Source organism: Bos javanicus, chromosome 1 (genome assembly GCF_032452875.1).
Source record: "Bos javanicus breed banteng chromosome 1, ARS-OSU_banteng_1.0, whole genome shotgun sequence".
NCBI classification, from domain to species: Eukaryota; Metazoa; Chordata; class Mammalia; order Artiodactyla; family Bovidae; genus Bos; species Bos javanicus.
The window spans coordinates 153,608,875-154,762,307 of record NC_083868.1 but is presented as its reverse complement, the minus strand read 5'-3'; the positions used below and the strand labels follow the sequence as shown (position 1 = coordinate 154,762,307).

The 1,153,433-nt window shown below is 43.6% G+C and overlaps 4 protein-coding genes, 4 non-coding genes and 1 pseudogene across 17 annotated transcripts; 7 read left to right on the top strand and 2 right to left on the bottom strand.

The window, feature by feature from the left end:
• Window positions 1-106,785: 106,785 nt before the first annotated feature.
• Window positions 106,786-106,857, top strand: TRNAC-GCA (transfer RNA cysteine (anticodon GCA)). The gene has a single exon. It is a non-coding gene; the product is annotated as a tRNA-Cys (tRNA).
• A 1,283-nt stretch (window positions 106,858-108,140) lies between these two features.
• Window positions 108,141-155,640, top strand: LOC133253019 (myocardin-related transcription factor B-like; annotated as a pseudogene).
• Window positions 155,641-210,199: 54,559 nt separating this feature from the next.
• Window positions 210,200-210,871, top strand: LOC133253013 (POLG alternative reading frame-like). The gene has a single exon (XM_061426143.1). The coding sequence runs from the start codon at window positions 210,200-210,202 to the stop codon at window positions 210,869-210,871; it is 672 nt and encodes a 223-aa protein (XP_061282127.1).
• Window positions 210,287-809,296, top strand: TBC1D5 (TBC1 domain family member 5). 10 transcript variants are annotated; one of them, XM_061427849.1, is made up of 23 exons: window positions 210,287-210,391; window positions 289,927-289,989; window positions 369,668-369,868; window positions 454,672-454,803; window positions 515,826-515,889; window positions 533,475-533,583; window positions 535,045-535,134; window positions 535,230-535,304; window positions 536,373-536,440; window positions 557,261-557,363; window positions 563,844-563,932; window positions 565,456-565,506; window positions 565,604-565,673; window positions 575,646-575,818; window positions 644,959-645,101; window positions 665,320-665,426; window positions 705,520-705,605; window positions 736,184-736,434; window positions 758,062-758,225; window positions 792,898-792,997; window positions 806,315-806,394; window positions 807,238-807,354; window positions 808,296-809,296. In XM_061427849.1, the coding sequence occupies exons 4-23, from the start codon at window positions 454,707-454,709 to the stop codon at window positions 808,575-808,577; spliced, it is 2,319 nt and encodes a 772-aa protein (XP_061283833.1). In that variant the 5' UTR covers window positions 210,287-210,391; window positions 289,927-289,989; window positions 369,668-369,868; window positions 454,672-454,706; the 3' UTR covers window positions 808,578-809,296. The 10 variants fall into 10 exon arrangements, with proteins under 10 accessions (XP_061283833.1, XP_061283877.1, XP_061283888.1 ...); XM_061427842.1 differs by lacking the exon at window positions 210,287-210,391 and adding an exon at window positions 210,697-210,845; XM_061427893.1 differs by lacking the exons at window positions 210,287-210,391; window positions 535,045-535,134 and adding an exon at window positions 210,696-210,845.
• Window positions 720,971-721,042, top strand: TRNAC-ACA (transfer RNA cysteine (anticodon ACA)). The gene has a single exon. It is a non-coding gene; the product is annotated as a tRNA-Cys (tRNA).
• Window positions 809,297-810,719: 1,423 nt separating the features above from the next.
• Window positions 810,720-1,023,085, bottom strand: PLCL2 (phospholipase C like 2). Its single transcript, XM_061427830.1, has 7 exons — window positions 1,022,980-1,023,085; window positions 1,021,738-1,022,257; window positions 897,858-900,344; window positions 894,914-895,117; window positions 863,938-864,013; window positions 843,122-843,231; window positions 810,720-811,100 (listed from the first exon to the last, which is right to left on the bottom strand). Exons 2-7 carry the CDS (start codon window positions 1,022,035-1,022,037, stop codon window positions 810,921-810,923), a joined length of 3,357 nt encoding a protein of 1,118 aa, XP_061283814.1. The 5' UTR covers window positions 1,022,038-1,022,257; window positions 1,022,980-1,023,085; the 3' UTR covers window positions 810,720-810,920.
• Window positions 948,248-948,354, bottom strand: LOC133255599 (U6 spliceosomal RNA). Its single transcript, XR_009738991.1, has one exon. It is a non-coding gene; the product is annotated as a U6 spliceosomal RNA (small nuclear RNA).
• On the top strand, window positions 1,022,189-1,023,253 carry LOC133253005 (collagen alpha-1(I) chain-like). Its single transcript, XM_061426137.1, has one exon. The coding sequence runs from the start codon at window positions 1,022,189-1,022,191 to the stop codon at window positions 1,023,251-1,023,253; it is 1,065 nt and encodes a 354-aa protein (XP_061282121.1).
• Window positions 1,023,254-1,080,422: 57,169 nt separating this feature from the next.
• On the top strand, window positions 1,080,423-1,080,494 carry TRNAC-ACA (transfer RNA cysteine (anticodon ACA)). The gene has a single exon. It is a non-coding gene; the product is annotated as a tRNA-Cys (tRNA).
• Window positions 1,080,495-1,153,433: the final 72,939 nt, after the last annotated feature.

Below are 1,153,433 nucleotides of genomic sequence, written 5' to 3'. Positions count from 1 at the left end.
TGATAAACACATTTTCCTTGTTTGCAATGGTAATGATATTTTGAAGTGAATGGAATAAGAACAAAAACTCTAAGGGTAGAAAAAGGAGGGTTTGGCAGGTACCACCTAGGCAGAAATTGCAGGGACGTGTAAGGAACAAGGGCCACCCATTAGGAGACCGTCTTGACATGTGTGTGAAACGTGTGCACGCAGACAGGGGCAAATATCACCGAGAAACCAAGCTACCAAGCAGGCAGTAACGAAGCACATCTTTATTTATACAGACAAGCTAACAAGGCTTTCTTCATTCTAAGCTGATCATTAGGTTTGCCTATCAAAAGGATGACAGTGATTTAAGGCACAGTGTCTCCCATTTGGAGAATATTCCTTGAAAATGAAACCAGAAGGGACAATCTGAAGTTGCACTGTCCACTACAGTAGCCACTGGTCATGTGAGGTCACTTAAATTTAAATTCATTAAACTAAATTGAATTGAAAATTTTCAGTTTTCTGTCATATTAGCCACATGTCAAGGACTTAATAGCCACGTGTGGCTAGGGGCTCCCATACTGGACAGTGCTGATAAAGAATATTGGCATCGCCACAGAAAGTTCTGCTGGATGCCATCGTCCAAACCAAGGCAGGAAGGTGAGATCTGGGCTGCTGAGAACACTCAGTCCTCTTCACTCTAGCCATGGGGCCCGGAGTCTTGGTTTCCCCTAGTCTTAGCCTCTTGAATCTCATGCACACACCGACAGCCACAGATGCGGAAACAGGCTGACAAAAGTCACTATTACAGTAAGCTTCGGGGTGCCTCAAGGAAAAGCTGGCCCACAAACCCACTCTGGTGACCTGACCTCACCAGAAGGCCAATTACCTCCAACGGGTGACTGAAGCTCATTCTTGCTGCACAGGCCCTGCATGCAGGCTGCAGCACAGCCACCAAAGCCCGGCGGATCAAAAGGCCACGAAAGTAAGTAATTCCTGCCGCACCTTGCTTGTGGGGAAAGGCAGACTTGCAAAGCAATAGGCCTTTCAATAGGAGAACTGATTTAGAAAAGAAAAACGTTAACTCCCTGACATAGAAGCTCCAACAACTGGTCACGTCTGTGGTGGAAAGCTTCCCTCCCGGGCGTCTCCCCGGTACCCACTGAGCATCCTCAAGCGCCAGCTCATGCACAAACCATCCCGGGAGAGCCGCACAGCTTCCTTTGCACGGGGCACCATCACTCTGCGCGTGAACTCTTTCTGACTCCTTGGAACCGCCAGCAGCCGTTCCACTTGGGCTCTGGCTGTGACAAAACCACCACCGCCTCCCTGGCGTCAGATGGAAAATGTAATTTGATGAAAGCTCCAAACTCAGAATCTTTCAAAAGTCAACACCCTTCAATCTGTGCCGTTCTCTTGAGAGGTTTTCACAGGGGCTCTGAAACCCAATAGCACTTTCAAAACTCCTGTTTTCCTCTATGTTAAAATAGAGACATTTCCACCAGCTCCTACATGGCCTCCCCTCTTTCTCTGTTTACTGAAGGATCTTTGTTTCATAATGACACACACAGTTCTCTCTAACAGATTAGGGTAATGCAATATTAAAGGGATCCTAGCTTATTGGAGACATTGCGTGTGCGCCCATGGTAAGTCCGTTCAGAGACTATAGCCCACCAGGCTCCTCTGTCCATGGGATTCTCCAGGCAAGAATTCTGGAGTGGGTTGCCATGCCCTTCTCCAACTGGGGACATTGAAAGTGAAAATGAAGGTGAAGTCGCTCAGTCGTGTCTGACTCTTTGTGACCCCGTGGACTGTAGCCCACCAGGCTCCTCTGTCCATGGGATTTTCCAGGCAATAGTACTGGAGTGGATTGCCATTTCCTTCTCCAGGGTATCTTCCCGACCCAGGGATCAAACACAGGTCTCCTGCATTGTAGACAGATGCTTTACCATCTGAGCCACTAGGGAAGTCACCAACTGGGGACATTAGGGATGTCCTATTCCAGAATAATTCAGGGTGCCCAGACACCTAGGAGATTCCTAAGTGGGCTACAAGAAACTTATGGATCTTTCATCACATAAAAAATTGTGTGTATGCATTTTTCTGAGAAGAGAGTTCAGAGCTTTTAGTAAATCATCAAAGACTAAAGAAATGGTCATCCCCAGCCCATTTTTTAACTTTTTCTTTTATATCAGATTATAGTTTATTAACAATGTTGTGGTAGTTTCAGGTGTACAGCCAAGTGTTTCAGTTACACATATACAACTCAGTTCAGTTCAGTCGCTCAGTCGTGTCCAGCTGTTTGCGACCCCAGGGACTACAGCACACAAGGCTTCCCTGTCCATCACCAACTCCCAGAGTTTACTCCAACTCATGTCCATCAAGTCAGTGATGCCATCCAGCCATCTCATCCTCTGTCATCCCCTTCTCCTCCTGCCTTCAATCTTTCCCAGCATGAGGGTCTTTTCCAATGAGTCAGTTCTTCACATCAGGTGGCCAAAGTACTGGAGTTTCAGCTTCAACATCAGTCCTTCCAATGAGCACCCAGGACTGATCTCCTTTAGGATGGACTGGTTGGATCGCCTTGCAGTCCAAGGGACTCTCAAGAGTCTTCTCCAACACCACAGCTCAAAGCATCCATTCTTCGGTGCTCAGCTTTCTTTATCTACATATATCTATTCTTTTTCAAATTATTTTCCCATTTAGGTTGTTACATAATATTGACCAGGGATCTTTGTGCTATACAGTAGGTCCTTGTTGGTTATCCATTTTAAATATAGCAGTGTGCACATGTCAATTTCAAATTTCTTAACTAACCACCCCCTCCTCCCCCCGCCATCATAACCATAAGCTCCTTCTCCAAGTCTGTGAGTCTGTTTCTGCTTTGTAAGTAAGTTGATTGGCATCATTTCTTTTTAGATTCCACATATAAGCCCTGGGCTTCTGTGGTGGCTCAGCAGTAAAGAACTGCTTGCCAATGCAGGAGACATGGGTTCGATTCCTGGGTCAGGAAGATCGCCTGGAGAAGGAAATGGCAACCCACTCTCCAGTATTCTTGCCTGGAGAATCCCCTGGACAGAGGAGCCTGGTGGGCTACAGTCCACGGGGTGGCAAGAGAGGCATGCACAACTGAGGAGACTGCACAACGGCAGTGTGAGCAATGTCATCCAGCGCTTCTCTTTCTCCACCTGACTTACTTCACTCGGCACGACCATCTCTAGGTTTCCGGCCTGTTTTTAACAAGAAAACTCAGGCTCAGAAAAAAAAAAAAAAAAAACGAACGAAACTTCTAGGAAGGAGTCACACTAGTTAGTTGGACTCAAGTCAGAATGCAAACTGTTCTCCTGAATCATAATCAACTGCTATACTCACTACAGCAGGCTATAGAGGGCATTTTTCTCCTTGCCTGTTTACTTGTCAAAGCTAATTCAAAATCCTTGGATCTTGCTCTAAATTAAGAAATAAAAATAAAATCAGAACTGATAATTTCAAGGAAATGCTCGATTGAAGGAGTGCTGTTTTCTGTGTTACTACGACCCAGACTCTCAAATCATTACATACACTGAGTGAAATTTGGGAAATTCTGTGTTGCTTTGCAAAACTTAGCTTTTTGTGCTTCCTTAAATTTTAGAATTGTTTTGGAAAGGAGATGCCCACACTGCTTACTTTCTAGAGGCATAATATTTCTTTCTTTTTCAAAGACACTCCTTTACAGGGTTCTGCCATTAATACCTGCCTTGAATTTCGGGTCAAGATACACAGATAACCATGAGATAACCACGGATAACCACTAGATGACTGTGGGTTAACATTACTTGCTGACCAGCAATTTTTAAGAGTTCGAAGAGGAAAAAAAAATGTTTCTAAATTGAAGCTTTTAAGACCCTTGAAGTATGTTTATCCCCCCACCCCTCAGCATAATTGTTTAAAGCCCAAACTCAAAGCAGATGGCCTTAATCTTTTCTGGACCTCTCAGCATCGCAGAAGCTCTGTGACCCTGTACAAATCACTTAACGTCTCTGAACCACAGCTTTCTCACCTGCGTGATGAAAGTACTCTCACAGAATTATGAGAAGCCACCCCATAGAATTGCTATGAGGATTATTGCAAAGTAATAAGTTCAAAGAGTTTGCACCACGTATGGCACAGAGACAGTGCTCAGTACAAAGGAGCTCATGATTATGACAAATTTCACACGCCAAAGGCCACCTGCTTTAAGGTATATAAGAAGATCAACAAACCTATTTAGCAGGTGGAATGATGGCCCCTGAAATAAGGCTTCACAATCTAAGCCCTGGAACCTGGCACGTACCTGATTGGTAAGAAGACCTTTGCAGACGTAATGAAGTTAAAGATCATGAGAAGGTGATCACCCTGTTTTATCCAGGTGGACACACGGAGAAGAGACAGCTGGAAGGAGGAGGAAGCAGGTGAAGATGCAGGCAGACATCAGAGCTAAGCAGCCCCACACCAAGGGTCTCCTGGAGCCACCAGAGCTGGAAATACAAGGAAGGATTCTCCACTAGACCCAAAGGTTGCTGACCGACAGCTTGATTTCAGACTTCTCGTCTCCAGAACTGTGAAAGGATGTGTCTCTTTTGTTTCAAGCCACCATGCTGTAGTGATTTGTTAGAGCAGCCTCGGGAGACCTGAAGTGCAATTATATGTGTTATTGACACATAGTCTACAACAATAGAAAACTGGAATGACTTTAAAGCAGGTCTCACACACAATAAAATGTTTTATTCATACTTAACAAAAGCGGCAAAAGGTTAAGGAGAGGCCTCATTCTTCTTGATGGTTTCCCTGACCTCTAGGTCAAACCCAAGGATGAATCCACTGGCCACATATGAGGAGCACATTGGGAGTTCCCTGGTTGTCCTGAGACTAAGACTCGGCTCGCCGCAAACAAGGGGCCCGGACTCGATCCCTGGTCGGGGAATGGATCCCACATGCCGCAACTAAAGATCCCAAGTGCCACCGTGAAGGCCAGTGCAGCTGAGTAAATACTTATTTAAATAGTAAGTGTGTTTCTAAAAGGAGCAAGCTGAGAAGGGGGCAGTCCACCAACGGCATGCACTGCTTCAGCCCCACAGTTAGAATTTTTCCTCTGCCTCTCTTGAGGCTTCAGAATAATCAAAGCGGAGTGCTGCTCAAAAGGAAAAAAAAATAAAGCATTTTTATTTCTTTCTATCACAGGGAAGCTATATAATGATCTCTTTCAGAATGTTGACACAACAGTGTTAATCAGCCATGAGAAGTGTAAGTGCTAGTTGCTCAGTCGTAGCTTTGTGACTCCATGGACTACGGCCTGCCAGGCAGCTCTGTCCGTGAAATTCTCCAAGAATACTGAGTGGGTTACCATCCCCTTCTGCAGGGGATCTTCCTGACCCAGGGATCAACTCTGGGTCTCCTGCATGGCAAGCAGATTCCTTACCGTCTGAGCTAGCAGGGAAACCTGTTATACAAATAGTTTAAAAAAAAAAAAAAAGTACCCAAGAGAAGCGCAGAATAGTGAGTGTGATAAGCATGATGGTTAAATAAACAATGTAGGAAGGGGGAAAATGGCTGCACGCCTGTAAAATGGCATTGCCCAGTCGTACTCAGCAACGCCAGGGAATGTTTTTTCAGTGAAAATGGTCAAACCAGTTTGGTGACCTGCATAATGACCCATGTGGTCGAGCGCATGACCTATCTAATCCTGCCCAGGGGCCCGCACCTCCCCTGGATGGGGCCTGTGCACCCATCCCCAGCTCCTGAGTTCCGCACTCCCAGGCTGCCCGTTATAGCTGTAACTGCCCCCAGGACCACCCTTCCTGGACGGAAGTTGGCTGTTCCTGGGGGCTTACAGAAGCGGCTCTCCATCCCGGCTCCCACCCACCCATGGTCAGCAGTCACTGCTCCACGGCACAGAGCACCTGGAGGGTTGAGGGGAGTACTGTCTTTGCTCTCTTCCCACACCTCCTTCTTCTCCCTGCTTATGCTTCTGGTATTCCCAGGGGAATGTGGAAGAGAAGGGGGTTTCCTCTGAATGAGACTGCTCTGGCAAATTGCTGTCTTCTCTTTCCATCAAAAGCACTACCCTCTTACAAGAACACCCCTCCAGCCTGGGCTGTTTCTGGGTTAGGTGCCTGATCTGACTCAGGGAGACACTTAGGGGTCTCCATCTGCCCCACCAAGGAGGGAATCCACCCTTACCGCTTCCACCTCCCTCCTTCGGGGGTTCCATGGGACCATACAACTGTATTTATGACCAACTCCCAGAGGGCACTTTCTAACACATGCCTCACCCTGAAAATCCAGCCATCCCTAATCTCATCCAACCTCCCCTGCGCTGAAAACCCAGCCATCCCCAGGCTCACCCACCCTCCAGATTTCCCAGTCTGGAGCCGACGGCATGACAGCCTGCCTTCAGTATCTCTAGGGAACTGGGAACTCTAGGCGGCTCCTCCTTGCCCCTCACCGTCTGTCCCCGTGCGTTTCTCCCACCCAGACAGCGACTCGGCAGACACCCCACCCGGAACAAGATGCCAGTTTCCCTCTCTCTCGGCTCCTGAAAAAAAGACCAGGTCCAATGGCCCAGGGGAGGAAAGATGGAGCCCCCGTGCAGGGTCGAGGTCGGCATGCCCACCAAAGCAAGACCACCCGGGCTCCAGGCCGCCCTTCCTCTTTTCCCAGCTGGGTGTGCTGGCTCCTCATATACTTTCTATCAGCAGTAAGTTCATTCTTTCACCTCTCTCTATGAGGTACCATTCACTGGGGCTGCTACTGCTGCTGCTAAGTCACTTCAGTCGTGTCCGACCCTGTGCGACTCCATAGACAGCAGCCCACCAGGCTCCCCCGTCCCTGGGATTCTCCAGGCAAGAACACTGGAGTGGGTTGCCATTTCCTTCTCCAATGCATGAAAGTGAAAATTGAAAGTGAAGTCGCTCAGTTGTGTCCGACTCTCAGCAACCCCATGGACTGGAGCCTACCAGGCTCCTCCATCCATGGGATTTTCCAGGCAAGAGTACTGGAGTGAGGTACCATTGCCTTCTCCTCACTGGGGCTAGCAGTCTACAAAGCGCATTTCTAGATTCCCCTTGCCAAGTAGTCCACCACTTTACAGGTTGAAGAGAAGAGGAAGGGGGCTCAGCCTTCCTGCTCCCAGCTCCCATCTGTATCACTCCAGCAGCAAAGGACCTCTGGGGCCCCAGCCTCCTCATTCCCTTGGCGTCGTGACCTCACCCTAATCATCCCCTCTTATCAGCAGGACTAACAGCACCCAGGCTGGGGGTCCCCAGGCCCCTTCATGGTCTGAGCCCCAGCTGGTTCTTGCTCTTTGAATACCATGGAGGCATGAACACCAACCACGCCTTCCCAGGCGCATGGATGGCAGTTTCCTAGCCCCTCCCCTCCTGGATCTCAGAGCACCAACCTGCCCTGCCTCCAGCAGAGGTCTGAGTGCTGCCTCCTAAACTCTGTCCCAAGACTTAACTACTTGCCCTGCAGAAGCTCCTTCTCCAAGCTCCCAGCTTCTGTTAATGCTTCCTCTTCCCTCTCCAGTAATGACTAAGTCCTACCCCCAGAGATTCTTAATAATTGCTCTTGGGTAGGGCCTGCGATCAGGGTTTGAAAACATACTGTTATGCATCCAAGGTAGACAACAATTGCAATAAGGCATTTTACAAATCATGAGAAAAGTTTTATGCAGATGCAACTACAGGTTATTATATTAGTTCTTTAAGACCATCAGCACATTTGCAAAAATGTTGTTCACAGGTAAGTTAAAAGTAAGGAGGGCTATATAATTAATTCTTGAAGTCTGAGATAGTTATTGAAATCCCACATGCCCAGCACTAAGTTGGGTATTACTCAGGACACAAAGAAGTGAAAGATGTGGTTCTTGATCAGACAATTTTCATTTAGAGAAATCAAGATTAATACACAGGAAAAAATGAAGGAACTACACAGAGATGTAAGGAGGTAATTGGCATTAAAATATCCAACAGAGATAGTTTGATTTAGAATCTCCTTCATGACTCATCAAACCAGGAGAACACATGCACCTCCACCTACAGGTCTCAAATTAGACTGCAAATGCTCGACATCAGGGTCATTTCTAGCTGAAGATTCTCGGGTGGTCTGCAGCAGGATGGCAGAACAGCAGAGGCTTGCGCTCGCCTCTCAAGAACACGCCCAAATGACAACTAACTGCTGACCAACCATCAGTTAAAAGGGGGGAGGGGAGCGTCCGTGGCGGTCCAGTGGTTAAGACTGTGCTTCCACCGCAGGGGGCATGGATTCGATCCTTGATTGGAAACCAAGATCCCATATGCCTTCCAGGGCTGCCGAAAAAAGCTAAGATAGAAACTACCAAGATTCTCAAGCCCCACCCCACTGACTCTGAGTCAGAGAGGCCTAGCAATCTGCATTTTAACTCTCCAAGTGATTCTGAAAGAGGTGGTTTCCAGCCATACAAATTAAAAAACCAGACTAGGGATTACTTCTCATTGGAGGAGGAAATGGCAACCCACTCCAGCATTCTTGCCTGGAGAATCCCAGGGATGGGGGAGCCTGGTGGGCTGCCGTCTATGGGGTCACACAGAGTCGGACACGACTGAAGCGACTTAGCAGCAGCAGCAGGGATTACTGCCTTCCAATTTCCTTTGCAAGCTGTGCCCTACATCTGGGATCCAAAATTTGGCTTATCATCCCTTTGCCCACTCTCCTTGCTTGAGCTCCTGACCTCTTTATGATAAGTCATCATCAGGACCAAACTGCTCCTTTAACACTTGCTCACTAACTGCACTAACCCCTGCTGCTGCTAAGTCGCTTCAGTCATGTCCGACTCTGTGCGAGCCCAGAGACGGCAACCCACCAGGCTCCCCCATCCCCGGGATTCTCCAGGCAAGAACGCTGGAGTGGGTTGCCATTTCCTTCTCCAATGCATGAAAGTGAAAAGTGAAAGTGAAGTCGCTCAGTCGTGTCCGACTCCTAGCGACCCCATGGACTGCAGCCCACCAGGCTCCTCTGTCCATGGGATTTTCCAGGCAAGAGTACTGGAGTGGGGTGCCTTCACCTAATTATTGCTGGCCTTTGATTCTACAGAAGGCCTCTCTGGGGCCTTCTCCAGTGCCTGCCTCCTCCCTGCCCCCAGCCTTGCCCCCTTGCTCTTAATCTTGCCTCTGAAGCTCCCAGCAAGTCTCCCTCAGGCCAGGTGGGCTTCCACCCTCGGGGCGGCCCTTCCTGGAAAGTGGGGCTCATTCTGTGCCTTGCAGCTGGGCACAGACTGTCGCTAATTGCCCATCACGGCCACCAAAACTCACAGCCTCAGATTCATCAGTTGAGAGTTCTGAGTCAACCAGCTAAAGGCAGCAAAGTATATCCAATTATAGAGATTACCGAATTATGCCTACTCCCTTATGGGGAGGAAAACGGGAAGAGCTGATGGGCTTGGTGCTGTTCTGAGTATTATTAACACTCCATGAGGGTGACAGTTTCTGCTGCCCACACCTCTCACTTGTCTTGCCTCTGCCGATTCCTTTGACGACTCTGCAAGGGATGTCCTTACTATTTTCATGCCACTTTATGATTGAAGAACCAAACATCTAGCTTCACAAAACTTATGAGGCTCCAGAGAGCTCTTTGATCTTCAACTGGCATCCAGTGGGATCCAGAGAGCCCTAGAGCAGGGGCAGGGAGCACCAGCCTGCGCCAGGCATGGTGCACCTGTGAGCCTCTCCTCTCTCCCTGCCTCACTCCTCTGCAGCCCCACTGGCGTCCCTGCTGGTCCTCCAACACTCCAGACACCTGCTGCCTCAGGACCGGTACCTTTGCTGGCCTCTGCCTGGGGCGGGCTGGGCAGTCCCTTCCAGGTTTCCATTCTTTCCTTCCTTCCTTCCAGCATTCAGTCAAATATTCTTTTCCCTGTGAAGCCTTCTCCTCTGAGCAGCCCACTTAAAATCCCAAATCCCCACCACTGATTCCTGCCCCTGCCCTGCTGTTTTTGTCTCCAAAGCACATACATCCCCATTTGACACAATATTTCTGTTCGTTATCATGTAGCTCCCCCACAAAAGCACATAAACTTCACAAGCATGGATTCTTATTGGCTGTGCTTACCCCATGGAGTAGGTGGTCCATAACACTTGTCGAATACAAGGATTTATACAATAAATACCTTGCATTTTTCCAGCCATCAGCATCCTTATAGGATGAGTGTTATTAGTTCCACATTAGAGTTCCACTGTGACAAAGAGAGGTTAAACTGACTTGCTTTCAGCCTAGAGGATGCACATTCAGCAAATAAAAACATAGGATGCCCAACTCGTTAAAATATCAGGAAAACATTACTTGGGACATAACTTAGGAAACGCTGAAATCTTATCTGAAACTCAAATTTAACTTGACATTCATTATCTGATGACCCCACTTAAATCACATTATAAGCAAAAGACAGAACTGGGAATCTAACCCAGGTTTCTTTGACCCCGAAGCCCCAAGTATCCCATTCTGAAAAATAAAAAAGAGGTAAAAAGCAAACCTATCCAACCCCACAAAGACCACGGAAGCAGAAATCACCTTGTCAGGCCATGCCAAGTTTCAGTCGAGTCTCTGATACAGTTGTATCTACTCATCAAAGGGAAAAAGCCCACTTCATTCTCCTGGGCTGTCAGTCTTAGAGCTTTCATAAGCATTAAATTAATTTTAAAATCTAGAGACTCTCAATGGTATTACAGTCCTCTAATTCAGTTTCCTGTTGCTTATTCTGTATTAATAATCCCATTCTTGGACCGGCCACTGGATCTAGGGGAGTTGATCTCATAACATTTTAAAGGAAACCTATTTTGTTCCCAGGAGGGCCCAGTGTGACAGAACATATTACAGGAGATTGACAAGAAAATATTTGGGTAGCCAGGACGTTCTCTGGAGCAGCATAAGATGTTTAAATGATTTGGTGGGAGTGAGGTGATATTCTAAGGCCAGAATGGGACTTGGCACAAAGAGACTCTTGCATAAGTGGTCCCTCAACCAATCACAGAGGGAACTAAGCAAATCTAATGCTGTTTAGCTTCATCATCTCTCATTTAGATTTTCATTAGCAAATAGATTTCCTCACTACTACCAATACTACCATTTTCTAAGTATGAAGCTTCTTATAAATGTGAAGAATTTGAAACCTTGGAAAGAGCAAAGCCTAGTTCTCACGATGTTTTGAGGAACTACTGAGTCCCCCAGTGTTTCTTGGTCTTTCCTGTGTAGCATTGCTCTAACCCATTTGCTTAATAAATCACAAAACTCGGCACAGACCCGACTGAGCTGGCAATAATGCACACAGGACCTTGGGAAGGCACTCTGCTCATCAAGCAGAGGGTGGGGTGGCCCATAAGGCACCTCCTGGAGAATTAATCACATCTTGCTTCTTTTAATGAGCCCAAGAATTCGTTCCACAGATGCTAGTTTACTGTGAAGACATTTAAGTTATTCCTCAAGGTAAATTACAAGTTCAGAACCTCTCATGAACTATATTTTATTAATTCTCAGAATATTCCAGTGGCATATAAAAGATGTAGTAGTTCTTGCTGTCTTCCTAGCATACCTTTCCTCAACTTCTTCTAAAAGCATAAGTACAAACACAGGCCCATGCAGTAGTCCACAAACTCCCACCTGGCAAATCTATGTCCTCATTCTCCACATCAGGATAATGGACTAGCGTGGACATGTGGCCAAAAATGGACCAATCAGAGCTTTCCCTTGAGATCTTCTAATTGGTGCTAGCAAAGGAGTCCTCTTGCCTGTTAGGTTCAGAGCTAGAACAGGAACCCAAGGTTAACAGTCGTCATAATCTGTGATCATGTGAAGGCAGCTGTCTGCAATGAGAAAGGACGAAGCTGAGTAAGGACAAGCTGGACACAGAGAGCGTCCTAGCAGAACGGAACTCCAGAGAGCCGTCCTACACTGCAGGTGGAAATGTAAATTGGTACAGGAACTACGGAAAACAGTTCAGAGGTTCCTCAAAAACTAAAACCATAGCTGCCCTATGATCCCGTCTGTGCCCCAAGGACTAATGCCAAAGAAGCCGAAGTTGATCAGTTCCATGAAGACCTACAACACATAATAGAACTAGCACCAAAAAACGATGTACTTTCCATCCTGGGGAGTTGGAATGAAAAAGTAGGAATCAAGTACATTTCAGCTCAGTTCAGTTGCTCAGTCGTGTCCAACTCTTTGTGACCCCATGGACAGCAGCACACCAGGCCTCCCTGTCCATCACCAACTCCCGGAGCTTACTCAAACTCATGTCCATTGAGTCGGTGATGCCATCAAGCCATCTCATCCTCTATTGTCCCCTTCTCCTCCTGCCCTCAATCTTTCCCAGCATCAAGCATGTTTACATGTTTCAAACTCTGAGACCCAGGTAAATGTACTGACTTCCTATTCTCCCAGAGAAAATTGGAGATTTGAAGGGACCATTTCATGCACGGATGGGCATGATAAAGGACCGAAACAGTAAGGCACTAAAAAAGCAGAAGAGATTAAGAAGAGGTGGTAAGAATACATGGAAGAACTATACAATGAAGAATTTACTGACCTGGAGAACCATGATGGCGTGATTACTCACCTACAGCAAGGGATGTGGAGTCAAGTGGGCCTTAGGAAGCATTACTACAAAGAGAGTGGAGGTGATGGAATTCCAGTTGTGCTTTTCAAAATCTTAAAATATGATGCTGTTAAAGTGCTGCACTCAATATGTCAGCAAAATCGGGAAAAAATCAACAGTGGCCAAATGAGGAAAAGGTCAGTTTTCATTCCAATCCCAAAGAAGGGCAATGCCAAGGAATGTTGAAACTGCCATACAATTATGCTCATTTCACATGCTAGTAAGGTTTGCTCAAAATCTTCAAACTAGGCTTCAGTAGCACACGAACTGAAAATGTCCAGATGGACATGCTCAGTTTAGAAAAGGCACAGAAACCAGAGATCAAATTGCCAACAGTCCTTAGGTCATGGAGAAAGCAAAAGACTTCCAGGAAAACATGTTTCATTGATTACGCTAAAGCCTTTGACAGTGTAGAACACAATAAACTGGAAAATTCTTAAAGAGATGGGAGTACCAGACCACCTTACCTGTCTACTGAGAAACCTGTATGCAGGTTAAGCAGCAGTTAGAACCAGACATGGAACAACTGACTGGTTCAAAACTGGGAAAGAAGTATTTCAAGGCTGTATATTGTCACCCTGCTTATTTAACTTACATGCAGTGTACATCATGCTAAATGCCAGGCTGGATGAAGCACAAGCTGGAATCAAGATTGCTGGGATAAATATGAACAGCCTCAGATACACAGATGATACCACTCTCATGGCAGAAAGTAAAGAGGAATTTAAGAGCCTTTGATGAAAGTGAAAGAGGAGAGTGAAAAAGCTGGCTTAAAACTCAACATTCAAAAAACTAAATCACAGCATCTGGCCCCATTACTTCATGGCAAATAGAAGGGGATAAAGTGGAAACAGTGACAGATTTAATTTTGGGGGCTCCAAAATCACTGCAGACAGTGACTGCAGCCATGAAATTAAAAGATGCTTGCTCTCTGGAAGCCTTCACTGGTAGCTCTGCTGGTAAAGACTCCTCCTGCAATGCAGGAGACTCTGGTTCAATTCCTGGGTCATGAAGATCCCTTGGAGAAGGGATAGGATACCCACTCCAGTATTCTTAGGCTTCCCTGGTGGCTCAGACAAGATACCTGGGTTTGATCCATGGGTTGAGAAGATCCCCTGGAGAAGGGATTGGCTACCAACTCCAGTGTTCTTGCCTGGAGAATTCCATGGACAGAGGAGCCTGGTGGCCTACAGTCGATGGGGTCGTGAAGAATCGAACATGACTGAGCAACTTAAACATCAAACTGCTCCTTGGAAGGAAAGCTATGACAAACCTAAACAGCATAATAAAAAGTGGAGACATCACTTTGCCAGTAAAAGTCCGTGTAATCAAAGCTATAATTTTTCAGTAGTCATGTACAGATGTAAGAGTTGGACCATAAAGAAGGCTGAGTGCCAAAGAATCAATGTATCAAATTGTAAGGCTGGAGAAGACTCTTGAGAGCCCCTTGGGCTGCAAGGAGATGAATAAATCCTAAAGGAGATCAGTCCTGAATATTCATTGGAAGGACTGATGCTGAGGATGAAGCTCCAATACTGTGGCCACCTGATGCAAAGAGCTGACTCGTTGGAAAAGACCCTGATTCTGGGCAAGATTGAAGGCAAGAGGAGAAGAGGGCAGCAGAGGACAAGTTGGTTAGATAGCATCACTGACTCGATGGACATGAACTTGAGTGAATTCCAGGATACAGTTGAGGACAGAGGAGCCCGTGTGCTTTAGTCCAGGGAGTCACAAAGAGTTGGACACAACTGAAGTGACTGGGCAAGCACACATTCGTGCAACAACAAATTTGATCCAGCAGTCCCACTCCTGAAATGTGTGTGCACACTCTCAGTGGTGTCCGACTCTTTGCAACACCATGAACTGAGGCCCACCAGGCTCCTCTGTCCGCGGCATTCTCCAGGCAAGAATACTGGAGTGGGTTGCCATTTCCTCCTCCAGGGGATCTTCCTGACCCAGGGATAGAGCCTGTGTCCCTAACGTCTCCTGCACTGGCAGGCAGGTTCCTTACCTCTAGTGCCCCCTGGTAGCCCTACTCCTGAGCATATGTCTGGACAAAACTAGATTCAAAGAGATGCGTGCACTCCTGCATTTAGAGCAGCACTATTCACAGTAGCCAAGACACAGACAAATAAAGATAATAATAAATAAAAATAAAGTTAAAGAAAGAGCCCCCGGTTTAGTTCCAGGCTCCAAAGCTACCCATTTCCTCCTCAAACTCTCACTTCAAACTCTATGAGATGACCCAGAATTCTTCCAATAAAACCTTCTCTCTCTAACTTAAGCTGGTTTGAGCTGGGCTTATTCTCACTTGCAACCTGAAGAATCCAGGCTTAAACACAGGGAAAAAGTATTATTCCCATTTTATAAATAAGAAAAATAAAGCACCCCGGGTTATGTGGCTTGGCACTAACTATAAATATAACATTCAGATCAGTCGCTCAGTCGTGTCCGACTCTTTGCGACCCCATGAATCGCAGCACGCCAGGCTTCCCTGTCCATCACCAACTCCCGGAGTTCACTCAGACTCACATCCATCGAGTCAGAGATGCCATCCAGCCATCTCATCCTCTGTCGTCCCCTTCTCCTCCTGCCCCCAATCCCTCCCAGCATCAGAGTCTTTTCCAATGAGTCAACTCTTCGCATGAGGCGGCCAAAGTACTGGAGTTTCAGCTTCAGCATCATTCCTTCCAAAGAAATCCCAGGGCTGATCTCCTTCAGAACGGACTGGTTGGATCTCCTTGCAGTTCAAGGGACTCTCCAACAAGTCCAAGAGTCTCCTCCAACACCACAGTTCAAAGGCATCAGTTCTTCGACGCTCAGCCTTCTTCACAGTCCAACTCTCACATCCATACATGACCACAGGAAAAACCATAGCCTTGACTAGACGGACCTTTGTTGGCAAAGTAATGTCTCTGCTTTTGAATATGCTATCTAGGTTGGTCATAACTTTCCTTCCAAGGAGTAAGCGTCTTTTAATTTCATGGCTGCAGTCACCATCTGCAGTGATTTTGGAGCCCAAAGAAATAAAGTCTGACGCTGTTTCCACTGTTTCCCCATCTATTTCCCATCAAGTGATGGGACCGGATGCCATGATCTTCGTCTTCTGAATGTTGAGCTTTAAGCCAACTTTTTCACTCTCCACTTTCACTTTCATCAAGAGGTTTTTTAGTTCCTCTTCACTTTCTGCCATAAGGGTGGTGTCATCTGCATATCTGAAGTTATTGATATTTCTCCCAGCAATCCTGATTTAAGCTTGTGTTTCTTCCAGCCCAGCGTTTCTCATGATGTACTCTGCATATAAATTAAATAAGCAGGGTGACAAGATACAGCCTTGACGTACTCCTTTTCCTATTTGGAACCAGTCTGTTGTTCCATGTCCAGTTCTAACTGTTGCTTCCTGACCTGCATACAAATTTCTCAAGAGGCAGGTCAGGTGGTCTGGTATTCCCATCTCTTTCAGAATTTTCCACAGTTTATTGTGATCCACACAGTCAAAGGCTTTGGCATAGTCGATAAAGCAGAAATAGATGTTTTTCTGGAACTCTCTTGCTTTTTCCATGATCCAGCAGATGTTGGCAACTTGATCTCTGGTTCCCCTGCCTTTTCTAAAAGCAGCTTGAACATCAGGAAGTTCATGGTTCACATATTGCTGAAGCCTGGCTTGGAGAATTTTGAGCATTACTTTACTAGAGTGTGAGATGAGTGCAATTGTGTGGTAGTTTGAGCATTCTTTGGCATTCCCTTTCTTTGAGATTGGAATGAAAACTGACCTTTTCCAGTCCTGTGGCCACTGCTCAGTTTTCCAAATTTGCTGGCATATTGAGTGCAGCACTTTCACGGCATCATCTTTCAGGATTTGAAATAGCTCAACTGGAATTCCATCACCTCCACTAGCTTTGTTCATAGTGATGCTTCCTAAGGCCCACTTGACTTCACATTCCAGGATGTCTGGCTCTAGGTCAGTGATCACACCATCATGATTATCTGGGTCCTGAAGATCGTTTTTGTACAGTTCTTCTGTGTATTCTTGCCACCTCTTCTTAATATCTTCTGCTTCTGTTATGTCCATACCATTTCTGTCCTCTATCGAGCCCATCTTTGCATGAAATGTTCCCTTGGTATCTCTAATTTTCTTGAAGAGATCTCTAGTCTTTCCTATTCCATTGTTTTCCTCTATTTCTTTGCATTGATTGCTGAGGAAGGCTTTCTTATCTCTTCTTGCTATTCTTTGGAACTCTGCATTCAGATGCTCATATCTTTCCTTTTCTCCTTTGCTTTTCGCTTCTCCTCTTTTCACAGCTATTTGTAAGGCCTCCCCAGACAGCCATTTTGCTTTTTTGCATTTCTTTTCCATGGGGATGGTCTTGATCCCTGTCTCCTGTACAATGTCACGAACCTCATTCCAGTGTTCATCAGGCACTCTATCTATCAGATCTAGGCCCTTAAATCTATTTCTCACTTCCACTGTATAATCATAAGGGATTTGATTTAGGTCATACCTGTATGGTCTAGTGGTTTTCCCTACTTTCTTCAATTTCAGTCTGAATTTGGCAATAAGGGGTTCATGATCTGAGCCACAGTCAGCTCCTGGTCTTGTTTTTGCTGACTGTATAGAGCTTCTCCATCTTTGGCTGCAAAGAATATAATCAATCTGATTTCAGTGTTGACCATCTGGTGATGTCCATGTGTAGAGTCTTCTCTTGTATTGTTGGAAGAGGGTGTTTGTTATAACCAGTGCATTTTCTTGGCCAAACTCGATTAGTCTTTGCCCTGCTTCATTCCGTATTCCAAGGCCAAATGTGCCTGTTACTCCAGGTGTTTCTTGACTTCCTACTTTTGCATTCCAGTCCCCTATAATGAAAAGGACATCTTTTTTGGGTGTTAGTTCTAAAAGGTCATGTAGGTCTTCATAGAACCATTCAACTTCAGCTTCTTTAGCATTACTGGTTGGGGCATAGACTTGGATTATTGTGATATTGAATGATTTGCCTTGGAAACAAACAGAGATCATTCTGTCATTTTTAAGATTGCATCCAAGTACTGCATTTCGGTCTCTTTTGTTGACCATGACAGCTACTCCATTTCTTCTGAGGGATTCCTGCCTGCGGTAGTAGATATAATGGTCATCTGAGTTAAATTCACCCATTCCAGTCCATTTGAGTTTGCTGATTCCTAGAACGTTGATGTTCACTCTTGCCATCTCCTGTTTGACCACTTCCAATTTGCCTTGATTCATGGACCTGACATTCCAGGTTCCTATGCAATATTGCTCTTTACAGCATTGGACCTTGCTTCTATCACCAGTCACAACCACAGCTGGGTATTCTTTTTGCTTTGGCTCCAACCCTTCATTCTGTCTGGAGTTATTTCTCCACTGATCTCCAGTAGCGTATTGGGCACCTACTGACCTGGGGAGTTCCTCTTTCAGTATCCTATCATTTTGCCTCTTCATACTGTTCATGGGGTTCTCAAGGCAAGAATCCTGAAGTGGTTTGCCATTCCCTTCTCCAGTTGACCACATTCTGTCAGACTTCTCCACCATGACCTGCCTGTCTTGGGTTGCCCCACGGGCATGGGTTAGTTTCATTGAGTTAGACAAGGCTGTGGTCCTAGTGTGATTAGATGGACTAGTTTTCTGTGAGTATGGTTTCAGAGTGTCTTCCCTCTGATGCCCTCTTGCAACACCTACCGTCTTACTTGGGTTTCTCTTACCTTGGGCATGGGGTATCTCTTCACGGCTGCTCCAGCAAAGCGCAGCCACTGCTCCTTACCTCGGACAAGGGTATCTCCTCACTGCTGCCCTTCCTGACCTTCAATGTGGGGATAGCTCCTCTAGGCCCTCCTGCGCCCACTCAGCCACAGCTCCTTGGGCGTGGAGTTGGTCCTCCCGGCTGCCGCCCCTGGCCTCGGGCGTGGGGGCATGGAGTAGCTCTTCCCAGCCACCACCCCTGACCTCGGATGTGGGGTAACTCCTCTTGGCCGCTGCCCTTCGGGCATGGGGTCTTCCGGGCTTCTGCCCCTGACCTCCGATGTGGGGTAGCTCCTCTCAGCCGTGCTGAGTGCGCCGGTCGCAGCCGCCTGTGCTGAGTGTGCCATTCGCAGCCAGCACACTAAATATAACATTAGACCTTGAAATTACACCTATCCATCTGAAGAGCAATACTAGCAACACCCCTCTCCTAAACAGTGAATTTCAGAGTCTTTTACAATTCACTGTAAAAAAAAAATTACATTTTACACTGTTGCCCAGGATATACGCATGTGTGCATGTAGCAAACATTTCACATAATACTTACCCTTATTAAGTGTGATGCACTCTTTTATTCTCTATTCTATTTCATTCTTTCAAATGCTGTTTGTGACCACTAAATTGATTTCACCTCCCACTAAGTTGATTTCACAACCCACTAGTGAATCCAAAATTTTAACTGTTTTTAAAAGTGGAACGATAGCCCTTTTCACAATATACCACTAATTAGATAATCCTGTCCCCCACTGTACATTTCCCTTCAGTGAAACTCTAGAATATGTAGATTAACTTGTGCATTCATTGTGGCTTGAGCATATGTAAATGCCAAGTCCTTCCTACCAGGAATGATTAGAAAAAGAGAATATGGGGGATGGAAGAAGAAAGAGGGAAGTAGGAGAACTTGAAAGCAGGGTTTTGCCATCAATCAAGCCACCAAAGAGTTCAAAGGAATGAGCCCATCCAGTGTCAGCCTGGCCTCCAGTCCCTCTTGTTCCTGTCTGTCTCATCACAGGTTTAACGTCCAAACCAGAGTCCTTGGTCTTCCCTCTCCCTCGTGCTCCTGCGGTCTCCTGGTCTCACTCCAGTGCTGCCATCCACCAGAGTTCAAGCCAAAGGAAGCTCCCCAAACCAAGCTTGGAGGTCAAAGCATACCCCAAACCCAACCAGCACTTTCACTGAAAGCATTCAAATTACACCACCATCCCCTTTCACTTAGGCTTCCACAGTCTCCTCCTAATGCCCACCCTCAATGCACTCACGACCCCATGATCTGGTACTCCTGTTTCTTTCAGCTAAAGCATCTCTTCCCCAAATCTGCTCACTTCCCACAGGTCTCTGCTCAATGTCATGGCCCCAAAGAAGCCCTCCTGAGCCCCTGACCTAAAGTAGCCCCTGCCTCCTAACCATCCTGTATTCCTCCCCCTTTGTCTTATTTTCCTTCATTGCACTTATCAGTAGGTTAAACTACGTGCTTGTTTAAGATCTATCTCCTGCTTCCCTGAAGACTGGTATTAACTGTTGACCATCGTTAACAGCGGCTGATCAAGCAAAGCCCAGAGTATGTATTCCTGCGGCAAAGGAACCCAATGCCTTGACAAGTTCTTAGAAGCAACTCAGAAGGGAGGAGTGAAGAGCAGGAAATTTTAAAACTGGGGGTTCGGTTTCAGACAAGTATTTCAATATAGGTATCTTGATTGGAATTGAGAAAATTTGTGACAGAATGGTTCTGGATGGGTACACCCAATGGGCAAGAGCTTTGTTTCATTTTTTCCTTTTTCTTTTAATTGAAGTTTAGTTGCTTTGCAATGTCATGTTACTTTCAGGTATACAGCAAAGTGATTCAGTTATACATATTCTTTTTCAGATTCTTTTCCATTATAGGTTATTACAGAATACTGAGTAGAGTTCCCTGTGCTACACAGTAACCCCTGGTTATCTATTTTATATATAATAGTGTATATTTGCTAATCACAACCTCCTAATTTATCCCTCCCCTCCCTTTCCCATTTAGTGACTATAAGCTGATTTTCTATGTCTGTGAGTCTATTTCTATTTTGTAAATACATTCATTTGTATCTTTTTTTTGGATTCCAAATATAAACACTATCACAGTATTTTTCTTCCTCTGTCTGCCTTTACTTAGTATGATAACCTCTATGTCCATCCTTGCTACTGCCGATGGCATTATTTCACTCTTTTTTATGGTTGGATACTACTCCATTGTGTATAAACGTATAGATGCCATATTGTCTTTATCCGCTCATCTGTCTAAGGACAGTTGGGTTATTTCTATGCCCTGGCTGTTATAAATAGCGCTGCAGTGGACACTGGGGTGCAGGGGGAAAGCATATGAAGCGCAGGCAGCTATTTGATAGCCTCAGTTCAGTTCAGTCACTCAGTCGTGTCTGACTTTTTGCGACCCCATGAACTGCAGCATGCCAGGCCTCCCTGTCCATCACCAACTCCTGGAGTTCACTCAAACTCACATCCATTGAGTCAGTGATGCCATTCAGCCATCTCATCCTCTGTCGTCCCCTTCTCCTCCTGCCCCCAATCCCTCCCCGCATCAGAGTCTTTTCCAATGAGTCAACCCTTCACATGAGGTGGCCAAAGTACTGGAGTTTCAGCTTCAGCATCATTCCTTCCAAAGAAATCCCAGGGCTGATCTCCTTCAATAGCCTAGTCCAGTATTATTCTGAGAAAGGGTTTTCCTGATGAGACCTATTACTTGCTATTATTCTGGAAAAAAGTAGATTTTTTTTTCCCCAGAAACAATATTCAGAAACAATGTTTCTGAAACAATGTTTCTTTGCAAATTCATCTTTCCAGACAAAAATTTTCTAGGAGAGTAGTGATGTTAATGTAACTTTAGTTCTTAATCTTAAAAGATCATGACTGTGCGTGGTTTCATATACAGGGATCTTGTTTCTCTGAATTGATGACCTAAAGTGCTTAGAAGCAAGACTGACATGTAATAGGCACTTAAAAATGTTTATTGCTCTTGTTTTGTAGTTGTAGAAAGTTCCTGCCAGGTACACAATAAATACTTGTTGGATTAGTTAATTAATTATTATGGTTGGAAGGACTAAGACAGAGCTAAATCAAACATGAAAGAGAGAAGGCCTCTAAGTTTTCATAGATCATGTCCCACTCTTTCCTTAGGGATTCTGACATGAAGCTATTATGATGGGAATACTAGGAAGAATGTCAGAGAAATTTTCTGCCATCGTGAGCGGAGTGGATTAAATGAAGACTCCCTGGGTTTTCTTCATGGCTCAGGGGTAAAAAATCAGCCTGTCAATGCAGGGGACACAGATTCAATCCCTGATCTGGGAAGATCCCACTTGCCTCAGATCAACTAAGCCAGTGCGCCACAACTGCCGAGTGTAAACCTGAGCCTGGGAGCCGCAGCTGCTGAAGCCCATGCACGCAAGAGCCTGCGCTCTGCAGCGAGAGAAGCACCACCGGGAGAAGCGCAAGCGAGAGCCTGCGCTCTGCAGCGAGAGAAGCACCACGGGGAGAAGCGCACGCACCACAGCTAGGACGCAGCTCCCGCTCACCGTCCATCGAGTCGGTGACGCCATCCAACCATCTCATCCTCTGTCGTCCCCTTCTCCTCCCGCCTTCAATCTTTCCCAGCATAAAGGTCTTTTCCATTGAGTCAGTTCTTTGCATCAGGTGGCCAAAGTATTGGAGTTTCAGCTCAGCATCAGTCCTTCCAGTGAACACCCAGGACTGATCTCCTTCAGAATGGACTGGTTGAATCTCCTTGTAGTCCAAGGGACTCTCAGGAGTCTTCTCCAACACCACAGTTCAAAAGCATCAATTCTTCAGTGCTCAGCTTTCTTTATGGTCCAACTCTCACATCCATACATGACTACTGGAAAAACCATAGTTTTGACTAGCTTTGACACACAACAAAGCTAATGATTATATCTCCATGAAACTGCAGGGAAGAAGGTTCTGAAAGTTTTATATTAAGCAGGAGGGTGAAAGGAAATTGATTTTGCACTAACAATAATGTAAGATGTGTAAAATCCTATACTTAATGGCAAAGGATAATTTTTTATAGTTGAAAACATGACTCTCATACAAATATAAAATGTACACCTGCCAGAGATTTATTAACTCATTAATGAGGAAAGCAGTAAGAAGAAGGCAAATCTAGTTCAGAGAGCATTTTGAGGAATGGGATATTTATAGGTATTTAAAAAGAAATGTTAGAATTAGATTGCTAGGTTAGATGCAAAATGGATTAATGTTCCACTGGACAATAAAAACCATAACCTCTAAGGTTATCTGTGCTACCAGACAGAAATTATTTGCATCTCTGCCATATAAGATCTACAAGTCAATATGTAACTTCACAGAGTTTGAGCCCTTAATTAATAGTAAGTAGCAAAGTCAAGCAAAGATGCCTCCCCCAGATAATTAATTATCCTTAGGTGGCCTTGTTAGACAACACTCCCAAATATCATTGCCCAAACACGAGTCATTTCCAAGTGTGGAGGACTTTGTATCACAATGTTCTCTTTACTTTGTGTGTTATCTCTTTATTTTCATGTAGATTTCCGTAGATTCTACTCATTTGCATAGTTTCTTTAGGGTCTCTCCCTCCCGAACTCCAACTCCATAGTACCCATAGGGTTTACATTTTCAATGGCAAACCCCACCGTGAGAGAGGAGTCTTTGCTTTGAGGTTTTGCTTTTAGGGGGAACGTCAGCCTCGCGACTGAGCAGGATCTTTCTGTGCTTTGTGTTTGTCCCCCTTCTTCTGACGGCAGGCTGCTCCAGGCTAAGACCCGCTCAGTTCAGTGCGTCCAGCAGGTGCCTGAGCTATGTCCTTCTGCGTCTCACGGTGCCCAGGACACACTGGGAGCACACTGAGCAGCGACACCTAGATCAGCGAGTGGATGTATTATAACCAAAGCAGAAAAAGTTGTTATCCTTAATCAGGAAAAAGGTGTAAAATTATGTGCCGGTTTAACACATGGGTCCAGACCAAGAAATGGTTTGACACAACAAAGCCACAGCTTCAAAGCAGCAAGAGGATGTTCGTTCTTGCGGGAGGAGCAGCAATCAGCCCGTAAGGAAAAGGCTTTGGGGTAAGGCCCAGCGGGCTCGGATTAGCATTTAGCCAAGAGACACAGCCTCAGTCTACCCAAAACACAGGACTCTGTTAGATCCCAGCCACCACACTTAGGAATGGGTCCAAACAGAGAGCTGCATTGGAGAACCGATCCTCCTGATTGCTGCTGATTTTTTTTTTCTTGCCATGAAACAATTTGCCCAGTACCTATAAAGATGAGAAATTATAGCAGAATCTACATGTCTATTTGCAATATTCTTTCCAAGGTTTTATTTAAGAAGTTTGGGTTGCTTAAATAAAAGACATTCCCCCAAAAGATATTTTTAGTGGGAAAAAAAGTGTCAGACAGTAAAGAAGAGGGGCTTCTATACCAGAATCCTAGCTCTGAGCATCCCAGTGGCCAAAGCAAGAAAGAAAATTTTGCTACCTGCACAAATCCCATTTTCTAATGAGGAAAAAAGCCCATAAAAGAGAAAATTTTTCACTAAGTGATATGGAAATTATATGCTAATTTCATAAATTACACAAAGAACTTACGTACTAACCCTTCTACAGGGACACCACATATTATGGTCAAAGCCTTCAACCTAAGTTTTACAAAAGCTGAATTTAGGCTCTTTAAGTTTCTATTTCTAATATTACTGCTTAAAGAAAGCTAAATCCACACTGTTAAATCATATCTAGGCAACATATCCAGATAGGCAGCATTTGGTTGATCTAACCAGATATAGAGATACAACTTAGACAATTTGTAGGAATAAAGTTAGAAAGTACTTCGGTTCTACCATTTCAGATATCAATTTGACCTTCACTTGGTCTAAGAATTGATGCTTTTGAACTGTGGTGTTGGAGAAGACTCTTGAGAGTCCCTTGGACTGCAAGGAGATCCAACCAGTCCATTCTAAAGGAGATCAGCTCTGGGTGTTCTTTGGAAGGAATGATGCTAAAGCTGAAACTCCAGTACTTTGGCCACCTCATGCGAAGAGATGACTCATTGGAAAAGACTCTGATGCTGGGAGGGATTGGGGGCAAGAGGAGAAGGGGACGACAGAGGATGAGATGGCTGGATGGCATCACCGACTCGATGGACGTGAGTTTGAGTGAACTCCCGGAGTTGGTGATGGACAGGGAGGCCTGGCATGCTGCCATTCATGGGGTCCCAAAGAGTCAGACATGACTGAGTGACTGAACTGAACTGCTGACCAAAGCTATGAGGTGAAGTGAAGTGAAAGTCATTCAGTCATGTCCAACTCTGTGAGACCCCATGGACTGTAGCCCACCAGGCTCCTCTGTCCATGGGATTCTTCAGGCAAGAATACTGGAATGGGTTGCCATGCCCTCCTCCAGGGGATCTTCCTGACCCAGCGATGGAAGTCAAGTCTCCTGCATTGCAGGCAGTTTCTTTACTGAATGAGCCACCAGGGAAGCTCCAACCTAATCTGTGTAGAGGCCAGTTCTAGACGGAGACAGACATAAGTGTTAAAAGGGCAGAGCTACACCTCAGTACTCTTTGTATTTGCAATTCCCAGCATGGCTCCTGGCACACACTAGGTGCTGGATGATGCTTGACAGGAGCAGCGAGAGAGCCCTGAGGTAGAAAAGCCAGCCATGAAGAGGACGCACGTTGGGATCATGCCCTCACTGCCGGCATTCGTGTAAATGCACCTCTTCAGCTTCAGGGCTCCCCACAGCTATGCAATGACACCTCTACTCAAGTGCTCAAAATCTGCACACACCTTATAGCTTCATGGGGATTAGCCAACAAATTCTTTGCTGTTCTTCTAAGAAGGTAGTAAAAGGACTTTTTCTTTTTAAAAAGCTTCTACTGAAGTATAGTTGTTTTATAATATTTTGTTAATTTCTGCCGTACAGCAAAGTGATCCAGCTACACATATATTTTTTAACTGTACTTTTTCTTTAACTGTACCTAGGAGTCCAACGGGCTTCCCAGGTGTTGCTAATGGTAAAGAATGCAGGAGACTTAAATGACGCGGGTTTGATCCCTGGGTTGGGAAGATCCCCTGGAGGAGGAAATGGCAACCCACTTCAGTAGTCTTGCCTGGAAAATTCCATGGGCAGAGGAGCCTGGTGGGTTTCAGTCCAGAGGGTCGCAGAGTCGGACGTGACTGAAGCAACTTAGCAGGCATGCATGGAGTCCAGTGGATGCTCCCACAGTGCTGTGGCTCCCTAGTCAGTGGAACGGGCCCTGTACATCAGGTGCTCCTGAAGGCAACCATGATAATGCCAAGATCAAGGTGTTCCCAATGACTCGTTTCAAAAGTCAAACTGCCAGACAATCAAAACCGCTGTCCCAGGGGCTTCTGCACTTTCCCTGACCCAGTCCATCCCATGCACACACACAAGACTGGTTTTATGAAAGTATCACTTTGATCATGTTATCTCTTACTTCAAAAATATTCCTTGCTGGGAGAAAACCAACAAACAAAACACGAACTGGGAAGTGGAGGGCACTGGGGCATCCCACCGGACTTCCCCACTGCTACGCCCGTGCCCAGAGTAACCATCCAGTGAGTCCCTGGACCAAGATGGGAGATGGGTCAGAAGGCAGGTCAAACCCTTCAGAAGGAGAAATGGAGGTTTTGCAAAGGATACTCCATCATGCACCCTCCTGCTCTATCTTTTCCTCAAACATTCTGGAGGGGTAGAAAAAGAAGGGTATCTTGGGAGAGTGTCAGCTTGATAAAGGGACCAGTGACAAAAATGCTGTCCGTTTTTGAGCAAGGGATGGTTTCAAATATAATCAAAACGCAGCTGCTTTTTCGATTCTCACAGCAGCCCCTGATAGCCTAAGACCTCACGGATCTCCTGGATCCTAAGACAGTAACCTAAAGCAGGTCTTCTCAAACTATCCCTGGTGAGGAAACACTTGACTTCTCTGTTTCCAATCCATTGTAGACCAACACTTTTGCAAAATAATGAATTACTTTTTCATTTTCATAATAAAGAAGTACAAAACATAAGCCCGTATTTTTTATTATTATCATCAACAGATATAAAAATCGGTCCAAATTGCTTTAAAAGTCTCTGAACATCTACTGTCAAAATCTGGACTTGTCACACAGCAGTAACAGTCGCAGAGTGGCGCAAGTCAGGGATGAACGCCGAAGAGCCCTGCTCTGAAAAGTGTGCTTGAAAACCCCTCAGGACACCAGACAGATTCCCTTTCTCCTCCGGCTTGCCCTGTCTGGTTACTCTGCTTGAGAAAAAAGCAGTACCTGCAAGAAACACAAAATGCCTAACGAGTTTTTTTTAAGAGGGGGAGGGGATAAGAATGTATCAATAAATCACATACGTTTCATGACCTGAATTCAGCTTATATATCATGTGAGTTTCACTGACCTCTATCTATCACTAAATGAACAGGGAAAGGTCAGTCCTTGGGATATGGGTGATATGGTCTCCAGAGACGTATCAACAGTAAATTTAGGTCATCGTGCTAGTGATCATCACAGACAGTGCCAACTTATTTAAAGTGGCGTATGCTTAGGTCCATCCAAGGCAATTCGGAAAACAAAAGCATCCATCCTTCCAGAAAGTGTTCTGAGGGACTTTCCTGAAGATCCAGTGGTTGAAACTCCGTGCTTCCACCGCATGGGGCATGTGTTCAATTCCTGGTCAGGGAACTAAGATCCTGCATACTGCATGGGATAGCCAAAAAAAAAAAATTTTTTTTTTTTAAAGAGCTCTGACCCTCCTGCTTTGAGTCTGAGAGACACTCTGGCATTTCAAGTTCATACCATGAACAGAAGAGATCACATGTTTCTACCTATGCCAAAAATCATACACAGTGTTCAACGTGTTTTATTTCCCTTTCAAAGGTAGAAGAGCCAGGACGTAATTCCTAACCCATGGGTTGCCTCTAATACCTCTGTTCATCAAGCGAGTTTCCCTTCTTCTTGGACTACTTTGCATCGCTCCCCGAAGGACTGGATGATGGAAGGCAGCGAGAAGAGACGTGTGTCTCCCTTCTGGGTCTCCCCCACAGACCCCTGCCAGGCCTAGTGTTTCGTGTGCTTTTCCCCGCTTCCAGCAAGGTTGGAAGCCACCTGCTGAAGGTGAAGAAGCCACAGACCAGAGGAGTTGGAGTCCCTCACTCTAAGCCTGGGGAGCCGCTCCCCAGTCAGGAACACTTACTCCAGATACTGAGAGGGAATCTGAAAAGGGGTTACGCCTCTGGGATCTGGGGGTTTGTGCATGACAGCAGAGGATGCTACCTTAAGTAATGACTTCACAATCGAAGCCTTCCATGATTTTTGTCTACCATTGTGCAAGCCTAGCTGCTGAGTTAGAACTTCTGTCCAATGAGCTTGCTCTGGATCTTTTCATTCAAAAATTATTCATTGAGCACCTACTGTGTGTCTCACTGGGTACAAGTATCGTATCTAAGGGTCCCTTAAAGTGAGACCCAAAAGAACAATTCTTATTTCAAATTTGTTTCTAAAGTGACTGGGCGGAGAGCTATGATTGATTACAAAGCAGAATGTATCTGTAGACTCTTCAGTGTCCACCCCTTCCGTCCTCTCCACCCTCCCGCCTCCACCCCTGCACAGCTGGGTGCCAAAGCACAGGTGGAGCTTCTGGCCATGTAACTTTGAGGAAAGAACAGGAAGCATTCCCCGGGAAGTTTTCTTTGCGCGAACGCTCATGTGTACACGCGCACGTGCTCAGTCTTGTCCGACTCTTTGCAACCCCATGGACTGTAGCCCGCCAGGCTCCTCTGTCCATGGGATTCCCCAGGCAAGAATACTGGAGTGGGTTGCCCTGCCCTCCTCCAGGAGATCTTCCTCACCCAGGGATCGAAACGTCGTCTTCTTGCGTCTCCTCCGTGGCAGGTGGATCCTTTACCACTCTACCACCTGGGAAGCCCTGGAGGTTTCCTTGCTCATCCTTGGTTTAAATCCACGATTTCATAGGGCCTTCAGTACCGAAGGATATCATTTCCATTGTGCAGGGAACATCAGAGAGACACAGGGAGGGAGCAGGACTTACCCTGGTGAAGTGAGAGACAGTGACGCTTTTTATATTGATCCCCTCCTCTGGGTCTTTGAGTGACTCCCACTAAATGCCAGGACTACTTATTAAGGCTTGTTGAAGTCTAATTACTCCTCACTAGGTGTCACAGCCCTGAGACGAAGCTTAGCAGGAGAGCAGAAGGACTCAGAGCCTATCTGAATGTGACATTCTGATGTATAGAATTCAAGGAATTTACCTGTGCACCTTTCTCCAGATTCGACTCCCAAGCGGGCGAGTTCCCCGTTCTGTTTCATCATCGTATGCCTCATAGCTAGACGTTTTTGTCTTTGCAGAAAGTCTGTTTCACATGGACCTTCCCACACAGCTGAGCAGCTCCCTAGCGAGCCATCAGATTTGTTTACTTGAAATGGAAAGTTGGGATTTGCAAATCAATTTTGATTTGATTTTTTATAAGTAAAAAAAATGAAGTTTTGATGACGATAACCCAGTATATTTTATTCTTTCCTGCTCCTTACATCCAACCTGTGGTCCTATTTCTCCAAGGAAAAGAGTCTTTTATTGTCCCATCGTCCCATCCATACTACTCCCTACTTCACTGTTTGTAAAAACACTGCTGGGAAATTAAAACAAGAAATGCCATTTCCAAAGAAACTGAAGCATATCTGAGCTTAGGCAAATGATGCTGTTTTAAAGGATACAGGCATCTCAGAACTGAGTCCAGTGTTTTGCAGGCCCCGTGTAAATGGTTAATTACGGTGGTGGAGCTGATGCAGACACGTACTGACCTATCAGAAAAAAAAAAAAAAGAAAAGAAAAGAAGGCAAGCCTGGACTTTCCAGATTGCAGGCCCTGCCCAGGGACCAATGTTCGCTTTTACACGGATTTCAGGAAACATCCAATCACCCTCCATCTGCAGCATTTAAGCCCCCAAGGCCAGCACCTTCTATTCACATTTGATTTGGGCTGGGACCTAGGGCTAAAATCAGATACCACTGCCCTTCTCCTCGCTACCCTCCCTTGCACCTCAGTAGCTCTGTTATTTCTCCTATTAATATCTCATCAACACTGGGCAGGTGCTTCCTATATGGAGGTTCTTCATTAACAGGTTGTCAGTGGGACCAAGTCAGATCCCCTCTGCTGAAGGAAGCTGGCACTAGCCCCGGTAGAAGCAGGCCAGAGAACTTCCTGAGCAATGATCACATTTTCTATCAGGTCCCTGCTTTCCTATCAAACTTAAATTTGGACTCACCTATCTGACTTCCGAAAACTTTCCTGGCGCTTCCTCCTTAAGCAAACATTCATTCTGAAATTAAAGCTATTTTGATGCTCTATGTCATATCTGAATCAGCAGTTTTTAAATCCTCGATATATCTTTAAATGCCAACAGACAAGTATAGCAGGTGTTTAATTGTGGTTTAAAGATCCACATTGTTCACATTTTACAATCACAATTAAAATTAAGCAATAACACCAAAGGAGTTCCGGTAGACAGCAATAATACTCACCCGTATAGTGAAATTGATAAGGATCCAGATATAATGATGCCCATTGTAGTAACCCTGTGGTGACTGATTGCTATTCTGCCGTTAGCAAACAACCAAGAAATACTTTATTTTTTCAGAATTATCAATTTGTTTCTAGGGTATGTGAACAATGGAAACCTTAAGGGAGAATGCAATAGTTAGTGAGGTATTAAAACAGTTATATAACTAATAAAAACACTAAATCAACTTAGATATGCAGCAGTGTGTCATTTCCATTTTAATAAAAAAGTACATTATTCTCTTCTCGAAATTGCAAATTTTTATTTTTTTTTTACTCAGTGCCAACATATTTGGAAAGTAAAAAAGTCATAAATCTATGGTTTCTGGAATTGTCATTTATGTGATTCTCTAGTCTTTAAAAAAGATAGAAGAAAAACAGGCATTTTCATAAAACGATCGATTTGAAAAATTATTTGCATTCGCTGCTTGCATTTTTTTTCTTTGGGAGGTTGGGAGAGAGCACAGGGACTTGTAAATAAAACACATTTGATTTTCATAGCATCCCTGTGTGCTGAGCCTGGAGATCTCTGGATGTGCCTGCTCAGATAGGCAGTGTGCAGAGAGGCTTTATTGAGAGGAGCTTTCACGTCCTTTGCGTGCAGCCTGCGCGGTAACAAAGGCTCAGGCGGAGGGTCAGACTCTCGCTCAATTAAATCCAGGCACCGGCCAGATGGGAGATGGTCCGGAAACCGAGCCAGCAGCAGCAGCCGTCTCTCATATTTGCAGGCCTGAGGTGCCCTGGAACTCCCGGTTCCAAACCTGAGCTGAGCGGGCCAGACCTTCCATCAAGAAATTTAGAAGCATGCATTTTACTTCTCTCAAAACATAGAGATGGGCTTACCAAGAGGGCCCACAGGATGGTTTCCAAGCACCCTTGAAAATTCTCCTGAGTTTATTGCCTGAGTTGCTAGTGAAAACCTTCCCCCGAAGAGCCAAAAGCAAATGTTGAAAGACCTAGCTGTAGAACTGTAGAAATGCAAGATCATTTGGGAAGAACTGCAGAAAAAAACAAGAAAACAAGAGGAAAAAAGTCAAAACTAGACAGGTTTTTTGAATTCATCCAGGGCCTTGAGTCTCATATTTCCACCAAAATACCACCAGAACAGCAGTCTCTACCTTGCCTGCACTTTGGTATACCCACAAAGATTTTTTTAAATATGTGCCTATATTGATACACATTTAAAATATACACATATATTCCAGGTTAGCTAAGCCAAATCCCTGGGGACAGAGCCTGGGCGATTCTGAAACACACATCGCCAAGAAAATTGAGGGTGGATTTTCTTGTCTTAAAGTTTGTAATTCTGTAATTTGACTCAATAAAGCATTTTTCCTTCAGTGGTTAGATAGGTTTTCTTTTTCACAAATATTCAAGTAAAATCAATGAACCAGGAAGGTGTACCATTTCCCTTCATGACCTGCCCTGTACCTGAGAATGTTACAAATGCCATGGAAGAAGTGTCTAACTCATTGCATAAATGAAGAAACTAAGGTTCAAAGAGGTAAAGTCCTTTGGGATTTCTGATGACACTCTACCATCTGCTTCTCTGTACTGTATGTAAAGGGCAAATTAGTGATGAAATACTCTGGATTCCATTCAAAAGAACATAAGAAAATATGAAATGGCTGGAAAGTCTGATAAGAGAATCCCATAACAATGGCAGTTACAATTTATTGAGTCCTGCTAAATATGGGAAATTTGCATATTCATGCAACAAATTCAACAAATTTTATTGAATATTATTATAGGAAAAACACTGATCTACACAGCTGGGGATGCAACAGATATTAACATGAGATGATCCCTTATTTCTTGGAACTTCAGGCTACCAGGAGAGACCAAGATTAACCAAAAATCACAGGAATGAGGAAATAATTAGGACCTGTAATAAATGCTCTGTGGTTCCATGAGAACAACAGCAAGACAGATGTTCTACCAGGAGACTCAGGGGAGGAAGAGACCCCTGAGCTGAGAGTGTGAAGAAGTAGGGGTTCACCAAATGGTGGGAGAAGACAGAGTGGGGAGCAGCCATCCTCACAGGGAGAGCAGCATGTGCAAAAGTCTGTGGCAAGAGAAGGAAAAGCACCTCGGAGGACATGCGGAAGGGTCAGTGTGGCTGGAATGGACGGTGTGTGGAGCAGCACAAAGCAGAGATGGGCCAAGGCCAGGTGTTTATCAGACTTAATCTTTGTCACCATCTTTATACGGTCCTGTGGTTACATCTCGCAGTGAGCACCAGGGGCGCATCTGCAGGAGCTGCCAGTGCCGGATGGGGACACAGGCAGCTCGTCAGACGAGACCCAAGCTGGCCTCCGAGTGGCCCAGAGGCAGAGAGAAGCAAAACTAGAGACAAGCTCTGGGGCAGCTGAGGCAGCCAGGGCAACCCCAAATCTATGTGAAGCATTCATATTATTTCTTTTTTAAAGATTTGTGTGTGTGTGGACCAATTTTAAAGTCGTTATTTACTTTGTTACAGTATTGCTCCCGGTTTATGTTCTGGTCTCTTGGTGCTGAGGCATGTGGGATCTTAGATCCCTGACCAGAGACCAAGCCCACACACCCCGCCCTGCAAAGCAAAGTCTCAGCCCCTGGACCGCCAGGGAAGTCCCCGAAACTTCTTACAAACAGCTTTTTGGTACTATGTTGTATTACTTTTCTGCACCCAAAAGGAAACTCAACTTTAAATGGTTTAAGCAGTGAGACACATCATTATTTCACATGACACGAGTTCCAAACGAGCATAGCTCCAGAATTGACCTATTCTAGACTCTGTGAAATCATCAAGGACCAATTTTTTTTCTTCTCTATTCTCCTCAGCTGTCTGCTTTGTAATCAATGAACTTCCATCATGGTCACAAGATGGTCGCTGCAATCCAAGTTTCCCTGATAGATGGGAAAACCATCAGCCAGAGTAGGGTGTTTCTTCCTGGTTGCTCCTTTTTCAGAGTGAGGAAGTATCTTCCCAAATATCTCTGCACCAGCAGATCAATCCTCAGATCCCAGTAGCCAGAACTAGGTCTTATGCCCACCCCACACCATTTACTGTCTAAGACAATGAAAAGACCACAAGTGGCTTAGACTAATCAGGATTAACTCCCAAGCTTGGGATAAAGTCACCTGAGAGTTACGTGGATAAAATTGGAGTTCTGTCAGCAAAGACGTAAGGGAACTTATTTGAGGTAAGTAAGCAATAGTTTTGTTTCCATTCTGCTTGACGTTCTCAGAAAAAGTCCCACCCTCAGAGCAGCAGGAATTGAATGACTTCAGGTAGGTGTTGTCTTTAAGATCACTTAAAAATCGAAATGGAGTAACTGTGATTCAGGCATCGGAAATGGAGCCATGTGGCCAACTTTGATGTGTTTCCAGACACGGTCCTGCATCACTGAGAACTTGAAATTTCTCTGAACTGAATCAAATTCCAGGACACCACTAGCCATTTTCAAAACACGAGTTGCCCGTCGTAACCTTCAAGTTTCAACAGTCTCCCCTCTCCACAATTATGAATCATTTCCGACCCCAATTAATCTTTGCTTAACAAGCACCCTTACTTCTTGATAGCTCCAATCCTAATTCCTTTTTTAAAAAAATTATTGAGGCATAGTTGATTTGCTATGTTGTGTTTAATTTCTGCCATACAGAAAGTGACTCAGCTACACATATTTTTTCATATTCTTTTCCACTATATTTTATCATGATATACTAAATAGAGTTCCCTCTGCCATACAGTAGGAGCTTGTTTATCCATCCTATAGATAATAGCTTGCATCTATCTTGATGAAGGTGAACGAGGAGACTGAAAAAGTTGGCTTAAAACTCAACATTCAGAAAACTCAGATCATGGCATCTGGTCCCATCACTTCATGGGAAATAGATGGGGAAACAGTGGAAACAGTGTCACACTTTATTTTTGGGGGCTCCAAAATCACTGCAGATGGTGACTGCAGCCATGAAATTAAAAGACACATACTCCTTGGAAGAAAAGTTATGACCAACCTAGATAGCATATTGAAAAGCAGAGACATTACTTTACCAACAAAGGTCCGTCTAGTCAAGGCTATGGTTTTTTCTGTGGTCATGTATGGATGTGAGAGTTGGACTGTGAAGAAGGCTGAGTGTCGAAGAATTGATGCTTTTGAACTGTGGTGTTGAAGAAGACTCCTGAGAGTCCCTTGGACTGCAAGGAGATCCAACCAGTCCATTCTGAAGGAGATCAGCCCTGGGATTTCTTTGGAAGGAATGATGCCGAAGCTGAAACTCCAGTACTTTGGCCACCTCATGTGAAGAGCTGACTCATTGGAAAAGACCCTGATGCTGGGAGGGATTGGGGGCAGGAGGAGAAGGGGACGACAGAGGATGAGATGGCTGGATGGCATCACTGACTCGATGGACGTGAGTCTGAGTGAACTCCAGGAGTTGGTGATGGACAGTGAGGCCTGGTGTGCTGTGATTCATGGGGTCCCAAAGAGTCAGACACGACTGAGTGACTGAACTGAACTGAACTGATTGCTAATCCCAAACTCCCAATCCATCCTTCCTCCTCCTTTAGCAACCACAAGTCTGTTCTCTATATAAGTCCGTTTTCATCTCATAGACACGTTCGTTTGTATATTTTAGATTCTGCATATAAGTAATACCATATAGTATATGTGTCTTTTTCTTTCTGACTGACTTCGCTTAGTATGATCATCTCTAGGCCCATCCATGTTGCTGTAAAGGACATTATTACGTTCTTTTTTATGGCTGAGTAATATTTCATTGTGCGTGTGTGTATGTGTGTTTGCGCGCGTGTGTGTATATGTGCGTGTGTGTGCATGTGCGTGTGTGTATGTGTCTGTGTGTGCGCGTGTGTGTATATGGGTGTGTGCATATGTGTGCATGCGTGTGCACACATGTGTGTGTTCATGTGTGTGTTGTGTGTGTGTGTGTGTGTGTATGCCACATCTCCATTCATTCCTCTGTTGATGGACATTTAGGTTGCTTCCACTTCCTGGCTATTGTGAATATTGCTGCTATGAACATACATGTGCATGTATCTTTTCAAATTGTACTTTTTCTGAGTATATGCCCAGGAATGGAATTGCTGGATCATATGGCAACTCTATTTTTAGTTTTTTGAGGCTTGTCCATATTGTTTTCCATAGTGGCTGTACCAATTCACATTCCCACCAATAGGCTAGGAGAGTTCTCTTTTCTCCACACCCTCTCCAGCATTTAATATGAATAGACTTTTAAATGGCTTCCCTGGTGGCTCAGATGGTAAAAGCGGCTGTTTGCAATGCAGGAAACACAGGTTTGATCCTTGGGTCGGGAAGATCCCCTGGAGAAGGAAATGGCAACCCAGTCCAGTACTCTTGCCTGAAAAATTTCCACGGATGGAGGAGCCTCATAGGCTGCAGTCCATGGGGTCGCAGGGAATCGGACACGACTGAGCAACTCCACTTTCACTTTCATTTTAAATGACAGTCCTCTGAGCAGCGCGCGGCAGTGCCTCATTGCAGTGCTCTTTTGCATTTCTCTATAACTAGCGACGCTGAGCGTCTCCTCCTGTCACTGTTGGCCGTCGGTATGTCTTCTCTGGAGAAATGTCTGTTTAGGTCTTCTGTCCAGTTTTCAACTGGGCTGTTTGGGAGTTTTTCTGCTATTGTTATTGAATTGTATGAACTGTTTGTATATTTTAAAAATTAAGTCCTTATTGGTTGCATCATTTGCAAATATACTCTTCCAGTCTGTAGACTGTCTTTTCATTTTGTTTATGGTTTCCTTTGCTGTGAAAAAGCTTACAAGTTTGATTGGATCTCATTTGTTTATTTTTGCTTTTGTTTCTACTGCCTTGGGAGACTGATCTAAGAAAACCTTAGTACACTTTATGTCAGAAAATGTGTTGCCTACGTTCTGTTCTGGAAGTTTCACGGTGTCATGTCATATTTAAGTCTTTTAGCCATTTTGCGTCATTTTGTGTACAATGAGCTCTTTATTGATTTAAATGGGACAGTCCAACTTTTCCAACACCTTGTGCTGGTGTTGGGAAGAGACTCTCCCTTCCCCACTGCATATTTTGCCTCTGTTGTTAAAGATTAATTGCCCCAAGGGGTGTGAGTTTATTTCTGGGCTCTCTATTCATTTCCAGTGTCTTTTATTTTTGTGCCCATAACAAACTGCTTTGCTTACTGTACCTTTGTAGTATTGTCTGAAGTCTGGGAGGGTTATGCCTCCTGCTTTGTTTCAACCTCCCCCCCTGCCCCCGCCGGTAGGATTGCTTTGGCTATTCTGTCTTTTATATTCCATATAAATTTCAGGTCTATGTCATGTAATTCTCTGAAAAACTGTCATGGGTATTCTGATAGATATTATATTAAATCTGTATGTTGTTTTGGATGGTATGACCATTTTAGCAATATTAATTCTTCTAATTCAATAGCATGGGCTATCTTTCCATTTCTCTGAGTCATCTTCCCTTATTAATGTTTTGTAGTTCTCAGGACAAAAGTCTTTTGCCTCCTTAGTGAGGAATATTCCCAATGCAATTTTAAAAGAAATTGTTTGCTTACATTCCCTTTCTGATTCTTCATTGTTAGTGTAAAGAAGTGCAACCTATTTCTGTATGTTAATCTTGTATCCTGCTACCTTGCTGAATTTGTTTAACAAGCCCCGAACTCCTGTGAGGAGATGTTTCTCACCCCATCACTCTTTAAAGCCTCAGTCACGTACTCAATGGACTTTCCTGTGGCTCAGTGGTAAACAATCCCCCTGCAACGCAGGAGACCCGGGTTTCCATCCCTGGGTCAGAAAGATCCCCTGGAGAAGGAAGTGGCAACCCACTCCAGTATTCTTGCCTGGGAAATCCCATAGACAGACAGGACTTAACGACTCAACAACAGCAACAATATATACTCAACACACATTTGTGTGGAGTCACTTGTCACCCTGCTTATTTAACTCATACGCAGAGCACATCATGAGAAATGCTGGGCTGGAAGAAGCACAAGCTGGAATCAACACTGCCGGGAGAAATATCAATAACCTCAGATATGCAGATGACACCACCCTTATGGCAGGAAGTGAAGAGGAACTAAAAAGCCTCTTGATGAGAGTGAAAGAGGAGAGTAAAAATGTTGGCTTAAAGCTCAACATTCAGAAAATGAAGATCATGGCATCTGGTCCCATCACTTCATGGCAAATAGATGGGGAAACAGTGTCAGACTTTATTTTGGGGGGCTCCAAAATCACAGCAGATGGTGATTGCAGCCATGAAATTAAAAAACACTTACTCCTTGGAAGAAAAGTTATGGCCAACCTAGATAGCATATTCAAAAGCAGAGACATTACTTTGCCAACAAATGTCTGTCTAGTCAAGGCTATGGTTTTTCCTGTGGTCATGTATGGATGTGAGAGTTGGACTGTGAAGAAAGCTGAGCACCAAAGAATTGATGCTTTTGAACTGTGGTGTTGGAGAAGACTCTTGGGAGTCCCTTGGATTGCAAGGAGATCCAACCATTCCATTCTAAAGGAGATCAGTCCTGGGTGTTGTGTGGAAGGAATGATGCTAATGCTGAAAGTCCAGTACTTTGGCCACGTCATTCGAAGAGTTGACTCATTGGAAAAGACTGTGGTGCTGGGAGGGATTGTGGGCAGGAGGAGAAGAGGACGACGGAGGATGAGATGGCTGGATAGCATCACTGACTCGATGGACGTGAGTTTGAGTGAACTCCGGGAGTTGGTGATGGACAGGGAGGCCTGGTGTGCTGCGATTCATGGGGTCACAAAGAGTCGGACATGACAGAGTGACTGAACTGAATGAACTAGGGTTTTCTGTATGTGTATCATGCCATCTCCTTATAGTGACAACTTTGCATCTTCCCTATCAATCCCAAGCCTACTTCTTGGCAAACACTGTACAGAACCTTACTGTCTTTGCCGTTATGGGCTGCCCCCATTTTGTCTGGTGGAACACAACTCAAGTGCTTCTTGAATCTGTGTCTCCCAAGCTACAGTCCTAACAAACTCCAAATAAACACCTCTTATTCCTATCAGATCTCTGTTTCTGAAAGTTTGGTTAACAAAGTTCATTAATGGTGCTTCTACTTAGCTCAAAGTTGTAGAAATAAACAACAGGCCAAAAAAAGATGGTCTAGCTTTGAATCCTGGCTCCATCCATGCTGGGAGGGGGCAATCTGGACCCAGTCCCGGGCAGGCCCTGACTGCTATGAAGAAGCTGTCCAACCTGCAGCTGGATCTTGTGCTGTATCCCCAGTTAACCTGCTCACATGAGAGGCTCAGCAGCGCTTTCAGAGCCTCCAGCCCTAAACCCAAGGACAGAGTTTAGATTATCCTCACAGCCTATTGTCAATCAGGGGGATAAAAATCACAGCGCAATCACTTGGCACATCTCTCCCTCTGTTTCCATCTCAGGGGACCAGAGTGAGCTATAAACATTAATTAGGAAAGATCTGTGACCCTCCTGAGATGATGGCAAGGTTGGAATCACAGGTGCCCATCACAATTAGCTCACAGAACAAATGGGCAGGCCACTGAGCACCTTTCCTGGGGCTCAGTGACAAATGGCGTTCAGATTCAGCAACTGGTGAATGAGTCACAAAACCACTGGCAGACATCTTAAAAAATGCATCTGAGTTGCAAACAGGACCACCAGCAAACTCAGAAGTTAGGGCTCTTTGGTAATGTTACATCCCCTCTCCTCTGCAGACAACTTTTTCTGGTTCAAATACTTTTCATAATTCAGGGCTTTCTGACAGAGGAGGAATCCTGACATAGGTACTCCAGAGGAGCAGGATTAGATAGCCACAGGTCATGTGGGAAGGAATGAATTCTCAAAGGACAAGGATCCTGGGATCAGAAGATGACAGAAGATGCCTCAGAAAGAATGTAGAACTACTTCTTCATACTCTGCTCTAGGCATCATGGAATCTCTTGGTTCCCTACAAATTTGAAAAGATTAATGCCCCTAAAAAGATTCTAGAGACCAATCCCATGGTTGCAATATTTTAAACAAGCCCTGATGTCCTATAGTGGCATATTTCTCACCACCATCCTATTTAAAGCTTCAACCATGCACCCAACACACGTTTATTGGGCACTTGCTCTGGGCCAGTAACTGTAAAGGTGATTTGGGCCTCACACTTGATATTTTGCACAAATAATTGCTTGCCTGGCTTGACCCTGAAGAGAAGCTACTACCAACCCAACTTTAAAAGCCTGGTATATTTCAAAATCATAGCTGGTAAGTTTCAGAGATCAGATTGGAATCCTAGTCTATGTATTGCCACAGAAATGCTTCCAATATACCACCCAAATATCAGTAAAGTGAAAGTGAAAGTTGCTCAGTCATATCCGACTCTTTGGGACCCCATGGGCTACACAGCCCATGGAATTCTCCAGGCCAGAATACTGGAGTGGGTTTAGCCTTCTCTTTCTTCAGGGGATCTTCCCAACCTAGGGTTCGAACCCAGGTCTCCCACATTGCAGGTGGCTTCTTTACCAGCTGAGCCACAAGGGAAGTTCAAGAAAACTGGAGTGGGTAGCCTATCTCTTCTTCCCAATTCAGGAATCGAACCAGAGTCTCCTGTATTGCAGGCAGATTCTTTACCAACTGAGCTATCAGGGAAGCCAGTAGAGTAAACCTATATTCTTATTCTCAGTGATATGCAGGTCAGCTGAGGGCCATCTGATCCAGACTGGGCTTGACTCAGGGTGACTCCAAATGCCTGTCATCTTTCTGGGAGCACCGGGCTGCCTCAAGTGTGTTGTCCTCATGACCACATTTGCAGATGGTTACATGGGCCATGTCAACATTCCATTGGTCAAAAAAAGCTACGTGGACAAACTTAGGTAAGGGCAGAGGAATATATTCTATCTTCTAGTGAGAGGAACTGCAGAGCTCTATGGCGAAGGGGCCATTCACCACAGCCTAACTTCACAGCCTGCACACATTACTGTCAGCCTCCCAAGGTAAATAAATACAATGCATGCAATCAAATTGCATCTGAAATGCTGGACAACTTTGGTGAATGGGAAACCTCACTCAGCCCAGAGGGTGAGGGAGGAGGTGCAGCAAGACAGGAGACTGCTAAAAAGAATGTAACTGTGCTCAAATGACTTCTGACTGAAGTCAAGAAGAGGGGCAAGCATGAAAATGCCAAGGTCTGGCCCCACAATTTGCTCACAATGGCAGGCAGTCTAGTGGAAGAGGCTTTGATGACTCAGATTGAACCAGGAGACAAGCACAGTGGAACTGAAAGCTTTCTGTGGTTTGCTAAGCCAGGCATCAGCTCGCTGGAGATACAGACGTTATGATCAGTTAAAACAGTTTCACCAAACTTCACACTGTAACCCTTGGGCAAAACCAGAAATGATTATTCACTGGTAGGAGTTTAATATTATAGCAAGAGGTGGGCAAACCAAAACTCTGACGGAAGAGTGGCATCCAGTGGCCAGGGGTTAATTTGCAAGGAGCCACAGATGCAGGCATACAGATCCGGCAGTTGCTGGCTAACCACATCCCAGGGGAGGTTCAGCAGACCACAAGGACTGGCAGATATCAGGCTGGGGCCTCCAGAGAGGATTCAGCCAGCAACTAAGACAGATATGGTCACCCTCCTCCTGGAAGAGCACAAGAACCTTCTGCATTTTCTTCTCTCCTGGTGGCCCCATCTAATCAGTTCCGCCAAGCACACTGTGTCATACATACTAAAATGTGTATTTAATTATCTAATCATTTGCATCTCTACACCTGGACCCATTAAATTTCTTAAGCTGCTAATGTACATTTTATCCCTGATCTCTCAGAATAGTTTAGTCTACTTTTCCTTTCACTGCTATAAAACAAAACATACCATCCATATGTCAAATCTTTTTTAAGGGCTGCCCAACAAGTATCCACTTTTTCACTCTGGAAGGAGACTGACTTTTCTTTATAGCTAAAGATGATATCTGTGATCATAATTACACCTTAGCCAAATTTTTTAAAGATTTGAGTCATACACACATATTCTCTGACCATAACAGAATTAAAATTAAAATCAATAAAAAAGAATAACACGAAAATTTCCAAACACATAGAAATTAAAGAAAACACAGTTAAATCCATGTATAAAAGAGAAGAAAATTCCTTGGAGAATTAGAAATTATTTTGAACTGAACAAATTCCTTAGAGAGAAATTCATAACATTAAATGCTTACATATTTTTTTAATTCCCTAAGCTTGCACCTCAAGAAACTAGAAAAGGAAGAACACAATAAGTCCCATTTAAGCAGAATACAGCACTAATAAAGAGCAGAGATCAGTAAAATGGAAAATAGAAAAACAACAGACACAAGTGATGAAACAAAAGGATATTTTGAAAGGTCACTGTAATGGATAGATGTCTAACAATGCTGAAGAAGACAGAGATGAGACCAATCATCAGTCCCTCCCTGTCCAGGGCACATTTGTGTGTGCTCAGTCGTGTTCTCAGTTGTGTCTGACTCCTTGCAACCCCACAGACTGTAGCCCACGAGTCCTCTGTCCATGGGATTCTCCAGGCAAGAATACTGAAGAGGGTTGCCATTTCCTACTCCAAGGGAAAGCAAAGAGGAACTAAAGAGCCTCTTGATGAGGGTTGAGGAGGAGAGTGAAAGAGCCAGCTTAAAACTACATATTAAAAAAACTAAGATCATGGCATGCAGCCCCATTACTTCATGGCAAGTAGAAGGGGAAAAGGTGGAAGTAGTGACAGATTTCCTCTTCTTGGGCTCCAAAATCACTGTGGATGGTGACTGCAGCCATGAAGCCAGATGTTTGCTTCTTGGTGGGAAAACTGTGACAAACCTAGACAGTGTGTTGAAAAGCAGAGACATTACTCTGCTGCCAAAGGTCCATCTAGTCAAGGCTATGGTCTTCCCAGTCATCAATACCACTGTGAGAGCTGGACCGTAAAGAAGGTGGATGCCTTTGAACTGTGGTGCTGGAGAAGACTCCTGAGAGTCCCTTGATTAGCAAGGAAACCAAACCAGTCAATCTTAAGGGAAATCAATCTTGAATACTCATTGGAAGGACTGATGCTGAAGCTGAAACTCCAGTACTGGTCGTCTGATGCAAACAGCTGACTCATTGGAAAAGTCTCTGATGCTGGGAAAGATCGAGGGCAGGACAAGAGGGCATCAGAGGATGAGATGTCTAGACGGCATCACCAATGCAATGGACATAAACTTGAGCAAACTTCAGGAGATGGTGAGAGACAGGGAGGCCTGATCTGCTGCAGTCCATGGGGGTCTCAAAGAGTTGGGCGTGACTGGGTGACTGAACAACAACAACTCCAGGGGTCTTCCCAACCCAGAGATGGAACCCACATCTCTTGCATCTTCTGCATTGACAGGAAGATTCTTTACCACTGCCTCACCAGGGAAGCCCTCAGATTCTCAGTATCAGAAATGAAATAGAGGATATCACCATAGGCCATAGACCCTCAAAATATTAAAAGGACCTTGAGGAACTGCTATGTACATAAATTTAAGAACTTGGATGAAGTAAACCTATTCCTTAGAAACCAGAAACTACTGAAGCTCACCCAAAATACAATAGATAACCTAAAAATTCTACAAATGTTAAAGAAAATGAATTTGTAGACATTTGTAAACATTCTAGAAAAGAAATTTCCAGGCCCAGATGGTTTCACTGGAAATTCTACTAAACGTTTAGAGAAGAAATGACGTCGGTGCTACTGTTTCTCTTCCAGAGGCACGAAGGAGGAAACATATCACAGATAATTTTACAAGGCCATCATTACCTTTACACCAAGCCAAAGACATTAAAAGACAATGAAACTACAGACCAGTATCCCTCAGAAAGACATAAAAATTCTCGGCAAAATATCAGCAAATTGAATCTGTTAATATGTCAAAAGAATTATGCAACTAAACAAGGAATTTTATTCTGAGAAAGTAGGACTGGTTTAATATTTAAAAATCAGTACATAAACCATGCAATTATATTAATAGATATAGAAAAAAACCACCTATTTATGATTTGTAAAAATCTCTCAGCAAACTAGGAATAAAAAGGAAGTTCCTCAGAATCATAAAGGACATTTGCAAAAATTTTGCAGCTAGTATCATACTTAATAATGAAAGACTGAATTTTCCCTCTGACAAGTAGAAATAAGACAAAGATGTTAATTCTCACCACTCCTACTCAGTATTGGCCTGAAACTCCTAGCCGCTGCAGTAAGGCAAGAAAAAGAAAGAAAAGACAAAGGGATTGGAAAAGAAGAGACAAACCATCCCAGTCACGGACAACATGATCATGTACGTGAAAAATTCTAACAGACCTATAAGAAAGGAAAAAAGGCATGGAGGGAAGTGAGAAGAAAAGAAAAGGAAATCCTAGAATTAATAAGTGAACTTAACCAGGGCGCACTATACATGGTCAATACACAAAAATCTATTGCATGTCTTATAACTCCCATTTTCTTCATCTACAAAACAGGGAAAATAACAAATTTTGCCTATAAATTTGCTATGAGAACTAACCATTTAGCAAATGCAATCCACATAGCATAGTGCCTTGTACACGGTAAGCCTTGATAAAAGCTAGCCATCATTTACCATTAAGCATTGGAAGGTAGAAATGTGTGCATGTGAAGTGATATGCAAAGTATCTATGGGTTTTATGGATGAAAATCTCAATAAGGTCACTGGATCTAGCTGCCCAAAACAGCTACGGCAACCTTGGGACTGCATTTTGTCCTCTCCAAAATAAGAATATATTAAATCCATATCAGACCTCCAACTCGAGTTCTGTGTTCAGTTTTGAGTGCCATAGTTTTGAGTGCCATATCTTAACAGATACATTGAGAAAAACAGTGGCTTCCTAACAGGGTATGAACAGAAGGATAAAGGTGTGGGAAACAACTCTGTGATCCAGCAAGGAGGAGCACTTGCAACAGAAACATGATGGCTCACGGTCACAAGAAAGCTGTCCACAATACATGTCACGTGGAATGGGGCTAGACGCTCTCCAGAGGTAAACCGACACCCATAAAGGAGAATGGAGTAGGAAACGGCAACCCACTCCAGTATTCTTGCTTGGAAAGTTCCATGGACAGAGGAGCCGGGCAGACTACAGTCCATGGGGTCACAAAGAGTCAGACACGACTGGGCACACACACGTGCAGAAGGTGGACAGCGTGCGCTTGTTCACCTGTAATGTTAGAAATGCTATTCAAAGCTCCCCTCAACTACAACAAGTACCTTGTGGGATACACAGGGATGATGACTTGACCCCTCTGTCAAGTCCACTCGACTCTCTGTGACCCCATGGGCTGCAGCCCACCAAGCCTCCCTGTCCTTCACTGTTTCCTGGGGTTTGCTCACACCCATGTCCATCAAGTCAGTGATGCCATCCAACCATCTCACCCTCTGTCATCATCCCCTTCTCCTCCCGCCTTCAATCTTTCCCAGCATCATGGTCTTGTCCAATGAGTCAGGTCTTCGCATCAGGTGGCCAAAGTATTGGAGCATCCACTTCAGCATCAGTCCTTCCAATGAATATTCAGGACTGATTTCCTTTAGGATGGACTGGTTGGATCTCCTTGAACTCCAAGGGACTCTCAAGAGTTTTCTCCAACACCACAGTTTGAAGGCATCAATTCCTTGGCACTCAGCCACTTTTATGGTCCAAATCTCACACTTGTACATCATCACTGGAAAAACCCTAACTTTGACCATACAGATCTTTGTCGGCAAAATAATGTCTCTGCTTTTTAAAATGTTGTCTAGGTTTGTCACGGCTTTTCTTCCAAGGAGCAAGTGTCTTTTAATTTCATGGCTGCAGTCACCATCTGCAGTCATTTTGGAGCCCAAGAAAATAAAGTCTGACACTGTTTCCACTGTTTCCCCATCTATTTGCCATGAAGTGATGGGATGCCATGATCTTCATTTTTTGAATGCTGAGTTTTAAGCCAAATTTTTCACTCTCCTCTTTCACTTTCATCAAGAGGTTCTTTAGTTCCTCTTTGTTTTCTGCCATAAGGGTGGTGTTATGTGCATATCGGAGGTGACTGATATTTCTCCCAGCAATCTGGATACCAGCTTGTGCTTAATCTAGCCCAGCATTTCACTTGATGTACTCTGCATCAGTTCAGTTCAGTTTAGTCACTCAGTCATGTCCAAATTCTTTGCTACCCCAAGGAATGCAGCATGCCAGACCTCCCTGTCCAAAACTAACTCCCGAGGTTTACCCAAACTCATGTCCATTGAGTAGGTGATGCCATCCAACCATCTCATCCTCTGTCATCCCCTTCTCCTCCCACCTTCAATCTTTCCCAACATCAGGGTCCTTTCAAATGAGTCAATTCTTCACATCAGTGGCCAAAATATTCGAGTTTCAGCTTCAGCATCAGTCCTTTTAATGAACACCCATGACTGATCTCCTTTAGGATGGATTGGTTGGATCTTCTTGCAGTCCCAGGGACTCTCAAGAGTCTTCTCCAACACCACAGTTCAAAAGCATCAATTCTTCGGTGCTCAGCTTTCTTTATGGTCCAACTCTCACATCCATACATGACCACTGGAAAAACCATAGCCTCGACTAGACGGACCTTTGTTGGCAAAGTAATGTCTCTGCTTTTCAATATGCTATCTAGGTTGATCATAACTTTCTTTCCAAGGAGTAAGCGTCTTTTAATTTCATTGCTGCAATGACCATCTGCAGTGATTTTGGAGCCCCCAAAAATAAAGTGAGCCACTGTTTCCACTGTTTCCCCATCTATTTCACATGGACTGGGACTGGATGCCATGATCTTCGTTTTCTGAATGTTGAGCTTTAAGCCAATTTTTTCACTCTCCTCTTTCACTTTCATCAAGAAGCTCTTTAGTTCCTCTTCACTTTCTGCCATAAGGCTGGTGTCATCTGCATATCTGAGGTTATTGATATTTCTCCCAGCAGTCTTGATTCCAGCTTGTGCTTCTTCCAGCCCAGCGTTTCTCATGATGTACTCTGCATAGAAGTTAAATAAGCAGGGTGACAATATACAGCCTTGACGTGCTCCTTTTCCTATTCGGAACCAGTCTGTTGTTTCATGTCCAGTTCTAACTGTCTCTTCCTGACCTGCATATAGGTTTCTCAAGAGGCAGGTCAGGTGGTCTGGTATTCCAATCTCTTTCAGAATTTTCCACAGTTTATTGTGATCCACCCAGTCAAAGGCTTTGGCATAGTCAACAAAGCAGAAATAGATGTTTTTCTGGAACTCTCTTGCTTTTTTGATGATCCAGTGGATGTTGGCAATTTGATCTCTGGTTCCTCATGATGGTGTGATCACTCACATAGAGCCAGACATCCTGGAATGTGAAGTCAAGTGGGCCTTTGAAACATCACTATGAACAAAGCTAGTGGAGGTGATGGAATTCCAGTTGAGCTATTTCAAATCCTGAAAGATGATGCTATGAAAGTGCTGCACTCAATATGCCAGAAAATTTGGAAAACTCAGCAGTGGCCACAGGACTGGAAAAGGTCAGTTTTCATTCCAATTCCAAAGAAAGGCAATGCCAAAGAATGCTCAAACTACTGCACAATTGCACTCATCTCACACACTAGTAAAGTAATGCTCAAAATTCTCCAAGCCAGGCTTAATCAATACGTGAACCGTGAAATTCCAGATGTTCAATCTGGTTTTAGAAAAGGCAGAGGAACCAGAGAAAAACATCTACTTCTGCTTTATTGATTATGCCAAAGCCTTTGACTGTGTGGATCACAAGAAACTGTTGAAAATTCTTAAAGAGATGGGAATACCAGACCACCTGACATGCCTCCTGAGAAATCTGTATGCAGGTCAAGAAGCAACAGTTAGATCCGGGCATGGAAAAACAGACTGGTTACAAATCAGGAAAGAAGTACTCTGCATAGACATTAAATAAGCAGGGTGACAATACACAGCCTTGAAGTACTCCTTTCCCAATTTGGAACCAATCTGTTTTTCCATGTCTCATTTTAACTGTTGTTTCTTGACCTCCATACAGGTTTCTCAGGAGGCAGGTAAGGTGGCCTGGTATTCCCATCTCTTTAAGAATTTTCCCTAGTTTGTTGTAATCCACAGCCAAAGGCTTTAGTGTAGTCAATGAAGCAAATGTAAATGTTTTTCTGGAATTCCCTTGCTATTTCTATGGTCCAATGGAATATTGACGATTTGACCTCTGATTCCTTTGCCTTTTCTAAATCCAGCGTGTACACTTGGGTTTCCTAGTTCACATACTGTTGAAGTTTAGCTTGAAGGATCTTTGAGCATTACCTTGGCTAGCATGTGAAACGAGCTCAAGCAATGAAGTAATTTGAACTTTCTTTGACATATTTATAGAAGAGGAAAATTAAGGTTAAAACTAAAGCACTTGACCAAGACCTCAAAGCTAACCTGTACGTGACTTAAGTCTTGGCTCCTTGACTCCATCCAGGAATGGTCATGGTCTTTAGTAAATCAGAGAAGCTAGAACTGGAGCCCACAGTCTTCGGCTGTCCTGTCTGTCAAGTGGGCCTCATGAGTGAGGCTGAAGACAAAATTCAACTATTTTGAAGCAGTGTTCTAACTCTGCTGAATTTAGGCCGCAGTGCTGAGTTTAAATACAGAAGAGTACAGAGTCTAATCACTCAGCTATTTACAACCATCCCCCAAATGAATGTGGGGTAGGGTGATGGGGTGTGAGCAGACACTATTGATGTTTTTTGTGGAGTGTTTGAAAAGCCACTGTGCATATTGATGCCAAGAGCTTGTTGCTGGCTCTTAGAAACACACAGAAGATGGAAAAGCCATTTTTTCGTTCAATACAGGATACCATTGGCCAAGTGCAGAAGTTCACTTTGGTTAAGAAATACAAGTTCACCGTTTGCTCCTATCGTTAAAATTTGGTTATTGATGCTTTGGGGTAGCGGACTCTTCTGAAAGAGGCATGCTCACTGCAGTGTGCAGAGGCTCAGGCAGCCTTGCCATACGTGTGATGATGCCCCGTCCTGACAGACAGATCAGCCAATGAATGGATTTTAAATAATCATCCAGTCTCTTCCAACAGAACCTCATTAGCTCCAACCATTGTTACCCTCTATCCTGCCAAGGAGTTGAGTTTTCAGTTCAGTGGAAGCTTAGAATTTTCTTACTCATGCAGGCAGATAAAAGCGCTCAACTAACTCAGGTGTAACTCATTTAATTCACCACCCAACTAATTACTGCAGATGCAGATAAACCAGGCTAAAGGGAAAGAATTCACCTAACACAAAACAAAGAGCAAGTAAGCATGTTTCTGAATACCCAGCAAAGGATGTGTCAGATGGCAGACATCTTAAAAAGCAAAAAAATGTTCCAATCACTTAAAAAATCAATGAATCCTAAGAAGAAAAAAAATTATAGCACAGTCTTTGTGCATTTGGGGTCTGCTTGGTTCAACTTTGAATGCCATCTAACAACAGAAATAAAATCAATTGCTTCTATTAAGTAAAATTTGAGTTCAGCAGGTTCTTACACAATTCCATATTAAAATATATAATTTTTTCTCCCCAAACTGGGCTTGATTAGCAGTGAATAAAGACTAGAATCAAGAACACTTTTAAAATATGAATTCTCTGTCCTTCAGAGAGGTTAATTTTGAAACATGAACTTAATTGAATGTCTGTTGCTCTAAAGAACATTAATTGGATCTATCTTATTGTGTTAAAAAATTGTGTTTCAGGGGGAAATAATTTTAAAAACCAGACTTTTGTTTTGACAGGTCATTTTCTCAAAAGGCATATTCAGGAAATCAGTTATTTGAGCATATACTGAAAACAATACAGAACCAATCTCAAACATTCTGTTGAAATAAATCAGTTTTTTCTTTGTTTACAAAGCTATGGACTAAATATAAGTTTCAGTCTTGGCAGAGAGTGGTATTCCTTTTTTTTTTTTTTTTTTAAGAAGAAAATCTCCATACAATTCTTTCCTTTTAATAAGTAACTATGTCATGGTAACATTATATTCATTATATTGATCATATTCCGACCAACCAGTCACTGTGAGATGTCTTGGGAAATACTTCATGGCCACATTGTGCAAGCACTAAAACCCATTCTGAGGAGTAAGACCAGGAGAAGAGCCTGAGCGTAGACAGAGTTTAAGTACCAGCTCTATCATTCACTGGGTATGTAACCTGAGCAAACCCCTAACTCTCTGAACGTCCGTTTCTTCATCTGTAGAGAATCACAGCCTTGTAGTAACACGTTGCACAACTGAAGAGAAACGAGCCTTTCAGCCAAGATTCCATTAAAATGACCAGCTCACTGGAACAGTAACTCAAAATCCAACTCCAGAAGAAGCCGTTCAGTCTGGATTTCTGTGCACCAGATAAGAACATGCAGCAGAACTACAGATGACTTAACACACAGGGAACCGATACTAACCTCTCAGCCTGGTCTCCCTCCGTCCCTCCCTCACCTCAGTGCTCTGTGACCCTGCGTCTTCGTAGGTAGGTAAAAGCAGCAGACTCACAGCTATGGGGCAGCAGGAGAGGTGGTTTTACGCTCTCTGTGATATTAGTTTATTTCCAGCTTGGAGGAAGAAAACAAAAGAAACATCTAAACCCACTACTCTCAAACGTAGGGGCCATGACTCTTTTCAACATCCTTAAAAATTTTCTCAGTGACCATAATTCAAGATTTTTCTCCAAATTTATTCTCAAGTCAAATCCCAAAAGATTCACTGAAATGAACACAGGTAAGTAAGCTCAGTGACTAAATGTCTGCGGGAAAGGCGTGTTTAACTCCATTTGTGGAAATGTAAAACAGATCTGCTTAACTTTGTTTAACAAGAGATGGAAACACCAGACCACCTGACCTGTCTCTTGAGAAATCTGTATGCAGGTCAGGAAGCAACAGTTAGAAATGGACATGGAACAACAGACTGGTTCCAAATAGGAAAAGGAGCACGTCAAGGCTGTATATTGTCACCCTGCTTATTTAACTTCTATGCAGAGTACATCATGAGAAACGCTGGGCTGGAAGAAGCACAAGCTGGAATCAAGATTGCCTGGAGAAATATCAATAACTTCAGATATGCAGATGACACCATCCTTATGGCAGAAAGTGAAGAAGAACTAAAAAGCCTCTTGATGAAAGTGAAAGAGGAGAGTGAAAAAGCTGGCTTAAAGCTCAACATTCAGAAAAGTAAGATCATGGCATCAGGTCCCATCACTTCATGGCAAATAGATGAGGAAACAGTAGAAACAGTGGCTCACTTTATTTTGGGGGGCTCCAAAATCACTGCAGATGGTGACTGCAGCCGTGAAATTAAAAGACACTTACTCCTTGGAAGGAAAGTTATGACCAACCTGGACAGCATATTAAAAAGCAGAGACATTACTTTGTCAACAAAGGTCCATCTAGTCAGGGCTATGGTTTTTCCAGTGGTCATGTATGGATGTGAGAGTTGGACTGTGAAGAAAGCTGAGTGCCAAAAAATTGATGCTTTTGAACCGTGGTGTTGGAAAAGACTCTTGAGAGTCCCTTGGACTGCAAGGAGATCCAACCAGTCCATCCTAAAGGAGATCAGTCCTGAATATTCATTGGAAGGACTGATGCTGAAGCTGAAACTCCAATAGTATGGCCACCTGATGTGAAGAACTGACTCATTGGAAAAGACCCTGATGCTGGGACAGATTGAAGGAAGGCAGGAGGAGAAGGGGATGACAGAGGATGAGATGGTTGGATTACATCACCGACTCAATGGACATGAGTTTGGGTAAACTTTGAGAGTTGGTGATGGACAGGGAGGCCTGGCGTGCTGCAGTTCATGAGGTTGCAAAGAGTCGGACACAACTGAGCAACTGAACTGAACTGAACTTAGTATTTCCCAAACATATTTGACTCTTTCCTCAAGGTAGCTAGTTAGAAATTCCACTTTAGGAATGTAACAAATACATTTAGGAAATTCTGATCTAATCACTTGGTACCCAGTATCATATGGACCAGGACTCTTCTTAAGATAATAGAAAAATATCAAAATCTAGAATTCTAAATAATCCCTGGGTCAAAGAAGTCTCAAAGGAAATTTTTTATCTCAAAGTTTAGAAAACTCACCAGACTTCTCTATCAATGCAGTAAATCCCTTATATATGAATGAGTTCTCTTCCAAGAGCATGTTCATAAGTCTAATTTGTTCATAAATCCAACAATGTTAGCCTAGGTACCCAGCTAACACAACTGGCTATAAAGTACTGTACTGTAATAGATAGTCACACAAATATGTTCACACAAATTCACACAAATTGTGTAATATTTGTTCACACAAATAATACATAAAAAACAAACACAAAGAAAGCATTTCTAGTCTTACAGGGCAGTACCTTGAACAGCACAGTGCTCCAGTACAACAGCTGGCACACGGGCTGGTGTTGAGCGCACAGGCAAGAAGAGTTGCTGACTGGAGGAGATACAGGAGGCGGGAGATGGTAGGGCTGACGGTAGTCAGCCGTAGGAGATGGAGGGCGAGCTGCAGTTGCAACCTGGCCTCCATCTGACATTGATGCAACGCATGTTCACACCTTTGAAAGTTCACACCTTGAAGGTTTGTGTGTAGGGGACTTGCTGTACTTTCTGTTTCCCAGGGAATTCTCTGGGAGCCCATGGCTGGGACTCCACACTTTCACAGCAGGGCCCTGGGTTCAGTCCCTGGTAGGGGACCTAGGATCCCACAAACAGCAGAATGTAGCCCAAGAAAATAATTTAACAAGTAATAATTGCTGTTTACATAGTACTCAGCTCAGTATTTTGCCTGAATCATGGTAAGCCCTTCAGTCCCCTGGCCCAGAGTTGTTTTGCTTTTGATGGGAGTTTCTTCTTACATTGTTTCTACATGCCTCAGTTATTACGTGTCTGCTTTTCCCCTCAACTAAGTTTTATCATAATTTTTCCTCTGTGTTCCTAAAGAATATTGTTCTTCAAATCAGTAGATCTGAATGGGCCAGGGAGGTTTGTAATCAATAATGTGATTCTCTGCAAAGAAATTCACGCTACTATCTGCAGGTTACTCTCTGCATTACGATCTTGGCAGGGTCCCTGTTTATCCCCTGCAACTTCATAGTGTGCGGTAAGAGCTACCTGGGACAATGCAGATAACGCCCCTAGCATGGCATCCAGAACATAGCAAACAGGCAAAAAAAAAAAAAAAAAAGTCAGCTACTATTTTAGTGTTATTCTCATTAAATAGCTGCTGCTGCTGCTAAGTCGCTTCAGTCATGTCCAACTCTGTATAACCCCATAGATGGCAGCTCACCAGGCTCCCCCATCCCTGGGATTCTCCAGGCAAGAACACTGGAGTGGGTTGCCATTTCCTTCTCCAATGCAGGAAAGTGAAAAGCGAAAGCGAAGTCGCTCAGTCGTGTCTGACTCCTAGTGACCCCATGGACTGCAGCCTACCAGGCGCCTCCATCCATGGGATTTTCCAGGCAAGAGTACTGGAGTGGCTTGCCATTGCCTTCTCCATTAAATAGCTGAGTACCCCCCAAAAGAACTAATGTTTTGAAGTAAAAAAATAAAATGCATGCAAAACTAGATATAAAAAATCATACATGAATTCTTCCAGTAGACAGAAAACAAAAAAATGATCGTCATCACTTTTCTTTACCTTATTTAGATAGTAAAAACAGTATGCAGAAAAAATAAAACCGCCATCAACATTTCCGCAGTGTCTGAGGTCAGGGCAGTCCTTAACCCCTGTTCTCCTGTGATTCCCAGATAGTAAATAGTCAATTACTTTGGCTCTAGCTTGGTTTTCATACCAGGAATAAATGATCAGAGAACTCTAGCCCCCAAAAATGCAGTTACTCCAAAGAAAAAAAAAGAAAAGAGAGGAAAAAAAAAACCAATCCCATAAGAAAACTGTTTTTCACAGCCACATAACCCCAGCACTAGAACAGCAATGGCTGTTAAATCCCACCCTAATCCTACAAGTGAACAGATTATTGAAAATTTCAAAGTGGCAGCTTTGATTTGAAGATTCACCCCATTGACTATCTAATTCATTCCTAATGACATAATCATTGGTGAACAGTAAACGCAATTCAGAGGGTCAGAACTCTCCTATTAGTCATTAGCTTTTATATCCAGAGTGCTGCTCTACTGCTGAGCCTTGTACTGCACTGTTTAAAACAAGAAGGAAGCACCCCCATTTCCAAGGTGATGATTATTAAAGGGCTGCTCCAAGCTGCACGTGGTTATTACAGCACAAATAGAGAGCTGCCGGAGACACACACAAAGCACATTTAAATCTATTCCACCAAAAAAAAATTTTTCCACAAATAAAACTCAGCTAGAGATAAATTAATTACCTTATTATGTCCCACAAGGAAAACAAGTGTTAGATACCCTGCTGCATTGTTTGTGGTAAGCAATCAATATTTTACTGTCTAACCATATTTAACTTTACGTGTATATCTAAATCCCTTTCTACTAGGAATTCTAATACAATACTCTAAGCATAACTCATGGCCATATTCAGGTGAATTAAAGATTCCCTGAAATACAGCACACGAAGGAAGTCATATTTCATCCGCATCTGTTTCTCTTATTCATTACCTAAGCCTTCAACCTCCAATTCTCTCCACGGTTCTTTATTAATTTAAACAAAATATGCTCAATTGGACTTTTCTTGGTAAGGCATAAATCTTTACACTTACCTATCATAGGCCATTAACAGAGATCAAAAAAATTTATATGAGTCCTTATAACAAAATAGGTTTCTAAAATGTTACGTGGTTAATTAAAGAATTGTACTTGCTTGTAGTGAGCAACTTTGAAAGCTTGCGTATAGAGTCAACGCCTGTAGTTAGAATATTGATCTGTTTCCTGGATTCTAAAGATGGATGGGACAGGGCCATAATGTTTGGGTTTGCAATAGTTAACCTGAAAGCCTTTTACAGGTGCCTGAGAAATTGCTGAGTGGTAAATATCAGGAGGTCTTTAACCGTGGGGAATGTTCTCATACCTACTATTGTGTGGGGGTTTTTATTTGAAATTTGTTATCAATGTCTCCATATTTCAAAATCAAAGACAAGGAATAATTTTTTTTAAAGATAGTGGTAAATAGAAAAAAATGGATAGGGATGATGCTAGCTTTATTTCTGTGTGTATATTAATGTGGTAAGTCCTAGGATAGAGGAGAAGGGGAAACCTGTCTGTTGTGTCAACCTGAAGCTACTGAACTTGATTTATGTTAAAGTTTATAAGATTAAAGGGTAATGCTCAGTTGACTTTACACTTAATGTTTAAATTTAATAAGTGTTTTCATCTCCATGCCCATATGACTGTACTTCTCTTTCTCAAAATTTCAAAAGTGAATATTCCCTTAGTGCTTATTTCTCAGTAGATTCTAGAATATATACTAATGCTGCATATTTCCAACTGTCGTCAACAAAGTCTTAGAGGAAATAATGGATCAATAGCCTTAAATGTATCCATCCCAATGTACACAGAATCCTGTCCTACCTCATCTGGAGAGACACCAAAGAAAGAAAAGGCAGGGTTTCCATCTAATGTGCCAAGTGGAATTGGTACCACAGTATGAATGCATTCACTAATCCAATTACATTTCTAAAAATGAACAACTTGTTTGATAGGTGTCTTGTATAGGTTTGAGCAATGCCATCATACATATTAATGATAATATTTTGCAACCCACAGAGGCAAAGACTGGCACATTTACCAATGGAAAGCCCATTTGGAGATTTCCCCAAGGGCACTAAATTCTCAATCTAGTGCCTTTTCAAAAAGAAAAATTTTAATAAAGGTATTTTTACTAGAAGGTTTAGGTAAAATGTGGAAGTCTTACCAGGGCAAAAAATTACTCCTTTTTTCCCATGCCCACTCGAAAAATACTAAAAAAGAAAAAAAATCAGAGAAGATTATGCCAAGAGTCTTCAGGAATAATTCAACCTCCATCCTAATCTAGGCAACATTCACAAATATCAGATTTTTTAATGTAAAAATTACTGTAAGATACGTGAAACTAAGTTCTTCAATTAATCTAACATTCTTAGGGAGGAAATGATTCCCCATCACTGTCATCTCATATTTCTCAGTCCTTGATCCTTTCACTTCGGTTCAGTTGCTCGGTGTCCGACTCTTTTTGGCCCCATGAATTGCAGCACACCAAGCTTCCCCGTCCATCACCAACTCCCGGAGTTCACTCAGACGCACGTCCATTGAGTCGGTAATGCCATCCAACCATCTCATCCTCTGTCGTCCCCTTCTCCTCCTGCCCCCAGTCCCTGCCAGCATCAGAGTCTTTTCCAATGAGTCAACTCTTCTCATGAGGTGGCCAAAGTACCAGAGTTTCAGCTTCAGCATCATTCCTTCCAAAGAACACCCAGGACTGATTTCCTTTAGGATGTGCTGGTTGGATCTCCTTGCAGTCCAGGGGACTCTCAAGAGTCTTCTCCAACACCACAGTTCAAAAGCATCAATTCTTCGGCGCTCAGCTTTCTTCACAGTCCAACTCTCACATCCATACATGACTACTGGAAAAACCATAGCCTTGACTAGACGGACCTTTGTTGGCAAAGTAATGTCTCTGCTTTTGAATATGCTATCTAGGTTGGTCATAACTTTTCTTCCAAGGAGTAAGAGTCTTTTAATTTCATGGCTGCAGTCACCATCTGCAGTGATTTTGGAGCCCAGAAAAGTAAAGTCTGACACTGTTTCTACTGTTTACCCATCTATTTGCCATGAAGTGATGGGACCAGATGCCATGACCTTAGTTTTCTGAATGTTTGATCCTTTATTCAGAGTAATACTTACTTGTTTGCAACCTCTTCAGCAATGAGATCATGGATAAGGGAGAATGTGCCTGTGTGCTGCGTCGGTTCAGTCGTGTCCGACTCTTTGCGACTCCATGGACTTTAGCGCACCAGGCTCCTCTGTCCGTGGGATTACCCCAGGCAAGAATACTGGAGTGGGTTGCCATGCCCTCTTCCAGGGGTCTTTCTGACCCAGGGACTGAACCCACGCCTCTTACATCGCCTGCAATGGCAGGTGGGTGCTTTACCTCTAGTGCCACTTGGCAAGCCCATAAGGGAGAATGCACAACTTAAATCGGAGCTTTTCATCGTTCTTGGCCCAGGAAACCTCTAACAACTGGCCATATTCCATGCACTTCTCATAAAAGCCCACACCTCCCAATGTAACTCTTTTTCTCTCTTAAGACTCCCCCCAAAAAAATAAAATAAAAAACAAACAAACAAAAAAGACTCCCCAGTCTCTACGTAATAATAGCTCGTAATTTCCTCACCTTGAATAAATCTAGTTAACTTTAACCATTTTTCCTGCCCTGTCTGGTTTAATTCCATCTTGCCAGTAAGTAAGACCCAGAGAATGACAAAAAAGTTATCATAAATCCTAAGATATTTCCAGATAGTATTTTAACAAATTTAAAATGAGATACAATTCTTTTTAATCATACTCACAAGATAAGTAAAAGACTATCACACCAAGTCAAAATTGGAGCAGTAGGGTATAACTTCAGTGCTCCATCCAGATCCTATAGACCTCTCAGGATCTTGTTTTAAAGACCTTCCTTCGAGCTACTAGACACATACTTGAGCATTATATGACTGCGAGATTCAGCAGTTTGAAAGTGCAGCTTCCTTGCCCCAGGTGTGAAAAAGCTACATTTGTAAAATAAGAACTGATTGTCATAAAAAGGAGCAATCAAAGATAAGCGATTCTGGCAATTAAAAATATGACTGTCATGCCTCTACAAATATAAAATAGATCAAATTGCCAATATCCCCTGGATCATCAAAAAAGCAAAAGAGTTCCAGGAAAACATCTATTTCTGCTTTATTGACTATGCCAAAGCCTTTGACTGTGTGGATCACAATAAACTGTGGAAAATTCTGAAAGAGATGGGAATACGAGACCACCTGATCTGCCTCTTGAGAAATCAGTACGCAGGTCAGGAAGCAACACTTAGAACTGGACATGGAACAACAGACTGGTTCCAAATAGGAAAAGGAGTATGTTAAGGCTGTATATTGTCACCCTGCTTATTTAACTTCTATGCTGAGTACATCATGAGAAACACTGGGCTGGAAGAAGCACAAGCTGGAATCAAGATTTCTGGGAGAAATATCAATAACCTCAGATATGCAGAGGACATCACTGTTATGGCAGAAAGTGAACAAGAACTAAAAAGCCTCTTGATGAAAGTGAAAGAGGAGAGTAAAAGAATTGGCTTAAAGCTCAACATTCAGAAAAGTAAGATCATGGCATCCAGTCCCATCACTTCATGGTAAATAGATGGAGAAACAGTGGAAACAGTGGCTGACTTACTTTTGAGGGCTCCAAAGTCACTGCAGATGGTAATTGCAGCCATGAAATTAAAAGATGCTTACTCCTTGGAAGAAAAGTTATGACCAACCTAGACAACATATTAAAAAGCAGAGACGTAACTTTGCCAACAAAGGTCCGTCTAGTCAAGGCTGTGGTTTTTCCAATGGTCAGGTATGGATGTGAGAGTTGGACTATAAAGAAAGCTGAGTGCCAAAAAATTGATGCTTTTGAACTGTGGTGTTGGAGAAGACTCTTGAGAGTCCCTTGGACTGCAAGGAGATCCAACCAGTCCATCCTAAAGGAAATCAGTCCTGAATGTTCATTAGAAGGACTGATGTTGAATCTGAAACTCCAATAGTTTGGCCACCTGATGTGAAGAGCTGACTCATTTGAAAAGACCCTGATGCTGGGAAAGATTTAAGGTGGGAGAAGAAGGGGACAACAGAGGATGAGATGGTTGGATGCATCACTGACTCAGTGGACATGAGTTTGAGTAGACTCCGGAAGTTGGTGATGGACAGGGAAGCCTGGTGTGCTGCAGTCCGTGGGGCAGCAAAGAGTCGGACACGACTGAGCGACTGCACTGAACTGAATCTGAACCTACTGTATAGCTCAGGAAACTCTACTCAGTGCTCTGTGGTTACCTAAATGGGAAGGAAAGACCAAAAAAAAGAGCAGGTATATATAAACATATATTAATAGTTGATTTACTTTGCAGTACAGCAAAAACTAACATAACATTGTAAAGCTTTGAGAAAATTAATTTTAAAAACTCTTAAACTGTGATTGTCATAATAAATTTGACAGAAAAGATGGAAAAAATAAAAGAGTAGATCTCCCAGAACACTGAAGAGAATTACAATGGAATGGGAAATGCATGGGGCATCAATTGAGATTCATGTGCAAGATGCGAGAAGAAACTAAGCAAATGAAGGGAAAACATGATTGGAGAAGATTTCCTGAGCTGAGAAATGACGAGGCCATGAGACTGAGGGCAGTCACAGGGTGACTGACAGGATACACTTAGGAAGACTCATGCTTAGTGACATGAACAGACCCCTGAGGCTTCAGACTACTGAAGATAATTGTTGTTGTTGTTATTGTTGTTTAGTCCCTGCGTTGTCTCTGACTTTTTTATGACCCCGTGGACTGTAGCCCACCAGGCTCCTCAGCCCATGGGATTTCCCAGGCAGGAATATTGGAGTGGGGTGCCATTTCCTTTTCCAGGGGATCTTTCCAACCTAGAGATTGAACCTGTGTCTCCTGCATTGGCAGGCATATTCTTTACCATTAACCCACCAGGGAGGCTTCCAAAGAAGCTTTGAGCCACCAGAAAAGAACAAGTTTACCTACAGATGAAGGAGAACCGTAGAGGCATCATTAGCTGCTGGAAGATAGTGGAATCATCCTTTAAAGTTATGAGTAGAAATTATTTTGAACCAAAGATTCTATTTTATGGCAAAATCATGCGTTTTTAGACAAAAAGTTTATCTCCACTTTGTTGTTGTTCATCACTCAGTCATGTCTGACTCTTTGTGACTCCACAGACTGCAGCACGCCAGGCCTCCCTGTCCTTCACCATCTCCTGGAGCTTGCTCAAACTCATGTCCATTGAGTCGGTGATGCCATCCAGCCAACTCATGCTTTGTCGTCCCCTTCTCCTCCTGCCTTCAGTCTTTCCCAGCATCAGGGTCTTTTCTAATGGTCTCCACTAATCCTTTGTAAAAAGTAACTTGAGGCTCTAAACAGAAATATAAGAAAGCAGACATGGAATGTAAGAAATACTCTTTCTAAAGCAGGAGTTCAATGAAACCATATCCCAGGAGGAGAGCTGTGCAACGGAACTAGGAGACAGTCGTTCCTAAATAGAACCAGAGGTGAGGGAATCCAAGAAAAACATGTCTAAGAAAAACTTATCCCATTCCAGTCAATGTTTTTTAAAAAATCTATTGGAGTATAGTTGATTGACAGTGTTGTGTTAGTGTCAGGTATACAGCAAAATGATTCAGTTATATATACACAGATATTCATTCTTTTTCAGATTCTTTACTTGTATAGGTGTTACATAATACTGAGCAGAGTTCCCTGTGCTATACACTAGGTCCTTTGGTTATCTATTTTCTATATGCTGCTGCTGCTGCTGCTAAGTCACTTTAGTCATGTCCGACTCTGTGCAACCCCATAGACGGCAACCCACCAGGCTCCCCCGGCCCTGGGATTCTCCAGGCAAAAACACTGGAGTGAGTTGCCGTTTCCTTCTCCAATGCAGGGAAGGAAAAGGGAAAGTGAAGTCGCTCAGTGGTACCAACTCTTGGCGACTCCATGGACTGCAACCCACCAGGCTCTTCCATCCATGGCATTTTCCAGGCAAGAGTACTGGAGTGGGTTGCCATTGCCTTCTCCGATTTTATGTATAGCAGTGTATAAATGTTAAGCCCAAACTCCTGATTTATCCCTGCCACCACCCCCCTGTCCCCTGCCAATAGTAACCAAAAGTTTGCTTTAGAAATCTGTGAGTCTGTTTCTGTTTTGTAAATAAGTTTCTTTGTATCATTTTAAAATTAGATTCCACTTATGAGTGATAGAATGTAAAATTTGTCTTTATCTGACTTACCTCACTTAGTATGACCATCTCTAGGTCCATCCATTTTGCTGCAAACAGCATTATTTCCTTCTTTTTATGGCAGAAAGAAAGACAAAGAAAGAAAGTGAAGTCACTCAGTCGTGTCCGACTCTGCAACCTCGTGGACTGTAGCCTACCAGGCTCCTCTGTCCATGGGATTTTCCAGGCAAGAGTACTGGAGTGGGTTGTCATTTCCTTCTCCGGGGGATCTTCCCAACCCAGGGATCGAACCCAGGTCTCCCACATTGTAGGCAGATGTTTTACTGTCTGAGTCATCAGGGAAGTCTTTATGGCTGAGTAATATTCAATTGTGTGTGTATATATATAATGTGTGTGTATGTGTGTATATATATATATATATATATATATATATATATATATGTATATATATACACCACATCTCTTTAATTAATTAATTTTAATTGGAGGATAATTACTTACAATATTGTGATTTTTTTTGCCATACAGCGACATGAATCAGCCATAGGTACACAAGTGTCCCCTCATCCCAAACCCCTCTCCCACCACCCTCCACACCCCATCCCTTTGGGTTGTCCCAGAGCACCTGTTTGACAGCCCTGCTTAATGCATTGAACTTGCACTGGTCTCTATTTCACATATGGTGACATACATGTTTCAAAGCTATTCTCTCAAATCATCTCACCCTTGCCTTCTCCCGCCAAGTCCATAAGTCTGTTCTTCACATCTGTGTCTCTTCTGCTGCCTTGCATACAGGATTCCATATATATGTGTTAATATACTGTATTGCAGTTCTCTTTCTGATTTACTTCACTCTGCATAATAGGCTTCAGTTTTGTCCACCTCATTAGAACTGACTCAATGTATTCCTTTTTAGAGCTGAGTAATATGCAGGTCAGGAAGCAACAGTTAGAACTGGACATGGAACAACAGACTGGTTCCAAATAGGAAAAGGAGTACGTCAGGCTGTATATTGTCACCCTGCTTATTTAACTTATATGCAGAGTACATCATGAGAAACACCGGGCTGGAAGAAGCACAAGCTGGAATCAAGATTGCCAGGAGAAATATCAATAAGCTCAGATATGCAGATGACACCACCCTTATGGCAGAAAGTGAAGAGAAACTAAAAAGCCTCTTGATAAAAGTGAAAGTGGAGAGTGAAAAAGTTGGCTTAAAGCTCAGCATTCAGAAAATGAAGATCCTGGCATCTGGTCCCATCACTTCTTGGGAAATAGATGGGGAAACAGTGGAAACATTGTCAGACTTTACTTTTCTGGGCTCCAAAATCACTGCAGATGGTGATTGCAGCCATGAAATTAAAAGACACTTATTCCTTGGAAGAAAGTTATGACCGACCTAGATAGCATATTCAAAAGCAGAGACATTACTTTGCCAACAAAGGTCCATCTAGTCAAGGCTATGGTTTTTCCAGTAGTCATGTATGGATGTGAGAGTTGGACTGTGAAGAAAGCTGAGCACCAAAGAATTGATGCTTTTGAACTGTGGTGTTGGAGAAGACTCTTGAGAGTCCCTTGGACTGCAAGGAGATCCAACCAGTCCATTCTGAAGGAGATCAGCCCTGGGATTTCTTTGGAAGGAATGATGCCGAAGCTGAAACTCCAGTACTTTGGCCACCTCATGCGAAGAGTTGACTCATTGGAAAAGACTCTGATGCTGGGAGGGATTGGGGGCAAGAGGAGAAGGGGACGACAGAGGATGAGATGGCTGGATGGCATCACTAACTCGATGGACGTGAGTCTCAGTGAACTCCAGGAGTTAGTGATGGACAGGGAGGCCTGGTGTGCTGCGATTCATGGGGTCACAAAGAGTCAGACACGACTGAGTGATTGAACTGAAATGAACTGAACTGAATATTCCATTGTGTATATGTACCACAACTTTCTTATCCATTCATCTGCTGATGGACATCTAGGTTGCTTCCATGTCCTAGCTATTGTAAACAGTGTTGCGATGAACATTGGGGTACACGTGTCTCTTTCAATTATGGTTTCCTTGGTGTGTATTCCCTGAAGTGGGACTGCTGGGTCATATGGCAGTTCTATTCCCAGTTTTTTAAGAATCTCCACATTTCACTATAGTGGCTATACCAGTTTGCATTCCCACCAACAGTGTAAGAGGGTTCTCTTTTCTCCACACACTCTCCAGCATTTATTGTTTGTAGACTTTTTGATAGTGGTCATTCTGACCAGCGTGAGATGATACCTCATTGTAGTTTTGATTTTCATTTCTTTAATAATGAGTAATGTTGAGCATCTTTTCATGTGTTTATTAGCCATCTGCATTTTTTTTTTTTTTGGAGAATTGTCTGTTTAGTTCTTTCCCCCACTTTTTGATTTTTTGTTTTTATTTTCATTACTCTGAGAGGTGGGTCATAGAAGATCTTGCTGTGACTTATGCCAGAGACTGTTCTGTCTATCTTTTCCACTAAGAGTTTTATAGTTTCTGGTTTTACCTTTAGATCTTTATCCTTTAGAGTTTATTTTTGTGTATGGTGTAGCAAGTGTTTTAATTTCATTCTTTTACTTGTGGTTGACCAGTTTCCCCAGAACCACTTGTTAAAGACACTGTCTTTACTCCATTGTATATTTTTGCCTCCTTTGTCAAAGATGAGGTGTCCATAGGCTAATGGATTTATCTTTGGGCTTTCTATTTTGTCCCATTGACCTATATTTCTGTCTTCATGCCAGTACCATACTGTCTTGATGACTATGTCTTTGTAGTATAGTCTGAAGTCAGGAAGGTTGATTCTTCCAGTTCCATTCTTCTTTCTAAATATTGCTTTGGCTATTCGAGGGGCTTTGGTTGTATAGGAAAATTGTGAAATTATTTGTTCTAGTTCTGTGAAAAATACAGTTGGTAGCTTGATAGGCATTGTATTGAGTCTACAGATTGCTTTGAGCAGTATACTCATTTTCACTATATTGATTCTTCCGATCGATGAACATGGTATATTTCTGCATCTATTAGTGTCCTCTTTGATTTCTTTCACCAGTGTTTCATAGTTTTCTATATATAGGTCTTTTGTTTCTTTAGGTAATTTTATCCCTAAGTATTTTATTCTTTTCGTTGCAATGATAAATAGGATTGTTTCCTTAATTTCTGTTTTCTCATTGTTAGTGTATAGGAATGCAAGGGATTTCTGTGTATTAATTTTATATCCTGCAACTTTACTATGTTCATTGATTAGCTCTAGTAATTTTCTGGTAGTATCGTTCAGGTTTTCTATATAGAGGATCATGTCATCTGCAAACAGTGAGAGTTTTACTTCTTCTTTTCCAATCTGGATTCTTTTCATTTCTTTTTCTTCTCTGATTGCTGTGGCTATGACTTACTTCCAAAACTATGTTGAATAGTAGTGGTGAGAGTGGGCACCCTTGTCTTCATCCTGATTTTAGAGGAAATGCCTTCACTTTTTTTCCATTGAGGATAATGTTTGCTGTGGGTTTGTTGTATATGGCTTTTATTATGTTGAGGTATGTTCCTTCTATGCCTGCTTTCTGGAGGGTTTTTATCATAAATGAGTGTTGAATTTTGTCAAAGGCTTTCTCTGCATCTATTGAGATAATCATATGGTTTTTATCTTTCAATTTGTTAATACGGTGTATCACACTGGTTGATTTGCAAATATTGAAGAATCCTTGCATCCCTGGAATAAAGTCCACTTGGTCATGATGTATGATCTTTTTAATATGTTGTTGGATTCTGTTTGCTGGAATTTTATTGAGGACTTTGTCATCTATGTTCATCAGTGATATTGGCCTGTAGTTTTCCGTTTTTGTAGCATCTTTGTCTGGTTTTGGTATCAGGATGATATACCACATCTTCTTTATCCATTCATCTCTTGATGCTATTGCATTAATCTTTTAAAGGAGACTATGCATTTACTTTTGGCTGTGTTGCATCGCTGTTGCTGTGGTTTCTCTGTTGTGGGGAGTAGGGGCTGCTCCCTAGTTGTGGAGCACAGGCCTGATTGCCTGAGGCACGTGGGATCTTCTGGGACAGAGGGTCAAACCCATGTTCCCTGCACAGGCAGGCAGATTCTTAAGCACTGGACCACCAGGGAAGTCCCATTCATTTTTAAATACAGAAGCGGGTTGAACTCAGCAGTTAGATTAAAACATGTGCTTATTTTGTCGTGTTGCAAAGTGTCAATTAGAAAGTCCAATAAAAATTAGCTGTATAAAACAAAAAAAATGATTTAAATATAAAAGAAACCAAAATATGGCATGATTTAGGGCAATTTAAGCTGGGTAAGAACGTCAAAGTGAAAGGAAAATATGTAGAATAAGACACCTCGGAATTTCACCTGTGCCCTCCTTCTGAGTCACCCCTCCCCCCAGTTGCTAGTAATATCAAATGCTGACCATTCAGGCCTTCATCCCTCCCTGGGAACTGCCCTCCGCCCCAGAGAACTGTCTTGCCCAGGGTTACATTCCCTGTATGATTATCTGAAACCTTGATTGCAGCCACACTTGCACAACAGCTTCTCCCAATGCCCAGCCTTGCCTTCCTCACTCCTTTGTGAGGGAGTCTCCCAAGAGCATACCCCATGCAGTTCTCCCCGACTCAGGGAACCCAACCTAAGACACAAGCTGCTGCTGCTGCTGCTGCTAAGTCGCTTCAGTCATGTCCAACTCTGTGCGACCCCATAGACAGCAGCCCACCAGGCTCCCCCATCCCTGGGATTCTCCAGGCAAGACCACTGGAGTGGGTTGCCATTTCCTTCTCCAATGCATGAAAGTGAAAAGTGAAAGGGAAGTCACTCAGTCACAAGCATAAAGGCACAAATGTGAAAGGGAGCATGGAGAATTCAGAAAATTGCACATGTTTCTCCTGGTATGACTGTTACATAACATTCACGTGAAAAGATGGAGAGGTGGAGAGAGGAAATAAATAGAGATGTGCAGATACCAGAGAGGAAAGAGATCTGAATACACTACCGAATCTGCACGGAAAGCTGAATCGACGTGACCCTGGGCTTTTGTGAGAAAAATGAGATACAATCCATGAAAACGTTTTGTGATGAGATACAAATGCAGATAATTATGAGCAGACTGTACCCTATGATGTTTGAGCATGCCTGCAGGCCTGATAAACTAGACCAACTACAAGTCTATTCACAACAAAAACTAAGAGAATTCTACCCTGTGGGGAAAAGGCATCAGTGTGAGGCCAGTCTAGTAAAAGTGGCTGTTGCAGGAGGGCATGACTCTGAATTGAGAAGCTTTGACTTGGACATGTCTACCTGCATTCATTGCCCTCTAGCCCTTGCCCCAGTGAACTTCGATGGGAGGTGGAGAGAAGGAGAGGGGATGGAGGAAAAATCAGGGAGGAAAAACTATGAATGAAAACAGGAAGACCTGGGGCAGTAGAGCTCTGCAAGGCCATTGGCACACACAGCCTTGCTTTGCCTTGTGACCCAAAACTGGAAAAGGCATATATCATCTGCTTCTACCAGGAATATGGTGTGGCTCTGGAATCCAAGATGCACAAAGGAATCCCACACATCAGCAGTGGAGACGCTCAGCAGAAGACGCAGATCGCATGAGACCAGCTCAGTCACAGGCCCCAGTGGCAGGCAAGGTCCCCAAGACTGGGGACCTATGTGGAAGGAAGCCAAAGCAGCAAGGGAAGAATGCAGGGGCCATGCAGGGTACCCAGGAGAAACCACATGGGACTCCCAGTAATAAATGCCCAACTCTCTTCCAGAAGCAGAGGTCCTACAATTACAGATGAGAGTCAGAGAAATCTGCGTTGCTACTGTTAATGTCATTCCGCCTCAGCCAGGATTTATGCAGCTTGGGGAAGCATAACAATAATTACTATTATTATTTACCAGATAATGGCAATCTTTGTAAGAAAAAAAAATGCCTTTCATTTCTTATTAATCACTGCCTAGCTTAATCCCCTGCAAACAGGTGCTGAATAAATGTTGACTAACTAAATGAATAAATAGATCCAAGACTACTTTATTATCTCAGGTTTCCCTGAAATTGAAACATAAAAGGTATTATATTAAGGTATAAAGAATGGCATGTTAGGCTCATCATCAAAGGAGGATGAGCCTAGCGAGTGATATAAAAGTCCATAGGTTCTGTAATGTTTCAGAAGGACTCAAACTGCCATGAGGGCATCATCTGTAAATATGTCTGAATACTCCTCCGGAATTGATAATATTTCCCATCTGCAACATCTCCTCGGGGTGGTAAATGTCATATGCTACTACCTCCTGGGTAAATAGCATATCCTTCCCCTGTGTCTGTCTAAAACTCTAAGGAGAGTTATTTGTCATCAAACGTGTCTTTCCACAGGGCGAAAACTGGGTCCTCGGTGTCTGCTAATCACTCAGAGTGTGTCTGGAGTTGTACCAAAACCTGAATCAGTTTCTCCTGCTCAGTGGTGGTAAGTTACACACAAGGTCCTTCTTCCTGGAATTGCCAACACTGCATTTTGACCTCTTTTAATAGGAATTTAAAACACAAGAAGCAAAATCTTATACTCTAACCATATTCTTTTCAGAGTCACAGGCCACCTCAAATTGTTTCCCTCTTTTCAACTAAAATCTTAGTCACTCAGTTGTGTCCAACTCTTTGTGACCCCATGGACTGTAGCCCACCAGGCTTCTCTGTCCATGGGGATTCTCCAGGCAATAATACTGGACTCGGTTGCCATGCCCTCCTCCAGGGGATCTTCCCAACCCATGGATCAAATCCAGGTCTCCCACATTGCAGGAGTATTCCTTACTATCTGAGCCATCAGTTCAGTTCAGTTCAGTCACTCAGTTGTATCTCTTTGCAGCCCCATAGACTGTAGCACGCCAGGCCTCCCTGTCCATCACCAACTCTTGGAGATTGCTCAAACTCATGTTCATCAAGTCGGTGATGCCATCCAACCATCTCATTCTCTGTCATCCCCTTCTCCTGTCTTAAATCTTTCCCAGCATCAGGGTCTTTTCAAGTGAGTCAGTTCTTTGCATCAGGTGACCAAAGTTTTGGAGTTTCAGCTTCAACATCAGTCCTTCCAATGAACACCCAGGACTAATCTCCTTTAGGATGGACTGGTTGGATCTCCTTGCAATCCAAGGGACTCTCAAGAGTCTCCTCCAACACAACAATTCAAAAGCATCAATTCTTCAGCACTGAGCTTTCGTTATGGTCCAATTCTCCCATTCATACATGACTACTGGAAAAACCATAGCTTTGACTAGATGGACCTTTGTTGTCAAAGTAATGTCTCTGCTTTTGAATATGCTATCTAGGTTGGTCATAACTTTTCTTCCAAGGAGCAAGCATCTTTTAATTTCATGGCTGCAGTCACCCTCTGCAGTGACTTTGGAGCCCAAAAAATAAAGTCTGTCACTGTTTCCATTGTTTCCCCATCTATTTGCCATGAAGTGATGGGACCAGATGCCATGATCTTAGTTTTTTGAATGTTGAGTTTTAACCCAGCTTTTTCACTCTCCTCTTTAACTTTAATCATGAGACTCTTTAGTTCTTCTTTGCTTTCTTCCATAAGGGTGGTGTATGGTAATCTGCATATCTGAGGTTATTGATATTTCTCCTGGCAATCTTGATTCCAGCTTGTGCTTCATACAACCCAGCATTTCTCATGATGTACTCTGCATCTAAGTTGAATAAACAGGGTGACAATATACAGCCTTGATGTACTCCTTTCCCAATTTGAAACCCAACCATTCTCGACCTGCATACAGATTTCTCAAGAGGCAGGTAAAATGGTCTGGTATTCCCATCCCTTTAAGAATTTTCCAGTTTGTTGTGATCCACACAGTCAAAGGCTGCAGCAGAGTCAATAAAGCAGAAGTAGATGGTTTTCTGGAATTCTCTTGCTTTTTCTATGAGCCAACAGATGTTGGCAATTTGATCTCTGGCTCCTCTGCCTTTCCTAAATCCAGCTTGCACATCTGAAAGTTCTCGGTTCACGTACTGTTGAAGCCTCACTTGGAGAATTTTGAGCATTACTTGCTAGCGTGTGAGATAAGTGCAACTGTGAGGTAGTTTGAGCAAGCTCTGGCATTGTCTTTCTTTGGGATTGGAATGAAAACTGACCCTTTCCAGTCCTGTGGGCACTGCCGAGTTTTCCAAATTTGCTGGCATATTGAGGGCAGCATTTTCACAGCATCATCTTTTCAAATTTTAAAAAGTTCAGCTGAACCATCACCTCCACTAGCTTTGTTCATAATGATGTTTCCTAAGGCCCACTTGCTTTCACACTTCAAGATGTCTGGCTCTAGGTGAATGATCACACTATCATGGTTATCTGGGTTATTAGTGTTGATGTGAGACACCAGGGAAGCCCAAGAATACTGGAGTCACTATCCCAGCCCTTCTCCAGGATGTCTTCCTGACCCAGGAATCAAACTGGGGCCCCTGCATTGAAGGCAGATTATTTTTTTATTTTTTAATTGAAGGATAACTGCTTTACAGAATTCTGTTGTTTTCTGTCAAACCTTAACATGCAGGTGGATTCTTTACCAGCCAAGCTACCAGGATCTTTGTTCCAAGTTACTTCTACCAACTAGATATCATCTGAATCCTCTGGGTTCAGCTCCAGGACTCATTTGGGTTTGAGCCCATTCTGTTCAGAAACCACAGGTTGAACATTAAAAAAATAAATATTTAGAGTATTGGGGGGTTCAAGTAATTGCATGAATCAAAAATATTTTTAAAATAAAATGTTCCCCATCTTTCCTTTCTTTTTTAACTGTAACTATTTATTCCCTCTCCTTTAACACATCTTGGCAGGACTAGCCTATCGGATTTCATCCAATAAACACGGTTCAGCCATTTTTCTTATCAGATTTTCCTCTCCTGAAAAGTTTTCTTAAGTGTGGAATGATATTATTGCCCTCAACTGTAACATGATCTATTTCTCTGATCTCCTTTAAGCTGTTTATCATTTGCTTCACTATTTCAGATGGAATTAATCTTCTAAAAACAGATTACACTCTAAGATGTTTTATGGCTAAAAGCTCCATCAAGACTTTTTCACGACATGTTAATGGAACAGAAAGCAGCCAGGTAACTGCGCTGCAGGTGCTGTAATAAATGCTTACTACTGCACCCGCTAAAACCATCCATGTTGGTTGTCAGATACCGAGGAAACCTCTTTGTTTCATAAATCATTGAAATATTTCTGGACCTTTTGCATGAGCCAGAGATATTCTTAGAGTGTTTAGCATCAATAACAATGAAACCTGCATGACAACATCTTACAGCAAACTGAAACATTATATGAGGAGTTTCAGGTTTTCATTGGAAGAATACTAAACATAAGTACATTTCACCACCCCTCCCCCAGCACACACACACACACACACGCACACACGCATGCACACACACCACTTAGGCAACTTATTATTTCTAGGGCTAATTAAGCCTTTCTCCTTAATAGAGATACTATAAACAGATAATACATAATGGAAATTTTAAATTTCAATCACTAGTACAGAATGAATCTAAAATATATAAATTACTTGAACACATTTTGCATTATCAGTGAACTCAACTTGTAATATTTTACAATGGAAGATCCTGCTTAGAGATAGCTTCTCATTGGCAAAAGAAGTAAGTCCCACCAAAAGAAGTAAACTGGACCTTTGTGAGACTCATTTCTCCTTTCTCGCTGCTCAGGCCAGAACTCTTAGAATCATTCTTGATTTCTCTTTCTTTGACACTCCGCATCCAACCCTTAGCAAACCCTGAAAACTCTAATATAATATAAGTGGAATCCAGCCTCTCAGAGCCACCACGTGATCTACGCATCCCCAAGCTGGTTTTCCAACCTCCCCTTCACCCGTCTATGATCTATTCTCTACCATAAGCCAGAAAATCCTTTAAGAACGTAAGTCACCCCTTGGCTTCCGTGTCACTAAGAGTGGAAGCCACAGGCTAACCAATGTTCAGAGAGCGCTCCACCTGCCTTTCTGAGCTCATCCCCAGCATGTCTGCCCCCAGTTATTCTGGTCTAGCCCCACTGCTTCCTCCTGCTTCTCACCTTCTGCTCTAACCTCAAGATCTTTGCACTTGATATGTCTTCCACCTAGAATCAATTTCTTCAAGATCTCCATGTGGATGGCTCTCCCTTGCTTCAAAATTCTGCTCAAACAACACCTTATCTGGCTGTCATACATAAAAGAGCTCAAGGACTGATCCAATTTACATGCCTCTGCAAACTCATCCTGTTCTATCTGTCCCCAGGCATCACCCTTTTTCTCTGCTTCCCAGATGGAGGAGCCCCAGGAAAAGCAGTGGGTGTGATCATAGCCCTGATGTCACCATTGTCCCTTCACCCCTCACTTTTGCTGGCTCATTCAGCTCTTCCTGCTGGAAGAAGGTCAGCCCTCAGCAGCTCCTGAATCCAGGGTCAACCATCCAGACCCATGTAGGTTCCAGCCTCCCAAGCAGCTGAGCAGACAGGTTAGATAACACAGACCAGAAGTGGAAGATCCTGTTAGGTGAATCTGATCTGTGAGAGACCAGGAACAGAAGGAAATCAATGTAAATTGCTCTCTTTTCCTTCCCCCAACTACAGAGCTCCATGCAGAATCTCTGGAAATATGCTTAGTGAACTGCCTGTTTCTCCTAAGGTTGTGACCAGCTCAAAAATGCATCACGTTATGTTTTCCTGATTTCTCTTCTTCACATTCTATTCTCCCTCGCTTTTACTGCTCTGAGATTGCACTTCCCAAAAATATTAGGATGTAAACTTTATCTCAGGCTTTGTGTTCTAGGGAATCAAAGATATGCATACATGTTCATGCGTGCACACACACACACACACAGAACTATACTCCAAAGCCTGACCCTGCTTTATTTCTTTTCATTGCCTGTCATCAACTATCTTTATATCTATTTCCTGCTGTGAAATGGAAACCCCTTGAGATCACTAACTTGCTTTCTTTTGTTTGATGCTGTGTTCCCAGTTGCTAGAACAGTGCCTAGCACCTATATGCATTTATTACAAGTACAGAAAATAAATCAATGAGAAGCTTGTTCCCAAGCATAGAGTGAAGCTCCAAAAACACAGAAACCGAAGTTCAGGTTTTTATGCGTGACCTGCTTCTTGATGTCAAAGCTCCCACCTGGACTTTTTCTTGTTCTTCCCACTCTCCTTAATTTCTCCAAAACTTATTGGCCACCTCTCAACTCGAAATTTAACACCCAAAACTCCCTGACCCTGTTTAGGCTCACTACTGACATAACCATTTTCATAATCACACTGACAATTTTTTTCAGTCCCCCTATGTAGGGCGCATACATACCAAGGGTGTGCTTTATGCGTTTTACTGTTCTCACACAACTGCATAATACCCTAAAGGATCTTCCCTCCCGCCATCCAAGCCCTCATGCTGATCCTGCCATTAACAATAACTATTCATTGCTGAGCGCATATGATGTGCTAGGCATGGCGCTGAGCATTTAGTCCTTGCTGCTGCTACTTACTTGCTAATTCGTGTCTAACTCTTTGAGACCCCAAGGACTATAGCCCACCAGGTTCCTCTGTCCATGGGCTTCCCCAGGCAAGAATAGTGCAATGGGTTGCCCTTTCCTTCTCCAGGGTATTTTCCCAACCCAGAGATCGAACCTGTGTCTCCTGCTTGGCAGGTGGGTTCTTTACCACCGAGCCACCAGGGAAGACTTTAGTTCTCACAACCACTCTGAAAAGTGTGAAGATATCTTAAAATTAATTTACACTAAAGTCTGGGACTTAACACTGTATTTTCCTCTCAGTTATTAGCCTGGAAGAAGCTGGCATAGTCAATAGCAGTGAGTCCCTCTGTTACAAGTGCGTGCATCAGAGAGCAAGGACTCCCTGGGGATGAGACAGGCTGGGAACTGGGACCCTTTGTTGCATTGCTGCAAATCTTGCCCCTGGACACACCTCTCCTCTACCTACAAAATACAAAGAAACTATATGGGATTAAAAATAACTGTATGCATGAGCAGCTGGAGCAAATTCTTGACCAAAAGATACAAAAAGAAAAAAAAAAAACCCAACTGCCACTTCTGACTAGCCAGGAGCAAAAACTGGGTGTCAGGAGCAAAGCAGGGCACTCACATGCCCCCTGCACTTTACACCACCAAAGGGTAGACAGACCACCTAAGCCACCCCTTCAGCCTGATCCCTGGACACACCCCTACACAGACCCCACATAAGGAATCAACTTGACCCTCCCATGGGGAGCAAGCAAGCAGAGGAAACTGTTTCTTGTTCTCGCTTCCCCTGCAGCCAGAGCTGCTGCTGCTGCTAAGTCACCTCAGTCGTGTCCGACTCTGTGTGACCCCAGAGACGGCAGCCCACCAGGCTTCCCCGTCCCTGGGATTCTCCAGGCAAGAACACTGGAGTGGGTTGCCATTTCCTTCTCCAATGCCTGAAAGTGAAAAATGAAAGCGAAGTCGCTCAGTCGTGTCCGACTCTAGCGAAGGAGCCCCAGTAAAGCCTTGCCTGAGTTTCTTATTCAGAGCTGACTCAATTGAAAAGACCCTAATGCTGGGAAAGATTGAGGGCAGGAGGAGAAGGGGACAACAGAGGATGAGATGGTTGGATGGCATCACCGACTCAATGGACACAGGTTTGGGTGGACTCCAGGAGTTGGTGATGGAGGCCTGGCGTGCTGCAGTCAATGGGATCGCAAAGAGTCGGACACGACTGAGCAACTGAACTGGCTTACTGACTGACTGGAGAAGACCAAGAACTCTAGTAGGTATTAGGGAAAGAAAATTTCCATCCTTCCTCATACTCCTGAATTTACAGTCCTCCTCAAAGTAATGACTATCTTCTTGTAACTCTCTAGGAAATGTGTCATGAGAATATATTCTGTCACTTTATGTCATTTAAAGCTCCTTGAGATCAGACATGGCTTTTATTTTTGGGGTGTTCCTGGAAACCTGATACTAGCCTCCCATCTCCCTGCACTCCAGTGTGCCTAGACTTCCACCAGCTGATTCACTCTCCCAGTCTCCAAAGTGAGGATGCACAGATCCAGGGAATGAACACGGTAATTTGAGGAGTTCACAGTTCAGTTCAGTTGCTCAGTTGTGTCTGACTCTTTGCGACCCCATGGACTGTAGCACACCAGGCCTCCCTGTCCATCACCAACTCCAGAAGCTTGCTCAAACTCATGTCCATTGAGTTGGTGATGGATCCAACCATCTCATCCTCTACCATCCCCTTCTTCTCCCGCCTTCAATCTTTCCCAGCATCAGCGTCTTTTCCACTGAGTCAGTTCTTCCCATCAGATGGCCAAAGTATCGGAGCTTCAGCTTCAGCATCACTCCTCCCAAAGAATATTCAGGATTGATTTCCTTTAGGATGGACTCCTTTGATCTCCTTGCAGTCCAGGGGACTCTCAAAAGTCTTCTCCAACATCACAGTTCAAAAGCATTCATTCTTCAGTGCTCAGCTTTCTTTATAGTCCAACTCTCACACTCTGAAGGGTTTATCTTTCCCTTTCCTTTGCCTTTAGCTTCTCTTCTTTTCTCAGCTATTTGTAAGTCCTCCTCAGACAACATTTTGCCTTGTTGCATTCTGTTTCTTGGGGATTGTTTTGGTCATCACCTCCTGTACAATGTTACGAACCTCCATCCATAGTTCCTCAGGCACTCTGTCTACCAGATCTAATCACTTGAATATATTTGTCACCTCCACTGTGTAATCATAAAGGGTTTCATTTAGGTCATACCTGAATGATCCAGTGTTTTTCCCTACTTTCTTCAATTTAAGCCTGAATTTTGCAATAAGTTGCTCATGATCTGAGCCACAGTCAGCTCCTGGTCTTGTTTTTGCTGACTATATAGAGGTTTACAGAATTGGCTGCAAAAATCATAATCGATCTGACTTTGGTCTTGACCATCTGGTGGTGTGTGTGTGTAGAATCATCTGTTGTGTGGTTGGAAGAGCATGTTTGCTATGACCAGTGCGTTCTCTTGGGAAAACTCCATTAGCCTTTGCCCTGCTTCATTTTGTAGCTCAAGGCCAAACTTGCCTGTTACTCCAGGTATCTCTTGACTTCCTACTTTTGCATTCCAGTCCCCTATGATGAAAAAGACATCTTTGTTTAGTGTTAGTTCTAGAAGGTCTTGTAGGTCTTCACAGAACCATTCAACTTCAGCTTCTTTAGCATTACTGGTTGGGGCATAGACTTGGATTACTGTGGTTTTGAATGGTTTGCCTTGGAAACGAGCAGAGATCATTGTGTCATTTTTGAGATTGCACCAAAGTACTACATTTTGGACTCTTGTAGACTATGAGGGCTACTTCATTTCTTCTAAGGGATGCTTGCCCACAGTTGTACATATAATGGTCATTTGAATTAAATTGGATTAAAGATTTACTGAGCATGGCCCCACCCATCAGAACAAGACCCAGCTTCCCAGTTTTCCCAGTTTCAGTCTCTCCCACCAGGAAGCTTCCATAAGTATCTTATCCTATCCATCAGAGGGCAGACAGAATGAAATCCACAATCACAGAAATCTAACCAATCACATGGACCACAGCCTGGTCTAACTCAATGAAACTAAGCCATGCCATGTACAGACGGGTTATGGTGGAGAGGTCTGACAAAACATGGCCCACTGGAGAAGGGAATGGCAAACCACTTCAGTATTCTTGCCTCGAGAACCCCATGAACAGTATGAAAAGGCAAAAAGATAGGACACTGAAAGATGAGTTCCCCAGGTGGTAGGTGCCCAATATGCTACTGGAGATCAGTGGAGAACTAACTCCAGAAAGAATGAAGGGATGGAGTCAAAGTGAAAACAATGCCCAGTTGTGGATGGGACTGGTGACGGAAGTAAAGTCCGATGCTGTAAAGAACAATATTGCATAGGAACTGGGAATGTTAGGTCCATAAATCAAGGTAACCTGGAGGTGTAGATATCAGATCAGATTAGATCAGATAAGTCACTCAGTCGTGTCCGACTCTTTGCGACCCCATGAACCGCAGCACGCCAGGCTTCCCTGTCCATCACCAACTCCCGGAGTTCACTCAGACTCACGTCCATCGAGTTAGTGATGCCATCCAGCCATCTCATCCTCTGTCGTCCCCTTCTCCTCCTGCCCCCAATCCCTCCCAGCATCAGAGTCTTTTCCAATGAGTCAACTCTTCGCATGAGGTGGCCAAAGTACTGGAGTTTCAGCTTCAGCATCATTCCTTCCAAAGAAATCCCAGGGCTGATCTCCTTCAGAATGGACTGGTTGGATCTCCTTGCAGTCCAAGGGACTCTCAAGCATCTTCTCCAACACCACATTTCAAAAGCATCAATTCTTCGGTGCTCAGCCTTCTTCACAGTCCAACTCTTACATCCATACATGACCACAGGAAAAACCATAGCCTTGACTAGACAGACCTTTGTTGGCAAAGTAATGTCTCTGCTTTTGAATATGCTATCTAGGTTGGTCATAACTTTCCTTCCAAGGAGTAAGCGTCTTTTAATACATATACATATAGTTACTAAAAAGTAAAAAATCGCACGAGGTTAATTACATTCCATATACAGGGACTCGTGCTGCTGTCCTGCCCTGGTCTATGTGCAGGAATGTTAAGGGCACATAACACACCTGAGCCATCCAAACGCAGAGCAGGTGACCAGGACTCCTCTGCCGCTCTCACATGTTCCGTGATATACAGTTCAGGTATATCCGGGTATCAGTGAACTTACAGACTGTGCAACTGAGTTTTAACTAAATTAACTCTGGAAAATGGGCATTTGACTAAAAATTAAAATTAAAAACCATCAGTGGATAAGAATATCAATTTCACAAGCTTAACTGAACAAGAAAATGGCAAGTTCACACCCTATAGTCCATATTCTTCATCTAGCACATTATAATATCAGTGACAAGAAAGTGACTTTTAAAAATTCAATGTTATCCAGAAGAGCATTTTAAACATACAGATTTACATTTATTTTCATTAAAAATGAACTTCATCCCATATACATATATAAATATATATGGTATCTTGACATATCAGTTGATGATTTTGATATGCATATTTAGAGCAGTCTAGATGGGTAGCATGGCTACCCACTCCAGGATTCTTGCCTGGATGCCATGGACAGAGGAGCCTGCTGGGCTACAGTCCATAGGGTCACAAAGAGCTGGACATGACTGAAGCGGCTGATCATATTGTATAACTGTGCTTTGAGGTAAAAGCTAATGATAAACTGAACCAATCACAATTCACTAGACATTTTTAAAACAGGCATCTAAAAGAAATAAGCCTCTGCAATTTTTTGAAAAATGTTTAAACTCAATCCATTGTTTTACAAAATTTCAGGATATATGTAATTTCCTTTTAACAATGAGAATCAAAAAGTTACAGGCTATTCAGATATTCTAATCTTTTTTGCTTTGGTGAGTGTTGGAATAATATCAATACAGACAAAATGATATGGTACAAACTAATGTGGATACCTTTGTCAGAAAATACCCTTGTGGTAGAGCAGAAACTAACACAACATTGTAAAGCAATTATACTCCAATAAAAAAAAAAAGAAGAAGAAGAAGAAAATACAAGATTTTTTTAACCAGCATAAAACTCTTCCTAAGAATTTCAGTGTCATTTGAACCATTTTGACAAGATGCATGAAAAACATTGCTGGGATTATTTGGTTTTTTTTATCTTTCTATCTTATTAGATTAAAAAAAAACCACAGAGAGCCCAGGCAAGAATTGTTTGTACCGTCCTCTGGTGTTCCCAGCATCCTTGCATAATCTTTCCACACCCTAAAAGCCAATCAGTACCCTCACGACTATGAACATTTGTTCCATCAACTACACTCGTTGGAGATTTGCTTGGATTTAAACAAGAAACTCGGATTTTGGCTGATCCAGCCTATGGCAAGAAGTGAGAAAGTACTGCCAAGAGAAGCACCAGGTGACTGCAGGAAAGAGCCTCCACTGAACTGAGCCAGCTGCCCAGTAGCATGGACACCTCAGACGTGACCAGCCACCTCTGTGCCATGTGTGAGCCGCATCCACCCACATCTGCAGTTACAGCCTCCCTCCGTCTGCAGGGAATGCTCCTTCTGCCACCTCAAGATCACTCACAAGCTGCAGCTCTGCCCACACCGCCTCCACCGACATCAGGGAGCTTTCAGGAGATCACGCCCTGAGCCTTTGGAATGGGAGCACTGACTCCAAGACCCTAGACTACCAGAGAACTAACCCTAGACAGTGTCAAATAGTGAGAACTCCCCCAAAGGAAACCACTTGAATGTAAGACCCGCATCACCCAACCACCAGTAGCACCATGTACAGGATACCTCATTCAAACAACAAACAAAAATACAAACCCAGTCATCAACAAAGGATTGCCACCTCACTCAGCCTTGCCCACCAGAGGAAAAACAAAACAAAACAACAACAACAACAAAAAAAAAAACTCAGCACAAATCTTACCCTATACAAAGCTTACACAAACCAGTGCACCAACTTGGGAGGGCAGAAACCAAAAGGAAGAAAGAATTCAACCTTGAAGCCTGGAAAAGGAGACCTCAAACACAATAAGTTAAAAAAAAATAATGAAAAGGCTGAGAAATAGTGCACAAATAAAGGAATAAACTGGAAGCACAGAGGTCCAAATCAATGAAGAGGAAATAGGCAAACTACCTGAAAAAGAATTCAAAATAATGAGAGTGAAGATGGTCAAGTACCTCAAAAACAGAATGGAGAAAATGCAAGAGTCAATTAACAAAGACCTAGAAGAACTAAAGAATAAACATACAGAGACAAATAACACAATTAGTGAGATTAAAAATAAAAGGAATCAGTAGCAGAATATCTGAAGCAAAAGAATGAATCAATGAGCTGGAAGATAAAATGGTGGAAATAACTTCTAAAGAGCAGAATAAAATAAAAAGAATGCAAAGAATTGAGGATAGTCTCAGAGACCTCTGAGACAATATCAAAGCCACCAACATTCGAATTATAGGGGTCCCAGAAGAAGAGAAAAATAAAGGGTATGACACCTCCCAGAATATTGGAAATAAAAGCAAAAATAAACAAATGGGACCTAATTAAACTTACAAGCTTCTGCACAACAAAAGAAACTATAAGCAAGGTGAAAAGACAGCCTTCAGAATGGGAGAAAATAATAGCAAATGAAGCAACTGATAAGCAACTAATCTCAAAAATACACAAGCAACTCCTGCAGCTCAATCCCAGAAAAATAAATGACCCAATCAAAAAATGGGCCAAAGAACTAAATAGACATTTTTCCAAAGAAGACATACAGATGACTAACAAACACATGAAAAGATGCTCAACATCACTCATTATCAGAGAAATGCAAATCAAAACCACAATGAGGTACCATTTCACGCCAGTCACAATGGCTGCAATCCAAAACTCTACAAGCAATAAATGCTGGAGAGGATGTGGAGAAAAGGGAACCCTCTTACACTGTTGGTGGGAATGCAAACTAGTACAGCCACTATGGAGAACAGTGTGGAGATTCCTTAAAAAACTGGAAATAGAACTGCCTTATGATCCAGCAATCCCACTGCTGGGCATACACACCGAGGAAACCAGAATTGAAAGAGACACATGTACCCCAATGTTCATCGCAGCACTGTTTATAATAGCCAGGACATGGAAGCAACCTAGATGTCCATCAGCAGATGAATGGATAAAGAAAGCTGTGGTACATATACACAATGGAGTATTAGCCATTAAAAAGAATACATCTGAATCAGTTCTAATGAGGTGGATGAAACTGGAGCCTATTATACAGAGCGAAGTAAGCCAGAAAGAAAAACACCAATACAGTATACTAACACATATATATGGAATTTAGAAAGATGGTAATGACAACCCTGTATGAGAGACAGCAAAAGAGACACAGATGTATAGAACAGTCTTTTGGACTCTGTGGGAGAGGGAGGTGGGGGATGATTTGGGAGATGGCATTAAAACATGTATAATATCATATAAGAAATGAATCGCCAGTCCAGGTTCGATGCAGGATACAGGAAGCTTGGGGATGGTGCACTGGGATGACCCAGAGGGATGGTACAGGGAGGGAGGTGGGAGGGGGGTTCAGAATGGGGAACACATGTACACCTGTGGCGGATGCATGTTGATGTATGGCAAAACCAATACAATATTGTAAAGTAAAAAAATTAAAATAAAGGGTATGAGAAAATTTTTGAAGAGATTATAGTTGAAAATTTCCCCAACATGGAAAAGGAGATAAGCAATCAAGTCCAAGAGGCCCAAAGAGTCCAATACAGGGTAAACCCAAGGAGACACATACTAATCAAACTAACAAAGATTAAATACAAAGAAAGAATATTAAAAACAGCAAGGGAAAAGCAACAAGTAACATACAAGGGAAACTCCATACCTTTAACAGCTGATCTTTCAACAGAAACTGTGCAGGCCAGAAGGGAATGGCACGATATATTTAAAATACTGAAAGGGAAAAATCTACAACCAAGATTACTCTACCTGGCAAGGATCTCATTCACACTTGATGGAGAAATCAAAAGATTTTCAGACAAACAAAAGTTAAGAGAATTCAGTACCACCAAACCAGCTTTGCAACAAATGTTAAAGGGACTTATATAGCCAAGAAATACAAGAGAAGAAAAAGATCTACAAAATCAAACCCCAAATAATTAAGAAAATGGCAATAGGAACATAAATATCAATTATTACTTTAAATGTAAATGGATTAAATGCTCCAACCAAAAGACACATATTGGCTGAATGCATACAAAAACAAGACCCACATATATGCTGTCTACAAGAAACCCACTTCAGACCTAAAGACACATATAGACTGAAAATGAGAAGATGGAAAAATAGATTCCGTGAAAATGGGAAGCAAAAGAAAGCTGGAGTAGCAATCCTCATTTCAGATGAAATAGACCTTAAAATAAAGAGTATTACAAGACAAGGAAGGACACTGTGTAATGATCAAGGGATTATTCCAAAAGGAAGACATAACAATTGTAAATATCTATGCACTCGACATACAAGCACCTCAGTACATAAGACAAACACTAACAGACATAAAAGGAGAAACTGACAGTAACAATAATAACAGGAGACTTTAACACCCATTGACACCAATGGACAGATCATCAAAATAGAAAATTAATAAGAAACACAAGTCTTAAATGATACACTAGATGATAAGGATCTCATTGATATCTTTAGGACATTCCATCCAAACGCAGAAGAATACATTTTCTTCTCAAGTGCACACGGAATGTTCTCCAGGATAGACCACATCTTGGGTCACAAATCAAACCTCAGTAAATTTAAGAAAATTGAAGTCATATCAAGAATCTTCTCTGACCACAATAGTATGAGACTAGATATCAATTACAAGGAAAAAACTGTAAAAAAAAAACATATGGAGATTAAACAACACATTTCTAAATAACCAACAGGTTACTGAAGAAATCATAAAGAAAATCAAAAAATTTCTAGGAAAAAACTGACAAAGAAAACACAACTCAGAACCTATGGGATACAGCAAAAGCAGAGAGGGAAGTTTATAGCAATACAATCCTACCTCAAGAAACAAGAAAAACATTGAATAGACAACTCAACTTTACACCTAAAACAATTGGAAAAAGAACAATACTTCAAAATTAGCAGAAGGAAAGAAATCATAAAGATCAGAGCAGAAATAATGAAAAAGAAATGGAAGAAACAATAGTAAAGATTAATAAAACTAAAAGCTGGTTCTTTGAGACGATAAACAAAAATTAACAAACCTTTAGCCAGACTCATCAAGAAAAAAAAAAAAAAAAAAAAAGAGAAGAATCAAATCAACAAAATTAGAAAGGAAAAAGGGGAGGTTACAACAGATAATACAGAAATACAAAGGATTGTAAGAGACTATTATGAACAACCATATGGCAATAAAATGGATAATCTTGAAGAAATGGACAGATTCTTAGAAAAGTTCAATCTTCCAAGACTGAACCAGGAAGAAATAGAAATTATGAATTACAAGCTCTGAAATTGAAGCTGTGATCAAAAATCTCCCAAAAAACAAAAGCCCAGGACCAGATGGCTTCACGGGAGAATTCTATCAAACATTTAGAGAAGAGCTAATGCCTACCCTTCTAAAACGCTTTCAAAAAAGTTGCAGAGGAAAGAACACTTCCAAACTCCTTCTACGAGGCTACCATGACCCAGATACCAAAACCAGACAAAGACAACACAAAATAAGGTAACTACCAGGCAATATCACTGAGGAACACAGATACAAAATTCCTCAACAAAATTTTAGCAAACAGAATTCAACAACATATTAAAAAGCTCATACACCATGATCAAGTTGGGCTTATTCCAGGGATGCAAGGATTCTTCAATATACACAAATCAATCAATGTGATACACTCTATCACAAATTGAAAGATAAAAACCATGTGATAATCTCAATAGACACAGAAAAAGCCTTTGACAAAATTCAGCACCCATTCATGATTCAGTTCAGTTCAGTTCAGTTCAGTCGCTCAGTCGTGTCCGACTCTTTGCAACCCCATGAATCGCAGCACACCAGGCCTCCCTGTCCATCACCAACTTCCAGAGTTCACTCAAACTCACGTCCATCGAGTCAGTGATGCCATCCAGCCATCTCATCCTCTGTCGTCCCCTTCTCCTCCTGCCCCCAATCCCTCCCCGCATCAGAGTCTTTTCCAATGAGTTGACTCTTTGCATGAGGTGGCCAAAGTACTGGAGTTTCAGCTTTAGCATCATTCCTTCCAAAGAAATCCCAGGACTCATCTCCTTTAGGATGGACTGGTTGGATTTCCTGGCAGTCCAAGGGACTCTCAAGAGTCTTTAACACCACAGTTCTAAAGCATCAATTCTTCAGCACTCAGCTTTCTTCACGGTCCAATTTTCACATCCATACATGACCACTGGAAAAACCATAGCCTTGACTAGATGGACCTTTGTTGGCAAAGTAATGTCTCTGCTTTTGAATATGCTATCTAGGTTGGTCATAACTTTCAAGGAATAAGCATCTTTTAATTTCAAGCCTGCAGTCACCATCTACAGTGATTTTGGAGCCCCAAAAAATAAAGTCTAACATTGTTTCCACTGTTTCCCCATCTATTTTCCATGAAGTGATGGACCAGATGCCATGATCTTAGTTTTCTGAACTAAGTTAGTTCAGAAAGCTCTTAGTTGAGTTTTAAGCCAACTTTTTCATTTAAACTCTTCAAAAAATGGGCATAGAAGGAACCTACCTCAACACAGTAAAGGCCATATATGATAAGCCTACAGCAAACATTATTCTCAATGGTGAAAAACTGAAAATATTCCCCCTAAGATCAGGAACAAGACAAGGGCATCCACTTTCACAATTATTATTCAACTTAGTTGAATAATATTATTCAACCAACAGCAACTAAGGGTAAGGACGGTGAAAGAAATATAGAAAAATGCTGGGCAAAGATCAGCAACCACAAAGAGGAGACGTGGGGGACATCAAGAGCCCCAATTCAGAGTAGGAAAGAGGCTTCTGAGGTCCAGGCATTGTTTCGTTTGATGAGTTTTCTGGTGCATGGTTCAGTGCTCAGAGCCTGAGAGGGGCTGGGGAGGCGATGGGCCAGGGCCCGGGGCTGTGGCAGGGGGCAGTGCCCTGAAGTGCACTTCTCGTAGGCCACATGGAGGACCCTGCAGGCTGGAGCAGGAGCAGGTGGCATGTCTGTAACAGGGCCCTGGGATAGGGCTGGGGATGGGCCACTGGGCAGACTCTCCAACAGGGACCTTTGGGGGCCACCCTTGGGGAATCCATTCCTCCAAGGCCTCCTCCTCAGTGAAAGTGATGAGGGAACATGGGCAGTGAGCAGGCGGGATGAGAGTCCAGGGCCAGCACCGGGAGTCCATGCAAGAGCCATGGGAGCAGGATTGAGTCCTTTTATGACAACATCCTCTTCTTTAGGGCCTGGCTCCCTACCAAGTGGCCCTGTCACTGAACAGGAGGTGACCCATGGGCCCAGACACTTCCGTATCTCAGCAACCTGTTTCTTTCAATCAGCCTCAAGACACGCAGACATTTCAGTGAAGGTCAGTCCGGCTCCTCTGTGACCTTGGCCGCTCTGAGGAGCTTCTCAGCTGGCACTTCTCACCCCTCACTGCTGTGACTACCCTGCCTCTCCAGCACCCACAAGAATGTTTGTTGTGTGAGAGCAGCTGTAGACAGTGGCTTGGACTTACACCTGTCAGAGCCACTGTCCTACAGTGGGAGCAGGGACTTCTGGGCTCTTTCCGTGAATCACAGACCCCAGGTGCTGACCTTTTGAGATTCTTGAGAAGCTCCTCATCCTCCTTGATGATGGCTCACTGTTTCCTTCTTGGCTTTTCTGCGGCTCCATCACCAGATGGATCATCCCATTGCTGCTGCTGCTGCTGCTACTGCTGCTGCTAAGTCGCTTCAGTTGTGTCCGACTCTGTGCGACCCCATAGACGGCAGCCCACCAGGCTCCCCCGTCCCTGGGATTCTCCAGGCAAGAACACTGGAGTGGGTTGCCATTTCCTTCTCCAGTGCATGAAAGTGAAAAGTGAAAAGGAAGTCGCTCAGTCGTGTCCGACTCTTCGAAACCCCATGGACTGCAGCCTTCTCCGTCCATGGGATTTTCCAGGCAAGAGGCCTGGAGTGGGGTGTCATTGCCTTCTCTGGATCATCCCATTAATCCGTATCAAAGTCAGAGTCCACGCCATCCTCTGCCTCTGACTGGGCCCCTTGGTCTTCATCATCTCCTGATTCCTCTGTGAAACCCCAAAAGCTGTTGAGTAGAGCTCATTTTCCCCCCACCAGGCCCCCAGAGGCCCTGAGAGCCAGTGCCCCACAGACTTCAGAGGGCCTGACCCCTCAGACTCCTACCCTGCACTTCCTCCAGCCCTAGCTCACCCAGCATGGTCCTCGAGGCTCCAAGTCCCCACCACTACCTTCAGTCTGCCGGCAGCCCAGAAACTATTTTTAAATCAAGAATTGGGACAAATTACACAGCGCTATGAAGTCTGACAGGGCTTCCCTTGAGGCTCAGTGGTAAAGAATCTGCCTGAGATGCAGCAGACTTGGGTTCAATCCCTGGGTTGGGAAGATTCCCTGTAGAAGGAAATGGCAACCCACTCCAATATTCTTGCCTGGAGAATTCCATGGACGGAGGAACCGCACATGGCTGCAATCTTCAGGGTCCCGACGCGAGGGACACGGCTGAGCACGGAGCAGAAGTATCCCTGTTTCTATTTCACCAAATCTCAGCGTGTAAGTTTTGCTAAGTTGTGTTTCAATAATAAAATACATGAAGAATTTCATTCAAACTGCCAAAGGTAAAATATACTCCTCAACAGGAAATTACTTCTCTAATGGTAAAGCTGTGTAAGTAATGGGGCCAGTCATTTTACCAAACCTTTTTAAAAACTTTGTCTAAGATTACTAAGACAGATCACACTGACACTCACTGACCCTGCTGCACAGACAGCCATGTGCAGCCAAGGGCTTGGAGCCAGATCTGCACAAAACCACAGAATGTCATCAGTGTGGTTTGTTTTTTTTTAATCTTTAAAATGTGGTTTATTCTTTGGGAACAAATTGAAATGAGGAATAACCATGAACATATTTTCTACAACACAGATTTGCTTATGGCAAAGTGCCCACAAAAGCTAAAAACATACATTTACAGAAAGACAAGTGTTCTAGACTCGCTAACCTTTTCTCTGATGACAAGTAAGCTATCATAGCATGCTACCTATCAAGTATTTTTTAATGACAATAAGTTCAGTTCAGTTCATTCTCTTAGTCGTGTCCAACTCCTTGAGACCCTATGTACCACAGCACACCAGGCCTCCCTGTCCATCGCCAACTCCCAGAGTCCACCCAAACCCATGTCCACTGAGTCAGTGATGCCATCCAACCATCTCATCCTCTGTCGTCCCCTTCTCCTCCTGCCCCCAATCCCTCCCAGCATCAGAGTTTTTTCAAATGAGTCAGCTCTTCGCATCAGGTGGCCAAAATGACAATAAAAATAATGTTAATAACACAATCTGTTCCTTCAAGTTGGAAGTAATGTTTCATTAGAAAATACAAAAGAACTGCCTTTCCTTAGAAACTGTGCTCTGTCAGTAGACAGAGCACTTTGGAAAAGGATATATACAAAGATGTCCATTGCTATATAATTTGGATATGAACAAGATCAGTAAATAAATCACCTTTTAAAAAAAATCTCATATCAGCATACTCTAAAAACTTGGAAATAGGACTTTTGTAACCAGTTTAAAACTATTCCAAACAATGAATTTCAGTGGAATTTTTATAATAATGAAAAATGGTAAAACCTGTGTATTGCTTTGCAATAACAACTGACAGACATCAGAGAAGATGGGAATCTATGGCCAAACTTTAATGAAAGCCTTTCCATACCTGGTGAATGAAATTTAGTTAAAAACAGCCAGTAGAGGAAATTCTTCCATTTGGATTCATGTGTCTTTGTGAGAAATATTTCTCAGTTGCAAAAACCACTACAACAAAGTGCTAGAAAAAATGGATTAAGAAATATTTAATGGTTGTACCATACTTTTTTTGTCTCAGAAAATCGTGAAGCATATTCAATACAAAAACAACTTCAGTGAGAGCAAAAAGACTTTTTTGCACCATAAGTAACTAAAATAAAAATAAGACCATGTTTATTTCATCATGAGCTCAGTCTCTTCTGGTTACAATGGTATAGACTTTATGCTGTGTGCAGCAGATACTGACACAGTACTTGTCCACAACTTGAAAATAAATAAAGGTACATACAGTCAGGAGATCAAATTGCCAACATCTGTTGGAACATCAAAAAAGCAAGAGAGTTCCAGAAAAACATCTACTTCTTCTTTATTGACTATGCCAAAGCCTTTGACTATGTGGACCACAAAAAACTCTCGAAAATTCTTAAAGAGATGGGAATACCAGACCACCTGACCTGTCTCTTGAGAAATCTGTATGCAGGTCAGGAAGCAACAGTTAGAACTTGACATGGAACAACAGACTGATTCCAAATAGGGAAAGGAGTGCATCAAAGCTGTATATTGTCACCCTGCTTGTTTAACTTGTATGCAGAAGTACATCATGAGAAACGCTGGGCTGGAGGAAGCATAAGCTGGAATCAAGATTGCTGGGAGAAATGTCAATAACCTCAGATATGCAGATGACACCACCCTTATGGCAGAAAGTGAAGAACTAAAGAGCCTCTTGATGACAGTGAAAGAGGAGAGTGAAAAAGTTGGCTTCAAACTCAACATTCAGAAAACTAAGATCATGGCATCTGGTCCCATCACTTCATGGCAAATAGATGAGGAAACAAAGGAAACAGTGAGAGACTTTATTTTTGGGGGGCTCCAAAGTCACTGCAGATGGTGATTGCAGCCATGAAATTAAAAGATGCTTACTCCTTGGAAGGAAAGTTATGACTAACCTAAACAGCATATTAAAAAACAGAGACATTACTTGCCAACAAAGGTCCGTCTAGTCAAGGCTATGGTTTTTCCAGTGGTCATGTATGGATGTGAGAGTTGGACTGTCAAGAAAGCTGAGCACCTAAAATTGATGCTTTTGAACTGTGGTGTTGGAGAAGACTCTTAAGAGTCCCTTGAACTGCAAGGAGATCCAACCAGTCCATCCTAAAGGAGATCAGTCCTGAATATTCATTGGAAGGACTGATGTTGAAGCTGAAACTCCAATACTTTGGCCACCTGATGTGAAGGACTGACTCCCTGGAAAAGACCCTGATGTTGGGAAAGATTGAAGGCAGGAGGAGAAGGGGATGACAGAGGATGAGATGACTGGATGGCATCACCAACTCAATGGACATGAGTTTGAGTAAACTCCAGGAACTGGCGATGGACAGGGAAGCCTGGTGTGCTGCAGTCCACGGGGTCACAAAGAGTCGGACACAACTGAGCAACTGAACTGAACTGAACTGATACTGGATTTTTTAAAACTAATAAGGACCTGCAAACAGAACATTTTGGAAGGCCATGTGCCCTGTGTCAGGGCTTTTCGGTGTGTTCTGTGAACCCAGCACATCAGTGTGACATATGACATCACTGGAAATGCAAAGTCTGTGGCTCAACCCCGGATCTACTGAATCAGAATCTCTGGGATTTGTGGGCCAGGAATATGTGGGTGTTTTGTTCGTTTGTTTTCTCTTGTTGCTGTTTTGGCTGTGCCATGTGACGTGTGGGATCTTAGTTCCCCAACCAGGGACTGAACCTGCACCGCTTACACTGGAAGCACAGAGGGTCAACCACTGGACTGCCAGAGAAGTCCTGGAAATATATGTTTTAACAAGACCTTGAAATGATTCTCTGATGCACAACACGTCTGTTCCCAACCTTTCTCTTTTAAAGCTGCATTTTGCATACCAAATTGAGCCCACACTTCTCACCATAATATTCAAATCCTCTCTAAGTCTGGCCAGTCCTCCTGTGACAGTCTGTTTGCATTATCCCCACCATGCTGGATGTCCCAGGCGCTCTTGGGTGCTCCTCTCTTCCCTCCTCTGCCTCGTTTGTGTTGTTTTCTTCATTGGACTCATCTCCAGCCCTATTATATCTGCTTAACCAGAGTCTCCTTCAACGCCTGCCTGAAAAGTTACCTATCCTCAGAAGATTTGCATGATTTTAGAATAAGGGGGGGAAACTACTTGCAAGTTCACCCTCCCCTCCTTTTTCTTTAATGCCCAGAGCCACTTGTTTATTTCCCCCAGCCTTGACTGTGTTACATTAGGCATTATAGTCATGCAGGCACTAATCTCATTCCCTCTGTAGACTTCACATTCCTTGAAAGAGAAGGATTCTGAAGTCTACATCCTCCCCTATCCCCTAATTTAGCACAGTCCTGGAAGAATCTCCACAGTCTGCCACAGAATAGAAATAAATTCCCATAACCGAGCTCTGCCCACACTGTCGCCGTCCTTATCATGCTGCTGGGGGCGTTGCCTCATCTTGGAGAACCTGGACTTCCTATGGACTTCTCTGTACACACGAACCGTCTCTTGCCCTCACATTGCCTGAGTTGGTTATCCTCCTCACTTAGTCATGACTGGGGTTCAACAGAGGCGCAAATGATGATCAAAACAATAATGGTCATCAGGCTTGAGGGCTTACCAGTGTCCGACACTCTACCAGGTGTGATCAGCTCTTTCTGTCCCTGAGATGACTCTATTTGGTGGGCATGCTATCATTCCTATTTTATCACATGGGGAGGCTAAGGTGAAGAGAGGCTAAGGATTAAGTAACGGTGTCAAGGTCACGGGGCTAACAGAGCAGTGGAGCCAGGACTGGAATACAGGTTGGCTGGCTTCATAGCCTGCAGAGTTAACCTCTCCATTACCCTACTAATCACAGAAGATAATATTGCTGTAGGGACAGCCTTACATCCTTCCCAAGTCACCAGTGCTGATAACCACATGAAGAAGCCATGTGCACGATTCAATCCCGATGACAATATAAAACTATGATCTTACTATAAAACTTCGACTTAAACCTAGATCAAAGAAATCTAAATTACTCTTCATTTAGGCTATAATCTTATATTCCAAAACTTAAATGCTCATAAAGAAAGCTTTATCTAATTTAAGATTACTAGCTCATATAAAGCACAGAGTTAATACTACTCTTCCTCTAAAGTAATCAGTACAAAGAGTGCTTTTCTTCTATAGTAAAATATGTCATAGAACTTGAACTAGTAAGCAATCACTATCTTTTCTTCATAAGAAAAAAAGCCTTTGAAATATGTACCATAACCTCTGAAAAATACAATTATCCTCCCTAAGAATTGAGGCATTTTTTTCTGACAAAAACGATGGGCAATTGATCTATAGTTCTTTTCTTCCTCAAAAAATTATTGTATATTGTGTAATGATCATTATAATTAAAAATTAAGATGGCTTGCAATAATTTCACCATTATTTGATTCAAAATCTTTATAAAATATTGGCATTTTCCAACATTTATTTTTCCTGTCTATGTTCCATTTAAGGCCAAATTTTCAAACCCAGCTGCCAAATTACACATATAATTACTGCATTTGCGCACAAAAATGTGATAATTGCTTACACAATTTCAGAGGCCAGCTTGAGGCTCTTTTCCAAATTTGTCTTACATGTACAGTGCGGTGTATGTAGTTTTATATGAAAATGGGAAAAAGTAGAATTCATGGTTTATCTGAGTGAAACATGAAAATGGGTACAAAATAAAGCCTTTCTATAAATGTCTAGGCCGGTCTTCATATTTTTGCCCCATGAGAGTGAGAGTGAAAGTGTTGGCTGTTCAGTCGTGTTAATTGCTCTTTGAGACCCCTTGAAGTCTGCCAGTTTCCTCTGTCCTTGGGATTCTCCAGGCAAGAATACTGGAGTGGGTTGCCGTGCCCTTCTCCAGGGGGTCTTCCTGTCTGGGGATTGAACCTGGGTCTGCATATTGCAGGCAAAATTCTCTACAACAAAATGGGAAAGACTAGAGATCTCTTTAAGAAAATTAGAGATACCAAGGGAATATTTCATGCAAAGATGGGCTCGATAAAGGACAGAAATGGTATGGACATAACAGAAGCAGAAGATAATAAGAAGAGGTGGCAAGAATACACAGAAGAACTGTACAAAAAAGATTTTCACGACCCAGATAATCATGATGGTGTGATCACTCACTTAGAGCCAGACATCCTGGAATGTGAAGTCAAGTGGGCCTTAGAAAGCATCACTACGAACAAAGCTAGTGGAGGTGATGGAATTCCAGTTGAGCTATGTCAAATCCTGAAAGATGATGCTGTGAAAGTGCTGCACTCAATATGCCAGCAAATTTGGAAAACTTAGCAGTGGCCACAGGACTGGAAAGGGTCAGTTTTCATTCCAATCCCAAAGAAAGGCAATGCCAAAGAATGTTCAAACTACCACACAATTGCACTCATCTCACACACTGGTAACGTAATGCTCAAAATTCTCCAAGCCTGGCTTTAGCAATATGTGAACTGTGAACTTCCAGATGTTCAAGCTGGTTTTAGAAAAGGCAGAGGAACCACAGATCAAATTGCCAACATCTGCTGGATCATGGAAAAAGCAAGAGAGTTCCAGAAAAACATCTATTTCTGCTTTACTGACTATGCCAAAGCCTTTGACTGTGTGGATCACAATAAACTGTGGAAAATTCTGAAAGAGATGGAAATACCAGACCACCTGACCTGACTCCTGAGAAACCTGCATGCAGGTCAAGAAGCAACAGTTAGAACTGGACGTGGAACAACAGACTGTTTCCAAATTAGGAAAGGAGTACATCAAGGCTGTATATTGTCACCCTGCTTATTTAACTTATATGCAGAGTACATCATGAGAAATGCTGGACTGGAAGAAGCACAAGCTGGAATCAAGATTGCTGGGAGAAATATCAATAACCTCAGATATGCAGATGACACCACCCTTATGGCAGAAAGTGAAGAGGAACTAAAAAGCCTCTTGATGAAAGTGAAAGTGGAGAGTGAAAAAGTTGGCTTAAAGCTCAACATTCAGAAAACGAAGATCATGGCATCCAGTCCCATCACTTCATGGGAAATAGATGGGGAAACAGTGGAAACAGTGTCAGACTTTATTTTTCTGGGCTCCAAAATCACTGCAGATGGTGACTGCAGCCATGAAATTAAAAGATGCTTACTCCTTGGAAGGAAAGTTATGACCAACCTAGATAGCATATTCAAAAGCAGAGACATTACTTTGCCAACAAAGGTCCGTCTAGTCAAGGCTATGGTTTTTCCAGTGGTCATGTATGGATGTGAGAGTTGGACTGTGAAGAAGGCTGAGCACCAAAGAATTGATGCTTTTGAACTGTGGTGTTGGAGAAGACTCTTGAGAGTCCCTTGGACTGCAAGGAGATCCAACCAGTCCATTCTGAAGGAGATCAGCCCTGGGATTTCTTTGGAAGGAATGATGCTAAAGCTGAAAGTCCAGTACTTTGGCCACCTTATGCGAAGAGTTGACTCATTGGAAAAGACTCTGATGCTGGGAGGGATTGGGGGCAGGAGGAGAAGGGGACGACAGAGGATGAGATGGCTGGATGGCATCACTGACTCGACGGACGTGAGTCTGAGTGAACTCTGGGAGTTGGTGATGGACAGGGAGGCCTGGTGTGCTGTGATTCATGGGATCACAAAGAGTCAGACATGACTGAGCAACTGAACTGAACTGAACTGAGCCTCTAGGCCTGTCTTCATATTTTTGCCCCATAGACCTTTATAAAAGAAAAGTCTTATAGAGCAGCTCAAACTTGCACTGGAGTTGGAGACACGGCAATGGAAAGGGATGACGGCAGGAATACTACTGTGAAAAGCACAGATGCCCATTTTGTTGTGGGCTGACATGCTGTGAAGCATTCTTCCATGAATTGCCCCAGCCAACCTGGGTAAGAAAAGATGAAGATGTCATAAGGCCCACAATTGTATACTCAGTCAAGATAACACCAGCTTCAGTGGAGCAGAGTGGTTCAGCACTGGTGACTGGGGACTTCCCTTCCACCTCTGCCTGATGGCTGACATACTATTTGACAAATATCCAGCATGGACACAGCTCCCAGTGGGTACTCTTAGTGGAAGGTTTGGTTCAAGAGACACAAATGAATCAGATCTAAGTAGTCATACACGGTAGTGAGATGACCTAAGATACTTTTGTCTCGGCACAAATAGGACAGAAAATTATGCCCAGTTCCACATAAGCTAATACCTTGGGCTCAAAAAACATACTTCCCAAGCTCAAGGGAATCTGAACTCTGACTAGCCAGTATCTGACTATGGAATTGACCAGAAGGAATTAGGCCAGAAGCCCACTGAATAATCAAGGAAGCTCCATTTTCAAAGAAACCCTGAGAAATATCATCTTCCCCAAGACTCATTATATTTCTTGAGCACTTTATGTATGTGAAGCAATGTTCTAAGCATTTTTCATGGATTAATTCCCTCTTTACACGTTTATTAATCCTAAAAGACAAGAACTATTATTATCCCCACTTTATATCTGAGGGAACTGAAGCACAAAGAGGTTAAGAAATTTGCCCAACTAGAAAATAAAAAAGCTTGTTATTAGAATCCAGGCATTCTGACTCCAAAGCCTTTACTCTTAACCCCAGTATCATGCTGCTTCTCAGAAGGAGCCAAGGAAAAGAGTGGACAATGGATCGCTTTCCAAAAGGAAGACTTTGGGCAGTCAAGATGACTCTCCACAGAATTCACTGCTAGAATGCAGTTCTCACCATTTCTGTCCAGCAGGAATTATATCATTTGACTAATAACTTTTACATGCCATTTCTCATTCTTTAGTTTTCCAAATGGCATTTTTAAAAATCCAGTTATCCTACTCTTTCTTCTATGGGTTGTGTTGTACATGGATAATATACTATTACCAAAAGTCCTTAGACTACAAGACGTTTCATCCAGATATGATGATGTGAATATCACCCCATATAACCCAGAAAATCAGAACTTGGAGCTAATGTATCAAATCTTTGGGTCGTCTCTACTGAGGTAATGTGGATGTTTCTGAGAGGATGGATGGAAAGAAGGGTATGCGTGAGTGCTGGGTAGCCAGAGGACATTCACTGATAACTTAACCAGGATCCGCTTTTCTCTTTCCAGGTGCATGGGATCCTCATTCATGTGCTTTGGGGACCATAAATCTCACCCCCAGTCATAGAAGTGAGTTAGTTCTGATTAGTACTCAAATCAGACCAATCCCTCCCACCTCCACATCAACCTTGACATGACAGTTGGTTTAGAAAAGATCAGTCAACCAACTGTACACCAACTGTTGTTGTTGTTGCTTAGCCTCCCAGTCATGTCCACCTCTTTTGAGACCCTGTGGACTACAGCATGCCAGGCTCCTCTGACATGGGATTTCCCAGGCAAAAATATTAGAGTGAGTTGCCATTTCCTCCTCCAGGGGATCTTTGTAACCCAGGGATCAAGCTCGCGTGTCCTGCATCAGCAGGCTAGTTCTTTACTGTTGAGCCCCCAGGGAAGCCCAAACCAACCGGCACATATCATCTACTCGCCTTCACTGGTTCAGTTTAGTCCAAACAATGCAAAGAACAAGACTTTTGTTCACTGGTAGGGGGAAGAGGTACCTCTCCTCTATCTAGACATGGAAGTGGAAACGTGTCACCTTGATAACTGCTGACCTTACAACCTCACACAAGTCAGTCATAGACTAAAACTAGAACTAGAGAGTGGAGTGAAAGAGGGAAGAAAAAACACTGATATCAATCATTTCATATTATTATAATATCAATCATATTATTGATACTTTGATATCAATAATACCATGGGATTGGATTAACCAGTAGTGAAACTCACCAAACCCTGAACTTCCGATTATAATACATGAGCCAATAAATCTCCTTTTCTACGTAAGCCAGTCTGAGTTTTGTTTTCTGCTAATTGATGTATCTTCTAATGCTATTTGCATAGTTTGGGAGAGATAATAGCCTAGAAAAGATATAGCCTACAGCCTCCTTAGAAGTTTGGGCTGAAGCCTGGAATATCTGCTCCAATCCCAGTGGTACAGCCGTCTTGTACCATGACATTCTACAGGTTCCATCTGGTTTAGGAGATTCTGAGGTGGTTTAGGGCAGTGGAAACACACAGGACTTGATTGAGCTCAAATTCTAGCTCTTTCGCTTACTAGTTGGATCAGGTGACCATAAAATTTGTTATCCAAATCAGGATATTTGTGAGTGAAAGGGGGTGTTACAAATTCATGTATCTGTAAAATGCGGCTAACAATGTTTGTCTCTCATGATTTTTAGAGGGTTCAAGAAAAGAAGACACATAATAGGTGTTGGGAGAATGGGCCTTATGAAGAAAGACCACGGTACTTTTTTATTCTAAATGCTCTGCACTGATAGTTGTTTTTAAAAAATTAATGCAAATAAATGAATACAAATAAGAATCTATGAAAATCTCCCAATCTTTAATAATTCATAAAATCAGGACCAATTTTTGCACATAGGCATGGTAGGTTACCACCATTTAGGCAATTTTCAGGGGAGCAGGAAAATTACCCCTCCTCCAAATAAACTTTCCATCCAGTATTCTTGCATGGGAAATCCCACAGACAGAGGAACCTGGTGGGCTAAAGTCCATGAGGTCACAAAAGAGTCAGACATGACTAAGCAACCAAACAAGTGAAAGTCCAAGTCGCTCGGTTGTGTCCGACTCTTTGCGACCCCATGGACTATACAGCCCATGGAATTCTCCAGACCAGAATACTGGAGTGGGTAGCCTTTCCCTTCTCCAGGGGATCTTCCCAATCCAGGGATGGAACCAAGGTCTCCCGCATTGCAGGCAGATTCTTTACCAGTTGAGCCACAGGAAAGCCCAAGAATTACTGGAGTGGGTAGCCTATCCTTTTTCCAATGGATCTTCCTGACCCAGGAATTGAACCAGGGTCTCCTGCATTGCAGGTGGATTCTTTACCAACTGAGCTATCAGGGAAGCCCCTACAACAACAGGAATTTTCCAGTTATTGAAAATGATTGGCTCTTACCTTTCTATAACATGCAACAGTTTAGAGTTTGCTATAGCATGAACTTATAAAGTAAGTAGTCAGTCTCATAGCAGTGACCGTTGAGCTGCTGGAGGGTAAACTCCCAAAGAAGTGACAACACAGCTTATCCTGTCTTGAGATTTTCACCCTCTTCCCAATGTATCCAATCCTGATCACTGTAGTCCTACCGACTTCTCAGAGGATTTTGTCATTGTTATCATTAGTTTAAACTTTTCCTTGCTTGTGAATGGATCTTACAAAGTCAAAAGCATTATTTCTCAGCAACCCCATTGGATCATTACATCATGAATTTGAGGTCATATCAGTGTTCATAAGACACTTCTCTGAGGCAGGAATGGAACAGTCAGAACCCACTCCAGAGGCAAAAATGATGCCAGTTATCCAAATAGAAATTTTAATATATTTGTTCACTGACTAAATAAAAGGATAGGAAGAACTGTAAGGTGTCTTGATGGTAGCAACTTCAGGAACTAGCCACTGCTCCCTGGACTGAGGGAATAAAGAGAAAAGGTTGAAATTATTAACATTCAAATTATTAACACTGGCTTCAAAAGGGGGCTCCATGGAGCTGAAGCTCAGGCCACTGAGGAGGGGGTACTGCTCATATGGTCCTGGTGTCCCTGAATCCAGAGGAGGGTCCTGGTGGTTAGGACCAGACTTCTGAGCAGGTGGCTCCAGCCAACTAGAGCTGGCATCTCTGAAGAAGGAGCCATAAAGGTTTTACAGCAAGCTAGATCCCTATGCTGCTCTAGGAAGGAACTCCCCCTACCTGGGTGAAGAAGCATCACCATGTTACCAAGTCCAGGCTAGCTCTGCTCACCACACAGCAGGCCAATGAATCCGAGAGAAGAGGTGGTGAGGCAAAGAATACGACTTTATTCGGAAAGCCGGCTGACCAAAAAGATGGCAGACAAACGTCTCAGAGTAACCATCTGATAGGGGCCGGGATGCCAGGTTCTTTTATAGAGTCAGAGTGAGAAACACAAGGAGTATCTAAAGTCGAAAGGCAGAATAGAGAGGGAGATGTGATGGGGAAGTAAAGGGTCTTCAGTCTTCCAAAGCATCTCTGGGACTCCCCAACCTTTGGAAGGGGTGTGTTAACCTCTTCTTTTTGTTGTAGGCATTCACAGGTGGGCAGGGTCACATTATCTCTCTATAAGCTGAACAAAGGCACTTCAGTTTACAGTTAGGCAGACGGGACTTCACTGGTGGCTCAGACGGTAAAGCATCTGTCTACAATGTGGGAGACCTGGGCTCAATCCCTGGGTCGGGAAGATCCCCTGGAGAAGGAAATGGCAACCCTCTCCAGTACTCTTGCCTGGAAAATCCCATGGATGAAGGAGCCTGGTAGGCTACAGTCCATGGGGTCGCCAAGAGTGGGACACGACTGAGCGACTTCACTCACTTTAGGTAGATGGGCAGTGTCCTCTGAGGCAGGCTATTAATTATGACTATAATAACAAAAGCAACGAAAAGCAAGTCAAAGAAACAGTTTCCAACGTGGAGTCAGAATTGGCTTCCTCTCTGTAACAGCTACCGTTACAGTCACAGGAACAAGATGCAAAACCAGAACAGGAAGGATCTTACCATCTTCCCCTAGTGCTCCCTACTGGCAGAACCTACATGCAATCAGCTTATAAAGTCATACGTGTTTTGCAGAGTCCCAGCCTCAGGATCGCAAAGCAAAGAACAAGTTTAGAGCTTAGAGATACTGTCTTAGTGACTAACACAGAGCAGCAGATTTTACTGTGTGGAGGAGGAACCCATAACGTGACTCTCAGGATAAAAATACTCAGTTCCTGTAAGACATCTCCCATGCTTCCTGCACCACCACCAATGAAGGTATTTTGAAAACTGTGAAAGAAAATTGCTATAGTCATTATTTCCTCTGGAAGTCAGATCTGAAGAGGGATCCCTAACAGTTTGAGTATCAAAAGCTGACTTGTTGACATCTTAGTGACCATATCTGTCATGTGAACATGCCAGAAACATCATAGTGTCTCTGTTCCTGAAGAAAATGTGAAGATGCTTTTCCCCCAGGGAGGATCTTAGACATTGTGATTATTCCTCGTAGATATCTATGGAGCCACAATTTGAATATTCCTATTTTCTAAGGGAACTGAAGGAGAAAATATTGATTAAGGAATATTCTAAAAGTCATACAGTGTGTATAAAGCTCATAAAAAGGCATACTGTGGTCATGGTAGAATTTTCAAAGACAGAATGATCGTAGCTTCACTGTGCCTACCTACTTGGCAATTCTTCTTTTGTATAAAATGTCTATTCATTATATTGCCTAGGTCTTTTTGACTGAGTTTGAATAGATTTAACAAGACATGAAAGTCTATATTCTTATATACCAATTTTTGGCAACTGTAAAATACATAAAATGTTTTTCTGACATCTTTCCTGGGACAAGTCAATGCACTGGTCAACCAAAAACATGTTCAGAAAGTTCCTTTAATTGGCAAAGTGGAAGACTGGCCTTCAACCAGTGCTTTGAACTCCAGTAATCCTAAGAAAGACCTAAAAGATACATATGACTTGAACACAGCTTGTTCTGGGAATCTCCTTCTGGATAAATGGAGGTAGAACAAAATAGAGGAGGGGATGACAACTATCTTAGGCTTTCAAAGCCCTAAGTAGCTATGAAAGTTAGGCAAAAAGACAAGAAAGAGGCAAGATCTGAGGATTAATCTAAACCACTCCCCAGAATGGAGGGGTAATGTCGTGTGGCACGGGCAGCTCTGGCACTGGACAGGTGTATCAAATCACATCCTAGGTATGACTAGTCCACAGAATGGAAATGTGTAATGAATGTCTGAGGAGATTTAAGATGTTTTCATCACAGCTACTGCCTAAACGGCTCATGCTCTATTGAGAGGTCACTAAAAATTACATAATAATTTAAAATGCAGACTCTGGACCATGCTGTCTAAATGCCAAACCAGGTTCCTCTTATTAATAGGTACACAATCATGGGTAAGCTACTTAACTACCTGTGCCCTGGGCTCTCATTTGTAAAATGAAGACAAGAATATATCTACCTAAAATCAATTGGGATAAAGTGTCACAAAAATAGAAGGGTTTAAAAATTACAGATTTGTTATTAATATTATACTCACTGTGACTCATGACTAACCACATTTTCACCTTTATTTTGGCTGCCAGGGAACTCAGAGTCAAATTTATAACGCTCTCTCAGCAACTACATAAGACCTAATGATGTAAACACGCGTGTCATAACCAAGTCTTTATGAGAGTTCCATTCCCACTTTCACTCTTTACCTAAGTTTTCAATCTCTGTATGTTTTTACCCTGTGTTGTCATAAATATATTCATAGATGTCCTCGGAATCTTTTTGAAACACACACAGATATTCCAAAATAAGTACTTTTATTCTCCTAAAGTTGTTGTCAGAATCATTTTGTATTAATAAACCATACATTAAGTGATAGTGTTTTGCCAGACAAAGCTATGAATTCCTCAAGCACAAAGGGTCCACTTATCTGAACAGGAAAATATTAAAAGTTTGATAACACTCTCTATTGGTAAAACTGAGGGAAAAAAAGTGATTTGGTCAGTTAGATCCAAACCACAAATTCATGAAACTACAGGTCCAGCATTTTCTCATCGAGGCGTCTCCCTGCAGATGTACTGGTGCCCAGACAAAATGACATGTGTACAGTTACTCACTTCAGCCTTCTTTCTTTTTAAAAAAATTTTATTAAAGTATGCTAGATTTACAATGCTGTGTTAGTTTTCAGCAATGTGAATCAGTTATACGTATACCAGCCTTACAATGCTGTGTTAGTTTTCAGCAATGTGAATCAGTTATACATATACCAGCCTTATTTCTAACAAGAAATTGGAAACAACACAAATGTCCATCAACAAATGATAGGGTAAATAAATTATTTCACTTCTCAAACACGTGTATAGATTTTTGGAATGCTCCCAGGCTGTGGATGCTCAGCCTATGATGTCTGATGGTTAAATTGGTCCTAACAATGCCCATATTGCCAGGCCAGTGCTCTCTGCTGCCTATGAAGGTCACAGCGGGTAAATGAATTGCTACTACACAAGTTCCTGCACTGTTTTCATGTATGCACTCAGTCTCACGTATTTTAACTGAAGTCTTTTTTATTAAGTAATGTGTTTGACTTAGTTTTGTTGCACTGGGTCTTCGCTGCTGCACGCGGGCTTTCTCTGGCTGCGGTGAGTTGCTGCTCTTCGCTTGGTGCGTGGGCTTCTCGTTGCCAGGGCTTCCCTTGCGGTGGACCACAGACTCCAGGCTCACAGGCTCAGCAGTTACAGCTCAGGGTCTCCGGGGCACAGGCTCAACGGATGTAGCACCTGGGCTTAGTTGCTCCGCAGCGTGTGGAGTCTTCCCAGACTTCAGATCCATGTATTGCTGGTGGGAATGTAAGTTAAAAACTTACAGAAGGCACTGGTGCATTATATTCCAATACAGAACCTCATAAGAAGGCTTGGACTGCTCATAAGAGGCCACTCAGTCTTTCTTCAATATCTGAGCATTTACACAACACAAGTCAAAAAGAACCACCAGCACAGCACTCTACACCCTGATAAACCGAAAACAATAGCCTGGCGTGCTGCATTCATTTACTATGGCTGCATAACAAACTGTGTATGTGTTAGTCACTCAGTTGTGTTTGACTCTGTGACACCATGGGCTATAGCCCGCCAGGCTCCTCTGTCCATGGAATTCTCCAGGCAAGAATACTGGAGTGAGTTGCCATTTCCTCCTTCAGGGGCATAACAAATTAACCCAAAATTTAGCAGCTTAAAGCAATAAACACTTATTATCCCACATAGTTAGTTTCCTGGATCAGAGATCCAGGTGGGGATTAGATAAGTGGTTCTGCATCAAGGTGTCTCATGAGGTTGCAGTTAACGCTGTCAGGGCTACAGTCATCGGAAGGCTTAAGTGAGGCGGGAGGATCTGCCTTCAGGGTGACTCACTTCGGTCCGAGGAGTTAGTGCTGGTAGAAGGTCTCAGTTACTCGCCCACATGGACCCTCCCATAGGAAGGTGACAGCTGGCCACACCAGGGAAAGTGACCCAAGAGCAAGCAGGTAGAAACTGAAATGCCTTTAATGACCTAATCTCCAAAGCTACACACCATCTCTTCTCCCACATCCTTTTCTTTAGAAGCAATTAATTGTCTGGCCTGCTATTATGTGAAGAAGAATTAGGTTCTACCTTTTGAAGGGATAGTTTCAGAGAATTTGTAGACATAATTTCAAGCCATCATGATCATCTCATATGCTTCTAGTCCCTCAAAGAAAAAGTTTTTACATATTTCCTGTAAACCTGTGACTCTGCAACAAAAACAATTCTATCTCCAACTTTGGCTAAGCAGATATTTTAATATGTATCATGTCCTAGATGGATATGATTATCATGTGAGCAAGTTGCTGTTTTCACTATAATGTATGGATGTGAGAGCTGGACCATAAAAAAAGCCGAGCACCTAAGAATTGATGCTTTTGAACTGTGGTGTTGGAGAAGACTTTGGAGAGTCCCTTGGACTGCAAGGAAAGCCAACTAGTCAATCCTAAAGGAAATCAGTCCTGAATATTCATTGGAAAGACTGTTGCTGAAGCTGAAGCTCAAATACTTTGGCCACTTGATGTAGAGAGCCGACTCACTAGAAAAGACCCTGATGCTGGGAAAGACTGAGGGCAGAAGAAGGGGACAACAGAGGATGAGATGGCTGGATGACATCATCGACTCAATGGACATGAGTTTGAGCAAACTCTGGGAGATAGTGAAGGACAGGTAAGCCTGATGTGTTGCAGACCATGGAGTCAGAAAGAGTCAGATATGACTGAGCAATTAAACAACAACAGGAGTAATGTAAGCTTGGTAACCAATAATCTTGCAGTTTTTCATTAAATACTACTTATGTTTTTGACAGACCAGCCAGTCTTTCTGAAGTCTAGCTTCCTTGCACTCTTTGCAAGTAAAATTTTCTCTCTTTTTCTAAACACCTCTGTTTGATAAGGCACAGTACAACCTCTCACCTTACTCTCTAATTCCATCCAGCCTCACAGAGGAAGAAAACTGTAGAAAAATGGGAAATAAGCTGGCCCAAGTAAGACGAGAGAGACAGGAGCACACAAAGAGGAAATCATCATATGTTTCTACCCGCCATCTTACACTTCTGCCGTTCCTGTGAGTGATACTTTCCCCAGGTAGATCCTGCTCCTTCGGCCTGGGCACCAGAATGAATATGCAGTGAACAGAGCCATCCCAGGAATCTGCAGACCTGAAGCATGAAGTAGAGAAGTCTAGTCAACACTCAGACTCTTGAACAAAAATAAGTATTATTTTAAGACATCATATTTTGATGTAATTTGTTAGGCAGCATAAGCTAGCTGCTACACCCAGTTTTATTTAGATGACCGCTCCCCTCACCAATACTCTATGACCAGCACGTGTGACCATGGAAGAAAACTGCATCTTCTGTACATGTTTGAAAGAGAAGGGAGAAATGGCTTTCAGAAGAACTGGGGAGAGTTCTGGGCACACAGATCAGTAGAGACACCAGAGTCTGAAATTCCCTAACTGCCAACTGTGTTTTCATCCCTTTATTCAGCAAGCATTCTATGCAGTGAATTCTTTATTTTTTCTCACTTAAAACTCTTCTGCTACAGAGACTTCCCTGGTGGTGCAGTGGCTAAGACTTTACACTCCCAATGCAGGGGACCCAAGTTCAATTCCTGGTTGGGGATCTAGACCCCACATGAGACAACTAAAGATCCCACCTATTGCAACGGAGATCGAAGATCCCGCAGGCCAAAGCTAAGATCAGTGCAGCCAAATAAATACACAAAACAATAAAACTCTTCTGGTACAACTTAACAAAAATGCCTTTCTGGAGTTGGTGAGATTGAAGAGAAGATTGGGAAAGAGAAAGACTGGTTGCAAGCAAAGGACTCATCGGCATGAGTGGTGAAGTGAGAGCCAGAGGTGAGGTGTGTGTTAGGCGCGAAACCAGAGGCTGGAGAGCAGAACCCCTGACCCAAGGGGCGCACGTGAGGCTGCTCTAGTCTTTCTTGCCTTGGCTGCATCCTGGGGAGAGTTCTTTGAGGAGGAACTAACTTTCCAACACCGGCAGAGTTCTTTGAGGAAGGGTGTTGGAGAAGCCATCGAAAATGTTGCCAAGAGAAAGCCTGAGAGCTGAGGGGCACAAGATGGCCGCCGGACCGGCATTTCCCTCGTGGCTACAAACACGTTCCTGTCGTTCCTTCTTCGTGCTCTGCACACCGGCGCCAACAGGAGGACACGGAGGTTACAAAACGGAGACCTGACACCCCGCTAGTGCAGTCTCAATCAACAGAGTTCAGTTCAATTCAGTGGCTCAGTCGTGTCCGACTCTTTGTGACCCCATGAACCGCAGCACGCCAGGCCCCCTGTCCGTCACCAACCCCCAGAGTCCACCCAAACCCAAGTCCATTGAGTCGGTGATGCCATCCAACCATCTCATCCTCTGTCGTCCCCTTCTCCTCCTGACCTCAGTCTTTCCCAGCTTCAGGGTCTTTTCCAACGAGTCAGTTCTTCACATCAGGTGGCCAAAAAATTAGAGTTTCAGCTTCAGCATTAGTCCTTCCAGTGAACACCCAGGACTGATCTTTATGATGGACTGGTTGAATCTCCTTGCAGTCCAAGGGACTCTCAAGAGTCTTCTCCAACACCACAGTTCTAAAGCATCAATTCTTCATTGCTCAGCTTTCTTGACAGTCCAACTCCACATCTGTGACTACCGGAAAATTATTAGAGTAGCTTGTTCTTTATGCCAGAACTTTCCAGAAATGTGTCCCTGATCATCTGGGGCTTTGATTCCTCCGCTTGAAGTATGCCACACGTCCTGTCAAAATAACTTCTTATAGCTGCCTAACGACTGTGGGTGGCCTGTGATCACCTTGTCAGAGTGTCTTTTACACCCTGAGATGGTTTCCAGCTCTGACTTACTTCCCGGTTCCCCCTCCCCACAATTATACTCCAAGTATCATCTCTTTCCTTATTTATTTTATTCTTTTTTGGCTGGCAGTTGCTGGGCCAAACAGCAATTTGCAGTTATTTATGCAGCTTAAACCCTATTGTCAACATCCTTATCCTCAATACGCCACCATTCCAGGGGTGTGAGCTGAGCTTTTCAGAGTCACCGTGAGTCGGGGAGGGAAGGGGGCTGAGGTTCACAGAAGCAAGGCTTCCTGGGGTCCTCAGCCAAAGCACACATTGTTGCCGAGCTGCTTTTTCTCCTTCTCACTTCTATTTGGGGTGGATTTTCATTTGGAATTAAAAACAGATCACAGCTTGCTATTTGTTTGCTATTGTCAGGTCAGACCCAGCACTCAGGGAGAGGGTGGTATGGCTGTGTGTATAGAATTTTCTTGGCAGTTTAATAAGGATGGTGGAATTTGTCTGCATTTGTGCATTTCCTTCTCTCCCTGACTCTCAAAGTCCTTCTCAAACAGAATTTAATCTTCCCCAAAGTCAGGTGTGGATGGGATACTGTCCCCCTCCTCCCTCGAGCCCACTTCACTGGGTACAGTTGGAGGAGTCAGGTGTGGATGGGATACTGTCCCCCTCCTCCCTTGAGCCCACTTCACTGGGTACAGTTGGAGGAGTCAGGTGTGGATGGGATACTGTCCCCCTCCTCCCTCGAGCCCACTTCACTGGGTACAGTTGGAGGAAAACGGGTGAGAGCGGATGGGAGGAGAGGCGTGAAGGCTGGCACATCCCCAGAGAACCCCGGTGTGGCCTGTGTGCTGCCCACAGAACAGCATCCCCTGCAGGCGGGCATCTTCCCAAACGGCACGCGTCCATCCCCACTGACACATCCCCAGAGAACCCGGGTGTGGCCTGTGTGCTGCCTACAGAACAGCATCCCCTGCAGGCGGGCATCTTCCCAAACGGCACGTGTCCATCCCCACTGACACGGTCCCGGCCAGGGCACACAGCCCAGTGAGAGGGCACCCCCGCCCCTCAGCCAGGCACTTTTGGAGACAACACGACTACAGTTCAGCCCTGAGCTCTTAAACCCACTGAAGTGAAGTAGGTTTTCGTATGTAGGGTCAGAATTTTGTCCTTGAAGTTCACTATATCCCTATTACACTGTTGACCCACTGAAGAGACCATCAATGCCTTAACATCTAAGTTGAAAATTACTGTTCAGAGACCTTTACGAGTCTTTGCAAGCATCATCTCAGTTATTCAATAAATATTTATTAAGCACTTACATACAAAGCACAAGGCCCATCTGAGAGCCTAAAACCCTTTGGGAAGACCACAAAAACTGTGATGATAAATGCCTTTTGCTGTGGTAGGCAGCTTCTGGCGGGGTCCCTAGCGATCCTCACCTCCTGGTATTAATGCTCATGTGTGAATTCCTCCCTTGTCAGTGAGCCAGACCTATGGATAAAGGAGTCTAATCCATTCTAGAGAACAGTCTGTAGTGAAAGCAAAGACCCAAAACTGAATTCCGTCTTGCCAGTGTTCTCTCCCTGCTCACTCTGGTAGAGCAATCCTCCATGTTGTAGATGCTCTCAGTTCAGTTCAGTTCAGTCACTCAGTCGTGTCCGACTCTGCAACCCCATGAACCGCAGCACGCCAGGCCTCCCTTTCCATCACCAACTCCCGGAGTTCACTCAGACTCATGTGCATCGAGTCAGTGATGCCCTCCAAGAAACCCATGTGGCAAAGAGCCAAGGCCTCAGCCCAATAACCCAGGAGGAACTGAATTCAGCCAACAACCACGTGAGTGAGCAAGAAAGCAGATCCTCGCCAGTCAAGCCTTGAAACAACTGCTACCTTATGAGAGACCCCAAGCAGAGAGGACTGAGATGCCTGACCCACAAAAACTGTGAAATAATACATGAACGTTATTTTCTTTGGGATAATATGCTACAGAGCACAAGGCTATAATCACGGGGTGTCAGGCAGGAACATGGTCTCCTCCAGGTTCCAATTCCTCAAGTGGGGAAGGATCCACTTCCACGTGTACTCACAAGGTTGTCAGCAGAATTCAGTTATTCAAAGGCTGTTGAACGGAGGGCTCAGCTCCTTGCTGGCTGTTGGCAGGAGGCCGCCCCTAGGTCTTTGCCACCTCCGTCTATGGTCTGGCTCACGAGATGGCCATGGTCTTCCATCAGTGGGTGAAAGAGGGCAAGCAAGGCAGAAGCCCAGGTCTCTTTGTAGCCTAATCTCAGAAGTAACATCCCCTCACATGTGCCGCTTTCTATGGGTTAGAGGTCCTCACTCGAGGGGAGGAGGTTACACAAAGATGGGGTCTCCAGGACCTGGAGCCCCTGGGAGACCGTCTTGGGAGCAGCTCACCTCGTCTGCTATCCCTTCCTCAATCATCCCTTCCCCAGGCCCTCGTTAGACTTGGAGGTTCTCTGGGGCCACTGTCTCTCCATCCTCCCATCCCCATGTAAATGGTGCCAAAGCCTCCTAATAAGCCTATCTACCTTCTTTCTACTGTCCCAACTGGGACCCAGACAGCTGACTGCTCTTTCCAAGACATCACACTGTGTTTTCTGATTTTCCTGTTCAAAAATGGTTCCCCAGTTTCTCTGCTCTCCCTAAAGATGTTCGAAGTATAACCCAGTGTGCTGCTTCAACAATGCTTTTCTTCCAACTCTCCTCTGACCAAAGAGGCGTACTCCTTGTCCCTGTGTCCGGGGCCCTCTGATCTCCGTTTCCGTGGCTTTGCACGCTGTCGCTAAGTTATATCCGACTGCTTGCAACCCCAGGCCAAGAGTGCCAGGCTCCTCTGTCCATGGGACTTCCCAGGCAAGAATCCTGGAGTGGGCTGCCACTTCCTTCTCCAGGGCCCCTTCCCGACCACAGGACTGAACCCGCGTCTCCTGCGTTGGCAGGCGCATTCTTTGCCACTGAGCCACCACGGAAGCCCTTGCGTGCTGTTTTCCCTCCCTTATCCTCACCCTTCTCTCCAGCTAGCGGAATCCCCTCCCCCAGATTCCACGTCTCAGCTCAAGTCCTCCCTCCTTCCTGAAGCTTTAAAACTTATAGTAGACTGTCCCGGACATAGTCGGTCAAGTAACCCATGTTTTAGCATAGTTTGGAGCATTCTGGATCCAAATGGCCTCTTCCCCCTCCAGGTTCTTGAACTACCCTTTCCTCACTGAACTTCTGGCATGATACTTATCACAGACTTCTGTTAGTGTGTAATCTCAGTGGAAAAATAATAAACTATCGATATCTGCATACCAACTGAAGGTAAGAGACAAGTTGGGATGTGAATCAAGTTTGCAGAGACTAGACTTTACCATCAACCTTGACCACAGTCACGTATGTTCTAGCGCTGTTCTATCAGCCTTCCTGGGATTCTGTTGTTTACAATCCTGTTTTCAGTGATTTATCGTTAACCCAAAGTATGTACTGCAATTGACATTCATAATCATTAAATTCCTAGAGTTCTCAGATGTTGTTTCTTTTTTTAAAATTTTTAATTGTAGGTTAATGACTTTACAGTATTGTGGTGGTTTTTGCCATCTATCGACATGAATCAGCCACAGTGCCCATGTGTCCCCCATCCTAAACACCCCCCCCACCATCTCCCTCCTCATCCCATCCCTCTGGGTTGTCCCAGAGCACCAGCTTTGGGTGCCCTGCTTCATGCATCAAATTGGACTGGTCATCTATTTCACATCTGGTAATATACATGTTTCAATGCTATTCTCTCAAATCATCCCACCCTCATCTTCTCCCACAGAGTCCAAAAGTCTGTTCTTTATATCTGTGTCTCTTTTGCTGTCTCACATATAAGGTCATCATTGCCATCTTTCTAAATTTCATATATATGTATTAATTTCCTGTATTGGTGTTTTTCTTTCTGACTTGCTGCTTCACTCTGTGTTGGAGAAGGAAATGGCAACCCACTCCAATATTCTTGCCTGGAGAATCCCATGGATGGAGGAGCCCAGTGGGCTACAGTCCACGGGGTTGCAAAGAGTTGGACACGACTGAGTGACTTCACTTTCACTTTCACACTGTATAATGGGCTCCAGTTTCATCCACCTCATTAGAGCTGATTCAAATGCGTTCCTTTCAATAGCTGAGTAGTATTCCATTGTGTATATGGACCACAGCTCCCTTATCCATTGGTCAGGCAGTGTTTCTTAACTTCATGTATATTGCAGTGAAACAAACAGATGACAAAAACTAATCATTAGTGTCACCCACTAAATACCCTGACTTCCCTGGTGGCTCAGATGGTAAAGCATCGGCCTGCAATGCAGGAGACCCAGGTTCGATCCCTGGCTTGGGAAGATCCTCTGGAGAAGGAAATGGCAACCGACTCCAGTACTCTTGCCTGGAAAATCCCATGGATGGAGAAGCGTTGTAGGCTACAGTCCACGGGGTCACAAAGGGTCGGACACGACTGATCGACTTCACTTTCACTAAATACCCTAGATTATGTTGTTCTTTCTAATCCTCATGACAACCCATTTTACAATAGAGAAAATGGAGACCCAGAATGGTTAAGTAACTTGCCAAAGATAAATTACTTTTGGTGACTGATGAGACCAAGATTTCAACATCCATCTGGCTGAGTCCAAATGCCATGCAACTTCATCTTGTGGACATCACAACTGGGAGGGTGGCCTCATGCATGTTTAGGACATATCGTAAGTCAGGAAGATTCCCAGGAGGAGGAACGGGCAGCCCACTCCAGTGTTCTTGCCTGGGGAAATACCATAGAGAGAGGAACCTGGCGGGCTACAGTCCATGGGGTCGAAAAGAGTCAGACACGATGATTGACTAAGCACAAACACACGCGCGCGCGCGTGCGTATTTGTTTTGAGTGGTTATCACTGGATGGGAGGTAGCCTACATCGCTCCCTCTGAAATGATTTTATCATCTTTCAGCAGCTGCGCCAGTCCACGCTGTGCCATTGGAAAGTCATCTTTCTCTGTGGCTCCAAATGAAACGAAGTGCAGACTGGCCAACTCACCAAGGAAATTTAACCGTAAGGAGAGGTAGAAGGACTTTCCTGGGGGTCTGGTGGTTAAGACTCCACGCTTCCAATGCAGGGGGTGCAGATTCAACCCCTGACCAGGAAAATAAGCTGCCACTTGGCCAATAAGTAAATATGCTTTAAAAAAAAAAAAAAAAAAACAAGGAGGCTTGGCTGGTGGAGTTGGATGGAATCATCCTATCCCATAGCAAGTCCTCTAATGTTCTTGTCCTCACATTGGTCTTGGGGAAATACCTTCAAATAGATTTTTTTTTACCCCAGAAATAAGTCTGATCTTGCCTTCTGAAAGAGCTTTTCTGGACAGATATCAGCATGATATATTAAGAAAACACACAAATGTGTTTCCCAGAAACACAGGGGGATATGAAATACAGCTTTATTTCAAATTCAGCAAACTTTATCCCAGAGATATCTCAGGTAACTGTTTCCTGGGCTCTCCAGAACCATCCATTCAATTGACAGCATCTAATTCATGCACTGCGTTGACACGAGCCAAGCCCATCCATCTGGCAAAGATGGGGGTGCAGAAGACAGGGAGATGCTCAAACTGGGTTGGTTAAGGCCTGGGGACCATGCATGTGACCTGTGACCAGAGGGGGGCAGCAGAGAGCCGCTGGAGCTGTAAGCTCGCCGGGGAGCTTTCAAGGGGGCAGGTGGTCCTGGTCACCGCAGAGACCTGGGCTGGAACTCCTGCCCAGGGTCAGTAACCCAGATGAAGAGCTGGTCCCCTTGAGGTCCCTGGCTGGGATTCACAAACAGGACCCTACATTTTCCACACTGTGGCCAGAGATCCTCACAAACCTGCCTCTGCTCATGTCCTTCTCCAGCTAAAAAGACACTTGAATCAACCTCCTCATCACTTAAAACAAGTTCCCAAGTTTAGCATGCATGTGACATGACTTGGCAGACACGGTAAAGCGCAGCTCACTGGGCCCTACTCTCAGAACCTCTGACGTGTTAGGTCTGGGGCGGAGTCCAGGAACTTGCATCTCTGACAAGGTCCCAGGTGGTGCTGGTGCTGCTGGTCTGGGCCGGTCCAGGCACCGCATCTGTGAGCCAGCACCTCAGAAGATGATGGACCCCCGTCAGCCCTCTTCATCCAAAGCCTCTTGCAAACCGCTCACTTGTACGGCATCCCCCACACTCTCACACACTGCTCCACCCATGAACATCCTCAGCTCCCCAGGGGAGCCGGGTTTGCCCAGCCTCCGGCTTTCACCTCTGCCTCTCTGCTGATGCACGCCCCCAGCATCTCTTCACCTGGCTGTGCTCGCTTGTCTGTAGATCCCTAGTGGACATCTGCTTCTGACAACCGCCCCCTGCTTCGTCTCCTGCATCAGTGTCGTAGACACCCATGCGTGTCTGCCGGGCAGCCTTGTGAGAGCGGGCTCACCCCTCCGCCCACCCAGCACGGGGAAGACCCCATCAGCCCTCTCCTCTGGACTCCAGCAGTAACCAGGCTGTAACTCTCTGTTTTCTTCTGTTCTCGATGACCGTTTCAGTCTTCCCTTTCTTCAGATCCTTAACCTCCACATTTCCTTGATCACACCCGGCAGATGGCCTTGCCCACTCCCTCACAGAGAAAATAGAAGCCAGAAAACAGGAACCTCACAACTTCCCACTGCCCAACCGACAAACCCACTGGCGTCTGCACCCGGCACATCCTCGACCTCCTGCTGCAACAGGGGAGTTGCCTGAATTTTCCAAGTCTGCCCCAGAGCCTCCATCTATGCAGGGGTTCCCCCCTCTTGCTTCCTCAGATACCGCCACTACCAATACACCTACCTCAAGGTTCTTCAACCTCCTCCCCTCCCCTGACCTCCTTCCTGTCATTTTTCAGAACTTGTTGACCTCTCTCGTCTGCAAACAACCCTCCCCCCGCCCAGCCTCCACCTCACTCTGAAATCATCTTCTTTCTATTTATTCCCGCACTTCTTAATATATCCAACTTCATGATTTCCTCATCCCCCATTCACTCCACAAGCTGTTTTCCCTTCGATTGTTCTAAGGGCACCAGGGACCTTTCTTTAGCTGAACCCACATAGAAGGCAATGGCACCCCACTCCAGGACTCTTGCCTAGAAAATCCCATGGACAGAGGAGCCTGGTGGGCTGCAGTCCATGGGGTCGCTAAGAGTCGGACATGACTGAGCGACTTCACTTTCACTCTTCACTTTCATGCATTGGAGAAGGAAATGGCAACTCACTCCAGTGTTCTTGCTTGGAGAATCCCAGGGACAGGGGAGCCTGGTAGGCTGCCTTCTATGGGGTCGCACAGAGTCAAACACGACTGAAGCGACTTAGCAGCACCAGCAGTAGGACATTAAAGATTTTCACAAGATTTCTCAATCTGTGAAAATGCTTCGTACGCTTTGCAATCTACAAAGGAGGGACAGAGGGAGGAAGGAAGGAAAGACAGGAAGGAAGCTGTTCAAGAGAAAATTTTAAATGCAAACAAAACAGATCAGGGTAAGTGGTTTTTCAAATTTCTTATCCACTGCATTCTCCTCACCTCTTTTCTCCAACCTCGAGGCATGGGTTGTGGTATGCACCTCCTTTTGCAGAAATGAAAGTATTTGCCTCTAACAAGATGGGTGTGTTTGCTAGCTTGTCTCTTTGATTCTCACAGCTCTACATAATCACTATTATTATCCCCATGCTAAAGAAACTGAGACTCCAAGAAATTAAACCTTTGACCTAAGAGCACAAAGTGAAAAAGTGGAATCCCACTCAAATTTGGGTGGTTGGACCCCAAATCCCTAGCCTTGCCATTAGTTGATACTGGCCTTCATATTTCCATTCACCCTTTTAATTCTCCTAAATACACAAATAACAAAAAATGATTTCTCCCACATTCATGCAGAAACTTCCAACTGAAAAACACAGATTTGATCCATCTTTCCCCCCAAAATATGCTTTTAATGTCTCTTCTTTTGGTTACTTCTTTAAAGTTAGTTGCTATTCATTTCAAATATATAATTGGAAAAAAACTCAAGATCTTGAATCAAAGAATGAATAGAACCTCTCTAAGAAGTATGTAGCACCCCTGAATAACCAAAGAATAGTTTGTATTTCTTGAATCAGCAGACATACTGGATCTTCTTGCCCTCCAGGTTTGTTGGGGAAACCTTTTAGAATTCCACTGCAGGACTGTGAGGACATCCATCCCCCAGGACTAATCACAAATATTTTGTAAAGATGAAGTTTCGTTATATCTCTGTTCTTTGTGTCTTGGCTTTTGTTGGTGCATTTTAATTAGGATCTGGTATCTGCAATAAACAGTAAACATAAAGAGCTTTGCAAAAACGTATTAGACTGTTTGTTTTCACACTCTAATGCATATTTGCACAATTTTACCATGAAAAAAGGAAAACATGCTAAGCTCTTGGGCTCTATCCCAAATGTCCTGGAATAGAATCTGGAAATTACTAAAAATGCAACCAAACCTCATCATATTCCAGCAATTAACCTAAGAAACAAGGGTCCATTCTCTGTGTGAAAAAAGCATTTTTGAGGGGAGAAGTCTGTTGAAGAGAAGCCTTCTCGATAACACACGTATCACATTCTCCAAACCGGTTTTGAAATTTGGACTATTTCCCTTTCATGCTAAAAGAGCTTAATAAACAAATTAAGTTGAGTAATGTTTTGTTTTTCTCTTTCAGAGTGTTAAGAAAGCTGCTTCTGCTAAACGAAGACAGGAAGGACTGCTAAGCATAAAGCAGGGGATAAAATAATCACATGTGGTCTCATTTTTAAAAGTAGCTGAGGATTAATAATTTAATTGCTAAATAGTTATAACTAGAATGAATTATTATTTAAACAGTAGAATCATGGCAAATGCTGATGACAACCGATAGTTTGGGGGGTTATATTTGAACATACCATAATCAAAAAGTAGCAAAAAGTTAAAAAATCTTCAAATGCGGCTCTTGCGTACAATTGTTATACGTAGGACACCTTGATGGTGTTCAAATACAATGCAAAAGTCATAAAAGTGTGAGCAATTCAGAGGCAATACCGTGATTTTCCTCATATATCTATCCCTTAATATGTTTCTAAATAAAACACAGGATTAAGTAATTTATTCTGTTGCATGATTTATTTATTCATTGAAACACGATAAACAATAGAAAAAAGGCATAGTCCCAGGCATCAATTTTAAGTACAAAAATCATCATATTGTATTAGAGGGAGGCATATAGAAAATGCCACTGTGAACTGTAAAGAAAGGAAAAATGTTCACTCATAGGTCCCGAGTCTAAGTTAGACTTGGTGTTCCTAAATCCCCTTTAGGGCAATGATATGGCTGAATTTAATTAGAAATCTGTTTTTGTAAGCTTAAAGTTGTGCAAAAGTTAAAGGTTGGATCATGCAAAAATAAAAATGACTCTGAGGATCTTAGGGAATTTGAACCGGTAAACTTAGATTTTATTTCCTGCCAGCTGTTTGCAGGAGGATTAAGATATGTACAGGAATTATTAGTTTTAGATAAAAGCCAGCATTTTATAAAGCAATTAATTTTTCATTAGTTTCACATAATTTTGGCAAAAAATAGTTTTGTTCCAATAAACCTATTACATTTCAAGAGGTTACTCTAAAATATAGCCATTAACTTTGCATTAATTTCACCAGATTTATAATAGGCTAAACTACAGGCAGGAAAGCAGTAATAGTTTTTTACAGAATATATTAGAATTAAAAGGAAAAAAATTAAAATGAAAAATATTTAAAAAACAGGTCATAAAACTTCTAAATTTCTAAGCATGGTTATGCATTTATTTAAGACATTTTCTTATACTGTTGCTTGGTTGGGAAGATCCCCTGGAGAAGGAAATGGCAACCACTCCGGTACCCTTGACTGGAAAATCCCGTGAACAGAGGAGACTGGTAGGGGTCCCAAAGAGTTGGACACGGCTGAGCAGTTGCTTAAACGTGTAAAATGAAATTATATAAAGTTCACCTTAAGTTTCTCCATGGGGTTATCTTGGAAATATCAGAAATAGTCATTTTTATTACAATAAATGTATGTTATAATACTATAGATAAAATATACCTTAAGAGTTAAGAAAAATACTCGTTAGCATTGATAAATCTATTCACAGAGCCATAAACTACCCTTCCCAATACTAGAACTACCTTTAATACATCCCAAAACCTTCCACTCAAATGGCACATTCAACCAGATTAAATTACAGGGGTTTCCCCCTCCAGCCTGCGTTCTTCAAACCCACCAGAATGACAAAGAAGTCTAGCTGAGTGAGGATAAGAGGCCTCAAAGTCCTGATAGAAAGATGTTTCTTAACAGTGTACCTCCAGTTAGGACTCAGTGGCCAGTGGACAACACACTCATCTTGAGCAACAACCTGCTCGAGACCAGGGCCCCTCTCTCCAGCTCGCTGCAGTATTCTACCACCACTCTCCAGTCCCATTCCTCTTCCCTAGTCCCAGTTTCTATACTGTGGACAGAAAGACCTTGTAAAAATGTAAGTCCTGGAGGCAACCAAGATGCCCATCAATAGATGAATGGATAAAGAAGCTGTGGTACACACACACACACACCACACACACACACACACCACACACACACACACACACACACACACACCACACACACACACACACACACACACACACACACACAATGGAATATTGCTACTGCTGCTAAGTCACTTCAGTCATGTCCGACTCTGTGTGACCCCGTAGACGGCAGCCCACCAGGCTCCCCCATCCCTGGGATTCTCCAGGCAAGAACACTGGAGTGGGTTGCCATTTCCTTCTCCAGTGCATGAAAGTGAAAAGTAAACTGAAGTTGCTCAGTCATGTCCAACTCTTAGCGACCCCATGGACTGCAGCCCACCAGGCTCCTCCGTCCGTGGGATTTTCCAGGCAAGAGTACTGCAGTGGGTTGCCATTGCCTTCTTCCAATGGAATATTACTCAGCCATAAATAAGAATGAAATCATGCCATTGATAGCAACATGGATGAACCTAGAGTTTGTCATGTTAAGTGAAATAAACCAGAAAGAGAAAGACAAATAGTACATGATGTTGCTTATATGTGGAGTCTAAAAAAACTGATACAAATGAACTTCTTTTCCAAGCAGAAACAGACTCACAGACAGAAAACAGACTTATGGCTACCAAAGGGGACAGGTGGGAATGGATAAATTAGAAGTTTGGGATAAACATATACACACAACTATATATAAAACAGATAAATAAGAAGGACATACTATATAGCACAAGGATCTATCAGTTCAGTTCAGTTCAGTCTTTGACTCCTGTCCAACTCTTTGCGACCCCATGAATCGCAGCACGCCAGGCCTCCCTGTCCATCACCAACTCCCGGAGTTCACTCAGACTCACGTCCATCAAGTCAGTGATGCCATCCACCATCTTATCCTCTGTCGTCCCCTTCTCCTCCTGCCCCCAATCCCTCCCAGCATCAGAGTCTTTTCCAGTGAGTCAACTCTTCGCATGAGGTGGCCAAAGTACTGGAGTTTCAGCTTTAGCATCAGTCCTTCCAAAGAAATCCCAGGGCTGATCTTCATAATGGACTGGTTGGATCTCCTTGCAATCCAAGGGACTCTCAAGAGTCTTCTCCAACATCACAGTTCAAAAGCATCAATTCTTCAGTGCTCAGCCTTCTTCACAATGCAACTCTCACATCCATACATGACCACTGGAAAAACCATAGCCTTGACTAGACTGGCCTTTGTTGGCAAAGTAATGTCTCTGCTTTTGAATATGCTATCTAGGTTGGTCATAACTTTCCTTCCAAGGAGTAAGTGTCTTTTAATTTCATGGCTGCAGTCACCATCTGCAGTGATTTGGGGGCCCAAAAAAATAAAAATAAAGTCTGACACGATTTCCACTGTTTCTCCATCTATTTCCCATGAAGTGACAGGACCAGATGCCGTGATCTTCATTTTCTGAATGTCGAGCTTTAAGCCAACATTTTCACTCTCATCTTTTACTTTCATCAAGAGGCTTTTTAGTTCCTCTTCACTTTCTGCCATAAGGGTGGTGTCATCTGCATATCTGAGGTTATTGATATTTCTCCCGGCAATCTTGATTACAGCTTCTGCTTCTTCCAGCCCAGCATTTCGCATGATGTACTCTTCATATAAGCTAAATAAGCAGGGTGACAATATACAGCCTTGACGAACCGCTTTTACTATTTGGAACCAGTCTGTTGTTCCATGTCCAGTTCTAAATGTTGCTTCCTGACCTGCATACAGATTTCTCAAAAGGACTGGTATTCCCATCTCTTTCAGAATTTTCCACAGTTTATTGTGATCCACACAGTCAAAGGCTTTGCCATAGTCAATAAAGTAGAAATAGATATTTTTCTGGAACTCTCTTGCTTTTTCCATGATCCAGCGGATGTTGGCAATTTGATCTCTGGTTCCTCTGCCTTTTCGAAAACCAGCTTGAACATCTGGAAGTTCGCAGTTCACGTATTGCTGAAGCCTGGCTTGGAGAATTCTGAGCATTACTTTACTAGAGTGTGAGATGAGTGCAATTGTGCGGTAGTTTGAGCATTCTTTGGCATTGTCTTTCTTTGGGATTGGAATGAAAACTAACCTTTTCCAGTCCTGTGGCCACTGCTGAGTTTTCCAAATTTGCTGGCATACTGAGTGCAGCACTTTCACAGCATCATCTTTCAGGATTTGAAATAGCTCCACTGGAATTCCATCACCTCCACTAGCTTTGTTCGTAGTGATGCTTTCTAAGGCCCACGTGACTTCACATTCCAGGATGTCTGGCTCTAGGTCAGTGATCACATCATCGTGATTATCTGGGTCATGAAGATTGTTTTTGTACAGTTCTTCTGTGTATTCTTGCCACCTTTTCTTAATATCTTCTGCTTCTGTTAAGTCCATACCATTTCTGTCCTTTATCAAGCCCATCTTTGCATGAAATGTTCCCTTGGTATCTCTAATTTTCTTGAAGAGATCCCTAGTCTTTCCCATTCTGTTGTTTCCCTCTATTTCTTTGCATTGATCCCTGAGGAAGGCTTTCTTATCTCTTCTTGCTATTCTTTGGAACTCTGCATTCAGATGCTCATATCTTTCCTTTTCTCCTTTGCTTTTTGCTTCTCTTCTTTTCACAGCTATTTGTAAGGCCTCCCCAGACAGCCATTTTGCTTTTTTGCATTTCTTTTCCATGGGGATGGTCTTGATCCCTGTCTCCTGTACAATGTCACGAACCTCAGTCCATAGTTCCTCAGGCACTCTATCTATCAGATCTAGGCCCTTAAATCTACTTCTCACTTCCACTGTATAATCATAAGGGATTTGATTTAGGTCATAACTGAATGGTCTAGTGGTTTCCCCATTTTTTTCAATTTAAGTCTGAATTTGGCAATAGGAGTTCATGATTTGAGCCACAGTCAGCTCCTGGTCTTGTTTTTGTTGACTGTATAGAGCTTCTTCATCTTTGGCTGCAAAGAATATAATCAATCTGATTTTGGTGTTGATGATCTGGTGATGTCCATGTGTAGAATCTTCTCTTGTGTTGTTGGAAGAGGGTGTCTGCTATGACCAGTGCGTTTTCTTGGCCAAACTCGATTAGTCTTTGCCCTGCTTCATTCCGTATTCCAAGGCCAAATTTGCCTGTTACTCCAGGTGTTTCTTGACTTCCTACTTTTGCATTCCAGTCCCCTATAATGAAAACGACATCTTTTTTGGGTGTTAGTTCTAAAAGGTCTTGTGGGTCTCATAGAACCATTCAACTTCAGCTTATTCAGCGTTACTGGTCAGGGCATAGACTTGGATTACTGTGATATTGAATGGTTTGCCCTGGAAATGAACAGAGATCATTCTGTTGTTTTTGAGATTGCATCCAAGTACCGCATTTCGGACTCTTGTTGACCATGATGGCTACTCCATTTCTTCTGAGGGATTCCTGCCCGAAGTAGTAGATCTAATGGTCATCTGAGTTAAATTCACCCATTCCAGTCCATTTGAGTTTGCTGATTCCTAGAACATTGACATTTACTCTTGCCATCTCCTGTTTGACCACTTCCAATTTGCCTTGATTCATGGACCTGACATTCCAGGTTCCTATGCAATATTGCTCCTTACAGCATCGGACCTTGCTTCTATCACCAGTCACATCCACAGCTGGGTATTGTTTTTGCTTTGGCGCCATCCCTTCATTCTTTCTGGAGTTATTTCTCCACTGATCTCCTGTAGCATATTGGGCACCTACTGACCTGGGGAGTTCCTCTTTCAGTATCCTATCATTTTGCCTTTTCATCCTGTTCATGGGGTTCTCAAGGCAAGACTACTGAAGTGGTTTGCCATTCCCTGTGGCTGCACGAGTGCAGGAGGGCCTAGAGGAGCTATCCCACATTGAAAGTCAGGAAGGGCGGCAGTAAGGAGATACCCCTGGTCCAAGGTAAGGAGCAGCAGCTGCACTTTGCTGAAGCAGCCATGAAGAGATACCCCACGCCCAAGTAAGACGGTAAGTGTTGCAAGAGGGAATCAGAAGGCAGACACACTGAAACCATACTCACAGGAAACTAGTCAATCTAATCACACTAGGACCACAGCCTTGTCTAACTCAATGAAACTAAGCCATGCCCGTGGGGCAACCCAAGACGGGCGGGTCATGGTGGAGAGGTCTGACAGGGAACTATACTCAGTACCTTATAATAACCTATAATGGAAAAGAATATGAAAAAGAATATGTACACACACAGACACACACATGTATAACCGAATCACTTTGCTGGGCACCTGAAATACGGCAAACAAACTATACTGCAATAAAAATTAAAAATAAGAATTGAAAACAAAGTAAGGCAGACCGTGTCATTCCTAAACTGAAAGCCCCATCTGTGAGCAGACTCTCGCTCCTACAGAGCCCATGACCCCGCCTCTCTCCTCTGAGTACCACTCTCCTTGCCGGTCAGTGCAGCCCCGTCCTCCGAGCCTCCTTCAGAGTCTCCGCCCCCACTTCCATCCCTGGGCATGCACAAGCACCAGATAAATGCTGGGTTCCTATGTTACCACCAGTTTGCATCTAAGACATCTATCTCCACTCGTTCTCGAGTCTTTCTATCCAGTTTTCACATTTGGTGCCTTGGGTACCCAGTACACTCCTTCACACAGGATCCTGACAGCCTCTCAAATACCACCTTTTTACACACCCAGCCCAGTTCAGTGTAGGCCCAGCATCTTCTTCACGTACCTGTGAATCTCCTGTATTTGCAACTGTGCATGCTGCGTCTGACTCTGCAACTCCATGGACTGTGGCCCACCGGGCTCCCCTGTCCGTAGAATTCTCCAGGCAAGAAGACTGGAGTAGGTTGCCATTTCCTCCTCCAGGGGGTCTTCCCAGCCCAGGGACTGAACCACATCTCCTGCACTGACAGGCGGATTTTTTACCACCGAGCCACCTGCGTTCGGTGGTAGAATTCTTTGAAAGTGCTCCTCAAATGGGAGGTACCTCTGACTAGGTTTTACCAGCACCATGAGGGTCCAGGGAACGACCTCACGATCTGGCACTGATCTATTCTCTAATGATTCCTTGTGTGCTCATATTGTCGGCCCACAAACCAGGCAGTCCATTAGGTCTTTGAGGTAAGTGATACACTTACTTAGTAAGATTACATTCAGACCACGTTAGCGGAGAGCTGAGGACATTGCAGACACCATACCCACGTGGGTTCAGGTCAGGGCACGAGTGGGCTTCATGGAGAGCTGGTTCTCAGGCAGACAAGAAGGTGGGACTGAGGGAAACAAGCGAGGAGGGGTGCAGACCATTCCGTCATTCACTCAGTTGCCATATACACAGCAGTTTCTATATCCTGATAGCTACACTAGATGACACAGAGGAAGAAATGAACAAAACACAGTTACTTACTTTTCATCTCTTTCCAAGTGCTTGACTCTCCCTCAGCACATGGTACATTCACAAGACACACACATACACACACACACACAAACAGAAATACACACAGACACACACAGATACACAGACACACGCACACAGACAGAGACACACACAGACACACACACATAGACAGAAATACACACAGACACAGACACACAGACACACACATACACACACACACACACACAGAAATACACACAGACACACAGACAGAAATACACACAGACACACACACGCACACAGAGACACACACAGACACACACTCACACAGACACGAACACAGACACACACACACACACACACACAGACAGAAATACACACAGACACACACACACACAGAAATACACACAGACACACACACAGACACACAGACAGAAATACACACAGACACACACACACAGACACACACACAGACACACAGACACACACACAGACACACACAGACAGAGACACACACAGACACACACTCACACAGACACACACACAGACACGAACACAGACACACACACACACACACAGAATTATTTTGGCTTCTTCATATCTTTAAGATAATTTTAATAATACTTGTGGATGACCATATACATAAAAAATATAAGAGGCAAAATGAAAACTAGTAATATAATTCAATTAAGGGCCAGCTTTCTGGATAAAGGTACAAAAATATTAATTTCCTATATAAAATAATAATCAGGTATAAACTATTCTCTTTTGTAACACCAATGAAAAGTATAGAATAGCTAACAATGAACATTTAATCCAATGCATCTGGTGGTGACAGTAATGTCCATGTTGGAGATAACAACATTCCATGGGAACCTGAAATGTTAGATCCATGAATTGAGGTCAACTGAACATAGTTAAGCAGGAGAAGGCAAGAGTGGACGTTGAAATTTTAGGAATCAGTGACCTAAAGTGGGCCAGAATGGGTGAATTTAATTCAGATAATCATTATACCTGCTATCGTGGGCAAGAATCCCTTGGAAGAAATAGGGTAGCTGTCATAGTCAACAAGAGTCTGAAATGAAGTATTTTTATGCAGTCTCAAAAATGAAAGAATAATCTCAGTTCGTTTCCAAGGCAAACCATTCAACATCACGGCAATCCAAGTCTATGCCCCAAATACAAATGTCACAGAAACTGAAGTCCAACAGTTCTATAAAGACCTACAAGACCTTCTAGAACTAACATCTAAAAAGATGTCCTTTTCATCACAGGGACTGGAATGCAAAAGTAGGAAGTCGAGAGATACCTGGAGTAACAGGCAAGGTTGGCCTTGGAGTACAAAACAAAGCAGGGCAAAGGCTAACAGAGTTTTGCCAAGAACATGCTGGTCATAGGAAGCACTGTCTTCCAACAACACAAGAGGTGATTCTACACATGGACGTCACCAGCTGGTCAACATCGAAATCAGATCGATTATGTTTTTTGCACCCAAAGATGGCTCTGTACAGTCAGCACAAACAAGGCTGGGAGCGGACTGTGGCTCGGATCATGAGCAACTCATTTTCAAAACCATTCAGGTATGAAAATCAAATCTTTATGATGACACAACGGAGGTGACAAATATATTCAAGGGATTAGACTTGGGAGGCAGAGTGCCTGAACAACTATGGATGGAGGTTTCGTAACATTGTACAGGAGGCAATGACCAAAACAATCCCCAAGAAACAGAAATGCAACAAGACAAAATGGTTGTCCGAGGAGGCCTTACAAGTAGTTGAGAAAAGAAGAGAAGTGAAAGGCAAAGGAGAAAGGGAAAGCTATGTGCAGCTGAGGCAATGCCAGAGAATGCTCAAACTACCCACAGCTGCACTCATCTCACACTCAAGTAATGCTCAAAATTCTCCAAGCCAGGCTTCAGCAATACGTGAACCGTGAACTTCCAGATGTTCAAGCTGGTTTTAGAAAAGGCAGAGGAACCAGAGATCAACTTGACAACATCTGTTGAATTACTGAAAAAGCAGGAGAGTTCCAGAAAAAACATATATTTCTGCTTTATTGATTATGTCAAAGCTTTTGACTATTTGGATTACCACAAACTCCAGAAAATTCTTCAAGAGATAGAAATACCAGACCGCCTGATCTGCCTCTTGAGAAATCTGTATGCAGGTCAGGAAGCAACAGCTAGAACTGGACATGGAACAACAGACTGGTTCCAAATAGGAAAAGAAGTATGTCGAGGTGGTATATTGTCACCGTGCTTATTTAGCTTATATGCAGAGTACATCATGAGAAACGCTGGGCTGGAGGAAGCACAAGCTGGAATAAAGGTGCCGGGAGAAATCTCAATAACCTCAGATATGCAGATGACACCACCCTATGGCAGAAAGTGAAGAAGAACTAAAGAGCCTCTTGATGAAAGTTAAAAAGAAGAATGAAAAAGCTGGCTTAAAAATCAACATTGAAAAAACTAAAATCATGGCATCTGGTCCCATCACTTTTTTGGCAAATAGATGGGGAAACAGTGGAAACAGTGTCAGACTTTATTTTGGGGGGCTCCAAAATCACTGCAGATGATGACTGCAGCCATGAAATTAAAAGTTGCCTACTCCTTAGAAGAAAAGTTGTGACCAACCTAGATAGCATATTGAAAAGCAGTGACATTACTTTGCCAACAAAGGTCTGTCTAGTCAAGGCTATGGTTTTTCCAGTAGTCACATATGGATGTGAGAGTTAGACTATAACAAAAGCTGAGCACTGAAGAATTGATACTTTTGAACTGTGGCATTGGAGAAAACTCTTAAGAGTCCCTTGGACTGCAAGGAGATCCAACCAGTCAATCCTAAAGGAAATCAGTCCTGAATATTCATTGGAAGGACTGATGAAGCTGAAACGCCAATACTTTGGCCACCTGATGTGAAGAACTGACTCATTGGAAAAGACCCTGATGCTGGGAAAGGTTGAAGGCGGTAGGAGAAGGGGACGACAGAAGATGAGATGGTTGGATGGTATCACTGACTCAATAGACATGAGTTTGAGTCAACTCCAGGAGCTGGTGATGGACAGCGTAGCCTGGTGTGCTGCAGTCCATGGAGTCACAAAGAGTCTGATGTGACAAAGCAAGTGACCTGAACTGAACTGAATGCAGAGCGCCAGAGAATAGCAAGCGTGTACGTGCATGCTCTATCGCTTTAGTCGTGTCCGACTCTTGGCGACCCCATGGACTGTAGCCTGCCAGGCTCCTCTGCCCATGGGATTTTCCAGGCAAGAATACTGGAGTGGTTGCCATGGCGTCCTCCAGGGGATCTTCCCGACTCAGGGATCCAACCCATGTCTTTTATGTCTCCTGCATTACAGGCTGATTCTTTACTGTTGAGCCACCAGGGAAGGCCCCAGAGAATACAAAGTAGAGATAAGAAAGCCTTCCTCAGTGATCAGTGCAAAGAAATAGAGGAAAACAACAGAATAGGAAAGACCAGAGATCTCTTCAACAAAATTGAAGACACCAAGAGAACATTTCATTGAAAAGATGGGCACAATAAAGGACATAAACACCAAGGATCTAACAACAGTAGAAGAGATTAAGAAGAGATGGCGAGAAAACACAGAAGAACTGTACAAAAAAAGATCTTAATGATCGGGATAACCATGATGGTGTGATCACTCATCTAGAGCCAGGCATCCTGGAGTGTGAAGTCAAGCCGGCCTTAGGAAGCATCACTACTGACAAAGCTAGTGGAGGTGATGGAATTCCACCTGATCTATTTCAAATCCTAAAAGATGATGCTGTTAAAGTGCTGCACTCAATATGTCAGCAAATTTGGAAAACTTAGCAGTGGCCACAGGACTGGAAAAGGTCAGTATTCATTCCAATCCCAAAGAAAGGCAACGCCAAAGAATGTTCACACTACCATACAACTGTGTTCTTTTCACATGCTAGTTAGGTAATGCTCAAAATCCTTCAAGGTAGGCTTTAACAGTACATGAACCAAGAACTTCCAGATGTTCAAGCTGGATTTAGAAAAGGCAGAGGAACCAGAGATCAAATTGCCAGCTTCCACTGGATCATAGAAAAATCAAGAAAATTCCAGAAAAACATCTACTTCTGCTTCACTTTTTATGCTAAAGCCTTTGACTGTGTGGACTGCAACACACTGTGGAAAATTCTGAAAGAGACGGGACAGCAGACCACCTTACCTGTCTCCTGAGAAATCCACATGCAAGTCCAGAAGCAACAGTTACAAGACATGGAACAACGGGCTGGTTCAAAATTGGGAAAGGAGTACATCAAGGGTATATACTGTCCCCCATTTATTTAACTTACATATAGAGTACATCATGCAAAATGCTGGGCTGGGTGACTCACAAGCTGGAATCAAGCTTTCTGGGAGAAATATCAACAATCTCAGATATGCAGATGATGCTATTCTGATGGCAGAAAGTGAAGAGGAACTAAAGAGCCTCCTGTGAGGATGAAAGAGGAGAGTGAAAAAGCTGGCTTAAAACTGAACATTCAAAAAAACTAAGATCATGGGATGCATCTCTTCATGGCAAATAGATGGGGAAACAATGGAAACAGTGGCGGATTTTATTTTCTTGGGCTCCAAATTCACTATGCATAGTGAATTAAAAGATGCTTGCTCCTTGGAGAAAAGCTATGACCAACCTAGACAGCATAATAAAAAGTAGAGATATCACTTTGTCAACGAAGATCCGTCTAGTCAAAGCTACGGTTTTTCCAGTCATGTACAGATGTGAGAGTTGGACCATAAAGAAGGCTGAGTGCAAAAGAATCGATGCTTTTGAACTGTGGTGTTGGAGAAGACTCTTGAGAGTCCCTGGACAGCAAGCATATCAAGTCATTCCATCCTAAATGAAATCAACCCTGAATATTCATTGGAAGGACTGATGCTGAAGCTGAAGCTCTAATACTGGCCACCTGATGCGAAGAACTGACTCATTGGAAAAGACTCTGATGCTGGGAAAGATAGAGGTCAGTAGGAGAAGGGGCTGACAGAGGATGAGATGGCTGGATGGCATCACCAACTTAATGGACATGAGTTTGAGCAGATTCCAGGAGACAGTGAAAGACAGGGGAGCTTGGCCTGCTGTGGTCTATGTGGCCACAAAGAGTGGGACATGACTTGGCAACTCAACAACAACAACAATAATGAAGTTAATAAGTAATGTATGTGGGGACTTCCCTGGTGGTCGAGTGGCTGAGACTCGGCACTCCCAGTGCAGAGGGCCTGTGTTCAGTCCCTGGTTGGGGAACTAGATTCCGCATGCCGAAACTAAGACCTGGCACAGCCAAATAAACAAATAAATAAATTTTTAAAATTTAGAAAAGAAATGTGTGTCAAGGAAACTCTAAATTTTTGAGTAATGTAAAGGAAGTCTCATGTAATTTTAATGGAATATGTTTCTATCAAGAAACTCATTACATGAGGTATCACTTGATTCCCCAAATGATTTAGAAATATTACAGTTCCAATCAAACTCCTCTAAAATTTTTGGAATAAGCATAGTGATGTTCTTGTGAAAGGATAAATGAGGAAGAAGGGAAAAAAATGAAAAGAATAATTGTGTTAGCTGTCTATTGCTGTGTAAAAATATTAGCCCAAAGTTTAGCAGCTTAAAACAACAAACTCTTTACTATTTTAGCTCCTGTGAATCAGCAATCCAAAGTAGTCTAGCTGGATGCCTCTGGTTCAAATTCTCTCCCAAAGTTGAAGTCAAGGTCTCAGCCGGGACTGTCATTTCCTCCAATGGCTCCACTCAGCTAGGATCCTCCTCCCGCTTACGTATGTGGTTGTTGGTAGGATTTGGCTCTCCTAAGCTACAACCAACCTAGACAGCATATTAAAAAGCAGAGACGTTACTTTGCTGACAAAGGTCCATCTAGTCAAGGCTATGGTTTTTCCAGTGGTCATATATGGATGTGAGAGTTGGACTATAAAGAAAGCTGAGTGCCAAAAAATTGATGCTTTTGAACTGTGGTGTTGGAGAAGACTCTTGAGAGTCCCTTGGACTGCAAGGAGATCCAACCAGTCCATCCTAAAGGAGATCAGTCCTGGGTGTTCATTGGAAGGACTGATGCTGAAGCTGAAACTCCAATACTTTGGCCACCTGATGCAAAGAACTAACTCATTTGAAAAGACCCTGGTGCTGGGAAAGATTGAGGGCAGGAGGAGAAGGGGATGACAGAGGATGAGATGGTTGGATGGCATCATCCACTCAATGGACATGAGTCTGAGCAAGCTCCAGGAGTTGGTGATGGACAGGGAGGCCTGGCTTGCTGCAGTCCATGGGGTCACAAAGAGTCAGACACGAGTGAGGGACTTAACTAAAGTGATGCTGTACTGGACTGAACACCTCGGTTCCTCACTTGTCGTTGTCAGGAGACCTCACTCAGGTTCTTGCCACGTGGCCATCTCCATAGGGCAGCTCATAATGAGGCAGCTGGCTTCTCTCAGAGCAAGTGAGTAAACAAGAAAATACCCAAGATGGAAGGCACAGTCTTCGTGTAAGCAGAAGTGAAGTGCCATTGCCTATCACATTTTATTCACTGGGGAGCCAATAAATTCCACACTCAAGGGAAGGAGCATAACCAAGGGCATGAATACTAGGAAGCAAGACCACAGCAATCCGTCTTGGAGACTGCCTGCCCGGGAGTCTAGGGGAACTTGTACTATCAGCGTGAGAACATGCCATGAAACCGTAAGAACTGAAACAGCACGTTACTGATGGCAGAGTAGATGATTCAATGGTGCAAAAGAGAATCCTCCAAACAAACGCAAGTATTTGTCAGCATTTAGTACATTAAAATAGTGATCTTTACACAGATAGAATGGACGTGTTGAACATGGGGGAAGACGGGCGGGTGGACAAGCTAGGAGAGCGACGCTGACAGTGTGTAAAATAGACGGCTCGTGAGGACTTGCTGTACAACACAGGAGCCCAGCTCACTGCTCTCTGATGATGCAGGGCTGAGATGGGGAGGAGAGGGAGCGGGTACAGCTGACTAAAGCTGTTATACAGCAGAGACCAACACAACATTGTAAAGCAATTATACGTCAGTTTAAAGAAAATACTCATCTTGAAATCAATGGGAAAAGGAAGTATGATTTAATCAAATTGTGCTGAGAAAGCTGGTTATCCATTGGGAAAAAAAAATTATACTGGAGTAGTTCCAGGTATTTGAATAGCTACATATATTATTTTGAGGAGGAACAAAAATGGATGCTCAGTTCTATCAGTTACACTTTTTTCTTAAGCTGGGTGGCATATATGGGTATTTACTATATAATAGCAAGGCCTTTAGCTTATTACACAGCAGGCACTGTTATAGGCACTACACTGTTACAAGTACTAATGTAAACCTCAGATTTATCTTACAAAGAAAATTCTGTTGCTACATAACAAATTACTCCCAAACTTAGCAGTCTTCAACAACTAACATCTCTTATCTCATACAGATTCTGGGAGCCAGAAATCCAGGAGCAGTCTAGCTCAGTCCTCCTCAGGGGCTCTCATGATGTTATACCAACGGGTCCCTGGGGCTGGGGTCATCTGAAGGCTCCATGGGGCTGGAGGGTCACTTCCGTTTCTACCCTTGTACCTGCTGACTTAAGGCCTTCATTGCTTTCCCCACTGGTTGCTGGTCGAGGGCTTAAGCTCCCCATCATGTGGATATCTTCATGGAGTTGACGGAGTAAATCCATGGCAAGACAGCTCACTTTCCTCCAAGCAAAATAAATGAGAAAGGAAGAGAGAGAGAGAGAGAAGCCTCAATGTCATTTACAACCTAATGTCAGAAGACACATTCCATCATTTATACAACATCGACCCATTAGAAATGGTCCTCAAGTTCATCCTGTACTCCAGGGGAATGAAATTAGACCCACACCTTTAGAAAGGAAGAATGTCAAAGAATTTGTAGACTTATTCTAAACATCCATGAAGTCAGGCTCAGAAGCTGATTGACCACACATATAGCCTCTCATATTATTTTTCATGTCAGTGTCTATGTGAAATATGTCATAATAATTTAAAGGTTAAATATAGAACTTAAAACCATTAAATGTTTTTCAATGGGAAGTGTTCAATGTTTTCAAAGGGAAGCGTTTTTCAATGCTAGGATGGGTAAGAGCTTTCAAGCATGACACTCAAACTAGAAGCCAAAAAATAAATTACTTAAAAAGCTGAAAGGTATAAACACTCAATATTCTGCAATAACGTATATGAGAAAAGACTCAAAAAGAATGGATAGACATGTATCTATGGATAAATTAAATCAAGTGGGCTTTAGGAAGAATTACTACTAACAAAGCTAGTGGATGTGTTAGAATTCCAGCTGAGCTATTTAAAATCCTAAAAGATGATGCTGTTGAAGTACTATACTCGATATGCCAGCAAATTTGGAAAACTCAACAGTGGCCACAGGACTGGAAAAGGGCAGTTTTCATTTCAATCTCAAAGAAAAGTATTTCCAAAGAATGTTCAAACTACTGTACAATTGCACTCATTTCACATGCTAGCAAGGTTATGTTCAAAATCCTAAAATCTAGGCTTTAGCAGCACATGACGGAGAAGGCAATGGCACCCCACTCCAGCACTCTTGCCTGGAAAATCCCATGGATGGAGGAGCCTGGTGGGCTGCAGTCCATGCGGTCGCTAAGAGTCGGACATGACTGAGCGACTTCACTTTCACTTTTCACTTTCATGCATTGGAGAAGGAAATGGCAACCCACTCCAGTGTTCTTGCCTGGAGAATCCCAGGGGCGGGGCAGCCTCCTGGGCTGCCGTCTAGGGACACGACTGAAGCGATTTAGCAGCAGCAGCAGCACATGAACCAGGAACTTCCAGATGTTCAAGCTGGATACAAAAAGGCAGAGAAACCAGAGATCAAATTGCCAACACTCACTGGATCATGGAGGAAGCAAGGGAGTTCCCAAAAAACATCTACTTCAGGTTCATTGACTACACTAAACTTTTTGACTGTGTGTATCACAACAAACTATGGGAAATTCTTAAAGAGAATACCAGACCACCTTACTTGTCTCCTGAGAAACCTGTAAGCAGGTCAAGAAGCAACAGTTAGAACCTTACATGGAACAATGGACTGGTTCAAAGGATTACCACAAGCTGTATATTGTCACCCTGCTTATTTAACTTATATGCAGAGCACATCATGTGAAATGCCCAGCTGGATGAATCACAAGCTGGAATCAAGATTGCCGGGAGACATACCAACAACCTCAGATATGCAGATGATACCATTCTAATGGCAGAAAGTGAAGAGGAATTAAAGAGCCTCCTGATGACAGTGAAAGAGGAGAGTGAAAAAGCTGTCTTGAAACTCAACATTCAAAAACCTAGGAACATGGCCTCTGGTCCCATTACTTCATGGCAAATAGATGGGGAAAAAGTGGAAGTGGTGACAGATTTTATTTTCTTGGGCTCCAAAATCACCATGGATGGTGACTGCAGCCATGAAATTAAAAGATGCTTGCTCCTTGGAGGAAAATTATAACCAACCTAGACAGCACATTACAAAGCAGAGACATCACTTTTCTAGCAAAGGTTAGTATAGTCAAAGCTATGGCTTTTCCAGCAGTCACGTATGGATGTGAGAGTAGGAACATAAAGAAGGCTGAGTGCTGAAGAACTGATGCTTCTGAAATGTGGGGCTGGAGAAGACTCTTGAGAGTCCCTTGGACTGCAAGGAGATCCAACCAGTCCATCCTAAAGGAAATCAACCCTGAATATTCATTGGAAGGACTGATGCTGAAGCTGAAACCCTAATACTTTGCCACCTGATGTTAAGAGCTAACTCATTGGGAAAAACCCTGATGCTGGGAAAGATTGAAGGCCAAAGGAAAAGGGAGTGGCAGAGGATGAGATGGTTAGATAGCATCACTGACCCAGTAGACATGAATCTGAGCACACGTGGGGAGATCGTGGACAACAAGGAGCCTGGCGTGCTGCAGTCTGTGTGCTGTGTGCTCAGGAGCTTGTCGTGTCCAGCTCTGTATGACCCCATGGACTGTGGCCTGCCCAGCTCCTCTGTCCATAGGCTTTCCCAAGCAAGAATACTGAGTGGTTGTCATTTCCTACTCTAGGGGATCTTCCCAACCCAGGAATCGAACCTGGGTCTCTTGTGTTTCCACACTGGCAGTTGGATTCTTTACCGATGGGGTCATCAAGAGTCACTTAGTGACTGATCAACAACAAATGGGTAAATCATACGCTGTACATCTGAAACTAGCACAGCACTGCAAGTCAACTGTAGTCTTATATAAAATAAATTCTGAAAAATTATATAAATGAAAGGTATAACTACAGTTTTTAAACCTACATTTCAAAAATCATCATTAGCCAAAGTTAAAAGTAAAATGGAAAATTTAGAAAAAAAAATATTTGCAAGAGATATGACAGATGAAGAGTTTCTTTCCTTAGTATCAAAGGATGGTTTAAAATCACTAAGAAAAAGAAAGCTAGATTCATTTAACATAAATAGGCAATTAAAAAAACAGAAAATGCCAAAAACATGTGAAGAAAATTTTCAGCTTATTTGATCTTTAGTAATCTAAGAACAGCAATTAAAAATGAAATCTGTATGTTCTTTCAAGTTAGCAAAGATTGGAGGAACAATGGTATTTTCAAGTTTGGAGAAAAAGAGTGTTTCATATGTCCACAAGTATAAAAATGGATACATATTCTGCAAGGAAGTTTTCACTATGCAGCAGAAACTTTAAATTTAGAGTTGTTTACCTTTCACATAACAACTCTGTTCTAGCAATTCATCTTAAGAGCTAATTGGACAAAACTGTGTATATGTACAGATGCTCATCACAGCATTTTTTACTATAGTGAAAAAAACTGACACAGCTTAAACGTCCAAAAACCAAAGGTTTTGTTAAATAAATGATGGTACAGAGGTGACTGATGGAAGACAATGCCATTAATGTTTTAGCAGTATATTTACTGACATGGAGAAAATTTATGAGGTTAAATGAATAATATATTTTAAATGGCATATATGACATGGTACAATTTTTGAAAGAAAGCATTTTCAATGGTATGTGCACAAAGCATATATTAACAGTGTTAAATGAGCAAAATGTTAATAGTGTTATCGTTAAATGACAAATTTTTGGTGATTTTTATTTTCATATGTTTGCTGCTGCTAAGTCGCTTCAGTCGTGTTCGACTCTGTGCGACCCCATAGACGGCAGCCCACCAGGCTCCCCCGTCCCTGGGATTCTCCAGGCAAGAACACTGGAGTGGGTTGCCATTTCCTTCTCCAATGCATGAAAGTGAAAAGTGAAGCTGGTCAGTCTTGTCCGACTCTTAGCGACCCCATGGACTGCAGCCCACCAGGCTCCTCCATCCATGGGATTTCCCAGGCAGGAGTTCTGGAGTGGGTGCCATCGCCTTCTCCGTTTCATATGTTTACTCCTGTTTAAACTACATGGGTAAAAAAGAATACAATAAAATGGATTAAAAAACGCACTATGTGAAATAAGCCCAAACCATAAATCCGCAGTTATTTCCTCAGTGAGCCCTTGGTCCTTGTCCTTTCTCCCTCACTGAGTGCATCAGTGGTAGAAGAGGATGGAACCTGTTAGCACCAATTAACAGCCATTAATCCCTCCCCTTTAGCGCAGCCTTTGCAACTGGCCTAGTATAGAAATGAGGCTGAAATCCTCTGCCCAGCCCAGGATCTCTGTGTACTTTACTGAGTCACTAGTGTTTCTGCTTTTAAGCTTGAACTTCAGGCAGCATTTCCCAAAGGATTCACATGAAAAGCAAGTGATCCAAAGCATACATGAATATGAGCCTGTCTCCACACCTCAAAAGCTTTTATCACAGTGGTTCACCGTATCTCAAAACTACATCTATGTCATTAGCCTCTGCCATTGTAGAGACGGTTGAAAGTTTGATTTTGAAGCGAAAAATTCTTAGACTTCATAACAAGTCTCTGATAGTTAACCACGCATATTGAAAGGTAGCCAGGGCCAAAGAGGCTATCCATTTGTTGCTCTTATGTTCTAATGAATGTGTTTTTAGTTAACTTAGCCAAGTTCTGGCCAACTTTCTATTAAGAAAAACAAAATCCAGAAAACAAGTAACTACTTTTTGATGAACAAAGAGAAACATATATTCCCCTAAATATTTTAAAAGATCAAAAATGACTATAAAAGTTGCATACTAATAATAAAACATATTTCAAAAGGCAATGGCCAACATAAAGTATTTTTCGCATTTTTAAGAAAAACAACATTCCTATTTTAAAGCAAGGAAGAATTTGCAATAAATTGGGCTAACTTTAAAGGTGAAGACATTCTGGAATGTTCCCTGTTGGCCTAGTGGATAGGACTTTCGCTGCCTTGACCTGACTTCCATTCCCAGTCAGGGAACCGAGATCCTGCAGACCATATCGAGCAGCAAACACACACACACACACACACACACACACACACAGAATTCTAAACTTTATTTGGTAAGAAAGAATAAGTGAACTTCATCTTCATTTCTTCCTTGACTAATAAAATCTTAAAAGCTTTTTTGTTCCTATAAGGCAGCACATACCAGATCAAGCCAATATACACTTACAAAGACATTCTGAAATTATGAGATTAGTTTATTCATTTGGGAAAATTTGTATGAATGACTCCCAAGTATTTTCCCACCTCATCATTGATTACTTTTGGAAGAGAACTATTGACTGAACTGAAGAAAAGGTTTTATCCTTTTAGAGCTATCAATTCCCACTGAGAACCAACTCCCCGATGGTATTAAATAAATAATAAGAATAAAGTTCTGACATGCAAAGTCTGATTCAGCTCTGAGTTTAATGAGCTTTAAGGCCATGTTAAGTGCTTTGAAATCAGAGGGAAGGAAAGGTAATATACTGTATCATCCATCTGAAACGTAACAGCAGTCTATCTGCTGCTGCTGCTAAGTCGATTCAGTCGTGTCCGACTCTGTGCAACCCCATAGACGGCAGCCCACCAGGCTCCCCCGTCCCTGGGATTCTCCAGGCAAGAACACTGGAGTGGGTTGCCATTTCCTTCTCCAATGCAGGAGAGTGAAAAGTGAAAGTGAAGTCGCTCAGTTGTGTCCGACTCCCAGCGACCCCATGGACTGCAGTCTACCAGGCTCCTCCGTCCATGGGATTTTCCAGGCAAGAGTACTGGAGTAGGGTAGCAGTCTATCAGAGATTAATATTTTAATCATTTTACTTCAATATTTTCACTTTGATTTTTTTTTTGTATTGTCTATCTGTATTTTATGGAAACAACCAGGGTTTAATATAATACAGGAATAAACAAAAATTTGAAGGGACTCAGAAATATTTAGGGGGTTGTCTGGTCCTTTGCATCACTGATGCTTAATAAACGCTTACTGTATTACACTGAATAGTACTGAGCGGGAACTTAAGGGAGGCAACCGTCACGGAGGAGAAACACCCTCTGTATGTGCTGGCTGTGCGCCCAGTCTGGGCTCAGTCTTCTCATCTAAAAAACAAGACAGTCTGCAGCTGCCCATATTCTGTGGGCACACGAAATCCAAGTTGAGAAAGACCTGTAACTTAAAACATCTAGTTACCATGGCTTGTGCTACAGCACAAGGGTACTTCCTTAAAAATCCAAACCTAAGAACCCTCCGCTTTTGAGAAATCCACAGTTCATACATTGAGGAAACCAAACCTCCTACCAGAAGATAAAACAATCACCTTCAAATACCAGCTCCCTTTGACTAATGGCATCAGTTCAGTTCAGTTCAGTTCAGTCGCTCAGTCGCGTCCGACTTTTTGCGACCCCATGAATTGCAGCACGCCAGGCCTCCCTGTCCATCACCAACTCCCAGAGTTCACTCAGACTCATGTGCATCGAGTCAGTGATGCCATCCAGCCATCTCATCCTCTGTCGTCCCCTTCTCCTCTTGCCCCCAATCCCTCCCAGCATCAGAGTCTTTTCCAATGAGTCAATTCTTCGCATGAGGTGGCCAAAGTATTGGAGTTTCAGCTTTAACATCATTCCTTCCAAAGAAATCCCAGGGCTGATCTCCTTCAGAATGGACTGGTTGGATCTCCTTGCAGTCCAAGGGACTCTCAAGAGTCTTGTCCAACACCACAGTTCAAAAGCATCAATTCTTCGGCACTCAGCTTTCTTCACAGTCCAACTCTCCCATCCATACATGACCACTGGAAAAACCATAGCCCTGACTAGATGGACCTTTGTTGGCAAAGTAATGTCTCTGCTTTTCAATATGCTATCTATGTTGATCATAACTTTCTTTCCAAGGAGTAAGCATCTTTTAATTTCATGGCTGCACTCACCATCTGCAGTGATTTGGAGCCCCAAAAAATAAAGTCTGACACTGTTTCCACTGTTTCCCCATCTATTTCCCATGAAGTGATGGGACCAGATGCCATGATCTTCGTTTTCTGAATGTTGAGCTTTAAGTCAACTTTTTCATTCTCTTCTTTCACTTTCATCAAGAGGGTCTTTAGTTCCTCTTCACTTTCTGCCATAAGGGTGGTGTCATCTGCATATCTGAGGTTATTGATATTTCTCCCGGCAATCTTGATTCCAGCTTGTGCTTCTTCCAGCCCAGCATTTCTCATGGTGTACTCTGCATAGAAGTTAAATAAGCAGGGTGACAATATACAGCCTTGACGTACTCCTTTTCCTATTTGGAACCAGTCTGTTGTTCCATGTCCAGTTCTAAATGTTGCTTCCTGACATGCATATAGTTTTCTCAAGAGGCAGGTCAGATGGTCTGATATTCCCATCTCTTTCAGAATTTTCCACAATTTATTGTGATCCACACAGTTAAAGGCTTTTGCATAGTCAATAAAGCAGAAATAGATGTTTTTCTGGAACTCTCTTGCTTTTTCCATGATCCAGCGGATGTTGGCAATTTGATCTCTGGTCCCTCTGCCTTTTCAAAAACCATCTGGAAGTTCACGGTTCACGTATTGCTGAAGCTTGGCTTGGAGAATTTTGAGCATTACTTTACTAGCGTGTGATATGAGTGCAATTGTGTGGTAGTTTGAGTATTCTTTGGCATTGCCTTTCTTTGGGATTGGGATAAAAACTGACCTTTCCAGTCTTTCTTTATAGTCCAACTCTCACATCCATACATGACTACTGGAAAAACCATAGCTTTGAAAGTGGAGAAAACCACTAGACCATTCAGGTATGACCTAAATCAAATCCCTTATGAATATACAGTGGAAGTGAGAAATAGATTTAAGGGACTAGATCTGATAGACAAAGTGCCTGATGAACTATGGATGGAGGTTCGTGACATTGTACAGGAGACAGGAATCAAGACCATTCCCTCATGCAAAGATGAGCACAATAAAGGACAGAAACAGTATGGACCTAGCAGAAGCAGAAGATATTGAGAAGAGGTGGCAAGAATATGCAGAAGAACTATATAAAAAAGATCTTAATGACCTGGATAACCACAATGGTGTGATCACACGCCTAGAGCTGGACATCTTGGAGTGCGAAGTCAAATCAGCCTTAGGAAGCATTACTACAAACAAAGCTAGTGGTGGAGGTGATGGAATTCCAGCTGAGCTATTTCAAATTCTAAAAGATGATGCTGTTAAAGTGCTGCCCACAAATGTCAGCAAATTTGTAAAACTCAGCAGTGGCCACAGGACAGGAAAAGGTCAGTTTTCATTCCAATCTAAAAGAAGAGCAATGCCAAAGAATGTTCAAACTATTGTACAAGTGCACTCATTTCACATGCTAGCAAAGTGATGTTTAAAATTCTGCAAGCTAGGCTTCAATAGTATGTGAACCAAGAACTCTGAGGTGTTCAATCTGGATTTAGAAAAGGCAAAGGAACCAGAGATCAAATTGCCAACATCCGTTGGATCATTGAAAAATCAAGTAAATTCCAGAAAAACATCAACTTCTGCTTCACTGACTACACTACAGCTTTTGACTGTGTGGATCACAACAAACTGTGGAAAATTCTTCAAGAGATGGAAATACCAGACCACCTTACCTGCCTCCTGAGAAACCTGCATGCAGGTCAAGAAGCAACAGTTAGAACTGGACATGGAACAACAGACTGGTTCCAAATTGGGAAAGGAGTACATCAAGGCTGTATATTGTCACTCTGCTTATTTAACTTATATGCAGAGTACATCATGTGAAATGCCAGGCTGCATGGAGCACAAGCTGGAATCAAGATTGCCAGGACAAGTATCAATAACCTCAGATATGCAGATGACACCACCCTTATGGCAGAAAGCGAAGAAGAACTAAAGAGCCTCCTGATGAAAGTGAAAGAGGAAAGTGAAATGCTGGCTTAAAACTCAACATTCAAAAAGCTAAGAACATGGCATCTGGTCCCGTCAATTCATGGGAAATAGATGGGGAAACAGTGGAATCAGTGTCAGACTTTATTTTCTTGGGCTCCAAAATCACTGCAGATGGTGACTGCAACCACAAAATTAAAAGACGCTTGCTCCTTGGAAGAAAAGCTATGATCCACCTAGACAGCATATTCAAAAACAGAGACATTACTTTGCCAACAAAGGTCCATCTAGTCAAAGCTATGGTTTTTCCAGTAGTCATGTATGGGTGTGATAGTTGGACTATAAAGAAAGCTGAGTGCCGAAGAAATGATGCTTTTGAACTGTGGTGTTGGAGAAGACTCTTGAAAGTCCCTTGGACTGCAAGGAGATCCAACCAGTCCATCCTAAAGAAAATCAACCCTGAATATTCATTGGAAGGACTGATACTGAAGCCGAAATCCAATACTTTGGCCACGTGATGCAAAGAGCCAACTCATTAGAAAAGACCCTGATGCTGTGAAAGATTGAAGACAGGAGGAGAAGGGGACGACAGAGGATGAGATGATTGGATGGCATCACCAGCTCAATGGTCATGAGTTTGAGCAAACTCTGGAAGATGTTGAAGGACAGGGAGGCCTGGCGTGCTGTGGTCCAAAGAGTCGGACACAACTGAGCAACTGAACAACAAATTACTTAGCCTTACAGTTTCTGCCTTTTCAGTAGTATCATTAAGAATTCATCTCACAAAATTAAGGAGAGTTTAAAAGTCCATTGTGATTTTTTTCCTGGTAGGTCTGACTCCACTGCAAGAAAACACTAAGGACTGTTTCTTTGAGCCTGGGGTCCCAGAGAAAGCTTTGCCTTCACTGAGAGATGAACCCACTTCCTCCTTTCTGATGGCTGATTTGTAAATTATCAGGCTCCCCTCTTACCCAGCCTGATAAGAAGCTTTTAGACTTAAGGTCCAAACTCAATCACAGCAACCACTTGAACACTGGAAGTTAGCAAACTTTCCTGCCCATTTTTCTATAGCTCGTTTTTCTATTTTATTAACCTCGTTTCTGTCTCTTTTTACATCATTGCAAACTCTTTAGGAAAGAAGTGAAGTATAAATGAATACAACCATAAAATGAGCATAACATGTAAAAATTACAGTCTATATTCAAAGAACAACATTCTTCACATCTATACAAGAATATCAAAATTAAAAGTGAACTTATTTAGAAGTGAACAGCATGATATCAGCAAAATTTAGACAAGTAAGTAATTCGTTTATTAGATGGTTCATCAACTGTCTCAATCCATTTTGCTTTATTAATCTCTCGGGGAAAATTGAGACCTTCTGAACACTTAGAGTGCTCAATTAAATTAAACATTTTGTAAAAATACATGTAACTAATTTTTAGGTGAATGTCTAACTTCAAAGTGGAAACAAGATTCTTAAGAACTAGAGGCTCTGTGTTACTGAGAGGGGTGTTGGCTGCTGTAACAAACTCAAAATGTGTAAAGACGCAAACACATTTGAAGGTTTCCTGTTTTCGTTTTTTTCATGTAGAAGCCTGAGATTTTTTTCTAATTAACAGGCCAATCTTCTCCAGGTGGTGCTTTAGGGACCTGGGTTCCTTTCATCACTGGGTTCCCCTAGGGCAGGGGTCCCCAACCTGCAGGATCTCGTGCCCGATAATCTGAAGCAGAGCTAATGTAATAGTAATAGAAACAAAGTGTGCAGTGAATGTAATGCGCCTGACTCATCCCAAGTCCTTCCCCCACGCCGCCGGTCTGCGGCAAAACTGTCTTTCACGAAACTGGTCCCTGGTGCCAAAGAGGTTGGGGACCAATGGTCTGGGCACTCAGCTAGCAGAAAGGAGAATGCTGACTTGAAACTAACACATCACTGCTGCTCACCTTCTGCTGGTGAAGACTAGGGAGGTGGCCACAACCAGACGAAGCAAGGCCTGGGGGTCAGGGAGCTGGGAGTAACACGTGTATTTCATGACCAAATGGCCACTTTCTGGTAAGGACTCCACTCAGTGGGAAGGGGGCATGTAAACCGAGGCGGACGCTGGCCCTTCCTGTTAAATGTTCAGGTTTCGCCCTTCTGTTTTCTGTCTCCAAACTCTTCAACCTCTAGGCAAAGGCAAACTCTCAAACACCCACTGGAACTTGGCAGCATACGCTGGTCTATGTCAGTCTCAGTTGCCAGCAGAGAAGAGCTGGTGGTAAGAGGCAGCTGAACATAACCAGGAAACCACACCAAAGGCACAACACCAGCCCTGAGATCACAGACATCGTCCTTCTGCGCTGTTTATTCCATGGGAAAGACAAACTGGACAGTCCAGGGACAGGCTCAGCCTTTTCATCAGTGAAGCTTCTCCGTTTAATGTGTTACAGATACGACACTTCTGAAAGGCTTTTGTCATTAAGAAATTTACACATCAGAGGATTACCTTGGTTAAGACATATATCCTGATACTTGTTCAGGAAATATATTTTTACCAAATAATTTAACCCAAATATTTGTCGTGAGGATTCCAGGTATAGCTCAGCCAATATATAGATATGAGACTTTCAGACAACCCACTTCTCCTTTATGGAACTCAGAATCTTCATTAAAAAAAAAAAAATCAAGAGATTGGACCAGACAGTTGCTAATGTCCATCTAATATCCAACTGAAAAACTCTGCAATCTGCATGGTATATAAAGTTAACTCAACTTTCAACTTGAACACACAATATATTCTGGCATCAATAGTGAGCAAGTTATTAATAAATGGTAGTCAAGTTATTAATAAATAATTGGATTTTGAATAAGCAAAGGTTTGTTAAATCCAGATATTGTCAGATGGTCCAAAGGGATGCATGCACCCCAGTGCTCACTGCAGTACTGTTTGTAACAGCCAAGACATGGAAGCAACCTAAATGTCCGTCAACAGAAGAGTGGGTGAGTATGTGGCACATAGACACAAGGGAGCCTTCAGTTCAGTTCAGTTCAGTCGCTCAGTCGTGTCTGACTCTGTGCGACCCCATAGATGGCAGCCCACCAGGCCCTGCCGTCCCTGGGATTCTCCAGGCAAGAATACTAGAGTGGGTTGCCATTTCCTTCTCCAGTGCACAAAAGTGAAAAGTGAAAGTGACTTTGCTCAGTCGTGTCCGACTCCTAGCGACCCCATGGACTGCAGCCCACCAGGCTCCTCCGTCCATGGGATTTTCCAGGCAAGAGTACTAGCGTACTCAGCCATTAAAAAGAACGAAATAATGCCATTTGCAGCAACAGGGATGAACCTAGAGACTGTGGTATTGAGTGAAATAAGTCAGACAAAGAGAAATATATCATACGACATCTAAGAACAAGTGATAGAAATAAACGTTTTTACAAAACAGAAACTAGACCCACAGACTGAGAGACCTTACGGTTACTCGGGGACAAGCAGGCAGGTGGGGACAGTTAGGGAGTTTGAGATTCACATGTACACACTGCTATGTTTAAAATGGACAGCCAATTAGGACCTACTGTATGGCATAGGGAAGTCTGCTCAATATTATATAAAAACCTAATTAGGAAAAGACTTTTAAAAAGAACAGACACATGTATATGTATAACTGAATCACTCTGTTGTACAACTGAAACTAACAATGTTGTTAGTCAACTGTATTCCAATATAAAATAAAAAGTTAAAAAATTTTAAAAATATACACACGCAAATATTGGCTGCATGGGGACTGTTTCCATGTATCAGATAGTGTTTAATCGAATGCCTAATCAACTAGCCTAGAATAAGAGCTCCGATAGGCCTTTCCCTCTTCACAACATGACATTGCATTGAACTGAATCTCAGGGAACCTCGCACACAGCTTCTGAACCTGGAAAGAGAGTGCACGAAAGTTAATCAATCAGAGTGTGTTAGAAAAGTAAATACTAGTCCACACCCACTGAGTTTTTAGAATGTCATTTGGCAAACAGCTAAATGACTAGTTTGGTGAGCTAAATCATAACCTAATTACCCAACCGCGTAACCACCTTCCTTAAACAGTGCCCCAGGCCAGGGCGCAGCTGAGGACAGAGTGGGCCATCCTCACCTGCTCTCCCCCAGAATCACAAGGGGGTCCATGCTGGGAACTGCCCCGGACACATCTGCAGTGTCCTCCAGAGCCTCGTGGAGATCAGTGTGTGCTCTGCCTCCGCTACAAACCACATCAGAAAGAAGCAGCCAACTCCCAACTCTCAATTTAAGAAGTAAATAGCAAGATCTTCCGGTTTTGGTTAATCTGATTTCCAAATCCTCACTCAAGAAGTCCGGTGAAGTTCTAGAAACTGCAGTAGACAGTGTAAAAGGGAAAGGTGTCAGTCCTATAGGGACTGAGTGAGGGGGCTGTTTGTAAAAAGCTTCACAGATAAGGTGACATTTGAGATGGCCCTTCAAAGAAGGAGGGATAAGGAGGTGGACAGGAGGGAAAAGCTTCCTAAAAGCAGGGGCTAGAGAGATAGACCAGGACCGCATCCTAGAGGACCTGGGACAGGAGGCTAAAGAATCTGAAACTCATCCTGTGGATGATGGAAAGTCCCCGGTGGATTTTACGCATCAGGGTAACAAGATAAAGCTGCATTTTGCTAAGACTGCTATCCTGACAACAGTGTGGAGGAGAAATTGTGGGCCAAGATGGAAACAAAAGGGCCGTCAAGAGACAATTGTGGAAATTATTACAAGGTCGGTTTACTATCTTCACTAGGACAAAGTTCCTGGGCAGAAAACCAACCCCCACCCCGCTCCAAGCCTTAGGCAGAGTCACAAGCTACAGGAAATTTCGTAGAGACAAATACTCCTCATCTGTACATAGATGCTCCCAGGCAGTTGGTAACCTTAGCTCAAGTTGTGTTTATGAAACGTGTGGAGCAGATGCTTGTGCCTTCCTCTGTATTGATTACTTTCAATTACACTGGGCTAGTGTAATTCAAAAGACTGGGCTAGTCTTTTGCCAGGTGTGCCCTCTGATTTAGATCGGTGCCTCTTCATCTGCGAGGAAGGACCAGGTACTGTGTTTCCGTTTTCCAGCTTGTCACGGGCTGACACTTTCGTCAAACACAATAATAAATTACTGGAAAACTGAAATGAAAAAGTGAAGAATACAAAAATGCAAGCCCTTTTTCTGATTTTACGGAACAAACATAAAATAACTCCGTCAAATTGCTACCAGAATTTCTGAAAGCTTACTCTCAATTTCTGCTCTGTACCTGTGAGCGTCTGCAGATTGGCCCAAGCCCACAGACCACACTGCGTTGCACTGATCCTGATGAGCAGAGCAAGAGGCATGAAGCACAGGAAAGCCGACAACCTCCGAGGGCATCCCAGACTCCTCCCCTGCTTTAGACCCTCTGAAGAGACGGAGAGATGCCGGTACTAAAACCAGAAGTGGCCAGACACGAGGTCCAGAGCCCTGTGTTAGGGTTAGCAGCACTTTGATTAGATTTGGGTTGACAGGGGTGTTTCCCTCCTATATAACTTTGCTTTCAGCAACCACTGAGACCAATATTTAAACATGTTAGCACTGATGAGCAATGCCAGAAAGAATATAATCAAACAAAGTGACTCAATTAATAATTTATACACTAACAACTATGTGAAAATACAAGGCATGAGGAATTAAATTAGGAAAAAGATGTAACCCAAATTAGAATACATCTCGATTGAATTAGATTCCCCAGCAGTGCTATAAGTTTAGTTAAAGCCCAAGCTCTGCAATGACCTTACACTAATGGTAGGTAGGCTTGGAGAGTATGTGGTATATTTGAAGCACTTTATAAATACTTATGTGGATGCTTCGCTAAAGCTTCAGTGATTGTGACTCTCTTTCCAGACTTCTTTATACAGTGCATATAACTATTTATTGAACATTGGTTGGCTTCAGAGGCGTTATGTCTTTAAATACTCCCTGATGACCCTATAAGATACATATTATATTCTCCCATTGTAAAGATAAGAAAACTGAGGTTCAGAGAGGGTAAGTACCTTAAGAAAAGTACACAATTGTTACGAGGAGGGGCCAAGTTGAAACCTGCATCTCTGATACCACAGAATGTCATTCTAACCAACGTGCTCTACTGTGCATGTGTGTGGCGTTTAGTCATGTACAACTCTTGCAACCCCATGGACCATACTGCACGCCAGGTTCCCCCATCCATGGAATTTTCCAGGCAAGAATAGTGGCGTGGGTAAGCTATTCCCTTCTCCAGGCGGTCTTCTCCACCCAGGGATCAAACTTGGGTCTCCTGCTTTGCAGGCAGATTCTTTCCTGTCTGAGAAGCCAGAGAAGCCCATGCTCTATTGTACTCTGCCTGAATTAACGGCTTCAGTGGAGCTCTGACCCAGAGGCTACAGACAGCCTGGTTGGAGTTGCCTTTTCAAAAGTTTTAAATGGGAGATACACTACTCCTTGACCCTCCCTCAATGGTAAAAACCCTAGCAAAGTGCCACCACCTGGGGAAGCCTGATCTCTGCACCTGCCTGTCTTTTTTAACTTTTTATTTTAATAACTTTAAACTTACAGAAAAGCTGCAAAACTCATAGAGTTTTTATATGCCCTTTTATATGCCCTTTAACTAGACACCCCCAATGTTATATCTTACACAATCACATTACCATTAATGAACCCAGAAAATTGACGTCGTTACAATACTATTAGGCTACAGACCTTATTTAAATTTTGTCAAATTAACAAAACACCATGTTAATTAATACTGTGTTTCTCACTGCATTTTTTTCTCCCTCCTTCATCTTCTCCAACCTGTGACAGTTCCTCCATCTTTGTCTTCATATTCTTGACACTTTTGGAGCACATGGGTCAGTTATGTCGTAGAATGGCCCTCAGTTTGGGTTTCCTGGTCGTTTTCGTCACGATGCCCTTACAGTGGTGGACTTAGGAGCGGAACACCACGCAGACGCCGGGCCTTGCCGGTTACTGCGTCAAGGGATGCACGCTGGCACTGTGTCTTACTGTTAGTGATAGTAACCATGAGTGAGGCACTGTCCACCCGATTTCTCTACTGGAAAGTTCCTGTATTTTCACTTTGTAGTTAATAAGCATTTATTTGGAGAAGATATCTTAAGATCATCCTGCCAGCCTTGTTCACTTTGACGTATCAGCTTGTTAATTTTAGCCTATTCTTTTCAATAGGAATGGATTTTAACAGGTAATTAACATGGTTTGAGATATTTACTACAGATATTTACTGCATTGAATTTGAACAATCCTGTCTATGTTTTAAAGACTATATATATACATACACGTGTACCTTTTCTGCACATATATATACTTAGATCTGTCGAGTGAGCAAGTTTTCTTTTTTTAGTTGAAGTACAGCTAACATAATGTTATGTTAGTTTCAGGTGTATAACACAGAGACTTGATATCTTTAAAGCTCATCTCTACATGAAGTTATTAAGTGCTGGCTGTATTCATAGCGCTCCGCGTTACATCCTTCTGGCTCAGCTCACACCTAGTAGTCTGCACCTCCTGACCCACTTCCTCCGTGGTGCTCCTCCTCCCCCACTGCCCATCGGTAGCCGCTAGTTCGTTCTCTGTATCTGAGTCTGCTTCTGTTCCACTATATTCCTTCATTTGCTTTTCAGATTCTATATATAAATGGAAACATGGTGTCTTTCTCCATCTGACTTATCTCACTAAGCATGATACCCTCCAGGTCCATTCACGTTGTTGCAAGTGGCAAAGTGTCATTCTTTTTTATTATATGGACTGTTGAGAAGATGATTGGGTGGACAAGCAGAGAAGAAACCTGCTCATCACTGAGAAGGGAGAACAGCCTTTAGGGGGGCTGCTGGCTGAGCAGCAGAGAGACAAAATGCAGACAGTCAACAGAGAAGCAGACCCCAGAGAACCCTGGAAGGAGACCGTGGACTGTCCTCAGCCCTGTCGTTCAATATTCCCTTGGTAATTTAACCCCCACTCATTCTCGAGTTTTAGCAAGACGCACGACCTTCCATCTTGAAACCACACTTCCTAGCTAGGTGGCCCCGTGACTAAGTTGCCAACAGTGGCATGTAAACAGAAGTCCTGAGGGCTTCACCAGAAGGACGTTTTCCCTCTACTATCTGCCTTCTCCAGTCATGGCCCTAGAAGAGGACTTCTTGTCCATTTTGTATCGGGGACCAGTTTGGCATGCTAGTGAACCCCCTGAAACCTTAACATGACGATGCCTTGAATACATCAACGTGCAAAGAGTTATAAAGGAAATTATACTGAAATCATAAGAACTATGAAGGAAACCAATCAAAATGAAATATAAATAAAATATCTATGAATAAATACATAACACCTTACTCTAGGTATTTATAGACCTTATGGTTTTAAAGTGAGGCATATAAATGGTAGTTAGAGATGACTGTACCAACTGTAATATTATTTGATAATATCTGTGCCTTCTATGGAAGAAGGCAATGGCACCCCACTCCAGTACTCTTGCCTGGAAAATCCCATGGACGGCAGAGCCTGGTGGGCTGCAGTCCATGGGGTCGCTAAGAGTCGGACACGACTGAGCAACTTCACTTTCACTTTTCACTTTCATGCACTGGAGAAGGAAATGGCAACCCACTCCAGTGTTCTTGCCTGGAGAATCCCAGGGACGGGGCAGCCTGGTGGGCTGCTGTCTGTGGGGTCGCACAGAGTCGGACACGACTGAAGCGACTTAGCAGCAGTGCCTTCTATTGGTGACAAAGTCACTAGTCTTGCAAATATCACTACGGGTTGTTGCCTATAATTAAAGAAAACACTACTTTCTGTTAGACGTTTTCTAACTCATGTTCATAGACATCCTAAACTCCACTCATAGGCCCCAGATTAGAGGATACTGGAGCAAGAAGACAGAAGGAATGTGACCCTGGAAGACTCATGGAACAGAGCCATTACTTGCAATGGACTCTTTCTGCATTGATGTCTTGACTGTTGCTTAAAAAGAAAGAAATTTCTATATTACTTGAAGCACTTTGCCATTCTTTTTTCTGTATACGATTCTCAGTTATGATAGCTCAGTTGTACCCCAACTGAGTAGTTCTCAAACCTTTAGCCTTCAGACCCATTTACATTTGAAAAAATTGTTGAGTACCTCAAAAAACTTGTATATAGGTTATATGTATCAATATTTACCCCAGAAATTAAAACTGAAAAATTTTTATTTTTTCATTCTTTGAACAATAACAAACCCATTACAGGTTAACATCAATAGCATTTTTATGAAAGATAGCTGTATTTTCCACACAAAAATTAGTGAGAAGAATAGGCATTGTTTTACATTTATGAAAATTTCTTTAGTGTCTGGTCTAATAGAAGACAGCTGGATTCTCTTATTTGATTCTACATTCAGTGTTTTGCTTTTTTGTTTTGCTTGAAGTAAGAAGGAAAATTCTGGTAATGAAGAAAATTCAGCTTCACACAGATATGTAATTGGAAGAGGGAGGGGGCTTTAAATAGTGATATTAGATAATTGTGGGTATTTCTTTTTTATATTATATTAGAACTCAACAAGTGGTAGTCTCTTAGAAGTTAGTCGTAGTATAAAATCTGAAACCATATAAATGAGCTTTCATACTCTGTCACTTCAAAACCATTGGTCTGTCTTGCACTTTGAATGACTCTTACCCACACACAATTTTGTATCATGAATTGATTATTCTGAAAACATTGGTTCATTGGGTTATGCAGATGTTCCAAGTGTTGACAGAGCATTAGACAATATGCAAAAATAACACTGGTTAAATTCACCATACAGTTCATCAAAAAAAGTTCTGAGTACTAGGACAGTTTACGGTGAAGCTTGGCTATCAGTCATTCTTAAAGTAAAAAAAAATGGTTTTCTATGGAAAAGAGGCTAATTTGGAATTCCCTGGTGGTCTAGTGGTTAGGACTCTGCACTTTCACTGCTGAAGTCTCTGGTTCAATCCACGGTCAGAAAACAAAGATCCCACAAGCTGCACAGCCACACACAAAAAAAGAGGTTAATTCATCTCACAGCTCAAACGATACAATGAGCACTCTGTCCTGAGACAACGTTCACAGTTCAGGATGGGAAAAAGTGCTTTACATACACTTCTCATTTTGTGTTCAGTAGCTCAGTCATTCCCAACTCTTTGTGACCCGCGGACTGTAACTCACCAGACTCCTTTGTCCGCGGAATTCTCCAGGCAAGAATGCTGGAGCAGGTCGCCATTTCCTCCTCCGTGGGATCTTCCCGAGCCAGGGATCGCACCCACGTCTCTTGCATGTCCTGCATTGGCAGGTGGGTTCCCTAACACTGGGCCACATGGGAAGCCCAAGAGCATGAAAAATATATGCTCTCAATAGTTGAAATTTAATTAGCTTAATTTTGTTGTATTGATTAATTTGATAAAATTCCTATTTTATTCAAGTAAAATCTCCTCACAATGTTGTGATAGTTTCTGCTGTATGATGAAGTGAATCAGCAGTAAGTACACTCATGTCCCCTCCCTCGGGAGCCTTCCTCCCACTGCATGCCATCCCACCCCTCTAGGTCACCACAGAGCACTGAGCTGACCACCCTGTGCTATACAGCAGCTTCCTGGGTGGGACGAATGGGGAGAGTAAACTTTCTATTAATATTTCTTTATCAAGGACATTTGTCACTGAAACTGTTAAAAGCGTGTACTGTGAGGGCCTGGCAGTGATGAATACAATCGTTACTATGTAGAATTTGAGCATCACAGTCTTGGCGCTGAGGCACCAGCAATTTTACCATCAATACAAAAGGCAATACAGTGAAAAGGACAAATAAAACCTCAGTGTTATTGTGAAAACAGTTTGATCTGTGCAGTGCATGAAATAGTCTGAGGGACCAGGCTTTGAGAACTGTTGCTGTAACTATTATAATACAACTTTCAGGACCTAAAGTAGGTGATAACTTGGATGGAGACCACTCAGGGAAAAGGGACACAAGGTGACAAGAGATGAATCAGTGTGAAGTTCAGTGCGCTACACCATGACCATGGCCAAGACAATCACTCAGGAAGTATTGTAACAGAGCAGGGCCCTGTGGGGCCTGCTGGGACAGAACCCCCCCACACCCATGGAATTCCACCTGCCTCTAGTCTGTAAAAAAAATTAGCCAAAGAATAAACTTAATCTAAGAAACAGGAGGAAATGCAGAAGCAAAGGAAAGCAGTAAAACAAGACAATATAATGATTTTAGCCTTTAAACAAAGTCAAAGACTTTTAGTTCTTCCTCAAGAGCTATAGATAACATTCTGAGCCATATTCTTTGAGCTGGTTTGCAGATACTGAAATCCCCACCAGATGGAAAAAGTTAACATGATGACCAGACTGTAGCCAAGACATCAACTACTCCTTCTTATGCAATTCTGAGAACTGGTCTCAAGGAATTGGGAACAAACCAACCCTGGAAATGAAGACTAACGACAGTCAATACAATCAAAATGATGCTGAGCAGACTACCGCATGACAAATTTCAAAATGAATGTTGGAGCGGACTGTGTGGTTCTGCATGTGACCCCTATTCCACCCCTGCCTGTGCACCCCTGAATGAAGTCGCTTGGTTATGTCTAGCTCTTTGCGATCCCATGGACTGTAGCCCACCAGACTCCTCCATCCATGGGATTCTTCAGGCAAGAGTACTGGAGTGGGTTGCCATTTCCTTCTCCAGGGGATCTTCCTGATCCAGGGATCTAACCTGGGTCTCTGGCATTGTAGGTAGACGCTTTACCATCTGAGCCACCAGGGAAGTGCACCCCTGAAACTCCCCTTTAAAATCTCTTGTCCCCTGATCATCAATGGGGACTTGGTTCTTTGGGACATGAGTCCACCTTCTCCCCAAGATTGTCAGCTTCCTCAATAAAGATATCTTTCCTTCCACCCAGCCACTGTCTGTCAGTATTGGATTCTGCAGGGATGCATAGTCAAACCCAAGTTCTGTAACAGGATGGACCTTGGTTCCACAGGCTGCCCCCCGGCAAGCAGGAACCTGGATTTCATTAACCTCCCTGACCACTCCCATCATGGCTATGCCCAGTCCATAAGGTGTCTCCAGTTCTGGGTATTGAGTGATAGTTGCTCAGTTGTGTCCGACTCTTTGTGACCCCAAGGACTGTGTAGCCTGCCAGGCTCCTCTGTCCATGGGATTCTCCAGGCAAGAATACTGGAGTGGGTTACCATTTCCTTATCCAGGGGATCTTCCCCACCCAAGGATCGAACACAGGTCTCCTGCACGGCAGGCAGATTCTTTACCATCTGAACCACCAGGGAAGCCTTCTAGGTATTGCGATCTGGTCATTTCTCTTGTTCTGTCCATGTCTTGTTGCACACCAGTTCTTTTCCAAACCGCCTGTTTTCTGAAACAGCTCCCGTCTCCACATCTGTCCAGGTGTTTCGCAGTGGGACAAGGAAGGCTACACATGACCCAGTGTTCAGGCTGCAGCTAATCAGTGCAGAGGTGGAGCCCAGACTCAAGCTGTGCCCGTGACCCTTTGCTGAAAATTCTGACTCTGGGAGTGCAAATTGGTCGGTCTTTCTCCAGATGGCCAAAACTATAAGATAAAAACCAATGGTCCTCAAACTAGGTATGCATTAGAACCACCTGGAGGACTTGTTAAAATAGACTGCTGGGCCTCATCCCAGAGCTTCTGGTTCTGTTGATCTGGGGTGGGCCCTGGTATTTTACATTTATAATGATTTCACAAGTGAAGCTAATGCTGTTAGTCGTGGGGGCTGCATTTGGAGATGGAAGTAAAGTTCCAGAACTATCAGGGATCAAGGTTGTGGCCCCCATTTCACAACTAGAGAGGCTGAAAAAATCCATCTGGAGAGATGGAGAAAAAGAGATTGATAGATAGACAAAGGAAGAGAGAGAGAAGTGGGCATATAGATAGAAATAGAGGCAGACAGCCTGAAATAAAAAGGTAAGTTACACAGATACTATCCAGGTAGTTTTCAAGAGCTATTTGCATTGGTTGCTTAGTCTCAGCCACATGCCTATCTTTGGGTTCCACAAAAACCCTCTGCATCCTTGTAATATAATAAAATGTGAGTTAAAATTGGGTTTCTACCCCATTAATCTCAATATCTTCTTAACAGGTATACCCTCCCAGAACCATTGCCTGAAATTCTATTTGGAGCCATAAACAAAGGCAATGGAAACAGAACAGATGTCATTACGCTTCTCACAGACACCAGGACCTCAGCCAAGATCTGCATCAAAGCTGCTAGTTGGTGAAGAAGACCCCAAACACCCACAGGATTCTCAGCTACAGCTCGGGGGAGGGCGTCATGGACAAAAATGCAGACTCTGGTTGAAAGCACTTTGGTTTCAACCTGACTCTGCTCTTTCCCAGCTGCATAATCATGAATCTGTTACTTAAACGCCCCAAGCCTCAGTCTTCTTATCCATAGGGTTTGGATGACAGTAAGACCTGCCTCAGAACATTCCTATGAAAATAAAACAGGATCCGTAGAATAAGCTTAGCACAGGTTCTGGCACAGGGTGAGCTCTCAAAAATGTTGATTTTGGTTATTATCACTTATTGTTTTTCATCTCTTCTGACTGAAAGCCTGGATTTGAAGACTCAAGTTCACGGACCCTGGACTTTAATCCTCTGGGTTTGGCTTTTGTTCTGGACTTCTCCAGGCTACGTTCTCCCATACACAGCTCCTCACCCTAGTTCCGGCTCTAACTGATGTAGCTGGTGGTGCTACCAGGAGATAATTTAAGCCTCCAAATCATCATGGTTGTTAACTCCATCAGAGATTGAGAGTCCTCAAAGTGTGCTAGCCCCAACCATCTATGCAAGAATTCCAAGACAAAACAAAGCCTGGGAATGTATTTCTGCAGGCTGGTAATAAGAGTCAGCTCATATGCTGGGCTGGAGGAAGCACAAGCTGGAATCAAGATTGCCGGGAGAAATATCAATAACCTCAGATATGCAGATGACACCACCCTTATGGCAGAAAGTGAAGAAGAACTAAAGAGCCTCTTGATGAAATTGAAAGAGGAGAGTGAAAAAGTTGGCTTAAAGCTCAACATTCAGAAAACGAAGATCATGGCATCCAGTCCCATCACTTTATGGGAAATAGATGGGGAAACAGTGGAAACAGTGTCAGACTTTATTTTTCTGGGCTCCAAAATCACTGCAGATGGTGACTGCAGCCATGAAATTAAAAGACGCTTACTCCTTGGAAGGAAAGTTATGACCAACCTAGACAACATATTAAAAAGCAGAGACATTGTCAACAAAGGTCTCTCTAGTCAAGGCTGTGGTTTTTCCAGTGGTCATGTATGGATGTGAGAGTTGGACTGTGAAGAAAGCTGAGTGCCGAAGAATTGATGCTTTTGAACTGTGGTGTTGGAGAAGACTCTTGAGAGTCCCTTGGACTGCAAGGAGATCCAACCAGTCCATCCTAAAGGAGATCAGTCCTGGGTGTTTATTGGAAGGAATGATGCTCAAGCTGAAACTCCAATACTTTGGCCACCTGATGCGAAGAGCTGACTCATTTGAAAAGACCCTGATGCTGGGAGGGATTGGGGGCACGAGGAGAAGGGGACAACAGAGGATGAGCTGGTTAGGTGGCATCACTTACTCAATGAACATGGGTTTGGGTGTACTCTGGGAGTTGGTGATGGACAGGGAGGCCTGGCATGCTGCAGTTCGTGGGGTCACAAAGAGTCGGGCATGACTGAGCGACTGAACTGAAGGAAGCAAGCTGGGGGGAGAGTTCTGATCCTGCGTTCAGGTGTTACTGTGGCTTCCCAGGAAGTGGCACGGATTCTGGCATGACGATCTGATTTGGGGTCAGTTAAGAATCTGATCAGGGGGCATATCATTTCTGTCAGCTAGAATAGCAACATCGCGTGGCACTCCACCATACTGAAAATCAGTCTCTGTCTTCAGTTTCTCCTAGTTTCAGCCTGTTAGACCTGTGTTCTGAAATCCAGGAGAGCCACCTACTATAGAGCCAGCTCCTATGGCAAGCCGGCACTGATACGCTAAGAACGGGCAACAGAAAAATGGTTAAGCCAGGTTCTGTCTCCTTTGGATGTTTCCATCCACAGCCTTCATCTCTGCCATCCTCAGAAACGCTCTCTCATTCTTCATGTGCTTCAACTGCCCTCTTCCTCCTCCTCCAGCTCACCTGGCTTCCCCTACCAGCCTCAGTGTTCTCTGGGCTGCTCGCCCTGACTGAAATGTGACCCTCCTCCAGGTCCAGGGTCTCCTTGACAACTTTCTCAAATTGAGGCCATGGATTCTCCCATAATCACAGCATCTTGCAGCCTCTTCCAAAACTCCCTCCTCTGAGGCTTTCCCGTCCAGCCGTCTCATTCACGCCCATGTTTGAGTTGCTACCTATCTACTGGTGACTACTAAATCTTTATTTCCATCCTATCTTTCCCTCTGCTCACCAGACTGGTATATCTAATGGCCTTTGGAAATGTCTAAAGTAGTCCAGCTCAGTTCAGTTCAGTCGCTCAGTCGTGTCCGACTCTTTGTGACCCCATGAACCTCGGCACGCCAGGCCTCCCTGTCCATCACCAACTCTGAGAGTCCACCCAAACCCATATCCATTGAGTCGGTGATGCTACCCAACCATCTCATCCTCTGTCATCCCCTTCTCCTTCTGCCCTCAATCTTTCCCAGCATCAGGATCTTTTCAAATGAGTCAGCTCTTCGTATCAGGTGGCCAAAGGACTGGAGTTTCAGCTTCAATATCAGTCCTTCTTCCAATGAACACCCAGGACTGATCTCCTTTAGGGTGGACTGGTTGGATATCCTTGCAGTCCAAGGGACTCTCAAGAGTCTTCTCCAACACCACAGTTCAATAGCATCAATTCTTCGGCACTCAGCCTTCTTCACAGTCCAACTCTCACATCCATACATTCAGTAGTCCAGTAGGCACCTTCAAATGAAATGCTCCAAATGGAAGCCCCTATTCTTACTGTGGCAAACTGACTTTTTCCTGCCTTTGTTCTCTACTTCAACACACGGCCATGTAGCAAAGAGCTGAGGACTCCTCCCAGCAACAAAAGGCAAATTGTCAGCCACACGAGGGTGCCATCTTGGAAGTGGACTCTTTAACCTCAGTCAAGACTGCAAATGGCAAGTCTCCTGAGATCGTGGGCAGCCTAGGACATTCCCAGCAAAGGTCCTCAGAAAGGGAATGTAAGACAGGAACATAATTAGAGATTTTTCTACTGAGTCTCTTCAACAGACCACATTTTAGAAGTATCTCATATCCCTTGCTGCCGGTGGTTGGAACACAACGGATCACACAGGGCACTAGGCACGGCGGATAAAGTGTGACCTTTGGCCCATCTTGCTCCACATCCTCAAAGTAAAGCGGTTGCACATGAATTTCAGGGGCTCACCTTACTCTCCAGGCAGCACCTGCCCCCTAGGACGAAAGGACATCGTGCTTCAGCTGAAGTTGCAACAGAGGAGCTGGAGAGAGCAGCTAGTGGACTAGGGCGTCCTATCACCTCCAAAAAGGCCAGCGGCATTCCACGAGCAGATAGAAAGCTCAAAAGGAGCCAGAACTGAAATCCTCTGAAGCACGGGATTCAGAGCCAGCGCTATTGTCCTGAACTTGTCAGGATGCACATTTTAGAAGGAGCGTTTGCAGAGCCATCCCTTCAGCCTACTCAGATGAAATTGAAAAGAGCTCACCTAGCTAATGATCTGAATGAAAAGACTGTTGGTGCTACGGAGCTAGTAGAGAAAAGCTTCCTTCCTCTGAATTGTTAAGAAAGCAATTAGAGCCATTAGGAAGGAGGACTATCTCCAAACTCAGGGCAGTTTCTCACTCGACAAGGACAGCAGTGATGCTTTGTCTTAGGATCAGCCAGCCAGCCAGAGGCACAGGGGTCGGCCTCATCCCCACGGGAGGCAAAAGTTAGTGAACTGCCCTCTCCTGTGACTACAGACACTGTAGCCCAGGTACCACCTTTCTTGTTTTGACAGAGGAAGTGCCTTGTTTTCTATATATCAAGGTAATACGTTTTCACCAGAAGAGAAGTTGGAAAGTGCAGAAAAATATAGATTTTTACATGTAATCCAACCACTGTTAACATTTTCAATAAATGCTTACACTTTATTTCTGTTCTACATACACATTTTTATTTTACAAACAGCTTTGCAACTTGCTTTAAAATTTTTTCATGTAACTTTTTTGAGATTATAGTATATGAGATGTAGATCACATATAAAACCCACTCTTTTTTCTTTTTAACCATTATAATCATTTTAAGCGTACAGTTTAGTAGTGTTACATATATTCACATTGCTGTGCAACAGGTCTCCAGAACTTTTTCATCTTGCAAAAGTGAAACTAAGCCCATTAAACAATAACTCCGAATCCCTCAGGCCTGGCAACCGCCATTCTCGTTGTCTCTATGAATTTGACGGCTGTAAATACCTCATATAAATGGAATCATACAATGTTTGCCTTTTTTGTGCCTGGCTTATATCACATAGCATAATATCCTCAGGGTTCATCCATGTTGTAACATATGACAGGATCTTTCAGTTTTAGGGCTGGATACTATTCCATTGTATGAATGTTCCACACTTTGTTTATCCATTCATCAGTGGACATCGGGTTTCTTCCATTTCTTGGTTATTGTGACTAGTGATGCTATCTGTGCACATGAGTATAGAGCAAGTCTCTTCAAGACCCTGCTTTTAGTATTTGGGGGCATATACCCGGAAGCGGGACTGTTGGATCATGTATCTATGCACATGAGTATAGAGCAAGTCTCTTCAAGACCCTGCTTTTAGTATTTTGGGGCATATACCCGGAAGCGGGACTGTTGGATCATGTATCTATGGACATGAGTATATAGCAAGTCTCTTCAAGACCCTGCTTTTAGTATTTTGGGGCATATACCCGGAAGCGGGACTGTTGGATCATGTGGTAGTTCTTTTTTAATATTCAGAGGACCTCCATACTGTTCTCCATAATTGTTGCATCATTTCACACTCCCACCAACAGTGCAAAAGCTTCCAATTTCTTCACATCCTTGTCAACACTTGTTAATTTCAATTCTTCTGATAATGGTTAGTCCAGTGGTGTGAAGTGATATCTCACTGTTTTGTTTGCTTTATTGACGTATAATTAATTTACAGTGGTGTTAGTTTCAAATGTACAACAAAGTGATTCAGTTATACATGATATATGACACATATAAGAACATATGCTTATCCTTTTCCAGATTCTTTTCGATTATATATAGGTTCTTCCCCTGCGACTCAGAGGTAAAGAATCCACCTGCAGCACAGGAGATGCAGGTTCAATCCCTGGGTTGTGAAGATCCCTTAGTAGGAAATGGCAACATGCTACAGTATTCTTGCTAAATCCCACAGTCCATCACGCCGCATCAAACACCTCCCTGCCAGGACTCTCACTTAGCCTTTCCTCTTTGTCTCCAGACTTGGATACTTCTCCGCCCATAAAGCTGTAGTACACACATCAGGGTCCCATCCGCCCTCCTCAGCATCCACCTCCAGCCCCCAAAGTCTGCTTGAAGGGCACCACACCCCTACTCTGATAACTGCGTCTGGCTGTGGGGCAGGCTCTGCCAGAGAGACAGGGCAGTCAGAGGGGCTCAGGCGCTAGTGCCCTGAAAGCAGTCCTCAGCTCATGGTGGGGGGAGACTCAGGAAACACCGTGCTCTGCACCCACAGTTGCTGCTTACCATTGACCAGAAATTCCTCTGCTTGTAATGGCCACAACTGCCTCTTATCAGGGCTTCCCTGGTGGCTCAACTGGTAAAGAACCCGCCTGCAATGTGGGAGACCTGCGTTCAATTCCTGGGTTGGGAAGATCCGCTGGAGAAGGGATAGGCTACCTGCTCCAGTATTCTTGGGCTTCCCTTGTGGCTCAGCTGGTAAAGAAGCCAGCTGCAATGCAGGAGACCCCGGTTCGATTCCTGGGTTGGGAAGATCCCATGCAGAAGGGAAAGGCTACCCGCTCCAGTATCCTGGCCTGGAGAAGTCCATGGACTGTGTAGCCCATGGGGTCACAAAGAGTCGGACACACTGAGTGACTTTCACTTTCACTTGCAGTGTTCAGCCCAAGGAATGTCCTCACTCACGGTCAGTGCAATTCTCTTCCTGCTTGACAGAGAAAGTGGGAAAAAAATACAGTAGGAACTACATTCAGTTCAGTTCAGTTCAGTCGCTCAGCTGTGTCCGACTCTTTGCGACCCCATGAATCACAGCACACCAGGCCTCCCTGTCCATCACCAACTCCCGGAGTTCACTCAAACTCACATCCATCGAGTCAGTGATGCCATCCACCATCTCATCCTCTGTCATCCCCTTTTCCTCTTGACCCCAATCCCTCCCAGCATCAGAGTCTTTTCCAACGAGTCAGCTCTTCACATGAGGTGGCCAAAGTACTGGAGTTTCAGCTTAAGCATGAGTCCTTCCAAAGAAATCCAAGGGCTGATCTCCTTCAGAATGAACTGGTTGGATCTCCTTGCAGTCCAAGGGACTCTCAAGAGTCTTCTCCAACACCACAGTTCAAAAGCATCAATTCTTTGGCACTCAGCTTTCTTCACAGTCCAACTCTCACATCCATACATGACCACTGGAAAAACCATAGCCTTGACTAAACAGACCTTTGTTGGCAAAGTAATGTCTCTGCTTTTCAATATTCTATCTAGGTTGGAACTACATTAAGCTACATTAAATTCCTTTTCCTACTCTTCTTCTCTGAAGGGATAAAAAAGCACCTTCCTCCCCTCTTTTTCTCACTCATTTCTAGGAAACTTTTCCCTTCTATTCAAGGTGAGTCTCTCACCTGGATTCTGGATCCCATTTTCTCCGCCTTCATCACTAAAGATGTCAAATCACCTCTGAACCGACACATGTGATGAACACGTCCCAGTCTTACTTCCCTACAGTATCTGAAGTGGTTGACCACTCTTTTAGAATGATTTCTTCCTTGGTTTCTATGACAATTCCTTCTTTTAATTTTCCTTCTGCGTCTCTGGATACCCCCACTTGGTGATCCAATAATCTGACACCTCTTAAATTTCTCTCCAAACCACCCACTTCCATCCCTACCACCACATTGCTAGAGCAGAATAGGTCCATCTCAGGTCAAGATCACTGACAGATTCTTCTAGCTGCCTCTTCACCCCAGCTTACCCTCCAGCCCGAATCAATCAGTGACTCACCAGTTGGGTTTAATGGATGGCAAGGCTGGTGGCAGAGGTAGGGGGTACTGGAGCTGGTTCCCTCCCCCACTCTGCTGAACCTGCGAGATGTGAGAGATTTTCCTTTGGGGACCTGTTGCTTCTGTCTTGGAGCAATCTCATCTGCCACTGTCCTACTTGAATCAGTTCAGTTCAGTTCAGTTCAGTCACTCAGTCGTGTCCGACTCTTTGCGACCCCATGAATCGCAGCACACCAGGCCTCCCTGTCCATCACCAACTCCCGGAGTTCACTCAGACTCACGTCCATTGAGTCAGTGATGCCATCCAGCCATCTCATCCTCTGGCGTCCCCTTCTCCTCCTGCCCCCAATCCCTCCCAGCATCAGAGTCATTTCCAATGAGTCAGCTCTTCACATGAGGTGGCCAAAGTACTGGAGTTTCAGCTTTAGCATCATTCCTTCCAAAGAAATCCAAGGGCTGATCTCCTTCAGAATGAACTGGTTGGATCTCCTTGCAGTCCAAGGGACTCTCAAGAGTCTTCTCCAACACCACAGTTCAAAAGCATCAATTCTTCGGCACTCAGCCTTCTTCACAGTCCAACTCTCACATCCATACATGACCACTGGAAAAACCACAGCCTTGACTAGACGGACCTTTGTTGTACCAGGGCTTTTTAGACAGCCCCATCTGACTTTGTAACCCAGCCACAGCTCTGGAGTACCCCGTAAGTTGAAACATCTTTTGTCCTGATACCTCACATATCTCTAAATCCTGCACACCAGCTGCAGCCTTCTGATATTACCACCCCAGGGTGGATGCTGATTGGTAACCATTGTGAATTGTTGAATGAATTGTGAATTGTGAATATTGCATTCACAATTGGGATACTCATGTCTTTTAAGTCTGAAAAAGGAATCACATGCTTCACACAAAAGTGAATGTAATAATAAAGATTGTCTTTTCCCTGTAATTTTGGCCTTCAAGAGTCTCAGAATCAAATTTGTATTTCAACTTACTAACTCTCCAAAGCCCCTATCTGCAGTATCTGCAAAATATGGTTCTTATTGTCCATTTGTCTGCATCTTAACATCTTATTTGGGTATTCCCCTGATGTATGAGTTCTCTGATGCTGCTTACCAAATTACCATTAGTTTAGTGACTTGAAACAACATGCATTTATTATCTCTGTTTCTGTGGGTCAGGAGTCAGGCAGAGCTTGGCTGTTTCTTCTGTTTAGGGTCTCACAAAACTGCAACGTAGGTGATAGCTGGACTGCATTCCTTTCGGGAACTCAAGATCAAATATATTTATATATATACATATATGTATATGTATCAGTTCAGTTCAGTCGCTCAGTCTTGTCCGACTCTTTGCAACCCCATGGACTGCAGGACGCCAGGCCTCCCTGTCCATCACCATCTCCCAGAGTCCACCCAAACCCATGTCCATTGAGTCAGTGATGCCACCCAACCATCTCATCCTCTGTTGTCCCCTTCTCCTCTTTCCCAGCATCAGGGTCTTTTCCAATGAGTCAGCTCTTCGCATCACGTGGCCAAAGTATTGGAGTCTCAGCTTCAGCATCAGTCCTTCCAATGAACACACATATATATACACATATACATATACATGTACAGGCTGTGCTGGGTCTCTGCTGTTGCGCAGGCTCTTGTTAGTTGCGGGGAGTGGAGGCTACTCTCCAGTTAACGGTGCTCAGGCTTCTCACTGCGGTGGCTTTTCTTACTGTGGAGCACGGGCTCTCGGGCACGTGGGCTCAGGAGTTAGCTCCCAGCTCTAGCGCACAGGCTCAATAGTTGCAGCGCACAGGTTTAGTTGTTCCACAACATGTGGGATCTTCCCAGACCAGGGATCAAACCCGTGTCTCCTGCATTGGCAGGCAGATCCTTTACCACTGAGCCACCGGGGAGGCCCTGCACGGACAGCCTTACATCACGTCACACAGTCAGGGAAATGGCCCTGCTGTCGCTTTTGCTGTCGAATCTAACAATCAGGGGAGTGACTCTCTCATTGTATCCACAGATCCTTCTCAAGATCAAAGGGAGAGGATTAGAAGTGATATGTGTACCAAAGGGCAGGAATCTTCGGGACCATCTTAGAATTCTGCTAACCACACCTAATCTTATATTTTTATTTATTATGTTAAACAATTTTGTATAGCTGTATATATTTTTTGAACTCTATCTCAAATATTTTCAAGACCAAGAAAAGAGACCATCTCACACTCTATGGTAGATTGATTATAAAAAGGGCCCACCTCAATTATTCCCTCCTTGGATCCCTGCCTTATATGATGTGCCTTTGCAGCTCATTCCAGAGAGTCTCGGATGGGCCTATGTCTCCCTTTGGCAATAGACGGCAGCTGAAAAATAATGTGAGGGTGTTGGGCCTGATCTTGAAGGGAGATTGATGCTCTTGCCCTCTCCCTCTTGGAACCACACCACCATGTTAACAAGTCCAGGGCTGCCTGCTACAGAACAGTGTAACCACCCATCGTGGCCAGTCCTGGATGCCTGGGGGGGTCAGTTGACCACAGACCCAAGAGGGTGCCTACCCAAAACCATCCGAGCCTGCTCCAGATCAGCAGAAGCTCCCTGTCAATCTATACATTTATAAGAAATAATAAACTATTATTGCTTTAAGGTACTGCAATTCGTGATTGCTTGTTATACAGGAATAGCTGATGGATGAGGCTTGCCTGGTGGTCCAGTGGTTAAGAGTCTGCCTTGCAATGGGGCAGGGCGGTGGGTTGGGGGGCACACCGGTTCGATCCCTGGGCCAAGAAGATCCCACATCCCCCGGAGCAGCTAAGCCGGAGCGCCACAACCACTGAGCCTGTGCTCTAGGGCCTGGGAGCCCCAAGTACTGAGCCCATGAGCCTAGAGCCGGCGCTTCACAGCAAGAGAAGCCTCCGCAGGGAGAAGCCCACACGCCACAACCGGAGAGGAGCCCCGCTCGCCGCAGCTCGAGAAAGCCCATGCACAGCAAGGAAGACCCAGCACAGCCAAATAAAAAATGTAATAAACAGATATTTTTAAAATAGCTCATTGATGCATGTGGGGAAATGCAGCCGAGGACTTGATTTTATAGTGGAAGTGAAGTATCCAAAAAGGCACAATTCGTTCACAGCGCTCTCGAACCTCTGTGCTTCGTGTACTCAATCCCTGCCGCGGAAGACGGGGTATTTCAACCTGTGCGCCTTCATCTTCATTCGTAAGACTGATGTGTGACCTGGAGTCCTTTCTACAATGATTACAGCAATAAAGAAATAGAACAATCAAATAGCAAGAAAGAAAAAAAGCGTTCTGCCATGCTATTCTAGACACCGCTGCCCTAATAGAGCCATGAGCAGTTTCTACTTTTCTTGCAGTTTTTCAGTTCAGAATTACTTTAAAATAAATCCCAGTGAAAGCAGTAATCAATTATGTCAAGAGGAAAACAAAGTTTGATCTGAAAATACTGAAAATACATTTTAGAAATAAATTACTGTGTCATGTCCTATGGCAACATTGCATCAAATTGCGTAAAGATAAATTGTACAGTCAACTTCTGGGTATCTGTGTGTAGATTATCCTTTTTGCAAACTAAAAGGGCAAACATTTAGGTTTTTAATCCCTCTTGTTTTCGGTGACCACCTTTCTAACTACTATTAGTCTTGTTTGCTAGGGGGATAGAAATTGAGTGTGATATAGTAATAATTCAGTTATATCATGAAAAAATAAGGCATTCAATGTAAGTAAATTTCCAAGATGGCCTAAAAGTTATCCTTGCTTTAAAAAAAAAAAAAGCAACCCTATAACCATTCTGACATAAATTCTTCTAAAATGTGTTTTACTTTTTCCTTCCATTGGAAACAAAGTATTCTACTCCTTAAATAAACCTTTATTGTACAAGGTACTTTAGTAGACGTTGAAAGGATGCAAAGGTCAATCAAAACAGTATTCTAGCCTCTAGTGGTTTACAGCTGAAGGAGGAAGGTGAGCAGTAAGACAGGGACACAGATGAGTCCGGAGGTAAGGTCGCAAGAAAGGTAAAGAAGTCTCTCTCGTACGTGAATTCAAGGAAAATCTCGAATCCATTTGGTGACATGACGGAAGGCCATGTGAATTTGGTCCTTGATGACAAGAGAGTGAAGTAAGAGAGGCACTTGCCCCACATGTAAAATTTAAGTGCGTATCAAAAAACTCAGTAATCAGTGGGGGAAGGATGGACTGGGAAGTTGGGCTTAGCAAATGCAAACTATTATCTATAGAATGAATAGACACAAGATCCTACTGTATAGCACAGCAAACTAAATTCAATATCCTATGAGAAATCATAATGAAAAAGAATATACTTATATGTGTAACTGAATCACTTTGCTGAACAGCATTTTTTTTGTACAGCAGAAATTAATACAACATTGCAAATCAGCTATACTTCAATTAAAGAGAAAATATAATTCTGTTTTAATGAAAAAACCCTCAGTAATCAACATTTGAAATATTTTAATGTATAATTTTTAAAGGTCAAAAACCAATGCAAAAATACCTGTGACGAGTTTTAAATAAAAACTCAAAGTTTTAAATAAAACCTAGACCAACAACAGTACCATGTCAGAGTCTTATTGGAGTCTGAGGCAAAACAAAACAGCCATAAAAAACTGTTTGATGTGGGGACTAGAAAGCCCACTAACTAGGAAGTTATGCTAGTTTCTAAAATTATAGTCTATTGTAAAAAATGACGGTCTGCTGCAAGGAATGATCATTTTTATAATCATTGACACCTCTGCACAATGAGGAATGCCATCCCCTGAGTGAGGAAATTGCATGTGTGTTAATTACATGATGCCGAAAGTCTCAGCCTCTGCATTGGTGTCAAATCGCACCTCAGAGGCAGAGTTTTGGGTAAAGTAGAAAGAGATAGCTTCACTGGGTTGTCAGGCAAAGGGGGACACAGTGGGCTCCTGCCCTCAAAAACAATGTGTCCCAATCGGGAAGGGTTTGATGAGGAGTTTCATAGCAATCGTTCAAGGGCGGGATTGCTGACAAGACTAAGGTGTGTGCAGGGTCTCAGGTGATGGTCTCCTAATCTTGATGAGCTTCTCTGGTCCTTTAATCTTGCCTCAGGTGGTTTCTTGGTTGCTCCTCCCTTGATTTGCTGTTTTTCAGTCCTTTCTGATTCTGCAACCCCATGGACTGTAGCACTCCAGGCCTCCCTGTCCTTCACCATCTCCCAGAGCTTGCTCAAACCCATGTCCATTGAGTCGGTGATGCCATCCAACCATCTCATGCTCTGTCATCCACTTCTCCTGCCTTCAATCTTTCACAGCATCAGGGTCTTTTCTATTGAGTTGTCTCTCTGCATCATGTGGCCAAACTACTGGAGCTTCAGCTTCAGCATCAGTCCTTCCAATGAATATTCAGGGTCGATTTCCTTTAGGATTGACTTGTTGGATCTCCTTGAGTCCAAGGGACTCTCTCTTCTCCAACACCACAGTTGAAAAGCATCAATTCTTTGGTGCTCAGCTTTCTTTATGGTCCAACTCTCACATCCATACATGATTACTGGAAAAACCATAGCCTTGACTAGATGGACCTTTGTTGGCAAAGTAATGTCGCTAACCTTCAGAACTCAGGGAAGGTCATGGGGGCTGGAGTCTTGCCTAGAAGAAATGGAGGGAGAAAAAGGCTTTCATGCCCAAGAACCCCACAAGGTCCTTCTTAGTTTCAATAGGAGCAGATATTGGCTTCAGGTTTAACTCCTAACCAACTCAGATGATGAGATGGAATCTACAGCCTGATACCAAACCTTCAAATTGTGAGTCGGAATATTGGGCTGGACTTGTACTACTCTAATAATAACACTAGTGTTTTTCTCTACATGTTCTTCTAGAGATAGATCCTTAGGCAGCCTGAGGCATCCATCTGCCTTGAAAGGAATTAGGACTGTTACTTAGGAATGCAAAGAAAAAGAAAGTTATAGTTTAGCCTCTGACTTGGAAAATAGAATTTTCAAATGCACAGCAAGACTTAAAAACAAGTCTCTGTCAAAAGAAAAGGGATTTCTAAACAACCTATCTCTGTCTCTAACTTACCAAGAGGAGCTGACTCACATCAAGGGGTGTCTTCCACAGTGAAGCTGAGTATCCCATCCCCCTCTGGTCAAGGCCAAGGGGCCTGGCGCCCCAGGTAAGAAGGGCGTGATGCCCAGGAAGTGAAAAGCCCAACTTTGGTCCTTCTCACAGGATTTAGGGAAGAGAGAAACACAAGAGGAGGGAGATGGCTTCTCTGAAAACGGCACGTTTTGAGAGTGGAGGAAGCAACCAGACCAGAGGAGATTTTCACAAACTCAGGTTTTTTAATTTTTAATTAAAGCATAATTGTTTTACAATATTGTGTTGGCTTCTGCCATGATTCAACATGAATCAGCCACAGGTACACACACACCCCCTCTTGAGCCCCCCTTCCACCGCCCACCCATCCCACGCCTCTAGTTGTCACAGAGCCGTGGGTGTGAGCTCTCAGCAAATACCTGCTGGCCATCCATGGTACATGCGGTAAAGTCCGTGCTTCAGTGCCGCCCTCCCAGTCGTCTCACCTTCTCCTTCCCAGCTGTGCCTCAGGCCTGCTCTCTTACGTCCTCCATTGCTGCCCTGCAAATAGGCTCATTCTTCTAGATTCTATATACATGCATTAATATGTGATATTTTTTTTCTCTTTCTGACCTACTTCACTCTGTATAATAGGCTCTAGGTTTACCTACCTCATTAGAACTGATTCAAGTGCAGTCCTTTTTATGGCTGAGTAAAACTCTACTGTTTATATGGACCACAACTTCTTTATTCATCTGTCTATAGACATGTAGGTTGTTTCCATATTCTAAGTATTGTAAACAGGGCTGCAATGAACATTGGGGTACATGTGTCTTTTTCAGTTTTGCTTTCCTCAGGGTATGTGCCCTGTAGTGGGATTGTTGGGTCATATGGTGGTTTTATTCCCAGTTTTTCAAGGAATCTCCAGACTGTTCTCCAGAGTGGCTGTATCAATTTACATCCCCCAACAGTGCAAGAGGTTCCCTTTTCTCCACACCCTCTCCAGCACCTATTGTTTACAGATTTTCTGTTGATGGCCATTCTGATCAGTGTGAGGTGATAGCTCATTATAGTTTTTTTTGATTTTCTCTAAATAACGAGCAATGTTGAGCATCTTTTCATGTGTTCAGTACGTGAGTCTGAGTGAACTCCGGGAGTTGGTGATGGACAGGGAGGCCCGGCGTGCTGCAATTCATGGGGTCGCAAAGAGTCGGACACGACTGAGCGACTGAACTGAACTGAATAATGAGCAATGGTGAGCATCTTTCATGTGTTTCTTATGATAAAAACCCTGCAGAAAGTGGGCATAGAAGGAACACTGTTGTCTTTTAGTCACTAAGTTGTGTGCAACTCTTTTGCGACCCCATGGGCTGTAGCACGCCAGGCTCCTCTGCCCATGGGGTTTCCCAGGCGAGAATACTGGAGTAGGTTGCCATTTCCTTCTCCAGGGGATATTCTTGACCCAAGAATCAAACCCACATCTTCTGCATTGCCTCAACATAATAAAGGCCATATACAACAAACCCACTGTAAAAAATATGCTCAATGGTGAAAAACCGAAAGCATTTCCTCTCAGATCAGGAACAAGACAAGGCTGCCCACTCTCACCACTATTATTCAACATAGTTTTGGGAGTCCTAGATGTGGCGATCAGAGAAGAAAATAAATAAAAGGAATCTGGATTGGAAAAGAAGAAATAAAACTCTCACTGTTTACAGATGACATGATATTATACACAGAAAATCCTAAAGATGCCACCAGAAAATTACTAAAGCTAAGTCATAGGATATAAAATTAATACAGAGAAATTCCTTGCATCCCTATACACTAACAATGAAAAATCAGAAAGAGAAATTAAGGAAACAGCCTCATTCACCATTGCCACAAAAAGAATAAAATACCTAAGAATAAAAGAGACTGAAGACCTGTATGCAGCAAACTATAAGACACTGATGAAGGAAATCAAAGTCAACACAAACAGGTGGAGAGACGCCATGTTCCAGGATTGGAAGAACCAGTGCTGGGAAAATGACTTTACTTCCCAAAGCAGTCTAGAGAGTCAGTGCAGTCTCCCAAGGGTGCTTTTCACAAACTCGGTCTTAAGGCACAGGAGCACCTTGCCTCCCAGGCTGCCCTGACTCCAAATTCAGGAACAGCCCAACCCAAACAGTAGCAGGTCTAGGAATTCTTCTTTAGGAATTCAGGCACGGCTTTATTAGGGCCCTGCTGCAGCGAGGTGGGCTGAGAACATACAGCAGCCTTCCCTGCTTGCTTGCTCCCCAAATGGCCTTGTTCCTTATATGGGTGAGGGAGGGGTGGCTTAGGTGCTTTGCCCACCCTTAGGTGATGTTGAGGCCAGGGGGCATGTTCTTGAGTCCAAGTTAGGTGTGGACAGAACTAACTTTGGAAGTTCTCCCATGCCCCCAAGGGGAAGAAGAAAGGTAAATGAGATAAGAGCCCCAAGGCTTTCTGGGGTTCACAGTGGGCAAGGGCGAGGTCAGCATGGAGCCAAGCCCCTCAGTGAACTGCCTAAGCCGGGCGGCACAGGGAGAGGGCGCCATGTGATCCACGGCAAGGTCTGTGCACGGTGTGCATCGAAGTGCGCAGGTCACACAAGGCACCGTCACATGGGAAGGCTGTGCTCCCAGCTTACCAACTGCCACCTCCAGCAGCTTACCGAGTGCAGCCCGTGTGGTAGGATGCAGCCATGCAGACAAAGGACTGTTCCACGGAAACCGGAAGACACCGTGAGGGGGACGCTGCTGATGCTCTGCCAGACGCCCGCGGTCCCCTTACCGGCTCTGTGCGCCTCCATCGCCTGCACTCCAAGTCTTCTTTGGAGATGTCCTTCAGGCTACTGGTTCGCCTGCAATGCGGGAGACCTGGTTTGATCCCTGGGTTGGGGAGATCCCTTGGAGAAGGACATGGCAACCCACTCCAGTATTCTTGCCTGGAGAATCCCATGGACAGAGGAGCCTGGCGGGCTACAATCCATGGGGTCGCAGAGAGTCGGACACGACTCAGTGACTAACACTTTCACTTTCAAGCTACTGGAGTGACTACAGAGGGAATAAGAAAACCCAGTCCTTCCACCTTAAGTCCTCAAGCGGGGACTTTAGGAAACAACTTAAGACAACAGGGTTGCCTGCAGGACCGGGTTGAGGCGATGGTCTATGTGCCTTTGCCTGAAACCACACCATTACTCAGACTGTTCCACCTTCTCTTCTTTCAATGATTCCTCTTATTCATTATTGTTCCTTCTGTTCTTTTGGGTTTTCTCAACTGAAAGCATAATTCACTTGTTTCTCTTCTTTTCAGTGTGATAACAGTTAAGTGTATGAAGTTTCCTCTGAGTGCAGTTTTGGTATAACACTGTGAGTTCTAATATAATGCAAATATAAGCATCATGTAGTTATAAATATTCTATTATTGACTTCTTCTTTGATCTAAAAGATGAATTGGAAGACTGTTGTATAATGTGCAAGTGTTTAAGTTACCATTTGGTTAAATAGAAATAGCTATAAAAACATGTGTCCACATAAAAGCCTGCACATGAATGCTCGTAGTAACATTATTCATAATAAGCAAGAAACCAACCACACGAATGTCCATCAACTGATGAATCAGTAAGCAAAATGTAGCACATCCATTCAGTGGAATATTATTTGGCAATAGGAAGGAATGATGTAGTGACATAGGTCGTGGATGAACCTTAAAAACATCCTAAAGATGTCCGAAAGATGTCTGCCACAAATGACACATGCTGTGTGGCTTTATTTATATGACATGTGAAAAATAGGCAAATCCACAGAGACACAAAGTAGACACGTGGCTGCCCAGGATAGAGGTGGAGGGTGTGGGGAGGGACTGCTAATGGTAAAGAGTTTCTTTGCAGGGACGGAAAAATGAAAGTGCTAGTTGCTCAGTCACGTCCAGCTCTTTGCAACCCCATGAATGGTAGACCCCCAGGCTCCTCTGTCCATGGAATTCTCCAGGCAAGAATACTGGAGGGGATAGCCGTTCCCTTCTCCAGGGGATCTTCCTGACCCACGGATCGAACTCAGGTCTCCTGCATTGCAGGCAGATTCTTTACCATCTGAGCCACCAGGGGAAGGGGTGATGAAAATGTTTTGAGACTAAATGGTGGTAAAGGTTAAACAACTCTGTGAATATACTAAAAACCACTGAGTCATACATTTTAAGAATTTTATGTACATGATTATACATCAATAATACTTATTTTTTTAAAAAAAGGTATCATGGTAGAACCAAATGTTTAAAAAAATGTTTGCCCTATCTCCATAAACTATATCTATAGGCTCCATATCCATTTAGCCTATGTTCATAAATTGGTTGCTCCTGTAGGTGGCTCAGATGTTAAAGAATTCACCTTCAGTGGAGGAGACCTGGGCTTGATCCCTGGGTGGGAAGATCCGCTGGAGGAGGGCATGGCAACGCAGTCCAGCATTCTTGCCTGGAGAATCCCATGGGCAGAGGAGCCTGGTGGGCTGTAGTCCATGGGATTGCAAAGAGCTGGACAGGACTGGCTAAGCATAGCACATATCCATATCCAGGAAAAATAGAGCAGTGGAAATTTTTTATATTTTTTCTTGTTTATCTTTTTTATATACAGTAGTTTGTATCTGTTCATCCTCCTAATTTATCACTCCCCACCCCTTGGAATTTTTTAATGTAGCACACATACATAAGTATGCACTAATACACACACAGCTTGGTAAATGTTCTAGTGACGAATGCGCCAGTGAAACAGCTGTCTAGGTCAGGATGTTAGCAGTACTCTGGGAGTCCCCTGAAGACTCCCTCCCAGACACTCCTTGGGAGCATTTCTTTAAAGAATCCTCATCTCAGGGTCTACCTCTGGAAAACGCAAGCTAAGACAATGTGGGTACAAAGGTCCCTTTTCTCTGCCCTCCCCCAAACACTCAGAAGCCATTTTTGAGGGCGCAAGAGGCTAAACTTTTACCTGAAAGAACCATTATGAGAGATGGTACGGGAACTCTCCTTAATGATTAAGTGAAGCTGAAAAAGACTGGAACAGTCGTTGACGCGTGGTCACGGCTGTCCCTGGGCTGGGGGAGCACAGGAAGAGTCAAAGCAGGCAGAGAAACATCGCTCCTGCCCTTCCCTGCACGCCAGATGCCGGGTGAGTCGGTCAGGCGACCCAGTCAGGAGGCTCGCTAAGGAGATCTTGGGGCTAGGTAACTGGCAAGTAGCCAGGTCCACTGGAGGGGGTTATTCTCCCCGGTCTTGCACTGTGATCCCAGAGAAAGCCATCTACTTTCTCTTAGCCTCTGTGTCCTCAGCTAGAAATAAAGGGGGAAATGCTGAATTCCATGTAGTTTTCACATCAGGGGTAAAACCGGTTCAAAGAACTTCCACTTGTTCACCAGAAGAGGCCAAGGCTCATCCTTATAAGACACCAAGTACAACATGGGTTCAAGCCATATAGAGTCTGGGATGAAGTCCCCCGTGACGAGCTTCCAGAGGGCAGGCACAGGGGTCAAGTCTCCCTGCGGCTTTCAACTGCCTGGGACTGTCAGGGTGACTTTTGAGAGGGTAGACCATCCCTGATGGGGAAAATATGCTGTCCCCTTGACAATAAACAAATCCCCTAGCCTGTGGAAAAGTCTTGGACGTGGTTGGCTGTGAGCTAAAAATTGAAGAGGACTGCTTTAAAAATCCGATCATCTGAGACGCCGGAGTGAAGGGATTTAGGTAGAAAGGCCAGAGCTGATGAATATCACGCTGGTGAGAGTCTCCTGCAGCTGAGTGTTCGGTCCTGACAATTGTCAGATCCTCTAGGGTCGTAAAACCTACCTCAGCAGAGGGAGGATCTCGAAACGCCTTTGAGTGATGCCGGGGATTGCTCGCGATCTGGTTCTGCATGCTCCTTCAAGGTCATTTCCCACCAATTCTGTTGGGAATTGGCTGTTGCTCTGCTGTTTCCTCTAACCATCCCCTGGGTTTTAATACCTATTCTCTATTTCTGACTTCTTATACACTTTTATTCAATAATTCCAATTTCCGTTTAAGAGTCAGACTCACTTCACAGCCAGATGAGCTGGCTTTCCTCGACGGCCCCACCGGCCGCCGCAGGCTGAGGGTCACCACCTCCCCGGGGCAGGCCCGGCGGTTCTGTCTCTCCCGCCGATTCTGACAGAACCTGCCTCTTCAAGCCTTTCGCGTGAGGACAGTGCTTGGCCTTCAGACACGGGGATTTCTCTGTCTTTTTAAAGAATACGCTTCGTGTTGAGAGAAAGAGGTGTGCCCTGGTGAATTCAGCCGTGGGAAGTCTCAGCAGTGACTAGAAAGTCCGCCGCATTCACTGTGAATCTGTTAATGTGCTCAGTAGGTAACGACCTAGAGGTGTTTCTGCTTAACTTTTCTCCTGAGTCACGCGGACAGAAACAGCGGCAGGCGACCAAGCATTTCACCAAAAGCCCAGAAAACGCCACCAGTTCCCTCTCCGCACCCAGGTTTGTGTCTCAGGGCAACGCGCTTCTCGTTATTCTCGGCAAACCTCTTCCTCGCCTCCCAGCGTGAAAAAAAAGGGAAAGTGAACGTCACTCAGTCGTGTCCGAATCTTTACAACCCCACAGTGTATACAGTCCATGGAGTTCTCCAGGCCAGAACACTGGAGTGGGTAGCCGTTCCCTTCTCCAGGGGATCTTCCCAACCCAGGGATCAAACCCATGTCTCCCGCATTGCAGGTGGATTCTTTACCATCTGAGCCACAGGGATGCCCAGCGTGAGTTCCCTCAATTAGAAACAGAAGATGCCCAAGTTCAGCGCTGACAGTTCCACTGTCAGGAAACTCCTGTTCCTTTGCCCTCCCTGAATGCCCAGTGTCCTCAGCTGGCTCTGCCCCCTACCATTCAACGCCGGCATCAGAGTTTACACTTCTCCCGAACAGCTGGAACCCTCAGGATGAATATGCCCCAGTTCCCCAACCATCCCACCACTCTTCCATCAGTACTGGGAGGCATCTGTCTGCCAAATCAGAGGAACCCAGTTATTTCCAGAAAGAAACTGCCCTTCCTAATATGTGCAGACATTTGTGTCCTGGATACAGTCCTGGGGTATTTTTTATCACTCTTTGAAAGTGAAGTTGCTCAGTCACGTCCAACTCTTTTTGACCCCGTGGACTGTGGCCTATCAGGCTCCTCTGTCCATGGGATTTTCCAGGCAAGAACACTGGAGTGGGTTGCCATTTCCTTTTCCAGGGGGGATCTTCCCGATCCAGGGATGGAACCTGGTTCTCCTGCATTGCAGGCAGACTCTTTACTGTCTGAACCACGGGGGAATTCCTTTTCACTTGTTGATGGGACAGAAAGTCAAACACCGTAGTAAGATGTCCCGTGAAATAATCTGGACCATTGGAGAACCAGAATGGTCAAGTCAGGTTCAGTGTGGTGACACCCTGGTGCCTCTACCCTGGGTAAGCAGTGAAGACAGAGGGTCATCCAGTCACAAATGTTCCAGGCCAGGGCTGTGGAAACTGCCAGCTCCAGCCTCCAGGACTGGTCCTTCAGCGAGGAGGCCACCAGCTGAACGCTGCTGCTGCTGCTGCTAAGTTGCTTCAGCCGTGCCCCACTCTTTGCAACCCCATGAACTCCAGCCTGCCATGCTAGAGGGATGGGATTCTATCCATGGGATTCTCCAGATAAGAATACTGGAGAATTCAGAACTGCTGTGCCCTCCTCCAGGGGATCTTCCCAACCCAGGAATCGAACCTGCATCTCAAACTTCTCCTGCATTGGCAAACAGGTTCTTTACCACTAGCACCACCTGGGAAGGTCACCAGCTGAGTCCCACTATATAAAAAGCACACTTCTGCTGACACTGGTTTTCAGGGCATCTAGATTGGTAGGTGAAGAAGAGTAGTATGGAGGAGGAAACGGCAATCCACTCCAGTATTCTTGGCTGGAGAATCCCATGGACAGAGGAGCCTGGTGGGCTATGGTCTGTGTGGTCACAGAGTCGGACACGACTGAGCGTGCACAAACCACCACCATACACTTAGGAAACGATCACCACAGTCGAAACAATGGTCTATAATCGCTCTCTCTTGTTCTCCTCAGCCTCCCATTCTATCCTCAGACACGACAGAGCTGCTCTCTGCCCGTGTAGATTGGTTTGCGTTTTCCATAGTTTCATGCAAACGGTAACACCCAGTATATACTCTTTTTCTTGCCTAGCTTCTTTCACTCTGCATGACATTCATCTGTGTTATATGTATCAATAGTTAACTTTTTATTGTTGAGTAGTATTCCACAATCATCCCCAAATCATCCCAAATGATTTACAGATGGTTTCAGAAAAGATGCATAGAAAGAATATGAAAAAGTAAATAGAGCAAAATGTAAACAATTGATGAAACTGGGCAAAGAATACATGGGAGTTAATCGAATCATTTTTTTAAAAAGGAAAAAAAGCTTTATTGAGATCAAAAGCATCAGTTCTTTGGTGCTTAGCCTTTTTTATGGTTCAACTCTCACATCCATACACTATTACCAGAAAAACCATAGCTTTCACTACATGGACCTTTGTCAGCAAAGTACTATCTCTGCTTTTTAATATGCTGCCTAGGTTGGTCAAAGCTTTTATTCCAAAGAGCAGGTGTCTTTTAATTTAATCATGGCTGCAGTCACCATCTGCAGTGATTTTGGAGCTCAAGAAAATAAAGTCTGTCACTGTTTCCACTGTTTCCCCATCTATTTGCCATGAAGTGATGGGGCCAGACGCCATGATCTTAGTTTTCTGAATGTTGAGCTTTAAGCCAGCTTTTTTATTCTCCTCTTTCACTTTCATCAAGAGGATCTTTAGTTCTTTTTCACTTTCTGCCATAAGGGTAGTGTCATCTGCATATCTGAGGTTATTGACATTTCTCCCAGCAATCTTGATTCCAGCCTGTGCTTCTTCCAGTCCAGCGTTTCTCATGATGTATTCTGCATAAAAGTTAAATAAGCAGGGTGACAATATACAGCCTTGAAATACTCCTTTTCCTATTTGGAACCAGTCTGTTATTCCATGTCCAGTTCTAACTGTTGCTTCCTGACCTACATACAGGTTTCTCAGGAGGCAGGTAAGGTGGTCTGGTATTCCCATCTCTTTCAGAATTTTCCACAATTTGTGGTGATTCACACAGTCAAAGGCTTGGAGTAGTCAATGAAGCAGAAGTAGATGTTTTTCTGAAACTCTCTTGCCTTTTCTATGATCCAATGGATGTTGACAATTTGATCTCTGGTTCCTCTGCCTTTTCGAAAACCAGCTTGAACATGGAAGTTCACGGTTCACGTATTGCTGAAGCCTGACTTGGAGAATTTTGAGCATTACTTTACTAGCATGTGAGATGAGTGCAATTGTGCGGTAGTTTGAGCATTCTTTGGCATTGCCTTTCTTTGGGATTGGAATGAAAACTGACCTTTTCCAGTCCTGTGACCACTGCTGAGTTTTCCAAATTTGCTGGTGTATTGACTGCTGTACTTTTACAGCATCATCTTTTAGGATTTTCAGTAGTTCAGCTGGAATTCCATCACCTCCACTAGCTTTGTTCATAGTGATGCTTTCTAAGGCCCACTTGACTTTATATTCCAGCATGTCTGGCTCTAGGTGAGTGATCACACCATCATGATTATCTGCGTCATGAAGATCTTTTTTGTATAGTTCTTCTGTGTATTCTTGCCACCTCTTCTTAATATCTTCCGCTTCTGTTAGGTCCATACCATTTCTGTCCTTTATTGAGCCCATCTTTGCATGAAATGTTCCCGTGGTATCTCTAATTTTCTTGAAGAGATCTCTAGTCTTTCCCATTCTATTGTTTTCCTCTATTTCTTTGCATTGTTCACTTGCAGAAGTGAAAGGCAAAGGAGAAAAGGAGATTTTATATTTTATATTTACACATACATATATATGATCTCTAAATATCTATTGTGTTTGTACGTATATATGTATGTGTGTGTGTGTGTGTTTGTGTGTATATATATATATATATATATATATATGAAAGTGAAAGTCGCTCAGTCATGTCCAACTGTTTGTGACCCCAGAGACTATAAATTCCATGGAATGGTCCAGGCAAGAATACTCGAGTGGGTATTCTTTCTCTTCTCCAGGGGATCTTCCCAACCCAGGGACTGAACCCAGGTCTCCCACATTGCAGGTGGATTCTTTACCAAATGAGCCACAAGGAAAGCCCAAGAATACTCAAATGTGTAGCCTATCCCTTCTCCAGCTGATTTTCCGCACCCTGGAATCGAACCAGGGTCTCCTGAATTGCAGGCTAATTTTTTACAAAGTGACCTATCAGGGAAGCCCATATATAGATAGATAGATAGATAGATAGGTAGATACATGTATATATATATATATATATATATATACTCAGTGTATATATGTGCTAAGTTGCTTCAGTTGTGTCCAACTCATTATGACCCTATGGACTGTAGCCCACCAGGCTCCTATGTCTATCGGATTCTCCGGGGAAGAATACTGGAGTGGGTTGCCATGCCCTCCTCCATGGGATCTTCCCAACCCAGGGATTGAACCTGTGTCTCTTATGCCTCCTGCACTGGCAGGTGGGTTTTTTCCACTAGCACCACCTGGGAAGTCCCAAGTATAGAATACATATGTATATATAAAATCAATATATTAATATGTACGTATGGTCAGTATAGAATACATATGTATATATAAAGTCAATATATTAATATGTACATATGGTCAGTATATGGGCTTCCCTGATGGCTCAGATGGTAAAAAATCTGCGTGCAATGCAGGAGACCTAGGTTCGATCCCTGGGTTGGGAAGATCCCCTGGAGAAGGGAATAGTAACCCACTCCAGCATTCTTGTCTGGCGAACTCCATGGAAAGAGGAGCCTTGTCTACAGTCCATGGGGTCATAGAGTTGGTCATGACTGAGCAACTAACAAGCACGCACACATGATCAGTATATATGAGGTATATTTAACTAGATTAATAAAATGATTATATGTGTGTATGTATTGTTTTTAACACTCCAGGTGATTCCAATGCACAGCCAGACTCTAGAATCATTTTTTAATACAGTTTCTCTGAGAATCCCCACTCTGCCTCACCTTTGCTACTGAGAGTGTGAAGCAAATACACAAAACCCAAACGGTCGTGACCGTGGTTTTATCCAGAAAAGGTTAAATGAGCCGGAGTGGCTGGAGATTTGTGGTACAAGATATGGTTTCCCCTCTCTTTACAAATATTGATCATTTCTGAGCGTATCAGTTGTTTTTATAAAAGGTAAACAAAACTTTTCTTAGAGTGACTCTCTGAAAATGACAGTTGTTAAAACGATTTTAATAACTCTGGAAATATATTTTTAAAATGTATCTCTACCACAAGTTGATAGTGTTTTAACGAAAAAAAAAAAAAATGTGTCTAATGTTTGACTTCCTGACAAGCTAGAGGATGTTATTTAGGGAATGGAGAGCAGAAACCTCCTCAAAGCATCTCAGCCAGAGCCCAACTACATAAAGCCAGGCTTTCTCCCTTACACTTTTCCTCCTTAAATAATAGCTTATCTTTGAGTGCCTCATTCATAAGCAGCAGTTCTCACTTGAAAGATTCACACTAGCTATAGCTCATGCAACGGAAGACTATGGCGTAATGAGAGTTGTTTTTTTGCTTTGTTTTTAAATCTTTTTGTGTTTAAAAGTATTTCCTAGTGATAGCATCAGAGGAGATAGTTTGGAGAAAGTTTTCTTGTTTGCCATTGAAGACAGTCGATGGATAAATAATATATATTCAAGAACCCATTTAAAAGGTTGTGTTTTGTAGATAGAATCCACAAATCAACTAAATTTTAAGTTATATACTTTAGTGATATTTATCTCATTGTTGCAATGATTCTCACAAACATTTTTTTCTAGCTTTATTGAGATATAATTGGCATACAATGTCATGTGTTAGTTTAAAGTATACAATGTGATGATTTGATACATGGATATATTGTGAAATAATTACTGTGAAAAGGTTAGTTAACACTTGCATCAGCTCACAAAGTTGCCATTTATTTGTTTTTCTGCCTGGTGAGATTTACTGTCTTAGCAGCTTTCAAATATATGACACAGTTAACTCTCTGTTGTTACTTATAATTGCCATGCCGTACATTATATTCCCAGAATGTATTCACCTTCTAACTGGAATCTGGAACCCTTTGATCAACATCTCCCCATTTCTCCCACCTCCCACCCCTGATAACCACCGTTCTCCTCTGTTTCTATGAGTCTGTTTTTTTTAGATTCCACATATATGAGAGAAGACTTATTTTACTCAGCATAATGCCCTCAAGGTCCAGCCATATGGACATGAAAGAGAGAATTTCCTTCTTTTTTGTGGTTAAATAATATACCACATATTCTTAATTCATCTGTTTGTTGATGGACACTTGGGTTGTCTCCATGCCGTGGCTATCATGAATAATGCTGCAACAAATACGGGAATGCAGCTATCTCTTTGAGATAGTGATTTCATTTCCTTCAGATATATACCCAAAAGTGAGATTGCTGGATCGTATGGTAGTTAGTTCTATTTTTAATTTTTTCAGGAAGCCACCATGCCATTTTCCATATGGGCTGTACCAATTTAAATTCCTACCAACAGTGCACAAGGGTTCTCTTTTTCAAAAAGGTTTTAAAAATCTACTCTTTGTTGGTTTCAGAAACTTCATTAAACCCCTTACATCATATATAAAAATTAACTCAAAATGGATCAAACACCTAAATTTAAGAACTGAAACCACAAAACTCATAGAAGAAAACATGGGAACAAGTCTTCATGATTTTATATTTGGGAATATTTTCTTACATATAACACCAAAGTACAGGCAAAAAAAAAAAAAAAATAGGAAAACTGGACTTCATTGAAATTAAAAAACTTTTGTGCATCAAAGGACACTATCAAGAGAATAAAAAGACAATTTACAGAAGAGAAATTTTACAGAAGTCACATATGTGATAAGGGTTTAATATCCAGAATTAATACAGAACTCCTTCAATTCAGCAACAAAAAGACAATTCACTTTTTTTTTAATGGGCAAAGAACTTGAGTAAACATCTCTCCAAAGAAGAGATACAAAGGGCCAATAAGCACATGAGAAGACTCTTGGTATCTTTCGTCATTAGGGAAATGCAAATCAAAACCACTATGAGATATCACTTCAACGTTGTTAGGATGGCTGTTAATAATAAATAAGTGAATGAGCAAACAAGCAGCAGAAAATAACAAGTGTTAAGGATGCAGAGAAACTGAATCCTTATACATTGCAGGTGGGAATATAAAATCATTCACACTGTGAAAGGTAGTTTAATGGTCCCTTGAAAAGCTAAATATAGAATTACTATAAGACCCAAGAATTACTTTCCTAAGTATATGCCCCAAAAGAATTGGAAACAAGGACTCAAGCAGATACTTGCATGCCAGTGTTCGTTGCAGCATTATTTACAATAGCCAAAATGTGTAAACAACTCAAGTGTCTCTTGACAGATGAATGGATAAACAAAATGTGATACATCCATACAATAGATGATTCAGTCACAAAAAGGAATTCTGGCATGTGCTAAAGATGATGAAAATTGAAAACATTATGCTAAGAAAATAAGCCAAACACAAAAGGGAAAATGTTGTGTGATTCCACTTACATGAAATATCCAAAGTTCATACAGACAGAAAGTTAGAGGTTATCAGAGGCTGAAGAGAGGGAGGCCTGGAGAGTTATTGCTCAATTGGTAGAGGATTTCTGTGTGGGGTTATGAAAAAATTTTGGAAATAGTGGTGATGGTTATTCAACACTGTAAATATAATTCGTGCCACATGATTACTATAAAAATGGTTAAAATGGCAGAGTTCATTTTATGTATGTTTTACCACAATTAAAATACATTTTAAAAATCTGTGAAACCAACTCTGCCATCTATGGTCTTCTCTCAATTTATACTGTCAGATAAACGTCACTGAAATTAATGGGGAAGGTCAAGTGCCTTTTCATAAGAACAAGGGATGGATTACTCATTTATGCCAGAGATCTGACACAGACGTTGTCGTGGCATAGACATTACCACCACATGGCTTTAGTTCACAGCACACTCAGGAGCCCACCCTGAATCTGGAGCAAGGCTTCCCAGACCACTGATCTAGAAGGAAATGTATGATAGAACATGTATGCCCTCATTCTAGAAAAACAGATTTCCCTTTCCCTCCTGATTCAACTAAGTTTCTCCATCAGTTCAGTTCAGTTCAGTTACTCAGTCGTGTCTGACTCTTTGCAACCCCTTGGACTGCAGCATGCCAGGCCTCCCTGTCCATCACCAACTCCTGGAGCCTACTCAAACTCATGTTCATCACGTCGGTGATACCATTCCTTAAAATAATCCCATTGTGTGTGGATTTATTATAGTTGAGATTAGTTTTTAAAAAGAAAATAAACACAGAAGGTAATGTGGTCTTTGAGTAAGAAAATCAATTTGTCATCATTCAGAACTTGTGTTTTACAGGAAAACCCCATAAATTCTAACCCTCTCATATTTCTATATTCTGAATTACTTAAAACAAATGATTTAGATATTGCCAAAGATTCCAGTAAAATTTTGGGAATACAGGTAGCAGTTTTTTGAATCACTAGTCTTTATGCTAAGTATATATTTGAGCATGCAAAAAACAATATATTTAGGAGCCCATTAGAAATTCAGATGCAGACTCTCCTTTCATCTGATCGTGTAGAAGTGGATTAATACAGATAATATGAACAGAGAAAGATAAAGCAATGCCATGTTGGATATTCAATAATCCATTACTCAAGGATAAAAGTTTTCTAATAGCCATTAAAAAGAAAATCAAAGAATATATAAATTTTAATTTAGCATAGCATTGCATCACATTACAGCTTATGGGAGGCTTCCGAAGCAGCTAGCAACAGATGGATTCCTGGTCATTCACTAAGAATTTGGAAATGCCAAAAGTAAAGAAATTTGGACTGCTTCAAAAAGATTTTAAATAAAAGGAATATAAATTCCCCATAGTAAAACCCTTATGGAGAACCGTTATGAATTTAGGCACTACTGAATAAAACTGCAGTTAAGAAAGCCAATTATTTTTATAGGGAAAATAAATTTTCCTATGATAATTCAGATAAAACTGGTAAACGGATAACTGCCTTAATAAAAAGGAGAGAGAAAGCTCAACATAACAGCAATTTATAAAAAACAAGAAGTGATAATGAGCAAAGAGATAAGGAATATCTTGAAGGCATATTATGATATATGTAAATCTGAGAACCTGATAAGCGTGGTAGATTTAGAAAGGTTGGGGGAAAGAAATTGAAATCTCAAGTTTCTTCTTAAATGAAAAGTTTGGGGTTGGCTTTTAAATAATTTTATTCAGCTAGTTATTTCACTTGTGACTGTGCTGGGTCTTAGTCGCTGGGCAGGCTTTTTTCTAGCTGTGGTTTGCAGGCTTCCCAAGGCGGCAGCCTCCCGCTGCGGAACACAGGCTCTAGGGCTTGCAGGCTTCCGTGGTTGCGGCTCCCAGGCTCCGAGCACAGGCTCAACAGTTGTGGTGCATGGGCTTTGATGCTCCGCAGCATGAGGGATCTTGCTGGACAAGGGATTGCACCCATGTCCCCTGCACTGGCAGGTGGATTCATCACCACTGAGCCACCAGGGAAGCCCCTTAAATCAAAAGGTTTTTAAAGATGAAAGCTCTGTTTGTCTTACAAGTGTTTGTCTTGCAAGTCTGACCGGGGGCTTCCCTGGCAGCTCAGATGGTAGAGTCCACCTACAATGCAGGAGACTTAGATTCGATCCCTGGGTCGGAAGATCCCCTGCGGAAGGGAATAGCAACCCACACCAGGATTCTTAGCTTCCCTGGTGGCTCAGACAGTAAACAGCCTGCTGCAATGTGGGAGAGGTAGGTTCAATCCCTGGGTCAGGAAGATCCCCTGGAGAAGGGAGTGGCAACCCACTCCAGGATTCTTGACTGGAGAATTCCATGGACAGAGGAGCCTGGTGGGTTACAGTCCATGGGGTCACAGAGACAGACACCACTGGGTGACTAACACTTTCACACCTTTTTCACTTTTTATTGAGACTTGAACCCACAGTCTTTTAATGAGGAGCGCTTACCTGTGTCTGGACTTACTGAGATCCAAGTTCTTTGTGTCTTGGTGCAGGAAGAATTCGGTGAGACACAAAGTGATAGGTAAGAAATGGACTTATTTAGAAACACCCTCTACAGACACAGCGTGGGGCCACCTCAGAAGGAGGGAAACACGGCATGGTTTGTTTTTATGGACTGGATAATTTTATAGGCTAATGAGCGGGAAAGATTCCCTGATGCTGGGAAAGATTGAAGGCGGGAGGAGAAGGGGACGAGAGAGGATGAGATGGTTGGATGGCATCACCGACTCGATGGACATGAGTCTGAGCAAGCTGAGAGAGTTGGTGATGGATAGGGAGACCTGGTGTGCTGCAGGCCACGGGGTCGCAAAGACTCAGACACAACTGAGTGACTGAACTGAACTGACCTGAACGAGTGGGAGGATTGCTCGACTATTTTCGGGAGAAGGGGCGGAGATTTCCAGGAACTGGGCCACCACTCACTTTTCGCTCTTTGATATCGGCCTCAGAACTGTCACAGCTCCTGTAGGTGAGTCACTTAGCTTGCTGATGTGTTGCGATGAGCACATACGAGGCTCGAGGCCTAGTGGAAGTTGACTCTCTGCAACCTTGGCCCTTTTTGGTTCTAATCAGTTTATGCTGTCTCCTCGAGCTGTGTCATTCTTTTAAGGATTGTGCCCTGCCCCCTTTCCTCCTGTTTCAGGATTACCCCCAAATTTAGGGAAGTCTAAGACAGGACCCACAGTTTCCATTGACACATTTCAATGATATGGAGGACTCTATTCCATTTTGAAGTCACTGTATTTTACTGAATTGTTCCTAAATCAATTAACAGGTGCTGTGAAAAATCATTTACCTGCATTAGTCAGAACTGTCTTAATTGTACATGACAAAAACTCACTCCAGTGGCTTAAACCAACTAGCAGGCTAGGTTAGTTAGCATAGCTGGAAAAAGATAAAGGGTTAGAGAAGCAGGAGCTGAGCTTAAGGACTGGTGGTCTGAGTTTACCACTGCCTGAATTCTGTTCCCTTCTACTTTTGTCCAGTCTCTGTTTGGCTCCAGTGTCTGCATCCAACTTCAGTTCAGTTCAGTTCAGTTCAGTCATTCAGTCGTGTCTGACTCCTCGTGACCCCATGGACTGTAGCACGCCAGGCCTCCCTGTCCATCACCAACTCCCAAAGTCCACCCAAACCCATGTCCATTGAGTTGGTGATGCCATCTGTTGGGGGCCAGAGTGAGGTACTCTGCCCATGGCAAAGGTCATGAGGAAGGAGGCGCGACATACGCAAAGGCAGGATCGAGCCTCAGGAGTCCCCCTGGAAATCCTCGAGCGTTTACCCAACCAGAGCCTGCCTACTTTACTACTTTGTGCTCTTACCTACACCTCTGACTTTACAGGGGGCTGTCCCCCACCACCTCTTTCGGAGAAGGAGTTAACCTAGAGCTCCAGTTAATAATAATTCCTGGGCGTGATAAGAGTGTTTTAACATACAAACTCCTCTGAAGGTTCTCTAGCCTGCCTGACAGGCTTGTCCGGCCACATGTGATTGCTCACAGCCTCCCAACCATGAGAGGCACGAGATGCTTTAAACCTTCTAAAAACAGGTTCCTTAGAAAAGTTAGAAAACCATTAGTATAAGTATAATGGGCTGATTAGAAATTGTATTGGTGAAGGGTTTTTCATTTGTTGAGCCAATGTTTGTTGCTAAGTCTCCACTTCCCCTGCCCTTACACACATTAATGAATATATAGAAGAAATAAGTATTAACCTTTGATATTAATCACGTTAGACCTTAGGCTAAGTAAATTCTTTCCTTAACTAAAACCCACTACACCCTCACCCTATAGGAATGTAACTTTATTTGGGTTTTAAGAATAATCACCCCTGGAGAAATAAGTGTCCTGGTTGACTGACGGTTGTCACAAGGAGAGGGTCATAAATTGTCAGCAGGCCCCCCTGGCCAGAAGATGATGTAACACCCCTAAGACCTCTGTATATATTTGTATGAAGCACCTGACTTTGATAAAAGTCAGGACTGCTGACCCCACGTGACTTTTGCATAACATCTCAGTGTATAAAAGTAGACCATGGAAAATAAAGAATTGGGATCAGTTTCTCAAAATACTGGTCTCCCCATGTCTCTCTCTCACTCTGGCTGAGTCTCCATCTGGAGCGCGGAACCCACCATGCTTACTAATTATGCCTGGGCTTCTAAGATCCGACCGGGGAGGCCTCAGTGTCTCCTCTCCTTCGGGAGAACGGAAGGACGCCTGTGGCCTACGTAAGTGGTGCAAACTTCTTGTCTTGAAGTTTTATTGGTCTCCCACGTAAACCAAGCCACTCAGCCTCTTTTCTCCACTGAATTTTCCTACTGAGCTATCCTTATTCTATTACTCTTTATATCTTTAATTAATATCTAATTGAAGCTATTGTATCCTGATCCTCGCCTATGCCGTCTCTCCTTCGAATACCCTGGATCAGCCGGGGCTGGTCCCCGGCAGCCATCCAACCATCTCATCCTCTGTTGCCCCCTTCTCCTCCTGCCCTCAATCTTTCCCAGCATCAGGGTCTTTCCCAATGAGTCAGCTCTTTGCATCAGGTGAAGGACTGGAGTTTCCGCTTCAATATCAGTCCTTCCAATGAACATACAGGACTGATCTCCTTTAGGATGGACTGGTTGGATCTCTTTGCAGTCCAAGGGACTCTCAAGAGTCTTCTCCAACACCACGGTTCAAAAGCATCAATTCTTCACTGCTCAGCTTTCTTTATAGTCCAACTCTCACATCCATACATGACCACTGGAAAAACCATAACCTTGACTAGTTGGACATTTGTTGGCAAAGTAATGTCTCTGCTTTTTAATATGCTGTCTAGGTTGGTGACAACTTTCCTTCCAAGGAGTAAGCGTCTTTTAATTTCATGGCTGCAGTCACCATGTGCAGTGATTTCGCAGTCCCCAAAAATAAACTCTCTCACTGTTTCCCCTGTTTCCCCGTCTACTTGCCACGAATGGGACCAGATGCCATGATCTTAGTTTTCTGAATGTTGAGCTTTCAGCCAACCACTTTTAAGCATCCATCTTCAGTTGGACAAAATTAAGTTAAGCCAGGACAAGCCAGGACTGAAGTAACTGGAAGCAATAGAGAATGAGAGGGAAAGAGTGTTTCTATAGTAAGGGAGTTTCCAGTTTCAAACTGCAAAATTCCCCAGAACCAAACCAGTTCCTGAAACTCTTCCTCTGGTTTGTTAGCTTGTTGTTGTTGTTTTAAGAAGTATTTTACTTATCTAGTTATTTGCGTTTGGCTGTGCTGGGCTCTTTCCTTTGGTTGCTGTGCGCGGGCTTTCTGTGTTTGCATCTAGTCGGGCTCCTTTCCATTGCGGTGCGTGGTCTTCTCATTGGTGGCTTCTCTGGGGGCGGGGCGCGGGCTGAAGTCACGTGGGCTGAGTTGCTCCGCAGCATGTGGAACCTCCCAGGGGAGGGATCGAGGGTGAACGCGTGTCCTCTGCCCTGGCATTGGCTGTGCCGGCATAGGCATCCTCAGAACAAGTAAGCTGGAAGGTGAGGGACCGAAAGAGTGGTTAAAATACTCCCGATACAGAGAAGAACGAAAGCAAAAGCGCAGGAGTTTGTGAACCTAGTATCTGCCGGAACGCCGGGTTTTGCCTGAGATATAAGGTCTGGAGAGTGGGGATGATAGAGATTCAAGTTTTTTTCTTAAACAATGTATACTTAAATAAAATTAAGTCATTTTACCATAGTATCCATATTTTTAAGAGCATATCCTACATTAGAGTCAGAGAACAATTTTTAAATTGAAGTATAATATTGTGATTCAGATGCATCTATAGAGATATTTTTCGGGTTCTTTTCCATTATAGGTTATTACAAGACACTGAATATAGTTCCCTGTGCCACACAGTCGGTTCTTGTCTGCCCATTTCATGTACAGCAGTGTGTATATGTTAACCGAAAATTTCCAGTTTATCCCACCCCACTTCCTCCTTGTCAGCCCTAGGTCTGTTTTCCATCTGTGTGAGTCCATTTCCAGAAAACAACTTTTATTCAAAGTTTGGTCAATTGCATCAAATATTATAGAAGGTTAAAAAAGTGGGGAGGCCATTGGTCTTAACAACTAGATGTTTATCGATAATGGTTTTAGTAAAATAGTGACAGTAGATATATTTTAATATACATATTCATACATAAAATAGTTAACAAATAAACACTATCAAAACGGTGACGCTCTCGGTGTACTCTCTTCTAATAGCATTTCCCTTCCTTCCTGCACGAGGTAGGGATTATTCAGAATGTTGTCCTCAAAGCCACTTTTTGGAGAGTTAAGTGAGCGGGTGGTAGAAGACAGAGGTGGGGCTAGGAGGCTCTTTGACGATCCGGTGGGAAAGTGGGGAAGAGGAAGGGAACAATAGCTTGAAGAGGATGCAGAGCAGAGAGAAGATTTCAATGCAGAATAGAGCAGAAGGGGACAAGTTTCCAGCAGAAGTCAAGGCAGATAGAGATTAAGGATGCAAAAGAGATAGGAAGCTGTAACTAAGACAGCTCACTGGCAATGGGGTAGAAATGTTTAAAACAGACACTTTGGAGTGAAATTCAGCTACATCACAGAGTGATCCATTCTGGTCATTAAGATCAATCCACTCATTCAATTTGATGCATTTATTTTCCTCATCCTTTATGTATTCCTTCAGATAAAACACCTGCTAACATGAGCATACGTCTTTTTCAAGCAGACAAATCCCACTGGAAATTTTATAAGAGCAAATAAATGGTTAAAACTCAACAAAACACTAGCAGAACAGAAAAAAGGATGTTGCTGCAGTTCCTTGAAGAAGTGAACCCTCTGAAACAGAATATTTCTTCTTTTTTATTTTAAATAGTGCCACATGCACAAATCAATTTGTGGTTCCATTTTTACATTATTATTGAAAATGAATAAAAGAGCTCCTTGACTGTTCAAGATGTTACTCTATTTTTCTCAACAAGATTATGCAATAATATCCAAATTCTAACCAACAGATTGAGTTGGGTTATGGAACAAATTATTCATAGAGATAGGACTCGCTTCATAAAAGGTAGACTCTCATGAAACAATGTGAGCAGGGTCTATTATTAGTTGCGCCCCAAATATTTCATTCCCAATCTGATGATAGTGAAATATACTAAACTAGCTTTTGATAGTATTAAAATTGCTACATGCTGTGGAAGGATTTTAAAGGATTTTGTCTCTAGAAACCATTTGCAGTTCAGTTGGTATGCTTCCTGAAGGCATATATCTTTGCAGGCATTTGTTAAAATTAATCAGCATTAACCTGCATTCTTTATTTAATGGATAGGGTGATCCAGAATAACATCTGCCTCTGTAACTATATTTGCCAGCAATTGATTTTGTACATATTTTAGCCAAATAATAAAGTATTATGAACTCAAGAAGCTTCTGATTTTTTATTGCTGAAAATTATTTACCACTAAAATTATTTTGAATTTTCTTTCATCTAAAAAACACATAAACAGTATGTTTTGGTCTCTGAGAAATATTACACAGATATAGATATAGATATATATATATATTTTTTTTGAATCTCAATATTTTATGATTAGAAAAATAAAGTCACAGAAAAGGTCCATAAATTTTCTTTCAAACTGACTCCTTTATTAATTAGACAGTGAATAGTATCCATACATAATTTTCATAAGATTATAAACTTGTAAAAAACAACAAATTTTTGTGTGTAGAGTAATATTATTGCCATCATCTTGGTAAACAGTTGGGACATATTTCCAAAAGAGAAATGAAAGGCCTCTCTGAGGACTATCATTGCTCTTGGATAAGTTACTTAACCTCTGAGCCTACACTGGTGCCCACAAATGACTACTTTCTCTAGAGCTTGTAGGCTCCATGCATTGTCCCACTGACAGGTCATCACACTTTTAGAAAAACCCAGTCGCCACTAACCAGGATGCCAACTGGGCAAGGGCCTACTGTACTATTTGATAGTTTGAACTATGTCCTTTGATAAAGATAACAGTTAAAAAGAAGTAAAAATTTAAACTCTGGGTTAGAACAGAAAGTCATCTCTAACTGTGGTCCGTGTATCCGTCCGAGTCCATCCTGGAAAGCAAACCCATGCTTTCAATGAGTTGTTACACAAGCGTTGAAAGGTTGAAAATGGGATGCTGAGGTAACCTAGAGAAAACAGCAAGAAAAACCACCACCTTGAGGGCTGGGAAAACAAGTTGGACGAGGTGGTGTCACTGTTATAGAACCTAAAGGTTCTGTGGGATAGGAAGGGACCCACTCACGGAGCTGAGTTTTGCGCCAGTATCTCAGGAGGAGCACAGCCAGTTGGACACTAGAAGGTGCAGAAGCCTGGAAGGTAGTGAGGAGGGGGTGCTGGCGAGGGACCGGCAGGGGCCAGCGGGTGGGTGGGAGTCAGGGGCGGCAGCCACTCCAGCCCCGTGGCTGCAGCATTCACTGAGGGGAGGCTGTCTCCCGGCCCTGGGAAGGTCGGGGAGAGCTGGAGGATGTAGCCACAGCTGTTCCTCCTGCTGGATGGATGCAGACCTGAGCTGGAAACCTGGAGCGGGCGCATTATTTCCTCCTCCTGCCTTGGTGTGTATACGGTCTCATCCATGCCTCCTATGGGTAGAACCCATCTGGAAGGGGGCTGGAAGATGAAGGCATGGAGGCTCAGTCACCATATCACAGCACAACCCATAGATAGAGGGGTCTGGCCTGAGAAAAATAGGCAAAGAACTGGCCAGCTAGCTGTGAGTATTTCACAGTGAAGGTATGTTTTTGCCATCAAAAGTATCAGGAAAGTCTCATGGCCTCTGGGGAGACAGGTTAGGAGACATTTCTCCCCAGGATTCTCGTGTTTCTACACATCTCATAAGCAGAAGCATTTAAAATGAGTTATCCATTATTTTTTTCAAGAATGTCCATGTAACAAATAACTTCGGAAGATAGAGATGGTGTGTCTCTCTGGAATAGAGGGAAAGCTTGTTTGCTGTCCAGTACAATAAAGATACTATTTTCCCCAGGGCAAAGGTTGGAAAAGTTTGCATGAGGAAAGAAGGAGATTATAAAAGATTGAGGTTTCCTTAGCGATGACACAAACCTGCTGCATAGGTGTGACCCTGATATATTCTGTATCACCCTCGTGAAACTTGAGGAGCATGAGGACCCTGAATATGACGCTCACCTTTCTTGTTTATTGCCATGGGCCATAAACCCCTTTGTCTCTAACCCAGGAGTCCCATGGCTTCTGTCAATGTCCCTGTGGCGGCTAACCTAACTGCTTACAAGTAGGATAAAACCTTGGATCCTATGCAGTTGAGAGAATATTCCATTTATTTCTACAGACATTTGCTATGATACTACTACTTAACCAACTTTCACAAATGTGTCCAAGGTTCACAAGATGGGCACTCTCAGCCCTCAAGCCATTCATAGTGTAGAAGGGAGGGGATGTTCTCCAGCAACACCTCCATCACCTTCACCATCACCACCCCCAGAGCCTCTATCCCACAGAAACTCAGCAGACTAGAAAAGCTGATATGAGTCAGTACCTTGAGTCCATCTGCTGTCAGTCTTCCTAAATATTGCTAACCGACTTCATCTGCCATTGGCTCTTTTCTTATTGTTTTTGACATTTGCATTTACTCTTTGCTGTATCTTTGGTGGGGTTTTAGAAAGGGAAAATCATCAGAGGCCTTCAACATGCTGTATTTAAACAACAGTTGGTAAACTTTCACTATCTGATGTGCTAGATATCTTTTTTGTTTATATGTATATATATATGCCAGTGAACTCTAAACTTCAGGATGCTGCCTTGTAAAAGGAGACCTACTTTGATGTCATTTCAGGGCTGTAAATGGTGTATACATCTTCAATGATAAAATCTTTCTTCAGTAGCTTTATTCTTTTTAGAGGAAAATGCTTTCACCTGTTAACCATAATTAATATTGACATGAAATACTAGGTTTTGGGTCTTTCTGATAGGAAGAAAAACTGGAGGCCTCTATTTAGGATACTAAGTGATGATTTGCAAAGGAGTCTACCCTAGAGTAAAGGATTTGAGCTAGGATTTGAGCTAGGATTTGAAAATATGACCAACTTCCTTTACAATTTAACTTCAAGCCAGCAGAATGTTTTTTCACTGAGCTGAGGTGTGCATCTCTACAAATCTCTAACTTCCCAGGAAATAAATAATGTATTAAACCCAATCATCTCACTGAAGCTTCAGTTACCTCTCAGCCATCTTTGTAATGAAGAGGCAAAGCACAGATTCTGCATCTTCTGCCAATTAAACGAGATTAGTTTACCTTTCCACCAGCTGAAACAAAACAGCAAGTCAGTGGTCCTCCTAGGACTAAGCAAGTAAGAAAAGAGCGCTCTAATCAATGTTACTGCCAGGCTTAATAGTTTTCTGATATTTGGTTCTAAACTTTATTGCTGGCAGTTGAGTATCTGTTTTTAAGCGATTCTATTTGCCTCCCAATTACGGGCATATGTTTCATGTAATATATGTCCTTGTGGCAGAAGAGTAAGGGGGCACTGAGAATGTCATTGGTTACTTATTTTTCTCTTTATTACAATCAATGATTTCTTTATGATAGCTCTGTTAAACTAAGCACTTATTAGGTTTTCTATTTTGAGTTTGGTGGTATCCGTGCTGCTGGCCACTTATCCCCATGTTCAGTAATTTCCTCCCATCTGATGAGAAAGTCAGTAAACGTCTTTTCATCAAGGTGTTTTCAAGATAATTTTTATGTTTTTGTTTAACATGGCTCAAAGAGCAACCCCGCCCAAAATTAAGATACAGATGCTGATTAAAACACATGGCTGTCTGCTTCCCTGCATATTGGCCCGGTGCCTGGAAGGATCGCACACCAGCAGGTGGGTAGGATTGTGGCTGATACACCCGACACGAGAATGGACTATAATGAAACCCAGGCTGCACTCCAGTAAAAATCAAGATCTTAGTCTTTGACGAAATCACTTCAGATCAAGGCTGTATTATGGCAGAACTAATGGTTTCAAAATTAAAATCAGGAAGGACTTCAGTGTCATTATGTTGTTCCCACATATTCAAGGAGTTTTAGAGAGATAGTACTGTGAAGATGGAGGAGGAAAGGAAAACTCCTGTGGTTGATGAACTGCAAAAAGCCAGTGGCTGCAGGTTTTTACTCTCCTTGGCCGAAGCACTCTGTAGTGCCTCTTCAGTCTGACCCTGGCGAGGTAAGGCAGCTTGCCCGAGCCATACTACCTAATACGTACAAGCAGATACTTGAAAAATGCTTACGTGTCTTAATGTGTACTCCTGTAACTCCACCTCCAGCAAATGAAAATGAGACAGAAATCATGCTGGTAGATGAGAGAAAAATGCCCAGTCACCCTGAAACTGAACAGGGCTACGGAGCCTTCCTGGGATATGCCACGGCATATGTCACCTGCTTCTCGTTTTAGAAAAACTGTAGCCTCCTAAGCCTTCGTAGTTCCGAAGAACAAATTTCATCAGAGAAGTGAGAAAATGTAGAGACAAAGGAAAACACTCAAGCTAGACAAAATAATAATAGTTTAAGTCACTAAACAAAGTCAAGAATCTTTGGGTCCTCCTCAAGGGCTGTACATAATTTTCTAGGACATATCCTTGAGCTGTTTTGAGGACACTGAAATCCCCACCAGCTGGAAGAAGTTAATTGCATGCTGACCACAGGCACATAGATCCCAGACCAACTGGAACAAGAAGGTTGTTGATGCTGACTCCTGACCACCAAGCAATCAGAAGAATGTACGCAAACTGGTTACACAACCCTCTCCTTCTCCCTGTCTTTAATATCTTTTCCCTAAAAGCCATTGAGGAGTTTGGGCCTTTTGAGCATTAGCTTCCCAAACTCCTTGCTTTTGTTGTTGTTCAGTCACTAAGTCATGTCAAACTCTTAGCGACCCCATGGACAGCAGCACTGCCAGGCTTCCCTGTCCTCCACTATCTCCCCGAGTTTGCTCAAAGTCATGTCCATTGAGTCAATGATGCCATCTACCCACTTCATCCTCTGTCGTCCCCATCTCCTCCTGCCTTCAATCTTTCCCAGCAACAGGGTCTTTTCCAGTGAGTCAGCTCTTTGCATCACATGGCCAAAGTATTGAAGCTTCAGCTTCAGCATCAGTCCTTCCACTGATTCAGGATTGATTCCCTTTAGGATGGACTGGTTGGATCTACTTGCAGTCCAAGGGACTCTCAAGCATCTCCTCCAACACCACAGTTTAAAAGCATCAATTCTTTGGCACTCAGCCTTCTTTATGGTCCAACTCTCACATCTGTACATGGCTGCTGGAAAAACCACGGCTTTGACTATACACACCTTTGTCAGCAAAGTGATGTCCTGCTTTTTAATAAGCCATCTAGGTTTGTCAGGGCTTTTCTTCTAAGAAGCAAACGTCTTTTAATTTAATGGTTGCAGTCAGCATCTGCAGTGATTTTGGAGCCCAGTAAAAAAAACTATGCCACTGTGTCCACTGTTTCCACATCTATTTGCCATGAAGTGATGGGACCAGATGCCAAGACCTTAGTTTTCTGAATGTTGAGCTTAAGCCAGCTTTTTCACTCTCCTCTTTCACCTTCGTCAAGAGGCTCTTCAGTTCCTCTTCCCTTTCTGCATATCTGAGGTGGTTATTCCTTCTGGCAATCTTGATACAGTTTGTGACTCACCCAGCCTTGCTTGGCGCCGCGACAGACGCCACACTTTCTTTCATCACAACCCAGTGTCAACAGATTTGGCTTCACTGCATGTCGGAGAAGGACATGGCAGCCCACTCCAGTGCTCTTGCCTGGAGAATCCCAGGGACGGGGAGCCTGGCGGGCTGCCGTCTATGGGGTCGCACAGAGTCGGACACGGCTGAAGCGACTTAGCAGCAGCAGCAGCAGCACGTGGGCGAACAGACCCAAGTTTAGTTCGGCAACAGCCGCTGTCACCCGGCAATAGTGATCCCCCCACCTGATGAGTCCAGCCTGGCCCAGGCGAGCTACACAGCAAGCCCAATCCAACGGCCGAACCACGGCCGAAGAGCTAAATGAACGTCAGTTAATTTAAGCCACTTATATCTGAGGTGGTGCCACCGAGCATTACCATGGTGATTGACAACTAATACTACCACTCTTCAAAGCAACAGCCGTTCATTGAGAGCCTAGTAGGCTCTTTGGTGACGTAAACTTGCGTAAGGCCTAGTCCTTAAAGTGCTTCTACACTAGTAAGAGACAGACTTTGTAAATCTTCAATCTTCATGTAAACATTCATGTAAGCGTGTGTGTGTGTGTGTGTGTGTGTGTGTGTGTGTGTGTGTGAAGTTGCTCAGTCATGTCCAACTCTTTGCGACCCTGTGGACTGTAGAGTACAAGGCTCCTCCGTCCATGGGATTCTCTAGGCAAGAATACTGGAGTGGGTTGCAATTTCCTTCTCCAGAGGATCTTCTCAACCCAGGGATCGAACTCTGGTCTCCCGCATTGCGGGCAGACGCTTTAACCTCTGAGCCACGAGGGAAGTAATGCTAAATACAAGCACACAGATCTTACTGTGAAAGCATTACTCAGTTTCAACGATTAGAAAGAATGCTTACAACATGAAAATTTATTACAAGTGAACACACATGTATACATTCTCACGCACAGTAAGGGACACAGAATCAGAGATACCCACTTGGACTAATGTAGTGAAATGGGTGTTTCCTGGTTTGATGCCTAGGGTTCATAAGTTTCATGGATCTGCCCACTTGGTGCAGGGGAGTGGAGTCCCTGGCATCCTGCGTCCCTGTCGGGAAGTTACTTGTTATACCACCGGAAGGAAGTAAAATACCTCTCACTTTGTCAAGGTTTGTGTGAAACTGTAAATAACAAAGAGAAAGTGTTGCAGGACGGGGGACCCTTTCCAGGGCCCGAGAGCGGGCTCTTGTCTAACACTAGGAATGAATTATCCGAGGAGACACGTGCTGACAAAGCAGGAGATGTCACTGGGAAGGAGCCCCGGGCGAGAGCAGCAGGGGGAGGGGCCCCGGGAGGAAGGCTCTGCACGCGGCTCGTGGTCCTGGGTTTACGGTGAGGGGATTCGTTTCCAGGTTATCCATGGGTGATCATTCTGACTCAGGGTCCCTCCTGGTGGTGCACGCACCGCTCAGCCAACATGGATTCCAGCAAGGAGGGTTCTGGGAATCGGTAGGATATGGGGTGTCTCCTTCTGACTTTTTCCAAATTCCTCCAGTTGGGGATTGACTTGCTAGTTCCGTGTTTCTTTCCAGTATCTCCTGTCATAAGATAACTCATGCAGATGGTTACTATGGTGCCTGGCCGGGGTGGCTGGTTTCAGTCAGTGTTTACCCCCAACAAAAGGGCACAGAACCAGCTGGCCAGAGAATACAGAATGGTTCAATTAGAAAAAAGAGCTGAGGCATCTTTGTCTAGCACCTTGCTACTCAGTGTGTAGTCTGAGGACCGGCAGTATCAGCTGTGCCTAGGAACTCATTATAAGTGTAGATTTCAAGTCCCACCCCAGACATGCTGAATCAGAATCTTCATTAAAACAAGGATCCCGGGTGATTCTTATGTACATTAAAGTTTGAGAAGCAAATGATCGCGAGGGAGTTTATTCAAATACAAAGATGCAGGGGCAAATGTAAGCCTTGGTGTTTTATGGAGTGTATTTGAATATGTAATGAAGAGAAGATAAATATTATTTCAAAAAACAAAAGTAAGAAAAACATTGTATATTTGATATACCATCAAACAAAACTGAAAGAGGCTACTTCAAACATTTTTTCAAAATGAGAGATGAGACCTCCCAGAGGACTCTGAAATCAATTTAAATCTATGTTTCTTAACTCTGGCTGCAGGTTAGAATCACAGAAGTTGCTTTTTTAAGAGTCCCCAGACCCAGGTTCTTCCCCAGACCAATTAAATCACAATCTTCAGCAGCGGGGAATGGGGAGGGAGAGGGAATAAGGGGTACACCCAAGCATCAGGATTTTAAAGCTCCCTAAGTGATCTTAGGGCTGCTTCCCAGGTCGCCACTAGTGGCAAAGAACCCAGCTGCCAATGCAGGAGACATAAAGAGACGTGGGTTCTGTCCCTGGGCTGGGAAGATCCTTGGAGGAAGACATGGCAACCCGCTCCAGTATTCTTGCCTGGAGAATTGTATGAACAGAGGAGCCTGACGGGATACAGCCCGTGGGGTCACAAAGAGTCTGACATAATTGAAACGACTTAGGACATATGTACACAGTGACCTTAATGCACAGCTAAATTAGAGAACTTTGCTTTGAGAAACACTGATAAAGCAGGTTCCAAGTAGCAGTTCTTCTCATAACGAACATAGAAGAGTGACATGGAATAGGACAGAATGGAGTGGAATAGGAAAGAAAATGCCAGCGTTTCACATACAGTCAGGGTATTATTCAGATTCATTTTTGTTCCGTGTATATATGTGTGAGACTATATGTGAAATGGATTATACTATAAAATACATTTCTGAGAGTCACTACCAAGACATTTTTTAAACTACTGTTTCAAAGTGAACATTAAATAAATACACAAGCTTGGAGAAACATTCACAAATAAATGTCTTCATTTTTTAAAAAAAGTTACATCCTGGCGCATATGCAGGCAAAATAAACAGAGGTTAGAGACTGCCCTGGTGGTCCAGTGGTTAAGAATTCACCTACCAATGCAGGGGTGATGAGTTCCATCCCTGGTCTGGGAAGATTTGACATGCCACACACAGGTCAAGTAAGCCCATGCACCACAACTGCTGAAGTCCACACTCCCTAGAACCCATGCTCTGAAATGAAGAGTAGCTCCCACTTCCCACACCTAGAAAAATCCCGCAACCGACTAGACAGACATGAGTTTAAGCAAGCTCCAGGAGTTGGTGATGGACAGGGAGGCCTGGCATGCTGCAGTCAGCGACTGAACTGAACTGAACAACTGAAGCAACAAAGACTCAGTGCAGCCAAAAAGAAACAAATAAACAGGTTGGGACACAGGAGTTACCTGCAGACCTTGGCTAGATGGGAAACAGAAGAGTCTGGAATGCATTGCACACAGACCATCCTCGACTGTTCTAGGTACTCATGCCCTCTCTAAATATGGAGGAAAATACACACTGTGAATTTCCAACAGTGAAAAATCACTCTCACATCATAGCTATATGCATAAAATCATTTCCACATACTGTTAGAGAGATATTTGAAGCATGCAGGCAGAGAAATTTAGAGACTAAACCACAAAGAGAACACTCCTTGTAACAATGGTTCTCAAATCTGGGTCCCTCTTGAAAGTGTGTTAAGAACAAAGAGACTTCTTTCATAAAAATACACAGATTCAGCTACATGTAGAATTTTGCATGAAAATAAAGCCTAAACCCATGAAAAGACCACTTTTTCACAGTGTTGATCTCCCAATTAAGAGTCCCTAAAAGAATGTGTTTTAAGAAAGCTTATTCTGTGGGTGTGCTAAAAATTATTCAAGTATCCATTAATTGATGACAACTTGATATGCAGAGGTTTCATTTCACAGAATTAATAAAGCAGGGAACAGATTTCGCATATGAGGACTTGCAGTAATCAAAGGTGAGGTCCCTAGGGCCCAGTTCTAAGGTTCTGCTAGTGATGCAGTTCACCTTGCTTGTGCTGCATCAGTTCAGTTCAGTTCAGACACTCAGTCATGTCTGACTCTTTGTGACCCCATGGACTGCAGCACACCAGGCCTCCCTGTCCATCACCAACTCCCGGAGCGCTCAAACGCATGTCCATTGGGTCGGTGATGCCATCCAACCATCTCATCCTCTGTTGGCCCCTTCTCCTCCCGCCTTCAATCTTTCCCAGCATCAGGGTCTTTTCCAGAGAGTCAGTTCTTCACATCAGGTGGCCAAAGTATTGGAGTTTCAGCTTCAGCACCAGGCCTTCAAATGAATATTCAGGACTGATTTCCTTTAGGATGGACTGGTTGGATCTCCTTGCAGTCCGAGGGAATCTCAAGAGTCTTCTCCAACACCACAGTTCAAAAGCATCAATTCTTCAGCATTCAGTTTTCTTTATAGTCCAACTGTCACATCCATACATGACTACTGGAAAAACTATAGCTTTGACTAGAGGGAACTTTGTCAGCAAAGTAATGTCTCTGCTTCTTAATATGCTGTCTAGGTTGGTCATAGCTTTTCTTCCAAGGAGCAAATGTCTTTTAATTTCATGGCTGCAGTCACCATCTGCAGTGACTTTGGCCCAAGAAAATAAAGTTTGTTACTGTTTCGTTTGTTTCCCCATCTATTTGCCATGAAGTGATGGGACCAGATGCCATGATCTTAGTTTTTAGAATGTTGAGTTTTAAGCCAGCTTTTTCTCTCTCCTCTTTTATTTTCATCAAGAGGCTCTTTAGTTCTTCTTCACTTTCTGCCATAAGGGTGGTGTCATCTGCATTTCTGAGGTTATTGATATTTCTCCTGGCAATCTTGATTTCAGCATGTGCTTCATCCAGCCCGGCATTTCTCATGATGTACTCTGCATAGAAGTTAAATAAGCAGGGTGACAATATAGAGCCTTGACGTTCTCCTTTCCCAGTTTGGAACCAGTCCATTGTTCCGTGTCCAGTTCTAACTGTTGCTTCTTGACCTGCGTACAGATTTCTCAGGAGGCAGGTCAGGTGGTCTGGTATTCCCATCTCTTGAAGAAGTCTTCCTTTCTGTCCTCTTTTTCTCTTCCTGTTTTACTCTTTATTTATTTATTTTTATTGTGATAAAATATGCTGTGCTGTGCTTAGTCACTCGGTCGTGTCCGACTCTCTGTTACCCAATGGACTGTAGCCTGCCAAGTTCCTCTGTCCATGGAATTCTTCAGGCAAGAATACTGAAGCTGGTTGCTGTGCCCTACTCCAAGGGATCTTCCCAACCCAGGGATCGAATCCAGATCTCCTGCATTGAAGGCACATTCCTTACCACCTGAGCCACCAGGGAAGCCCAAGAATACTGACGTAGGTAGCCTATCCCTTCTCCAGGGGAACTTCCTGACCCAGAAATTGAACCCAGGTCTCCTGCATTACAGGCAGATTCTTTACAAGCTGGGCTACCCAGGAAGCCTGTGGTAAAATATATTTTAACATAAAATTCATCATTTAGCATGAAATTTATACTCTTCTCAACGTCCGGTTCAATCGTGCTAAGGACATCCTCATTGTTTCATTGTGAAATCTCCACAACCCTTTCATCCTGTAAAACTAAAACTCCATATTAAGAATGTCCCATCCCTCAGCCTCTGACAACCACAATTCTAACTTCTATCTTTTCCACCTTCTGTCTAGAATTTAATGACTCTCGGTACCTCATATAAGTGGAATCATACAATATTTGTTTTTTTGTGACTGGCTTATTTCACTTAGCATAATATCCTCAAAGTTCATCTGTCTTGTACATATGTCAAAAGTTCCTTCCTCTCTCAGGCGGATTATCTATTTTAATATATACCACATTTTATTGATCTATTCATCTGTAGAAGCACACTTGGATTGCTCCCACCTATTCGCCACTGTGAATAATGCTGCTGCTTTCATCTTTTAAAAGTTTGTTGCAAAGTTCACCCCAGAGAGAAGCCAGGAAGAACCTGTATTTGGGAGTCTGGAGTAATCCTAAAATGAAAGAAAGCACTTTCTGTCAGCTATCATCAAGAATGAAAAGAAGTGTAAGCCTCAGATTTATCTTGCCACACAATAATTTGAGGGCAGAATGCTCTGTTCTCACAGAGAAGAGCTGATTTTAAAGTGTCTCTCTTTTTTTCTGACTAAAATAATAATACCTGATTATGAAAATAATATATGTTCACTGCAGAAAATTTTGAAACCACAAAAGGGATATAGAAGACTATTAAAATTGCCCATAAACAGTCAGAAAACAAATATCCAGTATATTCAATATAGTGGTTTTCTTCTAGTTTTGCCTGCAATATTATATAAATTTATATAGAAGCCATGTAGTATATACATAGCCATATGCAATTTTTAAAAACCAACTAGAATCATAATGCATATAATTTTGTATCCCTTTTCCTTTACAATACCATATTGCATTGTTAGTGTTTTCTCAAGTTACTAAAATTCTTTGAAATGTGTATATAAAATTCCATTCCATGGATATATCATCACAAACAATTTCCCTAGTTTTGTGTTTGCTTTTGATTGCAGTACGTGTTGCTCAGTTGCTCAGTCGTGTCTGACTCTTTGCAGCCCCACGGACTGCAGCACACCAGTGTCCGTGTCCGTACGTGCTGCTCAGTTGCTCAGTCGTGTCTGACTCTGTGCAGCCCCACGGACTGCAGCACACCAGTGTCCGTGTCCGTACGTGCTGCTCAGTTGCTCAGTCGTGTCTGACTCTTTGCAGCCCCACGGACTGCAGCACACCAGTGTCCGTGTCCGTACGTGCTGCTCAGTTGCTCAGTCGTGTCTGACTCTGTGCAGCCCCACGGACTGCAGCACACCAGTGTCCGTGTCTGTACGTGCTGCTCAGTTGCTCTGTCGTGTCTGACTCTGTGCAGCCCCACGGACTGCAGCACACCAGTGTCCATGGCCTTCACTATTTCCCAGAGCATGCTCAAACTCACGTCCATTGAGTTGGTGACGCCATCCAAACACCTCATCCTCTGTTGTCCCCTTTGCTCCCTGCCCTCAATCTTTCCCAGCACCAGGGTCTTTTCCTGTGAAGTCAGTTCTTCACCTCAGGTGGCCAAAGGATTGGAGTTTCAGCTCCACCATCAGTCCTTCCAGTGAATATTCAGGGTTGATTTCATTTAAAATTGACTGAACTCTCAAGAATATTCTCCAGCACCATGGTTCGAAAGCATCAATTCTTCAGCATTCAGCCTTCTTTATGGTCCAAGTCTCACATCCATACATGACTACCGGAAAAACCATAGCTTTGACTATATGGACCTTTGTCAGCAAAGTGATGTCTCTGCTTTTTAATACACTGTCTAGGTTCGTCATAGTTTTTCTTCCGAGAAGCAAGCTTCTTGAGTTCATGGCTGCAGTCACCATCCACAGTGATTTTGAAGCCCAAGAAAATAAAGTCTGTCACTATTTCCATTGTTTTCCCATCTATTTGCCACGAAGTGATGAGACCGGATGCCATGATCTCAGTTTTTTGAATACTGAGTTTTAACCCTGCTTTTTCACTCTCCTCTTTCATCTGCATCAAGAGGCTCTTCAGCTCTACTTTGCTTTCTGCCATAAGGGTGGTGTCATCCACATATCTGAGGTTATTGATATTTCTCCTGGCAATCTTGATTCCAGCTTGTGCTTCATCCCTCCCAGCATTTCTCATGATGTACTCTGCATAGAAGTTAAATAAGCAGGGTGACAATATACAGCCTTGACGTACTCCTTTCCCAATTTGGAACCAGTCTGTTGTTCCATGTCCAGTTCTAACTGTTGCTTCTTGACCTGCATACAGGTTTCTCAGGAGACAGGTAAGGTAATTTGGTATTTCCATTTCTTTAAGAATTTTCCACTGTTTGTTGTGATCCACACAGTCAAAGGCTTTAGTGTAGTCAATAAAGAAGTAGATGTTTTTCTGGAATTCCTTTTGCTTTTTCTGTGATCCAGCAGATGTTGACAATTTGATCTCTGGTTCCTCTGCCTTTTCTAAATTGCATTACAAGCCTGCTGCTGCTGCTGCTGAGTTGCTTCAGTCGTGTCTGACTCTATGCGACCCCATAGACGGCAGCCCACCAGGCTCCCCCGTCCCTGGGTTTCTCCAGGCAAGAACACTGGAGTGGGTTGCCATTTCCTTCTCCAATGCATGAAAGTGAAAGTGAAGTCGCTCAGCTGTGTCCAACTCTTAGCGACCCCATGGACTGCAGCCCATCAGGCTCTTCCGCCCATGGGATTTGCCAGGCAAGAGTACTGGAGTGGGGTGCCATTGCCTTCTCCGGCATTACAAGCCTAAATGCAACTAAATCATGGCAGATTGTTATTTTGATATATCTGAACTCACTTTATTAAGAAACATATTACGTTAGCTTTGGCTTTTGATCCTATGGCGTGTGTGCATGCTAAGTCACTTCAGTCATCTCTGACTCTGCGACTCTACACACTGTACCCCGCCAGGATCCTCTGTCTATGGAGTTCTCCAAACAAGAATACTGGAGTGGGTTCCCATGCCCTCCTCCAGAGGATCTTCCCAACCCAGGTATCAAACCTGAGTCTCTTATGTCTCCTGAATTGGCAAGCGGGTTCTTTACCACTGGTGCCACTTGGGGAGACCTTGATGCTATCGCATAAGCAAAATTGGGTGTTAATCTTTCTTAAGTTTTGTTATCAAAGTTACATGGTTTCATAAAATTGTTTGGAAAGTTTTCCAATAAATTTTCTATCTTATTTACATCCACTTTTTATAAAAATTAATATTTCCTTACCTTTGTCTCTTTTTGCAAAGAAGCATGTCATGAGTTTACCAATTCTTCTTTTTGTTTATTAATCTCTCCTTTCACCTTTATCAATTCCATGGTTCAGTCTTTCTCCAGTTTCTCTGCTTGAGTTTTTTCTTTTTCTTTTGGGGATTTTCTAAATGAACTATAATACACTCACACAGAATGTACAAATATATATATAAAGCTCGAGTATGATCATCCAAATTCCACTTGCTTCTTGTAAGAAGAAAATAATAGTCAAATTGAACATTGTTCTATGGATAGTTGAGAAGGCACAACTTTTGTTTGTGGAGCAGAAATTCTGATGTATATACATTAAATTAATCTTAATGATTATGCATTTCAAAATATATTTGTATATATTCTTCTAATTATTTTAGAACTATTTTGGTTGCAAGTGAGAAATTCCACATGAACATTCTTAGAAGAAAGGAGGATTCATTGGCTATACTGAGTGGAATTCCTTTGCTGGCAATCAAAAACTTCTAAATTCACTATAAGGCGTTCTGGGAAGATTTCTCAATCTGTCTTCCATGTTACCGGTGTTTTTTTTTTTTTTTTTTTTTTGCCAACTTTGCCCTTTACTCACTTCTGTGTAGATTTTAATTCCGTGTATGTGTTTGGGTTTTTGTACACTCTTTTTTTTTCTCATTTCAATCAGTTTTCTCCCGTTTGTATCTTTCTGTCATGTTATTTCAGTTCTCTCCACAAAGAAATCATGTCCTTGGGTATCTTTTTGAATATTTCCAGCAAATACGTTACACAATTTTAATGTAGGCCTTAGCGACAACTTTTTCCCATATCAGGAACTTCCTTTGAATATTGAAAAGTGGTGTTCCTTTGCCATATGCTACAGCACGTTTTCATGTACCCAGAATTTTTTCTGTCTGACCCTGATGGGATTTGTAGAACACTATTGTTTGAACCCTGGATTTTCCAATAGACTGAACGAATGTCCTTGACTATCCTCTAAAATAGTGCCTGCTGACCAGGGAAGGTACCATTCCAGAAGGAAAATGCGGGGAGGGAGCTCAGTCTGGCAGGCAGGCAGGCAGAAGAATGTCCCTTCCAAAGACGCCCATGCCCTAATCCTTGGGATTTATGAATTTATTACATTAAATGGCAAAAAGAACAGATATGATGAAGGTAAGTGTCCTTGAGATGGAGAGATTATCCGGGGTTATGTTTAAAAGCAGAGAATCCTTCCATCTCTCCAAGCAATAGTCAAAGAGGGATATGATGATTGAGGGACCAGAGGGATTTACACAGCAAGGGCTCAACCTGTTGTTACTGACTGCTCCGTGGAAGGAAATCTATGACAAACCTAGACAGCATATTAGAAAGCAGAGACATCACTGCCGACAAAGTCCATATAGTCAAAGCTATAGTTTTTCCCAGTAGTCATGTATGGGTATGAGAGTTGGACCATAGAGAAGGCTGAGTGCTGAAGAATTGATGCTTGCAAACTGTGCTAGAGAAGACTCTTGAGGGTCCCTTGGACTGCAAGGAGATCTAACAGTCAACCCTTAAGGAGATCAACTCTGAGTATTCATTAGAAGGACTGTTGCTGTTGGTGAAATTGAAGCCTGATACTTTGGCCACCTGATGCAAAGTGCTGACTCATTGGAAAAGACACTGTTGCTGGGGAAAACTGAGGGCAGGAGGAGAAGGCGACGACAGAGGATGAGATGGTTGGATGGCATCACTGACTCAAAGGACATGAGTTTGATCTAACTCCGGGAGGTTGTGGAGGACAAGGAAGCCAGGCAATGCTGCAGTCCACGTGTTTGCTAAGAGTTGAACACGACTTATCAAGTGAATAACAACAAAAGCAAGGACTATGGGGAGCCAATGCTCACAAGGCCCAAACTCCCCTGGCGTGCTGCAGTCCACGGGGCAGCAGAGAGTCAGACAAGACAGCGACTGGACGACAACAACAACTACGTCTATATACGGGCTTGACAGGCTACTGTCCACGGGGTCACAAAGAGTCGGACATGACTGAGTGCCAGACACACACACACACACACACACACACACACACACACACTTTGCTGTTCACAGAAATTAACAAAACATTGTAAATCAAATATGCTTCAATAAAATTTTTAAAAGATTCAGTCCATCATCATCAATAAAACAGTTGAAATTTCACCTGGGCTTTAGCCACTGTTCCTCTCAGTTTAAGTCTATGGGGCCCTTGAATTCTTTCTCCTTTTCTGTCTTTATGAGCCTTTTAACAGGGATTTTTAAGTCAGCCTATCACACATCTCTGGACAGTGCCTTTGTGAACCCAAATTGTAGACTGCTTTTAAAGGCAATATTTTAACATAAGATATAGAAATTAAATGAGAGAACAGTCTTATATACAGAATTTAGATATGCAATTTTTCTTGTCTTAATGCATATATAAATAAATTGATAATTAGATGTCAGGAGTTGTCTACAAATGTGACACTTTTTATGACACTACAGAATTTGGAAGGGATAGCATTATATTTGAAGGAATAGGATTATGTCCTTTAAGTATCGTTGATAGAATAGTATTTCAACTTATGGTGTTTTAAAGTGAATTTTAAATTCAATTTAATGTCTAGTTAATTGATTAAATACAGTGTAACATCTAACATGCTTCAGATGAGCCAAGTTAAATGGCAAGCTGCATGTTATTCCTTATTAATCATTTTTAACAACTAAACAATAGTTGAAAACAGGTGATCTTTGAAAGATCTGTGAGTTAGAAAGTAAATAGAAGCATAATATGTCAATTCGCCAGCTTCATGAGGCCAACTCATTTCTAAGGAATTAGATTTCAATGAAGACCCATCAGTTAAAGATAACTACTGAAATTTGAAACAAAAACACAGGAATGAAATATTGGCACTATCCCTAATATATCTAAGAAATGTTTCTTTTCATTGGAATACAACATTGTGGCAATTCGGAATGAAAATTACTCCATTCAGTCACCTATTAAACATTCGGTCGTATTATGCTGTACATTACTTGAGGCTTCATCCGTAAGATAAAATTCCCAAAGTAATTTTTCTAACTGAGTCTATAACTCTTTCATCACCCTCATCCCTGAATATGCATGACTTCCCATTACTGTTTATAGTTAGGACTTCTGTCTTTGCAGTATATGGGCACAAAAAGCTATGTTATATTTGCCATGGGAACTATAATTTTTAAGGCCCCTGTGCTTGTAAAATCTTTACCTTTATTATATTACTGTAATGTAGATTTTGGATTTTATAGAGGATCGCATATTGAGGGAGCACAGCATTGCACCAGTGAATGGTCTGAACTGTTAGTTACACGATGTTGTGGCTTGTTAAAGCAACAGTTGGGGAGCTCATGCGTGTCACAGGCAATTGACCAGCTTCTGAGGTTGGCTTCCTTGTGCTTACCTTCATTCGTGACTCTCCATGTTTTACTCTTTCCTTGTATTAGAATTACCTCCCACTAGAGTAAGCAGAGTGCATTTCCACAGTGTTGATACTGGACTCAGCCCTATGACTTCCTTAGTCAATATAACATGGAAAGGAGTGCTGGTGTGCCAGTTTTGAGCTAAAGCCTTAAGAATTATTGAATGTTTCTGCTTGTTCTTCTTGTAATTTTGCCACCCACATGACCAGAACATGAACTGTGTGCCCCTGTGTAGCTGCTGGCCTCAGAATGAAGATGTGTGAATAGCCTGAATCCAGCCCAAAGTTTGGAGTCCAGCCTACCCAAGCTTGGCCAAGCTCAGCCCAAACAAGAGCATGTGAACCACAACCAATCTGCGATTCCTACATGAGAAAAAAGAAATGCTTTTGTAAATCACTGAGATATTGGAGTTGTTTGACACGTAGCATGGTTGCAACAATGGCTAATTAATGCCTCTTCCACTGTTGATGGTCCTCATCATTTGTCTCCCTGTGTGTGTGCTTAGGGCTTTTGGCGGCTGTCCAAATGAATGGAATCAACTGGAGATGCCAAGGACTACATGAGACATTTTTGCTGGGAATTCCCAAGCTAGAAAGAGATGTTGCATACCTCTAATGTTCATATTTCAGTCATCATTTTGAAGGGCTTCTAGAGGGGCATTCAGCCTAAAAAGATGGTGATTTGGCATTCAACTATTCTCTGTTGATGGAGAAGGCTATGACACCCCACTCCAGTACTCTTGCCTGGAAAATCCCATGGACGGAGGAGCCTGGTAGGCTGCAGTCCATGGGGTCGCGAAGAGTCGGACATGACTGAGCGACTTCACTTGCACTTTTCACTTTCATGCATTGGAGAAGGAAATGGCAACCCACTCCAGTGTTCTTGCCTGGAGAATCCCAGGGACCGGGGGAGACTGGTGGGCTGCCGTCTTTGGGGTCACACAGAGTCGGACACGACTGAAGCAACTTGGCAGGAGCAGCAGCAGCATTCTCTGTTGATGAGTTATAAGTCACCCATTCAGATTGTAAGGACTTCGGTGAAATACTCTTCCTTTTCAAACATGCATCTGGAGCATTTACATATTTGAGCAAGTATCTGGACTTTCTCATTGGATTAGCATGTGAACCTAACCAAGCATCTTCATTTGAGTGAACCAAGTGCTCATATCGTATATACACCAAGGCCTGCTGGTGGTGAACAGACTTTAGGAGAACCCCCAGTTATCCCTGCCTCCTGACACATGTGTCCTGTGTAAAATCCTCCCTTTAAGTGTAGAAGGGACTTGTCACATGTTTCTAACAAAAGACATGGTAAAGATGATGGAATATCACTTCCATGATTGTTGCATAGGTTTGTGAAATCTGCTTGTTAGGACACCCTTTCTTGCTGACTCTGATAAATCAAGCTGTTATATGATGAGCAGCCCTTTGAAGAGGCCCACCTGGCAAGGAACCGAAGCCCTGGTCTTACACCTGGCAAGGAACTGAACTCTGGCAGCAAACACGTGAGCCCAGAAACAGATCTTTCCCCAATGAAGCCTTGAGGTGAGACCAAAGCCTCTGCCAACACCTTGATTTGCAAGTGGGTGAGAGATCCCAGAGAGCCTAGGAAAACCACTTACAGACTCGGGACCTACAGAAGCTGTGGGATTATGAATGTTTGTTGTTCTAAGCAGCTATGTTTGTGGTAATTTGTTACGCTGCAATAAGATGAATAGAACACTGTTCAACCATGTAGCAAGACGATGATTTCCATAATGGGATACAGATTTACTTTTATTCACAGCAAACATTTATTGAATACCTGCCAGATGCGAAGTGCCTAAAACACTGCCAATACAGAGATGAGTAAGACATACTGTTCGCCCTTGAGGAGCTCACTGTTAAGGCAAGGTCAGACACCAAGCATCTGGCCATCACACAAGGCACAAACAGGATAGCAGGGATATGAACTAAATGATATAAGTCATGTTGCTTATTGATGCTTTTCTTGGCATATTCTAAGCCTGTGCCTGGAGAAAAAATGAAAGGGTCCTGTATGGAACACAGATACCATAAGCTCACGTCCAAAGGTGTTACCACGGAGCCCTCTGCATGCACCTGCCCAACTACCCAATGGGCATCATTGCTACCACAGAGAACAGAGGCTTCAAAGAAATAGCCCTATATGATTTTGATCATGACTCCTTCCACAAAACAATTGAAAATCAGCACTGATTATCTCCCTCCTATAAGTTCTTTCTCCTTATAGAATAATATGTTGGGATATGGTCCTTTCAAAGTAACAAAGTTAAGACCTTACTTTTCAGTTCAGTCAGTTCAGTCGCTCAGTCATGTCTGACTCTTTGCGACCCCACGAATCAAAGCACGCCAGGCCTCCCTGTCCATCACCAACTCCCAGAGTTCACTCAGACTCACGTCCATCGAGTCAGTGATGCCATCGAGCCATCTCATCCTCTGTTGTCCCCTTTTCCTCCTTACCCCAACCCCTCCCAGCATCAGAGTCTTTTCCAATGAGTCAACTCTTCGCATGAGGTGGCCAAAGTACTGGAGTTTCAGCTTTAGCATCATTCCTTCCAAAGAACACCCAGGGCTGATCTCCTTCAGAATGGACTGGTTGGATCTCCTTGCAGTCCAAGGGACTCTCAGGAGTCTTCTCCAACACCACCATTCAAAAGCATCAATTCTTTGGCGCTCAGCCTTCTTCACAGTCCAACTCTCACATCCATACATGACCACTGGAAAAACCACAGCCTTGAATAGACGGACCTTTGTTGGCAAAGTAATGTCTCTGTTACTTTTAGTGCTATGCCATTTAGGCATATCAGTGGATATGTCATAGATATTGGGGCAGTATAACAAAAATATCTTTGATTTTTGATGTCTGAAGTCCAGAATTTTCTGTTTTGTGCATGCAAACAATGAACCCCAATCATTATGGTTTTATCTAGAATAATTAGCTTTTCCTACAGACTACAGATTTTTTTTTCTGATGAAGACTCCAAATATAAAATAAAAAATAAAACCTATTTTTAATTGAATCATTAAATAGCTTACTTAACAGTGGATTATCTCAATTAATGCTCACACACCCTGATAAATTAAAAACTATTATTAGCTCATCTCACAGATGGAACTGGAGTCATAGAGACGGAGTGGTCTAAGCAACTTGGTTGAGATTCCATTATTATCAGGTAAGGACAACTGGGTTTGAACTTGAACTATTCTAACTCCTGGTCCTGTGCACTTAACCTCCTGTCTATAGTGCTTCCTAGTGCCTATGACTGCTCTGAGATTTTTAAGAGCAACTTTGAGGATCAGTTCAGTTCAGTCACTCAGTCATGTCCGACTCTTTGTGACCCCATGGACTGCAGCATTCCAGGCCTCCCTATCCATCGCCAAGTCCCAAAGTTTACTCAAACTCATGTCCATTAAGTTGATGATGCCATCCAACCATCTCATCCTCTGTCGTCCCCTTCTCCTTCTGCCCTCAATCTTTCCCAGCATCAGGGTCTTTTCCACTGAGTCAGCCCTTTGCATCAGGTGGCCAAAGTATTGGAGTTTCAGCTTCAACATCAGTCCTTCCAGTGAACACTCAGGACTTTGAGCATGGGTGATAATAAAAAGCATAATGCTGCAAACATAGGTCTTGCAGTTTCAAAGTAGTTGATGTTCCTAATAGATCCATAATGTTGACATCATTTCCAAGGGCATGTGCATTGATCTATTTGTGTTCTAACATTTTATCCAGACAGTCTTTCATGAGATTATCCCCATAACAATTTAGTTAACAGAATATAATGTTACATATTATATCAGGTATGCAGCTTTCAAAAAGAGATTTTAAAAAATTCAGTGGCTTCAATAAGGTAGAAATATCTTTACCTCTGATTTAAAGGTCAAGGGTTAGTCAAGGTTGGGCAGGCAGCGCTCTGTGAGACAACTCATGGATGCAATTTCCTTCCATCTTGCTGCTCTGCCCCTTGAAGGGTGGGTCAGCACCCCATTTGTGTGCCAGCTGGCATGAATGGAGGAGAGGCAGTTCAGGGCAAGGTACTTCCTTTAAGCAAGTATTGTGCAAATTGCACACATTGTCACCTGTAGGCTCCATGATGAAAACAAAGTCACATGGCTAAACCCAGCCACAAGGCAGAATGGGAAATGTAGTCTTCAGACAGGTGGCCATGAGCCCAGCTAAAGCTCAACTCCAGGGAAAGAAGCTGAAAATAAATTTGGAAGGAAAGAGGAACCAGCCGCTTACCATACATAGATATGTAGACCCTACATATAAATCAATTTCTGGTTTCTGCACTGGGGTGTGTGTGTGTAGGCTCTCTTTTGAATAATATCTACGATTAGAACGCAAGTTAAAATGACTTTAAAGCTTGATATCTGATCAATTATTTTTGTGCGTACTGATAACACTGCCTCTTTAATAATAGGGTTAGTAAATGGATAGTTGCTTTATATTAGGTAAGAACATTCTGAAATTATGTGTAAGATTTGTTGAGTAATGGAAGGAATGCTGTGAGCATGGATTGTTCTGTCACCAAGTATCCCTCTCCCAATCTGACAAATGTGTGTGTATGTGTGTGCTCAGTCGCATCCCACTCTTTTCGACCCCATGGACTGTAGCCCACCAAGCTCCTTTGTCCACGGGATTTTCCAGACAAGAATACTGGAATGGGTTGCCATTTCCCACTCCAGGGGATCTTACCGACCCAGGGACCGAAAGTGTGTCTTTAGCATCACCTGCGTTGTCAGAGTCTTTTCCACTGTGCCACCCGGGAAGCCCTAATCCCACAAACAGCCACGAGCTTCCCTGTCCCACCCCTTGTGGTTGTCCGTGGGCGAGGGGGATACTCCACAAGTGCCTTCTGAGGGAAGAAACCTTAAGTAGTTCTCCCTGCATGCAACTACTCAGGCTTGGTATTACCACAGTGTAGATTCCATCTGATGATCTCAGCCCTGGGGCCCCAGTAACGTTGTTGCCATAACCTTGGCTGTCTGTGCACTAATGCTGAATAGAAATATGGATACAGAGTTTTGGGAGAGAAAAAGAGAAGCTTTATTTCTTTGCCTGGTAAAGAAGGAACAAGCCTACTAGCACCTCAAGAGCTGTGTCCCACACCCTTCCCTGGGGAATTAAGAGAGGTTTTTATAGCTGGGGCTCATGGTCTGGGACGGAGAAGGTAATGGCACCCCACTCCAGTGCTCTTGCCTGGAAAAATCCCATGGACGGAGGAGCCTGGTGGGCTGCAGTCCATGGGGTTGCTAAGAATTGGACACGGCTGAGCGACTTCATTTTCACTTTTCACTTTCATGCATTGGAGAAGGAAATGGCAACCCATTCCAGTGTTCTTGCCTGGAGAATCCCAGGGACCGGGGAGCCTGGTGGGCTGCCGTCTATGGGGTCACACAGAGTTGGACACGACTGAAGCAACTTAGCAGCAGCATGGTCTGGGGTAGGTGATAATGACGAAAGTAATGAAGGTCTTACTTTACTCCTCTTCCTGCAGAGTTTTGAAACTGCCACTATTGGCATCAGGCAACTTGGTGACTTGGTCTGTTGTCTCTGGGGTTATTGGCCCATGACCTTCCTTCTGAAAGGAAGAATTCTACAGGAGATTGTTACAAGGGAGTGTGGGGGAATGTGAACACCAGGTGTGGGGTATAACTCACATAGAGTCAGAGCATGATTAAGGAATTTTGTGAAAGATAACTAGTGCACAGTGAATTGGTAGTAGTTAACATAAAACTAGGCTTGCTTAACTCTTTCAGGCCAGCTGATGCTGCTTCTCCAGCCTGTTCATTGTTTCCTTATTTTCCTTGTTTATCAGAAAAGTCTCATTTCTAGTTTAGAAAAAGTCTCATTTCCATTTTTGCTGCAACAGCATGACGTGTGTCTTCCTGTTTGTCCTCAGAGACTAGAAATGGTTTCTAGCCTGATCAGACCCTGACTGATGAGACAGCCTACACCATTGGGTTTTTACAATTTTAGCTATGCACAAAGACTAACTAGCTGCCTTTTAATCCCAATTCTCAATTCTCTCAGAAAAGAGAAGCTGATTGGCCTTGTTCATTTCAGGTTCTCGATGGGGATTTGAGGTGGGGAGAAGGGAGAGGTGATTGAAGGTAGGTTGGAAATATTTATTGTGAACAGCCCCCGTAGTATCTGCTATAGGAACATATGGGGAGGGGGAGACTCAAATGGCCCATGTTTAGTAATTTTTATTATTAACATAACAATCTTTATTATATTCTCAATTATCTTCGTAGTCAAAATTACTGTTAATCTTTCTTATTTTCTTAGTAGCGAAAGGCTTTAAGCATGTTGTTATCCCTACCTGGGGTTCAGTTCAGTTCAGTTGTCACTCAGTCGTGTCCGACTCTTTGCCATCCCATGAATTACAGCACACCAGGCCTCCCTGTCCATCACCAACTCCCAGAGTTCACTTAGACTCACGTCCATCGAGTCAGTGACACCATCCAGCCATCTCATCCTCTGTCGTCCCCTTCTCCTCCTGCCCACAATCCCTCCCAGCATCAGAGTCTTTTCCAATGAGTCAACTCTTCGCATGAGGTGGCCAAAGTACTGGAGTTTCAGCTTGAGCATCAGTCCTTCCAAAGAAATCCCAGGGCTGATCTCCTTCAGAATGGACTGGTTGGATCTCCTTGCTGTCCAAGGGACTCTCAAGAGTCTTCTCCAACACCACAGTTCAAAAGCATCAATTCTTCGGTGCTCAGCTTTCTTCACAGTCCAACTCTCACATCCATACATGACCACTGGAAAAACCATAGCCTTGACTAGTTGGCAAAGTAATGTCTCTGCTTTTCAATATGCTATCTAGGTTGGTCATAACTTTCCTTCCAAGGAGTAAGCGTCTTTTAATTTCATGGCTGCAGTCACCATCTGCAGTGATTTTGGAGCCCCCCAAAATAAATCTGACACTGTTTCCACTGTTTCCCCATCTATTTCCCATCAACTGATGGGACCAGATGCCATGATCTTCGTTTTCTGAATGTTGAGTTTTAAGCCAACTTTTTCACTCTCTTCTTTCATGTTCACCAAGAGGCTTTTGAGTTCCTCTTCACTTTCTGCCATAAAGGTGGTGTCATCTGCATATCTGAGGTTATTGATATTTCTCCCAGCAATCTTGATTCCAGCTTGTGTTTCTTCCAGCCCAGCGTTTCTCATGATGTACTCTGCATATAAGTTAAATAAGCAGGGTGACAATATACAGCCTTGACGGACTCCTTTTCCTATTTGGAACCAGTCTGTTGTTCCATGTCCAGTTCTAACTGTTGCTTCCTGACCTGCATACAAATTTCTCAAGAGGCAGGTCAGGTGGTCTGGTATTCCCATCTCTTTCAGAATTTTCCACAATTTATTGTGATCCACATAGTCAAAGGCTTTGGCATAGTCAATAAAGCAGAAATAGATGTTTTTCTGGAACTCTCTTGCTTTTTCCACGATCCAGCGGATGTTGGCAATTTGGTCTCTGGTTCCTCTGCCTTTTCTAAAACCAGCTTGAACATCTGGAAGTTCAGGGTTCACGTATTGCTGAAGCCTGGCTTGGAGAATTTTGAGCATTACTTTACTAGCGTGTGAGATGAGTGCAATTGTGTGGTAGTTTGAGCATTCTTTGGCATTGCCTTTCTTTGGGATTGGAATGAAAACTGATCTTTTCCAGTCCTGTTAACCTGGGGTTAGCTGCCTTTTAACAATGGGTCTGGGAGATGGAAAGGTTTTCAAGAAAAATGTAAAATAACAGAGAATGAGAGAAGTTAGACTTTGTTGAGATGATTCGTATCTCTGACCTGTAGATCTAGCCTGAGGGTGGGCCAGGTGAAATCCTAGAATGGGGGTAGGTTTCAGTTCAGGCCCTCAGGGATGGAGACACCAAGATGGGAGTGGATGTCCAAAAATTTGAGAGGATACCAGTGAAGAATAAAAGGAAAGAAGCAGGGGCAGGGGGAGAGACCACGATGATGCAGGTATGACACCTGTGAAAAGTTCAAAGGGAAGGAAGGGAAGCTTAATTAAGAAAGCCCCAAGACTGCAGGCAGTTCTGAGACAGTTTGGCCAGACCTGTGGGGAATCCTTGAGCCACAGCCGCCCATTAGAGGACATCTGCCTGAGTTGCCCTGCTGTGCAGTCAGTGGCTGACAGGAGGAGTGTGGTCTCATAAACACGATGAGGGGTCCGAGGGCAGAGAGAGTCTTATCTAAGTCACATAGGGGAAGGATTGTTCTTTGCCATAAGCCATTTCCCAGAATACAAACAGGTGGGGGGATTTCCTAATAGTCTCTGTTTTCCCTGAGTACAGGTTCTGGTAAATTTCAATGTTGTCACTGCAAAGCCTGTTTTTAAGGCCTAGACTTGGAACAGAATTTTTTTTTTTTTTAATTGTTGAAAGCAGTGACAAGTCCAGCCCAGATCCAAGAGGAGATTACACAAGAGCATGACTCCTAGGGAGGCACGGTTCTGTGTAGGCACCAAGATAACAGTGTTCCTCAGATTCTGAACCTTGGAGTAGATACAGTGAAATGTTCCTGGCGTATCTGAGGTGGCAGCTGCAGTTGTTGGGTGGGACCATCCACAGGTGTATGCATGGGCAGGTGCAGAGAACAGCCCATCAACATTGCAGACACAGGAGAGTAGGCCGTGATTTTCCTGCTTCTCAGAAGCCCCTGTTAACACGGTTACATGCGTGTGCAGGTGTGCGTGTATGTGTTCAGCTGCTCAGTCATGTCTGACTCCTTGCAACCCCATGAAGCCCTCCAGGCTTCTCTGCCCATGGAATTTTCCAGGCAAGAATACTGGAGTGGGTTGCCATATCTTATTTGATCAACATTTATCCTAACAGGGGTTCTGTTGCTGAACATCACCTCAATATTCACTGGTTTAACAGTAATGATGACTCATCTAGCCAGAGCTATCAGTTAGTTTTTACATTTTATTTAGTTTTTCCTGATTAAATCTGGCACAAGGAACTCACTTAACCTGTCCTGCTTTGACAACCAAATGCACTGACAGTGAGGGGACTCCCCTTAAGGGGAGGGTCTGTCAGTTCCCCAACGAAGGTCTTCCACCAGGGACCTTCCTCTGAAGCAAGCTAACCTTTGGAAATCTGACCTTTTTGTGCCTTGGTTTTCAGGACTCAACACTATCAATTTCCACTAGGCTCTTTGTGAAGATACGTAATAGAAGTCCATAAATCACTAGGTGAAGCATTTACCACCCTAATTAGCAATACCATTCCAAGCCTTTTCATTCAAAGGCTTTCAAATTGGGGAAACAAGCAAACAGCATCCCGCTGTTTAAATCTTGACTAAAAGCGAGTGGAGGACAACAACGCACAGGATTTACACAGTCAGTCCTCAAGCCTTTGTGGCGAGATCACCATGTTAAAGACATATACTGCCCTAAGTTATGAGGTAACATAGAGTCCAAGCCTAGTACTGTGGTTTGTAAAAAAACATCGTGTATTATTTCTCTAAAGGTTATTCTAAAGTGAGCAGTGAAGTGAAAGTCGCTCAGTCGTGTCCGACTCTTGCGACCCGAAGGACTGCAGCCCGCTAGGCTCCTGTGTCCATGGGATTCTCCAGGCCAGAACACTGGAGTGGGTAGACTTCCCCTTCTTCAGGGGATCTTCCTGACCCAGGGATGTTACCCAGGTCTCCGGCACTGCAGGCGGATTCTTTACCAGCTGAGCCACCAGGGAAGCCCTATACTAAAGTAGGTATGCACAAACTACTCTGCTGCTGCTAAGTCACCTCAGTCGTGTCCGACTCTGTGCGACCCCATAGACGGCAGCCCACCAGGCTCCGCCGTCCCTGGGATTTTCCAAGCAAGAACACTGGAGTGGGTTGCCATTTCCTTCTCCAATGCAGGAAAGTGAAAAGTGAAAGTGAAGCTGCTCAGTCTTGTCCGACTCTTAGCGACCCCATGGACTGCAGCCCACCAGGCTCCTCTGCCCATGGGATTTTCCAGGCAAGAGTACTGGAGTGGGGTGCCATTGCCTTCTCCGCACAAACTACTAATGACTCCCAAAGCAGAGTAGGGTACATCTCAGAGAGGAAGTGACAGAGTGGCTGGGTACTGAAGCATGAATAGGAGTCCACTCAGCTACAAGGCCCTGTCACAGGCCACAGGAAATGCAAATTCTCAGGCAGGAGGGCCAGCCTTTCAGACGGCCTCACCCTGGGAAGGTGGTGGTGAGCATGAGGGTCTGACATCCCGGGGGCGGATTCTCAGCCTCCAGCTGCGCGCCAGGAGAGCTGGGCCGGAGGTGTGGAAGGTAAAGATGGCAAAGGGAAGGAAGGGAAAGGGGAGAAACAAACGAAACGAGACCTCCCGCGCATGCGCGCCGGCAGCCGCGGTGGACCGCCCGGCCCGCGGATCCCTCTCAGCCTCGCGCCTCGCGGGCCCCACAGGCCCCCAGCGCGCCGCGCGCGCGCACTGTGCGGGCCCGGCGGGCGCATGCGCACTAGAGCGGGGGCGCCCGCGCCGCCGGGTGCTTAGAGGTGGAGCGCGCCCAGGGCGCGCGGCGGGGGGCGGCCGCCGTTACGGCGCGGGCGTGGTCACGTGGCCGCCGGCCCCCGCCACCGCCCCCCCCGCCCCCCGCCCTGTTCCCTCTCTGGTCGGGTCAGGCGCGGCCGGCCCCGCGAGCTCCCGGCAGAGGCTGAGGGAGAGAGAGAGAGCGGGGAGGAGGACTCAGGGCGTAGGAGCCGGGGAGCCCTCCCGCGCCACAGGTAACGCCAAAGGACTACGGCGCTGACGGCCGTAAAGCAGCTTGGGCGCCCCGAGCGCCTCCGCCCTCCTCCAGTGCAGCCCCCGCGGGCAGTCGTTCCCCCCGGCCTCCCCTCAGCGTCTCCGGACGCGTCCCGCCCCCCCTCGCGCCGCCGCCACCGCTTTCCCCCGGGCGGCCCTGAGGTGTCGCCGCCGCGACGGGGGCTCGCAGTGCACCCCGCGTTGCGCGTCCCGGGGGGGGGGGCGGGAGACTGGGCTCCCTCGCCCCGGGGCGGCGGGGCTGAGGCGCTGCCCCCCCGGCTTGCCGCCCGCCTCCCCGCCCGGTGGGGTCTCGGGTGAGACCAGGCTGAGCGCCGCGGCCGAGCCGTGCTCCGCTTCCTCCTTGGTCGATTTCCGGGTACCTTTCGGTGCCTTCGCGGGCCGGAAGCCAGACGGGCGCGGAGCCCCCAAACCTTGTAAAATGCATTCTCTAGAAGAGAGGACCCCCCCCCCCCCCAACCAGGAGGAAAACGTGAGCTTGTTTGAGTACGACTTGTTTCCTTCACCTGTAGGAACATGCAAGTTGAGGCCTCTCAGGATGTGAGAAAAACTGCAGAGGGTGAACGCTGATTTTTTTTTTTTTTTGGTAACACCCCATCCCACCCCCCTCCTTTTTCCTGGAGAAAGGAGCTCAAACCTCTACAACAATTTCTTGATTCTGCAGGTGACCTAAAATTTGTTCAGTACTAGCTATTAAATAGTTTCGATTATAGGATATATGTTGAAAGTTCACATCTTTTGGATTTTTGGGGGGGAATAATTTTCTGGAAAGTTTAACTAGCCAACTCCAAATTCTAAGTACCGAAATTTTAGAATGCGGGTTGCACAACTTTGGGCCGGACGGTGGTTGTAGTTCTAGACCTAGTCATTCTTTTTTATTCTTTGTCCCACAGTATACAGCCCCAATGTATTACCATGTAGTCACTATATATAATAATATGAACATGCCGCTGTTTGTACACAGATTTTGACAGCATTAACTGTAGGCATTGTTGAAAGTAAACTTTTGAGCAGCTTTGATACAGTGATAAAGAATTTAATTTATGTATTAATTGTCTTAAGGAACTTTTCTGATTCCATGTCTTCCTGGTTTCCATGTTTTATCTCTAAATTCAGTTGTAAACGAACATTTTTCTACAGCTGTTTGCTATAGAGTCCTGTAGAGCAGTTCTTCTCAAACTTTAATGTGCCTGGGAGTCCCTTGAGGCTCCTGTTTGAAAATGCAAATTCTGATTCAGTAGATCTGTGTTGCAGCTTGATATTTTGTGTTTCTTATAAACTACTTGCGGCTGGAGGAGGAACCGTTCTTGAGTAGCAAGGATGTATACTACTTGTTTGCTAAGAAATGAAATATATCAATGAATAAGTGCCTTTTAATAATTCACTTTTGGTGTACAGGTGGCTTGAGGTAAGAGACAAATGGTAGGATGAACTGAGGGAGCTTGCTTTGGGAAATCCCTTTACAGAAGAAGGCACGTCCAGGTCCCAGGGGAGGGGATAGCGGAACTGGGAGAACTCCCTCAACTAGGAAGAGTGCAGGTACCGTCTGTGCGCGCTCGCTGTGCTGCCTGCATCACCGGGCCTGTGCATACTCCCTGGAAGCTTTGTGTACTTCTCCCTGAAGAAGTCCACTTGCTCAGCAGCGGGTGGTTGGATTTTTAATCAACATAAAGACTGCATCATACTCTTTGGGATGAAAGTTTCTTTTATTGGTGAACGAATTGAGTGTGTGCTCCTTCTGTCACTTATTCAAATGCAACCTCAGCTGAGTAGCACATGCCTGAGCCTTGGAAGCAAACTTGTGAAAAATTTGGAGTCTCCACCTGTTGATTTTCCCTAAATATTAAAAAATGAAATTGAAAAGTTTACGTTAAAAAAAGTAATTGAAAAGTCATAGTTGTCACAGGTAACTTCATATAGTTCATGTACATAAAAATGGTTCTCAAGTTTAGAAAAAGTTTATGGAAGTATAACATCAACTACTTTTAGCACTGTAATTTTTACAGTTTTCATTCTCGTCCTTACTTTACCGTTGTTTCTTTTCTTGCTAAATATTATGACAGTACTTTTTTTCCTTCCAGTTTTATTGACATAATTGATAAACAGCTCGGTAAAGAATATGCCTGCAATGTGGGAGGCATCCACATTGGTTCCATCCCTGGGTTGGGAAGATCCCCTGGAGGAGGGCATGGCGTTCTTCCTTCCTGGAGAATCCCATGGACAGAGGAGCCTGGTGGGTTACAGTCCATGGTGTTACAAAGAGTCAGACATGACTGAGTGACTAACACATTATATAAATTTAAGGTGTAGTGCATAATGATTTGACTTACATCATGAAGTGATTATTACAATAAGTATAGTGAACATACATCATCTCATATAGATATTAAAGAAATAGAAAAAAAATTTGTTTCCTTGTGATGAGACCTCTTAGGATTTATTCTCAACAGCTTTCCTGTATAACGTAAAACAGTGTTAACTATATTTATCATGTTGTACGTTATAGCCCTAGTACTTATTTATCTTATAACTGGATGTTTGTACCTTTGTCTGTCTTCATCCAATTCCCCCATCCCTCCTGGCTCTGTTAACCACAAAGCTTGATCTCTTTTTCTGTAAATTTATTTTTGAAGTATAATTGACCCACAACCCTGTTATTACCTATTATACAACATCTAGTTGCAATATGTCACCCTACAAAGATATTACATAGTTATTAATTATATTGCTCACACTGTTCATTTAAATGATTTTGCAGCTGGAAACTCTTAATCTCTCTCCCTGTTTCATTCCTCTTCCCACTTCCCTTGCAACCACCTATTTGTTTTCTGTATGGATATACCTCTGTTTTGATTTTGTTAAAAATCAAATGTTTGCTCATTTGATTTTATTAGGTTTGCTCATTTGTTTTGTTTTTGGATTTCACATTATAAGTGAAATCATGCAGTATTTGTCTTTCTCTCTCTGACTTATTTCACTTAGTATAGTACTTTTCAGGTCATTTTGAATGGCAAGATTCCTTTTCATGGCTCAGTAATATTCCATTAGTGTTTTTGTTTTCTTCAGATAAATATCCTGGAGTGGAATAGCTGGATCTTTGGTACCTTTAATTTTTTGGATTCCTCAAGGGTTCCTTTTTTCCCACATCCTCACTGACACTTGTTATTTGTTGTCTTTTTGATCATAGCCGTTCTGACAGATGTGAGGTGATATTTCAGTGCAGTTTTGATTTGCGTTTCTCTAATGTTTAGTGATGTTGAACAGGTTTTCACTTCCCTGTTGGCTGTATCATGTTTGGAAAAAATATCTGTTGAGATCTTGTGTACATGTTTCGATCAGGTTGTTTGCTTTTAGATACTGAATTGTATGGGCCCTTTTTAAGTTTTGGGTATTACATCCTGTATCAGATATATGATTTAGAAATACCTCCTATTCATTAGGCAGCATTTTCATTTTATTAGTAAATGTGATTTCGCCCCTCCTACCATCTTGTTGGGGCTTCTCCTTTGCCCTTGGACATGGGGTATCTTTTTTTGGTGGGATCCAGCATTCTCCTGTTGATGATTGTTCAGTGGTTAGTTACAGTTTTGGAATTCTCACAGGAGAAGATGAGCCCACGCCCCTTCCACCGTCTTGGTAGCTCTGACTTGTCTGACAGCTAGAGTGGTGGTATAGACCAAGAAGAGAAGGATGTAATAGAGGAAACTCTGGAAGACTGGTGTACTGGCATGGAACTCTTGTGACAGATACTTGCTGGTCAAGCTAATCCCACAGATAAGGAGGGATAACACCTGGCCTAGAGCCACAGAGATTACCACCCCCTGTTCAGCACTTTGCGGCTCCTCTGGCGCACGCTGGCCAGGGGTGAGGCAGACAGGCTCCGGCTGCTGCACCGCTTCCCTCGGCCAGCAGGTGCTCGACGGTGGTCACCTCATGGTTCAGTGAGGACTGTCTCCACAGAGCTGCAGCGTGGTGGTGATAAGAACGTCTATGCCGGGGAACTTCGTGGAGGACCTGGTCTGGCGGCCACGGACTGGAGAGGTAGTGCTGCTGGCCAAGCAGTGAGGTGCTGGTCATGGTACACACCCTCCTCCCACAGCACAGGAGAGGGCTCTACACAGGGACATCACCAGATGGTCAACACCGAAATCAGATTGATTATATTCTTTGCAGCCAAAAATGGAGAAGCTCTACACCATCAGCAAAAACAAGACCAGGAGCTAACTGTGGCTCAGATCATAAACTCCTTATTGCAAAATTCAGACTTAAATTGAAGAAAGTAGGGAAAATCACTAGACCATTCAGGTATGACCTAAAGCATATCCTTTACGATTATACAGTGGAAGTGACAAATAGATCCCAGGAATTAGTTCTGATAGAGGGTCTGAGGGATGGAGGTTCATAGCACTGTTCAGGAGAAGGTGACCAAAACCATCCCCAAGAAGAAGAAATGCAAAAAGGCAAGATGGTTGTCTGAGGAGGCCTTACAAATACTGAGAAAAGAAGAGACGTGAAAGGCAAAGGAGAATAGGAAACATGTATCCATCTGAGTGAGTTCCAAAGAATAGCAAGGAGAGAGAAAGCTTCCTCAGTGATCAGTGCAAAGAAATAGAAGAAAACAATAGAGTAGGAAAGACTAAAGTTCTCTTCAAGAAAATTGGAGATACCAAGGGAGCATTTTATGCAAAGATGGACACGTTAAAGAACAGAAATGGTATGGACCCAACAAAAGCCCAGATATTAAGAGATGGCAGGAATACACAGAAGAAATTAACAAAAAAGATCTTAATGACACACATAACCACAATGGTGTGATCACTCACCTAGAGCCAGACATCCTGGCATGTGAAGTCAAGGGGACCGTAGGAAGCATCACTTCGAACAAAGCTAGTGGAGGTGGTGGAATTCCAGTTGAGCTATTTCAAATCCTAGAAGATGGTGTTGTTCAAGTGCTGCACTCAATATGCCAGCAAATTTGGAAAACTCAGCAGTGGCCGCAGGACTGGAAAAGGTCAGTTTTCATTCCAATCCCAAAGAAAGGCAATGCCAAAGAATGTTCAAATTATGGCATGATTGGACTCTTCTCACATGTTAGCAAAGTAATGCTCAGAATTCTCCAAGCCAGGCTTCAACATTATGTGAACCATGAATTTCCAGATGTTCAAGCTGGATTTAGAAAAGGCCAGAGGAACCAGAGATCAAATTGCCAATATCCGATGAATCAGAGAAAAAGCAAGAGAGTTCCAGAAAGACATCTGCTTCATTGATTATGCTGCAGCCTTTGACTATGTGGCTCACAACAAACTGGAAAATTCTTCAAGAGATGAGAATACCAGACCACCTGACCTGCCTCCTGAGAAACCTGTATGCAGGTCAAGAATCAACAGTTAGAACTGGACATGAACAAATGAATGGTTCCAAAATGGGCAAGTAGTATGTCAGGACTGTATATTGTCACTTTGTTTTTTTAACTTACATGAGGGTGCTGCTGCTGCTAAGTCACTTCAGTCATGTCCGACTCTGTGTGACCTCATAGACAGCAGCCCACTAGGCTCCCCCGTCCCTGGGATTCTCCAGGCAAGAACACTGGAGTGGGTTGCCATTTCCTTCTCCAATGCATGAAAGTGAAAAGTGAAAGTGAAGTCGCTCAGTCGTGTCCAACTCTTAGTGACCCCATGGACTGCAGCCTTCCAGGCTCCTCCATCCATGGGACTCTCCAGGCAAGAGTACTGGAGTGGGGTGCAATTGAGAGAACATCATGTGAAATGTTCTGCTGGATGAAGCACAAGCTGGAATCAAGATTGCCGAGAGAAATATCAATAACCTCAGATATGCAGACGACACCAGCTTTATGGTAGAAAGTGAAGAGGAACTAAAAACCCTCTTGATGAAAATGAAAGATGAGAGTGAGAAAGCCGGCTTAAAACTCAGCATTCAAAAAACTAAGATCATGGCATCTGGTCCCATCACTTCATGGCAAATAGATGGTGCTAACAGTGGAAAAAGTGACAATTATTTTCTTGGGCTCCAAAATCACTGTATATGGTGACCACAGCCACAAAATTTAAAGACGCTTGCTCTTTGGAAGAAAAGGTATGACCAACCTAGACAGCATATTAAAAAGCAGAGACATTATTTTATCAACAAAGGTCCATCTAGTCAAAGCTATGGTTTTTCCAGTAGTCATGTATGGATTTGAGAGTTGGACCGTAAAGAAAGCTGAACGCCAAAGAATTGATGCTTTTAAACTGTGGTGCTGGAGAAGACTCTTGAGAAGACTCTTGAGAGTCCCTTGGACTGCAGGAAGATCAAACCAGTCAATCCTAAAGGAAATCAATTCAGAATATTCATTGGAAGGACTGATGCTGAAGCCGAAGCTCCAAAACTTTGGCCACCTGATGTAAAGAGCTGACTCATTGGGAAAAAAGAAGCCGACTCATACTGGGAAAGATGGAAGGCAGGAGGAGAAGGGGATGACAGAGGATGAGATGGTTGGATGACATCACCCTCTCAATGGACATCAGTTTAGGTAAACTCCAGGAGTTGGTGATGGACACAGGGCTGGCGTGCTGCAGTCCATGGGGTCGCAAAGAGTCAGACAGGACTAAGTGACTGAACTGAACTGTTATCTTTTTCTGGCCTTGGTATCAGGGTAACATTGGCTTTATGGAATGGGTTCAGAAATGTTTCTGCAATTCTTTTTGGAATAGCTTATGAAAGATAGATGATAACTCTTGAAGTTTTTGGAAGGATTAGCTCTCTGATCCTGAACTTTTATTGTCAGGAGTTTTAAAGTTACTGATTCAACTTCATTAGTATTAATTTGTCTGTTTATATTTTTTATTTCTTATTGTTTTGTTTGGGAAGTGTACCTTTCTAAGAACTTGTCCATTTCTTTTCAGTTGTCCATTAATTGGTGTAATCCATTATGATTCTTTTTCTGGTGTTGGTTGTAACTTTTTTTATTTCTGATCTCCATCTGCATGGAGTGCCTTTTTTCATCCTCTTAACTTTCAGCCTGTGTGTGTCTTTACACCTGAAATGAGTCTCTGTAGGCAGCAGGTACATGGGTCCTATTTTGTGTCTGTTCAGCCACTCCTTGTCTTTTGATTGGAGCATGTAGTCCATTCACATTTAAAGTTATTATTTATAGTTGTGTACTTATTGCCATTTTGTAGTTTTCTGTTTTTTTTAATATGTTTTTTGTTTCTTTTTTCTCCTTTTTATTTGATGACTATCTCTAGTGTTATTTTTGTGAGTCTTTGCATGTGTATATAGAATAGACTTTTGGTTTATGAGTAATGTAAGGTTTATGTGTTTGTATCTGTACATGTATACACATTTTTATCATATATATATGATTATTTTAAATTGATGATCTTTTAGGTTCTAATGCATTTTAACAACCCAGTATTTTTAAGCCTCTCCCTCCAGCTTACTGTTCGTGACGTTGACATCATGTTTTACATCCTTCTGTTTCGTGTATCCCTTAACTATTGTGGTTGATCTTAACAATTTTTGTCCTTTTACCTTCCTACTAGCTTCATAAGTGGTTGGTTGGCTGTCTTTACTGTTTATTTGCCTGTACCAACAACTTTTCCTTTTGTAATTTCTTTCATGTGTTTGTAACCTTTTTTTTTTTTTTTTTGCTTAGTTGAGTCCTTGTAACATTTCTCCTGAAGCTGTTTAGTGGTGCTGAACTCTCAGCTTCTGCTTGCCTGTAAAACTTTTGGTATCTCCATCATATCTGAATGAAAGCTTTGCCAGGTTAGAGTATTGATTCTCCTTTTAAATATATTGTTCCACTTCTTTCTAGCCTTTAGAGTTTCTGCTGAAAAGTCACCTTAGAGCCTTATCAGACTTTTCTCATGTAACTTGTTGCTTTTTCCTCACTGCTTTTAATATTTTCTCTTAATCATTAGTTTTTGGCATTTTAGATACAGTGTGTCTTCTTATGATCCCCTTTGCCTTGATCCTGTTTAGGATTCCCAATGCTTCCTTAAGTTTGATGTCTCTTTCCTTTCCCAGGTTAGGAAAGCTTTTAGCTATTATATTTTCAAACATTTTATTTCCCTCCTTCTCTCTTCTCCATCTGGGACCAGTTTAATATGAATGTTGATACCCTTGATGTTGTTCTGCTGCTAAGTTGTTTCAGTCGTGTCCGACTCTGTGCGACCCCATAGACGGCAGCCCACCAGGCTCCCCCGTCCTTGGGATTCTCCAGGCAAGAACACTGGAGTGGGTTGCCATTTCCTTCTCCAGTGCATGAAAGTGAAAGTGAAGTTGCTCAGTCGTGTCCAACTCTTAGCGACCCCATGGACTGCAACCTACCAGGCTCCTTAGTCCATGGGATTTTCCAGGCAAGAGTACTAGAGTGGGGTGCCATTGCCTTCTCTGTGATGTTGTTCTAGCAGTCTCTTAAACTTTCCTGATGGTGATTTCTACTACTTTGACTTCCAGCTCACTGATCCGTTCCTCTGTATCATTTATTGTACTGTTTATTCCTCCTCCTGTATTTTTCATTTCAGTTATTGTATTTTTCATTTCTGGTTCTCCTTTATATTTTCCAATTCTGTTAAAAAAATTCTGACTTTTTATTCTGTGTATTTAGTGGTCTCCCGAGTTATTTGATCATCTCTATAATCATTGCTTCTCTGGTGGCTCAGACAGTTAAGTGTCTGCCTGCAATGTGGGAGACCTGGGTTCCATCCCTGGGTGGGAAAATCATTACTTAACTCTTTTTTGGGTAGGTTGCTTATCCTCACTTAGTTCTTCTGGGGTTTATTTTGTTCCTTTATTTGGAACATATTCTGCCGTCACCTTATTTTGCCCAGTTTGCTGCTGATATGTATCTGGTAAGTTGGGTACAGTTCCGATCTTGGAGAAGAGCCCTTTTGTAGGAGACATCATGTGTCCCAGCCCTGCACTCCCTCTGGTCACCAGAGCTGTATGCTCTAGGCGTCACCTCTGTGGGCTGTGTGCATCCTTCTTTGGTGTTGAGCAGACTGCTTTTGGTGGTCTGGTAGGCACAACTGGCCCCTGGCCTGGTTGGTGGGGCTGTGTCATGAGACACCTGGCTGTGGGTTCCTGGAGGTCCTGCAGCTAGTGCTGATTGACTGGTGGGTGGAGCTGGGTGCCTGGTGGGAGTGGGGCCAGGGGTCCTAGCTCTGGAGTCTGCTGGTGGGCAGGGCTGGCTCCTGACATGGCTAGCTTTGAGGTCTGAGGTGTTCCAGGGGTGCTGTATCGCAGGGTGACTGGCTGAGGGGTCCAGGGTGTCTCGGAGCTTGGGTCAACCTGCTGATGGTGGTGTTGGGGCCCTCAGGGGCTCCTGGGACCAGTCCTGTGCTACTGGTGGGTGGAGCCAGGTTCTGCGTTCTCCGGTCGAAGGGCTTTGGGTGTGAGAACTGGTGTGTGCCCACTGGTAAGGGTGGGAGCAGTTCCTGACACAGCTCGCTGTGGAGTCTGGGTTGTTCTGAAACTGCTATTGGCCTGCTGGCGGGTGGGGCTGGGGCCTAAGATGTCCTTGAGCCCCCCAGTGGTGGGTGAGTCCGGAGTTCGGGGTTAGCGCTGGCCCGCCTGTGGGTGGGTTGGTGTGAGAGTACTCTTAAGTACCAGGTACTGTCCTGAGCACTTCATATATCTTAATTCATTTGATGCTCACAAGAACCTTGAAGGAAGTTGAAGCAGAGAGAGAGTAAAAGTCATATGCTAATACAGAGCTGGGATTCTGACCAACTCTAGAGTCCATGCTTTTAACAGTCTTTTCTTTGCTGCATTTTAGAAAAAAATAAATCAGCGATACTCTTTTAAATCCCCTTTTCCTAGTAGTACCGTTGAGAATTAAGAGGTTGACTTCGATTTTTGTTTATAGGTAACTTATTGTACTGTTGAAAACTATGAGGATGACTTTCATTTTAAAACTCAAATTTGTCACTTTTTTTTTTATTCACCCACTTCAAAATTAACTGCCTCAGTGCTTGTAATTTTTTCTTTATAAGATATTGAAATTTGCAATGGTTTGTTTGTGCTTGTTTGCCATACTAGTCTCTTAAGTGTGTGTCATTGTTAAAAGTGAAAGTGGTATCTCTTTCCTTTTGAACCTGCAAGTTTTGAATCCTTCATTTTCTGCCAATGCCTATCTCCTCTCCCCAGCCTCCATGTATACGTGGTAGATTTATTATTCTAATATTGAACGATTGACTGGGTTACAAACTTCTTATTTGGCCAGTAAGGACAGTTAGAAAATAAGCTTTGATCATCATTACCATGTTTAACACCGAGAAGGTAAGGACAACCCCAGAATAATGAATGATATTTCAGGTTGAGTAGTTTGTGTTTTGTAAAGAAATGCATATCATCTGTCCCTCATCCCCTCCTGTTTCAGACCACTGAAAATTGCCCCATGTCATCAGTGGTCTGGGGTGTGGTGCCTGTCCACCCAGTCCGGGACTCTTGACGTGGAGAGGCCATTTAAGTGCCAGTGCTGGGCAGTGTGTGTCCTCGAGTTTGAGAACTGAGAGGCTCTGAATGGGCCCAATTGTGGGAGGAAAAAGTAATTGGGGAGGCAGAGTGTGGGGAGAGGGTCTGTGGCTAATTCCAATGGCATTAATTTTCTTTAACTGGGATAATAGTGAGTTTTGTATCGTGCATGTTTTTCCTACACTTGTTTTTTATAACAGTACCTCTCATGGTGCCCTGCTGGCCAGTTAACTTGGCTGGACAGAGCCTCACTTTTCTTATCTTTGAAGTGAGGGTAGTGATAGAAGCTACCTTACAAAGTTGCTTTGAGGAATAAATGAGTATATATGTGTTTATATGTGTGTGTATATACACATAAATTATGCAGTATATATGGGTTATACCTATGCTGTTCTTACATATGTAAATATTGTATACCATTGGCAGGGGATTGTTTCCGGGACCTCTCTGGATACCAAACTCTCTGAATGCTCAAGTTGCTTATATAAAATGCATAATATTTGCATATAATATATACACATCTTCCCAGATACTTTAAATCATCTCCAGATTACTTATAATACCTAATACAATGTAAGTACTATGTGGCTGGTTGTCAGAATCCAGCAAAGTCAAGTTTTACTTTTTTGGACTTTTTGGACTTTTTTTTTCCCCCTGAATATTTTTGATTTGTGATTGATTGGATCTGCAGTTGCAGAACCAGAATATATGGAGGACCAACTGTATATACATAGAAATGCTTAGATAGTATCTGGCACGTGGTTAATGCTATAATGTGAATGTTAGAACTTATATTCTATTGTGGTTAATCTGCAGTGGTTGATCATATCCACATAGTCAAGACTGACTGACTGAGTGAACTTAATGGAAATTGTATATATATTTGGTATAACGTTGTGTGGGCCAAGAAAATAGAAAGTTTGTACTTTCTGGATGAAAATACAAAATTTATATAGTCATGATTTTGTCCCTTGGTGAGTTAACTATATATACATAAGGTTTGGCAGCTCAGATTTTTAAAAACAAGGGAGTAACACTGCAGAAATAATGAAGATGTCTCTGGTGGTGGTGTGAAAAGGGTCAATTTAAAATTTTCAGGTGTAGTGTTACGAAGCACAGAACCAGATAACCTTTTTCTGAAGGCTTCTCTGATATAACTTTACCTTCCTTGGTTGACTTGTTTGTTCCTTGATAAAATCCATCTTTCTTTGCATCCTCCAAACCTGATCTGCAGTCTTTTATCTGAAACCCATAGTGGCATGTGTGTATCAGAAGTAAGTTTTTAAAATTTAGATGGTTAATTTTTTGCATATGCTGTATGTCTTGACACCTCCTTTAAATAGGAACAGTCAGTCCATAATCATACACATTAATTTTTCCAGAAAAATTACAAGTATAGGATCTGTGTGTTAGGATTTCATATCTTTAGTATCTAATATGGAGTCTGGCATGCAGTGGGTGCTCATTAAATCTGTTTCAGTGAAAAACATCTAAAGATAATATCATTCAGTCATTTTCTCTGTTGCATGTGGTATCTGTGGTTGACTCAATGAAAATATTTAGTAATTGCAGATTTATTATTTTTTTAAAAACTCAGTTGCCTAGGAAAGGTGGTTATTGGATTAATTTTTTGAAACAAAATGATTGGAAATAGTCATTACAGATGATTGCAAATTCTCATAAATTTGTGTTGATAAGAATGCTGATCTTGACCTTTTATGGGTCATAAAGTCTATATTTAGAGGAATGATTTACTTTTAAAAAGTTGATTGGATTTGTTGTTTGTGATAATTATGATAAACTAGTTGTGGTGTATGTGTCTAAAGAAAGTGCTATGGTGAGTGACTCTCTCAGGCCAAGTAATCACAGTATGGTAATCTAGACGACCGTAGGAAAAAGGTTCCCCCCACCCTGTTACAAAAAGGGATGCTTACTGTGGAAATTTTATAAAAATGAGTGATGAAAAATAATCCCCTGGGACCTCCCTGGCGGTCCAGTGGTTAAGACTTTGCTTTCTAATGTAGGGGTGCAGGTTCGATCCCTGGTTCAGGAGCTGAGATACCACATGCCTTGCGGCCAAAAAACCAAAACAAAAAACAGAAGCAGTATTGTAACAAAGTCCATAAAGATGTTAGAAATGGCCCACATGGAAAAAAAAATCTTAAAAATAAAGTCACCTGGACTGTTGGATAATTCTTAAAGTTCTCTTCAGGGTTAGGGTTATAGTGTTTCAAGAGAGGCTGGAAATTAAGTCAGGTTTGTAGCCCAAGTACTGTTTAAGAAAGCCAAGTAACAGATGTTGATTAGTGGAAATGTTTGATGTTTTAGTGTTACTAAACATTTTACCCCTAAGATAAAAAGGTTGAACTAAAAGTAGTGAGGTCTCCACTTGTAAATAGTGGGTCTTCAGAATAATTAGAGGAATGAGGAGTAAGCTCCCACTTCTCCTCCTCTGGGGAGGCACACCTGCCTTCTGATGGGATTGATGGTGATTCGGCACTTCGTGAAGACTGAGCGCGCTCACAAGCTCTGGCTGCCGAGGCACGAACTCTGTTTGCTGACAGTCAGTGGGGACCGAGTCAGCCCCTTCAGAGGTTCTCAGGACGCTGCCTTTGAAGTTTCAGGAATCCAAGAGGAGTTACTGACATTGCGTCTCTTGCTGTCTTGGGGTGAGATAATGGATAGATTGCCCTGGACCCTTGGTTGGATTTGGGAGTGAAAGTGGATTTGATAGGAGATGGAAGATGGTACCACTCTGTTGGGTTTTGTCTGCTGGATTCATTAAATTAGACTTCTTTTTCTTTTTTTAACATTTTGTTTGTTTATGGTTGGCTCTGATGAGACTGCTGCTGTGCAGGCTGTTCTCTAGCTGCGGTGAGTAGGGGCTGCTCTCTCGTTGTGGAGAACAGGCTCTAGGGCCCGTGGGCTTCTGTCATTTTGATCCCCAGGCGCTGGAGGACAGGCCCACTAGGTGTAGCACGGGGCTTAGTTGCCGTGTGACATGTGGGATCTGCTGGCCCAGGGATCAAACGCCTTGTCTCTCGCATTGCCAGGAGGATTCTTTACCACTGAGCCACCAGGGAAGCCCTGGACTTATTTTTCTTCATGAAGTCCAAGAGTCTTGTGATAAGAATGCTCATTTTGATAGGTTGGTGAGTATGGTATAGGAAGGCTTGGGATGAATTGCCTCCTTTCTGCAGTCTTCATTTCTCTTAACTAATTTAGGATTATTTTAATTTTTTTATCGTGTGTTGTGTGTATGTATATTGTAGCTATACACAGATAAACATGCGTACATGTAGATAATTCCATTTTCTTTAACTAAAAATGGTTCTTGCTATTCTGTTGCTTGCATTTGTTTTTCATTTGGTTTTTAATATTAGTGCTGTAACTCTTCCACATACTTTTTGATCACTTCATACTCTTTCATTGTTTGACTGGACTGTAAGTAGTCCTCCATTCTTGGACACCTAGCTTCCTGTCAGTCTTTCTGACAAGAAGTGATGCACTGAAATTACGCAGGCTCAGTCACTAAGTTGTATCCAACTATGTGACCCTATGGACTATAGCCCACCATGCTCCTCTGTCCATGGGGATTCTCCAGGCAAGAATACTGGAGTGGGTACCATTCCCTCCTCCAGGGGACCTTCCTAACCCAGGGATCGAACCCATGACTCCTTAATTGGCAGGTGGATTCTTGACCACTGAGCCACCTGGGCACTGAACATTATTGTAGCTCATATCCTTCTGTGCCTGCATTTTTTTGTTTATTTAAGAAAAACTGATAATCATGATGGTGTGATCACTCACCTAGAGCCAGACATCCTGGAATGTGAAGTCCAGTGGGCCTTAGAAAGCATCACTACGAACAAAGCTAGTGAAGGTGATGGAATTCTAGTTGAGCTATTTCAGACCGTGAAAGATGATGCTGTTAAAGTGCTGCACTCAGTATGCCAGCAAATTTGGAAAACTCAACAGTGGCCACAGGACTGGAAAATGTCAGTTTTCATTCCAATCCCAAAGAAAGGCAACCCCAAAGAATGCTCAAACTACCGCACAATTGCACTCATCTCACACACTAATAAAGTAATGCTTAAAATTCTCCAAGCCAGGCTTCAGCAATATGTGAACCGTGAACTTCCAGATCTTCAAGCTGGTTTTAGCAAAGGCAGAGGAACCAGAGATCAAATTGCTAGCATCCACTGGATCATGGAAAAAGCAAGAGAGTTCCAGAAAAACATCTATTTCTGCTTCATTGGCTATGCCAAAGCCTTTGTGTGGATCACAATAAACTGTGGAAAATTCTGAAAGAGGTGGGAATACCAGACCACCTGACCTGCCTCTTGAGAAACCTATATGCAGGTCAGGAAGCAACAGTTAAAACTGGACACGGAACAACAGACTGGTTCCAAATAGGAAAAGGAGTCCGTCAAGGCTGTATATTGTCACCCTGCTTATTTAACTTCTATGCAGAGTACATCATGAGAAACGCTGGGCTGGAAGAAGCACAAGCTGGAATCAAGATTGCTGAGAGAAATATCAGTAACCTCAGAAATGCAGATGACACCACCCTTATGGCAGAAAGTGAAGAGGAACTAAAAAGCCTCTTGATGAGAGTGAAAGAGGAGAGTGAAAAAGTTGGCTTAAAGTTCAACATTCAGAAAACGAAGATCATGGCATCTGGTCCCATCACTTCATGGGAAATAGATGGGGAAACAGTGTCAGACTTTATCTTTTTGGGCTCCAAAATCACTGCAGATGGTGATTGCAGCCATGGAATTAAAAGACGCTTAGTCCTTGGAAGGAAAGTTATGACTAACCTACACAGCATATTAAAAAGCAGAGACGTTACTTTGCCAACAAAGGTCCATCTAACGAAGGCTATGATTTTTCCAGTGGTCATGTATGGATGTGAGTGTTGGATTGTGAAGAAAGCTGAGCGCCGAAGAATTGATGCTTTTGAACTGTGCTGTTGGAGAAGACTCTGGAGAGTCCCTTGGACTGCAACCAGTCCATTCTAAAAGGACATCAGTCCTGGGTGTTCATTGGAAGGACTGATGCTGAAGCTGAAACTCCAGTACTTTGGCCACCTCATGCGAAGAGTTGACTCATTGGAAAAGACTCTGATGCTGGGAGGGATTGGGGGCAGGAGGAGAAGGGGACGACAGAGGATGAGATGGCTGGATGGCATCACTGACTCGATGGACATGAGTTTGAGTGAACTCTGGGAGTTGATGATGGACAGGGAGGCCTGGTGTGCTGCGATTCACGGGGTCGCAAAGAGTCGGACACGACTGAGCGACTGAACTGAACTGATTGTTTCTCTGTGGATATCAGAAACTTTGTCATTGGTCTTCTATTCAGTCACATAGGTATTTTATTTTTTGTGGTTGTGCATAGAATTTTCCTGTGGGTGTGTGCGCATGTGTGTATCTTTCGAATCAGACAATTGCTGGTAGATAGAATAGCTGTTGATGTTTTATGTGTATATATTTTGTAGCCAGTCACTTTCTGACTCTTCATATTCACAGCTTTTCAGTTGATTCTCTTACCTTTTCCAGGTAGATAAACCATTTTTGTAGAGAAATCAAACTCTGCATCACTGTGTTGGCTTGAGTATCAAGCATCATGAGTTTCTTTTTTTCTGGTCAGGTGTGTAATTTTCTACTCCTTACAGTGAGTTTTCTTTTCAAGCCACTCTCTTTCTGTGGTCTACTTAAAGTTCTGCAACCTAAGGCCTGTGATTGTCCAAACTGAGTGTGGTGGAGGCCACTGGGAAGTGATCAGCAGACCAGGAGGCAGCGACAGCAGAGTTGGTGGAGAGGCAGGTGGAGTGGGAGAGCCCAGCATGGGGCCGTGCCCCCAGCTCCTCCTCCTCTGCCCCCCTTTCTGAGTTGTGATTTACTCCATAAACTTTTGATTTTGTCCTTTTGATGATTATTTGGCTTCCTGTTTTACTCTCCGGATGCACCTTGTTTTCTTTCTTCACGCAGTAGCTCCCCTGCCCCCTTTTTCCTTTGACCCAGATACACGTGCTGTCGTGGGAACGTCCAGAGCAGGGCTCTAGCCTGTTGTCATGAGAACTACCGCAGAGTGCCCCGAACTTGTGGCCGTCATGCATCCTGCCTTGCAAAGGATGTGGCAAGACTTTGATTAAACTTGGGTTTTCTCATAAAATCAAACCACTGCTTTGGAAGGCTTAGTGAAATGAAGGAGATACACTTTGTAGAGACAAATGGGGGAGAATTGTAGAGATGTAGCTGGGCTGGGGGATGAGAACTCCAGAGGCTGCAGTGAGAGATTATTGTTCTGCAGAGTCTGTTACTTTAGCTCCAACTTGATTTCTTCCCTGAGCTTTAGACCTGGGGATCTGATTGCCTCCTGGAGAACTCTGTTTTGTGTGGCCCGGGAAAGCTCATTTTCAGTATGTCTGCAACTGAACTTACCATCTTCTTATAGAAAACCTCCTCCCCCTCCCAAGTTTATTATCTCACTGGAGGGCATCACTGTCTCTTTAGTTTTGATCAGCCAGAAACCTGGCAGTTATACTTTATTCCCTTCTCCCCAGTCCTCACATAAAGGCACCAGACTCTGGATCCTGCCTCTTGAGTGCACCGTCTCTCTGTCCCCAGTGCTGCTACACCGGTGTGCTGTCTGTTGATCTCAGATCATCTTTGCCTGTGTTTCTGTGCAGTTTTGCTTTTGGCGTCCCATGTGGCTGGATCTCGTCTGATTCTCCTAACACCACAGCGCACAACCCTTTAATGCAGTCCCCTCAGTGTCCATCCGGGATTGGTTCCAGGACCCCCAGCCGATACGCATGTTCACAGAGGCACAGGTCACTGGCAGTCTGCCTGAGGTGTCTGCGGATTCCACCCGCCATGGGTGAGACGTGCAGAGAGCCTGCTTGTCCGGTCGGAGGGCAGGCTGTGCTCTCCGTCGCTTGTTTCTCAGTCTGCGTCTGCTGCTTCCACTCGCCTCTACTCTGATTGCTTTGTCAAGTGCTGAAACTGCATTTTTGCAACGGTTTATGATTTTGCTTGCCTCAAGCTTGGAATATTCTCTTGCAATCTTGCAGACTCCAGTGACGTCTCAGCTTGAATGCCACTACCCAAGGAAGCTGCTCTAAACCACTAAGTCTGTGTTGTGCCCTTCCTATTTGGCCAAATAACCTGTACTCTTCTGTAAAATTTATTATGTATCAGGATTGTCTTTTTACCTCATAGCCTGTGTCTCCCTTTGAGTGCTCCGTGAGCTCCAAGGCCATGCATATCATCTTTACTCCTACTCTGGTGCTGTATCTATTAACAGGAGATGTCCTGTAATAGGTACCGTTCTAGGTGCTGAAAACAGAGCAGTGAGTAAGAGGCTGTTGCAATTATTACTGCTGTATGATAAGCTACTCCAAACCTAATTGGCTTAAGACAACAGTAACGTTTATTTCCTCATGATTTTATAATTACTAAAGCACTTGGTAGGGGAGGCTTATCTCTGTTTTACTTGGTGTCTGCTCATTGGAGGTCATAGTTTCTGCGTCTAAGCTGGTTCACTCACAAGGCTGGCAGTTGACGATGGCTGCTGTTTGGGAGCTAAAGGAGGGCTGTTGATCAGGCACCGACGTGAGGCCTCTGTGTGCGGCCTGGTGTGACTGCTACGCTCTGAGAATGAGTGTCCCAGGAACAAGCATTCTGAAAGGAAGGAAGTGCAAGCAGCCAGTGCTTTTAAAGATTAGGCTTAATATTGATGCGTGTTACTTCTCCTGTGTTCTATTGGTTAAATAGACGATAGCCCTGATTCAATGGGGGGAGAATTAAATTCCATATCTCGGTGGAGAAGGTGACAAAAAATGTATGACCATGTTTAGTTAATCTACTTTGTTGTTGTTCAGCTGCCCAGTCATGTCTGACTCTTTGCGACTCCATGGACTGCAGTGTGCCAGGCCTCACCATCTCCCAGAGTTTGCCCAAGTTCATGTTCATTGCATCGGTGATGCTGTCCAGCCGTCTCATCCTCTGAAGCCCTCTTCTTCTGCCCTCAATCTTTCCCAGCGTCAGGGGCCTTTCAAGTGAGTCATCTGTACGCATCAAATGACCAAAATACTGGAGCTTCAGCTTCAGCATCAGTCCTTCTAGTCAATATTCAGGGTTGATCTCCCTTACAATTGACTGGTTTGATCTCCTTGCTGTCCACAGGGCTTTCAGGAGTCTTCTCCAGCACCACAGTTCAAATGTGTCAAATCTTTGGGATTCTGCCTTCTTTATAGTCCAGCTTTCACAACTGTATGTGACCACTGGGAAGACAGTGGCCTTGACTATATGGACCTTTGTTGGCAGAGTAATGTCTCTGCTTTTCAACACACCATCTAGGTTTGTCATTGCTTTCCTGCTGAGACGTAATCGTCTTCTCATTCATGGCTGCAGTCACTGTCTGCAGTGACTTCAGAGCCCAAGAAGAGGAAAGCTGTCACTGTGTCTACCTTTCCCCCACCTCTGTTTGCCATGCAGTAATGGGGCTGGATGCCATGATCTTAGTTTTTTTTTAAAGTATTTAGTCTTAAGCCAGCTCTTTCACTGTCCTCCTTACCCTCATCAAGAGGCTCTTTAGTTTCTCTTCACTTTCTGCCATTAGAGTGGTATCATCTGCATATCTGAGGTTGTTGATGTTTCTCCCACCTGTCTTGACTCCAGCTTGTAACTCATCCATCCTGGCATTTCTCCTGATGTGCTCAGCGTATAGGTAAAATAAACAGGCTGACTGCAGACAGCCCTGTTGTACTCCTTTCTTGATCCTAAATCAGTCAGTAGCTCCTACAGGGTTCTGACTGTTGCTTCTTGACCTCATACAGGTTTCTCAGGAGACAGGTAAGATGGTCTGATGTTCCCATCTCTTTAAGAGCTTTCCACAGTTTCTCATGATCCACACAAAGGCTTTAGCATAGTCCATGAAACAGAGATAGATGTTTTTCTGAAATTCCCTTGCTTTCTCTATAATCCAGCGAATGTTGGCAATTTTATCTCTAGTTATTCTTCCTTTTCTAAACCCTGCTTGGACATCTGGAAGTTCTTGGTTCACGTAATGGTGAAGCCTAGCATGCAAGATTTAAAATACGCCCTTACTAGCATGTCCGATGGTTAGCACATTCTTTGGTACTACCCTTTTTGGGAAGTGGGATCTACTGTATAGACCTAAAAAAGAAAAACACTGTAAAAGATTTTGGATGAGTTAATTTATTTGTACTTTCAGCCTTCCAAAAGAACCGTGATATCAATTTAAAAAATATAAAGTGAACTTTTAAAATGTTTTTAAAAATTTTTCAGAAGTATTCATACACTGATATATTTCTACTTATATTTTAGAAGTGAGATTGTTGTATCTTTGTGTAATTTAGATTTTGATACCTATAGCCAAATTGCCTAATCGGTAATACTACTTTGTATCCTAATTTTTAGTTCAGGGTATAAATTACATTTGCCCATTATCTTGCTACCAGAAGGAATTGTAAATCATTGTTTTTGGCTAACCTGTTAACAAAAGTTGATAGGTTCCTTTTATTATAATTCCTTTAATGCCTATTTATACTCTTTGTCCATTTTAGGGGGGATGTTTGTTACTGATTTTCAAGAGCTTTTTGTGTGCTATAGACTTTAATTCTACCCACTACATAGAAATATTATAAATTTTGTCTTTCAATTTTGCTTATCATTTAAAAAAATTTTATGAAGAATTATTACATTTTTGTATAGTTCCATATATTAGTCTTTTTCTTTACGATTTTGTTTCTTGGCAGAAATAAGATTGAACTCACTTCTCCTTATTTGTTATCTTTTTACATCTTTGGTCAATCTTCCAGTAGTTTCAAATACAGAATTTTTGTATATTATACATATTGCAGGTCAGGAAGCAACAGTTAGAACTGGACATGGAACAACAGACTGGTTCCAAATAGGAAAAGGAGTATGTCAAGGCTGTATATTGTCACCCTGCTTATTTCACTTATATGCAGAGTACATCATGAGAAACGCTGGACTGGAAGAAGCACAAGCTGGAAACAAGATTGCTGGGAGAAATATCAATAACCTCAGATACGCAGATGACACCACCCTTATGGCAGAAAGTGAAGAGGAACTCAAAAGCCTCTTGATGAGAGTGAAAGAGGAGAGTGAAAAAGTTGGCTTAAGGCTTAACAATCAGAAAACTAAGATCATGGCATCTGGTCCCATCACTTCATGGAAAATAGATGGGGAAACAGTGTCAGACTTTATCTTTTTGGGCTCCGAAATCACTGCAGATGGTGATTGCAGCCATGAAATTAAAAGATGCTTACTCCTTGGAAGGAAAGTTATGACCAACCTAGACAGCATATTAAAAAGCAGAGACATTACTTTGCCAACAAAGGTCCGTCTGGTCAAGGTTATGGCTTTTCCAGTGGTCATGTATGGATGTGAGAGTTAGACTGTGAAGAAAGCTGAGTGCTGAAGAATTGATGCTTTTGAACTGTGGTGTTGGAGAAGACTCTTGAGAGTCCCTTGGATTGCAAGAAAGTCCAACCAGTCCATTCTAAAGGAGATTGGTCCTGGGTGTTCTTTGGAAGGAATGATGCTAAAGCTGAAACTCCAGTACTTTGGCCACCTCATGCGAAGAGTTGATTCATTGGAAAAGACTCTGATGCTGGGAGGGATTGGGGGCAGGAGGAGAAGGGGACGACAGAGGATGAGATGGCTGGATGGCATCACTGACTCGATGGACCTGAGTTTGAGTGAACTCCGGGAGTTGGTGATGGATGGGGAGGCCTGGTGTGCTGCAGTTCATGGGGTTGCAAAGAGTCGGACACGACTGAGCGACTGAACTGAACTGATAGATATTGGTGGTTGGGAAAAATCAGTAGGCCAATAAATTCCTTAGCAATTAAGATGCCTGGGGAATTAATCTCAGAATCATCTCCATCTCTTAATTGTCTTATAATAAAATGGAATTGATATGTTTTAGAATTTGTCAAATTCTGTCCTCGATAGTACCAGAAAATCACAGTGAATAAAGACAAGTTGTTCCTTGGCTTCGGTGTTACAATTTCCCACAAAATGAAACTTGTAGTGATTGAAATACAAAAATATGAAACCTATTAAAACAGAAAACAAGATAATGTTCAGCTAGGTTATATGGACCAAACAATACCTTGAAAAGAATTATAAATGCTGGAAAACAGTTTTTTTTTATTTCTCCCTCCTTTTTAAAAGCTGACACGAGAGTAAGAAATTACCAGCTCAAGATCTTCATGAAAGTAGGAATTCAGAATTAAAACTAATTAAAATTTTAATTCAGAATTAAAACTATTCTAGGGAAGTTTTACTTTGAAGCCCTTATAAGGCACAGGGTGTAGAAATTATAACCCAGTTAGGCTGAAGGAGAGGAGACTAATGGAAATTCTTTCCCTATAAAATTGACTCCAAAAACGTGTCTATAGAGTATGGTTAAACTGAGATTGAAGTCCTTCCCATGCTCTTGCTTATTGGAGGGTGCAGGAATAGCTGCCTGGGAGCTGAGGAAAACACCTGTTCCTAAGAAGTTATAACCAGAGGTCTTCTCTCTCCTTGGTTTGCAGCTCATATTCAATGTCTCCTGTGGTATAGACCTCACCTCAAGTTGTGAATCTAAAGTGGTTCTAGGTGCTTGGGAGAAGCAAATAAAAGACGTCTCATGTAGAATACATTTGAATCTTAGGTCCTAGGGATTCCCACAAATAGTTTTCCAAAGATTTAGCCCACAATAAAATATAACCAAGTACACAGGGCAACGAGGCACCATGGGTGAGAAAGAGCAGAAACAACTGGCAGAAGTAGGCCCTCAGAAACCACAGATAGTGGGATTATGAGATAGTGATTATAAAATAGCTGTTTATTATGTTTACAAAAATATGGAAAATAATCTGCAAGGAATGAGAAATCTAGCAGATTTTAAAAAGACCTGAACAAAATTTCTAGAAATAAAAAATTACTAGTTGTAATGAAAAACTTGGTGAATATGGGTTAATGGTAGGTTAAATGCAACTAAAGAGAATTGATTAACTGGACGTGGGAGAGAAGAAATAATTCAGAATGTAGCACAGAAGGACAAGGAAGTGGGTAAAAAGAAAGGGATTAAGGTTTATAGAACACAGAATGAGAAGGTCTTACAGTATTTCACTGGCTTTCTAATTGTAGAAGGGAGAAATACTGCGAAAGGAGGGAGTGCTTTATAATAGCTGAGGATTTTCCAGAACTGAGGAAAAACATCCGGCAACAAATGGAGTAAGTTCAGAGAGATAAAAGCAGAATAGCTAATGGGAAATATACACCTAGACACATCAGTGATAGAGAAGGCACCAGCAGTGAAGAGAACATCTTAAAAGATGGCAGTGAACAAAAGACAGTTCAGTCGCTCAGTTGTGTCTGACTCTTTGTGACCCCATGGATTGCAGCACGCCAGGCCTCCTTGTCTATCACCAACTCCCAGAGTTTACTCAAACTCATGCCCATCGAGTTGGTGATGCCATCGAACCATCTCATCCTCTGTTGTCCCTTTCTCTTCCCACCTTCAATCTTTCCCAGCATCAGGGTCTTTTTCCAATGAGTCGGTTCTTCTCATCAGATGACTAAAGTATTGGAGTTTGAGCTTCAGCATCAGTCCTTCCAGTAAATGTTCAGGACTGATTTCCTTTAGGATTGACTGGGTGGGTCTCCTTGCAGTCCAAGAGACTCTCAAGACTGTTCTCCAACTCCACAGTTCATAAGCATCAATTCTTCAGTGCTCACCTTTCTTTATGGTCTAACGCTCACATCTGTATGTGACCACTGGAAAAACCATAGCTTTGACTAGACAGACCTTTGTTGGCAAAGTAATGTCTCTGCTTTTTAATAGGCTGTCTAGGTTGGTCATAGCTTTTCTTCCAAGGAGCAAACGTCTTTTAATTTCATGGCTGCAGTCACAATCTGCAGTGATTTTGGAGCCCATAAAAATAAAGTCTGTCACTGTTTCCATTGTTTCCCCGTCTATTTCCCATGAAGTGATGGGACCAGATGCCATGATCTTCGTTTTCTGAATGCTGAACTTTAAGCCAGCTTTTTCACTCTCCTCTTCCACTTTCATCAAGAGGCTCTTTAGTTCTTTGCTTTATGCCATAAGGGTGGTGTCATCTGCATATCTGAGGTAATTGATATTTCTCCCGGCAATCTTGATTCCACCTTGTGCTTTATCCAGCCTGGCATTTCCCATGATGTACTCTGCATGTAAGTTAAATAAGCAGGGTGACAATATATAGCCTTGACGTATTCCTTTCCCAATTTGGAGCCAGTCTGTTTTTCCATGTCCAGTTCTAACTGTTGCTTCCTGACCTGTGTATGGATTTCTTAGGAGGCAGATCAGGTGCTCTGGTATTCCCATCTCTTGAAGAATTTTCCACAATTTGTCGTGATTCACACAGTCAAAGGCTTTAGCCTAGTCAATAAAGCAGAAGTGGGTGTTTTTCTGGAACTATTTCTTTTTCGTTGAACCAATGGATGTTGGCAATTTGATCTCTGGTTCCTCTGCCTTTTCTAAATCCAGCTTAATCATCTGGAAATTCATGGTTCATGTACTGCTGAAGCCTGGCTTGGAGAATTTGGAGTAGTAGCGTGTGAGATGAGTGCAGTTGTGCAGTAGTTTGAGCATTCTTTGGCATTGCCTTTCTTTGGGATTGGAATGAAAACTGACCTTTTCCAGTCCTGTGGCCCCTGCTGAGTTTTCTAAATTTGTTGGCATATGGAGTGCCATGCTTTCACAGCATCATCTTTCAGGATTTGAAATAGCTCAACTGGAATTCCATCACTTCCACTAGCTGTATTCGTAGTGATGCTTCCTAAGGCTCCCTTGACTTCGCATTCCATGATGTCTGGCTCTGTGTGAGTGATCACACCATTCTGGTTATCTGGGTCATGAAGGTCTTTTTTGTATAGTTCTTCTCTGTGTTCTTGCCACCTCTTCTTAATATCTCCTGCTTCTGTTAGTTCCATACTATTTCTCTCCTTTATTGAGCCCATCTTTGCATGAAGTGTTCCCTTGGTATTTCTGTTTTTCTTGAAAAGATTGCTAGTCTTTCCCATTCTATTATTTTCCTCTGTTTCTTTGCATTGATCACTGAGGAAGGCTTTCTTATCTCTCCTTGCTGTTCTTTGGAACTCTGCATTACAGATCACCTTTAAAGTAGCTGTGGCCATTTGACTGCTCAGGAGCTGAAATGGACGTCAGTGTGCTGGGAAAAAATTGCCATCTTAGTATTCTGTACCCAATGAAAATCCATTTTAAGAGTAAAGGTGAAGTAATGACATTGTCAGACAGAATTGCATAATATTATTCTCTGATTGTAAAGAAAATATGGATAGATATTTTTCTGATTGTTTCTAGTGTTTAGAATGACAGATTTTAGTAGACCTCAGCAGTTCTGAGCTCCACATAGTTATTTTATCTTAGAAAATTGTTGTGTTTATACTTAATAAACAGATACTGTTTGCCAATATTTTTACTGATATAATACTTTAACTTTTGAACTCTGCTGTGTTCAGAATCTTCAGTATGTTATAGGAAAACTTTTGTGGTGATTAATGCATACCTTGAAGTCTTGCTGAATCAACAATGTAACTTTTAATATTCATATTTTAAATACTGAAAGCTAAACCAAGAATAATTTGGAGAAAATTGGGTCTTAGTATTTTAAAAAATAATTCCTGGAAACAACTTTATTCTCATCTCTCAACCCCAAATCAAATTTCTGGAAAAACATAGTGGGAGATTTTTTTTTTAATCCATAGAAGTTTAGTATAAATGAGAGTCTAGAATAGTGGGAAAAACAAATAGACCTTAAAGTTAGTCAGATGAGCCTACATTAGAATCTGGCTCCATCATTTAGTAATTCAGTCCTCGTTGTGTGAGTTAACCCTTCTGACACTTAAGTCTTCTTACCTGTATAATGAGGATAAGACTATCTTACAGGTGTATCATGGGGAATATAGCAGTGTTTGTAAAATGCCCTGAGTACCTAGGGGTTTCCACCCGGTACTGTGGAGTGACAGAATGGTAAGTTGAATCTGGCAAGGAATTTGAAATTGTTTATTGTACAAATTACGTAGATAAGTTGATAATGATGAGTCATGGACACTGGAAGTAATAAAAATAAAAATTTCGAAGTTAAGAAATTACCAGAATGTGGCTTTACCTGTTGAGTTGGTGGTTAATTTTGCATCACGTCAGCTGTGTCCGCTGCCTGCAATTTAGGCAGCTTCCCATTATTCATGGCAGGTAAGAAGGAAGGATTGGACTTCCCTGGATCTGATTTGGACGGAAGGATCTGATCGGGACTCCTATGGTAAAGATTCTGCCTGCAATGCAGGAGACATGGTTCAGTCCCTGCTTTGGGAAGACCCCCTGGAGAAGGGATTGGCTACCCACTCCATTATCCTTGCTTGGAGAATCCCATGGACAGAGGAGCCCTGGCTGGACCACAGGGTCACAAAGAGTCAGACATGATTAACACTTTGACTTTTTCACTTTCATGTATATATATATATGTGTGTGTGTGTATGTGTATAAAATTTATCTGTTTATTTTCTGTCTCCCAGAGTTAAAGTTCATGGTGACAGCTGTGTGTTGTGCTGTGCTTAGTCGCTCAGTTGTGTCTAATTCTTTGCGACCCCGTGGATTGTAGCCTACCAGGCTCTTCTGTCCATGGGATTCTCCAGGCAAGAATACTGGAGTGGGTTGCCATGCCCTCCAAAGGATCTTCCCTACCAAGGGATCAAACCCAGGTCTCTTCTGCATTGCAGGTGAATTGTTTTTATCATCTGAGCCACTAGGGAAGCCCAAACTTTATGGCAAACCTGAATATTTTATTAATTTGGTCAAAAGATGGTTATAAAATATGTGCTAAAAGCTTTATGTTTTAGTGTTCAGAAGTTAAATAAATTCACTGGCCTTCAATAATTTAGAGTAAGAGCCATCAGAGTACCCTAGTTACTGCTGAGTTGAGAACTCAAACCTCTGTAAGATGTTTTGATCTAGAGCTTCCTTTCTCTGCTGCTTTTTCTTTATAGTCAAGACGTGAAATAGTCTTTTATAATGTAGAATTACTTGTACACCTTGAAAATTATTGCTCTGTTTTAAGTTTTCTTTATTCAATTCTCTCTCTCATTTAGTAGTGATAACTATGTAGAATGTACTAGTTGATTGCATTAAAACCATACATGGCAAATTTAAGAAATTTTATAATGATGACAATTCAGAAGTTTTTATTTTTGGAGCGTGACATCATTTTTAGAATGTGGGTTATAGTGATATGTTTTATTTGTAGATTTTGAGTTTATTCAGGTTACAGAGACAAAGACTAAAAACAAATCAGACATTTCTTGTCTTTTATGAAGTTCTAGATTTTCAATCAAATACTTTGAATATAAATTGGGTAATGATAGTGGTACAACTTTAAATATATACATATGCTTCATATTAAGCATCCTAAATATTTTAATTTTCTTGATTTACTTAGGACACTCATGCAATGCAGAAGTTGAACAGCAGCAAATTTTTGTGCAGTTATATCATGTTTTATTGGTATTTGTGCAGGGCTGCTTTTGATCTTGGAGGTAATCCCTTTAATCATAAACTTTGAAGAATGTTAATCTTATACTTTCTAAACTGATGTATTTTGCATTAGTAAAAGTACACAGGATTAAAAAAGACACTGTATGAAACTCCTGTAGACATTTTTTTTTTCTTGTTTACATTTGACTTTATGTTTCATATTTGGTTGTTGATATTCTATAGACTGATAATTTCTTTTTCTTAACTAGAGGTTGTATCATGTGAAAGATTATAGGTTAAATTTGAATCAGCCCCTGTTTTGACTTATCTTTTCCAGTCTTTTATATTTTGAAAATGAATGTTATTTCATGATATCAAACTCTGTGTGAATCAGTCATTCCTCATGACTAGAAAAATTACCAGTATTGTCTGTAAAGTAGGATTTATTCATGTTTATTCAGAGTACTCTAGTTTGAGTTTTTTGCAGCACTAGAGATTTTTAGGTACAATGATATCATCATTTTCTGTAGTACTATTAAGATAGGTTAAACAAAAGCAATCTAGTTTTAAGTTCAACTTGTAGTTCGTTAGCTCAGTCGTGTCCAACTCTTTGTGACCCCATGGACTGCAGCACGCCAGGATTCCCTTCCCAGCACCATCTCCTGGAGCTTGCTCAGACTCATGTCCATTGAGTTGATGATACCATCCAACCATCTCATCCTCTGTTGTCCCCTTCTCCTCCTGCCTTCAGTCTTTCCAGCATCAGGGTCTTTTCCAATTAGTTCTTCCCATCAGGTTGCCAAAGTATTGGTGCTTCAGCTTCAACGTCAGTCCTTCCAATGAATATTCAGGGTTGATTCCTTTAGGATTGACTGGTTTGATCTCTTTCCTGTCCAAGGGACTCTCAGGAGTCTTCTCCAGCACCATAGTCCATAAGCGTCCATTCTTTCATGCTCAGACCTCTTTATGGTCCAACCCTCACATCCATATGTGACTACTGGAAAAACCATAGCTTTGACTAGATGGGCCTCTGTCGTCAAAGTGATGTCTCTGCTTTTTAATACACTGAAGTCACTGTCTACAGTGATTTTGGAGCCCAAGAAAATAAAGTATCTCACTGTTTCCATTGTTTCTCCATCTATTTGCCGTGAAGTGATGGGACCGGATGCCATGATCTTTGCTTTTTGAATGTTGAGTTTTAAGCCAGCTTTTTCACTCTTCTCTTTCACCTTCATTAGGAGGCTGTTTTGTTCCTCTTCACTTTGTGCTATTAGGGGGGTGTCACCTGCATATCTGAGGTTACTGATATTTGTCCCTGCAATCTTGATTCCAGCTTGTGCTTCATCCAGCTTGGCATTTTGCATGATGTACTCTGCATTATAAGTTAAAGAAGTAGGGCAGCCTTGATACACTCCTTGCCCAATTTTGAACCAGTTCGTTGTTCCATGTTTAGTTCTAACATTGTAGCACCTGTTGCTTTTTGACCTGGTATAGGTTTCTCAGGAGGCAGGTAAGGTAGTCTGGTATTCCCATCTCTTTAAGCATTTTCCACGTTTGTTGTGATCCACACAGTCAAAGCTTTTAGTGTAGCAGAAGGAAATGTTTTTCTGTAGCTCTCTTGCTTTTTCCATGATCCAGCGGATGTTGGCAATTTGATCTCTGATTCCTCTGCCCTTTCTAAATCCAGCTTGAACATCTGGAAGTCCTTATTTCACATACTGTTGAGCCAGCTTGAAGGATTTTTAGCATTACCTTGCTACCATGTGAAATGAGTGCAATTGTATGGTAGTTTGAACCTTCTTTGGCGTTGCTCTTCTTTGAGATTGGAATGAAAACTGACCTTTTCCAGCCCTGTGGCCACTGCTGAGTTTTCCAAATTTGTTGGCATATTGAGTGCAGCACTTTAACAGCATCATCTTTTAGGATTTGAAATCGTTTCTCTGGAATTCCATCACCTTTACCAGCTTTGTTCATAGTAATGCTTCGTAAGGCCCGCTTGACTTCACATTCTGGAAATCTGGCTCTAGGGAAGTGATTATACGATCGTGGTTGTCTGGGTCATTAAGAGCTTTTTTGAACAGTTGTTCTATGTATTCTTGCCACCTCTTCTTAATGTCTTGGCTTTTGTTAGGTCCACACCTTTTCTGTCCTTTATTATAGCCATCTTTGTGTGAAATGTTCCTTTGTTACATTCATGTGGTAGTCCATTTTTTAAAGGAACACCAGATAATGAGACTTTTCTGCTTACTAATGATTGCTTGTATAAAATAAATAATAGTATCAGGTTTTACCAGGTTACTTTTGTGGTGTTTTGCAGAGGAAACATTCCACTGAGGACACTAGGTAATGTTTTCGATTTTTAATGAAAAACAGTGCATTCTTTGCTTGGTGTCTTAGCAATATTGGTAACTACTGTGGAATTCTACAGAAAGTTTTCCATTGAAATATTGTGGTACAGTTGGTGTTGAATATTAATTATTTTTTATGTAATAGTTATGCAGGAAATTATTCAGAAATCATTGCTGAGTTAATGAAATTTGGTGAGAAATATTTTTGATAATTAAGTTGAATATGTTTATAAAACTTTCATATTTGTTCATAAAACTTCCATGATACTGAGAAATTAGAGTTAATATTGTTAGCTGTGATGACATTGTGGTTGTGTAAAAAAAAGTCTATAGTTTTTATATTTTTAAAATTAAGTTGGGGTAAAATGATAGGAAGCTAGGGACTGGTGAATGAAAATAGCAAAATTAACTAGTTTGTTGAGTAGAGGTCATGTATGTATAGAGATTCTTTATTTTATTTTCACTTTTTTCTATATGTTTATAAAATGTTACTATAGAAGTTAATTACAGGTTACCAGGGGCCAGGGAGAGGTAACAGGGAATTATTGCTTAATTGGTGTAGAGTCTCTGTTTGGGACGTTGGAAGAGCTCTGAGAATGGATTGTGGTGGCGCTGGCACATGGTGAATGTGCTCAGTGGTGCTGAGTTTACAATTAAAAATGGTTAGAAATGGTAAGTTTTAACTTTTATTAAAAAATAAATTTCACCATAGTGTTAAAGGACATTAATGCAAATGATCCCATGAACCATCATACTTTCGAGTAAACCCTTGGGACATGTGGTGCCTTTTCCCTTTCCTTTTCTTTTTCTCAGTAACTTCTCCTCCTCCAGTTTGGAGAGGAAGAGGAAGGAAAAGCACTCAGGTCAGGTGAGCACTTCCTTAATGGGATTAGGTTATGGAGTGGTGTTACGACTGATGGTAGTGGTTTGTGAGGTCCATTTAGTGGGTTGTTTCCAGTATTTAAAATAAATTAGGAAGTGTCCAGTACATGCTGCACAGTGTGATTGGTGCTGCTGCTGCTAAGTTGCTTCAGTCGTGTCTGACTTTGTGCGACCCCATAGATACCAGCCCACCAGGTTCCCCCATCCCTGGAATTCTCCAGGCAAGAACACTGGAGTGAGTTGCCATTTCCTTCTCCAGTGCATGAAAGTGAAAAGTGAAGTCGTTCAGTTGCTCAGTTGTGTCCGACTCCTAGCGACCCCATGGTCTGCAGCCTACCAGGCTCCTCTGTCCATGGGATTCTCCAGGCAGGAGCACTGGATTGGCTTGCCATTGCCTTCTCTGGTAAATGTGGTCACCAGGACATTTTTGTCTTAGTTCTATAACATGTGTATGTGTACTGGATTGTGGTGTGAAATGTATTCCTTCAGTGGAATGGGTGTTTTGAAAAATGGAGTACTATGTAGGATATCGGGGACTGCATAGGGAATAGAAAGGAGATGTCAAAATTTGCATATAAAACCTAGGATAATAACTCAATTTTTATTGAGTTTTCAGACCCTAATCAGAAAACTAGGAGGAATAAATAACCAAAGTCTACCAAGGTTGTTCTATCAGCATATGATGAGAAGTCATGTACAAAGCTAAGGGAGTAGGTTAGCGGTTGGCTCAGAGATGCTTCTTATTTTAGGGCTTTTGTTCAGTGAGAAGTGCTTGATAATTGGTAACTACCTACAACCTTCCTGAGGTAATATCCTTGTGATCTGTTTATGTGCAGAGCTTGCACACTGTGGATGCTTACAAGCTGTCTCTTCTCTTTATTCAAGAAGTATTATATTCCAATCCCAAAGAAAGGCAAAGCCAGAGAATGTTCAACCTACCGCACAATTGCACTCATCTTACACTCTGCCAAAGTAATGCTCAACATTCTCCAAGCCAGGCTTCAGCAGTACGTGAACTGAGAGTTAGATATTCAGGCTGGATTTAGAAAAGGCAGAGGAACCAGAGATGAAGATGCCAACATCCGTTGGATCATTGAAAAAGCCAGACAGTTCCAGAAAGACATCTACTTCTGCTTCATTGAGTACACCAAAGCCTCTGACTGTGTAGATCACAACAAACTGGAATAGCAGACCACTTTACCTGCCTCATGAGAAATCTGTGTGCAGGTCAAGAAGCAACAGTTAGAACTGGACATGGAACAACGGGCTAGATCCAAATTGGGAAAAGAGTAAGTCAAGGCTGAATATCGTCACCCTGCTTATTTAACTTGTATGCAGAGTACATCATGAGAAATGCTGGGCTGGATGAAGCACGAGCTGGAATCTGGAATCGAGATTGCCGGGAGAAATATCAATAACCTCAGATACGCAGATGACACTACCCTTATGGCAGAAAGCAAAGAAGAACTAAAGAGCCTCTTGATGAAAGTGAAAAAGGAGAGTGAAAAAGATGGCTTAAAACTCAACATTCAAAAAGCAAAAATCATGGCATCTGATCTCATCACTTTAGGTCAATAGATGGGGAAACAATGGAAACAGATATGTTATTTTCTTGGGCTCCAGAATCACTGCAGATGGTGACTGCAGCCGTGAAATTAAAAGACATTTATTTGCTCCTTGGAAGAAAAGCTGTGACCAACCTAGACAGCATATTAAAAAGGAGAGACATTACATTGCCAATAAAGGTCCATCTAGTCAAAGCTGTGGTTTTTCCAGTAGTCACGTATGGATATGAGAGTTGAACCATAAAGAAAACTGAGCACCGAAGAATTAATGCTTTTGAAATGTGATGTTGGAGAAAACTCTTGAGAGTCTCTTGACTGCAAGGAGATCCAACCAGTCCATCCTAAAGTAAATCAGTCCTGAATATTCATTGGAAAGACTGATGCTGAAGCTGAAACTCCAATACTTAGGCCACCTGATGGGAAGAACTGACTCATTGGAAAAGACCTTGATGCTGGGAAAGATTGAAGGTGGAAGGAGAAGGGGACAACAGCGGATGAGATGGTTGGATGGCATCACCGACTCAATGGACATGAGTTTGAGCAAGCTCCAGGAGTTGGTGATGGACCGGGAGGCCTGGCGTGCTGCAGTCCATGGGGTCGCAAAGAGTTGGACATGACTGAGCGACTGAACTGAACTGATTATCTATATTAAAACCATGTGAAAGTTTGATAATACTGTTTCAGAGAAAGCAGGGAGCAACCAGACACTAGAGCCAGACAAGACTAAACTTGAGTTTTGCTTCTCTTGATTGGTGCAGCAATTATGTTCCTTTTTGAGTTTCCCTTTCTTCATAGTGATAGTACCTTAAGGGGTTTTAGGTAAAGTGAGGTGATTTACATAAAATGCGTGACAGTGCAGAGTTGCTTAGGAAATGCTTATTGGGTTTCCCAAGTGGCACCGGTCATAAAGAATACGCTCGCCAGTGCAGGAGGTGTAAGAGACAGTGGGCTGGATCCCTGGGTCAGGAAGATCCCCTGGAGGAGGGCATGGCAACCCCTCCAGTATTCTTTCCTGGGAAATTCCATGGACAGAGGAGCCTGGCGGGCTATAGTCTATGGGGTCACAAAGAACTGGACACGACTGAGCACACATACACATCCCCTTTAGAGATCTCATTCTTCTAAAGTCTGCAACATTAAATTGATATTTTGCTTTAAGATCGGGGATTGTTGTGCAGTATTATGTATTTTTCTGTGGAGATAAAGGACAAACTAATTGATTAAGAAATACTGTTTAATAAAATAATAAATATTCTCTCTGCTCTAAAGTGTTTTCATTTCCTGAAATACTTTATGGATGATGAGTTAGACTGACTCTTATTTCAGGAATTTCACTGAAGGACCACGTGAGCGGGGAGTCGTGAAGGCCTGTAGTCATCAGTTATTAACACTGAACTGTTTACAGATTTTACCTTCTTCCGTATGTTTAAGCATATCTTTGCAACTTTAATACTTTATGATCTTTTAAAAATTATGAAATAAGATTAATGGTTAAAGGTTTATTTTTTAACTGGATTTGTCTTTAAAGAGGACAGAATTTTGTGGATTTGAATGATATGTCACTGACAGGAGGTCTTTAACATTTTTTTCCCTTCGAACAGATGTCTTGGCCTGCAGTGACTCCAACTATCATAATCTTTCCAATTTTCCCTTTACTAAATAAGTTTGTAAAAAGTGACATTTTTATTATGAGTGATTGACTTAATTCAGGCAAACATTGCAGCTAAGGAAAGACTTCATTCCAGTGAGGAACACTTTGGTATGAAAAAAATGCGAGATTCTTTACTTTTAGGAATTAGTACATGGTTGCTTTTTTTCCCTTCCTACCCCCTGTAACTGTATTTAGAATAATATTTTTATGTAATAAGCTTTTTTCAGGATTAAAAGTTTTTATGCCCTCGTATGCTGAGGTGCTATGCTGTTTGATACACATGTTTAAATGACATTTTAAAACAGAATCAGTCAGGAGCCATCCAGAAAATAATGACCACAGTGGGTCTTTCAAGAGGAAAGTTAATCCAGAAACCAGATGCAGGGGTAATTGGTGTGAAGCCAGAAGGCCAGTTGAAAGACAGGAAGCACTCTGGAAACGTCTGTGATCCCGCTAAGACTGGAGGATAGTGAGAAGAGGCGGTTGTGTCCTTTCTTGGACTGTTATGTGTGGAGCTGGAGCAGCCCTGGGAGGGCCGTCTTGAGGAGGAGGGAGTCCTGGGAAAGCAAGCTTCTGTCCAGCCTGTGTTGGGAGAAGCACTCCGCCTTTCCCCTCTTCTTCTGTTTAGTGCCCATCAGGGCCTCTGCACTGGGCCTCTCCAGATCTTACCAGAAGCCAGAGGGCAGGGCTGCTTGGAAGTGCAGTTGCCTGTGATATAGAGCAGCACAGGGTAATTAATTCAGATATATTTCAGAATGTATCTGAAAGCATTTATTGACCAGCTCAACAACTGTCTTGCTATTGTATAGTATTCATCAATATATCTGTGTACCTGAGCATTTGCTAAGAAGACTTTGCTGAAGAATAACCCTCCCCCCCAAAAAAAAACCCAGAACAAAAAGAAAACTAAGCAAAACCCTCTTGTTTTTGTTTTGTAGCAATGGAAAGAAATAATTCCTTTAAAACTAACATTAAGATCAGCATTTTGGTTCAGTTAAAACATTTCTTGAGTGGGACTGTTAAGTAAATGAACTGTAAAGTTGAAAACACTTCGTTCTTGGTTTTGTGGCATAGTCTACTGGAAGAGATTTTTCTTTTATTTTATTTTTTTTTTTTTTTATATACGTTTTTCTTTTTTTTTTTTTTTCTTCCAATTTTATTTTATTTTTAAACTTTACATAATTGTATTAGTTTTGCCAAATATCAAAATGAATCCGCCACAGGCATACATGTGTTCCCCATCCCGAACCCCCTCCCTCCTCCCTCCCCATACCATCCCTCTGGGCCGTCCCAGTGCACCAGCCCCAAGCAACTAGCATCATGCATCGAACCTGGACTGGCAACTCGTTTCCTACATGATATTTTACATGTTTCATTGCCATTCTCCCACATCTTCCCACCCTCTCCCTCTCCCACAGAGTCCATAAGACTGTTCTATACATCAGTGTCTCTTTTGCTGTCTCGTACACCGGGTTATTGTTACCATCTTTCTAAATTCCATATATATGCGTTAGTATACTGTATTTATGTTTTTCCTTCTGGCTTACTTCACTCTGTATAATAGGCTCCAGTTTCATCCACCTCATTAGAACCGATTCAAATGTATTCTTTTTAATGGCTGAGTAATACTCCATTGTGTATATGTACCACAGCTTTCTTATCCATTCATCTGCTGATGGACATCTAGGTTGCTTCCACGTCTTGGCTATTATAAACAGTGCTGCGATGAACATTGGGGTACACGTGTCTCTTTCCCTTCTGGTTTCCTCAGTGTGTATGCCCAGCAGTGGGGTTGCTGGATCATAAGGCAGTTCTATTTCCAGTTTTTTAAGGAATCTCCACACTGTTCTCCATAGTGGCTGTACTAGTTTGCATTCCCACCAACAGTGTAAGAGGGTTCCCTTTTCTCCACACCCTCTCCAGCATTTATTATTTGTAGACTTTTGGATCGCAGCCATTCTGACTGGTGTGAAATGGTACCTCATAGTGGTTTTGATTTGCATTTCTCTGATAATGAGTGATGTTGAGCATCTTTTCATGTGTTTGTTAGCCATCTGTATGTCTTTTTTGGAGAAATGTCTATTTAGTTCTTTGGCCCATTTTTTGATTGGGTCGTTTATTTTTCTGGAGTTGAGCTGTAGGAGTTGCTTGTATATTTTTGAGATTAGTTGTTTGTCGGTTGCTTCATTTGCTATTATTTTCTCCCATTCTGAAGGCTGTCTTTTCACCTTGCTAATAGTTTCCTTTGATGTGCAGAAGCTTTTAAGGTTAATTAGGTCCCATTTGTTTATTTTTGCTTTTATTTCCAATATTCTGGGAGGTGGGTCATAGAGGATCCTGCTGTGATGTATGTCGGAGAGTGTTTTGCCTATGTTCTCCTCTAGGAGTTTTATAGTTTCTGGTCTTACGTTTAGATCTTTAATCCATTTTGAGTTTATTTTTGTGTATGGTGTTAGAAAGTGGTCCAGTTTCATTCTTTTACAAGTGGTTGACCAGATTTCCCAGCACCACTTGTTAAAGAGATTGTCTTTTCTCCATTGTATATTCTTGCCTCCTTTGTCGAAGATAAGGTGTCCATATGTGCGTGGATTTATCTCTGGGCTTTCTATTTTATTCCATTGATCAATATTTCTGTCTTTGTGCCAGTACCATACTGTCTTGATAACTGTGGCTTTGTAGTAGAGCCTGAAGTCAGGTAGGTTGATTCCTCCAGTTCCATTCTTCTTTCTCAAGATCGCTTTGGCTATTCGAGGTTTTTTGTATTTCCATACAAATTGTGAAATTATTTGTTCTAGCTCTGTGAAGAATACTGTTGGTAGCTTGATAGGGATTGCGTTGAATCTATAAATTGCTTTGGGTAGTATACTCATTTTCACTATATTGATTCTTCCAATCCATGAACATGGTATATTTCTCCATCTATTAGTGTCCTCTTTGATTTCTTTCACCAGTGTTTTATAGTTTTCTATATATAGGTCTTTAGTTTCTTTAGGTAGATATATTCCTAAGTATTTTATTCTTTCCGTTGCAATGGTGAATGGAATTGTTTCCTTAATTTCTCTTTCTGTTTTCTCATTATTAGTGTATAGGAATGCAAGGGATTTCTGTGTGTTGATTTTATATCCTGCAACTTTACTGTAGTCATTGATTATTTCTAGTAATTTTCTGGTGGACTCTTTAGGGTTTTCTATGTAGAGGATCATGTCATCTGCAAATAGTGAGAGTTTTACTTCTTCTTTTCCAATTTGGATTCCTTTTATTTCTTTTTCTGCTCTGATTGCTGTGGCCAAAACTTCCAAAACTATGTTGAATAGTAATGGTGAAAGTGGGCACCCTTGTCTTGTTCCTGACTTTAGAGGAAATGCTTTCAATTTTTCACCATTGAGGATAATGTTTGCAGTGGGTTTGTCATATATAGCTTTTATTATGTTGAGGTATGTTCCTTCTATTCCTGCTTTCTGGAGATTTTTTATCATAAATGGATGTTGAATTTTGTCAAAGGCTTTCTCTGCATCTATTGAGATAATCATATGGTTTTTATTTTTCAATTTGTTAATGTGGTGTATTACATTGATTGATTTGCGGATATTGAAGAATCCTTGCATCCCTGGGATAAAGCCCACTTGATCATGGTGTATGATCTTTTTAATGTGTTGTTGGATTCTGATTGCTAGAATTTTGTTAAGGATTTTTGCATCTATGTTCATCAGTGATATTGGCCTGTAGTTTTCTTTTTTTGTGGGATCTTTGTCAGGTTTTGGTATTAGGGTGATGGTGGCCTCATAGAATGAGTTTGGAAGTTTACCTTCCTCTGCAATTTTCTGGAAGAGTTTGAGCAGGATAGGTGTTAGCTCTTCTCTAAATTTTTGGTAGAATTCAGCTGTGAAGCCGTCTGGACCGGGGCTTTTGTTTGCTGGAAGATTTTTGATTACAGTTTCAATTTCCATGCTTGTGATGGGTCTGTTAAGATTTTCTATTTCTTCCTGGTCCAGTTTTGGAAAGTTGTACTTTTCTAAGAATTTGTCCATTTCTTCCACGTTGTCCATTTTATTGGCATATAATTGTTGATAGTAGTCTCTTATGATCCTTTGTATTTCTGTGTTGTCTGTTGTGATCTCTCCATTTTCGTTTCTAATTTTGTTGATTTGATTTTTCTCCCTTTGTTTCTTGATGAGTCTGGCTAATGGTTTGTCAATTTTATTTATCCTTTCAAAGAACCAGCTTTTGGTTTTGTTGATTTTTGCTATGGTCTCTTTTGTTTCTTTTGCATTTATTTCTGCTCTAATTTTTAAGATTTCTTTCCTTCTACTAACCCTGGGGTTCTTCATTTCTTCCTTTTCTAGTTGCTTTAGGTGTAGAGTTAAGTTATTTATTTGACTTTTTTCTTGTTTCTTGAGGTGTGCCTGTATTGCTATGAACTTTCCCCTTAGGACTGCTTTTACCGTGTCCCACAGGTTTTGGGTTGTTGTGTTTTCATTTTCATTCGTTTCTATGCAAATTTTGATTTCTTTTTTGATTTCTTCTGTGATTTGTTGGTTATTCAGCAGCGTGTTGTTCAGCCTCCATATGTTGGAATTTTTAATAGTTTTTCTCCTGTAATTGAGATCTAATCTTACTGCATTGTGGTCAGAAAAAATGCTTGGAATGATTTCTATTTTTTTGAATTTACCAAGGCTAGCTTTATGACCCAGGATGTGATCTATCCTGGAGAAGGTTCCATGTGCGCTTGAGAAAAAGGTGAAATTCATTGTTTTGGGATGAAATGACCTATAGATATCAATTAGGTCTAACTGGTCTATTGTATCGTTTAAAGTTTGTGTTTCCTTGTTAATTTTCTGTTTAGTTGATCTATCCATAGGTGTGAGTGGGGTATTAAAGTCTCCCACTATTATTGTGTTATTGTTAATTTCTCCTTTCATACTTGTTAGCATTTGTCTTACGTACTGTGGTGCTGCCGTGTTGGGTGCATATATGTTTATAATTGTTATATCTTCTTCTTGGATTGATCCTTTGATCATTATGTAGTGACCTTCTTTATCTCTTTTCACCGCCTTTGTTTTAAAGTCTATTTTATCTGATATGAGTATTGCTACTCCTGCTTTCTTTTGGTCCCTATTTGCATGGAAAATCTTTTTCCAGCCCTTCACTTTCAGTCTGTATGTGTCCCCTGTTTTGAGGTGGGTCTCTTGTAGACAACATATGTAGGGGTCTTGTTTTTGTATCCATTCAGCCAGTCTTTGTCTTTTGGTTGGGGCATTCAATCCATTTACATTTAAGGTAATTACTGATAAGTATGTTCCCGTTGCCATTTACTTTATTGTTTTGGGTTCGAGTTTATACACCGTTTTTGTGTTTCCTGTCTAGAGAATATCCTTAGTATTTGTTGGAGAGCTGGTTTGGTGGTGCAGAATTCTCTCAGCTTTTGCTTGTCTGAAAAGCTTTTGATTTCTCCTTCATACTTGAATGAGATCCTTGCTGGGTACAATAATCTGGGCTGTAGGTTATTTTCTTTCATCATTTTAAGTATGTCTTGCCATTCCCTCCTGGCTTGAAGAGTTTCTATTGAAAGATCAGCTGTTATCCTTATGGGAATTCCCTTGTGTGTTATTTGTTGTTTTTCCCTTGCTGCTTTTAATATTTGTTCTTTGTGTTTGATCTTTGTTAATTTGATTAATATGTGTCTTGGGGTGTTTCTCCTTGGGTTTATCCTGTTTGGTACTCTCTGGGTTTCTTGGACTTGGGTGATTATTTCCTTCCCCATTTTAGGGAAGTTTTCCACTATTATCTCCTCAAGTATTTTCTCATGGTCTTTCTTTTTGTCTTCTTCTTCTGGAACCCCTATGATTCGAATGTTGTAGCGTTTAATATTGTCCTGGAGGTCTCTGAGATTGTCCTCATTTCTTTTAATTCGTTTTTCTTTTATCCTCTCTGATTCATTTATTTCTACCATTCTATCTTCTAATTCACTAATCCTGTCTTCTGCCTCTGTTATTCTACTATTTGTTGCCTCCAGAGTGTTTTTAATTTCACTTATTGCATTATTCATTATATATTGACTCTTTTTTATTTCTTCTAGGTCCTTGTTAAACCTTTCTTGCATCTTCTCAATCCTTGTCTCCAGGCTATTTATCTGTGATTCCATTTTAGTTTCAAGATTTTGGATCAATTTCACTATCATTAATCGGAATTCTTTATCAGGTAGATTCCCTATCTCTTCCTCTTTTGTTTGGTTTGGTGGGCATTTATCCTGTTCCTTTATCTGCTGATTATTCCTCTGTCTCTTCATCTTGTTTAAATTGCTGAGTTTGGGGTGTCCTTTCTGTATTCTGGCAGTTTGTGGAGTTCTCTTTATTATGGCGTTTCCTCACTATGTGTGGGTTTGTACAGGTGGCTTGTCAAGGTTTCCTGGTTAGGGAAGCTTGTGTCGGTGTTCTGGTGGGTGGAGCTGTATTTCTTCTCTCTGGAGTGCAATGAAATGTCCAGTAATGAGTTATGAGATGTCTATAGTTTTGGGGTGACTTTGGGCAGCCTGTATCTTGAAGCTCAGGACTGTGTTCCTTTGTTGCTGGAGAATTTGCTTGGTATGTCTTGCCCTGGAACTTATTGGCCCTTGTGTGGTGCTTGGTTTCAGTGTTGGTATGGAGGCATTTGATGAGCTCCTGTCAATGAATGTTCCTTGGAGTCAGGAGTTCCCTGGAGTCAGGGTTTGGACTTAAGTCTCCTGCTTCCGATTATCGGTCTTATTTTTACAGTAGTTTCAAAACTTCTCCTTCTATACAGCACCATTGATAAAACATCTACATTAAAGATGATAAGTTTCTCTACAGTGAGGGTCACTCAGAGAGGTTCACAGGGTTACATGGAGAAGAGAAGAGGGAGGAGGGAGTTAGAGGTGACCCAAATGAGATGAGGTGAATCAATAGTGGAGAGAGTGGGCTAGCCAGTAGTCACTTCCTTATGTGCACTCCACAACTGGACCACTCAGAGATGTTCACGGGGTTATACAGAGAAGAGAAGAAGGAGGAAGGTAACAGAGGTGGCCAGAAGGATAAAAGGGGGAATGAAAAGGAGGGAGACAGATCCAGCCAGTAGTCAGTTCCCTAAGTGTTCTCCACCATCTGGAACACACAGAAATTCACAGAGTTGGGTAGAGTAGAGAGGGGTTAGGGAGGAGACACAGGCGACCTGGTGGAGAAAAAGGAGGGTCCAAAGGGAGAGAGAGCAGTCAAGCCAGTAATCTCACTCCCTAGTGAAAAATGGGTCCTGAAGATTGGGTCCTTAAAGGTACAAAATTGGTAACAAATACATAAAAGCAAAAATTAAAAATCTAGAGTAGAGTTTGGAATTTCAAAAATACGATGTTAAAGAAAAGAAGAAGGAAAAGAAAGAGAGAAAGAACGAACAAACAAGGTCGCGAAAATTATAAAGAAAGTACAGGTACAAAATTGATAACTAATACCAGAAAGCGAAAATTAAAAATCTAGAGTAGAGTTTGGAATTTCAAAAATACGATGTTAAAGAAAAGAAGAAGGAAAAGAAAGAGAGAAAGAACGAACAAACAAAAACAAACAAGGTCGCGATAATTATAAAGAAAGTACAGGTACAAAATTGATAACTAATACCAGAGAGCGAAAATTAAAAATCTAGAGTAGAGTTTGGAATTTCAAAAATACGATGTTAAAGAAAAGAAGAAGGAAAAGAAAGAGAGAAAAAATGAACAAACAAAAACAAACAAGGTTGCGAAAATTATAAAGAAAGTACAGGTACAAAATTGATAACTAATACCAGAAAGCAAAAATTAAAAATCTAGAGTAGAGTTTGGAATTTCAAAAATACAATGTTAAAAAAAAAAAAAAAAAGAAAAATAAAGAGAGAAAACAAACAAACAAATACGAACAATGTCACAAAAATTATAAAGAAAATACAGGTACAAAATTGATATCAAATACCAAAAAGCATAAATTGAAAATCTAGAGTAAAGTTTGGAATTTCAGATATACAATGTTATATAAAAGAAGAAGAGAAAGAAACAGAGAAGAAGAAGAAGAAAAAAAAAATCACAGAAATTATATAAAAAAAAACTATAGGTACAAAATTGATAACATATACCAAAAAGCGAAAATTAAAAATCTAGAGTAGAGTTTGGAATTTCAAAAATACAATGTTAAAGAAAAGAAGAAAAAAACAAAAACCAACAACAACAAAAAAAAACAACAAGGTCAAAAAATTATAGAATATATATATATGAAGTTTGCTGAAGAAGAAAAAAAATAGGGTCTTTTTTTTTTTTTTTTTTTTGCAGAGTAATAGGTTATAAAAGTGAAAATTAAAGGAACAATAGAGGACTTAAAATTTTTTTTTTTTTTAATTAAAAAAAAAAAAAGAAAGAAAGAAAGAATGATCGTAAAAATAATAAAAATATATCTAGGACTTTTTTGTTTCTTTTTTTGTGGGTGTTGTGGGTTCAGTTCATTTTTGGCTAGTTCCTTGGTCAGATTTATATTTCTCAAGATCTATAGGCCCCTTCCTATGTAGTCCGTAGTCACCACAGGGTTTTGATCTACTGCCTGTAGCTTCCAAGGCGTTTCCCTCTGTTATATCTTCTTCTGTTTGCTAGTCTCTTCAGTATCTGGTTTCCACCCTGACTCAAAGGGCACGGTGGAGGACACTTTTTTTTTTTTTTTTTAGGCTTACTTGTTCAGTCGCGCTGTGGGGAGGGAGGGAGGGAGGGTGCAAACAAATAATACTGGCGTGGGCTCGCAGTGCCTCGGCCACCCTGGGTCTGCCCCCGCTCACGGCGCGTGTAGCCTCCCTGTCCACACTGCTCGGACTCTAGGTTGTTCCGCCGGGAACAATCCGAGGCTGGCCCTGGGCTGCATGCACCTCCCAGGTCCAAGCCGCTCAGGTTCAGGCACTCGGGTAGTCCTCAGAGGCGCAGACTCAGTTGGGCCTGCGTTTTGTACTCTTCCCAGGTCCGAGCACCAATTTGCTCTTCCCAGGCGAGCGCCAATGCTGCGACTTATCGCCTCCCCGCCACTCGGTTATCTGGATGTAAAACCGGCGCACCTTCTCAGGCAGATGTTGACCGTCCAGACCCCCAAGAAGTTTTAGTTAGCAAAGAAGCCTGCTTACAATTTTATAGATAATGTCTCTCTGGGGCTGCGATTGCCCCCTTCCGGCTCTGGCTGCCTGTCACCGGAGGGGGAAGATCTGCAGCCGGCTATCTCTGTTCAGTCCTTTGTTCCGTGCGCGGGCCTGGCGGTCTTAGGTTAGGGCTGGCTTTTCGCGTGGTTGGTATCCCACAGTCTGGTTTGCTAGCCCAAATTATTTCGCTCAGATAGCGCTCAGGGTATTCCGGCCAGATTCTTACTCTCAGCGATGCAGCCCACGCCGCGCCTCCCTGCCCAGCCCCGATTCGCTAATGGCGGATGCAGGCGTCTGCGCTGCTTCTCTGCTGGGGGAGTTACCGTAGGGCTCGCAATCTGCGAGTTTTAAATTGTTTATTTATTTTTTCTCCCTGTTATGTTGCCCTCTGTGCTTCCAAAGCTCGGCATAGATTCGGCAGTGAGAAGGTTTCCTGATGTTTGGAACCTTCTCTCTTTTTAAGATTCCCTTCCCGGGACGGAACTCCGTCCCTCCCTCTTTTGTCTCTTTTTTTTTGTTTTTAATATTTTTTCCTACCTCCTTTCGAAGAGTTGGGTTGCTTTTCTGGGTGCCTGATGTCCTCTGCCGGCATTCAGAAGTTGTTTTGTGGAATTTACTCGACGTTTAAATGCTCTTTTGATGAATTTGTGGGGGAGAAAGTGTTCTCCCCGTCCTACTCCTCCGCCATCTTGGCTCCTCCCCCGAGATTTTTCTTTTAAAGGATACTTTCATTTTAAAATTTCAGTGGGATGTGAGGTGAATTATAGAGGGGAACATGCATTTTTAGAAACTTGAGGGAGGCACTGAGAAGCCCGGCGGGCTACAAGTCCATGGGGTCAGAAGTCCATTGAACACAACTGATCGACTGAGCACATAGGCAGGAGCTGTTAATGTGGTTTATGGACATTTTCATGAGTTGGGAAGCTTGAGCTGAGCTCCGAAGGATTGTTCAGAACCCATAGAGTAAGACAGAAGGGACGCTGCTGGGCGAAGCTTGAGCAGAGGCTCAAAAGTCTGAAAGCTTGACGGACGTATGGAAAATTTCAGTCAGTGTTGCCGAGCATCAAGTCAAGCTCATAAATAAATTGTCCTGGAGAGCCGGGGGAGCCCAGGTTCTTTTCATTCTCAAGCTGACAGGGAGTAACTGAAGTTGGAGTGGAGTGGCCTGATGAGCTCTGTGTCAGCTATGTGTCTCCCTCGGTGTGGAAGGTGAGTTGAGGAGGGTGGTGTGTGGAGGGAGGAGGCCTGGTGAGAGGCTGGTACACTGGTCCAGGCCCCCGAGGAGGACATACACTGTCCCTCCTCTGTATGTCTTAAGGGCACTCGTTTCATCAAAGTGCCTCTTGCTGTCCCAGTTCTGACTCTGTGTTCCATTCAGATATACCGTTCTTTTTATTATTTGCAGATTCAGAATAAGTAGTACAATTTTTAAAGAAAAGAACAAACTGCTGTTTTATTTTCAAATTACACATACCTCCCTGGATATTCTGTTACTCATTCTCCTTGAGACTCCCAGGGCTGCAGACAGGAGCCAGTCACAGGCCTTGCTGTCTGGAAGCAGGCCTGGGAGCCGCCCCGGCTGAGACCCGGTTGCTCTGGAGTGCCTGGGGGCACTGCCCTCCTGGAGCCAGGCTGTGATTTCCTGTGGAGGTCCCTGGAGAGCAGTTTCCTATACTCTCTAATGTAGCTTCTGATACTGAGGAGTGACAGATTTGCAGTGTGACATTTCCTTTCAGTAAATATATCTTTTAAAATACCAAAATTCTGCATTTGAATAAGATCCACTTTACACATTGATTTTAATGTATATTCTCTAATTTATTCTGCTAATAAATGTGAGCTAGGTGCCATTAGTGCTGTTCCCTTCCTTTACACACTGCAGTCTGTATTTTCGTACTCAAACTTCAGGGAAGTTTCTACTGTGTCATAGACGGGCAGCATGGAAATTTTGTTCTCAAGAAGCCTGTGACCTAACGGGTCAGCAGACATTAAGTCATAATACAGAGCTTAAGAGACAAGTTACATAGAAACACAGTCACTGTATTGAGGGAGTTTAGAGGAGGAAGATCTGAGTCTAGCCTTATATGTTTTCACATTCCAGCATCCCTAAAATTGGCAGATGTCTTACAGTTTGATGACATCTTAGACTTGATGATCTTAGACATCTTGGAGACTTTGAGAGAAAAATAAAGACACACAGGTCCTGGAGGGTGAGGACCTAAGTAGAGGAAGTTTAAGAAAAAGCTCGTGGTGAGAGAGCCATAGAAGGCTAAAGGGAATAATGAACCCTTTTGGAACGCTGATGTTTAGTGCTCAAGAATGACATGAAGTGACATTGAGGTGGTTCAGATCCACTTTAGAGGATTTTGAGAATCAGCCTGTGGAGAGGTAAATTTTATTCTCCAGTAAGTGCAAGCTGTTGTAACGTCTGGAGAAGGGAAAAGGAAGGCCACACTCAGCTTCTCAGCCTCAAGCTGCCGTGGCTTTAAACTCTGCTTTATCTTGATTTATTTTCTGCGTTGTTAGCAAGGTGTGTCCTAAGGCAATTGCTTTTTTGCTTTGCACCATTTTAGCTTATGAAAACTTTCATGGGAATGATCTGCTTGTGGATAGTGGGGGAAACCTGTACTGTTCTTAATTTCTTTTTTAGGTCATTCGTGGCAGGTATATAGAAACACAACTAATTTTTGTGTTTTGATCTCGTACCCTGCAACTTCGCTGAAATTAGCTTTAGTGGCTTTCTTGTGGATTCTTACAGATTAAAAAAATTGTGTGTGACCATTTGACTGAATAGCGATAGTTTTACTTCCAAATTGAATGCCTATTGTTATATTCTTGTCTAATTGCCCTGGCTAGAACTTCTGCTACATTGCTGAATTGCACTAAAAAGCGTCCTAGTCTTTCTTCTGATCTTAGGGGGAGAGAATTGTTTTTCCTATGAAATATGCTCTTACCTCTGGATTTTCTGTAGATGCCCTTTATCAGGTTGAGGAAGTTCCCTACAACTTCCAGTTTTCTAAGTGTTTTTATCATGACAGGTTGGTCTGGATGCTGTTAAATGCATTTTCTGCATTTTCTGATAGGATTATGTGTGTGTGTTTTCCCTCTCATACTGTTAAACGTGGATTTCATTGACTGATTTGCTTATGTTGAATCATCGTGGAGTTCTTGAGGTAAATCCCTCTTAGTAATAGTATGTAATCCTTTTAATATGCTGTTGAGCTGAGCTTGCTAGAACTTTGTTGAGATTTTGTGTTTATATTCACAAAGGGTGTTGGCCTTCAGTTCTCTTTCCTGTAACACCTTTGTCCTTGGCATCCGGGTCATGCTGGCTTCACTGAATGAGTTAGGAAATCTTCCCTCCTCTTTTTTGGGAAGAGTTTGAAAAGGATTGGTGTTAATTCTTTAAATGTTTGGTATAATTCACCAGTGAATCCATTTGTTCTTAGACTTTTCTCTGTTGGGAAGTTTTTGGTTATTGATGCTACTTCTTTAGTAATTCAGGTCATTGAAATTTTTCTAATTCTTCTTGAGTTAGTTTAGGTAATTTGTGTGTTTACTGTCTTTTTTTGTGTGTTTAATTGATTTTTGGAGTGAACTGTTGGGATTCTCTTCTCTTTTCCTACATTTTTAGTTGTTTTCTTTGTGGTTACCATGAGGATGACTGTTACCATCCTAAATTAATAACAGTCTGGTTCACATTGACACCAGCTTGACTGCAGTAGCATGGCTGTCTGTGCTACACCACTTTGGTTTTCCCATTGTTTGTGTTGTTGTCACAAATTAAATCTTTATGTTGAACACATTGTTAGTCAGCAACATAAATACATAATTAAAACATGTATTTGTCTTTAAATTGTGGAGGATGTCAACAATGGAGTTTGTTGTTCAGTCGCTCAGCCATGTCTACCTCTTTACGACCCCTTGGACTGCAGTGTGCCAGGCTTGACTGTCCTTCACCATCTCTCGGAGCCTGCTCACACTCACAGCCATCGAGTTGGTGATGCCTTCTGTCACGCGAGTGTATGTTCCTCGGTTCTTTGTCTCGTCACAACAAAGAATTGGAGCGACAGACATTAAAGCCCTTGGTGCATCACAGCTCTCGGGTCTTGGACAAACCGTGTTACAGCTCTTAGGCAAATCAGTGTTACAGCTCTGTTTTATTTAGAAGATAGCAGGAGAGTGAGAGAGAGAGAGAGAGAGAGAGGGAAAGAGAGAGAGAAAAGAGCGCACGTACGCGGGAGAGAGAGTCCGAGAGAAAGCGCTTTGGCTCCTCCTTTTATATGTTTTTTCCTCCACCTGGGCCTGCCCTATGCAAATTGGGCTTAGCCAGGAGTGCTGTTTGTTCTGCCCGAAGTTTTCACTCTGGTCCTTGGACCTTCCTTGTCTTTTAGCCACTGCCATTTTGGACTCCTTTTCCCTATTCTACCTACCTAACACTTCCATCTGTCTCGTCCTCTGTCGTCCCCTCTCCTCCTGCCTTCAGTCTTTCCCAGCAGCAGGGTCTTTTCCAGTGAGTTGGCTTCCATTTTCTAACAGTGAGGTTACAAATCAATGATACAGTAATAGTGGTCTCTGTGTTTGCCCGTGTGTTTACTTTCACTGAATATCTTTATTTCCTCATATGGTGGTGTGTTACTTTCTAGTGTTTTTTTTGTTTTTCATTTAGACTTAAGGACTTCCTTTGGTTTTACTTATAGGATAGGTCTGGTAGTAATGAACTCTGCCAGTTTTTGTTTATCTGGGAATGTCTCTGTGAAAGTTGAAGTAGTCCCTCAGACATGTCCAGCTGTTCATCACCTCATGGATTATACCAGCCAGGCGCCTCTGTCTGTGGCATTCTCCAGGCAAAAATACTGGGGTGAGTTGCTATTCCTTTCTCCAGGGGATCTGCCTGATACAGGATCTCCTGCTTTGCAGGCAGATTCTTTACCATCTGAGCCACCGGGGAGGCCCCTGAGGCAATGTGTTTATTTCTCTTTTTTTGAAAGGCACTTTTGCCAGGTATAGGATTCTTGCTTGACAGTTGTATCAAGCAGGGTTTTCCTGAGAAAAAGAACCAATAAGGTGTGGTATGTATGTGTGATTATATTTTATATATATATATATATATATATATATGTATATATATGTATATATGAAGAGATTTATCATAAGGGATTGGCTCATGCAGTTATGGAGGTTGAAAAGTCCTAAGAGCTATCCTCTGCAAGCTGAAGGTGGAAGATAGCCAATAGTGCACTTCCAGTCTTAGTCTGAAGGCCTGAGGACCAGGAGAACCGGTCATGTAACTTGCAGCACTGAAAGCTGGCAAACTTGAGGTCCAAGAAGAACCGTTGTTTCAGTTTGAGCCCAAAGGCAGGAGAAGATTGAAGTCAGAGCTCAGTGCAGTCAGGCAGGAGGAATTCCTTCTCACTTGGCCTTTTTGTCTTTTTAGGTCTTTAGTTGACTGGATGAAGCCTACTCACATTTACAGAGGGTATCTGTTTTACTCAGGCAACCAATTCAGATGTTAACCTTGGCCAGAAACACCCAAAACACCCAAAATAACATCTGACCAAATGTCTATGTGTCCTGGAGGCCAGATAAGTTGACACATAGATGAACCATTACAAAGTTTTTTCTTTTTTAAAGATTGACATATAATTGACTTACAACATTGTTAATTTCTGCTGTACAGCAAAGTGACTTGGTTATTTATACACACACACACTCTTTTTTTAAATATTCTTTTTTCATTATGGCTTGCCATAACATGTTGAATATAGTTCTGTGCTATACAGCAAGATGTTTATATCCATTCTGTGTGTAGTAGCTTTCACTCATTACTTACGTTTTTTTCTTTCAGTGCATAAGCATGTCATCTGACTACCTTTTGGTTTCCTTGCTTTCTGACGTGAGACACCAACTTTTTGTCTTCTTGAGGATTTCCTGTACTTGGCAAGTCCTTTCTCTCATGCAGCTTTCAGATCTCTCTCTCTCTGTTTGCAGTTCAGCAGTTTGATTATAGTGAGTTTATCTTACCTAGAGTTTATGGAGGGTTTTGAATTTGTGGATTCATGGAATTCATCTCATTTGGGAGGATTTTTGACTTCTTCAAATACTCTCTGTGTCCCTTTTCTTTTCTCTTCTTTCCTTGCAATTCTCCTAATGTCTCTGTGGTCAGCTTGGTGGTGTCCCACCAGGTTCCTTAGGCTTTGTTCAGTTTCATACCTTTTCCCTTTGCCTCAGAGTCAATAATTTCGAATGTCCTCTTTAACTGATTTTTCTTCTGCCTGCTGAAATCACTCTTGAGCCATGCTGGTGCCTTTTTTTTTTTTTTATTGTAGTTACTGTAATTTTCAGCTTCAAAATTTCTGTGTGGTTCCATTTTATAATTTATATTTCTTTTTTGATACTTTATTAATTTTGGTGATACATTGTTTTTCCTTTTTCATGTTTCATGTTTTTTCCCAAGCTTTTTTGAATGTATCCTTTGCCCAATAAACATGATGTCTGGAATTCCTAAGGGACATTACAGTAAATTATTTTTTTCTTTGAATAGGGAATACTTTGCTGTTTCTTTTTATGTCTTATGGTTTTTTTTTGTTGACATCTAAACATGACTATTATAATGTGATAATTCTGTGAATCATATTCTCCACTTTCTTCAGGGTTTGTTTTTTTTTTTTTTTTTGACTGTTGAAAGCTGTGACTTGTTTAGTGATTTTCCAAAACCATTCTCTGCAAAGATGATTCCTTGTCGTGTGTGGTTGGTACATTTTCCGTTCCTTTGCCTGTGTTCAGCTAGTGTTTTGACAGATGGCTTTGAGTGACAGGAGCTGACTTAATTCCCCCTTCCCCCCAAAGTCCTAAACAAACAAATAGAAGAATGTCTCTCCTGGGCTTTGTAGATCAGCCCTGTTCTGGGGCAGCCTTTCAATCCTCAGCCAGGCTTGCATGGCGCTCAGTGATGAATGCAAGGTAGAAGCTTAGCGTTCTGTCGGGTGTTCTGAGGTTGCATCTTGCTGTGGACATGCATACTGTCTTCTGAATTACCATCCATGCTTATTTGTGAAAGGGGACCCCCTCCCCAGCTTTTGCCCCCGCATCTGGGTGACCTGTGGTATAAAGATGGTAACCTTTTGTCACGGGCACCTTTCATCGTTATTTCTGCTCTCTGTGGTTTCAGATGACTCTTGCTTTTCTAGCTCGAGTTCCATGTGAGGTGAAAAAGAGCTGAGTGCCTTCTGTTAGTCCTTCAGGGGATCCCCAGACAGATGAGAGCAGGCACACTCATTTGTGAGTAAGCTCTGTTCTGCTCTCCGTGGAGCTAGGGACCCAGGCTGCAGATGCGAGCGCGGGCTGCCCGTGTCACCGAAGGGATGGGGACCACACTCGGAAACCCCGCAGAGCTGTCCTGCTGGTGGGAAACCGCCTTTCCTTGATGCAGTATTTGCTTTGCTGTTGTAAACCTTTTGTCGTTTTCCACAGTTTTAACAGCATTGGTTCTGACAGTTACTGCTTGGTTTTTTTTTTTATGTTTCTGTCAGATTAGAGAATGTGGGGCCTCCCTACTTTGCTCTTTTGCTGACTTCTCATTGTGGTTTTGATTTGCATTTCCCTGATGGCTAATGAAGTTGAACGTTTTTCTTCATATGCTTATTAGCCATTTGTATATATTTTTTCAGATTTGGCCAAGTTTTAATTGGGTTATTTGTCTATTATTGAACTGTAAAAGTTCTTTATATATTGTACATTCAGGTCCCTTATACATGATTTAGAACCATTTTCTCCCATTCTGTGAGTTGTCCTTTCAGTTTGTTGAAGTGCCAGTTTGTCTTTTGAAGCATGAAAATTTTAAATTTTGGTGATGGCTAATTCATGTATTTTTGGGGGGTTTTGCTGTCATAGCTATGGACTATTTATATTTAAAGGGTGGGCAGAAAAAAACGAGTGAGTAAGGAAACTGAGAGATCAGAAAAGAACCAGGAGACGATTTTGCCAGATAAATCAAGAGAGAGGTTCAAGTTAAGGATAGTTAGTTGCATCATATACTGCAAAAAGAGTTTAATAGGAGAACCATAAAAGGTAGTAACTGTTGGCCCTAAGAGTAGAGGACCATGTAACAATAAGCTGGTATCTGCTCTCAGAATGACTACTGGGTACTTTATTTGCACATTTCACTTTTGACTGCTGATGACAGGAGTCAGCAAGCTGTGGTGTGGAGTGAGAGGGGTAGGCTCCTTACAGTAGTAGGGGCAGTGTTAGTTGCTCAGTCGTGTCTGACTCTTTGCGATCCCACAGACTGTAGCCTGCCAGGCTCCTCTGTCCATGGGATTCTCTAGGCAAGAATACTGGAGTGGACTGCCATTCCCTTCTCCAGAGGATCTTCCTGACCCAGGGATCGAACCTGGGTCTCCTGTGTTGCAGGCAGATTCTTTACCGTTTGAGCTACAAGGAAGACCTTTAGGTTCCACTCTATTATTTGTTGTTCAGTTGCTTAGTCATGTCTGACTCTTTGCAGCCCCATGGACTGCAGCACATCAGGCCTCCCTGTCCATCACCAACTCCTGGACTTTACTCACTCATGTCCATTGAGTCGGTGATGTCATCCAACCATCTCATCCTTTGTTGTTCCCTTCTCCTCCCGCCTTCAATCTTTCCCAGCATCAGGGTCTTTTCCAAAGAGTCAGTTCTTCGCATCAGGTGGCCAAAGTACTGGAGTTTCAGCTTCAGCATCAGTCCTTCCAGTGAATATTCAGGGTAGATTTCTTTTAGCATGGACTGTTTCTATCTCCTTGCAGTCCAAGGGACTCTCAAGAGTCTTCACTAGCACCACAGTTCAAAAGCATCAATTCTTTGGTGCTCAGCTTTTTTTATTGTCCAACTCTCAAATCTGTACATGACCACTGGAAAAACCATAGCATTGACTCTGTGGACCTTTGTAAGCAAAGTAATGTCTCTGCTTTTTTATACACTGTCCAGGTTTGTCTATTATACTTGTCAGTGGTTTCCTTTGGTGGTGGTTGTAGAAGTTTTCTGTGATGCCCGCTTGGGCTGAGGTCCCTTGTGTCTGAGAAGTGGTAACTCTATTTCCTGAGTGGAACTCTGCAGCTGTGTTGGTAAGTGGGACCCTCACATTCCTAATACATGGCTGTTGTACCCAGGGATGGACCTTTGTGCTAAAGTGGGCTAAGAAGTTTTCAACATTTTGTAATTGTTGGAAGGCAAAGATGCAGGGTGAATTCTACTGGGCTTGTCTTCTAGAAAGATGTGTAAAACTGTAGCTGGAGTAGCCATGCTTACCCATGGTGATATAGATCCTGGCAGAGGGAACTTGTGTGTGCAGAGCAGAATGAACCCTCTGCCAGGGACAGACTGACTCACTTACAGAGACAGTGTGATCCCAGAAAGGATGAATTGCTTTATTTTTGGGTAGCTTTGTGGTTCCTGATTTCCAGCCCCAGTTATAATAATTCCTGTTCATCAGTTCTGTGAGATACCTTTCTTTCTTTTTTTTTCTTTTCTTACTTTCTTTTTAATGTGAGTATTTACATGGCGCTAACCTTTGTATAGGTTTCTGTTTGTTGGCACCTAGAGAATCTTGTCTAAGACAGTAGCATATTGATATGAAAATGCCCACTGAGAAGAGAAAAGAGGAAGGAGACATTTTCGTGGAGATGTTCATATGATGTTAACTTGTGATGCTGGACAGTGACAGAATGGGGATGATTATTTTTAATATGGGTTTGAGTACTTACCTGTGATTGAGATTTAATTAGGCATGTGTTTTACATTGTCTGTGTTCCATGAGACTGGCTTTCTAATGCTATTTTTTGGCTATGCTGCATGGCATGCGGAATATTAGTTCCCTGACCAGGGGTTGAACGAGTGCCCCCTGCAGCCGACGTGCACTGTCTTAATTCTTGGACTGACAGGGAAGTCCCTGGTTTTCTAACTTAAATAGTGTCTTTGTAAGTAATAAAGTAAAAATAATTTAGCATTATCTGTGAAATTGAACATGCGTGTAACCTGTGACACAGTTTTCCTGGATATGTTAGAAAACTTCCTGGATGTGTACACCCGCAGATGTGCTCAGAAATGTTTTGTGGAAGCATCGTTTGTAACAGCAAAACCTGAAAATACTCAAATGCACACTGGTGGCAGGAAGATGAGTCGGTTGTGGCCCATCATGCACTGAAGTCTGTGTAGTGCTGCGGATGAATGGTTTACAGCTTCATGCTTGTCTTGGAAGCAGGATTTAGTGAATAAATGTTAGTGTTCATAGAAAGTATACATAGCATAGTGCTATTTTTAGTATTTAAGTATTTAGAGACTTCAAAACAAGTTAAAAACTAAACATATTGTTTAATTGTACATAGAAGGTCAAGTATTAAGAAAGAGGAAGGGTATGATTAAAGGAAAATATAGGGTAATGATTTCTTTTGTTGGATGTGGGGCAGAAGGTTGGAATTGGGGAGAAACACACCAGGAACTTAAAGAAATTGGTAGTATTTTACTTCTTAGGTTCAGACATGAGTTCATCATACTCATTTTGTTATTGTGCTTTATAATATGAATTATATGTATTCTTTTACACATTTCAGATATCTCATAATCCAAGGTTAAGGACTGTTACAAATTTGTTGGGTATAAGAATGCTTTTATTTTTACATAAAAGTAAAACTCACAGGACAAAACTCATTTTTCAAGCTGAAATAATCACATATTTTAACATATACTATACTACTCTGACTTTTTATTTACCTCATGCTACCTTCTCAGAGCCAAATTCTTAGGATTCCTTTTTTTTTTTTTTTAATTTTATTTTATTTTTAAACTTTACAATATTGTATTGGTTTTGCCAAATATCGAAATGAATCCGCCACAGGTATATATGTGTTCCCCATCCTGAACCCTCCTCCCTCCTCCCTCCCCATACCATCCCTCTGGGTTGTCCCAGTGCACCAGCCCCAAGCACTTAGGATTCCTTTTGACTTCTTTGTCCTGAGGGTAATTTAATAATGTTGAGTGCTAGTGATACAGTAATAAAGCTTACAGTAAGTATTTTCTGAACAAATGAATGAAGTAGTCTTTATCTGCATTCAAATGGATATGTCTTTCCTTTTCTCCTTTGCTTTTTGCTTCCCTTTTCACAAAGGAGAAAGGAGAAAGCAAAGGAGAAAAGGAAAGATATACCCATTTGAATGCAGAGTTCCAAAGAATAGCAAGGAGACATAAGAAAGTCTTCCTCAGCCATCAGTGCAAAGAAACAGAGGAAAACAACAGAATGGGAAAGACTAGAGATCTCTTCAAGAAAATTAGAGATACCAAGGGAACATTTCATGCAAAGATGGGCTCAGTAAAGGATAGAAACGGTATGGACCTAACAGAAGCAGAAGATATTAAGAAGAGGTGGCAGGAATACACAGAAGAACTATACAAAAAAGATCTTCACGACCCAGATAATCACGATGGTGTGATCACTGACCTAGAGCCAGACATCCTGGAATGTGAAGTCACATGGGCCTTAGAAAGCATCACTATGAACAAAGCTAGTGGAGGTGATGGAATTCCAGTTGCGCTATTTCAAATCCTGAAAGATGATGCTGTGAAAGTGCTGCGCTCAATATGCCAGCAAATTTGGAAAACTCAGCAGTGGCCATAGGGCTGGAAAAGGTCAGTTTTCATTCCAACCCCAAAGAAAGGGCAATGCCAAAGAATGCTCAAACTACTGCACAATTGCACTCATCTCACATGCTAGTAAAGTAATGCTCAAAATTCTCCAAGCCAGGCTTCAGCAATACGTGAACCATGGACTTCCAGATGTTCAAACTGGTTTTAGAAAAGGCAGAGGAACCAGAGATCAAATTGCCAACATCCTCTGGATCATGGAAAAAGCAAGAGAGTTCCAGAAAAACATCTATTTCTGCTTTATTGACTATGCCAAACCCTTTGGCTCTGTGGATCATAGTAAACTGTGGAAAATTGTAAAAGAGATGGGCATACCAGACCACCTGACCTGCCTCTTGAGAAACGTGTATGCAGGTTAGAAAGCAAGATTAGAGAACTGGACATGGAACAACAGACTGGTTCCAAATAGGAAAAGGAGTACATCAGGGTTGTATATTGTCACCCTGCTTATTTAACTGCCGGAGTCCAGCTCCAGCAGCCAGGGATTCAACCTGAAGAGATGGACGGTGTTGGCGATAAGACAGCCTCTCAGTTTCTTGGACTCCCTGTTTATTTCAAGTTTAGGATTCTCTTTTGTACTTTTACAAAAACATTAGGTCATAGATTTGACATTTTCAGTTCCCCCTCACCCAGATTTATTATCTGTATAAATCATTGTTGCTCTTCAAACAGAGTTCCTGCTTCATTGATTCTCTTGGAATCAGCTTTACCATCTATTATCTATTTCCTCTAATGTGTCCTATAGTTAACTTGTGATTACAGTGTAACTCATGCCACATTCCTCAGTTTATTTCTTATCTTTCTAAATCCTGTTTGCCCCTAACATCCTGAGCTCACTATCTCTTAAAAAGGCTTCTAGTATATAGATACTAGCTATAGTATCTCTAAAATTCCTAACCTCTATAGGCTATAGTAAAATATGCTAACTTTACAACAGTCCTTAAATCTTTAACTTCTATTTTAATTATTTCTAAGCCCTAAATTCAGTAAACTCCTTTGCCATAAACATTTTCCTCACAAATAGGCTTCAGATAGCAATCCCTCCCATGGCCTCAAGCTGCAGCCTCTGTGCTCATCCTGGAACACTCTTGTAAAAGTCCTTAAACAAATGTCAGTGATTAACTTTATGAATTATTCTCTGAGCACAGCTGCAGAAGGCTTTGTGCCTTCTCATGCTCCTCTCAAGAACAATAAGCACCTTAATATTCCTTTTCAGTCAACTCAGCCGAGGAGAGGAAACAACAAGTCAGAATTACAAGGCCTAACTCCTTCATCCCGGGTCCGTGCCTGCGGAATGAGGAGAGGGGTCTGGGGCCATGCCTCCATTTTGTCAGTAATGCCTAACGCCGCTCCCGATATTTAACTTCTATGCAGAGTGCATCATGAGAAACGCTGGGCTGGAGGAAGCACAAGCTGGAATCAAGATTGCCGGGAGAAATATCAATAACCTCAGATATGCAGATGACACCACCCTTATGGCAGAAAGTGAAAAAGAACTAAAGAGCCTCTTGATGAAATTGAAAGAGGAGAGTGAAAAAGTTGGCTTCAAGCTCAACATTCAGGAAACTAAGATCATGGCATCTGGTCTCATCACTTCATGGCAAATGGATGGGGAAACAGTGGACACAGTGGCTGACTTTATTTTCTGGGCTTCAAAATCACTACAGATGGTGACTGCAGCCATGAAATTAAAAGACGCTTACTCCTTGGAAGGAAAGTTATGACCAACCTAGATAGCATTTTAAAAAGCAGGGACATTACTTTGCTAACAAAGGTCCATCTAGTCAAGGCTATGGTTTTTCCAGTGGTCATGTATGGATGTAAGAGTTGGACTATAAAGAAAGCTGAACACTGAAGAGTTGATGCTTTTGAACTGTGGTGTTGGAGAAGACTCTTAGGAGTCCCTTGGACTGCAAGGAGATCCAATCAGTCCATCCTAAAGGAGATCAGTCCTGGGTGTTCATTGGAAGGACTGATGCTCAAGCTGAAACTCCAATACTTTGGCCACCTGGTGAGAAGAGCTGACTCATTGGAAAAGACCCTGATGCTGGGAAAGATTGAGGGGAGGAGGAGAAGGGGTCGACAGAGGATGAGATGGCTGGATGGCATCACCAACTCGATGGACATTAGTTTGAGTAGACTCCGGGAGTTTGTGATGGACAGGGAGGCCTGGTGTGCTATGGTTCATGCGGTCGCAAAGAGTCAACTGAGCGACTGAACTGAGTTTTTATCTTTTTCTCTCTCATAACATCAAGTCATTCAACAAGTTCTTTCTACTCTTAAAAGTTCCATCTAGGCTAGTCTGGGTTTTCTGTTCATAGAGTCTCTGGCTGGGTTTTGGGCCCTCACGGGCCTGTGCCGTCTCCTGCCTAGCTCTCCTGTCAGTATTCTTCCCTCTACTTAGTTTATCCTTCTTGCTGACACAGGGTTAATCTTCCTGAAACATTGATTTGATCATTTGTGCTGTTCCTCTAAACCTTTAATGATGAAGTGTTGGGGTATGTATGCTTCAGGTTGGGCTCCAGGCCTCTATCACTGGTGTTAACCAAGAGCCCATTCTCACTCCTCCTGTTCTGGGTCATGGCCTCTCTTACTGCTGCCTTGCTTTGCGGTGTGGGGATGAGGGGTCTGGGGAGGTAGCCTGCCTGGACGTTCTTATTCTTCATACGCTTGCCGCCTTCAGATTGCCTCTACCTTCCAATATCAAATAACTGGATTTGGACCACTCTCAGAGAAACACTTGTATTTTGCAGCAGTTGTACTAGGTTCTTCTTATTTAAAGTTCAGTTAAATTTATATTGTTTTCTGTCTTTCTGGTATTTTTAGTTTCTGGTGTACCTTCTGGTTTTCCATCTAGTTTTGCTTGGAACTAGTATCGTTTTAGTGTGCAACTCTCTTAGACTAGGTTCTCTGGATGGCAGTAATAGAAACCTATACGAGATGGCTTAGCTCAAAGGAGAATTTATATTAAAGGCAACACAGGACGGATTAAAGACTTGACTGTGAGACCTGAAGTAGACATAGGTGGTAATCTCCTTGACATCAAGCTTGGCAGTAATTTTTTAGATTTCACACCAAAACCAAAAATAAACAAGTGAAACTAAAATGCTTATGCACAGTGAGGAAACCATCAGCAAAGTGAAAAGGCAGCCTACCAACAGGGAGGAGGTGTTGCCAAATCATATTTCTGATAGGATAATTCTGAAACATGTAGAGAATTCATTCAACAACAACAACCTAATTAAGAAATGGGTGGAAGATCTGAATAGACATTTTTCTAAAGAAGGCATACAGTTGGCTTATAGGTCATTAATCATCAAGGAAGTACAAATCAGAACAATGAGATATCACCTCAGGTGAAATAAATTAGAGAAAGACAAACACTGTAAGATCTCACGTATATATATGGAATCTTAACAATCTTATAGATACAGAGAGCATGCCGTTTTGCCAGGGTTGAGGGTGGGCGAAATGGATGAAGGGAGTCAAAAGGTAAAAACACCCAGTTAGCTACAAAGTAAACAAGACATGAGAATGTGAATTAAAGTATGACAACTATGGTTAATAATAATGCATTGCGTATTTGGAAGTTGCTAAGAGAGTAAACCTTAAAAATTATCAACACAAGAAATTCTGTAACTATATAGTGATAATGTTAACTAGACTTATTGTGGTGATCATTTTGAAGTATATACAAATAAAGTCTAATATATGTCAGTTATACTTCAATTAAAAAATAATAAAGCTATCTCATAGAACTGAGCATAAACTACAGTTGATCTTTACAGGAGAAAGAGGAACTATAAGAGGAACTCCTGGAAATCAGGAACTACAAATTCCAGTCTGAATTTCTGTATATTTGGTATGGGATGTGAAGGCTAGCATATAAAGTCCACCATTTTGCTTCATTCTGATTTCAGTTTAAGAATCAATTTGCTTAATATAGATTCTTTCACAGATAGGGAGTTTGGTGATAGATATTTCCAAAGTGTTTCTCTAGCCTAATTTTGTATTTAGAGACCAGCAACTTATAAGTGTAAGAGTGATGAACCTTTCTATAAGTGATGACATCAATTAAAATACTTAAAGTTGTTTAAAACTCTGTGTGTGGTCTTGAAGGTTTGAAGAAATGTGAATGAAGCATTATAATTTTGAAGCTTCTAGGGAAAATAAGTTTTATAAAGTCAAAATTTGTATGCTAATAATACGCAACAATGTCAAGAAAAAATCGTGTACCAGAAAATGGCCAAGCAAAATAAAGAGAAGGGAATAAAATGTAGGTCACTTCCTCCATGCAAGCTTTGAGTTTTCATAACTTCTTAGTAGTAGCACATGTGTACCGCATATTCTTGAAATTAATAGTTAAAATGGTAGTGTCCTTTTGGAAAATTAATGATTATTTTTATTGGAACAATTTAAACCATCGTAACATTATCAAGTATTGACAAGGGTGTCTGGAAACTAGTGGTATCATATGCTGATGGGGGTAAAAATTGATACGGCTATTTGGAGACCAGTTGGGCAATATGTCGTGAAATGGAAAATGTACTCATAACTCAGAAAGTCACCTCATATAGACCTTAGAGCAGTGATTCTCAACCAAGGGAGTTTTATCTTCCAGGGACACTTGACAACGCCTAGAAATGTTTTTGGTTGCCACATCTGGGGACTATTGACATTTGGTGGGTAGAGATCAGGAATGCGCTAAATATGCTGTAATTCACAGGACAGGCTCTCACAGTAAAGAATTCGGAGTCCAAATTTTGTAAAGAGTGTGGAGGTTGAGAAACCTGGCTTTAGAGAACACGGTTAACATGTTATGTTCTTGTATGTGAACATAGAGACTTTTGCAAGAACGCTCGTAAAACATTGTAGTTGTGCAAAATTGGAAACAACGTGGATGTCTATCAGTGGAGGAAAGGATAAATAAAATGTGATAGGCCTATGGGATCCGTACTTTACAGAAGTTAAAAGGGAACAATTGTGTCTCTATATTAGTAGATCTAAAAAATGAGTGAAAAACACGCCAGGTACTTTCAGGCTGATACCATTATGAAAAATTAAAAAAAATACAAAGCAACAACTCTGTTATTTCAGTATGTAAATGAAAATGTAGAAAATGAATTGGAAGGCTCTGTGGAAACTCTCGCTCGGGGCTACTCGTGAGGTGGGAGGAGGCCCACGGCACCAGGGTGGCCAGCGGTGGCTTTACCTCTAGTTGTTCTTTTACGTCAAACACAGAGTGAAGCAACTGTGGTTTTATGTTTGTGTGAATTGAATGCAGAGTGTGAATGCCATTTGTTATAAATTTTGGTTGGAGGGACTTGCATGTTTGTAATAGTATTATTATTTTTTATAGTCCTAGTATTTCTCAAAAGCCTGTCCATGAATTCCATTTGCAGCTTTCCCTGCGTTCAGATTTCATAGCACACAGAATATCATGCACTGTCTTTTTTCAGTTCTTCTTGTCCAGGAAGTTAGTCTTCTTGTAAAGTGAAGTGTAACTATTTTTTAGTGTTCGTTATTTATTTAGTTTATTTGTAAAGCTGTGGAGAAGATGTATTTATTGACTGCCATTGACCCCTGTTTGTGCTTAATTCACAAAAGTTAAAGGCATCATAAAGAACTCCCAACAATTATTTATTTTACCTGATTTTTTTGGCATTAGAATATATAGGAATAATTGGATCTTGAACAAGAAAAAAAATATTTCTCCTATTAACATTTTGTTGCTCTGATTTTTTAAAAAAATGTTGTATAAATATTTGATTACAGTAGTTTAATCTTTTCAGTAACTATTCAGGAAACTGAATTTAGGTGTCTAAGTGATTCTATCAACTTTACCCATAAGTATATTTAAAATCTTATCTAATGTTTTCTGAATAAGTTATACTTTAAAAATTTTTACAACTGCTGTTGAAGAGAAGAAATGGATATAATGTCATAGTCAGTATATTCTTTCTTAGAACACAAGGATCAGCTTTCATATGTGATAAATACATTGGCAGTAAAATGAAGTGGAAATAACACATGGCCTATAATTTTTTTCATACAGTGATGCAAAAAGTAAGTGTCTCAAATACAGGGTAATTAAACGTTATAATAAGTATTTAAAATATCTTTGATTATGTAAAATTAAATAAGTTAGATTAAAACTGCATTTATAATTATATAGAAGTTCATAATTTTTACACAAAAAAGCGTTTACCAAAAATTATTCCAAAGTTTAAAAAACTCACTAATTTAAATTTAAAAACTTAAAATAACCTTTAGTTAATGTATTTTATTTACCTTTGTTAGAGAGGGCTTATCTTTTTAAATGTCAATCCAACGAAAAGGTGACTGAAAATTAATGACTTTATTTAAGAAAATAAACTTCTTAAAATTTTAGATTAGATCTAATTTTTTTGTTAAAGGATTTTATACAAATTATAAGAATAGCTTAATTATAAAAATCATAAAGGTAATTTTAATTTAGAATACTTAATTTAAGATAATTTAAGCTCAAATGTATAATTATAAAGATATGACTCCTAACTATATAGAATTTGAAGTAAGTTATACAACCTTTCTAGATATTTTTCATAGGTGAAAACAAGGCACAAACTATCTCCATTTGATTTTCTTGCTAATACTCTCAATTTATTACTAAAGTTAATCCTTAATTGCTGAAAACAGTTGTCCCATGGTTACCCATTATTTTTCTATAATACAATATGTAACAAATGATAAGGATTATAATTATTAAAAAAAATTTTTTTTTTAAACATAGTTTTTGAGTGTCTTTCTTGTTCAGTCACTCTGTTGTGTCCGACTCTTTGTGACCCCCCCAGGCTTCCCTGTCCTTCATAATCTCCTGGACATTGCTCAAACTTATGTCCATTGAGTCAGTGATGCCATCCAACCATCTCATCCTCTATCATCCCCTTCTCCTCCTGCCTAAGTTTTTCCCAGCGTCAGGGTCTTTTCTAATGAGTCAGACCTTTGCATCATGTGGCCAAAGTATTGGAGCTTCAGCATCGGTCCTTCCAATGAACACCCAGGACTGACCTCCTTTAGGATGGACTTGTTGAATCTCCTTGCAGTCCAAGGGACTCTTAAGAGTCTTCTCCAACACCACAGTTCAAAAGCATCAATTCTTCGGCCCTCAGCTTTCTTTATGGTCCAGCTCTCACATCCATACGTGAATAATGGAAAAACCATAGCCTTGACTAGATGGACCTTTGTTGGCAAAGTAATGTCTCTGCTTTTTAATATGCTGAGTAGGATTGCCATAGCTTTTCTTCAAAGGAGTAAGTGTCTTTTAATTTCATGGCTACAGTCACCATCTGCAGTGATTTTGCTGCCCAGGGACATAAAATATCTCACTGTTTCCATTGTATCCCCATCTCTTTGCCATGAAGTGATGGGACCAGACGCCATGATCTTAGTTTTTTGAATGTTGAGTTTTAAGCCACCTTTTTCATGTTCCTCTTTCATCAAGAGGCTCTTTAGTTCTTCTTCACTTTCTGCCATAAGGGTGGTGTTATCTGCATATCTGAGGTTACTCATATTTCTCCTGGCAATCTTGATTCTAGCTTGTGCTTCATCCAGCCTGGCATTTTGCATGATGTACTCTGCATATAAGTTAAAAAAGGAGAGTGACCATGTACAGCCTTTACGTATTCCTTTCCCAATTTGGAACCAGTTGTTCATGTAGAGTTCTAACTGTTGCCTCTTGACGTGCATACAGGTTTCACAGGAGTCAGGTCAGGTGGTCTGGTATTCCCATCTCTTGAAGAATTTTACGCAGTTCGTTGTGATCCACACAGTCAAAGGCTCTAGTGTAGTCAGTGAAGCAGAAGTAGATGTTTTTCTGGAATTCTCTTGCTTTTTCTATGATCTAGCCAATGTTGGCAATTTGGTCTCTGGTTCCTCTGCCTTTTCTAAATCCAGCTTGTACATCTGGAGTTCTCAGTTCACGTACTGCTGGAGCCTAGCTTGGAGAATTTTGATCATTACTTTGCTAGCGTGTGAAATGAGTGCAATTGTGTGGTAATTTGAACATTCTTTGGCATTGCCTTTTTTTGGGATTGGAATGAAAACTGACCTTTTCCAGTCCTATGGCCACTGCTGAGTTTTCCAAATTTGCTGGCATATTGAGTGCAGCACTTTAACAGCATCATCTTTTAGTATTTTCAGTAGCTCAGCTGTAATTCCATCACCTCCACTAGTTTCTTTTGAAATGATCCTTCCTAAGGCCTGATTGATTTTGCCCACTTAATTGCTGAAAAAGGAGTTTTCCCATGGTTACCCATTATTTTAGTATATTATAATATATAATAAATTTTAAGAATGGATATTCAAGAAACAGTGTTTGTTAAAAATTTATTTTTTCATTATGTAGGTTTTGGGTATACAGCATTGTAATTCAACATCGGTATATACCACAGAGTGATCTTGATCACAGGTTCAGTTCACCGTTCATCACGTCTGCTTTACTCCCTTCACTTGTTTTACTCACCCCTAACCTCCTTCTGGTAACTGCTAATCTTTTCTCTGTATCTATGAGTTTTTGTTTCATTTTATTTACTTTTTTTTTTTTTTTCAGTTTCCACATTTGAGTAAAATCATACGGTATTTGTCTTTTTCTCTCTGATTTCTTTTACTTAGCGCAGTGTTCTTAAGGTCCATCTATGTTGTCTTAGATGGCATGATTTTCATTCTTTTTTTAATTAAAACAATTTTTTTTTAGAATTTCATTCTTTTTATGACTGGTATTCCCGTGTGTGTGTGTGTGTGTGTGTGTGAGAGAGAGAGAGATACATCTTCTTTATCCTTTCATCTGTCAGCGCCCACTTGAGTTGTTTTCATATCTTGCTGTTATATATAATGTTGCAGTGAACATAGGGATATACATCTCTTGTTGAATTAGTGTTTTCTTGTTCTTCAGGTAAATACCCAGAAGTGGAATAGCCAGGTCATATGGTAGTTCTGTTCCTAACTGTTTGAGGACACTGCGTTCTGTTTCCATAGTGGCTGTACCAATTTATAGTCCCACCAATTGTGTATGAAGATTTCCTTTTCTCCATATCCTCTCCAGCATTTATTATTTCTTTTCTTTTTGATAATTGTAACACCTGTGAATTGATTGTTAATTATTTTTGATTGGCATTTCTGTAATGATAGTGATGCCAAACCTTTTCATGTACCTGTTGGCTATCTATATGTCTTCTTCAGAAAAATGTCTTTTCAGATCTTGTTAGGGAGATGAATGAATAGTCTTGTTTATTCAGAGACAAAGCAGAGCAGGCCTCTGACCTTGTTTCTTACCTGCCTGGACACTGCCCTGACTGGGAGTGACTGGGAGTGAAGGCCTGCTGTGAGTGGAAGGCTTGCAGCACCTTAGATAAGATGGGGGAGAAATCTTAAGACTGTTGAGACCTGGAGGGGGCTGGCCGACCAAGCTCCAAGCATAACTACATTCCAAGTTTACACAACAAAACAAACAGTATTAACAGGAAACCAAAGCTGTGGTTTGGTCACAGATGGATGATGATGTCAGTTTGTGACATTCCTGTGATTATAAGGGGGAACCCCAAACTGCAATCTTTGAATTTTCACCCCCTGAGTGGACATGCTGCCTGGGACCCTTTCCTGATTGGGACTCCAGGTGTGCTGTGACACAGGACTTCCCAGCACAAATTAAGTCTGGATGTTGGTCAGAACCCAAATTGGTGATGTATTCTCTGCTCTTTCTATTTCTCTTTTCTGTTAATGTTAGTACTTTGAAAGTAAGCTAGATAGTTCTCTAATAAAAATGTGTATAATTTATTTGTATTTAACAAGTGGCTTATTTTGTTAACAAATCCTTTAAACCTGAGACGAGTGAAAACTTTGGGCAAAACAGATCTTTTGCCTATTTTTTAATTGGGTTTTGTTTTTTGTTTGTTCTTTGGACATTCCATGCTGTGTGTGGGATCTTTTTTCCCTGACCAGGGATTGGACTTTGCGGTGGAAGTGTGGAGTCCTAACCACTCGACCACTATGGAATTACGTGGTTGTTTGTTTTTTGCTGTAAGAGTTCTTCATATGTTTTAGATATTATCCCCTTCTCAGAAATATTGTTTGAAAATAGCTCCTCCCATTCAGTAGGTTGCCTTTTCATTTTGATGGTGGTTTCCTTCACTGTGCAGAAGCATTTTAGTTTGATGTAGTCCAAAAAGTTTTAAAAGCGAAGGTTTCTAATAGTGTATATGCGTTTGTATGTGTGTATAAAGGTAGAGTCGATTCTTTGGTGGATCCAGTGTTTATGAAACAGAATAGCAGAATAAACCTGGAAACTTACTAGAATTATCTTTCCCTCTGGTATAAAGTATGTGGTCCTCCAACAAAGGTATGAAGTTCTGGTTTGAGCAGGATAAGATCGTTTATCTCCTTCTTAGTGCTGGATATGTGAAGAAACAGTATAAACGTGATGTTTTCTTTTCAAGTTGAATTTTACTGGGATATTGTATAATGGAAAGAATTACCACAGTCATTTAAAAAAAACATTCAGTGCCAAAGAATATTAATGGTTATTGAGAACAATTTTGGGGTTCCATTCCCAGACTCCCATATATGTGAGTTCATTGTTTACTAGGGTACTTATTAGGGATATCTCAGTGGGAAAATTTGTGACTGTGTGACTGATCTTCAGGTATCAGTTAATCTTCAGACTCATACGCTATTTGGGTCATTAGCATTTCCCTGTGAGAAGCTCAAGTCCTTTTTTGACAGATACAGGAGTATACTGCTTGCCTTTATTTCCCCCCAATTTTAGCCATTTGCAAAGTTTGTGATGATAAATTTTGATCTTTGTAGTTTTCCTTTACTAAAAAGTGTATTCTTAAAGGAAGTGCATTAAGTTTAAAAGTTTGGTTACTCACTGTCATGTTTTCAGTCAGGATCAAGAAGTGCCAGTGAAGAGTTTGCAATTATGGGGGCAGGTTTACATGGATGCGTACATGCATGTAGGTGTGTTTTTAAAACCTGCCTTTCTCTCTCTACAATGAAGACTTAAAGCAGCTACGGAGAATACAAAAATGTGATTATCAATAACTTTAAATAAAAACTCAAAAAAGATACTGTGGGATATTTCATTTTAGTTCTTTTTTATATTGGAGTGGATTAGTATTGGTTAAGCTTGGTGTAAGCTTTCAGAATTTTAAATTATAAGGCTAAATATTTTCACTGCCTGATGTTTATGTCTAGCTGAAATGCATTTTAAAAACTAAACTTCACTGTAAATTTCCAGGTTAAATCCATTTTATTATAAATTACCAAGTTAAAATATTGCATGTCTTTTATCTGCTTAGGCTGTGAATCAAGACAGTTGTGGAATAATTTGGTGAAAATTTGTTATTTAAGGACCTTGCCCCTGAGCTTTTCTGAATGGCTTGAACTTTTGGTTCTTCGTGGTTAAGTATGGATACCCTCTCATGGATCACAGTCTTATTGTGGCAAAGGTGCTTGCAACACTGCATGAAACTCTGAACCATGCCTTCAGAGCAACCCAGGATGGGTGGGTGAAGAGATCCAGGTCATAATGAAAAGGTCTGATAAAACGTGGTCCACTAGAGGAGGAAATGGCTACTCACTTCAATATTCTTGCCTTGAGAACCCCATGAACAGTATGAAAAGGCAAAAAGATAGGACACTGGAAGATGAACCCCCAGGTCGGAAGGTGTATAGTATGCTACTGGGGAACAGCAGAGGGCAGTTAGTAATAGCTCCTGAAAGAACGAAGCAGCTGGGCCAGAGTGGAAATAACACTCAGTTGTGGATATGTCTGGTATTGAAAGTAAAGTCTGATGCTGTAAAGAACAGTGTTGTGTAGGAACCTGGAATAGTAGTTCCTTGAATCAAGGTAAATTGGACATGGTCAAGCAGGAGATACAAAATTGAATATCAGCATCTTGGGAATCAGTGAACTAAAATGGATGGGAATGAGTGAATTTAAATCAGATGACCATTATATATACTACTGTGGGCAAGAATCCCTTAGAAGAAATGGAGTAGCCCTCATAGTCAACAAGAGAGTCTAAAGTGCAATACTTGGGTGCAGCCTCAAAAACAACAGAATGACTTTGGTTTGTTTCCAGGCATACTATTCAACATCACAGTAATCCAAGTCTGTGCCCCAACCACTGATGCTGAAGAAGCTGACATTGACTGGTTCTGTGAAGACCTACAAGATCTTCAAGAAATAACACCATGAAAAAATGTCCTTTTCCTCATAGGATGTTAGAATGCAGATGTAGAAAGTCAAGAGATACCTGGAATAACAGGCAAGTTTGACCTTGGAGTATGAAATTAAGCAGGCCAGAGGCTAACAAAGTTTTGTCAAAAGAACATGCAAACATCCTTTTCTAACAACCCAAGAGAAGACTCTACATATGGACATCAGCAAATGGTCAATACCAAAATCAGAGTGATTATGTTATTTGCAGCTGAAGATGGAGAAGCTGTATACAGTCAGCAAAAACGAGACCTGGAGCTGACTGTGGCTCAGATCATGAGCTCTTTATTGCAAAATTCAGGATTTAATTGAAGAAAGTAGGGAAAACCACTAGGCCATTCAGGTATGACCTAAATAAAGTCCCGATTATACAGTAGAGGTGATGAATAGATTCAAGGGATTCGATCTGGTAGACAGAGTGCCTGAAGAGCTAATGATGGAGGTTCATAACAGTATACAGGAGGCAGTGGCTGAAATCATCCCAGCAGTAAAGAAATGAAAGAATGCAAAGTGGTTGTCTGAGGAGGCTTTCCATGTAGCTGAGGGAAGAAGAGAAGTGAAAGGCAAGGGCGAAAGGGAAAGATACACTTAGCTGAATGCAGAGTTCCAGAGAATAGCAAGAAGAGATCAAAAAGCCTTAAATGAGCAATGCGAAAGGATAGGGGAAAACCATAGAATGGGAAAGACTCTCTAAGAAAATTGGAGATATGATGGCAACATTTCAGGCAAGGATGGGCATGACAAAGGACAGAAATGGCAAGGAACTAACAGCAGCAGCAGAGATTAAGAAGAGGTGGCAAAAATACACAGCATAACTGTACAAAAATGGTCTTAATAACCTGAATAACTACGATGGTGTGGTCTCTCACCTAGAACTGGACATCTGGGGTATGCGGTCAAATGAGCCTAAGAAAGCATTACCGTGAGCAAAGCTAGAGGGAGTGACAGAATTCCAGCTGAACTATTTAAATCCTGAAAGATGATGCTGTTACAGTGTTGCACTCAGTATCTCAGCAAATTTGGAAAACAGCAGTGGCCACAGGACTGGAAAAGTTCAGTTTTCATTTTAATCCCAGAGAAGGGCAAGCCAAAGAATGTTCAAACTGCTGTGCAGTTGCGCTCATTTTACATGCCAGCAAGGTAATGCTCATATCCATTAAGCTAGGCTTAAGTAGTATGTGAATGGAGAACTTCCAGGTGTACAGGCCAGATTTAGAAAAGGCAGAGGAATCAGAGGTCAAATTGCCAGCATTCACTAGATCATGCAGAAAGCAAGGGAATTCCAGAAAAACATCTACTTCTTCATTGACTATGATGAAGCCTTTAACTGTGTGGATCACAGCAAACTGTGGAAAATTCATAAAAGAGATGGGATTACCAGAGCACTTTACCTGTCTCCTGAGAAATCTGTATGTGGGTTAAGAAGCAGCAGATAGAACTGAGCATGGAACAGCTGACTGGTTCAAAATTGGGAAAGGAGTAAGAGGAGGAACTAAAGCACCTCTTGATGAAAGTGAAAGAGGAGCGTGAAAAAGCTGGCTTAAAACTCAACATTCAAAAAACTAAGATCATGGCATCCAGTCCCATCACTTCGTGGCAAATAGGTGGTGAAACAATAGAAACAGTGACAGACTTTATTTTCTTAGGCTCCCAAATCATTGCAGATTGTGACTGCAACCATGAAATTAAAAGACTCTTGCTTCTTGGAAGAAAAGCTATGACAAATCTAGGCAGCATATTAAAAAGCAGAGACATTGCTGACAAAGGTCTGTCTAGTCAAAACTATGATTTTTCCCATAGTCATGTATGGATGTGAGAGTTGGACCATAAAGAAAGCTGAGTGCTGAAGAATTGATGCTCTTGAACTGTGGTGTTGGAGAAGACTCTTGAAAGTCCCTTGGACAGCAAGGAGATCAAACTAGTCAATCCTTACGGAAATCAATCCTGAATATTCATTGGAAGAACTGGTACTGAAGCTCCAATGTTTGGGCCACCGGATACAAAGAGCTAACTTATTGGAAAAGACCCTGATGCTGGGAAAATTGAAGGCAGGAGAAGGGGACGACAGAGGATGACATGTTTGTATGGCATCACCAACTGAATGGACATGAGTTTGACCAAGCTCTGGGAGTTGGTAGAGGACGGGGAAGCCCAGTGTGCAGCAGTCTACGGGGTCACACAGAGTTGGACACTGCTGAGCGACTGAACTGAAGACAAGGCTGTATTGTATATTGTTACCCTGCTTATTTAACTTATATGCAGATTACATCATGCAAAATACCAGGCTGGATGAATCATGAGTAGGAACTAAGATTGCTGGGTGAAACATCAACAATTTCACATATGCTGGTGATATCACTCTAATGGCAGAAAGCTAAGAGGATTTAAAGAACCTCTTGGTAAGTGTGAAAGAGGAGAGTGAAAAAGTTGGTTTGAAAATCATTGTTAAGAAAGCTAAGATCATGGTATCTGGTCTCATCATTTCATGACAAACAGAAGGGGAAAAAAATGGAAGTAATAACTGAGTTTATTTTCTTGGGCTCCAAAATCACTGGGGATGGTGACTGCAGCCATGAAAGTAAAGGACACTTGCCTTTTGGAAGGAAAGCTATGACAACCTAGACAGTGTGTTAAAAAGCAGAGACATCACTTCACCAACAAAGGTCCATCTAGTCAAAGCTATGGTTTTTCCAGTGGTCATGTATGGATGTGAGAGTTGGACTATAAAGAACTGGAACATAAAGAACTCCAGTACTTTGGCCACCTGATGAGAAGAGCTGACTCATTCGAAAAGACCCTGATGCTGGGAAAGACTGAAGGCAGGAGGAGAAGGGGGAGACAGAACATGAAATGGTTAGGTAGTATCATGACTCAGTGGACATGAGTTTGAGCAACTCCAGATTATAGTGAAGACAAGGAAGCCTGGCATGCTGCAGTCCATAGGGTCATCAAGAGTTGGACATGACTTAGTGACTCAACAGCAATAAGAGCAACAAATATATGATTGACAATTTTTGCCATGCTAAGCCTTTTGTTATAGTTACTTTTACCTGACCTAGTTTTAACTACTTAGCTCAGTTTTTTTTTTTTTCTGTTTGAATTCTTTTCCCATAACCTCAGAGGTAGCACTATATGAATCTTCAGTTCAGTTCAGTTGCGCTGTCGTGTCAGACTCTTTGCGGCCCTGTGAATTGCAGCACTCCAGGCCTCCCTGTCCATCACCAACTCCCGGAGTTCACTCAGACTCAACGTCCATCGAGTCGGTGATGCCATCCAGCCATCTCACCCTCTGTCGTCCCCTTCTCCTCCTGCCCCCAATCCCTCCCCGCATCAGAGTCTTTTCCAATGAGTCAACTCTTTGCATGAGGTGGCCAAAGTATTGGAGTTTCAGCTTTAGCATCATTCCTTCCAAAGAACATCCAGGACTCATCTCCTTTAGAATGGACTGGTTGGATCTCCTTGCAGTCCAAGGGACTCTCAGGAGTCTTCTCCAACACCACAGTTCAAAAGCATCAATTCTTCGGTGCTCAGCTTTCTTCACAGTCCAACTCTCACATCCATACATGACCACTGGAAAAACCATAGCCTTGACTAGATGGACCTTTGTTGGCAAAGTAATGTCTCTGCTTTTTAATATGCTGTCTAGGTTGGTCATAACTTTCCTTCCAAGGAGTAAGCGTCTTTTAATTTCATGGCAGCAGTCAGCATCTGCAGTGATTTTGGAGCCCAGAAAAATAAAGTCTGACACTGTTTCTATTGTTTCCCCATCTATTTCCCATGAAGTGATGGGACCAGATGCCATGATCTTCGTTTTCTGAATGTTGAACTTTAAGCCAACTTTTTCACTCTCCTCTTTCACTTTCATCAAGAGGCTTTTTTGTTCCTCTTCACTTTCTGCCATAAGGGTGGTTTCATCTGCATATCTGAGGTTATTGATATTTCTCCTGGCAATCTTGATTCCAGCTTGTGCTTCCTCCAGCCCAGCGTTTCTCATGATGTACTCTGCATGTAAGTTAAATAAGCAGAGTGACAATATACAGCCTTGACGTACTCCTTTTCCTATTTGGAACCAGTCTGTTGTTCCATGTCCAGTTCTAACTGTTGCTTCCTGACCTGCATACAGATTTCTCAAGAGGCAGGTCAGGTGGTCTGGTATTCCCATTTCTTTCAGAATTTTCCACAGTTTATTGTGATCCATACAGTCAAAGGCTTTGGCATAGTCAATAAAGCTTCTTCAGATCAAATAAGAAATTACATGAATATCTTGCTAAACTGTTTGAGTTTAGTGACCCTGGATCAAACAGGTGAGTGCAGCGCTCGTTTGACTGATACGCTGTGTGCACCCTGTGAGGGTCCTTTCAATTCCATGTGATGGGGAACGGTGCGAAGCAGCAGCCTTTGATTTGATTTTGGTCATCTTTTTTTCTATATATTGTTATATTCAATTTCTGTGTTTTTTCTTATATATTTTTGATGCTGTTCTCCATGTTCTTTTACTTGGCAAGCTTTCACCATTATTAGATTTGTTCTGTGAAACCCAGAAGTGTATTGTGCTTCAGTTATTTGTGTGTCAAATATTTGCAAAGTGAGCAAAGATTTATACAGATATTAGTTATAACTCTTTCTCAGGAGGTGTGATACCGTAGTTCCTGTTTTGCCATGTAGGTATGAATTTACACTTGGTTTGTGGTAGATGTTTGAGCAGGGTGTTTTAAATGAACTGCATTTAGAAATAAAAAAATCTGTTATGATTAGAGGATGTAATAGGTAATGTATGCTGAAGCTCACCTCACATTCAAAGGAACGGTTAACGGAATTGGAATTCTATTCATTTCCATATAATTGAAAGCGTTTTCAGTCTCTGCTAATGTAAGTTTGGAGTATTTTTTTTTTTTTCATACAGTTAGTTACACATTAGAAATAACTCTAATGAAGTAAACACAGTTTGAGAAGTATGGACAGAGTGTTTCCTCTCAGTATGGACTGAGAGGAAATCACTAAGTCTTGAAACTTGATCTCTGATAGCTTTCTTTACTATGTCCACTTGTCCTTTTTTTTGTTTATTTAGAGTACATCTAGAGCTTGATTGAGTCCTAAGAGTTTAAAAAAAATGATGAAAATGCTGGTTTGGAATTGTGTTGCAGTGATTGGTGTGAGGTGTAGCCCCTACACTGATCAGCAGTCACCCACACATTTATATGCATCTTTCCTGTTTTTTCTTGCACTGGGGATTTTCCATTTGTACCTTCAATTGGTGTTGAAAATTTTCATCATCTATTTGAATGGCAGCTATATTTTCTTTTGTCTTTTATATTCTTTTCTGGTTTTGATCTATTTTTTTTAGATTGTTGCTACTCAAAGGCGACCTCAGGTCAGTGCTGGTCTGCAAACTGGTATCACTGGTATTTAATGAATCAAGATAAATTCAATGTAAAGAGGTGCTTTTAATAGCACGCTGATATTATCATGACATCTAAGCATATGACTTTTAAAGAGTTCCGTTCAACTGCATTTCACAGCAGCCACGTCCGCAGTGGGCCGGCCGTGTAAGACTGACCCTCATCGGCAGTGGTTTCAGGCGCTGTCAGTCCTCCTGATCCTGTCTTTGTTCTGCTCTTACGGATTTTATTTTCTTTCTTTGTCTTTCTGAACTGCATTTTAGATAGGTTTTTAAAAGTCTTCACGTTGACTAATTATTTCTGTTTGTGTTGATTCTACTGTTTAACTTTTCCACTCAGTTGAAAATTTTACCACTGCTTCTTATTTCTTGAGATTTTATTTAATTCACATCCATATTATAAGTGTTTCTATTACTTGTACCATCCTTACTGTATAGTGTTTCCAATAATTGAAATATGTGTAGTCTAATTGTTCTATTTCTTATGTTGGCCCTCATTCATTGGGTCTTGTTTTGTGATTTTTTTTTTTTTAATTGAGTGTTTTTGAAAGTTACTGGCTTCTTCGAGGCTAGGATTGAAGTTACTTCCTTTGAGAATTTACCTGTGCTTTCCCCAGTGTCTAGGGATACTGACCATTTAAGATCCCTTTAAATTGGTCTTCACGTGAGATTTATTGGATTATGCACGTGGTGTGAATTCAGTCTGAGACCCTTTGTGAAGGTTCCACTTTGAGGTTACAGTGTCAAGAGAATTGATGATACATTTTTGAAATGACGGAATTCTAGAGATGGCCCATAGATTAGTGGTTGCATTCAAGACAATGCAAGATAGTTACAAAGATATGAGAAAGATGTAATTTCTGTTAGATGGATCCATTTTAGAACTAAGAAAAATAGAAATGTAAAAAGTGGAGGGATTTGTAGATGCCTAAAGTACAAGTGATTAGTTCTACAGAACGCGGTGAACAAAGCAGTCAGTGTGGTGGGATGGATTCTTGGGGGTGATGGATACAGCATTTGCTTAGGAGTGAGCTGTGTAAAGCTGACAAATGTGATATGTGTGTGTTAGTGAGTTGAAAACAAGCTGCACATAAAGAAGTTAGCTTCTTACAACCAACAAAACACAGTGCAGCTATAGATTTCCCTCCTTCTCTTTTTGTTATTACGCAAGTCCAAGGAGCAACTTAAAGCTTGAATCTAATTGCCCTTTTAAGGTGGTTTTCTTCATCTAGGCCAAAATCTTCATGAAAAGAATTATAGGCATATTATGTGTTCATTGTAGAGAAATTAGAAAGCAGTGAAAGGTTTGGGGAAAATGAAAGCGTATTGCTTCCCGTAGCCCAAACCACTATTATCATTTAATTCTGTTCTCTTGCTTTTTATGTGGTCACCGTCTCTCTTTCTGTATGTGCTTTGTCGCTCAGCTGTGTCCAGTTCTTTGTGACCCTTTGGTCTGCAGCCCACCAGGTTCCTCTGTCCATTGTTTTTTCCAGGCAAGAATATTGGAGTGGGTGCTATCTCCTTCTCCAGGGCATCTTCCCAACCCAGGGATTGAACCCGTGGCTCCTGCATTGCAGGTGGATTCTTTACCTGCTGAGCCATCGGGGAAACCTCTCTCTATATATACATAGGTACAAAATGTGCCTCTGGGTATATATCAGTATATTCTGTGTATAAAGCTTCCCAGGTGGCACTACTGGTAAAGAACCTGCCTGCCAATGCAGGAGAAATAAGAGATGTGGGTTCAGTCCCTGGGTTGGGAAGATAGGGTCAACCCACTCCAGTATTCTTGCCTCCCACGTACAGAGGAGCCTGGTGGGCTAAGAAGGTCACGACTGAAGCAGCAGCATGCATGCACACTGTGTGTATTTGTATGTATGTGTGTTTATTTAAATAGGGACTACTTAATATGAAATGTTGGATAGCCTATTGTTCCATACAATATTGCGAACATTCCTCTGTATCTGTAAAATTGTTTGAAGTGGTATTTGGTATCTATATAGCATTCTGTTTTGAGATTATCCTCAAATCTATTTAACCATTCACCTATTGTTAAACATTTAGATTTTCTTTCATAAATATATATACGCACATACACACATGTATACATATTTGTATTTGCTGTGAACCACTCTAAATGAAAAATTTGTGTGTATCTCCCATTTTCTTTGAAGTGTTATCTCCACCTTAATCTGCCTCTCATAGTTTGCCCTGCAAAATTTCTTTCTTAATAAAAAAAATCCCAGTGTTTTTAAAAGAATTATTTATTTCTTTGGGCTGTGCTGGGTCTTGACTGCTGCCCGCGGGCTTTCTCTAACTGCAGCAAGTTAGAGAGGCTACTCTCTAGGTGGTGTTGTGTGGGCTTCTCATTGTGGTGGTTTCTTGTGAAAAACAGGCTCTGGGATGCGTGGGCTCAGCAGTTGCCTCTCGCAGGATTCAGACCGCAGCCTCAGGAGTGAGGTACATGGGCTTAGCTGCCCTGCAGCGTATGGAATCTTCCTGGACAAGAATGGAACCCATTTCCACTGCACTGGCAGGTGGATTCTTGATGACGAGGCCACTAGGGAAGCCCAGGAATCTCAGTTTTGTAGATGAGCATTATTACCGCATTTGGAGATGGTTGCCTGTCCCCTCGAGTGGTTGAGTGTGGGCAGAGGGACTAGGTCATAGTTGACGAGCTGTAAGGTGAAATATGACCATTAAAGAGAATGGGATGGGCCTTTCTTCCCCTTCTTTCTTTCTGCTACTTGCAAGACAGGGGTAGTAGCTGGAGTCCCTGTAGCCTTCTTAGAGTACAAGGTGACTTTTAATATAACAGTAAATGTAGAGCAAAAAGAGGGAAGGAACTTGGACCCCTGATACTTAGAGCTGCCACATCAGCCTTTGATTGTCCACTTTAAGACGTTTACATGGGAGAAATTCTCTCCCTCAGTTTTTTTTCCTCTCATTTAACTCATTATAATTATTAAATTTTTTTTGGCTAGGGAAGGATATAATCTAATCCTCTCTGATAAAGGATACCATTGTTTGATACTCTATGAAACATGCATTGTATCAACTCTGTTTTGAGATTGTGTGTGTGGTGTGCATGCTCAGTCACTCCGTTGTCTGACTTTTTGCACCCCCATGCACTGCAGCCCGCCAGGCTCCTCTGCCCATGGAATTTTCCAGGCAGGAATCCTGGAGTGAATTGCCAGTTCTTCCTCCAGGGGATCTTCCAGACCCAGGGATGGAACTCATGTCTCCTGCATCTCCTGCATTGGCAGAAAGATTCTTTACCATTAAGCCATGAGATTGGAGAGAGGTTAATTGGTATTGAATGGAAAATTACTTGATACATTTTTTCTGGAGTTCTTTGATGACTATATTAATGAATTTTGTTCTCAAATGATTTTAATAATTATCACAAATATTGCAGAAAGCATATGATGACTTTTAGGCAAAATCACTAAATTAATTGTAGTGTATTAAAGTAATCTTCTACAGCCCTATGAATTTGTAATACTTTTAGATATCTTGGCTAGTCACTTAGACAAAGTTAGGTCATAATTGTGACTTTTAATGCTCCCATTAACTTTGTTGGGAAAATTTTGACAAATTTAAATTGTTTTTATAACTTTAGATGTATTTTGGGGGTATTGATTCTAAGACAGTTATTCACAACTTTAGTGAAAGAATATGTTGTTCAGTCGCTAAGTCATGTCTAACTCTTTGCAACCCCATGAAATGCAATATGCCAGGTTTCCCTGTCCTTCACTATCTCCTGGAGTTTGCTCAAATCAAGTCTGCTGAGTCAGTGATATTATCTAGCCATCTCATCCTCTGTCGTCCCCTTCTTCTCCTGCCCTCAATCTTCCCCAGCATCAGAGTCTTTTCTAATAAGTCAGCTCTTCTCATCAGGTGGCCAACGTATTGGAGCTTCAGCTTCAGTCCTTCCAATGAATATTCAAAGTTGCTTTCCTTTAGGACTGACTGGTGTGATCTCCTTGCCTTCTGACTCTTCTCCAGCACCACAGATTCAAAGCATCAATTCTTCGGCACTCAGCCTTCTTTACGGTACAGCTCTCACATCTGTACGTGACTACTGGAAAAATCATATCTTTGACTAGTTGGCCCTTTGTTGGCAAAGTGATTTTTAATATGCTATCTAATTTTGTCACAGCTTTTCTTCCAAGGAGTAAGCGTCTTTTAATTTTGTGGCTGCAGTCACAATCAACAGTTATTTTGGAGCCCAAGAAAATAAATTCTGCTACTGTTTCCACTTTTTCCCCATCTGTTTGCCATAAAGTGACGGGACTGGATGCCCTGATCTTAGTTTTTTGAATGTTGAGTTTTAAGCCAGTTTTTTCACTCTCCTTTTTCACCTTCATCTAGAGGCTCTTTAGTTCCTCTTCCCTTTCTGCCTTTAGAATGGCATTATCTGCATATCTGAGGTTGTTGATATTTCTCCCAGCAGTCACAATCCAGGTTGTGATTCATCCCACCCGGCATTTCACATGATGTACTCTGCATATAAGTTAAATAAGCAGGGTGACAGTATACAGTCTAGACATACTCCTTTCCCAATGTTGAACCCGTCCATTGTTCCATGTCTCATTCTAACTGTGGCTTGTTGTCCCTCGTACAGTGTTCTCAGGAGGCAGGTAGGGTGGTCTGGTATACCCATCCCTTTAAGAATTTTCCCCAGTTTATTGTAATCCACGTAGTCAAAGGCTTTAGTGTAGTCAAGCAGAAGTAGATTTCTTTCCCCCTTTTTTTTTTAAATGAATTCCTTTGCTTTTTCTATGATCTAATTGATTGGCAATTTGATTTCTGGTTCCTTTGCCCTTTCTAAATCCAGCTTGCACATCTGGAGGTTCTTGGTTCATGTGTTGTTGAAGCCTTGCTTGAAGGATTTTGAGCATAACCTTCCTAGCATGTAAAATGTGCACAACTCTAAGGTAGTTTGAGCATTCTTTGGCATTGCCTTTCTTTGGGATTGGAATGAAAGCTGACCTTTTCCAATCTTGTGACCCTTTGCCGAGTTTTCCAAATTTGATATGCCAGCAAAGTGCTGGCATATCAAGTACAGCACTTTTCACAGCATCATCTTTTAGGATTTTCAATAGCTCAGCTGGAATTCCATCACCTCCACTAGCTTTGTTCATAATAATGCTTCCTAAGGCCCACTTGACTTCACACTCCAGTGTCTGGCATTAGGTGAGTACCACACCATCTTGGTCATCTGGGTCATTAAGACCTTTTTGTAGGTTCTTCTGTGTGTTCTTGCCGCCTCTTAGTCTCTTCTGCTTCTGTTAGGTCCTTGCCCTGTTTTGTCCTTTACTGTGCCGTCTTTGCATGAAACGTTCCCTTGGTATCTCCAGTTTTCTTGAGGAGATCGCTAGTCTTTCCCATTCTATTGTTTCCCCCTCTTTCTTTGTGGTGTTCATGTGAGAAGGCTTTCTTACCTCTCCTTGATATTCTCTGGAACTCTACATTCAGTTGGGTATATCTCTTTCTTTCTCTTCTGCCTTTCACTTCTTTCTCTTCTTTTCTCAGCTATTTGTAAGGGCTCCTCAGACAATCATTTTTCCTTCTTTTAGTGCTTTTTCTTGGGGATGGTTTTGGTTAGTGCCCTCCTATACAAGGGTACAATCCTCTGTCCATAGTTCTTCAGGCACTCTGTCTACCAGATCTAATCCCTTGAATCTCTTTGTCACCTCCACTGTATAATCATGTGGGATTTAATTTAGGTCATACCTGAATGGTCTAGTGGTTTCCCCACTTCAGTTTAAGCCTGAATTTTGCAATAAGGAACTTATGATCTGAAAGTACTGAAGAATACATATTTAAAAAGTCAATAAAAATTTTTTTGAGAAATTTTAGGTGTTTATTATAAAAGAATTAGCAAGTACAAAGAGTTCCCATATACACATTCTCCACAGCATATGAATTTTTATCTAGGGTATCCTACTACATACAGTGTTATACATATTAAAAAAGATTACATCCCTGAACAAAATGTTATTTTATTATGTAGGAAAACCACACAGTGCTTATGGACATTTTACTCTATGCTAGAGTCTCCCGCCCTCAGCACTATTAATATTTTAGGCCAGATAATTCTTTATTGTAGGAGACTAGCCTTTATATTTTAGGATGTTTAGCAGCATCCCTGATCTCTATCTGCTTATTGCCAATAAATATTCTTTTTATTGGACATGCCAATAAATGTCCTCTGGGAGGCAAAACCATTGCTCTAATGAGTTTACAGTGCTTTAGGATTTGTTATGTTTTTAAGGGTAGGCTCAAATTTAAGGAGTCTGTAGTTCACTGGCCCTTCACGTGGAGTTTTTTAGGCAGTTAGACTCTTCCTACCAGCTGGGGATCACAGGCAGTATATGAGTCTCATTTTCCATGATTATGAAATAGATAAAATATTACCCATCTTGATTGGAAAATATATTGAGATAATTATAGAAAATACTTTTAGTTTCCTTCTTGTCAGAGGTTGTGTTACACTGTTTGGATTTATTTCCTTAAAAGTGTCAAATGCTCATTACAAAGTTCTTATTTCTGTGGGATAGGCTACCACAGCCTGGGATCTGCTGTTGATGGACTTCAAGAGCCCATAATACTGTGGGTGGGTAAAAACCTGAAATGTTAAATGAAGACTGGTTTATGAGGTCAGTTGTGTTTGACTGTTAGTGGTGCTCTCACTAGGTTGTTAGCACATTCAGGTTGTGACAGTTAAGTGGCCTCATGTGTTCTTTGAAGGACCATGAGCTTCTCAAATTGCTGACGGCATTAGATGTCAGACAGTCTCTTTGTCCTTGGAGGCGTTTGTCTTCACGTCTGAAATCCCGCCAGTTGTAGCAGATTGTGTGTCAGCTCCAGTAGAGGAAGCTGGCCTCTGTCAGCTTGGGTTTAGTCCACTGAAGACTTCTAAAAACTTGACAAAGTTCACAACTACTAATCTCCATTCCCCACTGCTACTTTGTAGAATTATAAAGCATTGTTCACTAGTGAATGAAATGCCATCTATAATAATTAAGGTTATTCTTATTTTTCTATCCCTGCAGAAAATTTCCAGAGACTTGGTGAAGATAGGAAAGCTATCAAAAAGACCATAGGACTATTGTACTGTAAGTATTGCTTTGAAAAAGAACTGTAAATTAAGAATATTTTAAGTATCCAGTTGTTTGGGGGAAATATGTTAGGCAGAGATATTATATGTAAAATGTAGAGGAGGATATATTATAATTGTGTTAATAATTTATAAGAACTAATCCTGTGCAGTCTTTTAAAAATTGAAAATGTGTTCTTATGTACTGAGATGAGGATTTTACCAATAGCATTGAAAAATATTTCTAATTCTAACAAGGATTGATCTAGTTTATGTACATTTGCTTATTTAAAACTATCAGAATCCAAAGAATCATTGTAGTTTTGTAGGTTTGTGATTTGTTCGGGTGACTTATTGTTTAGGTTATTTTGCAGAATTATTTATTTGCTGATTTATTTATGTATTTCATTATTTATTTATTTGATTATTTAGTAAATTATTTATCTGATGAATTATTAATACATCTTCATGACATGCTTTAAATTATTTATAACTTAATTTTGAGTTTATTGCTTTTAGACGCTGCATTGTTACTGACTAGTTTTGATTTTTTTCTTTGTGGTTCTTTAAAATTAAAGTATTAGCTCTAAGGCAAAAGTATATTCATTGCAATGCCCAGGGATTTTTTTTTTTTTAAGTAATTTATGATAGTTATAAAAGTTCAGTTATGCTTTGTTTAGCTCTAAATTTACCTGTTTAGGGTTACTGCTGATAGAATATTTGTTATGTGGATACTCATTGTAGAGTCACTTACAGATTAATAATATAGCCTATAGTCTGTAAACTGAGACAGAACATGTAAACTTCAGTCTTCATTATCCTTGGTATCTCTAAAGAGCAGGTCGGTTGATTTAGAATAGAAAATGGAGTTTAATGGCAAAGCTGTTTTACTACTGGAATATTTTAGGAAAGTTCAGAGAAATGATGTCCAACTTAGATTTGGATCCCTAAGATATAAAGTTGACTGATGTAGGGTTTGTTCTTTTTTTTAAAAATTCCTGCTACATGTGTATTTGGAAAGCAGCATAATGTTTATATGGATTTTTATATCATTTTTCATGACATTTATTTTATACCATATTTCTTGTGGAAAGTTTTAAATCCCTTATTTTAATGAGCTAAAAATGGACAGAGGTCTTTATAAATGCAAGCTGTAGTTTCTCTGACTTTACCTAGTGATTCTCATATGTAAAGTTTCTATTTTTCACCAAATGAACTATTTCTTCGTAGTTCTGATGCTGTTTCATAATCATAAGGTAGAGCATGTTCTATGTGTTCTCTTTCTGACTGGGTTCAGTCAGTGGGTTAAAGCCGTTGTCTGGGTCATGGGTACCATGTGCACAGCATGGGCTTCGTCTGGGTTTGCCTGCAGTGAGTTACTGTGCACTTTACAGTTTAACACTTCAGAGGGATGCAACAGTGTACACTTTAAAATATATGCTGTGAAATACGGAGAATGACCTCTGTAGAAAGGTTTCACTATAGAATTGTAAAATGTGCATATGTAAACTCAGAATTCTTATTTTGAAATATTGACTATATGAATATTTAATTGGGATATTGCTTTAGTGCCTTCATATGCTTGCCTTAGAGGGAGTGTCTTCCTTTGACTTATATTCGTGGATTTAAAATGTGTGTATTATACATATCTTTGACTCTTCTGTTCTGGAGATGAACAACTACAGATATTGTTAGGTATGAAATTTTATTTTAAAATGTGCTTCAAGATGCCACTGTGGACTTCTTTCAGAGACAATAGCCTTCTCCAGTGTTGAGTAAGATCTCCAATACTAATGTAATATTCCACACTACACCATGTATCTGTGAATACTAGCTGTGTCGTCCAAGTGATTTTTAATGGAAAGTTTCAGATACACATATGTGTACACACCCATGCACAGGTGTGTGAAATTGCCTCCTGAATACTCTCGCAGGACTTGTTTTTGAAAAGAGGCAGCAGTGAAGACTGCCATGATAATAGCTAGCGTTTGCAGTGGAGACTGCCATGATAATAGCTAGCGTTTGTTGAGCAGTTACTTTGTGCAGGCACAGTGCTGCACGCAGTGCTCATATCTTTTACGTGGATTGTTTGTTACTCTTCCAAGTGAGAGAAGTATGGTTGTTATCTCCATTTTATGAATGAGGAAACAGACGTAGGTCATTGCCACACAGCTGACGGTAAGTAATGGCGCTGAAACTGGTCCTCGTTCAGCCTGAGTCCCAGGGTCCTTAGCCCATTACAGTTCCCAGTGTACAGTTGGTATAATGTAGCTTTTCATTTGAGGTGTTTCTGTTTGTTGCTTTTAGAGGCTGTGGTTATTTATATCTCTGATAGGCTTCACTTGCCAAGTATATTCACTTTGTACTACATTTGGTCATCTTTTTTAAACCAGTAGGTAGTGCTTGAGCTTCTTGATTTTTCTTATAATCCTGTATAGTGGATCCATATTAAATACTGAAGACTAATTTGTACCTCAGGGAGATTGAATGTTTGCCTGCTGGATATCTAATTCTCAGACTACTTCTTTTGACTCTTAAGCCCACGGCCATTTCCAGGGCTCTGTTAAGTCAAATCTTGGGTGACAGTGTGAGTACCATAAATAACTGTAGTTGTATGAATGCCAAAACAGTAATGTAAACTAGTATCATCCTGGGTGATCTGAGACCTGTGGTCACCCTAGTAACATCTCAGATTCTTATTGAGTAGTTACAGTGTTGATAATGCATGTTTAAGAGAAGTCTTAATTCATGTGTAATGTTTTAAAAAATACTTTGTGATAAAACACACTCCTATTATGACCAGTATTTATGTGTTTTTGTTAACCAACTTAGGCAGTTTGTGTTTATGACTTTTATAAAATGTGATTCTGATGTTTTATAGCTTTTGGAGCCACTGAAATAAAATAAAAAAATGTAAATGGTGAAAGTAAAGAGGTATTGCTATTGGGAACAGAAAGACGAGTATGGAAAACATGGTCATAGTAGAATAGATAGTAGTTCTAAAGTTTCTCTTCATAGCATACATTATGGGATTTTTTTAAACATAATTTTATTTATTTATTTTTGGCTGTGCTGGGTCTTCGTTGCTTTGTGGGCTGCTTTTCCCCTCTGGTTGTGGTGAGTGGGGACTGCTCTGCAGTTGCTGCCCAGGCTTCTCGCTCCCGTGGCTTCTCCGGCTGCAGAGCACAGACTCTAGAGTGCGTGGCCTTCTGCAGCTGAGGCCGTGGACTCCGTGGCTGTGGCCTGAGCTCTTGAGCACCAGCCAGGAGGTGTGGCTCACAGGCTTATGTGGGATCTTCCCGGACCAGGAATCAAGCTAGCATCCCCTGTATTGGCAGGTGGATTCTTCACCTCTGAGCCACCAGGGGAGCCCCTTTACAGGACTTGTAGTACTTGTTTTAGCTTTGTAAATCTTCTGATAAATTTGACATTGTATGGAAAACTGTTTCTATTTGTTAGACCTTCAGAATTTATAATTTTTTTATTATATGATCCAGTAGTCTTTTTTTCCCTTAAAATATGTTGCATGTCATTTATATTGATAAGTTGGCTGTTTTGCCAAAATGATGGATTTCTGAAAACAACTGTGTTCCTTGGTGAGAGTCTGTGGGGAGGTGGGCGTCTGTAGAAGAGAGTTGCTGAAAGTTTTTAGTTTTTATATAGTTTTCTTTTTAATTCTCTCGACATGTGTTTAATAAAGTCATTACTAGATATTAAACTTAAATTTCTAGGTTTTTTTTTTTTTTTTGGCATTTAGAGTATAGATGACTTGTTAAGTTGAACCTAGGTAACCACACTGGCATATTTGTATTTGAATGTATATTGAAAAGAAAAAATTCTCTTGCAATAGTTCTTATTCATACATTCATCACTCTTTGTGTTCAGAAAAGCCTATTATGCCTTGAACAAAGGTAAGAGCTTCCATATATTCTGTCTGAAGTTTGTCACAGTATGAAGCACTTGGTAAAATAGTACTGTAACTATACGAGTAATAACATAGCCTATGTGTTGGCTCTGAGAATAGCTCCTTTGTAACAAGTGAAAGTACAGCCAAAGGTCATGTTAAACACAGAGTTTCTTTCACACCTCATCCATTTTGTGGATAGCATGTGAAGTAGTTCGGGTCCTGCACTGATACTTTAAGACAGCGACCTAAGGTTGTTCCCATGGAAGTGTCTGAAGTATCTTTCCCCTACCTCCCATGTGGTTGCAAAATTTGGCATGAATACAGTGTATTTGAATTCTGCACCAATTAAGTAGAACCTTATTAAATTTAGAGTTTGCAGAGTCAAAGGGGCCTCTTGTCCTCCAGGGGTTTCTTTTTAGGGCACTAGATAGCATTGACACGTACCAGTCTTTAATAACACTGCATCCTGTTCTGACTCAATGCGTTGCCTTAGTATTGATGCTGTTTAGTGAAACACTAAATACCAGACAACACTGCAGCAACAAAAGCAAAATAAAAGCACACAAATGAAACTGTAGAAGCACCGCATGCCTGTGCATGTACAATCTGATGATTAGATTCTACTTTTGGCTTTAATTTAGCTAAGTAAAAGTTGAAGTATTGAGAAGGCCATTATATAGGAAAGCTTTCTATTAAAAACCTTATATAAATAGAATATGCATATGTTCTAGAGTGGATAACAAATCTCTTTAAGTTAGCCTCAGTACACCATACCAAAAAATATAGGCTGAAGAAAGAATGTTTGGAAGAGGATAAAATTGACAAGTCATAATTTTTAGTTGATAAAAGTGTTTGCTTCCATGTTTGAAGCATGTTTTTTGATACTGTTGCCCACTGTCGCATTCTTTTTGCTATAAGACTATTAAAGTATGATTTCCAAGCAAGGGTGGTGGAGGCTGATGAGAAATAGGGCAGTTAAGGAGGAGTGCTGTCACTTGTCACAAAAATTGTGGGAATGCTTCTGACATTTAATGGTTGGGAATCAGGGATGCTGGGTGTCCTGCATGGGACAATCTCAGACTACAGAAAATTGTTCTGAGTACCACGTAGCTTTGAATATCTGCTTGGTTAAACTCTCTTCAAAGATAAAGCAATAACACTTCAGTCTATAATATTGCTGACAGTTGTTTTGCAAGATGTTATGTGAACAGTTTGATACTTAGGGGAAGTTTATGTGGAGGGGAAACTTAAGTAGAGTGAAGAAATTCTCCCCAAATTGTACTTACTTCACACATTCTTTCCACTTGCTGATTTATAGCATTTCTAACTGGATAATCTAGTTGAAAAGTTTTCAGTTCAGCAGTGCAGTTTCCTGGAAGCTCTGATTGCAGATATGTGATAGAGTATTTAAGACTGTTTTAAAAACAAACTAAATTTAAAATTAATGGATCTAAATGAATTGTTTTATTAGTTGATAAGGCATGTTTAAAGATATTTCATGATTGCCATCCTAAATGTTAAAGTTTTGTTTTTAGAATGATAAATACATTGTTAAACATATATTTTAAAATTCTTTATTGTTAGGTTGTATGTTGTGTTGTACCAGTGTTACTTTGGTACCACCTCCAATAAGCAGTCTATCCAACTTTTATGTAACTTTTTATATTTCTTTACTTACACCACTGGTTGTTCTATATTTTAAAGGGATATGGTCTGTTGCAGAATTTTTAACTACTGGAGACTTAATAACTTAAGAGAGTGTAGGTTTTCTGGGGTAGGTTGTAACTGCAGTGTAACAGCCTTAGCATAGATATTAATAATTATTTTGACACTACACTTAAAAATAAAACCCAGGTCAGTTGCACTAATACCACATTTCATAGTTTTCTCCTTCTAACAGTATATAATTTATCTTGACATTTCAATCATTATTTCATTAAAGCTTATTTCTGTCTTTCTTGTCACCTTCAATTTAATTTTTGTCTATAATCACTTATCTCAGTACTAATTTTTATTCTAGGGTTCTCCTATACCTCTCCTCTTTTCTTTTTTTGTACTTTTTATAGAGAATAACTTGTCATCTTTTTCCTTTTTGATTCAAACTTACTGTATATAGGTACAAATATGTGACTGCTGTATTCCCTTTTGAATAGTTATGCCTAAGCATTTGTTGTGGTTAGGAATTAGAACTGATTTTTTGAAAACTATTCTGTATGTAGTTAGATTTTATTAACTCTGAGTTTCAGTTCAGGGAAGGAAAGGGGCACTGGACGTGTGGGCTGAGAACCGTTGTTGGGAAATGTGCACTTATTCTTTACAGTTCTTCTAACTCTTGAGCTTAAATGATACTTCCAGACCAGATTGGAGCTTCTTATATGGATGAAAAAAATGTCAAAGCCAACAATTCACAGAAAAATATTTTAGCAAAAACACTTGTCTAGTTAGGAATATAGGGGCTTACTTTGATTTCTTTGATAATTTGTAAGTGAAAATTAGCTGCATATAAAATATGCATAATAATGGGATTGAAAAATGAGATACTATCTACAAGGCACCCAAATAGAATGAGCTTACTTTTTCACTTAAAATCTGAAAAATAACTAATGATAACCAACCAATTATGGGGGAGTGGTGTGACTTAGAAATAGATAACTGATGTAATCATTGACAGACATTTTGAGCAGTTGCTAATATCTCAAAATCATTTCCTTGCTTAATAGAAACTATACACTCCTTTTGTTGGCTTTTTAAGTGAAACCAAATTATAAAATAATACAGTTAAACCATATCTCAGGTGAAAATGTGTGTGTACCTGTGTTTTTGTTTAGATAAATGATTTTACTTATCTTCAAAGTGATAACTGTTTATAGTGCGTATAAGCATAACTTGAGAGATAAATGTGTAACAGTTTGGCAGTCACTTGATACTGGTTTAATGTAAAGACTGTTAACCTGCAGACTAAATCATTGTCATGGGAATTCCCTCCAATCTCTGTGGCATCTTTGGTCAAGGAATACTTGCTGCTTTTAAGTTTTTAAAATTGAAGTGTAGTAGGTATATAGTACCAAGGGAACTTTCATGCAAGATGGGCTCAGTAAAGGACAGAGTGGTATGGACCGGAAGCAGAAGGGATTAAGAAGAGGTGGCAAGAATACACAGAAGAACTATTCATAAAAAATCTTAATGACCTGGATAACCACAATGCTGTGATCACTCACCTAGAGCCAGACATCCTGGAGTGTGACGTCAAGTGGGCCTTAGGAAGCATCACTGTGAAGAAACCTAGTGGACGTGATGGAGTTCCAGCTGAGCTGTTTCACATCCTGAAAGATGATGCTATGAAAGTGCTGCACTCAATAATGCCAGCAAATATGGGAAACTCAGCAGTGGCCACTGGACTGGAAATGGCCAGTTTTCATTCCAATCGCGAAGAAAGGCAGTTCAAAGAATGTTGAAACTACTGCACAGTTGCACTCATTTCACACGCTAGCAAAGTAATGCTCAAAATCCTTCAAGCTAGGCTTCAACAGTACGTGAACCGAGAAATTCCAGATGTACAAGCTGAATTTAGAAGAGGCAGACGAACCAGAGAGCACTGCCAACATTCTTTGGATAATAGAAAAAGCAAGAGAATTCCAGAAAAACATCTACTTCTGCTTCATTGACTACACTAAAGTTTTTGCCTGTGTGGATCACAACAAACTGTGGAAAATTCTTGAAGAGATGGCAATAGCAGACCACCTTACCTGCTTCCTGAGAAATCTGTATACAGGTCAGGAAGCAACAGTTAGAACTGGACGTGGAACAACAGACTGGTTCCAAATTGGGAAAGGAGTATGTCAAGGCTGTATATTGTCACCCTGCTTACTTAACTTCTATGCAGAGTACATCATGTGAAATGCCAGGCTGGATGAAGCACAAGCTGGAATCAAGATTGCTGGAAAAAATATCAGTAACCTTAGATTATGCAGATGACACCACCCTTATGGCAGAAGGCAAATAGAAACTAAAAAGCCTCTTGAAAGTGAAAGAGGAGAGTGAAAAAAGTTGGCTTAAAACTCAGCATTCAAAAAACTAAGATCATGGCATCTGGTCTCATCATTTCATGGCAAACAGAATGGGCAAAAATGGAAGCAGTGACAGACTTTATTTTTCTGGGCTCCAAAATCACTGCAGATGGTGACTGCAGCCACAAAACTAAAAGACGCTTGCTCTTTGGAAGAAAAGCTATGACCAACTTAGCATATTAAAAAGCAGAGATATTACTTTGCGGAAGAAACATCTGTATAGTCATATCCAATAGGCATGTATGGGTGTGAGAGTTGGACCATAAAGAAAGCTAAACACCAAAGAATTGATGCTTTTGAAGTGTGGTGTTGGAGAAGATTCTGCAGAGTCCCTTGGACTGCAAGGAGATCCAACCAGTCCATCCTAAAGGAGATCAGTCCTGGGTATTCATTGGAAGGACTGATGCTAAAGCTGAAGCTGCAATACTTTGGCCACCTGATGCAAAGAGCTGACTCATTTGAAAAGACCCTGATGCTGGGAAAGATCGAAGGTAGGAGGAGAAGGAGATGACAGAGGATGAGATGGCTGGATGGCATCACCGACTTGATGGACATGAGTTTGAATAAATTCCGGGAGTTGGTGATGGACAGGGAGGCCTGGTGTGCTGCAGTCCATGGGGTTGCAAAGAGTAGGACATGACTGAATGACTGAACTGAAATGATTTTCACCCCCTTCCCCCTCCACCATTTTTTAAAGTTGATTTTCTTTTTCCATTTCTTGTATTTGGAGATTCAGCTCCAGGGTAGTAGATGTGGGGTATGTGGGGTTGAATGTTCCTGAGCTGTGGGCAAAAGGCTTCACCTTTTCCTCAGTATCTTTTGTAAGTTCTCTTATGAGGTACTTCCTTTGAAAAGTTACTGATTTTCCAAAAATAAGATCTCTTTTGTGTCTGGGGAGGAAGAAGAAAATAAGCCCATGTGGTTAATCTTTGTTAAGTCAATCTTTCTATGTGCTGTTCACTCCTTACCGCTTTTGTGGCTAACTCAGCCTATAATACACAGCTCTTGAAAGCTTCCCCTTATTTCTCAGTGTTGTCTCCTCACCTGCAAACCTTTGGAAAACACTTATTATACCATATTGTAATAATTAGTTCATTGCTTACCTTTGTAATAAAAACAGGAATTGTCTTATTTTTACCAGTGCTTGTGTGCAAAGCATTGTGCTCCTTGAATGAAAACATAAAATACAGAAATGAAATTGATGATAGGAGAAGGCAATGGCACCCCACTCCAGCACTCTTGCCTGGAAAATCCCATGGACGGAGGAGCCTGGTAGGCCGCAGTCCATGGGGTCGCTAAGAGTCGGACACGACTCAGCAACTTCACTTTGACTTTTCACTTTCATGCATTGGAGAAGGAAATGGCATCCCACTCCAGTGTTCTTGCCTGGAGAATCCCAGGGACAGGGGAGCCTCGTGGGCTGCCGTCTATGGGGTTGCACAGAGTCGGACATGACTGAAGCGACTTAGCAGTAGCAGCAGCAACAGTACCATTTTTTCAGAAGATATATTGAAAATAAAACTTAATGGAAATTTACCTTTTTAAATGTAAAATATTAGTATTGTTAGTTTCCTAGAGTAATCAAAAATGTCTTTATACTGAAGCTAAATTAGTGTCGTCATGACAATTTTTATTTCTTTATGCATTTAATTAAAAATTAAACTTTAAGATACTAAAAAATGGATGACTAGTGGATAGTTTTATGTATTAAGGGTAATATGACAGAATCATAGGAATGAGATGAGAATGGAGAAAAAAGTTTTGCCATCTTTGGTTAGCAAAGCATTCTAGTAATTCCAAGTGAAAATTCTAAGAAAATAGGATGTACTTGTTTTGTGAAAACCTGCCATATCCACAGATAAAAGGAAAACATCTGAATTCACACACGATTTCATCAAGAAACTCTGTCACTGTCTTGGGGTCAAGTTTTACCAGCAGAATTATCTGTTGTCTCTTTCTGGGAAGTTTTCCTTCAATCATATTTTTTTGTTTTATTTATTTCAGTTTTAATGGTAGAGAATGAAATTGTTGAGATAAGTCCATCAGCAAGTATGTACTGAGCATGTGTGATTGGCATGAAGGGAAGCTGAGGAGGGGTCGCTTCTGAGGGAAGATGTGTGCATGGCAGGCGCGGCCAGGACAGAGCTCAGTAGGAGCAGCCTTGTCTCAGCACTGCCTGTAATTAGTGGCCAGCGAATGGCCCAGATGGAGTTTATTTTACAATAATAATTTAGCCATCTTTAGTAGAATATTCACATACTCTTAAGTTGTATCTTAGTCATGATGATATAAATCAATAAGGATCAATAAATTGAAGTTACTTAACAGTGTCCTAAATTTTATTTTTAATATTTCTTTCTCATTTTAGCCCATTTACCCCATATATCTTTAGGGCCTAGTCATTTTTATCCTTGAGTTCACTTGCTAATTAGAAGTATTTAAAAAATTACATAGAGGTACTTTGGGGATATTGTATTTTTTACCTACTAACTTAAATACATACTATTACGTTTCATAAAAATCATTTAAGTTTCAAATATGAGGGATTTTGCACCAAAAAAGTTGGTGGCGAATTTTGTTGTACAGTAGTGTTTTAATCCATAAATCATGGTTTAATTCTGTTTTATGTCCATGTATTTTTAATTAATTCAACAGTCATATATTTTCAGGAGTAGTCTCAGGATAAAGTTAGATTATATTTTTTTATTCAAATGAATTTATTTTCTTCTGTCTTGATACCTTGTAATTCATTTGGAGTTTTGTTAAAATATGTTTAGAGTGTTTGAAGTTCGTACTTCAGCCATTTCTGTCATTTAATCTCTCACACTTCCTCTATCTCTGTTTCTTTTGTCTGAATCCCACTGAACCTAGTATACAAACAAAACTTTATGGAAAAGCCCAAGTGAGGTACAGGAAAGTCCTATGGAGAGAAAATGTAACTCTTTTATTGCATAAACTTTTAAAATGTTGTCTAGCAAACTAGAACTGCTTAACAGATGTGACTGCTTCATTGTTTCAAATTTATGCCAATCAGAGTTGATAGGATTTGATCACACTCTAGTAGATTTATGAGATGAATTACAATATTGCATGACACGCTTCAAATAGAAAACATCAATATAAGTTGAATATGAGTTCTTGTTTAAGATAACAAGCCAGTAATTCTTTAAATCAGATGGTTGCTACTTTGAGAGAATATTGATCAGTTTTTGTGAAAATTAGTAGTATCTTTAATGTTTCCTTCATGGTGACATAAAGTATATTAAACTTTTGTTTTCTTGAACAAGTATAATTGTAAATAGGAGGCAGCTTGTTTCTATTTAGCTGTAGATGCCCTGTCATATTTCCGAAGACCTGTGAAGAAATGAGGCTGAACTGAAATTGGACTGCAAGTAATTTTCATACAAGTTAGAAAGCTTGTCACTGTGGTTCTGATTTCTTTAGAGTAAAATTTTATTAGATACATATAAAGACTTAAACTAGGAATATGTATTTATATTTAAGTAGAAGCTTAATACCCTCTATAAACAGAGAAAATGAGAAGGAACATACTAATGAAGTGATGGGTTCCCACTGGGGAGTTAGAACAGAAGAGTCGAGTCAGGCGCTGCAGCCTGTCTGCTCTACGACAAATGATGGGACCGGTATTCAAAGCCCCCCAGGAAGAGTGTTTTAACTTATTTAGGAACTCTCCGTGGTGAATTCTTTCAGTCTAATTTTGAAATAAAACCATGGAGTCTCCTGAGAACTAATGATCTGAAATTGGTCCTAAGCCAAATCACTTGTCAAAAGAGGATAGAAGTTTTAGTGTTTTAGATTGGAATTTAAAAATTTTTGAATATGAAGACCAACCAAAGCCATTATTTTTAAAAAGTTAGATAGACCGTTATGTTTCAGGTAAACATTGTAAAATTCTCTTAATTTTTTCGGAAACAAATTATGTACATTATGTCTTACATTTAAAATATTTAAGAAATCATTTAAATACTCACAGAAATACAGAGGATAAATAGAACTGGCAACCTTGTGTTGATATTTACCATGCAGAATCATATGTTAATATTTACTGTATATATTTGTAAAAAGCATTTTAAAGTTCTTCCTTTCCCAGAGATAACCACCGTCCTGGAATTGGTTTATATCTTTCCTGTCCATGCTTTTAGGCTAGCATTCATGTGTTCATTAAGTGTTCTTACTAAACTGAAATGTTCTATTAGTCTTTATGCAGTTTGCCTTTTAATCTTTTTTTACCCAACATTGTTCTGAGCTGTTCTTTGCCTTTGAAACATCTAGTTTATTGATTTTAATTGCTCTTTAATATTCCATGGTAGCACAACATTAGTACCACAGTTTGGGTCTCTCTTTCTCTTTGGATGGGCGTTTTTAAGTGTCAGGAGACTTTCAGCAGATACCCCCGCTGCTCTGCAGGCCTCCGGGTCTGCAGCACAGTGGACAAGCTGCCATCAGCTCTTATGCCACAGTGTCCACGTGCTGGCATTAGGCAGCATCCTCGGCCGTTTGGTGCCAGTAGACTGTGCCCTGCTCTATCTTTTCTTGCTGAAGTTCCTCTGACATTTAAAATTGATAGCACAGAAGCCTGCCGACCACCTTGTCCTACTGCTCTTTTTAAAGAATGTCCTCCTATCCTCCCTTACCCCTATGAGAAAACATCTTATCCTTTTGATATTTGTTTTAAAAAGATGCCTTTTGTTTTATTTTCCAGTTTTAATGTTTTTATTTTATTTTAACCTGCGGGAGGCTAGGACCTCTGCCATCTGAGGGTTTATTTTGCCATAGCAACAAGTGCATTGGTCTGTGTGTAAATACGATGTGGTTTGACTTGATGTAAACAATATGCTTTTGTGCCCAGGTCATTATATAATTGTTTCAGTTAATGACAGTAAAGTATTGAGTCTTGAAAATGATGCACTCTTGTTTGTGAACATTTTTGAGTTTTTAAGAAATTATTTGAAAATTTTATCTAAATTCCATTCTTTTTTCACATTTATAATTTTCATTAGTTGGACTTATTTTAATGCATTTCATATTTTGGTGGAAGTCACATATTCAGACATATACAAAGCCTTGTATTACACATTAAAATTTGAATTGTGGTTCTCTCTCAAAGTACTGAAGAGAAAGCTAATACTCTGTGAAATTCCTTGTACGTCCACCAGCTTGATGTGCTTCATAGAATGCCAGGTATTAGAATATTAATATTATTAACCCTTTCACTGAGAGTACTTCTTGGAATAAAAAAAGATTAGTTCCATATCACTTCTTGCCTATCAGTTTCAGAAAGCTGAAAAATGTTTATGCTATGCGATAAACAGATGCTGCTCTAACAATGTAATACATTATGTACCAAAAATGATCTCTCTTTTAATCATAGATACTGATTTAATGAGACTAGACTAGCGTACATCAAAAGTGGATTTAAGATGTAATTTTTTTTTGTTTTCTGTGTTTTTTCTACATAATTAATAGACATACCTTTTACCGTCATTGTCAAAATTTTTGGAGTATTTATTTCTTTGATTTTTGCCTGTGTTTTCTTTTTTGAATTTCAAGGGGTATGTAGTTGTCTCATAAACTCATTCAAGATAGCTACTAAAATATTTTAAAGAAGCTGCCCTGTATTAAGTCTATTTTGCATGAAAAAAAATCCAGTGTGTTCATGTTTTAAAGTTTCAACCTTTTTTGAGGGAGAACTGTGTTTTCTGTAACTTAGGGGTGTTCTAGGGGAAGCAGTCTTCAGCGAGTGGTCTGTGCTCCTGGCCGACAGCCTCCGGCCGCAGTGTGCTTAGGTGCTGCCGAGGTCTGCTGTCCAGCGTCCCTGGAGCCGCCCTCAGCGGGAAGAGCTCTCTCCCGGGCTCTGCCTTCCTTTCCTCTTCTCTTGCCTTTATTCCCTCCAACTCCCCTGCAGTTAGTTGCTGCCTTTGAGCCCTGAAATTCTTCTTCACTGGACTGTACATTTTGACTGACAAATCTGCCTTTTCATATGGTCAGATAGTTCTGTATTTGGAAAAATATTCCTACTGTATGTTTTATTCCACTGAACCCAGCAGAGTTAAATGCAGTTTGGATGCATAGGGAAGAATTAATGATTGGAAGATACAGAGTTGGTAAATTATTTATTCTGGCCCCGAGGAAGCTGAAGAGCTGAGTGAAAGACTAATAAATCATTTGTGGTAGTGCTGGTTGTCACTTCCAATTATTTTAGACGGTTTTGTGATAAACGGCAGCACCTGCTAGATGTGTGCACACCCTCCCTGGATGCTGGTGCTGCGGTTTGTTAGGCCATGGTCAGAGGCAAGTTTGTGCCAAGTTTATTCAGTTTGGAAAGGAAATGACTCTTTTTTTTTTAATTTAATTTTTTTTGAACTTTACAATATTGTATTGATTTTGCCATATATCAACATGAATCCGCCACAGGTATACACGTGTTCCCCATCCTGAATCCTCCTCCTTCCTCCCTCCCTGTACCATCCCTCTTGGTCGTCCCAACGTATATATATATGGAATTTAGAAATGACTCTTTTTAAAGTCAGTTTTGTTGCCCTTTTTTATTGTTTCCAATGCTACAGAACGATTCCTGTGATGTGGCAGGGAAACTGGAACTTAACGTACCACTTTAGCCAGGGATACTGTCTTTATTTTTTGTTAAATGTTTGAAGAATTGAGCTTCTTTATTATTCTCAGACTTAAAAAAACAACAACAAAGAAAACTACTTCTACTGAGATGATTAGCATGCTAAAGATGAAATCATCATTCTGATACAATACCTTTTAACAGAGAACCATTTGACCGGCCCCCTTTCATCACTGTTTGTTTTCAGTGGCCTGGGTTTTGAAACGCACCCCTGCAAGGTTGTGAGGGTCTTCCTTGCACTGTCCCCTGCAAGCTGCTGAGGCCCTTGAAGCCGTAAAGAGACCTAGCAAGAAAGCTTCATCTAGACTGGTCTGGTTCTAACAGCATAAAATAGGGCTGCTGTAAGAAAACTCCTTCAGAAATAAATTATACGCATCATATAATGGGCATGCTTCATGCTTAGAATTATGGTCATTTCTTTTATTTCCATCAGAGTTTAATAATTATGTTCAAACCCAGAACATGAAATTTGTTTATAAAATACATCAGAGTCACTTTGTTTTCACTCAGATTTTCAGCTTTAACATAAAAATACAGGATTTTTGAGGGGATCCTTAAGATTGTATACGAAGAAAGAATTTTGATAAGTTGTATTCATTCAGTCACCTTTTTACTCACTTAATTGTCTTCACAGACATTTATTAAGCCCATGTGTGCGTGTTGCCTGAGAGCAACTACTACTATTAGGTTACAACTAATTCTTTTCTAGAGCTTATTAGTATGTGCCGTATACCATTCTAAGCATTTTACAGGTACTTTAATACAACAACCTTGTGACGGTAAATAAGTCTTCTTTCACTTATTTTGGGCTTCCCTGCAGCTCAGATGGTAAAGAATCAGCCTGCAATGCTGGAGACCTGGGTTTGATCCCTGGATTGGGAAGATCCCCTGGAGAAGGGAAAGGCTGCCCACTCCAGTATTCTGGCCTGGAGAATCCCATGGACTGTGTATAATCCATGGGGTCTCAAAGAGTTGGACATGACTGAGTGACTTTCACTTTCACTTTATGCTTGTTTTACAAAGGATCCTATAGAATGCTAAGGAAATAGTGATTTCCCTTTTTCTTTAGAGTCTGTAGAATCTAGGGAGGTAGTGTTTATGTTACATCTTAATTAGGTTTAGAATTTCAGTCCAGATAGTGCAATGAAAGTGAAAATGAAAGCTGCTTAGTCGTGTCCCATGGACCCATCGACCATGAACCATACAGTCCATGGAATTCTCCAGGCCAGAACACTGGAGTGGGTAGCCTTTCTCTTCTCCAGGGGATCTTCCCAACCCAGGGATCGAACCCAGATCTCTCACATTGCAGGCAGATTCTTTACCAGCTGAGCCACCAGGGAAGCCCAAGAATACTGAAGTGGGTAGCCTATCCCTTCTCCGGGGATCTTCCCAACCCAGGGATCGAACCCAGGTCTTTCACATTGCAGGCAGATTCTTTATCAGTTGAGTCACTAGGGAAGATGGTGGTGGTTTAGTCACTTAAGTCGTGTCTGACTCTTGCGACCCCATGGACTGTAGCCCGCCAGGCTCCTCTGTCCATGGGATTTTCTAGGCAAGAATCCTGGAGTGGATTGCCATTTCCTTCTCCAGGGGATCTCCCCGACACTAACTATCATTTATTGAACATTTAGTTTCCGCTCCAGTACTCCTGCCTGGCACATCCCATGGACGGAGGAGCCTGGTGGGCTGCAGTCCATGGGGTCGCTAGGAGTCGGACACAACTGAGCGACTTCGCTTTCCCTTTTCACTTTCATGCACTGGAGAAGGAAATGGCAACTCACTCCGGTGTTCTTGCCTGGAGGATCCCAGGGACGGGGAGCCTGGTGGGCTGCCGTCTACGGGGTCGCACAGAGTCGGGCACGACTGAAGTGACTTGGCAGCAGCGGCAGCAGCAGTTTTGTGTTTGGTGTTCTATACGTTATTTCTCTTTTTAACAAACCTTGGTAGTTAAACATTAGTCTGTGCTTTGTTATGATGGAGAAGTTGAACCTTCAAGAGGTTAGTCCACTTGTGTTCAGTTAAGCAGCTTGGAGGTGGAGGAGCTGGGATTTGAATCAAGATCTGATTGCTTCCACACTCTGTTTTTGGGTTATGAACACTACTTCCTGTAGTTTGTTGATGTGGCCTGTAAAAGACGGTTTGTAACATTTTCTTATTGACTTTAGTCAAATTCATTTTGACTAGGAGGTTTTCCTTCTAACGTCATTCAGTTGAAAACTGTTAAGAGTCTTTGAAAGAGTATTAACAGGAGAGTATTATTAGTTTCATCTTGTAGGGAGATTAACAGACTAGATGTAACATACTTGTGTATTATTACAGTTACCCTGTATATATCATCGTGCTTCACAAGTGAATTTTAGTTGGACTTGAATTTCAGGCTACCATGGGCTGCTACTAATTTAAATACAGTTTATAGCATAGAGCATAAAATCCAGGAATAAAAAAGTCAAACTAGAATCTTGAAAAGCTAAGCTGGTATTAAAATATGTAAATGTTTATTGAAACTCTCTTCATGTTGTGCCTCTGGAAGCGAATCCCTACTCATACGCATTTCTTTTCCTATGCTGTGAGTCATGTGGAGGTTTAAGATATGTGTAGTTTTTCACTGAAATGCCTTTATGAGATAACAGATTAAAATAATATGTGGAATGTTGTGACTTTTTATACAACTCAGTGCAGTTTGTCAAAGTCCTCTATTTATACGGAGTATACTCGAGTGGCAGGTTCAGTGAGTGGGAGGCTGAGATAAAGTCAGTGGTTTGTTAAGTTCATTAAATATTTTTGTGTTACTTAAAATATAAATAAAATATCCCTGGAGACAACTGAGTGTCACTTAGTAATTGTTTAAAAAGAAACTTAGACTAATCAGTTATTAGAGGGTTCATCCTCAAACCTAGATTAAAGACAGTCTAATAATTATTATTTGCAGATTCACCATTTCAAAATAATTTTTCTTAATGGATTTTCAAAAGTGCCTTATAAGGAAAAACATTACTTCCAAATCAATAGCTCTTTCAAAAAGAAGGGCTTAATAAATTTAGGAATCTTTAATGTGTCCTTTAGATCCTTTATATATTACTTAATATAAATAAAATACTTGTTACTTAATTTTTCTGTTATAAATTCAAGTGTTTTGACATAGTATTTCATTTAATAGTGTTCAGTTATTGTTCAGAATATGGTGTTAAATATATTACTGTTTCTTTTTTATCAGAAGTACAATATATTACAGAAAAATTGCAGAGAATTACAGAAAAATTGGAAAATAAAAAGCACACACGATCCCACCCCATAGAAACAACCAGCAAAACCTTTCCTTTTTTGAAGGAAGATTACGGAGCTAATAATTCTTCCTGGATCTGAAGATATACCTGTTCCCTTACGTCATAATTAATTAATGAAAATGCACTATGTTCAGATTTGTCAAGTAAACCTAATTTGAAGGGTAAATTTTGCTACATTGGTTTCTATGTACAATATTAAAATATTAAAAACTGCAAAAGAAATACTAACTTATTGGAAGGTTTATAATTCAGAGTGGCATGGGAAATTGAAGTAGAAAAATCTTAGATATGGTAGCTCTGGTATGGTAATCTTTAGATAATAGGTGATTTGTATTGCTCGAGGTGATTAGGTCTTTAGAAGTTAATGTTCTTGTCAGTAGGAAACTGAAATTTTGAAATATAAATAATTGAACCAAGGTTATAAGACTGCAATGTATCTCAAGCTCATAACTAATTTGTGTGTAAATATTCTTTGAATGAATGTCTTACATGCAGGAAGTTGAAAATTTTGCCATGCATGTTTTAGGAAAGTTATTTCAGAAAAATTACCATAAATTTATATATTAAAAAACAATGTTTGCATTTCTTCAAAATATTGATACTTGGAAGTGAAGAACTTAGAAGACATATGCACTTTTAAAATTCCACGGACAGAGGAGCCTGACAGGCTACAGTCCACGGGGCCGTAGAGAGCTGGACACGACTGAATGACTAAGCATAAGCACAGTGTAAGTAAGGAGAGATGAAAGAGAATAGGTTCTAGTTAGCTTTGTTTCTAGCAGCGCTTTGACTGTATAATTGGAAGGTATCCTTAGATAAGCTTTATGGAAACTTTTCAAGTTGGAAGATTTCAGCTGGAGGGTCTAAAGGGTCACTTGGAAAAAAAACAGCAACTCTCTAGATTAAAATAAAATGTGTCCAAGCTTTAAAGAAAAGATCTCAGAGTTTGCAGATGATCCTAAAATTGGAGCTAGAGGAAATAATGAGGAACAATGCAATCAGATTCAGAAAGATTTGGATTGTTTAGGTGATTGGGCCAGCAGATGGCAAGTGCAGTTCAGTGTAGACAAATGTAAAATAATTATCTTAGGAACAAAGAACCAATCATACAGCACACTGATCAGGAAAAAATTTGTGGGTTATTGTAGGAAAACCATTGAAACAGTTAACCCGGTGCACAGCTGCAGCAAAAAAGGCAAGCAAGAAACCAGATTAGCAGACGGGTAGAATATAAAGCAAGAGGCATCACTTCTAGCGCATTAAGAAACTTGCTAGACCCCGTCTAAATCACTCAGTCTTGTATTGGTTGATAGAATCACTTTAGAAAGGGTAAATTTTTCCCTTTGCCTTGAAAATAGATTGGGAATTATAACAAGCAAATCTAATAAAGAGATTTGAATGAATTTTTATGAACTTTCAATTTGTGAACTTCTGTAGATTAGAGCAAGATGCTATGTCAAAGTAAATGCACTTCAGGTGTGACCACTATCAGACCGTCATCTTAATAGAGGATATTGTGGCTTCAGCTGCCTGGGGCCTTACCTAACGCTCTTTCCAGTTTAGGTAGGAGGCTGCCTGTCACCTCCCTTGACTAAAGATGCTTAAAGGCTGCCACATGGTCCTGCTGCATGCTAGACAGCTGCACCTGGAAAGATCATGGACATGAGATCTAAGGGCTGCTAATGAGGTGTTCCTCCCTGGGCTACTCTTGATGCAGTCACGCCTGTTGTGGGCTTCCTTCCAGGCTGTAGGGGCGGACTTTGTGATCTGCCTTCCTTGGTTCCCGTGTAAGTCTGATTCTCCAGCTATGGCTCAAGCTTTTGGGCCACCCAGTACCCAGCCAGTAAACTCCTTTTGACTTAGACTAACCAGAACGTGTCTGTTGTTCATAATCGGAGCTCTGATTGTACCTGATACAGTGTCGTGTTCTGGTACTTCAGCTTTGGCCATTGCATCGTTTTGTTTTTGTTCCTCAGTGTGTTTGCTCTGTTTGAAGTGGTATCTTATTAGAAATCATTTTTTTCTGGATGAGCAGATCTCTCTTTCTCTCATAGTCTTTGTCAGTGTTTCACAGAAGCATGGAGTTCGTACCAGCACCATCAGCATCTGTAATTCTCTTGAAAAATTTAGGCTTATTCATGTAAGCAAGTAGTGTCACTTGTAAAAATGGTGTTTGGTGGTCAACCTGATTGTAAGAAGAGTGTGTATTTCTCCACATGTTATATTTGCTGTATCTAAAAATCATTTATTTAGGAGGAGATGTAATGTATGATTTTCTTAATGTCACATAAGTAATAAGTGGTAGAGTGAAGAATAGTGTTCAAAGATTTTTGTTTTTATTTTATGTTTTACGTTATTATATGTTTTTTGTTGACTAGTGGATATTTGTTAAATATTTTGAAAAATAGCACTTGAAAATTAGAAATAGGGATTATATTTTAAATTTGTGTTAAGTTCATGGTTAGTATTTAGAATTGATTTTTATCACAAGCTGTGTTTTAAATAGTGGTTAGATTTTCCTTTTTCACATATGTCATATTGACTTGTTTTCAGCTAAATTACAGAAGTTCTGTGTATTTTTTTTGAGAGGTGGCATGCAAGGCTGTTTCCTGGAAAATTTGAAATGGAACCTTCTCAATAGAACGATGTCTTTGAGCCCATTACTCATACACCTGTGGATTGCCAGCATTCTTCTGTGTCATGACATGTCTTCCAGATTACCTGTTCCTGATTCACATATGACACCTCCCCTTAACATCCTTAACCCATGCTATTAGTTTATGAATGGTTTGGGAGGGAAAGCTGTATGACAGCTATTTCACGTATCTTTATGAATATTTGATAGCCCTTTACTTTCTTACAGATTATTCTTTTATAAAAAGAATGCTTGCTTTTTGACATTTTGATTATTAGCATGTCTCAGTGAAGGAAAAATGATCATGTAACAGTGTTCAAGGAAATGTCTTTGGTCTTGTTGCCCAGGTGGGGACTGCCTACACACACACACACACACACACACACACACACACACACGTATATATGTCTCTACAATAGAGAATAGCGGTAGACTTGGAAAATGATCTTAAGAAGGTGAGTGTTAAGGGTAGTTGAGGTTTACATTCTAGTTTTTAAATTGCTTGAGACCTTTGTGAAATGGAGCAGTGCTTCAGATTGTTTTCAGTGCATTGTGTGTATGTGTAGAAAGAGACGGTGGGCCGTGGGGCTGAGCTACACAGCAGATGCTTGTCCCCTGCAGTCGGTGGGCCAGACGGCTGAAGATGAATCTCCCTGTCTGCACGGAGGCATAAGGGTCCTTTGAGGAGTAAAACCGAGACCCAATACCCCAGCCTCCTCCCTCCTCTCAAGAGGAGTTGATTTCATCTTCCTTGTCTGCAGGCAGCTCCCTCTGTGAGTAGGCTCCAAGGCCAGCCCTTTCTGCTGTGACTTGGCCCTGAGCCTGGGGCTGCTGCTGATGCTGCCACTGCCTCACAAGGGGGCCTTGTGAAGGTCAGTTCCTGGATAGAAAGGGAGGCCTTTTCTGAGCCCCGCCTCCACTTTCACTTTCATGGAGTGCCCACAGGTCGCCACGAGGTCTGTGGCTAATGCCCTCTCTGAACCCTACTGGTGGATGCTCGGGGCTGCTTTGCCCTTGCCAAAGGCTTTTTTTCCCCTTTAGGTCCTGCTAGTTTTGGAGTTCTTTTCAGAAGGCCAGTGGCTCTGGATAGCTCAGCTTTGCAGTCAGGTTTTCCTACATTTCCTTTTGGTTGTCTGCTTGCCTCTTTTTTCTTTTCCTTCCCTCCCTCTTTCCCTTCATTTCTTCTCTTTTTTCTTTGTGATGATTTTAGTTGTTTCTTCTGTAAGGAAAATGGTCGTGTTAGAAAACTCTGTGTGAAAATTATTTATTAGTAAAGAGGGATTAAATGTGTTAAAAATTTTTTTAAATATAAACATATGTTCTTATACATCTAGTACTTTTTTCATTTAACAGTATATTATGGGCAAGGAATGCAGATTTACATTATCTCTTTTAATAGTTGCATAGCATTCTAGTCTATGGATATAGGATAGTTATTTAACCAGTTCTCACTGATGACTCAATGGGTCATTACAGTTTTTCATGATTAAATATAATACTACATTCAAAATACTTTTGATAATGTTTGTATTATTTCCATAGGACAAATTCTGGAAGTAGACTTACTGGATGCAAGGGTAATTACGTTATGAAAATTTCTGAATCTTACTGCCACAGTCTACATGTTTCACTCCAGTCAGTGATTTTTGAGATGGTTGTTTTTTTTTTTTTTTTAAACATCAACAGCAGGTATTAATATTTAAAAAGAAAACATCTTTGCTGATTTTTATACATAAAAAGTAGTATCTGCTCTAGTGTACAATTTTAATGCTACTGACCATTTGTATTTATTTTATAATTGTTTCCTTAATATTATTTGTCTGTTACTCAGGTGTTGCCCTCATGTTTAAGCACTGAATTGTGTTTTAGGAAGATAGACCCTTTCCTGCGGTTGGTTGTGTTTGGTCGCTGTGCCCCGTTTGTATCTTTGCTTGTCTTTGGCTGCTCAGCTGAGGGGCTGCTTTGTCTTCTTTGTTTTTAGGCCATATAGACATTTTAACGTTTTGCTTAACAAATAACGTCTTTTTTTACATACATTTTTTTCACTTTTAGTGTTAAAATTTTTAATGTAAAATTCTAATCAATTTATGGGCTTCCCTGGCAACTCAAATGTAAAGAATCCACCTGCAATGCAGGAGACCAGGGTTTGATCTCTGGGTCGGGAAGATCCCCTGGAGAAGGAAATGGCTCCCCACTCCAGTGTTCTTGCCTGGAGAATCCCATGGACGGAGGAGCCTGGTGGGCTACAGTCCATGGGGTTGCAGAGTTGGACACAACTGAGTGATTAACAGTTTTATAATCAATTTAGGATTTTTAAATGTTAAGTTTTCAGTCTGAATTCTGTGTTTTGTATCTTATTGGTTTTGTAGACAGTGATGTGCACATACACTTACAGTCAGGGATGTAGAGAAGAGCTACCAACTGACGTGACCTCCAACCTCTGCTGCTGTGTCTGTAAAATGAAGATATTGGTCTAGTACAGGGATGTTAATACAATTATTTTGTTCATGAACCACAGTAAGAAAATGTAAATCATAGCTTCGTACTCACATACACAAAGTCATATACAGATGGGTTTGTGTGTGTATACTGCACATGCACACACCGCCACCTGTGTTCTCCTTTGTGTGTGGCACACCATGTCCTGCACACAGTGCCCGGTTATTGGGGAAATACCTGCCGCATGCACCTTACCAGGTTGCTTGCATTATGCATGAAAGTGGCGGCACACAGTGTGTGAGACACTGACGCAGTGAGCTGGACCCTGAGCTGCCTTCCCAGGCTCCCAGATAGCAGATGCAAACACCTTGCCCGTGTAGCAGATCAGACGGCCTGGGTTGTATCTAAAAGCATCCAAATTAAAACGAAACTTTCTAGGTCAACACAGGTATCTTCAGGTGGGATTCAGCCTGCCAACTTGGGCCCCTGCCAAGTCCGCAAAGTCCACCAAAGACACAAAGTCCGAGTTCCTCACCCTACCAGTAGCTGTAAAGTGTTTTAAACGAACAAGGCATGCTCCCAGCAGTGGACCGTGGATAATACTCTTGGGTAGCACTGGTCTAGATGCTGACTTTGGGTTCTTCTTAGCGCTTACCTGCTCTAAACTTCTGGGCCTGTCTGGCAACTCCTGGACATGGAAATGAGATAAGATAGCCTCACTCAGCTTTTCTGATTTGATAAAAAATGATGCCTGTAATAGGGTCTGGGAAAGAAGAATATGAGGAGAGTGTTCTAGATACCTGAATTATGTTGCAAGCTGATGAAGGGGGGACGCAAATATTGTCCTTTCCATGTCAAGCAAAGGTGACAACAATACCCAGCAATGGTATCCACAGTGAAAGATGTTAGTGGATAGCCAGTGACAATCAGGTAGGGTGAGTGGTATGAAGAATGTAGCAGCACTTAGATACTTACTGAATCTTGCATGTGGTGTGTGTGTAGATGGGTGTATGTATGCACGCATACACACACAATTATTTGGGGACCTGATTTTCTAGTTTGCGGGCAAGGTGTATACCTAGAAGAGAGCTTCTGTGAGGTACAACCGTTAAGACTCGCTTTGGTACTTGGGTAATTGTAATGGAACCGTGGAGCCATTAGGCTCCAGATGGAACTTTAATCTGGCTTCTGATTGAGCCGAGTGTCCTTGTAGAGTCTCTAAGCATCTGTTTTGGAAATATATGTGACATTATTCAAAATTTGTACAAATTAAGCCACCCTTGGGTTATAATTCAATTTTTCTTTATTGAGAAATGTATTGTAAACAGTTTTATGCAATCAAGCAAAACTAGCCTATACCCATTATTTATTTGCCTGTTAGCCAGTCATTTATATGTTTGTGATTAAACTCTTAATTGATTTAAGAAGGCTTACATTATATTTCTAAAGTTGTAATTTGTATATAAATTATGAAGTGTTGTTTCCTAGTTTCAAGTAGCTTTCACATAGGTACTTATTTTTGAGACTATTTAAAAACTACTTAAAACTGTGGTGATTTCACCTTTGAATGGGAGACACCCCAAGTAATTTGCCTTATTCCAGAATGAAGTTCGTTTTCTCCCACAGTGGCCATTGCAGAGGGAGGGGAGGCTCCAGGGTTGGTCTGCGAGCATCATGTGGGTAGGGCACCCGCTTGGGTTCCTGTGTCTCTGCTTGTCTGCAGGCTGCTTTCACTGTTCCAGGATGGCTGTCACTCAGAAACAGACAGCTTCAGTTCCAGCAGAGAGAAAGCGAGGGCTTTTCTTTCTCCTCATCACAGACTACAAGTTCTTTTCTTGAGTTTTATTGGCCCCGTATAGACCACATGGCTTTTAATTAATTATTCTCCTATTTACAGAAACAGAAATTAGAATCATATTGTGGGAAGAAATACTAGTTAGGTATTTTATAGTCCCTTTGGCTTTTCTTGTTAAGTAGAGACTGGAAAATTACTTTTTATTTGTGGAAGGAAAGCTATGACAAACTTAGTGTGTTAAAAGACAGAGGTCCCGCTTTGCTGATGAAGTTCTGTTTAGTCAAAACGATGGTTTTTCCAGTAGTCATACACAGGTGTGAGACCATAAAGAAGGCTGCCCACTGAAGAATTGATGTTTTTTGAACTGTGGTGCCGGAGAAGATTCTTGAGAGTCCCTTTGACAGCATGGAGATCAAACCAGTCAGTCAAACCTGAATATTCATTGGAAGGACTGATGCTGAAGCTCCAATACTTTGGCCACCTGATGTGAAGAGCTGACTCATTGGAAAAGACCCTGATGCTGGGAAGGATTGAGGGCAGGAGGAGAAGGGGCCGACAGAGGGACGGATGGTGGTCCATCACCGACTCAGTGGACGTGAGTGTGGGCAAACTCCGGGAGATAGTGAAGGACTGGGAGGCTGATGTGCTGTAGTTCATGGGGTCGCAATGAGTTGTATATGACTTAGTGATTGAGCAACAATAATAAATATTACGTAGACCAGCTAAAGTCTGAGGAGACTGCATTATTAAATAAATGTTAGTGATGTTTCCTAAGGATAGTGTCACATATATCATCCCTATACTTGTCCTTTCCCCCAGAGTAATACTTCACAATTCTTTGGACCCGTGGTCATCAGTGGCTTGCCTTGCTATGTGTGGTTAAGTTTCATTTTTAAAAAATTTTAGTATATTTTTGAAATATAAAAATGATACAAATGAATTTATTTACAAAACAGAAATAGATGCACAGACATAGAAAACAGTCTTATGGTTACCAAGAGCTTCCTGGTGGCTCAGTGGAAAAGAATCCACCTGCCAGTACAAGAGACGCAAAAGATGCCAGTTTGATTCTTGGGTCAGGAAGATCCCCTTGAGGAGTAAATGTCAACCCACTCCAGTAGTCTTGCCAGGAAAATTCCACGGACAGATGAGCCTGATGGGCTACAGTCTGTGGGATCACAAAGAGTTAGACATGGCCGAGAGACTGAACACAGCACAATGGTTACCAAAGGGGATAATAGTGGGGGAGGATGGGAGGGAGAGATAAATTAGGAGATTGGGACTGACATGCACACACATGTACACACTACTATACGTGAGCTCTGAGTTCAGTTGCTCAGTCGTGTCCGACTTTGTGACCCCGTGGACTGCAGCATGCCAGGCTTCCCTGTCCTTTCCCAACTCCTGGAGGTGCCTCAAACGTCATGTTCATCAAGTCAGTGATGCCATCCAACCATCTCATCCTCTGTCATCCCCTTCTCCTCCCGCCTTCAATCTTTCCCAGCATTGGGGTCTTTTCCAGTGAGTCAGTTCTTCCCATCAGGTGGCCAGAGTATTGGAGTTTCAGCTTCAGCATCAGTCCTTCCAATGAATATTGAGGGTTGATTTCCTTCAAGATTGACTAGTTGGATCTCCTTGCAGTCCAAGGGACTCTCAAGAGTCCTCTCTAGCACAACAGTTCGAAAGCATCATTTCTTCTGCGCTCAGCTTTCTTTACTGGTTTGAACCCTATGTTGCTCTTATTTGGACTTCCAGTGCTAGAATATTCATGTGATATGTATTATTCTTCACTTTGCTTTTTTTTTTTTAAATAAGATTATCAGCACTTTTCTACATGAACACCAAGATCCTCACATTTTATTTTTAGAGCCTCATGGTATTTCAAAGTAGGGATGTATAGTGTACAGTATCAAAATAGTCTTTCTTGATGCCAGATCTCATCACATTGTTCTTATGAAAAGTTCCCCTCTCTTCTCCTACAGAGGCAATTCTTAGGGCAGGGAATATTCGCTTCCCAAGGATTCGTAAATCTGAATCTTGTGTGTGTGTTTTAAAATTCTGTCCCTAAAATTTTGATATACTTTCTTGGTTGAAAATTTCTTTTGTAATAAGAACTGTAACTGTTTATGATACCAGAGATGACAAAGGTTGTAATTTCCTTAGCCATCAGATCTTCTTGCCCCCTGCAATCTAGTAATTTTGAATTTCTTGCCATTTCCTTGGCTAGGAATCTTCTGTTTCCTGTTCTCTTTTACTTTTTTTGCATTAATACATTTTTGCATTGATACATATTTTTACCCCATTTTAATCCACTTTACTTCTTGTACTGTTCATCTTGAAGCTCTACCCCATGATATTCCCCTCTGGATTATTACTTTGCTGTTAAGCTATTTACCAAGAGCACTTGTAATTTGTTTTAAACTTAACTTTCTTCTACTAGATTTTGAGCTACTTAGGGGCAGGGTGGTAGCATGGGTTTTATATTTCTGTGTATGGTAGTGTGTATAGTAGTACACATATGGTAGCATATAGTAGCACACACATGCATGAACTATCTGATTATATGAATGAGCTTTAACAGAATAACCATGGAAACCTATTTAAGTATATTTATGTTTTTATGTAAAACAGCTAAACATTCAATATTTAAAGTTGCTGAATATGTATTTATTATTGGTAATAACTTGGAGTTGCGGAGCGGCTTTAATCACACACCTGGTAATAGGCAACAAGTTAAAGTCTAAAAATCTGCACGGGGAGGAGCAGAGCAGATAGGCAGAGTCTCTGAGGAGGAGGGATGACTGAGGGGTTTGCAGGCCTGGCCGCTTCCTGATTGACTTGTGTGGGTGCGGCTGAAGAAGGGGCATGGCCATCAGGGTGGGGAGTAGACTGGTCTGCCATCTCTGTGCAAGGAAAGGCCCAGAAGCTGAAGCTGGCAGCACCCATCCCAGCACCAGCTGGGAGGTTTTTAATGTTCTCCTTTCTACCTCTCTATAAAAGATACATATATGTATGTAGATAGTCTGTATTTTCTTTACAGGTGGAATAGCAATGAAGAGAGAGACTTGAGCAGGCAGGGTTGAAATTATGGCTTGGTTACTTGCTATTTGTATATCATCAGGCAATATCTCACCCTCTTTGTGTTGCTGTCTGTTCATCTGTAAAATGGTGATGGTGATCCTACCTGCTTCATAGAACTGTGCTGAGTTTAAATGAGATGATATATGCATATTTCCTAGAACTACTCCTGTTACAAGTGTTATGTGTTAGGACCTGTTAGGTCTTAATGCTTGCTTCTCCTGTCTTTTGTTCTAAAAATCTGTACTTGTTTCCAGTTAGTTGACTTTCTGTGATGTCAGAAACCCCTTTCTAGCCAGCATGGCTGAAGGCCAGATCTCTGGAGCCTTTAACTCCCAGGGGAGTGGCTGCCCTTGCATGACCTTTTGGAGCCATCATTGTGTTGCTCTGGCAAGTGCACGCTTCACCTCAGCGGCACTGTGGGTCCAGCTGCTTGAATGTTTCCCTACTCGAATGTGGTTGTGTGTGTGTATGTGTGTTGATATATACATATCTGTATGTTTGATAATAACTGAACTATCCCAGTTCATCCTTTTCTAGTAAAAAAAAAAAAATTATGAGAGGATATAAAATGCATTCAACACAGAACTATGCTTTCTATTTTTTTAAAAAAAGTATTTGACACGTACTAGAATGAACTCCCGGAGAGTGGGGTCTGGGTTTGAGTGTTTATTTCTGTTTTTCTTTGGATTGTATTTGCAAGGGGTGCCTGAAATTAGCTCAGGTTTAAAAGATATTTGCACAGTAGGAAGGGAAGTAGGGCTTTCATGGAAACCTAAGAACAGGGCTTGCTTTTAAGATTATAGGAAGTGATTTTGATTTTAAGGGAAGTAACAAAGCAAACCTCTAGCTTTTACTCTGTATGGCATCTTCTGTCTGGCTGCCAACAGAGGTTTCTGTTTCCACGTCATTTTAGCTTGCGTTGTCACCTTTTCTGCTGCAGGAGCCAAGGCAGCAGGTGGGGTTTCTTCAGAGGTCTCTAGTTCCAGGAGTTAGAAAGGCTCCGAGAACCTGAAGCAGCCGTCGCTTGAACCCAGGTGATGGGGGTCCTCCTTCCTGATGAGTCTGCCGCCTGGCTGAGGGCGGGCCTTTGCTGCTGCTGTGGTGCAGGGCTGCGTGGCCGTGCCCCTGGGGCTGGGCAGGGTAGCTTCTGGTGGACAACGATGTGGCCGCCGTGTCAAGGAGAGCGTGCTAGTCTGCAGTGGCTGCAAAGCTGGCTGGCTTTGGTCTGAACGCTCTTCCGCCAAAGCCTGTTGTGTGAATGCAGGGATACACTATTTTATTGGCTGCCTGTTAGCTGTATTTGTTTCCTAGGCCTTCCGGAACAAAGTACCACACGTTGGATGGCCTGCATTGTAGACATTTATTATCTCATGTTTCCATAGGCTAGGAGTCTGGAAGCAAGGCGTCAGTAGGGTTGGTTCCTTTTGAGTGCTATGAGAGCGTGTGGTTCTGGAATCTTGATTACTTATTTAAATGTCTGTATCTCTTCAGTAATTACATATTTACTGAAGATGGTTGTCTTAGACTTTTAGTACTATAGTAAATACAGTATTTGAATGCCATGATGTAAAATGATTAATAACTTTGAAAATGTTGGTGCATTTCATTTAAAAAATTGATCTCTTTGGTCAATGTATACATTTTCAATATAATTATTTTTCATAGGAAGGTGCCTCCTACATAATGGTTGGGCAGCTAAGAGTTTTATGTCCAGACAAACTGATTTAAATTAATTATATATAAAATTTCTTTTAATCTTTTGTTGCAATGAATCTAAAGAGACAGTTACAGATTTAAAGTAAAATGACATCTGATTAAATTATCAAACTGATTTTTTAGTATCAAATCATTCTGCTAAAATAAACGTGCTTTCTTCATTTCTATATTACATTTAAAATGCAGTTGTGACCTATAGGAATTAAAACAATGTTTTAGCATTCTCCTTTGACTTTGAATGTTTTAATTTTGAATTCTCCTGTTTAGAATGTCAGTATTAGTTGAAATTTTATTTAACCTGATTTCTTTTTTTGTGTGTGTGTTTTAGACTCTTTTGTATTATTTGATTTTTTTTTTTAATTTTATTTTTAAACTTTACAATATTGTATTAGTTTTGCCAAACATCGAAATGAATCCGCCACAGGTATACCTGTGCTCCCCATCCTGAACCCTCTTCCCTCCTCCCTCCCCATTCCCTCCCTCTGGGTCGTCCCAGTGCACCAGCCCCAAGCATCCAGTATCGTGCATCGAACCTGGACTGGTGACTCGTTTCATAGATGATATTATACATGTTTCAATGCCATTCTCCCAAATCTCCCCACCCTCTCCCTCTCCCACAGAGTCCATAAGACTGATCTATATATTAGTGTCTCTATTTCTGTCTCGTACATAGGGTATTGTTACCATCTTTCTAAATTCCATATATATGCGTTAGTATACCGTATTGGTGTTTTTCTTTCTGGCTTACTTCACTCTGTATAATAGGTTCCAGTTTCATCCACCTCATTAGAACTGATTCAAATGTATTCTTTTTAATGGCTGAGTAATATTTCCTAAGTTTAATTATTCCAGTTTGATTGTTTGAGAAATATACTTCTTCCCACCAAAATAAATGTGTTTGTTAAGCAGATAGGAATTTTATGAATTGTCTTACCATTAGAAAAAGCCCTCAATTTTTAAATTCATTTAATGTATTTCAACATTTTCCTAATGTAGATGTTCATGGAGGAAGTTAAAGTTGGTTGCTAAAAGAGGCTCTTCTCTCTCTCCCTCCCTTCTTTTTATTTAGTAATTTATTGACCACTCCTCATGGCATGCAGGGTATTTCCTCCAATAGGGATTGAACCTGTGCCCGCTGCACTGGAAGTACAGTCTTAACTATTGAGCCACTAGGGAAGTCTCCTTAGTCCCCTTTTACCTTTTATTTTGAAATATTTTAGACTTTCAGAAGAGTTATAAAAATAGTACTTATCACCCAGTTTCTCCTAATGGAAACATTTTGCTGTTCTGTGCTTAGTTGCTCAGTCCTGTCTAACTCCATGTGACCCCGTGGACTGCAGCCCGCCAGGCTCCTCTGTCCATGGGGATTCTGCAGGCAAGAATACTGGAGTGGGTTGCCATGCTCTCCTCCAGGAAACACTTTATATAACCTCATATAGTATAGTTTCCTGGAGAAGGCAATGGCATCCCACTCCAGTACTCTTGCCTGGCAAATCCCATGGACGGAGGAGCCTGGAAGGCTGCAGTCCATGGGGTCGCTGAGGGTCGGACACGACTGAGCGACTTCACTTTCACTTTTCACTTTCCTGCATTGGAGAAGGAAATGGCAACCGACTCCAGTGTTCTTGCCTGGAGAATCCCAGGGACGGCGGAGCCTGGTGGGCGGCCGTCTATGGGGTCGCACAGAGTTGGATACAACTGAAGTGACTTAGCAGGAGTATAGTTTCCAAAACGAAGAAATTAACATTGATATAGTGCTGTTAACTAAATTACTGATTTTATGCAGGTTTCACCAGGTTTTCTCTAATTCCTTTTTTGTTTTAGGACCCAGCCTCAGAACTCATACTGCGTTTTATTGCCGTGTCTCTTTAGTCTTCCCCAGAGCGTCATAGGTTATTCTTCAGTCTTTCCTTGTCTTTCATGACCTTGAGACTTGTGAAGAGTACTGATCATCAATGTAGACTCTCTCTCAGTTTGGGCTTGTTTTGGCCTGGAGAATTCCATGGACTATGGGGTCACAAAGAGTCGGACACGACTGAGCAGCTTTTAGTTTAGGCTTTCTTAGGATCAGGTTGCAGTTAAGCATTCTTGGGAAGGACACTGCAGAGGTAAGGTCAGTGTATCCTGAAAGTGGTACCTGTTGTCTTATTACTGGTAAGGAGGCTGCTTATGTATTTACCAGTTACTCAGATGAGAGTCACATAACATGAAATTGCCTGTTTTGAAGCGCATAGTTAAGTGGCATTTGGTACTTGTGATAGTGTTGTATAACCCAGCACCTCTAGTTGTGAAGCGTTTTCATCACCCCAAAGGAAACCTGCACCCATTAATCAGTTGCTCCCAGTTCCCCCATTCTCCCAACCCCCACACCCAATCTGCCTCTATGGTTTACTGATTCTGGGTATTTCATATAAATGGAATCGTACAATAAGTGTTCTTTTGTTTCCGGCTTCTTTCGCTAAGTATAGTGTTTTTAAGGTTCATCTGTATTTTAGCGTTTATCTAGCACTTCTTTCTTTCTGTGGTTGAACAGCACTTCATTGTGTGTACACCGCAGTTTCTTTATCCATTCATCGGCTGATGGACATCTGGGCTCTTTCTCTCTTCTGGCTCTTGTGAACACTGCTGCTGTGAATAAACGTGCATGTATAGGTAGGTATTGAACTGTTGCATCATGTGGTCATTCTAGCAAGCTTTCTGGTTCAAGTATTCTTTAATTTTACTGATTTTCATTTGATTTTTATATTCTTATAGAACAGAGTAAAAATATTCTTTGTTGATTTTACTGTCAGAGTGAGTTATGTTTTAAAACCTGGAAGTATTTGTCATTCTGATTAAGCTGTTTTTTTCTGGATTTGATTGTTGACAGACTTTACCTGTTTTGCCCATTTATAATGATAACAAGATACAGTGCTAGAGTCCTCGAGTTTTGTTGTATTTTATGTATTGTCAGGTGATGTTGTATTGCTCTGTCCTTATTCTGGATAATTTATCTTCACTATACAGGAAATGCACTAGTTTAAGGAAATGCCTATAACAAATACCCTGTACTACAGTGTATGGGGGACTTCTCTGGTGGCTCAGACAACAAAGAATCTGTCTGCAATGTGGGAGACCCAGGTTCGATCTCTGGGTTAGGGAGGATCCCATGGGAGAAGGAAAGGGCAACCCACTCCAGTATTCTTGCCTGGGGAATCCCGTGGACAGAGGAGCCCAGTGGGCTACAGTCCATGGGGTCACAGAGAGGCAGACATGACTGAGCAACTATCTCTAACACAGTGTATGGAAGCTTTTTATACTTTTAAGTATATTTTTTATTTCACATTTGAGACTTTTATATAGTTTGAACCACCTTTTGTAATGATTTGTTTTCACAAGATAGATAAACGTAATGTCTTGATTTTTAAAATTGCTTTATACTTTTCCATATAGATAGAGAAAGGAGGAATGATAATTCTACTAAAAAGTTGATAAGATGATGAATGAGAAAGGAAAGTCCTCCACTTAAGAATAGAAGAGATCTATAAAGGATGGTCTTTAGTCCAGTTTTCCTTAATCTTGAGTAGCTGGGAAACTTGTATGTAGTCCCTGAATGTATTTCCCCCAAAGAGGAGTAGGAGTTAGTTCTACAGTGGCTTAAAATAAAATCTTTGGTCCTAGGTTGTCTTGTTCCAAAAATACTGGTCTTTTATGCCAAGCTCATTGCCGCAGGAGATCTCCCCCTCCCCAGTGGTAGACTCTCTGGCAGACCTGAGGCTTTGAGAGTGAGTCAAAGGGGCTGTGAGCTTCTGGCGTGGGTGTGAGTCTCAGCTCCAGCATTTTCAGTCTTCTTGGGCTCTAAGCTGTAGGATAAAACTCAGGGCCTCCTCTTGATCTGACAGTGGACATCTCATGTTCACGCTGACCCTGCAGCCCAGTGGTCTTCATTGTAGTAGGGAGGAAGATTTGGAATTTTTATGGAAAATGAGTAAATTAATGGACAAAGCATTTGAGAACAGCTTGAAGCTACAGAAACGTTTTGGTTCTGTTAGCAGTTCTCAAAAATCAGATGGTGCCATGAGGGCCTACACTTAGAGGAGATGTGTCAGTGGTAGAGAGAGAGCTCCAGAGAGGAAACCTTTAACCCCAGAGTAATGTCACTCCACTTCTAGTGTGTAGACTAGGGGAGCAGATTTAAACATGAAACTTGTTTCTTGCAGTTCAGGTTTTTTCTCTCCTCTCCTTTATGTCTAGTTCCTCAGTTAGTTAATTGTCTAATGGTTTGCAGTGTCACTTGGCTATGAAGCTTCCTCAGACTGTTGCTGAGGTTTGGGCAGCTGGGTTGATGACAGGTAAACTCAGGGCTGCACGTTTGGGAACTGGACTGTCTATAGTCCGTGATGCTTGCCAAAGGCGTGTATATTTGTGAACAATTTTTTCTGCTTTGGGAAACTCATTCTTGCTTTTTAAAAATTTGAAATATGCTACATTATTGAGTGTTCAATTTTTAAATAAAAATGTTTATGAATTATAGACAGCTAAAGACATTTGAATGAAATTTAGAATTCTTTACATATAGCATGGTTCCTGTATAGTTAATAATACTGTATTGTGTGTTTGAAAGTTGCAAAGGGAGTATATCTCAGGAGTTCTCAGCACAAGAAAAACATTGGTAACTGTGTGCTGATGGACGTTAGCTAGACTAATCATGGTCTTGTTGGTGTAAATACTGACATCAGTGTGTATAAAATAAGCTACAAGGATATACTGTACACCATAGGGAATAGAGCCAGTATTTTATAACTGTAAATGGCGTATAACCTTTAAAAATTGTAAGTTACTGGGATTACCCTGGTGGTCTAGGGATTAAGACTTCGCCTTCTAATGCAGGATTCAGTCCCTGGTCTTGGAGCTAAGATCCTGTATGCCTCGTGGTCAAAAAAGCCAGAACATAAAAACAGAAGCAATATTGTAATAAATGCAATACATAAAAATATTAAAAAAATTAAGTTACTGTGTTGAGCATCTGAAACTTATGCAATATTGTTTATCAAATATACCTCAATAAAAAATAATAATGGAAAAATATTAATATTGATCCATATGATACACCTAGGGAAAACCAATAGGCCATTAAGTGAAGTGTGAAGTGAAAGTCGCTCAGTTGTGTCCGACTCTTTGTGACCCCATGGATTGTATCCACGAAATTCTCCAGGCCAGAATACTGGAGTGGGTAGCCTTTCCCTTCTCCAAGGGATCTTCCCAACCCAGGGATCGAACCCAGGTCTCCCACATTGCAGGTGGATTCTTCACCAGCCGAGTCACAGGGAAGCCCAAGAATACTGGAGTGGGTTGCCTATCCCTTCTCCAGTAGATCTTCCCGACCCAGGAATCGAACCAGGATCTCCTGCATTGCAGGCGGATTCTACCTAAATCAATCCCTTATGAATATACAATGGAAGTGATAAATAGATTCAAGAGAGTAGATCTGATAGACAGAGTGCCTGAAGAACTATGGACGGAGGTTTGTGATATTATACAGGAGGTGGTGATCAAAACCATCCCCAAGAAAAAGAAATGCAAAAAGGCAAAGTGGCTGTGTGAGGAGGCCTTACAAATAGCTGAGAAAACAAGTGAAAGGCAAAGGAGAAAAGGAAAGATACACCCATTTGAATGCAGAGTTCCAAAGAATAGCAAGGAGAGATAAGAAAGCCTTCCTCAATGATCAGTGCAAAGAAATAGAGGAAAACAGTAGAATGGGAAAGACTAGATTTTCTTCAAGAAAATAGGAGATACCAAGGGACCATTTTGTGCAAAGATGGGCTCGATAAAGGACAGAAATGGTATGGACCTAACAGAAGCAGAAGATATTAAGAAGAGGTGGCAAGAATACACAGAACTGTACAAAAAAGATCTTCATGACGCAGATAATCACGATGGTGTGATCACTGACCTAGAGCCAGACATCCTGGAATGTGAAGTCAATTGGGCCTTAGGAAGCATCACTGTGAACAAAGCTAGTGGAGGTGATGGAATTCCAGTTGAGCTATTCCAAACCCTGAAAGATGATGTTGTGAAAGTGCTGCACTTCAATATGCCAGCAAATTTGGAAAACTCAGCAGTGGCCACAGGACTGGAAAAGGTCAGTTTTCATTCAAAACCCAAAGAAAGGCAATGCCAAAGAATGTTCAAACTACTGCACAATTGCACTCATCTCACACGCCAGCCAAATGCTCAGAATTCTCCAAGCCAGGTTTCAATAGTATGTGAACCATGAACTTCTAGATGTTCAAGCTGGATTTAGAAAAGGCGGAGGAACCAGAGATCAAATTGCCAACATCCATTGGATTATAGAAAAAGCAAGATAGTTCCAGAAAAACATCTACTTCTGCTTCATTGACTATGCCAAAACCTTTGTGTGGATCACAATAAACTGTGGAAAATTCTTCAAGAGATGGGAATACCAGACCAGCTGACCTGCCTTCTGTGAAACCTGTATGGAGGTCAAAAAGCAACAGTTAGAACTGGACATGGAACAGCATACTGGTTCCAAATTGGGAAAGGAGTATATCACAGCTAGCTAAGAGGGTAGGGTGTTGTCCAGAGATAACTTGCAAGTTTGGAGATACAAAGTTATGGATATCTGAGTTCAGAAGTGCTTGGGAATGTTACATTAATTTTCTTGGCTGCAGTAACGAAGTACCTAAAACAAGGTGGATTGAAACCCATTTATTAACTCAGTTCTAGAGGATGGAATTCCAAAATCAATGTGTTGACAGGGCCATGTTCTCTCTGGGAACATGAGAAGAATGTTCTGCTGCTAAGTCGCTTCAGTCGTGTCCGACTGTGTGCGACCCCAGACGGCAGCCCATCAGGCTCCCCTGTCCCTGGGATTCTCCAGGCAAGAACACGAGTGGGTTGCTATTTCCTTCTCCGATGCATGAAAGTAAAAAGTGAAAGTGAAGTCGCTCCATCGTGTCCCATTCATATCCCCTCACAAAACCTAGTCAGGCCTAATACCATGGCCCCAGCCCTTGCCCTCAGCAATGGTTCACACCCTGAAAAGTGACTTCTTTCTGGATCCTAACAAATCTACCTCTTATCGTGTTGTCTCTCAATGAATTTTTGCAATGAGACATCAGAACCTGAGTTTCATTAGTTTTGGCCGGGCTTGAGTCCCGGGAGAGAGCTGAAGGACAGGAGGAAAAAGCAGTGGGAAAAACATGCCAAGGAATCCCCTTCATAGCCCGCCGGAAAATTTGCTAAATATCTGACTGGTGCTCACAGTTTCATTGGTCTGATCCTTGGCACGAGAAGAAAAAGGACAGAAGAACCCCCACCGGCTTGTGTAACAGAATGTTCTAGGGAAGAATTACTTTTTGCCTTTTCCAGCTTCTGGCTTTTGCCCATAGTCCTTGATGTTCCTTGGCTTATGTCTTTCCCGTCCATGTCTCCATGTGGTCTTCCCCCTCTGAGAGTCTCTCCATGTCCAGATATCCTCTTTCTATAAAGATCCAAGTCATGTTGAATTAGGGCCACCCTCATAATCTCATTTTAACTTCATTACCTCTGTAAACACCATATTTCCAAGTGAAGTCACATTCTGTGCCATTATGGTAGAATTTTACCAGAAATTAATAGGAGTTGATGAATTGAATGGTAGGAGGTCAGGGAGGAAAAAATAAAGGTAAATCTTGAGTTTTTATGCTTAACTGAGTAAATTCTGATGCCAATGGAAAGAATAGGGTGAAAAGAGGAGGACAGTTTTCAAACAAGAGAGGAGAGGGAAGTGAATTTGTTGTGAGCCTGTTGAATTTTGCATTTAGGTTATAGTTGCATTGCTTCTTGATCTGATCAGAAATCGGGGAAAAGATGTGCATTGATATAATAGCTTTGTTATAAGAATATCTGGTTCTCTGAGAGCGAGAGGCTAGAGAGAGGAGAGCTAGGTCTGAGAAGGAAGGTGAAGAGAGAGAGTTGTTTTGTTGAAATGGGTGCCTTCATCCATTGTAGAAAACAGAAGTCTCCTGCGAAGATCTGTCTCTTTATTCTAAATGTCAAGTCTAGGTAGTGGATTTAGTAGCCGACGTGGTCGCTGCATGAACACGAGTGGAGTTACCAGTTCCTGACAGCTGCGAGTCAGCCTCTGGGCATCTTGCTAAATTCTCAAATATAATTATACAGTAGACTTCCTTTAACAAATTCTGTGTTCCCAGCTATAATTATATCTGCTTTTCCTGCCTATCGCCTGCTCTTTGTCCCACTACTCTCCTCCTCATCTCCCCCTGCTGGTTAGAATTACCCTCTAGTCCGTTGGGATCTGAGCAAAGAGGAAGCTCTGACTGCAGTTTTCTTTCCTAAACATAGACTTAACCAGTGCACACCAACTTTCGTATTTCCACTCTAGGCTAAAATACATTTCCAGTTTTAGGAATAATGTTTTAAAGCACAAGCTAGCAATCTTATCTATTAAAGTAATTTTAATTTTCAAAGAATATGAAGAAGAAAATGACCACTACAACTTATCCAGTGTTCCATGTAATAGTTAAGACTCTTAAATCTTGTTCATGGCTGAGCTTTAGACCAAGGGTGGTGGTGGTTGTTTAATAAATATAAATTAAAATTTGTAGCAAAAAACGAAGTCATACAAATACTACCACTATAATCCTGCAATAGTTTCCAGGACTCATCATGACAGTAATTTGTAAAATCAAGAATATGTGTGAGATTTCCTGTTTTCTCATCTATTTTTATCACCCAAATATCTATTGTGTAAGTAAATCACTTTAAAGTATGATTCATTGTCTTTTACAAATATAATGCAGTTTTGGGGTGATAAACTTCAAGGATATATTTCCATGTCATTTAGACTATATTCTAAGTCATTTTCATGTCTTTCCTATGAAATAACTAAAATGTATAGATTTCTGAATGTGCAGAAGAAGAAATATGTTTGAACTTCTAGCTTGCAGTGGAAGTAGTCCAGAAGGAATTATGGATGTGTATCAATTATACATTGTATATGAATTGTTCACCACTAACTTACTCACTAAAAAATACTTGAGTATTTGTTATGTGTCAGCCACTCTGTTAGTTGCCAGTTTACTGGGGTTTTGGTATGAAAAACTAGATGATAAGAAGTACGCTTATAATGGGTGAGATATATGTGGGAATAAACAGTAGTGTATTCAGTCGCCTGTTATAATCTGTGTGTTCTGAGTAGCTTTCAGCATTAAAAAGGAGGACTTCTCTTATACAATAATTGGTTGACATTTTTTGATCTCAGTGTAAGACTGCCGTATTTAATGAACAAACAAGGAGAATAAGTTTTGATAAATAGGGCATCTTCTGGAAACTTTTAGAAATAAGCTTACAGCCTCCTAGAGTGAAATTGACAGGTGTTCCTTTTGTGAAAGAGTAAGTGAAGAAGGTCATGTTTTCACGGTGGTTGGTCCTCGTCCTGTCACAGGAATAATAGTCTTGAAAAGCAGAGCTTTGGAATTCACTGTTTTGAGAGATGTCTCCTTACCAGAGTAATTTTATGCTTCATGAGGAATGAGATTGGTTTGTAGGGGCAGAATATTGTGCTGTCCTGTTGCTTTGGTTTCCAAGGAACGCTTACCCCTTAGCGTCAAATGTGCTGCGGTATTAGCTACTTCAAAATAGATTACTCAAGACTCTTTATTTGGAAAACCTTAAATATGCATCGTGATGCATTACTTGTGATAAAAAATGAGCTTACAATTATATGAAACAAAACCCTACAGCTGCTGACAGATGTCATTACCAACTTACTCAAACACGGATCCTTCAAAAAGGAATTGCTTGACATCTGATTCGGTGAGTTAAGGGCATTAACTTAAGATGGGCTACTGGTGTCCACTACATTTATTGTTTTTGTATTTTTGGCTTTATATTTGACCTTGGTGTTTGAAATAGTTTAAAAACTTCTCTTCTGAATTACAATTAATAAATGTAGAAGGAATGAGAAAAAGTAAATCACCATGGTAAATACCACAATAGTAGTTGTTCCAGGCAGGATCCATTCATGGATACCAAAAATGGGGAAAGTTTGAGGGGAAACAGAATATTTACATAGTATAAATGTATCTCTCCAAGATGTTTAATACTTACAAAGAGAAAAATAGTAACTTTTACAGAGGAGAAATCTGGCAATGTTGAAGCAGTATTAATTTTATGGTTTTATAACTGCACTGGAGTTAACATGTGATTTAACATGAGGGGAACCGAGGTGAGCAGCATACAGAAACTACTGTATTTGCAGCTTTTCTATAAGCATAAAGTTCTTTCAAAGAAGGTTTTAAAAGCCCATTCTTCTGCAACTCTGATAGTGTGCTATCATACTTACCCTGTGAAACCATAAAAAAAAAATGCTCCTTTATTGTAAGGAAGTGTTTTTGGTTTTAGAGATAATTTTCTTGGGTGACGTTCTGGGTAGACATCTATTAGAACGTGTTGCACTCAATGCCTTGTTGCTGACTCCCATTCGTTGCGTTTCTCCTCCCGTCTTTGAATAACAGTTATAGAAGTAATGCAAGCTGTGCAGGTCATGTAGAGCTGTCCAGCAGTCTCTGCTGCAGTGGGCTAGTGGAGACCAGAAACAGGTGAAACCTAAGAGTGGCATTGAAGGTAAACAAACGGGCATCTGGGTCGTGTGCTATCGTGACTTTACACACATGTACAAATATGTGGCCGTGCTTCCAAGATGTAAAATGTAAGTTATGCAGTGTTCCAAACATTGGTCCTTTTTTGTACAAACTCTTTTAAGTGAGTTTCAACTGTGAGAGAAGAAATATCTGGGAAGTGGGCAATGGAATGAACTTTCTGTTATACTTTGTAAATAATAATCACTTGTCATCCATTTGAGGTTAGAGTCACATAGTAGACTTTCTCAATAAAAATCTATAATGCTGCTGTCTGTATATGGAAGACTATTAGTTACAGCTGCACAGAGGAGGAGGAGGTTTATGCCTGCTGCTGTAAATACCACTACCAAACTAAACTTCCTGAGGTCAGTGGCTCTCTTTCTTTATAAGAAAAATTTTTGTCTAGAGTGGTGGTGCCTGATATTAATATTGACTGACTGATGAATGAACACTGAGGACTATATGAGGTGCATTTCCAGATTAAATGTAAAATTTAGATGTCTACAGTAATGCAGCTCTAGGGTTGAACACTGAGAATCCAAGCCATCAAAGTGGCAGTTTTCTGGAGAATTAATTCTTTTCTACAAATCTGTGCTCGCTATAAAGGGCATCTCAAATTTCACATTTGGCAATTTAACGATACTATGAATATTTCCGTACCTGGGTTTGTTTCATTGTGTTTAGAAGCAGGTGGATTCTGGTGATGGCAGGGTACGCATAGCCCCCAGAACGTCTCTTAAGAGAGTTGACAATTGGGTTTTTCCTGAGAAGTTGAGATAGAGGAATAGACAGAGTGAATGAAGCATTCTCCTGTTCCATTAATTCTTGGCGGTTTTGTTAAAATTATTCTAGCCAGAAAACACATCCAAAATAGAGTTATTAGTATTATTTGTGAATCTATGTTAAAAAATAGATTTAGTTAGCCTACTCGTAGCTCTTTGGAGAAGTAACCATGTGCACTTGACTGGGAAAAGAAGAGAAGGTTAATTTTTTCTGCCTGCAAGTACTACAGAATATCCACAGGAAACGGAAATTGCTTCGTCTCATTTAATGTCTTAACAGTTTTTGTAGCGTCTAAAGGAACCATTAATAATAGGTGGAAGAAAGTATTTGTAATTTTAATTTACTTTCTATGAGGAACATAGGCTTTATATTAAGAATATGTGGTTTTAATGTTACACGATACAAGCATTCATTCTGGTTTAAAACTTAGGGCAGATTGGAAACTTACGGGGGTTTGGTCCTAGCTCTGCCAGATACCAACAAGTCAGTTTGTCTTTCTGAATCTTATTTTTTTTTTCCATCTGTGAAATACTGAAGTTAAGAGTAAGAATTTGTGAGGATTGCATCATCTGAACATGATGATGTATCTATGATCACACCCAGCGCCAGGGCCAGTTGCCTGGCCTGACTCCACCTCAGATTTGAGGACCCCACCTCCCTCACCTCCCGGTCATACTCAGTTGGCTCTGATCTTCTGATAAAAAATGCCTGTGAAAGGGTGTTGTGAGTTGTAGTATTAAGTGGAAGTCTCTCAGTCGTGTCTGACTCTTTGCGACCCCACGGACCACACAGTGCATGGGGTTCTCCAGGCCAGAACACTGGAGTGGGCAGCCTTTCCCTTCTCCAGGGGATCTTCCCAACCCAGGGATCGAACCCAGGTCTTCTGCATTGCAGGTGGATTCTTTACAAGCTGAGCCACAAGGGAAGCCCATTGTAGTATTGGAAAAACAGAAATCTAAGAAGTATATAAATGTTAAAATACGGTTCACCAAATAGCTGTAGTTTTATATCACAAACCTCAAATCTGTACAAACGAAGTCATTGTGATCTTACTTAATAATTAATACTACCTGATTTTGAAGCAATAAAAAAAAGTAATGCCATGTAATAGTATTTGCAAGCAGTGGATTTGGGGCTATTTCAGATCATTTCTTTTTATTCTTTTTTTGTGGGGGAGAAGTCATTAGTCTGCATTTATAATCAGGACTAGCTTCCTGTAAAATTATTTATTTTAACTTTTTATTTATAGATTTTGAAATTTACAATTCTAAATACAGCAATAGTAAAGCACTGCATTTTTTGCAGGAAACAAAAAGCACAATTAACATAAAGTCAGAGCCAGCCACAAATAAAATATTCCAGCAAACTGTGTAAGGGGAAAAAAAATGCTCTGGGAAGCAGATGCCCAGAAATGTTGCAAAGGTGGCCTTATTGCTTTGGAAAGACCAGAGTACAGAAGGCTTAGTAGTGATAGGAGGAGGAGGGCGGAGGGTGGGGAGCATATAACGTCAGATGAGCGCTCGCTGAGCGTCAGCCCTGTTAGTTCTGAGCACTTTATGCAGACTCTCACATCTGATCCTCCAGCCACTTTATGAGTTAGGTCACCACTGTACAAGATGAAGTCGCTGAGACGCTGAGCATGTAAAGTAAGTTTTCCTAAAACATAGCTGCAGAAAACGTGAGGTAATGTTTCCTGAAACACACAGCCAGGACACAAGCACAGGCTTTTGGGCTCTGGAAGGCGTGCGCTGACCTCCTCTGTCCGGCACCACTACCGTCTGCTCACAGTGTCTGTGGTGCTCAGAGTGTAGCTCGTGAGTACTTTTGATGGTATAAGGCAATTCTCTTGGACCAAGGGTATTGGTTTGGCCCTTTAAAGAAGTAACCGTGCGTTGGTGGGATCCCTGGTGTCCTCAAAAATAATAATTCCCTCAAGAATACCTTAGTGGTAGGACCTTAACTGTCTTTCTAGATGGGTTTTTTTAAACCATTCCCTCCATGTATGCATAAAGTTTACTGTTACATATAGTTATTTCATTTACACACTACTAACTTTTAATAATTGTCAGTGTAAGTAAATAAATGAAAGAGAGGCATAGAAATGGTAAAGTGTGAGTGTAGGATTATATAACCAATGTTTTAGGTGTGAATTATTTATGAGTTTTTGTGTTTTCTGGCAGACTATCCTGTGCCTAATGGAAGTTATTGTGTTTCTTTATGAGAATCTCACATAGTAGGGGCTTAATACCTAATTGATTGCATTATCCTAGGTATAGGAATAATGAAACTCCGATAATTGTTTCTTCGCGAAAAAATTTTATTTAAAAATATTTCCTTTTTGTTTGATGAAAGAGCATCGGATTTTTGCTTTAAAGAGGAAATTATGAATGTTTTGTTTTATTTTTTGGCCGGTACTGTGGTGGAATCAAATGACAAATAGTTTTTGATGAATAGCACCTGTTCTTTTTTAATTGCAGAATTCTTCAAAAGGTGTAATGACTAAATTATCTTCATATTAGGTATTATGTTTTCCTTCTTTTTGTCTTCTAATTTTTATAGTGCTCTCTTTTATTGCATTATCCTTCTCAGCCATGGAATTTTAACATTAGCCAAATTCTAAAAGAGGTCTGATTTAAGAGGAAATTTTGGTTGGAAGATTTTGACCAGATCTGAGATTCCCTCTCATAATTAGTTGCCTTAATTCAGATGCTGGTTTGCTTTTGGAGGCTTCCCAGGTGGCTCAGGGGTAAAGAATCCACCTGCCAGTGCAGGATCTCTGGATTCAGAAGATTCCTGGGAGAAGGAAATGGCAACCCACTCCAGTATTCTTGCTTGGAGAATCCCATAGACAGAGGAGCCTGGTGGGCTGCAGTCCATAGGATCTCAAAGAGTCAGATGTGACTAAACACTCATACATGCACCTTAATTCAGATAGCTAATTCTGGATTATTTTTCTCTTCAATGGATAATACATTATCTACCTTCTGTGATCGATTTGTGTGTGCTCAGTCATGTCCAACTCTTTGCGACCCCATAGACTGTAGCCCTCCAGTCTCCTCTGTCCGTGGAATTTGCCACCTGATTTAATGAGAAAATTCTAACTTTGTGAAGTGCAAAAGTCAGAAGGTATGCTACCGAAGTGTTGAATTTGCTGTCACGGTATGGTGTGGGCTCAGCCTTACTCCTCACCTCCATACATGGGTCCCCTGTGTTATAAACCCCGCCATGGTCCAGAGGAGGACCAGTTGTGTAACTTGGCTCTCAGCAGAGTGTTGAATTCTCCAGAGTGTAGAGTTGGCAGATACATATCTTACATGTATCCCCTTTTCTTTGCTTATTGCAGACATCAGTTCATGGTATTTGTTCTTGCTTAGCCGTAAGATAGTTCCATAATATTCTCTAATTTAGGGAGCCATTACTGGTCAACCAGAGTTACCATGTGAGAAAGCCTACCTGCTGTTGCTGGAGTAGACAGTTTGGGATGCGCACTGCAAGTTCTGTATCTCCTCTCTGCATGAGTAGCATTTGATGTAACCCAAGACAGAGAGATTGACTGTCTTAGAATGGTGTTTGTGTTAGCACTTTAGTAACCTTCTAAGTATGTTTAAACACACTTGAACTTAGCACAACAAAATTGACTCTCCTGCAGTAAAAACATCCTTTTTATGAAATATTGTTAGGAAACCTTCTTTAGATACCACTGTGGTTCATTTTTGGACAGCTCTTTTTATAAATATACACTCAAAAAGTTATCTTTGGTTAGAGATGGGGAATCGGCTATGATCTAACTCCAATTCATTGATAAGGTTGATGTTTTAGTCAGATTTACCTAGAGAAATAGAGCTAATAAGCTATGTGTGTGCGTGTGTGTGTGTGTGTGTGTATAGAAAGAGATTTTAAGAAATTGACTTGCATAATTGTGGCGACTGACAAACCCATTATCTGCAGGGTTTGCTAACAAGCAAGAGCTGATGTTACATTTTAAGTCCCAAGGCAGTCTGCCGGCAGAATTTCCTCTTCTTCACGGGAGATCAGTCCTTTATTTTAAAATAAAGGACTACAGCCAGTTTGATGAGGCCTACCCATATTAATTCTGGTAATCTGTTTTACTTCAGTTCAGTTCAGTTCAGTTGCTCAGTCAAGTTCAACTATTTGCGACCCCATGGACTGCATCATGCTGGCCTTGCTGTCCATCACCAACATCTCCAAAATAAATTCTGTTTTACTTAGTGTGTTGATTTAAATGTTGTTTTTGTTGTTCAGTCACTAAGTCTTGTTTGACTCTTTGCGACCTCACAGACTGCAGCCTTTAGAATTTCCTTGTCCTTCACCATCTCCTGGAGCTTGCTCAAACTTTTGTCCATTGAGCTGGTGATGGCAACCAGCCATCTCATCCTCTGCCATCCCCTTCTCCTGCCGTCAGTCTTTCCCAGCATCAGGGTCTTTTCCAATCAGTCAACTCTTCACATCAGGTGGCCAAAGTATTACAGCTTTAGCATCAGTCCTTGCAATGAATATTTAGGACTGATATCCTTTAGAATGGACTGGTTTGATGTCCTTCCTTGCAGTCCAAGGGACTCTCAAGAGTCTTCACCAGCACCACAGTTTGAAAGCATCAGTTCTTTGGTGCTCAGGCTTCTTTATGGTCCATCTCTCACATCGATACGTTACTACTGGAAAAACCATATGTTTGACTAAATGGACCTTTGTCAGCAAAGTGATGTCTCTGCTTTTTAAAATGCTGTCTAGGTTTGTCATAGCTTTTCTTCCAAGAAGCAAGCGTCTTTTAATTTTGTGGCCACAGTCACTATCCACAGTGATTTTGGAACCCACGGAAATAAAATTTTTCACCGTTTCCACTTTTTCTCCATTTGTTTGCCATGAAGTGATGGGACCGGATGCTGTGATCTTAGTTTTTTGAATGTTGAGTTTTAAGCCAACTTTTTCACTCTCCTCTTTGACTTTCATCAAGAGGCTCTTTATTTCTTCTTCAGTTTCTGCCATAAGGGTGGTGTCATCTGCATGTCTTAGGTATTGATATTTTTTCTGGCAGTCGTGATTCCAGCTTGTGAGTCATCCAGCCTGGTGTTTTGCATGATATACAAGCAGAGTGGCAATATACAGCTTTGACAGTTTTCTTTCCCAATTTTGAACCAGTCCGTCGTTCTATGTCTGGTTCTGTTGTTTCTTGACCTGCATACAGGTTTCTTAGCAGTCAGGTAAGGTAGTCTGGTATTCTCATCTCTTTAAGCATTTTCCACAGTTTGTTGTGATCCACATAGTCAAAGGCTTTAACATAGTCAGTGAAGAAGTAGATTTTTTTTTTTGAATTTGCTTGCTTGCTTTGTGATCCAGTGGATGTTGGCAACTTGATCTCTGGTTCCTCTGCCTTTTTAAACCCAGCTTGTACATCTGGAAGTTCTCTGTTCATGTACTGTTGAAGCCTAGCTTGAAGGATTGTGTACATTACCTTGCTATCATGTGAAATGAGTGCAGTCGTATGGTAGTTTGAACATTCTTTAGCATTTCCCTTCTTTGGGATTGAAATGAAAATTGACCTTTTCCAGGATAGTGGTCATTGCTGAGTTTCCCACATATTTCTGGCATATTGAGTACAGCACTTTAACAGTATCATCTTTTAGGATTTGAAATAGCTCAGCTGGAATTATATCACTTGCGCTAACTATGTCCCTAGTCCTGCTTCCTAAGGCCCTCTTGACTTCACCCTTGAGGTTTTCTGGGTCTTTGTGAGTGATCACACCTATGTTGTTATCAGGGTCAGTAAGAGCGTTTTGTACAGCTCTTCCATTGATTATTGCCACCTTTTCTTACTCTCTTCTTCGTCTGTTAGGTCTTTGCTGTTTCTGGTCTTGATTGCACCCATCTTTGCATGAAATGTTCCCTTGGTGTCTCCAGTTGCCTTGAAGAGACCTCTAGTCTTTCCCAATCTGTTGTTTTCATTTATTCCTTTGTGTTGTTCACTTAACAAGGCTTTCTTAGCTCTCCTTGCTATTCTCTGAACTCTGCATTCAGTTGGGTGTATTTTTCCCTTTCATCTAAAAAATACCTTTTCAGAAACATATAGAATAATGTTAAATGAAATATCTGGGCTAGTCAAGTTGACACATAAAATTAACCATCACAGTTGAGAGAGACTGACTCATTCAGTGATTCAGTTCAGTTCAGTTCAGTCGCTCAGTCATGTCTGACTCTTTGCGACCCCATGAACCGCAGCATGCCAGGCCTACCTGTCCATCACCAACTCCTGGAGTTCACCCAAACCCGTGTCCATTGAGTTGGTGATGCTTGTGATTACTGAGTACCTAATATGAAACGGGTTCTCTGCTAGATATTGGAGGACCTCAGCAGATTTAAAAAGAGAAAAATTCAGTTGACAATTTTTTTTCTTGTCATCTAATGTCAGAAATATAAATTAGTAATGATTGTAAGTATTCTTGCCTGGAGAATTCCATGGACAGAGGAGCCTGGCAGGCTATACTCCATGAGGTTGCAAAGAGGTGGACAACAACTGAATAAGTTATACTGTCTTTCGCTTTTTCTATGCTGAGTACAAAAAGGAAGCTACTTCTTAAAGAATATGTTATGGGGGAGATATGTACAATGTCTAGTAATTTTATATTTAATTTTAAATTGAATTTAGTGACAATTACATTGAGTTTAAAAAATGTATATTCAGTTTCACAATGACTTTATTCTTAAGTAGATTATTCCAGAAATAGTCTTTCAAGCTTAACAAAATGCAAATCTCTTTAGGAGTAACTTGTGTTGAAAGGGAAGATACTGTTTTTTTCTGGACCTCTGGCTCCTTTTCCTCAATGATAAAGAGCATTCGTTTTTTGTTGTTGTTGTTCTTGTTTTTTCATTTTTATTTATTTTTCCCATCTTAAAGTAGAGCCTAAGTTTCAGTCTAACGCTTAACCTCTTCCACTGATACATGTTCTCTGACCTAAATTAGAGAATGGCTAAATGGCTAAATTAGTGCATTTTTTAATAGAATCATTTTTAACATGCTGAGGAAAGGGAACTTTCCTTCTCTGTTTTATTTCATCGTGAACTGTTATTAGTGACAGGAAATTTTTTATTAGGAAAAAAGAAAGATATGATATAATACAGAATGAAAGAAATTAGCAGATGTTAGTACTTGAAATGTGTCACAGGTATGAAGGTGAAAGTCACTTAGTCATGTCCAACTCTTTGCAAACCCAAGGATTGTACAGTTCATGAAATTCTCCAGGACAGAATACTGGAATGGGTAGCCTTTCCCTTCTCCAGGGGATCTTTTCAAGCCAGAGATCAAATCTAGGTCTTCTGCATTGCAGGTGAGCCACAAGGGAAGCCCCAGAATACTGGAGTGGGTAGCCTATTCGTTTTCCAGAGGATCTTCCTGAACCAAGAATTGAACCGACGTCTCCTGCATTGCATGCGGATTCTTTACCAAATGAATTATAAGCATTTCGTTTTCCAGTGATCATGTATGGATGTGAGAGTTGGACTATAAAGAAAGCTGAGCACCGATGAATTGATGCTTTTGAACTTTGATGTTGGAGAAGACTCTTGTGAGTCCCTTGGACAGCAGGGAGATCAAACCAGTCAGTCCTAAAGGAAATCAGTCTTGAATATTCATTCATTAGGAAGGACTGATGCTGAAGCTGAAACTCCAGCACTTTGGCCATTTGATGCGAAAAACTGACTCATTGGAAAAGACCCTGATGCTGGGAAAGATTAAAGGCAGAAGGAGGAGGGGACGACAGAGGATGAGAGGGTTGGATGGCGTCACCAACTCGATGGACATGAGTTTGAGTAGACTCTGGGAGTTGGTGAAGGACAGGGAAGCCTAGCATTCTGTAATCCATGGGGTCACAGAGTTGGACACAACTGAGCAACTAGACTGAACTGAATACTTGAATTGACATTTTAATTTTCCTGGGAAATAAATGTACTTGATGACTATTTGCAGCTTCTTGTGGGGTTTCTTTTCTGGAAATTAGTTAAGACTTGTTAACTAAATATGATTTGGATTAAAAATTTTCATTGATAAGCTAAAGGTTTGAGTTCTTTATTGGATAAAATAATTCTATTCAGAAACATGTATTGATGAGTTAGTTGTGCTTGTAGGTGCTAGCTCTGCAGTGGGTAATCGTAAGCCCAGTTTGTTTGAGACAGTCCTTTGAAGTCCTGCTCTGTATGTGAGTGTGCGTACGCATGTGCATGCATGCATGTGTGTATGAGGCCCTGTCACTCTTCCTGCCAGGCTCCTCTGTCCATGGAACTTCGCACACAAGCATACTGGAATGGGTTACGGTTTCCTACCCCAGGCGATCTTCCTGACCCCTGACCCAGGGATCAAATCTGCGTCTCTTGCGTCTCTTACATTGGCCTGCGGATTCCTTACCATTGCACTGCCTGGGAAGCCCATTGATGCCTACTCAGTCAGTTCAGTAGCTCATTCGTGTCGACTCTGCGGCCACATGGACTGTAGCATGCCAGAGTTCCTTGCCTTCACCAGCTCGCAGAGCTTGCTCAAATTCATGTCCATCAAGTCGGTGATGCTATCTAAACATCTCATCCTCTGTTGTCGCCTTCTCCTCCTGCCTTCAATTTTTCCCAGCATCAGGGTCTTTTCCAAAGAGTCAGTTCTTCCCGTCAGGTGGCCAATGTATTGGAGTTTCAGCTTGAGCATCAGTCCTTCCAGTGAACACCCAGGACTGACATCCTTTAGGATGGACTTGTTGGATCTCCTTGCAGTCCAAGGGACTCAAGAGTCTTCTCCAACACCACAGTTCAAAAGCATCAGTTATTCAGTGCCCAGCTTTCTTTATAGTCCAACTCTTACATCCATACATGACCACTGGAAAAACCATAGCTTTGACTAGATGGACCTTTGTTGGCAAAGTAATGTCTTTGCTTCTTAATACCTGTCTAGATTGAGTCATAGCTTTTCTTCCAAGAAGCAAGTGTCTTTTAATTTCATGGCTGCAGTCACCATCTGCAGTGATTTTGGAGCCCCAAAAGTAATGTCTCTCACTGTTTCCATTGTACCACATCTATTGGCCATGAAGTGATGGGACCAGATGCCATGATCTTAGTTTTCTGAATGTTGAGCTTTAAGCCAACTTTTTCACTCTCCTCTTCCACTTTCATCAAAAGCCTCTTTTTAGTTCTTCTTTACTTTCTGCCATAAGGGTGGTGTCATCTGCATATCTGGGGTTATTGATATTTCTTCCAGGAGTCTTGATTCCAGCTTGTGCTTCATCCAGCCCAGCGTTTCTCATGATGTACTCTGCATATAAGTTAAATAAGCTGGTTAACACTATACAACCTTGATGTACTCCTTTCCTGATTTGGAAGCAGTCTGTTGATCCATGTGCAGTGCTAACTGTTGCTTCTTGACCCGCGTACAGATTTCTCAGGAGGCAGGTCAAGTGGCATGGTATTCCCATCTCTTTAAGAGTTTTCCACATTTTGTTGTGATCCACATTGTGAAAGGCTTTGGCAGTCAGTACAACAGAAGTAGATGTTTTTCTGGAACTCTCTTGCTTTCTCGATTATCCAAAGGATGTTGGCAATTTGATCTCTGGTTCCTCTGCCTCTTCTAAATCCAGCTTGAACATCTGGAACTTGCCGGTTCATGCACTGTTGAAGCCTAGCTTGGAGAATTTTGATCATTACTTTGCTAGCATTTGAGATGAGTGCAGTTGTGCGGTAGTTTGGGCATTCTTTGGCATTGCCTTTCTTTGGGGTTGGAATGAAAACTGACCTTTTCCTGTCTTGCGGCCACTGCTGAATTTTCCCAATTTGCTGGCATATTTTGTGCAGTACTTTCCAGCATCATCTTTTAGGATTTTCAATAGCTCAACTGGAATTCTATCACCCCCACTAGCTTTGTTTGTGGTGATGCTTGCTAAGGCCCACCTGACTTCACATTCCAGGATGTCTGGCTCTAGGTGATTGATCACACCATCATGGTTATCTGGGTCATGAAGATCTCTTTGTATTGTTTTTCTGTGTATTCTTGCCACCTCTTCTTAATATCTTCTGCTTCTGTTAGGTCCATACCATTTTTGTCCTTTATTGTGTCCATCTTTGCATGAAATGTTCCCTTGGTGTTTCTGATTTTCTTGAAGAGATCTCTAGTCTTTCCCATTCTATTATTTTCCTCTGTTTCTTTGCACTGATCACTTAGGAAGGCTTTCTTGTCTCTCCTTTCTATTTTTTGGAGTTCTGCATTCAAATGGGTGTATCTTTCCTTTTCTCCTTTGCCTTTAGCTTGTCTTCTTTTCTCAGCTGTTTGCAAGATCTGCTCAGACAGCCACTTTGCCTTATTGCATTTCTTTGTTTTTGGGAATTGTCTTGATCACTGCCTCCTGTACAATGTCTCTAACCTCCGTCCATAGTTCTTCAGGTACTCTGTCTATCAGACCTAATCCCTTGAATCTATTTGTCACTTCCACTGTGTAATGGTACGGGATTTGATTTAGGTCATACCTGAATGGTCTAGTGGTTTCCCTACTTTCTTCAGTTTAAGTCTGATTGCCGAGTATCCTGCCTTAATTATTTTTAGCATCCCTGTATTTGGTTTTTATTGTTCCCAGGTAAATTATTGCAAAATTATTGTTTTAAGACAACACTCATTTTTAATTATATGGTCGTATAGTTCAGAAGTCCAGTATATGTCTCCCTAGCCTAAAATCAGGGTCAGAGAATCTGTTTCCTCTTCTTTCAGTTTGTTGGCAAAACTCCCTTCCGTGTGATTGTAGGGCCTAGGTCTCCATTCTCTTGTTTCCTGTGCTCCAGGAGCCCTTTTCAGCTTCTCTGAGAGCTACTTCTTGGCTCACGGCCCCCTCCCCCCAGTTTCAAAGCCAGCAACAGCTATTGGAATCCTCCTTGATACCTTTCTGACCCTTCCTCTCCTTGCATCTTTCCTTTTGACTCATGTGATTAGATTCGGCTCACTAGGATTATCTAGGATAATCTCTCCAGCTCAAGGTTCCTCAGTAATCATTTCTTCAAATGACTTTTTGCCTTGTGAAGTAGCAGGTCTAAGGGATTAAGACATAGGCTTCTTTGGAGGGATTGGTGAGTGTTTTGCCTCCTACAAGGTCTTTTAACTCTTAGGAATGTTGTAATTTGGCCACTAAATTTATAGGGTTATCCAATTTGAGCTGCCAGTTGAATTACTTAACATACAAATAAAACCCCGAACTCAACTTTCTTCCTCCCTCTCTTTTAAATTTATGTTTCAGTTCTTTCCTTTTCTGTTCCCTGTCCTGGTTCCCTTTGACACTTTTACCACGGTCCTGAATCCTTTTCCTGACTTGTCAGAAGTCAGCAAGGAGGAAGTGTGTGTTGTTTCTTTCTTGCCCATTTGTTGTAGATAAAGGAGCCGCATGTGTAGTGGTGTGGTGACTTCCATCACTCTTTTAGTCTTTTGCCTTTGAATTCTGCCATACTCCTGTTCCTCAGTGTTTAGTGGCAAGGCAACTTCAGGAAGTTGTGTCTAAATTTGTGTTGTTGCTTGTGATGCTGTCCTTAGACTACTGCATGGAGAGGAGGGATTAAGACTGGCCCTCCCCTCAATGCCCACTCCCCATCTTTAGATTTTGTTTTATATCGAAGAGGTCCCTGGGCATTGCATTCATTTAAATAGCTTCTGATATTTTTTTCAGAGGGTGTGGTTTTATATTCTAGAAACAAATTTTGTTGGTACTGCTGCCTTTTTAATAAAGTAAGTACTTGAGTATTTTTGTTTCACATTTTTGTGAATTTTAGTAGATTAAACTACATTAATTGAAGAAAACAATCATGTATGAAAAGACTCTGATGCTGGGAGGGATTGGGGGCAGGAGGAGAAGGGGACGACAGAGGATGAGATGGCTGGATGGATCACCGACTCGATGGACGTGAGTCTGAGTGAACTCCGGGAGTTGGTGATGGCCAGGAAGGCCTGGCGTGCTGCGATTCATGGGGTCGCAAAGAGTCGGACACGACTGAGAGACTGAACTGAACTGAAAGACCAAATTGCCATTTTTGTCTACTCTTCAACTAAGTTTGTCATCTGGAATTTTTCCCAAAGCACAGAATATAACTTTGTATTCAAAGAGATTAATTTGTTGTTTGGACAATCTAAAAAAGACAAATTTATGATTTTCAATCCTTTATCTTATTTTAATAAGCTAAGTAGATATTGGATACTTGGTAATTTATAGATAGTTGAGTCTTTAATTTAAAGTGAATCCATCAGAGTTTAGATACTTAAGTAATGCCTAATACATAAAACCCATGCTCCATACCTCTAAAGTTAATTTCTTTCTTTTCCGTTTACAATGCCAGTTTTACACTCCGTTTGCTGTCGGTAGAAATGTAGGCGGCAGACACAACATGTATTTATCGTCACTGACTTCACTATATCATACAGGAAAAGTACGTTAATATGCGTACAGAAAGCCTAACACACAGAAACAACCAGTTAGCATTTTTAAGAACATATTTGACTTATTGATTAGCCCAAATATCTTCGAGTCGAGCGTGACACCCCCTGGCCTGCGCACATTCACGTGCTCGTCTCGGAGCAGTGCTGCTTGGGCTGACGAGTGAGCATGTCTCCACGTATCACAGCGAGGATCAGAGCTCAGAGAGCTTCTCTCTGCCCATCGGGATCCCTACATCTCGTCACAATTAAAATTTTCTCGGGGTTCTTCAGATAAAGTATACTCTGGAAAACAACTTTTAACAACCTTGCTATACGTCAGTATTTACATGTGGTGTTCTGAGTGGGGGAGGAGGATACGTCTTAATTTCTCTTTTCCTTATGTTTCTCTTTGCTCTTATGTTCTTGTGTAAACTCTACCTTTACACAGATTAGGTTGTGTGTGCTTGTTGTAAAAATATGTACAATACCTGTTAAATTTTTTTCTCAATGAAATATTTTATTGAAATTTGTAATTATCAAAGCATAATACGTACTCTATGCAGATAACTGACCTAAACCTCAGAAAATGAAATAAATAAATAAGAAGTAATATAGATATGAAAAAATGAGGGGTGCACTGTGGTTCATATAGAGGGTAAAGAATAGGTGAGTATGTTTTTGTTTTTGTCCTCTGTGGGCATTTATGTGCATTCTAGAATTCGGACACTTTAAAAGAAAAATGTCCTAGCCTTTTCTTTTAGTGAAGTAATACAATAGGAAGTAATGTGTTTAAACATTTTGTGGTTTCCTCAGGTACTTAGTTTATATTCTGATACTTCCTTATTCAAACAAAAAGAGAAACAATTTACAAATTATGGTTTCCTCTTTCCTTTCTCCAGCGCTGCTTAGGTAAGCGTCTGTGGGCTCTCTGTCTTTGGACACTGGTCCTTTCATGAGTCTCCTGGACTCAGGTGTCTCAGGAAGCCAGTCAGCCCCTTTCATGTTAGTGGGCTTCCACAGGTATATTGTAGAGTTCGTTAAACAGTGTGGCTCAGTCTTCTGCCTTCGCTTTTTACTCGTCCTCTCCCTTCCTTTTCCAGGTCTGCGCTATTGCACCCTCATAGCGCACTCTACACTCTGGAGCTCGGGGTCAACATACACACTGCTGTGCTTAAAATAGGCAACCAGCAAGGACCCACTGCAGCACAGGAAACCCTGCTCCATGTTATGCAACAACCGAAGTGGGAAAGGAGTAGATACATGTGTAGATAGGACTGAGTCACTTCGCTGTCCACCTGAGGCTCACACAACATTGTTAAGCACCTATACTCTAATACAAAATAAAAAGTTAGAAAATCAAACAGTAAAATCTGCCGCTCTGTGCCTCTCACCACACCCTCATGTTCCTACTCCATTTCCTACTGTCTTGAATACTTCGCTTCCCAACATGTTGGATGCTTGGAAGAACAGAACGCATCCTCTTGCCCCAGCAGAATTTAGCCATTCTTAGTTTCCCTCCTATTATCTTTAGGATCTTTTTCTTAGACTTAGGAATTCACTCCCTTACTCATCATATCTAATTAGTTTATAGTCTGAGTGGGTTTTGCTTCTGTCAGATCCTTACCATTCTTAAATAAGCCAGCCTCATCTATTCCTTTACAGCCTTATTCCTCAAATACTTCAGAAGTTTTTGCTCTGCTGGTACCTGAAGTATTTGATATCCTTTCTGCCCTCAAATCCATCCCATATATTGTCAGATTAATTTTCCTAAAGTATCGTTTTTATTCTGTCGTTCTTCTGCTTTGTTGTTATTGTTCAGTCACCAGGTCCTGTTCGACTTTGAGCAGCACGCCAGGCTTCCCTGTCCCTCACCATCTCCTGGAGTTTGCCCAAGTTCATGTCCATTGGGTCAGTGATGCCATCCAGCCATCTCATTCTGTGTTTCCCTCTTCTGCTTTCAGTCTTTGGCAGCATCAGGGTCTTTTCCAGTGCGTCAGCTGTATTGGAGCTTCAGCTTCAGCATCAGTCCTTCCAGTGAACACCCAGGACTGATCTCCTTCAGAATGGACTGGTTGGATCTCCTTGCAGTCCAAGGGACTCTCAAGAGTCTTCTCCAACACCACAGTTCAAACGCATCAGTTCTTCCATGCTCAGCCTTCTTCATGGTCCGGCTTTCACATCTGTACATGACTACTGGAAAGACTGAAAGTGAAAGTGTTAGTTGCTCAGTTGGGTCTGACTCTTTGTGGTCCACCAGACTCCTGTATCCATGGAATTTCCAGGCAAGAATGTTAGAGTAGGTATCCCTTTCCTATACAGACCTTTGTTGGCAGAGTGATGTTGTTGCTTTTTAATACAGTGTCTAGGTTTGTCATTGCTTTCCTGCTTAGGAACATTTAATAACCCCACTCTGTCTATAGATTGAAATTTGGAATCTCCAGCCTGATTTTCATATTTTTTAAAAATTGTAGTGTAGTGCTGTGTTAGTTTCAGGTGTATAACACAGTGGTTCAGTTATATATATATTCTTTGTCAGATTATTTTCCCTTATTGTCTGGATGTGCTGCAACATTTTGTGACCCCATGGTCTGAAGCCCGGCAGGTTCCTGTATCCATAGGATTTTTCAGGCGAGAATAGTAGAACACATTGCCGTTTCTTTCTTCTGCCTTGGCAGGTGGATTCTTTACCACTTGAGCCCTTTTCTCTTATAGGGTTTTACAAAATACTGATTCTAGCCTGATTTTCAAGGTTCTTTTGTGGAGTTGTCCTAAACTCATTATTTAGCCTTGTGTTCCACTGCTACTGCTGCTGCTGCTAAGTCGCTTCAGTTGTGTCCATCTGGGACCCCATAGATGGCAGCCCACCAGGCTCCCCCATCCCTGGGATTCTCCAGGCAAGAACACTGGAGTGCCATTTCCCTCTCCAATGCATGAAAGTGGAAAGTGAAAGTGAAATCGCTCAGTCGTGTCTGACTCTTGGCGACCCCATGGACTGCAGCCTTCCAGGCTCCTCCGTCCTTGGGATTTTCCAGGCAAGAGTACTGGAGTGGGGTGCCATTTCCTTCTCCGTGTGTTCCACTAGTGAGTAACAAAAAAATATCCCATTTCTGTCAAAATGGTCCCAACACACTGAGAATTTTCCTGGATTTGCATAGCCTTCCTCATCTCACTTCTTCTTTTGTCCTGTGAGTCCATCGTATTTTTTCTAAACATGCTCTTCTAAAGCTTGCGTACTTTCTTCCTAACTTGGAGCTCATGTCCTGCACACTCCGTGAAATCTTTCTGAAAAATGTGGTTTACCTTGACCTCACCCTCTCTCGAGTCCTGTTTTGACTTGTCACCCGTGACAAGGCCCTTTTTGTTCGGTGTTTTGCACTGTTGCTTGTTTGTAGTTGGGCCTGGGTTCTGTACTGTTAATTATTCGTAGTATCAGTCATTACAAATCTCAGATGATAAATTGATATTTGCTTGTTCATTATTTTCATAAATATTAATTGATTGCCCAAGAAATATTGATAATGGGTTAAACAAAAGAAGTAAAGACTCTGTATTCATGGACTTTCCATTCTAGAAGGGAGAGAGAAATATCCTGCAGCTAATTTAGCAGTACTTAATTACGATTGAGGACTGTGGTTTGCTATGTTTTTGACAAGTGAAAAACCTGAAAATTGCCTCTTTTTTCCTCTGCTGTTATTGGTATGTATAATTTTTCTTACTTTAAACATGAATTTTGATACAGTAAACTACTCTCAGGTTTTCAGAGGGTAAAACAGTTGTTTTCTTCTGTATGTACCCAATACTGATATGCTCAAGTCTAAATTCAGTAGGCAAAATAGCAGAAAGGATGATTCACATTTTTTTTGACATTTAAACAGTTACAGTAAATTTATCATTGCATATCTATGAAAAGTTTATATTTAATATACTAAAGTTCTCTTTTATAGAAGAAGAAGGTTAAAGTTAAATACATTATTAGACACATTATCATTTTAACTTAAATGTTTCTTCCAATGGCTTGAACAACATCACATGTTTCCTAGTATGGTTTTTGAGATTGTAATAACCATAGAAAGTTAATGTTGAAAGAATGGCAAAGTATGCAGTGAAACGAAAAATTATGGTATTTGCAAATGTGAAATCGTAATTTACATAAATGTTACAGTTAGGGACATTGTGAATGTAAATACGCCTTCCCTGTTCTCAGTCCCGTAATGCCGTTCTTTGTCCAGCGGGAGGTGAAGAGTGCTGCTGAGACTGCCGTTTAACCTATTATAACAGCTTTAAAAAATTAAGTAGCGTTGATGTGAATATGAGGAGGGAAAAGTGTATTGTGTCCATTAAGTGACATAAAAAGCCATGATAAGAATAACAGGCGGGTGGGTGTGCATTAAGCAGTGAAATCCCTAAATTCAGATGCTAATTATAAGTACAAGGACAGTTGCCTCCCACATACTTAACTGTTGTCTATTTTCTTTAGTTAAAGTATAATTCAGAGTTCTTAAAGTGCTGAATATGGCTCTTATGTTTTCACTTCCCTTTAGCATATATGTTAAAACAAAAAAAAAAACACTTCTACTGGGTGGTGATTTTGATGGATATAGGTGGAATATTAAACCAAATGCTGTAAAGATAATTCACATGATTGCTTTTGAATGTTCTTTATTAAATACCTTACTTGCTTCCCACTGTTAATAAACAAATGTTTAGCAGTAAAGTTAAAATTATTTAAACGTATCTGAGCACACTTTACTTTGCTGTTGTGTACCAGGAACTTAGGCTTTAGATTTGGATTAGTACAGGCATTAGGAGCATGTTCGTTTAGATTATTATAGTTTTAAAACTTACCTTGGTGATGCTCTTTAACATCATGGCTTCAAAGTGATATATTGCTTTTCCATTATCAGTTTTGACATTTTTTAAGTATTAAAGAAGAAGGAATTTCCTTCACATTTTCTGCAAACCCTTTCAATGATAATTTTGTAATGTATTCTTCAATTGTTGAAAAGTATATAGTATGGAAACCCTGTTCTTAGAAGGTAGCTGGCTTTTATGCATAGAATAGCAGGGAAAGTGTTATAGACTTAAATTTTTTTTTTAACTTTGTTTTTAGAAAAAGGAGTACAAAAAAAACCCCTTTGTAGTCTTGCCACTTTTTTATTCTTAGGTATGCTTTTTATTTAGCTTTTAGTAACTTGTAATTTAAGATCACAGTTATTAGGTGTATTTCTGCATTTTATATATCACTCCCAGATGCTACAGTATTAGTTTTTATCACTGCATATTTTATGAAATGTCAGCCTTCTGTTGGCTGCTCACGCAGCATTGTTAGTGATCAAAGACACAACGTAAAGCAGAGGAATCTAAACAGCGGGCTTGTCTTCGTCCTTCACTGGGACAAAAATACTGTAAAATTACCTTATCAAAAGTCAAATAAAGGCATCATTTAACATGCAATGAGAGGGTAAAAGTCTTTGTTTTTTAGATAAATAAAATCTTAAAATGTTTAATATCAAGAAATCCAGTTAAAAAGAGAAATAATTTCTAATTGTGCTAAGTTTTCCTTTGTAAGGAATAGGGGTAATGTATGTGGTGTGGTGGCAGTGCCGTCCCTAGGAAAGGCTACACAATTTTTAACAACACAAAAAGTGACTCAGTTTAAATTCTTAGTTTTGTTACTCAGAGTACATCCTAGAAAAGTGGTTTGGGCATTAGGCTGTATGTGATCTTATTTATTATTGTCATGAATTGACTTACTTTCTAGATTAAAACTTTATTCTATAGATTTACAAATTCTTTTTTCTCTATTCAATTTCAAGGTTAAAGTATAGAATGGGAAAAAATTCTCAAAGCCTGGAAGAAGATCTATAAAAATAAAGTCTTGAATGATTTTGATCAGCTGTTGTGTATGCCCACCACAGCAGTTGGTTCAATCAATTTTATGTTTTGGGATGCTTTTATTAAAATGAGCTGCTGCTTCCAGTAAATCATTGAGAAAGATGCTGGCTCTATACGTCCTTTTTTGGTGGAGGCCTGGCAATAGTAGTTTCTCTTTGTAGCCTTGTGAGTTGCTGACGGTGGAGACTTTTCCTGACCTCCACAGACTTCAGTGCATTTTTGTGTCATTGGTGTGGGTATTTCCATACAGAAGTAGAATGAGGATTTAGACCTAAGTGATTTTTGTATAAATACATGCACTTTTATGGCAACATGCAGGAGGCTGCCATTTCTAAAGAAAAATAATTGTTAGCAGATAATAATGATTTTAGTATCTTCTTTTTATTGTACGCAGTTTCAGTTTTTATAGATGATTGAAAGCTTCATTGTTTTCATCTGGGAGAATCTGACTTTTGAAAGGCAGTTTGAAGGAAAGCTAGTGGATACTTATAAGTTAGGGGCCTCTTTTTTGTTGTAAGGTGCCCAGAACTCTGCCAGAGTGAGGTCCCTTGTTTGACAACATTGGTGTTACCTGCGAGCTTGCTGGAAATGCAGAATATGGGGGCCCAAACCCATGCCTGCTGAATCAGAATCTGCATTTTGATCAACATTACCAGCTAATTTGTATACACATTAAAATTTGAGAAGCTTCTCAGCCAAAACCTCTCCTTTTCTCTGCATGTGTGTGTTGTGATTGTGAAGAGGGGGATTGGAGTTATTTGGTCATTGGCAGTTTAGGGGTTGGAGGAGATGATAGGAACTTGACCTAAGAATTTTCATGGGGCCCTGAAGTAGGCAAGTATTTGGTCTAGAACTCTCCAGGGTTTTGGTCTTTAAGTAGTTACAGTTAGGATCTGCAGCTCCTCTGTATTGTAGGTGGGAAGCTTCACAGGACTCTGCTAGTATTAAGCAGTTGGTTTCTTTTGGTTCTCAAGTCTTGATAAAGTCCTGATAATCTGGTGCTTTCTCCCAGTAACATTGTAGCAGCGTTTCCATAGTATATAGTCTGTGATATGTTTTTCCCAGGTGAAGCTCTCAGTAGAAAAGCCTGTGGTCAAGTACGTTTAGAAAGCACTGTATTCTTTGTTTCTCTTTAAGAGAATTACAACATATAGTGATTTGTATTAAAAAATCTTAAGAACCTGGTGTAGCTTTATTCAGTGTAGCATTTTCCAAATGTACTTGACCATAGCATCCGGCATCCTTTTTCTTTTTAAAAACAAAACAAAACACAACCATTCTTATCTTTCAGCATATGCACACACTGGCTTTTTTCCAGTATTTATTTTTCTTAATCAAAATAAGAGATGAAGACAACTTTTGAAATTGTCATGATGGTTACACCATTAAAAACACACTTTCCATTATTGTTACTTGTGTGAATGATACTCCTACAGCCCTTGTCTGATGAAGGGACTAAGCATGGCAGACATTCCATATCTGGAAAAACTGAGAGCATCTTCTAGAAAGTGAATGTTGACGAGATCCCAGTCAGATTTGGTGGGCAAGTGGAAGGGAGGACAGGGAGCACTCTCAGTATTTGCTAGAATGAAGGCAGCCATGAGCAAGAGATGAAACAAGTTCAGTATTTCAGCTCAATGAATGGCTCCTGAAATCCTAACTAGAGAGTAAGCCAGGTGCCTACTGGAGTAAGTAAAGTATAGTCCAGTAAATGTATGAGAGCTGAAATGCAGGAATTTCCAGCTAAACGATTTTCCAAGGGGGTTTGTGAGAAGTAAAGTCGGCCATTGTACTGTGTGCTGGAGAGCCTGAGGCAAGAAGCAACTGTGGTGTTAGAAGGTAGGGGGACAGAGGAAGGAATCGTAGGAGAGAACTGCAGGAGGTGAGATAGGGTAGACCAAACAACCTTGGAAGTCTTGGAGCTGAAGTGTTAGTCGCTCAGTCGTGTCTGACTCTGTGACCTGCCAGGCTCCTCTGTCCATGGGATTTCCCGGGTAAGAATACTGGAGTGGGTAGCCATTCCCTTCTCCAGGGGATCTTCCCGACCCAGAGATCGAACCCAGGTCTCCTGCACTGAAGGCAGATTCTTCAACGTTCGGGCCCCCGGGTTAACATCCCAGATGCAGTAGACTGCGATAGTTGAGATCAGGGCTGGACTTTGGGGTGAGAGCGAGAGGGCTCACCTCCTGACAAGTCCACGTCACCAGGCCTCACTCTCTTCAGCTTCCCATGGGAATAATATGGTAGAAAAAATGGCAAATGGTGGCTTACCAGATAATTTAGGAACAGTGTTCTCTTTAGGTTCACTGTGAACATTTGACCTCATTTATCACTTAGGTGCATCTCTTCCCTTCCTCCCTTCAAACATGTGGACACATGCACACAGTTTTTCCCCCTGAACTTGGAGCAAAGATTGCATTTATATCCGAAAGCCTGTCAGTGTATATTCCTAATAGGGATGTTCTTGTCTATATCTATAGTACAATATTCAGCTTCAGTAACTTGAATATATTTATATCTAATCTGTTTTCCATATTCCAAATTTCTCATGTGAAACCATAATATTCCTCACATAAGTTTTTCTCCGTTCAGTAAGTATCCAGTCTAGGACCGGACATTGTGTTTAGCTGTTTTGTCTCTTTTGCCTTCTGTAATTTGAAATGGTCCCACAGCCTGTTTTTATGACGTTAACATTTTTGAGTGATACAACCCTTCATTTGTCTATCTGTCTGTCACTCCTCATTTGGATTGTCTGCCGTTTCCTCATGATTAGATTTGGGTTCTGCATTCCAACCAGAAGACTGGAGAAATGATGTTGTATCCTTGGGATGTCACAGATAGAGGCACACTGGAAATGTTACCTGTGATCAGTCAGAATGTTACCAGATTTCTCCACCATAAAGTTCAAGGTTTTTGTTTTGTTTTCCTTGTAACTATAATAAGCAGAGTTGGGAAACACTTTAGAATCATGTGAATATCCTGCTTCTTATCAAAATTTTCATCTAGATTTTGCTTCTGTTGAGGATTCTTGCCTAGTGTAGTTTTTTCTATACTGGTAGTAAACTGCTGACTTACCAATTTCAGCCCTCCTCCTAGTCAGTAACATCCTTCTTCTGTAAGGAAAACCGTTCTGATTGATTGGTTCACTTATTTATTCATTCAGTCATTTCTTATTGGTATGAGCTCATGGATGTCTGTTCTTTTCAGTGGTTTGTAATTCAATACTTATTTTGATGCTCAGGTTGTCCAAGTTTGGTTTAGTAGAAGTACATGGCATTTCCCCATCACATTTTTGAGTGCTTTCTTGCTTTCTGGCAAAGCAAGTTGTCACAGACTTATCTCTGATCTATTCTGCCCTGGCAGCTCTTGGCCATTTCCCTGAGAAACTCTGATCGCTTTTAGTGGGGTAATAGTATTAGTGGACTGTGCTCATCACTGTGGGGTCTTGGCTTTAGGCCCTTTTAGAGGAGAGAATGCCCATAGAAAGCATGGGCGTATGTGTGTATACACATCTGCATTGATACAGGAGTACATACAGACATCCATACTGATACACACACATATACACATTTTAGAAATCTTAGTTCACACCAGTATCTCTAATTCTTCCACAGGGTTCTTTCTTGTCTTACAGTTCTCCATATTTACACGTTCCTCCTTTCACACCAAGAACATTGGCTTCCAACAGTATTAATACACTAACTTCTTCATGCAACTCAGTAACCGATCTAAGATGGTTTCATGGTTGGTTCATTTTGGTGTTAGAATGAGCATGTTTACTGGCAGCTTCGCCAGTTCCAGTCATTTGACGTTCTCCTCCTCACCCCACTCAGTTCTGAGTATATATAATCAGATGCCGTGTTCTTAATTACTTGGATTACTTCTTTCTTTTTTATCCCCTAAATGTGAGTATAGCTGAGTTCACTCATTTTTGTTTTCTTTTAGCGTCACATCATTGTTGATTTAATTTTTTGAATATGTAGAAAATGATTGACTTTCAAAATATGTTTGAAAAAGTCCTTCCATATCCCCCATTTACTCAGTCCTTTATAGGTAAACAACTTTACTGGTTTTGTTTTTGTTTTTTTAGTTCATCCTCCCTTTTATACAGATAAGCAGGTAATATTTCTTACATTATTTATTTCCCCTTTGTTATCAAAAGTATATTATACTATATATGTTCTTCTGTAATTTGCTTGTTTTCATTTATCAATCTCTTGGAAATCATATCAGTTTTAGAGATTCCTCATTCATTTCATTAGTTTTCATTAGAAAAATAATGGCATCTGGTTCCATTACTTCATGGCAAAAAGATGGGGAAACAGTGGCTGACTTTATTTTTCTGGGCTCCAAAATCACTGCAGATGGTGACTGCAGCCATGAAATTAAAAGACGCTTAATCCTTGGAAGGAAAGTCATGACCAACCTAGACAGCATATTAAAAAGCAGAAACATTACTTTGCCAACAAAGGTCCGACTAGTCAAGGCTATGGTTTTTCCTGTGGTCATGTATGGATGTGAGAGTTGGACTATAAAGAAAGCTGAGCGCTGAAGAATTGATGCTTTTGAACTGTGGTGTTGGAGAAGACTCTTGAGACTCGCTCGGACTGCGAGGAGATCCAAGCAGTCCATCCTAAAGGAGGTCAGTCCTGGGTGTTCTTTGGAAGGACTGATGTTGAAGCTGAAACTCCAATACTTTGGTCACCTCATGCGAAGAGTTGACTCATTGGAAAAGACCCTGATGCTGGGAAAGATTGAGGGCAGGAGAAGGGGACGACAGAGGATGAGATGGTTGGATGGCATCACTGACTCAATGGACATGGGTTTGGGTGGACTCCAGGAGTTGGTGATGGACAGGGAGGCCTGGTGTGCTACGATTCATGGGGTCGCAAAGAGTTGGACATGACCGAGCAACTGAACGGAACTGAACTGAACTGAACCATGGTTTATTCAACCAGTCTCTTACATGTGTATTTTAAAGTAATTTCTGGTATTGTGCAATTGCAGATAATGCTATGATGAATATACTTGTGTATATGCATTTTCACATTGTTGTGGGTTTATCTTCAGGAAAATTCCTGGAAATGGGCTTACTGATTCAAAGTGTAAATGCTCCTGTAGTTTAATTAGATACTTGCACAGTTCCTTTGCTGGGTTGGTGTTTACCACTTTGCATTTCCAGTAGGAGCCTGTTTTCCTACAGCCTTGCCAACAGTATACTGTGAAAGTTTGGGATTGTTCTCAATCTGATAGATGAAAAATGATATCTCAGTGTACATTTAATTTGTGTTTCATTTTATTATGAGTGGAGCTGAATGTCTTTGCATCTGTTTAAGAACCACTCTCTATGTAGGTCTTTTTTAGGAAGTTGTTTGTAGTGATATGGACTTCCCTGGTGGCTCAGACGGTAAAGTGTCTGCCTGCAATGCGGGAGACCCAGGTTCAATCCCTGGGTTGGGAAGATCCCATGGAGAAGGAAATGGCAACCCACTCCAGTACTCTTGCCTGGAAAATTCCATTAACTGAGGAGGCTGATAGGCTACAGTCCATGGGATCGCAAAGAGTCGGACATGACTGAGCAACTTCACTTCACTTTGTAGTGATATTAACCATTAGTCAATGAGTTATACTACAAATGTTTTCTTCTGGTTTGTCATCTCTATTTTGATTTTGCTTCTGGTCTTTTTGTCATGTAAAAGTTTTATATTTGTATTTTAGTTCTCATTAGAAAGAGTTTTCTTTTTATAACTCTCAGGTCATAGGAGATACTCAGCTTGTATGGTTTCATTATCTACACTTAAATCTCTGATCTATTTAGAGTTTACTTTTGTGTATGGTGTGAGAAACAGATCCAGTTTTTGTCATCTTTTTCGTTTCCCCAAATGCCTGTCCGTTTGTTTAGAAGCCCACTCTTTAATGCTAGTGTTCCGAGGTGTCACTTTATCATAGCTAAATCTATTTTGGGGCTTTGTGTTCTATTTCCCTGGTCTGTCTGTCCCTTCAGTTGTACCGCACTGTTTTAAGTACAGAGGCTTTGTAGTATATTTTGATGAGAGTTGCCACCGCCTGTTTCTTTTCAGTGTGTGCTTTTCCTGAATTTTTCTTTTCCATTTGAACTTCAATATAACATTCTCTAGCTCAAGTTAATTTGTAAATTTATGACATGTTGATGTTGGATGTACCAGCCAGGGACAAGATTTTTCCCCCCCCATCCCCTATCATTTAGGTCTACTTCTGTGTCTTTAAGAGTGTTTGTTCATGTAAGTTTTGAACATTTCCATTTATTCGTATATTTAACATTATTTATTACTATTTTAAATGGGGCTTTCTTATTCATTAGATATCCTATCTGATGTTATTTGTATATGTGAGTATTACTGGTTTTTGCATGTTTATTTTATATCTTGCTCCCTTGCTGAATTATTTTGTTTCTTTCATTTCTTCATTGATTTTCTAGGGTTTTCCATCTTATCTGCATCAGGTCATCTGCAAATAGGTTTTGTTTTTTCTTTTCTGATTCTTATTTTTTATGTTCATAGTGGTTTTCTCTATTCTGATTTCAATTATTAATATGTCCAGGAAAAAAGTAAGAGTGGTCATAGTGAGACTTCCTCTCTATTTTTGACCTTAGTAGGAATGAATGTTACATTGAGAGGTATCCACGTGAGAAAAGATAAAAGTACATGAAACAATGCGCTGTTCCCAGGGCTTGAGAGGCACTCTGTTTATTTACATGTGTATTTATGTGTATTATATATCACTCTTTAATACCTCTCTTCCCTTTCATAGCCAAGTGTTTTGAAGGTGTTACCTCTGCCTGGTAACTGTTCACCTTCATTTCATCACCTTCCACTCTCTCTCCTCCAGCAGCTCCCTTCTGGTTTCCCTGTTGTCAAAACGAAGGCTGCCTTTATGACCTCTGTGTTACTAAGTCTCACGGGATGTCTTTGTTCTTATCCTTGTCTTACTTTCTTCCTTTTCCTCTCAGTAACATTGCAGACCATGCCTCCTTCTAACTGTGCTTTTCTGCTACTGTAAAATCACGTTCTTCTGCTGGTTCCTTTTCAGTTTTCTAGCTCCTGTGTTTCTACTTCATTTCTAACAGCATGTCTTAGGCTGCTGCTTTTATAATTCTAGTCTATCTTTTTGAGCTTTATGTATATTAGCTTTCAAAGCAAACCTGTGGCCTGAATTTTCATTACAGTTATAAATAAATTATTAGTTATTCTGAGAGTAACATTGCTAACCCACACCTGTCTTCTGAAATGAAGATCTACACATCAACCTGCCTGTTTAGTATCTCCTTCCACTTTGAGATGTCAAATCACTTCACAGTGTAAGCTCTAACTCCCCTCCCAAATGCCTCTAGCTTTATGTAAGTGAGTGGTGTCTTTATGCCTCTCACTGGAAAAGCTGGGCAGCTGAGCGTCTTTGTTGGTCCTTCTTTTTCCCTCGTGGTCTTTATCTGCTGCATTTTCAGGTTGTGTTGATTATCTGTCAGTCCTCTCTCGTTTTCTCTAGCCAAAGGAAAGGGAAACCCAGACAGAAGAAACTTCAGGAGTAAAGACTACATGTTTGGTAGAATACATGAAGTGGAGGTGTACAAGTAGCATTAGAGAGAGCTAACGCTCAGGTTGTCAAGAGTGCTGATTGCAAGAGTGTGGAATTGGTGCTCCTCCTTCAGTGCACGCTGTCATCTGCTGGCACAGGGGCCGTCCAGAGCAGCACGGGGTCTCATCCAGCCAGCGGGCAGTGTCGACTTCAGGGGCTACCTGCATGCCAGTTAGGTCTGGTTCTTGAGATCCAGGCAAGGACTGAAGACATGAAGACAGAAGCGGGTACCTGGAGGCGTGGGGTCTGAATGAGACTGCTCAAACAGGACAGCAGCCAGGGCAGCAGGCGGGGAGGAGGGGAGTGAGCTGAGGAGGAACCTAGAGGACCAGAGAGAGCCGTCCTGGAGAGCCCTGGACAGGCTCAAAGGCGGAGAGAAACCTAGAGGACCAGAGAGAGCCATCCTGGAGAGCCCGGACAGGCTCAAAGGCAGCAGCGCCAGAACAAAGGCCAGAAACTGAAGGTGGTTGTTGGGGGAAAAAGTGATAGAAACAGAGAAGTCAGAATGCTAGGAAGGAGATCTTAGATGTTAGGGCTGCAGAGACATCAGGGACAATAAGGATGTGGGAAGGGACATTACCTTTGCAGTTTAAGAGCACAGTTTCAGTAACTTAGAAAGGGCAGGAATTATATAAAAAAGGACTTGTGCTTTTCCTAAAGACAACGTTGAAGAAAAATGTTCCATAAGCAAAATGAGAAATTTTTGAAAAGTTGGAGTAATGCTAGTATTTTGCTATACTTTGAAAAATTTTGTAAAATGTAAAATAAGTGCAGTTTAACAAAATCCATCATGGATTGGAAATAGAATCAGTGATAGGAAGTGACAAGTATGGTGAACTGGCCCTTTTAAATGTTGTGGTGTTTGTAAACAGTGGGAAGGAACCCTCTGGAAGCAAGTAGTGAAACCTCCCAGATTTTCACATGATAATCAGATGTAGGAAGCAAAATGCCGAGAAAGCAAAACGTGAGGAATAAGTGCAGAAATCCCTCTGCAGGCCGCACGGTGGCAGGGATCTGGCAGCCTATGGTGGTGGTTTTATTTTTCAAAGAAATACGGATTTTAATGAAGATTCTTTCCCTTTGGTATAAGTGCTGTTGTTCAGTTGCTCAGTCATGTCCGACTGTTTGCGACCCCATGGACTGCAGCACACCAGGCCTCCCAGTCCATCACCAGCTCCCAGAGTTTACCCAAACTCATGTCCATTGAGTTAGTGATGCCATCCAAGCATCTCATCCTCTATCCTCCCCTTCTCCTCCTGCCTTCAGTCTTTCCCGGCATCAGGGTCTTTTCTGATGAGTCAGCTCTTCTCATCAGGTGGCCAAAATATTGGAGCATTTTCAGCATCAGTCCTTCCAATGAATATTCAGGGTTGATTTCCTTTAGGATGGACTGGTTTGATCTCCTTGCAGTCCAAGGGACTCTAAAGAGTCTTCTCCAACACCACAGTTCAAAAGCATGAAGTCTTGAGCGCTCAGCCTTCTGTGCCGTCTAACTCTCATATCCACACATGACTACTGGAAAAACCATAGCTTTGACTAGATGGACCTTTGTTGGTTATAAGTGAGACCTGTGAAAACATCCGAACAAAAAGAAAAGAAAAGAAAAAAAGGGAGGCGAGGATTTCGATAGTCTGTGCTCTCTTATGCACAAGGCCTTTATGAAGACAGAGCAGGGTGGGCTCCTCTGGCTGCTGCAGGGCAGGCCTGGAGCAGGGACTCAGTGACCGACTCTAAGGGACCCTGCCTCCTGTGAAACTAGCAGCCAAGCTTCTCCTCCCTGCCTGTGGTGGGAGGCCCACGTTTCTTTTGTCCTGGCTCACACTCCACTTCTCTCTGTCTCAGGTCTCTCTAGTAGAAAAGATGCCACAGGCTCTACCTGCCTCACAGGCTGGAGTGAGGAAAATGCCAATGTCAGCATTGTGTATTATGTTTGCTATGGATTTTTGAAAGATTCATTTCATTCACTTCATCACTTTAAGGTAGTTTTCTTGTTTTTCTAGTTAAAATTTGTTTTGGATTAAAAAAAAAAAACATGAATGGTGTTGAGTATTATCAAATTTTTTTTTCTGAGTCTCCTGAAACGATGCTATAGTTTTGCTTCTAATGGGTTGTGTGATATGGAGTGTTTTACTGACAGCAAACCTCCAGAACACTTCATACATAAAAAGATTTGTAGTCAACAGACTTCAAGAAATGAGTAGACACTTTGCTCCTTGATTACATAGGTCTTGTTTTGAATCCTGAAGGTTGTGGATTGATGACAGCTCTTCAGAAATCAGCAAGAATGAAATGGATTTGGGGAGTAAGAGGGTCAGCTCTGAATTTGCACATGTACTCTACTTTTTTTTCCCTTTAAGCCCAATTTTGATTTCTTTTTCTTCACAATCTCTGATATCTGTAGGTTTCAAATACGGGGGGAAAAAAGCCTAGGTACCAGGTGTATTGAGTTATTAACTAGGATGAGTACAGAAAATTGATAATGCAGTTTCTAATTTATATGGATGTTCAAGTAATAGTGAAGGTCATCATGTTGGAGGGAGGCTGAAAGCCCCATAAGTCATTATGTAAAAGTTTAAAATGGACTAAGTTTGTGTTCAATTTTTATTTACTACTGTTTACGGAGTTTTGGGGAGAAGGTGATGGCACTCCACTCCAGTACTCTTGCCTGGAAAATCCCATGGACAGAGGAGCCTGATAGGCTGCAGTCCATGGGGTTGCTGAGGGTTGGACACGACTGAGTAACTTCACTTTCACTTTTCCTTTCATACATTGGAGAAGGAAATGGCAACCCACTCCAGTGTTCTTGCCTGGAGAATTCCAGGGACGGAGGAGCCTGGTGGGCTGCCGTCTGTGGGGTCGCGCAGAGTCGGACACGACTGAAGCGACTGAGCAGCAGCAGCAGCAGCACAGAGTTTTTACATAGTGAACAGGAGATGTTAATTTGCAGTTTGTATTAATGGGTTATAATAACCTCAATCTAATAATACTCTATTAACTGTCTTGAAAATAAAGATGATTTTTAAAAATGATTACTTTTAAAATCAATAGTTACCTGATTTTTTGGATCATTTCTGTGGAGTATTAGCTGTACATTACTTTCCAAAAGATATCCTGGAAAATACTTGGTTTTAATCTAATAACTATAGCAGCTTTTGCATGGTTAATCATTTTCCTCAGTAAAATTAAATTAACTGTTGGAGAAGAATGTGATTAAGCCATTTCTTCTCAGTTTTCTCCTCTTTCTTACTATTTTGTGCAGTTTAGCCAGAGTTGGAGTTTCCTGTTTTATCGGAAGCCGTTGGTGTGTACTGGGATCCTTCTTTGGGGCCATGATATGATCTAGTACTTTAGGGTTATTTTTTGTCATTATTGTTGTTTTTGTCACTGTAATAATTACCCATTTGTCAAAAGTGTATGTGTGATTTAAACAAGGTTTTTAAAATGTGGGAGCTGCACCCTTGTAAAGCTTTAGTATTGTAAAGTGCTATATTTAACTTTTCTGAAGGAATATAATTCTGTCATCTTGAATTACAGTAAACCAAACATTTCTTATGCTAATTATTTTAATTTGTATATTCAAAATTATGAAATAAAAATTTCCATATAAATTAATAATTACTAATCCTGATTTTCCTTACCAAAATGCTGTGTCAGTCCTTTATCTGATGTTATACTTACTATAATAGTCTCATACTTCATTTATCATAGGTAACCAAATATTTGAGTAAAAAAATAAAAATACTTGATGAAAATTAAATCCTACTAAGAAACATGATTGACTTTATGGAGGAACGGGCAGGGAGGTGGACAGTAGGGCAGTGATGAAATAAGAAATCCATTTTTCTTGTGCTCTAGTGTATCACAGTTTAGAAGAGGGAGACTAGCAAGATAAATGGACCAGGAATTACAGAGCAGGCTTGTATGATTTATCATTATTTTTCAGGATATAATACAGTAGTCACAATAATTTGGTGAATGATTTTCATCTTTGTGTGAAGAAGTCTATTCAGTATCATGAAAACATCTATTATTATATGCGGTGTAAACACAATTCCCGTATTGCATTATTGGATGTTAACAAAGCCCCCCTCCCCTTTGTTTGCATGAATCGCAGAAACCTCACAAGACTTGTCTGCCGCAGTCGCGCATGCTATTATGTACATGTTAATGTTTACTGTTGTGCTTCCCCAAAATGATACACACTCATCTGATCTTTAATCACCCAAGTTGATAAAATGAGCCTCCATGTATGGTGAACTTTGTTCTCCTATCTGATCACATTTTCTGGTTCCGGAAAGACTATCGTTTTTCTTTTTAAAAATATTTGCTCCTGTTTTCTGTGTCCAAGCAACCTGGCATGATCAAAATGAGCTGTAAGTTCAGAAAATTCTCAACAGCAGAATTCTAGTTGCTATAAAAATGCCAGGTTAAACTAAACATTTTTAGTACATATAATTCATTTCTGCTAAGACTTGAAGTCCTGAAAACTCTGGGATTTTCTTAGGTAAATTCTCCTTAAAGTTTGCTCGTGTATGTTTGGATTGTATGGTTTTGTAGAAGTGTATGATATTATGTAACTAATATTTTTTATATTTTAAGAGCTTGACTGTTTTAAAACAAAATCAAGGGACTTCCCTGATGATCCAGTGGCTGGGACTCTGTGGTCCCAATGCGGGGACCTGGGTTCAAACCCTGGTCAGGAAACTAGATCCCACATGCTGCAACTACAGTCCCGAGTGCCGTAATGAAGACCTGGCACAGCCAAATAAATAAATTAAATATTAAACAAAATCAAGTTTGTGAGTCATTCATACAGACACACTGGCAATATTAATTGTGTGAAGGCTTGGAAGTCCAGTCCATTAGAAAATGCAGCTCAGCTGCTTTGCAAATAGTTCTTGCTCTGGTGAGAAATTTTTTATAAGAAGTAAACTTAGTACTGAAGAGAACTGAATCAATCTATAGATGGATGTTCGGGACAGGTGGAAGCCTAAGCTGAACTCAGAGTATCATAGCTTACAAATGAAAAAAGTTATGTTACGTGGTTTCTAGGCATCAAATCTTGGTTCAGTAGAAATCAAGACAGACTAAGCTGCTGCTGCTAAGTCGCTTCAGTCGTGTCCGACTCTGTGCGACCCCAGAGACGGCAGCCCACCAGGCTCCCCCATCCCTGGGATTGTAGGGTCAAATAGAGGATTCGTAGTTTAAAAAAAAAAATACACCACAGTATTTTTTAAACTTAGTATTTATTTTTTAAAATTCTCATATTTAAGAATTAAACTCTGTTTCCTAAAAGTAATTTATACATATTAATAACATAATATGTACATGATTGAATCTTGTTACCTTGTGAGCTGTTTTCTAGTCAGTAGTGTTTCTTTGTTTTAACAGCTATAAAAGTGGCTTAAATCTAAAACGTACTCCCTCATTTTAAACATGTTCTGACTGAAGAACTCCGGTGTCCGAAACAAGTCTAGGCTTCTGGCAAGAGTGACGAGTTCTTCATAAGGAAATTCTGGAATTGCTTTGAACAAGTGTTTGGATAATCTCTTTGGAACTCTTTCCAAGTGGTTATGTCAGTTTTGGATGTGGGGTGAAATAGGCCATAGATCTGAATTTTCTATAAGTTTTATTATCATTTATTCTTAGAATAATAATTTTCTTTTTGAAGACTTATTCTGAGAGTTTTCTGTATTTGTTGTACATTTATACTAATAAGGCTTAGGATGTGTTTTTGGCCAACCTGAACACTAATTTGGAGATATTTGAGAAGGCATGCCATTAAAAATATGTTTGTTTCCCCAGTATATATGTATGCATGGTCTATCAGGGATAACCTGTTGAAAACTATTTAGAAATTAGTCGTTTAGAAAGTTTAATCTTAAATTAATGCCTATCACATTGATACATGTGTGATCTTTCTGTCTCTGTTTTGCTGAACTATTAGTTTCAAACTCACTAAACAAGTAACAATACAAAATTTAAAATTCAGCTGGATAATTTATACCAACAAGTAGCTCAAAGTGAGATATGTGAATTATAGAGATCACACCTTGGCAACAATGTTAAAGAGAGTATCAATTGGAGATATTTCTAGGCTTGAACTGGTGTGTCCAGAGCTGAGGAGCCTTTCTAAAATAAAATGAAACCTCAAATACATGAGGAATTAGTGGCATGATCTGTTTTCTAAATTTCGTTTTAGTCAGTGAAGTTAGTTTGCTTAATATTACAAAAGTGAGCAGAATTAAAGTTGAGACTGCTCATTTGTTACTTGGTCCTCAGCATCCCTTTTTCAGGAGGCAGGATTCTGAAGTAGGCATGTATGTGAAGTCATGAGTATTCAGTAGTTTGTGCTTTTACTCTTAATCAGCCTTTTTTCTTATCTCTTTCTCCTCTCACCTTAAAATTTTTAAAACTTCCTTTTATGGCACAGATAATCTGCCTGCCTGCTGGGTTGGGAACCTGGGGAGTCTGCTGCACTCCTTTCCCTTCCTCCATCTCTGCTTCTGGGAGCCACCGTTTGTCTCATGTCTGTCTCTGCTCCTCCATCTGTGTAGCTGCTGTGCTAGCTCGGTGGTCAGCATTCTGTCCTCCTCCTGGAATTATCTTTCTCAGTACTCACTGTGCTGTGCTCAGTCGCTCGGTCATGTCCAGCTCTGTGCGACCATAAAGACTGTAGCACGCCAGGCCCCTCTGTCCATAACATACTCCCAGCAAGATATTGGGGTGGGTTGCCATTTTCTGCTCCAGGTGATCTTCCTGACTCAGGCATGGACCCGTGTCTCCTGCGTCGACAGGCAGGTTCTTTCCCACTGTGCCACCTGGGAAGCCCTAAAATACTAACCACCCAGTCATTGATTCGGGTATTTTTCTACACTGCTAATCAGTAGCAACATGATCCAGTTTAGGTTTCTTTTATTTCTTTTTGACAAGGTGCTTATAGGCAGGGAGGCCAATAAAGGAACAATAGTTCGGTAGTAAAGTAAGTGATGACAAAGTCTTGAGCCACAATGAAGAAAAAATACATGTGTTAAATAACTGAGTCCTTTGTAGAGCTAACTTTTCTGTTCTGGTTTTAATTAGTTTTGTGCACTTCTGTTTTCTGAAAACTAAAGCTTCCTCAGAATTCTGAAATAACTTGGAACAGTGACTACTTTTCATAGGTTTTCCTCCAGTGCAATCAACTATGGTTTGAGTTTTTCTCTCTGCAGTTTGAACAAAATAGAGTTTTTATTGGATAAAAGGTGTCAGGCAGGTGATGTTACAAAAAGGCAATAGATTGAAAAAGGAACTCTGAAACAAATGGAATAACATAAGGAGGAGTAGTTAATGAGATGTGAAATAATTTAACAAGTCTGGAACTGAGAATTTAAAATACAGAATAAAATTATGGATGATGCTTAAAGTTGGACTCTGTTTAATCTAAAATAATTTCTTCAGAAATCTTATTTATTTTCATCTTAGTTACAGGAACATACTTAAAAGAGGAATACTTAAAGTGTGTTTGTATCCTTATTGTACTGTGAAGGATGTCTACTTTGAAAAGTCCCATGCCTCATGTCTGCCATAAGAAATGCACAAAAACTAACATATGCTTAAGTGAATTTTTCATCTTTTTGAGTCAGGTTGAATCTGTCTCTTTTTTATGGTAACCACAGTCCTGGGAATTTTCTAACTCATCTTGGGGATTTAGACTGCTCTCCCGATATGGAAACGGACCTCTCAGAAAGCAACTCTCAGAAATGACTCAACTTCTTTTGGTTTATTTAGGGTGATTGAGACTGATCTGTTTCTTATTTGTAAGCTAATTTGAACTTAATATCCAAGCTTGACCCTAAATGGATCAGGATACAAAGAAGTGAGGTTACGTTGCCATCAAGAGAAAAATAAGAAGGTATAATACTCAAATCATAAGAAGTTTTCTCTTCTTTAATTATACATCCATTGGTGTCTGTTTTGCCTGGAGCTTAAGTTTGTGTGGGGGTCTAACTTGGTACCATTTGTGAAAAATGAGCCTGACTGTTTGAGAGAAAATATACAGTCCAGGGGACTGCAAGAGTCAGACACGACTTAGCAACTAAACAACAGAAACATCATATGCTATTATAAGAGCTCTAAGATGAAGAGTGATTTTGGAAATGAAGATACGTTTTATAATTAGGACAACCTGGAAGTATTTCATTTACCGTAAAAATCAAAGAAACGGATTTAGATTGTGTCAGTGCTTTAGGGATCATTGCCTATATAAAGATTTGTGAAACTAAGGGGAGTTACGTATTACACTTATAATTGCTTTGAATTGAAGTGGCATGAAACTGTGGTTAAGACCATGTGGCCTCTGGGTGCAGATTTCTTAGTGATAAGGTCTTGGACAAGTTAGTTCCCTTAAGTTCTTATTAACTGTTTTTGTTTGTTTGTTTTGGTGTAAGGTAGGGTGGGGGTTTTGTTGTTCAGTTGCCAAGTCGTGTTCAACTCTTCGCAACACCATGGGCTGCACCAGGTTTCCCTGTCCCTCACCATCTCCTGCAGTTTGCCCAAGTTCATGTCTGTTGAATCAGTGATGCTATCCAACCATCTCATTCTCTGACACCCTCTTCTCCTGTCCCCAATCTTTCCCAGCATCAGGGTCTTTTCCAGTGAGTCAGCTGGTGGCATCAGGTGGCCAAAGTATTGGAGCTTCAGCTTCAGCATCAATCTTTCCAAAGAGTATTCAGGGTTGATTTCCTTTAAGATTGACTGGTTTGATATCCCTGCTTTCCATGGGACTCTCAAGAGTCTTCTCCAGCAGCATGGTTCAAAGGCATCAGTTCTTTGGCACTCTGCCTTCTTTATTGTCCAGCTATCATATGTGTACATGACTACTAGAAAGACCATAGCCTTGACTATATGGACCTTTGTTGGCAAAGTGATATCTTTGCTTTAGAATACACTGCCTAGGTTTGTTACAGCATTCTTGCCAAGAAGCATTTGTCTTCTAATTTCATGGCTGCAGGTAAGGTGGCATTAAGTGAGATACTCCATATAAATATCAATTATAATGTTAGAATATTGATATTATTGTCACTAAAGTATGTTTTCAAACAACTTCCTAATGTAAATCATGTAGTTTTTTTTTATTTTTATTTTTTAATATTATAATTTTTATTTTTATTTATTTTTTTGCAGCTGGAGTTTTTATTTTATTTTATTTTTTAAATTTTATTTTATTTTTAAACTTTACAATATTGTATTAGTTTTGCCAAATATCGAAATGAATCCACCACAGGTATACATGTAGTTAAACAAGCCTGAGTGGATGTTTTCTTTGGTTCAGATGAATACAAGGAGACAGTATGTAATAAACTTTAACCTGCTCATACTTCATACATAAACCTTGAAAGAATAACATCTATCTTCAAACTTCAAAATTAAAAAAATTTTATTCCCATTAACCTTGGGTGGAAGTTTGGAGTATTAGAATTTTTTAGAGTCTTTCAGGAATGCTGTTTAGGCAGCCCTTCCAGTCCGTCAGATTAATGGGATTGCTGGGACAGTGAACGGAGTGTACACTTGCCTAGTGACAGTGGAGGTGCCTGCAGAAGGAAGATGGGCGTGCTTTAATTTTTCCAAGCGATCCGAGGCATCTGGAAGCACAGCAGATGTTTTCTGTCTTGATGCTGCTTTGGTGCCAGTGTATGCTTAGCATCCATTTGTATCACTGAGAGTTAGATGTAAACTCTTACTTTTTTTTTGGATAACTGTTATTGTATTAGGCACTTTTACATATTTTTAACTTTTTTTTACTTATCAACAACATATTTTGTTTAGTCAGTTAACTTATACAACAGTATTTTCCTTTATGACCATTCATCTCCCTTAAACATTGCTGTGTCTTTTGACATGGAAATTCCTAAGTGATTTAGTTCAAGACTAAAATTTGTGTTAAGGAAAATCAAATTTGGTAGAGACATTTTATGTATAGTTAAAACTGCTTTTGTTTAATTACTCCTCTTTCTGTTGAAAAGGAACCTTGATACTAGTGGTTCAGAAACACATTTGAGATCTTTGTATTAAGTTGAGTACAGTTTAATTGGACTAGATGAAGTATTATATATATTCAACAAATAATTTGAAGATTGTGCGCCTGAAAAATGGAGAGTAGTTGTTACTGGTTGATACCTTTGAGAAAGCTTCTTGAAGTCATCTCTTCGCTGCTGTATCCTTATCTTTGGGATGGTCTGCTTCGGGATCTCCATTTTAAGAAGCTTCTTAGATTTTTATAGACACTGAAGCTTGAGACCGGCTGCTGAAGTCTCTGCTGACAGCTTTAAGATGTAGGCTCTGCCCTTGCAATGGAAGGGATGTTTTTATTTATGGGATAAATAAATGGGATGTTTTTATTTATGGGATAAATAAATGGGATGTATTTATTTATGTTATTTGCTTAAGGCATAAAACTTTAAAAATGCTACCAAAATTTACCAAGACAAGAAACTATAGAAGTTATAAAAGTTTTTTTTTTTTTGAGGGCCCTTATAAAAGCTAGAAAAAAGGAATGAAGAAGATGAATATATTATTGAAATAGTGCTTTTGTGTTACTTTTTGGTATTTTGACCTTAATTTACCGTAGGACTGTTGTTAGCAGATTGAAATGTTCTTGTGAAAACTCTTAAGGCTGTAGTCTTTTCTTGAAAATTGGTTTAGTACTGTTGTTTACATTGTGAAATTAGGGCTTTCAATAAGATTTTGGTTTCCATCTATCCTGAATTCTCCCTAGGAGTGCACAACTTCAAAAATAAAGAGGCACAGTCAGCAGAAAAAAGAGGTGGTCTGAGCATTTATGCGTTAAATATGCATGTTAATTAGGAAAAAAATTAGAAAAATATGAAAACAGATGTTACATAAATTATTGCAGTCCCAGGGCAGCAGTAACTTATACACTGACAATAATTTTTATATGTGCATGTGTATGTCTATTTCTAGATTTCTCAATGTTTATGCAATTCCATAGAGAATAACTGGAAGAAAAACTGGTATATCCTTTCAGTGAGACTGTGGTAAACACTCCTCCTGCTTGTGGCTTGCTGAACAAGTCTAGGCATAATACACGTGCTTCTGTGAGCTAACCATCCCTGCTTCCTGATCTTCCCTGCAGTCCTTCCTTCTTGGTTTCTTTGGTGGTATGTCAGTGAGCTCTTTTAATGGACACGTCCTATCTGAACAAGAAAGTGAACCACAATCCCAAGTAGTATAGGACGTGTAAAATTGACTGTAGTGTAAAATAAGTATTTAGGAATAAAACAAATCACAACTTTTGAGGACACTGATTATAATGTTACTTTTTCTTTGTTTACACTCATACTTTCTGAAGGAATAGCCATCATTCTCTTGAGTAGTGTTGACACAGTAGTATGACAGTCTAAACTAAGTTTTACATAAACGTACATTCATCAAATACACATATGTTGGAATAATTGATAGATCCTCAAATGTCTTTAAAGAGACATCTGTAATATAAAAATGGTCTGTATTTTTACAAGAGAAAGATGAGAAATAGAGACATGCTTTGTTTCAGCGGTGCAGCAATTTTTAGTTCAACCATACAGAAAAACCATGTGACTGGAGTGCTGTCCAAGACGCTGTTGCTGTTATCTGGGTGTTTTCCATTTATAGATTATATAACTTAGAAACATATTGTTTGTAACTTTTCAGATAAGATTGAAAGTTAAAATAAGGAAATGCTCCATCAGAATGTAATAAATCATTCTCTTTATCTAACAAGCAAACAAAACATGAATTATGTTCAGTTACAGGAGCATGAAACAGTTTCTGTAAATCTATGTAGTGATCAATGCTACATTCATTTGTAGTCTTTAGAAATCATACTTTGTTATTTGGTTTTAGTAGCATATGATGTTAAAATGTGTTTTAAGTAATTTCTTTTGATCCCAGAAGTTTCATATATACCTGTTATAATGCTTTTCAATTCCATGGTTTTGATTTATATTTTACTTTTTATTGCCTAAGTATTGTCTTTTTGTGCATATGCTGAGTCACCAATAAGCTATAAGCTACTACAGAATGAAATCTAGAAAAGAGTGATCATATTGTTTGATAATTTATTATCCTTTAGAGGTTCTTTACTTTAGATAGATATTTAAGAAATTTTGTGGATATTCTTGAAAATTTTATGTAGAGATGTATCCCTGTCAGATAGGATTTGTGGAAGTGTATTAAAGTATATTACTAAAGGTGATAAATGTTTTTCTGTAGGCAAAAAGGCAATGGAAGTTAATTTTTAATTCACAAATAATATTTACTTGCCACACTGATACAACTGTATTCTAATTTTACATTTTACTAGTACTTTGGAATTAGTTTTCAGTGGATTTTTTTCACATTTGTTTTAAAATGTCAGATTTCCATTTTCTAGCTTATGTAATTTTAATACTTATTATTTTATTATGTATTAGAGTAGTGCATTTCTTATTTGAACACTTTTACTTCATGTCAGTGAAACAAAGTGATAAGAGGTGATGTATTTTATATTGAGGTGTTTTAGGGTTTTTTTGGTATTATAATACTGTGAGTATTATAAAGTGAGTTTCTTTCTTCTATTTTAGATGATGGAAAGGGTGATTAATGTATAAGCTAACATTTGTCTCCTAAGAGCCAAAAATATGGCATAAATTTTTTCAGCTTTTTGCATTGATGGCTTTGACTCCTTTGCATAGGGCTAGGCATATTTGAAGCTATTTTATTTATTTATTCTTCTAGGTATTTGCTGTTTATCCTGAAGCTCAGCTGAGGCAGAGCTCAGCTGATCTCTGTTTCTTGACTGTTTACTTCCTATTGGCCAACCAAGATTTTATTGGAGAATTCTGTTGCACAGAGCCTGCCATCGTCTGTTGGCCGTAACAGGAACATGCATTTGCAAGTGTCAGTTAGATTTGTGGATCAATAAAGTTTTCCTGAAAGGTATGTATATGTTAATTTCAAAACGTACATTTTAAGTTCAGTGCTATTAACATCTGTCTTAGTCTGGCTTCTATAACAAAAATCCCATAGATTGTGTGACTTACAAATCACAGAAATTTATTTTTCACTGTTTTGGAAACTGGGATGTCTAAAATCAAGATGCTAGCAAATTTTGTGTCTGGTGAGGATCACATGCTCGTTCATAGATGGGCGTCTTCCTGCTGTCTTTACACGGTGGAAGAATAAAAGAGTTCTCTACGGTCTCTGTTTATAAGGGCACCAATCCCATTTATGAGGGCTCCACCCTCAGTACCTAATCACCTCACAGAGAACTCACTCCTATGCCATTACGCTGGGAATTAAGATTTAGTTTTGGGGAATGATAAACGTTCATTTCATAATAATACCCTTATGATAGTTATCATAACCTGTTTTACAGACTTGTGTACAGAAAATGTGTGTTGATGTGTATGTGTGTGTATATGCTGTGTGTTCAGTCATGTCCGACTCTTTGTGATCCCACGGACCGTAGCGCACCAGGCTCCCCTGTCCATTGAATTCTCCAGTCAAGAATACTAGAATGGGTTGCTATTTCCTTCTCCGTGTATGTGTATATGTGTATGTATGTGTTTATACACTTATACTGAGTTTAGATTGCAGACTCAGTCAGGGAATAATGTTACCCTGTAACATAGAGTTCCTTGACAATTTCTTTCCATCTATCTATTGACCCACCAACTTCCAGTCTTTTCTTTTTCTTCATTGTTTTCCTTCTTTCTTAATTAAACTTGCATTGGGCTTTAAAATATTTTCACACCAGAATACTTTCAGCCCTTTTCTTATTGAAGACTTTACTTTTTGTATTCTTATCTCTTTTCCTTTTTCTTTACCTTTTTTCTTTCTTTCGTTCCTACCTTCCTACCTACCTACCTACATTCTGATGTTCATTAAGTTTGTTGAAGGTGTTGCAAATTTAGAATGATTGAACTTAGAGTTGAAGGTATATCAAATAGGTAGGATTCACATTTTTTTTTTTTTTTACCACAACCCTTAGTAAGAAATAAATTTTGTATTTATGAGACATTTTCCTCAGGCATAAATGCACAAATGAAGCTAACAAAAGTTGGTGAAACAATTCTGCCTTGGCTACCTTGAATGTATACTGTGTTCTATTTTATTACATTTTTTGTATACTTCATTTAATATATACTGATACCCATAATTACATTTATTTCCCTATCCAATGATGGATCACTTTTGCAATTTCAAAAAGTCCTACTGTAGATCATTTTATGACTGATTTGTAGGGAAAATAAATGGAATGAGGCAATTTGTTTTTTGTTTCAGTCCAGCTGCTTTTCTGCTGTCTTCTCTGTGCTTCTCATTTCTTTTGATTCAAGTTATCAGATGACTTGGGGAAAGAACTGTGAAACTGCTGAAAAATATTGGAGCACTTATTGGTTCTTTTGCAGTAAGAACACAGATACCAGTGGTCATATTTCAAAGTATAAATGGAAGAAAATCTTTAATAGAATCATTCCTTTATAGTAAGGTGAATTTTTAAAAGTTCTATTTTTTTCATTCTATCTTTGTAAATTGTGCATGCTGATGCTCTCATCATTCTTGCTTTAAAATATTTCAAACTTCTAAGTCCTTTATATCAGCTTAGAATAACATATTTTTCCCCCCAAAGTGGTCTATTCTAGTGTTCCTTCTGATTTTATGTAACATTTTTATCCTTTTCACAAATTACAGACAGTTAAAAATTAAAAATGTAATATATATTTTAGAAAGTTTAGTATATACAGAAAAGTAAAAAGAAGATAAAAATTATGCTCAATCCAATGTATTAAAAGCTAAAGCAGTTCTAAGAGGAAAGTTTATAGCAATAAGCACCTGTATTAAGAAAGGAAATCTCAGGGGTGTCCACTATCTTCAATTTTATTCAGCTCAGTTTTGGAGGTCCTAGCCTCAGCAATCAGAGAAGAAAAAGAAATAAAACAAATCCATATTAGAAAGGAGGAAGTAAGACTGTCACTGTTTGCAGGTGACATGATACTATAATAGGAAATCCTAAAGATGCCACCAGAAAACCATTGGAGCTCATCAGTGAATTCAGTAAAATTGCAGGATACAAAATTGATATATAGAAATCTCTTGCATTTCTATACACCAGCAATGAATTATCAGAGAGAGAGATTGAGGAAACAGTTCCATTTACCATCTCATCAAAAAGAGTACAATACTTAGGAACAAACCTCAGTAAGGAGATAAAAAACTTGTACTCAGAAAACTGTAAGATACCAATGGAAGAAATCTACAGCACAAACAGATGGGAAAATATATTTTTGAATTGTAAGAATTAATGTTGTTAAATTGACTGTTACTACCATTACTAACTGCCAGTAAATTTGGAAAATTCAGCAGTGGCCATAGGACAGGAAAAGGTCAGTTTTCATTCCAGTCCCAAAGAAAGGCAATGCCAAAGAATGCTCAAACTATCGCACAGTTGCACTCATCTCACATGCTAGTAAAGTAATGCTCAAAATTCTCCAAGCCAGGCTTCAGCAATACGTGAACCGTGAACTTCCAGATGTTCAAGCTGGTTTTAGAAAAGGCAGAGGAACCACAGATCAAATTGCCAACATCCGCTGGATCATCGAAAAAGCAAGAGAGTTCCAGAAAATCATCTATTTCTGCTTTATCAACTATGTCAAAGCCTTTAACTGTGTGGATCACAATAAACTGTGAAAAATTCTTCAAGAGATGGGAATACCAGACCACCTGACCTGCCTCTTGAGAAACCTATATGCAGGTCAGGAAGCAACAGTTAGAACTGGACATGGAACAACAGACTGGTTCCACATAGGAAAAGGAGTACGTCAAGGCTGTATATTGTCACCCTGCTTATTTAACTTCTGTGCAGAGTACATCATGAGAAATGCTGGGCTGGAAGAAGCACAAGCTGGAATCAAGATTGCTGGGAGAAATATCAATAACCTCAGATATGCAGATGACACCACCCTTATGGCAGAAAGTGAAGAAGAACTAAAGAAAAGCCTCTTGATGAACGTGAAAGAGGAGAGTGAAAAAGTTGGCTTAAAGCTCAACATTCAGAAAACTAAGATCATGGCATCTGGTCCCATTACTTCATGGGAAATGGATGGGGAAACATTGGAAATAGTGTCAGACTTTATTTTGGGGGCTCCAAAATCACTGCAGATGGTGACTGCAGCCATGAGATTAAAAGATGCTTACTCCTTGGAAGGAAAGTTATGACCAACCTAGATAGTATATTAAAAAGCAGAGATATTACTTTGCTAACAAAGGTCTGTCTAGTCAAGGCTATAGTTTTTCCTGTGGTCATGTATGGATGTGAGAGTTGGACTGTCAAGAAAGCTGAGTGCTGAACAATTGATGCTTTTGAACTGTGGTGTTGGAGAAGAGTCTTGAGAATCGCTTGGACTGCAAGGAGATCCAACTAGTCCATTCTAAAGGAGATCAGTCCTGCATGTTCATTGGAAGGACTGATGCTCAAGCTGAAACTCCAGTACTTTGGCCACCTCATGTGAAGAGTTGACTCATTGGAAAAGACTCTGATGCTGGGAGGGATTGGGGGCAGGAGGAAAAGGGGACGACAGAGGATGAGATGGCTGGATGTCATCACCAACTTGATGGATATGAGTTTGAGTGAACTCTGGGAGTTGGTGATAGACAGGAAGGCCTGATGTGCTGTGATTCATGGGGTCTCAAAGAGTCAGACACGACTGAGCCACTGAACTGAACTGACTGACCATTACTAAGGCAATCTCCATATTCAGTGCAATTCCTATCAAGATATCAATGGCATTTTTCACAGAACTGGAATAAATAAATTAAAATTTGGCATGAAAACACCAAAGACCTCAAACAGATAACGCAAATTTGAGATAGAAGAAAAGAGCTGGAGGAATCACATATCCTGATTTCAGACTACACTACAAAGCTACGATAATTGAAAAAAGATACATATGTCAGTGGAACATAATAGAGAGCCCAGAAATAAACCACATGCTTATGGTCAATTAATCTGACAAGGGAGGCACAAATACGCAATGGAGAAAAGACAATCTCTTCAATAAGTAGTGTGGGAACACTGGGCAGATACATGTCAAAGAATGAAATTGCAGTATTCTCTAACACCAGAAATAAAAATAAACTAAAAAATAGACTAAAGTCCTAAATGTAAGACCAGATATTATAAACTCCTAGAATCAGAACACTCTCTGAAATAAATCACAGCAGTAGTTTTTGGATTCATCTCCTAAAGCAAAAAAAAGAAAAACAACAATGCACAAATAGGACCTAATTAAATTTAAAGTTTCTGTACAGCAAAGGAAGCCATCAATGTAAGAAAAATACAAGAGATTTGCAAATGATGTGACCAATAAGGGGTTAATATCCAACATGTGTAATAGTTCATTTAACTCAATATACCAAAAAAGTGATTAAAAAATGGGCAGATGAACTGAATACATTTTTCTAAAGAGGAAATGCAGATGACCAGTAGGCACATGAAAAGATGCTCAGCATCACTAATAATCAGGGAAATACAAGTCAAAGCATGTGCGTTTGTTTGAGATAGTACCTCAGTGGTGATACTTCCGTGATGAAATACCACCTCACACTCTGGTTAGAATGGCTGTCATCGAAGAGAACACAAATAACAAACGTTGGCGAGGATGTGGAAAGAAAGAAAACCCTTGTACCCTGTTGATTAGAATGGACATATGTGCAACCATTGTGAAAAACAGTTTGGAATTTTCTCAAAAAATGAGAAAAAAGAACTACCACTTGGTCCAGCAGCCCCACTCCTGGGCACATATTTGGAGAAAATACAGACACTGTCAAAAAGCTGCTTGCAGCCACTGCTGATGGCAGCACTGCTTGTGAGTGCAGTCCACGGGAGTGCCCTAAGTGCCTGTGAGCAGATGAGTGGAGAAAGAAGATGTTTTGTGTACAGACACACACTGGGATGCTACTCAGCCATTGGCCAATGATGAGATATTCCATCTGCAGCAACATAGGTGGACTTGGGGGGCATTATTCTAAGTAAAGTGAGTCAGAGAAAGACAAACACTGTACAGTACCACTTACACGTGGGATCTAAAACTACAACAAATCAGTGAGTGAAACAAAAACGAAGCAGTCTTCTGGAGAACCAACTAGTGTTTACCAGCTGGGAGAAGGAAGTGGGGAAAGGCAACAGAGGGGTGGGGGGAAAAAGGAATATTATAGAAGTATGTGAATCACGTGTGTGAAGTTTGTGAAAATTGTAGAGCACTATAGAATTTGAAGAATAAAATTTATAGAACACTATAGAATCAATTTCATTCAATGGAAAAAAAAACTGCACACAGAGAAGAAAAAGAATAGAAAGCCCAAATAAATCACTCAAATTACATGTCAAGGATTAGTTGAATAATGGGAAAAACAAAGAACACAAATAGAAATTAAAATAACAACAGATAATATCAGTGAAACGAAGTTGTTTTTGTTTTTTAAAGATGAAATAGAGAAGACTTAAGCTGGATATACCAAGGTGGGGAAAACAACAGCACTGAAATACAGAAGTTCATAAGAAGCTACTATGAATAATTATTCACCAACAAATTGGACAAATTAGAAGTGGTTAAGTTTCTAGAAATATGCAACCTATCATATTGAAGAAAGAGAGAATCTGAATAATCTGATAGATTGAATCAGAAAAGTGCTAGCCACGTTCTGGCACAGATGGCTTCACTGATTAATTCTGCCAAACGTTCAAAGTAGAATTAACATCAAACCATCTCAAACTCTTGCAGAAAACATAAGAGGAGGGCACATTTCTGTTTTATCAGGTAAGCATTACCCTGAGACCAAAACCAGGCGTGGACACTACAAAAAAGTTACCAGCCAATAGCTCTGATGAATGCAGATGCAGAAATCCTCAACAAACTGTATTCAGCCAAATTCAATAGTACATGGAGATTATACAACCGGATCAAGTGGGATTTTTCTGTCTTTGCAGGGATGTAAGTGTGGTTCAGCATCCTGAAATCATTGTGATACACTGCATTAATAAAACGAAGGATGAAAATCATATGATCATCTCAGTAGATGCAGAAGGAGCATTTGACAGAATTCAGCATCCATTCATGGTATAAGCTCTCAAGAAACAGGACATAGTAGCAACTTATGAAACACAGTAAAGACCACATACGAACAACCATAGGTAACATCATACTTAATAGTGAAAAGCTAAAAGCCTTTTTCCTGAGATCAGGTGGACGATAAGAATGCCCAAGCTTCCTGCCTCCCCTGCCCGCCCCGCTACCCCCATCCCCAAGGAGCTGAGTATTCTTTACTTGGGCTGTATATCACAGTTGTTTTTGTAATGCGTAACCATGAGGAAAAGATGGTGTTCCTCATATTAAAGAAACAACCTCACCAATTTTGTTTGACATAATACTGGAAATACTAGCCAGAGAAATCAAGAATAAGAAAAAATATTCAGATCAGAAAGGAATAGAACTTTTTATTGTCAGAGGTATGATATTATATGTTGAAAACACCACCAGAAAAAATCCTGTTACTAAGTTCACTAAAGTTGCAGGATACAAAATCAATATACAAAAATCAGTTGCATTTCTGTACACTAATAGTTATACAGTGGAGGTGATGAGCAGATTCAACAAGTTAGATCTGGTAGACACAGTGCCTGAAGAGCTATGGATGGATGTTCATGACATTGTACAGGAAGCAGTGACAAAACCACCCCAAAGAAAGAGTAATGCAGTAAGGCAGATGGAGGCTTTACAGATACTAATCGCTGAGTAAAGAAGAGAGATGAAAGGCAAGGCAGGAAGGGAAAGACAGACCCAACTGAATGCAGAGTTTCAGAGAATAGCAAGCAGAGATAAGAAGGCTTTCTTAAGAAAATGGTGTGAAGAAATAGAGGAAAACAATAGAATGGGAAATACTAGAGATCTCTTCAAGAAAACTAGACATACCAGAGGAACATTTCATGCAAAGATGGGTACAAAAAAGGATAGAAATGGCAAGGACCTGACAGAAGCAAGAAGAGACTAAGAACTGCTGTACAGTCTCACTCATGCCTCATGCTACGAAGGTAATGCCCAAATATTTCAGTTGAGGTTCCAGCAGTATGTGAACTGAGAACTTCCGGATGTACAGGCTGGGTTTAGAAAAGGCAGGGGAACCAGAGATCAATGCCCAACATCCAGTGTGTCATAGAAGAAAACAAGGGAATTCCAGAAAAACATCTACTTCTGCTTCATTGACTGCTTTAAAGCCTTTGACTGTGTGGATCACAACAAACTGTGGAAAATGCTTAAAGAGATTGTAATAGCAGACCACCTTACCTGTCTTCTGAGAAACCTGTATGCAGATCAAGCAACATCAGTTAGAACTACCTGGAACAATGAACTGGTTCAAAACTGGGAAAGGAGTATGTTAAAACTGCATGTCGTCACCTTACTTACTTAATATGCACAGTGTATCACGTGAAATGCCAGGCTGGGTGAATCACAAGCTGGAATCAAGGTTGGCAGGAGAAATATCAACAACCTCAAATATTCAGGTGATACCACTCAAATGGCAGAAAGCAAAGAGGAACTAAAGAGCCTCCTGATGAAGATGAGAGAGGAGGGTGAAAAAGCTGGCTTAAAACTCAACATTTAAAAAAATAAGATCATGGCATCTGGTCCCATCACTTCGTGGCAAATAGAAAAAAAGTGGAAACAGTGACAGATGTTATTTTCTTGGGCTCCAAAATCACTGCTGAAGGTGACTACAGCCATGAAATTAAAAGATGCTTGCTGCTTGGAAGAAAAGCTATGACAAACCTAGATACTGGATTAAAAAGAGACATCACTTTGCTGACAAAGATCCATCTAGTTAAAGCTGTGTTTTTTTCAACAGTCATGTACATATGTGAAAATTGGACTATAAAAAGCCTGGGTGTTGAAGAATTGATGCTTTTGAACTGTTGGTGTTAAAAAAGACTCTTGAGAGTCCCTTTAACAGCAAGATCAAACCAGTCAATCCTAAAGGGAATTAACCTTGAATATCCATTGGAAGGACTGATGCTGAAGCTGAAGCTCCAATACTTTGACCACCTGATGTGAAGAACTGACTCTTTGGAAAAGACCCTGATGCTGGGAAAGATGAAGAACATGAGGAGAAGTGGGTGACAGACCATGAGAGATGAGATGGTTGGATGGCATCACCAACTCAGTGGACATGAGTTTGTGCAAACTCCTTAGATAGTGAAGCACAGGGAAGCCTGGCATGCCCAATTTCCCCAATACTATTTACTGAACAGACTATCCTTTGCCCCATGTGATCCATGGGGTCACAAAGGGCTGGACACAACTTAGGAACTGAAGTACAACAATGGGGAACTATCAGAGAAATTAAGGATAAAGTCCCATTTACAGTTGCATCAAAAAGAATAAAACTCAGGAATAAATTTTACCAAGGAGTTGAAAGATATGGATACTGACGATTATAAGACATTGATGAAATAAGCTGAAGTATACACAAAGAAATGGAAAAATATTCTCTGCAGATGGAAGGGAAGAATTATGTTGCTAAAATGTTCATAGCACCCAGAACAATATAGATTTAGTGAATTCTTATCCAAAGTCAGCTGGCATTTTTCACAAAGTAGAAAAGCAATCCTAAAGTTTGTATGCATCCACAAAATACCCTAAATAGAGCACTCTTGAGAAAGAACAAAGCTGAAAGCACCACACTTCATGATTTTAAACTTTATTACAAAGATATAATAATCTAAACAGCATGGTATTAGCATAAAAATGGCCATGTAGACTAGTGTAAAAGAAGTGAGAACACAGAAATAAAACCACAGTTGGATGGTATATTAAGTTATGACAAAGGAGCTAAGAATATTGATTGGGCAAAGGATAGTCTGTTCAGTAAATAGTGTTGGGGAAATTGGGCAGTCACAGGCAGAGGAATGGCCTCGGCCTCCCGTCTTACATGATGCACAGAGTCAACTCCAGATGGACTGAAGCCTTGAACACAAACATCTCGCTCTAAGCCTCAGAGGCAAATGGGGTAAGCTGTCTCACGCTGGTCCTGGCGATTGTAAAATTAATATAAAAACAGAGGCGACAAAGCATGTTCAGCAAGTGGACAGGAGTGCATCAAGGTTAAAAGTCACATGCTATATCTTAAGTTTTATTGTGTTATGTTAAGGTCAATGGTATATTAGTAGAGCGAAACAAATAATATACAAAAGAAACAAGCTAAAAACCCCTAACCCTACCTTGTATTCATGAACTGATGTAGTATTTGAAAAATATAACATAGTTTTAAAATTTTTAGTTGAATTTAATGGAGGGGAAAAATGACATGAAACTTACATGATTAGTGAACTCGAGACTTGATCCTAAGAGGCTTTAAAATCATAAATATTTGATCCTAACAGCCTTCCAGTATGAAGTAAAATTATGGAAATCTTTAAAGACTGTGGACATATGAAAATAGGAAGGCTGATCTGAGAGTAGAACATCTTTACTGTAGAATGACTGACTGAGGTGACGTTCTCTTTAAGCAGCTTCTCCTCGTTCTGACCTCCTCCCAGTACCTAGTGTCCATCATCAGTTTGTATTTTGTCTCTAAGGATTTATCCATCTTGATTCACTTCAGTGGAGTTGTGTACAGTATATGGTCTTTAATGTGTGACTTCTTTCACCTGGCAAGCTGATTTCAGGGTCCATCCGTGTTACAGCTTATGTCAGCTGTACACCAGTATTTTATGCATTTCCACAGCTGAGTCATAGTCCATTGTATTTATAATATGCTCGGATTCCCTGGTGGTTCAGACGGTAAAGACTCTGCCTACAGTGCAGGAGATTCAGGTGCAGTCTTGGGGTTGGGGAGATCCCCTGGAGAAGGGAGTGGCACCCCACTCCAGGATTCTTGCCTGGAAGATTCCATGGACAGAGGAGCCTCACAGGATTTTCTTCTGCTTTTTGGCTTTTGAGAAAAGTGCCTCAAGAATTTATGTGCACATGTTCTTATCTGAGCTCCTGTTCCCAGTTCTGTTAGGTCTATACCTAGGAGTATGATTGCTTAGTAATGGTGTAATTCTTTATTTATTTTTCTGAGGAATCACCAAATTGTTTAACACAGGGGCTGTCGCATTTTATAGTCCCACCAGCAATGTATGAGGGTTCCAGTTTCTCCATATGTTGTTGACACAGGTTATTTTCCATTTTATTTGAAAATTAGAATATGATACTGATAAATGACTTGCAGCAAAATAACACTGTAGAGAAATGGTTTATCTCCATTATTTCTTATACAGTGATTATACATCAGTTCAGAGTATCTCTTAATTCTGCTTCCTGTCCCGGATTAACTGACCAGTAGAAATTGTTTTCCAGGAGAAAGAATTTCTACTGTTCTTCATTTTCTCAAAATCATACTATATTTTGCTTCATATTTATACTGTGGCTCTTTTTTTTTTTTTTTTTTTTTCTGCTTGTGTTTTTTGTTTTTACCAGACTTTCTAATTACCATTCCTTCTGCTTAATGCTCAGAGGAAGTCGGTCTGTGCGTCTCCATTTATGGATAACACCGCAGTTGTACTTTTAGGCTTTAAAATGTATGATTTAAAATCATAAAATAAATTTTTTTGTAAGGTTACCTACTCTCTTGCTGAAAAAATAACATCACTTAATCTAGACCTTCTCTTTTAGTATGGACCAGAATTTCCTTGGCCTTTTGTTGAAGTATTGTACTCAGATTTCTTTTCATTATATTCCTGGGTTAGTACTCAATGTTTGTTGTGTCCTATTGTTACAATTGAAACAAATCTTCATAAAGTTAAATGATAAAAGATAAATTTTCTGAATTATGCATATTAGAAACTGGGGTTTTTTGTTTGGTTCTCACATTTGATTGACAATTTTGCTGGGTATACGTTTCTAGATATAAAATAATTTTCCTCAGAACTTTGAAGACTTTGCTCAGTTTGTTTCTAACATCCATTATTCTTCCTGAAGATTTGAACCCAGTCTACTCATTGAAAAGTTTTCTAAGAGATATCACAGTGAAAATGAAATAGAGAAAAATTGCTAACGATTTTGCTTTTTAGAGTAGAGAGGTTGATAAGAAGTAAGATAATGAAAACATGCAGCTGGTTAGGTAGTGGGGCTGTGAAGGAAAACAGACCCAGAAGAGGAGGATAGAGAGTTAACCTCACAGGGAGACTGGTGTAGATCACATGGACAGTCAGGGGCGCCTCCCCTGGGAGGTGGCAGTGGAGTCACTGAAGCTGGCACTTCAGTGCAGATGAGGAGGTAAGCAGTGCAGGCAGAGCTGCGCAGGCTCTGATGGAGGAGTGTTGCTGATGTGTCCAAGAATCAACCGAGTGGCCAGCGTGACTGCAGCAACTTGAGAGTCCAGTTCTGTTCAGTTGCTCAGTTGTGTCCGAATCTTTGCGACCCCATGAACCACAGCACGCCAGGCCTCCCTGTCCATCACCAACTCCCAGAGCTTACTCAGACTCATGTCCATTGAGTCAGTGATGCCATCCAGCCATCTCATCCTCTGTCGTCCCCTTCTCCTCCTGCCTTCAATCAGAGTCTTTTCTAACGAGTCAGCTCTTCACACCCAGTGGCCAAAGTATTGGAGTTTCAGCTTCAGCATCAGTCCTTTCAATGAACACCCAGGACTGATCTCCTTTAGGATGGACTGGTTGGATCTCCTTGCAGAGATCCAAGGGGCTCTCAAGAGTCTTCTCCAACACCACAGTTCAAAAGCATCAATTCTTCAGTGCTCAGCCTTCTTTATGGTCCAACTCTCACATCCATACATGACTTCTGGAAAAACCATAGCCTTTGATGTGCAGAAGCTTTTAAGGTTAATTAGGTCCCATTTGTTTATTTTTGCTTTTATTTCCAATATTCTGGGAGGTGGGTCATAGAGGATCCTGCTGTGATGTATGTCAGAGAGTGTTTTGCCTATGTTCTCCTCTAGGAGAAGCTTCTGCACATCAAAGGAAACTATCAGCAAGGTGAAAAGACAGCCTTCAGAATGGGAGAAAATAATAGCAAATGAAGCAACTGACAAACAACTAATCTCAAAAATATACAAGCAACTCCTACAGCTCAACTCCAGAAAAATAAATGACCCAATCAAAAAATGGGCCAAAGAACTAAATAGACATTTCTCCAAAGAAGACATACAGATGGCTAACAAACACATGAAAAGATGCTCAACATCACTCATTATCAGAGAAATGCAAATCAAGACCACTATGAGGTACCATTTCACACCAGTCAGAATGGCTGCGATCCAAAAGTCTACAAATAATAAATGTTGGAGAGGGTGTGGAGGAAAGGGAACCCTCTTACACTGTTGGTGGGAATGCAAACTAGTACAGCCACTATGGAGAACAGTGTGGAGATTCCTTAAAAAACTGGAAATAGAACTGCCATACGACCCAGCAATCCCACTGCTGGGGATACACACTGAGGAAACCAGAAGGGAAAGAGACACGTGTACCCCAATGTTCATCGCAGCACTGTTTATAATAGCCAGGACATGGAAGCAACCTAGATGTCCATCAGCAGATGAATGGATAAGAAAGCTATGGTACATATACACAATGAGGTATTACTCAGCCCTTAAAAAGAATACATTTGAATCAGTTCTAATGAGGTGGATGAAACTGGAGCCTATTATACAGAGTGAAGTAAGCCAGAAGGAAAAACACCAATACAGTATACTAATGCATATATATAGAATTTAGAAAGATGATAACAATAACCCTGTGTATGAGACAGCAAAAGTGACGCTGATGTATGGAACAGTCTTATGGACTCTGGGGGAGAGGGAGAGGGTGGGAAGATTTGGGAGAATGGCATTGAAACATGTAAAATATCATGTATGAAACGAGATGCCAGTCCAGGTTTGATGCACGATACTGGATGCTTGGGGCTAGTGCACTGGGACGACCCAGAGGGATGGTATGGGGAGGGAGGAGGGAGGAGGGTTCAGGATGGGGAGCACATGTATACCTGTGAAGGATTCATTTTGATATTTGGCAAAACTAATACAATTATGTAAAGTTTAAAAATAAAATTAAAAAAAAAAAGAAAAGAAAAACCATAGCCTTGACTAGATGGACCTTTGTTGGCAAAGTAATGTTTCTGCTTTTTAATATGCTGTGTAGGTTTGTAATAACTTTTCTTCCAAGGAGCAGTTCAGTTCAGTTCAGTTTCTCAGTCATGTCCGACTCTTTGCGACCTCACGGACTACAGCACGCCAGGCCTCCCAGTCCGTCACCAACTCCTCGAACTTACTCAAACTCATGTCCATTGAGTCGGTGATGCCATCCAACCATCTCATCCTCTGTCGTCCCCTTCTCCTCCCGCCTTCAATCTTTCCCAACATCAGGGTCTTTTCAAATGAGTCAGTTCTTCATATCAGGTGGCCAAAGTATTGAAGTTTCTGCATCAGTCCTTCCAGTGAATATTCAGGACTTATTTCCTTTAGGATGGCAAGTGTCTTTTAATTTCATAGCTGCAGTCACCATCTGCAGTGATTTTGGAGCTCCCCAAAACTAAATCTGTCAATGTTTCCATTATTTCCCCATCTGTTTGCCATGAATTGATGGGACCGGATGCCATGATCTTAGTTTTCTGAATGTTGCCTAGTAGGGATCAAAGGAGAGCAGTGACTGGGAGTCTAGGCCTTTAGAGATATGTACTTGGCTTTTACACTGAATGACATTGGAAGCTATTGAAAAGTAAGTATCAACATCTGATTTATAGTTTAAAGGAATTATATGCTTCCAGGTTGAGAAGCAGCTGTAACGGGAGCAGGGACAGAAGCAGAGGGTCCATGTAGAAGGTTGGAAGTAAGAGAGCATTGTGGTTTGAACAACAGGACTTATCGATGGATTGGATTTGAGTTATGGCTTTTGAGATTTGAGATATGAAGAATGGCTTCAATTGTGTCTTTGGTCTGAATAAGAGTTTTATTTAATGATGAAGGGGGAGGTTATAAGAGAAGCATACTTGGGGGAGAAGGTCAGGCGATTGGTTCTGGAAATGCTAAGTTGAAGAAGTTTATTATACATTCAAGTGGAAAGGTCAAGGAGACAGATCCTGTCCCAGAGTTCAGGGGAAAGATGAAAAAAAAAAAACACCTAAAAGTCATCAGCTGTAGATGGTATCTTTAAAAGTCTAATATTGATGCAACCTGGTAGATACAGCTAGAGACGGTTGAAGGCCTCCACTTTGGGGCACTTTAAATGAAGCTGTTGGAGGAAAGGAATTAGTGCAGGAGGGAGGGAAGAAAACCAGTTAGGTAAGAGGAAGACGCTGGCTTTCGGAGTATCTGACAGCCAAGGAAGCCAAGTGATGCAAATGTATCAAGGAAGTGGAGTGATTGTCAGTGACAAACGGTGCTGAGGTGTGGTCACATGTGAACTGTGAATTGATTGTTGGAGTCATCAGTGGGAGGACAATGGTGACTTTGAGAAGGGCAGTTTCAGTGGAGGACAGAAGTCTTACTGGAGTGGGTTCAAAGTGTAGTGGTTTTAAATACAAGGTGGAGTGGGGTCAATGTGGAGTGAGGTCAAGGTGGATGGAGTAGCTTCAGGGTTGACTGGGAGGAGAAACATGAGTGGCGGCTTAAGAGGGATGCTGATCAAGAGAGGATGTTTTATTTTAGGAGAAGAGAAGCAGCATGCATCAGTATTGAGAATGCCCTAGAGAGGAATGAACTGGTGATACAGGAAATAGTAGAGAATTGCTGAAGCGAGGTACACGTGTGGAGAGATGAGCCTTCTATAGGCACATGGGTGGTTTATCCTCAGTAACAGGAAGGAAGGAAGCATGCACAGCATAGCTCCGTCTGTGGAAGTCTGTGTTCGAGCTTTGTGTTACTTCTGGATGGTCACGCACCACAAGCATCACAGTTCATCCTGGCTGCCTCCCACTTCCGGCTAGTCATGCACCAGAAGCATCGTGGCTCCCCATGGCTAGGTGCCTTAGACTTCTCCTTTTCAGCTTACGCCTTTGTGGTTTTTATTTTGGCAATGTAAATCAATGGTCATTTCCAGTTTAGGAATTTTGTGTCTTAAAAATATTATATTACTGTAAGAAAGACATACAACACGGATTTATGAGTGATTCACATCTTGAAACTTTTGAAAATTCTCAAATGTGTAGATATTTCTGGAGTATGTTCCAGAAAACTACCAGTCACATTAAGATCAGAAGCGGAACTTTCTCACACTAGCCATAGGCAGCTTGTGGTTCAGATTCACTTACCAGGAAAATGATAAGTCACTTCATGTTCTGGATCGCTTGAACACAGGTGAAAGCCTGAATGCAAACATCTGTGAGTGTCAGGAGTCTGTTGTGTTCCTTACATCTCTTCCAGTCACCTCAGCCCAGGTCAAAATGCAAACATCTGTGAGTGTCAGGAGTCCGTTGTGTTCCTTACATCTCTTCCAGTCACCTCAGCCCGGGTCAAGAAATACTGGATACAGTGATAGCTTGAGAGTTCCAGCATTTTTTTCTTGGTAAAATGTGATCTCTGGGATCACTCTCCTTTGTTTCTGAAATAGAATAATGTTGCTCTTCCTACTCATTCTTTTTTTAAGTTAACATTCATGTTTATCTATTCGGCACTGGGTCTTAGTTTTGGCGTGTGGGGTCTAGTTCTCTGACAGGGACCAGATCCACAGCCCCTGCTCTGGGAGCTTGGATTCTTCGCCACCGAACTCCCAGAAAGTCCTGTCTTCCTCCTCATTCTTGCTCAAGAGCCCGGTTCTTAAGAGCAGTGCTACTTCCGCTCTGGCTGTAGGACCTGCTCGTGCTGTCTTGGGACGTGATTCCCGAGGCTCGTTTGCTGTTCTCCAGTGCAGTGCAGCTTACGTTAGGAAGGGTAGCAGGTGGGAAGGGCAGCAGAGTTATAGCTGGCCCTTAAGCAAGGCAGATTGGAACTGCATGGGTCCACCTGCACATGGATGTTTTTCAATAGAAATTAGTAAATAGTAGTACACAGTCCGTGATTGGTTGAATTCTCAGATGCCTAGCAATATTGGATACAGACAGCCAACTGTAAATTATACTCAGATTAACCCCTGAATTATTCAAGGGTCAATTGCAATTGTGAGACCAAAAAACTGACTAACCTTGTGCTTGCTTTTTCTCACAGTACCTTTAGTGAATCCCTCTTGGGTTTAAATAACTAATTTCTATTCTTTACTGACCCTACCTTTTCCAAAAACCTGGAACAGTCCCTTGGTCACTCGACTGGAAGACCCTGTGAGTGGTCTCTCCTTTATATGCACACGTCTGCTTGTCTTCCTCGGGCGTGTGCGCTGAGGGTCGGTGTGTCTGGTTTACCTTCAGTGTACTTGGTTCCCTATGGGAGCACTAGCTACTACAGAAGTACTGATTAGAGATAAGGGGACTTCAGCTTCTGATAGCTTTATTCTGGTTCCTTCTGAAGGCAGGGTTTATCTTATTGCATTTCCCTTTAAGTGAAAATGCAAGTTCACGCTCATTTTTCGTTGGTACGTGCCCACACTGTATCCTGGCCTGACACGTGACATGAAGTGTTATTTGTGCTGTGTCCACCCAGTGCTCCATGGCTAATGCCTCTGAGGAGGGTCTTCAGGGAGCGCTCCTTTCTGTGGTATGTCACAGACTGCTCCGCTGTCTTCCTTGCAGAGTCCCTGTTACATGACTTTATTATTTGACGCTGTTTCCCTTGTCGTCTCCTTCCTTGGGTGTCTCATGTGCATTTTTCCGGTAGGCTGCCATTTTGTTGTCTATGACTTTGCTTCTCTGTTCGGGTTGTTGACTTAAGCCGGCTGCAGTGACTTTCCCATTATAAGTACAGGTTTGTTTTTTAAAAATCCCAGCTATCTCATTCTGACACACTTGTGTTCCTTTGCAAACCATTAGTGAAGGCCATTCCCCAACCTCCAAGTCTGTCCTAATAGTTTTTCTAGGTTAAGCAAAACAGTTATTGTCTCTGTGAGGTTTTATGTTAGTGGCATATTTTGAGTAACACTTAAGGATGGTTTTTCTTCAATATTTTCATTGCATTAAAAAATGTTAAGTGAAGAAGTTTGGGAGTGTCAGGAAAAGGTGAAAGGACAGTGCTCTATTCATAAACTCTGAAATGTCATCAGCTTTTGGAGTAGCTGCTGCTGCTGCTGCTGCTAAGTCGCTTCAGTCGTGTCCAGCTCTGTGCGATCCCATAGACAGCAGGCCGCCAGGCTCCCCCATCCCTGGGATTCTGCAGGCAAGAACACTGGAGTGGGCTGCGATTTCCTTCTCCAATGCATGAAAGTGAAAAGTGAAGTCGTTCAGTCGCTCAGTCGTGTCCGACTCTTGGCGACCCCATGGACTGCAGCCTACCAGGCTCCTCCGTCCATGGGATTTTCCAGGGAAGAGTACTGGAGTGGGGTGCCTTTGCCTTCTCCGCCTTTGGAGTAGAACCAATTTGAATTCATCTGTTCATCTGATCAATAAGTATTTATTGACTGTCTACTCTATGGCAGGTACTCCGCTAACATTTAAATATGTCATTTTATAATGTTCTCCTTTTTAAATTGGATGATGTAAGGAGAATCAAATTTTCTTTTTATTTTTTTTGCCAAGATCATTGTGAATTTTTCTAGGTTTTCTGTGTACACATATCAGCAGACGTAACTCTCACTTTTTGGTAATGGAGAAACTGCCAACTCTAGATAAAAATGAAATGTGGAAAATACAGAATCTGCTTTGCTTTCTCTCCTCCTCATTCACTTTTACAAAGACACATGAAATGGTGAACTCACCCAGCACTTTGACCTGCTCTTCCTTGCAGTTCTTCTGGTCTCTTTGGAAACTGGTAGACTTGAAAGGAACATCGTGAACTGGAAGGGAGAAGTTAGATGAACATGTAGTTCAGTTCAGTTCAGCTGAGTCACTCAGTTGTGTCTGACTCTTTGCAACCCCATGGACCGCAGCACACCAGGCCTCCCCGTCCATCACCAACTCCCAGAGTTTACTCAAACTCACCTCCACTGAGTTGGTGATGCCATCCAACCATCTCATCCTCTGTCGTCCCCTTCTCCTCCTGCCTTCAATCTTTCCCAGCATCAGGGTTTTTTCTAATAAGTAAGTTCTTTGCATCAGGTGGCCAAAGTATTGGAGTTTCAGAACATATAATTAGACAAATTGAAAATGGGTCCTTTATTGTTGAGAGGTGACTATGTTTCTATATTACATAGAAGTTTGAAGGTTTTATTTTAGATTATTCCTGTTTAAGAATGCTTTGTAGTCTGTGAACAGCTGATCCATTTAAAGGGGATTTAAAAAATTCTTTAATTTATAATGATTTGACCATTATGATACAAATATTTTATTACTGTAATAAAATAAGTTTTCTGTTGTTAAAAGCATATTTTAAAAATTTTACAAATGACTGGAGTTACTTAATTTCTTCAGTATATAGGGAGTATTGACTGAAGATATTCTTGAAAGCCTAAATTACTTGGAATATATATGAAACCTCTCTTATGTACTTCTGTTCAAATGTTACATATTTTTGGATCATTTACAGTATAGACTTTAAGTTTAAAATTTTACATTTTAGTCTTATAAAGTCTTATGCTGCTGCTAAGTCACTTCAGTCGTGTCTGACTCTGTGTGACCCCATAGATGGCAGCCCACCAGGCTCCCCCGTCCCTGGGATTCTCCAGGCAAGAACACTGGAGTGGGTTGCCATTTCCTTCTCCAATGCCTGAAAGTGAAAAGTGAAAGTGAAGTCACTCAGTCATATTCGACTTGTAGCGACCCCATGGACTGTAGCCTACCAGGCTCCTCCGACCATGGGATTTTCCAGGCGAGAGTACTGGAGTGGGGTGCCATTGCCTTCTCCGATAAAGTCTTATAAAGACTAAAAATATTTTTGTTAGTACTATTGGAACTAAAACTAAATAATTTTATCCACATAACTGTCCTTCAGCTGTAGCTGTCAGGAATAAAATTTCTTGAAATAAGTAGTCATTTTTCCATTTGAAATAACCATTTAAAAATATTTTTCATCTGATAACATGTATTTTAGTTTTTATAAAGAGCACAGAGAAATTGAACTAGTTAGGTAACTAAGGAGGTTATCAGTTCAATATCAGTAGTATGTTTGATATTATTAGGCTGAGGATATTTTATAATTAAAAAATAGGTTTATTATTGCTTTTGTAAGTACATGTGCTTTTGTTATATCTTATTTGCTAATCTAATTTCTTGTTGAAGTCACCGATTAAAAGGGAATTGTGAACCAGTGAGGTTCTGAAACCTTGACGTGATTTTAATCTGATAACAAATGGGTTTAAGTTCATGTACTTTCAGTTGTTGGCAACAAATCTAAACCTGTATTTTTTGGATTTATGAGGATAAGTCCTGCTTTGGCAATCTTGTAGATCCTCAGGAGAATAGTTAAACAGTGATTAATCATTGTTTCTTCACTGAGTGTGCAGAAAAGAATGGAAAAGCTGCATTTCACACTTCTGAAGCAATTAATCCCCATGATCTTAGCCAGGTTTGTCTTGTAGATAAGTCGGGATACAAAACGCTACCTAATTTATCAATGTATGCATGCCATAAAGTATAAAACACACAATTTATTTCATATCATTTATAGTCAAATGTAAAAAAAGAGTGACTTTGCCATATCCAAGAGTGTTTCCTACATTGCCTTCATATAAGCTAAGTACCAGGGATTACAATGGGATTCCTGTTTATTGTGCACATCTGGTGCAGTCACTATGCATTTTCTCATTCACTTGCTGGCATTTTTAGTGACTGTGGCATAAATCACCTTGCTAATCAGAAACATAAGTGACGGGAAGTCATCTCCTTTTTTTGAACAATGGGAAAAAACATATGGCTTCTTCGACAGGACTTGGCTGTTATACTATTTATGTGGCATTATATTCTGTATTTAGAATTTCATATTAATTGCATAGTTTGATTGAAGGCGTTGAACACCCAGGGCTTGTGGTCAAAGTATTTATTTTGTATCCATTTTCATAACAAGTAAACAAAATAGGGTAAAATTACATGCTTTGTATTTTATTTTTAATAAAAGCTACTTTGTGAACAGTTTTAAAATTAAGACAAATTGAAGAAAATGTATATTTGAAAATATGTGAATGTTTCTATAGATGCATAGATATAGTAATTACAAGTTAGTTTTTAATTACACCTATTTCAAATCACCACACAGAATAAAAAATTACTGTCCTTTAAATACTAAACCATAATTGACAGTAGTTTGCTTTTCTGCAAGTACTGTTATTTCAGGATGGGTTGCATTTTATGATTAACTGCTGTCCATTAGAACATACACTGTATATGCTACAGCTGAAAATGCATAGCTGAAAGGAGTTTATGCATGCACTGCTGACTTTAAAGTAGACGCCCTCAGTGAATTTGGTGCTGTTTGTTGCAGAATGCTTACTCTAGATTCGGAGGTTTTCCTGTTTCCCTCAGTAGGTAACTTAATTCTCAAAAGGCGTTGAATACAACGGCCTTTCACACTAACCTGACTTTAATACTTTACCTTTCTACCCCTTCTCAGCATCCCTTTTCTTACTGGTGGGTGGCAGGAGAAGACTTATTTTGAATGTGTGAATTTCAAAGGAAATTTTATTTGTTGAGAACTTTAAAGTCTTTTAAAGGTTGTTTTCCATGTTAGATTTGCCTATAAATTAGTGAGGTCAGTTTTTAAATAAGTGTATCAGAGCCTGTTTATTTAAATGTGTGTTATTCTCTTTGAAATAGTCCCCTTGGGAAGATGTGTACATGATCCATTAATCAAAGTATTTTAGCAATACCTCTTTTCAAAATCAGTGGAATTGATGTATAGCTGCCCAAAATGGATATTTTGAAGGGAGATAAGATTCATTTTGTGTATGTATGTGCTAGTATTTTTGTTTAAAATCAATCAATCAATCATAATGGCTTGTATTGCAGCCTGTGTATATGTTGTAGATAATTGGACTCTCTGAATAGAAATAGAGTTTTAAAAACCTGCCTGAATTTTAAATAAATGATCATATTTATCCATTTTGTTTCAGAAGTCTTTTATATTATTGTCTCAAGGACCACCTGCAGTAGGAGCCCACAAATTGAATAAATACAACATAAGGAGAGGGTGTTTTCCCCCATGTTGTCCTGGCTCATTTCACAAACGCCACCGTCCAGATTCTCTGAGGGAGTAGTGTGCTGTTATATAAAGTATATTTATAACTGAAGTGAGGCCTTCTTTCTAGATTAGAATTATCCAGTGCTTAAAATTACCTGAAGTCTACAACTGAATTGAGGCCTTCTTTCTAGATTAAAATTATCCAGTGCTTAAAATTGCTTGAAATCTACACTCTACAGTAGTGCTTCAATCCTTGTCCATTTTTATTTTCTTTATTCTTTTAAAACCTCTTCCCCTCCCTCCCTCAAATATCTTTTTTAAAAAGATTGAGTTGTATTTGTTGTAAAGATTAATTTTTAAAGTCATAAAAATTAAAACGTGTGTGTGTGTATATACACACATATTTTTTCTTTACCATAATATAAAAATTCTAGGAGGATTGGTTGTTAAAATCCCCAAAATACGCAATTTATGAGATGGCTAAAAGTATCAAAATAGATTAGAAAAAGTAAGGAGCTCTATTTTTAGTGACTGAACACTTTGGAATTTGTTAGTAATGGAGCTTTCAGGAAAATTTTCTGTCATAAAATGCTTGTGGTAAGAAATACATAATCATAAATTATTTGCTTATTCATCATGTTTATAAAGCCAAGGATTTAATTTCTAAGTGTATATATCAATTTTTGAGTGAAATTGAACTGTCGGTAATATTTATATTCATTAAACATTTTCTTTAAAAGTTTGCTTTTTGTTTTAGAGAATTTGCATTATTTTTCCTAGTCCGTTCTTTGTCTTATTTACATTTCCTGCTCTGTTAGTGCCTAATACTCTCTAATGTAGAGTCTGAATCTGGTGTGGAACTTGCCAGAAGAGTTCTTGTTCTTCCCTCATGGCATGAAGAATGGACCCTGTCTTTGCAGGGAAGGGCTTCTGGTGTCCCCAGGCAGGTGGGTTCCTGCTCGCGGGCCTCTCTCTGGCCACTGTCTCCCCCCTGGTGTTGATTCAGGAGCACCTTCGGAATCCCAACTGATGGGAGGCCTACCACTGCCCGACACTGCGGGGCAGGTGACGGGAAGCTGCCGGCCTAATCATACTGGAGTTCAGATACAAAGGTTAATTTGTTAAAGAATTCCCCAAAAGGGAGGCTTTCATTTGTCAGCGGGAAAGCTGCTTTGAGTGACACATTATTTAGGAGTTTTAATGGAATATAATAAGTATGAGAAGCATGGAGCACGAAGAGGCATTGCATGTTTTGAAAGTTGTATGTTTTTAGTGTTTAAGACTCGTTCTGGGTAGCATGTCCTCAGTGTGGGCTTTGCTTGTGCTCTTTGAAGGGGTTCAGCCACATCTTTGTTGTGTAGGAACAAAGTGGAATTTCTTCTAAAAAGAAAAGGAGTAAAGAGCCAGACGTGGCGATGCCGTCTCAGCTGCTGAGGAGGAGCGTTTTGGAGTTCGGCAGAGGTCTGTTCTGCTCTCTGGTCTCGACCTCTCCGGCCTGGTGTCAGTGGAGCTGGAAGAATACTTGAGCTGTGAGAAGAAGACGTTTAGAAAGATCAAGAGAATAAGGAGAAGCATCATGAGATGCTTGGGGACAAGCGGCACAGCACGTGTACGCTCTAGACTGAGAGAGAGCCCAGTGGAAGGAGTGCTTTCCCCTTTGCGAGCATCCCGAGTGCCGGTGTGCATGCACTGCGCTGTGCTGGCTGCGCGGGGAGCGCGGGGGCGCCCTGGGCGACAGCCGTGCTGCCGGGCGACAGCGCGGGGAGGCGGGCCGCAGAGGGTGGGGCCTGTGGGGGAAAGGCATCCCCCCGTGATCAACAGGACAGAGCGACCTCAGCACCTGGGCAGGGAAACAGGTGACGCCCACCCAAGCTCAGTGTGGAGGGACCGGAACCAGCACCTCAGAGAACCCCCCGAGAGGCACAGAGAGGGGTGACTGGTGGATGTGCCCGGGGAGGTGACCCTCAGCTGACTGATCTGGCTCCTGAACACACGTGAAACTCTTCAACAGGACTCCCAGAAATGTTGGGGAAACAGTTTACAGGGGCCTGGCCTCCCGGACTGTGGGTTGTATTAGTCAGAGTTCTCCAGAGAAACAGAACCAAAAGGATCTACGTGTATAAAAGACGGAAATCAGCTCATGTGGCGTAGGAGCTAAGAAGTCCCCTGATCTGCTGTTTGCAAGCTGAAGAACCAGGAACCTCTGCAGTACGTGATTCATGATGTGTCCGAAGGCCTGAGAATTGGGGTGATGGCATGGGGGATGGAGGAAGGGACTGAATCCAGGCCTGAGTCCAAATACCTCTTCGTTAGCTCAGAGCTCGAATTTGCCCTTCCTTCACCTTCTGGCTCTGTTCAGGCCTTGGATGTGTTGGGTGATGGCCATTCATGTTCGCATCCTCACTCAGTCCAGTTCAGATGCTGATCTTTCACGGAGAAGCTAATCACACAGACACACTCGGAGTGATGTCTTGCTAGCTGCCTTGGCATCCCTTAGCCCAGTCATGTTGACATATAAAATTAACCATCACAGGAGGGAAGATGAAAACCAGCAAGTGTGAATTACATTTCTTTTGTAAAATAATTCACAGATTTATTGAGGTACTAAGAATCTTTTTTTTCTTCCTTTTTTGAAAAGATTTCTGTCCAGAAAAACTTTTGCTTATGTACTTATTACTCAAACAGTATTCTAGGATCAACAAGTTAAAATATGATTCTTCTTCTAGGAACTGGCAGTTTATAGAAGGGAGTGGCACTAAAAAAATTAACATCTAGTGAGAAGAATGAGATGATAGGGTCGCAGATGGGAGATTGTAGACTACAAGAAAAAAGTACTTAAAGCAGCTTGGAGGTGGGACTGTGGGCTGGCTCCACGGAGGCGTCCAGAGAAGGTACAGACTTGTGTGAGGCGTGTGAAGATACGCGCTTCAGGAGGAGGGAGGTGTTGCCTGCGGTGGCCCAGGGATGATTGCAAAGCTAAGCTGTATTTGGGGAATTACACATAGTTCAGGTTCACGTGTTGGGTAATGTTGACACCTGAGGTTGTAGATATGAAGTCTAGTGTTTTGAAGAGTCTTGTGCACTATACATTAAGAATATGGGCTTTCTATCTTGGAGGAAAAAAGAAAAGAGCAGGGAAGACAGATGGGGTAGAAAGAACCTCCGATTGCAGTGTTAGGCATTGTGACTTACTGAAGGAATTTAAGCCAGAGAGTGGTATGGTCAGATTTGAATTTTAGAAAGAGCCCTTAAGTGACATTTAAGCATGTGAGTGATTGGAGGGAGAACTCAAGAGTCAGACTACTAATTAGGAGACTGTTGCAGTTTGTCAGGGAAGATTTGAGACAGCAGTAAGGGAGTCAGGAGTAAATCAGAGTGGGGAGTGGGTGAGAAGAAGGGGCTAATATAGGAGGTAGAATTGTCTGGGATTTAACCAGTCTGAGGTGAGAGGGTCAAGACGAAAATACAGGTACTTGGGTGTATCTTGGTGGTGTCTTTCCATAGATGATGAGCCCAACATTTTGAAGGGGAAGAGGATGACCTCTGTTTGGGCATATTGTTGATTAAAGTCTGAAAAGATGGAACAGGTCTGGGGCCAAGACTAGTGGAGGGACTGGTTCATTTTTACAGGAGGAGGGTGAGTTTTTTAACTGATAATAGTAGAAATAGTAAAGTAGTGCATGTGACAATGCAGGTCCTCCGAGAAGCAGATGCTGAGATGGATACGGAAGCTTTAAGACATTTACTGGGGTGGAGGGAGACTTTGGGAGGTAAGGGAGAGAGAGGTCAGGAATGAGGTGGGAAAGCTGCAGACCACAGTGCACATGTGACGTCTGTGATGAGAGAAGAGGAGGGAAGGCAGGCCGGGGGAGAGTCAGATACCAGCGCCCTTTGGGGAGGTCCCAGCCCGCCTGGGGGTGAGGGCGGCAGGTGGGGGGAGAGCCCGCGCTGCCTGACCGTGGGCGGGCGCCCGGCGCTCTGCAGCGGTGGGCCCTCTCTCTGCGGGGGCGAGTGCCCTGCTGGAGCCCGCGGGACCGCGGGAGGCGCCCCTTCCAGCAGGTTCTCTCAGGGTGCCCCTCCCGACGGCCGCTGTGTCTCAGTTGGCCAAGGGGTGGAGGGACTTCTGTTGGTTCATTGTGTCCTCTGCTTTCAGCACGTGGAGCAGGGAATCAGAAGGTGGCTGAGCCTGAGCTAGTGTCGGAGGCTTTTCAGGAAAGATGCAGCTGATAGACGCGGGGCGAGAGAGGACACAGTACTTGGAAGACCTCAGATAGTCTAGTTCCGTCTGATAGGGGAAGAAGGGACACTGGAAGGGGCGGAGGGGGTTGAAGTCAAAGGACTCACTTTCAGTGAGTTTGAAAGCACTTGTTCTGATTGAGGGACTAAGGGGGCTTCAGGATAGAGAGAATTGTGGAGATAAAATGGTGTATTCATTTAGATGAATAGCCAAACTTCAGGAAATACACATAAATTATACATAAATTCCATCATGTGAATTGAGAGTGAAATTTTAACCAACAACAACAAAAAAATGACAGTTATACATCATGTAATCACATTGTAGAATGTATGCATCATGGAATCATACACCATGCATAAGTATAAAAGTATCATAAATACTTAGCTTTAGTAGTCTTTTCTGCAAAGTAAAGTTTCAAAACCACTTGTCAAGTGTCTTAACTAAAGCTCACAGTTCATTTTCCCCGAAGAACTTGGTTTTCTATGAGTTTTTTCATTCTATCTAGTAACCTTAGAAAATATTTCAATGTCTTTTTCTTTTTCTTTTCTTTTTTTTGCAAAAGAGAAAAAATGAGTTCTCTCCTAAAGGGTTTGTGTCTTTATACTCCATAGGAAATTGAGAAGTGAGAAAACATTCAAAGCATGTATAGCTAAACATTTCTTGAACTGAAAGAAGTGAAGGTAAGGTAACAGTTTTGAATACATACAAACCACTTTTCAGTAGCTGCTCTTCTGCAGAAGAGAATCAAGAGTGGCAACCAGTAATTGAGGTAATTAAAATACTGCAGTATGATGAATTGACAGAATGATGGACAGATACATGGACGTTGTGCTAAAGCAAATATACTAAAATGAACTGAAGATTCTAGGTAGGTGTTCACCTTTTCTGTATATTTGGAAGTATTTGTATAAGATGTTGAAAAAGTAGTATCATAGCATCTGCAACTTTGAAATGCTTAAGAAAGTGATGGTCTGATGGCTTGATAAGTAAATTATAAAACCACTAAAGTAAAACATCAATGTTATTAGAATCTAGGTGGTGAGTGTATGAATGTTGACTGTAACATTCTTGCAGACTTTTCTGAATTTCAAAAATTTTCAGAAGAAAATGTTGGAGGAGAAGTGTCATAAACAGAACATTGTTTGGCCTTAGCGATCAGAGTTCTAGTCACGCGGCCTGAGACAGGATGGAGGGGAGGAGTCTCACATAACAGTGCTGCTTTGAGAAGCTTGACTCATGTCTGCTCTGCAGTTTCCTCTCAAGCAACTGGCAAATGATAGTCATTTGGAAATGCCTCTGATGGTACTAGACTAATAAACTCCAAATGTAGATGTCCTCTTGGTTTTGAGTTAATGTGTTTAGAATTTCTGCACGTATGGGCATTTAATTATTTGATGCAACAGGGATGAGATGAGAGGTCAAGGTGCAAATGTTGATTATTAAGACTGCTCAATTTCACACACACTGTCTGTGCCCCATGTTCCAGAGCCTGGATGTTTCCTGACTCAGTCTCCAAGTTAATCAGAGCCTGAGCTCTGATCTACTGATGGAATCTTAGAACCATCTTTATGCAAAGGATAGAATTTCTGACTTTGTACTACTTATCAAGGAAAACTTGATGGCCTTTAAAAATACTTGCATGTTGTAAATTGCATAAGTTCTTCAAAGGGGATTTACTGTATTCCTATCTTAAGTAGTAGTTCCATCTAAATATATGTATACCATACATCAGTGTGAAGTTTTTTGAATTATGTTAATTTTTATGTAGAATATATAGTAAGAATATGTAGTAAATGTAAATCATTTTTTACTGCTAAATATATATTTTTATGCATATTGAGATAAATATTTACTACTTAGTATTCAGTAGTACCTTCCCCATTGATGACTTTCTTTCTCTTTGTCTTATGAAAGTCAGTCATTTTTTTATTTCTTTGTAAGAAATAAACTTAGGGTTCTGGCCCATTTGAACTTTGGCCTCAAGTGCATTTATGAAGTACAGTCTCTTTTTTTTTAACTTGTTCTGTTTCATATGCAGGGTGGATAAAAATTACTGAACTTTTTATATTTATGTAAATTTATTTAAAATTGAATTCAAATTTACTACCATATGCCTCAAAGGCTAAACATAATATAGACTATTATAATCATTTATATAAATTGGTTTTAAAAACCAGTTCAATATGTTGAATCAATATGTCATGAATTTTATATCTATATAGTTGTCATCAGTAAATTCCGTGGCATGTACTTTTACAGCATACAGATCTTAAATAAAATTGAATAGACTTTTCTAGCCTGCATTATGGAATAACTTCTGTTTTCTTCCAGTTGACTGATTTAGTATTAGACAAGAACCATGCTATGTTTTGTATATCCATCAAATCAATTTTTAGGAAAGTTTTTCTCTCTCAGTAATACTGACTGTCCTTCATTTGCTGTTCTTTGTGTGATACAGGATAACGTGGAAATAAATACTCACTTCAGAGGATTGTTCAAAGAGTGCTCTGCTTTTCTTTCTGTGTGTGTTTGCAAGTCTGTGGCTGCAGATCATTATGAAACTTGAGGGAAATGACAAAGCATCTTTAAATGCGTGTTCATCTGTGGATTTAGTTTGTGTGTTTTGTCAGATACTGAGAATATATTCACTTACCTGTTTTTAGAGCAGATATTTGATTTTTTTTCCATGTATAAAATTTATAGAAACTTTGTTCTTTAAAACATGTATGTATACACTATTATATTAATTATTGAAGTACAGTTGATTTACAATGTTATGTTAGTTTCAGGTAGACAACATAGTAATTGAATTACAGATTATACTCCATACAAAAGTATTGTAAAATATTGAATATATCTCCATGCTGTACATTACATCTTTATAACAAATCTGTTTATTTTTTGAAATTAAAAAAGTATCTTCATATTCACATAGTTAGGCATCACTAATATACTCTAGGGTTCAAGTGTTCTGTAATTCACATGAGTGAAAATTTCAGCACTAGTACAGTATTGACAGCTTTTGGAAAGGATATATATAAGGAAATATTGGGAGACAAAAACGGGCAAACTTATTCTTGAGCAGACCCTAGAATAAGAGTGATGAGTTATAAAATAGTAAATATATTTCCTATTGTCAAAGTGGGCTTCCCAGTGGTAAAGAATCCACCTGCCAATGCAGGAGACACGGGTTCAGTCCCTGGGTTGAGAAGATCCCCTGGAGGATGAAATGACAACCCACTCCAGTATTCTTACTTGGAAAATCCATGGACAGAGAAGCCTCATGGGCTGTAGTCCATGGGTTTGCAGAGTCGGACCTGACTTAGAGACTAAGCACACAGTGTCAAAGTAGAAGAGGAAGCTCTTTTATTCTTAAATGCAGATCTTTTTATGATTAAATTTTATATCACCTAAATTCTGGTGAAAATTTCAAGTGTAGGAAATTTGACGTAAGCAGGCGTTACATACTTTTCATTGGCCTTGAATGTTAAGCAGTGCATTATAGTACTGTTTCTGTGTAATTATAAAAATAAAGTAATTTTAATATAACCTAGAAGTTAACTGCTATTTAATGCTTAACAAAGACATATTTAATGACAGTGTTCTCTTTTCATAACCAACCTGTGTTAATATATTTGACCTGCCATTTTTTATGTTTATGAAGAATTAGATTAACTTATTTTTAAAAAGAGTGATATATACCCTTTTTAGGGATTTGTCATTTTCTCTGTTTGCTCAGTATAAAATGGCAATTTAGTATATTTCTTATATTCTCTATAGAATTTATTTTCTTAAACAAGTGCTTGTTAAGGTCATTTTTCTGAATCTTTTCTTCATGCATTAAAAATTAGTGAAACATGGAAAAAACGGTTCACCTTTAAGTGGTCATCTTTCTAAATGCTCCCTCGAACATTATTACCGAAGTCTTCTATATTCTGTGAAGGGAACAGATAGGAAGAAAAGAATTAGTATCCTGTCTTAACTCGTTATTTTGATTCAGTAGGTCAGGGTCTTTAATTAATTTTGTGTTATCCTAGAATTTTATACCTGGATCCTTTTTGTCCTTCTGGCCTTTTTTTACTTTTGTGTGGTTTTTGCCTTGTCAAATATAGGTATATTTTGTTTATTTAAACCAATTTCTCATTGTCTTTGAGAAGCATTGAAAGCTGAAGACTCGAAGTAATTTGTTTTCAGTGTGTGTATTTACTGCTGTGCTGTATATACATTTTATATTTATGTCAGGAAAGGGTTGCAGAGGGGTGCTTTGGAACCACCTTTTCAGCTCTGAATAGCTATTGTGTACATATGGTAAGGTACTGCTGCTTAACAATTAGTAACTGCTTTGATGAAACTAAATTACATGTTTAAGTTCCCATCAGGAAGTCGCTTCACATATCTGTATTAATGTATTCAAGGCTCGAGAAGGAAAGTTAATTTTCCAGCTTAAATATTTAATTCAAGCTTAAAATTTAGTCTGTAATTAGAGCTCCCAAATGGCAGGAACATGGAGTATTTGTCCATTTTAATTAGATTGTTGTTTACCTATTAATTATATATCATATCTTGTCATATAGTTTTGATGGTAACAGATGGTGCTAGGAGTTAGTAAGGGTTTGAACAAAATAAGATTCCACATGATTTATTAAGTTGCACTTTATTAGTGAGTGGTCTGCTTTAGTCAGGGTATTCTCCCAAATAAGAACTGTGCAACATTTCACTAATTTTGATATTTATTCTTTTGTAGAAATGTTGAAGATTAAGTCTGAGACAGTGATGTCTGTTTAGAAACAAAGTGGATTATTTCAGGATTCTTTCTTTTTAAGGAGTATGTATTGTCAGTTCTTTAATTGGTATGAGGTTTGGTGCATTTTGCTAAGATAGCATCAGGGAATCAGAATTTTATTTATTGGTAAAATTGTCTATGTAGGGAATGTTTGTATATATGATAATGGTTTAAGTTCTGAGAAATAATAGGGTGATGATTCAATTGTTTATTTCAAAGACATTCCTTCTCTGCCTATTGAATTTTTAACAGGAAGACAAGATTTTTTGTTTACCAAAATATCTAAGAGCAGACTCTGGTGCCTAGTGAAGTTGATTTGCCAGATTTTCATACTCAAAGAGTTAATGTCAACTAAATAGAATGGCCTTCTAAGTCTGCTTATAGAAGGTTTTATTAGTTTTTGTGTTAGTGATTCAGCTTCCTAAAATGAGTTACTTACACAAACGCACATATGCAAACATGTATAGAGAGAGGCAAAAAACCCAGAGTGGAGAGAGACAAGGGGGAAGGGAGAGAGGGTTAAGTTTTTAATTTTTTAATCTTATATAGGCTGTTTGAAATTTATTCTAGTCCTTAATATCATTAACTTAAAAGTACATTTGGTTGCCATTTCTTCAGGTTCTTAGGCCATAAACCTTGGTCAGTGTTTTACAGCAGAAGTTAAGTGATAGGCCCAGCCCCACTTCTGCTTCAGTATTCACTCTGGAGGGGCCTCCTGATCTGTATCAGATCTTCAACAGGATGGCCTTCTGTTACCCATGTTACCTTCAGAAAGCAGCATTGTTTGGGTTTGTTTTATTTCATTTTTATATCTTGGTTTGTCTCCACTTAAACCCTGTCAATTGTTAGAAATGTCTTTTGGTGTCATAACTAATTCGTCATGATGGGGTGGTGTTTTAATGTCGAGTGTACGATTCCACGTGTAACTGTAGACTGTTACAGATCTGTGATACAGGACTCTTTAAGTGTATGAAATGGCCATGTAACTGGAATGATCACTGTAATGAGGCTTTAGTTTCATGGGCTTTTCCCCCTAGAATGTTGAGTGCTTAAATACTAATCTCAGATTTTGTGCTATAATGTTACAATATAGGAAGGATGCTGTGTTACATTTATAGTAATTAAAGAGAATATCAAAGGAGAAAATTATTATTTAGAATACATGTAGCTGTAGTTTGAAAGTTTGAATTTTAGCATTTCTATTCCTTGTGAAACTGTGGTATTATATATTTTTTAGCAAAATTTATCAGATGTAACATGGGCATACTTCCACACAGAATAGAAAACTAAATTGAAATGTATAAGCGAAATTAAATTAATTGCTAATTAATTTTAAATGAAAGAAAAGACAGTTATCTTTTATAAAGGAATGAGATGATAACTTGATTTCTTTGTTTCTAAAGCATATGAAATATACAAAAGATATATTTTGTTTTATCTGGAGAAATAATGAATGAATGAATGAACAAATAAATGATTGTTGATTTTTAACAGAAATAGAATGTGAAAACAGAAATGGTATTTTATTTTAGCAAAGAGATTTTCTTTGGGGTTTTTTATTTTCCCCCAACCCTTGGCTACCACTTTATCCCTTGGGAAGACCTTTATTTCAGTCACTAACCATGTACATATATAACTTTTCCAAAGAAAGTGGCAATACTGATTATTTTTCTGGCATTACTAAGATTCTTTCTTTCTTTCTTTAAAATAGCAGTATATGAATACTAGGAAAATGTGGCTGTTGATAAATCAGTCTTATTCCTTGATACTGATTTAAACCTCATTGGATTTTTGGACTCTTTTATTTTCTTTTTTTTCAATCAATAGTAGGGTATCACTATGCAGTGTGATAGGTTCAAAGTTAAAACAATGTGTAAGAAGGGTGTTTAAGAGTTAAGAACTCATGAATTAACTGTATGGACGCTAATTTTTTTTAAGTACAGAGTTTAAAAAAAAGAGCATTTTCCTGTGCTGAGTGCTTCAGACAGAGATGCAGATTGGATGAGGTACTCGTCGCTGATGGCAGGGCACCCCCAGCGAGCCGAGAAGCCTGGCGAGGAGAGTGGGTGGGTGAAGACTGGAAGTGTGTGAGAAGTGCTCAGGCTTCTCCAACACCGCTTTACGCTGCTCTGCTCTTGCTTTTCTGTTTCTTTTGAACAAGATGACCTTGACTGGAACTCCTACCGAATGTTACTTCAAGATTCAGTTCAAATTGTCTTTCTTCTGTCAGATACCTTAATTTACTCCCTTCTTGGCACTTGGCTTATACTCTTGCCGTGGAATTAAAATACTTGTTTACACTTCTGTGTTCTTTACTGTCACCTCTTGTGGCTTAAGGGCAGTATCTGAATTATATTTTTGCCCCTAGTGTTTTTAGCACAGTGAGGGGTCATAATAAACTCTGGTTGAAGGAATGAATAAAAGCATTTCATGTCATAGGATGTGGCTGTAATAAGAGTTAGAATGCTATGGATCTATGTGGGCCCTTGTGAATTTTTTTTGACTTTTAAATAACTTCTATTTTTTTTTTAAATAAAATGTCTGGGAGGATAAAATGTCTGGGAGGTCCATTTTATTCATTTTTTCCCACCCCCTCCCCCCCAAAATAAATGATTTTTAGTTTTTGCTGACATGTAAGCGCTCCATGTTTTTGGTAAAGATATTGTAGTTAAGCAATATGGAAGTGTGTACAGTTTAAAACTAATAATTCTTCCCCCAGAGATGGCCATTTTTTCTTGTTTGTATGTTCTTCTGGATTACCCTCCTTCCATTTTTAATACTTTTCTGTCTTTCTCCTCTTTTTTTCTTTTAAAAATTTTATCTATCTAAGCCCTTTCAAGGTGCTTTTGAAATATAGGTTCTTCGTTGGAATTCTTCTCAGACTGCAGAATGTTCTTTGATAATCGCAGCAGACATTTTCAGTACTTCAGGTCGGACTTTTCTCCATTTTGAAATTTGTTTTGCTCTTGCTTCTGTGATACGGCACATTCCTGATTGTTTCTTGATTGATTACCATATCTCTTTGAGCTTCTTTTCCTCTGCCTGGTTTTTAAGTGTTTGCATTTCCAAGATTCAGTGCTTTTCTCCATCACTACACATTGCTCTTGACGGTATCGTCTGTCCAGAACTTCAGGAAGCAACTTCATGTGACTCTCGAGTTGACAGCTCCAGCCGAGAGGACTGTTGACCTCCACGTCCACTTACCTTACTATGTACGTTTACTGTGTACTGGATATTTCTGTACTTAAGCTTTCATGGTAGTTCTTCAGATTCAGCAGATCTACAATTAAAGTTATTCTGTTCTTGCTTCATTTGGTCTTCTAGTTTTCATAGATTCAGTAAGTAAGATCTTTCTTTGCAGTGTGCAACCAGAAAACTCTTAATTATCATATGTATCCATCAACAAATGCCCCTGGGTCATATTCTAAAGTTTGATATAGTTATGAATCTATTTTGGAATTAATTTTGATCTGTTAATCTGTTTATTTCTCCTTATACAGACCTTACACTTTTAAATAACTACGCATCTAGTGTAGCTTTTCCATCTTGCAAAGCTATTTCCTTCATTGTACACTGCTTAAATAAATCCTAGGTGTGCTCAGGCAATTTAGGGCTTCAGTACATTTGTTAAGCCCGCCACTTTCTGCCTTCACAGTCCCTTTGGAATATCTGTTAGAACTGCATTAGAGGTACCGATTACTTTGAGGAGAATTTTTATCTTCCCAGTAACAAGTCTTCTCATCCAGGAACATGCTGTGCATCTTGATTTAATCAAACAGGTCACACGTTTTCTCCATCAGTGCTTTTCACAATGCATGAAAGTTGTCGTTGCTATCGTACTGGGATATTTCCTTTATTTTCTTTGTGGTTCATCTAGTGTTCAGTATAGTCACTGGCACTTCACTTTAATACTTAACTGAATTTCAAGCAGTTTTGGATATATTTTTTAAGTTTGTAGTTTTAAGCATTTTATAAATTAAAAACATTTTTAACTTATGTTTTTGCAGATAAATGACAGTTGTAAATTATAATTTTTTTTCTTCCTTTTAAATTTTATACTTCTTGTTTTGTTTATTTGACCTATTGGGGTAGCTAAAATCTCCTTAACAATGTTTAACAAAATAGCCAATATCTTGACTATCAATTAAGAGAAATGTATTTATGTTTTACCATTATATCTGCTATTTGTGTTTCTTTTCCACCCTAACAGATGCTCTATTAAAGAATGGAAGGTGTTGGTTTTTTTTTTCCTTAGGTTATTTTTTAATTAGGAATGAGTATTAACTTTTATCAAAGGTTTGCTACATTTAACAAAGTGATATTATGATCTTTTCTTCTTTAGCTTACTTAGAAAATCTATTAACTGATTATATAATATTAAATTGCCCTTGCATTTCTGGAAAGAACCCATCTTGGTCACGATATATTGTGAGTTCATTTATTCTTGTGCTCTCTTTGTCACGTTTTGGTGTTACAAAGTCATGCTAACATAAAATCACTTGGGACGTTTCCCTGTCTTACAGGTTATTTATAGTAGGAATTATTAACTACTTTCAGTTCAGTTTAGTCATGTCCAGCTGTTTGCAGTCCTGTGGACTGCAGTACGCCAGGCTGCCCTGTCCATCACCATCTCCCAGACCTTGCTCAAACTCATGTCCATGGAGTCGGGGATGCCATCCAACCATCTCATCCTCTGTCATCCCCTTCTCCTCCCTCCTTCAATCTTTCCCAGAATCAGGGTCTTTTCCAGTGAATCAGTTCTTCACATCAGGTGGCCAAAGTACTGCAGCTTCAGCTTTAGCATCAGTCCTTCCAATGAATACTCAGGACTGATATCCTTTAGAATGGACTGGTTGGACTCTCAAGACTCTTCTCCAACACCACAATTCAAAAGCATCAATTCTTTGGCACTCAGCTTTCTTTATGGTCCAACTATCACATCTGTATATGACTACTGGAAAAACCATAGCTTCTACTAGACAGACGTTTGTCTGTAAAGTAATGTATCTGCTTTTTAATATGCTGTCCAGGTTGGTCATAGCTTTTCATCCAAGAAGCAAGCATCTCCTAATTTTATAGTTGCAGTCCCCACCTGCAGTGATTTTGGAGCCTAAGAAAATAGTCAGCCACTGTTTCCACTGTTTCCCCATCTGTTTGCCATGAAGTGATGGGACCAGATGCCATAAACTTAGTTTTTTTTTTAATTTATTCATTTTTTAATTGAAGAATAATTTCTTTAGAGAATGTGGTCTTAGTTTTTTGAATGTTGAGTTTTAAGCCAACTTTTCCACTCTCCTCTTTCACTTTCATCAAGAGGCTCTTTAGTTCCTCTTTGCTTTCTGCCATAAGGATGGTGTCGTATGCATATCTGAGATTACTGATACTTCTCCCAGCAATCTTGATTCCAGCTTGTGCTTTAAAGTCCAGCATTTTGCCTGATGTACTCTGCCATATAAATTAAATAAGAAAGGTGACAATATACAGCCTTGATGTACTCCTTTCCCAATTTGGAACCAGTCTGTTGTTCCATGTCCAGTTCTAACTGTTGCTTCTTGACCTGCATACAGATTTCTCAGGAGGCAGATACGGTGGTCTGGTATTCCCATCTCTTTCAGAATTTTCCAGTTTGCTGTCATCCACACAGTCAAAGGCTTGAGCATAGTCAATGAAGCAGAAGTAGATATTTTACTGGAATTCTCTTGCTTTTTCGATGATCCAGCAGATGTTGGCAATTTGATCTCTGGTTCGTCTGTCTTTTCTAAATACAGCTTGAACATCTGGAAGTTCATGGTTCACTTACTGTTGAAGCCTGGCTTGGAGAATTTTCAGCATTACTTTGATAGCGTGTGCTGCTGCTGCTACTAAGTTGCTTCCGTCATGTCTGACTCTGTGCAGCCCCAGAGACGGCAGCCCACCAGGCTCACCGGAGTGGGTTGCCATTTCCTTCTCCAATGCATGAAAGTGAAAAGTGAAAGTGAAGTCGCTCAGTTGTGTCCAACTCTTCGTGACTGCAGCCCATGGACTGCAGCCCATGAGGCTCCTCCGTCCATGGAATTTTCCAGGCAAGAGTACTGGAGTGGGTGCCATTTCCTTCTTCAGATAGCGTGTGAGATGAGTGCAATTGTGTGGTAGCTTGAACATTCTTTGGCATTGCCTTTCTTTGCGATTGGAATGAAAACTGACCCTTTCCAGTCCTGTGACCACTGCTGGATTTTCCAAATCCACTGGCATATTGAATGCAACACTTTCACAGCATCATCTTTTAGGATTTGAAAGAGCTTTAAGGGTTGGTAAAATTTACCCATAGTGCCTTTGGTTGGGAGTGAGGGGTGTTGTGATATTAAAGGAAACTCCTTTACTACATTTCTAGTTATCTTCTAAAATGTTGAGTTGTCTTCTGTTTCTTTATAGTACAGTTCAGAGTGTGGATTTAGAAAACTCTCCGTTTCATCATCGTTCTTTTTAATTTTGTTTGGATCTTCACATTTTGGGGCACAAAGTTGTAGGTAGTACTCCTTTTAACCCCTGTATTTTAAAAAAGTCCTATTTGGATATGGTATTACGTCCTCTTTGCTCTTTCTAAGAAAAAAGTTAAGGATTTTTTTTTTCTTTAATTAATTTGTTTTTAACCTTTCCATTGTAACATGGAATCCTGCTGAAGAAAACTATAGAAAGAAATGTATATATTAGCGAGTTATTACAGGAGAAACATGGTTGTAGTGATCACCCAGGTCAAGAAGGGGATCTTTGCCAACTCCTGCAGAAGCCCTTCTGTGTGTTTTAAGGATCCTTTTCCCTCCCAAATTAGCCACTTTCCTGACTTTCAGAATAATAAGTTATTTAATTTTCACCTACATATTCCTCTCCAGGCACAACAGTTCGGTGTTGCCTATTTTTTTTTTTAAACTGTCTTTGCCTTTAAGTCTTTCTTAGCCTGGAGTTCCTCCAGAACTTTCTTTTCTGTACAAATGATCTTCTGAAGAATCTGGGCTGTTTGACCCATAGAGTTCTCATGGTCCAAGTAAGCATTCTGTTCTGTATTTTCTTCAGGTTGGCAGGTACCACCAGAGCTTGACTGGATTTAGGCTTAATTTCTTAGGCAAGATTGTAGGTGTGATCGGGTTCTTTCATCAGGAGGCGCGTAACACCTCTCTATTGCTTTAACTTTGGCAGCACTGATGTGGAAAGCCTAATGTGTTCACTCATTATTTCGTTTGTTATGTAATGTTTTCCGTATGTAACCCATTGAGAAGTGAATTTTATTTCAATTTCTGGTTATCTAACAAGTATTTTTTGACATTAGAAAATTCTAGATTTGTTTTGTGGTTAGGATATGTGGGCTCTACATTTCTGCAATGTATGAAGATTACCTTTGTCTCTCCTTCCTGGGTTTCAGCAGACAAGCATTTCATTTTCAGGCTTCCCTTGTGGCTCAGCTGGTAAAGAATCCGCCAGCAATGTGGGAGACCTGGGTTTGATGCCTGGGTTGGGAAGATCCCCTGGGGAAGGGAAAGGCTACCCACTCCAGTATTCTGGCCTGGAGAATCCCACGGACTGTATAATCCATGGGGTTGCAAAGAGTCAGACATGACTGAGCGACTTTCATTCCTTCCTTATGGAAATTTCCAAATGTTCCACTGGCATTTGTAAACAATCTTTATTTTTATTTTGCTAGTGATTTCAGTATTTTATATTGAAATATTAAATCAGATTATTTAGTGTATTCTAGGAAAGGTTCTAGTTTCTTTTTCAACAATGTGATTAAGAGACAGTGTGATTCTGCATGTGACTGAGAACAGGATTGACGTAGGTCTGGTTCATGGCCACATCTTGTGTGCCATCCATTTTTGTACAGCACACAAACCAAGAAAGGTTTTTATATTTTTAATGAAAAAAAAAAAAGGTAAGTGTAATTTGTGGCACATGAACATTTATTTGAAATTTAGTTTTCAGTGCGTGTAAATAGAGCTTTACTGAAGTATAGCCATGCTCATTATTTATAGCAAAATTGAGTAAGTTAGGAAAGAGACTGGTTCACAACACGTAAAATTATACCTGTGTGGCCCTTTGCAGAGTCAGTTTGCTAACCCATAGCAGGGAAATGTACCCTTTCTTCTTATGCTCCTCATTTACCTTTGGTCTGGTGTTCATAACCAATAATTTGTTATAGGACTGTGTAAAAAATCCCCAGATATAACTACATGAATTCAACCTTGCAATCTCAAAAACTACAGAATGATCTCTGTTCGTTTCCAAGGCAAACCATTCAGTATCACAGTAATCCAAGTCTGTGCCCCAACCAGTAATGCTGAAGAAGCTGAAGTTGAACGGTTCTATGAAGACCTATGAGACCTTTTAGAACTAACACCCCAAAAAGATGTCCTTTTCTTTATAGGGGACTGGAATGCAAAAGTAGGAAGTCAAGAAACACCTGGAGGAACAGGCAAATTTGGCCTTGGAATACAGAATGATAGCAAACACCCTCTTCCAACAACACAAGAGAAGACTCTACACATGGACATCACCAGATGGTCAACACTGAAATCAGATTGTTTATATTCTTTACAGCCAAAGATGGAGAAGCTCTATACAGTCAGCAAAAACAAGACCAGGAGCTGACTGTGGCTCAGACCATGAACTCCTATTGCCAAATTCAGACTTAAATTGAAGAAAATGGGGAAACCACTAGACCATTCAGTTATGACCTAAATCAAATCCCTTATGATTATACAGTGGAAGTGAGAAGTAGATTTAAGGGCCTAGATCTGATAGATAGAGTGCCTGAGGAACTATGGACTGAGGTTTGTGACATTGTACAGGAGACAGGGATCAAGACCATCCCCATGGAAAAGAAATGCAAAAAAGCAAAATGGCTGTCTGGGGAGGCCTTACAAATAGCTGTGAAAAGAAGAGAAGCAAAAAGCAAAGGAGAAAAGGAAAGATATGAGCATCTGAATGCAGAGTTCCAAAGAATAGCAAGAAGAGATAAGAAAGCCTTCTTCAGTGATCAGTGCAAAGAAATAGAGGAAAACAACAGAATGGGAAAGACTAGGGATCTCTTCAAGAAAATTAGAGATACCAAAGGAACATTTCATGCAAAGATGGGCTCGATAAAGGACAGAAATGGTATGGACCTAACAGAAGCAGAAGATATTAAGAAAAGGTGGCAAGAATACACAGAAGAACTGTACAAAAAAGATCTTCATGACCCAGATAATCACGATGGTGTGATCACTGACCTAGAGCCAGACATCCTGGAATGTGAAGTCAAGTGGGCCTTAGGAAGCATCACTATGAACAAAGCTAGTGGAGGTGATAAAATTCCAGTTGAGCTATTCAAATCCTGAAAGATGATGCTGTGAAAGTGCTGCGCTCAATATGCCAGCAAATTTGGAAAACTCAGCAGTGGCCACAGGACTGGAAAAGGTCCGTTTTCATTCCAATCTCAAAGGCAATGCCAAAGAATGCTCAAACTACCGCACAATTGCACTCATCTCACACGCTAGTAAAGTAATGCTCAAAATTCTCCAAGCCAGGCTTCAGCAATATGTGAACCGTGAACTTCCCGATGTTCAAGCTGGTTTTAGAAAAGGCAAAGGAACCAGAGATCAAATTGCCAACATCCGCTGGATCATCGAAAAAGCAAGAGAGTTCCAGAAAAGCATCTATTTCTGCTTTATTGACTATGGCAAAGCCTTTGACTGTGTGGATCACAATAAATTGTGGAAAATTCTGAAAGAGATGGGAATACCAGACCACCTGACCTGCCTCTTGAGAAACCTGTATGCAGGTCAGGAAGCAACAGTTAGAACTGGACGTGGAACAGCAGACTGGTTCCATATCAGGAAAGGAGTACGTCAAGGCTGTATATTGTCACCCTGCTTATTTACCTTCTATGCAGAGTACATCATGAGAAACGCTGGACTGGAAGAAACACAAGCTGGAATCAAGATTGCTGGGAGAAATATCAATAACCTCAGATATGCAGATGACACCACCCTTATGGCAGAAAGTGAAGAGGAACTAAAAAGCCTCTTGATGAAAGTCAAAGTGGAGAGTGAAAAAGTTGGCTTAAAGCTCAACATTCAGAAAACGAAGATCATGGCATCCGGTCCCATCACTTCATGGGAAATAGATGGGGAAACAGTGGAAACAGTGTCAGACTTTATTTTTCTGGGCTCCAAAATCACTACAGATGGTGACTGCTGCCATGAAATTAAAAGACGCTTACTCCTTGGAAGGAAAGTTATGACCAACCTAGATCGCATATTCAAAAGCAGAGACATTACTTTGCCAACAAAGGTTCGTCTAGTCAAGGCTATGGTTTTTCCAGTGGTTATGTATGGATGTGAGAGTTGGACTGTGAAGAAGGCTGAGTTCTGAAGAATTGATGCTTTTCAACTGTGGTGTTGGAGAAGACTCTTGAGAGTCCCATGGACTGCAAGGAGATCCAACCAGTCCATTCTGAAGGAGATCAGCCCTGGGATTTCTTTGGAAGGACTGATGCTAAAGCTGAAACTCCAGTACTTTGGCCACCTCATGGGAAGAGTTGAGTCAATGGAAAAGACTCTGATGCTGGGAGGGATTGGGGGCAGGAGGAGAAGGGGACGACAGAGGATGAGATGGCTGGATGGCATCACCAACTCAATGGACATGAGTTTGAGTGAACTCTGGGAGTTGGTGATGGACAGGGAGGCCTGGCGTGCTGCGATTCATGGGGTCGCAAAGAGCTGGACATGATTGAGCGACTGATCTGTGACCACTAATTTTTGATCACCTTGAAGTCAGTTTCCCTTGCAGTATATTTTCGTCTTCTGTGTATAACTGTTGAAAGCTTTAAAAAGAGAAGCCCATTTGCTATTGATGGTGTGCTATTAATGTTGCTTTTTCTCAATTTCATTCAGTCTTAGCTATTATTAATATTAAATTGTAATGTAAGGTGATGATTTTATATTGTGCAATCTGTTAAGTTTGTGTTTTCTGTAGTTTCTTATTTTCCATGAAATCAAACTGCAATTTAAATAAATTGATTGTTAAAATCATTCTGAGAGCAAATCCTCTGAGGTTTTAGGAACATAATTTTAATTTTATTTAAGATTCACTGTTAATAGTTGACTTTCCTTATGGATAAAGTCATGTTCATTGACTTTAAAACAGAATTTGGCAAACTAAGGTTTCTTGAAAAAAAGTCTAATCTTTTAATAATTTTTTATAGGTAGAAGAATTTGGCTGTGTTAAAACAAGACAGCAGGCCCAAAATGGAGTCATTTATGCTAAGCCCCATGTAACCAAACTGAGACAACTTATATACAGTTTTGGCTCTCCCAGAAATGAAATCTGAAACTAGTCCATCAAGATTTACCTACTAAACACTAGACCCTTGCTATCCCCTGAAGAAGAATGTGTGTGTGTACTCAGTTATGCCCAGCTTTTTTGCGACCCAATGGACTGTAGCGTGCCAGGCCTCTCTGACCATGGGATATTCCATGCAACAATACTGGAATGGGTTCCCATTTCCTTCTTCAAGGGCTGCAGGTATCCCCAGGGGTTGAACCCGCGTCTCTTCCGTCTCCGGCTTTGGCAGGCAGGTCCTTTCCCACTCCCGGCACCACCTGGGAAGCCCCGAGTCGGGATGGTCTTGCCGTAACCAGTCTTCTTCCTCTATGCCTGATACACCTCCTTGTCCTGCTTTCTTCTGCCTATAAAAATCTCTCTTTTTGTACACTTCCTTGGCATTACTTTCTGTCTGCTAAATGGGATGGTGCCCAACTCATATTTGTTGAATAAAACCAGTAAGATCTTTAAAATTTACTCAGTTGAATTTTGCTTTTTAATAGCTGTTATAACCATGTAAATGGGTTACTCTAATTCACAAGAGAGAAGAATTTGTTTCATGAGAATTTGTAACGTTTTTGTAACGTTTGCTGGGTAATCAGGAAGCCAGGACTGACCTTTCCTTAAGGGTTTAGGATCACTGTGTTTTATTTTGGTATATGGCTGTGTCTTTCTCTGTATCTATATCCTGTTTTACTTAAATTTCTAATATTTATGCCTGACAAATTATTTTATGTAAAATATTACCTTCTTAGTTATGCTCAGATACCAAAAAAGAAAAGAGCAGAAGGTGACTACCAGTGAAAATTGCAGTGAAAAGTAAGCAAAATATGTTTCCTTTTCACGCTTGCTAGTATCAGCGCACCTTGTTACACTTTATATAAAAGTTCTATTTTTATATATATACATACGAACATACAGTTACTGACACACAAACTTCTAATTCCATCGATAATTGCATGTAACTGGGAATGTTTATTCATTTAAGCCATTGTGTGTCAAAGCAGCCCTGAGAAATAAGTAGCCATCACTCTGTTCTTTTCCCTGAACCACTGGTTTTACATTTATTTTGTTTTAAAAGTTGTTCATGGAAAATTTGTTCATTTTTCTTGTGATTAATTCTTGGTTTTACACTCACTTTTTCTAGTTTTGTCACCAGTGAATACTTAGCATCAGTACTTGTTGTTTTACTAGTAATTTGAGCGCCTGTCAACATATAATATGCTTTTCGTTCATGTTAAGCAATTAAACTTTTATTTGCTTTAACTTTTCCTAAGAATGTATTTACCAATGTCTTATATGTACCTTCTGCTTGTTTATGCTTTTTCTATTCTTACTTTTCATACTTATGAAAAAAATAGAAATGGTCAGTGAGTATAACTCACTTTTGTATGTAAATTATTGGTCTAAGGTCAGTTAATAATGGTCATTTCTTGCTGTTAGGGCTTCCCCTGTGGCTCAGCTGGTAAAGAGTCTGCCTGCAATGCGGGAGACCTGGGTCGATCCCTGGGTTGGGAAGATCCCCTGGAGAAGGGAAAGGCTACCCACTCCAGTATTCTTGCTGTTAAGGAATTTTATAATCTGTAACAGTCATTTTTGAAAAGTTTTTCTAAGAAGTTATTTAATAAAAATAATTATAACATTTGAAAAAGGAGTCGCCCTTGTGATAAAGTAGCTCTGTTTTAAGATTCTCCTGTAAAAACATCAGTTGTGATCCGTTGCATGCTTATCAGCGTTTGGGGCAGGAGAGAAAGGCAGGCAGGAAGGCGTGTCCTGGTCAGCCTGCGCTCGCGGGTGTTGTCGTGTGGAGTGTGAGGTGGCGTGGAGGCAGGCTCGGAGGACCTAAGTGGGGTGGGTGCTGACCAGACACGAAGAGAAGATGGTAATGAAAAGGAAGTTTACACCATTCCTTCTTTTGGTAGATAAAAAGCTTAAATATCAATAATTTTATATAGGTCAACTTATACATTCATTATCAACCTGTGTTAGTAAGGAAAAACATCACTGCTAAATATTTAAAATGAAGACAAATGCCGAATAGCTGTAGTATTTATAAGGAGAAGGGTCAGTGACCCTAGAATGGAAAGATTGTATGGAGGAAGTGGATGTGTTTCGAATATCCACCTTGTTATACATCCTTTTGGATCTAGCTTGGCTCCCATTTGTGTAAAGCTTTTACTTGGCACCCAGACAGCAGAAAAGTTCTCCGTGCTGGGGGAGGGCGAAGAGCCTATGTATTAGTCATCAGGCTTTGTGGATTTTCTAGAACATGTTCCTGAATATCACATGTTCTTGTTCTTCTTGTCCAGAATGTGTTCAAACTAAGCTCCCTGGATAAAAGTTCCTAGAACTTTTTTTTTTTTTTAACCTTCTCCCTGTCCTTCAGGACAAGCATCAGCTCTGGTCAATGAGCATTTCCTCACCGATTGCCTTAGTTACAGGTTTCCTGTGGAGCTCTGAGTAAAGCTTCCTAAATTACTCCTCTGTGAGCTAACATAAACCGTGGTTGTTTTTTGTTTTTTTTTTTTTGAAGATGTTTTTGGGTGAGTTCCTTTTAAAAGAATGGATTAGTGAAATGGTAAACAATGGGCTTTGGTAAAGGACTTTTTGTATTGACCTCTTTATAATAACTGTGGGTTGTTATTTAAATCTTAGGTTACTTTGTGTAGTCTTTTCTCACCAGATATACTTACGCTCCTGTAGAGTGGGGGTTTTATTTGAAGTGTCTTTACTTTAAGAGACATGTGAGGTGAAAGTTGTCTATAAAAATAGCATGTGTCTTGCAAACAGAAGATACTGCATTCACCATCGTAGGCTGAGCGATAGGATTTAAAGTAAGGAAAGAGTAGTTGTTCATGGTTGTATCAGCTGGTCTCCTGTTGTTGAACATTTGGGTGGTTTCCAGTATTTTGCTTTAATTAAAAATATTGTAATGATGGAGGTGGGAGGGATGTTCACGTGAGAGGGGACATGGGTAAACCTGTGGCTGATCCATGTTGGTATTTGGTAAAAACCAACACAATACTGTAAAGCAGTTATCCTTCAATTAAAATAAGTAAATTAAATTAAATTAAAATTAAAAAAATATTCTAATGAATAAGCTTGTATAGATCCTAAATTCCTTACCTGAAATCCATAAGAAGACTAGCTATTTAGAAATTCACATTTTTTTTGGATTTCACAATTGTTAATGTGATGTATGTTCCAAAATTATAGAGCATTTCTACAGAGCACTGGTAAACAAGTTACTGTTTCTGATAGAAAATGTGTGATTACCACAGTGTTGGCTAAATACAGCCTGTAAATAGCTTCATATTAACTCAGGTTAATTTTATTGCTGGATGACATTATATAAAAATTAGGAATTTGCTTTTGATTTTTGGAGCTTGTGGGCATGTGCATGTATGTATGTGTTCTAATGTATTTGTGGGAGTGATCTCCAGTGTGGATTTTCTGGGTGAAGAGAAAGTGCATTTCTGGTTTTATTCAGCATTGCCACACTCCCCTGCTGGCGTGGTGCCTGTCTCTTCTCTCACCAGCAGCGTGCAGTGGCAGAGCTGGCCTTTCCCTGTACTGCTGGTCTGTGTTGTCAGACTTGAGGAGTTTTGCCAATCTGATGAGTGAAAAATAGAATCTCATTGTAGTTTCATAAAGAACATTTTTAAAGACAAGGAATGGCCTGTTCGTGTGGCTTTAGTTCGGGATTTTTTATAGATTGATAACCTTTTTAACAGTGACTTTGAAGATGTCTTGAAAGAGCGGTCGGGACGCAGGACGTCCTTCCCTGTCCTTTCTTGCTTCTCTGTCTCTCTTTTGTCCCAAATGTGACAGGTTACATTTGTGCTCAGTCTGTTAGTCCAGTAAAGAGTTAACATGTATCATATAGTCAATTTTGCGTTTGTCCCTCAGTTGATATGGTAATAGTTTATTTTCTATTTCCCAAGCAGGATTTGGGGCTAGTATATTAATAGTGAAAAGAACATCCTGGAAAGTGCAAAATTCCACATTAAATGTTAGGATACGCTGTTTCTCTAGCGCAAGGAACTTTGGAATTGTGGTGCAAGCTTACCTCTGCCTGTGGGCGCCTGTGCTGTCTGTCTCTACTCAGTGCACTCCTATCCATGATGGGCTTCTTCTTGTCGCTCAGCTCTCACTTTAAGTATCATTTCTTCAGATACCTGAAGACCCATCCAGTCTAAAACAGCCTCAGTGTCTTTCCGTCCCGTCCATTTGTTTCATTTTCATCAGAGCCATCGGTGCCCCCTGGTGTTTTCATGGTTGCTTACTGTCGGACTCCTGCCACGAGCCCCATGTGATCAGGACCTGTGTCCTGGGGCCAGGAATACTGCCAGGTATGGGCTGCAGCTTTTGTCGGTTTTCCTGGAAAGAGTGTCGTCTTTCATCCTTTGCCTTTCTGCTCCCTGCAGCCTCCAGATCACCTTTCCCCGCAGCCTTCCCTCTGCTGGCTCCCAAACTCCTATTCATCCCTCAGTATTTAGGAGGGATGTATTTCATTTGGAAACTATAATTACTTTTGTCCTCTTTTGAAACATTTCCAAAATATTTGATTTAAATTATGACTTTGAAGTGAAGTTTGGATATTTCACACAATTTTTTTTTGTGGGGGGGAGTAGGGGGCGGGTGAGAGACCTGTAAGGGAAGTCAGTTTCACCCACTAGATTGTTTCCTTTGCTTTGAGAAGATTGCTTCCTTGTTGTCTCTGTGATTGTTCCTCCCACCCCCGCCCCGCAAGAGCACAGGTCCTTTTGTTAATCATTTGGAAGGGTTCCTGTTGCGTGTTTTCCACTTTTAGTTATTGAATAATAGTTTTAGTATTGAATAGTAGTTTTCCTGTTACAGACATCCTAAGAGGGGAAAGGTTACATAAAACCACAGATCTATACCATTTAGAAATAAAGCTGCCGGTACCATTGCTCAGGTGTTGCAGATGTTGGAGATGGCATCGCACTAACCATATGTATTAGAAAATATAAGGGATGGAGGCAGGAGGTTAAGGAATCAGGAAAGCCTCAGTTCTCAATTTCTTGCTATTGCAAGTTTAAATTGGACGTTGTGCCTCATTTTAATATGCAATTATTTGGGGTGTTTATATGTTTTATGTTTTGATCACTGTTCAGTATTTAAACTCCTTCAAATGTGCAAAGATTAAATGTTTAATAAAAATTGCTTGTTGTTTTCAACATCTGTGTGCAGAGAACAATGGCCCACTGGAGTGCAGAAAGCTTGTAAAGTTTTCAAATGTATTGAGAATGACAGAAAGTTCAGTAAAGAGTTTGCTTCCCTCATTACAGAACTACTTCTGTGGCTGCGATTACACTAAGAGCATCTTTAATTGCTTTAAAATCTGAATGCATGATAAGAATGGATTAATTTGATTTTTCTGTTACTACAAGTAGCAGATGGTTTATGTCTTAGGAATGCTCATGTTGTAAAATGAGATCCCCAGCTCATCCGTGATTGGTCACTGTTAATGAAGCATGCTGTGCTGATTATTGATTTAGAAAATGGGGATGACATGAGTATTGTGTGTGTTGCTGTAATAAATTAAAGAGGAGTATTTTAATAGCCAGCAGACATACACCTTAAATAACATGAAATATTTGATTTTCTATTCAGGTGGTCTCTGCCCTGTCAAACTAATTTTATTGTTTATTAAAAAGATATACTTTTATAGTTTCAGCTAACAAGCAGATGGTCGTCTTTCCTTATTTCTGTTTTGTATTGCTGTGTGACCGATCAGACGCATGATACGAACCCAAATTAGCTTGTTGTCTGCAAAGCGGTGGTGCAGCCAGGGGAAGAAGTCTTCTGCAGTGTGTGTGTGTGTGTGTGTGTGTGTGTGAGTGAGTGCGTGCTTGTGCACACCCACACATCTCTACTGCTGCCTTACTGTTTAATTCTTACTTGCTTTTGAAAATAAAGCACTCTATTGAAAGTTCTTTTAAATAATTTTAATTTCTGTCTTGAATTAATTTTTAAAGGACAGATGCAGGAGGAAGATGATGAGAACGTCGCAGTTACTGGTTTTAGATGGTTTTCTGCGCACGTGGTTGCGAATTTACGCTTATACCTTACTGCAGGCACACTGCAAGAGTCCGAGTGATAGCCATTTACTGGTGTTTTTATTTAAAGCGTTATGTGTATGGTATTAGGTGATGCTCACAGATACGGAAGTGCTCTGTCTTGATGGCAGCATACCATTTAGGGAAGCCTAGCAGGTGGATCGCCTTCTTAGCATCACTTACTGTCTCTCAGTCTGTTTCCAGAAGACTGGGTACTCTGTTTTTTTATTTGAAGTACTAAATGCATTACTTATATTGGAATAAAAATTTTGAGTTATTTCGTGACAGTTTCTGTTTTATGGCAGTCTTAATTGTGGCCATGATGTAAGCATTACAGATTAAAGCGCTTCTTACCTCGACTGTGGGTGAGACTGAAGACGAGGACACTTGCTGGTACCTTTTTTTGGCTTTGTGATGTACACTTACATTTTTAATTTTCAATATTTGGTGAAATCTCTTTTATTTTTATAGATGTGTTTCGGTTCACATGAGCATGGCCCTTTTCGCAGTGCAGTGTTACTTCCGCGTGATTTAGGAAAATGAAAGCATAGGTGTTTGGGACTGCAGCTGAACGTGAACTGAGGCTGCGGGTGGAGGCAGTGAGATGGGGGAGAGACGCTGGGTGACCCGCGTTAACCCTGAGTGTGAGCGATCTAAAGCGCATTCATCGCAGTAAAACATTTAGATGCTTCTTTACTAGTAAGTGCAAATCACATAAAAGGAGAGAGACTCAGTGATTTAAGACACTTGATTTGATAATATGTCATTATTACATTTAAAAAATCAGTCTACATAATATTTCTGAGGTCACCTTCCTTGACTTTAGATTATTTCACAGGATGTTTGGGACAAACCTGTAGAGGTTGGGAATAAAATTAAATGGATTAATTTTATGTTTTATGTGACACTATAGTTTCAAAAGAATATTAGAAAAGTATTCATTATTGAAACATTGTATGGGAGAGGAAAGTCCAACCTGTTGCATATGTTGAATTGTTACAGTGTGATTAATAAATATTTTAAGCCTTTTCTCCTAGTCAGTTAACATCTGTATTTTTGTTCATTTGTTTATCAAGTGACAAAAACCACTAAAATTAATAAGAACTAGTTTTTAGATAACTTTACTTTTAAATATCTTATGACCAGTAGTGAACTTCACTGAATGGGAAAATGAAGAGATACCTGGTTTGTTTTGATCAAACGGTACCAACTAGATATGGAAGAGAAATTTCCATTTGATACAAGTGTTCTAAAAATAACACATTCTTGGAAATGGTTAAAATTGATAACAAAAGTTACTCAAATTAATGCAGTTGGAAATAATTTTCAGTAGAATAATTGAAAATTTTTTGAAAATCCCCTTCAGATTTACCTAAGAATTTATACTTCAAAGGGCCAAGAAAATTATTTTTTTAATGTGTATCTTATAGTTTCTCTAATGCACATATATCCTCTATTCTGTAAACCCTAATAGGTGGATGGCTTTATTATTTTTCAGTGTAAATTAGTTTTATAATTTAGCTTTAATCATAAAGTGACTCTTTGCGACAGGGAGGAACAGACTAGCATCAGCACCCTGTACTGTTGTGCCTGCCGTGTTTATGTCTGATGCGTTTTCTTCCCGAACAGTGGCTGCAAGAAGTCTAGAAAGATTGTTATTAAAAGCACCTTTTCAAGAGGAACGTCAATTTACTGATAATGATTTTTATGAACATTTGTATTCATGTGCTTTCCGGATGGAGGATACAAAATGTTTTTTTGTTTTTATATTTTTCCTTTTACAATACAAAACACTGCTTTTTGAGGTAAAAGCACTGTAGAGAGTTGTTGACAACTTTGGAAACATTTTCAGAAAGAGAAATGCTTGCCATCAGGTACACTGGTTTCCTGCCACATGAAATTCTAACATTCTGAGTTGGAATATGTCCTATGTAGGATTCTGCAGTTAGATGTTTTAAACCTTAGCCAACTAATTTTTTTAAACTGTTTCATGTTTTGAAAGATTTGAAATAAGTATAGGAAAATTGGACAAGACTGTAAACGTGTCAGCCACATCCCTCACATCTTGTTCTTCAGAGCAGAGTAAGGAAATAGGAGACTTGAAGTGTCGCAGACGTCTCATTGCACATATTGCAATAAACAGCTATAGAATTAGATCATGAAATCAGCTAACCTCATGTGCAATGATCAGGTAGTTACTATGGTAACATTTCCATTTGTGAATTTTTGTAGAGTTAAAATTTGTAGCCATCCCATCATACCACCATTGGCTTTTGATTGTGCTCCCTGCATCAGCCGCAGCACTGAACTACCATCCCTATACTCTAGGCGAGGGAATCAAAAATAGGAAAATGAAAGAAATGAGAGCATTTTGCTAAATTACATTTTAAGACTGTCCTGATATTGTTGGTAAAATTTTAAGCATGTCTTAGGAGAAGTAAGAGCATTGCCAGTTACTCTCTGAGATGCTTGGATTTTTATAAGTATATGATATGAAATTGGTTAGGCGTGGTAACAGTAGGAGGTAAGGAGGGCTTTAATTTATCAGCTAAGTGGGTGCTAAGTAACCAGAACAGAAGTAATGACCCTTCTGAGACTAAGAAGATTCCTTTTGAGAGCAGTCCCCTTTTATTTTAACCTTATTAACTGTTTGAAATTTGTTCTGTGTTTATATACTCAAAAGTTGCCCTGCTTATTTCACTTCTGATTATAAAATCAGACTCTAATATCTTAGATTAACTTGGATTAAAATAGCCTGTAATGTTCCCTTGTATCAATTACTGTATTCCAGTAAAGATTCCTACTGTTTCTGTTTTGTTTTGCTTCCCAAAGCCCCCTGCTGCTGTTGATTACACCTAGATCTGCTACTGATTGGAACTGTTAAAAGGCAAAGACAGTGTGGCTGGTTGCTGAATCATTTAATTGTAGGACTAATAAGAGATGTTCTGTCTGGGGCCTGAAAGAAATCGTAGCATTCGAGTATTATGTATAAAGGGGCCAAGATACAGTCTTTAATAATTTTTGAAGGTGTGAAATTTACTTACCTAGTGAATGTATTCACTTGTAGCATAATAGAGGTTTATCGGCAGCCTGGTTAGATTCTTAAACCCTGTAAGTGAACCCAGAGAGGAAGGGAGAAAGGAGGATAGATGCTAGAGAAGAATTTGTACAGTTATTTTTCTCTGACAATTGAATGCTGTTTGTTTTTATAAAGATGAAAGAAATGGAGAGCTATACCAAATGGATAGCTGAAACAAATGGATAGCAGTTCAGCAGTTGAGACATTTGATAATAAAATGACAGGAAATTGAAAGTTAAGTTTGTAATTGTGGCCATGTTTGTCACCCTGATGCACAATACAAAGTGAAAGTTATGTAAGATACAAGCCCCTCAGGAGAAGTTAACATCCAAGCTTTGGAATCAAGAGAGAGGATTTCCACGAGAGCCGAGGGCGTTTACGAGGTGTCCGCAGACCAAGAACACCAGTCACTCTGTACCCTCAAACTGCTTCAAAGTTTGAGGTAGTTAGCGCTTTGCTCTACTTACTGAGGGATTATTTGAAAGAGAATAGGTATGCGCAAGTGTATTACATGATACTTTATTCTACATCTATCTCTTTTGTTCATAATAAGTAATTGCTTATTCTTTTCAGGACATTTCAGGTTTCTAGGTGCAGACTAAACCAATGGTTTTAAGTAATTTGTTTAAGGAGACATCTGTTGGGAGGTATGATTGACTAGAACTTGAAATGGGAGAAAGCGAATGTTCTTTTATCGAAATTTATGATATTTATTGAAACATTTTTATCAGGGAAATTGCATGAAGGGTGCTGTCAGAAGGGACACCGCCTGTCAGGTAGATGCTGGGTTAGAAGGACCGGTGAGAAAGCCCTGCGGTTGACAGGAGAAAGGAGGTAGAACTCGGTGCTGGCATCTCTTTCCTTTTGTTGGTGACTCATTGAATCGGTAAACTCTGACTAGAACTGCTGAAATCTAATTAATGAATCATGAACATTTATGTCATCTCAAGCAATAATATTAATCATTTTTGTGATCTCAACATTTGACACAGTATTTTGTCACGATAGTCATTCAACTTCTAAAGTGACAGAAAACCCCGGAAGCTCTTGCATTGGTCTGCTGGGGTTGCCATGACAGGGTGTCACACAGGGGTGGAACTGTCTCCCAGTTCTGGAGATGAGAGGTCAGAGGTCAAGCTGGTTCTAGGGGCGCGGGCTCCTGCCGAGGGCTCCCTCCTCAGTTCTGGATGACCACCTTCTCCCCGTGTCTTCACATTGTCCTCCCTCTACCTGGGGCTGCATTTCCTCTTTCCAGAAGAACTCCAGTCCTATGACATGGGCCGCCTGATCATATTGTTCTTACTGTGTCTCCAAACAAGGCCACACCCTGAGGCCCTGGGGTTAGGATTTAAACATGTAAGTGTTGAAGGGTCCTAATGCAAACCATGACACCTCTGTTTGAAGTTGATAAGGTTTACCTGCCAGTGGCTAATGACACATATGACTAATCAAAAAACAGTGTAGTCACAAACGAAAAATAAATATGTCGGTATATGGACCCACAGTTATATGTCCCTTTGTAGTTATCATGTGATGTAATTTTCACCTCAGTATATTATTTTTCAGTTTATATTTTCAGTCATTGTACTGGTTTCCATCTGTGGCAGAATGGAGATGAAAGGCTGAGTTTCAAAAGTGCAGTAGAACTAAACTCCTTGTTCCTCCTCTCCCCTTACTTCAGTTCAGTTCAGTCGCTCAGTCGTGTCCGACTCTTTGCCACCCCATGAATCACAGCACGCCAGGCCTCCTTGTCCATCACCAACTCCCGGAGTTCACTCAAACTCACGTCCATCGAGTCAGTGATGCCATCCAGCCATCTCATCCTCTGTCATCCCCTTTTCCTCCTGCCCCCAATCCCTCCCAGCATCAGAGTCTTTTCCAGTGAGTCAACTCTTCGCATGAGGTGGCCAAAGTACTGGAGTTTCAGCTTTAGCATCATTCCTTCCAAAGAACACCCAGGACTGATCTCCTTTAGAATGGACTGGTTGGATCTCCTTGCAGTCCATGGGACTCTCAAGAGTCTTCTCCAACACCACAGTTCAAAAGCATCAATTCTTCGGCGCTCAGCTTTCTTCACAGTCCAGTTCTCATGGCCATACATGACTACTGGAAAAACCATAGCCTTGACTAGACGGACCTTTATTGGCAAAGTAATGTGTCTGCTTTATCTGGGTTGGTCATAACTTTCCTTCCAAGGAGTAAGCGTCTTTTAATTTCATGGCTGCAATCACCATCTGCAGTGATTTTGAAGCCCCAGAAAATAAAGTCTGACACTGTTTCCCCATCTATTTCCCATGAAGTGATGGGACCAGATGCTGTGATCTTAGTTTTCTGAATGTTGAGCTTTAAGCCAACTTTTTCACTCTCCTCTTTCACTTTCATCAAGAGGCTTTTTAGTTTCTCTTCACTTTCTGCTTAGGATAATCTCAACTATCATCCACCTTCACCATCCAGACTAATTAAGTTTTAAGAAAACAAGCATTATTTTTGAAATATTATTGATAATAACTAGATTATAATGTTGCACCAGGTGGGTGTTTATGTACAACTTTGAACAGATAGTCACTTATCTAGAAGAGAGATTGTCAATGTGTGGTCCCTGGACCAGCAGCTCAGCCTTAGATATTAACCAGGAATTTTGAGGATAGAGTCCAGGGATCTTTGTTTAATGAGACTTCTGCTATACACCAACATTTGAGGACCACTGGGCTGAATACAGGAATAATACCTAATTTTATTGTTTTTTTTAGTAATTCAGAGCTTAGCGTTGTCCCCCCGCCCCACTGTTATTTTTGTTATATCATCTGATACTGAGATTTTGATTAGGAATACCACTCAGAATTATTACATTGTTTTTGTGGGAAACCATCTCTGTTGTTGGTTTATTGTGGGTCTTTCTGGAAATGTTTTATGTTTGCAAAAGCAGATTCCGCTCTCTTTATATGTGTGTGTGTGTGTGTGCATGTATACATGTACATGTGTTCCTCTCTCTTTCTCTCCTTCTACAGGTAGTAACATTGGACCTTCTGCTTTTGCTTATAACTTGGGAGTCTTTCTATATCAATATACCCGTCTTCTGTCCTCCTCTGTTTTAAAGCTATAAAGTAATACCACTGCATGCCTTTACATTTATGTTGGTTTCACCATTTTGCTTTTTTAAAAATTCTGTGAGAAATATTATTGTGTGTTTAAGTTACAGCTATATAGTTTCCCACATATTGAAGTATATTCACAGGATAATTTCCTAAGAATGTAATCTCAAGGTCAAAGAGTATCTATGCATATGTATATCCACTCATAATTTTGATAGCTATTTCTAAATTGCCGTCTGTGGTAGTTGTACCAGTGCTATACCCCCTTTATCAGATAGAAGTTATTACTTCAAAAATGTGTTTTTTTAAGATGCAGTAGTGTTATATAAGAGTTATATTTTTGAAGGAGACAAATCTATGTTATGGCGAAAAAATACCCCCAAAACTTAAAGATAGTTTTTAACAAACAGTATATAAGACTACTGCTTCAGAGTTTTATATATAAGTAATAATATGTTTTAGAAACGTCTTATTGCATGAACTGAAGAGAGGATTGAGGACTATCTCCTCTAATCTGAAGTGAATCTACAGGTAGTGATTCATTAAACATAATTTTTATGTATCTAGAAAAACATCTTTGAAATAGTTTCGGTTTACTGTCAGGAGTACTTGGTCAATTTTTAAATGTGGGAATTATTTGAGATACTACATTTGTAGTTGCTTAAAAGTTTATGACTTTTTTTTGGTATCTATCATAGTTCTTAATTAAAACTCTTTTTAGGTTTCTTCATTTACTCAGTATCATTGGTTTATATTGTGTTAATCGTTTCAAAATCTAAAGTGAAGCAGTGAGTGAGACGCAGAGCACTGGGTTCTGGTGGTGTTTTTAAAACATTCTATACTTCCCCGCCCCATCCCCCCACCCCTTAACACTCTCTTAGCTTAAAACTACTAAACAGATTTTTATTTTAATCATTGGAACAAAAAATGTTCTCTTGGGCTGATACCAGTACTTTCTATGCCAAGTTACAGACCGGAATCTATTTTTATAGGCCAAGATACAAACCTCTGAAAACCAGAGTTTATAATGGAAACACTGACAGGCCCTTAACTATCGCAGCACACATGGCAGTGCTGGGATCACGAGGCACGAGGCTTCACACGCAGGGAGCAGTGAAGCTCAGCGATTGCGCTGTCAGATGCCTTTCAGCTGGGGTGTAGTAAGAGTCACGTGCAAGCGTAGCTGTGCCCGGGGCCGCGAGAGCAGGGCGTATGGGCCAGTTCCTGCCCTCTGAATGCTTGTACCCAGCTACACAGACATTGGAGCAGCGATGATACACACTTGCCTGGAGATGGCCTTGTGAGCGGATATGGTTGGGGAGAAATACGTGAACTTCTTGATCTCTAGATTTAATTCATGGCTCAGCCCTGAAAGTCTTGCATGTTTTTGCATGTAGGTTACTACACATGTTTCTGGGTATTATTGCAAAGCAGGAAGATCAGATCAATTACATCTTTATTATAATACCATCCCTGAAGAAAGCTTAAATGTTATGTTGTTACACAGCCAGGCAAGTTTGATACTGAATAGTTGACTTGGAAACTTACTGTTTATGTCTTTGAGGGATTCTTTTTAGGTAAAAAAAAATAAAAATAGGCTTTTCTGAAAACCACGTTTGATTACTCAACTTTATTTGATTAAACAAAAATCATTAAAACAACTACCATTTTTTAAATTACTATGCTTTTTTCACTTACGTTTTATTTTAAATTAACTACCATTAGTTAATGATTGCCATCAGTTAGCACAGAATGAATGACCCTACAGCGTAATAACTACTTTACGGGGAGAACTCAGAATGCGTCAGATGCTGGGATGTAGTGAGAAGGGTTTGAGCCCTACAGTTAGTTTGAGTGTTCATGAAGGGCTGCGTTCTCGCGCTTGTAACACCAGCATCATCTACTCTCTTCCTTCCCTTTATCTTGTTAAACGTGGGAGAGAAGTGGAGGTGTCATGTCAGATACGCCATCTCAGAAGCACCCTGAAGTGTCAGGGAAAACCAGCGTCTTGTGGGAAGATAATGAAGTGATAGTTTGTTGCTACAGGTTTTGCAAGTACTGCCAGAAGGAAGGGGTAAGGGGAAGTTGTTAATTTGAATCTGAATCAGATTTCTGTTCTAGTTAAATTTTCCTTAGCTATTGACCTATATCCGTATACATTTATTAAGGTTTAGATAGGATACATGTTTCTGTCCTGAGAGATATCTATGCATCAAGTTGGCTTTCCATTAATGAAGAGAATGTGGACATTTTTGAGTAATTTCTTCACCTAAACTGTTAGAAATAATGCTTTAGTATCCTGAAAAATGGAAAATGTCTAAAGTAAGCTATTTAATTCTGTGCACTGGTACTAATTCTAGAATAAGGAGCTTTCATTTCCGTCTTCCACTTTCTTGCTCTGTTTCTTTAGGAACGAGAGTCTGTATACTAATCTCTGCTTCCCCTCGCCACTGCTGTGGAAAACTTCACCATGGGTTTAAGGAAAATACAGTGTTGATCTTGGTTATATAGGCAGAAGTTAGTGTCGTATTTTACAAATTCCGTTTTATAAGGGCACTTCACGATGAAGTAAGGTGAAGGAGTGGGGTGTGTGTGCGCGTGGGTGCTTGTGTACGGGTGTGTGTGTGTGTGTGATGATGGCAGAAAGACAGAAACAGACATTCCTGAGTTCCTAGATTGACAGATTTATCTGCTTTATACATTGTTCTGGAAACAAAAGTACAATAATGTAAGCATAATACTATATGAGACCAAAATCCAGAAGCATTTCTAGAGCTGACTAAAATATTTTTGTTACTTACATTCATAGCTGAGAGGGCTGATAACCACTAAGGGCCTGCTGGCATACTAGATAATACACAAGCTCTCTGCCATACTGACACTGTTAATAGATTTACTCAGTCCACACCTACCGTTGGCAGTTTCTGACTAGAATCTTTGTAGGAAGGGCAGTGTTTTTCATCAGTGAAGGAACAGTCTTGGTTGTGTGTTGCCTTTCTGCCTCATGACGCTGAGGTGGGGTGAGGTGGTGTCAGTATTTTCCTTTCCCAGCCCATCCATGTGTTTTTCCCCCTTTTTTAGTTTTCTTACTTGAACTTCATATGCCAGACACTGGGCTACGAGCTCCTGACCTTCAACAGTTGTTATTTACTCAAAAACAGCTCAAGGCTTTGGATTTAATTTATGATATTTATACTTTTAAGTTTACTTTCAAGCTTTGGTATTTTTGCTGTCTTTACATATTGACCTCAATAGGTCAGATAAGCTAGTGCTGTGTCTTAAATATGTTATCTTTTAATTATAAGGAAAGAACAGATTTAGGTATTTTTGGAATATTGAAAATTTGGGGGATATTGAAAATAAATTTACTTCAGAAAAAAATTGAGTATGTTTTCGAACTTAGGTAAATAATTGGAGGAGACTTTTGTTTACTTAGTTTCCAAGAAAATACAGGTATTCCAGATAAGAGATTTGGCTGATGGATGATATTTTATGCCAGATATTGAAATATGCAAGAATACCTTGGGGAACTAGAGAATGGAAGGCTGTGAGAGGAAGCGTTAATTCCCAAGCTTGTTCCTTTTAAAATATTGTGCTTCTTTTCTTGTTCCTTTAATCTAAATTGCCATCATTTCCTCTAAAGAGAGAGAAGCGAGCTCTAGTTTCTTCACTGTTGCTGATGCGCTTAGTCACAGCCATCGACTCGCAGCCGCCCCTGTGGCTGCATTTGGAGTCTGAGATCCAGTGTGTCTGCGACCCTCGCTGCTGCTGAGTTGCGTGCTCTGCGGGTTGGGGTCTGCGAAGACTGCACGTCCTCGGATCAGCCGCCAGCTCCCGCGTAAACTCCACGTCCTTCCCCGTCACTCTGTCTCCTCAGCTTCTTTACGTTTTCCTCATAACATAGCCCGCTGCGTGACACGTGAGCTGTGTTTAAGCCATGATTTAGTGTTCTTCGCCTGGAATACAAATTCTCTGAAGACAGAGACTCTTTCTGTGTTTACCGGAACTGGCCATCTCCGGCCCAGCCTCCGGGCCCGCGAGGATTCGACAGGCATTACCTTTGCCGGCCCTGCCTCCTCCAGCTGCTGCTTCTTGCCTCCTTTCCTTTCTCGAGAGGCACGTTGGGAAAGCGGGACGTGAAATCTGTGTTCATGTATAAGGTAGCGAATGAATCTAAAGGGGCACTCGGAGGATTTCTGTTTTGAACTCTACGCACCGTCCTGTTTCGTGTCTTGTTCTGGTCCCCTGACTGGGTGAATGTACCCAGTGACTGAGTGACGTCATCAGGAAACCAGCTGACACTTCGAGTGCTGGCTGCGGACCTGGCAGGTGTTGTAGTCCTTCCCCGTTGTTTGTTTAATCCTCACAAAACCTGTGACGTGTGTACTTACCACTTTTACACTGAGGGCACCAAGGCGGAGAGAGTTTAACCGACATGCTTGAGGTCAGATGATTAGCAAAGGCGTGTCCTCCATTTGAGCCTAGAATGTGGCTTGGCCCTGGTGTCAGCAGGGGCAGAGCTGAAGGCCCCCGCTGCAGGAGCGCTGAAGCGGGTGCCCGCGCTGCGTTGCGGGCTCCTCTCCTTCTTTAATTCTCTTAGAAGAAAGGACCCTTCTGTTTTGCTTACTGGTTTCTTTTTTTTTTTTTTTTTTGAAGTAGAAATATGTGATTAACTTTAACATGATCTAGTTTCTGAATTTATTCAATTCAAAAGTTTAAAATTGAATGAAAAGGAGTTAGGAAACATTTCAGAGAGAATTGAACATTTGAGATGAACTTTGAGAAGTGATTAGTGGCATCTGGTCTGATGAATATTTATTCATTAATTTAACAATATTTACTGTCTGTTCTTTGTTAGGTCATGAAAATATAGGAGTGAAAAAGAAAAGGTTTCAGAGAGAGAAGAATGGATTGAGATAGGTTTCCCTGACCAAGGCTAGTGGCCCAAAGAAATAGAGGAAGGAAAACACTGGGTATCTTCAGAGAATGAAAAGATATGAAGACGATTAGGGGTAGATATGGATAGGTCAGGAAAGGTATGAAGAAGTTGTTAGGTGTATTAAATTTCAGTAGACATTATGCAAACACAGACATTACTGTATTGATGTAATATGAAATATAAAGTGGGTTATGGGTCCAAAGAATAGGATTTTATTAATAGCTCTGCTTCCTAATTGTATGAATTTGAACAAGTTATTTTATGTTTTCATAAGCAAATATTTCTTACAGGATATATCCTCATGTTATAATTTTTTAAAGCATACACAGGGCTCTAAACTGAAAAATCTTTCCTCAGACATAGCAAGCTTATATTTATATATATTTTCAAAATAAGGAGTCATGCTGTATATATTCTGCTACTTGCTGATTTCAGTATCCTTTGTATATTTTATCAGTGAATCTATACCTTTAATGCTTATGTGTTATTCCATTTCTGGGTTACCAAAATTTATAAAACCAATTCTTTATCGATGGATAGTTAGGTTGTTTATAGTTTTTGGCTATTACAGTCAACATCTTTCTGCATGGATTTCGCTGGGGGGCATGTCGGTAGGATAAATTCGTCACAGTAGCATTGCTGAACCAAAGGGCATACACATTTATAATTTTGATAGTTGTTGCCAGATTGCTTTTCAAAAATTTGTGCTTCTATAATCAAGTTAATCAAAATCAAAATGCATATTTCTCCACATCCTTATCAACACTAGGTATTATCCACCTTTTTTTATTTGGCAAATTTGATGAGAATTACATGTAATTTTTTTTAGTTGACATTTCTTTAATTATGAGTGAAGTTGCACATTATTTTATGATACATGCACACACATTCACATACACGGTAACATTTCATTTTGCTGGGAACTACTTAATGCTCTCTGTTACTCGTTGATTTAACTCTTCCAGTTGTATTTTTCTTATACTCTTTTTAAAAAGAGGACAGTTACCCTTCTTCCTCAGTAAATGGTTGAGATGATCAAGTAAGTGAGTGTTTGTCAACCATGTTTGTTCATTATTGCTTCCCTAAAAAACTTTTATGTTCCCCTAATCCTCCCCCTTTCCCAATGATGTTTTAATACCACAGATGTACACGGATACGCTGTGTATCTGTTTATCTTCTGTGGTCTCTTGGTGGGCCATAAGCCATTGTAATGTCTAAGATTTCTCTCCAGCCCCACCCCAATAGCCAATTTTCATCCCCTCAAAGACAGTATCACTCCTCTTGAGATCATATGGTACATGTAAAGTTTTTGTAAAGTGCAAAGTGCTTTTTAAATATAAAGCTTTATTGTTAATAATTTGCATTTCATGTGATATAATATTCCATGTCTGTTTTGCAGCTGCCTTTTTCTCATTGCAGATTTCCCTTTTGTGGCCCTAGGCGTTTATTATTTTTCTGTTCATTTTGCTGCCTTTGGGACAGTCTTTATTATGTTGACTTCTCCTCAGCTCCCCCTGCCTATCATCAAGATGTTATTCTTCTTTGAGAGTCTGTCCTGGATAAGTTCACTTTCTCCATGAAGTCTTTGTAGTCCCTTGTAATTATCCTTTGGCTTCATAGAGTTAGAGCTCTTTTAATACATCTCTTCTGCTGTGACATTCTGTCTTTTATTATAGGTCTATCTCCTCCTGATAGATTTAGTGTCAGGATAGCAGTGATGTTGCCTCTTTTCATCCTTTATTCCCACATGTTCCTTTCACAGAGCCATTGTACATGGTGGGAAGACAGGAGGGACGTCTTGCAATGGATTTCTGAAGACGTTTGAACTCATGTCCCAGCCACTCAGTGTGTGACCTTGGGCTGAGATCTTTAACCTGCGAGCCTCAGTATCCACCTGTACAAAATAGGACTAATAATGCCATCTTTTTGATAAGATTGCTGAAAAGATTGAATGGCATAATAACAAAGCACAGTGCCTGGCATTTAGTTAAGCTTTCCATTAAATATTAGTAATCTGCAAATATTTCTTAGCACAGAGAAAGACATTGAATGAAGTATTATCATAATCATTTCTGTTTCTTTCTTATTTGGGAACATAATCTATTGTTCATTGTACACAGAGAAAATGTGGTTTTCTTTAAATCATTTTTTTTTAAAGAATGTATCCCGCAATATAATTCAGCATATGAGTATCATTTAAAGTGTACCTGAATAATAATATAAATATTATGCATTATTCTGTTGTCTTTCAGTACAGTGTTAGAATTATTAAATAGCCACAATTTTAAAAAGTCCTATAAATCACTGAGCAAAAGACAACCCAGTTGAGAACTGGGCAAAAGATATGACAGCACTCTGATAGACCTGAGTGTCCAGTAGAGAGAGGTGGGCCATGGGGTGCCCAGGTGTTTGTTCAGACATTATTTTGGGTGTTTTGGTGACGGTGTTTTGGATGAAGTTAGTATATACATAGAAAGCACACTGCCCTCTGTAATGTCGGTGGGCCCCATCCAGTCAGTCGAAGGCCTGGATAGAACAGAAAGCTGACCTTGCTAATGAGCAAGAAGAATTCTGTAGTGCAGTGATTTGGACTTCATATACAACATCCCTTCCTGCCTTCAAACTGGAACATTATCTCCTCCTGTCTGAGAGGCTAGCCCATTGACTCTTCCTGAATCATTTGCTTGCTTTCCCATTTTGATCATTGAACTTTTTAGTTTCCATTAATCATGAGAGCCAGTTTCTTTACAGTAAATCTCTCTCTCTGTCTCTCTCTCTATATATGTGTGTGTGTGTGTGTAAAAGTGATATTCAGTGGCACTCATTTATTTATGTAAGATTTTGGCCATGCTGCACAGCTTATGGGATCTTAGTTCCCCAACTAGGGATTGAACCCAGGCCCTTGCCGGTAAACTGCTGGACTGCCAGGGAATTCCACACCTATGCATGTCCTTATTTGCATGGGATGGGGTGGGGGAAAGGTGGGAGAGAGAAGTGGAGGAGGGAGGAAGGGAAGAGCAGGGAAGGAAGGTTTCCTCTTTGTTCTGTTTCTCTAGAGTACCCTCACTAGTACAGCAGACGGAAAGTCTTTCTATCAGGTAGTCAAGGTGATGCTAATTAAAACCACAGTGCGATACCACTTCATACCCTTCAGACTGACAAAAACAAGAAAGGCTTGTGATATCAATACAGCGTCTCCCATATCAAATGTAATTTGGTACAGTGACTTTAGATCAGAGTTTGACAGTATTTTATTAAATGAGCTAAGGATTTGATCCAGCAATTTAACTTATAAAATGTCAGTTTACAAGTTTTAAAGTCTACTGAAATTACTAGATTTGTCATCAGTATATAATTACATTAAATGTTGAAATTTATTTTAAAATTTAGTTTTTTGTTAACATGTTTCCCAGGTTGGTGCTGGTGATAAAGAATCTACCTGCCAATGCAGGAGATTCAGGAGATGCAAGTTTGACCCCTGGGTTGGGAAGATCCCCTGGAGGAGGAAATGGCGACCCCATTGTTCTTGCCTGGAAAATCCCATAGACAGAGGAGCCTGGTGGGGTCCTCTGTCCATGGGGTTCATGGGGTTGCAGAGTCAGACACAACTGAGCACAAGCATGAATTTACGCATAACATGCTTCTTATGCAGATTGTTTCACGACTGATTTTTATATTTGATTGCATATGCAACTGTAGACACATGTATGTGCCCTGCCATATGGATTCAGAATTGCTATTTTGTGCAGACTTCTATAGAGTACTTAGTAAAATTATGAGTGAAATGAAGTGGTTTAAAGAAATATATCAAGAATTTCAATCACCAAGTACAATATGAAATTCTAGTAGTAGTATTTTTGTACTCTTTTTTTGTTGCTAAGGCTTTTCTCTCAGTAGATCACTGGAAAGATTCTATAAGGTATAGTGTTCATGTTTCAAAGGATATTGTTGTTGCTTTAGTAGCTAAGTTGTGCCCAACTAGCCCACCAGGCTCCTCTGTCTATGGGATTTCCCAGACAAGAAGACTGGGGTGGGTTGCCGCTTTGTTCTCCAGGGGATCTTCCTGAGCCAGGGATCGAACCTGTGTCTCCTGCATTGTCAGGCAGATTCTTTACCATTGAGCCACCAGGGAAGCTCCTCCAAGGGATGTATGTGTTACATATAAATCAGTTCAGTTCAGTTCAGTCGCTTAGTCATGTCCGACTCTCTGCAGCTCCATGAACCACAACACGCCAGGCCTCCCTGTCCATCACCAACTCCCGGAGTCCACCCAAATCCATGGATTCCACCCAAACCCATGTCCATCGAGTCGGTGATGCCATCCAACCATCTCATCCTTTGTCGTCCCCTTCTCCTCCCGTCCTCAATCTTTCCCAGCATCAGGGTCTTTTCAAATGAGTCAGCTCTTCGCATCAGGTGGCCAAACTATTGGAGTTTCAGCTTCAACATCAGTCCTTCCAATGAACACCCAGGACTGGTCTCCTTTAGAATGGACTGGTTGGATCTCCTTGCAGTCCAAGGGACTCTCAAGAGTCTTCTCCAACACCACAGTTCAAAAGCATCAATTCTTCGGCGCTCAGCTTTCTTCACAGTCCAACTCTCATATCCATACATGACCACTGGAAAAAACCATAGCCTTGACTAGACGGACCTTTATTGACAAAGTAATGTCTCTGCTTTTTAACATGCTGTAATTTCATGGCTGCAGTCACCATCTGCAGTGATTTTGGAGCCCAAGAAAATAGAGTCTGTCACTGTTTGCATTGTTTCCCCATTGATTTGCCATGGAGTGATGGGACCGGATGCCATGATCTTAGTTTTCTAAATGTTAAGTTTAAGCCAACTTTTTCACTCTCCTCTTTCACTTTCATCAAGAGGCTTTTTAGTTCCTCTTCACTTTCTGCCATAAGGGTATCATCTGCATTTCTGAGGTTATTGATATTTCTCCCAGCAATCTTGATTCCAGCTTGTGCTTCTTCCAGCCCAGCATTTCTCATGATGTACTCTGCATATAAATTAAATAAGCAGGGTGACAATATACAGCCTTGATGTACTCCTTTTCCTATTTGGGACCAGTCTGTTGTTCCATATTACACATATAAATAATCCATATTATAAAGCAAAGTATTAGTTTCTGAAATATGAGGAAGACAGTAGACTGCACAGGTATATTTTATAATTAAACTATGTAAGTTTACTGATTTGACCACTTAGATTCAGTTACCACCTTTAAGTAAGTAGTGGCTTTACTTAACTAACTGGTAAAGACTTAGAAATTTACACTACTTGAGCAGAATTTTCCTATTGTATTAAAAATAATTGTCCATCTTAATCTTTTACTTGATTTTGTTGGATTTAAATTTGTAGAAATTTTAAATATGTATTTATAATTTTAAAAGTTATAGCATAAAAACATTTCTTTGCTAAAGAAAACTTTGTTAAATTGTACTTACATAAAAGTGAGTATATTTGGGTTTGTGGAGGGAAAGGATCATTTGGTTTTGAAAATGTTTTTATAGGAAAAAATTACTCTGTAATAATAACACTTAAAGTGCTTGATCCTGTTTATTCCCATTAGAAATTAGGACACTATCTCCAGGCCTTAAACAATTTTCAGAGCGTTCAGATATCTTACTTATTTCCGTTAGTATATAAATGACCTTGTAATTTGAAACGACTGTGTCTAATTTAGTGTACTTTTAAACATTTTATTGTGGTATTCAGTGCGATTTTGGAGATAGCCTACTATAGTCTTCTGCCTAAAGCATATACACAGAAAAAAGAGGTATCTGTTTTTGCTGGTGAATTTCTCTGATGATGGGGTAGAGTTTGTGTAGCCCTCTGTAGTCCCTGTGGACCCATATTACCACTTGAGTATTCATCCGGTTTTGTTAATTATATCCTTTTGTGAGTCCTTTCAGGCCTTCGTTTGTTCTACATGGAGTTCATGGAATTATGTTGTTTTTAGTATGCATTGAAAGTAGAGTGAGAGTGTTAGTTGTTCAGTCGTGTTCGACTCTTTGCAACCCCATGGACTGTAGCCCGCCAGGCTGTTCTGTCCATGGAATTCTCCAGGCAAGAATAGTGGAGAGAGTTGCCATGCCATTCTCCAGGGGATCTTCCTGACCCAACAATCAGACCTAGGTCTCCCACATTGTAGGCAGGTTCTTGACTGTCTGAGCCACCAGGGAAGCCCTAGATTACAATAACGTCTCGAAAAGTTTTTTAGTGGTGGCGATGGACATCAGTATATTATGTGAGCGCTATATATTGTCTTCTGTCTTTATAATTAGCCCTCTCTTCTGTCTTTATAATTAGCCCTCTCTTCTTTTTTTTCATGTTTGTTTATTTAATTTATTTGACCGTACTCTTAGTTGTGGCATGCAAATGCTTAGTTGCAGCATGTGGAATCTGGTTCCCTGACCAGGGATTGAACCAAGGCACTTTTCACTGGGAGTGCAGAGTGTTAGCCAGATACCACCAGGAATTCTCACACCTTTCTTTTTTATCTAGCTTTCATTTTGTCGATGCTTAAAACTTTCCCTCTCATGAAAGTGAAACGAGCCTTATGTTTACATTTTAAGCTATGCATATGTATCCGTGTTTTTACATGGACATCTGAATGGTTTTGGTGTTAGAACACATATCGAAATTATTTGTGCACATACCTTTTGGGTAAAGATGGAACAGTTACATCAACATGTGGACATCTGAGATCCTGAGAGGAACCGTCAGGTTTCATTTTTCTGCTATTTAGTGCTGATGCTTTCTGTTAAGTTTGTTCATTTGTTTATTATTGTATTTCTTTATAGCCCCTTTTCTTAGGACAACTGGAAATCAAGTCTTGGTGGGGCTACAGGGTGTCCATTTGTGTAGTATATTTTGGTCTTTCCCATTACCAGTCAGAGAGCAGCCCTGGAAAGATGCTTTTTTGCCTTAGAGTGAGTTCTTTTGGAATCTCACCTTTTGAGAGTTTTGGTCTCTTTTAATTCTGGAACTCCTACAGTGAACTTACCACATATTTTCCCATAAATGTTCCACTTATCTACTGGTAGAGTTGTCAGATAAAATATAGGGGGCACAATCAGGTAAATAAAGAGTACATTTAGTATAAGCATGATCCAAATATTATTTTGTTGTTTTTCTAAAATTCAAATTTAAATGGGCATCTGTATTTTTATCTTATGTTATTTCAATTAATTAATTAATGCTTAGTTTGCAGCTTACTTCCTCAGCTTCCCTCTCAGTGAACTCCGAGCCACTTGAATAAAGGGGTGCAGTTACACCCTGATTCATCTGGACCCAGTTTTCCTATCACTGTGACATTTACTGGCTGAAAGAATGAGCTCTCTAATCAGCTCTGAGTGTTTCTAAAGCAGCTTTGCTCAACTGAGTTCGCCCTTTTATGTGAATTGAATTCATTGAAAAAAAAAATCATGTTTCAAAGAATAGTTGCAGATCTCAAGCTTAATGGAAAAAATTCCACCTCTCCTTCCCTTCGTCATCTTTCTCTCCCTTCTTTTTTCAGCACTTACTATAATTAGCAGCATTAACAGCAAATGTTTGCTTTAGTTAAATTATTCAGAACATTTATTTTACTTGTCAAAGGTTAGATCAGGTTGTTGTTTGAACTGGTAATTAAATGCAGTCTAGTATGCTCTCATGTTTATATGCACTATAAGCTTGGTTCCTCATCACTTTGTATAATTTTATGATGTTCAAGGCTGACATTTCAAAAAGGTTTTTGATTTTGTGGAAAAGAAAACCTTCTGAGTACTTTAGTGTGATATCTGATGTGAGAATGTCCAAAGTTAGGGTTCAGAGTATCACAGTTCAGTGCCTTTGTAACCTACAGTATCACAGTGGTGATATTCTCCAAGCAGTGTATAGAATCACGCTCACTGCTTATTGAGTTTGTGTTTGACATGATGATCAGTGCTGAAGGACTTGGCCCCTAGTAGGTGTTCAATATGTATTTGTCAAATGAGTGTTTTAGGTCATATTAAACAGTATGGGGCATAGCTCAGTTCTTGTAGCTCAGTATAATTTAAGACAGTATTTGTTCCTACTCTGAGGCTCTTTTAAATAATTCCAATTTGTATGCTTGTGTGTGGGAGCAAGTATAACACAGTTAATTTTTGTATCTGGGAATTATGCTAAATTATGCCTTGGTTTTGTGGACTCATTGAATAAATGATTTTTACAGGTGTGTCTGTGTTAGTACTTTGGAGTACGCATGGATAGAGCACATCCTCTGTCCTTAGAAAGACAGAGGGTAGTGGAGAACAACTGGTACACTGAAGAAGGGTCCACATTAGTGCGAGTTACATACTAGGTGAACGGGCATCTGAGGGACCCTGGGGAAGGTGACTTCTGAGCTGCATCTGAGGACAGAGAGTATGTGCTGAGCCCTTCCAGTCATGTCTGACTCTTTGCCACCCTTTGGGCCATAGCCCGCCAGGCTCCTCTGTCCATGGGATTCTCCAGGCTGGAATACTGGAGTGCATTGCTGTGCCCTCCTCCAGGGGACCCTCCCGACCCAGGGATCAAACCAGGTCTCTTAGTCTCCTTCATTGGCAGGCTGGTTCTCTGCCGCTAGCGCCAGCTGGGAGGCCCAGGTCGCATTGTGAGGAACGAACCAGCAGGCAGAGAAGCCATATGTTGGAAGCTCTGAGGGTTGCGGTTTGTGGGCGTAAAGAAAGAGTGAACATGGGGAAGGTGCAGCCGAGGCCCGTGTCTTTTCCTGAAGTTGTTCAGTAGCTTCCCCGGCCCTTAGGGAACAGCTCAGGACACACCGTGTGGTCTGTAAGCCCTGCCTTACAGTCCCTGCCTGCCTCCCCAGCTGGTGATCACCCAAGCTGAGCCCGCGGCCTAGGCCCCTGCCTGGGGCGCACGCGTGCGTCTCCTGGAAGCCCTCTGCCGGCGGCCCCCTCCCTGCCTCCCAGCTGCAGTCCGCACCACTTTTATTTAGTTGCAGTATCGAAATAACGTTAAAAAGAGGCCAGTCACGTGCTATCTTAAAAAGTACTTTAATATTATTGTCAGTAAACTACGACAAAGAACCTTGGTTCCACTGCAGTCTTTGGTATATTTTCCCACACGTGATCTTGTTTAAGTCTCATGTTAGTCATGAGATAGGTCTTACATGAAATTAACAAACAGAATTGTCTTTCATTACAAAATGCCATGTTTTAGCTAGAATTTAAAGCTACTTGGGATAATTGAAATAAAAGTAAAGCCATCTTTCAAAATAAGAGTGGGTATAGAGTTGTGTGTGCACCAAACCTTTGTGTGTGTGTGTGTGTGTGTGTGTGTGTGTATTTTTAATAAAATTGACTTAAACGATTAGCCACAAGATGTCATCTATTTGATGTCAAATGTAAACTAGATGTTATCCTAAAACACTTTCAAATTCTACTTTTATCATTGAAATGCTGTTCTCTTCTTTTCTTTGTAATTTATATAAGGAAACTTAGAAATTCCAGAGGTTAACTTTTGTCAGAAACTTCATTAAATTGATTAATCACATACCTGGGTTTGTGACATATTCTCATCATTGGCCTGTGCATGATACTTTTATCTATGGGATTAGCTTGCAAATGTTACATACCAATTAGTAACATGTCACTAGTTTTTCAGAAATTTCTCAAAGTCTAAGCATTTGCAGTTGAAATACAAGCACTTAGGCCAGTTGCCGCCCAGTGTACTAGCATGTCCAGCAGCTCATCTGGTCTCAGCCCTGAAAGAGACAGGGCTTACTTTCCCAGTACGTGAATGGGCTTGACTCGCAGAGCATGGTCACAGGTTGGGTCAGATACGCAGATTTCTTGTGTCTTTGGTCTTCCCTGGCTTCAGGAAGAAAGGGGAGCATTTCTCATCAACGGGTAAGGTTAAAGGTAACAGTTGGCTACTGAGGTGGTGAGTGCAGATGGCAGAGGACAGAGTGTGAGTGTGTGTGTGTGTGCATGTATGTATGTGTGTACATGTATGTATGTATGAAGGAGGGGCCATACGAGAGTCTGCTGGTCTGCAAGGAACTTGGGCTGTCTTCTCACATGCTGTGTTTCTGGGCAGGTCCTGAGCAGCACCGCAGGCTAAGTGTGTGTTCAGCTACCCTGGGTTCGCCCAGGAGAGAGCCCAGGGTCTCAGGCTGCCTCTCACCTAAAGGGACAGGCCCTTGCTTCTTTAAGGTAATTCTTCTTAGAAGATTTTCCTAGGACTTGCCTGGCAGTCCTAGGTTAAGACTCTGCATGTCTAACGCAGGGAGCAGGGGTTCGATCCCTGGTTGGGGCGTGGTCATGAAAAGAGATCTTTCTAATTTCTAGTCCGTTTAATGGGCTCTGTCTTCTCAAATATGTTTTTAAAAAGTATTTATTTATTGGCTGTGTGGGGTCTTTGTTGCTGCACACGGGCTTTCTCTAGTCGCCCCGCGAGGGCTTCTCGTTGTGCTGGTTTCTCCTGCTGCAGAGCGCAGGCTGCGGGACACGTGGGCCTCGTGATTGCGGAGCCCGGGCTCAGTAGCTTTGGCACGTGGGCCCAGTTGCCTCGTGCGTGGGGGGCATTCTGGACCAGGGATAGAAGCGGTGTCCCTTGCATTGCAAGGTGGGTTCTAAGCTACTGGACCTAGGGAAGCCTCAAATGTCTTTAGTTCTTATCTCTTTCATGTATTTTGTGCCAAATGCAGCTAGAAGTTCTGAAAACTGATAGGAATGAGGAGCTGACTTGGACTCAAGTTTATCTCATTGTACTTTATTGGATTCTTTCAAACTGTCATCAGGAATGCTTTACTGGGGGAAAAAAAAAAAGGTTACCTTCCAAATTGGGAGATACAGAAGTGAATAAAATAGGTAAAGCCTTTGCATTCATAGACCTATAATGAGGGGAATGCATAGTAAACAAAATACAGGTAAGTTTGTGCTGTGTGAGGTAGTGATGTGTGTTACAAGAAAAGCTGAGTGCTGGGATGAAGACGGAGGGAGGGTGTATGCTGAGTGTGGCCGCTGGTCGTGGGTCCCCTGATACCCAAGGTGATGTTTGAGCAGGACTGTGGGGAGAGCCGTCTCTGAGGATGGACGCCTGAGGGAGGCGTTTAAGAACCGAGGAAGGTACAAAGGCCCGGTGGCAGGAAGTGGCCCAGCACATGCGAGAGACTGTAAAGGGGCCTCGAGGGCCGGAAGGCCAGAGTGGCAGGTGCAGGGGAGCTTCCGGAGAAAAGCTCCACGCAGTAGCTGGGGGCAAGATCCTGGGGAGTCCTGGGAAGATACTTTATTTTATTCTGACTGAGATGAGAAGCCAATGCTAAGTTCTGAGACATGAACTGAGTTAAATCTTAGATGGATCACTCAGGCTGCTGTAAGTTAGTGGACTGTAGTTGGAAACAGGGAGCCCTACTGGAGGAAATGAAATAGTCCATGTGGGGCTTGCAGAGACCTGGAACCAGGTGATGGTGGTCCAGATTTCACATTAAAGAACCAACAAGATTTGCCAGTGGCTTAGGTGTGCTCCAGGAACAGCCATCAGCTGGTCTGAATTTGAGCCCATATCTGATCAGTACTAAGGGGCACAGTGTCCCAGCAGAGGAAGGGGAGATGTGCAGAGACCTGAAGCGGTGCTGAGTTGGATTCTTGCTCAAGGAACAGAGAGAAGTCCTGTGTGGCAGAGCATCCTGCTGGAGGAGAGAGTGGGGTTAGAGGCTTAGGTGTGAGCCTGGATTCAGGGCGTCTTTACAAGAGTTTGGATTTTATATAAGTGTGTTGTGAAACAGTTTACACTGGCAAAAATATCACTTTGGATGTTGTGTGGTAATAGATGGTAGGAGGTGGGTATGCTAGGATGTGAAATCTGGCGATAACAGGCAATCTAGTCGGGTTACACAGTAAGGATTCTGTTACTACCTGTGAGGTAGGGTGAATCTAGGCGGTTTCCTTCACTGCAGTTAAGAGTGAGCATCTTTGTAATGGAGAAAACTTCCGGAAGCCCTTGAACAACTTCCATTCACATTGAACAGCTCATCCTAATCAGTCTGGCACAGGCAGTGGGACCTTCATGATTGGCTTAGACCATTTCTCTCTGCCACCCCATCCCTCACCGTTCCGTACCTCTCTAGGAGCACGTGGCCCAAACACAATTTGAATTTTGTTGGAAAGACAACAGCGTTGTCAACAGTGTTGACAACAGCGAGGAGGAATGGAAGCTGTGAGACCAGTTAGGGAAGGGTGTTGTCAGAGTAAATGAGGGATGAACTCTACAATTACAGGTTAGGAGTGGTCACACTACACAGGGGAAGCAGAAACGTGAACAAAAAATGTTACTCTCTACTGAAGTCTCCCAGCACACACCTTCTCTCTTTAAGAAAAATCTATACTAATGCTGTTGAGCAAAAGGCAGAACATAGTTCTTCGTATTCTGACTCTTAGCATTTATTGCTTAACGCTGTCTTGCTGGTGCCTGTGGTCCGTCACATGTAGTAAAGACGTTTTGCTGAGCTGTGTTTAGTCGCTCAGTCATGTCTGACTCTTTGAGACCCCGTGGACTGTCGCCTGCCAGGCTCCTCTATCCATGGGGATTCTCCAGGCAAGAATAGTAGAGCGGGTTGCCATGCCCTCCTCCAGGGGATCTTCCCAACCCAGGGATCAAACCAGGTCTCCCACACTGCAGGCAGATTCTTTACCATCTGAGCCACAAGGGAAGCCCATGAATAGTGTAGTAGGTCACCTATCCCTTTTACAGGGGATCTTCCTGACCCAGGAACTGAACCGAGGTCTCCTGCATTGCAGACAGATTCTTTACCAGCTGAGCTACCAGGGAAGCCCAAAAAGTAGAACATAGTTCTTCATATCCTAACTCCTGGCATTATTGCTTAATATTGTCCCGCTGGCGCCTGAGGTCTGTCACATGATGGAAATATTGCTGTGGAGGAGCAGGGAAAAATGACTTCTTGCCTTGGTCCACAGAAGGGAAGATGGGTATTCAAATTAGGTCTAGGATTTATGACAGTGAGTGGGAAAGGCCTCATCAGAAGGGGAAGGGATGTGAATAAGCCTGGGGAGGGAGCTGTTCTGGCTAGAGAGGATCAGCTGGGGCTTCTGAGCTGCTGGCTCGCCTCAGTGATGTGATGAGGTCTGCAGTGATGGGGTCAGAGGAGCCACAGCACTGGGGGAGGTAAATGATGCAAAACTCCGGCAATTTGACAGTGACTCCAAAGGCCCCGTGTGTTACTTATTCATAAATTATAATTTTGCTAAGGCATGTATAAACTATGTCTGCATCCCTGGTGTACTTGTTATTTGCTATTTTCACTGGATATTCACTTGTTCTCAGATGGAATTTGGGAAGATACACATACCTGTAACTGTAGAGGATCTGTGAGTGAGGTAAAGTCATTCAGTCGTGTCTGACTCTTTGTGAGCCCCTGGACTACACAGTCCATGGAATTGCTGTTCCCTTCTCCAGGGGATCTTCCCAACCTATAAAGGGACTATTGCACTTCTAATTCTAGGTTTTGCAAAGCTTGTATGGGAGAAAAGTAAACTAGAATGCTTTGCATTAAAAGCATTCCTTGTTATTGTGCTTTGCAGATAAAGGCATTTTTAAGAAATTTGAGGGTTTGTGTTAACCTTGTGTTATCAGCTGATGGTTAACATATTTTAGTAATAAAGTATTTTAAATTAAGGTATGTGCAGTTTTTAGATGTACAATTACTCACTTAATAGGGTACAGTATAGCACAAACATAATTTTTCAGTGCACTGGGAAACCCAAATATTTGTGTATGACTGTTGTGCTACTTGCTTTATTGCAGTAGTCTAGAACTGAACCTGCAGTATCTCCAAAGGTCTGTTATAGTTAACATAGCAATAAAGAAAACTTTTCGTCCTATGAATCCTGGTTTAATTTTGTGGGAGGTTTAAATGAACAAGTGCCTAAACAGTGCCTGCTTCCTAATAAATGCTGTGTTTTTGCCATTGCGTGCCTGTGTGCCTGTCAAGTCACTTCAGTCGTGTCTGACTCTTTGCAACCCTGTGGACCATAGCCCGCCAGACTCCTCTGTCCATGGTGTTCTTCAGACAAGAATACTAGAGTTGCCCTGCCCTCCTCCAGGAATCTCCCGACCCGGGGGTTGAACTTGCAGTCCTTTAATGCTGAACCACTGGGGACACCCCATGTTTTTCCGGTTACTATTACTTAATTAAAAATGCTATTTTTAGTTTTTTTAAAAATTTATTTTCCAGCCCTACCACTTACTAATAGCTCAGGGCTAAATGTCAGATCCACCAGGACTTTTAGAGGGACCTCCTCACAATTACTCCTGTGCTTCTGCAAACACCTTAGGCCTTCCCAGGCTTGAACCAAAGAGGGGTTCTTTTTGTTTTTGACTGAATTATTTGATTTGATTTGATGCTTAATGCAGAGTGGCCATTTATTTCTTTTCCTTGTTCTTAATCTCATCATCAGTTTAATGTAATTGTCCAGTTGTTTTTTCTTTTCAGTATTCTTCCTGAACACCCAATTGTTGGTTATAATTCTCTTGATTTTATAAGAACCTGACCAAATAGTGTAATGGCTAGAGGTCGTGTCTATCCCTATAAAACAGAGCAGTAAATAAGTTGAAGGCTATAATGACAAGAATTTTGGTCACTAGGCTGAGCTTTCCCAATCTTTACATCGTGAGTACATGTTCAAGGGAACTCTGAAACCATATGAGTATACATGTGGAGAGCTTTTTGTCAGGCCACTGTAACTCTTCATAAATGCTCAATTTTCTCGTGTTTATATGGTCACAACGGCCACTTTCCAGTTACCTCATAGCATTTGGATATCAGAAAGCCAAACATATTCGTTTTTTGTAATATAAAACATTTAAACCCACCTGTGATCCCTTCATATATTCTGCATGTTTCTGATTATGTGTATCATTTATGAATCTAGTATTTTTATAGTGGATCATTTACCCTAAAATTCTTATTCTGATCATTTGGAAATATAGGCGTTAAATCTGTGTTAATTTTCTTTCAATCATTGTTCTCAGTGTGTAGACCCTTACTATAGTCCTTACCTGTTTAATAGGTGACACTTGATCATACAATTGTGTGGTTGGTAAAAGTGAATTAGGGTTTCAGGATTTTACCAATGGGTGATTTTTAATATTGAATGACATGTATTAAGACAAATGCTTTTATATATAATTTATTTGGCATTGTAAATGCATTTATCTTGTGAGAAACAGACCCCCTGTTGTCAGATGAAGTATTCTGGAAAGGTTTGGAGTAAATAAATAATAAAACTACTTTGATATACAATCTAACCAATATTAAATATTAAGACTTTCCGATGATTGATTTTAATACTTAATTAACTGATTTAAAGTCCAGGGGAGCACTCTTGCATGCAGATGACAGAATTCAAAAACAAAGCTTCATCCTTTGCCTTTGTTTTATTTCTCATCTTTTTTCCCTCCCTCATTTCTCTTCTTCTTTCTCTTATAATTAAGACATTAAAACATCATTTTCCCTGACCATCAAATTTACTTCTGGCTACCAGTATTTCTAAATAAAAATTTTTTGACCAATTCTACAAATAATGTTCCATTACTGTCTAATTACAAAAATTTAGCTTCTATCAGTTTCTTGCATTTATAGCCAAGCTGTCATATTGTAGGTTATAAGCCCATTGTGGTAAATGCGTGCTGCCTGTAACGGATACTCATTCATGCTGTATCTTCCTCACCCCTCTTATAATTGTGCTCTGGTAATAGTTCATTTACGCTCTTTCATATGCTTTTCTTATAGGAGTTATCTTTATGTAAAGTAATATTACTGTCATTTCAGTGTTTGACTTCTAAGTTTACCATCAGTCAAGAATTTAAATGAATGAAGTATGCTTATATGAGCTTTTTTGAATATGGATGTCTTTAGAAGACACGATTCAGAATACTAATTCTGTGCCTCTATATTAGAAACAGTAAAAGCATAAATATAAGCTGAAATACAAAGAACTTCAGATTCAGAGGGAATAAACTAGAGGTTTTGTTTATATGATGCCATTTTAAAAGTGAAAATTGTATTCACTAACCTATTTTTTTTTTTGTCATTCTGATGCTCACAATAGAAGTTTATACTTATAGACTACTTGTATTACTTCACTTTACATGGGAAATATATTATTTTGAAATTTCATTAACATAATTTATCTTTCAAGCTTTAGTGAACTCTTAACCCATTCATTAAATATTAATAGTTTTAACAATACTTCCTTTCTTTCAGATCACTTTTATCTTAAGATGTAATATTGTAACAACCAGATTTATGAAGCCAGTACAACAATCCTTAAGATTAGTCTTTGATTTTTAAATGGAGGTTTCAGCCTAGTGTGTCAATTTGTGTGACCAGAATGGCAGTTAAAACCATGTTGCGCAGCTAATTTTGAGTTTTGTGAACTTTGATTTCATGAGAAACAGGGACTTTAAATGTTATTTATATTGCAAGTGTAGCAAAGAAGAGATTCCTTCTTTCTCAAGTCTTAGAAGGTATTTTGCTGTGCTTTCTGAATTAGAAAAAATAAGATTGCCCTTATTTTAAAAAAATTCTTTACCATTTTTGTCAGCTAGGGAAATTCTAGAGACAGTTTCACATTATTAAAGAAAGTTGAAATCCATCAGTTATGGATTAAAGTAGTCATTACTAAGATGCATACTTTTGGTCATTATGTATTTCTCTCTCTCTCTATATATATATATATAGCTTTTGGTAAAGAATCTACCTGCCATGCAGGAGACCCCGGTGATTCCTGGCTCGGGAAGATCCCCTGGAGAAGGGATAGGCTACTGACTCCAGTATTCTTGGGCTTCCCTGGTGGCTCGGCTGGTAAAGAATCCATCCGCCTGCAATGCGGGAGACCTGAGTTCTATCCCAGGGTTGGGAAGATCTTCTGGAGGAGGGAAAGGCAACCCACTTCAGTATTCTGGCCTGGAGAATTCCAGGAACTCTATAGTCCATGGGGTTGCAAAGAGTCAGACACGACTGAACGACTTTCACTCACTTCACTTCTATATAGACAAGTTTAGGACATAGGAAGTATACAAGCATAAGATGCAGTGATCCATTGTGAGTTTCAAAATGTTTATGCCACTTTGACTTTTATAGTGGTTGTCTTAAAATATTCTGAACCAAAAAAAAAAAACCTCCCTTAATTCACTTGAATTTTTCTTAAATATTTTCTTGTAGTTTGATATTCACAGGTACAAAATTATAGTGTTTAAAATAAATACAGATTACATTTTTTTTAATTGTTTGCCATCCTGCTTTGTAGTTTGCGTATATTTTTGGTTGTTATAGTCACAAAACACAAGTTGGAAAAGTCTTAAGAAAATTACTTCACATTTGAAAGCAACATATTGTGATTTTATAAGGTAATCACAATAGCAGTAGCTGCCGGGGTCCTACCCCGGCTGATCCAGGGTATTCGAAGCGGGGACGGTGTTGGCGACCTATTTATTTAAATATTTTATCAAAGATATAAAGAGTAATAGGATGAGGATAGCTCAGTAGGAAAATTCAGTGGAGAAAAGAGGCTGAGTGGCTTGGTTTACGCGGGAGACCAATAAAACTTCAAGACAAGAAGTTTCCACCACTTACGTAGGCCACAGGCGTCCTTCCGTTCTCCCGAAGGAGAGGAGACACTGAGGCCTCCCCGGTCGGATCTTAGAAGCCCAGGCATAATTAGTAAGCATGGCGGGTTCCGCGCTCCAGATGGAGACTCAGCCAGAGTGAGAGAGAGAGAGACATGGGGAGACCAGTATTTCGAGAAACTGATCCCCATTCTTTATTTTCCATGGTCTACTTTTATACACTGAGATGTTATGCAAAAGTCACGGGGGGTCAGCAGTCCTGACTTTTATCAAAGTCAGGTGCCTCATACAAATGTATACAGAGGTCTTAGGGGTGTTACATCATCTTCTGGCCAGGGGGGCCTGCTGACAATTTATGACCCTCTCCTTGTGACAACGGTCAGTCAACCAGGACACTTATTTCTCCAGGGATGATTATTCTTAAAACAGACGCCACCCAAATAAAGTTACATTCCTACAGGGTGAGGGTGTAGTGGGTTTTAGTTAAGGAAAGAATTTACTTAGCCTAAGGTCTAACGTGATTAATATCAAAGGTTAATACTTATTTCTTCTATATATTCATTAATGTGTGTAAGGGCAGGGGATGTGGAGACTTAGCAACAAACATTGGCTCAACAAATGAAAAACCCTTCACCAATACAATTTCTAATCAGCCCATTATAGTTTCCTAACTTCTCTAAAGAACCTGTTTTTAGAGGGTTTAAAGCATCTCGTGCCTCTCACGGTTGGGAGGCTGTGAGCAATCACATGTGGCTGGACGAGCCTGTCAGGCAGGCTAGAGAATCCTCAGAGGAGTTTGTAGGTTAAAACACTCTTGTCACACCCAAGAGTTTTTATTGACTGGAGCTCTAGGTTAACTCCTTCTCTGAAAGAGGTCGTGGGGGACAGCCCCCCGTAAAGTCAGAGGTGTAGGTAAGAGCACAAAGTAGTAAAGTAGGCAGGCTCTGGTTATGGGGGTAGACGCTCGAGGATTTCCAGGGGGACTCCTGAGGCTTGATCCCGCCTTTGCGTATGTCGCGCCTCCTTCCTCATGACCTTTGCCAGGGGTGGAGTACCTCACTCGGCCCCCAACAAGTAGCCAACAAAGTAATTTTTATTATGTTCTAAAAAGCAAAAATAGCCCTTTGTGTTTAAAATTACAGTAACAAAAACTAAAACAATGCCAACTTAATAAGTTACTCTTGAACTTGATTATTATTTAAATCTGTATTTAAAAGAAAAGTAAAAGCATTATCCAAAGTTTTTATTCAACAAATTTCTTAAAAATAATTCATTATTACTATTCAGCAGGTTTCCAGGTTTCTTTTAGTAAAAGCATTTCAGTGATTCAGTTTCAATCTGTAGGCATAATAAATTAGAATATAGTAGATACCTGATTCTATAGAATGCCTGTAGACTGGTGTATTTGGTAAATTTTATATTGTGGTTACTGGGTGTTACCACAGACATCTCAATTTCTAAAGAATTATTATTAAAGCTGAAATAAGTAAATGACTTATAATTAAATTTACTATTGAGTTTAAAGGAGAAGGCAATGGCACCCGACTCCAGTACTCTTGCCTGGAAAATCCCATGGATGGAGGAGCCTGGTAGGCTGCAGTCCATGGGGTCGCTAAGGGTCGGAAACGACTGAGCGACTTGACTTTAACTTTTCACTTTCATGCATTGGAGAAGGAAATGGCAACCCACTCCAGTATTCTTGCCTAGAGAATCCCAGGGATTGGGGAGCCTGGTGGGCTGCCATCTATGGGGTTGCACAGAGTCGGACATGACTGAAGTGACTTAGCAGCAGCATAGAGTTTAAAAGGCCTTAAATATCTTGAGCATCTTGAACTAATATTTGAACATCATTATGTTGTAGAGTACCTTATTTTTAATGTGCCTTTTTGAAACATACTTTGATATCAGTTTACTGGTTGATTGTCTAATTCTCATAGAGTTTAAAATACATAAAATCCCCTTATTTGTATATTTTAGGTATATGAAGTCTAACAGTAGAAAAGTGTATATACTATAAAAGTGAGAAACTGGAGTAATGATAAGAAAACATAGTATAGGATGCTAAAGAAATTTTAAGGAAGTCTGGCAGTTGACTCGTGGTACTCATTTTCAAATATTTACCCTTAGATGTTTTAAGAGTATGACAAAATGTATAGAGAATATGAATTTTATGTTGTAAGATATCCATGGCCAAATACAGGCTTGAGAGGTGTTTAATCCGTTCCACACAGTTTTTTAAAAAATTATCTACCAACACAAGTAAAGAGATTTCACATAAAATTCTGGATTTTTAACTTTTCTTGAAAACATTGAAGGAGAGAAAAGGATGTCCCAACAGTTGACAGACCTGCCATCTTACACTCCCTTGTTTGACTTCTTGTTGGTTTGTCTCACTGGCTTAGAGCCAAGCGTCGGATTGAAGCAGAGGGTGAGCCATAGAGCCAGAGAGGATGCGTTCAACACTAGCTGTGCGACTGTAAACAAATTGCTTCATCTCTCTGTACCTCATTTTCTCTGGTGAAATGAAAATAAGGATGAAGATGTGTCATTGAGTTCTTCAGATCAGATCAGTCGCTCAGTCGTGTCCGACTCTTTGCAACCCCATGAATCCCAGTATGCAAGGCCTCCCTGTCCATCACCACCTCCCGGAGTTCACTCAGACTCACATCCATCGAGTCAGTGATGCCATCCAGCCATCTCATCCTCTGTCGTCCCCTTCTCCTCCTGCCCCCAATCCCTCCCAGCATCAGAGTCTTTTCTAATGAGTCAACTCTTCGCATGAGGTGGCCAAAGTACTGGAGTTTCAGCTTGAGCATTAGTCGTTCCAAAGAAATTCTAGCGCTGATCTCCTTCAGAATGGACTGGTTGGATCTCCTTGCAATCCATGGGACTCTCAAGAGTCTTCTCCAACACCACAGTTGAAAAGCATCAATTCTTCGGTGCTCAGCCTTCTTCACAGTCCAACTCTCACATCCATACATGACCACAGGAAAAACCATAGCCTTGACTAGACGAACCTTTGTTGGCAAGGTAATGTCTCTACTTTTGAATATGCTATCTAGGTTGGTCATAACTTTCCTTCCAAGGAGTAAGCGTCTTTTAATTTCATGGCAGCAGTCACCATCTGTAGTGATTGTGGAGCCCAGAAAAATAAAGTCTGACACTGTTTCCACTGTTTCCCCATCTATTTCCCATGAAGTGATGGGACCGGATGCCATGATCTTCGTTTTCTGAATGTTGAGCTTTAAGCCAACTTTTTCACTCTCCTCTTTCACTTTCATCAAGAGGCTTTTTAGTTCCTCTTCACTTTCTGCCATAAGGGTGGTGTCATCTGCATATCTGAGGTTATTGATATTTCTCCCAGCAATCTTGATTCCAGCTTGTGTTTCTTCCAGTCCAGCGTTTCTCATGATGTACTCTGCATAGAAGTTAAATAAACAGGGTGACAACATACAGCCTTGACATACTCCTTTTCCTATGTGGAACCAGTCTGTTGTTCCATGTCCAGTTCTAACTGTTGCTTCCTGACCTGCATACAAATTTCTCAAGAGGCAGGTCCAAAGAGATGGTATTCCCATCTCTTTCAGAATTTTCCACAGTTTATTGTGATCCACACAGTCAAAGGCTTTGGCATAATCAATAAAGCAGAAATATATGCTTTTCTGGAACTCTCTTGCTTTTTCCATGATCCAGCAGATGTTGGCAATTTGATCTCTGGTTCCTCTGCCTTTTCTAAAACCAGCTTGAACATCGGGAAGTTCATGGTTCACATATTGCTGAAGCCTGGCTTGGAGAATTTTGAGCATTACTTTACTAGCGTGTGAAATGAGTGCAATTGTGTGGTAGTTTGAGCATTCGTTGGCATTGCCTTTCTTTGGGATTGGAATGAAAACTGACCTTTTCCAGTCCTGTGGCCACTGCTGAGTTTTCCAAATTTGCTGGCATATTGAGCACAGCACTTTCACAGCATCATCTTTCAGGATTTGAATAGCTCAACTGGAATTCTATCACCTCCACTAGCTTTGTTCATAGTGATGCTTTCTAAGGCTCACTTGACTTCACATTCCAGGATGTCTGGCTCTAGGTGAGTGATCACACCATCATGATTATCTGGGTCATGAAGATCTTTTTTGTACAGTTCTTCTGTGTATTCTTGCCACCTTTTCTTAATATCTTCTGCTTCTGTTAGGTCCATACCATTTCTGTCCTTTATCGAGCCCATCTTTGCATGAAATGTTCCTTTGGTATCTCTGATTTTCTTGAAGAGATCCCTAGTCTTTCCCATTCTGTTGTTTTCCTCTATTTCTTTGCATTGATTGCTGAAGAAGGCTTTCTTATCTCTTCTTTCTATTCTTTGGAACTCTGCATTCAGATGCTCATATCTTTCCTTTTCTCCTTTGCTTTTTGCTTCTCTTCTTTTCACAGCTATTTTTTTTTTCCCACAGCTATTTATAAGGCCTCCCCAGACAGGCATTTTGCTTTTTTGCATTTCTTTTCCATGGGGATGGTCTTGATCCCTGTCTCCTGTACAATGTCACGAACCCCAGTCCATAGTTCCTCAGGCACTCTATCAGATCTAGGCCCTTAAATTTATTTCTCACTTCCACTGTATAATCATAAGGGATTTGATTTAGGTCATACCTGAATGGTCTAGTGGTTTTCCCTACTTTCTTCAATATAAGTCTGAATTTGGCAATAAGGAGTTCATGGTCTGAGCCACAGTCAGCTCCTGGTCTTGTTTTTGCTGACGGTATAGAGCTTCTCCGTATTTGGCTGCAAAGAATATAATCAACCTGATTTCGGTGTTGACCATCTGGTGATGTCCATGTATAGAGGCTGAAGTTGAATGGTTCTGTGAAGACCTACAAGACCTTTTAGAACTAACACCCAAAAAAGATGTCCTTTTCATTATAGGGGACTGGAATGCAAAAGTAGGAAGTCAAGAAACACCTGGAGTAACAGGCAAATTTGGCCTTGGAATACGAAATGAAGCAGGGCAAAGACTAACAGTTTTGAGTTGTTCAGCAGATAAGATGATGAGTATACACAAAGTGTTTAATGCAGTTTTTGCCTTATATGCATTGCTTAATGGATGCCAACTGGAATTATTAATAATATTTACCTGACCCCATTAGGTGTTTGAGTTTGATGAGACTTCTCCATAGGAGAGGACTTTACTTTTTAAATCTGTTCATTCATTTGATGAGTAGACTGTGTCAGATTCTGCTTTATAATATAATTGCTTATTTACATTTTGCGATTGTCTACTAGAGTATCTTTCCCAGAATTCCTTACGTGTAGTTCAGTTGCTCAGTCATGTCCGACTCTTTGCGACCCTATGAACCACAGCACTCCAGGCCTCCCTGTCCATCACCAACTCCCAGAGCTTAGTCAGACTCATGTCCATTGAGTTGGTGATGCCATCCAACCATTTCATCCTCTGTTGTCCCCTTCTCTTCCTGCCTTCAATCTTTCCCAGCATCAGGGTGTTTTCAGATGAGTCAGCTCTTCGCATCAGGTGGCCAAAGTATTGGAGTTTCAGCTTCAACATCAATCCTTCCAATGAATATTCAGGATTGATCTCCTTTAGGATGGACTGGTTGGATCTCCTTGCAGTCCAGGGGACTCTCAGAAGTCTTCTCCAACACCACAATTCAAAAGCATCAATTCATCAGTGCTCAGCTTTCTTTATAGTCCAACTCTCACATCCATACATGAATACTGGAAAAACCATAGCTTGGACTAGATGGACCTTTGTTGGCAAAGTAACGTCTCTGCTTTTTAGTATGCTGTCTAGGTTGGTCATAACTTTGCTTCCAAGGAGTACGTGTCTTTTAATTTCATGGCTGCAGTCACCATCTGCAGTGATTTTGAAGCCCCCCAAAATAAAGTCTGTCACTGTTTGCACTGTTGCCCCTCTATTTGCCATGAAATGGGGACCAGATGCCATGATCTTAGTTTTCTGAATGTTGAGCTTGAAGCCGACTTTTTCACTCTCCTCTTTCACTTTCATCAAGAGGCTCTTTATTTCTTCTTTGCTTTCTGCCATAAGGGTGGTGTCATTTGCATATCTGGGATCATTGATATTTCTCCCAGCAATCTTGATTCCAGCTTGTGCTTCATCCAGCTCAGCATTTCTCTTGATGTACTCTGCATAGAAGTTAAATAAGCAGGATGACAATAAACAGCCTTGACATACTCCTTTTCCTATTTGGAACCAGTCATTGTTCCATGTCCAGTCCTAACTGTTGCTTCCTGACCTGCATACAGATTTTTCAGGAGGCAGATCAGGTGGTCTGGTATTCCCATCTCTTGAAGAATTTTCCACAGTATGTGGTGATAGTCATGTGATAGTATGTGGTGATATGTGGCATAGTCAATAAAGCAGAAATAGATGTTTGTCTGGAACTCTCTTGCTTTTTCGATAATCCAGCGGATTATCTGTGTAGTTAGTACTCCATATATAATTGATTTGTACACATAAGAAGGGAGAGCTGACAACTGTTTAGATTTATGGCTTTAGAAGTTTTCACTGTGTTGGCAACAAAAGTTCTACTTTCCCAAGTGTTGATTTTGCCTAAACCTCTCTTTTTGTTTAACCATAATCTGAGAGGGATAGGGTTTGTTTACATCTAATCAAGAGTGAGTGTGGGTGAGAATTGAAGTGTTCTGAGAAAAATGAGGAAATATTCAAGTCATTTTATGAAATGAGCATTTTTGAAAGTACGTAAATAGAATAAAGGAGTATTTTGTGATGGGAAAAAATTGGTCAAAGATTTGTATGTTTGTGGGCTTTTCTGGAATTTTCCTCCAGGAGTGGAGACTTTATCCTGTAAGATCACATACACATTTTGGCTGGACCTTCTTTTCCAATTTAACATTCCACGTTTCCTCTTCCTGTCCCCCCTGCTCTGGAAATTTAAAATATTTTGTTACTTACATTACCTGGGATGAAATTTAGTGAACTCAGTCTGTTTTTTGAAAGATGTTGATATGGGAAGGTCATTTGTACTGTATAGACTTAAAAAAAAATAAATAGTGTCGCTTACAAGTTCAACAACAATTTAATTTCTGAAAAAAAGTGTTTAAATTAGAATTACTTATAGGAATCAGACTTGAGAAGGAAAACCCTCAAATCAACAAAAGAAGACATAGGTGGTTATTTACATAATCTTGCCTTTGTAAGTCTAATACCAGAGCAGAATCCATAAAGAAGATACACATATTTTTGGTTTCATAAAGATGTTACTCTGTCTAGGAAATTATACATAATTTGAAGATAGAGATACATTGTGAAAAATATATGTAGCATATGACAAAGTTTTAGTATCCTTAATATGTAAAGCATGCTTACAAATCATGAGGGCAATCATGATAATAAACTCCATCCACAAAAACAATAACAAATATCAGAGAAAACATGTGAAATCTTCAGTTATCTTACTAGTTATCAAGCAAATGCAGTATAAAACTGGATTATCATATTGATCCAAAAAAAATAAAGAAACCCAAGAGATTACTTATTTCTACTGTTGATGAGTGGCCAAGGGAAATGAATTGTTCTATTATATTCAAATCTGTCTAGATCATAATTTGTCAAAACTTATCACAAAATCTTACATTTAAAAAAAAATACATGCTTTGGTTCAGTAATTATGCTTATAAGAATTTATCCTGAAGGGGAATAATCATGGATACAGTACAGAGATATTAATGAAAGACATTCATTGTGAGGCTGTTTATAGTGTTGGGCAGTTGAAAGCATCCTGATTGTTTACTAATAAAGAATTCTTACAGCTATATAATAGAATACTAGGGATCCACTAGAAGTGATAATGTAGACTTTTTAATGGGAAGGAAGATACGCTAATTTATGTAATCAGTATACTTAACACGGTGGATCACATTAAAACTACGGGTTTTAAATGCTCAGAACAAAGAAAGAATACATATAATAAATTGAAATGTTAACAGTGGTGTTTTCAGCTAATACAATTACAAATAATTTTAGTTAGCTATATTTTCTATATTTTGAAAGTTCCTATGGTAAATGTGTATTATTTTGCCAGCAAGATGAAGGGTATTATAAATGTGACAATGGTTTAAGTTACAATTCAGCTTTTTGTGCAGGAGTATACTGCAGACATATGTAATAGAATGTTGAGGTAAAGATTACCAGTGAAGTTCAGATTTGGAAAATAATTTTTAAAAAGAAAATTTAGTGCTACTTTTTCACTTCTTTCCTACTAGTGTGTATTAAAAGTCCCTGGATCCTGTAGAAAGCTTGTTAATGTTTGTAATGCTCACTTAATCATTTCAGTTTTGCATTTATTCCTAGTCAAGGCAGGAAAAAGAGTATCATTTTTCTCCATATTTTTCATCTTCCAGGTGGGCACTTTTGGTGACATTGTCCAGTTCTCACAATGTATCATTCCTTGTCTGAAACTAGACATCCTCTGCAGCCAGAAGAACAAGAGGTGGGCACTGACCCTTTGTCGAGCTACCCAGACCAGCCTGGAGGTGAGTTTCCTGCGCGGATAACTGCTGAGCTGCTGGGAAAGTTGGCAGCGGGTCTCCAGCTAGCCCCGCCCTAGACGTCTTCCTCTAGATGAGGCTGCACAGAAGAACTTCTAAGACCATTTTGCTGGATAGATATGGAGCGCTGTGACACTGAGCGCCAACTTTTAATTGTAGACACATTAGCCTTAGCCCATGTTTAATGCACTGTCATTCTTAAAAAAAAAAAGAAATCCGTAAACTTAAACGCTTCATTACTTCAGCATAAGAATTTTGAAATACAAAATGGTCTGTGTGAAACATCTTCTAAAGATGTCTAAACCTTTGGTGTTCATTTTTGTGGGGATTTTTCTTCTTTCTTTCAGCAAGTTGAGATTATTATAGGGTAAAAGACTTGCCTGATTCTTCTCTTTTTTTAATAATTGAAATTTGTGTTTTTCTTTTAAATATCTATGTATGGAAATTGTTAAGAGATCAACTCTGTTAGGGCCTACCCTAGAAAAATGTATTAAATGTGTATGTATTGGAGCTTTATAGTATTTTCTCAATATTAATGATAACATAGTATCTTAGAAGGAAAGACTAAGTGTGTGACAATTCTTGAAGCTTTATCCTTATTTCAACTAAATATTTGCTGAAGTCGATTCATGATTCAAGTAACTACTTGTACATTTTCACTCATACATATACCAGGATTGTAAGATCTATTTTAAGAAATTATACTTAGTCAAAGTCATTCACATATGTTTTCTATACTTCAGAAATTTTTTTCCCCTATATTGATGTAAAGGTCTGCATTAAGTAATGTTTTGGGAATTAAAAAAAGTTGATTTCCTAAACGTAACTATTTCTTTAGCACACAAGCTCTTGAGTTTATGGAGTGTGTAGATGTTGTTTTGTCCATCTTTAATACATTCCACATCATCCAAATGCCCTTGTTTTTAATGAAAATAGTGTACAGCTTGTTTTCATGATTTTATTTTTATATTTGCTTCTATTTAAACTGCTATTTAAGGTTTTGATAGTATGAAAAAAATGTTACTGTTTAGTTTCAGCATTTAAAGAATTTTAGTGGTGAGAACGATACAGTCATCCCTAGTGATGCTTTTTTTCTTAAATGTCATACCTTTAAGAAGTACTCTTAATTAAATAAGTCAGATCATTCTGCAGTCACTTCCATAAGTGCATATTTTAAAAGTGAATACATTTTTGTGTTATCAATATATAAAATATTTTCACCAAAATGTTCTGATTTATTTGCTTATTTTTGAATAAACATTTTTTTAAGTGTGTATTTTTCTCTGGACTAGGTCATTAAATATTGAGGTTCATTTTTTAAAAACTGGTTAAGAAAACATTTTAAATTAATTTTATACTTTATTGTTTGCAGGAATAAGGTGTTACCTTTACTGAAAAGGCTTTTCATTTATATCCTAGCCAACATTTCTATGACATACAAAGTTATTAGGACTGAATTGATGTTTAAAAGTGCCATTAATTCATTTACCCCAAATGTTCATTAACAATGTAAATGTATGCTGATGTTCTATGAGACAAGGAAGTGACTAATGACTCTTCCAACTAACAACACTTAAAATGAATAGAAACTTTAGATAGCTAATCTTGAAGTAATCAAGACCCTCATTCAGCCTGGCATCTCTGTATGCTCTAAAACAGCTGTCAACTGTTAAAAATATACACAAAACACACATAAGCGCACGCACACGCAGAAGAAAGATATGTAAATATCTAGTTCTTCAGAGCCAGAAAGGTTACTAACGGTAGTGGGTTTTGTGCATTGTATATGTAAATATTGTATATAAAGCATCTATTTCATCTTAGGTTTTCTTTTTGCAGAAAACTGTGCTGCATTTTAATGGGGTTGTCATATTTACTTGAAAAATCATCACCTTTTTAGTATGTTGGTTTATTTTAATATATGTCTTTCATGGGGTTCTCCACGTATTTGAAGCCATTTACACTTTTCCCACAAGGGAATTTGTGGCAACTAGATGACTCATTTTGTAAGTAGTCAAACACTGGACTTAATCAGTGTTTTCTCTGTGTAGAAACCATGTTTTTTGTTGACTTGAAAAAATTCCTTTTGCATATTCCAGAAGTAAACAAATAAGTCTTTAATTTCTGAAACCTGAATTTTTATATTTACAGAAATATACTACATTTCCGAGTTAAATGGTTCTGCATATTCTGGAAAGGATTAGCAAAAATAGCCACATAACAGATAAGACAGAGAGAAAGTTACATATCATTGGTTTACTTTCATGGATGTTTGAGGGAAGTGAGTGAGGGCAGAAAAAAAAGAAGTATTTGCATATATACATGCAAAATCTTAGGGCACATTTTCCATGTTAATTAAACTTTTAAATGCTTGAATTTCTCTTTCAAATTGAAAACACCACAGAAAGTATGACATTTTCTCTATTGAATTTGGTTATGTACCAAAATTATCATCTTGAATTTCAAGATCTTTGATCAAAGGGTATTACTAATTGACAAGTTACCTATAATTCAGTTTAAACCATAAAAAAAAAACTTATTTTTTCAGCTATTCATAATTATTCAGTCCTAGCATGTAACTTTTAATGATTTAATTAAGTGAAAAAGTAATCATTTTAAACTAAAAACAACAATATGAAGACTTAGGGAGACTTAACCTATAATCAATAAAGAAATAACATTATCAGAATCACTAGTTTTTTTCCAAGCTTATAAGAGATTGGAACGTTACTCACGATGAGAAAACGTTTTCCTCTATTAGGTCTCTCTGAAGAATTGCAGTTTGTTACATACAGCCAGAGTTTTTAGCTCTAATTTTATATGCCTTCTTACTTAACAGCTTTTGCAGTATTCAGATAATTACTTAATGTAATACCTTTTTATGTAATACCTGTTTCAAAGCTTTCTTTTTGGCTCTTGTATAAAATACTTAGTAACCTACTTAAAAAATATCTAAGACATTCAGAACACCCTGCCTACTTCATTTTTGCCTTTTTACAATTTTTTTGTCTCAAGTCTTACTTTTTTTGGTTTATTATATCATAGAATTACATGGCTGAAAATGGGTGCCTGGCTTTATTGATGAATAAATTGGTGGTAATAAAATCAGCTTAATGTAGTTGATGCAAGAAAACGATGCGGTCCTGTTACCATCTTTAGTGTGGCTTTCCACGTCGTAGAGGTGTCACTGAACTCAGGTTTGGGTGCTTGCCACTTGAAACGTCCACAGCCGTGTGACGTGGGCTGCCCGTCCAGGGCCCAGGGAGAAGATGGGCTAGTGTCCCGGAACCAACCCTGAAGGTTCTGCTCGGTGTGGCATTGTTTAAAGGGACAGCAGGGCGGTCGGGGCCAGAGTCATCACCATCCTCCTTGTGGGCAGGCTGTTGCCGCCGCCTCATCTTCCTCTTCACTCAGTTTCTGTTATAAGACTGGTGAAGGGGAGGCTGGGAGAGAGATCTGGCGATCTCTTAACTCCTTCTTCATTTCTTCTTTATCTGTAAAGTACCAACATGTCAGGCAAATATTATGTATTCAAAATATTTGAAACCTGTGCACGGGCAGAGGTTAGGTAAAACACAGCTTTGTTAAAGTGACGAGAGTGGCCCGTTGCAGAGAGCTACTTCCTACAGTAAACCACCTGTGAGCGTGCTGCGTACACGTCACCCCTCTCAGACATCGTTCCATTTCTATGGGATTATGAACAAAGATCCTTTTTCTGTAGCTTCTTCATGCTGATACACAGGGTGCCGTATTCTTAACGTGGAAGATGCTGACAATCTGTAGCGTCTTTTTGTTGATAGTTTCCGTTGCCTGGCTGTGTATATGGGCAGAGTAAGCCACAATTCCTTTGATGCCCACAAAGATATGCATACAGTTTATAGTGTTAATCCTCTTCTCTTTAAGTCCAGGTCTTATAAGTGTGCTAGTCACGGGTTCAGGATTGCTCAGGACAGAGCAGCCTGTGTCTTGACTACAGGTGCAGCACCCTGTGGTTACGTCTCCCCTCTAATAGCAGTTACAGTACCTGTGAAGCCACTCAGGAGTGTTCATCAGACCCTGAAAAGATCCTGTGCCTCTGTCATCCTAATTGTTAACTACTTGAGCCTATGCTTTTGTGACTCAGGGAGGCCTGGGACATTTCAGTTATTCTACAAACAAGAGACAGTGGGTGAGGGGGGAACCTTGTTCTTGGGACGGGACTGGCAGGGTTCTGCTTGGTTTCAGATGCAGTCTAGAGCTGAGATGGATTTGTACAGAGGGGCAGGGTATTCTTATTCTCACTATAATAGCAGGAAGGTTGGAGAAACCGTGTTGCGGTGCAGTCCATTCATCTGTTTGATGGCAGAGAGTGCAATAAAGTATCACTGATATTTTAATATCTTTCTTGATATCTTAGGGTGAGGTAATTTGCTGATAGTGAGTGATAAGATGAAGCATTTGAAGATTTGGGGAGAGTAAAAAAGGTTAGATTGAGTTGGTAAAGAATATATAACCTTGGGGACCAAGGTGAATTTAAACATCATAATTTATAGGTGATACAAACTTGTAAATGTGTGGATTGCATCCAGCAGAATTCAGTGCCTAGGACTTAGACACAACGAAAAGCAGATGGTTGCTTTGTCACGGGAGTATAAGAGGTAGACAGTACCCAAGGAAGTTTATGGTGGAAGAATTCATGGATGGGTTTGAGAATAGAAAGCTATGGAAAGAGGGCAGAGTTATGAGAGGGCAGAGTAGAAAGTTTCGGGAGGGACTGAGTTAGGAGAGGTGCAGCAGAGGATCGCAGGGCGGTTGGGAGTCACAGATGCGGTGGGACAGCGTGACGGGCAGTGGTGACTGGTGATTCAGGGGAGCAGTGTTCAGCGGCAGCCAGCTCACCAGCTCCGCACCTTCATTAGTTCTCTGTGGTAATTTAGGTCTCATTGATTTGGACAGGTTTTGGCTTGAAGTCTTTTTATTATTATTATTTCAAAGACTTTTTTAAAGAGCAATTATAGCTTCACAGCAACAGTCAGAGAAAGGTACAGATTTCCCACATGCCCTCTGTTCCCATATGTGCACAGCCCCTCTCTTACCTGTGTCTCCCACCAGAGTGGTGTGCTTGTGATAGCTGACGAGCCTCCATTGCCCCATGCTCTGTAGTTTACATTAGGATCCACTCTTGGTAACTTAACTTACATCCTGTAAGTTTGGACAAGTGTATAAAGACGTGTGTCTGTCCAAGCAATGTCACACAAGAGTATCTTTGCAAAATTCTCTGCTTCTACCTGTTCATCTTCCCCATCCTTTGCTCCTCAACCTGTGGCAACCACTGATCTTTTTACTGTCTGTGTAGTTTTGTAAAAAGTATCATCTTAATGAAAAATTCTTTATGGATGTTGAGGAAAACATCAGTTTAGATAGATGAAGAACTGTTAGTAAGACTGTTAAGTCAACAAAGCCACCATTTTCCTTAATGAAGATAAAGATTTCTAAATAAATGGGAGAGTGACTTGGAAGTTCCTAAATGACCGTACCAAGGATTTTAAAAAACTGAATGGTTTTTAAACATCTCCTTAATGATGGCTTTTGTGAAGCGGTGTGACACTAGGTAGAGGTGACCTCAGAGGGCAGTGACCATACCGTGCCCTGTCCTTCTAAATTACACCGTCCAGAAGAAGGCGGGGAACAGGAGACTAAAGTGTGAAAGGCTGCGAGTTAGAGACTTGAAAGCCTTCCCACAGAGATACCAGATCAAATATGAGACGGCCGAGGAATACAAAGAGAGGAAAACAGAATGGGGATTGATGGGTCAGAATTTTCCTTGAGCAGAAATTGGATAGAAGGAGCGGTATTTGACAATAGTCAAAGTAGGGGAAGGTAAAGGAGGGGCCAAGATTATGGAAGCTGCAGATGAGAGAGCTCCCCACGGGCCCAGCGTGCTCAGTGCCTCAGGACCGCCTGGTTACAGACTCTTCAGGGGGAGACAGTCTGTGATGGGAAAAGGATTGATGACCTATAATTAGTGGGCAGGTATTTTCAAGATACTGCTCACTGACTGACCTGAGTGGGTAGAAGTGAACTCAAAATCTGATCCAGAATTAACATGAAGATGTGGTGCTTGAATATCAGTGGTAAACATTTACATGGCCACAAAAGTTCAACTTGCTCTTTAATGTTAGATTTAGATGATTTTATGTAGATTTTATGTGTTCATGCTCTCATAGTGAATTGAGATTTAGCAAGTTAGACATTTTAATGGTAACAGTGAAACTCACATTAGTAAAATGAACTCTTCAAATAAAAAAACCTTTTTAATATATATTTACGTTCGGCTCTGCTGAGCCGTTGTTGCTGTACGGGCTCTTCTCGTCGTGAAGGACGGGGGCTGCTCTCTGGTTCTGGTGTTCGGGCTTTTCCTGGCGGCAGCTTCTCTTGTTGTGGAACACGGGGTCTGGGTGCGTGGGCTTCAGTGGTTGTGGTTCCCAGGCCCTAGCGCACAGGCTCAGTAGCTGCGGCTCACAGGCTTAGCAGGGATTGAACCTGTGTATTCTGCATTGGCAGGAGGATTCTTTACCACTGAGCCACCAGACAAGCCCCATGTACTCTTGAAATTTAAAAAAAAAAAATTGGTATAAATTTTGAGCTCTTTTTATTGATTTGTCTATTCCTTATTAATTGAATTCAGTGTAGCAATTCCCTGTATTAAGAGGGAGTTGCTTTTTCAGTTCCTTTAGCATTGGGATTTTGTGAAGAGTCATTTTAGTTGTACTGGAACTTTTTTTCATTTTTGTTGTCTTAAGAGTTTAAGTTTTTCCAGTGGTCATGCATGGTTTTCCAGTAGTCATGTATGGATGTGAGAGATGGACTATAAAGAAATCTGAGCACCAAAGAATTAACACTTTTGAACTGTGCTGTTGGAGAAGACTCTTGAGAGTCCCTTGGACTGCAAGGGGATCCAGCCAGTCCACCCTAAAGGAAAGCAGTCCTGAATATTCATTGGAAGGACTTATGTTGAAGCTAGAGCTCCAATACTTTGGCCACCTGATAGAAAGAACTGACTCACTGGAAAAGGCCCTGATGCTGGGAAAGATTGAAGGTGGAAGAAGAAGGGGAAAACAGAGGATGAGACGGTTGGATGGCATCACTGATTTGATGGACATGAGTTTGAGCAAGCTCTGGGAGTTGGTGAAGGACAGGGAGGCCTCGTGTGCTGCAGTCCATGGGGTTACAGAGAGTCGGACATGACTGAGCGACTGAACTGAAGAGCAAAGGAGACCTCAGTGCTTGCTCTGGTGGCAGAAAGAAACAGTAGCCCTGCCCACTGCCGCTGTGGGCAGAGGTATCTGCTGAGGAATATCCATACTTTGAGAGACTTCTGTGATGCTCAGTCAGCCTTTATAACATTCCTTGGTCCCCAAAGGTGAGAAGCTGTGTGATGGGTGGTTTTGTTTGGCTGGATCAGGCACAACGAGAGTGACAGAGGTGATTTTGTGTGACGTATTATGTTAGACCTTGGAAAACATAAACCAAAAAGACGCACTCAGGTGAAGTGACCTGCGAGTGCATTTCGTATCAAAGAATTATGCTAGTTGCTTTCTGCTAGTTCATCAGTGGAACCAGAAAAACAGGAAAATAGAACATGACTGATTTTGACCAAGCTTAGAACACTAGTAACAATTTGAATCTTTAATTAGACTTGTGAATACATCTGTTTTGTTGAACTTAGATTTTCAATTAGAGTGGTGACATAATGGTTAAGAAGTTTCACTTATACTCAATAAATGAGTAGAGATCAGAGAGACACATATTTTGTCATACATAGTATGAGCTGCAGGCCACAAAACCTGATATTTATTTATCCATTCATTCAAAAAATTGATTGATCATCTAGTATCTGGGCATAGGCTATTAAACAAATAGTCCAGGTGCTCTCTTTGAATGAAATTGACATTTTAGCATGAGAGAGACAGTAAAAAAAAAAAGAAAGAAAAAGGTGGAAAAGTAGAAAAATAAGAAAAAGTATCAGAATGATAAGTGCTAGGCAGCAGTTAGAGTGGTAGTGTAATGAACGCTGCGTGCATACTGCAGGTATTCAGAGCAGCGCCCTCTGAGAAGGTGACTGGTCAGTTACATGTGAATGACAGACAGCAAGGAGCCAGGCATGCGGAGATGGCGACAGAGGGGCCACGTGGGCACAGAGAGGCAGAAAGAAAGAAGCAACAGAAAAGGAAACAGTTCATAGAGAGGAGGTTCTTACGGTGGGGATGCTCTTGTCCTACTCAGGTTGTCTGAAGATGTCTGGGGCACGGGGGTGACGTGCAGGAGGGTCCAGCAGGGGCCCACCTCGGGGGATTCTGTTAGCCAGTGTGGATAGCGTTCTGAAGACTACAGTTTATGTAGCATCTCTGTTGTTCTCTCTGTTGTACTCTTAAATCTCTTTTCAAGAATGAGGGCCATAGCTTTTTTTATGATGTATCATATGACTTGACACTAAGCATTTATTAAGTAATGCCTGATTTACACAGAGTTGTATTTTTTAATTTATTTTCATATTGTAGTCCTCTATGCTGATCTTTATTCCCTCACTCTCAATATTTTAACTCTGTAATAGTGAAGTAATTTCTGCTTAACCTGATATAAAAGAATGTCATAGAATTAACCATTTATCTAAAGCTCAGTTACTACTGTGTGATCTGTTTTATGGCATGCTACTAATATTAAAATAGTAACAATAAAGGCTGTCTTGATAAGACCTTTTCTGCTTGACCCATTGTGTACGCCATGTGTAGGAGACTTCAGTGGGTGGTGCAAATAATCTTTATTTTCTCTTTGCTGAAGTAATGGAAAATTTGTTCCTCTAGGACATATTAGAACAATGTATTTAATGCTCTTCAATTTAATTTGCTAGTATCACAATTAATACAATTAAGGTCACTTGAAATGAAACTATTAACAAATTGGCTAATTTACTTTAACAACGTCAATGTGTTCTCACAATTACATTTGCTTTAATTAGTGCACAAGCTATTATTTAATAGCATACTTCACACAGAAAAATGTAATAATGCATTCTTGGCTCCTTATAGCAGAAAGGAAGAAACTTTTAATGGGCTGAGTGATTTTGTGGAATTGCTGCTGGATAAAAAGGGATGGAAGAGAAAGCACAGAGCCAGAAAGCAAAGCCTGTAAGATGTAAATATAACAAATACCTTTTGGCACTTACCAATGCATGTCCTGTTTATCATTGTGTAAATAGTATCAGAAACTTTTAATTACCATTTAAAAATAAGAGAACATGGGTCCTTGAAAGTTTTGTATTCAGTTTTATCCGGGTTTTGCTTAGTACTGAAGTATACTGTTTGACTTCTTGAATATCATAAGTAGTTAAGTTAATTAATAGTTAAATTATTATCATTATTGCAAGTAAATTAATAATTAAAATAATCATGCTAATGGAAAGGAACAGAATGGTGTGGCATATAAAAAAGGTAGGAAGCAAAAATGTGTTTAAATTCTCAGTTTGACTTTTATTTTCTGTTTTGACATGGATATTTTTAATGAAGAGTTCACTTTTCTGTCTGGCCTACTCTGAATGTTGAGATCAGAAGACTCGGAGGAATAAACGGTTGTTTCTATTTCTATATATGCAGAGTAAGCAGAGGAGATGAATGGTCAACCAAGCCATAATTAATAATATTTGCTCTTCTCCATAAACCTGAGAACAAGATTGACTGTCATGTAATCAGTGGTGATTTTATGTGCAAGGGAGATAAAAACAGTCCAGATAATTCAATACTGTAATTTGAAAAATTAGTTTGACAGTCTTTTTGCCTAATTTGATTGATGAATGTTTCTATTGTTTTTATCTTCTTTCCTTTCTTTCTTTGCTTAATGACAGAAATTCCTAAAGTTGCAAATAAGAAAAGAAAATAGGCAGAAGAGTAATGAGGTAGTAAATATTTAAATATAAAATGCAAGAGGCTTGGGGAGTCTAGACTTTGGAAAATTAAATATATCTCTCATTTCTAGGAAAGAGGTTCATAGGAGTATATTTAGTTTTTCAGTGCTCAAGACTCTTTATACAGTCCATTGACTCTCATTTTATGCCCTAAATTCTGAATTCAGTCTACCAGGGTGTTCACAGATCAGATGGGTCAAAATAGAGTAATTTACTAGAAGAACAGTCTATTTAGCAATAGTAGAAAATTAGTGTAGGTGACTCTTTAAATGGCATTTTGAGTTTCAAGGGTAGACTGTTGCTTTTAGTTAGTTGCTGTGTGTACTGCACACCGGGCTTCCCTGGCTCAGTTGGTGAAGAATACACCTGGAATGCACGAGACTTCAGTTTGATTCCTTGGTTGGCAAGATCTGCTGGAGAAGGGAGAGGCTACCCACTCCAGTGTTGTTAGGCTTCCCTTGTGGTTCAACTGGTAAAGAGTCTGTCTGCCATGCTGGAGACCTGGGTTTGATCCCTGGGTTGGGAAGATCTCCTAGAGAAGAGAAAGGCTACCCACTCCAGTATTCTGGCCTGGAGAATTCCATGGACTGTATAGTCCATGGGGTCACAAAGAGTTGGACATGACTGAGCGACTTTCACTCACTACACAGTAAGCAGTTCTCGTTTGATTCTTATTATACATGGTCTCTAAATTCCATCTTGACTTTTAATAATTGTTTTAAATTATTATTATTATTATTTTTTTTTTTTGGCTGTGTGGCTTGTGGGATCTTAGTTCCCTGACCAGGGATTGAACCCAGATCATGGCAGTGAAAGTGCTGTGTCCTAACCACTAACTGGACTGCGAGAGAATCCCCCCAAAACTTTTTGAAAGAAAATAATATGCCTTTAAAGTGTTCATTCATTGTCAGGTCTGAGGATTAATTTGTTGCATGCCAAGATTCTAGCATTTCAGAAGCACCTTGTGAGTAGCCTGTGGGCCCCCCCCCCCTTTTTTTTTTAATGAAGTGATATTTAAAGAAAGTTCTTAAAGAGGCTAAAAGAACTTTGCAGCCTGGTTTTCTACATTTGTTTAATCACTTTCCAGTGTGAGACTACACAGGATTTCTCTGCTCAAGTCCACGACCCACCCAGAACAGACAAGACAACATTGAAGGAGAACAAAGTTAGAAGAAGACTGACCGTGTCTGACTTCAGAATAGGGAGCGCAGAAAGACCCGTACAAGCAGAGCTAAGTGACTGATACTGACGAAGAAGCAAAGCCAATTAAAACAAATCTAGGCGTCGATTTTATACCTTTCAGAAACAGTTAACTCAAAGTGGATCATCAACCTAAATGTGAAACCATAAAACGCCTGGGAAATGACGCAGGTGAAAGTCGTCATGATCTTGCATTTTGTGATGACGTTTTAGTTTCAAAACCAAAAGCATGATCAATGAAAGAAAAAATTGATAAGTTGGGTTTCATTAGAATTAAAACCTTTTTTTTCTCTTTGAAAGACATTAAAGGGATTGAAAGGCAAGCCAGAGACTGGCAGAAAATTGTTTACAAAAATTATCTAATTAAAGACTGGTATCTAAAACAGACAAAGAAATTTAATGACCCAGAAATAAGAAAACAAAAACCCAGTAGTTAAAAAATGGACAGAATATCTGAGCAGACATTTTGTGAAACAAAATATACCGATAAGCAGAGGAAAAGATGCTCCACGTCATAGGCCCCCAGAGAATCGCAGATTAGAGTGAGACAGCAGTGCACGTCTACCAGGATGACGGAGGTCCAAGACGCTGGTGCCCGGTGCCAGGGAGGGGGCGCAGCAGCAGGGTCACTGCTCAGTGCTGGTGGGCACACAGAGCGGCGCTGCCACTTTAGAGGATGGTGTGACCTCTGCTTACAAAACTGGATTTACTCTCAGTGTGAGATCCAGCAGTTGCTCCTTGATATTCACCCAAATGAATTGTCTAAACATAAACCATCACACAGTGCTTCTAGCAGCTTGAGTGGTGATTGCCAAAACTGGAAGCAACCAAGATGACCTTCAGTTGGTGAATGGACGAACAAAGTGGTATGTGTGTACAATGTCATTATTACTAAGCCGTGAAACTGAAGGGGCCATTAGGGTGTAGCAGGACAAGCAGAAACCTGAGAGGCATGTCACTAAGTGAAAGAAGCCAGTCTAAAAGGTTACATACTGTGGGTTCAACTCTCAGACCTTCTGGTAAAGGCGAGGCCATGAAGTCAGTGAAAGGATCAGAGATTGGGAGGGCTTAGGGAGGAGGGAGGGATGAATAGGCAGAGCACAGAGGCTCTTTAGGGCCACGACACTGTTCCCTTTGCTGCCAAGAGACAGCAGGAAGACTGGCAGTGTTTTCGGACACGTACAGGAGAGTCACAGACCTCACAGTGCCTTTAAAACTGGTGGGCCTGTTTCTATACACCAGAAGCACTATGTATATATATATCACAATAAGTGATTTACATCTCAATTTACTTTGTTTTCTTTCATTATTAAAAGTTGGTGGGAATAGTCATATCATACTTGAAAATTTATCAGAATTGATCTGTATACTCTAACATAACTCCCAACTTTTTATCTTGCTCATATTTCTTGTAAGTAATTTTGTATTGCTGTCCAGTCATTTTGCGCATGTGAAGAACTGTCACATTATTCTCTTTGATTTTGTTAAGGAGATTCAGATGGGTTAATGTGGGTACCTCATTCCTCTCCTCCTCCTCTTCATGTGAGTACAGAGACCCTGTCTTGGATCCTCTGATTTCACTCTGGGAAAGGTTGATTTAGCCTGTGGAAACTTGTGTACTCAGTGTTAACTTGTTATCCTGGCTAAACGACCCCCACAGTGCTGAGAGGAACACAAGGGTTATCCAAACTGGGAGTGGGGGACTTTCTGTCAGTTGCTGAATAAGTCCTGATGAGTTTGTTCCTGAAGTTTTAGTTCTACAGCATCAGATCAGATCAGATCAGTCGCTCAGTCGTGTCTGACTCTTTGCGACCCCATGAATTGCAGCACGCCAGGCCTCCCTGTCCATCACCAACTCCCGGAGTTCACTGATACTCAAGTCCATCGAGTCAGTGATGCCATCCAGCCATCTCATCCTCTGTCGTCCCCTTCTCCTCCTGCCCCCAGTCCCTCCCAGCATCAGAGTCTTTTCCAATGAGTCAACTCTTCTCTGAGGTGGCCAAAGTACTGGAGTTTCAGCTTTAGCATCATTCCTTCCAAAGAAATCCCAGGGCTGATCTCCTTCAGAATGGACTGGTTGGATCTCCTTGCAGTCCAAGGGACTCTCAAGAGTCTTCTCCAACACCACAGTTCAAAAGCATCAGTTCTTCGGCGCTCAGCCTTCTTCACAGTCCAACTCACATCCATACGTGACCACAGGAAAAACCATAGCCTTGACTAGACGAACCTTTGTTGGCAAAGTAATGTCTCTGCTTTTGAATTTGCTATCTAGGTTGGTCATAACTTTCCTTCCAAGGAGTAAGCGTCTTTTAATTTCATGGCAGCAGTCACCATCTGTAGTGATTTTGGAGCCCAGAAAAATAAAGTCTGACGCTGTTTCCACTGTTTCCCCATCTATTTCCCATGAAGTGGTGGGACCGGATGCCATGATCTTCGTTTTCTGAATGTTGAGCTTTAAGCCAATTTTTTCACTCTCCTCTTTCACTTTCATCAAGAGGCTCTTTAGTTCCTCTTCACTTTCTGCTGTAAGGGTGGTGTCATCTGCATATCTGAGGTTACTGATATTTCTCCCGGCAATCTTGATTCCAACTTGTGTTTCTTCCAGCCCAGCGTTTCTCATGATGTACTCTGCATATAAGTTAAATAAGCAGGGTGACAATATACAGCCTTGATGAACTCCTTTTCCTATTTGGATCCAGTCTGTTGTTCCATGTCCAGTTCTAACTGTTGCTTCCTGACCTGCATACAGATTTCTCAAGAGGCAGATCAGGTGTTCTGGTATTCCCATCTCTTTCAGAATTTTCCACAGTTTATTATGATCCACACAGTCAAAGGCTTTGGCATAGTCAATAAAGCAGAAATCGATGTTTTATGTTATCTTTTGATGGAGCCTTATAACTAGATGTCTCCCAATTATGACATCGAGAATGGGGCAGATTTCAGACTTAGACGTAGTATTGCCTGCCATAGTGTGTTGAGAAGTCCCTTCCTGCCCTTCAGGATGAAACCTGAAACTGTGGTGGCCTTGCTTCCTGTCAAGGCTGCTGTCTTAACCGTACCCAGCTCTTTCTTGCTGGACTCACTTCAACTCTCGTCATTCCCTCACGTTCAGCTCCTCCTCAGTGGTGATGCTTTATCCTTGGTGCTCTTGGTTGGGAACCTCTTTTTCCCTTAAACCTGGGTGGATTGATGATAGTAAAACATCACCACTAAGGTGAAAGTTTTTGCTTGTTTTCCATCAGAGAGCAGTATTAGAAGTCCACATACTTCACATGATTCACAAATTAACATTAGGAGTAAAGAGAAGACTGCTTAATGTGCTTTTTCTGATACTTGGAGGATTATCTCCAATCTGTGTCTATTAAGGGCAGTTTCTGCAATCAGTTAATCTGATAGCTTTTGAGAAAAACTTTCGAAGATATAATTATGGTTGTCATACTCAGGCAGCTATATTTAATAGTTAATGTAATCTTATTTTAAAAATGTGTATTGTATGGGTCAAAACAACCAGTATACAGTATTTAGTTTTTAGTCATTCTGAGGTTAAATTATTTTTTGCATCTGTCAGGCATATTTTAATAGTTCTTTATGTACATTTAATTAATTGCATGTTAAAATTAACATCACAAGTAACTTAGTAACAAGTTAAAAATAAATCTTTTGTCTTGTTAATAAACTTCACACAAAAATGTAGTAATTAAATATTTGACACATTTTCATACTTTTAATGATTTCAGTATGGGGTTAATTTGATACATGTGAACACTGTTAACTATACAGTTCATACATGAGTTTTGAAATTATTTGTGTAATAGAATCATTGAGATGCTTTTATATTGCATTTAAAAGCTTAGTAAAGTTTTTAAAATAGTAAAATAGTGTTTTTTACTACTAGTAAATATTAAAGTCTGCTTGTGAACAGATCAGAACTGAACAGAAATTCTGTTCAGTAGCTGGGTTGGCCAATCAAATGTAAAGGTTTGAGTTTTCTCTTCAAGCCAAAAAAAAAAAAAAAGTAATTGATTTGAGCCATTTTATCATATTGCCAAGGCAATATAAGTAGGTTTCATTTAAACCTTTTATATAATCAAATACATGGAAGCAATTAAGATTGGAAACCTAGGGCCTACCAGGAGCTTCTTGGAGGGGGAGGAATGGGGACTCTTAAATGGTTGTTAATGGCAATTTATAGAATTTCCAACAAGCACACCAACTTGCAGTGCTTAATATAGGTTATCTGATTTTAGAGATGGCTGTTACATTAAACCTCTCTCCAAAGACTGAGAGGTGCTATTTTTATTAACATCTAGGCAAGGGACTAAGTGAGTTCAGATGCCTGGCTTGAGTAATGAAAACACCAACAAGCATTTACATACTTGGTTTAATTTCTTGCCATTAACACACACATACACACACACACACAGATTAGGGGTATATTTATGCACAATCTGGCCTTTTAACAAAGAAAAATAAGCCTATGTTTAGGCTGCCACTGCTATGAACAAAACAGCTGAGATTTTAATGAACACCATACTGAGGGCATGTAGGACATAAGGCGAATTAAGCAGGTTACAAACTGCACATCTTCTGTTTGGATGGAGGAGATCTCCCCAACCCTGACAGTTAGTTGTACTGACAAGGCAAGCAGATAGACAGAAACAGAAGGAGATCATTTGTATCAATTTGAGAAATAGGACCAGTAGTGAAACAAAATAGCCACTCAAAATAGTCTCACTTTATGTTAAAATTATTCTTTCTCTATTTCCCCCCCAAATAAATACGTATGGTTAAACAAAACCTTATTTTATTTTGTTTGCAAATAAAAACCAACATAGTTTTTATTTTTAAGAGAAGATTTTCTGGACACTCAAACAAGTTTTAATCTTGGTAACCTGACAGCTTTGTTTAAACACTGAATATGAGTTTCCTTTCATGAAAACCTTTTCAGAGGATAGCAGTTCAGCTGTGAAAACCTGAATACATTAATGATGACAAAGAAGCTCCAGAATGAGCCAACATTTGTTTTGTTCTTTTACAATATTTCTTAATAAATTGCAAACACAAAAGTGTTGCGGGGTTATTTTAAAATTTTCCTGTTTCTTTGCTAATAAATGTCTTTGTGTTTACTTTTTAGATATATTACCTTGATATTAATCACTTTATTTTTTAAACAAAGTGACTTTAAGAAGTCCTTTTTTTTAAAAAATATGACTTAAAAGTATGTATTATAGGGAACCCTTTAACATTGCCTTTCATGTATGTGGTTAAATATCAAAATGCATTATTCATGTTTAGACTTTGGATAATTTTCTTGAAAAGTAAACCTCTTCCAAATACCAGACAATTGTGTTCTGAAGATGTTTATTTAAGATCATTTACTTGATATCTAAAGTGATTAAAGAAGATGAGTCATTTGCAAAGAAAGCAACCTTGTAATATTTTAGTGTAATGCTGTCTTCACGGGCCGCAGTTTGCTTATTTAATACTCACTCGTATGAAGAGTGATACTGCTAATCTTTCTGAAATAAACGTTTCTTATTGAGAAATTTTTTATTTTTTAATTTGCATATGTGTGTCCTAATTCATTTCAAAAAGTTTTGAGGCATGATTTGAAACATAGTTGGAGAAGATTAGCTTTTCTTTTCTGATTTTTAAAGTTCAAATGTTTTTCTATTCTGTTTACAAATGATTTTTAAAGTTCAAATGTTTTTCTATTCTGTTTATAAAATACTTTTCTTAAAAGCATATTGTAAAACTTTTGCAATTTTAGAATTAGTTTCTAAGAAGTTCCTTGAACTACTTTTTGATGTATTTTGCACTGGTAGATTGAACGTGTTTCCGAATGGTATATAGCTGAGCTCAGTAACTAAAATGAGCTGTGTTGGTCACTTATGTGCTTGGTATGTACTCAGCCATTTGGTTCATCTTACTTGTCAGTAGGCTATCAGTTTGCTATATAACAAACCATCCCTAAACTCAGTTCTGTAAAACAGAAGTGTTTATGATTGCTAATGAGAAAGTGCCTAAGCTTGGTAATTCTCTTGCTATGGGCTCACCTTGCCTATGTGTTTGGGGAATGACTGGTCCAGACTGGCCTCACTTGGGTGTCTGGAGATTGGATGACAGGTGACATGATAGAGTGACTGAGCCACGTGCTTCCTCCTTCAGTGGTCCAGCCATCACTCTATTACTGGCGGTGTCAGCATTCGTGAGGACAGACAGACACTGCAGGGTTTGTGAGAACCAGGCTCATTACTGGCTCTGAGAAACCTCTACAGCCTTTTGTCGGCCACAGCAAGTACCAGTGCCAGCCACAATAGAGCAACAGCAAAATTGCATTTCTGTAGACTAGCAGTGAACAATCTGACAATCATTTAAAGCCAAAAGAATCTATTCACAGTAGCACTAAGAATAATTACACACTTAGGAATATGTGTGACCAAGCACTGCTGTAAGAAGTATAAATACATGGAGAGAAACCTGACATGCATGGACCAAGAAACACATCACTGGCATGATGCCACTGCCGCTTGATGGAAGGATCTGGAAAACCGCATCATAAGAGGCGTGTGATAATCAGGATCATTTATACCAGCAGTCTGCTATAGATGCTGAAGCAAAGATGTAAGCAAGCAGTTTTACAAGTATTTTATGTTAACAAGAACCAATCAAAAAAGGATAATGTGACAGGAAAGAATTAACTGCAAATCTAGAACTATTGACTGAAAAATAATAGAAGAAATAAGAGACCTCAAATAAGAGAACTCAAAGATAATTCATTGGGAAATAAGGAAACATTATAGTTTCCTTGTATTTCTGTGATTATCAGAGTAAAAATATATGTGAAATGAGTTAATAAGATCTTTAAATAAAATTTTTAAACAAGTGTTTAAATTTTGTCAATTTCCAGAAAGATTCTATGAACCTGGAAAATATCTTTCTAAAATTTATTCAGAATTATATGCTGATTAAAAAGACAGCAAGAAAATTTAGTGAAAATTTTTATGGTAACAAATTTGAAAACTGAAACAAAGTGGAAAAAGTTGTATTAGAAAAGAATGATTAAAAGTGACTAAAGACAGTTAAGTACATTTTACATAAAATACTAAGTACTTTGTAAAGCTAGAGTACATTCATTGCTTACTGAGTTATATTTCTCACATAAAAAACTATGGCTACAAAAAATATTATATCATGTACAAAGAGTTTATTTGAAAATGGGAAAAATTATTTGTCAGAGTGATTTTTATACAATACACACAACTGTATTTTGTGGATCACAAATGTTATAAGAAAAAAATTCTTGGTGAAGCCATAACTATTAATATAATGGAAAAAATACTTTATCATATCCCACAGAGAAAACACTAGTCCCAATTTGGAGACAGATGATTACTAAAAAAAACAACAACAACAATTTTGTTCTCATTAAAAGTTCTTTGAGAGAACTGAAACGTAGGGAATGTTCTCACATTCATATCACACGGCTCATATAACCTTTATAACAGTATCAGACAAGGGCTTTATAAGAATACAAGCTATTCTTGTGCATGAATATCATACAAATAAAATACTGGTAAACTAAATGGAGCAATACGTAAAAGGATGACATCTTATCAAATCTTGTCTATCCTGGGAGTGTAAGGTTTGTTCCTTACAAAAATTTTTAAAGTCATTCAGCTTATTAACAAAATAAAGAAGAAGGTCATTTCAGTAGATGTAGAGAAACTATTGCCCGCATTTCCTGGTGGCTCAGATGGTAATGAAATCTTCCTGCAATGCGGGAGACCTGGGTTCAATCCCTTGGTTGGGAGATTCACTGGAGAAGGGAATGGCAACCCACTCCAGTATTCTTACCTGGAGGGTTCCATGACTAGAAGAGTTGGGTGGGCTACAGTCCATATTATAAAAAGAATATTGCTTAGCAAATGTTGAATAGAAAATAATTTCCATACTATGAAGAAGAACATGTATAAAAGAATTATAGCAAAACCATCCTCAATGATGAAATAGTTAAAATGTTCTCTTTAAAAATGGGAACAAGATAAGAATCTATAGATAAACCATTGGAATTAACAATTTATTTTACAAATATTCCCTGATATAAAATTAACATGCAATATCACTTGCACTCAGAAATACACAAGTAATAAAGTGTTTTATAGTATAAAAATATGAATATCCTTGAATAAATTCAATAAAAATATGATAACTTTTATGGAGAATATTATGAAACTTTATGGAAAGACATGTAAGACCTGGATAAATACAGAGACTTCACCACGATTGTGGAAGGGATAGCTCATTGTCACAGAGCTAGTAAGTTGTTTTCAAGTTGATACATAGATTCAGTGTACTTTTAAGTCAAAATATCATCAGTGTTTTTTCAGTAACTTTGTAGTCTGATTCTGATATTTACATACAGGAAGGAAATGTCCAGTAGCCAAGACACTTGTGAAGAACAAAGGTGTACTCTGTAACAGGCACAGGTGGGAATGGCTTGACAAATAAACCAGCACAAAGAATAGAAAGTCAGGCACCGCATGTATTAAAATCTAATACATGGCAAAACTGGCATTGCAGATCAGTGGTAAAGAATGGGCTTATCATTAAATGGTGCTGAAGACAACTGATTTTCCATATGGGGGAAAACAAGAATGAATCTCTTTTTCACAACTTATGGGAAATACTGGTTTCTCCCAAATTATGATTATACTTTAGAGCAGCAAAATATTTAAGACAAAAGACAATTATGTAGAATTAGATTGAGTTCATCAAGAAATTCTTTCCGAAGATATCAAAAAGAAAGTGAAAACACAAGCTACAATCTGGGGAAAGATAACAATATTAAAAAAACTAACAAAAACTTGATATCCAAGATATAGAAAGAATTTCTGTTTATTAGTAAGTAAATGACATGAACAGGCATACATTCAGTAGAAAAGGAAATATATAATAGCCGTAAATATAAGGAAAACCTAAACAACATCTCAGATTGTGTATTAGATTTTTTCCCTGCAACTCTAACCCTTAACTATCACTGGTCTATTCTCCAGGATGATAGTTTTGTCACTTAAAGAATGTTATATAAGTGAAATCATGTAGAGTATAACACTTTTTCACTGGCTTTTTTATTCACAAACTTCAGATCTAAGTTGTTGCATATGCTGGATAAACAGTAGCTCTTCCTTTTTATTGCTGGATGGAATTCCTTCGTGTGAATGTGCTGTAGTCTATTCTCTTATGAAGGACATTTGGGTGGTTTACAGGTTTTACGGTTACTGACAAAGCTGCAGGGAGCGTTTGTGTTCAGGGTTTTGTGTGGATCTGCGTTTTGTTGACCTGTGTTCCGAGTAGTTCTACTGTTTGACTTTTCCATCAGCAACATGTGAAAACTCCTGTTGCTCAGCATCCTCAACAGTATTTTTATATTGTCAGGAATTTTTAACCATTCTAATAAGGATGTAATAGTATTGTGGTTTAATTTTTTGAAAAGACCCTGATGCTGGGAAAGGTTGAAGGTGGGAGGAGAAGGGGATGCCAGAGGATGAGATGGTTGGATGGCATCACCGACTCGAGGGTCATGAGTTTGAGTAAGCTCTGGGAGTTAGTGAAGGACAGGGAGGCCTGGCGTGCTGCGGTCCTTGGGGTCTCAGAGAGTCGGACACAACTGAGCAACTGAACTGAACTGAATGGCTAATGATGTTGAAAATTTTTTCTTGTGTGCATTTACCATCTATATCCTCTTTAGTAAAGTGTTTGTTCAACTTGTGTGCCAAATTGGATTTTTTTTTTTTTTTTTTACTGTTGAGTTTAGAGAATTCTTTTTATATTCTAGATACGAGTGCTTTGTCAGATGTGTGACCTGCTCATATTTTTTCCTCATCTCTGGCCTGTCTTTTCATCCCTTCTAACAGACTTTCACAGAGGAATTTGTTTTATTCTGCTGTATTTTTCCATTGATGAAATATGCGCTTTTGGTGTTAACATATAAAACTCATGTTAGATAGTGGAAGTGAAAGTCTCTCAGTTGTGTCTGATTCTTTGCAACCCCTTGGACTATACAGTCCATGGAATTCTCCAGGCTAAATACCGGAGCGGGTATCCTGTCTCCAGTGGATATTCCTAGGAATTGAACGGGGTCTTCTGCTTTACAGGTGGATTCTTTACCAACTGAGCTATCAGGGAAGCCCCATGTTAGATAACTCTTCTCCTAACCCTAGGTCATGATGATTTTGTTTATTTTCTTCTGAAAGTTTTATATTTTGCATTTAGATTCATGAGCCATTTGTTTTTATTTTTGTATAAAACATGAGATTTATTAGATCAGTTCAGTTTGGTCGCTCAGTTGTGTCCAACTCTTTGCAACCCCATGAACCGCAGCATGCCAGGCCTCCCTGTCCATCACCAACTCCCGGAGTCCACCCAAACTCACGTCCATTGAGTCGGTGATGCCATCCAACCATCTCATACTTTGTCGCCCCCTTTTCTCAACCTGCCCTCAATCTTTCCCAGCATCAGGGTCTTTTCTAGTGAGTCAGCTCTTCGCATCAGGTGACCAAAGTATTGGAGTTTCAGCTTCAACATCAGTCCTTCCAGTGAACACCCAGGACTGGTCTCCTTTAGGATGGACTGGTTGGATCTCCTTGCAGTCCAAGGGACTCTCAAGAGTCTTTCTTCTCCAACACCACAGTTCAAAAGCATCAATTCTTCTGTGCTTAGCTTTCTTTATAGTCCCAACTCTCACATCCATATATGACCACTGGAAAAACCGTAGCCTTGACTAGACGGACCTTTGTTGACAAAGTAATGTCTCTGCTTCTTAATACGCTGTCTAGATTGGTCATAACTTTCCTTCCAAGAAGTAAGTATCTTTTAATTTCATGGCTGCAGTCATCTCAACATAATCAAGTCCATATATGATAGACCTACAGTTAAGTTCATACTCAATGATGAAAAGCTTAAGGCATGTCCTCTAAGATCAGGAATAAGATAAGGATGTCCACTCTCACCACTTTTATTTGACATATTTTTGGAAGTCCTAGCCACAGGAATCAGAGAAAATAAAAGAAATACCAGAAAACTACAGAGCTTATTGATGAATTCGACAAGGTTGTAGAATACAAAATTAATACACAAAAATCTCTTGCATTTCTATACACTAATGATGAAAAATTGGAAAGAAATTAAGGAAACAATCCCATTTACCATCATTTTAGAAAGAATATCTACCTAAGGAGGCAAAAGTCCCGTACTCTGTAAGACACTGATGAAGGAAACCAGCGATGACAGACAGATGGAGAGAGATACTCTGCTCTTGGATTGGAATGATCAGTATTGTCAAAATGACTACATTACCCAAGGCAATCTAAGGTTCAGTGCAGTTCCTATCAGATTACCCATGGCATTTCTCACAGAACTATAACAAAATTTTTAAAAGTTTGTATTGTAACACAAAAGACCCAAATAGCTGAATAAGGATATATTTGGGGGATGAGCAGAAAACCCTATTTATTGATGAATTGACAGGGCAGTTAGCGTGAGAGAGGAATTCAGAAAATTTCCTAGATTTCTATCTTGGGTAACTAGTTAGATAATTCTATGTACTGAAATGTTGGAAACTGAGGGAAAATAAAGTTTGAGAGAATGGGAGTGGGGAGAACAAATCAAAAATTTTTGTTGTCCTGTGTCATAACATTTGAGGTATGTGGTAGATAATCTTGTGCAGATGTTCACTGCACAGATACGTGAGTCAAAAATTCTGAGAATGCAGTCTAGAGGTACAAATTTGGAGCATATCAGCACCAGGATGATGTTGGATTTGAGAGCATGTAAATAGTGGGAGATGGAAATTCAGGACACTGACCTCTACAGTTGGTAGACAAGTGTTTGGTGTCCTTAATGTTTGGGGATTCTGGAAAATTCATAAAAGTTATAGACGTAATAGGGTAATAGCCAAAGAACATAAATAGGCAATTCTCAAAGAGTATTTCGTGTTTTAGATGTTTAATAATTATTTGCAGAATGACCTCATTTTACAACCTAGAATGACATTAAGCCAAGATAATTTTTTAAACAAATTATCAAAGATTTTAAATATAATAAAAGTGGACATTGGCTGAGGTCTAGAGAGATGGACATTTTCAAAATGGCAGTCAGTTTGGCAATATTTATCAGAAGTCTAAATTTGTCCTTGTCAATTAACCTTCCTGTTTATTTTCTGTTTTTGAAATCCTGTGATATTTTTCCTGTTCTTTGTCAACAGTGCATCAAAATAGATTAAAATATGAATCGTTGGTTCAATGTCAGAGTCCTACTCATCTGAGAGTCTAAGTATGCCTTCTACAGATTGAAATAGTTCTTTGAGTTCTGTTTACTCTGTGCTGGTCTTCATTTCTTTCACGTACCTTTCAGCTTCTTTCCCCACAACGGATAATGAATTGTCCATAGGACAGAGGAACGAACTTATAATAAATTCTGAAATGTTCACTTTTACAGACACTGTGCCCTTAAAAAAATTCTGTATTGAAATCTGAGCCCCCAGTGTGGTGGTATTAGTATGTGTAGCCTTTGGGACATGAGTAGGTTCTGGGGGTAGAGCCCTTTTGAAGGGATTAGTACCCTTGTAAAAGGGACCCTGGGAGCTTCTCCCTCCCTCTATCCCGTGTGAAGACAGTGTTCACTGTCGAAGCCATCTGGTCTATGGTATTTTTGTTTCAGCAGCCCAAGCTGACGAAGACATTCACTTTTTAAATGAGTTAAACAGGAAGTAGTATATTGTTTCCCTATTCAGCCCAAAGGAGAACAAAGATGTGATGAAACTTCTCCTACAGCAAACATACCTAAACTCAGACTGTGACAGGGCTTTTTAGCTCAGAAAGTGTTGTAACTCAGAAGTTTGCTTTGATGAATAGTTAGTGCTCCAGGAAACCATTTGCTAATGTAATTCAGTCTGTACTGTATTCCTAAAAAGTAAAGGAGAGCAGCGGTTTTTACCCAGTGGTTATTGACTCTGCCTATGTGTACTTTACTATAACTAAAGTCTCTCTTCGTATCTCTTAATTTCCTGTCTCTTCACCAGTATTAGGTACATCCTTTAACAAGGTAACATCCTATTTGGAAATTATGCCTGGTGCAAAAGTGAAGCTCATGAGATCTTCCCCCTGTGAGATACATGCCTATGTTTGACCCAACAAGTATTATAAATAGGAGAGAGCAGCCTCTTTTTAAGAGCGTGAGATAAGCTTTGATTAAGAGTAGGTTTAGCCAGTGCATGTGTTTATATTTTTACAAAAGGTGTACTTTTGTCTACTTTGTAAATAAAAAAAATAACAACTTCTAGTCAATAGAAAAAGCTACAAACCTGTCCATCAGTAGACATTTCCACCTTGAAGTAAACTAAATTCTCATCGAATTGGATTCAGTGACTCATGGCTAGAACAGATGTTATCTTAATGGAGGAGAGAAGAAGAAAATTATGTGATGAGCCACAGAGGCACTTCCAAATTGTATTCATTGTCAGTACAAGGGAAGTTCAAACCTCTACTTGCTTCCATTTGCTACGACTGTACCAGAATTCAGTGTTTTATACCTTTACACATAAAAGTATACATGCTGACTTTTAAAACTACAGTTAAATATATAAAGAGTGAATATTGGAATATTCAGGCAATTTTTAATGTTATAAATTCACATTTTTGTTTCTGTGTTTAATATGCTGTTATTTAATCCTCTATAAAAATCAAACATTTTTATAACTTTTAAATTTCTCAATATCAATAATTGTTCTTTTACTTAATCTCTGGTAATTCAAATATACTTTCAAGGTATTGACACTTGAGAATGTTAACCAATGTTGTTAGTTTTTATTTGGTGTGTTTTAAGTGGAACAGCTGTTGGGGATTGAGGTCAAAATTGTAGCTTCTTATAGGATTAGTATTTGATGACTTTTTCTTTCAATTCTACTTCGATGATTGACTAACATGGCTACAGTGACTGAGCTGGGCAGAATAAGGTGCTCAGGTAACTTTAGCCACACACCTTGTGATGACATTAATATTTAGAATTGAGCAGAGCTGTCAGATCTTCAGTATTCTCATTCTTAAGTGTTCTGGTTTGGTTGGTAATGTAAAAAACTTTTCTACTTCAGGGGTCCTCATTCACTGTAAGGTTTACTATTCACTGAGGCTTCGTTGGGTATTGCTTTGTTGAGTGCCTGCTCCATGCTTGGCTCTACTGTAGAAGCTGGAGACACTGTGGAGAATAAAACTTCCGGTCTCAAGAAATTGGTCATTTTAGTGAAACACAATAAGTAATGTCAATGTGTTAAACATAGATCATGTTTGGTGGTGGTAAGGGCTGAGGAAAAAAAATGAAGATGGGGAGAGGGTGGGCAGTGAGTGAAGGATCTGTTCTGGTTTCAGAGAGGGCAACAGGAAAGGCTGCCTTCACTTGTGTTAAGACCCCAAGAAAGTATCCAGAGAAAAAATCTCCTTCATAAAACCCCAGTGTATTGAGATAACATACTGGATTAGTGTTAAGTTCAGTCGCTCAGTTGTGTCTGACTCTTTGCGACCCCATGAACTGCAGCACACCAGGCCACCCTGTCCATCACCAACTCCCAGAGTTTACCCAAATTCATGCCCATTGAATTGGTGATGCCATCCAACCATCTCATTCTTTGTTGCCCCCTTCTCCTCCTGCTCTCAATCTTTCCCAGCATCAGGGTCTTTTCAAATGAGTCACCTCTTTGCATCATGTGGCCAAAGTAATGGAGTTTCGGCTTCAGCATCAGTCCTTCCAATGAATATTCAGAGTTGATCTCCTTTAGGATGGACTGGTTGGATCTCCTTGCAGTCCAAGGGACTCTCAAGAGTTTTCTCCAACACCACAGTTCAAAAGCATCAGTTCTTCGGCACTCAGCTTTCTTTATACTCCGACTCTCACATCCATACTTAATGACTGGAAAAACCATAACCTTTACTAAACAGACCTTTGTTGGCAAAGTAATATCTATACTTTTTAATATTATATTTAGATTGGTCATAACTTTCCTTCCAAGGAGTAAGCATCTTTTAATTTCATGGCTGCAGTCACCATCTGCAGTAATTTTGGAGCCCAGAAAAATAAAGTCTGACACTGTTTCCACTGTTTCCCCATCTATTTCCCATGAAGTGATGGGACCAGTGCCATGATCTTAGTTTTCTGAATGTTGAGCTTTAAGCCAACTTTTTCACTCTCCACTTTCACTTTCATCAAGAGGCTTTTTAGTTGTTCTTCACTTTCTGCCATAAGGGTGGTGTAATCTACATATCTGAGGTTATTGATATTTCTCCCAGCAATCTTGATTCCAGCTTGTGCTTCTTCCAGCCCAGCGTTTCTCATGATGTACTTCTGCATGTAAGTTAAATAAGCAGGGTGACAATATACAGCCTTGACGTACTCCTTTTCCTATTTGGAACCAGTCTGTTGTTCCATGTCCAGTTCTAACTGTTGCTTCCTGACCTGCATACAGATTTCTCAAGAGGTAGGTCAGGTGGTCTGGTATTCCCATCTCTTGAATTTTCCACAGTTTATTGTGATGCACACACTCAAAGGCTTTGGCATAGTCGATAAAGCAGAAATAGATGTTTTTCTGGAACTCTCTTGCTTTTTCCATGATCCAGCGGATGTTGGCAATTTGATCTCTGGTTCCTCTGCCTTTTCTAAAACCAGCTTGAACATCTTGAACTTCATGGATCATGTACTGTTGAAGCCTGGCTTGGAGAATTTTGAGCATTACTTTACTAGTGTGTGAGATGAGTGCAATTGTGCGGTAGTTTGAGCATTCTGTGGCATTGCCTTTCTTAGGGACTGGAATGAAAACTGACCTTTTCCAGTCCCGTGGCCACTGTTGAGTTTTCCAAATTTGCTGGCATATTGAGTGCAGCACTTTCACAGCATCATCTTCCAGGATTTGAAATAGCTCCACTGGAATTCGATCACCTCCACTAGCTTTGTTCGTAGTGATGCTTTCTAAGGCCCACTTGACTTCTCGTTCAAGCATGTCTGGCTCTAGGTCAGTGATCACACCATCGTGATTATCTGGGTCGTGAAGATCTTTTTTGTACAGTTCTTCTGTGTATTCTTGCCACCTCTTCTTAATATCTTTTGCTTCTGTTAGGTCCATACCATTTCTGTCGTTTATTTAGCCCATCTTTGCATGAAATGCTCGCTTGATATCTCTGATTTTCTTGAAGAGATCTCTAGTCTTTCCCATTCTATTGTTTTCCTCTATTTCTTTGCACTGATCATTGAGGAAGGCTTTCTTATCTCTCCTTGCTATTCTTTGGAACTCTGCATTCAGATGGGTATATCTTTACTTTTCTCCTTTCTTTGCTTTTTGCTTTTCTTCTTTTCACAGCTATTTGTAAGGCCTCCTCAGACAGCAGTTTTGTGGTTTTGCATTTCTTTTTCTTCGGGAAGTTCTCGATCCCTGTCCTCCTGTACAGTGTCCTGAACCTCCGTCCATAGTTCATCAGGCACTGTATCTGTCAGATGTAGTCCATTAATTCTACTTCTCACTTCTGTGTATTATCGTAAGGGATTTGATTTAGGTCATACCTGAATGGTCTACTGTTAAGTTGTAATATTCTTGTAATTACATACTGATAAGTATATTGAAAAATTTATAATATTCTGCAATTGGCATCACCATTTAGTGTGTTCTCTTAGTATAGTTTATTATGTATTTATAGTACTTTAAAGGATAAATATTTGCTTTATGTAGCAACTTTACGTACATTCTGACCTCCTACTGCAGAAAATATAACGTTTCCTTGACTTTGTCTCAGTGGTAGAAAGGAAATCAATTAAGTTCTATTAACACATGTAGCTTCTAATGCCCTGAAAGTACATTTCAAATTCCATGGTATTGTGACTACATGTTCTGTATATTAGCTTATTCTGATTTAAAAAATACTGTCTGTATGGTGCTATTATTTGTCTTCTTTTCTTAGATCTTTGGCAAATGTTAAGAAATGGGAAAAGCTAAGTAGTTTCTTTTAGGTTTTTTTAGACTTACAATTCTTCCTCTAAAACCTGTCTTTTTAGCTTCTAGGTTAGCCAGCCTTAAATTATTTGAGCATAATAATATCAATACTGATAACATTTCATTGCATTCTAAGATTTTAACAAATTATTTGCTATAAAACATGTTCTAATACTCTTCAAGAGTGGAATTCTTTGTAATTTTTATTCTCCAGGTATAGATAGGGCAAGAGTACACAGGATGCCTGCTGGGCAGCGTTCATCTCTGTGCCGAGTATGCCTGCCTTCTAATGGTTCATCTTCTGGGCTGCAGTTCTGTCTTGGGTCGCCTGTGGAAGAGCGCGTGTGGGCTTCATGCTTTCTTGCTCTCCGTCGAGTCCTGCTGCCCGTTGACCTCAGTACCGTGGCCCCCCAGTGATAGATGGTCCAGGGGTGTGGAACGTTTACACAAAGGTGTGGAGAAGCATGTACTGCTTTCCTTACACAAGCCAACGTGACAGATGGATCTTATTTTCGCATTAGTTTTCTCATTATAGGGTAGAAGCCGTTACTTCAAGACCCTTGTGATATCATTGCGTATGTCTTAGTCATGTGATTCGCACTCATGGTTTTAAGGCACCCCCTGCAGCACCAGTTTGCAGTTACTGGGAGAAGCTACAGTGCACCGCAGGCACCTTTCCCAGCAGCCTTCTCGGCGCGTGCCATGCCGTACTTCCGCCGTTAAATTCCACACTTGGTTGCATAGAGTTTCTATTTTTTTAAAATTAGTAATGTTATGAAATCACCAATGGATGCTTAATATTTCTAAGGGTTTAGATGAATGTAGAAATAATTACTCATCACTTAATTTACCTATTTTAGGAAGACTTCCTGCTTGCAGTAACACTTTACACGCATGGAAGAAAATAGCTTGGCAAGTCAAGAAGTACAGACTAAAAAAAAAAGATCATTGAATCTTGAGTGAACAGGAAAAACACAATGATAGTAAAAGAATATGACAATAGTGTAAATGAATAAAAACAACTTTAGTATGAGCTGGAAGAGGGTCCTGAGAGTTCAGGTGACAGACGAGAAAGTTCCGGCTCAGGGCAAGAGTGTGCGAAGTAAGGGCTGATGAAGGACACGGGTGCTACAGCTCCAGCTCACAGTGAGCAGGAGGCCACGGTGGGCCAGAGTGAGACGAGGGGCTAAACCCCTTCTATCAAACAGTAATTCTTCTAGTGCACTTCCTTCCCTGTACAAGAAGGTACGTCCTAATAAAAATTAAAGAGCAAGTTGCATTTGGAAGAACAGGTCATCGTAACTCATTGACATTAGGCCACATAACTGAGTAATGTCTTCCTTCAGTGAAATACATCAAATGAGATCAACAATTATGACTCATAAACATGCCTCGCAGGCATAAAACAGCAGGGAATTAGCATGTGAGGCTGATAAATATGCATGTAAATAAGCTCCCAAAGGAATAACATGGGTTTGATTGATAGGTTTAGAATTGGAACATATGTAAACCCCTTTATTCCTCATTCTGGTGTAGCTAAGTAAAGATGCGTTTTACTTGTTAAAAAGTTTCAATAACTTTGTAAATCTTAATGCCACATCTGTTTTTTTTGTTGTTGTTGTTGTTGGGTTTTTTGGTATGTCACTTGTAAGATTAATTGAATTGTCTACAGGCTGGTTGGCCCTCACATGCAGTAAATGGAGGAGCATGTGAGAGAGAGGCTGTACATCTGGGGCTAGAGAGGGGAGGGGTCTTTGGGAAATCGCTCTTTTTATCTTGGAAAGTGATGTAGGATCATAGGAAGTTTCTTTTGGAAATAGAGCTGTGACGTAGCACTTGGCTGTGATGCAAAAAATATGCTCCATATCCTCTCTTTCTGTGTTTATTTGGCCTTCCCTGGTGCCTCAGACGGTAAAGAATCTGCCTGCAATGTGGAAGACCTGGGTTTGATTCCTGGGTTGGGAAGATCCCCTGGAGGAGGGCGTGTTGACCCATTCCAGTATTCTAGCCTGAAGAGTTGCATGGACAGAGGAGCCTGGTGGGCTACAGTCCGTGGGGTCGCAGGAGGAGCTTGTGAGAGAGAAGCTATGCATCGGGCTATGCATCTCCCTAGAGAAGGGAGGGATCTTTGAGAAATTGCTCTTTTTATCTTGAAAGGTGATGTAGGATCATAGGAAGTTTCTTTTGGAAATAGAGATGTGACATAATGACTTTGACACAAAAATATACTTCACATCATCTCTTTTCTGTGTGTTTTGTTTTTTTTTTAGCTCCTAACAATGAAATCTCTGTTTCTTCATGTCATAATACAGTTTTGAATGTTGTTAACTAAAATGCATCTTTTAAATAAAATTTTTTTTCAGTTCTTAATACCTGTGCCTTTTCTGCCCTTTCTAGATGGACATTCATAAACTATAATGGAGCGGTGTGAGAAAGTATATGCCTAAATGCCAATCAGATGTCAGTAGGTCCCTGGGTTTGGGCTCATGCCTCAGCTACTAGATGACTTTGGTGACTTTAGGCTCAAGTCGTTTCAGGTAAATGGAAGGAGAAATGTGTCTTTGGATTTCCTGGCACAGAGCCTTAGGCATTATTGCTGTGTAGGGTTCGGGTTCACTAGCTGAAGGCATGGTGGGATCAGATAGTGCCCAAGTCTGTAAGAGAAGAGTTCCGCTGTCTTCCTCTCAGAATAGATTGATGAATAAGAAGCAGCATTCTTGTAATACCGTGAAAGTGCTTAAGTGTCTGTGGTTTCAAAAGGGATCATGTTTTTGGTTTGGTGAGACAGGAAATGAATTCTCTATAGCTTGCGTCCTTCATTCTGCAGAGCAGGGTTGGTGATGTGAGCGTTAGGCCTTTTGGTTTCTGCAGCTGTGTTCTAGGTGCTTAGAATACATCAGTAAACAAAGCAAATATTCTTGCCCTCATAAAGCTTACATTCTTGCAAAGGGAAAGAGGAAATAACAAACATAATAAAGAATTAGGATCCTGTCTTAGAAAGTTAAGAATGGCTTTGAAAAAAAGAAATAAATGTGGCAGTTCGAAGGGATTGATAGTGTATGTATGAGTCAGGAGGTTACAGAATTAAATATCAGGGTAGATCTTTGGGGGAAAAATTTGAGCTAAGACTTAAAGAAAATGAAGGAATGAACCATGTGAACAGTGGGCATTGCAGGCTGAGGAAGTAGCCAGGTGCAGAAGTGCTAGGCTAGGAGCTGCCAGTCACGCTCTGCACGCCAGGTGGGCAGAGAGGTCTGTGAGTTCATGTAAAGCTTCTCGTCTCTGACCTTCAGTGGATGTAGAGTCCATGTTGACTGAATCGCCGTCTGCAGTGGTCTTACTGCTGGAGGCTGCTGACGTTTTGGTCATTTTTCCCTTGTGACCTTTTGCTTTTGGGGACTTCATTTATTCTATACTGTTTGTTCAAAATGCATGTTTCCCTTCTGACTTCATTTTTTCTTGGCTTACTCCCTGTCTTCACCTTAACACAGATTGAGTTCAACAGAAGCAAGGCTAGGATTTTCTTTAGTATATGAGAGAACTAGAGGAGAAAGTAAATTGAGTTAGGGGATACAGAGTTCAGAGTCTGTTTTCGTATAAGAAATTTAAGTCTGAGGTCCACACACTGTGTGTTGCAGAAATCAATTGGGAGTTGTGCTCACGTCCCCTCTTCCACTCTCACCTCCACTCCCAAGCACAGGGAAACACATAAAGGCAGGCTCAGGCTTTGGTGTTGGGGGGGCGGTGGGGACTTGTCCTGGTAGCTGGCAAGCTCCACTGGCATCTAGTGGGTACGTGCTGAAGGTTTGCAGAACAAACAGTCCCACATAATGAACTGCCTAGCTTCAAATGCCCACAGGTGTACCAGCGAGGAGTCCTGAGGCAAAGATACTAAGGACCAGGTTAGTCCACACAAGAAAGAGAATACTGTAGGACTAGGGAAAGTAGTTTTCTGGAAGAGTAAGGACTAGCTGGGTCAACAGGGAAAGCACGAGGAATTTCCTAGCCTGATAAGCTGCTCACTTGGACTGTTGCGGAGAAGCACAGGCCTCTAGATAAAGACGTGCTCAACTACGCACAGTCAACGGCAGAGCCCCGCGGACACTCAGAAGACTCCACTAGCCGCAGTGCTCAAATAAATGGACACACAGTTGGATAATGAGAATTTCATATGTTGGTGATCTGACACTGGTTAATAAAGCCATCTTCAGAAATACATGTGTTTTATTTTAAATACACAATTGGCTGGAGTAGGATTTCTGATAATTGATTGTTTTGTTTTTAAAGTTGCTAACTTATTTTTAAAGACCTTACAGCACATGTTTCTATATAAATTCTCTTGGAAATGGGAATTTTAATTTCCAAGACAAGTCACAGAAGTGAATATTTGCTATACAAGTACATTTTCTGGCTTAGTTTAGGAGTAAAACAGTCTTATGTACTAAAATATCTGATCACTGATAGAAAGGGCAGAAATAATATTTTGAAAAACTTAAAAAGAGAATTAAAAAAAAAAAACAGCAGGTCCCTTGTCTGCTGTGTTCACTTCAGGATTCTCAGCACTAGGGCTAAATAATTATTTGTAATGAAATGAATGAAATACACTAGACACACACAGACTCAGATGCCTGGCCAGGACAAATGTTTAACACTGGGGTGTGTATACTTCTCATTCTTTAATGAGAGAAAAAACATCATTTCTAAGAAAGCATTTCGTGGTATTAAAAGAAATTAATCAAACTAGCGCTTATGTAATCTTCATTGATCTTAGGTAAAGTTACTGAATAAGTATATTTTTTAAGAAAATGTGTTCAGTTCAGTTCAGTCGCTCAGTCGTGTCTGACTCTTTGCCACCCCATGAATCGCAGCATGCCAAGCCTCCCTGTCCATCACCAACTCCTGGAGTTCACTCAAACATGTCCATCGAGTCAGTGATGCCATCCAGCCATCTCATCCTCTGTCGTCCCCTTCTCCTCCTGCCACCAGTCTCTCCCAGCATCAGGATCTTTTCCAGTGAGTCAACTCTTCCCATGAGGTGGTCAAGTTCAGTTCAGTCACTTAGTCGTGTTCAACTCTTTGCAACCCCATGAATCACAGCACACCAGGCCTCCCTGTCCATCACCAACTCCCGGAGTTCACCCAGACTCACACCCATCAAGTCAGTGATGCCATCAGCCATCTCATCCTCTGTTGTCCCCTTGAGTATCAGCTTTAGCATTAGTCCTTCCAATGAGCACCCAGGACTGATCTTCTTTAGGATGGACTGGTTGGACCTCCTTGCAGTCCAAGGGACTCTCAAGAGTCTTCTCCAACACCACAGTTCAAAAGCATCAGTTCTTCGTCACTCAGCTTTCTTCACAATCCAGTTCTCACATCCATACATGACCACTGGAAAAACCATAGCCTTGACTAAAATGTGTAAGTATTCATAAAGCTTTGCTAGTCATTCATCATTCTGTTGTCTTAAGTAACTAACTTTTTGTTGTATCTGTATATGTGCCATTTTCATCTTGAAAGCGAAGGATGAGCTAAGAAGGGCTAGCAGAAGCCAGACTCTATCTGGGTAGATTTAGGAGTGAGCATCCTCTCTGATAAAATCAGAAAGGCACTGAACAATAATTGGGTGAAGCATCAGACCCAGAATAAGAACAGCTGCCCACCTGAAGCTATCACAATATTTTTAACCAGCTATATTCCAATATAAGATAAAATGTTAAAAAAAGAAAAAAGAATGATGAAACATACTTCTAGTGTGCATTTTATCTGTAGCAAAGCAGAGTGTTTGTAATCATCTCATTAAGATTTGGGGAGAAGAGAGATCCTGATAGAATTTTTAAAAAAGGAGAGTGGCTACATGGAAACTGTCATACACTCATTAGTACTCACTTATGAATGATATAGTATACTTTCTTTTTAGTAGTATTCCTTTATTTCAGAAAACACAGAATATTATTGAGGCTTTCAAAAATATACCTCCAAAATTCAGCCTTCCTCATCCTGTTCTCATCATTGTCATTTAAATTCCTCTGTAATAAAATTTTCAGTCCTGGTGTTTTTCAGTAACTTAGCTATTTCTGTTGAAGATGGATACTAACCCTTGAGAATAATAAAAAAATGAAATTAGGGGTATAATTCCTAAGAAATAATTATAATTCTGGAGGGAGGGCGTATCACAGTCAAATCCTTTATTTCTATAGGATTATCTTTTCCAGTGGTCTCACTTGATCCAAGGAGAGAGAAGAAAAAAGAATCCTTAAAGGAAATGTTGGCTAGCCAATCTTTTATGTCACTCTCTGCCAACCCAAATTATTCTATTAGCCAGTAAACTATCTAAAACTCCATCACTGTTTTCTGGAGTTAGGGAAAAGAGGTAGTAAGCAAGTAGAAAAGAGGAGTGAAAATGCAGTAATTAAAAAAAAAAGATTTGCCTGCATCATGCCTTAGATGATTTTCCTTACCCCTTCACTGTTCTGCTACTTAACAGGAGCCATGGTGTTATCAGTTCGGAACCCATTACTGATATTCTTTATATTTGGTTTATTCATCTGTTTTCCCAACTGAACTATTTGTTCTCTGAAAGCAGAGGCTGTGTGTTTCGTCCCAAATTCCCCGTGGCACACAGCAGAAGCTCACTAAGTGCTGACTGGATGAACTGACTCTGATATTTTGGCTAGCAAGCACACTTACAGCGAGGCGCTAGGACTCCATCATGATAGGAGAAGAGCAGCGTGTGTTCGTGTGGGGCCCTGTTCTTTCATTGGTGCGGACTGTGGGGATGGTTATAGGCAGAGCCAGAGTACACTCTCGAGAAGCAGTCCATGAGAAGAAGTGATGTGTTGATAACCTCAGAGTTTTGTGCCCCTAAAGATGTCTAGGATCTGGAAATAAGAGAAATGTAATTAGTCATCTGTATCAACTGTGAGGTCTGCACAACATCTGAGTTAAAGTAGCATCACCTCTTAATGGATCAGAAGGAATTTGCTTAAAAAAATAATTCTTCCAGAAATTGTCCTGCCTAGGTGACTTTGTTTGGCATTTACCAGCTGTACACTAGAAAGTTGCCACCGAAAGCAAAGGCTTGAATTTGGGTGAATTTGATACCAAGTTCTTTCTACTCTCAATGGTTACACAGTAGGACTCATTGTTTCTTGAATTAATTCTCAGTTTATGATAATATCGGAGAAGGCCATGGCACCCCACTCCAGTACTCTTGCCTGGAAAATCCCATGGATGGAGGAGCCTGGAAGGCTGCAGTCCATGGGGTCGCGGAGAGTCAGACACGACTGAGTGACTTCACTTTCACTTTTCACTTTCAGGCATTGGAGAAGGAAATGGCAACCCACTCCAGTGTTCTTGCCTGGAGAATCCCAGGGATGGGGGAGCCTGTTGGGCTGCCGTCTATGGGGTCGCACAGAGTCGGACACTACTGAAGTGACTTCACTTACGATAATATACCTCTCAGATCTGTTTGGAGGACATGGCATACCCTCCTGTTTGCCATGGCAGGAGGCTGGGTGTCAGTGTGTGCTTGTCCATGAAATGCAAGTGTGTGTGTGGGGGGTGGGTTGGAGTGTGGAGGAAGTCAGTTTCTTTTCCTCAAGATGAGGAATGATTTAAAAGTGAGCAGCCAAGTTTTATTCCCCACCTGCTTGCTTTCTTTCTGTTGATTAGTAGATGGAATCTTTTTAGCCACCCCCCACCTCACAGAAAGGTATCCTTGGAGCATCAGAGAAGACACATTCTCAGCTGCAGCCAAGGGAGCCTTTTCATTATCTTCTGTAACTCCCTTACCTTCTGCTGGTGAGGTTTCTCAGGAACACTGGAGTGGGTTGCCATTTCCTTCTCCAGGGCATCTTCCCAACCAAGGGATTGAACCTGGATCTCCTGCACTGCAGGCCGACATTTACCATCTGAGCCACCAGGGGAGCCCTGATCTAGAGCAGGGATGGACAGATTTTTTCCTCTGGAAATGACCAGAGAATAAATATTTCAGGAATCACAGGCCATTTGGTCTGCAGTATCTACTCAGCTTAGTCCTTGTCATCTAAAAGCATCCACAGGAAACATGTAAAAGAATGGGTATGGGTGCCTTCCAATAAAGCTATATTTATGATGACCAAACATTGAATATCATATAATTTTAATGTGTCACAAAATATCCTTCTTTTGATTTAAATTTTTTTGAAATAGTGAAAACATCTCCTGCTTATTGTTGTTTGGTGGCTGTCGAGTCCGACTCTGCTGCCGCAGGGGCTGCAGATGCTAATTCCCTGTGTCCTCCACTGTCGCCCGCAGTTTGCTCAAGGTCATGTCCATTGAGTTGGTGATGCTATCTAACCGTCACATCCCCTGCCACTCTCTTCTTTGCCTTCAATCTTTCCCAGCATCAGGGTCTTTTCCACTGAGTTGGCTGTTTGCATCAGGTGGACAGAGTATGGGGTTTCTGCTTCAGCATCAGTCCTTCTAATGAATATTCACAGTTGATCTCATCCTGATCAACATTCAGAAAACAAAGATCATGGCATCTGGTCCCATCACTTCATGGGAAATAGATGGAGAAACAGTGGAAACAGTGTCAGACTTTATTTTTCTGGGCTCCAAAATCACTTCAGATGGTGACTGCAGCCATGAAATTAAAAGACGCTTATTCCTTGGACGAAAAGTTATGACCAACCTAGATAGCATATTGAAAAGCAGAGACATTACTTTGCCAACAAAGGTCCGTCTAGTCAAGGCTATGGTTTTTCCTGTGGTCATGTATGGATGTGAGAGTTGGACTGTGAAGAAAGCTGAGCGCTGAAGAACTGAAGCTCTTGAACTGTGGTGTTGGAGAAGACTCTTGAGAATCCCTTGGACTGCAAGGAGATCCAACCAGTCCATTCTGAAAGAGATCAGCCCCAGAATTTCTTTGGAAGGAATGATGCTGAAGCTGAAACTCCAGTACTTTGGCCACCTCATGCGAAGAGTTGACTCATTGGAAAAGACTCTGATGCTGGGAGGGATTGGGGGCAGGAGGAGAAGGGGACGACAGAGGATGAGATGGCTGGATGGCATCACTGACTCGATGGACGTGAGTCTGAGTGAACTCCAGGAGTTGGTGATGGACAGGGAGGCCTGACATGCTGCGATTAATGGGGTGCAAAGAGTCGGACACGACTGAGCGACTGAACTGAACTAAACTCCCTTAGCATTGACTGGTTTGATCTCCTTGCTGTCCAAGGGACTCTAAAGAGTCTCCTCTAGCACCACAGTTTGAAAGCATCAATTCTTCAGTACTCATCCTTTTTTTATGGTCCAACACTCACATCCATACAAGACTCTTGGAATCTCTCACTGTTTCCACTTTTTCCCCTTCTATTTGCCATAAGTGATGAGACCGGATGCTATGATCTTAGTCTTTTTGAATGTTGAGTTTTAAGCTAGCTTTTTCACTCTCCTCTTTCATCTTCATCAAGAGGCACTTCCTTGAGAAAGGGAAGATTCCTCTTCGCTTTCTGCCATTAGAGTGGTATCATCTGCATATCTGTTGTTAATATTTCTCCCAGCAATCTTGATTCCTATTTATGACTGATCCAGCCCAGCGTTTCTCATGATGTACTCTGCATAGAAGTTAAGCGGGGTGGCAGTGTACAGCCTTGACGCACTCCTTTGCCGATTTTGAAGCAGTGTGTTGTTCATGTCCGGTTCTAACGTTGCTTCTTCAGTTGCATACAGTTTTCTCAGGAGGCAGGTGATGTGGTCTTGTATTCCCATCTCTTTAACAATTTTCCATAGTTTGTTATCCACACGGTCAAAAGCTTTAATATAGTCAATGAAGCAGAAATAGATGTATTTCTGGAATTTCCTTGCTTTCTCTATGATCCAACAAATGTTGGCAACTCGATCTCTGGTTCCTTTGCCTTTTCTAAACCCAGCTTGTGCATCTGGAAGTTCTCAGTTCACATACTGCTGAAGCCTGGCTTGAAGGATTTTGAGTATAACCTACTAGTGCGTGAATAATAGCTGAAGTGAAATATCTGTTAGAAGCAGTAAAGAGTGGAATCAATAAAGGAGAAATTCAAAGCATAGTTAGGACAAATTGAAGAACAGTATAGAATGAGGGGCAATGAAAACCAAAGTCTCTTATAGAACATGGAGTGAGGCAGATAGGAGACCACTTCACAGGGACCTTTGCGTCTTTGGTTGGGAGTTTAGATTTGAATTATTCATCAGGTAAAATAACACACACACGCACACAGAGCACTGCAAGCCGTGACTTATATCTTACCTTGATAAACATGATTATTTACACGAAGATTATTCTGATAGCTGTTTTTAGAACTATTAATGGAGAAAATGGATGTACCAGATCTTCAGAGAAGTAGCAGCCCATAGGCTGGGTTATGAAGCCAGGGAAAGAGTGTGGTGATTTTTCAAATGAGGAATGGTGTGAGCAGGTTTCACGTGCTGGGGACAGTAAGTCAGCACAACTCAGCACCTTCCCAATACAGTTAACAGGGTGAAAATTCCTATTTGTGGGATTTGAGAGAAGCCCATAGTAAATACATTTTAAAAAATATAGTTAACAAAGCCTGTTGAAAATAAAGGGAGACTTTCAACCAGACTGAGGTGTGTGTATGTGAGTGTGTGTGTGCACATGCATGCCTTCATGCATGTGTACATATGTGTAAAGAAACCATGGCCAGTTATCTAACTGAAAACGAATATAAACTGTGCTTGCATTCTTCCTTTGGTTTTAACATGCCTCAGAGTAATACATGCCATAAAGCACATACACTTCTAATTATACAGCCTTGTCCTGTACTGCGCTTGAGTCAACCTACTGTAGAATGGTATTTTCTGTGCTTTATTTGCAAGTTAACATTTTAATAATTATCATAAATAGTTACCTGATTTGCATATTCTGGTTCATAATCCAACTGTTCTGTGGATCAACCACAGTTCTCTCATTATTCATGCCAAGGCTTCTATATTAGTCTGAATAATCTATCCTAGACTGTATTTCTGTTTCCAGTTCTCAGAGCTTTTTATAACTCAAAGTTATAGTGCTCTTTTAATCCAAAAGATTGAATCATACATGTGCTAGTACAGTAATCTCTTTGACCTACTCTTAGATTGAAGCTGACTTTTATTATTATATGATTACCAAAGTTTCTGTGTAGTATTGTTTTTTTTTATTTAGATTTCATAGCCGTATGACTTAGATATTCAAGTAGTTTTTAAGCAGCCCCTCATCTTTCATCTTTTTAGAGTGTATAATAAGTAAAATGAAATTGTAGGACATATGCACTGAGAACTAAAAAAAAAATAAAACATTACTTTTCAAGAGTCAGACTATAAATCTATGTAAAACAGATCACATATAGTAGAAATGGTCACATTAGAGATGCAGAGGGACTGAGGGACCAGAGTAGGAACTTGGCTGTAATGTAACCAATGAACCTGGAGTCCTAGAGAATAAACTCAGCTTTGCCAAGGAAGGTCAGCTGGAAATGCAGATTAATAAACATCAGTGATAACCATTTGAGCTTCGGCTACAGAAGGAGCAGTTGTTTCAGACAATCATGATGTTCTCTGTAGTTACCTCTAGAGGTGTGAAAGGATGCTTGTATCAAGTTAGAAAACTTTGAAGCCATTAAAATTAGAGTCTGATCTCCTTTTGTAAAACTGTGGTATTTCCTTATCAACTAATGTTCTGAGACCTTGACTTCCGAGGAGCTCTTTCTTACGTATAGAGACAATAGTGGTTAGAATATCATACATATCTGATTTTCCTCACAAATTTCTTTCTTTGGCTCCACATAGAGCACATTCATTAATTGGCTTATATACATTTAAGTTCTTATATGAACAGAATTGGCTTGAAGTATCTGTCGCCAGTAGAATCTGATGTACTGAAAATGTAGCCCCTCGGGTTTAACACAGTGCTTCCCACCAGAGTGGTAAAGGTGCAAATATGCATACACCACACTCCATCACGGTTGCCCTTCTGCTCTGTTTCTTTGCATCAATCACTGAAGAAGGCTTTCGTATCTCTCCTTGCTATTCTTTGGAACTGCATTCAGATGCTTATATCTTTCCATTTCTCCTTTGCTTTTTGCTTCTCTTCTTTTAACAGCTATTTGTAAGGCCTCCCAGACAGCCATTTTGCTTTTTTGCATTTCTTTTCCATGAGGATGGTCTTGATCCTGTCTCCTGTACAGTGTCACTAAGCTCCATCTATAGTTCATCAGGCACTCTGTCTATCAGATCTAGTCCCTTAAATCTATTTCTCACTTCCACTGTATAATCACATAAGGAATTTGATTTAGGTCATACCTGAATGGTCTAGTGGTTTTCCCTACTTTCTTCAATTTAAGTCTGAATTTGGCAATAAGGAGTTCATGATCTGAGCCATAGTCAGCTCCCGGTCTTGTTTTTGCTGACTGTATAGAGCTTCTCCATCTTTGGCTGCAAAGAGTATAATCAGTCTAATTTCGGTGTTGACCATCTGGTGATGTCCATGTGTAGTGTCTTCTCTTGTGTTGTTGGAAGAGAGGGTGTTTGCTATGACCAGTGCGTTCTCTTGGCAAAACTCTATTAGCCTTTGCCCTGCTTCATTCCGTACTCCAAGGCCAAATTTGCCTGTTACCCCAGGTGTTTCTTGACTTCCTACTTTTGCATTCCAGTCCCCAATAATGAAAAGGACATCTTTTTCGGGTGTTAGTTCTTAAAGAACTTCAGCCAAATGAACGCATCAGCTCTGACCCATTGCCTGCAATGCAGTAAGCCTCATGTAGGCATTTGATGAATGTGTGAAGTTAAGTGGAAAGTACGATGATAAGCTATGAAAATCATAACATGTAGAATTAAATAGGAATAGTTTGCATGATTTCTGTTTTCTGACTGGGATTGTAGAAAGCTGGAGAAAATCACTTCTAAACTTAGAACAGTGAAAAGATGGACTGATGGCAGGTTCACTGCTTTTCCTGAACCCACTGAGTACCGGGGTCCAGCCCCAGTGGAGCCAGGGGTTTTGAAGGGGAGACGGCATTGGCGATCAGGAAACAACAGCTTATTTAAATCTTAATTAAAGGTATAAAGAGTGGTTAAATAAGGATAGCTCAGTGAGGAAATTCAGTGGAGAAAAGAGGCTGAATGATTCAGCCAGAAGTTAAGAGAAAGAACGACATGGGGAGACCAAGTTTCGGTGAACAAGGCCCGCACTTTATTTTTCAAAGTAGTTTTTATACCTTAAGTTATGCATAGAGGATAATGGGGGAAGGGGTAGCGTCATGCAGTAAGCCAGGCTTTCTTCCTGCAAACTTATCATATGCAAAAGTTTAGGTGATTTGCATCATCTTCTGGCCCAGAGGCCTGTTAACATTTTAAGACCCTTTCTTCAGAAAACTTATTTTTCTCTAAATGTGATTAGTCAGGCGCCACCCTCCAAAAGCATTAGATAAAGTTGCATTCCTACAGAGCAAAGGTGTGGTGGGCTATAACAAGAAAAAGAATTAATTCAAGGGTCCAAGTTTACAAACATTAAAGCTACTACTTACACCAATTATGTCAATCAGTACACTGCCAGGGACACAGTAGGTAAGGGATATGGAGACTTAGCAGCAAACATTGGCCCAACAAGTGAAAAACCCTTCACCAATACAATTCCTAATCAATCTTTTAACTGCTCGAAGGAATCTGTATTTAGACAGTTTAGAACATCTCATGCCTCTCACAGTTGGGAGGCTCTGAACAATCACATGTGGCTGGAAAAACCTATTCAGGCAGGCTAGAGGACTTCCCAAAGGAGTTTGTAGGTTGAAACACTGTCACACCCAGGAATTATTAACTGGAGCTGTAAGTTAACTCTTTTTTCAGAGAGAGGTAGTGGGGGACAGCCCCCCGTAAAGTCAGAGGTGTAGGTGAGAGCACAAAGCAGAAAGTAGGCAGACTCTGGTTTTGGGGGTAGATGCTCGAGAATTTCCAGGGGGACTCCTGAGGCTTGATCCCGCCTTTGCATATGCCGAGCCTCCTTCCTCATGACCTTTGCCACAGGCGGAGTTCCTCATGCTGGCTCCCGGCACACTGAGTGCTGAAGTTGGAAGAGAATGAACTGGTACAGAATCTAGAGGGAGACAAATACCTTTCTCTTGCAGATAGAAGCAAGATACAAGTGTCAACTTAGCAGGGCAAGATACAGCAGACACCTGTAGAAAGAGTTAAGTTAATATGATTGTTGAATTGTGGGGATCAGGTTGTGCTGTTGAGAAAAATTGAAGCTGGGAGGTGGGGGATGGGGTGCACAAAAATAGAACTCTGTACTCTCTTGTGTAGATTTTTCTTCAAGAATCCCATCAGGCAATCAAAGAATATTTCCCCTTGTGGTGAAGAACTGTAGTAGGAAATTCAGCAGCCTAATGAGAGGCACTGAAACTCAAATCCTTTGGCCACCTGATGTGAAAAACTGACTCATTTGAAAAGACCCTGATGCTGGGAAAGATTGAAGGCAGGAGGAGAAGGGGACAACAGAGGATGAGATGGTTGGATGTCATCACGGACTCAATGGACATGGGTTTGGGTGGACTCTGAGAGTTGGTGATGGACAGGGAGGCCTGGCATGCTGCAGTCCATGGGGTTGCAAAGAGTCGGACATGACTGAGCGACTGAACTGAACCGAACTGAATAAGAGGCACAATAAACTCCAGCTGGACTCTTCTCCCTCTTTTCTCTTATGGAGCAAAACCATATTCTGTTGGGGGACCTGCAATAATTACTGCTGCCTTAAGGAACAGTTGGAATCCCTTTGCAGCCTGGGATTTGGAATAGGGGAAAAAATAAACCTCAACCTTGAGAGGACGGGTAGGAGCATGTATTGGAACCAGAACTATACCAGGTGAGGGGAAGGATCACTGAAAATGCATTGGGGACTTCCCTGGTGGTCCAATGGTTAAGACTGTGCTTCCACTGCAGGGTCCTAGGTTTGGTCCCTGGTCAGGGAAGTTCCACATTCTGTGCAGTGCAGGCAAGAAGCAAAACAAAACAAAAATACACACTGCCCTGAGAGCTAGAGACCCTGTGCTCACTTAAGAGTAAAGACTTTATCAGAAGATCAAAGAATACTCTGCCCCATTGTTCACTCCCTGCTGCCAGGATAACACCTGTCAAATAATAAGTAACTTGGAAGAGACAGACCTTTTTGGATCATGAAGAATTAAGGCTGGGAATGGAGCAATTGTGAGAATGAAAAAAAAAAATCTTTAGCAAACTAAATTCACCATCTCTAACACAGTGTGCTCTGTATAAGAGTTTGCAGCCTTTTCTCACAAGCATAACCACAGGAACTACAAAGTTCATACCTAGCTCAGCTCCTAATTAGGTTAACTCAAACCCCTGTGCTAAAGTTCTACTAGAAGGAAGTGTGTGCTCATTTCTAAGCATAAAAACTACCTTAATCTCTACCACTGATAAGCTTGGTAACAGGTGAACATAAGAGCTTCAACAAAAAGATAAAAAGAGTATGAAGAGGGATATGGGACCCCCCCCGCCCCCCAAAAAATACCATTGAAGACACAAGGGCTAATAACAGTTAGACACAACTACTACAAAGGCTTTGCAGTCTCGTAAGGAAATTTAAATAACTGAATTATATGTTAAAGGCTTCACTGGAAAAGCCTGTCAGCATGCAAAATCAGATAGTTTATTTCAGCACAGATGAAAATTTTATTAAGGAATGGAATTTAAAGTTCAAGACTTATAAAAAAGGTAACAGAGATAGAGAATGTCTATAACAAGTGACTAGATCTGATAGATTGCCTGATGAACTATGGATGGAGGTTCATGACACTGTACAGGAGACAGGGATCAAGACCATCCCCACAGAAAAGAAATGCAAAAAAGCAAAATGGCGGTCTGAGGAGGCCTTACGAATAGCTGTGAAAAGAAGAGAAGCAAAAAGCAAAGGAGAAAAGGAAAGATATAAGCATCTGAATGCAGTTTCAAAGAATAGCAAGGAGAGATAAGAAAGCCTTCCTTAGCGATCAATGCAAGGAAATAGAGAAAAACAACAGAATGGGAAAGATTAGAGATCTCTTCAAGAAAATTAGAGATACCAAGGGAACATTTCATGCAAAGATGGGCTCGATAAAGGACAGAAATGGTAGGACCTAACAGAAGCAGAAGATATTAAGAAGAGGTGGCAAGAATACACAGAAGAACTGTACAAAAAAGATCTTCATGACCCAGATACTCACGATGGTGTGATCACTGACCTAGAGCCAGACATCCTGGAATGTGAAGTCAAGTGGGCCTTAGAAAGCATCACTACGAACAAAGCTAGTGGAGGTGATGGAATTCCAGTTGAGCTATTTCAAATCCTAGAAGATGATGCTGTGAAAGTGCTGCACTTAATATCAGCAAATTTGGAAAACTCGGCAGTGGCCACAGGACTGGAAAAGGTCAGTTTTCATTCCAACCCCAAAGAAAGGCAATGCCAAAGAATGCTCAAACTACCGCACAATTGCACTCATCTCACATGCTAGTAAAGTAATGCTCAAAATTCTCCAAGCCAGGCTTCAGGAGTAAGTGAACCGTGAACTTCCAGATGTTCAAGCTGGTTTTAGAAAAGGCAGAGGAACCAGAGATCAAATTGCCAACGTCCACTGAGTCATCAAAAAAGCAAGAGTTCCAGAAAAACATCTATTTCTGCTTTATCGACTATGCCAAAGCCTTTGAGCGTGTGCATCACAATAAACTGTGGAAAATTCTTCAAGAGATGGAAATACTAGACCACCTGACCTGCCTCTTGAGAAACCTGTATGCAGGTCAGGAAGCAACACTTAGAACTCGACATGAAACAACAGACTGGTTCCCAATAGGAAAAGGAGTTCATCAAGGCTGTATATTGTCACCCTGCTTACTTAACTTATATGCAGAGTACATCATGAGAAAGGCTGGGCTGGAAGAAACACAAGCTGGAACCAAGATTGCTGGGAGAAATATCAATAACCTCAGATATGCAGATGACACCACCCTTATGGCAGAAAGTGAAGAGAAACTCAAAAGCCACTTGATGAAAGTGAAAGAGGAGAGTGAAAATGTTGGCTTAAAGCTCAACATTCAGAAAATGAAAATCGTGGCCTCTGGTCCCATCACTTCATGGGAAATAGATGGGGAAACAGTGTCAGACTTTATCTTTTCGGGCTCCAAGATCACTGCAGATGGTGACTGCAGCCATGAAATTAAAAGACGCTTACTCCTTGGAAGGAAAGTTATGACCAACCTAGATAGCATATTGAAAAGCAGAGACATTACTTTGCCAACAAAGGTACGTCTAGTCAAGGCTATGGTTTTTCCAGTGGTCATGTATGGATGTGAGAGTTGGACTGTGAAGAAAGCTGAGTGCCAAAAAATTGATGCTTTTGAACTGTGATGTTGGAGAAAACTCTTGAGAGTCCCTTGGACTGCAAGGAGATCCAACCAGTCCATTCTGAAGGAGATCAGTCCTGGATGTTCATTGGAAGGACTGTTGCTGAGGCTGAAACTAATACTTTGGCCACCTCATGCGAAGAGTTGATTCATTGGAAAAGACTCTGATGCTGGAAGGGATTGGGGGCAGGAGGAGAAGGGGACGACAGAGGATGAGATGGCTGGATGGCATCACCTACTCATTGGACATGATTTTGTGTAAACTCCAGGAGTTGGTGGTGGACAGGGAGGCCTGGTGTGCTGCGATTCATGGGGTCGCAAAGAGTCGGACACGACTGAGGGACTGAACTGAAGTGAATAACAAGGGTCATCAACACAGTTGACAAAGAAAAAATAAGAATCAATAAACTGTAAAATATGTTAGTCTGGGTTATTCAAATTGAAACACAAAGAGAAACACAAATAAAACACTTAAGAAGCATGGGATGAAATCAAATGGGACATGTGGGTGGAATCCCAGTAGAGGAGCAGTTCAGAAGAAATGTTTAAAGAAGTAGTGGTCGATAAGTTCTCCAAATTAATGACAGGCCCTAAACTACAGATCCAAAAATCTGAGAGCACAAACCATAGTAAATATGAGAAAACAAATAAAAATTTCCAAACATAGTTGTATGATATTTAAACTGATAAAAACAGAAGACAAGTAATTAATGGCAACCAGAAAACAATTAGTGTTGCGATAACAGAAAGTAACACAAAATTCTTACAGATGGAAGAAGTAAATAAGAATTAGAGCAAATTTCTCAGTGAAAGTCATGCAAGCTGAAGACCATGGAGTAACACATTTTACGTGCTACAAGGACAAACACAACTTCTCAAGCTGGATTTCTATACCAAATGAAAGATATCTTTGAAGTAAATGAAGAAGAAAGACAGACTTTTCCAGATGAGCAAAATCCATCGGAATTTATTAGCAATTCAACTGTATAGGAAATGTGAAAGGAGAGTTGCCAGAAGCAACAGACAGGGCAAAGACACTGGAATCCATGCAAAGAAGAGAAAGAGCGTTGGGAGTGGAGGAAGTACAAGTGAAATTATTTTTTCTTCTTTTTCACTGCCCTCAAATCTGAATGTCTAAACTAGAAACAGCAGCAGTGTGTTCTGTGTTTACAGAGTACGTAAGGGTGATGTACGTGACAGCATAGCACAGAGCGGGACAGGGAGGAATCGGGAGTTGCTGCAGTAGGGTCATGCGTTACACATGGCATCATCATGTTGTTTGAAAACAGCTCTCATTGATTACACATGGAATACAGGCCTAGAGTAGGGGTCAGGAGACACTTTCTTTAAGGACAGTGTCATATATATATTTAAGGTCATAAAGCATTATGATCTCTCTTTCAGCCTTATAGTGTGAAAGCAACCTTAGTACAAGAACAAATGGGCATGGTTCTGTTTCAATGCAGTTTAACCTGGAAAAACATTTGACTGTGCCAGGCCATGGTTTGTCAACTCCTGCTCTAGAACATTCATTAAAAAAATGTAATACAGAAGAATAAATAATAATTCAGTAGAAGGTATCAAATGGGAATCATAACATATCCTCAACTTAAAGTATAAAATGTGAGAAAAAGAAAGGATGGATGGAAGAAGAACAGATACAAAACAGTAATTGGGTGGTATATTTTATTTTATCTGTATCAGTAATCACAATATGTACAGTGTAAACACACCAATTAAAAGGCAGGCATTGTCAGAAAAGGTTTTACAAAGCAAGAGGCAGTTATATGCTATCCACAAGATATTCACTTTAAATAAAAAAGATGCAGCAGGCTGAATAATGCCTCCACCCACATATTTTTAGTCCCTGTCCCCCAGAGCCTGTGAACATGATGACTACATGGCAGGAAGAACTTTGCAGATATCCAAAGTTAAAATAGTTTTGAATTTTTTACTTTGAAGGAAATGGTACACACTTGAAAATGTTTGACATTGTATTTGGAGATTTAGATTACTAGATTTAATGTGATTTAGTTTAGTAAATTGGTTTAAAAAATAAAGATAGGTTTGAGAATGTTTACCCTCAGTTCTTTTCATGAGCTTTGGGACTTTGTAGTTAAAGTGCCCATTATGCTTTTTAGGTAGATCTTTGGTATAAGAACTTGTTCAGTTCACTGTCATTTAAAAGATATATTAATGATTTACCCTAGTTCGTGGATGGTAATTTATATCCTTCAAATAGTTCCACTTTAGTTTTTTATACCAAAAAGGGAGATATTATTAAGTATCTTATGTTATAGTACATGAAGCTAATGGTGTCTTTACATTTTATGAGGTCATGTCCACTTGATGTCAAATAGTTTTAAAGGTTCTGGCACTGATTGTAATCAGTAGCGAAAATGAGAATTGCTGAAAGAAATTTGTTTTGTATAAAGATACTTGATTTTTTATACATTGACCAGAACATTTAATATACATATTTTATAGTTATTATTTGAAAGATTTAAGTGAAATAGAACTTCAATAGCAAATGTACTGTAGCAAATAGTATGTAAATGGCTTGCTGTGTTATTTATGTGCTAGACAGGTAATGTGATTTCAGGTTTAGAATTCCTTTTGTGTCAATTAGATCATCTTTGAAAAGCTACTGTCTTTATTTTTTAGAAATAAAATAAGTATTTTATTAAAACTTGTGTTAGCACTAGTAGCAAATCTAAAAATGTTGGTCAGAATTTAAACTAAGTCATTATTTGTATTTTTGTTAAGGAAAAATGTAGCAAAGGGCAAAGTGTAGAGTAATTGTCTTTGGCCTTGATAGTCTTTGCACTTTATAAACTTGGAAAAATATTTTCAAGTATTCTTTGTCAACACATTTACTTTTAAGGAAGCTCCTTTTAAAGTCTGTTTCGTTGTTTATCTGCTTACTGTAAATGTATTTTGTAACTGTCTAAACTATAGCATTGGCGTTAATTGTGTAACTCCTCTGTAGGAAGATGCTTCTGAAGCCCAGCTGGTCCACAGGAGGGCCATGGAGGCCAGTAGCAGTGTTCTGCTGGGCATTTCCACTGTGCACGCTCCCCGCTAATCACTTCATGGAACTGAGAACACAGTGTAATGTGCAGCATTGGCATACCTCAAAGCAGTCCTCTGCTACTGCTGGAAAATATGATCAAATTTGTGCCTTATTGATAGCTGATAGTAAATCAAGATATGTGAGATGCAGTCCCTATTTGAGATACATTAAATTGCCTTCTGTAAGAGGTTATTACTTTAGCAGTGTAGAAGTTTATTTTTTACTAGGAAAGACTTTTGTATCATCATAGTAATCTAGGAAACCTTTGAAAATAAAGGGTGTTGGATCCCACTCACAGTTCTCTCAGGCTCGTCCATTTTTCCAGTCTTCTTCTCTCCCACAGACACACCATATATACACACAGATCAGATCAGATCAGATCAGTCGCTGAGTCGTGTCCGACTCTTTGCGACCCCATGAATCACAGCACGCCAGGCTTCCCTGTCTATCACCAACTCCCGGAGTTCACTCAGACTCAAGTACACACCCTAAAAACCTGTCCCCAGGGGGTTTGGATTATCAGCCTGTTCATGAGCTTGGTCTGACCTGGTCCTTTCCTTCTCTACTGTAGATGTGGATGGTAGGACCCAGAGAGCCTAATTTTGCATTGGAATTCTTTCTCTTCACTTGATCGATTCCTGGTCTGCTTTGTTTTTTTCTGAAACATCAAGCAACTTTAAGTCCATAGAATGGCTGAAGAGACAACAGTATGCCTGGAAATGACAATGATAAAAAATAAAGATACTAGCATTTGAGTGATATTACATGTTAATTTAAATTCTGTAGTTATCCTTGTGATTATCTTTAGAATTAGGCCTTGTTTCTATTCTGTCTCAGTATCTAATCAATTCTTCTTAAAGCTTATTTTATTCTGATACATGTGTAGTATTGTATGGGGTTCCTTGGTGGCTCAGTGGTAGAGAACTTGCTTGCCAATGTAGGAGCCACAGGTTTGCTCCTTGCGTCAGGAAGATCCTCTGGAGAAGGAAATGGCAACCCACTCCAGTATTCTTGCCTAGGAAATCCCATGGACAGAGGAGCCTGATAGGCTGTATAGTCCATGGGGTCACAAAGAGTTAGACACAATTTAGCAACTAAAGGACAGCAACAGTAATATTGTACAGTACACTCTACTATATGCGATAGCTTCCGTTTACTAGATGGACCATAGTTTTAATTCTTTCTCTATTTGCATTTTATCAGCACCAAGAAATATTTATATGTATTCAGCTCATGCATTAGATAACTTATATTCAAGGCTCTCATTTTACTTAATTTTACTATTTCTCCACTCTTAGTGTTTGGTATTATCATCAGGAAGGGTATTAGAAGAATACCACAAATGTTGCATAGGTGTATAATTCATAGAATAAACTTTTGTTAATTATAAATTTTATCAGAAATAATGGTTTTTAATTACCAAGAATTATAATTTCCAATTATTTAAATTATGAATAAGTTTATTCCCTTTATATAGAACTAATAGACTTCTACTTTTACTCCTTCACTGGATACAGTACTGATCAAAGCATTCATAAAAAGACAGATAACATTCATGAGGTTTTAGGTTGTGCTGTGTGCTATACTAAGCTCTTCACTTGCACTCATCTAATCTTCATAACCACATTTTGTGGTGTAAACTGTTGTCATCTTCATTTTGTAGACGAGGAAACTGAAATATTGAAGTTAAGTTAGAGGGAAAATAAATGGTGGAGTATATACTCAGGTCTTTCCTGCCAGAGCTTTGGCTTTTAGTCATGATGTGCTGGGAGCCGGCATATTGCATATTGAGTGCATATTGCATATTGAGCGCATATTGCATATTGAGTGCAGCAATTTCCACAGCATCATCTTTCAGAATCTGGAATAGCTCAACTGGAATTCTATCACTGCCAGGAGCCAGCGTGAGGAACTCCGCCCATGACAAAGGTCATGAGGAAGGAGGCTCGGCACACGCAAAGGCGGGATCTAGCTTCAGGAGTCCCCCTGGGAATTCTCGAGCATCTACCCCCAAAACCAGAGTCTCCCTACTTTCTGCTTTGTGCTTTCACCTACACCTCTGACTTTACGGGGGGCTGTCCCCCACTACCTCTCTCTGAAAAAGAGTTAGCTTACAGCTCCAGTTAATAATTCCTGAGTGTGACAGTGTTTAACCTACAAACTCCTTTGGAAATCCTCTAGCCTGCCTGAATAGGTTTTTCTGGCCACATGTGATTGTTCAGAGCCTCCCAACTGTGAGAGGCAGGAGATGTTCTAAACTGTCTAAACACAGATTCCTTTGAGTAGTTAAAAGATTGACTAGAAATTGTATTGGTGAAGGGTTTTTCACTTATTGGGCCAATGTTTGCTGCTAAGTCTCCATACTCCTTACCTACTGTGTCCTTGGCAGTGTATTGATTGATATAATGGGTGTATAGAAATGTAAGTAGTAGCCTCAGTGTTTGTAACCTTGGACCCTTGAGTTAATTCTTTTCTTGATTGAGCCCACCTCACCTTTGCCCTATAGGAATGCAGCTTTGTCCAGTGCTTTTTTGGAGGCTGGTGCCTGATTTTGGAATAATCACCTTTAGAGAAAGATAAGTTTCTTAAAATGTTAACAGGCCTCCTGGCCAGAAGATGATGTAATTCACCTGAACTTTTGCATATGATAAGTTTGAAAGCCTGGCTTCTATTAGGACCAGGAGCTGCTGTCCTTGCATGACTCCACCCCTTCCCCATTATCCTCTATGCACAATTTAAGGTATAAAAACTACTTTGGAAAATAAAGTGCGGGCCTTGTTCACCAAAACTTGGTCTCCCCATGTCGTTCTTTCTCTCACCTTCTGGCTGAATTATTCAGCCTCTTTTCTCCACTGAATTTCCTCACTGAGCTATCCTCATCCTATTACTCTTTATATCTTTGATAAATATTTAAATAAATAGGTCGCCTATGCCGTCTCTCCTTTGAATACCCTGGATCAGCCGGGGCTGGACCCCGGCAATGATGTTTTAATACCTCTCCTTCAAAATTTCATTAAACTGAATGTGACAGTTTGCTTTTACCAATTCATCGTTTCCCCCCTCTGGAAGTTGCTTTAAAGTTTAATCAGAGATCACCATCACCGTTTTTTTTTAAATGATTTTTACAACCACTGTGTTCATACAGATCCTACCTACATATTTATTTCTTTTTCTTTCTACCTTTAGACACTAACATTTGCATTTATTATACTTAAGAATTTTCCATTGTTTTTAGTAATTGACTTCCAGCCTTATTCCTTTGTAGTTAGACAAGATATTTTGTGTGGATTCAGTCTTTCTAACTATATTGAAGCTCGTGTTGTGACAATACGGTGCTTCCTGGACAGTGCTCCGTGTGCGCTTGAGAAGACTGTGTATTCTGTAGTTGGCTAGAGGGTTTTATGTGACTTAATTTACAGTCTTGTTCAAGTCCTGCGTTTCCTTATATCTCCTTGATCTCCTGTCTAGATGTCATGCCAACTTTTATTGTAGAACTGTTTCTCCCTTGAGTTCTATCAGCGTTTGCTTCTTGTATTTCCTTCCATGTTCTGTTGTTTGGTGCATACATGTTGTGATTATTGTATGTTCCTCATAGTTTGATCCTTTCATCAATATATAATGTCCTTCTTTGTCAAACAGTTCTCTTGTCTGTTGTAACAGTCTGTTTTGTCTAATATTAGTATAGCCAAGTATCTCTCTCTCTTTTTGGTTATTTTTACATGAAATATCTTTTCTATCCTTTTACTTTGGTTCTTAAATGAGTCTCTTGTAGACAACATATAGTTAAAATGTGGTTTTTCTAAATACATATTTTTCTAATCTCTGCCTTTTGAATGAAACTTTAATCCATTTACATTTAAGGTAACTGCTGATAAAAAGAACTTCTGCCATTTTCCTGTTATTTTTCTGTATGTTTTATATCTTACTTCTTCTTTCTTTCCTCCATTACTGTGTTTTCTTGCGTTTGGCTGTGTGTTCTTTTGTTTTTGTTTTGTAGTGACCATTGTTTGTTGCCTTCTTATTCCTGTTGTGTAATTTCTTATATACGTTCTTTGTGACTGTCACAGGGATCACACTTAAATCCTAAATTTTTAAAAATCAACTTCAAGTTGATAACTCTACAGCATACAAAATATGTGCTGCTATACTGCTCTGACCTTTTCCCTTTTATGCTTTTTGATAAATTTTTCTTGTACATTGTTGCTCAGTTGTATCAATTTATAATTTTTTTATCCATTTATTTTTTTATATCCTGTAGAGAAGGCAATGGCAACCCACTCCAGTACTCTCGCCTGGAAAATCCCATGGGCGGAGGAGCGTGGTAGGCTACAGTCCACGGAGTTGCAGAGAGTCGGACACGACTGAGTGACTTTACTTTCACTTTTCACTTTCATGCATTGGAGAAAGAAATGGCAACCCACTCCAGTATTCTTGCCTGGAGAATCCCAGGGACCAAGGAGCCTGGTAGGCTGCCTTCTATGGGGTCGCACAGAGTCGGACACGACTGAAGCAACTTAGCAGCAGCTGCAGTAGGAAACCAAGTGCGACATCACAAATCTTAAACACAATGATAATGGCTTTATATTTGCACACATATTTACCTTTACTAGAGATCTTTATTTTTTGTTACAACTTTGAGTTATTTTGGTATTTTTTCCTTTCAACTTGGAAGTTTGCCATTAGCTTTTCTTTTAGTGTATGTTGAGCTATTCCAAATCCTGAAAGATGATGCTCTGAAAGTCCTGCACTCAATATGCCAGCAAATTTGGAAACCTCAGCAGTGGCCACAGGACTGGAAAAGGTCAGTTTTCATTCCAGTCCCAAAGAAAGGCAATGCCAAAGAATGCTCAAACTACCGCACAATTGCACTCATCTCACACGCTAGTGAAGTAATGCTCAAAATTCTCCAAGCCAGGCTTCAGCAATATGTGAACCGTGAACTTCCCGATGTTCAAGCTGGTTTTAGAAAAGGCAGAGGAACCAGAGATCAAATTGCCAACATCCGCTGGATCATGGAAAAAGCAAGAGAGTTCCAGAAAAACATCTATTTCTGCTTTATTGACTATGCCAAAGCCTTTGACTGTGTGGATCACAATAAACTGTGGAAAATTCTGAAAGAGATGGGAATACCAGACCACCTGATCTGCCTCTTGAGAAATTTGTATGCAGGTCGGGAAGCAACAGTTAGAACTGGACATGGAACAACAGACTGGTTCCAAATAGGAAAAGGAGTTCGTCAAGGCTGTATATTGTCACCCTGTTTATTTAACTTCTATGCAGAGTACATCATGAGAAACGCTGGACTGGAAGAAACACAAGCTGGAATCAAGATTGCCGGCAGAAATATCAATAACTTCAGATATGCAGATGACACCACCCTTATGGCAGAAAGTGAAGAGGAACTCAAAAGCCTCTTGATGAAAGTGCAAGTGGAGAGTGAAAAAGTTGGCTTAAAGCTCAACATTCAGAAAACGAAGGTCATGGCATCTGGTCCCACCACTTCATGGGAAATAGATGGGGAAACAGTGGAAACAGTGTCAGACTTTATTTTTCTGGGCTCCAAAATCACTACAGATGGTGACTGCAGCCATGAAATTAAAAGACGCTTACTCCTTGGAAGGAAAATTATGACCAACCTAGATAGCATATTCAAAAGCAGAGACGTTACTTTGCCAACAAAGGTTCGTCTAGTCAAGGCTATGGTTTTTCCTGTGGTCACGTATGGATGTGAGAGTTGGACTGTGAAGAAGGCTGAGCACCGAAGAATTGATGCTTTTGAACTGTGGTGTTGGAGAAGACTCTTGAGAGTCCCTTGGACTGCAAGGAGATCCAACCAGTCCATTCTGAAGGAGATCAGCCCTGGAATTTCTTTGGAAGGAATCATGCTAAAGCTGGAAGTCCAGTACTTTGGCCACCTCATGAGAAGAGTTGACTCATTGGAAAAGACTCTGATGCTGGGAGGGATTGGGGGCAGAAGGAGAAGGGGACGACAGAGGATGAGATGGCTGGATGGCATCACTGACTCGATGGACGTGAGTGTGAGTGAACTCCGGGAGTTGGTGATGGACAGGGAGGCCTGGCGTGCTGCGATTCATGGAGTCACAAAGAGTTAGACACGACTGAGCGACTGATCTGATCTGAGTCTCAGCTTTTGTGTTTCTAGAAATGTCTTAACAGTCTTCTCATTCATTTTCAAATGAGTATTTTGGTAGATACAAAATTCTTGATTGATAGCCATTTTTTAAAAAGTAATTTAAAATCTATAGAGATCACCCTGTTCTTTTGGCCTGCATGTTTTCTGGTGAAAAATTAACTGTTAATCTTACTGAGGATTCTCTGTTTCTTCCTTCAGAGGCTCTGCTTGTTTTGTCTTAGAATAGTTTGCTGATATTGTGTCTTGATATGAGTCTCTTGAGTTAATCCTACCTGAAATTTAATTGAATTTCTTGGATTTGTAGCTCTCTGCTTTTCATCAGACTTGGCAGCTTCTCACCGTATTCCCTCAGGTGTTCCTTCTGCCTCTTTCTCTCTCTCCTCTCTGTCAGGTTCCCGTAGTGTGTGTGTTGCTGTGCTTGATGGTGTTATACACATCTCTTGGGTTATGGTCGTCTTTCTTCACTCTTTTTTTTAAATTTTTGCTCCTCAGACTCCCTAATTTCAATTGTCCTACGTTCAAATTTGTTATTTCTGTCTTCTGCCTACTCACACCTGTGGTTGAGCCCCCTAGGGAAATTTTCAATTGAATTATTGTGTTTTTCAGCTTCTTAAATTCTATTTCCTTTTATAATTTCTACCTCTCTATTGATATCATTTTGTTGATTTGCTACATAGTTTTTTCCTTTTTTTTAAGTCTTTTTTTTTGCTCTTTGAACATCTTTAAGACAGTTATTTCAAAATCTTTGTCTAGTAAATCCAGTAATTTCTCAGGGATAGTTTCCATCAAGTTATTTTCATTCCTTAGATGAGCCATATTTCTTGTTCCTTTGTATGCTTCATGATTTTGTTGTTGTTGACAATGGGATATTTGTACATTGTTATTCAAAAATCAGGTTCTTCAGAAATCATATTCTCTATTTCTCCTGGGTTTGCTGTTTTCCATGTTCTTGAAAATTACCTTAGTCCATTGATTTAGTTACTCTCCTGGAACATTTTTACTTTTGCAAAGTCTTATTCTTTGACATTGAAGTCTTAGGTTGTGTTCAGTGAGGATTTTGACAGAAATTTTTTGAATGCCAGGAGCTAAAATAAAGAACAACAGAACCCCAGACCTCTCCTTGCCTTTGCAGACTGTGTCTGCTACGGCAGCCCATCATTTAGCCAGGCTCGCAGTCCTCCCAGTGGCCAGCTTCATGTGGAAATGTATGGTTTTCTCAGTTTCTGCATCACCATGCATCTTGCCCTGGGCATATGTGTAGCCTTCTGTACTCCCCTATATGCACAGGTGCTTTTGAATGTCCTAATTTCTCAAAGAAACTCTTGCTAATTTTTTTTCCCAGGTCTTGGGTGGTCTGTTTTATGGTTTGGTTGTAATCTTTTGCCCCAGGTGTCTGCTGACTCTTAATTTGACTTGCAGTGTGTTCAAGAGCAAACAAAGCCTGCCTTTTTTTTTTTTTCCCCTTTTTTATTAGTTAGATGAAAAAGGAGATAAACATCTTCAGTCAGTTCTTCAGGTAGTTCCTAACAAGTTAGCATTGATTTATACGGTATTTTGCAGATATGGTCTTCTCTGCTCGCCCTGGGACCAGGTGCAGTTTGCACACCCTGGGAACTAGCTTTCTTGTCCACAGCTGCTGCTGATCTAGGATGAGGGTGGAGCAAAACCCCACAGAGCTTTCAGGCTGCCTTTTTCTGGACTCCTTGTTCATTTGGTGCTGATTGATCTTCGACTATTTCCAAAGTCAGTACGAAGTTTGTTCTGACAGTTCTTGTTTTCTGATGTTTCTGTTGGAAGATGAGAATTTAGAGTTGTATATTCTGCCACTCTGCTGATGCCATTCTCCTTTCTTTTAAACAAGAAAATTCTGTTTAATATTTAATAGGAATAACAAAAGTATTATCTTCTTAAATTAAAATTGTCCACTTAGTGTTATTTCAAATAGTTGCTATGCATTTGTTTTACATCTGAGTTTCATTATCTAATTTAATAATCTGAAAATATTATGTAGAGAACTAAATATGCCTATTAAATCATTAGAATGTAGACAGATTAACAATAGAGAAAAAGAATAATTATTAAATAAACAAATTTCCTACATTTATTTGAGCACTAGCTCTTAAACCTAAACGTGTGGTCCTAGATTTTCGCCATAAATAACTGACTTAGCATATTGTTCACCTGATTCTTGAGATAATGTAATACTCTGTGGCTACTGTTTTCAGAGACAACACTGTTATTATCCTTTGCCGTAACTGTATGTCAGCACATGAATATGCTTAATTTATAGACTTTTTTTGTATTGTTCACTTTGAATGGGATTTTAAATTTAAGTAAAACATTTCAGTAGTTATCCTCATTCATTTAAAAACTCACACAGTTTTAGGTGTTTACACTATTTATTTATGCCATATTATCCATCATAACTAAAAATGTGGCTATTCATAGCTTTGTTTTCAACTTAGTTTAACCAAATATTTTCCCATTACTATTAATAATTTATCACACACACTTGATGATATTTCTCTGACAATTTAGAAGTCAGCCTTTTTAAAATTATGTTGTACTTTTCAGAATTCATACCTAGTATGATATGATACCCTAAAATTAGATTTTTTATGTATAAGCTGATGGCACAATTGAGTAGATATGCTTGTTTATAGCATTATTCTGCTTGCTTTTAATCTAACCAAGTTTAAAATCTTGGTCCTCCCTTACAAAGCAGATGTTTATGTATTAAAAGCACTATTGAAGTCTATTGTAAACCTTCATTTAGCGTGATTTCAACACTGCACAGATACTATAAATGCTCTTAGCTCAACATGACTGCAATAAATGCTAAAAAGGAGTCCAAATTTAATTTATTCTATTTTTGAAATTTAAATCATCATTATACATATTATGGTTTTAACAAGTTAGATACATAGGTAGAATGTTAATTACAAACGGAAAATACTATATGCTCTTTGTATCCTCATTAAAAACAATATAGCTATGAGCATTTTTTTTTTCAAATCAGGCAAATTTGTTTAATTATGAATGTTGTGAACTCATTTTACAAAGTTACTTACCAATTAATGAGAAATAAATGTGTTATGTAAATTTCAAACTGTAATGGTCACAGGTAATTGATGAACTGTTCCTATAAATATATACATTGTACAGTCTTATACATATATATAGCAACACACAAAGTTTATACACTGTTTATTGTATATAATTTGTATATTTATTTAAAATTTACTCAATAAATATATGGAGTTTATTTTTTGGTTAGTTTACATTAAATATTGAAAACACCTTAAAATCACAATTGTAGTTTTAAAGTTTACTCTGTTGTTAAAATTACTTTTCCAGCAAGTGAAAGGAACTCTTACTTTAAAACACATTTGTTCTGTTGGATCATTTAAAGGTCTTTGTGTGAGAGTACTTTAATGCATTTTCGTGCACCTACGGGTGTGTGTCTGTGAGAGAGAGAGGGAGGGTGGGAGGGAGAGAAGGGAAGATCTGAAAGCAACCCATGTATCCTTGTTACAGTTACAGCTACCTGACAGCTTAGTTCAGGGATCAGAACAGCAAGGGAAAACATCATATTAAACTCTCTTGCACCCTCTGTTGTTATTTTTGAGGAACACTACATTTACCTTCCCATGGTTATAATGGCATTAGATTTATTAAAGTCCCTGATAAAATTAATACTTAATTTACTATACTTACCTCCAAACTATGTTGACAGTAAAGTAGCATTTGTTTTTAATTCTTAGGTTATTCTTTTCTTGTGATACAATATGTTTTTATTATATAACAGCTTAAATGAAAACTGAACTTTTCTGTTTTTCTTCTGATTTCTCCTGGTTACAACCAGTTTTAAGCTCATCCAAGTGTTTCAGACAAATGCAAATCTGTACTGGATATAGCACACTGTATATGTAATTTTGCAGAATTATAAATCCTGCCTGTTCTTTTGTAAACCTTTCGATTGTCAGACAGTTTCTTTCCAAAATAAAAATCTAGAGCCGTCCATACTAAGATTAAGAATTTATAACTGTAAGGAACAGATGTTTTCATAAACATTTGCTGTAATTAATTTCAACTGGAGAATTGAAGGAACAAAGCAGTTTTCCCCACTTTAAAACTTTATTACCTTTTCCCCATGCAGCAAACTTGAAGTCTTTTTCTCTAATATTGTTTAGAGAAACGATTGTACTCCTTATTTGGTATGTTTCTGAGAAAGAAAAACTGCTTTTTTTCCTTATTACCATCCTTGGAAGGTTACATTTAATGCGATATATTCATTTCCAAACAGGTATAAAATGAAGGAAACCTTTGTGATGTATTTTGATGACAAAACTTTGGTGTTTACTGAAAATCTCTTAATTATTTGAAGTATTTTATATTTATTGTGATAATATAAGCAGAGGGCAAGAATATACCATTGGTGAGATCTTACGTATTTAAATAATCATAGTCTTTATTTTTGAAGAAGAAAGCTCACATTCTAAATGTATGATATGGTACTTATTCTATACTGCTTGTGGAACGTTTCACAGGAAGTGTCTGCAAGCTGTTAATAACATGTGTTGTAGGAAATTTTCACTTAACAAGACGGAGGGAGACTAATTTTCCTTAAATTTTTTAGTTTATTTATGATAATGCTATTAATTTTTTTGAAAAGCAAATGAAGTATGTTGTGAGTCATCTTATGGAACCTATGTTTTCAAAGAATTAACAAAATATACTCAACTAGATTGATCTTAAACATTTAAGTGTTTTGGATAATTTTCTTCTATAAAATTTGGCAACATTTCGAATGCTGTAATCATTTTTAAGGTTTTTGTTTAATGAAAAAGAAAAGCCTGTAAGTGTATTTTTAAAAAAACGTAGACTTAAAAGTTCAGTAATTGAGCTCAGACCACTTTCATTCTTTTAAATAATTTAGGTGCAACAGCAAAGATTTTGAAGAGAACCAACATTTTTGACTTATCTGTCAACTATAAAACATGCAAAGAAAAATAGGCAGCTATCATTAAAATTGCATTTTAGCTTTCAAAAACCATTAATGAGCAGCATAATCATAGTAGTAGGGTACCTTCAATGCTATATTCAATTACTTAAAATAATCTCATTTCTAAATGGAAAGCTCTGTAATTACTATTTGACCTAACCAGGACAACTGTGATGACGTTCAGTGATACTTTAGAATGTTCAAGTGGATTAAAAGTATAAATAAAAGTTGGATTAATCATTAAATTATGAAGCTTTAAATATCTTAAATGTGAATCTAACCTGATGTTTGAAATTTACATTATAAAAATTAGGAGTATAAAATGTAATCAGATTCTGATCGATTTAATTTTTTTCTAAGAATAAGTGATATATTTAACAGTAGTATCTGTGCTTTCATAAAAATTATACTTTTAAGTATATATTTAAAATTTTAAGCTAAAATTAAATTTCTTTCAATAATATATATTTTATATTGTAGCAGTTTTTAAAACTTACTTAGCAAATTTATTCTATGATCTTTAAAATGATAGGTATAAATTTGTTCTAATCTGATTTTATGAATATGCTTTTATGGACAAGTTTTTCTTCCTAAAAGTTTGATGTTTTACATGAGGCAGAAATAACTTTAGATGTTGATTTTTTAAACAGGTGAGCCTTTGCCCACAGTTAAAACATAAAGTTTGGGGAAGACTGCTAAGGTGTAATAAAAGCTCTTTAGAATGCATTCTCAGTCACCACCCTTCAACTTTCTTGTGTCCGTGTCTGCAAAGCAGATTCCTGGAGAGTGGAGGGGGAGGGGCCACGTGGGCTGTATGCGTGTTCTCTTCAGCTCTTCCACTGGACAGGACACCTTAGCAAAGAGTCATTAGTGTCTGAATTAGTGGTTTACAAGTTTGGGTTTTGTGATTCATAGGAAGATGTCTGTATTATACTTCATTTGTTCCTATTTGTAGTTACTTTGGTAATATTCCTATCTAAGTTACGAGTGGTGGTCTTAGTCTGTATTTTAGTGTCAAAATGAACTTTTGGTTTAAAGGGCTCTGATTACAAAAGCTATTTGGGGGAGAGATAAGGGAATATGTGTTTTCTGACTCAGTATACTGCGTGGAGCTGTCACACAGCAGCTTTTCAACTGAAATGTTCAGTTTTATAATCTCCATTATTTCAGTGTTTTTCTTTTCTTTCTTTTTTTTTCCAGGAGATTCAAATCAAAATGGAAGAACAAGTTCTTTAGACTCTGATGGGACTTTTAATTCCTACAGGTACGTGATGAATACATAGATATAAAATAAGGTAATGTACAAGATACATAACCTTAGAGGCTTCTAATCCTAGAATAGTAAGGAACTATAACCTATGCTTTAAAACTGTGACAAATGTAAAGAATGCTGTGGTATAAGATTGTCCTGCAGACTTATCAAGTAGGTGGAGTCATTGTAAATATCTGTTGTTACCCTAGAGTAGGATGATTAGAATGAATGCCCATGTATACATGTATTAAACTTCATTATAATCCATTTTGCTTTTGTTTTTCCAGTATATCTGTTACAGTACTAAAGGCTTCCTTTGTTTAAGTTTCTTGCTAATACAGAGTGTATAAAACGTAATCTGCAGTTGCATTGAGTGCTATTGTTAATGTCCTGTTTGGCTCCGTTAACAAAATACCTTATAAATATTGGAGTTACCCAGTCCCTTTTTTGAGTGGTGAAGTGTAATAGAAAGCTTGGAATTGACATATTAAATAATAGGTAGAATCTTCTATCCAAACATGTTAATCACACCTAAAAAGTAGACAAATATAGAAGATATTCACTTCTTTATTTATTGACTGCACTGTGTGGCTTGTGGGACCTCAATTCCCCAAGCAGGGGTTGAACCAGGGCCCCAGCAGTTTGAAAGGGCAGAATCCTAACCACTAGACTGTCAGGGAACTCCCTGTAAACGATACTTAAGTAAGTGCTCATTTGGCATGTAACTGAGGAATGCTAAGATGATAATACATGTGAAATCTATGGTAGAAGTATCATTTTAGATATAAATACTGTTTAAAAAAACCCAAGACAAAAGGAAAATCAAGATGTATTTCAAAGAATAGGAAGTCCATGTGTATGCATCGATTTTATTGTTGAATTTCACAGCTACTTTTGTAGTTTAGCTAACTATAGTAACTAATGGATGTAAAGTTAAGAGAAACATGTTAATATGAAGGCAGTGTTATCTTGTAGTTTATTTTGTTCTTGAGTAGTTTGAAGATTAAAGTATCTTAGTATTATTGAATGATAATTGTACTTAGAAAATGAACTCCTAATGCAACTTTGCACAATAAATACTAATGTTGTTAACTAATATAGTTTAATCAATGCCTGTCAGTGTTGTAATGGTAGGATATTAATTTATTGTTGTAATTAAAAAGGCAAGATAAAAAGCTCAGGTAGTACAGTATATAAAATGAGCTTTTAATAGTTGGCAGGCCAGTGCTGTTATTAAATAGTATTATAGTATTTAAGGTGTGAAATGAATATTTTTCTACTGAGTAGGCAATAGCTCTTACAATATAATGAGCTTACTTGTGAATTTGACACTTGGGTTAAATGGCAGACTTCATAGAAGCACAGCTCTAGGGTCTATTTTCATATCAGGTTAACAGATAAAACCTAGGAATTGTTGCAGAATCACACTACAGTGGCAACAGAATTGTCAGTAAAGTTCAAAAATGAAAATTATTTTTCCATTAATATCAGAGCTCTTTAAAGCAAGGAGAAATAGTTAATTAGAAAAATGTGAATATTTCAACCCTCAAATATCCTTTAGCCTAACACATCTACCTTTGTATTTAGACCATCTCAGAAATACTGATCTTTCTTCACAGATAATTCTGACTGTCAACCTAGTACCAGGATACTCAAGCTATATATGCTTGTGTCTGGGATAACAATTAGCTTTATTTATTTATTTTTAACAATTAGCTTTAATTTGTTATCTGTAGAATGGACGTTATAATGTCCCATCTGCTTCTTTCTCACAACCGTTTTAAAGGTTGAGCTAGAATTACATAAGATAAAGGCTTTGGAACGTCTTAGTGCCCAGCTATGGATCACTATCACCCATCTGCATGCCTGCCGCAGGTGAACGGGCACCTCGCTGCCCCAGTGCTCACTGAGCCGGCCGTGTGTGCCCCTTACGGCACATGATGAGCTTGTGTTAGCTTTGGAATTCAATCGTGGTCACCTAAGTCTATATTCTCTCTGTTGTTGGTTTACATTATTGTTGTCTTAGCTTGTCAGTTGTAAGAGGGCATAGCCTTTTCCTGTTTTGGTGGTTTTGTTTTCTGTTTGCTAATATTACCGCAAACATAGTATGTCGGTTCACACCCTGACTCCACATGGAAACTCTGGACAAGTGTTAGTCTCAGTCTCCTCTCCTCGAATGTGGGAATAACAAAGTACATTTGTTACAAGGCGCTCATGGGTTATTCTTAGGTGCCAAACGCTGAATCAGCATTGACTGCCTTTATCTTCCAGTCCACGCCATCCTCATCATCGTCATCATTGTTAATCTTCTGAAATTGTAGAAGGTTTTTACAGTGTGCCAATATAGAGACACCAAAAGGAAGATTTAAAAGCCGTATGTCCTACAGGAAAATAACTGAAGTTTTCAGCAGAAGAGAGGCTACTGTGTGCTGTGTGCTGTTGCTTTAGTCCTGTCCGACTCTTTGCAGCCCCACGGACTGCAGCCTGCCAGGCCCTCTGTCCATGGGATTTCCCAAGCCAAGAGCATTGGAGTGGGTTGACACGCTCTCCTACAAGGAACCTTCACAACCCAGGGATCGAACCGTGCCTCTTTCCTGCTCGGTGTTGGGAGATGGGCTCTTTACCTCTAGTGCCACCTGGGAAGCCCAGAAAGAGACTGAGAGCAAGCTAAGCCCAAGGCTCAATAGTCTGTCTCAGATGCATAGTCCAGGTTGGCTTTGTGTAATAAGCTTGTACACATAGTGGAGATAAAAGGAAGATGTTTTATTACGAATATTGAAGTTCAGGGGTAGGTTTTTGGAATTTTGACAGATGTGAAATTTGCAATCAGTGGGCCCTGACAACAGCCCCATGCGCCTAATGCTCACAGGTTTGTTTTCAGAGGCTCTGAGGTTTCACTTTGGATTTGTGTCTCTAGTGGTTTTGCCTCATTGATTCAGATAGCATACGGCTGCATTTAACTCCTAAGGCACCAGTAGGGTGATTTTATGATGCCTGGGTAATAGACTAAGTCTTTGTTTTGGAAGTTTCTGTTAAAATTTGTTTGTATTCCAACTAGTCTGTAGATGATGTGATAAAATGGAAAGATTAGAAGAATTGAGATGATATTACTGATTCATGCAGTGTATCCTGTGCTTTTTAAAGACCAGCATTAACGTCTTCTGTCATTAAATAATCTTTCTCTGTTTCTTATTTCACCATTAAAACTGAGAGACCCTTGCTCGGTGTGAAAGCAGAGAAGTGGTTTGCGTTCACCTTAGTGGCTGCAGCATGGGGCCACGTCGCGGGGGCCCTCTCCTGCACCCCCTTCCTCTTCCCAAGGGCAGCTGACCTTCTCCTCTCCAAAGAGGCGAGCCCCTTGCCAGCGCATATGACTACAGACTATTACATTAATCTGTTTAGCTGTAGTACCAGCTGCTTGCATGTTTTTAATTATCTTATTAGATGGTATAACAGTGACCTATGAAATAAATTGAAGGTGAACATTTTTAAGTTTTCCCTTTTTTACCCTATGTTTCTAAATATCTTTATTGATCAAATTATGATATTCTGTAAAAGTTCATTGAAACTGTATATGGTTTTTGAGTCAATGTAATGCTATTTAAAGTATAGTATTATAATTACCAGTATAAAAGTAACATCATTTTGCCTCACTTTTTTATAAGATTTAGATTGTGTTTATGTGGCCACAAATTCACGTGAAAATTTGTTGCTTTAAGAGTCAGTTTAGAGAAAACTCAGACCAGTTATTGGCATTCTCTGGGAAACTCAAAATATTGCTTAGATTTCAGACAACATCTTGGCATAGCATAAATGGCATAAGATGGAATATAAATTATTGTAGATTATTTTAAAATAAATTTGTCTATTTAACTCTGATTTTTTTTTAATTCCTTGTATTCAGTGGTAGATCATCTAGCTGACCCTAATTATTTTTACAATTTAATCTCACATGGTATTATTTCTGAGTGTATTTTCCCAAACTGCAGCATTAGAAAAAATGTATTATCTTGTGGATTTTGGCAATTGGATACTTTTCAAATAATACTTAAATAGAATGTTGACTCCAAGAGACACAGTTCAAAATAATAACCACCAGTGATTGTTCAGTTATAGGCAATCAATAAAAATTATAATAATTTAGTCAGAAGCTCTGATGTTTAATTAAAAAGCAGGTAGTTGGATGCAAAAAGGGGCTGCAAAATACTTACGTATGTCATTTGGATTAACAGATCCTACAGCTGGCATGATGCGGTGACTTGAGCCTTGAAAAATTTATAGTCTTTGAATACTTTACAAACTACACATTATTTGTTTTTTTAATTTAAGAAACATTCAGACTTTTTGGCTTCCATAGTTTTTTCCCTCTAACGAAAGATTAAGTTTCATATCTCAAAAGGACTTTTGTTAAATAAGGGAAAAGTTTGCTCTTTATATATTTTATTTTCTTTTTAAGGAAGGAAAATGAAAAGCCACTTGGTGCTGACGTACAGGCGCATTATTTCTTGATATTGACCAGAGCTTCCAAGGTTGCCTCCCTTTCTCAAATGGTATTTTCTATAGCTCCTAGAGTCCAAAGTTAAAAGTTTAAGTGGGTTAATAGTTTTTTTTTCAAATTGGTTTAAGTTGGTTATAAGTTTTCTGTTTTTTTTTTTTAATATAGTTGATTCAACGTTTTGAATTTAAAAGTTGTCTTTTTCTGAATAAGTAAAGAAAACATTAATTTAAACTTTCTTCAGTCATTGAGGAAATTGTAAAAATTAGACTTCAGGTTTTATTGCAAAGACATTTATGTGTCCTATTTACATGTGATTAATAATTTGAAAGGATGTGGGAGGTATCCTTACGTCATTTACATTTATTTTTGATATAGTACCTCTCCCCCATTTGTATGTAAGAGGGTCATATGTCTGTTGAAATGGAAGTGAAGCAGTGACTCACAACGTTAGAACTAATAGGACAAAAGTGTACTTTGAATTTAAAATTAGAAGTCTGGGTTACGCTTATACTCTTGGAATGATATAAATTTGTTAATCCGTTATTTTTAGGAATATGGAATTACAGAAGCATATTGTAATATGTTTTTACAGAAACATGATTGTGAAAGTCATACTGTATTAGTTTGGGCTGTTACGACAAAATACCAGAGACTGGGTAGCTTATAGACAATAGAAGTTTATTTCTCACAGTCTAGAGGCTGGAAAGTCCAAGATTAAGATGCTGGTAAGCGTGGTGTTTGATGGAGCCCACTTCAGGTTCATAGATGAAATCTTTTCACTGTGTTCTCTCACGGCTGTAGGGGCAAGAAAGTTCTCTGAGAGCCTCTGTTGTGAAGGGCACTAATCCCATCACTCAGCCCTGAGGACAGTGGCTTCAAGACCCCACCCCCAAACACCATCAGATTGGCGTCAGAATTCAAAGTGTGAACTTGCGGGCTGCATGCCCTCCGTGACAGTACCTACGGAGGAGACGGGACGGAACTCCCGGCCCCTTCACTCTCTCATCTGAAGGTCCTCAGGCCTTGCCGTTTCATCCATTTCTCCAGGACGTAGGTTAATAAATAGATAAGAGAACAGGGTCTGGACTGGGGGTTTCTTTCCTGATTCTTAGAACACTTCTTTCCTCACTTTGACGTTATGCTTGTCTTTTGTTGAGAATCTGTGTAATCGTATGACACTGACTCTTTAAGTTCTTAAGAATAAATGCATAATTTAGGGAAACAAGTTGGAAAAAGCACACAGGTAGAAATAAGACAGACTATAAAGTTTGCCTCTCGGCTCCAGCACCTCTACTGAGTGGTCTTAAGCAAGGCCGTCAAGCTGCCTGCTTCCTGGTCACTTCGTCTGTGAAGCTGAGTGTTAGCACCTCCTCTGTCATAGAGCCTGTGCGGCTGGACCCAGCGCCTGACGCGTAGTGAGTGACCGTGCCAGTTTCTTTCTTTTGTCTCTCTTTTCCAAAATTCCTTAAAGTTTTAATCAAGTTTTTCACCTAACAAAGTTGGCCTTCATTTCAGAAAAGTATTTTTAAAATTCTATATAGTTCTATATAGTAAAAATATATATATAAAATGTATCTAAAATTCTATATAGTTCTATAAAGTGAAGGTCACTCGGTCATGTCCGATTTTTTGCGACCCCATGGACTATACAGTCCGTGGAATTCTCCAGGCCAGAGTACAGGAGTGGGGAGCCTTTTCCTTCTCCAGGGGATCTTCCCAACCCAGGGATCGAACCCAGGTATCGAACCCAGGTCTCCTGTATTGCAGGCGGATTCTTCACCACCTGAGCCACAAGGAAAGCCCCATATAGTTCTATAGTGGCAATAAATGAGTATTTAAGGATAATATCTATAGTTATCTGTAAAAGGTCGGATCTATAAATAGCTACAGTTATCTATAGATTATAGAGGAAGAGTATTTAGAAAACCGATACTTCTATTTAGCCTAACATTATCAAATGTTCTTAATTCTTCTTCTCATATGTGTTCAAGTAGCACAGTTAAATGATAATTTCAGAGAGTACAAAATTAATCATTTTATTTTTTGAAAACCAAAATCAGAATATTACCTTTAATTCTTATCTCCATAATAGAACCACATTTGCGAGAAGAAGAAAAAAAATCACATTTTAATGATGAAGTATATCCTCTTCAAGCAGCTTTATTATTTTTTATGGCCATGGAACTGGTCAGTAGCGCCGTTTCTCTCTCACATATTATCTGTCTGAACTAATCACTGATCACTTGAGGCTCTGAAAATAGGTAACCTTTCACTTAAATTACTAACTGGTTTATTTGCATTTGTAGCCTCAGATTAACATAACCCAAACTGACTTGATCATACATGTTAACAGTTTGAGTTCCTCTCCTTCAGAAGCCCCTTCAAGCCCTTTTTATTGTCTGTAGCCAGGCTTTGGGGAATTCTTTTTTTTTTCATATTTATTTACAAAGTTAACTGCAGGCTCCAATCATCCAAGGCTGTGTAAATGTTTATCTTTGAAAAGACAGGCATACATTTGAAATACGGGAGTAAGCTGCTCTGAGTCAGCCTCACTGTGAGCCCTGTCCCCTGGAAGCACTTAAGTTTCCTCCTGGGTTCCTGGTGGAAATGCCCCGTCAGCCCCACTGCCACCATCTGTAATGTGTATTATTAGCACTCTGCGCTTTTTGGGGACAGGGAGATTCAGTTAAATATTTGATCAATAATGTTGAACTGTGTTATTGAACTCTTAACTTGAGAATATAATGCATAGAATTAGGGTTTAAAAGTGATAAGTTATACATATTTTTAAACACTCTACAAATAGCTTGCTTATATCCTTATTGATACATTATATGATTAGTTCATTATACTGCTTAATTTCTGATGTTTGATTTGATGGACCATGTCTAAGTCTCAAAGATAATTTAAGGATGAAATTTACATAGAATATTTCAATAAAAATTAATATTTAACATTTCTCTCTTTTCTGTATCAGATTACCTTGCCTTTTGAGGGAAATTGGCAGTGATTAATAATCCTATTTTTTATTATTACTCCAGAGTGTTCACAAGTGCTTTCCTGACATTTGTGTGTGTGTGTGTGTGTGTGTGTGTGTGTGTGTGTGTGGGTGTATGAAGGTTTGCTGTTACAGTGTGAGAGCTAAATATCTTCAGTCATTCTGCAGTTCCGTTATTCTCCACCCATTATAGGCCAGCCAGTGAGCTAGACCCAGAGAGGGACACAGAGCCTGCCGTCTTGCCCTCAGCTAGCATAGATGAAGGCTGCTGCAACAAGGGCAGGCGTTTCACCAAGAACTAGGGGAATGCCAGGTGGCTAGTTGCCAGTGAGGGTCGGTGGTGGTTAGGAGGGAGGTGTGTTTGCTAGACATAGTAGAGGAACAGGAGTTTTCCATGTGGTGAACAGTATGAACCAAGAGTCTTTATTTTCTGTTCTAGCAATGCATTCTTAGGGGTTTGGGCTACTCAGAATGGGTAGATTCGATTGGCCTTATATTTGTCAGTGACAGTCTCCTGCGTGTGCATTTACATAGAACTGTTTCAATGCAGTGACATTTTTACTTTGCAGGAACTGCTATCTTGACAACACTGAAGTTTTAGGTTTCAGTGTATCCTAGATGTTTGATATATCTAAATCAGTGATCAAAAGTTTTACCTGGGAGTTGAAAATGTGACTCTTGCACAAATTGTATGAAACAGTTGATAGTGATATAATTGAGAATGAATATCATGTGCCTAGAAATAAAGGAGAAGTCAGTAAACCTGCTGTGGAACAGAAACTGGCCATTTGAAATGTAAAAGATGTCCTAGTTCCATCCAAACACACAGGCCTCGTTCTCATTCCGGGGTCGTAGAGGCCCTCTTCTGAGATAGATGTAGAAGTAGTTTAGTCTGCTTGACATATTCTCAAGGGGTTTCAGAGATGTGTTTCCACTTCCTTGTTTAATGTTAGAAAAGTAATTCAGGTGACGTGCCCAAGTCTCTGAACCCGTAGAAACGCGACAGGGTAGTTAGCTCTTGCTCCAGCTCCCAGCCTGCTTCCAGGTCTGAGGCTCCCTTGGGTGGCAGAGGCCCACTGTCACGGAGCCAGACCCAGTGCTCCGGCGGTTTGGATTTTGTTCTCCTACAGGAATCAGTTTATAGTCTCCAAAGTAACTCCTTCACTTTTCATGCTCTCCCGCCCTCACCTCACCTCAGGGCCACCCCAGAGCCTGCGTCTCTCCTTTGTATTCTGTTTGTAAATTGAGCAGGGGCCACTTTTCTTTGTACTGAGAGATTTGGGAGAGGGTGGATGGAGCTGGATAAGTAAAGCCAGAGGGGGTCTGTGTGGCATTTTGAGCTCTGCTCCCAATCCGTGTTTCACCCTGAGCTGCTGGTGGAGCCTTCTACCTAGGGAAGCAGCCCATTTACCTGCCTCTGTATTGCTGCTGCTGCTGCTAAGTCGCTTCAGTCATGTCCGACTCTTCGCAACTCCATGGACTGCAGCCCACCAGGATCCTCTGTCCATGCGATTTTCCAGGCAAGAGTACTGGAGTGGGGTGCCATCGCCTTCTCCGCCTGTATCGCTAGGTACCATTCTTAATTGTAATATTTTTAAAAGTTCTGTAGAAAACAAATGAAAATTTTCTTCTGGTGCTGAGTTTCAGTCTTACAGTAACATTTCACAGCAACTTTATGAAAATATTCCATTTGTTCATTATGTGGTCATATAATTAATTTTTTTGTGGCATTCATTTGGAAATGCCTGAGTTAGTGAGTGTACAGATTAACAGAATAGCAACTAGCAAAGTAACAAAAGGTCTTTTGTGAAGTCAAGACTAAATTTGGGTTCTTTTGAAGTATATGAACTTTCAAATAACATAAAATTTCAGCAGTGGCGAATACTTCTGCACATCAACACAGGACTTTTTCTGAAGCATAATCTAATTTGAGCAAGAAGGTCATGAGAAAACTACTCATCTTCCACTGATGGGGAGCAGCTGTTTTCAAAAATGGGTGATAGAAGTACTGCTCCCACTGGTGTTGCATGGGAAGCAGCGTGCAGACTGGAACCGGGTCTCCACAGCCTGATTCCTTCACTTCAGTGTCTTCCCGATGTCCAGTGATAAGAGCAGCGATCATCCCTCTTCTTTGGAAGTGCAGCAACATGTCATTTATTTAGATATCAGATTTCTAGTAGCTTCACCCAAGGAGGATGTAATCAGAAACTTAGGAACGGGGAGAAAATGATGAAATAGAAATGAGTTTGTTCATTTAGGTAGAGTTAGTCACAGGGAAGTCCTTCTTTAATATGCTTCCATTTACCTAATTTCTCATTTTTTTTAATAAAAAAAGGCTAGTACAGTTTATGTTGTTGAAATAGGCTAGAGTGTATGACAGTTCAAAGTCTAGTTTGTTGTCTTTGTTTTAAAAAAGACAAACTGAGCAAGTGACAGAGGGGTGCAAATTTAGGATTTCTAAAAGCTAACATATCATTTTACAAATCAGTAGCTGATCCCCTGACAATCATGGCTATGAGAGAAATGCCACTAAAAATGGAATGGGAAACTCTAAAAGCCAAGAAGTGTTGAGTTAGTTAATGTAGAAGCAAATGGCCATCCATTATCCAAATGTATATAGCATCTGGACAAAAATTTCTATAAGTTTTTGAAATGTTTTGATACTCTCAACATTTTTGAGTTGAGAAAAAAATAACTTATATGGCATATCTTGGCCTTTCGTCATGCTGGGTAAATTAGGTACGCAATCATGAGTTTTGTGTCTTTTTTTTTTTTTTTTTAATCTATAAGTGATGTTTTCTAGTTTTTTTCACCCTTGATAGGGTTATTTCCTTTTCCAGGGGTCCATGTAAAATTGTTTCCCTAGGTATGTTAGTCTAACAAGTTAGAAAGCACACAGTGACCTTAAACTAAAGTTTATTTGATCACGTGGCCCGCTGATTTTCATTTTAAATGGTCATTTCCTGGATCTTGGAGCCAGTCTCTTGCTGAGTATGGTTAGATTATGCTCATAGTTCAAATCTTGGGTCTAATTCATTCCAGTATGACTAATTGTTAGTAACTTGTAGATGGACTGTAGGTGTCATCATACACTTTACTGTCATTCTACGTCTTCCGTGTGTCGGGGGCACATCCCGCGTCTGTGTGAGGGGAGGGGGAGGACGCAGGAGCGGAGGCTGGGGCAGAGCGGAAGCTCAGGCAGCGAGGGGCAGTGGGCGAGAGACACGAGGGAGCAAAGCAGACTTCACACGCGTAACTGGTTTTACTGGAGTGCCTTCTCTGTGTTACCTCGTACAGAATCATCTTGGTTTTTGAAACCATCTGTCTTGTCTGACTGTTAGGGCACTTCTGGCTTCTCTCCCCGGCGGCACTGTCTGAGTGTGCGTCATGTGCGTATTTATCTTTACATCCCTTGAGCCTTTGTAGTTGTTACTTTACAAAACGAAACGTGTGTGTGGTTATCGTCCTGAAGGACTTCGTGTTTCACTGTCCGATACAGGAACCACTAGTTGTGTGGGGCTGCTTGAATTTAGGTTTAAATTAACTAAAATAAGGTATATCATTGCTCAGTTGCACTAGCTGTATTTCACCTGCTTAGTAGAGTATTATATCTGACAGTCCAAAACTGTCGCTAACTCAGTTCTTCATTATCTACCACGTGGATATTGAGTTGGAGGCTCAAACTTTCTTGAGTCACAGTTAAATCCATAACCGAATCAAAGCTTGATTGTAAGTTTATTTTAACGAACTGCCTCACCCCAAACTGCCTGCTGCCTTTGTTTCAATGGAGTCGCATCGCATGAGAACATTTTCCACCTAGAAATATGAGGAAATCCATTTTAGGCTTGTGAGTAATTGTGAGTTGTTTTTATGTGTATTTATATATGTATAAGTAATATGCCCTGATGTTTCATTATGAAGGGGAAAAAAAGCTTTAAATAAAAGTAAGTTTTTAAAAATTCCTGATATAGGAAGCAAAAAAGCCAGTACAGTTTCTAATTGCCTTTTAGAGTCTCTGAGTTCCCTCATTACCTGTGATTTAAGCTAAAAATGAGGTAATTACAGATCACATCAGTGTTTATCTGGTTGATCCCGACACCTGCAGTCCTCACGTAGCTTACCCAGATCTGGGGCCACACTTAGAGTCTGATGCTGGCATTCCTAATTTATGCTTCTTCCATTTCCTTTGATTTTTAAGTTACATGTTCCTTGTTCTATTTCAATACTATTTTAAAAACTATACCTTTAAAATGTTATAAAGACACATACTTTTTAATGTGGGTATTGGAATCATGGTACAGTCCTTTAATTAAGAGAAATCTTTCCCTAACATATTTCTATGCAGATTAAAAATTTGTGTCCTTTTTCCCTTTGCATTTGATAAAGCAAATATGGTCATAATTAATATGGCAGTCTTTCCACATTTTGGCATGCACTTTCAGTTCAGTTCAGTTCAGTCGCTCAGTCATGTCCGACTCTTTGCGACCCCATGAATCGCAGCACGCCAGGCCCCACTGTCCATCACCAACTCCCGGAGTTCACTCAGACTCACGTCCATCGAGTCAGTGATGCCATCCAGCCATCTCATCCTCTGTCGTCCCCTTCTTCTGCCCCCAATCCCTCCCAGCTTCAGAGCCTTTTCCAATGAGTCAACTCTTTGCATGAGGTGGCCAAAGTACTGGAGTTTCAGCTTTAGCATCATTCCTTCCAAAGAAATCCCAGGGCTGATCTTCAGAATGGACTGGTTGGATCTCCTTGCAGTCCAAGGGACCCTCAAGAGTCTTCTCCAACACCACAGTTCAAAAGCATCAATTCTTCGGCGCTCAGCCTTCTTCACAATCCAACTCTCACATCCATACATGACCACAGGAAAAACCATAGCCTTGACTAGACGAACCTTTGTTGGCAAAGTAACGTCTCTGCTTTTGAATATGCTATCTAGGTTGGTCATAACTTTCCTTCCAAGGAGTAAGCATCTTTTAATTTCATGGCTGTGGTCACCATTTGCAGTGATTTTGGAGCCCCCAAAAATAAAGTCTGACACTGTTTCCCCATCTATTTCCCATGAAGTGATGGGACTGGATGCCATGATCTTCATTTTCTGAATGTTGAGCTTTAAGCCAACTTTTTCACTCTCCACTTTCACTTTCATCAAGAAGCTTTTTAGTTCCTCTTCACTTTCTGCCATAAGGGTAGTGTCATCTGCATCTCTGAGTTATTTAAACCATTTCACATCAGGTGCAGTTTTCTTCCTGTGGTTCCACACCTTTAGATATTCTTCCCATCTAATTCTGATCTTATCCAGTTTAAAGATCACCTTTCCTTGGCCTGGCCTTTAGTCCTGCTCTTACTCTGGTCAGACCTCAGAGACGAGATGGCCTTGGCTGACTGCCCACCGCTGAGAGCTCCTGTGCCACCCTCCCCTGATCCCAACTGCCCCTTCTCTGCAGCGACGTCTCAGCCTTTCCTGTGGTGGCAGCCCTTCTCTGTTCCACTCAGCAGCTTCATTATCTGCAAGAGCCCAAGTTGTGCCTCTTAACCAAGTGACTGGAGGCCCTCAGTACTAGGCTGTGGGCAGCCTGTGACCTCTCCTCAGTTACTGTAGGTGCTGGGGTTTCTTGTGTTAGCTCCATAGAGACATTATTCCTTGTCTAATGAAGGCCAAAAAATGGGGTAAAACCATTATGTAAAGTATACAGTAGAGTTTTTTTTCTGTGTATCCTCATTTGGAAAAGCAATTCAGAAATTTTTTCATTTCAAAATTGTCATGTCATTTATGCAAGCTTCAGGTTACAAAAATATTTAAACAGTTAAATGTAGAAGGTGCTAACCAGTTTCATATTCAATTTATGTGCGTATCTTGGGAAGTATATGAGATTTTATTTTCTTGGGCTCCAAAATCACTGCAGACGTTGACTGCAGCAATGAAATTAAAAGACACTTGCTCCTTCGAAGGAAAGCTATAACAAACCTAGACAGCATATTAAAAAGCAGAGACGTTACTTTGCTGACACAGGTCCGTCTAGTCAAAGCTGCGGTTTCTCCAGTAGTCACATATGGATGTGAGAGCTGGACCATAAGGAAGGCTGAGCACTGGCGAATTGATGCTTTAGAACTGTGGTGCTGGAGAAGACTCCTGAGAGTGAGCCACTGAACATGGTTTCAGGGACCCGGTGCCTGCACTGCAGAGGCAAGGCCGCTAGGTGGCGCCAGGGCATGTTTATGCGAGGTTTCGAGGGCCTGGTCTCTATAATCTGTTCCATCCGAGCCAATTGGCACCTGAACATCCCCTGTGTTCTTAACCACTCAGCATCTGTTGACTTACCTTCTCAGTCCAACTCGTGAAAACATATCTCTATACTTTTGGACTTCATGTTCAAGACCTAAAACTGTAAGGAAGGAAATACGAGACACATTCCTGTCCTGCCCTCTTAGGGGCTGTTTTTGTCTTCTGATGTGTGGAGAGCCATGCTTCCCTTGCTGTTGTCAGCCCCGTTATTCAGGACGGTCTGTCCCGTATTCTCACTCTTTCTCTCTCATGACAATTTACTTTTTCTGAGACTCAGTTTTGTCATTCATAAAGAGGGGTTAAAAATACTCAGGAGGATCGTTGGAAAGGTTAAAAGTGGTTTACCCAAAATATAACACATCATAACAGGAATGGATTTTTTTTTTTGCATTTTGAGAGCATCATTGCTTAATTTTTGCTACAACAGACTCTACAGGTTTATGTAAGACAAAGTTAACAACTATCTCTTTACTCTCGTTAATTAAACGGAAACGTTCCACCGCCAGCTCCTCAGTGCTTCATAGTCTTTTCCCAGGTTCATGACTGTTGGCCACCACTTGTATTTGTGATTGGAAAGAAGTTTTCTTTTGGTCCAGATCCCCTCAGCGGGCTCAGCTTTCCCACATTTTGTCCTTCGTACACTATTCAACCTCTGGCAGCTCAGTTTTTGGGTGGCATTTCACTGCCTGTGGGGATGCTACTTACCGTGTTTTACACTGAGTTTTTTCGATATAAAATTATTTCTCCCTCCTCTGAACTGCCAGAGTGCTTTGCCTTAATCACATGATTATTGGTTTTCACATCCATTTGCTCCCTTAACTGAATGCTTTAAAAAAAACACCTCTAAGTGCTGAGTACACAGTAGGCACTGAATAAATGTTTGTTTTGTTTACTGTGTGTCACAGTTTATTAACGAAACACCGTCCCACAGAAGAGAAAGACAATTAATAGATTATTTTGTGGTCTTTATGTGCCTCTGTTGTCAGAGCTCTCCATCAGTTTGAGATTTGTGTCTTAATTAGAACTACAAGTACCTCTGAATAAATTTAAATAATTGTGAATTTCAGAGAGAATGTTTCCATTTCACATGCCTCAGTCTCCTTTTTTCTTTACCAGCACTGTAATCAAGGCACAGGTCTTATTGAGCTAACAAATAATTATCCTTCATTACATAAGTGCTGTGTAGCCTGACCTTAGAAGGCAGCCGAAGCTGACGAGATGGCAGTGGGTCTAGCCAGCTGTGTCTGCTTTCACGGTGTGCTGGTGCCTGTGCGCAGGGGCTGCTTTGGGAGAGTCTGGGGGAGCCATTGCCTCACAGGTTCCCTCTCTGATCTGAAAAGCACTGTTGCTGTCAGGCCACGGAGCTGCATGGTCTCAGACAAATTTTTCCGTTTGAAATCTGTGTTTTCTCTTCATAGACTACAAGCTATTTAAACAGAAGCACATTTTCTGAGATGTACGCCTATATTGTTCTTTGTTCATTTTTTTTCTCATTTTTGACTAAAACTAAAAGCAAAATTTGAACACTGAGATGTGGGTGATATATGTGAAACTAATGGGAAATGGAGAGTATATTTAAAATATCATAGATAATACAAATGAACTAAAGTAATTTTCAAAAAACCCCAAGAACTGATTTCCGTGAACTTGAAGTGGCTAAGAATTAACTTTAGCCACCTCATGCGAAGAGTTGACTCATTGGAAAAGACTCTGATGCTGGGAGGGACTGGGGGCAGGAGGAGAAGGGGATGACAGAGGATGAGATGGCTGGATGGCATCACTGACTTGATGGACATGGGTTTGGGTGGACTCTGGGAGTTGGTGATGGACAGGGAGGCCTGGCGTGCTGCAGTTCATGGGGTTGCAAAGGGTCGGACATGACTGAGTGACTTAACTGAACTGAACTGAAGCATGAAAACAATGTAAAGAGAATCAAGAAGAAATAAATGTTAGGTTTAAATTATATATGAAAAGTTTCAGTGGTTTGAAAATCAAAATAATTACATTAAAAATACACATACATGCAGACAGCAATGTCTTTAATGAATGAAAACTTCTCTCTTGGACCAATAAGTCCAAGTAAAAGCAGTGTTATTATTGACAACAATATTAGATTTTTAGATGTTATGATATGCTGGGTGCCCTTTTAAGGATTTTTCATGTATTTTAATTCTCATAGTAATTATTTGAGGTAGATGCTATTATTATTACTCCATTTTATAGATGAGGCAGCAGAGTCACAGGTTAAGTGAATTTCAGCGTGCTTACACACCTAGTAAGTTATGTAGTTTCTGAATGGATGACTTTCTTTCTGTTGCAGAAGCGTGGCTCTGATGCCTGTCCTCTTGGCCAGTAGCCTATACTGCTTAAATGGGCAAAGGACAAGAAAGGACATTTTAAAAAAGAATAAATAAAATGGCCCCAAATCATGAAAAATTTTCTGTTTCGCTAATGATACAGAAGGAAGTAAAACTCTAAATGAAATTTATTTTCGTCTTTGACTAGGATGCTGGAAATAAGACATTTCCATGGAATGGTGGTAGGAATTTATTTCTCCCAGTGCAGGGCTGTGGGGAAGGGCTGAGGTTCTCTGCTGAGGGCATGAGGGACTGCCATTGCCTCGGCCACTCTCCTGAAAGGCTGGGTGTGGAAGACGCAGCTTGCTCCGCAGTCAGGGGTCAGCGCACTAGGCGTGCTGCTGGTTGGGATGCAGAATCTGAGGTCTCCTCGTGTACGGCTTTTCTTTCCGAACACGAGTCGGGCCTGGCCAGGGACAACCACGCGCGTGACACGGAGGACGATCGAGAGGTTTTGCGGCTTCCTCTTGAGTTCGTCTTTCTGAAGAGTGCCAGGCTTGCAGCTTTGATAATAAATTTTACATTATCAGTTTATTGTGGCACTACGGAATCTGAGGGAAATTTCATAAAGCTCCACTAAGTAGCCTCAACTGTTGACAAATGATTCTTGATGTTTAGTTTGGTACAAGATGCAGAGAATGTAGGTCTGCTTCCTTTATTCAAACTCAGTAACTGGTTTGGGACAATTAATTTCCAATTGTTTCCCGGTAGAGCAGATTTGCTTGTATATTAATGAGGCACAGGTGTTGAGCCCCTGGTGTCTGCGTGCCTGGGAGGCGTACTTCAGTTGTTTGTCTCCTCAGCCATAGGCACGGCAAGGTACTCAAGCTTGCCTTTCACAGTTTTCACAGTGAGCTTTTCAGTTTTTTTGATTTTTTTTCACATTTGCCTGCACCTGTTAAAATTTTAAAACTGTTCGTGTAGAAAGAAGTTGCAAAGATTTCAATAGTAAATAGTACTAAAAATTAAAGGAAATAGTCTTCTATTCTGTTTAACTGCCCAGCCTTACGTGAAAGAGAAGTGAGTTGATTTCATGAGATCTTTCAGGTGAGAAGCCAATATGATCAATCAATGATCCAAATTTTGGTTGTGTATTTTTGAAGCAGGTATATCTTTGTTAGTGTCTAAAGCAGTCATATATTTGTATTAATATTCTTTTTTTTTCTTGTTGATTCACTGAACTGCACTACCAGCATTTAAAAGGCAGTGGAATAGCCTCCATAGACATTATGAATTTCAGTAGCTGGCATAATTATAGCGATCTACATATTCATTAAATCTACAGGAGAACTCTGTCCAAAAAGACAGCCATGCATTCAGAAACAGACAACTAAATATATATATTTTAAAAGTTGCATCTCTGAGACTTATTTAAAATTAAATTCCTGTAGCACTCCTCTCCAAGCAGAAGGATTTTAACAAAAGGATCCCCACGCTTTGGTTTCTTGCATCTAGGAAAGAATGGGAAGAACTATTTGTAAACAACAATTACTTGGCAACAATAAGGCAGAAGGGGATTAATGGGCAGCTGAGAAGCAGCAGGTTCCGCAGCATTTGCTGGAAGGTAAGAAGAAAATATTTATTTACAGTTTGCGGCTGCAGTCTATCAACACATTACCTGATGCCCTGGAAGATCACCGTGCGGGGGATCACTGAATTTTCCAAGAGGCTTCACTCGCGAGGCTTTGGCATCTAGGTTTATCTTTCATAGGACATTTGCTTATAAGGTTGGAGCAAGCGCCTTAGTCCTGGATAGCTGGCGATGGTACAGGAGTCATTTGAAATACCGGTCTTTTCATCCCATTTGATGGTGCGGAACTCAAGCAAAGCCTTCTGGGTCCCCTGAGGCATTTGCAGAAATCCTTGGCGCTGGGCAGGGGTTGGTGGGCGACTGTTCTCAGGTTCCTGTTATATCGGGTGCTGTCATGCAGTCAGCCACCTTTGTTTCTTCACGAATAGCAGACAGGAAAGGTACTTTCATACTTTCTGTACTGGAGACACAGTGAAGGGCAGCGAGGAGGAGAAGTGGAGAGGAATTAGGTCAGTTTCCTTCAAGGGAAGGCCATTGGTGAGCCCCTGGGTAATGATGACCTTCAGTGTCTCTCAGGGCTTAGAAATCTGTCCCCTTTTGTTCTTTCAGAATGAATCAGTTTAGATTGAGACTCACTTTTTAAACGACTTCTCTTGAAAGTTGTTTAGGGTTCATCTGCATAAATTGAGCAGACGAGCCGGCAAGTGAAGACAGCAAGGAACACATAATGTATTAGACAGTTTGAAATTTAATAATTTAGGTTTAATAATTAAAGTGCATTTTTCTTCTGTTCAGTGCTGGCAGTGAAGGCGGGGTCGTGCTGCTTGGATGTTTATACAGGAGGCTTTGCCGCCCCCACCCCCTGGCTCCATGTTGTTTAACTTTTTGAGTCTCCTTCCTTTGCTAAAAATAAACTCAAATCCAGATTTATTTTAATGTTTTATTAAACTAAATTAAATCAAATTTGTCTTTTTGAGAATGCTTGTTAATTTTGTAAACTGCTTGCTAGTTGTAAATTGCATTTTCTGCTGTAAAAGGAATGACTTCACTGCTCAGGCTTGTCCTCAAATTGTTCCTCTCTGTCCATTACCTGCTTGTTTGAAGACAGATCTTGGAAACCTTGATGCTACAAATTGGACCTTGTGCTTGTTAATGCGTTCTATCACCCCCCTAAATATAAGAAAGTAGAACAGAGTGAACTTGAACCTTCATGAATTTTCCTTGTTCACTTTTACTGTAACTCTGGAGAGGAGATGGATTCCATCTTGTGGTGTATCTTTTAGAATCTTGCTCCCTGGCCTTTGTGCACTTTTGCGATTGTCCAGGTTGATATATGTCTTACACACCCCACATACAAGTGCGAGCTGGAAGGGTGATGAGTGTGCAGCACCAGGAATGCATCGTCTTCAGTTTTCAAGTGATGCCCTTTGGCGTAGTTTCATGTTTTCTTAGGATTTTCATAAAAGTTTTCCTGTTTTTTTTTTTTTTTGACAGCTTTTTCTTTGTGTTCTTCCTCAAGATAAAAGTCAGTGGATAAGTAAAATTAAAGAACTAAGAGCATGGTATAGCAGCGTTAAAGAAATAGTAAGTTGTGCTTTAAGTAACGTAACTGTTTTCTTAATTAGGCTTTGAAGGCCAGCGGCCTCTGACCTTTGCGTGTGTGTTTTCTTTCTTTCCAGCACATCACAAACCCTAGGAAGGCTGTTGGCCAGCAAGACCTGATGATCAATAACCCCCTTTCCCAGGACGAAGGGGTAAAGTTGGTGTTTATTCGCGCCTTGGCCGCTCTTGCCCACCAGAGCTGCTTGTGTCTCATTATCAGTCAGCATGGAGGCAGTGTCACTCTACACCGGTAGCATGACGCTTTCACCCCGTGTCAGTCCACCTAAAGCCGGGTGGGAGCTACTCCCTGCTGTGTGCTGGCAGCGCTGGGGGCAGCCGTGGGCTGCTTCCGGACACGGGCACGGTGGAGGGGAGGCCCTGGGGCTGTGAGCGCTCAGGGTCAGCGAGACGAGAACCGAGAGGAGGGCACGGCGGGGCCGGAGAGGCCGCCGTGCACAGAGCCTCCCTCTCTCGGGAGTGAGAAGGCCGCACCCGCGAGGACAGCTCTCCGGAAGGAGATAGCTGAGCGGTGACCCTCGAACAGGGTTTAAGATCATGAAAAAGATGAGGCCCTCCTCCCTCAGGTCCCGGTGAGGACGAGCCGTGTTAGCCCTCAGCGGCACTGGGTCGCTTCTCCAGTTCCTGTTTCTGTGCTGAAGGACGTTTTTTTGTTTCACATTTTCTGTATAAAATTAACATTGCTTTTTCCTCATATGTGTAATTATTATAATATAGTCTGTGAATATTAAGCAATTTTTAAAACTTGAAGTTCATATTTTAAGAAATAGATAAAAATCTATGTGATTATGAAACCAAAGCTCTGTAGAAAACCTTACATAGCTTTCTGTGTTGGCAGTTCAGGTCAGGTTCCAGTGGACCCGCTGGCCTGTGGTCCTCCTCTAGTTCAGGTGACCTCTTTGTTGTTTAAGGGTAGCAGCAGATATCTAGCAGTAAAAGTATCATTCACTTTAAGTAGATAGTAGAAAAATTTAAATATGCACAGTAATATCACTGGAAAAACTAATGTTAGAATGATTATGTGTCTCTGAGATTAGACTAGATTTTAATAAAACACTTTCCAGTTCCAGGTTTTCTATCTGCAATGTGAAATCATAACTCAGAGAAGGATACATTTTAATTATTTGAATCATTAGATTGAGATCATAAAAGTCAAGCAAAGGTGCAGTATTGTTTTAAATAAATTGCTTTCCTTATTTCAGAGTCTTTGGAACAAATTCTTCCAGGATAAAGAACTTCGGTCAATGATTGAACAGGACGTCAAAAGAACGTATGTAGAACTATTTACAAGTTACCTTCAGTGATTCAGACTGGTGTTACCTCTGAAATTTTAGCAAACTATACAATCTGTAGAGGAGCCTTAGTTGAATGTAGTATTCTACTTGTGTTAATAGTTATTGTGGCCAAATGTTGATGATAATAGTTACTTTTTATTCTTAAATTATAGACTTTTGTGTTCCCTTTGTCAAAATATCACATTTATAATATTGGTAATACTAAAATAATATATAAATACTTAAATGTTTAAATCAGTTTTTCAGTTTCCAACACTTGCTTGAAGTCATGTGCTTCTAACTAAGGTTATATTTTGTAGTCTTAATACTGGTTTTGCTAGAAAAAAAATTATCTTTTGCTTTACACCTTTGAATCCCTTTCTAATCAAATTACTGTTTAAATGACAGGTATATTTTTACCCCCTTTTACTTCTGTTCCTTTTGACACCATTCAAGTTTGCAAACAACTCCAAATCTCAATATTCACTATATGAAGTGGCTCTTTATCTAGCATATAGTTAATTTCTATAACTTTTATGTATTGGACCTTACTTTTTTGGGGGTCATGTGATGAGCACATGGAATTTGTGTGGGTGAGCCTGGGGTAAGTTCTAGCCAGGTATGCTCTAGTCCTAGTCCTGAACAAAGTAATTTCAGCAAAGGTCTTTCTCCCTTAGATGTTCATTTCTGCAAAACAGAGATAAGACTGACCACCTCATGGCATAGTTACAGATTCACATGTTGTTAGTGTAGTAAATTAGATGTGTCTCCATTTTAAGCTGTGTCAGTATCAGCCGAGCTCCCCCCCTCACCAGGGTCTGGGATGAGCCCGGTGTGTGCGAGCCCGTACCTCCAGGGCCGCCTTCCAGCCCCCCGCGCCTCTGCCTGTCTGCCCGACTCCGGTTCAAGTCCTGCTCCGCCAGGCGCACAGGCAGGGCCCTGGCTCCGACACTGCTCTTCTCTCCAGGCCCCAGACAGAATGATCAGACGACGTGGACTTGCATTAAGGGCATACTACCCATTTAACAAATGAGATTTTCTGCTTTAAAATGGAAATACTTCAGAGGGGCCATAGGTTCAGAGAGCAGCAGCACCACTGATAACCGGCCGTGGTGCCGAGTTGGGGTGGGAAGTGTGAGCACTTGGGTGAGCCTGGTCAGGACCAGGGGCAAGCAGTTTCGGGGCCGTTACCCTCCTGAGTCAGGCCGTGGTGCTGGTCTCTCGCCAGTGGTTTCAGAAGGCAGAGTGCCGTTGTTTTGGTTCACAGGAGGCCCTCAGTAACTATTTGTTGGATAAAACAAAAGGATAAATTTCCTCACCCATCGCTTTAGTAACTAGCTGGGTAATCAGTGGTGAGAAAACAGGGTTCATAAAAGCAAATGCACAGTATATGTAGTTTACCAAGCAGTAGCGATGTCTCTCTTTTAAATGCTAGGCAGTTATCTTAGAAAACTTGATAGCTTACGTTTGAAGTAGCCAGTAAGAAGAGTGTGAGTGTCTCCGCTGTCATCAAATGGAAGTGGAGGCACGCGGCACTGGACAGGGTCCCACACCGGGACACCCAGGCCAGATTGCTGACGGGAGTGGGAGCAGAAGAGAAGGGGAGACAAGGGCGGACACAAAACCAAGCGATAAGTGGGATGTGAGCCCTTTCAGCATTTTGGTTCCTTAGATCAAACATTTCTGCTTTGCTATGTGGGAAATGTTATTTCTCAAAAGCTATATTCTGTGTGTTTCTCTTACAGAAACGTATGTGTGTCTGTGTGTATAACACACATACATGACAATTGTTTTCCTTATAATTTGTCTCCACTGCTGCGTTTTAATTCAGGTTACAAAGCCCAGATGCAGAGAAGCCCTCTGGGTGGGGGAGGTTCATACCTCCTTCCCCAGAAGTCTCTCCCATGTCTCGCCTCACATTTTGAGGAAGTCTCCTAGCCATCTCTCTGTAAATTCTGTGGCAAGTAACTTAGCTTGTAGGGTAAGGCTGTCAGTCTTTTTTTAAAGCCACCAAACTGCTAATCATAAAAGCTGAATAGCTTGAGTAATCTTACTGTTAACCTTTCAGGCTGCATTCCCTCTGTAGAAGGTGCTGTGTGCGCTCAGTCGTGTCTGACTCTTTTTGACCCCATGGACTGTGGCTCCCCAGGCTCCTTTCCCATGGAATTTTCCAGGCAAAAATACTGGAGTGGGTTGCTGTTTGCTACTCCAGGGATCGAGCGTGTGTCTCTTGCGCCTTCTGCATGGGCAGGCGTAATCTTGACGCTGCAGTACCTGGGATGCCTTTAGAAGGCACTTCATGATCCCAAATCCGTGGTTTTCAGCCCAGTCTGAACTGCAGCTCATACTGCAGTGGGTGGCGGGCGGGAGCAGCGCGGCTCCCTGACTGCTCACCAGGCTGTGAGAGAGCTGGGTGGTTTCGACTGACTGTCTGTCTCCTGTGCTTCAGACCCGTCCACTGCATGGGAGATCAGAGTGGTGGGGAAGACAGACGAGTTTCCTGTTGTCGTGGGATGTACATTTTAGTGCGGGGCGCTGGGGAGTGAGACATAAGCCTGTGTAGATACAGAGAGTCATGGAAGAGGGCAGTGACTGCTGTGAAGAAATCAAAACCGATAATCTTAAACACAGCCAGACAGGTGGCTGTTTTAGGAGAGGCGTCAGAAAGGGCATCTCTGAGAAGGTCCTCTTTGAGCTGAAACATGTTACGAAGCCAGCAACGTGGTGATCTGGAGGAGGAACCTTCCAGGCTGAGAGAGCAGCTGATGCCAAGTCTTCAGTGAGAGTGAGCTGAGGGTCAGCAGGCCTGCTGGGGGTGGAGGTGGCGGTAGGGATGTCTGGTGGGCTGTTCCGCCAATCATGGCTAGGAGTTTGGGTTTGACCCCACCTGCAGTGGGGAGGCTTGAGGGAGCTGAGGGGAGCGTGGGACCCTGGAGGAGGGCTGGGGCGCCTGGAGGAGCTGAGGGGAGTGCAGACCCTGGAGGAGGGCTGGGGAGCCTGGAGGAGCTGAGGGGAGTGCAGACCCGGGAGGAGGGCTGGGGAGCCTGGAGGAGCTGAGGGGAGTGCAGACCCGGGAGGAGGGCTGGGGCGCCTGGAGGAGCTGAGGGGAGTGCAGACCCGGGAGGAGGGCTGGGGAGCCTGGAGGAGCCGAGGGGAACGTGGGACCCTGGAGGAGTGCTGGGGCGCCTGGAGGAGCTGAGGGGAGCATGGGACCCTGAAGGAGGGCTGGGGCGCCTGGAGGAGCTGAGGGGAGCGTGGGACCCTGGAGGAGGGCTGGGGCGCCTGGAGGAGCTGAGGGGAGTGCAGACCCTGGAGGAGGGCTGGGGCGCCTGGAGGAGCTGAGGGGAGTGCAGACCCTGGAGGAGGGCTGGGGCGCCTGGAGGAGCTGAGGGGAGCGTGGGACCCTGGAGGAGGGCTGGGGCGCCTGGAGGAGCTGAGGGGAGCGTGGGACCCTGGAGGAGGGCTGGGACGCCTGGAGGAGCTGAGGGGAGCGTGGGACCCTGGAGGAGGGCTGGGGCGCCTGGAGGAGCTGAGGGGAGCGTGGGACCCTGGAGGAGGGCTGGGGCGCCTGGAGGAGCTGAGGGGAGTGCAGACCCTGGAGGAGGGCTGGGGCGCCTGGAGGAGCTGAGGGGAGCGTGGGACCCTGAAGGAGGGCTGGGGCGCCTGGAGGAGCTGAGGGGAGCGTGGGACCCTGAAGGAGGGCTGGGGCGCCTGGAGGAGCTGAGGGGAGTGCAGACCCTGGAGGAGGGCTGGGGCGCCTGGAGGAGCTGAGGGGAGTGCAGACCCGGGAGGAGGGCTGGGGCGCCTGGAGGGTGTGTCGGGAGTGTGGGACCTGGGAGAGGGTGGCTGCTGTGCTGCGGGCGGGGACAGAGGCTGTGGGCACGGCCCCACAGGGCAGTGGGTGTGAACGACGTGGACTGCAGGTGGTCTGGAGCAGATACAAGCTGAGGACTTGTATTGGATTATTGTGGCTTTCTGCCACTCCTCAGTTCGGTTCCATTGTTACCACTGTTTGGGGGCCTTTCACCTCTCACCTGGAAGTCTCTTGTCTAACTGTTTCCCTTGACTCTATTAACTTGCTTTTCCCATCCAACTCATGTGTTGAACCCTGTCTTGAATCCTAGTCTTGGCCCTACTTTCCTGTCTGGACCTGCCGTGACCCTCTGGTTTTGCAGAAGACGTGCTTATCCAGACTCCCTAACACACACACTGTTCCTTTTCAGACTGTCCAGTTCCCTTTGTGTTACTGACTTCTAGTTTAATTCCACTGTGGTCTAGGGGCAAGCATCATATGATTCCTCTTCTGTGAAATTTGTTAACATGTGTTCTATAGCCCAGAATGGGATCTGCCTCTGAGAATGCTCTATGTGAGCTGGAGGAGAATGCGTATCCTGCTTTGTTGGATAGAAGTGACCTGTAGATGTCATTTAGATCCAGTTGGTTGATGATGTTGCTGTGTTCAGCTCTGTCCTTACTGGTGCCGCCTGCCGGTTCTGTCCATGTCTGATCAAAGGCTGTTAGTGTTTCCAGCTGTAATAATGGATTCTTTCCTTTCTCCTGGGCTTCCCTGGTGGCTCAGAGGGTAAAGCGTCTACCTGCAGTGTGGGAAACCTGGGTTCAATCCCTGGGTCAGGAAAATCCCTTGGAGAAGGAAATGGCACCCCACTCCAGTACTCTTGCCTGGAAAATCCCATGGACGGAGGAGCCTGGTAGGCTGCAGTCCATGGGGTCACAAAGAGTCGGACACGACAGAGCGGCTTCACTTTCACTTTCATTTCTCTTCACAGTTTTGTCAGACTTTGCCTTGCGCAGTGTGATGCTCTGTTGTTAGGTGGTTCTTATTATGGCCTGTATGTCTTCTTGTAGAATTGACCCCTATTTCATTAGTCAGTGCCCTTTTTTATCTCTTAACTAGTGTTAGCATGGAGAAGGCAATGGCACCCCACTCCGGTGTTCTTGCCTGGAGAATCCCAGGGATGCGGGAGCCTGGTGGGCTGCTGTCTATGGGGTCGCACAGAGTTGGACAAAACTGAAGTGACTTAGCAGCAGCAGCAGCATGGTATATTGTTCTCCAACTATTTCCTTTTACTCTATGTGTCTTTACATTTAAGGTGGTTTCATAGGCAGCATGATGTTGGGTTTTAAAATGATTGCTTGTAAGGCAAGTCTACTGACAAATTCTCTCAATTTTTGCTTGTCTGAGAAAGTTTGATTTCTCCTTCACTTTTAAAGGGTAGTTTTGTAGCACACAGAATTCTAGTTGGGCAGGTTTCTCCTTCTCAAACACTTGGAATTTTTCAGTCCACCTTCTTCTGTCCTGCGTGGTTTCTGAAGAGAAGTTGAATGTAATTCTTGATTCCTGTATAGGTAAGATGAAGTCCCACCATTCCCCACCCCCCCCCCAACCTTTAAGAACTCTGTCTTTGATTTTCTGCAGTTTGAAAACGATGTGCTGAGGTGTCGTTCTTTGGGCATTGGTCCTGCGCGGTGGCTTCTGAGCTTCCTGGTCCTGCGGTTTGGTAGCTGACATTCTTTGGGCAATTTTCTCAGTGATTGTCTCTTCAAATGTTTCTCCTGCTCTTTTCTCTCTTCTCCTTATATCCCCGTGAGAGCCCTTGAATGCTCTGTTCTATTCTTTTTTTCAGTCTTTTTCTATTGCTTTTCAGTTGTTGAGGATTTTGTTGAGACATCCTCAGGCTCAGATTCTTTCCTCAGCTGCTTCCAGTCTACTTGATGACTCAACCCATCAAAGGCTGCTGCTGCTGCTAAGTCGCTTCAGTCGTGTCCAACTCTGTGCGACCCCATAGACAGCAGCCCACCAGGTTCCTCTGTCCCTGGGATTCTCCAGGCAAGAACACTGGAGTGGGTTGCCATTGCCTTCTCTGCCATCAAAGACATTCTTCTCTGTTACCCTGTTTTATACGTCTAAATTTATTTTTGGTTCTTTCTTAGGATTTCTATTTTTTACTTACATTGCCTGTCTGTCCTTACATGCTGTCTGCTTTATCCATTAGAGCCCTGAGTGTTTTAATCATACTTGTTTTAAACCCCTGACTTCATAATTGCAATTTCTTTGGTTCTGATGCTTTGGTTTCTGTGTCTTCCAATTGTCCTTTCTACCTTCAGGCCTTGTAATTTTGTTGTTGTTCAGTTCTGTTTTTATGACAGCTAGATGTGATTCCCTGGTTAAAGGAGCTGCTGTCAGTAGGCTGTTTGTAATGTGATGAGCTGAGGGGAGAGGGGAAGTGTCCTTTAGATACATGGTCAGTCGTTCTGTGCCTCTGGACTATGCCCTTTACAGTGTTTCTCGGATCGCCCTTCCCCTTAGATGGACAGGATGGCTGTGGTGGGGGTTGGGCTGGGCATTTCCCTCTCCCCAGGTCAGTCAGGGACCGATGGAGTCTCAGCAGGTTGGGCTCTGGGTAACTTGTTCTCCCTGCAGGCAGGCCTCGTTCAGAAGAGCAGACTCCCCTCTGTCCAGGTTGGCCCCTCTCCCCTCCCCACGCCATAGCTGAGGGGATTTTTCCCTGATACTCACTGTGGGAACCTGGCCGAGCTTCTAGAGGCGAATCTCAGTTTTGTGTGGGTCTCCCTGTGATGGAGTTTTCCTGGAGGTTTTAACCCTCAGAGGTAAAGCCCATGGACACAGGAGCCTGGTGGACCGCAGTCCATGGGGCTGCAGAGAGGTGCTGTTTCTGCACAGGTTCTGCATTCCATGCAGCTCCTCTGCTCCAGGGCCGCTCCCCCTGCTGTACCGAGTCCCCACAGCTCATCCTTCAAGGCTGCGTTCATCACCGCCCTGTTCCTGAAGAGTCTTTACCACTGGAAATAATTTGTGCCTGTTCTGTGTTCCAGTGGCATTTTCTTAATAACTTTGTAAGGATATTACTTACGTTTCTTTGATATTGCTCAAGTTTATTTAGACTTGCCAGTGTATTCAGTACATTTATATTAGTCTCCTTAGCATTGCATATGCCAAGATAAATATGGTGTGGGTCCTTAAGAAGCTCAAAGTCTAGTAGAGAAAGCAGACCTAAAAAAATGTACAGAGCAGGATAGCAGTACTACGATGGAAAGAGGACATACAAGAGAAACTCCCATAGCTTCATATTCCGATCCGGGAGACCTAAGTGTTCCCGACTCACGACCCCATGCCTACTTGAGGCGGACTGTGCTGTTCTCAGTTGTGCCCGACTCTCTGCGACCCCATGGACTGTACCCTGCCAGGCTCCTCTGTCCACAGGGATTCTCCAGGCAAGAATACTGAAGCTTCCCTTCTCCAGGGGATCTTCCCAACCCAGGTCTCCTGCCTTGCAGGTGGATTCTTTACTGTCTGAGCTACCAAGGAAGCCCAAGAATACTGGAGTGGGTAGCCTATCCCTTCTCCAGAGAAACTTCGTGACCCAGGAATTAAACTGAGGTCTCCTGCATTACAGGTGGATTCTTTACCAGCTGAGCTACAAGGGAAGCCATGCCTACCTGATGGTGCTACTCTGTAAATACCTGAGGATGTTAGCTCAGTACTGAATGCCGTGCACAATGGGATCTCGGCCCCTGCTCAGTGGAGCTTGGGAAAACAAGCCAAGTGCTCTCCCGGGGAAACACGGACATAAACTAATGTGTTAAGTTCTGTGCTCCTCCAAGCAGTTTCCACATTTCTTTCACTTTCATTACGTTATTATCAGTGTCAAGTACTTGTGTTGCTGTAACTTATAAGACCCTGAGGGAAACAGAATAAAGGGTGGAAAATACCGGGGGAAGAAAGTACCTACCTGGTTGTCACCCCAGGTCTCATGTTTCACACCTCATGGTAACCCCTGGGGGGCGTTTCTGTCTTACTACAGAGTCAGGGTGGTGCCTAATTAATGCTCATTGATTGTGAATCCTACCACTTATGATCAGTGTTTTTCAATTTTCGTAATAACATCTCTAACATTTCCAATCTTTAGAAACATAAACACACTGAGAAAATACTATTATCCGCCTTCTAGTCTGAGTTTAAACAAGATAATTCATCTCATAAGCTGTGTTGTTTTCTCATTATAGAATTTATTTGATCTGAATATGTCATTGAATTAAATATTATCTTTCAACTAATTTTAATATTGTTTTATTCTACTAACCTTTTTTGCCTCAAAGGGTTTTGTATTCATTTCAATTAATTGTTCCTTATCTCAGCCTAATGAGGTTGTTACTGTTCTCATTTTTATTACTGAATGGGGAAAAAACTGATAATCAAAAGGTAAATCAAGTAGCTTCCAATTTATAGCATTTCTACTTCAGAACTTGAGCTGTCCATTCTGAACCAGTTTTGCCATGCTTCAAAGGCTTAACATTATATGAAATTCAGTATTATTTAAAATGATGGGAAATACTGACTTCAGAATAAAGTATCATTTCCATACTATATATACTAAAGAAGTCTGTTATTTGATCTATCAAGGATTATTTTAAAAGCATATTTACAGTGTCTATAATATCACTTGCAAATTAACACATTTATGGGCTATTGCCAAATAGTGTCATCTTTTCTTCAGATGCCTCTCTTGAATTAAATGGTTAAAATTTAGCTTCCTTTTATCATTGTAACTGTGACGATAAGAGGTTGGTCTGGTCGCCTCTCGGGCCACCATCCCCAGCGTCTGGTCTTTTGTGGTTCTGTGTAGGGCTCTTGCCGTCTGCACCTCAGGCAGCTCACTCTTAAGTTCATTCCACTCTGTCCCACTTGGTTCTCCAAGACACGATTAGACCTTTAACCGGCCTTCTCATTCGATGATCCCTTTTGTTTGTATTCCCCATATGGTCCAAACTTTAGACTCTTTATTTCGGCAGACTTTGTTTCCTCAATTTTTTTTTTTATATTGTCATTTGGTATTTGTGGATTCATTAATAATTGCTAAAACTTTCTCTTTAAAACCATAGATGTGTACTGTCCAGTTTGATAGCCCCCAGGCACATGTGGAGATTTAGATTGAAATTAATTTAGAATAAATAAAATAAGTCTTCATCACCCTCTCAAGATACAGGACATTTCTATCATTATAGAAAGTTCTGCTGCACAGTACTGTGAAAATGAATTGATTGTTGTTATATTTTTGTACTATATATCATAGGAATATATGCATTTTATTTTTTATTCACAGTGAACTTTTAGAGACATACTTACTTTTGTTTCCTGTCTCTGCCCTTAAGAAACCTCCATCAGTTTTTATAGTGTACAAGTCTTATATGAGTTTTTGATCAAATTTAGTTATTATATAGTGGATAGTGTAAAATTAGACTACTTTGAGAATGTTTTCTGTATTAATAATGTACAAAAGTGATTTTACAAAGTTTTTTTTTTTTCCCTCCTTATTTAAAGTCCATCTTCTACACATTTCCCATTTTTCAGAGAAATAATGCTGGTTCTCTAATCCAACAGTGATTCTCACACTAGTGCAAAGTTAAGATATCCTAAATGTTGGTGTGTTTTATATAGTTTCCTCCACGCCCCCTTTTTTTTAGTTAAATAAAAACCAAATTCCTCAGGGAAAGAAAAATTTTACAAGCAATTTCAGAGCAGAATTGATTTTGGTGTGTGTTAATGCAGACAATCTGCCCAGTGTTAAAATGTTAAAGAGAAAAAAACCACACAAGCTGCCACGTTCGTGTGATCACACCAAAATAGCAGCTTGTATTTATATTTTCAGTCTCCCGAGGTGGACTGCAGGCACACCCCGCCGAGCGGCTGTGCTCGGCGCTGTGCTGCGGCTCCGTCTGATGCCGGCGCCGTCCACGCTTGTGCATGCACGACCAGCCCTCACATATGCACTTTTTCACAGCCGCGGAAGTGAAAACGACAACACAAGCCGCTCTCCGCGGGTTGTCGGCAACCTGTGTGTGTGTTTCTTAAATATTAAAGAGGGGGAGAAGCAGATTTTCAGGAACACAAGAAACAATTCTTCCGTCAAATGGCCTGTAGTCCTTCCTTATTTCACAGCTCTTAAGGTAAAAGCAAAATATTGGATTCTTGCGGTTCCCTCTATATATTTAGAAGTATGTATATCTTGTACTGCTCATGTTTGTGACATGTATTTTTCTCATTTCTGCTGCATGTAAGCATGCAGATTCTTACTACATATTTGTTCCAATTTATGGGATATTGTTAAGGTTAAAATTTTTTTCTAGCATTTGCGTGAAAATGGAGGTGTGTCCGTGGCGGTCTTGGTGCTGTGACTGCACCCGCGCCCCTGGCCGCTGGAGCCTGGTGGCAGCGGCCGCAGAGTCCGCCCCGAGCTGCGGGCCAGAAGGGTTCTCCCTGGGAGATGGGCTGTGTAATGAAGCCAGCGTCTTTTACCACTGTTTATATTTCTAAACTGGGGCTTCACATGCTGACCATGAAGAGGTGAAAAGGTAAAGTCCGCTGGGTGGCGGAGTACTCCCTTCCTCGTCCGCCCAGCCCGTTCAGTAGAGTCACAGTATTTTAGGAACTTTCATGCAGATTTGGAATTGACACTACTTTACTATTTCAAGGATAAATGCTTTAAATTGCTTTAAAATTTTTTCTTAATTGTCGAAATACTGCAAAATGAAGTCTTTCAGTATGACAGAGACTTGCACTTAAAGTGCATATTTCTACCTTTTTTTTTTTTCTTCTCAATTTTTCACCTTTATGGTATCATTAGAAAGTTTTTTGTTTTTTCTTTTATTTGAGGCAATGAGGCAGTGGGGTTGCTTGCTGTGTAACTTGGGGGCATTGGAAAACTAGAAAGAGCCTTTGCTGAAACCTCTCTTCAGATGGTGACAGACGCCGCCCTGGAACCCAGTCCCACTGCCTATCCCCACTGTCCTTCCTGGACATCTCCAGTCAGCCTAAGTCTCCTCACCTGGGCGGCGATTCCAAACTCCCACTGTCCCTGTTAGGCTCTGGGAAATTGTTCTGCTGTCTTCTTGGGCTGGGTCACACCCTTGTCATCACAACAGATTTCTGCTTTCTTTTCTATGCCTTTTAAAAATCAGGGTTCACCTCTAGTTTATGGCCTGTGAAAGTCACATAATGCTCTTATCGTCATTCGTTGCAAAGAACAAAGGCAGCAGAACTGTGGTCTAGCCTTTAGTAAGCTTTGCCTTCTCACCCCAGTCCAAGTTCACGACTTAACTTTCATTTTTCATTGGTTGGTTGGTTTGTAGGTTTCTGGACGGACTTATTCATTCAGCAAATACTACTTGAGAAATTACTAGGTAGCAGCTACTATTCTAGAAGTTGAGGATCCTGATAAAAGAAAATACTGCCTCTTCCATTCTTTTATAGAACCCTGCAGATTTTATTGTAATTATCTTCCTTTTAAAAATATCTGTATAATATCTATTTTCTTGTCTAGATTTTAAGTACTTAAGTTTTATGTTTTTATATTTTTGCTGTTCCCCAGCACCTGGCATCCATAATAAGCATTGTGTCATTGGTAATCATCTTAAATCCTTTTATTTTGCAAGTACATAAAGTTGAAGCTCAGAAAGAATGACTTAAGAAAATATAACTGGCTGCAGTGGAAATACTACCTGGGACTCCAGGTCTTTCTGCTAGTCTGTAATATTTTATGTTAATCTTATTTGCCTGAATTTACCACTTGTTTTTTCAATTGAAGAAGCTCTTATTGAACACCTTCTGTATGCATAACACTTTGTGGAGCAAACAGGAGATGGAAGCATGAGTGGGCTGCTTCAAGTCTTACCCAGAAAACTGTGGAGATTAAATACGCCCCTATGGTTTCTGCCCTCTGGGTTCACATATTCTAATAGACTTGCTCAACCTTGGGAATATTGACGTTTTAGACCAATTAACTCTCTGCTGTACAGTGTGGGGTGCTTAGCAGTGTTCCTGACCCCTGACTACTGCAGCCTCTGTCAGGCATACTTCTTAGGTCCTTCCAGGGCATTGGGGTGTCTTGTCTGACAGGAGGGTTCTCTGAGGCGCCACTTCTGAGTTTTCTGAGAGCTTAACAAAGAATTTTACATTCACACCCTTTGTTACATCTTTCGACCTTGCTTTTCTGTGTCTTATGTTTGATCTTGGCCCAGAAGTAGAGTCTTAATGCTTCATGTGTGGCTCGAGAGGATGAGAAGGAGACAGGGTTGGGCTTGACATCCCTTCGTGTTGAGCAGTGCTTCCCTCCGCTTCCCTCTTTCCTTCGTTGTAAGGGACACGCAGCCCAGGGGCAGCTCCGCACTGCCTGGACAGGCTCTTGGGCCCGATCACCTGGGTATTGGGTACATTTGCAATATCCAAATAAACAGATACTGCTGAGTTGCTAGTACGCAATAAGGAATCTTTGTCTCCACTTTCCTTACGATGTTTTCCTTACTTTGACTTTCACCCTCGCTGGCAGCCTCATGGGCTGTCTGGCTGCCTAATCGTCTCTTTCATATCCTTTAGTCTTTTCACTGTGGCTCTGTGCAACGTTCCAGCTTCTGTCCAGTCCCATAGCTACCTCTACGGCATATTAAAAAAAAAAAGGAAACAGCCCAGTTCCAGGTATTAAAAGCTGTATTCATTATCTCTTGCTACATATTTCATAGTTGTTGGACATTTGGGAGCAGCCGAGGCCCTGGGACCTCTGAGCAGTCAGGTGTCAGCTGGAGCTGGGGTGGTGTGGAGGCTGCTGAGGGCTAGACGACCCATGTGGGTCTCTCTGTGGTGCTGCTTAAGTGTCCTTTCTCTAGAGGAGCCTTCCCCTAAAGCAAACAACCCAAGAAGGAAAGGCAGTGTGTTAAAGGATTGGCAAGTGTATTTTTAAAACCAGCACAGTCCGTATGCAGCCTCCCAGGTTTCCCAGATGCCCTTTTCCGCTCTGTCCAGCCGGAAGTGGAAATGTGGGCGGCGCCTGAGGTGGGATGCGCTCAGGAGGGGCGCTCTGCGGTCGCCTGTCATGGCCGCTCTCGTCCCAGCAGCCACGGCGCCCTGGAGAGGATGCTGGGGTGTTCAGTCTAGCTTCCTCCCTGAAAAGAGGAGAGGGCAGATTCGGTTGAATGTGGCGTGGTGAAGCCATCATCCCAAGCAGGGAGGACAGGAATTGAAAGTGTCTGCTCCTTTCGTCCCGGCTCACCTCACCCCTCTGGTTTTTGCTTGATTTTTATTTCAGTTTTCCTTTAATAAAACAGTGAACTAGAGTAAGACATTATAGTTATTTTGGTGTTTAATCGTATTCTAGGGAGTTTTCATCAGCTCATTTTAAATTTTAGATGGATGCTGGTGGTGGAAGTTCTGGGTTTGAAGTGTGGACACAGCATCAGTTATTGTTCCTGCAAGCCCTCCGGTGCGGCTCCATCCTCCTGCTTGGCGATAAACCTTCACCAAGGGCTTTGCTTTTTCCCTCGGGACATCTTATTGAATACTTGCATCTTCAGTAATTCATCTGGGCCCAGTGCTTTGTCTGTTTTAATACTTCTAATTACCTAATTAGGTGCCATAATGCAGTGACAAAGCCCTTTGTCATTTCACTCTTGTCTTAACCCTTTTCTTGCTTAGGAAACACTCGTTGTGTCTCTTTGTTGTCTGAGGAACTCTCCATCATGGATATTCCGTGGATATTTGCCTCACTCCTTTTTTGTCTGGGTCATGACCAGCCAGGCCCTGTTGAATTCAGGTCTTCCGGGTTGACTCCCGTCAGGTACCTGGGCTCCTGGTTCTTGGTCTGAAGTTGAGGTTTTGTTGTCCTGCCTCTCTCACTTCTTGATTCACCCCCGTAGCCTGCAGCCACATGGAAAGATATCCAGAAAGCAAGTAAAATAGTTGTCATAAACTGCTTTCGTGACAGAATCAGTGCCATTTGTCATTCGTAGATCTTAGGTGTCCACAGGCATCCATGAGTAAATGTAATGGAAATCAGCAGCATTGTTTCAAAATGATAGTGGTCTGTGCTTCAGGATAACTAAACATTGACAAGGGTCAATTTTTCTTCATTATGTATTTTAGATAACAGTGAAAGAAAACATGATAGAGTTATAGTTTTACCATCTTACAACGTCTGATGAATCAGTCTAGACAGTGATCAATGGTCATCACAGAAAGAGAGAAAACCTAAAGATCTCTGCCTCCTGATGAAGGTACCCGGCTCCATCTGTACCCGTTGTCCACTTCTGTGTTATAAACCACCCCCAAAGCTTCAGAGAACAGCAGAATCAGTTTTGTTGATGAATCTCCGACTTGAGGAGGGCTGAACAGGCCGTTTGCCTCAGTTCCATGTAGTGGTAGCCAGACCAGCTCGAAGTTTAAGGACTAGAATCATCGGAAGGCATGTCCATCTGTCTGGCTTTTGAGGCTGGAACTCGGCAGAGACAATCTCTGGAGCTGGAGCTGGAACACCTCCCCAGGGCCTCTCTTGGCTGCTTGACTTCCTAGTAGCGTAGTGTCTGAGTTCCACGGCTATTTGCAGACGGAGAGGTGGACAGAAGCTGTGTGGCAGCATTGCTCGCGTTGCCGTCTGTTCGTGAGAAGCTTGTCACTGAGGACCATGCCTGTGCAGAGGGGTGGCGTTAGGCTGCCCCACCTCTGTGTGGGAGGAGCGCTGAAGGATTCGGGAACGTGCCCTTGAAGCGACCATATCTTCCATGAAGGATCGTGTTGAAAGTTGAATTTGAACCTGTTGAAGCCTCTAGACCTTCTTACCACTTTATGGGAATACAGGGGGACGAGGAATGTGTTTCCATAAAATGGAAGAACAGCAAGTAAAATTAAGAATGTGGCAAGTTTCTACAGGGTAAAGAGTTTGGTTTTTCTAACAAATGCATTGTAAAAGAGAGAGGGAGAGAAAAAGAGGAAGGGAAGAAAAGGCAAGGAAAGAAAAAAGGGACAAGTTTGTAGAATATGTCTTAAGAGATATATCAACAAATTTCAGTGTACAGATGCTTCTTGGAACTTGATTGAAACAAACTGAAAAACTTTTAGGGAAATTTGAACATTTGACTGCATATTTGGTTTAATCAGTCGATTATTTTTATTAGTTATAGTGTTAAAGTAGCACTATGGTTGTGTTTTTAGAGAGTCTTTATATTTTAGAAATAAATTCGTCCTGCAATACTAGTGATGTCTCAGGTTTGCTTCGAAGTGCAGCTCTGAGAGAGGAGTATACGTAAAAGGGATTATTAGTGATGAAGCTGGGCGACTGTGCTGGGGTTCCGTCCATTACTGTCTCTTTATAAATGTTGGAATTCTCTATAATGAAATATGTTTTAAACTTAAAATGAAATCTGTATTGCCTATGAATTTGGAGTTATTTCAAGTTACAAAACAAAATGCATACACCAGATGTTTATACCTCTTGATATTATGTTTATACCTCTTGATGTTAATTTGCAGTATATAAAATTTGTCTGTTTAATACCTCCACAAATCTTGAGAGAGAAACTCCTGTAGTTTAAATGTTGATCAATTAAGTTGAATCAGAATTATTACCTTTGTTTCTACCAAGTAAAAATGTTAGATGATATTAGTCTAAATCCCATCATGGAATACTTTGATATTCCTTTCTCTTTGCTTATCAGTTCATCCTCACCTATTTATCATCTCTACTTTCTTTTTTGGCCAAATTCAGAAATTCCTTCTCTTGGACTCTCATTTTCTATAATAACGGAATTCATCTTCAGTTCCCATTTATTGTGATTCTTTTCTCCTTTTTCTCTTCTTTCTGATGGTTTGGCTCAAGTGAATCATAAACTTCTCTGCTGCTGCTAAGTCGCTTCAGTCGTGTCCGACTCTGTGCGACCCCGTAGACGGCAGCCCACCAGGCTCCCCTGTCCCTGGGATTCTCCAGGCAAGAACTCTGGAGTGGGTTGCCATTTCCTTCTCCAATGCATGAAAGTGAAAAGTGAAAGTGAAGTCGCTCAGTCGTGTCCGACCCTCAGCGACCCCGTGCACTGCAGCCTACCAGGCTCCTCCGTCCATGGGATTTTCCAGGCAAGAGTACTGGAGTGGAATGCCATTGCCTTCTCCGAAACTTCTCTAGTTCAGTCATAAATTTTTTTCTCTCTCTCATCTTTAATGAATTTACCACCATTTCTCTTTTTGCATGAAACTGCAGAGTCACTCTTGATTTTTCAAAATCTTAACAACTTTGATCCCAGCCTTGGTCTGTATTCTGTGATTTTTGCTATTGTTTCAAAAGCAGATTTTTCTTTCCCAGTGATAATTTGGGTTAGACTGCTGTTCAGATTACCTGCCCTGAATCAACACCAGATGTCAGGGAAGCTATTTTGAAGCTTAAAACCTATCATCAAAGCTGCCTATCACTATTCCTAGAGAAGCTGCTCACTGCTTTTCTCCCTTTTATTTCTGTTTCCTGTAGATAGAATGCCTTCTCACTTGAAGCTTGATAATACAAGAATCAAGTATTTGTTGTAGGAAATACGTTATTATTCAAGTATATTCATCAACATTATGACTCGTAGGTTCTTCTGTGTAACTCTAAACTCATGGAATTTTACTCCACTGCCTATCTCTGACTCATTGATTAGCAAAGTGGTTGGGAAGTACTGCTACCCTGTTCACTACCCAGGTACACTGGAGCGGGTGTTAATCTCTCCAGTTCGGTTCTTACCTATTACCTTCTGAGCTGGATTCTTTCAGCTGGTAACTTCTCTGAATGTCAGTTCTTCCAAATTCTGAAAATAGCATAAACTTCTGTCTCTGTTTCAGAGCTCTTCTGAAATCTTTCATACCTTACTTGTTTCATGCTATGGATTCTTCATCACAATTTAGAGAACGTCATACTTTTCTGAAAAAGAGGGCACCCTGAAACTTCATAAATGCACTTCAGCTATAGACTAGACTCGGGGACAGTGCGCCGTCACACAGCTATGCCCTGTCTGCCTAATGCACGTTTTCAGTTGATTGGGTATTTGCTAAATGTGGGTAGTTTAAATTAGCTACCTGCAATTTGATTCTTAGAGATCTCTAGTTTTTAATCTCGTGAGTGGTTAGTATGCATTTAAATGAAACTGCAAGTTGACATGTAATATAATTTACATTTTAGTAAGGTATTAAACTCATAGTTGATGGATATTTGTTACAAAGTGAATATTGTAGTTTTTAGCACTTTCTCCCATAATCCGTTCAGATTGCAGCAGCCATTGGGAATTTGGTGGTCCAGTGTGCATAGACAATTTCCAAAGTGGTGTTAAAGAAGCAGATATATAGAATCACTCAGCCATGTGACCTGTCCAGTCCTGAGATAGGAAGCCTGCTTCAAGGCAGGGCTAGATTTAAGTCATCCGACGAACAAGGAGAGGAAACCATTTCACCTCAGAAGGATTACTCTATTTTTACTTTGGTGACGTAAGTTTTTCCAGGAAATTTCTTCTCAGCATTTTATTAACTAGTCACCTGTCTTTCATCCTAATTGCTCTAATTTGGGGTATTTGACTTTTTAAAGGCTTTAGCAGATTTCTTTTGTCCTAAATAAGTCATTTAACAAGCTTTTGTATGTATCTCCTACTTTAGTTCTTTTGACACTTTTTGGAACTTCTTTGTCTTCTAAGATATAGTTATTATTCTTGCTCTGACTTTACTTTCAGATAATTTCTCCTATTTAGGAACTCCAGCCTGAGTCTGGAGAAGGCAATGGCACCCCACTCCAGTACTCTTGCCTGGAGAGTCCCATGGATGGAGGAGCCTGGAAAGCTGCAGTCCATGGGGTCACTAAGAGTTGGACACGACTGAGCGACTTCACTTTCACTTTTCACTTTCATGCAATGGAGAAGGAAATGGCAACCCACTCCAGTGTTCTTGCCTGGAGAATCCCAGGGACGGGGAGCCTGGTGGGCTGCCGTCTATGGGGTCACACAGAGTCGGACACGACTGAAGCGACTTAGCAGCAGCAGCAGCCTGAGTCTGGGCTATCTAGAGGGCCAGCACACTGAGATTTATGCATGGATATGAGATAGCCTACGGGCTGTTTATTCCAAGCCCCAAAAGAGAGGCTTCCTTCCTGCAGGAGAAGAGGTCAGACTCCTATGTCTGGGGACAAACTATATACCCAAGGGAATTTCAAGCCAAAGTCATATGAACAGATAAAGATGAAACAGGCTATAATTTATTATAAAAATTAGAATCAGGAGAGAGATGCCTCACAAACCACTAGCATAGTCCACACAGGGTCCCAGCCTGAACTGGAAAGAAAGTTCTAACTCTCACAGGGGCCCTGGAGAGGATCAGACAGACGCAGAAAACAGCTGAGCTCACCAGCGGTAGGAAGCAGTAGTCGGAACGTGACTGACAGCCACGGTTGCGCCTCTGGAGACTAGGGAGGACCACTCTTCTGTCCCCTGATGCGGCCCGTGCCTCTGTGCTCTCGGTCTCCAGCCTCCCATGCACTCTCTTATCTTTCGGTACCCAAGCCTCCTCATTCATGCGTGCGGCATGCCAAGTGCCCATTCTCAGGCCAGCAGTGGCCTCTGAGCTGGACGCCTGCTGCTAGGCCTGCTCCTGCTGCTGCCGCAGCGTCTCACCTGGTCCCAAGAGCAGTGTGATCATCCCGCTTCAGAGATGAGGCCATTAGGCAACCGTCTACTCCAGTCCCGCAGCCAGCAGCTGTGCAGCAGAAAGCTGAACACAGGCTCTTCTCAGGCCTGTGACTCTCTATTTCACCTCAGTGTAATATCCTCGTCTCTCCTTCCTCTCAACTCTCCTCTTGCAGTCTTTTTCCAAATTAGAGTCCCTCAAGTACTCTCTTCTTTCCTTTTGGTTTCAGAAATGTAGCGTCATCTGTGGCTCTCCCCCCGCTTAATGCTGCCTTGGAAGCTCCTGCCTGTGCTTCCCGCTTCTCCTGCGCCCTGTTGTCCTGCCCCAGCCGGCGGCACCTCCCGGAAGCACGTGCCCTCTGTGTCACTAGCTCCACGCTGCGCTCAGAATCGAGCCCTCAGGGCTTTCCTTCTGATGGGGTGACCTTTCCCACAGACGTTCTGTGTTCCTCCTCCCCTAAAAATTCTCATTCAGACCTTTTGTTATTGAACCCATTTGACTGCTTATTTCTGTATGATGTTGGGAAGCCTTCTAATCCCATTCTTTTACCCACAGCTGTCCAGTATTCCCAGCACCACTTTTTGAGGAGGCTGTCTTTTCTTCATTGTATGTTCTTGCCTTCTTCATCAGAGATACGGTGCCCATAGGTGTGTAAGCTTACCTCTGGGCTTTCCGTCTGGTTCCATTGGCCTGTGTTTCTGTTTTTGTGCCCGTGCTGTCCTATCTTGATGACTGTGGCTTTGTAGTCTAGTCTGAAGTCAGGAAGGTTGATTCCTCCAGCTCTGTTTTTCTTTGTCAAGATTTCTTTGGCTATTCAGCATCTTCTGTGTTTCCATCCAAATTGTAAATTTTTTTGTTCCCAGTTCAGTCACTCAGTCATGTCTGACTCTTTGCGACCCCATGGTCTGCAGCACACCAGGCCTCCCTGTCCATCAGCAGCTCCCGGAATTTACCCAAACTCATGTCCATTGAGTTGGTGATGCCATCCACCCATCTTTTTGTTCTAGTTTTCTGAAAAATACCACTGGTAGTTTTATAGGGACTGCGCTGACTCTGTAGACTGCTTTGGGTCGTGTGGTCATTTTCCCGATACTGGTTCTTCCACTCCAGGAACCTGGCGTCTCTCCATCTGTTGGTGTCGACTTTGATCTCCTTCATCAGTGACTTACAGTTTTCTGCATACGGGTCTTTTGTCTCTTCAGGTGGTTTATCCCTAGGTATTTTATTCTTTTCGTTGCAATGGTAAATGGGATTGTTTTTTTAACTTCTCTGATGTTTCACTGTCAGTGTGTATGCATGTAAGGGTTATCTGTATTACTTTTATTATATCCTGGCTGATTATTTTTGGATGACATTCATTCTTCCCTTATAGCGTCATCTTTTGGTATTCATGAGGGATGGAGTCCGGGACTCCCACAGATACCAAAATCCATGGATTGTTTAACTCTCTTGTATAAAATGCAGTAATATTCACAGATATAATCTGTGCCTATCCTCACATAAATCATCTCTAGATTTCTTATATTAGCTAATACAGTGTAAATACTGTGTAAATTGTTGCTGGCAGGCTGGCACATTCAAGTTTTGCTTTTTGGAACTTTCTAAAATTTGTTTTTCCTAAATATCTTTGATCCATGGTTGGTTGAATCTGCAGATTTGAAAGCCGCGTATACACAGGGCTGACAGATTCATTGTGTGTTGCATTCCTCTGTATTTGCTCTTTGGGTTGTTGCCATCTTTCATTATAAACAACTATTTAAGCTCCTTTCAGGTGAATACTCTGCCCTTTTTATTTCAGACTACCTCAAAGCACCTGGTAGAATTTTTGATCCAGAGATCATTTAAGCAGTATTGACTAACTCATTCCATTTAAAGTGGTGTTTTAATTAAATAAAACTAATGGTGTGGTCATGTGTAATAACTTAAATTCTGATATTTGCATGGAAAAAAAGATAATGATTTTTTCACAGAGTTGGTATTTACAAAATCACATTATACCAAATGGGATTAAACAAAGCAATCCCCCACACCAACGTCATTTTGCTTAAAAACTGTTTATTCATCACGTGATGATCTTAAGCATATGAAGACATTTGAAGTGTTTAGATGTCGAAGGTATCCGTCCCCTCTGTGATACAGTTATCTCCCTTTTCTCATCCTTTTTTTCTTTAATACATCAATCCCACCTCTGGCATAAGTTGCATGGCAAATACAGACTTGTACTAAAACCAGAGCCGCCCTTGGCACCTCTCAGAGAGGAGAGTTTGAGGGTAATTCTTGAAATCGTGTTACTCAGTTTCAACCCTCTGTTTTCTTTTTTCAGGTTTCCTGAAATGCAGTTTTTCCAACAAGAAAGTGTGAGAAAAATTCTTACAGATGTTCTTTTCTGTTATGCTAGAGAAAACGAGCAGTTGCTTTATAAACAGGTAATGAAAATATCGTACAGGTGGCATCCATTGACTCAGAATTTTCTATACAGCTTGACAAATGATAGAGCAATAATGTAGCCTTTATTGTATCCAAAGTTGTATCATAATAGTAAAGCAATCAAAGAGCTGCTTGTCAGCTGCACGGTGAGAAAAGCAAGCTCACTGGCACACATATGCTTCTTCCTTATTATAAGACATTCCGCCAAATTGTCTTCTGTAAGGCATTCAATCTTTTCTTTCAACTTTTGGGAGTTTGTTTATAAACAGCATCTTTGAAGGCAATCTAGTAATAAAACTTTTCAGAGTTGTATATATAAATGTTGTTTCTAAGCACAGCATTTATAAATGCATGCCATGCTGTGGAGGAAGTGATCAAGTGTCCTCTTACTCTTTAAAATCTACTGGCGATATACCTTCAGAAAGTTCCTTTAAACTTTCTGGAATTTATATGATATTCTTGAGATCTTGATGTTTAATTCATCTCGTAATTAAAGAAGGTTATTGGATTATGTGTATTCATTTTGAAATGTAAATTATTTAATATATAAAGAAGTATCCAGGTTTCTACTTAAGCTAATGGGATTCCAATAAAAATATACAAAGTTAGATACTCTAATGTATGTCAGAATACATGTTAAGTGAGGATTCAAACTATTAATAAATTCTCTAACAATCCAAAGTTGTTATGTCCACTGGTGACCACCCAAATTCAGTATAACAGAAAACACCTGCATGGTGAGAGCAGTTTATTTATAATTTGAGATAAACTTGATTTATTTAAAGATAATAAACCAACTCATATTGCAGTTGTCCTAAATAATATATTTGTTATTCTATACATGAAAATATGCAAAAGAACTAATTTTATCTTAGTTTTGATATTACTAATATATATTTTATATTAATTACATGGTGATAATGAGCTTTTAGAATGGGAAATGGAAAAAATATATCCTGTTCATAATGGCAACCAAAACTATAAAATGTCTAGGAATAAATTTAGTAATACAAGAATAAAAGCTATATATAGCTTTTATAAGAATATAAGAATAAAAACTATAAATGTCACAGAAGGATGTAAAGGTAGAGTTGAATAAACAGAAAAGTGACAGCACGTGTTTAGGTGGAAGATACTAAGGAAAGATACTGTTTCTTCCTAAATTAGTATGTAAATGTGTTATCATTCCACTGATAGGCTAAGTGAAAGAGATACAGTTTTTTAAAACTGGACACAGTTATTTTAACTTTAGTGCCCAAAAGCTTTATAGTAATTTTAATGGCAAGAAAGAACATAGCTTGCTGGTTGTGAGCACTGGGTCTAGACTCTGATTCTTTCATTTGTGTCTCAGCTCTAACACTTCTTAGACAACACACAGACTCTCCTCTTCTGCTCTTACAGCTTTGCTGATGAGGGCAGTGCTCTTGTAGAGTTAAAAGCATTAGTGCTCCTAAGCCTTCGTGTTGGTAGTTACCGTGGTGATCATGGTTATGGTCAATTAATACATGTGCTTCAGTTGCCACAGAATTTAGGGGAAGGGGAGAATGACATAGGAAGACATGGAAACAGTTATAAATGTTACATGATCAAACCAGTGTAACAGTAGTGTGGAAACTGAGAGATAGATCAGTGGAACAAGGTAAGAACAGGTCCAATCATAAGTGAGATCTTCATGTGAGATAGGGCATTTCCATTCAAGGGGAAAAGGATATTGAATTGCTGTATTTGATTTTCCATCTAAAAACGATTAAATTAAAGGTGTAATTGTAAGAACTAAAACTACATAAAAATTCTGGGAAAAAAGAAACATTTAGGAGAATTTTTTGATAACCTCAGGGTAGGAAAGGCCTTCCCTAGCAAGATAATGCTGTCCAGATCAGATCCAAAGTGCAGAAACCAACAGCAAACCAGAAAGGAGACAGGAGAAAATAAATCTCCATCTGTGCAAGATTTTTTGGAAGCAAATAAAAGAAAATTCTAGTAAGAATGACTTAAAATCTAAGAATGTTACTAACACACTTTCAAGAAGTCATCAGGTTCAGGCTCTTCGCCAGTGATCCCGGTTCATTTCCGTTGTTCTGTTCTCTGTCTCATTTTGTTGGCTTTTGTCATCAAGCCTGTCTCCTCAGTCTTCTGTCTCCTCTTTGAAATATCTGGGAGTATCTCATGATGAAAACTTTGATGATAGCCAATGAGGTTAGAATATAATTATGCCAAGTTATACGTTTATTTCCCCTTTTTCTTTAGAGAAAGAAACAACTAGATTCACAGACAAGGAAAAAAAAAAACACATTATAATTGTGTAGTCCATCGTTTGTAAGGCACACAGCACACTCGTTTGTAAGGAAAACTAAAGAGAAGTGGGACACATCAGACATGCTTGATAATTTAGACAAAGTCTATCGGTCACTGAGCAGGAAACTATTATTAACTTACTGCTGCGCATCAACCTTCTTAGACTTAAAATTACTCCATATACATGTTAAAAATTCTATAGATTCTATAGAGGTAGAAATAATCCCTTACTCTAAGAGGATTGGATATTTAACCAGATCAAATTTAAGAAAAAACCTTGAGTTTCATCACAAGCTGTTAAAGCTATTATTTTGTACTAGGTGACACCCCGTTTAACATCGACCATATTGTTAATAGTTATGGGATTTTATTGAATTAATGAGACTGTTATCATGTAGTAGAATGTCTTGCTGAGTTAATTGAAACTGCAGAGATTATATAAATGGTATTAATGAACTTTGACTGCCTGATGCCTCAGCTTTAATAAAGACTGCTTGGTGGGCTAAATGAACACAGGCAGATAAAAGAACAGGTTCAATTTTGTGAGCCTACAGGCTGTTGATGAGGAAAACTTTGTTACCTTTATTTTCAACTGACATGAGTTTGGAGTGCAGTGACTACTGAGGATCCAGCAGTGAACAAGGCTGTAAGCAAGCAGAAACACTGACATGCGGGTGGAAACAAAACACAGATTTTGGAAACTGATGATACATTTCTTTTTTGTTACCTTTTATCAGATTTACAGCGCATTGAATTTATTATCATTCTTTCCAGATCTCTCTTCATTTAAACAATTTATTATCATTCTTTCCAGATCTCTTTTCATTTAAAGATGTCTATTTGGTTGTCAATTGTAATTAATAATCAGGCTTTACTAGTCTAAAATTGAGAGTAAGATCAACAATTTTTTTCCAAGTCTGTTTTAGAAAAATGTACCTAGTTTAGTTGGATGTGAAGCCTGAATGTGTAAAAGGCTGTCTTAGAGGTATTCAGGGCATTCTGAATTTTACAATTTTCCATTGTACAAAAAGCATTTTTTTATTGATGGGAAATACTGAAGTATAATTCAGTACAATTCTTTTCCATTTTTCATCATATTGTAGCTTTTACCAATGTGTTGATAAATGATATGTACCCCTCTGGTGGAAGCTATTTCATTCATCCAGTCACTATGCAATGAGCACCTTGTATATGCTGAGCATATAGTAGGAGCTGGGTTTTCCTAGGTATGTACAGATGTACATACGCACGTACATATACATATATGTATCACTTGCCAAGTTTATAACCATGCAGTACTTCCGTACTCATTTGATCATGTGTCTTGCTGTCTAGATCACAGGCTCCGTAATGGTTGGGAGGTGCTCACTCCATTCATTTTTGTGTTCTCAAAACATCATAGGTAGTTAACGGATAATTTTTGGAATAAATAAAAGTAAATGATGTATGGGCAAATGTAGACTCTGGAGAGAGGTCACAGAAAGTAGAGGGAAGAGAACATTAAAGAAAGTGAGAAGATGCATTTAGGCAAGAGCTGTTTCTTACTAAAGCATCCATAAATAGTTTTAGAAAACATATTGAAAGGAAACGTTCCAGTCCGAAGATCACGGACACCGCCACCAACGACTAAAACCTGGTAATCAACCTAATAAAAACTATGCAGTTGTACATATTTTTGGACTGGAAGATCTGGTATTCTTAGAAATATCTATTTTATTCAAGTTAATACAATCACAGTAAAAAATAGTTTTTGTCTAGCATTTTCTGTAACTAAATTACATTTTCATTTGGATGAAAAAAGTTATTAGAATAGGCAAAATAGTTTTGAGGAAAAGGATAGAAAATATGGGGAACTGGAGTATTTTACAGCTCAAATCGTGACAGTAGTAAAGTTCTTGTTAAGAATGTATAAATTAGTAGAATACCAGTAAAAACAAACCCAGAAAAAATGAAAGCCAAAGAATCAGATTATGATAAAGATGACATTTCAGAACTCTTGGGAAAAGATGGATTATTCAGTAGATGAAGATTACTCAATAAATTAGTTTAACTCTTAGGGAGAGGAAAATGCATATTTATTCTTCGGGGCAAAAAGAAATTCCAGATGGGTAAAGAATTAGCTGTGAAAAAGGAACTTGTAATTTAACTTAATCTCAATATGATGAAGGTTTCTTTGGCATGAATGCAAAAGAAATTATAAAAGATGATTTATTGATTTGACTATTTTTAAAGTATATGGTTTCACTTTGACATGAGATATCATCAAAATTAAAAGGCAAGTTACAAACATGGGAAAGCATTTGTAACAAAAATGACTAAGGGTTAATTTCCTGAATTGCTGAAGAAATATTACAGATTATTAGGGAAAAGGAAACTCTTCATTAAGAGAAAATGGGCAATTCATTAAATAAAAATGGCCACTAAAACGTTTGTATTCAATCTCACTAACATTTAAGTAAGTTAAAGCAACTGTTTGTAAAATTTGATGGGATTTTTAAAAAAACACTACAAATAAAGATGAGAGTATATGAAATGATTTGGGGAGTTTTATGCCTTAAAGTGAGGGAATTATTTCTAAAGGGCAGATTAATTGTATATGTCGAATATCTTAACTCATTTACCCAGAAATTTTTCTTCTAGGGAGTTTATCCCAAGGAAACCACTAGAAATAAGCAAAAGATTACCTCGAGGATATCGCCACAGCTGCTCTTTCTTCCTTCTTCGGCCTTCCCTCCCTGCTTTTTTGTTGTTTTGTTTGCTTTCGCTTTTCTGTAGTTCTCTCCTATAAGCGCCTCTTACTTTCATGATTAAAAGTATGTCACTCAGTTTTTGGAATAATTTGAGATTATTCCAGAATAATAAGCCCCTGATAATGTTTTTAAACCACTTTAGCAACATTTCATTCTTTCTGGGTCTCTACCAAGTTCTTCTAAGGAGCAGTCTTTTCAAGATTTGTTTAGTAGGTGATGTTTACCTAAAAAGATTGAAGTGATGTGTGGTAATTTGTCCTAAATCACAAGTAAATTGTCAGTGGATCCTAAATTATTTTGTAAGAATGTCATTAAGCCCTTCTAATTCCAGGCTGGTGAAGACCTGTCAGTGAACTCTGACAGTTTCCTTCTGGGCTACTTAGTAGCACAGAGCTGCGAGACTGGTGCAGAGTGCTGTGTGGCTGTCCCTCACTGGAGGTTTTCTTTAATCCCATTAGCAAAGAGAGGAGACTTTATTGTTATTTCCTGAAAAGCTGGGGTTTTGTGTTGTCTTTTTGCAAGAGATCATCATAGATAAAAGGAAAATAGTAATTGACTTACTTTAAAAGGCAGAAAAGCGTATAATCTATTTTTAACTTGCTAAAATATGCTTTTGATGCCTAAGTAGGGGGAAAAAAATCTCAACTGATCTGGAATATCTTATTTTTTCACAATAATGTATAAATAATAGATTTTTATAATAACCTTTGAAAGGCAACTTAGTAATTAATATCTTTTTGTTTCTGTGTGTATTTACGTAATCCATAGATGAACAGAATATAAGGACAAAGAAAATTATATTGGTGAAATCACTAAATAAATTGAAAAGTAACTTTATAGTTGAAATAGGAAAAAAAAAATTACGGCCATCTTGGCTTAAGCACCTTTAAAATTTTTACTTGAAAACTTTGTTTTTCCTCATACCTGCTAAAGATTATTTCTTTTATTATCCAACATTTCCAGCTAGCTGACTTCAGCTCTTCCTAAATCTACAGACATCCTAATTTTGAGCCATTATATAATGAAAACATTGGATGTAATTTCCTTAGGTCTCCAGTTCTTAGTTGCCCTTCTTACTACAGATCCTTACACTGTAGCTCATGATTATGATTTGCATAAATGAAATTCATATTTATGAGCACCGATTCTGAAGCAACTGACAGGTGCAAGGTTGTCTGCCATGCCAATGTATTGTTTGTTGTGTTATTTAAAAGAGAGCTGCTCTCCATGTTTTAAAGAAGAATACATGCTGTGGTTGACTCGGAAGTCAAATTCTAAAACTAAGTCTCCTTTTGTAGTTTTTACGTTTTTGCTTCTGTGTATAATATGGAAATGCTGGCAGTGGGGGTCAGCTGCAGGGCTCTCAGCTGAGCCCCTTCTGTCCACTGGTGAATCCTCAGCACCCGCCCCCTCCTTTCTCGGGCTCTGTTCCAGGGAATGCACGAGCTGCTGGCTCCTATCGTCTTCACCCTCCACTGCGACCACCAGGCCTTTCTCCATGCCAGTGAATCTGCGCAGCCAAGGCAAGTTTTTATGGGAGCTCCATCTATTTTTCAGCCCTGTTGTAATCTTTTTTTTAACCTCAACACCTTTTACATTGAAGATTTTGTAAATTGTAAGCATTTGTTTGAGGTTCATGTGGCTGAACCACTTAGTAATTGTAATCCTATTTCAGCTGTGGGGAAACTTGGAATTCTAAATATTTTTGCAAGTCTTAGAGCCGTACCAAAGGAAGACATATATCTAACGGATCAAGAAGAGATTTTTGTTGCAATGGCGAAGTGCTAACAGTTGTTAATATTCATACATTGCATCCTACAGTGACCCGTTCTCTCACACTAAGCTGTAAGAGAACCTATTCTGAGATGTATTTTGTCCTCCCCAGATCCAACTCAATTCAATTCATAAACAGAATAGTTTCACAAAGAACCCCAATTTAAAGAAATACAAATGACTTCCCATGTTTTTTAGATACATTATTATTTCCAGTAGATAACTTCAGTAATTGTATTTAACTTAGGCTGATTGTTAGAATTTATTTTCTAACTTAAGATACCCTCACTAGGTGGGCAAGAGAAGCAGCTTGGAGGCGTCTTGGGAATGGAGAGCCTAGGGACTGTAAACCATCAGGAACGTTCGTAGGCTGGCCCCTCTCCATGCAGAAAACAGAGAATTAGCATGTAGCATTTCATCTGTTTGCGCATACAGTCTTTATTAATCAAAAGCAGCCATCATTTTGCTGAACATATATGAGGGCATTTGTCAAATCAACTTTACTATATCGTAGGTTTGTATTTTCTAGCTCCTTGGAGTTTTTCCAGTTACATTGGATGTATTGGAGAATTTCTTGAATCTGACTATAATAACCATATCTTAATTGCCATTGCCTCAGTTTCTCTATAAACTATGATAAGGATGCAATTAGTATTGAGATCCTGTTCTCATGCCAGTTTTATCTTTTCAAAAATGTATATGCAGACTATACTTCATAGAAAAGTATACATGATTGAAAGTAGCTTTTTAAAAAACAGCTTTTAAATGAGTTGGGTATGCTTCTTTAAGAGTTTCAATCCTTTATAAAGTAAAAGGAGCACTAAAATAGATTTGGACGAGGTTACTGATAGATACTAAAACATATTAAAAGTAGAAGCCATTGAAGGAAAATAAATCAGTGTTTTGATACGGGATCTGTGACCAGTAATTACATATTTCCTTGTTTCATTTGGACAAGTGATAGATTGTGGAGCAATCAGTTGATTCTAGATCAGGCATATTCAAAGAATGTATTGTCACATTCAGCATTTGTTATTTGGAATAATTAGATAGTTACATCACTGTGGTAGAGACAGGGAACTAATTTGTTTTCGATCTTTGTAGAAAGAAACATTTCATATGTTAATAGAGTTGCTCTTTTTATTTAAAAAAGGCTCATGTTTTTTCCTTTACACATTATATGAAAGCTGGCTTAGAGTATAGATAAGGCAACTTCTGCATCTTTTTCTGTTAAAAAATTACACATTCTGATCACTTGCATTGCTGTTTTAAGTGAGGAAATGAAAACTCTCCTGAACCCTGAATATCTGGAACATGATGCCTAGTAAGTACAAAAACTTTTCTGTTATTTTTATTTTTTATGCTATTTTTACCTTAATGAAGATTTAACATTAGCATTATATTATTTTTCTGATCTTTAGTGCAATGTTCTCACAGCTTATGGAAACTGCTGAACCTTGGTTTTCTACTTTTGAGCATGATGGTCAAAAGGTAATTATAGTAAAAATATTTTCAATGTATTTGAGGGAATAAATGATTTCAGTAAATAAAAGTGTAAAATCAGAGAACAAAAGCCATTATTATCACTATAAAAACAAAAATATAAAAATGCCTCAAATAAGTTTGAACTGGGGTTCTAAATCATGCCTCTAATTACTGACAGATTTACAAAGGTAATATAAAAATTTTCATGTAAAATAGAAACTTTCTTTTATATGTGTGTAAATTATGCATGTAATATAATTTCTTAAAAATTGCTATAAATTTTGAATGAGAAGTGTATTTATCTACTTGATCTCTCCTGTCCTGGTGAGGAGACAGGCCCTGAAGCATGTAGGTAAACTGTACCCAGTAGGTTGTTTTACTGATGCATCACTCAATTGAATTTATATGTTTAGCAGCTATATTTATCCTTACTCTCTCTCAGCTTTATTCTTTAACTGTAATTTTTGTGAAATGACATACCATAGTATTCACCTTTTTAAAGTGTACAATTTAGAGGTTTTTAATAGATTCACAGAGTTGGTGCGTGCATCTCCACTTTCTAATTTCAGACCATTTCAGCACCCTAGAAGGAAACCCTGTCCCCACTAGCAGTTGCCCCTCCTTCCCCCTCCCCAGAACATCCGGCATCACTAATGTATCCCCCGTTTCTTTGAACTTGCTGTTCTGGACCTTGCATGTAAATGAAATCATGCAATATGTGACCTTTGTGACTGTCTGTTTTGACTTAGAATAGTGTTTTCACTATTTGGGATATAGCATGTGTCAGTACGTCATCCCTTTTCATGGCTGAATAATATTTCCTTGCATACATATATGCCACATTTTATTTTTCCGTATGTCAGTTGGTAGACATTTGGGTTCTTTTCACTTTTTAACTATTAAAAATAATGTTGCTCTGAACGTTTATGTACAAACTTTTTGTGAACATATGTTTTCATTTCTCTTGGCATATCTCTAGGAGTGGAATTGCCAAATTAACTGTCATTTTAAACAAATATATATGCTAACTTAGGGATCGTTCTGGCCTTTTCATTGTTATTGCACAATATTGGGAAGATTACAAATTATTCTGACAAGGTCTGTTGTGTTAAGAGTTTTGGGTTTATTTTTTTCTATGTGACTAATTTCTTTTATATTAGTATAATTGAATGCGTTCTGGTTAGAAACCGTGTATCACTCAGTTCTTTCGCTTTATCTCTTAAACAATGAGATGGATAACTAATGCTTTTTATGCCTTTGGTCGAGGTCAGGACGAACTACTGCCTGCAGGCCAATTTGGCCTGCCATCTGTTTTTGTACAGCTTGTGAGTTAAAAATGGCTTTTACATTATTAAATGGTTGAAAAAATATCAAAAGAGAAGTAATATTTTGTGACATGCAGATTACACATGCAGATTACACATCACACATTACGAATTTCCACATCCAGAAAAAAGTTTTGTTGGGATACAGCCACGCCTATTTGTTTACTTACTGTCTTCAGCTGCTCTCTCATTACAAAGGCAGAGCTGGGTGATTGCAGCACGGACGGTGTGGCTTGGAAAGCCTCAAACATTTACCATTTCTGCAGAGAAGGTTTGTCAAGTCCTAGACTAAGTGATGTTCTTCCTCCAGCAATATATCACCATGCTCTATTCTGTAAGGATTATTAGAGGGGAAGCGTGCTGTAAGCACATGTGATGAACAGTGTATTTTCAGCAGGTGATTTGGTAAAGAGACTTATGTGAACATCAGATTTTGAGCAGAGTATTTGAATACATTTAATTATAAGCCTCATGATCGTTTTACACCCTGGTCATTTTGTGTTTTATAACTGATTCAGAGTATCTGAGAAACTGAGTGATAAAATGTGAGGGCTGCCAGTTTTTACTTGTACTTATCCACGTTGCTTTCACAGAATCATATGAAAATGGCTAAGACTACACAAAGACACGTAATCAGAGAACACGCAGATATGACCTCTGAGAATCTGTATCTGTTATTTGTGTGTATCAGTGCATCGTGTGTCCCTGAAAAGCATATCTCGTGACTCCCTTTTCATCCTACCCTTTGTCTTCTATTCCATGATTCTGTCATCTTTTAAAGAAGAAGGTTAGAAACTATTATATCCCTCTTTCGGGTCTTCTACTTCCATGGAAAATTCAGTTATATGGCGGTGCACGCCGCCTCGTGCAGTGACGCTCCTTTTATAAGGCTTTCGTGGTGAAGGAAGCAATGTGTTGGTTTCATAGTGGTGTGAAATCGTCATCTCACTGTATCACTCACTCTGTAGCCTGGCACTGATCTGTAAAACACACTTTGCTGCCACTAAGCAGTGGTCAGAAAAGCTCTCTAGTGCTGTTGGTCGTGGTGTGCGTCTCATCAAATGAGATGAGACAATCACAGCTTTATGTTCAATGTAGGTAGCATTCTTCGTCATAAGAAATCCTGAAGATAAGTGGTTTTCATTAACTCTATCTTTATTGTTTCAATTTTCCTATTAGATATGCTATGCTGTTTAGCATTTAAATGACCAGAGAGATTGCTTTCAAGTTTTTTAAATTTAAGAGAGATTATATTAGGTTGGTGCAAATGTAATTGCGGTTTCTAACTGGGAATTTTAAATCATTATAATTAGGGTCAAACACAACTTTATTCATCAAAATAGGCACCATTACAATCAACACATCTTTGCCAACAACAAGTGTCTGTTTACTTCTGTAGCATAAAAGTCCATACCTTGGGACTTGGCAAACCCTTGGAGGCGTTTCCACCTCCTGCTGGTTGTGGAAGCATTTTCCTTGCAGAGAATTGTTGAGATGGTTGATGAAGTGGTGTCTGTTGGTGAGAGGCCAAGTGAATATGGTGGGTGAGGCAAAATTTTCTAGTCCAGTTCATCCCACTTCTGGCGCTCTGGTTGTGTGGCATGCAGTTGGGCATGGTCGTGGAGAAGAATTGGGCCCTTTCTGTTGACCAGTACTGGCTGCAGGCTTTGCAATTTTTGGTGCATCTCATTGATTTACTGAGCATACTTCTCAGATATAATGATTGCACTAGGATTCAAAAGGCTGTAGTGGATCAGACGGGCAGCAGACCACCAAACAGTGACCATGACCTTTTTTTGGTGCAAGTTTGGCTTAGGAAAGTGCTTGGAGCTTTTTCTCGGCCCATCCACTGAGCTGGTCATCACTGGTTGTCATATAAAATACGCTTTTTGTCTCAGAAATGGTCCGTTGTTCCGTAGAAAAAGAGAAGACGACACTTCAAAGTGATGAGGTTTTTTGATTTGTGGACCACTGATAAGGCACCTGGACTCCCCACGTGGCAGTAGTGGTAAAGAACCCGCCTGCCAGTGCTGGAGACATAAGAGAAACGCACTGGTTGGCCGTTGTCAACTTCTGAAGGCCAGCCAGTATGCCCTCGTCATCAAGGCTCTCATCTCCTTTGCAAAACTTCTTGAACCACCACTGTGCTGTATGTTCGTTGCAGTTCCTGGGCCAAATGCACTGTTGATGATGTGAGTTGTCTTCACTGCTTTACAACTCACTTTGAACTCGAATAAGAAAATCGATCAGATTTGCTTTTGTCTTAACATCATTTCCATGTGTGTGCTCAGTCGTGTCTGATTCTTTGTGGCCCCATGGACTGTAGTCCACCAGGCTCCTCTGTCCATGGGATTTTCTAGGCAAGAGTACTGGAGCAGGTTGCCATTATCTCCAGGGCATGGATCTTCCCGACCCAGGGATCTTGCGTCTCTTGCACTGGCAGATGGATTCTTTACCACTAGCAACACCTGTGAAGTCCTTACTCCTATCAGTTTCTTAGTCTAAAATGAAATAAATGTAAATACCCAGCAAATAATGTCATTAGCATAAAAACATAAAGTGAAAAAGACACATTAAAATAATGTATACCATAACCGTATTTATTTAAATACATATCAAATGGCAAAGTTCAGTAATGTAAAACTGCAAATACTTTTGCACCATCCTAATGAAGTATTCTGTTAGGGGAAATCTTCTTAAGTTAAAGCATCCTGTTATTTGAAGAGAGTGTACTGGATGTTACAAAATCAGAAAAAAGAGTCTTGGCTTTACTATTTTTGTAGTAAATGATGGCAATATGAAGGTTTCCCTTTCTCTTTTATATACAAATTAGCAACGAGTTGAGCTCTAAATTTTAATGTAGTCTTCTGACCTTTAGACCTAAGTACACTAGGGCAGGCACTGTAGAAAGTCCAAAGGGCTGTGTTTCATCTTAAGACTGGAAATAATGCTGGGCAGCCAGATGGAGCCCCTTCCCATGAGCCTCCTCTGTCCTTAACAAGCGCCCCCCTCCTGTCTCCTGAGCTTTCTGCCACCCTGCCTAGTCACGACTCTAGGGCGAATTCCAGGCTTTTTTTCTGTGTAGTTCTTTCTTCCAAATGGTGCAGGCAAGAGCTTTACCTTCTTTATGTCGCTGAATCTGCTCCAGTGACAAAAAGCTGATACTCCTTTTAGAGATTTCACATTTTAGGAGGCAGAGAAGTAGCAAAGCAGGGGAGATGGACTGAACTGGGACCAGACACTTGAGCCAAATCTGACAGTACACGTGGGGGCCCTTCAGGGGAAACACTGGGAGGGATGCTTCACGTAGAGAATGGCAGACCAGGGTTTCTGCAAGCACAGTGAGAGCAGGCTGACCACGTGAGGGAAAGACTGCCCACCTGGCTAAAGAATTTGGATTGTTTTGTTTTTCCTGGAGTGAAAATAATGAGGCCCTCTTGAAAACGTTTAAGGAGGGGCTCTGCCATCTTGTGACTTGTATGAAAAGGCAAAAAGATGGGACACTGAAAGATAAACTCGCCAGATCAGTAGGTGCCCAGTATGCTCCTGGAGAAGAGTGGAGAAATAAGTCCAGAAAGAATGAAGAGGCTGAGCCAAAGAACATCGCCCAGTTGTGGATGTGTCTAGTGATGGGAGTAAAGTCTGATGCTGTAAAGAACAATGTTGCATAGGAACCTGGAATGTTAGGTCTATGAATCAAGGTAAATTGAAGTGGTCAAACAGGAGATGACAAGAGTGAACATGGACATTTTAGGAATCGTGCCAAAGAAGCTTAAGTTGAACGGTCCTATGAAGACTTACAGGTGTCCGGTGGCTCAGATGGTAAAGTGTCTGCCTACAACGCGGGAGACCTGGGTTCGATCCCTGGGTTGGGAAGATCTCCTGGAGAAGGAAATGGCAACCCACTCCAGTATTCTTGCCTGGAAAATCCCATGAATGGAGGAACCTGGTAGCCTACAGTCCATGGGGTCGCAAAGAGTCGGCCACAACAAGATCTTCTAAAACTAACATCCAAAAAAGATGTCCTTGGCATCACTGGAGACTAGAATGCAGAAGTAGGAAGTCAATAGATACCTGGAGTAACAGGCAGATTTGGCCTGGGAGTACAAAATGAAGCAGGGCAAAGGATAACAGAGTTTTGCCAAGAGAACACACTGGTCATAGCAAGCACCCTCTTCCAACAACAGGAGAAGACTCTACACATGGACATCACCAAGTGGTCAATACCAAAATCAGATTGATTATATTCTTTGCAGCTGAATATGGAGAAGCTCTAGTGCTTCTGCTGCTGCTCAGTCGCTTCAGGCGTGTCCGACTCTGTGCAGCCCCACAGACGGCAGCCCACCAGGCTCCTCCATCCCTGGGATTCTCCAGGCAAGAACACTGGAGTGGGTTGCCATTTCCTTCTTTGGGAGAAGCTCTATACAGTCAGCGCAAACAAGACAGGGAACTGACTGTTGCTCAGTTCATGAACTCCATGTTGCAAAACTCAGAGTTAAATTGAAGAATGTAGGAAAAACCACTAGACCATTCATGTAAGACCTAAATCACATCCCTTGATTATGCAGTAGAAATGACAAATTCAAGGGATTAGATCTGTTAGATAGAGTGCCTAAAGAACTATGGACGAAGGTTTTTAACACTGTACAGGAGGCAGCAATCAAAACCATCCCCAAGAAAAAGAAATGCAAAAAGGCAAAATTATTGTCTGAGGAGGGCTTACAAAGAGCCATGAAAAGAAGAGAAGCTAAAGACAAAGGAGAAAAGGAAAGATATATCCATCTGAATGCAGAGTTCTAAAGAATGGCAAAGAGAGATAAGAAAGCCTTCCTCAGTGATCAACACCAAGTAATAGAGGAAAACAGTAGAATCGGAAAGACCAGAGATCTCTCCAAGAAAATTAGAACTAGCTGGGGAACATTTCATGCAAAGATGGGCACAATAAAGGACAGAAATGATACGGATCTAACAGAAGCAGAAGATAAGGGGTGGCAAGAATACACAGAAGAACTGTACAAAAAAGATCTTCATGACTCAGATAACCATGATGGTGTGATCACTCACCTAGAGCCGGACACCCTGGAGTGACAAATCAAGTGGGCCTTAGGAAGCATCACTACAAACAAAGTGAGTGGAGGTGATGGAATTCCCGTTGAGCTATTTCAGATTCTAAAAAACGATGCTGTGAAAGTGCTGCACTCGATATGCCAGCAAATTGGGAAAATTCAGAAAGCCACCAGACTGGAAAAGGTCAGTTTTCATTCCAGTTCCAAAGAAAGGTAATGCCAAAGACTGTTCTAACTACCACACGGCTGCGCTCATTTCACACACTAGCAAAGTAATGCTCAAACTTCTCCAAGCCAGGCTTCAGCGGTATGTGAACCAAGAACTTCCAGATGTTCAAGCTGGATTAAGAAAAAAGCAGAGGAACCAGAGATCAAATTGCCAGCATCCGTTGAATCATAGAAAAGGCAAGAGAACTCCGGTAAAATATCTACTTCTGCTTCATTGACTTTGCTAAAGCCTTTGGCTATGTGGATCACATCAAACTGTGGAAAATTCCTAAAGAGATGAGAATACCAGACCTCCTTACCTGCCTCCTGAGATATCTGTATTCAGGTCAAGAAGCAATAGTTAGAACCAGACATGGAACAAGGGACTGGTTCAAAATTGGGAAAGGAGTACGTCAAGGCTGTATATTGTCACCCTGCTCATTTAACTTCTATGCAGAGTACATCATGCAAAATGCCAGACTGGATGAAGCACAAGCTGGAATTAAGATTGCCAGGAGAAACAGCAATAACCTCAGATTTGTAGATGCCACCACCCTTATGGCAGAAAGTGAAGAGGAACTAAGGAGTCTCTTGATGAGGGTGAAAGAGGAGAGTGAAAAAGCTGGCTTAAAACTCAACATTCAAGAACTAAGATCATGGCATTCGGTCCCATAACTTCATGGAAAATAGATGGGGAACAATGGAAACAGTGACAGACTTTATTTTGGGGGGCTGATTTTGGGGGCTCCAAAATCACTGCAGATGGTGACTACAGCCATGAAATTAAAAGATGCTTGCTCCTTGAAAGCAAAGCTATGACAAACCTAGACAGCATATTAAATAGCAGAGACTACTTTGCCGACAAAGGTCCATCTAGTTAAGGCTATGGTTTTTCCAGTAGTCATGTATGAATGTGAGAGTTGGACCATAAAGAAAGCTGAGTGCCAAAGAATTGATGCTTTTGAACTGTGGTGTTGGAGAAGACTCTTGAGAGTCCCTTGGACTGCAAGGAGATCCAACCAGTCTATCGTAGAGGAAATCAGTCCTGAATATTCATTGGAGGGACTTACACTGAAGCTGAAGCTCCAATACTTTGGCCACCTGATGCGAAGAGTGGACTCGCTGGAAAGGACCCTGATGCTGGGAAAGATTGAAGGCAGGCAAAGGGGACAACAGAGAAAGAGGTGATTGGATGTTATTACCAGCTCAATGACATGAGTTTGAGCAAGCTCTGGGAGTTGGTGATGGACAGGGAGGCTTGGTGTGCTGCAGTTTGTGGGATTGCAGAGTCAGACACGACAGATCAACTGCACTGAACTGAAGGAGCGACTTCCCTTATGATCCAGTAGGCAGGGCTCCATGCTTCCACTGCAGGGGCATGGGCTTGATCCCTGATTCGGGAGTAAGATCCCACATACGGCAAGGCATTACCAAAAAAGGAAAAAAATTAAAAGTATAAGGAAGGTAATCTGGTACAGTCTAATACCTGGGTTAGATAGATCACCAGGCAGTTTGCAAGATGGAGTTAAAGCAGGAGGGAAGGAGTAATTCGGTCCCCTAATCAGGTTGTTCCAGGCAGAGAAGCAGCATGTACAGAAGTCCCCTCAGTGGTTGTGAGGAGCTAAAATTGGCCAACTGGGTGTTCTTACTGGAGGATGGGTTGTGTTAGGCTTGGGAAAGCGTGAACAAGTATGAGCAGAAGATGATTAGCACCGATGTGGGCCTGTGGATTTGAAACCTTTGGGCTGTCTGAGATTCTTCACCAACATTTGAGCTTGTGACAGGTGGCCTAGAGCTCTAGATATGAATACAGATTAGAAAGTCTTTGGAAAAAGAACTTTGACTATAGCACTGTGAATGACTGAGCTCACTCAGGGAACTGTATATAAGTTGAGGTTCACCTGACACCAGAACCATGTGGAAAAGCAGCATTCGCGAAATAGAGCGAAGAATGTGAACTCGAGAAGGAGCCTGAGGTTGAGCAACAGGCGGCCATTGAGAGAGGGAGCGTAGGTGCAGAGAGGCAGAACTTGGGGACTGAACATTAGAAGAAAGGGCAGACATAGAATATCACGGTATATCATCAGGACTGGTGCTGAAGCTGGAACTCCAATACCTGGGGCACCTGATGCCAAGAACTGACTCATTGGAAAAGACCCTGACGCTCGGAAAGACTGAAGGTAGGAGGAGAAGGGGACGACAGAGGATGAGATGGCTGGGTGGCATCACCGACTTGATGGACATGAGTTTGAGCAAACTCCGGGAGTTGGTGATGGACAGGGAGGCCTGGCTTGCTGCAGTCCATGGGGTCGCAGAGAGTCAGACAGACTGTGCGACTGAACTGACTGCGCATCAGACTTGAGGGGGTGGCTCAAGTTTACGTGAAGGCATTGCACAGTCAGAGATCGGCCTGTCTTAGTACAAGGTATGGGGTGGCAGGAAGGGAAGTTGTACTGCCTGTGTAGATTTTTTTTAAGTCAGCTACACTTTTGATCTGGAGAATTTAAAAATCTTTCTACCTAGCTGTTGTTCTTTTTTTTTTTTTTAATTTAAGTTTTTTTTTTTTTTCATTTATTCTTGACTGGAGGGTAACTGTCCTACAGTGGTGTGCTGGTCTCTGCCACACAGAAGCATATCCACGCCCCACCATCGTGACTCTCCTCCCCTCACCCGTCAGCCCTTCCCATCCTCCAGGTTGTCACAGAGTACTGTCTGTCCAGCTGTTTAAATTGATCAAAGGACATTCAGAGAGAGCCTTCTTTTTTAGTATTAGTGTACTTTATTTCTTGACTTTTTTTTATTGTTTTAAGAGCTCAAAGTAACACAGTTTTCAATTACTGTTTTTTTTTTTTTTTCATGTCTAATTCTTGTGCCACAAGAAGCATGTTTCCTCAGAGTATTCACTTAGGTGCTGTGGCTGCTGAGGCACGCTGGCCACACACAGAGAGACTAGACAGACTACCTCTAGCCAAAACTGTCTTAAAAGACTGACTGTTACCAAAGAAACTGGTCAGGGGAACACAATTAGAACATATTTTAGAAGGTTTTTCCCGGCCTTTACTTTATGAGCACAGTCATTTATGTGACAGTCAGTGTATTATTCCACATTTGAAGCGTTTGTCCTGAGTTGGTTAAAGTAGTCGTTGGTTCTTCTTTAAACTTCATTGATAAATACTTTAAAGAGTCATGGCCTTACACTTGTTGATTTCACCCTGGAATAACGCCTGTTCTGTGTTTCCTGTGTTTAGGGGAAAGAAACCCTGATGCCTCCTCATTGGTTCTTCTTTAAACTTCCATTGATAAATACTTTAAAGAGTCAAGGCCTTATACTTGTTGATTTCACCCTGAAATAATACCTGTTCCATTTTTCCTGTGTTTAGGGGAAAGAAACCCTGATGCCTCCTATACCCTTTGCTAGACCACAGGATTTGGGGCCAACAATTGCTATTGTTACTAAAGTCAACCAGATCCAGGACCAGCTACTGAAGAAGCATGATATTGAGCTTTACATGCACCTGAACAGACTGGAAATCGCACCACAGATATACGGGCTGTAAGTATCCGATTTGAATCGCAGCAGCACTGAAGCTTGATTTACGGTGGTTTCTGTATGATTTGGATTCACAGAAGCAAGAGTAAGCGCTGTCCCGGCTATAGCTCTTCCATATCGCCTTTGTGTTCTGTGAGCCAGACAGTGTGCTCACTGCTTTCATACGTCATCTTTCATCTAATATCACCCTTTGTTACAAAGGGAGAAGCTGAGACGTACAGTGAAGCTGTTAGTCACTCAGTCATGTCCGAGACTTCGCAACCCCATGGACTATATAGCCCACCAGGCTCCCCTGTCCATGGAATTCTTGAGGCAAGAATACTGAAGTGGGTTGCTATTCCCTCCTCCAGGGGATCTTCCCATCCCAGGGATCGAACCTGGGTCTCCTGCGTTGCAGGCAGATTCTTTACCATCTGAGCCACCAGAAAAGCCTAGGTTTACAATAACCTTACACATACTGAACAGTGAAATCATAATTCAGTCCAGATGGAACTGGATCCATAATCTGCAAAGCCCAGTGCAAAATAAAAATAAATGGCTTTTTAAAAAAATGAGTGGGAATTTCAAGGTGGCAACAGCAGATCATTAAACCAAGCCTTCTGAGAAGTGCAGAGTCATACAGATTATACACATGTGAAGCAGCCCAGTACCCAGACAGTCCTGTAATACATTCATGTTCTTTCCGCCTTATAACGTGCCTATCTGCTCTACCCTTTGGAGTGCATTTCTAAAAGTAAGATAAATGTCTCTCACAGTGAAAATAATATATTAACCTTCTTTAGCTAGATGATTTCTGTAACATACTGTAGCAGGAGAATATGGAGCCAGTCACCCTTAGATGTATATGAGAGTGTGTGTGTGTGTTTGTATGTATGCATTCAATAACTTGTAATATGAGTATGCAAATTAGCAACTTTAATAAATATGAATTAGTTGTGTAGTGCTACAGACAGCAAAAGGATCCTTTAAATTGAAACAATACGACATTCATATCTAATGTTGGGCATTCCCTTGGTAGATGTTTCTTGCAAATCACATCTTTCAACTAGATCGAATATGGAAAATTGAGAAGGTTTTATGAGATATACATAATAGATTCGCAGTGAATATGAGTTCATTATTTCAATTAGGAAGAACCTCAAGTCATAGGTTTTGAAGCAGAGCAGAAGCCACTTATTTAGACGGAGGAAAGCATGTCGGTGAGCGTTGTCTCCGTGTCCGCGTGGGGCACAGTCTGTCACTAGTAACTGCAGCTTAGCTGCTCTCCTCCTGAAGCCCTGAGCTCTGACACCCTCCGCGCTCCTGCTTCCATGATACCCGTTCGCATTTTTGTGACTTAAGCTTGACTTCATCACTGAGAGTCATTCTCATTCCCAGTGGGAGGGAGAAAGCGGTGGAAATCATGGGTCTTGGGCAGCACTGCGGGTTACCGTCAGACTGGCATTTATTCCACTTTTAAGTCTGGCTAACATATGTGTGATTATAGAATAAAAGTCTGTCGCAAACTAACAAGTGGCCAGGTCAGGAGGCAAAGTCTATGTTCTTTTCAGCTTTGTATCCCCTCTAGTGTTCCTGCCTGGGAAACCTCATGGACAGAGAAGCCTGCAGGGCTACAGTCCATGGGGTCACAAAAGACTCGGACACGAGTTAGCAGCTGAACTACAGCAATGCACTCAAAAAACTGGTTTATTCAAATACAGAAAACCATTTTATAGCCTCGAAAATTGTTTTCTGGTCTAGAAATTTGTCTTAAATATTGGAGAAAGAAACCAATGCTGGACACATTTATCACTTCTTTGAAATGCTGTCTTGCTTGCTACCTCTTTGGCTGAGCTGGTGCTTTACATTGCGGTGGTCGTGGCATGGACTTGGGTACGGTGATTTTTAGCCAGTGTCTTCTGGTTTCCTTATCAGACATTAGTTCCCATCTGCTTTCTCTTCATAATGACCCATAGAACTTCTTTCACATCCAACCAGCACCTTCCCAATAAAATTCTGTGATCCCTGACATGATTACTCTTAATCTTTGAACTTCTTTTTTTAACAGTACTAACAAAATCAGGGCTTGCAGTAACAGTAGCTGACTCAGTTATCCCTTTATTTTTGTATATATGTATTATTTTAAAATACACAATTTTTCATCCTTGAAGAAATCACTCATTCTCTTAATTGTTCTGTATTACATTCTGTAGTGCAAGGATTTTACTTATATCACTTGTCAAATTTGATTTCATAATTTCTTTTGGTGAGGCAATGTGGAGTTTCCCTGCATCCTTACGCTACCCTAAGCTGTACCACTCATCTATATATTTCCTCCTGATGACTGTTAGAATGGGCACAAAGGATAATATGAGTGTAATATAAAATGGCAGTTAGAAGCATAGGCTTTGAGTGAACTCCAGGAGTTGGTGATGGACAAGGAGGCCTGGCGTGCTGCGATTCATGGGGTCACAAAGAGTCAGACACGACTGAGCGACTGAACTGAACTGAGCCTTGTTTAACCACTCTGAGCCTTGGTTTCTTCATCTGTGAAATGGAAATAAAACATAGTGGTGCGTACTTCATGGAGAGCCTATGAAAATCAAATCATATACATAAAAGTCATAGTGTTCTGCAGGGGATAAACACTGAGTGTATGGTGAGCACTGCTTTCGTTTCCATTATCTGCCATGATTGTTGCAGACTTAACGTATCATTGCCCTGTCAGCATGATGTACCCTGTGGTTCGTGAGCCCTTCTAGCTCTGACTTTGGCTTTCTGTGTTTTCTTCAGTAAAGCATCCAAGCTTCTACTTAAGTGGAAACGTAATAGCTATCCTTTGTGGGGTGTGCTTCTCAAGAAATAGTACAAAAGTGAAGAGTAAACTTTGAGGAACATCATAGCAGTTTGACAGAATAATTTTATGTCCTTGAACCTAATAAATGTTGTAGGTTTTGTCTCATGGAAATAAATTAAAATTATTAGTTTTGTTTTAAATTATACAAGTAATATTAACCTAAATAACTGCTGGTGCTCCTATATGTTGCTGTTGGGAGAAAGTTGTTTACAAGATGGAGAAGAGGTTATTTAGCAAAATGAAATTATATCCCATATTGAGTCCAGGTTTCTAATTTTAGTCAATCTTAGCAGTTACATGATACATTAAAATCTAATTAAATCTGCTTTCTGATATGGTTGTGGTTATCTTTAAGAAAAAGATTTGGGACTTCCCTGGTGATCCTGTAGCTAAGACTCCACGCTCCCAATGCAGGGGCCTGGGTTCAATCCCTGGTCAGGGCACTAGATCCCACATGCCGCAACTAAGAGACCAGGCACAACCAAATAAATAAGTAAATACTTTCTTTAAAGAACTGAAAAAGGTTTTGTAATTGCCCCCATTCTGGTGTTCTTGCCTGGTGAATCCCAGGGACAGTGGAGCCTGGTGGGCTGCCGTCTGTGGGGTCACACAGAGTCAGACACGACTGAAACGACTTAGCAGCAGCATTCTGATATTTGTGTGAGAATATATGTGGAAGTCTCCTGATGTGGTAAACACTCCATCTATAAATGCACGTGTTGCTTTTTGTTAATAAATGTATTTAGCAACATTAGAATTAATAGTGTGTCCACATGAAATGTGGAACTTTTTGTTCTAGTTCTGTGAAAAATGGCATTGGTGATTTGATAGGGATCACATTGAATCTGTAGATCGCATTTGGTAATATAGTCATTTTCATAATATTGTTTCTTCCAACCCAGGAACATGGAGAATATCTCTCCATCTGTTTATGCTGCCTTCAATTTCTTTCATCAGTGTCTTATAGTTTTCTTCATGCAGTTCTTTTGTCTCCTTGGGTAGGTTTATTCCTATTTTTGTTGCAATGGTGAGTGGGATTGATTCCTTAATTTCTCTTTTTGGGTTTTCATTGTTAGTATATAGGAATGCAAGTGATTTCTGTGTGTTGGTTTTGTATTCTGTGACTTGGTTAAATTCACTGATTAGGTCTAGGAATTTTCTGTATAAGTGGTGCTGGGAAAACTGGATGTGAAAGAATGAAATTAGAACACTACCTAACACCATACACAAAGATAAACTCAAAATGGATTACAGACCTGCATGTAAGACCAGAAACTATAAACTCTTAGAGGAAAACATAGGCAGAACGCTTTATGACATAAATCACAGCAAGATCCTCTATGACCCACCTCCTAGAGTAATGGAAATAAAAACAAAAATAAACAAATAGGTATACATGTGTTCCCCATCCCGAACCCTCCTCCCTCTCACATGTATACCTGTGGCGGATTCATTTTGATATTTGGCAAAACTAATACAATTATGTAAAGTTTAAAAATAAAATAAAATTAGAGAAAAAAATAAATAAATAAATAAACAAATAGGACCTAATTAAATTTAAAAAATTTTACACAACAAAGGAAACTATAAACAAGGTGAAACGACAACCCTCAGAATGGGAGAAAATAACAGCAAATGAAACAACTAACAGGGGATTAATTTCCAAAATATACAGTCAGCTCATACAACTCAGTACCAGAAAAACAAATAACCCAATCAAAAAGTGGGAAAAAGACATAAACAGACACTTCTCCAAAGAAGACATACAGATGGCTACCAAACACATTGAAAATGTGCTCAACATTGCTCATTATTAGAGAAATGCAAATCAGAACTACAGTGAAATACCCCTTCACACTGGTCAGAATGGCCGTCATCAAAAAGTCTACAGTAAATGCTGGGGAGGGTGTGGAGAAAAGGGAAGGAACCCTCTTGCACTGTTGGTGGGAATGTAAATTGGTGCAGTCACTATGGAAGATGGTATGGAGATTCCTTAAAAATCTAGGAATAAAACCAGCATATGACCCAGCAATCCCTCTCCTAGAAATATACCCTGAGGAAATCAAAATTGAAAAAACACATGTAACCCAGTGTCCATTGCAGCCTTATTTACAGTAGCTAGGACATGGAAGCAGCTGGATGTCCATTGACAGATGAATGGATAAAGAAGCTGTGGTACATATATAAATGAAATATTACTCAACCATTAAAAGGAACACATTTGAGTCTGTTCTAATAAGGTAGGTGAACCTAGAGCCTGTTCTACAGAGTGAAGTAAGTCAGAAAGAGAAAAGCAAATATCGTATACTAATGCATGTATATAGAGTCGAGATAGAGGGTACTGATGGAATTATTTGCAGGGCAGCAGTAGAGACACAGACATCATCCAGAACAGACTCATGGACACGGTGGGGGAGGGGAGGAAGGAGAGACTGGGATGTACGGAGGTTGCAATGTGGAAACTACATTACTATGTGTAAAATAGATAGCCAGTGGGGATCTACTGTACGACTCAGGGAGCTCCAGCCAGGGCTCGGTAACAACCTAGACAGATGCGATGGGGAGGGAGGTTCAAGAGGGAGGGGACATATGAATACATATGGCTGATTCATATTGATGTTTGGTGGAAACCAACACAATTACCCTTCAATTAAAAAATAAATTCAAAATTAAAAAAATAATTAGTGTAAAAAATGTTAATTGCAAACATTGGCTAAAATCATTCCAAATTAGCTTATCTTAATTTTAAATGAATTGATGATATTTGTCTTGAAATACAGGAATAAGATCCTATGAAAGCTTGAATGTTATGTAATAACTTGCTTATTAATGCTATTATTTTGTATGTTTAAATGCATTATCTCCTGAATAACTGTAACTGGTTTTTCTTTCACGAAATGTTAAATCAACTTACTATTTAGGTTAAACAGTGTTTGCAATTAACATTTTTTACACTAATTATTTTTCTAATTTTAAATTTATTTAAATAAATTTAAAATTAAAAAAAGCAAAATGGCTGTCTGGGGAGGCCTTACAAATAGCTGTGAAAAGAAGAGAAGCAAAAAGCAAAGGAGAAAAGGAAAGATATAAGCATCTGAATGCAGAGTTCCAAACAATAGCAAGGAGATATAAGAAAGCCTTCTTCAGCAATCAATGCAAAGAAATAGAGGAAAACAACAGAATGGGAAAGACTAGAGATCTCTTCAAGAAAATTAGAGATACCAAGGGAACATTTCATGCAAAGTTGGGCTCGATAAAGGACACAAATGGTATGGACCTAACAGAAGCAGAAGATATTAAGAAGAGATGGCAAGAATACACAGAAGAACTGTACAAAAAAGAGCTTCACGACCCAGATAATCACAATGGTGTGATCACTGACCTAGAGCCAGACATCCTGGAATGTGAAGTCAAGTGGGCCTTAGGAAGCATCACTACGAACAAAGCTAGTGGAGGTGATAGAATTCCAGTTGAGCTATTTCAAACCCTGAAGGATGATGCTGTGAAAGTGCTGCACTCAATATGCCAGCAAATTTGGAAAACTCAGCAGTGGCCACAGGACTGGAAAAGGTCAGTTTTCATTCCAATCCCAAAGAAAGGCAATGCCAAAGAATGCTCAAACTACCACACAATTGCACTCATCTCACACGCTAGTAAAGTAATGCTCAAAATTCTCCAAGCCAGGCATCAGCAGTATGTGAACTGTGAACTTCCTGATGTTCAAGCTGATTTTAAAAAAGGCAGAGGAACCAGAGATCAAATTGCCAACATCTGCTGGATCATGGAAAAAGCAAGAGAGTTCCAGGAAGACATCTATTTCTGCTTTGTCGACTATGCCAAAGCCTTTGTGTGGATCACAATAAACTGTGGAAAATTCTGAAAGAGATGGGAATACCAGACCACCTGACCTGCCTCTTGACAAATCTGTATGCAGGTCAGGAAGCAACAGTTAGAACTGGACATGGAACAACAGACTGGTTCCAAATAGGAAAAGGAGTACATCAAGGCTGTATATTGTCACCCTGCTTATTTAACTTATATGCAGAGTACATCATGAGAAACGCTGGACTAGAAGAAACACAAGTTGGAATCAAGATTGCCGGTAGAAATATCAATAACCTCAGATATGCAGATGACACCACCCTTATGGCAGAAAGTGAAGAGGAACTAAAGAGCCTCTTGATGAAAGTCAAAGTGGAGAGTGAAAAAGTTGGCTTAAAACTCAACATTCAGAAAATGAAGATCATGGCATCCAGTCCCATCACTTCATGGGAAATAGATGGGGAAACAGTGGAAACAGTGTCAGACTTTATTTTTCTGGGCTCCCAAATCACTGCAGATGGTGACTGCAGCCATGAAATTAAAAGATGCTTACTCCTTGGAAGGAAAGTTATGACCAACCTAGATAGCATATTCAAAAGCAGAGACATTACTTTGCCAACAAAGGTCCGTCTAGTCAAGGCTATGGTTTTTCCTGTGGTCATGTATGGATGTGAGAGTTGGACTGTGAAGAAGGCTGAGCGCCGAAGAACTGATGCTTTTGAACTATAGTGTTGGAGAAGGCTCTTGAGAGTCCCTTGGACTGCATGGAGATGCAACCAGTCCATTCTAAAGGAGATCAGCCCTGGGATTTCTTTGGAAGGAATGATGCTAAAGCTGAAACTCCAGTACTTTGGCCACCTCATTCGAAGAGTTGACTCATTGGAAAAGACTGATGCTGGGAGGGATTGGGGGCAGGAGGAGAAGGGGATAACAGAGGATGAGATGGCTGGGTGGCATCACTGACTCGATGGACGTAAGTCTGAGTGAACTCCGGGAGTTGGTGATGGACAGGGAGGCCTGGCGTGCTGGGATTCACGGGGTCACAAAGAGTCGGACATGACTGAGCGACTGAACTGAACTGAACTGAAGTGATATTATGCTTCCCTGGTGTCTCAGACGGTAAAGCGTCTGCCTGCAATGCGGGAGACCCGGGTTCGATTCCTGGGTTGGGAAGATTCCCCTGGAGAAGGAAATAGCAATCCACTCCAGCACTCTTGCCTGGAAAAATCCCATTGATGGAGGAGCCTGACAGGCTACAGTCCATGGGGTCGCAAAGAGTCGGACACCACTGAGCGACTTCACTTTCATTTTCAAGTGATGTTGTAAAATAATATTTCCTAAAAGTTATCTTCCATTAACTTTGTGAAAGATTACTCCTTTTATACCAAAAATGAAATTTCTCTTTAAAAACTCAGAAAATTTATCATCTTGACTTGTCTTTTGTTTCCTAATTATTAGACTTTTTAAAATTCAAGTTCTAAGGGGCCTATTAATGCATGCTGGCTAATTTCCAAAGTAAAGCATTGACTACATGAATTCAAGGTAATTTCTAACAGTTGCTGTTCGGTGTTTTCATTTTGATATGAGAATAAGAATGTCCTGTGATTTCATCACTTAGGAATTATTTTTGTGAAAAAACCTCTAAAATATTACTTTTACCATTTATCCCTGAGTATGTGTTATTTTGTTTCCAGAAGAACCTAATCATAGCAGATAAAAATACAAGTATTCAATGCTGTTTTCTTAATACTATTTTATAAAGAGATTAAAAATTGAAGTTTAAAAATAACAGTTTTTGCTAGGCCAGAGTAACTGTATTTTATTATCACTTTTAAATATATTGAACCTGTATATTTTCAACTACATTTTATTCTTTGATATAAATAGAATACATAATAAGCATCTGTGGGATATGCAGTTAATGTCATTTTTGAGGAAGGATCCTCATAACACACTTGGGCTTTGGCATTCTTAAATTATGAGCACTTTACAGCACTCATGGGATAAATTCCATATCTCCCAAATGTTTATTGTACATCTTTCATTTCCCTTATTTCCTATTTTCTGGATTAGCAGTTGTTTTGCTGTGTTGATGTCTAGTAATTTAGTAGAGGAGGTTCTTGGTTATTGATAAATAATTGCTAAATTTTGATATTGTTTCCAAATATTTATATCACAGTATATTTGTTCTAACACATATCAATGTGATTGTGTATAACTACCAAGTTTTTCGAGCTGATATTTGAAGTATAATCATATGGTCAAAAATACAAGTGTCATCAAAGTTAGTGTAATTACCCACCTTTAAAATTCTCTCTCAACAGATTAAGAAATGGCTCCCTGTTCTAAACACAGTTAGTGATTGAAATGTTCTTATCTTTTTAATGAGCTTTACATTATGTATTAAATATAAAATATATATTTGATACCTTGTTATGCACTGAGCAATCCCCCCAAGTTAATCCTTTTGAAAAAGCTGGGTTTTCCTCCTTCTATATGAAGAGTTATAATTAAGAATTATGGGGAAAGATAATTATTTGAAATAATGATTAATAATTGATAATAGTCATTGTTTCCTAAGGACCAGACATTGTCCCTAAAGGCTGTCATCAGCTACTTATTCTCACAACACATTGGCATACGTATTGTGACCATCTCCATTTTGTAGATGAGGAACTCAGAAGTATAAAGGCTTACTCTGTTTAGATAGACTAGCTACCAAGAAGCTGAGCCAGGCTTTGCACTCTTGAGCCTGCATTCATACTCTGATTTCACTAGGACTATGAGGATGTAGGAAACTGAGACGCGTAGATGTCTGTGTATCAGACTAGACCAGGAGCCAGAGGCAGGGCGAGCAGGCGAGCAGCAGGGACGGACAGGGTCGGGGCCTGGAGTCAGAGGAGCCTGTTACTAGTGCTCAGAAACCCGCCTACTCCAGAATTTCATCCCACTAAAATTCAGTGCAAAGATTAAAAAAATTTTGCAATGTACAGAAAATGTATAAAGAATAAAAAGAAAATTTGTATTCTTTATACATAATAAATCCTTAAAATTAGTAAGAAATCACTTTACGTGTAAAATATTTAGAAAACTAAAGTGAAGCAAAAAATAAAAGTTAGAATTCTCTCTTTTAAAAAAAAAAAAATCAATGGCCAACAAATATACAGAAAGGGTTTCAACTGTTCAAATATTAAAGAGTTATAAATTAAATAGCATTTAACTCAGTGCTAATCTTATTAATTTGGGGTTTGGTCAGGAAAGTAAGTAAAATGCCTGCTAAACTTGGGCTCCTTGACTCCTGATTGCACTTTTAAGCTTATAGACATCTTAAGGGAATCGGAGCAAAGGTCTGTATAAAGATGTTTATCACAGTGTTATTTATGATATGAAAGGGAGGCTAATTTCTAATAATAAAGGAAATAATAGGGTAAATAAGTTCATTTGATGAAATTAGGCCATGAATTAAATGATGTATTTGTGAACTATATAATCCCAAGAGATGATGCTAATAAGAAATTCTAAGGGAAAAAAATCACTAAGAAAAACTACATTTAATCTATTTTCCTAGTTGAAAAACTTATATATGTTTGAAATGAAATTTAGCCTGTAAGTAGTGTTAACATTGGTTATCTCTAACAGGGAATAAAGGTTTATTTTCTATACTTTTTTCTATTTTCTCAGTTATCTCTATTTAATCACTAATTGATTTTATAAGAGTTAAAAAAAAATATGGCAAACGTAAAAAGTGCTTAATTGCTATTAGTGGGCACACATGTCAATATCCAGAAAACTGAAATACTTCGAAGACGTATTTGAGCTATCAGTAATCTTTTAGGAATTAAGGAAAGTGGAGGCCGTGGAAAGAATATTTAACACTGTATTGACCAGAGAAATATTAATACATTGTTTGCCACCTGAATATTATTGGTCAGAGTGTTTTAGTATTCACTTACATAACAAATTGCTAGCCTCAGGCATTATTTTCTGCAAAAATCCCCTGGTCAGTTATGTGTTAATAGGAAAGAAAAAATTTCTGCTTTAACACCTGCAGTGCAATAAAGTGTATTTACTTCAGTCTCTGACAGTATTCTAGAACTTCAAAAAGAATAGATAATCTGTAATCTTTTGAAAGAAAAATTATATATGTATCTATCTAGTATGTGTTCACCAAAACAATTTGGACAAGATAGAACTTTGTTTTCTGTTAAATTACCAGATTAGAGAAGAACTTTTGACTAAAGATTTTTATTTCACCATTTTCATTTAATATTCTTTTGCACAAACAGAGAAATTGAAGACTGAATGATACTGCATTTAGGCTGAAATGGAGCTTTGGATGGTAACTGTGTTGAGAGTATGAATGAGTGTGCTGCGGCCCAGGGCGGGTGCGGTCCTGGTGGCTGCCACACGCTTTGCTGTTGGTCCTGCACAGAATTCCAGCATCTCAGAATCTTTGGGAAGGTCGTAGCTACTCAGGAAATACTCCGTCTCCCTTGTGCTACTTACAGTAAATGGTTGAATATCTCAGGTTGACCAGCCCCTGGTTGTGGCGTTTGGTCCCATCACAGATAGCTTGTTTCACGGCAGATTTCACTCACCTGTCCACTGTGCCTCCCAGCAGAATGTAACAACTATTTGAATTCCCAATAAATGGTAGGCTTTTATTCACAAGGAGCTCTTAGCATAACATAGAGGAAAAAATAAGATTTGATATAATACAGATTTCGATTAAATCATGGCTTTAAAGGACTGGCAAGGTGGCCTAGTAAATGCTAAAATTACAAATAACTGCTAAACAAATATCAACAAAAAACAAAGCAAAAAATGCTGGAACCTACCAGAAATGATACCTTGAATCTGAAAATGAAGCAATCACAGTGAGGTGGTAGGAGGTGTGCAATCACAGTAAAATCACATCGCATACCTGCCAGGTGGGCAAGCCACAAACTGGAAAATAATTATACCACAAAAGTTCTTCCACAGGAGTGAAAGTCCCAAACCCCATGTCACGCTTCACAGCCTGGGGGTCCAACAATGAGAGGAGGAGCCCCAGGAGAAGCAGGCGAACCACGTGCTGAAGGGCAGTGGGGTTTGATCATGGGGATTCCAGAGGGAGAGGGGGAAGCAGCACTAGGGGAGCAGCGATGAGCAACTGAAGAAGCGCCACTCCTGGGGGGCACACACAGGGCCCTATGTGCACCAGGACCCAGGGGGAGCAGTGATCTCCTCAGAGATTAGGCCAGACCTCCCTGCTAGTGCGGGAGGGGCTCCTGCAGAAGCCGGGACAGCTGTGGTTCACAGCAGGGACAGAGACACTGGTGGCAGCAGTTCTGGTGAGGACTTAATGGTGTGAACCTTCCCAGAGGCTTCTGTTTCCTCCCCAAGACCTCTCCCGCAGCCAACAGCTTGTAGGCTCCCAGTGCTAGGACCCTTCAGGCCAGAAAACTACCGGGTAGGAACACAGCCCGCCTCTCGGCAGAGGGGATGCCTAAAGGCTTCCTGAGCACATCCCTGCCAATGGAGGGATAAGACCCAGCTGCACCCACGAGGGGCAGAAGCCCTCCCCAGAAAGCCTGCCTAAGCCTCTCCGACAGCCTCATCTGCCAGGGGAGACAGCTAAAACAAGACGGACTATACAGCCCTGCAGCCAGTGGAAATGGAAACAACAGCCACAGAGAATCAGACAAAATGAGATAGCAGAGGGACATATCTCAGATGAAGGAACAAGATAAAACCCCAGAAGAACCACTAAATGAAGTAGAGATAGGCAGCCTACTAGAAAAAGAGTTAACAGCAATTGTAGCGAGGGTGAGCGAGGACCCAGACAGCACTGGTCTAGATCTTTATTCTAGGGTGAGGGGGAGGAAAGTGTCATTGAAACGTGATGATTTGGGATTTCCTCACGGTCCATTAGTGAAGATCTCCCTTTCTAACATAGGGGTTGCATGTTCTGTCCCCAGTCCAGGACCAAAGATCCCACATGCCTCATGGCAAAAACCCAAAATGTAAAACAGAAGCAATATCGTAACACATTTAGTAAATACATTAAAAATGGTCGACACCAAAAAAAAAAAAAAAACCTTTGAAAATCAGTAATGGCTTTATAATCAAATGGCACTGGTCGCACAGTGGTAAACAGATGGAAGGGGGAGTAGCACTGAGGGAGCAGTGGTTAGCAACGAAAGCGCTAACTTCTGTACTCCAGAAGAGAGGTGCTGATGGCCTGAAACCAGGTAAAAAGCAAGGAGGATGGTAGAGACAAGTGGACATGCGTAGAAAAGACCACATTGCTGAATTTTCAGGACTTGTATTAATTGAATGTGGGAGTGGGGAAGAGGGAAGAGTCAAAGATAATTTGGACAGAAAGGTCACTAGTGGTAAAAATGACAAATATAATGAACAACAGGGGAAGAAATTTGAAGAATTAATTATGGATATGCTGAGTGTCATCTTTCTTTGGGAAGTTTAGTATTCAGTAGGAAATTGTATTATACAGTTTTATTATAGAGTTTTGAAGACAGATTTGGGAGAAATGGTTTGAAAGTTGACATACAACATGATGCTGATTGGAGTTGTCAGTAAAGTGAGACAAGAAGGACAAAAACAAATCCTGAAAACATCCAGGCACGTGTGCCTGACATCCGTGTATTTAAACCGGCATGCAGTTTGGTCTAGTTCACATTTTAACTAAAACGTAGCGTAGTTGATGTGTTGGAGAGAGGCAAGATGGAAACATGGCTGCTGCTAAGGATGGCTTTGCACTTGTCTGGGTAACAGTTGATAATAGCAGCGGAGGAGAGGTGGTCTGAAGAAATGTTTCACTGATAGAATCTATGGTTTGGTAATAGCCCAGGCTGATGATGCTGATTTGAGAAAATGGAGGACACGGGAATGGAGTCACTATAGTTTCACGGCATCCAGCGCACCTCCCTGTCGGACCACCTTTTCGTCTGTTCTGAAGCAGTCTGCCCAGTCTGCGTGTTACCAAACCCGACCGCCACAGGCCTGAGGCTCACCTTGTCTTCTGCCCTGTTATGGATACCTCTGTTCACTCTCTGTATACTCTGGAGTTAGCTGTTTCCTCTTCTTTGTGCCCAGGAGCCATTAGGTATTCTATCTTCAATGTTTCTAACCTAGTCTTCTTTGCTAGTTTCTTAAGAAAAAAATGAAACAGCAAAACAAAAACCTTTCTTTGAGCCGCCTCCTCCAGTAGTCCTATTTAATGCCTCTTTGTTTTCTCAACCTCCAGAAATAAATATTCAATTTCCATTTTCCAGTGATTCGGTGTCACTGTGGAGTAAGTATAAGTGGTTGGTCTAAATACACCAGTTAAAAGACAGTTTGGAAGATTTTAAACAGCATAACCCAACTACATGCTGTCTACAAGAAGCTCACTTCAAATATGATGGTATTTGTAGATTAGAAGGTTGGAAAAAGGTAAAACACAGAAACATTAAAAGAAACGGGGAAAGCTATAATAATGTCAAATACAGTAGACTTCAGAGAACAAAAAATTACCAGAGACAAAATGGATATTACATAGTGGTAAAAGGGTCAGTCCACCAAAAGGATTTAGCAGTCCTTAATGTGTGTGTATCGAAACAACAGAGTTGCAAAATATGTGAGCCAAAAAAGAACTGAAAGAAGAAACACAAATCCATATTTATAGTTGGAGACTATTAATAATTGATAGTAAACTGGACCAAAAAGTATAGAACTCAACAGTGGTAGTTTGTACCTTGAGAACCTAGAAAGAGAAGACTAATTCAAAGCAAGCAGAGGAAGGAATAAAGGTAAGGATGGAAACCAATATAATTAAAAACACTACACAGGTAATAGAATAACAAGAAGCAGAAGAGTAAGAAAAATGAAACAAAAAGCTATTTCTTTGAAAAGATTAATAAAATTAACAGGCTTGAACAAAAGAGAGGCAGGAGAGAAGGTGGGCATGCTTACAGGAGAGCACAGCAAAGATCCTGGTGGTGATGGAGAGTCTTGGTGCCGGGGCTGTGAGTTGCGATGTGTCCCGAGGGGGACGGTGTTACCATGCTTCTTTAGGACGTTACCCTTGGGGACACTGGATTCACAGACTCACTCTACTGTTTCTTCCAACTCCATGTGAATATACAATTATCTCACAATAAGTTTAGTTAAAATAATGTCAATACAGATAGCTCACGTCTCTTGCCCAACCAAATAAATTGGGTTTATTTTCTTAGTATTTAGTTTAAAGTTTTCCGTATATTCCATAGACAGGTCTGTTGTCATATTTGTTATTCACAAATAGTATCTTCCTGCCAGTAGATTGTATTTTCATTTCTTTCAAGCATCTTTGCTAGAGCAAACATTTTTCCTTTTTGGTGAAATTCAAATTATCTATTGTTTCCATATCAAGTGTGTTTTGGTTGTCGTATCTAAGAATTCTGTGTTTAACCCAAGTCATAAACATCTTATTTTCTCCTGATTGTTTTGTGTAGTATGTTTAGGCCTGTGATCCATTTTGAGTAAATTTTTATATGAAGTGAGAGGTCACAATTAATTATTTTTGGCAGATAGAATCCAGGTATTCTAGTATCATTGTAGAAAGACTATCCTTTTCCCATTAAGTTGCCTTTGCATCTTTGTCAAAAATCAGTTGGTTTCATTTGTGTGGGTTTATTGCTGATCCATATTTTTTACTTCTGTTTTTCTGTTAATTACTGAAAGAGGAGTGTTGATCCAGCTGTAACTGTAAAGTTCTCTGTTTCTGAAAAGCCACTTCAGAATGACAGATGCCTGAGACTGAGAATTAGCCATCAGTATTCTTAGGTGCGTGCTGAGTTGCTTCAGTTGAGTCCGACTCTTTGTGACCCCGTGGGCTATAGCTTGCCAGGCCCCTCAGTTCATGGGATTCTCCAGGCAAGAATAGTGAAGTGTAAGATACTCCAGGCAAGATCCCCTTCTCCAGGGGGTCTTCCCGACTCAGGGATCGAACCCACATCTCATTATGTCACCTGCATTGCAGGCAGATTCTTTCCCTTTGGCGCCACCTGGGAAGCCTTAAATTTCTCAGTTTTGCTTTGCTTGGCTGAGCTGTGTGGCATGTGGGATCTTAGTTCCCTGACCAGGGATCCAACCTGTGGCCTCTGCATTGGGAGCTCAGTATTAACCACTGGACCACCCGGGAAGTTCCCAGTATTCTTATCCCAATACAAATGGCACTATTTTCTTCTAATTTATGGCAGGTGAGTCAGCTTTGCTTCTTTCCTGGTACTTTTTGACACACAGAGAACGTAATTCCAGTTATGTGTGTGGTTTGCATAGACGTGATAATAAAACTGTTAAATACAGTTGGCTTATGAGCTTTGAGGAACTAGTGAATTCCAATATGATTGGAGCGCTGTAGCTAAAAGACTGTTTACTATTTGGAAATACAGTGTTTAACCCAGACCAGGAATTTTTTTTTTTTTTTTGCTCTTTTCTAAAATTCTTTCCATAGGTTGAATTTTTTCCAATTAAATGACTTTTTCCACTAATGTTTTGGACCCTAATAAATACATGGGACTAGTGGAAACAACCAAAAAGCAAATGATGTGCTTTTCATTTGATGTATTTGAATAGTTTTAGATTATTCCAAAGTATTAAGCTTCTAACAAGTATTTACAATGAATGTTAAAATGCTTTCAATACATATATAAGAAGTTTTATTGTAAACTTTTTAGCTCTGTAACTAAGACCTCATCCTTTAAATTTTTCTGTTTATCAAAGCAATTCATTTATTAAAGACCAATATGTAAATATTTTCTAAAGTATGTGATTAAATTCACAGTGTTAAAACTTATGTTTCTGATTAAGAATTGAGGTGATTGAAACACAAGACATGTTATGTACTGGAGAAACGCTGATGTGCCAGAGGCTGCCAGGCAGGAGGGTTCACAGCAGAACATAACCCCACCAACACCGCTCTGGGTGTTAGGGATGGGAGTCACCCTTGTTTTTTGAGTTCTCCTTAAACGGTACAACACTTTGTCGTCCCCAGTGTTAACCTTACCCAGCAGACCTGGGTCAACCTCAGTTTATGTCAGCGTTGTCTGGAGGAGTTTGATAGAACAGTGATGTCTTTACCTGGACGTAAGTGTGTGGGAAGACAAATACCACCCCACAACTTGGCATGCATAAAATGCCATCTAATATTCTCCAGGAAGACCGTGTCAGAGTCGGTTTCAGTCTTAATGGAACAGTGGGATGTCTTTTTAAGCTGTCTGGTTTAACAGCACAGTGATACGACTGTAAATCCATATCACCTTTGAGTCTGTGAGCCAGTAGAATAGGTTTAGGTTGGAAGGGACATAATTTTTGTCCTCAAATTGGAACTGTTATCTTCTAAGGCATGAAGGCGAAATGTTCAGGACTTACTGGGGAGTAATAGTTACATGGGGGTAAAGCAGTTGGCCTTGTTAATTAGCCTCTCATGCTCAGTCTCTCTCTCATCTCTCATCCTTGGCGTCTTTATTTCATGGGTCTCTGATTGTTTTCCTCTTCTCTAACTCCTTCCATAACCGAGGACGCCAGAGGCAAATTGAATATCTACAGCTAATTGCCCTAATAAGCTCTTTCCTAGTGCTCTATGGTAATTCATGTATGACATCATACTCCATTATTAAGTATAGCCTGTAATTAACCTAATTTGTATCACTTACATCAGTGATTACAGTGTGTGTCTTTAATAGGTGTCTGACCAGCCTTAAGCTTCTACCCTTATTTTCTGGCCTCTAGGGTCTTGGCCTAAGATATGTAAAATCTTTTACGGGAACTACTAGTACTTTAAACAGACGCCTGTAAATGTCAGCTTTTCTAGAGAAGTGTCTCTTGACCAGCTTTTAAGACATCTGAGATCACCCAATACACATATTGTGTGGAAATTCTATTATCTTTCCGACTTTTATAAAATTGTTTTAAGGACAGCATTGTACCATTAAACAAAATTTTCTCTGACCCATGATGTCAAGGTAGAATCCCGCCTTCCTACCTTTAGTTCTTCCCCTGACCTAAGTGTTAGGAAAATGATGAGCTTGCTTTAATGATGACAACCTCTTCCAGGCTTATAATTTCATAAGATGCTGTTTGACAAAGGCTGCTGATTCAACTAAGAAAACTCATCATTTTTTACACTCAGTTTAAAAGGGTGGAAAGTAAGAACTCTTCTACTACAAACTCTTAGGAAAACCTTTTTTCCACTCATAGGGTGGCACTAGTGGTAAAAGCCCTCCTGCCAATGCAGGAGACCCAAGAGCCCCGAGTTTGATCCCTACGTCGAGACGATCCCTTGGAGGAGGGTATGGCAACCCACTCCAGTCTTCTCGCCTAGAGAATCCCATGGACAGAGGAGCCTGGCAGGTTACAGTCCATGGGGTCGCAGAGAGTCAGACACGACTGAGCGACTGGGCACAGCACGATAGCGATGCGTGGGTTAAGCGTCGGCAGAGCGTATGGCCTTTTACTTCTTGTTTTTGCTTTTGGCTACTTTTAATTCTTCATCATAGGTTTCTTTACCCCTCAGATTTCTTACTCTTAATTTTGGAGTTTTAAATACTGAATTTGTATCAGAATTTAAGTACAGGAAAAGAAATATTGTTTGCAATTCAGCTTATCTTCTATATATACATTTTGTTTCTGAAATCTTCTTTCACTAAAATTTGCCTTCTCTAGTAAAAATAATGCTTTTGTTTTCATTTTACTTCAGTCGTTAGTTGTTTGGTATTTCTGTATAATTTCATGTAATGATTTTAGCCAACCTACCCACCTCCAAAAGGTCCTTACTATGGCTTGAACTATAAATTGTATGTGGGGTTAAGAAAAAGCCCAGACTTTGAAAAAAAAAATTTAAATAGTCTTATTAAGATTAAATGTTATGCTGCATGGAGTTTGTGGGGGAAAATATGGTATAATTTTTAAAAGATTTTCATTTTGAATCAGTAATCATTAAATCGACATAAACCCTGATTAAAAGGCAATAGAGACAATGTCAAGATGACTAGAACTTGGGAGGGAAAACTGAGCCATGGTCTGAGTAACCCCATCTGTGCTGAGCAGGTTCAGCTTTTACTAAAGAAAGAATCTGCCTTAATTAAGTCAGTGGGATTTAAACAGTTGTGTGCATTGCGTTCAGTCATGTCTGACTCTTTGTGACCCCGTGGACTGTAGCCCACCAGGCCCCTCTGTCCATGGGATTCTCCAGGCAAGAATACTGGAGTGGGTTGCCATTTCCTCCTCCAGCGGAATCTTCCTGACCCAGGGATTTTTCTGGCGTTATCTTGTGTCTCCTGCATTGGCAGGAAGATCCTTTACTGCTGGCGCCACCTGGGAAGCTGAAGTGTGAACAGTGACCGCTGTGGATACTCTCCAAAAGAGCTAACGTCCCCAAGTGTGAAGATGTGTCTCTACAGCCTAGGGTGGGAGGGATCAGTGCTACACGTGTGCTTTAGTGGGTGCCATGTTATCATCTTGATGGCCACTGTGTACTGTAGGCTTCGTTCATTTGTATCACCAATTTATAATTAAAAGGGTTTTATTTTATTTGAAGTAAATATTAAGAAAAAATTACATTTATCTTTTGCTTATAGGCTCTTAACAGTTGCCAAACCCAATAACAGATTCTGGGTTGCACTAAATGTTTGCGAAAGTTGAGTTAAAGTCACATTAAAAGTACTTCGTTTTATAAGGTTGCCATGTGGCATTGCTGTTTGCAGAGCACTTAAAACAGTGTCTGGCACATGGAAAACACTTCCTAAGTGTCATTAAATTTAAAAATAATGATAAATCCTAGCAAGGATCATAAAATTCTAGTTAAGACTGCATACCTCTAATAATAAAAATGATGAATAATACTACTTCTTCAAATTGAAAATTAATGGGAAATGGTTCTTTCCAGAGTCATGAGTCCCCACACCCCAGATGCCTTTTGCTCTGGTTTAGCCTGTCGTGGGGGGGCTGTCTTTTCTGTAGCTTGATGGGCTCCAGACGGGAGGAGGGCCCTGCCTCTTGCTGTTTATGATGAAAGTGCAGATCAGGGCAGACTGGTTCCTAAGGTGACTTTCTTCTTATCTTTGAGTTTTCACTCCCACTCGTCTTCCTGGGAAAATGCAATTTCAAAACAGCAGTCAGTGTGAGGTGAGAGGGATTGGTTTTCTAATCATACTCTTCCGCAGATTGTGTTGCTGGCGTGGGGAGTGGGCAGCTCCTTTCTGCACGCCCAGGGTCCATCTGGAGGCTTGCTCCTGGCGGGCCACCCACGCTTCCTGCTCCGCGGCCTCTTGCTCTTTGCCTCCCCTCCCTGTACCCGCTTCCTGCCTGCCCCTCATGGCACCCCCACCTCTGAGCCTTGCATTCTGCTGGTGTTAGGATGTAAAGGCCAAGGAGGAGGAGGGAGGGAGACAAATGAAACACAAGAGGAAGCTTTTTAATGGTTGGCAGCCATGCCTTCAGCCACTTTCTAGATCTTGCACAGTCTTACTGTTTCTTTTTGATCAGGGACACTGAAACATTGCCTCCCCTCACCCTGCTCCCCTTTTAAACCATTTAAGGATCTCTGGAGAAACAAGGTTTGACTGATTTCCTGGTACTGAGTCTGCAGCCACAGGTTTAACGTTTGCCTCCCAAACCCTGCATTCTGAAATTATTAAGCATCTACTGATACCAAATATTGTGCTTTATTTTGGGTATTTGAAGGATTACTAATTAGAATAGGGAACAACTTCTGTAGAAGGCTAGATGAAAACCAGTAGAAAAAATTTGTAGGTGTGGGCTTATTTTTAATCAGCAGTGGGAAAATCTTATATCAAAAATTATTTGCAAAATAGCTGGTTTAGGATCAGTGAGTGCCTTCATCCTAACGTCTCAGCAGAGGCTCAGCAGTCCTCCGCCAGTGGCTGATGGATGGGTTGCCTTCTGAGTGAGAGAGTGGACAAAAGGGAGGATACGGTCCAATACTAAGGTTGCACATCTTTGAAGTAACACAGATGACTGGATTCATTCCCATTAAAAACAACCACATCAATTGTTTTAACCAATAATGATCAGTTGTTTTAAAAAAATCAGCATACCTATATTTTTATATTGAAAATGATCATGGCCCTTCTGAAGCATGGTTGCTTTAACAAGTTTACACTTACTTTAATAAAACATTATTACTCAAAATATTTCTAGAATCCCCTCTTTGTAATTGTCGTTATTACTAGTGTAGGAGCGATGTTAGAAACCCTATTCGTGGCGGTGTAACCAAATCTTCAGAAAAAGGTTTTGCCTTTTTTTTGCCTGTTGTTTCTCAGGCTGTGTGTAAACCACATTTGGCTCTAGTTAGCAGTGTTAGTTACTTTCGTGAATTCAGCCCATCCTTAAAAGTGCTACTTGGTTTCTCTGGGAGGGATTCAAACAACCTGCCGTGGCTCTGAGTGAATCTTTTATATATAAATTTTGATGTCTTTGTTTTAAAAAGAATCCATTTCCTCACTTTCTAGTCACACAGACTCTATGTATTTTATTATGAATGTGTGGAAAAGTGTTGTGAAGTACCATACAACAAAGCCAAGACAATACACTATACTAATTGATGATGACGTTTTCTTCTGAAGTAGTACTTTGACGTAAAACTGGATTGCCTGAAAGAGAACCCAGTCTGATGGCTGTCCTTTTGTGTCTGAGTGAGTGTGGCAGTCTCTCAGTCGTGTCTGACTGTAGCCCCCAGGCTCCTCTGTCCATGGGATTTCCCAGGCAAGAATACTGGAGGGGGTTGCCATGCTCTCCTCCAGGGGGATCTTCTCAACCCAGGTATGAAACCCAGATCTCCCACATTGTGGCCGGATTCTTCACCATCTGAGCCACCAGGGAACCCCGAGAATGGGTAGCCTATCCCTTCTCCTGGGGATCTTCCCGACTCAGGCATTGAACCAGGCTCTCCCGCTTTACAGCAGACTTTTTACCAGCTGAGCTACCAGGGAAGCCCACGACTTGCTTGAGTTTTCTGAGTTTGTTTTCTACTTGAGCCATTTTAATTGACCACAGCCACCTGAGGGATGTGTCCCCTCTTACTGACACCTGGGAACGTATAGGAGCCTTGAGGGTGCCGTGAACAGAACAGTGCATTTGAAGGTCTGTGGCAACAGAGAGAGTTGGGGCCTGGCTCCGGGAGCCTCCATCAAAATAGCTGAGCCTGTAAACCGCCGGGCCTTCTGTTGAACGTAAGCTGGAGGTTAGAGGATCTGGGAGACAATTCGGTGGAATTCTATAAAAAACCTTGGCTTCTAAGACAGCAACTAAAGGGAAATGGTGAACCGAGTGAAATGATCCCGTCCCTTGGATTGCAAACCACAGTCCAGTTGGCCAGATTTGGATTTTCAGCTATAGCCCAGCTGGTGAACAGTTCAAAACTATTTTCGATCATGTGATCCCATTGTGGCCAATTGGGTGGTTTGGCAGACAGCGACATGGTAAATATCTCTTCACACAAATTGAACGCATACTGCATTTGTCCATGTGCAGCCCCTGCTTGTCTGTATTGCTGATAACATCTCCACATAGATGGATGGGTAAATTGTGTGTGTAGGTCCATACCTGGAAATTTATGCACAGTAATTATGTACTTTGATTCCTTCTAGGAAACAAAGTGGTAGGAATAATCTAGTTAAATCAGTTTCTATGGGGATTTTTTTTTTACTCCTTTTTTCATATTTCCTCCAGTTGTAAAAATTACAGTGATTACACATCATAAAGCCTATCTGTAATAAAACGCATCAGCTGGCCAAGGTTTTCATCGCTCACTCAATAATCCATTAATACAGCAACGCTGCCCAGGCATCTTTATAATACCAACTCGGAGGTAATTTTAATCAGCTAGACCAGCTGGTATTTAACAGCAGCTGCTGGAGATGCCACAAATATACTCAATAGCTGACATCTTTATTTGCAGTTTTTCAAGGGGAGAAGAGATTCTCCTGTGGTTACTTGTATTAAGCATTTAAAAGAAGGTGTAAAGTATACAGGGGTTTATATCTAAATGAGAAGGGGAAGGGATTAACAATGAAACAAAGGTGATAAATTCTATCAGGAGCAAAGGTTTGTGAATGAAGAGACTGCTCAAATAAATATACATTGCTTTGGGCTTCAGATCTTCTTCTGAGTTATATTTCTAATCATGGGTATCACTAGGAGTAAAAATGCAGTCTGCGTGTAGCATCCTAATCCTCTTTGTACTAGACCTGTAGTGTCTTACTAGGTAAAGCTGTGAAAAAGGATCCAGGTGTGTGAGAGAGAGGGCTGCTCACTTGGGGGTGTTCTGTCTCAGCCCCTGCTTGCTGTGTCCTTTTTTGTTGTTTTATGGAGATGTTTTATTAATGTTCAATTTTGATACTTCAAATGAAAAGGATCATCACCAGTATGTCCCGTCTAGCAGTAAACGTGAAATGCCATTTCACATGGTAGTATGTGAGTGTGGGTGGGGGAACAGGCTTCAGCTCCGTGAAGTCAACAGTCGCAAACCCATTATAAATAAAAATTTAATTACACTTGTGGGAGCTTGGCTTACAAAGCTCAGAAATCCATAATGGAGCTTGCTGGTAATAAAGGCCTGATCTGTTTGTTAAACTCCACTGTTCCATCCCTTTCTTTGCCTTCTTTTATAAAGTGTTTGGACATCTCCGTGGAGTAAGAGCTGGTAAATGGAGCTGACTCTCTTGAGTTACAAAATGTATTTCCTTTACCTCTTTGGCTGTGCATCTCCCTTTTAGTTTAATAACCAAAAGAAAAGAATTAGGAAAATAGGAAAAGGCAAAGGTATTGTTAGAAAAATAAAAGTCTTTCAAAATAGTTACTTTTAATCCACATTTATAAATGAGGGTTTTGCATACAGATAACTTTGTATTCAGATGTGTTTGTGATATAAATGTCTAATACTTATGTGAACAGAAGCTAAGTGGATTCCATTTTCACAGGGAATTTCATGTATCATTTTTTCTAAGACTGATTTCAAAATTAAATATAAAAGAAGTGGATGGAGTTGTGGTCCTTGCACATTTGGCATAGAAATAGTTTTATCATTTCTGACTCTTATAGAGCAGTCAGACCTTTTTTATGCTAATAGTTCTTGCTGGGAAAGGAAGCATTACAAACTCCTAAAAAAGTAAAATGTATTAAATGTTTAATGTACTTCTATACTGAATTATCAGAGGTTAACATTTGTCGTAATACCAAGTCTTTTACAGTTAACTTCATTTATGTGCCACTAAATTGTCTTTTTCCAAAGCCAAATAGTGATGTGTCTGTGTTGGACTATGATTGAATACTGAAAATTAAAATCTAGTGACGGAATGGATTACCGAGATAGCAATTTGAATTTTAAAATTACTTAGCAAGCATTTTTTCCTGTTATTTGTAGTGAAAACAGTCTGTTTAAGTTTGTTTAGTGTGTTTGACAACAGACAGTTTGATATATTGCTGGGCACAGCGGTAGGTTGGACTTGAGTGGTATTAGCTCTCCGTGTTTTGATTAATGGTAATTGTTTCGATGAAAAGGCATGTTTTACGTACAACTCATAGTTCTGGAAAGCAGAAGTCAACTTGCAAGATCCATAATTACTGTTCTGAGTTAGCATATAAAAAGGGCAAGGAGAACCTGCCAGAGTAGCACAGTAGGATTTTTTTGCTTTTTGCTTTGTATTGTAGTTAGAGGCTGTTCCTTATGTCAGAATATAAATCTTCTGTTATTTATCTTTTGTTCAGTATTTGAAGTTGATTTATGACACATTTCTGTATCCCATAATTTAGTTTGAATCCCACACTGAGGTGAAATTTCACCTGTCTCTAGAGTCGACTATAAAAGGAACTCGAAGCCACCTAGTGTAGTACAGATTACAATTTTTTCCTGATTTTTCTCTAGTATTGTCCTCTTGTTTTAAAAGAATGCAATTTAGAAAACAATTAAAAGGTTTATTTTAAAACTTCAGAGATTTCTATTGCTGTTTAAAACATTTTACATTTCATTAATGTACACAAACACAGGGGGAAATGATCATTTTTACTTGGAGAAAATAAAGCCTGCTTTTAAGGACCAGTTGTCCTCAGCCTGAAAGCTGTCAGCATACCGACCTCATAATGTCTTTCATTCTCACACTGGGTCTGTACACATATGTGAAGCAGACGCGTGTACACAGGTTATTGGTAGATAGAAATTAGCTTTAAATGAGTGCCCTTCCCTTTAGCAAGAGCAAAGAAAAACTACTCTTCTGTAAAGATTTGAGAAGGGTCTGGGAGAAAATGCCCTTACATGTTTCACTGTCCATGTTTTAAGAGGGTGAGAAATTTAAGTTTTGTAGGTGGGAGGAAGCGCTAGGGGAGATTTCCTGCGTTACTTCTCTCTTTTGCTTTTGCTACTAAAGAAAAGAACTAGGTGGTGTAGTAAGTGTAAGGAGAATAATCTGAAAAGTGGCAGGAATGGCAGCCGTGTTTCTGAAGCTAATGTTGAGGACCGGCATTTGCACAGCCTGCCCCTGCTTGCTACTGTTCTAAAGAGAAGCATAGAAATGTTGAGTCTGTTGGGTGATTTCCTAAATGTTTATCCAAGAAGCTTAGTATGATATTTTAAAAATAATAGTCCTCCCTGATAGTAGCAGATGTCCTCCTGTATATCTTTTGTATAATCCATGTTCTTTAGTACGTTTGAGGGAAAGAGGGGTGGGAGGTGAAATCTGCAATGCAGAAACTTGCGCTACTATTTCTCTCTAAAACGGAACGAATGATCCTGCTCTATAGTTTCCTGAATTGAAATGGATTAAATGCTGTTTGTCAGGTTGGATATTCCAAGCAGAATTAAAATTAATAAGTGGTTGTCTCATGCACACCTAAGCCTTTGACATAAAAAAGGGAGTATCATTTTTAAAAAAAATTCCCTCGTAGTGAATAGCTGTGTGTCACTGTGGCATCTTTTATTGAAAGGAACTTTATTTAAGTAGCATAAACTTGTTGGATGGGCTTCAATTAAATGATGATTTGTTAATGCAAATGTGTGGTGAATGACTGGTGGTACATCTGTCTCTTCATCCACAGGCCATTACTGTGCAGCGTTAGCACATGATTGTAAAAAAGGAGAAATCATTATATGCAGGTAGTACATATTCAATCAGTTCTGACCTTATGTCTCTGGTGAAATAAAAAAGGTATATAATGTAAATGATACTTAATCTGAATAACAACAACACAGCACTTTGAGTCTCTCTGACTCAATCTGTTAGGTGATGTGAGGTGACTGATATTTCAGTATTGATGGTTATTGGTGCCCCAGTGGGAAAAGGCTATCACTTGAATCCTTTGTCATTTTATTCCCCATGCACTCCTCCAACCAAATTGTATTTCAAGCTCTCTTTTCATTGTGTTTTTCTTCTTGAAGATGGTTTGTGGAGTTGCGGTGATGACCACCAGCATGAGCATGGTGAGCAGTGGCCATTAATACCACAACAAAAAATTGGACAATTAGCTTCAGCTCCATCAGTGTCTAATGGGCCATTTGTCAGTCTTTTGGTGAAATAAACTACTCTATCTTAATTCTCCACTCTTGCAGCAAATAAATAAAAGTTATGAAACACCCGGGCACCAGTAAAATGTAATTTATTTCATAGGGCATGACAGAACTCTTTACATATCTAAAATGAACATGTTATTTACAAATGACTTGTGATACTCATATAAACCATGGATCTGCGTGCTAACTGCTTTCATTATAGAGATAGGCATTTTTTTTCTGATTGTTTAATCATTTAAATGTATCATTACTCCTAAAGGCATCTGAGTTAAAGTGACTCCTCCTGGTGTGCTTAGCTCATGAGGCCAAAAAGAACTTCAGAAATGAGCTATTCTGCAGCTGAAGACATTAAGAATTTACTGGAAAGGACAAAACAATAATTTTCATTTGGGAATCTCTCAGCTCTTTACTGATTATCTTCCTACCCTCATTTATTTTTAGGAACCCTAGTTTCTCAAAAGTTTTTCATCATCACTAGATATCAATCAGACAAAACAACATTGTAAGCATCTTTCAAATTGTATTTTATACTAGGTTAAAAGTTGTAGTAATCACCATATGATGAAAATGTGACTTGAAAATTCACGTTGAAAATGTGCAGGGTCATTCAAATAAAAGCCTAATATTTGAAAAACAGTAATTAGTTATTTTAAATGGAACAAGAATACACAAAATGCTGCTCAGAGTAGCGTATACCTTGTTCTACAGTGTAAGCCTTGAGGGGATTCCCAAGTGGCCCTAGTGGTAGCGTCTGCCTGCCAGTGAGGGAGACACAAGAGGTGTGGGTTCAGTCCCTGGGTTGGGACTATCCCCTGCAGAAGGAAAGGTCAACCCACTCCAGTATTCTTGCCTGGAGGATCCCATGGACAAAGGAGCCTGACTGGCTAGAGTCCATGAGGTCGCAAGGGGTCAGGCAGGACTTAGCAACTAAACAACAACATAACCCCTGAAACAGTAGTGTCAGCGTCATCTTTGGAGATCACTAGAAATGCAGGTTCTTCAGTCCCTGCTAGGTCAGAAACTGTGAAAAGGGCTCAGAATCTATTTCAGTAATCGCTGTTGAGTGTTTCTGATACACTCTAGAGTCTGTGAATACTGTAAAGTAAGGACACATTCTGTAAAGTAACTGAAGCGAAAATAAACTTTGTGAGACATTCAGGAATCCCTTATGTGGATATGCATGTAATCCACAAGAAACAGAAACCTTTCATCTTCAGAGGATTTCCATGATCCAGTCCGTCTCGTCTCCTGTTCCCCTCGGTTGGTTCAGTGCTACTTCTTCTCCCCTTTGCTTTCGTTTATCTGTTTCTCTACCCATTTTACAAGGTAATGATAGTTTTCAAGCAAGTTCCAAGTCATTCAGCTTGCCACTGTATCTTAGCTGCTAATCAGATGTTTTCGCTTATAGTTTGTAGTTATTGGTAGTATTTCATGGTCAGCTCAGTTCAATCGCTCAGTCATGTCCAACTCTTTACGACCCCATGGACTGCAGCATGCCAGGCCTCCCTGTCCATCACCAACTCCGGGAGCTTACTCAAACTCGTGTCTATCAAGTCGGTGATGCCATCCAACCATCTCATCCTTGATCATCCCCTTCTCCTCCTGCCTTCAATCTTCCCCAGCAACAGGGTCTTTTCCAATGGGTCAGTTCTTTGCATCAAGTGGCCAAAGTATTGGAGCTTCAGCTTCAGCATCACTCCTTCCAATAAATATTCAGGACTGATTTCCTTTAGGATTGACTGGTTTGATCTCCTTGCAGTCCAAGGGACTCTCAAGAGTCTTCTCCAATACCACAGTTCAAAAACATCAATTATTTGCATTCAGCTTTTTTTATGGTCCAACTCTCAATATTTGTACATGACTACTGGAAAAACTATAGCTTTGACTAGATGGACCTTTCTTGGCAAAGTAATGTCTCTGCTTTTTAATACGCTGTCTAGGTTTGTCATAGCTTTTCTTCCAAGGAGTAAGTGTCTTTTAATTTCATGGCTGCAGTCACCATCTGCAGTGATTTTGGAGCCCAAGAAAATAAAGTCTCTCACTGTTTCCATTGTTTCCCCATCTATTTGCCATGAAGTGATGGGACTGGATTCCATGATCTTCGTTTTCTGAATGTTGAATTTTAAGCAGCTTTTTAACTCTCCTCTTTCATGGGCAGTATTTGATTTTACCTTTTAATTTTAAATTTATTTCAAAGCTATTAATGGACAGTAGTCTCCTTAGAATGAAGAGAACAGACTTCTTTCAGTGCTAGCCTGGTGAGTCCATGAAGGAGGAGACTGGTGAATCTCTGGAAGGAGTAGGTCAGGTAATGCCAAATGGCTGATGAGGCATCATCAGGACTTGATAGTTCACACCTTCAGTCTGAATGATTCGCCGTCATTACCAGTAGCAGTAGATGGATTCAAAAAATGAAATTGAGTCAAAAGTGGAGAGTGGCAAGTGAAGTCAGGAAAACAGCTACCAGAAAGACTTTGACTTGGAGAGCAAGGAGATCCAGTCCACCCTAAGGAAATCAGTGTTCAATGCTCATTGGAAGGACTGATGCTGAAGCTGAAGCTCCCATACTTTGGCCACCTGATGCCAACAGCTGACTCTTTGAAAAAGACCCTGATGATGGGCAAGATTGAAGACAGAAGGGGAAGAGGGTGACACAGGATGAGATGGCTGGATGGCATCACCAATTCAATGGACATGTACTTGGACAAACTCCGGGAGATGGTGAGGGACGGGGAGGCCTGGCGTGCTGCAGTCCATGGGGTCACAAAGAGTTGGACATGACTTGGCAACTGAATAACAGCAACTTATAACGATACCAAAAGAAAAATTTAGGCTGAAGCTTGTAGGTAACTTATAACACCATTTTGAAAATTTAATTTAGAGTTGTAGAAAAACTCAGCTATGCCTAATTCTCGATTATTCATATTAAGAGGCAAGAGTAGTCTAAGAAGTGAATATTTAGTAAAATAAGTTTATAAGGAGTATTTCAGAAGACCAGATTATTTGGTACTAAGAGACTAAACTGAACTCACTGAGCTGTGTAAAGTTATCATTTAGCAACTGCCTTCAGGTGCTTGATCTCCTGTGCCCTACTAGGTCCTCTGTGAGGTCAGGAGTCTCAAAGAAGCCAACAGGCTTAACTAAGTACTTGAAGCTCATGGTTAATGGAGCAGTGTCTATACTTAAATCATCAGATTCCTGGGCCAAAGACCAACCTGTTCGAAAAGCATGTTTTTCTTCTAAAAAAATCAGAGAAACACCTTCAGGTTCTAAAACATACATGTAAAAGTATACTGGTGGGAAGGAAGTTCAAGAGGGAGGGGCCATATCTATACCTATGGCTAATCCATGTTGCTGTATGGCAGAAACCAGCACGATATTGTAATTATCCTTCAATGAACAATGAATTTTTAAAAACAATATATAGAGAAAAAATTTAATTAATGGTTAAATTACATAAATTGTCAGCCTCAGTTCAGTTCCATTCAGTCGCTCATTCGTGTCATGGGGTCACAAAGAGTCGGACACGACTGAGCAACTGAACTGAACTGAACTGAATTGCAGCACGCCACGCTTCCCTGTCCATCACCAACTCCCGGAGTTCACTCAGACTCACATCCATTGAGTCAGTGATGCCATCCAGCCATCTCATCCTCTGTCGTCCCCTTTTCCTCCTGCCCCCAATCCCTCCCAGCATCAGAGTCTTTTCCAATAAGTCAACTCCTCGCATGAGGTGGCCAAAGTATTGGAGTTTCAGCTTTAGCATCATTCCTTCCAAAGAAATCCCAGTGCTGATCTCCTTTAGAATGGACTGGTTGGATCTCCTTGCAGTCCAAGGGACTCTCAAGAGTCTTCTCCAACACCACAGTTCAAAAGCTTCAATTCTTCCGTGCTCAGCGTTCTTCACAGTCCAACTCTCACATCCATACGTGACCACAGGAAAAACCATAGCCTTGATTAGACGGACCTTTGTTGGCAAAGTAATGTCTCTGTTTTTTAATACACTGTCTAGGTTGGTCATAACTTTCCTTCCAAGGAGTAAGCGTCTTTTAATTCCATGGCTGCAGTCACCGTCTGCAGTGATCTTGGAGCCCAGAAAAATAAAGTCTGACACTGTTTCCACTGTTTCCCCATCTATTTGCCATGAAGTGATGGGACCAGATGCCATGATCTTAGTTTTCTGATTGTTGAGCTTTAAGCCAACTTCTTCACTCTCTACTTGCACTTTCATCAAGAGGCTTTTTAGTTCCTCTTCACTTTCTGCCATAAGGGTTGTGTCATCTGCATATCTGAGGTTATTGATATTTCTCCTGGCAATCTTGATTCCAGCTTGTGCTTCTTCCAGCCCAATGTTTCTCATGATGTACTCTGCATATAGGTTAAGTAAGCAGGGACATATACAGCCTTGACAGACTCCTCGTTGTTCCTTGACTGGAATAATGGAACCAGTCTGTTGTTCCATGTCCAGTTCTAAATGTTGCTTCCTGACCTGTGTATAGGTTTCTCAAGAGGCAGGTCAGGTGGTCTGGTATTCCCATCTCTTTCAGAATTTTCCACAGTTTATTGTGATCCACATAATCAAAGGCTTTGGCATAGTCAATAAAGCAGAAATAGATGTTTTTCTGGAACTCTCTTGCTTTTTCCATGATCCAGCAGATGTTGGCAATTTGATCTCTGGTTCTTCTGCCTCTTCTAAAACCAGCTTGAACATCTGGAAGTTCATGGTTCACGTGTTGCTGAAGCCTGGCTTGGAGAATTTTGAGCATGACTTGGTTAGCGTGTGAGATGAGTACAATTGTGCAGTAGTTTGAGCATTCTTTGGCATTGCCTGCCTTTGGGATTGGAATGAAAACTGACCTTTTCCAGTCCTGTGGCCACTGCTAAGTTTTTCAAATTTGCTGGCATATTGAGTGCAGCACTTTCACAGCATCATCTTCCAGGATTTGAAATAGCTCAACTTGAATTCCATCACCTCCACTAGCTTTGTTCATAGTGATGCTTTCTAAGGACAGAAATTAACTATTCTGTGAAATAGACTAGAAGGTTTATAGATTCAAGTATATATAAAAATTAGTGTATATAACAGTAGATAGTGAATATATTCCAGGTGCTTACATATACTAACATGTTCAAGTGACTTCACGTTAATGGAGGATAAATTATTCAGTACATAGTGTTGAGATGAAGTATAATACTTGAGAAAATTTAGGTCCTTACTCCAGTCCATGTGTGCTGTGCTCAGTTGCTTTAGGCATATCCAACTCTTTGATACCCTGTAGACTGTAGCCTGCCAGGCTCCTCTGTCCATGGGGTTCTCCAGGCAAGAATACTGGCGTGGGTTGCCACGCCCTCCTCCAGGGATCTCCCCAACCCAGGGATTGAACCTCTGTCTCTTTCATCTCCTACGTTGGCAAGCAGGTTCTTTACCACTAGTGCCACTGAGAGGGTGACAGGCAGGAAGGCCAGGGGTCTCCAGAGGGAGGAGATAGCCTGCAAGTGTCAGACATTTTTCTCTCTCTTAAGTAGCAGGAGGAAACAAACTAGAGATATTTTTTCCTTCTCTATACAAATTTAAAAGGTTTCTCTTAAAATACTATGTTGCCATAATGACACATGGTTTCACCTGAAGTTAACTATTCTCAAACCTAGAGATAACCAATGCCTTTTTTATGGAAATGTTTGTCTTAAATGTACTATGCATTTACCCCAAACTCTGTCTTCAACTCACTTCTGCCTCTTGGCTCAGAACCTACCTGACAGACTATGTTGTTCCCCTAATCTATGTAAACGAAACTATTTGTGTGGTGATCTGCCCTTATGTGAACCATGAACTTCCTGATGTTCAAGCTGGTTTTAGAAAAGGCAGAGGAACCAGAGATCAAATTGCCAACATCCGCTGGATCATGGAAAAAGCAAGAGAGTTCCAGAAAAACATCTATTTATTTCTGCTTTATGGACTATGCCAAAGCCTTTGACTGTGTGGATCACAATAAACTGTGGAAAATTCTGAAAGAGATGGGAATACCAGACCACCTGATCTGCCTCTTGAGAAATTTGTATGCAGGTCAGGAAGCAACATTTAGAACTGGACATGGAACAACAGACTGGTTCCAAATAGGAAAAGGAGTACGTCAAGGCTGTATATTGTCACCCTGTTTATTTAACTCATATGCAGAGTACATCATGAGAAACGCTGGACTGGAAGAAACACAAGCTGGAATCAAGATTGCCAGGAGAAATATCAATAACCTCAGATATGCAGATGACACCACCCTTATGGCAGAAAGTGAAGAGGAATTCAAAAGCCTCTTGATGAAAGTACAAGTGGAGAGTGAAAAAGTTGGCTTAAAGCTCAACAATCAGAAAACGAACATCATGGCATCTGATCCCATCACTTCATGGGAAATAGATGGGGAAACAGTGGAAACAGTGTCAGACTTTATTTTTCTGGGCTCCCAAATCACTGCAGATGGTGACTGCAGCCATGAAATTAAAAGACGCTTACTCCTTGGAAGGAAAGTTATGACCAACCTAGACAGTATATTCAAAAGCAGAGACATTACTTTGCCAACAAAGGTCCATCTAATCAAGGCTGTGGTTTTTCCTGTGGTCATGTATGGATGTGAGAGTTGGACTGTGAAGAAGGCTGAGCACCGAAGAATTGATGCTTTTCAACTGTGGTGTTGGAGAAGACTCTTGAGAGTCCCTTGGACTGCATGGAAATCCAACCAGTCCATTCTAAAGGAGATCAGCCCTGGGATTTCTTTGGAAGGAATGATGCTAAAGCTGAAACTCCAATACTTTGGCCACCTCATGCGAGGAGTTGACTCATTGGAAAAGACTCTGATGCTGGGAGGGATTGGGGGCAGGAGGAAAACGGGACGACAGAGGATGAGATGGCTGGATGGCATCACTGACTCATTGGACGTGAGTCTGAGTGAACTCTGGGAGTTGGTGATGGACAGGGAGGCCTGGGTGCTGCGATTCATGGGGTCTCAAAGAGTCGGACACGACTGAGCAACTGGTCTGATCTGATCTGCCCTTCTTCAAGATTCAAGTTAATCATTTTATGGCCCAGGATGAACCATTTGGTGCCAAGATTATCCCAAAATACTTCTACTGGTGAGGGGCCTGGTGCCATTCTGAGTTTTTAGACATTCCTTTCTTTTATTAACAGACTGCTAGTGACTATGTAACATCCAGCTGAAGACTAGCAGGGGGATACTCTTTTTGCCCCCGTCTGATGCCTATGTCAGAAGCTTTCTTTATCTCCTTTATACTTTAATAAAATTTTATTACACAAAAGCTCTGAGTGATCAAGCCTCGTCTCTGGCCCCGGATTGAATTCTTCTCATCCAGGGGCCAAGAATCCCCGTGTCTTTGCGTGATTCAAGAACAACTTTTTACCACCTGGGAAGCCAGTCCATATGCAGAAGTTAATTCCGTAAAGGTTTAAAAATAAAAAGTGAAAGTGCAAAAAAATAGAAAAAATTATTGAATATGTTAAGTATTCTTGGATATGGGACGACCTTTCTATGTATGATTTCAAAGCAAGAAAGCCATAAACAAGATTGAGTGGTTTTAGAAAATAAAAATGTTAAATGTATGGGAGAAAAACCATGAACTGAAGGACAAATAAACTACAAAAAGTATTTATATTATAGAGGATTCATGACATTAATATATTAAAATTTCTTACAAATAATTAGAGGGTAACAACTGAACAGTGAAGTAAGCAAATGATACAAACATTTAGATATGTGTATGTGTGTGTATATGCGTGTATTTACTAATAAACGTAGTAACAAATGTAACTCAGTGATCAAGGCTGCTCTAATTAAAGCAACAGGGATGTGTCGTTTTTGCAAAGGTAAAACCAAAATACTGTAACCTGTGTTGGGGAAGTTTCATGGAATGCTTTAATTTGATAGCTTGTTTCAAAATGCATTAAATTGTACATAAACTACGCTCTAGTTCCATTACTGGGCATCTATTCAAAAGCAGTAATTAATGATACACAGAGATTTTGCTTTAAAGATTTTTTGGCGATTATTATTTATGATACTAAAAATCTCTATAAGTGCCTAAATATGGAGGATGGGCTCAGTGGGTAAGAGTACGCTATGGAAGACTGTTCAGCCATTTCATTTTTAAAAATTTGGACTTAGATCTTTTAATTTCATTTTTCATACTGAAGTATGGTTGACTTACAATGTCGTGTTAGTTTCAGGTATACAGAAAAATTGGTTTGATTATAAATATATTTTTTCAGATTCCATTCCCTACAGGTTATTACAAAATACTGACTATAGTTACCTTATGTAGTCACTTTAAATCACCCTTTAGAGACAACTATCTGTTGACATTATGAGCATATTTTTATCATGGAATAAATGTGTTTGTATCTTAATGTACGTAGATTAAATTTGGAAAGCCATAATCCACAGTTATTTCTGGGCTGTGAGATTATGGTTAACTTTTTATATCCTTTTCCTAATGGTTTTTTAGGTTTTCTGACACAAATACATTTTATTTTTGTAATAAGGGAAGATAATTTAATACATCTTTGACATTAGTCAATACATACAAAATCATATAAAACCGATTGTTTTAAATGCAGATCAAGCATTTACTTTTAATGCACTAGTGGCTCAGTCCTGTCCGACTCTTTGTGACCCCGTGGACTGCAGCCCGCCAGGCTCCCCTGTCCATGGGATTCTCCAGGCAAGAATACTACAGTGGGTTGCCATGCCCTCCAGAAGATCTTTCCTACCCAGGGATTGAACCCAGGTCTCCTGAATTACAGGCAGATTCTCCACCATCTAAGCCACAGGGAGGCCCATTTACCTTTAACTGAACACTTGTTAGGTGTTGGTGCTAACTCTAGAAATACAGTTCAAGGAATTCATCATAAAAAAGAAGATGTACAGGTAAATGCACATGAATCTGAAAGACTTGTGTAGTGAGGGAGGTAGATGTGCTGGTTGTTCGGAAGAATGGTCATCTGGGCTTCATGGCCGCCAGGAGGCAGACTGAGCAAGAAGAGGCGTTAGAGCAAGGTTTGCAGAGGTTCCTGGGAAATCGGGGAGAGGCGGAGCATTTCTGTCGCGTGTAGAGCTGGTGAAGACAGCATGGCTTTCAGCCTGCGGTTAGGAAAGACTAACGTAGGCAAAGCTGAGTCTCAGCAGGAAACTGCAGAAGGTGTTCATCAGATGACAGTGCAGGGAGAGTTGACCGGGCTTGCTTACTAGAAAGATCCCTGTGGAGCAGAATGCACCTGATAGGATGGCGGACGGAGACAGATTGGAAAACGGATGGAGCGTCAGACCAGGATGGCAGTGCACTGCCAGTGTGCGTCTGGCAGTGGAGTTGCAGAGTGAAGGCTGTCCACGAGTCGGAGCAGGATGAACCCCAGTCCTCCGGCATTGGAGGCGGGGAGAAGGAAGCTTTAGGGCGAGGTGCCGTTTACCCCCCCAGGTACAGGAAGAGAGAGGAGTGGCAGGGAGAAGGGGGTGCCATGATGCGTTTTGTGACAGGAGCAAGTTGAGTTGCCTGTTCTAATCTCTTACAGTAATGTATTATGATTTCCTATGCGGTTTTTGGCCTTTCCCAGTGGCTCAGTGGTATTGAATCCACCTGCAGTGCAGAAGGCATGGGTTCGATCCCTGGCTCATAGAAGATCCCCTGGAGGAAGGCATGGCCACCCACTCCAGTGTTCTTACGGGGAAAATCCCATGGACAGAGAGGAGCCTGTCAGGCTGTGGTCCGTGGGGTCACAAAGAATCAGACACGACTGAAGTGACTGAGCATGCACGCACTGCAGTTTTCAGCTTGAATGTTCCTTTTACAATTATCTGTAACGTTCTCTTAATATCTTCCCAGACACTTTGCTTCATGTAAATGTGGTGGTTTAAAGGTCTTCATTGATATACCATTTATTGGAAGGTACTGTAAGATAGTGGTTTAGAATATGAACTCAACTCCACCACTTGCTCTGTGTGACCTTAGGAAAGCAGCCTGCAGCTCTAAGCTGCAGTTTCTCATCTGCAGAATGGGCATAATTCCTTTAAAGATTCAGAGTTGAATGAAGGGTTCCATAAGGATTTCTCCTGCTGGCTCAGACGGTAATGAATCCACCTGCAATTCAGGAGACCTAGGTTTGATCCCTGTTTCGGGAAGATCCCCTGGAGAAGGAAATGGCAACCTTCTCCAATATTCTTGCCTGGAAAATCGCATGAACAGAGAAGCCTGGCAGGCTACAGTCCGTGGGGTCACAAAGAGTCAGACACGCCTGAGTGACTGAACACACCAGCTCACATATAGAGCTGTCACCACAATAATCACTCAAATAAATGTTAACCAATGTTATTTTATTTTTACTTAAGACAGCTTATGGGAAAATACAGTTTTATAATGGATAAAATATTGAACATCTTTACACATTTGTCTAAAACTAAAATGATAATATATACTCACTGTGCAAAACCAAGAGAATTCTGTACACATTAATGTGACATTTTCAGAGACTTGTAAGTTGAAGAGTCCTGTGCTTGTAGCCCAGGAGTCGATCTGTAAGGAGGTGATCCGTGGTGACTGATTAAACTAGCACAGAAGCAGCAGGGGACGGGTCCTGGCACTCTGGATGACTGCGAGGAGAAACACTGTTAGACGCACACCTTCACTTCAGGAGTATTTTTGTTGTATGAAATTGCTTAGATCCCTGGCAGAGAAACTGGTTACGCCTGTCGCTGACTCCGCCTCCACTGGAGTGGTATGTTCCCATCGCCCTTTCAGCTCTTCTGGGTGAGTGTGGAGCTTCCAAAGGAGAACACCCCCGAGTTCTGGGCAGATGGATGCCTCATCCTCGGCTTCCTGACCTGAAACAGGAGCTCATTGTGCTCCCGTTACGGTGACAGCGTGGCCTGTACTTTTCCTTTGCTGGACGTTCGCCGTCCCCATCTGCTTGCGTCCGTCAGGTGTTGGCGCCGTGGCCAGGGAGCTTGGACTTCGCTTATCTAGAGCCCCAGCACTGCAGCTCCCTGCCTCCGTTAAACACAGGTTTGCTGTTTGGGGGTCTCAGACCCTCCGTTGCCTGAAAGGCCCGTTTGCCCTGGTGTGGCTTTCATGTCCAGGAGTGTAGACTTTCTGATCATTGCTCATCGTGACTTTCTCAAACTGAAGGTTTGCAGGCAAGAACTGGGTCTTCTGCCTGGTCCCCTCTGGTCGTGATCCAGCCCCTGGGTGGAGGGATGCACACATGCTGTGGAAATAGAAGGTTCTTTCCCCTCCGCCGCAGGCGCCACGGCTCCAGCTTCCGTCTGGGAGTCCTGGGCTGCCCTCAGGGCCCGTCAGGAAGTGCACGGTGGGAGCTGTTACCGTCCCACTAGTTTCTGGAACAACCAGCAGATTTGCTGTTGCTAGCAACTATTTCAGAGCTTGATTTTTTTAATAGTAAATAAATAGATAATGTTCTTCTCACATTAACATGCATTCCATTTTAAATTTTAAGTTTCTTTTCTTTAAAATTGATTCTTTTAGCCTCTGCTGCAAGGCCCTCACCCAAGGCCCTCACCCATTTCCTCTCTAACATTAAGCAGTGACCAACATCTTTGCCTTTTTTTCCTTAAGGTGACCTCATCCATGATTAAAAGGATTGTCTCCTCAGTTCTCTTAGGTAAATTCACTGCAGATGTCATGCAGGATACTATAGGTGGTCAGTTTTCTGCGATGTGGCATGTGTGTGGGCACACACAGCCCCTTTTTGCTGTCCTAGTTACACAGGACACCGGAAGGGACCTGATGCCAGTGTGTGATACTCAGTGTCTACTAACCATGGAAATACGAAGGGCGGCATAGATGACCACTTACTAATGGTCAGATTCTTCTCTTCAAGTGGTCTGTTTTGACACACCAGTCAGAGTGGCTTTTCAGAGAAAGCTTAGCTTGATGGGTCGTCACATAAGCTATTTGACATTTGTCCCCAGTCAGACCGGATGCCACATGAAAAATTTACTCAGGCAAGAGGCTCCTAGGAATAAACAGTTCTCCAGTGTTGCTCACAGGGGACTCTGCAAGGTGAGCGGAACTTCAGCTTGTCACGGATGCACTGTTCTGACAAACATAAGTAGATGCTAATGGCTAAATCGTGACAGAATAAAGTCCCACAACCATATGGCTAATTGCCACAACAATATCTTCAGTGTTATTAATCACGTTTTCATAGTGCGCGTGATGATTGGAATAATCAGAAGCAGCACGGGCCTTGCTTGTCTCTGCCGCACGCTCTGCAGACGCCTCACGGCCACCGTCGCACAGGCAGTGCTGCGTCGTTCAGTGCCCTCTTTTCCTCAGAAATACCTCGGTTAGTTAGTGAGCTAACTGCTTGCCGTCGGTGCGTTTTGTGCGAGCCTCTGTAGAAGCACGCATATCTAAGCGAGACCCCCAGCCCTGCGTGCGTCCTTTTAAATAGGCAGTGTCCCTTTAAGGCGGGAACAGAGGTCTGCCCAGCTTGGATCTTACAGTTTGAAAGATGAATGCATTGTACACTAATTTGGATGATGGACATTCATTTTTTGGTCATATATTTCCCGTTTTAGCTAATTTAGTTAAGAAAATGAGGAATTAGAAAGCAATTGAATAAATTACGAGATGTAAGTATTTGCATAATTTGTTTCAGGCAAATAGTATGTAATAGTGCTCCCAAAATGAATTATTTTGAGCGTGTCTTTCAATTATGGATGAAGTAAATATTACCATCTTTAATATCACAATTGAAACTTATATTTTCACATTGCTAATATGGAAATATACTCACTTCAGTCATTTATAAGCTAATTCCATGCCTTCATCTTAATAGTGGAGCAAGAATTCATTTGTCCGTGGCACAGCCCTCTAATTAAGAGAGCTTCTCAGGCTGCTTTGCTTTGTGGGGAGGTGACTGGACAGGAGAGACACAAGATTGATGATAACCAACTCCTGGTGGTGAAGCATCTAGACAAGCAGATGAAGGGAAAGTAGCTGTCTGTTGTTCTGGGGCTTCTCTGGTTTTGAATCCAGAAGTCGTATCTTTGAACCCTGTGCCGTCTCGGTTTTTCTCTTCCTCGCCCCTTTCTGTCCTGTTGCATTCCTTAACTAGAAAGAAGTCTTCCTACATATTTTTTTTTTTTAAGTTTGAGGTATTCTTTGGATATTTCTTTGGTGAAAAAGTACTTCCCCAAATCTCAAAATGAAAGTAACTAATTAGAAATACTATTTCAGTATAACCTTAGGGTTACCGGGGCCAAAAATCTTTGCCTCAGTGATCTCTGAACTCCACAAAGTTAAAATCAATGTGTCACCCAATTCCTTTGATTTAAATGAGTCTTCTCTGTATTTTTTCTTCCTTTCACTCTCTCTGGATGGCATGAGAGGCACAGAGTAGAGACTGCATTAGGATAAGAGCAAAAAATCTGAGTTTTTTTTCTTTCAGTCAATTCAGTTAATGATTATATACTCACTTTGTGGATAAAATAATTTAGATCTTTTACTCCTTCCTCCTGCTTTGTCTTTTTACTAGTCATTAGATAGGAGGTTGACAAGGAACAATGAAACTGTTCATGTTGGTACTAACATTTATCATAAAAATTTTGGTATAGATTAAAATATTAAAGGCAGAAGGCAGAGGCACCAGAGATCCAATCACCAGCCATTAGTTGGATCTTAGAGGAAAGCAAAGGAATTCCAGAAAACCATCTACTTTTGCTTCATTGACTACACTAAAGCCTTTGACTGTGTGGATCACAACAAACTCTGGAAAATTCTTTAAGACATGAGAATACCAGATCAACTTACCTGTCTCTTGAGAAACCTGTATGTCGGTTAGGAAGCAACAGTTAGAACCTTACACGGAACAACTGACGGGTTGAAAATTGGGAAGAGAGTGTGACAGTGCTTACTTCTCTGCAGAGTACATCATGAGAAATGCTGGGCTGGATGAATCACAAGATGGAATCAAGATTGCCGGGAGAAATACTGAAACCTCAGATGTGCAGATGATGCTGCTGTAATGGGAGAAAGTGAAGGGGAGCTTAAGGAGCCTCTTGACGAGGACGAATGAGGAGACTGGAAAAGCTGGCTTAAAACTCAACATTCAAAAGACTAAGATCATGGCACCCAGTTCCATCACTTTGTGACAAATAGAAGGGGATAGATTTTATTTTGGGGGGCTCCAAAATCACTGTGAACAGTGACTGCAGCCATGAAATTAAAAGACGTTAGCTCCTTAGAGGGAAAGCTATGACCAATCTAGACAGCACATTACAAAGCAGAGATATCACTTTGCTGGCAATGGTCAAAGCTGTGGGTTTTCTAGTGGTCATGTATGGATGTGAGAGTTGGACCATAAAGAAGGCTGAGTGCTGAAGAATTGATGCTTTAGAACTGTGGTGTTGTAGAAGACTCTTGAGAGTCCTTTGGCTTCAGGGAGATCGAACCAGTCAATCCTAAAGGAAATCAGCCATGAATATTCATAGGTAGGACTGATGGTGAAGCTTCAATACTTTGGTCTCTTGATGTGAAGACCTGACTCTTTGTAAAGCCCTGATGCTAGGAAAGATTGAAGGCAAAAGGAGAAGGGGGCAGTAGAGGATTAGATGGTTAGATAGCAACACTGATTCAATGGATGTGAATTTGAACAAACTCTGGGAGATGGTGGAGGACAGAGAAGCCTGGTGTGCTGCAGTCCATGGGGCTGCAAAGAGTTGGACACGACTGAGTGACTGAACAACAACCAACTACAAAAACATTAGGCCAATGTTTAATGGTTTAGTATGTTAATGTTCTAAAACGAAGCTTGAGTTACATGTAGATGTTATTTATTCATGTCTCGCTTTAAATAAGGTGTCATTGTGTTCTTCGTTTAAGCTTCAGATTTATCCTTTGTATCGATCAGGATGCACTTGGCAGCAAGCTAATAGTAAACCTTCTACCTCAGATTGGCTCTAACATTAAGGAACTTAATTATTTCACACAGCTGAAGTCTAGAGATACTGCAGCTCTAGGGGCTCAGTTGAGAACTCAAGTATTTTCTCTATTGACCTCATTGTCAGTTTCTTAATGTCCATTCTCTTGTAATCACAAATGAGCTACAGCCTTCCTTGTTCTAACCTAGCAGGAAAGACAGAATGAATCTTCCATCAAATACAAAACAATAATTCTTCTCAGTCTAAATGTTCCAAATTAGATCTGTGCCTACCCCAAGCTGAGAACAGTGTCCAAGGAGAATATCATATATTGTTTGAAAAGTAGTGAGAGTATTAGTCACTCAGTTGTGTCCGGTGCTTTGTGACGTCGTGGACTGTGCCCCGTCAGGCTCCTCTGTCTGTGGATTTCTCCAGGCAAGAATACTGGAGTGGGTAACCATTTCTTCTCCAAGGGATCTTCCCGTCCCAGGGATCGAACTCAGGTCTTTTGCATTGCGGGCAGATTCTTTACCATATACTGTTTCCCTTTGACTGATTGGAGTCTGCCTTTAGAGCAGTTGTTCTTAAACTGTGGCCTCTGGACCACCATTGTCAACATTGCCTGGGAACTTGTTAGAAATGAAGATTCTCAGGCTCCACCTTGGACCCACTGGATCAGAAACTCTAGGGGTGGAGCGCGACCATCTGTTTTTTTAAACTTTCTATCTAATTTTGGTGCCTTCTGTGTTTGAGAACCACTGACCACCAGAGCAAGGGATGCTGTCAGCTTTATTCTGAATAAAGTTGGGAAGATGTGCACAGCTGAACTAAATTAAGTTCCTTTAGGAAGAAATGAAGCCAGATTAGATTCTTGGTGGCCGGTCACCTTCTTTGTGCTTTAAAACTAAAATAAGTATATTTTCTCTCTTGCAAAATTAAGTGAGACGTACTTCATTTGTTGTGAAACTCAACTATTGAGCACTGTTGCAGACAGTGCTTTTTATCCACCTAATATCCATTTGCCTTTCCTTCCTTATTAAAATGAATCTTATTTAGAGCTTGTTGGATATTTTCATTTTAGGGATGATACTGCACCTGCCTTCAGGTGTACAGTGTGACACAGTTCTGACCAATTATAGTTAATCTCCAGTTGATAGGGATTAATTTCAAAGGTTTGCTTTCCTGACGTAGGCCTCACGCTTTTTGTCACTTTCTCTTTCTTTCCTATGTGATGGCTGTACAGTCAGCAGCCATTTTGCATCCTTGAGTGACCGCCAAAGACAATTTGAGAGCCTGTGGCACTGACAGCTTGCAGCTGTAGTAGGCCCAAAGCCAGCAAACACATCCTTCAGCCTTGTCTCTCCAGAGAATAGAATAAATCTTGTATTGAAGACACTGTTTAGCTTTTTTCTTATTTGCAACCAATGCAGTTCTCATGGGTTGAGTAACATAGTGTAGTTTCCATAAAAGTGGAAACATGTGGCTGTCCTGTTTCTACACTCTTTCCTCTGTTTTCTGGACGTGACTTACTGCCCATACGGTTACAAGGCTAAACCCGCATGCTTTAGGCTTGAATCTCCCCTCTCCAGGTCTTAAGTACCTCTGGCAAGTTATTTAAATTCATTAAGCCATAGTTTTCTGAAATGTAAAATGAGAATAATAATAAATCATTTGGCTGTTAAAGGGATTAAACATGTTAATGGGTATATGCCATCAGCCCCATGCCTGACACATTGTGAGCTTTGAAAAATTGTGGCTCTATGCTGTTGAAGTTCTTTGAAGATGGAAACTGACCTACATCTGTAAGTATTATACTGTTCATCAGCATAGGAGTCAGAGAAGGCAGTGGCACCCCACTCCAGTACTCTTGCCTGGAAAATCCCATGGATGGGGGAGCCTGGTGAGCTGCAGTCCATGGGGTCACGAAGAGTCGGACACGACTGAACAACTTCCCTTTCACTTTTCACTTTCATGCATTGGAGAAGGAAATGGCAACCCACTCCAGTGTTCTTGCCTGGAGAATCCCAGGGACGGGGAGCCTGATGGGCTGCCGTCTGTGGGGTCGCACAGAGTCGGACACGACTGAAGCGACTTAGCAGTAGCAGCATAGGAGTAAGGGCATAGACTATAAGAAAAGAAGTCAGCACAGGCCTTACTTTGTTACAACACTTATTTGGACCTTTTACTAGCAGCTTGTAAAACTCTTCTGAGAAAATTATTGTGCCAAAAGAAGATTTCCAGTAAGTATGAATAGGCGTTTGCTTTCTTCTGTCCAGATAACACCTGAACTCTTGTTGTCTTCGGGGAAAATTATCACTTAAATTCTCCAACATAATTTGATGTTCTTTAAAATCCAAACTGGCTTTTGTAGACCTCTGAAAGACCATTGTGTGGGTGCTGTACTGGGCCAGGCCGGACCCGTGCCTCTTCAGTTTTTGTGTACATAATTTAAAATAGTTAAATGTTCAAGCGGGCATTAATACTTTTTGCTGGTTAAAAAAAAAGTAGAGCAGTTATTATCAGGGAGTTCCTACACAAGGAACTTGTTCCCGCACTTCTGTCCATTTTCTTCTGTTTTTCTCAGTCCGGGAATTGTGGCCCTCCTAGGTAGAGTCCTAGACGGGTCCTTCTCACCGTAGTGTAGAGCTGCTCACTGCACTAAACTTACTCAGGGCCTCGTGTTAGATAAGGCCATAACTTGTCAATGTATGCTTAGTAATACAACCCATTGCAATTGACTAATATACCATTTTCAAAATGATCTTTTAAGAAATAATTACTTTTCTTATCTTTTGGGTATATATACTCAGATTTCAAGGCTTAGGCCAAATTCAAATCTCTGTCATCTTATTTTGATTAAAAGGGTACATGGATAATTGATTTTATAAAGGTTTTTGTATTATTCCTAAGCTGACTGGCTTATCTGTGCTTTATTTTATCTGCACACTTTTCCTCTAAGATTCAATGAAACATTTGCTTTAAATACACAAAGTCAGATCACTTTGGAAGGAATAAAAAAAATTATCAGCTCTAATTATCCATTTCAGTATCAAGCTCAGAAGAGCTTAAAGTGTTCAAAGGAAAAACCCTTTGGTACAAAGGAAAAACCCTTCTCCTAAACCCTTTTGGTACAGTTCTATATAAAAAATGAAAACCTTTATGTTAACATAACATAACCTTTATGTTATGTAGAGATTTACATCAAAAGCTGACTTACCAAGGTCTCAGTGTTTGGATTTAGTAGATCTTTAAATCAAAGACCAGATCCCCTTATCCTTAGAACAAGAAAGGTGTATTTACTGTTGTAAATGAAATTATATTTAAGAATTAGGCTTTTCTTAAAGGTGCCAATTAAGAAATAGAGTCTTCAGTTTTATGCGTAGGCAGTTCTAGAGTTTACTCCTGATCCCACCACTTTCATAGCTCTGTAGGTGCTTCATTTGTTAAATGAAGGCATAATGGTTACCCTCTCGAGGATGGATGTAGGTTTAAAAGAAAATGAGTTCCATGAGGTATCCAGAACAAGTGTCTTCAATAAATGGTAGTTTGTATTAATCACCAACGTCTATACAGACACCAAGAATTAGCATCGATTGGAATTTCTAAAGCTGCTTTGGATGATGAGTAGAAAATACCCTCTCTAACTTCCCAGGGGCTCAGAAAGTCCGTATTTATGGGGCAGGTCTTACCCGTTTCTGCTTTTCAGTTCTTCGGCGACCTCACCTGCGGCTGCCTGCTCTCACGGTCATGTCCCTAATCTCGTTTGCAGTAATTGTACCATCAGAAGAGCCCTCACCTCAGCCGTGCGTCTCTGTGCCTTGTCTCCACTCCTCCACTCCCCTGTGTCCTATCCAGCCTGGTTCCCGTTCATTCACCCCTCTGCCTCCCCATCGTCTCTGCTTCCGCCCGTGTCCCCAGTCCCTCTTGCGCCCGTGTCCCGGTCCCTCTTGCGCCCGTGTCCCGGTCCCTCTGCCCTCGTTTCAGTTACTCCCCTGCGTCTGCCTGCAGCACCCTCGTTCCTTTCTGCCTCTGTCACTAACATGACGCAGACCCCACCGGGGCGAGTAAGTGAGCAGCTGAAACTTGCTGCGCAAAACAACCGTCCTCACCTCACCTTCTCCCTTCAGGTGAGTCCTCAGCACTGTGGAGCGGCCCTCCTGCGGTTCCTGGTGTCTTAAACATCTACCCCTGCCTCCCCACGTCCCCACCCTTTGCCATTTATCTCACTGGGAACCCAGAAGGGAGCTTGTGGGCTCAAGTTCCCACATTCTTTCAGCTGAGTCAGTCTCTCATCTCTCCCTGCTCCTCTCCAAGCCTGCCCTGCTCTCTGTACTCAGGCTCTAGGTCCTACTGTCTCCTACGCAAGGAACTTGTTCCTGCACTTCCATCCATTCATTCCTGCTGCAGTAAGTCCCCCTCTGCTGTCTATTGTTACTAGCATTTAAGTATGCTGTCATAACCTCACATATGCAGATGACACCACCCTTATGGCAGAGAGGGAAGAAGAACTAAAGAGCCTCTTGATGAAAGAGGAGAGTGAAAAAGTTGGCTTAAAGCTCAACATTCAGAAAACGAAGATCATGGCATCTGGTCCCATCACTTCATGGCAAATAGATGGGGAAACAGTGGCTGACTTTATTTTTCTGGGCTCCCAAATCACTGCAGATGGTGATTGCAGCCATGAAATTAAAAGACCCTTATTCCTTGGAAGGAAAGTTATGACCAACCTAGACAGCATATTAAAAAGCAGAGACATTACTTTGGCAACAAAAGTCCGTCTAGTCAAGGCTATGGTTTTTCCAGTGGTCATGTATGGATGTGAGTTGGACTATAAGGAAAGCTGAGCGTGGAAGAATTGATACTTTTGAACTGTGGTGTTGGAGAAGACTCTTGAGAGTCCCTTGGACTGCAAGGAGATCCAACCAGTCCATCCTAAAGGAATTCAGTCCTGGCTGTTCATTGGATGTTGAAGCTGAAACTCCAGTACTTTGGCCACCTGATGCAAAGAGCTGACTCATTGGAAAAGACCCTGATGCTGGGAAAGATTGAGGGCAGGAGGAGAAGGGGATGACAGAGGATGAGATTGTTGGATGGCATCACCGACTCAATGAACATAGGTTTTGGTGGACTCCAGGAGTTGGTGTTGAACAGGGAGGCCTGGCCTGCTACAATTCATGGGGTCGCAGAGAGTCGGACACGACTGAGCCACTGGACCGAACTGATGCTGTCATCTGTTTCGTCTGCTGCTGCTGCTAAGTCACTTCAGTCGTGTCCGACTCTGTGCGACCCCATAGATGGCAGCCCACCAGGCTCCCCTGTCCCTGGGATTCTCCAGGCAAGAACACTGCAATGGGTTGCCATTTCCTTCTCCAGTGCATGGAAGTGAAAAGTGAAAGTGAAGCCGCTCTGTCCTGTCCAACTCTTTGCGACCCCATTTACTGCAGCCCACCAGGCTCCTCCATCCATGGGATTTTCCAGGCAAGAGTACTGGAGTGGGGTGCTATCGCCTTCTCCGCTCTTTAATCTGAAGGGATAAGAAAGAAACATAGAACACCCAAGCTTGAGCATAAACCCCTCTCCACCTGTTTCCTGTTTGTTACCCCGGGTAGGTCAGCTCCTCATACAGAAAGCTGTGTCCAAAGCTACATTCTTACCTTTCTCCTGAAACTTCTCTGCTGTCTTCTCCAGTCTATAAATAAAAATGTCACCGACATGCACCCACTTGTTCCCCTAAAGCCTGGGAATGAATCATCTGCATTTCTTTCTTTCCCTCTCATCCTGCATCCATCAGCAAATCACAGTGGCTCTTAAAATGTATCCAAGAACTCCCCGCTTGTTTGCAGACTCCACCAGGCCGACTCACTGTAGCCGAGGTCTCTGGTCGTCTTTCACCCAGACTATTGCTAATGCCTCCTAAGTGGTTTCCTTGTTTTCAACGCAGTTTCTCTACAGCCTCTCCTCTGCACAGCAGCAAGAGTGATCTGTTTTAATTAGAAACAGAATTTTAACAGTTTCCTACTCAGAAGCCTCCCAGAGCATTCGATCTCTCTCTGTTCACTCAGGCTTCTCTAACATAGAGTACCGTAGGCTGGGCAGCTTATAAACCACAGGATTTGCTTCTCCTAGATCAGAAATCTGGACAGTCACAGTGCGGACCGGTTCCGTGTTTGGTGAATTCCCACTCCCTTGTTCATAGATGTCTGTCTGCCACCGTGTCCTCACAGGGCAGAAGGGGGAGCGAGCTGTGAGGTCTCTTTTTATCAGAACATTTATCCCGTTTGTCAAGACAGCTCTCTTCCCAGAGCCATCACCTCCCAATACCATCATGTTGGGTGTTAGGATTGAACGTATGTATTTTGCAAGTATGCGGACATTCACTCTCAGGCACCATCAGTGGGAACAGTATCTAGAGTCCTCCCTGCCGTAGCCCACGTGATCCTCTGTGGCCCCCTCCTCTTCACCTCTGCATCCTCTTCTTCAAACACACCTTTAAAAAAGTTGGGTTTGTTCCTACCATGGTGCTTTTACACTTGTTGCCGCCTCTTTACTATTAACACTCACCCGCCCGAAGATGCCCCCGTGATTTGGTCCCTCACTTCATCTGTGGTTCCTGATCCCCTCATGCACTTTGTTTTTCTTAATAGCACTTACAATTTATTATACATTTGTTAGTTTGCATTCCCATTGCAGCGTAAGCACAAGGAAGGCAAGAACCTGTCTTCTTCATTGCTGTGTCCCCAGCACCTGGAATAGGGCCTGGTATATATGGTGTTTTTAATAAATATTTGAGAATGACTAGATTGCGTTTTATTTTTAAAAAAGTTCTCTCTAGCAGAGAGTCTTTAGAAACTTGATGAAGGCTCAGCAGTATAGAGAGTGTGTGTGAAGAGGGGAAGGAGCATTAGACATGCAGGGGAGGAGCTGGCCAAATGTGTGTTATCACAGGGGCCCAGGCGTCGGGTCTGTGGCTGGGGAGTATTCTGGTCTGTGCTTGGGCAACCGAGAGAGCAGGTCCAGTGAGCCGGGTGAGAATCATAGGGGAGACACCTAACCTGGAGAGGAGCTTCAGGAAACAGACAAATGGTTACGGGAATGGAGTAGATCTCTAGCTTGACCAAGAAGAAAGGTGGATTTAAGTCCTGGTGATTTTGTAGGCCTTTACTCTCAGTTGATGGGCTGTGAGAGAAATTTGAGCAGAGGCATGGCGTTACCTGACTGACTTTTTGAAAGGGTCTCCTTACAGTCAGAGATGAGAAGGCGCTGTCAGAAGACAAGGACAGAAGCAGGGAACTCGGCTCAGAAGCTGTTGAAGGGCCTCCTGGCAGAAGGCTCCTCGCGCCCAGTTCAGGAGGAACAGGTTCACCCTGGTCAGGGGGCTGAGACGGCACATGGCCGCACCGCAGAGCTAAGTAGTGATAGTAAAGCAATACAGGGTTTTTAACAAGGAAGCTGCTGAAATAGTAGTCATTTTGCACTAGCAGTAGTTTTCCGCTACCAGATAAGATCCATCAAGAGAGAGGTTTTTGTCTGTCTGAATTACTGCCATAAGGTCACCATTTATAGCAGAAGGTGACATATATTGGGTTCTCGACTTTTAACTTCCAGTTTTATTGAGATTTATTTTCATTATGGCACTGTATAACTTTAAGGTGTATGGTATAATGATTTCACTTACATACCTTATTCAATAATTAGACAATGTAAGTTTAGTGGACACGCACCATCTCATAGATACAAACTAAAAGCAAAGTACTTGTCCTTGTGATGAGAACCCTTAACATTTACTTTAGTGATATTAGTTGTTGTACTTCACATCCCTGTTGCGTATTTATCTTTTAGCTGGAAGTTTGTACTTCTGACTGCTTTCATCCAATTCTCCCTCCCTCAGCCCCACCTTTGGTAACCACAAATTCGATATCTTTTTCAGTGAGTTTGTTTTTGAACTGCAGTTGACCTAGGACCCAATGTGAGTTCTCAGCGCTTGGTATAGTGATTCTGTACTTCTGTGCACTCCAACAGGACCACCATGATAGGCTGGTGACCGTCTGTCACCAGGCGGCGACAGGCTGTCTGCATTGATTGGATTCCCCCTGCTGTGCGTCTCATCCCCGTGACGCATCTGTTCTGTACTGAAGCCGTGTGCCTCTTGATTTCTTTCACCTGGTTCACTCGTCAGCTGGCCTCTCCCCCCTGGTAGCCCTGTGTTCGTTTCCTGTGTCTGTGACCTTCTGTTTCGATTGTGCATTTGTTTTGCTTTTTAGATTCCATATATAAGTTAGAGCATGTGTTATTCGTCTTGCTTTATCTGGCTTATTTCCCTTAGCATAATACCTCTGGGTCTGCCTCTGTTGTCATGAAAGGCAACATTTCATTATTTATGACTGAGTAATACTCCACTGTGTACATATATACTGAATCTTCTTTGTCCATTTATCTGCTGTTGGGCACTTCGGTTCCTTTTGTATCTTGACTATTGTAGATAATACTGCTATGAACATTGGGGTGCATAGATCAGTTTGAATAAATGTTTTCATTTTCTTCAGATAAATACCTAAAAGAGGAATGTTTGGATCATATGGTAGTTCAGTCGTTTGAGGAACCTCCTCAGTTTTTCCATGGTGGCTGCGTGAAGTTACACCCCCACCAAGAGCACACAAGGATGCCCTTTTCTTCACTTCTTTGCAGCCATTTGCTTGCCTTTTTTTTTTTTTTTAAATAATAGCTGTTCTACAGATGTGAAGTAATATCTCATCGTGATTTTGATTTGCATTTTCCTGATGATTAGCGGTCTTGAACACCTTTTCATGTGCCTGTTAGCCATCTGTATGTCTTTTTTAGAAAAAAAACGTCTATTCAAGTTCTCTGCTCATTTTTTAATCAGGTTGCTTGTTTTTTTGGTAGTTTTATGAGTCCTTTGCCATTTTTAGATATTAACCCTTTACCAAGATATATATCATTTGCAAATATCTTTTTCCATTCAGTAGGTAACTTTTTTGTTTTGTTAATAGTTTTCTTCATGGTGCAAAAGCTTTTTAGTTTATTTATTTATTTATTTTGCTTTTTAGTTTAATATAGTCCCGTTTGTTTATTTTTGCTTTTGGTTCCCTTGCCTAAAGAGACAGATCTAAACATGTGTTGCTAAACTTATGTCAAGCATTGTGCTGCCTTTGTATTACTGCCTTTAAGTCCTTAATCCATTTTGAGTTTACTTTTGCATATGGTGTGAGTGGTCCAGTTGATTCTTTTGCATACAGCTGTTCGCTTTTCCTGGTACCCTTTATTGGGGCTGTCCTTTTCTCGGGTGCACATTACCGCCTTGGTCATACAGTGATCGTCCGTGTACGCGCAGGTCCACTTCTGAGCGCTCTGCTTACCTCCTTGGCCATGACGTAATCGTCCGTGTACGCGCAGGTCCACTTCTGGGCGCTCTGCTTACCTCCTTGGCCATGACGTAATCGTCCGTGTAAGCGCAGGTTCACTTCTGAGCGCTCTGCTTACCTCCTTGGCCATGACGTAATCGTCCGTGTACGCGCAGGTTCACTTCTGAGCGCTCTGCTTACCTCCTTGGCCATGACGTAATCGTCCGTGTAAGCACAGGTCCACTTCTGGGCGCTCTGCTCTGCTGGTCTGCGTGTCTGCATCTGCGCTGTGACTATCCTGCTGTGACTACTGTAGCTGGGTAGTGTAGCTTTGAGATCAGGGAGTATGATCCCTCCACGTTTGCTTTTTTTCCGTCAAATTTTTTTTTTTTTTTTCCTGCTATTTGGTGTCTTCTGTGTTTCCATACAAATTTTGGAAATTTTGTTCTAGTTGTGTAAAGAAAGGTCATTAGTCTTGATAGGGATTGCATTGAACCTGTAGATTGCCTTGGGTTGGGAGTTCATTTTAACAATATTAATTCTTCCAGTCTATGAACACAGTGTATCTTTCCATCTGTTTATGTTGTCTTCAATCTCTTTCATCAGTGTATTATAGTTTTCCAAATATAGATCTTTTACCTTCTTGGTTAGATTCATTCTTAGATATTTTATTCTTACTGATTCAATTGTAAATTAGATTTTTTTCTTCATTTCTCTTTCTGAGAGTTCATGTTGGTGTATAGACAGAATAGATTTCTGAATATTAATTTTTTTCTGCAAGTTTACTGTATTTATTCTAATAGCCTTTTGGTGGCATTTTGAGGATTTTCTATATATAATATCATGTCATCTATAAACAGTGGTAGCTTTACTTCTTCCTTTCCAAGAGCAAAAAGCCTTCTATTTCATTTTCTTGTCTGATTGCTGTGGCTAGGACTTAAAAATAGTCTGTTGAATAAAAGTAGTGGGAGTTGGTACCCTTGTCTTGTTCTTTACCTTAGAGAAAATGCTTTCAGTTTTTACTGTTTCATACGATGTTAGCTCTAGGTTTGTTATACATGGCCTTTATTATGTTGAAGTATATTCCCTTTTTACCCGTCTTATTGAGAATTTGTGTCGTAAATGGATTTGAATTTTGTCAAAACCTTTTCCCACATCTATTGAGATGATCATGATTTTTATTCTTGTTTCTTAATATGATGTATCACATTGATTGATTTGTGGATATTGAACTATCCTTGCATCCTTTGGAGAAATCCCTTTTGATCATAGTATATAATCCTTTTCGTGTACTCTTGCATTTAGTTTGCTAATATTTTGTTGAGGACCTTTGTACTGACGTTCATCAATGATATTGGCCTTTAATTGTCTTATTGTGTGGCATAGTTCTGTGGTTTCAGTCTCAGGGTAATACTAACCTTGTAAAATGAGTTCTGAAGTGTTCTTGCTCTTCAACTTTTTGAAATAGTTTGAGACAGATAAGCATTAACTCATTGTGAAATATTTGGTACACTTCACCTGTGATGCCATCTGGCCCTGGACTTTTATTTATTGGGAGGTTTTTAAATTACTATTACTGATTCATTTTCATTTCTGCTAATTGGTCTGTTATATTTTCTATTTCTTCCTGATTCAGTCAGGATATTGTATATTTCTGGGAATACCTTCATTTTTTCTAGGTTGTCCATTTGATTAGCATATATCATATTAGAGGGGCTTCCCTGGTGACTCAGATGGTAAAGAATCTGCCTGCAATGCAGGAGACCTGCGTTCAGTCCCTGGGTTGGGACAATCCCATGGAGAAGGGAATGGCAACCCACTCCAGTACTCTGGCCTGGGGATTTCCATATACAGAGGAGTCTGGTGGGCTACGGTCCACGAGGTCACAAAGAGTACGACATGACTGAGAAACTTAACATAAACACAATGTCATATTAGGGTTTCCAGATGGTGCTAGTGGTAAAGAACCTGCCTGCCAGTGCAGGAGATGTAAAAGACACCGGTTCAATCCCTGGGTGGGGAAGATCCCCTGGAGGAGGGCATGGCAACCCACTCCAGTACCTTGCCTGGAGAATCTCATGAACAGATGAGCCTGGTAGGCTGCAGTCTATAGGATCACAAAGAATCAGACACAACTGAAGCGGCTTAGCATGGAGCATGTGCAATGTGTTAATCTCTTATGCTTTCTATTTCTATGATAACAATTCTCACTTCTCTTTTTATATTTCTGATTTTATTTATTTGATTTTTCTCTTTTTTTTCTCTATCAATTTGACCTAAGGTGTATCAGTTTTGTTTATCTTTTCAAAGAATGAGCTCTTAATTGATGTTTTCTAGGTTTTTAAAGTCTCTTTATGACTTTTCTAATACTAAATTTGGGGTGTTGTTGTTTTTCTAGTTCCTATAGATGTATGGTTAGGTTGTTTGAGATTTTTTTTCTTTCCTGAAGTAAGGCTGTGTTGCTATAAACTTCCCTCTTAGAACTGCTTTTGTTGTGTTCCTTAGATTTTTGTATCCTCGTGTTTCTTTTTTTTTTTTTTTAATCTCCAGTTTAATTTCTTCAGTGACCCACTGGTTATTTAGTAGCACACTATTTAGTTTCCACATGTTTGTAGGGTTTTTTCCTTTTAGTAAATTTCTAGTCTCATAGCATCGTAGTCAGATAGAATGCTTGATCTGATTTCAGTCTTCTTAAATTTATTCAGACCTATTTTATGGCCTAGAATTTGACTTCTCCTAGGAAAGACATAGAAAACAAACCTATGGTTACCAAAGGGGAAAGGGAAGAAGAGTTGTTCAGTTCAGTTCAGTCGCTCAGTTGTGTCCGACTCTTTGCGACCCCATGAACCACAGCACGTCAGGCCTCCCTGTCCATCACCAACTCCCGGAGTCCACCCCAACCCATGTCCATTGAGTCAGTGATGCCATCCAACCATCTCATCCTCTGTCGTCCCCTTCTCCTGTCTTCAATCTTTCCCAGCATCAGGGTCTTTTCCAATGAGTCAGGTCTTCACATCAGGTAGCCAACGTATTGGAGTTTCTGCTTCAGCATTAGTCCTTCCAATGAACACCCAGGACTGATCTCCTTTAAGATGGACTGGTTGGATCTCCTTGCAGTCCAAAGGACTCTCAAGAGTCTTCTCCAACACCACAGTTCATAAGCATCAATTCTTCAGTGCTCAGCTTTCTTTATAGTCCAATTCTCGCATCCATACATGACCACTGGAAAAACGACAGCCTTGACTAGACGGACCTTTGTTGGCAAAGTGAAGTAGAGCTACTGTAAAGGAGGATGCTATCAGTGTTGCACTCAATATGTTAGCAAATCTGGAAGACCCAGCAGTGGCCACAGGACTGAAAAGGTCAATCCTCACCCCAGTTCCCAAGAAGGGTCGTACTAAAGAATGTTCCAACCATCGGATAGTTGTATTCATCTCCCACGCTAGCAAAGTCATGCTTAAAATCTTGCATGCTGGGCTTCAGCATTACACTAATCAAGAGCTTCCAGATGTCAAAGCTGGGTTTAGAAAAAGAGAAACCAGAGATCAAACTGCCAACATTCGCTTAATCATAGAGAAAGCAAGAGAATTTCATAAAAACATCTATCTCTGTTTTATTAACTATGTTAAAACCTTTGACTATTTGGATTATAACAAACTGTGGAAAGCTCTTAAAGAGATGGGAATACCAGACCGTCTTACCTGTCTCCTGAAAAACCTGTATGCAGATCAAGAAGCAACAGTTAGAACCCTGTAGGAAAAACTGGTTTAGGATCGAGAAAGGAGTACAACAGGGCTGTCTGCTGTCAGCCTGTTTATTTTACCTATACCCTGAGAACATCAGGAGAAATGCCAGGATGATTGAGTTACAAGCTGGAGTCAAGACAGGTGGGAGAAACACCAGGAACCTCAGATATGCAAATGATACCACTCTAATGGCAGAAAACCAAGAGGAACTAAAGAGCCTCTTGATGAGGGTGAAGGAAGACAGTGAAAGAGCCGGCTTAAGACTCAACATTCAGAAAACTAAGATCATGGCATCTGGCCCATTACTTCATGGCAGATAGAAGGGGAAAATGTGGAAGTAGTGACAGATTTCCTATTCTTGGGCTCTAAAAATCGCTGTGAATGGTGACTACAGCCATGAAATCAGAAGACTGCTTCTTGGCAGGAAAGCGATGACAAACCTAGACAGCATGCTGAGAAGCAGAGACATTACTCTGCCAACAAAGGCCCATGTACTCAAGGCTACGGTCTTCCCAGTGGTCAGGTACGGTTGCAAGAGCGGGACCGTAAAGAAGGCGGAACGCCAAAGATTTGATGCCGTCTAACTTTCATGCATTGGAGAAGTAAATGGCAACCCATTGTAGTGTTCTTACCTGGAGAATTCCAGGGACGGGGAGAGCCTGGTGGGCTGCCGTCTATGGGGTCGCACAGAGTCGGATACGACTGAAGCGACTTAGCAGCAGCAGCAGCAACTGTGGTGCTGGAGAAGACTCCTGAGAGTCCTTTGGACAGCAAAGAGATCAAACCAATCAGTCTTAAGGGAAATCAACCCTGAATACTCATTGGAAGGAAGCTGAAGTGCCAGTATTTTGGTCACCTGATGCGAACAGCTGACTAATTGGAAAAGTCCCTGGTGCTGGGAAAGATTGAGGGCAGAAGGAGAAGAGAGTGTCAGAGGATGAGCTGGCTGGATGGCATCACTGATGCAATGGAGATGAACTTGGGCAAACTTTGGGTGATGATGAGGGACAGGGAGGCCTGGCGTGCTGCAGCCCATTGGGTTGCAAAGAGTCGGACGCAACTGAGCAACTCAACAACAACAGCATGAAGTAAGCAGTTTGCTTCTTTCCAAGATATGAGCACAAAGACCTGTAGCGTGGGAATCGGTGCAGAATCACGAGTAATAACGGGGGAGTCTTAACTGCACCCACATTAAAGACTGGGTTGGATCATGGTACATGTGCTCAGTGGAATACTGTGCAGTCACAAAACAGGAAAGTATTTCTGTAAATGCTGATTTAGAATATTTTCCATTTTAGCAATCATGTTGGATTTTAAAATGCATGGTATAGTATCTCCCCACGTCTGTTTTTAGAAGGTGTCTAGGTGCCTAAAAATGCGTCTGTGTTATGGAAACACACAAAAGAGGTACCTTTGGAAGGGTGGATTCAGAGGCACATTACTTCTCACTGTATGTCTCATACACGTTAAAGTTACTTTTCACCTTGCAAAAAAGCCATTAAAAATAAGCAAAATAATAATCCACATAGCTTTCGCTGTAATTACAGGACATAGAGGAATTCTGGGAGTGAAAACCACAGTGAGATAGGAGGCTGTGGTCAGAGTGGCATTTCCGCCTTGGGGACTGGAGATTCGTAGCTTCACAGACTAGCTCTCAGCCACAGTAGCTGCTAGCTGATGTGGAAAGGAAATGAGTGCTGTTGATGAAAATAAATTTGAAGTATTTTATGGGATGTTTTTGTGCTTCATATTTGAGTTGCTTTACGAGCAGATTAATTTATGAACGTATTATGTACCATGATGCCCTCAGTAAGCTAGACTTCACTGAGTTTCTGCTCTCTCCGTGAGCCGATATAAAATCCTAGACCTCATAAGTCTTTCTAAAATCGGCTGACCAAAAGTGGCGATTAATTTTTCTTTGTGAGTCCTTAGTTCTTTATAGTTTCCTTAATGAGTTTCCTTGAATGGAAGCACTCTAAATCTTGTAGGGTCCTGTAGCTGTAATTACCACTGTATTGTAACTGGAGTACTCATGAAATAGCTGATCATGATTTATCAAAATAAGTCCTTCAGAAAGCTCCGTTTCTTCCACTCTGAAAAACTCGATGACCACATGGATGGTCGCCAACGTAGTTACCGTGCATTCTGAATCTTGTGACTCGGACACAGACGTGCAGAGGTGTTTTAAAATATAAATCTGGGTTAGATACCTTTTTGGACTTAAAGAGGAGAATTCAAGAGGAATATGAAATAGGAAATATGAAATTTCCTCAGAGGGAACTCTGAGCTCGGAGCTGAATACATCTGCAGTCTTTCTGATTGGGGCGTGCGCAGGCCTCTGCTGAGGCGTCTGTAACAAGTGGCTGCCTGCCCACCCATTCAGACCCGTCACTCTGTACTGCAGGGTGAGCAGAGTAACCCCTGTCTCTGTAACATGCAGTTTCTCCACAGGTGATTCATTTCCACATGTATTTCAGAGGCCGCTCAAAGAAATATTGCTCTTGGAGAGTTCAAGGCTCGTTTTTAGATCATATATTCGATAGTACATCTAGAAATCAAAAGTCATATAAGGCATGATATTTGCCATAATCGTTACAAATTAAAACATCTTCTATGCGTAAGAAAAAACTTTTTTTTTTTTTTTTTGCTGAGGGTGTATTCCTCTTCTTTAAGACGTAAGCACAGGCACACAGGTGCCTGTGAAGTTGTTTGGACACTGAGCTTCAGCTGTCAGGAGAGAGCTAGGGTCACATGGAGCCGCCCACTCTGCCCTCCTCTGTTGCCATTTTGCTTCCACTGGTCGGGGAGTCACCGGGACAGTTGGGTCGGATGCGGGAGTGTGACTGCCCTCCTCCCTTGCTGAATCCAGTAGTCTGCCCTGCCCCCCTGAACGCATCTGGGCCCCATTCAGACACATGCCTCTCCTCACTCACCTGCGTTAATGGGTGGGAACCAGGTCACATGTAATCCCAAATGGTGGATAATCCAAAAGCAATTAATACTTGGCTTTGAAATGTATTCAGTGGTGTTTTGAATTGTTTTTACCTTCCTAATTATATTGCGCTAATGTTGCCATTAGTTGGGATTCCCTGAGCACAGCCTGGGTGATGGGGACACTCAGTGGGGAGGGGCAGTGAAGCAGGGCGGCAGTGGGAAACCCAGGCTGAAGGGGCTTTGGAGTCAGAGTTTGCTTTGGATGTTGACGGTGGAAAGTTGTCAGCATGTCACTGAGTCCAGAGCCCAGCATAGTACCTGCTGCACAGCTGACGTTCTTCAGGAAGCACGTGCTCAGTGAAGGCTCTCGGTGTCTCTCATAGTCACCTGACTTGCGGTCTCATCAGGGCTGGGGTGAGCCCGCAGGGGAAGTCAGTGAACGGCAGCCACGGCGTCCTCCCCAGTCCTCCTGCCCCCAGCTTAGCAGAGATGAGTGCCGCCAAGCCGTGGGCATTTTTCCAGTATGGGGCTGACGTTACAGGCTCTTTCACCAGCTGAGCCACGGAGATTAGCCCCTCAGTGGCAGGCACTTAATCCAGGAACCCTTCTCAGGAAAGAAGCTATACTACTCCTTTAAAATGCAAGGAGATGCTTTGAAATAGGCGCAAAGAAGCTATGTATTCCTTTCAGTAGAATATAGCTTTCCATGGCAATACAAGCCTCTAAAGTGAAATAATGATAATATAGAGCATGACTTCTTAATTTAAGGTCCATGGATCAGCTGAACTCCTGAAATGGCTTGCCCATGAGTATGTGTGTGGATGTGTGTATATTTTAGAGGAGAGGGTTCATAAACTTGATTAAATCCTCAGAGGCCTCCACAGCTTCTCTCTGATCACATAGGGGATTGAATTTGTTTCACTATTTCGTGCTTTTCATAAAATTTTGTAAAGAGGCAAACAGCACACCAGTTGCCCCTGCCTCTCTATCTTGACTGGCTTTGGAAACAAGGTTGTTGTGAAGCTGGAACTGTAGCTCGTTCTAGACTGGACACAGGCGTAGGCCCAACAGCTGGGCGTTTGTATACAAAGACTGAATGTGTAAGTGGAAAATAGCCAGGCAGTCTAGAACAAGATATTGCTGACCTGTGTGAGAAGCCAAGCCACCACCTTTACAACAAAATAAGTCTGAAACAGTCAGGATTTGGTCATGGACTGCCAGCTCCCATATTTTTGCCTGCTGCCAAGTCAGCACCAACTAGAGAAAGCTCGCATGCTCCCTGGATCAATCACAGAGGACTCTCCCCTTCTCGTCAGCCCACCGCCATCCTTCCAGCTTCCAGTCCAGCAGACGTGAAGCCTTCTCTTTGTGTGACTGTGAAGCTTTCTCACTGCGCTGACTGCTTCTGACCCTTTGCTGAAAGCAAGTGATGGTAGCTGATTCCTTGATATCGCAAGCTCTGAATAACTAGCGTCTGCCTGTCCTCATTCGGTGCTGTTCCTTTGCTTCAACTGTGCATGGAGATTTGAGAGGTTCCAGGGAAGCTCCCTTATCCTGAAGTCTCTTGCACGGGGACATTGTGGGTGGTAATAGTAGCGTTGGGGAGCACACCTCGTGGAGTTTAGTGCTTTATTTTTCCAGGTAGAACATTCTAAAGTCATGTTTTATTTTAGAGACAGATCCGTCTGAGCACCAAACCTTAGGGTAAGAACGGATTACAGGTAGCACAGAAAACACCAAATGGATGGCCATCCAGCCAGGTCCCCAGTATTGCAGGGCTTCTGCATGGGGAGGAGGAGAAAGCCTTTCGGGTCCTGCTGGCATTGGGGTGCTCTGCCCCCGTGTGCACTGGATACCCCCACACACACCATGGGCTGTATCTCTGCACTTAGCTGGTCCCCCGGGTCTTGCCACCTCCCAGCTGTCTCACCTCCCTAGAGCCAATCACGAGCGCACTCGGGAGAGCCATCAGATGAGGACTGGACACAGAGGACCCCACGCTTAGAGTGTTCACTCCACCTTCAACTGAGGTTGTATGTAACCATCATAGTAAATCTATATTTTAAAAACTGTGACCTGTAAATGTTACTGTTAAACTGTCACAGTGTTTATGTCTTGTTTTGGCCTTTCTTCATCTTGTGATATCAGCTCAGTCCAGTCGCTCAGTCATGTCCGACTCTTTGCAACCCCATGAATCGCAGCACAACAGGCCTCCCTGTCCATCACCAACTCCCAGAATTTACCCAAACCCATGTCCATTGACTCAGTGATGCCATCCAACCATCTCATCCTCTGTCGTCCCCTTCTACTCCTGCCCTCAATCTTTCCCAGCATCAGGGTCTTTTCCAATGATTCAGCCCTTCCCATCAGATGGCCAAAGTATCAGAGTTTCAGCTTCAACATCAGTCCTTCCAGTGAACACTCAGGACTGATTTCCTTTTAGGATGGACTGGTTGGATCCCCTTGCAGTTCAAGGGACTCTCAAGAGTCCTTTCCAACACCACAGTTCAAAAGCATCAATTCTTCGGCACTCAGCTTTCTTTATAGTCCAACTCTCACATCCATACATGACCACTGGAAAAACCATAGCTTCGACTATACGGACCTTTGTTGCCAAAGTAATGTCTCTGCTTTTTAATATGCTATCTAGGTTGGTCATAACTTTCCTTCCAAGGAGCAAGCGTCTTTTAACTTCATGGCTGCAGTCACCATCTGCAGTGATTTTGGAGCCCCCCAAATTAAGTCAGCCACTGTTTCTACTCTTTCCCATCCATTTGCCATGAAGTGTTGGACTGGATGCCATGATCTTAGTTTTCTGAATGTTGAGTTTTAAACCACCTTTTTCACTCTCCCTTGTTCACTTTCATCAAGAGGCTCTTTAGTTCTTCATTTCTTCCATAAGGGTGGTGTCATCTGCATATCTGAGGTTATTGATATTTCTCCCGGCAATCTTGATTCCAGCCTGTGCTTCCTCCAGCCCACCATTTCTCATGATGTACTCTGCAAATAAGTTAAATAAGCAGGGTGACAATATACAACCTTGACGTACTCCTTTCCCTATTTGGAACCAGTCTGTTGTTCCATGTCCAGTTCTAGCTGTTCCTTCCTGACCTACCTGCAGGTTTCTCAAGAGGCAGGTCCAAAGAGATGGTATTCCCATCTCTTTCAGAGTTTTCCACAGTTGATTGTGGTCCATACAAAGGCTTTGGCATAGTCAGTAAAGCAGAAATAGATGTTTTTCTGGAACTCTCTTGCTTTTTCAGTGATCCAGCGGATGTTGGCAACTTGATCTCTGGTTCCTCTGCCTTTTCTAAAACCAGCTTGAACATCTGGAAGTTCATGGTTCACATATTGCTGAAGCCTGGCTTGGAGAATTTTGAGCATTACTTTACTAGCGTGTGAGATGAGTACAATTGTGTGGTAGTTTGAGCATTCTTTGGCATTGCCTTTCTTTGGGACTGGAATGAAAACTGACCTTTTCCAGTCCTGTGGCAACTGCTGAGTTTTCCCAATTTGCTGGCATATTGAGTGCAGCACTTTCGCAGCATCATCTTTTAGGATTTGAAATAGCTCAACTGGAATTCCATCAGCTCCACTAGCTTTGTTCGTATACTTGGAATTTAAAAAAATCAGAATGGCCCAGTTTCTCCCAACCTTCTGGAGTCCTTCTCCCTCTCCCTGTTGTCTGTGTCTCCCCTTTTTATTGGATCATGTTTATATAGTAATTTTCTCTGGGGGAAGAGGTACAGATGTTAATAGAGATGGAATGTGAAGAAAGGTTAGGCTTATGTGTGCTTCCTGTCCCAGCCATTAGATGGTTAGTGGGCACGGGTCCAGTGACCACACCTGTTGGGTAAACTGACTAGAAGATCCCCACCCCAGACTAACAGGGAGTGGGAGCAAAAACCAGAACCTCACCTAGTGATTCTCACACTGTGATCTGCCATCAGCCGCATCAGCAGCTCCAGGGAACTAGCTGGTTCAGAATGCAAATGATCAGGCCCCATCTAAGTCTCAGAATCAGAATCTGAGACTTTTAGCATGGGTTCTAGCAGTGTGTTTTACTCAGCCCTCCAGGCACGTCTGATGCATGCTAAAGCTTGAGACCATTACTCTAATGAGAAGAGCCATCCGACAGTTTACGCCTCTTCTCTCCTCCTAGCACAGTGTTTCACAGGAACACATTGCGGGTCTAGGAGCGCTGACAGCTGGCAGCAAAATGAATAGGAGGCCCAGAATGGTCACCTCGTCTGTGGCTCCCAAAGCTTAGAATACACAGAGATCTCCTGAAGTCTTGTCAAAACGAAGAGTGTGATTCAGCAGCACTGTGTTGGGCGCCTATGAGTCTTCATCCTTTCCGGAAAGCTCCCCAGTGATGTGTCTGGTCCTGGGATCACACTTTTGAGGGCAGAGTCCTAGCAGACGACAGGCCACAGCTGTGGTGCATCCAAGGTGCAGGCCGGCAGGGGGCCAGAGTTTAGGAACTGAAGGGGGAGAGCGTCCCAGCAAGCTTAGACGGCCTTGAGCGATTCCTTCACAGGTGTGATCACTCACTACTAGTGTGTGTTCCCAGGGATCCCTCCAGAGATGAGAGCAGCACAGGGGAATGTCTGATGAGGAGCTGGGAAACCTGTGAGCAATCACTGATGCAAACTCAAGATCGGGAAGATCCCTGGTTAATAAGAGTGGGCCTGGGAAAGGGCGAGTCATGTTAATTTTGGTTTTGTTTTTATTTTTGCTTTTGGCTGCACGGGGTCTTCCTTGCAGCATTGGGCTTTCTCTGGCTGTGCACGTGGGGTTCACTGGTGAAGCCCAGCCTCTGAAGTGCTCAGCATTACAGCGCTCAGGCTCCCTGGCTGGGGCACCCAGGCTCAGTTGCCCCGCAGCTTTTAGGGTCTCAGATCCCCACCCAGGGATCAAACCTGCGTCCCCTGCTTCGAAAGGTGGATTCTTAACCACTGGGCCACCAAAGCAGTGCCAATCCGTATTATTTTAATAAACATTAATTGACTCCTGTACTCTGTCATACTCTGTCCAACACCAAATAGCCCCATGGAGCTTGTGATCTGCTGGACAAGACCACAAGGGAAGAAAAAGAGAAGGGAAACCAAACCAAACTGGCGTAACTAACCCTTTAGTTGTGATTTTTTATTGGTGCCTTTATCTGTGGTCAGTGTGACTGTGGAGCCTGATAGATATGGAATCTGCAAACATCAGGCCTGAGTCTTGCACTTGTCCTAACCTCTGAGGGGCCAGGCAGGGTTGGTGCACCTTGTCAGGTGGGGGTGGGGGAAAAGGAAGAGAGGGTCCAAGAAAACCACCCTCCAGAAGGTGTCCACAGCTCCCTGGCAGCGGCAGGCCGTCGCATGGAACCGTCACCACTGCTGCCTCTGAGGAAGGGCTCAGTGTGACTCTCTCCATGACGTGTGAGCGGCCTGCAGGTGTGCGGTCCAGCTTCCTTCCTGAGTCCCAGTGATCCTGACATTTCCTAGCTTAGGGTTATACCTCATGTCAGTTCCTCCAACGATACACTGTATATGAGTGCATAAGCAGAGGAAATTGGAAACTTACTCAGTGAGGCTGATTCTGTTGCTATGTGAAACAGTATATGGCAGTTTCAAAAAAATTAAGTCACATAAGTTTTGTTTTTTAATGAGTTTCATATTAGGAAGGACAGGAGCAATTATCTTCAGGAAGCCTCGGTATGCTCTTTTAGAACACTGCCTCGCTCATAACTCCCTTTCCTGGAGATAAAGTGACAGAACAAAGCCTGTTGATAGACTTACTAGAAGTAAAATTTGTTTGCAGTATAAATAACACTAGTTCTCACAGAGCCTAAATTGAATTACTCCAGCGCGACCACCAGCCGTCTGTCAGCTCTTCATGCTGTAGTCTATAGGTCAGCGTGGCCTGCTAGTCATTCTCGATGCCCAGTGGCTCCCCTGTAGTGAAGCCCGAATGACTGACCGGGCAGGGGGGCATCTCCGGGTCTTGACCTCGGGTCCGCTCGGGTCAGAGTGGGGACCCAGCTGCAGCCCGGGCGCAGCGCGCAGTAGTGAGAACTCAGTCGCACCTCAGAACTAAAGCCATGTTGGCCTGTGACCGTCTTTCGGTAGATTCACCTGAGCTTGCTGGTAAATCGTACATCCTAGAGGCCCGCAGTCCTTGAAACACCACGCTTGTAACCCACATGGCAGGTCTGCCTCTAAAAGAGGGACGTGAGCATGGCTGTAGACACGCGGTGGCCGTTCTGTGCCCCACGCTTTCAGAGCATCTTGTCCCCCTGGAAAACCGTGGATGCACAAGGCTCTGCTTTCCATTCAGGCTATTTTTGCTAAGGGTGTAATGCAGTTGTTCTGACAAAACAGCTTCAAACCCTTGCCAGAGAGAATAAATTACAGTAGAAGTGGTGATAATTATTAGGAACTTATTTTTGGAAACAGAAACCTTCCTTAATAAAGGGCTGTGTGCTGCCCTCTGAAAGGAACAGGGAATTTTCCCCAAAGTCAGAAATACACTTTGAACAGTTCACATACTTATTCTGTGGGGATTAAGTTAGGTTTAACATGTTTTCCCAGAAAGCCAAATTCAAGCTGGTTCAACCATGTATTACAAGGAGCACTTAGAAAGTAGATTTGAGTTCTTTAAAGATAATAATTAATTTGAAGTTACAGTTTCTTGTGTTTTTGCAGTAGGGTTTGATGGACATGAAGTATTCAGATGTTTCTGTAATGTATGCAGATCCCAAATATTTTTAAGAAGACCAAATTGATATATTTGACTAGGTTAAATAGCAAAGAGGCTAAGCATCTTCTAATAATTTATTCTGCAGAGCTGTTAGAATAAATGGGAAACGAGAAAAATTATTTGTTTTGTCTTCCATCTTTTGTACCTTTGCTCTCCAAAGAAGTTAGATAAGAATGCCTTGTGACCCTAATTATAATAACTTCAGTATTTTATTCTGATTTTAAGACTGCTTTCACAGAGTTGACATAAAGGAAAACTCTAGGTAAATTAATTCAAAGGTACTGAGTGCAGAAGAGCCCAATAGAAGAAGAGCCTAAGTTCAGCCAAGGAGGTGACAGGCGCAAAGATCAGGCCTTTTGGTTTACTTTTGTTTTTCTCTGATGCAAGCACCAAATTTGGATTCTGTGTTCCTTCTCCACTAGTCATTTAAAAATTGTTACCTTTGAAAAGCCCAGGTGAACAAAAGCAAAAGACAAGATTAATATCATTAAGCAAAAATCTAACTGTGCTTTTGTGTTCTTAGATGCTTATCCAGTGCTATCATTTCATGATCACAGGTTACTTAAGATGCCCTATTAATAATGTTTGTTACATTAAATTGAATATACATTTTCCATTTTACTTGTTCTTCTGAGGTGGCTGTACCCGTATCTCGGAATAAAAAAAAAAATTGAAGATTTAGTATACTGATTGCTTTCTGCATACATAACCCACCACAGCCATGTTGGAGCAAGGCTGTTTTTCCAAACCTCAATCAAACTGGTCATTTTCATAAGCTGATCAGTAAAAAGTGTATTCTTCTTGGTGTTTCCATGGGTCATTCACTCAGCAATAACACCATCAGGAGTTACTGATCCCAAGGGAATAGCGGCTTAATTACACAGAAATTTAAAAATGAGAGTAGTGTTGCATGAGTACAGACATAGAGACTGTCCTGTCTTCGGGTGGTTTATTATTAAATTTAATACATCAGATGGTCTTTTTGGTTTGTGTAGATTTTAATTACTAAGTAAGTCTGGTAAAATATGAATTATTGTATTAACACAAGTGATAAAACATACATGGTTACGAGCATTGCAATCTGTAGGTGTAATGTACATAACTCAAGATTAATAGGATCAAGCAATTAAACTGAAGTTAAAACAAAGTTTAATGCTACCCTTAAGTGTAACTTAAACTCTCGCTAAATATTTTTAACTGCAATAAAAGCATGTTAATTTTAGGAGTGACTTCTTTACAAGACCTCATTTCTTAGAGTACGTTTTCCTTTCTAAGACTACAAAAGCACACTGAAATACTTTCTACTGGTAACTCACTCCATAAAGATTTTTTTTTCTTGGCTTTTAAGCTCAATGAAGAAAGCCCAAAATAGCGCAGGAAGTTTTGTGTGGTGAATATATGTATGAACTAAATCTAGTTGGGATAAAAGTGATTAAATTATTGATAATATCATTGTTGCTCCCAAAGCATTCCATTAGTCATACTAGGACTTCTTAAATATTTTGAGAATTTGGCCTTAATTTTCCTAGAAGTGCATATTAAATAGAGGAAACTATATTTTGCTTTAATTTAATATCCTTACATGTACAACCACTAAGAGTTTATATATTGTGCTTAGTTGCTCAGTCGTGTCCAGCTCTTTGTGATCCCATGGACTGTATGTAGCCTGCCAGATTCCTGTGTCCATGGAATTTTTCAGGCGAGAATACTAGAGCGGGTTGCCGTTTCCTACTCCAGGAAATCTTCCCACCCAGGGATCAAAGCTGTGTCTCCTGCATTGGCAGGCAGATTCTTTACCATTGCATCACCAGGGAAGTGGCTTGGTCAAAATGTTCCCTTGGATTTTTCATAACATTGTACAGAAAAACTGAACAAATTTTTTGGCCAACCTGATAAAAGAAACATGCTAGGCATATACTAATTAATTCTTTCCTTCTGTGTTTCCGGGTTTCCCCCACTTCCTGAATTATTTTTATGCTGCCACTAACAAGATCGGTGCCTATATTTCCAGTTTAGCTACACCTTTGCTTCTAGGTAGCGTGACAGGTGGCATTACAGTGAGTTTAACAAAGATCTTGGTGAACATGTAAATCACTAAGCAAAATGTTCTCTTACAAAGAGCTCTCTAGCTCTCTCTGCGTTTGTCTGTCTCTCTCATACACACACATACACCGAATATGGTCCTTGCCCTGGAATTATTCACCAGTGTACTTGGCAAGGTGAAACTTAAAAAATAAAGCAATGTAAAACATTTATAAAGTGGCACATCACAGATTCCACATTAAATATAGAAGCACTGAAGACTTGTGTGCTGTGGTTTTGAAGGTGTGTTATTCACTGTCGCCTGCTGGGTGTCTGAGCCCCCTGCCCGACCACACTGCGGTGGCAGCTGCCCACGTGTGTCGCAGCAGAGTGGGTTCCAAAGCGAGGCTAGTGCAACCCAGAACGGCAGGCACATGGCAAGACAGGAGGTTTGGGCAGTAACTGAACATTTTGTCATAAAAATAGTAAGACTATATATTATTTCTGAGAAGTAGGCTCCTTTGTCTTCTCTGCATTATCCGTGATGAAACCAAAGATGTGATTTTCCCTGAGAAAATGAGAGGAATTTGAAGTTTAAGGAACAGGGGGAAACATGGCATTGCATTTTTGTGGCGTGTATTAACCTTTGTTAGTTCTTTTTTTTTTTTTTTTTTTTTGACAAATGATGTTTTTTGTAATATGATACATCACCTTTTTTTCAAAAGGCATTTTACTTTCAGTAGGAGATAACAGGAAAAACACACAGAAAAAAAGGTCCTTCCACATTAGGCCTCACAGAAGCAGTGTCTCTGGGGAAATTGCAGCAGGAGTTACCATGGGCTTATTCAAATAAGGGAAGCATGGAAGTCAGTTCCAGGCAGGAAGGGGGTAGGTTCAGGGCCTAGGATTACGTTGTTGGTGAGTTTCATGCTGGCATCTGGATTTGAAACCAGGAGGAATCACTTCAATGTCAGAATATGTAATTTTTAAAGTGCCAAAATTTACCTATCCATCAAACCAAGATAATTCTCGTTTATTTATTTACTTCTGTTTCCAATTGTATTGAGATATAATTGACAAATACAGTTGTAGGTATGTAGCATACATCATTGTGATTTGATGTAGGTGCATGTTGTGAAACGGAATTAACACAGCCATCACCTCCCATGTTTATCTTTATTATTACCATTATTGGTGAGAGCCTTTACGTTCATTCTCTCAGCAAATCTCAATTGTACAACCCCCTGTCACCAGCTGTGGCCGCCGTGTTCCGCGTGAGGTCCTCATCAGTCTGTTTCACTGGTGGGCTTTTCTTCAGTTGTGTCAGTGGGTAACTGAACGACGGGCTCTAAATGATTTTAATCACAGAATTTCGCTGCTACAGTTATCAGTTTAAAGGTCCCTTTAAACAGGCCCACCATATGGTTTAATCTAGGCGTTTTTTGCTTTGCCCATTCTTTGCCCATTGGTTCCACCAACACTCTTTGCAAAAGCAATTGTTTTTAATTAAGCGCAACCTGTGTAATTTAGGGCTATTTTGGTACTTCTTAAAATAGTAAATATTAGCATTTGTAATTTAAAAGAATTAGAAGTGTGTGTAGAAATACTGTTTTATTCTAAGCCACATAAACATAGGCATACTAGACAAAATACACGTACACGTTTTGTGTTAGCAACCGTTCATATCAACAGTGGGGTGAGAACTAAAAGGTAGATAAAAATTGTAAGCAATTCTGTACCGTTTTTTAAATGCTGATGTCACTAAGGCATTAAATTTCCTTCCTGAAAAATTGAGTAACATAATTTAAGATGTAGTTGAAAATATAATTTAATTTTTCTGTTGATTAATTTGGTAATATGAATAAAGGAATTCAAGTATTTGATCATATGGTTCTTAATAAACTGTGATACGTATGTGTTATTATACACTATTTTGTCACAGCTTTTTGATTCCTCCTTAAATGTAATACTCCCTGAAAAAAGTAGTATCTGATTGTTTTTTTTTTTTTTTGGCCTCACTTTAACCTCACAGATGGTTATATTTGGTTTTGAATTTTGCAAAGAGGTAATATCTCTGAACTAATTTTTAAAGAATGTCCCCTATTCTATGCTATTTCTTGGTACTAGAAATTTAGAATTTTTGAGTCTTTGTTGTGTGATAGAATCACATAGATTTCTAGCTTAAGCACCTAGAGAAAGGCTTGAGTAAAGGAATTATAGCCTTGCATATAAAATTAGAAGTAAATGGATAAAAATATATCAAGTGAATTGTTTTAATTTTCTTACAAGAATTATGGGGAGGGAGGAGGGAGGAGGGTTCAGGATGGATTTTCTTTTAAAAATTTAGAAATAAAAGAAGAATAAAAAAAATAAATAAAGCATTTTTCCTCATTTAAAAAAAAAAAAATAGATATCAATGGCCTAGCATTTGCTCAAAGTCTGAAGTGTTACTATTTATGATATATAGTTACAGACAGACCTTGTTTGATATTCTTGTTAGCTTCTCGTGTCTGCTCTGAAGCATCCGTGTCCATTCTCTTGGCCATAGAAGTGACTGTGTTTTGAAATAATACCCCTAGAAAGATAACCTCCTTGATAAGTTATTCTGAAGTTAAAAATCAAGTATCATTATATGTTTCATTTGAGATAACTGTCTACGCTTGACAAAAAACATCTGTCTTTTTTTTCACATTTAATTTTAAAATGAATATTTTTACATAGGAGTGACATGTCAGAATGCAGTTTTCTGTTTGACTATAGTAATTTGTCATATGACCACTTGAAAAAGTCTAGTTAACAAAAGTCATTAGTGATACAAAATTTTGGAACATTATTATTTAATTCATAACCTTACAAATGAGGTAACTATCAGACTACATTCATTATTCTCCTTGCCTTTTTGAGATTTATGATTTCTAATGCATACGAAAGATTTCTACCCTTTTCAAATATTGTACTTGTGTCGTATACCTATAGGAATAAAGTTTAATGAGTGTGGCCTCATTATAAACTTACAAAATGCATTTGAAAGCCTAACACTTGGACTTTCCTGTTTTATAATTTTATATATAATATTTGCTTGGTGTGATCAGTTAAAAATTATGATTTTTTCATAGCTACAGGAGAAGATGATTCCTCTTTATATTGCTCTCAACAGTACTGCCCCCTGAATTCGGCTTTTGTTTCCCACAGACGGTGGGTGCGGCTGCTGTTCGGCCGAGAGTTCCCGCTGCAGGACCTCCTGGTGGTCTGGGACGCCCTGTTCGCCGACGGCCTCACCCTGACTTTGGTTGACTACGTCTTCGTGGCCATGTTGCTCTACATCCGAGATGCTTGTAAGTGCTAATGGCTGTGCCAGCGTGCAGTTCGGCAGTCCTGAGTTTGTAAAGTGTGTCTCTTAAATGTACTTTATCTTTTATTTTGAATTACCATGCCTACATTTTTATCATAGGCAGTATATTGGAAGTTTCAGAGGAACATACTAAGTATATTTTTATGAGTTAACATGTATGTATCGGATGTGGGTAATTTTATCCTGAGAGAATAGGAATATTCTTCAGAACCGTTTTTCTAAAGACTTTTCCTCCTGCTTTGATCTCGTCATCACACACATTGGTGAAGCATACATAGAAAAAGCCAGTGTTTCAGATATGTTTAGAGCTCCACCTTCTGACAGGTAGAGAGTATTCAAGAATATTTATCAGAAGATGAGAGCTGTTTTTATAGTATCAACAACTTGCCAATAAAAAATAAATATTGCATTTAAAGATACTCTAACTTCTTAGTTAAATTTTGACCAGATGTATTTCTCAGGGGAGTGCCCAGTGGCAGATGTATTCCTGTCTCATAGGATCTACCTTCGGGTGCTTGCCTAGCTGGAAAACCTGGGCCTGCCCCTTTGGAACAGTCCAATAATCCTCAGCTTGAAGAGAAAACAGAGCATGTTTTAAATTTCAGAATACTTCAAATTGTTTTCCTTTTCAAAAGGAAGAGTTCACAAAACCAGATTGGTAAGCCAAAATGTAATTAGGAATGTTTGCACAGAGCGATGATGAAGTAGGAAATAAAGAACTACTGTAAGAGTGGGGCTTTGTCAGAAGAACATAAACTGTTTGAAGCCATTCATAACCTTGACTGGTAAATTACTGTGTGGTTCTCTATTTATTCATTAGATTTCGGTTGTGCCAGATGCTGTTGTTATCCCTCTGGTAAAACTAATAATATTCTTTAAATTCTAGGTTATACTTTTAAAATTCCTCCCAAATTACTTGAATGAGTAAATGACAGGAGCACCACATTTTATCCAAAACTTGTAATTTTATTCTGTGCCTTGAAGGTCAAATAGTTTGGGTTTTGACATACAAAGTAGAAAATTCTTTCTTTCTGAGTAAGAACGTGGAAATCATAAGAGGAAATAATCTGGGAAGTAGAGGAGAATGTTTAGATAGATTTTAGGATATTTAATGCTATCTCCCGCTGAAAAATAGTATGGTTTTTATAAAGTGTAAGTAATGAAAAACAAGGACACCAGCCCTGGGTGCTCACTGGAAGGGCTGATGCTGAAGCTGAAGCTCCAGTACTTGCCCACCTGATGCAAAGAACCGACTCATTGGAAAAGACCCTGATGCTGGGAAAGATTGAGGGCAGGAGGAGAAGGGGACGACAGAGGATGAGATGGTTGGATGGCATCACCGACTCTCTGGACGTGAGTTTGAGTAAGCTCCACGAGTTGGTGATGGACAGGGAGGCCTGGCGTGCTGTAGTCCATGGGGTCACAAAGAGTCGGACACGAACGACTGAACGGGTGACTGCACAGACTACATGAAAAACAAAAGGAATGAGAAGCCTCCTTTATTTAAAAAATTACTTCTGGATAATATTTTCACAGAATTTTTCAAGCCAGACAACTATTAGAATCTATTCTGATTTTCTGTAGTCTTAACTAAATACTTACTCTTTCCTTAACTCTTGTACATCACAACCATAATTTTAATCACTGTGTTTCCTATCCTAAGATCTGCTTTTAAAAATTAATTTCAGAAAACTTGGCGATTTGGGACAGCTGAAACCCTTGTCTTTTTAAGACCTTATAGAACACATAGACACAAGTGAAAAAAGTAGGGGTAATGAAGTTGCTTATTTAAATATAAAGTCCTAGTCATTTAATTTGCTTGTTTAAATCCATAACAATGGGTGAGATCTCCTAAAAATAGGATGACTACTTGGAAGTATTTACGGGGCACTGCCCCTGTCCTCAGGAAGTTCACCAACTGGGAGGAAACACTAACTGGTAGGCCCAGTGACAGCAGGGACTAGTGGGACAAAGTCCAGGAGAACGTGGTTAGTTGAAGACTGAGGTTTCTGGTCCTGCGGTGGAGGCATGAAGGCAGCAGGAGAGGTCAGGAGAGGCGCCAGGCTCCCCTCTGGGCAGGCCGTGTGACCGGGGAAAATGCTGTAGGTGAGTGAGATGAGGGGTCTGCAGCGTGAACGGAGAAGCTCGGGAGAGGCGGCTTCATGGGGGGGTTGTGCGTGTGTGTGTTTTCACAAGCTGCCTGGTTTCCTGAGAGTGCAAAGGGAGAGTGACGCGCAGGTTGTGAGAGTGAGGAAGGCAAGGACAGGATCCTGATGAGCATCCTGGCCCTGGCGGTGACAGGAAGCCACTGAAAGGGCCGTAGCCGCGGTGCGGGCGGTCTCAGGCTCCTCTGGCTGCAGTGTGGAGCAGGCTAGAGGCAGACGGGACTGGAGTGAGGAAATCCGATGAAAGGTTATGAGCAGGGTCCGGGGGGAACCAAACGGGTGAGGGAGAACAGGAAGTGCACAGTGAGCCCCAGCTGGGAGAGACGAGCGCCCGGGTTGTCTGTCTGACCTGGAAAGGAAAGATGAGGATTAGCAGGTTTTCAGAACGGATATGACTGTGTTTCGGCTATGCTGAATTTGAGAGATCTGTAAGAAATCGGGGCTTCCTAGGTGGTGCTAGTGGTAAAGAACCTGCCTACAGATGCAGGAGACATAAAAGGCATGGGTTCAATCCCTGGGTCAGGAAGATCCTCTGGAGAAGGCAATGGCAACCCACTCCAGTATTCTTGCCTGGGAAATTATGGGCAGAGGAGCCTGGCGAGCTACAGTCCATGGAGTTGCAAAGAGTCGGACATGACTGAAGCAACTTAGCATGCATGCACTTTGGAAATCAATATCTGAGGATTGGAAAATAAAATTCACTGTCCGTATCAAGGCTACAGATTTATTTTTGCAAATGATGTTTGTTATAATGACAACAAGTAGATGTGATCTCCCAGGAGAATAGAGGAACCATATATTCACAGTCTGTATGGAACAGTCTTAGTTCTATACACTCACTATTGAAGAGTAATAATTATTAACACTGCCTTCTTTCACTCTCAAAGGTACCCCATACAGATCATAGGAATTACATGGTCAGTTTACCTAAGGTGGGTGCTCACAGAAGGAGGAAAATGGGTAAAGGTGTTTCATATCAGTATTTTTAAGAGGCACATGGCACCCACTCCAGTACTCTTGCCTGGAAAATCCCATGGATGGAGGAGCCTGGAAGGCTGCAGTCCATGGGGTCGCTTAGGGTCGGACACAACTGAGCGACTTCACTTTCATGCATTGGAGAAGGAAATGGCAACCCACTCCAGTGTTCTTGCCAGGAGAATCCCAGGGACGGGGGAGCCTAGTGGGCTGCCGTCTATGGGGTCGCACAGAGTCGGACACGACTGAAGTGACTTAGCAGTAGCAGCAGTAGGAAAGGAAGAGCTTGTGTTGTAACATCTCAAAACTGTTCTGTAGAGTAAGGTACGTACCGGGTCAGGAGTGCTGGGGCAGAGTCAGGTAAGGCCGGGCAAGTCCACCTGTGGACGGAGGAACAGTCATTGGAGACCTTTGCCAAAGTGAGTTCCATGGACTGGGGGAGCAAAAGCTGGCTCATGGTAGGTTGGTGAGTAACTGGACAGCTCAGAACTGCAGTAGCCTCTTCTACATTCCTTTTATCTCATGTACACATTATGTTTTCAACTAAAATTAGCTAAAAGAAAAAGAGTGTGCAGATAGCACAAGCAGAGTCGTCTTTAAAAAAGTCCACAGGGAAGGGAAGAGGATAGTCGCAGTTAGAGGTCAGTGGAGGGCAAGGAAGGTTTGATGGATGCCCATAGAGGGAGACGGTCCCAGCTCCCAGAGGTGTGGAGAGCTGGCAGAGAGGGTGCTTCTCAAGCCAGTCTGAGCTTCTCCTTCAGAGATCAGCGCTGGTATTTCAGTCCTGTTCCGTGAAAATTTATGTTCTTGAAAGTTTCATTGTTTATCACTGGTTCTGAAAACCGACTCCTCCACTCCCCAGTGAGCAACGGGGTTTTGTCTGTCTTGGTGGGCCTCCGTATCCCAGCATGTAGAACTGGACCCAGTGCATAGTAATCCTCCTGACACATATTTTTTGGGGGAATAATTGAAGAAACAAGGGCCTAGAGGCAGTGGCATGATATCAGGAGTCCTGTCCAAGGAGGTACCAGTTTCTAGGAGACAGTAGCTGGCAGGGTCACTCAGTGCCTGATAAAGGATGAAACCCGCTGTCTGTGTGAGCAGGGTGGGGCAGGGCTGGGACCGGGAGGTGTGGGGGCCGGCTGCCCAGGAACTAGCACAAGCCCCCTGAGCTGTCAGGGAGCCTGTAGGGCACCCTGGGCAGTGGCACCCGCAATGCTTGAGGGGCAGGGTGCGCAGAGGCAAACAGCGATCCAGGCCTCATGCCAGGTGCTCACCCAACTGCAGGGAGGCAAGGGGGTGGGGGTGCCGAGTGCGCTGTCAGGGAGCAGGTTAGGAGGGAGAGAGGGAGGCAGGCCGGGAAGGACCACCAGGACCTCGGAGCCTCAGAGCACTACCGGGAGTGTAAAACCGTCAGAGCCAAACCCACCAGAGGGTGGCCATCAGAGCCTCAGAGGATTTCAGGGGGCGTACGGAGATAAAGCACCAGAGGGGGTAGGCAGACAGGAGGGCATGGAGCAGGTCGGGGTGTGACCACGGTCAGTCTGTGAAGGGCACACAGAGGAGATGCTGGGATTGGGAGGATTGGGAGGGAGCTGCGATTCTGGTTTGGGCCTCCAGGGACACTTTGTAGAGAACCATGGTAAGAAGCAGTGTAGAAGCAGCACGGTGCACCTGGCAAGGAGCTGTCAGATCAGTGCAGAAGAGCATTGCTCGTTTATTCAACGCCTCAGCCAGCCAACCAGGATTTATTGAGTGCCTGCTGTTTGCCGGCCGTGTGGTATATCCGTGACAGTGAGGAAGGGGCAAGCTGGAAGTGGAGACGTGGCGGGACCTCCGGAGATGCGGGTCTCTCATAGACTGGGGGAAGCAGTGGTTTGGAGCCCCGCACCCTGGCCGTCCTCCGGAGGTTGCGGGAGCAGCCGTGGCTGGGAGAGGGAGGACCAAAGGGAGCGGCATCGTCCTTCAGAGAGAAGGACCGAGAAGAGCAGCCAGAGGGCGACATGGAGCCGGATGCGGCCAGCGCGGGGAGAGGGGGCGGTGCTGAGTCCCGGGAGGGTCCGAACCTGGGGAGGTGGAGTCAGGGCCACCAAGCATTCCAGATGGATCGCCAGCTCCGGGTTTCCTCCCCTCTGGGGGGTTCTGACTCGTGACGCCCCGCCCAGGGCACCAGCGTGCGGTTGCTCCTCTGCACCCAGCCATTCCCAAGCTCACTCACCAGAACCTTAGAAGGGAGCAGCAGCGTGCGAGGCTCTGGGCGTCTCACGTGTCTTTGGGAGCCGTAGGCGCTGTGTTTGTAGCTCGGTGTTGCTCTTGGAGAAACTAAAAGACCTTCAGTGACGGCGCTGCCTCGTCGAGGCCCGCGCCTCCTGGGTTCAGCGGGGCTGGGGAGCGCCTGTGACCACCTGATGCTGTGCAGAATATCGATTAGGCGTGTGCTTCTCTGAGTCAAGGGTGTCTGGCCTTCCTCATCTTCTCAAAGGAGCATGTCACACACACACACACACACACACACACCACTGAAGATGCCTCCTCATCTTCTCAAAGGAACTGTCACACACACACACACCAATGCAGATGCCTCCTCATCTTCTCAAAGGAACGTGTCTCACACACACACACACACACACACACCAGTGAAGATGCACTGCATCTAGTCCCAGCCCTGACTTTACAAGCTCAGGTATTGAGGCTGACTGAATTACGGACTGAATTTTATCCCCGCAGAGATGTGCTAGCAGCCCTAACCCCTAGCACTCCAGAGGGTGACCTTGCTTGGAGATGGGTGGTTGCAGACAGGATCGGTTAAGATGCGCTCCCACTGGATCAGGCGGGACTGAGGACTGGCGTCCTGGTAAGAAGGTGATGGTCTGGACACAGAGACACACAGAGAGGAGGCAGTGTGAGCATTCCCGGCAGAATAACGCCTACGAAGGCAGGACAGAGATTGACGTGACGCATGCCAAGGAGGGGCAAGGACTTGCGGCTGCTGCCAGAGGCTGTGAGAAAGGCCCTGCAGAGATTTTCCCCGGGAGCCCTCAGGAGGAGCGCACCCTGCCAACACAGGAGGCCGAAAGAGGCAGGGAGGTTCCTCCCCGTGGATATGAGCGGGACAGGGCCCTGCCCGTCTTGATTTGGACTTCCGGACTCTGGCCCTGTTAGTGGGCTTCTGTCGTTCCATACCGTCCAGTACTTAGTTAAGCGGCCCTAGCAAGTTAATCCGGTGCCCTTGACAGTCAAGGGGTTGAAAACAGTCCCACTCGGTCTGCGGGCTTAGATCTCGGCGTCCTTGCTTAGTGCTCTTTCTACTCATTTCACCATCAGCATCTCATATTTAATTTTTAACAAAAGTATTAAGTTTCTTTATTCACCTTGAACAAAGCTTTCATTCTCTTTGAACGTTAGAGAAATATAATACAACCACTTAACAAATTCTAGATAAATCTTAGAACCAACATGTTCTCTATGAGGCCTCAGAGATGGAGCCCAGCCTCCGTGTTTAGGCAGGCTGGTCCTCACATCACCATTTCCTTGTCTCAGACCCTACCCTGATTTTATTAAGTAAAAGTAAAATTTCACATTGAGAAAAAAAGCAATGTGAATATCACCTGCAGAGAATTTAAAATTTAAGCTTTTAAATGATGTCAAATGGCTGTTCTTCAAACAAAATTTTTGCTTTACCAAAGATGCATAGTAGAATTATTATACATAGATTGTTCCCAAATATTTTGATCGTTTTTACTCTTACATGCTGCAAGAAGTGCCTTGGGGGTTGTTGGCTGAATTATGTGGATTAAGATTACATGCAGATGTAAAGGTGAGGAATAAGGAAATGTAATCATGAGTCATTACTCCTATAATAGTTTAAAACAGCCCTGCTCTCATCACTGGAGAGGGAAATGGCAACCCACTCCAGTATTCTTACCTGGAGAACCCTGTGGACAGGGGAGCCTGCTGAGCTGCTGTCCGTCGGGTCACACAGAGTCAGACACGACTGAAGCGACTTAGCAGCAGCAGCTTTCATCACACTTTTTTTTTTTTCAATTGGTCCCCTCCTTCTCCTGGCCTCACCTCCCTAGATCTTGCTTCTCCTTTCACACTTGGGACAAAGAAGCTTTTCCCTCCACCCTCCTGGATTATCTCGGCCCCCTCTGACCTACCTCCCACTTTTGCAGTCCTGTGAGATTTCAATCAGGGCCACTCAGTACACTTCCATTGTCCTTCTCTTCTTCCTGTGCGCACGCCTGTGCCACTTGGGAGAGATGGGATTCACGGCGTGGAGAAATTCCGGCTTCTCAACTCATCAGCTCCTCAGGACCAAGGCCGACGTTAAGGTTCTTGCCTGCCCCTGGAGGCATCTGCCGCTGCCTCTGCTCAGCCAGTGGCATCGGTGGCCTCCACGGGAGGGCGCTCTCGAGTCCGGGGTGGGGGCGTGGATCCTGGTGCCGCCACTGCTAGGAGGACAGGCGCCGGGAGCTCTTTTCAGCTTGGCTTTTTTAAAGGAAGCATTGTCTACTTTTAAATTCTAAAATTTTCTGAATCTTTTATTGATATAAATTTTATTTTATTTTTACTAGTGTCAAAGGAAAACGTTTTCTTTATAAAGTAACATACCTTTTATTTGTCCTGTAAACGGTATTAATAGCTAAAACACTATAATCAAATCCATTTAGCAGTAAACTTTGCTAACCAGAAAGTATCTCACAATGTTTATTGTCTCTCTTAATTAGCTCTCTGCCTGAACACTTTGTAAATGGAAAAGTCTCCTCTTGACGCTGGAGCCCACTCCCTGCCTCATTCTCAGCCAGCACTGTAATCCTTCTGTAGCTGTCTCCTCAGTCATTTCCTGGCCCAGCCTGGACTGACAATTATGTCCTCTTCGTGGTTTAAAATATTGCTTCTTTTTATTTCATTTTAGGTCTCCCCTTCCTCCTCAGCCGTTATCTGTCTATCTGCCAGTCTTTCCGTCTGTCCTACCCTAGAATTTCTGTTTCTCTGTTTTCTCGTTAAAAGCATGTTCAACATTATACTGATGTCAAAATGCACTTTATTTCAACCACAAATTGAATATATTTTGTCTTTTCTGGAAAAGCTTGTAAAGCTTTTCAGTGGAAGCCTTTGGGAACTAGAAGTAAAGACTCCCCCAGATCACAATGTTGTACCTCGGAGTTTGTACCAAAGCACAAATTGGGATCTTATTTTTGAAGGGATGTTGAAGCAACTCCTGACAGTCAACTCTCTTCCTGTTCAAACAGTAAATATTGACCATCTCAGGTGTAGATATCAACATACCCTTTGGACTATAAATGTATCGTTTGTATTACTTTGTGTTTTACAATAGTTTTTAAATCTTCTGTATTTCACTAACATAGGATGATATACCAAAATAACATATTGTCTTTTTTTGTTTGTTTAGATTTTTTAATAAAACAGACTTTATTTTTTAGAGACTTTTTCAGCTCGCTGCAAAATTGAGTGGAAAATACAGAGAGCATCCCTTACACACTCACCTGCACACAGAGCCCACTGTGCTGCCCACACCCCTCGCCAGAGCAGGCCCGTTGTGCCACGGACTCATCACAAACGCCCGAAGGCTGACATTACCCTCAGGCCGTTCTTGGTGCTGGACTTTGAGTGGGTGTGGCCACCACTGTAGCAGGACGCAGAGTACTTCCCTGCCCTAAAGGCCCTCCCTGCTCCACAGCTTCAGCCCCTTCTCCCTTCTAAGCCAGGACCCCACTGGGGAGGCGGAGAGGCCAGGGGTGGAAGAGTACTGGACGCTCAGTCACTGGGGGCGAAGGGTCTCCGTGGTTTCCTCCCCTGCGACCATCAGGAGATCCTGGCAGAGGCATCTTCAGAGGACCACTGCCCTGTGCCTCAGCTGAGGAGACCTAACAGAAATGCGCGGAAGGCCATAACCAGAGCATTGGCACGAGACCCTGACTGCAGCAACTCTCGGGGAGTCCAGTTTACCGGCTCGGCAACAGGCGGCTGTGGGGAGGGCACTTTGCCCCATGAGGCCTGTCAGTGGAAGCCTTTGCTTTCAGGGTTCTTCAGAGAAAAAGAACCAGTAGAAGAGAGAGAGAGAGAGAGAGAGAAGAGAGAGAGAGAGAGAGAGAGAGAAGAGGAGACTCCTTACAGGAGTTGACTGACACAGTTATTGAGGCCAGGAAGCCCCACAGTCCGCCATCTGCGAGCTGGGAACCGGGAAGGCCAGTGGCATCAGATCAGATCAGTTACTCAGTTGTGTCCAACTCTTTGCGACCCCATGAATCACAGCACGCCAGGCCTCCCTGTCCATCACCAACTCCCGGAGTTAACTCAGACTCACATCCATCAAGTCAGTGATGCCATCCAGCCATTTCATCCTCTGTCATCCCCTTCTCCTCTTGTCCCCAATCCCTCCCAGCATCAGAGTCTTTTCCAATGAGTCAACTCTTCGCATCAGGTGGCCAAAGTACTGGAGTTTCAGCTTTAGCATCATTCCTTCCAAAGAAATCCCAGGGCTGATCTCCTTCAGAATGGACTGGCTGGATCTCCTTGCAGTCCAAGGGACTCTCAAGAGTCTTCTCCAACACCACAGTTGAAAAGCATCAGTTCTTCGGCGCTCAGCCTTCTTCACAGTCCAACTCTCACATCCATACATGACGACAGGAAAAACCATAGCCTTGACTAGACGAACCTTTGTTGCCAAAGTAATGTCTCTGCTTTTGAATATGCTATCTAGGTTGGTCATAACTTTCCTTCCAAGGAGTAAGCGTCTTTTAATTTCATGGCTGCAGTCACCATCTGCAGTAGTGATTTTGGAGCCCAGAAAAATAAAGTCTGACACTGTTTCCACTGTTTCCCCATCTATTTCCCATGAAGTGGTGGGACTGGATACCATGATCTTCGTTTTCTGAATGTTGAGCTTTAAGCCAACTTTTTCACTCTCCACTTTGACTTTCATCAAGAGGCTTTTTAGTTCCTCTTCACTTTCTGCCATAAGGGTGGTGTCATCTGCATATCCAAGGTTATTGATATTTCTCCCGGCATAATTCAGCCCAAATCTGAAGGCCTGAGAAGCAGGCGGCTGGTGATGTAAATGCCAGGATCCCAAGGCCTGAGATGCCGGAGCTCAATATTGGGGGCAGGAGAAATGGACCTCCCAGCTCCAGGAGAGAAGGAGCCCACCTTCTTTGCTTGTCGTTCCATCAGGCTCCCTGCACACAGGATGATGCCCCCTTCCTGGCGACGCTGGATCTCTTTACTCAGTCCGCTGAGTCCAGGGCTCATCTGTCCCAGCCGCACACTCACAGCACACCCAGAAATTACGTTTTACCAGCTATCTGGGCATGCTTTAGGCCGGTCAGGTTGGAAACACAAAGTTAACTGTTCTGTCCTGCTCCTTGCGTGGAAGGCACATGGCTGTCTTCCAGAATGGCTGTACCACTTTGCATCCCCAGCAGCAAGGCAGGAAAATTCTTGTTCTGCATCGATCTAGCATCGATGGTGTCAGTGTTTTGGATTTGGGGCATTCTCCTGTGTCACATTGTCTTTTTAATGTCTATTTTTTGCCTCAAAATAATTTATACAGCTCTAGGAATAGAGATATGAAGGGAGAATTAATTTCCTAGTCAAATTCTATTCCATGTTCAAAATTGATACCCCATTCTGGCCTTGTATGAAACTAAAGAGGTGGTCTTATATCCTGGTACCATAATCTTTACCTTCCACGCACTTACTCCTATTCCACAGTTTTCTCTTGCCCTAGAAAGCAATATGACAGGTGGATTCAGGAACTCTAGGACACCTTTTATGGGCAAAAGCCAGCAAAATTGCATGCATCACTGGACTCTTACCCAGAGTTCCTCAAGCTTCCATGTCCCTGTGTTGCTACCAAAGGAGAATGTACACAGTCCTGCAGGGTGACGGGGGCCATGCTCTCTGATGCAGAGATAAAGGAAGATGGTGATCTCTGCCTCCCAGTTGCTTAGTTCCCCAGTTCTCCACGCAGGTGCCTCCCCACCTCGATTCTTCTTTTACTTCAGTTCGCTTGCCCAGATGCTCAGTAGAAGTGTCATTAAAATGACAGGGATATCAGATATGAGATGTTTATGTTAAGATCCTGCATTTGCCTTCTTTGCTCCTGAGACCCTATTGAAATAGCATAAACCCATAGGATGCAGAGAATTAGGAAGAAAATTATGGCAGTTTTGGAAGTAGAGAAACAGATGGGTGAGTGATAACTGACTTAGCATGTCCAGGAAAGGGAAATTCAAAATTGATCATGGCGGAAGCCAGGAAATAACCCGTAAAATTTCTAAAAGTGTGGAAATTGGCAGTGCTAGGTACTTCTGGAAGTTGGCAGGAGGAGGGAAAGAGTTAAGACTGAAAAATAAGAACTGGTTAAAAGTCTAAGAAGCAGACATGCAGATCTCCAGCCTTTAGGATTTGCCCTCTGTGGACAGTGTAGTGAAGGGGGTCTTAGCCAGGGCCCCAGGGAATTTCAGTGACCTTGAACCGCTGGCCTTCTTTCTCAGGACATTGAAGCCAGTTTGTCTCCCTCTAGGAAGAGTTTGGGAGAATGTTCTCTGAAGGAATCTAGTTAGCACAAGAGAAGAGGCTCAGGGATGACCTGAGTGGCCTTGGTCATCAGCATTCACAGACCCACCCGCCTGTGCACACACAGCTGGCTTCAAGACACCTTTATACTTCGCCACTCCTACACAGGAGCAGGGAGCCCCAGACACAACGCATTTGAGGAGAGCTTCCAAATGGAAGCAGAGATCTGAAAAACACAGCCAGGAAGAGACCAATTTGCAGGCCACAGAGCCTTTGCAGTGGGGAGAACACTTCTCAGAGATCTAGGAAATACATAATTCAAAGGAAAAATTAATTAAAAATTAAAATATCATAAAAATAGATGTCTGGAATATAAAAGTGGAAAAGTGTCTCAGAAAGAAGTACATGAAACAGAAAATAAAGAAAATTAAGAGGACCAGGCCAGGAGATCCAACATCTAGCTAAGGTGATTTCTTTAAAAAAAAAAAAAAAAAGGAAGGAATAACAAACTCAAAATGAAGAGTAGAAACGAGAAAATCATCAAAGATACAAAGAGAAATTTCTAGTTGAACAAAAGAACAGGAGTTTCTAGATTGAAAGAGCCCGTTACATATGAAAACAGATGCACACCAAGGCATTCATCATCAGTTTACAGAGCAAGATGTAGGGGAGGAGAAGAGAACACGATCGCAGAAGGGATTAGGAATTGAAGTGGTCTCAGGCTTTCCAGCTGGAAACCAAGAAACTCTACAGCAGTGGTACCAACATCCTGAGGAAAGAATATTCCCAACCTAGAGGATTCTGCCTAACCAGACTGTTAACTAATGTCCACATCTTTCAAACAGAAGTTTTAAAAAGTTCATCTCAGGAGCACAGAGCCTTTGGAGGGATGTGCTCCAGCAAACTGAGGGCATGAAGCAAGAAAGACGCGGCTCAGCGCTCTGGGGACAGGAGCACCGCACAGGCAGGAGGCAAAGGGCGTCCTCAGAGCGGGGCGCGGCTCAGCGCTCTGGGGAACAGGAACACCGCACAGGCAGGAGGTGAGGGCGTCCTCAGAGCGGGGGCAGACCCAGGACCTCGCGAGCAGTCTCCTCAGGAGAAAAGCCAGACTGACAGAACAGAGGAGGTGTATATGACTGTGGGAGTTAACTTCATCTTATCTGTGTGCACATGGCTGTATACAGTCAGTCACAAGTGGTGTCCGACCGCTGGGAGCAGTGAGAGCCCTAGCAGAGTGAAGGGCCAAGCCCCCTGCGAAGGGCACACCCGTGCAGCATCGGCTGCTTGTTGCCACGCGGGAATGCCAGACCAGGGTTACCAGCTCCTAAGATTTTTATGAAATCCACATTTTCCTGAGGAGCATTCTCATTTTTAAATATCAGGAACTGATCAAAATTTTTTTAAATACTGCTAAACAGTTCTCCAGCTGGATGTAGCTCACAAGCTGCCAGCCTGCAGCCTCTTTCATTCTAGAAGTTCACTGTCTCACATCACAGTGAGTTTGTGAGGACAGAAGCCTCCAAACTTTGCAACTTGTTGACTAGCACAAGCGACAGACTCCTGAGAGTATGATGACTGTCCCCCTCAGACATGGCGGCTACCTGGTTCTGTGTCCACGAGGATGGAGAGGCCTCACATACATTCTTCTAACCAGCATTTATCCAGCAGCCAGGGCTACCCTGGTGGCTCAGACGGCAAACAATCCGTCTGTGGTGCGGGAGACCAGGGTTCGATCCCTGGGTCTGGAAGATGCCCTGGAGAAGGGCATGGCAACCCACTCTAGTACCATGGACAGAGGAGCCTGTCTACAGTCCATGGGATCACAAAGTGTTGGACATGACTGACTTAGTTCAGTTCAGTCACTCAGTTGTGTCCAACTCTTTGCGACTCCAACCCCATGGACTGCAGCACACAGGCCTCCCTGTCCATCACCAACTCCTGGAGTTCACTCAAACTCAACGTCCATCGAGTTGGTGATGCCATCCAACCATCTCATCCTCTGTCATCCCCTTCTCCTCCTGCCTTCAATCTTTCCTAGCATCAGGGTCTTTTCCATTGAGTCAGTTCTTTGCTTCAGGTGGCCAAAGTATTAGAGTTTCAGCTCAGCATCAGTCCTTCCAAGGAACACTCAGGACTGATCTCCTTTAGAATGGACTGGTTGGATCTCCTTGCAGTCTAAGGGACTCTCAAGAGTCTTCTCCAACACCACAGTTCAAAAGCATCAATTCTTTGGCACTCAGCTTTCTTCACAGTCCAACCTCACATCCATACATGACCACTGGAAAAAGCATAGTTTTCACTAGACAGACTGAGTGACTAAGCACACAGATATATACATAACAAAGCAAATGTAAAGGCAGGCAGTTATAAACTACAGGAAAGAAAAGAGGCTATAGAAGAAAAAAGAGTAATTATGATGTACTATAAAAATGAAAACAAAAAAATTTTCTAACCAAAAACTTTGATATAACTTCACAAGTGTGAGATGAGTAATGTGGGTATGGGTGGAGGATTGAGTTTCAGGGCTGGGGTGTAGTTGCACATGGCAAGTTTCCAGGCACATTGTTTGTGCTTATGACTTAAAAAATTTAGAAATAGTACTTCTTAGCCCATCTTGTTATCTTGGGAAGGTACATCTAAATATGAAATTAAATAATTTGAATATCTTTCACTTCAAAATTTTTCAGTTATAAGTACAGTTAACTTCGACTTATATGTAAGTTAACAGTCTCCATTATTTTTTTGTTTGTTACTACGGAGAAACTATTTAAACCAGCTCTCATAGAACCATTCCAGAATAGTTGTAGGCCATTTAAAGGTAGAGGCAGCCAAGTCAGTTCTGCTTCAGGTGAAAAGTAAAAGTGAAAGTTGCTCAGTTGTGTCTGACTTTTTGAGACCCCATGGACTATACAGTCCATGGAATTCCCCATGCCAGGATACTGGAGTGGGTAGCCTTTCCCTTCTCCAGGGGATCTTCCCAAGACAAGGTTCAAACCCAGGTCTCTCGCATTGCAGGCAGATTCATTACCAGCTGAGCCACAAGGGAAGCCCAAGAATACTGGAGCGGGTAGCCTATCCCTTTTCCAGGGGATCTTCTCAACCCAGGAATCGAACCGGGGTCTCCTGCATTGCAGGTGAATTCTTTACCAGCTGAGCCACGAGGGTGAAGGAAGTCCTGTTTATTTAGCAGTAGATAAGCCAGATGAGGAAGCACACGACCTCACATCCCTGCCGTTCTGTTGGAAGCCCTGCAGGTAGGGTAAGCACTATTTATAAATGAGAGGAATAAAGGTTTCGTGAAGTTACGTTGCTTGCCTAGATTCACACACAGTAAATGACCAGCCACCATTCTGATGTAGATCTAATCTAGATCATCCAATTTCAAATTCCATAGGTTTTCCTAGATACCGCTCACCTTTGTCTTAGCCTTCCGTAAAGAAGCTCTTCAGTGTGTGGCTTCGGTCCTTTTTTCTTAAAGCATGTGCATCCTTGTGTGCATATGCAAACATTTAGAGAAGAGTTAGCACCTGTCCTTCTGAAACTATTTCAAAACCCTGCAGAAGAGGGAATGCTCCCAAGCTCACTCTATGAGACCACCCTCACCTTGATACCAGAACCAGAGGAAGATCCCGCCAAAAAATTACAGGCCAGTATCACTGATGAACACAGAGGCAAGAATGCAACAGAGCCCTGGCAGGCCAATCTAACGTGCGTTACAAGGACCATGCCCCATGATCAAAAGGGACTTATCCCAGGGATACAAGGATTTTCCAATATCTGCAAATCAGTCCATGCAATATATACCACATTCATAAGTCGAAGAATATGATCATCTCAGTAAAGCACATACATCCTTAGTTGCAATTGCAGGTACATAGCAAAGTTTAATCTTTTTTTTTTTTTTTCAGTCTTTTGCTTGTGTCATTGTCCTGCTCTGGTTGAATTAACACTGGAGAAGGAACAGTGTAGTGGATGAGTTTTTCAGGTTCAGGAAAAGTTTACTATAAAGATCAAAACTAAAATTTCATTCTATCAGATTTCTATTATTGTTAAAAACTTGCATTTTTCTCTTTTACATATGCTAAATTGGCCTCAGTTATTCAACAGTTCTGGGACATAATTACAAATGAAAAATGCTCTGGAAATACAAGTTTTCATTAGTAAATTGGAGATGTCATTATCTGAAAGCAGGGGACAGGAGGGAGGGGAAACTTAACCTCTGCCCGTTTAGGTTTTACTCTGGGATTCTTTTAACAAAAGTTAACAAAAGATAGACAAGAAAGTTGATTAACACATACATGTCACGTGTATATGGGAGATACCCAGGGGATAATCAGCGACCCTCAAAGAGATGGCTTTGGATTTCAGGATTAAATATCAACTTAATAGAGACAGGAGAGGGGAGTGTAGCTTCTTAGGGGAGAGTAAATGAATTATAGTTTTTCCAGTGGTCATGTATGGATGTGAGAGTTGGACTGTGAAGAAAGCTGAGCACCAAAGAATTGATGCTTTTGAACTGTGGTGTTGGAGAAGACTCTTGAGAGTCCCTTGGACTACAAGAAGATCCAACCAGTCCATTCTAAAGATCAGTCCTGGGTGTTCTTTGGAAGGAATGATGCTAAAGCTGAAACTCCAATACTTTGGCCACCTGATTCGAAGAGTTGACTCATTGGAAAAGACTGATGCTGGGAGGGATTGGGGGCAGGAGGAGAAGGGGACGACAGAGGATGAGATGGCTGGATGGCATCACCGACTCAATGGACGTGAGTTTGAGTGAACTCTGGAAGTTGGTGATGGACAGGGAGGCCTGGTGGGGTCGCAAAGAGTCGGATACGACTGAGCAACTGAACTGAAATGAATTTTAGGACAGATGAATTGACCCTGAGAAGAATAAATGGAAAGTATCTTTGTGACAGAGTTTGTCTGGATGGACTTGTGACAGCTGAGTTCCTTTTCTAGCATTTATGGGAGTTAACGGTAAGGGGAGTTCAGAGAAAGCCTCTCCCTGCGCTTGCTGATTCCAAGTGCCTATAGCTCAAAATAATCAGTATCCCAGAGTGGCCTACTGTGGGGTGGCACGTCCTGAAATACCTACAGCCATACTTCAGGGTAGCATGTTCTGCCACCTTTCAGAATTCAGACTCATTCTCCACCACGTCCCTAGTGCTGCTGCCTGGCCCGGGAGTTAGTAACTGCTGAGGTAGCATTCATTACATTCAGTGGACGGATGGATAGGTGGATGGATGGGAGAAATGGGAGGAAGAGCCTTTGTGCCCTCATTTGTTATGCAAGAAGAATGTTAATACATTATTTACCATCCTTATTTTATGTATTTGTATTTGTAAAACGTATAATTTCTCATAGTTTCAAGTTTTCTCAAGTTGTAATAACATAGGACTGTTGCCCTGGTTCCTCCAAACAAGTGCCTGTGTCAAGATGCTTTAGAGACTGGGTTATGCGGATCTTCCAAGCTATTTACACTTACTGTGGGCTTCCCTGGTAGCTCAACTGGTAAAGAATCTGCCTGCAATGCAGGAGACCCCAATTTGATTCCTGGGTTGGGAAGATCCCATGGACAAAGGATAGACTACCCACTCCAGTATTCTTGGGCTTCCCTGGTGGCTCAGACGATAAAGAATCTGCCTGCAATGAGGGAGACCTGGGTTCGATCCCTGGGTTGGAAAGATCCCCTAGAGAAGGGAAAGACTACCCACTCTAGTATTTTTGCCTGGAGAATCCCGTAAAGAGAGAAGCCTGGTGGGCTACAGACCATAGGTTCGCAAAGAGATGGACGTGACTGAGCGACTAAGCACAGCACAGCACACAAGAGTACTAATATTAGTTGACTTTTCTGTTTTCAGTGATTATTTGCATCGGTTGTGTCGTTTGATTTTCAAAACAATGGCCTTTCAAAGTAAAACCCTGAGTCTTCCACTAGACTTCTGAATTGCAAATCTTGGTTCAGCACCAAATCACCGTGTGATCCAGACAGGTGATTTAACATCTCCAAGGATCAGTTTCCTCATCCCTTCCGTTCAGTTCAGTTCAGTCACTCAGTCGTGTCCCACTCTTTGTGACCCCATGAATCGCAGCACACCAGGCCTCCCTGTCCATCACCAACTCCCGGAGTTCACTCAGACTCACGTCCATCGAATCAGTGATGCCATCCAGCCATCTCATCCTCTGTCGTCCCCTTCTCCTCCTGCCCCCAATCCCTCCCAGCATCAGAGTCTTTTCCAATGAGTCAACTCTTCGCATGAGGTGGCCAAAGTACTGGAGTTTCAGCTTTAGCATCATTCCTTCCAAAAAAATCCCAGGGCTGATCTCCTTCAAAATGGACTGGTTGGATCTTCTTGCAGTCCAAGGGACTCTCAAGAGTCTTCTCCAACACCACAGTTGAAAAGCATCAATTCTTCGGCCCTCAGCCTTCTTCACAGTCCAACTCTCCCATCCATACATGACCACTGGAAAAGCCATAGCCTTGACTAGACAGACCTTTGTTGGTAAAGTAATGTCTCTGCTTTTGAATATGCTATCTAGGTTGGTCATAACTTTCCTTCCAGGGAGTAAGCATCTTTTAATTTCATGGCTGTGTAGACAGGGATAATAACTGTATCCTTGTCGTTAGACTGCCGTGGGAATCACATATGTAGGTGAGGTTTTTGGGATAGCGCCTAATGAAGAAGGTGTCCGCAGGCCAGTCTTGCCTTAGAGGTGACGGCAGTCACAGCTCCCTGTGTTAGGCATCAGCCCTGCTGTGCTTTTGCTTTCTTCAGGGGGAGGATGGCGTTTTGTTCCTCTCTGCTTACCCTCCCAACATAGGGCCAGTCATGGATGAGGTAGTCAATAGATGACTGTTGGAATGAGTGAGGTAGGCAGGTAAATTTCTTTTAAATCTGAAAGTTGTTTTCTAAATGACTAAACTTGAGCTCAGAGAGGTTGCTCCCAACCAGTTTTGAGCAGCTGCTGTAAATCAGTCCCTTAGATCATGTCACTTACTCTCCAGGCAGTGTTACGGGAGGTGTTCAAGTGGAGTCCCAGGAGGAGAGCCCCGTCTTTGAATCCTGAGCCCAGAACCATTTCCATTAAGCTCTCCTGCCTGTCTCACAAAACACACAATGATTCTTTTAGGGCCAGTGACTAACATAGAATCATAGCATTTGGGAAAATATATGAGTTGTAAAACGAATCGATTATCCAAGTTTTATTGATTTGTTTGATCACAAAGAAAACTATACATGAAAATGTTATACTGTTCTGAATATCCTAGGTTTTTTAATTCTACAGTAAAAAAGACAACAGGTAACTGAGTATGAACATGATAAAATGAACAACTAAGGAAAGAAGAGTCTGAGCAGACACAGAAAGGGTCGGATAAGTGAGTACTTTACAAATGAAAGCAGATGCATGAAATTACAAGCTGTCAGATCAGCGATGGAAATGAAGATGATAAAGTGGCTCCTTCCATAGATTATAATTATTCATTTTGCCTGGTCCTGTCTCCTTTCTCCGTAATGTTCATGGAACGAGGGAGGGGTGGGAAGCTGTCGCAAGGAATGATGTTTCCCACAGAAGAAGGAGAAAAGGAAGTCTAGGAACCCAGGGTATTTCTGATCATAAAACATCGTTTTGTGACTTGTATTGTTTCTGGTGAATTACAGTTGTTTTCTTGTGGAATATTTTTCAACTAACCATGCTGATTAATAAAAAGGATTCAGTTGCAACCACAGGAAGTTGCAGCTGTAAAGTTTGTTCATAGTCGTGCTGCGGAGGCCATCAGCCTGGCTCCCGAAACCAGCGTCGCCGACGGGCACAGCGGTAGCAGCAGTGGCAGATGGGTGGCCAAGGAACGGAGCAGCTTACATAGACTGGCGGAAAAGGCTGCCTAATAACCATGGCCATGATTAGCTTGATGTGGGGAAAAAGCCTAAATGTCGGTCTAAGGAACATAGTTAGGCTTCTCCGTGATGATTTTGACACTTTTCCTGCAAGAAAATGCTGCATAGATATCTTTGCTAAATCCCTTGTTACCTTTAGAAAAACAAATAATTTGAAGAAATTATATTCTCTTTAATTTTGAACTGTGTAATATTTATATATACAGAAAATAAATGGAATATATATAAGTTGCGAAGTATAATAATCATGGTAAATAATACTTTATGAGAATTTTAAACTGGTCCTTTCCATTCGTGAGATTTTTGCTCCTTATTTCCAAGCAGCGAAGTAGAGACATTTAAATACAGCCATAAAAATGGCGCGTTTGCATGCACACACCTCGGCTTCTTCCGTCCAGCACCGCCCTGAGGCTGGGGCCTGCGTGCTGGAGTGTGTGCGTGGCACAGCATGCAGCTCCAGAGGCCACTGGGCAGTGATCCCTTCTCCAGCTTCCCTTTATCCAAACGAACTGAGTTATTGATTTACCTGCTTTGAACCTAAGTTGTTATTTTGTTTCTCTTACTGGTACAGATACCTGAAACAGGATTGCTTCTCAGTTACTTTTTCCCTTCTATTTAGTGATCTCCAGTAACTACCAGACCTGTCTTGGCCTTCTGATGCATTACCCACTCATCGGGGACGTTCACTCACTGATTCTTAAGGCTCTGTTCCTTCGGGACCCGAAGGTAAGTTTCCCAAGCAGGATGTGCACAGGGTTAAGTGGGATGAAAAATTGGCATCTCCTCATGACTCTAAGGATTCGTGATGTAAAATTTGCGTAGTGGCAGATGAATCACCTGCTGAAAGAATTTGCCTTAGAGTCGCAAGCCAACACTCCCGTGCCTGGTGGGCGAGCAGCTCAGCGGGCAGACTTAGAGGACGCCGGCTGAGAGGTGGGATCGTGCTCTGTTGTCACTCAGAAGGGCCTCCTGCCTGCCTGCTCCCTTGGGAACCCAGGACGTGGCTGAGTACCCGCTTCTGCTGGGAACTGTACTTGGTGACCATCAGCTTCCCACACGGAGCCAAAACTGACCCTAGTAGAACCTTGAGGATCATGTGAAGACCAAGACATCAGAGCTCTAAAAAAAACACCCGTTTTCTAAGAGTTTATAATGTAATGAAATACTAAGTTATTTCATATTATGAATGTATATTTATTATGTGGGTTAAGAGTAACCTAATGAAGGAAAGATCTAAATTTTGCACTTAAGTCACCAAAATTTTCTTTATACTCCAGAGAAAAAGTGGATTCTTTTACAACTAATGTTATATTTCTTGAAAATAAGAACATTAAGTGATCTAAAAAAAAAAAAAAAACTGTGACTCCTTGATGCTTCAGAGCCAAACAGAAATACTGGATGGAGCCTGAGAGAGGCAGCCTGGGACAGGAGGCCTCGGTGCCGGGCGGCGGGTGGTAACCCGGCCCTTGGCTCTCTGGCAGGGCCCCTGCAGTCCTGCTGGCCGCGGTGCAACTGTCTCTGAGTCAGTCTGTCTGCGGGTCCGCTGCCAGGGCGCTGTCTGATCGATGTGGGCCTCCGAGTCCACCGTGATCCTGATTCTGAGACATTTCTGTCCTTGCCTCAGTTGTTGACCTCAACCTTTGAGCTTGGTTTAAAATTTTTGTTTTTCTTGTGCCTATTTGATGTGCCTATTAATGCCTATGTGCATTCTCAGAAATGCACAATTTTTATGTCATTTCTCCTGCACAAAATTTCATTATGTATCAGAAACATAATCCATCAATTCTCTGATACATAGGTAGCTTATCTTTTTTCTGGTAAGGTTTAGGAGTCAGACTATGAAAAACATAAAGTCCCATATTTTTTATGTGTATGTAGGCTGTAGAAGTATATATTTTTAATATGAAATAGCCAAGATTAGTGGCATATCTATAAAAGGAGTAAAGAATGAAGTTGCTGGTCAATGAGGTATCTGAGTTTTGATCTACAGACTTATGGTAAATTCTGCCTGCTCAGCACTGGGAATTATCAGTCATACAGAGTGGGACAGAAACTGCTAAAATAGCCATTTGAATTATCCATTTGTGTGATTTGTTTGGTTTAATTGAAAGGAGAAATGAATCTGTTACGTAAACCATCCATCTTGTTTTTTCCTAGCTATGGTTGTCCTTCCTAGAAACCATTTACGCTTATAGTTGCAGAATTCTAATACTAAACTAATCAGTGTTATTAGCAGAATCTGTGATTCTAGAATGCTTTTGAGCTCAAGAACGTGGTAGACGGACCTCCCCTTGTGGCCCAGTGGATAAGACTGCAGTGCAGTGCAGGGTGCTCGGGTTCAGTCCCTACTCAGGGAACTAGATCCGCAGCTACGGCCCGGAGTGTGTGTATACACACACACATATAGAGAGAGAAGAAGAGAGAGAGAATAATGAAACCAGTTCTACAAGCATTAAATTCTTCTGTAAGCTTTAAGAGAAAAAAAAAAATAGCATAAAAAGGTATCTAAAAAACAGTATTCCTCACTTTTACATTCAGGGTCTTACCAAGTAAAAACAATCAAGGTAAGTATCCAAAAGTTAGGACCTTAAACTGGTATTTCTGAGACATGAGAAGCTGGGCATGGGGTCATGTTGAAAAAGCTTTTGAGAACCCAGTCACGGCGTGGTGACGTCTGTGAGGGAAAATAAAGACAGCCGCAACATTTTAAGGGGGTTTCAGTTGGCCAGCCCAGCGAGGCGGGAGTTGAGCTGAGCGTATGTAATGCTGGCCCACCGACTTTATCAGTGCGTGTCAAATGATAACTGACGTCACTCGGCACTGGTGCCGACTGGAGGTCTGTTGCAGGGCAGGGTCCTGGGTCTAACCAGGAGCCTGAGCTAGGAATCCGGACACCGGTTCAAGTCTTGACTCTCCTACCACACATCCTGTCATCTGGTGAAATCCACGCTTCCTGAGTCTTGGTCTTCTCTTGTGTTGAATTACTTTGCTTCTGATAACCCACCCATGCAGAGCAGCCTTTGACCATAAAGAACTGACTTCTAATGATATAATAAGATCGAAGACACAAGTGGAAAAAAAAAAAAAAATTTACACATATATTCTAAAACTCCCCAAGCAGATATGTAGTTCATGTCAATTATGAACTCATAGAGGAGGCCATGGACAGTTCAGTTCAGTTCAGTCACTCAGTCGTGTCCGACTGCTTGTGACCCCATGAATTGCAGCACGCCAGGCCTCCCTGTTGGAGAAGGCAATGGCAACCCACTCCAGTACTCTTGCCTGGAAAATCCCATGGGCAGAGGAGCCTGGAAGGCTGCAGGCCATGGGGTCGCTAAGAGTCGGACACGACTGAGCAACTTCACTTTCATTTTTCACTTTCATGCATTGGAGAAGGAAATGGCAACCTACTCCAGTGTTCTTGCCTGGAGAATCCCAGGGACGGGGGAGCCTGGTGGGCTGCCATCTATGGGATCGCACAGAGTTGGACACAACTGAAGCGACTTAGCAGTAGCAGCAGCAGGCCTCCCTGTCCATCACCAACTCCCAAACTCATGTGCATCGAGTTGGTGATGCCATCCAGCCATCTCATCCTCTGTCGTCCCCTTCTCCTCCTACCCCCAATCCCTCCCAGCATCAGGGTCTTTTCCAATGAGTCAACTCTTCGCATGAGGTGGCCGAAGTATTGGAGTTTCAGCTTCAGCATCAGTCCTTCCAGTGAACACCCAGGACTGATCTCCTGGGAGGGAATAAAGAGAGGAGGAACAGGTGTTGCTAGTACCCCACCTCATCCTCTGAAAATCCAGACATCAGAGTGCTTTTGATGTTTCCTGTGTATTAGCAGCAATGGAACACTTAAATCAGAGTGAGTATATACACAGAGGCAGATCTCTGTAAGCTAGTGCAAAGAAGAGGTTTGAAGGGCGGGAGTTTGCTCCCCATGTCCCAGCTTCACGAGGCCGTTGTGCTTAGCGCTGCTGACAGACACAGTAAGACAGGAATGAACACGCAGCTCCGGGCCTCCCTGGTTCATCGTCAGCCTTCAGAGGAGCGCCTCGTCCTCCCACTAGCCCTCAGTCCCAGTGGAGACTGCTCAGTTGAGGACAGACGGTAGTAGGGCCCGAGACACTGGGCTGTTTCTTGTTCTCCATCAGGTGTAGGCAGACGGTAGTAGGGCTCGAGACACTGGGCTGTTTCTTGTTCTCCATCAGATGTAGGCCTTGCTGGGAAACTCCATCTCATCCCAGCAGACTGAGGTGAGGGGCCTGGAAGCTAACCACGGGCTCATACTCCTCCACGCCTCCAAGCCCTTTGCCACGCTTGGTTTGGTCCTCACTCCAAGCTCCGTGTTGGGCAGAGCGGGTTATCTCTCCTCTTGCTTTTTCAGTGCAGAGGGATTAAGGCCATGTGGCTTTCCCCGGGCCAAGCTGCCTGCAGGCGTGCAGACCAGCTAGAGCGGTTCCAGGCCCTGCTTCTGCTCACCCCGTCCTGAGAGTCTGAGCATCTGCTCTCCCTTCTCCAGGAAGGCCTTCCAGGCTCAGATAAGCAGGTGTTTTCCCTTTGAGTGCCCTCAGCACCTTAGTTTAGCGATTTGCGTAATCGCTGAATCATAGGTTAGCGATTTGCTTGTATCTTTTATCAGTTATCTCTCCTCATGATCCTCTCATTTGACAGCTTTAGCCTTGTGTCCTGCAGTGGTTGCTCTTAAGAAAACAGTGGTAAATTGAATGCTGACTCTAGTCTGGGTGGATCTCACCTCACCTGTTTTCACCTCCCTTCACCATATCCACATTCCACAGAAACCCTGGTCAGTGGTATATTTGTCAGCTGCCATTTTTATCAAGACAGTGAAGAGACCCTAAGTCTAAAGTTAAAGGACATCTAGTTCCTTAGTTTGCTATCAGACAGAATTATTTGAAAACCTGTTACTACCCTCAGATACCATGGAACAAAGCAGACACAACAAAGAATCCAGTCAGTATATTTCACTTAGACTGTGAGAATTCCAGAACTGCAAAGAACCAAGAAAGTCTGACCACCTTCTCCTTCTGTGTGCGAGCTGAGGATGAGAGTGGAGCTGAGGACGTATGCAAGGCCGTGCAGCTTGTCAGCAGCAGATCAAGGGGCAGAACCCAGCCAGGTCTTTCAGCCTCCTTCCTGCCGGAGACATGTAGCTTGTATTAGTCTTAAAAATGGTAGAGTCTTAGTTACTGATACTTCTCATGTAGATTCTTTTATTTATAGTAGTAGGTGTTTATGTGCATCTGTAGTAAGTGAAACGGAGGTGTTTGTAAGTGACCCAGGAACTACTTGCAGTGTGGTCAAATGTGTGAAGAGACTGGGCATCAGATGTCTGTAGCGCCCTCTCCTCCGTTCCCCTTACCCTGCGGTTTCTGTTCTTGGCTCTTCAGACCACACTCTGGATGCGTGGTTTCCTGTCTTTTGTTATGTTAGAATCACTGAGCAGATTTCCAAAAGCAATCCTCTAAATGAAGTGGGGGATGGAAGGAGGGCAGTCTGAAAAATATGAAGGGATTAAAAACATTGTTCTAACTAGTTGTTCAAATTCCAAAAAAAATTTAAAAACCCAATTAGAAACAAAAGTCATAGAGAATGTGAGCATATTGTGTTCCTTAAATAACCAGATGTTCTTTCCTTCCTGAAGGCAGTAAAGGCTCGGAATAAAAGGTTTAAAACTATTGTTTTAAGTTAACTGTGAATTTTGCAAATCTGCTTTTACCCTTCAGCAAATAAAATTCTAATACGGAAACATAAGCAAAGTCATTTTCATTTTTTGGTCCTCTCTTTGTGTTGTATGTTGAATGCTAACCTTATCACAAAGACTTATTACAGATGAAATACAGTACATTGATTAACACTGTAGATTATTCCGTAAAAATTTGACAGCCGTTTGAAAACTAGAATGTTGTCAAAAAATTATTTCCGGTAAGTTCGCAAGCATCTCTTTTAGCAGTGACTGTTACTGTTTATGGGAGAAAACTGCTAGAAATAAGATAACTTAATTCTGTTGTCATTCTTGTACACAAAAACTTCCTATAAAACATAGTGTACAATGTTCTTGGGCTTGGCCAGTTCTGATTTGGCTTTTGTTTGGATTTATGTTAGACTTTGCTTTTTAAATTATAAAATCCAAATACTCAGATTTTATGCCGGTAATAGATTTTTATTTTTTTAATTCCAAAACCCTCACTGTACATGCAACTTTTTTTTTTAATGTCAAATGTCATTTTACTAAAATGTCATATATCAGAATTGAAACGATAAGTGGATTCAAGCCTGGTGATGCTGAAAGAAGATGCTTCACTCTGGCAATGCCATTATAATGTCTTCTTCTCTGAACGCGGAAGGACCTAAAACCACACACACTGACTCTTTGAGAGTGCACATTGTCCATTTATCTACTTTTTCTAATGTTCTTGTCGAAGGTTCTGTTCAGATTTCCTAGGATACTCTTTGTGTGATTTTGTTATAGAAAGAATGTGTTACTTCTGGTTTTGTCGTCCTTTTTCCCCTCTAAGAGCTGAAGCCATTCCCTGAAATCTGCCTTTCTTGAAGAGTCGTATTTCTGTGTGTTTTCTCTCTCAGTGACCAAAAGCGGGTGTTTTTTTCTTTGTATCTACACATGACTCTATATTGCTCTTTTTATCACTAGATTTTAACCAGCTGAATGTTTACTGTAGTTAATATTTAGGTATTGGTGATTCCTCAGTTATGTTTTCACATTCAATCAGAAATACAGACTTTTTGAAATAGACTAACCTTAAAATCCTCAAGTTTTACTTCTGAGTAAATAGTGGTTTTCAAAAATCTATAAAAGAGTAATCAAAATATCTTTATTGAGCCAGTATTTGAGTTGGTTATTTATTATGTTCAGACATTTCATAAAGCAGAATTATGTGTTTCTCTAAACTTATTAAGGGTTTCCTAGGGCCTTTAATAATTCTGGATTCGTTTTCTAAAAGTATTGTGAGTCTGTCATTCAGCAGATCTTCACCGCGTGTCGCCCTGCACGGGCACTGCTCAGCTGCGGGCGACATTGAAGGTGGACGGAGAAAGGAAAGAGCAGCAGCCCTTCCCATAACAGGCAAGCAGAGAAAGTGCTCAGTTTGTCGCGTGTTACAGAAGGTGCGAATAGGATGTCATCCTTAAAGTGAGAAGAGGGGGAAGAATCTGACTAGATGAAGACCTCCGTGGGTTGGTCTAAAGGTTCTCTCTCAGGAGGTACCATTTCAGGTGAGAACTGTTGGAGAGGAAGGAACTGTGCAGCCAAAGAGCAGGGAAAGGCGCCTCCAAGAAAGGGAACAGCAAACACAGACGCCACGGGAGGAAGGAGCTTGGACGGTTAGTGGAGCCAGAAGGCCAGCGAAACTCCCGGGCCTGCCTGAGACACGGCTGGGCCCTAGGGGCTGCGAGAAGCTCCAGAAAGACGCTGGGCTCCTGACGGCTCTGCCTGATGGTTAAGACCCCTTATCATAGACGACTCTTGCTCTCAGGCAGAAGTGCCAAAAACTTTTCTTAAAGGAGCTCCTCACCCCTTGGTAAAACACGTTCATTTATTCAGACCTCCAGGAAAACACACCCATTTATTCAAACCTCTACACTGAAAAGGCAAAATGATAGGATACTGAAAGAACTCCCCAGGTCAGTAGGTGCCCAGTATGCTACTGGAGATAAGTGGAGAAATAACTCCAGAAAGAACGAAGGGATGGAGTCAAAGCAAAAACAATACCCAGTTGCAGATGTTACTGGTCATAGAAGCAAGGTCTGATGCTGTAAAGAGCAATATTGCATAGTAACCTGGAATGTCAGGTCCATGAATCAAGGCAAATTGGAAGTGGTCAAACAGGAGATGGCAAGAGTGAATGTCGACAATCTAGGATTCAGCGAACTAAAATGGACTGGAATGGGTGGATTTAACTCAGAAGACCATTATATCTACTACTGTGGGCAGGAATCCCTTAGAATAAATGGAGTAGCCATCATGGTCAACAAAAGAGTCCGAAATGCAGTACTTGGATGCAGTCTCAAAAATGACAGAATGATCTGTGTTCGTTTCCAAGTGGCACCCCACTCCAGTACTTTTGCCTAGAAAATCCCATGGATGGAGGAGCCTGGTAGGCTGCAGTTCATGGGGTCGCTAGAGTCGGACACGACTGAGCGACTTCACTTTCACTTTTCACTTTCATGCATTGGAGAAGGAAATGGCAACCCACTCCAGTGTTCTTGCCTGGAGAATCCCAGGGAGGGGAAGCCTGGTTGGCTGCCGTCTATGGGGTCGCACAGAGTCGGACATGACTGAAACGACGCAGCAGCAGCAGCAGCCAAGTTTATGCCCCAACCAGTAACACTGAAGAAGCTGAAGTTGAACGGTTCTATGAAGACCTCCAAGACCTTTTAGAACTGACACCCCAAAAAGATGTCCTTTTCATTATAGGGGACTGGATTGCAAAAGTAGGAAGTCAGGAAACACGTGTGTTAACAGGCAAATTTGACCTTGGAATACAGAATAAAGCAGGGCAAAGGCTAATAGAATTTTGCCAAGAGAACGGACTGGTGATAGCAAACACCCTCTTCCAACAACACGAGAGAAGACTCTACACATGGACATCACCAGATAGTCAACACTGAAATCAGATTGATTACATTCTTTGCCAAAGATGGAGAAGCTCTATACTCTCAGCAAAAACAAGACCGGGAGCAGACTGTGGCTCAGATCATGAACTCCTTATTGCCAAATTCAGACTTAAATTGAAGAAAGCAAGGAAAACCACTAGACCATTCAGGTATAACCTAAATCAAATCCCTTATGATTATACAGTGGAAGTGAGAAATAGATTTAAGGGCCTAGATCTGATAGATAGAGTGCCTGATGAACTATGGACTGAGGTTCATGACATTGTACAGGAGACAGGGATCAAGACCATCCCCATGGAAAAGAAATGCAAAAAAGCAAAATGGCTGTCTGGGGAGGCCTTACAAATAGCTGTGAAACGAAGAGAAGTGAAAAGCAATGGAGAAAAGGAAAGATATGAGCATCTGAATGCAGAGTTCCAAAGAATAGCAAGGAGAGATAAGAAAGCCTTCCTCAGCAATCAATGCAAAGAAATAGAGGAAAACAACAGAATGGGAAAGACTAGAGATCTCTTCAAGAAAATTAGATTACCAAGGGAACATTTCATGAAAACATGGGCTCAATAGAGGACAGAAATGGTATGGACCTAACAGAAGCAGAAGATATTAAGAAGAGGTGGCAAGAATACACAGAAGAACTGTCCAAAAAAATCTTCATGACCAAGATAATCACGATGGTGTGATCATTCACCTAGAGCCAGACATCCTGGAATGTGAAGTCAAGTGGGCCTTAGGATGCATCACTATGAACAAAGCTAATGGAGGTGATGGAATTCCAGTTGAGCTATTCCAAATCCTGAATGATGATCCTGTGAAGGTGCTGCACTCAATATGCCAGCAAATTTGGAAAACTCAGCAGTGGCCACAGGACTGGAAAAGGTCAGTTTTCATTCCAATCCCAAAGAAAGGCAATGCTAAAGAATGCTCAAACTACTGCACAATTGCACTCATCTCACACACTAGTCAAGTAATGCTCAAAGTTCTCCAAGCCAGGCTTCAGCAATATGTGAACCATGAACTTCCAGATGTTCAAGCTGGTTTTAGAAAAGGCAAAGGAACCAGAGATCAAATTGCCAACATCCGCTGGATCATGGAAAAAGAAAGAGTTCCACAAAAAAACATCTATTTCTGCTTTATTAACTATGCCAAAGCCTTTGGCTGTGTGGATCACAATAAACCGTGGAAAATTCTGAAAGAGATGGGAATACCAGACCACCTGACCTGCCTCTTGAGAAACCTATATGCAGTTCAGGAAGCAACAGTTAGAACCAGATATGGAACAATGGACTGGTTCCAAATTGGGAAAGGAGTACGTCAAGGCTGTATATTGTCACCCTGCTTATTTAACTTATATGCAGAGTACATCATGCAAAATAACAGGATGTATGAAGCATAAGCAGGAATCAAGATTTCCAGGAGAAGAATCAATAACCTTAGATATGCAGATGACACCACCCTTAATGCAGAAAGTGAAGAAGAACTGAAGAGACTCTTGATGAGAATGAAAAAGCTGGCTTAAAGCTCAGCATTCAAAAAACAAAGATCATGGCATCCAGTCCTATCACTTCCTGGCAAATAGATGGGGAAACAATGAAAACAGTGACTGACTTTATATTTTTGGGCTCCAAAATCACTGCAGATGGTGACTGCAGCCATGAAATTAAAAGACACTTGCTCCTTAGAAGAAAAGCTATGACCAACCTAGACAGCATACTAAAAAGCAGAGCCATTAATTTGCCGACAAAGGTCCGTCTAGTCAAAGCTATGGTTTTTCCAGTAGTCATGTATGGGTGTGAGAGTTGGTCTATAAAGAAAGCTGAGTGCCGAAGAATTGATGGTTTTGAACTGTGGTGTTGGAGAAGACTCTTGAGAGTCCCTTGGACTGCAAGGAGATCCAACCAGTCCATCCTAAAGGAGATCAGTCCTGAATATTCATTGGAAGGACAGATGCTGAAGCTAAAACTCCAATACTTTGGTTACCTGATGTGAAGAACTGACCCAGTTGAAAAGACCCTGATGCTAGGAAAGATTGAAGGCAGGATGAGAAGTGAGCAACAGAGGATGAGATGGTTGGAAGGCATCACCGACTCGATGGACATGAGTTTGAGCAACCTCCGGGAGTTGGTGACGGACAGGGAGCCCTGGCGTGCTGTAGTCCATGAGGTTGCAAAGAGTTGGACACGACTGAGCAACTGAACTGAACTGAACAACTCCTCTTCCCTTTCTCCTTTGATAACCATAGGTTTGTTTTCTATGTCTGTGAGTCTGTGCTTTGTAAGTAAGTTCATTTGTATAAGTTTTAGATTGCACACATAAGCAATATCGTGTTTGTCTTTCTGTGTCTTACTTCATGCAGTGTGGTCATCTGTAGGTCCATCCATGGTGCTGCGAGAGGCATATTTCGGGCTTTTTGTGGCTGAGTGTTACTCTGTAGTTATGTGTTCCGCGTCTTCTTTATACATTCATCTTTGAACACGTGTAGGTTGTTTCCATGTCTTGATTCTTATACAGAGTACTGCTGTGAACATTGGAGTATATATTTCTTTTCAGATTACAGCTTTCTCCGAATGTATGCCCAGGAGTGGGATTGCTGAATCACACAGTAGCTCTGTTTTTAGTTTTTTAAGGAAACTTCCTGCTGTTCTCTATAGTGGCTACACCAATTTACATTCCCACCAACAGTGTGGAAGGGTTCCTTTTTCTCCATACTCTCTCCAGAGTTTATTATTTGTAGACTTTTTGATGACGGCTCTTCTGAGCTGTGTGAGGTGATACCTCCTTGTAGTTTTAACACGCTTTTCTCTGACATTTAGCAGTGTCAAGCATCTTTTCGTGTGCCTCTTGGCTCTGTGGATGCCTTCTTTGGAGAAATATCTATTTAGATCTGCCCATTTGTTGATTGAGTTTTTTAGTCTTTTGATGTTGAGCTCTGTGAGCTGTTTGTATATTTTGGAGATTAATTCCTTATGGGTTGCATTGTTTGCAAATATTTTCTTTCATTCTGTAGATTGTCATTTATTTTGTTTGTGGTTCCCTTTGCTATGCTATGCTATGCTAAGTCACTTCAGTCGTGTCTGACCCTGTGTGACCCCATAGATGGCAGCCCACCAGGCTGCCCCATCCCTGGGATTCTCCAGGCAAGAACACTGGAGTGGGTTGCCATTTCCTTCTCCATTGCATGGAAGTGAAAAGTGAAAGTGAAGTCACTCAGTCGTGTCCAACCCTCAGCGACCCCATGGACTGCAGCCCACCAGGCTCCTCCATCCATGGGATTTTCCAGGCAAGAGTACTGGAGTGGGGTGCCATTGCCTTCTCCATCCCTTTGCTATGCAAAAGCTTTTAAGTTTAATTAGGTTCCGTTTGTTTATTTTTGTTCTCCTTTCCATTACTCTAGGAGATGGATCCAAAAACATATTGCTGTAATTTACATCAGAGTGTTCTATCTATGTTCTCCTCTAGGAGTTTTATAGTATTCAGTCTTACATTTAGGTCTTTAATCCATTTTAAGTTTATTTTTGTGCATTGAGAATGTCCTAATTTCACTTATTTTTACAGGTGGTCTAGTTTTCCAAGCACTGCTTATCAAAGAGACTGTCTTTTCTCTATTGTCTCTTCTTGGCTCCTTTGTCATAGATTAGTTGACCCAGGTGTATGCGTTTATCTCTGGACTTTCTGCCCTACTGCACTTGTATTTGGTTTTGTGCCAGTACCATGCTGTTTTTATTGCAGCTTTGTAATATGTTCGGAATTTAAAGAACCTGAGTCCTCCAGCTCCATTTTCTTTCTCAAGATTGCTTTGGGTGTTTGAGGTTTTTTGTTTCCATAACAATTTTTTAAATTTGGGGTTATAGTTCTGTGACAAATGCCATTGGTAATTTGGTTGGGATTGCACTGAGCCTATAGACTGCATTGGGTAGTACAGTCGTTTTGAAAAGATCGATTCTTACAGTCCAAGCATTGGTGCATCTCTCCATCTGTTTCTGTCAAGTTTGACTTCTTTCATCAGTGTCTTACAGTTTTCAGAGTACAAGTCTTCTGCCTCCTTAAGGAGGTTTATTCCTTAGTATTTTATTCTTTTTGATGTGACGTTAAGAGGGATTGTTTCCTTAATCTCTGTTTTTGATCATTCCTTGTTAGTGTGTAGAAATGCAGCATAATTCTGTGTCCTGCAGCTTAACCAGATTCATTGATGAGCTCGTAGTTCTCTGGTAGTGTCTTTAGGATTTTCTATGTACAATATCATATCATCTGCAAACAGTGACAGTCTTACTTCTTTTCCCATTTGGATTCCTTTTTTTCCCTCGTATTGCTGTGGCTAGCAGCAATAAGTGAATTTTGCCGCTTCCAAAATTATGTTGAATAAAAGTGGCAAAACTGGACATCCTTGCCTGGTTCCTGATCTTAGAGGAAATGCTTTCAGCCTGCACCACTGCGTGTGGTGTCAGCCGTGGGTTTGGCATACAGGACTTGTGTTATCTTAGAGGAAATGCTTTCAGCCTGCACCACTGCGTGTGGTGTCAGCCGTGGGTTTGGCGTACAGGACTTGCGTCATCTTAGAGGAAATGCTTTCAGCCTGCACCACTGAGTGTGGTGTCAGCCGTGGGTTTGGCGTACAGGACTTGCGTCATCTTAGAGGAAATGCTTTCAGCCTGCACCACTGAGTGTGGTGTCAGCCATGGGTTTGGCATACAGGACTTGCGTCATCTTAGAGGAAATGCTTTCAGCCTGCACCACTGCATGTGACGTCAGCCGTGGGTTTGGCGTATAGGACTTGCGTTATGTTGACGTAGGTTCCCACTGTGCACACTTCTTAGAGACTTTTTATCATAAATGTTGAAATTTCATCAATAACTTTTTCTGTATCTATTAAGATCATCATATGGTTTTTATTCTTCAGTTTGTTAATGCGGTTATCATGCTAATTGATTTGTAGATATTGAAAAATCCTTGCATTCCTGGGGTAAATCCCACCTAATCATGGTGTATGATCCTTATAATGTATTGTTAATTGAATTGCTAGTATTTTGTTGAGAATTTTTACATCTATGTTCATCAGTGGAATTGGTCTGTAGTTTTCTTTGTTTATGGAATCTTCAGGCACTAATTTTTTAAAATACATCACGTGTAGGATATCCTATTTGGTGGTAGTTTATTAGGCATTAATTTATATAACGTTTCAACTTCTGTGCTGTTATTTAACATAAGTAAATGTTTTATGTTTAAGTAAAAAGTTGATGTGAAAAGTACTTTTTTCCAGTGATTTTTGCAAGATTTATTGGCTAAAGTGTGGCTTGTCGTAACAACATTTGCTCAAAATAAGCAACGTTTGTTTACATCTTTAAAGTCACTCTTGAAAAGTTCACTGATTTTTTTTTATTATTGTGGGTGGCCAAAGAGAGCTGTGAAACTCTGTGGTGAAGAGTGCTCTGAATGTTTTAGAGGAAAGAGTTTCTTTACTGAAAGACCAATTATCATGGTGATTTACTTTTTCTCAAATAAGTAAAGAAGAGACTAAAATCCATGGTTAATTCTGTTCTCATTAACAATACACAAAACAAAATTTATAAACCAGTTCTCTGCTTTATAGTTGCTGTTTTGCAAGTAAAGGCAAAATCTTGGCTTTTACAGAGACATATTTATTTTATAAATAAATATTTATAAACCTTCTTAATAGCTTTCAAAGCTGTTAATCCTATGCATGTCAGCTTAGAAAGGCAGTGAGGCCACAAATGGACAGTGTGAAAGTGTTACAGCAGGTCGCAGGGAGGTGTCTGTGCCCTGCCCCACGGGCAAGGGGCAGTGGCCGCCCCGCCTCACCGCTGACCTGCCCTCACACAGTCAGAGAAGGCCCGGCCCGTCGTGCAGCCTTAGGTCAGATTCTAGGTGGACTGGCAAGACCGTAACTAGCCTATAATCTCTAAAGGTCGTTTCCAGTTCTAAGTGCAGAGAACCTAGCTAATCACTTATTTTTCTTCTTGTATATTGAGTGCCTTGTTCAGAAGGAAAAGGTGCTACTTTGAGTTCTTTGTCATCCTAATGTTATAGTTGAAAGAAATTGAAAGTTATAAATCACAAAGTGTAACAAAAGGACACAATAGAAATTAAAACTGACACTAGAAAAAAAGAACATAATTCTTTTTAATCTAAACAGTCGTAACCATAGTAAATACGCCATTTACTCCTTACGTATATTAACAGTGAACATCCTATTGGGCTTCCCCTAGTGCCTCAGCGGTAAAAAAATCCTCCTGCAATGCAGGAGGCGTGGGTTTGATCCCTGGGTCACAAAAATCTCCTGGAGGAGGAAATGGAAGCCTACTCCAGTAGTCTTGCCTGAAATTTCTCCTGGACAGAGGAGCCTGGCGGGCTGTAATCCAAAGGGTCACAAAGAGTTGGGCACAAGTGAGCACGCAGACATCTTATAGCTGATTTAAAGCGTTAAATGTATTGAATTTATAGAAGTCAATACACTCAAGTAGTTAACTGCATCATCATAATCGATTTACTGTTTTATTTCAATAATTTGAACACAAATCCAAAACAAAACCACGGAATATTTTATCATGGGGAACTTTTCAGTTTATTTTTCCCAGTTCAAGCACTTCCGTGGCTCCATCCTGGGATATGAGTTGGTTTCTGTGCTGCAGGTGGGCTCTGAGCTGCTCGCGTGACCTTGGAGCGGCACCCCCACCCACCCGTGCCTGAACCCCCCTTCCCGGCCCCGGCAGAGGCCTGGGGGCTGTTGGGGGGCCTGACTGCGTTTGCCGTGTGAATAAGGCTCTCACATGTCCTGAGTGACTGTTCCTCAGTGTCTTCCTGTGATTTGGAATGCTCCTTAATTTCCTTGGGCAATTGTCCGCGTTTTGAAGAGGAGCCTCTGGTTCATTTCTCCACATTGTTTCCTTCTTCAAAATGCTACTTTTATAAATTCAGCCAGAACTGCCGAGCTCCCACTGTGTACCAGTAATATCCAAAGTTCCAGAATTCCCCAGACGTCTTGGTTGAAACCTGTAAGGAAGGATGAACAGGCGGTGTGGCCAGTGAGAGGAGTAAGGCCCACTTGCCTGGTTCCCTGCCCTCCTGTGAGTCCTCACTGACACGCGTGTCCCCTCGGCGAGCCCTAGGCCCGTCACCCGCAGACCGCCGGTGCCCGCTCCTCACGGCCCGCGCACCCGGATCGCGGCAGTCATCACCTTCTGTCACAATCAGTAGTTCACTTATCTGTCATGTTCCGCTGTAAAGATTTTTCTGTCTTCCTCTGACAATACATCACCTCCGTGGAGGCAGTGCTTTTAGTCTGCTTTATATTCTTACCAAAATACTGACAATAATAAAGGAAGGGAAGAAGGGTGACTGAGGAGAAACTATGGTCTCCATGACAGTGACATTTAGCAGGCGTTGACTGCCAGTACTGGGGATGCAGTAAGTCAGGGAGACAGGGCACAGAGTCTGCAGGTAACGGTGGATCTTAACAGGTGTGCCAGACAGGCACCGCCAGGAGCCTGTGCACAGGCAGACCCCTCACAACCGCAACGTGAACAGTCTGCCGTAGGGTCCAGAAGTCTCTGTCCGTAACTGTTCTGAAATCGCCTGGTCTCAGATGATACTTGAAGAAATAAACATGAGCTTAAGAGAAAAGCTACTGCCCAACCTGAAAGCCGAGCCAGTGCTTTCAGAAATGGAGTGCATGTGTGCACGGTGCCTACGCAGTGGGCATCAGAGGAACAGGAAGAAAGGAGTGGGGCTTCTGCTTATTTGCATCTTTCTGCAGAAGAAAGCGAAACCAAGCTTTGCCTTGTGGTGTGTAGATCAGCATTGTGGCCTCAGGCAGCCCTGGTGTCACTGGCCTCCCACCACCTGTCGGGTCTGCTGAGGGGGGAGGCCCTCCCCACAAGGCCACGGAGTGACCGCTGCCTGCCATTAACTGCTCCATGTGCCCGGTTACAGGGTCATGCAGATGACAGTTTCTTAATGCCATATTTATTCCGGTGTTAAAAAGATGTTGGGGCCATGAACATCTATTGCGGGTTTGCCCCATATCTTCTGCTAATAACAGTTGCCCAACATAACTTCTGTTTGAAAAACATACTTCAAAATTGCTTACCTCTAATGTGATGACAGGTAACTGTCAGTATTAAGGAACCATGCAAATATTTTTGAATAAACAATTTGTCTCTTCGAGGTAATGATGACATTTTAATAATGAGTGAAAATAAAGAGCTTTATCAGAGAAACTCGTGCTACTGGACAGTTTGAAACTGTATATTTGGAAGTTTCATCTATTTGTGATGTTCTGGCCAAAAACAATTTAAATGTATCACTTATTTACATCTCTCAAACTACACTAAAAGGTATGGAAAGGATTTTCTAACTTGCTTTCGAATCTTCAAAATGAAGAGAGAAAGTCAGGTTTGAACCCATTTTTTTTATTTAAATAGAGAAATGTGACATCTTCCAAGTAAATTTTAAGAAGAGCTGAATGGGGCTTCCCTGGTGGCTCAGTGGCAAGGAATCCGCCTGCCAGTATAGGAGATGGGGGTTCAGTCCTTGACCCGGGGGATCCCATGTGCCATGGAGCCACCGAGCTCGTGTGCCACAGGTGCCCAGCCTGTGCCCTGGAACCAGGAGCTGCGCTGCTGAGGCCGCACATGGCAAGAGAAGCCGCTCCAGTGAGGAGCCTGCGCACCAGCAACAGGAGAGCAGCCCCACGCGCCTCAGCCAGAGGGAAAGCCTGTGCAGCAGTGGAGACCAGCACAGCCAGAAATAAGATTGAATAAAAAGGAGAGCAGGGTGACGACTAATGCTAGGTGTTGACTTGACTGGGATGCAAAGATAGCTGGTCAGACACCCCTTCTGTGTCTGTGAGGCTGTTCCTGGAAGTGCTGAGCCCTGGATCGCTAGACCAGGTCAAGAGAATTCTCCCAAAGAGTGCACACAGGCGCGTCCAGGCCCTTGAGGGCTCCAGGAGAAGGAAACGCCAAGGAAGGGCGTCCTTGAGCCGGGATGCCCTTCTCGTACACCTGAGCGCCGGGTTCGTGGCCCTCCAGCATCTGACCCATCATCACTCCCCCTTCAACCTCCTCCATGTCCCTCTCCCTGCTTACTTGTCCCCCTTCTCAGACCTTGGAGCATGAACTGCATTACACCACTGGTGTTCCTGGTTCTGAAGTTTCCCAGTGGTCTATTTCAGCATATTTCACCTCCATAATCACATGAGCCAATAATAAAATCTCTTCTATATCTATGTGTATCCTCCTGGTTCTTTTTCTAGAGTACCCTGACTACTACAAGCTGATTAATATTAAAGAAGACAGGAGTTTTAGTAGCCAAATTTTAACAAAACCCTTGGCATCATTGATGAGTACCAAAATAAATACCATACTTTAACAAGGGCACCAACAATGGCCTGCCTTCATTCAGACCTGTATCTCTTTGTGAAGCAGCCTTCTCTGACTGTTGCAAAGCATTTAACCAAGTAAAGAAGCTTAGTCAATCACATTCCTACCATTGTAAATAGACTTTTAGGAAGAGCAGCAGAATATAATAAGTATACTATTATAAAATTAAATATATTTTATCTCATGTAAAAACTTGTGCATATGTTTTCTAATGTCCATAACAGATAACTGCAAGTGGTACATGCATATGATTTGTAAATAAATAGACAGTGTTACATGTAAAGCCCCTTGATTTTAGGTAGCAAAGGCATAATCAAAGTTGAGAGAACCCTGCTCTAGACAAGTGTCTCCAGAAAGCAGATCCAGTCGATCCTGATGCCTGACCATTGAGAGAGCAGGACTGGCTCTGGGCGCACAGGTCTGGGCTCCCCCGCGCGTCCTTGAGCAGGGCCACTGGGCAGGCTGCAGGGCGGCCTACCCCCTGTCCTGTGAATGGAGGCGCCCTCCTGTGTCCCTCTGGTTAACCTGATGCTTTGCTGAATTCTGGACCGTTGATTCCACTGACAAGCAGGCCTGCTCCACCCTGGTACTCTTGCTTTTTCTCGTAACTTGCATTCGTCATGCGCTTTTTCTAAATGATAGCTGCTGATGAAAAAGGCATTCCATTCAGTTATAGGAATGCTGTGTATCCTGTAATTTCTTTAGAGGTTGTTGGGACTTGGGATCATGTAATCACACCCGCGTCTCCTCCTCAGGCTGGGTGAGGGTGGGATGAAATGCCCCAGGTCACTCACAGCCCCGCGGCATAGCCGCCCCAGTGCCTGCGGCCCCCTGCTGCTAGTCAGGCGCTGTCTGCCGCCTCGCCCGCCTCGCTCACCATTCCCACACTCCCCATTTCCCTTTCTTCCTGAGGGGAACTTGTTTCCTTGAATCTTCGTTTGTTCATGGTCTAAATACTGAGTTGGAAAATTGGTCTGTTGTTAATTGGTTTGCCAAATCCAGCCTCTAGGTTCAGAAAGTATTAAACCCAGTGAGATGGATGGGGAAAGTATATAAAAGTAATAATAATTACTGTTCTATAGTGAGATTGACCTTTGTTTTTTTCCATCAACCATACATCAGCAGCAGCTGCCGCCCAAGTGGGGGACGATAACGTAGGGATGAAAGGAAAGCCGTCAGGAGCGCCGGCTCACGGGCGAGAGCGACGGGGTGAGACGCAGAAGGCGGGGAGCAGTACACACACGGATGTTGATGAGTGAGAGCTAAGGAGCAGGAAGAAGTCACCTGGGACAGCTTTCCTTCTTGACGTTTCTTTTGGAGAGTGCCGTGTGCACCTGCCTCGGTGGTCACACTGCTTCGTTGTTGGAATGTGTTAAATTGCAGTGTGTTACAGTTAGTTACCATGTTCCCATGCTTTAGCACACTAGGTTTGTAACTTTCATACAAGTGACAATCCACTTTAGGTCAGGGGTGAGGCTATCTCAGGATCACCCAATTCTTGGGGCATTTGCCAGCTCTGCTGTTTCAGCTTTGACCTTCCAGGGTTGTCTAGCACATTGACCTCCCGACAGATGAGAAGACTAGTTGATTACTGAACCAAATGCTTGCCTGCTCGGCACAGCCGAACTGCCGACAGCAGGCTGTGGTGAAAGAACACGCAGCACTTCCTGCAGGGCTCCAAGCAAGCAGGACGGGCAGCCCGTGCCCAGAAGATCCCCCTGATGCCTCAGACCACGTGATGGCTTTCCGAAAGAGACTTTAAAGACAGGGTGAGGCTGGGCGGCAGGGTGTGGGGTCATGTTATGCAGTTCTCAGATTGACTGGCGTTAAGGCAAGGTTTCAAGCAGCATCAGCCTGGTTTCAGCCAGCCTAGAGTCTGTGTGCTTATGGTCAGTTTTCATCTGGAGAGCTCTGCTTCCTGTGAAAGCAACTTAGGAACGCGTGTCAGGCTTGCACTTGCGTCCCCTGACTCTGCTGCTGTTGCCAGTTCCCCACCCTAAGAGCTGTTCTTTATGTCTTCACATTCCATCATTAACTCTTTGCGTCAGCCTTTTGAGACTCAGGGTGGGCCTGGGAGACTAAAGACCTGTTACCTCCAAGGTCAGGGACACGGATCCCTTGAGTATGGGACACCACTGTACATGGTTTCAGTTCCGCCTCTTCTTTGCTGCTCCTCAGTCCTGAGAGCAGGTTTGAGGAAAGAAAGGGATCGTGGTTTTGGGTACAGAGGCTAATCGTAAAATCGGCAGAGGAGCTTCCTCAGGCTTCTCCTCTGGAGCGCTTCTTTAAAGCTTAATGAGAGAAGAGTTGATGCTGTTGCGTGGGACGGTAAGCCCTGCATCTGACCGTCATTGAGTCACAGGTGGCGTTGGTGGTGATTTGATTCTTTCTGGCCTGTTGTGGGGGCTTCCCGGTGGTACTAGTGGTAAAGAACCTGCCTGCCAGTGCATATTAGATGTAAGAGATGCAGGTTCCCTGTCCCTGGGTTGGAAAGATCCCCTGGAGGAGGGCATGGCAACCCACTCCAGTATTCCTACCTGGAGAATGCCATGGACAGAGGAGCCTGGCGGGCTACAGTCCACGGGGTCGCAAAGAGTTGGACAGGACTAAAGCAGTTCAGCAGCATGCACGACCTTATCTTGAAGTTCCTCTTGTGATGGAAGTGCTGATTCACCACACCCCTTTCTCACTACAGCAGCCGAAATAGAGAGTACTTCAGATTATTGCACTTGTAGACGCTGTATGATGCCTACTTGGTTTGAGCTGTCTTTGTGGGAACAGCACCAAAGTAAGAAAATTTGAAGAAAGCAGAAAAATGTCAGGAATGCTTAGAGTTGTTTTTCATGAACTCAGGAAAGAGGTAAACCCTTTACCCTTATTTTTCTAGCCAGTATCTGAAGAATTCCTGTAAGACTTTCTCATAAAGGTTCTAACTTAATGTATGTATTATACATTCCACTAAAGAGGACCCACTGACAAGAGTATCAGCTATTAACTTGAGATCCAACTACTTAATTTACTTAATTAGTAACATCTTATTTAAGCTCTCTTACTTGAACTTCCTTCCATTTGAGTTCTAGAGACTAAGTGACATACATAGGAAGCAATATTTGAAATAGCACTGAACAAAAACTAAAATTTCAGAATATATTTAGGACTTATGCATTCAAAAGCAATTGACTTCCAGTTAAACACGAGAGAAGTGATTTCATTATCACAGAGGTAAAACAGTTTGATGCCCTAAAGGGTTTCACTGTAGGGTTTAATATTTGTGTGTGTGTGTGTGTGTGTGTATTTAAAATTATAGTCATTTTATACCAACCACTCTTTTTTTAATAGGAAAACAAAAGAACATAGATAATATATCTGTATTTTTCATTTCTTCCTTCCTATTTTAAAAATAAGATATATGTATGAGCGTCTTGAAAACAGAAAATCTAGAGAGTGATTGAGGAAAGCATCGGCAGAGGCTTGGTAAGTGAGCTCAGAGCTCTGGGCAGTGAGCCGCTAGCTGTGTTTCCAAGGTATCCACTTACTGACTGAGTTTGTGGGAAATGTATAGATGAGCGAGTTTGTGAGAATATTTGGGTGTAAGAAGGTTGGATAATGAGTTGCTGTTGAGCAGGTTGTGGATCTCCAGGAAGAGACTGCAGAAGGCAACTGGGAATGTGTCGAGGACTCAAAGGAGAGATCTGGCCCGAGATAGATTCAGGTACTTGGGAGACAGGTATGAACCGTAGCTGAGGGAATGTGAGTGACTCAGGAATGGCGTGTTGGGGCATCAGAGGAGAACTGGAAGGGAATCATAGGGTGCTAGGGTCAGGACAGAGGACGCCAGGTGGGGGCGACTCGGAACGTGGACAAGCTGGGGAAGCAGGGTCCATGTGGGGTTTTGAGAGCGCTCTTTAACTGCTGTGGCCTTGGTCTCCACCATGTCTCACGTGCACCACATTAGATTTCTGCCTCCGTGTAAGCTGTGCGCACTGCCAAGACTTGAGTCTCTGTCCCCTGTCCCCACAGTTAGCCTTCTCCTCACTTCTCCGCCCCGACCTGTCTCCTCTGGTGCTCACTGCCCTGTTCTCTGCATCCTGTTTGCTTTTGTTTGTTCATTTATCTTGGGTTTTTTTGTTACGCTCTAGGAAAATCCCATGGACGGAGGAGCATGGTGGGCTGCAGTCCATGGGGTTGCTGAGGGTCAGACACGGCTGAGTGACTTCACTTTCACTTTTCACTTTCATGCACTGGAGAAGGAAATGGCAACCCACTCCAGTGTTCTTGCCTGGAGAATCCCAGGGACGGGGGAGCCTGGTGGGCTGCCGTCTATGGGGTCGCACAGAGTTGGACACGACTGAAGCGACTTGGCGGCAGCAGCAGCAGCAGGGATAAGCGAGGTTGTATAGGACTACTCTTTTCCCCTTTAACGTATGTCACTGTGCGTAATGCCCTCAGGGGCGTTCTGTGTTGTCCCAAGATTTCTTCTTTTTTTTCATGGCTGAGTAGTGTTCCACTGTAGATGTATACCAGTTGAGAAGACAGAATTATTAGGCAATATAATTACCTGTGTGTCGATAATCCCAAGGACTAGAAATGGTTAGTGACAGATGTTGTAGAGAGATCAACTGAAATAAAAATAACCAGCCTTGAAGGTTGAAAGTTACTAAGATGTTTAGGGTGAGTATTCAAGGGGAAATAAAAGTATCCTTTCAGACTGAAACAGTGATATTAAGAAAAACAAAAGAGAAGCAAAAAGATTGTAAATGATTGCAAAATTTAAAAAGGATAGTGTGGACTCTAAGGGTGAAAATAGTCAGCAACTTGTGTTGCTGATAACAAAGGTTAAATTGTTTTCAAATGCATAGATAATGTGTTATTTCTCAACCAGACCCTTAATAAAGTGAAAGTGAAGTCGCTCAGTCGTGTCTGACTCTTTGCGACCCATGGACTGTAGCCCACCAAGCTCCTCTGTCCATGAGATTCTCCAGGCAAGAATACTGGAGTGGGTTGCCATTTCCTTCTCCAGGGGATCTCCCTGACCCAGGGATCAAACCCAGGTCTCCCACGTTGCAGGCAGATGCTTTAACCTCTGCACCACCAGGGAAGCCCTTAATAAAGTAATATGCCCAATTTTTCATTCCTAATTTTGAGATGTGAAAAATTGCGAAATATTATTTGAAAATATAAACTGATTATTTAAAAGAAACATAGATAACACTTAAAGCATGGTTAGCTCTTTGCACCTAGGACTGTGATTCAGTTTAGTTCAGTCGCTCAGTTGTGTCCAACTCTTTGCGACCCCATGGACCACAGCACGCCAGGCCTCCCTGTCCATCACCAACTCCCGGAGTCCACCCAACCCATGTCCATCAAGTCGGTGATGCCATCCAACCATCTCATCCTCTGTCATCCCCTTCTCCTCCTGCCCTCAATCTTTCCCAGCATAAGGGTCTTTTCAAATAAGTCAGCTCCTCCTATCAGGTGGCCAAAGTATTGGAGTTTCAGCTTCAACATCAGTCCTTCCAATGAACACCCAGGACTGATTTCCTTTAGGATGGACTGGTTGGATCTCCTTGCTGTCCAAGGGACTCTCAAGAGTCTTCTCCAACACCACATTTCAAAAGCATCAGTTCTTCGGCGCTCAGCTTTCTTTATAGTCCAACTCTCACATCCATACATGACCACTGGGAAAACCATAGCCTTGACTAGATGGACCTTTGTTGGCAAAGTAATGTCTCTGCTTTTTAATATGCTGTCTAGGTTGGTCATAACTTTCTTTCCAAGGAGTAAGCATCTTTTAATTTCATGGCTGCAATCACCATCTGCAGTGATTTTGGAGCCCAGAAAAATAAAGTCAGCCACTGTTTCCCCATCTATTTGCCATGAAGTGATGGGACTGGATGCCATGATCTTAGTTTTCTGAATGTTGAGCTTAAGCCAACTTTTTCACTCTCCTCTTTCACTTTCATCAAGAGGCTCTTTAGTTCTTCTTCACATTCTGCCATAAGGGTGGTGTCATCTGCATATCTGAGGTTATTGATATTTCTCCGGGCAGTCTTGATTCCAGCTTGTGCTTTCTCCAGCCCAGCGTTTCTTATGATTATTTAACCCAAAAAGAAAACTAAGGGTTAATTAACAATGTCCTTCATACTTTGATGAGCTCTTATGTAAACGACAGCAGCCGTGGATATATGTAGGCAAAAGAGGTTTGAGGATGGAAATAGATTTAGTCCCTGACCACAGCCTTACTGTCTTCATGACTTTGGCCAAAATACAAACCATTCTAACCAGTCTTTTTACCTATACAGTGGTGCTGAGCTTGTCGTGAAAGTCCTGTAAATGTGAGATAGTGCTTGTACAGCGCATGGATGGTCTGGTGTCAGTAAGTGGTGGCTGATGGTCTGTGTGCTTTCTCAAGAGGAAGAAGCAAGGCCGAACAGGCAGAACTCTGTTTGAAGGTCTATCTAAAAACTGTGGATTTTCTCCCCTTAAATTTAGTGTTTAATTGATGCTTTATAAATAAGCAAGATTATTCCTGAGCCTCTTAGTTTTGTTTCCATTTACATAGTAAGCTTCCTAAATAATTTAATGTATCATTACATGTTGTTCTTTTTTTTTTTAGTTTTTGTACTCCCTGGCTGTCCGGTGGTTAGGACTTGGCGCTTCCACTTCCAGGGCCTAAGATCTGATGGCTGGTCGGAACTGAGACCCTGTAAGCTGTGTGGTGTGGCTATAAATAAGTAAATAACCTTTAAAAGATAAAATTATCAGTTGCTTTTTATGTAGGTGTACAGATATAGATAACATGAGTTTGCGCAAACTCCAGGAGATAGTCAGGGACAGGGAAGCCTGGCATCTGCGGCCCGTGGGGTCGCTGAGTCGGACACGACTTTTATGACTGAACAACAGGGACAGACAGGCAAGCTGTGAAGGTTCCGGGCGTCACTGCTCATTAAACAGCGCCGCGCAGAAAAGGAAGCCCCAGTCTATGGCTGGCGAGAACCGACTCCGCACCGCTGCGCTGCTTCTCTGTGAGCCTCTCCACAGCGCGTCCGCGTTCCGCGCAAGCCCTCCCCTCCCCCTCCTGTTTGCTGTTCCAGTGTCAGTGCCGCCGGGAACCCCTCCTGATGAAGCAAGTCCCCGTTAGGCTCCTCCCTAGCACCCTGTACTGCCTTTCCTAAGCGCTAGGCACGGACACCGTCTTACACCGACGTGTGTGATTATTTCATCATTCCACCCTCTTGCCCCTTCGGGTGGAATCGAGACTGCTGTGTTCCCGTTGTCCTCCCGGTACCCAGCGTAGCCCCTGACACAGGAAGTATCTGCATAGGAGGATCTGTCGATTGGTGGGTGGCTGGCCGGGTGGAGCCAGAAGAATGTTTATCTTTCCACACTGTCTTCACCACAGCTGTGTGGTCTTCCTTCTACTGGGATTGCCATTGCTGCCCTTTTCCTATGGGCACCTTCACAACCTTCCTTCTCATCCAGCTGAAATCACACTTCTTGGTTATAAAATGGCATCCAGATTCTCACCTTCCTAATGAAACTCCTATGAAGATTCAGGCAAACAATATCAAAACCACAGAAACCAAACAAAGCAGACAACCTCCTGCCTACAAGGAGTTGAGCTCAGTTAGGAAAAGTTAATTATATTGCCTGTGCTTTGCTTTATGAAGCAGGTGCCCTCCGCAGCCACTCCTTTGTGAAGTAAGTCATCAAACAGGTAGTCACGTCGTCCTGGGCAACCCCTGTGCACCCTGCTTACTGAGCTGGGCCTCCCTGCGAGAACAGGCTGCCCCTGGGACTGCTCACTGGGCTTCTTTCCGTTTTCCTGGAAAGAAAGATGACCTGAATTTGGTCATGACATGGATCAGGACAGTGGACTTAGCGAGTTGGGACTTTGTTCATCCGCAGGAACTCCCAGCAGCATGAGATCGCCCTCAGTTGCCAGTGAGCCCTTCCGGAGCGTCTTTCTCAAAGGCCTGTGATGGCAGCACCATTGGCCTCACCCTGAGGGAAGGACTTAGGCGGCTTCTTCCTGAGCCGTTAGTCACGCATAGGTGCAGGTCAGGCGGATCTCGCCCTCCTTCTCTGCAGCGCTTTCTGTAAAAGCTGAGCTCTGATGAGCTCTCCAGCTCATCTAGTTCATAGGTGATCACTGAGCACACACCGTGTACCACGCAGAGAAGATATGAAGAGAGACCTGGTCTTAACCCGGCCTTCGGAGAACTTCCGCTCCGCGTGGAAGGCAGACGTGTACACAGGTGACCGTCCTGCAGGGCACGGTGAAGTAAATGCAGAACAGACTCAAAATCAGCAGGCTGATGGGATAGAGGCAGCAGGGGGACATGGAGATTTACAACAGAATTTACGAAAGGCTTCACGTAGGAGGTGTATTTGACTAAGAATGAGAAGGATTCTGGGAAGCAAAGAATAATGCGTAGACACCCTAACCCAAGGAAACAGTTTTACCTCAAGTCTGGAGATTTGCGGAATGTTCAGAGATGATGGCAAGTGAAACATTAAGTACCTGGTAGGTGATATTCTTGGGCTTCCCATGTGGCTCACCTAGTAAAGAATCTGCCTGCAATGTGGGAGACCTGAGTTTGATCCCTGGGTTGGGAAGATCCCCTGGAGAAGGGAAAGGCTACCCACTCCAGTATTCTGGCCTGGAGAATCCCATGAACTGTATAGTCCATGGGGTCGCAAAAAATCAGACATGACTGAATGACTTTCACTTTCAGCTAATATGAGATATATTTTAGGGCTGGATTGGTGGTCCTTGATGTCTTGCTGAGAAATTGGAACTTTGGCAATTGAGACTTGATTCAGAACTAAGAGAAGAAAGTAAAAAAAAAAAAAAAACTCAGACCTTTATTTTTCGAAGGTCATTGAGGTGGTATTATGTGTATCAGTGGGCACAAGATCAGAGACTTGATATAGTCAAGGCAAAAATCAAGACAGTTCTGAACCACAGTGAGGGTCCTGGTCATAGAGCTGTGGGGTCTTGCCACAGGCGTCCTGGGAGGCAGAATGATATAACCTGCTCAGCCCAGATGTTTTATGTCCTAGGTCTAGGGTTCTGATAGAGTGAAAGTCGCTCAGTCACGTCCCAACTCTTTGTGACCCCATGGACTATACAGTCCATGGAATTCTCCGGACCAGAATACTGGAGTGGGTAACCTTTCCCTTCTCCAGGGGATCTTCCCAACCCAGGGATGGAACCCAGGTCTCCCACATTGTGGGCAGCTTCTTTACCAGCTGAGCCACCAGGGAAGCCCAAGAATACTGGAGTGGGTAGCCTCCCTTCTCCAGCAGATCTTCCTGACCCAGGAATTGAACTGAGATCTCCTGCATTGCAGGTGGATTCTTTACCAACTGAGCTATCAGAGAAGCCTGGGGTTCTAATAAGCGGTTTGAAATATTAATGCCAGAAATTGAGGCTTAGGAGTTTTGTGGAGAGATGAGTATTGAAAGATTCGGACAAGATAATTGAAATTGAGAGTATATTTCAGAGATCACAAAATCGCAAAGAGTTACTGACAGATCTGTAAGATTCCCTTTTGGGGCGTGTGTGTGTGTGTGTGTGTGTGTGTGTGTGTGTGTGTGTGTAGTGAAGTCTTGCAGTTGGTGCCATTTAAAGCTTCTGGATGACCTTCAAAGGTCAGCCTTAGGGCATCTCACCTTCCAGATCTTCAAAGGCCTCTATGAAAAGAGTGAGTCCTGCATGAGCTCATAGAGGTAGGCTAAACAAAGTCAGCATAATGCTGTCTGGACAGACTTTTGCTAAGAGTAGCAAGTTCAGCCAGAATCAGGAGCTGTCCTTCATGTCTGTTTAATCTACGACTTAGGTGATGTAATTATTTTAGAGTACAAAATCTAAGCTGAGAAGGATATAAAATATTTTTATCTTATTTATATAAAGCATAACTAAAGAATTAAGCTTTACTTTGGTTTAGTGCAAAGTAGTATAAATAAGATAGAGAAGGCAATGGCAACCCACTCCAGTACTCTTGCCTGCAAAGTCCCATGGACGGAGGAGCCTGGTGGGCTGCAGTTCATGGGGTCGCGAAGAGTCGGACACGACTGAGCGACTTCCCTTTCACTTTTCACTTTCATGCATTGGTGAAAGCAATGGCACCCCACTCTGGTGTTCTTGCCTGGAGAATCCCAGGGATGGGGGAGCCTGGTGGGCTGCCGTCTGTGGGGTCGCACAGAGTCGGACACAACTGAAGCGACTTAGCAGCAGCAGCAGCAGCAGTATAAATAAGAAATCAGAATTGATCCCTGCCAGTAAGCTCATGGTGGAGATAACTCCCGTTGGTGGTCAGATGGGGGTGGGGTGACACGCTGCATGCTATGAAAATGACAGCAGTGTAAGAGAAGCGCGAAGTACAAACTCACGCGCTAGCAGGGTAACGCTCAAAATCCCCCAAATCAGGCTTCAACAGTGTGTCAGCCGAGAACTTCCAGATGGCCAAGCTGAATTTAGAAAAGGCAGAGGAACCAGCCAACATCCACTGGATCACAGGAAAAAGCAAGAGAATCCCACAAAAATTTCTGCGTCATTGACTGTGCTGAAGCCTTTGACTGTGTGAGTCACTATAAACTGTGGAAAATTCCTAAAGAAATGGGAATATTAGACCTGCCTCCTGAGAAATCTGTATGCAGATCAAGAAGCAAAAGTTAGAACCAGACATGGAACAACAGGCTGGTTCCAAATTGGGAAAGGAGTACAACAAGGCTGTCTGCTGTCACCGCGCTTATTTACCATCTGTGCAGAGTACATCATGCCAGATGCCAGGCTGGATGAAGCACAAGCTGGAATCAAGATTGCTGGGGAAATATCAGTAACCTCAAGTAGGCAGATGACACTGCCCTAATGGCAGAAAGTGAAGAGGAATTAAAGAGCCTCGTGATTAAAGCGAAAGAGGAGAGTGAAAAAGTTGGCTTAAAAGTCAACATTCAGAAAACTAAGATCATGGTATCTGGTCCCATCACTTCATGGCAAATAGATGGGGAAACAATGGAAACAGTGAGAGACTTTATTTTCTTGGGCTCCAAAATCACTGCAGATGGTTGGTGACTGCAGCCATGAAATTAAAAGACGCTCGCTCCTTGGAAGGAAAGCTATGACAAACCTAGTCAGCATATTAAAAAGCAGAGACATCACTTTGCTGAAGAAGTTTCATGTAGTCAAAGCCATGGTTTTTTTAATATACATTTGTTTATTTTACTTGGAGGCTGATTGCGTTACAGTGTTGTATTGGCATCGCCATACGCCCAGCTGATGTGAGAGGTGGGCTTCCCAGGCAGTGCTGGTGGTAAGACTCCACCCACCAGTGCAGGAGACTTGAGAGTCACAGGTTCGATCCCTGGGTTGGGAAGATCCCCTGGAGGAGGGCATGGCAACCCAGTCCAGTATTCTTGCCTGGAGAATCCCATGGAGGGAGGAGCCTGGCGGGCTGTAGTCCATAGGGTTGCAAAGAGTTGGACACGACTGAAGTGACTTAGCACAGATGTGAGAGTTGGACCATAAAGAAAACAGTGCACCGAAGAACTGATGCCTTGTGTGGCTGGAGAAGAAAGTCCCTTGGGCTTCAGGGAGTCAAACCAGTCAATCCTAAAGGAAATCAACCTGAGTATTCATTGGAAGGACTGATGCTGAAGCTCCAGTACTTGGGCCACCTGATGTGAAGAGCCGACTCGTTGGAAAAGACCCTGATGCTTGAAAAGATAGAAGGCAGGAGGAGAAGAGGATGACAAGGTTGAATGGCATGACCGACTCAGTGGACATGTGTTCCAGCAAATTCCAGGATACTGTGAAAGACAGGGAAGCCTGGCGGGCTGCAGTCCATGGGGTCGCAAAGTGTCAGACACGAGTGAGCAGCTGAACAACAACAACAAAAACAAAAGTCTTTGGGAGGGAGAGGGATAAACTTGGAGTTTGAGATTAACAGATACACACTGTTATATGTAGAATAGGTAAACCACAAAGATAGTCAGCTGTATTCACTATCTTATCATAGCCTATAATGGAAAAGAACCTGAAAAAGCACACACGTGTGTGTATGTACGCACACGTGTATGTGTGTAACTGCATTGCTTTGCCGTCCACCTGAGACTAACAGAATGTAGTAAATCAGCTGGGCATGTTAGTCGCTCAGTCGTGTCCTACTCTTTGCGACCCCATGGACTGTACCCGACAGCCTCCTCTGTCCATGGATTTCTCCAGGCAAAAATACTGGAGTAGGTTGCCATTCCCTTCGGCAGGGGATCTTCCCGACCCAGGAGTCAAACCTGAGTCTCCTGCGTTGCAGGTAGATTCTTTACTGGCTGAGCAATCAGGGCAGCCCATAAATCAACTATATACTCAGTTCAGAAGAAAATAAAAGTCTCTACCCAGTCCCCCTTCGTATGCATCCATCCATTTCTCCTTCCAGGAAAAAATGTGTGTGTGTGTGTGTATTTGTGTATTCATTTACCAGTGCATATCATATTTTTTGTTTTTAACAGGTTAAGATGTAGTTTACATACAATAAAAATGCACTCATTTAAAGCATACAGGTCAATGATTTCTACTATATTTACAGAGTTCTGTAGCCTTAGAACATGGTCATAATTCCCTAAAGAACCCTTACCAGTCATACCCTAGTTTTCTGCCTCCACTTAAAACTCTCTCCACCCAACCCTAGGCAGCCACTTGTCTGATTCCCGCCCCTGTGGACTTGCCTGTTCTAGATGTTCTGTGTACACGGAATCACGCAGTGTTTGGCGGGGGTGGGGGCTGGCTTCCTTAATTAGCCTAGTTTTGGGGGTCTGTCCATGTTGGAGCATGTAGTGATACTTTGTTTTTATTGCCAGTTAATATTCCATTATGGATATACCACATTTTGTTTATCCATTAGTCACTTGGTAGACATTTGGATTGTTTCCACTCTGTAGCTATTATAAATAATGCTGCTATGCACATTTCCCATGCAAGGGGTTTTTTTGGTGTTTTTTTTGTTTGTTTTTTAATCTCTCCTGAAGTAGAATTGCTGGGTCATATGGTTACTTACTCTACATCCAACATTTTGAGGAATTGTCAAAAGCTGTTTTGCAAAGTGGCTACACCATTTTACATTCCCATCAACAATGTATGAAGGAGGGTTCACATTTCTCAGCATACTTACCAGCAGTTGTTATACCTGTCTTTTTTATTATAGCCATTTGAAGGGGTGTGAAGTGGTATCTTATTGTGGTTTTGGTTTGCATTTCCTTGACAACTAATTATGCTGAGCATCTTTTCATGTCCTTTTTTGAGTAATGGCTCTTTGGATCCTTTGTCCATGTTTAATCAGGTTGTCATTTTATTAAGAGTTGTGAGAGTTGTTAATATATTCTAGATACAAGATTCTCATATGACATGGTTTGCAAGTATTTTCTCTCATCTGTAAATCATCTTTTCCCTTTCTTAACGGTGTCCTTTGAAGCACAAACAGTTTTAAGTTTGATGAAGCCTAACTTATCAACATTGTCTTTTATCACTTACACTTTTGTTGTCATTTCTAGGAAATCATTTCCTAACCCAAGATCACAAACACATTTACTCCTGTGTTTCATTCTAAAAGTTTGATAGTTTTAACTGTTGCATTTAGGTCTGTGATCCACTTTGAGGTGATATTCTGTGGTGTGAGACAGGGATTCAGATTCATTCTTTTCCATTTGGGCATTAGTTGTGTTTGTTGGAAAAGCTTGTTCTTTGCTCCATTGAATTGTCTTGCCTCTTTGTCAAAAACTAATTAACCATAAGCGTGAGGGTTTATTTCTGGACTCTCAGTTGTGTTCCGTCGATCTATAGGTCTGCCCTTAATGCTAGCGCCGTACTATCCTGATTATTGTAACTTTGTGGTGTGTTTTGAAATCAGCCAACCTGAGTCACTTGCATTTCCATATGAATTTTAAGATCATCTTTGTTGATTTCTGCAAACAATTCCTTTTTTAAAATATTGGTAAAAATACCATTTGTATTCATCACTGCTTTTATAGCCATGATCAAATTAGATGTATATCTTATTTAATAATTTAAAAGCACATTTTAGAATATCACAGGGGCTTCTCAGATGGTACTAGTGGTGCAGTAAGTAGGCACAGGAGGCACGAGTTCGATCCCTGGGTCAGGAAGATCCCCTGAAGTAGGAAATGGCAACCCCCTCCTGTATTCTTGCTTGGAAAATTCCCAGGACAGGAGCCTGGTGGGCTACAGTCCATGGGGTCTCAGAGAGTCAGACATGACAGTGTACGCACATGCCGTGTTACAAATTTGTTCCACATTTCAGTTACTGTATTTCAGTATAATTGTTTTTCCTTTATAATCCTATGTATTCTCTTATGTATTTAAAAACATTATTCTGAAAAGGGGACCAAAGTCTTCACCAGAAGGCAGAGTAGTTCATGGCTCAAAGTGATCAAGAGCCCCTGGCATGGACAGGCTGAAGCAAACAGCCTCCTCCCTGGAAAAGACCCTGATGTTGGGAAAGCCTGAAGACAGAGGAGAAGAGGGGGCAGAGGGTGAGATGGTTGGATGGCATCACCAACTCAGTGGGCATGAACTTGTGATAGAAAAGACCCTGATGTTGGGAAAGACTGAAGACAGAGGAGAAGAGGGAGACAGAGGGTGAGACGGTTGGATGGCATCACCAACTCAGTGGGCATGAACTTGGGCAAACTCCGGGAGATGGTGAGGGACAGGGAAGCCCATGCTGCCGTCCATGGGATCAGATAGGCAGACACGACTTGGTGACTGCACAGCAGCCACGCAGCAGAGATACTACTTGAGCGGCTGCCTCAGGGGCCTTTGCTTTTCCTGCTGGGCTGTATCAAATGTGCTGATTAAAGAGGGACTACTTCTATGACATTTTCCACTCTTTAAAGAAATTAACACCTGATGTCAGTGTTTTTATAGTGACAATGAAATCTAGAATAAAACAAATCAAGAGGGCAAGAAGAGTCCATCTGTAGGGCCTTTTCTTGGTGTTTCTGGGTTTAATTTGACATACTTTCTCAAGTTGAGATTGGCCTCACTCAGGAAAATAAACTCTAATCTGTAAGTTATGTTTGGTTTCTGAGTTCTTTACTTGGACGTTTCAAAATTCAGTATATATATTTCATTGTTATCCTAGAAAGTATCAGAAAAAAAGAGTGTAAGTGAATGACCATAGTAAGAGTGTATTTATATAATGAGATTTTTAATTGCAGGATGTTTTTTCATTGAAGTGACTCCCAAAATTGCATGAGAAGCGTGCTGTGCAAGGCTTTCTCCTGCCAGGCCTCCGTGTGTGGCAGCTCAGCTTTGGTTTCCTTGGCGGTGAAGATAGTGGGCAGGAAAGGGAAAGCAGGTGGGGTCAGATTTCTCAAATCCGGGTTCTCAGTCCTATGGGGTCACATAGACTTACTCTTGAGGATTCAGAACTCCTAAAACCATTTGTAAATTGCTTCGTTTTGATGATAATTTGTTTAAACTTATTTTAGCACTTCTAAAAATAAAAACTTACGAGGGCAATTTTTATATCCGAGATTTTAGTTCCTTAAAGTCTCTTTCCCAAATTGGAATATTTAGGGATTTTTTTTTTTTTTTTGATATTTCCTCTTTCCGTTTCTGTTGGGAACCTTCACTATCTGGAAAAGATAAATGGGGTTCCATGTGTCTGAACCAGTGAAGTCATGCTCCTGCCCTACTCTGCTCACAGTCAGGGAAGGAAAAAGGTGAAGAGTTCAGAACTGAGCTCACCAACTGGAGGATCTTGAGGTCCAGTGTCAGTCACAAAGAAAATGGGTAAATGTGAACCTCTTTCCATAGTTATTTATGTATTTATATTGGGGGGTATGTTAATCTGGTCTTGTGCTGCTGCTGCTGCTGCTGCTAAGTCGCTTCAGTCATATCCGACTCTGTGCGACCCCATAGACGGCAGCCCACCAGGCTCCTCTGTCCCTGGGATTCTCCAGGCAAGAACACTGGAGTGGGTTGCCATTTCCTTCTCCATTGCGTGAAAGTGAAAAGTGAAAGGGAAGTCGCTCAGTCATGTCTGACTCTTAGCGACCCCATGGACTATAGCCCACCAGACTCCTCCATCCATGGGATTTTCCAGGCAAGAGTACTGGAGTGGGGTGCCATCGCCTTCTCCGAATCTGGCCTTGGTCTCCATGCTAAATTCAAACTTATGTAAATGCATTGGAAGAAGGAAAAGACGGTATTTGTCTTGGGTCTGTTGGCTGTCGGAGGCTACTGTGGAGCATAGTGCTCGGGTGGTCTCGGCGCCCCTGTGCATCTGAGGTCTGGGCTTGCTGCGCTGGGCGTGTGGCTGTGACCTCAGGGAACGGGCTCATCCAGCGCGTCACAGAGGCTGGCACGGCCTCAGAGCTTTTGTCTGTGTCCTCACCAGTTCACGGTTTTGCTTCCTTTTTATTTTTAAGGCCTTAACATTTGTTTTTGTTTTAATCTGTAGATGCATAGATTGAAAGTACCTAAATTTTTCTGTCAATTGCCCAAAGATTCTTAATACCTAATATCTGCAATATATATTTCTTATCAAAAGACATAGGAACTGTTAGTATACAAGCCAGGGGTCATTTTAATTCTGATTCTGAGATGAAATTCTGATTTACAACCCTGTTGAGAAGGTGTGTTTTCTTTAAAAAAAAAAAAAAATCTGTGTTAACTTGACGTATGTGTTGTATCCACATTTTAGATTTTTGAATATTATAAAAAAATCAAACTAGATTTTACTTTTGGGAATCCAGTGTTTTGTGAACTTATAAGCATTTGGCGTTTAATTCATGGTATGGGTTGTTCAAAAAAAGGAAAAATGGTTTAGATAAGGTAGGTATGGCTGATATACTATTATACGTAAGTGCATATGCAGTAAAGTCAGTATTGTCTCAGTAGCGAGTAATACGAAAAGAAAACCGACTCTTGGGTAAATGATGAAGGAAATAAAACACAAGTCTAGATTTGATAGCAATATCTACATAAGACCACTTATTATTTGTTTATCTATCTTAAGGGAATTCTGTGAGCACTTAGGACTGTAACGTCTGCCTTTGTGACCCTCTGTGTTACTCTGGTTGTGATGAAGAGGGCCGTGTGTGGCGGTAAGCAGCAGAAATGCTGAGACCTTCGTGGACCCTCTAGCAATCAGTGAATATCAGATCACAAATCTCCCCAGCTTTAATTACAGGCAAAAGAAAAGACAAAATTAGCATTTTAATATAGAAATATCTTAGGCTTTAGGAGAATTATGATAAATCTAATGTTGCCTAGCGAACCGAAGAGGGGATATCACAACAAACTGTCTCCTTAGGAATATTTGTTTAAATAAAGGCAACAATACTTCATCCTTATCTTTTTGGGGTAATTATCGCTATTTCAGGCCGTTCTTTGTTCCAGGTTTAAAATACCTTTAGTTGGAAAAAAAAAGAAACAGTAACTGGCAGTGTTTGTTTTGTATAAAACTCCAAGAGGGAGCCCTGCGTGCTTGGCACTAACCAGAACGTTATTCTAGGGCTTTTGCAGCGCCAGTTCACTGGCGCCACGGCGGCCCTCGCACTCGCACGCGTGCAGGCTGCCTCGCTTCAGCTCCAGCATGTTAAACTGACTCCTCTTCCAGGGCTGAGCTTTGCCCACCTGTCTCCCCTAAAACACCTGCAACATATGTTAGCATAACCCTGCAATGCTTTGCCTTTGGGGTCCTGAGAAATTCCCCCAGAGCTTTTTGCTTATAAACAGCTGAGCAATTCGTTTTTCTAATGACGGTTGCTTTTCCCCCAGCATTGAGGCAATAACATATTCACTAAAATAAGAGTCTCATTTTTCATCAAAGAGAAACGCTCGACATATTTTTACAGTGCTGTTTCTCCTTCTGAGCCTTATTTTTCCCCTTTTCTAATCTGGCATGCTAAAAATTAAGAGTTGGTAGCAAGATATCAAGGAAAAGAAAACTAAGTAATTCTTCATTTGTCAAGCATTTTCTTCATGCCAAACAGACATTGTATTTACATTGTAAATATAAATCAACCTTTTCTATTAGACAAGTGGTACAGGAACTTTATCAGTTTAATGTAAAAACTGTAACCAATAATAATTTGGACGTATTGTAGGAAATCCGTTTAATTTTTTTAACCTCATTAGCTGGCAAACAACTGTGCTTTAATAGAATGTGGTTTACAGTTTTTAAAAACTGGTATGTGTATACACACTCCTGATTTGTAAGACAGATTTTCTCCACACATATGAGGCCCAATGTGTACAATATATGTTCCTAAATATGTGTTACTTTTCTAAAACAAATGGAACGTTTGGTAAACCCTGCCCTAAGTTTCTGTATGGGTATCAGAAGGATGGAACACTGCTTTCTCTACCAGTTGGCCACCGTGGATTTTAAGTCATCAAACTATCAGATCTGCTGTCAACATTCTGCTCATCAGCGTTCAGTGGTATCAGAAGGGAATTCTAGCTTCCATTTTCTGGAGCTTTTCCGAAGTGCCCACCACTGTGCCGCACGTTATGTCCAGTGCCCCGTTTAACCCTTTCCGCAGTTTTGCAGATGAGGAAATCAGCACCGGGGGTGTGAGTCCTCCACAGGCAGGCGTGGGTGGAGTGGACTCGAACCTCCCTGACCCACGACCCCTCACCTCCGCCACCAAGCAGCCTGAGCCCCTCACGCAGACGCCGGGTCTGCCGCAGTCCCTGCGTGTTTCACGTAGAACTTGAGCCTTCTTCACTCCCTGCTGGTGCGTTCATCACAGCCGGGGTCACTGGGCCTGGGCCGCCTCTGCTCTGCTCAGTTCTCCATGTGTTGTCAGCGCCAGGCCTTTGAAAGGCACTGCGTTGTTCAAGCGGGATGAGTCCCTCGGACTCTTCCTTCTGGAGTTCCCGTTAACGGTGCAAAATGAGATTGTCAACCGCAGGTGAGGGACCAGAGTTAGGGGTCAAGCTAGAATGTTCTGTCTGTCGTGACCTTTGTGGGTGAGTTTGATTTCACCAGGCTCAGAAAATTGTCACATTTCTTCTTGTGGTTAAGTGTGCTTCTTGTGGTTAGTTGTACTTAGTGCAGGTTAGCAGTTCAGTATTCGTATACTACCATTCGGAGAAGGAAATGGCAACCCACTCCAGTGTTCTTGCCTGGAGAATCCCAGGGACAGAGGAGCCTGGTGGGCTGCAGTCCACGGGGTCGCAAAGAGTCGGACACGACTGAGCGACTTCACTTTCACGATGCTGAAGAGAAGCCTTCAGAAGAGCTCCAGTAGCTTGTTAACAGAGGAGGGGATGGCACTTACGAAGTTAATTAGCTGCCATCTTGTGGAAGATTTATTTCAAGTCCGTCCAGGTTGGTCCAGGAAAGGCCCAGTAAGCCCAGGGTGAGTTCAGTCTGTGACTTCTGCATTTGCACGTGTAGTTACGCAACCTCTCAGGTCATGAAACGTAATTGGTGTGTCTCTGTACACAGACAATATAAGTTAGGGTTACCATTTTTCCTTCTGACAAAAAGTCCCCCCAAGAGTGGTGGGGTGTTTTTGTTGTTGTTGTTTTGTTTTGTTAATGTACACTGGCTTGGAAAAGCTTATAATACTTGAAATCTTGACAGTCTGAAATGGGTTTAAAATAATTGCTCATTGTCCCAATCCTTTGCCAAAGACATACCAGGTTAAAGTTGTCGCCATCGTGTGTCCTGAGCAATGAGATCTCACACCTGTCGTGGGGCCTGGTCTTTCTTACATGAAGAGTTTTATGTGTGTAGAATTCCAGTGGCTCTTAAATGTTAGAGGAAATTCCAGATCTATAAACGTAAGAATTAAAAGCTGTTATATTTCTATTAAATTCGGTTTGGAAAAAAATTCTTTGAAACAAGAGAGACAAACATCTTCTTACTTTTAAAATGATTCCACTGCATAAGGTTATGTAATCTTATCCCACCTCTTATGTTGGTACATAGTTGAGTGAGCAGATACTGCTCTAAAATTTCTTAACTTTGTAGAAACCATATTCAGAAGAGACAAAAGTAACTGAATTAATTCATTATTGACCAGAGACATATTAATACGTCTTTTGTTACCCAAACATTATTGACCTGAGACATTTCGAGATTCACTTAACAAATCGCCAGCCACAGGTATTCCTTTCTGCAAAAATCTTTCAGTCAATAATGTGTTAAAAGAGAAGAATTATAGGTGAATTAAAGAACTGTCAGTACTGAATCTTACTGTATAAAAGTATGTGCCTTTTATAAATATGTGTCTATACATGTGATTTCTGTAGCCACACGTTGCCTTCCTTACATATCAGACGTTTGGTTCCGTTCTGTTCATTACAGAGGCTGCAGTCTTTGTGGCCATTGAGCCCTTCAGGTGTGGCTGGTCCAAACTCAGGTGTGCCATCTGAAATATACGCTGGATTTCAAACACTTCATACAAAAGAAAGCACGTAAAATGTCTCCGTTTTTACACTGATTACATGTTTTTAGTGTCAACATTTTAGATAAGTCAAATGAAACAAAATATTATTATATGTCATTTCACTCTGGTTTTTTTTCTCTTTTTTTATGTGGCTCGCTAGAAACTTTACATTACACATGAAGCTTGCATTTGTGACCCGCATCATGCTTCTGTGGGACTGTGCTGGTCTAGGACATCCGTGTGTGTGCCTACTTATGTTTTAGTAACAGCAGAGAGAAAATCCTGTTGAATAACTTTCAACTGTAACCTCTAATTTTATTTTCTTCCATTTCAAATACTGTTTTTCAACATCATCTTTTCATTCTTTTTTTTTTTTCTATCCCTGTGCTGTGTCACTTTAAGCTGCCTCTCCAATTGATACTAGTGAGTCTCCTAGGAATTTAAATAGACCTTAGTGAAAGCAATACTTGAGCCTCATTCATATGTTCAAGTTAGACCATTATTCCTAATAATGGCTTTAAGTGCTTAGGTAGATCAGCACTTCATGTCTTGAATTGCTTGTCATTTCTTTATAAAGATATTTCAAGAAACTGCACAGTGCCTCCCCTTCTTTCATTGTTTTCTAGCAAAAAGTAACAGAATCCTTTATTAATTTGTTGAAAGTCAGAGAAGAAAAGCCTTTTATAGTAGCAAAAACAAAATGTTTCCAAGTACTGAGAATAAGGAGCAAAATTGGTCATGAGTGATAGTCTTAGGAAAGTTAATTTTAAAAATAAATCATGAAAGCACTGTCAATCTGCCAGTGGTTTTGACCTCTGTTTCGTTTTCCCATTATGCTTGGGTCCAGGTTGTCATCAGCTACCACGAGGAAACCTATGTAATTCCTAGAGAGCGAGAAGTTGCACTGTGAGACTTAATAGTATGGTAGTCATGGAAGCATCAGTTATCTTCATCAAGGCAATTCAGATTTGATTATTGTAGAACTGTGTTGAATACCAAACCAGTGGAGTAGTAGCTGGAGCTAAATCAAGGGATTGTCATTTTTGTCAGATGATTAGGGCTGACTTGGAAGAGATATGAAAGGGTTGAGCTGTGTAAATACTCTCTTTTCAGCAGAAAAAGAAAAGGTCCATCACGGCCTTAAGACGCAGCTTGTTAGCTTGATGAATTTCAAACTGTTTAACCTTAGCAATTATGTCCCCCGCCTGCATGAAAGTATATCTGTGCCTTGGGGTTATGTCTCCAAGGACTGATATGAAAGCATGTTGATAATTTTCTATTAAAATAAAATTCAGCCTTTCTGTGTCTAGTTGGTTCTCTCAAAGGACAGGGCGTGCTGTTTCAAGGTCTGAATTATTAATTTGAGTTACATGTTTAGGTAAACACTGGATCACATTTACTTGTTTTAAAAAACTTCTTAATGAAAAATATGTAGTTTAACCTTTTAGAGATGATGATATTCAGGTTATGCTATTAATGTGTTACATTTTTATAAAAGTGTGTTTTTATAGAAGTATATTTGATTAATTTTTATTGGCCTGAGGAACTTGATACTTACAAATTATAGACACATTAAATAACAGCAACCTGTTTAAATAGACACACCCAACCTAATGATTCAAGAATATCTCTGCAAGTTTATAAATAATATTAAATGCCAGAAAGTGCAGTATATTGCTGCTTCTATAAAAATGCGCATTGGTCAGTTGGCTTTCATATTGTGGTGGTACCCTGATAATATGTCCACTCCCTGGGCACTTATTCCACTCGTGTATAAGAACAGATGACATAGAAACTGCTAACTTGAAAAGAATTGCCAAATTCCAGAACAACACATTGGTTTTCGAAGAAGAAAGACTCAGGGTGCCATCTAGTGGGCGTGGCTAGCATCCTGGTTGTCAAAAACTGGTTTTTGCTCTTCTTCAAAATGTAGCTTTCTTAACGGCTGTTGTTGTCTCCTAGCCCTAAGAGTAGATTGTACTGGTGTTACATCTTACATAATACCTCAGTTTTGTTGTAATTTTATCTGATTGTATTTTGGAAAGGCATGTTGAAACTGATCAAAATTACTGAAAAGAAATCTAATGAAAGAAATAAATCAGTGTGACCTGAGACAGGTTAGAGTAAAATGTATTAAGTAATTTTAGTGTTTAATCAGACAAAGATAAGTTAGGGTAAAACTTCAACAAAGGAAAAAATACCCAAGCACATTAATTATTAAACATGATTATTATATGTATTTTTTTCTTTAAGAGTATAAAAGTAATTGTTTCATCATTTTTTGTCTTAATATACAAATTATATAATTTTATACATTTTAACTTACTGCTTTTTTTTTATAGAGAAATCCAAGACCAGTGACTTATCAATTCCATCCAAATTTGGATTATTACAAAGCCCGAGGAGCAGACCTCATGAATAAAAGCCGGTAAGTCCTCTTTCTCTGATGGAAGTTCTAAGTCACTAAGATATTCTTGGAGATTGTCAGGAAATTTTATGCATTTGCTGAAAATAATTTTCCAGTTTTTAGCATATCAGTGGTTAATTCATGTAATGAATCTCTGTTAAATAAATTATCTGAGTTTTTCTTTGAGGTGTGAGAAAAGGATGTATATTGATGTCAGTGGTCATAAAAATTAAATAAATACCAGCGTATGCGTTACAGATTGAATTTTGGCAACTTCATTTTTCTAACACTAATAAACCTAAAATAAATTGTGCCTACATGTATAATCTCTTTCTAGATCCTTTCTGTTGATTGAAAAGAGGCAGTTCTATAATATATGTTTAAATTATTTCAGTAACAAAATTAAAATTGGGTTTCCCAACTGTCTTTAGAGCTGCACAATAAGCTTATAAATGCATCTTATGTGTGCATTTGTGATTACATACATAGAAACTTTAAGGGTCACTGTAGGAATAAAAAATCATTAAAATCCTACTTTTAAAAGAAATTCACACTTGCATAAAGGGTTGATGAAGAGTTTTGTTCTTTCATAATACCATACTCAGATGTCTCAAGAGTTGACTTGTCAAACCAGAACCATCTCAAATTAGAACTTAATTTCGAAGTTTACTCTGAAAGACTGAAATGTTAGTCATGATAAATACTGCAAGTTGTCCAAATTTTCTTCCTTAAGCATTTTGACTGTTGCTAGCTTTTCTTCAGAAGTTCAGCAACCTAAGTATACATAGATGGAGTATACTTACATGATACGTTCTTCTCTTACTTCGAGTTAAAAAAAAAAAAGACATAATTCCTGACACATTGAAACTCATAGTCCAAGGGATGAGAAGGATTTTGTAACAAGACAGCTATATTTAAACCTGCAGTATTTTTAAATCCCGTGTCCTTGTCTGAAGTCTGCCCCTTGCTCTGATGGGCTCTGTGATTATGAGAGCAGTTCTGCAGCCCGCGAGGCTCTCGGGAGCTCTGGTTTTGCCGTGCTGGGTCTCCGTGGCAGGCACTGGCTCTCTCTGGCGACAGTGAGTGGGGCTGCTCTGTAGGTGCAGTGCTCGGGCTTCCGTCGCAGTCACTTCTCCTGCTGTAGAGCACGGGCTCGGGGCTCGGAGGCGTCAGAAGCTGTGGCCCGTGAGCTCCAGAGCGCTGGCTCGGTACTTGTGGCTCCTGGGCTTAGTCGCTCTGTGGCATGTGGGATCTTCCCAGACCAGGGATCAAACCAGCGTCTCTTGCGCTGCAAGGCAGATTCTTAACCACTGGACCACCAGGGAAGGCCTGAAGCGGTTTTCTGTTTGTCCATCTGATTTTTCTTTCACAGATAAAAGGTTCATTCCCTATAGTCACTTTTGTTCATTTAGTTTCACACATTTTTCTGGTGCCAGACTGCCTTGCAGAGAGTGGACAAACCAGAGACAAATCCCTGCCCTCAGGAGTCTTACCGTCTAGCCACTTGTGTTTCCTTCCTCTCGTGTCAAGCATGGAGGCTGGATATGCTCTTTAAAGTGCGTGTGAGGTCCTTTCTTCATGCAGACTCTTCCTAGCTGGAGTCCCCTCTGGCCCCTGGGCTCCACCCCACACCCGCTGTGCACCACCCTGGCCCCCAGGTGAGTTTTCACAGGACCTAATTCTCGGTTTACAGCAGAGCGTACCGCACTCCCACTGAAACTCCCAAAGGCTCAGCAGTCTGCTCCTCTCCCCTGCCCCTCCCTGTCTCCTTCCTCCCACTGGAGCTTGCCAGGGCCTTCCCTGTTCCCCTCCCACCTCCGTCTTTCTCTGTGGCTTCAGCACGAACATCATCTCACACAAGCCTCTTTCTCTCTTTAAGACCGTATTGAGGTATGGTTGATTTACAGTGTTGCGTTCATTTCTCTGTCCAGCAGAGCTACTCAGTCATGCATACATGCCTCCTTCTTCTGTTCTTTTCCACTGTGGTTTATCACAGGATGTTGAATACGGCTCCCTGTGCTGCACACCAGGACCTTGCTGTCTGTCATCCTGTAGATGAGTTTGCATCTGCTCATTGCAAACTCACAGTCCACGCCTCCCACCCGCCCCCGCCCCACCTTGGCAAACACAGATCTGCTCTCTCTGTCTGTGAGTCTGTTCTGTTTTGTAAATACGTTCATTTATGTCATATTTCCTGGAGAAGGAAATGGCAACCCACTCCAGTATCCTTGCCTGGAAAATCCCACAGAAGAGCCTGACGGGCTGCAGTCCACGGGGTCGCAAGAGTCGGACACGACTGAGCACCTGCACCACCACCACCGCGTTGTATTCTAGAGGCCACATCCAAGTGATGTCATTCAGAATCTGTCTTTCTCTGACTTACTTCGCTTAGTATGATAATCTCTAGGTCCATCATGTTGCCACAAATGGCAATTATTTGCTTCTTGGTATGACTGGATAGCATCCTCAGTATCCATGGACCACATCTTTACCCATCCATCTGTCGCTGGGCATTTTGAGTTGTGTCCGAGCCTTAGCTGCTGTAAGTCGTGCTTCTGTGCACACAGGGTGCGTGTGTCTGTGCGACGCCCAGCAGCGGGGTTGCTGGGCCGTGTGGGAGCTCTGCTTTTAGTTTTTTGAGGAACCTCCGTACTGTTTTCCTCGGTGGTGGCACCAGTGTGCATCCCCACCCACGGTGCGTGGGGGCTCCGTTGCCCCACACCCTCTTCAGCATGTTTGGTTTGTAGACTTTTTTGATAATGGCCATTCTGACCGGTGTGAGATGATATCTCATTGTAGTTTTGATTTGCATTTCACATCTTTTTCTGTGCCCATTGTCCATCTGCGCGTTCACACAAGCCTCTCTCCGTCTCTGTTTTGTCTTCACCTCCTTTGATCCCTCTACCTGATTGCTCCACGTTGTTGTATTCCCGTAGCATTCATTTCTCACTGAAGCCATATACATATGTATCATCTCTCTCCCCAGTCTCCACACTGAGGTCTAAGCCCCTGCAGGCAGGTTGCTTGTCTTACCCACTGAGGGCGCCTGGGATAATCCTTGCTAGTGTGAGGAAGTTGATAGCTGTTGTGTATACATGATTCTTTTTTTTTTTTTTTTTGCATTTTTCAACATCTCCTTTTCTTCTTTTTCAAAGAAGGAAATAGACTGTACCCTTTCCTTTTCCCCTTCATGTTTTATCTTCCATTTAGCTTTCTGTCCCTGCATTCTTCTCAAAATTGTTGGTTCTGTTTTATGTATTTTCTTGTAAGCACATTGAGATTCCTATATGCAGTATCATTGTAAAGACTAGATGGCAGCTTTCTCATCATCACCATGACAGTTTCAAAGCCTGAAACTGAAAGTGACCAAATGAAGTGTAGCGTGTGAAAACATCACAGACAAGTTGAAGTTTAAAGATGGTGTTGGGAAACTTGACAAATCTTTTGAAAAGATATCAACTTATAACTTCAACACACACCAAAACAAATTCTGAATTAATCGGAGTTCACTCAAACAAGCAAACAGAAATAAAACCCAAGTGTCTGTCTGACCTCTAGTTACTTGACTTTTTATCCTTGAAAGTCATGGAAGAAGTCACAAAGGGAAGGACCTATGGATTTTATTGCACAATTGTTTCTGAACAGATATGTCAGAAATGTTTTTAAAAAATGAATCAAAAACAAACAGAAAATTGGGAAAATATTTGTAAAAGAAATGACTGACTAACTATAATATCATGAATGTGTGGAAACTTGCACAGTTCAGTAACAAATCACGATCCTGACTCAGGAGCCGTCCCGCCTCCTGCTATGCTCTTCTCTGCCCAGAGGACCTCAGCCCGGTTCCCGGCGTAGGTTCCATTTGTGACTGAAGGGCCCTTCGTTTGTGTCTTCAGCCTGACTTCCTTCCTTGAACTCCGGGCTTGCTTGATTGCACTGAACTCTTGGTTTCACTTCCACACACCTGTTACCCCGCAGTGTTCCTCGGTAACCGTGAATGTCTTCACCTGATCCAGCCTTAGAACGCCCTGGGCTCCTCTCTCTCTGAGACATCACATCAGGTCCATCAGCAATGCCTGCTCAAACTGTGTCCTGAAACAGCCCCTTTGCTCTCTCTGCCCTGCCAACACTGAGTCGTGTGTCCTTCCAGTCTCCCCCAACGGCCTCCTCACTCGTCTCTGGTGCAGGTCCCATCTTCCGCTCTTCTGCTCAGAGCCCTCAGTGGCTTCCCAGCACGCCTGGCCTCAGGTCCAGCACCGTGCAGCGCTGCAGGGAGGCCCTGCGAAACCCGGCTCCTGTCTGTGCACCCCCGTCTGCGCCCCGACCTGGCTCACTGGACTCCGGCCACCCCGGCCCGCTGACCGTCCCCCCAGTTCCCTGTCAGCCCCCTTCAGGAGCTTTGAGCTTGCTCTCTGCAGGCCGGGGCTCTTTCCTGAGAACCCGCACTGCACCTGACGTTTCTCTCTGCTCAGACCCCGCCTCTTCAGGGAGCCCCTCCTTGACCGCTGTGTCTAAAGTAACGGACCCCTTGACTCCTTTTATTTTCCTTTGTTACTGTTTTTGTTTTTGTGGGGTTTTTTAATAGCAGTTCTTACCACCTGAAATGGTATTTTTAGCTTTTTATTCTACTTTTTGTGTGTTTTTATTGTTTCTCACATTGAAATATAAATTCTGAATGTTTTATTGTCTTGTATCCTCAGCACCTAAAATAGAGCCTTGAATATAGTATGGACTCAACAAAAGAAGGATTGCGAACAGCAATAAACCTCAAAAGGCTGGTCCAACTCATAATTAGTCACAGAAATACAAATTAAAAGACCTGTGAAGTACCATTTTTCACCTTTCAAAATAGCAGGTTAATAATAAATGAGACAGATCAGATCAGATCAGATCAGTCACTCAGTCGTGTCCGACTCTGCGACCCCGTGAATCACAGCACACCAGGCCTCCCTGTCCATCACCAACTCCCGGAGTTCACTCAGACTCACGTCCATCGAGTCAGTGATGCCATCCAGCCATCTCATCCTCTGTCGTCCCCTTCTCCTCCTGCCCTCAATCCCTTCCAGCATCAGAGTCTTTTCCAATGAGTCAACTCTTCGCATGAGGTGGCCAAAGTACTGGAGTTTCAGCTTTAGCATCATTCCTTCCAAAGAAATCCCAGGGCTGATCTCCTTCAGAATAGACTGGCTGGATCTCCTTGCAGTCCAAGGGACTCTCAAGAGTCTTCTCCAACACCACAGTTGAAAAGCATCAGTTCTTCGGCACTCAGCCTTCTTCACAGTCCAACTCTCACATCCATACATGACCACCGGAAAAACCATAGCCTTGACTAGACGAACTTTTGTTGGCAAAATAATGTCTCTGCTTTTCAATATGCTATCTAGGTTGGTCATGACTTTCCTTCCAAGGAGTAAGCGTCTTTTAATTTCATGGCTGCAGTCACCATCTGTAGTGATTTTGGAGCCCAGAAAACTAAAGTCTGACACTGTTTTCACTGTTTCCCCATCTATTTCCCATGAAGTGGTGGGACCGGATGCCATGATCTTCGTTTTCTGAATGTTGAGCTTTAAGCCAACTTTTTCACTCTCTACTTTCACTTTCATCAAGAGGCTTTTGAGTTCTTCTTCACTTTCTGCCATAAGGGTAGTGTCATCTGCATGTCTGAGGTTATTGATATTTCTCCTGGCAATCTTGATTCCAGCTTGTGCTTCTTCCAGTCCAGCGTTTAATAAATGAGGCAGAGATGAGTAAGTCCTAGACACCTACTGTACAGTCTAGGCCCATAGTTAACGATACTGTTATGTACCTAAGATTTGCTAAGAGAGTAAATCTTATTTTAAGTGTTCTTATCACAAAAAATAAAATAGCCATAATAAATATAGAGCGTAGGAGGAAACATTAAGGGGTGGGGGTACGCTTATGTCATAGATTGTGGTGATGGCTTTGCAGACGCATGCTTACCTCTAAACACGCCAAGCTGTGCACATTAAGAAGACACAGCCACTGTAGGTCTGAAATGCCTCAATAAGGTGACGTGAATGAGTGAGTGAATGAGTGACCAACCCAGAAGGAGCATGGATACCCGTAGTCACTGGTTTAGGGAATGTAAGTTGAAAGAAACTTGATCATCTTGCTAAAGAATACTCCCAAGTCTATATGTAACCCTTATAACTACCACATTCTTCTCTAGAAGTTGGTTTATTGTACCATTACTTTATCTAGGATGAAAAAACTATTGTAGCTATTGTGAAACCTATTGTGAAAACTATTGTGAAACCCTTGGCAAAGACCCCTTTAGCTATTTAATGCCCAAGATGTTTTTACCAGGCTGGACCCTTAAACCGTAGCCTTACAACTACTTTCTTAGCTGTTTAGAGGCTATTAAAGAGTTCCTGCATCGGGGCTGTCACTGAGCAGCAAGACAGGCTGTGGGGCTGATCCAGAGTGAAGGCGATCTTCATGGGGGAACCCCCGGCAGTGATGCGTGAGTGGAGGACAGGCAAGGGCAGACAGGTACCTGGAGGGCAGGGAGCTAACCCGTGCCACGTCTGGACGCAGTCCACGGCAGTGGACTTCTGTTTGTGCTGCTTATCCAAATGAGAGATGAGGATGCAAGATGACATGTGATTTCATGGATAAGAATATCTCTAGAAATCAAGAAGCCTGATTTCTCTTCTCTGCCTTACCATGGATTGCTGTAATTAAGTCTTTAACAGCAAGTGCCTAGGTATTTTCGTGATAGATTTTCCATTACGTGTGTGGGTAGCATTCACTGTGCTCTGATTTTACTTAGCTGCACATTTCTTTTTAAAAATGGGAATTGACATTTCCTTATTCATTCAACTTTTGAGCTCAGAACAACAAATTAACACTCAAATCCTGCTCCAATTTTGTCCTTAAATAACCATAAATTACTTCTATAAATAAAAAATAAGTACATCTAAATTGTGACCAGCCTTCAGAAAGACCCATCTGATTTATTTAGGAATTTGTGACTTCTGAAGTGCCCAATTGAGTATTCATGGAACAGAATTTCATAGTTTTTAACTATTGCAATCTCTTACAGTAAGAGTAAAATCACATACCTTCTACATTCCAGAACACTCACAGATTTTCTGTTTTGAAAGTGCCACACACAGTTTCTTAAAGTGTGTAGTTTCTCTGCTCTTGCAGAGGTGCTGAAACATCCACACCTGAGCTGGCAGCAGGGCCTCAAGCCACGTGCCTCTTTATCCAGTGGCCCTTTTTACGCAGCTCCACGACTGGAGGTCTTCTAATTTACTTAAGTTGATTGAGTGAGGCCTTGGTAGAGATGGAAGAAGCCAAGCTGGGTTCCAGACCAGCAAGAGCATCCTCCGTGCTGATACCCCCAGCTCTCCTCTGCCCTGTGTCACAGCTGCAACAACCTAATTGGCGTCAGTAATGAAAGATGCCCGAGTTAGAGATCGGGATATAGGCCCTTCCCAAAAGGCCCCCTGTCTGGATGCCTGCATGGGATCCAGCAGGAAGCCAGGCTCTGCAGACAAACGCTTTCCAGTAAGGGAGCCTCTGCTGGGCTCTGCAGACGTTCCCCACCTTCCGCCACTGGGCTCCAGGTGACGAGGGCGCGGCAGTGTCCTGTCCATTTTTACCCCAAGAATGCCTGGTGCCCAGTGATTCTCCATCTCTTCTCAGAATCAGAGTCTGCCTCCGCTTCAGTTCAGTTCAGTTCAGTCGCTTAGTCGCGTCCAACTCTTTGCGACCCCATGAATCGCAGCACGCCAGGCCTCCCTGTCCATCACCAACTCCCAGAGTGCACTCAGACTCACGTCCATCGAGTCAGTGATGCCATCCAGCCATCTCATCCTCTGTCGTCCCCTTCTCCTCCTGCCCCCAGTCCCTCCCAGCATCAGAGTCTTTTCCATTGAGTCAACTCTTCGCATGAGGTGGCCAAAGTACTGGAGTTTCAGCTTTAGCATCATTCCTTCCAAAGAAGTCCCAGGACTGATCTCCTTCAGAATGGACTGGTTGGATATCCTTGCAGTCCAAGGGACTCTCAAGAGTCTTCTCCAACACCACAGTTCAGAAACATCAATTCTTCGGCGCTCAGCCTTCTTCACAGTCCAATTCTCACATCCATACATGACCACTGGAAAAACCATAGCCTTGACTAGACAGACGGATCTTTGTTGGCAAAGTAATGTCTCAAGATGCTATCTAGGTTGGTCATAACTTTCCTTCCAAGGAGTAAGCGTCTTTTAATTTAGGAGTCTTCTTCTCAAGGCCTGGCCTACTAAGCACGTCCTCCCAGAAAGCTCAGACCTTCTTCCACAGTCTTCTTATACTCGAATCCGACTTGCGAGGGCAGGGGCCGCCTCTGCCTGTGTCCCTGTTGTCTCCTCGTTACCTGGCGTGGAGAGCGCGTTCCAACGTGGGTGAAATGAGTGAGCACTTTCTGGCTTCATGTATAGAATAGCCGTGCTGATGTTGGGGACGGAGCCCTCGTATTCCCAGGGCCCGGCACGGTGCCTGGCACTGTGTCTAGTACTCAGTAGTTTAATGACTGAATAAATAAATACTGCTTTGAATACCTAAAAGGCATTATAAAATTCTTCTAGCTAATTTCCATATTATATGGTCCACAAGAATTTTTAAATGAGGCTTTATTATATTTACTCTGAAGTATTTTATTGCTAAAATATGGTAAAGAAATAATATGCTAATAATATTTCCCGAGTCATGAAGCCAAGAAGTCCATGGTTATAGTCCATTAGTAGTTAATTGGCTAATCAGAATTTCAAAGGACACTGATTTCTATATAAATGTAATTTTGTGATATTTTTATGCTCAAATAGGAGTTTGTGTTATAAACACTTCTATGTCTGAAATGCTCTTTCTCTTGTATCAAAGAGAGTTGTTAATTCCTAACCAATTTAGGTAAATTGGTAACACTATCTCCTTTTTAGGGCAGAGTAAATAAATCTTTCTCCTTTCTTAAAAAATGTAAGTATAATTTGTACATAAGACACAGATCCTAAGTGTTCAGTCTGATGAGTTTGGATAGCTATGTACACTACCCCTCTGCATGCAGGCTCAGTTGTGTCCAGCCCTCTGCGACTGTGTGGACTGTAGCCTGCCGGGCGCCTCTGTCCATGGGATTCTCAGGCAGGAATACTGGGGTGCCTGCCATTTCCCCCTCCAGGGGATCTCCCCGACCCATGTCTTGTAACCGCCATCTAAGACAGTGTATCTGGAGTGAACATTCCTGTCACCTAGAGTCCCCCCCTGTCCCGTTACGGTCATACCCAACTCGTCATCCCGAAGCAACCACTTTTGATGTCTGCTCCCTTGTTTTGAGAGTTTCCCCTTTTCTTGGTCTTGCCATGAATAGAGACACATAGTATGCACTTTTTTTCATTCAGATTAGTGTGCTTGCTCTTCGTGCATATTGTTTTACGTATACCAGTAGTTTCCTTCTCTTCTTGGGCTGTATTCCACTATATGATGTACCACAAATTGTTTATTCTGTTATTGATGGATAGGGGGTTATTTCCAGATGTGGAGTGTTCTGAGCAGGACTGCTATGAACGTTCTTGTACAAGTGTTTTGATGTTTTCATTTGTTATTGTTGGTTTTGGTGGATATATGTTTATGTTTCCCTTGGATAAACACTTAGAAATTAAATTACTCAGGCTCAGTTGCTAAAGAATCTGCCTGCAATTCTGGGAGACCTGGGTTTGATCCCTGGGTTGGGAAGATCCCCTGGAGAAGGAAATGGCAACCCATTCTAGTACTCCTGCCTGGAGAATCCCATGGACAGAGGAGCTCGGCGGGCTGCAGTCCATGGGGTCACACAGAGTTGGACACGACTGAAGCGACTTAGCATGCATAGGATGGATGTATGTTTAACTTTATAAGAAACTGAGAACTGTTTCACCAAGTAGTTATACCTTTCTCCATGCTCACCAGCAATATTTGGGAGTTTTAACTGCTCTTCATCTTCGCCAGCATTTGCTACTGTCAGTCTTTCTGATTTTGTCTATTGTAGTTGGTATGAAACGGTATCTCATTGTGTTTTAATTTACATTTTCCTGAGCGTCTTTTCATAGCATGTTGGTGATTCCTTTTTGGACTGTCCCAGTTGTCTGCCTGTCTTTAATGGGTTGTTTGTCTTTTTTATTCTTGATTTGTGAGGATTCTGTATATGTTTTGGGTAGGAGTCTTTGTCTGATAAATGTACTGCAGATATTATCCCCCAGCGTGGAGCTTGCCTGTTCGTTTTCTTAATGATGCCTTTTAATGAGCAGAAAACTTTCATTTCAGTGACATTTCTTCTTTCAGTTTTTTTCCTTTATGGCTGGTGCATTTTGTTTTCTTATCTATGAAATCTCCTAAGATCCATCTAAGTCTCCATTGTTCAGGATCCTGAAGACCATGCTTGGCTTCACTGGTTCACTTGAAGGACTCACAGAATTCAGAAAAGCTGCTATACCCACGTTTATAGTGTATTATGGCAAAAGGACACAGATTAAAATCAAGAAAGGAAAAAAGCTTGTGTTGTTGACTGAAAATGAGCAGCCTAGAAAGTTGAGAGTTGTGTTTTACTTGGCAGACTTTCTGAGGACTTCAAGTCCAAGACAGGACTATCAGCTTGCTCCGAGGGCCTGACCCAAAGGCGCAGTGGGAAGCCAGGTTACACAGGAGTTTGTGCAGCGAAGGCTGGGTAGTCAGCATCGAAAGATGGCTGTTAATTAAAGGAAACCAAGGGTCTCACGTGAAGGGGCGTAGTGCTTTCTGCGTGCGCTCGCCGCAGTCCCCCCTTGGACCTGTGCCTCGCTGTCTGGGGCCATCGGGTGCGCCACTCCGCGGCTGCAGCGGCGGGCGGCTGGTCGGGGCCTCCGGTGCCCACTCGGAGTCCCTCAGTGCTCACGGGCAGGGAGGCTGTGACGTGACGGCCTGAGGGCCTGCGGTGCCCACAAGGAGTCCCTCAGCGCTCACGGGCAGGGAGGCTGTGACGTGACGGCCTGAGGGCAACGGCGCCTGGTTTACAGATGCGCAGGCAGCAGTGTAAGTCGCAGTCCAGGAGGGGCCAGGTGTGAGTTTCCCCTCAGTGGAGTGCTTAAGTCCGCTGGTCCTTGCAGGGCTGCGCGCAGGAAGTGCTGCCTCGGGTCGTTCCCCCAGCTCTTGGTCCCCTGGGGTTCTGTTGGAGGTCAGTCGTGCAGGCAGGGAGCAGCCCTGTGGTGACATTAGCTGTCTGTCTCTAGGCCCCTGGTCAGATGGAGGCCGTGTGGCAGGGCCCAGGAGGAAACAGAAACAGACTTTTAGCCTGATTCCCATTGTTAGTGCGCACTGCTTGCTGTGGTTCAAGGTCCCGGGTCTACAAAGACATGGTTATCAGACAGACATTCCAAGGGCTAGAGGTTCCCTCCCACTTGTCCCTGCAGGGCGGGTCCTGAACTGCAGTGTGCAGGGTTTGGGGAGCCCAGGCACGCTGAGTTAACCCTGAAAGTTCCAGAGGTACTCTGTACTCTTCTCAAAACTGGTGTGGTGCTAACAGTTGTATTAGATCTGTGGTCCGTGTCAAATCAGAGTGTGTGGGGTGAGGTAAAAACCGAGGTCCGTGCTTTTCGATACAAGTATCCAGCGGTTGGATACCAGTTGTGTAAAATCCTCTCCTTTCTTCATTGAATTAAACTGGGTCCCTGGCTGAGAATCCATTGACCATGAAGGTATGAGTCTGTTTCTGGGCACGCTCTGCTTTCGCTAGTACCACACTTGCTTCATTATGTAGCGTCACAGCAAGTCTTGATTTTCTTTTTTTTATTATTTTGGCTATTCTTGGTTCTCTGCATTTCCATATAAATTGTAGAATCTACATGTCAATTTCTCTAAAAATTATTGGGATTTGATTGGAATTACATTGAATCTGTAGATCAGTTTGGAAAGAACCGAAACTTTAGTAGATCCATGACCATGGACTGTCTCTTCATTCAGTCTTCACATTCTCTCCATACTGTTGCATAGTTTTTAAGAGTGCAGGTCTTATAGGTTGTTTTCCATTTGAGAGAAAATAAGCTCCTCTGTTCTCCTGCGTGTAGCCGCCCCTGCCTGGGACTGCACTTTGTCTGTTTTCCTGCGTGTAGCCTGCCCCTGCCTGGGACTGCACTTTGTCTGTTTTCCTGCGTGTAGCCTGCCCCTGCCTTGGGACTGCACTTTGTCTGTTTTCCTGCGTGTAGCCTGCCCCTGCCTGGGGCTGTGCTTTGTCTGTTTTCCTGCGTGTAGCCTGCCCCTGCCTGGGGCTGTGCTTTGTCTGTTTTCCTGCGTGTAACCTGCCCCTGCCTGGGACTGCACGTTGTTTTGGCTGCACTGGACGCTTGTTGCCTTGGGAGGCTCCTCTAGTTGCAGTGAGCAGGGCTGCTCTTGGCTGTGGCGCGAGGGCTTCTGGAGCACTGGCCGCTCTTGCTGGGGAGCACAGGCGCTGGGCGCGGGCCGCAGTTGCTGCATGCAGACTCCAGGGCGCGCCTCAGTGGTGTGACGCTCGGCCTAGGCGCTCCCCAGCACGTGGAATCTTCCCAGACCCGCCTGAACCCTTGTCCCCTGAATCAGCTGGCATGTTCCTATCCACTGCGCCACCAGGGAAGTCCAGGCTGTACTTTTTTTTAATGTAACTTTTTTCTTGGAATTTTACATGGCTTCATACATTTGTTTATATTTATTGACTCCCTTTCATTAAAACTTGAAGGAAAGTTTCTTAAAACGTACCTTTTTTCCTTAGAACTCTTAAAAGTTGATTATTGATATATGTTTAAGTATAGCTGCATGTGATTTTTTTTCAAGTGTGAAGATACGTAGTGACTCTCAGAGAAGGTAGACAGGAGACAGGGCAAAGCTCCCCAACAGGTGGCAGCTCAAGATCGTATCCTCTTCCGTTCTGCTGTGTTTCCCTAGACTAGAAACTCCTGTGGGCCACGGTTCACGGGAGAGATTTCTATCCCTCTCAGACACTGGGTCAGAATATAAATTAGTTGAAAATGACTGTCCTGGAATAGAAACCTCGAATTTTATCCCTGCAGATAGGTCTTAGGGAGTTATCTCATGATTTTTATATAACCACGGTCTATGCACAATTGCTAATTTATTTGTTACATTAAATATTCCCAATTATATTCAGACCCAGTTAGCTGAGCCCCACAGTCTAGCTTATGTCCACCCTCTTACGGGGCCAACTTTTCTGGCCCTGACAAGCACTTCTTTTGCTTCCCATCACAGTAACAAGGACTTACATGCCACACGCAAAATAATCGTCGTCTGTACAGCTGAAAGGAAACATGTTTCACCTGAAAGTCAGATTCCTAAGGAATGAGTAATAGCAAGCTAATTTTTATCATGTAGTTTTTATAAAGACCTATAAAATCTTGAGTTTCATGATATATGGAGAGAGTTCATTTTCTGAGATAGCAGAAACCTCAAGATATGGCAAACAAATTAGAATTAAGTATAGATGTCCTTCATTGAAGCAAGTTTGATACACTCAACATTAAAGGTAAAGAATTAAGAAAGTTGGAAACTACTTTGTTTTATAGAATTTAAAAGCTTTAACTTAGAGAATTTATGAGTACATCCCAAACGTTAGCTCAAATGTTAGAATCATCTTGAAAAGTATTATTTTTCAACCATGAAAACTGTTTTAAATATTTAAATAAAAAATAGATGTATATAATAAGCATGAAAGAAGTAAATAAGAATCATAATCCCGGGTAGGTCAACAACGGCAGGCTAGGAAATTATAGAGATGCAAAGAGAGTATCATTTCTATCCTAAAACCAAAATCATGTGTTTATATTTACTTTTTCCAACAACTTGCACTTAAGAAGGTAATTTTAAACTAAGTTATATATATTTTTTTGATGGAAAAAAGTGTGGGTAGAATGAGATGAGAAAATGATAGAAAGGAGATTTTGATGGAAGGAAAGGAAAAGAAGGGAGAAAAGTCTCAGTGAAAAGGTGATCCTAGAGGTGGAAGGAAGGGCAAAAAGAATGGAGACCGAGGGTGGAAACAGGAGGCAGGGCAGCCAGGGAGGGGCCTCCGAGCTCAGTTGGGTCCGGTCACCATCCCACAAGGGCCCTCGCCTTGCGTCTTGGCAGGATAGTGACTGTGATGTAGGGGGTGGCTGGCCCAGCCCAGCACCTGCCGTCAACAGAGGCAGAAGGGGCTCTCCTTGAACTCTGCCTCTCGCCCCGGCCAGCAAGCCTCCTTGTCTGAACACGATTTCCTAAGCTCTGCTTAGACAGTCCCAGAAATGGAGTGCTTACATTTTAAGTGGAGCCTGTTAAATCATTAGGAAGGATTTCCTGGGTCATAGCCTTCTGTCTCCTGTGACTTTCTGTAACTTTTGTACCTCGTCTCGTTTTCAAAGCCGCGTGCAGAAGCGCTGCTTTTGCTCCCGGCAGCTCTCCTCTGTCGGTGGACTTGTGCCCCTGCCTCGTTAGCCGTTCCTCTTCCGTCATAATCGGCGTGTCTCCCTACTGTTCTGCTCCGTTTTACAGACAAAACTCAATTCTGCCAGAAATTCATGCATCACCAAAACTGCCTGCCATACTTGTCCATTTACCTCCTACAGCACAGACACTCACCTGTTCCTACTCATATACTTCATTTACCAGCAAATAGTAATATGTTTACTATCAGAAGCAACTTATACATACAGATACCACATTTACTTTTGAGGGATGTTTCACAGGGTACAGAATTCTACATCGCTGGTTTTTTCTCTAAACATTTTATTCACCGCACTCTCTCCTGCATGCATGGTTTCTGAGGAGAATTTGAATGTGGTTTTTATTTTTGTTCCTTTATATGTAAGCTGTTTTTTCCCCCTCTGGCTTTTTTCAGGTTTTTTTTTTTTTCCTGTGATTTTCTGTAGTTTAAAAATGATATGACTAAGTATAATTTTTTTGGCATTTCTATTGCCTGATGTTCTCTGAGCTTTCTGGATCTTTGGTTGGTTGTCTGACATTACTTTGGGAACACTCATAGCCATTGTTGTTTCAAATGCTTCTTCTCTCCCTTTCTTTTTTCTCCTTCTGCTGTTCCCAGTGTGTGGCTGTTAGACCATTTACAGTTATCCTCCAGTTCTTGGATATTCTCTTCTGCTTTTTCTGTCTTTTTTCTATTTGCTTTTCAATTTGGAGAGTTTCTATTGAAATATCCTCAACCTCAGAGATTCTTTCCTCAGCCATGTCCATCAATAATAAGCCCATCTAAGACATTCTTAATGTTACAGTATTTTTTATCTCTATCATTTCTTTTTTTTTCTTTAGAATTTCCTCCTGTCTGCTTATATTTCCTATTTGTTCTTGCCTGCTGTCTACTTTACTCATTAGAGTTCTTAACATTTTAATCACCGTCCCTGGTGGCTCAGACGGTAAAGCTTCTGCCTACAGTGCAGGAGGCCCGGGTTCAATCCCTGGGTTGGGAAGATCTCCTGAAGAAGGAAATGGCAGCCCACTCCATTATTCTTGCCTGGAAAATCCCTTGGATGGAAGAACCTGGTAGGCTATAGTCCATGGGGTCGCAAAGAGACATTTTAATCATAGTTATTTTAAATTTCCAGTCTGATCATTTGATCGTTCCAGTAACCCTGCTATATCTGAGTCTGGTTCTGATGCTTTGCTTGCTCTCTCTTCGAACTATGGTTTTTTGCTTCTTGCTTTTTGAGTGAATCTTTTCTTTATTTATTTTGGATACTTGAGCATGTTGTACTGGGTAAAAGAACTCCAAAAGTAGGCCTTTAGTAATGTGATAAGATGTGGAGGAGAGAGGAAGCATTCTGTACTCCTATGGTTAATTCAGTTCAGTCACTCAGTCGTGTCCGACTCTTTGCGACCCCATGGACTGCAGCATGCCAGGCCTCCCTGTCCATCACCAACTCCTGGAGCTTACTCAAACTCATGTCCATTGAGTCGGTGATGCCATCCAACCATCGTCATCCTCTGTCATCCCCTTCTCCTCCCACCTTCAATCTTTCCCAGCATCAGGGTCTTTTCCAGTGAGTCAGCTCTTCGCATCAAGTGGCCAAAGTATTGGAGTTTCAGCTTCAGCATCAGTCCTTCCAATGAATATTCAGGACTGATTTCCTTTAGGATTGACTAGTTTGATCTCCTCGCAGTCCAAGGGACTCTCAAGAGTCTTCTCCAACACCACACTTCAAAAGCATCAGTTCTTTAGCACTCAGCTTTCTTTATAGTCCAGCTCTCACATCCATACATGACTACTGGAAAAAACGTAGCTTTGACTAGACGGACCTTTGTCGGCAAAATGATGTCTCTGCTTTTTAGTATGCTGTGCTATGAGTAGGTCTCAGTCCTGTAGTGAGCCAGGGCCTCTGGGCTCTGAATTTAACACATGACACCTTAGGGTAGGACAGGAAGGCTGGAGAGGGCTAGGATTAGGTACTTCCCTTCTCCCAGGTCAGTTAGACTCTGAACAATTCCCAGCAGGTTAGACTCTGATTCAGTGTTTCTCCTGAGGGCAGACCATTGAGAACAACATGCTCTGGTGTATTTCAGACAGTTCCTTTCCCTCTACCCCTGTCGGAGCACACTTTCTCATGAGAGCCTGGCAGAAGTCCAGGATGTAAAGCTGACGTAAGTCTAGGTTGGCCCCTGAGCCTGTGACTGGGCCCCCCTTGGAGATTGTAACTTCCGGGTTTGTCCATACAGAGCCTCTAGCAGTCCAGCTGCAGTTCCAGCTTCCTGTCCCAGCGCTGGTTCCTGTGGGTTTCCGCTCTGGGAGGTCATGATGCTCTGTATTCACCTGTCACTCTCTCCAATCTGGGAGTAGCAGTTTGCCCTTTGACCTCACTTCTTTTAAAGAGCTATGAAAAAGTTGAATTTTTTTTTTTTTTCAGTTTGTTCAACTTTTTATTTGTTGTTAGGACAGAGTAGAAACTTCCAAAATTCTTACATGCTGGACTGGAAACTAGAAGTTCACTTGCCTAGAATTAATGCAGCCCCAGAATTTTATTTTTCTCCAACATCAGCATAGGCTCAGATTAACCTTGGGGACCAGACCAAAGCATTCACGTTTGGGAGTTGGGTTGTTTTTTTGTTTTGTTTTAATATGAATTAGTGTTAATCCACACCTCACTATTCTATGTATAGTGTGCAGTTGTAAAACATTTTAACCTAAGTGCATACGCTTTTTTTAATCTCCATTAAATTTTATCTCTCACTTATTTCTCATGCTGCCCAGTTGAGAGTATTTTAAACTTCGATTGCTTTATCTGATACAGTGGGCGGCTCTGTAGCTTTTGTCTCACATTCATAAGCACATGTTCTCTTTCTTCAAGTCATGAAACTCTAGGGTTTTCTGTCCAAAAGCAGCACAGTGTCATACACCTCAGACCCCTTGGTTTAAAGATGAGGAAGTTAAGGCCCATACAACAGGCAAAGTGACTCTTCCCAAATTACATGACCTTCAATTTAAAAAAAGCACTGGTGAACAGGTCTCTGAATTGTCTGAGGAGTGCCAGAAGATTCAGCAGTGCACACGAGATACAGTTGTTCAGGTACAACTAAGTGTGTATTGTACTCACTGACACCTTGATAAAATCTAATAGAGGTCAGCACTTCAAACGAGAAATAAAGTTGTCTTATTTTTTAAATTAATTTTTATTGGAGTATAGTTGCTTTACAATATTGTGTTAGTTTCTGCTGTACAACAAAGTGAATCAGTTATACGTACCCCCCCCTTTTAAGATTCCGCTCTCCGTTAGGTCAGCACAGGGCACTGAGCAGCGTTCCTGTGCTCCACAGCAGGTCTCTATTCGTTATCTGTTTTATACACAGGAGTGTGTATGTGGGCTTCCCAAGTGTCTCCGTGGGTAAAGACTCTGCCTGCAGTGCAGGAGGAGCAGAAGACACCCACTCCAGTACTCTTGCCTGGAGAATCCCATGGACAGAAGAGCCCGGCAGGCTGCAGTCATTGGGTCGCAAAGAGTTGCTCACAACAGAAGCAGCCCAGCACACACGCATGCACTCAGCGTATTTGTATCAGTCCCAGTCTCCCGGTTCATCCCACCTCCCCTTCCCCGCCTGGTATCCCTAAGCTTGTTCTCTATGTCTGTGGCTCTGTTTCTGCTTTGCAAATAAGTTCACCTGTATCACTTTTCTGGATTCCACACGTAAGTCATGTTATGCAGTGTTTCCTCTTTATGACTTACTTCACTCGGTATGACAGACTATAGGTCTGTCTGGGCGAATGGCACAGTTTTGGTCCTCTTTATGACTGAGTAATATCCCACTGTACGTATGTATCCACCTCTTCTTTATCTGTTGATGGACATTTAGGTTGCTCCCGTGTCCTGGCTGTTGTAAATCGTGCTGCTGTGAAATTGGGGTACATGTATCATTTTGAATTATGATATTCTCTGGTTACATGCCCAGGAATGGGATTGCTGGATCATATGGTAGTTCTATTAGTTTTTTGATGAACCTCCAAACTGTTCTCCATAGTGGCTGTACCAATTTGCATTCCCACCAACAGTGTAGAATTCCCTTTTCTTCCCGCCTTCTCCGACATTTGTTGTTTGTAGACTTTTTGACGACCGCCGCTCTGACCAGTATGAGGTGGCTCCTCACTGTAGCTTTGATCTTCACTTTTCTAATGACTGGTGGTAGTGAGCACCCTTTCAGGTGTGTGCTGGCCTTCTGTGTGTCTTCTCTGGTGAAATGTCTGTTTGGGTCACTGGCCCATATATTGATTGGGTTGTTTGCTTTTGATATAGAGCTACGTGAGCTATTTATATATTTTGGAGATGACTTTGTCAGTTACTTTGTTTACATCTATTTTCTTCCATTCTAAGGGTTCTCTTCTTGTCTTGTTTATAATTTCCTTTGCTGTTCAAAAGCTTTTTTAAGTTTAATTATGTCCCATTTGTTTATTTTTGTTTTTCGTTACTTTTTGAGGTGGGTCAAAAAAGATTTTGCTGCAATTTATGTCAACTTGAAACGCAAAGGAGAAAGGGAAAGATATACCCAACTGAATGCAAAGTTCCAAACAATAACAAGGACAGATATGAAAGGCTTCTTAAATGAACAATGCAAAGAATTAGAGGAAAATAATAGAATGGGAAAGATTAGAGATTTCTTCAAGAAAATTAGAGATACCAAGGAAACATTTCATGCAAAGATGGGCTCGATAGAGGACAGAAATGATATGGACCTAACAGAAGCAGAAGATATTAAGAAGAGGTGGCAAGAATACACAGAAGAACTGTACAAAAAAGATCTTCATGACCAAGATAATCACGATGGTGTGATCATTCACCTAGAGCCAGACATCCTGGAATGTGAAGTCAAGTGGACCTTAGGAAGCATTACTACAAACAGAGGTAGTGGAAGTGATGGAACTCCAGTTGAGCTATTTCAAATCCTAAAAAATGATGTTGTGAAAGTGTTGCACTGAGTATGCCAACAAACTTGGAAAACTCAGCAGTGGCCCCAGGACTGGAAAAGGTCAGTTTTCATTCCAATCCCAAAGAAGGGCAATGCCAAAGAATGTTCAAACTACCATACAGTTTCACTCATTTTACATGTTAGCTGGCAAGGTAATGATCGACATTCTTCAACTTAGGTTTCAACACTACGTGAACTGAGAACTTCCAGATGTACCAGCTGGGTTTAGAAAAGGCAGAGGAACCAGAGATGGAATTGCCAACATCCATCAAATCATAGAAAAAGCAAGGGAATTCCAGAAAAACATCTACTTCTGCTTTATTGACAACGCTAAACCCTTTGACTGTGTGGATCACAGCAAACTGGAAAATTCTTACAGAAATGGAAATACCAGACCACTTTACCTGCTTTCTGAGAAGCCTGTATGCAGGTCAGAAAGCAACAGTTAGAACTGGGCATAGAACAACAGACTGGTTCAAAATTGGGAAAGGAGTATAACAAAACTATATATTGTCACCCTGCTTATTTAACTTCTATGCAGAGCACATCATGCGAAATCCTGAGCTGGATGAATCACAAGCTGGAATCAAGATTGCTGGGAGAAATACCAACAACCTGAGATATGCAGATGACACCACTCTAGTGGCAGAAAGTGAAGAGGAACTAAAGAGCCTCTTAATGAAGATGAAAGAGGAGAGTGAAAAAGCTGGCTTAAAACTCTACATTCAAAAAACTAAGATCATGGCATCTGGTCCCATCAGTTCATGGCAAATAGACGGGGAAACAATGGAAACAGTGGCTGACTTTATTTTCGGGGGCTCCAAAATCACTGTAGACAGTGACTGCAGCCATGAAATTAAGATGCTTGCTCCCTGGAAGGAAAGTTATGACTAACCTAGGCAGCATATTAAAAAGCAGAGACGTTACTCTGTCAACAAAGGTCCGTCTAGTCATGACCAGTGGTCATGTGTGGATGTGAGAGTTGGACTATAAAGAAAGCTGAGCACCGAAGAATTGATGCTTTTGAAGTGTGGTGTTGGAGAAGACTCTTGAGAGTCCCTTGGACTGCAAGGAGATCCAACAAGTCCATCCTAAAGGAGATCAGTCCTGGGTGTTCATTGGAAGGACTTATGTTGAAGCTGAAACTCCAATACTTTGGCCACCTGATGCAAAGAGCTGACTCATTGGAAAAGACCCTGATGCTGGGAAAGATTGAGGGCAGGAGGAGAAGGGGAGGACAGAGGATGAGATGGTTGGATGGCATCACCAATTCAATGGACATGTGTTTGGGTGGACTCCAGGAGTTGGTGATGGACAGGGAGGCCTGATGTGCTGTGGTTCATGGGGTTGGAAAGAGTCGGACACGACTGAGTGACTGAACTGAACTGAACTGAACCTGATGCAAAGAGCTGACTGATGCAAAAATTCTCTGATTCTGGGAAAATTTTAAATCAGGAAGAGAAGAGGGCAACAGAATATGAGTTTGTTGGATGATATTACTGACTCAGTGGCCATGAGTTTGAGTAACCTCCAGGAGATAGTAAGGACAGGGAAGCTTGGCATGCTGCAGTCTGTGGGTCACAAAGAGTCAGACAAGACTTAGTGACTGAACAACAACAAATGTCAGATAGTCTTCTGCCTGTGTTTTCCTCTAAGAGGTTTGTTGTGTCTGGCCTAACATTTAGGTCTGTGATCCATTTTGAGTTTGTTTTTGTGTATGATGTTAGGGAGTGTTTTAATTTCACTTTTTACGTAATGCTGACCAGTTTTCTCAGCACCACTTATTGAAGAGACTTATCTTTTCTTCATTGTATATCCCTGCCTCTTTTGTCAAAGATTAGGTGAACATGGGTGTCTGAGTTTATCTCTGGACTTTCTCTCCTGTTCCATCGATCTGTATTTCTGTTTTTGTATGAGTGCCATACTGTCTTGATTACTGTATTTATGTAGTATAGTCTGAAGTCAGAGAGCCTGATTCCTCCAGCTCCATTTTTCTTTGTCAAGATTGCTTTGGCTATTTGAAATCTTTGGTATTTCCATACAAATTATACAGTTTTTTGTTCTAATTCTGTGGATATTTCTGTTGGTGATGTGAGAGGGATTGCACTGAATCTGTAGATTGCTTTCGATGGTATCCTGGCTTCCACAGTGTTGATTCTTCCAGTCCACGAACACGGTGTATCTCTCCCCGTTTGCTTGTGTCGTCTTCGATTTCTTACATCAGTATCATACAGTGTTCCGTGTACAGATTTTTGCCTCCTTAGATAGGTTTGTTTGTAGGTGTTTCATTCTTTCTGATGCAGTGGTAAACGGGGTTGTTTCCTTAATTTGTCTTTCAGATCTTTCATTGTCAGTGTATAGGCATGCAAGAGATTTCTGTGCGTTGGTTTCGCATCCTGCTGCTTTGCCAGAGTCGTCGTTTAACTTCAGTCATTTTCTGGTGGCAAGTTTAGGGTTGTCTCTGTGTCGTACATATCGCGTCATCTGTAGACAGTGGTAGTTTTACTTCTTTTCCAATATGAATTCTTTTTGTTTCCTTTTCTTCTCTGATTTCTGTGGCAAGGACTTCCAAAACTATGTTGAATAAGAATGGCAAGAGTGGACAATCTTGTCTCAGAGGAAACGCCGTTTGTCACCGTTGAGAAGGATGTTTGCTGTGGGTTTGTGGTTTATGGCCTTTATTATGTTGAGGTAGCGTCCCTCCATCGGAGAAGGCAATGGCACCCCACTCCAGTACTCTTCCTGGAAAATCCCATGAACAGAGGAGCCTGGTAGGCTGCAGTCCATGAGGTCGCTAAGAGTCGGACACGACTGAGCAACTTCACTTTCACTTTTCACTTTCATGCATTGGAGAAGGCAATGGCAACCCACTCCAGTGTTCTTGCCTGGAGAATCCCAGGGACAGGGGAGCCTGGTGGGCTGCCGTCTCTGGGGTCCCACAGAGTCGGACATGACTGAAGCGACTTAGCAGCAGCAGCAGCAGCAGGGTCCCTCCATGCCTGCTTTCTGGAGAGTTTTTATCATAAATCAGTGTTTAATTTTGCCAAAAGCTTTTCCTGAATCTATTGAGATGATCAGATGGCTGTTACTCTTCAGTCTGTTGCCATGGTGTCCTATGCTGATTGGTTTGCGTGTATTGAAGAATACTTGCACCCTATTTGATCATGGTGTATGGTCCTCTTAATGTGTTGTTGGATTCTGTGTGCTCATATTTTGTTGAGGATTTTTGCACCTATATTCATCAATGATACCGTCCTGTAATTTTCTATTTTTTTGGTATCTTTGGTTTTAGTATCACAGTGATGGTGGCCTCATAGAATGAGCTTGAAAGTGTTCCTCTCCCTGCAATTTTGGAAGAGTTTGAGAAGGATGATGTTAGCTTTTCTCTAAATGTTTGATAGAATTCACCTGTGAAGCCATCTGGTTTGGGACTTCTGTTTGTTGAAAGATTTTTAATCACAGTTTCAATTTCATTGCTTGTGATTGGTCTGTTCATATTTTCTGTTTCTTCCTGGTTCAGTCTTGAAAGGTTTTACCTTTCTAAGAATTTGTCCATTTCTTCCAAGTTGTCCATTTTATTGGTATGCTGCTGCTGCTGCTGCTAAGTCGCTTCAGTCATGTCCGACTCTGTGCGACCCCATAGACGGCAGCCCACCAGGCTCCGCCGTCCCTGGGATTCTCCAGGCAAGAACACTGGAGTGGGTTGCCATTTCCTTCTCCATTGCATGAAAGTGAAAAGTGAAAGTGAAGTCGCTCAGTCGTGCCCGACTCTTAGCAACCCCATGGACTGCAGCCCACCAGGCTCCTCCATCCATGGGATTTTCCAGGCAAGAGTACTGGAGTGGGGTGCCATTGCCTTCTCCGTTATTGGTATGCAGGTGCTTATAATAGTCTCTTATGATCCTTTGTATTTCTGCGGTAACAATTGTAACTTCTCCCTTTTCATTTCTAGTTTTATTGATCTGAGTCCTCTCCCTTTTTTTCTTGAGGAATCTGGCTAAAGTTTTATCAATTTTTTTCAGTCTTCCCAAAGAAACAGCTTTTAGTTTCATTGATCTTAAGAAATAAAGTTTTCTTAGAACAACTTGTTTTTAGTGAACCAGACGGGCTACTTATAATAAATTCAACCATTTCCAAGTAATTAGTAAAAATATTTGTATAAAGCAGCTTATTTAAGTTTGGTTTCCACAATTCCTTCGAAAAAATCAGAGTATTTCCTTATTTCCATTATTCAGGTATTTGTTTCTGTTTTCATTTAACGGAACAAAATGAGTAATAAACAAAATAAACCAATATTGTAAAGTTTAAAAATAAAATTCAATTAAAAAAAAATAAACCCAACTAGCTACAATTTTAAATATATGTAAATAACAATTGAATCAACAGACTATTTAAAATTGGAGGAAAATCTATGATGCTGTTGCTCTAATCAGATCCAAATATATAGCTTTAAGTGCTTTTATTGGGAAAAAAAGAAAAATGAATGAATGGATGGATGAACCAAGCATTCAACCTTTGGGGACATAGATGAAAATAATTAAAAATCAGTTTAAAACTCATTCTTTTGACAAAAATATAAGCAAGCATCTAACAAAATTTTATTACAAAAGGAGTGATACTTAATGTTAGACTTAAAAAATAAACCTCTAGGTAAGAAGAAAATAAATCAGGGTGGTGTCAAGATGTGGATACCAGGAAGGAAAGGTTGTGAAGAATTTTTACAGAGACAGTACTTTTAAAACAAAAAAAGCTTTAGAAAACTTTTAGAAGGTTAATGAGAAAAGCTCATGATCCTGGTAGTAAAAAGGCACTGGAGAACTTAGGAGTTCTTTCAGTAAATGGAATGCAGGTTACAAAGCCAGGCTGCAAGAGATTGAGTTGGTAAAAAGAGGCAGCAAGAGTCACCATTTCCAGAGTTCCAGAAACTCAATAAAAGGGGCCCAACCATGAAGCCAGGTCAGGTTCTGGTACAGGTGTTTTGAAGGATTCGTGGATCTTCCCAAAAATGCCTCTGTTGCTACTGATTTAACCTGTTGAAGAAGCTTGTGCCAAAAGTAAATTCTTGGATCAGCTTTGAAGCTATTCCTTTACATGGTACTATTTGAATTATAGTGTGTAGTGAACAACAGTACTGAAATTACATAGAACTAGGCACGCATTAGATTTGATATTCACTGTCTTGGTAACTTCAAAGCCCTCTTAGCCTCTGTATACACTGGTCTCGTCTTTATTCCAGTCTAGTCCAGTCCTCACTGTCCATCAGCTCTCTTGACAGCTGCATTAATTTTCATTCACTTAGGACATGTGATTTAATAGCCAGTAGTGCTTATTGCTGGAGAAGGAAATTGCAACCCACTCCAGTATTATTGCCTGGAAAATCCTGTGGACAGAGGAGCCCAGTAGGCTACAGTCCATGGGGTCACAAAGAGTTGGACACTACTGAACGACTTCACTTCACTCCACTTCACTTCAGTGCTTATTGCAGATTGCTTAGTACATCTTGGGAAGAAGGCTGTTGCTAATATTTAAGCCCTGTCTTAGCTAACTTTCTCATAAACATTGTCATGCCTGAAACAAATGGACAGTGGACAAGGTGCTCAGCATGCTTGCCCTAGAAGTTCCTTGGTTAAGATTGTTTCTATCTGAAAATACAGAGTCACCTTCAATAGTTGTTTTCAAAATAAAATACTCTTCTAGAAGCTCTGGGTACTGGATGAGGGGAAATTGGTTAAAAACAAAAACTATACAAAAAAGGATAACAGTGCTCATCCCCTTTCCAGAGCTATTCAGATGAAAGATGGCCCAGCATGAGCTTGATCTATATGTTCCCCGGTTACTAGTAGTAATGAAGATGCATTAACCGTAGTCTCTTGATAACGCGCTAGCAGCGTCTTAGCACTTTTATCAACATATAAATTTTAGAACTGGCAATACGGGAATTCGACTAGTACATTTTTGTTTATAAAAAAGGGTAACAACATTATAACTTCTTCATATCTGTGAATTATGAATCTCGACTTGCAGACAAGCGAAACGAAAATGCAGTGGAACTTCAATATCGTAATAGCTCTTCTTTCCTCCACCACTGAAGAGAAGGGGCTGTATACAGGCCGCTGAGTGCAATGTCGTGCCAGAGGCGAAGGCCTTCTGAGTCCGCAATTTATGCGTGCTCTACGTGTCACTCATTCCTTTTCTCAATAAACATGTTTGAGTGCCTTCCCTGTTGCTAAGCTGTAATGTCTGTCAGTTGAAAGGCTTTACTTCCTTAGGAAGCAGCTGAAAATTACAAGCAGTGGGTCATCACTATTTATCATTATCTCAATCAGGAAACACTGTTTTCAAAAATTTTTGGAAGGACATTACGTAGCTCATTTCTTTAAAGATGAAATACTGCAAAATAAACCATTTGGAAAAGGATTTTTTTCACATTTAATTGTGTTATAAATCAATAGCTCTTTTTATATAAAGCTGAATTCCAAGTCTCCCATACCTAGCCTGTAATATTAGCTAGAATCATTAGAGAAGACTTTATGGAAAGAAGCAGCATAGAGCTCTTCGATTTTTATTATAGAACTCTGGATCAGTTATGTTTTAGAACTCTTTCTAGTTTATCTATTCAGAGATCTGTCTAGTTCAGTTCAGTCACTCAGTCAACTCCCTGTCCATCACCAACTCCCGGAGCTTACTCAAACTCCTGTCCATCGAGTCGGTGATGCCATCCAGCCATCTCATCCTCTGTCATTCCCTTCTTCTCCTGCCTTCAGTCTTTTCCAGCATTACAGTCTTGTCCAGTGATTCAATTCTTCCTATCAGGTGGACAAAGTATTGGAGTTTCAGTTTCAGCATCAGTCCTTCCAGTGAACACCCAGGACTGATTTCCTTTAGGACGGACTGGTCAGATCTCCTTGCAGTCCAAGGGGCTCTCTAGAGTCTTCTCCAACACCACACTTCAAAAGCATCAATTCTTTGGCACTCAGCTTTCTTTATAGTCCAACTCTTACATCCATACATGACTACTGGAAAAACCATAGCTTTGATAAGATGGACCTTTGTTGGCAAAGTAATGTCTCTGCTTTTTTATATGCTGTCTAGTTTGGTCATAGCTTTTCTTCCGAGGACCAAGAGTCTTTTAATTTCATGGCTGCACTCACCATCTGCAATGATTTTGGAGCCCCTCAAAATGAAGTCTCTCACTGTTTCCATTGTTTCCCCATCTATTTGCCATGAAGTTATGGGACCGGATGCCATGATCTTAATTTTCTGAATGTGGAGTTTTAAGCCAACTTTTTCACTCTCTTCTTCCACTTTCATCAGGAGGCTCTTTAGTTCTTTGCTTTCTGCCATAAGGGTGGTATCATCTTGATTCCAGCTTGTGCTTCATCCAGTCCAGCATTTCTCATGATGTACTCTGCATATAAGTTAAATAAGCAGGGTGACAGTATACAGCCTTGGCATACTCCTTTCCCAATTTGGAACCAGTCTGTTGTTCCATGTCCAGTTCTAACTGTTGCTTCTTCACCTGCATACAGATTCTCAGGAGGCAGGTCAGGTGGTCTGGTATTCCCATCTCTCTAAGAATTTTCCATGGTTTGTTGTGATCTACACAGTCAAAGGCTTTGGCATAGTCAATAAAGCAGAAATAGATGTTTTTCTGGAACTGTTTTGCTTTTTTGATGATCCAACGGATATTGTCAATTTAATCTCTGGTTCCTCTGGCTTTTCTAAATCCAACTTGAACTTCTGGAAGTTCATGGTTCACATACTGTTAAAGCCTGGCTTGGAGAATTTTGAGCATTACTTTGCTAGCGTGTGAGATGACTGCAATTGTGCGGTAGTTTAAACATTCTTTGGCATTGCCTTTCTTTGGGATTGGAATGAAAACTGACCTTTTCCAGTCCTGTGGCCACTGCTAAGTTTTCCATATTTGCTGGCATATTGAGTATAACACTTTCACAGCATCGTCTTTTAGGATTTGAAATAGCTCAACTGGAATTCCATCACCTCCACTCACTCTGTTTGTAGTGATGCTTCCTAAGGCCCACTTGACTTCACATTCCAGGATGTCTGGCTCTAGGTGAGTGATCACACCATCGTGATTATATGGGTCGTGAAGATCTTTTTTGTATAGTTCTGTGTATTCTTGCCACCTCTTCTTAATATCTTCTGCTTCTGTTAGGGCTGTACCATTTCTGTCCTTTATTGTGCCCATCTTTGCATGAAATGTTCCCTTGGTATCTTTAATTTTCTTGAAGACAACTCTAGTCTTTCCCATTCTATTGTTTTCCTCTATTTCTTTGCATTGATCACTGAGGAAGCTTTCTTATCTCTCTTTGCTATTCTTTGGAACTCTGCATTCAGATGGGTATATCTTTCCTTTTCTCCTTTGCCTTTAGCTTCTCTTCTTTTCTCAGCTATTTGTAAGGCCTCTTCGGACAACCATTTTGCCTTTTTGCATTTCTTTTTCTTGGGGATGGTCTTCATCCCTGCCTTCTATACAGTGTCATGAACCTCTGTCCATAGTCCTTCAGGCAATCTGTCTATCAGGTCTAATCCCTTGAACCTATTTGTCACTTCCACTGTATAATCATAAGGGATTTGATTTAGGTCATATCAGGATGGTCTAGAGATTTTTGCTGCTTTCTTCAATTTAAGTCTGAATTTGGCAATAAGGAGTTCATGATCTGAGCCACAGCTCCCAGTCTTGCTTTTGCTGACTGTATAGAGCTTCTCCATCTTTGGCTGCAAAGAATATAATCAATCTGATTTTGGTATTGACCATCTGGTGATGTCCATGTGTAGAGTCTTCTCTTGTGTTGTTGGAAGAGGGTGTTTGCTATGACCAGTGCATTCTCTTGGCAAAACTCTATGAGCCTTTGCCCTGCTTCATTCTGTACTCCAAGGCCAAACTTACTCCACAAGTCTCTTGACTTCCTGCTTTTACATCCCAGTCCCCTATAATGAAAAGGACATCTTTTTTGGATGTTATTTCTAAAAGGTCTTGTAGGTCTTCATAGAACCGTTCGACTTCAGCTTCTCCAGCATTACTGGTCAGGGCATAGACTTGGATTACTGTGATATTGAATGGTTGGCCTTGGAAATGAACAGAGATCATTCTGTCATTTTTGAGATTGCAACCAAGTACTGCATTTCAGCCTCTTTGTTGACTATGATGGCTACTCCATTTCTTCTAAGGGATTCTTTCCCGCAGTAGTAGATATATTGGTCATCTGAGTTAAATTCACCCATTCCAGTCCAATTTAGTTCACAAATTCCTCAAATGTTGATGTTCACTCTTGCCATCTCCTGTTTGAGCACTTCCAATTTGCCTTGATTCATGGACCTACCATTCCATGTTCCCATGCAGTATTGTTCTTTACAGTTTTTTGCTCTACTGAGAGCTCTATCTACAAGACCCTGATGCTGGGAAAGATTGAGGGCAAGGCAGAAGGCGAAGGTGGTGACAGAGGATGAGATGGTTGGGTAGCCTTGCGAACTCAGTGGAAATGAGTCTGAGCAAACTTGGGGAGACAGTGGAGGACAGGGAAGCCTGGCACGCTGCAGTCAAGGGGCCACAAAGAGTCAGACACCACACAGCGACTGAACAGCAGCTAGTAAAGGCAGGGACACAGCTGTCACATAAAACGCAGGAGAATTACCATGTACGTGCTGCCAGGTAGATCTGAGAAAAGGAAATGATGGCAAAATTTAAGGTGACTAAAATCGTGACAAGTGGATCTCTCAGAATTGATTTCCAGTTTCCTACTTTTGTGAAAACAAAGCTAAATGTGAGAAAATAGGCTTCTATTAATGATTGGATTACATACTAATATTGACATGGACAACATCCCACAAGTAAAATAGTCTAACTGGTCTTCCAGATAATAGCCCCGAGATACTTAAAGCCGGTGACTCATTTGGGAAGTAATCATTCATTTTAACAGATGTTGACTTGGTGTCCTCTCTCTCTGCCAGGCTGTGCATCGGCACTGGCAAACCCCGGTCGCCAGGAGAGGCCTGTGTGAGCCGGAGGGGAGCGTGGAGGGGGGCTGAGTGCTGAGCGGCGAGGTGAGGGTGGCCCTTGGGCCCTGCAGCGCAGTCACTGTGACCCCAGGGGTGGGCTGAGAGCAGGGGACCATAGCCAGACCGAGTGGGCCAGACTGAAGCACAGAAAGCTCATGAGACACTTTGTGAGGAGGGCGAGACCAGGAAGGAATGAGCGTTCAGAGGAGAAGGGCTGCAAACCTGTGTGCAGGAGTGCACGCGCAGCAGGTGGTGTGCTCATGGAAGACACAGCAGAGAGGAGCGAGCACGAGGTGGGACGGGGGCTCTGGGAGCAGCCGTCTCCAGAGGGCCGAGCCGCGGGGACCCTGCCTGTGGGCGGCGAGCGGTGGCCGGGCCGGGTGAGAAGGGTCCGTCTGCCTTTTAACAAGTGTAGGCGGAACGCGTGGTGTGTGTTGGCAGCGGCGGGATGGAGACCAGCGTCCTTGTCTCCATGGCATTTTGTTGCACTGGGGAGTGAAGAAGGCGGACATACACCGGGCAGACCAGCAAAACATGTGGTGTTTTGGGAAGGGGACGCAGGGTCGCGGGAAGGGGGTGTGGAGGAGGGCGGCGGGGGGAGGGCAGACTCGGGTCTGGGGGCCCGACCCATGATGCACTGTGAGCTGGCTGCACAGCTGTCAGAGACGCTGCTGTTGCAGAATCGGGGGAGGTGCGGCCTTGGGGGAGACCTGTTCTCCCCTCGCTCCCCTTTGCGGCCACCCGGGCTCGCCCAGCCCTGACCGCCCCTTCGGAGCCCGCGTCGCAGGCGTCCGTCACCGCCTCCTTCTATGGCATGTGACGGACGCACTTCCTGCCTGGGCCCTCCAGGGGGAGCTGTGCTGTAGAGTGGTGGCGCCGCCACTGTTAGGGCCTGTTGAATAAAGGAGTGAAAAAAAAAAATTCCACAAGCCACATCTTCAAAAGTCTTGCAGTTGGACTGTTCTGTGGTCACTTTTAAGTTTCCATACCTCACTGTGTGTACCTGATCTCGTAAATGGCCCTTTTCAAAGCATGTGAACTATGTCTTTGCATCAACAGAACATGTGATACTCTGATACTAGAGAACAGTTGTTCTCTAATTTAAATAATGTGTCTCCACGTTTGTGTTTTTTTTTTTATAGGACCAATGCCAAAGGCGCTCCCCTAAATATAAATAAGGTCTCGAACAGCCTGATTAACTTCGGAAGGAAGCTGATTTCTCCCGCAGCAGCCCCAGGCGGTGCCGGCGGACCCGTGGCAGCGGGCGGTGCTGGCGCCCCCTCCCCGGCGGCAGCTCCCACCAGGACCTTGGCGGAGGCCCCCAGGCACGCTCTGCAGCAGCAGCAGCAGAGGCTGATGAAATCGGAAAGTATGCCCGTGCAGCTGAACAAAGGTAAGGGAGGATACTAGAACCTGGGCCTTCTCACCAGACTTCGAGGAACCACCATCCTAGGAGGAGGAACTAATGCCAAACTCAACTGTAAAACATGTTAGATTGTTTGTAAATGGGAATTTCAGATACTATACTCTTCTTAAGAACTTTTTATGAGCTAATTTGTTAAAGTACTTTCTTAACATTTCTGCCTCAGTGTGCTTGCATTTGAGTCGTGGTCACGCCCACAGAGCGTGGTGTGAACAGCAGAGAACTTGTCACAGCAGAGAGCTTGAGGCCTGTAGACCGAGGTCTCTGCCGACTGTGCAGTGATGCCTCTGGCTAGGAGAGCGTTGGCAAGGGCCGGGCGTGGGACCCTTGGGCTCTGCTGGTCCCAGCTTTCACCCCTGAGGTTGGTTCAGAGGAGGCAGGTCACCAGGCTTGCATCCCTCTCCCAGCTGCTGTACCATCGAGGAGCACGAAGCAGAGCCCCGAACAGGGGAAGGGGCAGACAGGATGTCTCGGGCAGCCAGGGCCCGTGTCTGCGTTGGTGCGCTGGGAGAGGCGGAGAGCGTGAGACGGGCTCTCGGTGTGCGCGGCTCCGCGCTGTGCCGGCGGTTTCCTGCCGCCGGGGCTCTGGGAGGCGCCCTCCACTTCGGTGGCTTCCCAGCACCTCACCCTGCTCATTGTATTCGTAAGAGAGCCTTTTGGGTTCCTACCGAGAACCTTTTTCTCATATTTTCCACTTACCTCCAAAGAAGTGTGAATCAAGTAACCCGACTCATAGCCAGTTAGAAACGGCTACATTTATTTTTAGCTGTGAGGCTCTGCTGTGTGTATTCCGGAAGCACGAGATACTAACATGATGGCAGAAAATCTACAGAAATCAGTCCTGAGGCCTCACAAAGCCTGGAGTCTGTGGCCATTTAGTGTCAGAGCAGATACCCTCTTGACCCCTGCCTCATCCACGTTGTAAAGGAATCCCTTGGATTATAGCCAAGTTCAGTACCCAACACTCAGTGTTGACAGTAACAATAATATATTGAATCGTTAAATATTAAATATTAACCCATGTTCCATATACTTTAAGACGATTGCATCCAGCGTTATCAAAATTTTAATTACTGGTATTTAAACTGGTAAACTTAAGTTAAATGGACTTTATATGCCAGTGACAGAAAACAAACTGTGTGTGTTCAATAAGTGTGCTTCTATTAGTTACACTTATCTGTCGTTGCCTATATGAAGTATTAGACTTTATATGATTGCCGTTTAAATTTCTATTAGAATATTCCATTTACCTTACATAAGAACATCTTTTAATATTATTACACTCTTCTCTTTTTAATGTAGAGCTATCACACATGATTTAAAGAAAAGGAGACTTCAAATCCTTAACATATTGTAAATGTATTTTAATGCCAGGAGACATGCCCACTTCCAGGATGGAAATGAATGTTATTTAATATATTTCTTAATTGTACTGTTTTATTGTTCTAAACAAATATGATTTCAATATTGCTTTGATAACAAGCCATAGTTAGTAGTAATTCTAACTGATGGCAGGCAAATGAGTCAGAGAATCTCTTAATGCCGTAGCTTAAATTTTCTGAGGAACCAAGCCAAATGACTATAGAAATATAAAGTTGTGTCTCTAAGGAAATGTCAAGTATTAATATCACAGTGAGTGAGAAAGGAAGTACATGAGGACTGAACAATTGATGAAAACTAAGTCCCCAGTTATAGGGAAGCAACAGAGCACTTAAGCAGAGCATTTGGAACAGGAGCATCGCTGGGGCATTCCGTAACCCATCCCTGTGCGAAACGGAAGTGATCTTGTTTGGCAGCTCTTCTTTTCATTTTTGGTTTATTCTTCTCATGTCAACCTACAGAAGGCTTCTCTACCTTCATATTAAAGATGGCTTGGTCTGTCAGGGCCCCTCCCTGAATAAAGGTTTTAATAAAATAGACCAAAAGGTGAAGAGAGCAGTTTGTACCAGTAGAAGTGCGGGTAGGTTGATCATTCATTTGCTCTCCAGTGAACCATAGGCAGAATCCTGAAACTTCTGACCCTTTTCCTCACCTGGAAAATAAGGGGTTTTAATTGACCCCTGGGGAGCATGCCAGCTCTAAAAACCTATGGTTCCTTAGATGAAAGGTGTGTTTGTTAACTCTCCTCCAGCGGCGGTTCTTTCTGCGGGCATTTCCCGAAAGTGTCCTGCCGTGCCCTGATGCTGACCTGAACCCGCAGGTGTGTCCCCTGGCCCCGGAGCGGGTGAGCACAGTGCCGACTCCTTCCCAAGCCTCGCGCTGGGATAGGCTTCTGACCGTCTCGGGACAGCCCTGTGCTTCGTGCCTTTTTAGTGCACTCTGTAGGAAAACTTGAACGTTGTTTCGAAAAGTGGTTGTTTATGCAGTCAAAACCCTTATGGCTTTCATGGGTTAGTTAACTCTCGATTATCCCTGCTCATATAGAGGAAGAGTTCTGTGAGAAAGCCAGCATCCAAATGTCTGTTACTTGAAGTGCATTCTGCCGTGGGTATCTGTGTTGGGGGTGGGGTCCTGAAGGAAGGAGGGAGCACAGATGGTCCTCCAGCATTTTCCAGGTGACATCAATATTAAAATTAGCTTCAGTCTCTAAATATACATTAATAGGTGATCCAGAAGCTGCAGAGTAAAATGAGTAGCAAGCGTAAACTTGAAAATCTTCAAATGTACAGAAAATGAGGCACACTGCTTATCAGTGAATAGAGAGTTAACTGTATCAGGAAAATTCAGGACCTGGGAAGTCCCACTAAAAGTTGTTTATCAGTTATTTGGAGTATGTACCTATTTATAGATTTTATTTCAGCTATGGGAGAATATAAATGCATGTAAAATGCATGTACTGTTAATTGATAGGAATGGTCTAATTACAACCCAGTAATTTCCAGATGAGCTGTCTGTGCTGTAAATCATCATTGTAGCCAGTGGTCAAGGCACTGAAGGTTGTTACATAATTCAAAAATTGATTTTTTTTTTTTTTTTGCTATTGTGTAGGAGCTACAGGGAAAGCAGATCTGTTAATTATGTGTTATCATACATAGGAAATGTGATGCCTTTTACGAAGGCTTGTTTTTCAGCTTGTTAATCTCAAAATAGCATAAGGCTTCAGATGCTAACCTGTCCAGGAAGGCATTCGGCTGACAGTGGCTCTACTCCGTGGTGAGCTCTGCCACCCAGGAAGGAGATCAAAGACCCCAAAACCTTGCTTCTCAGTGGTCCTGCACCTCAAGTGCTTCTCAGCTTTTCCTTTTCCTTTCCTGTATTTTGAGAATGCACTCCCTTACCCTCCTTTTCCTTTGTATGTTTTTTGAGTTTGAGCACTTCTTTATTTTAAGCATTTACTACAGGTCCAATTTGTAATGAAATCTTGCCTATAGTAAGTATATCAAGTTTAAAGGGTATGCCGTTCACAGATTTATTTTTACATGTTGACATTTATAAGTGCATGTGGTAACTTATGAAATCTTTTCAGTACTTAGTATGAAATCAGAACTTGTTTAGGTCTTTATCTTATCACTGAAGAAATTCGTTTCAAGTTTCGTTAAAAATAAATTTTGTCTGTTACAGGAGGAAATTGATTTTAAAGGAACATCTCTACTTCTTAATTAAATACGTACATACTTTTGGATAAATAATTTTTAAATAAGAAAATATAAAATCATGCTGTTATTTGTAGGAAAATGAAATCTGCTCAGCAGATTGATGGCTAGTTTCCTGTACTTTAGACCTGTAGAAACTTTTTTTTTTCCTCAAGAAAAACAGGCACAAACACTTTTAAGGAAACATTTTAAAAATGAGTTCCTTTAAGAAATACTTTATATTAATTTTTCTAAGATTGTGTTATAGTTTGATTCACTGAACTTTTAGTAACTAGGTTGATAGGTAAAAAAGTATTATAGCATAAATATGAACGAAAAGTTAATTTATTTCCTCTTTATGAAATCTCATTATTTTTTCTTATGAAATCCAGGCGATGTAGTTACAGGAAGCGATGCTCAGGTTTCTGTTCCTGTCCAGACCCTAACTGACCTCCCAGGTACAGTTACCACGGCAACGCAGCATCTCTTTGCCTGCAGTCTCATTGCCTCCTCCCAAACTCCATTTTCCTTTTTGCCGCCCTCCATTCGTGCCGTCTGTCAGCTCACTGCACTGCTCAGCCACTGAGTGGCACTGTTGTTTAGGACAGAAAGTCCCCTCTCGTGTCATACCTTGCTAGCACCAAATCTGACTACAGTCTGTTTTTTATTATTTTTTTAATTGAGTTTGTACCAGTCTCTTTCCTTGCAGTAGATGGCACTCTAGATTTTGTGGTTCTTTTAACACCATATTTTAATTGACAGTTCATGCTGAGGTGTTTTTCAGTTGCAAAGGTGCTCTATGATAGGATTTGACAGATTAGTTCTGAGGTTAGACATCTTAGATGCTGTGTATCTGCTTATTATTATATGTATTAGCCAGAAGTACTTATTATATTTTACATAGAAGAATTATAGCTTGATTTCAAAATTTGTTTCTAAGTACAGGCTTTGTATTATGAGTCATTTTAACAGAATTGGACTTCCCTGATGGCTCAGATGGCAAAGCATCTGCCTACAGTGTGGGAGACCTGGGTTCGATCCCTGGGTTGGGAAGATCCTCTGGAGAAGGAAATGGCAACCCACTCCAGTACCCTTGCCTAGAAAATCCCATGGACGGAGGGGAGTGGTAGACTACAGTCCATGGGGTCGCAAAGAATTGGACACGACTTAGCGACTTTCACTTCACTTCACTTTTAACAGAATTAGAGTTCAGCGTGACAAATCTCTATGTAGAGTAATTGGCAATGATCTAAAATAAAAAGACTATTTAAATATCATAACCATGTGTCCAAAATCTAGAAAAAGTTTATTTAAGAAATACAAAACAATAGTAATCCATATTCAGCACCTCCTATGGAATTTAGAAACATAAATATTTAAAGTTGCTGCATTTATCTTTTATTACATAATCTTTTAAAATATCCTGTAGAGAGAAATTCTGTATTAAATGGAAGGCTAGACTAACTTTAAGAATCCTCCATTCAAATTCAGACTAAAAAGAGGACAGTATTAATAGAAATTCATATAATGTCTTCCTTAAAAATATCCGCACAGTCATGCTGCTAGCGTTAAACTGCTGTTCTAATAATGACATGTCTCCATAATATCTGTACTTTTTAATAGCATAACAGAAAATAATATGTCATGGTTAGGACATGAGTGGTGTGTTGACTTAATGTGTTAAACAAACATACCATGGGACAGAGGGGTGTGATCTTGCTTCTGTATTTAGTTCTGCGTTTCCCTGGTAGGGTTTCTGGCTGTGTTCTGGTAATTGAACCCGCTGACCTTTAGGGCTTTTCGAGCTCTGAGAGTCTGTGAAAGCTGCTGTTTACTCTGTTCAGTGACCTAAATAGTAATGCGGTGCTGTGGCATAGCCAGTACAAGAGGCAGATCAGTGATTCTTCTTTCCCTTTGTCAGTTATTGCACTTACGTGGATGTTGATGTGGTTTTCTGACCTGGTGAGAATTCACAGGACTTAAATTTGTTAACTTAAAAGCTTTTTTTCTTTTTTTGGCTGCACCACACAACTTGTAGGATCTTAGTTTCTTGACCAGGGATTGAACCTGGGCCCACGGCAGTGACAAGCATGAAGTCCTAACCACCAGACTGCCAGGGAGTTCGCCCCAGGCAACTGTCTAACAGGAGTTCTGTTACCGCAGGGTGAGTTTGCTGCAGAGTGTATCTCTGGCTGCGAAAGCCTGATGGGTTTATACCTGTGTGGAAAGAGAAAGCTAAAGGCTGCTTCCTGTTCTGACTTCTGCTTCTACACTCCTGCTCAGTCCGTGTTTTCCAGTAGACACGTGAACAGCATCCCTTTTTAAACAGACTCTTAAAGAAGGCGATGGCAGCATTTTGTTCAGATGACTTGCATTAGAGAAGTAGAATCGTCTCACTCACTCACTCAGCGAGTACTTGTTGAATCCTGCAGTGTGCCAGGCTCTGTTTTCATTGGTTCCTTGACCTTCCCTCCCGCTTCGCCAAGCTGCGTGGGCATCACAGGTACTTCAGATGACTCGGGCAAGTCCACGTGGTCAAGAACCAGCTCTTTTGCTGAGCCCCTGTTCCCAGCAGGAGTGTATCAGTCTCACAGGGAAGAGTCCAGTGGCTTGATGAGACACGAGGCAAGGTGAACAGCTTTCACCTGCAGTGGGCAGTGGGGCGAGCCCTGTCCCAGTTTGGAGAGGTCACTGTGGGTTTGCCTCAACCCAGCACACTTCCTGCAGAGTGTCAGAGAGCAAGGGGAGGTAGACAGGACCCAAAATAGTTAGTGGTGGCAACAGAAAGCTTTCTAGTAATCTCTGCTGGGGAGATTCTTGAGGCTCAGTAATCCCAGAAGCTGGAGAAGCTCATCAGAGGTTCCAGACCCACAAGAATAGACACACTTTTCAGGGAGATAAAATATCATGTGGACTTTACCCGGTGTCTTTTTTCAGAGCGGTGGAGCATTTTTCAAGCAGAAATTGAGCAAATATCAATATGTGCAATAATTCTTTAATTGTAGGTAGTCTTTTTTTATCATGAGGTCTTATATCTGTATCGTTGCCTTTTAACACACAATAATTATATGGGTTTTATTTTTTTGAAGAAAATTACAAATATAAAGCAATATCTCACAATCCAGGCCATTAAATAATTTTTGGAAAATTGTTGGAAAGATCCATTTTATTTTCCTCAGTGTAGGTTGCAATCATAAAAGATATGCCACAGGAGAGTTTATTCTTTTGTCGACTTAACTCAAAGAGTTTTATTCAAAATTATCTTAAGAAATAGCACATATGCCCCCAGGAGCTTTTTTTGAGAGATACTTAGGAATTATTAATTCATAAACTTAAAATTCAGAAAACTAAGATCATGGCATCTGGTCCCATCACTTCATGGGAAATAGATGGGGAAACAGTGTCAGACTTTATTTTTTTGGGCTCCAAAATCACTGCAGATGGTGACTGCACTCATGAAATTAAAAGATGCTTACTCCCCAGAAGGAAAGTTATGACCAACCTAGACAGCATATTAAAAAGCAGAGACATTACTTTGCCAACAAAGGTCCGTCTAGTCAAGGCTATGGTTTTTCCAGTGGTCATGTATGGATGTGAGAGTTGGACTGTGAAGAAAGCTGAGTGCCGAAGAATTGATGCTTTTGAACTGTGGTGTTGGAGAAGACTCTTGAGAGACCCTTGGACTGCAAGGAGATCCAACCAGTCCATTCTGAAGGAGATCAGCCCTAGGATTTCTTTGGAAGGAATGATGCTAAAGCTGAAACTCCAGTACTTTGGCCACCTCATGTGAAGAGTTGACTCATTGGAAAAGACTCTGATGGTGGGAGGGATTGGGGGCAGGAGGAGAAGGGAACGACAGAGGATGAGATAGCTGGATGGCATCACTGACTCGATGGACGTGAGTATAAGTGAACTCAGGGAGATGGTGATGGACAGGGAGGCCAGGCGTGCTGTGATTCATGGGGTCGCAAACAGTCGGATGCGACTGAGCGACTGATCTGATCTGATTCATGTTACAGATATGAGTAAATATACATAAATGTATATGCATGTTTATCATTATGCATATTATCAGGTTTTTCCTTTTCCATTGTCGTTTATCACAGCATATTGAATATAGTTCCCTGTGCTGTACCATAGGGCCTTGTTTATCCATCCTATAGATAATAGTTTGCATCTGCTCATCCAAACTCACAATCCATCCCTCCCCTGCACCCAACGCTGGCAACCACAAGCTTGTTCTCTGTATCTGTGTTGTAGATAACTTCATTTGTGTCATATTTGAGATGCCACATGTAAGCAATGTCATATGATGTTTGTCTTTTTATTTCTGACTTAGTTTGCTTGTACTTCCCTGGTGGCTCAGACGGTAAAAGCATCTGCCTACATTGCAGGAGACCCGGGTTGGATCCCTGGTTTGGGAAGATCCCCTGGAGAAGGAAATGGCAGCCCACTCCAGTATTGTTGCCTGGAAAATCCCATGGACAGAGGAGCCTGGCAGGCTGCAGTCCATGGGGTCGCACAGAGTCGGACACGACGGAGCGGCTTCACTGTCACTTAGTTTGCTTAGCTTGATAATCTGTAGGTCCATCCATGTTGCTGCAAATGGCATCATTTCGTTACTTTTATGGCAGATGTCACCATCTTAGTTTTTTGAATGCTGAGTTGTAAGCCAGCTTTTTCACTCTTCTCGCACCTACATCAAAAGGCTCTTCAGTTCCTCTTTGCTTTCAGCCATAAGGGTGGTGTCATCTGCATATCTAAGGTTATTGATATTTCTCCTGGCAATCTTGATTCCAGCTTGTGCTTCTTCCAGCCCAGCGTTTCTCATGATGTTCTCTGCATATAACTTAAATAAGCAGGCTGACAATATACAGCCTTGACGTACTCCTTTCCCAATCTGGAACCAGTCTGTGGTTCCATGTCCAGTTTTAACTGTTGCTTCCTGACCTGCATACAGATATCTCAGGATACAGGTAAGGTGGTCTGGTGTTCCCATCTCTTGAAGAATTTTCCACAGTTTATTGTGATCTGCACAGTCAAAGGCTTTGGCATAGTCAACAAAGCAGAAGTAGATGTTTTTCTGGAACTCTCCTGGTTTTTTTATGGTCCAACAGATGTTGGCAATTTGAACTATGGTTTCCTCTGGCTTTTCTAAATCCAGCTTGAACATCCAGAAGTTCACGGTTCACATACTGTTGAAGCCTGGCTTGGAGAATTTTGAGCATGACTTGGTTAGCGTGTGAGATGAGTACAGTTGTGTGGTAGTTTGAGCATTCTTTGGCATTGCCTTTCTTTGGGATTGGAATGAAAACTGACCTTTTCCAGTCCTGTGGCCACTACTGAGTTTTCCATATTTGCTGACATATTGAGTGCAGCATTTTCACAGCATCGTCTTTTAGGATGTGAAATAGCTCAGCTGGAATTCCATCACCTCTACTAGCTTTGTTCGTAGTGATGCTTCCTAAGGCCCCCTTGACTTTGCACTCCAGGGTGTCTGGCTCTAGGTGAGTGACCACTCCATTGTGGCTATCTGGGGCATTCCATTGTATGTATGTATCACATCTTCCTTATCCCTTCATCCGTGGATGGACATTTTAGGTTGTTTCCATGTCTTGGCTATTGTAAATAGTGCTGCTGTGAACATAGGGGTTTGTTTGTTTAATAAAACAAGGTTGAAAAGGATAAAAATTCTCTCTTCCCACTTAACCACTGTTAATGTAAAACTAAAGTGCACGTAACATTAGACAGTCCCAGTTAACTAAAGGGAAAAAAGAAACAGCTTCTTTTTCTCCTCGCACTTCCTTTTGCCAGCCCATTTCACTACAGGTATCCATTGTTAAGTTTCTTATAATTCCTTCTAGGAGAAAGAAAAAATATTTTAAACTAAGGGGTAACACATACCTCATGTTAATATGCTAACAGTTCATGTCTAGAGATGACTTCACTGTGGACCCTCAAGATGAAAGCAGAACCTGTGCCGTGCAGGTGACAAGCAGTAAGTGGCTGGGACAGAGAAGAGGAAGGCCAGAGCAGCTCAGGCAGGACGTAGCGCAACAGGACGGAGAGCCTGCTCCTGCCCGCAGGAAGGACTGCAGAGCCTAGAGGCTGTCCTGGAAGATGGCCATGCATCAGTCCCTCTGGGTGCTGTTGAAAAACGAGAGTCCTGAAGCAGAACAATCAGTTCCACTGCCTTCTAAGTAATCGCTTTAAGAAGAGAGAGGAATACAGAATATGTAAAACAAAGTAAGGAGACTCATCAATTAACCAGAACATGCCTCTTTTTTGGGAAGACTTACTCCAAAGACACTGAATGAATGAGTTGTTGGATAGAGAACAAGGTCAGAGTTAGCCCTTTGCCACCAGAAGACTCATTCCACGTTTCTTTCATTTGAAGTCGCATTTGCTACAGCCCTTTCTAGGGAAGCAGGGTGATGAATCTGTGCTCAGCATGGGCTCTGGAGTCAGGCCTGGGTTGGAATCCGGCCTTAGTCACTGCCTCGCTGGATGCCCCACGGAGGCTGCTTGACCTCTCATCTATAAAGAGAGAGAGAAGGGACAGCTGCTCTGGCGGGGGGGGGGGCGGGCAGTACCCCCCACGCCTGTCCGTCGTGCGGACTGGAGGGGGCCTCCTCTCATCTGTAGAGAGAGAGAAGGGACAGCTGGGTCGGGGGCGGAACCCCACACCTGTCCCGTCGTAAGAACTGGAGGGTGCTGCCTCTGATCGGTAGAGAGAGAAGGGACAGCTGCTTCAGGGGTGGTGGGCGGCACCCCATGCCAGTCCATCGTGAGGACTGGAGGGGGCCGCCTCTCATCTGTAGAGAGAGAAAAGGGACAGCTGCTTCAGGGGTGGGGGGCGGCACCCCACGCCTGTCCATCGTCAGGACTGGAGGGGGCCGCCTGCTCGGGCAGTTATGGTGGTGGGGTCACTGTGTGCCATCCTCAAGTGCCTCTCAGGCTGTCAGAGTGAGCCGTATGAAGGAAACAACTCAACGCCTCTGTCTTGTCTTAATAATATGTCCTGACGATCTGAACCCCACGTTTGCACTTTGGCACGCCAGCCTTGGCTGGGACCGCGCCCGGCGTCTCTGGCCGGGCTGGAACCGGGTGGGTTGCAGGCACTGCAGGTCCTTTGCCCTCCTGCGGCACCAACGTGGTTTTTGAGGAGCAGACCAGAGCCCTCTTCCGTCTGTCGCTCAGGTCTGTGAGGTCGTACTGTGTCACCAGGCGGGGACCAGTTGCGTCCTGTGTGCTCCAGGGTCACCGTGGGACGTCCAGGCGACCCCCTTTCTGTGACCATAGCGCTGGGCTTCCTGGAGGCCTTGCCCTTCCCTATCCTCTGAGCCGGGCTTCCCACCCGCGACCCCTAGAATTCCCAGCCTCCTGAATGTGTTGCCTTGGGTGTCCTGTGTCCAGATCCCCAGCTGGTCTCAGGTTCATGGGGTTCTGCCCGGCCATTTAGGAATACCGCTCATGTTCTTGTTTCCTGTTGAGTTTAGTGAGAGAAAGCTCACGAGAATATCACGCATGGAGCATCGTAGGAGCTTCACGTGCGTCCCTCCCTCCTCTCCTCTCCTCTCCCCAGCCACCCTGTAATCGGGGTCCCCACTAATGCTGGAGCAGCTCCTTCAGTGAACTTGGCTCTTGACAGATAAGCTCCATCGACACATAGCCCATGGGACCCAGAACATTTATTGAATGTTTCAGAGCGGCCTGTGCTCAGAGCCCGTTAGCCCAGGTCTGTGGGTGCCCCCCAAGCAGGTGGCCATGGTGGCCATGGGCCCGTTCAGGAGAGTGGGTCTGAGGCTGGGGGGCAGCCCATGCCCGCCTGTGCTGGGTCGGGGGTGCCGGGTGTGCTGCGGATGGTCTGCGTGTGCTGAGTCCGTCACAGACGCTCAGACCACGCTGAGCCCTTCCCACGTGTCCGCCGTGGGCACCCAGCACATGTGAAGGGCTCACTTCCCCAAGGAGGAGACTGTGGCCTATGGAGGGTCAGGGACTTGAGGGGCCCCATGGCTAGACAGCAGCCAAGTCAGACTGGACCCCAGCTGTGTCCGGCTCAGCAGGTGTGGATCTGAGGGATTCTACTTGGCAAGCCACTCGTGTGTCGCCCACGACCGCCCCAGCTTTAGCTGAAGCCCTGAGATCTCTCACGGGCCCAGCGCAGGAGGCGCCTCGTCCAGCCTAGCTCCGGTCATCCTGAGCCCATGTCCCTGCAGTCCCACAGGGCTGCTGACCGGAGCGGCCAGGCCCCTGCCTGAGGACACGCTCTGCTGGGCCCAGCTGCCCTGTCCTCACCCCACCTTCCCTCCGTCCCTCCTTGCCCTAGAGCCGGATGACCGGGAGGACAGAGCCCACACTGAGGGTGCCAGCAGCTTCTGAAAGGAATGTGTGTGCTCCCGTCCCCTGGGCCTGCGCCCCTCCTCCCCAGCACGCGGGTGGCAGGGAGCCCCGAGGGGTCCATCAGGCTTTGTCTCATCGAGGTGTGCCCAGTAGTCTGCCTCCAAAATACTGTGTTTCCTGCAGAAAAGTGACCTTCCCTGAACCACCACCCCCAACTCTAAAGATGTAGCTCCAAGTCTGATGGCCTGAGACAGGATCAGGTGGTCCCTCCTCAGTGCTTTCGTTGGCGGGGGTTGTAGGTTAGTCGGTGTGTGTGCGAGGCCTCATGTCTCCTGAGCTGGTGTTTCAGGAGCTCCTGTGGGTCCGTCCTCGGGGCCGGCAGACTTTCTAGACACATTTCCTACCCTCAGCCCGCACAGGGCTTGTTCCCCGATGTTTGAAGGAAAGACTGCGCATGCCTGCTGTGGCATGAGAATATTTAGTATATTCAAGAGTGACTTACCGTATAATTATGAAAAGCCGTTCTGGGTCAGGACTTCAGAGCTTCGTAGGACGCTTTTGGGGGTGTGCCCTAAGGAGCGCACTGAATCCACGAGGAGTCAAAGCAGCAGCCTTGAGCTGCGGGAGGGGGTGCACTCCCTGCCGTTGCTGCTGGGACCCCTGAGGCCAGGACAGCGCTCAGAGGCCGTCGTGAGAGGGGACCAGCCCGGGCCTCTGTCAGCCCAAACCAGCCCTGGGTGCAGCTGTTCCCGGGGAAGGGGCATGCTGTTGGCAGAGCAGTTCTTTTCAGCTGGGGCTGTCTGCAGAGAGGAAGCCACAGGGGCCGTCGGCCTCTGAGAGAAAACGTGCCTCAGTCCCGCTGGAGTCCTGCCCAGCTCTGCGTGGTGAACAGTGTGCCTCCAGGCGTGAGCGTCAGGCCCCGGCGCCCAAGGAACGGACAGCGAGCCTCGGGCCCTGGCACCCGCACGTGGTGAGGGAGCCTCAGGCCCCGGCACCCACACAGATGAGCGTTGGTCCTGTCAGTTAGAACGCCGTGCAGCTTACGGGCTGCAGGCCTGTTGACGCGGACTCCTCAGCCAGGATCTGTCCGGCGAGGCCTGGCTGGAGAAACGTCTCATCCGTGCCCCGACGTTGTCCTGAGCCTGTGTGCTAGGCCTGGAAAGGGCGGAGGGGCTGAAGGCCCTTCCTTCCGTCTCACGTGCTGGTGACTCCAGCTTCTTGAGGTCTAAATGTTTCCGTTCTCACAGGGTACAGAAACGTTAGCCAGTTTCTGTAACAGAGGAGAAATGTATTTTAGTACAGTTTTTATATGCGATACATGCCACATAGTACTTTATTAATACTACCACCAGTTTGGAATTTGTTCATTCTGAGATAAATTCTGAAAAGAGCTGACTTAACGTTATCTCTGAAACGATAGTTGGCCAGGCAGAATAAAAGCTACAGAAGAAACTTACGGAGAACAGAACTTCCAAATCCTCTCTGGATTGGATAACTGGATACATATTCCCACACAGTAAATGACTGATAAGCTGATTTATTAAAGCAGGTAATCAAAAGATTTCGCCTAGGTATGTCATTATCTTATTTTGTTACGATGGTTATTCTATGTAACAGTCTACATGTGAAAAAATTTGGAAATTTAGACTGCTGAGTGGATTATACCTGGGCTGTCCAGTGTGGTATCTGTTCACTACATGGGACCTGGGAGCACTGCAACGGGTGTGCACTGGGTTTTCAAGACTTAGTTTGAAAAAACGAGTGTGAAATATCTCAGTTGTTTTATTTTGATGACATGTTGGAATGATCATAGTTTGGATGTTTGGTGAAGTAAAAAAATTATTTAAATTAGTTTTACTTGTCTTTAGTGTTTAACTGTGGATACTAGAAAATTCAAACGACACATGTGGCTTGGGCTGTTTCTGCCGAGCAGCGGCAGTGCAGTCATTGCCCTGATGGTCTTCCACGTGGAACATCAGCAGAGGTTGACTGTCACCCTGCCATGTACCACCCAACAGGAGAAGCTGTGACGGGCGCAGCCCCTGCCCTTCCTGAAATCTGGTCTGTAATGTAAGCAGGAGCACTCTAATTGAATACAAGAGACCTGACTATCCATTTGTGTTTCCAGGAAAAAGCATTTCAAAATGTGTATATATCCTAACAAGAGTAGACAGGCCTCAGCCACTCCCCAAATCAAGTGGCTCCTTAGAGTCACCCTCTCTGATACAGAAATGCAATAACGTGTTGGTTTAGTCTCTAAGTTTGGACAAACTGTATGATACTGCTAGCTGTATATGTAAGCACTATTTCCTGGGCATAGAATCGATTAAACTCTGTAAGCCTCAGTTTTCTCATAATGTCACTAGGATCAAATGATATAGAGTGTAAAGGTCCATACATGTGCATGGACTAACGTTTTGTAAACATCACTCTGCTGAGGTGTATTTTAATTTTCTGATTTCTTCTTCGGGTAGCCAGACTAGGGAAGTATGCATATAGTAAAGGTTTAGGGATGGTGCATGGCTATAGGACAGATAAAATCTAAAATCCGAGTTTTCTTGATTTTATTATAATTTCAACATGGAAACAGTTGATTTCTATAATAGGGATCACTTAAGACTTTTTTCCCCTTGATAATGTTTGTGTGTGTGTGTGTGCGCACGCAGGCATCATGTCTTGACTTTTTGCCACCCCATGGACTGTAGCTGCCAGGCTTCTCTGTCCATGGAATTTTCCAGGCAAGAATACTGTAATGGGTTACCATTTCCTCCTCCAGGGGATCTTCCCAACCAGGGGTTTGAACGTGCTTCCCTACCATCTATCCTGCATTGGCAGACTGGTTCTTTAACACTGCGCCACCTGGGAAACCCAATAATGTTTGTAATTTCTTTTAAATGGAAAATTTTCCAAGCAGATTTGATGGAACTTTACTTTATATTATAAATGCCTGACAGATAGAGATACCCCTACCTTATTTTCAGACTAATCAAAAAAACTAAAATTTTATAAGATTTGATATATATAATTGCTTACAACTATTTTTTTTTTTTTTGGAAGATAAATTGGGAGGAGGGAGTTGTTGTAGTCCACAAAATTCTAAGTTTTTGCAGGAGTATAATAAATGTAAATGAATCTACCTGGTATTTTAACGTAACTTGGAATCTGAACTATCATGCTAAATGATGAGATGCTAGAGATCATTGTTACTGTTCAGTCGCTCAGTCGTGTCCGACTCTTTGCAACCCCATGGACTGCAGCACCCAGGCTTCCCTGTCCTTCACCATCTCCCAGAGTCCACCCAAACTCATGTCCAGTGATGCCATCCAACCATTTCATCCTCTGTCGTCCCCTTCTCCTCCTGCCTTCAATCTTTCCCAGCATCAGGGTCTTTTCTAATGAGTCAGCTCTTCAAATCAGGTGGCCAGAGTATTGGAGCTTCAGCTTCAGCATCAGTCCTTCCAGTGACTATTCAGGACTGATTTCCTTTAGGATGGACTGGTTGGATCTCCTTGCAGTCCAAGGGATTCTCAACAGTCTTCTCCAACACCACTGTTCAAAAGCATCAGTTCTTTGGTGTTCAGCCTTCTTTATGGTCCAACTCTCACATCTGTACATGACTATTGGAAAAGCCATAGCTTTGACTAGACGGATCTTTGTTGGCAAAGTAATGTCTCTGCTTTTTAATATGTTATGTAGGTGGGTCATAACTTTTCTTCGAAGGAGCAAGAATCTTTTAATTTTGTGGCTGCAGTCACCATCTGCAGTGATGTTGGAGTCCAAGAAAATAAAGTCAGCCACTGTTTCCATTGTTTCCCCATCTGTTTGCCATGAAGTGATGGGACCAGGTGCTATGATCTTTGTTTTCTGAATGTTGAGCTTTAAGCCAACTTTCTCACTCTCCTCTTTAACTTTCATCAAGAGGCTCTTTAGTTCTTCACTTTCTGCCATAAGGGTGGTGTCATCTGCATATCTGAGGTTATTGATATTTCTCCCGGCAGTCTTGATTCCAGCTTGTGCCTCCTCCAGCCCAGCGTTTCTCATGATGTACTCTGCATATAAGTTAAATAAGCAGGGTGACAATATACAGCCTTGACGTACTCCTTTTCCTATCTGGAACCAGTCTGTTGTTCCATGTCCGGTTCTAAGTGTTGTTTCTGACCTGACTACAGGTTTCACAGGAGGCAGGTAAGATGGTCTGGTATTCCCATCTCTCAGAATTTTCCACAGTTTGTTGTGATACACACACTCAAAAGCTTTAGCCTAGTCAATGAAGCAGAAACAGATGTTTTCCTGAAATTCTCCTGCTTTTTCTATGAGCCAACGGATGTTGGCAATTTGGTCTCTGGTTCCTCGACATGTAAAGATGGTTCCTCTGCCATCTAGAGATCATAAATAGAGTATTCTGCTGCTGCTGCTGCTGCAAAGTCACTTCAGTTGTGTCCGACTCTGTGCGACCCCATAGACAGCAGCCCACCAGGCTCTGCCGTCCCTGGGATTCTCCAGGCAAGAACACTGGAGTGGATTGCCATTTCCTTCTCCATTGCGTGGAAGTGAAAAGTGAAAGTGAAGTCGTTTAGTCGAGACCGACTCTTGGCGACCCCATGGACTGTAGCTCACGAGGCTCCTCCATCCATGGGATTTTCTAGGCAAGAGTACTGGAGTGGCTTGCCATTGCCTTCTCCAAAACAGAGTATAATTTTTTAAAAGAAGGAGGAGTAATAATGAGAATTTCCCACTTATTTAACAACTCTGGAGATGAGAGGTCTGACTTCAGTCTCGCCAAGATAAAGCCGAGGCATCAGGGGGCCTTTGGGGGAGAATCGTTTGTGCTGTCGGCAGTATTCAGTTCCTAGTGACTGTAGAGCCGGGGTCCCCATTTCCCCACTGGCTGTCAGTGGACGCCATTCCCAGCCCTCAAGGATCCACACTGCCTCGTTTCCCTTTCTCCATCTTCACAGCCAGCACCAGCAGTTCAGCTCTCTCTGTCCTCAGCCGCCTCATTTTCCGTAGTCACATCTCTGCTTTTGTTTCACTGTAAGGACCCTGTCCACACTAACCCACATGGCCACCCAGGTCACTCTTCCCAGCTCAGACTCTTAAGTCACGCCTACAGCGCTGCTTCTGCCCTGTAAACTAGCACACTTACAGACCCCAGACATTAAGGGCATAGGCTTTATTCCACCTGCCATGGCTTTGTGGGGGAAGGTAGGAATTCTTAAATTTGACCCAGGAAGAAGTAGGAAACTTTAATGGAGGAATTAATGTAGAAAAACGTCTAAAAGAGCCGTTACAGTAATAACTTCAAAAAGTCACCGGCACCAGCAGATGTTATAGGTGAATGACCCAAATTTTGAAGGATGGATAAATTTGGTTGTATAAACTTAGGAAAAGGTGGAAAGTTTGTCATTTCATTTTGTGAAAAAGACATGTTCTTGTGAATCAAAATGCTTTGATTTCTTAGATTCCTTTCTGTGGACTTTTAGAAGTAATTTAAAACTCAAAGCTGAGCAAACATTCCTTCTGTTTTAGCTGTATCTTCCACCACCCCAAGGCAATAAAAGCTTCTCAAGGAGTGCAGTTCCAAGGAACAAAGAGAAAATACTCATAAAAGGAAGAAGAAAAGCCTAGGTTTATAGCATCTGCTTAAATTGTTTCCCACTTTACCATCTTGGGTAAGAAATGCCTTCCTTGCAGGACCCTGAAAACAGAATCCAAAAAGAAAACGTAGACACACACACATATATACAAAGGGGCTATGTTCCAGAATTTAAGAAGAACTCCATTAAGACCTTTTTTTAAAATAAAACTAACAGAGACAATTCACATAGGACCTTCAGAAGATGGCCTAGATTAATATGTTGAGAGTGTTTTTTTTTTAAGATATTCACCCTCACTAGTTATCAAGAAACCTTAACTAACATAATGAAGCCCTCCTTCCATCAGATTAACCAAACAAATAAAAATTTAATGCATCATGTTACTTTTACGCCTGCTGCTGCTACTGCTGCTAAGTTGCTTCAGTCGTGTCCGACTCTGCGCGACCCCAGAGACGGCAGCCCACCAGGCTCCCCCGTCCCTGGGATTCTCCAGGCAAGAACACTGGAGTGGGTTGCCATTTCCTTCTCCAATGCATGAAAGTGAAAAGTGAAAGTGAAGTCGCCAGTCGTGTCCGACTCTTTTCGACCCCATGGACTGCAGCCCACCAGGCTCCTCCGTCCATGGGAGTCTTCAGGCAAGAGTACTGGAGTGGGGTGCCATCGCCTTCTCCTACTTTTACACTTAGGTATAGACATATACACATATATTTATGTTACAATCCTGCGTGTGTGTGTATTGGTCGCTCAGTCGTGGACTCTTTGTGAGTCCAAGGACTGTAGCTCACCAGGCTCCTCTGGAGTGGGTTGCCATGCCCTTCTCCAGGGGATCTTCAGGACCCAGGGATTGAACGCAGGTCTGCATTGTGGGCAGATTCTTTATCTCTATCATTTGAGCTTTCCAGGAAGCCCATGTTAAAACCCTAGGAGAAAGCCATTTGGAACTGTTTATCTAAATTGGAATGCACATGCCATTAGACATAGCAGTTTTACATATAAATCTATCTTATAGAAATAATTAACTCTATCTAAAGATGCACCTCTCTAGAGTGTTGTCATTTTGTTTGCAAAGGTGGAAAATTAGAAAATCGCTGAGTATTTAGGAACACTACGAATTTTTTCTCTTCACATTCCTTAAAAAGGGTAAGGCTGATTTTTATACAAATCAAAGGTAAATTTTTATGACCAAGTAAGTCCAAAAAGTAAGTTACAGAGGGGTGGTCTTTTGGAATAATGGAAGAAGGACTCTGAAAAGTCTGTTTCTCCACAAATAAAACAGAGTAACAGCAGAAACGCCAAAGTCGACTTGTTCAGAACCCTAACAGTTAAAGGACTGAGTCAGTGTGAGGAGCATCTATTCAAGAAAAAAATGGCTCAACCTCAGTAATAATAGCATGCTTTGTACCATTTTAACTTTCCCTGTTGCCACCCAGATCTGCCATAGCCTTTCTTGACCAGCAGCCTTGCAACCACTGGGGAAAAAGAAGGAATCTAGAATACCCCAAAAGTCCCATCCGCAGTAAATGGTCACTAGTTCCAGCAGCTCCCGCAAAAAAATCTTGTTCTTAGGGCTTGTCTTTATTTGACTTTGATCAGAACTCACTTGGAGAGAAACCCTATCCACAGAACATCCATCAGAAATAGTCAGTGGTCCTTACTGAACATCACAGCTGCCCAAGGCAGAAACGGTGCAAACCTGAGACTGACCAGAAGCTTAACAGGCAAACCAGAGGCTAGCAAGAGACCCAGAAGGGAAATCTAAAGAATGGGGTGTCCACTGAGGGTGTGGAAAGCGCCAGGATGTTCCTAGGAACTTAGAAGGCCACACACATGCAGGACTGTGCACAAGCCCAGGGATGACCTAAGAAACTCAGTCTGTCAGATGAACTTGAGTCTCTGCATAGACAAGAAAGAAGACTGGGTGTGGACCGCAAACTGCCTGAACGCAGGCCCAGAGCTCCCCGCAGGGCTCAGATGCTGGTTCAAGGAGTTTAAGGAAAGGGAATTCCTGCCCCTTACCTGACCACTTAGCTAACCGAGCAAAGACTTCAGGAGCACACAAAGCAAGGAATATAGACTTTACAGAATTAGTTTAGGGAAGTCACTTAAAAAAAAAAAAAAAAAAACTGACAAGAAAACCAATCTGGACATTGGGGTGGGAGGCACTCAGCTCTCGTCACCGTCTAACGTTAGAGCACTCGCAGTTACACCTGATCCCTCCCTTCCTCTCATACCCTTGATGGATCTGTCAGTAAATCTAGTCAGCTTTGTGTAGAATCTGACCACTTCTCACCACCAAGCTACGATCAGTTGGCTGACTTGGATTTTTTCAGTGGCAAAATTGTCCCCCCCGCCCCCGCCTTCTTTTTTGTTTTTTTTGGCTCTTTCCCATTCCTAAACTGTTCCCAACACACCTGTCAGAGGTATCTTTTGAAAATTAAGTCAAGTCATGTCATGCCCCTGCCCAAGTCCTCTAGCTGCTTCCACTGGCTTCCCTTCTCAGAGTAAAAGTCATCAAAACTCTACAGATCCCCCACTGCCAGATGCCCTGCTGGCTCCCAGACCTCAGCCCACTCCCCAGGCTTAGCTTTAGCCACACTGGCTACTCTGCTGATCCTCCAAACCACTGGGGCCTGCTTGGGGCCTTGGTACCTGCTGGCCCTCGTATTATCTGCAAAGCTGGTATTTTCCCTTCTCTGAGTTTTTGCCCAAAAGTCCTGCACCTCAGATCTCGGTGATGCCTTTCCTGACCATCCTGCTGCAAACTCCACACCTTCGTCAGATACTCTCAGTCCCCTTTTCTGCTTTATTTGTGCCCACCATGTTTTCTGCCATGTGATGCCATGTAAAATCATACATAGGTTTTGAATGTATATGTCTGTCTCCCCTCAGTAAAAACTGAGCACCTTGGGGAGTGGGATTTCTGCCGGTTTAGTTCCTACTGTGTTTTTGTGCCCCTGAGTGCCTGGTGCTCATCATTAGGCCCTTGGTTACTGTGGGTGAATGAACGAATGAAGGAGTGAGTGCACGCCCGGCGCTGTGCCAGGCCCGTAAGTCCCCGTCACAGCCTTCTGGAAGTGTCCCCGTGGGGCCCACAAGCCCTGCGTGGCTCTGGTTGCACTTGTCCTCCAGCCCAGCAGGACTTTCTGGGCCCGTGCTCCTGTCTGGGAGCCTCTCCGCCCCGGAGCCTGTGGGGAAGGCCCTTCGGGAGTCACAGATGCCGCACTGCAACGCGGGGACCAGTCTGGACATGGACGGCTGTGTGAGCCCACATCCTGTCCCTCTCCAGATGCTGCTCCCTTGGCTTGGGGGTAGCAGTGTCCCTGTTTTGCAATCAATGAAAATGAAAGAGGCTTTTAGAAAAACCAGTGGAGGATTTTTTTTTTCAATTTATTAATAATATAATCACCACATCATTGTTTCTTATTATTAAGAAGGGCTTAATAATAGAAGGGCTTCCCTGATAGCTGAGTTGGTAAAGAATCCCCCTGCAAAGCAGGAAACTCAAGATCCACTGGAGAAAGGATAGGCTACCCACTCCAGTATTCTTGGACTTCCCTAGTGGCTCAGCTGGTAAAGAATCCACCTGCAGTGCGGGAGACCTGGGTTCAATCCCTGGGTTGGGAAGATGCCCTGGAGAAGGGAAAGGCTACCCACTCCAGTATTCTGACCTGGAGAATTCCATGGCCTGTATAGTCCATGGGGTCGAAAAGAGTCGGACACAACTGAGTGACTTTCACTTTCACTTTCTATTATTAAGGGTGATAACATTAGTAAGGAAGAATCCAGTCATTTAATCCATGATTTCTGAAATTGGATTTTTTTTTTCATGTTTTTAATATATGTACACACTCAGACCATTGTAGTATAAATAATTTATAGAAAACTCTAGCAGTCCTTCATTGTTTTAAAAAATGGACAGCTATTCTGATACATAAAAATGCATGCATCTTAATACTCCATGGAGTCATTATGTTGATGGTGTGCATAAAGAAGCATCATAATATTGATCATTTATTACAAGCAGTAAATTCAGTAGCAGTGAAAGCGTCTGGTGTTTCATTATTGCTACTGAATTTTTCTTCTAGGACAAAGTTCTAAAAACATCAGTTCCTCTCCGAGCATTGAGAGTTTGCCTGGAGGGAGAGAGTTCACTGGCTCCCCACCTTCATCTGCTGCTAAGAAGGATTCCTTTTTCAGCAACATCTCCCGATCGCGCTCACACAGCAAAACTATGGGCAGGAGAGAATCTGTGAGTATTTTAAGGACAGTTTTCTTTTTATTCTTCATTTTCCTCTAAAATGCCTCATTTGTGAAAGCCTCTTTTAATGCCTAGTTTTATAAAGTTCTTAAAATTATTATGGACTAAAATGAAATATTTCATCAAAAATATTTTGATTATTATAATTTAGTAATATTTTAAGGCTGTCGTCTGTATTATACTGGGTTGGGGACAAGGTGATATAGTAGCAATTTAAAGTAAGATGAATCCTAAATTTTCATTCTTTTCTCCTTTTTTGCCAAAGCCTGTGTTGTCTTCTAAAATGTAACGATTATCATTATAACAAACCATAGAATAAGATACTTTAAACAGACCAAGCTGTTTATGTTGTGTTGATAGCCACCAATGCCATTTGTATGCATTACTCAAAATCATATAGCTAGTACATATCAACTACCTAAAAAAAATCTGGTTTCTAAAAAAATTTAAGTCACCTTCACGAGAACTAAAATATTTATCACATTTTATAGCTAATTCAACATGATATTCTAATATGAAGAATTCCACTGCCCACTGGAAGAGGATGTAAATGTGAGGCCTTACAGAAAGGGGTCTGGATGTGGCTGAAAGGGTGCTGAGACGGCACAGTAAGGCTGCTGAGATGGGGGGCTGTAAACGTCTGAGGGGTGATTACTCATGGCTCATGGACACGGTAACAGCGTGGTGTCTCTTCATGTGACTGTGGGACGCGCAGCTTCCTGGGGCCTCGGCCGCCTCGTCTGCAGTTTGAACAGCATCCTTTGCGCTCTGAAGGGGAGACGTCAGTGCACACTCACGGGGGCTCCTCTGATGTGCACAAGAGCAGCACAGAACTTTCATTTGACAGTGGCAGCTTTAATGCAAGCAGTTAGCTCTGCTCCCTCCTAAACTCCACTCCAAGACAGTTAAAGTCATTAGAGATAAACCCTCCAGGAATAAGAAACAGTAGAGAAAGCAACAGCAACAAGATTTTGTTACTTGGAAAGCAGATGTTAAGTGGAAGCTAATGCAGCAGCCTAAGAAAGCTGAATGCTAAGGCAACAGTAGGGAAAAACCAAGAAGCATCTTGAGTGAGATGGTAAAACCCTCTAGAAGCTCAGGAACAGTGGGAACTTAGGAGCAGGGTGAAGGCGGAGCTGAAGACATGTTATGGTTCAATCACTCAGTTGTGTCTGACCCCATGAACCGCAGCACGCCAGGCCTCCCTGTCCATCACCAACTCCCAGAGTTCACTCAGACTCATGTCCATCGAGTCAGTGATGCCATGCAGCCATCTCATCCTCTGTTGTCCCCTTATTCTCCTGTCTTCAATCTTTCCCAGTATCAGGGTCTTTTCCGCTGAGTTGGCTCTTTTCATCAGATGGCCAGAGTATTGGAGCTTCAGCTTTAGCATCAGCCTTTCCAGTGAATATTCAGGGTTGATCTCCTTTAGGATTGACTGGTTGGTTCTCCTTACTCTCCAAGGGACTCTCAGGAGTCTTCTACAACTCCACAGTTCAAAAGAATCAGTTCTTCTGCATTCAGCTGCCCTTATGGTCCTGCTCTCATACCCATACACAAATACTGGAAAAACCATAGCTTTGGCTATGGGGACCTTTGTCGGCAAAGTAATGTCTCTGGTTTTTAATATGCTCTCTAGGTTGGTCATAACTTTTCTTCCAAGGAGCAAGTGTCTTTTAATTTCATGGCTGCAGTCACCATCTGCAGTGATTTTGGAGCCCAAAAAGTAAAGTCTGTCACTGTTTCACCATCTATTTTCCATGATGTGATGGGACCGGATGCCATGATCTTCATTTTTAGAATGTTGAGTTTTAAGCCAGCTCTTTCACTCTCCTGATTCACCTTCATCAAGAGGCTTTTTAGTTCCTCTTCACTTTCTGTCATAAGGGTGGTATCATCTGCATATCTGAGGTTATTGATATTTCTCCTGGCAGTCTCGATTCCAGCTTGTGCTTCATCCAGCCCGGCATTTCTCATGATGTAGTCTGCATATAAGTTAAATGAGCAGGGTGACAATATCAGCCTTGATGTACTCCTTTCCTGCTTCTGAACCAGTCTGTTTTTCCATGTCTGGTTCTAACTCGTGCTTTTTGACCTGCATACAGGTTTCTCAGGAGACAGGTAAGTTGGTCTGGTATTCCCGTCTCTTTAAGAATTTTCCACAGTTTGTTTTGATCCATACAGTCAAAGACTTTAATTAGCATAGTCAGTGAAGGCAGAAGTAGATGCTTTTCTGGAATTCCCTTACTTTTTCTGTGTTCCAGCAGATGTTAGCAATTTGATCTCTAGTTCCTTTGCCTTTCTAAATCTAGCTTGTATATCTGGAAACTCTTGGTTCATGTACTGTGAAGCCTAGCTTGAAGAATTTTGAGCATTACCTTATAAATGAAAGAAAACCTCATACCTGCCAGAGATGCTTGGAGGGCACAAACAGAACCTTCTGCATGCCCAGACCCGGGAAAGGAGCTGTGGGAGCCTCAGGAACCTGAGGCAGGCCCGCCTGCAAGTGGGGGGGGGGTCCCTGCGGAGGCGTGACCAGCGGCAGCCTTGCCACAGGCACAGGGGCTCCGCAGCCGCCATCCTGGGAGGCGCAGCTCATGGTGTGAGTCATCCTGGAGGAGGTCACCATAGCCTGCTATAGAGCCGCCGGAACTCTGGGGACAAAGAGATATCCCACAGACACACAGAATCGGGGAAAAAGAAAGATTTCCAACAAAGGATCGGGAATCAAAATTGCTACAGATTTTGTCGTGCAACACCAGAAGTAAGGCAGTGGAGGAATTCCTTCAAAGTTCTGAGACGAGGTTGCTTCCAACCTAGAATCAGTCCCCCAACAAGCTGATTAAGTGTGAGGGTAGAATACAGCGACTTTCAGACAAGCAAAATCAAACAAGTGTATTCCTGTGCACCCATTCTCAGAATCCCCTGGAAGACATGCCCCACAAAAAGAGGACAGACACCGAGGACAGAGAACACTCGAGAACCAGGGGCAGAGCGTCTGACAGGCACCAAGGAGAGAGACGCTCGAGAGCAGGGCAGAGCGTCTGACAGACACCAAGGACAGGGGACACTCGAGAGCAGGGGGCAGAGCGTCTGACAGACACCAAGGACAGGGGACACTCGAGAACCAGGGGTAGAGCATCTGACAGTCACCGAGGACAGAGAACACTCGAGAACCAGGGGCAGAGCGTCTGACAGTCACCAAGGACAGAGAACACTCGAGAACCAGGGGTAGAGCATCTGATAGTCACCGAGGACAGAGAACACTCGAGAACCAGGGGTAGAGCGTCTGACAGTCACCAAGGACAGAGAACACTCGAGAGCCAGGGGCAGAGCGTCTGACAGGCACCAAGGAGAGAGACGCTCGAGAGCAGGGCAGAGCGTCTGACAGACACCAAGGACAGGGGACACTCGAGAACCAGGGGTAGAGCGTCTGACAGTCACCGAGGACAGAGAACACTCGAGAGCAGGGCAGAGCGTCTGACAGACACCAAGGACAGGGGACACTCGAGAACCAGGGGTAGAGCATCTGACAGTCACCGAGGACAGAGAACACTCGAGAACCAGGGGTAGAGCATCTGACAGTCACCGAGGACAGAAAACACTCGAGAACCAGGGGTAGAGTGTCTGACAGTCACCGAGGACAGAGAACACTCGAGAGCAGGGCAGAGCGTCTGACAGACACCAAGGACAGGGGACACTCGAGAACCAGGGGTAGAGCATCTGACAGTCACCGAGGACAGAGAACACTTGAGAACCAGGGGCAGAGCGTCTGACAGTCACCAAGGACAGAGAACACTCGAGAACCAGGGGTAGAGCATCTGACAGTCACCGAGGACAGAGAACACTCGAGAACCAGGGGTAGAGCGTCTGACAGTCACCAAGGACAGAGAACACTCGAGAACCAGGGGTAGAGTGTCTGACAGTCACCGAGGACAGAGAACACTCGAGAACCAGGGGTAGAGCGTCTGACAGTCACCGAGGACAGAGAACACTCGAGAGCAGGGCAGAGCGTCTGACAGACACCAAGGACAGGGGACACTCGAGAACCAGGGGCAGAGCATCTGACAGTCACCAAGGACAGAGAACACTCAAGAACCAGGGGTAGAGCGTCTGACAGTCACCAAGGACAGAGAACACTCGAGAACCAGGGGTAGAGCGTCTGACAGTCACCGAGGACAGAGGACACTCGAGAGCAGGGCAGAGCGTCTGACAGACACCAAGAACAGGGGACACTCGAGAACCAGGGGCAGAGCATCTGACAGTCACCGAGGACAGAGAACACTCGAGAACCAGGGGTAGAGTGTCTGACAGGCACCGAGGACAGAGAACACTCGAGAGCGGGGGCAGAACGTCTGACAGAACTCTTCAGAAGGGTGATGTAGGGAATCCTCAGAGCACATGGAGCACGCTGGGCAGCAGTTCCGAAGAGCACTGCCAGCTCGGATTGGAGCAAGTCAGAAGGTTCCAGAAAGTTTTCTCTAAATAAGATGAAGTTGGAGGAATGACTAGTATGCTTGAACAAATTTAGAAATTTGCACAGCTAAAGGTGAGTTTTAAGTTTGAATTTGGGATTCTCCAGGCAAGAACATGGAGTGGGTTGCCATTTCCTTCCCAAGGCATGAAAGTGAAAAGTGAAAGTGAAGTCGCTCAGTCGTGTCCGACTCTTCTCGACCTCATGGACTGCAGCCCACCAGGCTCTGCCATCCGTGGGATTTTCCAGGCAAGAGTACTGGAGTGGGGTGCCATCGCCATCTCTGTTATAAAAATGAAACCATTGAAATCCAGGACAATGGTAACTCCAAAGAAAAACCAAGAGTGTACAGGAAAAGACAGAAAGGTATTGATGAACCCTGTCACTCAGCCAGGCCAGGAGCTTATATGCACCCTGTCATGTAGGTGTTGATGTAGGTTATCACGATCAAGCCCCAGGAGAAGGTGGGTGGGACCTTTGCCTGGGGAGGAGGGGGTGGTGGTGGTCAGAGCTGCGTCTTCATCTTCCATCTTGGAAATCAGTGAGCAGTCAGTCCTCTCTAGAAAAATCAGGACGTGGCAACATAAGCTAGAGCTATAAAAGTGAGGGAAAAAAACAGTGAAAAGAATTGAAAGTGGTTGCTTGCGGAGAGCAGGAAGTGGAGGGTGGGGCTGTGTGAACTATTTTTCATAACAAGCCTTGTAGAGCCATTTGAGTCTTCAAAGTGTTACATATGTAGCTTAGATTAAAAATGATAAAAATTACAACAAAAATAGAATGTTTTGGCATAATAGATTAGAAGGGGAGCTGTCTGCCTGCACAAAGAGCATGTCTCTAAAGAGCGGGGGTGAGGACTCAGAAGTGAGGAGGCATATGGAGACGTGTTGGATCTGCGTTCCGTCCTGTTCTGGTTGCATGTGGGTTAGGCTGCAACACCAATGAATGACTTTTCCTTTATGATGCGGCTGTAACTTAAAACTGAGAAGTTGAGCAAAAATAGAGACTGAGTAAGTCTAGCTGTCTGCAGAGATCTGCTGTGAACCCAGAAACAGAATGCCGCCTTTATTATTCAAAATTTAATGTCTGTCTTAACTTGTTGGGGGTGGACAAATTTTCAAGAGAAAGCCCATCGTTTTCCAAGTAAAAGGTTATAATTTTAGGAAATAATGACTGTAGTCCGAGCTCTCTAATCCAGCTGTGCCCACTGTAGGCACCGGCCAGGACTGCATGGTGTGATCTGTCTGCCCCTCGGCCCACTCTGTCCTGGGAGCTGGGGACGGCAGCGGCAGGCCTGTGGCTGCCAGCCCTTCCTCATCTTGCCTCCTGGCACAGTGAGCTGAGTCACTTCTGGCCCAAGCACGGCTGGACACGTTCAGGTCCAGAGCTGAGACTCGCTCTCCCGGGGGAGCAAAGTGCTGCCGCCAGAGTGGTCCCAGTGACACTGGAGCTGTGATGAGACGCCTCCCATCCTTTGCTTTCATTTCCAGCCCCATGTGGTGTGATGCAGGGATGTTCCATGTCCTCAGAAAAGTTCAGAATAATTTTTCAGTAACATCATCATCCACCACCAGTTTCTCTCACAGCAAGTGGCCAGAAATTGAAGCAAAGACATCTGTTGCTTTGGGTCCCTGGAGCCATAAACTGCATGATGCCTTTCAGATTTCAAGACTCAGTTGATCTCTTAAAGCATCCCAGGGTTGATAAATTACTGATGTCAGCTAACAAAAGGCTAAAGTAGCAGTTGAAAACGGACATTATAACAAAGGTAACCTAGGGGTAGCTGTCAACCTAGAGTGGTGAAATCCACTTACGATGTCTGTGATCTAGTCATTGGGAATCGATTTTTCTTCATCATCAATATAAGTACGAGGTATTTTGAACAAGAATCATGTATTAGGTCATAGAACTTATTTCCTCTCATTACTGCCTTTTTATGTATTATAGAAAGACTTTTTGTAATCCATAGGCTACCTTCTTTAAATGTACTCCTGTTAATACCTCTGGTCTGGTTGCATAATAAAAGAACACAAAACTCAGCTAAGTCTATAGAGAGGTAACAAATTAAGCTTTTTGCCATTTATTTATAAAAGACATTATTATAGTACTTTTCTGAAATGTGCACAACAAACCAGTAAGAAGTTTAAGAATTGACCTTACTTCTTTATCAGTAGTAGTATATTCTGAAGGTTGGTGTTTATTCAGGGAAATGATTTTCCCTCTGCTTTGCTTCCTGGAAGTCTTTAGGTCACAATTCTATCCAAGTGATATAATTTTTCCTCAAGACTAAAAAAGCTCTGATTTTTTAGTCTTGAGGAAATTGGCAGTTTTGATACTAAAGTTTTCATGCTTTATTTTGTGTGGTAATATAAATGACATTCAATCCTTAGTTTTCTAGAAATCTATTTTAGTTGGTCATTCATCCGACTGCTAAATACATTTTTACTTGTTTTAGCACCATTAGTCATGTTCTATGATTGTTGCCAAGTCGTTTTCCAAGAATATCTTTGCTGAGGTTAAAGAATAGAGAATATAAGAAAGACTCTAAAATGGATTTGTGTAGGTGAATAAGTTCTAATATTTAAGCACATTAGCCAATTAAATGATCTTTTCTAAATTCCTGATGAACTGCAAGACATTGTGCTGTGCTTTGTGATAATTACATACCAGTCTCCAAAGATCTAAGCCGATAAATGGTTCAGAGTCCTCTCTAAACCACAGGAAATCAAAATTATCTGAGCCGAAAGTCCTGCATAAAAACGGGAGTGTGAGAGCCGTCCGCGGCCCGCGGGCTGACCGCACCCTGGGGAGTGTGACGAGCTGTCCGCTGCCCGCGGGCTGACCGCACCCCGGGGTGTGTGACGAGCTGTCAGCGGCCTGCGGGCTGAGGGCACCCCTGGGGCCACGCTGTGCCGAAAGTCCTGCATAAAAACGGGAGTGTGATGAGCCGTCTGCGGCCTGCGGGCTGACCGCACCCCGAGGCCACGCTGTGCCTTTGTGGCCCGCACGCATCCGTCATCGCCTGCGGCAGTTGGAAGACATGCTTTTGTCATACTTATCGAATTTATTTTTATAATATTCACTGATCTCTTCTTTATCACCGCAAAATAACAAAAAGCGTCAGATGAATGAAAACAGATTTGAAAGCAGGCTCATACTTCTAGAAGTACAGATACCCTGAACATCACTGATCTACCCGGTCATGTTCTAGAAAGTGAAATTTAAGGCATACCCAGATGACAGAGACAAGAGAGCAGTCTCACTGAGGATGCTTACAGTGAGAGTGGGGAGGGGAGAACACGTTAGAAACCATAAAGTAAATAAAAATAAGACTCATCAGTGACACAGGCCCTAGGTGCGTCAGTACCGTGAACAGTGAAGACAGCACGGAAGATGGGCTCAGAAGAGAGATCACCATGGGCTTTGTTGGTCTGGACCAGCTTCACGTGAGAGATTAGACTTGAACCACAGCCGCACATTCCTTCTTCCCCTACCTGCAGACCCCATGACTTCCGAGGAGAGAAGAGGGTGGGGGCACGATGGACAGGCAGGCGGCTGTGTGCAGAGCTGCTCTCTCCTCCTCACCCCCTCTGACAGTGTAAGATGGTTGGCTCTGTGCCAAGTTGCTTTTGGTAAAAAGGAGAGGAAGTGCTGTCTCAGATGCAGAAATCTGTTGCTCGTTGTCTCAGATAGCAAGTCTCCAGAGAGGGAGGCCTGGTGTTGGAGGGCTCGGTCCTGGTCCCAGAAGCTCCCCGCACTGCCCCTCAGTGGATCGGCTGGTCCCCTGTCTGCCCCGTCACTGTGCTCAGGAAGGCTGCCACCGAACCTGCCAGCTGCCCTGCCATCCCTAAGCCTCACTCAGAGAAGTCTGTTTGCGAGTTCCGCAGCAGGCTCTCCCTCCCACCTCAGCGGCTGCCAGAGTCCAACCCCAGGCCCACTGTGGTTTTTGCTTTTTAAAGCTTCGTTTTGTATTGGGGTATAGCTGATTAGCAGTTCTGTGACCATTTCAGATGAACAGGGAAGGGGCTCAGCCATACAGATACACGTGCCCATTCTTCCCCAAACGCCCCTCCTATCCAGGCTGCCGCGCACCGTTGAGCAGAGTCCGTGTGCTGTACAGTAGGACCCTGTGGTCATCCATGTGGAATGCAGCAGTGTGCACATGCCCTTCCCACATTCCCTAGCTAGCCCGTCCCCCCAACCGTAAGTTCACTCTCTAAGTCTGTGGGTCCCAGTCTGTTTTCTAAGTCAGTTCATTTGTATCGTTTCCTTTTAGATTCCACATATAAGGGATGTCCTATGACACTTCTCCTTCTCGCTCTGACTCACTTCACTCAGTATGACACTCGCTAGGTCCGTCCATGTTGCTGCAAATGGCACTATTTCCTGCTTTCTAATGGCTCAGTAATACTCCATTGTGTATATATGTACTGCAGCTTCTTAACCCATTCCTTAAGCCAGTCAGCACAGGGAAAAGATTAGAGAAGCCCCTGGCAGTGTGGAAAGGTGGTGGAGACCGCTGCCCAGACACTGTTGATGAATGCATTACCCCTGAAGTATTAATTGCCAAAATGGTTTATCGACTCCTTCCCTAAAGCACTGCCAGTTGTCAGATCAGATCAGATCAGTCGCTCAGTCATGTCCGACTCCTTGCGACCCCATGAATCTCAGCACGCCAGGCCTCCCTGTCCATCACCAACTCCCGACATTCACTCAGATTCACGTCCATCGAGTCAGTGATGCCATCCAGCCATCTCATCCTCGTCCCCTTCTCCTCCTGCCCCCAATCCCTCCCAGCATCAGAGTCTTTTCCAATGAGTCAACTCTTCACATGAGGCGGCCAAAGTACTGGAGTTTCAGCTTTAGCATCATTCCTTCCAAAGAAATCCCAGGGCTGATGTCCTTCAGAATGGACTGGTTGGATCTCCTTGCAGTCCAAGGGACTCTCAAGAATATTCTCCAACACCACAGTTCAAAAGCATCAGTTCTTCGGCACTCAGCCTTCTTCACAGTCCAACTGTCACATCCATACATGACCACAGAAAAACCATAGCCTTGACTAGACGAACCTTTGTTGGCAAAGTAATGTCTCTGCTTTTGAATATGCTATCTAGGTTGGTCATAACTTTCCTTCCAAGGAGTAACCGTCTTTTAATTTCATGGCTGCAGTCACCATCTGTAGTGATTTTGGAGCCCAGAAAAGTAAAGTCTGACACTGTTTCCACTGTTTCCCCATCTATTTCCCATGAAGTGGTGGGACCACATGCCATGATCTTCGTTTTCTGAATGTTGAGTTTTAAGCCAACTTTTTCACTCTCCATTTTCACTTTCATCAAGAGGCTTTTTAGTTCCTCTTCACTTTCTGCCATAAGGGTGGTGTCATCTGCATATCTGAGGTTATTGATATTTCTCCCGGCAATCTTGATTCCAGCTTGTGTTTCTTCCAGTCCAGCGTTTCTCATGATGTACTCTGCATATAAGTTAAATAAACAGGGTGACAATATACAGCCTTGACGAACTCCTTTTCCTATTTGGATCCAGTCTGTTGTTCCATGTCCAGTTCTAACTGTTGCTTCCTGACCTGCATACAGATTTCTCAAGAGGCAGATCAGGTGGTCTGGTATTCCCATCTCTTTCAGAATTTTCCACAGTTTATTGTGATCCACACAGTCAGAGGCTTTGGCATAGTTAATAAAGCAGAAATAGATGCTTTTCTAGAACTCTCTTGCTTTTTCCATGATCCAGCAGATGTTGGCAATTTGATCTCTGGTTCCTCTGCCTTTTCTAAAACCAGCTTAAATATCAGGAAGTTCACAGTTCACATATTGCTGAAGCCTGGCTTAGAGAATTTTGAGCATTACTTTACTAGCGTGTGAGATGAGTGCAATTGTGTGGTAGTTTGAGCATCCTTTGGCATTGCTTTTCTTTGGGATTGGAATGAAAACTGACCTTTTCTAGTCCTGTGGCCACTGCTGAGTTTTCCAAATTTGCTGGCATATTGAGTGCAGCACTTTCACGGCATCATCTTTCAGGATTTGGAATAGCTCAACTGGCATTCCATCACCTCCACTAGCTTTGTTCGTAGTGATGCTTTCTAAGGCCCACTTGACTTCACATTCCAGGATGTCTGGCTCTAGGTGAGTGATCACACCATCGTGATTATCTGGGTCGTGAAGATCTTTTTTGTACAGTTCTTCTGTGTATTCTTGCCATGTCTTCTTAATATCTTCTGCTTCTGTTAGGTCCATACCATTTCTGTCCTTTATCGAGCCCATCTTTGTATGAAACGTTCCTTTGGTATCTCTGATTTTCTTGAAGAGATCCCTAGTCTTTCCCATTCTGTTGTTTTCCTCTATTTCTTTGCATTGATCGCTGAAGAAGCCTTTCTTATCTCTTCTTGCTATTCTTTGGAACTCTGCATTCAGATGTTTATATCTTTCCTTTTCTCCTTTGCTTTTCGCTTCTCTTCTTTTCACAGCTATTTGTAAGGCATCCCCAGACAACCATTTTGCTTTTTTGCATTTCTTTTCCATAGGAATGGTCTTGATCCCTGTCTCCTGTACAATGTCACGATGTGCCTCATTCCATAGTTCATCAGGTACTCTCTCGATCAGATCTAGGCCCTTAAATCTATTTCTCACTTCCACTGTATAATCATAAGGGATTTGATTTAGGTCATACCTGAATGGTCTAGTCGTTTTCCCTACTTTCTTCAATTTCAGTCTGAATTTGGCAATAAGGACTTCATGGTCTGAGCCACAGTCAGCTCCTGGTCTTGTTTTTGCTGACTGTATAGGGCTTCTCCATCTTTGGCTGCAAAAAATATAATCAGTCTGATTTCGGTGTTGACCATCTGGTGATGTCCATGTATAGAGTCTTCTCTTGTGTTGTTGGAAGAGGGTGTTTGTTATGACCAGTGCATTCTCTTGGCAAAACTCGATTAGTCTTTGCCCTGCTTCATTCCATATTCCAAGGCCAAATTTGCCTGTTACTCCAGGTGTTTCTTGACTTCCTACTTTTGCATTCCAGTCCCCTATAATGAAAAGGACATCTTTTTAGGGTGTTAGTTCTAAAAGGTCTTGTAGGTCTTCATAGAACCGTTCAACTTCAGCTTCTTCGGTGTTACTGGTTGGGGCATAGACTTGGATTACTGTGATATTGAATGGTTTGCCTTGGAAACGAACAGAGATGATTCTGTCGTTTTTGAGATTGCATCCAAGTACTGCATTTTGGACTCTTTTGTTGACCATGATGGCCACTCCATTTCTACTGAGACATTCCTGCCCGCAGTAGTAGATATAATGGTCATCTGAGTTAAATTCACCCATTCCAGTCCATTTCAGTTTGCTGATTCCTAGAATGTCGATGTTCACTCTTGCCATCTCTTGTTTGACCACTTCCAATTTGCCTTGATTCATGGACCTGACATTCCAGGTTCCTATGCAATATTGCTCTTCACAGCATCGGACCTGGCTTCTATCACCAGTCACATCCACAGCTGGGTATTGGTTTTGCTTTGGCTCCATCAATTCATTCTTTGTGGAGTTATTTCTCCACTGATCTCCAGTAGCATATTGGGCACCTACTGACCTGGGGAGTTCCTCTTTCAGTATCCTATCATTTTGCCTTTTCATACTGCTCATGGGGTTCTCAAGGCAAGAATACTGAAGTGGTCTGCCACTGCCTTATCCAGTGGACCACATTCAGTGGTGTTTTAATTGTGGGTTTTTAGGCAGCCTGAGTTGGGCTGGTAATTGGAAGACAGAGATTGAGCAGTGGCCCTCCCAGTAGTCAGAGTTTTCCTAGTTACCAGATTTGCTCTTCAGTCAGTGAGTGTAATATATCTATCTTCCCAAGAAGGTGTATTATGTGGACAGTACTGATCATGGATTTTTTTATGGCTTTCTGGATGGAATTGAAAACTGGCATCTAGAGTGTATCTAATTATCAGGGTTTTTTTTTCAATTAATATGTCATTGTAATCTCTCATTATTTAATCAGTAAGACCAACCTAGATAGCATATTAAAAAGCAGAGACATTACTTTGCCAACAAAGGTCCGTCTAGTCAAGGCTATGGTTTCTCCAGTGGTCATGTATGGATGTGAGAGTTGGACTATGAAGAAAGCTGAGTGGCAAAGAATTGATGCTTTTGAACTGTGGTGTTGGAGAAGACTCTTGAGAGTCCCTTGGACTGCAAGGATATCCAACCAGTCCATTGTAAAGGAGAACAGTCCTGGGTGTTCTTTGGAAGGAATGATGCTAAAGCTGAAACTCCAGTACTTTGGCCACCTCATGTGAAGAGTTGACTCATTGGAAAAGACTCTGATACTGGGAGGGATTGAGGGCAGGAGGAGAAGGGGACGACAGAGGATGAGATGGCTGGATGGCATCACTGACTCGATGGACGTGAGTTTGAGTGAACTCCGGGAATTGGTGATGGACAGGGAGGCCTGGTGTGCTGTGATTCATGGGGTCACAAAGAGTCAGACACGACTGAGCGATTGAACTGAACTGAATACCAATGATAAATAGATTAAAGTACAATCCTATTTAAAATACATTCCCATTTAAGGTAATTTATTGAAATGAACTTAAACGTCAGTTTTTCAAACTTCTTTTAAGTCTCAGAATAGAATCTTAATTTAAAGCCAAAACGAACTCATGTATTGGATCCATATTTAGTTTGTCATTTGGTGCTATATAAAGCGTGCTCATGTCGCAAGTCTTCCGCCAGTGTATCTGCTCAGGGTCAGGGAAGATGGATCGTGCATCTTTGGAGGAGTGTCCCCTCCTCTGTCTCCCATCTTTTTGCCTTACCCAGTCCACGGGAGTTTACTGCAAAGAAGCGTGAGCCTCAGAGGAAGTGTCCTAAAGAGCACTTTGTTGTCGACAGTCTAGATGCTGGCAGTGTAAGTTTAACTTTAGTTAAACAGGTTTTATAACCAACTTTTCACATCTTTGTGCATCAATAAATTTACTTTTAATGAAAAACTCTGAGGAGCCTCTGAAAACAGAACCACAGGGAGTAGAATGCTGAGCCTTGACTTAATGCCCTTTTTAAGGCTTTAAAGAGGGCGCCCTTTGGGGGCAGATGAGACACTCGTCTCCTCATGCTGGGTCTTCTTCCTCCTTCATTTGTCTTCAGCCTCATAATCTCCATCAAGACCAGGATGCCGATCACTGCCCTGGAGGCAAAGACGATGGTCTGGGGAGAGCTCCAGTGAAGCAGTTAGAGATATTTAGAATCCCTGGCCAGAAATTCCTGTGGGTCTGAATTATCCTAAATTAAATGTGTCATTGACAACCTTTGCTTCCTTCCGATGACCTTTCTTGAAACGTGACATTGATTTCATCTTTTAATGCCACGTTGCCCTACCATCCACATGTGCATGGCGTGGAAAAAAGTGAGGGCTTCTCGCGGTCCTAGGCTGATGGCCGTCAGCCTGGGCCAGAGGCTGAACTGAGGGGGCTCTCGGGTGGGCCTCTCTCCACCCTGACATCACCTAAGTCTCCTGCTCCTAGCATCTCATCTTTTATTTGAGACACCTCGGTTTAACTTTTCCAGGAAGCTGTATTTGTCATCCATTGGGCTCTGCTTCCAGAAGGGATGGTTGTGCTCCTGTCACAGGAATTCTAGGCCTGCTGAGCAAAGCGAGGGTCTGTCAGGTGGTCTTCCCCTTGCCATGAAACCTTGAGGGCAAGTCACACCTTTTTGGTTATTCCTCATGAGTCAGCAAGAGCTGACTCATTGGAAAAGACCCTAATGCTGGGAAAGATTGGGGGCAGGAGGAGAAGGGGACAACAGAGGATGAGATGGTTGGATGGCATTACCAACTCAGTGGACATGAGCTTGAGTAAATTCCAGGAGTTGATGATGGGCAGGGAAGCCTGGTGTGCTGCAGTCCATGGGGTCGCAGAGAGTCGGACAGGACTGAGCAACTGAACACCACCACCACCATGGCAGAGCTGTTGTGCCTAGAGGCTGGACACCTCTTCCCTGAGCCCTGCTGTCTCCCCCGTCTTCTGCTCCCAGGTGCCCACGTGTCAGGCATTCGTGACTGGGGTGGGCACCAGGGAGCCTGTGCCTCTCTCAGGGGAGGGAGGAGCAGAGACGGGCGTCACCCATGTAGCCCAGGCGCCGCTCCCGGAGCCCTGCTGAGGGCGAGGGGCGGCTCACCCACCCAGCAGTGGCCTGAGTTGGGGGCGGTTCATTTCTCTGCCCAGAGGGAGTATCCACTCACCAAGTCCTGTACCCAAAGGAGGTGACTTTTTTCCTAGTTAAGTTAAAAGCATGTTTTAGGTTAGAAAGGGCGTCCCTGGTAGCTCAGCTGGTAAAGAGTCTGCCTGCAGTGCAGGAGACCCTAGTTCAATTCCTGGGTCAAGAAGATCCCTTGGAGGAGGGATAGATTACCTACTCCTGTATTCTTCCCTGGTGGCTCAAGACGGTAGAGTCCGTCTGCAAAGTGGGAGACCCGGGTTCAAACCCTGGGTTGAGAAGATCCCCTGGAGGAGGGCATGGCAACCCACTCCAGTATTCTTGCCTGAAGAATCCCATGGACAGAGGAGCCTGGAGGCTATAGTCCATGAGGTCGCACAGAGTCAGACACGACTGAGCGACTAAGCACAGCACAGCACAGTGCTACTCACAGCATGGGTTAGTAAAGGGTCCCCAAGAGAAGGTTATCAGTGTTGAAAAATTCAGCATCTTTGCATTTTGTGGCAGTGATGATAAAAAAATACAGATGGGATTGGGAAAACTTGCTAGCATTGACACAGTAACTAATGAGGGAAGAAAAACAAAAACTCATTTGACCATAAAAGTAATAATAAACATAATCTTACCCAGAGGGTTCATGGTTCATGCTTTATTAAGCCTCTTCATAAGCATGTCTGTCATTACAAATGCATCTGATTACTTTGTCATAACTTTGATTAGATTAATAAAATTTGCTCATATACACTTGACCTTCATCTGAGGTGTTTGCTTGTGAAGTGCAATTGATCACGAGCAAGCTTTTAAATACGTGAAAAATAGCAACCACCAAGACCACTCTCAGTCAGGACATGACAGTGTGGCTGAAGGATTTACAAAGCCTCGACCACATGGATCTCCAGAGGATAATACAACCCAGTTCCCACACTTCCTGTGTTTTTAAGATGATGGCAAACCCAGCCCTCCTTTCCCTGGGAATTGTCACCAACTTAATACAGTTGCAACTATAGCCTTATCAATTCTAGTCAAACAGCATTTTCCAAAGTTACTTAGGTCAGTTGGTAGAAACTTGAAGAGCAGTATCTGAAAGCATGATGATAATGAGCCATGAACAAACTAGCTTTCCATTAAATTCTAAAAAGTTATGGGCTCTGTTGGAAAGGGAGAGAAAAGAATGAAGAAACATGTTTCAACTGGAAAACTGGTTATGGAAGGGGCGCCCTTCCCTCACCCCTGCTGTCTGTTCGTGGACTAGACTGACTCCCGGCTTCCCTGGTCATATCTCCCAACTGTGCTTTCACCCTTACGTTCTTGCTGCTCTGCTCTAAGACTTGTATCTTGTCCTTCATCTAGAACACATTCCTTCCACACCTCATTCTGTGTCAGTTTCCCTTTGTGTGATTCTGTGTCGATTTACACTGGCATCCTTATGTCTGTAGGAGGGCGGTTAGCTTCCCTGAGCCAGCGGACATGGCCGTCTGTCGGGGATGCCCTGTGTCCCAGCCGTGCTCCCCCCGTTCATCTGAGGACCAGGGCCGGCTGGTCACGGGGGAGTGTCTGGCCTTGGCTGGTGGACTGGGTCTGCGTGCTGTGGGGCTATGGTTTCCTTCCTCCTGGAGTCTGCCCCCTGGTAGGTGAAGCTGGTCTAGAGCTTCCTGCAGGCTTCCGGGGGAGGGACCAGTGCCTGCCCACGCTGGGTGGAGCTGGGTCCTAGCCTTCTGGTGGGCAAGGCCTGCCGTGTTTAGGGGAGACTTAGCAGGCAGCCTGTCTGCTGAAGGGCAGGGCCATGTCCCTGCCCTGGTGGTTATTTGGCCTGAGGGGTCCTGGCCCTGGAGCCTTCAGGCTGCAGGGTGAGGCCAGCCCTTGGTGCTCACCCACTGAGCAAGACATCAGCCTCCAGCAGGAGTCCGTGAGAGTGAATAGTCCCCTATGTGTCTGCCCCCCACTTGTCTGTCCCCAGAGAAGTCACAGCTGCTGCCAGCCCCCACCTCCTCCCCCAGGGACCCCCCAAGACGAGCAGCCAGGTCTGCCCCAGGCCCTTATGAGGTTGCTGCTCAGGTCCGGGATCTCTGTGGGCACCCTCCAAGAGCCAAGTCTGCTTCCCCAGCCCTGTGGAGCTCTTGCATTCAAGCCCCTCTGCCCTTCAGAGCCAAGGGCTCCGGGGGCGCCTCCTCCGGACGCTGGTCCGCAGGCTGGAGCCCGGCCTGGGACTCCGCGCACTCACTCCTGGGGGAGAGCCGCTGCAGTCTCACCCACCCACTCCCGGGTCTGGGTCCCCCGCCCAGCTGATGCCGGCTTTGGTTGCACCTCCAGTGCCCCCTGCTGCCGTCTTGTCATGATTTCCTCTCTGTGCCTTTGGGTGTAGAGTGTCTTTGTCGGTAGTTCAGTCTTTTTATTGATAATAGCTCAGCAGTTAGTTGTGGTTTTGGTGTGCTCGTGACGGGAGGTGAGCTTGAGGTTCTCTTACTAAATAAACCCATTCTGACAATACCTTTTCCCCGCAACAGCGCAGGCTCTCAGACTAGCATCTAGGATGGCTGACAGGTGGCCCCCTGCCCTCCGGGAGGCCCTCCTCTGGGAGCCATCCACAGCTAGGACAGAATTGTCAACAAGGCCATGAAAGCTTGCCGTGTGTGCCTGGGTTCCTTCACGGTGCCCTCACTTATCTCAAGGATTCCACTAACAAGGCAGTGGAAGGAGCTGGTAATCGATACCATTAACCCGCCCTGCATCCCACACACACACCCACCACCACACAGTCCAGAACCTGACCGAGGTGCCAGCGCGCAGTCGTGCCCCAGTCAGCCCAGATCCAGAACCTGACTGAGGTCCCAGCACGCAGTCGTGCCCCAGTCAGCCCAGAATGAACTGTGACACTGCTTCCCCTCAGGAGGTGCTCAGTCTAGACTGGACAGTCTCTGGGGCTGGAGCATGTCTGCGTACTCCACACGCATGTCTTACCCATCCATCATCATGTAAAGATACATACTCTGTGAAACACTAAGAGCAATACTTTGGAAAATGAAATTGAAGAAAATAAGAATGAAACTGGCAAGGAACCACTAGATAATAATGCTAACATTTATAGACGTCTTAAATTCATCTCTAGATAGCAAACTTCAGTATCATCCAGCTAGACTATTAATAGCTCTTTGCCGCCCAGGATGAATGGATGTTGAGTTTCTCTCAGTATCTATAATCAGTCACCCATCCGTAGGCTCTATTATGACTGAACTCCTTTTTTGATACCCTTGATGAAAGTCTCCAAATTAAGGTTGAAGGTTGGGTCAGTACAAGATTCTTTTTTTTTTTTTTTCCAAATAAATGAGCAGGCCAAATACTTTTTGCCAGGAAGTGAGATTTAAATTTCTGAGATGGACTGATAAATGTAAAAACTGTTTCAGGGCCGGGCTTTGCATTTCATTCCAGTGAGGTGTCATTATTTAGGATGCTTTCAGTTGAATATAATGGAAATCCTTGACTCAAACTGATCCAAATAGAAACAGGTTATTAGCTCAAATAAGTCCAAAGAACTTCTCATTCCTTGGCTATACCTGGAATCACCTGGAGAGCCTAAAAAGCACCAGGATCGGAAGTGCTGAATCAGAATCTCTCCGGTGGGGCTTGGATCTTGGTAATTGTTAAAAGCTTCCCGGGCTGTTCAGATGTGCAGGCGAGGTTTGGGGCAGATGATGTCGAAACTCGTCAACACCTTCCCAGGCCCGCGTTCCCACCACCCTTTGTGCTGCTGTGCTCAGAGCAGGCCCTTCCTCCGTGCAGAAGCAGGGAGAGGAGAGAGGCCGTGTCTTCCGCGGCCCCGGCTCGGGTTGGCCTCCCCTTCTAGGAGGCTTCTGGCTGCAAGGCTCGCGCAGGAAAGGCCAGCAGTGAAGGGTGGGAGCACCAGCGCCCACCCTCTCCCAGGAGCCAGAGTCCATTCAGGCTGCCGTCGGCACCCTGATCGCCAAACCAGAGCTGTTCTGCAGGCGGTTACTTCTGTGACAGCATAAATCAATTTGATCATCATGAGTGTTTTCATCTTCAAAGGGGAAGATGAAACATTCAAACAGGAATGTCCGTGACAGTTTTGTCAGAGGCAGTTTATGTGTTCTCCCGAAACACCACGCTGTGCAGAATCGTTGCAAACCCCTGGACCCATGGGGAAAGTGGGCTTGGGGAGCAGCATTCAGAAGCGTCATCACTGACCCTGCAGCAGGGACCTTGCTGATCTGACACATGTTAGAATGACTATGAAACAAACAGTACGATAAACAGGGCCCTTTACCTTGAACAACTCCTGCAGCCTGGCTGGGGAAGTGAACACAGGAAAGGCCACGGCTCGTGAGTTATGATGAAGCGATGGAAGGAGAATTCTCTGGAACCTGACAGATTGGCGTTATGTGTGCTGCTCATCACACACGCTGTGAACCGGGTCGCTGACAGACGTGTGAAGTGTGTGCATGTGTACGTTCTGTGTCTTCCTGGGCGTCTGTGTCCAGCTTCACACATGTGTACACCCTGTCTTCCTTGGCGTCAGGGTTCAGCTTCGCACATGTGTACCCCGTCTTCCTGGGTGTCTGGGTCCAACTTCGCACATGTGTACACCCTGTCTTCCTGGGCGTCTGGGTCCAGCTTCGCACATGTGTACACCCTGTCTTCCTGGGCGTCTGGGTCCAGCTTCGCACATGTGTACACCCTGTCTTCCTGGGCGTCTGGGTCCAGCTTCGCACAATTCTCTGCATTAATCGTGTTTCTCGTGGGTGCAGCCCTACACAAGCAAACCTGGGATTCACGCTCTGCCCCATGTGCCCTCATCCACCCGTCTCACTGGAACAAACTCACATCTTCAGTACAAACATCTTAACAGCACTGACTCTACTCTGGGTGTGCTGTGCAGCTTCTGAATTGGGTTGGGTTGAGGAAAGAAAAATAGGAAAAGATTACACTTTCCGTGTGAATTTTTGTTCTCAGTGCTCTGCTCAGTAACAGTTTGCTGCTGATGAGAACTTTCAGAATAAGTCCCTTTTTTTCAGTTTATTGGGGTACAGTTGATGTACAACGTTGTGTTTTAGGTGTGCAGCAAAGTGATTCGGTTACACACACACATACCCACTCTTTAGCCACCACCCCCCAGTGTCTCTAACCCCAGGTTTCTCACTGAGTGTTGACTCCGCATCTGCGTCCCGCTCAGAGTTCGGGGGGGGCTCCTTTCCGGGGATCCGTCTGGAGGCGCGCCCTGCGGGACCCTCGGCAGAGTTCTGGGGGCTCCTTCCCCGGGATCCGTCTGGGGGCGTGGCCTGCGGGACTCTTGCACCCTCGCCCTGCGCAGCCTTGGCGCGAGCTCTGCTCTGAGCCTCGGCCTTCGAGGGACACGCATCCGTCCCAGGTGCTTCCCTCCGAGCATCGTCTCACCCCCCTGGGCTGCTCTGCTGCACCGTCTAGTCTGACCGGAACGATTCACATGGGCACAGGCATCCTGGAGTTCCCACCGGTCTCTGCCCAACCACCTCTGTCCCACGGAGCTTTCCCACCGCCCTCCCGAAGCTTCAGGCACTTCCAGGAGGCCACCATGGACCTACTGAAGCTCAGAGTCCGGAGTCATCCCCTAACCTCGGAAGACCGGTGTGTCCAGGATTATCTGCAGACGCTTCCTTTGCTTTCGCTGTTGGAGAGCTGCTTGTATTTAGTTAATGTAAGACTCAGCCTTAACATTAATTGTGTCTGTCAGGAAGCAACAGCTAGAACTGGACATGGAACAACAGACTGGTTCCAAATAGGAAAAGGAGTACGTCAAGGCTGTATATTGTCACCCTGTTTATTTAACTTATATGCAGAGTGCATCATGAGAAACGCTGGACTGGAAGAAACACAAGCTGGAATCAAGATTGCCGGGAGAAATACCAATAACCTCAGATATGCAGATGACACCACCCTTATGGCAGAAAGTGAAGAGGAACTCAAAAGCCTCTTGACGAAAGTGAAAGTGGAAAGTGAAAAAGTTGGCTTAAAACTCAACATTCAGAAAATGAAGATCATGGCATCCGGTCCCATCACTTCATGGGAAATAGATGGGGAAACAGTGAAAACAGTGTCAGACTTTGTTTTTTGGGACTCCAAAATCACTGCAGATGGTGACTGCAGCCATGAAATTAAAAGACGCTTACTCCTTGGAAGGAAAGTCATGACCAACCTAGATAGCATATTCAAAAGCAGAGACATTACTTTGCCAACAAAGGTTCGTCTAGTCAAGGCTATGGTTTTTCCAGTGGTCATGTATGAATGTGACAGTTGGACTGTGAAGAAAGCTGAGCGCCAAAGAATTGATGCTTTTGAACTGTGGTATTGGAGAAGACTCTTGAGAGTCCCTTGGACTGCAAGGACGTCTAACCAGTCCATTCTGAAGGAGGTCAGCTCTGGGATTTCTTTGGAAGGAATGATGCTAAAGCTGAAACTCCAGTACTTTGGCCACCTCATGTGAAAAGTTGACTCATTGGAAAAGACTCTGATGCTGGGAGGGATTGGGGGCAGGAGGAGAAGGGGACAACAGAGGATGAGATGGCCGGATAGCATCACTGATTTGATGGACGTGAGTCTGAGTGAACTCTGGGAGTTGGTGATGGACAGGGAGGCCTGGTGTGCTGTGATTCATGGGGTCACAAAGAGTCGGACACGACTGAGCGACTGAACTGAACTAAACTGAACAGCAGTAACAGTGTAGCAGATACCGTGTCTGACACTTGGTAAGTGTCTAGGAATGAGTGAAGGCTGTTGAGGGCTTTTTGTGCAATGCAGGGATTCAGATGCTTTACACTTCCTTTGGGCCTTTGCTGAAGCCTGGAAAGTCACCTCACTGGGACTTCCCTGGTGGCCCAGTGGTTCAGACTTCACCTTCCCATGCAGGGGCGCAGGTTCAGTTCATGCTCAGGGAGCTGAGATCCCACATGCCTCGTGGCCAAAATACCAAAACATAAAACAGAAATGATGTTGTAACCAATTCAATAAAAACTTTAGAGATGGTCCACTTCAAAAAAAGAAAAAATCTTTAGGAAGGAAAAAAGTGACCTTGTTGCCCAGTGGAATTCACCAACCTGAAATCTGAAAACTATCAAGAGCTGTTGGTACACAGTGAGAAATGGGGGTTTTATAAGTTAGCTTTATGGACAGAATATTTTAAAGTGTGATAGGTGTGTGAATAAATCAGTAATTTAGACAATTATTCCATTCCCTTTTTTTTTTAATGACTTCAAGTATTTAAGCATGCTTGATCCTCAGCTGGTATTTCCGTGGAACACGCTTTTTGTTTGTCCCTAATGGGACACACGGGGTCGGTCAGCCCAGAGAACGGTGCGCGCTGCATCCTCACACGGGTCAGTAGCTTCGCTGTAGAGAAGCAGGCTTGGCCGTGGCCCTCCTGTCTGGGTCACCCATGGTGCTGAAGCCTCCTTCCGCAGAGCAGGGGAGGCGCGCAGACGGTGATGCCGGCCAGCCGCTCTGAGAAGCCCCGCTGGAGGCCCGTGCTGGCTGCGTGATGCCGGCCAGCAGCTCTGAGAAGCCCCGCTGGAGGTCCTGTGCTGGCTGCGTGCTTCGTCAGTTGGTTTGATCACATTTAAGAGAAGAGGGGAAAACCCTCGATGAATGAACTAACATCTGTGCTGATTGGCATGGTGGAGGAGAGAACCATTCCAGTTTACAAAAGATTGGTCAGGTTCCTAATTATAAAGACAGCATGAAAGTGATGGCCTCAAAGGCCAAAAGATGGGGACATGTCCCCACAAATGCACTTTAATTAGCCTGCCAAATACACTGTCTTTTAGGAGAGAGCTTTTCTTCCCAGTTTAAATGTTCATAAAACAGGCAGTTGCCTTAACAACTGTGCCTATGTTTTTTTCTACCTTTTGAATTTTTAAAGGCTAGGAAGTTCCTAAGACCCACCATACACACATGATTATTTATTTAAAAGAGCAGTAACAGGATTTTTGAAAATACTAAGGTTTGTAACTATGCAAGTATGGTTTTATTCTTGTGTTTTCATCTGTGTGAGGTTGTCCTAGTTAAAGATTTTATTTTAATGTCTAGTATTTTTGTTTTAGGAATGTAGGTTTTTTTAGTCTACTTTAGAATTTATGATACGTGATCCAGTTTTCTGTCATCATTCTTATTTTTTCTGTTTACACTATTGTTTTTTGTAATCAACCTCCAGAAGGGCAGAGTTAGACTAAAGTAGCTCACAATGTTGAAATGGTAATAGCAAAAAAGCATATTTCTGAAAGCTTAATGTATTGAATAATTTAATATTAATATTATTAATAATCATATCATTTAATAATTCAGTCGTATTACTTATGATCATTAAAATATCTTCAGAAAATCTGGGATGAATTTAAACAAATTTAAACACCATAGATTATGAACACAGTACTATTTTCTTTTTATTACCTTTGTGTTTGAAAAGCATCCTTTATTCTCTGATACTCATACACAGCCTCCATTTATCAAGAGTTAAAGGGGAGAACATGCATAACCCAACAAAATTATCTCACATTTGGCTTTAAAATATGTGTTTGTGTGTACAGTAGAATGAATTGATCCCTAACAGTGTAAGGATTAATTGTGAACAGGACAGTGAGGCCACTCTGGACGGACTGGCTGAGGGAGCTGGGAAAGCTGTCCTGGGAGGCTGTCACCGTGCTTCTGCCCCCGTCCCACCCACGCTGAGCAGAGTCCCTTGGACTCTCACCAAGTGGGCATCTAACCATGCAGCCATCTGTTAAAACCACCCGAGAGCAGGGACATAGTGAAGTGCTTCACGACTTTCCCAGAGGTGCTGGAAGCTGTGTTCAGGAGTCCACCTAAGTCCCCGCCGTTCAGAGTGTGGTCCCAGCCCGGCTGTGTCATCACCCCGGAAGCTTGTCAGAAGTACCGAGGCTCAGGCTCCACTCAGACCTGCTAAAGAGACTTCTCCAGGTGACTTTCCTGCTATTCAATGCTGAGAAGAGTGAGTCTAAGATTGACGGAACACCAAATCGGAAATAAGATTTTCTGTAGATGAAGCCAGCTTCAGATACGCCCTGGCGTGAGCATATTCTCCTGTGAGTGATGCGGACGTGCCCTCCAAGCGTGCGCTCTGCTCTGCAGCCTTTTGGCTCGTATTAGCGCCTGTAATCCTCCAGAGACACTCTGAGTTCGGTGCTAGAATTATCGGCCATTTCTCAGATGAGAGAACCGAGGCATAGAGAGGCTGTGTTGAAATCCCATCTGCAAAGAAAGTTACTAGTCATGACGGGACAATGTGTAACTTCTGCCTTATCAGAGCCAGAAGGCTAAAATCAGATGAAAGACTGAGACCTTCTTTTACTTCCTCAGTAAAAATTATGAGAAGCAGTGGGATAAGGGGAAACTTCTTTTTCTTCATTTTGTGAGCTCTGCCTGTTCTACTTGTCAGATGTCTATAATCCATATCCCCTGTGTCCCCCCCGTGGCCAGCATGTGATTGGAGTTAATTATCTTAACCTGCCCACACCTGACTTCGAAAGGATATTTGGAACACTTTCGCATGTGGATCAGTGAAGTGAATGTAGATTTAATATGCACTTGGTCAATTTGAAGGAATTGCTGAAAGGCACGCGGCAGTTTGGTAGAGAAAACATCTGCCTGGAAAACTGAGCGTCTCCCTCCCCTTCACCGGGCGACCTACCCGCGGCTGTTCTTGGGCTGCTGCTGCGGCGGGTTGCGATGGTCCCTGTTGGGGACCAGCTGAGGCAGCGTGACCAGAGAGCCTGGCTCCTGCCTCTCCTGGTTTGTTTTACAGCAGGCGACTCTTAACTTCATAAGGAGCAGGTGTTTCCTTTTTTGTTTTGGTAAAATAGGCGCAACGTAAAATTTGCCACCCGCATCATTGTGAAGTGTCTCATTCAGTGGCATTACGTTCTGTCATGATACAGCGCGTCTGCCTCCACCACTCTTCTTATCCTGCACGTTTAACACTCTGTCCCCATTAAACAGGAGTAACTTTCTCTCAACTACCATCCGTCTTTATGTGTTAATGATTCTGACCCCTCTAAGTACCTCATGTAAATGCTACTCTGTGAAAATACCATTCGGTATTTGTATTTTTATGACTTATTTCACTGAGCATAATATTCTCAAGTTTTGCCCATGTTGTAGCATATGTCAGAATTTTCTTCCTTTTTAAGGCTGAATAATATTCCATTGTATATACACCATGTTTTGCTTACCCATCCATGTGTTGGTGGACACCTGGGTTGTTTTTATGCTTTAGCTATTATGAATAATGCTCCAGTGAACATGAATGATTTTTTTTTTAAACTCTGCTTTAAACTATTTGGGGTATATACTCAGAAGTGGAATTGCTGGATCATTCTGTAATTCCATTATTACTTTCTGAGTAACATTCATACTGGTGATAGAAGCAAGGCCCAATGCTGTAAAGAGCAATATTGCAGAGGAACCTGGAATGTCAGGTCCATGAATCAAGGCAAACTGGAAGTGCTCAAACAGGAGATGGCAAGAGGGAACGTCGACATTCTACGAATCAGTGAACTGAAATGGAGATAGATAGAGTGCCTGATGAACTATGGATGGAGGCTCGTGACATTTTACAGGAGACAGGGATCAAGACCATCCCCATGGAAAAGAAATGCAAAAAAGCAAAATGGTTGTCTGGGGAGGCCTTACAAATAGCTGTGAAAAGAAGAGAAGCGAAAAGCAAAGGAGAAAAGGAAAGATATGAGCATCTGAATGCAGAGTTCCAAAGAACAGCAAGGAGAGATAAGAAGTCTTCCTCAGTGATCAGTGCAAAGAAATAGAGGAAAACAATAGAATGGGAAAGACTAGAGATATCTTGAAGAAAATTAGAGATACCAAGGGAACATTTCATGCAAAGATGGGCTCAAGAAAGGACAGAAATGGTACAGACCTAACAGAAGCAGAAGATAATTAAGAAGAGGTGGCAAGAATACACAGAAGAACTATACAAAAAAAATCTTCATGACCCAGATAATCACAATGGTGTGATCACTCACCTAGAGCCAGACATCCTGGAATGTGAAGTCAAGTGGGCCTTAGGAAGCATCACATTACTACAAACAGAGCCAGTGGAGGTGATGGAATTCCAGTTGAGCTATTTCAAATCCTAAAAGATGATGCTGTGAAAATGCTGTACTCAATATGCCAGCAAATATGGAAAACTCAGCAGTGGCCACAGGACTAGAAAAGGTCAGTCTTCATTCCAATCCCAAAGAAAAGCAATGCCAAAGAATGTTTAAACTACTGCACAATTTCACTCATCTCATACACTAGTAAAGTAATGCTCAAAATTCTCCAATCCAGGCTTCAACAGTATGTGAACCATGAATTTCCAGAAGTTTAAGCTGGATTTAGAAAAGCCAGAGGAACCAGAGATCAAATTGACAATATCTGTTGGATCACTGAAAAAGCAAGAGAGTTCCAGAAAAAAAAACATCTATTTCTGCTTTATTGACTATGCCAAAGCCTTTGTGTGGATCACAACAAACTTTGGAAAATTTTTAGAGACAGAAATAACAGACCACCTTACCTGCCTCCTGAGGAATCTGTATGCAGGTCAAGTAGCAATAGTTAGAACTGGACATGGAACAACAGACTGGTTCCAAATTGGGAAAGGAGTATGTCAAGGCTGTATATTGTCACCCTGCTTGTTTAACTTATATGCAGAGTACATCCCGAGAAGGCAATGGCACCCCACTCCAGCACTCTTGCCTGGAAAATCCCATAGATGGAGGAGCCTGGAAGGCTGAAGTCCATGGGGTCGCCAAGAGTCAGACATGACTGAGCGACTTCCCTTTTACTTTTCACTTTCATGCATTGGAGAAGGAAATGGCAACCCACTCCAGTGTTCTTGCCTGGAGAATCCCAAGGACAGGGGAGCCTGGTGGGCTTCCGTCTCTGAGGTCGCACAGAGTCGGACACAACTGAAGCGACATAGCAGCAGCAGCAGCAGAAGAGTACATCATGAGAAATGCTGATCTGGATGAAGCACAAGCTGCAATCAAGATTGCCAGGAGAAATATCAATAACCTCAGATATACAGATGACACCACCCTTATGGCAGAAAGTGAAGAAGAACTAAAGAGCCTCTTGATGAAAGCCAAATAGAGTGAAAAAGTTGGCTTAAAGCTCAACATTCAGAAAACGAAGATCATGGCATCCAGTCTCATCACTTCATGGCAGATAGATGGGGAAACAGTGGAAACAGAGGCTGACTTTATTTTGGGGGCTCCCAAATCACTGCAGATGGTGACTGCAGCCATGAAATTAAAAGATGTTTATTCCTTTGAAGGAAAGTTATGACCAACCTAGACAGAGTATTAAAAAGCAGAGACATTACTTTGCCAACAAATGTCCTTCTAGTCAAGGCTATGTTTTTTCCAATAGTCATGTATGGATGTGAGAGTTGGACTATAGAGAAAGCTGAGTGCCAAAGAATTGATGCTTTTGAACTGTGGTGTTGGAGAAGACTCTTGAGAGTCCCTTGGACTGCAAGGAGATCCAACCAGTCCATCCTAAAGGAGATCGGTCCTGGATGTTCATTGGAAGGACTGATATTGAAGCTGGAACTCCAATACTTTGGCCACCTGATGCAAAGAGCTGATTCATTTAAAAAGACCCTGATGCTGGGAAAGATTGAGGGCAGGAGCAGAAGGGGACAACAGAGGATGAGATGGCTGGATGGTATCACCGACTCAATGGACATGAGTTTGTGTTAACTCTGGAAGTTGGTAATGGACACGAAGGCCTGGCGTGCTGCAATTCATGGGGTCACGAAGAGCTGGGAAGGACTGAGCGACTGAACTGAACTGAGCATACTCTTTTCCTTATTTTCCTACTAACAGTGTACCAGGGTTCCAATTTTTCTACATCCTCACCAACAGTTGTTATTATCTGATTTTTGGATAGTAGACATCCTTATAGCTATGAGATGGTATCTCACTGTTTCAACTTGCATTTCCCTAGTGTTTAGTGGTGTTGGATATCTTTTCATGTACTTGTTAGCCATTTCTGTATCTTCCTTGGAAAAACATCTAAGTCCTTCCTACATTTTTTAATCAAGTTGAGTTTTGTTTCTTTTCCTTGCTGTTGAGTTCTAAGAGTTCTCTGTGTATTCTTGTATTCATCCCTTATCAGACACATGGTCAGCAAGCGTCTTCTCCCATTCTGTGGGCTGCCTTTTTCCCCTGGTCCGCAGGCGCTGTGCGTCTCAGCGCTGGGACACAGCGCTGCTTCAGTGGCAGAGAAACAAAAATGTCTGCTTGTGTACATTCTGCTCCTAAACAGCCACCTAGCCATGTCAACGTCTATTTATAAAATAAAGGGTCGAAATGAGTTATCTCTAAAGGAAATTACAGCACTGAAATGATACGATTTACTAAATACGTTAAGTTTTGAGTTTCAGTTCTAAATTTCTAAATGAAATTTCTTTTTCATTCACATTTACCATGTTTGTTTACATCCTGTTTGAAAACAGGAGCCATTTTGTTTACTGGGAATTTGGTAACCGTCTTTATTTTTTTCAGTATCTGTACGAGTCCCATTCTTTCCAGACAGCCCATGATGCTCCGCCTTTAAGTGCAGAGAGAGGCACCACTGCCCTGAAACTGCTGCTCCCAGGTTGTAGTTCAGACATTGGACAAAACACTGTAACCATTAACCTTTTCACAGGTTATTCATTTAAGTTATTCTCACCATTTAGTATTGTTTAGAGAACAGATTTGTTTAGACTGTAGTGTTGCTTAGAGTTTGACTTGAAATACATTTTGGTAATTTAAAAATATTAATATATCCTGTTTCTACTTGGTAATCACCTTTTACTTTTTTCTTATTTCTTTATTATATTATTTAAATAATATTTTGATTTGCTTATTACAAAAACATAATCTGATTTCATTGTACAAAATCCAGGAAAAAATGGCCTATGATGCTGCCATTTGGAGAAGAGCCATCAGTATAATGTTACTGTGCAGTGTCCCCCACGTGAGCGTGCGGTTCTGGGCTGCATGATACTCTGTGCGTCAGCGAGCCAGCCGTCACCCGAGTCCCCTGTCACTGGGTGTTTGGCATTTGGAATGTGCATGTGCATGTTGCCATCAAAAGGACGAGGAATTTCCTGTGCGTCGTTTACCATGTGTCTATGATTCCTTGGAATAACCGTATAGGACTATATTAATAATCTAGAGAGCAAAAGGAGCATTTATTGAGCGTTTACCATGTGCAGAGCACTTCATCTGGAATATCTCGTGAAATTCAGTCCCCAAGCATGATCTGAATTAGGGGTTATTATTATTCCTAATTATCCCCAGGAAACCAAGCTCAGCAAGCTGGGCTGTGGGGCAGGGCCAGGCGCGGGAGCTCCCGGCGGTTCTCCCGTGGGCCCTCCTCTGCGGATGTCAGGCGCCCTGGCCGCTGCGCCATCGCACTGTGTGTGTGTGTGTGTGTGTGTGTGTCTGTGTGTGTCTGTGTGTGTGTGTATCTCTGTGGTGTCTGTGTGTATCTATGTGTGTGTGTGTCTGTGTGTGTGTGTGTGTCTGTGTGTGTGTGGCCCTGGTGTGACCACGGCTTCCACAGGACAGAGGCCTCCGCACTATGCTTCCTCAGCCTCTCCTTTCCCTTCCCGCCCGCCCCTTGCTGACCGTCCGCGGTCAGCGGGCTCTCTCCTGTCTGCTGGCGGCAGTGTGTAGCCCGTCTTGCCGGTGGGGTCGGTCTCATCCCTGTGCGCTCCGCGGACCCCGCCCTCGGGCCCTTCCTGTCCCCCTTTCTCCAAACCCGGAGCGCTGAGGGCTGCCCCGCTGCAGCTGGGACCCCCGGCAGGGCGGGGTCGGGCCCAGCCCCCAAAGCACCGTCTCTGAAGGAGATGAGGGAGCCGGAGGCCTCCAGCCCAGCTCGGCTCCTGTTCTCCACGCCCCGCCCAGCTGCGGGCTCTTTGCCCTCGTTCCCAGCTTTTCAGATTGTACTCCTTTGTTCACTGGGTCCCTGCCTCCTAAAAATCTTTATTCTTCACTTCCTCCGAGCCAAGTCCCTTTTCTTGAAGATTCATCAGAAATGCTGCTGCTTGCCGAAAATCTTTCATTTCACCTCTGTGCCTTGCTCTTCTCATGCTTGATGTGTGGTCTTACCTCCTCCTAAGTTTGCAGAGGTCACAACACATCTCTTGTTCATTACTGTATTTCCCACAAGCCCTAATGACAGTATCAATGAATATATTTGTTGAACAATGAATAAATAATAAACTACAAAAGCTTATCCTGTTATTAACCAAGAAAGAACATAAAGACATTGAAGCACTTAACAAAATTGATCCATAAAATCCACGTTAGAAAACAGTTTAAACAATTTGACGCATATAATATGTGAGTGAAAGTGTAATGATGTGTCAACTATTCGGGGGAGAATGGTGGTGGAAATACCACTTTTTACAAAGCAAATTCAAAACACATTTCTCCAGATACAGCCTAAACAAAAATCATTCGACAAATGGAACACAAACGATAATACCTGAATGAAGGAAAATGATTTAATAAGCCATTGAGGGATGGGTCTGAACACTGAAAATGGTGAGCTTCTCCTAAAGGAAACTGAGATACAAAGGCACTCCTTGGAAGGGCCTGGTAATCAAGTGTAAGGAGGAATATGTTCAGAGAAGCACTGGGAGTCGTGGGCAGGTGACCTGCGTTCTCACAGCGCCACCTCTACGTTGGCATTGCTTCAGGGGAAGTGGCTTGCAGAGGCGCCCATGTCTCACGTGGGACGTAGTGAGAGAATCCACCGCATGGGTTTGCTGTGAGGGGTAAGTGAGTTCCTGCATGGAGAGCCCAGGGCTGGGCCTGCCACAGCCCCTGTGAAAGGGCTGGAAGCCAGCGGTGTGCTCCTCTGCGGGGCGGCCCATGTTCTCGGTCCTTCCCCGGAGGCTGCCAGGCTCCTCTGGCGCTGCGCTACTCACGGGGTCTGCTGGCGGCCCACCTCCTCATCCTCCACCAGTTTCTCGCCCCACACATCAGTGGTTCTGCAGAACTTGAGTCAGTGGTGGGCTCACAAGTCCTAATTCATCCTTCTGGGTGGAGCCACATAAAGATGTTTAAACCAGAGACCAGTGTTTTCTAAGAGTGAATCACCAACCTCCGTATTAAAAATCGGTTCTATTGTTTGACCTGACTTTAAACATTAAAGAATAATGTCCTTTATGGAGTACCTGTTCTGTGCCAGACACTCTCCATGTGTTGCCATTTGGGTCTCATCAGTGCCTTGGGGGAAAAGGTGAAATGAAGGAACTGTTGAAGACGACACAGCCAGTGTCCTCAAACTGGCAGAAAGAGGATTCGAACCCGGGTGTGTCCACTCCTGCACGCCACCCGCTTCCACCATCCTGCCTCCCGTAACGGAAGGCAGAGCATGTATGCAAAAGCAAACATAACGAGAACTTTTCTTCATGTCTTCTTTATACATAACAATGACACTAACTGGTTGGTTTTATAAAATTTCAAGGCAATTAGCCAAGCGTTTGGTTTTCGTTACAGACCACCATTAATGAAAGCAAATGACTAAAGCTGTCTGTGTCTGAGGCGTGTGGAGCCTCAGAAGGTAGGACAGAAATGGAAGGTCTCTTTCCACAATTTTAGAATCTTGATTCTTGGCTCTTTCTTTTATCTGTAATTATACAAAAGTGAAGAATAAATGAAAAACCACCCTTGAACCAAGTGATTCCATTTCTATTTATAAAGTCTGATCGTTCAAGGGCTTGGGTGTATTTTCAGATTAAGCAAACTCCAGCAAGATCATGTACTGGATTTAATATTCCAAATGGAAGAGTTTCTTGGGCCCCTCCACCTGTTTCAACTACTCTTTGTCTCACAGTTGGACTTCTGTGTCAGCTTTCCATTGAAAAAAAAGTCTTACAAGAATGAAAACTGCTGTTTTCTGCCACATGGATTCCATTTGTACTGAGGTTTACTCAGGACTTAGGCAAGCAAGATGCTCTTCAGTTGCTGCCAGTGTCTAAGTGAAAGTGCTTGCCTTGGAGGCCTGTGTTGTGTCCCAGGTGCTCACGTAGCTCACACCCCGGGCTGCCGCGCATGCTCACCCAGCGCGCGCCCCGGCTGCCCCGCGTGCTCACCCAGCGGGCGCCCCGGCTGCCCTGCGCGCTCGTGCAGGTTGCGCACTCGTGCAGGTTGCGCGCACCTCACAGTGCACCGGGCGCCAGTCAGTCTCGGCCCACTTTCCTTACAGTCACGTTCCTACCAGCACAGTCACGTGTTTGGAGGAACAGACCTCCTTGAGCTCTGTACTCCCTCCCACTGTCAGCACTTCACCACCCACAGGCTGGACCTGTGTCCTCTGACTCTCTCCTTTCCAGCTCTTCTTCTCTCCCAGCTTTTATTAAAAAAAAATCACACTGAATACACTTAATCCGTTTAGGTAGGAATGACTGCTGGGGTTTAAGGCTCCCAAGGGCTTTTGCATCTCATAAAAAGTGATCACTTAATCCAAACTAAACTCATACATAGAGTAAATGGAGAAGAGATTTTAACCAGCTGGTGGTACATTCCTGGTGTCCTTTGTCCATTCTGGGCTGTCAGCACCCCAGTTGGAAGCCAAGGGCAGGGACAAACTCCAGCCAGAGCCTCTCTCAAGAGACTGCCAGGTGCTGGCCTCAGGACAGTTCTAGACTCTTCCAGGTGGGTTTGTATCTGTAACACATTGAAAAGGTGACTTGTTCAATAGTAGGGACAGGAGGCCAGGACCAGGATTCTCAGAGCAACTACTCTTATTTCTCTGTAAGATTTTCATGTACTCTACCTCATAGTCTGGTAATTATAAACCTTTCCTATTCCAACTCCAAGCTTGTAAACCTCTTGGGAGCAAAGTATCTAACTTGTGCCTTCTCCAGAGAGTGCCAACATTAGGCCCTTACTGGGTGGAGGATCATTTAAGGTTGCGTGACTTGTGACTGGCAGGGCTGGAAATAGGACTCAGGTTTCCTTATGCCTTGTGCCGCTCTAGTGACCCTTCCTCCCACTGCCGTGTCAGTTATCCGTTGCTGCCTAACAAACCACCACAAACCCCACTCCTCAAAGCAGCGTTGCTGCTGCTCACGGGTTTCCAGGGCAGGCGCGCGGACAGGGCTGAGTTGGGCTGCTCTTCTGCGCCGCCTGCTGCTGGCTGGGTTACTCACTTGACTAGCTTCAGATGGGCTGGGCCGAAAGGTCCAGGAAGACATCACTCACGTGTCTAGAGCCTCCTTGTCTCCTGTGTCCCCCTTTCTCTCCATATTGTTCTCCTCTTGTTCATTATCATAGCATGGACTTCTTTACAGCTAAGTATGGTAGCTGCCTTCCTCTAGTAAAAGCAGAAGGAAGCAGAAGTTGGCAGGCCTCTGATACAGTGTGACTTCTGCTGCGTTCTCTGGATGAAGGCAAGTGACAGGACAGCCGGGATTTGCGGGGAAGGGAAGTAGACCCCACCTCTTAATGAGCAGAACAGCGTGTACATCAGGGAAGGAATGGATAGTGGCCATCTTTGGAGACGAATCATGACCGAGGTTAACCAACAGATGTAGTCTTTTTTTGTTTCCTGTGGGGTCCTGAGCAAACAGGGAACCTCAGGTTTGTGTAGAGCCAAAGGAGAAAAAGGAGAAGGAAAATGCCCTGCAACACCTACCCAAGGCCACAGTCCTCATTCCCTGGCTGAGCTCCTGGTTGCATTATCTTTATTTGAGTATCAGAAGAGAGGCCGTTGTGCTTGGTGGGATGTACAGGGTACATCAGGACGTGCTTTACGCGATGTAAAGTACAGGTTCAAGCTTGGGCCACCCTATAGTGGGCATTTCACAATAATTTGTTTTTAGAGCAACTGCTGTGTCTGTTCTGCATCAAGCGTTTGAATGCATGTTCCTAAAGGCTCATCTTCCAGGCAGCCTTTGAAAACAGGGCTTTTGGGTGTTGTGTGTGTGTGTTGCTCACACAGGGTATACCTGCAAGCCATCTTTCAGCCATTAACTTCCATCCGTGTGTCAGATTGTATTCAGTCTCTTAAGAAAAAACATGTCTTGGGAGGTTTCTCTCCACTTTGTTTCAACAACAGAGGATTCTCATTTGGAGAGATAAGTGTCTGACCCTGGAAAACCAATCTGCCAGCCTTGTCCAGCTCTGGCAACATCATTTCTTTGTATTCCAACTAACTTGGTTTAAAATGTCTTACATTATGAGAATTATTCTCTTTTCTGAGAAAAACTCCCTTAATCTTCTAAATTTCCTTGGGAAATTTTTAACATGCATTACTTTTTTTCTTAAAAAAGCAAAAGCTCCAGGCTTTATCCATTTGTTACAGTTAGATTGTCTTTCCACCATTTAGATAATTATCCCACCCAGAGTATTTTTCCCTAGAAACAATTAAATAAATAAAACTCTCTAGTACTCTATCAAGAGAGGAGATGTAAGAGCAGCCATCGGGGCAAAACTTTCCCAAGTGCTTTGGGGAATCTCATGTTTTAAGAGATTATCGTGGTCTAGAAAATGAAGAGATTTGTTTTAAACAAATGGAAATTTCTGGTTTCTCAAATGTGTATGAGAAAATGTAATGGTTTTGTACCAGCTGTCTAGGGAGTTGGGTCCACTGAAGTCCCATTGACTCTCAATTTGTGTGGCTCAAGAGTTATTGAAGGTATTTTATGTCCTTTTTTAATACAAGTGTGTATGGGTGAACATTCACACACGGCAGGAAGCCAGCGTTGCTGTGAATCACATTTACTCCTCTGTCTCACTGGTGGTGGCAGGGGTGGGTTTGCTCTTGTTCATTTGCTGATTCCTTTTGTTTTGTCTAGGACTAAAATGACATGGATGGCAGCTCTTTAAAACAGTCCAGACCTTTTGGAAGACTCTGGGGATTTTCTTTGATTTTTGTTTTCATTTTCGTATCTTTGCCCCCTTCATTTTAGGAAGAAGAATTAGAAGCCCAAATTTCCTTCCTTCAAGGACAGTTGAATGACCTGGATGCCATGTGCAAGTACTGTGCGAAGGTGATGGACACTCATCTTGGTGAGTGCAGGGCTCTGGCCCTGGGAGTGGTGGCAGCACCGGCCGCGGGCGCCGGTGCTGAGTGCTTCCCACGAGTGACCCCGTGTCACCCTCGCAGATGAGGAGACCAGAGCGCAGAGATTAGTCAGCTTTCCCCAAGTTATAACACCAGTCAGTGCAGTAGAGATTCAGAATCAAGCAGTCTGACTCTAGATTTCAGCTCCTAATGGCTACACTGCCCTTTCTAAGTATCTCTCTACCCTCAAACAAACAAACAAAAAATCCCAGAGCTTTCTAGGTCAAACAGTCAACTCTGCTGTTGTGCTAATCTATCTGTAATCACTCATGTGGTTATTTGGCAGTGCTTTCTTTATTTTTTAAATATATATTTTTTAATCAGCTGTCTGAAATACATGTCGGGACCTTTTCTTCCTTCTGACTGTGCCAGTATTCTAAGAAGTGCCCTCGTGTGCCCTTCAGGTTACACGTGAGTGGCCCATGGAGTCCTGGGCCTTACTTGCTACATTCCTGAAAGCTCTGTGTTTTGTGTTAGAAAAGGTCTCTACTGGATCACCTGCGATTTGCTTCAGGAACTCCCTGCTGCTTAACAAAATGTTTAGACTCCACATTGTGACCGTTCTCAGCCCACTTGTGGGCATCCTTTCCTTCCGTCCTCCAGGGCCTAGCATCATAGTTTGGGAGGAGATGAGGGAAATCAGACAGATACTCTCGTGGACGTGCCAGTGCTGTTCTGTGAGTGTGGAGCATTTCGAGGAGTCGGAACACACTCCCCCTGTCAGGGCGCACCAGAGAACCACCGAGCGCTCTTCCCTCCAGCGGGGTCCCCAGCGTGGCCCGTCTCAGGGCCTTCACTGGAGACAGACTACATCACACTCCGTCCATTGCCCAGCCTGTCAAGCAATGAGTCCATTACATGCGGCCAAAATGGCCGCATTTGGACGCAGCCCAAATGCACTGGCCTCGAGCCAGTAACAAGTGATCTCTTACGAGCTTGGAGCCGCGCGTGGCCCGCATGGCCGACTGCCTCCCCAGGTCTCCCCAGGCCACGTCCCCGCATCTCCCCTGGCTGCCTCCCCATGTCTCCCCGGGCTGTGTCCCGGCCCTGCTCTGCCCTCGGCTTCCCTCCATCCTCCAGGGAGAGGGCGCCGGAGGAGGAGACAGTGGGAGAAACCCTGAAGGCGGGTCCCTTCACATCCAGTCCCCGCCACTCCAAAACTGTTCATACACTTCTTCACGGTCAACTTTTTAAATTCAGATAAATTAATTTTACACGAATCTTATAGCATCGCAGTTTAAAGTGCATCCAAAAGAAGTAATGAAGAGGTAGTTTATAAATAACTGATGTAAATTCCAAAATTAATTTTATTATTTAAATTCAAGTTTAATAGTAACCATGAGTATATGTGTGTATGTACACACTGTAATTTTTGCTTCTCTGGCTACATGGGTGACCTTTGTGTTACTTAACTTGGGGTTTTGACCAAAGTAGAAGAACAAAGACGTGACTGCAAATATTTACTCTAGGAGTTCTAGAAAAATCTGGTAGTGGGATGTTTCCAAGTTGTTTGGTCCACATAGCAGCTTTTAAAGCAGCTTTTACTTAAGCCTCAGGATTTCCAAACAGCTTTTACTCTTTTAGGCAGCACTAAAAGAACATTTTTCTCATTGCATGGGATGGGAAGCACTTTTTAATTAAGAAAACCTCTTATCAGCTGTGAATTTTCAGCTAACCTCAAAAGCAGATTTGTTTTGTGTATATGTTTCACTTTCGGCCAGAATCCCTTCCCACAGCTGTCGACTTCTCTTTGCTATGGAAGTAGCCTAGCTGCATCTTCACGGTGGGGTTGAGAATCCCTGGCCCTGGGGCCTATGGATTCATTTTATTTCATCCGCATATGTAACGCTTTATCACAGGGTGTTCCTGGGTTGTAGGCAGTTTGGATTTTAACCAAAATTTGAGGAAAGCGTAAAGGCTGAGGTGTGAAGCTCTCGATTTAGTTTTTTACTTATTATATCCTTTAAAAATGACTTTAATACTCAACATATTTTTCTCCATATAAACTTTTCTGTTTTTCCAGATCAGTAAAGTAGTGCAACAGTTGAAACTGAAAAACCCACTAGTAAGTGATTGATTATAATATAGTGATGCAGTCTTTATAAAGGTTAAAGTACATAAGCATAAGGAGACGTTCATCTAGTAAGTGAGTGATTATAATATAGTGATGCAGTCTTTATAAAGGTTAAAGTACATAAGCATAAGGAGACGTTCATCTAGTAAGTGAGTGATTATAATATAGTGATGCAGTCTTTATAAAGGTTAAAGTACATAAGCATAAGGAGATGTTCATCTAGTAAGTGATTATAATATAGTGATGCAGTCTTTATAAAGGTTAAAGTACATAAGCATAAGGAGATGTTCATGATGTATTATGAAGTGAAAATACCAGGTGGCACAGCAGAATGTATTTGATGTGGAAATAACCATTGACTGTGGTGGTCTGAGTGAGGAAGAGCACAGAAGGGCTTTCCAAGGGGCTGGTCTTCCTCTCTGCTTGGAAAACCTGCAGCTGCTTAAGGTGCCTGCACCTGGCACCTTGAGGGTGATCTGTATGCTGCAGGCACAAGTCCCCTCTGAGACCAGCTGCGGGGATTCCCCTGACGGTCCGCTGGGAACAACTTGGCGCTTCCATAGCAGGGGGCATGGGTTCAGTCCCTGGGCAGGGAACTGAGATCCTGCATGCCATGAGCAGAGCCAAAAAAAAAAAAAAGCAGCTGCAGCGATACCTAAGCAGGAGAGACAGGCTCACAGGCATCATACAGACACAGGGTTGAAACCAGGCTCCGTCACTTCTGAGATCAGCCTGCTTGTGATGGTACATAAAATGGATTTGCCAAGATCTGTCTCACCAGTTCATTGCCAAGACTAAGATATTTTTAAAGCCTCGCACAAGGCCTTCCCTCTTAGCCAGTGGTTAAGAATCTGCCTCCCAATGCAGGGGACACAGGTTCAGTCCCAGGTCAGGGACTGAGATCCCACACACCACGGGGCAGCTAGGCCTGCACACTACGGAACCGCGTGTCAGCACGGACGATCCCGCGTGTTGCGACTAAGACACGATGAAGCCTGAATACACATATAAAGCCACCGCTGGTTCAGTGTGCACACAGATCCTCTCCTTCCTCTTGGCCATTTTTCCCACATGCCACGGGGCAGCTAGGCCTGCACACTACGGAACCCGCGTGTCAGCACGGACGATCCTGCGTGTCGCAACTAGGACGCGATGAAGCCAAGCCTAGATAAACACATAAAGCCACTGCTGGTTGAGTGTGCACACAGATCCTGTCCTTCCTCTTGGCCATTTTTCTTTTTAATTTAAAGTCTTTGTTGAATTTGTTACACTATTGCTTCCATTTTATGTTTTGGTTTTTTGGCCCCAAGGCCCGACCAAGGATCAGACTTACACCCGCTTCCCTGGAAGGTAAAGCCTTAGCCGTTGGACCAGCAGGGAAGTCCCCATCCCCTTAACTCCTGGCTGTCCCTCTGGTGGCCCATCCTGGGAGACCCCGCCCGCCCACGACCAGAGGAGCTGAGCAGTGACGGGTTGGGGCCCCGCGGCTGGACAGTGAGAGCTGGGAGCAGCCCTGTTGAGTGTCCCTCGGTCAGACCACGCGCAGGGACGCTGGGGTTGGGTCTGCAGGGCCTCACGTTAGGTGTGTGAGCGCTCTGAGCAAGAACAGCCTGCCCAGAGCTGCGTGGTGCCTTTGCTCCCCTCAGCAAAAGCCCTGCTGAGCCTGGCTGCCCGCTCCTGAGGGGCCTGGGGTGGCCTCAGATTCTCATCCCGCCCCTGCCCTTTTCTGACGTTAAGTATTTTCACTGAGTTCCTCTCAAGGAAATTCCATATCAGTCTATGTTATTGTCAGATGTGCAGTGATATCTTAAAATGTCAAGTACAGTTCAAGACTATCTTTTTAACAAAACAGATACAGAGAAAAGCATCTCAGTTAAAAATTACAGAAAGACATTTGTTTAAATGGCCCTTTAATTACAGAGGTAATAAAACTGACTCGTTAGCAGTTTTATTTCCTTATGGTTCCAGAACCCAAAACTGAAAGCATTATTTATCAAAAATCTACCAAAATTCTCATTTTATTGCCTCCACGTAACTGAGCTTTGTCAATTCAAAGATTTAGAGACAGGAGTTGAAAATGTGTCTTTTATGAAATCTAAACTTCTCCTATCAACTTGACAAGACTTTCTCACGTGTTCATTTTTCTGTTGCTATAGTCACACCCCTCCCTGTCATGCTGACAACTGACAGCATGAACCTCCGTGGCTGAGTTGGGCTATTTTTAGGCTTGCCATCGCTCACACATAATTGCACGTGGGTGAGCTGCCTGCACTTCTCTGATCTGTGAGCTGCTCCCAGGGGAGGGGTTTCCAGCCTCTGTTAGGTATTTAGTTTGCGGCAGCTCGTCCTTTCATTGGTGGTTCACACAAACAGTGGGAGGGTGAAATGCAGTGAATCAAGGTGGGTTAGAGTTATGCCGCCCAGCAGACCTTAGACTGCTGTCGAGGTGGGCACCCTCCAGGCCATTACAGCTGTTGCTCGTTTCACAGACGAGGAAACCGAGAGCCAAGGCCTGGGCGGGACAAGGGACACAGAGCTCGCTGGCGCAGGTGCCCAGGGCCTGTCCCAGGTCCCGCTGCTCTTCCCGCGCTCCTGCGGAGGCCCCGCTGCAGCCAGGAGCCAGACGTCGGGTCTGCGGTCTTAGCGCACACCCGAGCCAGCTTTGCACTTGTCATAATATTTATGCAAGAATTCGCTGTAAGAAGAGGTCATTTTTGAAAATTAGTTTATTTGCCTCTGCAAGAGCTTTATGAATCTGATTTGCTGATATTTAGCAAAATAGCATTCAATAGACGTTTTTGAAAGTGTTTAACAAGCAATTAACTAGTGACATCTGAGAGACAGAGAAGGAAACTGATCACCAGGCAGCTCTCCCTCTGTCAACCACATTGTGCTGAAAGCTCTTTGTAATTATTAAGAATGTGAAACTTTGCATTTAATTGCAGGATGAGATCTACTTCTCCTGAGAGTCTTGTTAGCAGATTTTGACTTGAAGCTCTGAAGGTCTGCACTTCCAACAGCCCCCAGGGCACCTGGTGATACTGACCTGTGACAGACACCAAGCAGCCAGAGCACTTAAGATCACTGGGGCAAAGTGCAGCTCGGGTGTCCCTAACACTGTTAGTGTGTCCCTCCCCCGCCCTGCAGGCACACGTGTGGGAACTCTGTGGGAGGAGTGCCCCCCGCCCCCGCCACCATCTGAGGCGCCTGCACACACCCACACCCGCGCTGCGCTCAGCCTCTTCCCAGCCCTGCTCGCTCCTCGTGGAAGGCGCTTCTCCCCAGATTTGATTATCAGAAGCTTTGGAAGTGTATTTCTTGCAACAACCTTATGCATGCTAGGTCACTTCAGTCTTAGCAACCCTCTGCGACCCTAGGGTCTGTAGCCCGCCAGGCTTTTTGGTCCATGGGATTCTCCAGGCAAGGATACTGGAGTGGGTTGCCATGCCTTCCTCCAGGGCATCTTCCCGACCCAGGGATCAAACCTGGGTCTCCTGTGCTCCTGCATTGCACGCGGATTCTTTGCCACTGAGCCACCCGAGCAGCCTGTACCAACCCTACACCTATTGGGAAAACCTCAGCAAACTATACGCTCTCTTAGCCTTTCTTGGGCTCCGAGAACACCTCCCTGCTCACGTGGCCTCAGTGCGGATGATTCATCTTTCATCATTTTGTTTTCCATCTTATGGCTCTCACCATCTTCCCACCCACTTTTCCAAACTGAATCTTTCACTGTCTTTCTCTTTTGTAAATATAATTCCCAGATCCTTTATCTTTTTTTAAGTAATTTATTTGTTTTAATGTGGGGCTAATTACTTCACAGTATTGTGGTGGTTTTTGCCATACTCCGACATGAATCAGCCACGAATGTGCATGTGACCCCCCATCCTGAGCCCCCTTCCGCTTTATCTTTCTAAACTGTCTGATCGCCTAACCTGTCTCCCCGTCTCCACACCAGGCTGCTTTTCCACTTCCTCTAACCCCAGCCCATCCAGCTCATGACCCAGGGGGCAAAAGACTTGTCCACCCCATCCCCTGCCTCAGCAGAAACAGTCCTGCCACCAAAAGCCCAAAGGTTCAAGGACCTTTTGGCTCAGGCTGAACCTAAGAGCTTGTGAGTGGGGGCAGGTGGGGCCTGGGACGAGGAAGCTGACCGTTGCTGCCACGGCGTGTCCAGCTCCCAGCCGAGCAGCAGCACTTAACTGTCCATGAGTCATCGACTGGGCAAACTCTTGTGGCCTGAGATTCGCAAAGAATATGTCCATCTTAAGCCAGTTGTGAGGGTCTTATTTGACTAAGTGATGTAATTTTAAGATAACCTTAGCCAGACTTCTATCTCATTGCTCCCAAGTGAGAGGGGATGGTGGTAAAAACCCCAGGCTGTTTCCTACTAGTGAGGTCCTCGCCGTGTTTCTGCTTTTATTTTTAGAAATGCATGTTCTTCCAAAGGCATCTAACCATTACTGGAGCTTAGAGACCTTCTAAGTTGAAGAATAAAATCAGCGTCTCTCCTAGTGGACTTGACGGTAGCAACCGTATCATGAACAGGATAGATTTTACCCTGAGAAGCCGTGCTCCGTGCCGGGCTCTTGGCTGGCAGGCAGGTAAATCCTAAGAGAAGAATCCAGAGTCTGTTGAGGTCAGTGCAGGTTTGGAACTCTGAGCTGAGCACACTCGGTTCACTTAGAACTATTTATCGACCTGAAGACTCATGATGCGCGTATTGAAGCAGCCTTCCCTCGGGCTTCCTAAGGATCGCTCCTCTCCCAGTGCGGAGTGTGCAGTCTTCAGCCATTCTGGCAGCTGCATGCGAGTAGGGCCCTTGACTATATTTTCCGTGTGATCTGCTCTTTTGCTTTCTAAGAAAAGACTGCACACGGAGCATCAGACTCAGCCCTTGGCTCCCAGTAGACCGTCACTAACCACGTTCCCTTTGCCTGCCCCTCAATCCAGGACCCATGTGATCGTGCTCATGTCCCTTCATTCTTCACCTGAAACACATCTCACCCACATCTATTCCTCAAGAGATAGAACCAGCCCTCATGCTGGCTGGAAAGCCTCACATTGGCCATTAAGCCAGTATTTCCTCAGTACCTGCCCTTGGATATGAAAACGGGTTTGGGGAGCAGTTGGTTGGGGGTGGAGTGAAATGGAGGAGTGCCTTTAAAGTCAAGCTCAAGGTGAATGGAAGAGGAGAGCGAAGCTTCAGAGTAGGGAGAGAGCACAGAGACTGTAAACCTCATTAGCAGTGCCTCAAGTGACACGTGGCTCCAGGGAAGCCAGCAGTCCCCCCGGAGCACCAGCGAGCCGAGGCGCTGGGGGCTGGGGCTCTAAGGCCAGGGATGCAGTGAGCAGGCCTATGCAACTGAAGACCAGGACGTGCCGTGCAGAGCCGGGCGGTTTCGGGGGACTTTTAGTCGTGGGGCCTCGTCTCCGAGTGACAGTGACAAGAGTGAAGGATAAGCAGGACAGGGCCCAGCGAGTGGGCAGGGGCGGAGGGGAGGCCGGATGCTTGAATGCGTTACATTGATATACGGTTATGTTGATGAGATTTTTGTGGGATTTCCACAGAAGTGGTTAGTTTTATGAATTTTTTCCCCCTTTTATTTCAATGTCCCAACATCTGTAATGGGTAATGCTTAAATATAAGGAGATTATAAAGAACGTAATCTTCCTTCTTCACAGAAACGAAAGAGCCTTTATATCATCATTTATTCTGCCTCTTACTAGAAGGAAAAATGTGCGTTACTTTGAAAATTTTCAACATTTCACGTTTCTGCCTTTAATATCATGAGGTATGAAAAGAGACTATGTTTTTCCTTTTTTACATAGAGATTCGACTTAAATTAGTACATTAGTGACTGAGAAGTTGTATGTTAGTAAAACAGTTATGAACACTGCCTTGAATCACTGTGTGGTGGAACTGGCTAGGCAAAGGCTTTACACGGTCAGTAGTTTGTGAGTTAAATAAAAACATTTGCATTCAGGGCATTTAGCAGCCTCTGAAGGTAATCTGTTTGGACTTGGATTTGTAAACCCTGAATTGCTTATGTGCAGCTAGTTAGCTCAGTTGATTAGAGCTGAGGTTTAGCCTTAAAATGATGGAGCAGGCAATGTCAACCCGCTCCAGTATTGCTGAGATCGTCCTTGGACAGAGGAGCCCGGTGGGCTACAGTCCGTGGGGTCGCAAAGAGTTGGACATGACTGAGCTACTGAGCACGCAGCCTGAAAATGAAGTGCACGTTTTTGTCTGTGTCCACTTTCTGGGGAGAAGATCTTGGTTTCCGTCAGATTCAAAAAGGTGAACTCTGACTGAATCCAGGAAGCCGGGCGGGAGAGCTGCGGGCGGGAGGCCCTGCTGAGGACACCGAGCTCAGGCTCCTCTCCTCGGGGTGCGCCCTGCCCGCGGCCCCTTCCGTGAGAAGGCCTGGGCGATCTGCCAGGGGACGGGCAGTCTGGCTGCTGTACGAGGCCAAGGGCGTCCCACCCAGTTCTCATCCACCCGCATCCGTGCCGGTGACCTTCTGTGGAAGTGGGGTCTTGACAGACGTCCTCACGGTGGGAGGACGGCAGGAGGGAGCACCTCCAGGGACCCGAGCGCAGCACGCCCGCCCCACAGCTCTGACCCGGCCCTCCACTGCGAGCGTGCGTTCCCCTCGTTTTCAGCCACAACGCTTGTCCATTAGCTTCTGGTCCATTAACCCCCAAGACAATAGACACACCAGGAAGCTATTTATGAATTTTTCTTAAAGCAGAGCAGCCCAGAGGCAGGCAGTGCGAACAGGTGCTGTTGCCGCAGCCCTGAGACCGTCGTCCGCAGGCTCTTGAGGGGACCCTCGGGGCTTCTGCTGCCTTCCAGGGGCACGCGGACAGGGGAGGCCCCAAAGGCACAGAGTCAGCCCCCGGGGCGCCTTCCAGAGGCTCCTGGGGCTTCCCTCACAGCGCGGACCACGGCTGTCACAGGACCACCCGGGGCAGGGGGCATGGAAGCGTCTGGGGAGGGACTTGGGGGGTGCCCACCAGCGCGCGCCGGCCTAAGACTCCAGAGACAGCGGCCGTGAGGTCAGGGCCGCGGCTGCCGTGCTGTCAGGGGAAGAGGAGGCCCTGAGGAGCAAGGGGGCTTCCCACAGAGGCTGATGGACCAGAGGCTTCTGCTGCTCTGGCTCCTTACCCACCGCTGCCCTCTGCTTTCCCGCCAGCACGGCCACTGCACCCTGAAGTCCTGGGGCTTATGGGAGTCTGCCAGCAAGGCGGGGCGGGGCGGGGCTCCTTGTCCATGGGGTCTCGGTCCCGGGTGGCCAGCAGGACGTGGTGAGACCTCAGCTCTGAGTGGGAGAGTCAGTCTACACACTCAGACTCGGATGTGTGAAACTCTTGTTCTGGAGTTCCATTCCCAGCAATGGCAGCCCGAGGCCTAACTCTGCCGGTTAAAGGCAGACTTGCTTCTTTACTGGTCCCCCGTCTCATCTGGACCGAGGGCCACAGCTAGTTTCTCCGCCCTGTCTCCTCGCCCTGCCGGGGTGAGTCAGGACTCTGGGGTCTCCCTTGTCTCTGCTGATGGAGGAAGGGCCTCTGAGTGCCCTCCGGTCCCTGCTGCCTCTGCGGATGGCTCTGTCCCCGTCAGAGCCTCTGATTGCCCTGTCGGCCTGAACCCTCGGCCCTGAAGGCCTTCGGTCCTTAGTGCTTCGGCCATGGGTCCCAGCACGTTGAAGGTAGGAACAGGCGCTGTGGCCGAGCCTTTTGGCTTCAGGCGGTGCTCCCAGCAGACCATCCAGGAGGCAGCAGGAGGTCACAGTCCCCGGGGCAAGCAGGATGCGCACAGCGCTTGCTCTCCACAGTCACCTCTCTTCCTGGCCCCCAGAGCTAGACATGGGCTCCACGGGCCTCCCTCCGCTAGATCCTCAGGCACGAGACCCCTGGGCTTCCTGCCGAAGCCCTGGAGCCCCCACACCCACCGGCCGGGCTCCCTACCGGCCGGGAGCAGAGCCCTGCACCCTCACGACTCAGTGGGCCAAACCTCTGCCTTTCCAAAGCGCCCAGGCAGCGCTCCGCCTCCCAGCTCAGCCCTAAAAGCCCAGGCAGAGTCGTCAACACAAAGGCAACGTTTTCAGTCCTCCCAAAGACCTGCAGAACTGTCTCGTCAATTTTCTGCATTTGGTTGCCGTTAATGTCTTGTTGAGTGGATTTTGTGTGTGTGTGTGTTTATTGAGAGAGAACAAATTGTTACAGGCTTTTAAGGAAACCAAAAACATTCAGTCTCTAATTATATCTATTATCCCATTCCCATTCATCTTGCTTTCTTGTTTTGAAGCAGGCCTTTCTAATAGCCAGAAACTCCAGTCACATTCTGAATAAATTCCGGCTGCTGTTTTTGTGCTCTTGTCTGTAAGAGGACTTGTCAGCATGGTCTGTAGATTTATTCTTGGTGAAGATTCTAATAAAGTCTCAGGCTGGACTTATGTTGATGGGACTTAGTCTTTGCCTTGCCCCTTGCTGGAAATACTTTTTGGACGAAAAGCTATGAAAAACGTAGATCACATATTAAAAAGTTAAGACATTACTTTGTCAACAAAGGTCCATCTAGTCAAAGCTATGGCTTTTCAAGTAGTCATGTATGGATGTGAGCGTTGGACCATAAAGAAAGCTGAGAGCTGAAGAATTGATGCTTTTGAACTGTGGTGTTGCAGAAGACTCTTAAGTGTCCCTTGGACTGCAAGGAAATCCAACCACTCCATCCCAAAGGAGATCAGTCCTGAGTGTTCATTGGAATGACTGATGTTGAAGATGAAACTCCAGTACTTTGGCCACCTGATGCGAAGAGCTGACTCATTAGAAAAGACCCTGATGCTGGGAAAGATTGAGGGCAGGAGGAGAAGGGGATGACAGAGGATGAGATGGCTGAATGGCATCACTGACTCGATGGACGTGAGTTTGGGTAAACTCCGGGAGTTGGTGATGGACAGGGACGCCTGTCCCCTGGACAGTGCTGCAGTCCCTGGGGTTGCAAAGAGTCGGACACGATTGAGCAACTGAACAGCAACAACAAGGATGGCAGTATTTCGAAATGCAGGTTCCAAGGGTGTTTTCCCATGCTTGTTCAGTCGGTCACCACTCACCGTGCCCCTGAAGTTTGCCAGCTATCCTGCTGAGGGCTGGGTGTAGCCCTGAGCAGACCCCGCTAGGGGTGACAGCCAACCGATAAGCCAGCCTCAGGTGTGACAGCGCTTTTGTCAGCGCCATAGAGGAGCTGACGGCAGGGGCCCTGAGGGTGGCCTGGGCACATGGTCTGGGTGGGCAGGAAGGCCGCTCCCAGGAGGATGCAGGAGAGCCGAGGATGGAGCCCCCAGGCCCCAGGCAGGCACTGCCCCCGCTCTCCTCCTGCGGGCACCGAGCGCGCCAGGGGCGGCCTGGGCGCCAGAGGCCAAGGGGCCAGGCCCAGAGCAGAGCCTCGAACAGCGTGATGGAGTGCAGGGCTGAGAGCCAGGCTCACGGGCCAAGTCACTGGACTCCTGGTATGGCCCCAGGAAGGGAGGGAGCAGCTTTAGAGGAGGGTGAGCCTCTTCCTGCACAGGTTCTCAGCTCGGTGCTCGGACGGTGTCATAAAAATGTGTTCTAATTGCCACCCCCAACCAAGATGGAGAAGGACATGGCAACCCACTCCAGTGTTCCTGCCTGGAGAATCCCAGGGACTGGGGAGCCTGGTGGGCTGCCATCTATGGGGTCGCACAGAGTTGGACACGCCTGAAGTGACTTAGCAGCAACAGCCCAACCAAGAGTCTCCAGAGGAGCCCTGCAGGGTGGGGACGCGCTTTCACTCGCACACCCCCTCTTTAAGAACCCCCTCCCCAGAAGCACAGGCCCAGGAGCACCGGGGGTTCAGGCGCGCCATGCAGAAGGCCACAGCCCTCGCTTGCTGAGGCTCTCGGTGAACAGATGAGCGTGACGCTGGTGCTCAGAGCTGGCTTAGGGGGTCTTCGGGTCAAGTCTGCATGAAGGCCAGGCCTCCTGCAGACACAGAGACACAGCTCCGGTGAGGGGGTTAAGTCTTGCTGACTCCACAGGCATCGCTATCTGGCGACAACCACAGTGCCATGGGTTTGTCCTTTTCTTTTTACAATTTGTTGAATTGACAACGTACTTGACTATATTTTTTAAAGATTGTTGCTGTTCAGTTGCTAAGTCATATCCGACTCTGCGACCCCATGGACTGCAGCACGCCAGGCCTCCCTGTCCGTCACCAGCTCCTGGAGTTCACGCAAACCCATGTCCATTGCGTCGGTGATGCCATCCAACCACCTCATCCCGTCATCCCCTTCTCCCCTTGCCTTATCTTTCCCAGCGTCAGAGTCTTCTCCAGTGAGATGGCTCTTCTCATCAGGTGGCCAAAGTATTGGAGCTTCAGCTTCAGCATCATTCCTTCCAATGAATGTTCAGGCTTAATCTCCTTTAGGATGGACTGGCTGGATCTCCTTGCAGTCCAAGGGACTCTCAAGAGTCTTCTCCAACACCACAGTTCAAAAGCATCAATTCTTCGGTGCTCAGCCTTCTTTATGGCCCAACTCTCACATCCATACATGACTACTGGAAGAACCACATATGGACCTTGGTCAGCAAAGTGATGTCTCTGCTTTTTAATACACTGTCTAAGTTTGTCATAACTTTCCTTCCAAGGAGCAAACGTCTTTTAATTTCATGGCTGTAGTCAGTGTCTACAGTGATTTTGGAGCCCAGAAAATAAAATCTGCCACTGTTTCCACTGTTTTTAGATAGTTTCTTTAATTTCTGTCACCAGGAGGACCTGGTCTTTAGGCAGAGGAGGTGAATTAACAGCACTGAATCCTGGTAAGTGTAGGAAGCCTAGCGGAAACGTTGGGTGAATGCTCCATGCTGTCCACCCCGCCGTAGGTCAGCAAGGGCAGCTCCGGGCTGTCAGCGGAAGTAAGACACTTCTGTCGCTGTGAGAACACATTCATGGGACGTTGGTGGGAGGCTTTGTGTCCCAGGCTCTGTGCCCTCTCTCCTGCACCCAGCCCCTGCCCCGTGTCTGGCTGAGCAGAGCACCCTTGGTAGAAAGAGCTGCTGTGCAATGTGGCAGAGGAATTCCCCGACTGGTCTGAAGTGATGGTGCGGCAGCAGATAAATTACACTCAGGGCATTAGTTATAAAATGTCATTCTTTTATTTTTCAGTAAATATTCAAGAAGTGATATTACAGGAAAATTTGGAAAAAGAGGATCAGATTCTGGTTTCCCTGGCCGGACTAAAGCAGGTATGTCTGTTCACCTGACCCAGTGCCACCCAGGCCAGCCTTTTGTGCCCGTCACCGAGGGGAGGGCACCCCAGGCCAGACGTCCCTTCCGCACGGACCCCTCCTGCGTGGCCCCGGCTCCTCCCGGCAGTCATGTCTGAGCAGCCTGCGGCCAGTGGCCAGGATGGTTCTCGGTCCCCCCACCGCTGACCTCTCGCCCCTTCCTCTCCGACGCTGCTACGGGGGCTGTGTCCTGCTCAAGTCCAGTCATGCCCCTGTAGACACGTGGACGTCCTGGGAGCACAAGGCCCAAAGAATCTCCTCCTCTAAGCAGCCTGGGCCCCTCAAGGGTTGTACTTGGTAGACAGACGGAGCATGAATGTCCGTGAAGGGGTGCAGAGCCCTCACCATCAGCCCACCTGACTGGCCCTCAGCCGGGCGAGGCCCCCCGGAGCCGAGGGCGCTCCCTGGGGCAGGGTGGAGGACCCCGGAGACTGCCCCACGCCTGTCCCCGTGAGGGCCTGGCCATGCCGGCAGGGACGGCTCAATGTCATCCATAAGGCAGAGCTGGGTGTTTTTTGGTTTGTTCTTTCTTCCGGTCATATATTCATACCCACACAAGAGAAGACTGGTCAGGGCACCCTGGCGGCCCAGCGGTTAGGACTCCATGCCTCCACTGCAGGGACCACAGGCTCAGTCCCTGGTCAGGGAACTGAGACCCCACAAGCCTCGAGGCACAGCAAAAAAAAAAAAAAAAAAAACCAGAGTGGTCGGTGGAGTCGGGGTCAGATGTACCCGAGGTTTGGGTGACGTTTAGAGGCAGACCCCTTGGCCTTTCTCATGGATCGTCTTCTTTGAAATCAGATCAAAGACATCCTGAAGGGCTCCCTGCGTTTCAACCAGAGCCAGCTGGAGGCCGAGGACAATGAGCAGATCAGCATCTCAGACGACCACTACTGCTCCAGCGGCGCCGCCCAGCAGGTACCAGGCTCCCAGGGTGGGGCAGGCCCTGGGGGCGTTCACCGCGGGAGGGGCGAGAGCCCCGGACCGCACGTGGGGGGTGCTGCACACAGCTGTGCGGGGTGTGTTCTCGGGGCGGTGCCACCACTGTGGACCGGCGGCTCCCGCACTTGGGCAGCGCACAGCCCGCACACCCGTAAGCAGCGGCTTCCGCCTGGACTTCTGCAGGTCCGTTAGGAAGCCCCGGAAGCGGGCTCTCTGCCTGTTCCCGGTCCGATGGCTGCAGCCCTGGCTTCCCTTCCCCTTTCGCAGGGGGAGTGCCGACCCTGCTTCCCCGATGCTGTCCAGAGTGTACTTTACTTGGCCAGAAGCTTTTTGGCCTTCAGGGGGAGGGACTTCTCAGTGTCCATCACCCCGTAAGCCACCTGGGTCAGGGAACGTTTTCTGCGAAGGCCCAGGGAGTGAATATTTTAGCAAAATCTCATCCAAGTTACCGTCTCAAAAAGTAGCATCCAGATGCTTACAAACTGTTTATTTTTTTATGATTTTAAAGAAGCAGAACGGCATTTTCAAATGGGACTCTTTAAGCTTTAAGAGTGCTCTTCCAGCAGAGAGCCCTGTGAGGTCCTTTCTCGCAGCTCCGCTCTTTGGCAGAGGCCCTTCCCGGTCCATGTGTTTGTAGACCCTCCCAGTGCCCCCCACTGTCCTGGGAGACCCCGGTGCTCGAGGGATGAGCGGGCGCCAGTGACTGGACTCCAGGCGGGCCAGCCTGTGCCGGGATATCTGCCCCGACGGCACACAGGAGTGGGACGAAACCAGAGGCCAGCCCCGGGGGGCGGGACAGACCCAGACCCCTCCGAGGAGCCCCCTGCCCACCGGAGGAGCCCCCCAAGCCCGCGGGAGGAGCCAGGGCCCGCCCAGCGCCCCTCACCGCGCCTCCTCCGGCCCTGACCCCTTTGCAGGCCCCGCCAGCAGCCCCGGGTCGCCGGGAGCGGCCGGGCGCGGACGACTTCGTCCTGGTCTCCAAGGACTGCGAGGAGCGCGGCGCCGGGCTGAGCCCCGCGGGCCAGGCCCAGCCGCTGCGGCCGCTCCGGGGCGCCGCCCGGCCGGTGCTCGTGTTCTCCGACCCGCTGACCGGCCCGGCCTCCGCCTCCTCCAGCAACCCCAGCTCCAGCCCCGACGACGACAGCAGTGGCCACAGCAAGGACTCGGGCTTCACCATCGTGAGCCCCCTGGACCTCTGACGGCCGCCGGCCACCCCGCTGCCCCGGGAGACGCCCCTGCCCCCGCGCCCGGCCGGGTGCCGCCCTCGGGGCCTGCGTCGGAAGCCCGCCAGGCAGCGCCAACCTCTCCTCCGCACTCCTGCCGTCCGGGGGAGGAGGAGCGGGCCTCCAGCCTCCCCTGGGGCGCCGGCGGACAGCTGGGGAGAGCTGGGCGCGGGCGCAGCAGGGCTCCAGTGTTCTCCAGCCTCAGACCCCACGGACCCGGCTGTCAGCGCCCCTCCTCAGACAGCCGTCTTCACCTTCGGAATCTGAGCGTCGGAAAAGAAGGCCGCGAGCGCCAAGCCGGCCTTGCTGCGCGCCCCACCGGCGCCCGCTGCAGCAGGGCCTCCAGGAGCCGGGGCAGCTCCCGGAAGGCCCTGCTTTCTCCTGTTGCTTGGCTCATCCCTTTGAAGAGAAGGTCAAAAGAGGGTTGACCTTTGCAGTGTGGAAATCCGGACTGACCCTGCGCTGGGTCACTCCCCCGCCAGACTCTGAGCTCAGGCAGCACAGCTTACCGCTTTTGTACGCAGCCTCTGCTCTGGGAAAGGAAGTGTCGGATGGAATGATCTTGGGTTCTCAGTTTTGCTGATGCTAAAAGCCTGTGTGAACCGCAAAAGTGACATGTGCCTTGCTCCCATTTAAGTCACATATTGGCTAATACCTTCTGTTACTATAAATGTAGCAATTTCTTAATATTTTAAGTTTTTTTTTATGATTTCTGGATTTTCACTGAATATTGCAATTTACTGGCCAGATAAGTTCAAGGATTGCTAACAGTAATCTAAATTACACATTATTTTCTCAGTCTACAAATCTACATTTAATTTTTTACTATTTTCTATTCGTTTTGTTTTTCCATGTAGAGTTTATTTCAGAACTAAGAGCCTCGGTTACTGGCTGGCTGCTCACTTGTGTGAGCAGGAAACTGCACTATTATTATTCAAGTAACAGGTTTAATTTTCTAACTGGAATGATACTGAGTGAAGACCAGTGGAGATGCACAGGCAAGCGATAAGAGCCGGGCTGAGGACTTATTCTGTAAAAGGATATTTCAGGGTCTGGGCAGAAATAAATTCAGTGTATCAGCCTGAGCCAATGCCGTGAGGCACCACAGTGCAGATCCCACATAGTTATCCCGCTCACTTACCCGAGTGGCTGAAAAGAAAATGGACAAATCAAAAAGCAGTTATTGAGGATTTAGAAACCTTTTACACTTCCAAAATTTGCGAGCAGTTTGGTTTGGGAGAAGCAGTCATTAGGGTGCAGTGTCCAGTAGCTCTTCCAAAATAGTGTGGCGTTTCACTGATCCAGAAAATAAAGTCTGGTGTTAACGACTCAGCTGGCCGGAGGAACACGGCAGCTGCTGCAGCCGCTCCACGTGCCCCTGGCCGCGGTCCGCACGGGGTCCAGGCTCGCCCCCCGCAGGACCTGAGAAGCTGAGAAGGGGGCGAGGTGTTGGCTTCACAGAGAGCAGCCGCTGTGTAAAGTCGGGGCCACTGTATGTACCGAAAGCAAAATGCCAAACCAGACACGCTTCTGACAAAGCTGTTTACCAAGTCGCTGGCCACTCTTAGTAGAATTACCTTGAACTGGAAATTTTAAAAGTTAAACTTTCATTAAATGCACGCACTGCTATTGGAGAACTATCATAAATCATCTCTTTAATGTGGCCACTGCTTCATACAGTGAGAAGCTATGCGCAGTGCGTTGCTGCCACACCGGTGGCCTTTACGTGGCCTGCGCACCCAGCAGGGGTCTCCAGCCAGGAGCGGCCGTCCCACCGCAGTGCGCTGGAAGCCCGTGGCTCTGCACGTTCAGGGGTCGGGCTACTCATCCTAGTAAGCACGGCTCTCAGCAGGCGTGCTGCCAGAATCACCCAGCACCCAGAGGCCCCAGCAATCATACATGAGTAAGTAAAACTTATTTTAGGATTTGGTTCCCCACCCCCCGCCCAGTACATACTAAATACTAATTAGACCATACATCTGTATCTTAAGACATTGTTTTCTGTTGGGAAAATGTCTGCTTCTCAATGGAACCCGAGTGGCTAGTCTGTTGTTCACATTGGAACTGAATGATGACATCTTTGTATACAAACACAGCCTGTTTGGGCCAGGAAGAGAGTTTCTTGTTAAAGAGTTTATTTGCCTCCATAAGCAGGGTTGCTACATACATTCACAGTTTTAATAGACTGCAATGAGCTATTCCAGTTGTGCTTTAAAATCCCCAATATTATTTTCATTAGTGAGTGCAAAGCGAACGTCCCATCCGGCTGACAGTTGGTCCTAGAGTTACAGACTCTGTGATCATCTCTAGAAAGTCCGCTCATTCTCCAGTCTCATCGTTTGCCTTCTCGGGTATGACCTCGAGGCTCCGCCGCGGCTTCTGGACGTCGGCGTTTTCTGTGCCTGGCTTGTTGAGTCCGCAGGAGACTGCCGCGTAGTGGATCTGCTTCAGGTTCTCCACGGTCTCGTTCTTGGCGTATTTCAAGAGGTCGGCTTGTCCCTGTGATGAGACACGCAATGAGACAGTATGAGCTGAGACGTGACCCGCAGTTAGTCTGCCAGCACAGGCCTCCACTGAGACAGAAACATTTTGATGCCTCAAGAGGGCACATTTATTTCTGATCGCACTGAATACAAATAGGTCAGTTTTAACAACAAAAAAAAAGTTTGTTCTCCCAGTTCTCGACAGCAGACTCCCAGGAGTGTGCTGCCCGATCAGCCTTTCCATTTTCTAGGGTATTTTATTTTTACATACATTGAATCAAGCCGTTATATTTTTCTTCAGTTTCCTTTTTTTTTTCCACCAAAAGTCATGTCTTGGCAATCTTTCCATGTCAGTATATATAGATCTACCATAGGGTGACAGAATTTTTAAAAACAAAATTCTCCAGGTAGTCTAGGGTAATTAAGGTGGTAAAAACAAGAGTTCTTTATCTGCTTGAGTCTTACGTTTCTCACGTTCAGACAAGTCATCACAGCACTGTCAACAGACCAGACCGTTATCCAGCAGCAACACCAGGGACCCTTATGTGTGCCAACCCCGGGCCTGGGAGCCGCCGGGCTTCACCCCCTCACACCTACTTTGCTCTGCGCGCCTGCAGCTCCAGGCCCCCGGACCTGGCGCTGGGACGAGGCCAAGCAGAGAAGGGTGTGAGGCTGGGAGGGTGCTCTCTGCGGCGGCGTTCACGCCTGTCGCTTCAGAGCCCATTGAAGAGCAAAGGCTACTGAAAATGGCGTCACCCACCCACGACCCAGGGGTCTGGGTTTAGACACCAACCACACTGGCTTGGCAGTGTTTTCATTTGAGAAACTGAAACGCTATTTGGTTTCACACATTCTGCTTCCAGTTTTATAACTAATTCCATTTTCTTTGTACTTTGAAAGACTTATAACAACCTTACAGGTCAAATAATTAAGGTTTTCAGAAAATAATCTTTAGATGATGTAGCTGAAGGCAGGGCTCTTGCTGACGGCTGCTCACCCAGGGCTGGGGCAGAGGCTGGAGCAGCCGAGAAAGGCATGACCTCGGCAGATGCGAAGCACCGGAGCCAGCAGCCACCCAGCAGCAGCGGGCCCATCAACAAACTTACTGTGTGACCACAAGAGATGTCCTCATCAATAAAAACATTTCAAAGCGTATCGGCGCTACACAGTTTTTTATACTGAGCTAAAACATCAGGGATGCTGTTATTCCAGTTAAGTTTGTCAAAGCTTTCTTGTCAAACTGTCAGAAAAATGGAGGGCCCTCCTGAGGTGCGTGACCGGTGTGGCCACAAAGGCTCTCCCGCCCTCAGCCACCACGTGTGGTGACCACGTGAGGCCAGAGAGTGGACAGCCACCTGCTACCCCAGGGCTGGCTGGCACCTTCCTTCACATTACACACAGCGGAGGGAAGAGGAAGAGGGCATTCGGACCCCTCTGGGGGTCTGAGGAGGTGCCAGGCGCTGTTCGTCTTCAGGAAAACGGGGGTGCGGTTATGAGTGGCTGGAGTTCAGCATGTGTGGGGCCCTCTAGGACTTTGAGGCTGCTCTGGAGCCAAAGCCCCCACCTGAAGGCTCACTCGGATGGTGGGTTCCGAGCTGCCCCTTCCTGCTCGGCTTCCTGTCCGCCCAGGAACAGCCTTCACTGATGTAACCAAGCAGGATCCTGTGGGGCCTTCCCCAGACAGGACTTCCCTCCCACCCCCATGCGCTGCTTTAGCTCCTCTGAAGCACCCAAATAACTGTATCTGATGCACATTTCCTAAATTATTTCATAGATGTGAACCCCTCCCCCCACCACCAAATGGAAGATGTTAACTACCTGACGACCTTGAGCACATAGCCCCCAGGCCTCCTGGAGCCTAAGGACTGATAACGTTAACTCCTGTGACACTGCCCTGTCACCTCACCACCATCAGTCAGTCAGAGAATTGTGCATGAGCGATCACATACCCTGGGACCCCTTTCCCTCCCCTGGCCTTTAAAATTGCTGTGCTGAAATGCTTTGGAAAGTTTGGGGGTTTGCGGACACAACTACCCTTCTTGCGTGACCCTACAGTAAACCTTTCTCTGGTCCAAACTCCAGCGTTTGGTGGCGTCTGGCTTCAGCCTGTGTCAGGCACACAGACCCGTTGGCCAGGGATTTTCATAGGCCAGCCAGGAGTGTGTGCCTGTGACAGGCTGACCCAGCCAGAGGCAGCCCTCCCTGAGTCCCAGCGGTTTGCAGGGTACATTTCACTCTGGGGACGTCAGAGGCAGTGCCCCTGACAGCTGCGAACCACCCCAGGGCACAAGGCCGCTTGGGACTGAGAGTCGCAGCGCTGTGGCCCCCCTTCAGTGTCACCTGGGCCAAGTCGCTCCAGCTTGTGCACGCGAGGCTTGGGTGTGAGGGCCCCGGCGGGTGGGTTTTGCTTGTGGCAGAGCACTGGTTGGCATTTTCCTCGTTGGACAAGGTCATTCACTTCATTTCTGATGGGACATCTGTTGGGGTTCTCCCTTTTTGTGACTAGGGAACTGACCCTGGGAGACTGATTGGAACTGTTTTGCTTGATATTTGACAGCGTCAATCATGGATAATTAGGAATGGATGATCAGAGCTCTGCTCCATCCTACAGTCCCCTGGCATATTCTTGCAAAACTGGGAAATCTTTAGCTATCCTCCATTAACCCTCCAACTAATTCCTATCCTTCTAAAACGCTTCCACAAAATGGCAGAGGAAGGAATACTTCCAAACTCATTCTTTGAGGCCATTATCACCCTGATACCAAAACCAAAGACAACACAAAAAAGAAAATTACAGCCCAATATCACTGATGAACACAGATGCAAGAATCATCAACAAAATTCTAGCAAACAATTCAACAACACATTAAAACGATCATACACCATGATCAAGTCAGGTTTATCCCAGGGATGCAAGGATTCTTCAATATACGCAATCAATGTGATTAACAAATTGAAAGATAAAAACCATATGATAATCTCGATAGATACAGAAAAAGCTTTTGACAAAATTGAACACCCATTTATGATACAAAAAAAAACCTTCAAAAATGGGCATACAAGGGCAAAATAATAAAGGCCATATATGATAAACCCACAGCAAACATTCTCAATGGTGAAAAACTGAAAGCATTTCCTCGAAGATCAGGAACAAGACAAAGGTGGCCACTCTCACCACTATTATTTAACATAGCTTTAGAAGTGCTAGCTACGGCAATCAGAGAAGAAAAAGAAAGAAAAGGAATCCAGATTGGAAAAGAAGAAGTAAAACTCTCACTGCAGACTACATGATAGCATACACAGAAAATCCTGAAGATACGATCAGAAAATCACTAGAGCGATCAATGAATTTAGCAAAGTGGCAGGATACAAAATCAATACACAGAAATCATTTACATTCCTATACACTAACAGTGAAATATCAGAAAAAGAAATTAAGGAATCAATCCCATTTACCATTGCAACAAAAAGAATAAAATACCTAGGAATAAACCTACCTGAGGAGACAAAAGAGCTGTACTCAGAAAACTATAAGACACTGAAAGAAAGACAACACGGAGAGACATTCCATATTCCTGGGTTGGAAGAATGTTGTGGAAATGATGGTACTACCAAATGTAATCTACAGATCAGTGCAATCCCTGTCAAACTACCAATGGCATATTTCACAGAACTAGAACCAAAAAATCTCACAATTCATATGGAAACACAAAAGACCCCCAAATAGCCAAAGCTATCTTGAGAAAGAAGAATGGAGCTGGAGGAATCAACCTTCCTGACTTCAGACTATACACTGCAAAGCTATACTCATCAAGACAGTATGGTACTGGCACAAAAACAGAAATACAGACCAGTGGAGTAAGACAGGAAGCCCAGAGACAACCCCACGCACCTGCGGGGACCTTATTTTTGACAAAAGGAGGCAAGAATATGCAATGGGTGGTGCTGGGAAAACTGGACAGCTATGTGTAAAAGAATGAAATTAGAACACTGCCTGACATCATACACAAAAGTAAACTCAAAATGGATTAAAGACCTAAATATAAGACTGGAAACTTTAAAACTCCTAGAGGAAAACAGGCAGAACACTCTATGACATAAATCACAGCACGATCCTCTACGACCTGCCTCGTAGAATAATGGAAATAAAAACAAAAAACAAACAAGTGTGACCTAATTAAAAGCTTTCGCACAGCAAAGGGCTCTATAAACAAAGTGAAAAGACAACCCTCTGGAAGAAACGGAGCCGGTGAAACAACAGACAAAGGATTGATTTCAAAAATATGCAAGCAGCTCATACAAGTCAAGAGCAGGAAAACAACCCAATCAGAAAATGGCCAAAAGACCTAAACAGACATTTCTCCAAAGAAGACATACAGATGGCTAAGAAACAAATGAAAAGATGCTCAAGGATCACTCATTATTAGAGAAATGCAAATCAAAACTACAGTGAGATATCGCCTCACACCGGTCAGAATGGCCATCATCAAAAAGTCTACAAACAATAAATGCTGGAGAGGGTGTGGAGATAAAACAATAAATGCTGGAGAGGGTGTGGAGATAAAACGATAGATGCTGGAGAGGGTGTGGAGGAAAGGGAACCTCTTGCACTGTTGGTGGGAATGCAAATTGATACAGCCACTATGGAGAACAGTGTGGAGATGCCTTAAAAAACTAGGAATAAAACCATGATATGACCCAGCAATCCAACTACTAGGCATATACCCTGAGGAAATCAAAACTGAAAAAGACACATGTGACCCAGGGTCCATTGCAGCCCTATTTACAATCGTTAGGACATGGACGCAACCTAGATGTCCATCGACAGATGAGTGGATAAAGAAGCTGTGGTACATACACACCGTAGAATCTACTCAGCCATGAAAAGGAACGAATGTGAGTCAGTCCTAATGAGGTGGATGAACCTACACCCTGTTATACCAGGTGAAGGACGTCAGAAAGAGAAAAGCAGTCACCATATACTAACACATACGTATGGAATCTAGAAAGATGGCACTGATGAGCCATCTGCAGAGCAACAACGGAGACCCAGATACTGAGAATGGACGTGGGGGAGGAGGAGAGAGTGGGCTGTATGGAGAGTGTAACACGGGAACTTACCGACCGTGTGCAAACCAGACAGCCAAAGCGAATTTCCCGCAAGACTCAGCTCAAACCAGGGCCGGGAAACAGCCTAGAGGGGCGGGGTGGGGCGGGAGGCGGGAGGGGGCGCAAGCATCAGGGACGCCACGGGGGAACCTGTGGCTGCTCCATGCTGGTGTTTGGTACAAATCAATGCAACTGTGTAACGCAATTATCCTTCCCAATTAAAAGTAAATTTTAAAAAGTGCGACTTCTGCAATTGCTTTTATCTGGGGGGTGTGTGGATGTATGTGAGTGAGTGTCTCACTCAAACCCTGTTCTCTCCTCGTTTTGCTGAAAGTGACTGTGAATGTGAGCAGATGATCTGTATCACTGTCTATGACTCTCATTTGTTTGTTTAAACTGAACTGAATATTTGGGAACTGGGGGAAAAATTCCTGAAGATGGCTGGGTTCTGTATAAGCAGTGAGAGAAGGAATCTGCATTTCTCTTCCTGTGCCTTTGATACACAAATGATCTCTCCAGATATCTGGTAACATGCAGTTTTAAAGTCATGCTAAATTAAGTGATGGAAGTTCATATGGTTGTTTCTAGATGAGAAAACGAAGGGGCAAAATAATAGGGATGCAGAAAGTAATGGAAGGCTTGAAGAACAGAGCTTTCTGCATGGTCAGAACTGACTAAGTTTAGATTAAATTCAGTAAATGAATCATTAGTAAAAGTAAGCTGGTGCAAAACTGGATTCTGTTTTGTCTGTTAAGAGGACAGAGTTTTCCTAGGATGCTGCCACTGGTAACAGATTGTGTGAGTTTCTGTGCCTTTAAGTGATTTGTATTTGCTCTTGAGAGCTCTTCTTATTTTGGTTAAGGAATAAGTACTGTGTGAAAATGACCTATGATCTTATTTGACTGTTTTGAAACTTTCTGACAAAAATCCCCAAATATCAAATTTTAATTAAAGTTTTTTTACCTCCAGCTAACTTTGGGATCCTTTAGAGAGCTCCTCAGGCTTCTCAGGGAAAAATATTAAACTAATAAGGATTGTTTGGTATGTTAAAGTACACGGGAAATACTGTTAAATGACTGATACACCTCCTCAGACTATCCGGTATGGGTAAACGTTACTAATATAGATATGCTAGAAATTATATGCAATTTCTAAAATTTGGACCTGTCCTGGCATAGTGTTATAATTTTCGTTGTTATCTTAAAATGCTGGGGGAGGAATCAAGACAGCAGAATCGAAGGACGTGGTACGCCCCTCCTCCCACAAATACGTCAGAAGCACATCTCCGTGGGGAACAATCTCGTTCCTTACCGAATGCCGGCAAAAGATCCGAGGTGCCCAGAAACACAAGAATGATCCCCACATACCTGGGCAGGATGAAAGAGTGTTCTTTTTAAAGGGATACTGAATGTATGGCAAAACCACAATATTGTACAGTCATTAGCCTCCAATTAAAAGAAAAAATAAAGGGACAGGGATGGGACCTGAGCCCTGGGAGGGGCTGGAAAAGAGGGAAGGTGCTGGCACCCCGAAAAACCCCCTCACCTGTGTGGGCATCAGCTGAGACAGAAAGGCCCGGAGCAGGGCACACTGCAGGTCGGCGGCAGAAGAGAGACCAGCGCAGAGGACCCGGGCTGCCCCGCTGCAGCCCCAGCGCAGCCCCGCGCAGGCCCAGCGCGCTCTTGGGGCCTGCCTCGGGCGGGTGGGTGTGTCAGCATCTGTGCTGTTGATTTTGTGTCGACTGCCTGCACTCCCACAGTGGAGGGGGGGCCAGGGGCAGTGCCAGCCACGAAGTCCTCTGTGAGCCCCCCAGCAACAGGGCACCCGCCCAGGCAGGCAGGTCTGGAGAAGGAACACGGGGGTTCTCCCGGCGGGAGAGCCCCAGTCCCACCGGCCTCACACTGGGGGCTTCTGCTCAGCAACCGGGGAAGAGACCCTGCCCTGGAGGGTGGTGGCCACGGCAGGGGAGAGGGGGCTGGCTCAGCACCCAGGCGGCTCTGGCACCATGGCACCCCCCACCCCCCCATCGAGGGGGTGACGGCCTCACTGAGGCAAGAGCAGCAGGCACGCGTCCTGAAAGCAGAGTGAACCCACATGGGCCGCCCAGGGAGGCCGCCAGATAAAAGCAGCCCTCCACGACCACAGAGCACCGCGCCCCCAAACTCAGAGGGAGAGAAACAGGAGGGGAATGAAGAAGCAGGGGAACCACACCCAGCTGAAAGGTCATGAGAATCCCCAAAAGAACAGGCAACAAACCTCTTCCATCTAACAGACGAGGAGCCCAGAAAGGAGATAATGAAAATACTGAAGACATTACAAAGGGCTACTGACAGAAATGCAGATTCCTGTAAGCAGAACTAGAAACAATAAAGAGGAACCACGAAATATTAGGAGGCTCATTCACTGAGATGAAAGCTGACTTAAAGGCTACAGATAGCAGAAGGAATAATGCCGAAGAATGCATAACTCATCTGGGAGAAGAGTAGAAGTCGCCCGATCAGGACAGCAGACAGAAAGTCAAATGAAGAAAAAGAAAGCAATATGAGAGATCCAGGATAATACAAAGCACACCAATCTACATGCAATAGGGGTCCCAGAAAGATGACAAAGGGGACTGAAAATGCATCTGAAGAAATCATGGCTGAAAACGCCCCGAACCTAAAGGAGGAAACAGACATCCAGGTACAGGCAGCACAGCGGGTCCCAAACAAGATAAACCCAGACAGACCTGCACTAGAACGCGCACAGTGACACCGGCAGAAGCTAAGGACGGATTCCAAAGACAGCAGGAGACAACAGGAGGTGGTCACAGCGAAGCCCCCAGGCTGTCAGCTGATCGCTCTACAGACTCACCGCAGGCCAGGGGGTGGCAAGGTGCATTCCAACCCCTGGAAGGGAAAGCCTGCAACCCTGAATCTACAAGCAAGACTATCCTTTAGAAGAAGAAAAAGAGTTCTTCTCATAAGCAGAAACTGAAAGAATGCAGCAAGGTTAAGCCCATCCACTAGGAGACCCTGGAAGGTCTTCTCGAGAAAAGAAGCTCAGGAAAGAGGAAACCACAGCTGTGAAGTCAACCACTTTAAGAAGCCAGGACACAGATGAAAACGTTGTATGTCATAACTTGGTTAAGCGTCTTTGTCAAAAAGCATTATAATCAGATGTCCAATCTTGCCTTCTGAAGTCCTTTATCATTCATAGATAATTACGGTGACCTGTCCAAAATGCTTCAACTCTAAGAAGAGTCATAGAAAGGACTTTCTGACAACTACAGGTTTTTGATGACTTTTAAATCATTATGCTGAACCAGGTAAGATATTTTAAAAGTCTAAAGACAACACTGATTTCATACAGCTGTTAGTAAAAAAGTATACAGGACTGCGTAAACTGATGAAGATAGTTGTGACTTTTTGGTTTTAAGGAAACCTTTCCCCTTAATTATGATTTACAGCAGTTTGATAAAGTATACCTTTATAACCACAATGGAAATATTTTTTTTCTCTCTACCTGATCCCTCTAGATACTGGAAACTCCTAGGTTCCTAGCAGCTTTATCAGGTAAATTAGGAAGGACTACTTCCTAACTACTTCCCCTCATCCAAGGTAAGGAGCAGCGGCTGCGCTTTGCTGGAGCAGCCGTGAAGAGATACCCCACGCCCAAGGTAAGAGAAACCCAAGTTAAGAACGGTAGGTGTTGCGAGAGGGCATCAGAGGGCAGACACACTGAAACCATACTCACAGAAAACTAGTCAATCTAATCACACTAGGACCACAGCCTTGTCTAACTCAATGAAACTAAGCCATGCCCGTGGGGCCACCCAAGATGGGCAGGTCATGCTGGAGACGGCTGATAGAACGTGGTCCACTGGAGAAGGGAATGGCAAACCACTTCAGTATTCTTGCCTTGAGAACCCCATGAACAGGATGAAAAGGCAAAATGATAGGATACTGAAAGGGGAACTCCCCAGGTCAGTAGGTGCCCAATATTTCTCCACTGGAGATCAGTGGAGAAATAACTCCAGAAAGAATGAAGGGATGGAGCCAAAGCAAAAACAATACCCAGTTGTGGATGTGACTGGTGTTAGAAGCAAGGTCCGATGCTATAAAGAGCAATATTGCATAGGAACCTGAAATGTCAGGTCCATGAATCAAGGCAAATTGGAAGTGGTCAAACAAGAGATGGCGAGAGTGAATGTTGACATTCTAGGAATCAGCGAACTGAAATGGACTGGAATGAGTGAATTTAACTCAGATGACCATTATATCTACTACTGCGGGCAGGAATCCCTCAGAAGAAATGGAGTAGCCATCATGGTCAACAAAAGAGTCCGAAATGCAGTACTTGGATGCAATCTCAAAAATGACAGAATGATCTCTGTTTATTTCCAAGGCAAACCATTCAATATCACGGTAATCCAAGTCTATGCCCCAACCAGTAACGCTGAAGAAGCTGAAGTTGAATGGTTCTATGAAGACCTACAAGACCTTTTAGAACTAACACCCAAAAAAGATGTCCTTTTCATTATAGGGGACTGGAATGCAAAAGTAGGAAGTCAAGAAACACCTGGAGTAACAGGCAAATTTGGCCTTGGAATATGGAATGAAGCAGGGCAAAGACTAATAGAGTTTTGCCAAGAGAATGCACTGGTCATAACAAACACCCTCTTTCAACAACACAAGAGAAGACTCTACACATGGACATCACCAGATGGTCAACACTGAAATCAGATTGATTATGTTCTTTGCAGCCAAAGATGGAGAAACTCTATACAGTCAACAAAAACAAGACCAGGAGCTGACTGTGGCTCAGATCATGAACTCCTTATTGCCAAATTCAGACTGAAATTGAAGAAAGTAGGGAAAACGACTAGACCATTCAGGTATGACCTAAATCAAATCCCTTATGATTATACAGTGGAAGTGAGAAATAGATTTAAGGGCCTAGATCTGATAGATAGAGTGCCTGATGAACTATGGAAGGAGGTTTGTGACATTGTACAGGAGACAGGGATTAAGACCATCCCCATGGAAAAGAAATGCAAAAAAGCAAAATGGCTGTCTGAGGAGGCCTTACAAATAGCTGTGAAAAGAAGAGAAGCGAAAAGCAAAGGAGAAAAGGAAAGATATAAGCATCTGAATGCAGAGTTCCAAAGAATAGCAAGAAGAGATAAGAAAGCCTTCTTCAGCGATCAATGCAAAGAAATAGGAAAACAACAGAATGGGAAAGACTAGAGATCTCATCAAGAAAATTAGAGATACCAAGGGAACATTTCATGCAAAGATGGGCTCGATATAGGACAGAATGGTATGGACCTAACAGAAGCAGAAGATATTAAGAAGAGGTGGCAGGAATACACAGAAGAACTGTACAAAAAAGATCTTCACAACCCAGATAATCACGATGGTGTGATCACTCACCTAGAGCCAGACATCCTGGAATGTGAAGTCAAGTGGGCCTTAGAAAGCATCACTACGAACAAAGCTAGTGGAGGTGATGGAATTCCAGTTGAGCTATTTCAAATCCTGAAAGATGATGCTGTGAAAGTGCTGCACTCAATATGCCAGCAAATTTGGAAAACTCAGCAGTGGCCACAGGACTGGAAAAGGTCAGTTTTCATTCCAATCCCAAAGAAAGGCAATGCCAAAGAATGCTCAAACTACCACACAATTGCCATCATCTCACACACTAGTAAAGTAATGCTCAAAATTCTCCAAGCCAGTCTTCAGCAATACATGAACCATGAACTTCCAGAGGTTCAAGCTGGTTTTAGAAAAGGCAGAGGAACCAGAGATCAAATTGCCAACATCCGCTGGATCATCAAAAAAGCAAGAGAGTTCCAGAAAAACCTCTATTTCTGCTTTATTGACTATGCCAAAGCCTTTGCCTGTGTGGATCACAATAAATTGTGGAAAATTCTGAAAGAGATGTGAATACCAGACCACCTGACCTGCCTCTTGAGAAACCTATATGAAGGTCAGGAAGCAACAGTTAGAACTGGACATGGAACAACAGACTGGTTCCAAATAGGAAAAGGAGTACGTCAAGGCTGTATATTGTCACCCTGCTTATTTAACTTCTATGCAGAGTACATCATGAGAAACGCTGGGCTAGAAAAAGCACAAGCTGGAATCAATTGCCGGGAGAAATATCAATAACCTCAGATATGCAGATGACACCACCCTTATGGCAGAAAGTGGAGAAGAACTAAAAAGCCTCTTGATGAAAGTCAAAGTGGAGAGTGAAAAAGTTGGCTTAAAACTCAACATTCAGAAAACGAAGATCATGGCATCTGGTCCCATCACTTCATGGGAAATAGATGGGGAAACAGTGGAAACAGTGTCAGACTTTATTTTTCTGGGCTCCCAAATCACTGCAGATGGTGACTGCAGCCATGAAATTAAAAGACGCTTACTCCTTGGAAGGAAAGTTATGACCAACCTAGATAGCATATTCGAAAGCAGAGACATTACTTTGCCAACAAAGGTCCATCTAGTCAAGGCTATGGTTTTTCCTGTGGTCATGTATGTATGTGAGAGTTGGACTGTGAAGAAGGCTGAGCGCCAAAGAATTGATGCTTTTGAACTGTGGTGTTGGAGAAGACTCTTGAGAGTCCCTTGGACTGCAAGGAGATCCAACCACCCTGGGATTTCTTTGGAAGGAATGATGCTAAAGCTGAAACTCCAGTACTCTGGCCACCTCATGCGAAGAGTTGACTCATTGGAAAAGACTCTGATGCTGGGAGGGATTGGGGGCAGGAGGAGAAGGGGACGACAGAGGATGAGATGGCTGGATGGCATCACTGACTCGATGGACGTGAGTCTGAGTGAACTTCGGGAGTTGGTGATGGACAGGGAGGCCTGGCGTGCTGCGATTCATGGGGTCGCAGAGTCGGACACGACTGAGCAACTGATCTGATCTGATCTGATGGTCAATTAACCAGATTCATTTTGTAAACAAACCAATCTTAATTTGGCTGATTTGATAACAATGAGGATAATTTTAGAGCTATGTGTCAATGAATATCAAATTCTGATTCTCTTCATTGAAGTCCGCATGTATTGTCTAAGTCTCACTTCTCAGACAGTTCCTTGTTGCCATGGTGTGTGTGTGTGTGTGTGTGTGTGTGTGTGTTAGTCACTCAGGCATGTCCAACTCTTTGTGACCCTATGAACTGTAGCCTGCCAGGCTCCTCTGTCCATGGAATTCTCTAGGCAAGAATACTGGAGTGGGTTGCCATGCCCTCCTCCAGGAGATCTTTCTGACCCAGGGATTGAACTTGGTCTCCTGCATTGCGGGTGGATTCTTTACCATCTGAGCCACCATGGAAGCCTGTTGTCATGTTACATAATTGTAAAGTTTAATTGAATTATTAAGAAGGACACTCAAGTTTATTTCTCAAGCTTATCGCGGCCATCTATCTTTGGGTAAATATCAGTTGCCCCATGACCCACGGCCAGAGATGATACATTCTAGAAGAACCACCACTTAAATATGTCAAGAGATTAACTTGGGATAAGGCCTTGTTGATTGCCCTGCTGTGGATGAGAATGGCTCCCAGAAGACTTAAATAAGCCCCTTTGAAATACTGCGGGCCAGTCCCAGTGTCCGCCCAGTGGGAGAGCCTGTAACTGCTCTGAAGACCTAACCGTTGCTGACGGCACTGAACTCTGGGCACTGTACCAACCTCTGTGCATCAGTTTGCCTACTACACGTCTGTCTGTCCAACTGAGGGAGGCCTACATCCCTTCTGACCTGGAGACCAAGTCGCCCTGAAAAGCCTAGAGAAATCAAAGTGCCTGAGCACGAGCTGACTGCAACGTGGGCAGGACCACGTTACATACACATCACCTACCCACACTCACCTGTCAGGGCAGCTGGGGTAAAGCCGTGAGTTCATCACACGCTGATTAAAACAGCACTGCGTCCTCAGAAAATGGCCCAGCTCCTGAGAGGCCTGGAGAGCAGTGGGTCTGTGAACCCCTGGAAGGCTGGAGACTGCTCTTCAAAAAGCTAAGTATTGAGACTGTGGTTCACTGCAGCTGGAGAAGGGCGAGTCAGCTACTTATTGAATCTTGTTCAACCGAATAACACAGGCATCTAGTGTGGTTACAACACTCAGAAAGTTAAAATTAATAGCTCTGTGTAGGAACTGGAACCAGAAGCCCAAGTCCAGTGATAAATTAGGGAACAAAAGGGCTAAAGGGTTTCCTCAGGTTACAATAATTGTAGATAAAGAATGAACGAGAACCGTACCATTTACTAAAGATCCTAAGGAATACTGCCCGCTGAAGGCTCGTCGGTCCCTTCTGTGATGACCCAGCACTGCCGCTGTCCAGCAGGAAGAAGCCAGGCAGCCGCTGTGCGTTCCCCACCAGACTACGGAAGGGGCACTGACAAGGGGAACAGTGGGAAGAAGAACGGGTCTGAGCCCTTAACAGGTCTCTTTTTAACCTTTGTATTCTGCTGCTTTTGCTACAAGTTAATCACTAAGGAGACGCTGCCTATGCTTAAAGTGTACATAAATGGTCTATCTCAGGGAACCCTGCTCCCGTGCCTGAATGTTAAACTAAAATGTTTTGTTCAGCTCACAGGGAGCACCTTGGCCCAGCCCGCCTGTGCATGGCTGCAAGAAAGAAGAAAGTAACACATCCCCGCCTGGAGTCTGGCCAACACCAGGAGATATTTCTAACACAACGAACACTGCTAGCTAAATTATTTATGTATTGCCTGTTTTACAAAATTGTTTCTTGTATTAGCAAATGTGTGACTGAGCCTCTGATAAAAATAACGATGAGCAGGTGACCTAATAGCGCAACTCTAGCTATAGGGAGGAGCAGCAAGAGGGAGTGTTCTCCCGGGACCGTAGCAGTAAGAGAGCTGCTCCAAGACTTTCTTTCTGGCTGCTTTTAATAAGGCCTAGTGCAGAAACAGCAAAAGCCTATCAAGGAAACCCACGCCTGACCTAAGAAGGAGCATTCCTAACACTGTGGGAGGACACGAGCACGAAATGCTTCCCAAGCCACGGGCGAGTTGCGGACCCTGAGGCAGCACCGCGCCGGCCCTTCCAGGACCGAGTGGGCAGCCAGGCCAGCGCTGCCTTCGACTCCTCCGCCAGGAGCTCAGGGCGCAGGTCGGGCGCGGGCACCCAGCGCTCTGAGAGGGGCTGGCGGAACAGACCTTCAGGCGGCCAGAGCTTTCAGGAAGCGGTCTGAAGACCCCGGTTCTTGCATCTCCTCGGGGAATCCGGCGCTGACACGTACCGGGCAGCCGCTGTGGATTGAGTTCAGACGCGCTCCCTCACGGCCGGGAGCCCGGCCTCCGGGCTGCGTGGGACCCGCTCTCAGAGCAGCGCCTGCCGCTGCCAGGGCCCGTGGCTTTCCTCCAGGTGGGTTAACCTGCCTAGCGGAAACCTGCCTGTTTGCCCCGTCCCGACCTGTTCCGCACGCGGTGGGGGCGCCTCGGGTAACGGGCCGCGCCTGAGCCGCCCCGGGGAGCGCGCCCCCCCGCCGCTGCCCAGCGCCTCTCGGGGCGCCTGGCTCCAGGCTCCCCGGTGCGGGGCCTTCTCCCTGGGTGGGCGACGGGAGCCGCCTGATGACTGGGGCGCCACCGGAGCCTCCTGGATGCCAAGGACGGACAGTGCCACCACCCTGTCCCCGCCGCCCGCCAGTTAGAGCCGCGCAGCCGCCGACCCAGGTGCCGCGACCACCTGCCACCCCAGACCTGCCACAGCGCTTTGCTGAAACCTTCAGATCGCTGGGGGCTTTAGGGCGCCGGCCACGCATCTCCGCGTGGCCTGACAACACGCCTCTCTCCTCGGCCTCTGATGCTTCCGTGCTGTTTGCCCTCTGTGCCCTGGGCATGCACATGTGTAGGCACTAACTCCGTTCCCCTGTGAGGTGAGGCTGCCTCTGGCCTAGAGAGAGAGGAGAGCAGGCCCCGGCCAGGAGAGACGGCCACCCCCAGCGGGCCTCACCCCGCGAGGCGCTGCACCCGGCATGCTGATGCTCACAGGGCCTCAGCTTCCCTGTCACTCTGCAAGTCTCCACGAACTCAGGTCCCCTGAGCACATTCTGGGGTCATGCACGCTGGTCTGGAGTCCACTTCCGTCCTCCTCAAACATTTCTGCAACGAAAACCCAAGACTGAACTTGTCAAACCTTCACCTAATGACTGGGAAACAAAAGCCAGCTTGACAGGAAGTTACAGCTCCTTTACTGTTATTTAACTGGAATATTAATAGTATGTGGTCACAAACAGAGTGCGTTTTAGTAAGTAACCTGTGGGGTGATGCAAGGCTCATAAAGAAACTGAATGCACTTCAATCCGGTATTTCACGGGTATTCAAGATCACAAGCAAACTTGTAAGCCTCCTTTAAGAGGGCTACAGAAACTAACACCTACTGTCTCTTACACCCACAACTCAGAAGGACTGTGAGCATAATTACAGTCCAAGATCTGAAACCACAAAGTCTATGATGTTTCAAAACTTAGGCAGGTAGGCATGCCTACCAACAAAGTCTGCTGGGAACAACAGTAACCGTTTACTGAGTGACTACTGAGCCCCAGACAGTGAGCCAAGCCCTTCACAGAGATTATTCTCAGGACAGTCGCTCAATTCTGCAAGACAGGTGCAATTACCATCCCCATTTCACAGCTGAGGAAACAGTTTAGAGAAATGGCGGGCCTTGCCCGAGGGCAGGGTCGACATGGAAACTTTAAATACTTAAGTACACACAACCGGTGTGTGTGTGTGTGTTTTCTCTTCAGATAAACTAAACCAGAGTCCAAACTACAGGCAGTGGAGCCCACAAGGTACAGGTGAGACTTTAAAGCCAACAGTGGGGAGCAGTGACAGCATTTTTACGCTCAGCATTTCACCAGTGATGGAGACAGTCCACTTTCCCTGTGGTTAAATGCAGGGGCAGAAGTCTAGATTTCAGGTTTGTAGAGCGGCAGAAGACTAGGCATCAGAGCGAATGGAATCCTGGCTACTGGTTCTGAGCCGCCACCTACCACATTCTGATGGAGCTCTGCCAGGGGTCACAGGGGCAGGAAGGCCCCCTCCTCAGCTCATCAGGCCTTCTTACCACTAAGGTCTCAATAAACCTTCCACTTAGAAAAGACCCCCCGACCATCACCACCCAAGGCTGGAGCAATGGGGATGGGGGCACGAGCTTTTCCACAGGAAAAGCTTTCTTTCAAATATTCCACTATTTTCTGGGGACGCAGCTCCTAATCCCTGACCTCACTCAGTTGTGTCCTGAATATGCAGGACCCACGGGTCGATCTGGGACAGCCCTCCGCCCACCCCATGACACTGTCCCCCGCCTTCCGGCCAATATTTTGGCTCTTTTGTCACATTTAACTGTTACTCTTCAGTGTTACAACTGTTGTGCTCCACAGATTGTATAGAAGTTAACCAATTAAAAACTTAAATGTAAGGTTCAGCTGAGTTTTAATTGAGAACAAATGCTTTTCTCCAGAGCAACAGCTTCCCACTTCATCTGACACAGGCGGAAGGTGGTGCTCCCAGGCAGCCCAGGGACGTGTGAAGTCTGAGCTGAGCCCCAGCAGGTCAGGGGCTGCGCCTTCCACGTGGGGCCCCGCGGCACCCGCAGATGGCGCTCGAGGCCACTGTAGGGACCTGGCTTCTACGCCACGAAGCCCTCGAGTTGCAACTGCGACCGCCCTCCCTGCTACCGGGGAAAGGAGAGGCACCCACCTGCACAGGGATGGGACGAGGGTCTTGGGAGCGGTCAGCAGGGTCTCCAGGTCGCAGAGCTGAGTCCAGCCACACAGAGAGAGGAGGTCAGGGGATTCCAGGCAGAGGACAAGGGCCAGAGAGGACATGGGGCCAAGGTGAAGGTGGGAGAGACGGACAGGGCCAGGGTGGGAGCCGGAGGACGCTGGGGCGCCGGGACACGCTTCATGTGAGCACTGCCCTCGCCCCAGGCATCTTCCAAGCACACCTCTGCATAATTAAATGTTAGCTGAGTAACCCCAGATTCCACATCAGTGGGATCCAAATGTCCGAGGTGCCACTGTGTTCTGATGGGTCAGGAAGGGCGGCCTGCCCAGCAACAAGCACTACAGTAGTTTGATTTAGAGCTTTTCCCGAAAACAGACAACACAATCGATTACCTATAATACGAGAAGTAACTGCAGGGGCTTAGCATCAGGAAAGGAGTGGAGCACAGACTGTCTGATTTTCAGAAACCAGTGTTGTCCTTCAGGGCTTCCAGGTAAACCTGCACCTCAGGTGAACACAAACCAAGATCAATGTCTTACCACAAACCTCTGAAGGGTCACCAAGAAAAGAGAGACGCAGAATAAAAGAAAACCAGTACCCCAGGAACACAAAACACCGCAAGAGAACACCACGAAAACTGTATGCCGGCAAATTCAACAACCCTAAAAGGAAACCAGTACCCCAGGAACACAAAACGCCAAAGAGAAGACCACGAAAACTGTATGCCGGCAAATTCAACAACCAAGAAGAAATGGAGAAGTTCCTAGAAACACACATCCCACCAAAATGGAGTAAGAAGAAACTGATAATTTAAACACACCAATCATTGCAAGCAAAACAGAATCACTACTTTAAAAAACTCCCTAAAAACAAAAGTTCAGGACCCGATGGCTTCACAGGCAAATTCCACCAAACATACAAAAAAGGACTTATATTGATTCTCCTCAAACTCCTGCAAAAGACTGAAGAAGAGAGAATACTCCCAAAGACATTCTATGAAGCCATCATCACCCTGATACCAAAACCAGAGGACACTGCAAAAAGCAATGAAATTACAGGCCAATGTCTTTGAAGAATATAAATGCAAAAATTCTTAAACAAAATATTAGCAAATCCAACAACAGATAAAAAGGCCTACCTGGATTCATCTTAAGTTCACAAGGATGGTTCAACGTACACAAGTCAACCAGTGTGATAAAGCACATCAACAAAAGAAAAGATGGAAACCACACGATCGTCTCAGTGACGCAGCTGACAGAATTCAACATCCGTTCATGATAAAAACTCTTACCAGAGCGGCCGTAGAGGGAACGTAGCTCAACATAAGAAAAGCTACTTATGCCAAGCCCGCATCCATATAATACTCGACAATGAAAAGCTGCAAGGCTTCCTGCTAAAATCTGAAACAAGACAAGGAGGCCCACTCTCACCACTTCTATTAAACGCAGTATTGGAGTCCTAGATACAGCAATCAGACAAGAAAAAGAAACCAAAGGCATCCAGGTCAGCAGGGAAACAGCACAGCAGCCACGGTGCAGGTAACAGGACACTGTATATAGAAGCCTCTAGACTCCACACAGAACTACTATCAAAACGAGAACTGGTAAAGGATTCAGCAGAGCAGCCACGGTGTGCAGATAACAGGACGCTGTATAGAAGCCTCTAGACTCCACACAGAACTACTATCAAAACGAGAACTGGTGAAGGATTCAGCAGAGCAGCAGGATGCAAGATTCACATACAGAAACCAACTGCATTTCTTTGCACTAACGATGAAGTATCAGAAAGGGGATGTAAACAATCTCTTTCAAAAACACAACCAGAAAATATAAATAATACTTAGGAATAAACTACAAAGCTCCGGCTATCAAGAAAGCACAGTATGGGCACAAAAACAGAAATATGGGTCAGTGGAGTAGAACACAGACCCCAGAAATAAGCCCACACACACAGCCAACTACTCCTCGACAAAGGAGGTGTGGAGGACAGACAATCTCTTCAGCAAGTGGTGCTGGGGGAGCGGGGCCACCACATGCACATCAGTGAAGCCAGAACCCAACTTCGTATTCTTCACAGAAATAAACTCAGAATGGCTTAAAGACTTAAGATATGACGCCATAAGACTCTTACAAGAGAAGACAGGAAAAGCATCCTCTGACATAAATCACACCCATGTTTTCTTAGGTCAGTCTCCCAAGGCAATAGAAACAAAAGTAAACAAATGGAACCTAATAAAACTTAGAAGCTTCCGTCCAGCAAAGGGAACCATAAACAAAATGAGAAGATAACCTACAGGCTAGGAGAAGATATTGGCAAATGGTGCGATCCACAAACGGCTAATTTCCAAATATACAAATAACTCCTTCCACTCAACAACAAGAAAACCAACACCCCAGCTGAAAACTGGGCAGAAGACCTAAACAGACATTTCCCATGACATACAGATGCCCAGCGGGCACACAAAAAGGCGTTCAACGCAGCTCATTATTAGAAAAATGCAAATCAAAACTGTAATGAGGTGTGCCACCTGACACCAGGCAGAATGACCACCATTAAAATATTTAAAAACAAGAGATGCTGGAGAGGGCGTGGAGGAAAGTGAACCCTCCTATGCTGTTAGAGGAAACCTTGGTTGGTACAGCCACTTGAGAAACAGTATGGAGGTTCCTCAAAAACTAAAAAATAGAATTAGCATATGATCTAGCTGGAGAAGGCAATGGCACCCCACTCCAGTACTCTTGCCTGGAAAATCCCATGGGCAGAGGAGCCTGGTGGGCTGCAGTCCATGGGGTCGCTAAGAGTCGGACACGACTGAGCAACTTCACTTTCACTTTTCACTTTCCTGCAATGGAGAAGGAAATGGCAACCCACTCCAGTGTTCTTGCCTGGAGAATCCCAGGGACGGGGGAGCCTGGTGGGCTGCCGTCTATGGGGTCACACAGAGTCAGACACGACTGAAGCGACTTAGCAGCAGCAGCAGCAGCAGCAGCAGCAGCATGATCTAGCAATCCCACTCCTGGACATATATCTGAATAAAACTGCAATTCAGAAAGACACATGCACCGCTCTGCTCACAGCAGCAGTATTCACAGTGACCAAGAGACAGAAACAACCCGAGTGCCCACCAACACAGGAGTGGGGAAAGGAAATGACACGTACCAAGTGCAGCACGCTGCAGCCACGACAAAGAAGCGAGCACTGCCGCCTGCTGCTTCACGGGCAGACTGAGAGACTGTCATTCCACGTAAAGCCGGCCAGAGAAAGACGGAAAGCACCCACTATGACTCACACGCGGGATCCGAAACATGACTCAAACGGACAGTCTACGAGACGGAAACAGACTCACGGACACAGAGGACAGACTTGCGGCTGCGAGGGGAGGGGCTGGGGGGCGGGGCCGGGGGGCCAAGTACTAACACAGGACGGGGCAAGAGCAGGGTCCCACCGCCAAACACGGGGGGCTACATCCAGTGTCCCGAGATAAACCGCAGTGGAAGAGAATGTGAAAGAAAACGTGTGTGTGTGCATATATACACACACACACACACATATACACACACGCAACTGAAGCACTTTTCTGTACAGCAGAGTTAATACAACATTGTCAATCAATTACAAACATATAAATACCATCTCAGAGATAATGTCTTACTGATGCAAAAACCATTTGGTTTAATTATTTATTTTTGGCAGAAGTCTTACGCTCCTAAAGAGAACAAATCTCTAATTACTTTCAGCCTTTGTTTTTGGTCTTTCCCTGAGAGTGGAGTGAGAGTTAGGGAGCGCTCTCTTGGCAGTAGTTCTTCTGGAAAACATCTTGGGTTGGAACAAGCTTCACTGAGGTGCACGCGAGGACACGTGAAATCCAACACGATTTTGGCCTAGATTAGTAACAGTTTTCAGACTCGGGCAAAATCAGACCTCCAAGTCTCATTCTGGGAGGATTAGCTCACCAGGCATCTGAAGTGTGGGGGGCTCCTGGCCGCCCCATCCTATGAAGAACACTGACGAGCCGGAGCCTTCAGGAGATGGAGGGACCCGATGGGGGAGGGACCAAGAGCCATGTCAGCCTGAATCCGGGGTCTGAGAGAGGACTCGCGGTCCCCGAGTGTCCGCGGGGCGCTGAGGAGGGGGCGTGAAAATCATCGGCACACAAATACAACGTCAAACCAGCAAGCGTGAGACGAGGAGGGCGCAGACACAGGGCACTGGGGTGTGTCTGAAGTGAAAAGACCAGCAGCTTAACACTACCTTGTTTATTCACAGGCTGCTATATTGAGCCTCATAGTAACTGCAGATTGAAAATCTACAACAGATACAAGAAAGAAGAAGGAATCCAAACACACAGTAAAGTTAGTCATCACATCACAAGAGAAGAGAACACAAGAGGAAGAAAAGGACTCACAAAACAAATTCAAAACAAGCAACCAAGTGGCAATAAACATACATGTCAATAATTACCTTAAATGTAAATGGATAAAATGCTCCAATGAAAAGACTGCTGAACGGATACACAAACAAGACCCATATATATGCTGTCTACAAAGACCCACTTGTTCAGACCTAGGGACACATACAGACCGAGAGCGAGGGGATGGGAAAAGGAATTCTATGGAAATGGAAATCAGAAGAAAGCTGGACTAACAATACTCGTATCAGATGAAAGCAACCTCAAAATAAAAACTGTTAGACAAAGGAGGACCCTACCCGACAAAGGCATCTGAGACAAAGATAAAACAACTGTGAATATACATGCAGCTGACGTGCGAGGACCGCAGCGCGCGAGGCAAACGCTAACGGCCGTGAGGGAGAAACCGGGAGCAGCAGTGCAGTGGGGACCTCGACACCCCCGTGCACCAGTGGAGAGACCGCCAGACGGAGAATCAGTAAGGAAACGCAGGCCTTAGGTGAACACTGGGCCAGGCAGAGTTAATTGACATTTTCTGAGCATTTTATCCAAAAGTAGCAGAATACACGATCTTTTCAAGTGCACATGGAATATTCTGCAGGACTGACCACAAGCAGGGTCACAAAGGGAACGTCAGTAAATTTAAGAGAACTATCGTATCAAGCGTCCTTTTCAACCACAACACTACATGATCAGGAATCAACTGTAAGAAAAAACCTTTTTCTCCACACCCTCTCCAGCATTTATTATTTGTAGACTTTTGGATCGCAGCCATTCTGATGAGGTGGATGAAACTGGAGCCTATTATACAGAGTGAAGTAAGCCAGAAGGAAAAACACCAATACAGTATACTAACACATATATATGGAATTTAGAAAGATGGTAACAATAACCCGGTGTACGAGACAGCAAAAGAGACACTGATGTATAGAACAGTCTTATGGACTCTATGGGAGAGGGAGAGGGTGGGAAGATTTGGGAGAATGGCATTGAAACATGTAAAATATCATGTATGAAACGAGTCACCAGTCTAGGTTCGATGCACGATACTGGATGCTTGGGGCTAGTGCACTGGGACGACCCAGAGGGAGGGTATGGGGAGGGAGGAGGGAGGAGGGTTCAGGATGGGGAACACATGTATACCTGTGGCGGATTCATTTTGATATTTGGCAAAACTAATACAATTATGTAAAGTTTAAAAATAAAATTAAATTAAAAAAAAAAAAGAAAAAAACCTTTGTGTCTGTGTTGCAAAAACAGAAACACATGGAGCCTAAACAATATGCTACAAAACAGCCAGGTCACTAAAGAATCAGGAGTAAATAAAACACCTACAGATAAACGAATGAAAGTGTGATGATCTAAGACCTACGGGGCACGGAAAAATCAGTGCTAAGAGGGAAATGTATAGCAATACAATCTTACTTTAGAAAACAAGAATAATCTCAAACTACCTAACCTATACCTAAAGCACCTAGAGAAAGATGCAGAAACAAAACCCAAAATTAGTAAAGGAAAAAACTCATAAAGATCAGAGCAGTAGTAGATGAAACAGGGATGAAGAAATCAATAGAAAAGATCAATGAAATTAAAAGCTGGTTCTTTGAAAAGATAAACAAAATTGGTAAACGTTTAGGTCTCAAGTAGAAAAAATTAGAAATGAGAAAGAAGTTATAACCGACACCACAGAAATAGAAAGGATCATAAGAGACTGCTACAAGCAACCATATACAATAAAATGGACAACCCGGAAGAAACAGACAAGTGCTCAACACGGCACAGTCTTCCAGGAGACGGAAGGGAAGAAACAGCAAATATGAACAGACCAATCACAAGCGATGAATTGAAACTGTGAATTAAAAAAATTCCAACAAACACAAGTTCAGAACCAGATGGCTTCAGGGGCAAATTCTATCAGACATTTAAAGAAGAGTTAACCTGTCCTTCTGAAACTATTCCAAAAATTTCAGAGAAAGGAACACTCCCAAGTTCATTCTATGAGGCCACCATCACTCTGATACAAAACCCAGACAAAGATATCACAAAAAAAGAAAATTACAGGCCAATTCACTGATGAACATGAATGCAAAAATCCTCAGAAGAAATCCTAGCAAACTGAGGACTCCAACAGTCCACTAAAAATTATACACCCTGATCAAGTAGGGATCTGTCCCAGGGAAGCAAGGATTCTTCAGTATTTGCAAATCATCAGTGTGATATACCACATTATCAAACTGAAGAATAAAAATCATATGATAATCTCAGTAGTCGTAGAAAAAGCTTTTGACAAAATTCAATACCCATTTATGATTAACACTATCCGGAAAGTGGGCACAGAACGAACCCACCTCAACATAAAAAAATCCAAATGTGATATCGTTCTCAACGGTGGGAAGCTGGACGCACCTTCCCTGAGATAAGGAGCAAGGCACGGACATCCTCTGTCACTGCTCACACTCAACACGGTTTTGGGAGTCCTATCATGGCAATCAGAGAAGGAAAAAATAAACAAAAGGAATCAAACTTGGAAAAGAAGTTAAAATATCTCTATTTGCAGATGACATGATACTATACACAGAAAATCCTAAAGATGCCACCAGAAAACTACTGGAGCGCATCAGTGAATTCAGTAAAGTTGCAGGATATAAAATTAATACACAGAAAGCTACTGCATTTCTGTACACTAACAACACAAAATCAAAATCAGAAATACAGGTTAAAGAAACAATCCCATTTACTATCTAATAAAAAAGAATAAAATATCTAGGAATAAAGAGGCAAAAGGTCAGTACACAGAAAACTAAGATACGGATGAAAGAAACCGAAGACAACACAGACAAATGGGGGAGATGCACCATGTTCTTGGACTGAAGAATCAATGCTGAAAACCAGTATCTGCCCAACGCAATCTACAGATTCAATGCAATCTCTGTCAAATCACCAATGGCATTTTCCACAGAATCAGAACAAAAAACTGTACAATTTGTGTGGAAATACAAAAGACTCCAAACAATCAAAGCAATCTTGAGAAAGAAAAATGGAGCTGGAGGAATCATGCTCCCTGACTTCAGACTATGCTACATAAATACAGTAATCAAGACAGTATGTACTGATTCAAAAACAGAAATATAGATCAATGGAACAGGATCTAGAAAGCCCAGAGGTAAACCCAGGCGCCGTGGTCACCTAAGCTACGGAAAAGGAGGCGAGAAAATAGACTGGTGAAAAGGCAGTCTCTTCAGTAAGGGTGCAGTGAAAACTGGACTGCTGCACACCCAGAATGAAATTAGAATATTCTTTACATAAAAATACATAAAAGCATACATAAAAATAAACTCAGAATGAATTAAAGAACTATATCTAAGACCAGAGACTACAAAACGCTTAGAGGAAAACAGGCGCAACACGGATATAAATTGCAGCAATATCTGTCTTCTACAGGAATGAAAAGAAGAAGAAAAATAAACAAAGGGGAATTAATTAAAGTCAAAAGCTTTCGCACAGACAAGGAAATGACAAAAACAACATAGGAGAAAGTATTTGTAAACAATGTGACTGACAAGAGCTTAATTTCCAAAATTTACAAACCGCTCATGAAGCTCAAATATATATATATATATAAGTAACAATAAAAAAATGGGCAGAAGACCTAAGTAGACACTTCACTTCTCCAAAGAAGAAACAGAACTGGCCAAGAGGCACATAAAAGGATGTTCAACATCATTAATTAGAGAAATGCAATCAAAACTGCCATGAGGTATCACCTCACACCCCTCAGAACGGCCATCATCAAGAAGTCTGCAACAGTAAATGTTGGAGAGGGCGTCGGAGAAAGGGGACCCTCCCCCACTGTCGGGAATGTAAGTTGGTACAACCGCTATGGAGAACAGTATGGAGGTTTCTTAAGAAACTGTAAAAAGAGCTACAATACGATCCAGCAATACCACTGCTGGACATGTATCTGGAGAAAAACATGGTTGAAAAGGATACATGCGTCCCAGCTGTTCACTGCAGTGCTGCTTCCAACAGCCAGACCATGGAAGCACCTGAAATGCCCACTGACAGCTGAATGGCTGAGGAAGACATGGTACAGATATCCTGGGATGTTCAGTTCAGTTGAGTCGCTCAGTCGCTCAGACTCTTTGTGACCGCATGGACTGTAGCACGCCAGGCCTCCCTGTCCATCACCAACTCCGGGTGCTTGCTCAAACTCATGTCCATTGAGTCGGTGATGGATGCCATCCAGCCATCTCATCCTCTGTTGTCCCCTTCTCCTCCCAACTTCAATCTTTCCCAGCATCAGGGTCTTTTCCAGTGAGTCAGCTCTTCGCATCAGGTGGCCAAAGTACTGGAGTTTCAGCTTCAACATCAGTCCTTCCAATGAACACCCAGGACTGATCTCCTTTAGAATGGACTGGTGGATCTCCTTGCAGTCCAAGGGACTCTCAGGAGTCTCTTCCAACACCACAGTTCAAAAGCATCAATTCTTTAGCACTTAGCTTTCTTTATAGTCCAACTCTCACATCCGTACATGACCACAGGAAAAACCATAGCCTGGACCAGACAGACCTTTGTCAGCAAAGTAATGTCTCTGCTTTTTAATAAGCCGTCTAGGTTGGTCATAGCTTTTCTTCCAAGGAGCAAGTGTCTTTAATTTCATGGCTGCAGTCACCATGTGCAGTGATTTTGGAGCCCTCCAAAACAAAATCTCTTACTGTTTCCACTGTTTCCCCATCTATTTTCCATGAAGTGATGGGACCAGATGCCATGATCTTAGTTTTCTGAATGTTGAGTTTTAAGCCAACTTCTTCACTCTCCTCTTTCACTTTCATCAAGAGGTTCTTTAGTTCTTCTTCGCTTTCTGCCATAAAGTGATGTCATCTGTGTAGCGGAGGTTATTGATATTTCTTCCGGCAATCTTGATTCTTGAGTAAGGGGATATTACTCAGCCATTAATAAGAATGAAATAATGCCATTTGCAACAACATGAATGGACCTGGAGATTATCATACTATAGGAGTTAAGTCAGACAGAGTAAGACAAAAATATATGACATCACTTATATGCAGAATCTAAAAACATGATACAAATGAACTTATTTACCAAACAGAGACAAACTCACAGACTTAGAAGACAAACTTGCTGTTACCAAAGGGAAAACGTTGGGGGAAGGATAAACGGGGTTTGGGACTGATATGTACTCACTGCATATTGAAAACAGATAACCAGCAAGGGTCTACTGTGTAGCACAGGGAGCTGTACTCAATATTCTGCAATAACCGAAGCTGGGGAAAGAATTCTGAAAAGACTAGATACACATGTGTAACTGAGTCACTCTGCTGTACACTTGAAACTAACACAGCACTATAAACCAACTATACTCCAATAGAAAATAAAAACGTAAGGCGTTACAGAACCTCCTCCCACATCTGTGACGAAACGAGCAGAAAGAGTAAAAGTGGAAAACAAACACGCAAACACGAGCAGCCACCCCAGAGACCAGGGTGTGACAGGATTTAGTAAATGTCTAAAACCCACAGAACTCATACTGGTAATCCATAAAAATGCTGAAAATTCTAACAGTCAGCCGACCTGGAGAGATACAAACTGTCTTTCTCGTTTTACTTCTGTTTGATGAAGGAGAAGAGGGGAAGGGAAGCAGGAGGTGACACGGGACAGTTAGGGATGGGGCTGACACAAAACTGGAAAACCAGACACAATGTACAAAGCAATGATTTTTAGAAAGTACAAGACAGGGAGCCCTGGGAGAGCAGGTCCAGACGCAAGGTCAACGCAAGGGGAGCTTCCCAATCGAGCCCAGCAGTCTGCTCCCGAGCTCAGGGAGGCGAGGTGCCGTCAAGGGTAACAGAGAAGGAGGGAGGGACACAGCAGCAACTGGAAATACACATGTCCAAGGAGGGAGAGGACGCCACGAGCACAGAAGGGACAGCAGGAAAGTGGAATCAAGACCCCACTGGACAGGGTCGACGGCAGAAGCGGGAAAGTGAGATAAAGACCCCACTGGACAGGGTCGACGGCAGAAGCGGGAAAGTGAGATAAAGACCGCACTGGACAGGGTCGGCGGCAGATGAGGTGCTGTGGAGGATACAGCAATATTGCTTGAAGACGCAACTCTAGAAACTATAGAAAAAGAAACGCAGCTGCGAGGCCTCAAATGAGCAGTCACTGTGACTTGTGGGACAACATCAAACAGCACATCCGCATACACGAGTCACCGGGGGAGGTGGCAAAGGGCAAAACGGAAACAGATTTAAAGAAACAGTGGCTGAAATGTTGCCAAATTTGATGGAAACTATAAACCCACAGATAGAAAACTCTTGAAGAAGTCTAAGCAGAAAAAACAAAGCCACACTAAGACCCATCATGACCTCTTTAAAAATCTAAAAAAAGTAAAGACCCAACAAAAAGATGCTCAAACTCTATATATACACTCGCTGGCTCACCAAATTGACGGTATCGAGTGTGGACAAAGGCGTGGGATGACTGCAACTCCCGTAACACTGCTGGGGGGGATTCTCTATGGAACGGTTCATAAAGCAGGTGGCAATTCCCTACAAAATCTGACACACCCACAGTTACCAAGTGAGCAATTCCACTCACAGAAAACGGAAACTGTATGTTCACCCAAAGACTTGCATGTGGATGTTCACTGCAGCTGTATACATAATATGTGAAAACTAGAAGTAACCCAAATGTCCCCCACCAGTGAATGGACACAGTGTGGTACACCCAGAGGACAGAACACTATTTATTAGGAAAAAGGAACAGCTTACTGAAACATCAGCTTGGATGACTCTCAGAAGTGTTCTGCTGAATGCAAGAGGCCAGGCACCAAGATTACTAGTACACGCCTCCATGTATGTGACATTCTGGAGCAGGGGAAACCACAGAGACAGAAATTAGACCAGCAGGTGGCCGGCAGGGGAGTTTCCTGCAAAGGGGCAGAAGGGGACTCCTGGGGATGACAGTCATCACTGTGGCAGGCTGCATGACTATACACATTTGTCAAAATTCACTGAATTGCACAGTTAAAACTGGTGAATTTTATTTTACATAAGTTATACCTCAATAAAGCTCATCAAAAAAGAGAGTGGTGCTGACTATCTAATGAGTGTGAGGCCTTGAGGGCTGGTTTCTGAATTAAAGAGGCAATCAGAAGTCAGTGGGAATGAATGACACCCTCTCCCCAGTTATCAGCGGAAACCCTAGGACAGGACAGAGACAAACTCTGAGAAAGCTGGGCCTGGAGAATCCCACGGACTGTATAGTCCATGGGGTCACCAAGAGTCGGACATGACTGAGCAATTTTCACGAGGAAGAAAATCACTCCAATTTAACTAGGCTACAATGCAAAGATTCCATGAATTATATGACATACAAAAATATCAAAGATGTGAAAAACGGGGAAAAAGCATGACTCAGAATCAATAAAATATATCTCTATTCACCCATCCGTATGCATATAAAACAGTTCCTGGAATAAGGTCACACGTTTAAAAGCAATTATTTCTCAGATGGAGGATCTGAGGTCATTTAAAAACTTATCTTTTACACATTAAAAATGTTCTTTATAATGAAGACATGTTCACAAAAACAAATGATTTTTATTCAAAGGAAAAAAAATGAAGTAAATATGACAAGATGTTGGACTTCCCTGTGGTTGAGTGGTTAAGACTCCACCTGCCAATGCGGGGGCCACAGGATCGATCCCTGGTCCGGGAAGACCCGCCCCGCCGCGGGGTAACCAAGCCCGTGCGCCACAACTGCTGAGCCTGTGCTCCGCAAGAGAGAACCCGCGCTGCGGGGAGGAGCCCACGCGCCGGATCCAGAGAGCAGCCCCCGCTGGTTGCGCCTAGAGAACGCTCGGGGCAGGCAATGAAGGCTCAGCGCACCCAAAACACATACACACATAAACCTTTAAAAGAAAGTACGCCAAGATGTTAACAGTGGGTCCTTCTGGGTGTGGGATCAGATAGACATTTCTCCTTCATCCATGTCTGCATTTTAAAGTAATCCTTAAAACCGAAAAAACTAAACGAAGCCAGCAGAGACTCATGAAACCTGGGCTGGACACCCTCGGATGAAAGCCGTTTCTGGCCAGGGGTCTCATCGGCCATGCCCACGCTGCGAGCCCTGCATCTCGCGACCACCGGCCGCCCTGCCTGCCGCGCGGCTCAGGTGCGCGCGCGGATTCGGAAGGCAGCTGCGGCCTCTGCTCGGCGCTCGGTTTCTCGGGAGCCCCCGAGGCCCGAGGACCCTGTCGGCCAGGATCTGAGGCCGCCCCAAGGCGCTGGCCCCGGAGGCCTGCGGTGCGGCGCGGGAGACCACGCGTTAGGCGCCCGGGCGACTCCAGGGCTGCTCGGCACGTCCGAAGGGAAGGTCTGGAGGCCTCCCCAAGCCTCTGTGCCCCCACGAGGGCGCCCGCTGCCCACCACGCACAGCCCCGGAGGACCAGCCCCACGCAAAGAGCAGGTGAGGAGAGGGACGCGAGAGACCCACACCCTCCTGCAGGAGAAGGCTGGCAGCTCAGCGCAGGCCCACGTCTAAAGCTCCGCGAGCACTGGACTGCCCAAAGGACGTCTGCACCCGTGGAATACGCGGCCACGAACGAGGCCCTCCCGCCGAACAGAACAGACAGGCAGATCTCTGCAGCCCTTCCGCACTCCAGGCCGGTTCTGCCGTGCGCAAGCGCCGCCGCGAGCAAGTACTACCCTGGAGACTTCCAAAACCATAACCCTGGCCTGTGCATTCGTTTCCATATGAACAGAAGTCTGACAAGTCTGAGAAAGTTAGTTCTTTCTCCTGGACATAATTCCTAAGAAAATGGTTTCCTCAGTGCAGCCGCTCGGTTCAACTTCCCGTTTCTAGAATCGGAGCCATTACTTTGCGCCTGCTGTTTTTCAGGACTGTGTGCAACGGGCTTCCCTTTCCAGGGGTCCTCAGCCCAGTGCTTCCCAAACGGTAATGTGCCTAAGGATCCCTGGGATCTTATATAAAAAAAAGCCAAATGAGCCTTTGTTCCTATCAGGGCTACACACTATGGCGCCATTTTCCCCTGAGGTTTGCAGGAAGTTCAGAGCCTACCAGCAACTTTTAAAGCCAAACGCCTCTCCACAGTACATTTTACTATCTGCCGTTTACTGAACTACAAGTGATCAGAGTTAAATACTAAGCAGAAGATCTAGAGCTTTTAAAAAGTACATGTGTAGGAAGGGAAGTATTTGAAGAAGTTCAGAAAATGACTTTAATTATACAAATGAGTAGGGGCGTTAAAGTGCAAGTTGGCTAGCTTGGGAAGGGTGACTTCTCATTAAATGAAATAAGAAAACTGTCTGCTGCAGGGTGGATCCTTTAACTTGAGGGGGAACAGGAAAATTAAAAGAGGCAGCTGTGGTAATGTCTTTAAAGCTTTGAATTCAACAGAGAAGAAAGCTGGGAGGGTGAACCAGAGAGTAATTTTACATCGAGTTGTCCAAGGTCCAGACAAATCCTATTTCTGTGTTATTATTATTCAAGGTCCCAAACACTGAGATGAAGAAAAGATCATTGAGATAAAAACACAAAAATGTTCCAAGGCACATGCTGCTGCTTAGCCGCTCAGTCGTGTTCCACTCTGTGAGACCCCGTGGACTATAGCCCACCGGGCTCCTCTGTCCATGGCGATTCTCCAGGCAAGAATACTGGAGTGGGTTGCCATACCTTCCTCCAGGGGACCTTCCCGACCCAGGGCTCAAAACCCGATTTCCTGCATGGCAGGCAGATTCTATACCATCTGAGCCACCAGAGAAGCCCCAAGGCACATACATAATAATATTTTTAAAATCGTGTCTTATGATATGCAGGGTTTCCCAGGTGATTCAATGGTAAAGAATCCGCTTGCCAATGCAGGAAATGCAGGTTTGATCCCTGGGTTGGGAAGATCCCCTGGAGAAGGGAATGGCAACCCACTCCAGCATTCTTGCCTGGAAAATCCCAGGGACAGAGGAGCCTGGTGGGCTACAGTCCATGGGGCTGCAAAAGTTGGACACGACTGAGCAACAACATATTATATATACCACAGAGAAAAAGGCTGAGGGAATGTAGAGCAAAAGACCCTGGATGGTGAGGCTATGTTTACCTATGGTTACGCTAGTTTGACATTTTCTATAATGAAAATATATTACTTTCATGATAAAAATAATAACAGTTAATTTTTAAGTGGTCATGCTGAAAAAGAGAGATGGAGGGAAGGAGGAAGGAAGCAGATAAAACAGTTAGGGAGGGAAATGTCTTTCAAACGGCAATTCCCTTCACATACTTCTTTCGAGTACGCCCCCCACGATTCTTCCCTTTTTTTTTTTTCTGGGATCACATTAATATTAAGGCTGTGATTATACATTCAAGTGTTGAATGAAATTTGAGGAACTAGAATGTTCCAATTCCCAGTCGTTTCTCTGTAATCAGTGCTGTTTCCAGTGCAGCGACTGGCAGCTATGAAGTCTGCAGTGTTTCAAGGGTGAAACGCAAGGCCCTTTCCCTTCCTGGCAGGCCCCACAACGTGCCAGCCACTCAACCCCTTTTCTCCCCGTGAGCCGCCTGCGCAGCAACCGTGCCGCAGACTCTCCCGAAAGCAGAGTCCTCACTGGACTTCCGTCACGACACTGCAGCCTTGATGGGCTGGTGACGCACAGCGCAGGAAACAGGATACAAAGGAGTGGGAAGCAGCACGCGGAAAGGGCTGCAAACTCAGGACGCCCGAAACGGCTCGGAAGTACCTTTAGGATGGTGATGTTCCAGGTGAAGCTCTCCACGGCCTTCTGCAGCTTGCGCTCCTTCAGGCCCTCCTTGGTGCCGATGCTGTGCAAGTGCTCGTGGAACTCCATGGCTGAAAGAAGCAGAACGACAAAGGATGTTACTTCCCCACCCAATCGGTGGTAATGGGCCAGCAATATTTACCTTTCTAGGTATAGCTAGAAAGATTCCAGTCTCCACTGAGATTTCACAGAGGATGAAATAAGAAAGTTCCAGCGGGGGAAGCAATGCCAATTCACAACCCCAGCGAGGCAGACGGCGTCTCTGAGTGCGTGCCTGTGGACTGGGAGGCTGCCCAGGGCACAGATGACCATCCGCATTCTTCCTCTAGAGGTGGGGGCGCTGAAGAGACTCAGCCAGGTTCAGAGACTGAGGCTGAGGGAGAGGGAGGGACCCTGGACCAGGGCCAGGCTTTGGAATCTCGGAGGCTGATTTTAGCTCCACCGAGGTCTCAATGATGCTTTTGAACTGTGGAGTTGGAGAAGACTCTTGAGAGTCCCTTGGACTGCAAGGAGATCCAACCAGTCCATCCTAAAGGAAATCAGTCCTGAATGTTCATTGGAAGGACTGATGCTGAAGCTCCAATACTTTGGCCACCTGATGCGAAGAGCTGACTCATTGGCAAAGACTCTGAGGCTAGGAGAAACTGGGGGCAGGAGAAGGGGACGACAGAGGGTGAGATGGTTGGATGGCATCACCGACTCAATGGACATGTGTTTGGGTGAACTCCGGGAGTTGGTGATGGACAGGGAGGCCTGGTGTGCTGCAGTCCATGGGGTCACAAAGAGTCGGACACGACTGAGTGAACTGAACCAAGGTCTCAATGTTGGCAGTTTGGGATGAAAAAAAGTACAAAGCACTGTTTCCTGTCCCAGTGAGATGACCTGAGGTCCCAGACCCCGCCTGCAGCAGAGGGGAGAGGGCACCATAACTCTGTATAATTCACATAATCAGTGCACATTCCTCACCGCCATTCAAAGCAGTGTGAACGCGGGAGTGGTGGGACGTCCCCTTCCTGATTTAATATCATTAAAACTCGGGGGGTTTTCTTTACATATTCACTTGCAGTCAGTATCCCATCGCTGGCCAATGGGAACCCTGCAGGTGGGTTTCTAAGTCCTTCTGAGGTCACTGATTAGCCTTTGACACATCCCTGGCTTCTGGCATAAGACATTCAAGAGTTAGCAGGTACACTGCTCACCTGGGCCTGGAGCCAGGCATTTCTCCAAGGACCTCTGGATTCTTACAGCGGAGAATGGTGCTCAAAGACCACAATCTGGGGGCTAGGAGTGCTCACTGTTACTGGGTTTCCACTGTTTTCCAGGCTCCTTAGTGAACAGATCTTAGGTACAGGGCTATTTTTTTAAGGGAAGAATAAGATCTTGCTTGTACTTCTAATCCAAATTTACAGATACAATGTTTTCACTGTTTTTTTCCTTAAATCTTAGACATTTCTTTGGCAGATAATCTTAATTAACCACATCGACATAACTAATATTAAGACTGCTAAATACAATTTAAACTCTGCTTTTTTTTTTTTTTTTTTTTTGTCCTTAGAGTACATCTCATTGAGAATGTAATAAAAGCACAGTGTTCTAAGGTCAGTCAAGGTAATTTTCTTTACAGGTTATGTCAGAAAAAGTACAATTACATTCATTTGTTTCCTTTTTATCCCATTGTGTATGTGGGGGTGGGAAATGTTTTTGCTTCTTTGGATAAATTTTTTTTTTTTTATGATTCCTAAGTCCAACTGCTTATCAAGGTGCATTCAGGTAAATCTTACTTTCTTCCTGGATTCCTCTACCCTAAGTCCTCCCTCCCCCTGTACATTTTTATGCGTTTTTAGTTTATCTTTTATTGTCCTCTTTCTCCTTGAAGATCTAAGCAGAGGTGTCCATATATCCACAATCCCCCGTGTTTTGCACAAAAGCAGTGCAGCATGCACAGTGCTCTGTGGCTGTCCATGCAGCCATGGTGGGGATGGCTCGCTGCCCACGTATCAAGCCCTTCTCACCCTTTTCTGACACCTACAGAGCCCCCCACACACACTGTGGAGATGAGCCGCCTCTGGTTTAACCAGCCCTCACGGATGGACGTGGTCTCCAATCTTTCGCTGTTACAACCAATGTTGGAGCAGCTGTCATTTTACAAGACATTTCCCGTGCTCTTCTGTACATTTTTCCTGTTCAGTTGGGCACCCCAATTTCTCACTCCCTTTCTATGCATCACCGCTTCAAAGCAGTTCTTCACACAGTGACTGACAGGAGCTTTATTCCTTAGTGTCTTTAAACAGTGAACAAGGGCTGACATACAGGATAAATATAGTGACCTGCCAATCTAGTCTTGCTTCTTCTCCACTTTCTCTCTCCTAATAGGAGCCAGGGCCCTAATTCCTGTCATGCTAATAAAGCTTAAGAAGCTCACTGGTTTAAAAAAGGAACAGTAATTAGTAGAAGTCATTGCATTGTCTAGGAAACTCCCACACTGACCCTTCTCCTGCATTCGGCCTCTCTTTGGACAACGCCCCAGCTTGGTCACTAACCTCCCCCCAAGCCCACTGCTGGGAGCCTGGCACATAGAGGGCTGCATCCCCCATATCTGCTTCCTACCTTCCCTGGATGTGCTTGCTTTAATACACTGAAAAAAAAAAGACAAATAATAACCATGACTAGGTGGCAATTATGTTCTAAAATCCAGGATTTCTGCTAAAGCAACACACACACACATACACACACACACACTTCTCCCTGGTAGGTCTGAGAGGCTCCCTGGCACATGCCTTGATGACTCGGATGCACCTCCTAGAAGGTGGCCAGATGAGGCCCTGACAATAAGACCCCAGTGGTTCTTTAGTTTTAATATTTCGGCATCATCTGGACTTCAGGATATTAATCTTTAATATCCATATTTCGGGTAGTCTCAGAAGCACCACTGAGACTTGGAAGGTGGACGTCCAGATGGAACATGGAAAAGAGACGAGACAGGAGAGCGGGTGGAGCGGTGAGGCTCTGTTAACAAGGCTGAGCTCAGACAAGCATCCAGCCCAGACGCAAGGAGGCAGCTGAGCTCAGACAAGCATCCAGCCCAGACGCAAGGAGGCAGCCTTCAGAAAGGTCAGAAGAACGAGAGCCAGAGGCTGCCTTGGGAAGGACCGAGGACTCGGGAAGACAAGGCTGAGCTCAGACAAGCATCCAGCCCAGATGCAAGGAGGCAGCCTTCAGAAAGGTCAGAAGAACGAGAGTCAGAGGCTGCCTTGGGAAGGACTGAGGACTCAGGAAGAATAACAGTGCGGATGATTAAAAAGTGATGCTGATAAAGATGAAATGTGGAAACATAAGAAAACAAGTACAGCTGCCTAAGAAGCTTATATTCTACACGTCTGTTAAAGTACAGCCACGATGGAGAACAGTGTGGGGAGTCCTTAAAAAACACTAAGAATAAAACTACCATACGACCCAGCAATCCTACTGCTTGGCATATTCCCTGAAAAAACCATAACTGAAAAACACACATCTACCCCGGTGTTCCCTGCAGCTCTATTTACAATAGCTAGAACATGGAAGCAACCTAGATGTCGGTCGACAGGTGACTGGATAAAGAAGCGTGGTACACGTACGCGGTGGACTATTACCCAGCCATAAAAAGGAACACGTTTGAGTCATTCTGGTGAGAGGAACGAACCTAAAGCCTGTTATACAAGTGAAGTCAGTCAGAAAGAGAAAAAATGCGTATATGTGCAACCTAGAAAAAGGGCGCTGATGGCCCTATTTGCAGGGCAGCAACAGAGAGACAGACCAGAGACAGAGACCTGCAGACACAGCGGGGGAGCAGGGCACGGGAAGAACCGAGCAGCAAGAAGCACAGCCGTTATCATACGGGAAGCAGACGGCCAGCGGGAATCACTGTGGATGCTGGGAACTCAGACCTGGTGCGCCATGAAAACCTGGGCGGGAGCTTCAGGAGACAGGGCGCCTGTGTACGCCTAGGGCCGATTCATGCTGATGTGCGGCAGAAACCACCACGATATTGTAAGGCAATTGTCTTCCAATTAAAAGCAAAACATTTTAAAAGTGACATAAGACATTTCACCCTTATCTTCCCCTTCTTCAAATGGAGGCAAAAAGTTCGGGTTAGGGTGTGTGTGAGTCTGTGTGTGCAAGTGTGTGTGTGTGTGTATGAGTGTGTATGTGTGACTGAGCATGTGTGTGTGTGACTATGTGTGAGTGTATTTGTGTGTAAGTGTGTGCATGTGTTATTTAATAGTGAAGTTCTTTAAAAGTGGGCACAAAAAGTGATGAGCTGAAAAGTGGAAAATTATGTTAAAAATAGGAAAGCCTACATTTTAGAAAGTAGCCAAGACCATCCGTTCCATTGGCTGGCATTTCATTCCTTGGTCTGCTACACAACGTATCTGTTTCTTTAAAAGAATTTTCACATTATTAACTCACAGACTAACTTTGGTGAACATTCTGCCAGGCCGCTAACACGCAGCACAGGTTGACTTCGGATTTGAAGGGTTCTCACCTTGACTCACACAGCACGACTGTACTGCTCACTGCTCTCCGGTGACGTGGAGTCCAGGCCAGAGGCAAGACCGAGGGAAACAAAAGACCACTCACCAAGCACTTTGCACACACTGCATGGGACACTTGGAGAGAGGCTCTGGAACTTTCCTGAGTAAACGGTGAAGAAGAATTCGGAGGAGACTTTCAAGACAGGGAGATCACATCAAAAGCTCACCCTCTGCGTGTGGGGCAGCTCCTACAGGACAGCTCAGGGATGCTGGCAGGAAGACCCCATACTTTCAGAAAGGCCAATCAGCATTCTCAGAATGGGCGAGGGCAAAAGGCAGAGGCAGAAAGGGAGACAGCGCTTCCAGGACAGCGGCCGGCGCCCGGGCAGGGAGTCGTGAAGGAGGACACGTTTCCACACTGGGAAACCCCACACAGGCGGTGTCACGGGGAGCTTCGGAACCCCAGAGGGCAGAGAAATGGCGGGTGCTCGAAGGCAAAAGGCGCGTCTACCTGGGAGACCAAGCGGCTTGGCCCTGCCAAGGGGCCCCCAACACAGGGCCAACTCCTCTGGGAAGGCGCACGGCCGCCTGGTGACTTCCCGCAAGTTCCAGGCACAGCAGGCACTCCCCACACGCCCCAGGGTGACTGAACCCCAACAACTGGCTCCTTTCACCCCCGTGTCTCGGCCGAGAATAGAGACCTGTAAGCAGGACCAGGCCCAGGGCCAAAGCCGAACAGCAGGAGGCTGTGCGCGCAAAGGGAAGAGGGGGAGTCCCCGTGCAGCCGCAGGGGCAGCAGGTCAATTCCCTGGAACTAGCATCAGACTGTGAGCCTCAGATATGCAGACGGCACCACCCTTACGGCAGAAAGGGGAGAAGAACTAAAGAGCCTCTTGATGAAAGTGAAAGAGGAGAGGGAAAAGTTGGCGTAAAGCTCAACATTCAGAAAATTAAGGTCATGGCACCCGGTCCCATCACTTCATGGCAAGTAGATGGCGAAAGGGTGGAAACAGTGGCTGACTTTATTTTTCTGGGCTCCAAAATCACTGCAGGTGGTGACTGCAGCCATGAAATTAAAAGACGCTTACTCCTTGGAAGGAAAGTTATGACCAACCTAGACGGCATCTTAAAAAGCAGAGACATTACTTTGCCAACAAAGGTCCGTCTACTGAAGGCTATGGTTTTTCCAGTACTCATGCATGGATGTGAGAGTTGGACTATAAAGAAAGCTGAGCATAGAAGAATTGATGCTTTTGAACTGTGGTGTTCGAGAAGACTCTTGAGAGTCCCTTGGACTGCAAGGAGATCCAACCAGTCCATCCTAAAGGAGATCAGTCCTGGGTGTTCATTGGAAGGACTGATGTTGAAGCTGAAGCTCCAATACTTTGGCCACCTGATGCAAAGAGCTGACTCACTGGAAAAGACCCTGATGCTGGGAAAGATTGAAGGCGGGAGGAGAAGGGGATGACAGAGGATGACATGGTTGGATGGCATCACCGATGGACATGGGTTTGGGTGGACTCTGGGTGTTGGTAATGGACACGGAGGCCTGGCATGCTGCAGTTCACGGGGTCGCAAAGAGTCAGACACGACTGAGCAACTGAACTGAACTGAGCATCAGATTGTGGACTTTGGGAATAAGTACAAGCTGAAGCAAGGCAGGCTCTGAGTTTGAGCTGACCCCACAGTGCCCACAGCAGACTCAGAGACCTTCCTGAAAATACTGGAGGACTTTCCGAGGAGGCAGACTGAGTGGAGCAGGAAAGTGGGGGAGTCACAGGGACCTTCTCCTCATATATATTCTATGTATATTCCCCCCCCTTTTTCCCCATGGTGTTATGATGTTGTTTATTACTCCTTTAATTTGTATAACCTTTCCTGCTTTTAAAAAAAAAGCACCTTATTTTAAAATACATTCACTTCATTTTCCTCATTTTACTGCTTAGTTGCACTGCAGTTTTTTCCACGCTTTAAATTCTGTTTCTGATGTTTTGTCTTTCATTCTGCATTTTTGGGAGTCTAGTTTTTAGTATCCATTTTCCCTTAAGGGTTTGATTATTGGCTTGATCGCTTTCTTCTTTCTTGACTCCTGCTGTTACTCATTTTTCCTCTCTTCCTTTCCCTTTGTAAGTGTGTGAATCTCTTCGGGTGTTCTTGGCTGTTAGATGCTCTTTCACCTTTAATCTTGGGGTTATGTCTTCTGTGTGGCCTGTGAAGTCCTGGTGCTGAAACCCCCGAGGTGGGGGACCCAAGTCCAGGACTCTGCACCACCAGGGAACTCCTGACCCCATGGAACATTAACAGGCAGAGACCTCCATTTGGGAACCAAGACCCAGCCTCCACCCAAAGGCCTGGGAGCTCCAGTGCCAGACACACAAGATGGTCAAGATCCTGTTTTTTAAAATGACTGGCCCGACTTACGTAATTATTTATTTCCAAATTATTTTATATTGAACCAGATTTTTAAAATGTTTTCTAGTTTCTTTTTATGAAACAATCAGGAGTATTTATGTGAAGAGGTAAAACTGAACTCTTATCTAGGACTTCTTTAACGACTGGACTTTTCATAATAGTTCCGTATTTCGGTAGTCAATATTCATAATACTAAGATACAAAAGGGCTCATCAATTTGGATAATGAAAATAATTTTTGATGCTTGAAGCATTAACACTAATTGGGCAGGCAGTAACACTTACTGACCACACACCATATACAGGTCATTTGACCATGGGTTGTGTTAAGTCCCACTAAGACCCATTACTTAAACATGCTGACCGCTGTAAAAAGCTGCAGACTTCTGGAAGCACGGGAAGCAAGCCCGGGTAAGGGAACTAGTGCCTGTATTATCTGACAATCCTTTTATGCAGAAATCCTTGTGACTCTGCTTTGGAATACAATGGCTGAGTCTAGAGGCAGTAGTGCAGTAAAGAGGGCAGCAGCATGAAAATAATGACACGAGAAGACATAACTTCTGCCTTTTTAAAATCAATGCCAAAATAAACTCAGTAGGTGCAGCTGCAAATTAGGATTTTTGCATGAGGAAATATAGTATGTAAGGGAAATTTAGGAGGCTTTTGAGGAGTACATTATTACAATGTGAGACTTTACAAAATAAATTACAAGCAACTGGCAATGTAAAGATGGCTTAATCTTTCAATATTTAAAAAATAATCAGCCAGAAAAGGTTAAATTTCTGAAAACTTGAGGACATCCGTTCTGAGTTTTCACTAGTGACTGGACAGAAAATGAGAGTGAACGGCACCTCTGGTAGCTGACTGCCCTCATTCTGGTTGTGAAATCGTCAGCAGTTATACATAACAAGGCAGAAAGGGAGTTCTGACCATGTCCTCGGTGGAGTAACAAGCATGCTGAACTCTGATTAAAGACAGGCGACTGTGGGTGTCTGTCCCCACAGACAAGGCCTGGGAGCAGCCAGGCCACTCAGCTGTGGCTTCGGGGTGCTAGCTGGGGTTCAGGACGCCTGGGCCCCTCTTACTTCTTCAGGAACAAGTCCTACGTGCCGGTCCTTGGGCCAGCTGAGGGAGGGAGGTTCTGCACCCCGCCTTCTTACTCACTCACCATTCTCTCCACGTGCGGGCACGCAGCCCTTTGTACTGAACACAGAGGACATATGTGGGTTTCTACACGGCCCAGGTTTACCAGCTATCGGCGTGTCTTTTGTCCGCCTAGGCTGCTGGTATTCTGAGTGACAGGCCCTGCATCTGGGAAGGGAGTCTACACAGGCGTGGTGCCCAGATGCAGCTCTCGCAGGCAGGCAGCCTCGTAATAATGCTGCTAAGTGGAGCCTTCACGGGTCTAAGAAAGATAAGAAGAGAGGCAGGAAAACCACCCAAACCAGCTTCTCCTTAGCTGGTAGAGGACCATACGCTGCAGCTCCCCTTGGTGCCGTGGGAGATGCAGAACAAGACAGCTTCTGCACAAGCTCTGCTCCCCGGCCTGTGACAGGAGGGACTGACACAGGGCGCCTCCCGACGCCAAAACACGTGTGTGTCATCCGTGAGTCCTAGTTAAGAAAAGCCTCCCTTCTTCTGAAGATAGGCAGAATTTCATTCAAGATTTCTTTGTGACGACCATCAGCAAAATCAGTATTTCAAAGTTCCTAAGCATATTTAAAGCCATCTCATATTCTTACAGAAAGAAGGCCGCTCTTAGCTCTCACGGCCTGGTGGCCTCGGGGAGAAGCAGAGGCAGGCGGGCTTCCCGCCGTGGACCAGTCTGCAGGTCTCACAGCAGAAACCAGGCCAGCAACACTGAGGCAGGAGGAAGAGGTGCTGTTTTTCTTTCAGGAGTAAGTTCTATTTCCCAGCAAGTATCTTCCAAATACGATGCCCACACATCTGCATCATAAATTTGCACGTTTTAGAGCCACGGGAAGTTGTTTGCCTGGCTGGGTTGTTTAACAAAGTAACCGTATCTGTTCTCTTCGTCATTGCCCCATTTCCTAGTCTGATCTGAACGAAATGGCACTGTGAGGGCCTCAGATGAAGCATGTTCCTCTTGCCCATGTTTTCTTCAAAGGCAGAAGGTCTCATTTGGGACAACCATTCAACAAGGCTGGCGAAGGAATCAGGATTCCCTGATTCTACTTCAACGTTGCCATGCAGGTAAGACAAGAGATAACTGCTAATTCTGGTCAAAGAAATGGAAATCTCTGTTGAGTCTGAGCACACTTCATGTGAACACCAATACTAACTACATAAACAGTCTTCTGAAAAACATGATGTGATCAATTTCAACGTGCTACATCATGTAACAGTCAAAATATACAGTGTGTTCAAAAGCATGGAAGTCTGACGGCCGTGAGCATGTTACAAAAATCCAACGGTGTGCTTGGGAACGTGGACTGAAACATGGGTGAAAGTCCAAAAGGCAGCAAACGGCTGCATCCCCGGCACAGACCCAGCGGCGCCCGCTGCGACTGCCCTTCTGTCAAGAGGACTGTCTGAGCCCCAGCTGTTCCGCGCCAGAGACGCTCCGGTTAGGTTCCTGACTCCATGACCCCAAGTTTGTGTTCCCAGAAGAAAGCCACGGGTTATTTTTCTTCAGGGATGTTAACCAAGAAGAGAACCTGCTCGTGTCCCTCTGTGGTAACGAGCCTGAGAACAGGCCATCAAACAGCAGCAGTGGTATCGGTTTCGTCGCTCCGTCGCGTCCGACTCCTGAGATCGCACGGGCTGCAGCCCGCCAGGCGCCTCTGCCCACGGGACTCTCCAGGCAAGAGTACTGGAGCGGGTTGCCATTCCCTTCTCCAGGGGATCTTCCCCAGTCAAGGCTCGAACCTGTGTCTCCGGCAGTGCAGGCAGATTCTTTACCCTGAGGCACCCGGAGAGCATCAAACAGAAGCCAGAAAGCAGATGGAAAGGCAGTGATCCTAAAGAATCTAGTTCATTCTGTTCTGAGGGAATGGAGCGCACAGGCCACGTGCATAAAACGGGAGGCCACTCCCGGGGCCCCCGGCGGACCTTTCCAATTGTAGCTACAACGTTAAATTTTAAAAATGGGAATGGCCGTGCAAAAATAGATTGATTTTTATGTAAAAAACTATATTTTAGAAATTTATTGCTTCTTTCCACATCATCTCTCAAAAATTTAAACAGCTCAGATTTTTTATAGATGGAGGTATTAGTTTCACATAATTTTCCAATTATTCTTTCAAAACACTGTAATTTAAATACTTTGTTTTTGAGGGGCTTAAAGCTTAAAGACAAGAGATGAAATGCAATGCTGATAGATGATCACGTTTTCAAAAAGTTAATAAAGAAGTGTAAACCTTCTAAGATGATACATAATTACGTTAGCTGAAAACATGAGTGCAACTGCATATAATGGAGAGAAATTTCTACTCCCATCAAGTTTCCTGCTTCCCATCACAGATAAACCTAGATGAAAACCAAGCAGTCATAAAAATAAAAAGCGTAGAATGCATGATACATACAACCCTGAGATAAGAACAGGCTTTGATTTGAAGGAAAGGGAGCCTCAGGCAGAAGCATGGCAGCATTTCCTCTTTGCAGAAAATAAATGGCATTTATTCATGCCAAATATGAAGTGGATGACCTCTCAAACATTCTGGATAGAATGTCTATACCTATATAAACAGTCTGAATCTAAAATATACCATGTAGCTCATGGTTCAAAATTTTCAGAAGCAGCTATCATTTTTAAAAAAATACAAGAGAGAAATCGATCTCAAATGTATACACTGAAAGATTCCTTTTTCACCTGAAACTTTACTTTGCTGTCCTAGAAAGCTCTTTTATCCCACACATGTCCTGTGCAGAAATATTTTTTGTGTCTGCTGGAAACAGAAGCCAGAAGTAGGGATGTTTCAAACGGTGACAAAGGGAGATATGTATTGATCATTTTAACGTTTCAAATTTTCCAAATGAGGTTCAGTGAGCTACTTTCTGGAAGGTGGAATTCCACGGAACACAAGTCTGTCAGGGACCTCACTTTATCACGGTTTAAAGGCACCACGTGGTCTCAGCGCACACCATCAAAGTACCCTGGGAACAAGAGAGGGATCATTTTTTCCACCTGATTCACAAGCAGAACCTGCTCAGATGCACGGGCTTTGTAACCCACGCCCTGCACCCCCAGCCCCAGGTCTGAAGCCGGGTGCCCCCAGCGCTGGGGTCTGAAGAGGGGCACCTCCTGGGTGCAGGCGCCACAGGCCCCGTGGAGGTGCGGAGACTCCGGACTTCGTGATTCTGTGAGCGGTCGCGGCAGCCAGGGCTCCAGGGGCGGTGGTCCAGGCATCACTAACCCTCCATGGGGCCCCTCCCCATGCCGCCCTCTAAACGCGGGCTGGGGGCTCAGAGGAGGAGCAAACGGCAGCCTCCCCCGCAGTGACACCCCCAAGATGAGACTCCCCCGCCGGGGACCCTGTGTCTGGGCACTGGGGGAAGTCCCCCCACCAGCACCGGAGGCCCACACAAGCCCCTTGGGACGCCACCCTGCCCACCGCTCCCTTTCCTTCTCCCCCTCTTATGTTTGACCATATAAAAGTCACACGGCACAATAATTTAAAAAGCATAGACTGGTACACGGAGTGTCCCCACCCCCGGCCTCCTTGTCGCCTCCCCTGGGCAACCACTGTGACCTCCTCTCCAGCGGCCTCGTCCAGAGGGTGGGGCCCTCAGCAGTGCTCCGGGCCGCAGTCTCCGGTAGGGCCTTTGAAACACCTTAGCAAACAGCACCAACCCAGTCCAGTACACTTGCCTGGAGAATCCCACGGACAGAGGAGCCTGATGGGCTACAGCCCATGGGGTCACAACAGTCGGACACGACTTAGCAACCTCACCACCACCACCACCAGCAAATAGCACGCACCGCCTGCCTTGCCTTCTAATCTATGTCTGTGCACACACACACCCATACAGTGATACAGCTGGTTTTTTTACCTTTATGTATATATAGCATCTTCCTTACATATGTGTATACATGGAGTGTGTCTGTGCATACACACAGGTAAATATATACACACACACGACTTTTTTTAAATGGTTGCATAAGGTCTCATCACATGCGTCTGTTGTATTTAACAAGAACTCTACTACTGAACTTAGGTTGTAACCTTGAGGTTGTTCTCGATGTTATAAAGGAAACTCTATGCATAAGTATTTTCTTAAATATGTAACCAAAGCCATAGCATAAACTGAATAGGAACTGCTGGCTCAAAGTGTGCGTGGTTTGTAATTCTGAAATTTACTGCCATGTGGCTCTCATAGGCGTGGACAGGATCACACCCGTAACCACAGGAGAGTCCTCAGCGGCCCGGGTGCCCCACCCGTCAGTCATCATCCCTGTGTGCAGGGACTCTGGGGTCTCTGATGTGACTGGCTCTGAGCCACGCACACCGGCATCTCCCTGAAACACCCCGTCCTCTGGAAGCTCAGCGCCCTCCCACCCCGTCTGACTGCGCCCTGACGCCCCACACTTGCTCTCCTGTCTCTCCGACACCCACACGCCCAGGACCAGGGCTCTGTCATCTCTTTTCACCATCCTTCTCCGATGAGCTTGGTCTCCCAGCTTGGAAGACCACCTTTGCGCTTATGGTTTCCAAATTCATCGCGTCCAGTCGGGACTGCTCTCCAACATTTAGACTTGGAAGTCGACCAGGCTCGTCAAGTTTGACACGCCTAAAACCTCTGATCGCCCCCCTCCAGCCCTCTCTCCTGGGGCCCTCCCTGTCTTGGTAAAGAAAACCCAGCCAAGAACCCTGCAGGCCCACCCTCCTCCCTTTCTGCTGCCCTGCGTCCGATCCACAAATAAATCCTGTGAGCATGACCATCAGAGTATCCAGCATGTGCGCATTCTGCATCAGCATCGCCCCAACCAGTCCGGGTCAAACCGCAGTGCTGGTCTGGCGGGCTGGGTGGGTAAAAAGCCTCCCGGGGGGTCCTCCGGCATCTGCATTTCCCTGCGCACCCACCGCGTGTCTGGTGCGGCCATGCCTCCGCCCTGACCGAGGAGGAGCGCCCTCTCTGAGAGCAGGGCCAGCCTCCCTACACCAGCCTGGCCGGTGCAGCCTGGTCCTGCCACCTCCACCCCGGCTCACGGCCCCTCTGCCTGAGATAATCCCCTTCTAGAGGCCTGAAGCGCTTGCTTGCCACCTGCAGTCAGGCCTGCACAGAAGTCACTGCTTCCCTGAGGTCTGGGCTGAACACCGGATTGAAAGGAGCCATCCGCCCCCAGCCCTGCCCGGCACGCCCTGTGCCTTTGGCCTCGCTGATCCCAGAACACTCGTCACTGACGGACACCGTGAGCGCTGTACTTACTCTGCTTCTTTATTTTCCATCGCCTACTACCTGACTTCCGCTTTGACAGGCCGGGTTGAGACACTGTTCCCATCTGTCCGCCTGCCGGCCACAGGTTTGCATCATCTACGGTGTGTCTGGACATCCTCTCTTTTCATTCTAGAGTCTTCTGAATTTCCCTGGCTGTGACCTGTGTTCCTGTTCTTTGCAGAGAACACGAGCTTCGGGGTTTCTGACTTCAGGAGTTCCTCCTGTGTCAGAGACATCAGCCCTCCCGGGAACGCAGCGCTGGCATTTTCCTGTTTCTCATTTTTGGCGCAGCTGTGCTTCTGCTCGCCTTTGCCGTACAGAACTCTTCCCACGCGGCACAACCCATCAGGGTGCTTCGTGTGTGTGGACGTTTCGCTAGAGCTTCTGGACTGGTGTCTCCTCCGGCCTGCCGCTCCCACACCCGTCTGCATCGCGGGCACTGCTGACCTGGGCCCGGCTGCCCCTGGGCACAGAGTCACCCTGGGTTTCCCCCTCCATCAGCCTTGCTCCCGGACAGGCCACCCTCCCGGCTCAGCCGCCGGCTGAGCTCTGGTCCCCCCAGCGCCCTCACGACTTCTTGGCGTCTGTGGTTTTACTGTGAAGTGGAGGAAAAGGCGATCTCTTTGCAACTCCATGGAATATCCAGCCCATGGAATTCTCCAGGCCAGAACACTGGAGTGGGTAGCCTATCCCTTCTCCAGGGGATCTTCCCAAGCCAGGGATCGAACCCAGGTCTCCTGCACTGCAAGCGGATTCTTTACCAGCTGAGCCACCAGGGAAGTCACTGACTACCAGTTAATTGAAGTGCCTGGGGAGCATCTGGTGGCTCCTCAAGGAGAGGAGGGTGCTGAGGGCCTCAGAGGCCTTAAGGGACTCCGCGTCTCACCTTTGGAGAGCTCACTCTGCGCCGTCCGAGTCAGGCACGAGCTCCCCCGGAAGCGCGCCGATGGGCTGCAGTTGATGCGGCTGAGTCGCAGCGGGCTCACCTGTCAGCGTCCTCTTCCTAAGCGCCCGTGCTCAGGGTGTTCCACAACTGCTGCGTCACCCACCGATCTGAGGTCGCTGCACCTCAGAAGCCCTGGGGCCACCAGGGAAGCACAGTGTCACTTAGAGGGAGCAAAGGGAGCCAGAGAAGCTGAGTGACTAACCCCACGCCCACAGCGGCACACGGCACAGAGCACCCGGCACCCGGGTCCCCGGGTCCCCAGGGACGAGCCTCCCGCTCCCCGTGGACCAGGGCTGAGAAACCGCCTGATGTACACCAACACGGAACTTACAGGCTCCTGGGATTCCTTTATCGAACCTTGTTAACAGAACACCTGTGAAGTGCTTCCAGGATGACCTGTACAGACGATCTTACATGTGCTGTGTTGGGCAAGACAAGGATGTGAGCAGAGCAAGTGATGGATGGTGACAGGTCACTTCTCTGGAAACCCCGGCTCCTACGAGCACACTGAGCTCCACAGAGTCTGCAAATGGACAGAGGGCTCCAAGCAGGCCCACCCTGCTCACGGGCGTCCTGCCTGTTCACCCCACACCGCGCGGTCGGGCACTCTGCCTCTAGGTAAGATGCACCTATCGAGCTCCCTCACAGGGAGAGGAATGGGATGCTAACAGGACCCCTGGAAATGGGATGCTACTCCTGGGAATGGGGTCCTAACAGGCAGAGCAGGAAGCCCCAGTGCGCAGTTTAAGGGCTCCCCCCAGAACTTAAGGCTCTTGGGGATATGGCTGCATCAGCCACCGCAAATAACAGACACGTCTCAGGATGACCCTGAGTCACCAAAAGTTCAGACGACTTTTGGGAGCCACATTTAAGGAAGCAGGGATGGTGTAGAACCCATTCCAGGAAAATGTCCATTAAAGGGATGGAAATGAAGAGTAAAGAAAGCTTCTGTTATTTCCGAGCCGCCTTCCGCCCCTCTGTACTCCATGTGGCTGCATCCCTGCCAACAGGGGACCCCCCTGAACAGGTGGGGGGTCCCGGGCTTTCTTTCGCTTAGAGCTCCATCGCCCCCTTCCTGACAGTCCTCCCCAGACAGCAGGTTACTGACTGTCCCGCCAGACAAGGAGCTGGGCTCTTGCCCAGCGGGCGCGGACCCCACCTCTGCACCAGGCTCCCCGAGGCAACCACCTGCCTCACCCCCGGTCCCCAAGCTTGGGGGGTGGCCACGCCTGCTCCAGGACCACAGTGGTCAGGGACTCCTGCCACAGCTCCACCCTTCCCGCCCTCCTTTCCTCCTTCGTAGCCTTAGTAAACTCAATTAAAACTGAGCAGTGACTTAATGCTTGTGAGACATATGCACACATGCAGTTTAAAGAGCGAAGAGTAGTCCCCCATCCCCCTCTCCAGAAGCAGTCACGTCCAGCCCCTCTAGCTGAGTGTGTGTCCTTTTTGAGTACTTGAGTCCACGTTTCTTCTTTTAAGTTTTATTTATTTTTGGCTGTGCTGGGTCTGCGTTGCGATGCGGGCTTTACTCGAGCTGCACAAGCGGGGACCTCTCTCTGTGGGCGGCGCGTGGGCTCCTCGTTGCCGTGGCCTCTCATGTCCTGGAGCACTAGGGCGTGTGGCCTCAGGAGCATGGCTCACAGGCTCCGGGGCGCACACACACACTCACAGTTGTGCCACACACCCACAGTCGTGGCCCGCGGGCTTAGCTGCCCTGGGGCACGTGGAGTCTTCCCAGACCAGGGACTGAGCCCGAGTCCCCTGCACTGCGGGTGGATTCTTAGCCACCAGATCAGGAGGGAAGTCCCCCCGTATTTCTAAGCAACGCACTTCCACCGTTGAGACTTTTCTCCTAGGCATTGCCTATTAATGCCTGGGGGAAGCAAGCGTGGCCTCCTGCCCAGAGGAAGGAGGAGGACTGGGCTGCGTTCAGCCTCCCCTACCGTCAGGACGCACACGACACGGGGCGTCCCCGCCAACTGGGATCCAATCGCTTCTGAATCCAGCTCTCCAAGGCTGTCCTCTCTTATCCCCGCCTAGTCCCCAACTCCCAAAGGCACGCAAGTCACACTGCAGGCTGGCTCCCCCTGCCACCGCCAGCTTCAGGCCCAGCTTTCTCGAGTCAGCTGAGCCAATTCTCTGGTTTTCAGTTTCCAAAATTTTGCTGCCCCTGTTTTCTTTGTCCTTGTTAAAAACAAAACAAAACCCTGCTGTCATTTTAATGAGGCTCAGAATGGAGCAGAGATTAAACGGATGTGTTAATTCACCACCTTGGAGAGGAAGTTAGTCATTGATTTCTGTTTTCTTTCCAGAGAACAAATGATTTTCCATTTAAATTCTCCCGATAAAAACATCCAGTGCACCGAAGCAGAGCAGGTTGGGCTTCCTTCTAGATCATCTTCCTATTTTTTTAATGAAACAGATCAATTCAGCTGACTAAACAGAAAATTAAAATTCAAACACAGGCTGCCAGGTTTGGAGCCATTGAAGGAGAGAAAGAGCGAGATATTAGAAAGAGGAAAAGATGTTTCCCCTGGAAGAGTCTGGCTTCGTCAGCTTTTACAGACTTCTAGAAAGACCTTGAGGGAACTCTGACAGTGCTGTCCCTGATGGAGGCCTGTTCCTAACCCACACCCCCAACTTGGCTACTTCTTGGGAGAACAGCCCTTGCTAGACCAGGAGGCTGTGTGCTGTTACTCAACTCAGACCCTTCCTGCACTCCGTGGCAGCCAGGACTCACTCAGCCCACATCCCTCCCTGTGATCCAAACACACAGTCAGCCTCTGCCGCTGGCGCCTCTGGCTCTGAGCAAACGCTCCACACCCTGCCCGCCCTGGCCCCTCCTTCTGGCCCTCCCCAGAGCTGCTGTCCCCCCTTTTCAGGGGAAGACACCCCTCCCCTCCACAAGGCATCTACGCAGCGCAGCTCTGCATTATCTCAGAAGGGCGCTCCTCCCCACATTCTAAGGTCAAGCGCTTCACAGCTACACGTGACGCCTACCCTCCTCACTTCCTGCATTCCTTCAGCCCAGGTGCATCTTTTAGCATCGTCATCTTTGCCTGCCCTGGAGAAGGGATAGGCTACCCACTCCAGGATTCCTGGGCTTCCCTGGTGGCTCGCTGGTAAAGAATCCACCTGCAATGCGCGAGACCTGGGTTCAGTCCTTGGGTTGGGAAGATCCCCTGGAGAAGGGAAAGGCTACCCACTCCAGTACTCTGGCCTGGAGAATTCCAGGGACTATACAGTCGATGGAGTCGCAAAGAATCGGACACAACTGAACGACTTTCACACTCACTCTTTGCCTCTTCACTGGATCTTCCACATTCCTAGGAACGTAGTTTTCTTATTAAGATTTCTGTTTAATCCTCGTGGCTCAGATGGTAAAAGCATCTGCTTGCAATGTGGGAGACCCAGGTTTGATCGCTGGGTAGGGAAGATCCTCTGGAGAAGGAAATGGCAACCTACTCCAGTACTCTTGCCTGGAGAATCCCATGGACAGAGGAGTCTGGTAGGCTACAGTCCATGGGGTCTCAAAGAGTCGGACACGGCTGAACAACTTCACTTTCCATTTAATCCTCTAAACATCCTCGCTGCCATACTCTCTTCCTTAAAGAGCGGGCTCTTCAGGAGCCCCAACGGTTGCCGCCTGGCTGTCCCCACCACCCTCCCTTGCTTTCTCCCGGTCACTGCTTGGCATGCAGGTCCCTGTCCCAACGCTGGCTGCAGGTCTTCCCTTCCCGGGGTTCCTCCCCAGCCTCAGTCCCTCTTCCCAATGACAGCATCAGTAGACACGTTTCTAGCTCAAACATCAGTTACACAGCGGGGAGTCTGACCCTGTTCAAACTGGATGCAGTTTTTAACATGGGATGAGAGGTGGGTATGCAAGTCTTTATTCTCACTTAATTATTTACACGAAGGTTCAATTTGTGTTTAAAAGTCTGGAATACTTCTAGAACAATCCTCTCTTCTAGCACTTTGGAGACCTATATCTTCTCATTGCAAGATTAAAGCTCTGCAAGCAGAAGAATAATTACTTACCCAAAGTAAAATCTTATGCAAATGTTTTTGAGCCCAATACAGACTAGCAACTCTTTAGATGACTAAGAATGATCTGCCTTACGATAACTGTAAACACGAGAAGCAAAGGTTCCGAGGCTCTAAAATAAGCGCTTGGGATAACAGAAGGCCCGTGTAGGCGGCCGGCAGTAATTGTGAAACCAAATGATGATCGGACGTGACTCTGAAGGGCTTTCAACCCAGAGCAGCTCAGACCATTACAGTGGTTATTCTCACCCCCACCTAAAGCAAAACCCTTAACAGGCAAGACTCCGCAGCTTTTTAAATACAAGCAAATATATCCCTTACTGAAATCAAACAGAAGAACAATATAAGGCTGCTCGATGCCAAACATCATCAATGTCATGAGCAATGAAGTTGCAAAGGACTGCCAATAACTCAAATTGTTAAATGAATAACCAGCTCCTTTTCCCCCAGTAAATGTAGTTTCAGATGCTGCTGCTGCTACTGCTAAGTTGCTTCAGTCGTGTCCGACTCTGTGCGACCCCACAGACAGCAGCCCGCCAGGCTCCGCCATCCCTGGGATTCTCCAGGCAAGAACACCGGAGTGGGTTGCCATTTCCTTCTCCAGTTTCAGATGCTAACCGTCCACAATTCTCATAGCAGTACATGCATTAAATAGAATCAAATACTTCATAAAAGCCAAGTCACATTTAGCCAGTTTCTATCTGAGCAACTCCAGCGCACAGATGTTAGAACAGAGGTCATGGGTGAAACAGAGAGTCACCCGCCTGCAAGCCTGGTGCACAGGTCACCGCCCGGTTCGGAAGACAGGACACGTTAGCAGAAGACTCAGTGATGGAAGAGGCTCGTCAGCTGAACCAGACACGACTGAGGGGCTGAACGAAACGGGTCCATGACCCAAGCCCTGGAATCAGGAAAGCTGAGGCCACAGGAAGATGAGGACAGGCTGATGGGAGGGGGCGGAGCCCTGCCTTGTGGAGTCTGCGTGGAAACAGGGGTGGGGAGCAGACAGAGCCCGGCTGGACCAACGACCCCGTACCTGCCCCTTCCTACAGGGCCTGCCTGCCGTGGTCCTCCGAACCCAGCCACCATGATCATCACTGAACATTCAACGTCTCCCTTTCCACTTAAACACCAGGGTCCCCCACGGCCGCCCCAGCCAAGTCCAGGGCCCTGAGTCACACACGCCAAGGACTGTATCTGTTTGACTGAGTGCTTACTTTCATACTTCCTGTTTGACTTGAAGGTTCTAGAAAACAAAAACCTTACTTGTTTTTTAATATTTTGGTATGTAATAGGTCTTACAAGCACCTTATGCACAGCACAAAACATATTTATTAGATGAACAGATGATTGAATTAATAATTTTTACGTATAAGATTGGCAAAGTAAATGGGCCAGTCAGCAATGACCATGCATAGGAACTTAGAAGTTTGGTCAGAACTTTAGATTTGATGATTTTTATGGAGAGCAGTAGCATGATAAAAATGGTAATTATTATAACCTGCTTTAGTTGTGGCTGTGTTTCACAAAGGACTAGGCGTAAGAAGATTACCTTGCTAATATAATAATATCTTGCTAACAAGATGAGGCCTTTTGACCAATGTGCATATTCTTCAGTAAACATCAAAAGAGAAATTGTCCCACGTATCTTTGCCTTAAATCGATTTTAAACGAGTTCATTTCTGAGATGAGAGATGACTTTTTTAAGGCCAGGTAATAGTTATTGTCTCTTGATTTGAAAGATCAGCAACCAAAACCCCCAAGAAATTAAGGACAGTTTCCTTATTTATGAATTATGAATATTCCCCATATTGACACTCAAAATTTGAAAATCAAAAGAAGTCCATTTTGCCTATTCGTATCATAATGCAGAACACTTGACCTTTCGGTTTTATCATAGCTAAAATTTACATAAGCAGAATTTTATAATCCAGCGTAACATTTGGTTGTGAAATGAAGGAATGCATCAGCATGTGGAAATGCCGGTGCGTTAACAGTTTCAAGAGGCGGTAACTGGGATCCATTCTCCTTGCTAAGAACTCACTCCTTCTGTGCCCGGTCTCACCTGCCCTGCGTCAGCTATGCAGTCACGGCTGGTAGGGGTGGCCACTCAGGGAACACGCAGGAGGAACAGATGAGCGCTCGGGGTCTCAATCTGAATGGCAGGTTAGAAATGCTCGGGAACCTTTAACAGCCATGGACTCAAGCCATGCCCCAGACTACATCAATATGCTTTAAAAGCTCCCCGCATACCCCTCCCGACATCCCATGTAAGTCTGTTATGCAGAACCAAGGAACCAAGAAATTCCTTGAGAACCAAGGAATTAGTATTTTCTTTAGCCATGAAGAAACACTTTTTATATCTGATTTTTTTAAAAATATAGTATCAAAAAGATGAAATAACTTAGGAGCAAAATAGACGATGCAACTAACATTAAAGGAAAGAAAGAGATTCTCACTCACCTGCCTTCTGACAGTGTACAATCTTTTCATACACAGCGTCTGCATTCTCGATCAGCGCCTTGAGGGACTGGATCATCTGCAAGGGAAACACCCGGACAGGCGGTCACACGGACAGCTGGATGCAGGAGGGTCCCTGCTCGGGCCAGGCCCTCCCCCGGCGTGGCTGAGCGAATGCAGCCACAGGCCCCCCACCTGACACCCCACTCAGGTTCACGGGGAAACTGATCAAGTCACACCTCCCTACACGAGCGATAAGACCAGACGGTGAGGAATGTGTCCCCAAGGTGCTCACACTGGATGTGACCCTCGAGCCAGCACCGAACTGAGTCCCTTTCAGTATGAAAAGAAATGGACACGGGTGCACATCCGATCCGTCCTTCATGTTAAAACCTCATCACCTTATAGAAAGCTGCAGCACCCAAACGCCTCACTCAATTCACCCAAGATGCCTCCGTTTGAGAAGCGGTTTAAAACTTCCGATGAGGATCAAAAACAACATTTATGTGATACATCAGGAATGCTATCCCCAAGCCAGTGTCTGCAGCGTGCCTATGAGTGATTTTCGAATTCCAGCGCTGAGGTCCTGCTCCACTGCATGTGCTTGATTCAGGAGCTATGCCTGAATTAAGAAAAAGGAACAGGGTGCAGCTGACCCATTATTTTATTCACCAAAGTGCTGGGGAAAGATCTGTCTGAAGTAAACTTTTTGGCTCTGAAATTGCTATGAAAATGGGAAGGCCAGATTCAGTTCTCATGATTCAAATAGGTACAATTATAATCCTCGCCATAAGGGTAGACTCTCGATTTTTGTATTCATATTTTTAAATTTAATTTTCATTTCATAGTGGAGTACAGCTGATCTACAGTGTTGTATTAGTGTTAGATATACAGCTAAGTGATTCAGTTATACATATATCCATTCTTTTTCTGATTCTTTCCCTATACAGGTTATTACAGAATACTGAGTAGGCTTCTCTGTGCTACATAGTAGGTCCCTGTTGATTGTTAGCTTTTTGTATTTAAATGTCCAAATATTTCATGTGATAATATTACTCATCTCTGCTGCATGGCCATTTTACTTTATATAACAAACACCACTCCATCATTTTCCATTCCTAAATTCTGCCTAGTTTTTCTTTATAGTACTTATCGCTGGCTGCCACAGTACTTATTTTATAGAAACTAAATGTATGTAGGTTGGATTATTTATATAACTTGAAGAGCACCATATTTTATTAGTTGTACTTGTTTAAACCAAAGCATAATCAACATGCCTCTTAAGAAGTACACCAGATTCTTAAAGTGAGTCACACAGCATTTATCAACGTCCACTGTTCTAAGAAAATGCCAGTAAACACTGTGAAGTTTGAAGGTCAAAGCAGGTGCTCGCTCAGGCCTTCATTCATTATCTGTGAGGTTCCCTCCGGGCAGCCCTTGAACACCACTGGGGCCGGTAACCGAAAGGACTCAGCCGCTGTCTGCAGGAAGTCTACAGCCCCGTGGCAGGCCTCCCGCTTGGGAATGCAGTCTTTCCACACTCGCTCTTTAAGATCTGAGTCATTCCTGTAAATTAAAATATTCTACTTTACAGCGTGACATACTGAACAGGCAGTGACAAAAACGAATAGTTCAGAACTCAATGATACCGATGGAAAGTCATTTGTACCATTCCACAATTTGCATACTGAAAAGGTTCAGACCGTCATCAGTAACCTTTCTCAGCTTTGATGTCGAGCCAAATAAGACACACCAAGAAGCCAGGACGTCTTTCAGCAAGGATGCTGGCTGTCCCAGCTCAGTGTCAGGGAACTGGCCAATCATGCCTCCCTCATTCAAACTGAGGCGGGGGGGCGGGGTTGGCAATGAAAGGCGCCTGGCCGTGAGACAAGGGGGCAGTGCAGCAGTGGTAACAGCCGCGAGGGAAGACTCGGGCCTCCAGACAGCCTGTGGGGGAAGGTGGTCACCAGAGGTCCGCGCCGGGGGGAGCGGGGGAGCGGGACAGGCACAGCTTCACGTGGGTTCCTCGGCTTCGTCACCCAGCGCGAGACCATAAATGTGGCGAGCCATAGTTTATTTCCCACCTGCAGGCTGAGTTTAATGAAAGGCATGATGAGGGTTCACAATAATGCAGGGATCAGAGGAGGGGAGGCTTGTGGCTGGAGCCTGCACAGAGCAATGTCCCAGGGGGCTCCCCTCCCACCTGGGGGCCAGGCACCTCCGGGGGCCCCATGTTAGCAGAATGAGCAGGCCTTCCTGTCCTGCACTCCCTAATACTAGCTTTGTTTGAAAAGCCTGCTGTGACAAGGCTCAGAGCAACAACAGCTCACATTTTTATTCTTAGAAGCATCTTCCAGTTTCAGGTATCGCCAAAGGCGCTGCACCTTTTAAGCGCAAAAGACAACAGGGCTTCAGAGACGGACACCGCCCTGCCCCGAGCTCTGTGCCGCGGGAGGACCCGTCCTCTGCCCCGGGGACGATGGGGCCCTCAAGCTCCGCGTGCGGGACCCTGAGGGTGCTGAGTGCCCGTGAAGGACAGGAGGCCCGGAGCCCCGAGCAGAGGGTACTCACAGAGCCGGGGTCCCGCGGCCGCCACCCACGTGCTCCCAGGCCAACACCGAGACCCCTGAGCCGGAGCAGGGCGTGGGCCGGCTCAGCACCAAGTCCTCCTCCCAGTACCGGGACGGAGCGGCCCCTGAGCTGCACGCAGCATCTACACCACGGGGGCGGCCAACACCCCGGCGGAGGGAGGCAGGCACCGGGAGGAGATAGGGCGGCCCCATCACCGCGTGCGGCGCAGAGCAGCGGAGGTTCCGCGGGGACAGGCCCAGGAGACGGGGTCCCCGGTCAGCAGAGCCCAGACACTGGAAGGAAGAAACCCCCCGGCCTCAGCGGGGGCAACTCCCTTGCCCGCCCTGTCACGGAGTGAAGTCAGCATCCCCTTGGGGAGGAGGAGCTGCCGGCTTGGCCCGTTTTGCAGCTGCAGAGTGCGTACTTATAATGAAGCTTGTAGTCCCGGAAGGGCCTGGGGCCGGGAGGGCTGGGCCGGGCCGGCCTTCCCCCCACCCGCCTGGCGGGCCGAGGTATGGCTCCCACTCGGCCGACAACTCTGCCCAGAGGCGCTGAGGGCGCGGCGGGGACGCGTGGGGCATCGTGAGCGCGGGGCAGGACCAGCCTCGGGCCAGGTCCGCCACGCTGCAACGCTGTGATTACTGATGGTCCGAGTGCCAGCTGAGTGAGTCAGAGTGAGCGTGTCGACGCCTCCCTGGCCCCGGGGACCTGCCAGCGCTCTCCATCTCCCAGGCCCACGGGAGGCGGGCGGTGGCACGGGTTCCACGGATGAGAACTCGGAGGGCTCCAGAGCGAAGCGTCTTTTCCAAGGCCGCCTGGTGTGCGGGCAAAGGCTGTAACTAAGCACCTGGGCACAGGTATCGCGCGTGACTCGGGGCCTCCGCGGTGCCCACGGTACCACGCCGGGTCCTGACCACAAGCAGAGCTGCCCGAGAGGAGAGCGCACCCCAACCAGGACAGGGGCCAGAGGCAGGGGACGCCCGGCCTCCCAACAGGCTACACACTGGATGGACAGCGTCTCCCTCCTGACGTGGGCACACGAGTGTGGTTTAAATGACGTTTCTACAAAGCACTTTGCAAAGCTATTTTCTTAAGGACAACGGTAAACAATTTCCTGGGCTCCACTTATCAATCCATTATTAAAAAACAGAAGTCATTTACGTTTAATATAAAACCAATACGCACCTCAGGCTAGACAAAAGCAGATAGATGGGGCGTGACATCAAGGGATGAGTTGAAGGGAAAAACTGCTTTCAGTTATCTAATTTTCTCTGCATATATTACATTAATATGTCACCATAATGCAAGGCCCGGTAGAGTGACTGGTTTTATAACCACGATTTGCATTAATGCAAATACATTCATCAACACTCCTTAAATGCACAGGTGTTAAGTCTCAGCGCCGACATCACACATCCAGCTGCCAGCCCGAGTGACTTACCACGTGGAGCCTCACACTGTTTACAAGGCACAAGATGCTTCTACACCGCTGTTGTTAAGGGCTTCCCAGGTGGCGCTAGTGGTAAAGAACTCCCCTTGCCAGTGCAGGAGACTCAAAGATGTTGAGTTTGATTCCTGGATTGGGAAGATCCCCGGGAGTAGGAAAGGGCAGCCCACTCCAGTATTCTCACCTGGAGAGTTCCGTGGACAGAGGAGCCTGGCAGGGCTAGTCTGTGGGGTCACAGAGTCGGACACAACCGAGTGACTGAACACAGTGGATTCTATATGAGTGTCCAGTTACGAGTACCTCCTAAATTTATGGAACTAATGTGTTAGGAAAATCTATTGATTTAACATAGCCCAGAAACCCAGTTCATAAGTCAAGTTCAAGATAAGGTTTCAGGACAGGACTCAGGCAGATAAAAAGTAGGCAGTTTCAACTAAATGCAAAGTACAAATTAAAAGTCACATTTTATTAAATTGAAAAGAAATCAGGAATGCCTTTCATAAAAATGCGTTGTTTTGAAAGTTAAACGTCTCTGTCTATAGATATGGTTATGAGAAAAACTATTACTAATTATTTTATCTTACTATATTCCTGTAGACCACTTATTTTCTGTTTACAATTTGCATCTAAGTAAGAACATTCTGTTTTCAGAATAAGCAAATCTATGTCTTTTTGTAAGGACTTTATGTCAGATTTTGGACAAGACCCCAAATCTCCTTTCACCCCAGGGACCCAGATTTTGATGATTACAAAAGAACTTCGCTAGCAACGTTGAATCCGTGGGTGAGAGCAGCCCCACGGCCAGAGCACTGCCATCTTCTGAGCCCTAGACTCCCCTCCCTTCAAGCCGGCCGACAGTTTCAGACCTTGGACGCTTCCTCCCGAGCCCTCCCGCACGCACCCCGTCCTGACACACAGCCGCTGCAGCTGTTCCCAGTGAGGATGCAGTCAGAGGAGGGCTAAGGCTGCGTGAAAGAGAGTGGCCACGCGGCATGAAGCGGGGGTTCTTTGACACAGACCCTGTGACCGTGTGACACACAGCAGGTATGTGTGTCCCCGACTCAAACGTTAACAGCTGGCCGTCATTCACAAACTCATCAGTGAGCTGGTACCAGCGATATGCAGCCCACCGCTGCCCCACCTCCCTACACCCCAGACCCCCATGGCTGTCCTTGGAGGACAAAGGGTGCCCCGGCGGCAGGAGCAGCTCAGGACCAAGCTCGTGGCAGGTGCCCCGGTGGCAGGAGCAGCTTGTGGACCAAGTGGGCCCCTCTTAGGACCCTAGGGACAGCTAACCACACAGCACGCCTGAACCGAGGGCCAAGGTCTGCAGAAGACAAGCCAGTTCGGTCCACAGCAGCGGTTCCCACCCATCCTGGGTTATCCTGTGGCAGTCTCTACACTCAGCGTCACGAGAGGACCGCCACCCTTGTGCTCCATGGTCCGAGAAGTCAACCCACCGCTGAGAGCTAAAGTCCCTCCGGAATCTTTCCGCTTCGGCGGGTTTGTGTGTGTGTGTACGTGTTCTTGAATGTAATGTCCTCTCCGAGTTAACAACACTACTTTTGTCTTTATCACTTTACAATAAATATTACTGCGCAGGTGAAGAATTTTCAAATCAAATGTGGGAACTCTTGGACCCGGGACTTCTAAACTGAAATGCAGGGGTAACGTGTTCTTTCACGAAAGCTTCCCAGCACAGCAAAATGTCACGCGGTTGAACTAATGGAAGAGAAATCATTTATGAAGTTCTTGTTGGAAATTACAACGTGGCTTTTTAATACTTGAACAGAATATGAAAATCACACATCTCTGCCAGGGCACAAAATTCACGAGGCTGTGGGTTCTCTGCCCAGCAGCCGGCTCACCTCACATGCGGGGGCACCACCCAGGGCCCGGCTCATCACCCCATCCAGCGAGCTCACTGCGAAAACACTTTCCAAACAGCAAACTGCTTCCAAAGGGACTCGCCCTAGTTTCCCCCACAAAACTTGACGTCCACGTTTTCACTACACACACTACAGAAAACCATCGGGAAAATCCTCTATCAGAAAAACGAGAAAGAACTCTCCCAGACAAAGACAAATATGAAATGAGATCACTGATAAGCCGACTCAAAAAACACGATACAGATGAACTTCTGTACAAAACAGAAATAGACCCACAGACATGGAAAACAAGCTTACGGTCACCAAAGGGGAGAGGCGGAGGAGATAAACTAGGAATTTGAGGTTAACACATACACACTATTACATATAAAATAAATAACCATCAAGGACCTACTGTGTAGCACAGGGAGTTATACTCAACATCTTATGATAAGCTATAATGGAAAAGAATCTAAAACAGAATATGTATAAATGTATAACTGGATATATGGAACTGTATCTATGCGTAACTGGACCACTTTGCTGTGCACCTCAGACTAACCCAACATTGTAAACCCACCTATGTTGTTGCTATTGTTCAGTTGCTAAGGTGTGTCCTGCTCTTTGCAACCCCGTGGATTGCGGCAGGCCAGGCTCCTCTGTCCTACCCTGTCTCCTGGACTCTGCTCATATCCATGTCCATTGGGTCACGATCCATTGAGTCAAAGGAGCTTGAGTAACTCAATGAATCTACGAGCCCCGCCACGCAGGGCCACCCAAGACGGACGGGTCATACTGAAGAGTTCTGACAAAACGTGGTCCACCGCAGAAGGAAATGTCAACCCCCACCACTATTCTTGCCCACGGATGGTATGAAGAGGCAAAAAAAAAAAAGTCAACTATACTTCAATTAAAAAATAAAATTTAAAAAAGAACTGGCAGATGGAAGGCGTTACTGGATTGTCAGCCGAGTCGCACAGAGGAGCACAGCTGGATTCTGCTGCGCACGGCCCGTGGGCTGGACGGGAGCGGGCAGGTCAGAGACCCACGGGCAGCGTCACCAAGTTCAGCAGACACTCCACTCGCCTTAGAGGGATGCGTGGGGCGTGGCGAGAAAGGGGCCAGGCTGGAGAGACAGGGGATCAGGCTTCTAAGCTGAGATGTGCTGTGATTCAGGCAGAACTTGAGGCTGTGAACAAAGGGCATGGAAGAGGTGGGGTGGGGTGTGAAGGGGGTGGGAAGGAGAGGCGGGCTGGAGACAGCTGTGAAGGGACAGGGCGGCGCCAGTGACTGCCGCACCTGGGGCCCAGATGGAAGAGCAGAGACCCAGAGGGCGACCCTGCCGGGAGGTCACCCGGCCTCGCCCAGCAGCTGTCAAGCGCTTCCTGGGCTACGAAGCGCCCTTCTGGTGGTGGCGCCCCACGTTCCTGAAGCCACGCTCAGGAAGTGGAGTTCTGCCCCAGCTGGCTGGAGGGGTTGGTGGTGCACTGGAGGGAGCGGGGGGGAAGGGAGGGGAGAGGGGTAGAGAGAGGGGAGAGGGGTGGAGGGAGGGGAGAGGGGTGGAGGGAGGGGACAGGGGTGGAGGGAGGGGGGAGGGGAGAGGGGTGGAGGGAGGGGGGAGGGGAGGGGGGAGGGGAGGGTTCTGCAGCAGCCGGAAACTGGGAAAGCTTGGTTCGGGGGTCGGAAAATTGGGACTGTTCTGCACGGAGGTAGCAGCTGAAATGAACTCATCTCTGAGGGGGATTTTAAAGATAAATGAAGACATCACGGCAATGCTCTAGAACCGCTCAGATTAATAAGCAGAGGGAACCAATGGAAGAGACGCGGCGGCGGCGCCCGGGGCGGGGACAGAACAAGGCCGCTGAACATGTCCGGGCTGGGAAGGGGGTTTCTGGGAGGTCCGCAGTGTCCGGAGCTCCGGACGCGGCTGTGGGGTAGCTCTGGACAGTCCGGCGCGGCACCAACGGCTGTGCTGTAATGTGACAGACGTGCTCCTGAGAACCATGCACCAGGACAAACAAGCTGTGTGGCGAACACGGGTCTGGGGCACAGCACTCCGCCATTCTGCAGTGACACGTTAGAAGGGGCAAGAGCAGAACACAAGCGTTGCTCTGTGCTGCGTGTCCAAGTAGTTAAGGAGCCACACGCGGCCCTAAGCCTGGCGAGTGGGACCCGGCCTTGAGAAAGACCCGGAGCTGCTTGTGGGAGTGGGGGGACGGGCTGCAGCTTGTGAACTTCTGTGAGGGGCGTGAGGAGGGGTCTGAGGTCTGATGAGAGGTTTGAACTGAGATGTGGGGGAAGAAAAGCTGTGACCAACTTAGACAGCGTATCAAAAAGCAGACACATGGTTTTGCCAACAAAGGTCCGTCTAGTCAAGGCTATGGTTTTTCCAGTGGTCATGTATGGATGTGAGAGTTAGACTGTGAAGAAAGCTGAGCACCGAAGAATTGATGCTTTTGAACTGTGGTGTTGGAGAAGACTCTTGAGAGTCCCTTGGACAGATCCAACCAGCCCATCCTAAAGGAGATCAGTCCTGGGTATTCATTGGAAGGACTGATGCTGAAGCTGAAACTCCAATACTTTGGCCACCTGATGCAAAGAGCTGACTCATTGGAAAAGACCCTGATGCTGGGAAAGATTGAGGGCAGGAGGAGAAGGGGATGACAGAGGATGAGATGGCTGGATGGCATCACCGACGCAATGCACATGGGTTTGGGTGGACTCCAGGAGATGGTGATGGACAGGGAGGCCTGGCGTGCTACGATTCATGGGGTCATAAAGAGTCAGACACGACTGAGCGACTGAACGAACCGCACTGTGGGGGTGCGGCTCAGGACGCTCGGTGACCCGATGCAGCCAGGGGCTGTCTGAGGCGCGTGTGCATGCTCCGCTCACTGAGCTGCGGTGTGAGTACCCACTAGTGTTTTCTTGTGGTCAAAACAGTACACAAGTAAAAACAAATTCGTTAAAACTGTGTTAGATTAAAATTGTTCCCTAATGTACCACTGTCATATTCAAATAAATTTACACTTTTAAAACAGGGGTTATAACTGAGTATAAGAGCATTTCAAAAATCATGCAGTTTTCTTGTGAAGCAGAATTTAACTCTCAGTATCTATCACGTTCAGCTGAAGGGTGCTCTTGGCACCACAGAAGCCTGCCTCCACACTGCACTCAACTCTCTTAACAATCGTTTCTTGCCAGAGAAGAGGTGCCAAGTGCTGTAATAAATCTGGAGCAAATTATGAGTCAGGAGTGACCCAGGGTCCATATTCAGGAAGCCAAGGATTCTCTGGCTTTTCAGTATGTTCTGATCTGTCATGAAGTTCACTGCAGAGCTAGGACCACACACACCTCGGGGTGGGGCTGTGCCTCACGAAACTCTGGCCTGAGCTACAGCCTGGATCTCTCAGGTACTACATTTCAGACCAAACCCGTAAATAGCATCCCAACCCATCTGCAGCCATTAAGCTGAATTTCCACACGATGAAAAGCCTCCCCTATACCGTCAATGACTCCATCTACCCCTCCTCACACCAAAGCAATATACTACTATATCCACACACTTAGGGCTTCATCTCACACATTAAACGTCAAGTTTTAATTAAACTGCAGTCCCTGAAGTGAGTTACCAGGTCAACATAAAAGCAAAGAGACGTTAGGCTTATTATACACAGAGTAATAGAGGTTTCGGGCTTTTGGTAAAGAGTCTGCTTGCAATGCAGGAGACCTGGGTTTGATCCCTAGGTCGGGAAGATCCCCTGAAGGAGGGCATGGCAACCCACTCCAGTATTCTTGCCTGGCGAATCCCAAGGACAGAGGAGCCTGGCGGGCTACAGTCCATGGGGTTGCAAAGTTGGACACAACTTATCGACTTCACAGAAAATATAGGTTTTGCCTGTACTCACCAAGATAACCATTTGGATTTAGTATAAAACATGGAAATAAACAGCATCATGTAGTCAAAACAACCAGTTTACTGCCCTAGGCTCGCTCTTTCTCCAGTTGCTGTGTCTCCCAGTGCACTGGGACGGACCACATGTTTACATTGTGGGTACTTCTGAGAGGTACTTCCAGCATTAGCCACTAGAAGTCCGTAGTAATACACATTTGTAGGCTGGAGGAGAGGAGAAAGGGGCAAAGGGGAGAGAAAACACCATAAAGAGGAAATGAAGGAGGTGCGGGGGGGGGGGGGCATATAGAGGAATAAAAACAAAAAGATAAAATCACAGAGTCAGAGTTCAGAGGAACTAAAACAGTGAATGCAACAGGGTGACTTATCAAAAACCATCCATCAAATCAGATAAAGTTTTATGCAGACAAGTGAATAAACAGTAACGCCAGAACCAAACTTTGATGGGGAAGGAATTCACTCATAATAATTAGATTAGTTGAGACTTGGCATCACTAGAAGCCTCCAAGTTCCTAAACAGGCTTTGGTGAGCTTGGGGCTGAAGCTGGGAACGGCAGAACAGAGCAGGGAAGACAGAAAGGAGCTCTGGGAAGCCAGGAGTTCCACTGCGTTAAGAGGTTAGTGACAGAGTCAACGCACAGATCTGAAATGTTTATCCCACGGTCAATTGTCAGCAAAGTTTTAAATTTTCTGCACAGTTTTAGTTTCAGAAGTACACAGAATGTCAACAAGTTGAAAAGAATTTTGATCTTGCACTGCTTTCTGCATGATATGATTATTTGGAGAAAACAAAAATTGGTGAAAATTGAGCAATAAAACAGAACGTAAACCCTAAAAAGGAACCCTGATGCAACTACAAAACTATCCAGAAAAAGTATATAATTACTACCAGTTCATGAATAATACGCCATCCTGGGCTTTTCTGTGTAGAGAGCATGTATACAGCACGTTTGCACGCACTCAGATGGTAACAACCCTCTTATTTCTCCATTTTATGACCAACCTCATGTGATCAGAAGTCTCCTTAGGGAAGAGTTCAGGGCGTTCCATGTCATTTTTGCACATGATTTCTGTGGGAAGCCATATTCCACATTCTCATGCTGAACAGGCTCCTTTACAGCACGTGATGAATCATGTCGCAACATGGTGACCTCAGGGGTGCACACACACCCTCATCGTCCCCCAGGGGCTCTTGGTCATAGCAGCCCCTCGACACTGTAAAAAGTTTCTCTGACTTTCCCAACTATGGTAGCGATGTGCTTAGTGACACCCTCGCACCATCTCAGCATGGAGTTTACTGGAGTGCCGTCATTTCGTAATGTGCTGCTAGTTTCTGCTGTGCAGCGTGGTGAATCAGCCACAGGTAGACACACACCCGCTCCCTCTTGAGCCTTCCTCCGCCGTTGTTATCCCAGCCCCAGGTCGTCACAGGGCACCGAGCTGAGCTCCCTGTGCTACAAGCAGCTTCCCACCAGCTCTGTCTCACACGTGGTCGTATACATGCCAGCGCTGCTCTATCAATCCATCCCACCCTCTCCTTCCCCCACTGGGCCCACAAGTCTGTTCTCTATGCCTGCGTCTCTATTCCTGCCCTGCAAGTAGGCTCCTCTGTACCATCTTTGTAGATTCCACACACAGCAGCATGAAGTCTGAGCCCACCGTGGGCTCATATATTCCCTGCGGTCACTAGAGCAGGAAGGTATATGAGTCTGTGAGGGCTCAGCAGCCAGGAAAGGAGCTCTCCACTGGGCCGGGTGGGCAGCGGGGGGCTGGGAGGCTGGGATCCAGGCCTGACCACTCGCTCCTGCCTTGAGTGAATGCCTGGGAACGGGGAGAGGAGGGCGGGGCCCCAGTGGGATTTCCCCGGTGCCCAAAGTGTTAAAGCTGGCGGGCTCAGAGGCTGCATTCTGGATGCGGGGGAGCATCTCCAAAGAACGGAGGAGGTTTAAAACCTGGCTTAAGCCACCCCTGCACGAGAAAAGGGGAACTCGGTGAGCAAGCTACTTCCGGAAGCTGTATCAGGAACTCCTGGATGCTGCACAACTCTTTCAAGTCACCAAGGACCGTTTGGAGCTCCAACACGCTCATTTAAAACCATTATTACAAAATTAATTAAATTTCAAAAGATACAACTTGAATTAAAATAGTGCCACTTTTATTACCATCTCCTTATATCAAGGCTTTTCTCCAAGGGGATCAAGGTGATTTAGAAACTCCTAATTAACAGGCGATAATTCAATCACAGTATTACTATAAGGTTGTCATTAGTTTCTCTCAGGTCTGCGGTAGCTAAGTATAGATGTTAGTTAACAGAGAACAGCAACCAGAGACTTCTCCGTAAGGAAGAGCAGTATATTTTGAGCACCGTAAAGAGTCCACAGTTCTCTGGAACGCCAGAGGAAGGAGGAGGGCAAGATTCATTTGACCGGCCAAGACGGTGTTCAGGGTACAAACCCAGGCATCCTTCCCCGGGGTGACCACAGAACTCACGTGCTCCTGCGTCTTCCGCTTTCTGAGTTAGAGAGGCAACTCCCCTGAGCAAGGTGGTGGGAAACCCAACCTTCTGCTTTTCACTTCAAAATTTTAAACCCGCCTTTATGAAATGCAATAACCCCGCCTCCATATACGGCAGCGCTGGCGCTCTGAGGTCTGAGTGCTGTGAAAATGTCCACACAGGGCGAGGTCTCAGCGCATCAAGGGCTGCACACATCTAGCCTTCGAAGGAACACACTGACCCGGTACTGACCACCGTGCACTGAGAGCTTCCCGTGCTCTGGGCTGCTGACCTGCGACCTCATCCCCTCTGAGGCGGTGAGACCCCACCTGCTCCGCAGATGCAGGCGCAACGTGCCGTCACGGAGCGCGCACAGGGCAGGGACCCCGCGAGCTCAGGGTACGCCCCCAGCACCCCACTCACCGACTTCCCGGGGTGCACGCACGCTCCCCCTCCGTCCCCCAGAGGCTAGTCCCGGCGTCTCCGTGCAACAACGGTGTCGTGCACGTGTGTTCACACCAAGCACATCTGCCCCGGGGCTGCAAGAACTCACAAAACTGAATTCACCGAGGCGTGTCCTGGGCCAAACCCCGCAGCCCACACCTGCCGGGGGCCAGCTGCCCGGAGAGTCGGCGCACGACCCCGGGGAGAGAAGAGCAGGGTGGGGACTGGTCGCGGGGGGCTCGCAGACTGCGATGCTGTGTGCAGGGTCTAGGTTTCCTCCTGGAGCCTGCGGGCCTTGGGGGTGAGGGGCGAGGCAATGCAGCGGAGGACAGGGACGTGCGGGCCAGGGGCTTCGGGCGCGGCCCGCCGGGAGCCGCGGCCCCCTGTGAGCTCAGGAGGCGCTCATTCTCCGAGGACGCGTTGGGAGATTACAGAACTCTGTACACAAGCCACGTTCCCCTCCCGGGCCTGCGCTGGGTCCCGCCGCCCTCCTGTCCGACCTCCTCACCCCTCCACTCCCCAGCCCCGCGGTGTCTCCTCCTTAAAGAGGGCGTTTCAGGAAAGACCACGCATCCTCTGGCAACGGGCAGGGGAGACTCAGGGTGTGAACAGGAGGTACATGGTGCGGGCACCTGGACCCCGGTGCCCCCTTCCCGGCCTCCAGCCCCGGGTCCTGCCGTGCCCCCGCCACCTCGGGCCCCGTCCTCTTCCCGGCCAGGCCCAGGTGCCCTCACCACCTCAGCGTGGGCACCACTGGACCCTCTGGTACTGATTGGGGGGGCGGTCCCTGCACCCTGTGGTCCTGCCAGCCCCAAGCCTGGCCCTCCCGAGAAGGGCGTTCCGTGAACGCGTAGACCAGCCGAGCTCAGGGAAACGCAGGCACCCTGGGACGTAGAAGACGAAGGGCAGGAAGGACCCGTGAGCCCTGTGTCCTCCAGACCCAGGGCGCTTTCCTTCACTCACTCCTTCAGTCATTCACAAACATATTTTGAGTGCCTGCGGCAGGCGCTGAGGTTGGTGGTGAGCAGGACACACGTGGTCGCTGCCAGACTCAGGCCCAGATCTGGGGGAGGGAGAGAGGGGTACCTTACAAAAAGGACTCAGATCAATGGATGCGCGATTAGAGCTAGTGATGAGTCTAAGAAAGACGCAAGGAGGGCCTGTGACCCTAGAGGCCCACCCTTGCCCGAGGGCACAGAGTCTGCTCTTCAGTTCCAGGTGGGGTAGCTGTTGTTCAGTCGCTCAGTCATCTCTGACTGCGACACCGTAGACTGGCCTACCAGGCTCCTCTGTCCATGGGATCCTCCGGGCAAGAATACTGGAGCAGGGCTTAAATGACAGTGGTTAGGAAGGCCTAGATTTCATAATCGAAGGGAAAGCCCCCCTCCCCGCCTGCCTGAGGGGAAGGGGAGAGGAAGCCGGGTGTTTCCAGAAGAAAGCAGAGCATGCCTACCCACTCCGCCAGCTCCCCTCTCCCTGAAGGAGAGGCTTGATTTGACTGAGACAGGAGCAGCAGTCCTCAACTCCTTTTTTGAGTCTCATCACCAAGCAGAATCAGGATTAAAAATCTTGCTAATACCGTGCAAAGGACTTAGCTACACGCTTTATTGGATTATAACACAAAATTCGGCCTGATGGCCACCACTCTTTGCTGGAACAGCACGCTGTCCTCGCAGGCGCTGTGAGCAAACATGGATTTTCACAGGCCCTCCTCTCCAAGGCTTGCCTCTAATGTTTTAATTCCGACACTGACAAGTCTTACTGCCTCAAGGCCCCCTGTCTCGTCCAGGACAGAACTCAGGTGCCCTCCTCTATGGGGAGACAAGCAGAATGGTGTGCTGCGGATCCACGTTCAAAACCCACAAGTACATGATTAAAACAAAAGAAGAAAAAGAAAGGAAACCTCTAAAGTCATGATGTAAGCTGCTCAAAGTGAAACTGGAAACAGTCATCAAAATACCCTGAGGACTTTTGCCCTGATTCTCATTTTGAGGGGCTGGCAAACTTTCCCTGTAAAGAAGCAGTAAACACTTCAGGTGACCGCTCGGCTCTGCTGCCACCGTGCGTAAGCAGACACGGGGTGTGTCATGGACGGCTCGACCAGACCTTCCTCATGGACACTGAGGCTCCAATTCAATATGATTTTTACATGCCGTGAACTTTTATTTTTCAATCATTCAATACATAAAGTAAATGGTCCAACAAAGGTCTGTCTAGTCAAGGCTATGGTTTTTCCAGTGGTCATGTGCGGACGCGAGACGTGCGGACGCGAGACGTGCGGACGCGAGACGTGCGGACGCGAGACGTGCGGACGCGAGACGTGCGGACGCGAGACGTGCGGACGCGAGACGTGCGGACGCGAGACGTGCGGACGCGAGACGTGCGGACGCGAGACGTGCGGACGCGAGACGTGCGGACGCGAGACGTGCGGACGCGAGACGTGCGGACGCGAGACGTGCGGACGCGAGACGTGCGGACGAATGTGAGAGCTGGACTATAAAGAAAGCTGAGCACTGAAGAATTGATGCTTTTGAACTGTGGTGTTGGAGAAGACTCTTCAGAGTCCCTTGGACTGCAAGGAGATCCAACCAGTCCATTCTAAAGGAGATCAGTCCTGGGTGTTCACTGGAAGGACTGATGCTGACGCTGAAGCTCCAATACCTTGGCCACCTGATGTGAAGAACTCACTCATTTGAACAGACCCTGATGAAATGGTATGGACCTAACAGAAGCAGAAGATATTAAGAAGAGGTGGCAAGAATACACAGAAGAACTGTACAAAAAGATCTTCACGACCAAGATAATCACAATGGTGTGATCACTCACCTAGAGCCAGACATCCTGGAATGTGAAGTCAAGTGGGCCTTAGAAAGCATCACTACGAACAAAGCTAGTGGAGCTGATGGAATTCCAGTTGAGCTATTCCAAATCCTGAAAGACGATGCTGTGAAAGTGCTGCACTCAATATGCCAGCAAATTGGGAAAACTCAGCAGTGGCCACAGGACTGGAAAAGGTCAGTTTTCATTCCAATCCCAAAGAAAGGCAATGCCAAAGAATGCTCAAACTACTACACAATTGCACTCATCTCACACGCTAGTAAAATAATGCTCAAAATTCTCCAAGCCAGGCTTCAGCAATATGTGAACCATGAACTTCCAGATGTTCAAGCTGGTTTTAGAAAAGGCAGAGGAACCAAAGATCAAATTGCCAACATCTGCTGGATCATTGAAAAAGCAAGAGAGTTCCAGAAAAACCTCTATTTCTGCTTTATTGACTATGCCAAAGCCTTTGACTGTGTGGATCACAATAAACTGTGGAAAATTCTGAAAGACATGGGCATACCAGACCACCTGACCTGCCTCTTGAGAAACCTGTATGCAGGTCAGGAAGCAACAGTTAGAACTGGACATGGAACAACAGACTGGTTCCAAATAGGAAAAGGAGTATGTCAAGGCTGTATATTGTCACACTGCTTATTTAACTTCTATGCAGAGTACATCATGAGAAACACTGGGCTGGAAGAAGCACAAGCTGGAATCAAGATTGCCGGGAGAAATATCAATAACCTCAGATATGCAGATGACACCACCCTTATGGCAGAAAGCAAAGAACAAAAGAACCTCTTGATAAAGGTGAAAGAGGAGAGTGAAAAAGTTGGCTTAAAGCTCAATATTCAGAAAACTAAGATCATGGCATCTGGTCCCATCACTTCATGACAAATAGATGGGGAAACAGTGGAAACAGTGTCAGACTTTATTTTGGTGGGCTCCAAAATCAGTGCAGATGGTGACTGCAGCCATGAAATTAAAAGACGCTTACTCCTTGGAAGGAAAGTTATGAGCAACCTAGATAGCATATGCAAAAGCAGAGACATTACTTTGCCAACAAAGGTCCACCTAGTCAAGGCTATGGTTTTTCCAGTGGTCATGTATGGATGTGAGAGTTGGAGTATAAAGAAAGCTGAGCGCCAAAGAATTGATGCTTTTGAACTGTGGTGTTAGAGAAGATTCTTGAGAGTCCCTTGGACTGCAAGGAGATCCAACCAGTCCATTCTCAAGGAGATCAGTCCTGGGTTCATTGGAAGGACTGATGTTGAAGCTGAAACTCCAATACTTTGGCTACCTGATGTGAAGGGCTGACTCATTTGAAAAGACCCTGATGCTGGAAAAGATTGAGGGCAGGAGGAGAAGGGGACGACAGAGGATGAGATGGCTGGATGGCATCACCCATTCAATGGAGATGAATTTGAGTAAGCTCTGGGAGATGGTGATAGGGAATCCTGGCATGCTGCAGTCCACGGGGTCGCAAAGAGTCCGTCACGACAGAGCGACTGAACTGGACTGAATATGTAAACACTGTTTTAAGCCTGGAGCCCATACACAAACAGGTGGTGCCAGCCCAGCCCACTGACCAGCACTGCCTGACCGCTGACTGACTTCACTGCACAGCAGAAACTGACACAGCCCAATAGGGTGAAGCAGTGATGGGCCAATTAAAGCAGAAAAGCCTCACTTGGTCACACTGGACTGAAAGTATTAAAGAGGATATAGTTGGACATGCTACATGCACATTTCAGAAAAGAACAGGCAAAATCAAGTGCAATTCGTATTTTTAAAGGATAAACATGTATGTTTTATGTAAATAAATGGGAAATTTGGTTACAGAGAATTTGTTGTTGTTGTTCAGTCACTCAGTCGTGTCCAGCTCTTTGCGACCCCATGGACAGCAGCATGCCAGGCCTCCTGTCCCTCACCATCTCCCAAAGTTTGCCCAAGTTCATGTCCATTGCATTGGTGATGCCATCCAGCCATCTCATCCTCTGATGCCCCCTTTCCTCCTGCCTTCAGTCTTTCCTAAGATCAGGGACTCTTCCAATGAGTCAGCTGTTCACATCAGGTAACCAAAATACTGGAGCTTCAGCTTCAGCATCAGTCCTTCTAATGAGTATTCAGGGTTGATTGATCTCCCTTAAGATTGACTGGTTTGATCTCCCTGCTGTCCAAGGGACACTCAGGAGTCTTCTCCAGCACCATAGTTAGAAGGCATCAATTCTTTTGCACTCTGCCTTCTTTATGGTCCATCTCTCACAACCCTACGTGATCACCGGGAAGACCGTAGCCTTCACTGTATGGGCCTTTGTCGGCAGAGTAACGTGTCTGCTTTTCAGCACGCTGTCTAGGATCGTCATCACTTTCCTGCCAAAAAGCAATCATCTTCTGATTTCATGGCTGCGGTCACCGTCTGCAGTGATTTCGGAGCCCAAGAGGAGGAAATCTGTCACTACTTCCACCTTTTCCCCTTCTATTTGCCATGAAGTAATGGGGCCGGATGCCATGATCTTAGTTTTTTTTTAATACTGAGTTTTAAGCCGGCTCTTTCACTCTCCTCCTTCCCCCTCATCAAGAGGCTCTTTAGTTGCTCTTGGCTTTTGGCCATTAGAGTGGTATCATCCACATATCTGAGGTTGTTGACTTTTCACAGGTTAGCTTTAGGGAATCAACTAAAATTTAGTTACTACCATCTTGGCTGCATTTAGCTAAATACTCAAAAGAGCCAAGACTACTCACAAAGATTTTTTTTCTTTTGCTTTAGGCACCAGATGAGTGATTATTTAAAACTAAAATTATTTTTCTGTCATATAATGACATAAATTATATGTCATCTGGACTTCCCTGGTGACTCAGATGGTAAAGCATCTGCCTACAATGCAGGAGACCCGGGTTCAATCCCTGGGTTGGGAAGATCCCCTGGAGAAGGAAATGGCAACCCACTCCAGTACTCTTGCCTAGAAAATCCCATGGACGGAGGAGCCTGGTGGGCTACAGTCCATAGGGCTGCAAAGAGCCAGAGACAACTGAGCAACTTCACTTTCACTTTCTCTCTTTCAGTGACATAAATGACGTGCCACACTCCATTTGCCCTCTCTAATGTAGGAGTGCCATAATTATAAAGAAAACTAGAATAATCAACACTAATTTCAAAGGAAATAAAGATTTCCATAAGTAGACAAAGGATCTATAAAAGATAAAAAAATCTCCACATAAAAACCTGTAACAGTCCTAAAGATTTGACTAATATTAAACGCAGTAGGAAAATAGATGTTTTAAACTACTTAACATGTTATTTTTAAGTTAACAGATAATTAAGCTTGTAGAGTTAAACTTAACTCCTAACACATCACATTGTCCACCCACTGAGTTGACTGGGAGAGTAATTTTCTTATGGTTCAGAATTTTAAATGCCTTAATTAAGTTAGAAAAGACTTTAAAACCATTATGAAGTGCTATTTTTATCCCTGATAAATTCGTGTGGAAATAAAATCAGATTTTTGGTGTCAAGGGTGGTTATTTTAGTGGGGTGAGTGGCATTAATTATTTCCCTGCAATGTGGGGGAATATGAGTGAACAGAACGAAAACCAGGAGCTGTTAAAATAGAATCCTGGGTGACGGATCCTGCGGTCCTGGTGGCACAGTGGTTGGTGTGTGTGGTGGGGAGTTACCACCAGACACGTCCCCACTACAGGCGTTGGGTTAGCCTTCCCCTCCACACAGAAACAAGAAGCGATGAATCCACGGGCAGTGCTAGATTTCACTTCTCTTATAAACCTGAGGTCAAATGTTACATGCCAACAAAACATAGGCTTAAAATATACAAACTACCAAATGTTATTGACAGGAGAACATCTAGCTGCAGAGAAAAACTACTGCTACCTCATTATTCAGAAGATTGTGGAAAAACACCTTTTAAAACATTTTCAGGTCATAACTAGGGGCATAAGAGACAGGAAAAACGTTCAGAAATGAGTACATCTTACTGCCAAGAAGTGATGTCTGAGGTGACCCAAGTAAGTGTCAACAATTACACGTAGTACTCAAGAAACAATCTGAAACGTATGATTTTAATATAGCTTCATATTTTCCTATAGCTTTCATATAGCTTCATATTTTCATATAGCTTCACGTTCACGGAGCAGATTCCATCCAAATTATCCCATTTCTTAGAGAGCTGTCTTCTAAAATGTGATTGTACATCCAGAGAGTATGTGTCCACGAAAATAGAGGAGTTCATCCCTGCATATACAAACTAATCTATGAACAACCACTAACCATTTTCTACCTGTATCCAAGTAATTTCAATCTTTCCAACTCAACTACAAATGGGACTTGCAACACTGTCGAACTTCTCAATGGAAAAGCATTTGCTGTTCTAAACTACACAAGAATGGATATTGATAAATCACATCAATCTGACGAACAGATCCTGCATTTGCAAAGTCAGGGAATGATATCAGAACATTGAGATGCTACACAAAATTCTGTTATCCCTGAAACTTATCGTCTTTCTCAACTCCAACCTGAATACAGTGATGAGACACAACAAAAAATTAAACCATTCATCTTTTTGATGAATCTTTGGCAGAAAAAAATACTTCTGGAAAAAAAAAAGTCTACCTGTGTGACTCTTACTGGTTAGTTGTAGTCAGCACTGTTAAAATAATCACTTGGGCAAAACGTCCCCATTTAACTGGCTGGAGAATGTTCTGAATCCTGCACGGAGCCAGATGGCAGTGCCAACCACAGGCTCAGGTGGCAAAGCGAGCCACTGTCCCAGCTGGCATGAAGAATCACCAGGGGCTCGTGTCCCCAGCTCCCCACGGGGTCAGAAACCACCATCCCAGGAAGACCAGGATGAACAGTGAAGGAACAGTTCCTGGGTCCTCCGAGGGTTCTGTCCCAGGGTCCTGCAAGCTCATGGCGAAGGAGAAGAACACACTGACCTCAAAGTGGCCAGCACAGGCTGGCACGGCCCCCTCGGCCTCCACAGCACAGGCTGGAGGGTCAAGGAGAGACTCGGTTCCCTTCTGGGCCCAAGACCATGGCAAGCCAGCGGGCTCCCGGACCGGGGTGGAGGTGGAGAACACAGCGGTGAGCCCTGAAGGACAGGTTCTAGGTGGGCCAGATTTCACTCGTGTGGCTCTGAAAGGGTTCAGAACTCACACACTGCGAAAGACACGCAAAGTATCACACGCTGAAAGCCGATTCAGTTCTCTGTTTCTGGACCGTCACTTTTTGGTTTGAAAGGATCTACAAAGCTGGCTGTAGACACAGCACCACACTGTGGACACCACCCCAGTGAACACAAACTTCAAGACGTCAAACAGATTCTGGAAGCTATAAAAAAAAGCACTCTCTTTCAAGGAAGGGTTGTATATTATTCATGGTGTTTGATGTATGTTTCAAGAGCAAATCAAATGTCAAACAAATTCTACAAGCTTTAAAAAGCACTCTCTTTTAAGGGAGGGTTGTATATTATTCATGGGGCTTGATGTATGTTTCAATAGCAAATCAAATTTTAATCCTGGAAAACTTCAAGTGCTAGCAGACTATATGCATGAGATACACGCCCTGAAAATTATTTCCCTGCCCCTTTTTCCCTCTCTTGGCAATTTCTATGCTTAACATAGGTGCTTTATCAATCCCAACACACCGAAAGGAGGTCACGTGCCCAAGACGCTCTAAGAAGAATGTTACTGGCCTAACAACAGCACTCCAAGTATCGACTCCCTTGTCTTCACCGTCATCACATAACCCTAAGTTCTTAAAGCTGGCACTGCTAACTCTGCCTCAACACCCGGGTCTCCCTCTAGGTGCTATCTGGGGAGGTCTGTCTTTCTGGGAATCCAGGAGGTGACGTGCCATGGGGACCGAGCCACCACGCGCCGCGTGGGGACGGCAGGGGAGTGTCAGGGGAGAGGGCAAGGGTGTTTTTGTCCCAGACGCACTGCCATAGGTTATAAATCATTTGCCCTGGGGGCTTTCCACCTACTCAAACAGTGAGTTTCAGAGGCTGGGTGAAAAGAAAGAAACAAAAAACAGCTATTTCATAAAAACAGAGACACTTCTCGGTTCTAAAGGCCAAATTAGATTTTCATTTGGGTTCCCACCAAAACGACAGAATTGAAAGTCAGGATTTGTCAAGAAGAAACTCTTGTCTAGATTAATCTAACATTGCAAGACTCAACCCAGGCGGATCCCAGAGCATCAGCCTTAGGGGAGAGGAAACGCCCCCCACTGCCCAGGGCTGGGCCCGGGGTCTGCAGCCCTAAGGGAGGACGCGGGGAGCCGCCCCTGGAGCCCTGCGGACGGAGCCAGGAGACCCCGGCGCGGACAGCCCCAAGGGCAGGGCAGGGTGGTGCAAGGGAGGACCGCCTTTAGAGAGGACGCAGAAGGGAGCCTCGGCCGCCGCCCGCTCCCCAGCCAACAGCGCCTCTCAGAGGGGCTGAGGGACTCAGAGTCTGAGAGCCCCGGCAGCTTAACCGCGGAGCTGAGCGATGACAAGCCGAAGCGCATCAGTGACCTGATGGACCAGGTTCACCAAGGGGAGCTAAACGGAGGGACGGCCGCCTGGCCCTCGGAGAGCCGGGAAGGCCGCGTCCCCTACTCGAGCTGCGGGCCTGGCCGACCTCGACCCCGCCCCCCAGGCGGAGGCGCCGGAGGCCTGAAGGAGTGACGCCCCGGAGGCTCATCCAGTCCTGGTTCCGCAGAGCCCGACGGCGGCAGGGAGCCGGCGGAACGCACCAGGGTGAGGAGGCCAGCGCGTCTCCCCAGCCTCGCCCGGCCAAGAAAACCACGTCTGTTCCTGACAGAGGGCGCGCCGCGTTCTGGAGACGCGCACAGGCTCTTTGAGAGAGGTCCTGGTGGGTCTCTGATGGAAGCACTCAGCAAACACCTTAAGGAGGCATCTTCAGCCTCTGGAGAAACAAACTTTCTGGTCAAAAAGAGGATGTATTTGTCAACAATAAATGCTGAAGGAACAGGACCAGAGCAAAATCCCGTATTCAGAGGAGAAGCTGACGTGGACACGGGAGGCAATCCGTCAGCTCGTTCACAGGAAGTGAAAGGACCACCGTGCTCCAGCGATCTTGTTTTATCAGAAGTCTCGTAGTGTTCCTCCGCATAATGCAGAAGAAAATAAACTTGAAAATAAAGTTCCCTTTTCCGGAGCTTTAGGTCTCAGGAGCTTTTCTTTAGGAGCTTTAGATATATTTTATATGCATTTCCTGCTAGAGTCAGTGAAATAAAGTGTTCAAGAAATAAGCAATCTGGGACTTCTCTGGCCGTCCAGTGGTTAAGAATCTGCCTGCCAGTGCCAGGGGCGTGGGTCTGGTCCCTGGTCCGGGAAGATCCCACATGCCCTGGGGCAAGGAAGCCCGTGGGCCACAACTACTGAAGCCTGTGTGCCCCAAAAGAGAGACCACCCCAAGGAGAAGCCTGCACACTCCCAGAGAACAGCCCCTGTTCGCCCCCACTAGAGAAAACCCTCAGGCAACAGCGAAGATCCAGGACACCCAATACACAAACAAACAAGCTTGTTTGGTCTCTCTGAAAAGCAAGAGCAAGGTGCTAATGGAGAAGCCAGAGCAGACCCCCCGGTGCCCGGGCCCAGCCCCCGGCCGGCAGCCGCCGCCCCGGTGCTGCTTCACAGGAAATCCAGCCGCAGGCCCCTGCGTCTCGCCTGCCGGCCCGGGGCCACTGCCCGGGTCACTCAGGAACGGGAGGCCAGGCCTCCGGTGCAGCCGGGGCCACCAGGCCGCTCAGGCCCGTTTACCGCTTGCCGTCTGGAGACAGCAGTCGACGAGCTGGGGGAACGCGTAAAGATCTGCGTCTCCGTCCTCCTGGACAGATGGGCTGGGCATCACGTGGCACCCGCAAACACTGCTGCTGCTGAAGGCGCTTCCGGGGCAGCGGCTAGCCCCTCCCAGCCTACTTTTCCCCAGTCGCTCTCACTGAGTGTCTGGGGTCTGCATGTGTGTGTTTAGGAACACGTCTACATAGGCGTCCTTCGAAGGTTTCTGTGGAGACGCTGGAAAGGAGAAAAGCGGAGGAGAGACCCGGTCGTGCGATCATCACCACCCGCTCCCAGTAAAGCGCCATCTTCTCTCTGCTCCCGGAGGCTGAAGGCAGCCTCTGCATCTGATCTGATGGGACAGGGGACGCCATCCGCACGCCCAGCCTTTAAACATCTCCTTCCCTTCCCACGGGCTTGGCCGTTGCTCTGAAGTAGGTCAGCTGTACGGTTCTGATGATTCCAGAGAAACTGCTTGTGGAAGCATCAGTGGCTAGGCCTCCTCCTCTGCATTAAACTAGAGCCTCCGGGTTTCTGCTCTTGCCCCTGCAGCAGGGTATATCCGCTTTTCCCCTAATCTTTCCCCCCACCCTCTTTTTAGCTCAGTCTTAGCCCAAGGCATAATGTTCTGTTTTCCAGTTATAAAAATTGGGACAGTTGACACGGCCAATTAAAAGATGCTTTTAATGTCAGGTTCTGAGGCAGAAGTGTGATAAACGGAGCCACAGAGGAGAAGGGGATCAATGGTAACCTTATTACAGATCATCTCTGCTTGGTCCAGATGGGCCAGCTTCATCGATCATGAAGTGTGATTTCTCTCTTCCCTGCGTCAGGCAGTGGCCGGACCAAATACAGGAACCCATACCAACAGCACTCAGCAGAGCACGCTTGACGCTGGCTTGTCTGTGTAAGGAAAAAACCCTTCACTGCACATCTTTTATTTAAAGGACTTTGCTTTATCGAAGAAATATGCAAAGCCATGAGGTAGAAGGGGCTACTTATAGCTTATGTAAAAATACTCACAGTGAGCAAACATGCTCTTAGACAAAGCAACTTGTTCTTTCTTTTTTTAAACACTAAGAAAATACTGTTCTCTACTGGATAAATGGATTCCCCAGAGAGTGCTCTCTTAATTAAGCGTGAAGGCAATTAAAATCAGGATTTTTGCAGAGCTTTAAAAGATGGAAACAAATTAACTTAAAACAGAAAGTGGAGACAAAGGAACTGCACCTAAAGGAATGAATTCATGGGCATCTCCCAGCAGACGGCGGCCGCTAGTCCATTGCTGAGCGTCAACAACCGCGCTCTCTGACGGAGCGAGGTGTCCTCTCCCCTCCGTTTTCCCCTTCTCTCCTCTAATTCCCCACAAGGTCATCGTCAGTGTAATGACAATGACTGAAGCATATTGCAGAGTGCAGAAACATGGTAGCAAAATCAGGAAAAACACCTTTTTCTTTGAAAAATGTTTGCCTGATAAGGACGCTTAACATGAGCTCTACCCTCTTAACCTGCTCCGGGGTAACACACTGCTGCTGACTAGAGGCATGCGTGGTGCACAGGTCTTCAGTGAGAGGGCTTCGGAACTAAAATTTCATGCCTGGTAATTAATAACGTCCCATTTCCCTCTCCTCCTAGGCCCTGATAATGACCATTCTAGTCTCTGATTTTATGAACTTGACTACATTGGATACCTCACCTATGTGGAATCCTGCAGGGCTTGTCTTTTTGTATCCAGTTTATTTCCCTGGGAATACAGCCCTCAAAGACCAACGAAAAAATTGTAAGGAGAACTTTCTTTTCATGTAACTCTTAACAAAATATTGAAACTTCCAATGTTTTCTATTGAGGAAGAATGTTGACATCTTGGTCTCTATGTATTAGTACAGATCTCAATTTTTTTTTTTAATTAAGCATAAAGTAGTTGGTAAATCTGAAACAAATAAGCTGGGGAACTGAATCAGCACTTTCATCAACATTAAAGGGTAAACATCATTTTGACATAAAACGGTGATGGATGAAGTCACGTTGATGGGAGAGGGGAGGTGTCCTAAACCCTGGGAAGATGATTCCAGGAGCACTGGGTATCATGGAGGACCCACATGCTCACCAGAGTTTCTTACTCGGGTTACATAATCATGATCTTCAACCCTCGAGAGAACAAGTTCAACCGTGGTATTTGATTCTCAGCAGGTGATGCATTCAAGTTCATTTACATAGGCTCCGAGTAAAATCTTCAAATTTTCTGTCTCTGAAGTAATAATATAAAAGATATACTTGTCATCAGATTCCTTTGAGTGGAACTGAATCTACTGAACACAGTCCTCCCTATTTTAAGCTCATCAAAGCTGCCTTTTAACATAAACCAAGGGACTTCCCTGGGGGTCCAGTGGTTAAGAATCTACCTTCCCATGCAGGCAACCTGGGTTCAATCCCTGGTTGGGGAACTAAGATCCCACATGTTGTGTGCAACTAAGTCCATGCGCTGTGAGCCACAACTAAAGAGAAGCCCTAATGGTGCAATTTGATAGTCAAAAATAATATAAATACTAAAAAAAAAAAAAATACACCAAGGTACGCACGACGAATTGTTCTCTGCCTTCAGGTGGGGAACAAGAATCAGAAATAAGTTACCTGGGACTTAAAGAGCCCCACGTGGACCATTTCAGATCATGATTATTGGAGCTATTTGGGCTTTATGGGCAGACTCATCATCTACAAACTGCACACACAGCTCATTTTCCTGATCTGGACTATGGGGGATGAACTGGACAAAGAGACTAGCCAGGCCCTCACGCTGGTTCCGACGTTAGCGCGATGCACCCGTGTTCCCATTTTCTCATCTGCACGATAAAGGCGGGTGACCTCTGAGCTCTCCCTCACCCAGCCCTCTCACAGCCCCAAATCCTGACTCTGAGCGTGGCCCCTGATTGCTCAAAAACGTGCAGGAACTCCCCTGGCCCACGTGTCAGTTTCCCAGGACGTGCTTCCCATTCCTGAGCGTGTTTCACTCTGTGAACCTGCCTGCAACAGTCTTCCTTCTTACTTTTCACCTGCTGAAGTCTGACTCATTCATAAAGGTCAAGCTCAAAGGCCAGTGTTCCCTTGAAGCCTTTCCAGGCCCTAAACTTTAAACTGACCTTTCTCTCTCACAAACATCCACATAATTTATTTCAGTTCAGTTCAGTTCAGTCACTCAGTCATGTCCGACTCTCTGCGACCCCATGGACTGCAGCACACCAGGCCTCCCTGTCCATCACCAACTCCCGAGCTTGCTCAAACTCACGTCCATTGAGTCAGTGATGCCATCCAACCATCTCATCCTCTGTCGTCCCCTTCTCCTCCCACCTTCAATCTTTCCCAGCATCAGGGTCTTTTCAAATGAGTCTTTTCAAAATCATTTACATATTTTAAAATATCTAGCATCTCTCCTCTCACTATCTAGGGATACACGTCCTCTCTTCCCCTAAGTTGTAACCTCCTCCAGGGAAGAAAAATCCCCCTTGTTGTGACCACACGGCAGCTCCCACTCTCCAGACCAGCCCCTCTTAATTTCTAGCCCATCTGCCTGGTTTAAGAAGCTGTCTGAGCTTGACTTCTTCCTCTGCTCCCGAGAGACGTTGACACCCACCTTCCTGAGTGAGGTCCCAGCCTCGAACCTCACCACTTCCAGGACCCAAGGAGGATCTACAAATAGGGTAAGACAAACCATTCTGGACCATTCTGAAGACTTGTCTGTTGGTGGGAATCATAAGGGCCTTCGGGACACTCTGGGGGCCATGGGCAGGGTTATCACACAACTGATTATCTAAACAGGGACACTTGTAAAGGTTAAAGGGAGGGCTGTTCACAGTCACGCTGGGACTGGAGGTGTGCAGACAGACTCTGTGCCCCTTCCTGCCTCCACACTGCCGACAAGTGCACGATCAGCCCCCTTCCCTGCCTCTCCGTGTTCACAGAGATGGGCACATTTCAGCCACCCTAGTTCATTCATGAGAGTTTACACACAGGAAAGGGACCACCATCTGGACAGCATAAGTACATATTCCAGCCGCCCTAGGTGATAGCACCTGCCCCTCCTCGCTGGGGGCACCTCCAGGGCAAAGACGCACAGTAGTGCAGGACTTGGCGAGGGAGGGGAGCGCTTCTCACACCTACACTTGGAGTCGTCAGACTACAAAGGGGAAGTCAACAGAAGAAAATGAGACCTTATCTGGAGTCTTCAGACTATAAATGGAAGTCCGCAAAATGAAATAAGATCTTATTTCCAAGGCTAATTTTGGGTTAAGCTCAATATAACATTATAAAAGGAGAGGCTATCCAAGACCTTACTGCATTTCCCATCAATATGTCATCTATTCTTTAGCTAGCTTTAATAAATTAACTGTCACAAGGTGAGAAGTAATTAAGTCACTAATAAATGGACTATAAAATATTACAAGAGCTATCGTATTGCTGTAACAATGTGACAATTTTTAAATGCAAATTATAAAAATTTGAATTTAATTTTAAGTACTTTATGGCTTAGTTTATCAGGGGGAATTAAAAAATAGAACAAATCACTAAAACTAGGGGTATAACACAGCCCAGATATTTAAACATTATGTAAGACTAATTTCACAACTTTAAAAATTCAAGCAAGCTAACTGTCGTATCATTTCTGCAACAACACAATTATAAAGTCACAAGCAAATTGGAATTACATAATAAGTGTTATCATCCACCAGCCCAGGGAGAGGGTAGGGTGGGGAAGCAAGGGGGTACTGTGAGACTCCTGTGCCAAGTACTGTGGTGGGTGCTGTGTCAACCTCACCAGGATCCCTCCTGCTCTGCCCCCAGCCCGGACCAGGTCCTGGTACCAACCCTCACTCAGCTCTCACCTCCATGGGGCATCACAGCCCACCCTCAGGAGGGTCCTGTTAAAAAGGTTACCAGGAAGAAACGGTGCTGTGAGACCCGTGAAACACCCTAGCAGGTAAGTCATCTCAGATACTGGCCAACGACACAGATCTGCAAAGCAGCTAACGATTCTATCTGTGGCTTAAGGTTTAAAAGCATTTACAGATATCAGCTACTTCTATTGGCTTCTCATAAAACTAACCAGGCAGCCTGAGTCGCAGCATGGAAGGGTTCTTTAGACTTCTCCATTTTTCCTATCTTTCCCTTTTCCCCTCAAAGTAATCTCAGCAGGAGCTTCTTATGTTTTTCCCTCCAGCCGCCATTCTAGCAGACAGGACAGCTCCCCTGTGTTCATGCCTGCGGCCGCTCCAGCACCCAGTACGGGGCGTTCCCCCCGACCCCTGAAGTCCACAGACAGCTCTGCCCCGCTGCCCTCCCGTCGGGGGTGACTGCCACTCCCCGCAGCGCGCCTGCAGTGCCCACTGTTCGGTCCTTATTTATCTGACGTCCCCATGAGCTCTAAGCTGGAGAGAGCAGGAGATAGCAAGCATCGGGCTCAAACGCCACTTTTTTTCTTAAGCTAATGAACTGATGAGCTGTTGGAAACACTGCATTCTTATTATTGGTGGGAATGTAAATTGGTCCAGTTACTAGGGAAAACGGCAAGGAAGATCCTCAAAGAATGAAAAATAGAACTAGCGTAGGATCCAGCAATTCCACTTCCTGAAACATATCCAAAAGAAATCAAAGTACTAACTCAAAAAGATATCTGCACCCCATGTTCACAGCAGCATTATTTACAACAGCCAAGACGTGGATACAACCCAAGTGTCTATCAATAGATAAAGGAGCTGTGAGACATACAGATATATGCATACACATGTCTTATATATATATAAATATTAGTCACAAAAAATGAAGCGATCCTACGACTTGCTACAACACAGATGAACCTTGAAGGCACACGTGTAAATAAGTCAGAAAACGCTGTACGACCTCTCTTACATGTGGAAAGTAAAACAGAAACAAAAAGCCAAACTGATGGGAAAAGAGATGGGTGGGGCTTGTGGTCACCAGAAGTGGAGAACTGAGAACCTAAGGAGAGCAGTCAAAGGGCAGACGTTTCCAGTTACAAGACAAAGACGTCCTGGGAATGAAATGGACAAGATGACTGATACTCAGGAAACTTGTCAAGAGAGAAAACTAAGAGCTCTCATCACAAGAAAAAAATTTTTCCCTTCTTTATTTTTAAAATTATATCTATTTAAGGAGATGGATGTTCGCTGAGCCCATTGTAATCATTTCACAATATGTGTGAATCAGACCATCAGGCAGCACACCTTAAACTTACATATGAAAGTCAATTATTTCTCAACAAAACTGGGGAAAGAAGAAAAAAAACACTGCATTGTTCTGATTTGCACTTCCAAACCTTATTCACCCAAAGACATCAGTGAATAAGGCCAAGAACAAAAATACTTCCCTAACTTTTGCTTTAGGAAATAGTACTCCATGGCAAGTCAATGCAAGAAACAGGGCATGCTACGCCCTTCAGCCTTTGGAAGGCCACTGCCAGCAAACAAAGGGCCCCACGTAGTCCCGCAGAGAGGACATCTGATTGATTTTACTCAAACCAGTATTTCCCTAAATTATTTCAACACGGAATCTTTTCTCCCTGGGGACACATTAACATCCTAAGAAACCAAGGCTCCTCAGCACACGGTGTGGGAAATACTGATCGAAAGCCTTTTTTTCTTTTCTTTAAATTGTATCAAGTCCTCTGAATTGCCGCTTTCTGATCCACTTATGGAACAGCAAACAAACATTTCTGTTAAACTTCACAAAGCCCCTCCAGATCCGTCTCAGACCACAGCAGCCTACGGCACAAGCAGCCTGGAGTCTTGTGGTCTTAACGCCCGCTTCAAGGGTGGAGGTGGGGTGGGTGAGGCCTGTGGCCTCTGAGCACAGGTGGCAGCCTCGCCCATCTGGGAGGGGAGCGTCCAGCCCCACCCTCAACCCTGACCGCTGGCACCCACAGGGGTTCAGATAGCTGCAGCTACACCCTGAGCTCCAAAGGGCGGTGCTCACCCGCGAAGCCCCCCTCAGAGTCACAGTCAATCAGAAAGAACAGCGAGAACAGGAGCGATCAGGAAAATGCAAGGCAGACCTCAAGTGCAAAAATGCAGCATTCTGGGTGTCCCGAGGATTCCTCACTGACGCTAAGCTGATTACCAATCATGGGCACCATGGGGTGGCTGCCCTCAGGAGGGAGGGCATTGCACGGCCCAGGTATGTGGTGGAGACACCTGCCTCTGAGGCTATTTTAAAGGCATTTTAGAATAAAACTAACTTTCTCACCTCTGCCAGTTTGAAAAATGAAAACAAAATATGGGTGAATCAATGGCTGGCTACAAGGAAAGATTAAAAAAAATCCTTACTCTATGCGTGTCGAAAATCGTGTATGCTTTAGAAAGCAACTCAGATGTATTCCTGAAAAGCTGACCACTATTTGATCCAATGGAGGCACGTGTCCGCGGCCTGCTTTCTGCAACAGCAACGACGAAACACTCAAGTCTTTCAAATGCAGCAAGGGCAGGGTAGCCACGCTCCCGCACAGGTAAAGCCAAGTCCTTAGCCAGAGCCCCGAGCACACCAGGGGCACCGGCCCAAGATGCCTCTCTCCCCCGCGGCACCCTGAAAGTCCCAAGAGCCACTCACCATGTCGTACGTCGTCACGATCTTCTTCAGAACCTCGGGCACGATCCCCTGCAACTCCATGGTGGGGTACTGCTCGCTGAGGTTCAGAACCACCAGGGGCGTGTTATCAGGTCCCAGGAAGCGGGGAGACACCGCCAGCATGCACTGCATGAGGTTGGCCACGGAGGAGAGACCACACAGCTCCTTGAAGGACACCACTGCATTCTGCTCAGTGGGAAGAAAGAAGGCGCTCTGTAATTCAGCAGGGGCTGAGTGTCCCAAGGATGCCGTACTCGGCACACCTGGTTATCCTGGGGCTGCCTGGCACAACGGTTAGTGTCCGTGTTACAACAGACGTGGTTAATGATTATTTTATCCTGGGGAAAAAGGGCTATTTTCCAAAGTAAACGTAGTCATAGACATTTGTAACACCAATTTATCCAAAGGGCAGAAGAGGCAAACAAGTCAAATTCTTTTGAAGGGCAAAGCCGCTTTTCAGATCAAAGTTCACAGCAGTGTAAACACCGATATGCAACTACAAGCAAACAAACAAAAAAAAAAACGGCTTCTGCTTTCAAAAAGACGAGAAAAAAATGGAATCAGGCTTCAACTAAGTATCAAGTAGGCCAGCCATCCAAAAAGGAGAGGAGCATCTGGCAGGTAGGAACCTGAATCCCTCTCAGCTGTTTACACCTGCTGGTTCCAAAGCTAGAGGAACTTTGGGGAAGCTGCGGTTTCGGGCGGGAAACCTGGGGACCACAGCCTGCCCTGCCCATCGCCCCGTCTCCAGGGGTCCCACTGCTCCTCTTCCATGTCCTTTATTTCTAATCACTAGCGGCAGGCCATAGAAATACCCGTGAAAGGAAGCCTCTCCGCACTGTAGAAAGCCGTGAGCGGGTGTTTGAGCGCCGCTTGGAGGCACGCATGTTACACGTGGCCCTGTCTGACCCTCCACCACCACGCTGGGCCCACAGGAACCGAGCCTCAGCCATGGCCTCTTGTCCGTCTGGGGTCACGCGGCCGGCAGGGGAGGGGGTCAAGCTGGTACCTGAAGTTGGTTCAGGACGAGGCTGACACTCTCGATCCTGCGCTGCCGCAACAGGGACATTCTAACTGAAACACGGGACATCCAGGCACGCCTGGGTCCCGACCTGGGCTGAGGATGGCGCCTAGAGGGCAGGGGCCCAGGCCCCCCAAACCTGTGCCTTCTGGGCTCAAACACCGCAGTCCTTGGAGATGAGCAGCACGTCGGTTTGAAATGGGACATTTGATCAACACTACTTTAAATATGGTCATCAAGTTGAGTATCCTGGATGCTGACGCCCGTCAGTCCTTCCTGCGAGCGCTGGGGGCCCTCAGAGCCCAGACTTCTTCTCCACCTGCCGTCACCCTGGTTGTTTCGTCTCCTGCTCCCCGCCGGCCGCCCCTTCCCAATGCCCACCCCCAACCACAGGCATCTGCGGGATCCTGCCCACCCAGGCTCCACGGCCCAGTCACAGCCCCAGCTGCACACAGCACACACACAGCGCAGACACACGCAGCCCCGAAGGGCGACGGGCAGCTTCTCGTCCACGCCGGCATGGCTGCGGCCTGCTCAGGGCTGAGGTCCACGACCACGGCAGCCTCGGAGACGGGGAGTGGGCGGGGTAGGGGGTTGCGGGGGCGGGGGGGGGGGGACGGGACGCTGTCTGTATTTCCATTATGCTTTGCTTTGAGACAAACGATAACCTTTCTCCGCTGCCAGAAGGTCTTTTTGTTTTACTTGCTGCTGGCATTCTGCTCTTAATAGTTATATACATGTATGTCTTTACACACATGTATCTTTGGGATGGACCCAGACTGGGGCTGGTGTGTGTGTGTGTGTGTGTGCGCGTGCTGGGGCTGGTGTGTGTGTGTGTGTGTGTGTGTGTGTGTGTGCATGCTGGGGCTGGTGTGTGTGTGTGTGCAGGGGCTGGTTTGTGTGTGTGTGTGTGTGTGTGTGTGCTGGGGCTGGGGTGTGTGTGTGTCTGTGTGCAGGCGCTGGTCTGTGTCTGTGTGTGTCTCTGTGCTGGGGTTGGGGTGTGTGTGTGTGTGTTTTCAAGGGCTGGTGTGTATGTGTGTGTGTGTGTCTGTGTGCAGGGGCTGGTGTGTGTGTGTGTCTGTGTGCTGGGGTTGGGGGGGTGTGTGTGTGACTGTGCTAGGGTTGGGGTGTGTGTGTGTGTGTGTGTGTGTGTGTGTGTAGGGGCTGGTGTGTGTCTGTATGTGGGCGCTGGTGTGTATGTGTGTGTGTGTCTGTGTGTCTATGTGCTGGAGCTGGTGTGTGTGTGTGTGTGTGTGTGTGTGTGTGGCAGCCCTCACGCCTTGCTCTGCATCGCTGGCAGCCCCCGTATCCTGCTAGACACATGGACAATACTTTATTACATACATAATCCTGACTGACTGCTTGTGGTTGCTATGGGTATCAGAGGTGGTTACTATCTTAGATGTCTAATACACACAGGCATCATGTGTCTCTTACTGAAACAACTAGACTGCTGGGCTCCAGAGTCAAGTGCAGGCTCAACACTCAGACGCTGGCCGTTTACAGACTTGCCATTCCTGCAGCAGGACCGCCCCAGGAGAAATGGCGGGCGTGTTCTTTCATTCTGACCGGCTGTGTGTGCGCTCCAGCTCAGGAGTGCCCAGAAACAGGAGAGATTCCCACCTGCGCATTTAGGAAAAGCGTTCCTTAGGGGCTACCAGGGACCAGGGCCTTCTTTGGGCTCAGCAACAAGGCCGGCTTATTCCCAAGTGTCATCAACGTGTTGAAGGGCCAACTGCCCTTTTGGAAATTTACATGATGGGGAAAAAAAAAAAAATGACATCAGTGGGTGAGCATTCTTACAAGTAACTGGAATTTACGAAGTACTTTCGATCAGATACACAGCTGTTGGCTGGAACCCTCTAACAGCCTCCTGAGCCTCTGCGGAGGCGGACCCCGGCCTACCTGCATGTTCTCCCTGAGGTCCGTGGCATCCCGGATCGGGGGCTGGGCGTTCTTGAAGACCTCGTCCACAGTTTTGATCCACAGCGTCCTCAGGGACGCGTACTCCCGGGACTTCTTCCCCTTCCGCACGGAGAGGCCCCTCTTGTGGGGCTTGCCGCCCCCTCTCCGGTTGGTGATGGCCACGTGCACGAACAGGGACGCGTGTGCCAAGACCTCGCCAGTCAGCGACTGCAGCTGCACATGGCGGTAGCCGGTCTGCAGGCACTCGAAGGGGATGGTGTACTGGCCGATGAACTCGTCGCCGATGTAGTCGTCGTCCAAGACCACGAAGCGCACCATGGCCAGCTCAGGGAGGTTGACCTGGAACTCGAAGCTCTCGTCGAAGATGGGCGCGTCCCCGTTCTGGTGCACGGTCCTCGTCCTCTGCTCGGCGCAGTCAGCGGGGATGCCGTGGATCTCCACGTACACGTACGGGTCCACCACGTCGCCCTTGGCGCCCGAGCCTTTGGGCTTGGGGAAGTTCTGCCCGCTGATGACCTTGATGTGGAGCAGCTGCGGGGAGACCCCCGGCACTGAGTCCTTGGTGTTGGCGCTGAAGAAGGAGACCTCCTCCCGCATGATGGCGGGCCGCAGCACGTAGCCGCAGTTCCCGTTCTGCCGGAACCAGCCCACGTTCAGGTCCATCATCAACCCCGGGGTCTGGAAGTTCATGGCCACGATCTGACAGCCGCACTTCCAAAAATCCTGCGGGTTCATGTTGCTGGAGTCAATCCTCATCGGACTGGGGAAGACCCGGGCCAGAAAGCGCTTATTGTAATTGACGAAGTCCCCCGGGTTCTCGTTGGCGTACTTGCTGGCCAGCACTTCGTTGAAGGAGCAGACCTCCCAGTACTTCTGAGCCTGGAAGGACGCCTGGAACTCCTTGAACTGCACGGACTTGCAGATGCTCACCAGCTCCGACAGCTCTTTGCAGAGCTGGAAGCGCTTGGCAGGCACGTGGTTGGCCGGCTCCGTGTTCTCCTTGCCCATCCTCTGGGACATCTCCGCCCCCTCATCCTCGTCGGTGACATCGCCCTCGACCCCGGAACAGCTGGAGGACAGCTTCTTCGCCTTGACGAGGATCTTCCCTTTCAGGACGTCTGGGGACGGCAAGTAAGACTCCTCGACGTTAGGTGACGTCGTGTACAGCTTGTCTCCTAAAATCTTCTTCATGTGCTGCACCATGACCTTCTGCTGTTTGATGGAACAGTGGTTTTCCAAACACAGGATGAGCGGGTACTCGGAAGCGAAGAAGGCATACTTGTTAATGATGTCGATGACACTGCGGAAGACGATCTGAGAGGTCATGGTGTGGCCCGTGTAAATCACAGGCTCGTTATCCGGCCCGTCCCAGACGTCCAACTCCACGCTCCGGCAACCCATTTTAAGAGCTCGGATGTACCCTGTGATATCAGAGGGGCCCCGAAACTGATCCTCGATTAAGTATGTGTTGTGAGATGAATTTATAAAGTAATGAGACAGAGGCTGCTTCATGTCCTGACAGACCTTCTTATGCTCTGGATCAAATATGTAACAGTCAGGTGACATAAGGTAGTTAGTGAACCCGTCTATGGAAAGCCAGCCCTTCTCCTGACCCTCTTTGGATGGCTCGTACTTGTGGATAATCTCAAGGCTTATTTCCTCATTTATGTGCGCCACGCCCTGCTCTGCCTCCAGAAACATCATCAGGTCCTTGGTATCAAGGAATTCTTTATTGCTTGAGAACTGAACTAAAAGGAAATAAATTTCAGGTCTAGTACAAAGCTCGTGGAAAACCTCAACAAACTCCTCCTTAGTGACATCAGTACCAGTTTTGTCCTTGGATTTATGCAGTTCTTTGAACTTAAGCTCGATTTTGCTTGTTTTTAAGCCAGGATTGAGATTCCTGATACACTGCACGGCACTGCACAGAGTTATATGTCCCAGGTCATCTACATCAATTTCACTAAACATCTGTGAAACCCAAGAAGTCCTCATGTTGTCCTGGCTACTTTCTAACATGTCAAGGGTATGTTTTCCATAAGAAATTAGGTACCGCAGTCCCGTGACCCATATGTTTGCAACGTCTGCAGAGTTGGCAACCAAATCGAGTGACTCATAATTCTCTCCGTAGATGACCGAAAACGCACAGTCTTCGGATATCTGGTCGGAAACGCCATTGCTGCGGAATATGTCTGTATTTTTCCCTGTTCTCACTTCCTTGATGGACTTGATATCAATCTTGGCTTTCTCAGAATCCTTCTTGGATGGTTCCCACCTCAGGCTCTGCATGTCGGCGTCCAGCAAGAAATACCGGTGGTAAATCCTCGAGTTGGAGCGGACCTTTTTGAGCTCGGAGCCCTCCACCATGGCGTTGATGCAGTCGCTGGCACTGCTGATCTTCTTCTCTGTGGGCATGCTGCTGAAGGAGACGGTCTTCTTCCGCTCCCGTTTCTGCTTTGTACCATCCTAGGAGAGAAAAGCCACCGTGGATTAGAAGCGCACAGACGTAGGCTTCTGTGTTCAAGACTAGGAACAGAAATTTAATTTCCTTGGGAGAAAACCCATACTCAGGATTTCCTATTGTATGTCCCGTAATGCATGGCACTCATTCACTTCTGAAGCTTAGAAGTGGCCTCTGTATTTACAGCCTAATGCTGCTGCTGCTAAGTCACATCAGTCGTGTCCAACTCTGTGCGACCCCATGGATGGCAGCCCACCAGGCTCCCCCGTCCCTGGGATTCTCCAGGCAAGAACACTGGAGTGGGGTGCCATTGCCTTCTCCGTTACAGCCTAATACAGACAGGTAAAAAAATAATTATGGAATAATTGCAATCCATAAATGTCAAGAGACACGACTTAAAAGCAAAACACAATAAAAGCTTGCATACAGAATTGGCCACATTGCAGGGCTCAGGGGGAAAATGGCCATGCAGGACTCGGTGTTCAGAAACTGAATTTAAGAAGGCTGTAGAAGGGTATTAAGACCCGTGCAGAGCCCGAGTCACACATGGGTCACACACCCACTTAGCAGGCCCTGCTGCATACCACTCTCCTAACCAGGCTTCTCAAAAGGCTGTCACTAAACCACTTTCCTCGGAATTCCCATGGAATCAGCTCTCCAAGCGGTGATGCCCCAGCATTTACATTTTAGGCATCACTCTAGGAAACAGGAATGTACAGTAAAGCTTAAAACCGCTCCCTAACCATGTGGACTCACTGAACTGTCTGGGCTGCGTCTGGAAAACTCGGCATGAGCCATTAAATTATGTGTTACATGAGTAGACCCTGGAATTCCAGCAGCAATGCCTGGCTTTTCAGAGTTTCAGATTAGTCATGCTCCTAAATACTTCAAATAGATATGGTTTTACTTCTGCCATTATGTTAAGTCTGGGTGGGAGCCACAGACTTCGGGTGGCGGTGCTTCTAAAATTCTGGACTTCGATTTATTAAAGCCTGCTCCCATGCACCAGATAAGCGTCTAGAACAGGTCTCCTAACAGTAACAGACTGTTAACACTACCAGGAGAAGGCAGTGGCACCCCACTCCAGTACTCTTGCCAGGAAAATCCCATGGACGGAGGAGCCTGGTGGGCTGCAGTCCATGGGGTCGCTAAGAGTCGGACACGACTGAGCATCTTCACTTTCACTTTTCACTTTCATGCATTGGAGAAGGAAATGGCAACCCACTCCAGTGTTCTTGCCTGGAGAATCACAGGGATGGGGGAGCCTGGTGGGCTGCCGTCCATGGGGTCGTCAAGAGTCAGACAACGACTGATCGACTTCACTTTCACGTTTCACTTTCATGCACTGGAGAAGGAAATGGCAACCGACTCCAGTGTTCTTGCCTGGAGAATCACAGGGACGGGGGAGCCTGGTGGGCTGCCGTCTATGGGGTCCCACAGAGTCGGACACGACTGAAGCGACTTAGCCGCAGCAAGTGAGAACGTCAGGCAGCACCTACATCTATGGCGCTTTGCGTCATTCCTCAGCTTCCCTGCATGATGCAGTGGTGTCCACCATGAGGGGCTGACGCCATATCCATGTGTGTATTTAAGTTCTTTCCCTGTACAGACGTCTTAATTATTTTATTTTTAAAAAATGCTCAAATGGCCTCACTACATCTTTCACAGTTTAAACCTAAAACTTGATACTGCCTTTCAGGAGGTATATGAAATTAGTGATCAATTTTCAGTAAGTCATTATATTCATAAATAAGAAACAAAGAGAAAGATTGGGATTATGTGACTTTCATGGCAATAAAGTAAAGAGCATGCAAAATCTCATACAAAGGCAAGGCATTCTAACTTTCCTGCCCTTGAGAGAATCTATTTTGAATAAAACTTCTACATTTTGAAAAGTGATTAAGCTATTCGTTAGGTCTGAAATTTAAAACCACTTTTATTTTTCAAATACCTATACTTCGAAAAGCAATTTGCAGAAGTTAAGTAATTAAACTTTAAATCACACAGGTATCGTTTCCCTCAAAGTTTCAAAATGAACCAGAGAGGCTTTTGTGATATGAATGCCAAGATACAATAGAAAAGCTGGATGGCACAGTATTTCTTTATAGTTGTATGCTAGAACAATCAAGTGCAGAAGAGATTAAAACTGCAGTAATGGTATCCATAAGATATGCTGTACTATAGCTGTTCCAATCCTTTAAATTTAGATTGTATTCTATCTATTTAAGTTGGCATGAAATTAAGGTTATAACCAGCCATGCATAAGGGCATGAAAGAAATGCATGAGTTTCAGAGTGAGGGTTATCTTTACCTTCAACAACACGCTTTCACCTTTCATAAGGACAACACGCTAATTAAGTACATTTATAATTTTTATAAATCATATCTCAAAGCTGCCCCTAGTAAAAAGGAATCACAAAGATAAATGGAGGTACTGACCCACTTATTCACTGAAATAAGTATACAGCATTTTCTCAGCACTGTGATCATATATTCTGCCATTGTCAACATATTGCTTAACACTGGACCACCACTTTCTAATTTATTACAACAACATGTTTGGAACCTCCTTGCTATTCAGAGGGAAAAGCCAAGTTTCAAAGCAGGTTAGTACCATCCACGCGCGCTTGCATGCCCACATCCACGGGACAAGCGGTGGCTTCAGCTGCATCCTCGTGGCGGCAGAAACACGGCCCTGCTCCTCACAGGCTCTGCTGGGTGACTTCAGGGCTCTGACCCCGCCACAGGCACAAGACGGCACCCCCCCAGTCCAGGCTGAGGCAGAGACAGCGGGGACTCCCCTAAGCAGAGACCGCGCCTCCCTCCTTCCCCACCATCGGCTGTCGCCAAGAACCACCCCTGTTCTCCCTACAGCACATGGAGGCTGTCTCTCCCTCCCCGCCGGCAGACAAAGCTATGAGAAAGCATCGCGGGAGAAGGGTGCGTGCCTAGAAACAACGGGGAGCTGGCGGGAGCCGGCCGGAGCCGGCCCTCATCCCGGGCGGGACCAGGACCCCTGGCTGGAGGCGGCGGCAGGACGTGAGGGCACCCCGAGAAAGGAAGGGCGTGCACGCAGAGGGGGAGACCCAGGCCGCCGCCTGCCGAGTCTGCCCCAGAACCTTCAGTCTGCGGGAGTGCTCCAGGCCAGTGCTCGCGATTGGTCTGTTCACACTCTCTGTTTCCTCCTGCTCCGGAGACTCTACCTTTCTAAGGACGAGCCCGTTTCCTCCGGCTAGTCCGTTTTATTGGCACAGAGCTGCTTGCAGTAGTCTCTTCCGATCTTCTGTATTTCTGCGGTGTCAGTTGTAATCTTCTTTTTTCATCTCCAGTTTTATTGACTTGAGCCCTTTCCGTTTTTTTCCCGATGAGTCTGGCTGAAGGTTTACCCGTTTTATCTTTTCTAAGCAGTAGCCTGTAGTCTCTCTGATCTTCGCTGTTGTCTTCCTTGCCTCTACTGTCCCAGAATCTTGGTCCCACTTGTATTTACTTCCACTGGTTTTCACTTTGAGCAGAGATCATGTGCCTCAGCTAAGCAGCTCGTCTGCAGCAGAACTGGAATCTGTTTTCTACATTGCCTCTGAATGTTAGTGAGCTCAAATTTAAAATTAAAAAAGTGATGAAACCCTATGTGCTACACCCACAGTTCCTTAACTAAAGGAAAACTAAACGCGTACAACTTAGGTTCACTCAATCTCCTAACACCAGAGTAAAAAGACACACTTTTCTGCGGAGATGGAGATGCCTCCAAATACTTTCAAAAACAGTACAGGTGAGGTTTCAGAACTGGCTCTGAGTGTTGTAAGCATGGTCCCCTGAGCTTCTCGGAGGTGAGAGCCACAGCCTGTAGATAGGCTTGGGCCACCAGTGCGCCTCTGCCGCTCCATCAACACTCTTCATTCCAAGAGAAGGGACACAAACGTGAGGTCTCGTGTAGAAGAAAACCAGCTACCGAAAGAACCCGCCTGCGCGCCAACCCTGAATTCTCAATTCTCAATACAGGATCACAAAATTCTGAGTGGGACAGAGGCTGAAAGATTCATTTATACATTTAACCCACACATATCGAGAATAACACTTCAGGACCAGGAACAATTTTGTGAAAGCAGCGAGCTGGAAAGAGGCCATAAGCAAGCTCTCCTGCAAGCTCTCCCGCACCACAGCGAACTCAGGAGGAGTGACAACCTTTACAGAACTTATACCTAACATTATACAGGGAAGTGGCCACACAGAGCCCAGTGGAAAAACATACCTACTTCTAACAAGACTGCCTACTTCATGTAACAGAAGCTTATCACTACCTTTTCGCCTCTAAAATGAGCGCTGATAGGGTATTTCAGAGGGCGCAGTCCGTAACAGGGGTGGGCGGTTTCACTCTCATCCCGGAGTGAGGAGATAAGCACACGGGCCTCACTCTCTTGCAGGCGCCAAGGGGCTCGGTTCCAACGCAACCACCAAGGCGCCTCCTGGAGAAGGGGATGCTCACCCGAGGAGCCGTAGCCTGGCCTCAAGGACCAGGAGCTGCTGCCCGGTTGGGAGCGACAGGCCTCCCGAGTCCCACGGCATTCCTCTTGTATGTCCTTCTTTTATTCCTTTCAAAATTACTCATGTATTTGGGTGTGTCGGGTCTCAGCGGTGGCCTGCGGGGTCTTCTGTGCATCGGGCAAGACCTTTCGCTGCAGAGCACGGACCCCCCCAGTCATGGTGGGGCTCAGCGGTGGCCTGTGGGGTCTTCCTTGTATCAGGCAGGATCTTTCGCTGCAGAGCACAGACCCCCCAGTCATGGCGGGGCTCAGCTGTGGCCGGCGGGGTCTTCCTTGTATCAGGCAGGATCTGCAGAGCATGGACCCCGAGTCGTGGTGGGGCTCAGCGGTGGCCCGCAGGGTTTTCCTTGTATCAGGCAGGATCCGCAGAGCACAGACCCCCCAGTCGTGGTGGGGCTCAGCGGTGGCCCGCAGGGTCTTCCTTGTATCAGGCAGGATCTGCAGAGCGCGGACCCCCAGTCGTGGCAGGGCTCAGAGCTGGCCTACGGGCTCCTCAGTGCCTGGGCGTCAGCACCTGCAGCACGCGGGCTCCCACCTAGACCGCGTGCAGCCAAGCTGCTCCGAAGCACGTGGGATTCCTGCTCCCCAGCCCAGGATCGAACCTGCATCCCCTGCATTGCAAGGCAGGTTCTCAACTGCTGGACCACCAGGGAGGTCTCCCTCCTGTATTTCTAGCTGATTTCTTTCCATTTTCTGTTTGATTGCAAGAGACAGTGAAAGTCGCTCAGTCGTGTCCAACTCTTTGCGACCCCGTAGACTATACCATCCATGGAATTCTCCAGGTCAGAATACTGGAGTAGGTAGCCTTTCCCTTCTCCAGGGGATCTTCCCAACCCAGGGATTGAGCCCAGGTCTCCCACATTGCAGACAGATTCTTTACCAGATAAGCCACCAGGGAAGGCCGAGAACACTGGAGTGGGCAACCCATCCCTTCTCCAGTGGACCTTCCCGGCCTAGGAATGGAACCCAGGTCTCCTGCATCACAGGCGGATTCTTTACCAGTGGGGCTATCAGGGAGTGTCTCAATAAACACCACGAGAAAATGGCACATCAACACCGAGATTCGTACCCCTGCAGAAGGTTCCTGTGTGGTTCTTGTGGGCGGCAGAGCCGAGAACAGACCAGCGTTTTCCCTTCTGGTTTGTGTGAGTTCAGTTATTTAATCTGATTTGTAAGTAACATTAGATAAGACTATGAGATCTTTATGTTTATTGAAGGGAGTCTGGGAATGAAAGCGAGTTTAGAAACACTGAGTTAGAGAAACATCTATCTTTAACAAAACAAAACACCCCAGAAGCAACTTGCAGCCCCATAAAAAGGCAGAGCAAGGCCTGACCTTTCTGCAGCTCAATAACAATAGCTCTGAGTTGAAGGAATACGTCATGCTGGGCACATCAGGGTTACCTTGCAAGGTTTTCTCATACATCTTAAAAACTTTGATGTGCTCTCCAAGATGAGCAAAAAGGAAAAGAAAAGCAAAGATCTGGAGCAAAACCAGTCACTCGGAAGGTCATTTCACCACGTCAGATGAACCAACAAAGAATAAAATGACTTGAAGGAAAGCAAGGTACGGCCAACTGCTGCCTCCCGCTCACACTGAGGGGCCCTTTGCTGTGAGTGACAGAAAGCTGCTCGGCCCGCAGATGCACCCCTCACCGACCTGCTGACGGCTCGGGAGCCAGCGTGTGTCGGGACAGTCCCCATGGCAGGCGGGTCCAGCTCCGATGGCAGCTTCCGATGCAGAAAGCCGGAAGGGAACGCTGTTCCCACTTGGCAAGAAACAAACCAGGCTGTCAACAAAGTCACCACCTTTCTTATACCCATCAGAGAACCGTGGTCACGAGGGACCTGAATGCAAAGGAGTGGAAGCCCCTCCGAGGACAGCAAAGACACAGACACTGTCGTTTCACAGTTTGCAGAGCGCGGGAGGAAGTGGGGGCCGTCACGGAAGCGCATACGAGAAATCACTTACAATTGTAAGGAAACCCTGAAGGCCAAGTGCGTGCTGCTTACTGCATCAGCCTGGGTAACTAGGAGCCCCACACACAGGGGAGACGGCACTCCCAGGGAAGCCTCATGGGCTGCTCCCGAGGAAGATGGAGGCACAGCGGGAGGGAGCCCCTCTCCAGGGCCCAGGAATGCAGCAGGTGAAGGGGTCACCATGGAACTTGACCACTCCCCAAGCCCCGCTCCCATCCAGAAGCAAAAGCCTTAAGCCTAAGCCACAGTGGAAACTGCGGCAAGCCCGCTTTCCCCCTCGGCCACTCGGGGAAAGGCAGAAGCAAAATCTATCCACTTTTGCAGGCTCGTGGACCAAGACCTACCGCCCCTTGGATTGGGAAGCCTGCACCAATAACGCAGAACTCTGCCACCACCAGCAGAAGGGGGAAAGGCACCACGGATACAGCAGAGCCTGGTGACTCGGGGAGCAGGACGGGGTGCCCACAAGGTCCCAGCCCTGAAGCCCAGCTGCACACGGCTGCCTAAGACTGAAACTAGATCGGGAGGACTGAGAATCCCCTTGAGTCCGGCAGAAGCCAAGCACCACGTAGTAAGCGGTGTACCCTGGGGCAGGTGCAAGACCGCGGAAAGACACCTCTTTCTGACACACGCATCTGCAGCTGAAAGCCGATGGCAGAGCAGGAACCTCGTGTGACCCCCCAGGACGCCAGTCCCCGCCTAGACACAAGGCCATGTTGGCATGGCCCGCAGGTAGAGGACTTTGAAGGAGTGGGACACTCAAGGTAACAATGGCAACTTAAAACACAAGCCCAGATCAGTTATTGACCAGAGTGACTCAACTTCCCCAAACAAGAAGGACCTAGAAGAAGAAGAGGCACGTTCACTTCTGAGCATAGATATTATTTACCTCGGTCTCCATTAAATATGATGTTTAGCATTCAATAAAAATTATACCACACACACACACACACACACACACACAAGGTAGGGAAAAAATCCACTGTTAAGAGACAAAGCAGTGAACAGTCAGGCTCAGAGGTAACCTAGACCTTTCAGACAGGGACTCTAAAACAACTCATGTTAATATACAAAAGAATGGGGGGCGTAGACAATATTCAGGAGCTATTCACGAAAATGGGCTATTTCAGCAGAAAGATGGAAACTAGAAAAACGAGTTCAATGGAAATGCTATTTAAAAACTCTAAATATCAGAGCTGATGAATTCCTTTGATAGGCTTATAAGCAGACTGAACATAGCCAAGGAAAGAGTCAGTGAACTTGAAAAGGTGTCAACAGAAATTATCCAAAATAAAACACAAAGAGATTTTAAAAGTAAAAAATGTAAAACAGCACACCCCAGGGTTGTTGCAGAACATTTGTTAAAACTGAGTCCCAGGAGGATAAGAGAGACACAGCATGAGAAGAAATAATATCCTAGAATTTCCCAAAATTAGATCCAAGAAACTCAAGCACGATGATACATACACGCGCTCCTGGATTTATCTTACTGGAGTCAAATTGCTGAAAACACATACAAAGAGAAAAGTTTAAGGTGGCCAGAGTAAAAAAGAAAGTGAAATACCGAGGAATGGAGGTAAGAACTACCGTTCAAACGGATCACAGGTGACCACTGACATCTAACCAGTACCGAGGAACGAGGTAAGAGCTACCGTTCAAACAGATCACAGGTGACCCACTCACATCTACCCAATACCGAGGAACGGAGGTAAGAACTAGCGTTCAAATGGATCACAGGTGACCCACTCACATCTAACCAATACCGAGGAACGGAGGTACGAGCTACCGTTCAAATGGATCACAGGTGACCCACTCACATCTACCCACAGGCTGTCTACTAGATCTTGCTTGCAAATGTGCTACATGCAACGAATACTCTGATGAGAAAACGGATTCTCTTTTAAAGGGCAGTAACCCCTATATTTCCTTCTAATTCCCCAGATGAAGGTGTCCCTAATGAAAATGTAGGTCTGTAAGGAGTCACAGGTGAGTTTCAGAGGCTGCACAAAACTGATTGAATTCTGAAAGTAATTTGCAAACCCATCTCACTTCTTCTAAGAAGTTTAGAATCTTGGCCTTATTAACATAAATTTTAGAAGATAAAGGAAAAGATTTATCATTTCGTAAGAAAGAATGTCAACCTTAAATGTTAAAGGCAAAGGATAAAAGTTTTATCGGATTGTAAAGGTAATTTTAAGGTTATCCAAAAGAGAAATGATGGACTAAGAGACAGGAAAGAGAAAACGACATCATTTATGGATATAAGTAATGGAATTTTGCTAATTAAAAACAGCAAAGTCAATCAATCGCAAAAGAGCTCTTATTTATAGCTGTGAAATGGTCTTTATTCCAAGGCAGAACAAAATAATCCAGCAGTCTATAGGCTTTCTAGTTTAGGAATTACCCATGGAAATGTGATGGGTCACAGATGGGAGCTAGCATTGCATGCTCTCCATCCCTCAGATTTCCCACCTGTAAAATAGGGATTAAAAAATGCCTGCACCCCACGTGTTATTTACAGTCCCCGCTTCATAGGGTTGTTATAATATGAGGTCATACTGGGGAAGTTCTCTAAACACTGCCTGAATTTTTATATACTCTATGTAAGACCCCGCTTAACTGCAAGGAGATCCTGATGCTGAAGCTGAAACTCCAATACTTCAGCCAGTTGATGCAAAGAACTGACTCATTGGAAAAGACCCTAGTGCTGGGAAAGATTGAAGCCTGGAGGAGAAGTGGACGACAGAGGATGAGATGATTAGATGGCATCACTGATACGATGGATATGAGTTTGAGTCAACTCCAGGAGTTGGTGATGGACAGGGAGGCCTGCTATGCTGCAGTCCATGGGGTCACAAAGAGTTGGACATGACTGAGCGACTGAACTGAACTGAATAAATACATTTCAGGCTGAAAGAACTTCTTCATGAAAGAAGAATAAACACTATCATAAATGTGTCACTGCAGTACTCTAATCACCTAGGATATGTGGAACGTTAGTCCCATCCCAGAGAAGGCGATGGCACCCCACTCCAGTGCTCTTGCCTGGAAAATCCCATGGATGGAGGAGCCTGGTGGGCTGCAGTCCATGGGGTTGCAAAGAGTCTGACACGACTGAGCGACTTCACTTTCACTTTTCACTTTCCTGCATTGGAGAAGGAAATGGCAACCCACTCCAGTGTTCTTGCCTGGAGAATCCCAGGGACGGGGAGCCTGGTGGGCTGCCGTCTCTGGGGTCGCACAGAGTCGGACACGACTGAAGCGACTGAGCGGCAGCAGCAGCAGCAGCCCCTCCCAGAAGATCAGGGTGCACAGCACTCTCTCTGGGCCTTGTTTAACTGAAGCCACTACTTAACGCTACCGTAGAAGTTTCCAGCACAACCAAATGGATGTGATGCACAAGATACCTTGAGAACCTGGCAAAACAGCCAAACGCCATGTCAAAATGAAGCTTCAGAAGGCTGTATTCTCCTTGTCAAGAAAGAACAAAGAAATAAGTCCTTTCTTAAAAGTAACCTGTTAATTTTAAATCCCATCAATTTAGCGACACTTACAATTTAACTCACATATAACTATTCACATATAAAAACTGCTGGGCTTTCCTGGTGGCTCAGTGGTAAAGAATCTGCCTGCCAACGCAGGAGACACGGGTTCGATTCCTGGTCCCGGAAGATCCCACACGCTGTGGAGCAACTAAGCCCATGCACCACACCTGCTGAGCCTGTGCTCTGGAGCCCGGGAGCCCCGACCACGGAGCCCACGAGCCACAGCTACTGAAGCCAGGGCGCCCGTGAGCCTCAGCAGAAGCCACCGCAACGAGGAGCCACACACCCCAACTGGAGAGTAGCCCTGCTCACTGCAGCTAGGGAAACGCCTGTGCAGCCTTGAAAGACCCAGCCCAGCCAAATCATTTTTTAAAGTTTTGAAGCAATGATCCCCATAATAGTTTTATCTAAGAAATAATCTGATGACCACTCAAAGCACCCTCTGATCAGAATTTTTCAGATGATTCCTTCTTCCTCATACTCCCATATCATTTCCTACAGTGTTCAAAACAACCACACGTAAAGAAGATAGAGTCCCAGTTCCTGTAAAATGAAGTTTTCCAGGTCAGATTAAAGCTTCCAAATCATTCAATGCAATAGTTTACACCTGCCTTTAAAACACTGGGGTTTTAATTATAGAATCAGTGGACCATAATGGAATATAATACTTTCAAGACGACATTCTTTTGGTGAAACACTTTCTACTGAATAAACAAACTATTTATTCAAAGTAAATTTACAAAACCGTCATCTATATATGTGTCAAATGTAAACTGCAATAAAATTCATTGGTTTTCTCCAGTAATGGAAACCTTAAGGGTGAGTAGTGAGCCCCTGTAAACTACACTTGTGCTACTCTACATTCTAGCGAAAATACTCATACTAATGAATTTCAACTCATAATCTGTAATAACGGTGCTTAAGTGGCCCACTCTGAAACCTGTCAGTGTTTCTCAGCTGTGTATATGATAATTCCTTATTTAGCACATTATAAAGCCTGCGGACCACAGGCTTCCTATACTGCAGAGCTATTTTGAGATGTGGTTATATAACCTTAGTTGTTAATAACCGTCTGCTAAATCATACTGAATTTTAAAAGGTATGCAAGTCGAATCACGTAATGTGAGTTCTTAGCTACTAACTTGAGTACCTTCTCAGTCACAGCTTTCCCCCTAAATCGTGCTGATTTTTCACAACGTCAGAGTAGTTTAGGAGGAAGAATTCATTTTCCTCATTTTTTAATCCTCACATCCATCACTGCATTGAGAGGAAGGTGATGGCAGTCCAGGGCAGTCAAGAGTCAGAAGCAAAGCTTCCGCAGAGATCCGCGTGCAGGAAAAGCTACTCTGTGTGCTATATCCATCACAACAAAGAAGACAGCAGATCCTTCAGTCAGGGATTTTAATAATTCCACAGCTACTTTAAAATTAAAAGTCTAAAGGAAAATTGCTTCACCAACAGTATTTTTATGCCACCCTCTTGCTTATTATTTTCTATCTTATCTTGAAGGGAAAAAAAAACCCTTCTTTCAACCTTTTTTTTAACCCAATGGTTTATTTGCATATGAAATTAGTGTATGTGTTGTGGGGTGGGAGTATCAGGGGGAAAAAAAAGCACGAATCCTACAAAAGGGAAACTCAGCTTTCCACAAAATATTCTTTTCAGTCCCAAGCCATTCATGTGCCTGTAGTAGTCCAGGCCTCAATGCTGTGTCTTCTCCAAACTCATAGAGTATTTATAGTCTCTGCCTCAGAATTTGACACTTAATTATAGCCAGATCTCCAGCTGTTTTATGTGGGTTAGTCTTATCTACTCAAATAGAAAGTAAACTTTCTGCAGGAATGGGCCATATCTTATATTCTATAACCCCTGGCTGGACCAATTCAAGCAGTCAGAACAGTAACACCTTCTGATGAATTTTTATCTCAGTGATAAAGGGGTCAATCCAACAAGAGGATATGACACTCGTAAATATGCATGTACCCAACACTGGATGGAGCACCTAAATATAGAAAGTAAGTTTCAACAGACCCCAAAGAGAGAAATACACAGCAACAGAGTAACAGTAAGGGACTTTAATACCCCATGGTTCATCAATGGGTAGATCTTCCAGATGGAAAGTCAATAAGGAAACATTGTTCTTAAACGGCACCTGAGACCAGATGGACTTGAGGGATACCTAACAGAGCATTCCATCCAGAAGCAACAGAACACACACTCTTCTCAAACGCACATGGAACATTCTCCAGGGCAGGTCACGTGCTTGGTCACAAAACAAGACTTAATAAATTTAAGAGTGAAATCGTATCAGGTATCTTTTCTGACCACCATGGTACAAAACTAAAAATCACTTACAGGGAAGCTTTACAAACATGTGGAGATTAAACAATATGCCACTGAACAACTGTTGGGTCAAAGAAGAAATAAAAAATACCTGAGATAAATGAAAATGGAAATGCAACAGACCAAAATTTATGGGATGCAGCAAAAACAGTTTTAAGAGGGCACTTCATAAGGACAAGTGGCTACATTAATAAGAACGATTACAAATAAACAACCTAACTTCACACCTCAAGGAACTAGAAAATGAAGAGCAAACTAAAAACAAAGTTGGTAGAAGGAAACAGCGAAGACGAGAGCAGAAATAAAGGAAACTGACATTAAAAGACAACAGAGAAGATTTACGAAACTAAGAGCTGTTTTATTTTATTTTTTTAAGATAAACAGACCTTGAGCTAGACTTGCCAAGAAAAAAAGAAAGACAACTCAGATAAAATCAGAAATCAATGTTACAATAGATAACACAGAAATACAAAGGAAGAGTTTGAGGATTAGTGTCAATTCTTCTCCAAATGTTTGGTAGAACCAGTGAAGTCATCTGCTTCTGGCCTTTTCTTTTGTTTGGAGATTTTCACAAATTCAAAGCACTTATTTAAAAAAAACAACAAAGTGCTTTTCATTTACACGATCTCATTATTGACCAGTCTGCTAAACTGTTTGTTTATTTATTTATAAATTAAATACATGTGCTATCTATTAACAGATTGTACATGCTGGAAAACATTCACAAAATTAAACTGAAGTCCTAATATTTCCTTCCATGCTTGCCCAACCTAGCAACTACTGCTATAAACCACGAGTCCCACGCTCAAGGCCCATAAGGCTTTGGAGGCCCCTTCCCTGTCCTGCAACCCTCAGCCAAAAATCCCTACAGCTCTTCTCCAAGGATCCCCAGTCTCCAGCTGGGCTGGGGGCTCCGTGCCTCCCCTTTCTTCCAGGTCTTCGCTCAGGTTTCTGGACAGACCCCTCCAACACGCTGCCTGCTGGTGGATCTGCCCTCTGCCACTCACTCCACTCTGCCCTCGAGAAGGAGTGACAAGTGCAGAGACCCCGAGGCTCACATGGGCCTGCGCGCCAGCGCTGAAACGTGGCCAGAGCGGCTGCAGTCAGCTGGACGAGCCTGAAGGAGGCCATGGGGAGGCGCAGAGGCCAGACGCTGCAGCATCTTACAGGAAGGCGTCTGGATGTCACCCTAAGAGCAGCGGCTTAAAGGAGAGCTTTGTGGTCTGATTTACTCTTTTAAAACAGTGCCCAGAGGAGAGTGGATTAGAAAGAAGTAAGAGTGGAGACAGGGAGATGTTAGTGGTGAAAAGACAACCACAGAACCCCAGACAAAGCATGGTGGTAGCTGGGACCACAGTGGTGACGGCAGAGCTGGAGAGAGAGAGACGGTTTCAAGATGACTTAAATGATAGAGCTGACGACACCCGCTGGCAGACTGACACGGCACACGAGTGAGACGGAGGAATCAGAGATGACTGCCAAGCTTCTGGCTTGATTAAATGGTGCGTGATAACGCCACTTATTTAGATGGGGAAGATGAAAGAGTAGTTTTCTGAGTGGGGAGATCAGTAGTTTTATTTTGAATATGCTAAGTTTGAGATGCCTCTAGATATCCAAGTGAAGATGTCAATTAGGTGGTTAAATATATGAATCTGGAAATCTGGAGAGAGGCCAAGCCTACAAATGTAGGAGAGAGGCCGTGTTAGGCCAAGCCTACAAATGTACAAGCCACAGCACTTTGATGGCCCCAGGAAATTACCCAGTGAAGGAGGAGAGTCCGAAAAGATGGCCTCGGATTTAACCTGACGCATTCTAGTAATTTAGGTTGGGTACAGAAAGAGGGACTAGCAAAAGAGGCAAGAAAGCAGAAGCTAGAAATGTAATTTCTAGTATTCTGGAGGTATTATAGCGGCCAGAATACTGTGGTATTATAACAGCCAGAAAATAAAGTGTCTGTATAAGAACAGTCAATGACGTTCCTGAGAGGTTAAGATCGAGAAAGGGAAGCTTGCTCAGTATCAGCGTAGCTCTCCACTTTCTTACAGTTGCTGCTTGCATAATACATTTTCTCCCATCCTGTTGCTTTCAAACTATTTTTATATTTGAATCAGAAGTGTAGACAGCATATAGCTGCATCTTAAAAAAAAGAAAAGCCCACTCTGACAATCTCTGCCTTTGAGTGTATTACACAACCCATTCGCATTTAATGGTGTCCCTGATACAGCTGGACGCACCTCCGCAACCTTCTCTGCTGTATGTCCCGTCTTTGCACCTCTCTAGCCCCGTTATAAGGCATTCTTTGATGTTAAGTCAGTGGTATGTGCTTGAGATCTGGAAGCACAGAACTTTTGTTGACCCTGGCAAGAGCAGTTTCAGGGTAGTAACAGAGGCCAGAAGGCCTCTAGCGTGAGCTGGAGGCAGCGGTTAATAAGCAATGCAGACGGTGAGTGCAGTTACCTGGGCAAAGGAGGAGCCAGGGAAGGAATCAGTGGTTATAGCACATGTGTTTCTTTTTTTACTCAGAGGTTTCCGTGCTGAAGGGATCTGTTCAGGAAAGAAGAGAAAAGGAATGATCCTGGAGAAGGGAACAGACCTCTGAAGGAGCAAACTCCTTAGCGAAGCAAGAGAAGATGGGACCCTCACCAGCTTACCCCAGGGATGACTCTGAGTTGGACCCTGGGGAAATGTGAAGGGAGAGGAGTTTAATCAGAAAGAACAGCAGGTGCAAAGGCAGGAGACAGGACAGAGCCTGCAATGTCTGAAGAAGCTCGGGGGGGCTGGGGAAAAGGGAGATAAGGGGAGGCAGTCAAGAGAAGAGCCCTGCAGCACTCCAGGAAGCAGCAGCCCTGGGGAGGACTCGGGCCTCCTCTGGGAGGACCTCTGCAGCCCAGAGCGCACATGTCAGAGCCACGGACGGAGAACTAGCAACAGGTACCAAGCTGATAACCCAGGGCACGTCTTGTGTGCAAAGACAAGTCACCACCTGCTGTAAAAGGTCAACACATCAAAAGAGGCCTCATTCATTTTACAACTTTAAGAATCAACAGCCCATTCACGTAGGTATTTCTGCCTTCACAGCCTAAAATAACTGAGCTAAAGGATATAAAACACTTAAATATTTATGAACCCCCCCAAATGAATGAATGAACTCAAAGATTACTGCTTACAGGCTCATCACTTCAAACACCAGAGAGAAAGCTCTATCCTTTTAAAATGACTTTTTAAACAGTTATAGTTATCTCAAAAAGTTATACTTGTTATAATCCAAATTTTTTCCCTTCCAGTTTTCTTGAGCTATAATTCCATCCCCAGCACTGTAAAAGTTTAAGGTGTTCAACACAGTGATTTCGCTTATGTACATCATGCAATGATTACCACAGTAAGTTTTTTAAAAATTATTACTATTGAAGTTCCTTATTTGTTGAAAAAAATTTAAGTTATAGTCCATTTCCAACTCACCACTTTTCTATATAGAGGTGTTGTATGCAAATACAAGATTTTCTAACGCAAACAGCTGCTGACATGTCACAAACACAGCTTCCCTATGGGCCACAATGGTGGTGGCTGAGCCGCTCGGGCGTGTCCGACTCCTGCGACCCCGTGGACTGCAGCCCGCCACGCTCCTCTGCCCATGGGATTCTTCAGGCAAGAACACTGGAGTGGGGTACCCTTTCCTTCTCCAGGGGATCTTCCTGACCCAGGAATCGAACCCAGGTCTCCTGCATTGCTGGCAGATGATTTACCAACTGAGCTATGAGGGAAGCAACAGTAATCACTTGCTCTCTGTCATGCCCAAAGGCAGGCCCATTCTTTTAAATTAAAAGCTACACTTGGGTTAAGAAATCAATAGTAATGCCAATGCCTACATGGCAGGAATCCATAAGGCTCGAGCAATTAATCCAGAGCATTTGGAAAGCAGAGCGATGCCAATTTGGATGGCAGAAGGTCTGGTCCTGCCATTTCCCCTGAACCAGCCAGGACCCTTTTAAAACCACGAGTCCCTTCCAAATTAATTAGCTCATCAAACTGAAATGAAAAGCAGTTTTACAACCCAGCAAAATCTCATCATTAATGCATTTTACAGGGCCTGTGCCGCCAGTGACTAACGCAGTCTCAGGCTTCCAGGACATCTCGCATCACCATTTCCACCCCTCGCTGCTGTAAGCCCCAAGTACTGAGACGTGACAAGATACCAATGCACAATTAATCACACAGCAGGTACAAAATTCACCCCAAACGCAGCTTCCCGCAGCTGATTCAGGTTTTAAATACTACAAACACAGAACACACTATTAGCAGAGGTCTCTGCATCATACTGTCTTGATTACAAAACCAAGAAGCTCGAGCAATCTTACAAAGTAATGCTGCAGACTTTCATCTGAGATAGGGAACTAGAAGCGCTTTTTATTAACATGCTTCAGAATTCTGGTGTGAGAATGAAATATAGGCGTTTATCAGGCATGCATACCTTTATGAATTTCTGCTAGCCTAAGCTAAAAATGCCACATTTAATTAAACTGCATTTTATTTCACTAAAGTTATCCAGAAGTAAAAACCAGGACTCCTTCTGGGTCTGCGTGTCCTCAGTCGAGTCCGACTCTGTGTGACCCCATGGACATTATTCTTGGTCTACTTGCAAACTAATCTCCCAAAGCCCTTCTTAAGTGAGATGCAGTTTTTACTCCAAGAATTTGGTTGCGATACCAATTACCCCCACTTCTAAAAAGTGCTTAGATTTCTGAGGGTTTTGAAGGTGAACCCTTCAGTTCATTTTGCAACCCTGCCCTGATTCACCAAGGCCCCACGGAGACTCTGGAGAAAGGGTGCCGGGAAATGAAGCAGTAGCCAAGGCTTCCACAGGAGGGCCGGCACCCCCAAACCCAGGGACAGCCAGGACCACAGCAGGGCCAGCACCCAGATCCTAGGGACGGTCATGACCACCAGCAGGGCCATCACCCCCAGACCCCAGGGACAGTCAGGACCACCAGCAGGGCCAGCACCCCAGAGACTCTGGAGACAGTCAGGAATACTGGCAGCTGCTGGACTCCACTGCCCCAGGGCACAGTGACATGAAACCGGGGCATATGTGGGTCACAGCGGGAGGTTATTTTTAACGCATATATATGGAATCCAGAAAAACTGGTATTGATGAACGTATTTGCAAGGCAGGAATGGAGACACAGGTGTAGAGCGGACTGTGGACGCAGCGGGGGAGGGACCGAGGGCCACAGAAGGGGAAGGTGGCATCGACATATGTCCACCATCGGAGTCAGGTGGACAGCTGCGCAGGCTGCTCTGCAGCCCAGGGAGCCCCGTCTGAGATGACCTGGAGGGGGTTCTGGGGAGGGGAGGGCGGTTCCGGGGAGGGATGTGTGTGTGATTACGGCTGATTCGCACTGCTGTATGGCAGAAACCAATGCCATGTCGTAAAATTTAAAAAAAGAAAAAACCTGAAAACTAAATAAGCATGCCACCACAACAGGGCCTGTCCTGGGCAAGCTGAAATCCACGCTTACCCTCCTTGAAAATGACCCTGTAGGTAACGTGCGGCATCCTCGCTAAGTGCCGGGCACTGGGGATCCAGGTGGAACCAAAGTCTACGCCCAGCTTCAGGTGTGTCCCTTCCTGGCCGGCAGGCCGGCCGCCAGTTGGTCATGACCCCCGTCCCCTGCACTGGCAGGCAGGTTCTTAACCACTGGGCCACCCGGGAAGCCCTGCCGCTGCCGCCCTGAATCCGAGGATGTGTGTCGGGCGTCCCTTTGGGGATGGGGGCCCATCCTCTGGATGGGGCTTGTTTCTCGAGGATGCCACGGTTGTCTGCATCCTTGATCCTGCTGGGGGTGGACCCTCAGCCCCACCCACTGCCTGCCCGGCCGCCCTGCGTCCTCGCCCAGCTTGTGGCTGTGATCGAGGGGGGCAATTGGCCCCGTTCCTAGCTGTGCAGAGCCCTGCTCTTTCATGACCCCCAGGGGCCCAGGCCACGCCATGCTCCCGCACACTGCTGGGTGGGTCCCCGTTCTCAGCTGGTGCCTCATCCACAACTTAGCCTGAAGTGAGACGAACAGGAGGGACACTCTGCTGGAGGTAACAAACGGAGTGGGTGAGCGCAGTGCCAAGGGGCCATGCCAGGGCAGCCTGCCCCCTTCACGAAGGGGTACAGTTGGTGGAAGGACATGTTTTAGGGGGAGCAGGGGTTCTTGGAGATGGTGTGAGGTGGGGTCAGGGGGCCGATGGCTGGGCTGTTCCAACTGACCATCTCAACCGACCCCGGGGAAGCTCCCCCAGCAGTCAAATCATGCCCCTCGCCCCATGAATGTGCACTGTGGCTCTCACTGCAAATCCAAGCACGACGTATTATATGCATACGACATCATCCCTATCACCGGCGTCACCATCAACCATCTAGGACTCTCCCCCGTCACCTCAAAACCCACCTCTTCAAGTTCAAAAATGTCAACTGCTGTTGAGTTGGTCTGTAGCTCATGGCATGTGAGAAACGCACCTAGCAATTAGATGACCTGAATGTTCATCTGTTAATCTGATTTGAGGCATCCCCCCCTCCCCCAACAGGATGTAAAGTTCACGTTGGTTTCCTGGAAATTATAAAGGCAACACGGAAATCACATTCTCTTCTCTGAGAAGAGCTGGAGCTTCAGCTGAGCCACCTTTATTCCAATTATCCATTTGTTTTTCAAGTAATTTGGTTCTGCTTTTAAAAGCATTCGTGTAGAGCGGTTTTTAATTTAATAAGACTAGAACTTGAGACCAAGGGCTTTTCAAAATAAGACAGGATTAGGAATGTGCAGAAAATCCCAAGGGTGGAGGAGCCTGGTAGGCTGCAGTCCATGGGGTCGCGCAGAGTCGGACACGACTGAGCGACTTCACTTTCCCTTTTCACTTTCATGCATTGGAGAAGGAAATGGCAACCCACTCCAGTGTTCTTGCCTGGAGAATCCCAGGGACGGGGGAGCCTGGTGGGCTGCCGTCTATGGGGTCGCACAGAGTTGGACATGACGGAAGTGACTTAGCAGCAGCAGCAGCAGCAGGAATGTGCGGAAGGCAACTTCCACACAGCCTGGCCCGGTGCTCCCCAGCTGTCTCTGCTCTCGCAGCCCCCTGGCCCTGGACGACAGTGGCAGGCCTTGAGTTAGGTCGTGCAGTGGAGGTTTAGTGAACTGACGCTCTTTATGAATTATTTGAGACAAGACGACATTTCAAAAAGGATGAGGAGAGTCAAGCAAGGCTGGCGCCTGGGATGACCCCTGGCCTGGGCAGGGGTCAGAGAGGACCAGATGGAAGTCGCCCCCCGCCCCGGTCACCCAGCTGCACTTGGGGGCCACCCGGTACCGACGGCGCATCACACCCAGTGCTGTGCAGGTAAGGGGTGCTGGGCTGAGCTCCGCTGAGCGGCGCCGATAAACAAGATCCCTCTGAAGCCTCCACTCTGCGAGGCAGGGGCCTACCATCCCAGTTCAGAGGTCGGATGCTTGCCCAGGCAGATGGCAAGGTTCCTCCCCAGGCCCCCTCCTCCTGCACAGCGCAGAGCTGGCCCTCCACTCCTGGGCCCGCTGGACAGCGCTGGGAGGCTCTGACAGGCCTGCGGGGGGTGAAGCTGGCTGTTTCCCTCTCCCCCTGCCCCCGCGGGGCATCCACTCCGCGTCCCCAGGGCCCCAGACTCCACACCCAGCCGCCCTGTCCCTCTCCCTGCAGGTCGGGATGCTTTCCGCACTTGCTGACCTCTGGATGGCTCTCTGTCCCCCTTGGAGGCCTGCGGTTCTTCCAGCAACTATCACAACTCCCCCCGACCAAACACTCAAGGAGAGCCCTGCTTCTCTGTTGGGACCCCAAGGGAGTCGGGGCTTGAAGCTGTAGCTCTGAGAGCACTGCCCACTCCCAACGCTGTGTGGCCAGTCCCCCGCTCTCCTGGGGGTCCACTGCTCCGCCAGCCCCCGCTGGGTGAGACCACAGCCCAGGGGACTGGCTGGAGGCCTCACCAAGGGCCAGAAGCCTCCTGAATCCTCTGCCACCAGTTTTATAAAATGAGGAAAGTAACAGTGTGTGTGTTAGTTGCTCAGTCGTGTCTCTTTGCGACCTCATGGACTGCAGCCCGCCAGGCTCCTCTATCCATGGGATTCTGCAGGCACGGATACTGGAGTGGGTTGCCGTGGCCTCCTCCAGGGGATCTTCCCGACCCAGGGATTGAACCCAGGTCTCCCACATTGCAGGCGGATTCTTTACTGTCTGAGCCACCAGGGAAGCCCTAGGAAAATAATTACCTGTCTGTCCTTAATTGCTTGGAAGGCTTGGTACTAAATATGAAACTGCTGTGGCAGCTGACTTTCCTAAGACTCTTCCATCACCTGATGGGTCGTCAAGTCTTAATCACTGGGATGACTGGTCAGTGCAAAAGGAGCTCACCTGAGATGAACCCCCAAATTAAAGTCGTGGACCTAAATGGGTACAAGTTACACAAAGCTTCCTTCTAAGCGCTCTCTGCAGGCTCACAAACGCCTCTTTCTCCTGTAACAAGAGGGAAGTGGGTTGGCCGAAGGTCCCCGCGGTGTCTGCACACGGCGAGGCCGTGTGGCCGCCTCACCCGGGACTGACTTCCCCACCGCAGCTTCCCGTGCAGCGACCCTCTCCTGGGCTGAGAACACAGTGCCTGGCAACCGCGCCTGCTGCCCAGAACCACCACAGAGGGTGCCCAGGCAGCGCAGCCCTGCCTGCAGAGGCCCTGGAGGGACAGCAGAAGTCACGTGGACGCCACGAGGCTGATCGCAGCGCTCCTGCTGCCATTAGCGTCACCAGCCTTCTCTCCTGCAGTGAAGGCTTATGAGGGTTTAGTGAGAGCTTTCGCCTCCACCGTACCCTCCCCAGACAGCTGGCCTCCTGGACGCCGGGCCTCACTTCCAGCTGCCAGCGTTGCTGGCCGATGACTTGCCTGCCCTGCTTCCCCTCCCGTTCTTTTATGTCGATTCTAAACATGTGGGAACCTTTGTTTCATCTTTACTACCATTATTTTTTAATCACACTTGTGAAAAACAAAACTGTGCTATCTTGCCACATATTTACATAATCATGGGCCAACTAAAGGGCTGATGAGAAATACAGGCTCTGATTTCCTATCCTGTTAGACTCTGACTGCCATCATCTGCTGCGGTTACAAACACGAGTGTTTAGGGGGAAAATACTGAGTGATCTCTGGGCAGACGGACGCTCTCCCTTGGTGACACCCCTGGAAGGAGACAGACACTGTCCAGCTTAGTGGCGCCAAAAAGTATGAGAGTCACGTGTGTAATGTAAATTTTTCTAGCAGCCACCTTAAAAAATGCACACACAAAAAACACATGAATAAACTTTAACAATTCATTTTATTTAACCCCAGATACTATCATTTCAACATGTAATTGATAAAAACATTAAAATCGTGTGCCTTCTTTTTTCATCCTGAGCCTTTGAAGGTCAGCACAGGGCACAGCTAGAACACAGCTCAATTCCAACAGACCAGGGCACAGCACTCAGTGATCACTGGCCTCCAGGGCCCTCAGATCAGACAGAGCAGGTCAAGGGGACAAGCTCCTTGACGAGAGGCTGCCGCTGCTGCTGCCTGTCGCTCAGGCGTGTCCGACTCTGTGCGACCCCATGGACTGCAGCCCTCCAGGCTCCTCTGCCTAGAGTGGGCTGCCATGCCCTCCTTCAGGGGATCTTCCTGACCCAGGGATCGAACCCAGGGCTCCTGCATTGCAGGCGGATTCAGAGGACCCTGCTGCATTTAACCCCCTCCCCTCCCCTCCTCTGAACATTTCCAGTCTGGTGCTTTGTCCAAAGGAAGCATGCAGCCAATGTCATCACGGAACTCGGGAATCAATGGCTGGAAGAAGGGCTGCCATTCATAAAGGCAGGCAAAGCCAACACAAGCGTCTTCGAACAACATTTTGTGGGTCTTAACACTTTTAAAAATTACACATGAACATCCTTCCTAAAATAAAATGTTCACTCACCTTTCTATCACCCCCAAAGCCACGCTATAACAAGGAGAAAAGCGAGGGTAACTAGCTTCCAAAAAAAACAAAACAAAAAACAAGGGGGTGGGGGGTGTTTGGGAAGAGAGAAATAAAAAATCGGATCTCCATAATAAATGACCACGATGAATTATCCAATACTATTTAAATGACCTCAAACGTCTGATATTATGTAAGAAGCTGTGATGTGTGCTAGGACACAGACATCACTTGAAAAGGAATTTAAAACTAAGATTTCAACCAGGTAATTTGTGACCAGAGACGACTTTTTCCCCCCTAGGGGGTTACTAAAAGCATATTTTACTTGGAGGTTTAGAGGTTTAATACATGCAAATTACAGTTGCATTTCACCTAGTTGATACAAATTAACTTGCTCAGTCAAGATAACCACTTTAAAATAATTTGTTGTCCCCGAAGGCCACAGAATAGCACTATTTATAGCACTACATACAGATCACACCAAAGGAAGACGACAGCGCCTTCTGACCTGCGGCACAGAAATCACACACGCCAGGTCCCTTTGGATACCGATGCGGCGGACCCACGAAGGATGACCCAGGCTGCAGCCTCGCCAGCCGCGGCTTCCTCACAAATCTGCAGCTGCGTCCCTCCCCCTCCGGAGAAGGAAACGGGCAGCCTCAACAGACGTTTGTAAACTGCAAAGTACCTGGTTTCCCTATAGCTTCTTATAGCTCAGGCAGGAGAGAATCTGCCTGCAGTTCAGGGGACCTGGGTTCAACCCTCGGGTCAGGAAGATTCCCTGGAGGAGGGCAAGGCAACCCACTCCAGTATTCTTGCCTGGAGAATCCCATGGAGAGAGGAGCCTGGCGGGCTGCAGTCCACGGGGTCGCAGAGTCCGACGCGACACGGACTCACACCGCTACTGCCTGAATACCTGGAATCCTCATTAAAATGAACTTCTGGGGAAAGTCGACCGGCGCTAAAGACACTTACTTGGAAAGGGGGCTTTCTCTGGGAAAGAAAGAAAAAAAAAACTTCTTTACTGTGATGGGATTGGTTTTCAAGTCCTAAATACACTTTGACCAAGTGGATTCAAAGGAAAAGCATCTCAGTGTCTGGGCCCTCAGGTTCCAGCTCCCGGCTTCTGGGGAAGGGGAGCTGTGGTGCTCCACCCAAGTGCAACAGTTCACGGCCACACTCACTGCTTCTCCACCGTTGGTGAAAAATCCTCATTTATGCAAAACTTGATTCATTCAATCTTGCTGAATTTCCATCAGATCCCAGGCTTGATGAATCCATGATTCTATGGCTACTAATAAAACACCAGGGTTCAGATAATCCTTTACAAGATTCTTACAAAACACACAGCTAATAGCTTCATTTATCTGGCCAAGAACTGGCATAGAATATGCAGAATATGTACTTCTTCAATTATTACATTCACTTTTAATTTTCAATCTGGTTGAAAGTTATTTGTACTGCCCTTTACATGCAGATTCAGAGCGCTTTTAAAAATCTCCATGATGGCAACTTTTGACCATTTCAACTCCGAGGAAAAGAAGCGGCAAATACGGGAACTGAAATTTACATCATTACTTTTTGAAAGATTATTTTTGGGCTTATCAGTTTATTTCTCTTCAGAGGCACTGTGTGTGCCTTAAGTCATTTGAAAAACTGCTGGCATCTTCTGAAGTTATCCTCTGTCAGTTTTCCACATATTATCCAATTCTAAACACAGACCTTTAAAGAGCTGTATAGCCACTTGAGCGGAGCCTCTGTTAATAAACGTCATGTTTTTCATAATTTGACAATGCTGATAACAGATTTCATGTTGCTGACAACCTGTCACCTGCTGCAATCATGAGTTTTGTACCTGAATTTGTGACTTTCATTCACTGGTAAACTTCTGGGAACGGTCTGCCCTGAGCCAGCATGTCTGGGCGCTGGGTCACCCACAGCATGCAGCCCAGCCTCCCGGGCACTCATGGTGCCAAGGGGCCGCCATCATCTTTGAAATCTCTCCTTCCAGGGAGCCTTTCTGCATTTCAGACAAAGAATATCGGCATTAACCACCTGCAGACCTGGGTTCACATTCTGGCTCTGCCTGTTAGGTGCTGATGACCTTAGATTGCAGCTTCATGCTCCCTTGGCCGTGATTCCGCCCCCTCCCCTTACACAAGCATAATGATTTATTCCCCAGGGTTGCCGTGAGTCCAGTTTGATAGCAGAGGGAAAGGGAAAGAACCCGGCTCTCAGAAGCCCCACAGACGTCAGCCTCCTTCCTTCCATTTCCTCTTAGAAACACAAGGCTTTCTAAACTCAAGGGACACTCCGGCTTTGAAGCAAAGAGACAGAGGAACATCTTAAATAGCCATGTGAAATGATCTGCAGTTATACGTTAAAAGGGCTGTTCTAACCTGAGAGCCTGTCCCCAGCTGGGGCCTGGCCCGAGGGTCCCTAACACACGACCCTTTTTGGTTGATGGTGAGGTTACTGTCAGGTCTGCCCCTGGAGCTGTGAAAGCAGTTCCACCAGCCCTCAAACAGAAGCTCAAGCCCCCGAAGGGGAGAGCCCGTCCCCCTGGGGGTGATTCCCTCCAGAAGAACCGCAGGGTCAGGAAGGAACAGTCGCGGTGGACACCACAGCGCAAGGCGCGAGCTGGGGGGTCACACGGGCACCTCGTTCAAAGCCCACAGCCGCTCCAAGACGCAGACGCGACCGCCTTCTACGTCCGACGAAGAAACCCAGGGCCGTTCTCTGCCGCGACCAAGGCACAGCTCCGCACCGCTGCCGCTGACCGCTCTCTGACCTGCGGGCTCACTCACCGCCTCAGCCTGGCGGAGGCCTGCTTGGGTCCCCCAACGCCCCACCGTCTCTCTCTGCGGTCGGACACGCCCCGCTTCAGGGGTCAGGGACCCCGCGGCTGGCCCCGCCGCCCGCTCGGGCCAACCCCTGCAGGGCCGCGCCGATCACGGACAGGCATGGTGTCAGCTCCGTGTCTGGTCTGCTCCGCCTGAGTCCCCGAGGGCCGACCAGGGGTACTGAGCGCTGCCCCTCAGGGTTGCTGGGAGCTCTGCCTCCTCCGCGGAGCCCTCAGGAGCTGCCGCTGGAGCAGGGCCCGCACCCCCCCCCACGCCTCGTCCCCACCTCCAGGCAGCCCCCCGGGCCTCCTCTCCGGGCACAGAAAGTGCCTCCCGCCCCTGCAGAGCGGCTGCTGCAGGCCTCAGGGCAGGGCCCGAGCTCTGGCCACACAGAGCCAACAAGCCGAAACCCTTTCACACCGTCCCCTGTGGAGTCCGCAAATTCAGCACCAACGCGGCTGTAAGACTCAGCTCCCCAAGGAAATACGCCACAAGGGACCCGGGATGAGAGCCCTGGGCCCAAAGTCTCCCTCGCGGACCCCCTTCAGTGTTTCCAGGTGTGTAACAGTGAAAAAGTGTGCTTGCCAAGGGTATTTTTAACGCTACTTGGGCTTTCAGTTACTTCAACAAAGTATCAGGAGCCAGGTCTTGTGGAAGCATCAACACTAAAATCCTTTCAGTAGAGGTGGCAGAAATGACAATCCAGCAGCCTGTGACGAGAGGCGACAGACAGGCACACCCAGGGAGCTGTGGGCACCGGGAAGGCAGCCACCATTCCCAGCCTGGACGCCCACAGAAGCTTCCTGAAAGTGAATGTCGCTCAGCCGCGTCCGACTCTTTGCAACGCCATGGTCTATACTTCCATGGGATTCTCCAGGCCAGAACACTGGAGTGGGGAACCTTTCCCTCCTCCAGGGGATCTTCCCAACTCAGGGATCGAACCCAGGTCTCCTGCATTGTAGGCGGTTTCTCTACTGTCTGAGCTACCAGGGAAGCCCAAGAATACTGGAGTGGGTAGCCTATCCCTTCTCCAGCGGATCTTCCCAGCCCAGGGATCGAACCCAGGTCTCCTGCATTGTGAGCGGATTCTTTACCAGCTGAACCATCACGGAAGACAACTGAAATACCTACAGCCAAAGTTACTGTATTCTCTGCTGAAGAGAAGCAATTAAAGAAATTCTATGAAAAGTTATCTTTGCCAAAGAAACAATCCTATGTCCAAAAATCAGGAATGAACTTACCTGCCCCTCTGCTTCACAAAAGCATTCATCTTAGCTCCTTTTGGTAATCTCTTTACGCCTGAAATTGCTCGGGGTGGGTCTGTTTCTTAAATCATAATCCGCTTTTCCCTTACTGATGACATCCTCCTCTTCTTTCTGACTTTTCATGTCAATTATGGATTGAAGTTGCTCTCATGTTCTAATGTATGGAGATCAGAAGCTAAGTAGATTTGCCCAAAGAGGTAAATCCCAAAAAGAGTCCCACAGAAACAGCAAACTCTAACACTCCCACCCACACGGAAAGCCTTACAATAAAAAACCCAGGGCAATGATGCATTACTTAATAAAACCTTTTTTCCCCCAAATTCCAAATTTTACAACCAATTACAAGTCTACTAAGCAAAATCAATAGGTGAAATAGAAAGGAAGAGCCAGTTAAAATAGCTACTGTAAGTTACTTTTATTCTTAGACTTATTAGACCTTTATTGCTTCTTCAAAAAAAATCATAATTTTGAAAAACAAATCAGTTCTTTATACAATTCCTCATTTCTTTTAAAAACAAGTCTCAACATCTGTCAATGGGGTCTTATTATTAGAAAAGAAACTCTCTCCATACATGTAAGTACGAGATGAAATAAGAAAATGGCTTTTGGCAGAAACCACAGAATTATCCCATTTCCTGTCTTGGTTGTAAATAACAATTTACCTAAATGGTTGAACATAAACAGCTTTCAGATGTTGACTTGGTGTCTTATACGGAAAAGAAGTGGAGCTTGCTGCTGACCCATGATGAGGTACAAGGTAATTATGTTTGAAAATGTGACGAAAGCCATAGAAGCCTTCGACATATCTCATGTCAATTAAGAAATAAGAATTTGCTCAGATAATATCTTATAAATGTTTTGGAACGCTTTTCTGGATGAAGTAGAAAAGGTCTTCCCAATGAGAATTTCTCTCTCCCTATTAAAATCATCTCAGGTTAGTCCCCACTAGCGTGATAAAATGAGTGGCCAAAAAAAAAAAAAAAAAAAATGAGTGGCCAGCGGAGCACAATAAGGGCCACGTCACTTGGTTGGAGCACAGTCCTAAGGGTACTGAAGCTCTTGCTCCATGTGGACCACTTTATTTCCACGGAAGTCACTTAGCTCTGCTTTGAACCGTGGCCGCAAGTCACAGTCGTCGTTTTTAACATGCCTGGGCGTGCTGCAGATCCGAAGGAGAGGAGGTGAATTGGAGGCCGGATCCAGGCAAGTCAAACCCTGAACAAAACAGAAAGCATCCTCTCACGGCATCTAGGCTGTTACAGAGACACAGGACACCTGGGAGGCAATACGCATCAGTGGAAACAGCTGAATGGGAGGGATGCGGCCCAGAGGGATTTTGTTCAAACGTTCTTAACGTTCTTAAATACACGCTTCTCGGCATCTTGGCGTGTGCTAAGGCGCGTCAGTCATGTCCAACTGTTCGAAACCCCATGGACTGTAGCCCACCAAGCTCCTCTGTCCATGGGATTCTCCAGGCAAGAATACTGGAGTGGGTTGCCGTGCCCTTCTCCGAGGTGCCATCTTTAAATGAATAAACATTTTAAGACATTAAAAAAAAATGCACTGCAACAGAAAAACAACTCAAAAGGCCCACGGATGGTAGGTTATCAGATTAGTATCTATACAGAATACAGAAATGCAGAAACGGGTGAAGACAGAACTAAAAATATATTCCCAGATTAAAGGAAGTTAATTTTTCTCATTGAATGAGGAAGGGTGGATTTCATTTTTAGAAACCTCCACTGTGGCTTTCTTCTTTTTGGTTGAGTTTTTCAGTTTTCTAATAAGAGAACATGGAGCCTGGAGTAGCCTCTGTCCTCCGAGCAAAGGGAAGGGGGAAAGCTCGTCACTGAGGCAGAGCCATCAACTTTACTGGTAAAGGAAATCACTTTTTCCTGCGCCAAGGGGCTCACAGGTAGTGAGTAAATTATAGCTGGCGGGCTTGGCCAGGCTGCCCCAGGCTCTGCTCCTGACACCTGCTTGTCAGTTCCAGACGCTGGAAAACCCTCTACCCAGAAGTGTGCGTTTCTGCCTTGACTTTGGGCCACACTCCTGGATTTTGATAAAGGCAGTAGGTCCCGACTGCTGCATTCGTGATGATAAACACCACCTCTTCCACCCCAAACTAGGAAGAGGGAACAAGAGTGGTGAGGTCTGTGCATGCCGCGGCTCAGAAGCACTCAGGGAATCCTCAGAGGGTAAATCATGGTTCCTAAAAACTTGCAGAAGTCTCAATGAACTGGTTAAATGAAAAAGAGGCCAGAGGCCAGATGAAGTCAGAAATGCACCGGTGGGGAACGGGTCTTGGTTTTCGTCTGGGGGGATCTAGCATGCAGTGCAGCCCCTCGATCCGCAGAGGCTGAGTCAGCAATTCTGGGCTGGAACTTTCTAATGAACACGAAAGCAAGTGCGTTCTCTGCCTCAGACGTTCCTCTGCACCCCTCCAGGGATGGAAGTGTTAACCAGAAAACAAGCTTTGAGAACTGTGCACGCTGTCTGCTTACACATCTGAAGTGGCATAAGGTTACAGCAAAATATAAAAGGATAACTTGGAGTGAAGAAAACAGAACATCTAAAGAGACGTTAAGACAAGATGTCACCACACACCTGAAGTGAATAACTGCTGTACTGAGATACTAAATTTGGGGGATGAAAAAGTTACAAATGGCAATTCACAGAGTTACTCATATTTACTGCCCAACAAAATGAAGCAAGCAGAAGCGCCTGCTAAGAAAAACTTTCAGAAACTAAATTCAAGACGCTACTCATCACGTGTTTCTTGCATAAAAAGCACTGGGAAATAAAGTGGAGCAATTACTTTCCTACTCAGGAAAGAGAAAACTTAAAAGTTAATCACAACTAAATGAACGTTCAAGTACGGTCTCTGGCCATGCTGCAAACAAGACACAGATCTTTCCGATGTACCCACGGTTGAACCAAATAACCAAACTCGTAGAAAACTTCATTCCTTTTTAAAAATTCCATATGATGCCCCACTAATACAGAAACTACTCATTTTTCACAGACAGTGAAAATGAAGTGTGTTAGTCACTCAGTCATGTCCGACTATCTGTGACCCCAGGGACTGCAGCCCACCAGGCTCCTCTGTCCATGGAATTCTCCAGGCAAGAACACTTGGAGTAGGCTGACATTTCCCTCTCCAGGTGAAAATGAAGATGGAGTCACAATTTTAGCTCTGAGATTATAGTTGGCTTTCTTTTTCCAAACCTTCAATCTAAAACTTCAAAGTATATTATTTAAAAAAAAAATGGATACAAAATTTGCTTAAATTAAAATGGAAAGTAAACTGGTGGGAGGGAGCACGCTTCTTTTTTGGTTTTGCTACTTGATCTACACATTATCAGTATTATACTACTTAAACAAATGTTCTCCAACTAATACAAATCATGATAACTATAGTTAAAATTGGTTTGATAAGTTTTACGTTTTCAAAGTTGTAGTTTAAACCAAAGAAGGGTTCATATTTGCAAAACCCCCTGGGAGGAGGGGAAAGTATTGATACAAACTAAGGGAAGCAAGAGTTCATGTCTGAGCCTTAATTAGGCTTTTTAATCACAAAAGCAATCTGGCCTGTGCCCCCATAGTGTACAAGTCACATCAGCAGGTGATTCTGAAATAACAGTCAAATTTATAAATTCCTACTTGGGCTTATAATAGTCCAAGAGGCATACCAGCCCAAAGTAAACAGGGCAACAACATACTGCTGAAGACTGTGAAAAAGGAAACACTCCAAAAATGAGACTCATCATTGCTTCCAATCATGTTTTCTTGACAGTTACTCTCTCTGGGCGAGCATCCTGCATCAGCCAAGAGTTCTAACAGAACAGCAAGGGCTGAGCAAAAGAAGCCTGCACACGAGTCTTCCTGTGCTTTGGCAAAGGGCACAATCTGCTTTGCTCTCTGCCAACAAAACTTCCTAATGTGAAGAGAGTCATTTTCAATCCGTTTCCAACATTTAAACTTGTTGCTAGGATTCTGGGCCTGTCGCATTGACACAGGGTCCTCCGGCATGTGCGCGCACCAGCGTCTCTGCGGTGAGGAAACGAATGAGCGTGTCAGGCTGTCCTCACGTCGTCCCAGCCCAAGAACGCCATGCCGCAGGGCTCCTCCACCGTGAGGACACTCTCCTCCCTTTGGGGGTGACACCCAAGCCGCACCCAAAGGCTCTGAGTGGCAAAGGAAGGCAGGCGCCCCCTGCACCCCCGGTCAGAGCCGCTCTCGTCTGCCTCCTCTCATCCCGCTGGACCGAGAGCTTCTGGTGGCGGCTCAGCGAGAGTCACAGGAAACACAAAGCTTCAGCTCGCTGCCCCCGGCCCCCAGGGCAGAGCACCAAGAACTGACTGGTGTGAATTCATGGAAACGAGGCCCCCTGATAAAAGTCACAAAGTTCTAAGCTGTCTTGCAGCCATTCATTTTAAACCTTCAGTGAGTGGGGTTTTGCAGCCAACTACCTTATCAAGGGCTTGCCAGGTGGCTCAGTGGTAGAGAATTTGCCTGCCAAGCAGGAGGTGCCAGTTTGATCCCTGGGTTGGGAACATCCCTTGGAGAAGGAAATGGCAACCCACGCCAGTACTCTTGCCTGGAAATCCCATGGACGCAGGAGCCTGGCGGGAGGATACAGTCCACAGGGCTGCAAAGAATCAGACACTACTTAGTGACTGAAGAATAACAAGCTTCTCATCAACAGAAAATGAAGGACCTTCATCCCTTCTTCCTTCCTTTCACTCCATTCCAAATACAAGAAGAAAAGCAGTGTCTGAGCTCATCCAGCAACTGGATAATCAGCTCAACATAGAAGCACACTGGCCGGATAGATTTCTAACACACGGGTCAGACACAATGCAAGGACCGCTGAAGGCCAGGGTGAATTCTGCTTCACTCACTCCTGCAGGCGGCCAGGTACCAAGCAGGACACAGCAGACGACATGGAACAAGACACAGCTTTCAACACAGAGGCTGGAAGAAACGCAGAGTGATGGGACTTCCCTGGTGGGCCAGTAGCTAAGGCTCCACACTCCCAATGCAGCAGGCCTGCGTTTGCTCCCTGGTCAGGGAACTAGACGGCTGACCGGTGGCTCAGACAGTAGAATCTGCCTGCGGTGCAGGAGACGTGGGTTTAATCCCTGAGTCGGGAAGATCCCCTGGAGGAGGGCATGGCAACCCACTCCAGTGTTCTTGCCTGGAGAACCCCATGGACAGAGGCTCCCGGCGAGCTACAGTCCACACGGTTGCAAAGAGTCGGACACGACTGAAGCGACTGAGCACGCACGCATGCAGGGAACAGGATTCCACGTCCCACAAGGGAACGGGAACGGGATTTCACATCCCACAGCTAAGAGTCTGCAGGACGCAGCAGAAGGTCCTTCAGGCCACAGCTACGACCAAAGACCCTGCGAGCGCAGCTACGACCAAAGGTCCCGCAGGCCTCATCTACGACCCAGCGCAGCCACGCAACTAAAAAGAAAAAGGGGACCTTTTTAAAAAAGAAAACAAACCTAAATGCAAGTACAGCAAGAGAGGTCTATGAAGCGTCCGTGATGCTCTGAATACAGAGAGGCTTCTGAGCTCACATCTACTCAATCATGGGTCTCAACAGGGTAAAAGCGGAAAGAACTAGCAGGAAAGGACATTTCAGGTGAAACGAACGTTGTAAGAGTGGAAAGTCTCTCCGGGCGTCTGTGGGGGGCAACTGGTTCGCGTAGCTGGAGTGAAGGCTAGGGAGGCGAGAGCGAGAGCTTAGGTAGAAAGATGATCTCAGGAACCACGCATGACTGTGTTCCATGATACACTAGTGTGAAATCATTCCCCTCCAACTGGCAAGAAAGAAAATACATACAACACAAAGTGAAACAAAATTGTTCACTCAGTAAATACATGTGTAGAGGCTATTCTAATACCTCGTACAGTGGTTTCACATCTTGAGCTTGGAAGATGTGAAACCTTTTTGAACAAATGATGTCCAGGATGAGGCTGAGCACCAAGACACCAGACACCATGGGGTCACCATGATGACCAAACACGGATTCTACACGGCCCCTCGGGAACCAGGAGGCTGGGACTCTTACCTGCCACCGGTGAGAGAAGCCTTTTTATTGGTAGGAGGGGGTGATCTATGGTAGGCCAGCCCCCACCCCCACCCCCCAGTGCCGCTGCAGTGAGGCCAGTGGAAGATCCAAGGCTCAAGCAGCATCGGGAGACGGAGACAAACAAACCCCACGGTAAGCGCAGCACGCTCCTCTCCTCCACCTTCCACTCCGTGTCGAAGGGGAAACGGTTCCTTAACCACCCGCCTTCCTTTGAGAGATGACAATGTTCTGGGGCATCACATTGACTGTCAATTAATGTGTTCACTTGGGTGGAACAGGTTTGGTCAAACGCTAGTATGGCTGTGATAGACATTTATAGTCAGTTGACTTCAAGTCCAGCAGATTAGCCCATCATGCGGATGAGCCCCAATCGGTCAGTTGAGGCCTTAAGGGCAAAGACAGGTGTCCCAAGAACAGGGAATTCAGCCTCCAGACGGCAGCGTGGAAGAGTTGACATCAGACTCAAGACATCAACTCTTCCCGAGTCTCCAGCCTGCGGCTGGCGGCTTCTACAATTTCAAAAAGGCAAGCCTGATGAACACTCAAGCCAGATCCTTAAAATCCATCTCTCATTCTCTCTCTCTGTCTCTCTCTCTTACATACATGACCTAATGGTCCTGTTCCTCTGGGTTGTTCAGTCACTAAATCACATCGGACTCTTTGCGATCCCATGGACTGCAGTTCACCAGGCTTCCCTGTCCTCCATTATCTCCCGGACCTTGCTCAAACTCATATCCATAGAGTCAATGATACCATCCAACCATCTCATCCTCTATCATCCCCTTCTCCTCCTGCCCCCAATCCCTCCCAGCATCAGGGTTTTTTCCAATGAGTCAGTTCTTCCCATCAGGTGGCCAAAGTACTGGAGTTTCAGCTTCAGCATCATTCCCTCCAAAGAAATCCCAGGGCTGATCTCCTTCAGAATGGACTGGTTGGATCTCCATGCAGTCCAAGGGACTCTCAAGAGTCTTCTCCAACACCACAGTTCAAAACCATCAATTCTTCGGTGCTCAGCTTTCTTTATAGTCCAACTCTCACATCCATACATGACTCCTGGAAAAACCACAGCTTTGACTAGACGGACCTTTGTCAGCAAAGTGATGTCTCTGCTTTTTAATATGCTGTCTAGGTTTGTCAGAGCTTTTCTTCCAAGGAGCAAGCATCTTTTAATTTCATAGCTGCAGTCACCATCCACAGTGATTTTGGAGCCCCCAAAAATAAAGTCAGCCACTGTTTCCACTGTTTCCCCATCTGTTTGCCATGAAGTGATGGGACCGGATGCCATGATCTTAGTTTCTGAATGCTGAGTTTTAAGCCAGCATTTTCAGTCTCCTCTTCCACCTTCATCACGAGGCTCTCTAGTTTCTGTGCGGAACCCTCACTAACACAATCGTGGCCTCTTTCACAACCACCGGTTCCTCCCCAGCTGTGTGACAGGCCCAGCTGGCTCCTCCCACTCCAGTCTGGGATGGAACCACCTTGGCAGAGGGGCTCCAGTGGCCTCCCCCACCTCCAGTGGCCTCCCCCACCAGCTCATTCTAAGATGGGCCTGAGGCGCTGAGAGGCACGGGCACTCCAGCCCACCTACAGCAGCTGAGCCACCCCGCCCTGGACCGGGGAGAGCCAGCCCTCTGGGGCTGGTGGTGGCTTTCCTTCTGGTGTGGGGTCTGGAAGAAGCCTGCGGCCCCTGGCCCAGGGCATGGTGCCTGTAAGAGCCTGTCTCGCTCACTCAGAGCACCTCCGTTCACAGGCTTCCTTTTCCCCATCAGTCACCCTGGTCATTGCTCAGCCAGTCTCCAGCCCCTCAGTTATGGGCGCAGCCTCCAGCCACCCCATCCCCAGTGCTGGGGGAAGCTCCATGGACTCCAGAACAGGCCTGTTGTCAGAGCCTCACATGGTGGAGAAGCCCCTCTGACAACCACCCCCCCCAACCCAGGCCTCTCGGACATTCCCACCAGTGTGGACAGTCCAGGGAGCCACGTCTGCCGGCCTCCAGGACCTGGGAGTCTGGTCTTCCCCAGGGTCCAGAACAATTGGAATGAAAGCTCCCAGTGAGCGGCCGGCATCCTGCATACGGGATACTGCCAAGGAGCCGAATGCACTGAGAGCGAGGGGCTGAAATCTGGGTGGCTGTGCCCCGAGCGATGCCTGGATGGAGGGAGCAAATCCCGGCCTCCATCTCCCCTCATTACTCAGGGGCGGCCACAGGACCCCCAGGGACCTTCCCCCCTCATTACTCAGGGGCGGCCACAGGACCCCCGGGGACCTTCCCCCCTCATTACTCAGGGGCGGCCACAGGACCCCTGGGGCCTGCCTCCAACAGCCCCGTGAAAGTCTGCTTGACCACCCAGTCCATCCCCCTCGCTCTGCCCTGGTGTGACCTGAGGCTCGGGACGTTTTGTCCCTGGAGACGTGGAAGGAGGCAGCACTCTTAAGAGCCCAGGTTGATTCTCCTCCACACGCAGACCCCTGACCAGCCCGATCTCCTGAGGCAAGCGCCCCTCCTCTGCGTGAGCAGACCTCCCCCATTAGAGGTCTGTGACCCGGGCCGGATGGCAGCGGCTGCCCCAGGAGCCAGGAGGGCGCCCCACTGCAGACCCCGCCCTTTCCCCCTCCCCACATACGGGGGGCTCCGGGCAGGACAGCTCTCAAGACTGCTCCATAAGCCTCTTTTAGGTGTTAGGCGAAGTGAGACGTAACTGCATCTTCCAAGGCGATTACATCTTAGTGCTACTGGGCCAGGACTTCTGGATTTAGATCTCGCTGAGGAAACAACGCAAGGCTCCGAAAGAGAACTGCGACCCCAAACAGGAGCTCTCAGCGGCGGCAGCAGCGAGAGGTGCAGAGTCCCGTGGGAACTGGGGGTCGGGGGACCCCCATCTGGGGACGAGAGCCGCGGTGCCCGAGGCCAACAGCTGACCTGCATGTGCAGCTGCTTCCAGACACTTCTTCCCGGTGGTCTAAGGGTCCTTCAGCCCCAGGATGGGGCCAGCTGGTCCCACAACGACGCCCGCTCCTCAGCGAACGCTGCGCTCTCCCGGGCTGGAAGCCCAGGAGAGTCTCGGACCCAGCCATCCTTCCCCATCCTTCAAGTCCAGCTCCAGGCCGCCCCTGCCCTCCCCTGCAGGCCGACTCTGTCTCCAGACAGCAGGGCTGGCCCCCGCGGCCATGGACACAGTCTGCTGCTCGCAACTCCTCACCGTTTCCCTCCGTCTCTGACAGAGGTGACGTGCCTTAAAGAGGCCCTGGGGGCCGGCAGGGCCCAGGCTCACCCCCACCCCGACACCTCCCACCTGCAGTCCACGGGCCTGGCCTGGGCTCCTCCTCGGCCTGCAAACCTCCTCCTCCTCCTCCAGCTCTGCCTAGTGTAACTCCTGGTCTGTCTTCAGATTTCAAAACAATGGTCACTTCCTGGATCTCCGGAGTTAAGTCCAACTCTCTTATGATGAACTGTCTCGGTCCCACGGACCTCGCCTGTTCGATACCTGTCATCATCATTTTATATTTATAGTCTCATTCCACGATGCGTGCCTGTCTCCCACTGGACTCTAAGCTCCTAGAGACACTAGGTAAGTGCTAGAGACTGCCCAAGTGTCCAGCTCGGGGGCAGAGATTCGGCCCTAAAGAAGAACGCACAGGGTGATGGGCCTATGAACCTCACCGGCCCCAGGCCCCACGGAACACGGACCGGATGGCAGCGGGAGCAGCTGGGTCGTGCCCCTCCTCACTCCCTCGGGACTCCTTCTGATCGCACTGGAGGGTCCTCAGTGTTTTCAGAAACGACACTCTCTAGACTCACTTCCCCCCCTTTCACTATCTTAAACATGATTTAAAAATACGTAACAGATACAGAAATTGCCAATACTTGATACAGTTAAAAATATTCACTACATCTGGGTAAATTTAAATATTAAAGCTTTTTTGTTCTTTATGTCAAAACACTTTCGTTGACTAACTACAACGTTTGAGCACAGTGCTAGGCATTAGAATATAAAGCGGAGTAACAGGTCCCCTGCCCTATATGTGATGCAGGCCTTGGAGCCTAGAATCCAGGTTCACTTGATCACTTTTATGAGAACAGGCTGGAGACACAGTTAAATCAGACTGCTCTCTACTTTCAAAGAATTCAGTCAAGAAGGCAAATAAATGATTAATAAAAAAATTAATTTAACATAGAGTCAGACACACTGTACTTACTCAGGTATATACAGGTTGCTGGCATAGGATTTGAACCTGCCATTTTATTATCTATTCATGAACTAATAATACACAGCTTCCCCTTCTCTCAGGCCATTTTTTCATCGTCATGACTAGGATGGCCTGTTTCTTTTTTCAAAGTCTGGTAAGATATATTGCCTCAAATACTTAGATGTGTGTACATACAAACATGTACCCGTGTGATCACACACACATACATTCTTTACTTTTTACCACTAGATCCAGTTATCTTTAGGAATCAAGAAGAAGGAGATTTTAATATTTGCTCTGAGGCACTGCTTTTTGAAGCTCTTCTTCACAGTTTCTTCGGCTTAGAAAGGTCCCAGTAAATCCTTTAGGTGTTCACTGCTCCTGGTTTTATTTTTTTCCAAGCAGTTTTAATTGCTTTTGCTCTCTTCACATGTGCATTTCACTGCACGAAACTTCACAATGTCAACTGGGATCAGTAGCAGGCAATGCCAGAGGGCAGGGCGAGGGTTATGAACAGATCAGCGAGTAGATCACGCCGTTAACTCTCTGCACTGATTATTTATAATGAGCTTATTAAAATTATTATAAAGTATGAACGATTCATACTGAAGAACGATCTAACGCGGAAGGTCCTGGGAGGGCTGGATCCTAGACAACGCTGCTGCGGACAGCAGTGAGCACCCAGAGGACCCAATGCTGGTCCCAGGCACGCACCACGGGGGCGTGCCCTGACCGGGCCGCTCTAGCGGAGACGCGTGCCCTGAGCGGACCCCTTCTAAAGGAGACCCCCACGCCCTAACCGGGCCCCCTCTAACGGAGACGCGCGCCCTGAGCGGACCCCCTCTAGAGCACATCCCTACTGGCCTCGGGCTCCACCCGGAGACGAGTCAACTGGCCACACAGTTCAGAGCAAATCCCTTCCAAATACGGCGGCTTCACTCACACCCCGTCTCTTCCTCTCCTTCGGTCGACTCTTCTATTCCTTCTGGATCAACTGCTGCAAAAGGGGAAGGACCTACTCAGTCAGCACCGCTGCTGTCTACCCAAGGCCCGGGGCCTGGAGCCCGGAGCCCGGGGCCAGCCCAGGACCGCAGACCTCGGACCAGCCCTGCACCAGCGCCGCTCACCACGCTCGTAGCCCCGGGCTCCTCCCCACGGGAGCCGACCCTGGGCACCGGGACACAGCCGCCTCGGGAGGCCAGACACCCGCCCTGCAAAGCCCTGGCCACCCGCTGGGGGTCCTCCGTGGGCACCCATGAGGGCAGCTCAGGCTTGCGTCCTGCCCCCTCTCTCCTGCCCAGCGGTCAGCACGTGCGCCCCCAGGGAGCTTCACCCACTCTCCACACCCTCCTCTCGGCCAAAGGCCTCACCACCCACACCAGAGAGGAGAGGCGCCGGGTGGGCACACAGACCTAGGCTCCAGTGCCCCTGCGAGGCCAGTCTGGTTGGAAACGCCACCCTGTCTGCCCTGAGGCTCCACCACCCCCGCCTGCGCTCGGACCCCGTGGCCCTCACACACCTTCAAAGGGGCGCCCTGCACCCACATCTGCAGACGTCCCCCTCCTGGTGCCGTCCCTCGGCCTAAAGCCTCCTCAAACCCCGTCCTTCTGAAAACAACGCGGACGAAAAGCGCTTCCTCCACCGCCTGTCCCGCGCACCTCCACGTGGGCCGGCAGTCTCTACTCGTTCTCTGTCGCCTTCCATGCGCTCTGCGGGCACCGACACACGCCGGTGTGCTGCACAAATGCAGGAAGGAGCGGAACACGCGCAGACGTGCAGCGGAGAGGGCTCTGGATCTGATCTGAGAACACCAGCTTCCAGTCCCAGCCCCGACATCTGCGAGTGGTAGAAGCTGTCCCCAAACTTCTGCTGGCTTCACTTGTGAGAGAGAAACTTCTGCCAAGACTCCCGCTAAGGCCCCTTCCGGCATCCGCCTTCTGTGACTACAGCACCTACAGCAGGAGAGGGGTTTCTGCTGTAAATGTTAGAAGGTGACCCCAAGACAAAAGGCAGGCTCTCCCCTGAAACAAGGAGGCAGACGCTCTGATGACAAGTATTCCAGCTAGAAAACAGTTCTTTACCCCAAGAATGTTAAGCCCCTGGCACATTAACTAGCAGAAACTTCTGGTATTTTATTGACTACAGACGACTGGATTGCCTGAAGTTCTACGCTATGATGCCCAACAATCAGTCAATAAGTGAGTAGTTACTGAGACTTTGTCTAACAGTGGTCACCAGAGGGGAGGGCATGAAACGTGTTCCTACCCTCAAGAAGCTAAAAGCACAATTGGGAAAATACAACTAAAATGTGCTTAAGAAACGGTATAAAATGGAAAGGCTTCAGAAAAGGAGCTAAGAGCAGAATCACAGTGAAGAAGGGACGGCTGGATGATGAGCGGCTTGACTCTGGGGGCGTCCAGGAAGCGCCATCAGACGGCGGTGACCCTGGAGAGGAGCTATGGGAGCTCGGCTGGCTCTGGGCTGGGGACAGCTCACAGCCGAGGAGGGTAACGGTGGGGGCTGATGTCAGAGAGGTCTGCACTGCTCCGCGAACCCGCTAGTTAAGGTGGTGTCCTTCACAGAGAGCAGAATGATCAGAGTGCTCTGCTGAAACAAAGATGTTTACGAGTTAACTAGCTTCTTGGAGAACATGATTCTTTTTAGCCAAAGAATCACGGGTCCTCAATCTGGACAGAGCGCTGGAGGGGAACACCCGGTGAGAAGTCCGGAGCGCAGGGGGGTGCAGCGCTGGCAGCCCGGTGAGGGCGAGCCCCCGGGCCGGACGGGGCCAAGAGCGCGTCAGGGTGGGAGGGGTGCCTCTGCCCTGAGAGCTCTGGGCGGGGGGATAGCATCCCAGGGGAGGGCGTGCACCGGGGGCAGAGCAGTGATGAGCGCTGAGCGCGCACCGCCAGACAGAGAAGGGGCAGCAACCCGCAGCGCCGGTGGAGGAACCAGCCATCACGCAGGACAAGAACTACCGTGGTCAACGCGCGGACAACAGGAGGAAGAACGTTCTCGTGAGGGGCATGTCCGCAGCATAGCGCCGCTGGGAGGCCGAAGCGAGAAATAATGAGCCTGGGGCTTTCCACGACAGAAGAAAAAAGTGGCCTGGCGGGCGGTGGAAGGAACTCAGCTCGGGGAGGCCCGGAGACAGCTGGAGAAGAGAGCTCAGAAGGCACAGATATTATGATGGACGCAGAGAGGTGTGGGGCCGGGGGCAGAGGGGTGAAGAGGAGCCTGGAGCCGGTGTGGGTGAGCTGGCAGCCACAGCTCCGCGGTGAGGGCAATGCCCCGGGGCGCAGGGGGATTGCTGGAGTGCGGGGGCAGCTCCTCTCTGCAGCTAGACGGGAGGACAGGCGACATTCACGTACAGAGCCAGGGATGGCGAGGTGCCTACGAGGCTTCACGTCGAGGTCAGGCTCTGGGAGTGGAAAACTGAACGCAAGGGATGATCTAATCCAACAGAAGGAGCGCGGAGTTGCGGGGAAAGGTCTACCCAAGGCTACAGGGAACCACACACCACCTGGGGAGCTCCCAAACCATGCTTTCACCATCGCTCCTGACACAGGCATGCGTCCTGGACAGTACTAAATACTTACCCCAAACTTCCACCTTAGTTAGAGATAACAGGTGTGCCACAGAGTAAGACAAAAAGGAATGCATGACTTTAAAAGTGGAAATCTTGCAAAATTACCCACAGTGACTGCTTTTCATACCAAAAGAGTTTGGCATCACTGCCTCAGGCCATGAACTATTTTTTTCGTCTTTATAATCATCAGATCAGGAATTTAGCTCCATCATTCCAAATGTCACTGATTTCAAGTATCTGCCAATGATGCTAAAGAAAATAATGACTGAATTTCCCAACTAAATTTCAGGCAGTACATTGCGGGCGAAATTACTTTTTGTTCCTTTTGCTTCTGTTTACAATTTGCTTTATTACAGTTTTATTTTCAACATCGCACCCACACTGCCTGTGCACAAAGCACAGATATGAGAAATAAAAGGAGAAATAAAGCAGAGTATGGAAGCTGTATTGATGTGACATTTCTATAAACACTGCTTTAAAATCCAGCTTCATAATAACCTACAATTAATGGTTTATTGCTCCTTTTCAAAGCTTGGCTTCTAGTTAAAACTTTATGGTAGCTAGGCATTTAAGGAAGGGATAACTAACGGAACTTCTCAAGAAATATAAGTCCACTACATGAAAATTATAGTTTAATACTGTACAATTAATGGATATTTTAAAGTTCATCAGGTACATTAAATGAACATGAAAAACCAACTCAAAATTTAAATATTTGCACTAATCTTTTTAACTTTACCTGATACTCGTGACCCATCATAAATAACAAAAATACTTCTGAGTCTCCTATGAAAAATACAATGATGCAGACATTCTAAGTTTATTATGTTGTATAGGAACTCCTATGGAGTTTTCAAAAGTCTGCACTAATAAATTCCTTTCTCAGACAAGTTAAATATCCACCTTGAAATTATCTGACTCACAGAAGATAAACATCCATGAAATTAGCACTAGCTCATTGAATAAGAAATTATCAAACTGTTAATGGTGGCCATCTTCCCTGGTGGCTCAGATGGTAAAGAATCCACCCGAATGCAGGAGACCCAGCTTCAATCCCTGGGTTGGGAAGAGCCCCTAAGAAAGGAAATGGCAACCCACTCCAGTAATTCAAATTGTTATTGGAGAAGGAAATGGCAATCCACTCCAGGACTATTGCCTAGAAAATCCCATGGACAGAGGAGCCTGGTAGGCTACAGTCCATGGGGTCGCAAAGAGTCGGACACGACTGAGCGACTTCACTTTCAAATTGTTATACATGGTGGCAAATAGTTGTAGATAACTTACTATGATGATTACTCTGCAATGTATATGAATACTGAGTCATTACATTGTACATCTGAAACTAACATGTCATATACCAATTACATCTCAATTTTTAAAATCAAAATATTAAATTACTGAATTGTAATTATGTGACTTGTAGCAAATGAAGTATCATATTACTACCCATTAAAAATAATTACATGAATGCTGTATACATGTGAAAAAGAGAATTTGAGGTCAAGCTTTTCCAGGGCAGTCGTCCTATTTTATATGCTTATCACACTGCTGGGTACATCACCAAACACAGAAAGGAAATTCAGAAGAAGTATCTGATTACAGTGACAGCATTTCTTTTTTTTTTTTTACCTTTTAAAATTTCTTTTTATCAAAATTTGCTGAGGACTCCCCTGGTGGTACAGGAGATAAGAATGTACCCGCCAAGGAGGTGCATTCAATCCCTGGCCTGGGAAGACCCCACGTGCTGCCAAGCAACGGAGCCCAGGCGCCACGACCACTGAGGTCCACGTGCCTGCAGCCTGCACTCCACGCCAAGAGGAGACGCCGCAGTGAGAAGCCCTCCCACTGCACCTGGAGGGCACCTCCCCGTGCTCACTGCAGTCAGAGAAAGCCAGCAAGCAGCAACCAAAATAAAAATAAATCAAAATTCATTAAGTTAAAAATCTGCTAAAGTAACTCGTGTTTATTGTAAGATTATAATAATCCAAAATTATAGTAATACACGAAGTCACTCAGGTTCTACCCTTGGCTCACAGGTAAGTTAACTATTTCATACGTATTTATTGGAAAATATTTTGATGCTTACAAATATGTATGTGTGTAAATGTGTACATATACATCCCATTCTTTACAAAAATGCGGTTATACTATACATAGTGTTTTGCAACTTCTTTCATTCACTTAAAAATGCATCTTTGACATTTTTTATGTCATTATCCATAAAGCTCCCCTCTCTTTTTTGAGGCTTGTATAGTACGCCCTTGCTTGGATAAAAGACAATCTATTTGGCCAGTTGGGCTTCCCAGGTAGCACTAGTGGTAAAGAATCCACCTGCCAGTGCCGGAGATGTAAAAGACTCGGGTTCAATCCCTGGGTCGGAAAGATCCCCTGGAGGAGGGCGTGGCAACCCACTCCAGTGTTCTTGCCTGGAGAATCCCATGGACAGAGGAGCCTGGCGAGCAGCAGCCCATAGGGTCACAAAGAGGTGGACAGGAAGTGACTGAGCATGCAGGTACATACTGATGGATGTTAGTGAAAAAATCTGAAGAAAAATATCCTATTATAAACAGTGCAATCTTTTAGTACTTTTATAAAAGCTGCTGCAGAACTAATTCATAGCAGAGAACTTTTTGAGTCAAGGACTAGAAATACTCAGGATGTTAACAGATGTTGAACTGGCCATCACAAGTTGCCTACCACCGCACCCAACAGCAGATCAGGACACCTATTCCCCGCCTGCATTCACCAACACAAAATGCATCAGTCTTTCTACTCTGCCCACTTGATACTATTTTAAACTTCATGGAGTATATTTTAGATTAAATCTGCCATAATCATTTAAAGCACTTCTGGCTTTATAACTAGGCATTTCACTATTAAATTTTAGCACTCACCGGATCCTGGGTTACATACGTTCTAGACAAAAGTAATTATGTGACAAAAGATGCTTCCAAAGGTACATATCTTATTATTACATAAATCATCATTGGAAAATTTTTGAAAAAACAAACATAAAGAATAAAATGAAATGATATCATCATTTAAGAGACAAAGCTTTTATTCTAGGCATGTATTTAATGCACCTGTACTGTTTTTCTTAAAAGGTGATCATAATATATACTATTTTATATGTTGATTTATTAAATTAACAGGAATAATAACCCCATAATCTTAAAAAATGTTTCCACTACCTCTTTTTTGGGGTTAATTTATCTTTAATTGGAGGATAATTTACAGTATTATGTTGGTCTCTGCCATACATCAACATGAATCAGCCATAGGTATGCATATGTCCCCTCCTTTTTTAAATTAAACTAATTTCTACTTTTTATTGGAGTAACATTGATTACAATTCTGTATGGGTTGTAGGTACACAGAATCTTTTTCAGTCACACATATATATGTATCTATTCATCTTTGGATATTTTTCCCAAATAGGTTATTACAGACTGTTGATAGACTTCCCTTGGTATACATAGGGTCCTTGTTGATTATCTACTTAATAGTCTTTTAAAGAATATGATTTTAAAAAGCTCACATAATAGGTCTTAAATTATTTAACAGTTACCATTGGATTTTTATTTCTGATTTTTCATTATTATAAATTATGTAGAAAAATTTACTAGACTACACCTCTGAGTATTCTGTGAGGTTAGAGAGATTCCTAAGAGAGCTGGAACAGATTCTTTGTCTTAAGATGATGAACAATGTTTCTGTGCCATTAACTCCTTAGGTTGTCTTCGTGTGGAGACCCAGCCCCATCTATGTAGGTGATGACTCACTTCCTTAGCATAAGGCAGGCACCACGGCTGGGCTGAGATTATGTTTATAAATGTGTCCATTTTTATTTTTGCAAAATTGTTCATAACTTTGAATACCAGTATATTTGATTCACAAAGTAGTAATCATGGAAAGACTTTTACCATAGTTTTCTCAGAAACCATCAATCAAGGACAGAAAACTAGGGACAAGAGCATCTGAATAAACATTTACAAGTGTTGGTCTTTATTATCTTCACAGAAATGATTCTGAATTAGACCACAAAGGAGCACTCAAAACCATTCTCAACACAGAAAACATCCAGGCCAAATGATCTTACAGACTTTGTATAACCAAAAGAATCCTATACATGTAGAAATTCTAAAACATGCTTGCAAACAACCTCCAGGTTAGAGGAAAAAAATCAAAACAGTACTGCTTAAAAACAAACCATAAAACCATCAAGCTGCTGGAAAAGTAATACTAGGAAAATTTTGTCTTAAATCCCTGTTTAGAAAATAAGAATAATAAAAATAAGTGGCCAAAACAGGCATGTGAAAAGATGCTCCACATTGCTAATTACTAGAGAAATGCAGAACAAACTCCAGTGAGGCACCCCTCACACCAGTCAGAATGGCAGCATCAAAAGTCTACAAACAGTAAATGCTGTAGAGGGTGTGGAGGAAAGGGGACCTTCCCACACTGTTGGTAGGAACGTAAATTGGTGCACTGAGTATAGAGAACAGTATGGAAGTTCCCTAAAAAATAAAAATAGAGCCACCATATGACCCTGCAATCCCACTCCTGGGCATATAGCCAGAGAAAGCCCGAATTCAAAAACACACATGTTTATAGCAGCACTACTTACAGTGTCTAGGACATGGAAGCAATCTAAATGTCCATCACAGATGACTGGATAAGGGGATAAGGAAGATCTCACACACACACACACACACACACACACACACAGGAGTGGCCACACAAAAAGTGAGACACTGCCATTCGCAGCAACATGGGTGGATCCAGAGACTGTCACACTAAGTGAAGGAAGCCAGACAGAGAAACACGAATACTGTATGATACCTCCCAAATGTGCAATCTACAAAATAATACAAGTGAACACATATACAAGAGAGAAACGAACCCACAGACACAGAAAACAAACTTACAGATAACCACACGGGAAAGGCGGAGGGACAAATTAGGAGTTTGGGATTAACAGATACACACCACTATACAGAGAACAGCTGAACAGCGAGAATTCACTGTAACACAGGGCACTATGTTCAGTATCATGTGATAAACTATAATAAAAAAGCAGAAAAGGGTGTACATATATATAAAACTTTAAAAATATATATGCATCATTTTGCTATACACCAGAAACTGATACAACACCATAAATCAACTATACTTCAGTAAAGAAGGAAGTGGCCTAAATTTTCAATCCAAAAAACTAGAGAAAGACAAACAAAATAAACGTAGGAAAGGGCAGTTAATAAAAGTGACAGAGAGGAAGAATGAGAAACCAGAATCCAAAGAAAATAAACAAAAAAACAGTAGAATTGATCAGTAAGCCCCAAACTTGCTAATTTTCAAGGTCAAATTAAACAAATCTTTGTCAAAATGAGTTTTAAAAAGAAAAAGAATATAACTACTTTGAAAGGAGAGCAAATCAGTCAATCCTAAAGGAATCAACCCTGAATATTTATTAGAAGGACTGATGCGGAAGCCGAAGCTCCAATACTTTGGCCACCTGATGTGAAGAGCTGACTCATTGGAAAAGATCCTGATGCTGGGAAAGATTGCAGGCAGGAGGAGAAGGGGACGAGACAGGACGAGATGGTTGGATGGCCTCACTGACTTAACAGACATAAGTCTGAGCAAACTCTGGGAGATAGTGAAGGACAGGGAATCCTGGTGTGCTGCAGTCCGTGCAGTGGCAAAAAGTTGGACATGACTTAGTGACTGAGCAACAACTACATAACTATTATTTTTTAAATCCAGAAAAATGTAATCAATTTAATATGAATAAATTAGAAATAAATGAAAAAAACAATTTTCTAAAAAAATATAATTATTACAATTAGCTCAGAAAGAAGAAAACCATTGAGATCAATATTCTAGAAAAAAATCAAAAAGGTAGTCAAAGATCTAGCCTTTGAAAAGGAACCAAACTCAGGTCATTTTAGGTGAATTATACCAAACTTTCAAATAATAGGTAAATTTTATATTATATAAACTATTCAGGCTCTTAAGGGAAAAACAGAAGGCCACTCAGCTGCTTCTCTGAATCTAGCAGAAATTTTCTTAGATTCAGGACTCTTGACACTTTGGACAGGATCATTAATTGCGGGGAGAGAGAGGGGCTGCTCCATGTACTGAATGGGTTAACATGACCCTGATACTCAAGCCAGAGGGTACCAACCCAGAACAAAAACAACAGATTGTTCACACTTATAAACAAAGGTTCAAAAGCCCTAAATAAAATACTGGTTAGTCAATTTATCAAGAACAGGCCAAATTTATTCCAGAAATACAATGGTGGTTTTGTAAGAGAAAATTCTGTGAAGATAATTACTGTATTAATAAAATACAAGAGAAAAATCATGAAATTTGTTAATTATTACAGAGAAAAGATTTGATAAAATGCAAAACACATTCATGGTAAGACTCTTAACAAACCAGAAACAGAAATTTTCCTTAGCCTGAAAAGAGGAATTTACAAAAAAATAATGGTAAACTTTTTATTTAATGATGAAATGCTGGAAGCATCCCAGTTGAAGAATATGACTTGTACTGGCCAAGGCAGCATCACAGGAAAAAGGACAATATATGCTGTTGTTATTGCTTAGTTGCTATGTCCTGTCTGAGTCTTTGTGACCCCATGAACTATAGCACAGCAGGCTCCTCTGTCCATGGGATTCCCAGGCAATAACACTGGAATGGGTTGCCATTTCCTTCTCCAGGGGATCTTGCTTACCTAGGAACTGAACCTGTGTCTTCTGTATTAGCATGCAGTTTCTTTACCAGTGAGCCACCTGGGAGCCCCCATGTAAGATATACACCAGTGAAAAAAGACACACAACAGTCTTTATCTGCAGATCTTTTAAATGTCTGCATGGAGAGGCAAGAGAACCAACCAGCAAACTATGAGATCTATGAAGATGCTAGCCAGCATGGATGCCAAATACAAGATCAAAGACAGAAATTATTATCTTTTGTGTACATTAGCAAATCAATTAGAAAGACTTAGAAATAAGCCCATGTGAAAATGCCTGACATACAAGACTGTTGTGAAGAAAATAAAACGTTACTAAAGGATATAGAGAATTAAAACAGAGACGTAGCTTGTCCCTGGGTGGGAAGACTCAATAGTACAGAGACTTTGAAAGTGAGAGTCTCTCAGTCATGTCCAACTCTTCAACCCCATGGACTATACAGTTCATGGGATTCTCCAGGCCAGAATACTGGAGTGGGTAGCCGTTCCTTTCTCCAGGGAATCTTCCCAACCCAGGGATTGAACCCAGGTCTCCTGCATTGCAGGCGGATTCTTCACCAGCTGAGCCACCAGGGAAACCCATAGAGACTTTAACTTTCCCCCAAATTATTTATAAATTTAATAAAATCCTTAAAAAAATACCAAATGGAATTTACAAGAAATCTGACATGCTGATACAAATAATTAAAGCAAATGAATAAACATACAAGATAGTTGAGGCAATCTTTTTTTTTTTTAATGTTAAGAAAAATATGAAATGCTTCACAGATTTGCATGTCATCTTTGCTCAGGGACCATGCTAATCTTCTCTGTATCATTCCAACCTTAGAATATGTGCTACCAAAGCAAGCACAAGGCAATCTTAAAAAGAAAGAACACGTCTTACCCTACTACTATACACACACACACACACACACACACACACACACATATATAACCCATTGTGAATACACAGTGATTAAAACAGCACGATACTGGTGCAGGAATTGATGACCAGATTCATACACAAGAACATATACTTGAGAGACAATCTGATGAATACGAGGGAATTCAAAATATAATAAAAGTGGCATTCTAAATCATGGAAAGAGGATTAACTACTCAACAAACAGTGCTGTAATAACTGGTTTTCCATTTGCAAAAAGCACAAAATAAAAAATAATAAGTTTCTTCTTAACACAAGTGACACACACACAGATTCCAGAGTAATTAAAGGCTTGAACCCAAAGTAACGTATCAGCAGGACTAACTAGATAATCTGGGGGTCCAGCGCAAAACAGAAACGCAAGGCTTTCAAAGATGGCAACAGCTGAGAATCAGGTGACGTGCCCTCTGGAATCCTAAGTATGCAGCCTTTTGTAACTGGCTTCTTTCACTTAACATATAATGTTTTCAATGTTCATCTACATATAGCATGTACCACTACTTCATGTTTTTTTTCATTGTTAAGCAACACTCCATGGTATGGATGAATCCATTTTATTTATCCATTCATCTACTAATGAATATTTGGGTTGTTTTCACTTTTTGAGTATTATGAATAACGCTGCTATGAACATTCATGTATGAGTCAAAATGCTTTTTTTAAAAAATTAATATTTTATTTCTTTATTTTCTTTTTTCTTTTTTTCTTTCTGTGTCTCGCTGCACGACACACAGGATCTTAGTTCCCCAACCAGGGACTGAGCCTGTGCATTCTGTATTGGAAGCAGTGAGTGTTAACCACCGGACTGCCAGGGAAGGCCCAAAATGCTTCTATTTTTATAAAAAAAAAAAAAAAAAGGCTGAAAATTTTATATAAATGCATGCTGGATGATTTAGAAAGCAGGACAATTAAAGTACATGTTTTTCTTTATTCATCCAAACAAGTAATCCTTAATGAATCAAATGAGCCATTTCAAAAACAATAATGAACAGGAAACAATCATTGGTATCATACTAACCATAATTGGCTTTCATATTAACCTTCTCTTAAACGCTAAATTTTAAGAAATGAATTTTTCTAACTGGAGAAATACCCTTGACTGGCAATTAATTTACTGATTAGAATTTTCCGATGAGAACGGAGTGAAAGGGCTCTCCAACAGTAGCGGGGCGGGGGTCTGGAGGCTGTTTAAATCTTTCCAATCACAGCAGTAATGGAACATTTTGGTGGCAAAGATGCTTCACACTTTAAGTGGGAGTGAATTTTTGTAATAATTATTTGGAATGATAAAATAAAAGGAGTCAAGACTACTGAAAAGCAGAGGATACTGTGCTTTTTAAAGCACTTCTTCCCCATGGATGCACTGAATTGCCCTTCCAAAGGACAGAGGCACCAGACAGGTGAGATGAGGCCATCGGAAGACTTTGCAGGCGGCCCCTGCCTCCTGCCTGGCTCAGTACAAGCTGTTACGCCGTCAGCCTCACTTGCTCTGTGCGCTTCCAGAGACAAAGGCGCCATCCCTTCTTCTAAGGAGCTCACTGGTAAGCGGTCCAATCCCTTGAAGGTGACCGTTTCAGGAAAACTTTATTTGCTGCTATTCTAGCAATTTTGTCTGAGCTCCCACTGCAAACAAGGGTGACTGGTAAGAAAAAATCTTGAATCTTACGTTCATTCACTTACTCCTCCTATGTGGGAAAAAAATATAAAAGAAAGACTACCTGATTATTATCTGATTAAGAGGCAGAAGGGGAAAAAAACCCCTATTAATCCTTTTTAAGAGTTATAGCCTAAGAAGAAATGTGAAATCCATTTACCTACGACAGGACTGATTACCTATTCGGGCTCTTCGGTGAGCCATAGAGAGGACTACGGAATCCAAGGGAAACGGCCACCCCAGTCCCCACTTAGATGCGAGATGAGCAACATGTTATGCCCGGAGCTTCCGGGGAAGTCATCTGTCTGCAGCTCCTCATCCATTCTCTCCCAAGGTACACAGTGCTTAGGATCTCAGAACGACCCAGACAGGCCTATCTGACCCTCGGCGTGGCTAAAATACTGTATGCAGGCCACACAAACGCTGCGGAGGGTCTTTCCCGGTGGCTCAGGGGCTAAGATCCCCACACCCGCAGTGCAGGGGGTCCCTGATTTAGAGCACTAGACCCTGCGTGTGGCAACGGAGACCCGGCACAGCCCGACAGATAAAGAAAACTTTTCAACTGGGCAAAGCGCGCTGAAATCCATGAAGTAAACCAAACAGAAATAAACTGAATTCATTTTTAAAAAATAAGATTTTAGCTTTTTCTTTGCTCTTCTTCCTCAATCAAGGGCAGGTAGAGAGGAGCGAGGTCCAGACACCCCCAGCTGGGCCACCCCAGGCCCCTGGGACCCGAGAGCCAGGAAGCCGGGGCTGGCACAGGGCTCAGGGCCGCCTCCACTCCGCTCCCCACGTCCTGCCACTCCAGGCCCCACTTAGAAGCCAGACGAGCAACATTTGGCACCTGGAGCTTCCGGGGAAGATCTCCTACTTCACCCTCTGCCCAAACCCTGCTGCATCCCGGCCTCGCTCTCCATCACTCCATCCCCCCAGAGGCCCCTCTGCTTGCAGAGGTCCTGACCTGCAGGGGGTCCCTGCTCCCCGGGGATGCCCACTGCCAACCAAGGGGTCCAGGGTGAGGGCGGGAGGGAGCAGGATGCGGGGGCGGAAACAGTCAGGGTCAGAAAGGCCCCTCCCACGCAGGAAGCCGGACCACGCGCCCAGCGTGCAAGGCTGTGGTCGGGGCCGGAAAGCCTTCGTCTGTGTGAGCGCTCTGATGCACGCAGCTGTTTAGCAACTGTGTGCCCGGGAGGCCCCGCTGGGCACCCTGACCCAGGACTGAGGAGCTCTTCTCGGTGCCCACAGTTACAACCTCTGAGTGGTGAACCCAGGAGATGTTCAACAACCACAGCACAATACTTAAAAATATGAGCCCACTACACGGCAGTGAGATGATTATGAGTATGATGGAGAAAAATAAAACAAGACAGGGGAACAGGAGGCCACAGGTAGGGGACAGACAAATGCTGGTAAGAGCCTCACTGAGAAGAAGGTGTCTGAGCCAAGACTTGAAGGAGGTGCGGCTGTGCGCCCGGACGTCTGCAAGAGGGGTGCTCCAGGCCGAGGGGAGCACAGCTGTGCCTGCGGCAGGACCAGCAGGGGCTGGGAGCACAGGCTGCTGAGGAGATGGAGCTGGAGAATCGCTGGAGGAAAGGCTGGTCCAGATCACTGCTGGACCACATTGTGGATTTGAGCTCTGATTCTGCATTCAGTTCAGTTCAGTCGCTCAGTCGTGTAAGACTCTTTGTGACCCCATGGACTGTAGCACTCCAGGCCTCCCTGTCCATCACCAAATCCCAGAGTTTACTCAAACTCATGTCCATCGAGTCGGTGATGCCATCCAGCCATGCTCTGTCGTTCCCTTCTCCTCCTGCCCCCAATCCCTCCCAGCATCAGAGTCTTTTGAAATGAGTCAGTTCTTCCCGTCAGGTGGCCAAAGTACTGGAGTTTCAGCTTCAGCATCAGTCCTTCCAATGAACACCCAGGACTGATCTCCTTTAAGATGGACTGGTTGGATCTCCTTGCAATCCAAGGGACTCTCAAGAGTCTTCTCCAACACCACAGTTCAAAGGCATCAATTCTTCGGCACTCAGCTTTCTTTATAGTCCAGCTCTCAAATCCATACGTGACCACTGGAGAAACCACAGCTTTGACATGATTCTGCATGAGCTGAACGTAAGGGAAATGAGTGCTGGGGTGTGCCTGACCACACCCTCCGGCTGCTGGGACAAGCCAGGCTGGAGACGTGCGGGCTGGGACCCAGGTGAAGGCAGTGACGGGGACAAGTGGTCAGAGGCCGACGTGCTCTGGAGGGGCGCGGGGAGCAGGGTTCTCTAATGGACTGAGTGGGGGACGCAGGAGGAGGAGAGCTGCTGCGTGGGTTTGCCTGGACCACCGTAACAAGCGCTGCAGGCTGCGGCTCAGACAACACCGAATCCTTTTCTCATGGCTCAGGGAGCTGGCAGGCTGAGGCCGAGGTGCTGACCTGTGGCCTCCCTCCTTGTCCTCAGGACACCGTGTGCCCTCTCTGCTGTCACGTGGGCTCCCCTCATGGGGACAGCGGTCCTACTGAAATTGGAGCCCATAGCAATCACCTCACTTAACCTTAACCAGCTCTTTTAAAACCCTACCTCCAAACACAGTCACAGTCTAAGGCATGGGGGGCTTAAGACTTCAACAAACCTATTTTGTGTTGTTCAGTCACTTGGTCGTGTCTGACTCTTTGTGACCCTGTGGACCAGGGCACGCCAGGCTTCCCTGTCCTTCACCGTCGCCCAGAGTTTGCTCAGACTCATGTCTACTGAGTCGGTGATGCCATCCAACCATGCCTGTTTTGGGTAGACACACGTGGTGTCGAGGGCACCAAGGTTTTTGGCCGGATCACCGAAGCGCCACCTGAGCCCGCTACTGGAAGACACTGAGAGGCGGGCATGAGCGGCGGACATCCGCCTGGACGGCGATCTTCGTAGGAAGGACGGCTAACGTGAACGGGTGCTCAGCACGCGTGAGGCACCACACTAAGCACTCTGCGCTCACTACTTTGCTGAGCCCTCACTGAAGCCCTGTAATGCCAGGATTACCATCCCCACTCACAAATCAGGAAGCCAAGCTCTGACAAGGCGACAGGACGGGCACCAAGTCACTCAGATAGCACGGTGAATAAAAGGGGTTTGGGTTCCAGCACCCTGAGTGCAGCAGGCGTGCCCCTGACCGCTGTCTGCACTCGTCTGCCACAGAAAGCCACATGGGACAGCAGGAAACCATCGATATGATCAAAACCAACCTGAGTATGGCAAGAGTTCAACAAGCTCCGCTCCACACTGGAGAAGCACCCACAGATCCAAAAGGCGGCTGAGCCTGCTGTCCCATCCAAGCTCCCCAGAAGAGACTTTAATTCGAACATTCTCTATTTTATAATGCTAAAAATAGTGGGAACAACATAAATGTAGCTGGTTAGAAAATTATGTTATAATCTTACAATAAAACACCATGCAACCATTAAACAATGATGAGCTACACACCAATTACATGGACAGGTGTGTGTGTGTGTGTGTGTGCGTGTATGCGTGCACTCAGTCACTCAGTCATGTCCGACTCTTTGCAACTGACTCTTTGCTCATAGACTGTAGCATGTCAGGCTCCTCGACCCATGGGATTCTCCAGGCAAAAAAACTGGAGTGGGTTGCATTTCCTTCTCCAGGGAATTTTCCCAACCCAGGGACGGAACCCACAACTCCTACATGTCCTGCACTGACAGGCATTTTCTCACTGCTGGGCCACCTGGGAAGCCCACGTATCTGTGCTACATGGGTTTGTTTTTTTAATTAATATATAAAAACATAGATGAATACACAAAAAAAAGAGATAGTAAGAAACTGGGTTATTTTCACTTTCTTTAGTAAATCTCTCTACTGTGATTTTTTCTATAGTAAATACGCATTGTTTGTAAAATCAGGAAAACAGCAATGCTATTAGTATCAGCAACTGAGAATAAATCTTTACCTACAATGCTGTTCAACCTTCCCCCAAGCTCAAGGGCTCTCAGTACAGGCTGACGTCCTCGCCTCCCAGGAATCACTTCTCTTGGGCAGCTCTGACAACCCCCAGAGCAACCCCCAGGGGCGACTTGGCACAGGAGGCATCTGACAGCTGGCACAGAGGGTGAGCCCGCTCACATTTTCCCACTCACTCAGACTCAGAGAATCAACTCTCCCCAAATGAAGTGTCTGACCTCAACAAGGGCAAGTGTATTACTCAGCCAGTATTTTATTAAAATATCACATGTCAAGATGGCCATTTATCAAAGTCATTCGAGGATTATAAAGAAAAGCACCAAGGATACCGTTTAAAAGGACGCAGCGAAGGGCATGAACCGGAAATCAGGGGAAATGCTCGGGGCCAAGGCAGTCCAAAAGCCATCAGAGCCTCGTGCGCAGCGCGCACTGGCCGGCACTCCATCTCTGAGCTCATCCTTCTGTGCACACGCCCGGGAAGCGCCATGACGACCGAGGTAGGAAGGCGCGCCGGCCCAGGACCGCCGCCGTTTTGAACACGTGGCCTGCGACACTGTCACAAACTCCTCTCCCTGTCTCAAGAGGAGGCGCCCCGGTGGCCTGGATTCTCATCTGCTAACACCGCTCTTTCCCAAGCTCTGGGAGCGCCGTTTCTTTTCTTCCTTGCCTTTGAGGAGATGGAGGGCAGGCATGGGATAAAACGGGGAAGAAAAAGAGGCAAAGGAGGAAGACAGCTGGTGAGAACAGGAGAAAGGGAAAGAGAGTGAAGTCCCTCGGTGGTGTCTGACTCTGTGCGACCCCACGGACTGAAAATAGGAGAGGAAGCAGTGAAAACACTGAAAACGAATATGGAAGTGGGAAGAAAAGGGTCCCTGAGAAAGAGCACAGGACCACCGAGCAGAGTGCAGGGGGCGCGTGTTATAGCGCAGTGAGCGGGCCCTGCCGGGCCAGGAAAGCACCAGGGAAGGCGGGGGGCAGACGGAGGCCCCGGGGCCCCAGGTGGGGGACGTGCCCCGCTCCTGGGGCGGCTTCCTGGTCGACCAGCGGAAACTGCACCAGGAAGACTGTGGACCCTTCCACCCGGCGGCCCTCTCCTCCTCTCACATCCCGGCCGCAGGGAAGCCCTTCCACATCCTGATGCGGTAAGAACCCCGCTTCTCTAAAGAGAGGAAAGAGCCACGTTCCGCCCCGAACCACCGAGCGTCTGCTCGCAGGCGTGTGGACAGGGGCCGCAGCATCTCCCCTGCGGGCTCTCACAGGGGGCTTCCCACCCAGGGGTGGACTGGTCCATGGACTGGGGGCCCAGGGTCAGTAACCTAGTTAGATTTTGGAAAGCAACTCTTCACACAACCGTTGGTTTCATCCTGGGAACCCAGGTGCTCCACTATTTCCCATCACCCTCGCTTCTTTGAGGTTCCATGTGACAAGCTTTCTATTTGACGACATACTTTGCAAAACATCACGGCTAGAAAGTGAAGAACAGGTTTGCTCTTAAAGGGACTCACAATCCACGGGGGAAGCAGAAACACAATTTCTGTGAGCCAGGTGAGCCCCGTCGCTCAGTTGCGTCCGAATCTTTGCGACCCCGTGGACTGTGGCCCACCAGGCTCCTCTGTCCATGGGATTCTCCAGGCAAGAATGCTGCAGTGGGTTGCCATGCCCTCCTCCAGGGGATCTTCACACCCAGGGACTGAAGCCGGGTCTCCTGCATGGCAGGCGGATTCTTTACTGAGTTACAGTGTGACAAGTCTGTATTTCGAACATTTTGCTGGGTTCTGAGCCAGTATTCAAAGGTGTGCCGGCCTCACCCGGAGACCTATTTTATTATAAGAACTGATTTAGGGAAACTTAGTTGCAGCCTCTGCAAAAGCAAACACGGGATGACCCAGCTGTGGGGGGGACACAGGAAGAGAGACTGTGAGAGCAGAGAGCAGACGCCTTTTGTCATAAATGTGACAAGGAGGGAAGCACACAGAGGCTGCCGCCCCGCAGAAAGGGCTGGTGTGTGGTGTGAGCAAGGCAGGCGTGCTTGAGGGCTGCAAGGAAAGCCCGTCCAGAGAAAGCCCTGGAAGGTGAGGGGAGGCCGGGGGGGACAACGGGGGCGGGAGGCGATGGTCCTGGGGGAGGGGCTCTCTCCTCCCCCGACCCCCCCCCACCCCCGAGGCTGGGGGAGGGGGCATGCCTGGGTCCTTCGCACAGGAAAGTAATCCAGATGTTCCCTCTCATTTACTGAGTCCTTTCCTACCCTCTCTGGTTTCCCTCAAATCCCGCTCACTTGGGGTTTTGCGAGTCTCAAACACAGAATTTCCTGCTTAGATAGCATGAATCCTTTTCTTTAGAGCAAAGGACTCAGGTGCCACCCACTGCCTGCAGGCCCGGGTGTACCGTCAGCTCCCCGCCGCCCTGCAGTTCCTTGTTCCTCTACAATGTCTGCGAGCAAACATTTTCCTGAGGTTTTCTGAAATATGCCACTTTGCAGGGAAGCAGGGTGGAAATCATGAAAACATAGCTCCGATGTAAACGGTCCCCGATACTCTGTGTAATGGGAATGCAATGACATCCTGGGCCTTCGTGCGTTCGGACGCTCCACAATTCTACCACCATTCTTGTCCCGCTGAGGCCTAATCCATCTTTATTGATTTCATTCCAGAAATAACTATCTTTTGATGGCTTCACTCAATTTTAACAATGCGTGGGCCTTATCTGATGGTTTTCCCATTTACTCACATGTTTATGCTTTGTCTTATTTCCTGGTGTGCACCCAACACATCAGACACTCACAGATATCTGTGGGCTGAGAGGATACCATCTTTGAACACAGCCCCCTGGAGACCATCTCTTTGGAGGCAGTACAATGCCATCATGGAATGTGCAAAGCTAAGTCCTGGGTGCAGAGCTCAAGCCTGTGACCTTCTCTGAAATAAATTCAACCAACAGACCTCTCTAAGCATTGAAAAATAAAAATCCACAGGTTAAAGATTTACATTTGTTTCTGAATCAACAGATCTAGCAACTCTGGAAGACTATAAACATTGAGAGTTTGAATCTATCCAGACTCCAACAGCCATTACACTACTGCCCTAAAAGAAGACATGACCACAAAGAGTGTGTGACCACCCTTCACCCCACGTCCTGTCTGTACAGAGACACACACTTCTACCATACAAGCACATATGGGCTTTGGTTGATTTTCAGGAGGCCAGAACAGAAAGCATGGATTGGCTGTATTCCTGAAATGTCTATATTTAGACAGAGACAAGGTCAGATGATTCAAACAAACTATATAGCTAGCTAGCTACCCACAAGCTTTTTACACTGAATAAGTTAGAGACAGGGCTAATATCATCCCTCAAACGCTTGTACACACGGTCCTCACATTTCTGGATTCTTTCTCTCTAATCTTTAGAGCAATGGTGTTAGCTGTCTCCCTTTCTTGAAAGCCATAAACTGAATGTAGGTCCTCAAACAGAGAATACTCATGCCTGGGTGAGACAGTAACAGAAGGAAAAGAGGGCCAGGGAGAAGGGCCTGGAAGCCATCTCCTGTTCCCCACGTTTCCTAGGAGGCATCCAGCCACACCCGACCCAGGGGTCAGCCTCAGTAAATGCTTCTAAATGTACCTCTGCGTTACGGAACAACGAGTGCCTGTTTCTGGGGTCCAGACAGATGTGCATTCTGACAAGGGCCGATCGGAATCTGCTGGGTGGGAGAAAAAAATGGCGAGTGCGCTGTCCTCCAAAGTGGATCCCTGATCTGAGGCTGCGGTTCCCCTTCTACGGGCCAGGCCCCTGCAGCCATAGATGAAACATTAGGTCTGGAGAGAGAGGCTGAGGACGGCCAGGTCTCCTGTATTTCTTTCCAACGCTTCTTATTTTCTGTAACACCTCTTCTTCCCTCTGTTAGCAGTCATCCTTGAAGTGATCACTGAAAGCTGACTATAGTTCTAAGTCCTAATTATTATTCCATGGTCCTTTAAAATGCATTAATGGGCACCTTACGCAATGCAGCAATAGTTCACCTTATTCTAATTATCAAGAAGCTTTACAGTATCATCAAAACTTTGTTTAAAAAAGCAGATCCAAACATGATTGTTTGTCCAGTATAAGCAAAGCAATGCTTTTGGCAAGAAATTTGTCATTCACTCCAGTCATGTAATGAATAAAAATACATTTAGCCATGAGTTAACATAATTGCATTATCTAGGCAGTTATGCTTGAAAGAAATACTAAAAATGATGTAAGACAAGTAAATTTTAATGTGAAACATAAAATTACACATCAATGGCCACCTTCAGACCAATTTTTCATGAAGTAATTATTGCTTTATTAAGAAAAACCCAATAGAAAACCATAACTCATTATCCAAACGTAATGCAAGTACAGCATTCCCTGTCAGAGACTGAGCCTGTGGCCCGGCTCTTCTGCCTTTTGTTTGATCCGTACGGTCCCGTCAGTGTGAATTTGAGAAGGAAGCAGCTTTAAAAATCAGCCACAGTGAGAGGGGAGCTGAAGCACGTGTGAGGAAAACGCAGGCCACCAAGCCCTGGCTGAGTGCAGACCTCGCAGCCCTTAAATCACAAGTCAGGTACGGGCTGGTTGCCGGCTTTGTCTGACTTTCAGGATTTTCCCCAGCGGGCGGACGTTTCATCTCAGTAGGTCAGCCGTCCACAGAAGGCCAGAACCTGAACACCCCACACAGCCCAGAAGGGCAGGCAGGCATTTCAGGAAAGGAGCCTCCTGCTCTCGTGATTGATGCCACGAGCACAGCAAAGAACCAAGTTTAACCACCACAGGAGCACCGTGTGATTCCCACCTTCAGCCTGCGTCGAAGGACGCCTGCCTCCGATCAGCGTTTCTAGAAAACTTGCCCCCAGAGCCTCCACCCACCCCTCAGCTCACAGGCCTCATCTGCAACATAACACATTCAGGGAGTGAACCGCAGGGCCGCGAAAGGTCACTGACGTTCCACTGAAGCTATGGAAAGGTGCCTCCCAGGACCCCCGTACTGCTCTGAAGATAACCGTTCGACTTGAAAGCACTCCATGCGAAAGGCAAACCTGTGTGCTGGCCTCTCTCACGGGGATCACAGCCCCGGAGACGCCACTCCACAAGGCTCAGGGTGATGTTCAACTGTCGGGGCTGGGGAGGGCAGGGGAGCGCTGGCATCTAGGGAGGAGGGCCCGGGGGTGCGACTAAACATCCCAGGAGGCAAAGGACGCCCCTCACAACAAAGACCCATCCAGCCCAACTGCCAAGGATGCTGAGTCTGGAAACCCCGAACTGCAAAGGTAAGGTGAACGGTCAGGACCGACACCTGGACCACACAGAAACCTGCACCCAAGGAGCAAAACGACGCCTCCCAACCTCAGCCCCTCCCAGCCTCTGACACCCCAGCGTCAGCAGCTACAGCCCCGCTCTGGGAACAAACACTGCTCAGCCTGCTGACATAAACGTCCTCACAAGATCATATATCCATTTTCATAGTTAATATTCACAGCCTTGAAAAAAAAAAAAAAGACTAAATGCCCCCCACAATCTCCCTAGAGAAACAATCTTTTGTTGTTTTAGAAATGCAATTACATTTTCCATAAACTCAAGCAAAATGAAAAACACTTAACATAGTATGTTTGCTTGCTTGCTTTTCTTTTTTTTTACAAGTTAGCAAAAACACAGAGAAGAGACAAACCACAGAGTTTATCAAACAGATACACATGGCACTCTGGGTGGCCTAAAGCCACGGAAGCCCACCTTGGGCCCTTGCAAAGAGCGTTTACTGAGAAGCCAGGCTTCGCCAGGGAGCCAGGACCACAGGCTGAAGTGGACAACACAGCCCAGGCCAAGCAATGTCAACAGTCTCATCCTCAGACTCGTCTCGAGATCTCTCCTAAACAGCCAGACCAGGACAGTGCTCTCTCTTAGGAAAAAGACCGATCAGGCTCCAGAATTTTAAAACAAAATAAATTTAAATATTTAGAATTCCATTAGGCACCTAAGTTATTTCTAAAACTTCAGAAAATGTTTGCCTTGCTGCCAAGATGATAAATGTAAGGGGCTGTGGCATTTTATTTCCAGAGACTTCTGTTGGGGTGGTGGTGGTGTTCAGTTGCTCAGTTGTGTCCGACTCTTTGCGACCCCATGAATCGCAGCACACCAGGCCTCCCTGTCTATCACCAACTCCCGGAGTTCACTCAAGCTCACGTCCATCAAGTCAGTGATGCCATCCAACCATCTCGTCCTCCATCATCCCCTTTTCCCCCTGCCTTCAGTCTTTCCCAGCATCAGAGTCTTTTCAAACGAGTCAGCTCTTCGCATCAGGTTTCAGCTTCAGCATCAGTCCTTCCAATGAATATTCAGGACTGATCTCCTTTAGGATTGACTGGCTGGATCTCCTTGCTGTCCAAGGAACTCTCAAGAGTTTTGTCCAACACTACAGTTCAAAAGCATCAGATCTCTGGTGCTCAGTCTTCTTTATGGTCCAACTCTCATATCCATACATGACTACTGCAAAAACCATAGCTTTGACTATACTATATGGACCTTTGTCGGCAAAGTGATGTCTCTGCTTTTTAACAGGCTGTCTAGGTTTGTCAAAGCTTTTCGTCCAAGGAGCAAACATCTTTTAATTTCATGGCTGCAGTCACCATCTTCAGTGATTTGGGAGACAAAGAAAATAAAATTTGTCACTTTCCAATTATTCCCTGTCTATTTGCCATGAAGTGATGGGACCAGATGCCCTGATCTTCGTTTTTTGAAGGCTGGGCTTTAAGCCAGTCTTTTCTTTTTTAAGCAGTTCTGTTGAGGCTCCATTTAACCCTGTGGGTTAAGACTCCCCAGTCTTTGGTTATGGTCCGATTTCCTCTACCCTGGGCAAAAGAAGGGGCTGTCTCAAATGTTCTGTGTAGAAAGGAACTTATGATTGTGTAAAGATTAGAGTCACCAACCACTTGAAAAGTCATTTCGATGTTTAAATTAATGTTTCAAAGAGGAAGGAACTTTGAGCTTTCAGTGAAATGCAGGCCTCAACCACATAAACCATGAGCAATATTTACGACCTGAACTTTCCCAGAGACTGATTTCAAACGTTCTATAGTTTTTTAACCGTGTATAATATCTTAGAAATTCAAATACCTCTACATCTCATCTCTGAGACTGCCTTCCCTCACAAACTGCATAAAAATTCTTTTAGAGTAGGTGTGTGTCCTGATTTCTGGTTTTAGAAAAAATGTGTGTGTGTGGTTTTTTTTTTTTTTACTTTTTTTTTTTTTAAACTATTGGGAACTAAAAAGGTAGATTCCTACAACACATCTTACACCAGAAAAATCCTGATTAAAGATTTAAAGGTAAAAAGTGAACACAGACATGAATATCTATACAAATCCCACTACTTACATAAGCCAAGTTCAAGGACGCACTCTCTCAGCACTAAACTAAAGACAGAAAGCACAGGAATTCCCGTGGTCCAGAGGATAGAACTTGGCGTTTTCACTGCCAGGTCTGGGTTCAATCCCCGGCCAGGGAACTAAGACTCCATGAGCCACACGGCCAAAAACAAACAAAAAAGAGACAGAAAGCATGAACAGAACAGTTTACTCCATTTTAGAAAAACTTTCGTCATCAACAAAACAATATAAACAAAAGTAAGCACCATAACAAACTAGCAGGATGCTCCAGCAAACCAGGGATCTACCACAGCGAATACCAGAAAAGAGGAGCTGGAGCACCTCCGTATTTACAGCACCAGAAGAAATAAAAATGGAGAGGATAGATGGTTGAAGGTAAAAATAAGCAAAAACATGAACGTGCAGCTGGTGGAAAAGTAAACATGAAAACCCTTGCGTCCTGCCAGTACTCGCAGAAACACAAAGAAACCAAGAAAAGACAGCCGTTTTCTGCCAAGCAACTGCGTCCGTTCAGAAGGACGGGGACACTGCTCCTGAGGCCGAGGCTGGAGGGGACCCCAGCTTCCTCCTTGCCTGTTGGTTTTTAGTCACCGAGTCCTGTCTGACTCTCTGTGACCCCCTGGACTGGAGCCCTCCAGGTTCCTCTGTCCCTGGGGTTCTCCAAGCAAGAATACTAGACGGGGTTGCCATTTCCTCCTCCACGGATCTTCCTGACCAGGGATCGAACCCTCATTTCCCGCATTAGCAGGCAGATTCTTTACCACTGAGCCAGCAGGGAGGCCCTCATTGCTAGCGGTCCTTGTAAACAGGCAAAGCTTTCACGGAGATAATTTGATTTTAAAATGTTGTTTCCTTTGACTCAGCAGTTCTGCTTCCAGGGTTTATCCAAGAAAAACAACGTCAGACACTGGTAAAGATGCATGTATTGAATGCACTGCTCACCATTCTAACTAAGCCACCAGGGGCCGAGTCTCAGCACGTCCTGCCCCGGCCGCCCCCTGCTGACCCCACAGTCTAACAGGCTCCCCACGCCCACCCTCCCACTTGCAGCCATGCTGCGCTCACACGATGCCAACCACTCCCTAAATTCCATCTGCCCCTTTCCAGGTCAGTCTCCCTTCCCCTGGCCACTGGAAGATTTTAAAAACACGCATCGGGCAACCTCATACCCCTGGCAAAGAGCATTCCGAGGGCACCCACAGCCTGAAGTCCAAGTTCCTCAGTCCTTCAAAGAGCTGTGGCTCTCCTGACCCCTGGTGACCCCGCCAGAACACACTCTGAAGGCCTGGCGACGGGCCGGGCGGTCCCCGTGCCCATGATGTCCCCTCTCTTATCCCCACACTGCTCCACCCCTTAGCTGACCTGTCCTTCTCCAGGGCATCCTCGGGGCACAGGGCCGCGGGATCGTCCTCCAGGGACCCTCTCCCCTCCCACATTGGAGCAAGAATGCCCACTGCTCGTTAGCCTGGCAGTTGTCCAGTCACTGCGATGATCACAGTGGGTGGGAATGAAGGGCTTCCCCGCAGGCCATGTGGTCTGCAGGAAGCTTGGGACACCCTGCCCACTGCTCAGCCCTCGGAGGATACAGACGTCTCTGTGTGCCCACCAGCTCACAACTCCTTAGTCACAGCCTGAGAGCATGCGACTCTGGGCACGGGCCACCACTGTATGTCCAGCAGACCACCTGTGTGGCTCTTGGATCTTCATCAAAAGCGAAACCCTGTAAGCTTTATCAACTGCATTTGTTGTTTTGGAACCAGAGATCCCACAAGGCTCCTGCTCTTCCTTTTTCTAGGACAAAGTGCTAATCCTATCAAGAGCGTGCATTGTATAACGGGACAGTTTTCACAAACTAGGGAGAGAATTTTAAAAACAGTCCCTTCCTACTAGCACCTCTGGTGATAATCAAAGAGGAAAAGCAACGGGTGTTCCCCACGAGAAAACTGATTAAATCAAGCATCCGTCAGCGCAGCACAGGGCTGGAGTGAGAAAGTCTGCACACACACTCACTCAGAAACATCGGAAAACAGTGTGACGCGGAAAAGAGCAACGTGACGAAGGACACTAGAACAGCTTGCTGTGTTTCTAAGGAGGAGACGTGTGCACACGTGCTGGCTCACACACCTAACGTCCGTCCAGGGGAACGCACCGGGGTCGGGGTGCAACCGGGCGGCAGGGGCCAGGACGGGGAAGAGGACGGTCCTCCGTGTGAGCTCCCACTGTCTGGCTTTGGTAACTTACTTCATGTTTCAGTGATAGCTTATGCTGGATTTTATTTAAGTAGATATGGCGTTGCTCATACGTCGTTCAGTCGTGTCTGAGTCTTTGCCACCCCACGGACTGCAACAGGCTCCTCTGTCCTCAACTATCTCCCGGAGCTTGCTCAAACTCATGTTGAGTCGGTGGTGCCATCCAACCATCTCATCTTCTGTCGTCCCCTTCTCCTCCCGCCTTCAATCTTCCCCAGCGTCAGGGTCTTTTCCAGTGAGTTAGCTCTTCGCATCAGGTGGCCAAAGTATTGGAGCTTCAGCTTCAGCATCAATCCTTCCAATGAATATTCAGGGCTGATTTTCTTTAGGATGGACTGGTTGGATCCCTGCAGTCCAAGGGACTCCGAAGTAGGTGTGAATGTCCCACAGAACTTTTCACATAAGAAGCACAAAGGCTGACTTTCACAAGTCCCCTTTCCACCAACAGAGCCCAGCACCCAGGGCCGGGTGTCGGCGTGTTGCGGCCGCCCTCGCTGGGTGGCTCGGGAACCCCGGGGGACGGCCGCGGCCTCTCCCTGTCTGCCCAGTCCCCTCCCAGCCCTGCCCGCTGACCACCCCGGAAGGAGGCCCGGCCCTGCCTCCGCCGCCGGGCAGCCTGGGGACACCCATCTCGCTGGGGCCCTGAGACGCCAGCAGGCTCTCCTCTCGGTGAGCGGTGCTGACAGCCGCCTCGCAGGAGAAACAGCTCTGAATTTGTCCGCCAAGCAGTGCTACCTACCGCTTCTGCTTTCACAGCCCATATTACAATTTTAAAAAACAAATGGGTAAACTGCGGAAGATACGAACGGAGAGACTGAAGGAAACAAGAACAGGACCTTTTCCTTGGCACACCCAAGATAGCAGGGTAAGCTGATTTCCTTCTGTTAGCGTCAGGTTACAGACTCGATCTATAACTGCTAAGTTGTAGTTCATGCCTCAGGTGTGTTCCTCCTACATCTTAAAGATGTGTGCAAGGGAAAAACAAGCTTTGGATTACCTGCATAAACCCCAGTGCCAACCAGGCACCATGCCATCTCTGTGTGCCCAGCATGTGGCTATGGAGAGAAGGCTCTCTCCCCACAGAGGACTGCAATGGAGAGAAAATACAGCAGAAACCCCAAGAAATACAATGATACCCCGAAGCTCCTCTTTTCTTGTCTTCACGCCAATAGGAAAATAAATTCCTCATAATCAAAACTGCTAAATTTAATTACCAAGTTTTTAGAAAGGATGCCGTTCATTCAACATCACCCAGACACGGGAGGGAGTCATGAGTATCCTGGACATTCTTAAATGAGGCATTTGTCTCTTTCAGTCGGACTTACCTCACCCAGTATGGTCATCTCTAGGTGCATCCATGTTGCTGCAGATAGCTCTACTGCGCTCTTTTATGGCCGAATAACATTCCATTATACACACACATATACATACATTTACAATATCTTCTTTACCGATTCATCTGTCAATGGGCATTCAGGTTGCTTCCATGTCTTGGAAATTATAAACAGTGCTGCAGTGAACACTGGTGAATACTTTTGGATTACGGCTTTTTCCAGATTTATGCCCAGGAATGCTAGGATATACGGTATGCTAGGATATGCGGTAATTCTGTTTTAAGTTTCTCAAGGAGCCCCCATACTATTCTCCATAGAGGTTATACCAATTTCCATTACCACAATTGTCCAATAGGTATTATTAGTCTCATCTTGCAGAGAAGAAAGCTGAACCTAAAAGACACCGTAGTCCTGCCGGGTCACTCAGGCAGGAGATGGCAACAAGACTGGAACCGGAGCACCCAGGCTCCGAGACCACCGGCTTTCTTCCACGAATGCTACTCGTGAGGTTCTCTTTTGTTCCTTAATGTCAACAAATAAATGCTAATTAAACTGTGTTTTGACAGAACTGATATCCCAACCAGGTTGTTCTATTTGCAGATATAGAAAGTCTGTATTTGAATTGTTTTTACAGCAATGGAACGTTTATGTGTTTCTTTTTTTCCTAAGAGGGGCAAAAGGAGAAGAGAAAAAGAAGACTAAGAAGAGCTCAAACAAGAAATAATCAGCATCATTCAATGGTTCCTCTTCTATTCCATATAACTGTCTTTATATTAATTCAAGTCAATTAAATTTAGCCATGAGTTTCTGTGCTGGTGTCGTTTCTAAGCCACAAGTTTCTAAGCACCAAAAGGGTCCTAGCCCTCAAAAATCTCCTAACCTAGCAGAAGAGCTAGACCTGCAAAGAAAAAATGACCAGTTTCATGCATATTAGAGTAAAATAATAAAGGGGACTCCAGAGTAAGGGAATGAATGCATCTTCTGGGAAAAGGGCTGGGGGCCGGGGGAAGGGGCAGCAAGGGCTCTGCTGAGGTCGTAACATTTGGCAAAGGAGTGAGAACCGGCCTGGAGTAAGAGAAGGCCAGGCAGAGGAATTAACGGAAGAATAAGGGCCCAACTTACCACCTGCACTGACAGAGGAAAAAGTCCAGAGACATCCCAGAACACGGGGTAATCAAACGAACACAGGAGGCAAGGTTAAAAAACAGGAGATAAACGTGGCTCCGAGGCTTCTTGCTTGGGTCATAAAAAGGATGCCATTAATAAGACAGGAATTATTACAGGAAAAGCAGACCAAAGCAGAAAATCATGAACAGTGTCTGGAACATGGTGAACTCCACGCTGTAAGAGATTTTACGAGGAATAAGGAAAGCATCGGTTCGGGTTGAGAGGAGTGACGGGGGTCTCAGATCTGGGGAAAGCCCCTCAGGGAGTGGACAGAGGCGTCACTTTGTTTACCGCCCTCGGTTCAGTCTCCTAGAAATGAATGGAGGTGAGAGGAGGGGCGTCAGAAGAGAAAACGATGACTTGCGGTGAAAGCCTGGCGTTTGGGAAAACAGTGCACTCGGGCTCTCTTATTTACAGCAGCTCTGATCAAAACAGAGCGAGATGACCCGCATAAGTCCTACTCGCACATTTGTGGGGCTGCAGATCTACAGGCAGAATAAATAACAATTAGGAGGCTTTCAAACACAGCTGTCCCCAGCGCTGTGGAGGGGGAGGCCGCCGCCGCCTCCCAGCCACGGGCATCAGGCACGGCAAACGCGCCAGAAAATCAGGGTGTGCCAGCTACTCGGGAGAGCTTGCCCGCCTGCAAAATGAGCGAGACAAAAATGAGCACCCAGGAGACTGCTTCCCCAGGTTAAACGGGGAATTCATCAAAGGCATCCTCTATCCCACAGGACCTTTTAGACTAGAGGAAAAGGGGATAAACCAGGGGCAGGACCTCAGAAGGGCCTGTTCTGGGTTCTGGAAGGGCAGACACGCCAGGAGGCACATTCCAGCTGGGAGAAGGCGGGCTGAGCTAAGGGTCAGGTGACTCCTCCAGTTCTCGGGCGTGTGACCTCCCGGGAGGCACCCCCACCGCAAAGGGAGGCCTCGGGAGGGTCCACGTGGGGCAACCGCAGACCCCCGGGAGGGTCCCGGCCCGTGCAGGGCATGGAGCCGCCTCGCTCCTTAGGGACTCAGCAGGGTGCACTCCGGGATGCTCTAGATGCTCTTGTGTTGGGAAGGAGAGCATGTTCTCTGCTCTTCAGGTTTTGGGAGAACCACACCTCTTCAGTCCAAGATTCAGGGGTGGTGAGAATTCCTGCCTAGGACGGGGGGCCCCCAGAGGGAGGAAGGGCCTGCTGCCCCTGGTCAGAAAACACGCACCGTCCTTGCGAGGGAGAGGAAACGGCGGCGGAAAAGTCCTTCCCGTGCACGGAGGCACCAGAAGGACACAGCGGATGGCCGCCACATGACACGGTCAGACCTGGGCGGCTCTTTTCTCCTGGAGGCTCTTTTCTCGTGTTAGGCAAAACTAGACGTGAGTCTGCCCCCCACGTGTGTGAGGACTTTACCAGGGCGCTCTGATCCCCGCTGTCTTCTTAGGAGCCCTCTCTGCATTTGGAAAGGCTCTCTGTGTGGGCAGAAAACCGGTGATTTTCAGGAACCTACACACCTTATAAAGCAGAGACATTACTTTGTCGACAAAGGTCCATCTAGTCAAGGCTATGGTTTTTCCAGTGATCATGTATGGATGTTAGAGTTGGACTATAAAGAAAGCTGAGCATAGAAGAACTGATGCTTTTGAACTGTGGTGTTGGAGAAGACTCTTAAGAGTCCCTTGGACTGCAAGGAAGTCAAACCAGTTCATCCTAAAGGAAATCAGTCCTGAGTGTTCATTGGAAGGACTGGTGTTGAAGCTGAAACTCCAATACTTTGGCCACCTGATGCGAAGAACTGACTCATTTGAAGGCCCTGATGCTGGGAAAGATTGAGGGCAGGAGGAGAAGGGGACGACAGAGGATGAGAGGGTTGGATGGCCTCACGGACTCACTGGACATGAGTTTGAGTAAACTCCGGGAGTTGGTGATGGACAGGGAGGCCTGGAGGGCTGCAGTTCATGGGGTCACAAAGAGTCAGACACGACTGAGGGCCTGGACTGAGCTGACTGACATACCTCACCCTCAGCTCCATCTGTATGCCCCAAGGCGAGTCCTGACAAAGAACTCCAAACCCCAGCATTTAAATATGCTCAAGCCTCTCCCTTTTTTTTTTTTTTTTTTTTAAGACTGACCTCACAATCCATCTCTCTGGACACAACCCCCCAAACCACTCACCACTAACCTTGAGAAATTTTCCGAACTCGAGTCTCTACTTTTCCAACTCCCACTCCCCCTCAAAATATCACCTGATGAAATGGGCTCCAGGGTACTGGACACGGCGGGTCCCATGGTTGGGGGCGGGGGGAGGATAACCGCTTACAGAATTTGGCTGCTTGCCGTCCAACCTCAACCTGAATCAGCCACAGGTGCACACGCGGCCCCTCCCGCGTGAGCCTCCGCCCCCTCTGCCTCCCACCCCTCCAGGCTGACACTGAGTGCCCGCCGCCCTGGGGGCACAGACCTTCCACGGGCGGACCTGATCTAGTCTGAGGCTGACAGATCTGTCTCCCTGTCTCCCCCGCCCTCCTCTCAGCTGCCTTTGGGGCTGCTCCTGGTGCGGTCCCCTTACACGTGGATGCCCCCCGGAGCTCCAGCCTGGGCTCCCGTCCCGAGAGCCCTCACCCGTTCCTGGCCTGTTACTACGCGGGGGAATCACCGCCCGTGCGTCCAAGCCAGGCTGCTGACTGGCCTCCCTGACGGGTCCTCTGGCACCGCCACCGACGCTCAGGCTCGGGGCGGCCTCGGGGGCCTCAGGGCCCCCCAAACCTGCATTAGGCCCCTTCCTGTGTGCTGCCGGCGTCCCGCAGGGCCTCCTTCCTCGCCCCGACCACCCGCGCCCCAGGTCTCCGGCAGCCTGTCCAGAGGACTAGCACTATCCCCCCAGGCCTTGTGCTGGGCGAGTGCTCACTCAGCGATCGTGCAGTTAACTATCACCGAGCCCTTGGCGCCTCTGGCCAGGCAGGCATCCTCCCTGGGCCTCAGTGTCCCCACCTGGAAAATGGAAGCAATGAATCAGGGGCACAGCGGGGTGTCACTTCCTGCAAGCTGCCCTCTGAAAAGTTCCTGTAGGCAAAGGAGCCGAGACCTGCAGTGTATCCCCCAGGCTGGCATTAGACAGCATGCTGACAGCTCTCCCATCTTCCTTTGTTTAAACGAGGGTCTCCAAACTCATCTGATCGCAGAAGCTTCTCCTGGGATGTCTCAGCCCTGCAGACTCAGTGGTGCTCCAGGGAGTACTCACCACGGCACACACTGATGTGGGACTCTCAGTGGGGGCAACGTCGCCCCCAGACGACATCTGGCAAAGCTGGAGACAGCTTTAGCTGTCAGTAAAGGGGGGAGGAGAGTGACCCCTGACATCTCGGGGTAGAGACTAGGGACATGGCTCAGCAGCCCCCAAGGCACAGGGCGCCCCCATACAAAGACCTACCAGCCCCAGATGTTTGCGATGCCCGGGCTGAGGACTCCTGTGCCAAGCGGCTCTCTGTTACCAAGGCCCCTTCCAGCTCTGAACCTGCTGATGCTACAGAGTCGCAGAAACATACCTCAGCACTTCAGATGGAGACAACGGGCCATCCTGCACACAGCCTGGGCGAAGAGGCATTCAGACCGACAGACAGGGCGTTATCGGAATGTTTGCCAACCGCTGTTGCTACTTTCATTTTTGTTTTCAACTGTTTATTTCATATGTTTATAGCTTTTGCATTTTGTCAATATTTTATTTACACTGTACACGAGCGTTACATGATGTGGCAATAACTGAAAAAAAAAATCACTTTGGTTACTTACAAGTAGAGCAAAACCAAAGAGAAATGTGACTGCTGACAACCTATTGTGCAAATGTCTTGCAAACATTCTGTGAAGGACTTACCCTGTTCTTTCTTAAAGAATAACTAAGTGGTGCAAAAAGGAGGGATGATTTCAATATTTCATTTTAGCTATAAAAATAAATTTCTCTGAGTCTAAACTTCATTTGCTTCAAGAAAGAAGGAAAGGAAAAAAAACTGCTTTAATTTTACATACATTGAAGGGTAAGATGAATATTAATTACCAAAAAGCAATTTCATTTAAGTTGTCCCCCCCCCAATCTCCTCTCACCTTAGAAAGTTTTTGAGTATAAATTGTTTGCTAGAATGAAAATATGATCATGATAGTAAAGCAAGATTCATCTCCAAGTAGTGTCAGGAATGTGTTTTTATGTATTATTTACCTTATTCTTCTAAAGAAAGTCTTTGCAGTTAAATAATGATACAGCAGTAATAATAAGGTTAACAATGGTCAACATTCATTGAGAACCTGGGAAGTGTCAGGCAAGTGTTTTTCACACATGATCTCATTCTAAGACTTATAGGCAGTAGGGACTCTTATTGATCCCATTGTACAGAGGAGGAAACTGAGGTTCACGAAAGGGAATCAGTCCCCAGAGTGACACTGCTAGGAACCTAAGAGCAGAGCTAGACTTCACCTGTCTGATTCTAGAGTATTTGGTTTTATGAGAAACAGGCCTCGTTCTGTTTGCTTGTGAGCAATCTAAAGCCACTCGTGCAGAAATACCAGCACCAGGCTTCCCTGGTGGGCCGGTGGCTGACTCCACACTCCCGATGCAGGAGGCCCAGGTTCGACCCCTGGTCAGGGAACCAGACCCCACATGCTGCAATGAAGACTGAAGATCTCACGTGCTGCAGCTGAGACCCGGTGCAGCCAAATAAATTAATAACTATTTAAATATTGAGAAAAGAAATACTAGTCATCATGAAGGATCAGCAAAAGATTCCATTCTCACGGGCATGGCAGTAACCTTTAAATGTCCTGGAAGAGGGTGATCAAAAGAAAATAATTTTAACTGTTTTTATGCAGACACGCTCCCTATAAATTGTTAGCACTTGGAATGTTTAGTTCATAGAACTGAGAGCGAGTATGGCAAACTCCTTTGTTTTGTGAACTTGAAACGGTGACTGGAAAGCAGACTGGATTGCTTCACAAAACATCGGGTGGATCCTCAAAAAAGTAAACATACAGTGACCGTCTGACCCATCAATTCCACATCTAGGTGTGCAGCCAAAGAGAAATGAAAATGACGGTCCACACAAAAAAGACTGCACACAAGTGTCATAGCAGCATCACTCATAATAGCCAAGACAGGAAAAGAACCCACATGTCCATCAAGTAGCAGTGGACAAAGTGTGACGGACCCACACAACAGAAGATTATCCAGCCGTAAAACAGATCATGAAGTGTTGGTACCACTTGCTGTAACGTGGAGGGACCTGGAAAACACTCTGTGAATAAGTAAAAAAAAAAAAAGCCAGTTGCAAACGACCACATGTCATATGATTCCACTTTTATGAGTAGTCCAGAAGAGGCAAGTTCAAAGAGATGGGAAGTAAACCAGCAGTTGCCAGGGCCAGTAGTGGCTACTGACAAGCAGGGTGTTTCTCTTTCTGGATGTGAAAATGTTCTGGAATGAGGTAGCGCTGATGGTTGCACATCTGTGAATATACTAAGAACCAATAAATTGTAGGCTGTAAAGGGGTGAAATTACGTGAATCACGACCCAATAAGAAAAAAACACATTGGATAACTGCAATAAACAAAATGAACAATAAAGCACATATTTATAACTTGAACTAAGATAAATATGTGTACTAGTAGGATTTTGGAATTTTAAATGGACACACTGAATAACCATAATGGCTTTAGGTCATTTTATACTTTTTTTTTAAAAGCCCTGAATTCTGTAGATTTAAGTTTCATATAATACATGAAATATAGTTGAATAAAAGCTGAAATTCTGACCTAGAGGTATCTGGTACCCCCAGTCCCTGACTTATGCTGAGCAAGGCTGGTAAATCAGTAGACCGCGCCCCACCTTCAGAGCGGGGATGGGCGTGGGGACAGAGGCACCACCCACCACTCATGCCAACGAGCCTCAACGAGCTCAGACTATTGAGGCTGACCGTGGGTCGTGGAAAAGTTGATTTGCTCACAGCTGACAGTTCCAAGGCCTGGAATGCTAAAATCCTGGGCTTCTACTTTAGATTTCACTCTCTTTGTTAAAGATGTTAGATGACCTAAGAGCAGTTTGTATTCATTTCAAAACAGGGGAAAAAAAAATTATCCTGACACGTCCAATTGGAAGTGATTAAAAGAGATGGGTCCTAGAGAATCTGGTGTTTGGTTTTTTCCTAAGTAATCCACAAAAACTAACGCTAAAACCCAGGAGACCTTCCTGTCACTCATTATCCGACTTGACTCAACTTAAAGGTTTAGATGATTCAAGCGGTACAAGCCTACACCCCACAGTCCGCACCTAGCAGCCTCTGCGTCTCCTTACTTATTCTACAAACGCTCCCTGGGTACCTACTATGTGCCAGGCACCATGCCAAGCGCTAGGGGCACAAAGGTGAGTGAAAACAGAGACTGTTTCTGCGCCAAAGGGCTCTCAGGCCAGTGGGCAAGAGCAGCATGAATCAATCAGTAAAGTACACACTGAAAGTGCACGCGGGCACTTCCCTGGGGGTCCAGTGGCTAAGACCCAAGCTCCCAGCGCAGGGGGCCTACGTTGGATCTCTGGTCAAGGAACTAGAGCCCACAAGCTGCAACCAAGCTCGAAGATCCTACTTGTCACGACGAAGACCCAGTGCAGCCAAATAAATAAATAAATATTTTATAAAATATGTGCCCCGAACACTATTGACTTCAAAATTAGATAAATTCTAGGAAAGTTGAATCTTAGAGTAACAGAATTTAAACTTTATGCTGTTTGCTAAAATAAGAAAATCTTATTTTATTAAAACAAAATATTAGACTTTAAATTTTTATTACATTAACTTGGGATAATCAACTTGACCCAGATGAACTTGACCTTCATTAGTGCAGTGCTAATGAAGGAGCAAACAGACCAAACAGGCTCCATCTTGAAAGCAGGACTCCATTCTGGGCCGGACTGTGGACTTTATGCCCGGTATCTATGGAAACGACACACCAACTGGAAAACCAGACCCCTGAATGGAAGAGCCCCAGGGCTTGAACCTAGACTCTCCGAGGCCTAAAAGAATACCATTATCTGTGTAACCCAATAGAATCATACATTCTATTATGCCTATTGGGGTATGACCACAGGCCTATTGATCATTGTTCACTGTTAACTACCTAGGCTTAAGGCATACTAATCACGGGTTAACTTAGATTGTATCTTTCTTTCCTTTGTCCAGACTAGTTTCAGAGACTTTGGGGCCGGACACTTAGGGTATACAAGGCTTTCACAAAAATGAGTCGCGGTCCTTAGCTAAAAGGAGGCTCTGCCTTGGGCCCACCAGTGTAATAAACTGGACTCCACTATCTGCATTTTCCTTCTGAGTTTGTTTCCCAGAACGCGTGGCTACAACACTTATAATTCTAGAGGGTTCTGGAAAATATATACTAAGAAAAGCAAATGCTGCCATGCAAAATACATAAGCAATAAAGAGTATATCCACTCATACACTTCAGTAAAATAGACTCATCAAGAAGGGCGGTGAGCTGGATGCTCAACAGCTCCAGTTTGAGGGTAACAGCAGCCGACAAAACCAAGGTCAGATGCCAAGGGACAGCAGTGGACACGGCAGAGCAGGGAACTCTAAAAGCTCATTCCGCTACAGAAAATAAACTGGCAAAACTGTCTCAAACAACTTTTTTGGCACTGTGGGAACAGCTAAAAGATTGCAAAACCAGGGGAACATTTAATAAAACAAAACAAAACCAAACCAGCTCAATCTCCAGGGGAAGGTCAGCGCTGTGGTATCATAACTAGCTCTGCTCTCACCCTCTCCTCCCCAGCTCAGCGGTGGAGGCGCTTAGATGAGAACAGCCCACATTCCCAGCACGCAGACCACCACCAGGAGAAGCAAAGCAGAGCGTATTCCCAAGAACTGCGGCTGTGTGTTTTTCGACCAGTTCTTTGGCTCGGCTCAAAGGGCTCGACTTAACCTCTCCCAGCTTGAAACTCTATCGGCATTGAGGCAGATACCTTAGGACTTTTGTCAAAAACACTTAAATGCAAATAGATTTGCTGCTGCTGCCTGGGGGTGGGGGGTCGGGTGGGGGATGGATAACAGTTGATGTAAACAATTAGTGAATCAAAAAGCTTGAGAAGAGAGGAGGCTGGGGGATAAGAGGCTTTTTGGCAAATGAGGACTTTAAAAAGATCAGACATATTCCTGGGAATCTAGACAGCTACGTGCACGAATGGGGCTAAGTACATACTCAGGAAAGTCCCCAGAAAGCCCAAAACTCTCAGTTCTAGCTGACCTTTACATTCTAGGCAAGTAGGAAGTATAGGCTAAGACAGAGTTGCAAATTTCTGCCCCATCACCAGCTGACCACTAAGCCCGTAAAACCGAGACATCAATGGCCACTCAAGATGAAGAACACAGACTTCACCAAGTTAGTACAGAAATGTCACTAAACAAACAACAGCAACCGCAACACACAGCAACAAGCCCTGGGGAGTGGAGCCTTGTTTCCAGAACTGCCACGCTATAATATTAAAAATGTCCAGTTTTCAACAGCAAAAAATTACAGTGTGTAAAGAAATACAGCAGTATGGCCCATACACAGGATGGGAAAAGGCAATTAGAAATTGTCCCTGAGAAGGCCTCATATTGAAGTTACTAGAGAAAGACTTTAAATCAATGATTTTAAATATGCACAAAGAGGTGAAGAGAATCATGTATAAAGAACTAGAGCAAATCATGAGAGTGATGTCTCATCCAACAGAGATTATCAATAAATATAAATGATTGTTTTTTAAGAAGCCAAATAGAAATTCTGGATTTCCAAAGGACTATCACGGAGCTGCAATTTCTACTGGAGGGGCTCACTATCAGATGTGACCAGGCAGAAGACAGAATCCACATCTTGAAACCAGGTCAAGAGGTATGAACCCGTCTGAGAAGAGCTGACTCACTGGAAAAGACTCTCATGCTGGGAGGGACTGGGGGCAGGAGGAGAAGGGAACAGAGGATGAGATGGCTGGATGGCATCACCAACTCGATGGACGTGAGTCTGAGTGAACTCCAGGAGTTGGTGATGGACAGGGAGGCCTGGCGTGCTGCGATTCATGGGGACACGACTGAGCGACTGAACTGAACTGAACTGAAATGAGGAGCAGAAGGAAAAAAGGGAAGAAAAGTGAGCAGTGACTAAGAGACTTCCAGGACACAGCCGTCACAGCACACGTGCATAAGGAGAATTCCAGAACAGGAAGAAAGGGGGAGAGAGGAATATTAAGGAACCAAACGGCTGAAAGCTCCCCAACGTTGATTAAAAATAAGAACGGAAGTTTATTTCCCTAAGGGCACAATTAACAGCGGCCGTCTTGTGAGGTGACTGAACCGAGTCCTGCGCCCCAGAGTTTCTGAACAGGAGGAGCGAGTTTAACCGAGACTCTGCCTCTAGGACGGAAGCCCAGTGAGAGGCGCGCGGTGCGGCCGGCCTGCCGGACTCCAGGGCGAAGACCCTGCGGGTAGGAAGGGAGAGAAGCAGACGGACAGCCCGGCCTCCGTCTGCGCCGCCCCGCCTCCAACCGGCCCCTGGGGCCTGCCCGCCAGCCCCCGGGGCAGCCGCCGGCTGCTCGTCTGGGGTCCCCCCTACCCCTCAGAGCTGGACTGCCCCCGCCTCCTGCAGGCCCCCGCCTCCTGCAGGCCCCCGCCTCCTGCAGGCCCCCGCCTCCTGCAGGCCCCCGCCTCCTGCAGGCCCCCGCCTCCTGCAGGCCCCCGCCTCCTGCAGGCCCCCGCCTCCTGCAGGCCCCCGCCTCCTGCAGGCCCCCGCCTCCTGCAGGCCCCCGCCTCCTGCAGGCCCCCGCCTCCTGCAGGCCCCCGCCTCCTGCAGGCCCCCGCCCACGGCCGCGGGGCCACCAGGGTTGGCGGTCGGGACCAGCAGAGACGTCTCACACGAGTCACACTTCAGTCACTGCTTGAAGAGGGGGCAGCAAGGCAGCTGACTCTGAGCACCTGCAATATTTCACTATTCATAGTAATCATTTAAACTCACTGTTAGCAAAAGATGCTATGTATTAAATATTTATTATGACATAATTATAATTATGAAATTATATATTATTATGCAATATTTATTATTTATTATTATGAAAGGGTTACTGTTTTCTCCAGTGAACACTTTTCCACCTTTATGGAAGGTCTCAATAGAGAAATCAGGGTTCTATATGCAAAATTTTGCTTCCAGAAGCTTTCTGTCTGTCCAAAGCATTAATGGATGCTATGATGGAGGAAGGATGAGAGAGAAATAGTCTTCAACTAAACCCTGTATTTTAATCCTTTCTAAGATAGCATATTTAGCTGCCTCTAAAAGACTTTTCCCTAAAATATAATATTTTCATTTCAATTACCATGGGTTAAGAAAAGATACTGTGTCCATTCAAAGACGGAATGTTTCATTTGCCTGTTGCCAATTGTGATTTTTCTATTGACAGAAATATACCTGCAGGATATGTTTCCTTTTTAAACTGAAGTATAATTGATTTATAATACTGTTAGTTCAGATATACAGCAAAGCGATTCAATTATACACATATTTTTTCATATTCTTCTACATTATAGACTATTACAAGCTCCTGAATTGTGTTCCCTGCACTATCCAGTGAACCTATTTAAAATACATCTGTGTATTTTATATATAGTGGTTTCTGTTAATCTCATAATTTATCCCTCACCCCTTTGGTACCCGTAAGTTTGTTTTCTATGTCTCTGAGTCTGTTTCTCTTTTATAAATACACTCCTTTGTATTATTTTTTCGATCCCACATATAAGTACACAGTTTTGGTCTTTATCTGACTGACTCCACTCAGCATGATAACCTCTTGGAGAAATGGAACTGGACTCATTCCAGGATCACAATGGTTCAACACGTGCAAATCCATCAGTGTGATACACCACATCAACAAAAGAAAAGACAAAAATCACACATCATCTCAATAGAGAAGAAAAGCATCTGACAAAACTCAACATCCATTCATGACAGAAACTCTCACCAAAGTGGGTACAGAGGGGACATGTCTCAACATAATAAAAGTCATTTATGACCAACCCACAGCCAGTATAATACTCAATGGTGAAAAGCTGAAAGCCTTCCCACTGAATTCTAGAATAAGATGAGAATGCCCTCTCTCACTACTTCTACTCCACACAGTCCTAGCCACAACAATCAGATACGAAAAAAATAAAAGGCATCCAAATTGAAAGGGAAGAGGTAAAATTGTTTTATTATATGCAGATAACATGATACTCTATATATAAAATCTAAAGATTTCACACAAAAACTCTTAAAACTGATCATTTAATTCAGCAAGGTAGCAAGATACAAAATTAACATAGAGAAATCAGTTGCATTTCTTTATACTAACAATGAAATATCAGAAAGAGAAAGTAAAAAAAAAAAATTCTGTTTAATACCACATCAAAAAAAAAAAAAAATACCTAGGAAAAAAACCTACCTAAGGAGGTGAATATTCATTGGAAGGACTGATGCTGAAGCTGAAGCTCCAATACTCTGGCCACCTGATGCGAAGAACTGACTCATTTGAAAAGACCCTGATGCTGGGAAAGATTGAAGGCGGGAGGAGAAGGGGACAACAGAGGATAAGATTGTTGGATGGCATCACCAACTCAATGGACATGAGTTTGAGTAAACTCCAGGAGTTGGTGATGGACAGGGAGGCCTGGCGTGCTGCAATCTACGGATCACAAAGAGTTGGACGCAACTGAGCGACTGAACTGAACTGAAGGAGGTGGAAGATCTACACACTGAGAAATACAAGCCACTCATAAAGGAGACTGAAGGAGATTTAAAGAAACGGAGAGCAACCCCATCCTTTTGGACTGGAAGAACGAACATTGTTAAAATGGTCATACAACCCAAAGCAATCTACAGATTTAATGTGATCCCTATCAAATTACCCCATTTTTCATAAAACTAAGATGAAGAATCCTAAAATTTAGATGGAACCAAAAAAGACCCGGAATTGCCAAAGCAATCCTAAGAAAAAAGAAAAAGCAAAGCAAGAGGTGTATCCTCCCACACTTTAATACTACAAAGCTGCAGTAATCAAAACAGCATGGAATCGGCCCCAAAACAGACGTATGCATTGATGTAACAGAATAGACAGCCCAGAAATAAACCCATACACCCACAGTCAATTAATCTCCAACAAGGGAGGCAAGTACACCGGAGAAAAGATAGTCTCTTCCGCAAGTGGTGTTGGGAAAGCTGGACAGGCTTATGTAAATCATTGAAGTTAGAACACTCCCTCACACTATATACAAAATATGATAATCTCTTGAAGAAGAGAGACACGACCCAAATAAATAAGAAATGAAAGGAGAGAAATAACAATTGATACCACAGAAATACAAAAAATCATAAGAAAATACTATGAACAGTTACATGTCAAAAAATTTGACAACCTAGAAGAAATGGACAAGTTTCTAGATACAACCTGTCAAAACTGATTCAAGAAGAAAAAGATAATTTGAACAGACGGATCACTAGAAGTGAAACAGAATCTGTAATTTCAAAAACTGCCTCAAACAAAAGTCCAGGACTGGAAGGCTTCACTGGGGAATTCTACCAAGTATACAAAGAACTTATGGCAATCCTTCTCACACTCTTCCAAAAGACTAAAGAGGAGAGAACACTCCCAAAATTATTCTATGACGCCACTATAACTTTGGTGCCAAAACCAGAGACTCTGCAAAAAAAGAAAATTACGGGCCAATAATTTTGATGAATATAGATGCAAAAATCCTCAACAACACATTAGCATACTGAACCCAACAACATGTAGAAAGACTCATACTCCATGATCAAGTAGGATATATTTCAATAGCACCGAACAGCATAGTTTCTAAGCCTTCCGGTAAACACATTAAACTATCAACACATGCACACAAAGATTTATTTCCCAAATGCGGTCTCATTCACAGCTGTGTTTGGTGGAACTATGATATCTTAGGGATGATTTCTTCTGACAAAGAAAGTTACCTTTTATGACAATTAAGAGACATAATGCATTATCAAAGGAAGTTCCATCCAGTGAGAAACACATGAAGAGATTTAAAATCATTTAAGTTCTCATTTTTAGACCATTTTAAAATTTGACAATAGCTTTCAAGTTTTGAGGAGGGTTATATGCTTAAAATAGGTTTGACTTAGTATTGCTATTATAAAGTCTCAATCACAGTGCTAAATTCTGAACACCAAAATTCTGAATAAGTCTTAATGTAACAAAAACTGCAGTCAAATTCTTCTAGCAGTGAAGATTCTACTTCACAGGAATTAATTTTAAAAGTGCATAACTATTAAAGAGCATAAATCTTCCTCTACCCTGCCACAGATTAAAAATAGCTTTTGTTGTATCACATCCTTTTTAAATAATTGCATGCAACTCTGTTTTTTTTTGTCCTGCTAAAAATGTGCATAACTCAACCAACCGACCAAAATCAAAGCATCTTCAACTTTCGTTTTCCCAAAACTACCAGTTTCTTGGATGAGATTCTTCCTCCCAGCTATCTTAATACTTCCTGTGTCTCTTCTTAAAGATACACTCTTTTTATTTGGACCTTTCATAACCCAATTCCTTATACCCGGTTGCCTGATTACTAGAAAGGGGTAATAGTAAAGATCACACTACAATGACCTGCACCTGCCTTTAGAAAAGACTTTTGCACTTGTATATAAAATGAATAGTGATGTTCTGGGAACTTAGACCCTTTTTCTTTCAAAGCCAACCACGCCTCTGCATCACGTTTTTCTAAAATACAGGCAGCCAAGTATCTCCTGCTTTTCTCACCCGCATCCTGACCCAGCTTTTGAAGAATTCTGAAAGCCTGGTGAAACAAGATCTCCTTTCAGGGAAATCTGGATGCTGTTTTCCTCCCAAGCTTGTTCTCAGCTCATGTGTTCAATGATCTTACCACGTGCTGGTGTTTCATCAGCTTGCCAGGACTGGGTATGAGAACCACCAATTCACAGTTTCCCATTAAGCATGTAAATCATCTTTCTAATACATCAGCCACTTGAGCTCTTAGTTACTGTACTTAAGGCCTTTTCTTTTTTTTTGGATAAAGACAGATGATTAAATGAAAAACAGTCCATGTGGGTAATTATGTTAAAGAAAGATGCTCTACAAAGGCAACTTTATTCTGGAACTGTCCATTTTAAAAGATATGATTAAAATAGATGACTGGCATCTCTCTATCTACCAGGTATCTGTTGCTAGAAACCCATACATAAGAAAGCAGAGGAGCTGGTCTCCTACCCTTGGAAAAATTCACCATATGAGTTATACAAATGAATTACGTAATGCTCAAAGATGTTTCTAAGTCAAAATGCTAAGCTCTTTTTTATGGTTTTGATCTTTCTGTCCTTCTGAATGAAATTCTTAATTCAAACTTTAATTGAAGGTGAGATATAATTGATATCATTTTAATGAGATACCACATACTAAATTTCTTCCAAGTGGCAAGGACAAAGGAAAATTATGAGTGGGGGATAACTAAAAACACAGTCATAGATTGTGATTTGACACTGAGGAATTAATATTCAAAATGTTTCACTGCATTCTCAATTAGCAGCGGTTACGATACAATGGTTATCAATACCATAAACTCCTATTTCTTCATAGTATTTGAGGAAGCGGGTGGCCTCTGGTTAAATGAGAAGTAAACCTATTTTTTGGCTAAACAAGACACAAAGCTATTTTTTAAACGAACACAAACGGCATACAAGCACTGCCATCCTGCCTGTGTGAGCATGTCCACCACGGGGCTGGCCGCGCCAACAGCCGCCGCAGCCGCAGGAGCCACCCACAGGGCACAGTGCTCCTTCTTGCTCTCTTGCACTCTCTTTCATCTGTATACATGCTTCTAAATTTTGGACTGATCTTTCTAGCGGTTTAGATTCTTAGTAAATAGAAGTTTATCAGATATTAAATAATAAAGTTAACTTATATTTATGTGGAATATAATACAGTGAAGTTGTATACCATCTAATGAAGTTAACACACTGTTGTGTCATATTATCTATCAAAGAAGAAAAACAAAGATTAACAGCATATCTATTAAATAATACACACAGGTTTTAAAGATTAACTGATATTGTAAAGCCAAGAAGTGCTACCCTCACCAGCCTTGAGAACAGAGTCTGTCTGAAATGTGCGGTCCGCAGTCAAGCGGTCCCAGCGTCCCTGGTCACATTTCCCTGCTACAATAGGAAAGACTTTCCACAGACAATGAAGTATCAAAACTACAAACAGTACCGCTAACAAAACATTATGGACACATTTTTTAAATGTGTTTTAAAACACACAGGCTCTTTGCCTCACTGGGTTTTTTTTTTTTTTTTTTACCCTCAGAAGCAGTGATGGGGGGAAAAAAAAAAACAAACTTGGGCTATTTTGCAAGAACATATTCTGGTGATTAAATTGTAGACAGATGCTATATATGGTATGAGTTATTTTATAATTTGAACAAATTTTCAATCGCTTTGCTTACTTTATGCCACAGCTTCCAGAAAACACCATCCTGAAGTCCACATTCACATGATCGCTGCAATGAGGATTCCCTGGACCTGACATTCACGTCCTGCTCCCCAGGGTGACTCCTCCTTACTCTGGGGGAAGCCTTTCTGGGAATCCAGATGCCCTCCCCACCAGACTTCAAAAAACTCCAGTCATAAAATTCATCCATTTTCTGTAAGCCAGATATATGAGGCACAGGATTCACACCCTAAGGAAGGCTAAATATTATAGAGCCAGAGACACAACTTTACAAGTGAGAAAAACAGCAAAAATAATGTTTCCTTTCCTTTATTTAAACCCAAATGAAGCAAAAGAAACAATAAGGATAAAGGGAGTAACAGAAAACAAAAGCTGAAATTAATGAAACAGAAAAGGGATACAACAGAGCAATAGTGAAGATCAACAAAGCCGCAGGTTGGTTTTTGAAAAAACTCATGAAACTGATAAACCATGGGCAAGCCTGACCAGGAAAAAGAAAGAACAAATGAACAGTAAGAGTAAAGATAGAAGGACATAACCACAGACACTGGGGGCTGTGAAAAGGGGAGGGAACATGATGTGCGTTACGTCAACACGTTTGAAAATCTAGGCAAGATGGACAAATTCCTAAAATCATATAACCAAACAGTGTAAGCACAGCACAGTGCCTAGACACCTGCTGGTGTTCCTATAAAGGCCTGCGCAAGCCCAGGAAGACAAAACGGGCCCCACAACCCCGACCACACTGTTTCCTAGTAAACTGTTCTTGGTGTCGCTCACCAAGTCGTATCTGACTCTTCTGCGACCCCATGGACTGTGGCCCACCAGGCTCCTCTGTCTTTCAGGAATCCTTCAGGCAAGAATCCTGGAGGTGGTTGCCATTTCCTTCCCAACCCAGGGATCAAACCCACGTCTTCTGCATTGGCAAGTGGATTCATCATCACTGAGCCACCAGGGAAGCCCAAACGGTTCTTTCAGTTCAGTTCAGTCACTCAGTCGTGTCCAACTCTTTGCGACCCCATGAACCACAACACGCCAGGCCTCCCTGTCCATCAGCAACTCCTGGAGTTCACTCAGACTCACGTCCATCAAGTCGGTGATGCCATCCAGCCATCTCAGCCTCTGTCGTCCCCTTCTCCTCCTGCCCCCAATCCCTCCCAGCATCAGTCTTTTCCAATGAGTCAACTCTTCGCATGAGGTGGCCAAAGTACTGGAGTTTCAGCTTCAGCATCAGTCCTTCCAATGAACACCCAGGACTGATCTCCTTTAGAATGGACTGGTTGGATCTCCTTGCAGTCCATGGGACTCTCAAGAGTCTTCTCCAACACCGCAGTTCAAAAGCATCAATTCTTCGGCGCTCAGCTTTCTTCACAGTCCAACTCTCACATCCATACATGACCACTGGAAAAACCATAGCCTTGACTAGAGGGACCTTTGTTGGCAAAGTAATGTCTCTGCTTTTGAATATGCTATCTAGGTTGGGCATAACTTTCCTTCCAAGGAGTAAGCGTTTTTTAATTTCATGGCTGCAGTCACCATCTGCAGTGATTTTGGAGCCCCAAAAAATAAAGTCTGACACTGTTTCCCCATCTATTTCCCAGGAAGTGATGGAACCAGATTAGAAACTGAAATTTTGGCTTCAAATCAGTGAATTCAGAGTTGTTGTTCAAAAGAGGAAAACCAAGACTTTCAACTAGAATATTTCATATCTATAATGATTCATAAGTATTCAAAAGCAAGAATGATGTCATATCTTTTTAAATAATTGACCTAATTCAGAGTTTTCCCACAGTATTTCTATGTACCTTTGGGGACTTGCTAATAAAAGTTTATCTATACATATAGCCAAGAGTAAACTGGAACTTGACTGAATGACCCTTGTATTTATGTATTTAATATTAACTATGAGCTGTCATATAACTGCCTTATTCCAGTTGTACTTGTGTAAGTACAAGCAAGTCAAAGCTCTCCTACAGCTAGAAGAGCTCGCCGCCCCTCACTCTACAGATGACGGAGCAGAGACCCGCTGAGGTGACGCAGGTTGCCAGGCTGTTCCGTTAGCTTAGTCTCTTTCCTCCAACACAAAGCCACAATACTTCCGTGCCATGTGGAACACAATTCTGCCCACGACCCCCACTCCTAAGACAACACAGGGCAGGGGCTGAAGCCCAGCGTGCGTCTGTGCACAGTACTCAGAATGAGCACAGCCATTAGACGTGAGGGGAGTTTTTTGCACATTACCAAAAAGACAAACATTTCCATCGTTTTAACTTTCTCCCCTATTCCCCTGGTTTAAGTGCCTTGTTGATTGTAAAGTTCATGGTGACAATTTGCCCCTCCTTAGAGTAACCTGGCCTAATCTCATCATCTTATTCCAGTTTCTCAGATTAAGGGTATGAATTAAACCCAAGTTGAGCAGTCTTCCTCTGATCCTGCAGTCACACAGAAGCAGTGTGTCAGAGTCTAAGACACATAGATATAAAGACGATTCAGGCAATCATTCAAATTTTTTTCTGCATAATACTAAATATTACGCAGAAAATATTACATAATACTAAAGGACGAGATGTTTGAATGATCTGCCTAAGAAAACAAACATCTGGCATTAGGGAATCCAGATATCAAGATGCAGCTTCCCCTCTGGCCTAAGCCCCCAAAGTGACGGTGCCAGTGTCCCTTGTACCCCACGCTCTGATTCTGCGGGACTTCACCCCCCTCCCCGAATCGTGGCCAGCCGGTGACTCGCCCGTAACCTAAAGCAAGCAGCACAAGCGACTCAGTGTGACATTCAAGGCTAGGTCGCCTGAGACGGCAGCCTCCACCTGGTTCTTCTGGGAGGCTTGCTCTGGGGCACATTCGACCCCCTGAGATAGCCACGCTGTCCGCTCCCGTGGACAGTCCTGGCTGAGCTCAGCCTGCCCTTACCACCAGCTTGGTGTGCCCACGCCACGTGGAGGGGCACTGTGTCAGGGACCCTCCATGCCCTGCCCCGTTCTGAGTCATCCCCCGCCTCACTGACGTCTTCCCGAGATACAGCCTCAGACGTCAGGCAGCAAAGACGGGCCGTCCCCGACGTGTCCTGTCCCATCTGCTGACCCAGGGCACCCACGATCGTAGTAAGACAGCTACTGCTCCACGCTCTAAGCTTAAGGCAGGCTGTCCTACAGCTGCGGCTAACCAGAACGGCAGGTCCTGGCCAAAGGACAAAAAGCTCAAAGAACAGCTGGGAACGCAACCTTACTGCTGAGGGGAGTCGTAAGACGCGTTCCTACATTTGTTAGCAAGGCGGACGAGAAAGTCAAAAAGGCCCTTCAGGCCCGACCCTAACTGAAAGAAAGAGCCGTCCATGCGTGCACAGAGCGTGGATGCCCTTCACCAAAGGGTCTGTGCCCTCTGCACACCCAGATGCTGAGGACAGAGCAGGCCCGAGCACCAGCAAAAGGCCGGGCCCGGGGAGGAAGTGCCTTTTCTAGCTCTGCCCAGCTCAGCGTCTCGGTCGGCGGTCCCGGCCAGGGACTCCGGCCCGGGGCTCCTGAGACCAAGAAACCCGGCAAGGGGAGAGTGGCCGGCACAGGACACAGCGTCCCTTCGCCCTCTGAGGACAGGACGGCACGTGGCTGGTGTCACCAAGAGAGAGAAGGGAGTCCAGGACATAATCAACCCCAAAGGTGGGGGAAAGCATCGTAACTATCCTTACCTAATACCCATCAAAATTCTTGTTGACAATATACTCACACTTTAAGTCTCTCTAGGTAATTTGTGCCAAAATAGTTCCCAACAGTCATCACCAACCATGTGGACATTCACTCTCGATAAAAAGCTCTGATGGCATTCCTACGATGCCACGGTGCCACCAACTTTTCACAGGGATGGCATGCGTTTTCTTCTGTGAGGCTCTTCTCTTTAACGCACTAGACACCCTTGGCAGGAAATTACCACCGGAGTTTTGGCAACATGACAAATTCAAACGCCGATCTGTAGGATGCAATCAGAAAGTCCAGCGAGAGGCTGCTTCCCTCTTGACCATTTCTCCATCCTACACACCATTTTTCTTACTTTAAAGCCCGAGGAAAGATACTCTGAAGGTGAAGTTGCTCAGTCGTGTCTGACTCTTTGCAACCCCATGGACTGTAGCCTACCAGGCTCCTCCATCCATGAAATTTTCCAGGCAAGAGTTCTGGAGTAGGCTGCCACTTCCTTCTCCAGGGGATCTTCCCCACTCAGGGATCGAACCTGGGTCTCCCACATTGCAGGCAGACGCTTTACCGTCTGAGCCACCAGGGAATCAGATCTAAATGAGTTAGAACCCAACAAAGGATATTTTCTTGATGAAAACATACGAGAAAAATTATCTTAAAAGCAAAACATTGGGTCATTCCTTGTCTTAAAAAGAGCTGTATAATCCATATTTCCAGTTCTTTCCCAAATTTGTCTATTCTGAGTAGGACAGGTTTCTTGAGTCAATGGCACCTCTGTTAATTCTGGTGCCACAGTATGAAACCAGACTAACGACCTGCAAAAATGCAAAACAAAACAAAAGCAGCAAGCCATCAGTCAGATCAAACCTGGAACGCTTTTCAAGATCATAGGGCCCTACAAAGCATGCTTTGGTTTAATTAATTAAAAATAATGGGACTATTGTAGATGCTGGTGAATCATTTCCTGAGGTCTGAGCAGGTTGGGCCTGGATTTTCCTCATGCTGTTTGCAGCTTCCGCTGCTGCTGAGAGGAGGCTGGCTGGGTGACCCCCCTCTTCTCTCCGGCTTCCCCCAGGTCTGAGTGGGACCCGGGTGGGCACAGGCCAGGCGTGTCCCTCCCCGACAGCCTGGCCCTACAGTGCCAAACACCCTTTCCAGGAGTAATCATTTTCCCAAGTTCAAACGACGAGCATAAAAGGAAAAACAGCATAAACAGAATAAACCAACGAGAAGCAATTTCCTAATGACAGATGTGAAACATTATCTGAATAAAAAGAGGAAAAAGTCATAAAATTACAGGAAAAATATTAGTCAGAACACCAAACAAACCGACCCACACAACCAGAGAATATGTTTAAACTTCAGGGAAGGAACTCTTTCCGATGCCTTAAAAACCCATGAATTATGGAGCATGGAAAACTCTGACATGAAATCCTCCCTGAAAAATTCCAGCAATTCTTACAGCAAATACATGCTGACCTTCTCTATATCAGGTTTTGGCTACATGTTAGCATTACTGGATGTATGGACGTCATTACTCAGAATACTCACCTTAAACAAAGCGAGGTTGAGGATAAGGTGGAGACTACAATGAAGTGTTAGCAACTTGTAGGCCTTGAATCAAAGCATTAACCTCATAGAGAAAAGAGTGTTCACTCCGCACTGCTTGGTTTGTGCTATTTTTCTTTACCACACGATAGGAGATAAGTTTTAACTGATGTATTTAACATCCACAAATGCAGCTTTTATAAGCAGATGAAATCTTTGTTCCTCTAAACTGAAACTACTATTTTACAATATTAAGGGATTTTTTTTTAATTTACCTTTAAATCTTTAAACCACACATATCCTCTAAATCCCGTATAAGAAGAAAACTCTCTAACAAATTCTGTAAGAATTCTTAATCATTCATTTCTACCATCATGTAATTTCATTAAAATTAAGATTTATCAAACTCTATGCAAAAAATACAGATACCCATATATTTAACCCAGTAAAACTAGACCACCATGGGGAAAAAACTTGAAAATTCAAATTTATTTTATCATGTAAGAACACTAATATTTAAATAAGCTCACAATTAAATCCAATATACTACATTTAATAATGGGTGAACTTAATATATCTTTTGAAACCTCATCTTTCTTCTACATAATATTAGTGTTTAGTAAAATTCAGGTGAATTAGTATGATTCTCCCTAATTCCTCCCCTCACTGTTAAAATATATTTCTCTATGTACTTTATTATCCTCATGAACATTTATAGATTATATTAAGATCTATATTAGAGTCACTTCTCTTCCAATGACTTTCTCCACTCACAATTGAAACAATTTCTCGTAAGGAATGGCATACATCAGAAGTTCCACATTAAATAAGAAGAAAGGAAAAAATGAATTGGAAGGACTGATGCTGAAGCTGAAACTCCAATACTTTGGCCACCTGATGCGAAGAGCCGACTCACTGGAAAAGGCCTTGATGCTGGAAAAGATTGAAGGCTGGAGGAGAAGGGGATGACAGAGGATGAGATGGTTGGATGACATCACTGACTCGTTGGACATGAGTTTGAGCAAGCTCTGGGAGTTGATGATGGACAAGGAAGCCTGGCATGCTGCAGTCCACAGGGTCGCAGAGTCGGACACGACTGAGCAACTGAACTGACAATTGAATTGCATTTTGTAATTACCAAATTTAAAACATTATGGTAATACATACTATGGTTGTTAAAGATTCCTGCTGTCAGAGGAATCTTGCAAGTCACACATCATAGGGTATTGAAGAAAACATTTTTAAAAAGAAAAACACTAAGACAGTCTCTGGATTTCAATAATCTAAAATAGAAGGGGTTTTTTTGCTTTTTTTAATAGGAACAAAATTTACAGGCAGATTATTTTTACTTCCACAAAATAAATCTCTAAACCCAGCACCACAGTATTCCATTAAAAAAATGATAATGAGATGTTTTTAGCAATACACTGTCATAAAAATGACTTCACAAAAGCTGTTTTATATATATTCATGTATATACATACACCAAAACTTACATATTCATATTCATTACGTAGATTTAATTTCCCATTCTCAAAGCAAAGTCACTTCACATTTCACAAAATCTTTGACTAAATTTAAACACTTGCTTCCCTTAACAGCCAAATTTTAAGTGATACGGTTTCAAGTAAACATATGAGAAAGCAAATCAACCATTAAAATATTAATTTATATGCTTATTAGTCGTAACAGAATCTCAACAATAATCGGACGGTGTGATTAAGAAAAATTGAACACCACACCCCACACGAGGCAGTGATCCTACTTTCTAAGTGAAGACATGAGTAAGCCTGCAGCAGAGGCTTGGAGTATCAAAGACATGGGCCAGCCCTACAACCAAAATTCATGCAGTGAGCCAGAAGTGCCCCTGGACAAGGGCTCAGCTTGCTAACCAAGAGGAGAGGAAGCATGTTTCCAGAATAGGACACAGGATAAAAAGCTAAAGGGATGAAAAGTGATCGAAGTCTACGAGGCCCCGTCTGACCAGAACAGGGATTGGCCAGAAGCAGGATGGGATCCGGGAGGAACAGCACGCGGGGAGGGGCGTCCTAAAACTCACAGCGCAGGCCGAGGCTCCCTTCTTAAAGCAACGGGGGACCGCAGAGCCGTTCAGTGAGAAATTCACAGGGTAGTGCTATGGAGCATCAACCCAGAAACCACCCGGACACAGACATGAGGGAAAGGGAGAAGGACAGGAGGAAGGGGTCAGGCGTTGACGGCCACGTGCGCGGGGACAGGAGCCTGGCACCAGCATCAGAAATGAGCAGACAGACACGGGGACAAGAAGAGCACGTCCGCCAGCGGGAGCCACCCGCCCACAGCAGCATCTCAAGAAGCGGCCTGTTTGTCTGGATGGTTGATTTGGTTTGCAACGAAGTACCTTTTTATAACTCTGCCAGAGATTCCTTCCTCTCAGTCACTAACTATCCGGTACAATGTACTAATAATATTCTTTAAAACAAAGAAAGCAGAAAAACTCGGTGGCGTGCACCTGGTCTTCAGGAGTCCACAAGTCTGTTTTTGGCTTTCTGAGCAATGCTGCTCATCACCTTGTCCATTGGAACAGGCCTCAGTACCCTTCAAGGAAAAATGGCAAAGCAAACATATACAACTTGTGAGTTGTTAATGAAGGGAAACAAACTCAGCCAGTTCAGTTCAGTCAGGCGTGTCGGACTCTTTGCGACCCCATGGACTGCAGCACACCAGGCCTCCCGTCCATCGCCAACTCCTGGAATTTATTCAAACTCATGCCCATTGAGTCGGTGATGCCATCCAACCATCTCATCCTCTGTCGTCCCCTTCTCCTCCTGCATTCAATCTCAGATTGGTGAAATAAAGAGCTTGGGAGGAAAACTACTCTACAAATGTTAAACCGCTAACAAGTACTTTGTAAAAAGTAACAGATAGACCTTCAGTTTTATCATACAGGATGCTTTTTTGTTTTGATGAAAATATTGATGTCCAAACACATCAATACTAAAATTCACCATTTTACAACCACCTATGGTCACCCAGGTGACCAGGTGACCAGGTCAGCCAGACATCCTGGACTGTGAAGTCAAGTGGGCCTTAGAAAGCATCACTACGAACAAAGCTAGTGGAGGTGATGGAATTCCAGTTGAGCTATTCCAAATCCTGAAAGATGATGTTGTGAAAGTGCTACACTCAATATGCCAGCAATTTGGAAAACTCAACAGTGGCCACAGGACTGGAAAAGGTCAGTTTTCATTCCAATCCCAAAGAAAGGCAATGCCAAAGAATGCTCAAACTACTACACAATTGCACTCATCTCACACGCTAGTAAAATAATGCTCAAAATTCTCCAAGCCAGGCTTCAGCAATATGTGAACCATGAACTTCCTGATGTTCAAGCTGGTTTTAGAAAAGGCAGAGGAACCAGAGATCAAATTGCCAACATCCGCTGGATCATGGAAAAAGCAAGAGAGTTCCAGAAAAACCTCTATTTCTGCTTTATTGACTATGCCAAAGCCTTTGACTATGTGGATCACAATAAACTGTGGAAAATTCTGAAAGAGATGGGAATACCAGACCACCTGATCTGCCTTTGGAGAAATCTATATGCAGGTCAGGAAGCAACAGTTAGAGCTGGACATGGAACAACAGACTGGTTCCAAATAAGAAAAGGAGTCATCAAGGCTGTATATTGTCACCCTGCTTATTTAACTTCTATGCAGAGTACATCATGAGAAACGCTGGGCTGGAAGAAGCACAAGCCAGAATCAAGATTGCCGGGAGAAATATCAATAACCTCAGATATGCAGATGACACCACCCTTATGGCAGAAAGTGAAGAGGAACTCAAAAGCCTCTTGATGAAAGTCAAAGTGGAGAGTGAAAAAGTTGGTTTAAAGCTCAATATTCAGAAAAGTAAGATCATGGCATCCGGTCCCATCACTTCATGGCAAACAGATAGGGAGACATTGGAAACAGTGTCAGACTTTATTTTTGGGGGCTCCAAAATCACTGCAGATGGTGACTGCAGCCATGAAATTAAAAGACGCTTACTCCTTGGAAGGAAAGTTATGCCCAACCTAGATAGCATATTCAAAAGCAGAGACATTACTTTGCCAACAAAGGTCTGTCTAGTCAAGGCTATGGTTTTTCCTGTGGTCATGTATGGATGTGAGAGTTGGACTGTGAAGAAGGCTGAGCGCCGAAGAATTGATACTTTTGAACTGTGGTGTTGGAGAAGACTCTTGAGAATCTCTTGCACCGCAAGGAGAGCCAACCAGTCCATTCTGAAGGAGATCAGCCCTGGGATTTCTTTGGAAGGAATGATGCTAAAGCTGAAACTCCAGTACTTTGGCCACCTCATGCGAAGAGTTGACTCATTGGAAAAGACTCTGATGCTGGGAGGGATTGGGGGCAGGAGGAGAAGGGGACGACAGAGGCTGAGATGGCTGGATGGCATCACTGACTCGATGGACGTGAGTCTGAGTGAACTCCGGGAGTTGGTGATGGACAGGGAGGCCTGGCGTGCTGCGATACATGGGGTCGTAGAGAGTCGGACAGGACTGAGCAACTGAACTGAACTGATGGTCACCCTTCCATGTCTGTTTTTTGCTTCTGAGTTTGAAGACCAATCACAGCTGTGATACAACTTTGAAATACTACAAGGATATTTTTAAAAATCGACAAACAAAATGCTCCCACAAATCCAAATCAAATATTTAAAACCAAAACCACTTAATGGTTACACCAAGCCACTGGGCAGGCTGTCTATGAGGCAAGACGTCCACATGCTATTTTATGACAGCAAAGGGACAAAGGAATGGTAATTTTCATTTGGCATGAAGCCTGCTCACAAAGGCCACCAACAGTCACTAGAGACAGGTCTCCCCGTTCATTCAGGCTGACAGCTCCATCCCTGAGAGCCCAACACCATCACAGCAAAAGTAACGCTTACAGCTTGTTAACTCAGCTTATTAACTGGAAAGAGGAGGCTCTCAACTCCTGTTTCTTGAAGACCCGTATTTGTTCAGAAGGAAACACAGTCTAATCTATGAATTAGATTTAAATTTCCTAGAACGAGGGAGACAAAGGAAGTGAATTCTAAAGACACTTGGAATATTCTTTTTCTGCCCTTTAGTTCTGAATGGTGTCTCCACTTTCCCCTCAAGCTATGACATTTTTAAAAACAATGCAAACAGAAAACAAAAAATATGATAATGCAAAATAACAGTGAAAATCAGATAGAAACTTCCTCTCTAATGGGGATGATAGTCTATACTCTAGATATATTTTGAAGATCTCGCCAAAAGGATTGGTTGATAGACTGGACGTGGTGAGTGAGAGAGAGGAGTCAGAGAGACCCCAGGGATGGATGAGAAGGCAGCCATCGCACGGATAGAGGCTGTAGGTGGAGGGGAAACAGGAGAGCTGTGTTGAGACGTTGTAAGTGGAGGCATCCAGCAGGCAGCTGGACACGCAAGCCCAGGTGCAGAAGAGACACTGAGCCAGAGCAGGAAATTCGAGGGTGGTGGACTCAGAGATGGCACTGAAGGCCGGCAGACAGGACAAGATCCTCAAAGGAGCGTAAACAGAGAGGAAAGAACAGAGAAAAGACTAAGATGACTGCAACCTTTCCAGGTCAGAGAGGAAGAATCCACCAAGGGGATGGAAGAAGCTGATGAGCGAGGCAAGAGGAACGCTGGTCCGGTGGGGAACTCTGGACGCCAGGGAAGACAGGGTGTCAAGACGGGGAGGAGGGACCGGGTCCTACATTCCTGATGGCACTGAAGGGAGGCCTGGGCCCGCAGCCTTACCGGAGCAGCTCTGGGTATTGGCGGGGCTAAGGGCTCGAAGGGAGGGAACACGTGGGAGCCAGGCACCAGAGCCAGTGGGCAGGCAGGTCTGCGAGCTGTTCTGCTGCAGAGGGAGATGGAGCACTTGGGCAGCAGTCAGCAGGGAAGAGGCACGAGAGAACAGGGGACAAGTAAGCCCCAGAACAGCCGATGCCAGTGGAGATGACCCAGTAGACAGAGAGCTGACTCCCTGGGGGAGCAGAGGAGAACTACTCTACGAATGAGCCGAGCAGGGGAGCGGGACGGAGGTCCTCTGCCCGTGAGGGACTGACTCCAGGGGGAAGCCAGGCCAGCTCATCCTGGGGATGCTCAGGAAGGCAGACGGTGTGGGTGTGATGCTGATGAATGAGTGGGCTGTGACCAAGTAACAGTAGCAGTGGTCAGACCAATTCTACTGCTGCTCAGACAATGGGAAGGGAAGATCCCTTACAGAGGGAAGAAACCACCCTGAACTCCAAGTTTCCTAATCATCTAAAAGAGATAGCATTTAACCCCAAAGAGCCAGTTTTAAATCAGAATTGTTTTTGACATGGGGCTTTCCTTGTGGCTCAATTGGTAAAGAATCTGCCTGCAATGTAGGAGACCTAGGTTTGATCCCTGGGTGGGGAGGATTCCCTGGAGGAGGGAAAGGCTACCCACTCCAGTGTTCTGGGCTGGGGAATTCCATGGACTGTACAGTCCATGGGGTTGCAGAGAGTTGGACACGACTGAGCGACTTTCACTGCTGCACTACATTTTTGACATCTTGCTGCCTTGTGCTGAACAGGAATGGTGACTCCAGAGCAACTTTAAATTGGTTATAAAACATAAAAGAATTTATAAAATATGAAAGAAGCACATCTGAGTTGTAAGGTACAAATTTCAACCCCAGGATATACAAATGTTAATATTCTTGTTCCTAAGTTTCCTCTTCAGTCATGATCTGTTCCGTGCACCTTAACTCAAGACTCAAAAGATACTTAACGAGCGAACGGTGATAGGGAATTCCCCAGTGGTCCAGTGGTCACGACCCTGAACTTCCACCGCCACAGGCAGACCCCTGCTCAAGGAACTAAGATCCCATTAGCCACACAGTACACACCCCCTGCAAAAGAAGCTATAGACAAAATGAATGGGCATGACTGTGTTCCAGTAAAGTTTATTCAAAAGAAAACAAACAGTGACAGTAAGAACAGGAGTAACGACACGTAAACCCCTGCCATGCCCTGTGCCAAACGCTGTAACGCACCCGACTCACTGGATCAGCACAGCAGACCTCTAAGGAAGCACGGCTACCATTTTTCCCCTTTTCACAGATGATGAAGCTGCAAGGAGAGAAGTTACATAACTTGCCTGACAGTAAGTGGGAGACAGAATTCAAGCCCAGGTCTTGCTATCAAGAAACAGCAAAAACCCATATGTTAAAAGTAGTCATTTTAAGGTATCACATCAAGAACTCAGCCCCAGAACATCAGTGTGGATAACAATGGTTGATATGTATTAGAAACATAGAGATACTGATCTCTTCAGCTGGCAAAATGTCTCTACTTTCCCCAGGTTCAGCAGGTGGATAACACAAGCCCTTCGAGCTGGGGCTCAGGGGTTGCCACGGCCCATCCTCTGGGATGTCATCAGCTACTAACAGCAACTGTATAATCGAGGGAGAAGCAGAAAGAAGGCTGAATGAAGCATGCTCTGTTCCAAGCATCCAGTTGACTTAGACGCCACAGTGCTTATGACATGTTACCATAGAGTATTACCACAACTATCATAAATTATTTGATAATTTAGACAGTATCAGAAAATAAACATTGAGTTGATACACTGCATACTTCCAACAGTCTACCATCATCACATTTTTATTAATTTCACCTTCATCTGAATAAACACACTATTTTAAGCCCACCATCAAAAATATAAGATATCTTTGTAAATTTTTTTAATATTTAAATTAAATAAAATGTAGCTGAACCAGAAAAAAAAAAAAAATGTGTGATAAACCACCAGCTGGGACACAGCCTCAGTCCCAGCATCTCCTCCCCGAGGCCACCCGCCTCCAGGAAAGCCAACGCCCACCCCTCTCCCAGACAGCCGTGCTGGGGCGCTCACACGACGGTGCCCATCCTGTTCCCTCTGCCCAGAAATCCTCCCCAGGTAGTGGACACACTGCGGCCCTGCCCACACCCCAACCGCTCAGTGTATTGAGGGCCAGAGACCTCAGCTAACCCTGGGGCATCATGCCCCCTGTCCACTGGCACCGGCTAACCAACATGGAGAAAGGCTGAGAGAGACTTCAGAGACACGTCTACCAATTGCTATAGGAGGGACATGGTCTGAACCCTAAACCAAACAAATCATATATTTTTAAAGGTGTGACTTTCAAAGGCAATTGACTATCTGAACACTGGATATTTGATGATACAAGGAATTATTGTTAATCCTTTGGTATAATGAAGATGGAGCGTGTGTAAATATCCTGACGCATAACACGGTGTTTGGGGGTTGCTTTACCGTAACACGGATGGGGGGCTGGTGGGGATGAGCACAGAGGAAGCGAGGCCGGCCCTTAGCGGCGACTGCTGAAGCCGACTGAGGGCACGCCGGGCTCGAGGCACCCTCCTCTCTATTTGCGTCTATTTTCCACAGAAAGCAGAACCGTGAAAGCAGGTGAGCGAGTTAGACATACCACAGGAAGGACGACCAGATAGTGACGAATCAGCCCACGAAGTAAACTTTCACTTTTATCTGCTTAAACATTACTTGGAAGAGAACTTTGGAATTAACATATATCATTAGAATAAAAAATGCAGTGAAAAGTTATTAAATGCATTTTGAGATACACAGAGCTGAAACACATGGAAGTGAATTGATGTGCATTTCTTTCATGACGTCATTATGAAGGCAGGTAAATAAAACAGTCAAATTCCATCCGAAAGGGCATGCCCCTGAAATGGTAAGTGTAGACCCTGGCTGTTCCGTGACTTAGTACAAAAGCAGTCAGTAAAACCTGTGGAAGGTTGAGTGTTACATGTATGACCTCAATTAATTCTCCCAAAAGTCCAGGGACACCGACCTCCTCACTGCATGTAGGCAGTTAGACATTCACGAACGAAAGCTGGTAGTTGATCCCACCTGGAGGCACACCTGAGCCAGCTTATGCCACAGCCTGAGGAATAAGCCCTTCCTCCAAAGCAGCGCCCGGGGCGCTGGCATCACCACCACGCTGTGCCTTGCTGTAGCGCTGGCAAAGCCAAGTGCACTTGGGCAAAAAGTCCTGACGCCGGTTACATTTTCAGTCGCCCGACGGCTAACACGTGTGACACCGCTGGGCTGCCCTCCTGCTGGTCACAGCTCTGCATGAACTTGTACACGCCTCCCCCAAGGTGCTTGTGATTCACGACACCAGTGACAAGCTAGTCTGGTCAGCACGCACACCGGTGAGGCTGTGTCCATCCTGGGGATAAGGCTGTGCAAGAATCAAACTCATCTTCTAGACCCTGCTGAACACGATGGCCAAATCAGCAGCCATCTTTTCAGACTGTCATGAAAAACACAGCAAAACATAAAAACTATCAACTGACAAATTAAAAAAAACATAATTGTTAGTAAAACCCACAATTTCAAAATTTCCTTTCACAGGACAAAGCTTCGATTAAAACTATAAACAGAGAGGAGGATGATAAGGAACCCCCAAACTAAACTAACATAAAAGTCGAACTCATTTTTAGGTAGCAGCACGTGAAAATAATTCATCTGAGTTGCCAAAGGAAGGAAACAGGATTCACAGCTTAAAAGGATGATCCCTTCCTCCAACTCTGCAACAGGGGAAATAAAGAGGAAGAAAACACCCTCCAAGCCACCACTGACCTTCCCCAAGTCTGCAACCGCATGGCTATGTTTTAGACTGGGTGGAGTGGAGAGTAAATAAACACAGCTGCTATTTTTAGCACGCTTTTCCTGGACACTCTGAAATTTCCAAGTCACAAACTATTGCTTGTTATCATTTAAAGTCGATTTTTACTCAATTCATAGAAGATGTCTCAGAATCAGGAGGAGACATATATAAGCTCCTACATAAAGCTGACTTATTTTAGAAAATAATTCATTACACAGAATGTATTATATGTTCATAAAACAAACTAGAAAGAATGCTTAAAATATTTTCCACTGAATATACTCAAAAGAATAAACCTTATGAAATTCTGTAGAATATTAATTCCTGGAATTAATACAATAGATTTTTAATTTTTAAAACTCAAATCTTCCTACAGTTTTGAAAATGAACTTCTTTGCAAATTTGAACAGTACAACAAACCTATGCTGAACATGTAAGCTACATATTACCCAACATAAACTTCTTTCCAGAACTTACATTCACAACACAACCAATGGTTTCTTGAAGACGCAAGCCATGTATCACCCAACGCAAACTTCTTTCCAAAATTTACATTCACAATACAACCAACCGTTTCTCCCAACTTTACTTAAGAATAACAGATTGGAGGTAAAAAGAACAAGTCAATTTGGATATTCCACCTCTTCCATTATTTTAGAAAGAAAATCAGGGCCAATTCACCCACTGGGCAGCAGACGCAACGCTTAAGACCCCTGCTCCTAAGAAGGCCACGAGAAAAGGTTTTATTTTAAAACTAGAAGGAATAAAAAGAAACCTTAAAACGTTTTCATATATAACATGAATAGATTTGTCTTCATACCAACACAGTCGCAAAATATAACTTTAAAAGCCTGTTTTTTTTTTCATGGAGATGTTCGTGCGTGCTCAGTCGGGTCCAACTCCTTTGCAGCCCCATGGAGCGTAGCCCGCCAAACCCCCTATCCATGGGATTTTCCAGGCAATAATACTGGAGCAGGTTGCTATTTCCCCCTCCAGGCGATCTCCCCCACCCAGGGATCGAGCCCGCTTCTCTTTCATCTCCTGCACTGGCACGTTGGTTCTTTACCAGCTGAGCCACCAGGGAAACCCTTTCCATGGAGGAAGGAGCCACGCAAGGGAAAGGAGCTGGGCTCGCGTCAGTCAATGCGCAGCAGCCCAGCTACACACACGACTCTTGTCCCAAATGCCTTTCCCTGTGGGCCTGGGCTGTGTTCCTCAGAGCAGAAGATGATTAGCGGTGCCTGGCTGGGCCCAGAAAGTCATGGGCAATGATCGCAACCATCCCTTCATTTGCAAGGACCCCCTGCCATCTCCAGTCTCCTTCAAAGACTGGGGCGGGGGTCAGAACTAACTGGTTCCCCACACACTCACTGCCTGTACTCTGACGAGGCTTAAACTATAAGCGGATCCACAACAGCATAGTCTCCCTCTGAATCAATGTTTTTTTCCGATGCCTCTGAAAACACTTTGCATACAACTGATGGCATCATTGGAAATTCACTTCCTGCACATAGAAGATTTTTTAAAAACTTTGAAAGAATAATACCTCTCATTCTCATTTTAAATACAAAATTAACTGGTTGTTTTCAAGAAAACGGAAATAAATCTAACTAGTGCACATAAAACAGAAAGGACACCACATTCTAAAAGAAAATTCCAGAAAAAAACGCAGCTCCTTTGCTTTGATACTGCAGGTGAAACGGAGTCCTGTTTCCCGACCTTCAACCTGCCCAGACTCCCAGGCTCCGGCTGATGATAGGAGGCGCGTGGTGCCGAGGAGAGGGGCGGGGCGCAGGGGCGAGGAGCCCCCACCTCCCTCGGGCTCCATTCACATCACTGCCCGGGGCCACGCATACACACCATGGGGGTGCTGTCCCTGTCACGAACCAGAGGGCTGGGTCCGCACGTCCCATAAAACCAAAACAACCTTCAGAAGCATCCCGGGGAGCTTCCTGGAGTCTGCACGGCGTCCGGGACGCGGGCGGCCGGCGGGCGGCGACCTGCTCCCGGGGCGGCGGCATCCAAAGCCCGCACCGGGGGAACGGGCCTCCTTCCAGGGGCGGGTCCCCACCAAGCGCGCCGGCTCACCAGGAGAGGCCTCCGGTGAGAACAGGCGTCCCCCTTTCTCCCAACAAAGGTGCGTTCTGACACGCGCACACGCTGCTCACACTGGGCCTCCGTGCTGACCAGGGGAACTCTGCGGTCTCCGCTCAGGACCTCTGTAAAGGTTAGGAGGGAAGGTCAGGGCCTGGCTCAGGCCGAGCGGACAGCTCTGCAGGCCGTGGACGTGTGCCGGGCCTGGACCGCAGGCTCTGACAAGGCCGGGCAGGGTCACAGAGAGAGCTGCAGGCTCCCGGGACACGGGGGACCGTCCCCCCCAGACTGGGCTGGGCCAGCTCCCTGGGCCCGGGTGCTGCCCCCTTCACAGGGCCCAGGGGGGATTCCCATCACGGCTCTGCATGACAGAGGCCTCCGTGGCCACAGCACTCTCCGAAAAGCCATCACTAAAGACGAAGTCTCTGAAGTTCCACGCACACCTAAGGTGGCCTGGATAAAGGATGCTTGCTCGCGGGCTCACTCAGGTGCGACCAGAAGGGACCCGTCCTGCCAGAGCCTGCTGCCAAGTTCTAGAAAGGCCAACAGCCTGGGGACACAGGCCGCTTCTGTCCTCGCCCTGTGCTCGGCCACAGGCCCCGCCGGGACAAAAGCGTCCCAGCTCCCCGGCTGGGGGCGGCGTCTCCCACCCAAGCCTGCAGCGCCTCTGCCTGCTGAGCACCCCTGCGCAGCCCTCGGGCCTGCACGGAGGCAGGGAGCCCGCCGCACGCCAGCACAGGCGTCCCTTGAGTCCCAAACTAGCAGGAGAGGACGCGGGTAGGGCCGCGCCCAGCTGCCCTCGGCGTCTTCCAGCGTCAGAGGAGGCAGGCGCCCAGCATCCCACCGCAGGCAGCGCCTGTCAGGGGCACCCAGGGCAGCTCCAAAGCTGCAGGGGTCACCCAGCCCAGGCAGAGGGTCGCTCCACCCTGCCTGATACTCTCCGGTGACAGCACGGTCTAGTGCGATCTGTGACACACACAGTAATAATAATAATTTCTTTCACAGAAGCAAGTTTCGGTGAGAAAGAAATCCACGCGATGATGGCAAATCATGGATCACAGAACGAGAACTGCTGTCCTCATCTAAAGACGGTTAGAATCCAAATAGGAACCTCAAAGGAAAATAGTTTCTCCAAGTGGATTCTCCTTTTCAAAACGCGTAACATGCTTCTTCCTCTCTGGGTCACGGACAGCCCCGTTGCTGACTCCTAACACCTTTCCTTCAGGAGACAAATGTCTCTGAGCCGGACGCCAATTAAATTTTGCTTTGCCAACTTAAGTGAACCAAATGCCTGGCAAGTAGCAATTTAACTGGAGGTTGAGGGGAGAGGCAGATGAATACCGAGATACCCAGAACAATTCCCTCCAAACCATTTCAGAATGAAAATTAGAAAGCTATACTAGAGCCAAACCATTTTAATTCGATCAGCCTGTGTTCTTGCTATAGAAACCGTGCCCTTACTTAGCTTTAATAGTGATGTACCCACTCCAGTATTCTTGCCTGGAGAATCCTATGGACAGAGGAGGCTGGAGGGCTACAGTCCATGGGATCGCCAAGAGTCAGATATGACTGAGCGACTAAGCCTATATCAGAACCTATCTTTTCTTCAAAAAAAAAAAAAAAGTAAATGCAAGCATTTCTTTCTTAGGAAAGAAGAGCTTGCTATAACTTCTTAAGCTTTCCACCTCCTTAAAAAAAAAAAAAAAACTTTCATCCAGACTGACTCCTTGACCACAAAGGAAGGAGAATGGATGCGGCCCCGCACGCCAAGCTAAGGCGCTCCAGACGAGAGGTGTGGGCGGCCATGGGGCGTGAGCCGCCGGGTGACGGGGCGACAGGGACAGGTGTCGTGAGGACAGCTGTCTCCAGGGCTGGAGGGCAGCGGTGAGCCAGGGACATCACGGGGAGGCCCCCAGCGACGCTGCGTGGCTGCAGGCAGGGTCAGGATGAGGCCCGACGGGGGAGGAAGCCCAGCGCCCGTGGGCCCCGAGGACCCGCCACGGAGGGTAAGGGCGGGAGTCAACGCTGAGGGGGGCCACGGAGCAGGGGGCACGGACACGCCTGCAGGCCTCAGCTAAAGACCGGGGAGGGAGGGGCTCGGAACCTGAGAGGGTCTACGTAACCATGGAGACACAGACGCACAGGAGTGGGAGTTCAAGGCGCTGGAGCAGAGGCTGGGACCTGGCCGCGGGGAGAAGGCAGCCCCCAGCACAGTGGAGGGGGCACCGGCTGGTGCATGTGTCCCAAGGACAAGGCCAGGGGCTTCCCTAAGAAGCACGGGGTAAGACGTATCCAAGGACAGGGGTGGGGAGGCGAGAGCAGGGCCACTCGCAGCTCATCCTGCCCACACGGGCCCATCGGTGGGCCGGCCTGTGGCCTCATCCCCACGGCTCATGCGGCCCCTCCCAGAAGCACACACAGCCCCCCATGTCCTGCAGGGTCTCTGGTCTGGGGGGCGGGGGGCAAACGGCTTCCACGTGGTCATGGAGGCAACAGGTGGCCTCCGAACGACCAGACAAGATGCTATTACACCTTCCTGGGATGACTGGTAGGTCCCACTGAAATTTGGTGCAGAATATTTTTTGCTAACTTCAAGGACGTCCAGATGCTTGGCCTTATCACCAGAAGCAGGGAAGCCGCTGGCTTATCTAAGCAGTATAGGAGCAGGGCACACACAGGACGTTCGCAGCATTACACGCGAGGCCCCTTCACAGCTGAAAGGGAGCTCATCGGTGTCTCCACCGGCTGGACAGCCCACCACCTCAGGGAGCAGCTTCCCGAAGAGACCGTTCCAGGACCTGCTTCTGTTCTGTGTCCTGTGAATCCAGCAGGTGAAGAAGGCAGGGCCACTGTCCCAGCGGACACACACAAGTGTGAAGGTCCCCGGGTGGCGGGGGCAGGGGAGGCCAGGGCCACAGGGCAGGGACCTGGGGCCAGAGCCCAATCTTGCTAACGCTTCACGTGACCTGTGCGATCTTTGCACACGTGGGTCAACTCTTCCACCTGTTAAACAGGACACAAGAGAGTTGAGAGTGCAAACTGAGCTGGTGTTAACAGGGCCTAGTGCAGATAAAAGACCTATGCAAACGTGAGGTGTTATTAGCTTACACAGGAACTTTCCTGTTTTGTTGTTTTTAATTATGAAGTACCATTACCACCACTTTATGTTTCCATAACATCTCGCTTTACGAGTTTTAAAGTTATTTCCAAACATCAGGACAATCATGAAGTAAGTAGGTTAACACACAGCTTTATTTCAATGTATTGAGAATATAGTGAGATACACAGAATTTCACTGATTTTCTTAAAAGTCAAAAATATGATCTAAAGTTCAGATTCGTTATCTTCAATGGGATACTCCCTACGAGAATAAAATAAAGTGCAATTTGTAATTCCATTAGTTAAAAATTGTGTTGTCTTTTTGAATCTATTGAAAAACACTGCAAATACATAAATAACTGCATTTAAATGATTGCTACCATCTTAAGAGGCTTAAATTCTCTCTGAACTGTTACTTTGTCCAGAAAAAAATGGAAGTCATTATCTTTAGTACCACAGTCCCTGCTCAGGTCATAATGGACCCTTGCACAACTCTCGAGATGAAGACCTGACTAGCTCTGTCCTGGGCATGACTGTGCAGGCCAACCCACCAGCCCTGAGCGCTGAGAAGCAGCACAAGCGACTGGCTGGGGGTGAGGCACGAAGCCTGGGGTCACACGTTTCCACTTGAAACCGTGCGCAAACCAAAGCCAGAGTGGAACAGATCAAAGTATGAAACCAAAACACGGTATTCAAATAAGGTGGAACTGGGAGTACTGAAAACAACACCGTAAACTACAGACGACGGGAGAGGTGAGAAATTCAACGCGACCTTTGAAACGGGGTGTACAGTGCGCCACGTCACTTCAGTCAGGTCCAGCTCTTTGCGACCCTGTGGGGCTCTCTCCACGGGACTCTCCAGGCAAGAACGCCGGAGGGGGTTGCCATGCCCTCCTCCAGGGGATCTTGCCGACCCAGGATCGCTCGTGTGTGTCCCTTACGTCTCCTGCATGGGGAGGTGGGCTCTTTGCCACTAGCGCCACCTGGGAAGCCCTCAAAACACAACAGAGCCCTTCATTAGGGTTTCTGGGAGGGAGAGTGAACTGCGTGTAAACCAACAGGAGCACCACAGACCTTTCTCGTGCAAAGAACTGAACCGACAGTGAGACGGCAACAAGTGAATCCTGCAGATACACGGACCCTCTCGAAATCCGTCGGGGTTTTACCGACCTCATCGGTCACTCAGAAAGTACTGACCCAGGCGTCACCTAAGAATCCGCACCTTCCTCAACAATGCCAGCCAAGAATCTGCACCTTCCGTGTGCAAAAGAGGGCACGGTGGAGTCCTCTCCGTGCCTGGAACATCCCATCAGGTGGAGGCACGAACCCCAAACCAGAGCCCCGGGCTCCCCATTCGCAGCCCCCGGGCCCACAGACCGGCGCCCTGAGCACCAGGACTGGGGTCTCCGTCCTGGGTCTGAGCCTCTGCAGAGAAACCCAGAAGCGCAGCCTCCGGCCTGACTGAGGCTTTTCTGTTGATGGTGTGAACAGAAGGCCACGGCGGCTCTGTTCAGATATGGGAGAGGAGCACATGCCCAGGCTAACCGCGCCCTCCACCCACGACGTAGCTCCTGCTGCCAGGCAGACAGACACCGAGGTGCCCGCGCTGCCCCAGGACCCAGCTGCGTCTGCGGGCGCCGTCTGCATGGCTGGCCCTGTCTGTCCGCGAGCGCCATCCCCAGGGCCGGCACTGTCTGCCCGCGGGCGCCGTCTGCAGGGCTCCACGCTGCTCCAGTGGTTGCAGCCCCTGGCTGGTCCCTAGGCAGAGCTCCCAGCCCCGCCGGGGGGAACTGGCCCCCACAGCTGGGTGACGGGGGCGTCACCCCAGCAGCCAGGGGCGCAGAGCGCGCGGACCTGACCGCACCTCCCCTCACACCTCTCTACTCCCCTTTGCCTCCCGGAAAGCACAGCCTCCTGAGAGGGGTGCTGTCTGGGCACAGCCATGGGGGTCCGCGGGTTGGGTGGGGGCACAGGCCAGCCAAGACGCTGATCCTGCAAGCCCCCCCGCCTCCCATCCCTGGCCTCACCGTGGCTGGTGAGGGCCTCCAGCCGGATGGCATCTCTTCAAACCAAGGTGCACAACAACAGCCTTCCCGGTCTGCATTCTGGTGTGGAAGAGGGTGGACACCCCCTCCCCCGGGGGATCACCTACAGACCCCACGGCCCCTGGGGCCCCAGGAACAGCAGACCTGGGTGTCACCAGGCACCCCTGGGTCAGGAGCTTGACCGCAGCCTGTGACTCTGGGCACGGCTTTGTCTGCGCCACCTCCCTCCTTACTTGAGCCTTGCTGTCTGGCCCAACCAGCAATGAACGGGATGCGGGATGAGCTCGCCAGGGTCAGGGAGCGGCCACGCAGAGGGACGCCTCTCCACTGAGCAGGGGGCCGGCAGGGCCACCTGCCCACCTGCCTCATGGGTGTCACTCATCAATGGCACGTATTCTTGAGGGGGGGTGCAAAAGGAGCATTTAACGGTTTTAAAATACTCTTCAAACCCAATTTTCTGGGCTTCCCTGATGACTCAGTGGTAAAGAATCTGCCTGCCAGTGCAGGGGATGTGGGCTCGGGAAGATCCCACGTGCCATGGAGCAACTAAGCCCGTGTGCCCCAACTACTGAACCTGCGCTCTCAGGCCGGGGAGCCGCGACTACTGAACCCACATGCGGCCACTGCTGAAGCCTGTGGGCCCTGAGCCTGTGCTCAGCAGCGAGAGAAGTCCCCGCGGTGAGCAGCCTGGGCCCTACACCAGGAGAAGCCACCCCGCGCTGCTACTGGAGGGGCCCCACCCACCAAAAGCCCTAGAAAAGAACCTCAGGCAGCGACAGAGACCCAGCACAGCCAAAAACAAGTCAGATTTTAAAAACAAAAAAGGCAATACTTTCTTCCCTTACAGAGAAGATGGGTAAGATCTGGCTAATTCCACCAGAAGAAAGAAAACCCCTGCAATTCTTAGCCTGATAAATATTAGCGAGTTCTAAACTTTCACAGAAAGATTGTAGGCTTTTTTCCCCAAAGAAGGTTATAGCTCATTTCCACTTTCCCTCCTCATTTACAAATGAGTAAATAAAGCTACGATCAGAGGTGTGCTAATTAGATAGACATACGCGGGTCCCAACCACGCTCGGGAGGGCTTGAGAACACCTCTCTGCTGCAGATCGTGGACCCTCCAGAGGAAGGGGTCTCCAAAGACTAAGGCTTCTCACATTGCATCTCTTCCTCAGGGCCCACTGAGGGCAAGGGGACTCAAGCTTCTCTTCCGGAATATCCACGCACGTTAGTTTGGAAGAGGGAAAAGACTGACCTACACGGACAAGCATGAAGGGCGGTGGTCAGCTGACAGGGCGGTCAAGTCCCAAAGAGAGCGCATCATCAAGTCATGAAGGCCACAGATCCGTAACACTGATCTCTTCACATCACTGCTCTGCAGTCAACAAATGAGAGTTTGCAGATGTTTGGGGAGTTCGGTGGCCATTTCTCCTGACCACAAGGAAGAGGCTACAGCCTTCAGGAAGGAGGCCTTCGCCCAAAGGTCACCCAGCCCCACTCTTGGCCCACCACCGTGCATCACTGAAGCGTCACCAGCAGAAATTAGCCGCACAGACAGACAACTGTCTTCAAGGTTCGACGTACAATCTTCCACCAACAAACAGCGTTTTTACTACGTGTTGCCCCCTGGGGTGGTTAAAGGAAACGCGAGACCTCATTTCAGCAAAGTTTGAAATGTGCAGTCGGCTCTCTCTAGAAACAGTGACCATGCCTCAGTCAAATGCATTCTTTCAAAAAACAGTCTCCCTGCAGAGGTTCTTCTTCCATAACACAGAATGCCAGGGTACTCAGAGCTCTCCTCTTGCGAGGGATGGCAAAGGGCCTAGAAAGGAACCAGGAGACAGGAGCTGCACGGTGATGATCAGTCCAGGTAGACGGAGGCTCCAAGGAAGGAACCCTGGGTCTTTCTGGCACTGATGCAACCTGCGCCTTTATCTGGATCCAAAGTACATTCACAGGGTACAGTGATTGGCACGCAGGGCAGACCGTCATTTTCACATGTAAGTTGGTTTTTCCAGATTTGACCTGACGAAGCAAAGTATCATCAGTGTGTTCTATATTCCCTCGGAAAAAGGCAGCTCAACTCCTTGAAGGAGAAGCTCCGCTGAGGCAGCTGAAGGCTCGACCCCACCCCTGCTCCCCACCAGCCACTGGACCACCAACTGCCTGTCACCAGCACGATTCTGGGGCTGCTTGCTCGCTCGTACCTAACAGAGCCCAAGAGTCCAAGACCCAACACAGGAGAAAGGATCCAGCGTTTCTTAACCCTGGCCACACTCTAAAATCTCCCAGGGTGCCTTAGGAAAACCCTGGAAATTCTGATTTAATTGTTTTGGAGTGGATCTGCACATTAGCATGTTTTAGAATCCTGGTTAATTCAGTGTCCTAAGAATTCCAGCGGGACCCATTTGAAAAGCTAGTGCTTTCCCAACCTGAAGGAACATTTTGATAGGACAAGATATTAATAAATGCCAGCAGAGCCAAAACTCTGTGACCCCAGGTAGGTTGCTCTTCGGTGGTCAACCCCAAATTCTCGCTTTCGTCTATGACCTTGGATAACTTATTTCTGTTGGTTCACTGCTTTTGAGATCAAAAGTGCTCTCGAGAAAACTCTTACGCGGAACAGGTGCTCCACAGATGAGCGCTTCTCCAGGTTTTGCGCGAATAGCACGGTTTCGAATATCAAACCTGTCGAGCGCACCCGAAGGCATGGAAACACGCAGAATCACACCAAGGCAATCATCAAAACCCGCAGCGACCACAACAGTGCAGGAGGACAGCAGTGCCCGAGAGGCTGCCCCCTTCCCCAGGCCCAGCTCCCGGTTTGTTCCCAATGCAGCTCGGGAAGGATCCCACCTGAGTGCTGTTTCTCAGTGGGTTCCCGCCTGCCCTCCACGGCATCACGCAGCTCAGGCTTCCGCCAGGTCACGCCACAGCCTGAGTGACCCTCCGCAGCCAAAAGCTGGTTTCCACGTTTATCAACAAGACAGCCAGAGACTATGAAAGGCACCATCCTAAATAGTGCGGGGTGAAGCAACCTATATGTATTTGACTTTGATCAATATTCACAATTGTGCAAATCAACTTATGTGTTGATTTGCAGAAAATCAACCACCAGAAAAATTTAGAGGCATATACAGTTCATCGGATTTTCACAAAATGGAACCTTCACTCTCAGACCCAGCAACCAAACAACTGACGGCCAGAAGCCCCTGGGGTCCCGCCTGCCAGTCGTGAGCCTTAAACGGGACCATTATGACGACTTCCAGGCTTTTCAGGTGGCTCAGGGTTAAAGAACCCCCCTGCCAAGGCAGAAGACGCAAGAGTTCGAAGCAAAGTTCAGTCCCTGGATGGGGAAGATCCCCTGGGGAAGGAAATGACAACCCACTCCAGGACTCTTGCCCGAAAATTCCCAGGGACGAAGAAGCATGGTAGGCTACAGTCTATGGTGTCACAGAGAGTCAGACACGACTGAGCGACTGAGCACGCACGCATTAAGACTTCCATCACACCACAAATGAGTTTGGCTGTCTCTGGACTCTACATAAATGCTGCCGCTGCTAAGTCGCTTCAGTCGTGTCCGACTCTGTGCAACCCCATAGACGGCAGCCGACCAGGCTCCCCCGTCCCTGGGATGCTCCAGGCAAGAACACCGGAGTGGGGTGCCATTTCCTTGCATCCTTTTGCGTCTGGCCTCTTTCCTTCAACGTTATCTCGAGGGGTGAGAGTGCAGTCATCGGCTCTTTCTGCCCTCCCTGTCTGTCTCTTTCTTCGTAGTTTTCCATGGTGTGATATGCTTATTTCACAGGACGAGCATCTGGGTTGGTTCCAGTTTGTGGCTGCTATGGCTAATGCTGCTACAAACATTCTTATACGTGTCTTTTGATACCCAAATGAACTAACCATCTGCTGGGTATACCCTAGTGAGAAAGACAGGGTGGTATGAACAAACGAATAGGCGAACAGACCAACCTAACAAGACAGACTCAGAACAAACCCACACATATAAGTGTTTTGCTATATGACAACAGGCTGATGCAATGAAATGGGGGAAAATGGTATTTTCAAATAAATGGTGCTGGATAAATTAACTGCATGCTTATATGGAAAGAAAACTCTTGACCCCCACCCACCTCATACCATAAAAAAAATAAATTCCAGATAGATTGGAGATCTAAATTTGAAAAATAAATTTTCTAGAAGTTAAATAGATGAATATCTTCATGGTCTTAAATATCTTAAATAGAACACACCAAAAAAATGACAACCACAAAGGAAAATGCTGATAAACTGGATTTCACTAGAATTAAGAACTATTATTCATTAAGAGGGGCTTCCGTGGTGGCTCAGGTGGTAAAGAATCTGCCCGCAATGTGGGAGACCCAGGTTCAATCCCTGGACAATACGATCCCTGGAGAAGGGAATGGCAACCCACTCCAGTATTCTTGCCTGGAGAATTCCATGGACAGAGGAGCCCGGGAGGCTACAGTCCATGGGACTGCAAAGGGTCAGACACTACTGAGCAACCGACATTCATTAAGAAGAATCCCTTAAGACAGTGAAAAGAAAAGTCACACACTAGAAGAAATGTTCAATATACATATGACACAAAAGGCACAGCCAGGAAATGTAAAGAAGCCCTACAAATCAATTCATTAAAATACAAAAACCCAATTTTTTAATATATGCAAAAGACTTGAATAGACGTTTTACAAAGCAAAATATACTAATGGCCAAGAAAACATGAAAAGTTACTCAACATCATTCGTCATCAGGGAAATGCAACCTAAAGGCCGGTGAACAAAAATTAACGCAGAATGGATCAGAGACCTAAATGGAGACCTGACCCTATAAAACTCCTAGAGGAAAACACAGGCAAAACACTCTTTGCGTAAATCCTAGTGATATCTGTTTTGATCCACCCCCTAGAGTGATGAAAAGTAAAGCGAATGTAAACAGACAGGATCTGATTAAACTTAAAGGGGTGCATAGCAAGGGAAACCATAAACAATAAAAAGATAACCCTCAGAACGGGACAAAGCATGCACATACAAAGCATCCCACAGGAACTAATCTCCAAAATACACAAACAGCTCATGCAGCTCCATACCAAAAAAACAAATAACCCAGTCAAAAAATGGGGGGAAGACCTATACAGACATTTCTCCAAAGGACACACAAATGGCCAACGAACACACAAAAAAATGCTCACCGTGTCTCATTATTAGAGAAAGGAATGCAATCACAACTGTAAGGAGGTATCGCCTCACACCAGTCAGAAAGGCCATTATCCAAACATCTACAAACCATCCATGCCAGAATGGGTGTGGAGAAAAAGGAAGCCTCCTACACTGTTGGGGAGAATGTACATTGGTGCAGCCTCTATGGAGAGCGGGATGGAGGCTCCTCAAAAAAAAATTAAAACTAGAACCACCACATGACCCAGCAGCCTCACTCCTGGGCATACACCCAGAGAAAACCGTCATTCCAAAAGGCACATGCACCCCACTGATCACTGCAGCCAGGACCTGGAAGCAGCCTGAACGTCCACCAACAGAGGAACGGACGGAGAAGATTTGCCACACATTTGCAATGGAACATTACTCAGCCATGCAAAGGAATGAAACAGTGCCATTTGTGCAGATGTGCAGAGACCTGGGGGCGTCATACAGTAACAGAGAGAAAAGCAAGCACCGTAAAAAATCGCTTGTACGTGGAATCTAGAAAAATGGTACAGGTGATCTTATTCACGAAGCAGAAACAGAGACACAGAGGTAGAGAACCAACTCATGGATGCCAAGGAGGGAAATGAGGGTGGGATGAATTGGGAGATTGGAACTGACATATACACACTGCTATGAATACCACAGACAGCCACTGAGGACCCATGGCACAGCACGGGCTCTCTGCTCAGTGCTCTGCAGTGACCCAGATGGGAAGGAAGTCTAAGAACAAGAGGAGATGCATGTATGATACACACAGGACTGACTGACACGGCTAGAGCAGCTACACTCCTACAAAAATTGAAATAAAGATTAATAACTAAAACTATCAAACCCTTCAGAAAAAAGAATGAGTACCAGACTACAATATCCCTTTGAGGAATAGCTTCTAAAATAAAGTGTATTTATTTAAAAGATACTAAAGGCCATTGTGAGATACCATTGCATAACCATCACAGGTACAATTTAAAAACAGCAAAACCACTAACAATGCCAAGAACCAGGAGGCGTTCAGAGCAATTAGAACTCACATAACCCGATAGGCGTGTCAACTGATTTTGTCAGGAAAACCACATGATAATATTTATTGAAGCGGAATATACACATATTCTATGACATAGCAACTCAACTTCCAATATCATTTTAAAGTACAGAAAATACATTTATGGGAATATACATAAGCCAGAGAAAGCCTTCAAAGAACCTGTAAATCTCTTTCAACAAACCACCAAAAACCCCAAAGACAAACAAATCCTTTAAACCCATATTATATCAGGAATTCTATCAGCTCCAATATGAAAACCTCCAAATAATTCTATTCATATTTCATATAATCTATTAGCATGGATTAATAGAAATAAAAGCCTAAGCAACTCACTGTATTTCCTCCAAGAACAAACATTAAACCATTTTAACTATTAGAAAAATTACATCTCCTTATGCCCACAGGATATCAGAGCTTAGAAGGAAGATAAAAAAATCACAAGTAGCAGGGAACCATATGGAGAGAGTCACAGAGCTTGTGATTCTAATGGTAGCTGCAAACGAGGTCACTTATCCCTCCGTGGCCACACTAATTGGTCAAAAGCAACAGAAGCCTCCTCAGCAACCTCCATAAAAGCAGGCTGCCCCAGCCTGGGCACTTTCAGTTTAGAGCACAGACACCTGCTACCCATCAGTCTCTGACGAGACAGCACGCGAGCCGACCAGCACTACGCGGTTCGGCTTGCTCTCATCTCTCCTATTTATAAACAGAGCCTTCAGAGTATATGCATGCGCGAGTGCAGCATGTGTACACACACAGCTATCTATAGCAAAAAAACAAATTCTCAAAGGTAGCTGTTTGGAAGACCATATCTCGTGCTATTAATACTCACATACTGCAGTATTACATAACAAATTTTTTTCCAATTCTGTTATGCTAATATGCAAATAGATGAACTCAACCATAGCTAGAAGCTAAATGTACTGATCAGTATGGCCTTGTGTGTCTCTAACTACAAAAGAATTTTACATGATCTCTTTCTGCTCTAAAAATCCCATGAATCTACATTATTAATCACTTTTAAATCCAGCTGCTCAGTTTCCGGGGTGGTAATATCCACTATTCCCAAATCCGTATATTCACTGTACTCCAAGAAGATGCCTGAATACTGAATTCACAGCAAGGAAGGTGCTGAAGACATATTCTGTAATTTTATAATTACTTGACAATTCCAAAACAATAGTAGGGACAGATGTCACCAGAAAAAAACTCACCTAAAAACAAATAGTTACTATTATCTGCTTTACCTTCCAGGACCCTAAAAACTGTAAGTCAAATTTGTAAAAGGAAAAAAAAAGGAAATGATCCCCTTCTATTAAGCTTTGAAATCCATCAAAGGAGAGCAGAGAGAACAAAACTCTGGTTTGCAGATCAGACACAACCCTGTGGTGAGGAGGACTGGACGATGGCTACGGCCTTTTATTGGTTAGTCCACGCTGGCTTCATCTCAAGATTCAGCCACAAGAGGTCCAGCTGTTTTAATTAAAAATCAGCCGTATATTCTAGGACTGGTAGAAATGACTGATTGAGGAACCCGAACAGCTTGGACAAACAGGAAAACAAGGGAAAAGTCAAGTCTACATTACAGAAGAGGAAGGGGAAAGAGGGTGAAAAAGCAGGCAGAGCGTGCGCCTCCAAGTCCATCGCGTGGTCTGGGCGTCGGCTCAGCCCCGCAAGCTCGTCATCTTGCCTGGAAATCCTCACAACTTGAGGAACAGGCTTCCTTGTGCGTAAAAAGGGACCAACAACCGCTCCCCGCACGAGGAGGGGCGACTTGCGCGAGACGAGTGAGGGTCCTGGTGCCTCACCCTCACCAGTCCTTGAGTTGCAGGGAAAGGTTGCATGGCAGGTAGAAATGCAATGAAAAGGTAGCATGCTCACGTCACGGTAGCAGCACGTGACGTGCTCACGTCACGGTAGCAGCACGTGACGTGCTCACGTCACGGTAGCAGCACGTGACGTGCTCACGTCACGGTAGCAGCACGTGACGTGCTCACGTCACGGTAGCAGCATGTGACACAATACGCTGAGGGAGTCAAGGTTCTGCCCATGCAACGCTGCCTGTCAGTACGCTGTATTCTTTCTGCATTTTCTTTTTTATTATTAATGCTTTACAGCAAGCACTTTCAATGAATATCTTTGAACAACCCAATAACAATGGCGATGAAAGTTTAAGTAATTTAGTTCTTTAACAAAAACCAAAAATATCAACGAAACCAAATACCAAAAACTGTATTTAAATGCCTTAACAAACGGTAAAGCTCTCCCGCCATGCTTTTTAAACTCTGTGAGCAGAACGTAAGACCAAAGAAAATTTCAAAGATCTTATTTCAGGGGCACAAAAGGAACAGATCGTTTACATTAACATCTTGCAGAACAGTTCTGGAACCAACCAAATTCCTGGATCCAACTTAAATAAATGAAGGTACTTCCATTCCATTCGCTTGTTTCCAAAATTATGTATATGAAATAAACTTATTTGAAATACATAGCCCACGGAGTTTTATATTCCAATCAAAACCAGGTGGAGCTACATCTAAACAACATCTTCATCCAACTCCCAAGGTAAGTCACGTCATTTGTGCCCACTTATTCACCCATGCACACGTTCGCTGAAAAACATATACTTAAATACGTGCTTTCCACAAGACATTAAACTAAATGTCTTCATAAACTCAAGTGAATAAGGTGAGGTGACCCATACATAAAGCATCAGCATACAGGCAGAGGGCAGATGGGAAGCAGAGAAGGAAACAGTCCATCTAGAGTGATGGGTGACCGAGCCAAGCCCTAGGGAAGAATTAGAGCTGAGAAGGGAGAGGCCAGGGCAGGCTAGTTCAGGCACAGAGCGCTGTTTCCTGGGGCTTTAACACGGCTGTTGCAAAGGGCTCCTGAGAAGCAGATAAGGAGGGCGGCCACCTTATTTACCATCCAAGCTGGGACCCCTTTGAGAGCAGAAGGAGGCACTCTTAACAACTTCGTCAGGACAAAAGGTGTAAAATCCACACTGTCCTGGGCAAACCAAGACACGTGGGAGCTTGTCTTGATAAAACTAATGTCCAGTGCCCTCTGACGTTTGAAGTGGAGCTTCTTAGGTATGTGCTCCGTTATAATGATGTATCAAGATTTCCAAAGGCGCCGAAACAGAAGTCACTCGTGAAGCATCTTGAGGATAAGTCTGCGAAGTTTATTGGGGTACATTCTTTCTATCTCAACATATAAAGCTTTCAAAATGGAGATGGCAGTGTTGGTGATCTCCATTTCAAAGGAAGCCAAATGAGTTTGCGCATCTCAGGATCAACTCTAAGCAACAGAAACTAACAATCAGAAAAACAAACATATGGGGGGACTGCTTATTGAGTGTTTATTACTGGCCACATGCTTCTGTGAATATTTCACGTACATCATCTCATTCAATCTCCATGACAACAGTTCGGGGGGAATTTCTTTATCTCTATTTTAGAGATGGATTAAGTAGACACACAGACTTAAATATCTTGCCCAAGGCCAACAGGAAGAGGGAGCCAGAATCTGATCCAAGCACCGAACTTCGCACCCTCTAGTTTCCCGCCAGTATTCTGCCCCCCAAATAATGTGGACATTCAATGTGCGTCCTGAGGACAGATCAAGACCCTCGGGATACAGGCGTACCTTGGAGATATTCTGAGTTTGTTCCAGACCACCTCGATAAAGTGAATATCACAATAAAGAGAGTTACAGGAATCTTTTGGTTCCCAGCGCATACAGAAGCTATGTTTATGCTATTCTGTAGACTATTAAGTGGGCAAAAGGATTGTGTCTTAAAAAATATGTACATACCTTCATTTTAAAATACGTTATTGGTTTAAAAACAAAAGCTTAACCATCATCTGAGCCCTCAGTGAGCTGTAATTTTTTTGCTGGTGGAGGGTCTTGCCTCAGCGTTGATGGCCAAAGGCTAGGGTGGCTGTGGCAATGTCTTAAAACAAGACACAATGCAGTCTGCCACATCAATTGACTCTCCCTTTCATGAACAATTTCTCGGTAGCATACAATGCTGTTGGATAATATTTTACCCACACAGAACTTCTTTCAAAATTGCATTCACTCTTCTCAAACTCTGTTGCTGCTTTATCAGCTAAGTTTATGTGATACTCTAAGTCCTTTGTCATTTCAACAACCTTCACAGCATCTTCACTGGGACTAGATTCCATTTTAAGAAACTACTTTCTCTGCTCATCCATAAGAAGCAACTCCACATCCATTCAAGTTTGATCATGAGATTTCAGCAATTCAGACTCCATTTCTAATTCCAGTTCTCTTGCTGTTTCTACCACATCTGCAATTCCTTTCTCCACTGACGTCTTGAACCCTGCAAAGTCTTCCCTGAGGGTTCCAATCAACTTCCTCCAAACTCCTGTTAATGTTGGTATTTGAACCCATGAATCCCATAAATCATGAGTGTCCTTCATGACATCTAGAATGGTGAATCTTTTCCAGAAGGTTTTCTGTTGACTTTGCCCAGATCCATCAAGAGGGATCACTCTCTATGGCAGTGATAGCCTTAGGAAATGCATTTCGTAAACAATAAAGCTTGAGGGCTGAAGTTACTCCTTGGTCTCTGGGCTGCAGGATGGATGTTGTGTTGACAAGTGTGCAACATGAATCTGACTGCACATCTCCCGCAGAGCTCTTGGGTAACCAGATGCGTTGTCAATAAACAGTCATGTTTAGAAAGGAATCTTTTCTCCTGAGCAGTAGGTCTCAACAGTGGACACAAAATATTCAGTAAACCGTGTTAGAAGCAGACGTACTGTCACCCAAGCTTTGTTACTCCATTTACAGGCAGGAGATTCAGCATCATCCTTAAGGGCCCCAGGACGTCAGGAATGGTAAATGAGCACTGGCTTCAACACAGAGTCACCAGCGGCATTAGCCCTTAGTAAGAGTCGGCCTGTCCTTTGAAACTCTGAAGCCAGGCAATGACTTCCCTCTAGCGATGACAGTCCCAGAGGACATCTTCTTCTAATACACAGCTGTTTCATCCACACTGAACATCTGTGGCTTAGTGTATCCACCTGCTTGAATTACCTGAGCTGGATCTTTGGGAGAACTTGCTGCTACTCCTTATACTCTGAGGCCACAGAGACGGCGTCTTTCCCTACACCTCAGGGCTTCAACCTTTTCTCCGGCAGCTTCCTCACCTCTCTCAGCCTTCCCAGAACTGAAGAGCGTTAGGATCCTTCTCTGGATGTGGCTCTGCATTAAGGGGATGTGGTGGCTGGTTGGGTTTTCTCTCTGGACCACTCAGACCTTCTCCACACCAGCAAGAAGGCTGTTTCGCTTTATCCTTCGTGTGTTCACCGAGGCAGCCCTTCTAATTTCCTTCAAGAACTTTTCCTTTGCATTCATTCACAACTTGAGTGCACCGGGCTTACCTGCTGGCTTGTCTGGGCTTTTTGATATGCCTTTCTCACTAAGCTGAATCATTTCCAGCTTTTGATTTAGGGTGCGAGATGTGTGACTCTGCCTTTCAGTTGAACCATTAGCGGACACTGCAGGCCTACTAACCGGCCTAACGTCAGTCTTGCTGTGTCTCAGGGAAGAGAGAAGCCCAAGGGGAGGGAGAGAGAAGAGTCAGGACACACACACACACAGCCCACACACAGAACACACACACAACACGGGTTAGGTTCACCATCTAATGTGGGCGCAGAGTGCGATGCCCCAAAACAATTACAATGGCAACATCAAAAACCACTGCTCACCGATCACCGCGGCAAATATAATAATAATGAATCTTTTAAACTACTGTGAGAATTACCAAAATGGGACACAGAGACACAAAATGAGCAAATGCGGTTGGAAAAACGGTGCTGAAAGACTTGCTGGACGCAGGGCTGCCGGAAACCTTCACACTGTAAGAAGTGTCCTGCCCGTGACGCGCCATCAAGCGAAGCACAGCAAAAGCTGGTCTGCCTGTCCAGCCCGCTGAGACTCCCACCTAGAACAGGTCTGGCCTAAGTCCCCTGCCGCGGGACCCGGCACCAGAGGCCGGCAAGGCATCCCAGCCGCCCTGCTCTGCCCCTTGAGACAGGTGGGTGCCCGCGTCCTGCCAGCAGACTGGCCCGCTCACACAACTGGAGCTCAGTGCAAGTCACTCCATGCTCTGAGTCCCCTTAAGGGATGGAATTATTCTGACACAAGGGAAACAGGTCCTACTGACACCCCTCTGGGGGTTCTGACTTGGAGTCAGTACGCACACCCGTGTCAGGCACCACACCCTCGACTCACCGTTATCAACAGGAAGATGCTCGCCAGGCCGTGTGCACGGCTTAGATCCTGAGGCTGACTGGTAAAAATATCTGAATACGCCCTGTACACCAGCATCCATTCATTTGAAATAAAAAGAAAATAGTTAAACTCATCCGGAGGTCTGGTAGACAAGCAAATAATAACAGCCAAAGGTTATCATTAGTAAGGAACACAGCATCTCTTCTTGGATACAAAGGTGTAAGATAAGCGTCTGAAGGGAAAACGTGAATGTTCACACTCCACTTATACCTGCCTTTGGGCTACAGATAGCACTGCCCTATTGTGTCAAATTCTGAGGCAAGGGGAACTTGAGCATTAAAAAAAGCAAAAGCAAAAGCGAAAAAGAACAGTCTCGTTTAGACCCCTTGCAGAGCACAGAGAACTATAAAAGGAACTGAACAGATTCTGGGAGAGAGCATTCTAAGAAACTCACTTGAGAGGCCAAAAGCAGCAATTAAAGAAAACCAGACAGTTTCCTGTCGGTTGTGTCTCTGGACCTGGCGAGAAGCACCAGGCGGCCAGCACAAGTGTTTGGAGGCGAGGCTGGGAGACAGGGCAGGCAGGTAGCAGAGGGGGCAAGCAATTGTGAGTGTCTGAAAAGGAACACCCCCTGACGCCTTCTGAAACTGAACTCTGAACCGCGCTAGAGGCTCTGAGTGGCTGAGCCAGGCGCGCCGCCTCCCAGCAGCCAGGGAGCCGGGCCAGGCTCATCGGACAAGGGGAGGCTCACTGATTGGCCATCAGATGGTTCTGACCTAAACGACCCCGGCGGCCTGTCTACAGACAAACCCACCTTGTGACTCAGTTACTGTGGGCTGAATGTTCATGACACACCCACAGGCTTGCTGGGTGGTGCTGTCTCCCCCAGCAGTCTCTCCCGCTCCTGGGGGCCCCCATTCAGACAAAAAAAAAAACCTCTAAAATCAAATGGAGATACTACTTTTTCAGATGAAATTCAGAAAACAGGGTTACTGAGTGCTGGCTTTCTAGGCAGAACGGAGAAATATAGCCCAGGTTTTGCCTGCACAGAGTCTAGTTTATTTAAACCATAAGGTACATTTTAAATATTTTGTTTAAATATGCATAATAGATGTGAAAAGCCTTCCCACGCTGGGGGCTCGGCATCAAGCTGTGGGGAATCCATGTTCGCGCCAAGTTAGTGTGAGTTTCTCCTACACACCGTGACACTCTAATGGGGCAACCAGCGATACGAGGGGAGCTGCACTGCCTCCTGGACAAGGCCAAAGCTTTGGACCCAGTGAAACCGGAGGCTCTGGACTAGACGGCTGGCTGGCTACGCTATCTGTCAACTTCTTCTGACAGCAGAAACTGACATTCCTTCCTCCCCTGCAGAATCCCCCACATTTAAAGGGGAAAAATCAAGTCTGGTGTTCCCAAACCAATACTACCTTAACTACACAAAACAGGTAACACCGCCAGCGTAACCTGCAGCCATGCCCACGGAGTCCAACAGTCAGCGCCAGCACCGCGGGCAGGCAGCGACCCCCGAACGCGGGTTTCCTCCAGCCCCCATGGTGGGAGCAAGGCCAGGCCACAGAATGCAGCTGGACACTCCTCATGTGTTTTGCCCATATGAATAGTGTTTCAGAAACAGTGGCTGCTATCATCACTTTTAAATACCTGAATAGTATAATGGCTACATTTCCAACTTATTTTTACCAATACCCTAATCAGTACCCGCTGTGGTCTGAGGACAGGGCAGGAGAAGGCTTACAAAGAGACTGGGAGAACCGTGTGCGGCGACAGAATTGCTCCAGATCTGGGTTGTGGCGGCCGCTACATGAGCGTGTGATGGTCGAACTGCACGCGACTAGGCGGTAGTGAGAGTGAATTTTACTTTATGCAAATCAGCAAGATTTTTGACGTGCCATCCAAAATATTTAATTAGTTTTGATTAAAGTAAACCACCCAAACTAATGGACATTTAAACTTCATTTATTTCAAAACTTAAAAAAAAAATCTAAGGCTTAAAATGCCACTTCATATTTTTAGATCAAACTCTAGAATTAAAGGATGGAGCTATTTGTTTAAAAAAAAAAGAATGCCATCTGAACAATTAACCAAATTAATTGTTTCAAAATAAAGCGTGGATTGTAGTGAATGGTGTGATGAAATACGGAAAGAGAAAATGAAAGTGATGTTTTCGTTTACTAGACGACTTAGGATGACAAATATAATGACTTCTCCCCTAAAAATCCAGCAGTGCACCTTTGCAAAAAATCTAAAAAAGTGTAATATTATTTTCAACCAGCTAAGGAAAAGTAGAAAAGTCTGGTGATGAGTTCCATGATTTATTTTTCTTCACAAGGTACTTGAAAGGTCCTACCAGGCTGCTCACTCTGAATTTCCACCAACACTCTTATCATAAGCAAGGAGCTCTCTTAGTAGGAATCTGTGCATCTATTTTGGCATAAAATGTAGTTTTGTAACAATTTCTTTCTCAACACCATATTTACAAAACAGATGGAGTTCCAAAGAAATAATTTTAAATAAGGAATACCATTCTGGTCAGCCTTCAGCGGATTACTGCATATGTCCAGCACTCAGCAACAGTCCCCTCCACTGCCCACTGTTTATCCCATTTCCGCTGTTATTCCTCTCTCTGACTTGGGGGTCCCCACCTAAGAGGAAGGTCAAGACTGCAAGGCATTAGATGGAAGCCAGGAAGCAGGCACAGCCCAGCACTGCGACGAGCGCACCCAGCTGCACGCCTCTGCTCAGGAGTGAGCACCCAGACCCCGTGCCATTCCCTCAAGCCCCATCGTCGCCAGGCCCACTAAGGTATCACTGCCTCTCCACTCCACCTGCCTGCATCCATCCTGCTGTTCTAGAGACCAAGGAGAGACCACCGCTGCTTCACACGGGCTCCTGCTAAGCTGCTTATTACCTGTTTAACAAAAGTGAAATGTAATTCCGCCATTCATGTGACAAAAACATCTGGGCACTATCTGCTGCTTTATGAAATTTGGTATTAAAGTAAAAGATCTCTTTAGTCTATTAGGCTGCCGTGTCTTTAGGAAAACGCCACGCTAAATTTCTAAAAGCTGGATCCTTCAAGACGCCAACTGAAAGGCAGTAGATACTGAGTAATTACCTGTTTAAATATAGCATACCCCTGCCCTCCAATCCAGGCTTGAGCAACTTTCAACACTACTTCCATAGTCTTAAAGGGTATTAAGAAAATGCACATTGAAAGTGGAGGCAAGAAAAAGGAGTCAATTGGGGAGACAGAGGACAATAAATAAGACAAGACTGGGAAATTCCAACCAGCCATTTTAGAAATTAAAAGAACTTAGAAAAAACATATACTTCCTTGCCATTTCTCCATTCATTCAGGAAGCAATATACTGAACCCCTAACTTCCTCACAATGTATGTCTAGGGATACACCTGAGAACAAGGGAACAGCTGCCCTCAACAGAAAGAAGAAAATGATGAAGATACCTGGGTAAGTTTCAAAATTCCATTGATTTCTGAGTAATTAATCAGTTCCCCATGTGCTTCTAGAATCTTCAAGGAAAAAATGGTATCTACCAACAAGTTCTCAATTCCACATATCAGAAATGTTGGCAAACCATCCTTCCTAGTCTCCCATGAATGTAAAATTAAAACAGATGCTGCTATAATTAAATAAGTTACACTGTGAACCCCACTGCAGACACCAATAAAATGTGAATTTATTTATTTTTTTTTTTTTGAAGTGCAAACACAGGCCCTCCAAAAAAAATTGAGGCAGAGGCGTTAAGATGAGCTTGCACCTTCTCTGGAATTTCCACCTCAGACTTCATTACCACCACAAAGCAAAATCACCACAAGTTATCTAGTAACCAATAAAAACAGATATGACCCATAACTCTGTCAATGGGACTGATTCCCACGCATGGCTGAGAGCAACTCCCACGGCAACATAAGTGGCAGAGTAAAAGAAAATACAAGTCACCAAGAGCTGGGTACGTGTGCAGCGATAGCCTGCTCTGCTTTCCTTAGTTCAACTCTAAACACCTCCTGCAGATGGTCCATGAACTTGACCTTTAAGCCCTTCAGCCCTGCCCTTTCTCAGAGGTGAACTGGGCAAAAGATGACAAAGCGAAAAGCAGTTTCACAACTGCCTGTTACATGGAATTGCAAGGTGCTGTATTTCACCAGATAAGTACAGAAGCTGATAGCACCGTCGGACACTTGCACGCTCCTCAGAAGGTTCCTGTAGGTCCAGCTAAGTTTCAAACACCCCGAGTGCCAATCCTCTTCACGGGGGCCCGTCCTACCTTCCTTGCCACAGGAAGGGTGGGTGCAGGCCCATCACGGTGCTTTGGTGCTCGCTGTCCCCGTGACCTCTCGGTTTTCAGAAAGCAACGTTTTCATATTTGCTCCAAACTTGAGCAGAAAGAGCTGGTCCTGCCTAAAGGCTCTGATCTGATCAGCTCATGGATCATTTATTTTTTTTCACTTCATGTCTCCAAAAATACGTTTACATTGCAGACCAAAACATAATGTAAGATGAAACCACCACAAACTCAGGAGTTCCTAGCATTACTCCTGGAGTTTAAGAGGCACCAAATGCTGACTTCCTTCTGCCAAATAACACCAGGCAAAAAGATATCAAAACAGCAAACCGCCCAAAAGAACTTCCACAGAACTGGAGGCCTGCCTGCTGCAGCAAGCAAAAGATTAAAACCCTGCAGGACTGTAATCTCCCAGAGCTTCTGACCCTAAGAAAGCTGAAAGGTGCCTGGACCTTCAGAAACCTACTCCATTTCTCTTAAGTTGACCAGGGATTTGTGCACCCTCTGAGTCTCACCGTTGGCAAGAGGCAACTTACAGACCCATCGGGAAAAAAACCCTACTGAAGAATCTCTGTTAGCTTGCCTTCGATTCTTAAGAAAATGTTTTCACATGATCACCAACTGTCTTTAACATACAATGGAGACCGGGCAAGGGGTCTGTTCCACCAGCCAAGGCTGCCCGCTGGCAGAGGGTGCCTGCCGGACAGGTACCGGGCCATCGCTGCAGGCGAGCCCTGCAGAGGTGACAGCCCCGAGTCCCGGGGGACTGAGCACAGCTCCCCTTGCACCCCTCTCCATCCTCCCCAAACGCCATACGCACCGGTCCCCGCTCTGCCGCCCGCAGCGCCGCCGGCGCAGCCCCGGTTCCCGGGAGCTGGGGGCTCCCCCTCCAGCCTCCCAGTCCTGCCGCCCGGGGAAGGACCCCCCCACCTCGGATGGCGGGGGGCGGGCGACGCGCGCCCCTCTCCCACCTACCTTGATGATGCTGCTCCGGCGGGGCAGGCCGCCTGGCTTGCTGTCCCTGGGGAGCGGGCAGGCGGCCGGGCCGGGGGCCGCGGCGAGCGCGGGGCCGACCCGGGCTTCGCCCCCGGGCGCGCCGAGGCTGCAGTCTCCGTTGGAGACCCCGGCGCTGTCACAGCGCGCCCGCCCGGGCCCGGGCCGCCCGCCGCCGCCGCCCTCCCCGGCCCCGGCCCGCAGGGCGCCCTTGGCCGCCAGGACCGGGCCCGGGGAGGAGGGCAGGGCCCCGCCGGCGGCCCCCCGGCCGCGCTCCGCCATGGGCGCCCCGCGACCCGCCAGCACAAAGCCGCGTCCCCGCGTCCCCGCGTCCCCGCCGCCCGGGCCGCGCGGCCCCTCCTCCGCCGCTCCGCCCGCCGCCGCCTCGGCCGCTTCTTCCGCTTCTTCTTTTTTTTTTTTTTTTTTAATTTCGATGTGCTGTCGGCTTCGGGCTCGCCTTGCGCGCGGTCAGAGCCGCGGCGGCGGGACTATCGGAAGGTTCCTGCAGGGGGAGAAGAGAGACGCGGTCAGGCGGCCCGGGGCCCGGGGACACGCCCGGCACACGCGCCGCGGGCAGCGCGCAGCCCGGGGCGACGGGGGAAGGGGCACTGTCCGGGGACGGGGCGCCCTCCCGGGGACGGGGCGCTCTCCGGGGACTGGGCACCATCCAGGGGACGGGGCACCCACCGCGGGGGACACGGGGCACCCACCGCGCGGGATCCACCCGGAGGACGGGGCGCCCTCCAGGGGACGGGGCACCCACCGCGAGGGACACCGGGCACCCACCGCGCGGGACCCACCGCGGGGAACCGGGCGCCCACCCCGGGGACGAGGCGCCCTCCCGGGGGGACGGGGCACCCGGAGCCGGCGCTGCACCCGGTACAGAAACACGACCGGCACACGCGCCGCCGCGGGCGCCAAAAACGCCGCGCGGCCCGGGGGGAAGGGGCGCCCCCCTCGGGCTCGGGGCAGCGGCGGGCGCCCCGACGCGCCCCGGCCACGCGGAGGCTCCTCCCGAGGCCCCCGCGGCCCCGGGCGGGCGGGGGTGTCTCCCCCGACCCCAACCCCCCCGGAGGCTGGCTCGCGCCGGGCCCGCCGGGTACCCCCGGGGTCAGCGCAGGGCGGGCAGGGCGCCCGGGACCAGCCCGCCCCGCCCCCCCCGCCTCCTCGGGGCTCCGCGCCGCCCCCTTTGGGCCGCGGGGACCCTCCGCTCCCCGGACGCACCGCGGCCGCCCGGCTCCTGCTCCAGGTCGCCGCCGTCGCGGCCGCTCCCGCCGGGCCGGCTCATCGGGCCGCGGGGACCTCGCTGCCCAGCAGACGGCGACGGTGGGCGGCTGAGGGTCGACGAAGGCCCCCGGCCCCTCCGGAGCTCTGGCAACCGCCCGTCAGCCGCCGGCGCCCCGAGGGGCCACGAGGGCGCAGGCCACGGGCCTTCTCCTCGGGGCCCCCCCGCGGGCCAGACCCGCTGCGCGTGCAGAAACCAGCTAGGTTCTCCTGAACCGGGCATCTGTGAGCGGGGTCAACCCGTGGCAAGGACGCTGGGGCCGGCGGAGGGGACAGCGAGAGGCGAGAAGCCGGGGACGCGGGCAGAGCCCGGCCCGGGCCCCCAGGGGTTCGTCACATCGTCCGCCCCCAAGCGCCCTCCCTGAGCCGGCCGCCAGGGATGCCCGCTGGTCCGCAGCCCGCGCCCGGGGTCAGCCTCCGCTTTGGGAGAAGAACCCTACTTGGATCGCTAAGCAGGCCCCTCCGGTTCTTCCTTCCTCCTCCCTCCTCCAGTATTTCAGGTCGAGTCAGCAGCGTGAACACCCCAATCTTGTCACTTTTTGTCGCGCCCCCCCCCCCCACTGCGCGCCAACATTCCCCCACACCCCTGCTGTCCACCCTTGGAGCCAAACACCACATCCCTAGCTCGGCGCCCCCCTCTCCACCCCAGACGCCCTGCCCGCATCTTCCAGCCCTCTCCCCGGCTTCTCCAGCGCGTGTGTTTCCTTTTCCGGGAACGCGCTTCCCGCAGGGCGCGAAGGAGAAACTGACCGTCCGCTGGGGGGTGAACTTAAAGACCTTGCTTTCATTAGCATGGTGTAGCCAACTGCCAAGGAGCCTCTGAGGAGGAAAGCAGCTTTCCATACATACACATCCCCACTTCCCTGCCTCTGAAGCAACTTCAGATACCTGTTATTCTTGGGGGGTGTTTGGGTTCTGATCTGGATTCCTGTTTTCGTAACCTATCAGACAGACTTTTATCCCTCTCTTGCAAATCTGGGCCTACGTGTGAACATCTAATGTCACATCAATGAACAACAGTGTTTGAATATTTTATTCAGTCCTATCCCTTTTCTTTCTTTCTGCCCTTTTTTCTAGTTTGGTTCCATTTTTTTTTTCCCCGCCTTGTGATATGTTTGCAGGAAAATATATTCAAATAATTCAAATCAGGTTCTGAAGCTGTCTTATCAAATGTGTAGTCATAATAGCCTGTGAGTATGCTGTGGGGAGGAAAGGAAGAATGCTAGGCCTTTATCCTTAAAGTTTTCTAATTTTGATATTTTGAGTAAACACCTGAAGATATTTCCAACCTTTTCCTGCATTTATCAATCACCAGTAATGTGCTATGAGAGTCATATCTTTGCAACTCGTACCACGAGTTTCCTATGGTGAGAGGGGACATATAGACTGAAATCTACAGGGTGCTGTTTCTAAAACCTGATTCTCCTAATGCTTCCAAAATGAAGACCTATCCATCTCACTCTGGACTCCCAACAGGTCAAACCAGGGAGACGTCATTGAAATAGACTTGGCATTTAAATTAAAACGTTTCCCAAAGCATCTTGGCAGACCTGTGCCGAATGATGCCAGAAGCCCAGGGCCTGTGCCAGGTTCTTTTCTATCCCCCAAGCGCCGTCTTCGGTGAGCCGCTGGTCACACGCCTGCAGGTGTCGGAGGCGTGTTCCTGCGTCGCACACACGGCCAGGCTGGAGGCACATTCTTCGCGGGTGGTCACGGGAAGCGGCGAGTTCCCATCACACGCACCGTGCTCAGCCCCCAGCAGGCTTTTTTTAATAGCTAAACTCTGATTTTTTTTCATCCCAAGCAGCACAGGAAGCAGTTGTTCCTCCTCCTTTCTGCTTGTTTCTCCACAGTTACTAAGTGATTACTTTCCACTTCTCCTATTCCATGAGCGGTGTTATTGAAAAAGAATTGTAAATATTTTGCCAAAATTCTCGCTGAGTGCTTTTATGGCATTGTAAAATTCATAGAAGTTCAAATTAGAAAAGGAGCCAAGATGTCATAGTCATCTCTCAGCAAATACTGTCTAATGGTCCCTTCCGATGACTCTTCAGAGTTGGGCAATAAGAGAGAGGCAAGACATCAGTAAAATGCTCATTCTGAATATGGTGTTTATGACAATTTGTTGTCTCTGTATACCAATGGTAAGATGCTGATGAATCGTTCATAATGTTTAAAGTAAATATATACCTCTAAAAATCTCGTGGTTTGGGGTTTTTTTTTTGTTTTTTGTTTTTTGTTTTTGTCATGCCATCAATTCATCTAAGTTTTCTTCAGATTTCAGTCTGCTTGGGCTTTTAATCATTGTTGTCACCCTTAACGGCACGACATTCCATTTGTTTGTGTCTTAAATCCGATGCCTCAAACATGGGCTCTGCAGGCTCCCTGGTCGGTAAGAGCCTTCCTGCGGCCTCCCAAAATAACACTGACGCTGGTTGCTGACTTCTTGCCGTCACTGATACCCTTGTAGGATATGAATTCGTATCTAGTTTCCAGTTTGCAGCCTCTAACGTTACGACTCTAAATTTTTCTGACTCACTGAACACTTGGCCTTCAGATTATTTTTCCCTCAATGTGTGATGATAATTTCCATTTCTCAAACCTCTATCCCATTTTATTTCTGTATTTCTTTCAAGATGCAGTACAATTCTGAGCCTTCATATTTGACTGCTCCCCATATGTTTAATGTGAGCCTTAACCACAGCAGCAAGTAGAAGACCAAAATGCTTTAAGGAAATACCAGATTAAATCAGTGTACTGGTCCACACTGGCTACCTGTTTGCTTCCTAAATTAATCCTAGATGTTGATTTGAATCTGTTATGGTCCTAAGGGTTGGGATTATGTGTATTTTATCATGCTTCTCAGCAAGAAATATGTAGCAACTGCCTTTCTTCCTCAGCACCCATGAGGCAAGTTAGACCTGCCAACAACTTTCATTTCATATTCTTCCTCTCCTCTTACACTGCAGATCCCTCACCCATTTTGCTTGGATCAACCCTACATATGTATATAGCTGCCAAGAAGTTAGGCACTCAGGGAATTACATCACGATTTCCAGCCTCTGAGGAGCCACTGCATGAATTCATCAAGTGGTTTTCGGTGCCTATTGAGTTAGGTGGCACTTTGAGGGAATCTATTAATTACCGGAGATTCAGTAAGATTATTTTCTTAGCAAAAGTAACAGTATGATTTGCTCTACAAGTTACCGTCACTTGGTGCACTGCTTTTGTAAACGTTCATATGTGTGATTGTATTTCTGCTGTTATTTTACTGCAGGAATCATTGCAAGCTCAAGTGCTTGTAGGAGCCAGGTAGATAATAAAGCTGGAAGGATTTGTTTCCTAATAGCACCATAATTTATAGTTTTCAGCAGTGACACATTTGCATGTCAAATACAGAGGAATCCTGACTCATCTTTGGTTGTCCAGTTTTTAAAAGTGCCTTGGTTTTAGGAAATATTTCACTTCCCTCCTAACTCAAGGAAAGATGGTGTGGATGACCAGGTGAGAGGCAGCATTATGGAGCCATGGGGACTCAGATACCCTGGTGAGGAGTCTTATTGCTGCCAAGAGGAAATCGTGGCTCAGTGCTACTCAGATCATCTAATCTTTTCAGAGAAACCATGAATCTAGAATAGAAAACTTGATATTGGGTTAGTGCCTTCTCTTAAGGACACCCACAAAACAAGGTCTCACGTAAGGTCTACGCAGAGGCTTATGTTTTCCTGCCCAGCTGCTAACTGCATGATAAGCAAAGTGTAACAAACGCCTCCCAGATTTGGCGTGTGTTTAGGTCTTGTAGATCTGAGTTCTAAGAACAGATTGTTTTCAGGAGTGGAGGAAGTCTGATGACCACATCATTTGCTGCATCCCAGTGTGGGATGGATGGCTCCCAACCTCTTCCCTTGGCATTCCCACTCACACAGTCCAGCCCCAGAACTAGTTCATCTCTGAAAGCTGAAACTCAGAAACACATCATCTCTGGGACTTCGCTGGTGGTCCAGTGGTTAAGAATCTGCTTTCCAATGCAGGGATTGGATGCAGGTTTGATCCCTGGTCAAGGAACTAGACCAGGGCAGCTAAGCCTAAATGCCGACTATTTAGTCCGCTCGGTCTAGAGCCTGTGCCCCACAACTAGAGAAGCCCCTGTGCTACAACGAAGACCCCGTGCAGCCAGAAGAGAAAACAACCCATTTCTAACCAACAACTCTGCCCTTCCTTCCCCCAGACCCACACCTGCCAGCCTCAGCAAGACCTGTATTCCCCAACCCGTCCCTCTCAAGTTCATCAGCACTCCTGTCTTTACCTCCTGACCAAGACTTTGAACCCAGTTCTCACCAGCAGCCCAGGCCCTTCTACGCTTTGCATGAATCCAACCATGACTTTCCTTCTGCTTACCCCAGGCTGTCACCCTGCTGGAGGGAAGAAAAACCCCTAGTGCCGCCGACTGGACAGGTGTATACTTCCTGGGTTCAGTGGGCCTTTGGTGCTGTGAAAGCGGCACGTTCCTCTCTGCTAACCGCCTCCAATTTCCATTCTCCAAACTGCTCCTCTCCAAATCCCACTCACCCACTGCCCCTCCATCTCAGCAGGAGTCCTACAGTCCGATTTCACAGAGACAATAGGACACGTCAGGAAATAAACTGCTTTAACTTTTCCTCCACCCTGTTTATCCTTACCTAACCCACCACCCCATGTCTTAAGCTAACCTCACGTCACATCAGAAATGATCTATGAATGTCTTGTATCATTATTGGACTCTTCTGATATGACTTTTTTTTTTTTTTTTTTTGCAGGGGTGGCAGGGTACTAAAGGGTTTGGTAACCTTCCTTTGGGTGGAAGCTGGAGTGGGGTCTTCCCTGGGGCAGTGGCCAGTCTCAGTGTCCATCAGGTAAGGACAAGAATCAAAGTTTAGGAAGGCAGCCTTAGACCAAAGAGAGAGGAAATGCTTCCGGCCTTCTGGTCCACCTGCTCTTAGGTCTGGAGTCTCCAGTTTCCCTGGGTGTCCCAGGGCAGCGACCAGGAGCCAGGAAGGGAAGAGCTGCCTTCATCAGAAACGCCCTAAGGCCAGAAATGCCGGCTCTAAGGAGAGGGATCTTCCTTGGCTCTTTGTGGTGGGTTCCCCCCACCTGCCAGTGAGGAGGGCTTAGGTATCATACCTCCTCCCAGCTCACCATCCTGGATACAGGAACAGATGGTCAGTGAAAGAAAGAGGAGCGGCTTCCCCCACCCCCACCCCAGTGTGATGGCCGCAGCACCAGTAAGGAGAGTCCGGGAGGAAAGGGGAAACCCCGAGGCAGAGGCGCGGCTTCTCTCTTTTCCAAACCTGGCGGCCTGGGGCTGCTGTCCTGTCTCTCCAGCCTTGTTCGGTCCGTGTCCTCATCCACTTCTCTCTCCGCTAGCTGCTTTCCTTCTGTATTTAAATACCAATGCCTTCCCCCCAAGTTTTCAGTTACCAGTCTGTGTAATTGACTTCCTTTCTCTTCTAGGGACACTGCCCTTCCAAAGGTCAAAACTGACATCCTAATTAACCAACCCAATGGCTACTTTTTAAATCTCCAGCTTTCTTGACCTTTGTGAAACAGTTGATGGTGCTGACTCTCCTCTCTTTCCCTGCTGAGATGCTGGGCCTGACTGGCCCGGGAATGTCACGCTCGACATGCCTTAGCTTTAGGCCCCTGAAAGTCGCACTGCACACACCTGTTCTCCCGTGCTGCGAGCTTCTTTCTACAGCATCCCACCTCCACAGCAGCCTGCCTGAGTAACTCAGAACGGGCCTCAAGTCCTCGCATCCCCCGGCCCACTTAACTGTTAAGGAAGAGTTAAACATGTAAATCAATCCAGAAAGGTCTCTCAAACCATTTCCACCAGTGTGGCTGGTTTACGGTCTCATCACACTTGGCTTGGACTGTTGCAGCAGCCTCCTAATCCTGCCCGACTCTAGTCCCTCCCAGCTTCAATCCAGTTCTCAAACTACCATCAGAATTGTCCCTGGAGGGATCACTTCTCAACCTGAAAGTCTTCAGCAGGTTCCAATTCAAGACAAACTTCATTCTCTTTAGGCACCCACGACCCATATTAACCTTGCCCCTGGCTTCCATTCTGGAATCGCATCCTAACCAGATTTGCCTCCTCCAAACTAGTCACACTGACTACTTCCCCGAAAAGCTGTGCAGCCTCACCCTCTGTTGCTCATGGTATTTGCTAGGTTTGGAATTCCTGTTTCCCTCCCTCCACTGGAAGACTTAAAGGCACCCTTCAAGAAACACAAATGTGTCCTCCTATGCTCGGATGTTCCCGACTCCAGAAGTCATAGTATGTTGCTCATCTTGGCTCTTAAAGCACTCAGCACAGTATAGGATTCACCTTTAGGCTTTTTGCACCACCCTAAAACCTGAACATAAATAGCTTCTCAATAAATTTGTTGCTTTTAATACACCTTTTTTTAAAATTCACCTTTGTCCTTCATATCTTTATAAAATCTTTTCTTTCTTCATAGGGCCTCTTTTTTATTAAATTTTTTTAATGTGGACCATTTTTAAAGTCTTTATTAAATTTGTTACAGTATTGCTTCTGTTGTTTGTGTTTTGGTTTTTTTGGCCACAGGCCATGTGGGAATCTCATCTTCCCAACCAGGGATTGAACCCTCACCCTCTGCTTTGGACGGCAAAGCCTTAATTAACCACTGGCCTGCCAGGGACGTCCCTTGAGATCTCTTTCCTTGGATCTGCTGAGTATGTTATTCTCTGCCTTCTGACTTTTAGTCTTGTTTTTCCATATTATCTGTTACAAATAAAGGCGTCCACGAAGCTTTGATCTGTTAAACATGTGTATACTTCAAGGAAAGGACTGTACTTGATGCTATCGGGGGAGGCAGCTGAGAGTTTGGGGTCAGACGGAGGTTTATTTCCCTTATGCGTGTGTTACAGCTCCAATTTAAAAAGCAGTTTCAAAGAATCAATTAAAGGAGTCCTCCCAGCCCTGCCATGGGTCAGTAAAAATCCTGACCTAGCCCTGAGAGGTGCGACGCAGCAAAACCTGACAAGATGGAAAACATGAGCCCTCCAGCCTGGCACACTGCCCAACTCCTTTCTTAGTGAGTTAGAAAGTCCCACCGTTGGCAGTCACAATCCAGGAGAGAAGACGGAGGTCTCCAGAAGGCTGCTGTGAAGATGTATAAATAGGCTGGCGAAAGAAGGAAGACTCCCTGAACAGCATCCCCTCTCACACACGTAAGCAAAAAGTTAGCCAGGTGCCACCTTGGCCTTTTCTGCAGAGACACATGGACACGACATGAGACAGCAAAGAGTAAATCCTGTTACCCAGGAGGCGGCCGACAGGGCTCAGGACACACAACACGGCCCCCAAAACTCAGAAAACAGACAAGGAATCTGGGGCAAGTGCGAAGAGACTGAGAGCCACGCACGCCGTTTTGTGATCTGCCTGGGTGCACAGTAACACCTCGGAGGGGGCTTGGGGTGGGAGCAAGACTTGAGTGAACTGAGGCTGCAAGGAAGCGACAGACGGGCTTGTTGAACAGGGTTCAGAAGATCATTCTGGGGAAGCCAGGGCCCAAACTCAGACCCATCCAAGTCCCTCGCCTTGACTCCAGCTGCTGTGCAAATGCTTCTTGCCTTATCAAACCTTTGTTAAGACCTTAAAGGAAGGGAGCCTTAAATGATCTTTCATGTCACGTGATCATATAAACAGAGGACCCTGAGCTCAACGGGGACTAGCACAAGAGCAAGAGGAAGTGGGTACATCAGGGCCACGGGGAGCTCAGGCCCACGGAGAGGAAGTCCTGCTGTGCCACGAGGCCCAGGTCCTGCTCAGCGGAGGGCCCTGGGATTTCCTTTGCACAAGGACCTTAAGAACAGGGTAGGCAATTATCTATCAGGATGCTATGAACCGCTCTAGCCTGAAGGCAAAAGGTCTTATGAATGACTCCTTTGACCTGCTGACTCTGGGTGTTTAATCACAGATTTTTTTTTTTAACTTTTTTTAAAAGTCAAATTAGATGTTGGGTGTTTTGTTTCTTTGGCTGTTTTTTGTTTGTTTGTTTTTTTCCGTTCGTGATTGTCTTCATTTTAGTGGAATTACTATGGCATGTAATGTCATGTGTGAGCCCTCTTTCCCAAGCTACATATTTCTGACTAGAGAAGTGATTTTTCTATCATTTGCTCTCTTGAGATGGAACGCCTTTGCACTCATGTATTCCCATAGTCTGAGTTCAATCGTTGCACTGAATTTGTCCACTTTTCCTACTGTTTAAATTAGGTTCCCTGGTTTGTCTTTATCCCAGGACATTCTCTTCTCTGGGTAGTCTCCATTTAGTTAATTATAAAATGGTTCTTTCCCTGACATAGTAACTTCTTTGATGCTGAGGTCTTGATGTGTATGTAACAGGGGAAATTAAAGTGCCTAGTAGAGTACAATGTCAATGCAATTAGATAGAGTATGTGGAATAATTTGAAATTGCCTTCAATCTCCAGGTCCGATTATGGGCACCTTGGGTTTTTAACTCTAGGTTGTATCCAAAATAAAACATGTTATCACCATATTCTCCAGTGTCAAACTCAGGCTTATTGCCTCCATAAACACTTTGCACACTGATCCATCATCTCTGTGTTCTTTAATTCATCCATTCTCCCTGCAAAGACCAAATTAATCTACACTGACATTTCAGCCATAAAAATGAGCCCCACCATCTCTGCTCTGCCTCCTTTTTCCTTTTAAACACACAGCTTAAATCTTAAGTCTTTTATAAGCCCCTTTCTCCACCGTGGTGTATAAACATTTCGTTCCAACAGTCTACTGTTCTCACTCTTACTTGTAGGGAAATTCAAACCTTCTGTCTAGGGCAGGGTGTTAGGAAGCAGTCTGGTGAGTGACTCAGCTCCAGGCCGGAGATGCTTTGGCCGGGAGCTCCAGTCTGAACCCTAGCCATTTGGTCACTGCTTGTTATAAGACAAATCCTTTAAACCGTAGGGATTTCATTATCCTCTTTGGTCACACAGGGAAGAAAACGGCTGCCCTGCCTCCGAACCTGCCCCCTGGGATGGGTGCAGACCAACACTGACAAGTTAGAGGAGGCCAGGAATGCTGATCAAAAAGTAGCAATTTGAGCTCACAAGCCATTTCCCCCAAAGGTCAATTAGACCGGCAAGATTTCTCCAGCACACACAGGAAGTCTCAGCCTCATCTATATTTAATGCACTTCCCTTCTCACTGGTCCCCATAAAGGTGAGTTTGGGGTGTGAAAACCATTTACCAGTAAAAGTTTCCATGCCGCTACATTTCAGAGCCCCAGTCAATGGCCTCCTTTATTTTCACTTTGAATGTAATAAGTGTCTGCTCAATCGCAAAACCTGGATATTTGTTGAAACATACACACTCCATCCCCTTAACGACGTTGGCAACTGACTTCAACGTACATTATGTTGGCCTGGGGATTCCGAGACTACCCACTAACCCGCTGGTCAGCTCGCTGTGTGCTGTAAAACTCTTTAGTCTTTCTAGCGCGTCTCACAAGCTAATGATTCTTAAGAGAAAGAAACATAAAACCATGAGAGGACAGAAATCGTGTCCTTCTAAATTACAATCTGGTCAAGAGAAAACAGAGAGGCTAGCCCAGCGACCAGTGACTGTACTGGGGAAAACCATTTATCCATCCGGAAAGGTGGATGAGGAACGTGGCTACCAGGTTGGAAATGGGATTATTCCAATGCACCAAAATGAAAGAAAGCGTTAGTGGAATTGGAGGGTTCCTGGTGGGGCTGGCTCAAGAGCCCTGCTTGATTCTGGCCTGAGTAGAGGGCAGGGGTGGGACACGTATGGGTTAGTGTCCCTGGGCAAATGCGCATCGTTTCAGGCCTCAGGGCAGGCCATGTGGGCATCTTGAGATGAGCAGGACATCTGAAAAGCAGCCTCTCAACCCTAATACAGGCCTAAACATATGTCCTTCGGGGGTGAGTAAACAGGTCCTGGGGTGGACCTGCTTGGAGATTCAAGTTTTATGGATTTGTTTCATCAAGACTCTGTCTCCAGGATCTGGAGGTAGGACTTCTGTGAGCAGGGTTCATTGGAAGGACTGATGCTGAAGCTGAAACTCCAATACTTTGGCCACGTCCTGCGAAGAACTGACTCATTGGAAAAGACCCTGATGCTGGGAAAGACTGAAGGCAGGAGGAGAAGGGGATGACAGAGGATGAGATGGGTGGATGGCATCACCGACTCGATGGACATGAGTTTGGGTGGACTCTGGGAGTTGGTGATGGACAGGGAGGCCTGGCGTGCTGCAGTCCATGGGGTCGCAAAGAGTCAGACACAAATGAGCAACTGAACTGAGCTGAACCAAACTCCAGCCCTCACCATCACAGACATGCTGATACAGAGCTTCTATCATCCCCTCTTCCCTGGTACATCAGACGGTACAGATCTGCCTGCAGTGCCGGAGGCCCAAGTTCCATCCCTGGGTTGGGAAGACTCCCTGGAGAAGGGAATGCTACTAGTCTACCCGCTCCAGTCTCCTTGCCTGGAGAATCCCATGGACAGAGGAGCCTGGCGGGCTGCAGTGCTTGTGGTCACAGAGAGTCAGGTATGACTGATGGACAGAGGAGCCTGGCGGGCTGCAGTCCTTGTGGTCACAGAGTCGGGTGTGACTGGGCAGCTAACAGGTTATACAGCTTCCCGGGTGGTGCTGGTGGTAAAGAACCACCTGCCAGTGCTGGAGGCATAAGAGACTCAGGTTCAATCCCTGGCTCAGGAAGACCCTGGAGAGGGCATGGCCACCCACTCCGGTATTCTTTTCTGGAGAATTTCACTGGACAGAGGAGCCTGGTGGGCTACAGCCCATAGGGTCTCATAGGGCTGTAGCCCTCACACGACTGAAGCTACTTAGCAGTCAAGCAGGGAAAGAAGGCTGACAGGTGAAGCGACTGCCTCAGGCCGATAGATAAGAGACAAGCCCATCTCCAGTTAAGAGTTTCAGGAATGCTCCGGTGGGTTTTAACCCCATCCTGCCCAGAGGCGGTTCTGACTCCCAGGATAACGCGTTGCCTCCATCGTTCCTCACGAGAATGGCCATGCTGGAAGGGAAGCGGATCTGGGCCCCCTCAGACGGTGTGCACAGCTGAGGCAGAAAGCGTAGAGCAGAAGAGGGAGCAAGCCCTGCCCGTTCTGTGTGAGAGGCGGGGAGGCCGGGGGTCCCGGCCGCGGGAAGGGGCGAGGCGAGGGGCCCAGCTTACTTCGGCTCCTGCTGCGACTCGAGGCAGAAGTCCCGCTGAGGCCTGAGCCGAGCCTCATCGGTGGGACAGCTGACCGCAAGCTCCTCCAGCGCCTCTGGAAGCAACGAAACAACACTCGCGTTACGTGAAGGCGGCAAGAGGACTTTCAGCAGGGATTTCACCCTGCCGGGGGGCAGGAGCTAACCACAGGGCTTTCCCAGAGCTGCCGGCTCGAGGTGACGTGAAGTGAAAGGCACTCGCTCGTGTGCGAGTCTTTGCGACCCCATGGACTATACAGTCTGTGGAATTCTCCAGGCCAGAAGACTTGAGTGGGTAGCCTTTCCCTTCCCCCAGGGGATCTTCCCAACCCAGGGATCGAACTCAGGTCTCCCACACTGCAGGTGGATTCTTTACCAGCTGAGCCACCAGGGAAGCCCTGGAAGAGGCTCTCATATAAATGATGGAATGGCTTATCTAGGAAATCCAACAAATCATCTGCAAGCAGCTGGTAAGAAAAATGAGTTCCGTAAAGTCTCAGGATACAAGGAACAAGCAGGACCAGCCACATAATTTGTAGCAGCCCATTGCAAAATGGAAACACAAGACCTTTTGCTCAGAAGTTACTAAGAGTTTCAGAACAGTAGCAGCACAGCATTAAGCCGAGCACAGGGTCCCTGAGAGTAGGACCCTGTAATACTGCATGCGTTGGAATGACCTTGAAGCCAGTCCTTGACTAAAGCAAAGCTGGCCAAGTACAAGGACAAACCCATAGAAATTGCAGATTTCAGGACTAAAAAATATAACAGTTGTGGATAAAGAGAAACTATAGCTGAAAAATAGAAGGAGTAAAGTAGAGCTAACAGACATAGGGAAAGTATTGAATCATGGGGCAAGGGATCATAAAGATTCTTTCTAGTCATACAATTTAATCATATACTGAGACAGAAAAATGAACTTAGTTAATGCAGAAAACAATAGAGTGAAATTTATGAAACCATATTCTCACACCACAACGTAACAATACAATTACAATTAAGTAGGAAAAATAAAATTTTGCAGAAACAAATCACACGGGAATTAAAATGTTAAATCCTGTATTAAATTACATAGAGGAAAGCTACAGCAGCAAAAGTATTTTTTAACACAGCAACCATATAAGCGCAACAAATACTTCCAATTAATAAGATGCTGACAAATGTCGTCAGAAAATGTATCTCCTTAAATATATATTAACAATAAAATGAGGGTAGAAACACCACGAATTAATTCTGTACCTAAAGAGCTTTAAAACAGAATAAGATAATGAACCAAACTAAAGTAGGAAAACGAAAAATACAACAGGAAGGTTTTAAATAAAGCAGGAATAATCACAGTAAACCAACAGAATAGGAGTTTGCATTTTGACACAGTGGACAAAATTGATAAATCATTGGCCTAATGAAAAGGAGAAATTACAAATTAGTGCAATCAAGGAGAAGACAACTAAAATAGCTAAAAGTTGTGTTGAGAAGCACTCAGGGTATTCATAGAATATGTGTCCCCCTTCTGCAGACGGAGACAGTGGTGGATAAAGGGGGACAGAGACAGAGGAAGCTGGACTCTCGGGCCTGTGCTAATAAAACTCATCTCAGCCCTTAAATTCAAGACGCTCTGGATGATCTGCAGCAGGGGAGTGAGGTCCGAGGGACCCACACTCCTGTGAACTGGACTAAGCAGAAGGATCTTCCTTCCTAGGAGTTTTGCTCAGACAGAGTGATGCAGAGATTTGAAGGCTCATTTTCTGAGGCCAAGGGTAATTCATTTATTCCATGCCAGTTCACTGGGAGTGTGAATTTCTCTCACACTCTTACTTCCCGGTTGGGTTTCACACTACACCAAGCCCGGGGGGGACTGGGTGAGGGTGTGCAAATGTGTTCCAGTTTTGTGCTTGTTCACCCCGTGAGTCCATTGTGTTTTACGCTGGTCATGCCTTTGGAAGCAAACAAGCCTGGGGTTGAGCTCCAGTTTAATTCTGACTGCCTGGGTGACCTTGGAAAAAAGATGTCATCTCTCGAGGCCTCACCTTCCTCATCTATAAAGTGAGGCTTAACATAGTGTCTATTTTCTGGAGTTTCTGTGAGGGTGCAAAGAAGATAATGAACCCACTGCATTTCTGGTGTAGAGCAAATTTCCACTTAATGGCAGCTGTCATTTTTTGTTATGATTACACATCTTTGTGTAAAAGCAAATAAATAAGGAGTGTGATTAAGTCTGTAAAAATAAAAAGGTCAAGAACACTGCTCTTGGCTATAAGTCTATGGCTAATTGATTTAATAATCATGTGCATATGATTTCTTACAAACATGTAACAAAAAACATATGCAGTAAGGAATAGGAAATATTGTTAATTCATGATATATGAATAGGAAAACTGAGATACGTATGACCCTGATACCTAACTGGAGAATTTTATAGCTTTTGAAGAATAAATAATCCCTTATGCTACTTAAATTATTCCCCAAATACATATTTTAAAGTATGATTTGTTTCCATAGAGAACAATATTTCCTAAGTAAATTTGTTGGGCCTTAGCAGGGCTAGAAAATCTCATTAATGAAACAAAAATGGAAAATCTTAGCAAACAAAATGTAATAGGTTTGAAAATTGTCCAATATGGAAAAAGCAGGATTTATTCCAAGAATGCAAAGTTGGTATATTATAGCAAAATATTTAATAAAAATTAATCATAAAAACAAGCAAAATATGCACAGTGGATTACTACCTTAGCAAAAGTCAAATACAAAAGCTAGCTTGCTATATTCCAGAAGAAAATAAATACAGGAAAAAAATGAAATTTTAAATTCTGTTTTGGTAAGTGAATGAAGCTATATTTAGAAAGTAGAAATAAACAAGTTATTAAAAAAATGAAAAAAGTCAATGATGTCAACTCAGAACAAATTGGCTTAAAATATGTAAAATACAGATAGAAAAATAAATATATAATAAAGCAAAAATAAGGCACCTGCGAAGCCTAAAATTAGACAAGATAACAATATTTTTAAACTAATGAAAAGGTTTAATGAACTATAAAGTAAAAGTTCTCATGATATAAATATGTAGAACTTTATAAATTTATGGAACACATCATCTGTAAACATAGAAGTCATTAATACCAAGTACTATCTAAAGGTATCACTGTATTCATGTTATATTTCAAGTTACTTTAAATTCTTAAAATAATTGTAAGAATCATGGGAATTAGGTATGAACTATTCAGGTCAGTTCAGTTCAGTCACTCAGTCGTGTCCAACTCTTTGTGACCATGGACTGCAGCACGCCAAGCCTCCCTGTCCATCACCAACTCCCAGAGCTTGTTCAAACTCATGTACATCAAGTCAGTGATGCCATCCAACCATCTCATCCTCTTTTGTCCCGTTCTCCCCCTGCCTTCAATCTTTCCCAGCATCAGGGTCTTTTCTAAGGAGTCAGTTCTTCGCATGAGGTGGCCAAAGTACTGGAGTTTCAGCTTCAGCATCTGTCCTTCCAATGAATATTCAGGACTGATTTCCTTTAGGATGGACTGGTTGGATCTCCATGCAGTCCAAGGGACTCTCAAGAGTCTTCTCCAACACCACATTTCAAAAGCATCAATTCTTCAGTGCTCAGCTTTCTTTATAGTCCAACTCTCACATCCATACATGGCCACTGGAAAAACCATAGCTTTGACTAGATGGACCTTTGTTGGCAAAGTAACGTCTCTGCTTTTTGATATGCTATCTAGGTTGGTCATAGCTTTTCTTCCAAGCAGCAAGCGTCTTTTAATTTCATGGCTGCAGTCCCCATCTGCAGTGATTTTGGAGCCCAAAGAAATAAAGTCTGTCACTGTTTCTATTGTTTCCCCATCTTTTTGCCATGAAGTGATGGGACCAGATGCCATGATCTTCGTCTCCTGAATGTTGAGCTTTAAGCCAATTTTTTCACTCTTTCACTTTCATCAAGAGACTCTTTAGTTCTTCTTCACTTTCTGCCATAAGGGTGGTGTCATCTGCATATCTGAGGTTATTGATACTTCTCCCAGCAATCTTGATACCAACTTGTGCTTTATCCAGCCCAGAGTTTGTCATGATGTGCTCTGCACAGCAGTTAAATAAGTAGGGTGACAATATACAGCCTTGACGTACTCCTTTCCCAATTTAGAACCAATCTGTTGTTATATGTCCAGTTATAACTGTTGCTTCTTGACCTGTATACAGATTTCTCAGAAGGCAGGTAAGGTGGTCTGGTATTCCCGTCTGTTTCAGAATTTTCCACAGTTTGTTGTGATCCACACAAAGTTTTTGACATAGTCAATAAGGCAGAAATAGATGTTTTCCTGGACCTCACTCACTTTTTCAATGATCCAATGGATGTTAGCAATATGATCTCTGATTCCTCTTCCTTTTCTAAATCCAGCTTGAACATCTGGGAGTTCTCAGTTCACGTACTGTTGAAGCCTTGCTTGGAGAATTTTGAGCATTACTTTGCTAGCATGTAAGGTGAATACAATTGTGCAGTAGTTTGAACATTCCTTGGCAATGCCTTTTCTGGAATTAAAATGAAAATTGACCTTTTCCAGTTCTGTGGCCACTGCTGAGTTTTCCAAATTTGCTGGCATATTGAGTGCAGCACTTTCACAGCATCATCTTTTAAGATTTGATATAGCTCAACTGAAATTCCATCACCTCCACTAGCTTTGTTCGTAGTGATGCTTCCTAAGCCCCACTTGACTTCAGACTCCAGGATGTCTGGCTCTAGGTGAGTGATAACACCATCGTGGTTATCTAGGTCATGAAGATCTTTTTTGTATAGTTCTCTTGTGTATTCCTGCCATCTCTTCTTAGTATCTTCTGCTTCTTAGGTCCTTACTTTTTCTGTCCTCTACTGTGCCCATCTTTGCCTGAAATGTTCCCTTGGTATCTCTAATTTTCTTGAAGAGATCTCTAGTCTTTCCCATCCTATTGTTTTCCTCTATTTCTTTGCATTGATCACTGAGGAAGGCTTTCTTATCTCTCCTTGCTATTCTTTGGAACTCTGCACTCAAATGGGCATATCTTTTCTTTCCTCCTTTGCCTTTAGCTTCTCTTCTTTTCTCAGCTATTTGTAAGGCCTCCTCAGACAGTCATTTTTCTTTTTTGCATTTCTTTTTCTTGGGGATGGTCTTGATCCCTGCCTTCTATACAATGTCACAAACCTCTGTCCATAGTTCTTCAGGCACTCTGTCTATCAGATCTAATCCCTTGAATTTATTTGTCACTTCCACTGTATAATCGTAAGGGATTTGATTTAGGTCATACCTGAATGGTCTAGTGGTTTTCCCTACTTTCTTCAATTTAAGTCTGAATTTGGCAATAAGGAGTTCATGATCTGAACCACAGTCAGCTCCCAGTCTTGTTTTTGCTGACTGTGTAGAGCTTCTCCATCTTTGGCTGCAAAGAATACAATCAGTCTGATTTTGGTATTGACCATCTGGTGATGTCCATGAGTAGAATCTTCTCTTGTGTTGTTAGAAGAGGGGGTTTACTATGACCAGTGCTTTCTATTGACAAGACTCTGTTAGCCCTTGCCCTGCATCATTCTGTACTCTAAGGCCAAACTTGCCTTTACTTCAGTTATCTCTTTGACTTCCTACTTTTGCATTCCAGTCCCCTATGATGAAAAGGACATCTTTTTTTGGTGTTATTTCTAGACAGTCTTGTAAGTCTTCATAGAACCATTCAACTTCAGCTTCTTAGGCATTAAGCAGTTGGGGCACAGACTTGGATTACTGTGATACTGAATGATTTTCTTCGAAAACCAACAGAGATCATTCTGTCATTTTTGAGACGGCACCCAAGAACTGCATTTAGGATTCTTTGGAACTATTTGCAAAATTAATTAAATAAATTGAAAATCCAGAAATAATTTAAAGGCATCAGACCAGTGTTATCCAAAAGAAATATTAATATAATGTGAACCACATATGTAATTTAACATTTCTAATAGCCACAGTTTGAATGTACAAAGCGACAGAGGAAATTTATTTTAATAATGTATAGGATCCAGAATATAAAAATCATTATTTCAACATATACGCAATATAAAAATTATTAATGATATCCTTTGCATTCTTTTGTTCACATTAACCTTCACGATCCAGTGCTTATTTTACATCTAAAGCACGTATCAGTTCAGACTAGCTGTATTTCATGTGGCTAATGGCTCCTATTTTGGATAAGACAACATAGATAATGATAATATTTCACAAACTATATACATGTATATACATACCTATTTATATATGTGTATGTATTTATGTATACATATAAATAACATGCATATTTATAAATGACCTGGAAGAAAAAAGTGAATATAAGTTTGTCATCCCATTTGTGATGCTGTAACAAAATATTAAATACAGGTGGCTTATAAACAACAGAAATTTACTTCTCTGAGTTCTGCAGGCTGGGAGGTCCAAGATCAGGGTGCCAGCATGGCCTCTTTCCAATGAGAACCCAACTCCTGATTCATAGACAGCATCTTCTTGCTGTGTCCTCCCATGGAGGAAGGGGTAGGGAGCTTTGTGGGATATTTTTTTATGAGGACGCTAATCCCATTCATGAGGGCCCCACCCTGTTCACTTTAATCACCTGCTAAAGGCCCTGCATTATAACACTATCACACTGGTATCAGGATTTCCACGTGTGAATTTGGCAGGGTGGGGCGAGAGGGAGGAACAAATATTCAGACCTGAGCAGGTATTATCACTGTAGCCTTACTTATAAGGTCAATTCACTGGAAATATTGACATGGCACTCAACAGGGGCCAGGGTAAGAACACAGTGTGAAATCAGTGAAGTAAAGTGCTCTGTAGCAAGTCTATAGACATGGCTGATGTCCCAGAGAATGAGACTGTAAAGTTGCGTGAAGTAAACAAAGGCTAAACAACACAACATGCACCGTTCCTCACAACTGTGTAGAAAAGAGTGTTTATGCAACAACAAAGAAAATACCTAATCGTGAGGAATGCAATATGAATACTGACATAAAAGTGCAGTGTGTGAGTACATTCAAAGCAGTTTTACATTAATCGTATTTGATGGATGTGAGGTCTCCTTTTCTCAGAAAGGTAGTGCTGTTTATGAAGGAAGGAAGGGAAAGGTTGTGCTATATTGCAACATAACCACAATAGTTGCCAAATTTGGTTAAACAGTGCCATTGCACCAGTGTCTGATTAGGGACATTCAGTTGTATTTATTTATATTTCTCTTACATAATTTAAAATGCTGCCGAATAGTAATAGCTTTGTCTTTTTCACCTGGAGTTCCAGGAGAGAATTAAGCTTCCAGATCCTAAGACATCCATTCATAGTGTACAGTGGATTAACTTTTTTCCTCATCATCTGGAATTGTGTTAGCTATGTGCCATCCTTGGGAGAATTGCCACTTTAATCATTTTCTGTGTTTTCTGCTTCAGAAAAGAAACTCTGGTAAATTTACTAAAAATCGTTGACTTGTTCACTTAAAATGGATGAGCTTTCGGGTGTATATATTATACTTCAAAAACATTGCTGTTGTTTAACTCGTTTGGCTATTGAAAGAGCAAGTGGTTTCCTTTGTTTCATTTTCTTCTCTTTGTCTAAAAACATTATAGGTGTACACATATTAAATGTATTCCTGTGACTCTCCATGTCATGTTTACCAGCTGGGACTCCTTTACTTGGTGTGTGTGGGGTTTGTACCATGACACTTAATCACCCCATTAACACGACTAGAAGGTATATTGATTTAAGCAAGTCTGAGACACTAAAATTAACCATTGAATATTTGCCTTTCAGGCGGCTATGAAAATTCTTATTTCCTTCGTCACTATATTTCTTAGTTCTTGGGGTCCAACTTTAATACTGACTAAATTAGGCCATTTTGCCGACATCTGTGGCTCTGCACATCCATCATGCCATTCGAATTATTTCTTCAATGCAAAGTTTGTAATAAAGAAAAACTAGCAGAGGAGCTTCTGAGTATTTAGGTCCACATTGTACTTTGTGGTTGCACGGCCTGTGGTCAGAATTTGTCAGTGGAGACTTCTGGACTTGAGGCGACCTGTCCTATGGCCCCATCTCCAGGCCAAACGTTCCTCTCGATGCATTGTTTTGTTACTCCTACAGATTTTTATTAAGTTTTCAAAGCACATACAGTGCTTACTGTGCTCTAGGCACTGTTTTAAATAAAGTGAAAGGTGCTCAGTTATGTCCAACTCTTTGTGACATGAGTCGGATAAGACAGTCCATGGGATTCTCCAGGCCAGAACACTGGAGTTTGTAGCCTTTCCCTTCTCCAGGGGATCTTCCCAACCCAGGGATGGAACCCAGGTCTCCCACACTGCAGATGGATTCTTTACCAGCTGAGCCACAAGGGAGTGTTTTAAGTAACAGATATGTATTAACCCATATAACCCCTGCATTGTGAATTAGAAGATCATTAAACACTATTACAGTCACTGTCATTTTACAGATAAGAAAATTGAGGCACAGAGAGGCTAAATCACTTGTCCAAGACCACCCAGCTAGCAAGTGGTAGAACCAGGATTTGAACCTGGCTCTGGAGTGTGTCTACTCAACCACGGTGCTGTTCTGTTCCCCACTTCTCATCTGTTCTAGCTTCCCAGCATGACTCGAGGTCTGAGGTCCTGTCCAGGTGAAAGAGAGTCCCCAGGGCAGACGTCTGGAGACAGAGGTTCTGATGTTCGCACACCAACAGATGGTGGGCCCACAGGTTAGGAGGGATGTTCTCGATGTTGAACAACCCCGGTGCCCTCTGTGAAGTGTCTCCCCCCAGCCCTAGGTCACCAGCTGCTGACTCTGTCACGTCACTAACAGCCCAGTCCTGGCCCCTTTGCTGAAGCTCAGACAATCACAACTTTCCCCTCTCATCTTCTTCTCCCTCTAAGTACTGTGGCGACTTTAAGAGGATAAGGGGTGTCAGAAGAGGGGATGATACACGAACTTCTGAATAATTCTGCTTGTATCAGTGCATAGGCCAGGCCACCATCAGCCCCTGGAGGCTGTCCCAGGAAGATTAATGATGATCCAAAATCAAACGGAAACACACCAAGGCCAAAGAGCAGTGAATCAAGCCCCCAATGAACGCGCTCAGAAGGCCCGGCCTTGGCGCGCACATCAGACAGCAGTCAGTGCTGTGAGACACGCAGGAAAACCGGAGAGGAAGGGGTGGAGGGTGGTTGGCAGTGTCCATTCATGGAAAAGGCTTTATTCCTATCATCTCACACGAAATGCAAAGGCCCACTGGGAAGAAACCGAGTGCACAGTTTATCAAGTTGTTGACAGCCCAGGAACCTTCGTTCTGGGTTCTACAGAATTCTGTCAAAAACTAAATGGAATCACATTCAGACAGTCACTCCCTGGGATGGACACCCTGATAAACTGACTCTGAGATGGAGATTAGTGCCCAGGAGGTTTATCAGAAGTATTATGGGGACCAAGACCCGTAGAAAGGAAGGAAAGAAACCGGCCCCGGCAGAGGAAGGGGTTGGGCTGAGCTTGTAGTCACAATCGAGGCCCCAGCCAGCCCCACGGGGAGCTCTGGACTGAAGGTGCCCCGCAGAGCTGGCAAGGTGGGCACGCAGGGAGGCCAGGCCCTGCACCCTCCCACCGACCAGCTCCCAGATGGTGGCTGCCCCGGAAAGAGGGCATGACCTTGGCGGAGGCCGCTCCACCCAGACAAGCGAGGTTCTGAAGAGGGTTTCAGGCTGTCTGCTGACCGTACTCCCAGCAACCGAGGAAATGGGTCCTTAATCCCGAAGGCAGATCTGCATGCTGTGCAACGTCACCCACTCCGTTTCTTTATCAACACTTGCTGAGCATCAGCTGTGTGTTGGGCATTCAGCTCAGGACTGTGGGAATAGGACTAGAGATGAGATATATATATGATGCTAGTCCTTGAGGATTTTCCGATATCCAGAATAAGAAATCTTCACTCCATACCGAGAGTAAACCCAAAGCCTTCGATTTAAAAAGCACTAGGATTGAGTTTGTTTTTGTTTGGCTTCAAAGCCAATTTGTTTTCCCTTTCTCTATTTTGGAGGGGATCTTCAAGAGTTCCTTTAGGAAGGATACAAATCTGTGTCCCTTGGAGCTCATTTAGATGGCTTGACTTTTTATTGAGATTAAAGAATCATGGAATTTTAGGCTTCAAAGAAACATTAGGGATTATATGGTAATAACCTGTCTCCCAAAGTTGGAGATGTCCTTACTGCAGCATCTCTGACCGGTGGTAACTTGGCTTTACTTGCATACCTCCAAGGACAGAGAACTCACTGCCTAAAGAGGAGCCCCTTTCCACTGTTGGATAGCTTCCACTGTCACTCGCGACCTCCACCCACTGATCCTAGTTCTGCCGTCTTGAGCAATGCCAGGTACCATAGTCCCTCAGGAATCAGAAGACACCTGCTCAGTTCACTATCTCCTCCAGGTTACACATGCTCACTTTTGGCTGTATGTCATAGGATCCCTCAGGAATCAGAAGACACCTGCCCAGTTCACTATCTCCTCCAGGTTACACATGCTCACTTCTGGCTGTATGTCATAGGATTCTTTTAAGTACCTTCCTAGTATTTCTCCTGTGTCCTTTCCTCTATTACTCCTGGCCTTAGTTCAGATCTTAGCCTTATGCTGTTGCTTCTCACAGGCTCTCAACTGCCCTCCCCAAAACCATGATATTAAAGGCCAGAATCATCTTTTGAAAACACAAACCTGGGACATCCCTGGTGATCCAGTGGTTAAGAATCTGCCTGCCAATGCAGAGACACAGGTTCGACCCCTGCTCCGGGAAGGTCACACATGCCTTGGAGCAACTGAGCCCAGGCACCACGGCTACTGAAGCCCACAGCCTGCACTCTGCAACAGAAGCCCACACACTGAAGAGCAGTCCCTGCTCACCACAACTAGGGAAAGCCTGCACAACAGTGAAGACTCCATGCAGCCAAAAATAAATAAAATGACGAAAAAAGAAAACCCCACACATCTACTAGTCACTCTCCACCCCACCCCACCCCAACTGACAGTTGTGTGAATCCAAGACCCCAGTCTCTAACAGCACAAAAGACCTTTCAAGGTGGGCTCCTGCCTGAGTTTTGGGGCTGAACTCCCACCACATCTAACGTCCACTCTATGCTCAAAACAGCCTCCTGTCTTCTTTCACATTGTCCCCTCTCCCTGCTCTGCCTGATCTGTCTTTCTCGTGAACTCCTATTTAATCCCAACATCCAGTTGAAAGCTCAGCTCCTCCAAGAAGGAAACACAGAGTGGTTCCCTTCTCTGCTTCTGCAGACCTGCCCAGCCCTCTCCTTAACCCTTCACCACCTTGTTAAGCAATTACCAGTGATTATCAGTGATTATCTAATTACCAATTAGAATGTAAGCCTTTGAGGGCCAAGAATTCTGTGTTACTCTTGCCATACGATAATTGCATACATAAGTAAATAAACGAGTGAGTAGAAAGTGAAAGGATATAAAATACTTTTTCAGAACCTTCATCTGCATAATAACTCCCCTCTGAATTGTGTTTCTCTTAAGATCTCTTAAGGGCATCTTCACTCTTTGAGTGAAGTGTACAATACGTTCTTGAACCTGAGACCAGAAATTTGCATTCCTCCTGCACAGTTCTATTTGTAGAGTTGTTGCCTGTCGTAACAAAGTCCTATCTTAATTCTGTTATGTGTTATGTTAACTAGCCCTGTCTCAGTTTTGTAATGGGTACCATTCTTATACCAGAAAAGGGATAACTGTATGTCTTTGAATAAATTACTGACAAAATTGATGACTAGAATTGGGCCAACAGCTCATAACTTCCCTCTAGCAGCTTCCTTCCAGATGCCATGACAGCAAGCTATAATACATCTGCTATTAAAAGTTCAATCATCTCCTTACCTTGGTACCATTGAAAAACTAGCCAAATCATAGATTTTTCTTCATGTATGGTCTATCATTAAAGTTCAGTATTTGTTTTAAAGAGGGGGTCCTAATGTGATTAGGGAAGCAAGTTAGGGACAATTTTCTTAGATTTTTCCAAAAGTATATTTCAAAAATCTTATCTTTGAGATAAGATTCTTGACCCCATGCTCAGCCCATACTGATGACATGAGTCATAGTTTGAACCAATAAGGAAGAGAAAAAGACGATTCACTAACCCATTCCTGGTTCCTTCCTAAAGCCAGAGTGCATTCCTCCTCCCGTTTCATCTTAACCTTCATAAGCTTTGTCTTTTGCTTTACCCTTACTCTGAAAACATATGCCTTTGGGTATTTAATCCCTCCCTGCAACAAAATGGCATAGCCAGGTTACAGATTAAATCTTGCCCCCTTAATCAGTTTAGAGCATGTCTCTTACTCCAAGGCGAAAACACTTGTTGTCTTTAGTGGTTTAAAAGTGGGCTCCCTCCAGAAAGGTTCTGACTGTTCCTTCTGTTGTTCAGTGTATGCCAGGACCGCTGTACTAGAGCCTGCGTCTGTCAAATGGAAAAACAAGGTTCATTCGTAAGATCTAAGAGTTATATGGGGGGAGGAATAGATAAGCTGTGCTCACTTTTCCAATTTCAGTGTTGGAACCACAGTTGATGCTCCATAAAAAGTGGCTGAGGAGCTAAAAATAGCATGGCCCTACTGGTTTAAAATAGGGACCCTCAAGCCTATCCTAGGTCTTTTAGAAAAGTTTCTGGCTCATTCACAATAGGAGTCAAAAAATGTTACACTCAATGGGAGAAATCTGTGAGTGAGGGTACGGAATATACAGAGGAATGAAATTTAGAGACTTCCAAATCCCACTGGAATGTGCAAATTAAGAGGCATGAAATCCATCCCCATCATGGGTCTCATGAATGTTTTTCATTGACCTTTTCATCATGATAGAGGTTTTAAATCCACAAAGAAAGTTAAGATGTCAAGACACTAATACATTTTCATGTGTATTTTGACTTTGAATGAGACAATCTAACCTTGTTTTTTATTTTCTAAAAAAGCTGTTGATCTATTTGAAGGTTATTGTAACATTCAGCCCCCAGAAATCATTCCCACCGAGGTAAAAATGAGACTAAAGCAATTATTCATTAAATTAGAACATTTAAAGAAAACTCAGTGCTAGATTCAGATGACGCCAATACCTTGGTTGTTCAAATTATAGTCAACTTTTTCCAAATAAGCTGGTTAGGAATCTAAGAATGAGGCCGTAACCCATTGCCTTGCTGAAAAACGCTAGATAACGTCCCTCCAGCAGTAAGACATTCATGAAGTCCAAAGCACCGCATTACTCATTCCTCACTTCTGACTCAAATTTTCGCAAATAATCCTTCTTTAAATGTTGCTGCAATGGGAGATATAAAGAGCAAAGTTGTTTTAGCACAACCTTACTCTTGTTTTGTTCAGTTATGAACTGTGTTTAGCTTCACACTTTTGATCTTGTGCATTCTGGATGATATATTTGCACACACACAAGCATCTCTATATACATTAGAGATAGCCCTGCTATGACAGCTATGATTTAAAAATCCTCCATACAGCTACTCACAGAAATTTCTTTTACAGTAATCTATTATTTTCCACCATGGAAATACTTCATGCCATCAAAGTAAGAAAAATTTCATATATGTTGTAATACCCTTTATTTGAGGGTATGACATTGCAGTTATGTATAAGGAAAAGCCAATGAAAAGTAAGTGTTTATATACAGTTAATTTTACTTTTGGAAATAAAAAGGGAAAATGGATTTACAAATGTCAGTGCTGTCAGGACATATCTCCCTAACAACAGTAAAAGAAAGAACACTTCCTGTCAGTCTAGTTCAAAGGTATTCATTTCTGGGAAATGTTTCTAAACCACTGTGATCTGCTATGATTGGACCCTCCTCTGAGGTTCAGTGGAAACTGAATGTTATTTCACTCATCTTGGCCCTTAACTATAGCCCCTCTTATATTCAAGCACGGAATATGAAGTCACCTGGGGATAGGCTTGAATCTCATCTTGGTCTTCCTCAACAAAAAGGAGCAACCTTCCACAAAAGGTTATTTTAAGGATTAATAAGCTAATGAATGCAAAGCATTCAGCTCAGGGCCAGGCACACAGTAAGAAATATAAAACCTACAGCTATTACTACGATTTGACCGTTAATGTGGATTATAAGCTCGCTGAAACATGGAAAGGTGAAGTGTCATGATGTTTGCAACTTACTTTCAAATGGTTCCAGGAAAGAAAAAAAGCGTTTTGTTTTATTTTTAATCCCTAACCAACCCTAACCCTAATCCCACGGGTACACCACATTTCATAAAACCTCACTGTCATAGCTGGTTCCCCAGCCGCTCTCTCCATGAGTCTGTTTTATCCACCACTTCATATTCTCACCTCACCAGCTCTCCAAACCTGTGACTCCATCCTCCAGCTCTTAATAATCTTCTGATGTGACTTCTGTTCTGATATCTGATTTAGTTTCTCTTTCCTTCTGGCTTGTGGTAAGTCTTTTTTCATGATTTTGTCAATTCCTTAACTTTTTTAACTTAAAATGCAACCGTTTAATGTATATTTGTGGTAAAATAGACAATTCAATCTATCCTGGAACACAGAGAGGAAAATAAATAAAGGTCGACCTCCTCTCCCTTCGTGGATCCACTTCTCAAAACAACCACTCTTCGTAGTCTAGCATGTATTCTCTCAGATAATTTTTCTATCCATGTTCAAGTTCAGTTCAGTTCAGTCACTCAGTCATTTCCAACTCTTTGTGACCCCATGAACCGCAGCACGTCAGGCCTCCCTGTCCATCACCAACTCCCAGAGTCCACCCAAACTCATGTCCATTGAGTTGGTGATGCCATCCAACTATCTCATCCTCTGTCGTCCCCTTCTCCTCCCACCTTCAATCTTTTCCAGCATCAAGGTCTTTTCAAATGAGTCAGCTCTTCGCATCAGGTGGCCAAAGTACTGGAGTTTCAGTTTCAGCATCAGTCCTTCCAATGTATATTCAGGACTGATTTCCATATTCAAGTATAGGTACATTTCTATTGTTAAAATTGTTTTATATATATATATATATATGTGTGTGTGTCTTTTTTCTTATTACATTAGCTTGGACTTCTATAATGATGTAAATTACCAGTAATAACAAATAACCTTAAGTTATTTCTGACTTTCCCCCTTTCCTGTCATAGTCCCATTTTAAATTATATTTCTTTTTATAGCCTCTGCCAAAATAAAGTCTTATTAGTGGGACTAGCCTAATTTCTCTACAGGTAAGAGAAATCGACCAATTAGACTCTTAACTCCTTAAAGCAAGAACTACTCCTTACACTTTGCATTTCCTTTTGGACTTATTCATTCATTTGCTATCACCACGTGTTCAGTAAAAGGACTAAATAAAAGTTACCTCCATCTGGAAGTGAAGTCAGTTTTGCTACAGACTAGTTCTGATGTACTAGAAGTGTGCCATGCCTGTTCTGCAAAATGCTGTTGGAGGCTGAAACCTGAAACTTAATAGCTTCTAGTAAAATATACTTCAAGCAAGTTTTGTCATTTTAGTCCTGCCGTGACTAACAATTAGGTGACCACATGCAATAATTTGCCTAAATAAAGGTGTCAAATGAAAAGCTAACAAGACCTGCTAACTCATTTTATTTATTTATTTTTTTGTAAAATCCAATAAAACCTATTGACACACCCATTTCTGGGGCTGGAGTTGAGATGAGCAGGAAGGATGATTGATGAAGGCAGGACATCTCTATAGTAACCACAGCGCATCCACACCAATATATTTTCCCTGCAAAGTCAGACAGTGAGCTGACCACACGGGCATAACACCCAGTCTGTTAAACAATAGGAATAGGGTCTTCCTCAGGAGAAAACGGCAGCCACAGTCATTCAATTTCTGTATTTTGCTGTAAGAAGTTTGAGTGGATGGAGTCATTGAACTTTTTGTTATTGAGTCATGAGAGTACATTATGGAGTAAATTTTATCATATTGAATTATATTTTAAAAAGGCTGTTATAAAAAAATCCTAAGTCAACATATCTTGCTATCATTTTTGTTCTTGTGGTAATGATGTCTTTTCAATTATTAGACTTGTGTATGAGAAAATTCGTACTCTTGGAAAACCACTGAAGTTTGTCAAATTAAAATGCAAAGAAAAAACTGATATTTTCTTTTAAGTGGTAAGTGATTAATTCCGGGTTTTTTAAGGTGGAAGAAATGAGTTTTCTCTTTGACAGTGATTAGCTTCATAGCATAGTGATGCTATGTAACATAACTGAAACACGGAATTTCAACCTTAATTTAACTTGCACGTTTTCTGTCCTCTGCATCCTGTGCTCAAAAAGAAATGACAGCCTAAAACCAGGTAAAACTTACAGTACTACATCAGAAGACTCTTTACGTTAGAAAGGAAACTGATTTCTTTGATCTGAGCTTAGGTTTAAAGTAATCGAATTGTCTGCAGAATTCAATTCTCTACTAGATTGATTATCTCAGCCTATTTTCAAAGTTGCCCCCCTAACAGTGTTTCTGCACCTATTTTTTCATTATTCAGTTCAGTTCAGTTCAGTCTTTGCGACCCCATGAATCGCAGCACACCAGGCCTCCCTGTCCATCACCATCTCCCGGAGTTCACTCAAACTCACGTCCATCGAGTCGGTGATGCCATCCAGCCATCTCATCCTCTGTCGTCCCCTTCTCCTCCTGCCCACAATCCCTCCCAGCATCAGAGTCTTTTCCAATGAGTCAAGTCTTTGCATGAGGTGGCCAAAGTACTGGAGTTTCAGCTTTAGCATCAGTCCTTCCAAAGAACACCCAGGGCTGATCTCCTTTATATTATTACCCCTCTATAAACCTTTTTAGACAATTTTTCCCCTAATTGCCCCCTCTCTCATGAATTTTAATACTACAGTTACATTGTATATCTCTATACATAACATAATCTATGCTTTATCCATAAAAAGGGTAGGTTTTTCACCAACAAAATCAATTTTTACTCCTTTGGGGCACTATCATCCCTGTTGAGAATGAAGTGAAGTCAAAGTCGCTCAGTCGTGTCCGACTCTTTGCAACCCCATGGAATATACAGTCCGTGGAATTCTCCAGGCCAGAATACTGGAGTGGGTTGCCTTTCCCTTCTTCAGCGGATCTTCCCAACCCAGGAATTGAACCGGGTCTCCTGCATTGCAGGTGGATTCTTTACCAACTGAGCCATCGGGGAAGCCTTTGGGAACGCGTGGCATACCTTTCAAATTCATGTGTGTGCCTGAGTGGATGTATTTTACTTTCCTTCCCCTATACAGAATTCAGAATTCTTTCAGCAACTCAAATCTAACATTTACAAATTTAAGTAGATAAAATTTAATTTGTAAACTTAAGAAAAATTTGGAAAAATACATAAATATTTTTAGATATGGTAAGCTTGGATAAAACATCAGGAAGAATTCAAAATTATTTTTTTCTGAGAATATTCATTGACCTCAGCATTTGTTTATGCTATTAACTGGGGAAAAAGCAACATACAAAATTATATAAAGATAGTTTATAAATTTTTTAAAAATATAGACATACATGTATACAAATGATTGGAAAATATTCATTAAAATGTTAAAAGTTCCCCCTGGAGTGAAAGATTGTAGATGAGTGGATTTCTGTCTCAACCTTAAACATGTATTTCCAAGTTTTCTATTATGAGTTTGCATCACTATTATAGTTGAGGAAAAATGGTTATCAACAAAATATTTATTGAAATTAGCTCATACCAGGGAAAGATGGAATCGTGTATTTTATAATACTTGAAGTAATGTATTTCTGTAGCCTTTGGGGAAAGGTTTTGGTTTTTTATTTACATGTCATAAATAATGGTACACAATTTCCAGTCCTTTATCTCCTTAGTTACTTCCTCAGCAAAAGCATTGACCCTTAACAAATGACAAACGGACAATGACCTAGGTCTTTAGAAACTATCCTTCTGTAGAATAAATTTTAATGTATTTCAAGGCTACAGGGGAATCATTCAGCAAGCAAACGTTTGCTGATGAGCTTTTAAAGAGAGTGAATCCCTAAGCAACGATAAGCCATTATGCACTTGATTTCAACAGAGCCTATTTAGGTAATGACTCAGATCTGAATATCAGCAACTTCGGGGGCTACCGAAGGAAAGATACTTCAAATATCATTTGAGTTACACAGTTCACAGAGTGCTCTTACTTGATGCTCCCAACAACCCTGAGTGTCACTTGATTATTATTTGTGGGTACACATGGGGCAAGTGAAAGAGTTGATATTCCAACCCAAGACTTTGACTTCAGGTTCTGCATTCTCCCTTTCTTTGGACCATTCTTCCTTTCTAAATAAAAGCAGTGAGTACTTTAATAAGCAGGAGTAAAGTAACTAAAGCAATTAACCAGGACTTACAATCTTACCAAGGATGGTTTGCTATCTGTTCAGTTCAGTCGCTCAGTCATGTCCGATTCTTTGCGACCCCATGGACTGCAGCACGCCAGGCCTCCCTGTCCATCACCAACTCCCGGAGCTTACTCAAACTCATGTCCATTGAGTTGGTGATGCCATCCAACCGTCTCATCCTCTGTCGTCCCCTTCTCCTCCCACCTTCAATCTTTCCCAGCATCAGGGTCTTTTCAAATGAGTCAGCTCTTCGCATCAGGTGGCCAAAGTATTGGAGTTTCAGCTTCAGCATCAGTCCTTCCAATGAATATTCAGGACTGATTTCCTTTAGGACAGACTGGTTGGATCTCCTTCCTGTCCAAGGGACTCAATTAACCAGGACATACAACCTCACCAACACCAGCTTGCTGTAGAGCAGAGTTTAAACATACCCCCACTCACTCCCACACTCCTGTGGCCCTGCAGAAAGAGCCACTGGCGGCCCAGGGCTGGCCTGCAGCCCTGCAGGAAGGCTCCGCCCAGACCGCCATCACCAGGTTCTGCCTCAAAGCCTGGGTCCTCTCCTCCGGTACTTGCAGGATTTAGAGGAGGGAGCGAAAGGTGAAGGGATGAGACCACAGCGTTTCAGACGGCCAGGCAGGAAGCCTGCGCCCTGGTGGACTCTCTGAGTACTCTCAGCACCAGGCGTTCAGCAGGAAGCATGCAACAGCGCACGCCGTTCGTCTGGGCAATTCCAGGTCAGCCCCGCTCACCCACCCCCGCCTGCATACATTCAGAACACCAGCCCAAACACCAAACACCCCGGACTACACCTCTGCATGACGGAGCCACTCAATCTACATTGGGATGGAAAAGCAGCTTACATGTTAAAAATATATAGGACTTCCCTGCTGAGCCAATGGCTAAGAGTCCTCCTGTCAACTCAGGAGACGAGGGTTCGATCGCTGGTCGGGGAAGATTCCGCCTGCTGTGGGGCAACTCAGCCCGTGAGCCACAGCTGAAGGAGGAAACAGACAGAGCTGGACTCCCTCTTAGGCCAGGCTGCAAACATTAGGCTACACACATGGTCCCCCTCCCAGTGGACTCTGAACTTTGGGCCCTGTGTCTACAGAAGCGGCCTACCAAGGGAAAACCAGAGCCCCGGATAGAAGAGCCTCAGGACTTGGACTTGGACTCTCCGTTGCCTAAAAGAACATGCTAATTATCTCTGTAACAGAACACAGTGGTAAATTCCATGATGTTTATGGGATATGACCACAGGCCTATTGATAAATGTCCACTGTTTATCTAGTCTTGTGACACATGAATCATGGGTTAACTTTGAGCATATCTCTCTTTTACCTTGTCCAGACTAGTTTCAAGGAATTCGGGGAGGTGGGTTTGGGCAAGTGCACTTAGGGTATATAAGGTTTTCACAAAAACGGGTCGGGGTCCTTGGCTAAGAGGAGACTCTGCCTTGGGCCCACCAGTGTGATAAACTGCACTCAACTATCTGCATTGTCTTTCTGAGTGAGTTTGTTTCCTGAACGCGTGGTTACAACACAAGCACTGAGCCCACGCTCTGGAGCCTGTGCTCCCCAACCAGAGAAGGCCGATTACCAGAAGCCAGAGCACCGCAGCAAAGAATAACCCCTGCTCAGTCGTGTCCAACTCTTTGCGACCCCAGGGACTGCAGCCCGCCAGGCTCCTCTGTCCATCGAATTTTCCAGGCAAGAATTTTGGAGTCAGTTGCCATTTCCTACTCCAGGGGATCTTCCTGACCCAGGGATGGAACCTGCATCTCTTGTGTCTCCTGCTTTGGCAGGTGGGTTCTTTACCATTGTGCCACCTGGGAAGCCCCATACCCTCACTAGAACTGGTAAAAGAAAAAAGATAGACAATTCCAAATGCTGATAAGGATGCAGAGAAACGGCAACTCTTAGACACTGACAGCCAGCAAGTAAAATGCCGCAGCTGCTTTGGAAAGTAATTTGGTAGCTTATTATATAGTTAAATGTTTCCCTATCCCATGATTTAGTCATTGGACTTCTGGGTATGTATCCCAGAGAAATGAAACCATGTATCTACCTCAATAAATGTGTGGAGACTTCCCAGGTGGCCCAGTGGTTCAGAACCGCCTGCCAAGGCGGGGCATGCAGGTTTGATTCCTGGTCTGGGAAGACTCCACATGCTGAGGAACAACTAAGCCCAGGAGTCCCAAGTACTGAGCCCACATACACACGTACTGAGACCCGTGCGTGCCTGGAGCCCGTGTTTCACAAGAAGGGAAGCCACTGCGAAGAGAAGTCCACGCGCCACACTAGAGCAAAACCCGTGTGCAGCAGCAGAGACCAGTGCTGGCAGAGATAAAGAAAGAAATGTACGTGGACGTGCACGGCAGCTTTGTTCATAACAGCCCCAGACTGAAAGCACCCGAGTGTGCATCACAGATGAGTGAACAAATTGAGGTATGGATTACTACTCTAATTTAAAAGGAGCTTCAGGAATGTAGATAAACCTACATAAATCATAAATAAATTACATAAATAATGCAGATAAATCTCAAAACCATTATGTGAATGATGCAAAAGAATATACACTGTAGAATTCCATTTACATAAAATTCTAAAACCTGCAGCCCTTATAGTCACAGGGACAGAAGTCAGGGCAGTGCATGCATAGGAGGGGGTGAGGGGAAGAAGCAGGGGTGTGCTGTCTGTCAAGAGGCGGGATGGGCCTGTACTGGGTGAGGGGGATATCCACATGACGAGTGTGTGCTGGAGAACAGGTGGACACATTCGCCACCTCATCAAACATGATACTTTAAGTCTGTGCACTTTATTAGAAGTAAATTATGCCTCAATGATTCAATTAATACCAAGTTTTAACACACGTGTTTTCTAAAAATAAAATGTACAGTACTCTGTAACTCAAAAACAACAAGAACATTCCTTTCACAGAAGCTACTGATTAAAGTCTATGAGTCTTTCTGTCTGGGCACATATAAGGATATAAAGTGAGGAAGTGAAGTCACTCAGTCGTGTCCGACTCTTTGTGACCCCATGGACGGAGGCGCCTAGGCTCCATCCATGGGATGGAGATCCTATAAGGATATAGGATCTCACCTAATCAAGATTTCATTGCTTGTGTTTAAATCAGATGTATCCTCTTAAGACTGTGGGATCTTATGCTTTTGTTCTATTACCTCCCTGACCCCTCTGGGGGTGTGTGTGTGTGTGTGTGTGTGTGTGTGTGTGTATGTGTCTGTGTGTGTGTGTATGTGTGTGTGTGTGCGTGCGTGTGTGTGTGTGTGCGCGCGCATATGTGTGTGTGTGCGTGTGTGTATGTGTGTGTATGTGTGTGTGTGTGTGTATGTGTGTGTGTATGGGTGTGTGTATGTGTGTGTGTGTATGTGTGTGTGTGTATGTGTGTGTGTATGGGTGTGTGTATGTGTGTGTGTGTATGTGTGTGTGTGTATGTGTGTGTGTATATGTGTGTGTGTGTGTGTGTGTGTCTCTGCGTGTGTCTATGTGTATGTTTCCATAAGCAACAGAGAGCCAGTTATTGGTCAAAGGTGGTCAATGAGCAACTCTACTGACATGGAGACAGGCTATGCAGTTTGAGCTCCGAAGTGACAAGCTTAAACCATTTTATTTCAAGACCTGTGTTTTGTGTGAACCACAGTAGGTACCCAACAACCGTTATTGAATGAGTGAGTGATTGAATAAGTGAATAAGTCAGCCTTCATCCTTCACTCACTAGAAACATTTTATGTAGTGGGCACCAAAAATTCCACCTGGCTTTAATGTCCCTTGCCACCTACTCTATGTAAGCATATAATACAAATAAAGCAACAGCTAAAAAAAAAAAAGAAAGAAAGAAACACTGAGAGTGAGCAAAAGGAAGTACATATGATATGAACAGGGAAAATCCAAGATAGCATCTAAGAGGATATTTTCTCTCCTTTCCCCTGACACTTGTTTACAACCAAATGTCTTCTGATTCAAAGAGAAAAACGTTGGGACTTCCACGGTGCTCCGGTGGTTAAGATGTCGCCTTGCAATGCAGTGAGTGGGGTTCCATCTCTGGTGGGGGAGCTAAGATCCTACATGCCTTGGGGCCAAAAAAACCCAAACATAAAATGGAAGCCATATTGTAACAAATCCAATAAAGAGTGTTAAAAAATGGTTCACATAAAAAAGTTTTTTAAAAAGTTGTTTAGTATTTCCAATTAAAAAGTAATATAGTCCATGAAATTCTGGCTTTGATCCTGGATAGATTCCGGGGGGGGGGGCATGATAGGATAAAAATTTGAACATGAATATGAATGGTTCTGTATCAATGTTAAATTTCCTGATTTCAGCAACTTTGCTGTGGTTGTGTAAGAGGATATCCTAGGTCCTAGAAAATACATGCTGAAAGACTTCAGGGTGAAGAGAAAAAAACACTAACAAGTCTAACATAAACAGTGTGGAAAATATAGGAAAGTATAAAGAACACGAAAATCACCCACACTGCCATCACCCAGAATAAAGGTAGTTTTGGAGACACATGGTTTTCACTTCTCATTTAAGTACGAGCCGACATCACTCAATAGCCTTAGGAAAGTTTCTTCAGTGGTTGGAGGGTTCCGTGACCCGTCTGACCATGTACCTATTATCACACGCTGTAACTGTTGCAGCATCTTCACGGTGACAGCCTGTCATACATTCCCCTGTCCTAAAAGACTAGCATTTCCATATGAGGTTAAGAATGAGGAAGGGAGGTCGGCCTGCATCCCAGGGCTAATGGACTGCTTGGTTAGATGGTGGGAGACCAGTGGTGCCTTGAAATAGGCACCGGTCCACTGTCTGCGTGAGGCACCCACGGAAAGGTGGCCACAGCCCACCTCTGTCCTGCCCAGAGCTGTGTCTGTCACGGCGCTCACGGGGAGGCAGTGGCTACCCTTCACACTCATCCAGCTTTCTCTGTTTAAAACTCACTGTATGTCTGTTCGGAGGAGAATGAATTCTCACGAAATTCGGTCATCTTTTTGTTGTGGTTGCCATATAGCATGTTTGGAATCTCATCTAACCAGGGATGGACGCTGCGCCCCCTGCATTGGAAGCACAGAGTCTTAACCACTGGGCCACCAAGGAAGTCCCTGCTCACCGCTTTTTAAGCCCACAGGAAGCGGGATGTATGTTAGTACTGACCCAGGGAGAGGAGCTGGAAGCACACTCTGTCCAACAGGACTGGCTGTGATAAAACATGTTCTTTATCCATGCTGCCCAACCCAGTAGCCAACAGCCATGTATGACAAGCGTGCTTTCAAGATGTGGCAGCTGCGAGTGAGGAAATGGGAGTTTTAACTCTATTTAATTTTAATAAATTTTGAGATTTAAACAGCCATATGTGGTGCATGGTTGCTGTGTTGGACAGCGAGCGGTATGGCCACAACAGGTGTGGTTCCTGGGCCTGCAAGCTTGTTAGAAGAGGGGAGTCTCAAGCCCTGCCCCACCTTGCTGAGTCAGAATCAGCGTTAACGAGACCCCAGGAGACTCAGGCGCACGGTCAGTTCTGAGTTAAGTTGCTCTGTATCCAGAAGGAGACACATCAGCAAGTCCTCGACATCATCTTGTGAAGAGGCCTGAGCTGGGAGCTGTGGGGTTAGAGGAGATGGGAGAACACTTGAAGATTCTCCTTTTTATACACTTTGCTGGTTTAATTTTGATTCAACAAGTATGGAAGGCTTTTAAGATTTGTAACACAGTCGAGATAAAAAGGATGGTGGAATCACCCGCACAGGCTGTATACAGTTAACTCTACTGACTCGTGAGCTAGCACTCATGAAGGGGATGGCATGCCGTCCTCTGACGGGTGGGACCGAGTTGAACTCAAGGACAGAGGCAAGTACGACGCAGGAGTGAGGGTTCCCTGTCGCTCTCCTCATCCCAAGAAAACCCTCCATATGTAGTATAAATTTAATTAAGTACACTTCTCGACACCCTGTTGCCCGCCATCCAAGAGTGGTTAATGAAATTCACCCTTTCTGAGACAACAACCTAACCATCAGGATTGGTTTGCATCCAGATGATAAATATTGCCTGTGGAACTGAACTGAAGCAAGTACTTATGTGAATTCTGGATTTAATGAGGTTTTTCAACTAAAGAACACATTTTCTTTCCATGGATGCTAATCCACAAAGAGAAAAAATTCTAGGAAAAAGTAATTGAAAAATTCCTGACCTTGGGGGTGGAGATAGAAGTTGAGAAAAAGAAATATTAAAACTTAATCAATATGATCCTCTTAAAAGTACTCATCAGAAAAAGATTATTAGCTATATCAAATAATAAAAAGATTTCTTCTTTATTATCTTATTGTTATCTTCTTATTATCTTCTTTCTTATTATTAGCTATATCAAATAATGAAGAGATTTCTTTGGTTGTAAATTATATCCCAGTGGCCTTCAAAATTTGGGGCTATACTATACAACATGAAAATAATTTTACACACTGATACTCACAACACACATATTACTAAACACAAAAGTTTATCCCTACCCTAAGACGCACTGTTTTCTATTTTATTGTACATTATTCTATATATTCTATCCTATTTCAGTGTTTTATAAACTGCTTGTTATAACCTGCAACACTAGCTTCATAACCTACTAATAAGTCAATAACTGTAACTTGCAAAACACTTTTGAGATAAGAGAGGAAAAGGAGGAGAAGAGAAGTTGATCGATTGATTGATTGATTGACTCAAGAAAGAGCAAAAGGCAGATAAGCTACCCAAGAGACGGGGAGAAGGATAGAGAATGTCAGAAATAGAAGAAAGAGAGAGAGGAGGAGTGATCATCCCAGTCCCTTCGATCTGCCATGCTCTGGTCAATGCCTGCCGACCCCAGCGGGTGTTCTCTCGCCCACAAGCCTGACCACATTCTCCTGCTCTGGGCTTTCGTGCTCTCCCAGTATCCCCGATTCCCGTATTCTGCGGCCGATTACCTCTTAGTCACCTGAAAGCAGTTTGGTTTTTTGCACTGAGGTTACCAAGTCCTCCCGTGGGGCCTCTGCCGGGCTTCTTCCGTCTCTGTCTCCACGCTTCTGCTGATGGTCCCTTCGCCTTGCCGGCTTTCCCTTGACTGTCTCACCTTCTCTTTGCCTCTATTTCTTCTCTCTCTCCGGCTCCTGACTGTGCCTCTCCCCGTGACTGCCTACGACCAGATCAATGCCAAACACTGTGTTGGGTTCACAAATTCAACTGCTCGAGCACAGTGGAGGGTAAGCTGGTCAAGTGAAACGTCACGGGCGCTGCTTCTGACTCTCAGCGCTCCTAGACCTGGGAGAAGACCCTTGCAGACCACCGAGGCGGCCTGGCTTCCGTGCCAAGGCACCCTGGCTGGGGAGTTCTGTCGTCTGTGACTGTGAACAGAGCTGATGTGATCGTGGTATTCAAGAGAAAGGACAAATAAGCGGAGAGGCTTCTGCAAATGGCAGCCTGTGGAAGGAAAAGTTTGTGAGGACACAGTGGCAGACTGTGGGTAGGAGTCTCCAGCAGGAAGCCCTGTTAGCAGGCTGGACCAGTGCCCACCCCTGGGGCGGTCAGGATCTAAACCACTTACAGCAACGGAAGGAAAGACAGGAGAGGAGAGGTGCTTTCAAAGAAGAACCTCAAGTTAGCATCGTGGCGTCCTTGGCCTGGGCCAGGTTTGTCAAACCCAAAAGAGCATGGGAACCCTGCGAGAGCTATTCCAAAGGTAACCCTGAGCCCACTCTTTGAAGCTCTTGAAACCTCAGAGCACACAGATGAAAACTCCAAGGAGAAAAAACACAGGAGAGGAGTTTTTTGAGGATGCAGAGCTGAAGCCTGGTTCGCATTCAGCCAGGAACAGCTTGCCAGCCTTGGCTGCTAGTTCCTTTTCTGCATCCCTGAAACAGGAAATTACATGAGGCCCAAAATGCGCTCCCCTACAGCGACGTGACGGGGCGCAGCTGTCCGACAGTGCTTCCTGCATCCGGGCTCCGCACATGTGTGCGTCGCCAGCACGTTTGCTGAGCACCTACCCTGGGCCAGGCTGGCCCACCGTGAGCACTGCGTTAGCCCCGCGTGTGAGCCTAGCCTGGAGGAGGGTTCTGGGCTTCGGGAGGAAAGGACTGCCCTTCGCCCTCCGGCCAAATCCCCCAGGACTCTACTGCCTCTATATCGCTGCCTCTCCTCCTAAGGACCCGGGGATCCCTCCTACCTCTAACCCCACCCCGGACCCCAGGACCAGCCTCTTTGGCTTGAGGCACTTTCTAACGGCAGGCGTTTTGATCGATGTCTATGTGTGTTTAAGAAGCTCCAGAATAGAAGGCAACACATCGAAATTATTAAACATGGCTTTCCAGAAGACGTGAGGGTGTTCACAGCTCATGAAGTGCTGGCTGGGGCGCTTTTTCCCCCTGAACTCGTCAATCCATTGCCTCGAGCCTGTGTTCTGTTTACTGAAAGAGCAAGATGGGGAAAGAGAAAGAAAAGAAGGGAGGGAAGAACGAAGGAAAGATGGAAAGATTGTGAAACATGAAGAAAAAACAGACCTTCCTTCTTTCCCAAAGTGGAAAACACTTTTTTTTTTTTCTTTTAGTGCCTGGCAGAGACTGTATGGTTGCAAATGTTACCCGGTACTAAACCAGATTAATTTTCCATTCAAGAAGAAAAGCAAGCAAATTGGGCTAAAGGAGGCGAATTGCATTGCATGGACCTATTATTTAGCACGTTTGAAATGAAAGCCAATACTGCTATTGAAGTGCAGGCTGAGAGCTTTCCCTTCCTCTATCTAACGCCCGCCCACAGGTTGCCTGGCAACCGCATTACCGTGCTGAGAACACTCCCCAGCGATAACTGACCCTGCATTTTAATTTTTGTGCTGATGCTTAAGTGGGGCAAATAAATAAATGCCATCGCCCTGAAACAGTACTCATCTCGACTAAAGAGCTGCATGTGTAGATTACAGGATGACAAATAGAGGGGTTAAAAAAAAAAATTGGTGAAGTCTTTCTCTTTTCAGAAGATGTTGTTTAAAAATTATGAAAACTCTGGGTAGGCGTGTGGAAAAACCTAGTCAAACGGTGGAATGAAGTTAAGAACGAATGATGAATTTCACCAAAAGATTTTTAACATCTACAGTAGCATAAAGAATTAAATGTTAATTTTTATGACCCCTTAATTGGAATAGTTCTTCCAAAACTAGGAAATAACAGTAGATGTGGTATGCTAAAAGGATCTGGTGGGCCACGTATGAGCCTAACAAGACCCTCACGTGCAGGAAACACAATCCTTGAAGTGCATGGTAGAAAAACGAGGCAGGTTAAGTTGGAGGGTTTCACGTCCACATGTAGATGCTGTTCTGTGTTTTGAATAAAAGACTTTGAAGGGAACAGTCTCCATCACTCTTTATTGACAACTCTGAAAGATGTGTCCCCTGTAGTTACTTAAGTGTTCCTAATCTGGGGGCTAAGAATGTTTTTGCCATTTCTGAAAATCCCATCCTTCTAGTCCGTCATGGAAGATGAAAACAAGGTATGGCATACCACTTATCACTTGAGCATGTAGCAATGTTTTTGCCTGGAACCTTAAACTCTTACCTGAAAGCACTCTTATGTACTTAACCAAACAAAGATTTAGGATTCAAATTCTGGCTCCCCAGCTTATCGGTGGTGGGACCCAGTGAGTAGCTGGCCATCTGATGTCTTCATCGGTAAGGAGGAGCCATTAATAATCACCTCCCTGAATAGTCGTGAGCTGAGAGCCCCGGACACAGTGCTGTTGTGTGGTCAGGACTCGGTTTCAGCTATCATTCCTGCTGGCCGTGCATGTGTGCGCGTTCAGTCGCTTCAGTCCTGTCTGACCCTCTGCGACCCCATGGACTGTAGCCCGCCAGGTTCTTCTGTCCATAGGCTTCTCCAGGTGTGAAAACTGGAGTGGGTTTGCCATGCCTTCCTCCAACGGATCTTCCCCACCCAGGGACTGAACCTGTGTCTCTTGCGGGTTCTTTCTGCTAGCGCCACCTGGGAAGTCCACTCTTGGCTATCCAGCGTGGTACTATGAGTGCAGAGGCTTTGACCTATTGCCCATATCCGCCCTCTCTGGCGATGAAGGAATTATTCTCCTAGCTTCTAGAGACAGCTGCTCTGAGACAGCCATCAGCTCTGACCTTCCTTTGAAGACTCCCTCAGCTTAAGATCCCTACCTAGCCTGAATCATGTGAACTTTCTGGGGCAGTCTAGAATCAGTGAGCAGTCCCCCTGGGGATATAAAGGTCCAGCCCCCTCACTCCAACCCGGGACAGCTGGGGAGGGCTACTGCTGATCCAGAGTCCCCCATGAGGTTCCCTGAGGCCTTCGGTGGGCCTGTAACAGAGCAGGACTCCATGGGGCCTTCCCAGGATAGAGTTCCCCCACCCCCACCCATGTCCTCCACCTGCCTATTGTCTGTAGAAAAATGTTAGCCAAAGGATAAATTCAATCAGAGAATGAAAAAATGCAAAAGCAAAGAAAAACAGTCAAACAGGACAAAATAATAATAGCTGAGTCATTAAATGGGCTTTTCTGGTGGCTCAGTTGCAAAGAATCTGCCTGCAATGCAGAAGACACAGGAGAGGTGGGTTCAATCCCTGGGTCAGGAAGATCCCCTGGAGGAGGGCATGGCCACCCACCCCAGTATTTTTGTCTGGAGAATCCCATGGACAGAGGAGTCTGGTGGGCTACAGTCCACGGGGTCAAAAAGAGTCGGATATGATTCAAGCAACTGAACACAGCAGCATACAGGAGTCATTCAACAAAGGCAAAGGTCTTTAGCTCCTTCTCAAGGGCTACAGATAACATCCTGAGTCACGTGCTTTGAGCAGCTTTACAGATACGGAAACTTCCACCCTGTAGAAGTTAACAACATGATGACCAGACTGCAGCCATGACCTAAGCTGCTTTATCTTACACACTTCCGAGAACTGGACTCCAGGAATGGGAACAAACCAACCCGGCAACTGAGGATTAACTGCACTTGAAACAGTCAAGATGATGTGATCAGACCCCTTCAGGGTCAATTTCGAGACGATTGCACATAATTCCCACCCCCAGCCCTGAAACTCCCCCTTGCCCCGATTGGCAGTGGGCTTTGGGACACGAATCTACCTTCTCCCCAGGTTGTCAGCTTCCTAAAAGAAGCAACCTTTCCTTAGCTACCAACCCTTGTCTCCTGAGCATCAACTTTCGAGGGGCGAGCGGCCAGACCCGGCTTGGAAGCCCACCTACATCCCAGTTCAGCCGCTCCCTCTGTCTCATCCTGCCTCCTTCTCTCCCTTTCTGCAGCTGCTGATTTCAAGGTCTCCACCTAAGAAATACCCTGCACACCAACGCGCATCTCAAAGTCTGTTCCTGGGGATGAAACTTCATAAATATATTCAGGAGGAGTTTTAGCGACCGTGGTGTAATTATCTGTGAAAAGAGTAGGTTACCCAACTCAGCATATAGCGTGATCTCAACAAGGACAGAGTATCTGTCTACCTGAGTGCGTGGGGCTGGCAGTCTGGAAAGCACACCAAGGTTAGCGATGCTTCTTTTTGTCTGGCAGGATTAGAGATTATTTCTATGTTATTGATATCATTCTGTGCTTTCCAAGTTTCCCTCAAGGACCAAACTCCTTTTGCTGTGGGGCAGGGATGGCCTATCCCAGGACTGTATGCCCCAGTGGCTGAGCTTTCAGACAGTCACGAGTGATGACAAGCCAATCTAGAATGTTCCTCTTCACCATGACCTGGCAGCTCGTTGCCAGGTTTCCAACGACTGGGACCTGGGGATCTCAAGAGGAATCTTTTCTTCAAGTCTCTCAGATGTCACTTTGAAAAGCCCGAATCAGAGGTAGGATTTGTGAATGTCACAGAGCTCTAACTTCGATCTCAATGATGTTATCTGAAGGGCAAGACATGAACTCTGACTTCAGTCTGGTCGGAAAACACAAGTAAGACACGGCAGACATGAAACGGGTCAGCATAAACGAGAACAGCAGGAGGCCAGAGAAAAGGACCTGCCTACCGGCTGCAGTCATCAGAAAGGGGCTTCGTGGGGGAGGCAGGTCTTGACTGCGTCTTCAAGGAGTAAAATCTAGCAAAGCAGAAGGCAACGGTGAGCTCATTCTGGATAAGGGCAGCGGCCAAAGCACAGAGGGAAGCAAGGACTGGGTTTTTCCATAAGTAAGTTGCAAGCCACCTCCTTACCGGAGCTGGGGATGCACTTGGAAGATGAGAAGATATGGTTGGACCGACATCGTGGGCGAGACTGTGGGAGGGAAGCCAAGCAGAGAAGTTCAGACTTCCTCTTCAGGTGAAACGAGTACCCTGAGGGCCCCTGGCTGGTTGAAGGTGGTCTATTAAACAGCTTTTTCTGACTGTCTTTTGCAGGGTGACGCCCAGAAGGGAGAACTAGATGGGAGCGTCTGGTGGAGGCTGTGGTCTCCAGCTCAGGGTGCCTGGCCCAGCCTGCGGTGGGCGCTGGCAGTAGCCGGCACCCTGAATCTGGATGCAGCGACTCTGATTTTCTCTAACTGATGAAACCAGCCACATCACACGAATAGCTATGTCACCCCCTCCTAGAAACTTTTCTTTAATATCGTTCTCCGTCTTACCTTCCAGCACTCCACTGACAGCGACCCCACAGCCCAAGAGTCAAAGAAGCAGGAACAGACGAAGGCTGAGCCAGAAACCCTCAGGCGTGAGAATGACCCCTGGGGCTGGGCCCTCCCTGGCTTCTGCCTGATAGAACAAATAAGACCTTTAACAATTCTGCCCAGAGTGATCCGGAGTAACATTGGAACTTCCCTCTTTTATGGCCTCCATTGAATGCAAGAGTGGAGAGATAGTGGAAGCCATAAAACTATATATAGGGTTTCCTGATCCCAAGCGTGTTAGTTCAGCTCATCAGATTAGAATCAAGCATCATTTATGGATGGCTTACGACTTGTAAGGTAGTTTGCACGCCCCTCACTTAATCCTCAGTACTCTCTGAGGTCGATATTTGCATCTCCATTTTGCAAACAATTGGCATTTTATAGACATTCATCTCTATTCACCAACAGAATCTAATGTTTTCTCAGGACTTTTATTTTTGAAACGAACAAACAATCCCTTCTTCTCTTTATCTCAGTACATGTAAAGGGTAGGTTTAGATCATAGGGCCTGGCTCTACAGTTAACTGTGGAACAGCTGTTCACTAACTGGGTACTTTTTCCACGCATGGTAATTTTTTTTTAATTGGAGGATAGTCGCTTTACAATGTCGCACCAGTTTCTGCCGTAGAGCAAAGTGAATCAGCCATATGTATGTAGATATCCCCTCCCTAGAACTGTTGCTTTTGAACTGTGGTGCTGGAGAAGACTCTTCAGAGTCCCCTGGACAGTAAGGAGATCCAACCAGTCAATCCTAAAGGAAATCAGTCCTGAATAGTCATTGGAAGGACTGATGCTGAAGCTGAAACTACAATACTTTGGCCACCTGATGCGAGGAGCTGACTCATTGGAAAAGACCCTGATGCTGGGAAAGATTGAGGGCGGGAGGAGAAGGGGGTGATAGATGATGGGATGGTTGTGTGGCATCACCGACTCAATGGACAGGTTGTTTAGCCCCTAAGTCATGTCCGACTCTTTTGCAACCCCATGGAGCCTGCCAGGCTCCTCTGCCCACGGGATTTCCTAGGCAAGAACACTGGAGTGAGCTGCCATTTCCTTCTCCGGGTGATCTTCCCGACCCAGGAATTGAACCCACAGCTCCTACCACCCTCCTGCATTGCAGGCGGGTTCTTTACCGCTGAGCCTCAGGGGATCAACGCACGTGAGTTTGAGCAAACTCTGGGAGACAGTGAAGGACAGGGAAGCCTGGTGTGCAGCCCATGGGGTCTCAAGAGTCAGACACGACTTAGTGACTGAGCACCAACAAACAACAAATCCCCTCCCTTGTGAGCCTCCCTTCCCCTATCCACCCCCACCCCCACCCAGGTCCTCAGAGAGCACGGCGCTGAGCTCCCTGTACTCTACAGCAGCTGCCCACGGCTATCTGTTCTACTCACGGTCGTGCCTATATGACAGCATGCATGGTACTTAAACTAGGGCCCCTGGGGAAGGAAGTAAAGCTGGGTAGAGGCAGTCACTGCCAAGAGTTAGATGAACACTCAGCGCACAGAATAACATTACATAGCAGTTAAAGGAGGTATGTGAAGGGATCTGATGAAGCTACATCTCGGAGGATTCCCCTTCCAAATTCCAAACTCCTAAACTCCCAAATTCCTAAACTCCAAACATCTGAAACAAGCCAGCCATCTTTGTCTGCACTTCTGCTGCCCCCTGTTCAGTGAAAACCTGTCTTCCTTATTATCGCCTCTCTTTCCGTTGCCCTTTGCATTGACCTATTTCTGGTCCTTCTCCTTTCCTACCTGCACTTTTCCTGGAACCTCTGGGCTGGTGTCCCAGCAGAGATGGCTGGGTTCCTCCAGTCCAGTTTTTTTAACCCCTGCCAGACTCACCTGGCATCCCTGGTGGCTCAGAGGGTGAAGCATCTGCCTGCAATGTGGGAGACCCGGGTTTGATCCCTGAGTCGGGAAGATCCCTTGGAGAAGGAAATGGCAACCCACTCCAGTGTCCTTGCCTGGAGAATCCCCGGGATGGAGGAGACTGGTAGGCTACAGTCCACGGGGTCGCAAAGAGCGACATGACTGAGCAACTACACTTTCACTTTCAGACTCACCTTGGCAAAATGCTACCTGTGGGATTGTGCTCTCCTGCTCACAACCGTTCCGTGGCTCCTGCTGTCTATTGGAAAAAGTCGAATCATCTTACATTGTCACTCAAGTTCTTCCAAAATCTGACCCCAGCTCCATTTCCAGTGTGACTGCCAAGTACTATTTCTGTTTCACCTAGAGTAGCCGCCTCCGGCTTCCCACCAGATCACACCCGTTTCTGCCTCTTTGACTCAGTTCTACTTGTGTCTCCTGTCCTGGGAAAGTCAAGCATCACAACCTTTTTTCAGATCCACTCTGGTCTCACAGCATCTCACTCGGTCTTCTTCACACTCCTCCTTGAGTTGCTGTTTAGTGTTCTTCTATATCCTTGGTATCCATGCAACTCAATGGCAAGCAATTTGGGATCACTGATTGCATCTGCCAGACATTACTATCCTCCCTAGAGCCGCCAGTCTAGAGCTATACAAAGAGTAAGTGTCTAGTTAGTAATAGCCATGGAACAAAAAATGTAGAGTTAAACTTTGTCGTCTAAACGCAAACGTACCCTTTACCATTTCCTAATTTTTGTGCTCAATTCTGCAACATCCTCATTGCGTGACTTCTGGATTTTGCCATCTCTGAGTATCTCAATTACAGTCTGCAAGTCTTTTTTTTTTTTTAATGTAAAAAACTTTGGGGCTGTATTGGGTCTTCATTGTTGTGCATGGAGTTTCTCTATTGCAGTGCTCAGGCCTCTGGTTGTGGGGCCTTCTCTTGCTTTGTCTTCTGGGCTCTAGAATGCAGGCTCAGGAGTTGTGGTTGCAGGAGGCTTAGCTGCCCTTCAGCATGTGGAATCTTCCCAGACCAGGGATCAAGCCAGTGTCCCTGCACTGGCAGACGGATCCTTTACCACTAGCCCACCAGGGAGGTCCCAGTCTGCAACGGTGAATGTAAAGAACCCTTACACTCCAAGTCAGTGCTGTCCCAAGGACTGTTCTGCATCTACGTATCTGGGCTCTCGAGCTTGGTAACCAGGAGCCACGTGTGGCCATTGAGCACTTGGAATATGCTAGGGCAGCTGAATTCTCCCACCTGACACAGCAGGGCTGGTCTGGAGAAACCAGCTCCGACCTAAGGGCCCTGCTTGAAGTAGTCTGCCAAGGCCCCTATTTATTTCATTACATGTGTTTTCCTGTTTTAGGTTCAAGGAAGAATTTTATAAAAGTTAATACAAATATCTGTCATTATTCGTGTCAATGAGGGCAGGCATGACAAAAATAAATGATGTTCCGTCATAAGCCGTAGGTTAGACAAATATGCCCGTCCTCCCCAAATTGTACCTGTCAAAAAGTGGTTGACAGAAACTAACACAACATTGTAAGTCAGCTGTCTACACACCAACAAAAATCAATGTAAAAATTTTTTTAAATGCGGAAACACGTGGTCGAGTTGGCAAATGTCAACTTCAGCTCTGAACAAAAGTAACAGATAACATGTACTAAAGGTTTACAATTGCTGGGGGCAATTTATATACATTACAGCAGACACACAACAACTCTTGGAGGCAGGTCCTATCACCATCCCCATTTCTCGGATGAGGAAACAGAGGCCCGAGAGGTCACAGGGTATGTCCAGACCCAGGGAGCTGGCACAGTGCAGAGCCAGGATTTGCACCAGGGCCAGTCTGGGTGGACTCCGGGAGTTGGTGATGGACAGGGAGGCCTGGCATGCTTCGGTCCATGGGATCACAAAGAGTCGGACATGACTGGGCGACTGAACTGAACTGAACTGATTCTAACTGCAGTGCCTGGACTCCTAACTGCTCTGCTGTTCTCCTGCTGAGCCACATCTGAGGTGTAAATAGTCATTCCTTCATTCAAACTCAAGATACCACGAGCTCTAGCTGGCCCTGTGTACCAGGCACTGGCCATGGGGCTGAAAAGTCCTAGCTGGAGCCTAGGACTGGAGGAACCCAATCACGGGGCCTGGTTCTCCACCACCAGGCTTGCTCTGAGAGCCTTATCACCTCATGGCAGGGAAGGATCCCTGTGAAGAAGACCATTAAGCAGAAGGATCCGTATCAGGTGAGGGTTAGCAATGCATTTCTCAGAATATTGGCTTTGACACCGAGTCTTACAGAATGAATTAAAACCGAATAGAATTAAAAGGTAAGCCCAGGGCCATTTCAAGGCCCTGCAATTAAGCCTCAGCCTCTCTGACAATTCAACCTCCCCACTTCCCCAGTGGCCCACCTGGAAGGTCCTGTCTCTCAGGAACACCCTGTCCCACGTCTGCACCTGCCGAGCTTCTTCAGAGTCCTCTCCTAGGGTTCCGCCCCTCACGGCGTGGACCTGCGGCCACAAGGGGCAGCGTCACACGGGGGGCGTGTCACACACGCAGCATCTCAGGCTCTCCTCCAGACCTGCTGGATGAGAAATGCGCACCTCAGCAAGATGCCCCGGTGATGCCCAGCCCCATCAGAGTCCGAGATGCACTCACACAGCTGGCACCCCGCCCCCCTGAGCTGCCCGGGAGCGCCTGCGACCCCCTGGTCTTCAGTCTATTACTGAGGCTGGGGCTTCTGCCTCCTCCCTGGATTCCTGAGGGTAGCTGTGGTGTCTTAATTCTCTTGGTTGCTCCAGGGCCCATGGGCTTCCCTGGTGGCTCAGCTGGTAAAGAATCCGCCTGCAGTGCAGGAGACCCCAGTGCGATTCCTGAGTCAGGAAGATCTCCTGGAGAAGGGATAGGCTACCCACTCCCATATTCTTGGGCTTCCCTGGTAGCTCAGCTGGTAAAGAGTCCGCCTGCAGTGCAGGAGACCCCAGTTCGATTCCTGGGTCAGGAAGATCTCCTGGAGAAGGGATAGGCTACCCACTCCCGTATTCTTGGGCTTCCCTGGTGGCTCAGCTGGTAAAGAATCCTCCTGCAGTGCAGGAGACCTGGGTTCGGTCCCTGGGTCGGGAAGATCCCCTTGGAGGAGGGCATGGCCACCCACTGCAGTATTATTGCCTGGAGAATCTCCATAGACAGACTGGTAGGCTACAGTCCCCGGGGTCGCAAAGCGGCAGACACTGCTGAGCGACTAAGCACAGCACAGCCCCAGGGCCTATAACACGTCTGAGTAGGCGCCAGCTGAACACAGAGTGAACGGCTCTGAAGGAGCGTGGCTGTGCTCTGAGAGGTTGGCCTGGACGCCGTCTGGAGCGCTATCCTTGGCCTGTCTCCCTCCCACCCGCCCGGGGCCACCTCCTGGGCGGGCAAGTGGGTTCCCCCGGCCCACCGCACCTCAGCGTCTAGGCCGAGGAGCCCGGCCAGGGGCTCACGAGCCTTCTGCTTTCAGCCACCTCACCACAGAGCCCGGCAGGAAAGCCCCAGCAAACAAGGGCGGGCCCTCGGCACTGTAGCCTCAACAAAAGCGGGGTGCTTCCTGTGGGGCGCGGCCCGAGGCCTCCCCCCGTGGGGGTCCCCGGCGCTCAGGAAGCCGGCCGCTCCCTGTCTCTGGGGTTTGTGCCGGCGCGGAGGACACACCCTGCCCTGGGGACCGCTTCAGAGGCAGTGGCCGCTGCAAGCAGGAGGCCGCAAGCAGCAGGAGGGGCCGCGAGCCCGCTTCCTGCTGCCCCTGGAGACGCTCCCCGCGGGCCTCGCGTCCTGCCTCCCGCACTGCGGTCCTGGGGAACCTGGAAAAGGCGCTTTCCCTCCTACGGATGTCTTTCTTTTGTACACAGTTGGCGTTCTGTTTTGCTCGGAGCATTTTTGGTAGCACCCCGAGGTTGGGTAATACCCAGGGCTTGGCCAACCCCATCGTGCTCTTTTCTCCGCTTGTAACATGTGTGACCACAAAGCCACCGCAGGCATCACGTGGGTCGCTCAGCGGCTCGGACGCAGACACGCCTCTGGCTTCCCCTGGAGGGCGGGGCTTCGCCTTTACCCCTTCCTGCCGGTCACTGGCCGTCAGGACGAAAGGACTGGAGGAAAGAAGGAACTGCCCACTTCCTTTAAGAAGCTGTGAAGCAAATGGCTCTTCCACCTTTAAAGCTTTCAGAAGGATTTTATGCCCACTGTGGATTGCCTGAAAAATCCCATGGACGGGGAAGCCTGGTGGGCTGCAGTCCATGGGGTCGCTAAGAGTGGGACACGACTGAGAGACTTCACTTTCACTTTTCACTTTCATTCATTGGAGGAGGAAATGGCAGCCCACTCCAGTGTTCTTGCCTGGAGAATCCCAGGGACAGCGGGGCCTGGTGGGCTGCCGTCAAGGGGTCGCACAGAGTCGGACACGACTGAAGCGACTTAGCGGCAGCAGCAGCAGTGGAAAAACCAAATACCACAATACAGTTACCATCTCATGATTTGTTAATATTTTGTTAAGTTTTTCCCTAAACATCTGCTGCTAAGTCACTTCAGTCATGTCCAAAACATCTGCAGCCTTGGAATAATGTGAGTTTGGATGGAGGGTGACGAGGAATGGGCTGGTATCCACCGTCCAGGCACCACCTTCGCGTTAGGACTCGGGGACCACATGGACCCTACAGCTGACGCAGTTTGGAACTCTGGCCCCTACTCACAACAGGAAGGTGGGTCTTAGTGTATTAATAGAGTCGAACTAAACCTTCATGCAATTTTGTATGCCAGTCGTTTTTTAAAAGAATATCAAAGGTATTCCCTGATGTTAACTGTTTTTTTCCCATTTTTCATTTGTCATACAGGTTCAAATGAGATGATAAATTGTGGGAAGTTAGGAGGTTACTAATCTGTCATAATACGGTTTAAATGAGGTAATGTATATTCAGAGTGCTTAACCTATAACCCTGCATATAGTAAACTTTTCATAAATAGTAGTTTGGCCATAGATTCTTGCTAAAATCTCATTTCAATGCCAGCATAATATTTCATTCTAAGGAGCATATTTAAACATCCTTTTGTTGTACTGAGCTTATTTCTAATTCTTCCTATTTAAAATTGTAGCACTGGTACAGATATCTTTGAATATAACTTTTTATTCACTTTAAGGAAGCATTAAATGGATGACTACGTTGAATGATATGAGTATCTCAAAGGCTTTTTATTAGATATCAGCAAATAATTTCCTGGTGATTACACTAAATTTTTTTTCCAGGCTCGAGTGGGATTACCTGTCTTTCTGCATCCTCACTAGCAGTAAATTTTCTTGTTTTTAAATCTGCCAATTTAATTGGTGAAAATTCAATTTCCTCGCTCTTTGATATTGCATTTTGAAAAGTTGCCAGTGAAAGCGAAACATTTTTTTCATATTCATTAACCATTTGTATGGCCTCTTCCACAGTAAAACATAATTTATCAATCAAATTTGCTAATAAGGTCTGGGCTTTCTTTTTGTGTGTGGCATTTCTCATGTCAAAACTCAGAAACAATCTCTTTCTACACACAGCTGGACAGGCTAATAGTGAGACCGTTTGGGATTTGATTAGAGGTGTCTTTAACTTGAAACACACACTAGTAAATATTTGGCAACTTCCCAGTCACTGCATATACCCATACAGTGGTCTGTCTTAAAGTCAACTTTCACTGGAGTGTAGTTGACTTACAATGTTATGTTAGTTTCTGCTATACAGCAAAGTGAATCAGCTATACATACACATACATCCACTCCTTTAGAGTTTCTTTTCCCGTGTAGATCATTACAGACTATTGAGTAGAATTCCCTCTGCTATACAGTAGGTCCTTATTAGTGATCTCTGTGTAAATGTCAGTCCCCAAATCCTAATTTATCCCTCCCCACTTCCCCCTTGGAAAGTAGGTCTGTTTCCTACATCCGTACAGTGGTCTGTAACACAGGTTCCGTCCAGAAGCCACGGGAGAGGAAGGGGCAGGCAACGGGCAGAGTCCAAGCAGCCGTGTGCATCCAGCAGGTAGGTGGCTGGTCGTCCTGTCCTGTAGGGGGATGCTCAGCAGATAGGTCATCCCGTCTGTGTCCCAGGCGATCATCAGAGCCCATGCCAGGCGCAGACAGGCTCAGAACCCAGAGGTAACACACCAGCTCCCCGCTGGCACCTGGGCACTGGCTGACCCCCGAGAGTGGGTGATGACAGGACGCAGCACGTTGCTTGGGCGGGGCTGCCAGTTCACACCGCCACCTCTCACCAGCCCCTTTTCACGGATGAGGCCACCTTGGCTCCAACACGTCAAGTCGTCAAAGTTCACAGAGTAAGTGGCGGAGCAAAGATTCAACCTTGGGCCAAATGGACCCCAAAGCAGATGCTCTCAGCTACCAAGCCACACAGCTTCCCTTAAAAACATGTCTTCGGACGTGAAAATGACGAGAGTTTACATGCGGAGAGCCTCAAAGAAAACTTTTGTGAGCAAAGCGATTTGATTTTTTATCCTCAAATTAAAATGACTATCTCCAGGCAAAAAGTCTCGTTTTCCTGAGAACTTGCCAAAGGATGGATGGAAGGATTTCTTGGCACCTCCCCTGCCTGGGGCTTACACTTCAGAGAGGGAAGCTGAGGTCAAGGGTCATCCTGGCTCCCAGAGAGCGACTTATTCTTATCAGGACTCAGTTTTCTGTCCTGAAAAGGGCGATCCAACTCTAAACCCTCCCTTGGAAAGTTGGTGAAGTTGGCTGTGTCAGTCCTTGGATGAAGAAAATGCTCATGGGGTGTATGGGATGGTTCCCCATACACTGCAGCATCCGTCACTCCCAGTGCCTGTTGATGAACAATGGTTGAGATCACTGCGAAAGTCAGTCGCAATTACAAAGCAGGATCTGCAATGTCTTGCCAAGAATGCTGCGTATCAATCCCAGCAAAGCTTTAACCACCAGAGGAGGCATTTTTCCCACCAGCCCTTCAACCCCTACAGTGCTGGGACATGAAATAAACGGGGTTACCTACAATCCACCACTTAAAAGCAATGAGTTGAGCTCTGAAGCGTGTATTTATGAAACATACATCTAAAGTATTCATAGCCTGATTTCCATTTGTCATAGGGCTGACCTAATTTCTGGGAGGTACCGATCCATTATGCCATGTTGGTTCATATGATGGAGGTAATATTTCTCTCACTTCCAATACTTGGGGAGCTATGAAAATATTCATCCCTCTGAGCTACAGAAATCAGCTTTCTTGTTCATGTTCTGTTAAAAGTACCCAATGCTATTTGTCAGGAAGGGATGGAGAAACACATCCTTCTGTCTCTGAATCCTAATCAGGAGGGAGAGGAAAGGCGTATTGCACAGACCCCATGACTTCAGACCGTGCTGTTTTTAATTTCTAACCTGTGTCTAAACTTGGGAACCAATTTGACTACCTGGACTGTACAGAACGGTTAACTAGGTTTGCTTCCGCACACAAGCTGGAGTTAACTGCTTCTGCCTGAATTAAGTAAACTCTGGCAGTGCTATCTGGACCTGGCATGACCAGATGGCAGTCGCCACACCTTGCCAGCTGCCAATCAGCATTCAACAGCTGCCCTTGACCCTGGCTTCCGATTATCTGTCGGCTATGAATAGAAGCAGAGTGTCAGAAAAGGGAGCAAAGTACTTGAAGCCAGCAATTCAGGAAATCCATCTGACAGCAACAGAATTGGCTCAATGCACTCAGCTAGTTTCAGGAAAACATGAGAGTGGAAAAGCATAAAGTCCAATGCTCGATCATTCCAATACCAGCAGCAAGAAACCACGGGTGCTCTTGTGAAATGAAGCACATTTCCAGATACATATGCTGTCATTTTTAAAACATCACCTATCAGTGTTTGAAGTCCCCTGGATCTGACAGATAGCAACTGCTAGAGTTTGTTCAAGAAATAGAAGAGCACATCCAAAATTCAGTGTCATGCTTTTCCCATGCAAAAAACCACGAAATAACAGGCCAAAAAACTGGCAGTGGCTCACATTCTGTTTCACAAAATGTATCAAAACATGCGTCGAACTTCACGTAGAGCATAGGAGCATTCTGTGGACTCAGAGCTGGACCAGCTGATTCTAAAAGAGAGCGCTGGAAAGAGGACCTCCACGTGTTGTGGGGCTAAATATCCGTTTTCCAAAGATAAAGACATGAGGGTAGGGGAGCAGAAAAGGACGGTTTTAGAAACAAGACTGACATTTCTGCTGGATGAGATAGGAACCACGCCTTTTGAAGGAAATGGAAACACAGCCCAGCCAGAAAGGAATAAAGTGGAATAAAGAACCAGAAAACAGAAAATAGCTGAGTTTAAGCTCCAGAGAGGCTTTCACTAAATTGCTTCACAGCTAAGAGGCTGTGCTTTACTAAAGGTTAAGGCCACACCGGGGCAGTCCCGGGCGCCGCTCACCCGGGACAGCTGGACACATCTTTCACGGCTGACGACGGGGGCGGGGCAATGTGGGGACAGAACCAGCAACTGTGGGCTTGGCGGGGCTCCACCAAGCCGGGGGCGGGCCAGCAGGGCGAAGCCTGGCATCCCAGAGCCCGCTCCGTCTCCCCCTGCAGAGTGGGTACCACCTGAGCCAAGGCCTGCGGGACCACAGGGGCCATTCCAACGGCTGGGCTCGGAGGACCGTCTTTCAAAGTCAAGGGCAGTGCGGAGGCCTCCCCCCTCGTGAATATTCCGGGTGGTCAAAAGACTGATACCAGCCACAAGGAATTCATAAGCCTTTAAAAAATAATTCATATTTTGTTCCTCACCACGCTGTCCATATAGATTTGGGAATGAGTCATACTAAAGCTGTGAAACAAGTTATTTTTCCATCTAGAGATGGATTGCAGGCCCCTGGCCATTCTGAAGCACAGACAGAACATGGGATGATAGAATCTGACTTCGGGGCTGACGGCTTGATTAGAAACTGCATTATTTATGCCCCACTGGGATTGCTGCGGCTTTGGAGGCTTAAAACCACCTTCTATGGCAGCTCTTCCCCTGATTTTAGGTTCACTGACCTCCTTTTCTGGATATGTGTCTCCACGGCAGGATTTGAAAGAGAATTAATTAATCCATTCTCTTGATCGCTTTTCATTAATTACTCCATCAAACTAACCTTAACCCAAATCGGGAGGCTGCCTTTTTCCTTCCCCTCACACAGGTCTTCCTTTTCTAGACATTTCCACACTCATTTACTCCAAGCTTCAGGTCTAGGTACACTCACTGAGACGCTCAGAAAAACCAGTGTTCTCTCAGCAGCGAAGGTGTCTCTCACAATCTGGTCCTCAAAAAGCAAACGGGGAAACTGTGATCAACAGTAACTGGCAGAGCTCTCAGATTCTGAATAAGTTCCAGAATTGTACACATGTCTCTCAGGAGGTAGGTTTTCAAAATATTAGGAGGCTGCAGCCCCCAGACACACACACACTGATCAGGCTGGTTTTTATCAGTTTAGCTTCTCTGAGATCAGCCCGTCCAAATCCACGACCAAACTTTATTACTCTGAAAAACATTCTAATTCATGTGCAAGCTGTTGGTTAATAAAGAGGATCAGAGAATGCTGGTGTTTGAAAGAGCCCTGGGGAAGCCCACGCATCAGAGTGTTTACATCAGGGAGGAGACCTGAGCTTTTAGAGCCCAGAACACACACTCACAATGCCATTCTCGTTGGTTTCCATGAGGGTCTTAGTGGTATGAGCCTGTTCCACCTTGAAAGTCTAAAGTGGAGAAGCGCTGGTTACCTGGAAGCAAGTAAGGCGGGCTCTCTCTGGTGTGACCCACCCTTTGCTTTGTTGATGGGGACTGATGACTTGGCTGGCTGTGCTTTTGGCCTCTTGATGGTTCATCACACCAGGGACCCACCATGGACTGACATCTACTTTTTCCATTTTGAGTTCCATCTCCACGTTCTACTCATTCCCAGAAACTTGGAGGTCACCTAAAATGGTGATCCCCAGCTCAGATCTCAAAGAGGAAGTGTCACCAAGGGGGCCGACCAATTGCTTAGCTCACCTGGATGCAACTTTTTCTCTGCGAGCTGAAGGCTGACAAAAGTGAGTAGAGGTGAAACAGGTTAATTCATAGATCAGGATTAAGTAGAGAGTCCAAACAGGAGGAGACAGGGAGTAGAAGACTCATCACAGGAACTGGCTCCCGTGATGGAGAGGGCTCGGTGGGAGGAGATGAAGTCCGCAGAGGAGGCTGTCAGGAGGGGCTTGCGTGAGCCGGAGCTGCCATCCCAGGTGGAAACCTCGGCTCTGCTTCCAAGACTCTTCAACAGAGCCAAGACTGCCCGGATTATTGAGGACATTCTCCTTACTTAAAGGCAATTGATTACGGACTTGATCGCATCCGCAGAATACCTCTGGCAACACCTAGACTGGTGTTTGAACGTCTAGGAGCTCTGGCCTCATCAAGGTGGTGTAGCACTGGCCATCACAGGAGCCCTGCTCTCTGTTCCCTACAGGATAGTCCCACCTGTTCCTCCGTTTGTGTTGAGCACGAAGCTGACAAGTAAACATGAATTGAATGAGTGAATGAGTGAGTGGAGGAGATCGTGACAGGGATGTGCGGCACGGGCTACAGCACCTCAGCCTATCCTGGGGGGAGGGCAAATCAGTGCCCCCAGGACCCAGACGAAGCCCTGGGGATGGGCATGATGGTCCAGCCTGTGGTTGGGGCACGTCACCCCCAGCAGTTCTATGCAAGCGAAGGAGGTGAACTTTGCACCGAGGACCTCACTCATTGGGGAGAAGTCATAAAGGACAAAAAAGTGTGCCTGCGGAGACGGTGGGCGCCCTTCCATGGATGGGAAGTCAGGGCAGGAGCAAGGCTCAGAGGAGGAACCGCCAAGGCTTCCCACTGCCCCCGCCCCCTGCCTAAGCCTCTTGGGTCAGAGAGACTGAAGCAATGAAAGCAACAGCCGTGAACTGCCTGCCCCTAAGAAAAGGACCGGGGCTGAGAGCGGCTCACCTAGCCTCTGGCTCTCTGTAGGACGCTGGCAAAGGGACTTGGCTCTGTGGTCCTTATTTCTTGATCTGCAAAGTCTTAAGAAGAGCTAACTCTCTGGACCATGGGAGGATTATGATGTGTGTTGAGAACTGAGGTAGATTCACTCTGAAGCTGATGAAGCTTGAGCCGCAGGACTCCTCACTTGCAGGGGCCGCCCACGGCTCCGAGCATCCCCCAGGGCTATGGGAGGAAGCAGCAGTCCCGCAGGGTGCTGGCATGTGGGGGTGCTGCAGCAGGGGGCTCCCCTCTGTGCCTGGGTGACCATCGGGGGCGACCAGCACTATCTCCATGCCCAGTCACCCGCTCTTCATGAGAAGAGCAAGGCAGACGAATTTCCCCAAGGGTTAGTGACTAGTGTTCTTTCAATCCCTTACACGGTATTTGGGCTTCTCTAGTAGTGGCTCAGCTGGTAAAGAATCTGCCTGCAATGCGGGAGACCTGAGTTCGATCCCTGGGTTGGGAAGATCCCCTGGAGAAGGGAAAGGCTACCCACTCCATATTCTGGCCTGGAGAATCCCATCGACTGTACAGTCCTTGGGGTTGCAAAGAGTCAGACTCAGCTAAGTGACTTTCACTTTCACTTTACTTTTACTTACACAGTATTTTTTTTAATATACATTTATTTCTCGTAATTGGAGGTTAATTAGTTGACCATATTGTATTGGTTTTGCCATACATCAACATGAATCCGCCACGGGCAGTACAGGGTAAAAACTAGATGCTAAGATTAATGTCCAGCTCTTAGATTCTCTCAGGAGTGGAATTCTGACCTGCCAGGATGTTCATTTTCCCACTAAAATGAGTTATTATTATGGATCTTCAAAGGGTTTTCTTGTAATCGGGATATGATGGGTAAAAAACAGTTGGTTTGTGGGCTTAGTGTTAAAAATAAAACATGATCCTGGTTATCCTAAACATCTTTCTCCCCATTTTAGTTCTAGATCCCACAGACTGGTTTCCAGCTAGCAAGAAAGTGAGAACGGAGTTGAGTGGGCAGAAGTAAGAGAGAAAATGAGCAAAGGCAGGAATGTTTAAGGCAAAGCTCAGTGGGTGCTCATGGCTTCCAGAGAGCAGCCGGATGCTCTTCTCCACTGAATGAACTGTTCACATTTTTGCCTCCAATTACTGGAAAAATTATGGGAGAAGGTCTAGCTCCATTTATTGGAACCTAAATAGATTGCCTCCATTAATGTCAGGAGGGCCTTTGACCCAACTACACTGAGTGCCTTCCGGAAATTATGAAATGTGCCCGCACTTTACTATCATGATCCCAAAAGTGATCAGAATATTCAAAAAAGCATAAACTGTCTTGTTAGGTAAGGAGACAACAGCAAGGAGAATTAAACTCAAGAGGCAACAGTCCATTTCCACTATTGTTCTCCTAAAGGGTCTAACACTGTAATGTGTACTGTGAAGCTCTGTGCTCATGAAAAATGGGGGGGAAGGCATGATAGGTTGGAGTCAAAATACTTGCTGCCCCCAAAGATGACTCTCATTGGCTTAATTCAACAAACGTTTGCTTCTTGCTCTTGGAAAGTTCAGGTGGCCCTGTTTCATACTGCAGCTCCCCTTAAAGGACGAGTAGGGAACCTGCTACTTGCTCTTACTCGCTCCTGCTGCAGCAGGGGCCCCAACAAAGCCTTGCCTGAATTTCTTGTCTGATCTCTTACTATTAATAATTTCTATTGATTAAGGAAGCCAAGAGCCCTGGCCGGCACACTATTATCTGACTTTTTGATGATAGCTATTCTGATGGGTACGAAGTGGGATATCTTTGTGGAAAACCAAAGATTTGGAAAACGAAAGATTTGTGCTTCTCTGACGGCTAAGAGCGCTGAGCCTCTTTTCAGGTGCTTATTGTCCACGTGTACCTATTTTTTGGAGAAACGCCTATTCAGAGCCTTTGCTCATCTTTTCACTGGGTTATTTGTCTTCTTCTTCAGTTGTAAGAGTCTTTTACATATTCTAGATCTTAAGTCTCTTACCAAATATTCAGTTTGCAATAAAGTCCAAAAGCTTTAAATTTTAATAAGGTACAATTGATGTATCTTTTTTTTCTTTTGTTGATTGTGTTTTTGGTGTCATATCTAAGAATCCAATGGAAAATCCAAGATCAAGAAGATTTACCCCCTGACTTCCCTGGTGGCTCAGATGGTAAAGCGTCTGCCTACAATGCAGGAGAGCCAGGTTCGATCCCTGGGTTGGGAAGATCCTCTGGAGAAGGAAATGGCAGCCCACTCCAGTACTCTTGCCTGGAAAATCCCACAGATGGAGGGGCGTGGTGGGCTACAGTCCATGGGGTCACACAGGGACACGACTGAGTGACTTCACTTTCACTTTCACTTTTCTTCTGAAAGTTGTATAGCTGTGGCTTTACATTTAAGTCTCTATTTTGAGTTAATTTTTGTATATGGTGGGAAGAAGAGATTCAAATTTGTTCTCTTCCGTATGCCTATCCAGTTGACCTGTAAGTTTATCCTAAAGCCAGTACCACACTGTCTCAGTTACTGTTGCTTTATAGTAAGTTTTGAAATTGAGAAGTGAGTCCTCCAACTTTGTTCTTCTTTCTAAAGATTATTTTGACTATTCAGGACTCATGTGAATTTTAGGATCAGCTTGCAAATTTCTACAAAGAAGCCAATTAGGGTGCTAATAGGGATTGGACTGAGTTATAGATGAATTTGATAAGTATTGCCTTCTTAACGATACTAAGTTTTCCAAGGGATTTCCCTGGTTGTCTGGCGGTTGAGACTCTGCCTTCCAATGCAGGGACACAGGTTCGATACCTGGTCGGGGAACTAAGACTCCATGTGCTCACATGCCAAAGGGTACCTAACACCTGCTCATTTCAATTACTGAGCCCACATGCTCTGGGACCACACTCCACAACAAGAGACCCCCCTGTGCTGCAACCGGGGAAAGCCTGGGTGCCAAAACAAATATGCTTTGAATATGTTTCGAAATGCCCTTGTTAAATTTATCCCTAAGTATTCCATTCTATTTGATGCTACTGTAAATGGCACTGTTTTTCGATTTCCTTTTCGGATTGTTCATTGCAAGTGTATGCAAACACTCTTGAGCTTTGCGTCATCTGGTAGATCCTGTATTCTGCAACATTCCTAAGCTCTTTCATTGGTTCTGACCGTGACTTAGTGGATTCTGCAGGATTTTCTATGTACAAGATGTCATATCAAATAGTTTTATTTATTTCTTCACAATGTGTCTTTTATGTCCTGTTCTCATTCCTGTTATTCCTGACTTTCCTTGCCCCTGTTATTTTTCGCCGGGCTGACCACTACCAAACATACTGTTTGTTTATCTGTTTATAACAGCCCTTTCTGGCATATGAGTTCTCAGAAAGTAGGTGCTTCCTCTTCTCTGTTCACTGCCTTCCCAGATCTTCTGGAACAGAGCCTGGCACATAGTAGGTGCTGAACAAATGTTTACCTTCTCTGTTAGCTTTCAGGGTGAGTCCTCCAAAGGGACCGGACCTCCTGACCTCAGCCTGTTCTCAAGGCCCAGCGCTCCCTGGAGTTAAGGCCACAGCGGAACGGGAGCAGGTCAGGGCAGCTGGGGCCACTGTTCCAGGATGGGCAGCCTTTCCGGGGTCAGTACAGGCAGTACCGAACAGCAAAGTTCCTTTCCTTCTGTAACTATTCCTAGCAAATCAACTTGCATCTCAAGCTCCAAGATGGGGATCTATGAGATCCTTGACTGCTTACCTGACTGTAGGGACCATGTCTCTGACAACCGAGGGCACGGGGACCTCTTGTGGCTGCAGAGCAGTGCCAAGAGCTGAGGGGCCTTTTGGAGGTAAGAGTGTCCAGGATGAAGACTCATTCAAGAGTTGCTACAGCCGCTGCACTGGATAAATTCCACGTGTACCTGAACGCACGCCTCCCTGTCGCATTTCCTGCCAATAACCTCTTGCCGGCCAGGGTTTCTGTAGCTTCTCTGGAACCATCCTTTATTAGGATTAACAAAAGATGATCAGTCAGAGCCGTGGAGAGTTGAGAGGAGCAGGTTTCTGTAAAAAGAGGAAGCGCTAGTCTGGAGCCAAGAGTGAGTGCTTTGGGCTCCAGGATGCCAAGTGAGACCTCAGATCCAGGCAGGAAGCCAGCAGTGACCCAGGAAGATGGGCTGGGGGAGAAGCTGTATCCCTCCCCCCACCCAGGTCAGGGCAACAGCGGGAGAAGGCGTGACAGGGGGCCTTTGGACTCTGGTTCATTTATTAAAGGAAAATAAGTCATTTCAGGCAACATGACAAAGGGAAGTCAAGATTATGAGGCAAAACCAGAAGACATTTGCAGACATTTAGAGCGTATAAAGGATTATTCTCTTGGAGGTCTTCCCAGGTGGTCCAAGACTCTGTACTCCTAACACAAGGACCTGGGATCGATCCCTACTGAGGGAACTAGATTCCAACCGCTGCAACTAAGACCCAGCACAGCCAAATATTAAAAAAAAAAAAAAATTCTCTAAAGGTTGTCCCTAGGCTTTGGCTTTATTTGACCTAGAATAAGTTTAGGAAAAGTAAGTGCAAATTTTCCATGTCAAATGTAAGAAAAAAAAGGAAAGGGAAACCCCTAAGAGTTCCTAAGAAAATGGAGGAAAACAAGAAATGATTGGATCCAGATGATAAGGTCTTTCATAAGGTAGTTTTTACATGTTGATGGGTTTTGTCTATTTTAACCATACTTTGGCACAGGCAAAGGGAAGCCTGGCGTGCTACAGTCATGGGGTCTCAAAGAGTTGGACAAGACTGAGTTCAGTTGACTGAACTGAACTGAGAAATCTATATGCAGGTCAAGAAGCAACAGTTAGAACTGGATGTGGAACCACAGACTGGCTCCAAATCGGGAAAGGAGTACATCAAGGCTGTTTATTGTCACTCTGCTTATTTAACTTATATGCAGAGTACATCATGAGAAATGCTGGACTGCATGAAGCACAAGCTGGAATCAAGATTGCTGGGAGAAATATCAATAACCTTAGATACACCACACTTAGGGCAGAAAGCAAAGAAGAACTAAAGAGCCTCTTGATGAAAGTGGAAGAGGAGAGTGAAAAAGTTGGCTTAAAGCTCAACATTCAGGAGACGAAGATCATGGCATCTGGTCCCATCACTTCATGGGAAATAGATGGGGAAACAATGACAGACTTTATTTTCTTGGGCTCCAAAACCACTGCAGATGGTAACTGCAGCCATGAAATTCAAAGACATTTGCTCCTTGGAAGAAAAACTGTGACCAACCTTGATAGCATATTAAAAAGCAGAGACATTGCTTTGCCAACAAAACTCCATCTAGTCAAAGCTATGGTTTTCCCCGTAGTTGTATATGGATGTGAGAGTTGGACTAGAAAGAAAGCTGAGCGTCAAAGATTTGATGCTTTTGAACTGTGGTGTTGGAGGAGACTTGAGAGTCCCTTGGACTGCAAGGAGATCCAATCAGTCCATCCTAAAGGAAATCAGTCCTGAATATTCATTGGAAGAACTGATGCTAAAGCTTAAACTCCAATACTTTGGCCACCTGATGTGAAGAACCAACTCATTGGAAAAGACCCTGAGGCTGGGAAAGATTGAAAGCGGGAGGAGGAGACGACAGAGGATAAGATGGTTTGATGGCATCACCGACTCAATGGACATGAGTTTGAATAAGCTCCGGGAGTTGGTGATGGACAGGGAGGCCTGATGTGCTGCAGTCCATGGGGTTGCAAAGAGTCAGACATGACTGAGCCACTGAACTGAACAGGCAATTGAATTACAAAGTACAATGGGATTTCAAAATCTTAAAAATGAAAATTTCTTGTGAGCTATTACGTTTAAAATGTCAGGCTTAAATTCTGTATTTAAGAGAAGAGACCTAAAAGCAATGACTGATGCGTGGAGCTCTTGACAGGGGTCACGTACTAGGCATTTACTTCCCCAGCAACTCTCAGAGGCAGCTACGGCTATTAACCCATTTTCCATAAAAGCAGTTTGAGGTGAGTGATGTTATGAGCAAATTTTCCAAGGCTTTATAATCAGTCACACTTCCCTGGTGGCTCGGACAGTAAAGAATCTGCCTACAATGTGGGAGCTGTAGGAAACGCAGTTTCAATTCCTGGGTCGGGAAGATCCCCTGGAGAAGGACATGCCAACCCACTCCAGAATTCTTGCCTGGGAAATCCCACGGGAAGACTAGAAGTTCATGGGGTCACAAAGACTCTGACACAATTGAGCAACTAGCACTTAGAATCAGTTCTGCAGGGCCAAAATTTGGAGTTAGTCATCTAATTTCAGAGTCTGAGTCATTGCTACAATTATTTTCTATGCCCTTATAGTTTACAATAAGGATTCTACTCAGTCTAAAAACTCTTGGTGTGTTCAGTTCAGTCGCTCAGTTGTGTCCGACTCTGCAACCCCATGAACCGCAGCACACCAGGCCGCTCTGTCCATCACCAACTCCCGGAGTTTACTCAAACTCATGTCCATTGAGTCAATGATGCCATCAAACCATCTCATCCTCTGTCGTCCCCTTCTCCTCCTACCTTCCATTTTTCCCAGCATCAGGGTCTTTTCAAATGAGTCAGCTGTTCACATCAGGTGGCCAAAGTATTGGAGTTTCAGCTTCAACATCAGTCCTTCCAATGAACACCCAGGACTGATCTCCTTCAGAATGGACTGGTTGGATCTCCTTGCAGTCCAAGGGACTCTCAAGCCTCCTCCAACACCACAGCTCAAAAGCATCAATTCTTTGGCTCTCAGCTTTCTTTATGGTCCAACTCTCACATCCATACATGACCACTGGAAAAACCATAGCCTTGACAAGACAGACTTTTGTTGGCAAAGTAATGTCTCTGCTTTTTAATATGCTATCTAGGTTGGTCATAACTTTCCTTCCAAGGAGTAAGCGCCTTTTAATTTCATGGCTGCAGTCACCATCTGCAGTGGTGTGTAAATGATCATTTATCTGTTTTCAGATAGAGAAGTGTCAACCAGATAAATGTCTCTGCTTGTGGGCTACTGAGAATTTAGCCACAGGATACACTTGTACACAAACCAATCACTAGTGTGTACACCAAAGACATTCTTTATAGGCTTATTTTCTTTTTAGTAATAGCAAAAGTCTCTAGAGAACCTAGATATCCAATAAGTAGTTAAGTAAATTATCCATTAAAATGGAATATTTGGCAGTCACTAAAAAGAACAAGCATGACTGACTTATGCTGATATAGAAACTTTAAAAGATGTGAAAAATGTATTTATATTAATAAAGAAAGTGCATATAATTTTCTGAAAGGACATAGAATACAACTGTGGTTAACACTGGGATTAAGATAATGAAGAAAACAATATGTAAGCACATGTAACACTATTGAATTGAACACTTAAAAGTAAGGATAGTAAATTTTATGTTATGAATTTTTTACCACAATAATAAAAGATAACAAAGAAGAGACATTTGCTTCTCACTTCAGATCTTTCTACCCTTTGATATTCATATTACTTTTATTTGCATTATTAGGCCAGTAAAAAATGAAGGAAATGCATACAAGAAAACTGTGAGTAGTCAGAGGGACTAAAGATCAACATCCAGCTGCTGTATTTTTATTAACGTCCCATATGAAGAGTTCCCAGGTGGCTCAGTGGTAAAGAACCTGCCTGCCAATGCAGGAGACGAGGGTTCAGAGTTCAGTCCCTATGCTGGGAAGATCTCCTGGAGGAGGAAACGGCAACCCCCTCCAGTATTCTCACCTGGAGAATCCCATGGACAGAGGAGCCTGGGGGGCTGCAGTTCACGGGGTCACAAAGAGTCGGACACGCCTAGGGACCTGGGCACGTACACACACACACACACACACACACACACACGAGAAGCGCTCTGAGTCAGCAACACCAAAACGTGTGTGTGATTTCAAGCGACTATGTGGCCATCTTAAAGTTCTTAAATAAACCTCCCAGCTCCCTGAGAACGTCATATCCCATCTAGAGAAGAGGGTTTCATTGAATGTGGTCTGTGGGAAACAACAGCAGACTCAGCACACACCTGACGCATTTTCCTGGAATTTATTTCAGGTTATCTTGTTTTGAAGAACAGACAGTTCCTCTGCAATTTCAGACTGTCCTTCTGAGAACGCATTATCCCCTGTCCTCTCTACTCTTGACCATGCAATTTCTTCATCCCCTTTTATGGGTTTTGTTTTGTCTCTGCCTTCGAAAAATGAGCCAGAATGTAAAAATGCACAGGGAGGATGCGGAACACTGTAAATTATGTGTCAAGGGGAAAGACAAAACATCTCTGTGAAGGGCAAGCATCTCTCGGAGAACACTGCTGCTTATTAGTTTGACTTGGATGGTTCCTAGCTCTATATGAAAACATTCACTGAGCCTGAATCTCTGAGACTCTGTCTTTGCCTTCCAGGTTTTAAGATGCTGAGTCGAGGAGTCTTAGCTCCTGGAGGAGACTATGGAGAGCCTCTGGTTTCCAGTCCCTGCAGGGGCCAAAAGGTAAGGAAACAGCTACAGTGGCCAGCGGGGGATGGGGAAGCCTGCAGACCAGAGCCCAGTCTAAAGAGAGCTGCTGCTGCTGCTGCTAAGTCACTTCAGTCATGTCCGACTCTGTGCGACCCCACAGATGGCAGCCCACCAGGCTCTCCTGTCCCTGGGATTCTCCAGGCAAGAACACTGGAGTGGGTTGCCATTTCCTTCTCCAATGCATGAAAGTGAAAAGTCAAAGTGAAGTCGCTCAGTCGTGTCCAACTCTTAGCGACCCCATGGACTGCAGCCTACCAGCCTCCTCCATCCATGGGATTTTCCAGGCAAGAATACTGGAGTGGGGTGCCATCGCCTTCTCCGCTAAAGAGAGCACTGTCCCTCAATGCCAGCCCGCAGTTCCCTAGGGAACCCAGCAGGGCAAGAGCGTCTCTTCCAGTTATTCAAGAGAAGCTGGAAATCTAGACTTGATGTAAATGATTCCAATTTTTTAATGTTGGCAATTAACTCAAAAAAATGTGAAAGTGAGGGCCAAACAAAACATGTCTCTTGGCTGAACTGAGATGTGACCTCAGATTGAATCCAATTCTCTTCATTTTACGAAAGAGGCCTGGAGGGGGGCGAAGTCGACTGCCTGGAGTCAGCTCTGGGCTGGTCTGGGGACGGAGCTGGGACCAGATAGAGTGTGCCTTCCCGTCCTGTGCTGTTTCTTCCACTTTTCGGTCCCACCAGTAGCAGCAGACTATTTAGATAAGCACGTGACAAGTTTCCACCCAGGCACACATGTCAGTAAGACTTCTGCCTGATGGACTGGACTTGACACAAACAGGAGATCCAACGACAAACTATACCCGCTCTCCACTTAATCCCAGTTGGAGTCTAGCTCCCGACATTTTGAGGTGCATATGGGGAAGAGAAAGGAAAGGCTGAAAAATTTCACCCTCAGAGAATCTGTGGAAGGAATGGGAAAGTCTGCATTTTCTGGCAGAAATTATTTTGAATTACTAATTATAAACGTGAGCTGGCTTGGGAAGATCTTTTACTCGGCTTCCCGGAAAGTAGTTACAGGGTCTCTATTCCTGGCTCTGTGGCCACTTCGAGGCACAGGGCTTTGCCAAGAACTTATGTTTCCCATGTCACAAGAGGAGATGAACCTGCTGGCTAAGAGCGTGGACTCTGGAGCCAGATGGCCTGGGTTCAAATCCACATCCTGCGACTCACCAGCCGCGTGATCTTGCAGAGAGCACGGGACTTGGCTGTGCCTGCATCTTCTCACCCATAAAACGGAAACAGAATCCGCACCTCTCTTCTAAGAGAGCCACAAGGATCCAACGCGTGGATACGCAGAAGGCACGGGCTTCCCCGGTGGCCCAGCGGTAAAGAATCTGCCTGCAATGCTGGTGACACAGGAGACTCCTATCGGATCCCCGGTCAGGAAGATCCCCTGCAGGAGGAAATGGCAACCCACTCTGGTATTCTTGCCCGGAGAATCCCATGGATAGAGGAGCCTGGCGGGCTGCAGTCCAAAGGGTCACACAGATTCAGACATGACTGAGCCATGTAGCATTCACACAGGCGTAAAGACACAGGGCCAGGGCTGTGTATGTTGGTTGCATTGTGGAAACACCCGGACGCTTGGGTCTCACCCCCAGAGAGTCTGGTTTATCTGATCTGAGGTGTGCCTGAGCATCTGAGCTTGTCAAGTCTACCCAGGTGACTGCAACGTGTAGCTGAGATGCAGAACCTAGGATATCAGTGCTTATTAAGTAAATGACGGTCCTCTCAGTGATTAATCTGGGGGCTGTTGAAACAATAGAATTTTATCGTAAGTCCAAAGTCAAGTGTCGACAAAACCACTCTCCTTCTGGAATGTCTAGGGAAGATGCTTCCCTGCCTAGGGCCAGTGATGGTGGTGGCCTTTGACCCTTACCATTCCTTGGCTTGCAGTTGCATGTCTAAGGGATTGATTTTTAAAAACACTAAAATCCTCTCCTTCATTCAAGCCCGTATTTTGTAACCTCTTTACAAAGTTCCCCAGTCATGAAATTAAAAGACACTTACTCCTTGGAAGAAAAGCTATGACCAACCTAGACAGCATATTAAAAAGCAGAGACATTACTTTACCAACAAAAGCCCGTCTAGTCAAGGCTATGGTTTTTCCAGTAGTCATGTATGGATGTGAGAGTTGGACTATAAAGAAGGCTGAGTATCAAAGAATTGATGCTTTTGAACTGTTGTATTGGAGAAGACTCTTGAGAGTCCCTTGGACTGCAAGGAGATCCAACCAGTCCATCCTAAAGGAGATCAGTCCTGAATATTCATCAGAAGGACTGATGCTGAAGCTGAAACTCCAATACTTTGGCCACCTGATGTGAAGAACCGACTCACTGGAAAAGACCCTGATGCTGGGAAAGATTGAAGGTGGGAGGAGAAGGGGATGACAGAGGATGAGATGGCTGGATGGCATCACTGACTCAACGGACATGAGTTTGAGTGAACTCTGGGAGTTGGTGATGGACAAGGAGGCCTGGCGTGCTGCAGTCCATGGGGTCGCAAAGAGTCTGACACGACTGAGCGACTGAACTGAACTGAAATGATTTACAAAGTTCCCCCAGTGGTCGTCTCTCAGTGGCATGCAGTGTGGAAGGTCACAAGGGCTGGAGCCCGCCCTTCTCTGCACCCATTTCCCACCTCTGCCCTGGCTTCAGGGTACTCAGGCAGCCCTGGAGGTCCCGATCCAGCCAAGTGGTGGGAGATACCCCGGCATGAATTCTCATAAGGTGAACAGGCATGCATTTTTTAAACTTTTCTCTATTTTTAAACATTTATTTTTATTTATTTCTTTTTGGCCACGCAGTGCAGCTTGCAGGATCTTAGCTCCCTGACCAGGGATTGAATCTGAGCCCTCAATGAAAGCACAGAATCCTAATCACTGGACCACCAGGGAGTTCCCTAGGCATGCAGTGCGTTTTGTGGTTTTTTTTTAATAGTTGATTTAACTGATTTATTTATTTGGCTGCACATGTCTCAGTCGCAGCATGTGGGGTCTCTCAGTTCCCAGACCAGGGACCAAACCCAGGGCCTCCACACTGGGAGCTCGGCATGTTAGCCCTGGACCACCAGGGAATGCCCTAGGCGTGCATTCTCACAAGAGGGATCTGCAAAGCCAGGTGGTCTTTAATGAGTGGAAGAAACCTGTGGGGGTGTACACTGGAGACTCGGGGGCACGTCTTCTCCCACATCCCCGAATTCTACCAGTTCCAACAATCCAGGCCGATAGACCTGGGTCTCTAACATGGCTCTCCTGCATTAAAGATGGTGCCTCTGGAATTCCCATCTGAGATGCTGACAGATGGACTCAGAAGTCCCGCTGATACAGTGAATGCTTATCAACTGATTGAGTGACATCTTAAACAGGCAGTATCTCTCTAAAAGGGAATCATATGACGTCACTGCCTCAGGGAGGTGTGTCTGTCGGTCACCTGTCCCAGTGTCTTCTGTGTTTTCGTGAGAAGAAGTTCTAATGCCTCTAGGCTGGGGTGGGGGCGGAGGGGGAAGGGGAAGATTTTCACATGATAGAATGTCTGCCCTGAAACGGGAAATTTGGGGGGAAGCTTTCACACCAACTGAAACCTCGATGAGGGGGTGGCAGCATCTGTGCTTTGAAGCACGGATTCACCGAGTTCCTCTGTAAGTGCCTCTGGTGCTTTTTATAAGCCTCCGTGTTTTCCCAGGCTTGCTACCTTATTCGTAGGCACTCTGCTGCACACATTCGTTCTCACAATAGGAATGTGAGTCTGAAAACTTCCCTGGAGATTCCAGAATTAGCCGCTAAAAAAAGGAGGAAGTTCGTCGACCAAAGGGAGATTCCTTTTCTCACATTTCCAAACAGGAGCATCGTGACTGTCTCTGAACTCAAGCCAGCATACTGTTGGACTCAGGCTAGAGTGGCCGAGACCACTGGCCACACCCAAAGCTTGCCTCTGTCCTAGGCCGTCAAGGCTTCCGGGATTTCAGGAAAAACAACGACAGCAATAAGAAGAGTCAGTACTTGCATTGCTGTGGTTTTGGTCCCTCCGTCGTGTCCGACTCCGCAACCCCGCGGACTTGAGCCCGCCAGGCTCCTCTGTCCGTGGGATTCTCCAGGCAAGAATACTGGAGTGGGTCTTCAGGGATCTTCCCAACCCAGGGATCAAACCCCAGTCGCCTGCATTGGCAGGCAGATTCTCTACTACTGAGCCACCCGGGAAGCCCCATACTTGCAGAGTGTCGACTATCCCAAGCCCGCTCCATAAACTAAGAGACCCAGTCCTTGCAACGGCTCTATGAAGTAAGCAACCCTGTTTGTCAGACGAAGAGACTGAGACACAGAGAGGGTAAAGGCCCAGCCAAAGTCCCGCAGCCAGGATGGCAGGCCTTGGACTGGGATCCAGCCCAGCTGATTTCAGATACCCTGCCTTCCCAGAGAGTGTGCAGCCTGGCACAACAAAACTTTTATTAGATTGTGTGGTCAGGGACACTGTTTCAAAAGCCTGCATCCTCTCTGTAAGCCCCTAACAAGCACTACCCCTCTGCCACTTGGCTTTCTGCTCTTCCACGGGTGTGAACATCTAAGCTGTTTCCCGGGAGATCCCTCAACTGCCCTGATTTCCCTGCCCTCTTATATTCGTAAGGTTCCCTGGTGGCTCAGACTGTAAAGAGTCTGCCTATAGGGTGGGAGACCTGGGTTCGATCCCTGGGTCGGAAAGATTCCCTGGAGAAGGAACGGCAGCCCACTCTGGTATTCTTGCCTGGAAAATCCCATGGACAGAGGAGCCTGGTGGGCTACAATCCATGGGGTCACAAAGAGTTGGACACGACTGAGCGACTTCACTTTCTTTCTTCTTAACTCATAGGTCCTCTTTCTCTCCTGCTCCAGAGACCTAGACATTCCATCTCACAACAAACACTCTGGCTGTTCTTTAAATCTCTTCTTACATTATCTCTTTTTGGAGCAGCATCATTTCTCAATTACTGTATATTGTTATCCTGCAAACAAGCTGGAATCAAGATTGCTGGGAGAAATATCAATAACCTCAGATACGCAGATGGCAACACCCTAAACAGCAGAAAGTGAAGAGGAGCTAGAGAGTCTCTTGAAAGTGAAAGAGAAGAGAGAAAAAGCTGGCTTAAAACTCAGCATTCGTAAAACTAAGATCATGGCATCCAGTCCCATCACTTCACGGCAAATAGATGGGGGAAAAATGGAAACAGTGGCAGACTTTATTTTTCTGGGCTCCAAAATCACTGCAGATGGTGATTGCAGCCATGAAATTAAAAGACGCTTACTCCTTGGAAGGAAAGTTATGACCAACCTATTTCAGCATATTGAAAAGCAGAGACATTACTTTGCCAACAAAGGTCCATCTAGTCAAGGCTATGGTTTTTCCAGTGGTCATGTATGGATGTGAGAGTTGGACTATAAGGAAAGCTGAGCACCGAAGAATTGATGCTTTTGAACTGTGGTGTTGGAGAAGACTCTTGAGAGTCCCTTGGACTGCAAGGAGATCCAATTAGTCCATTCTGAAGGAGATCAGCCCTGGGATTTCTTTGGAAGGAATGACGCTAAAGCTGAAACTCCAGTACTTTGGCCACCTCATGCGAAGAGTTGACTCATTGGAAAAGACTCTGATGCTGGGAGGGATTGGGGCAGGAGGAGAAGGGGACGACAGAGGATGAGATGGCTGGATGGCATCACCGACTCGATGGACGTGAGTCTGAGTGAACTCCGGGAGTTGGTGATGGACAGGGAGGCCTGGTGTGCTGCAGTCCATGGGGTCACAAAGAGTCACACACGACTAAGGACTAAACTGAATTGAATTTTAAAAAATACAGTTGAATGACCTTGTGGCTTGTAGACATCCTCTAAACCGGAAGACAGGAACTGAGCTAGGACATTTAGCCCCATGTCCTGCTCTGAGGACAGTCAGGTCAGCGCCCAAGGGCAGAGTACCCACAGCCATGGAGAAGCTGGTAGAGGGCCAGAAGCGGCCCCCGCCCCCCACCACAGCTCCCTGCTCCCTCCACCCTCTATGCCAGGGCACTCCCTCGGGTGGCCCTTGGCTGGTCCTGTTTGACTTCCTCGGGGGGGACGTCCAGAAGGCCCACTCCCTGGCTGCGGCTCTGTGCCAGGAAGGCTGGCTCCCAGCGCCGTGGCGAGGCTGTGAGGTGTGCCTGGCAAGGCTGTGAGGTGTGCCAGCAGGTCCGCAGAGAAGTCCCCCACGACCTCCACGCCCTGCCCAAGCTGTGGTGTTGTGGCCGCCACTCAGCAGGGCCCACACCTCATTTGGGTCTCATTCAGGAATGGACTAGATGTGCGAATGGAAGGGGAGGGAGGGATGCACAGACACCCTCACTTCCCTGTCTCCGCGACGGTCGGGCCTCTATTTGGACAGACAGACACAGTTGTAGCAGTCTCATTGATATGCGTAACAACTACTTGCTTTGCTGATACTGAACCATCTCATTCTTTGCTTAGAGGACACTTACCCCCTTTGCCGTAACTACTCCGTAATGGCCATTTACCAGCAAATGGTAAGTGAGCTCCATAAGGCAAGAAGCTTGCCTTTATCCAGGCTCTACACCCCAGGCTCATCAGCATGCTGGCAGATATTCAAATATCTGCTGAGTAGATGCTCAGGAAAGTGAAAGAGAAAATGACCGTGTGAGCAGAGCTAGCGAACAGATCTGCTTGCTGAGACCCAGTTTTCCTCTCCGAAATTCCTAATCCGTCACAGTGTGGTAGGATTCCACGACTCATACATGGAAACAGCTGGATATTTCTGGCTGAGGCATCAGTTATCGGTATAAGACTCACTCCCTTTTCCTCTGTGTGCAGTTGACATGGTGCCTTTATTTATTTATTTTTTTGTCTTAACCCAGATCCCATAGTTTGAGTAAGAAATAAACCTTTGTTATTTGAAGCCACGAAGGCTTGGAGGTCATTTGTTATTTCAGCAAAGCCTAGCCTATCCTGACTACTAGATATTCAGCTCACACTCGTTTGTCAGGGACCTACAGAACTGAAGACATTCAGCCAATGGTCTTCTACAACAGCGCAACAAAACCTTCTGCAATGGCAGCGATGTTCCATGCCTCCTCCATCTAGTACAACAGATGCTGGCCACACGAGACTGCTAACTCAAGTGCTTAACTTGGAATGTGGCCACCGTGACTGAGGCTCTGAATTTTTAATTTTAACTAATGTAAACGTGGCAGGGAGTTACGGTATTGGAGAGCACAGCTCTAGAATGTACCGTGGTAGCAGATGCCGAAACAGCCTGCTGAAGCCCCTCATTCTGTCTGACCCCGTGCAGCCGTGGTGGGCAGTTCCATGCCCATAAACCCACATCAAGGGCGTTAACCCAACCCTCTGGTCTGCCTTCTGGAGACTGTCAAGGACACGCAGCTGTGCACAAAGCTGCGATGGCGAGGCGATGCTGCCGGAGGCAGTCTCCAAGCCTTCGGGAGGGCAGAATTCAGTGAGGAAGAGCTCCAGCATCCGTGTCCTCCCGGGGAAAAAATCTGAGACGTGTGTTTCACGGGATTGACATGGTTCCTTAGAGAGATGCCAGAGAGAGACCTGCAGAAATGAAGCGGCTCCTTCACATCCCTTTTCCTGGGCTTTCTCGCTTTGCCTCCCTCCTCTCTGAGTTCTGCTCTCTGGGGTCACCTGCCCCCCAATCCTGCCTCAGAGTGCCTGCAGCAAGAATCCAAACTAAAACGAAGAAGAGTTCTCCTTCTCCAAGAACTTCACAAGGAAAGCCGCTAAGTCATTCCTTTTGAAAAATCTGTTAAACTCTGACTAACTGTCCAACGAAGGCTTGTCTCACTGCATTTCTGAGCTCGACTCTGGGACATGGGAGGGTATTGGGGGCTGGCTACCAAAGGCAGGCTCCCGAGAGGACTCACAGACTGCACCACCTGCCTTTGGCTTTAAAATGCAAACGAAAGACAGAGCATCCTTATTAAAGGCCATCTGTAACACAGATCTTAGTTTTTGTCAGCTTTGGGGAATAGAGACAATTCAATCTCAATGTGATATTTAGAGGCAGAGATCAACATTTCAAAGCTTCAGATTGCATTTCTCCCAGCCTGAAATTAAAAAAAAAAAAAAAGTAACCTAACGATGACGCCTGCATTCAGGCAGCTGTCTCCCAGGCCCCTGCTGGAGGGGGCTGTCCCTTGAACCCATGAACTAATTTCCCATATAACAGTGCAGTCATGCCCCACTAGCAAGCCTCGGCTCTAAGGGAGACCAATTTGTGGTGAGAAAGGTCTGTGCAAGTGGCTGATTCTGTGGAAAAGCCCTGGTCAGGAAAAGCTCCCACGACTATAATCACTACGCAGCTCATCTGTGTTCTTTAAGGGCCATGACTTCCTGCCTGCAGCCAGTAGTGTATACAAGCTTATGTCCTTGTGAAAGGACACTCAGTTGTTGAGGGCCCGCCGTGGCCAGACTCTGTACTCGGTTTACACACCGGGTCTCATTTAATCTGAGAGACGGGGATTATAGCAACCATTTTGTACCTGAGGACTGAGGTCCAAAAATGATATGGCAGGTGGGATTCAGATGTAACTCAACTTGATCCCAGATTTCCCGTGTTGTCTCACTTTTATACAATATTCAGGTTGCATGCTAAGTTGCTCAGTCGTGTCTGACTCTGCGAACCTATGGACTGCAGCCCACCAGGCTCCTCTGTCCGTGGATCCTCCAGGCAAGAATACTGGGGGGTTGCCATGCCCTTCTCTAGGGGATCTTCCCGACCTAGGGATGGAACCCACATCTCTTGCAGCTCCTGCACTGCAGGCGGAGTCCTCACCACTGACTCCCCGTGGAAGCCCCTAACCCACATCTCTTGCAGCTCCTGCACTGCAGGCGGAGTCCTCACCACTGGCTCCCCGTGGAAGCCCCTAACCCACATCTCTTGCAGCTCCTGCACTGCAGGCGGAGTCCTCACCACTGACTCCCCGTGGAAGCCCCTAACCCACATCTCTTGCAGCTCCTGCACTGCAGGCGGAGTCCTCACCACTGACCCCCGTGGAAGCCCCTGACCCCTGACCCCTGACATTTAGGTCAGTGGCAGTCCTACCACTCTCTTTGGAAAAATGGGAAAACCAAGAATGGCAGGAATTGGAGGGACTTCTGAGTTATGCAGAAGGACTTAGAGGCACGCGACGGGAGAACAAACACTGAGTTAGGAAACAGAGCTGACCTGAACGCCTCCTTCCCTCTGGGCCTCGGTTTCTTCTGTAAAATGAAATGGTTTGATGGAGTCATCGCTATGGTTTCCAGTACAGCTCAGTATTTCCACCCATCCGCTCAGGCAGTCCTGGAGACTGCCAACATCAACCTTCTTGAAAACTCACCGCAAGTTAGATTTTGTTTAGTTCAGCTGCTTTTAGACTAATAAGATTCAGACTCAGTGCAGAGGGTGATATAGTCACAACCAGCCTAAATCAGGTGAGAATTTTATGGCTTCACTGAAGAAATGATTGTTTTTTTCTTAACAAACATTTAACTTTCGTTTTAGACTTAGAGGAAATTTACAAGGATGGTACAGAGTTCCCGATGCCCCGCACCCAATCCCCCTGTTACTGGCACACTGTTACTGGGTTGGCCGAAAAGTTCCTTCATGTCTTCCACAGCATCTCGTGGAAAAACCCAAAGGAACTTTTTGGCCAACCCAATATTATGGTACATCTGTCACGACCCATGAACCCATAATGATTCAATACTGTTAACTAAACTCCATGCTTTATTTTTATTTTCTTCATTTCTACTTACACCCTTTCTCTACTCTGGGATCCTAGGCAGGATACCTCCTTTCCTTTAGCATCTGTGTTTCCGTAGCCCCCTCTGGATTCTGACAGTTTATCTCATTTTCTTGTTTTGGATGACCGTGACAGTTTTGAGAGTACCGATCAGATACTCTGTAGAATAGCCCTCGGTTTGAGTTCGGCTGGTGTCGCGGTTAGACTGTGGTTATCCCTTTGGGGGAGGAAGACCACAGAAATAAAGTGCTCATCTCATCACGGCGTCTCAAGGCTGCTTTCTTCAGCATCACTTGTCACTGTCGATGTAAACCTTGATCCCACGGCCGAGGTGGTGTTTGCTGTGCTTATCTGAAGAAAGGTTATTTCCCTCCTTCCGTACTGCACTCTCTGGAAGGAGGCCACTCGATGCAGCCGATGGGGGAGCAGGCATTTTTGTAAAGTACAACCATGCTGGCAATTTCTACTAGGGAACAAATTCAGTGCTAAACCTTTTTGCTTCCCCAGAACAACTGAGCCAAGATGTGGCTGAAAGGTAGTCCCTATATCCAGCCTTTCAGAGGAGCGTTCCCTAACAAAATGGGTAATCTGCTCCATCAAAGTGGTACCCTCGGGGCACCTTGCATAAAAGCTACTGCTCAGTAGAGGGTCTATTCCTGTTTCTGTCTACACGAGGCTTGTTTACTGCTCTTGACAGTCTGTCTCTTACCTACAAATCTAAGGTAGCAAAGCATTCCATATACCCAGCTTCCAGGTGGTGCTAATGGTAAAGAACCTGCCTCCCAATGCAGGAGACAGAAGAGACCAGGGTTCGATCCCTGGCTTCGGAAGATCCCCTGGAGAAGGAAATGGCAACCCACTCCAGTATTCTTGCCTGGAGAGTCCCAGGGACAGAGGAGCCCGGTGGGCTACAGTCCATGGGGTCACAAAGGCTAGGACACGACTGAAGCGACTTAGCGCTTAGTAATCAGTAAGAAAAAAACAAGTACGGTTTATTTTTTCAAATGAGCGAAGGAGATGGACAAACATTCACATAGAAACTTCCCTGCTGGTCCAGTGGCTAAGACTCCACGCTCCCAAAGCAGGGGGCCCAGGTTCCATCCCTGGTCAGGGCACTAGAGGCCGCATGTCCAACGAAGGGTCCACACGCCTCCCCTAAAGATCCCGCATGCCGCAGGAAAGACCTGGTGCAGCCAAATGAATACATAAAATACTAAAAAGCATATGATGAAAATAAAGCCAAAACTGACGTCAAAAGCAAATTCACAAAACAGACACAAAAGGATCACAAATTATACACACACGGGCCAGATGACAGAGTCTAAGGTGGGAGTGGGCATGGAGTGCTCTCATTCCCTACTTTACGACTTCTGGGTATTAAGCAAAGCATGCTTTGCAATCTCTTTTCAAGAGCAATAAAATAATTTCCAAGTAGTAACATTCCAATATCAACATATGTGGTGTGTTTTCTAGCCTGATACTGGCTATAAAACCTACACAGTATCTTTCCCTGAACTGTGTCTTGTAGGGAAGGAGAATCCACAGGCTTTGAGAACAGATGCCTGACACTGTGAAACATGATGTGACTATTTATTTGCATCTTTTCATTGGTAATCAAGCATGCAAGGTCACTTCACCGTATATGCTTATAATAAGAAATTACAGATATTTTTCTCTGCTAGGTTTACAAGATTCATCAGTTAGGCTATGACAGAGGAAGACCATTGTACACTAGGCAACTTTAGTCCTACTTGCCATTAATTGGGGGAAAAAAAGCAGCTGTGCCATTTCTGAGGAAGCATTATGATTCTGCATATTCTTTAGACATCCTTCCAGATGGAGAAGGTGTTAAACTGAGACCATTTTGATGGTCCAAAGGAATGAAATCTGTCCTTTCTATATAACTTGTATTAAGAACAAGAAAAATTAAGAATAATTGTATACAAAACAAGTATAAATTTATGTTCCTGAAAACATGATCCCTAAATGAACACACTAATATTTGGAGACATCTAAATAAGAGAAAAATGACGTGATATTAAAATTCAACCTGTCACGATGGAGTACTAAGCACGTGATCTGGGCTTGCACTTATTAAAACGTTGTAGCAGAAAGAAGTGCGCTTGAGTTCTTGGCCAAGCAACACTACTTCCGCATTATCCCCAGAGAAAGGGCTGAAGATTAATGCAGGCAGAGCAAGAGAAATCAACGCCCGCTTATTTTAAGGTGTGATTCTTCTGTGTAGAAAAGATGCGCACAGAAGTGCTATGCGTTTGTTTGTCTGACAAAGGCTAGAACCGTGGTCACAAGCCTTGACCTGTGAGGGACTGAATTAGCTTTGACAGTATTGTTCTGGGCCTCTGAATACCTTCGAGTCTGCTTTTCAGTGATTAGCTGAAGAAAATGCGTTTGCACACATAATGAACCCTCTTCTATCCTCAAGTTTCTATTTAACGGTCAGGGTTGAGCAGCCAAAATAACTTGAGAAGCTACCGAGAGTGTGAGGCAACGACGATTATTGAGGCTTGAGGGAGGCATGTGACTTAAGCCATCATGGACATAGCCAGACCTTTTGAAGCATTCCTTCAGGAAACCCTATTGGAAAATAGCTTGAGGTTTTTGTTTTGTTTTGTGGATTTGGTATTGACTCCATTTGGAACATTTTAAATCATTTGGATGCTATTTTTGAACAAAAATTTTCTCGCATAGAAAGAATCAAGATGAAAGAAAGGAGTTCTAAAATTATTTTACCAATTCCAAACCTTCAAACAACAATGGAATATTTTATTGGAGGTCCACAGGGCAGCATTGCCCAATTTGGTTACAAGCTTTCCACTACAGTGGGCTGCCAGGCTGAAAAACCACCAGGGTGCTGATGGAAATTTTTTTCATCTGGCAGAGACTAAATACAAAATAATACTCTGTAACATGTCTAAATCAGATCTTCAATATCTCGAAGTTCTGATTCATCGTCAGAACCCAGCCCAAGACAAAATCTCACTAACTGGTGGGCAGTTTATTCTGGAGAACAGCCTCCTCAGATGTACATTCCATACAGCCAAATGTTCCAATGATTCATTTTCCAATTTCTTGCACCAACTCCTGCCAGAAAATGTCCATCAAGCTTATGGGCTTTCTGTTGGTATCTCTAATAACAAGGGAAGTACTCTGGCTATTGGGATTAAAAAGAAACAACGATGGATATTCTTTGCAGCCAAAGATGGAGAAGCTGTATACAGTCAGAAAAAATAAGACCAGGAGCTGACTGTGGCTCAGATCATGAACTCCTTATTGCCAAATTCAGACTTAAATTGAAGAAAGTAAGGAAAACCACTAGACCATTCAGGTATGACCTAAATCAAATCCCTTATGATTATACAGTGGAAGTGAGAAATAGATTTAAGGGCCTAGATCTGATAGATAGAGTGCCTGATGAACTATGGAATGAGGTTCGTGACATTGTACAGGAGACAGAGATCAAGACCATCCCCATGGAAAAGAAATGCAAAAAAGCAAAATGGCTGACTGGGGAGGCCTTACAAATAGCTGTGAAAAGAAGAGAAGCGAAAAGTAAAGGAGAAAAGGAAAGATATAAGCATCTGTATGCAGAGTTCCAAAGAATAGCAAGGAGAGATAAGAAAGCCTTCCTCAGCGATCAATGCAAAGAAATAGGAAAACAACAGAATGGGAAAGACTAGAGATCTCTTCAAGAAAATTAGAGATACCAAGGGAACATTTCATGCAAAGATGGGCTCGATAAAGGACAGAAATGGTAGGGACCTAACAGAAGCAGAAGATATTAAGAAGAGGTGGCAAGCATACACAGAAGAACTGTACAAAAAAGATCTTCACGACCCAGATAATCACGATGGTGTGATCACTCACCTAAAGCCAGACATCCTGGAATGTGAAGTCAAGTGGGCCTTAGAAAGCATCACTATGAACAAAGCTAGTGGAGGTGATGGAATTCCAGTTGAGCTATTTCAAATCCTGAAAGATGATGCTGTGAAAGTGCTGCACTCAATATGCCAGCAAATTTGGAAAACTCAGCAGTGGCCACAGGACTGGAAAAGGTCCGTTTTCATTTCAATCCCAAAGAAAGGCAATGCCAAAGAATGCTCAAACTACCGCTCAATTGCACTCATCTCACACGCTAGTAAAGTAATGCTCAAAATTCTCCAAGCCAGGCTTCAGCAATATGTGAACCGTGAAATTCCAGATGTTCAAGCTGGTTTTAGAAAAGGCAGAGGAACCAGAGATCAAATTGCCAACATCCACTGGATCATCAAAAAAGCAAGAGAGTTCCAGAAAAACATCTACTTTGGCTTTATTGACTATGCCAAAGCCTTTGACTGTGTGCCTCACAATAAACTGTGGAAAATTCTGAAAGAGATGGGAATACCAGACCACCTGACCTGCCTCTTGAGAAACCTGTATCCAGATCAGGAAGCAACAGTTGGACCTGGACATGGAACAACAGACTGGTTCCAAATAGGAAAAGGAGTATGTCAAGGCTGTATATTGTCACCTTGCTTATTTAACTTCTATGCAGAGTACATCATGAGAAACACTGGGCTGGAAGAAGCATAAGCTGGAATCAAGATTGCCGGGAGAAATATCAATAACCTCAGATATGCAGATGACACCACCCTTATGGCAGAAAGTGGAGAAGAACTAAAAAGCCTCTTGATGAAAGTGAAAGAGGAGAGTGAAAAAGTTGGCTTAAAGCTCAACATTCAAAAAACTAAGATCATGGCATCTGGTCCCATCACTTCATGGGAAATAGATGGGGAAACAGTGGAAACAGTGTCAGACTTTATTTTTCTGGGCTCCAAAATCACTGCAGATGGTGATTGCAGCCATGAAATTAAAAGACGCTTAACTTACTCCTTGGAAGGAAAGTTGTGACCAACCTAGATAGCATATTCAAAAGCAGAGATGTTACTTTGCCAACAAAGGTCCGTCTAGTCAAAGCTATGGTTTTTCCAGTGGTCATGTATGAATGTGAGAGTTGGACTGTAAAGGAAGCTGAGCGCCGAAGAATTGATGCTTTTGAACTGTGGTGTTGGAGAAGACTCTTGAGAATCCCTTGGACTGCAAGGAGATCCAACCAGTCCATCCTAAAGGAGATCAGTCCTGGGTGTTCATTGGAAGGACTGATGCTGAGGCTGAAACTCCAATACTTGGACACCTCATGCTAAGAGTTGACTCATTGGAAAAAACCCTGATGCTGGGAGGGATTGGGGGCAGGAGGAGAAGGGGACGACAGAGGATGAGATGGCTGGATGGCATCACCGGCTCCATGGATGTGAGTTTGGGTAAACTCCAGGAGTTGGTGATGGACAGGGAGGCCTGGTGTGCTGCGATTCATGGGGTCACAAAGAGTTGGATTCGACTGAGCAACTAAACTGAACTGAACTGAACTCCCTACAAAGATCAAAGTTCTGCCAGCTCTCCCGAGTGTCTGATTTGCAATAAACCTGGAAGTCTGTGTTCCCTTGGGCCAAGGAATTTTGATGAATGGATGTGTTCGATGGACATTTGACAAGCTGTAGCTCACATCAACTCTTTCCAGGTCACCTCTGCCATCAACACCAAAACAAATGGTCTAAATAAGCATCTTCCATGTTTTGGTCAAACAAAGACAACGAAGAAATGAAAACCACCAGAAGATAAAATACTTTGATTAGACAACTTCCAAACTTCAGTTATCAGCATATCATATTAGAAACCTTCACCACATATATTATATATTATACATATTAGGTTATGTATACTCAGTCGCTCAGTCATGTTCAACTCTTTATCACACTACAGACTGTAGCCCCCCAGGCTCCTCTGTCCATGGGATTCTCCAAGCAAGAATCCTGGATTGGGTTGCTATTTCCTACTCCAGGATTCTATGTAGGTTAAACCATATAAAGCTACCAAAATCTGGGCATAATCTACAAAATCAGAGATTTCGTATGGTTCAATCTAGTATTTTTTACTGAATGTTGTTCTAACTGTGAAACCTTAAATTCTGTCTAGCAATTGTGCTCTTTGGTATTTACCCAAATGAGTTGAAAACTTCTATCCACACTGAAACCTGCACAGATGTTTATAGCAGCTTATTTCGTAATTGCCAACACTTGAAAACAACAAAGAGGTCCTTCAGTAGCTGGAAGGATAAATAAACTGTGGTACATCCAGACAATGGAAGATTATTCAGCGCTAAAAAGAAATGAGGTATCAAGCCATGGAAAGACAGTGAGGAAACCTAAATGCAAATTCCTAACCAAAAGAAGCCAACCTGAAAAGGTCATACACCCTGTGATCGCAGCCATATGGTGTTCTGGAGAGAAAAAGCTATGAAAACAGTAAGATGGTCAGGGACTGTCAGGGGTTAGTGGGAGAGAGGGATGAAGAGGCAGTGCGTGGAGGATTTATGGGGCAATGGGAGTGCTCCGTACAACACCATAATGACAGATATGCATCACTGTTCATTTGTCCAAACCCACAGAGCTATGGTGAGTGAGCCCTAGTGCCAGTCGCTGTCTATGGGTGTTCGTGACGCGTCAGTGTACCTTCATCAGTTATAACACATGTACCACTGGGAGGGCAAGGGAGCTTTGATAATGGGGGAGGCTTCCCAGGCGGTGCTAGTGGCGAAGAAGCCGCCTGCCAACGCAGGAGACGTAAGGGTCAGGCTTTGCTTCCTGGGTTGGGAAGATCCCTGGAGGAGGGTGTGGCAACCCACTCCAGTATTCTGGCCTAGAAATCCCATGGACAGAGGAGCCTGGCGGACTACAGTCCATGGGATCACAAAGAGCTGGACACGACTGAAGTGACTTGGCACACTGGCACGCGTGCATTGGCAAGGGCAGGGGGTATATGGAGAATCTCTACCTTTCCCTCAGTTTTGCTGTGGAACTAAATTGCTCCTTAAAAAATAAAAAAGAAAAGAAAAACCTGTCCATTGAAAAACAAAACCTTAAGTTGGTGTCATTCTGGACTTAAAGCATTCTGTGGTAGAAAGTATAGAAATATGGCCTCGATGGAGTCCTTCCCTGCCTGCACACACATGCTGCTTCTTTCCCCAAAAGCAGCGTCCCTTTCTCCAGCCCTGGAATCTAGACCAGCTTTGCGACTGTCCTTGACTAAGGGAGTATGGCAGAGGTAAATGCTTTCAGATATGAGCCTCCCTTCCAAGATACCTGACAGCTTCTGCCTTGCTCACTGAAGAGAAGCCAGCAACTATGTGAGACCCCTGTGCTGTGAAGAAGCCCAGGAGGTAGGCACGGGGGGAGGTCACGTGGGAGATCAGAAGACCCTCATCAGATGGTTAGCACCACGCCCACCAGCTGAACCATCCCAGCCAGCTCTCAGCAATTTGCATCTGTCCAGCCCAGCCCTGGACACGGGGAGGCATAGGGGAGCACGCTGTGCTGCGATCGATCTGAATTCAGGGCCCACGAAGTCAGTGAACGGAGTGGGATGCATGCTGACTTACTTCCTTAAGTCTGCAGACAGATAACTAAAACACTCTGCATGAGGAGGTCTGCCTGATCATTTAGACCAGATTCTGGAGCCAGGCTGCTCCGGATCCCGGTGTGGGTTCTTACCAGGGTGAAAAGCAAACGTCGCTCAGTCGTGTCCAACTCCTTGCGACCTCACGGACTATACAGTCTCCAGGCTGGAATACTGGAGTGGGTAGCCTTTCCCTTCTCCAGGAGATCTTCCCAACCCAGGGATTGAACCCCAGCGGACTGTACCTTCCAGGATTCACACCCGGTGCAGTTCCACAGAGACCGACTCTGGACTTGGCCATGTGACTTGCTTGGACCAATGGGAGCCTAGCTGGTAGGATGTACGCAGAGACTTAACCGGCGCTTGCACAATGGGACTTGTCCTTTTGGAAAACCTGGAGCCCCGATCCACCACGTCAAGAAGTCCAGCTGCCTGGCTGAGACCAGCAGAAGGAGAGAGCTTCCCGGCGAGCCCCAGCGGCTCCAGCCAGCCCAGCGCAGGTGCCAGACGTGTGAGTGCAGACGGGCATGACCAGCTGGCCATGCCTGATCCACTTCACAGACCCAGAGAAATGGCAAGTCACCATCGTATGAAGCCACAAAGTTCAGGGGTGGTGTGTAATTAATATATAGAAATAAATAAATAGAAACAATATCTATAAAATCATAAATATAATAAAATTATACTTTTTCTAGAACACGTTAACGCTTTTCAAAAGTCAATCAGTGTACCACCGATAATTATCTTAGATACTACCAAACAACCCACTGAGCAGACATACTAGTTTAATGGGACAGTAACGACGATAGGAAATATAATTGCAATCATCACTGCTCTTTTCTACATTCTAGGCTAAATGGTTTATACACATAATCTAATTTAACCCTCCCAGCAACCCTAGTGGGTAGGCTAGTTATCATTTCCACTTTGTAGATGAGTAAAGTGAAGCTCAAAAAAGTTAAGGAACTTGCCAAAGTTCACCAAAGAGAGACATTTGATGACATTTACAACTTTTTTTTTTTTAATAGAATAGAAACTTTCCTGATCTGGAAGCAAATGAATGAGCCCTGCACACTATATAAATGTGTTTTCTACCTTTTAATTATGAATCGCTGATATCTTTGTTGTCTATTCAGGGCCTGCTTCAGATAGAGCTGCTGTCCTTGAACAGAGCCTGGGCTCCAGAGGGGTTTCCTCCTCCATCTTCATCCCTGGTAGGGAGCTGTCAGGACCAATATTGCATCCTCACCAGAGCCACCCTGACTCTAAAAACCAATAGTCTTGAGTGGATATTTTGTATGTGCTCAGTTTGTCTGCTGAGGGTTGAGGTGGGAAGAAAGGAAGGGTTAAGAAGAGATTCGAGGTAAAATATGACTCTAATCCTCAAAGAAAACTAGTTCACACACCCAAAATAGTCACTAGACAAGTAAGTGAAAGTCACTCAGTTGTGTCCAACTCTTTGCAACCCCATGGACTACACAGTCCATGGAATTCTCCAGGCCAGAATACTGGAGTGGGTACCTATCCCTCCTCCAGGGGATCTTCCCCACCCAGGGATGGAACCCAGGTCTCCCACACTGGGGGCAGATTCTTTACCAGCTGAGCCACAAGGGACGCCTGTAGTAAGGGCAGTACTCGATGAAAAAACATGAGTTGGGGTCCTCTCCATGGGCACAGAGAGAGAGTGGGCTGTGGCGTGTTTGTGGACGGGGGGCTGGGTTGGAGAAAGCAAGGCTGTCTGGCAAGGACGGACCGCCAAGGGCTCCCCAGGGAGTGATGTCGAGCCTGTGCCCGGGGTCTTCCAGGAGGGCCACTGGGGGCCGTGCAAGGAACCCAGGTGGATCAGAGGCCTGGCAGAGAGCAGCCTCTCCTCCACCGGGACCCTACCAGCCTGGACAAGCGCTTCCCTGCCTCATGCCAGCAGTTGTCCAAAACCAGAGTATTTCGGTAGAGTCTGCCTGCAATGCAGGAGATGCAGGTTCGATTCCTGGGTCGGGAAGATCCCCTGGAGAAGGAAAAGGCAACCCACTCCAGTATTCTTGCCTGGAGACTCCCATGGACAGAGAAGCCTGGCAGGCTACAGTCTATGGTGTCGCAAGAGTCAGACACGACTGAGCGGCTAAACCACCACAAGAGACGGGGAGGCTCCAGGCAGCTTCCGTCATTGGCCTCACACGGAGCTCAGGACCTGCCCTCTCTCCTCCAAAGCTGACCTTGGGTTCACACCAACATACTTCTTCCCTCCAGCCATGAGCACCTCCTTCACGGTCCCCTCCATCTTCCTCCCGAGCCTGACCAGCGGTCACTGCCAGCCTCCAGCCTCCAGCCTGAAGGGGCAAGGAGGTCCCACGGCTGCCGCGAGGGGATTCGGAACACTCACTGCGCTTCGGAGCTCTCCAAGTCTCCCTCAGCCCACCGGGTGTCCATGTCTTCTTCAGAGTCCGCTGCCCTGGCCAGACCACGTGCCTTACCCGACGCCCACTGCTCGAGCCCCTTCTGGGGCCAAGTCAGCAAAATCCGAAGGAGCCTCCTGACCTGACCCTCTGAGCCACCCCAGGCACCTGCACAGAGTTCTCACTCTCCGTGTTCTTCAGGGAACAGTGCGCTTTGGTTTGAGGTTACCTCAAAGGAAAAACAATCTGATGTGCGATAAGCCTCTTTGCCCGCCTGCAGAACAAGAAGAGCCTGTCAAAGAGACCTGGCTCAGATGAAACAAAGCCGGGCTTTTCTTTGCGGGTTAAGGCTAAACCATAGCCCTAGTTTCTGGAGAAAAGAAGCCAGCCAAAGGCTGACACCTGGGAAGCCTCCGGGGAGAATTATACATGAGCAAAGGAAGTCGTTCTTCAGAATCTGCAGAGCTAGAAAAGCAATTTCATAAGCGTATACATTTCCAACAGCACCTCTGCAAAAACAGCTCAATCTGAAATATTCATTTGCATCAGAATAGTCATGAATATTCAAAAGTCAGCCAGTGTTTCAGAAGCATTGTCTATTCCTGGTGCTTTCCTCTTCCCCTTGAAAAGCAGATCATGGGTTTTCAGGAAAGGTGGGTTTGGCTGATCTTTGCACTGCCATTCTTGGCAGGAAAGGGAATGATTATTTTCTGTTTCTTAATTTTTTTTTTAAAGCCTCAGCTGGTGTTAACATCTCTGCTCTTTGTTCTGGCCAGGCTAGGAATCCCGCCACAGACCTCGAATCTGGCCTGGGGTGCATTTTCCAAACTGATAAAGCTTTCTGTTCAGAATTCTGGACATATTTTCCAACACGCAGGTTTCTCAAAGAGAAAATGTTGCCAGGGTCCCATTCCAGAATGAGGAATGTGGATAGCCCTAAGATCTGGAAGACTCCAGCTTGGAGCTCTCTGGGTTACTTTGGCCACGCCACATACACACGTATCTGCTGCACTTTAACATTCCCATTGGTCAGAAAGAGACCAGTAGGCATCCACCTCCCCTCTCTTTTTCTGCCTCATTTTGCAAAGCTAAATAAGATGATACCGTGTAAGTGAAAGTGCTTTGAACTCCCTGGAGGAAAATCAAGAGCTGTGGCCAAGTCAGTGGCTGTTTTTCAAAACTTTCCATGACAGAAAGTGAGACACTCTCATGATTCACAAGGGATGATCTAAACAGTTTTAATGTTAAGAAAACAAATTCAGTGGGGGGGGTGGAAATACTCACCAGTCCATCGTTCATTGGGATGATTGGCAGTTATTTCTCTCGTTCATGCTAAAATTTGATTTTCCCAACATGTCTTCCTTACACCCCAAACTGATAGACGGCTCAGTAACAGGTTTAAGGTAGATTATGAGAGAAGGAGCTTCAGGAAGGTTGAATCGGTACAGACTTAATTTTCTGAGGATTTATCTCTCTACCTCACCACGGTCCAGTTGAAGTTCATTCTGCTGTCACCTCAGCTCTGTCTAAATGGTTCAATCTATGTGACAAAGTCTCGATGGTGTCTCTTGAAGGCTGTCAGCGGAGCCCCTGCAGTGTCAATGCAGAAGCGAAGTCCCGGTTACAAAAGTGCCTTCAGCTGAGAATTGACACAGTGGGAAGTCTTACCTGCTCCCCTGCAATTGTTTCTGTATTCAATTTGCAAGACAAAGGATGAGTGCCTCTCCACCCACTGCTGCCTCGGATCAGGCTATGCTCTTTCTATCTATTGTTCAGCTTCCTGGGGTTGGCCTCGATTCCCAGGTAGAGTCCTCGAATGTGAGCGCTGGGGAGGACTTTGGAGGTTTCCCAGCCGATCTGCACTACAGCTGAGGATCCAGGAGATAGAATTACTCAAAACAAATACTTGTATTAATCATGCATTTAAAAAAAAAAAAAAGATATGCATTGCTATCGGAAGACAAAAATGGATCTAAATCAAAGGAAAAATCTGGGGACGGGGTGAGTCAGGATAGGAGGCTACCCTACAGCCCTGCCTGAGCACAGTTTAACGGAGGCTAAATACTGCTCCCGGATGGGCCCACCTGGTGTGTCTGCTCAGACCCGGAGGCTCCCTCAGAACCTGACCCCTCACCGCCCAGAGCAGTAACCTGCTCGTCAGCACTGGCTCTCCTCCCTTTCTGAACTGACTTCCCCAATCTCTCACAATGCTTCTTGAGATGACCTCCCAAATTAACTACCTGTGTTAGGGGAAGCACACTGACTGAAACCTCCCACCCTGGCCAGGCCCTTTAGTAATCATTCGCATGAGTTGTTTTATGACAGGAGATCCTGGTAAGGAACACGGAACTAATAAACCACCACCAACCGGAAGAGTTTGGGAAAGGTCAAAAGGAGACACCGGGTGTCCATTCACTTCCCAGAATCCCTCTCGCTAGCATCCATCTTGGCTGAGCAATGCGTGGGCCACCAGGAAAGACTCTGAATTAGAATGATTGGCCAAAGACCACCCGGAAACTAATCCCATCACCATAAAACCCGAGACTGCGAGCCACGCGGCGGAGCAGTTCTCCTGGGTTCCCTTCCCCTACTGCTCTCCACCCGGGTGCCCTTTCCCAGTAAAATCTCTTGCTTTGTCAGCACATGTGTCGCCTCCGACAATTCATTTCTGAGTGTTAGACAAGAGCCCAGTTTCGGGCCCTGGAAGGGGTCCCCCTTCCTGCAGCACCTGCACCCAGTTCTTTGTCTCAAGACTGCCTTTGACAATGTGGAAGTCCATGTATCCAGAGGGGGCTTACCCAATAGCTCAGCCAGTAAAGAACTTGCCTGCCAATGCAGGAGATGCAAGACATGCAGGTTTGATCCCTGGACGGGAAAGATCCGCTGGAGAAAGGAATAGCTACCCAGTCCAGTATCCTTCTCTGGAGAATCCCATGACAGAGGAGCCTGGCAGGCTACAGTCCATGGGGTGACAAAGAGTTGGACACAGCTGAGCATGTACACACAGACACACACATACATATCCAGAAGCACTCCCCTTGGAGGCTGATTTAGCCCCCATGGACACCTGGCAAAATCTGGACACATCTCTGGTTGTCACACCTGGAGGGAGGAGCTATTGGCAAGGAATGGGTAGGATCCAGGGATGCTGCTAAATATCTACAACGCATGGGAAAGTTCCCACAACCAGAATTATCCAGCTCAAAATATCCCCAGTGTCAAGGCTGGGGGACCCAGCCTTAGAGAACTGGATCCGTGTGTCTCGTATGATCAGCTCAACTCAGTACCCTACAAATTGTGTATACATCCACTCTTGGAAGATGAACTCATCTTCCAAGAGTGGAACCTTCCAAGTCACTTCAGCTCCTCCTCTGCTTGTAACAGTAGAAGTTATTTTCTGAGGGTATGACGATGGTGTCCCGGAGGAGGAAATGGCAACCCACTCCAGTACTCATGCCTGGAGAATCCCATGACAGAGGAGGCTGGCAGGCTACAGTCCATGAGGTCGCAAAGAGTCGGACACACTGAAGCGACTTAGCATGCATCCATGGTGATGGTGTGGCTTCTGCAGCTACAGAAGTGAAAGCGGACAGAGCCGGCATTTGGTCAGGGCAGTGCGGCGCGTAACTGCGGACTTCAGGGACACCACTGAAGTCTCATAGGCAAGACACCAATGTGATGATTCTTCAAAAGTGACCTCACTTCTCTTTTAACTTGTTATTGCTGCTGTTGTTTAACTGCCAAGTCGTGTCTGACTCTTTGTGATCCCATGGACTGTAGCCTGCCAGGCTCCTCCGTCCATGGAATGTCCCAGGCAAGAATACAGGAGCGGGAGAGTTGAACACATGCATATTACATGCTGAAATCACTTGGGGGTTAATTGTGTCATTTTGAACTTAATTTATCCAAACTCCTAAAATAGCGTTCAGTTCAGTTCAGTTCAGTTCAGTCTCTCAGTCGTGTCCAACTCTTCACGAACCCATGAACTGCAGCATGCTAGGCCTCCCTGTCCATCACCAACTCCCGGAGTGCACCCAAGCCATGTCCATTGAGTCAGTGATACCATCCAACCATCTCATCCTTTGTCATCCCCTTCTCCTCCTGCCCTCAGTCTTTCCCAGCATCAGGGTCTTTTCAAATGAGTCAGCTCTTCGCATCAGATGGCCAAAGTATTGGAGTTTCAGCTTCAACATCAGTCCTTCCAATGAACACCCAGGACTGATCTCCATTAGGATGGACTGGTTGGATCTCCTTGCAGTCCAAGGGACTCTCAAGAGTCTTCTCCAACACCACAGTTCAAAAGCATCAATTCTTCGGCGCTCAGCTTTCCTTATAGTCCAACTCTCACAACCATACATGACTACTGGAAAAACCATAGCCTTGACTAGACCGACCTTTGTTGGCAAAGTAATGTCTCTGCTTTTTAATATGCTGTCTAGGTTGCTCATAACTTTCCTTCCAAGGAGTAAGGGTCTTTTAATTTCATGGCTGCAATCACCATCTGCAGTGATTTTGGAGCCCAGAAAAATAAAGTCAGCCACTGCTTCCACTGTTTCCCCATCTATTTCCCATGAAGTGATGGGACCAGATGCCATGATCTTCGTTTTCTGAATGTTGAGCTTTAAGCCAACTTTTTCACTCTCCTCTTTCACTTTCAACAAGAGGCTCTTTAGTTCCTCTTCACTTTCTGCCATAAGGGTGGTGTCATCTGCATATCTGAGGTTATTGATATTTCTCCCGGCAATCTTGATTCCAGCTTATGCTTCTTCCAGCCCAGTGTTTCTCATGATGTACCCTGCATAGAAGTTAGATGTACCTAAATAGGTTCCAGAAACTCTAGGTAAACATGGTTGAGAGCAGCCCATTGCACAATGAAGAAGCTGAGGCTCAGACCAAGGAAGCTGTTCATCACACAACTTGCTGGGCTGGAATTAGGACTGGAACATAGACATCTGAACTCCCCGCCCATTGCCTCTTCACCCAGGGCCAAAGAGTAGCATATGGAGAGCCCAGTGTTTTATTGCTGGTGGATTATATAAGCCCAGCAGATGGCTAACACGGAAGCCAGCAGTTTCTCAAAATCCCCCAATCCTAGTAAACATCAGTCTCATCATGGTAAACTGTACCTTCTCATACTGTACCTTCAACAGGCATACACACACACTCACCCTGCACACACCCTACAAGCCTTAACCTGGAAAACAATATAGGAAATTCGGATTTAAAAAACTTCTAAATTCCAGGTGACCATCAAGAAAGAAAAGTGCAATCAAACTGATGTTAGAAATCCTGAGGAATTTTGTTCTCGGGGCCTAGAAAACAGCCGACAACCAGCAAGAGCTTCTGCAAGGACCTTGCAAGTTTACATCTGGGGAGGATGTTTGATATTATCTCATCCAATGGTCTTGCTTCACAAAGAAGTAAACCGAGCACAGAGAAGGCAAGGAACGCGTCCAGCCCCACTCAGCCTGGGCTAGAACGGCCCCGCCGCTACTGTGAAACACTCCTCTGAAGGCCATTTTCTAATATGGTTCTTATTTCAAACAATGATAGTCATCAAACACGACATAGTTCTAAGCTAGAGTGTTTCTGTGCAATCCAAGAGGCAACTAAAACAAGAGGTGGAGGGAAATTTGTTGCCTTCCAGGAAATTCTGAATTATTTTCTTCTTGGGTCATCTATAATTTGAATCTTCTTTATAGTTCCATGAAGAGATAAATTCCTACCAAGTTCTGGATCACAAACTTGAGAGAGCAGCCAGCATTTACATAAATGAAACAAATGTCTGGAGTGTCACCACATAGGCTAAGAGTACATCTTAATTTTTGCAGCTCTATCACTTTAAATAGAAAATCAATTCAAAGCAACATTTTTCTTTAGCTCATTGATTTGTTTTTAATTTAGGAAAAATGACTAGTAAATTCAGATATTGAGCTTTTGTATAATTTTCTACTTTAGACTACACAGTACTTGAGTGCTAGAAAACATCATATTTGTCTTATTGGAAATATTACTGGGCTTATTAATAGGCACAAGTTTGTGTTGAATGAATGAATGTCAGTCATTGCTTTAGAAGGCTTTTTGCCTTGACAGGAATTATTAGTCAATGCAAGTTCTGTTTATTTTTCACAAGTGTGTTTGAATTTTCCCATTCTCACACCTCTTATAACCCAAGCCAATTTCAGAACATTCATCTTTTATACAATAATAATTCAAGGAAGGAATTATTGAAGCAGAAGCCCGAATAGGAACGCAGGTCATCATTTCAAAAGTCGTTCCTCCCTTCTTGCAGAAAGTAATCTTTAACCAGGAAATAAACACAGAAAGCAGGAGTTATAAAGCTTGAGTGTTACTTCCCTGTCTCTACTTATCCTTTGCTATCTTGTCGTGGTTCCTTCTGAGTGCTGGTGGCAGACTTCCCTGGTGGTACAGTGGGTGAGAATCTGCCTGGCAATGCAGCGGATATAGGTTCGATCCCTGGTCTGGAATGATTCGACACGCGGCGAGACAACAGAGCCAGTGCCCCACAGCTACTGACGCCCGTGGGCCTGGAGCGTGTGCTCTGCAGCAAGAGAGGCCACGAGAAGCCTGTGCGCCGCAGCTAGAGAGTAGCCCTCGCTCGCTGCAACCGGAGAAAACCTGAGTGCTGCAACGAAGACCAGCACAGCCAAAAATCAAATAAATAAATTAATAAAAAAAAAAAAAAAGATGCTGGTGGCAGTGTCGTGGTGTGGTCTGGAGCAAGGACTCTAGAATCAGACAGAAACAAAGCCATAGAGGATGTCTGGTGTGCACTAGAAACCCACTAAATATTAGAAAAATAAATAAACTCTCCATCTACGTGTTACCTAGCTTTTCAACCATCAGAGTGCATTCAGGACCTTGATTTTATCTGTTTCCATCATCCATGGCAGCATGAAAAACGACACTAAAACTTAGTCGCTTGAAATAACAAGAATGTACTATTTTTTATGATTCTGGGGGTTGACAGGGTGGTTTCTGCTGGGCTCACTCATGGAAAGTCGGCTGGGGACCAGACTCAGCGGGAACCCTGGGCTCCTGGCCTCGGTCCCCACGTGGCCGTTCATCTGGGCTCCCCTGGGACGTAGTGGCCCCAGCGCAGGGCTCCAGACGCGCAAAGGCCACGGCTGCAAGGCCCCTTGAGGTGCAGGCTCTGCGAGTGACAGGCATGCCTCCAGCGCATTCCACTGGCCAAAGCCTGGGATTTGTAGCCTTTTTTTTCCTTTTTAGTTGAAGTGCTGTTGACTTGGGGGGCTTCCCAGGTGGCACCAGTGGTAAAGAACCCACCTGCCAATGCAGGAGACGTAAGAGATGCAGGTTTGATCCCTGGGTGAGGAAATCGACCTCCTGGAGAAGGAAATGGCAACCCACTCCAGTATTCTTGCCTGGAGAATACCATGGATGGAAGAACGTGGGAGGCTACAGCGCCATAGGGTTGCAAAGAGTTGGACACTTCTGAAGTGACTTAGCACGCACGCACGCACACACACGTAGTTGGTTTACAATGTTTCAGGTGTAGAATTATAGGTTATTGCAGGACACTGAATAGACTGCCCTGTGCTATACAGTAGGTCCTTGTTGCTGACCTATTTTATGCATAATAGTGCATAAGTGTTCATCCCAAAGCCCTAACTTACCCCTCTCCCAGCCTGCCCCCTTGGTAACTACAGGTTTGCCCTCCGAGTCTGTGAGCCCACTTCTGTTTGTAGATAAGTTCACCTGTGTTATTTTAGATTCCACACATAGGTGCTATCGTTCGCCGTTCGTCTTTCTTTGATTCCTTCACTTAGTACGACAGTCTAAGGTCTAAGGTCCATCCATGTTGGTGCAAACAGCATTGTTTCGTTCCTCGTGTACAGTGGGGTAGCGTTCCGTCGTGTATGTATGTGTGCATCTTTCTATCCCCTCGTCTGTCGATCGACATCTAGGTTGCTTCTAGGTCTTGACTATTGCCAATATTGCTGCTGTGAGCATTGGGTGCTCATATCTTTCACAGCAGAGCTTTCTCTGAATATACGCAGATTGCTGGATCACACGGCGACTCTAGTTTTCGTTTTCTGAGGAACCTCCATACTGTTCTCCATAGTGGCTGCACCGACTTACATCCCCACCCACAGGAAGGGTGTGGGTGGAGGCTTCCAGAGCCAGCTGAGTTTAAGAGGGTGTGGACTCCATCTCTGGATGGGGGAAAGTCACGTTGCAAAGAACATGGGAATGGGATGACTTTCTGCTCGTAACACAGTCTGCCACACCATCCTTTCAACGAGCCTCGTGTACCTCTTCCTGGACTGTCCCTCCCAACCCTCCACACGTCACAAATCTCCCAGTCATTTCATGAGGCAGAATAGCCTTCTCATGTAGCCAGTGTCTGCTGAGGAATCATGCAGCGAGTCAGTGAGCAGAGAGCTTGTGCCCCAAAGTAGGGTGGAACCGAGGGACACGCAGATCTAGGAACAAGTTCAGAAAGAGCCAAGAACCCAGGTGCCGTGATTGGGGTCATCTGTTTTCCCCGAAATAATTCAGACTTGGAATTCTAGAGTTGTTTCACTTACTTATCGAGTCACACAGTGCTACTCTTATGAAAAGTCACCAGCATACATGTAGTTATTAAAAATAATCTATACGTTTGTGGATTCAACTTGGCATGGAGGCTTGTAGAAACAAAAAGGGAGAGATGAGCTGGTGAAAAATAAGGCAGAAATCGCCTTCGCAGCCTCCCTTTGAGTGAGGCCCTGGCAGGGGACCCACTGGAAGCTCCCACAGAGACGGCAAGGTGAGGCCAATGCTGCAGAGGAGGCAGAACCACCTGGAACTCTTGCTGGTGAACAGATCCAGCTGCCAGAGCCTGCAGGCCTGGAAAGTCGAGAAGCCAGTGGTGTGGCCTGTGGTATCTATGCCCACTGTGATTTCCACTGGAGCGAGTCTCAGGGTCATCTGGGGACTGTCCGTGCTGCATGACCCCTTATTAGACCCTCTAGTCCTCCTAGACATTCCGTGAGCTACGTCCATCTCCTTGAATAAATGCCATTTCTGCTTCAGTTCAATGCAATTGCTAAGTTGTTTGCGACTCTTTGAGACCCCATGGACTGCAGCACTCCAGACCTCCCTGTCCATCACCAACTGCCGGAGCTTGCTCAGACTCATGCCCATCCAGTAGTGATGCCATCCAGCCATCTCGTCCTCTGTTGTTCCCCTCTCCTCCCGCCTTCAATCTTTCCCAGCATCTGGGTCTTTTATGATGAGTCAGTTCTTTACATCAGGTGGCTACAGTATTGGAGCTTCAGCTTTAACATCAGTCCTCGGATGCTGTAAAGAGCCATTTCCCCTTATCGGGTTTAAAAGGCTTCTTCACTCCATGAAAAAGAAAACCCTTCCTAGTATATCTGTCTATCAAGGTAGTTTGGTCAGGAGAGGGGTTGACTCAGGACAGTTTATTGGGCTTTATTGGACTTCAGATGGAGCCAGGTCATCTCAGCCGTGCAGCCGTGGGAATGGGCCACTCAGACCACCCCGCGGACAGCACCGAGTGGGATGAACCCGCCATGTGCCTGGGACTCGCCACGTCCCTACCAGTTACGTGTTCTCCCAGGCCGTGCCCAGCAGAGACGGCGCGCAGACGGAGGGCTGGACCCAGGTCGCTCTGGGCCAGGGTGCCCCAGCGCTGTCTTCCTCGTGTCTCATTTAAGAAACCTTTTCTTACCCTGAAGGTCAGGAGAAAATATTAACCTATATTTCTTGCTAAGAAGTTAAAAGTTTTGCTCCTATAATTCAGTTCAGTTCAGTTCAGTCGCTCAGTCGTGTCCGACTCTTTGCGACCCCATGAATCGCAGCACGCCAGGCCTCCCTGTCCATCACCAACTCCCGGAGTTCACTCAGACTCACGTCCATCGAGTCAGTGATGCCATCCAGCCATCTCATCCTCTGTCGTCCCCTTCTCCTCCTGCCCCCAATCCCTCCCAGCATCAGAGTCTTTTCCAATGAATCAACTCTTCGCATGAGGTGGCCAAAGTACTGGAGTTTCAGCTTTAGCGTCATTCCTTCCAAAGAAATCCCAGGGCTGATCTCCTTCAGAATGGACTGGTTGGATCTCCTTGCAGTCCAAGGGACTCTCAAGAGTCTTCTCCAACACCACAGTTCAAAAGCATCAATTCTTCGGTGCTCAGCTTTCCTTATAGTCCAACTCTCACCATACATGACCACTGGAAAAACCATAGCCTTGACTAGATGGACCTTTGTTGGCAAAGTAATGTCTCTGCTTTTCAATATGCTGAAATAGGTTGGTCATAACTTTCCTTCCAAGGAGTAAGCGTCTTTTAATTTCATGGCTGCAATCACCATCTGCAGTGATTTTGGAGCCCAGAAAAATAAAGTCTGACACTGTTTCCACTGTTTCCCCATCTATTTCCCATGAAGTGATGGGACTGGATGCCATGATCTTCGTTTTCTGAATGTTGAGCTTTAAGCCAACTTTTTCACTCTCCTCTTTCACTTTCATCAAGAGGCTTTGTAGTTCCTCTTCACTTTCTGCCATAAGGGTGATGTCTTCTGCATATCTGAGGTTATTGATATTTCTCCTGGCAATCTTGATTCCAGCTTGTGCTTCCTCCAGCCCAGCATTTCTCATGATGTACTCTGCATAGAAGTTAAATAAGCAGGGTGACAATATACAGCCCTGATGTACTCCTTTTCCTATTTGGAACCAGTCTGTTGTTCCATGTCCAGTTCTAACTGTTGCTTCCTGACCTGTATATAGGTTTCTCAAGATGCAGGTCAAGTGGTCTGGTATTCCCATCTCTTTCAGAATTTTCCACAGTTTATTGTGATCCACACAGTCAAAGGCTTTGGCATAGTCAATAAAGCAGAAATAGATGTTTTTATGGAACTCTCTTGCTTTTTCCATGATCCAGAGGATGTTGGCAATTTGATCTCTGGTTCCTCTGCCTTTTCTAAAACCAGCTTGAACATCAGGAAGTTCATGGTTCACGTATTGCTGAAGCCTGGCTTGGAGAATTTTAAGCATTACTTTACTAGTGTGTGAGATGAGTGCAATTGTGCGGTAGTTTGAGCATTCTTTGGCATTGCCTTTCTTTGGGATTGGAATGAAAACGGACCTTTTCCAGTCCTGTGGCCACTGCTGAGTTTTCCAAATTTGCTGGCATATTGAGTGTAGCACTTTCACAGCATCATCTTTCAGGATTTGGAATAGCTCAACTGGAATTCCATCACCTCCACTAGCTTTGTTCATAGTGATGCTTTCTAAGGCCCACTTGACTTCACATTCCAGGATGTCTGGCTCTAGGTCAGTGATCACACCATCGTGATTATCTTGGTCATGAAGATCTTTTTTGTACAGTTCTTCTGTGTATTCTTGCCACCTCTTCTTAATATCTTCTGCTTCTGTTAGGTCCCTACCATTTCTGTCCTTTATTGAGCCCATCTTAGCATGAAATGTTCCCTTGGTATCCCTAAATTTCTTGAAGAGATCTCTAGTCTTTCCCATTCTGCTGTTTTCCTCTATTTCTTTGCATTGATCACTGAGGAAGACTTTCTTATCTCTTCTTGCTATTCTTTGGAATTCTGCATTCAGATGCTTATATCTTTCCTTTTCTCCTTTGCTTTTCACTTCTCTTCTTTTCACAGCTATTTGTAAGGCCTCCTCAGATAGCCATTTTGCTTTTTTGCATTTCTTTTTCTTGGGGATGGTCTTGATTCCTGGTTGGCCCCTTACCCTTCCAGATAACTTTTAGACTCAGCCTGCTGACTCTATGAATAACAACAACAAAAAAACTGTTAAGGTTTATTTAGATTGGAGTTGCATTGAATCTATGGATCAATGTGGGGAAATCTGACTTTTCTCCTTTGAGTTTCTTGGGCGGGTGGGGAGGGTGGTCTTGAGACTCTATGCCCTGCTGTCTGTTGTTCTGCATGCAGGTGTGGGAAAGCCCTGGCCCCTCACACGAACCCTCAGTTAACGTCTATGCTTAGCCTCCTTTCTCACTCCCAGGTCATCCGATTCAGAGGCTGGACACTCCAAATCAGTTCTGGGGACCACGCCTCTTCTTCGCTGTACCTTAGAAGCAAGTTTAATCTTCTCACTTACATCTTAGAGTTTTTCTACAATGAATGTGCATTATTACTGGGACAAAACAAACAATTATCACATTCCTTTGTTGACAGCTCCCAAGCCCAGCACTCAACTTTCTCAGTTATTTCAGTGCCAGCAGGATCAGCACCCCATGGCCAGCGTCCCAGGTCAATGGCAGACATTGATAGTCATTCACACCCAAGGCCTGGCGCATCCTGCCATCAGAATCCTTCTTAACACAGCCCCACCGACAGCCACTGCTAACGCATCAAAGTGGCCAAAGAAAACCTGTTTCCTTGTTGCTGTTTAGTAGCTCAGTCATGTCTAACTCTTTTGAAACCCCATGGACTGTAGCCCACCAGGCTCCTCTGTCCATGGGATTCTCCAGGCAGGAACTCTGGAGTGGGTTGCCATTTCCTTCTCCAGGGGGTCTTTCTAATCCAGGGATGGAACTCCAGTCTCTTGCATTGGCAGGTGGATTCTTTACCATCTGAGCCAGCAGGGAAGCCTCTGCCATCCTAGGATGTGGTGAAGACTCGCTCTTCCTTCTGGATGTGCAGTCTGAATGGTTCTTAAGGAGGGAGTCCAGGGAGGTGGGAAGACCACTGGAGCCAGGTGCCTGGGTGTGCCCGTCTGCTGTGCCGCCTCTGACTGGGGGCTCTTTCCCTTGCAACGGCCACGTTTCTCATCCTCAAGCCTCCTCTTCGAGAGGTGGACCTAAGTGCTAGCTGAGGTCCCAACCCGCTGTAACACAACGGGATTCTCAATTCCCTTTTTTTTTTTGACCAACAATAATGGCAACAAAACCATTTATCAAGGGCCTCCTGGGTAAACACTGTGCCAAGCAGTCCACCTGCTTAATAATAATAATAATAATACCATTAACATCTGCTTTACAACTCACAGTATCTTGTGATGGTATTGTTCTCCACATCACAGAGGAAGCAACTGAGGCTTGGAGAGGGAAGCTAACTTGTCTGAGGTCACCCAGCAGGTGGGTGGATTCCGGTTTGAACCCAGATCTGGCTGTAGCGTGAGCTGCTCCGCTCTGCATCCCCCAGGGCCCTCCTTCTGATGCATCTGCTGCAAGAATCGGTCACTCCCCTCTGAGGGCTCTCTTTTGCCCCAGCGGCAGAAGTTCCAGACAAATGGAGAAGTCAGTAGCTCTGGAAGCAGAGACAGAGTTGGAGGGAACGCACCCCAGCTCTCTCGCTTCTCAGGCGGGGTACCCTGAGGCATATGTCCCCCTCCCTGCCTCACTTCCTGTCTCCTAGCTTTGTGGGATTACTGCCTACCCAAGTCTGATTCTGGTGTCAGGGTCTGTTTCCTGGAACTTAAACCTAGCCAGCCTTGCACCATGCTAGACTGCTGTGAGAACTGCAGGAGAATATTGGAGAAAAGGACGTTCAAAAGTTGCTTTTCAGGTCTTCCTGAGTTCCCTTTGAATTCAAACTATATAAGCCAGGTGTGTTCAGGTCTGCAACTCTGGGGAGAGAGCGGTGAATTCAGGACACTGAGGGTTTGTAGAGCTGTGAAGACCAGGCGGCTTGTAGGTTCTTGGCTTTGTCCTCAGCCACTTGCGAGTCCTCGGACAAGTGTGGAAAACCCCGGAGGCCTGCTTCTTCCTCAGGGATTCTGACTGAGATTTGGGGTCTGGGACTCGAGGTAGTCCAGCCCAGGTTGGGCTGATCCACAGTTGGAGCTGGAATGCATCACTACACGCAGCTTCCAACTTTGCATAAAGGAAATAAAGGCCCTGGATGCTGGCAGGCAGGAAAAGGCATGATGGTAAACAAGGAAATAAGATGGGCAGAGATAAGGGCTGTGCAGTCAGTCCCAGGGGAAAACGTCCATTATAATGCAGCCTCTTGGGTCAAGTCCGAGTGAAAATCCCACAAACTACAGTGTGCCCAGGGCTAAACATGCAGCATCATGGTGAGTTTTTCTTTCCCAGGACCGTCGGGTTAAATTACAGCTCTGAGTTGTTTCTTCTCACCAACACAATACTTTTAGACATTTAATAACTTCTCTGCAGACCCAGTCTCACCCTTCAGCGGCAGTGGCACCTTGCCTGGATGGTGGCTGTGGCATCGGCGGAAATAGTTCCTACTATTTTCTCAGAGGAATTTGTGAAGGGGCCAGATCCCCAGTGGAACTTGAGAATAAAGTGACGAAAGCATCCCATGTGGCTTTTCTCCCCTGAAGTCCTCCGTGGCTCCCTGCCTGCCGTCAAGCTTGGGCTGTGATGTTAATTTTTCCATCTGCTTTGGCTGCAGGTAATTTGGAGACACCGACGTCATCAGACCATCTGTTCAGTAAAACTGCAGCAAGGCTCCCCCCGCCCTGTGTTGTTGATGCCTTGACAAGGACTCAGGGCTCTTCTCAATATCTGCTGGGCAGAGACAAAATTGTGTTGCAAAAAGTCCCTTAGCATCGCATCAAAGGGTAAGGACAGAATACTAATACCATCTGTAATTATTTGTGTAAGATGCAGGTGTAATCAAGTCACTAAAACCCACGACCAGGGAAAGCAGGCAGTTGGCATGTGAGTGACCACACAACCTGATTTGCTTTCTTCCTGATGGTTTCCTGACGGACTGGGATTGTACAATCTGATCTCTCTAGCCTCATTGGTTACTGAGAAGCTGTTCTCAAAATGCTATTGCTCAATGCCATGCGTGTCCATCCCCTTCCCACTGCGCCTTTGAGCCTTCTGAATAATCTGATCCCAGTGACATTTATTGAGCACCTACTATATGCCGGACAGCGTTTTGGGCGTGAGTATACAGACAGCAGTAACACAAAGGCTGTGCCCTTCAGGGGCTCACAGTCTGGAGGCAGAGACAAGTGAACACGAAATAGGTTCACCTCTCTGCAACTCATTTTTCCCATTATTAAATGGGAATAATTATTGTTCCTGCTTCTTGAGCTGTTCTGAGGGTTGAAATGTCAAGCAGAAACAAAAAATGGGATCATAGATGCTAGAAAACCAACAAATATGGAGCAATTCTGACTGCTATAAAGGGCTTCGCTGAGCGCCATGTGGGCACTGTCACGGGCAGGGTTAGTGGGGGCAGCCAGGTGGTGGATGCAGGACCCGTGGGTCAGAACCCCTCGTGCCCACCTGCCCTCGGTGGATGTCCACCCTGCACGTGGCGGCATCTCTCCTCAAGCCCCGAGCCCTTCTGCGTCTGTGCTTGAGCAGGAGCTTCCTGTGGCACCGGGGGTGGGGGGGGGGTCTCACTGAACCTGCGAGGGCGCAATTGGGACATGCCGGAACCAACTGCCCCCAAGGCCGACTCTCAGCCAAGGAGGGGTGGAGTCAGCGTATAAACATCCAGCCTCCTTAATGAATGGTGGGCCAGCTCCAAGGGGCAAGGGTCAGTCCCTCACGGGCTCCGGCAGAACAGACCCGGGTGGCCCCAGCCCCTTCCTGGTTCTGCATCCACGCCTCCCCAGCTCGCCATCTCTACCCTTTTACTTGTGCAAATAAATGACCTGTGCCCTGGTCCTTGCCACGAATTTTGCTTTTAAGGACACTCAAGCTTCAAAGAATCCGAGATGGGGAAGGAAGCGTGGGAGAAAGAAGCTATGGAAATGAAATGACCTCTGCAGAGGCCTCAAAAGACAGGCGTCCAGCAAGTGGGGAGCTGGAAAGGCCTGATCCAGGAACACAGAGAGGCAGAGGTGTGGAGGCCTGTGGGCACCCGGAGTCTCTGGAGCCCCAGGTTCGCAGAGGGCAGCGGGCATCACCGAGATGTCATCTGGGGGCAGGCCAAGTAGAGCCCTGCCTGTAGAGCGGGTCAAGAGCGAAATGCCCCTTCATTGCACAGTAAGGTCTACTCAAGAAATGATACAGAGATGATAAGGTACTCATCGTCACTGATCATTAGGGAACTGCAAATCAAAACCACAGTGAGGAGTGGTAGGGGATGAGATGGTTAAATAGCACCTCTGACTCAATGGACATAAATTTGAGCAAACTCCAGGAGGTAGCGGGGGACGGGGTAACCCGGTGTGCTGCAGTCCATGGGCTCACAAAGAGTTGGACACGACTTGGCAACTGCACAACAATAGCCACCTCACACCAGTCAGCATGGCCATCATTAAAAAGTCTACGAATAATAAATGCTGGAGAAGCTGTGCGAGAAAGGAAACTTCCTACATTGTCAGTGGGAATGTAAATTGGTACGGCCACTATGGAAAAGAGCATCAGATTCCTCGAAACACTAAAAATAGAGTTGCCATATGATCCAGCAATTCCACTCCTAGGTATGTAACCAGACAAAACTCTAATTTGAAAAGATACATGCTGCTATGTTCATAACAGCACTATTTCCAGTAGCTAAGACATGGAAACAACACCAACAGATGAATAAGGAAGATCTGGTACATATGTACAATGAAGTATTAGTCATAAAAAAGAATGAAATAATGACATTTGCAGGAACATGGATGGACCTAGAGATTATCATACTAAATGAAGTAAGTCAGAAAGAGAAAGACAAATACGCTGTGATGTCACTTACATGTGATGAAGTGACAGCATGCAGGCATGCGCCTTTGTTGGTAGGGCTTCCCGGGTGGTCCTAGCGGTAAAGAACCTGCCTGCCAGTGCAGGGGACCTAAGACACACAGGCTCAATTCCTGGGTCGGGAAGATCCCCTGCAGGAGGGCACAGCAACCCACTCCAGTATTCTTGCCTGGAGAATCCCATGGACAGAGAAGCCTGGCAGGCTATGGTCCATAAGGTTTTAGAGTCGGACACACTGGAGTGACTTAGCACGCATGCAGGTATCGCTTACACACGGAATCTAAAACATGACACAAACGAGTGTATCTATGAGACAGACTCACAGACGTGGAGAACAGGCCTGCGGTTAACCAGAGAGGGGCTTGGGAGGAAGGATTGGGAGTTTGGAGGTAGATACAAACTGCTGTACGTAGCATGGAGAAGCAACAAGGTCCTAGTGTATTGCATAAGGAACCATATTCAATACCCTGTGATAAACCACAATGGAAAATATGAGAAAGAATTTATGTGTATACATATGTGTATGACTGAGTCAGTTTGCTGTAGAGCAGAAATCAACACAACATTGTCAATCAACTATTCTTCAATAAAATTGTTTTTTTTAAAAAGAAACGCAATGCCTTATTAAAATGCATTCCTTGAGTCCTGCACCGCATTTGAGTAATCAAAGGCATGGAGTCATTAAACAGAATATGCTCTGGGGAAGATCAATTCAGTCCTGGTGATCCCAGGATTCCAGAGACATCTGCCTCTCTTAGGGGCTTGAACAGCCCAGTATAGGGTAGCAGAGAGCTTTTGGCTTTTTAGTCAACAGCCACTGTCTTCTATGGATCACCAGAGGTAAAAATGTGTTTATTTCATGTAAATTAAGTGCCAGTGCTCTTTACCTTAGCTAGACTCATGGTTCTCCTTTAATTTCACAAGTGGGTCTTTGTACAATCACTCCCTGGACCAGTGTCCTAACTCTGGGGAGTTATTGAGGTCTTTGGAAACTCTGAAGATCCCAAAGTAGCAGGCAATGAATGCTCAATGATTCAGTTTCCAGATGAGTCCAGCTCTTCAGCTTTTCTACCCCTTTTAGCAGTCGCTTATAGTTTTACCATCATTTCCAATGAACAGTGGGATCTGAGAAGCACAGAACAGCGCACCTAAGCAGGTGCCCTCAGTGACTTGCTCACATACCCCAGCCTTGCCACTATCATGCACAACGGCTTGACTTCCAACTACCTGAGGAAGCACTGACTTGGGTGGTTAGAGCCCTCTCTGCCCAAACCTAGGAAGCTCCGAGTACAGGGAACTGATGCCCAAAGCCCTGCAGCAGCCCTGTTCACAACAAGTGAATATGGAAGGATAAACACCCCAGCTTCCTCCCCTCTAAGCTGTCATAGCTCTGGGGTGCCTGTTCCAGGCTGACTCCTGGAGGTTCTATTAAGCTCTGGCTTAATTGTGTAGCTTTCTTGAGAGCCAGCCCCTTCCTCTCCTGCTTTCCATCCCCCTACCAACATTGTTGGGATCATTTCTCAAATAAAATGCTTGCGTTTGATTTCTGGTTGTAGAGTTTCCTGAGAACCCAGATTTAGACAACTTTCACCAATCATATTTTTCATTTTAGTGCAATTCTCACAATTGCTTTGTTTTGCAAGGGTTTGTTTTTTTTTTTTTTTTTTTGCTGTTTCATTTGTTATATTTGAGGTGGGGTTTTTTTTTGGCCCCTATTTCTATATATTATTACCTTTACAATAAAAATGTGCAGATTAGGTGGATGTCAGCAGGGCAGACAGAGTTCCCACAGGACTGAGTGGGAAGAGAGTACCCAGAATATGTACAGAAAGACAGATGCAAGGGGAATTAGAAGCGGCTCACTGGCTAGTTAAAACACAGCAGATAAAAGGTGACAGTAGAGACAGATAAAGATAAGATTTTCACCGACAGAATGGTTTGTCACTTACCCCTTCTCTGGAAGTATGGCAGAAATGTTAGTTACTTCTCCTTACTGACAAAACTTCACCTTTGTTAGAAGGTAGATGTGTTCAGCCACAAGTGATGAATCTTGATTGATATAATCAACAGTGACAACCTTGCTTCCTTTTACTCATCTTGTGCAGCTAAAAGTCGCCACGTGACTATTCTAGCCAGTGACACATAAGGAAACGCCTTCCGTAGGATTTGAGGCACGCTTTGCTTTCACTGTCCTATCCTCCTTTCTTGTGAGTTAAATGCAGATGTGATGCCTGGAGCTGCAGCAGGCACCTTGCAAGCCTGAGGCAACATGCTTAAGAATGACTGAGTGGATAGAAAAGAAAGTCAAAAAGAGCGTGTCTACATTAAGCCTAATCCTGAGTTTCTGATATATGCAGTATCTGCTATAGAGAAAAATAGACCTCTATTTGTTCAAGCAATTTATGATTGAGTTTTCTGCTACTTGTAGCCTAAAGCATCCCTAAATCCTAAAAATATTCTCCATCAGATTTAATCCTCAAGTCCTTTAAAAAAGCATCAGTATGTGTGATTTTGTGAAAGTGACAACTAATTAGAAGTATCATTAGATCAATAAAATCCTGGTTAATTAGAGTTTAACTCAGTTTTGAGAAGATCCACTGATCAAATTTCAGTTAAATTGCAGGAAGTATGGAAATTAGTTGATTCATTAACTAGGAAGAGCTAAAGGTGAAAGACAGGTATTCAGTTCAGTTCAGTCGCTCAGTCGTGTCCGACTCTTTGTGACCCCATGAATTGCAGCACGCCAGGCCTCCCTGTCCATCACCAACTCCCGGAGTTCACTCAGACTCACGTCCATCGAGTCAGTGATGCCATCCAACCATCTCATCCTCTGTTGTCCCCTTCTCCTCCTGCCCCCAATCCCTCCCAGCATCAGAGTCTTTTCCAATGAGTCAACTCTTCACGTGAGGTGGCCAAAGTACTGGAGTTTCAGCTTTAGCATCATTCCTTCCAAAGAAATCCCAGGGCTGATCTCCTTCAGAATGGACTGGTTGGATCTCCTTGCAGTGCAAGAGATTCTCAAGAGTCTTCTCCAACACCACAGTTCAAGAACATCAATTCTTAGGCACTCAGCTTTCTTCACAGTCCAACTCTCGTATCCATACCTGACCACTGGAAAAACCATAGCCTTGACTAGACGGACCTTTGTTGGCAAAGTAATGTCTCTGCTTTTCAATATGCTGTCTAGGTTGGTCATAAGTTTCCTTCCAACAAGTAAGTGTGCTGGAAGAAGCACAAGCTGGAATCAAGATTGCTGGGAGAAATATCAATAACCTCAGATATGCAGATGACACCACCCTTATGGCAGAAAGTGAAGAGGAACTAAAAAGCCTCTTGATGAAAGTGAAAGAGGAGAGTGAAAAAGTTGGCTTAAAGCTCAACATTCGGAAAATGAAGATCATGGCATCCGGTCCCATCACTTCATGGGAAATAGATGGGGAAACAGTGGAAACAGTGTCAGACTTTATTTTTGGGGGCTCCAAAATCACTGCAGATGGTGACTGCAGCCATGAAATTAAAAGACAGGTATTGGAAGTGGTCATTAACCCATTATGAAAACAGTCCATTTTCAGGGACTAGTTGAAGATTATATTGCACGTATCCATGTTTTCCCTAGACAACAGAGTATTTTGCACTTTGCTCTTGACCAATCAAAAGTACATCTTGGATAGTAGTCATAGTCAGAGGGCGTTTCCTTGTATTTTTCTTTTTGCAGCTGCATGGTCCTCCAGTGTGTGGCTGTCTCAAGCTCTACTCAGACAGTCTAATGGGTCGAATGGGCTTAGTGTGTCCCCCCAAACTCGTTTGTTGGAGCCATAACCCCCAGTACCTTAGAATGTGACTATGTTTGGAGATAGGGCCTTCAAAGCAGTAATTAAGGTAAAATGAACTCACAGGATAGGGCCCTATCCAACAGGACTAGTGTCCTCATAGAAAAGAAAAACCAACCAGAGATGTGAGCACCGAGCCGAGGCCCTGTGAGGACGCGGCTCGGACGTGAGCCCGGGGGCTGGCCACTGCTGAGTCTCCTCCAAACGGCAGCCAGCATCGCAGCGAGGGACTGCCTCACGCTGGTCAGAGCAGCCGTTGTCAGAGAGCCTGCAAGTAACAATTGCTGGAGAGGGTGCGGGGGAAGGGAGCCCTCCCACGCTGCTGGTGGGAGTGTAAGTTGCTGCAGCTGCTGTGAAAAACAGTACAAGGTTCCTCAGAAATCTAAAAATAGAGCTTCCATATGATCCAACAATCCTACTCCTGGGCATGTACCCAGACAAAACCCTAATTCAAAAAGATACATGCACCCCAGTGTTTGCAGCAGCATTATCCACAATAACCAAGACGTGGGAGCAGACTCAACGTCTGTCAGCAGATGAGTCGGCAGATGTGGGACATACGTACAGTGGGGGTCACTCAGCCACAAAAGGAGCAAGATGATGCCGTTTGCCCCGACATGGATGCAACTAGAGATTATCACACTGAGTGAAGTGAGTCAGGAAGAGAAAGGCGAATAGCATGTAATATCACTTACATGTAGACTCTAAACTATGACGACAGTGAACCCGTCTATGGAACAGAAACGGAATCAAGGACGTAGAGAACAGACTGGCGCTTCCAAGGAGGAGGGAGATGGGAGAGCAGTGGAATCTGGGATCAGCAAGTGCAAGCTGGGATATGCAGGATGGATAAACGAGGGAACTATATTCAGTGTCCTGCCATTAACCCTACTGGAAAAGAACATGAAAAAGAAGGTATGTATGTGTGTGTATAACTGAGCCACTCTGCTGTACCGCAGCAGTCAGCACAGCACTGTAAGTCAACTCTACCAGAAGTTTTTTAAAAATGGGGGAAGAAAGCACCAGCAACCAGGGCTCCTGGCTCTGGGACTCCACCCTCTGGCGGGTGAGCCCTGCTCCTTCCCCGGGCCGTTCTCATGGAGGGGGTGGCAGACGGTGCCCCCAGGTTTGGCTGGGGATGAACACGTGGCTGCCGTCCTGCCTGGGCGAGGGGAGGCCAGACGCCTCTGGGGTAAAGTGGGGTGCGGGGGGACCCGGGACAGCCTGCCCCAGGCCGCCTTCCAGTCAACCCCTCCCCAGCGTTTGCTGTCACGCCGCCCACATGTACGGTCCCCCCTGGAGACTCCAGGCCTTCCGCCCTGCAGTGGCGGCCTCCTCCTCACGCCCGCCTGGCAGTGGGCGCCTGTTCTGCCAGCCGACAGTCATGCATAACTCTCAGGAGATGATACGCTGGCTCCCACCCTCCACAGCGCTGGGGCTTCTTTCCTCTGGAACTTCTGAGTCCCCATTTCCGTGGGGTTTGGAGAGAGACTGGGGAGACAGCTGCACATGGTCCCCTCACCTTGACCTGGAAACCTGCATTACTGGAACACAGTGGTGTCGAGGGCCCTTGGCTGGGAGGTTAGAGGTGGAGTCCTCGTCCTCATCTGATCATGCATGTCACCGAGTACTTACACTCCTTTTCTTCATCAGCCCCTTACAGCTCCAATACCGACCTTCTTTAGGGAGCGCATTCCTGGACAGTGAACACCCGTCAGCTAACTCTGTGAGCCTTATATCCCTGCCAGCACTTCCTGTCACTCCGCTGTATCATAAGTGAACTCGTGTGTCCCTTGCCTTTTTCCCACTGTTCAAGGACCTTGAGGGAGTTCAACCAGCGAGAAAATAAGAAGCAAATTACTCAGTGAGAACCGAAAGCTTATGAGTCTCAAAATGAGGCAGAATCCTCTTGCCCCTTTCTTATTTTAGAATCCCCTGCTAGCAGCAGACCCTGCTGTTTCTTAAGCCCTATCCTCTCCAGAAATGAGGAGATGCTAAAAGGGCTTAAGCAAAAAGATTAGGCAAGGGAAGGACCAAAGCTAACAGATGCTGCCAGAGTGGCGAGGATACATTCATTCATCCAAAGAGAAGCTATCAGAACCCAGGGACACTTGAAACACAGCTCCTGCCCTCCGGGAATCTACAGTTCCATCAACCAGATCTTCCATCACGGAGCCAAATCGGAAAGGAGCAGTTGAGTGTTTGCAGCTCTAGATAAATGTGAGGCTCAATGAGAACTCACTTGGTGGGGCCTGCAGCCTGCAGGGGTGCAGCCTGTTATTGCCAACGAAATGCCAGAGACTGAAATGGAAGATGGAAATCTCACCAAGATGAAGCCTCCGGAGCATATGGTACAGAGATGGGCCAGCTCGGTGGGAAGGGAGTGGCCAGTGGAGATGGGCTGCTTTTACATTGGTGACGAATAAGATTAGCATGGTTTATCTAGCTCAGTTTCGACATTCGTCTCAGATATCTCAAGCTGCATAATGAACTACCCCAAAATGCAGCATCTTGAGGAAATAACCAATTCATTATTATGCCCTGTGATTTTGTGGGCCAAGAATTTGAATAGGATTTAGCAGGGCAATTCTTCTGTTCGATATGGCCCCAACTAAGAGTCCTGCGTATTCATCGGAAGGACTGACGTTGAAGCTGAAACTCCAATACTTTGGCCACCTGATGCGAAAATCTGACTCATTTGGAAAGACCCTGATGCTGGGGAAGATTGAGGGCAGGCAGAGAAGCAGACGACAGAGGATGAGATGGTTGGATGGCATCACTGACTCAATGGACATGAGTCTGAGTAAACTCCGGGAGTTGGTGATGGACAGGGAGGCCTGGCGTGCTGTGGTTCATGGGGTCACAGAGTTGGACACGACAGAGCGACTGAACTGAAGAGCCCTTAGTGATTTCGAGGTGGGTATTCAGTTGGCACATGAGCTGGTTTGGAGGATCCAAGACAGTTTCACTTACATGATAGAAGGAATGCTGAGTCCAGCTGCTGAGGAGAGTGGCCACATGTGACTCTCTCCACACAGTGTCTCAGAGTAATGGGACTTCCTGTATGGCGGCTTTGTGCTGCAGGAGGAAATGTTCCAAGAGACAGCAAGTGGGAGCTTCCAGTGTCTTAATGCCTGAGCTGGGAAACTGGAACAGCATCATTTCCCCAGTATTCTATATAGTCACAGAGCAGCCTGGGCTCAAGGGTAGGGAATATAGACTCCAGTCCTCAATAGGAAGAGAGTGAAAGAATCTGTGGCCATCTGTACTCCATGCAGCATTAAAGAGAAGCCTGGAAAGCAGAAGACTGCAGTATCCTAATCACGGGGTGGCCGACCATCACCCCATGTTCTCAGGTTTTCTCAGGACTGAAGGATTTCCTGGGACTAGCCCAGGCAAGTGCAGTCAGATAATCAGCCCCCCTACTCAGCTCTGTGATTCATGGGGTCGCAAAGAGTCAGACACGACTGAGCGACTGAACTGAACTGAACTGAACTGAACTCAGCTCACTCCTGTCACCATGACCTGGACGGTCAAAGTGGTTTCTTCCCTTCACTGCACGCTGCTGTCTTCTTGCAGGAGATCTGTGCTCATGTGGGTTGTGATTTAAGGAGACAGTTCAGGAAACAGCTTTCTGAAGTTGCTGAATATGGTTATGCTCAGTATCCACAAGGATTGAACAGACTGGAACGATGAGATAAGTTTAATGAGATGAAGTTGAACAGAGAAGATTTAAGTTTGAACTTTGTCTTATTAAAGCCCAACTCAAGTACAGAATGAGGATCAGAGATCAATAGCAACAATACGAAATTATTTGGGGGTTTTGGTTGACTGTAGGCTGAGTATGAGTCAACACTACCTTGTGACTACTAAAAATAAAAGCTGATCAACTGGATTCAGGATCTCAATCAAGAGGGATGCTCATCTTTTTCTAACCTGAAAATGGAGAAATCACATCTGGGGTATATATTCATTGATTTGGGATACCAACACTTTAAAAGGGTTAAAAAACAACTTAAACTTGTTCAGAGAAGAACGTACAAGATTGAATGAGACCTCCAAATGTGGAATGGTTCGCCTAAGGAACCAAAAATCCTTGGAGTATTCAATGTTGTTATTGTTGCTTAGCTGCTCAGTCATGTCCAACTCTTTGCAACTGCAGCACACCAGGTTTCCCTGTTCTTCTCTGTCTCCTGGGGTTTGCTCAAATTCATGTCCATCGAGTCAGTGATGCCATCCAACCATCTCATCCTCTGTTGTCCCCTTCTCCTCCTGCCTTCAATCTTTCCCAGCATCAGGGTCTTTTCCAATGAGTTGGCTCTTCACATCAGGTGGCCAAAGTATTAGAGCTTCAGCTTCAGTCCTTCCAATGAATATTCTGGGTTGGTTTTCTTTAGGATTGACTGGTATGATCTCCTTGCTGTCCAAGAGCTTCTCAAGAGTCTTCTCCAGCACCAGAGTTTGAAAGCATCAATTCTTTGGCACTCAGCCTTCTTTATGATCCAGCTCTCACATCCATACATGACATGGGTACATATGCTTTGACTACATGGACCTTTGTCAGCAAAGTGATGCCTCTGCTTTTTTAATACGCTGTCTAGGTTTGTCATAGCTTTTCTTCCAAGGAGCAAGCGTCTTTTAAGTTCATGGCTACAGTCACCATCAACAATGATTTTGGAGCCCAAGTAAATAAAGTCTGTCATTGTTTCCATTTTTCCCCCATCTATTTGTCACAAAGAGATGGGACATCTGCATATCTGAGGTTATTGATATTTCTCTCAGCAATGTTGATTCAAGCTTCAGCTCCATCCAGCCCAGAAATTCACACAATGTAGCCTGCATTTAAGTTAAATAAGCAGGGTAACAATATACAGCCCTGATGCATTCCTTTCATAATTTTGAACCAGTTCATTGTCCCATGCCTGGTTCTAACTGTTGCTGCAGGTTTCTCAGGAGGCAGGTCAGGTGGTCTGGTATTCCCATCTCTTGAAGAATTTTCCACAGTTTGCTGTGATCCACACAGTCAAAGGCTTTAGCATAGCCAATGAAGCAGAAGTAGATATTTTTCTGGAATTCTCTTGCTTTTTCTTTGATCCTACAGATGTTGGCAATTTGCTCTCTGGTTCCTCTGCCTTCTCTAAATCCAGCTTGTACATCTGGAAGTTCTTGGTTCACATGCTGTTGAAGCCTAGCTTGAAGGATTTTGAGCACTGCCTTGCTAGCATGTGAAATGAGTGCAGTTGTGTGGTAGTTTGAACATTCTTTGGCATTGCTTTTCTTTGGGATTGAAATGAAACTGACCTTTTCCAGTCCTCTGGCCACTGCTGAGTTTTCCAGATTTGCTCATATTGAATGGAACACTTTCACAGCATCATCTTTAGGATTTGAAATAGCTCAGTTGGAATTCCATCACCTCCTCAAGATTTGTCTGCAGTAATGCTTCATAAGACCCACTAGGTCGGGGTACTAAATAAATTTCTTAAAGCACTGGAATTAATAGACTGCCCCAAGTACAGAGAATTAATATCTATGTGTAAGAGTTCCAGGGAAATAGGCTTTGTCCATGACAGAGGAATACTGGCTATAGAATGTATAGCCAGGGACGATGTCGTCTGTGCCACAGGGGTTCCCTGGGGCCAGGGCACAGAAGGACAGCCAGCGAGCACTGAGGGAGATGTATTTTCCAAAGACAGTCATGCCAACACGCATCTGATCCCTTGTGTTCTTACAACACGACATTGCCACTTCACACAGGGATGGGAACCTGTGTTCTCCCCTCTTGAACACAGGCAGATCTCCGTAACTATCTTGACCAGTAGTGAAAATAATCCCACGTAACTTAAAAGGATAGGTCATCAGAAATACGTATCTTCTGCCTGACTGTCTCTTTTCCTCTGTTTTCTCTCTTTACTCTGGCCCTGGGAACCCTGTTACCAGCTATGGGAAAGCAGCCACATAGAGAGGCCATCTGCAAATAAAGCCGTTAACTACTCAGGCCCTACGGTGGAGTACACGGGTCCACACAGTGCTCTGCAATGGCCCCTGTGGGGAAAGAGTCTAAAAAAGTGGGTATGTGTATCACTGATTACCTTGATGTACACCCGAAACGAACACAGCATTGTAAATCGACTATACTCCAATAAAAGTTAAAAAAAGAGCAAGGCCACCTGCGGACGTTCTGGCTGTTTTCCAGCCACTTAAGTCTACCCAGCCAAGAGCCGGCATTCACTGGTACACACGTGAGGGAATGAGACTTGAGATAACTTCCCGTCTTTTTAGACTTTTTAGCTGAGGCCCTGGACATTATGGAGCAGAGGTCAGTGGTGTCTGAATTCCTGACCCTGAGGATCCATAAGCATATAATGATGTTTATGTTGCTATACTTTGGCATAATGTGTTATAGCAACCAGTATAAAGAGGGGCCTATCCAAGTGCTACCATGGTCCCCTCTCCAGGAAGACGGAGTCTAAAAGATGGTTTGAACTGGAGGGATGGGGTTAGAGGGTGTTAAGAGATAGGCAAGAGGCTGGGAGAGTAAAGTGAAGAACAAGGTGTTGAACAGGTGAGATCAAGGAGGTTGGGAACTAAATCTGAGAAGCGGGGACTCTAGGCACGTGGCAAGTAGGCATCTGGGCTTCCCAGGTGGCTCATCTGTAAAGAATCCACCTGCCAAAGCAGGAAACGCAGGAGACATGAGTTTGAGCCCTGGGTCAGGAACATCCCCTGGAGGAGGAAATAGCAGCCCACTCTAGTATTCTTGCCTAAAAAATTCCATGGACAGAGGAGCCTGGCAGGCTACAGTCCGTGGGGTCACAAAGAGTAGGACATGACTGACAGATTGAGCATGCACGCAAGTAGGCATTTATGTTACGAAGGTTTGCTTTGTAGCTCTGAGTGGCTCCAGATCAGGGAAGTGGAGGGGCTGTCTTGGCAGGCAGTAGGTAGGCCTCAGCATATGCTGTAGAGAGGATCTGGACACCAGAGAGGCAGGACTAGATGACAACCTTGAATGCTCCTTTCAATCCTGAAATTCTATGCAGTTCTTAAAGTGAAAGAAAGTGAAGTCGCTCAGTTGTGTCTGACTCTGTGTGACCCCATGGACCGTAACCTACCAGGCTCCTCCATCCATGGGATATTCCAGGCAAGAATACTGGAGTGGGTTGCCATGCCCTCCTCCAGGGGATCTTCCCAACCCAGGGATAGAACCCAGGTCTCCCGCATTGCAAGCAGACTCTTTACCATCTGAGCCACCAGGGAACTTATACAGTTTTTAGAAAAGTGTAAAATACTACACAGATGGATGTATTATTATTACTGCATACTCTATGGGCCCAATAAGAGGCTTAATACGAATTGGTAGGTAGCTGAAAGTTGTTACAAGAAGTGAAATTATTCTCTAAGTATAACAAAGCCACAGCTGGAACCCCCTCTCAGGGCAAGATAAATTCCCATTACACCATCCGCCCTGCTAGAACCTTCAGTCATACATTAGATTCTGGGCCTCAAGGAATTAGCTCCACACAAAGATGAGGAAAAGTGAGGAAGAAGAAATAAATCCATGTAGAAGCAGGTGACAGCATAGCCATAAGTTAGCCACAGGGAAGAGGTAACTCTAACGTCTGAAGCCACGTTTGTGAACAAATTGTTTGTTGTTGGAGAACAGGGGCAAAGGCAGGCAGTGGAAGGTACCCCCTCCTGCCAAGTCTTCCAAATAGTTAATAACATCTCTACTGGGATGGAAGTAATGATGTTTGTTTCCTTCTGCTTTGGAAGGAATGATGTTAAAGCTGAAACTCCGGTACTTTGGCCACCTCATGCGGAGAGTTGACTCACTGAAAAAGACTCTGATGCTAGGAGGGATTGGGGGCAGGAGGAGAAGGGAATGACAGAGGATGAGATGGCTGGATGACATCACTGACTCGATGGACGTGAGTCTGAGTGAACTCCGGGAGTTGGTGACGGACAGGGAGGCCTGGCGTGCTGCGATTCATGGGGTCGCAAAGAGTCGGACATGACTGAGCGACTGAACTGAACTGAACTGAACTGATCCATTTATTGCAATAGCTTTTACTTATTTTCTCAATTGCACTGACTTGTAACTTCTAAAGGGGGATCAGATATCTTCATGTCCCCAGTGATTAGCATAATACATGAAAGAGAACAGGAATCCAATAATTGTTTGATAAATGGGTAGATGGAATGGCTGGCTGACCGGTTCACTGGCTGGACAGATGGAATATTTGAAGGCTGCCAACCCTAACCACCCAAGCATGGGCTTGCTGGTCTGGTACTGACGAAAGTTGGCCCAGAGCCTTTGATGATGATTGGTTGAAAAGGACAAAGAAACCTGGAGGTTTATCAGTGGTCACCTCTGTATCCACTTCTCCCGTCAACTGTTCTGTAAACTACTGTGGAGCCCTAGGATGGGTCCTTCTCCTTTTAGTTCAGTTCAGTTCAGTCGCTCAGTCATGTCTGACTCTTTGCAACCCCATGAATTGCAGCACGCCAGGCCTCCCTGTCCATCACCAACTCCCGGAGTTCACTCAGACTCACGTCCATAGAATTGGTTATGACATCCAGCAATCTCATCCTCTGTCGTCCCCTTCTCCTCCTGCCCCCAATCCCTCCCAGCATCAGAGTCTTTTCCAATGAGTTGACTCTTCGCATGAGGTGGCCAGAGTACTGGAGTTTCAGCTTTAGCATCATTCCTTTCAAAGAAATCCCAGGGCTGATCTCCTTCAGAATGAACTGGTTGGATCTCCTTGCAGTCCAAGGGATTCTCAAGAGTCTTCTCCAACACCACAGTTCAAAAGCATGAATTCTTTGGTGCTCAGCCTTCTTCACAGTCCAACTCTCACATCCATACATGACTACTGGAAAAACCATAGCCTTGACTAGATGGACCTTTGTTGGCAAAGTAATGTCTCTGCTTTTGAATATGCTATCTAGGTTGGTCATAACTTTCCTTCCAAGGAGTAAACATCTTTTAATTTCAGCGCTGCAATCACCATCTGCAGTGATTTTAGTGCCCCCCAAAATAAAATCTGACACTGTTTCCACTGTTTCTCCATCTATTCGCCATGAAGTGATGGGACCAGATGCCATGATCTTAGTTTTCTGAATGTTGAGCTTTAAGTCAATTTTTTCACTCTCCTCTTTCACTTTCATCAAGAGGCTCTTTAGTTCTTCTTCACTTTCTGCCATAAGGGTGGTGTCATCTGCATATCTGAGGTTATTGATATTTCTCCCAGCAATCTTGATTCCAGCTTGTGCTTCTTCCAGTCCAGCGTTTCTCATGATGTACTCTGCATAGAAGTTAAATAAGCAGGGTGACAATATACAGCCTTGACGTACTCCTTTTCCTATTTGGAACCAGTCTGTTGTTCCATGTCCAGTTCTAACTGTTGCTTCCTGACCTGTATTTAGGTTTCTCAAGAGGCAGGTCAGGTGGTCTGGTATTCCCATCTCTTGAAGAATTTTCCACAGTTTATTGTGATCCACACAGTCAAAGGCTTTGTCATAGTCAATAAAGCAGAAATAGATGTTTTTATGGAACTCTCTTGCTTTTTTGATGATCCAGCGGATGTTGGCAATTTGATCTCTGGTTCCTCTGCCTTTTCTAAAACCAGCTTAAACATCTGGAAGTTCACGGTTCACGTATTGCTGAAGCCTGGCTTGGAGAATTTTGAGCATTACTTTACTAGCGTGTGAGATGAGTGCAGTTGTGCGGTAGTTTGAGCATTCTTTGGCATTGCCTTTCTTTGGGATTGGAATGAAAACTGACCTTTTCCAGTCCTGTGGCCACTGCTGAGTTTTCCAAATTTGTTGGCATATTGAGTGCAGCACTTTCACAGCATCATCTTTTAGGATTTGAAATAGCATATCATTAATTTATTTAGTAAATATTTACTGAGCACCCCGGTCCCTCTGCTAGGCACTGGAGGTAAGGATTAAATAAGCTGTGACCTTGACCTCTCATGACCAAATAAGCAATCCATGCGATTTCATACGTGCAGTGATGGTGAGAGAACAGGGCCCTGCAGGAACGGGGTAAGAGGGGACACAAACCCCTATCTAGGGAAGATCAGAGAAGGTTTCCCGCAGGAAATGACCTGGGGAGTAGAACCCAGGTACAGTGAGCGGGGCGAGTATTCCAGGCAGAAAGAAGGGCATGTTCAAAAGTCCAGAAACAAGCAAAAAGAGTTTCAGAAACTGAGAGACATCCTCTGGAGCCACAGGCTGAGCCATCAACAAGTGTGACGACTCCATGGAAGATCCGGTTTTATTCGAACTGAAAAAAAAAGGGCTATTCACTGAAAAGTCTTTTTGCTGTCCTGGAAGAACCTACTGACAAGCTCCTGACCAGCGAGGACTGTGTTTTATTCATCGTGGTGGTTGCAGACCACTAGCTTTCTTGCACAGAGAAGGAGCTCAGCACCTTTTGCACACCTAAAACTTTCCCTGACACACGAGTGGATTCCAATTTTCTTCTAGAAGACTCAGTGCTCCAGGGTGGTCAGACTGAAGGGAACTTCCTTGTGATCCTGACTGTTGCAGCAACTCTGTGTCAGCCTTTGACTCTCCTAATTTGAACTGTGGTGTTGGAGAAGACTATTGAGAATCCCTTGGGATGAAAGGAGATCCAACCAGTCCATCCTAAAGGAGATCAGTCCTGGGTGTTCATTGGAAGGACTGATGTTGAAGCTGAAACTCCAATACTTTGGCCACCTGATGCAAAGAGCTGACTCACTGGAAAAGACCCTGAGGCTGGGAGGGATTGGGGGCAAGAGGAGAAGGGGACGACAGAGGATGAGATGGTTGGATGGCATCACCAACTCGATGGACATGAGTTCGAGTGAACTCTGGGAGTTGGTGATGGACAGGGAGGCCTGGCGTGCTGCGATTCATGGGGTCGCAAAGAGTCGGACACGACTGAGTGACTGAACTGAACTGAATGACTGCATATCCATATCATGTGCCCTTGTCTTCTTTTGAGTTTCCCAAGAGGCAGACCCTAAGACAAAAAGCTGGACACTAGTAGCTCATTAGAGAGAGGATCCTAGGAAATGCTGGTAGGGAGGGCAGGAGTAAGACAGACAAGGACTGAAAGCTGAGATCGCGTGGTGGGGGTGAGTTTATGACGTGGGATCCAGGGCTCCATCCTGCGGAGTCTCTGGGCAAACAACTCAGAGTGGCCTCAGCCAAGGAGACGCAGAGCAGGGGTCTTGACCCCGCCCCTCCCTTCTAGCCCTGGTTGGAGGCAGCTCCTGAGAAGTGACCTGCCACTGTCTCTGGCCTGCCCCACATGCAGACAAAGGAAGTGAGGGGTTGGGGACAGGTAGTGATAACATCTGCGGCAGCTCCCCTCCCACGTAAGCCCTCAGCTCCGCTCATGTGCTCAGGGAGACAGGAGGTCAGGCCCCTGGGCGCCGGACCACCAGCTGGTCTTGGGCTGCAGGGGATTTCCTGACGGTAGGCAGGCAGGCGAAGTCGACCTGCAGTCTGTTTGATTTCCTGGGGCACCGAAGAAGTCACACGACTCCTGGCTGCATCTTTTTAAGCATTATGCTACCTTCTTCCTCCCCGCACTCACATTGTTCTTACACTGCAGCATTTCATCTTATGTATTGCTATAATTTTTGTTTTCAATCAAAATGCTGTTCATTCAAAGCCTTTCACTCTCACAAGGTTCCTTGTTTTCTGCCTCCCTCTCCCACGTGGCGGCGACTGAACAGACCTGGGAGGGTCTGACGGTGATAGGAAAACTGGAAATCGCTTAGATGATGTCAACCAGCAGCATAAAAAGAGAGCCCGGACTCAGAGTCGTCTCTGGTCTTCTAGTTCAAAGGCTGATGAACTTGATCCTTGGGCCGCTTCAGCCTATCTAGTGTTACAAATAAAGCTATGTTAGGACATTCGTTACATATTATGATGCGTTCCTTTCATGCTGCAGTAGCAGAGTTGTAACAGAGACAGTCTCACCAAGCCAAAGAACTTGCTGTCTGGTCCTTTACATTTTCTGCTCTCCTCGCGCCATCCATAGTCACAATACACTCTGTTGTTTGGACTGCGCCAGAACCCAGGAAAGTGGGGATTTGTTTAATAGGTACAGAGTTTCAGTTTTGCAAGATGAAAAGAGTTCTGCACCCCAGTGTTCATTTCTGCACTGTTTACAATAGTCATGACATGGAAGCCACCTAGATGTTCATTGACAAAAAAAAAAAATGAATAAAGAAGTTGTGGTATATATATACAATCAATTATTACTCAGCTGTAAAAAGGAACAAAATTGAGTCAGTTATAGTGATGCAGATGAACCTGTCATACAGAGTGAAGTAAGTCAGAAAGAGAAAAAGAAAAACGAATATTGTATATGGTGGCTCAGAGGTTAAAGCGTCTGCCTCCAATGCAGGAGATCCAGGTTTAATCCCTGGGTCGGGAAGATCCCCTGGAGAAGGAAATGGTAAACCACTCCAGTATTCTTGCCTGGAGAATCCCACGGATGGAGAAGCCTTGTAGACTACAGTCCATGGGGTCGCAGAGAGTAGGACACGACTGAGTGACTTCACCTTCACCTTCACCTTCAATGCATTTATATGGAATCTAGAAAAATGGTACTGATTAACCTATTTGTGGTGTTGGAGAAGACTCTTGAGAGTCCCTTGGACTGCAAGGAGATCCAACCAGTCCATCCTAAAGGAGATCAGTCCTAGGTGTTCATCGAAAAGACTGATGGTGAAGCTGAAACTCCAATACTTGGGCCAGCTGATGCGAAGAGCTGACTCATTTGAAAAGACCCTGATGCTGGGAAAGATTGAAGGCGGGAGGAGAAGGGGACAGCAGAGGATGAGATGGCTGGATGGCATCACTGATACAATGGACATGGGTTTGGGTGGACTCCGGGAGTTGGTGATGGATGGGGAGGCCTAGCGTGCTGCGGTTCATGGGGTCTCAGAGTCGGACACGACTGAGCGACTGAACTGAGCTGAACCTATTTGCAGGGCAGGAATAGAGCTGCAGGTGGAGAGTGGACTTGTGGGCCCAGCGGGGTAAGGAGAGGGTGGGATGAGCTGGGAGAGGAGCACTGACACATGTATAATACCAGGTGTAAAATAAACAGCTGGGGAGCTGCCGCGTAACACAGGGAGCCCAGCCGGGGGCTCCGGGATGACCTAGAGGGCTGGACGGCGGGGTGGGAGGACGGTTCAAGAGCGAGGGATATATGCATACACATGGCTGATCACATTGCTGTACAGCAGAAACCAACACAGCAATGGAAAGCCGCTATCGTCCAATAAACAAGGAGAAGAGCTCTGCGGGTGGATGGCTGTGCCAGGACCCAACAAGTGAATGTACCTGATGCCAGTGAACTGTGCACTGAAAAATGGTTCAGATGATAGATGTCGTTACGTGTATTTCAGTGCAATAAAAATGAAAAGAAAGAGAAACGACAGAAAGGCGTGTCCTGTTTCCCATTCCATAGATGAGAAAATTAAGGCACAGGGAGGTTAAGTGACTTGCTCACGATTACTCAGCTGGTTAAGAGGCAGAGGCGAGTTTCAAACCCCTAACTCCTGACGCTTACGTGTTTTTCCTACTCAGCCTCGGCTCCCCTGGGCTCCATCATGCTGGTCCCTAGTTTAACTCATAAATATCCATCCATTCAGACAACAGCCACCCTCAATAGATGGATAGCTTTCTGCTGGGTGTGAGAAATCTCGGTGTATATTGTCATGTTTTTCTTGTTGCCTTCCACCCAAACAAACATAGCTCTGGTACAAGATAAGTTATAAGAATCCAGGAACAAGCTATAAATTTTTATAATGAAGGTGGCTTGTTTTTTTTTTTATGAATTGTAATTTGTTGCGGTAGAGACGTAAGCCTTTCAAGTGCAGAGGAGAGATTCGTACCGTAGCCGGTGAGAACTCTGTCTCCCTGATGAAAGAAATACTCCCGAAGGTTCGGCACACCCAGTTGTGGCCATTCTAAGCCACAGAACTATTCCAGTGGAACCACATGATTCAGATCACTGTCTGACAAATGTATCAATGATAAAGAATTACAAAAATTGTACACATGCTTCACTAGAAGTATGTGTATAAGTGACTAATATCGAGAATCACCACGACACTCAAAAAGATTTTGCTATCCCATCATAATTCATCTGTACCCATTTTAACACTTAACCGTTTAAATTCAGATTATCTTATGATGAAAAATGGGTTCTTGATTTTTATGCACTTTGGGGTTAAAACTGGCAACCCAAACTATCACACCATGCGTCTTAGTGGGTAAATTTGACAGTGCTCGGAGTGGCCCGCGACCAGTTCAACGGGACGAGCCTGTTGTCTCTTCTGCTCATTCCTAAATACCCACCAGGCCTCAGGGCTCTCTGTGTCCTAAGTGATCTTAGGCGCACGTCTCTCACGCTGTCTTATTTCCTCCAATCCAAACAGAAAGGCCGCTCTGGTGCAAGATAAACGTCAAGAGTCCAGAACCGCAGCTGGAGGCTGCAGCAGTTATCATGGTCTTATCCTCTTTTCTAAATGCTTTCTCCTAAATCTCTGTGTCTCTCACACTGCAGATCAGTAACCGAGAGTCTGCAGACCAGCACCAGTCCTCAGCAAATCCTCGAGGTCCCTGGTGGTTCTCTGCCAAGGGGTACTGGTCTTCCCTTGGATGCACCATGCTGTGCTCCTCTCCCATCCTCTCGGGACTGGCCCTGATTCCTTCCTTATTTCTAGGCAAGAAGCAGAACCGAGTCTTCGTCAGTTACCGTTAAAGACGGTTTGGTTTGCCTGATATGCTCTGCCTGCCAGAAATACCGGGTCCCTCCCTCTGCCTACGCTCCCGAGATGGCAGCCCCCCACGACCTTTCCTTTGGTGCTGAGCATGCTGCCTGCATTTGGCTGGTATCTGCCACTTAGCTGAGGCGCAGGGAGGGGCTGCTTAACATCTTTGTGACAGGAAGCATCAGTTCCTCATGGGCATCCAAGCCGAAAATAGACTTCCCCACTGGGCAGACACACAGCAGGCACCCACTACCGGTGCCCTGGAAACGCCTTCCCCCACCCCTCCTTCTGCCCCCCGCTGAAGCCCCGTTTGATTGATTGCATCCCTACTTGATCATATCATCCTGAATATTAAGCAGCCAGAACACTCACTGACTGACAGTTACTCTGCCCGAATCCCCATCCATTCAACCCCCGCTCAGAGCTCCTAAGATTAGGTCCAGAGGCATTCTCCTAACTCGGAGAGGTAGGTGCGTATTTTAAACGACAACAACCCCATCTGAAGTGTTAATTGCTGATATACACTGTGAAGCAGCATTTTTAAACGGATAACATTTTAGCCTTTACTCCTGGTTGGTGTTTAGACTTTGACAACCACAGCTCTCTAGAAGATAAATTATTTTGGGAACAGTTTGGGAAGAGAACTGGCTTCTGTTCAAATTAACGTTTGTCACCATCATACACTTTGCTTCCGCACCCTTTCATCTCCTACTTTTAGCTCCTCAGATTTGTTAATTGTGCCACATTTCACAGGAGAGAGGTGTCAACCTTGAGGAAGGCGGGGAGGAGCTGGGGAAGGAAAGGGGCCTTTGACCTCAGAGCAGAGCAGGTGAGTTATTTTAAATGCAAGGAAGAAAAATGTCCATTTTTTTTTTAGTTACAGGGAATTAGAGGAAAAGATTAAAACAACAAACTTTTAAGAGTGAAAGACATGCCATATTAAATTAAAATCTTGGACAAACACCAAAAACAGACTGTAGTTTGAGGAACCTGTGACAAATGGAAAGATTCTGTTTCCTCAATCTATCGAAGTCCTATATCCCAGGACAACTGAGACTCACAGCTTTCAAAACATCTCAAATTCTTAAATCGTGACACTCTGTGAAGATTCTGGGTCATCCCCGGGATTCAGGGCACCCCAAAGATCAGCTGCCTTCTTCCTGGCCTCCCTCCTTCGTGTTGATTCTAGCAGCTGATATTTCAAGATCAGGATGACAAGAAATAATGCCATTTTCCTCCACTGTTTTAAAATAAGAATTGTTGAACTCACACATGACTGTCACTCACAGCCCCAATAGGCGACTGGCACTTTTTTACAAAGTTATTTTTTCTTTCAAAACAAGGGTGACAATTCCTGCATAAAATAAATCCTCCATCAACTGGGAAGCACAATCACTAGAATTTTTTGGCACACCGCTTTTGGGAGAAAGAAGTGATTGAGATGAAGAGAGTTAAACTTTGAGCACACTTGTTTAAAGCAACTTGAGGGATTGGGGGCAGGAGGAGAAGGGGACCACAGAGGATGAGATGGCTGGATGGCATCATTGACTCGATGGACGTGAGTCTGGGTGAACTCCATCACCCAACTGGGAGTTGGCGATGGACAGGGAGGCCTGGCGTGCTGCAATTCATGGGGTCGAAAAGAGTCGGACACAACTGAGCGACTGAACTGAACTGAACTGAAAAAGCAACTTCAGGCTGCAGCCCAGAGTCAGGCAGATCCCATACAGTTTCTTTCTCATTCTGAACCTGTGGTTTTCAGTCAGGACTGATCAATGGTTATCAATGGTGCTGACCCTTGGCCACATTAAGACCCTGACCATCAAAGGAAGAAGAAAGACTGTTTGATGCACTGTCCTTCCTAAGGCAAGAAATTAGGCCAGAACATTTCAGGAAGTTTTTCAACTTTGGCTGAAACCTTCACTTTAACTAACTGATTAAAGAAGCTACAATCTAGATTCCTCAATTCATGTTTAAACTGTTACCTCATATGTAAAATCAGAAGACTCCATTAGAAAGTTTATGAATTTATTTAAGAAAGATCTATTAAGTGCCTAATCTGTGCCAAATGCTGCTGCTGCTGCTGCTACTGCATCGCTTCAGTCGTGTCCAACTCTGTGTGACCTCATAGATGACAGCCCACCAGGCTCCCCCGTCCCTGGGATTCTCCAGGCAAGAACACTGGAGTGGGTTGCCATTTCCTTCTCCAATGCAGGAAAGCGAAAAGTGAAAGGGAAGTCGCTCAGTCATGTCCGACTCCCAGCGACCCCATAGACTGTAGCCTTCCAGGCTCCTCCATCCATGGGATTTTCCAGGCAAGAGTACTGGAGTGGGGTGCCATTGCCTTCTCCGCCAAATGCTGCTAGGTGCTGTAAATAGAGACATGAACAAAGTTCTTGCACTCAGATGAATTACAGTTTAGCAAGAGAGATGGATATAAAACAATTACATAAACAGTTTACATCTGCAGTTGTGGTAGAGTTACCAAGAGCTAGTGCAAGATGTTATGAGACAGTATCATTGGGACAGAGGACCCCCATCTAGGATTCCTAGATCCCAACTATGAGGGCATGTGCAAAGGTGCTGAGGCGGAGTGGAGCCCAGTCCTTCATAGAAGATGAAGGTAGGAACACAACCGTATCAATAAGCTGAAATAGTATCAATAAGTAACCAGAGAGGAGGCCAGAGACCAAGCAGTGAGGAACAGAATGGGCCTCACTGATCAGAATGATGAGTTTATACTTCATCCAAGTAGCAGTGGGAAATTGTGGCCAAGGAACCTACGTGTCCCCCAATATCTGTTCGAGCCTTCTCCACTTAGCAATAGAGCTCCAGAATTCAGCCAGACACACAGTTGCCCAAAATAAAGACCTTATTTATCAGACTCCCACGTAACTGAATTCTGACCAATGAGGTATAAGCAGAAGCGGTAAATGCAACTTCTGAGAAGTCAGTGTCTTTCAAGAAGGGGTGTGGTCTTCCCTCTTCCCTCAGGCGGGATTGCTGTCATGATGGCAGGAGGCTAAGCAGCCACCAGGGACCGTGAGGTTGGAAGTCACACACCGAGGACAGCCATGCCACACGATGAAAGAAGCCCAGAGCTGTCACCTGAGGGGCCGCACTGGTCACAGCTGGGCACGTCTGGCCTGCGCCTTCTGCAGACGCACACTGAGTGACACACCTATCCAAGCTGCTCAGTTTAGACTTCCTGCCAGTCTCTGCCGAGCCTGTTCTTAATTGATACAGAACGCACTGCTCAAAGATGAAGTTTGGGGTTGACATGTACACATGACTATATTTAAAACAAATAGCCAACCAGGACCTCTGCATAGTACAGGGACCCTGCTCAGTATTCTGTAATAACCCAAATGGGAAAGGAATTTGAAAAAGAATAAAAATAAATAAAATTTCAAATATTGAAAAAAAGAAGTCTTTCTTTCGTGGTGGGATTATAAGCTCTTAAATTCACAAATTTCTATGACTTTCATGAGTTATCAGAATATTTAATATAAGAAATAAAACTGTAACAAAACTTTTGTTTGCTTATTCATTCATTGTTTTATTTACACACTTAATCATTTGGCCCCAGCTATGTACACGTACTTGTCTTAGAGTACTATCGAGGACAAAATCACAAATAATTTGATGCCTACCCTAAAAGGATTTATAACTTGGAAATACAGGAAGTATTTACAGGTCACTAGTGAAATGCAGTTGACCGAAGAAGACAGTTAAGGAAAAGCTGATGTTAAGAGCATAGATGGTTCATAGAGATAAAACTATCACACTATGAGCACTTAGAAAGCTATCACATAGCCTAAGCTTGTTTAATGCCTCTGATCCAATCCAGAAATCACCTAGACGAATGCTCTGAGGCACGGAGTCTCAGAGCACCAGGAAACTTTAAGTGTTTGTGCAACTGAATAATTAATAGGATTCTGCTGACCTCAGAGACCACTCAGGCAAAAGAGACAGGCAAAAACCACTGCTTCCTCTGAAAGCAGGGATTAACAAAGAAAACTCAGCCCAACATTGGGCTTCAAACACCTGTTGATAAAAATCTGCTTTATCACTGTCATGGCCAAAGCTAGTCCCAGTCATACCGTAGGTTGCTGAGATCTTAGAGTCAACACTGCAGACTTTACGGGAGAGCAACCTGATCCCTTGATTAAGAGTTGAAAAGCCAAGCGCTTCAGTGAGCAGTACTTCTGGGCCATTCACACTAGCTGGAGGAGGAAGCCATGGAAAACCGCGCGCTATGGAGTCTCGGGTAAGCAGGCAATAGAGGGGACGGAAGGACCATCCTGAGCACCTTTGCACCAGGAATCGTGTAAAGCGAACATCACATAGATGCTTGTTTACTATTTACACCATCTTTGCGAGATATGAGCGTTATCTCCTTTTACAGGTAAGGAAAATGAAGCTGAAGATCTTTTATGCAGGACACGCACCCCGGTCACAACCAGACTGAAATCCAAATGTTAAGTCAGGCTCCATGAAGCTCTGTGGGAGAGAGTGTCTTTGTTGCCCATGAACGTGAAGTTCTTGCTTTATGGTGAAAGAATTCGGAGGTGAAGTGATAGGTAAGTGGATTTATTTAGAGAGAAACACACTCTATAGACAGAGTGTGGGTCATCTCAGAAGGTGAGAGAGAGAGAGCCTCAAAATATGGCATGGTTGGTTTTTAGGGGCTGGGTAGTTTCATAGGTGGGTGTTGGAGAAGACTCTTGAGAGTCCTTTGAACTGCAAAGAGATACAACCAGTCCATCCTAAAGGAATCAGTCCTAAATATTCACTAGAAGTACTGTTGAAGCTGAAACTCCAATATTTTGGCCACCTGATGTGAAGAGCTGACTCATTTGGAAAGACCCTGATGGGAAAGATTGAGGGCTGGAGGAGAAGGGGATGACAGAGGATGAGATGGTTTGATGGCATCATGGACTCAATGGACATGAGTTTGGGTAAACTCTGGGAGTTGGTGATGGACAGGGAGGCCTGGTGTGCTGCAGTCCATGGGGTCGCAGAGTCGGACACGACTCAGTGATTGAACGGAACTGAACTGAATAAGTGGGAGGATTATTCCAAATATTTTGAGGAAGGGGCAGGGATTTCCAGGAATTGGGCCACCACCCACTCTTTGGCCTTTCATGGTTAGCCTCAGACTGGCATGGCACTGCTAAGGTGTCTTGTTCAGATGCTAGAGAATAACAGTGAGTGAATAATGAGGCTCAAGGCCTGCTGGAAGTCAAGCCTTCTGCCATCTTGGATCCTGGCGGTTCTAACCAGTCTTTGCCATGTCCTATGGCTATGTCACTCTTTTAAAGGCTGTGATCTGCCCCCTACCCTACTGTTTCACCTTCAGCTGTAAGTTGGAAGTGAGGGTTGTTAGCTGATAACCTCCAAGGGCATTTTCCTTGTAAACGTCAACTATAGTTCTCCACCTAATACTCGATAAGACTCTTTCTAAACCTTGGGGGTGCCTTCCAGTCCAAGGAATAGCAGTCTTCCCTTTGTACTAAATTGATAAATCCAATATAATAAACCAACTCTCTCTATAGCTATTTTTCGTCTTAAGACTTGAAAACATCTTAAGATTTATGGAAACTGGCACTTCCAAACTTTTGTGAGAAAGAAAAATGAGAAAATTTTGACCATATCAACATTTAAAAATTTGCATTCCGTAATTCCATTTGATGCTGGGTTATTTCTCTCTTGACTAAAAGTCTGGAGGTAGCCACAGAAGCTACTATAACAGCTCATAAGATTCTCCAAGGCCAGGACCCTGTCGTCCCTATGATGCGGTCCTCGTCACTGTGGTCCGAGACATGGGCTAGAGCTCCAGGTGCAACATCTGCATTAATCACATTGTTATTTTTAAACCTGTGTATTTGCTAAGGGTTGGCATTCCCATGGTGAAATCCGTGCTCTCCCACAGCCCTGGGGGTGTGTGTGTTATACACTGGGACAACCTTTCTGGGGAAATTTGATACTTTGTTTTATGGATCATACACGTACATAACCTTTCACCCAGTATTTCTAGGGGAATATTTATCTCTGTCGCTCCTTGAATCTGGCTGACCTGCTCTGACTTGGAGAAAGAAGCAGAAGTGATATCCTGGGACATCCAAACTCAGGCTTTAGGAGATTTATCAGCCGCATACATTTCTCCTTCTTGGGAGTGAGCCACCATGCTATAAAGGAGATGAGGTTTCACTATGGAACGATAAGAGCTCACCTTGGAAGAGGAGCACTTGCCTTTCCTTTTTCTTTTCTAAGTATAGTTGATTTATAATGTGGTATTACCTTCAGGTATATAGCACAGAGATTCAAATAGATAGATAGGTGATAGTAGATATTCTTTTTTAGATTATTTTCCCTTATCCGTTCAGTTCAGTTCAGTCACTCAGTCGTGTCCGACTCTTTGCAACCCCATGAATTGCAGCATGCCAGGCCTCCCTGTCCATCACCAACTCCTGGAGTTCACCCAAACTCATATGCATTGAGTCGGTGATGCCATCCAGCCATCTCATCTTCCGTTGTCCCCTTCTCCTCCTGCCCCCAATCCCTCCCAGCACCAGAGTCTTTTCCAATGAGTCAACTCTTCACATGAGGTGGCCAAAGTATTGGAGTTTCAGCTTCAACATCAGTCCTTCCAATGAACACCCAGGACTGGTCTCCTTTAGGATGGACTGGTTGAATCTCCTTGCAGTCCAAGGGACTCTCAAGAGTCTTTTCCAACACCACAGTTCAAAAGCATCAATTCTTCAGCGCTCAGCATTCTTCACAGTCCAACTCTCATATCCATACATGACCACTGGAAAAACCAAAGCCTTTACTAGATGGACCTTTGTTGGCAAAGTAATATCTCTGCTTTTGAATATGCTGTCTGGGTTGGTCATAACTTTCCTTCCAAGGAGTAAGCGTCTTTTAATTTCATGGCTGTAATCACCATCTGTGGTGATTTTGGAGCCCCCAAAAATAAAGTCTGCCACTGTTTCCACTGTTTCCCCATCTATTTTCCCATGAAGTGATGGGACCAGATGCCATGATCTTAGTTTTCTGAATGCTGAACTTTAAGCCAACTTTTTCACTCTTCTCTTTCACTTCCATCAAGAGGCTTTTTAGTTCCTCGTCAGTTTCTGCCATAAGGGTGGTGTCATCTGCATATCTGAGGTTATTGATATTTCTCCTGGCAATCTTGATTCCAGCTTATGCTTCTTCCAGCCCAGCATTTCTCATGATGTACTCTGCATAGAAGTTAAATAAGCAGGGTGACAATATACAGCCTTGACATACTCCTTTTCCTATTTGGAACCAGTCTGTTGTTCCATGTCCAGTTCTAACTGTTGCTTCCTGACCTGCATACATATTTCTCAAGAGGCAGGTCAGGTGGTCTGGTATTCCCATCTCTTTCAGAATTTTCCACAGTTTATTGTGATCCACACAGTCAAAGGCTTTGGCATAGTCAATAAAGCAGAAATAGATGTGAAATGCAAATCAAAACCATGAGATATCAGTTAATCTCATTAAAACTCTTGGAATAATACATAGAAGCCAATACTCATGGCCTTGCTTTAAGCAGTGGTTTCTTAGACATGACATCAAAAACACAAGTGCAAAATGAAAAATGAAGCATCAAGAAAATGAACAGAAAACCCACAGAAAAGAGCCGGTACTGCACCCGCATGCAGAATACACAGAGAACTCTTGCAGCTCAGCAATAAAGAGATGAATAAGCCACTTTTTTAATGGGCAAAGGATTTTGAGGAGTATTTCTCCAAAGAAGACATTAAAATCGGCAAATATTTCACAAAAAGATGTTCAACATCATTAATCATTAGAGAAATACAAATCAGAGCCACAACTAAATATCACTGCACTGCCATGAAGATGACTAACATTTTAAAAGATAGAAAACAGGAGTTGATGAGGCTGAGGAGGCACTGTGACCCTTACACACTGCTGGTGGGAAAGCGAAACGGCAGAGCTGCTTTGGAGAAACTTTTTTGCAGTTCCTCAAAAAGTTAAGCCCTGAATTACCATATGACCCAGTCACTGCACTCCAGGGTAGGTACCCAAGAGAACTGAAAACATGTCTACACGAACACCTGTACACACATGTTCACAGTAGCATTATTCCTGGTAGCCAAAACCAGAATGAATGGAAATAACCATCAGTTGACGAACGGGTCAAAAACAGTGTGGTTCATTCACATAGTTGCATGTTAATCAGCAGTAAAGAAAGAAATACTGATCCATGCCACCACATGGGCGAACCTCGGAAATGTTATTCTAATGAAAGAAGTCAGACAGAAAAGGCCACGCGTTATTGATCCCATTTGTAGGAAATAACCCAGAATAGGCAATATATAGGAACAGGAAGTGAATTAGTGTTTTCCACATGCTGTGGGGGAAGGGAGAGTGGGTAGTGACTGCTATCCGCCATAGAGTTCCTTTCTGACGTGATAAAATTGTGCTGAAATTAGATAGTGGTGATATTTGTACAACTCTGAATATACTAGAAACACACTGAATTGTATACTTCAAGAGGATACATTTATGATATGTGGGTTATATCTCAACAAAGCTATTCATTTTTAAATGTCCATATTTATTTTTATTTCATCTTGTTTTAATATAAAAAGAATACATGTTCATGTAAATGTCATATTTTCAGAGTTGATAACAAAAAAGAATTCAGTAGCAACTGCCCTTAAGAGAGCCACGGGTAGCAATTTGGGGCAGATGCCAATACGGTTATTTCTCTAAATATTCGTTTTTTACAAAAATCCTACATTTTACATGCTGTTACAATTATAAAATTTACATTTACAACTGTTTTACAACCTGCTTTTCCTCTTAACATAGATCAAAGCCACATTCTTAAGTCGGTAAATACACCTGTACCTCCTTTTTTCTTGTTGCTTAGTATGTGTGTGTGTGTGCATGCATGTGAGTGCTAAGTCGCTTCAGTCCTGTTCAACTATTTGCGACCCCACGGACTACAGCCCACCAGGCTCCTCCGTCCATGGGATTTCCCACGCAAGAACACTGGAATGGGTTGCCATGACCTCCCCGTCCAAGGGATTTCCCACGCAAGAACACTGGAATGGGTTGCCATGACCTCCCCCAAGGGATCTTCCCAACCCAGGGATTGAACCCATGTCTCTTACCTCTCCTGCATTGGCAGGGGGGTTCCTTACCACTAGCACCCCCTGGGAAGCCCACTTAGTATTATGCTGTATAAACATCGTATTTTACCACTTCTCGGTCTCTGTACCTAGTTTTTTTTAATCTTGTAGTATTGTGTTTATAGGGCTTCCCTTGTGGCTCAGCTGGTAAAGAATCCGCCTGCAATGCAGGAGACCTGGCTTCGATCCTTGGGTTGGGAAGATCCCCTGGAGAAGGAAAAGGCTACCCACTGCAATATTGTGGCCTGGAGAATCCTATGGATTGTATAGTCCATGGGGTCGCAAAGAGTCGTACACGACTGAGTGACTTTCACTTTTACTATTGTGTTTATTTCTATGTAACAAATTACACCAAAATTTAGTAGCTTCAAACAACAGTTATCATCTCCTAGTTTCAGGAGTTTGGAAGTGGCTTAGGGATTCTGGCTCAGGATTTCTCACAGGAGTGCTATCAGGACGTCAGCCAGAGTCCAGTCGCCTGAAGGTTTAAGTGGGGCTGAGGTTTTATTTGTAAGGCTGCTGATTTATACACGTGGTAAGATGTTGCTGGTTGTTGGTAGGAGGCCTTGTGGCTTGGCACGAGCACGTCTGCGTGGCTGCTTGAGTATCTCTTTTTATAATTGGAGTATAGTTGCTTTACAATATTGTGTTACACTTCTACTGTACAATGAAGTGAATCAGCTGTATGTGTACATACATCCCCTCCCTCTGGGACCTCCCTCCCAAAGTTCCCAAATGGATAAAAGTCACAGCAAACTTGTGGATGTCTTTTCAAGTAATGTGGTGGATATCAGCTTGATCTGCCTACTTCTGTTTCCTCAACTTCTTGTTACAGATCCCATATTTCTTTGGAGGAACTGCCTCTCTCTATTCCATATGGCTTTTTTGGGGTTGCAAAGCAGAATACTCTGCTCTTCTGGCCATGGTGATGGTGGTTTAGTCACTAAGTCGTGTTCGACTCTTGCGACTCCAGGGACTGTAGCCCACCAGGCTCCTCTGTCCATGGGATTTTCCAGGCAAGAATACTGGAGTGGATTGCCATTTCCTTCTCCAGGGGATCTTCCCAACCCAGGAATCAAACCCAGGTCTCCTGCATTGCAGGCAGATTCTGGCCATAGTCGTCAGTCAAATAGGAGAGCCTCTGATTGAAGCAAAGCTAACTGGATTCCTTGCATGGGATTTCACACATGGAACATGGGAAAGAGAAGATCTTTCTTTGCTGAAGGTAGCTCCCTGAAACAGAGGAACCTGGACTTCCCCGAAACCAGACTACCCCTTCCCTATCACCAGCAGAGAGCACTGTCCCCCATTAGGGACAGAAAAATAGAATGAGAATGAGCCCACTGCACAGAGAGATACGGAGAGTGAGCTAATGGCATCACTCCAGTGACTGGATCCAGCCCTGCCTGAAGCAGGATCCACCCCTGGACCTCCCAGTTACCTAATACACTCCCTGTATTTCGGCCTCTAGTCACAAGCAGCCTTACATTGTCCAGCATGTTTCATACATGATTTCTGACTGCAGCGCTGGATGCTCCAGTTTCCCATGTGCATGCGTGCTAAGTCGCTCAGTCGTGTCCGACTCTTTGCGACCCCATGGACTGCAGCCCACCAGGCTCCTCTGTCCATGGAGATTCTCCAGGCAAGAATACTGGAGTGGGTCCCCATGCCCTCCTCCAGGGGCTCTTCCCGACCCAGGGGTCAAATCCACGTCTCTTTTGTCTCCTGCCCTGGCAGGAGGGTTCTTCACTACTAGGGCCACCTGGGAAGCCCCCCTCCCCACAGTTTTCTAGTTTGCGCTAAAAGAGAAGTGCCCCGCTCCCTGGCCCCATGCGCACATGCACGCAGTCAGCACAATTCACACAGCCCCTAAAGCCTAGGGGCTGTTGAACTAAACTGGTTCCCTGGTTTCCTAGCAACCAAGCTCCCTTTCCTCACACACTTGTGCCCTTTGTGACATCTCCTTTTGAAAGCGGCCCTTGATGTGTGTGTTTGGGGAGAAGGAGAAGGCAAGAAACACACACATGTATTTCACCCTGAAACCCGAGACCCGAGACCGCAGGGGAGAGACGGCCTGGCAGACAGAGTTAGCATGTCCACTGGCGGGCTAAAAATAGCAGGAGATTTTGCTTCGCGGCTAATTTCTTGCTCACTGATACCTAATTACTTTTGTAAAATTAATAGTACCTGTTTTAATCAGCATGGAAAGACGTAGGTGACAAAGACTGGGTGACTTACACAACACATTGGATAACTTACACATTACACAACAGAAATGTGTTTCTCCCAGTTCTGTAGGCTGGAAGGCCAGCGGAGGTCGGGGGGCAGCAGGGTCGGGTTCTGGTGAGATGCTCCCTGGCTGGCAAGCCGCCCACCGAGTCCTCACACGGCCTTTCCAGTGTGCATGTGTGAAGGGAGACAGACAGAGACACAGTGCCAGCATCCTCTGCTTCTAAGGCCGCCAATCTCATCATGAGGGCCCCATCCTCATGACTCCATCTAA

Bases quoted from the DNA above. Each gene is read 5' to 3' on its own strand.
- LOC133253013 (XM_061426143.1), top strand. From the start codon at position 210,200: ATGAATAGGAGTCCACTCAGCTACAAGGCCCTGTCACAGGCCACAGGA.
- TBC1D5 (XM_061427917.1), top strand. From the start codon at position 454,707: ATGTATCATTCCTTGTCTGAAACTAGACATCCTCTGCAGCCAGAAGAA. The intron at 515,890-533,474 runs GTACGTGATGAA...TCTTGCATCTAG, and splicing joins GGGACTTTTAATTCCTACAG to GAAAGAATGGGAAGAACTAT. The intron at 645,102-665,319 runs GTAAGTGCTAAT...CCTTCTATTTAG, and splicing joins GCTCTACATCCGAGATGCTT to TGATCTCCAGTAACTACCAG.
- PLCL2 (XM_061427830.1), bottom strand. From the start codon at position 1,022,037: ATGGCGGAGCGCGGCCGGGGGGCCGCCGGCGGGGCCCTGCCCTCCTCC. The intron at 864,014-894,913 runs GTGAGTGGCTCT...TTTCCCTTGCAG, and splicing joins TCGTGACGACGTACGACATG to ATGATCCAGTCCCTCAAGGC. The intron at 843,232-863,937 runs GTGAGTGAGAAT...TGCTTCTTTCAG, and splicing joins TGTACACTGTCAGAAGGCAG to CCATGGAGTTCCACGAGCAC.
- LOC133253005 (XM_061426137.1), top strand. From the start codon at position 1,022,189: ATGTGCTGTCGGCTTCGGGCTCGCCTTGCGCGCGGTCAGAGCCGCGGC.